Genomic DNA, 856473 nt, shown 5'->3' with positions numbered 1-856473 from the left:
ATTAGTTAAGAGCAGGTTTTGGGACCAAAACTATGGATTTTAATATGTCCTGTGGAGAAGTTGAGAGTAATTCCATAGAGATGGGAAAGCATCAGTATCACCAACCATCCCCAAAATGGCCAACACTGCAATTTTCCTGACCAGGCATTCAAAAAGGCTTTTGCCATTTCTATCCATAGAAGGGCATGGTTCAATGTTTGACAAAAAATTAGCTACTGTATTTTGTTATAAACAGAACTATCATCTTCTCTGAGGAGAGAGGCAAGAGCTTAGTCCATCCCAGAGGTGCCTAAAAGGAAACACAACCTTTCTATTCTCTCAGTATTCCTTTAAGGGGAAGCACCCTTCAGCCAGGCAATAAAAAAGTCCTGAAGAGAGTAGAGAGGATTGGGTGCATCCTTCAGTCCCCCGTCCCGTCCCGTCCCCCCTGAGATAGGTTACATTCTCACCTTTTGCCACTCTATTCAGAGAAGGGGGTGATTTATTTTTTATACGGTACAGTGCTTATATTGACCCATGGATATGTTGACCCAGGTTTTCTGGACCTATACATGAATACATACAGTAATACTGTTTAGCTGCAAACAGATATATACATTGTCAGCCAATCTTGAGATCATGTCTTGCTGTGATTTTCCAGCATAAATGACCTCCATTTCTTTTGTCAGCCTTGACCTACACAAAAGATCCATAACTCAGTGGTGGAGAGCATGTTTTGCATGTAGATGGTTTATTCCCTGCCAGGGATAATTTAGAACAATGCAGAAGTATTGAAGAGCTCTACTACAAACCTTAGTAAGTCACCGCTAGACAGAGAAGAAGCAGGACTTAGGATGAGAAAATATATATTGATGAAGTTAACACCTGCTGTTTTAGAAAGTGTTACTAAATTTAATCAGAAATATAATACAGCTCATAATAGGATAGAAGACTGTGACTTGGTGGTGGTGTACCCATGATATTTGCTTCCCAGCTGCTAATTGTTGATAGGCGGTTACAAGGCTTCTGCTCTTCACTTTAAATTTTGACAAGATAGCCCTTCAAGTACAGGATTGTCTTCTATTTGACATATCGTGACTATTACTGGGTTAGATGGAACAATGGAGTAACTCATTCTAAATTAGCTCCTGTTAAAGGTAAAGATTTTTCCCCTGACACTAAATCCAGTTGTGTCCAACTCTGGGGGTTGGTGCTCATCTCCATTTCTAAGCTGAAGAGCCGGCATTGTCCGTAGACACCTCCAAGGTCATGTGGCTGGCATGACCGCATGGTGCACTGTTACCTTCCCGCCGGAGCGGTACCTATTGATTTACTCACATTTGCATGTTTTCAAACTCCTAGTTTGGCAGAAGCTGGGCTAACAGCCAGAGCTCACGCCCCAGATTCGACCCTGCGACCTTTCAATCAGCAAGTTTAGCAGCTCAGCTGTTTAACCCACTGCTGTACTGGGGGCTCCTATTGCCTTATGTGAAATTAAGAATAATCATCTGAAAGATTTCATCAGAGGAAGGGAGACAAAAACCTTTTCCACAGGAAATCCAGGATCAGCAACACATTTTCATGTCTTTGTAGCTGTTGGAAAACTGAATACCACTATCAAAAAACCCACAAAATAATATTCAACACAACACATGAACCCCCTCCAAAAAACCCACATAGGTGGTGCACATCTATGTAGATAGCACGTTGAGTTTTTAATAGTAAAGGAAAAATATTATTGGAATTAAATAATATAAGGGCCCCCTGGTGGCATAGTGGGTTAAACTGCTGAGCTGTTAAACTTGCTTACCAAAAGGTTGGTGGTTTGAATTCGGGGAGTGGGATGAGCTCCCACTGTTTGAAAACAGTTTGAAAACATGCAAATGTGAGTAGATCAATAGGTACCGCTTCTGTGGGAAGGTAATGGTGCTCTATACAGCCATGCTGGCCACATGATATTGAAGGCCTCTACAGACAAGCCCCCCCCCCCCCCCCCGAGTTGGACACGACTAGACTTAATGTCAGGGGAAACTTTTACCTTTACCTAAATAATATATATCCATAATTCAGTACAGTTGAGAACCATATATATTAAAGTTACAAAGGCCTGGCAGATAACAATTTATATTTGGGGAACCTACACCATATTAACCTTGGAGACAGATCCCTACATAACCTTTTCCATCTAAAACAGTGGTTCTCAACGTGGGGTCCCCAGGTGTTTTTGGCTTTCAACTCCCAGAAATCCTAACAGCTGGTAAACTGGCTGGGATTTCTGGGAGTTGTAGGTCAAAAACATCTGGGGACCCCAGGTTGAGAGCCAGTGATCTAGAAGCTGTTTTGGGATATTGCTCATTTTCTCTTCTTCAAGAGAAACAACCATTTATGTGTGATATAAGCCACCGCTACCAAATCTGTTCCTTCATTTTTAGACCTACTTATATTTTTAGCAACTAGACATGTTCTTAAGCCTTATAAGTACTTAAGGGAGTTGGAAATGAAGAATCAGTGTGGCTTTTAATGAGTTATGATGCAGGATTTGGGAAAGCAACAACACATATTCCAGATTTTACAGCTTGATTATTTGCATTTTTCATTGTTTTTGTGTACCTTCAAGTCATTTCTGACTTATAGCAACCCTAAAGTGAACCTGTCACAGGGTTTTGTTTTGGGGTTTTTTTTGGAGGGGGGGATTTGTTCCAAGAGACTTTGCTGTTGCCTTCCTTTGGAAGAGTATGACTTGCTCAAAGTCAACCAGTGAGTTTCCACTGATTAATGGGAATGTAAACCCCTGCCTCCAAAGTCATGGTCCAACACTCCACCGTCTCCCAAAGCAGTTGCCCTACTCTGAACTCAAGAATGGAAAACAGAATGTTGGTGGACAGGAAAAGAGATTTAAAGATGGGCTCAAAGCCAACCTTAAAAACTCTGGCATAGACACCGAGAACTGGGAAGCCCTGTCCCTTGAGCACTCTAGCTGGAGGTCAGCTGTGTGCTCTAGAAATTGAAGAAACACAAATGGAGGGCGAAAGAGAGAAACGTGCCAAAAGGAAGGCATGTCAAGCCAACCCTGACCGGGACCTCCTTCCACCTGGAAACTGATGCCCTTACTGCGGGAGAACATGTAAGTCAAGAATAGGGCTCCACAGTCTCTTACGTACCCACTGCCAGTACTCCGAACTTGGAGGACAATCTTACTCAGACAACGAGAGATCACCTAAGTAAGTAAGGTCCAGCACCTTGTTCATTCTCTTATACAACTAAATAAATGGATCTCTGCATATAGAATGACAATATTTGATTAAACTTTTGTTATTGTGGCTACAAGGATAGGCTGGGACTTGTGGATGGAGTGAGGAGAACTATAGCTGAAGGGGACAACTTCTGGCTCTCTAGATGTTGTTGACTGACAGCCCATGTCTTTTCTCTATGCTAGTTAGGACTGATGAGAATTGTCATTCAATGGCATTTGTTTTTTGTTAGTGTAAGTTACCAACCCAAGTTTAAATTGATGAAGGGAGGTGAAAAATGTAGCAGGTTGACCATTTATCCAGAAAGGGGAAAAGTCTCTGAAGGTATCATGACATTCTAGCTCTTTTTTGTTACTTTTTTCCTGCATATTCATGGTTTTGAATCCAAACTTTTTCTCTAAATATCCTGGGTTTCCTTCTTCTTTTCTCTCCCACTAATCATGTGTCACATCTCATCTCAGGCATTTTTTCAGAAATGTAGTCTCACCAATATCTACTGTTTTTTTTAAAAAAATTCTTATTTAGAAGTAATAGTCAAAGTGTTAAAGAGCTTTAGCATTACGATCACCTTCTGTTATTGCCAATAGTTCTCTTTCTCTCACTTGATTTGTGTTGAATCTGCATAGTTTATTGCTGAATTTCTTGGTAACTGTAATCTTAGCTAATTCCAGTATAACCCAAGCAGAGAACTATGAAGGGAAACACAATTCATTTCAGAAAATACTGAGCTGATTTGAATCCACCAAGGACATGGGAATTAAAAATTATTGATAATGTTGAGACTTCCTTGGGAATACTTTGAGATAGAGAAATGTAGTGGTTCCCAAAAAAAAAATGGTTTTGCATGGGAATAGAGACTCTTTTTCACATCTTGCGAGGCTCTGAGAAAAGCTTCCCAAGAGACCAAAGTGGGAATTGGGAGCCGTGAGCAAATGGGGGAAGAGGGAGATGGGGATGTTCTTACTGAATTAAGGTCTATCTTTATGGCAAGAGTTTCTAACTATTTGGCTGGAAAGTTTGTATTTTGTTAGCTGTCATAAAAGACCATAAAACAATACCTTCTGTCAGAGTGTGAATCCACAGACATGCAACAAAAACAGAGCATCACTCCAATTATAACAGGCTTCACACACTTGAAAGAAAACAAAGGTAAAGGCAAAGGAACAAAGGCAAGCAAACAGACTAACAGTGTAATCCTAATGCCTGGACACAGACGGGAGACGGATCCCAGCCAACTTGGCCTCTGTTAGCTCTGCATCACTGAAAGGTCCTTTGGCTACCTTGGAAGGCATTGCAGCCTCAGAGGAACCATAAACATTGTTGGGAAACAACAAACAGATCCAAGAAACTGCAGAACTCCTGTGTCTCTCAATCAGAGCTGAAACAAGTTATTCTGGGACTATGATTCCAAGAATCCCCAATTGTGATGACCACTGGCAATTCTGGCGAGGGGATTCTGGAATCTATTGTCCAAAAGTAATGTTTTCCAGCTCTACTCTCAATCCATAATGCACTGAATGTGGCCCTCAGTAGCAGCTTGGAAGTATTTCATCTAGCACAGTGTGCAGACCCCTTGTGTTCCAAGGTTAGTAGATTCTATGTTACCTACTAGGCATGTGCGCGAAATTAGTTCCTACCATTTCTACTGTTTCTTTCGTGTCTTCCGTTTCTATGGAAGCATGAAATGGGAAGCACCCTCTCCACATGAAAATCTGCTTGACACAAAAGCCTGCTATTGTGTACATCTGAACTTGCTTCTTAGCCTTGGAAAGAGTGTGTGTGTGTGGTGAGGTGTGCAGGCAGGCAGGCAGGCCTGGAGCTCAGCTGCAGCCATGCTCCAGGCCTGCCTGTGTGCCCCGCCACACATGCACTCACAGAGAGTGTGGCAGGGCGTGTGTGGCAGGGTGTGCAGGTAGGCAGGCCCAGAACTTGATTGCAGTGGCGTTCCAGTTCTGCCTGCATGCCCTGCCACACTCTCAGAGAGTGTGGTGGGGAATGTGTGGTGGGATGTGCAGGCAGGCAGGCCCAGAGCGAGCATGTAGCGGAGTCTATCTTACTCTAGAGTAAGACACACTTGGTTGCAGGCACTGGCAGGTGCACGCACTTTCCGGGCCTGCCGGCATGCACTGTCACACATGGACTCTCTTTCCAGGGAAAGTGCATGTGTGGCAAGCCCAGAAAGTGCACACATCTTCTAGTACCTACAGCCAAGTGCCTCTTATTCTAAGAGTAGAAACAGCAGGTGTCAGGTAAGAAGAACGCATGCCAAGAAGGGGAGCCAGTGGGTGGGAAGCCTTCCCCATAATGGTCCAGTTTTCAGGCCCCAAAACAAAAGAACCAAAAACAACACTTCCAATTTTGGGAAGCTTACAAAAATGGATTGGGGCCCCCAATGAAAGCTGGGACACAAAACGGGACAAAGTTTCCCCTGAATGCACATGTCTAATACCTAGCAGGCTCTTGTGAAATAATAAGCAGGCCAGGAATCTAGTATGTTTTCCCCCAGGGGTTCTGGCAGGGGTTCTGGCAGCCAATGGCTTCCATGGTGTCCTATTTGGGACATGTTTTTACTTATCCTTTCCATACTTTAGGTAAGGAATGCATTCCTGTCTCAAATGCACTCTCTATCCTTGATGCACTCTATTTTGATTCCATTTCTGGGTTCCATCCATATTTAAAGCATAGATGGTGGTGCTTCTCCACTTCTACTGGTGATACATAGGTTTATCACCAGTAGAAGTGGGAGAAATGTGGCCCAAGGGCAGCCTGTAGCTCCCAATTTCAGTGGCTTTCAGAAATCCAGATAGCATGATTGCCTATTATTGTTTCTTTTTTTCCAATTTTCACCTTTAGTGTCTTGGAACTTTTTTCCAAAACAGAAGTGTTTGATCACTTCTCACTGTGAAAACAAAAAAGTCCTGCATTGCTTGAAACCAATGAAGCAAAATAAGGTAAAATTCCACCCCCTAGAAGCCTTGATGTTGCTTTTGGCCTCTTTGCTGTCAATCTTTTTTCAGTTTTTTTGGGGAGGCACAGGGAAAATGAGAGTTGCAATCCCTTCAGGGGCCACAGGAAAGGCAGTGCAGCCCCCCACCGCTGCATGTTGCTCTTATCTGATCCACTGCTCTGGAGCCCCCGGTGACACAATGGGTTAAACCCTTGTGCGAGCAGGACTGCTGACTGAAAGGTTGGCGGTCCAAATCCGGGGAGCAGGGTGAGCTCCTGTCTGTCAGCTCCAGTTTCTCATATGAGAAGATGAGAGAAGCCTTCCATAGGATGATAAAACATCCTTGCAGATGGCCAATTCTCTCACACCAGAAGTGACTTGCAATTTCTCAAGTCGCTTCTGACACAAAACAAAAATCTATTGCTCTGTAAGAGAGGAGCATTTTCAAACTTTTCTATAATCCCAGAGCAGCTATTTCCGATCTACAGAACTGCTCTGTAAGTTGCCATCAGAAGAACTTATGAAGGCAAGCCATTAAAAAGAAAGGTGATTGTGCTTGTATGGATTGATCCTGGGCTATGACTCAACAATGCTGCCTTTTCCATTGATTTGTTGAGTCGTTTGTGTTGAGTTCTTGTTGCAGCGCTACTTTCCAATGTGCAAAAGGATTATAATAACAATTATATGCTATCTGAATTAGGTTGTTTGAAAAAAATATCTGGATGAATATTACTCTGTAAGAGCAAGGCAGTATTACAGAAGGAAAATTGTCAAAACATGATGGGATTTTGTTCCCCATTACAGAATGCAGTTTTCTTAAATGTCAGAGCAAAGTAAGCTGTATTGAAAAATGCTCTCTCCCCCTCTGCCCTTCCACGATTTCACAGAGCATTTCTTCTTTCCATTCCGATGAAAGCCACCCCGCCGACCAGGCTTGGCAAAATTTTCATACTGAGGTTGCTTTTGCATTCTTTAAGAGCAGTGGCTGTACTATAAAGCATCTGAGGATAGAAGCAGTTTCACACAAAGGCATCAAAGGAGAGTTCTGATCATCATTGTAGGTCTGGGCATCCAGGTAATACTGGGAAAGTGTTCCCAGCTTGGAATAGCTGTATCTATTTAATCCAAATGGAAACCTATTTAAAAAATGATAAGGAGTTACCTGGTGATTCTATTTGCCAGCTTATGTAAAAGGGCTAATTTGTGCAAATGGTGGGGAATTTTTCTGCTTGTGTTTGCCATACAGTTATTCCAAACAATTGGTCAGGAAATGGTATCTTAGTTTAAAATATGTATGTGCCTGTGTGTGAGAGAGACTCAGGAGCAGTTAGCAATTTGCTGTCTCTACCAGCCAAAAATAATAATGTAGAACAGTTTTCTATCAGCATGGCTGCGGGTGCATCTTATTATTATATGGTGAAGCAGCTGATATTTTAAAATATCACACTGTGAATTATATAAAAAGCAAAAGCTATACTAGGAAAAACCCCAGGCTCCATATTTAGACAATGCCTTTATTGGAAAACAAAAGACACTGAAAACACCCTATTAACTTGATGGGAAAGAGAGACATATTTCACAGCAGATACTTCTATTGCAGCGTTTCTCAACCTGGGGGTCGGGACTCTGGGGGGGAGGGGTGTCAAAGGGGTCACCAAAGGCTATCAGAAAACACAGTCATAGGAGTTTTGTGTGGGAAGTTTGCCCCAAACCTATCATTAGTGTGATTCAGAATACTCTTTGATTGTAGGTGAACTATATATCCCAGCAACTACAACTCCCAAATGTCTGGGTCTATTTTCCCCAAATTCCACCAGTGCTCACATTTGGGCATACTGAGTGTTTGTGCCAAGTCTGGTACAGATCTTTAATTGTTTGAGTCCACAATGCTCTCTGGACGTAGGTGAACTACAACTCCAAAACTCAAGGTCAATGCCCACCAAACCCTTCCGGTATTTTCTGTTTATCGTGTGAGTTCTGTGTGCCAAGATTGGTTCGGTTCCATCATTGGTGAATTTCAGAATGCTCTTTGATTGTAGGTGAACTATAAATCCCAGCAACTACAACTCCCAAATGACAAAATCAATCCCCCTTCCCAACTCCACCAGTATTCAAATTTGGCCATATTGGGTATTTGTGCCAAATTTGTTCCAGTGAATGAAAATACATTCTGCACATCAGATATTTACATTGCAATTTATAACAGTAGCAAAATTACAGTTATGAAGTAGCAACGAAAATAAGTTGATGGTTGGGGGTCACCACAACATGAGGAACTGTATTAAGGGGTCGTGGCATTAGGAAGGTTGAGAACCACTGTTCTATTGGGTTAGCTGAAGAGAATGAAATAGTGTGCTAGCTTTCAGTTTCCTGACATCTCTCCATTAGGTAAGAACTAATAATGTTTAACAAGTGTGTTTGGGGCTGATGTTAAAGCCATGGAATTAACATTTGGTTATTCTAAAGTAGGAATGTGCTAGGATGCTTCACATTAGGCTCCATCTGTGTTTTGATTCAGATATGTTTTGGAGATATCTCTTGGGCTTATTAAAGGAAAGCCGGTGCCTACATTTGTGCAATGAGTATAACATGTCTGCTGGAAGTGCATGGATCTTTGCTGCCAGAGGCTAGTTAACCGAATTGATTCAGCACCTTGTTTAACTATTTCAAAGTTCAGACTAAATCCTGGGGCAAATTCACTGCCTTGCCAGCATGAAAGCCACCAGCTGCCATAGCCAGAGCGAGTAGTTTCATCTGCAAAGTTCAGAAAGATCTGTGGCTTTTCTCCCTCATATATTATGATGCCAATGCAAATGCAGTTCTCAACAGTAATTAAATATATGCTGGCTTCCCATGTTAGAGCAAAGAGCAGTTCAAGGTGAATTTTGAGCTGACCTTTATGATGTCACTTGAAAGACGCTAGACTTCCATGCACCTTTCTGACATTTTGCAGATGCTTTGGGTGCAAGTTAACGCATGTGCTGATTATGCAGTGATCAATTAGGATATATCATAAACTCAATTACTTGTCCAAGCATTAGTATTCATAGCAGCATTTACTGGCCAAACCAGACAAGAGGACTTGCTCCCTGCATGCATATGATTTGGAAAAATGTACCAATTAGTAATTGGGTATGTGATAATAATTCAAATATAATGATCAAAATGAAAGTTACACAAATTGATTCTGGACAGCCTCAGCTTCATTTGTTTACTTGAGGTTTTAATAGTTCCCAGTGTACAGACAAGGCTGAAGGGAGGATGCTGTTCAGAAGAAACTAGATGAGTCTGGATCATATGTGAAATAGCTGCCCAAGTATTGGGGAAAGTACTAGCACATATAGCCAATAAATAGGACAGACATAAAATGCTACAGTTGTGATGGACAACTTTTGTGGCACTGGGACTATAGTGGGACTTTCTGACAAACTTCTAATTTGACTATAGTTTATAGTATGTCTGATGTTTAATGTACAATTCAATTGCATTACAGAGGGTACTAGATATAATATCATAAAAAAGCTTACTTACACATCCTGGGGATCACAGCCAGACACAGTGAAGACATCTGCCCTTGCGCTTTACTACTCTGCTGCTGAGTAGGCATTCCCAGCGTGGGAAACATCTCACCACATTAAAAGAGTGGATGAAGCTCTTAAAGAGACATGCCGCATTATCACAGGATGTCTACGCCCTATATCACTGGAGAAATTATATTGTTTAGCCGGTTTTGCACCACCTGACATCCATCGGGAAGTAGAAGCCTGTAATGAAAGGCATTGACAGCTCTGGCCCATCCTCTGTTCAGATATCAGCCAGCAAACCAAGGTCTTAAATCATGAAACAGCTTTCTAAGATGTATAGAGATACTCCCAGGAACACCTCAGCAAGTGAAAGTCCAAAAGTGGCAGGCTAAAACCTGAAACCTCAATCAGTGAAACCAGATGAGAAACTCCTTCCTGGGCACACAGATGACTGGGTGACTTGGAAGGCACTGAACAGATTGGGCTCTGGCATCACGAGATTCAGAACCAATCTTCAGAAATGGGGCTACAAAGTGGAGTCCACAACATGCGAGTGCGGAGAAGAGCAAAACACAAACCACCTACTTCAATGCAACCTGAGACCTGCCACATGTACAATGGAGGGCCTTCTCACAGTGACACCAGAGGCACTTCAAGTGGACAGCTTCTGGGCAAAGGAAATCTAGTATAATGCCAAGTTTTAAACTTTGTTAAACATTTTTCAAAATGTGTTAAAAATGTAATACAATTGTCTGGTTGATACTGACACGATAAATAAATAAATAAACTTTGTGGTTTTTCAATACATTACAACTGTATTCTCAATTAGCTTTTGATACAATAAATAAAATAATCTGCATTATTGCTCCAGCTGTTTATGGCTATATTCAACCAATATACAGCATAACTCATTTAACAAAGGCTCTGACAAAAAATATATCCTTTTCACAAAACCTTTTTAATGCCTATCCAGCCCTTCTTTTCCTCCTTTTATCTAGCTGGAAGTATTTTTAAAAGCAGCATCAGTTTTAGAAGGATGCTGAAGGAGCAGTGAAGAAACACAGATTTTTGGTGCCTGATTGCAACATAGTTTGCAGTAAACAATAAAATAGATCTTGAGCTGGGAAAGAATGGGATTATGCCCTATCTGATCCTGCTATAGCTGTGTGCGTTTGCCTCCAATTGATAAGGCAAAGAATAGTTGCCTCCTAAATTCCTTCCTGGGGAACAAACAGAGAGAAACAACATAACAGATCTATAAATATTGCCATCAATATGGAAATAATACATGAATGGAGGTTGGCGATAAAAAAAATGCTTTAAGCCTTCCATAAGCAGTCTTAAGTGGCCTCTAGAAAATGTAACAATATGCACATAGAAAAACTAAGTAATGTAAGCCTTGCCTCCCTGTGCAAGGCTTTCGTAACTTAGCTTTTCCCTGTGCACATTGTTAGTTTTCATTATAGACATGCTGAATTGGTCTACTTTTTTGTCATGTAGGAATCTACCCTTATTATTTCCATGATATTTCTGCCTCTGGTACCAAATTTTAAGTTAAAGAAGTTATGCTTGTCAACTGAAATGTATCTATATATAACTGTTCAGCAATGTGGTTTCATTTATACACTTCTGAGAAAACATGGCACTTCTAAGTATTTTCTAACATGACTCTATGCCAGGGCTGTACAACCTGTTGCCCTCCAGGTGTTTGGGCATCCAACGCCCAGAAGCCCTAGCCAGCTTGTTCAATGCTCAGGAATTCTGGGAGCTAAAGTCCAAAACACCTGGAGGTTGTGCAGGTCTGCCCTATGACATTCTTGAGTTGGACAGTGTTAAATTCTATAGGATCCATACTATTTGTGATTTTACATAACCATACAAACTCCAGGAACGTATCCCAAAGGCCATACAGTATTAGTCAAAATAACTCCTGAAAGATCTCACAGGATGTGGTGTAAACAATGATTAAAAGGGCTAATAATATGCAAATATATGTAATTACTGTTTTAAAAAACATATTAAGATACATACATAAGAGTCAGCATTGTGTAGTGTTCTGAGTGTTGTAACTGAACTAGGAAACCAGGGTTCAAATCTACTCTTTGGCCCCTTCCACACGGCTGAATAAAATCCCATATTATTTGAGCCCCCAGTGGCACAATAGGTTAAATCCTTGTGCCTGCAGGACTGAAGATCAACGGTCAGAGGTTCAAATCTGGGGAGAGCATGGATGGTAATTAATACTAGGTAATTAATAGCTGCAATCCTAACTACACTTATGTATAAATGCTGGAATCTTACTCTTCCATACCTTCATGGAAACCTGTTTTGAGGAAGAGGCATGGGACCCTAAAGAGAACTACAGAACATTTGATGATATAGATCTGAGAGCAAATCAAGACTGTATTTTCCCTAGAAGTCAAAATGAAGCACTTTGTAATTTATTGCTAGAGTCTGTCAAACAGGAGATATAATTGTATTCTAACGCCCTGATCCTGGTTATGTTTATTTAAAAATAAGTCTGACTTGCTGAATTTAGTTGTTTACATTTCTCAGAAAGCAAGCTTATAATAGCAGTCTTCCAAAGATGAGAAGAAAACCAAAACTCTCTTTGGACCAAAAGTTTTTGGCCACGGATCATGATTTTGCATGCTGTCGTCTAAAAAAAGGAACCTTCTCAAGCTCTGAGCTTTTGTTAAAAATAAGTTAAGTTAAAATGGAGCGGACTTAATTATAAAGAAATCTGTTTAGCATCTTGGTGTTTGAACTATTTAAAACACCCTGGTGTGTGTATTGGATGTGACTCAACGATGTTAGTCATGCACAGTTACATAGAGACATATCCTTGACAACTGCTGCATTCCTGTACAACGTGAGCCCCCTGGAGACTCATAAAGCATTAGTATTATTTAAGCAAAACCTTATTTAAGCTTCTTAAAGTTTAATCTCAACTATTAATTTATTTGCTCTATTTTTTGTAGCACTGACACTAGTTCTTCACCCTAACTTCTGGGTGGTCTTGCAATGAAAATACATAGTTGGGAGATATTGAATATGACAATGGCTAATAAATACTGAGCTTAATTTTACATTTAGTTCTGTGCTTATTAATGTGAGGGAGATTCACTGATCCAGATAGATCTATTGATTGATTTGATTTATATAATGGGGCTCTAAGGAATAAGCAACACCCCACTTTCTACCAAGGCGTTAACCACTCAGAGTATGAGAAATTTAGGCTGTAGTCCTATATTCTCAGAGGGTACAAATAGAATAATAGAATCATAGAAGAGACCTTGTGGCCAATCCAGTCCAACCTCCTGCCAAGAAGCAGGAAAATCAGATTCAACACACCCCCAACAGATGACCATCCAGCCTCTGTTTAAAAGCTTCCAAAGAAGGAGCCTCCACCACACTCTGTGGGGTAGAGAGTTCCATTGCTGAACAGCTTTCACAGTTAGAAAGTTCTTCCTAATGTTCAGGTGGAATTTCCTTTCCTGTAGTTTGAAGCCATTGTTCCTCATCCTAGTCTCCAGGGCAGCAGAAAGCAAGCCTGCTCCCTCTTCCCTATGACATCCCCTCATATATTTATATATGGCGATCGTGTTTCTTCTCAGCCTTCTCTTCTGCAGGCTAAACATGCCCAGCTCTTTCAGCCGCTTCTCATAGGGCTTATTCTCCAGTCACCCTCCTCTGGCACATTCCAGCTTGTCAACATCTCCCTTAAATTGCAGTGCCCAGAACTGGACACAATATTCCAGGTGTGGTCTAACCAAAGTGGAATAGAGGGGTAGCATTACTTCCCTAGATCTGGACACTATGCTCCTATTGATGCAGGCCAAAATCCTATTGGCTTTTTTTGCTGCCACATGACATTGTTGGCTCATGTTTAACTTGTTGTCTACGAGGACTCCAAGATCTTTTTCACACATACTGCTGTCGAGCCAAGCTTCCCCCATTCTGTATCTTTGTATTTCATTTTTTTTCTGCCTAAGTGGAGTATTGACTTCTCAGCTGGTATGTCTTACATATATTGAATCAAATATATTCCTGTCTGTTAAAAATAGGACAAAGAATGGGGGTGTCTATGTTGTACAACTACTGTAAGCTGACCTTACTTTAAGTGCGATTTCTCAAGGAAGTTGTAGTTTGGTGAAGCATCGCCACTCTTTTGCAGTGAAAACTAAGACCCTACATGCCCATATAATCCAGATTATCAAAGAAGAGAATCCACATTACTTGCTTTGAACTGGATTATATGAATCTACACTGCCATATAATCCAGCTCAAAGCAGATAATCTGGAATTTATATGGCAGTGTAGCAGGAGCCTTTAGACCTTGTGAAAATACAATACAACTCTCATAATTCCATAGCACTGAAGGTGACTCTACATTGCAGATGTAATGTGGTTAATATATCATTTTAGGTGCCATGACCCAATGCCATGGAATCCCGAGACTTGTAGTTTAGTGAAGCACCAGTACTCTTTGGCAGAATAGGGTGAATACCTTGTAGAAGTACAAATCCCACAATTCTACAGCATTGACCCACGGCTGGTATCAAATTATATTAATTCTGCAGGTTAGATTTACTCTTAAGTGTCAGCATCTAGCTTTCTGAAGCAGCTTAAGTGTCAGCATCTAGCTTTCTGAATATTGTGTTCTCACTCAACTTCATGTGCTGTTCTGTGCAATTCCTACTTGTGGTAGAATCTAAAAGATGGATGGTTACGTGGTTCATGGCTATTGGGCTGAACCAATGCCTTCCCAACCAATTGACTATTTGGCCTTACAAGCCAGAACATTCCTTGCAATATTTACAGGGAACATCAGTGTATGTTTTATAGAGCTGTGGTGCAATATGGCTCTTTTGCTATGAATGCCATAGTGTTTCCCCACAGTCATTTCTCCAAAGCACACAGACTGTTATTGTGGGCCTATGCATGTGTTGGAAAAAGACATGTTTTAAAAAAGATATGTAAGTTCTACTTTTGTAATGTGGTAACAGCTATGTATGCCAGCCCTCCATTCCCAGCTTGTTTAGCACTGCATCTAGATTAAATGCATCTTGCCACACTTTTAACTATCATAGGTCGTAATTATGGAATCATAGGAGCTAGAGTTTTACATGGTAAAGACCTTGTAAAACTACAAATTCCAGGTTCCCATAGTTTTGAGCCTTCACATAGCATAGTCCTACACCACTATTTAGCCGGTATATACCACCTGACATCCGTTGGGAAGTAGTGGCCAGTAATTAAAGGACCCATACTCTGGATTTCAGCCAGCATGCCAATGCCTTAAATCAAGAAATAGCTTCCTAAGATTGACAGAGAGACTTGCAGGAACACCTCAGCAGGCAAGAATCCAAGAGTGGCAGGCTAAAACTGGAAACTTAAATCAATGGCTGATACCAGATGAAAAACTCCCCCCTGGGCACACAGAAGACTGGGCGACTTGGAAGGCAATGAATAGACTGCACTCTGGGACCTCGAGATGCAGAACTAATCTTAAGAAACGGGGCTACAAAGTGGAGTCCACGACATGTGTGTGTGGAGAAGAGCAAACCACGGACCACTTACTACAATGCACTCTGAGCCCTGCCACATAGGACCTTCTCACAGCAACACCAGATGCACTCAAAATGGCCAGCTTCTGGTTAAAGGAAATCTAGTATAATGCCAAGTTTTAAACTTTGTTTGTGATTTTTCTATACATTATAACTGTATTCTCAATACGCTTCTGACACAATGAATAAAATAGCATTGAATATTTTATGTGCCTTCTCTGCTGAGGCCTGACCAAACTACAAATCTCAAGTGCTATGAGGCTCCATTAACGCTAGAGTATGGCTGCATCCGAGGTCTACCTAACAGCAACAACATGAAACAAAATTACCAAGAAACTACGATTGGAATATTTTTCAAAAAAGTGAATAACAGATAAGAATGACTGATATGAAAATCAAAATAGATGAGAAATCAAGATGAATTAAGCTGGTAATTGAATAAGATTGGGAAAATTTTGTAGCTGTGTTGCGTTTTCAACTGTGGGTGAATGTCTTTGCCTGATGCTTTTAACCTTCATTTAACCCATGCTTTTGCTTTTCTCAAGATGCCTTCCCTGTTCGCCTGGAGCTGAGGCTGAAGTTACGCTGAAGGAGTTTTTCTATGGAAAATTTTCCACACTATCTATATATGCCTATGTTTAATTGAATTGTTTTTAAGTGCTCTCTAGCTTTAAAAATGTTCTCTTATTCAGACCTGGATTGTTTTAATATTGTAATTAGTTTAATTTATCAGCATGTCAATTTATTTCGTTATTGCACTTATATTCTACCTTTCTCAAAATATATAATTCAATGTGTCCATTGTTATTATTATTATTATTATTATTATTATTATTATTATTATTACCCCTTAGAAATTTGGGGGAAAGGCCAGAAATAAATTATTACCCTTAGGAATTTGGAGGTCTTAAGCAATGTGCTGTGTAAATGGCTATGTATGCTATCAGTGTTGTCAGCCTATTTGGATTAACTTTTAGAGAGATAAAGCCAAATACAGCAATAATAATACTTTTATTTATCTTATATTCTGCCTTTCTCACAAAATGAGATTCATGGTAGCTCTTATAATAATTATAATAATTATTTTATGCATTTGGGGGAAAGGCAGGATATTAGTTAACTTATTTTTTTGTACTTCTATTTTGTGTCTCACGAAATGAAGTTCAAGATGGGTTATATAATGATGTTGTTTATTTGTTCAGTCGCTTCCAACTCTTTGTGACCTCATGGATCAGCCCATGCCAGAGCTTCCTGTTGGCTGTCACCACCCCCAGCTCCTTCAAGGTCAAAGATGATAGTAATGTATTGCTCATGAGGAAAAAAGCAGGATATACATTTATTGATTGCCTCTATATTCTGCCTTTCTACAAAAGGGATTCAAGGTGGATTATATATAGAATAATAGAAAAGGTAGGATATACATTGATTTTTATTGTACTTATATACTGCCATCTTCCCAAAGAAATAAAGGCAGCTTTATAATAATAATATTATGTAACAAAATTTTAAGAAGTTTCCACTCCTGGTTTGAAAGTATTATTTCCTGTTTAATTGTGCGGTACTTACTTTGGAAGTAGTTGTTATACTCCAGACCAGGGGTCCTCAATCTTTTTAAACAGAGGGCCAGGTCACAATCCCTCAAACTGTTAGAGGGTTGGATTATAATTTGAAAAAAAAAAACATGAATGAATTCCTATGCACACTACACATATCTTATTTGTAGTGCAAAAAACACTTAAAACACTACAATAACTAAAATGAAGAACAATTTTAACAAATATAAACTTATTAGTATATCAATGGGAAGTGCGAGCCTGCTTTTCGATTATGAGATAAAGTTGTTGTTGTTGTTGTTGTTGTTGTGTGCTTTCAAGTTGTTTCAGACTTAGGTTGTTCCTGAGCGAGGGCTGGGTAAATGACCTTGGAGGGCCATATCTGGCCCTTGGGTCTTAGTTTGAGCACCCCTGCTCCAGACACTTAATTTTTGTGCCTGCCACAAAATACTGTTTATGCTTGAGTATAAGCTGACCCAAATATAAGCGAAAGCACATAATTTTACCACAAAAAACTGGGAAAACTTATCAACCAGAGTATAAGTCGAGGATGGGAAATGTAGCAACTACCAGTAAATTTCAAAATAAAAATAGATACAAATAAAATTACATTAATTGAGGCATACAGCTTCTCCTCTTCTCTTGGCACAGCAACTCGGCTGGGTAGCTGTGCCAAGAAAAGTGGCTGCGTACCTTTCTCTCCTCCTCTCTCGGCACAGAGATCCAGCCGGGTTGCTTTGCTGAAAGAGGAGGAGGCACGCAGGCGGTAGAAGCCTTCCAAAGGCCTTCTTTGAGCCTCACGCCTTCCCGCCAGGACCCTCACTTGAGTATAAGCAGAGGGGGCCTTTCTCAGCATGAAATATGTGTTGAAAAACTAGGCTTATACTCGAGTATATACAATATGTGGAATTGGTTGAAACTTGAGGAGATATTCCTTGAAAAACTATAGCAAAATGTGCTGCAGGATGTCCTGCATAAACAAAACTTTTGTTTTGGCTTTTAACTTTGGAAATGGCTTTTAACCTTGTTTTGCCATTTTAATGTGGTTTGTGTTTTATTGACTTTATGGTGATTTAATTGATGATTGATTGTTTAGATTGCCCATTGGCTTTGTTGATTAGTTAATTGTTGTTAGCGGCCCTGAGTTCCCACGGGGAGAAGGGGCGGGATACAAATAAAGTTTTGATTGATTTATTGATTAAGTTTAATAAACTGTTTTTTTAAATAGTAGAACCAATTAGGAAATGGCATTTATAACCCAGGAACAAAAATTGTGCTACATAGTATAATAATAATGTAGATGAGATTAGAGGCATTCAGTTGCCACGAACACCCACACTGTAGGTTTAATACCATTTTAAATGTCTATTTATGTTCATGTTCTATTTTATGGATGTTTCATAAACCACTTCACGTTTTAATGCCTTTTTAGTTGAACTTGTAAGATTTTATCATGTAGTAAATGTGTGTGATATTTTATATTATGTTTATCTACGCCTTAATTTTGATATTTTATTTCTTGGTTAGTCCTATATAGTCTTATAAGTTTATATTGATGTTGTCTTATTTATTGTATTTGATTTGATTTTACTGGTTTGTTTTGGCACTGAATGCTTGCCATTTGTAACATTGTTGGAAACCATATTGAGTCCCCTCGGGTAGATGGGGCGGGTTACAAAGTGTTCCATGGAGAAATTTGCTATGACTGGGCTGAGAGAGGGCTCCCCATGGCTACTCCAGCTTTCTGTTTATAGAATTCATTGTCCCACTGGAAGTAGCTTATGGTGAGGCAATGGTGAAACAGAGCTGTGATGTTTTCTGGGAAATTCTGGTTGATTAGGGCAATGGTGTCTGCTACCTGGACCTTGGTAAATAGAGACACCACATCAAAGCTGATCAGTTTGTCATTGGTGTTGAGCTTGAGGTTGCTGATTTTTTCTATGAAATGGGCTGAATCCTTGATGTAGTGCGTAGTGAGCCCAATATGGGCTTGTAGCTGTGGGGCAAGTCATATATGGGGGATCAAATGGCACTCAAAATGGGTCTGAGCAGGGTGGAGTTCTTATGGATATTTGGGAATCCATAAAGCCTAGGTGAGAGGGCTTCCAATTTACACAGTTGTTGGTGCATGTATGTTGTTGGCCCCTGGTAGTGCAGCAGGTTAAACCGCTGAGCTGCTGAACTTGCTTACTGAAAGGTTGGTAGTTTTAATCTGGGGTGAGCCCCAGCTTCTTCCAACCTAGCAGTTCGAAAACATGCAAATGTGAGTAGATCAATAGGTACCGCTTCTGTGGGAAGGTAACGGCTCTCCATGCAGTCATGCCGGCCACATGACCTTGGAGAGGTCTATGGACAACACTGGTTCTTCGGCTTAGAAATGGAGTCGGACTCGACTAGACTTAATGTAAGGGAAAACATTTACCTTTGCCTTGTGTATGTTGAAGTTAATAGAGGAGTGTTAGTCTTTCTGGTGATTTTGTTGCTTCGTTCTTGTTGAAGAAACTGATGAACAAACACAACCTACAAACTATCTACAGGCTCACAAAGAAAATCCAACAAATGCTCCGTTCAGCAAAGGACAAGAGGGATCCTCTCACCACTGCAGGAGTCTACCATATACCATGCAGCTGTGGACAAATCTACATAGGGACCACCAAACGCAGCATCACTCAAACACGAATCAAGGAACATGAAAGGCACTGCAGACTACTTCAGCCAAAGAGTCAGCTATAGCAATACACCTGATGAACCAACCTGGACATAGCATATTATTTGAGAACAGAAATGCTAGACCACTCTAACAACCACCATGTCAGATGACACAGAAAAGCCATTGAAATCCATAAGCATGTGGACAATTTCAACAGAAAGGAGGAAACAATGAAAATGAACAAAATCTGGCTACCAGTATTATTTTTTAAAAAAAAAAACCTTTAAAATCAGGACAGTAAATAAAGAACAACACTAAAAAAAGCAGGGGAATTCCAGACAAGAATCAATCAGGGCCATCTAACACCTCCCAACAAAGAGTTTCTTCAGGCAGGAGGCAGACAGGCTTTGAAGCTGTAAGGTCACTAAATGCTAATTAAGGTGACCAGTTACAACATTCACACCTGCCTCAAGCAGGCAAGAGTTCTTTCTTCCACCCTGGACATTATTCCACAGACCTATAAACCCCACTTGCCTAGTTTCCAATAGACCTCAAAACTTAAGAGGATGCCTGCCATAGATGTGGGCAAAACATCAGGAGAGATGTAACATGACCATACAGCCCGGAAAATACACAACAACCCAATACCAATAAGAATAAAAGAAAAGGTAGGATATACATTGATGTTATTATTGTGCTTATATAGTGCCATCTTCCCAAAAAATTAAAGGCAGCTCTATGATAGAATTTTAAATGTCTGTATCTGTTTATATTATACAGGGTTAGTCAAAATGAATAGGCCAATAAGAAAATTAATTGTAGCCGAATTGGCCTATTCATTTTGACTAACCCTGTATTTCATTGATGCATCATATGTTTTATATGTGTTTCATTGATTTTATACTGTTTTTGATATGTTGGAAGCCACTTTGGATTCCTTTTTGGGGAGAAAAGCGGGATATAAAAAGATTTATTATTATATATATTATTGTTGTTATTTGATACGTAACAAGATCCGTACACAGCAAACAAGATCACTATGCTGACTTTTGCATTTGATGATGATGATGATGATGATGATGATGATTAGAAACACAACAAGATTAGTACACAGCAAACAAGGTCACTCTGCTGTCTGTTGTATTGGATCACATGTCGGACACTTCCCAAGTGTCTAGGACTGTGTGATGTATTGGCAAATAATGTGTGCAGATCCCAGTAAGGTGGCCTTTTATTTATTTATTTAAGACATTTATATTCAGCCCTTCTCACCCTGAAGGGGACTCAGGGCGGAGCACAGCATATACACAGCAAACATTCAGTGCACAAATTTACATACAATACATAAACATTAAAAAACATTTATCAAAATATTAAAATGCACCATTTAAAACCATCCTAGTCATCCAGCTGGTAGATGATAATTTTGTCAGTTCTGATTGTGTTAAAATGCAGGCCAAGGTCTTTAGGCACTGCACCCAATGCGCTAATCACCACTATTATATTAATATTATAATATTATATTATATTATATTATAACAATATAATAATAATATTTATTTATTTGATCAGTCATATGACCATTTCAAAATAGAACACGAGTAAAAAACAAGGCAACAAGGTGATAAGTCAGACTCTTATTTTCCTGGTTCTTCTTTCAGGAAATCTGCTCTTTTCTTAATAGCTTTCAGAATAAAAAGGCTTACTCTGATTATGCTGGATCTTTCCTGCCTTTGCAAGAGGGATGTCAGAATATCATTTCTGTTGGGGGACCTGCAGTTGGATAATATTGGATGTAAATATCTGTCTCGCAGTTCGGTGTATGCTGGACAGTCAATTAAGAAATGTTCAATGTCTTCCACTGTTTGTTCTCCCCAGACGCAGAATCTCTCACTTCTTGGGATGTTATAGTAGCGCCCGATTTGCACCATAGTACCGAGTTGTTCAAACCTAGCCCTAGTATATATTCTTCTTAAGGGTAGAGGAAGTGGAATAGTTAGGTAGTGCTCTAAATGAATATTCCTTTTGTGGGAAGCTAAAAACCTTGTGGCTGAAGACCTACCTATGCTCTCTAGGTCCAGCTGTGCATAGACATCCCTAATGCGCCGCTTGAGCACTTGCCCTGCCCCCGGACCCAGAACACCCAGAAATTGCTACTATAACAATATAATATTATTATATACTATTATAATATACTATTATTATTATTATATACTATTATATTATTATAATATATTATTATTATTATATGTTATATATATGTTTAATTGCTGTTGATTTTAAACTGTTTTTGATATGTTGGAAGCCGCTTTAAGTCCCATTTTGAGGAGAAAAGCGGAATATAAATAAAGATTTATTATTATTATTATTATTATTATTATTATTATTATTATTATTGTTATTTGATAAACAACAAGATCGGTACACAGCAAACAAGATTGCTTTTGTATTTGATTATTATTATTATATGTTATATATGTGTTTAATTGCTGTTGATTTTCTACCTTTTTTGACATGTTGGAAGCCGCTTTGATTCCCTCTTTTTTTGGGGAAAAGCGGGGTATAAAGATTTATGATTGTTATTATTATAATAATAATAATAGACATCACTTTAGCTGCCAGGGCTCAATGCTATGGAGTCATGGGAGTTGTAGTTTTCAGAGGTACCAGCGCTCCTGGGCAAAGAAGGCTTAAAGACGTTGTAAAAGGACATAACAGCCAAAGTGGCCTCAAACGGTATTAACGCCACCGTGTAGATGCATCTGCCTCATTCTTATTTGCTTTGCCCAGGCGCGCCACCTGTTTCTCGCTTTGCCTGTGTTTGGCCCAAACTTCATTTCCCAGCATGCCCCTCTCCCGCTCCAGCCTCGAATCTGCCTCGCTCCCCCCACCTTCCCCGCTTCGTGGGATTGCGCATGCGTAGCCAGACGTGGCAGCAGCAGCAGCACTAGCAATAGAGCAGGAGCAGAATCCGCGGCTGGTTTCTTTCCGCGCGAGCCGGGAGCGGGCAAAGAAGGCAAGGCAGCGGGCGATGGCTCCGGGCGCGCGCCTCTTTGCGCCCAGCAAGCGCTTCGGAACCGGGATGTGGCTGCTGCTGCCGCTGGTCCTCTGGGTGAGCCCGGGTTCGAGTCCTGCTCCTGGCCCAGGGAGGGAGGGAGCGAGGGAGAGCAAGGGGCGCGCGCTGTCCCGGGGCACGCGGGGCTGGGCTTGGGGCGAGTCCCCCTCCTCCCCAAAAGGGAGAAAGGGAAGGAAAGGAAAGGAGGAAGCGCGGGAAGAAGTTACACTTACAACTTCTTTGCCCTTTGGAAGCTCTGCCTGAGCGTGCAGATACACACACACACATCTATATACACACACCTCTCTCTATGTATTTTATGTGGAAGCTCTCCTTGCAAAGGCTTGCTTTCCCAACACTTGCAGGAAACCTTCCTCTCCTCACTCCAGGGCTACTTGTGGGTTGTTGTGAGTTCTACAGCTGTAGGTTTAACGCGGTTTGACAACGCTTTAACTGCCGCGCTGCGGAAATCCTGAGAGAGAGATGTACTGACCAAAAAAGGTGTGCCTACTTCTGGTATGGACTCTTGGAAGTTGTAGTTTGGCAAAGGGATGCCTCTAAACCACGCATGGGCAAACTTGGGCTCTCCAGGCGTTTTGGACCAGGGAGATTGATGAATCAGGGTGCGTCCACACTCTAGACTGAACCCAGATTGGCAACGCTTTAACAGCCACAGCTGAACGGGATTTGCAGTTTGCTGAGGCATCAGGACTCTTTGGGAGTTGCATCTACACCAGGCATGGGCAGACTTCCAGGTGTTTTGGACTACAACTCCCAGAATTCCTAACAGTTAGGAATTCTGGGAATTGTAGTCCAAAACATCTGGAGGGCCCAAGTTTGCTCATGCCTGGTGTAGAGTTAATGCAGTGTGCCCCACTTCAGTTTGCTATGGGTCGATGCAGTGCTGATGCTTCATCAAACTACAAATCCCAGGGATGCAGACCTTTCCTCCAAAACAGTTGAAGTGGAATCAGACTGCATTCATTCTACAGTGTAGGTCAGTTTGGCCCTCCAAGTATTTTGGACTCCCAATTCCCTCAATTCCTAACAGTTTACCGGCTGTTAGGAATTGTGGGAGTTGTAGTCCAAAACACCTGGAAGTTTGCCCATGCCTGGTGTAGATGCAACTCTCTCCCAAAGAGTGCTGGTGCTTCAGCAAACTGCAAATCCCATTGAGCTGTGTCAGTTAAAGCATTGCCAATCTGGGTTCATTCTAGAGTGTGGACGCACCCTGAGCCATCAGTCGCCCTGTGTGTGCAGAATGCAAACCTCATTCTCCTTTTCCCTCTTTTTATTTGCAAAATCAGCAACACAAGTGAGCAAATGGGGATCGGAGGGCATCCTAGTCAAACAAGTTGTCTTCTGGACTGTAGTTGGGATAATTAGTCCTTAAGTATGCAAATCTGTGCATGCCTCCATGTGGAAATGGGTTCATGTTTTAAAATACGATTAATATACTACCTACCCACTGTTATAATTCTGTAATAGGTATGACAGTTCGATTATTAAAGGCATCCTTCTTTGTGTGGTCTGTTGACTGCAATAAACCACGCTGTGCATTGTGTATGCAGGAGACGTTCAGTGGGACTTACTCTCAGGTCAGTCTATATCAGCATTTCAGCCTTAATATTGCTTCTTGTGAGGCTTAGCACTTCAGATATTTCTCCCTGCCTTGCTTCTCATTTCTGAGTGGAAGTAGAGCCTATATGTGTTTATTCAGAAGCATATTCCACTGGGCTCGGTGGGATATAATCCTCAGTTAAATGCACCAAGGATGGATTTCTTATGGGGCAATTTAAGTGTGCCTCTGCACTGTTGAATTAATGGAATTTGACACCACTGTAACTGCCATAGTTCAATACTATGGAATCCTGGCATTTATAGTTTGATGAGACCAACACTGGATTGTTGTGAGTTTTCCGGGCTGTATGGCCATATTCACAACCTCTGAAGATGCCTGCCATAGATGCAGGTGAAATGTCAGGAGAGAATGCTACTGGAACATGGCCATATAGTCTGGAAAACTCACAACAACTCAGTGATTGTGGCCATGAAAGCCTTCGACAATACAGAGAGATCAGCACTCTTTGACAGAGAAGGTTAAGGACCTTGTAAAACTACCAAGACTCAAGATTTCATAGCACTGAGCCATGGCGTTAAAGTGATGCCAAGGTGCATTAATTCTACTGTGTAGATGGGCGTGCTCAGAAGTAAGTCACCCAGAATTAAGTATGGGTTCTTATACTTGAAAATAGGCATTGCAACCTTTGAAATGACTAATGTTTGTGCAGATATAGCCTATCATGTGAAAGGTAAAGTAGATAGACTGTATTTTTCTGTTGAGAGCTAAGATGGAAGAAGGATGCAAAGCTGACTGACATTTGAGGGGCGCCTTCTTTTGACCTTGCCTGAAGTCCAGTTCACCGTTGCATTGTTTGCTTTCCACTTCCCTTGATTCTCTTGCCTTTTTCCTACCACAAATTCAAAACAAGACTGTTGTGTGTGTGCGTGCGTGCCTTTTCCATTTCCCCTGCAATTTTTATAGACTTCCTTTTTGTGATCTGTCTGCTCCCAAATGCCTTCTATTAGCTTTGTGAAGTATATGTTAGATCTGCCAATTAAAAAACCCTCAAAAGTTCTGTTTTTAATGTTTGCGAGACCTTACTGAGCTTGTCTGCATTAATTTGCAGGGAAAAGGTGACCTCGAATTATCTGCTTGGTAGAATCAGTTCGCAATCTTATATATAAAATAGCTGGTCGGGTGGCATGAAAATCGGAATATTAACACACATCCTAATATCTGTATGCATAACTACACTTTATGCAATATAATTCATATGAAGTTGTTGGGAAAATCAAGGAAGCCTTGAAGTTTGGGATAATGAGTGGAAAAGCTTTCTGACAGCAATCCAGAAATATCGAGGTATATAGTATAATTTAAATGCAGAGAGTATCACAAACTCTTAATCATCCTCTCTGTTAAAGTGGTGCTTTTTCCTTCCTATGGTGGGGAGAAAGCTTTTAAAACTCTTTCTTAATTGATTCTGTAAAGAGCTTAACATGAATAAGTCAGAGGGTTGTTTAACATGAATGCTTGCATGAATTCTGTTTAACTTACTGGGCAGAATTAGACTTCCTTCTGTCCCTTAACAAACAATCATAACCTGGATAACCTCTTAATTTTCTCACACCTCGCTAAGTCAATCTTCTGAAAGAGAATTACACGATAGCCGTGTGTTAATTTCCACACAGCAAACCAATTGTATTATTGCAGTAGTGCTTTCTATTTGCTCTGCTTCCTTTTTGTCCTACCCAGCCAGCCTAGAGCTCTACTCACACATTGCACTGCCTACAAACACAGGGCATGACTTGAAAAAGAGAGATGTCTGATTGGCATTCGTTGACTTTGTGCCTCTGGCAAAGGCCTTATATCTATTGGCTTGGAAGGAAGCGCAAAAACCCAAGGAAGAAGCCTTAACATATTCCTAATGTGTGCAGCCAGCTATACAGTGCCAGCAAGTTGTGTCCCTGAAGCTAAACGGCAACCAGCGTCTGCATTAATTTTATAAGTGTCATAATACAACCTGATGCTCTGTGCCACTAGGTGGATATCTCAGCCACTTTCTGGTTATCACACATAGCGATTTAGGTGACAAACTTACATTTAGAGTAGGTCACTGTAGAGGCATGGTGTGATAATGCTCCCCCCCCCCCCCCCCTATATATATCTCTTACACATCTAAAATAAACCTGTTAGGAGGAATTCTTCAGGGGGAAGCAGAATCTTTCTCGAAGCTTCTCTTTCTGGTACATATGGCCTTTTTAAAATGGGAGAAACATGTACAGTTAAAACTATTGAATGAACGGACCACTTCCTCTGCTGCATTAATTGAGCATATTAAAATCATGTATGTATATTATTATTATCCCCAACCCTATAGCGAGATAGCATCCCTGACTTTTTTCCCAGCTGCCAGTTGAGAAACAGGAACTGAAACAAAGAGAGGGAGAATACAGAGCAGAAATGCAGAGTGATCCTGGATTCATCACTGAGCCTGGAACCCCAGGTTTCGGCAGTAGCTAGGGGAGCTTTTGCACAATTAAAACTTACGTGCCAATTGTGCCCATATCTTGGGAAGTCAGTTCCATTCTGAATATACTACTGCAACACACTCTACATGGAGTTGCCTTTGAAGACTGGAAGTTCCAATTGGTCCAATAGGCGATAGCCAGATTGCTCACTGGAGTAGGGTACAGGGAGCACACAACCCCCCTGTTACACCAGCTCCACTGGCTGCCAGTCTGCTACCGAGCACAATTCAAAGTGCTGGCTAGTCCTAAACGGTTTTGGCCCAGCTTACCTGTCCAAATGTATCTCCTCCTATGAACCATCTCAGAGGTTAATATCATCCGGGGAGGTCCTGCTCTCTGTCCCATTTTAAAAAGGCCATATGTACCACCCCTCTCGCAGGCACCATTGGTGGGGATGAGAGACAGGGCCTTCTCAGTGGTGGCCCATCGTCTATGGGACTGCCTTCCCAATGACATTAGATCAGCTCCCTCCCTCTTGGCAAAAACATGGCTGTGGGACCAAGCATTTGGGCAGTGAGCAATACAAGGAACGAACAGGGATTATGTGCAATTGAATTTTGATATTGGAATGGCCTTCGACTATGATTTTTGCATTGTGATGTTAATGTTTATATTAATATGTTTTCTAACTCCACGTTTTAATGTCTGAACGTTGTTACGTTTTACAATTTAATTAATCGTTATACGTTATTGTTGTTTTATGTTAGGTTTTTATATGTCTGTGTTTGCCATGAATATGTTGGAAACTGCTTTGAGTCCTCCCTTGGGGTGAGAAAAGTGATATACAAATGAAGCCAAAAAAATGGTTTGCACGGTCATCTTCATGGTGATTTGTGGTAAAAGCAACAAACAATGTTTGAGATGAACCACAGCTTTGCTTGATATATGCATGCATAGTCAGTGTCTGTCTTGCCTCTTGGCCAAAAAGAGATGGCATGAACCCGAATCCCCCAGTTCAACTTGCTGCTACTGCCCAACTCTTCATTTCTTTTGAGTGTGAAAGACTGATTTTTCTAGATAGTATCCCAAGTGCATCTGACAAGGTGGTGTCATGTATAGGTTATCAGATTTGTACAGTTGCAGAGCTGATAAGAAGACCTTGTTATTTTTTCTTGTAAAAACAAACCATAGCCTATATTTCAGATGACAGAACTGGAAAAACCACCTCTGAGTATTTGTTACATATATTGAGCTGTATCTTTTGTTACTTTAACTGGATTTTAAAAGAATATATATTTGCCATTAGAATGTAGTTTTCTTTGTTTCTTCATTGACACTTATTCATGCTTACTTAAATGGGCCAGTATAATATGAATTACTAATTTGTGGAATGCTGCTTTCATTGTATGATTTGGTTAGTATACTGCGTGGATTTGATATGGATGATCATATCAGTATCTGCTAGACTTTCAAAGTCTTGCAGTATGGACAAGTAAAAAAAAAACCTTAAAAAGTGTAGCCATAATGAAGTTGTGTGATAAATAGAGCAGTTCTGTTTCTACATTTGCAATCTTAAGTGTGTCTTAAGTGTTTTGCAGTAATGACTAACCTACCATCTCTGTATTCTGTGCAGTAAAGGCTACCCTATCATTCATCTTATCCTATTTTTTTCTGTGTTCTGAAAAGATGATTCAGTATGTCTCAAGATTCGTCTTTGTTATCAATCCTGTTTCTCAAAATGAAGCATCTCTCCAAACTTTCCATGTATAAAACTCCCTCTCAGGTCTTTTCTGAAAGCACTAAAGCACAAGATAAGCAGAAGGTAGATGATGAAAGTTGATACATCTCTGAATGATTTGTAGTTGGCCACCAAGCTTTTCTTGCTCCTAGTGTTTTGCATCAAAAGCAGAAAAAATCCTTTCTAGACTTGTTTTTGGATTATGCTGCAGAAATAGAACTATTTATTTATTTATTTACCCTACTTATACCCCACCTTTCTCAACCCTGAAGGGGACTCAAGATGGCTTACAACATATAATTAAAACAAACATTTAAATTAAAAATAATATATATTAAAACATTCAAAAACATTACAACCACTATTAAAATCACTCCATCCAGTATCATAATCCAGAAGTCATTCCAGTAGTCATGGCACAGCTTCCATATCTATTATTGCACTAAAATTATTCTCCAAAGGTTTGATCCCAAGGCCACGTTTTCACTTTCCTCCTGAAGGCCAGGATTGAGGGGGGTGATGTCACTAGGGAGGCAGTTCCACAGCTGAGGGCCCATCACTAAGAAGGCCTACCTCTCGTCCCTATCAGTTATATTATTATTATTATTATTATTATTATTAACTTTATTTGTACCAGCAACAACGACAATAACAATACATCATGACACTTTAAAACTGGGCCGGCCAGCGCAATGGGGTACAGGGTTAAAAGTGCTAGAGTGGCAGGAGGAGCATAGGAATAAAAATAATACGGTGTGCAGTAATGTTAATTGTACTAAAGTGCTTCTAGGACTTGGGTGGGGGATTCCTAATCTGGGAAGGCACATCGGAACAGCCAAGTTTTTAGGTTCTTTCTGAAAGCTGCTAAAGTAGGGGCCTGGCGAAGATCTTTTGGAAGGGCATTCCAAATATCAGTTGCGCCTGTGAAGGAGGTGGGACCGAGAGCTGATGTAACAGCGGTTGTATGCTCTCTGTACGCCACCCCAATGAGCAATCTGGCTACTATGTATTGTCGAAGGCTTTCATGGCCGGAATCACTGGGTTGTTGTAGGTTTTTTCGGGCTATATGGCCATGTTCTAGAGCAGTGGTTCTCAACCTGGGGTCCCCAGATGTTTTTGGCCTACAAGTCCCAGAAATCCCAGCCAGTTTATCAGCTGTTAGGATTTCTGGAAGTTGAAGGCCAAAAACATCTGGGGACTCTAGGTTGAGAACTACTGTTCTAGAGGCATCCTCTCCTGATGTTTCGCCTGCATCTATGGCAAGCATCCTCAGAGGTTGTGAGGTCTGTGACCTCACAACCTCTGAGGAAGCTTGCCATAGATGCAGGCGAAATGTTAGGAGAGAATGCCTCTAGAACATGGCCATATAGCCTGAAAAAACCTACAACAACCCAATCTGGCTACTGCTCATTGGACCATTTGGAGCTTCCCAACAGTCTTCAAGGGCAATCTCACATAGAGCACATTGCAGTAGTCTATTCAAGATGTAACCAGAGTGTGGACTACAGTGGCCAAGTCCGACTTCCCAAGGTATGGGCGCAGCTGGTGCACAAGTTTAAATTGTGTGAATGCTCCTCTGGCCGCTGGTGATATCTGTGGTTCCAGGCTCAGCAATGAGTCCAGGAGAACTCCCCAACTGCGAGGGAAGTCGAAGGTTCCAGGAATTCGTCTTTTCTTTTCTTGTGAAACAGAAAAAAAGGGAGAAATGTTCACAAGTGTTCAGTGAATGGTTGTTTTTATTTTAGAAAAGGCTCAATGTGTTTGGCCTATGTATATTTCAGTGACCTTCAGGTGTGATGTGAAATCTAACTGCAGAATGAGTGTATGTTCACAGGCAGCTTAAATTCTTTATTCCAAGAATACGTCTCCTTGATAATATTTTGGATCTGGCTTCAGATATTGGGGTTCTGCTGAAAAAACAGTAGCTCTTACATGCTGGCACTTTGCCTACCCCTGTCTAAAATATCAATTCTTGGGAGAGCAATTCCTGTTGCCTTTCTCAGAACCTCAGTTTTTATTATTGCTCCTATTAATTTGATCGATACCTTACCTCTTCTCATAAGAGCTTACGGTGGCTTTTATCTCAGCCTTTCCCTTTGGGAATGAAGGTGAGCAGACAACCTTACAATTAAATTGCACCATGCCATTGTAGATTACCCATTTTATTTTCTATCTTTTTGTTTAGTTCCGTGTTTCTTTTGCTCTTTTCTTCTGCCGAGCTTTTGTTGATTCATCCAACTTCTTTCAAAAACCATATAATACCCTTTGGAATTGCTGTATTTTCGAATTTGAAGGTTTGTCTTAGATAGGCATCATTCCAAAACAGGTTAAATCTTAATAATTCAGTACATATTTGACTGTTATCCTGTTCCTCAAAGTACTATAGCAGTGAAAGTCTCAATGGAATGACTGAAAGGAATAAGATTTGCTGTAGCAAAGCAGATTATAGGTCAAAGATCTAAAGGCATACATGTGTTCTTAAATTTACATTTACATTAATGGATAGTACATGGTAAGTAATGCTAAGCATGTGCAAATCTTAACCCCACTCGACCCTTTGCAAGATCTAAGTGGCATGGCCCCAAATGAGGAATACATTTGGAAGGAATCTTTTCTGCTCCCTCAGCAAAAGAAAAAAAAAAGGCATGACATGAAAAATCATGATTATTTATAACTATGCATTTAGGGTAATGATCTGCAAACGGATAAGCACTGGAAAGTTTGTAACGGAATATCATGTATGTTCCATCAGATTTGGGATGCTAATCAGAGTTTACTGTCTTCCACATATGCTGGTGAGTTTTACCTTCACTGTAGGGGGGGTGGGTGGGTGGGTGGCAGCGTTTTGAGGGTCTTTGAATCCTATTAGATTGCACATCAAGCAGCATTGGCTAATATAGTCAGTAGCAGGCTTGTGCACGGATTCATTGTGGTCGGTTCCCTTTGGCCAATCTGGCTTGTTTAGCTGGCCATAACGGTAAGTGTTCCGCTGCCATGCTTTTTATGGCTGAAATAGACTACGCGGCAGATCCTCCTTACCTATTTGGCACACAAAGAGGCTGCTGCATGCTCGCATGGAGTTTACCTGTGAGCCCTGCCTGTTGGGCCAATCAGAATAGAAGAAAACTGTAATGCGTCTTACGCAGGCTATGTCGTCTCCATTGCTCTCAGTTGCATCCTGGCTCTAGAGAGGTGCTTCAGTCTGATTGCCTTGCTGCTCACTCTCAGTTTTATTTTTTGTCTTGGCTTGGCCTCTCTCTAGCATTGAATCTTTTTGATTTTTGTTGATTTACCTTGATTTTCTTGATTCTTTTTATTTAGTGGGACTGGGAGTTGGGAAAGTGCAGGACAGGTGGGTTGCGCGCATGTGTTTGGGAACTTGGGTGAAAGAAAGAGCAACTCTTTGCTCTTGGTGTGCTTTTCTTTAAAATATTTGGATGGCTCTGAGAACCTTGAGTCACCCTTTAGCTTCTTTTTCCTCCTCCCCTCCTCTGCTTTAGAAAATACTTTTAAAAGATTAATAATAATTTCAGCAAACAAACAGAAAAGCTTCATTCGCATAAAATTACTACCTAGTTACCTATCTACCTGTGCTTTGATTCCTTTGCAAACAAATTCTCTCTGTTCATATTTCTCTCTGTGCTCTCTGCCTTCTGAATTTCCAGTAATTATAAGAATTAGTAGTAATAATCCTTTGGCTGCTTCCAGTAGTAAGAAGAGCTACAAAACTTAGTTTTGGCATGCTACTACTTGGCAGGAAGGAATGGTGCCCTGCTGCTCCTTCTGGAGAACTTACAGGGCGGGGCCAGCAAGGGATATCTTGGGAATTTTTAAAAGGAAAAGAAATTACTTAAAATCAGGGATGACCCAATTGTTATGAAACTTGGTGGGCTAATAGTGGTTGATGTGTCCTCCAAGTGTGGTCATTTTCATCCTGATAGCCCTAAAAATGATGGGAAGGAGAGTCCAGGAAGCCCCCCTGTTGCCGCCAATGTGTTGGATCGCACTACATTTTTTGGCTGTGGACCGAAAACAGCTATTCGGCTACCCTCCAGTTTTCAGGAGGCGCACAAAAGCATATCCGGGGGTCTCCTGAAATTTGGGTTTGATGAGTTGTATGTGGCAACTAGAAATAAAATAACTGCACTAAAAGTGTATTCCCATTTTTTAGTAGTTCTCGAATTGGAGGTGTGACAGTTTCTTGGGGGTGGGATCAAAGTATCTTTTTACAGTTAGTGGCCAATTTTCACAGGGCTGAGGTTCATAGGACTACCACAAAATATCTCCAGGGCCTTTCTATGAGCACATTCTCCTGCTTGTTTACTCAGATGGGAGGGGGGACAGGTGGGAGAAGGGAGGGTGTGCATATGCCCTCCATTGCACATGTTCTCTTGTTCACTTAGGAGGGAAAGAGAGGAGATGGGATGAGGGAGCCTCAGGAAGGAGGATGCATGTTCCTTCTCTCAGGCAGGAAGGAGGAAAGGGGTGGGATGAGATGTTCTCTCACTTGGTTGGGAGAGGGGAAGGAAATGGGATGAGGCAGGAGGGAGGGTGCAAATGTTCTCTCAAGCAGAACGGAAGAAGGGAATACACTTCTAAAGCTGGTGGAGAGAAGCTAGGTGATCCATAGATCTCTGGGGCAGATGAAGGAAATGGACTGTTCCCATTCCTTTCCCCCCTTCTGTCTGAGTGAGCAAGTAAGTAAGCGAGGGAACATGTATGTATCCAAACTCTAGAGATATTTGTGTGTTTTTTTCCATTTTTATGTAGGTCTTGTGTCCCACTATCCTCACCCCAGTGGAACCTGAGGGCCAGTTGTTCTTCATGGGAAACGGGCATGACATTCGTATACAAATATAATTTAAAAGTTATGAAAATCACTCCCTTTTTCTATTCCTGGTTTTGAGTTGAGGCAATTGGAGTAGCTAGCTGAGCATTAACTAAACAAATTTCCAAGAAAAAATGTTTAACCCTCAGTCCCAGTGGGTAGAAGTTGTCTTTAAGGAAGCTTAGTGCTTAGTGACTGCTTATTACTGGATATTGTCAGCATTCCTTGAAGTTGTTGCAGGTTGGACATGCTAAACTGAAGGCGGTCTCCTTCCACTGAGCTCTTGGCTATTTGTCCAGTGTAGCAAAGAAAACATAAGCTGCTTTTTAAAAAAATATAGAAAACGAAACAAAACGACATCTTTCTGATTCTTGGCTTTCTTCTTCAAAATCAGAATGTACTGAAGTAGAACTTGACTTATGAATTTTTCAGAGAAGGATCTTTCTTGTTTGTTTCTTTGAAATGTTTATTCAAACGGTTTTAAGGCTCCCTTTGGAGTTAAACATGGTAGGCCCTAGTTGTGTCAGAGGAGATTTCAGTTAGAAATTCTTGGAAAATGTCTGAGTAGAAAATAAATGGAAGCGCGTCCAAGGGAACTGGAACCTGAACGTCTACAAACTGAGTAGTTGTCAGACTGAGTTTGTGTATGGGGACGTCCTTTCATAGCATAATGGTTGGCCAAAATCTGGCTCAGAGTATTTTTTTTTAAATTCATTTCAGCCTCTCTTCTGTGTAGTTTGCTTGCAGTCATTCCTCCTACAGATCCCATATAATATTTATGTCCTCGCTGAAGTATGGCTCTACTTGTCTTGCTTTCTGAGACCCTGAGCTAGCATTGTATCTTGCTTTAGTTCTTATCTCTTGAGGTTCCACTCTGCTCTTACTAAATTGTTTTGACATAGTGCTTTCTCTCTAAGAGAGGGAGAGAGCAGGATTATCCCACCCCCTAGCCCTGTAGTCCATTCACCAAAGATAAACAGGGAACTCCACAGGGGCACATAGACTGCACTCTGCTCTTGCCTTGCCGAAGGTATGAAAGTGGCTAAGCAGGAGAGATCAGATCAGGGGTGGAGGGAAATGGCACGCTGCAATCTGATGGGCGGAAGACTAGAAGTCTATATTCTTTTCTTTTACATGCCACGTGGCTGTAGTTCCCTTAACTTTGTAAATGGATTGGTTTTATTCATTTTGAAGCACTGGCTAATGTAATAAAGCTAATGTGTGTTAATGTATTGGGAGGAGTTTGGTAGATAATAAATAAAAAAATCCAATTCATGATCTGTGATCTCTAATTAGTGCACATTTATGTCTTTTGGTTTTGCATGATGGAGTAGATATCCCAATCATCACATTATTTTTAATTTTTCGAACTACATAGAAGAAAATGTACACAACTAAATGCATGTACTTGAAATGTGCAGTCTTCAGACAGTGTGTGTAAAAGTGTATGTTAGGAAAATTCATATCAAAATTTGTAAAAAATATTTGTATGACAACGATGGGAAAAACCTCATAACCTTAAAAGAACCTTAGATGGGATAAAAATGCTGGTGCCGTCTGAGAAATTCCAATTATTCCATTAAAGACATAAATGCTACTCACTATAGATCTCCACATCTCTATTTGTGCATACAGGTTGTGCATCTCTTATCCAGAATTCTGAAATCCAAAATACTCCAAAAATATCCATATGACTTTCTGATGGTTCAATGTACATCAAATTTGTTTCAAATAATGGCAGGGATGAGAGACAGGTCCTTCTTGGTGGTGCCCCCCGTCCATGAAACGCACTCCTCAGTGAAATCAGGGCAACTCCTTCTCTCCTCTCCTTTAGAAAAAAAACTTAAATCTTGGCTTTGGGACCAAGCATTCAGGCAGCTGACTGAGCAGCAACTGCAATGACTCATGAGAATTGCCAATGAATAGATCTTGGACTGGAACTCTGGACTATGATTTGAATTTGTGGACTTAGGCTTAGTTGCGTTTTAATATTGTAATGGCCAATAGTTTAATGTATTTTATAATCTTGTCTTTCATGTTTCAATACATTGCAACATTTTGGTGCTAAATTAGTAAATACAGTAATTACTACATAATGTTATCGTGTATTGAACTGCTTTTTCTGTCAATTTGTTGTAAAACATGATGTCTTGGTGCTTAATTAGTAAAATCATAATGTAATTTGACGTTTAATAGACTTTTCCTTAATCCCCCCTTATTATCCAACATTTTCGTTTATCCAGCATTCTGCCAACCCGTTTATGCTGGAAAAGTGAGACTCTACTGTATATGCAAACATATTCAAAAATTTTGGGGGAAAAAAAGTCCAGAATATTTCTGTTCCCAAGCATTTTGGACAATGGATACTCATGCTGCATCAATATTTTGATTTGTATAGTTCATATACATTGAAAGGCAGTGAGTTGCCTCCCTCTTATTAGCAATTTAAAATGTTTTGCATGGAGTAGTCATTGTTCGTGACATCAAGATTTCTCGGTGTACCCTACTCCCATATGGTAATTTTAACAGATGAACTATTGTCTCAAAATGGTCAAGTGAAATCACATGGACTGTCAGTAGTGCAAAAACCCATATGGTAAGCAGTCCTCAGCCCCTGAGGCCAGGGCTACAAAATCTGGAGACACTGAGGGCAGGTTCTTGCCAGCATTAACCTTAGTTGTTTAAACTATTGCTTTCAATAAATAAAGTTATGCTTGTCACCAAAATATACTCTCATGAAAGTGAATCTCATTGACCTGAAGTTTGATTCCAGTTGGAATTGCAGTGCTGACATCTTTGAGAATATGTAATGAATTGATGCAAAATGAAATTAAAACACAAATCAACTATGATTAAGAAAATCTTAAAATCCACTACATCAAGGCATGCATATGGCTTGTAGCAATTATCATCAACCTTTAGTAACCTTTTGCAAGGATGATCTGCCTAATAATGTGATTTTAACCCAGGTTTTAATTGTTGTACCTGCTAAATACATGAAGCAATTAGGTTTTTCAGCACTAATGACTATTAACTTAAAAAACCTCCAGGATTAATTGTATGTTGTTGTTATATTTATCTCCAACCTTTTTCCCTGTCCAAGATTCAAGGTGCCTTTCAAAAGTTAAATCACGTATGGCTAAAAAAATTACATCATACATAATTAACATATATTTAAATTGTAAATAAAATTAAAAACAGTTAAAAGCATCAACTATTAAGAGATCATCAACAAACAGAGCATAATAAAGACCCCTTTGCCTTGAGCAACCCTTGAAGGCGTGCCAAACTGAAAATAGTGTTCAACCAATTTACCAAAGGATAGTAAAGGCTGTACTTGTGTCATGGTGGGCCTCAGAGGAGTTTCTCCAAATATTTCAAGACATGGGCAAACTTACATAAGGAGATGCTGTCTTTCAGATAACCTGGACCCATATCATATTTAGTTTTGTAGCTCACAATCAGCACTTTGAGCTGTTTCCATAACCGGTAGGCAGCCAGCGTGTGACCTCTGTATGACATTGACAGACTGTTGTTTAAGATCTTCTAATATAGAGGTTCTTGAAAATCTCTGCAGGGTTAATGTGGTGCAACTAGAGATTATGATATAATTCAGAGATTTATATCATAATCGAGAAGGTAGGCTTTGTTCTGCAAAAATCAGACTCTATTAGCTGAGATTATCAAAATAGGAAAATATATTTATTGGAAAGAAGATTGAGGTGAGAAGATGAAGATGAAGAATTGTGTTCACATATATAATCAGTGGGTTACATAAACCATTTTGTGTAGGTCATCAGATTCCCAGTTGTTGGTTTTATCATTACAATCAGCAGGATATGAGGTAGCCTAACTTTTGCAAGAGGTTGAGAACTAAATTAGAAAATGAGATTTCCATCAATATATCCTACAAGATAAAAAAAAAATCAGGAATAATTTTGTGGTTACCATAGTTAGTAGTCTGAAAAGTTGTGTATATGTGCTAGAGAACAACATCACTCACATTGTTCAGTCTTATTTAATACTACTCAAGAGTAAATTTATCTGACTGGTTTACTCCCAGATTAGATGGTATTGGATTGCATCTTGATCTTGTGAGATAAAGTGATAAAGAAGTAACATGCACAAAATGACTCGTATATCATCTATGTCCAAAATAGATTAAGTAATCATTTTAACTTACCTTGTAAACTTTTATAAGAAAGTTAATGTGAGACCCAGGACCTCTGGCTGAGCAGTTTAAAGGCCCTTCCCTCAACTACAAACCCCAGAATTCTGCAGGGGGCAGATGCAGGATCTCAGATAGGATGGGTACCCCTTTGCCTACTCTTCCAGTGGTTCCCAAACTTTAGGCCTCCAGGTGTTTTGGACTTCAACTTGAACAATTCCAAACAACTGGCAAGATGGCTGGGATTTCTGGGAATTGAAGTCCAAAACACCTGGAGGCCCAAAGGTTGGGAACCATTGTGAAAGCTCGAGTGTGATAAGGCCCTAAAAATTCTATGGAATCCATGAGATTACCTTATGTTGACAGGTGACCTAACGACATACATAACCATATATATGGTTTGTGTACACAGCTCATCTAGAATCTGGATTTGTTTCCAGATGAGCTGTGGAGTAGAGGCAGTTCACAAATGATAAAGTGGTTCCTCTTTGATGGTCACTTTTGTCTTGAGGGGGAAAATAGCTGTATAAATGAAGGAAATATTTAGATTAAGGTTAAAAAGTATTAAAGATAGGCATATTGACTTAGTGAGAAGGCATCTGTATTGGAAGTACTAATCCTTAATATAGTTTAAAAATATTGGCTTTGTTTAGGATCAGAGAGATTGACTTGACCATAAAACGTGCATTTCCTAGCTATTTTATTTTGCTAGGAAATTACTAGATCTGTGGGGAGCAGTGCCTATTGACACTGGTGTGATAAGGGGCCATATCCATGCCAGCAATGAAAGGGACCATAACCTGAAATGGCTGTGTTGGCAGGAGTCAGCTTGTCCTGGTGCTAGCTTTACTACAAACCAATGCTCCTGCCACTTTTAAGCAGCTTGCAGGTGCTTTTGCTTTAGAGCACATTGGGCAGACTCCTCAGAGGCTAACAGTAGACTTGGGAAGGGTGTCCAGGTTTCCTGGAGTGACAGCATGCAATGGAGCTTACATCAGTAAGCCTCACCTTCTCCGTATTGTTTGATAAGACAGGATTGGCAAAAGACATTGAGAGGTTCCTCAACAAGCCAGCAAGAGTCATAGACATAGTGGTAGAGTTCTTATGGTGGTTTCAGTGACATAATTCCTTTTAGGTGGTCCTACCAAACAAAATTATTATGTTTGTATCTATCTGACATTGCACTTGGGAATGGGATGGGCTTACTCTTTAAGTACAGGGCTGATTTCAGTTTCAGCTGGCTAAAGAGACTCTTAAATGTATTGCTGTGGCTGATACTTATTTCAGGGTCCTGGCTGGCTTCGTTTAGGAAGAACCGGATTACATTTAGGAGGGAATATGAGTAGTTCTCCACAGTATTCCCCCTCTCTGCCTCCAGACTAAACTTGAAATATGTTAACATCTATAACGCCGTCATCATCACCATATCATCATCCCACTATCATCCTACCCTTTTCCCTGTTTGAGTTTCAAGACATTTTACAATGGTTAAACATAGCCAGAAATCACAACAGACACAAGTTTAAAATGTGGTTAAGCTATAAAGAAAATCTGTTGATAAGAAACCACTCACAGGAAACCAGCAAATAGAAAATCTTGCACATTATGTAAGACCTTTTCCCTTTAAGTAATCAGCCTTCCAAGTCATGTAGAGACAACCAAAAAGTGTACCTGCCTACTGAAAGCAGGCTAATCTGACCTCTCTGGGAAGGAGGTCATCTCCCAGATTCCCCAAAAAAGTACCTGTGAGGATTTGGGAGGGGGCAGAGTGAGGAGCCTTTCCAGAAGATCTCAAAACTCATGCAGGTGTCTAGGGCAGAAGATAATCCTATGAATAACCTGGATCTCAGTTGTATTTAGCTTCATAGATCACAGCACGTTGAATTATGCCTGAAAACAGATTGGCAACAATCCAGAGTTTACAATTTGGCCATAGTTCTTTTGACCATCTGAAGTTTCTGAACATTTTTCAAAGGCAACCTCATGTAGAGCACATTACAGTAATCAAAATGGGATGTAACTAAAGCATGCTTGACTCTGCCCAGGCTCAATGTCTGTAGGAACAGGCATGTACATATATGTACCCTCAAGTCGCCTATTGACTTATGGAGACCCCATAAATCCCATAGGGTTTTCTCAGGCAAGGAATACTCTGAGGTGAGTTTACCAGTTCCTTCTTCTGCAACATAGTTGGCAGCTTCTGGTATTTGTTGCCAGTTTCCCTTCCAATTTCCCATCCTAAGATGGCCCTGCTTAGATTTCAAGATCAGATGAAATCTGGTGTCCCTAAGATACTTAAGTCAGGAATAGGCATAAATGATGTATAAGCCTAACTGTTCAAATGCAGTCCTGATGTCTGCTAAAACATGAGCTTCCAGGCTTAGAGTCAAATCCAGGAGCACACCCAAACTGTGGACCCATGTCTTCAGAAGGAGCCTGAATCCCTATTTCCTGATCTGATTTTTGGCTGATCAGAATTACTTGTCTGATTAAGCTGTAGAGCCACCTTCTGTTAAAATTAAGCTTCAGTTTGTCCTTCCTTGTCTAATCCATTATTCATTACAAACATCAACTTCCTTGGATGGTAAAGCATAATAGAGTTGCGTGTCATCTGTTTACTGATGGCACCAAATGTCCCAAACTCTGGATGAACTCTCCTAATAGTTTCATGTATATGTTATGTAGCTTCGGGGACAGAACCAAGTCCCAAAGAACCCCACAAATGAATGACCAAGAGGTCAAACAAGAATTCTTTAACTGGATTTGCCTCTTTAGGAATGGAGTCTATAAAATCATGCTTCCAAGTCTCATCTTGGAAATGTGTGCCAGAAAGGATACCATGAATGATGAAATCCAAAATTGCTGAATTGAGAGAGATATACTCAACCTGTTCAATTCATGGTGTAATCCATTAAGGTGACCAAAGCTAACAGTGACTCTACTCTGGTCTGAAACAAGATTGAAATGAATCTAGATGAGAACTTTCTAAACTGTGCCGCAATACATTAGTGTGTCAGCTGCAGCGTGTAGGTGTGTCACATGAACGTAATGAGTGTATAAAATAAGCGATACATCATATACTCGAAAAACAGATAAATGTATGATTTTCATGAGATATGTTGTATTCCTATACATTTTGTTATTACATTTTATATATGTGATCCTGTCTCTTATAAGGGGTTGGTTTAACCTCCAGGTTGTTAGTAAAACTGAATTATTGTGGCGCAAAATGATGAATGTCTAAAAAGTGTGTTACCAATATGAATTGTTTGAAATGCTCTGATCAAGATCATCCATCTCATCGGGAAAGTCTACCATATGCTTCAGTATCTTGCTCCAAAATGGAACATCGGAAACTCTGTGTTACTTGTCCAAAAGTGTGAACAATTGGCTATTCTGAGAAAATCCCCAATGCATTTTCTTGGAATATTATGTTGTTAATGGCTGGTGCAGTTTCTCAGAAGATTATGTTGTCAGGAAACACCAAAACAGTGAGACCGTCAAGCTGTAGGGGGGTATGTGGTGGGAAACGAGTACTATCATAACAAAGCAAGCCATCCTTAAGGTAATTCTTCCATTGCCCATTAAGAACATGTGTCCCAGAATTGTGGAACACTTGGTTGAGATGATATGGAATTAGTTGGTAGATTTTAGAAACTGTTGGTTCCCATTTCTTTTCCTATCTTTTGCTTACATAATTCTCACTATGTAATATATATATGTATATTTGGGGTGGTGGTGGTGGTCAGTAATAATAAGGGAAGTGTTGACCCCCATATGATTGCAGTTTCAGGGGCAGAGGATGAAGACTACCTTCTTAGTAATGAAGCAAAGCCCTCTGTAATACATTTTCTGCTGGTATTAGCTGCTTCTTAAAAAGAACCCAGTTTATTACTCTTATCTTTTGAATTGTTAAAAGTGGAATTTTAATCCAATATGGATGTTTGTGTTCTTACAATAATTTGTTTTATAAGTCTTCCTGTAGCCACTTGTCTTAAGAGCAGAAGTTTAATTTTGCAAATAGAAACAATGTGGGTAGAGTAACTTTGGTGGACTTACTTTCGAGCCTTTTCTAGAGGCTGCTTCAAAGGAGCAGAGACTTTGTGCATTACATGATAAAGGAGGGAAATTTTAATTGACTGCTTTGGATGATTGATCTTGCCAGTTAAATAGATAAGAGCTTGCAGTTGTAGGTACCACCACTGTGATTTCCCCAAATGCCAGCAATATCAGGTTCTACAAAAGGACATACACTCCAGGTTATTTTTTCAGAGGAAATCTGAAAAATCGCTGTTCCTCCTCTGTTCTCAATACATGCACTTGCTGTGACTTGCTCTTCATAAGGGGCCACTCATGTCTGTCTTTCCCATTTATTTTCTTAGCTAATGCCTAGTTCACTTTCCACAGTGAATCCATGGGAGCGGGAATTGAGGCTGACAATGCTGGGCAGAAATCAATGGCAATATCTCCTTCAAATAAGGATGCATTGCAATAAGCAACTGTACCTTGAGCTTTCTAAAAAATCCAACTTATTTTCTCAATGATATATGTCGTGCTGAGAGGGCATAACACATTTTTAAATTTGACGACAAGGAATATTAAGATGGCATCCTAACATTGACTGATTAATATGTATTGAAACCTTTCTCATGCTTTGGGAAATTGCCGTCTTCATTCTGGATAATCAAAAAGGTGCCTTTTTTGAGATTTTGAATTTTGTAAATGAGTGCAAATTTAATAGAGTAATCAGTCAGTGAAATGTCACATAGCTGAATAACATTTCCCCACAACTGACATTTTAAAACTTGCAAAATAATTGGCTTCAATTTCTTTGGTCATCTGGTCTGGGTCTTCCTATTAGTTAATATCAATGATAGTGTCCTGTTTCTTTTTTAAGTGCTTGGCATTCAGTCACTCCATTTCTTCACTACTGGTGTCATACCATGGATCTTGTCATGTTCTTCTATTTCAGTGGTTCTCAACCTGTGGATCCCCAGATGTTTTGGCCTTCAACTCCTAGGAATCCTAACAGCTGATAAACTGATTGGGATTTCTGGGAGTTGTAGGCCAAAAACTCTGGGGACCCACAGGCTGAGAAAACATAAAGAAACATAAGCCTCAGTGATGATATGCAATGTCAGAAGGGATCAAAATATGGTGTTTTTTAACAGATCAATAAATATGCTGCATAATGTGGGTTCTTGGGAACCAAATTACAGGAAATGCTTTTTTCTGTATTGTCGCAGCCTTTCATGACCGGAATCACTGGGTTGTTGTAAGTTTTTCGGGCTGTATGGCCGTGTTCCAGAAGCATTCTCTCCTGCTGTTTCACTTCCATCTATGGCAGGCATCCTCAGATGTTGTGAGGTCTGTTGGAAACTAGGAATATAGACCTCGTATAAACAGATATATAAACCACATTTTCCTAGTTTCCAACAGACCTCACAACCTCTAAGGATTCCTGCCATAGATGTAGGTGAAAAGTCAGAAGAGAATGCTTCTAGAACATGACCATACAGCCCAAAAAACTTACAATAACCCAGCTTTTTCTTTAGTTTTGTAATTGTATCTATATATGATCACCCTGCTCCATTTTTCAGAGATGAGAGACAAACTATAGATCAGAACAAGCTGCTGATGTTAAAAGAAAATCTATGCAGCCAGCTAGAAAAATCATGCATGAAATGAACGACAACAAAACCAATGAGAGATTACAATGGTAATCCCAAATCGGAAAGCCTTAATGTTGTCAATTTTATTACCATACTTTTTTTCCTCCAATTGGATATTAGTCTCCTTATAGAACTAGATTTTGTTTTAAAATGTCAATGTTTCCTGAGCAATAACAATGAGAATTTAGAAGTCTTTAATCTAAAATTATTGATCTAGTGTTTATCACCATATTCGATTCTATTGACTTGGGATAGGAGTGGGGAACATTACTGGCCTCTGATTTCCAGAACTTGGAATTGTAGGTTTGAAAATTATTTTTATAATGTTAGAAGTTGGGAAATTAACTCATTACAGGTATAACTCAGTTAATGAAGTAGAGGTGTTCCTGGGCAATAGTACTTTAACAGATAATTATTGTAAGACTCCTTGAAGCCCATTCTGAGTGAAAGATGAGATATAATTCCAATAACAACAACAACATACTTTATTTATATTCCGCCCTTCTCCCCTAGGGGACTCAGAGTGGATTACAGCATTTACATAGATAGGCAAACATTCAATGCCTTTACAATAATATACAATGAGACAGGTAAACACAAACAAAGGCAGAGGCTTCTCCTTTCATTTCCAGCTTTCTGGAGGCGGTGCTCATATCTGGCTCTGGGGAGGTGCTTTCTCCATTTTCAAGCTGAGGAGCCTGCGTTGTCGCCTCCTGGTTGTGTGGCTATCAAAATTGCTTGGAGTATCTCTTTTCCTGCTGAAGCAGTACCTATTTATCTACTCACATTTGCATGTTTTCAAACTGCTGAGTTGACAGGAACTAGGGCTGACAGACGGGATCTCACCCTGTTTTGCAGATTTGAACTGCTAGCCTTCAGGTCAGCAGTTCAGCAGCACAAGAGTTTAACCTATTGCTCCACCGTGGCCTCTTATTAAATAAAATAAATGATGAAATTCTGACAGCTTCCATAATCATTCACCATAGATTGTGCTGGCAAAGACTGATGGGAGATGCAGTCGAATATTTGGAGAGTCATCCATTGCCCAAGCTTGATTTAAAATGTAATCCAATTTCAAATTAAGCACTCCTAATTTAGAATTTCAAAATCTGAAATACTCCAGAATCATCAACATGGACAGGTGAGATAGTGACACTTTTTTGCTTTCTGATGGTTTGGTGTACACAAACTTTGGTTCATGCAGAAAATTATTATAATTTTGTGAGTAATCATGTATTCCAAAATCCAAAAATAAAGAAATTCATCAAAATATAAAACACTTCTGGCCCAAGAATTTCAGAATAAGGATATTTATTTTAATATGTGCATTTTATATAAATATATTTTAATAAGGTTAAAACTCAGCCAAGTATTTTGAGAAGACTCTTCTGTCACGTGATTTACAAAACAAAGGTGTACCTAAATATAAGTGGCAATTAAGTGGCAGTAGAAAATAAAAAAAATGAGGATCAAAATGATGGTCTCTGTTCCATAAAAGACGCATGCCATAACTCAAAGTTACTCCATTAGGTGCCACAAAATTCAGTTCTGATTTTGGAATCTGTACGAATGAAAGCAAATATCCTTGCAGATACTATTTTTCTCCAGAAGTTAGGATCATTGGCATGAATACTGGTGTTAGCAGTACCATGTTTAAATTAAATTGCTAAAAGAAATTAATGAATTGGCATTAAAATGTAAAGAGAAACTTAAAATTAATCCATTCAGTTATTCATTAATAAAATTTTTTAGTGGTGAAATAAAAGTTTAGATTTCTATAAAAAATAGATTCCCCCAAAATACCTTCCCAAATGCTGCATATACTGAAATAACATGAAATCTTAATTGTTACTGTTCAAAATGTAATATCATTTATATGGTTAGACATTAAAACAATGCTTGTTGAACATTTTAATGAATTAATGTTTAGCTAATTATTTTCAGGCTCTACCCTCATTATGTATGAGTATGAGAGCACGTACTGAAGGTGATAGACACTGCCTCCTTGAAACAAGACAAAGTTCCAACTTGCCTAAAGGAGGCAGTCGTGAGGCCTATATTTAAAAAGCCATTAATTTTTATTGGACAACTATTGGCCAGTGTCCAATCTCTCCTTTCTGAGCAAGGTCTTGGAGCATGTGGCGGCTTCCCAATTCCAGGACTTTCTGAAACAGATTATTTAGATCCATTTCTATCTGGTTTCAGGCCTGGCTATGGAGCAGAGACAGCTTTGGCCACCTTGGTGGATGACTATAAAGAGAGCTAGACAGGGGGAGTGTGTCCCTGTTGGTTCTCTTGGAACTCTTAGTGGCTTTCGATACCATTGACCATGGTATCCTTCTGGGTTATCTCACTGGGATGGGAGGCACTTTCTTATGGTGACTCTGTTCCTTCCTGGAGGGCCGTACCCAGAAGGTGGTGCTTTCTTTGAACCTCTGGCTGTTGTCCTGTGGGGTTCCTCGGGGTTTCATTTTGTCCCCTATGCTGTTCAACATATACAGAAAAGCATTGGGCGAGGTCATCCGGACTTTTGGAGTATGGTGTCACCTCTACACAGATGACACCCAACTCTACTACTTCTTTCCACCTAATGCCAAGGAAGCTGTCCTGACCCTAAACCAGTGTCTATCGTCAGTAATGGACTGGATGAGGGCAAACAAATTGAAACTTAATCCAGACAAGACAGAGGTGCTCCTGGTCACTTGGAAGGTAGATTAGGGAATGTGCTGGGTGGGGTTATACTCCCCCTGAAGACACAGGACCACAGTTTGGGAATCCTTCTGGATTCAGCACTGCACCTGGAGGCCCAGGTATCTGCGGTGGCCAGGAGGGCCTTTGCACAATTAAAGCTTGTGCACCAACTGCACCCATTCCTTGAGAAGCCAGATTTGTCCACAGTGGTACATGCCTTAGTTGCATCCTGTCTGGATTACTGTAACGTGCTCTATGTGGGGCTGCCTCTGAAGTGCCCTCGGAAACTTCAGCTAGTCCAAAAAGCTGTAGCCAGGTTGCTCACTGGGGCTGGTTACAGGGAGGGGAGAGCTTCCCTGTTGAAGCAGCTCCACTGGCTGCCAGTCTGTTTCTGGGCACAAATCAAAGTTTTCTTTTGCCTAAAATGGGTTTGTGGGTGGTGTGATATTGCATTTCAGTGGTACAGTACCCAGGGCTTCTGGGGGAATAGTTTACTATGAGGTTGTGTGACCGTTTCTTTGTGCACATGAAAGGGTTTAAGAATATTTGAATCCTTAGAGGTTGGCCACCTCTGAAATGAATGCTTGGTTATGAAATTTTATATTACATGGAATGTGTCTTATTTATTCTGAATGATATTGACCACAGTTCTGTATTGGCTATTTAGAATCAGAGGACCGTGGAGTTGGAAGAGTCAGTCCTTCCCTCTTCTCATGGAGTTAACTAAGTAGGTTCTCTTGGCCCAAACTTCCTCCTAAACCTAGTGGAAACATTATTGAACTTTGCTCCAATAACTGCTGGGATGAACCATGAAGCTGATGCCTGGGCTTAGTTACAATTGAAGAAACAGTGTCACACCCATAGCTAATATTTACTAATCCGTAACTATTTTCATATTTGAGATAACTATAGTATGACCTCTGTATGGGGCCAGTATTGGCAATTTCATTTTTCTATGCTCGCATCTCTCCATGTCCTTCATTTCAGTGCAGACGTTATGTGAATATGTCAAAAAGCAGATAATAGTTAACTATTGAAATTGTAGTGTAATGAATTGGTGTAGCACTACCTGTAGTTAATCAAGCAGTATCTTGGCAGTGAGTGCAAGTGTATATTTTGTGATTGTGAATTGGAGATAGCCATGTGGCAGTGTTAGCAAATACGTATCACAAATTATGAATCTGCTTGGATCAGTGTCTTTTTTTGTAGCTACTTTAGCTCTACATTATACTGACTGTTAAATAAAAGTAATTTTCATCAACCTGGAAGAGAAATTATATGGGTTAATTAGTTAATATTTGGTGCTGCATTTGAAGACATTATGTTTTGTATGTGTGCTAAGTATTATTAGAGGTAATTTGTTCCCATCCCTGACTGCTATTGACGTGTTAATACTCATTGAGCAGCTCTAGGCTTGCTTGGAAATTCATTTCTAACAAGTAATACCATGGCATATGTGGGTTTTTTTACTGCCCCTAATTGTTAAAATTAGACAAATGTGTTCTTTTTACAAATAGTATCTGGAACAAATATTAACCGGCGTGTTAATGAAATAATATGGCTCTGAGCTTGATGAGTAATTTAATTCCGTATTCATTGCGAGAGGGAAGAATCTTTGTCAGCACTGGTAATTGACCACATTACAATTATTTGTTAATTAGTAAATAGTTGTGCAGGTTTTCCTTCACTAAGCATTTTAAAATTGGCGATATGCAGCCTATTTAATTGGCTACACTGAGCTTTTGAAAGAGCTTGCAGCAAAAGCGATAATGGCTAGGTGTCGTGTTTCCTAAAACCTGACATTGACTACTATGTGGCCATGGAAGCTCCACTCAGTGATTTAGTGACTTCGTGGTTACATTACTCAGTATGATGGAAAAGAGTGACCACTGCAAATGGCATTTTAAATGAAATGTCTTAACTGTTTGCTCTGTATATTAGTCAGATTCCTAGATGTGCTGGCATTTAATTGCCACTTAATCTACAGATGGCATAAGATTTACATCTGTCTGTCTGATAGCGGTGAGCAATTTGTTTTTCTGTAGATGTTGTTGGCTTGCAAGTCCAATTAATGAAGGGTGCTGGGAGTTGTAGTCCAAAAATATCTAAAGCGTGTCAACCTGCCAACCCCTGCTCTGTAGGCTAATTCTTTTATCAATATGTAGTACAAGAAGGCCTTCTCCGAGTTGTCAGGGTCCTCTAATCTTTAACCAGCTAGATCCCATGTTGTCTGTTGTGATCAAAGCTATGCAGATTTCTAGACTTCATGTCTACCAGGTATGTTACATCAAACAGTGCACTACAAATAAATTCCTCAGCTTTTTATCTAGCTTTGATGTAACTCACTCAGTCTTTGCAAAGTTTTACTTCACAGCTCGGTAAATAGTCAAAAACTCTTGGTACTGGGAAGGAGCATGCTCACCCTTTCATAATCTGGTGGAAAGACTCATGTAATGATTGTTTGCTTCATGATTAAAATGCACAATATTAATCACTTGCATGATTAAAATATATGAACTGGTCTACAATAAGATGCCAGTTTTAATTAAACCACCTCCTACAGATAAGTATTCAGCCACAGCAGTGATAAATCCAGTTGAACAATCCCGCTGAAACAAAAACAAGTGTGTGGAAAAGGTTAACAGAAGATAGCTATGTATAAGGCTTACTGGAATGCACTCCTTTAGTTACTAATTACTGTTCAAAAGAGCAATTCTAAATTGGGATCATGTGAACAGTTTTGAATGATTGACCTTTTGCAGACAAGAGTGGAAATTGTGCAACCCACCATCTCTTGTTGGACTTCAAGTCCCAGCAGTCCTATGTAGCGTAGCCCATAGGTGAGGAAAGCAGGGAATTGAAGTTCAATTTGGTCGACTGTGGTTTCTGCACTTTTTAGAGGGCAATCCAACTTGTTCGCCCATGAAACCAACAACGCTGAAAATTGCGTTAAGTATTTTATCAAAAGCTGCCTTGCTCCTGGAAAGAGCACAAGGTCTCATTTTGGTCTATTAACCTTAACACGTGGGGGGAAAGAAACAGGCAAAAGCTCCCTTAGATGTAAATGCCCTATGCTTTTTAACCATTTCTAGGATGTCCAGGGATATCTAATGGTTGTTAAACAATGGCTTTCATATTCTCTCCAGTGCTTTCCTTTGCCTTCTGCCTGAGTTCTTAATAAGAACTCCTCTGAAATGCTTTCACTATATCTTAAGAGTCTTTTCACTCTTTTGATATTGTTATTAGACCAGAATAAGTTCTTTAGCCCCAGCCAGAAAAAAGCAGGAATTTACCATAGTATTTAAGACTTCTTTAGAGGCCAGCCATTGAAATTATGTGATATATAGTGCTTTACTTACTTACTTACTTACTTAGGTGATCCCTCGTTGCCCGAGTAGGATAGTCTTCCAAGATCAGTGTATTGGCGGTGGGTCCGTAGGTGACTATGGAGAATAAAGAAAGAAATTTATTTACAAGGAAGCAAATAAAAATGTACATAGAAAGCAAGACATACAATATCCAGTTTCCTCTTTCTTTGCAGACGGTCAATTCTCTCACACCAGAAGTGACTTGCAGTTCCTCAAATTGCTCCTGACATGAAAAAAGTAAATGGTCTATGCCTGCATCCAGGTTCCAACAAAAAACAACAAAAAACAAATAGCCTCCCTCTTATGCACCGGTAAACCCTCCTGGATAATTTTTCACCAAGTACCTCTAATGAAGCAAGGCTGAGCCAAATTCTTGTCTTAAAGCCAGGGGACAGCCTGATAGCATACCCCTCCCATCCTTCCAGTGGTTCTCAACCTATGGGTCCCCAGATGTTTTGGCCTTCAACACCCAGAAATCCTAACAGCTGGCTTTGCTGCAATAAAGATTAATAGTAAATAAGGATTCATCCAAAATATTCAGACACCATATCACGGACTCCTCAATATCCAAAAGTCTTCCACAAGGGTGTTTTCCCCTACATATGGTAAGTGCAAACATAAAAGCTGCATTCAGTTGTGTGTGTGTGTTGTGTTGTGTCTAATGCATTTCAGCAGTTATCACCACACAAACAATGGTTCATGTGATGCAGCATGATATCAAATCTGTTTGACGCTTGTTTGCAAAGCACAAGCGTGTGAGTGCTCAATTGAAGTTATGTCCAAATCTACAAAGTATTTACAAACCATAGTCATAGCTGTTACTGTTCTTTGAGGAGTCCTGCATCATGGAATCAAGAGTGAAATTCCTGAAGCTGAATAGTTTGCTGATAAAAAAAATGCAATAAAACTGATAATCTGCTTTGAACTGTAGTTTGATTAGTATACATCTAGAAACTCAAGCCATGGTGTAGGTTTTTAACTGTAGTTATTAAAAGCTATGGTTTCTGTTGACTCAGTATTTATTGGGTCGATTTGTGTAGAGTGAGGCTGTTTATGGTATCTAATGGCGTAGTGATATACTAGAAGGAAAAAAAGCTCAAATGATTAGTACTTCTAGTGAGATACAGGAAACAAGGCTTGCATATCTCACATGTACAAAAAATTAACACAGATTGACCTAACAGATTGACCTAAACATTCATCCTGTGAGAAATGTGCAAATGCCTACTTTGCATGTAGACTCAGAACAAAGGAAAAGTCCTGTTGGTACAGTGTTTTCTTTCCTGGAAACTTGCCTGGGACCAACAGCCTGTGGCTCAAGGACTGGCAACGGTGCAAGAACCACCAATTTGCCTGATGCTACTCTAATCCATTTTGTCTATTGTCATCACTTAATGCTCATCCTTCCTTCTCCATTCATATTTATATGAAGCAGATCTGAACATGGAATATTTGAGTAAATTCAAAACACTTCTTGCCATGTGGAGATGGTGTTGGCAGAAATATCAGACTGCAGAATTCAAATTTGATTCATTCATGAAGCTCTCAGGTGAACCTGTGATGGATGGAGGAGAATCCTGTATAGTCATTCCTCTCTTGTGTGAGATTTGCTCCTCAGTTTTCTATTAGCATCTCTGTTTGTCCTGACACTAAACTAGAAGCCTATGTTAAAGGTGTGGGAAATGCAGAAAATATGTGATTCTTAAGAAGAAGATGCGAAAACGTCATTTCAGTGGCTACTCCCATACTTTGGAACTCCCTCCTGTATGAGGTTTGGTTGACCCCCTTTCTTCCCCCTTTCTACCAGTGGGTAAATGCTTTTTGTATTTTTGATCAATCACTGGCAATTAAAATTCATGTAGCAGAAGAGTCTTTTAATGTACTTTCACCTTTTTAATGATATTTAATCTGTTTTAAACTTTTAATTTTGCATTTTATTTTAATGTATGTATCCAATGTTTATATAAGATTTTAGCTTGAATTTGTTGTATGCTGCCTTGGGTTCCCTGCCAGGAGGAATTTAATTAATTAATTAAACATATATGGATCATTCATGTTTTTTCTTAAACCATAATTTGACGATTATCTGCTCATTTCATCTAATCTGTTACACGGAATAGCATGGAATATAACATGAGAGGGGAAATCTAGGGCACCTTGAGCTCAGATATGGAAAGCAAATGGAATAGATACAAATTGTGGAAATGCATAAGTTTTCCTTAGTAAAACTATTGCTTATGTAACTGGATTTTTAATTTATTTATTTTTTAGATTTCCATGCTCAGGGATTTTCAGCTTTGCTGTCTTTGTAAATATGTCTTTTTTTGTTTTGGGAGGTCATGAGGGTAATACTCTTTCTCCATGTATGATTTGGCTGGAGAATTTCTTCTATGGTGCTGGATATTAATCATGAACGAAAACAGGGAACTGTTCTACTAATCGCTTTATGTCTCCTGAGACATTTGTTACAAATGGTTGAATGATCAAGGTGATTGCAGTCAGAATGTAAATAGCTATGGAAGGGAGACATTTGTGATGGGAAGGGAAGCAATTATTATACAAGGTCAGCAGAAGTTTGCTTGATGAGCAAAAAGACAAACGTATGTCACCTGATCTTTGTGTAGTGTGCCCTTCAGGTTTTCTTTTTCTATTTGGGTAGAAATATATTGCAAGCATCTTGTCCGAAATAACGGATCTATTGGTAGTAGCTATAAAAATGCCTGTATGTAAGTAAAATACGTTTCATTTCAGAATATTGCATATTATTTTTGTGCTGTGGTATATTGTTGCATATGATGCCTATCCAGACAGCTTTGTTTTTCATGGGAATGACTTTCATAATTCATGTGTTTCTTGTCTCGAGATGAATGAAATATATGTGTGTGTGTGTGTGTATGTGTCTATATATATATATATATATATATATATATATATGAGAAACAGAGCAAAATTTTGGGGGTCCTGCAGCAAGCAGGACTTGGCAAAGGGCAGAAAATTCCCCTTGGAAGGGCTGCAATTGCCAGAGATGGCTGCCCTTACCAGAGGTTGCCCTGAGGATCTGCAATGCATGGCGAGCTTGCTGAAGCCAATAAAGTTTCCCTTTCCCAAAAATAAATGTCACCAGGTTGAAGCAAAGCCCAACAAAGCTTTATTTCTGTTTCAGCTGGAAAGGATGATGGCCGCAGTAATCTGCTGAAGAAACTGGCATACATGGATACAACAAAGCATACTTTTTATACACTTTCCCCCTTTGAAATTCCCACACCCGCTCCCTGGGTCGGCTCTGCTGTGATTGGTCAGGGGCTTCCCTGACGTCAGCAGGCCGGGAGGAGCTGGGGGCCAATGAGAGCCCAAGCCCTGCTTCTGCCTCTCAGTCAGTGGTGACAGGGAAGGTGCAGCTACAATACAGTCAAAGAGGAATATTTGTTTTAATGACTGGGTTTATCTGGATGTTCCTGGGCCCTTTGATAAGTGGATTTGGATGATAGCTAGAAGCCATCCAGCCCAACCTATTTATTGACATGACGATTTGAAATAACAGTTTCCTGTGAGTGGTCTGGCGGGTCAGCACTGGTTCCACTGTTCTAAGATGGCAGTATTGACATTCTTGATGGGATCAGACGATCTGATTTCCTGGGAAGGGAAAATGTCATTGTTTTGGGAAGGCTGCAACATTCCCTTCTCCTCACAGAGAGGAAATGTCATTTATGAGAAGTAATTAGCATGTCCATAAGTTTTCCAATCCTCAAGTGACCTGATCCTCCGAGGCTTGAGGTTGGGGCTACCGGTCTATTGCCAATAATATGAGGTGCTTGAAAGTCCATTTAAACAAAGACGAAGATTTGGGGTGACTTGAGGCACCCAGGTCCTGGAATGCTGGCCCGAGTTCACAAGGAGGTTATCTTTGTTTCATTTTTCATATATACATACATCCAATTTATTAATAATACCTAGGCACACATGGGGGAATCCATAGAGAGGAGGGGAACCAGTGCTGACAGAGGCCTCTCAATATGAAGGTTTTGGGGGAATATACAGAGTGGGGCTCAGAGATCAGCATGGGGACTCGTGCTTGCGGGATTCAGGCTGCTCCTGAGGGTCGAGGAGGGGTTTCGGGGTCCCAGTGGGTCATTTTGCATGAAAGGGACTTGAGGGACCCCTGACATTAAGGGCAACATTGCAAGGATGTTTGGGGAGCATGCAGAATGGGGAAAGAGGAGTCCCTATCACCAGGAATTCATAAGGGGGCACGTGGGGTTCAGTAAAGCACCGATCAGCCAAAGTTCATTCATAAAAAGAATCCAATTTATAAAAATGATCCAAAAATTGGCACAAGGCTTGGGGTTCATGAGTGACACAAAAGGGAGGGGGGGCTGGGGTCAGTGGGCTCTATCTAGACATCATTCAGGGCAACACACACAAGGAGGGGAAAAACATATGCCAATGTTCTGTGGAACCACAAGACCGCAAAAGGTCTCTCGTATCCACAAAGGTCTTTTTGATAGGGCAAATAGGTGAATTTGGAGGGCATAGGGGTCCATTCAGCAAAAAGCGAGATAGCAGTTATCCTTAGGATTAGTCAAGAAAGAGGATGGTGTTGGTCCGGAAGGGATTAGTTAAGCCGCGGATATGGAGATCTGGACCCGGACTCGGTATCTGCGGTATAAAGGATCACAGTTCCTTGTCCCCTGGAACACTGCTGGATCGTCCCGGCTAAGCCTGCAAAGTTTCGCAGCTTGCAATAGAAAAAGTTCATGGTGCAGGAGTCAGAGAAGATACAATGTTAAAAAGGGATACATTTTATTAGAGATTGTTACAGAGAGGCAAGCAGGGAGCTGGAGGAGGGAAAAGACGAGTTTCTGCTGGAGCTGCTACTGCTGAGATCTCCTCAACGGAGGTTCTGAGTCAGTGCCATGCTGTGGTCAGTCTTGGAGCCTGTGGAACTCCCTCCTGTGACCAGCTGGATAATATGAATTTAAAAGCAGGGTGCTCTGTGTTCGCCATCAGCTATATATTTAAGATATCAACTGTGTGCTTTTAATAAAGAACAACATTTGGAAGGAATTATATGATATTATATGATATTTTTGATTAATTTATGTTTAATTGTCTGTTAATTATTAGGGGTCTTTTTTATTGGCATTGAATGTTTGCCATTTTACTTTGGAAGCTGCCCTGAGTTGCCTCAGGGAGAGGGTGGGTTAAAAATAAAGTATTATTATTATTATTATTATTATTATTATTATTTAAATCAGGGAGAAGTAGTATTTAAGGGCCAGTGGGGAAAATTGTACAAAGAGCTGCATCATGGACCTAACCATGATTTTATCCAATGTAATATGAGAGGAAATTGATTTATGATGTATTTTTATGGAAATGGGTGGTGATGTCTTGATGACATCAGGAATCCTCTGCTGTGATTTTGATAGGGATTTTTTATATCCTACAAGTAGGTTACATTTGTTTTTATGTACAGTAAGTATATCTGTAACTGATGTATAGATCAAGGCATAGCAGAATTGCTAACTTGTTCTAAAAATAGAAGGAATTTCTCTGTATTTCCCTGGTTTCATTTCTTGAGGAAGTGAAATTGAAAACCTACAGATGCCTTTTTCTTTCCTAAGAATAGCCCTAGTTTATTCAACAAATTTAGTCATATTGTGTCTCATATAATTAAATCGAAATGATTATTATCTGATGCTTTGTAATATGTATGTGCGGAGCAAACTACTTTGTCCAAATATATGATTTTTGGCTCTCAAATCATTTCAAAAACATTTTAATTCGCATTCCAACATTTGTGCACAGTGAAAGAGCAATTTAATTTGCTGCAGGTTTTTGTATATAAAAAGTGTTGCCAAGACTGCGTTGCTATTTCTAAGTTCATATAAAATTCTTGGCTTCCACATCTGCTTTTTAAAAGTGTCTCTATTGAAATGAAGAACTTGTGTAGGAGGAAAGAAAACAATTCAACTTGTAAAGATTACTTTGTCAATAAGGAGTGGGATGGAGAAAGCAGCTCCTTCTCTTCAGGGAGTGATGTAGGTTGGGATTGTACTTGAGTTAGCCGAGTTCTTATAAACCTACAAATGCTGGAGAGGATGGAACCCAAATCAATCAGTGGCTTCTCTGGTTAAAAGGATCTTAAGTGTCAGAGCACCTTAAAAGAATAAATATACTCATGTAGTATAAGTCAGCTACCTGTAGAAGTGACACAACGGTTCAGTTCAGAAATGCCAAATCATTATCTGTGCTAACTGTAGCTACGAATTGAAGCCAGGGTTACAAATGTACACCTGCCTGTTTTACCCGTGAGTTTAGAATAATGAAACAAGGGTGGAAAACTCAACATGAATTCAATCACATACAAGTTGGATCTTGTTACTGAGCTTACTGCATGCTGGCAGCCATGACTACAAAGCCATACTTTTCCTCTGCGGTTGTGTCCTCAAGAACCTCTGTAAGTGGATGGGGGGCTTGTTCAAATTCAGACATCATGGTGAGATGGGCATTGTTTGAAATGTTTACTAAGCTCTTTGACAGTAAAAATGTTCACTAAGCACTTGACATTTACTTTGACTTAGGTGCTACTAATTAGATGGTGGGCTTTCCTATTGTATGAAGTGTAGTGGCAGTTTAAGGCAACTGAAGCACAAAGGTGAAGAGCAGCTAGAGCTGTGCATGTGAAACAGGCTGTCCTTGGCTTCAGTTAAGGATGCTATATTGTACCTGGTGTTGAACTAAGTTGGAAATACTAATCCAGTCAGCTTTTTTGTGTTGGAGTAAGAAGATGCAAAATTGCCACTAAAGGCAAAATCTTTTGGGCTGGCCTTCAGTACTTAAAGTGTAAGCTTTATTTTGAGTACCAGTTTCTCTTGTTATTGTGGTATTTGTTTCCTTGAAACTTGAATATGCAGACCACCTACTTAGATCATGGGTCCTCAAACTTTTTAAACAGAGGGCCAGTTTTGATGATAGTAACAACAAGAACAAGAACGTGTTTGTATCCCGCCACCATCTCCCCCGGGGGGGGGGGGGGGGGGACGACGACGACGACGACTCAGGGCGGTTTACAGGGGACCAAGCCTGGTCAGACAAAACTAAAATGTAACATAGTTCCTCAGATTGTTGGGAGGGCTGAACTATAGTTTGAAGAAAACATGAACTAATTCCTATGCACTCTGCACATATCTTATTTGAAGTGCCAAAAAAACCCCCAAAACAAACACTTTTAATCAACATAAATTTACCAGTATTTCCATGGGAAGTGTGGGCCTGCTTTTGGCTGATGAGATAGTCCAGTTAATTAGAATTGGTTTTTTTGTTGCATTCAAGTCGTTTCAGGCTTAGGGTGACTCTAAGTCTGAAATTTAGAACCGGGACCGGGAAAATGACCTTAAAGGGCCACATCCAGACCACTGATTCAGCCTTAGTTTGGGGGCCCCTGGCTTAGAAGGTTCCAAGTTATTTTGTGGATTGGCGATTCATCAGTTTTCCTCATAACTTTTAACATGTATCAAAAAGGGGGCTGACCAAATAGGGCCAGAAGATAATGAAAGCTTCTTTGCAGAAGGCAGTGATCTGATGTGTTATAATACTGACCCCATTTTCTTCTCTGACATTTTTGATACCTACTTTTGGTGCAAAATTTTTACCTTGATGAATGGTCTTTTTGGCCATCATACTGCATTAGGACTGCAGAACATGTGGCTCTTTAGATGTTTTGGTACTATTAGTTTTATTACTCCTCATTATTGGTCTGGCTTGATAAGGCTGGTAGGAATTGCAGCCAAATGACACTGGAGGATCTACAAGTTCCTGGCCTTGGTCTACATGAAACTGATGAAGTGACCTGAGGATATGGAGTGAGGTGTCACACCAGTATGTTGCTGATCTTCAGTGGTATAGCCCCTTCAGGTGCACGTTTCTGCATTGTCAAAGACCACATGCAAAATAGAATGAGACCATACAACCAGAACCCTCACCAAGCTCTGTCCCAGATTCATGCTCTATCCCTAGACCAATGGTTCTCAACCTGTGGGTCCCCAGGTGGCCTACAACTCCCAGAAATCCCAGGCAGTTTACCAGAGAGTCTAAAAGCCCTTACGTGTTCAAGGTGTGGCCTTAGAGATGCTTTCCTTGGTTATAGCAATGGGCAAAGCCTGGTCCTGTACTCTCTCCTGTGCTTTGTTAATTTGCATTCATCTCCATAGGACAACTAGGAACACACCAAACTATGGGCGAGAAACCCAATTGTGCTTATTGGTTCTGGTAAATTTCAGCTTGACATGAAATCTGAACTCAGTTAATATTTTTGGGAAAAAACGTTTTGCATTGAAGTAGAAAAAATAGGTATTTTTATTTTGCTGTGATTACAAATGAACCTTCAAAAGAGATTCCTGAACAGACCTCTTTAATGTGCAGTAGCAACTCATCATCTTTAATGTGAGAATAATTATAGAAGTTATAGAACAGAAATCTGTCTTCCTTTTAATAAAGTTTATATTAATTTGAAACTCTTTGTAGTAATATTCTGTGCTTTCCTGCATGAGCCATCATTGTCTTTTCTAAATCTTACCTAGCTATAAAATAAAGAGCTTTAAATATAGGAGATATATGACAGATTTCTCAGAAGTGGTAAGCAATAAATGATGGGATGGGTGGGCGAGAGCTTTGGTCTCTTTGTACTACATTACAGATGGATTTGAAATTAGGAAGCCAGCCTGTTTGGTGACATGTGCCTTTATTGCATCTAAATTGGTTTATGCAATGACCTCTACACAAAATTACCTTGGATGAGACTTTGGATATTGATCCAAAATGGCACCCTTGATGAATGTTGTGTGCAGATCAATCCTAGATGGTAGGGTCTTCTTGTTGTCAAGCCCAGCTAGAGAGCACTCTCCTAATGGACATCTGGTTTTCCTTCTCTATTGTCATTTAAGCACAGGATGAAAGCATGTGTATTTGTAAAAAGTTTTCAGGGAGTGAGCAAGTACATTATTAATATAGTTCCTGATTCTTGCTTGCTAATGGTTTTGTGGTATCTTACAGTTTTAAAGATGTTTGGGTCTGGGCTTTTGGGATGGAAGTAAGGGATAAATGTGCTTAATTCATCCATGCAGGCCAGTGTAATTTTTGCTTAACCAAATATTACATGCATTCTTTTATTTGTTTTACATTGTTTTCAACAAGTATGTGTCAGGAGCTTAACTAGCTGTTAGACCCTATTTAAATTGGGTCCAGGTTTACCTGTTTACACATTAACATGATGCATACAAGCCAAAAGGACCTGTTGAGAGAGAAATTTGTTTCTGCACCTTGTATCTGAGAACAGTGGGCCATTTGGAATACATGGTATGGGTACCTGGGAAGCACCAGGACAATAAAGTCAACTGAGTTGTAGCCATTGGGGAAAACAAACGAAGAAATGCCTCTTAAGACAATATTCTGAAATGTAAAAAACAGCAGGAAGATAATATAGCCAACTTTTAACAAACTCCTGTTTAACATGTACTCCCTGTTGAGAGCTTTTGTATAATTCCAGTAAGATCATAAAGCATCCACATAACTTTGGTGCTTCAAACTGCCTGTAGTATCATAGCACAAGAATTAATCTTACATTTGCAATAGGTTGTTCTTTTCCCCATTTTTTTTTGTTCTTGTAGGTAGTTGCTCATACTAAGAAGAGTGTTGTGGCAAATATCATGGCTAACCTCTGGGATAAGTGTAAAACATATGTGAGTGTCCATACAGAGTCTGTTAAATGGCGCCCCGTTAGTCCATCCATTCCTAAGTGTCATTTTGATGGTATTTAGTATGATCAGAATGCTTTCATGATTTGAGAGGAGGAGAATACTAAACTGCCAGTTGTAATAAGTGAATTGGCCCTTGATCTGTTTTTAAATTGGTTTTAACGGACGAGCTTTCTTCAGAGGGATCCTGGCAATTCGGTTTTGTAAAGGTGCCAAGAAGTTCATTACAGATCCTTAGTCGTCCTAATGAATGAAAATTATTTGTACGGTTCTTTGAGAGAATGTTAAAGGCATGCTCAAAGTGATCATCTTTCCTTTAAAATGTGGATATAATGCATTAATCAAATGAAATTACAGATCTTTCCTGATTCTTTGTTCCATCTCTATCATGCTCTTTCTTTAATGAGGTGAAGGCAATGTGTATGAGATTGTTTCATGTTATCCTCAGAACAGCTCTGTAGGTTTTGCTGACAGATATTTGCTCACGGCCATCCAATAACTTTCACGGTTGGACTGCAGGCACCCTAGTTCATGTCCTATCTATAAGGGTTTACCCTTAGGTAATTGGGACACATGCAGGTAGATTTAAACAAGAGTCCACCTGCAACAGTGGCTTCAACTCACTGGTGTCCAAATGTGAGTAATGTTTCTATCTGCATTGTCAACGCCAACGGAAATCAAAACAGCAGTGCACAGTAGATTGCATATTAGCCTTCAATTGTGGGTTTGCCAACTGAAAAGAGGGGCGTTCCAATTGGAAAAAGGGGCTTAGTTTGCTCACAGTCAGTTCTTGCATACGATGAGGCATTTTGAGTGTGTTAAAACCTGCTTACAATAGGACCAGTTCTCAGAGGTATAATTATTTTGCAAAGCCGCTGGATTGGTTTGTAAATGGTTGATGTCCAATTAAAACTGGAAAATCTGAGTAATGCTGAAACACAGTCTTTTGCAGGTATTCTTGTAGATAAGATAAATTGATCAGCCTTTCAGCCTCATAAAACTTAAAAATACACCCACTTGAGCAACAATTGTATCTTTTTCAGAGTTCACTAGGGTTATTAGTAACTGGCCACAAATCGTTTTCATGATTACCTGGACTATAGACAAGTGGATACACACCAATTTCTCCAAGAGTACATGAGCAACCATTCTGCAATCACTTAAATATCTAGTGGAAGAACTCAAGGGACTATTGTACTAATAGATACTGCCTTGAAGGCTAAATGATATGTTTTAAAATCTAGATAATTATTCAGTTCTCCAGATCAGGGAAAGGAAAAAGAGGGAGAGGGGAAAAGCTAGATAAAAATGATAATTTCCCATACGTTGGTATTAACATCTAGTCTCATTCAGTCTGAATATAGTACATGTCTCCCTGAGCTTATATTTCCTCAGGCCTTTACAAAGTGAATAATTTGTAACTTTGGAATCTGATTATATTTTCTACTTTGCATAAATGAATTTTGATCCTGAATTTAGGGGCATTAAAGTATGGCACATGGTGTTTAAGTGCTTTGAAATCCCTTCCACATTTCGACAAATCATGGCTTGTATTGTCCTTAGTTAAAGAATGAATATCATGGCTTGTGCTTCAAAATACAAAAGAGATAAAGAAGACTATCTGCTTCCTAGTCTACCTTGATCTGTTTTATCTGCGTTGTGCAGTATCTCCTTGAGATGGAATAACAGTCATAAGTGTACTTTATCAATTGATTGTGAACTTGAACGTAACAGGAAACCATAGCATTGAGAGGGCTTAGCAAACCAGCTTTGCATTGCAGTGTACTGATACCTTGATTTGCCAGTGTACTGAAAACTGTCATGCCTGAACTGGTCAGTTTGAGTATATCAAAGAGACAGTCTGAATGTAGTCATACATAGTTGCACATAATTGACTATGGCCTGTAGAGTATTTTCTTTCAATACCTGTATGGCAGTGGTTCCCAACCTTTTTTTGACCTAGGACCACTTTGACCAGGGACCACACTGCAACATTAGTATCAAAAGGATTATGAATCAGTTTTTGGTCAACTTTAGATTCAGCTTGGGGTGTTGATTCAGAAAATTGCATTGGATAGACCACATCAGTTCTAGTTTCTGATCTCGGTCAGGGTCTGATCTCGGTCTGACCCCGACCGAGACCTCCTTCCACCAGGAAACCAATGCCCCCACTGTAGGAGAAGATGCAGGTCAAGAATAGGGCTCCACAGCCACCTATGGATCCACAAGAATACTGATCATGGAAGACTATCCTACTCGTCCAACGAGGGATCGCTTAAGTAAGTTAGTAAGTAATACTGAATACTGATACTGAACATATGCCATGGTCAGTGACAGGAAAGGAGTGGGAGGTGATGTGAAAGGAGAGAAAATAAAATAAAGAGGAAAGGGGCACTTGAACCAGATTTTCTTCCTTGCGGCCTACTGGTGGTCCGCTGCCCACAGGTTAAGAGCCACTGCTGTATCTTCAGTGGAGGTCGAGTTCCTGGCACCATAGTTTTTGACAGGGTTTTCCTGATGGTATAGTAAACCAAGTGTGTATATACTCATGTATAGACATTTCTGAATAGATGTCTCAACCTCTTTGAATGATTCATAAAATTTATTAATGCAATAATTTTTTTCCACAGAGCTACTCCCAGCCACAGTTCCAGAAGCAGTTAATACGATTTAAATAAAAATGCAGTAAAAAAAACACATTCAACCATTTAATATCACATTCAAAATCTAAAATTAAGACAAATAGCCAATTAATCTACACTAGGACCTATACCCCTTCCTCCAGTTTCCCCCCTTGGCTGTCTTAAAATAATTTGTGATATTGTAAGCCATTGAAAGGTATTGCCAGGACTCGAAAAAGTATTGTTTTCCAAGATGCCAAAGCAGTTTTTGACACAAAACCTGGCTGAGAGATTGATTGATTGCTAGTGTTGGTACTTCATCCAGAAATGTCTGGCACTTTGAATCTATAATACAGTTTATCAAGTTAAGCATTTTATTCATCAAAACACCAAGTGGTGATGCACATATTTTAGTTGACAGTGAAAATGAGGCTTGATTGCTTATTCCTTTATAGATGACAGCAGTTTCCCATCTTCCTCGAATGATGCTTTTGTAAAGCTTTATTGTGTATGGTTGTGTCCTCAAGTTGCCTTTTGACTTAGGGTGCCCCACGGGCCCTTCAAAGGGTTTTCTTAGGCAAGGTATATTCAGAGGTGATTTTCCTATTTCAGAGTTCCTTCTTCTGAAATATAGCATACAACGGCTTGCTAGTATTCTATAGTGGTTTTCCATCCAAATGCTAACCAAAACTGACCCTGGTAACCTCCAAGATCAGATGGGATCCATACCTTTATATTTTCAAGTCAAACATTTATTAGTGAGGACCACCTTTTTCCCTTCTGGAAGTCAGAGCTATCCGGAGTGGGCAAGGTACCAACGTATCTATGATTGCATATGATTTCCCAAGCTTTTTGTTGCTATCTGAGAAGAAAATAGGTTGAAAAGGGATCCAAGCAAACCCAAGATATGGTTAGTGACTGACTTCCATTCAGGTTCAAGAATAACAGCTACGTTGCATAGAATGTGAGCAATTTTATATTCAGTTATTTCAGAATGAAATTACATAATTGGATGCAGTGAGCAAAACTGTGGAGAAATAATTTATTTATCAGCTTGAATATCTTCTCTTTCAAGAACATGGGCTCCACAGATCGATGATAAGAAAACCATAACTGACATTGCAGTCTTTTTTGTTGGGTTCTTTGCTTTCAGGATCAGCTGTTCAAATAGAATCCCTCCTCCTCTGAACCTTTCTGGATTGATATGATACTCATTTTTTAAATGTCCAGCATCTATAACAGTGGTTCTCAACGTGTGGGTCCCCAGGTGTTTTGGCCTACAACTCCCAGGATTCCCAGCCAGTTTACCAGTTGTTAGGATTTCTGGCAATTGAAGGCCAAAACATCTGGGGACCCACAGGTTGAGAACCACTGAGACCTATAATGTTTTTAAACCAGTTGTGTTCAGGAATCAGAAAACTGTATTCCAAATTAGAAATTGGTTGATTTCTTAATAGGATTTACTTTTGATTGCAGGCTAAGGATATGTATCTATGCATTTGTCAAATTGTAAAATTTTTAGTAGCTGTTGATGACTTTGTTGGAGAAACAGGCAGGGAGATTCCCTTCTCAGAAATCTGACAGCTTTTCTGACCCCTCAACATTTGCTCGTTTGTTTCTCTGTACCTTGCTGTAAAACACATTTTAGGGTGATATAAATTGCCCAGTTATATATACTGAAAACATTTTTTTAAAAAAAAACCCTAGAGTTTGATTGTATTCCTTAGTTATATCTTGGCATTCACAGTCTACACAATGTCACTAAGGATTTTATCACATCAGCTTGTTGTCTCACATTTTATCACACCATTTGTTGTTTAAGCAAATGGAAACAATCACTATCACACTTATCTGCAATCACACTATGGTGCTGCTTTGGTGGCACAGCAGTCCCTCAATCAATCTTCACTGCCTTGCTAACCCCCCCTCCCCCCCGCTTCCTATCTGTGTAGGAAGGCAGAGTTAGTAAATCAAAAGGTGTGCATATGTTGAGTAGGGATCCAACGCATGCACACTTTTTATTTCTTTAATTTAGTTTTGCTGCAATTGCACAATTACAACCAAATCAATATTTTAAAAAACTAAAGAGAAGAATGTAAAAGGAAAATAAAGTAAAAGCAACCTCACTCTGCTTGGGAATAACAAGAGGGATAGGAGGAGTGGAGAAGAATCATGCCCATTCAGTGCACATGGCTGCCAGAATGTGGGAACTTCAGCAGAAGTAACTGGTTGTTCTAGAGGCAGTATTGGAAGAGCAGAGATATTAGGAACCATTGATGGGCCGCACTAATGATTGAAATGCAAAGTAGCAACAGTAGAGAAATTATGTGGTGTGGTAAGTACTTGCATATTGTTATGCTGTAATTGCAGTTTTCTAGCTTTGTTTGATAAAGCTCTAAGTGTACTTGGTTGGATGTTTTCTCTCACTTTCTTTTTACCATTTTTGGCTGGATTGTTTCAAAGGATACAAAACGTGATAGATGCTTTATTTAATGCTTAACATATCTTGAGAAAATCCTTGAATTTTACTTTATAATATTTTGCAATTTTCTTTAAGAGAGTAAGCTGCTGTAGAAGGCTGTTACAGTCATAAGGTGAACACTTGAAAAGAAACATTGATGGTGGAGGCTAGTATACATTGTAATGAGTATGTCAGTTAAGCTTATCAAAGGCAGGATTTGTGAAATAATTGCCGTGTTTGTCATGTAAGCTGAGAATTAACTGGGTTTTGATTCTCCTGCTTTCCATGAAAGGAAAGCTATATATGAAGACATACCCGGAATGTGGAAAAGCTAACTTACCTGCTAGACTAAGAACATGTGTGCATTGACCTTTGGTGGTTGCGTATATTCACTCCAATGCTAATTTCTTAGGAGTTGTTTGGTTAAATAGAAAAAATGGCACATAGCATTCCACAGATGCACTTTGTATAAACATTCAACAGAATTCTTAAATGTTGTCTCTTGAAAAGAAAAAGAAGTTAGTAGAGATACACTCTTTGACTATATTGTGGTTCGCTGTTTATTTATAAACTTAGTTAACACTTCCTAGTTAATGCCATCCACTAGTTCTTGGATATTGTTAGAAAACTGATCCAGTAAGTGACTCTTTTTTCATTGTAGTAAGCTATACTCCATGTTAACACACATTTTAGGTGTGGTTCTTTAAACATTAGTGAAACTACACCTTAATAGATAGTATTTTTCCATGAGAGCCAGTGTACTATAGTGGTTTGAACATTGGATTATGACTCTGCAAACCAGGGTTCAAATCCTTATGAAATCCCACTGAGTGATAATGAAGGGAGAATGAGGTGGGTGGCTTCGCAGTTCCAACGTCATGAGTGTGTAGAATGGGATTTTCCAAGCTACACTTCCCGAAGAGCCTTGGCAGTCCAAGGATAGGTGCTCATGAAGCAACACTGGCAGAACTTTTAGCCCAATTGATTGGTAACTGAACATAAGAAAGAATAAGCTAATGAGAAATGTAAATAATAATCATCATAATTCTATTTCTTACCCATCTCTCCTCACAGCTCGAGGCAGGTTACAACATTGCTAAAACGCATAATCAGAGCACATCATTATTTAAAAATATTCTGTAGAATACACACATTAAAACTTCCATAAATACTTATTAAAATACACAAAACAAAAGTCAGACATAGTATGGAAGCTTAAAATTCATCATTAAAACTGTCTGGGTAATTATATTAAGGATGAGACAGGTAAAGACACAAACAATTCCATAATGAATTATTGCTAATTGGGATCAAAATCTTGGAAGATACCTGTGTGAAATAATGTGTGGAGGTCAGTGCACAGCTGATCAACACACGGTCTTCACAGAGTGAAGGTCCCAACCAGTGGCATGGTTAACACGACGACGGTGGTTTCTCAATCTGTTGCAAACTTCTTTTGCTTTTCCGGCCGTTGTAACATGTACCATGTTATCTTCTGCCTGATCCACCGTTGAGGTCTTTGGGTTGTGCTTATCTGGAACCTCCCCTGTGCCCACCCCCACCCCCGGGAGTGCATGACTCCAGTGGTTACACTCACAGGTTCACTGCAACATGCAACCCCTTCACCACAAAAAGGTGACAATCCATCGAGGGTAATATCCACAAAGAGAAGATTGATCATTTTTCATGTTAAAGACATACCATTATGATCTAGAAAGGTTAAATTTCCAGAAAGCATGAATAAAACACTGTTTTAAAGAATATTTTAGGGTTTTTTAAAAAATAAAAAGCCCAATATTAGTACATTTCAAAGACTGAAAGTAACTTTGTAATATTAGAAATATATAATTTATTATGCATAATTTGCTTTGGCATAAAACTTTAGCATCTGGCATATTGAAGGTACAGTTTATCAGAAAACAATTACAAATTGAATTTACTTTTTAATTTTATGTTTGTCTTATAAATGGAGGTATGTGGTCTTAAATTATAAGGAACTTCTTTGGTTTTGCCACTTCATGAGAATCAAACAAAACCCTCAGTAAGAACAAATGAAATATTTGTATAACATAGAATTATTTTATCAGTGGGTTGCTGGGAGCTTTTTGGGTTATATAAAGATAATTCTTTTATCTTTTATTTTCTATAATATCAAGCAGACAAAAAAGTACTTGTTTGCGTAAAGGGGACTGAGAAATGGCAACAAGGATCAAGATTTACAAAGATATCTTAGCATACATTTTTTAAGGCTATCTGATGGAAGGGGATTGGGGTTTTTGGTCTAATGTGCTAAGAACCAGCACCATACTGTATCTGTTGGCTACCCTATTCCTTTTCCCCCCATTTCAATGTGGAGTGACAGTCAATGACTCATAGATCACTTCTCTTATACAGAGATCCGTCTTGAGTAGGATTGTTGTAGACAGTCTTACATAAAAGTTTATCTGCTTCATTGTACATTGTCTTGGATTAGGCACTTTTCGAACACTGACGTCTGAGTAAACATGCGTAGGGTTGATGTAAGGGAAATGAAAACATGAAAACATGAGATTCTCAGAATGTCCATGTGTTTTTACTTTGAAGCTTTTATGTTTAATTACTTAGAGTAGAAATGTAAATAGAATTTTAATGTAAATTGACTGAAATGCAAGAAAGGTGGAATATCACTAAACCAACACTTGCTGAGGACTGAGATATGTGGAAAGATAGATGGAAATAATACCCCATCATTTGCTACATATTAAGAAGTGGTTATAGTTATCCTACCTTGCAGTTCTGGGGAACAGTAGATGTTTGCCCTTCTTGTTGTGTTTAAGAGAGACTGTGTAACTACATTGAGTCCCAGAAGAATCAAAATGGTCCTTAATGGAGAAAGCTCAGTATCTTTAAGGACCTTGGCCTCTAGAAAGCCTTGTGTTAGATTAATGAATGGATCTGGTTCTCAAATACTCACACATTTCATTTATTGTATTTGACTAAAAGTAGTTACACATCTGATAAAAGAATACACAGCTAAAAATACATATATAGAAAAAGGTGAAATGAATGAGTCCCCTGCACACCATACAGCAATAGCTTTCAGAGAGATAGCGAAGAAATCTGATTTATATGTGACATACAGGTCATAATCTGACAATAGCCAACATATTTTCACATAAGAGCTCTCGCCCTGTAAGGGAGCAAAAATCTGTCCCAGCAATCTCTCCCTGGATATAACTGGCATTAATGTAAATAGCGTAAATTATACTCTACTTCTTCCACATCACAGATGCAGAGCTTCAGGTTTCTTGGATAGTTTTTATATGTTCCATCTAAAAATGACATTGGCATAGTTTGGGAATGTAATTCAGTAAATGCAATTCTCAGAGGGGCAAAAGTAAATATTTGTAAATATTGAGCTCTTACATGATTCCTCCCCCCTCCCCCCAAATTAATTATACCAATAGGGAAAATTATAATATTTAATTCAGAGTAAATCCAGCATAATATAGTGGTTTGAGTGTTACATTATGACTTTGGAAACCAGGGTTCAAATCCTACTGGGTGACCTTGGGCAAGTCACACTTTCTAAGCCTCAGAGGAAGGCAAAGACATCCCCCTACCAACAAATCTTGCCAAGGAAATACAGCAGAAGTATGTTTTTAGGGTTACTTATGGTGAGCCTGAAAGCAAACTGTCACAGCATTTTCTTGGCAATGACTTCAAGGCACACAGTGATGACAACAAATCTTGATTATTATCCAACTTGTCTTTAACTCCATGTATAATAGACTGTTGAAAGGGGTTTAGATAATAATCAGCCTTGACATAAGCTAGCGCAGCCATATTTCTCCCATTGTTCCAAAGTCTTTCTTAAAAGAGAATCTCACTACTCAATTCCTTTAACCCTTATCAACTTATAGATGTCATGTACTCCAAAACGCTTATCTAAAGGTGAGGATTTCTTGGGATGCTGTAGATTGCCTTTTATGCATCTGGTGCCTAAGTGTAAATGAACATTTCCATGTCGAACCTGTCTTTGGAAAACATAAATACAGCCCTGCAGTGAATGTTGAGGTTGCAGGAGTTTCAGTGCGGATGGGTAGGGGACACGTTCAGGAAGGTCATGTAGGATACTTGGAGGTCTACAACATAAGGGAACACCATGGCCTCTGTGGCTATGGATGCAGAGTATAAGCCGAGCACATTCTTAGGTATTTCATAAATTGGTCTGGGGAGTACGAAATGACAGAGTTTGAATCATGGTTTGATTTCCTTTTAAATAGTAATGTTTGCTTGATGCATCATACAGCAAGGGTGACACAGAATAGAGAGTCTATTGTATGTGTGGAGGCATATAATGTTCTCGCTTTTAAAGCCTCGTTTTCCCAGGTGGGTTATAATGCTGCAGTAAAACTCTCACTGCCTCATTCTCCGTTTGTAAAAGAAATAGGCTTCAAACTGCGTCTGTCAATCTGTGCTTGTACATCTTTCAGAAAAGCCACCTGGATTTTTTTACAGAATCTGGTGACTGGGAGATTTTCTGAAAATACTTTTGATTGTATTCATGCCCCAAGTGACATAGTAGGCCTGTTTTACTCCAGAAAGGTATGACTTGATAAAGGAGATGGGAGGATTTCAACAGTGTTTTTGTTTTAAGACATAGGTTTTGTATTTTTTACTTTTCCATATTATTTATAGAAAAATATACATCCTACATTTCTAACATTTAGGATAATGTTTTACTTCTCTCGATGAGACTATATTCTTAACAGGCAGAAGGTGTGCCCTAAAGACACCAGAGCCTATTTCATTTTGAAAGCTAAACAGGATCATTTCTGGTTTGTACTTGGATGGGTGACTGCCAAGGAATACCAAGTGCTGTAGGTTATATTTCGGAGGAAGGAAATGGTAAACCACCTCTGAGTATTCCTTGCTTTAGAAAGCTTTATGAAATTAGTAGGGCTATCCTAAGTCAACAATTTGGAGGTGCACACACACACACACACACACACACATTCTTCTAAACGAGAGGGCCAAGAGTAAATTACTGATACAACATATTGACTCTCAGTGAAGTTTCTGTAGTCACAGTGTGAAGAAGTGCAGACATTAACTTGTTCTGCCGCCTCCAATCATGCAATGAATGCATAGCCACATAAATAGTTTAGAGCCATCAATAGACTTACAGTTAACAGATTTTTAGCTAAGCAGCAAGTCACATTATACTGACAACTTTGCATTTTTAGCAAGAGGAAAAGATTCCAAAAATAAGCACATATTTAGGTGTATTGGCTCAACACTGTATGTGGTACAGTGGGCCATCAGATTCTGCTGTGGCTTGATTCTAGTACTTCTTAGTGTCTTCTTAATTCCCCATTTTCCAGTTTCAGCATTGCTGGAGTTGATATGCTCTGTAAAATTGAAAACAGATGTGCAGAGGTTGTTGGGTATTAGCAAATAATTAGTGGTTTTGGATAGAGTGAAGAGTCAGTAGGAGGAACAGATTTATTAATAGACTATGCGGTTAACATGGTTGCTGCTTGTTTGTGAAAAAGCCTGGATAAACTGTGTGACTAAGTGCATGGCAGGCAGGCAAAGCACTACCTGGAATAGTCCTTGCAATCTCCAAAAATAAAGTGGGATTTGTGAGTTGTTCCTTTTGAAAACCTTATTTAGTCATGACTTGTCCTTCATTGACCCCCTTTGCTTTACGTAGTTCTGGAAAGAATTTTATTTGGGTTTTGACATGATTACGAACATTAGCCCTTTGAAAGAATGGCCACTTGGTGACTTTTAGTGACTTTATTACTTTTAAGAGAACACTGAGTCTGCTTCTGTTACTATTTCCAATAGAGAATAGTTGATTGCTCCCTGTTAGTCCTCAGGCTTTGCAGGTTTTAGCTGCTGGTTATTCCAATAAGTCTGGAAATGTCTGAAATCTGGAAAGCTTTCGCCTGTTGTAGACCAGAGGTGGTCAAATTGAAGCCCTTCAGAAGTTGCCATTGGAATTCAACATCTGAAAGGCTACATTTCTGCCAATCCCTTTTGTGGGCAATATGGAATAAGAGGGACCGGCAATTTAAATCTGTAAAATATATTTACTGGATTGTTGTTATTTACTGGATAGCTTAGCACTTGAGCACACATTTGAGCTACATCCCAACTCATCTAGATTGTCTTACATTCCAACTAACCACCATGAAGTTCATTTTTTGCACCTGTTATTGCAAATACAGACTGTTTTAAATGGTGTATTTTAATATTTTGTTAAATGTTTTTTAATGTTTATGTATTGTATGTGAATTTGTGTCCCAGCATTGAATGTTTGCCATGCATATGCTGCGCTCCCTGAGTCCCCTTCGGGGTGAGAAGGGTGGAATATAAATGTTATAAACAAACACACAAACAAACAAACAAACAAAGGGTTTGGGTGGTTCCTTGTGCCTGAAGCAGGGTCTTATGTGCTTTGATAGGCAGTAGATGGTTGCTCTTCCTTTCAATGAAATTATCCTTAAACCTTAGTGTTTTGTGGATCATTCAGACATAGGTGCTTTTTCATTTTCCCACAGATTTCAAATTTTTCTTTTCATTCACTCTGGAGGTTGGTGCTCTTCTCTATTTCTAAGCTGAAGAGCTAGCATTGTTCGTAGACACCTCCAAGGTCGTGTAGTCGGCATGACTTCATGGAGCACCATTACCTTCCTGCCAGAGTAGTACCTATTGATCTACTCACATTTGCATGGTTTCGAACTGCTAGGTTGGCAGAAGCTGGGACTAACAGTAGGAACTCACCCTGCTCCCCAGATTTGAACCACCAATCTTTCAGTCAGTAAGTTCAGCAGCTCAGTGGTTTAACCCGCTGTACCACCAGGTGGCTGTGTATGCCTTATAGTTTGGTAGAAGCTGGGTCTAACAACGGGAGCTCACCCTGCTCCCTGGATTTAAACCAGCAACCTTTCAGTCAGCAGGTTCAACAGCTCAGCGGTTTAACCCACTGTGACACCGGGGGCTCCTCTGTTGCTATTAATCATCTGCTTTTATCTTTTTAAAAGTTGCATTAAGAGTTTATACTTGCATGAATGCAGCATACTTTTATACCCAGTACTTGAAAATAAATGTAAGTTCTGAGATGTCCAACATTGTTCTTTGACAAAGTATGTGGAAACATTGGTTCAGTATGTTTTTGTCATTGACTATCAAAGCCTAGGTTTTTTTTATTATTGAAGTGGACAATATATGCACACTATTTTGTCTGCCATCTTTTTTTCATCCTCTGTTCCGTATTTCAGCGCTAGGGCTCTCCTTCATTTTTTAATATTGTTCTTAATTTTCTTACAAAATTATCCCCCCCCCCCCAAAGTAAAGGTAAAGGTTTTCTTCTGACATTAAGTCTAGTTTGTGTGACTCTGGGTGTGTGTGTGCTCATTTCCATTTCTAAGATGAAGAGCTGACATTGTCCCTAGACACCTTCTGGGTCATGTGGCTGGCATGACTGCATTGAGTGCCATTACTCTCTCACTGGAGCGGTACCTATTGATCTACTTACATTTACATGTTTTCAAGCTGCTAGGTTGGCAGAAGCTGGGGGCTAACAGCAGAAGCTCACCCCCTCAGTGTATTTGAACTGCCGACCTTCCAATCAGCAAGTTCTGCAGCTTAGTAGTTTAACCCGTTGCACCACCGCAGCCACTTCTCCCCAAAGTACACACATAAAACATTTATATGTCTTTAACTGCCTCTTTGTTTTTAATATTTTAAGGAATGATTGGCATTGGAAAATGGGAGGTGAGAGTATAAGTGATACATTTTATTTAAGTTTATTCTTTTTCTTATTCTGATGGCCAAGGGCAGAGTTCCCCCTTTGCAAAAGAATGTTAATTTCACCATTTTAGATGTGTATGAAATGTGTATGTAGGATGTGTATTATCGGTAAAATGTATAATCTGCATTAGGCTCTTTGGATGGTTTCGGGCATTGGTCTGGGGAGTATCAGGCAATGTGATAAAATCCAAAAGGGTAGAAATAATAGGACGGAAATTGACACATCAGAACCAATAGAGTTGCAGTAGTATTTGTCACAGACCAAAGGCATTGGTCTTTTCTCTGCATCTGAGGAAATACTGGCATGGGACAACCCTCTTCTACCTATGAGTGATTTGAGGCAGCAGCAAGAGGATCTTGCCTCTAAATAGAGATGTTCACAGTCTATGGGTTCCCTGTTCCTGCTTTAGATTTTTAAAAATATATACAAAACTGAATCACAGTCGTAATATTTCTATTTTGAAATTGTTTGTTTTGCAGACTATCTTTCCAGCATGCCTGTTATCTACAAAGGTGTCACCTTTGATAGAAAAAATCAGTGATCAGAAGGACTTCAAGAAACTCCTGAGGACACGGAATAACGTATTGGTGCTATATTCCAAATCTTGTGAGTGTTTCTTGCTCTTTGAAATTAAAAGTAATTCATGTTGCAGTAAGTAATACTGATGACTTATCTAGTCAAGAATTTGAAGAAAAAAAATGTAAAAAATCAAAACAAACTCCCAAACACGTTGTTTTCCACTCTATGTATGGCAAATGTTTGACATTGTTTAAAGAAATGGCATGAACATTTTTTGATTAACTTAAGACTAAACAGAAGTACTTTGGCCACATCATGAGGAGACAGGAAAGCCTAGAGAAGACAATTATGCTGGGGAAAGTGGAAGGAAAAAGGAAGAGGGGCCGACCAAGGGCAAGATGGATGGATGGCATCCTTGAAATGACTGGACTGACCTTGAAGGAGCTGGGGGTGGTGACGGCCGACAGGGAGCTCTGGCGTGGGCTGGTCCATGAGGTCACGAAGAGTCGGAGACGATTGAACGAATGAACAACAACAAGACTAAACAGTTCTGGCCCAGTTTATCTGTCTGAACTTGTCTCCCTCTATGAACCATCTTGAAGATTGAGATCATCTGGGGAGGTCCTGCTTTCGGTCCCACCTCCTTTGCAGGTGCAGTTGGTGGGGGTGAGGGACAGGACCTTCTCAGTGGTGACCTCCCAGCTGTGGACCTCCCTCCCCAGTGAAATCAGGCCAGCCCCCTCCCCCCTGACCTTCAGGAAGCAAGTAAAAACATGGCTTTGGGACCAAGCTTTTGGCCAATAGTGCTGTGCAATAAGCAAAGTAGACTTATGTACAGTAACGACCAGAACAACCTTTGACTATGTCCTCAGATTATGTGATTTTAAAATTGTGTTTAATGTTTTATTGTTTTTAATTTTTTAATGTACATGTCTATTTTCTGTTGTCTGTTGACAGCTCGAAATTGCTGCTGATTGTAAGGTCTCTCTTGAGTCCCCTTAGGTGTTGAGAAGGATATAAATATAGTAAATAAAATTAATTAATTAATTAATCCATTTGTCTTTTATTCTTCACAATGCTTTTCATTTTTTTTCTCATTTTTATAAAGAACGTAATATAACATTGCTCTGTTTCACAAGAGTAGGCATATAACAGGCAACAAGCAATGCAACTAGAGAGAAACAGAGATCTGGATTATTTTAGCTTTGAAGCCACATAAATCACACTCACAACTATTTTGCTTGGAGGCACTATCCTCTTTATAGTCTAACATGCTGAAGATGTTCTCAGTAAGAGTAACTTGCTACTAAATGTCCCTTTCCTTTGAACTTCATATTAACACTGTATTGGCGCCATATGTGCCCAAGAAACATCTCTCAGTCTCTCCCTGGTTGCCTTGAATTATTCTCACATGTTTAGCTGGCAAGACCAGCGTGTGTTTTTATCTCTATGTTTTCCATTGTGCTTTTGCATCTTTATGCTTCATCTACCCTTGGAATACCCATTTTGACTCCTTGTCTGATAGACACCCACTTGCTGTCTCTTTCGGTTACAATCAACTTTTGTCAGTTACAATCTCCTACTTCATCTGCTGTGATTTCGCCTCTTGTTTCCACTCTCCTTTCTGTGGCACAGCTTTCCTTCTGTCTTTTTTTATTGTCTGCTGTGGATTGTGAGCTGCTCTTGGCAAGATTATCAGCAATAATTTGACTTGCTCTGGAGCACTGTGTGCAGAAAGGCTAATTATGCCTAATGTGCGTAATGTATGGTGGCTGTGATATTTACTTGGCCAGGAGATATATGATTTGAACATTAACTCAGAAATTATATCAAATTGATGTTCTTATTATTTCTTTGCCCCCTTATCCCCCTTCAAAGTTGAGGAAGAAGGATAAGTCAAAGAATGTTTGTTTTCAGAAATTTATTGGGCACTTAAACCTTTGGTTTCTCAAATTGCTTGTTCTTCAAGGTCCCCTTCAAACTAGTTCTCCCCAGAATAGCTGGTATGAAAGTGGCTTCCTTTAACATTTTTACCTATTTGTCTTCCTTTGATAATTTTTACTTATTTGTCTGATTTTAGAACAAATAATATTGGTTCCAACAATAGAATTAAATTAAAAAGCAAAATTTCATGGAACCCTAAGTGACTAAAGGTCATGCAATATGACCCCAGTATCCACAGGAGATGCATTCTAAGTCTAACTTTGTGAAACCGCATATAATAATGACCCCTATATTTTTATTATACCTGGACCTAGAGAGGCCCACGAATACATCCAAGACAGGATATACCTTTGGGGGAAGGGGGTGCCCAGGTAAGTGAAACTGTGGCTATCCATGCAGATGAGGGTGAGGAGTGGACTGTATTTTCTAGTTGCCTCTAGCTGTAAGACCCAGTTTTGTTGTTTTTTTATGAAGTAAAAGAAAACAGAAAATGCATAATGGAGGCATTCTAACAAATTCTGGTTATGGAAATTGAACAGTAGTGTGATGTATTAATGTAAGTATTGGATTAGGTGTCTGGAAAACAGGATTTGAATCCCCACTCAGACACTGAAACCAGTTTGGTTTTCCAAGGCAAATCACACTCTCTGAGTCTTAGGGCCCATCCAGACAGCCCCTTAAGAAGTGTGAGCTCCCACTTCTTTACATGGGGCGTCCAAATGACGCCCCACGTAAATGTGACTGCATTCGGCACAAAGCAGAAAAACTCTGCTTTGTGCCAAGGTAATTTGTCAGTTTGAAAGACCTGGGTCTTCTTGAAAGACCCGGGTCTTTCCAATTGTTGGCGGAGTCGGGACCCCAGAATTCCTGGGATTTTTGAGGGAGCCGTTTTCTGGGCTCCATGAGCCTGGAATATCCAAGAGGGCTCTAAAACCCTCCCCAAACCCCTTAAAAAGTGTTTAAAAAATAGAATAACTTACCTGGCTGGAATGATGTACCAGGAAGGCTCTGGCAGTACTTTAATGGTGGCCGGGTAAGTTATTTTATTTTTAAATGCTTTTTAGGAGGTTTTGGGAGGGGGTGGGGGTGGGGGCTGTTTCTCTGTCCTCCTGGAAGGTTCCAGGAGAGCATCTGGACAACCCCCCCCCCCCACCTCGAAAAGTGTCAACTTTAACCCGGCAGCAATTGCTTTTAGCAAATGCGAATACTCCTGGATTAAAGGGCTGACTGGAACCACACCCAGATAAAAGAAATGGAAAACCTCCTGAATAAATTGTACCAGGGTAGAGTGACGATAACTTGGGGTGAACTTCATATGGTTCTATGTGATGCTGACAAACAAATGTCTACCCTTCCTCGATCCTGGACTTCTAATGAGACAACAAATTAAATTATAGCAATAGTGATGAAATCAAAACATGAAAATATTTGTGGGAATATTCAGTGCATTCACTTTTAATAAAAGAACCATGTTAACATACATTAGCAATGGCCATTCGTTATACATGAATAATGAATAACATGGAATTTAAAACAAATTGCCAAAATGTTTCTCCAGAGTTTGTAGTATCAAGTAAACACTATTTATCTTGAATTTAAATGTTAAATCTCATTTACTGGTACATCAAAATATTTTTAAAATAATGGTTTCAGCAGACATTAATGAAAAAATTAACATATTAGTTTTCACACATCTTCCAGACTCTGCTTAAAACAACTGTATGTAAGTTTGGAAAGTTAAACTATTAGTTCTGAGCTATTGCTAGTGCAAACTGAGATTTCTCACTTCAGGAACTATCTGAATGAAAGCAAGTCAGCAACCAAATTCAGTCATACATTGTTGAAAAATTCAAAATGAAAAAAAACTTGTAAAAAGTTTCTTTGTCAGGACATTTCAAAGCAGTCTCTGGCCAGCTGATGAACAGTATATTTCCAGATGTTACCTGTCTACCATGCCAATATTTTTCACAAACATTCTTTCAGTAAATGTCAGGTAAATTTGACATGCATTAGTCAACGTCTGTGCTTTCTCTGTGGTGGTATTCATCTTTTAGAATGTTCTCCCCAGAGAGGCTTGTTATGCCTCGTTTCTTTATTTTTCTCACTGACATATATTGAGCTTACTTGGCTGCTGTTGTGTGTGATTATGGTTTTGCTGCTATACCTATGTTGTTTTTATCTGTATACAGGCAGCCCCCAAGTTACAAACAAGATAAGTTCTGTCAGTTTGTTCTTATGTTGAATTTTTATGTAAGTTGGAACAGGGACATTTTAAAAGAGTAACTCCAACCAAATATATAGGTTTTGGATTTCATAGGGAAAGGTTAGCACCCCGGCGGTGTTTGTTTTGCTGTCTGTGCCCAGTTCAGAAGATTTCACCTCACTTTCTGTCCCTGTATTAATTGGATTTTGAAAAATTTGGCTTTTTGTGGAAACAAGGATTGGTGGTATAGCTTCAGTGAAGGCACATTTCCCCCATGATAACTCTTTCTGGATTGAATTTCCCTTCCAAGAGATAGATTTTTTTCACTTCCTGTTGACCCACCACTGTTTTTAACTATGAGTCATTTGTAAATCAGATGTTTGTAACTTGGGGACTTCCTGTATGTACAGTATTCATTCTTTAAAAAATATATTTTATGCCACCTTAGGTCCTTTGTGGAACAGTGAAAATGAAAGTGAAAATGAGACCTCTCTATTGCATGTTTCACATTTTTCCATGTTGAATGTTAAATTGTAAGCCCAATAAGGCAAAGTTGTGCCCTTTTGTATTCTGCAGAGAGCCATGCCCACTGATGATGGTATATAAAAATAAATAAGATTGGTATTCTGTATTATGGTTATAGATTTGTAATCTTGAGTTACAAATATGCATCTGCTCTGTATTCACTAATGTTACATACTCAAATTGTGGCACTATGCAATGACGGAAAAAGCCCTCCTGAACTTACTTTACCAGTTAGCAGTTGCACTGAGAGGTCCATTTAGCAGCTGGTGATCAGTGTGCAAAATGATGATGATCCCATCTTGCTGCCACCAGCAATTGAGGCCATGACAAACAGAAATAGGACCCCTCTAGTAGTTCTTTGTTACATCTTCTTTCACTGATGGGAGAAAGTGGAAACGTTGACCTCTTGCAGCCCAATTGCCATTAATAAAACTTTATTTATATACTGCCCTAATAATAATAATAATAATAATAATAATAATAATGGTCTTTATTTATACCCCACCACCATCTTCCCGAAGGGCACTCGGGGCGGCTTACATGAGACACTGAACATGGGTCTTATCTCCCCAAGAGGACTCAGGGCAGTTTCCAGCATAAAGCAAAACATTCAATTGCCAAAAAAGAAAACCACATGACAAAATTAAACATCAAAAGCATAAACATAAAATCCTACTAAACAACCAAAATGTAAAATCCGGTTTCAATTTTGAACAGACCTCCATCCCTCCATTTGAACAGACCTCCATCCCTTGGTGGCTGCTGCCTTGTAAAGTAGGTTTGTGAAGGATACCTTACACATTCATGCATAAGTCTACACTTTTTAGTAAAAAAGAATCAACCACAAAAACTGGGTCGATTTATCAATGGGTCAATGTGCATACTGTACCTTTTAAAAATGGAACTATTCACTACTCTGAGTCAAGTAGGAAAAAGCAACACCTTCTTCTGGGAGAATCTAAAATAATCCCTGATCCCCTCTACTTTTTCCGCTGTAGCACTGCTCATGACCTTTTAAAATGCCTAGTTGGAGAAGTTTTGACAGTCGGGAGTGGAATTGGCGTTGGTGTTTTCATATCTCAGCTGACTGTCACTCAGGTTATCCATGGGTCATATCAAAATCCATAATTTTGTCTCATAATCCTGCCCTGAACTTATACATGAGGTTGACCAATATATGAGTATATGTGGTAAACAATGTAAAACATGGGCCTAGGTTTATAAATAAACATTTTAGCACTTTAAGAATAAATGTATGTCATCTGTTTCCAGCATGTCTCAAATAGAAAATAAAAGTTTTGGTCCTGCCTTAGGTTGTTTGTATCCTGGGCATCTATTTGTTTCTTTAAATAGTCTTATTTGCATATGAATTTTAAATGAGTAGAAATGCTAATAGGATTTAACAAATGATGTAGACTCCATATGAAACAGTCTGTTCTAAATGACCGTCTTAGAAGTCCAAAACCATGTCATATGCTGTATTTACAAATTAATTGATGTATCGGTATATTTTAAATAGCCAGTACATAACTCACAATGAGCACAGTATACATTAGTATTTATCAACAACATTGGTATCATCAACCGGCCAAAGCACATCTCAACAAATCCTGTCATTTTGTGGAAGGAATAATACTTAAAAGCTAGGATATTCTATCATTTCTTAATTTGATGTAAACTATCTTGCTTTCCATTGCAATACAAATGCATATTGTTTGAGGACCATTGTATGTTTTACAAAAAGAACTATTTTATAAAGATATAAAAGAGGGATGAGTGTCTTCCTTCACCAGTATATCCAACAGTTCAGCAACTCGCACAGAATGGGCCAGCATTGATATTTCCTAATGCATTTTCTTAAAGCAGCTCCTGCTATCATATAAATTGTTATGACTTGTATCTCTGATGCATAGCACATATTCAGGCTGTGATGTGCTTGTTCAAAATAAGCAGTTGTATTTTCAGCATGCAATAATGTGATGGGATAAAACTGATTTCATAAATAGACGTGTGGAATTTATACTTGTGAAATGTTCACATTTACAAGATAACGGAATAATTTTAGCTATTTCACCACTTTGTTGTAAGAGTAATGGCAGGAAATGAAGACAATCTGATTCACGTGATAGCCATTAATGTCTTGGAATACCACTTTTCATTCTTCAATAATTTTTTAAACCTATTTTTGAAGTTGTGTTCCCTCCATTATTGTCGTGGAAATTAGATGCCCATTTTTATTACTGAAATTTGGGAGCTGTCCCTTTGATCAGTGATAATGTGGAGGAGACCTGACTAATTCAACAAGGTTTAAGAAATTGGGAGCTGAACAGGAAAAGGTGTTGCTTGAGCAACTAGGTTTTTGCTTTTTTTGTTTGTTTTTTAGATTTTTTGGATTATCACCTTGATGGTGAATGTGTCTGTTCTGACTTGGTGCTCCTAAGTAGCACTCAAGATTTGGAAGTTTACACAGTGAAGCAGACCCTTCTATTTTTGGCGTGGGCCTACCTCCAGTATCATAAGAATATGCCTTTGAATACAGTTTTCTAGCAAGAAGAACTTGGGGTTCACCTATACTATAGAATTAATGCAGTTTGAGACCACTCTAACTGCCATAGCTCAATGTTATAGAATCCTGGAAGTTGTAATTTTACAGGGACTTTGGCCTTTTCTACCAAAGGATGTTGGTACATCACCAAACTACAAATCTCAATATTCTATAGCATTGAGCTGGGACAGATAAAGTAGTGTCAAACTGCATTAATTCTACAGTGTAGATACACCCTATGGCATGTTGCATATTGGCTTTACAGAGACCACTGTGGGGATCTTCATGCTGAATTAGATAGACATTTGGTCTGATCCTGATAAGGATATTTCCAACATTTTTGTTAGCAACTGGTTGCTCAGCAGAGAGGATCAATAAGAAAAGGAGGCAAGTATAGTCTCCTTGTTGGGCTCATTGAGAAGAAATGGGTAGTGTGTCCAAAACCTCAATTCCATAAGCCAATTAAAACATATACAGGTCAGGTTTGAAAGGACTGTACTGTATGATTAGCCTCATGCATCCAAGGGAACTCTGGGGTTGAAGCAGATGGGAAGCAATCTTTCAAATGAGGAGATTTGATTTTTTTTTTGGTAGTGTAGTAGACTCTCTTATTCAGAGACAAAATAACAGTCAGATGATATCCTACTGGACATGCCTAAATCCTTAGGGAAGTCCAGAGTGCCCTTTTGGATCCTAACCACAGTAAAATGTTGAATAAGAAGACAATATTATCTCTGTCAACTGTTAAATCAACTTGTAGGGTAAATCTGTAGATGGAAGTCCTTTGAGGAGGAGTTCTGCCAGATTGTGCTTCAATACTGATTATTATTATTTGGTCTTAATACATACATATAAATATATACATATATGTATTTCACTCTCTCTTCCAGCGGCAGCTGCTGACAGTTCACTCAGGTTATTGTCTGATGTAGCCCAAGCAGTGAAAGGCCGAGGTACTATATCCTGGATAGACTGCGGGTATGTAATATGCTGCCCTTTCTTCTCCCACCACCTGAATTTGTGATGTCTAAACAATGTTTTGCCTTTGTCGTGTGGTATGTATAGTAAAGAGAAAGTGTTGTTCTTTGGTATTGTCTGTGACTCACCCGTATCATTTGTGAAGAGTTGTAGTGTACCTAATTTATGTGCTAGTTGCATTTTGTTGACAGGGTTAATGCCAAAACATTACATTGCAATTTTAATCAAGAAAACATAGCTACTACTTTCTATGTTAATTCCGTAAGTTCATTTGGAGGTTGTTCAGGAAGTAGTTTTCAGGTTAATATGCTCCTCTCTTTTTCATTATTATGAAGAGAAGAGTGAACAATTAAATTGGGGAATATAAGCTGTGATTTAACAGAAAGAGAAATCTCAGTTCTAGGATATTTAGATAACCTGAGATTGGATGAGTTTATCTCTTAAAGCAAATGAAATAACTGGATTCATATGAGCATATGCTCTTTTAATGTTGGAGCAGTGTGTAGTAGACCACTTCTTCTAAACAGTGGATCCTGATTCCAAATTAGGTCCCCTTAGCTCAGTGTTGGGATCACGAAAGGTTTCTGAACGCCATCTAGACATTTACACAAATCTGTAAGCAGTAATATGCTGTATTTACAATTAACTATGCAAGAAATGCTTCAGCTGTACTTCATAAAAAGGAAAATCAGCCTGTTCAGTAAGCTTTGCATTTTCTTATTTACTATAATTAATGTTTGATTTTTATGCCTATTTTCTGTACCTGTATACCTGGGGTCACGTAAAAAAAATTCAGGCAGTAAGGGGTCACGACTGGAAAAAGTTGAAGAAACATCCAATAAACAACAGCAACAAGCTTTATTTGTATCTTGCCTCCTCTCCTCAAAGGGACTTGGGGCGGCTTAGAATAGACAACAGTTGGAGTATGTGAGATTTTGTCCTGTTTGTAACTTTCTTGAGGATGCAAATTTAGGGAAATAATACCCTAAATAGGTCCATGTTTAATTACTAAGTACATGTATGTGTTTCATATACTGCTCTGTGAAGATAGTCACTAGTAAGCACTGAGATGTAGACACAAACCAAAGCTTCTAATCTTTATTATTTAACAAGTTAGACTGATTTGAGTTTTCATAATCCGTTTCTAATTTTCTTCCAGAAGTCTGTCATTAAAAACAACTTTTCATTACATGGTTGGAATACATTTAAGTATCTCCTTCAGATGATACTTGAATATAATTTGTAATATACTTGGCATGTCTAGCTCTTTTAATTGAGGCACTGCAGAATACTTTACAAATATTGCTTTAAAGATGTTTGCTGTATGCCAGGTGCATAAATTGCAAAGCTTCTCTTCTTTGGAAAATTTAAATAACTGGAGCCAGGGCTGGTTGATATACAAACAAATTTTGGAATAACTCTGCTGGCTTTGGGATGTTGTGGGGGACTAATAAATCACATTGTTTTAAGTAAAAGGGTAATACTTTATATAAATTAATTTTAAAATTTCTATAATATGCCTTCATTAAAAATGGATTTGAGAGGATTCAATCAGCAATATCAAAATTTGGATCTTGCCATGGTAACACAGATTCATAAAGAAGGCAGCCTCAACTCAAGCCATATAGGACTTAAAGGTTGCCACCAGCACTTCAAATTATTCCTAGAAACTGGCCAGTAGTCGTGGAGCTACTGTAACAAGGGAGTTATGTGATCCCTGCAACCAACCCTAGATAACAATCTAGGCTGCATCTCTTTGACCAATGGACATTTCTAATACTTGGAATAACCACATAAAGCATATTTCAGTAACCTGAGATAAGCTTTATATAACCCCATATAAAGCATATCTCAGTAATCTGTGTTACCACGGCAAGATCCAAATTTTGATATTGCTGATTGAATCCTCTCAAATCCATTTTTAATGAAGGCATATTATAGAAATTTTAAAATTAATTTATGTAAAGTATTACCTTTTTACTTAAAACAAGTAAAGGCTGAGGCTGCCTTCTTTATGAACCCATTAGAGCTCCAGGATCTTCAGGAGAGGCGTTTCTCTTCCACTACCTTCTCAAGTTTGTTAACTGGTGAAAGGAAGAGGGTCTTCTTGGTTGCTTCTCCCAGACATTGAAATATCTTCCCCAGGGAGGCCATCCTTGCTTTCCTGCTATCAGCAAGTTAATAATATTTATGCAAATTTTAAAATATCTGGCGTTGGCTTTCAGTGTTGTGTGCAGTGTTTTTTAACGTCTATATATAGTATTTTAAACCATCTAAATGTTTTCATGTTATGCTTTAACTCTTTAAATTGTTTGTTTTTTGAAATTTTTAGATTTACACTTTGTCTGTATAGACAGTGCACCATCATCTTTTCTGTATAGTTTTTATTGTTTTAAATATGTTGTTAGCCACCTGAAATCTCATTATTGCAAAAAAGGTGAGATATAAATGAATAAAAAACGCAAAGAAAAACAATGATCTAAACTAGGGGTTGTTATTAACTGTTCTCAAGTTGACTTTGATTTATGATGATCCTATGAATGAGAGACCTCGAACTTACCATATGCTCCTGCTCAGATGTTTCTGACTTAGGGCAATGGCTTCCCTGATTGAGCCTATCCACCTGTAATGTGCTCTTCCTTTTTTCCTATTGCCTCTTACTTTTCCAAACATCACTGACTTTTTAAGTGAATCATGTCATTTTGTGATGTGTCTAAAGTATGATTGTCTCAGTTTAGTCATCTTGGCTTTTTAGGGAGAGTTCAGATTTTAATCTGCTAAGGAGGAATTCATTTGTCTTTTTAGCAGTCTGTGATATCCATAGAACTCATTGCCAGCAGCACATCTCAAATGAATTGATTTTCTTCCTGTCAGCTTTCTTCTCTGTCCTGCTTTTACAACCATACAAAGAGATTTGAAAAACAATATGGACAATCCTGACTTTAGTATTCAATTCAAAATCTTGTCTAATTTCTTCATAGCTGCCCTTGCTAGTCTTCTTCTGTTTTCTTGATAGCAGTCTTCATTCTGAGCTGAGGTATAGTAAATCTTTAACTATTTCAATATCTCCATTCTATTCTAAGGTTATGTAAATAATTATTTTTGGTTTCTTTATATTCAATTAAAAAGCTGCTTTTGCACGTTCTTTGACTTTCTTCAGTAATCATTTCAAGTCTTTGCTATGTTTGCTTGTGGTGCAGTCCTTTGTGCATATCTTAAATTGTTGATGTTTTTTCCTCCCATTTTCACACTTCCTCTGAATGTAACCCAGATTTACATATATGTTTAGCATACAAGTTAAATAGATAGGATGATAAAATGCAGGCTTGTGTGAACCCATTGCAAATTGAAAACTATTTGTTTTTCCATATACTTTGCTGATGGTAGCATCTTTTCTTGAGTACAGGTTATACATCAAGTCAGTAAATCCACACAATCAAAGGCTTCGGTGTAATCTATAACACACAGGTTTGATTTTTTAAAAAAATCTTTGGTGTTCTTTATCATCCAGCATATGTTTGCAATATGAACCTTAATGCCTCATCCTTGGATACCTTTCCACCTTGGACATTTGGCACTTCTTGCGCCATATGTGTTAAAAATCTTTGTCGTAGGATTTTGAGAATCATGTTGTTTTCATTGCAGATTAAAGCAATGGTCCTGTGGTTAGTGCACAGGGGATTGGTATGTATATTGAGCATTTCCAATCTGCATGTCATTGTTTTGTTTTCCTTATTTGTTGACAGATTTTAGTTAGAACTTGAGCACATTCTGCATATGTGGCTTGAAGCTGCCTCAGTATGTCATCTATTCTGGTGATTTTCTTCTTCCAGAGGCACCTTCCACATCATTCTCTAAAACTGCAGCTTCATCTACGATGTTTCTTTTTCCTATGGATGGATTTGCCATCCTTTTATCAGTTTTATATAGTTTTTCAATGTATCTTTTTATTTTTACTTGCCATGTAATGTGCTACCCTGCCGGTTGTAAAGCTTATGCTCTTGGTTTAAATTTCCCTTTGATTTCCCAAAGAGATTTCCTGTTCTTTTTTGTTGTTGTTGTCATCTTATGATTGTTTGTATTGATTATTATAACAGTTCTTGTCTTGGTGCACAATTGCTGTAGAATTGCAGCTAGAGTTCTGATTCTATTTCTGTCTCCTTTATTTTGGCTTTGTGTCTGTTCTTAACTGTTGGAAGAGTTTCATCTGTCATATATGGAGGTTTCTCTTTCTTTTTGACCGCAGATAGTATCTTTTTGCATTTCTCTCTGGCAATGTCTCTGACTTCACTCCAATATTCTTTTGGCTCCCAGTCAATTAGGGTTCATGGTGAAAATCTATTTTTTACATTAGCTTTAAATTCTATAGGGATGTTGAATCTTTTGGAGCTTGTTAAGTCAATACTTGTGTCTTATTGAGTCAACTAATCTATTCTAGTCAGAACTCACAATTGGATCTGGGTCATTATAGACACAGAGAGATTATTTAAAAACAAGCCAAAATTATTCATCCAGCTCAAGCTATACAATCAGTTTGGGAAAATAAGAATACCTTCACCTTGTAGAAGAAATAATGGAAATGTCACTCTACTCTGAAAGGGCATTGCAGAGCCATGATATCACTAGAGGAAAGGCCCTTTACTTATCATGAACATCTTCTAGTAGTGGAATTCTGGGGAAAACCTGATTGGATAGTCTTACTGTACCAGTAAATTGGTCTGTGAAGAAATGCACTCTGTTATTTCTGTCCTCCAAAATTTACAGCTTTGAAGTCAAATACCAAACACCTTAGATTATACCTGAAGATACTGTGCACTCTCCCAAATTGATATAATATTCCAGCCACACATGAAGTCCAAATATTTGCTGCTGAATTTTGCACTAGCCGATGGGCTCATTTGTCTTCATGATAGCCCAACACATAACATGCTTCATGAATCTACCCTGAAGATTACTAAGACCTTAGAGCTTAATAGCCTTACAGCTATTTCTGTGCTGCTTGAAATCTGCAGAAGCTGTTGAAAGGTACTCAAATAATTAAAGCCACTTGTGTCTCTCTTAACAATATTGATCAAAGCATATCCATATGATATAGATCCCCTTCTTCAAGAGATGCAAACTTACCCAGAATAGGTCATGCTCCAAATTCTCAGATCTGGGTACTACACCTTCACAGTGCTTTTATGTCAGGATGTAATTGCAGTGTATTGACTTCATTACTACATCTGGATAGTTCCAGTTCTTTCACACACATATCTGATTCAAATTATAGTGAGAAATATCACTATACTGTTATACTTCATTGTAAATCCTTAGATAGCTTTCTCTGCTAAATAAGTCACTGCTTTCTGGAGTGACAGATAATATGGAACTTGTGGCCCATTTCTAACTGTTAACATTCAACCCCCCCCCCCCCCCCCAATCCTAGAGAAACCAGTTCCCTGGTGTATGATGGATTCCTTATTGATGATGGTGCACTGTCTGTTGGACACTCTCACCTGTTTTGGTGCTAACCTCCATACACCAAGGTGGACAAAGCCAAGTCAAAACTAGTCTCTCCTGATTGACCCATATAACTTCCAACTCATCTAGTCTTTGACAGTTGTATTTGCATGTACACTGCTTATAGTTATATTTGCCAAAACAGGCTGACAACATGGCAGAACTCATCTTGTGTATTACTGCATGATCAAGTGGGTTGTAGGATGAAATTTCAGCTTTCTACTGTTGTGTGTTTTTGACATGTCCATTTTATGTGTGTCTTGGTTGCAAGCCTAGAACAATCATTCCCTGCATCTTTGAATGCAGACCAACACTGTTCTTGCTTCATGCAGTTCAGTAAACACATAACTTCCTTCCCTTCAACGTAGATTAGGTTCAGTCAAGTCATGTGAGGACATTCCGGTATTTTCTTTTCTCTTTCTGGAGTGACAACGTTTACAGAGTAGAGATTCTTCCCGCTGTAAAACCATGAACATATGAAGAAACAGGTTCACAAGACCAATAATCTGCTTGTTTAAGGATTTAAGTTACCGGTATGTTACATATTACTTTAACTTAAGTACCTATTTAAATGAAAGACAGATTTAGTCGTATTTTAAATTGCATCTAATTGCTGCCTGCCTTACAGCCTTACATAACTGTTGCCATTTAGCCCTGGTTTTGTTGCTGTTGTGAGGCTTCAGGTCATTTCTGACCTATGGCAACCCTAAGGTGAGCCTATCATAGGGTTTGTTCAGTAGAGCTTTGTCCTTGTCCTGGTATTTACTCCATTTTTAGATCCCATCCTACCTTCAGATTTTTTTTGTTCAGATTTTTTTTGTTCAGATTGGTAAACCTTTCCTGGAAAGAAAGCACAACTACTCTGTTCTGTGTAATGATTTTGGTATTTTTGCAATTAACTAAATATCACTGCATGCCTTGGAACAAAATGACTGTCTTATACTCCCAAGTGAGACTTTAGAATCAGATCTTCAGAGGCACTGCAGCCAGATCTCAGGAGAATTTCCTACGACTTAATTGTGTGTTTTAGTTTATTCTTGCTCTTGCTACCTTTGGATGAGTTATTTTCAATGGCATGATAGAAATCTTCTGTAGTTTAAAATATGCATGTGGAATAAAACCAGGATCTGAATAATTGTCAAAATTTTGCTGTTAATTAAAAAGGAAATGCTTTTGAGTTAAATTGGAGTTTCAGCTCAAAAGTTTTGCATTTTGTGACAATTGCCCAGAGCATTTTGGCCAAATCTCCATGTTGTTATTTATTCCTCCTTGTTTTGAATGATTTTCTACGTGTTGGCATGCCCATATCAGTTGTATATTGAAGTTCTTTGAATGACTTTGGTTCCCGGCCGACAGGTCTTTTCTTGTTTTTCTTTTATTGTAGGAAATGTGAGCTTTACCACAGCCACTTCAGAGACACATCCTGTAAGTTGTCTCAAGGTTGAAGGAACAAATTACGCAGGCGTTGGAGACATTACTGTGCAGGCTCGATTTGTTTGACAAATATTGACAAGAAATGGGTGGTTTAGCAGCAGTGTTTACTTCTTCCTGTACTAGAGATCTTCCTCTTTTTTATTTTGTGGATCACAGCAAGCTTTCTGAAAGCAAGGGTTTTTTTTTAAAAAAAAAAAATCCTTTGCATGGGATGTGTGTGTTGGCAAGGCTGGCAGGCATGCTGTGCTGTGGTTCCTGCCTTCTGCTTTCCCTGCAGTGATGATAGTCCTGCCTTCCATGAAATGGGCTACGTTATGTTTCTTATTTTTTCCGTTCTTATGCCTGATGTAGGAGAAAGGAAGACATTTCCCCAACTAGCAGCAAATTCCTTCATTCAATTTTTTTATCTGTTAATCCCAGTATTGTTCACTGAACTTATCTCAGAGTCTTTGCTTATCATATGTTGGCTGGAGCAAAGTCCATTGCACCTCTATCAGTGTAACACCTCACTTTGTGCTTCCCAAGAAGATGCTATCCTCCTGCTGCTGATTTTTCTAAAGTAGTCCCAAGTATCATAACTATCTATCATGGGTCTTGTCCAACCATGCCACTTCCCAGATAAAGGTGCATCACCTAGTCCACCTCACTTCTGTTCCCATCAGAAGAAGAACAGTGTAGATGGAGAAAAGAAGTCTGGAGGACAATTTTTTGGGAATCCTTTTACTTAATACTTAAATTCCCATTTCTCGAAACCCACACCAATGTTCAAGAACTAGTAATCCTTGGGTAGTGGTATGTCTCCAAAGGTTTTGGTCCTTTCCCATTCTAAGCCAAAGTGTTTTTATGACAACTCCCCATGGCATTTCCAGGAAAAATATTTGCCACGAAAGAAATAGTGCAGCCTGATCAACAAGCCACCAAAAGAACACAGCATAGAGCAATACAAAGCATAATATACTTGTTCATGTATTCCTGAAGCCAGTTTGCTTGTTTTCTCTTCTTGTCTTGCCTTACTCTAAGCTGACAGCTACCTGGTTTGCAGGAGGAGCTGCTTGTCACATAGGAATGGCCGTAGGCTTTCTAGAAATATATTGTTGCACCACATTCTTAGTGCTCTTTAATCATTCCATAGGCCTTTTTAGAACTCCATGGTTTGAACATGCCTGACTGCCATGTCATGAAAAGAGAGGGAAGGTTGCAGAAAAAAATCATCAAAATGAAGTGAGGGCATGATGGCAATTATAGTATTATGCATAGTATGGGGAAAGTTAATTAATAGGTTTTTCTTACTTTCTCATACTAGAATCTGTGAATTATCCAGTAAAGCTTGAAAGCTGAAAGAAAGTACTTTACACAATGCAAATTTGAGTGATAGAACATACTGTCACAAGATAAATGGATGACTGTCACTTTAATCATAAGGAATCAAACAACTTCATAGAGGGTATGGTGATAAATTGCTAGTAGCCATGGTGGCTACAAAATACTTTCAATATCAGAAGCTGTATGCTAGAAAATATCATTTATTTATTTATTTATTTATTTATTACATTTTTACCCCACCCTATCTCACCCTGCAGAGGACTCCAAATTGGCAATATTCAATGCCATACAACAAAAATATGAATAAAATATAAATCAGAAATTTTTTTAAGAATTCATAACATATTAATAAAACCACACAAAATCCAAAGTCATAATTCAGGAGCCATTCCAATAGTTTTATGCTTATATCATAGCCGCCTAGTGCATTGACTGTCATAGCCATGTTTCCAGCTTCTTTCTAAAGGTCAGGAGGGAGGGAGCTGATCTAATTTTGCTGGGGAGGGAGTTCCACTGCTGAGACACTACCACTGAGAAGGTCCTGTTCCTCATCCCCACCAGTTACACCTGCAAAGGAGGTGGGGCCAAGAGCAGAGCCTCCCCAGATGATTTTAACCTCTAAGGTGGTTCATAGAGGGAGATACATTCAGACAGGTAAACTGGGCCAGAACCATTTAGGGCTTTAAAGCCAGCACTTTGAATTGTGCTTGGTAGCAGACTGGCAGCTGGCGGAGCTGGCATAGTGGGGGTTGTGCTCTGCTCCAGTGAGCAATCTGGCTGCTGCCCGTGTGACTACTTTAAGCTTCCGAATAGTCTCCAAAGGCAGCCCCATGTAGATCGTGTTGCAGTAGTCTATACAGGATGTAATAAGAGCATGGATCTCAGTGGCTAAGTCTGACTTCTCAATAGCTGCATGCTGGAGAATAGCTGCATACAGGAGAATAACAGCAGAAGAGGGCTGTTTGCCCCTTGCCCTACTTATGGGCTTCCTTCTTGTAGGCATCTGGTTGGTCATTGTGAGAAATAGGATGCAGGACTTATCAGGCCTTTGGTCTTAATCCATCAGATTTGTTTTTATAGTCCTGTGTTTCTCTGTCCAGTTGAAGATAGAACCAAAGAAAGTATCTCCTAATATAATTTTTCTATTTCTGATCAGCAGTAAGTTTTATTTGAAGACCAACAAACATAAATCAACAATCCATTGAACCTACTTCTGCTGTTTGCAGGAATGTTTTGAAATGCCACACAGAGAAATCATTCTGGTTTTCAATTCAGATCAGAAACTGCGTATTGATCTTTCTGCCATAACAACTGCTCAGATTTCAAAGGGGTAGCTTTTTAAGTGTATTGCAGCAAAATAACAGTTATGTTGCACCTTTAAGACTAACAGATTTATTACAGTGTCTGTTTTTGTGGATTATGATCCACTGAGCTGGAGAATGCCAGGAGTCCAGGACTTTCAATTTGAAAAGTCAGTGGGGGCTTATCATTCTCTTCTCGGTAGGAATGGGGCTGTTTATGTTGTGATGGTCACATGTCTTCCTCGCCATGGAGATATGCCAGCTTACTGCTTCTGATAGATTTTGCTACCTTGACTGTATTTCCAGCAGCATATTCTGACTGATAATGCATGGCTTTTATTTCTTTCTTACACACAATATGTGCTTCTGCACATCACAATCAAAAAGTCCAGTCGAATTTCAAGTAATATATGGAATAAAAAAACCTCAAAGCTCTGGCAGTGCAGCTGGAGCCACTGATTTGTGGCCTTTCTCCTCTTTGGAAAATTGAAATGTTGGTTGATGATATTGGAACCAGCATGGTACCATCCCAGCTTTCCTTGGGGAGATACAAGTGTTCCTGGTGGGCCCTTTGAAAGCCAATTTTGAGTCCCTAATTATGTTAGTCTCTATGTGGTATGTCCATCAAGAGAGCACTATGATTTTTAATATTAAACAGGCCTTTAAATTTAGACATTATGGCCCACCCACCATTGGTTGTCGGAGGTCTTTTTTTAAATAGGGGAGCAGGTTAATTTCTCTGATAAATGATAAGGCAGTAAGGTCATTAAAACTGACCACTTTTCTCCCTTTTCTTTTACACCGATGCCACATGAGGCTCACTGCATAATTAACACAAAGCAAGTTTAATTAAAAGCACAAGACCCTCAAACTATATGACAGAAATACTTTCTTTTTATTGCAGCCATACTATGTTTTAATTAGAGAAGCTCTTGCCAAGGCGCCTGATGTTTGAATGATTTGCAGAGCAGGAGACGCTGGAATATTGAATTAATAATGTCTGGTGAGATTCAGAGCAGACGCATGATATCTACTTTTTTGTTGCTTGTCACTTTTAAACAGAATGTTCCCATTATGCTGTGCAAGATCCGGTGCATCAGGTCTAGATTAGAAACGGAAGGCTAACTACTGGGGCTGGCAGTGCCATTTATCATTACAGCTCCATAAATTTTCATGCACTGCAGTCTCTGGGCCTAGATGTACACATGTAAATAATGCAGGTTCTTTCCTGACCTAGGAGTGGACTTGTGAATGAAGCACACAACCTATGGTCAGAGTTTTTGCCTGATTTTGTTTCCTGAAGCATTTTTAAAAGCTTTTTAGTGTCTGACTGATAAGGTATTGCTTGATACATAAAGTAGATGTGTGTGTGTTTTCCGAGTTATAATATTTAAGACTGTAATACAGGCAGTCCCCAAGTTATGAACAAGATAGGTTCTGTAGGTTTGTTCTTAAGTTAAAGGAGCTGTGATGGCACAATGGCACAACCCTTATGCTGCTAAACTGCCAACTGAAAGTTTGGCAGTTTGAATCTGCTAGACAGGGTGAGCTCCTGTCTGTCAGCTCCAGCTCCTGCCAACATAGCAGTTCAAAAACATGCAAATGTGAGTAGATAAATAGGTACCACTTCGGCGGGGAAAAACAAAGAGATGCTCCAAGCAATCTCGCCGGCCACAAAACCAGGAGGCGACAATGCAGGCTCCTTGGCTTAAAAATGGAGAAATCAACTCTCCAGAGCCAGAGATGAGCACCTCCTCCAGAAGCCGGAAATGAAAGGAGAAGCCTCTGCCTTTGTTTGTGTTTGTGTGTCTTATTGCATATGATTGTAAAGGGATTGAATGTTTGTCTATGTATGTAAATACTGAATCCCCTAGGGGAGAAGGAATATAAATAAAGTGTTAAAAAAGTTGAATTTGTATGTAAGTTGGAACAGGTACATTTTTTCAATGTAACTCCAGCCATACACACACATATATAGCTTTGGATAGCATTTAACACTGTGGTGTTTGTTTTGCTGTTTGTGCTCCTGTTCAGAAAACTTCACTTAACTTTCTGTCCCTGTGATAATTGGATTTTGAAGCATTTGGCTTGTTGTGGAAACAAGGATTGGTGAGAAAGCTTCAGTGGAGACACCTTTCCCCAGGAGAACTCTTTCAGGAATGAATTTCCCTTCTGAGGAGTAAATTTCTCTCACTTCCTGTTGTCTCTATCCCGTTCTTAACTATGAGTCATTTGTAAGTCAGATGTTTGTAACTCAGGGACTGGCTGTATTTTGATTTTATATTAATGGCTTTCCTATTTTTTTCTGAATGCTGCTGTCATATAAAATAACAAGCATATACATTACAATTATCCTAATGTATGCAATTTAGGCCTTCTAAATAGTTCAAAGCAGCATGCATATTTAGATGGAACATATTGGGTCAGGGGCTTAAGTGGGTTGTACAACTAATTAGACAAATCCAGTCTGGGAAGAAGATTAGAGTCGTCTCCAGAGCGTTGGAAGGTATTGATGAAACCTGCTGTTATGTTTCTAAATATATCTGTTTCTGATTGCTTACAGTTCATTAAAGTGTGATATTTCCAGTTTATGGAAACTGTGTAATAATTATGATGAATGAAATGGATTTTTAATTGCTGGATTTGAATAGGTATGCCCATGTCCTCATATATAGATAGTACATTAAATATAGTTTCTAGACAACACTTCTGGTCTGTGGACATGCCACCTGTTTTCTAGTTATTGAAGACAGTAAAGAGCACCTGATCTTAATGGATTTCTTCTTTCTGCTTGATCTGAAGCTTTACTTCACGTTGGGTACTTTTCAGCATTTCTATATTTATATACAAACTCAGCAGAATACACCCAAGCCTTGTGTGGTCGTTAAGTGTTGCTGCTGCTGTTGTTAACTGCTGTCAAGTTGACTTGGACTTATGGTGACCCTATGAATGAGAGACCTTCAAGTTACCCTGTCATCAATAGGTCTTGCAAAATCAAGTTTGTGACTTCCTTAACTGAATCTATCCAGTTATTTCAATCGTAAAGTCCTCAAATAGTTTTCATAGCTTGTCCTGAGCTATTAGATTGAAAGTTGACTTAAAATCAATGTAAGCCACATACAGAGCATTCCCAAATGGAGATACATATTTTTCAACTAAATGCTGAAGAATAATATCCTGATCTACAGTTGAATGTTGACATATAAAAGCAGTTTGTTTATCATCCAATATATTTTCCTGTTTAAGCCAATCCAATATTTTTAAATGCAAGCCAATTTGTCTGTAATCAGCTGGATCCGAATATTCTTCTTTTTGTGGATTGGGGTAATGACTACAAACCACCAGGTAAAGGTAAAGGTTTTTCCCTGACATTAAGTCCAGTCGTGTCCGACTCTAGGGGTTGGTGCTCATCTCAACTTCTAAGCTGAAAAGCTAGTGTTGTCCATAAACACCTCCAAGGTCATGTAGCCGGCATGACTGTATGGAGCGCCGTTACCTTCCCGCCGGAGAGGTACCTATTGATCTACTCACATTTGCATGCTTTCGAACTGCTGGATTGACAGAAGCTGGGGCTGACAGTGGAAACACACACCACTCCCTGGATTCGAACCTGTGACTTTTTGGTCAACAGGTTTAAGAGCTCAGCTGTTTAACCCACTGTGACACCGGGGGCTCCAAACCACTAGTCCTTGGGAAAAGTAGTGGAATGATCAATCCAAGTCAAAAGCCGAGCTAAAATGGAGGCTCAACAATCTGAATTTGCATTAAACAATTCTGGAGGCATAGTATTACTCCCATGCACCATACTCTGTTTTAGCTGTAAAATTAGACATTTCAGTGTCAGTAATGGGGTCAATCAGGTAAATTACTGTGATCAGCTGTTATAAAGCATGCAATATCTTGAGCCATAATATATAGATAGGCTTATCTATACCTATATATGGAAACAGACTTCCCAGAAAGATACTGGAATATTACAACCCACTGGAAAAACAGAATTACGGGGATCCCCTGCTACCATCTCCACATATGTAATTGAATTGTGCGTCCTAGATGCAGTGATTTAAACTTCACTCCTTATTTATCCAGAACCTGCTTCTTTTTCTCCTTTGTTAAAATTTGCATCTCTTTTTAAAGAGAAATTAGTCCTCAGGCAAGATTGTTAGATTCTGTTCTCTACAGCAGCTATACTTTGCAATTTAGAGAGTTCTTCATAGCAACACATTTGTGATCAAACCAGGCTTTGGAATTGTGATTTGTCATATGTGGTATATTTAAAAATGTAAAGGTTAATTGATGTTGTAAGAGCTCAACCAAGCTCTGGAACAGATCCATAGCTTTACTTGGAGTATCTGGTATTAGTATGGGAAAAAAAGATGAGTCTCTGAATGAAGAACAGTTCATAAACATTTATCTACCTCTTCAGACCTTTAAATGTGAGATGGTCTTATTCCTTCTAATTAATTAATAATGGCTTGTGAACTGCATAGATGTTTTGCTCATTAAGGTTCAGATGCAGAGCCACTGGGAGCTGGTTGCTATCTGGGCACAGTCCCATATGGTTATATCCCTTGTCCTTTGATTGTCTACTTGGTAAAGATTGAGCCTCATTAGTTTTGTGAAGAATTTCATGGAAATGAGACAAAAGGTGGCACATTATTCTACCTGGATTATGATTTGAATGTTCCTGACTAGCAATATTCCAGAAATGTAGAGTAAGCAGGGAATTTTGCTGGGAGAGGTTCTCTCCGTCAGCAATTTTGGAATCTTTGTTAAATGTGGAATTTCCAGCTCTGTTCGTTAAGTTTAGATATTGTGTTCCCAAGCAGCTTCAGGTTGTGCATAGGCAGAAGGAATGGGGGTGCCTTCTCCCAGCATTTGGTCTGCGAAGGTTTGTGCTGTAACTGACGAGAAAGTAGCATTCCAAGAGGTTATTTGTTCTGTGGTTAAGGAAAGAGTCAGGGCAGGGGGGCTCTGGTCATCCTTCCACAGGAGTTGTAATAAAGTATTCTATTTTTCCTACTGCCTTATATCTTGCCAAACATTGATGTGTTTACTACTGTGTCATGTCTTCTCGTGATAAGTCCAAAGCTTGATAGTCTTAGTTTATTTATCTTGGCATCTAGGAATATTTTAGGCTTGATCTCCTATTGATCCGAAGTATCCCATTGAATATATGGATGGCTATTCCTTGTTTGATTATGTAAGGCAGTGGTTCTTAACCTGTTGGCTGAGGATCACCACTGGGCTGTGAGGATAAAAATCTGGTCCACGAGCCCCCCTTCCTCTTTATTTTATTTTATTTTATTTTACTTATTTTCTTTCTGCTCCTTTTGTGCTGCCTGCCTCCTTCCCTGTAGCTGACCTTTGCATATGTTCTGTATCAGAATCTAGAGCTGATGTGGTCTATCCAGTGGAATTATCTGAATCAGCAACCCAAACTGAATCTAAAGTTGACCAAAAATTCATTGGTAAACCTTTTGGTACTAATGTTGGAGAGTGGTTCCTGGTCAAAGTGGTCCCTGGTCAAAAACTGATTGGGAACCACTGATGTAAAGGTTCTGTCAGTGGTTGACCATCACACCATACATTTTCCTGAAGCGGATTGATGAAATATGCCCATGTCTATAACAGAATCTTCAGCCAATGATTCTCCATGTGCAAATTGCAAAGAAGGGAGAAAAATATCTGGGAACAGCTTGTCACTGCAGTGCTGCATATGAATTGCTTCTTAAAATTGTTTGACAGTTGAAATGAGCTTAGCCTAAACTAATAATGAAGCTTTAGGAGGACTAAATGAACAATGTGATTTTCTTTAATCCATACAGTTGAAAATGTATAGCTTTGGATTTTGCCCATACGCTATATACAGCTTGCTTTCATGTTTACACAAAATCTTACTTAGCTTGTTAGTCATACATCTTTCTAGAAATGGGAAGAATAACATTCTAAAATGCTGTGTGTGTGTGTGTGTTTTTTTTTTTAAAAAAAGGATATAGTGATTTATTAATTACTCTGATCACCCAACAGGTCAATATTTTTTTTTTACTGTTATTGCAGTCTAGAGTGTAAATTCTTCCTGTGGAACCATAACAAATACAGGAAAATGCTCTCTGGTTTTCTCCATTCCTGAGCATCATAATTTTGAGTTGACTACCTTGCCTAGACTCCCCCTGATCACTCACCTCCATTGGTGAGGTGAGTGATCAGATAACAGACCACATGCTCTGGCACACTTGTATAAGCCTTCTCCTTTCTTCAGCTCTCTCTCCTCCAAACAACTGCCCAAAATTCCATGCCTGATTTGATTGCAGACATGTAAATTAACACCACCTCCTAGTCTCATCTTTCTCATGGCTCATTACAATATAGCGAACCACGATGCTCACCCATGCCTCTATTTGGAGCAGCCAGTGTCGTGAAATAGCTTCCCTCCTTGGATCACACAGACTATTTCTGTCAATGGCAGCTGTCCTTAGAGAGGCATGGGCAAACTTTGACCCTCCAGGATTTTTGGACTTGCAACTCCCACAATTCTTGTCGGATGTTAGGAATCGTGGGAGTTGAAGTCCAAAACACCTAGAGGGGTGAAGTTTTCCCATGCCTGCTAGAGTCTTTTAATGTGAGTCTTCAGTGCAGGTCACTGCCTTTTCTCTGCCCCTGTTCCTAGTTCCTCTGTGATCTCTAATTGCACAAAACTGGACAAGGCAATAGTCCAAGTGGTCTATGCATTACTGCAAGAAGAAACTAGTTACTTAACTAACTTACTCATATTACATTACTCCTAAAATATGGAAACTAGGCTACTTCAGGCTGATTTTAGGGCAGTTGGAAGCATTTTGTTTCTTGAAACACACACACATAAAAATTACAGCTGGGTGCACCAACATATATAACCAGTTTGGACAATATGTTATCCTTCCTTTGTTGTAAGACTGCAATGACAAAGAATGATGAGAGTGTTGTGACATCTGAAAAAACTGCACCTTTTTGGTCCTCACTTAAACACCAGAGGGACTTCAAGAATATTGTGAAGAAAGAACTCCCGTTAATAGCTTTTAATGCTGGAAAATGGTCTGTTTCTGTAGTACCAAAACCTTTTCTTAGATTTATGTGTAGGTTGCCAGTTGTTTTAAACAACAGTTCTAACAATAGTTGAAGGTTTTCATTTTATTGATTTAAAAACAATTTCTAAAATGGGGTGTTGTGTGCATTCTGGACTTTATGGCCATGTTCTAGCAACATTTCTCCTGAAGTTTTGTCTGTATCTGTGGCTGACATCTTCAGAGACTTCTAAAATATCACAAAACATGCACAAACACTTTATATAGAAAGAGTAATTGAAATTTTGCTTATAAGAGAATGGGGAAAGCAAGAGAAGTCTTTTAGATTTCCGTCAAAAACGTATCTGCTGCACAGAGGTCTAAATCCAAGGAGTAGATCCACAGAACCACAATTTGGACAAGTGCTGATTTTGGCATTTAGCCATTGAGACAGCAGGGCCTTCCTGCTTGGGACTGGGAAATTGGACTTTGGACAAAATCTCTTAGGTTTGCTTGTCTTTGTTGTTATACTTTAAAAGTTTCTTAAGTATTCGGCTCATTAACTAGCAACTTTAAAAAATATGTAGGTCATATTGGTCTAAATGCCTCTCCTTTTTTTGCCTAAAATTCATTAGCATATTCCATATCCATACCTTTGGTTTTAATGTGGGGAAGCCTGAAGCCTTTTAATGTCCATGGAATAATTTGCACACATTATACAATAAAATGCAAATTCTTTGTTCTTGAAAAGTTGTCTTTTCAAAGGGGGAATTTCTTAATAGGCTAATTAGTTAGTCTAATTCATTGGTTCCCAAACGTTGGACCTCTACTTGTTTTGAACTTCAATTCCTACAGGCCAGGGTTGACTAGGACCATCGGAATTCTGGAAACTTAAGACAAAAACATCTGGAGGACCAACATTTGGGAACCCCTGGTCTACTAACTTATACGTCTTACATCGGTGTCTGATTTGCTATTTCTTTCCGCACTAATTTCACCATGTAAAATGGGCATCACAGTGGAGACAACCTACAGTCTTGGCAGCTGTGTTGTAAACGCTACGGTTGATGAGATGGACTTTTCTTGCGCTTCATCTTGCTGACGAACTTAGTGTAGAAGGGGAAAATACAGCTTCCCGGGATCTTTTGTCCTTTGGGGTGAGGCTGGGGTCATGTTTCCTTCCCATTTCTTCTACAAAAGGGCTATCCATTAGAATTGTATTTGTTGATCAGATTTACTTATACTTTCACTTGTCAAATTACTGTCTTAGACTTAAAAGTCTATTGAGTCCACAAGCAGAAGGAATGTCAGACCAGCATGGTCTTCCATTGGAGGAAGGAGTGCAAGGGGACAATTTTTGATTTTCCATCACTTTGGAGCAGCCATCTGGGGGGAAGGAACCTGCAGAAATTATTGTGTTCTCCTCCCGTTTCCCTACAGCAGAGTATTCCTTTAGTGGAATTCTATTTTTTCTAAAATCTAGATTCATTCCACCACATCTAAGAAGCTAGATCTCAGTAGGATAATGTCAAATATATTTGTATTTTGCATTAAAAAATAAATGTGTGGGTCTTTCTACCTACAAGCCAGACATATGTTCGGGTCTATTGAGTGACAGAACCAGGTCTGTTGAGTGACAGAACTGCTCTTAAAGGCTGCTCCTGAAAGTACTTTGGCATGCAGGAGCGTCATTGAAGTTAGGAGAGCTCTTGCTGTCAAGTTATTTTGAGATTTCTGCAGCCTTAAAAGACCATATTTAATGACAGGGAGCTTTTTCTAAAAGAAGAAGGCTTCTCTGTTCCCCTTCACCAGGCATTTCTGCACTGCCTTTGGAATTTCTCTTTAACCTACTCCATGTTTCTGTGCAGCTGATCAGTTTGAAAGAGATTCTCTTATTAATGTGCTTCTCTTTAGAAAACACTGTTCATTATAACATGTTGACTTCTTACACAGCTGGAATCTTATGCTGTGGAGTCGTTCTCTCCATTCCTGACTGCCGACATTCAATTCAACTTATGAGTTTGTTTTGTCATAGCTGAAACAGATTTCCCACATTTGGTGATGCTGGAGAGGGATGGGGAGACTTCTTTCCTCTGAAACCATTAATTGCTATGATGAATTAATTAGCTGTGAATTACCAATGCAGAATTTAAATGGTCCTCCTGTCACAATAGTTTCCATTGGAAAAGCATCAGTGCTGTTGTCATGGTTGTAAACTGTCTCAAGCATTTGGGATGATTTTCTTGACAAGAGATAATTTATCTGAGGAGTGTTCTTGAGTGTAATTTTGCCAACATAATTATTTGCTAATACAGGCAGTAATCTTGTTCACACTGATGCCCAAATAAGTCTCACTGATTTCAGTATAATATTTGCAAACCTCTGAGCACTGCAGCCAGAATTACCTGTGTGAATTGTTTTGATCCCTGTCTCCAATTGTCTGCCTACCAGAAAGACCCATGCACCCCTCATTACGTTTAATATATTTAGACACTGTGATTTGTTTTCAGTGTCAGATTTAAGCATTCCTGCTCTTTCTCAGGATTGCACTCTGTTGTTTGTATTGTTGTTTCTGCTATTACTACCACTGCTACTTCTGCTACTACTGTCAGTGTGCATGGTCTATTACAGAGGATGAGATGACACATCCTTGCCCCTAAGGCGCTTGCTGGCTAAAAATGCTTGGAAAGGAAGGGGTAGCAGTAGTATACAGGGAATCTGTGTGTATTTGGTCTAATTGCATGTGTCTTGGCTTAGTTAGAGGCTGAGTGACAGTAGGACATATCTTCATTTCCTTTAAAAATGCTGCTAAAGGGACTGAGTCTTTCTGTCAGTCCCATCACTCTGGTCTTTTCCTGTTTCCTTCCCCAGCGTGTAATTGTTTTGTCTATCAGTGATTCCTCTCCTTCAGATCATTTTGACATATGCTGCATATTATTGTATTGAAGTCTTCCAGTTCTTGAATTCTGTGGCTGGGAGGCATTATAAAGGTGAGTCATAGATTTTCGGCCGGCTTGTCTTTTCCTTTCTCGTGTGGTCTTTCTGTTTCTGCCCAGATGGGGCTTGTTATGTTAAGAATCCTGTCTAGGTTTTCTCCATGTGAAAGCAAGAGACCATTATCATGCCGAAGATACTTACCAGACAGTTCTTTGGCAAGGAAAAGCTCTTGCCGCCTTTTTTTGACAGCTCCTGGGTATTGTTCCCTATCTCCTTCCCCCTCAATTCTGCTCTCTTATTTTAGGATTGTTTCAGGCAGTTGAAATAGAAAGGCCTACAATCATTAGTCTGCGGTGATCCCCACAAAAATGACTTAGTGCTACCAGTTCCATTAGTGGCAGCGGCCACCACAGAATGAGGAAGCAATTATAAGGAGACCAAGATAATTCCTGCAACTAGAGCAGAATCTGATTTTTATTATTATTCTTGTAGCACAGTTCTGTAGATTCTGTTTTATAAAACATTCAGCCACTAGTGCAGTTTTAAGAAATTGATTTATTATTATTATTATACAGTAGAGTCTTGCTTATCCAACATAAACGGGCTGGCAGAACACTGGATAAGTGAAAATATTGGATAATAAAAAGGGATTGAGGATAAGCCTATTAAACATTAAATTATGTTATAATTTTACAAATTAAGCACAGAAACATCATGTTTTACAAAAAAATTGACAGAAAAAGCTGTTTAATACATGGTGACGTTATGTAGTAATTACTGTATTTACGAATTTAGCACCAAAACATCACAATGTATTGAAACAGATGTGGATCCGGGTGGAAGGCAGACTGTGTTAGATAATACAAAATGTTGGATGAGCGAAGGTTGGATAAGTGAGATTCTACTGCGATAACAGCACTCTGTTGAATAAAGCATATTTTCAAATAAGCTGTTATGGCAGAAGGGGATCTTAGATCGCAGCCAGAGAGAAAAGCACAGTGACCTCTCATTTAAGGCAGTGTTATGTAAATGTGCTTTCAGATATCAGGGAAGCAGCTCAAACTATCCTATTAAGCAAGTGTGGAACAGCAGAATTTTGTTAAAAATTGAAGTGTGCTTGAAGGATCCGCATTATGCGCTTCTGCTCCTTTTCTCCACAGCAGGATGACTAGGTTTGCTCAATAAGCTCACATTTTCAGTTATACTGCTCGTTTATCTGATAGTGGGGTGGTGGATTATGGAAGGAAGGAATACATCCTCAACACTATTGAACAGACATTCCCTTATGCTGGTCTATTGTATTTTCTTAGTGTTTTCCACCAGCATGATCTTTCCAGCTGATTAAAAAGTAATGTGCAAACCTCGTCTCTCTGCTCAGTTCAGAAAATGATTCAGCAAACCAAGTTCTGTGTGTGTGTGTTTAAAAAAAAAAAAAGCGAAGCAAATGAGAAAGCCACTCTTTCTTATTCCAAACCCAGACTGGACCCATTTGTACTCTTGATGGCGGTTCCTATAGTGTAATGGGTTTCAAGGGCTATTGCCCTTTCTTGCCCTAGTTGCCAAAACAATAAACCCTCACAGAGGTGCTCTGTTTTATCTGGCTCCTGCTAGAACATTGCACCAGAAGCCTAGAGGCACTTGGGACATAATGTTCCAAGATTTTTATAGGCATTGAAAAGGTGCTATGCATCAGAGTAAGCCTGTATGTCTTAGGGAAACTATCCTGCTAACATCTTGCTATTTCAGGATAACTGTTTGTGCCCTTTTTGAGATTCAGCAAGTCATAGAATATAGTGCATTTACTTTCTCATAATATTTGATGTGTTATGCTGGATTGCTAACTTAGTAAGGATATGTTAAATAGTGAAGTGAATGTGAGTGAAAGAAATAGAACTAATATTAACTTGGTCAGTGCTTTCCTCTGCACTCCTTTGATGTCTCCAGCAAACACTTCTCAAAATCACTTGCATTTTTCTAGTGCACTGCATTATTGGTAATGCAGAGAGTGTTCTTTTAAAAAGAAGTGAAGAGTTTTACAGATTGTGTAAAGATTTTCCTTTCCCTTCTTCTCTCCATGTCTCTCTATCTCCGTCTCTCTCTCTCCTCTCATCCCACTTTCCAATCACAGGGCTGTTCTACTAATTACCCTTTTCTACACCAGAGGTGAGGTGCTTGTTGTTAAGAGGATATTGGCTGACATCCAAAAGCGTTCTTTCCAGAGCCAAAAGCGGGATATGTGTTTCTATTTCATTGTTATTCAGAATAAAGGAAAGCATTAACCAAATGCTGTCAGAAAGGGTTTCCTGAAACAGATGCTTGGTTTGGTATTTTATTTTCTGGCATCTGTGGAAACGGGGAGAGGAGAAAGACAAGGTCAAGATAGCCATTTCATTTTTTGTGATTTTTTTCCCATCTCTCTAGTCCCAACCCAACCTAGTATAGCTTGAGACTGAGCTCTCTGTTTTCCTCCACTGTTGATAAAAAGCAACAGGAAAATCTATGTTTATGTGGAAATGAGCTCTCCCTGACTATTCTTGCAAATTTGGTAGAACTAAAGTGGAAGTGAAGGATAGGAGAAAAGTGTCATTTGAGTAGGCTTTTAACGTCTATAGTTTTGGCTGTGACGGTCAGAATAAGCATCTCCCACCATATGGAATGGACCTCACTCTGATGGGATATATCCAAGTAGACAGCTTGTATTCTCTAGCCCAGTGGTTCTCAACCTGTGGCTCCCCAGGTGTTTTGGACTACAACTCCCAGAAATCCCAGCCAGTTTATCAGCTGTTAGGATTTCTGGGAGTTGAAGGCCAAAATATCTGGGGAGCCACAGGTTGAGAACTACTGCTCTAGGTCCTTTTGCAGTGCATTTGCTGTTTTGGCCAATGTTGAGGAAACATGGGAGTTGTAATCAAATGGAATTTGGGTGTGACACAATTTATACCTCTGAGATCAGAGAAATGATGGACTTCCTTATATTTACTTGAAATATATAGTGATTGACAGGTTGCTGCATCCTACTATTCCTTGCCATCATCTTTGAATCTAAAGGGTAAAAAGCCTGGATACTTGAGTTTGTCACAGGTGCAATGTTACAATTCAAGCTGTTTCCTTGTGATGAAGGATTGTGCACTTTTAAATTGTATTGATGAACTTTATGTATTTTTCTATTGTGTTTTATGCTTTGTAAGCTACTTCAAGGGCATTGTTGGAAACCTTGGTAAAAATCAAAGTAATAATAAATGTGAGTTATGACACTTATAGGTAACCATCAAAATGTTCTGAAAGGAAATAGTTCGATGGCTTTGAATCATATCCAGCAACTTGCTTCTTCTAGTACATAATCTTTCTCAAGAATTACTGATGAGAAAGATTCAGACATAGTTGCTGAAATTTCAATGAAACACTGCGATAGTCACACAATCTTTATATATACACTACTTGAGTTAGTTCATTTGTAGCTTGAGTTCAGATAAAAAGAATGTGATTCCAAGATCTGTGATCAGACAGATGGATAATAGTTGCTTTCGCTAGTGTGAGAATTTGTTCAGTGCTATAATAGATAATCACAACTGCAAGAAGTTGTCTTACTTCTCTTTTGAAAGTGTTGAGGCTCAGTGTTAGCTCCTTCAAAAGCAAAAGAATAGCTTTTAAATTTTATTTCAACTTTTGTATATAGCGCTCTAGTACAAGACATGGCAGAGTTCTTGTGTAGATGAATAATACTTCCCAAGTTTACGGCTTCAACTTGAAGACTGGAAATATTGAGGCATATGCTGCTCATTTTAGAAAGCAACAGAAAATTGTGAGCTGCCTTGGTGATTTCCCATTAACCAGGTACTATTCTTATTTCTCACACGTACATCAAACACCCAGAGATTTCACTGGGGCAGGGATTTGATTGTAGTTTTTCATGGAGAGACGGCACAAATTTGTTTCTACCAGATTCTCCCTTTCTTCTCCTTCAGGATGTGAATGGAATTATTCCATGCCAGGTCTGGAGAACTAAATGCAGGCCTAAAGGTAGTTGGTAGGTATATACAATTGAGCTGTTTTGTTTGTTGTGTGACTTCAAGCTATTTCTGACTTTTGGCAACCCTAAGATGAACCTATCACAAGATTTTCTTGGCATTTGTTCAGTGGAGGGTTGCCTTTGCCTTTCTATTTATTTATTGTGTCAGAAGCAAGCTGAGGGTAGAGATATAATGTATTTAAAAACACCAACAAAGTTAAAAACTTGGCATTATACTAGATTTCCTTTAATCAGAAGCTGGCCACTTGGAGTGCCCCTGGTGTCGCTGTGAGAAGGTCCTCCATTGTGCATGTGGCAGGGCTCAGGCTGCATTGTAGTAAGTGGTCTATGGTTTGCCCTTCTCCACACTCGAATGTTGTGGGCTCCACTTTGTAGTCGCATTTCTGTAGATTGGTTCTGAATCTTGTGGTGTCATGAGCTTTGCCTTCCTGAGACTGAGAAAGTACGACTTGCCTGAGGTCACTCATTGATTTTCCATGGCCAAGTGGGAATTTTTACCCTGGTCTCCAGAGTCATAGTCTAATTCTGAAACAACTACATAATGCGAGCTCACACATGTTTGAGTATCTTCTTATTTTTTTAAATAGCAGCCTTTGTTTTCCCTCCTCCGGCCCATAATTTCCCTCAATCAACATATCCACTTGTTGTTCTCACCCTCATGGGAAAATGTGTTCCGCAATCAAAAATGTAGAGAGAGGGGTGATTTTTTTTTAAAAAAAGAGCCAAAGTGGAATCGCTTGAATGCTTATTCTCACTTGCATTTTATCAATTTTCAGTTTAAATTCCAGATTTGAGGGTTTAACTTTTGCAGATTTGAATACCCATGGATTTGATTGATATGTTCTCTCAAGGAATCTCTAGGTCCTCCAGGAGGACTTTGTGGTGGACGTTGGCCATGGAGTCATACTGCAGGACCTAGAGATTCCTAGAGAGGTGTTATCTCCACTATAAAAAGAATTAGCAGATGTTTTATTCAACTTCTCCCACTTCCATGCAGGCTCTGACCCTCTAGCTTCCCGAAAATGAAAGACCTATTGTATTTATACCCTCCCAAGTCTGTATTTGTGTTTGATTAAATTTGGGTCAGATTTACTGCAGTTCCCTTATGCTATATTTGGTGTTCTTAAAGACACAGTTTAAACAATAGAATTATCCTTCTTCCTTACTGCTTCATCACACTAGAGAATGAATCCACTTTAAATCCGGTTTCTGCCTCTTGCTGAATTCTGAGGTTTGTAGTTTAGGGAGGAGCCTTTAACAGCTTCACTAAACTACAAACCCCAGAATTCTGCAGGAAGCAGAAACCAGATTAAAAGTGGATTCATTCTCTAGTTTGATGAGGTCCTTAGCGTGAGTTTATCCTGAAATTTAGCTACACCAAGCAATGCTAAATATATTATTGGTGGTAGCAACTACTGCTCAAGGAATGTCCTGGTTTTGTAATGGGTTTCAGATAGAGATATTGTATTGGGGTTCACATGGTGTGCATCGCTGACCACAGTGCCTTGCATCTGCATCCTTTCTGAAACTTTTCTGAAAAGTTTTTAAGAAGTAATGCATATAATGTACCGGAAATTATTGATTCAGTTTCATTTTATTTATGGTGTATATACCATAACTGGAAAATAGAGGGAGAAAATGTGGAGGCCGTGACAGACTTTGTATTTCTAGGTGCAAAGATTACTGCAGATGCAGACTGTGGCCAGGAAATCAGAAGACGCTTACTTCTTGGGAGGAGAGCAATGTCCAGTCTCGATAAAATAGTGAAGAGTAGAGACATCAGACTGGCAACAAAGATCCGCCTAGTCAAAGCCATGGTATTCCCTGTAGTCACCCACGGATGTGAGAGCTGGACCTTAGGGAAGGCTGAGCGAAGGAAGATCGATGCTTTTGAGCTGTGGTGTTGGAGGAAAGTTCTGAGAGTGCCTTGGACTGCGAGAAGATCCAACCAGTCCATCCTCCAGGAAATAAAGCCCGACTGCTCACTGGAGGGAAAGATACTGGAGACAAAGTTGAAGTACTTTGGCCACATCATGAGGAGACAGGAAAGCCTAGAGAAGACAATTATGCTTGGGAAAGTGGAAGGCAAAAGGAAGAGGGGCCGACCAAGGGCAAGATGGATGGATGGCATCCCTGAAGTGACTGGACTGACCTTGAGGGAGCTGGGGGTGGTAACGGCCGACAGGGAGCTCTGGCGTAGGCTGGTCCATGAGGTCACGAAGAGTCGGAGACGACTGAACGAATGAACAACAACAACAACATACCATATTACTGTAAATGAGAAACCCATAAAAGCACAAGGAATTACCTCCCTCCCCCAAGAAATGAACAGTTTGTAATAGATCGTGCATACAGCCTTGTGGTCTCTTGTAGGTTCTTCAGTCTGAATGTGTTCAATGAAGAAGCTATAGCCTTGGCAAGATTACAAGCTTTGTTTTAATGGGTGAGAGAATCCACACTCTAAGTGAGGGAGTTAAGGTCTTCTTAGTTGCTAGTTCATGCTTTAATATGCTAATGTCAGTGCATGGTATGGCTCTGATTATTATGCATGGCTGTATTTTGCATTTCCCCCCCAGTCAAACTAACTATCATTTGCAGGGGATGTGCTGAACTTTTCTTCTCACCCAAGTTCTCCCAAGTCTTATCTGTAACATAGTGTTAATTTATTGTTGTTCATTCTTCGCATTTGCGGGAAGACAGCTTGAAAATGTCGAGAGAATTAACAGGAACGCCAGCAGCAGTGAACACAGCACTTCCACAGAGAAAGGGCTCCTTACTGTTCCCTAGTTTTTCTAGAGGGACTCAGATTAATTCAACACTTCTCCATTGCAGACATGCGCCCAACTCATTCAGCTTCCACACTGCCTTTTTGGGTGCACAGATGCTTTGCACTGTTTAACCTGATTTGATCCAAGAAAGCTTGGAATGGGTTGGCGTCTTGGCTTTGTAGTTTAATCCTCTTCATCCTGCCACTTTGTTTCAGTACAAGGGATAATGCTTCCAGGCTGGGCCCCCGGATTACACCTGTCTCTGGCATGAATTATCCCATCTTTTCCTTGCTGGCCTTGTGTCAGCACCAACATTGATGAGGATTTGATATTAACAAGGCTTGATCCATAGCCAGCTGCTATCCATAAGGTCAGTGCAGATGTCAGGCAGATCTGGCCCAAAACATTTTGCTGCCCAAAGCAGAGCCCAAATAATTTTTGTATACATATGTGTGTTTATATTAAAAGAAATTATGAATTCCTTTTCTGCCCACTAGGACCCCTAGAGCAATGTATGTGAAAATCACAGAGTAAAAACAAAACAGAATGTTAATTAAACATAGACTTAAAAGTAATTTAAAAGCCCTAGCCCTGACAAAATAAATGCACTTTAAGTTATCTATTACAAACACAAGAACGAAGAAACTGGCCTGGCTTCTGTGAACTGTATATCTCTTATTTAAGGAATGTTTGGCTTTGATCCTGTATGGCTCAGCACAGTCCGCATGTGGATCTATAGTTGGCAGAGCCATATACATTCCTCCCCACATATTATTGAACAGCCATAAAGCCTCCCACCCTGCATAGCCATTCCCTGTTTTTTGGAAAGTGAACAGGACTGAAGAAGCATCTGGCTCCATCTCCTTAGCCAAAAACAAAATGATTATAGCATCACTGACATCCTAGAGGTTATAACTCCTTCTTCACAACATGAGATGTAAGCAAAGTAACTCTTAGTCTACAGAATACCCAGTTTCCCCTAAAATAAGACATACCTATAAAACAAGCCATAGCACGATTTCTCAGCATTTGTGCACTATAAACCGTATCCCGTAAATAAGACATAGAGATAGGCGTAGCTAAGGAGCGTACAAGGTCAGCTCCCCTTTTCAGGTCCCAGTCGTTCTGTGAGTGTTGCAAGCTGAGGCATAGAAGGAGACATAGAAAGTGAAAATAAACGTCTCCTCGGTGAAGTGAGGAGCAGGGCACTCTGCTTTAGGTATTGTGTGTCCTCAGGGGGGAGAAGTAAAGCTGTGGCCATTTTACTCAAAACTGTGGATCTCTCTCCCCCACACAAACACCAGGGGATAGTAGTCTTGTGCTTTCGGGGTAAACCTTGCCCTGTTTCATGTCCCGGCTTTCCTTGGGGCCCCTGATCCATTTTCAAAAGCCTCCCTAATTAGTTTTTTTTTCTGATTGGGGCTCTGAAATTTGGGCCACTATGGGGGAGGGATTCCCACCGGCTGGCACACCTTCCCGCCATTCTTCTTACCTGGCACCTGCTGTTGCTCTTCTGGAGCAAGACATCAGCTGCAGGCAGGCTTGGAACGCTCTTGCAGGCCCCACCAACCACCACACACGCCTGCCATACTTTCAGAGAGAGAGAGAGAGAGAGAGAGAGAGAGAGAGAGAGTGGCAGGGCCTGCAGACAGGCCCAGAGCATGCCTACAGGCCCCGCTAGCCGCCACAAATGCCCCGCCACACCCTTGGAGAATCTGTGTGTGAGAGGACATGTAGACAAGCCTGGAGCATGCCTACAGGTCCTGCCAGATACCACAAATGCCCAACCACACCCTCCGGTTTTGTGTGTGTGTGGCAGGGCCTGCATGCAGGCCTGGAGTGTGCCTTCAACCTAGCTCCAGGCCTGCCCAAATGCAGGCAAGGAGGCAATTTCAGCTTGATACGAAAGAAACTGAATAAATGGGATGAATTTCGTGCACATGACTAGGGGATAAGGGAACACCATCACCAATGAGTCTGCTACTGATCCCAGAGAGATCGTCCCATAAATGCAGATTGTTGTACCATACTTAATAAAAATAAGACATCCCCTGAAAATAAACCATAATGTGTCTTCTTGAGGACAAATGAATATAAAACAGTGTCTTATTTTTGGGGAAACACGGTAGTACTAATCAAAAGAGTGTACATCAGTAGCAATACATTTGAATTCACTCAATCAATCTTCTTTGAAAAAAAATCCTTCAGGCATTTGTTGGTCCAGTGTCTAGTAGCATTTTCCACTTCACCTATATCATTGAAATGCTGTCCCCAAAGGCTTTCCTTCATCCAGTCAAACAAGTGATAGTCTGAGGGCAGCATATTGGGACTGTTGCTCAAGAAGTGTAGAGTTGTGCATTATCATGGTGTAACAAGATTGCATCCTGCTGTTTTATAGTCTTTTCTTATGGATGGCTTCTTGAACTTTCTGAACCAACACTGTCGCAGTTGCTGTTCATTGTTGTCCCACACTGGAGGAAATCAAGCAAAATCACCCCCTTGTCATCCCAGAAGAAATTCACCATAATCTTCTGTGCTGAACTCAGACTTTTGAATATCTCTGGTCCAGGGGAGGTGGAGTGCCTTCACCCCATGGACAGATTCTTGGTCTCTGGATTATAACAGGCATGCCTAGATTTCGTCTCCAGTGCAAACATTCCTGAAAATAGTGTTCTTGTGGTTTTCAAATACTGTCAACAGTTTTGAACACATGTGCCATCTCTTTTCTTTCAAATCAGCTGTTAATTGATGAGGAACCTACTTGGCACACACTTTCCTATATCTGAGCTTGTGGATAATCTGCCTGACAGCACTGTAACCACAGCCAAGTTTATCAACAGTCTCCCAGAAACCCTCTTTTGGTTTTCATTGGTGACTGCTGACAACGTCCTTTCACCACATAGTTTGTCTTGAACATTAGTTTCGCTTACTTTAAACTTTTTTTTGCCCATCTTCACATCTTGTTCTCATCAATTGCCAACCCACATACATATTTCTGCGATTTCTGGGGATGTCAGGAGGAGTACTTCCTTCTTATTTCATCAGGAATCCGATTACTCCTCTTCATTTCTGATGCATATCTATGGTTATGCAACACCTAGAAATACAGACATTGTCACAGTCATGCAGTAAAAATTATTCTATTTGATGGTGTAATAGCATCACTTTGGGATTAATACTTTCAGAGAAAAGGCAGATAGACATTACATTCAGTACGACCCTTGTATAAGGAAGTTGTATAAGTGCATTTTCCTCCAGAGAGATGCTCTTTAGATGTTTGCATTGCCTCCCAGAACCTGTCATGTCATTTGGACATTAAGCCTGAAGAAAATAAAGTTTAATAGCTGGTTTAGGATCTACTTTTGACAACTTTCATTGGGGCTTATACCTTTTGCTGCCTTTCATCTCTCCGCATTTCCACATGACTTGCCACTTTAATTCTGAATTGGGTTACGTTTTTTTTTTTGGCCTCTTAAATCTCTCATATCTGTGCAAATATGATTGTTTATGTGTGTGTGTGTGATATCTGTCCCTACAATTTTCTGAGGCCTTTCCATCTGATTTTGTTTTGCAGACTCCTGCAATTAGACATCTCCTTCTAATGTTTATATAGATGTTATGTTACTTAGATATGTGCCTGAACTCTCTCTAGAAGTCAAGATGATTAAGTTGAGATTGTCATGCTTTGGACATACCATGAGAAGACATAACTCAATAGAAAAGAGAATAGTGCTTGGCAGGGTAGAAGGCAGTAGGAAAAGAGGAAGACTGGATTCCAGATGGATAGATTCAATTTAAAAAGTCAAAGCCCTGAGTCTGCAAGGCCTGAGTATGGCATCAAGTTGAAGAAACCTGGCTTAAAATGTGTTTTCTACAAGACTCCTCACACTATTTGCACAATACAACAACCTTAGAAAATTAGTTAAAACTTATCCAAGCTACAACACATGTATTGTTGTTAACTTCCTTCAAGATGACAACAGACTATGATGACCCCGTGAGTGAGAGATTTCTAAGTCACCCTGTCCTCATCAGCTCTCTTCAACGTATCTCAGTACCAGTAAGTTATTAGGGATTGTGTCCCATATCATCTGGAGGATACTAGGTTGAAGAGCTATTTTAGGCTGTTAAGAAAAACCTAGAAATGGCAGTGCTTTTGCATGTCACCAGCAGCTCCAGGATTCTTTTGGAGAAGCAGAAACAAAGTGGGGCAGATTTGTGCTGCAGTCTTGGGTGCCACCCATTGTTGTCATGAGATAAAAGGAAACATGACACAATAATAAGAGACAGGTTTTTGGATTTGTATATTTTTCTTCTCATTATCCTACTGTGGCTCTTTTATCTTCCACATCTCGAGATTGCAAGTTTTGCTGGTGCAATTAACTTTCTGACAAATCTGCTTATTGGAAATATTTAAAACATTTCATGGGATTTCATTCATGACATGTTATCCATTTTTTACTGTTCCTTTTGGATGTTAATCTTACCTCTTTTCTCTGTTTACCAGAGAAGTCCATTTTATCTCTCTAAACATGTTTTTAATTATTTACCAGGCAGTCTATGTGGTGTATTGATTTGTGACTGTGGGCATAATTCAGGAGACTAATGTCATATTTTTCATACCCTCTTGCTGTGGTGACAAATCCCATGTCTGGAGATAAAATGTTGCCATGGGATTTGGCTTTAGGAAAGGGTGTGCCCATGGTGCTGAGCAAACATAGCTGAGCAAATCACCCAGTTCCCTTGTGTGCTGACAGAGAAATGAGGATAATAGGGAGTACCTTATCTGTACTAGAAAGTAAATCATTAAGGATATTAGCTGCCTTGGAGTGTGGTGGAGTCTCCTTCTCTAGAGGTTTCAAAGCAGAGGCTGGCTGGTCATCTGCCACAAGTGCTTTGATTGTGTATTCTTTCATGTCAGGGGCTTGACTGGATGGTACTTGTGGTTTCTTTCAGATTTATGCTTCTATGATATCTCTCATCCGGAGGATTTAGAAGTTCAAGTTAAACACATAACACACAGCTGTCTCTCTTCCTTTTTGACTCAAAGATGTTCATGGAAGATCCAGTCCTGATTGGGATTCTAGTGTGGAGAGGATTAGGACTTCATCAGTTTGCTCTTGCTGCACTGATGCCAATTGGAATACAACCCTTATATCTGTCCTTTTCACATAAACCCCCAAACTCCCCTGCCCCCCGTGTTCTTCCAGATAAAGGCTACAACATTGGCATGTGTTAAAACTCCCTACCCCAATGATTCATTTTGAGTGGTGTAGCAGGAATTGACATCTTTTTGGTGAATTCTGATGGTATAAGTTAAACATGAAATATTGCGACTCACATTTTTGGTTGCTGCAGAATTTGGGATTCACTAACAACTTTGCAATAACCAACCAATCCCCTCCCCTGCCCCAGCCTACCTTTTTTCTGCAGCAGTCCACCCTCCTATTGCCATTTCTTGGCTGCTGAAAAGCACAGGGAATAGAAGACAAGTGCTTGGCTAATTTCCATCAGCTGGATGCAGAGCAATGATATATTTGTGGGGAACCTCCAGAGATTCCTGCAGATGTCTCTTGCTGCATGTTTAGCTATAGGAAAATAGCTGTATACTTGTCTGCCTTCTTCCTGCTCTCCACCAACCAAGAAGTGACTCGGTTCTCGGGATTGCAGCTGAAAAACAATAGGATTGGGAGATGGGAGTTGGATGAGAGATATCATAGCTCCCCATATAATGATGATGATGATGTTAAAAAACCAAGTATGGATTGTCGATGTTGCAATCCCAGGCAACAGCAGGATTGACGAGAAGCAACTGGAAAAGCTGACACGATGTGAGGATTTAAAGACAGAACTGCAAAGACTCTGGCACAAGTCAGTTAAGGTGGTCCCAGTGGTGATTGGCACACTGGTTGCAGTGCCTAAAGACCTTGGCCTGCACTTAATCACAAGCAGCGCTGACAAAATTACCATCTGTCAGCTGCAAAAGGCTACCCTACTGGGATCTGCACGAATTATTCACTGATATATCACATAGTCCTAGACACTTGGGAAGTGTCTGATTTGTGATTAAGTACAACAACCAGCATGGCAATCTTGTTTGCTGTGTACTAATCTTGTAGTAGTAGTAGTAGTAGTAGTAGTAGTAATAATAATATACTCACATATAAATATTTAAAAAATTAGTTAAAAAAATAAACCCACCAAAACTAGTTCAACTTATCCACCGGTGAGTGTGAGTACTGTATCTTATCAAAAAAGAAACCATACTCTTTTCTGAGTAGAGATGCAAAATTCAAAAGCTTAGTCCATACAGGACAAACCTAAAAGAGGGACTGACCCACTCTAATTTCTCTACTATGGTTCTTCTTCTGAAATTTTTAAATTCTGAAGTGGAGAAATGGTGCTGGTGGTCAAGGGCAGCTGACCCCAAGGCAGCATTGTTGTTTTTTGCTCTCTTATTCATGGGTCACATCAAAATCCATAATTTTGACCACAAATTGTCTTTGATTTATACATGAGGTCAGTTTATGCATGAGAATAAGTATGTCTCTTGATATAGGAAGAATGCGGCTTCTTCCTACATAATAATAATAATAATAATAAAATTAACCATCAAACAATGCAAACATCTGAGTCTTTACTTACAAGAGTGTCCCACTGTTTTCAGTGACACTTACTTGCTTGTTTGTGATTTCATCTTTAGACAGCTGCAAGCCATTGAGGAATGGGAGAGATGCCAGAATACAGGAAGGAAGGAGAGTAGGAGTAGGTCTGCTACACTTTAATTGGTCAGAGGGGCCAGGTAGCTCGTTGGCAGAGCATATGCTCTGCTTGTAAAAACTCTGGAGTTCAATGCCTGGCATCTCCACTTAAAAAAAAGAACATCGTTGGGAATCTTTTGTGTTTGAGACTTTCGGAAAAAGCTTCCACTGCCACTTCAGGATTACAATGTAACACCAGATGGATAAATAATCTGACCTGGTGGGAGATACATTCTTATTTTGCTTTGGTGGGTGAGATCTCTGAGAACATCTTCTCAGTAGTAGTGAATTCTTCTTTTAAGTTAGGTTGTTGACTGCTGTGTAAAGCTTTTGCCTCATGAATCTTGGCAGATTTCAATAACATTTTTAAAAATTGTGTCAGAAGTGACTTGAGAAACTGCAAGTCGCTTCAGGTGTGAGAGAATTGGCCATCTGCAGAGACGTTGCCCAGGGGACGCCTGTGGGAGGCTTCTCTCATGTCCCTGCATAGGAAGCCGGAGCTAACAGAGGGAGAACACCTCGTCTTGCAGATTCAAATTGCCAAACTTGAGGTCAGCAGTTCAGACGGCGCAAGGGTTTAACCCATTGTGCCACCGCAGTTCTAATAAGAAAATAAGATACCGATGTTATGTATAGCATATGTTGTATAAATAATTCTTATCTGGGATTCTGTCAGTTGCATCTATATGATATTTTATGTTTAATTATTTGCATTCTGCCTTACTTACTATCAGAATTGTTTTCCAGAGACATGGAATAATAATTATTTAATGTTACTGGTTGATCATTTTACTGATTTTATTGCTTCACTTTTTGTTTTAAGTTGCCTGGAAAACAAGCATGTTTGAAAAGCAGGATTAAAAAAAAAATAGAAAAGCAGCTGCCTGTGCTCATTGTTTAGATTTAGTTTTTATACATAATATGCAATATGATTCACTGCATACCCAAATAAGCTGAACCGTGTCTGTTCCATGTCTGTTGTTAGCTAATTACATCAGGAATTGTGCCTTCCATTTACCAGGCATCCAGGTTGATATATAACAAGCTTACAATAAAGCTTAGTGAAATCTTCTGCATCATAAAAAAAATAAACACAGGTATAAAAACATTTGAGTAGAATAAAGTTAAAATTTGACAGCCAGAAATGACATAAAATGTTGAGAGAAGGGGAGGACAGCTTTCACTGTCTGCCTAAGAACAATAGAGAGGGGGCTGATCTAACATACCTACAGAAGAGTTCCATATATATGACATTGCTACAGAAAATACTATTTTAAGTACTCAGTAATCCAACCTCTCTATGTGATGGCATCTTCAGTGAAGTTAATGTATCTATGCAGTGGGCTCTTGGTATCCACTGAGGTTTTGTCCCAGTACTCACCATGAATCTGAAGTCCCTGTGATATATAGTATTATAATAAAACAGTGTCCTTTATATAAAAAAGCAAAATTAAAGTTTGTCTTTTGATGTTTGTTTGTTTTTTTTTTTTTTTGGAACCAGAATTCATGGATACAGAGGACTGGTTGTAACAGCTATTAATTTACTAAAATAGAATTACGTACACATCTTCAGTGCTATAGTAATCTTTTAAAAAATACTGCTGCTTTTGTTTTGCTTGCAGTGATTCAGAGAGCCGAAAACTATGCAAGAAAATGAAAGTCGACCCTAGTTCAAAGGAAAAAGGGGTAGAATTACTACATTACAAGTAAGTACATAAAAAGCTAAGTGTGCTTCAACATTAAGTAGTTGCAATAAAGGGTGTCAAGCTGCACATTTTCATGCTGGTTTCCTCACAATTAGGTCTCTGTGGAGTCCAAGTGGGACTTACTCTTCCAAAAGTGCATAGCATTGCCATCTAAGTAAAGGGTTGTGTGTCTTAATCTTTTGAATTCATACTCCAAAACCAAGCTACTGAGGTACATTACATTAGACCACATGCAAGGGACAAAGCAGATATACAGGCAGTTCCTGACTTACAAATGACTCGTAGTTAAGAACAGAGGTGAGACAACAGGAAGTGAGTGAAATCTACCCCTCAGAATGGAAATTCTGGAAGAGTTATTATCATGGGGGAAAAGAGGTCTCCACTGGAGCTTTATCACTAAGCCTTGTTTCCACAACTAGCCAAATTTTTCAAAATTCAATTTTCACAGGGACAGAAAGTGAGGTGAAATCTTCTGAACAGGTGCACAGACAGCAAAATAAATACCATAGGGGTGCTAACCCTTCCCTGTGCTATCTAAAACTGATATATAAAGCTAAGTGCAGATAACAGTCTTCATTCATGGCCTTCCCACTTCTGAGGGCTTTGCTTTTGTACTTGCTGTCACTCCAAGTAGTCTGCAAGTCATCTCTCAGCTTCCCTCTCCTCCGCCAACTAGTGGCCATGCTAAGCAGGTTGAGCAAGTTCATAGAGAAGTACGCATCACTACCTCCCTTCCAGGTCTGAAATGAAAGCCTTCGTTACTTCTTTTATTTACTAGAGTTCTGGACTTCCAATTCCATGACTAAGAGAAAAAGCCAGAATTCTGTGAAGAGGAAGAACCAACTATAGTGTCAGAAGAGGTGTGAATTCAGGCATCAGTCCATACAGTGCACCAGTCAGCCACTTCAGCTGGATTACTCTGAACGAGGGCCAATATGGCACTCCCTCTTATCAGATTGCCCCTTTTGAACTAGCTAATCCTTGGGAAAGCTACTTTTTAAATAATATAATTCCCAGAGTTCCCCAGGGAGCATGATTTCTTGTTAAGATGACTTAAGAATGCTGGGAGTTACAGCCCCAGAAGGTAACAATTTATTCTAAATCAGCTACACTCCAGCTGTTTTGTTTGGACTACATCTGGCCTGCACAACATGCGGTTCTCCAGGTGTTCTGGACTACAGCTCTCAGAATTCTTGACCATTGAATAAGCTGACCAGGACTTCTCCGAGTTGGAATCCTAAGCACCTGGAAGGCCTCAGGTTGTGCATGCCTGAAGTATATCATCCATGAGCTCCAACTAGTATGGCCAACAGTGTTGAGGAGCCATGAGAATTAAAGTTCAAAAATCTGGAGGTGTGTGGAAGGCTCCTCGGTACTGGACTGGGAATGACTACTTTGCAAAAAAGATTGCATGCTCCCAAGTACTGCTCTGCCAGTACGAGCAATATTCAAAGACATTTGTTTTAAAGTTCACATAGAGTAACTCAATTCTGGAGGGTTTCAACATGTCATTATATCTAGTCTTTTAAAAAGTAACTTTCTAAGCTCTGTATGTTCTGGTGTCCTGAACTCTATAAGATAAGCTCTTAGAAAGCTCTCCATTCTTCAAAAAATGGGCGAAGCCTGGGAGGAGTGGCCTGGCTCAAGGTTTTGCTTTTTTAAAACTCAAAACTCTGTTCTAGAAGCCTAAAGCTATTGAAAATCCTATAATTCTAGCATGACTCTGACTGGTACATGCTTAAGTCCCATAGGCTACATTGCTTCATGGATAAAATTGTTTGTGATCAGAATTGGGCAACTCAGCAAACACTAACCACCACCCCCCCCCCAAAAAAAAAACCCCAAAAACAATTTGCAGGCCTTCTCTGTCCTTGGAAGCAGAAGAAGGAACAGAAAATATCCCCATCACTACAGCAACTCCAGGTCTGGGAGGAAGCCAAGGGGTTCTCACCCTTTACAGGTCTGTCTGACTATTTGCAGAACATTTGCCATGGTGGGAATAATATTGCAAACCCTGAAGCTATTTATGTACATACAGATATATAGTGCAATTTTTGTGAAGATAAACAGTATGTTGCATATTCAAGGAGTTCCCTAAATGAGCACATACATTTTTTTCTTGCATTATTGTTTTCGGGTATCAAACATTCTGATGAAAGCGGACTCAAAGTAGTGGTCCCAGAACAAGTGCAAGGCCTTACCCATTGGCTGCTGGACCCTGGTGGGTTTCCAGGGAGAAGGGAAGCATTTGTGGCCGATACAGATCTCTTGCATAATGGGAAAAAAATGCTTGTCCTCTCGTATCATTCAACCTGAGAATGGCTGTCTATGATAGTGTCTCAGACTATCTGATGTGGGGTACGGGCAGTATTTTTTTTCTCATGCGACTGGGATCTTCTTTGTGACTATTAGCTGCAACTATTAGCTGGGTTGCAGCTAAACGTAAAAAAAAAACCAAGATTATGGCAACAAGAATGATTGACAACTGGAAAATAGAGGGAGAAAATGTGGAGGCCGTGACAGACTTTGTATTTCTAGGCACAAAGATTACTGCAGATGCAGACTGTGGCCAGGAAATCAGAAGACGCTTACTTCTTGGGAGGAGAGCAATGTCCAGTCTCAATAAAATAGTAAAGAGTAGAGACATCAGACTGGCAACAAAGATCCGCCTAGTCAAAGCCATGGTATTCCCTGTAGTAACCTACGGATGTGAGAGCTGGTCCTTAGGGAAGGCTGAGCGAAGGAAGATCGATGCTTTTGAGCTGTGGTGCTGGAGGAAAGTGCTGAGAGTGCCTTGGACTGCGAGAAGATCCAACCAGTCCATCCTCCAGGAAATAAAGCCCAGCTGCTCACTGGAGGGAAGGATACTAGAGACAAAGTTGAAGTACTTTGGCCACATCATGAGGAGACAGGAAAGCCTAGAGAAGACAATTATGCTGGGGAAAGTGGAAGGCAAAAGTAAGAGGGGCCGACCAAGGGCAAGACGGATGGATGGCATCCTTGAAGTGACTGGACTGACCTTGAAGGAGCTGGGGGTGGTGACGGCCGACAGGGAGCTCTGGCGTGGGCTGGTCCATGAGGTCACGAAGAGTCGGAGACGACTGAACGAATGAACAACAACATTAGCTACAACTGTTTCTCTATTTCATTTTGGAACAGTAGCCAATGACTTGTGGAACAGCATTAGTCAGTAGGTCTTGACTTTTGAGTGGCACTGATCTGCCAGAACTGTATGGGACAGTCATTTTGTTAGTCTTTAAGATGACACAGGGCTCTTTGTTTAGAATGTAACTAAAATTAACGCTATTTACTTTGTCTTTCAGAAATTACATTGTCATTCAGAAATGCATCTCATTATTATACTTTTAATTTTTTAAAGAGACATGTTTTGGGGAGAAATAAAATTCACTCCATCTCATAACACCTGTATTTTCATGTCCCTGGGACAAGCCATGTTCCTTCGTGATTCTTTCCAATGCAACATTCTCTACTTGCACTACCTAAAGCAGTTGGAGATTGGTTTAGCAGCTCATTGCTTTCAGAAGACTTGAGCAAGTGAATATTTGCATCCTTTAGGGACCCATATGCATCAACATAGTGGTGCACTGTTGAAAATGGATGTTCCCTTGTGCATCTGCCACTCCCCAAATCTGGCCTGTGGTAAATGCTCTCATTAGAGCTTGTGGAAATGATTGCCCATTAGAGATTTATTTGCTTCAAGAACTTGTTTTCAATGGTTGTGTTTTTACACAGAGCTGCAAGCTGAAGAGAACTTTATTTATTTGACCAGAGTAAACAGCTGTCTTTCTAACAACACTCTTTTAATTAATTGCTGTTTTCTCTCTATATTCCCTTTCTTGACAGGGATGGCACATTTCATACTGAATACACCAGAGCACCCACGTTCAAGGTAAATTTACAATAGTTTGCAATCTTATGGATAGGGATATGTGTGGCTGGATATAGAACAGATGTTAATGCTTACGGCTTTATATTTGGGTGGGAGGGGGATGATACATTTCACAAACATCTGTTTGAGTGACCTAGAGGTTTTCTCTCCATTCTCATATTTTCTCTGCATCTGCCAGCCCAGCACCCCGTGAATTAACTAGATTGAGTCAGTGTTAAATTGCGACATAAATTGTGAGCTTACTCGCAAGCTGTTAACAAATAGAGGAGGTTTTTTATTATGTTTTTTAATGAGGGTCTTTTTTTCCATTGTCATTTTTTTGTTTGGCTCTCCCTTTTGATGCTGACCTGCATCTAATAGCATTAGCCTGATAGCAATGAGGAAAATACTTTTTCCTTTTATTTCATCTGTCATAGGATGAGCTTGAAAGAGAAATGAAATAGCCTTTTTCTCAGATCTGATGATAGCCACAACCTAAATTGCTAGAGCTGATGCACTGGATGCAACATGGTCAAAATGGTTTCTCTTCCCTTTTTTTCCAGGTTACATAGCACTAATACACTTTAAAAAAAAAAATCTCCCTTACATACACACACAAGGAGAAATATCTTTCAACAAAGTTTCAGAAACACAGAGTGGTGTGTTGGAAAACACCAGAAACTATTTTTGAAATAGAAGCCACCCTAAGAGTTTGGCCTCATGGTGTACCTGCTGAGATATGTACCTGAACAGACAGTGCCTTGCTCTTCCCGGGAGTTTTCTGATTTCGTTCTTTCTCCTCCTTGCTGCTTCCACACCTTTGCTAAAAGGTGCAAACTCTGCAGGGAGCTTGAAATAGCATTAAGCACACTCGATCTTCCCTCCCTCCCTCTATCTCTGGAAACTGGATCTAGGGGATGGCAACACAGATGAGATGGAGCACGTGCCTCTTCAGAGCACGCTTGAAGAGGAAAACCATCTGACAGCCTCCTGCCCAGACTCTTCAAAGCCTAGTGCTGTGGATAGCCAGTCTTTCTTCCTTTTCCCATAATGGCTGAGAAGAGGTCTCTCAAGTGAAATTGATTTGGTTCAGGGCTGAGCAAATGTAAGCCTTCAAATGTTTCTGGACTCATTTTCTTGATCGGCTAGGGCTGATGGAGCTTGTAACCCAATTTTATTTTTGAAATATTTACAAAATAGTCTCTACATGTTATCTCCACACACACAAAGTCTACTCACCCACTCATGGCAAACATGATCCAAGATATCTGGTGTTATGCAAGTATTTGCATTTCAAATGCATTCCTTTAAATCAGTGGTGTCAAGCTTATGGCTCTCCAGGTGTTTTGGACTTTAGCTCCCAGAATTCCTGGCCATTTATTTCTTTATTATTTGGACTTATATGCCGCCACTCCCCTGGGGCTCGGAGTGGCTTACAAGAATGGTTAAAATCTAACAAAATTTAAAAGCAATTTAAAACAATTTAAAAACGGCAATGAACAAGTTAGCTAGGGCTGCTGGGAGTTGGAGGTCCAAACATCTGGAAGGCCACAAGTTTAACATCTCTACTTAAAATGACCTGTTTTTCTAATCTTTTCCTTGTTCATCACAGCTTTTTAGTGATTCCACAAATAAAAGTCAGGTGGAAAAATATCAGGGAGTCTTGCAGGCCTTTCCATAATATGAATTGGTTAGTTTTTCCTATGTATGAAGTCTGAGAGATTGTGTGAGTGGTTTCCTCGTTGTTGGCATTGTCAACCAGCCAGTGTTTTTGTATTGAGTGAAAATAAAACTTCTTGTCAATTTCAAGTATTATTCAATTTAATGTAGGGCCTAATTCTTTTGCATGTTTTTCACTGTTTGGGGATTTAAATTAGAATCATAGAATCATAGAATCAAAGAGTTGGAAGAGACCTCATAGGCCATCCAGTCCAACCCCCCTGCCAAGAAGCAGGAATTCTGCTTGTGTGTGTTGCTGTTGTTGTTTAAAGCACTAAGATGACAGAGAAAATGTCTAATTTTATATATCTGTATATTGCATTATGAATAATTTTACAAATATCACCAAGAATTTCACAATTTCACAGAGCTGGAGGAAAACAAACAAAGACGAGCCAGGAAGAAAAAATAGAAAAGGCAGAACAAAAGGAAAATAAGAATACTGAATGCTTCTATTAGCTCTGAATATCTTGTTTATCTGTAGGATAATTCAAGGGAAATACTACTATTTTGTGCTGCATGAGAAACTGATATCCAGGCTAAGAGAATCTTGTTTTCTTTTGTTTCCAATACACAAATTGGTTTAACAAAACACCTAACTATCTTCTTTCCTAGCATCAGTGATAAGCTGCTTTACTTGCAGTCTTCTGTATTAGCAGGTTAGGATGGGATGAAGGTGATTTGGATAGCTTTGTAACTATACAATTACACCAGAAGAAAATGTTCTCTTTCTGTACTAAAGAAAAAACATTAAAAACACACTAATCATAATCTTCAGTTTTATTTGAAAAGCAGCTAAAATTACTAGGTGTAATACAATAACATTTTTTAAAAGGTGATTCCCTACCCAGAGGCTCATAATCGAAAACCTGGCCAGTATGATAAGAAGGATCGAGAAGGAAACAAAAGAAACCTCTTCAGTAGCATAAAGAAAGCACAGAACTTGTATAAATAGAGCTATTACTTTTAGCGAAATTAATTCTAAGAATAAAGTCTCACATTTCTTTGATGTGTTATATTTTGAAATGCATGCATCCCAGAATTAAGGATTATCTTCTCAACCCCTCCTACGGACTGTGATCCTGTAGCCATGTTGCAAGTACTGATTTTTAATCTGTTCCCAGATTTAATATTTCATTTTACATCAAACCAGCAGTCACAAACAAAACTCTCTTGCTATACTTTGTAATATTTCAGTACAATGTGAAAGTGCCCTTGGCATCAGAAGTGGGTGTTTGGTTGTAATGATGCTGCCATGCTGTTTCAGCGTGTTTTTCTTCCTGTCCAGAGAGCCCCCTTAAGTGTAGACAAACAAGGCTGTCCATGTGCCCAACAGGAAAGCTTGGGATCCCTTCTTTCTCTAACCTATAACATTTTCTTCCTGTTGCATCATAAAACAATTTGCAAACTTCCACCTAGATTTTGAAAACAGCTTCTCACATGTTAATGTGTGCCTCTATTAAGAAGGAATGATGGGGACAAAAATTTCTCTCTATGCATTATAAGCCTACTTAGATGTAAAGCAGGAGAGATGTATAATCTTATGCCCCTTCCACACAGCTGAATAAAATGCCACATTTCCTACTTCGAACTGGAATATATGGCAGTGTGGACTCAGATAACCCAGTTCAAAGCAGATATTGTGGGATTTTCTGCCTTGATATTCTGGGTTATATGGCTGAGTGGAAGGACCCTTAGACTATTGCTAATATGTAATACTCTATGTGAGGCTGCCTTTGGAGATGACTTGGAAACTGCTGCCATTGCAAAATACAGCAACTAGACAGTTGACCAGAAACATCATGCAAAATTATATAACATTGGATTTAAAATAAATTTCTGGCTATCAAAATGCTTTTGATCCTTAGTCAATGACCAGGTTATTCATTTATTTATTTATTCAAGCTTTTATACCCCGTCCTTCTTGACCTCCAAGGAGGGACTCAGAACGGCTTCCAAACAGGCAACAATTAAATGCCAAACATGATATAAAACACATAATAAATACACCCATATACATTCAAATAATTAAAAAATATACATTAGAACTAGTTCGCCAGATTAAAATTGTCGTCCAAAACAGTCCAAGTACAGTCCAATAAAATCTTATCTTCCCAGTAAAACAACAATTCTGTGAATGCTTGATCCCATAATCAGGATTTAAGTTTCTTCCAGAAGGTCAGAACGGGGGTGGCGGGGGGCGGATCTAAGCTCATTAGGGAGGGAGTTCTACAGCTGAAGGGCCACCACAGAGAAGGCCCAGTTTCTTGTCCCCACCAAACAGCGGTAGAACCGAGAGCAGGGGCTCCCCAGATGATCTTAAGGTCCTAGATGGTTAATAGAGGGAAATACGTTCGGGTAGGTAAACTGGGTCGGAACCATTTAGGGCTTTATATGTTAACACCTATAAAGCATTTGAAGCTCTAATGAGCTTGGGATCTTGTTATTTGAAGAAGCACCTTTCCCTACATATGCTTGCCCAAGCAAAAATGGAAGAGGAGAACCTTGTCTCCCCTTAGAGGCCCAATTGGCACCTCCGTCAGCATTGCTCTAGTGTAGTGATTCTCACCCTGTGGGTCCCCAGTGTTTTGGCCTACAATTTCTAGAAATCGCAGCCAGTTTAACAGCTATTAAGATTTCTGGGAATTGAAAGCCAAAACTTCTGGGGACCCACAGGTTGAGAACCACTGCTCTAGTGCCAGGTGAAACCATTCACACTATAGGATTATAGCACTATGATTCCATTTTAACTGCCATGAAAGCATCCTGTGAAATCCTGGCATTTGCAGTTTACGAAGCATCTTTTTGATTTCTCAAGCAGGGAACTCCTATAATGCCTTTGATAGAACTACAAACCCTAGGGCTCTATGGGATAACGTTATGGTAGAATCATATCACTATAGTTGTATGGTGTGAATGGGTCCATATCTGTTTACAAAAGTCTTTTGGGTGACCCATATATAGGCATGGTGTTGAATAGCTTTAAAGGATTTTAACTCATTGTAATCTGTTCTCTTTTAGCTGGTTAATTGTTAAATACATTTTAATCTTTCAAAATAATTTTATTGTTGGCATTATTTTAAAGTGATCATGTCGATTGCATTGTATGTTGCCCTGATAGCAATAAATAATAAAATGAATGAAAGAAACTTAAGGGATAGTGGAAACATAGCTGAAATCACTGGAACGGTAATCAGCATTGATGAATTGTATATTGTGCTTGTGTGTGTGCATTTTTTGTGTGGCCCCTCCAAATCTCTACACTAGAAAAAGATATTAACTTCACTATTTGACAGGCATAGAAGGATTTCTATTGCAAGAAGTCGTGTTTAAACTCCTAGGAATATAAAATATTTTAGGACACAAAACGAAAAAAGTGTGTGAAGCTCAGTTGCCCAGTGATCCACAGTGAAAAGAAGTGTGGTGTAATATCCTGATGGCTAGCTTATGTGTCTGGATTTCTTTCCAAAACATTTTAGCCAGTGAGACAACACATGCTCTGGATACTTGATGAAGCCCTGTTGAATTCAGTTTGGCTTGAGTGTAAACATGCAGAAGGTTTTTTGTTAATCTACTTAGCAGAGGAATGGTGGGGAATAAAAAATATGTCATGAAAAATGTATACTGGGAAAAGTTTCCTAGAATCACAACACCAGTTACAAAACTGGCTTACCATTAGAAAAAAAGGCAAGCCCCACTTCCTGTCTTTCCTGGAATTTGAATTTAAATGTTTGGATGGCACTCCATGCCTCAGATGACCTAGAAAAATGCCTCTCCCTTTGGCAGAATAAAAGAGCTATCTAGAATCCAGCAGACTTGGGCCCAAAAACAGTTGTTATGTCCAAGTAGAGCAGACTCATAAATGGGATTTTCAGTAGTGTTGATTCACCATTCAGCAGTTCATTTAGTTGATTGATGCTCTTTGGGATTACCAGTTGCATGGAGGTGTCAAGGAATTGGCAAATCCATCTCTTTGCATTCCTTGCTGAAGAAGGGAATTAATGGGATCTCCATGACATGAAGGCAGTACACACACACACACAGTGTTGTTGTTGTTTTTTGAAGTAATAGCTGCTAATGGTATCCTGACCATCAGAAGATCCAATAGCTAGTAGGCATGGCCAACCCATGGTTCTAAATGGTTCTAAAGTACTTACAATGCTAGGGGGCGCTGGTGCTTTGCTTCTTCAGTGTTGCTAAAGTTCTGGTGGTGAAAATTTCAGAACTCTAACAAAACTTTCAAAATTTCACTATAAATGGCAGTTCCGAATTGGTTCTGTCATAAAAATCACCAATAATGAAATTTTCCTAGTTCCAAGAGACCTCACTACCTCTGAGGATGCTTACCATAGATGCAGGCGAAATGTCAGGAGAGAATGCCTCTAGATCATGGCCATATAGCCCGAAAAAAACCTACAACAACCCAGTGATTCTGGCCATAAAAGCCTTCGACAATACAATAATGAAATTTTGAAAGTTTTGATAGGCAACACTGTAGAAGCAAAGCACCAGCACCCCCTAGTTTTGTAAGTACTTTAGAACCACTTAGAACCATGGATTGCCCATGCCTACTAGCTATTTGATCTTCTGGTGGTCAGGATACAATTAGCAGGATTACAATTACATTTAGAACCGTAGACTGCCTATGCCTAATAGCTAGTATTGCAGTGTAGTATCATACTAATTTCTTTGACATCCAGATGTAAGAGGCTGAAGATATGATGACTGTGGATATTTGCCCTACTTCACCAAGCCCTAGTAAGAGTAAATTTTCAAAATATAAGGACAAAAAATGTTGTCAGGGGTGTTGCCTATCCCTCAACATTTGACTTGATTTGGATGTTGGGGGCTCCTGGTGGTTTAGTACGTCATGGCTTTAGGCACTTTCCATGTGCTTTAAACATTATTTTTAAAGTTCCCAAGAACAGAGGATTGAACAAAAGTCAACATACTGTTTCTTCTACCAGAAAACATTATCTATTCTTTTTAAAAGATTTGATAGAGGGAGAGAGGACATCACTGAATGAACTGAAATATTTTCCTTTTATGGTTCCTCTGAGCACAGCAAGTACAGGGTGCAGGAATTCCTGGAACTAGAAAATCTTCTCATATTCTTTAGCACTTGAAAGCCTGTCTGTCACCCACTTCTCCCTCTCCACAGTTGTGTAGTTCAGAGACTTTTATGCTGGCTGCCAAGGCCATGCTCAAAACAGAGGAAGCAGAATGGCATATCTCACACTTTTAAATAGGTAAATGAGTTTCTCTGCACTCAGGGAAAGTTGATTGAGGCCCATAACCTACTTATTTCTTAGAACAGAATACACTAAATGTGGTTTAGCTGCCACACTTTCCAATGGACAGAGAACAGCTGGGCATATTTTAAGGTAAGATAGGACATAATACAAAAGACACAGCAGCTGTTTTCCTTATTCTTACAGCTAGGGATGATTTTTTATTGATGCATGTACATATATACAGTAGAGTCTTGCTTAACCAACCTTCACTCATCCAACATTCTGTATTATCCAATGCAGTTGGCCTCCCGCCCTGATCCACAGCTGTTTCTCTAGGCAGCAACACACAGCGGGCCTCTCCATGCACCAGGTGCCTGCTGGGAGGGACAAGATGCAGCCAGCGCATGCTTTTCCCATTGGACACCTACTGCGTCTCGCCCCTCTTGGCGGGTGCAATTGGACATTTAATCGGTTTTCCCGTAACCCCTCCTTATTATTCAACATTTTTCCTTATCTAATGTTCTGCTGGCTTGTTTATGTTGGATAAGCAAGACTCTATGTTATGTACATCCAATTGTGATTGGTGGTGCTGAGCCTCAGTTTACTAGCATTTTATAAATAACACTTCCTCTTTATGCTGGTATGAGATGTAGAAATACTCGTGTTTGGTGTCAATGCAATATTTTTAAAATAAATATATAATTTGATTCCTATAGGTTAGTAGAATGAAATGGAATATTCCTCAATATGAAACATTCCTTTTTCTAATCATGGTCAATAAGAGAACCCTTTTTTTTTGAAGGGGAGATGTGACAGTAGAAGGAATAATTTTCTTTAAATATTGGAATGAATTACAGGTCTGGCTGAGTTAACATTAGAGAGGTTAACCTGACCTAAACAGCTGAGATTGACCAGTCAGAACCTCTGATGGAACAACATTGAATAGAAAGCATTCCTTTTTTTGTTTTTGTTTTGCTTTTTCTCTTTTGTTTTCTGCCAAGGTGTAAGAAGGGAAAATTGATAACCTTAGACATGATTGGTACTGTTGCTTTGTTTTCTTGTCTAGTTTCAGGTGTTTTTTATCGCTCAATTTGTCCTCAAGGATTAGATGTTTTGGAAATATAATCTGGCTGTCTGTAACATACAGCATCAGCCTTCAAGAGTAATTTACCCCACCCCCATTAATAAAATTTGTTTCTGTTTTTACTGACCAAGGGAGGTCTGTGTCCAATGCCTTTGTGAAAAATCTTTACCAGTTTCTCTCCCTCCCCAGAAAAGGGGTTAGTGTATCATTGGGGAGACAGCTGCAGTCTGATGCTTCTCTCAGATGGCTAAAGGGCATCACATTAATGACAATTTATAGGAAGGCAAAATTGAACTCATGGGATTTTTCAAAGGGAGGTGGAGAACCTTTCGTAGGGATCCACACCTGCATTTGACATGAAGAGTTGGGTAAAATCTTAGATAGAAAACTCAGATAATTTTGCTTTTGTCTTAGTTTTTTTCTTTTAAGACCCAGGCTTTACATGATGCTTCGTGTTCTATTTCATACTCTTAAAATCTTGGTGGTGATGACTTAAGGCGTGTGACAAGTACAGATAATGGGTAATGTACCCCTTAGCTGAGAGTCATTTGGATCTAGTTGTATCCAGCCCTTGCCTAGCATTCAGTTGACTGTAATAATGATACCACAGTTTCAATATCTCCAACCACTGGGAATTTTAATTGCATAAGTACTTTAAAAATACTAAAGTACACATGATGTAAGTCTGTCTGTAAAAGTGGCATGGCAAAGTTAGCAATTTCAAGGGTTCACTAAAATTTAATTGTGGTTATGGTTGTGAACACTTGTCTCCCTTTGAATTTCATTGTAGTCAATGGTGGCCTTCCTAAAGGATCCAGAAGGAGCTCCATTGTGGGAGGAGGATCCTGACGCCAAAGATATTGTCCATATCGACAGTGAAAAGGTAAGTTAACTTCAGTTTAAATACTTATATGGAAGAAAGGTAATTAATAAAAAAAATACTGATATAGATCAGATGCAACACATGTTGTAGTCGATTCTCTAGTTCCACGGGTACTGTATCCATGGATCCAATAAGTTGAACATCCATGGTTTTTGTTATCAGTGAAAGATCTGGAACCACATCCCAAGGGCTCACTGTACTCTGTTACTCTGCTTAAGAAACATTGTAGTCTTGTTTCTTAAGGCGCTTAAACATTTTGTTCCTCTTGAGCTTCGGATGACACGGTTAACAAAACTGCCCAGGCAGCAAGTTGAAATATTTGAAGTGAGGATCTGTGAAAGAGATGTTTGCTTTTACCTTAGTGTCAACTGTGACATTATAAGGACGTCTATCTCTGGGACACCTAATTTTGTTTCACTACCCACTATTTTGAATGATACATCTCAATTTTAGTGCCCCGTGATTTGTCCTATTTTATAAAAATATGGATAATAAATTAAAACAAAAATAAACTATAGGAAGAATATTGTTTTAACTCTGAAGCGCTAAAAGAAATTTAAGAAAATCCTTTGAGGGGAAAATGATAGTCAGTGAGGTATTCAGTCCCAATCTTTGCTGAGGCAAAGGCAGTGAATCCTTTCTGGATTTTACCTCTCCTCTTCCCACGGCTGCTCCAAGTTGAATGGAAGCCCTGCTGGTGCTGGATCCACAAAATCTCCCTCTCAACTTTGAGCAGTTCTGGGAGGATCAGAATGGATTTGCTTCCTCCAGAATGGCAGATCTACTTGGCAGTCTCATACAGACTGTGGTTTATATTGTGAGAAGACACATTTCTTTCAAGAGCAAAACAGCCCATTGATTTTTAAGGAAGAGCTTTCATTTATCTTAAGGGACTGCAGCATGAATTCAGTATCAGCAGATCCTGCCATTTTTCTAGTAATAGTAAAGATAGTTACATGTGGACTATTGTCACTGCCTTGCAAATGGATGAATTTGTTTTCCAGCTGGTATGTTCTCATGAACAATGATAATCCAAAATAGATTAACAGGTCATTCTTTTAGTAGGATTTACTCGGAAGGGATTTACTCAGAATATTAAGACATATCTCATCTGCATCAATAGACCTATGAATAAATCTACATCCAAGTTAGAGTAACAGCATTGCTGCAGCTATTTGTGTATTCTACATATTATCTGAGCATTTGTCTTCCATAGCTTTTTAATCTTTTGTACTGTTCTTCAAGTATTGCCATCATTTCATTTTTCTTATTTATATTGTGACAATATAACATGGGTTTATTTTAATTTTTTGGCATTCTAATTATAAGCCATCTAGTGTACTCTTCTTTTCCATCAAACCATGGAGTTCAATAAAAATCACAAACTGAGGCTAGACGTTTAAGCTCTCGCACAAGTTGGTACTTATGTAAATGAGCCGCAACAAGCCTCGAACCCAACTCCCCGTATCATTCTCTTACGTGTAAAAGAAGGCTGATGTTAGGAGCATTTGATTCTTGTTAAATTAACCCGGTTCTCTTTGATACTTGAATTCCAGGAATTGTGTTTTTAAGAATATAGTTTGAAAATAAATCTTCAAAGCCAGAATTATATCCTGACTCATTCTCCGAAATATGGTTCAATTAAACTACACTTCCCTAGCTTTAAGGTCACAGGAAACTTTTGTTTATTTCTGAAAGCACAATGTTCCAATCTTCTTGATTTGGAATAAAAGAGAAGGGAAGTGTATCTGGGCCCACAACTCAGCACAGTTTGCTCCCATTACAGAAAACTAAGGATGTAAATGATTCAATGAGATACAGTGGTTTGAGTATTGGATTAAAACAGTGGGAGACCAGTGCTTGAACCCAGGCTTGACCATGGAAAGCTACTGTGTGATCTTGGGAAAGTCACACTCTATCACTACCTTCCAGCCGGGCTCCATGCCAAAAGGGAGAAAAAGCAGCACATGCCACCACCGCCACTACACGGGAGACTTCCTGTGTTGCCTCCCCTGCAATGGGGGGAAGACGGGCAGAAATGCTTCCCCCCATGGGATGAGGGGCAAGGTAAGGCAGACAATGTGGCACGTGGAGTGGCATCTTCTCCATACACCTTTTTGATGAGTTCATCAGAGGAATCAAAGTAAAACGTCTCTGAACAAATTCTGTTGGCAAAGTCTGTTGGCCAACAGAATGAGTCAGAAATGATTTGAAGGCACACAATCACAACAACAAGAATGCAAATATTTGCTTATTTCACTATTTGGAACAAACAATTTCAGCAATTCTTTGGCAGAATACAAGGATTATTATATTGTTTGTACAACACTGATTCTGCACAAAAATGTTTTTTGAACAGAAAACGTATTTTCTGCCCCAATGTATATTTTTGTGCAAAAAATGCTATGTGTATTTGTATGCAAAGGAATCTTCCCCACAAAACTTTCAAATACAAAGAATCCTTGGTTGATGTCTCAAATCTTGTACGTATTACTAAGTATTCTTCATAGCCCTTTAGGGAATAGTCAAATTCAACAACACAACACATTTTATCTAGGAACTGCCAACCAACCATTTGAAATAAACAGGTACTATAATGTTCATATAACTTGCAGGTTGTGGATCATGTTTTTAGGACAATTTTCTTCAATGAAACGTGTACTCAATTCTTAAAGACTAGATTCAAAAGAAAGAGAAATAGATTGCTTCCTTTAAACAGAAACCAGTCCTGGGCAATGGGGGACTATAAGAATGGATTTTTCAGAGCCAATGTGAAGGGAAAGGTAAGATGAAAATTTTAAATTGAAAACGACCCCGAGAGAGCTTGTAATAGAGAACAGAAAGGTGAGCATTAAAAATTAATCTTCTTATAAAAACTGAATGCCAAAGTAACTGTTCCTAATATCAGTGTGAAAGCTGAGAAATTGAAATGGCTCTATGAAATACCAGCCAGGGATCAATCAATTAAAATTTAAAATCAATAGAGTGGGAAACATACAATATACTTTTCAGAAAAATAACGGAGAAAGAACAGCAATGAGAATAATGAGTCTGGATAGGAAGACAAGGAAGAGAAGAAGTTTGATTTAGGGCTGTTTTTAGCTTTTAGTTGTCCTGCCCATATATGTAATAGTTTTTGTTAAAAGTCAGAGAGAGAGCACAATTTCCCCCATAATTGTTCGTTAATGCTTGTCAAAGATGCCATTTATTGGTTTACAAAGCCTTGGACAATTGTGCAAGTATGGCCAATACCTCCAGTTCTTCTGCTTTTTGGCTATAAACCACTGTGAGCTCTGCAAACTAAACCGAAGCCCACATGGCCCCTTAAACCAAGATCTGTAACTGAGATCATAGTTATTTATTTTTATTTATTTATCTACTGTATTTATACCTTGCCCTTCTCAACCCCATATAGCACTCAAGGTGGCTTACATATGTAGGCAACAATTAGATGCCAAAACACACATAGTTAAAACATAAGCATTAAAACAATCATTAAAACATAATAAAACCTTTAAAGCTAATTATTTAATATCACGCCATCCAATATCATAGTCCATGGCCGTTCCAATTTGTTGTTACACTGTTTCATCTTTCTTATTGCACTGATAGAATTACTAATTGAATGCTTGGTCGAGGAAGGGGGCTGATCTAATTTCACTTGGGAGGGAGTTCCCTAGTTGAGGGGCCACCACTGAAAAGGCCCTGTCTCTCATCCCCATCAACCATGCCTTGCCACAAAGCACAGATATAGTTCACAAATATTATGTGAACTGAATACTTAAACTGGCTATTCAGCAAGGTAAGTGATGGTGCTGTACATTTTAATGAAAATAATAGAAAACTCTAACAATTATCCACTTCCATTTCTTCAGGGTAGTAGGATATGTACCTTATTAGCTTCAATAAATGTATAAGAGATATCAACAGGTAGCCAAATTATGGTAGATGCTACTTTTTGAGAACTACTTATCTTAGTAACATTCTTCTGCATCTTATTGGTCTTTGTGCTACTGGTACATCCACTTAAATTCATTTATTTCTCTGCCAATCATATTAAAAGTCCTAGAATGCAAAAAACTTAGGGGTTTTGTGTACAACTTGCAGGGTTAGATAATGTTGCCTATGGTGAAGATTTGTATGACGGCATGCTTTTCTTTTGGCATTATCAGGAACTTAAGAGGCTTTTGAAGAAAGAAGATAAGCCTGTGCTTCTGATGTTCTATGCCCCTTGTAAGTAGCCTTAAATGCAAGATCTCAATTTTCTTATTTTTTAATTTAACTATTTGTTCGAGTAGAATGATATCATCACCTCACTGTTAAGTTATGCCTTTGATGCACTGGGCCAATACCATGGGTACATCATCACATTTTTCTTTTCGTGACATTCTTCCTTGCTGTATACTTATTATATATCATTCTGTGCAAACTCTTAGCAGTGTGGCATGGTAATATTTCAAATACTTAACTGTTTTCTCTGAGGGCACTCTGCTTAAATTATTGAAAGTGAAAGAAACGCTCAGATACACTTTCAAATGTAGTGCATGTTTTCACTAAACTAATGGTTTTCAGACTATTTTAGGCAGCAGATCCAAAGCCTTATTGGATACCACATTTGCTTTAGCCTGAATCCAATAAAGAAGCATTTGACTCTGGGTTCACATCCACACTAAATCGTTTGAGTGTACAAAAAAGAACAATTGTATGGATCCAGCAAGGCTATTATCAAGCAGCTGAGCAAGGTCAGGGCGATCTGATCTCCAGTCACAGGAAGCGGGTCAGAATTAAGTACTTTAGGACCTTGGAGAGCTCCCAGGGACAGGAGGATTTCGTCCCAGACAGAAATTGCAAACTGTATCCCAAAGCAAACAAGAATTTGTTCTGGTCTTGTCTCTGTAGTGAAGCTGCAAAGAATATAAAGACAGTGTCCTGGATAGAGCTGTGCATTGCTTAATGGCTGTTACTTGAGCCCACTGCTGTTGTTTTTACTAGGAATCCCTAAATGCAGCAATTTCTTTGAATTCTCCTTAGGCTCCTTAACTGACTGGCAGGAACTATCAGCCCAAGTTGCTTTGTTTGGTTAACACTAATGTGGTCTATATTCTAATTATTAACCCTCTTCCTTGGGAAGATTATTGAGGCGTATCTTTCCCACTCAACAGACCAAATCATGCATAGTTCACGTTTAATCAGCCCACACACTGTCTTGCCAGAGAAAGAAGATATGCCATTCAGATAATCAGTAAAGAACAAGTAGTTTACTTTTTGTAATGCAGAGCGATATATATACATTCATGAGATCCGTTGCATTGACTCACATAATGCCCTTTGAGAAAGATTGAAATGGTCTTTCAGTGCCCATGTGGAAAATCTCCTTGCTCATGAAGCAAGAACTGTCTCTCTCTCTGCAAGCACCTGGGCAGCTCAGCCTAAGTATGAAACTGTTGCCAAAACTCCCAGGCTCAACTAGTTCCCCAGGCATGGCCCAACCAATCAGCTTTGTGCTTTGCATTTTACAGTTAACACACTCACTAACCAATTTCTTGCATGCCTCAACATGTTTACTTTTCTTGTTAGCTCAGATAATTTTGTTGGATATTTCCTTCTCAAATTCCTCAACCAAAAAAGAGGGTGGGACCTTAAGGTGAGATGCATCATTGCTAGAAGTATTGAGAGTTTCTAGCGTCCCGATCTTTCATCTTAGCTCACTGAGGTAATGTTTCATTACATGGCTTACTATTTCTATTGCACTGCGAAATCTGCTATTTCTTCCTTAAGGCATTGTTCTCTTAAATATCAGCTTCAATAAATAAAGGTCTCTGAGTCCTGATAAAGTCATTGCCTGGGAGGACTCCTTCTCCTGACAATTCTCCTGAGACTGCATTATTTTTCTTCATGCAGATTTATACTTAGCTGTTGCGCTCTTAAAGTTTTACAGGCACTTCAGAGTTTTTGAACTCATTTCTGAATGGCCTTCCTCTTTTTCTGGCTCACAGCATGTGTTGCAATTGCCTGCTGTTTTATATCTGTTTGAAGCAGAAATGTCTGATATATGCCTGTAAATCATTATTTAAAGGTGAGCGCTCGTTGTTAGAACACCTTCGCCATTCAGTATCTCTTGGTAAAACCTATTTTCTGTAGCAAAATCCCTTTTTGCAGTACGCTTCTGACCCTTTAGCCAGTTTAAAGCTATAGGCAGGCATTCTCCAGTTGTTCAGGTGTGTTATAGCGCAGCTCCTCTAATCTTCAGCTCTCATGGGCATTGGTTGACACATTTAGAGAGCATCCATCTTTTTCTTCCTTTAGAACAAAGAAACAACTGATTGTATTTAATGAATTTTGAAAGAGCCAGATTCATTTTTAAATAATACTCTGCTGTTTTAATTAAAAATGTATCATTAGTATACACCATTGGATATGACATGCTTCTATGTATGCCCAAGATACCATTTAGTGGTTAGTCGTTTTAAGCTAGGAAAGTTTACAAATGTTTATCCATCCAAATAGGTTTCTGTTTTTTTTTTCTTTTTTTGTTTTGTTTTGTTTGTTTTTTGTTTTTTGTTTTGATGTTCCTGGCCTTGTTGGACTGGCCTTGTTGGACTGGCTCCACAGTTTAATAGAGTAGAACTCTAGGCAGAAAGGGGAATGCATTCTTGCCAATTCCGTTTTGCTCTTGCAGCCCATCATGCATTTCAAAGTGCACTTTCAAGGGCTGGAGGATTTTCTAGAAGAAAATTTCAACAGAAAGGAGGAAACCATGAAAATGAACAAAATCTGGCTACCAGTATTTTAAAAACTCTAAAATCAAGACAAAAAGGAACACTAAAAAACCAGGGGATATGAAACAATCAGGGCCAACTAACACCTACCAACAAAGGATTCCCCCATCCAGGAAGCAGACATTCAGTGTAATCAAGGTAGCCATCACATTTGCCTCAAGCAGACAAGAGTTCTTTCTCCCACTCTGGACATTCCACAGAAATACAAACCCCACTTTCCAACAGATGCCCCAACCTCTGAGAATGCCTGCTATAGATGTGGACAAAACATCAGGAGAGAATGCTTCTGGAACATGGCCATACAGCCCGGAAGACTCACAGCAACCCAGTGATTCCGGCCATGAAAGCCTTCGACAACAGAATATGAATGACTTTAGGAGTTCAGGAGTAGAAAGGCATTTGAAGGAAGCCACTTACTATTTCTACCCCACTTTGCCAAGAGGTTAGAGCTCACTGGATCAATCAAGGTGAAAGGGAGGACTCCTTTCATATGCAGAAGTGAGTTTAGGTTGAATTGGCTATTTCTGTTAAATGCTGGAAAAACTCTGTTCTATCAATTTTAACTTGGACTGCTTGAAATTACTCAAATGCTTTGTTAGGTATTAATTTGTTAATGCATTAATTAGCAGCTGAACATAAATATTTCAGCTTCTTTAAATTATAAGAAAGGTTCATGTGATGCATCTGGATTTCAGAAGTTGAGAAGAAATAAATGATGGATGTTAGGTGCTTTCTAGTTTTTAAAAAAATAGTTTGCCTTTTTTATGAGCATTAATATTAGATATGCATTTTACAAAGAGAAGGAATCTTTGATATTTGTCAGTGTGCATGTTTTTGTAAAAACTTTCATCGCTATGATGGTAAATTTAATTAAAGATCAGTGTTATTGGATCCTATATGATTGTAGTATTGCAAAAAGACATGTAGTGCAAGGTTGGAAAGAATACATTCATCATTCATTTTCGAATGGTCAAAAGATCTTACTGTTTAGCTTCACATGAATATGTGTTTTGTAGATGCCGAATTCAAGAAAGAGTATTTTTTGGAAATATGGATAGCTTACATTAACATAAATGCCTAGACCTTGTTCATATGAAATAATAATAATAATAATAATAATAATAATAATAATAATAGATCGAACTGCGAAGACTCTGGCACAAGCCAGTCAAGGTGGTCCCAGTGGTAATCGGCATACTGGGTGCAGTGCCTAAAGACCTTAGTCTGCACTTAAACACAATTGGCACTAACAAAATTACCATCTGTCAGCTGCAAAAGGCCACCCTACTGGTATCTGCATGCATTATTCGCCGATACATCACATAGTCCTAGACACTTGGGAAATGTTCAACATGTGATCCAACCAGCATAGTGATCTTGTTTGCTGTGTACTAATCTTGTTGTTTTTCAAATAATAATAATAATAATAATATTTTATTTTTGTACCCCCCCCCCCCCCAGTCTCACTGAAGGGACTCCAGGTGGCTTACACATGACACAAAGTGCCCAAAACAACACATAAAATAAACACACAGTACAATAAAAAAGTAGAAAACCAATAGCATATAAAACAACAATTTAAATCTCAGAACAATGCCCAATAACCTATGGTGACAAGTGCCATAAGACATGACCAAACTGTAAACAAGACAAGGTAATGGGATAGTGCAAATTGTAGCTAAGGAACAAGGGCATGGGATGCAAGTGCAGTGCTGTGTCATTAATTGCAGACCAATGGGGCTAGACATCCAAGTCTTCAAATCCCTACGGAAGGAGGACCGTGTGGGGGCCTGCCTAATCCACCTGGGTAGGAGTTCCCTGGTCAACCCTCACTTATTATTTTCTATTTCTTTTCCATGTAGATGAAAAATCTAATTAATTTTTTTTAAAGGGGGCAGAATGCCCATAATTAAAAATATAAAATAAGTATATCGGAAGGAGTGCTGATAAAATATATAGTAAACCACTTTTTACAATCATTATTGTTGTTAGTCATTTTCATCTCAGTTTACACCATGCAAACGGTGACTGATTGCTCATATATGTAGTGGTGGTGGTGGTGGTGGTGGTGGTAGTGACAATAATAATAGTAATACTGTATTTATATCCCGCCCTACCTCCCCAAGGGACTCAGGGAGGTTAAAAAGCCATTCACCTCAGTCAATGTTCATCCTAGATTTCTAAGGACTTAGGACATCAGTTGCTCTAACAACATCAATATGTGAAATTGGGAGTGAGTGAAATACACTCTATAATGCAACTGTCCTCTCCCTGCTCCCCCAAAAACCACTCTTAAAAAAGCCCTAGCTCGGTTTTTGGATGGTGCTGTTCATTGTAGGTTTCTAAGGACTTAGCAGATCAGTTGCTCTAACAGTGTCCATACATGAAATTGGGCATGAGTGAAATACACTCTATAATGCAATTGTCCTCCACCTGCTTCCCCAAAGACCACGCTGAAAAGAGCCCTGGCTCAATTTTTAGGTGGTGCTAAGGGTTGTGACAGAAGAAATACTTCAGTATTTGGCTGTAAGCCCTAGTCTTCTGCTTCTTGTCCAAACACAAAGTGATCTGCTTAGTATTAGAAAAAAGTGCCAGTTTACAAGGTTACTTTTTATTTGCTTAGTATTGTGTGCACGTTGTTTCTTGCAAACTGAAGCCAGATGACTTGGCTCTGTCCCCTCTTTTACTGTCAAATCAGCCTTCAAAACATCAGAAGCCGCGGGGTCCTAATGGAAGCTTGTATTTGAACGTTCCTTAGTAATCAAGCCAACACTGCCACTGCTGGTTTCTTGATGTCTGTGTACTTAATAGGATGAAGGGTGCTTCAGTTAAATCCCAAGACTTGTCTTATCTAAATCAAGCCCAGAGCATCTGTGTGTAAACCCTGTGTTGCCTAGAAATAGAAAAGCAGTTACACTACCTAATAAAGCAAACTTTATTTAACAAGTTGAACAAATAGATTGGTGGTGAAATCAAACCAAAGTTATTATCCACTGACTGGCCTTTTCTGTTCTTTATTAATATGTTATTATTAACATATTAATTGACCTAGACTCATATTGCAACCCCAAACACTTTGGTAAGGTGGCATAGATCTCACTTGATGAATCATCACCTTGTCGTAGTGAGCAGGCTTGTGCGGTCCAGTGAACCTATGAGCAAAGCCATTGGGAGTCATGGACTCCCAGTAGGGTCACGGGGAGGAACCGGGCAAAGAACAATCCAAGAAAGTTCTCAATAGCAGAACAGGCAGACAATAACATAGTGCATGGTGTAATGGCTGTGAAAGCATGTTACAATGGTTATGAAGGTAAGTGAAGGCTGTAACAAATAAGAAGCCACCAATCGTCATGGTATCCATATCTTTGGATTAGAAACATTTTCTGTGAAGACTGTGTGTTGGTTGCTGTGCACTGACCCCCACACATAAAACAATTTCACACACAAAATTGTCTTCCAAACAAACAAAAATAAATAAATATGGGCTTAAAGCTCTTGGTATAAAAACCAAGGACTGGGAGGTCTTGGCACTTGAGTATTCTATCTGGAGGTCTGCTGTTACCAACGGTGCTATGGATTTTGAAGAGGCACAAATACAAGGTGAAAGGAAGACATGTACAAACCCTTGCTGTGACTGCCTTCCACCTGGAAATTTATGTCCTCAATGTGAAAGGTTATGTGGATCCAGAATAGGCCTTTACAGTCCTTCATGGATCCACTGCCAAGACTACCTCTGGAAGACAATCATCCTCGGCTACTAGTGATCACCTATGATTACTCATATCTGCAACTTCTAGGCTGAGGTTGCTTAATTTCTGTTGATAAATAGCAACATGTTTGCTGTTACCTTGTCTTGTTTGCTTTCCAAGGGATTACTTCAGTGCTATTTTTCAAATTAGCCCAAAGGTACAGGTATAGAAATATTTACCGATGGGTCTTTTGGGAGTCAGTATATATCTTTTCCAGTACTGATATATTGCAACCCCAAACACTTTTGTAAGGTAGTACAGTCCAATCCTATTTCATGTAGCTTTTGAGCATAGCAGATAGTCTCTCTGGGATGTTTCAGAATTCTTGCTGCAAGAACAGGTCAGAGGTGATACAAGAGATTTATTTGTGTGCCATGGCATGGCCATGACATGGTCAGAGGTTTGTGGTGGGAGGCCAGATACTACTTTTGAAACTTTACTGAAATCAGTCTTATCAATGTACAGTTTTTAAAAACAAAGAAATGGCATTAGAATAACATAAGGAAACTATATACATATGATTTTTTTTAAAAAAAGATTTGGAATATATGACTGAGTGAAGGGACTTAAGAGACCTTGGGCACTCAAGACTAATTCTGTGCATTTTCTATTGTATTTCTCTTGCTGCAGCTCAGTTGAAATGATAGGGTATGCGTAGGAGTATTGTTCATTTGCTTTCCTGTTGGAGAGACAGTTTAGCAGTGTGATTATTGATTTCTCGCTTTCTCTTTCCCATTAGGGTGTGGGGTTTGCAAAAGAATGATGCCGTCATTCCAGCAAGCATCTACAGAACTGAAGGGCAAGTATGTAAGTGAGAGGGGTTGCAAGACTAATGGATGTTTCTTTTCTAAATATGCTACTTCTTGTTTGTGTGTATCTATAATGAATAGCTGTGGCAACACAGAGGCAGTTAAATCCACACATTGAGATAAATCTTAGCATATTTATAATAACCTTCTTTATCATTTATTTTGATAGTATCAGTCTGCTGTGGTGATCCAGCAAAGCCTTTAGAAATCCAAGCTGGAAACAAACATATGATTTAATCTCTGAATGGCTCGTTTAATATTTAAAGGATGGGTTATTGTTACTGCATTTCCAAAAAAATGTCTAATGCACAAACTGTTGGGGTCCATTAGTCCTCACAGCATTCACTACCATTTCTCAATGTTCTTTAGAATGCGCTGAGGGAGAAATAGAAGAGAAAATGAAAGGGAAATGTAAAATGTGTAGGTGAAATACAGCAATGCTCATAACAAAAAACACAATTCAATTCAGTCTTCTCGTTTTATATTAAATAATGGAAAGAAGAAGTTCAATTTACTCAATAGACACGCCTTTGAGAATGTCTAGCCCCAATGGTATGCAATTAATGACACAGCACTGCACTTTCATCCCATGCCCTTGTTCATTAGCTACAACTTACACTATCCCATTCCCTTGTTCATGTTTACAATTTGCCATGATTTACGAGAGTTCTCACCATAGGCTACTGGGAGCTGTTTTGAGTTTAAATTATTGTTTTATATGCTATTGGTTTTATTTTTGTATTATGCTGTGTGTTTATTTTATTTGTTGCTTCAGGCACTTTGTGCCATATGTAAGCTTCCCTGAGTCCCTTTGGGAAGATGGAGGCGGAGTACAAAAATAAAGTTGTTGTTGTTGTTGTTGTTGTTGTTGTTGTTGTTCCAGTAATCTACTACAAGCTTCTAAAAAATTACAAATCTGAAACCAATGTTGTCATTCCATGCTAAGGGAGCATTAGTACTGTATATATGTTCAGATAAAGCTAACCCATAACGGAATAAATCTCCTTAAACAAAATACACTTCTGGTGTCCAGTACAACCTCCACTGTTTCCTAATGCTGTATTGCTGGTTTTTCCGTATGCATAGAACAAGGGTTTGTGGAAAACAGGTATATCATTCATACACACACACACACACACACACACACACACACACACTTCTACTCGGTTTCAAGAAGTTGCAAGAGACCAAAGGTGCTCCAGTTAGCTTCGTCATTAGCTAACTTTCCTTGTCCATTCACTTCTACAGGGGTGAATTCTTATTGATTTATACATAATTATTAAAGAGGTTGAATAGCAAGGGGGATGAAATAGCACAAGATCCTGGGCACCATAACTATTGAATAATATATGGAGTGTGAAGTGGTTCATGTTTGTTAATGAAGTCTTACAAATATTTTAAGCCGCTGCTGGGATCCTTGGCAACCCCATTAGCATAGGAGGATTAAAGAATCACACTGTCTCTTCATAGAAATCAAAATGTCAAAGGTAAAAATAGTAATTAAAAACTAAAAAATTGAAAAAAAATATAACACAAAATAAAACAGCCAATTTTTAAGCAGCCCACAGAAATGTGCATAGCTCCATTAGAGGAGCATAAAAAGCTACAAGCGAATCAAGCTCACCAGAAGGCAAAATAGCTCAGTGGCTTCCTTATCAGAGGCATGGGGTGCAATGAATCTATTCTGGACTTTACTCCAGCCTTTAAAGGAGCTAATTTGGGAATAGAGTTCAGCATCTTGTAGAGTATCTACATGGTAGAAATAGTACTGTTTGACATCACTTTAACCGCCATGGCCCAAAGCTATGGAATCACAGAACTTGTAGTTTGGTGAGGTACCAGCATGCTCTGGAAGACTACAAAACTGCAATTTTGATGATTCCACAACATTAAACCAGGACAGTTATAGAGATGCCAAACTGCATCAGTTCTACAGCGTACATGCATCCCTTGATAGCTCCTTTAAAATCTAGACTAAAACACAAATCAGATTGGTTGTTGTAGGTTTCTCGGCCTGTATGGCATGTTCTAGAAGCATTCTCTCCTGACGTTTCACCTGCATCTAAGACAGGCATCCTCAGAGGTTGTGAGGTCTGACCTCACAACCTCTGAGGATGCCTGCCATAGATGCAGTCAAAAAGTCAAGAGAAAATGCTTCTAGAACATGGCCATACAGCCTGAAAAACCTACAGCAACCCAGTGGTTCCATGAAAGCCTTCGACAATACAAATCAGATTTATTACACCCCTTCAGAGTGAAGCCAGTGGCTATCCCTGGCCCACTCTAAAATGACCCACTTACATAATGTGTCCAGAAAGGCTTTCTTTGGAAGGATATTCAATAGCAAAGATTGGGAATCAGGTAGCTATCCAGAAGTTGAACTGTTACATGATTTTTGTTTCTGAGTTATAAAAATAATTGATTCTATCAAAAAAACATGGAAAAAGTTTATTAAATTTTGTTTTTGCGGGACACCCTGCAGGACATTCTGCTATAGTTTTTCAGTGAATATCTCAAGAGAGTCTCAACCAATTCAACATAGTTTGTGGCAGCCACAAAAACAAAGTTTCTCGAGTATAACAACTACTTTCAAAGTAAGTGTTGCACAGTTAAACAGAAAATAATACCTTCAGACCAGAAGATTTTTTTTCAAAATTTTTACATAGTGTAATTCCTGATTTCCTCAGTCAGCATAGTTTATATTGATCAAAAGTGGGAGTGGTGGATTAACTTTATCTATAGGATCACATGACTCTGAATCTTGTCCTAAGACTCAGTGCCACTGCTTAAAGGAACCCTCCTCGTGACATTGTGAAGGAGACAGGGAAGCACTTGTCTTGTGGAAGAATACCTGGTAGAAATGACATATGGGAAGAAGCTGTTGAGAATACAATGTCTTGACAGTTGTATTGTATGGTTCTCTGGATTGATTGTATCAATAATTGATGATTTCATAACTAAATCTTTCAAACAATTATAAGTAAAACCATTAATATGATCTGTGTATAATCCCATTGCACTTCTAATGAAACACCTTTTCAATTCTGAAATACATAGTGCTTTATAATGCATTCTTTTAAATCAGATATGGTACCAGCTTTCTGTTGCTAGTATATTTTTTGTGCAGGATTATGCACATTTTTCTTAAGTGTTTTTGTGGGGGTGGAGCACCTAGGCCATAAACTGCTGAAGAGGCTGGGGAAGGCGCTATAGAGTGGCAGAATATAAATAAGAATTTCCTCCTGTATATAACGGTGCTCCATGCAGTCATGCCAGCCACATGACCTTGGAGGTGTCTATGGATAACACTGACTCTTTGGTTTAGAAATGGAGATTAGCACTCATCCGCAGAGTTGAACCCAACTAGACTTAATGATAGGGGAAAACCTTTATCTTTACCCTACCTGTATATAAAAAGTTCCTTCCTCTCATTCATACAGCAATATTTTTGACTTCAAAATGTCATTTTAAAATTAGATATTACTAGTGATAATACTACTGGCCTAGCTTATTTCACTATTCTTTTTAAATGTTTGAGGCATTGTTCCTTGTAAAATCCCAGACTGTGAATAAGTTCTTGATTTTCCTTGGATAATTAGGCTGAACCATTCCATCTGCATGTTTAAGTGTTGCTTAAATGAGTAATGGGGATTATTTTATACAGAGATGTGTATATGCCTTGCAATAATTCACAGTCTGCTTGCTACGTTATGAATTATTACTAGCCACATATATTACGGAGGAGTTCTCCCACACTTTTGCTTTACTACTTGTCCTAACATTAACCTACAGATCACTGGAATGGAATATAATTCTGTGTATATAACATTCTTAGTGGTATTTTTGCTGAAAAAAGGCAGGCCTTTGCTCGAAGGAATTTCTAACTCCTTAAATTTAGCTCATTGAATGCAACAGTAAGAAATTTGGCAGACAGAGGGAAGGAACTGTAAGAGCGTGGATTTAAAAATATTGTGAGCCGTGAGCAAATTCAGAAATACCAGTTTTGACTTGTGTTTTTGAAAGCACTGAGACTACATTACTTTTAAACTTAACTAACATTTATCTAGCCTATTTTAAGATTAAGCAAACAGAAAAGTAAAAATAAAAGGAAGGGTAATGTATATACATGATACATGGAAAGGTTGAACTGATGACTAATTCCTATGCTCCTGAACTCATTCAAAGACATTTACATGAAAGTTAGCTCAGTTTCTTGGGAGTAACTTCTGCTGCATGAAATGTGCTTCTGACTGCTGTTTTTATATCTTTGGTCCCTGCGGAGTCTTGGCTATTTTGTTGTTCTGCCACATAACTTTGCCATGGTTTCATATCCAGTGAGATATCTTTATGTTAGAGTCTCCTGACCTACATTTGATAGAATCATAGAATCATAGAGTTGGAAGAGACCCATAAGGACCATCCAGTCGTACCCTCTGTTATACAGAAAAATATACCCGTATATTCCGGCATATAAGACGACTGGGCGTATAAGATGACTCCCAACTTTTCCAGTTAAAATATAGAATTTGGGATATACTCGCCATATAAGACTACCCCTCTTCCACCACACACCAAATAAAATTTTTAAAAGCATCAGATTTGATTTCAATATGGTAATTTTCCTATTACTGTACCTCCTTCTCTGCCTCTCAGATCTCGCACCTGTGCACCTGCACCACTTCACTGCAGTCTTCAGGAGCGAGATCTGAGAGGCAGAGGAGGAGGTACGGTAATAGGATACAAGGGTGGGCCAGACAGGTAAAAGAGGTGTGTTTTTTTGGGCCCAGAGCCATCCTATCTCTTTTTTCCATACCCCGGACCCCCCGGATGCCTGCAGCTTCCTCCGTCCTTCACTTACACCTTCCCAGTGAGGCACCCCTTCACCTCACCATTGGGACTGCATTAAGTCCACGAATCCTGATGAATGGATTTTCTTCTACCATACTTGTACAGTGAGGACCTTAATGCTTTCATACAGTTGCTGCATATGGCAGGGATGTGGCCACTGCCATTTTTGAGCTCCCCCCACAATATGCAGCAACCACAGATTCTCCAATCCAGATTGGAAGTTTCAGCACCTGCTCTATAAGATGATTCCCGGCGTATAAGACTACTCCCACATATAAGACGACTTCCATGCATAAGGCTACTCCAGCGTATAAGACTACTCTTGCGTATAAGACGACCCCTGACTTTTGAGAAGATTTTTTTGGGTCAAAAAGTAGTCTTATACGCTAGAATATACAGCAATCAAAGCACTCCAGACAGATGGCAATCCCCCTAGCTTCATCCTCTGGAGTCCTGGGGCTAATATTTCAGTTTAAACAGTTTAAGTGCTAATTTTACTCACTGGAATAACAGCGTAATGCTCTAGTAGAAAATTCAAAGCACCAGGCCCTAAGATTGCATTTGATTAAACCATGAATCATAGAGTTATAGACGAATTGGAAAAGACCTTGTGGGCCATCCAGTCCAATCCCCTGCCAAGAAGCAGGAAAATCACATTCAAAGTACCCCCGACAGATGGCCCCCCATCCTCTGTTTAAAAGCCTTCAAAAAAGGAGCCTCCACCACGCTGCTGCTGAACAGTTCTCACAGTAAGTTCTTTCTAATGTTCAGGTGGAATGATAGTTGAAGTGGAAGCAAACTGCTATAGCACAATAGCTCAGACCGGTAGGAAATTTATATGCTGTCTAGTAAGTCTTATTATACCTGTAATCTGTATTCTGGTAGGAGAGCATCCCATTGTCTTCATGATGAATAGAACAATCTTCTTCCAGAAGAACCTAGCTGGATATTTATTTAGGTCTTGAGGGACCCTTCTTTCCATCCCGCCACCTTAAGATGTAGCAGAGGACCTTCTTGGTGGCTGTACTCAGGTGTGGAGCTCCCTTCCTAGAGAATTCAGAGTGATTCCTTCCTCGTTGTCTTTCCAGCAAAATGAGAAGACGTTTATTGTTTTGAGTTTTGGAATTGTTTTGGAGTTTGTTGTCTCTGCGTGTCTTTCTGATGTATGGTGCCCCTAAATGGATCCTGTCATGGGGTTTTCATGACAAATTTGTTCAGAGGAAGCTTGCTTTTGCAACCTTCTGAGATTGAGCGAATGTAAATGGGTTTCCATTCCTGAGCAGGGACTCAAACTCTGCTGTCCAGGATCATTGTCCGACACTCAAACCATTGCGCTACATTTGCTCATTCGTACTCTTTCATAGGGCTTTAAAAATCTTTTTTTTTCTATTGATCTATTAAAATCCAACTTTTCCTTATCTTTAGCAATGGGAGCTTTTATTTGTATCTGTTTTTAATGTTTGTAGGCTACCTTGAGTCCTAAAGTTGGGAGAAAGTGAGCTATAATTAAGCAAAATAACAACAGCAGCAGTAAGAATATTAACAGCAATAGCAATATGTCTGCATCCAGTGAAAATTGTGGCATCTATAGTACTGTGCCGAAAGTTATCATTGTGTAGTTGTAGTCAGCAAAATTCTTATTTTGTGCGAAAAAGCTTTAAAAGGTGCATAATATGAGATCTTGCAGTCATGCTGTATAGTTACAAAGTAAATAAGATGTATTGGTTTTCCTCCTATCTGCCCTGCAATCCTTTGACATTCTTGTATACTTGAGAACAGTGTAAGTCAGTGGAAAAAAGTGTAGTCCATCTTGGCTCTCAAGCGGAGGCAGTTGCTTAGTTGGTAAAAGCAATTTCACCACTAGTATATAGAAATTGCTAATGCAAGGGCTTCCCTGTTAATCTGTCAGATGGTCTTTGGTGTAGGTGTCAATTTCACAGAATGGTGGGAAGAACATACTTCATGTTTATTTTTTTTAATCCACTTCCAATAGTTCCTGAGCAACAGCTGACCTTCTTACGTGAATGTTCTGCTTTAAGTTTTATTTCACGCTATCTCTGAGCACATTTGGTCCGAGTAGTTGCTTCGTTTGGGATATTGGTATTAAATTTTTATGTGGCAAGAGGAAATCCTGTTTTTTGGATGGGAGTAAGTGAGAGGAGGTGAGTTTAATGCCTTGTTGCTAAAGGGAGTTAAGCCTTTGATGTTATTAGGAGTTAATCTTCCAGTTGTATCTTCAGCAACTTTCCACTGAGAAATGTAGCTGCAGGATGCCCTGCATCTAAATCTCAAACTCATGGAAAAGCTGTAGTGGCCTCGGCCTAGTTTGATTTTAAAAGTGCTCAGGGCTTTCGGTAATTTATTGTTCCATCAGAAGATGTCAGGTCATGCACTCTGTATCCAAAGGCTATACTGCAGACTTACTCACACTGTGCATGTCTACTCCCTTCTTGGTAAAATATGAAAGTACACCAGGGTTGCAGCTGTGAAGATGAATTAAAGAGCTGTGCCCATGTGCAAGGCTCTAAATAACAAGCCTAGAAATTAGTGTCTTAAACAGGTAGGGAATTTGAAAAGTTCCGCTAATTACCCTTGCTAAAAATGGTTGTAATTTATGGCGAGCTTCCTTTCTGCAGTTTGGGCTTGATATTTGCAGACTCTACAAATTAAAAGCTTTGATCTCCCCATTTTTAGTATTTAATAACTATGTGTCCCTGTATAAAAGAACTGAGTACAAATAGCATTAATTTTATCTGGATTCAGCAGGAGTTGCTTTCTTCTAACTATAATAATTTTTAAAGAATATTCTCTCCATTTCCTTTCATTTATTTGAAACAACTAAATTAGTCTACTGGTGGATAAACTCAATCAAGAAAGCCATGGCCCTGAGTTTGCAAGACCTGAGCAGGTCTGTTGATAACAGAGTGACTTGGAGATGTCTCATTGTTAGACTTGCCATGAGTTAAATTTGACTTCATGGGAATCAACAACAACACAAATTTAGTCTTCAGTAAGTAGGAAGGTCACATAAACAAACTGAAAAAGATCAGAAACAATAAGGAAGTGAAAATTCAAGAATAGACTACAACACAGAACAAATAACTCTCGGCGGAATGGACTTGAAGACAAATCAACCTTTCTTACCCCACCCTAACCCCTCCTCATTCCAACTTCCCTAACCCAAACCAATTTTTTCTCTGCCCCATCTCTTCCCCTCCTACTCTTCCGTACCCACTCCCCTTTACCTGCCTTTACCCACTTTCCACCTATATTTCCTATTTTCCTTTACACCGATATGTTCCCCCTCTTTTTATGTTATTTTGAAAAAGTTCTAATAAATATAATAAAAAAAACAAATTTAGTCCTCAGTATATTAATATGACTTCATACTTGTTAGCACAACATGACAAGCCAGGGATTTGCTAGTTCACACGCTCCATCACTGCAGTGGCAAACCTAAACAAGATGGAGACATCCATTGTGACTTATTGTGCAGTAACTGTTTTGTTTCTCTCCTTAAAAAAGCTCAAATAAATTAACCAAGAAGGAACTCTGGATTTTTTTCTAGTTACTAGAAGAAAAATAAAAATCCGAGATAGGTAGCTGATATATGAACACATTGCACAAAACTGTTCTCCAAAGTTTGTTTAGTTTCAGCATGACCCTTTAGTTCAGGCTTGTTCAACCATTGTCCCATGGGCTTATGAATACAGCCCAACACAAAATTGTAAATTTACTTAAAACATTATAAGATTTTTTATACACGGCCATAGAATGGAATGGCTGTGTATTATGTTATGTCTACAAATATCAGAATACTAGCTGTTCTGCCCCTACACTATCTTAACTACATGGAAGGTGAACTGACTTTGCAGGGAACAAATTGGAGACTATATAGTTGAATCAAATAAGAATTTATTAATTGACAAGAATTTTAGACATTTTCTCCTCCTGAGTTTCACTACAAAGTCTTTATGAGGAGAGGAAAAGTCTTTGAGAAAGAAACACAGTTCTGAGGCTCTTGAATCTTTTATTTCTTCTTATTGTCTCTTTCTTGTATGGCGCTCAGTTATCATTAAGACAATCTCAATATTTAACTCTGACTGGACTTGAATACAGCTCTGACTGGACATGAATACAGCTCCAACTGGATGTGCTGCTTTGTAGACCTCACGGCCTTCCTCTCTCTTCACCTTCCCAAGAACCAGAAGTGCCTTGCCAGAGGTGCTGCCCCAGAGGGGATTCTTAAAGGGGCCGAGTGACGGAGGCTTCAATGATTACTTTTAATATACATGTGCTATTGTGATACTTTTATGCTTATGTTGTTTTGTTAATTTTATGTTACGCTGTTTACTTTGTATGTGTCATGATGTTACTTAAAACCACCCTGAGTCCCCCTCGGGGAGATAGAGCGGTATATAAATAAAGTTTTGTTTATTATTATTATTCAAATGCAAAGAGGTTGTCTAGACTGACCCGCTCAGAAACTGTACATAAAATATGAATCCCTCTAACTAAAAAGGGCTTAACTAGGGGTGAACATTGAGGGTCTTCATGGAGCACGACACTAGCCATGATTTGCATTATAATTGCAAAGAGTTCAGCCAGAAGACTTGTTCAATAATTTTTAAAACCCCTCTGAATGTGGCGGTGCATAATTAGGATTATTATGTGAGGAACTTTTTTGTTGTTGTTTATCTGTGGCAGCAGATATCATGAAAATTATGCATGGACTTTTTAAATCCATCAGTTAGTGTTAGTGTATTTTGTGTGTGGCCCAAGACAATCCTTCCAATGTGGCCTAAGGAAGTCAAAAGGTTGGACACCCTTGCTCTGGATGTTGGGCTGAAACTCCAGGAAATCTTAGCCAGTGTATCCAAGGATAAGAAAGTCTGAGAGCTGCAAGGTTGTTTCTACAAAATCACTTTTTCAGAGTGGTGATGGCAGCAGATGCTTCATAATCATTCAGATGAGTTTTCTGGTTTCCAGGGAATTTATAAGACTCAGCAATGATCAAGATTGCCATAACAAACATATTTTTATTCATCACACCTGAATAAATACGTTAAAGATGACATGAATAAGATTAAGAAAAGAACGAAATGTTGTTCAACCTGACAGAATTGACAAAATTAGTATTTTTTGCCTTTCCCATTCATTGTTGCAAGAAAATGTGTCGCTAACCTCAAGCAAAATTTTGAGGTTTAAAAGACATTTTCCAAGAAATAAAGCACACACACAAAAAAAAGCAGTGTGCTTATTTTGAAATGCAAATAAGTGGAAATATACATAAATTGGTGGAAAATCCATGGAAACATAAATTGTATAAATTAAGAGGAAAATGTATGTGGGTTACAGGGAAACTCAACCAAATTGAAAATCAGAGCCTTTCATACACAAGAGATTTTCACTAGTAAGTTTGAGCAACACAACAACAACAACAACATAGATTGCTTGCTTTCTTGCAAACGGTTCTGTTTTAGCTAGTGGGCAGTCTTTCTACAAAGCCTGTCAGCTAGTTTTACAACTGCGTGGAAGCTTTATTTTGATTCTTATTCAAGCCTAACTTTCAGTCCACAAAGGCTCTCTGATTTTGTAAAATCCAAACATGCTAAACTCATGATTGCAAGCCTATTTCTCATTCAGGTAAAATCTTTAATCCATCAGCAAACAAAGTCCAGACTACATAATGTGTGAAAAAGTCTAATATGACCTATTCAGTTTTGTTTCTTCCACTGCTAATGCTACAATGAGTTTAATTTGGGTTTTTGTTTTGGTGGTGATCATTAATGGACAAGAATCCATTAACAGGCTAGCATATAATAAGCATTTTGAATATACTGTATTTCTTCACGTCTTAAGTTGCAACTTTTCCCCATATAAACATCTCTAAAAATTGACTGCACCTTGGAATCATGGGTGCTTTTATGTGTAAGTGTTTTTGTGTTGGTGGCACTGATATTAGTGTGTGTCTTACTATCAAAGATATCTTGGAATCAAACAAATATGCTATATTTTCCTGATAGCAGTTTCTCTATTGGCAAGTAGCAGTATTCCACAATTTAGTGCTCTCCAAATATACAGAACTCGGGTGTAGCTATGGGGGGAGCTGGGGTGGCAAAATGGGGGTATTGCTCTTAGAATAAGAATTCTTCACCTCAGATTCCTTTCATTCCCAGAATTCCTTGCATTGGGTAGTGAGACATTGAAAATAATTCAGGTTTAGAATTCTTCTTTGCAGTATTCTTATTCATAGAAACAAAGTTGTGAGAAACCACATGAGTCATCCAGTTTAAGCTTCTACCATGCAAGAACACACCATCAAAGCTCTCCTGACAGATGTCCATCCAGTCTCTATTTAGAAATTTTCTGGGAAGGAGACTCCACCATACTCCGAGGCAGCATGTTGTTCCAATGTCAAAAGCTACTGTCAAGAAGGCATTCCTAATGTTTAGGTGAAATTTCTTTTTCTGTAGTTTGAATCCATTGCTCTGTGCCATATTCTGTGAGCAGCAGAAAAAAAAGCTTGCCCCCTCCTCAATGTGATATCCTTCCAATATTTAAACACTGTTTTTATGTCACCTCTTAACTTTCTCTTCTCCAAGTTGAACATCTCCAGCTCCCTCAGCCACTCCTCATAGGTCATGGCTTTTAGACTTTTTACCATTTTTATTGCCCTTCTCTGAACACATTCCAGTTTGTCATTACTTTTCTTGAATTGTAGTGCCCAGAACTGGACAAGGTATTTTAGGTGAGCTCCTACCAAAGCAAATTGTCTGCTCCTTTTCTTTTCTTGAACTATATTTCTAAATGCCTTTCCTTGCCACCTACCATGACCCTGGAAATATAGCTAGCACACCCACAAGATTTTGGGGCAATGTTAGCCTTAAACACTCTCCTTGTGGTTTATGGCTTCAGACATAACCAGGTCATGTATGCAGTGGCTTGCTATGTAATTTGAGGGGTTTTGTCACATGACTTCAGATCCCTTTTTATAACTTCTGTGATCTGAAGAATGGCTCCACATGCAACCTTGAGTGAACCCAATGCGTCTTCCCCTATAAATGATGGTGGTGAATCTGTATGTATGGAGATTTCACCCAAGTCACCCTTTTACCAGGGACTGCATGTACTTGGCCTGAATGATCCCATTGAAAGTGTGCAAGACTAGCCACATTTGCAAGTCAATATGTTGTATCATCTTTAAAGCGAAATAATTTTATGTAGCTTCATTAGCACATATAGTTTTCTATCAGATATAATGAGTACTGCAATTCAATAAAGTTGTTCATATTTCAGAAGAGCTGTGTGGAGTAAGAAATTATTTGTTTTCTTGTTTCAGGTATTTGCAGGGATGAATGTCTACTCGGCTGAATTTGAAAAAATAAAAGAAGAATACAGTGTCCGGGGATATCCAACCATCTGCTATTTTGAGTCAGTCTCAATTTATTCTGCATACAGATACTTTTAAAATAACATCACCTGTTTCGTATTTATATGTTTATATATTGTAAATTCCTGGCTTGATTTGCTTACAGAAAAGGAAAATTCCTGTTCAACTTTGAAAACTACAGTGCCACAGCAAAGGACATAGCAGAATGGTTACAAAAGTAAGTACCCCCCTGTTCAAACAGCTCCACTGACTTCCGGTAGCTTTCTGGTCTCAATTCAAGGTGCAGATTATCACCTACAAAACCCTAAACGGTTCAGGACCGCATCTTCCCCTATGAACCAGCATGTACCTTGAGATTGTCTGGGGAGGCTCTCCTCTCGCCACAGTCTCAAGCACGGTTGGTGGGGACAAGGAAGAGGGCCTTTTCGGTGCTGGCCCCCGGCTCTAGAACTCCCTCTCTAGGGAGATCAGACAGGCCCCCTCCTTGCCCATCTTTCGCAGAGGATTAAAAACTTGGCTGTTCTGTCATGCCATTGACTAAGCAGTTTCACCAGAGAACTATCTCATTCCTACTCTAAGCTTTTTGTTAATTGATACTTTCTTAAGAGTATCCCTCAGCCACTGTTCATTTGAATTCAGCATTTTCCACTGGCTCCATTTCAGAAGTGTTGGAAGGTGGACTATCTCTCTGTTGCTATATCACAAAAAGAATTTGGTTTACCTGACAGTGTATGAGTCATTTGGAATCTATATATGGCTTTTGGATTCAGATTGTATCCACAGTTCTAATGGCTTGAACATATTCATGCATTTGGTCTCCTGACAAGACTTCATTTAAAACTATTAGTTCTGCTGGAACATGGACAGAGTGCATGTTTATGTAGTTGGACCCGATGTATTATGGAGGTGCTGCGTACGAGGATTAATATGGTGGTGCAGATGGGAAAAGAGTTGAACAAATCCTAAAAACTCAAGATTCTTCACATGTATTTTCTGATTTATTCTACACCAACATTGCATTGCCCAAATTAGAGATTTGGGAATAGGGCTGATGTTGAAGAAATAATGAATTGCCTTAGGCAGCTTTATGAGTTCTTAGCTATGCTGAGATTTGCGTGGTCACATCGAGCTTATGTTCTCCGGTATTATTCCATGCTAGATTGGCAGCCTTGATTGTCTTTGATCCCTTGAAAACCCCTGTTTCCACATGTATAATGGGGTGAGTGGAATATTGTCCATTTTTCATCTTTTCCCACCTCTTAATACTGTATAGGCAGTTCCCAAGGTAAGTTCTGTAGGTTTGTTCTTAAGTCAGAACAGGTACATTTTAAAGTGTAACTCCAGCCATATATATATACATGGGCCCCTGATGGTGCAGCGGGTTAAACCACTGAGATGCTGAACTTCCTGACAGAAAGGTTGGTGGTTCAAATCCTGGGAGCGGGGGGAGCTCCCGCTGTTAACCCCAGCTTCTGCCGATCTAGCAGTTCGAAAACATGCAAATGTGAGTAGATCAATTGGTACCCCTTTGGCAGGAAGGTAATAGCTCCCAATGCAGTCATGCCGGACACATGACCTTTGAGGTGACTAGAGACAACGCCGGCTCTTGGATAAAAGTTAAGTCACAGGTCAAGATACATGGGTCAGTTCCGGAATAGGTTCCCAGCACAAAGGCTGTGGTAAGAGGTCAAATCAAGAAGTACTTCCACCCCATTACTCCCCTTTACCCAAACCTGAGAAAGAAGGATAGTTTTCCATTCTTCCTCTCCTTTTTCAACCCAAGTCGTGTTTATCAGCAACACTGGGAAGTCTGAAGAATGTGGTACACCTGCCATTTTGCACATTTGAGACACAGCAAAGTGGCAACGGCCATTTTTAAGAAGGGCTTCCTACATATGTTTATCTGTAGTGAGATTATTTACTGTAAAAATCTGTCTGCACATATTTAAAATGACCTTTTTGGTGGATGCCTAATAGAGGCAGGTGGCTTTCCTTGCTTTTCCCTCCCACCCCCTTTTTCCCAAGCTTCCTTCTCATACTTTTTTCTCAATTATATTCATTTCCTTATCTGTATTTGTTTAGATGTACACATTTAAGACCAGCAATGCATCCCCCACCTTGTAGCCCCTCAAATAAACAGATCATCTGCTTCTCGTTAGCTTTCGCTAAGTATTCTTCTTCCATGCATTTTTAAAATTACAGGAAAACATTTGTTTGGGACATGCTTCTAAGTTTTCCCTTGACTTTTATGTGAGGCCAACTTATACATGAGTCTAAATGGTGTTTAAAATCGTTTCAGCCTCTGCATGTGAATTATATTGTTTTCTGCACTTCAAAGAGAAAGGGATATACTTTTGTAGCTATTTTTATATCCAATCCTTAATGGTAAAATTGTTCTTGTCCTCATCACTGCTATATGATATTTGCACTTTCCTCATTAGTTCTATTCTCTAATGTTATGGCACCAACCCACGATGAGACACTGAACGTTGCATTTGGTTGTTGGTTCTGATGTTTGTTTTATATATTGTGTAATGTTGTTTTTATTTCATTATATTGCTTTTGCTATTATTTTGTTAATATGTATTTTAATGTGATATGTTTAAACTGTTCTCTTGGGCTTGGCCCCATGTAAGCTGCCCTGAGTCCCTTCGGGGAAATGGAGGCAGGGTATAAAAATGAAATAATAATAATAATAATAATAATAATAATTATTATTATTATTATTATTAGCACAACAAGATTAGGACACAGCAAACAAGGTCACTATGCTGGTTGTTGTATTGGATCACATGTCGGACACTTCCCAAGTGTCTAGGACTGTGTGATGTATCGGCGAATAATGTGTGCAGATCCCAGCAGGGTGGCCTTTTGCCGCTGACAGATGGTAATTTTGTCAGTGCCGATTGTGTTTAAGTGCAGTCCAAGGTCTTTAGGCACTGCACCGAGTGTACGGATCACCACTGGGACCACCTTGACTGGCTTGTGCCAGAGTCTTTGCGGTTCATTCTTTAAATCCTCACATCATGTCAGCTTTTCCAGTTTTTTCTCTTCAATCCTGCCATTGCCTGGGATTGCAACATCGACGATCCATACTTGATGTTGTTGTTGTTATTATTGATTCCATGTAAGAAGTTCATAGTTAATAACTCAAGCCAGTGATTGCATATATAGAATTTAATTTCCTAGATTAGTGGATCCCAACCTTAGGTCTTCTGAATGTTTTGGATCTCCAATTCCGTAATTTCTTACAGTTGACCAAAGTGGACAAGGTTTCTGCGGGTCCCAAACCTTGTCCATTTTGGCCAACTGTAAGAAATTCTGGAATTGGAGATCCAAAACATTCAGAAGATTAAATGTTATCCTAAGTTCTAGGGCAGGATAATGGCCTGCAATGTGCCTTTATTTGTCCTGGGTGTTTTGGATGAGTCTATGTACATCAAAGCTGGAAGAGGTAATTATTCAGGAACACTATGCTTCTGGTTACTTATTGCATAGATCCATGAGGGAAATTTTGTCTTTAGCAATAATGTATTTTTTGGTCTACTAAGAGAGCAGCATGTAGTACAGGGAACAAGATAGAGAAGTTCTTTCTTCTTCCGTGAGCAGTGGAGTCTGCCTTCATCACCTGTAGCTTTCTCTTTGCCTGTTGGCTCAGCAATGATGCCCTTATCTCTTGGCTACCACATGCAGAACATTAGAAGTGTCTAGAGTTCTTTTCTTGCTTCTTCATTCCTTCAATCTGCCTACATTATGGACTGATAATCCCTGTAATATGCATTGCTTTTATATCGGTGCTGTGACAGCTAGTGAATGCAGCGACTGAAGGCACAGCAGAACAGCTGCCGACTCTTCCCAATGATAATCTCTGCTAACAAGCCACTCTGGGCTTTGGCTGATATTTCAGTCGTCCAGAGCAAAAGACAGCTGTTTGTCCTCAATTAATTTCCAATGCACGCTTAATAGTTTCCCAAAAGGCAAAGTGATGCAGCAGCTTTTCTTCCCTTCCCTGAAAGAAATCAATATTGGGCTGGGGAGAGGAATAGATTAATATTCAAAATCCGTCCTTTGCTTTGGAAGCTACCCATAATTGAGGTTGCGGAGTATAATTTGTCTACAGTGTAAGCCTGGAACATAGGCACAGTAATAGTAATGAATTGCTCAAAAGAGTCTGTAGTATGAGTAGCCCAATGCTCTGGGCATTGATTCAAAAAGGCCTGAAAAGTGTAATTGAAGAATGGTGGGACATATGTAGGCTCTATATGGGATATAATAAACCTAATTAAAAAGAATAACAGGAACAAATCACTTTGCCAATTAATTCAGCCTCCTGTTACAGACTGATAGTGGATTTACCAAAAAAAGTGGGGGGGGGGGAAGCTTCTTTCAGCCTTGATAAAGGGCTTGTGAATGTAAGACTTCCAGTTATTTTGTACCTGCCGACTACTGCAAGTTCATGAAAAATAAAGAATTCATTATGTTTTGGCTCTCTTTAGAAGGCAGATCCAAGATTCCTCGTTTGAAAGGAGAAATAAATTATCTGAATAAAAACACAACTGAAGGAGAAGCGGGTAATATTTGCATGTGTTCAGAACATACCTGTTTCTGGGAGTAGAGCCAAGAAAGGAGAAACAAAGTCACATTTGCCCCATTGAAAAATAGTAGGGCTAGAGCTTCACATTTTCCTTCATGTCCATTCTTCTTTTTTTAAAGCTAATTTCCTTCCTCTTTCCCTAAATGGGACCCAAAATATCTTACAATGTAGGTTAAATTAAAATACAGCTAAAACATTTCTTTGTACAAGACTGCTTTTTAAAGCAATTACATTTAAAACCACTAATTTAAAACAGTTTTAAAGACTATAGAGCAGTGTTTCTCAACCTGGGGGTCCCCAGATGTTTTTGCCCTTCAACTCCCAGAAATCCTAACAGCTGGTAAACTGGCTGGGATTTCTGGGAGTTGTCGGCCAAAAACATCTGGGGACCCCAGGTTGAGAACCACTGCTATAGAGCATAATAATATACATAAAAATATAGCATCCCTTTAAAGACCTTTAGCTTCCAGTTAATAGCAAAGGGCATTCCTAACAAAAGTTTTTGCCTTCTGGAAGAATGAAAGAAAGGGGCCAACTTATTAGTGAGCTGGGGACAGCCACAAAGAAGACCCTCTCCTGTTCCCTCACTAAAAGTGTTTTGTGATGCTGGTGGGACAGAGGCTGGTTCTACACTGTCAATAATGCAGTTTGAACTGCATTATATGAACAATGTAGAAGCATATTATCCATTTCAGTGCCGTTCAGACTTCATTCAGCAGTGTAGAAACAGCCTGAGAAAATCCTTGAGGACCTTAACACTTTAGTTGGTTCATAGTCTTGGGTTGAAAGGTCACAGTGTTATGTTTGTCTGCTTGGGAATTAGAAACTAAAGCATTTCAAGATCTAAAAGATATTCAGCTATGGATAGTTGACTTTTTGTTTGGCTTTTGCTCTAATGCTACCTTCCAGAGATTTAGATGTGAAATATTAAACCTTGAGATTCTTTTGTAGTATCCTCAAGCACAGTTTACATAAGTCATGGGCAAACTTTTTTGCCTTGGGACCACATTGTGAGTTGGGAGGGAGTGTGGATGTGGGGGGGAGGGCAGGGCAGGGCCAGGAGGGGCGGGGCTGGGGTGGGTCATCCTCAGCCGTCCTTCTTATGTCTGGAGGAGGGCAAGACACAAGGTGACTGCACCGATCTGGCATAAGGACAGGCTACTCACCCCATCCTTATGCCGGGTAAGAGCACTCTGGAGGGTTCTCAGCTGCCATGTGCCTTCCTCCCATGTCCTTCTGTCAAAATGACAGGGGAAACTAGGAAGGTCGGAGGTAAGTGCCCAAGGGGGTGTGCCCAGCCTGCAGGCCTAAGTTTGCCCATATCTGGTTTACATGCAGAACCTCACCGTTATCGCTCAGTCAGTGAAAGACCTTGGCTTTAGGAAGTCACTGTTTGTAAACGTAGACAATATAGGGCTCTGTCTGGAATTGAGAGATTACAGCAACATGAGTAACGAGTGCTCTCCATTATTATTTTTGTGGCTAATAACCCCCCCCCCCCAAACAAAAAGACGTTACACCCAATTTCTTGCCACAAGTTTGTACCTAGGGGGTGTGGCATGGTTTTTGTTTTTTTTTGTTTTTTTGCCTCCACAATATTTTAGGCTCTATTAAACACATCATCCCTAACTGCTTCTTGTTGGAAGTTACCTATGCAATGCATTGTCCTCCTCTCCTTATGTAAATCCCTTCTCAGAACTGCTTTCTTGAAACAACCTTTATCAATAACACCTTCTGTATTGAAAATATGCCTAACAGCTTGTAACCGGATAAAAGGATATTACTTATCTTTTGAATCCTCAGTTCCTTCCTCTCTTAGCTCTTTGACCCTCCAGATAATTTTGCCCAAAACTCCCACAGTCCCATTACGCTAGTCATGGAAAATGGGGGCTGCTAGGAGTTGACATACAAAACCCCTCAAGGGCCAGCTTTTCCTCTCCAATGCTCTGTGGCCTCCTTCACACATAAACTTTTCAAAGACAAGGGCATTGCTCTTTGTTGAAGATGAATGAGTTTGTAAGGGCTTCAGGACAGAACTTTAAGACAGTTATCCAGGGTCCTTGATGTTGTGCCTTTTAAACTTATTCGTATAGCAATCTGGAGTTACAGCTAGTTATCAAGGGACCACATTTGCCAGTGGCCCTAAATTATTCAGGTTGTTTAGGTAGGAAGAGTATTGTGAAGAACTCTAGAAGAATCTCGTCAAACTGGAATAATGAAGAAAAAAATGACACATGATATTCAGTATAAACAAATGTAAAATATGACATGAACTTTAAAGTTACCACATACATTAGAATCTGAGTTGTTAGCAGAATCTTGGGATTGTGGTGGATAAAAAAAGTGAAATTATTGAGTTAGTGTGTGGGTAGGTTAAAAACTAGGTAAATTTCATATTTTGAAAGGAAACTGAAAAATCAAGCTGCCAATACTATACTGACCTTAAACAAAGTCATGCTGCTGCCACATCTGGAATAACGCCTATAATTCTGATCATCATACAGCTAACAGAGGGTATTCTAAAGATTGAGAAGGCTCAAAAGACAGTAATTATTAGAGTTATCAAACAACTGGGGAATTGCCCTACAACATTTGACTCTGCTTAGATTAGAAAAAGGCAAGAATGACATGATAGAGATGCATAAAATTTTACCTGATGTGGTGAAAGTGGATTTTCTCCCTTTGTCATAATACTACCTTATCACATTATCTTCTGAAATAGAGTAATATGGCAAGTGAAAAAAGTACTTCTTTACATAGCACATTATTAAAACAGTAAAACTTTCTGCCACACAATGTAGTGATGGCAGCTAATAAGGCTGGTTTTAGGAAGAGATTGAGGGGAGGATGGGGTCATAAATGACTACTAGTCGATATAACTATATGTCAATACTAATTCCAGAGAGGATGTGCCTCTATATATCAGTCTCTGTAGCATAAGGTGGAAGGTGCAGCTGCATTCATATCCTACAGGCTGGCTTCCTATGGGCCACTGTGTGGGGCTAGCTAGGCCTTTGTTCTGATCCAACAAGGCTCTTCTTATGTTCCTATATGTCCTTGCCAGCTGAATAAGCATGAAGTCTCCAAAAAATTAATAAATATGTCTTAACACATGAAGAAGCTCTCCTCAACTTGTAAGACTCCAAATGCCAGACTCTAAAATTGTTTAACACTTCCAGTGGTGGAACTATATATAGGATTATCTCCTAACTAAGCCCCTAACCATGATACTCACTTTTACAAAGTATGTTATGCATACCCAGTTCCTTGCTCACTTTTCTTCCTCATTCTCAGCAAAGCTGGAATATTTTTATAGCAGCATTGGTGCTGGGAAGATGGTGAAGAAGAGCTGGAAAAACACAGATTTCTTTTTTGTGCTGGGTTGCAGTTGGTGTCTAAGTTAACAATGCAAAAAAAAAAAAATGAGCTGGCAAAGAATGGGATTCTGCTCTAGTTGATCCTACTATGTAATTATATGTGCCAGAGATGGCCATGGTGTGCTTCTCACAAGAGCTATGACAGGCACTGATGACTACTGGACAGACCACAGGTTAATCCAATCCATGATTGCCATCAAGATTGCCCCCAAATGCAGACTCCAAAGAAGAGAGATAAGGCGTAAAATGAACACCCAAACCCTTCAAGAGCCCTCCAAGTGAGCCCTTCTCCAAACAACATTCAAGGGTCATCTACCTGTAGAAACACCCTGAAAATGTTGAGGAACATTGGAATAAACTGAAGACTCCATCTTCACAGCCTGTGAAGAAACCATTGGGTACCAAACTAAGGGCCCTTCTACACTGCCCTCTATCCCAGGATCTGATGTCAGATTATCTGCTTTAAAATGGAATATATGAGTCCCCACTGCCAGATATCCTGGGATAAACAGATAATCTGGGATCAGACCCTGGGATATAAGGACAGTGTGGAGAGGCCCTAAGAAACACCAAGACTAGTTTGATGAAAATGATAATGGGATCCAACAGTTAAGTGATAAGGAAGACTTCCAAACATGGCAGAGAGACACAAACTGTGCTGCCAAGAAAAAGATTTATGCTAATACAAAAGGTCCAAAGAAGGACAAGCAAACTCAAGAACATCTGGTGGACAAAAAATAAGACTCAAGAAATCCAACACTTTGCAGATGTCCATGATGCACAGGGATTCTTTAAAGCTACAAAAGTCATCTATGGTCCAAGAAATCATGGGATACACCCTCTACGTACATCAGATGGAATCAGACTTCTGAAGGACAAAAAAATCAATTGCACTATATTGGAAAGAGCACTACCATAAACTCCTTAACTGCAGCTCCAATGTGGCTGAAGAAGCTCTCTCGCAAATCCCACAACAACAAACCAAGTAGTGCCAGTATTTGAAAGAATCATAGAACTAGAAGTTTGGCCGCCAAAATATAAAGACTTATTAAAGGAAAATGAATGCATTTTGGAAGAAGCTTTAATTTTCTAGGGTTTTTTATTTACCTGATCTGATGTTGTACATATTACTAACTTTGGATAACAGGTTTGCTGAAACATGTTGGCCTGCTCTTCATTTTTGTGGGATAGGGTCCTATCCCTATTCTTCCTATGTTATTTCTGCCATTGGCCCCGACATTTCTGCTAACGAAGTAATGCCAGGCAACACATCTACTTAACTGAAGTATACCAGTATATTAATAATATAAGAGGTGCCTCTTATCTTTTATATATGCAGGTTATTTTTTCTACAGCAATTCTTAATTATTAACTATTTAAAATGAGACATTCACACTCATACAGCTGTTCTTCAGTCATTGTGAACTGTATCTTAAATTCAATATGCATAGCAAACAAGATCAAATATATATTGAGTACTCCAATTGGAAGAAGTTTGAAAAAAGGCATGTCTCCAAGAAGTAATGCACATAATGCTTTACCTGTGGTCTTTACTATAGAATTATCTAAAGTTATTCATACTAGGCTGATCCATCAGCCTGCTCTCTGTTTTCCCAAGCTGTCCTTTTTCATGGGAATTGTCTTGCTGACAGTGAGCTCTGTCACACGTCATACCTCAAGTAGGTTGAAGAGCATTTCCATGTCATAGAATCATAGAATCAAAGAATTGGAAGAGACCTCATGGGCCATCCAGTCCAACCCCTTGCCAAGAAGCAGGAATATTGCATTCAAATCACCCCTGACAAATGGCCATCCAGCCTCTGCTTAAAAGCTTCCAAAGAAGGAGCCTCCACCACACTCCGGGGCAGAGAGTTCCACTGCTGAACGGCTCTCACAGTCAGGAAGTTCTTCCTAATGTTCAGATGGAATCTCCTCTCTTGTAGTTTGAAGCCATTGTTCCGCATCCTAGTCTCCAAGGAAGCAGAAAACAAGCTTGTTCCTTCCTCCCTGTGGCTTCCTCTCACATATTTATACATGGCTATCATATCTCCTCTCAGCCTTCTCTTCTTCAGGCTAAACATGCCCAGCTCCCCAAGCCGCTCCTCATAGGGCTTGTTCTCCAGACCCTTGATCATTTTAGTCGCCCTCCTCTGGACACATTCCAGCTTGTCAATATCTCTCTTGAATTGTGGTGCCCAGAATTGGACACAATATTCCAGATGTGGTCTAACCAAAGCAGAATAGAGGGGTAGCATTACTTCCTTAGATCTAGACACTATGCTCCTATTGATGCAGGCCAAAATCCCATTGGCTTTTTTTGCCGCCACATCACATTGTTGGCTCATGTTTAACTTGTTGTCCACGAGGACTCCAAGATCTTTTTCACACGTACTGCTCTCGAGCCAGGCGTCACCCATTCTGTATCTTTGCATTTCATTTTTTCTGCCAAAGTGGAGTATCTTGCATTTGTCACCATCAAACATCTGTAATCATTGCCTTCCATTTAAAAATAATGCCAAGCTTTTTCAGGATGTGAAACACATGTGGGTTTCTTTACAGTTGCCAGGTATCACATCTGTCAGTGCTGATTCACACTGCTGATAATGTATGTGAAGATTTATAGCATTTATTTATCATACTTTATTTCCAAGAAAAATAGTATTGATTTGCTGATTAAGAATTCTATGTTGGCGATTGTGTGCAAGAGCCATACTTCTTTGGTGCTTTTATTCACCTTCAGGCTCTGATTGTTTGCCGCCGTTGTGCACATAAACATTTATATGTCTAGCTGTTGTGAAGTCATGTTGAAAAACAACCCAACCTATGACTACCTGTCTAAAGGCTCACAGTCTAAAATCTGCCAACCCAGGAGGAAAGTACTCAAGTGGATAGAGAAATATGGAAGAGCAGGTTTTGAAGCTTAAGAGTTTTTAGAGGAATTTCGAAAGATGTAGAATCAGCAACATTTTAAAAGCAATTGAAGAGGTGTGTTAGCTCATTTTGAAGATCCTTATGATGTTGCTGGAGTTCTAGAATTCTGGAATTCAACTATAGGTTTCTGAATATAAGAGCTAAGGGTGTGCACTTTGATGTTGTTACTTAGATTGCTCATTAAAGAATAACAAAAATACTTCCAGGACCAAGCCAGAGGTAAGGACTGAAGAGCATCATTTGTCAGAACATGGAATATGAGCTAGAAGAGTCCCTTTTGGATCTGAGCTCAACTGTGAGCTCACCCATCCCTGAACCACCCCAAGAGAGTACACTGTGTATATACAAAAGTCGACAGCAGACAGCAGTTATGACCATGGATAAATTGAGGGTCATTCTGTGGAGAGAGGAAAGCCTGAAGGGCCAGCCATCACTGCCCATCACCCCGATTTCCCCACCCAGACATTCAAAAAGGCGAGACGTGACTCCATGGCTGAAACAGTAGATGATTGTCAGGACTTATTTTAGATTATCTTCTAATGTTTACATATGTTGTTTTAATGTTATTTCAAATTATTGTTTAAATGCTTTTATTTGTTATTTGGGCAGGGAATAATGCCAGTTATGTAAGCCACGCTGAGTTCCATTTGGGGTGAGAAGGGTGGGATATAAATGTCATAAATAAATAAATTAACAGTTATCCTAAGATGGATTAATTTCTTGCCTTTCTTTGCTCTATTGAGAAAAAGGAATAGTTCCTTTTAAAAATAAGTGTTAAGATACAGTACCGACATTGAACCATGGATAAGTTAACCCAGGTTTTTGGAGTTCTTTTTTTTGTCTTAACATGTCTAGATTTATTAATGCTTCTGTAAGGTAGTGATAACACTCTCCAGTGTTACAGAATAATTGAGATAAATCACATAGAAATTTAGAAAATAATACTATGCAAGAGATACATATGTTTAGTCATTCCCTTATTTCTTTTAAGAAAAAAGTACAGAGCTATTTCATCATCATCATCATCATCATCATCATTTAATTACTTATTAATCGCCCTCCATCTAAGATGCTCTAGGTGATTTACAAGCTAAAATTGTAAAGGATAAAAATACATACTATTTAACTGGAAGAGAGACTAACTATAGAAAACAGGTTCTATGAATCTGGTTTTAGATTTGCATACAATTCTCACTGTCTTTAGTTTGTGTAAGGTGAAAAAATTATTTGGACTGATGCATAAAGTTAGATATGGATCTACCATTGAACTTTTTCATTAATGATTGGTACAAAACAGAGGTGGGAAAATGTGATTTGAAGATGACCTTCGGCCCTGGAGCTATTGTTGTGCCCCTCCAGCCTTCCAAGGCAGTCACACACATTTTGAATGCAAAATAAACATGTTTTCTTGAGGGATGGGGACAATTTCACCATGTTTTTGGGCCCTATGTAGGCACCCCTCCCCAAAACAGAAGTGAATCAGTTTAGCTTCTGTTGTAAAAATGCCCTGTTCTGGACATAAAAATAGCACATAGAGCCTTTAAAACACAGTATTTGGGGGTAAAAATGATTTTTTATGTGTGGGGTCAAAACTTTGAATGTCTCTAAGGGGACATTACAGCTCTGTAACCAACAGCTACCTTTCCTCAGTATAAAAGATTAGAAGATAGTATTTCTCAAAGTAGGGACTTGTCAAGACTAGAAAGCAAACAGGACGTAGTGACCTGAATATTGACCTAAGACTGCAGAAAACTTGCGTTCCAGCCACACAGGCACCATTGGTTTATCTTTGGGAAGTCACACTCTCTCAGCCTCAGGAAGGCAAGCAGCTTCTCAGTAAACCTTGCCAAGAAAACCTCATGATAGTTTTGCATTAGGGAGTTCTCTTGGGGTCACCCAACAATTACTCAAGAGTATTGTTGTTAGATAAACTGATGTAGTTTGGACCATTTAAAATGTAGACCTTCTTTTGGCAGTACAGTACTTCATTCTAGTGAGCAATTTCAAATTCATTTTCTTTATGAAATTAGATGCCATTCTTCTTTCCCAATTGTCCAATTTTCTGCTTCTCAAAATCCTGTGCACAATCTCTCTGTTGTTTCCCCCTTTACCTGATTGCTGCTACACAAAAAAGGCTATACATTTTTGGATATGCTGGGTTCCATGGGATGGAGGGTGTGTATTAATTTCCTATAACCTTTATTCTGAAGAGTATTTTCTGAATTCTTGCATTGAAAACAATGGCATTGTTCACTGATGTTGCTGGACTGCTTTTTCAATGTTGTTGTCAAATCGTAGTAGAATTATTATACGAAGAAAGAAGGAACTTAATAAACAAAGTCTGCTGTTCTATTATAAAGCTGTTTCTGTCGTACCACAATAATTTACACTGTTTCTACAACTTTCAATGGCTGGGGCTACCCCCACCACCACCACCACCACCTTCTTTTATCTGCACTTGAGTGATTATTCCTTAGAGAGGAGCATCTTTCTGTATCTAGTTAGTATGTTGCCTATTAACATATGCATAACTGGCTGAATTTCTTAAGATCCATTTGGCCGAAGCAGTCTCAATAGTACTTTGTTCTAAACAGTTCCTCTTTTTTTTTTTAAAGTCCTCAGCCACCTAAACCGCAGGCCCCCGAGACTCCTTGGCCAGAAGAGGATAATGCGATTTATCACCTAACAGATGATGACTTCGACAAGTTTATCAAGGAGCATTCTTCCGTCTTAGTGATGTTCTACGCACCATGTGAGTGCTGATCATTGTTCATATGCATGTTTGCATCATCCGTTTGGTGAATGGAACCTGGGAAGGGAATCTAACAAGTTTCAGTATTTGCAAATATGAGTCTGAAATGTCATTGCACTAATGTGTAATTCAAAAAGTCTTGCAAGGAATTGTTCACATAAAGGTGACATACCCAGGGCAGCTCAGAACTATGTAGTTCAATGAAAACCAGCATTTTTGTCAGAAACTATTGAAGAGGGTAATTGTGCAGTCATCTAGATATTGTTAGACTGCAAATTCCCAGCATTCCCCACCATTTGCTGTACTGTTTAGTTCTGCTCACAAAGGCCAACAACATATGGACAGCCACATGCACCTCATTGCCAAGCTTCTCTAATCTTGCACAGATGCCAAAAATAAAGGGGAAGGGAGGGAAGAAGACTTAGCTGTCAAAATAGGAATGCAAACAGACCTCTGTATTGAGGACCCAGATTTTTTTGCCAGGGAACTAGAGGGTACTGACCCAAATAATCTTGAAACTCACAGGTTAAATTAATAGACACAGGATCTACACACCATCTCTGACCTGCTTGATTTGCCTGTGTACCAGGAAAGGTAGGGGCGTGCACTGTGTAGTCTTCTATCCAAAATGTGATGTGTTGTAGTCCATAAAAGAAGGTGATCATGTGATGCTAGTAATTATGTATACTAGTCTTGAAAAGTCACCGTTTTCAGCCTTGCTGTGTTATACACTCACATTCTAATTTGAGAACTGAAAATATGTTTGGTAAATTATTGTTTTGAAATATTTTGTAATGTTAGCATATATCAACATTTGCACCAGCCCGCCCAAGCTCAATAATTGCTTACAATGTCAGGCTATTGGTTGTTTGTTTGATTGTTGTGTTAGACTGTTTTATGTTGTTTTATGAATTTTACCGTGTTATATTCTAAACTATGTTTGATCGGGCTTGTCCCCCTGTAAGCCACCTCGAGTCCCTTCGAGGAGATGGTGGAAGGATACAAAAATAAAGTTGTTATTATTACTACTACTACTATTATATTGTTATTGTTATTAAGACCTCTCTCCGCCATCCTTAGGGAGATGAATCAGGTCAACTATTGATCCCATTTTACAGATAAAGACAGAGATCATGAATGGTTTTAGATCATTGGAATTGCAGTATAGCCTCTCACTGTCATAGCCGAGTACTGTTATACTGTACAACTTGCCATAAATTCTTTTTTATATTTGGATGATAGAATAACTGTTAAATGCATATGGTTAGAACCCCCACCCCACCCCTTTTCCCCACCCCTCTTTTTTGTGTGGTGCCAGAGAGGGTAACAGCTAGTTACTAAATAGGCAAGTTCAGTGCTGCCAAAATGCAGGAAACATTTCTCCTAGAAATCCCCTGCAGGCAACATTAAGTGAAGGTGAATATGTAAGATAATTAACAGAAGACAGCTATCATAAACAGTTATCTCCATGATTAAAAGATCTTCTCCAGACAGTTTTCATATTTGCTAATAGAGTCAGATTTCAAATGTTAGCAGATAAGATTATTCCATCAAAGCAATGTAGTAAGGAAAATGTAATCTTGTTTGTTTCAACCTTGGGTTTTAAATTAAAAGGTTACAAATGCATTAGCTCAAGAACAACAAATGCCAAACAAAGGCTAAGGGTGATGTACACTAAAATATGAACCTAATTTCTTGGTATAAATTGGAATTTGTTGTGCAATTTACAGCTGTGGTCTTGTATACAATTACATTGCTGTAATGCTCTACAAATCTTGGGTTCATCACTTGTGCTTTTGAGGGGGAGATAGAATTGTGATGGTCTGTTGATTACAATGTCAGAATATTTAATAGACTATAAATGCAGTTCAATTCACAGGCACACATCAGGGCCAGCAGGTCTTCAAGTTAGACTAACCAACATATTTTAATGCTTGGTGGAAGAATTTTGGAATTGCTCCCCTGGAGATTAATACACTAATGATAGAGCAGGTCTGTCTTTTATATGTCATCTGTGTGAGTAAAAGTTAACCTAGGGCTCTTCCACACAGTTCTATATCCCAGAATATCAAGGCAGAAAATCCCACAATATCTGCTTTGAACTGGGTTATCTGAGTCCGCACTCAGATAATGTGGGATTTTCTGCCTTGATATTCTGGGACATAAGGCTGTGTGGAAGGGCCCCTATACTTTCAGTTGATGATCTAGCTAGCTTGATCAGAACTTCAGAAAAAAAATTAACTTATGTATCATAGTCTTGAAGGCACCAAGAAGCCACCTCCATCTCCTAGAGGGGGAAAGCTATATCTTGCATTCGTGTTTTTCTTGGCACATCTTTCTGAAGAAATAGTATGCTTTCCTCTTTTTTGAGCTGTAATTCCCCTTATGAAATGTTTGAAAGATTTGTGGTGTAAGTGTTTGTTTACTATTTCTTCTAGCTAGCTCATTTCAGTTATTTTTCACACCTACCATGGGTCATTGCAGATCTGGAAATTCTGGAAGGAGTAAATAAATTCAACAGAGAAGTGGTTAGAGATCCATTTTTAGTTGTTTTTTTCCCCCAGCTTTTGGAGGTCTGGGAGCCTGGGTACTTCTTTTAGCAGCGAAGTTGCACTCCTGGCAGTTCTTCAGAGAAAGGAAGTGTAGCTTTGCCTCCTTCCCACCTTTCATCTCTTTCTTTGGTACTGACTCAGAGGTATAGCATTGTGCTACTAAGGTAGAACTGTGAACAAGATGTCTATTGTTTTCAGCATATTATATCTATCAGTGAGTATGGCTTTTTATGTCACAAGCAAAGGGCACAACAAAACAGTCACACTTGGTGGGCAAATATGCTACTTGAAATAAACTTTTGAGTATTTGTGGTTCATACTCTGCAAGACAGAGTGGGCTGACTCTGAGACTAGAAGCCAAGATAATACGCTTTGAGGCAAGTCTTATTGCTAGTAACTTTTAAAAAAGAATATTAGATGAACAGATTGAGACTAGGTGAATAATGATGCATCATGCTGGTGTGTGTTTGATAAACTAGGCTTAAGGGCCCTTGAAAGCTGAGACAGGGCTCTTTAAGAAGCATTGCCTGGGAAGTTATGCGTTTCTCTGGCACTCCTGTGGGAGGAACTGTCACTGAGTGGTAAAGCACATGCTTTGCATATGGGTCTCAAGTTCAGTCGCTTGAGTTGCTAATTCAAAGGCTCTTACTAGCATGGGGAATCTTTCTTTAAAATACCTTTCCACCTTTCCTTTCCTCACAGCCAATTGATTTGAGGTGGGTGGGGGTGGACTTGTGCACAGATATATCTTCCTTTGAAGGCTGACTTTCACAGTAATTTCAGACATTGAAGAGGGCTCATCTCTCACATTTCCTAAATGATTGTATATTTATATGGAGGGAAACTGGACGACAGGGAGCACATGAAAGGGATGGTGCAATTCCACTCCCTTTCCATTACTTCCTCCTGCAATCTCTTGTGCAATGGGATTGCTAAGACACCCTCCACATCACCATTGTGTGGAGATAATAGTAGTAAGAGAAGCTAATTGCATGCAAGATATGAAAATGATGCTCCTGGGCCCAGTCAGAGCTTTGAAAATGAATTTTCAGAAGTAGGTTGCCCCATTACTCACTGATAGATTAGAAAAGTAACCCTTTCCTGTTACTAAAGCCAGTGAAGGATGTCATTGATTCCCTCTAGTAACTAGCAGGTATATTATAGGAGGAATCCTTGTCCTAGAAATCAGCACAGACTTTTTGCTCAGGTAAGTAAAAACAGGAACAATCACAGCCGTTATGACTGCTACAGTACCATATTGTTATAACTCTCAGGGTACTACATTCTGTGAAGGAACCTACTAGGAATAAGTTTTTGTTTTTCTCTTCCGTTGGCATAAGTTCTACCAAAAGCTAGACCTCCATAGAATTGCAGAAATCAGTAATATGGTCTGAGATGTTCCATACAGTAGCTAACTAGGATTCATGCAGCTCCCTCAAGTCTTTTCTGAAGTGCCTCACAAGTACATTTATTTTTGAATCTTTAAAGAATATAGTAAAAATGTTCTTCATGTCTGGAGTAATGCCCCCCAAGGACCAGGAAAGGATATGCTCTCCCTCCAACCTTGAGTAATTGTCTGACCTTGCTGTAGATGCTCACAGGGATTGCTTCTTCAGTCATTAAACAATTAAACATTAAAGCTATCTTATAACTCAGTAGGACCTTAGCGTTGCTAGGGTTTGGATCCGGGACTGACCCCCCCCCCCCCACACACACACTCACACATGCACACACACACCTTGTGGATGCCAAAATCAATGGAAGCTCGTCTCATTCTATAGTAAAAGAGTGTCCTTTATATAAAATGACAAAAACATGGTTTGCTTTTTTGGATTTTTAAAAATTAAGCCATTGATGGTGGAATTCATATATATGAAGGGCCAACTGTAGTCAAACACTGTGATCCTGGAAAGTGCCTTGAAGGTGGTTTCTCATTGAGTCAAAGATTGTAACAAGTTTGCCAAGTTTTATCCTGTCAGGAAATAAAGGTAGAATCTTAAACCATGAGGGGAACCATAGGTTTGGATTTAAGTCAATTAACTGTTACTATTCTTTCCTCAAGGTGCATTTGGATTTACACGGGACTTTCTGAAGTAAGCTGTACCTTATTGCATTTATTTGTTCCTAGTTTTCTAGTCAAAGCCAATTCTTGCGCTTTCTGCCAGAAATCTGGTCTTCTCTGTTGTTCCCTGCCCTTGTAATTTGCAAGGACAAGACCACTCTGGGAGTTGGGGTGTGGTATCCTATAGCCCTTTTTGTGCAATTAATGATTGCATCCAAGCAGGAAGGAAGCTAGGGACTAGGCCAGTATCCACTGGTGTGCATTACAATACGCTTCAAATGCAGAATCTGCACTTAAACAGAAACCATCCATTTGGTGCCCATCTCCATGCTGAAATTAGCTAAAGAAGGAATACTTTCTAAGTTAGGGGAATCAAGTGAGACTTTCTCCCCATCTAGTGGCTGGTCCACAAGTGGGTTGTAACTGTGCCGTTCATTCTGTTAACCGGCTTGGAACTTAGTCCTGAAAGCATTTTTGCCAGCAGGACCATTAATTAAGTTGGCAGGGCTCCCATCAGCATGTTGAGAAGAACTTGAGCCGTGAGCTTAATGGATGACATTGAATTGTAAACTCTTGACTGCAGAGCAACTGCCTTTTAAATTTATTCACTACACAGCCAGATACAGCATATACGATTAGTAATAATGTTCGAGTAAACAGCCTTCTCAACCTACGTATATTGAGAGTAAACAAAACTTGTTTCAGGCCAGCATGTCTGTAGATATTTTCAAAAATCTCTTTATTATTTGACAGTTTTATTTGATCATATTATTTATTATTCTTTATCAAGACAGAATTAAATGACTAAATTAAGTAAAGCAAGATGATTCAAAATAAGGCAGTTTCTGCGTATACTGTAAAAGTGTGCTGTCATGCAGAAATATATATATGTGTTTATGTGTGTAATTTTTTGAACATTTTTACAAAAATCTCTCAAAATAGCTTAGCAAGGAGCTACAATTTTCTAAGACTTAAAGAATATTGATAGCAATTGGGCCTGTAGAGATAAATACTAGATCAGTGCATTCCGTCATCCAGAGATGAAACTTCTAGGTCCGCATTGAATACCAAAGGCAGGCACTCCTATCATCACTACTATATCTGCCTGGCCTACTTTCCGCTGGCATACAATTTTCCAGTCACTGCTGTAGTGAATTCTGGATTTCTCTATTGTTTCCAAAGCATAGGAATTGCCTTATAACCCAGGCCATATAATTCAGTATCATCTACATTCACTGAAAGTGTCTCATTCGGTGCGCTGCATACAGATGCAGGTCTTTTCCATGTGGAAGCTGAGCTTGGCCACTGAGCTAACAGCCTTCCCTTTTTTTTTGCCAAGGATACATTTTACTTGTTCCCTTGGGTTGATAGGAAAAGGAGAGTGAGAACCAGAAATTGATCAAGCATATGAGTCTACAAATTAAACTTCGCTGATAGAGTTCGGACACGAGTTCTAGAGTTGGGGCTGGAGGAAGGAAAAAGAAAGGCAGGGAGTGAATGGGATTTGACTGTTTTTTGTGCTGACCACTTACAGCAAGGGCCATTTTAGATCCAGGAGAGGCTGTTTTGAAACAGAAAGCAAAGTAGAAGTCAACGTCCAGTTCATTTGCTATTTTTAACCCTTCTTGTTTAAAGTGGTTGTAGGTGGGATTTGGCAAAATTGCCCTTACACAACTAGGTGCTGATGTTTTATTTTTTCAAAAAATTGTTTTGAGTACTTTGGGCCTCCCAAAATACTTGAGAGCAACATGGAGGTAATAATAGCCCATAAGTCTCCTCTTACACTCCATTTTACATATTTTAACGTGGATTTAAATTTTTGGAAGCTGCCAAAAAGGGGTTTTTGGGCCATTGGTGGTCCATGTGAACACCCATTCACCCAGCTTTGGCATAATCATCCCACATTGGAAAATAAAAATACCCTCTCATATTACTGCTCTCTGAAGCACTCTCAGCTTTTAAGAAGCTTCAGTTATTCTTATAAGTGGATGTTTCCCCATATTGAGTGTTGTAGTCAGAAAGAAAAATGACAACCATTCCCTCTCAGATACAGAAAAATCATTGGAGTTGAAGCAAAACTGTATAGTGGTGAATAAAGTATATTGGCTGCAGATGGTGAAATTTGTATGACAGACTTAATCTTCAATCTTGAGAGAACTTGGAACTGTTTGTGGTTTCAGTTGCATAGGAATCTGATGGCATTGGCCTTTCTCATGCAGATATTGTCTGGTCTAATCAAATAATGATAAAGTTCATGCAGTTTGGAGGGTAAGTATTCTTACTGTCAAGTGCAAATTAGATCATGACCTGAAATGTCTAGTTTTCTTTTTAACGCATTTTAATTTTCATTTGAACTTCTGCAGTTCTTAGTTTGCCTAGAGTAAAATAGTACAACTCTCCCTTTTTAATGCATAGAAAACGTGGCTCTAAAGGTTGTATTTTCTTTTTCACACAAGACATTCCATTTCTAAGATGCTTGAAAGAGAGCACCAAGGTTGCTAAGTGGAATACTCAAAAGTCGAGAAATGCCAAAGCTTAATTAAAGACTGAATCATAGAGCAAACGCACAAAGGCATTCTTCTCCCACAGTAACAGTTGTAAGGTAAAAGGAGTTCATAAGATGGATGGTTAACATTGGCAGCGGGGGGAGCCGGGGTTGTATGTAATATCACTTTTGACAAATGGCTTTTCCTTTGTCCATCTTAATAATTCCTCAGCCCTTTAAAGAAATGTAAAATAGACCTTTCCTATCACAAGAAATTTTGCATGTGGAAATTCAGAGCATTTTATGCATTTTTGGGGCTGGAGAAGTATAACCCTGCAAAGAAGATTAATGTACAAAGTAGAATATTTATATTCATGCGATAATATGAATTGTCCATCTACAGTCCATTGTATTACTTCATATGTATGGTGGCACATAAAAGGAATCTCTCTCTGTTTGACTGATCATACTTCAATGTTAGCAGTTTGAACATCAGCTAAGCTATGCCGGATCTAGATAGTCAGTGCCTTCCAAGAACCCTTGGAGTTGTGAAGCCACCACATGTTCCATGACTTTGCCCAAGTAGGGGAGATTGGAAACTGGCCGATAGTTGATGAATTGAGTGGCGTCCAATGATTGTTTTTTCAACAGTGGTTTTATGATAACCTGTTTTAAGCTCGCTGGAATTTTGCCTTCCTGCAGGGAGGCATTAACCACCACCTTTACCCACCCTGCCAAACTCCCTCTGGCCTCTTTTATCAGCCAGGATGGGCAGGGGTCTAGGATGCATGTGGTAGCTTTCACCTCTCCCAGGATCTTGTACACATCCTCAAGCTGAACCAATTGAAATGAATCCATCAAAACTGGACAAGCAGGTGCTCGTGTTACATCCTCAGATATTGCCGTAAATGTGGGATAAAAATCGGAATGGATCAGAGAGACTTTGATCATCCTTCAATGTAAGCAGTTTGTCTCCCTATCCACAGTTCTGGAATTTTCAAACTTAAGTATAAGGATCAAAAATCTGGTATACGGGTATATTCCAGGAACACTGAGGACCTTTAAAGCCTTGAGCATAATAATTTAAGATAAAGATGTACAACCTTTTGGGACATGACCCAGGAGAGCCATAGCCACTTTCTCCCAGCAGCCCAGCAGATTGAGCATCAACTAAACTAGGTGGAAAGGATTTCTGTTCTGGTGCAGATTTAAGTAGTATCAGGATAACAATTGTGGACAGAAGTACTGGGAAGGTGCTACCTTCTCTCTCAGTGAGACTGCCAAGATAACTGTGTTACTGAAAGTTGCAGGAATCATAGGGTGGACTATGTTTTTTGTGTGGAATCCATTCAGTTGTACAAAAGCAATGCCAGAGTTCTGTGGCATTGTGATAAACTGTAACCATTATCCTTAATTTTTTTGCCAGAAATGTGTGGTGGTGATTTATAAATAAAAACAGCTAGTACAAAAAAAATCCCAATAAACCCAGTGCTTTATGCCATTGGAGTGCTTAGTTCACCCCCCCCCCCCCCAGTTTCTAACATATTAATACAAAGAATGCCCCATGAGATTTTCGGGTGATTTGTGATAGAGTGAAGCAGAAGCACTATCCCCTGTTCCCAACAGGTTATTCTATTTGTGTGTTTGTGTCTGGGGGGGGGGGGGGGGCTTCAGTATAAATACTTCAGTATAAATACTGTATATTTTGAAGCTTCAAAATATACAGTAAGTATACATTAATAACTAGACTTTGACCTTACATTTTACCCTAATCCTCAATACAAGGATATTAGCATTTACAGTTTTTAAAAAATACACACAGTGCTTTCATTCCAAGGTTGTTGTTTTTTTAAATCCTTGTGTGTGGGTTTAAATAATCCAGTGCAATTCCATAGGTACCTTAATGTAAATGGAAATATTAGAACTTCCCATGGAAATATTAGAGCTGTCTGGAACTCATCCATGAGGTAAAAATCCATTTAAAGTCTAGGATCTGTTTTACAACTTGGTCTCAGAAGATGTGTTTGAGTAATCAGTTTTTCTACCGTGTTCAACACACTTCAGAATTAACTGTACCAACATTTTACACATATACACTTGTTTATACACCAGGAGGTAAGACTGAAGCATTAACTTGAAAAATTAAGATAGTGGCCTCACTTGCTTCAATTAATAAATGCTTATAGCAAAAGATCATGTAAATAAAATGAGGACGTAGTAAGAGACCTGAACAACTGAATAATGTGGTGAAGATGAGTTACGTAATCAAATTTATGAGGCAGTAAAATGGTTTATTTTCTCTCTTAATCCTTAACTTACAAGTTATGGAGTTTCTTCTTGTAACTCCAGGCTAAGGAAATATTTAGGCTTCAGTAGAGAGATGCTCTCAGAGCTGGGTAACCATGATGCTCCAGAACCAGACTATCTGTTCTCCTACCATTTTTTAATTAGAGTTATGGTGATCTCAAAATTTCATTCTAGGTTGCATAAATGTCATTATTTGTATGTGTGTGTTTCCATACCTCTCTACACTGTCATTGTATGTGGATACTGCAGTGCTCCTTTGAGAGAACCCACCATGTTTCATAAGCCATTGAAGCAACCTCATATTTAAGGACTGATTCAATAATTGCTGTCTAGCTGCTGGATCGCCCTTCTCTGAAGATCTGCAAGAAATTGTTAGTATGGTGGTTACTGAGCTGTGAAAATGGCATGGTGCAGCCTGTAAGAGCTAAAACTTCTAGAATCCGCATATAATGAGACAAATTCTTAACATTACTAGGATGTGCTATGACTCAAATGAGGTTCAGCCTCTGGAATTTCCAGCTAAAAGGATCTTAAGTTGTGCAGCTGGGAAAGATCTTTTCCTAGCAGTGTTCCTCATCAAAATAGATAGTTGTGAGATACGGGCAGAAGCAGGATAGTGCAGCTGCATAAATTAATTAGGAAAATCCAAAGTAGAGTCTCCACCACCTGGAATATTAGTTCAATATCATGCAGTTGATGCCTCCCTGTTGCCTCATGTGGATACTAATGGAGGTTTGCATTGCCGACAATGGAAATTCTATGAGTTTGAAGTATTTTGCTTAGAAATAGAATGTCTACTTGCCAATTTGCTGATTGTTTTGCAACTGCTTGGAATTGGCATTGAAACAGATGGACATTAAGGAGTTTTTCCAAGTTTAGGTATCTCTATTTAGCGCTTAATCTTCCTGCTGGTACACACAAAGCCCACTTCGGTAGATCTAAAAACATGCACATACTCTGAATGGAAGGATATCCCTATGAACATAAGGCAGTTTGGATACAGAATTTTGCAATTATTATTGTTGAAATGGTCATTACAGAAGGCTACTTCTGAGTGCCTCTCTCATAATGGTCTCTGTGAATGTATATGTTCTTATTGTTGTTTTTTATAATAAACAATCATTCTGGGCCGCTTTCAAAGCAATAAAGCACCTACAATGCATATAAAATATGCATAATTTGTGAAGAAAGGTATTTTATTGAGCATGAATGATCAGTGGTCATTAGTGCAGCAAAGAGCTATTCACTTGTGTATGCATCCAGTGATAATGTGTATATACATCATTTATTGGGCCTGCTAATGAAGTTCTTGGGAAAGGTGATTGTCCCATCTTTGCTATTCTGTCCACTGTTGATCATTTAAGTGTTTCACTCGAATTATCTGAGTGAAACAGAGGTTAATATTCTTCAAAATAACAATTAGCCCATAGACTGTTGAATTTCAGTTTCCTGGATAGTATACATTGTATTTTGTATGCAAAAAGTCTGTGTTTCTGGTATACAGTATAGCAGTAATATAACTTTGTGACTACTGTCTGGTTTTATAGTTATTCAGTGGCAATATTCAAATTACTTCATTTCACAAATTGCATATTTTAAACAATGACCAAAACATACAGCTATGGGATCTTGCAAAGTCCCTGGGGCATAGGTATACCCACAAATTGGTGTAATATAAGCAGTCTTGAGTAGTATCTTTTGCATGGCTTGCTTTCTCAAATCTCATTATTTGGCAGAGAATAATCATAATTGCCTGAGGAGTAGTCCACACTGTGAACTGCACTATATTGTGTTATAAAGATCAATGTTATCCTTTCCTCTGAATTTACTTCATCATTAACAATCTCTTCTATTTTCCCACAATATTTGTTGATTCAGCAGTTAAGCATCCGTGTATGCTTTTCCTTACTTTATCTTATGCCCAGAGATGCTGAAAAAAAGTCTTCTACCTGACCTCTTTTCAATCTCTCTCTCCATAGTTCCTCATTTCTTAGCTCTTCCTTCCATCATAATGGCAGCAAGCACTTTTATTTCCTATAACATGAGTCATTTATTTTTGTTTTATGATGGGTTTTTTTTGCTTCCAGATATGAATTTAACTGCAGACAATCATAAAATATGTTTGTGCTTGAGCTGAACAGGCATTTGCTGAACAGAAGAAATGCTTAGTAAATCCTGTAGTGAACTTTCCCCTCTCCTCTAGTTTTCCAGCCAGTGTAGAATTTAAAGAACTGCATTAATTTATCTTCTTTCATTATTTTTTCTGCACAAATTCCAGTTGAATTCCTATAATAATAATTGGGTCTTGCATCAGCTATAAAATACTAATAACTTTTATGCCTGTGGATGATTTTTTTTAAGCTTCATCAATCACATCTGGAATCAGTGTAGGTTTGCAAGGCGGCTAATTTCATGTAACGTGTATCCAGGAAGCATTTGGCTAGCATTTGGGTCAATTGTCAGGTTGTCCTGACTGTCAGTCACTCATAACATTGCACATCACTTTTCATTTTGGTGAAAAAGAACAGTATAAAATCAATTCCTCTGTGTCATGCTATACAATGTAGTGGTCAGGTCAAATACAAGTGCTGTGTGGGTTGCCAGGCAATAAAAATTACTCCCAAGTTATTTATCAGCTCAGTAGCAATTCAGACTACTTACACCTAGTCATCCTCAAATCCCCTTTTTTGATTTTTGATGCCTAATGCATTAAGCTTATGCTGTTTTTTGTCAGATTCATAAAGACTATCTTTCTTGCTTTAACATATATTGATGTTCCATTTTGGTGGAGTCTCCCCAGAGGAAAGAGATCTTGGGTCAAGGGGAGAATTTCCCTGAACCTTTGGACTAGCCAAATGTGATGCCTCCAGATGTGTTGGACTCATAATTTCTACCCAGCACCACCTTGGGGAAGGATGTCTTAGAGCCTTCCAAATACCCAAGGCAATGGCTAATTAAGGAATAAAATGATATTAATCATCAATGTGCACTCATCTCCGGAAATTGGAAATGGGATCTCCATTTGCTGAATCTAACATTTATAAACTACAAGGGCTGTAGAAAACAGTTCGATTTTATAGCCGTTACCTTGGTGCTTCTAATGACTGATGTACCAATAAAACTATTTTGTGTCATTAGAGCAACTATATGTTTATGCCTTCTGAAAGTGAATTTCCTCTCAGGCCTAGTGTATAATACCAATTAACTTGAAATATGAGTACACTTATTTCCATTCATAAAACCCTATAATTCCCTTATTGTATAGTGAACTGTCTCTTTGATCAAGCAGAATCTTTCCAGAAAATACTGAGTAAATTTCAGTCACATCATGTAATCTGCAAATGACTTCGTTACAATGGATGTGATTATCATTCATTGATTTTAAAATATTCACATGCTGAAGCAATCTGTTAGAAGGAAGATTCTTTCTTTCTGACTTTTGGATGTTTTCCTTTTGCATCCGAATGTTTAATGTTTCTGGCATTTCAGCACACTTTGTTTTAGTCCCAGTGGGTTGTATTGCAAAATTGCTAGCAATTTCCAGGCAGTTTGTCTGAAACAGAGAAGGTTAAGTGCATCAAACAAATAGCTGTTATAGTATATGATGCTTTGCGAGTGTGAAGGAATCATATCCTTTGGGGTGTTGAAGTCTACTAGTATTCATTATTAAAGCGCGAAATTGTACCTTGGCTAGAGTCATTCGAGGAGTGTCACAAGCATAGGATGAGACAAAGAAGACAAGGGTGGTATCTGGTTTAAGTATGAGGAATAGATCGGCGGACAATAAAGTCTGTGTAAAAAAAATTGTAGGAATAAATTCAAATGGAATTTGATGACTAATGAAAGATATCCTTACAGTATTTATTTATTTATGGCATTTCCAAACTACCTCTGAATCCACGAGAGACTACTAGGCGATGTACAGTGGGTGGAAACATTTAGAGTGCTAAATATGTATTTTAAAAGAATCTTTAAAATCCTCTTTGAAAATAGCTTTAGAATCCCAGATAGTGGAGGAGCCACCCCTTCTAAGAGCCAAAGGTCAAATGAAATTGCAAGATCTTAATTACCTTCTGGAAACTCAGTGTATGGATCCGGTCCAGTCTCCCTTCTATGGAGTTGCTACAGTGAAAGCCCTATCGCATGTGTATACCAACCTAGGCTCTTGAAGTGATCAAAGAAATTACAGAACCTCTGCTGAAGCACATTGATTTTGGGCAGGCTCATATGGGAGAAAGCACTCTTACAGATATTCTGGGCCCAAGCTAATTAGAGCTTTATAGCTCGACCGGTACCATGAATTACACTTAGAAGTAAAATGTCAACAAGTACAGTTCTTGTAAAATTGGTATTATATGGTCTGTAAAGATACAAGGCCATATAATGATGACTGCATTTTGCACTAGCTGTCGTTTCCCAAAGCTTTTCCAAGGACAGCCTTATACATGTTGCCTTATAGTAGTCACTTCTAGGAAAGTTCACTTAGGACCCTTCCAGACAGGCCCTATAGCAGAGGATCTGATCCCAGGTTTTCTGTTTATCCCAGATTATCTAGCAGTGGGGACTCCTATAATCCAGTTTAAAGCTGGGATCAGATCCTGAGATATAGAGCCTGTCTGGAAGGGCCCCTAGTAACAACCAAACCTAGACATTTCTGGCCTAAGCAGCTACCTGACCTTCCAAGAGCAACACAACACCCAAGAACACTCCATGCCGCAAACATGATCTTTCAGAGGGAATGAAATCCCATTCAGAAAACCATATATTCCAAGCCCATTAGGTTTCCTGCTGACAAGTAGAACTTCAGCCTTGTATAATTGAGCCTCAGTTTATTTGCTGACACTCAGTCAGTCGCTGTATCCTCACAAACATCTTGGGCTTTTTAGTCTGATAACTGAATTGCATCGCCCAGATCAGGAAACAAGACATTAAGTGGACAAGAACAAAGCAGGCTCACCTTTTCCCTTCTGATTGTCAGTGTTGCCAGTTTGGTTGTTTAATAAATCTGTGCCAAACAATGGAAAGCAAAGCTTAATTTTAAACATTTATCAAGGTATGCCTCCAGACATATAGTACTGTCGATCAAAATACATTTCCACTTTGACTTAAGGCAGCCTTATTCACATTGTTGTTGATGGGTTCATAATATGTTAAGACAGACATCTTTCTAAGTTGCATTTAAATTTGAACTCCAAACAGTATGTATGTATATATATATATATATATAGAGAGAGAGAGAGAGAGAGAGAGAGAGAGATTTAGTTAGTATAGTGTGGGATGAGAGCCACTGTAAGATTTTTACAGCTGTCTGCATCATCATTAGAAAGATTTAATTTCACTTCCTGACTTTGAGACAACTGGAAATCAGAGGAACTATGCCCCTAAGAAGGGAAATTCACCCCTGAAAGAGTTATCATGGGGAAAAGGTGTCTCCACTGAAACTTTCTAATTAATCCTCGTTCCTACGACAAGCCAGCATCATGTTGTCACAGGGACTGAAAGTGAGATCCTCAAAACAGAGGCTCAAACAGCAAAACAAATTCCACAGAGATGTTAATCCTTCCCAATTCCTTCCAAAACTAAAATAACCACAGCAACAACAATGATAATTATAATAATTGACTGGAGTTATACTTAAAAAATTACCATACAAATTCAGTTTAACAACAAACCTACAAGACCTTCTTCATGAACTATCTGTATATTGAAACAGGCACAGAATTGTGCAGAGATCTGCCCGAAAGTTCACAGTGAGTTGTGCTTGTTTGTTGTTTATTTATTTATACTGCAGGCATATCCAACCTTTTCTCCTGGGAGGCTATAATGGTGTAAGTAGTTTTCTGCAGCCATGTGGCATATATCAGCCTGACAAGTAATGACAAACTCGTCACCCAGTGAGTTTCATGGCTAAGTGAAAATCTGAACATAGGTAAAACTAATAATGTCTAAGCATCACACCTAAGAAAGTGGTTTTGGATCTTTTATCAGGGAATTTCAAAAGGCCTGTAAAAGATCTAAAGTATCACAAAGTTTAGTTTGTGCTATTGGCAGATTTGGGTTGCCAACTTGTTTGTTTTACCTTTAAAACTAGATTCTAAGGGTTTATCCCCCGCGGAGGCCCAAATACTGTGTGTGCTTGTCTCCTTCCATCAAGGAAATGCCTTTACCTTGAAAAACTTCCTTATCTCCCTTTCAACACACCTTAAGTTTTAGCACCGTCCATATGTGAGTAAAAGGAAACATTTATCATGCAATTTTAAACTTCAGTTTTCTCATTACATTAACATAACAATGTGTGGAAAGCAACCTTGAAGATTGTAGAATAAAGCTAATGAATGGTTATCCAGGTAGCTTGTCAATAGAAAAAATTAATAACCAGGATTTGGGGATTATTCTAGGGTACTAAAAGTCAGAAATTCCATATTCTCTCATGCTTTGAGGCTGCAGGTGATCTATATTTGTTGCCTGTGTCTTCGGGCCATAGCCTAGGAAAAAGCATTGCCGAAAGCCTAGATGAGAAGCCTGTGAACATATTTATTCATAATCCATATTCATTTAGTAAACATGAAAAGTAATCAGAGTGACATTTGTATTCTGGAGATAGAAAATGCTGCATATAGAATAGTAGACTCAATGGATAGACAAACAAAAGCAGAGCTTGGAATTATGACTGAAATAATTAGTTGTTGTCAGTATAATTTGTACATTGAATCAGTGGTATTTAAGTATAGATATTGACTGTTAAGGTTTTGCAAGAACGCAAACCTCGTCAAATATCAATGGAAGACTTGTCTGCTCATCGTGACTCTAGCAGGACATAGGAAGTTGCCATATATACGTTGAGGAGGTTGCTCCATAGCCAGCTGTATACTGTAAAAGCCAGCTGTATACTGTAAAAGGTAGCCAATCTCCATGGTATCAAGCAGCTGCCTTTTCCATCCCCTCGTAACTGAATCTGGATCATTTTGCCTCCAAACCTATGCAGCTATGACTTTCAATCAGTACTCATAGAAATTAACTGTACTTATATTTTGTGTTTATCTTTCTAATTTAAAATACTTTTTTTTAAAGTACTTCTAAAATAACCTTGGCCAAAATGCATATTGAACATAAATATTAATGGATAGGGCAATCGGAGTTGTACCCTTTCTTATCCCAGAGTGAGAGTCATGGTCTCCATAAGATAACCAAGCTTTGGAAATTACAAGGGCACACAAGTATCAAAGCTACAGATGAGTTAGTAAAATTGGTCCCCTTTCACACACCACAATTATAGCCCTATTATTCTGTTTTAGCTGCCATAGCAATGTTTGTAAAATCCTAGGATGAGGTCTTAGAGGAGGTTTCTTGCTGAGAATCCTAAGGATTCTGTAAGATGAAACTACAGCATTAAAAGTGGAATTATAGAGCTATATATGATGTAGTTTAAATAGGTCTGTTGCTAATGATGAGGATTTTGGAGTACTCCTACGGCAACTATTTTTCAGTACTCCTGCAGCAACTATAGACTTACTATGCATTACATATACATCCAGGTGAAATACATGGCAGAGTTTTATAGTGAGAACTGAACTGCTTCAAGCAGCAGGCAGCTGTCCCAATTATGAATACTGTCCAATACATTTTGTTGCCTGAGGAAAAGGGAAGAGGGCATTCTTTTCCATTCCATGTAAAAAAAGCTGAGTGGAATTATAATTGAATGCAAGCAATGAGATGGCATTGTCTTCTGCTTTGAAATGCATCAGGTAGCCTAAGGCTGTGTGTGGAGGGAGACTGCACAAGGAGAGTCAGTAACAGACTTGCTTCAAAGAGAAAGCTGGGGGGGGGGGGGGAATCTATTGTATTGGTGTTGTTTCAGCTCATTGCCTGCTGTGTTAGTATCTCTTAGGATATTTCTTTTAAAAAAATCACACAAGGGAGCATTTAAAAACATTAACAGTGCTTTCTTCCATGTTGCACTTCTGCATGTGTAGATCAGTCATTAGTAATCAATGAAACTTGCATATTTGGTTGCTAGTCTAGACTTGGAGAAGAATACTGAGGCTGTAAAATGGGTTGAACTCCTTGCACATGGAATGGGGTCAAGTTTCTGTTAAATAGATGAGAACAAAAGGACAAATGCTGGAACAAATATAACCTTTTTCTGTTTACGTGTGTGTGTGTGTGTGTGTGTGTGTGCGTGCATAGAAGGGGGGGGTCAGTAAAAGGTTGGGGCAAAGTTGCTTCCTGTTTGTAGCCAGAACTGGTATTTTTTTATCTAACAGCACAAGAAGAGGTCTGCAGGGTCAAGTTAAAGTTGTGCCTAATCAAGCATCCTAATGTCCAAATGCCCAAACATATGACTCTAGGAAACCTGAACATGAAGACTGTCATGCTCCATGAAGGCCCTCACTGTTTACCCCTAGTTAAGCCCTTTAAGTTACAGGATTAATATTTTATGTACAGTTTATCAGGGGTCAGTCTAGACAGCCTCTTTGCATTTGAAGCCTCTGTCCCCTTTAAAAGAACCCCTTAGGGGCAGAGCCTCTGGCAAGGCACTTATGGTTCTTGGAAGAGTCAACTTTTTGTGACTGGAAAATGAAGAATGAGGAAGACTGATAGGTCTATTAAATAGCAGATGAGCACATGAACTTTATTCAATTCCAGTTGGATCTATATTCAAGTCCAGTCAGAGTTAAATATTAAGACCATCTTAGAGACAGTTAAACACTGTACAAGAAAGAGACAATAAGAAGAGATATAGATTCTAGAGCATTAGTTTGGCAATAACTGTGTGTATCTCTCAAAGACTTTACCTCTCATAAAGATTTTGTAGTGAGACTCAAGGGGAGAGAAAGTCTAAAATTCTTGTCAGTTAATAAATTCTTGTTTGAGTCAACTATATCATCTCCTGTCTGTTCCCTGCACAGCCAGTTCACCTTCCAAGTAGTTAAGATAGCATGGAGGCAGAACAAAGACAATCTTGATCCCAAGAGTTGATATGTAGAAGTCTGCTGTTGATACTGGATGTTATATTTAGCCATCGCGATGACTCTCAGTCATTGATTCCACCCCTCATTTTGTTTTGTGTCTTGATCCAACTCATGTTGCCAGAAGAGGCCAGACAGTTCCACTGGCAGTTAGACTTCATTTCCTTAGGCAAAGACAAGATATTTAGATCTCAGAAGAAGAATATTTAAATTCCAAACTCATGGTGGTTACTAAAAAGATGATGAGCTTTGGCAGTTCCCTGGCATTTATGATACCTGTCTCTCAAATTCATTGCATTAGCCAAGTGATCTCACTCAGTCCTTAGATTGGGGTGGGGAAGTCCAATGGGTCTGGGCAGGGGGGCACTTTTCTCCCCTGACAATCTCTGGGGGATGCACTGGCTGCCAGAAATACCAGCAAAAAGAGGCTTGTAAAAGTGGCCAGAAATCTTCCTCTGGGCTTCAAAAAACAATACTTTTGGTAGTAGCTGTATCATCAACACATTGAAAAGGCAAACTATCACACTATGTAACATGATTTTTGTTCCTGCGTTATAAATGTCATTTCTTAATTGGTTCTAGCATTAAGACATGGAAAAAGTTTATTAAACTGTAAAAACTTTGTTTTTGCGGGACATCCTGCAGCACATTTTGCTATCATTTTTCAATGAATATTTGTTAGAGTCTCAACCAGTTCAACATAGTCTGTGGCAGCAACACAAACGAAGTGTCTGGAGTATAACTACTTTCAAAATAAGTACCGCACAATTAAATAGGAAATAACACTTTCACATCAGGAACAAAAATAAAATTCAAATTTTGTTTCATAGTGTTATTGGAGACCTCTAGGAGAGGTAAATCACCCTTTTGTGGCCAAAAACAGAGTGATGGGGAAGTCTTGAGGGTTTGAAAGTTGCCAAAATATCCTTGGGGGACTCATGTTGCCTTCCCAGCTTTACTGGGGTAATTACTATGTAAATATGGCACTGGGAATGTCAGAACATGTTGCAGCAAAGTGCCACTTTGTGGATGGGCTGTACAACAGCTATAATTACTGTTCATCAAAAACTATTTGTGATATCATAATCTTAGTCCCTCTGAAAGGAAAGAGATGTGCATTTAATGCAGACAGCTATTACTAGAGATCAGATTCCAGTAAAGTTCTGGGAATCCTCATTATGCCACTACCTGGCATATTCTTAGATATATCCCAGGCAAGACACAGAGGAGCTGATGTTATTGGGTTGCTGCTGACACCAGAGTATCTTTGCACTTGGTTTCTGACCTTTCTCTTCCCCTCCTGGGACAGGATATGTCACTTAACTTTCTGAGGCTTTGGGCTTTAGTGCAATCATGTCAATATTCACTTAACACAAAATGACATCTCTCTGAAGAATGTGCATCAGAGGTGTTTTGCTGTAAAAACTATGAGCTTTCCTAGGAAGTCCCAGAAAACTTTATGCAGCATATTATATACAGCAGCAGGCTTAAGAACATCTTGGAGAATTTTCTTAGAAAATCAAAAGGAAGCTTATCTAAACCTATTCAGAGTCATAATGCAGTAGCTGGGAGGGACATAAACAGCTTTCGTATTAGTTTTCTGTGCAGCTCTCAAATAGCCTAGGAGGATTTAACAGTTAACTTTGCAAGAACAGTGAAAAGCGGGATATTGAAAGGATGGTGAGAGTTGATATGAGGTGGCATTTCTGGGGATTTAATTTCTGTGCAGTAACAAGGGAAATGAATGATTCTGGAAAATATATATTAAGTGGTTGATGATGAGATGAAGAACAGCTTTGTCCAAGGGCTTGTTGCTACCAAGGAAATGCCATTTCTATCGCCATTACTCATCCCACCCATAATGATGAAATCAGAAAACTATTAAGGAGAAGAATGACAGGGAAGGATTATCTAATCCATATGCCCACACCATAGTTTGCATCTGGGACCAATTATATTTATATCATTCCAAATATAAAAAATAGGGAGGGGGACCTTTTACAGTTCATAATGTAATAATTTCCAGGCAAAATAGAGTGTGCTTTTCATAAAACGTAAACAGAATAATAAATTGACAAATATGTACTATATACTTACCAAGGTATGATTCTTCTTTAGTTTGCATGATATGTTTTTTATTTAAAAAGTGAAAAAAAGTAAAAGGGATTGGTAGAAAACCCCTGGAGCGGGCCATTTCTCACAGAAAGCACAGTGCCAGCATTCTGAGTGTCTTGAGATAGAATTACAGTAGAGTCTCACTTACCCAACCTTCGCTCATCCAACGTTCTGTATTATCCAACGCAGTCTGCCTCCCGCCTGGATCCCTTGCTGTTTCAATACATTGTGATGTTTTGGTGCTAAATTCGTAAACAGAATTACTACATGATGTTACCTTGTATTGAACTGCTTTTTCTGTCGATTAGTTGTAAAACATGATGTTTTGGTGCTTAATTTGTAAAATCATAACATAATTTGATATTTAATAGGCTTTTCCTTTATCCCTCTTTATTATTCAACATTTTTGCTTATCCAACATTCTGCCGGCCCGTTTATGTTGGATAAGCGGAAGCTCTACTGTATATTGCATTAATGGGAGGAAGCCAGTATTAGCAGTTTTTACTCTGTCCTTCAAAATACCATCTCAGCTCATTCTTTTTATTAATAATCAGATGTTTGATAGATTTAATCAATGTCCTCCAAATATCTGTATTGTTGTTGTGCAGAAGGATGGGGAAAAGAACAGAGCAATTTCCCATTACTTGATCTAAAGCACTTCTGCATCATCAGTGGTGTGTGAGATCCTCACCCAAACATTTCTGCCTACAGACTGGGACCGAAGACATAAACATTACATCAGTTGAGAACCCAACACATCTGTTAAAACATGGGCTGGGCTGGGAAAGACACATGGAAGTCTGTGTTATGGTTGACTCCCAGATTGTGACATTTAGGCAACTTGTTTCCACATATGTATCTTAATATCTCATAAAGTGATATGCAAATAACACATTTGCCTCTTAACAGCTACTCACTGCTTTAAAGAGCCAGACCAAACTCAGATAGACATTTAGAGTAAAGCTCAGTTGACAATACAGTGTGAACTAGTGACTGAAATATGTGTACAAGGATGAGGGTGAGGATTTATCAGGAGCCAGTAGGCTCGTTTCTTTATGGAGAACCAGTTCCTATGTAAGGAAATTATGCTGTCATGACCCAAAAAAACAAACAAACATATTCCAAACTAGCAGACTGAGTGTAAAAGCACAAGCATTATCATGCCTGTTAATCTGCATAATACTTGGAGCCAACATTTTTTCTCGTGCCAAGGGATCACAGTTACTGAGATATGGCTCCTTGGACTGAAAATTATCCTAGATATGTGCACCCAAATGAGGTTCAACACAATAAGGTGTAGTGATCTAAGCATGCACATTAATCTCAGTACCTGCATTAGCATCACTCGCATGTTTCTAAATCTTCGGTGCAGTACTGTTTAAGTGTCTTATAAAATAAGCTAGAAATCACGACCAACCTGACCTTTCAGAATCAGCCCTCATTTAAAATAGCATGATACTGTTGTTGCCTTTATGGAAGAATTATAGAGAAAGCTTGTCTATTATAGGTGAGCTTGTGTGCTTAGGAAAAAACACTGTGTAAATTCTGAGTCGCTAATGTGAATAAATGCGCAATACAGTGCATTCTACTAAATGCCCAACTACACTTCAAACACATTCAATCATGGGAGAGTGATATTGCCCTACTAAAATATTAGTTCCTTGAGGTGCATACTTACCTTAAAAAAACAAAAGCAAAATGCAACTGCCAGAGAAGGTTTTATATATAGCATTATAAATGCTGTATTAAAAAGTTAATCTCCAGGCTCTAAAGCAAACAGCAAGTAAAACTAAGCCATAAAACATTGCCTTTAACAGGAAATCTGACACACACCCTTTTTTAAAAAATTGCCAGCTACCATTCATCTCCTATATGATCATTTTGGAAGCTTTGTTGAGAGGTGTACTGGGCCACTTTTCTAACAACATCAACAACAACAATAATCTGTTAACTGTTTTTTCCCCCAACAGGGTGTGGGCACTGCAAGAAAATGAAGCCAGAATATGAGAGCGCTGCTGAGATCCTCCATGCAGACAGTGAGGTAAGCTAATGCCCTTTTCTAACTCTTTTTCCAAATGATTCTTAATAAATAACTGAAATCATAAAAATTGTCCTCCTTTCTTGCTGCAGCTATTTCAGCTGTTCTCATCTTCCCAAGGGGCTGCAAAAGAGATTGTTCCAAAGTATAATCTCATCGGTAATGCATGAGCCCTGCCAAAATTGTTAGCAAGAACATTTTGTCTTTGAAAGCACACATACACACAATGCAAGGTGTTCATATATTCAGCTGTAGTGCTTTGCGTTCTACACAACATGACTGAGTCCAAATGCTGCACGGAAATGTTTTCTCCCCTCCATTAATTACACATTTCATGTTTAAATGCAAACCTACAAAAGTCCTGGCTTGTATTTGTGCCTTGTGCTTGTAAAACTAATAAGGGTGTTCTCCTCCTTTGTACATCTGGTTAAGCAGGTGTCATAGGCTTTGACTTGCTTGTATGCCTAAGTAGTGTGCCTGCCAGTAATGCAAAGCATTATGTGTGGCTGTTAATATGAGCGCAATTAAAACAACACTCTAATAGGGTCATACAGTAAGAGCTAACCTCGCTACACAATTTGGGCACTTACACTCTTTTCCTGTTTGAAGGCAGGGAGGGAGAATCTCATCTGTTGGATAATGGTGGGAAGTAACTGAAAGTGTGTAGAATGTTTTAAGCCAGCAAAAACTATCAGAAAAGAAAGTTCCACCAATAAATATCAGCATGAATATAAGCCCTCAAATTGAGGTCTGAGGCTAAGTCACTAAATTAATAAATTATGAATTCTGTCCAGTGAAGATCTTAAAATTTTGGTCATCTTGTTTCTATTTCTTCCCTTGCAACATTTTGGTTTCATGTCAGGAGCAACTTGAGAACCTGCATGTCGCTTCTGGTGTGAGAGAATTGGCCGTCTTTAAGAACATTGCTCAGGGGACACCCAGATATTTGATATTTTACCATCCTTCTGGGAGACTCCTCTCATGGCCCTACATGGGAAGCTGGAGCTGAGAGAGGGAGCTCAACCTGCTCTCCCTGGATTCAAACTGCTGACTTGTCAGTCAACAGTTTTGAGGCACAAGGGTTTAACTAGAGGGGGCTCTCTCTTGCAACATGCATCTAAATGTATAGTTTATAGGCATATTTCTCCGGATACCTCTTGAAATGAATTACAAAAATTGTTAAATTTGCAGCTCTTGGTGGGAAATATAATAGAAGTTTCAAGCAAATATTTGTTACACACATGTTGTTGTTGTTTATTCGTTCAGTTGTTTCTGACTCTTTGTGACCTCATGGACCAGCCCATGCCAGAACTCTCTGTTGGCCGTAGCCACCTCCAGCTCCCTCAGAGTCAAGCCAGTCACTTCAAGGATACCATCCATCCATCTAGCGCTTGGTTGACCGCTCTTTCTTTTTCCTTCCATTTTCCCCAGCATCATTATCTTCTCCAACTTGCCTGACTTTTCATTATGTGGCCAAAGTACTTCATCTTCGCCTCTAATATCCTTCCCTCCAATGAGCAGTCAGGCTTTATTTCCTGAAGTATGGACTGGTTGGATCATCTTGCAGTCCAAGGCACTCTCAGAATTTTCCTCCAACATCACAGTTCAAAAGCATCTATCTTCCTTCACTCAGCCTTCCTTATGGTCCCACTCTCACATCCGTAGGTTACTCACATATGAACATCCTTTGTAGAATTATGCAACATATTTTTGCTTTGGATGATCGATCTGTGAATTCTTATTCCTTTTTGTGAGTTCATACTTAAATCCGATGATTTATGGCTAACCGTATTTTGTGTATTGCAGAGACCAGGTGTCCTGGCAGCTGTAGATGCTACTGTCAACAAAGCTGTAGCAGAAAAATTTCACATATCGGGATTTCCAACATTAAAATATTTCCAAGATGGAGAGGAGAAATATACTCTGCCACACTTGCGAACAAAGAGTAAAATTGTTGAATGGCTTCAAAAGTAAGTGATATGCACTGACAATATATGAAGAAGAATAACTAAATACTAGGTTTTGCTTTTATATAGATATATGTAAAAGCAAATCTCGAATGACTGGCTCTTCCCATTTTAATGTTGTGGTCTTCTGTTGTCAGGTGTTATAAAGACTATGTTTAATTTTTTTTAAAGCCAGTCTTTTCTAGAGGGTGTTTTTTGTAGTACATACCATTCATAATACTTTTCTAAATGAAAGAGTTTCAAATACCATAAGCTTTTGTTCAGAGACACAAGAGCAAAAATTCTGCAAAATAAACAGTAGCAGGGAAAAGAGAAAATGATTTAAATGTTTTCAGAATGGTGGCTGCATTGCTCTTGCAATAGAAACTTAGTTTTTCTGTTGTTTGCAAATTCTGTTATGAACGTATTAGATTATATTTCAGAGCTGAATCACTTCTGAGTATTCCTTGAAACCCTATTAAATTCATGATGCTGCCATAAATTGATGGTGATTCCAAACGTACGCATGCACACACACACACAGACGTGACAGGACGGAGCAAGGATTTTCTCTTGTTGTCCTGATACTTGGGATGCATTCAGTAGATCTACAGATGCTAAGTGCTGTCCTGAGTGTTTGTTTATTTGTTTTATTTTAACTGAGTTATTTGATAAATGACTAGTTTAGAGCAATGGGAATGTTTCATAGCGTTCATCTACACCAGTGGTTCCCAACTTTTGGTTTTCCAGGAGTTTTTGACTTCAACTCCCAGCCATCTTACAAGCCATTAGGAATTGTGGGAGCGGAAGTCCAAAACACCTGGAGGACCAAAGGTTGGGAACCACTGATCTACACTGCAGATGGAATGCAATTTGACACCTCTTGAATTGCCATGGCTCAATGCTGGGAGGTGCAGTTTTACAAGGTCTTTAGTCTTTTCTGCCAAAGGGTGTTGGGTCCTTATTAAACAGCAACTCCTTTGATTCCATAGCATTGAACCATAGGTGTTCAAGTGGTGTCAAACTGCATTCATTATACTGTGTAGATGCACCCATAGACTTAGAATGGATCACACTTCTGATTCTTTGTGAATTAAGTTTATGCCCGTCATGCCAGGTCTGAAGCATCCTTCTGAGAGAAGGATCCTTCAGACCTTCAGGCTGTGGTGAATGACTCAACCCTTGAAGGTCTCCCATTTAGCAAAGCACTTAAAACAAAGGAGAATGTGGGTGGCCCTGTTGTCAAAAGTAGAATGGCAAAAGCAGGAACAAGCTAATATTCTCTCTTGCTGTGCAAATGTCAGGCTCCTCATACTTTCATACTCAGTTTGGAGGTGGATGAGTTTGTCTTCTGAATGCAAAAAGAAAAAAATCATTTTGAGGGCAGAAATTGTTTTTCTTGAAAACCAAAAGAGTGCTAGAAAGAATTTAGATCACAGCGATGAGGTCAAATCTTTCCCCGGGTGACAAGTGCACAGTATAAAAGAAAGGCAATATGCATATCCTAGATGTGGGTCTTTGTGACTACTTATTTGTGATTGCAGGTATGTTACTGGTGCTGTGGGTGGTTGTTATGCATAATACATCCCATACTTGGTGTTAACATATTCCAGACCTCTCAGGTTTGCAAGTCAAACAGTGGGAATTTCTGCTATATCAAGTGTTAAAGAGGGTTGATTAGTATATGCTATGGCTTGTTTGTCCTATACATCTAAGTTTTTCCTTTGTATATCTTTCACAGATAAGACAGGATAACCAGGTTGTCTCCATCTTTTTAGGGAGACAATTAAATGCTCCAATTTTTTTTTTCATATCAGAAGTGACTTGAGAAACTGCAAGTTGCTTTTGATGTGAGAGAATTGCCTGTCTGCAAGGACGTTGCCCAGGGGATGTCCGGATGTGTTACCACCCTGTGGGAGGCTTCTCTCATGCTGGAGCTCACTGTCAGCTCACTGGGGGGGGAGCTCACTGTCAGGTCAGCAGTTCAGCTGACACAAGGGTTTAACCCATTGCACCACCGTGGCTCCCTATGGATATATTAAGGTTTGTGGGGAAAAGATACATGGAATAGGTGCAGCTGCAAAAGAGAGAAATACGGAATACAGAAAAATACTTTTTCTGTGTTTATGAGGAAATTGCAAATAAATATAGGTGGGACAGTCTGGTATTAGCATACAACATGTTGGTTAGAAAGACAGGAATGAAGAGGAGACCAGAAACAGAGCATTGGCGTAAGGATTCTTAGGAGTTTGCATTCACATAAAAACCCATGCTTATAAAAACATATGTGCTATTAAATTGATGTCAGCCAGTGTTTCCACCCCAAATCCATAAAACACCCAACATGTTGATGGCTGAAGAGAAATATGCAGATCTGAACTTCAGAACATATGGAAAACTGAGTAGTTCTGAAATATAGCACTTACTGGTGGTGGCATTCACATTGATGGTTAGAGAACCTCCTCATTATGAAAGTTGCCAGTTAGCCCAGGGCAAGCTGCATCGATTTTGAACAAAATGGCAAATTCATGAATTTAAAATAAACATACGATTATGCCTCTGTATCTCTTTCTCACAGGAAAGGAACACAAAAGTGCCCTTTGGGGCAAGGGACTGAGAATTCCTAATGCTTTGTTCCAAAAAATTATACATTTGCCAGGTTGGCATTAAGAATGCATAAAAAGGAATTCGACTTGTTTTGAGAAGTAGTTGGCAGTGCTGCATTTTCAACCACACAATTGGGATACTTGTGCCCTGAGGCATATACCCTCTACTTTGCAGCACTGGAGTTTTAATTAACAGTGTTTTGCTGTTTTATGAGCTGTGGCTCTTTAAAGATCATTATAGCTAGCTTTAATTAATTTGGCTTCACTATGGCTTTATGAAAGAACTCAAAAGTATAGTGCACATACCTTAAATACTAATGCGCTAAATGGTGAGAGATTCTTCAACCAAACCTTGTTCCCACAGGAAGTCTTAGAGTAAACAACACATGAGTTGCTATTGGTTTGGACCTAGGAGCTAACTCATGGTATCAGGAAATATGTTGTCCTTGGATTTGGATGTCAGGTTCAAGTCTTAGTACATGGATAATCTTACTATGTAATTTCAAAGTTTCAGCAATAATTGGGAAGAAATACTGCATAGTAAAAGAAGGGTGATTCTCTGGAATTATTATTCTTAAATAACCGAAATGGCAACCACCATCACTAATGCCATACTCTAACAAAAGGAAGAAATGGTTGTATTTGAAGGCACTTCCAAGATTTTCAGAGTGTAAAAAATAAAGAGAAACACAAATGCTCAGAGCATCATAGGAAGCAGTTACTATGTTCTGTAGACATGTAATTCAGATGGGTTTCTAACTAATGAGTTTCTAACGAATGAAAACCTGGGTGCAGGAGGAGGGAACGGAATGATGACCCATTGTAGAAAGTGCTGTTGATAGGTGGTAACCGTGAACAAGATCACTCCATGCTGCAATATACTGTTGCAAATCCTAGTTTTAAGAATTGTGAAATACACCAGTGGTTATATACTTGCATAATGTATCCTTTGCTATTCGTGTCATTACTTGTTTATTTGTTCAGTTGCTTCCTACTCTTCGTGACCAAATGGACCAGCCCACGCTCCTTCAGAGTCAAGCCAGTCACTTCAAGGATACCATCCATCCACCTTGCCCTTGGTCGTCCCCTCTTCCTTTTTCCTTCCATTTTCCCCAGCATTATAGTCTTCTCTAAGCTTTCCTGTCTTCTCATTATGTGGCCAAAGTACTTCATCTTTGTCTCTAATATCCTTCCCTCCAGTGAACATGAGGGCTTTATTTCCTGAAGTATGGACTGGTTGGATCTTCTCGCGGTCCAAGGCACTCTCAGAATGCTTCACTATGAAGCTCAAAGGGGTTCTTAATAGAAGGAAAGTTGAAATAATGAAGCAAGAAACAAGCAAGCAATTGATTGTCTTCCACCAGATTGAGATAAATGTGGATGTTTGAGAGGATGGGCATATCTTCAAATGAAGAACGGTGTTTTATTAATGTTCTTTTATTGCAGGCATAGGAATCTTGTGTCTTTCCAAACGTTATTGAATTGCAAATCCCAGCACAGCATAGCCAAAACTGAGGAATGTTGGGAATTTCAGTCTAACATCTGGAAGCTTTCATGATCCCCACCTATTTATTATTTCCATGAGCTCAAGGCCTTTGAGAGTATGGTGTGATGAGCCTAACTTGATAGCATGTAGACCATTTCTTGAATGTCCTCTCGGTACAACATTGTAAACTATTTAACACTAAGATCATCACTCCCTCTTCCCTTTCCTTTCCTGATAAATCCTGTGGTTTTCAAAACTTTAGATTTTTTAAACTTTTTAGTTAATCTCAGAAAGTTATTATCAAAATATGAACGTTGGTGTTTGCTTCATGATCAACATGCCATTCCCTGTAAATTATTAAACAGTTGCTGTAAACATGCAACACACATGTCTGCAAATGTGTGTTGCACATCTGTGTTGCTATGTGTTGCAAATGTGTGTTGCTGTGGTATAACAGTTGCATGAGTGTAACATTTTCTTTAGATTTCATGTATTTGAAGTACTTAAAATAGATCATACATTTCCATTAATTGAAGTCATGTAATGTTGAAACAACACACAACAGTGAGTAGTCCGAATCCTATTGTTGCTATTAACTGGAATAGAACAATTGAATTTACCTCTGAGTTGACTGAACACTTAATAATTAATTCAACTGGTCTAGTCCAGTTTGTATTAACCAACAGGATTTCATCAAAAAGAACAAGCTGCAGGATAATATTTTGCTTGTAATAAAAATGTCAGATACCATTGATAATATTGAATGACAGACATAATATAGAAAATTGCAATCCTTTATTTGTAATGTTCATCGTATTTTCACTAGGGATTTGAATAAATTGGTGTTCTAGTTATATACCTAAGGCTATAGTAACACTTACCAATCTGAATGAGACCAAAAGGATATTTTCCTTGTATCCAGTCTAAATGGTTATCACCTTCCATGGAAGTACTATGGCTTAATTGGGTCATGGCATACTTGTTTTCTGGAATAAAATTATGTAATATGCAAAACAGTGATACATTTATTAGTCATTCAGAATGCACAATATACATCCTGCAAGCTTTCAAAGCTTCACTTGTTTCTTGATCAAGCAGAAGTATTAGAAATACTTCAGGAAAAGAAAAGTGACAATATTGTTTTCTGTTAAGTTATCTTCTTTATTAACCAAAGGGGTAACAATCATAATGTGGGATGAAATACCTTTTAGGTAATCAGAGTTCTCTTTGTTTTATGAAATCTGTTGTATTTCTAACTGTTCAGAGCTCACAAAAAGCTATTTTAAGGTTTAAGGTTGGATGTAAACCCAACAGACAGGAGTTAACCTTCATGTTCATTTTGTTTGAAATAACCCAACTTCATAATCCATGGTTTCTTTTATTCATTTAGTAGTTAAAGTTAGGCACAGCTTGTTGATTTAATTCTGGTTAATTAAAAAATGAAGGAGGAAAAGGCTTCTTTGCCCTCATGCCAGTGTAGCCAGAGCAGCATGAGCTTGAGAAACTGCAGTTGATTCTCACATTGTCTTTGCTGTTTTATTGTTGTTCTCATCTGTATTGAGATAGAGAAGAATTTTGCATTTTTAATTTATATGAATTCCTGCATTGAGATTTTGTATGTGTGCTTGCAAATAAAAGTTGAAATGTTATTTTCTTCACTCTTCAGTCCTCAGGCACCACCTCCACCTGAACCAACCTGGGAAGAACGGCAAACAAGTGTTACCCATCTTGCAGGTGAAGACTTCAGGGAATCTTTGAAGAAAAAGAAGCACGCACTTGTGATGTTCTATGCTCCATGTGAGTAGATGTTTTTTCTTCATGCAGAGATTTCTCATCTGTTGGAGATGAGCAAAGACAGGAAAATTATAGTATATGTGGCAAATTATCCCAACAACAGCTTTTACTCACAGGACTAAGCTGTTCTTCCTTCTGCCTCCTTTACCCCACCCAAATGTTCTTCCTTCTGTCAATTTCTCCTTCACCTTGCCATAAATACATTTTCTCAAGAGAAAATGCCAGGGTCACTCACATAAGTGAAATGCATTGATATTGCATATTTTGGGGAAAGAGATGTTTGAGATTGAAAGTAACCAAGTTAAAATAGTAAAAATAGGTTGAGCATCCCTTATCCCAAACGCTTGGGAGCAGAAGTGTTTTGGATTTCTAAAACGTTTTTGGTATACCTATATTTGCATAGGTAAAAGTAAAGGTTTTCCCCTGACATTAAGTCCAGTCGTGTCCGACTCTGGGGGTTGGTGCTCATCTCCATTTCTAAGCCAAAGAGCTGGCGTTGTCCGTAGACACCTCCAAAGTCATGTGGCTGGCATGACCACATGGAGCGCTCTTACCTTCCTGTCGGAGCAGTACCTATTGATCTACCCACATTTGAATGTTTTTGAACTGCTAGGTTGGCAGAAGCTGGGGCTAATAGCGGGAGCTCACTCTGGTCCCCTGATTTGAAACTGCGACCTTTCGATCAGCAAGTTCATCAGCTCAGCTGTTTAACCCACTGCACCACCAGTGGTGCATATGTTTGTATATAATGAAATATCTTGGAGATAGGACCCAAGTCTAAAATGAAATTCATGTGTGCATCTTTATTCATACAGCCTGAAGACGATTTTATGCAATATTTTTCATAATTTTGTGGATGAAACCAGTTTGTGTTTATTGAATCTTAAAAATGCAAAGATGTCTCTATCAGTCACCCGCAAAGACAATTTTGGATTTTGCAATATTTTGGGTTTTACAATTTCTGATAAGGGATGCTCAGCCTATAATAAATAGAGCTTGAAGATTTGAGGGCAAAAAGAGAGGATGCTGAATTCTAACATCTCATTTTAGAAGTCAAATTTGCTTTTCTTCACACTGTGATGCTTTCTCCCAGGCAAAATGCATGAGGTGGGAGTGTATGTGAATATTTGGTGTTCACATTTTACACCTCAGCTTTTGTGTGTTGTTCAAGAAAGTAAGAAAAAGTAATCTATATATATAAATTTCCTACTGGCGTCCAACGGGGAAGCAAAACTCTAAAACCCCTCCACAAAACTCTACCAAAATTGCCATGCCCCAAGGACAACCCACTAGGTACAAACTAATCAACTCAGAAATCAAAACCACACAATAACAACCACAAAAAACGGCAAACCAACTGAGCATGCGCACTGGCGCAAACTCCCCGACGCGCGCGCACACATGGCCCCTCACCCTCCCCCCCGGCGCGGCAAACACACAAGCGCGCGCGCGCCCCCTCACCCCCCCCCCCCCGGCATGGCACACACATACACCTGCACGCGCGCGCCCCCTCACCCTCCCGCCGCGGCACACACACACACACACGCGGGCGCCCCCTCACACCCCCCCCGTGCGGCACACACACGCACGCGCGCGCCCTCACCCCCCCCCCCGGCGCGGCACACACACACACACGCCCCCCTCACCCCCCCTCGCGCAGCACACACACGCGCGCGCGCCCTCACCCCCTTGGCACGGCACCCCTTCTAAACCCACCCCCCCTCCCCTCCTACCTCTTACCCTTCTCACGTTACCTCCAAGCCACGCCCCCTTCTAATCTGTCAAGGAAGAAAGGAGAGAAAGAGGGAGGGAAAGAAAGAAGGAAAGAAGGAATGAGGTAGAAAAGGAAGAAAGGAGAGAAAGAGGGAGGGAAAGAAAAAGGGGGGAGGAAGGAAAGTTAGAGAAGGAAGGAGAGAAGGAAAGAAAAAAGGGAAAGAAGGAAGGAAAGAAGGAGCGAAGGAAGGGGGGAAGATGTAGAGAAAGAGGGAGGGAAGGAAAAAGAGAAGGAAGAAAAGAGAGACTGCAGAAGAGAAAAAGGAAGGAAAGAGGGAGTGAAGGAAGGGGATAAGATGTAGAGAAAGAGGGAGGGAAAGAAAGGAGGAAAGAGAGAAGGAAGAAAACAGAGACAGCAGAAGAGAAAGAAAAAGGGGGAAGGAAGGAAAGCAATAGAGAAGGAAGGAAGGAGAGAAGGAAAGACGGGAAGGAAGGAAGGAAAGAAACAGGGAGTGAAGGAAGGAGGGAAAGAAGGGGAGATAGGGGAAAGGTTGGCCACAGCAACGCGTGGCGGGTACAGCTAGTTAATAATAAAATGTGAAGAAGCATCAGTCCTCTTTGGTAGCCTCATTAATCTTCCTGGTTTTTCAGGGTTCCTATTTGTTTTTAAGCACGTAAGAAACTGCAACTTCTTTGTCTGCACAAAATGAACATCTCCCTATTTGTTTCAGTTTTAATCAGGAAATTTGCTTAAGCTCAAGGCTCCTAATGAAAATCTTAAATATATAATGTCACTGTATAACTATTGAACGTTTTTAATTTTAATGCCATTCTGGAGTCCATGACCCATTTCATCCTTAGTCTTTTCAAACCCAAATGCTTGTTTCGACCATATAGTTTCATTGACTTCTAAAGGTTACATTAGCGGTACTTCATGTATTCTGATTTAATTATGCTTTGATTCAATCATACGCACTGATAGCTATGTGAACATGTGTTCCCTGGATTTTCGTTCTGGTACACCTGCTCATAACACTCTTCTCTGTGTCTGTCCTTAATTCTTGTGAAACTCTTGTAAAGAAAAAGTGTTTGACTCATTATCAGCTTTGCCAGGAAAGAGAGCGGTCATCAGAACTGAACCCTGAAAAAGGTGTTGCTATTGGTGAAATATGCTTTTCCTTACCTTTGAGATAAGAAGATTTCTGATCCACATTTAGTAATGAATATACTTTTAATTAAGAGTCATGAGAAACGCCATGATTAATGCATTAGCTCTTGTCATTGTACTGTTATGATTTCCTGTGTTCAAGAGGCTCTGCATCTTCAGTTTCATATCAGATAACTGTGAGAGAGAGTGTGGTGCCTTTGATATATAATGCACTCCCAGACACCAGTCTCTTTCTTAATCAAGCTCTCTAGGAAGCAGCTCCTGAATATTTTAAATCTTGACTTGTAGTGAAATAATTATTAGGGAAACAGAACAAGAACAAATCACTGTGTTTTGAGAGTGTTCCCTTTCTCCACCGGTAATGTGCCTTCTGTTAAATTTGATCGATTATCTTTGTTTATTGCTTTCTCAATCATAGGACCTCTCAAGGTTTTTATACCTACCAATTACTGCTAACTTGCTTATTTTAGTGCAGAGGGAAAACCACTGAGATTGGCAAGCTGTTTTCGTTCAAATAATTCTCTTTCTCTATTCAGAGCCACAACCCAGATTTGTGGTGTTCCTCAATCAATGCCACCTTAGCGATGCCCAAGAAAATCATCTTCCACTATTAGGTTTGCTTTTGGATCAGAATAGTTTGGTCCAGTTACTTGATTCCTTCTAAAATCTTCAGTTTAGTTAAGCTAAGTATGTGTGCAGATTTTACTGCAGCCAGCATGTCTTGTGTGGCATCTAAAGTTGAAGAAAATGACTTCTTTAAAAAAATCACAGGAGCAGCTTCAGCAATATTTTGTCACAAGTTGCAGAGCTGAGTATTCCAAAATATAGTTTTGAATATTTCGGGCCTATTTACACTGGGCACTTAAGTCAGTGTGAAACCAGCAGAGAAGGAAGCAGTTTTGTTGCATGGAGCTGGTTCGAGGTCTGGATGGTGCTTCCATGCATCGCTGAGACTAGCCTCAAACCAGTTCCAGGATCCCCAGTAACGGTGGCTTGATGGTGAGAGTGCAGTTTTTTTCCAGCTCTCTCCCATAATGCTCTCTGTCCCTTAATCACTTTTTCCATGCAACATAGTTTATTCTAAGAGTGCACTGATGTGCATCTAGGACTTTGCTTATTCTGTTTTAAAGGTCGTAAAGGATGATGAGATTGGATTCTGATTCTTTTTATGAGACGTGAATGATTTGTTATATTGATGTTTAATTGTTGTTATGCTATTGTTTTAAAATGCTTCAATTGTTTTGTAATGTGTGCATTGAAATTGCTGTTAACCGCTTTGAGTCGCCTAAGGGCTGAGAAAAGCGGTATATAAATGAAGTAAATAAATAAATAAATAGATTCAGTGCACATTTGTGGCATGGATTATATAACCACCATGCCATCAAGCTGTCTTCGAACAGCATTAAATGGTCCATGTAGATATCACCTTTGTTCCATTGCCTTCTCCAAACTGTTCTCCCAACACTGTTCTTTCAGACTCTTTTGATATTGGTAAACCTAGCTGCCCTCTGCATATTATAAGTCCTGGGACCTCCCAGCTGCTTTTCAAGGCACTTTATAGTGTCTTTTAAAACAAGCACACACCCAGCTCAAATGTCTATATCTGTCCTTATGTGGAGTCCCCTGGATTTATATAGTTCTTAAAAAGCACACTCCCTCATTTTTGGTGGGACTGTTTTGCTTCCACATGTATAGGCAGTCAGCCATCTGAGTGTGTCATTTAGGGGAATTGCATCACCACATACATGCTATAAATCTGAATTTTAATTTCATTTGCTTACATAATGCCAGGCATGGAGTGGAAGTTGCAGTTATGTTTCTGATCTGCTTTCACGGTGATGCTTCAGGAGTTGAAAATGCATATAAGTGCGTAAGTGCTTAATTAGGCGAAGGAAGTATCTGTCAGTACAAGACCAATTTCTCATGTATGTTTGTGTGTATTAACCTTTAATTTATTCACTTAGAAGTTGCTTCCCACAGCCGTAAAGCATACTGTGGAATGTGCATGAAATTGTTGTTGTTTCCTGATATTGGATGGCATTGTTCCAAAAATAAATGAAGCCAGCTTCTACCTAAATGCTCCCATGTAGTTCATTTCCTAGGAGTAATGATGGTATCCATACTATAAACAACATTATGGGTAATTCATCATGCACCACTTCTGGCTTGACTAGGGAAATATTTCCCTCTTTAGAGAGGAATGCTTCCATCAATGTCATGCAAGACCTAGTATCAGACACCATTAGATCTTCTGGCAGGGAAGAACTTGGGTTGGCATAAAACCAGAAGTTAGATCTTTTAGTCTTTTTCTTGTAGCTCTGTTACATGTAGAGAGGAAGCAAGAGATATAGAAGAGGAGTGCATCAGCAGAAGGCTTGAAGCTGTTCATGTCTTTAACACTCTTATTAGGAATTATAAGTGCTCTTATTAGGAATCCAGAGTGATCAGTAAATCAGTAAAATTATCTTCAAAATTATGCAGACAAGGATTTTATGATATATTGGATTTTGTTAAATTTTTGTTTAAAGAGAGTCACATAACATTCTTTTCCAGGGATATACTGACTAAACAAGGTTTCATTGCTTCAAAGCTTTAATGAAAGAATTGTGAGAGGTTTTTGAGCAGATAAGAAAAAAATGATCTTTAAATTGTAATTTTTTATTATTTATATTTTTTATTTAGTAGGTATTATTTATATATACTATGTACAGTGTTCCCTCACTTATCGCAGGTGTTACGTTCCAGGACCACCCGCGATAAGTGAAAATCTGTGAAGTAGGGATGCTATATATGTACTGCCTCAGTGTGTGCAAGGCATAGGACCGTCCCCTCCTGGGAGTGGCTCTGCCCACTTCTCTCTCCCCCTCCCCCTCCCCCACTCAATCTGTTCACCTTCTCTTTCCTCTTTCTCCCTCCCTCCCTTCCTCCCCTTGCACACCACACTTCCTGTTGTCTCTGCCTCGCACGCCTGGCTCCCCCTCCCTTCCTCCTTCCCCGCTCGCATGTGCCTTTTTCACTTTCTGGTGGCTGTGCAGGGAAACAGGACATCAGAAGGGATGATTTTAACCAACCATAACCACCAAATCTGCATGGGGGTCCTCACAGGTAACTGGTATGCAGTGTTCCCTCGCTACTTGTATATTTTAAATTCATATTTTTTGAAAAAACGTCAAAAGCGAACCACAAAGTACTGTAGGTATAAATGAAAAGCAAATAATAAAACAAATACTGATATTTGTCTTTCTTCCTAAGCAGTGTCACAATTGCCAGTATTGTTTATTAACTTTTTTCAAATGGCTTTATTCAAGTCTATGTAGAATGACACCGGAAATTGAAGTTACTGATTGATGGTTTCATATCAGAAAACAGCAGCTGGATTTAAATTATAATAGCTGCCTTATGTGATGACTTCTGCCATTGCCTTTTATATAGCGATGGCAGCCTTGACCTTTGATGAAGGTCATACAAGACTATGAAATGAAACCTTTTGCCCTTTTTCATATCTTTTCAGCAGCGTTTGCATTGCACCAGTTGGCACTGAATTCTCCCTCAGATCATCATTATCATGTTGACTTTTCTGAAAATGTTTACCCCTTTAAATTATAAAATGGCCAATTAAATAAGAATCCTCTGTATTACCTGTTATGAAACCACATAAAAATACTGAGATTGGTTGATGGTATGAGAAAAGGTATTGTTTTGTATCTTGCTAATATAAAGGAATTACTTTTATAGCCCTGTAAAGTTGTTTCCATGTGTTTCCAAACTGTCGCCTCTCTGAAGCTTCCAAAACAACTTCCCACAAATGCTAGCTTGTGTAGATTGTTGTCCCAGTGAGTACCGTGAGAGTGCATTAATAAGCAGACACAGCTATCCAGTTGGAATCCTGACAGATAGATATAAAATGCAAAGGCAGCTCTGATCATCCTGCAAAACATTCCAGAATCCATATTTGTGTGATATCCTTGGTATACCATTTAAAAGAGGACAAAATGTGTTTCAGACTGCAACATGTTCTGTGGCCTTTTCATTGTTTCATTGGTCCAACAATAATGGTATTAGGCTAGTTTGGATTTTGGAATTACTCACATCTAGAAGTTAAAACCCAGATGAATAGCTTGGAACATTTTAGTATTGGGAATAATGTAATTAAGCCAGAGAGCCCTCAAAAGTACTCCCACTCTTATAAATTAATATTATTATCATTCTTTTAAAAAGGGATGGTGGTTTGTGCAAATTAAAATTTTAAAAGTAGGTCTCGTTTGAGTAATCAAGACTGATTCCTTTAGTACATTTTGCGTGCACTCCTTCATTTACGTGTTGTAATGACTGCACCAGATAGTTCTTTTAATCTCAGTACACAGAAGAAACAAGGAAGTCAGTTCCAAGTTAAAAGTTAGGTTGCAAAGGTTAATTAACTAAGGTTTTAAGAATAAATTGATGGGAACTTGTTGTAAACACTGATGGTAAACATTAATTTGATTGATCATGAAAATTATCATGTCTGTGGCCTCTTATGGTGTGTTTACATCACTCTACTTTGATGGAGGAAAGGCGCTTGTGTGTTTGGAGTGCCTTTCTAATAGGTGGTTTGAATTATTACAAGATTATTTTGCCACTAGGGTGCTTATTTCAACACTATTGTTGCCGAAGCTGCTTTTCATTGGAGTTTTCTGTTCATTAAATATATCTTAAATAGAATAAATAGTGATGATATCAATCGTATCTGGAAAAAAGGCTGTTGCTTCTTTGCAAAAAGATCAGTGCAATGATTTCCTGTTGGTATAATCACTATTTATTTCTTCCTCTCTTGTCTAAATATATTAACTAGAACTGAGGGAGCTGCCCTTAGAAGTACTTGTTTCTCCAAAAGATATGAGTTGGCTTCACACTAGCAAGTTAAAAAGAGTGGACAAAAATGCTAAGCTTTCCATTGAAGACACTAAACCAAAAAGATAAATTTGTCAAATTTTGCAATCATAAAGTTTCCAGTTCTTGTATAGCCAGATTCCTGCATTAAATCTTTAATAACCCTTAAAATATTGTGTGTGGTTTAATTATTAGAAAGTAAACCACCTTATACCCACAGTGGCACAATGGATTAAACCGCTGAGCTGCTGAACTTGCTGACTGGAAGGTCAGTGGTTGAAATCCACGGGATGGGGTGAGCTCCCATTGATAGCCCCGGCTTCTTCCAACCTAGCAGTTTGAAAACATTCAAATGTGAGTAGATAAATAGGTACCACTCCGGTGAGAAGGTAACAGCGCTCCATGCAGTCATGCCGGTCACATGACCTAGGAGACAGCTCTTCGGTTTAGAAATGGAGATGAGCACCATCCCCCAGAGTCGACTCAACTAGACAATGTCAAGAGGAAATCTTTACCTTTAGACCACCTTACGGACATAGCTTTAAGGACACTGTTTTCCACAAGGTAACATCCTTCCCCATTAACATATCCCTACTATAAGCTAGATATAAGACCACTTACTTTTGGTTTACAGTGAAAGTTTATCACCTTGCTTTAAATTCTTGAATCATGGTGGCTTTGTAGTGTATCCTACTCTTTTGTCTTCTGCCTTGAATGATGTGGCTTTTGACTCATCCTCAGAAACACACTGCTTCTATAGCAATAGTTGTCCTTAGCATCGCCTTTGTAGATCAGAGTTTCATTTTACTCAGGTGTGGGATGTAAGTGGCAAAACTGCCTAATGAATAGGAAGTAAAAAGTTCTTTCTAGTAAAAAAAAAAATGCTGGGATGGTGGGGATGTGAAGACGGCTCAGTTATGTTTGCATCCTCATTGAAAAAAGGATGTCCCCACATTTGAGACTCTGCACCAAGAAAGGAGAACAGCCACATGATTCTTAGCACTCCATTACTTAGTTCAGGAAAAAAAGCCTGAACAAAAATAGATGTGGGTATTCTGCATGGAAAATATATTTGATGGGGCTGGGATGAGGAGAAAAACGTGTTTTCAGTCCAAAGCAATATTTTTGCACATGAAATAATGTATTTTGCAAAATATTTTTTTTGTGCAGAATGCACTATCTTCTGCCCAATATTGCATTCTACACAGAAAACAGTTTTCCCTAAAATGTATATTTGCTAAGCAGGAATCAAGTGTATTTGCTCAAATTGAACACATTTCTATACATTGTATATTTTGAATATATTGTATAAATTGTACAAATAAACTAATTCAAAGCATACTTTTATGCATAAAGAAAAACAAATTAATACAAGATCAAATATAGTTTGCATTAAAACATACTGCCTCACAAGCAAGAATATTGTTTTATGTAGAGAAAATAATTTTCTCTCTCAAAACATTTTCTGTGCAGAAAAAAATGTATTTTTGAACAGGTTTTCCCAAGTAAAGTCCCAAAATACAATAACACTCAAACATTTGTGAGTCGTTTCGTAGAACGGCGAAGAAATTGTTGGAATTATTTATTCTTGCATGTGAAATGAAATAAATTTGTGTGAATATGTATTTATATCCCAGCTTTCCCCCCAAGATTAGATCCAAAGCAGGCCAAATAGGATTGAAAGTTTGCATCCTTAGTGGAAATAAGTGTTGCCATAGTCCCCTCTGTGTCATTCTAGCTATTCATGTGTGTACTGTTCTTAACATATGGAATTTAAGAATTAGTCCCTGTTTTGGTCCTGAGCAAGCCAGGAGAGTAAAAAAAAAAAAAGATTCTTAGTTACTTTGCCATGTTCCTTTTGCAGTTGATAATAAATGGATCCGCCATAGTATCCGCAGACAAATAGGGTGCTGATTAGGGAATCACTTTCTCAGTTTTGCACACATTAGAGGGATATTTTTATAGGATTTCAAAAATTGCACCATTGTGAATAATGTTTCTTTACAACAGAGAAACCAAATGGCTTGGGAGAAGTGACAGCCTGACATTGTGAACAGCTTCTTCTTACAATCACATCAGCTATTCCACTTTTCTTTCCTGGCATTGCTCAAACCAGTTGTTGCAAAATGAATTAACAATTGGTAATGAAATTCCACCAGGTTCATGGAGTCAGAATAATAAAATGGAAATATGTTATTTTAATTTATTTATATATTCTTGAAACAAACTTCGTGCATTTCTATTTGAAACTTTGGGATTTCCTGAGTGGAGTCCTTTCCAGCACAGTTTGAGAAGAGTCTTGGATATGCATCCACTAGGCTATATGTTTTCAACCATCAAGAACAAATTCCACACATAGATACCCAAGAGAGTTGATGTGAAAGAGATAGTGAGTGTGTCCTTGTATGTGATATTCTTGTCTTCCTGTAGCAATCATGTGTGTATATTACTGGAAGACATTATGGATGTGTGTACCAGTAATATACATGCCTGTCACATATACATATTGCAAAGGTAGTAAAATGAAAGCTTTTTGGCTCATAGAACTGCTGTTTCTTGTAAACACTTGGACTGGAAGATAGATACGCAATGATGTACTGTCTCTGAATTACTCAGAGTCTTATTTGATGTTGGCTCATGCCACTGCTTTTTCCAGGAAGCATCCTTCAGATGAACACTTTCGTAACCTTTTTACTATAATATTCAACCTTGCCTATGAAATATCCTATAATGCCTATATAAATGTGTGGTTAATAATGAAGTGCAATTTTCCAGGATTGTGTAACATAATTGTATTGTGTGAACATTTAGCAACCCTACATTGCTGTAGAATCCAGTTCTCATATCAATCTGTAGTGGGAATTCATGTAGATGTATCCATGGCAATGATTCCTGTGTGGCTATTATGTTGTCAAAAGTGCTGTTAAAAGGAGCATGCAGCTGATAGTACATTTCCAGTGGTGGTTTGTCTGTGGGTTATTTCAGGAAGTGGTTCTACTATGGTATGGTTTGTACATGATCATCCACTGCTTACCATAAAACCTCTCATCAGGACTGAACCTGCTGTACTTTGTTTCTGCAGTTGGAAATAACTCAAGGATCTACAATGCAGATAGCCCTTCTTCTGGAGTAAACTGTTTATTCATTCCATAGTTGCATGGCCGATTTAATGCATAGTTCCTATGACCAGCTAACATCTGGTGGCCACATGTTCATTATGGGCTTATATACTTCGGGAGGCTGGTCCTCAGGTGGCTGAAACACAGGCCCCTTCCACAAAGCTGAATAAAATCCCACATTTTATACTCTGAACTGGAATATCTGTCAGTGTAGACTCAGATAACCCAGCCCCCTTCCACACAGCTGAATAAAATCCCACATTTTCTGCTCTGAACTGGAATATCTGAAAGTGTAGACTGAGATAACCCAGTTCAAAGCAGATGTTGTGGGATTTTCTGCCTTGATATTCTGGGTTATATGGCTGTGCAGAAGGGCCCACAGTCCATAGCACAACAAATTATCAGAATAGAACTTTGAAGGGGAAAACTTGAAAGTAATCAACTACAAATAATTGATGACCAGAGACAAAGATATAATCATATTATGTGGCAGTAATATGTTCATTGTACACCAAGTGAGCAAGGAAACTGGCATTTACTGAGAGAGGAGAGCAAGAACCATGATACTTTGGTCTCTGTGGAATCAAAGACAGTGCATTTAAGTCAGCCCTACAGATCTGTGAATAGTGGGATGATTTCACAAAGTTGTTTGGCCAGATCTGTTTCTTAGAATGTATGCCCGACTCTGCCTTCAGTGTTCTTCAATTCAGTTGTTGTAATAAACTGCAATCAGGTTGGACTGAGCCATACATTGCCACTTGTACAGAGATTACACATTGAAGAGTTGGCTTCTAATCCTTCCTAGTTTTTCTGCGCAATTTACGTTACATAGGTTTCTTTATCTCCCGTCTGTTTTCTGTTCAAAGAGTTGCCTTGGATTCAAAAGTTTCTTCCTCCTTGCCTCCTTTTAAACTCTTGTGCTTCTCTTTGTAACATTTCTGTCTGGCCTTCCTAAAATATGCAAACCATCTGTGCCTTTACATACTGATCTTAAACAGTTCCCAGTCCAGATTTGTGCTCCTTAAGTTTGTCCTTCATCCTCTAACTAATTATCCTTCCTATAAATTTAAAGCCTGTCATTTTAACGAGGAAACCTCTCTTGACTGTACCAAACCCAGCTGCTGAATGTTTATAGCAGTCCAGCCATAGAGAGACTGGTGAATTAAATATGGCCCTGTCCTTGAAAATCTGATGGAAATGTTCAAAACATTCAGTCTTCCACCATGCTGATAGGTACCTCTGGAATGCGGCTTACATTTATTATAGTTGTCTGCCATTTGCACTGAAATCAAGTATAAAATAAAAGTAGAATTTCTATACATACTCCTGGGATTCACTAGTTACTTTAGTTGTCTTAAATGATTGCATTAACACGAACAATCATTGATGTTTACAGACCGGCATCAATGTGAATTGGCAGCAGCCTTAATGAAGATAATTATAGGTCCTCTTCAGAATGTTACTCTTTCACAAGGTCCTTTCCTCTACATCAGTGTTTCTCAGCTTGTGGGTCTCCAGATGTTTTGGCCTTCAACTCTCAGAAATCCTAACAACTGGTATACTGGCTGGGATTTCTGGGAGATGTAGGCCAAAACACCTGGGGACTCACAGGTTAAGAACCACTGCTCTGCATCAAGGAAGTAAAACCTTCAGTTTGAACATCAGATGTGGTCCACAGAACTTCTTCTGCCCATATCTCCAATATCTGGAACTAGATATAAGAGACAACTTGAAGCCTCAAGAAATCATGCACCACAATGAAAACTAGATTTTGCATGGAACAGGAGCTCTTGCTTACAGATTGGAACCTGTACACTGGGAAATCTTTGCATGCCTAGAAGCTGTTGCATGGAAGCAGCCTATATAAGATTCATGTTTGGCAATGCCTACTTTCCATTGAGCCTACTCCTTGCCTATAGCTCTGCTCTCCGTTGGAATGAGGGCATTGCGATGCATGGAACTGTTTTTTCAATCATTTTATTGACAGAAATAATAATAATAATAACAACAGCAACAACAATAATAACCAAAGTGACTTGAGATGCCTTACAGAGCACCACATGATGGTGCCACTCAAAACACATAAAATGCATCAGTAGACCTTACACTCAAAAATCAAAATGAAAACAACTGATGAAATTGGGTCCGCACCTCCATATGTCAAAATATGTAGAACTTGTGTAGTTTTCCTCTTTTTAATTTATTTTTGGTGAATGTATTAATAGATCAAAGATGTAATAGTGGTTGTGAGAGAGGTGTGGTAAAAAAAGGTTTCCTCGTTTAATCCTGTTACGTTTTCTGAGCCTGCCTCTGCTTTAAATATTAAAAATGACTGAATTGGGTTTCCTCCTATTTTTAATGCATTTGGCAATGCTTGCAAGTTGCAGCGAAGTTCTGCTGTTCCATGTGAAGTGCTTCTTCCCACATCTTTTTTAATGATTTCAGAACGGACTGAGAATTCTATACAGGATTTACATCTAATCATTTAGGAGATACATCCATCAAATGCCTATTGGATATGGTGGTTCTGTGCTATTAAATACTTTCGGTCAGCGGCACATCCTGGCCTTTGACCCAAAAATTTTGGGAGTGGTGCTTATTTGTTTTCAGGTGTGTAAGCACAGATAGAGGCTCACTTGTAAATGAAAAGGTATCTGTTGTCCTATATTATCTCAAGAACTGTCCATCTCTGTTTTGCTCACTTACTATACATGTGCATCCTAAGAAGAATATGAAGAGTTGTGGAAAATGACACTCATCTATTACATGTATCACAATGCATGTATCACACATGATTGCCTTCCATTTGATAGTTTGTTGCTGGATTTTTTTTTCTTTTTAAAGGCTTTTCTGCAGGCCCGAAAAGACAAAACGTGTCTCCAAAAAATATTGGCTAAGGTTTTTGACAAAGCAGGCAATTTAGCTACATAATTCTATGCTAGCCGGGGAAGGAAGGATACACCCTTATTGTACATGTTGCACATTGACCAGGCTACAGCAGTGAAAACACAACTTCACTCCCTAGTGCTATCAGTTTGCAGGCCTTTGGTTGGATGCCAGGTTCTTTTATTGTAAAGGGAGACCAAAGTCAGCTTTTAGCGATTAGTTCCTGGCTAGTTTAAGAGAAAGTATAGAAAAGGGATTAAATTAGTGCTGGCTGGCTTTTTCTTCCCCCCATATAGATATCCTGGGCTAATAGGAGGAAAAGAGCATAGAGAACTGGCAAAGCAATAAGACTTGCTCAGGTTGTGTGACTGAGAGAAGCTGAGCGTTGAAGGAGGAGAATCTGTGGGAGTGAAAGCTATGGGGAACCTTGTTGCTGCAGTAGAGACAGAACTGTTTATTGTGCTTATTGGCCATATAGCAATGTAAGCACAATGTGGTTAAGATAAGATTGTCTCAATCTTGTCAGAAAATTGTAAGCAGCTGGCCGGTGTTTGGCTCTTAGAATTTGGGGGAAGCTCCTTCTGAGAATCACATCTGCTCTTCCGCAAAGAGAATTTGAGAAGAACCATTCAGTACTTATTGCTAATCAAACAGAGTAGCAATAAGTGTAACCTACTTTTATAACAGGACAAATATAATGCACAGCTATTATAGTAACAAAGCTTTGAAATAAGTGTCAACCTTCTACTCACAATCGTTATTTGATTGTAAGTCAGTTTAATGGTCCATACATCCAGTGACCACTTGGTTATGGTTCTTGTTTTAGGTTCAGTAGCCTATCACTATTGTTTCCATGTTATTTCTGCCTCTGGCACAAAATTTTCTATTAAAGAACTAACATCTACTGCATTGACTGCCACATACTTGTGTAAGGCAGGGTTGGGAATCATGAGACTTTATAGATGTAAGATGGCAACTTGTGGCATCTACTGTCAATACAACCAACGGTGAGAAGTACTGGGTGTAGCAGCAAGCGACATCTGGTGGGCTAGGCAATTCCTACTCATGATGTAAGAGGAGCATAAGTACTTTTCAGCTTTTTCCTTAAGCTTGCCTCACTCCGGAGGCAATAGCAGCAGGCGTAGTTTCCTGTTTTTGAATTAGTATTTTAAAACAAAACGTAAACAGGATTGGACATTCCCTTGTGTGTTTGCCCTCTCCTTCTGCAGTATAGTTGCCAGTTTATTACTATCCAAACTGGAAGATTGGAAAAACTAGTACTGGCATAAACTCTAGCACATTCAAAAAATTGAGAATTGCAGGACAAAAAGAAGCAACCTCCAGAGTTCATTGAACAGAAAGTAAGAAAATTACACAGGCATTACCAGACTCAAAGGAGCGAAATGTTAAAAATCTTCTGAATTTTTGCCATGATTGCTATTCTTGTTGGTGTGCTAATCATCCAGTTGATATGTAGGTATTTTTATCAGTGCTGGTGTAATGTTTTGAAAATGCTTATGTGAATTAATATGACTTGAAATTATTCATCTCTTGATTTCTTGTTTGATTGTAGGCTACAGTTTTAGAGGTGTGTATGCACTGGCATGGTGCAAAAAAAAAAAAAGCCATAGGCAAGCTAGACATTTCTACAGATCTGCTTATTTACCATGATCCTTCTGTCCCATGAAGGTTTGTGGCTTCCGGTTTTAGTCTGAACTATGCAGGCACTGTCCAAATTGCTGATCATATTTCAGAAGGTAGAATTCAGAACACTACATAGTTAATTTAACATTCAGAGTAGAACTACCAGCCCCATGATGTTGAAGCCACCAGCTGCCATTTTTTTCCACACCTTCTATACATTATAAGAACACCAAACCCATAGAAAGTGTTTTGCACGTGGGCTCAGAAGAGGACAACACCCAGGTCCTCTTCTTGCCCATCAAAGCTGATCTGAATAGATTTGGAGTTATGTAATGCTTTCTTTAAACTGCTTTGGTAATCAGTATTGTGTCTCTCTTGTCCCACAGGGTGTCCACACTGTAAAAACTCGATCCCACATTTCACAACAGCTGCAGAACTATTTAAAGAAGATCGAAAGGTAAGGCCACTTGAATCATATCTGATCACTTCCTTAGAGCATTGTAGCCACCTTTCCTTCTAGCAACATCATGTTCAGTGATGAAAAATCAGGCTTGTGTTTTAAAACACCGTTGACAAATTTGCTGAGTAAATCAATCAGTGGTGAATTTGCTTGCTTTCAAAAGTAAGCAAACAATTTTCCACCTTTTCTTTCTCTTTCTCCTGTTTTTTATGTACCTAAATGTAGAATGTTTAAGGAATATTACTCCATGCAACACGGCTTTCTTTTGTTCCATTTGTTTTGCATTCTCAGCTTGAGCCAAAGTGGCTCATTTAAGGGAAATGTGTTGTAGGTGCAAATGCAGAGAGCAGCTAGAATTCAGGAACTTCAGCTAATCCTGCTGTTGCTTTGCTTTTGAAAGTAGTTTGCCCGTAGTGATCAACAAACTGCCCTTGCCTCAGTTCACAATTGGTTTAGGATCTCTACTTATTCTCAGAAAACTCTTGGGAGGAAAGCTCACATAATTCTAAGAGCTATCACACAGCATGCAATATATAATGTACCTTCTGCCACATACTTTTCAACAAAATATTCTCTTTTAGCCTAATATTAATCAAACTTAAGCCAAGCTGTAAAAAGCATCAGAGGGGCAAATTTTTAAGAGTCAGAGAGCTGTAGATTTCCTGAACTTTGTCCTATAAGGAGATGGTAGAAGGAACATCCACTCTCTAAAACAAGAGAGTGGTATAACTTCTGAACAAACAAGTGCACAAAAACACGTATGTGCCTACGGTCCTGTGCGGTTTAGTATAGCATACAGAGACATAATAGCCATGTTTACATTTTTGAAAAGATGGCACATTGAAGAGGTGGCAAGCTTGTTTTCTGCTGTTCTAGAGACTAGAACACAGAGCAATGAATTCAAATTGTAAGAAGACAATCCAGCTAAACATTAAGAAGAATGTACTGGCAGTAAGAGCAGTTTGACAATGGAATATTCTGCCTTCGAGCATTTTGTAGTGTCTGTCTCTACAGGTTTTAACCAGAGACTGGAAGGCCATCTGTTGGGGGTGCTTTGATTGCATTTCCTTCATAGCAAGGGATTGGACTTGATGCCCCTTGGTGTCTCTTCCAGCTCTAGGATTTATTAGGAGTATGACCACACCCATACTGTGACTAGCATTCTTTTAGGGACATAAACATGTTTAGGTTTCTCATATGTCAGTGGTTCTCAACCTGTGGGTCCACAGATGTTTTGTGGCCTTCAACTCCCAGAAATCCTAACAGCTGGTAAACTGACTGGGATTCCTGGGAGTTGTAGGCCAAAACACCTGGGGACTCACAGATTGAGAAGCACTGTTATATGTCCTTCTGAGAGTGCTGTGAGGATTGGTATTCCTGCGCTACATCTACGGCCTCACCAACTTATAGAACAGCTTGGGGTGAGTTAGAGAAATCACCTTATAGGATGTGAAATGATGACATCAGCACTGAAATATACTAGAGTCTCTCGGAACATTTCTGTAATAGTTTCATATCTAGCTACAGGAGCAATGCTACAAAGCAGAGGATGGGTTATGCTGGAGCTTAGAGGTTGTTCAATAATTGTATATTGCTCATCCTTACACAGATCTGCATGCGGAACTATGATGCTATTCTGACACATATAGGATGACAGCTAGTTTGTATCTGTATGTACAGGGCCACCTTTGGCAACATTTCTTTGTAAAATACTTCACAAGTTTTCCAAACAGACTGGCGAAATTCACCACAAGACTGCTTCCATTGGACAAAGTGTTTGATGGTTCAAAAACTGTGAAAGATTGAGAGGACCTTTTAGCCCTCAAGAAAGTGATGAATGGATGCAACCCATATTTCAGCCAATGGTAGTTACAGCTAAAGTGAAGAGATATAAAACTTAATGAGGTAGAACTAAAGTTCAAATTGAGCATATTGAGTCTGGTAGTGGTTCTTCAAGGCCAGGCACAGGAGAAAAAGGCAGGGCTTTTGTTTCTATCTCCACCTTGACTTTTCAAGGTGGTGGAGATTGATAATTCGGGGATTTTCCTTCAATCATTCACAGTCCAATTCTGCTGAAGTGTTTTGTGTGTGCGGTTTGCCAATATCTTGAATTGACATTTTACATAAACTCTAGTGCTTCAAAGAAATGTAAGTGCTGGAATATTTCATTGCCTTTTTTTTTCTTTTAAAAAATCCATTACAAAGTTTACTTGAGTGTTTTTCTGATTTGATTGCTTTCTAATTCAATGCGGAGAAAATGAACAGGCCTCTAGAAAATGATTGTTCTGAAATGTGGTTTTATTTTTGAGAAAAGAAAAGGCTTGGCTTTCCTTCTTGTTTTTCTTTTGGGATTCAGTAGCATGAAAACTCTCCCTTGACACTTTTAGCACAGTGGTAGGATACAAAGGAAAATGTATTGAAGGGATTTGATGGAAGCATTCATTCCACCTAGTAGCCCAGATCCCCCAATGGCCTTTCCCAAGTTGTGCTGACTGGTGCAGGAGAGAGGGTCCTGTTCTGTAGGTCTTTATTTGAAACCAAGACCAATCTAGAGGGGGAAGTTGTGTGAATGAATGCAGAGCTGCCATGGTAGAATCTGGATTTGATTATTAAAGTTTAGGTCACTGACGTATTGAAAATAATAATAACATAATAATAATGCTTTATTTATATTCTGCCCTTCTCCCCAAGGGGAATCAGAGCAGATTACAGCATATATAAACAGACACAGGCAAATATTCAATGCCTTGTTATAACGACAATACAGTGAGACACAAACACAGATGAAGGCAAAAGCTTCTCCTTTCATTTCCGGCTTCTAGAGGCGGTTCTCCTCTCCGGCTCTGGGGGAGGTGCTGTTCTCAATTTCCAAGCTGAGGAGCCTGCAATAGCCGTAGATACCCCCTGATCGTGTGGCTGGCATGAGTGCATGGAGCATCCTTTTTGCATTTTCACATTTGCATGTTTTTTGAACTGCTAGGTTAGGAGGTGCTAGGTCTAACAGCGAGAGCTCACCCCATCCTGTGGATTCAAACTGCACACCTTCAAGTCAGCAGTTCAGCAGCACCAAGCATTGCTTGAGTGTGAAAATGAAAAGATGGGTGTGTGCCTTTCATTTAGGTGCATGCCAAAATATAGATAGCTGTGATAATCGTGTTGGTATTTGTAGGGCATCTGTATTTCCAAGAAGATCTTCCTGTTATGAGGATGTATGTCTCTGTTTGGAGAATGGTGGCCTCTGTAGCCTGGAGTCATTTTTGCATACATGTATATCACTAATCGATTTAAGGAACACCTGACATAGATCAGAAGGCTGATCTTGGAGCACCTGTTTGGTTCCAAATTTGCCAACTGCTGAAGTGTTTCCAGACCCAATTCATTAAAAAGACTCATATGACAGAATGCCTCTCTGATCCCCAAACTGACCTTATCCTAAAATCGATGTTGAAGGCTTTCTTGTAGTAGAAACTGCAGGGGGCACAGTTACAAGGGGGAGGGAATCTTTTTGGTTGTGAGCTCGGGTCAATGAAATTGGATCATCAATGATGTTCACATTTTCACTGCCAGATTAAGATGTTCCCTTTATTTCTTGATTTTTAATTAGTTCTGAAGGACCAGTTTTAAAATATCGGCATTATGCCAATCAATTGTCCCAAATTATTTGTAGTTTGGGAGAGAGATAACTTTATATTAAAGATATGGTGCTTGTACTATAGTCATAGGTTTTTGTGTATTGTTGTAGTTTTTAAAATGGAATTCTTTTTTTAAAAGGGCATTTCAGAAATATAGAAAACTTACTAACCTGTTCAACTGAACCAAGTAGTTCCTCTGTCTCTTAGGACTCCTTCATACATGACATTAGCTACAGAACGTTTTCTATAACATAGTGATAAGACTCATCAGTACAACTAATGTATGAATATACTTTGTAGGAAGCGAAATTGGCTCTCGAGTAATTATCAGGGATGGCTAACCTGGAGCCCTCTTTTTTTGGAGTCCAATTTCCATCAGTTTCCGCAGCATGCTCAATAACAATTAATAGTGGGAGTTTTGCTTCAGCAACATCACATGTTCTCTAGTCCAGATATCCTTTCAGGCAACTGTAAGTTTACGATCACATACCGCGTTAAGCAACTTTCATTTCCAGCTTACAGGAAAGTATGGATTTTTTGCCTTGTGCCTTGTTCCAGATCCTGCAAATTCAATGTCTTCTTCCAGCTTGATCATCATTTTTGATCATCAGGAAGCACTGCATTTATGATATGTAATCATTATTAGAAATAAAGCGCTAACACAATCAGTGTCAAGGAACAGAAGATTTGTAATACACGCATGCAAATTTCAGGCCATTAAGTCACTTGGCAACAACATCTTTTTTATGTGTAACCAGAGATTTGTCATCTTTAGTTGACTAGTTTTCTAAACTGTTCTTTCTCAGACTGAAATGTTATCCTTTCTAAAAGAACACTTAGAAGGGAGAAATTAAAAACCTGCCCTTTTTCATTCCTTTCAAAAAAGAATCAATGTTCAGCTAGTTATTCACTTCCATTTTCATAACAAAAGTCAATATTTGCTCCCGCGGAGATTTATTTCCCTGAATCAATAACCTGATGTGTGGCGGTACATATTTTAGCAGGAGAAAAGCTAGCTACTCCTGCAGGAGACATTTATTATTACAGGCTTATCTGGATCTGGAAAAGCAGCCTGTGAAAAGAAGAAGAGAAAGAAAGACTAAACATATAAAATGGCACTTTTATTGTTTTTTTTTAAATAAAGCAAAGCTGAGCATGTGGGTAATTCTCTCCTGTTTGCTCATTTGAACTTGAATAAATTGTAGTAGTGACTGGACCAGTAGGTCAGGATATAAAAGCTGGTGCTAAAGATATCAGACAGGATGTCTTGACTGTGCTGTGCCATGCAACCTCTCTGCTTCACTGCTTGAAAGCACAGGTGATGAATATTCTTCCTCAGGAAGTGAGCAAATCCTTTTTAATAACACACTGACTCAGTTCTGAAATTGCACTAGATCATATTAGATTCACAGTTATCATTTAATTCTAATTTCATGGCAAAGGCTGTGCCACTAAGGAAATGTCTAAAAAAAAAGTATGGTAAGGGCATCTCATCCTGCTTTCCAGTAATGTATTCCATAGGTTGTGTCTAGCGATACTTCCTTTTGTCCAATCTCAAGTGAGTGCCAGTCAGTGTTACTAGGTGTCCCCAAATCCTGATACTGTGGAAGTTTTTTTTTCTCAGAAGATATTCCAAAACTTTGAGGAATTTGAATTCCCTATTCTGTAATGTTTCCAGTATTCTTAAAGGAATGAAATCACAATGGTAGGTTGCATGCACTAATAGTCTAAGGCAGTGGTTCTCAACCTCTGGGTCCCCAGATGCTTTGCCTTCAACTCCCAGAAATCCTAACAGCTGGTGAACTGGCAGGGATTTCTAGGGGTTTTCGGTCAAAACACCTGGGGACCCACAGGTTGAGAACCACTGGTCTAAGGGTTCATCTACATTGTAGACTTAATGCCACTTTAACTCCCATGACCAACTACTGTGGACAGGCATGTAGCCGGGGGGGGGGGGGGGGGGTTGGGGGCCTCAGCCCCCCCCCCCCCCCCCAAAATGCTCATGGTGGTCTGTGAAAAGGCCTTACTGGTACATTATTTAAACTGTTATGTTTATTCATATCATGATCTGATTACCATGCTCAATATATCTCATATGCATGGGGGTATTGGGGTAACGATACAAAAGGTTTGCTAGGGTAGACCCTCTTTCACTCAGACTCAGCCCCCCCCCCCCAGAATCAAACAGCCCCCCCCCCCAATCAAAATCCTGGCTATGGGCCTGACTGTGGAGTTGGTTTGATGAGGCACCAGCACTCTTTTGCCAAAAGGCCTTGTAAAAGAAGTACAACTCACATGATTTCACAGTATTGAGCTATAGCAGTTAAAGTAGTATCGAACTGCATTAATTCTACAGTGTAGATGCAATCTAAATGTAGCCACTGTAGTTGGCCGCTTTTTGCAAGGTTGGAGAATGCTAACCCATAAGAACGTCAAGTGTATAAAAATAGATGTTTTCTGAGGAGAGAAGCAGATGGAGATATCAGGCTGCTGCTTCTAACAATTGGGTCAAGCACATTGGGATAATTTGATGCGATCTCAAGCTCAAACTCTCAAATTTAATGTTGTAGCCTGCAGTTCTATCCTTGTTTACCTGAGTCAAGTGCCACTGCACCCAATGTGACTGATTTCTGAGTAGTAAATAAAGTGAACTTGAACCTGACTAGAGGTGTGCATTGTCCTAAATCAGGCATTATCCTGCACCAGATAGCTAATTCAGTGAAGACTTTCTTGTCTTTTGTTCTGCACCTCAAATCCTATTCAGGTTGTGACTTCCCCTGCTCTCCAAAACACAATTCGATGGCACATGGGGAGGAGCAAATCACTCCTGTGTCTTCCATCAATGGAGCTCCTTCTCTTGACATAACAACCCAGCTTCTGTTAGTCACCACTTATATCATCCGTCACTGCTACAAGAGATCATGTAGAGACAAACACATTAAATAATGTGAAGCTCTTGGATTCTATAACAATATGGGCTAAAGATGTCTCTCAGTTGCACATATAAATCATTCTAGAACAGAAAGCTATATTTTACGGCTCTCCTGGAATGTTTTGCTTGAAATCATGATATGAATAGTGCTGAAAATGGTTCTCCAACTCATTCACACCAATCCCGCTGAGGCAAAGTCTTGCTAGCTGCAATTTTCAGATAAGGTGCTGAGGAGCTGACAGATTAATGTTCACATTTCAAGAAATTCAACATCTTCTTTTGAATCTGAAAACATGAATAATGGTGCTTTTTAAAAAAGATCTAGAATAAAACACCTTTCACATTAAACCAGCACATACTTTTTCTGTATTAAAATAAGCATTAATGGTTTAATTTTCACCATGTCTTTTAATGGAATTACTTTAAAGCCAATGGTTTTAATCCAGGACTGGTTAATGTAGAATATCTGTCGGCAAGAAGTACCTCTTCATATGTTGTTTAACTGAGGTTCCCAGCATCTTTCAACCTTACTTACATTCGTTAAAGCAGATGGGATTGCACTTGGCTATACAGTGCCCACCCAAACTTACCTACAAGTGGGGCATTTGCAATTCACTTTAGTATCAGGACTCTGCCAAAGCATTCTCCACCCCGCTACAGTTCCTGTGCCGCATCCCAAGTCCTTTCTGATCCTCAGGAGGGCTTCTGCAAGTGCTGGAGTTGCAGAAAAACAAAGAGGGAACCTTTGCCTGAGCTTCTTATCACATGAAACCCATGTACCCCGTCCTTCTTAACCCCTGAAGGGGGACTGAGGATGGCTTACAACTGGCAATCAGTAGATGATTATTGGACTGAAGTATTTTGCACTTCTCGGGTACAGATCATTCCCTCTTACACATCACAGCTTACTTTTGGCATAAAATGCCTCAAAGCGGGGTGTAGAGCCTAGTATGGTGGTACTGGTAGTCAAACGTAGGAATGCTAAGCTACTGGAAAGTCTATAATCTATTGGAAATTCCAGTGCACCATAACCTTATTGCAAAGGTAAAAATGATGTCAACTCCGTTGGCAAAATGTGAATCTCTATGAACATAGAGACCACTTGAACACCACAAGTCAAAAGAATGGTATGACCTTGTTAGAAGTCAAACCTTAAGAAAAGTGATATTCATAAAACAGTAATGTAATAGCTCACAGGTAGCTCAGCTGTTGAACTAAGGAACCGTGTCTTTAAACAGCCAAGGATAGACAGGGCACTACAAAAATGTATCTGGTTAGAAGAGGATGGTTGTTTAAAGTAGAATTTGCAGGTGCCCAAAAGATATACACGCCCTTAAAACCTCTTATTTAAAACATGCACTCAAGAGACAAAACAAAGTAGTCGTCTTTGAAAAATAACATATCTTGTTTACTAACAAACTTGTATATATTCAGTATACAGGCACATAGTCTTTAAAATGTCTTTAACCATATCTGTACTCATTAAAGTCCATGAGTACACACATTCACCTCCAATGAAGTGGTAAGTAGACTTACTATATTGAAGTCCATGCACGCACATCTGCCTTATTGAAATCCAAGAGCAAACTGAGACAAAATGGAGTCCTGAGTTAGCACATGCTCAGTACAATCACATGTATAACTCCTCCAACATCAAAGAGATAAGCTAAACTGGAAAATCAGCATACACATAGAATAAGGTTAACAAATGTACATTAACAAACAGTTAGTGGAGGCTTGTAAGGTTGCTGTTTCCCCTGTCTAACGGCGTGTATGTATTTTTGTGTATATGTGCATACACACATGTGCACACATATATTCCTCAGATACTGATTCCAGTACAAGGATTTCTACATCCTGAGAGCCAGTAGGTTTGGTCTCTGGCAAAGTCTTTTACCTGTTGCTTTCTACTGGTTCAGTGGATCCAGCTGGACATTGTCTGATTCAGAGCCCTGGACACCACATAGGATGGGATTCACTATGTGTTCCCACTGTATGAGAGAGTGGTAGTAGTCTGGCTATTTCTGCAGTTAATAAGCTGGATATCATGAATCCTGGGAAGCTCCGTTTCTCTTTCAAGAGCATATGGAGTTTTCAGAATTATGCCCTCTGTGTGTGTATGCATGCACATGTACTAATTTTGTTTACTGCCCATTTGATCTTTTATGCTTCATCAAGGCCATAGAAAATTGAGGGAAATTTATTTCCATGACATCACTGGAACTGCAACCCAATGCGAACCTATTTGGATGGAAATAATGCTGACATTTGGCTGCCTTGGAGGCAAACAAATGTATATTTATTTGCAGACGGTTCCCGCCTTCCAGGAGCCTTATGGGATATAGTTGATTTTTAATATATATTCAACATGTATCCTGTGTGGATGCGGGAAGCAGTGGAAGAAAAAACTACTGTCACAGTATTTTGACCATCTGCTGCTGTGACTCAAGTAATTTTGACTCAATTATTGTTGTAGAACCTTCCTCTTGTCAATTAGTACCAATAATTAACAGGAGAATAGCAAGGCACTTGAAGTAAGACTAGCAAAAGCATGCATACAGGTAAACAATTACTAATCTCAAATTTGCTACTTTCCTCAGTGTGTGTAGAGGGGACATGGAGCATTTTAACATATCCTATGCTAATAAAATATATTTACTAATGAACAACTTTTATGATAAATTTCCTAAGCCTGGTGGCATGTGCCCTACCAAATTTTCTTCCTAGATTTTTTATAAAAGTCCTGAGGATTTTTGCCAAAGATTATATCATTTCTTCTTTGTGGTCTCTGTGCCTGTGCATAGATCTTCGGACATTTCTAGAGTTGTATTTTGGCTGTATTCCCACCCCACTGAGATGCAGATAAGCTCTGCATTACCAAGGGTGATTGAAAAATCTCTACAGAGGGTAGAAAGTGGACCGCACGAAGTTTCTGAAGCACCTGCATTTGCCATAGGTCAAAGCGGCTCAATCTAAGACTTCCAAAAATGCTTATTCCACTCTAACCAAAAATGAGGGCAATAAGAGTGACACCGTGGCCTGCAAGAATTGCTCCAGTTCTGCTTCTTAGGATAGTGAACTACCAAGCATGTGCATGGCTAGCTACCTTCTGGATTATCATCCAGATGACAGAAAAGGGACTTGGATCTCCCAATCTGAGATACATAACTTAACGTTTTAGCAGATTACCACAGCTAAGCATATAGTGAGCTGTAGTGCAAAGGCCGTGGTTATTGTCATAGTCCTACATAGACATAAATAGCTGCATTGTGCTGGCCCAACCCAGGATGCAATGTCTATCATGGAGGATCCGTCATTCAAAGAACAAGAACTGTTCCAGTCATCTATGGATAAGAAATCGGAACACAATCTGATTATGAGATTGACTGCTAATAAGTATGATCTTAAGTTACAATCTGCCCAGTAGTCTGAGTCGGGCTATTTCTGCCACATGACTTGAACTCTAGTTTTTTACTCCCTCTTGTCTATATAATAAATAATAATAAAACTTATTTATATACCACTCTATCTCCCTGGGAGGACTCAGGGCGGTTTCCAAGCAACAACATCAAAACATAAAGAGTCGCAACATGAACAAAAGCATGGAATTACCCAACAATAGATAAATATTAAAAGAAAATAGACAAGAAGAGCAGGCAGGATTTTTTCTTTTAATATTTATGTGTTGTTGTTGTCCTAGTCTTCAAACTCGTACAAAAAGAGGGGAGAGATGGGGCCTGTCTTATTTCCCTTGGAAGGGTGTTCCAGACATGGGAGGCCACCACTGAGAAGACCCTCTCTCTCATCCCCACCAACCGTGCTTGTGACAGAGGTGGGAGCGAGAGGAGGGCCTCCCCAGAAGATCTTAGAGTTTGCGCCAGTTCATAGATGGAGATGCGATTGCAAAGATAGGCGGGGCCTGAACCATTTAGGGATTTATAGGTCACTACCTGCACTTTGAATTTGGCTAGGCAATTTATCGGCAGCCAATGAAGATGCTTTAATAGGGGCGTTGTATGCTCCCTATAGTTTGCTCCAGTAAGGGTAGTACTACCAGTTTTGCCATCCCTTTATTCTTCTGTGTCTGTGTATAGTATAAAATAGATTAAATACTGCCAAAAGGGATAATTTGTTGCTCACTTGCCATTGTATTTATGAGCAATACCTTACTCCTTATTAGCAAGTAAGTAAAGTAAGTATTAGCATGTTAATAATGTATAGTATGTTAGTATTGTATTATTCTGATCATCTTTTTAAAAAACCCAAAACTTAGCCCAAAGTATCACACTGCAAAATTGATTGCTGTGGCAACAAAAATGAATCTTGCTTTGCTTTTTTAAAAAGCCAGACTCCCAGTAATTTGGAACAGGTGTGTCTTCTGCGACCACTTACAGCACTCGGGAAAACCTCCTGGAAATGCTAATGCATTTGTAAACAAGGTGCATGGGAATTGTTTGTGCATCTTTCTTTCAGCACAGTCTGGGACTTAGTGCCAAAGGAGAGTTGCTTGCTCCCCTTCATCTTTCCCTGTTCAGAAAAATCAGAAATGGAGGCAGCGCTGCTTCTGCTGAGCTGATACTCTCAGGAGCTTCCCTAACAGTCCTGGCGAAGAGCTGGCTGGGAACATTTCACTCCTTTCCCCTCCAGGCCTATAACAACTAAGGAGGCCAAATGCCTTACTATTCTGTCACAAAAGTAGTGAGCTTAGAATGCACAGTATAGTCTCGCTTATCTGACATAAACGGGCCAGCAGAATGTCAGCTAAACGAACATGTCGGATAATATGGAGTCTCCTACTGTTACCTATCCAACACAGCGCTAGACACGTAGAATCCTAACAACAGGGACTCAAATGGTTAAGGCAAGGCAATGCCTTGGGGCTAGAGCAGCCCAGCAGGAAGTGCCCAGATGCGGAAGAAGAGTGTGGAAATCACAGAGGGAAGGAGGGAGGATGCTTTCGTTTCCTGTCCTGCCTCTTTCCCCCCTTTCCTTCCACCTCCTCCTCCTTGTCTTTCCCTTTTCACTTTTTGGGAATGGAGAGAGAGTTGAGGGGCACTCCTTTAATTGAAGGGGAAATGCTGGAGGAAAAGGGGGGCGTTGGATAAGACGGAATGTCGGATCAGTGAAGGTTGGATAAGTGAGACTCTACTGTATAGGCATACAGAAGTGGTTTGCCTCATTATTTTAAAAAGCTATTTATTATCTATCTATCCATTTATTTAATTTATACTCCACCTTTCTTCTAACATGGGCCCAAGAAATGGTATGTTATTTCTTACACATTGCCTTTGTGCTGTCATATTCATGCACACTTCTCAGTCTTTTCTCTCATTTTCATGCACACAGAAACAGGCACACGCTTCATGATGCTGAATATTTGAAACTTGGATTGTCATTAATGAAAGTAACTCTGAGAATTTTGTTGTACCAAAAGTACAAAGAAAGGGGGTCTCCTTGGGACCATAACTGACCAAGTCCTGTCTTTTATCCTTGACAACTGAATTTCTAGGGCCAAAGGAACATGGAGCAGGCCTTGATGTGGAATTTTAATATCCTGATCCTAAACCATGTAGGGATTTCAAAGATATTACCAGCATTTTGAACTGTACTTCTGAACAAACTAGAAGCCAGCGAAGATGGAGTAATATCACACTTCTATCCTTTGAAAAAGGATCCCTCATCAGAACCCTCAGTGCAGCATTTTCTGCCACCTGAAGCTTCTGGATGCTTTTCAGAGGCAGCCCCATGTAGTCTGTATAGGCAATGTGCCCAAGGTGTGTGTATTACGTCAGTCAGATCTTTTTTTTCTGGGAATAAATGCACTATGCACCTATAACAAAACTGTTTAAAAAGTGTTTCTGGACACAAGTGAGAGGAAAATTAGATTCAGAACCCAAACTCTTGTGTCGTTAATGAATAGCTCCTTTGTATCCTCATACTTTACAGCATTTTTTTCCTCAAATCAAGATTAATTGAAAGCACCATCTTGTGCACTTTTAGAAGATCAACAGCATGTAGAAAAATCTTTCACTGGAAGGGAGTCAAAGTCCAAGCTTGAACGCTTTCCAGAAGAGCTGTAAAAAAGTTAAGATGACATTTACTAGCCAGAGTTGAACAAACATTTGGCAGTGTTCATCATTTGGGTTGGGTTTTTATAGCTCTTTTCTTTTTTACTTCTCTTACTCTTTGGAAAGGAACTGGATAGAAACTGAACTAAATAAATAATAGGCTAAAAGCTTTTTTTCCAGTTAAAAAGGATATCCCGAGAGTTAAAGAACAATTGAAAAAAATCCATTTTGAAGAAGTGGTAGGCCTAAATGAATTGGGATTAATCTGTGTGTGTGTGTGTGTGTGCACGCGCACACGCTTATGAAAACTCATTTACGGATTTAAAATTTTGAAAGGTGTGGAATAAATCACAGCTCAGCCACACCAAGTTTTAGAATCATAGAGATGAAAGAGGGTTCCACACTTTTGTCTTGATACTCATTCCTTGTCACAAGTCTCATATTAGTAATTAAAGCATGGCCAGTAAATGCCCAAGGCTGGACTCCAATGACAACTTTTAAGCAACAGCCATTTAAAATTTACTGTTTACTGCCTCTAATTGATTAAGGAATGCATTTCAACCCAAGCAGCACTGTTTGACTGTTATGAGAGTATCACAGAGCTTAGCTCAACCACGAAGTTGGAGGCCAGAGGCAATTGCCTGTCCACATGGAAAGTTGTTAAACAGCTCCTGAGATTCACCTGGCAGTGCTGCACTGAAACAGTAACAGCAAAAACATTGAGTTTGGGATTTTTTTTCCCTCCTGACTTTCTTTAGAATTCTGCAACCGACTTCAGTTCATTTGAAGTGCACCCAGGCAGGCACGTCTAGAATTGCCTTTCTGAAAAGGGCTCTGACAGTGTGAATGCATTACAGTAATCATGAGCATTAGAAAAGGATTTCTTGACTCCTAGATTTAAAGAAGAAGAAAAAAAAAAAAGCAAAAGCAAAAAGTGAGCACATACTTTGCAATAATCCATAGGAAGCCCAGCCTCGCCACTCTGTACCCAGCTGGGCATCTTGTTCCTCCAGTTTAAAGCGGCAGTGTTAATCAGATAAGCATCTGCCTTCCTTGTGGGCTTTTATGCGGGAGGCAGGAATGATGGTAATTGCTGGTTGCTATTGAGCTCTTGGGCACTTGTTTATACAGATTTGGTTTGAGTGATTACAGCTTATCTTCCTTGTGTAAATAATTTTGATTAGGTTTTGGGACATAACATGAGTTATCCTCCTTGGCACTAATATAAATCAAACAATGTTGTTTAGTATCTTAATCCTGTGCCTGCTAATAACATTTTAGTCTGTGACCTAGCTGTCTAGATGTTCCTTTGCTATTAAACAGGACTGACCAAGTCATTCCATAGCTGCCATAAATTTAATTGGAAATAGCCAACCCTGCCCCCTTCTTGCAGCAAATTGAAAAAATTGCTTGACTAAATCTGAAGCCAAGCCAAATTTATATTTTTCATTTCTTACACCCTAGTAACAAATTCCCTCTTTGGCAGATGAGGCATGCATGATGGTCTTCCTGTGAACACTCCCTTTCAAAGGCTACTATGTTATGACTAGTAGATATGACTTCTGGCTGCCTCAAGCATTAGCAGCTTGGCATCACAGAAATATGTATGCCTTCACAAATCCTGGTTGCTTGTCATTGTCTCTGATAACCTGAAAGACCACTTTGGGAAGCCTGAACAATTTAGTGGCATCCTCATCAACCTGATCAAAGAGCTTTTGACAGCCAAGGATGGAGGGCCTTTTGGAACCTCTATTCTCTTGGATACCAATGCTTGTCTCCCCAGCCAAGGGAGAGAGAGCCTGCCCATGCAGATCTAGCCCTACACAATTCAGGAAGTGCTCCAACCTTCGCATTTAAAACATTTTGGTCTTCTTCATAAAATGCAACTTCCTCATCGGCTGACAGCATTGTTAATACCATTAACAATGTTATGATTTTGGTTTCTAGCCTAGCAATAATAATAATGTGGTTGTGTCATGGATCCACTGCAGTGCTGTACCATTTTTCTCAGTCTTAATTCATCTTGTATGCCATCCCCTCTATGTACTAGCATCATCATCAGAGAACCAGATTTGTCTACTGCAGTGGTTCTCAACCTGTGGGATGCCAGGTGTTTTGGCCTACAACTCCCAGAAATCCCAGACAGTTTACCAGCTGTTAAGATTTCTGGGAGTTGAAGGCCAAAACATCTGGGAATACACAGATTGAGAACCATTGGTCTAGTGGTTTGAGCATTGAACTATGACACTGGAGATTAGAGTTCAAATCCCAATCAGCCATGGAAACCCATTGAGTGACCTTGAACAAGCCACACTTTCCCAGTCTCTAAGGAAGGCAAAGCTGAACTTTATCTAAACAAGTCTTACCATGAAATTCCCGTGATAGTTCCACCTTAAGTTGGGAACAAGTTGAAAACACACAACTACAATACCATAATCCCCTACAATAGGCTACTCTGACTAGGGCAAAATGGGCTTGCAACCCAAGAGCAAGTTTCCCAACCCTGATTTCAGGAGAGACATATCTATATAAAATGTGGTTGCTGTTGTTATAATATTGGAGTTCCACTCTCTTCACTTTCCTTTGGACAGCACAGTTTCATTGTCCTTGGAGAAGGAACTTCTGTCAGTCAACCATTTTGGAATAGTTGCTCATTCCCAAGATTATGAAGGTGATATCTGTGTCACTTGAAGCCCTAATCCAAGAAAGGGGTATTTAACCATCACATGCGAGATAATAGAGGTGATCTATATCTTCATAGAGATAACCTATATCTTTCTTGGTAGGCATTTACTTTAGCAGGAAAGGAGCATTCCTTAACACATTAACATCCTCTTAAATTGAGAAATGAGTTTGCATTGACAGGTAAGCAACACTTGCTCTCCTGCTCAGCTCTAAAATGAGGGTGGAGGCATTTATTTGTCAGAGCAGCTTGTTGGATGGAGCAACAACTCAAGCAAGGAAATAATTAGAGGGAGCCCAGAGAGAACCTACAGAATTGAAAGAAAATCACTTGCACATTCTTGTTAATAATTGGTAAGACTGCTGCTGTAGGTGTATGTGTATCATCTACTTTGTGTCACGACGAAGTCGGAGGTCATAATGGAATATTAAATGACAGTTAATTATGGGGCTGTGGCTCAGTGACAGCCCATAAGGCAAGAGGGGAGGATATTATGAGCAGATTGTTTAAAAGAAGCAGTGTAATGGAATCTTAAATTTTAAATGACATTAAATTTCCATTCAATAGATTCTAGGCAGCAGTCACAATAAAATTAAAATAGAAAGTGCCCATCTCCATATTTAAGTGGGATTAAAACTGTACAGATGACTTTTCTCCTGAAATGAGTCTGGTGGGTGTATTCAGGCAAATGTATATTACTAAGAGTAAAGTCTTAAAATGTTAGGTCTGAAAATAGTGTGTTAATTACTGAACATTAGAACTGGGGAAATTAATAATATACCTTTAATGTTAAATATTTAATTGGTGGAATTACTTGAATTGGTTCATTACTTGGGTCATTTGTATTTAGAACAAAACAGACCTTTAGGTCTACAGTCATCCTTCCACATTTATGAGCTTCACTTCTGCTCATTTGATTATTTGTGGATTATTTGCTGCCGCCTTTGCTACTGCCCTCTACCACTTTTAATAGTAGCTTTCAAAATGTTGCTTTCCATCTTCTGTTAAGTCAGGCTTAGTCATCAGCCAATCTTTGGTTGGTTGAAGGAAGTCAAACTGGCTGAGTTGCTAGGCTTAGTCACACATATGTTTCCTCTTGACCGGCAGGAGGGGGAAGGAGGTAGGATGGAGGAGCATGACGAAGGTAGGCACATGTGTTCCCTCATACAGTCATTAATCCAGGTGAGAAAGGGGTTGAAGAGTAGATGGTGTGTGGATCTCTAGAGTAGAACCAGATAGGGAAAGGGAAGGAGGCAAGAGCCCAGCTAGAGATGTGAGATGACAGCGCAAGGAAGGCAAGGGCAGCAGGAATAAGCTGTGGCAACTATATGTCCCGGAGACCCATGCACCCCCATCGGATCCCTTTCTCCCCCCCCCCCCCCTCTGCCTGAGCAAGTGAACTTGCACACAGCCAGGTCCAGCCATTTCACCAGCACAAGTAGTTTTTGTGTGTGTTAAATAAAGTTTGGCACATTCTTGTTCTTTTTTCACTTTTGTTGAGGTCCTCCACATAGCTAAAAGTGGAGGGCTGACTGTATAGTGCCGTAAATGGGACAGAGTAGCTTCAAAGTGAAGACATCCACCTTTTAAGTGACACTTTCCTTAAGTCCCTAACTACACAGGGAGTAAAACAATAGACCAGAGAAGGAGGAGATGCTATGGAGGGTGTTTAAAAGGGTAATTGAATTGAATTTAACTCCAGTTATACTGGAGCAGTCAGATCAGAGCTGAATCCTCCGCAGCTGAATTTTTTCACACAAGCCGGTGAGCTGTACTACAGTTTCAGGTCTTTGTACTTGATTGACAGACCAAACCCAGAGAGTTCTCACTGATGGATCTTCTTTAATTATTATTCCTTTTTGTGCTAGATTGCCTATGCTGCAGTGGACTGCGCCAAAGAGCAGAATCATGACCTGTGTAAGCAGGAAGGTGTGGATGGCTACCCGACTTTCAACTACTACAACTATGGGAAATTCATAGAAAAATATAATGGAGACAGAGGGGTGAGTACATAGCAAGGTATTAAAATAGTAAGATGTTAAAAAGAACTCATATCCTTTAAATTGGTTCCATCTTAAATGATGAGTCTTTCTTTCTCTCCCCCCCCCCCCCCCTCTGTCATTTCGCAAATGGGTTTAATGCTTCCATTCTATTCTGCAACCCACATGGCTGTGTCCTATCTCTCCATACATACACATGAATTTGTCAGGTCTACTTTAGTCTGCAGAAGATTTTGGTGCCTTTTGTTTTGAGCCTTGTTATTTCCACATTTTTCTCCATGAAGTTTGCACTAATGAAAATGAGAAAATTGAACATCTGCCAACCCCATATCTATTCCTAGCCAATGTAGAGTGAAAGCTGTTCCAGCGGGTTCTGCATATTTATTTGGAATCTCTGCCTTGGGTTGCCCTTTGCATATTTGTGGAATTAAGAGAGGGCAAGCAATAAGATCCTAAAGTAATATCTTCATTCAGCTTTTATTGCAGTTAGTTCTTGTGGGAATTCTGCAGAGATTGTGTCTCTTCAGTTTTGATCTGCAGTGAACTGTGCTACCCCACACTGTACACTTTGTCATGGATACACAGAGTGCTTGTTGTGTTTTGATTTTATAATGAGGTTTTATCAGCCTAAATATAAATAGCAGCAAATTGAGTTTAAGCCATGACATCACTTTGGCTTTGCAAATGCACTTACAAAAATAAAAAGGATTTATGAAAGTGACAGATCTCATTTGTTTGGCAGAGGAAGATAAGCAAATGTGCATATGCTCTTTCCTTTTTCTTTTCTTTTTTTAAAAAAGCACAATTTGGGAGGAAAACTTGCTGCTTGTCCTCATGTTCCCAGCTGTCCCTTTTCATTTCTTAACATCTGAATTAGCACACAGAACCCCTCTATCTTAGTTCTTCCAATGACTAATGGAGAGCTGTCGCCCTCTATTCAACTGGAACATATCAGTTCGCAGGAGAATGTTGCTGCCAAGTACTTACTGGGAAATTGGCGATTTTGTAAATCCTTTCATCAGTTTAGAAATGTTTCCATTTGTGATACCCAACTTGCTCTCCTTCCTCGCCCTCCTAGGCCAACATCTTAGCTTATATTATATAGTATTCGCCCCGCTGACAGTAACTCTAAGAATCTATCTTCCGTGTAGCATCATGCCACTCTTTTACTGCCATCGCACTCATGCATCATAAAAGCTTCAATGTATTACTTTGCAAATAAGAATACAGTCATTTACAATTCACTTTTTAAAGGAGTCTGTGCTTCTTAGATGCAGTGAAAGAAACATATTAGAGACGTCTCAGTGGGATGCAGCAACCACCTGGGCTAATCTATCTGGACATGATCCAGAGCATTATCCTGTTTTATGCATGTCCACTGGGATGTATTTACTTTATGGCTTTTCTGTGTTGGTGTGAGGATTTGTCATTCCAGTCTGCTTTTGAAAATCCTTTGTGTTTTGAATGCATTTCATCAGAGGTGCGAGGATAGAAAAGTAGTAGTAGTAGTAATAATAATAATAATAATAATAATAATAGTAATAATAATAATAACAACAACAGCAACAACAACAACAACAACTTTATTTTTATACCCTGCCTCCATCTCCCTGAAGAGACTCAGGGTGGCTTACAAAGGGACAAGCCCAGAGAGCACAGAGTTAAAAAAAATAACACAATAAAACAAAACAAAACTAAGTAGAAACATATAACATAAATAAAACATAACATCATGAAAACAGTACCATGGGAGCAATAAAAGTGCTAAGTTCAGAGGGCTCTGAGTTTGTGCAACATTCCTAGATAGAGCTAAGGGAAAGTGCAAAATTCAGTGACAGGGATGGGAGAGTAATGTCCTTGGGCTTTATAATGTCAGGGTTGTAGAGCTGAGGGCCATACTAAAGTTGTAAAGCGGAGAGCCATGCCTTTTTTTTTGGTCGTGTCAGGAGCGACTTGAAAAACTGCAAGTCGCTTCTGGTGTGAGAGAATGGGCCATCTGCAAGGACATTGCCCAGGGAATGCCTGAATGTTTTGATATTTTACCATCCTTGTGGGAGGCTTCTCTCATGTCTCTGCAATGGGGAGCTGGAGCTGATAGAGGGAGCTCATCCACACTCTCCCTGGAATTGAACCTGCAACCTGTCATCTTCAGTCCTGCCGGCACAGGGATTTAACCCACTGCGCCACCGGGGGCTCCAGAGGACCATGCTAAAGTGCCGGTATTAAAAGGCCAATTCTTTGGAGTTGCCTAATCAAAGGCACAACACAACATCCATGGACAGGATAGATGACAGTCTGATCTTCATAGAAAGAGAGTTCCAGAGTGCCTCCCCTGATGATCTTAGGACTCGTGTTGGTTCATAGAGGAAGATGCAATCGCTAATATAGGCAGGTCCCAAACCATTTAGGCCCTTGTAGGTAATCACCTGCACCTTGAATTGGGACCGAAAACTCATTGGCAGCCAGTGGAGCTGTTTAAACAGGCGGGTTGACCACTCCCTGTAACTTGCTCTAGTTAGTTCAAAAAAGTCACATGAATTCCATTTATTTTTGGATTTTTATCACCATCTGCAATAGCCTTTCCCAACCTTATGCTATGCAGAGATTTAGACTCCAGCTGCAATTTGCTTTAGCCAGCAATGTTGAGGACTACAGTCCAAAGCAGCATTTTGAGCGCACAGCTTGGGCATGACTGGTCTGTACCACAATGGCTGTAAAGAAAAACAGGTTGTGAACTAATCCAGTATTGCTGTGAAAAAATAACAGTGTATCCTGAACCCCTTTGAAGGGCTCATTTAATTGTAGGCGTATTCCTTCTCAGCAGTTGCTTAGATATTAGGTATGTTGTTAAAACACAGAAAGGAACATCACACACAGCTTCACTGGGCTGGATAATACGTTTCGGATAACACTTGTAATAGCAGGTACATTGCTAATCAAAAGCTAGTTCTTTGGGGTGTTTACTGGAATCTCAAATTTCATGAGTAGTGATGCGTAACATTCCAAATTAAAATTGACAGATGCAGCAGACAAAATAACGGTGGCTCCATTCCCACTACATCATGTGTCCAAATAGATCGGATGAGTTGTCAGGTCTAATCTAAAGCCCTCAGAAATTAATGGAAAAGCTTGCGGACTTCTGTGGTGTTTTGGCTCCAGCTCTCACTGTTTAAGGGCATGACCGCATGGATTTTGATTGCTTGCAAAGAGGCAGTGTATTGCAGATTAAGGGCAAGACTCTTTACAACAGTCATAGCAAAGTAGGCACTGCACATTATCTTCTAAATAATGGGTTGCATTAAAGGCATGGCATGTTCCCATCTGATCTTGGCAGTTAAGCAGGGCCAGCTCTAGTTAATACTCAAATGACTACCAGTGAATACTGGGTGCTGTCGGCCATATTTCAGAGGAAAAAAACTTTTAAAACATTGTTGCATTCATAATATCTCCATTAAGTTGACCGCTGACTTGAAGACACATCGTTCTGCACACAATTTGAAGCATTCCTCATGGGAATGCTTTCACAAAGCGATTTCATCATCCAATGTGTTTGTCTGAAGATCTCTCTCTCTCTCACGTGGTTCCTACAATGTCTTGTCCAACTGAGCTGTTATGAGGAGGCTGAGTCATCATCTCAATGGATATCAAGAAAGGAATAGGTCAAGTGTGGGCAGGGGCAGGCAAGCAGTCTGTAGGCACATCACTTGTGAGGAAGGCTGCTGATGCATTCAGCCATTGGAAGAGACTGGAGGAATCTGCAATAGAGATCTGAAATGGACACTAGAAGACTGCATGTATATCTATATCCTTCCACGTGCCCCTAAATATATCTTAGGGAGTATGGAAGGCATTTCCGTAATTTTTGGAGGCCTTCAAGAGTCAAAAAGATGTTTTCCCCAAAATATTTTCCCCAAAAGTCTCCATATATCTTTTAGGGAGCATTTCCACCACATTTTAAAATGGAAAGTGGTTTCTTCTCATTTCCTGATGTTAAAGAAAGGTCTGAAATGGCCTAGGAAGGCCAAAATATGTTGGAAATTGCTACTTGGAGGATGTTTGGGTTTGGTTTTGTTGTTTTTAAGAGATGGTGCAGTGGAGGGATAAGGTCCTCCAAGGTCTCCTTAGGGGTGCATGTAGCTCACAGGTTTTACAGAACTGCCCATCCTTACTCTATATGTTGATAGACCGCAGCTTCCCTTAGTCCTACTAAGCACAACTGTGGTGAAAAGTGATGGGAATTGGGAGCTGTAGCTCAATAACATCTGGAGAACCATATGTTCCCTATCCTTGACATTGAGCACCTGTGACCTCTGAACATGGCTGTTCCTTAAGAGCAGTTACCCTCTGGGTACAAAGCCATCATGTCCTACTCCTTTCACCTCACCCTATGTTGTTCTTTACAACAATGAGTTAAGCACTATGTTCCATTTCCAGTGTGCAACCAACTTTTTATTTTCTTCTTATGTTTTAGGAATCTGGATTTTCAACCTTCATGCGAACCCTCAGAGAACGGGACCATGAAAGGATAGGGAAAAGGAAAGATGAGTTGTAATTTCTGCCTCAAAACACAATTTCCACTGCACTGTGAATAATCTCAGGGGTGGTGGTACAATGCCTGAGATTTCACATCTTTCAAAACAAAACTAAAACTTTGTTTTTTATAAGCAGCCATTGCCATTTTGTACAATTTTGAAATAAAGTGAAATCATTTGATTTTTCAAGAACAATAAATAAATGACATTGTTGTTGCCATATTCTGTTCTGAAGGCAAGGAAGAAGAAAGAAGAGCATTTTCTCACCATTTTGATGCACCTATGCCCATTGATATTCCTATGCAATCTTTTTGTAATCTGTAGGTTTGGTAGTGATTTCCTCTGACAAGGTAATTTCTACATTTTAGTTTTTGAAGACTATTATATGAGAAATGGCTTTTAAAAATGGGAGGGGGGTTTAAAGGAAGATGCAAAGGATCCATCAGCAGTCAGTTCCATTGAAATGAGTAGAAACTAACTGCAGCCTCAGTGGACCACACACAGCCTCTTCAGTCGCAGTCACGAGCGTGTAAGTGCAGGCCAGGTGTGATAAAGTGCACTTTTGAGCCTGGGCAAATGCCAGCCTGCGCTAACCCTCCCACTCTGTGATGGGGATGTAACTTTGCAAGGACAAGGCAGGGTGCATGCAGTCCAATGCACAGATTTGTTACCGTCAGTGAATCATGCAACGAAGAGGAAGATATCTCTTCCCAGCCCACATGCTTCTAGTTGTGTTTGGCAGTGCCAAACTGGTAGCATGACTAGTTGCAATTAGGACGTGGGTCTTATTGTTTGCAAAATGTTACACCGTGTGTGTATTTTTTTTTTTTTAAAAAAGCAAGATTTGGGGACTGATTTTTAAGGTGCTCAGGGATAATAGGGAAATAATGAAGCAGCATTGGCCATGTCAGATCTTAATTGACTGTAGTGGTGTCTTTATCTTTATTTTATATTTTCTTTTTGCGGGGAATAATCTGCCGTACCTGAACTGTTTACATATCTTTATAGAATGTATGGGTTATTTCAAACAGATGTCTCTGCAATCAGCACATCTTAAGCACCAAAATGACTATCTCAGTGTATTGTGTTTGCATTCATGTTGTCATATGCTCCTTTAAGGATAGGAGTAATGTAATGCAGGTGTAAAAGTTCTCCTCAATTTATGATCCCACTGTATGAACAGCGTAGTTGCTAAGCGTTCCATTTGTATGTTCAGCAGAGACACTGGTATTTTTGATATGAAGAAGCATCATGCAACAATATTTGTTTATGTTCCAAAGGCTCGTCTGTGTGTGTTAAGTACAAACAAGAGTACTTTTTTTTTAGAGTTCTAGAGAAGCAGACTGTCTTTTTACAAATGTTTAGCCCTGTCAGCGATATAAGAAAATCCAGCATTACTAGAAGTAGCTTTTACAAGTCCGTAACTGTGTGCTGATTCTGTGAGATTAGGGTGATCTGGACATCATGTCTTCATGGGGTTAATGATATTTTTTGTGACTTCCACTTTGATCAAAGAGAAATAAAAATTGAAAATGATGTGTTAGTTGCTTCCTTTCTTTAAAAATGGGTTGACAAGAGTTGCCTGGAATGATGCAGGGGGTTGGCCCCTGAGACCACTTCAGAAAGTTCGGATTTCTCTCTTCTCTGCCTCCATCTTGGCAGGAATTTTGCGGAGGGAAAACAAAAGTCTTCTTAAGTTTTGTAGTCTCCCATCAGTCCTGCCTGGAACCCCTGCCCCATGATCAGTGGTTCGAATCTGGGGAGCAGGTTAAGCTCCCATCTGTCAGCTCCAGCTTTTCAAGCAGGGGCATGCATATATACATTATATTTATGGTATTTCTATCCGGTCTTTCTCAGCCCAAAGGTGACTCAAGGCAGCTTACAAATTGGCAGCAATTTGATGCCACAACAGTCATAAAATACAATTAAAAACATTTAGCACAACATTATAAAAATCCATTTAAAAAACATTAAGAACATCGAATCACCAGTGTCTTCCTGTTCATCCGGACAGGTAAGCTGGGCTGGAACCATTTAGGGCTTTATAGGCTAACGCCTGCACTTTGAATTGTGCTCGGTAGCAAACTGGCAGCCAGAGGAGTTGACACAACCGAGGACATGAGAGAAGCCTTCCACAGGATGGTCAAACATCCGGGCATTCCCTGGGCAATGTCCTTGCAGACGGCCAATTGTCACAGCAGAAGCAACTTGCAGTTTCTCAAGTCGCTCCTGACACAGAAAAAAAAAATCAGTCCTGTCTGTTCTACAGGGAATAAAGTGTGCTGGTTTTTCTGACTCCTCAGTTCCATCTGGTGGATGATACAAAGCAGCTGCGCAAATCTGTAGGCAAAACAAAGTGAATGAAAACACATCACATTCTTTCTGCTGAGGTTTCCTTCTTGCCCCTGTAAAATAAGAGGTAAACTGGACACACATGCATTGGAGGTGGCAAAGCCATTTAGGGAATGAACTGGGTTCTTGACACAAACTTCCAAGTGTAAACAGAGCTATTGGAGGGATTCTGTGGGATAGATTCAGCTTGAACATGATGTTCAGTATTGAGATATCTGATAAATGCATATCATTTTATGAAATCCCAGCTCTATTAAACATAATTATCCTGTTTTGAAGGATGTGAAGAATGCTTCCTAATTTTCTCACTCTCAATAAGAAATAATGTATTAATTCATCAAGGCTCCCTGTTAAGAAAATAGTCGTCACTGAGAAATGTTTCACATTTCCAGCCTTTTTTTTTTTGTTTTAAAAAAATCATATAAAACTTGCATTTTGTGCAGATACAGTGTATTATCCACTTATTTTTGCATGGTATTTGATCAAAATGTACTTAATTGCTTTCTTTAAAGAGCATAACAAAGGTTTCATAATCTCACCCAATTTGGGGGGGGGAGGGGGGAGCTGCAATGAGTGATTCTTTTTTTCTTTTTTTTTGGAAATGATTTTTATTAAAAATTAATATAATTACATACATGGAAAGTGGGGTGATTCTTTAATGCAAGAACAAAAAAGAGAATATTTACATCCATTTTGGCTTCCCACCATCATTTCTGAAGATCCTTTTTATGGGAAAGCTGGATTTAGTATTTGTAATGACCTCACATGAGTACATATTCCATGAACGGGAAATAGAAATGCTGGTATAGCACTAATCTTCCATAATATCTGAGCAGCTGGGCATATTCCAGTCACAGTTACATAACTAAGTGCCACTTACTTCAGTGGAAGCATTAAAACCTACATTTGAAATACTCCCTTATAAATCCATGGGGCAAATGTTTTCATTTTAGCTGGACATTATGCTTTGTGCTTTATCATACTTTTAAGGCATACATTTTAGTGCCAAGAACATATGGTATGCCAGGCTGGTGTGACCTTTCACTCCCATTTGGTTCCTCCTAGTTGGAGCAATTAAGCTTACCAGGAATTCAAAATTTAGGATTTCATCTCAGCCAGGGTGCTTGTCTGGTTGCATCCCTTACAGAGGAGAATTGCAAGTCAGGGGTTCTTCTTGGTTTACGACTTTTTCCTAAACAAGAGGGCAAAATGTGTGCGTAATTCAGCAAGTTTTGAATGCCTTGCTGGTCTAGCCATTTTTCCAAGGAAGAGCTAAGAGGGAGCAAATTAGCTGCTTGTACAGACACATAGCTCATTCTCAGTAAGCCAAGCTACTCCTAATGCCAGGACTCCTTCGTTCCCAGTGTGACGGGGCTCCCATTCTGTGTGAACATGGCCACTAAATCAGGGTAGAGTTCCCCACTTGGCTGCATTACTGGGACACTAGTTCTCACAAAGGTGCACGTCTATGCTGCTTTGAAGAGAGTACAGGGGGAGACCTGACAAGATGTTCCCCTGCCCCACTTTTCATTCCCAAATCACTTCCTGCTTTTCTTTGGCCCCCAATTAATGCTTCTATGCATTTGGCACTCGTTAATCACTGGAGCTCCCAGTATGTATTCAATGAATAATTATAGGCTGATTTGCCTTGTATGGTAGTAAGCTTGTTAACCATAACATTAATCTAAGCAATGGTAGCATGCCAAGTAGGCTCTTTCATTAGACTCTACATGAACTTTTCCTATTACACAGACAATTAGCTGTCTAGGAAATTCATTGTTTTCCTTCTCACGAGCAATGGCTGGTCCGACTCCTTACCATTCAGTACTATCTTCATTTCTCTTGTCTGTTATTCATAGGCTGCTATGGTTTTTTTTAGGCATTCAATGTTATAATCTGGAAATTTGTGTTAATATATTGCTCTATAAGTAGTACAATCAGTGCAATCGTGGACTCGCCCCCAAAATAAGAGACTTCACCTGCTTACAAAAACTTTCATTCAGCAGAAGTAACTCTCCTCTGTCACCTGCTTTATTACTAATGCCGTACTGCCTCTCATCTTAGATTGCTGGTTTAATGACAGTATAAATGCAATGATAGTGTGCAAGACATGGATTACGAGCCTTTTCCAACCAATCTGATGACTTCTGTGGCATTCAAATAAGATATAAAACTGGGTTGCTGTAGGTTTTTCAGGCTGTATAGCCATGTTCTAGAAGCATGTTCTAGAAGAATGCTTCTAGAACAAGGGGTCCTCAAACTAAGGCCCGGGGGCTGGATATGGCCCTCCCAAGGTCATTTACCTGGCCCTTGCTCAGGGTCAACCTAAGTCTGAAGCAACTTGAAAGCACACAACAATCCTATCACATCAGCCAAAAGCAGGCCCACACTTCCTATTGAAATACTAATAAGTTTATATTTGTTAAAATTGTTATTCATTTTAATTATTGTATTGTTTTAAAGTGTTTTTCACACTACAAATAAGATATGTGCAGTGTGCATAGGAATTCATTCATGGTTTGTTTGTTTTTTTCAAATTATAATCTGGCTTTCCAACAGTTTGAGGGACTGTGACCTGGCCCTCTGTTTAAAAAGTTTGTGGACCCCTGTTCTAGAACATGGCCATACAGCCCGAAAAACCTACAACAATCCAGTGATTCTGGCCATGAAAGCCTTTGACAGATATAAAATGAACTACATTAATCTGCAAACAGATTCTTCTTTAATCAATATTATGTCTACTTGTATAGACCATGGGTAGTCCATGGACATAATACATTTTGACTTCAGGACATCTGACATCCATTGTGTGTGTGTTTACAAAATGCTAAAAAAAATTAACAGAACACAATACCATCAGGTGGATTTATATGTAACTGTACATAATGGTGGTTTATTATGAATGGCTCTGCATCAAACTAGAAGAAAATCTTAAGTGGACTACCACAAGGTACTGGCTTAAGACCTATAGTTTTCTATAGTTGGTGATGGTCATGATGATAATAGTGTTTTTTATGACTGAGATGAGAGCAGAGAAGGGAATGCTATCAAATTTGCAGATGCCACCAAGTGAGAGAACTATTTAATACAAGACAGAGTGATATTGAAACACTGGGCTGAAATAAGCAGATGGAATTCAACAGACCTCACAACCTCTGAGGATGACTGGTGAAACGTCAGGAGATAATGCTTCTAGAACATGGCCACACAGCCCGAAAACCTACAACAACCCAGTGAGTCTGGCCATGAAAGCCTTCGACAATACCTTCAACAGATAATTGCAAATTCCCCATTCAGGCACAAAGGATCAGAGGCTACAAGGACAGCAGGTGGAAAACCTCAGGTGAAAAGATTTGTTTCTTGGTCCAGAGGCTAGAACTGGCTGGTGAAGAAACTACTGAGGAGCAAAAAACCCAATCATAACAGCTACCTTCACACTACAGTAGAACAAATTATTGTGAGGATATTGTAAGGTTTGTTTTGCAGAATGTAAACAGAGGTTAGATAAGGTTAGGGATGCTATAGTTCTGTATTGCAGGCCCTGCATTTAGCATGATTCTTAATTGCATAGTCTCCAATGCTCTTCTCTGTTCAACTGATCTGAGCCACTTGTCAAATTCAAGGCCTCCAAGGCACATCTGGCCCTCCGTGTCATTTTACATGGCCTTACAGATGCTAGACCTCAACTCCTGTATTCCTCATCATTGGACAAACCTAAATATAGCTGATGAGGGCTATGATACAGAAACATATGTAAGGCTGCAGTTTGTTCTGTTTGGCTAAGAGAGTGGGGTTTGAGTCTGATGTCTGATTTTAAAATGTGTTTTAACCTTTCCCCAACTTCAGAGCCACAAATGCTGTTGGCTTGCAGTTCCCATTATCCCCAATCCACCTAGTGGATAATCAAAAGTGATACTAGTTATTGTTGAATAATACCTGGAGACCCAAATTTGGTAAAAATTAAAGTGCACCGACTACTATGTAATACACACACACACACACACACACACACACACACACATATATATATGAGTTGTCCCTCTATATCCATGAATCCTCCATCCATGGGTACAATGGGCCTTTGAGAGCAACTGAAAGAGTGACGTGGCCCTTGATGAAAATGAATTTAATGTCCTTGATCTAAGGGAATTTTTATAAATGTAACTAAAAACAAGCTGTAAAAGCATTTAAAATATAGGCAATAAAACATGAGCACAGGGACAAAATGCATGTTTACGTATGTCAAGTTCAATGTGGGTTATAATGCACTTAGCAGGTGAGACATTCAAGGCAAAATATATGCACACCTTTTCCAGAGTAAATCCTGGAAGTGCTATTGAAAACCTGATAAATCAGACTAACATCAGACTATGGCAGCTCCTAGAAAGTGAACAAATAAAACAACTCCACAAAACTGCCTATAGGTTTCTGAAATGTCATGATTCTAAGTCAACTTAAAAGGTACAAAATATGATCTAAGTGAATTCGCTTCATTTTGATGTTTTAAAGCTACCAATATGCTTTTACTGTATCCTGAAACCATTTTGGCAGAGTTTTAATCTAATGCTGGAGAGAAATTAATTACAAAGCAGTTTTTGCTATGCAAAAAGTTCATTCCCTACCATTTTCAAAATGTTAGATGGGCTTTCTATGCTGTTCTCTCTTGTTAGGTTGTGGAAAGCAGCACCGAAAAAGCCTAGTCACTTCCACAAAATTATTATTAATAGTACTAAACTTTAAAATACATGTTGGAATCAATAAAGTTTAAAAGCAGCCAATAAAGCTATCTGAAAACATTAACAATGATTCCGGATTGTAAATTTTATGGGTAAGAGAGTTCCACATCTCTGCGACAGCAACCACAAACATGCACTAATGGCAAATGTTTGGGCCTAAATCCAATTGCTATTCCCAGCAAGAGCTATTGAATCCACTGCTGAATGGTTAAGTCAAAACCTATATAAATCTCATTGATTATATGGGTCTATTCTCATTAGGGCTAGCAACTGAATACATGCCTCTGGCAATTATGCTGGGATGTATAAAATAGTAAGTAGTATATAGATGTTCTTAAATAAAAGAAATCATGCAATAGGACTGTTAGCTGCCCAACTTATATCCATCCAGTAAGACTTTTGGTTTTCTTGCCAGATACCCAAACAAAAGGTTGTTTCCTACTGTTTTGTAAGAACTCTTCTTCACATGTGCATATATGTTATTTGGGGTGCTGATTCAGAAAATGGCATTGGATAGACCACATCAGCTCCAGTTTCTGATACAGAATATATGCCAGCCAGTAGTCGCCATCTGCTCACCCACAGAAAGCCATATTTAATAAGCCGCGGCACTCTAAGAGGGTTTTGCGAGACCAGTTGCTCTCGTTGCAATACTGTAGTAACTGTGAGGCCTCGAACTGTATTTTAGTTCTTACGGACCACTGGTGGTCAACAGACCACAGGTTGGGAACCCCTGATGTAGATGTACCCTAGATCAGGAAGAGAGGAGAGGAAAAAGGCAGAGTCTTGTACTTCACAGTACATTCAAGCAAAGGTCATTTACTGCAGCCTCTCCTAGCTTTTCTGCTTTTCATTAATAATTTCTGCCATTTTGTCTTGAATTTTGTCTGTGAAATGTTGGAGGGTATGAAGTTATCTAGTGTGAAAGGAGACACATAATGATATCCCTATAAAGGTTTCCATAAATTTACGGATGTAAATTTTCAAGCCAACTGTTCCACTTCAGTCCCCACCACCAGCCCATCTGTGAACTTCGTGTCAGATTTTGGCCCAGGCTCTCCTAATTAAACAGCTAAGGAGTTCAAGTTGATACTTACTGGTCTGTAGCGTCTAAAGCTTTTGCAAGTCTTTGGGGTTTGAATTGTTCGTCTCATTCAAAATCCTTTCACTCAAAAGACCACTTGGCTGAAAATGAAATAGGTCATAGAACTATAAATAGGAGATAAATTATATTTGCACATTAACTGAGACTGGGAAAGGAAAGGAGCACTTCCAAGGCCAAGACTGATCAAATGGCAATATCTCAATGGGAAACTGGATTCCTTAATTTCCGTGCCATTGGGGAGTAACCCATTGAAAAGAATTACTTATCTAAAGCACAATGAGTGATTGTCCTAAACTTGCACCAAGGCTGTAATTCGGAGCCGTCCCAGAAGATGAAGTAACTGCTGGCAAATTTCAAGCTTTTTAAAAAATAAAAGCCTGCCGTTCTCAGGAACAGATACACATCCAGATGCAGCCAGTGATGCTGAAAGTTGTGGATGGTCTGTTTATGCTAGACAACATGGGACTCCGTGGAGGTGGGTTAAGTTACAGTCTTGGGGATAATGGTACTTTTGCTCAAAGATGTTGTTCTTGTTTTTCCTGATATTATTAGTTGTAGTAAAAGGTGTAGGCGTAATTATACCTTCTTTTCCCAGTATGTAACTCAATACAGTTTAAAACAGTTAAAATAAGCAGCACAGAATTCACAGCACACAAAAGTTAAAAAGTAAAAAAAGCTGACAAGACATACCAGCCAAAGCAGCCACAAGAATGCAGCACATTATACAAGACCTGTTTCCCGTAAAAGATCAATTTTCAAAAGCTTGTCAGAATAAAAAGTGAAATGCAAAGCAACAGCAGGAAAGATACCATGCCTTGTTATAAATACAAACCAAACATGGTTGTTGTAGTCATCATCATCACCACCACCACCATAGGTGATCCTTTGTGGCCAAATATTATTGTCTTTCAGAGATAGAGTGTTGGTCATGGGTCCATGGATGACTGTGGAGATCTATTCTGCATCCATATGATCTTTCACACTGAGGATAAGGGTTTGCTTGATGCACATTCCTCTTGGCATGCTTCTTCTTTCTGCCCTGTATTCATGCCTCTTCAAATAATAATAATAATAATAATAATAATAATAATAATAATAATAAGGGTACCCTACTAGGATCTGCATGCATTATTATCTAATACATCACACAGTCCTAGACACTTGGGAAGTGTCTGACGTGTGATCCAATATAACAGCCAGTAGAGTGATCTTGTTTGCTGTGTACTAATCTTGTGTTTCAAACAACAACAACAACTTTATTCTTGTATCACGCCACTATCTCCCTGAAGGGACTCGACTGGGGACCAAGCCCAGTCAAACAGAGTTAAGATATAGCATAATAAAATACATATGCAAAGGTCATAAAAACATACACCATGAACAATCAACATGGAACCATTGGTAACAGCTGGCCTCCAGTTACAACGCCCCAGAACATCCCAGTTCTTGGTGTTTTTTTCCATATTTTTATGTTGCTGGTAATGGTGGTTTTCTAGCCTCATGTGATAAAACCCAAGGCCTTTAGTTAATGGCCTTCCTATATCAAATATATAATTCTGAGTGAGCTTGTTTCAAGTGATTGCAACATAACCTCCGTTATTTCTTAATTTGGGCTTTAGGTATTGGCTGGGGTTTTGTTCCCGGACCTCCTTAAGATACTGAAATCCATGGATGCTTAAGTTACATTACATACAGTGAGGTGGTAAAATGGTGTTCCTTATATAAAAGAGCAAAACCAAGCTTTGCCTTTTGGGTTGTTTATTTTTTAAATCATGCTATGGATGGCTCAATCTATGGATAAATAAGCTTTGGATACCGAGGATCAACTTACGACTTTGGTTAGAACTCAATCGCTTTTCCAAATAAAAATAATAACTGAGTTACTTGGTCATCAATAAATTGTCAACCTATATGTACACATGCAGACACAATCTATTGGCATTCATCTTAATATTTTTAGTAGCACTGGATCAATAGAAGGATTTTCAGAGGATGGCATTATGTATACAAATTATTAAAGCAATGTAAGAAATTTGTCAATATGAATTTTAAAGTTCAGTAGCACAGAGCAATAATTCAGTATTCCATTTTAATAATGAAAATGAAAGGTAATTTAATACATAGAATTATTGCATTATACACTTATGAGGAACCAGAAGCATCTATACCAGCTTCCCTGTGTCCCTGTGTAGAAATCCTGCAGGGACTTCAATATAGTGAGTATCTCAACCAAGCAAGCCTCTTCACTGTCTGTATAGAAATAAAATAAAAGGCTCTAAAGGCCTTTTAATTGTATAGAATTAAACATTTCTCGTGCACTGTGACGTAACTTGATGACAGTTTGCTTTAGTCTACTAGAAGCAAAACAAGCCAAATGGGAAAGGTGTGTTTTGTCAGATTTGCCACCTAGATTGTATATAAAGCCAATTTATTTTCTTTACAATGTTTATCCTCACCTGTTAAAAGAATGAGAAAATACCTAGAGAGTTGAATATTTAGTCTTGTTGCATCTCATTTGATTTGCAGACTACAAATAAGAGAACTATATTAAAATTTAATGCTGTCTTTCTTGGAGTTTTAGTCTGCCATATTTGGTGTTATATGTCTAGCACTTTTAGTCTGTTAGATTTTATGCAATTCTGGTGGCATGAAAGCTGATCGTTAGCTTAATATTCCATATATTTGTAAATAATGGGTTAAACCCAGAGTTATCTCCATTTATCCATGGTAGAAGGGAATTGGGATCTAATGGAGGAAGATACTAGGGTGGCAATTTACCACAATTTTCAGCAAAAGACCTCTGAAAAATGCCTCACTTTCCCTTCTATCCATGGGAAGGTCCAATTTATGAATTTTCACAACTCAGGAAATTGAACACACAGTAATGGGAAATTGGCTAGCCTCCTGTTTAGTGACATACTTTACAATGATACATGCTTTGTTTGGTCATTGGAAAAGGACAAACTCAACATTTCCCTCAATCACCCCATTTGCACAAAATCCACCTGTCTCGGGGGAGGGGGGATCCCAAACATTTTCTCAAATAGTGCATATAAACCAAACATTAAGTTTCTTATACATCATATTTTAGTCTCACAAGTCTATCCTTGCTACTAGACAGAATTTGGGATGCTCATCAGCCTAAAGATAATGTGCTACCTACAACACATTTTCAATAAGTCCTATATTTAGAAGCTCCAGTGTATCACTAGATAATGAAAAAGTATAGAATGCCTCATGCTTTTGTATATTTATGATGTTCTTTATAAATGTGGGCAGAATGAATAAAAGGAAAGAGCAGACTGACAATCCATGGAAAAGGCAGGTAAGAACTTCTTCTTTTCTTCGTCATAACCGTAAGAAATGTCTCAACAACCTGCACTGAATTTAATGTTGACAGTCTTCTAATGCTGCTTGGCTACGAGACAACCAATAGCTATTCACAAAACAGTAACTGTGCATGTCTTGGTAAGCAACCCATTCATACTGTCCTTCCAATTAGTAAGACTGTTAGCTCCAGGTTAGCTCTAAAATCAGAAAAACTGACTTCCAATGCCCTTGGGGCTATTCTGTCTTGCCTGTGTCCAAAAAACTTGGGCATTGGTATTTCCTGAGAGACCACATAACAAAATTGAAAAGCGCACATATCGCAGTCTATAACATCTTGTTTAACCACACAATTCTGTTCTAAAAGAGGTTAAGAACAGAAATATTGTTTGGTGTTAATTGTAATGTAGCTTCTGGTAGTCCCTAAGAAATCTCACAAAGGAGAGATAATACATACAGAGATACAAACAATGCTGCTGTTTGGTCTCAAATCCTCTTTTTACTGATGGCAACCTAGTGAGAAACTTCCATGGTTCCTGGTAATCAATTGTTTGGGTTTGGCAAACTCGGTATCATGGTTCCTTTTTCTGAATCAATCAAAGTGATCTTCATCTTTTTCCTCCTATCACAACTTTACCAATCATTATCGTCATTATATGTCCACATTTTAATAGCTTCAGTTTAGTCATTTTGGCTACTAGGAGAATTCATGCCTGGTGTATCAATTAATCAATATCCCAATTTCCTGACAAGATAGAACCCATTCATTTGCCTATAATATAATATATATAGTATAATTTGCCCAGTATCACCCACTGAGCAATACTCTTGAGCAAATATTTTAATACGAGACTCTGGAAACAAAATCCAGCACTCTAACCATTAATAGTTATATCACAAAACTGCACAAAAAGTAAGCCATCTAGTTGTTTCATCGTATGCTCACAGAATTCCTGTGTAACAAAACCATTACTGAGACTTTAAGCTGAAATATATGAAAGCCACATATAAAAGAACCTGCAAAAGAAGCTATAGCTCATAAATGATACCTTTATGATGTGATGCTAAGGATGAAACCAGAGAGAAGCAAGAGAAATGTGTGTGTATCCAGAAGTGGGGAGTCTTTTCACGAAACAGTTGACAGGAAAATCTTTCCCACAACCATAACTCCTATATTTCCAGCCCCAAAAGGGAGAGTTTCCATTTCACAGCTGAGATTGTGTAGGGTTGAAAAACCTTTAAAAGGGGGGGGGATTGCAAGGGAGAATCAGTAAACAAAAGGATTATGTACCATGTGTGCCTTTAAGCCACCTGTCAATTTATATAATTTCATAGGGTTTCTTAGGCAAGGAATACTCAGAGCTTGTTTGTCATTTTTTTCTTCTGAAATCTTCTGAAACACAGCCAACGCCACCTGGTATTCCTTGGCAGTTCATCCTCTAAGTACTAATCATTGCTGACCCTGCTTAGTTTCCAAGATCAGGTGAGATTTATTGCCTTGAGTAAACAAGGGATTTGGACCTTTGAGTTTCCTTTATAAGGTCTGCTTCCAGGAGTGAATAGAGATGTTTTTGACTGCTGTTTTTGTGTCTTGTAAAGGTGTCCAAAATAATAGAATTGAAGTATCAGTTCCACCATCAGAGGCTGCTCAGGGATGTCACAGCTGGAAATAAATTGCCTTCAATTGCTAGGGATTATAAACTTCTGTTTGCAAAGAAATTCAACTATCTTTACTTTTTTCTCACTCCCCTTTAATTTAACTGTGTACATATTTGTTATGTGGAATGTGGTGCCATTATACATTAACTGCTAAATGATCTGTAAGAACTAATCAGATCATCATGCAGAGTTGCACATGTTAATGAAGCTGAGGTTTACACTTGAATGGATATTACAGTAAAGCCTAATTTATCCAGATATTATGTTCGTTTCTTACAGATGTATCTCCAGTCTGCATCATGGGTACAGATGATGCCCTAGGAAGATGGACTGTCAAACATGGTACCCTTTCTTTGTTGTGTCTCTCCAACACTCTGAAATTGGGCATCTTCCTAATTCTCATTCCCCATTGGTAATCGGGGTTTGTCTATACATAACATTCAGCCGTCTCTCTTTCCTCTGTCCTTTTGGCAATGTCCACTTAATACTGGAAGCTCCTTGTGACCACAGACCTGCCTAAGATATCTGAGTTACTCTAAGGTGACATGAAGCCTGAAAATGTGATATAACCATCTTCTCTGAAAAGAAGAACCTCACATAAGGAAGCTGTTTTATCTCCCTAGTGTCTTAATAAGCACATATTTATTGTGCCTTTGCCTGCATTGTCACACTTGATTAGCTGAAAGTACTTATTTTATATCAGCAGGCAAGGGATATAGAATATTTCCTGGCAGGGAGAAGCACTGCTTATATATAACAGGCACAGCCCCCCCCCCCTTTTTTTGAACCATAGGCCAAATGTGATACTGAACTTAGTGCAGCAACTGTAGACCCATGGCCCTTAACTAGGTACAGTCGGTCTTCCAAATTTATAAGTTTGACTATTGTGAATTTGATTATTCATAGATTTGATTAAAATATTCTCTCTAGATCCTCCAATGTGACAGTATTGTCACCTTCCACAGAAAAACTCTTGTTTTACATGAGGGAACACCTTTCTAGGAATGTCTAGAGGCCCATGCAGACAGCCCCTTTAATGTGGGAGTTTCTGTAATTGAAAGGGGGCTGTCCAGATGATGTCCCGGGCAAATCCAAATTAATTTGCCACAAACCAGGAAAAGCCTGGTTTGTGGCGAATTAATTTGTTAGTGGGTTTATTCTGCACCTTCTTGGGAGGTGTGGGATAAACATACTACTTCCAGTGTCTGGACTGGAGTCTGGACAGTAGTCCCATGGTTTTCTGGGCTAAATTAGCACTGAAAACTGTGGGAACACCAACCCCCTCTCGAAAAGCCCTTTAAAAACAAATGAACTTACCCGGCTTCCATTAGAGGGCTGCCAGAGCTCTCCTGGCATGTAGAAATTATGTGAGCCTGCCCCCCCCCCCCCTTGTGCGGGCTCATCATTTCTATGTGCCAGGAGAGCTCTGGCAGCCCTTTAATGGAGGCCGGGTACGGTTTTTTTTGTTTTTTAGAGTGCTTTGGGGGGCTTTAGTGTGTTGGAGTGTCCGGGTGTTCTCCTGGAAAGTTCTGGGAGAACACCTGGACACCCACCCCAGAAAGCCTGCGCTTTCTGGGGTGTGTGTGGATGGATTCCTGGGAACATTCGTGTTTTTAAAACGTGAATATTCCCGGTATATATGCCTGTCTGGAAGTGCCCTAGGTCCCCAGGGCAATTTTGTGCTCTGGTCCTAAGCATTTTGGATAAGGGATACATAACCTGTACTTTCCGATTTCTCTGCAAAGCATTCTTCTGTCCAAAGAAAAAAGATTTACAAGAGCCTTTCTGATAGAAGAGTATGCGGAAGGGATAGAGGAATACAAAATAAGCAGTGTACTTTCAGCACATGCATAAAGCTTTGAAGTAAGCTTTGTTGGTATGGATAAAGGACATTATACAGAAGCGTTCTCTATATACACCTTTACCATTATTCCCATTTTTTCTGGGTTGGGTTTATTCGCAAGCATTTTTCTGGTGCTAGAAAAAAATAGAGAGAATTATATTTCTGAATTGGTAATTATAGGTACCCTTTGGAAGACAAGGTTTTAAATCACTGAACAACTCAGCTTTCCCTTGCAAATGGCACAAGTTACAAATTAGTTTAGCTGCCCTTTTTCAGAGGTAAAGGGTAGAGATATAATTAAACTGCTAAAATCTAGGGCAATATTTGGAGTTTTATATCAGGTTCCAACACAAGGACTAATGAAGGAACTTGTCTTTTACCCTATTTTCTTCACACCAATGGACTGGGATATTATCACAAGCAACATCTTACATTATTGCAGTTTGATATCATGGCATTTATTTTCTTCTTTAGTCTGTGAAGAAAGGGAAATAATTACTTTGGCTTCTGTTTTTGCAAATTGAAAAACAAAAATGTTATACTAAAATGGAAAAAAATCATAAATACAGAAGCATGCAATATAAGGAGGAGATCGAGAGACAAAATAAAGAGCTACGCAAAGGAATAAAATTTTCATATCCTCGCCACCATACTCTTGAACAGATTCTAAGAAAGTTACATGAGGGCTAGAAATCTGTGAACAGATTGGAATGTTTAGCCAGGAAGAAAGATAGATTTAAATATTTTAAGCCCCTTCCCCATGATTAATTGTGCATCCCCTTTTGTAATTACTATTTTTCATTGGCCACTTTCCTTCAAGATATGAAGCAGTTTGAATATCCATTGTTCATAGTGCGATCATATTTACAAAGAAGGATTTTCTCATTTCCATTAATTGTTGAAGTGACATGTAATTAAATTTTGTGCGGAGGGCTCCCATATGAAAGCATCATCTCGGAACGACTTTTTCTCTCTTCAAAAATACATGGATGTAAACAAAATCTGACAATTTGTTCCATTACAGTAACAGTAAACCTAAAGGGATTGCAGGAGCTAGGAGTGTATTAATGTGGCTTTCGGATTCAATTTCTTTCACACAGAGAGGGAGGAAAGCAAGTGGCGGAGGGAAGCCCCCAAAGACAGACCTCTGTGATTGGAATGGCCCTCTTACATGATCATCAAAACAAAACAGACTTGCTTTATTTGCGTAAGAGTCAAAGTGGCTGTGACCCTGAAAATGAAATGATACTCATAATGTATCACCCTGACTGAAGCTCGATGCTTTGCAAGCTAATTGAGGTGCAGTGTGGAGAAAGACCGCTGTGCGGAAGGGAAGGAGGATTTCCCTGCCTTTTCTCTCCCTGCAAACAAGGCTGAGGAGTTACATTGTGGTAAAAGTCCTCCCATAAACTGCTGATAAGACTTCCGCCTGCCAGGAATAATAATAATAATAATAATAATAATAATAATAATAATAATAATAATTGCAAAGACTCTGGCACAAGCTAGTAAAGGTGGTCTCAGTAGTAATCAGCACACCGGGTGCAGTGCCTAAAGACCTTGGCCTGCACTTAAACACAATTGGCACTGACAAAATTACCATCTGTCAGCTGCAAAAGACCAACCTACTGGCATCTGCACGCATTATTCGCCGATACATCACATAGTCCTAGACACTTGGGAAGTGTCCGACGTGTGATTCAATACAACAACCAGCATAGTGATCTTGTTTGCTGTGTACTAATCTTGTTGTGTTTCAAATAATAATAATAATAATAATAATAATAATAACAATAATAAATTTATTTTTATACCCCGCCACCATTTCCTCGAAAGGACTCAGAGCAGCTTACATGGGGACCAAGCCCAAAACATACAACAAAATTTACCAGCTTAAAGACAGTTAACAGCATAATAACATACAATATAACATAAACAATCTAATTAAAACAATTAAAACAGCAGAGTATAAAAACATTGTAAAAGTGTATCAAACCAACCTCAACAACCAGTAGCCAGGATTATGGTAGGCATGATCAGATTAGACAGTGTATTTTAATATTGAGACAAATATTTTTAATGTTTATGTATACATATAATGAATTCATGTCCTGGCATTGAATGTTTGCCATATATATCCTGTGCTCCACCCTGAGTCCCCTTCAGGGTGAGAAGGGTGGGAAATAAATAAATAAATAGAAAGGGCAGGGCATGGGCTTGTGCAAAAAGGAAACTGTAGGATAAGGTGCCGAATACAACCTTATCAGCTAAATTAGGGCTTTTTCTCCAGCTCTCTCAAAAACAGACTTCTTGTTTGTTCTCACACTGAGTTCACAAAGTAAATCTTGGACTTGTGTCCATCTGTCCAATATTGCCTTGAACACCAGCAATTAGATTTTCGAGTTTCCTTCTGCTCCGATCACCTTTCTTCAAAAACACAATTAAAGGAAATGGTACTTTTAGAAGACTGACCAGAAGTTGCGTCACAGTGTCCTCCCACTATTTACCATTACCAGGGCCCTCCTTTGGTTCTCTTTCTTCTTTAACCACCCCCTTGGATAACCTTCAAATCTGATACTGAGGATAGTCTAAAATAGAGCTTGGAATCACAAGTTTGTAGCTGCTGCTTAACTAACCACTTCCTTGCCCCAATCCTTCTCCTGTCCTTCCATGTCATTTCAAAAGTGCCAGACCCTCACTCCATTCACCATCTTCTCACATGGACTCTCCTGATTTGAGATTTTAAACCCCTTTTCCAATGATCAGTTGAGGTCCTCTCCACTCTCCTTTTGCTGTCAGATTTTAAACCCCTTGCTCAACTACAGACATCCTTTAGGTATTGATCTCAAACTTGCTAACTGAAAATTCCTGGTGGTCAGTCCTCCATGGCAGAATTTTGACTGTCCTTTCATAGTATTTGGAAAGCCTGGCAACACTAATGGGATTGTCCTGGACTTTCCCTTTTAGTATTCTCATGCTGAGCTGAAATTCTGATAATTATAATCAAAGTAAATAAAGTTTCCAACATCTCAAAGTCAAGCTGGGTTGGCCTTGGTCAGTGTCCCAATTAGAAACATCCTCCCTTAGCAACTTTATATGGGTTGACTATTGAAAGTTGAAGTACTTTGACCACATATTGAAGAGACAAGAAAGCTTAGAGAAAACAATGATGCTGGGGAAAATGGAAGGAAAAAGGAAGAGGGGCCGACCAAGGGCAAGATGGATGAATGGCATCCTTGAAGTGACTGGCTTGTCTCTGAAGGAGCTGGGGGAGGTGACCGCCGACAGGGAGCTCTGGCGTGGGCTGGTCCATGAGGTCACGAGGAGTTGGAAATGACTGAACGAATGAACAACAACATTCTTACTGGAGAACCTGCATTAAACTAGTGCTACTACAAGTGCTGGTTCCTGAACCCTTTGCTGTTTGTTCCTGGCAAGTTTCCAAGAAAGAAATAAACAATTGTACTCAATGGGTAAAAATATTGTTCAGGTAACTAGCACATTGGAAACAAAATAATTGCTGCTCACAATCCCCCACCCCCAAGCGAATATTTTTAAGTTGAAGCCATGGGTGCAGAACCTATGGATATGGAGAGGTACGGTAACTATAATAGGCACTGGTTCCTAAGCAGCTTAGGCAGCTGCCCTACATCTACCTCTTCCCCCAACTCCTAATATAATATCTCTCCACTGAGTCAAAGTCTTCATTCAGCCACAGCTAGACTTTCTTTAAACTGTCAGTCTGCTCCTTCTTTAGACTGTCAGTCTGCTTCCTGTGTAGATCCATGGACTACCTGACAGTGTAACATCGTCTTCCTCCCCCATCCTGCCACCTAGGATAACTTATAAATTGGTTTGTTGTTCACAAGAAAATTTTCCTCCCCAAATGGTCAGGACTCACAATTTGCATTTTTAAAGGTCACATTTACATTATGCATGCCTTGTCCTTGAAGTATGAATTTCTGAGACCTGGGAAATCTCAACCAAATTGATTGCTTCAGTCAAAAGGAAGCAGGAGCAAGTGTATTGTTCTGAAAAAATTACACGCCCATTTTTAAAAGTTCAAGTCCATTTCAGCAATCAGTGGGCACGTGCCAACACAGCAGCTGCCTTTCTGAGCATTTAAACTGAGGAAGAGATGCCACAATAGGCATGTAAGCACATAATATTATCGATTTAAATTAAAATCAGGAGACTATTGAGGGGGCAGGGAAACTTTGACCAAATCACTAGATAAATGCATGAGAGCCCAGGAGATTTTCCCTCTCTTGCCAGGTCTAGGAAGGAATACTGTATTTACTCAAATTTAATGTGCCATCGAATCTAATACACACCTCAAGTTTCAAAACCCTGAAACCAAAAAATGTATTTGTTGTTGAATATAATTCACAGCAGCAAAACATGCACCCTCTATAATGTGGTCCAAAAAGGTATATATTAGGGTTTTGTTTTCAAAGAATTCCTTCTTTAAAAACAAAAGTGTTAGGACACCCAAGTTTCCAGCTATGGAAAAGAAAACCTTGGGCTGCATCTCTGCTGTACAATTAATACACTTTAACTGCCTTGGTTCAATGCTATAGAATCATAGTGTCTGTAGTTTTATAGCATATTGAGCCTTCTCTGCCAAAGAATGCTGGTGCATCATCAAACTACAAATTCCAGGATTGCAAAGCATTGAGCCATGGCCATATAGGATCATTCCAACAGCCATATAACCCATAATATCAAGGCACCATGGCCTTCTTGCATCATATTTAGTTACTACAGATATCCTAGCTTTTTACCAACAAAAGCAGTGAAGAAATATGCTAAGTATTCATTATGAGCCAGTGTGGTGTAGAAATTACAGCAACTTGGAGCTCCTCAGATGTTGCATGGCAATTTCCACCAGTTCTGGCCATTATAAAAAATGGTGAAGAATAGTAGATAGAATCTAATGGAATACTACAAATTGTACACTTGTCCTAGAGAACTGTTTTTTAAATCGTGTGTCCTGACCACAAATGGAGTCCCCTTAGCTCAATGTTGGGGTCCCAAAATAAGGCAACAGCAACAGTTTTCTGAATGTGTTGTTGAAGGCTTTCATGGCCAAAATCAGTGGGTTGCTGTGAGTTTTCCGGGCTGTATGGCCATGTTCCAGAAGCATTCTCTCCTGACGTTTCACGTGCATCTGTGGCAGTCATCCTCAGTGGTAATGAGGTCTACTGGAAACTAGGCAAGTGAGATTTATATATCTGTGAAATGTCCAGGGTGGAAGAAAGAACTCTTGTCTACTTGAGACAAGTGTGATTTTTGCAATTGACCACCTTGATTAGCATTTAATGACATTTTAGCTTCAAAGCATGGCTGATTAATGCTTGGGGGGATTTTTTTTATTAGGAGGTGCTAGATAGCCCTGATTGAATCTTGTCTGGATTTCCCCTGTTTTGTTGTTGTTGTTATTGTTGTTTTTGTGTGCGTGTGCGTGTGTTTCTCTTTCTTTACTGTCCTGATTTTAGAGGTTTCTTTAAATACTGGTAGCCAGATTTTCATGATTTCCTCCTTTCTGTTGAAATTGTCCACATGCTTCTTGTGGATTTCAGTGGCTTCTCTGTGTAGTCTGACATGGTGGTTGTGAGAGTGGTCCAGCATTTCTGTGTTCTCAAATAATATGCTGTGTCTAGGTTGGTTCACCAGGTGCTCTGCTATGGCTGAATTGTCAGGTTGAATTAGTCTACAGTTTTCTGAATGTCACCTGATGGCTGTCAGATAGTGGCAGTTTTATACATTTACACAAATCTGTGGTGCAGTGTTTGCAGTGGACTCTGCAGAAGATGCTTCAGCTGTACTCCTTAAAAAGGAAAATCAGCCTGTTTAGCAAGCCTTGAAAATGTTCGTTTATTATCCACACGTTTGATTTTCATAGCTATTTTATATAGTTATATACCTGGGATCATGTATCAATTTATTGGGCAGATAAGCGTTTCAAGTGAAAAAGCTTAAGAAGTCCTGTGCTAGAGTATCAGAATGAGCTGAAAGATACCACCACCACCACCCCCCCCCCCCCGGGCCCTTCCACACAGCTCTGTCTCCCACAATATCTGCTTTGAACCAGAATATATGGCAATATGGACTCAGATAATTCAGTTCAAAGCAGATATTGTAGGATTTTCTGCCTTGATATTCTGGGATATAGGTTTGTGTGGAAGAGCCCCCAGACATGAATGGGAAGCTGTATTCCCTTTGGTCAACCCATTTCACTCCCATGATGAAAATTCCTCCAAGATATGTCTTAGGCCCCTTCAACACAGCTGAATAAAATCTCGCATCTGCTTTGAACTGGGATATATGGCAACGTGGACTCAGATAACCCAGTTCAAAGCAGATATTGTGGGATTTTCTGCCTTGATATTCTGGGTTATATGACTGTGTGGAAGGGCCTTTTGTAATTACTCGTAAATTAAGCTTATGTTTACTTGCTATTACCACCTGCAAAAAAAATATACTAAATGTGGGAAACATTAATTTCTATAACAAACAAACATGCCTCACCATTTGGAGGAGCATTTTTTTAAAAAAAGAAGACCAGACAAACTATTGTATTTGGCCCTCACATTTGAAGCTTGACGTTCATTCATTTGTGTGGGGATAGTATGGCTGGTCAGGAAACACAAAAATAATTCTGCCCTGTTGGTATTCTGACATTGTTCACTGAACCTTCCTTTCCCTCTCCATTTCTATTTTGAGAAGTGCCAACTGCACTTTAGCAAAACATAGATGGATAAAATTAACACGAGCATTAGGTGTTTTCTCGTTTTAGTTGCTTCATGAAATGGAAAAATGAAACTCCTCATACTTGTCGTTTATGACATGGCAAAATAACATTCCTCATACTTATTATTCTTTAATGGCCATAAGCAATAGCCCATACAAAATCAAAAAGACTCCAGCTTAAATACAGCACTTTTGGGTGTGCATATTCATACAAGTCTAGTAATTCTGGAAATAAATGAAGTTGGGAATATAATTGGAAACAATTATGTGGGGAAAAGAATGTGTCTGGATGGGGAGCTTTAATTATTTGAAAACCAGGCAGGACATTTAGTAGTTTTCTACAATTTCAGTATAATAAATGTGGTATTGTTGCCATTTATCTATATGCTGCATGCAGTGCACACATCTTTCTTAATGGCTCCACAAAATTTAATCCTAGGAAACTGCTATTATTTTCTGAGTAGCACATAACTTGTTATTATGATGATTGCCTTGCATTATTATTAAAATGGGTATGTAGTGAATAAAACAATAAAGACTAGAATACTTTATATAAGTAATTTAAAATTTAAACTACTTTAAAATTTAAATTAAACAACTAAAGTGTTTAAATGCAGCTCTCCCCTTCACCATTACATAATAAATAATCACATAAAAATATGTATTCATAGCTGCCATCTGATCCTGAAAGTTAAGCAAGGTCAGGTCTGCTTAATACTTGCATGGGAAATTGCCAAGGAATGCCAACTGCTGCGGTTATATTCAGAGGAAGGCAGTGGCAAACCATCTCTAGGCTGATTATTACTTGGTCATTACATTAATGGGGTTGCCATTAAGTCAACAAGTGGCTTGAAAACATACACACTCTAAGCTATTCAAATCTTAGTAGTGCTTGGATGTCTGTACTTTGGAGTGCTTTCTCTACTGATATCCTCTCTGGCCATTGAGAATAAGCCTCTGATTTTGCATTCTACCTGTCTGTAGGCCCCATGGTGATGCAGCGGGTTAAACCTCTGAGCTGCTGAACTTGCTGACCAAAGGGTTGACGATTCAAATTTGGGGAGCAGGGTGAGCTCCCACTGTTAGCCCCAGCTTCTGCCAACCTAGCAGTTCAAAAACATACGAATGTGAGTAGATCAATAGGTTCCACTTCTGCGGGAAGGTAACAGCGCTCCATGCAGTCATGCTAGCCACATAACCTTGGAGATGTCTACAGACAATGCCGGCTCTTCGGCTTAGAAATGGAGATGAGTACCATTCCCCAGAGTCGGACACAACTAGACTTAATGTCAAGGGGAAACCTTTACCTACCTGTCTGTGTCTGATTTGGCCTTCTGGAAAACTAGACAAGCCAGGCCCCTGTACCCATGATTTTTGCGGAGCTGAAATAACTCAACAGAGGGATAATCCCTTGCAAGTGACAGGAATCCCATAACTTGTGCATGTGTATAATTATTGTTGCTTACATTCATCTCATAATATAATAAGCTTGGCAGTGTACTTTTATTAGCTGTGATCCCACTTTTGTTATGATTTGTTATGGTCTGCTGAGTTCTAGGTTGTTTCGCTTCAAAAAGCATGAATCATTGCATCTTTGGAACTAATTTTATCTTTAAATTTCTTAGAACAAACTGGAAATAGGTCATGAAAGGAATTCATAATTTTGGAAATTTATTTGACAGGTTCAATAAAATTAAAATAATGTGGCATGCTCATTCTCGTTATATGGCTTTTGAGAACAAGTCACTGATAATGCAAGTTAAATATAATATGACCCCTGCATGAACTATGACTTTCCCCAGTCTATTAAAGTTTTTGTGTGTGTGCGAGGGAGACTGGTGAGCCATAACACCCGCCTCATTCTTTCCCTGCATTGATCTGTAAATAGAAAAGAAGGAAGCAATATTGGCATCTATATAAACAGGGTGAAAAGAGGAGTCCAAATAATCATAGACTAACAGGCCTAGCGAATGAAACTGGAAAGTTATGTCCAACATCATCTAGCTAAATTGGAAGAGTGGTTGGTAGATAATAATATTCTGGTTTAAGAGTAGATATGGTTATAGCTTGCGAGATCCAAAGTTGACCACTGTTTCCTTCTATCTTATCTCATATAGAAATATCAGATGTATATATTTCCCCTGAATTATTCATGTTTTACTTGTTACATAAAAAAACCCTGCAGAAATTGGGGAATGGAATGGCTTTTACTTGAGCCTGGCTAGATTGGATGCCATTTGCCACCCTAGAAGGAAGATTTAGGACCAGGTCTTTCCTTACACGTACTTACCTTCATAGGCGAAGGCAGGCGGAGATCTCGAGGACATTAGTCTTCTTTACTGTCCCACTTACACTGCATTGAGGGCAATACATCTAGCTTAGGAAGGTATTAGAGAAGGGATGCTAATGAGACTGTAGTTTTATTACCATCTGCACAAGACAGACTCATAACTATGAAAGTTGCACATGTTTTATCTTAGTCATGTATCCTGGAAGTTAAAAAAAAAAAAGAACATTGCTGTCAAACTGTTTCTGACTTTTAAAGCTCGGTATGACCCCCCTTTTCAATGAATTCAATATCCATAGTTTGACTTACCCATGCTCCAACACATTTCCCTCCCAAGTATTTGTGGAGCTCTCTAGAAGATTGTTCAGTGTGGTTTTATTTTATGATTCCAGCCAAATATAGGGTTCACAGTAATTTATGTGAGTCTTGGTACATTTCCCTCACACATACGGTATTGAATTATATTGGTTTTGTGTACTTTATGGCACTTGTACTATTAGATGGTGTTATCTTATACAGTGGCAAAGCTGTGTATAGATATTCTGCATTGTAATAATTTTTAAACTAGACACAAATGATGCTAATGGAAGGAATAGAATGCATATACTGGTATGTTTAATGTATAGAAATGACCAAATTCAGCCTTTTCTTATAGCATAATTTGATTGTCTTCACATCGAATTTTATCGTTGTTACCATTAATTGTGTGGAGCCCCCAGTGGTGCAGTGGGTTAAACCGCTGAGCTGCTGAACTTGCTGACCAAAAGGTCGGTGGTTGGAATCTGGAGAGTGCGGTGAGCTCCTGCTGTTAAGCCCAGCTTCTGCCAACCCAGCAGTTTGAAAACTTGTACATGTGAGTAGATCAATAGATACCACTTGGGCGCAAAGGTAACGGCGTTCCATGCAGTCATACTGGCCACATGACCTTGGAGGTGTCTACAGATAGTGCCGGCTTTTCAGCTTAGAAATGGAGATGAGCACCACCCCCCAGAGTCAGGCACAACGACTAAAAGTCAAGGGGAAACCGTTACCTTTACCACCATGAATTGTGCACAACTCAGCTTTTATTGTTTCGTGAAATCCAAAGTGTAGTTGTCATTGGAAATACAAGTGTAGTTGTAGTCGCTGCTAGGACCTCCAAATGGTAGCACCAATCACAGGAACTTGTGATCTCTTAAATTCAGATACTATTCCACTTTTGTTCCTTGAAACTGTAAGATTACTATGCCAATTTATGGAGGTAAAATCCATTATTATTATTCCCATACTGCAGGCTGCTGTGGCTGAGGGACTGTGAGTTGTGTCAGCCTTGCAAATCTGTGGGGGAAAGTTAATGCTCTATAATAACCTACCAAAGTGGTCCAGTGTGGTTTCCTTTTTTTGTAAAAGCAGTGCAATATATTAAAAATGAAGTACCACTGCATTGGCTAGGGAAACCTTGGAAAGAACTGAGAGAGCAGCACCAAGTCAGAAAAATATAATCCAGAAAACATATCTACTTATTGAGGCATACATCTAATTGCTAGTTTCAATGAAAGTAGACCCATTGAAGAAATGGGATTTATATAAGCACTGCTTTTAGCATTCAGTAATTAATTCAATGGATGTACTCCAGCTGGAACCAAAAACAGGATTTAGGACTGGTTAGAAAAAAAGCCAGAGATGCAAATTTGGTGGAGATTTCTCGGAGATCAGGACTTCCTGTCACAATAGATCTGATGGTCAAATGTAACAGCTTCTGCTAGAAATTGTGGTCGCTGTTCCCAGAAACCATTAGTGCCTTTTCATGCTCTGGATGTACTTTTTGAAAAGGACATTTTTAGTGCGCAATTCAAGTCATGTAAATGTTCTTTTGTGTCATTTGATGTAAAAAGTGATATTAAAAAATGACAGTGTGAGAAGTGAAAAAAAAGAGGAGAAAGAAAAAGTTCAAGTGCTGGAGGAGGAATCTAGGGGTACATCTACAATCTAGAATCAATGCAGTCTGACCCCACTAACTGCCATGGCTCCATGCTATGGAATCATGTGAGTTGTAGTTTGGTGAAGCATCAGCACTTGGCGAATAAGGCTAAAGACCTTGTAAACTACAATTCCCATGGTCCCCAGTACTGAGCCATGGTAGTCAAATTATTATTATTATTATTATTATTATTAGTGTCATTTATAACCCGCCTTTCTCACTTCCACAGGGGGAATCAAGGCGGCTTACAACTCCGGCCATAAAACATATCCTGTCAACTAAAACAATTAAAACTGTCAAGCAAATAAAACATGTAGAATAGTAACAGATTAAAAACATATAAAGTGCATGGTACCATTCATCCATAATTCTTGCCCATAAACCTTCTTCAGACTATGTTGAAACCGTAATAAGTTATTCTTCAAATATTTGAGTGCATAGTCATGTCTTTAACGTCAAAGTGGTGTCAAATTGCTTGAATTTTACTGTGTAGATACACACCTGGATTGAGGGTCTAACTGAGGGTCCTTAGTCATGGGAGTTATTTTCCTGGTGTTGTGTCTTTTGCCCGTATTCACTCATAGAAATAACGTCATCATCTTGAACTGTTAGGATGCTGAATGTCTCGATTCTATGCGCCATGTATTAACATAAAAGAGAGTTGGTTAGGGCTGCACAAGAAGAAGAAGAAAGGCTGGATGTCAGTTTCCACTAAATCAACAGCGTGGTCTGAGTTTTGTTCCAGTGCCAAATTGCCTCTTCTCTCCCACTGTGGGCTCTGGTTCTGTCGACTCCCCGAGTTCATTTGCTACAGACTCTCTCCTTCACACAACGGTCTCACAACAGCTGCTACCAAATCCGTTCCTGCTGACGCTCCTATCATCTGCGATGGCCACTTCTTCGCCTCATCAACTCTCTTTCTCATTTCCAGTCTCAGAGGGAAACAATTTTTCTCCCTCGCCGGCACTTCTTGGTCCCTTTTGCCGTCACTGTTATTATTTCACTCTACAACTGTATTTAACCTTATCACAAATTCTGAAATGCATTTAGGAGGGAAGATCCTTAGGGGGTGGATATAACTGGCTCAGCCAAATAATTCTTGAGAAAAGGCTAAAGGTGAGGAGAGTCAAGGTACATTTACATTTCTTCCTTAGACTCACCAGCTCTCTTCCCTTCGCCTGCTTCAAGCTCGTCACTTAATTCTTTCGTTTGTCAGATTTCTATTTATTGATTTTACTTCTCCCTGTTTCCATAAACAATTTATGTGTGCATGGATTGTTCTGCATTTGTTTGGAGTTTTTCAAAACTCTGAGTGGGTAATAAAAGAGTATCTCTTCTAAAAATTGGTGTTTTCCCTTTTTTCTTTGTGCCTCCGTCATCTGCTGTAAAAACCTATTCATATTTTTTAAAGGCTTTTTACTTAGAAAACAACAATGTATCTCTTCTTATTGCTGTGTAACTGATGGAAAAATAATAAGGAAAAAGGGAAGACATTTTTGATAGCTCAGAGATTTCTTCTCTTTTCTTGCTTTCTGCTTCTATGTGTAGGTAGATGTTGGAAGATTATGAGAACGCTTAAGATGTTTAATTAATTATTCACGAGTTAAAAAATGTAATCTATATATGTTAATGTTGGATGGGGACATGGTGTTGGTCATCACATTAGAGATCCACGAGTTAAATAATGTATAAGACTTTTGTCGAATTAATGCAGCTTAACGCCACTTTAGCTGCCATAGGTTAATGCTATGGAACCTTGGCAATTGTAGTTTTACAAGGTCTTTATCTTTCTATTTCAAAGAGGGCTGGGCCTCACCAAACCACCAATCTCAGGATTCCATAGCATTAAGCCTGGGTTGTTAAAGTGGTGCCAAACTGCATTAGTTCTACAATATAGATGCACTATACACTGCTGATACCACCGTACCCAAGCGGTATATAATGTTTTAGATCATTTCAAATGTGGTTACTGTATGTTGCCTGGCACATCCAGACATGTATAAATCTGATTGTGCCATTGTTAGCTAGAAATAGTTTTGGACATCTGAAAAATACAGCACATCTGGAAATTGACAGGTTAGGGAAGACTGTTGTGGTACAGGGTACATATTTAAAAATGGGTGTAATAGAATTTTGCCACTGGTAGCATTGCATATCTTCTCCTTCCATCCACAGCATTACCAGGGGCAAGGACAGGCATTCCCCGAGTTACAAACATCCGATTTACAAATGACTAATAGTTAAGAACAGGGGTGAGATAACAGGAAGTAAAAGAAATCTATCTCAAGGAGGGGAAATTCACTTCTAAAAAGGTATCATGGGGGAAAGGTGCCTCCACTGAAGCTTTCTTGTTTCCTTGTTTCCACAACAAGCCATTTCCCTCCAAAGTCCATGATTACAGGGACAGAAAGTGGGGTGAAATCAACTTAACAGGGGCACAGACAGGAAAACAAACACCACAGGGGTGTTAACTCTTCCCTGTGCTATTCAAAGCTTACACACACACAGGATATATGGCTGGAGTTACGCTTAAATAATGTATCTGTTCTGACCTACATACAAATTCAGCTTAAGAACAAACCTACGGAACCTATCTCGTTTATAACTTGGGGACTGTCTGTATACTGTTCATTCAGCCTATAACCACCAGTGATTGTTTGGAACAGAATGGCATAACATAGGGGGGAAATCCCTATGTTAAAAATGCCATTAAAAATCTCCTTTAAAATTACATTTAGAAATAATTGTGTTAGCAACCTCTCCTTCAAGACCTTCTCCATCCCAAATAATGCTAACCATTACATTACTTTTCAAATGCAACCCCTTAACACAAACATGTTTGGTGGGCATAAGAAGGGGACCAGAATGCTCCCTTCTACTGTTCTTTCAGTGACAGGAAAAAAAACCCTTTTTATTCTTACAGACTTTTGAAACAAAAAGGACTAAGCCTGCTGTCTTGTTTTTTCATGCTTGGAACTGAAATGTTGCTCCCATTCTCTTGTGACTCGCTCTTGTCCCATCAGTATCCAGTAAAGTAAAACCAGCACCTGTTGAAGACCAGTTTCCTTCCTAAGTCAGCCTTGAAGCAATTGCTTCTACCCACAGAGTCTCAAGGCTCTTTCACACAGAATATCAAGGCAGAAAATCCTACAATATCTGCTTTGAACTGGATTACCTGAATCCACATTTAGATAATGTGGGATTTCCTGCCTTGATATTTTGGGATATAAAGCAGTGTGGAAGGACCCCCAATTGCTGATACGGCCAAGCCCCATAAACTCAATCAAAGCTCAACCTAGTTACTAGATAAGTGAATATTTCAGTCTTTTTAACACAATCAGTAAATATTCATAATTTCTTCTTTTCATTACACAAATTCTGTAATGTGGCCAAACACCAATTTGGATGGAATGATAAATTAAACAGGTCTCTTGTGAAGGAAGAAAAATGATAAGGAGCAATGGAATAGAAGTTTTTATAACAGACGGGAATGCAGACTAGTTGCCATCTCACTGAAAACATAAAACTCCTCTCATCACATTTCAGAGTCTTCAGATAAACATTTTCTGATCAGGGAACAGGATAATTGGATATGGGCGATCCTTCTTCAAAGGTGTCAGCTCAAATCAAGTGCTGCTTCCTTATGATGGAGGAGTTACCAAGGTCTGAAGATTACCTGTTGGCCTTTGTGAGATGCATTCGGTGGTCGGACTCTGCTCCCCAGAGACAACTGTCTGCAAGAAAAAGAATAATTACTACACCAATTAATGCTTCTCGGGCTTCATTTCCAAAGATGAAGATATGAACCATTTATATAATGTTTTAATGAAAATTACTTTGGACATTTATAGACAAGCAAAGAGTCCCACTTCTCCAAGGTTTATATTAGAGGTGAGGCATACGCAGCACTCTTCGTTGAAGTTAAACAGCTTCCATTTTCAGTTTGCGTTCTAATCAATATATTTTGCATTCTGCATGATAATGTTCAGAATGGTAAACTCATGCAGGAGTAACGTAGGATTGTTGAATTTCAGACTAAGGATAGACAATGCCATTTTTGAATCTTTACCATATCAACACACAAAAACAAAGGCATTGCAAGTAATTTGAATGAAATATCTAGAGCAGGGGTCCTCAAACTAAGGCCCGGGGGCCGGATATGGCCCTCCAAGGTCATTTACCCGGCCCTCGCTCAGGTCACCCTAAGTCTGAAACGACTTGAAAGCACACAACAACAACAATCTTATCTCATCAGCCAAAAGCAGGCCCACACTTCCCATTGAAATACTAATAAGTTTATGTATTTGTTAAAATTGTTCTTCATTTTAATTATTGTATTGTTTTTAAGTGTAATTTGCACTACAAATAAGATATGTGCAGTGTGCATAGGAATTCATTCATTTTTTTTTCAATTTATAATCCGGCCCTCCAACAGTTTGAGGGACTGTGACCTGGCCCTCTGTTTAAAAAGTTTGAGGACCCCTGATCTAGAGTTTCCTTAGAACAAGGTTTTAGTTCAGCATACTCTACTAATTTTATACTTCAGGGAAAGCAAAAATTGCAGGCCTGTGTACAGTCTAAAATCAAACTGTTTATTATACACTTTCTCAATTCCATTTCATCTTGTTTGATTGATTGAGCCACATCTTACAAACATCGCCCAGTAATATTTGGACGCAGGTAGCAAAAGAAATTAGTATTGAATGTAGGGTTTAGATAGTTGTTGTTGCAATGTTTCTATGACAGTTCTTGGATATATATCACAATATAAGTATTGATGCAGATATCATATTCTTGCCCATGACTTTTGCTGTGTGTGAAAGACAAATGCTCCCATCCTGTATCACTTTAACAATGGAGTGGGAATTTTGTGGCCTTCCAGATGTTGTTGAACTGAAATGCATGAAAGATGTTGTTGAACTGAAATGCTATGCATTCCTCAGTACTATAGATACTGTCCTGAGTTGTTAGGAGTTGAAGTTAAGTCACATCTGAAAGGTCACAGAATTCCCAATTGCTTGGATATGAGGACTTATACAGTTTTGAACCTTAAATGTTGACTACAGGTGCATCTATACAGTAGAATTAATATAGCCTGGCACCACTGGAATAATGGGATTTGTAGTTTGATGAGGCACCAGGACTCTTGGGCAGAGAAGACTAAAGATGCAGTAAAACTACAAAACCCTGAGACATGGCAATTAAAGTGGCATCCAACTTCATTGATTCTACAGTGTAAATGCACCCTAAGGCCCCATATAAAATCCAGATTATCTGTTTTGAACTGGATTATATGGCAGTGTAGACTCATATAATCCATTTCAAAACAGATAATGTGGATTATCTGCTTTGATAATCAGGATTATATAGCAGTGTAGAAGGGGCCTGAGATTGGGAAAGCATCCTTAAATATGCCATATCGTTTTTAACTTTTTTTGGAGATCACACATTCATCTCCTTCATAGTTTACAGCCTATGAAAGACAGCCAATCTATGCAAATGCTTTCATCACTTTGGGATTTGGACATGGAATATTATAAAAGAAAGGGGGGGAAACCGTGAAGCAAGACGGATCCTTGATTGATGGCACAATCCTTTTCTTAATGTTTACTTCGAAGGTTAGCTCCCATTATGTTTGATGGGCCTTACTCTCTAATGCAGGAGTTGGCAACTGTGTGTCGTCGTCCCCCCCGCCCCAATGGTGCTGAACTGCAGCTGACAGTGATATCCAATTTGAATGATGAATCTTCCTGCAAATGTATCTAGTGACCCTCAGTTTTAGCTCAAACTGCTAGCCTTTCCTTGAGGAAAGCTCTACTTATTTGCAAATAAAGCCAGTTCTGCACAACACTGGATGATGAGAAATTGCATCAAAAAGCCATTTTGCCCCCTGAAGTTTTTTTTTTAAAACATTTTTAACATCCTCCATGAAGAGCTCAGATAGCCCACCAATCTGTTGTATAGTTGTATGGTCTTGGGTCTTAAATCAACTGTTGTATATCGCCCCCTAGTGGCGCATTGGGTTATACAGCTGAACTAGAGAACTTGCTGACTGAAATTCTTGCGGTTTGAGCCTGGGGAGCTGGGGGAGCTCCCTCTGTTAGACCCAGCTTCTGCCAACCTAGCAGTTCGAAAACATGCAAATGTGAGTAGATGTATAGGTACTGCTCTGGTGGGAAAGTAACAGTGCTCCATGCTGTCATGGTGGCCACATGATCTTGGAGGTGTCTATGGACAACACCGGCTCTTTGGCTTAGAAATGGAGATGAACACCAACCCCCAGAGTCAGACACTAATAGACTTAATGTCAAGGGAAACTTTACCTTTACTTATATTGCTGACACTCTCATGCAGGGATTGCAATTGTATATTTATTTTGTTCATATCTCAGTGGTATGGATACACCCTTCTTCCTAAACTGTAGGAAAGAAGAGAATAGGCGAGCATCTACACTGTTTGCTACCACTTTAACTGCCCTAGCTCAATGCTGGGGAACCACGGGAGTTGTAGTTTTACAAGGTCTTCAGCCTTCTCTGCCAAAGAGGGCTGGTTCCTCCCCAAACACACCTTAAGCACTCTTCTTATCTATTTTTAACTTTCCCCAATTACAACTGATAACTTGCCTGAATGCTTTGGAGTCATGGGAGTTGTCGTTTTCAAGGTCTTTTAGCCTTTGCTGTCAAATTGTACTGCTGTTTTACTAAGCTACATGTTTTAATGGATTTTTAACTGAAATTTTCAGTGCTATTTGTGTTTAATTCTGGTTTGTTTGTTTTTGTTTTTGCATATTTGTATATTTTAAATTCTGTGTTACAGTTTTTATGTCAAGCTTTATCTCCTCTTTGGGGAGATAAAGTGGGGAATAAATCAATATAATAATAATAATAATAATAATAGTAATAATAAGATCCAAACCAACAGCCAGCAGAGTGATCTTGTCTGCTGTGGACTCATCTTGTTGTGTTTCTAGTAATAACAATAATAATAATAATAATCTATATAAATAAAAATGTAATGTTCGTTTGTGGATTAACAGAACTCCAAAACCACTGGACGAATTGACACCAAATTTGGATACAAGACACCTAACAACACAATGTATGTCCTTCACTCAAAAAATTGATTTTGTCATTTGGGAGTTGTAGTTGTTGGGATTTATAGTTCACCTACAATCAAAGAACATTCTGAACCCAACCAATGATGGAATTGAACCAAACATGGCACGCAGTTCTCCCATGACCAACAGAAAATACTGAAAGGGTTTGGTGGGCAGTGTCCTTTGTTTTGGAGTTGTAGTTCACCTACATCCAGAGAGCACTGTGGACTCAAACAATGATGGATCTGGACCAAACTCTACACAAATACTCAATATGCCCAAATGTGAACACTAGTGGAGTTTGGTGAAAATAGAATCTTGACATTTGGGAGTTGTAGTTGCTGGGATTTATAGTTCACCTACAATCACAGAGAATTCTGAACCCCACCAATTATAGAATTGGGCCAAACCCCCATGTGGGCCACAGCAACGCGTGGCAGGGGACGGCTAGTAATAATAATAATAATAATAATAATAATAATGACACCCCATGATCCCCTAGCATAGAGCCATGGCATTCAAGCGGTGCAGACTGCATTGATTCTACCCTGTGGCTGAGATGATCTTTCGTGACATTGCTCTGTGCAGAGCGCTCCGCAGCGCCCCTAGTGGCGCCTGGCCGCCACTCCTTGGCGGTGACATTTCCCCAAGGCGAACGTTCGGAACGCTCTCTCGGCGGAAGCTACGTCATCGCCACGTGACGCACCTTCTCCCCTCCGTGCGTATGACGTGTCAGGAACCCAGAGCGCCCTGCGAGAGAGGCCTTGGAGAACTGATGCTGCCGCGCCGATGAGGAAAGGTGAGCCCACTGCCCCCCCTTCTCCTGGTTGCCTGGCAACGGAGCCTGCCTCGGGGCCGGGGCCCAGGTGCGCCCCAGGAGAGGCGGGCAGGGAGAGAGCGATAGCGATGGGTGGTCTTATTGATAGATGGCCTCCTCTGTCGGTCACATGGCCCACAAAGCGGGGGTGGGGTGGGGGTATACGCCCCTGCACAGCTCCCAGGTTATTGGACGAGGAAGCCAGTATATTTAGATTGCAGAATGAACGGTGCCCTAGGGGCCTCACCTCATCTTCAGTGTTAGTTTTTATGTCAGGTGCCACACACTGCTCGCCTCATCGAAGTACCTCAGAAGTTCCCAACCGTTGAGTGTCACTTCTGTACTATTGAATCCTACATCCTATTAAGGTGTGTGTGTATATATACAAAGAGAGAGAGAGCTAAACAGCACCCAGAATTATAACTACTCAAAGGTATTTATTTATTTATTATTTGAACTTATATGCCGCCACTCCCCTGGGGCTCGGAGCGGTTTACAAGAATAGTCTAAATCTAACAAAATTTAAAAGCAATTTGAAACAATTCAAAAACAGCAATACCAAACATTAAAAGCCTGTCGAAACAGGTATGTCTTACATGCCCTGCGGAAAGCTGGTAAGTCCCACAAGGCACAGACTTCAGGTGGCAGAGTATTCCAGAGTGATGGTGCCACTGCTGTGAAGGCTCTGCGTCTGGTTGCTGTTAGATGCAAGGTCTTGACACTGGGAATTTCCAATAGATCTTGGTCCTCAGAACGGAGGGATCTCTGGGGTTGGTAGGGGGTGCATCGGCCCCAGACCATGCAAGGCCTTAAAGGTGAGTACCATCACTTTGAAAGTGATCCGGTGCTCAATTGGTAACCAATTCAGCTGTGGTAAGATTGGGGTTATGTGGCATCTCATCGGAATTCCCACAAGAAGCCGAGCAGCTGCGTTTTGTACCAACTTGAGCTTCCGGATCACCGACAGAGGAAGGCCAATGTAGAGGGCCTATATATATATTAGTGTGTATGTATTTATTTATTTCCAGTATTTCTACTCCTTCCTACTCAACCTCCGAAGGGGGACTCAGGACGGCTTACATTTGGCGCAATTTGATGCCATTAAATATAACAAAGCGCTATAACAACAATTAAAACAATAAATAGAACATCAATTAAAACAATAAAAACAGTATTAACCACCATATCACCATTCCAGTCAAATTCCATATCCAAAGCGCTATTTATGCCTGCTGTCCAAAAGCCTGGTCTCAGAACCACAACTTCAGTTTCTTCCTAAAAGACAGGAGGGATGAAGCCGATCTTTCTTCATTGGGAAGTGATTTCCACAGGTTGGGGGCTACAGCTGAGAAGGCCCTGTCTCTCGTCCCCACCAGATGTATTTGCGACGCTGGCAGGAGTGAGACCAGGGCCTCCCCAGGTGATCTTAAACTGCAAGGTGGGATGTAGAGGGAGAAGCGTTCGGACAAGTAAGCTGGGCCAGAACCGTATAGATATATATGGGTTTGTGTGTGTGTGTGTGTGTGTGTGTGTATATATATTATAAAATGTATAATAATAGGTGGCCTGATTAATGCTTCAACACATTGCTTATTCGTTTATCAGGCATGACCCCAAAGTGGACCCTCCTGGTGCTTTGGACTCCAATTCCCACAATTCCTAACAGCTTCAGGCCCTTTCCTTCTCCTTTTCAGCTTAAGCAGCTGAGGGGGAAAAGAAAAGGAGGGTCCAAGTTTGGTTATGCCTGCATTATATGCTGAGAAATGCGGCTTGCTGTTATGTACCAGTGCGGCCATAATTGGCACAGACAGCTTGCGACAGCGGGTCCCACAATACACGCCAGTGAGAACCCTCAGATCTACTGGGGAAAGGCTGGTGTTGACTAAGGCTTCTTCCACACAGCTGAATAAAATCCCACATTATTTGCTTTGAACTGGAATATATGGCAGTGTGGACTCAGATAACCCAATTCAAAGCAGATATTGTGGGATTTTCTGCCTTGATATGGTGGTGCAGCAGGTTAAACCACTGAGCTACTGAACTTGCTGACCGAAAGGTTGGTGGTTCGAATCTGGGGAGCAGGGTGAGCTCCCACTGTTAGCCCCAGGTCCTGCCTATCTAGCAGTTCCAAAACATGCAAATGTGAGTAGATCTATAGCTACTGCTCCAGCGGGGAAGTAATGGCACTCCATGGAGTCATGGACAACACTGGCTCTTCGGCTTAGAAATGGAGATGAGCACCACCACCCAGAGTCGGACACAACTATACTTAATGTCAGGAGAAACCTTTACCTTTTATTCTGTGTCATATGGCTGTGCGGAAGGGCCCTTATTTCTGTAATTCGCTCAGGCTAAAGATTTCCAGATAAAGATTTGCTTTTTGGGAGTGGCTCCGCTCCTTTGGAATGCCCTGCTTGGGGAATTAGAACAGTGCCCTCTCTGTTGGAGTTTAAGAGGAGCCTTAAAACCTGTCTTTTTAAGGAAACTTTTGACTGAACTCATAACTTAGAAAGTTGAGAAAGAACCTAGACTGTATGATGTATTTAGGGGTGGTTTTAAAGTTTTAACGTTTTATTATATTTTAATGTTTATTTTAGGATGTGTGACAGCAACTACTAATATTTGGTTAACATGTTGTAACTTACATTATACACATTTCTGTACGTTGTATGCTGCCTTAAACCCTTAAGTGGGGAAAAGCAGGGTATAAAATTCCTAAATAAATAAATAAGTAAATAATGCAGGATCCCTTCTTTCCAGATCCTCAGAGCTTTGTGTTCATCGTCTAATGTAAACATAAGTCAAAACTATATTATCTCCAAAGCCACAGCTTACTTGATAATCCATAGACAATCTTTATACATTATGAACAACCAGACAGCTGGCTTATTAGAAGTCTCTTGTAACGTTTGGAATGATTGAGAAAGGTAGTCACTTTTATTGTTGTAATGTAGTTTAAAAAAAGATATGCCATTTCCACTGTAGACCAGATTTGCTGCTTGCCTACATAACTGGGAAGAAGGGGGTGTCCTATAGTTGGAAGAGCAGGCCACAAGGGATAAAGAATCAAAGTATGCAAAAGGATCTTGGAGCAGTTTGGAGACTAACTAGAGAACAAAGTTGTAGTGTAAGGTTTTGTAGATCAAATCGATTTAGTCTGAATCTGAGAAAGTAGACTTAGTGTGCAGCAACGCTATAGAATTAATGTAGTTCGATATCATTTTGATGACTTGGTTATATTCTGGATCTTTGCCTTGGGAAGCAGCATACTTCTAAAGACATCCTACAAGGCCCAGATGGCACTGCGTTTCTTCTGGATAGCAGGGAATCACTTATTACCACCACATGTCTCTTCTTCCTCTGGGCATTAGCAATAGCTCTTTCATCCGTAGGACCCTCCAAGATCCCTTCTACAAGTTCAGAGGTGAGAGACTCTTATCCCTGTTCTTCTTCTCCCCTTACACCATGTACTCAGAGACAACACATGGCCGAAAGCAACCCAAACAACCCACTACCAAATAGTGTAGATGCACAATCAGAGTTGACCCCCAAAACACAAGCTCACTTTCTTCTCTCTCTTCAGAGACTGCAGAAGAAGGAGGTATTGTGTTCCTAGGTCACACTTCATAGTTCTCATTAATAAAGTGTTTGAGATATATATGGGTGTGTGCTTTGTGTGTCTGTCTATGCAGACTCTTGTGGTCAGAAATAAAGGGTATTAGGTTTTATCTGGTTCAGTGACAAAACATTGTTATCAACATGTTTATAGTTGAAGCACTGAATTATTTTGACACTATGATCTACTGCTACAATAAATACAATAGTTTGAGAATTGAGTTTGGTCACATTGAATTCCTTTGTTCTGTTCAATTGTAGTGGTTTGCATGATAGTTTCATGTATTCCCTCTTAATACGATACATTTTAATTAAAATTGATATAGCACAGGTGATTGAAATTTGTGGTATTCTGGGCATGCTAAAACCTGATGTGTTCCAAATTCTTGCTTTCATCATCTTTCCTCATTTCTTGCTTTTTGTCATGCATTGTTTTTTCAATATGCTGATATTTTTTATGGCTGTTGAGGATAAAGTTTGACATAAGCTTAGTATTGCATAGAGGTGCCTGTAACTTTCACATGTCACAATAAGCCTCTGATTGGCTGGAAGGCGGGTCCAAGCCAGCGTGCTTCACCCTGATTGGTTGAGGCGCCATTGATGTAGTCAGGGATCTCCTCCCAGCTGGCGAGGAAAGCCCGGAAGCCTCCAATCAGCCGGTGGAGGCAATCCGAGGGAGGGAGGGAGCTCTGGGGGTCATGCCTGGACCTGGGTGTGTAATCCAGGAATGTAATGAACAAAGGAAAAGTCTTGGCACTATTATTTATAAAATTACATTTTCTCACTCAAAAACACATAATTTATAAAATGGGACTATTTTCGGGGTCCTGGAACAGATTAATAGCATTTCAATGCATTTCAGTGGGAAAAATCACTTTGAGAGAAGAATGTTTTGACTTAAGAACATGGTCACAGAACAAATTAAATGCTTAAGTCAAGGTATCACTATATAACATTCTACTCTTTGCCAACAATATGCTTTTTTTTTGTCGTGTCAGGAGCAACTTGAGAAACTGCAAGTCGCTTCTGGTGTGAGAGAATTAGCCGTCTGCAAGGACGTTACCCAGGGGACGCCCGGATGACAATATGCTGCTACTTACATACCATTTTTCAATTTTTGGAGATTTGAGACCTTTTGGAAACAAACCCCACATATATAGTAATATTGTTCATAGTTGCCCCTATCTTTATAATAAAAACTATAAATCAATGAACTGAAACATCATATTTTGTGATAAAAACAACTATGCCTTTTTTCTTTCAGTGCTAGTTATTTGATTGTAATCCTAAACACATTTCCTTAGGGTAGTCCCTACTGAAACCAATAGGATTTACTTTAAAGTAAATATTTATAGGATTGTGTTAAATGTATTTTTCTGTTTGGAGGTAGAATTATCTTAAATGTGATATTTATCTCAGTCAGGCATTTCTGATGAATACTTTTTGACATTTGTACATGTCCATCATGTACAAATGCAAGTATAAAACTTATACAAATCAAAGTATAAAACTGCAAGTTGCTTCTGGTGTGAGAAAATTGGCCGTCTGCAAGGATGTTGCCCAGGGGATGCCCGGATTATTTTGATGTTTTTATCATCCTTGTGGGAGGCTTCTCTCATGTCCCCGCATGAGGAGCTGGAGTTGATAGAGGGAGCTCATCCGCCTCTCCCCGGATTCGAACCTGCGACCTGTCGGTCTTCAGTCCTGCCGGCACAGGGGTTTAACCCACTGCGCCACCGGGGGCTCAGTGGGTTTCTCAAGTCACTCCTGACATGACCAAAAAAAAAAAAGCAGTTTTTCTTCATTTTATATCTAATGTCTTTGCCTTTATTTTTTGTTTTGGGTAGTTTATATAATGCATTAGATAAAATTTTGGTGATGATCTTTGGCAGCTCTCTCAGTACAAATAGTACTATAGGCACAAGTTTATCATTAAGTGTGTGTGTTTTTTTGTTTTGTAAATGGTAGAGAAGTTTTTACTCATATGTAGACCTTCTTCTATCCATATATGTAGCTCACCTCTGCTTTAACAATTAGTCAGGCTTTTCACAATCTTTTAGTGTTTGATTTTACTATACATGCGGTTAACTGACTCTTTGCAGTGCTTTGTACATTATAAAAATAGTAGACATAGAGGGAGAGTTTAAAATTGCTCGTCTAAAAATCTTTATTTGTTTTGAAAGGTGAGATCGCATAGGTGCTTTTGGGAGTTTTCTGTTCTAACACAAATTACACCTTTGGAGGAGTGATTTTTGTCAGGAAAAAGGCATGAGAAGCAAAGGTTAAACTTTTTTCAAGTCCTGATATTTATGGGGTGCAGGTTAAATCCAGCATTTATTCTAGCTAGCTAGCTAGCTATCTATATCTGGTCTTTACCCAGCATGAAACCTAAGGCAAATAAAGATAAAATGCAGTTAGATAACAACAATAATAACAAAATTATAAAGGGATTAGTAAATGCAACTGTTCATTTTTTTATTTATCGTGTCAGGGGCAACCAGACAATTGTATTACATTTCAAACAGAACAAAACAAACAGACAAACAGACAAAACACAAAATGTGCAAGTTTGGTAGTTAATTAAATGTCCTTTGACCAGTATCTGGCCACTTGGGGTGCCTCTGGTGTTGCCGCATGAAAGTCCTCCATTGTGCATGTAGCAGGGCTCAGGTTGCATTGCAGCAGGTGGTCAGTGGTTTGCTCTTCTCCACACTCGCATGTCGTGGATTCCACTTTGTAGCCCCATTTCTTAAGATTGGCTCTGCATCTTGTGCCAGAGCGCAGTCTGTTCAGTGCCTTCCAAGTCACCCAGTCTTCTGTGTGCCCAGGGAGGAATCTCTCATTTGGTATCAGCCATTGGTTGAGGTTCTGGGTTTGAGCAACTGTTAAAATCATACAAGCATTTTAGGACATGAAAGAACATATGTGGTCCATTTATAGAACCCATCAGTTAAAACGGTTGAGTCCTTGAGGCTTCAGTGTGGATGCGGATTTCTGCTGATTGCAATAATATCTGGTCCTTCGGTGGCGATTGCCTTCCCCATTTTAAAAATGGTAGTATTGCAGTGTGTGGTTGTGTACATATATGGCAGTCTGCATTACAGTGTATTTTTTAATGCACAAGATGTGGGGATGAAGATAACAGGGTAATCTTCTTAAATTATATCAATAACAGAGCAGGCAAGATTTGTCCACACACATGTTCTGTATCATGCAATGAGATATGGCCACTGTTTCATAAAAGCTCATAATGATATGAGATGGAACTATGGCTAAATGCAGCTTTGTTCTACTATCATCTTTTAATGCATGGAAAACAGCTTGCAGGTTTTAGAGAAGCTTATCTTTTGGAAGAGTGACTAATTTGCCTTTGCATAAATAGAAGTTCAGAGGAAATGCATGCTGTTTATCCAGGATTTACGGAAGATTTTGTAAAATAAATCTAGTCCTGTGGAGCTCTAAGCACTGTTAGTTTCCTGGTATTTGTCTTCTGTTTCCTTGATTCTAGACTACAGAAAGAATGAGGTTCTGGATTGATTATACAAGTAGGAGAAAGGTTTGGAAGCAGTAGAAATTGCATTATGCAAAAGGCTGTCAGGATTATACTCTTTTCCCCTCTCATGAAAAATGAGTGATGATAAAACATTAATATTGATTAATGGAAATCAGAACAAGGGAAGACCTTTTGCACTTGTCACGTGGGAGGTAGTTACTTCTATACAGATTAATATTAAGGCAGAGCTGTTGTATGCAGTTAGTAAGTGAAATACTGGACATGTGTACCACAGGTCACCCTAAACTGGCATACGTGCAGTTAAGCTGTTTTAGTCCCATCAACAAGATTGATTGAATTCTTGTGTGGGAGCAAGATATTACACTGCCTTTTTGCATAATTTAAACATCTGCCTCCTTGTCTGTGGTATTATTAATCTTTACTATAATGTAAAGATTAAGGCTATCACAAACAGGGAGGCAGATGTTTGGTTTGGCAGGCATTAAAAATCATTTGGTGCTTAGGATATATATCATAGGTGCCTTTCATATTGTGAGACTGCAATTCCAATCATGCTCTATCAGGTGATAGGCTGACAGACGTGGAGAGCATCAGTAGGGATAGACTTTTTTTTCTTAGACTACTTCTTCTTCTTAGGCAATCCCTCGTAGTCCGTAGGTGACTGTGGAGCCCAATTCTTGATCTGCATCTTCTCCCGCAATGAGGGCATTGGTTTCCAGGTGGAAGGCGGTCCCGGTCGGGGTTGGCTTGACGCACTTTCCTCTTGGCACGTTTCTCTCTTTTGCCCTCCATTCGTGCCTCTTCAAACTCCACAGCACTGCTGGTCACAAGCGACCTCCAGCTGGAGCGTTCAAGGGCCAGGGCTTCCCAGTTCTCAGTGTCTATGCCACAGTTTTTAAGGTTGGCTTTGAGCCCATCTTTAAATCTCTTTTCCTGTCCTCCAACATTCTGTTTTCCATTCTTGAGTTCGGAGTAGAGCAACTGCTTTGGGAGACAGTGGTTGGGCATCTGGACAACATGGTTGAACCAGCGGAGTTGATGGCGGAGGACCATCGCTTCAGTGCTGGTGGTCTTTGCTTCTTCCAGCATGCTGACATTTGTCCAATTGTCTTCCCAAGAGATTTGCAGGATTTTCCCGAAGCAGCGCTGATGGAATCGTTCCAGTTTCTTAGACTATCCCAAAATCACACAGGATAGTATACTAGCATCTGTTTGAAAGATATACTGAATATATATTGCATTTCATAAGATCATCAGAATATAAAAATTAGGTTTGTTATAGGAGTTGCTAGATTCAATAGACCTTCTCTCCCTCACTATTCTCCGTCAGTTCTCTGAGAGATGGGTCACAAGCTGTTCTCAACCTACATTCAAAAGCACCTTTCTTCTGTCTGAGAGCAATCTGCTCTTTGGCAGCAAACCACTAGATAAGGAAAGGAAGAAGTGAGAGAGAAAGAATGAGCGAGTGAGCACATAGATGAGCCGGCCTACTATTCTCTATGGCTATGACCAGCATGTGGATCTCAACAAATTACCTCAAGATATGTGTCCCATAGTAATAAAAAGATTGCCTAATCCTAGTTTAATTCTAGGATTGGTAACTGGATATCATAAACACCACTGAAATATAAAATCTTCTGTTCTTCTGTTTCTGCCATCTGCTTCTCTGGCTCTGGACTCAACAAAAAAGCTTCTGTTTTGTAGCAGGTTTCCTATGAGGCGGGTGAGGTGGTAGTCCTTTGTGATATTATACATTTTTCTCAGGAGGTGGTGGTGGTTTACAGTATCATAGGCTGCTGACAGGTCTATGAAGACAGCTCCTGTGATCTGCTGCCTTTCAAAGCCATCTTCTATGTGCTGAGTCAGGTTCAACATTTGCGATGTGCAGCATTTGCCTTTTCTGAAGCCAGCTTGCTGTGGGATCAGACATGGGTCTATTTTTTCCATAATTCTATGCAAAATAAGTATCTCCAGAACTTTGTAGAGGTGGCACAACAGAGAGATTGGTCTGTAGCTTTTTGGGTCATTGCGGTCTTTGCCTGGCTTCAAGATGGCGATGACTCTTGTTTTCCTCCAGATTTTGGGGATCTGACAGGATGCAGTGCAGTTGTTCATCAACTCCAGCAGCCAGCGCCTTGCTTTTGGCGCTGGCTGCTGGATTTGATGGCACCCAAGAAACACAGCAAGTGAGAAAAAACATTTAAAGATAGTTAAGACTATGGAACAAATTCGTTTTTTGAAATGCCAGGGCAGGTTTTTTATAAGTTTCAGTCTAATTGTGTAACTGGGGTGCCATGCCATAGAGAACAGCCTAAGATATTGTGTTCCTCACCTTTTGGTAGCTTTAAAAGAAAGCAGTTTTAATTGCAACCATAAGCAAATAGTGAACTAGTGAAGCTTCTTCAGTATCATTACAACACAACTCTCACTCAATTTTGGGAAGCTCTATATTTTGTGCTACATTAAACTTGAGTGGGATCTTGTAATTTTCAGTGGAGAGGTAAGAACTAAAACAAACAGGAGAAGAAAAATATTAAGTGGTACAACAATTCATTAGTCAGTTTACCTAACTGAATTGATTAACAATATATTGGATTCATTATAGGCCACAACAATAGATATTTCAACAGATGCAACTCCTTGGTACACTTCTCTCCAAACTCCCCCCCCCCCCCAACTTTACTTTGGGCTGTCAAATGTTCTGAAACATACCACAGTGGACATATGGAGTGTTTTGCCACATTTGTGGCCACCCTGGGCTTTTATAGGCTCAGGAGAGGTTTTTTTAAATTAGGAGGTGATCAAACCTTCCTATTTCTTCTTGGGCCTAAAGAAGCGAGGGAGAAGCAAACAATAGAAGTCCCTCCACACCACCAAGGGGGTAATTGTTCAAAAATTGTGTTGGTTGTAGGTGGCCTGGAGGGCACAGTTTCCCCACTTTTTGTTGTAAAATAGCATAAGATAACCATGTTTGTTTGGCCTTGCTAGCCATGCCTTGCCTCTATGACTCTTCTACTCCAGGCAAGTCCCTACCACACTTTTATTCAAAGGAGCCAAGAGTGCTTTAACAATGGCATCCAGCCTTTCCTCTGTTAATGGGGAGAAGGTAGCCATTTGGCCCTATGTGACCAAGGGCTTCTGTCTCTTAGCCCTGCAGTTACCGAACAGTCCCTGGAGTTTCTATCAGTTTAAAAGCTGGAGAAATACAAGCAACCATTATGTGACTCCTTAGACAATTCCCTGGTCACTTCTATATTTTTAGATTTGAAAAGAAATCCAGCTATTCATCAGAGAGCAATGCTACATTTGTCATTTTAAACTGACTTCTTGAAACCTGCCTATACTAAAAGTCCCCTAACTGTTCTGTTGGCAAAGCTCCACTGTGTTTAGTTTATGAGTACTTTAAAACAGACTTGAGTGTTTCTTAATTATAGTGGGCCATATTTTATGAGAGGTTGTGAGTATGCATTTTAAAATGCCTGCTGCGAATTATTACTGGTGATAACTTTTGCATTATAAATGTTTTAATAATTTCTGTTTTGAACATATTACGAAGTGTCATATCTAATAGCGAGGAACAATATCTAAAGCTAAATCCTTGTGTATTAAAAGAGAACACAGCTCATCTGTTTATTATATAGCTTAAAACCATACTACTCATGCACAAGATGGTATCAAAACTCCTGTTTGTCCAGATACAGCAGGGAAAACGAAGGGGAGAAAGAACACTCAGCTGTTCAATGGTGATGTCTTGGCTAGAGACTGCTGGCTAATTGCTAACATGGTAAATGGAATATTGCCCTCCACGCTGCAATATTTTACGGCAAGTCCCATTTGCAGAAACCCATAGTTTGCAGACATAAATCAGTTTTTAGGAAAATAAAATAATTCCCAAACTCAGTAAGGAATAAGTGTTCATATGACTGGAAAAAAAATCTGTGCTCTGGAGGTGCATTTATACTGGAATGGATGCAGTTTAACTGCTGTGGCTCTCTGCTATGGGATCCTTGGAGTTGTGGTTTCACAAGGTCTTTAGCCTTGCGAAACTACAACAATTAACAAATATATTTACAAGTGCCATGCTGGCTTTTGCATAACTAATTATGTTTAATGGGGCTAACATTTGAGTTTGGAGTAGCAGAACAAGAGAAAGTAATGGGACAAAAGAATAATGGAAAGTTATAAAAGATAGAGCTAAACAGCCCAGGTTACCTTTAAAGATAAAAGTCAAAGAATCAGAAAGAGATGGAAAGCCACTCTAAGAATTGAAATGATAGTATGTAGGTTATACTGGATTATATGAGCAGCATATGTTGATTTTTTTTACTGCTGCTTGGGTGTTTTTCTCTTATAGCAATTATGATGGTTATTTTTTACAATCTACATCTATAAAGAAAGGGCCTTCTGTGTTTTTAATGCCTTGTAATGCCATTTCCAAGTGTAAAGAATGAGCAGGAGAGTAAACATGACTTTGTGTGTCTCTTCTCACGTAGGCTTCCTTTGTACCTGCTGGCAATGTCCATGATCTTGTCTGCCTCCGTCGTCCGTGTGAGAGATGGACTCCCTCTGTCTGCCTCTACCGATTATGAACAAAGTGCTGGGGTGCAGGAGTGCAGGAAGTACTTCAAGACCCTGGCAAAGAGACTTGCTCAGTTGCCAGATAGATGCACATTGCAAACAGGACGCTATAACATAAAGTAAGTTTTTGGGACATTATCTCTTTTCTACAAGATTGCCCTGCATTGTTTTTTTATAAAATAGTTGGCCTTTTTAATAATGGTGAAGACAAAGAGTTTTGCTTTTGAAAAAACAAAGTTAGCTTTAATTGAAAAACAAACATGTCAGTCCTGTTGTAATCTCCCTTCCCCTTTTAAATTTATGTATCAATTGCAGTCATCAATAGAAGCTGTATTCTGTATTTTTCTGCCGATCTATGTTTGTTGAATACATCATAAATACACCATTTTCAGATATATCAAGCTCTTTCTGACCTATTCTTCAACGTGTTTTAAGAAGGTAGTTGCAGTGTTTTTGGCCTGCCAGGCACTTAATATTATTTTAATCTGCCTGTCTAGATGTAATTTATATTTTTTGTATCTGTTTGTAAAGCTGGCCTTTTAATGTGACTTCTTCTGATTGCTTAAATAGAATTGTTAGTCGCAATTTACCATTGATTCAGCAGAAATTATGTTTTGATTTACCACGTCCGCTTTGATTCAGTGAGCCTACTCCAGTTTGGGGCTACATGTTTAGGCCACTGCTTTTTAAACTGTGGGTCTGATTCCAAATGTGGCCCCCCTTAGCTCAGTGCTGAGATAGCAAAAATTTGGCAATGGTAAAAGGCTTCTGAATGCCACCTAGACTTTACACAAATCTGTTGGAACAAACTGCAATGTTTACAGTGGACCCTGCAGAAAATGGTTGAGCTGTACTTTATGAAAATAAAAATCAGCCTGTTTAGCAAGCCTTGCAAATGCTGATTTATTATAAGGAAATATTTAATTTTTATACGTATTTTATATATTTATATGTCTGGGATTGCAAAAAAAATTCTCAGGCAGAAAAGGATCACGAGTGGATTTTTTTTAAAGCCCTGGCTTTGATTCTGGACATCTTAATTGTATATAGCCTTTGGACTCTTCTTATGGTTAGAATACCTCTTTTAAAAATTATCTAGCCCATATCAACATTGTTTAACATAAGGGCAGAAGATTCAAAATTCACATTAGATAATTCTCTGCAGTAGTCATTTGCTCAGACTGACAGCTGTCCAGCATGATTGACTGGCATCCAGTATGACTAGTGTTTGCACTGCTCTTCTGAACATGGAGATGCTTTCTTCTTGTAGGATTGATGGGTATTGTTATCCTATAGAATGTAATATGGGGCAAAATATGCTGTTCAAGGCCAGGGGATGTTTTCTCAGCACGTGATGCCAATGCCACTGGTTACCTAGTTTCAATTTTTGAAGCACTATGGTAGGACTCTTGCATTATTGGGAGTTGGTTCCTGCCTACAGATTTCTTTGCATTTTTCTGTTGATGTCGGATTGCTTTGGAGTTGGATGCAGGCATAGGAACTGTTGTAGGAGTCTCACTGAAATCAGTGGGATTTTCATTAGTCATATATAGGGTAACTCAAATTGTTCTAAGAATTTGTTCTAAGCTACATAACAAGGCAATCTGCTAATCCGTTGTTTTAATAGAGTGTTCAATATATGAAGACTGTAAGCATATGCCAGAGCTTCAATTAAAGGAGAGAATTTTCTTCATTTTCTGATTACTTCTCTTAGTGTCATTCCCCAGCTCATTTTCTGATTCATAGAGATAATTCTGAAGAGTCATGTTTCTGCTTTTAGGAATGAACAAAATGCCGTATTGTGCATTACAGATAAATAAATGATGATGGGAAGAAAGCCATATACTATCTTTTATGCCTTTTTCCTGCATTAAAGGATTCAGAGCCCATTTTTGTGTGGGGAGGGGTGGGAATGACATTTGTAGAGACACACAATTACTGGAATATTGGAACCATAGCAAAAAAAATGCTATATTTACAGATAGAATATAATATTGTTACTTTAGTTATACAAATATTTTATCTAATTTGATCTGATATATTAAAATGTATGGAATATTGAAAGTCACAATTTATTCATATGATTATAGATGAAATGCACCAAGTGCTTTATTATGTTTATTTGAAGTGCTTGATTATGTTATGTTTCTTGTGCATTGAATGTTTGCTAATTTTTTGTTGTACACTTCCTTGAGTCCCTTTTGGGAGATAGGGCAATATAGAAATAAAGTTTTTGTTGTTATTGTTGTTGTTATTGTTACTGTTAGATATGGAGCTACACTGTAGTTTATCTTTGAATTTCCCAGAGGAGCATAGCATATACACAAACAAATCCAGTGAAAAGAGAAGAAACTGTTATTAGCAAAACAAAGAAACATATTTTGTTTTCTTTTGGTTCGCCATAGTGTTGAGCACACATTCTCATAAAAAGAACTGAAGAAAGGAAACCTAAGGAATTGCAAGGACCATATCCTGTACACATGCATACATATTTTTTCTTACATACTACATAGTGTTTAGAAATAATTTTGTGGGAGTAAAAATAAAAACATCATGTCTTAAATGCCTCTAGAACATGGCCCTATAGCCCGAAAAAAAACCCACAAGAACCTATTAAATATTTTTATTTGTTTGTTTGTTTAAACACGTACAGCTTGAGTATCCCTTATCTGGAATTCTGAAATCCAAACTAGTCCAAAATTGTTCACATGAGTGGCTGAGATTGTAACATGGTTCAGTGTACATACATTTCATTTCATCAACAAAATGTGTATAAAATTACCCTCAAGCTACATTATAAGATATATATGAAACATAAAGGAATTCTGTTTTTAAATCTGGATCTCATTTCCAAAATATCTCATTATTTACATACATGCAAACATAGGTATTACATTAAAAAAAATCCAAAAACACCTATGATCTGAAGCATTTTGGATAAGGGATACTCAAACTGTATTTCGTGTGTTCTAAAAATATATTCCAAACTAATTACCTTCCAGTCTTCTATGGAAAAAAAAGCTGTAAAATGGTTTGTTACTGAATTTTTCTGTTTACTTTGCCTTGTGCCTTTATATATCTGTTGTGTGTGCATAAGCACCAAATGTATATGTGTGTGCACATGCACACTCTAGCATGCCACACACACACACGAAAACACATCTTTGATTGTCTTTTTACACATATACTTTGGGAATGCATTACCTACAAAAAAGAACCTTTTTGTGTTGAATATGATGTCATTTTCTCCTGAATAGTAATGTCTCCATTATTTGCACAGCAGTTTTTTTCTTGTTATAGCACGTAGAACTACTTAGTGCTACCGTAAGTCATGCTCTGGATACATGAATTTCATTTTGAAATGCATATAGTTTTATTAGTTCCCTGGGAGTGAGTTACATGATGCTCTGCACTGAAAATTACCCCAGTGTCCTGGCCTTCTGCTTCCTGGATGAGCTTCAAAAAGAGTACATTTCCACGTACAACATGATGAAGACGAATACAGCAGTTAGACCATACTGTTTCATCGAATTCGGTAAGGGATTCAATCTATCCTCAATAACTTTCCTTATTTTACATTTTCAAAGCATCTTTCTGCTTTGAAGTAACTCACAAATACTAGGAGATGTTATAGGCCTTTTTATTAATCAGCTAGAACAGTAAAATTTGCATTTAAAATCTAAACATCACCACTGTGGATCCATAGTAAGTCGGGCCTGTGAAGCTACCTCTCAAATACCAAACAAACAAAACCAGAAATATTTGAATGGCTAGTTAACAATTTGGATTTTAATTTATAATTATATGTTAGTTATTACTATTTTTTTTCTACATAGATATCAGCATTGAATTTTTGCCATTGTAAACCGCCTTGAGCTCCCCCCCCCCCCTTGGGGTGAGAAAGGCGGTATATAAATATAGTAAATATAAATATAGTAAATGCATGTCTCCAAATTAATATTTGGAGACATGCATTTATGTAGGCTTTCCTGTAAAAAATATTCTGGAGCATTGTCACTAAAGTGGTGCTACCTCCACAAAGACCAGTGTTCAATTGAAAACAGAAGTTTGAAACAATTTTATATATCAGTCTGATGCATGAGGAATTTTAAGGAAAGAAATAAAGAGGCAGCAAGAACAAATACAGTACTGGTTCTTGATACTTTAAAAGGTGAAACTGATCTCTCACTTTGAATGGTTTTTGAAGCACTGTTTGTTTGTTTGTTTTTTACATTTCAACTTTGTATCATACTCATAACCTGTTTTTTAAAAAGTTTTTAAAAAATGTAATGTGAAACACAATGGGGAATATTCCTTCATTGATTGATTTCCTGAATCCTTCATAAGGAGAAAGATGGCATAAACAGTCATATTTCCACCATATACGCAGGTTTAACCTTCCCAGTTGGATTATTTGTGGCTTATTTGCTGCTGCCTCATGCCATTTTAAATAGGATTTTCAGTAACACTGGTATCCACTTTGACCTTTGTTCCATGAAGCTAGGCTTAGTCAGCAGTCAAATCTTTGATGATGGAAGGATATAAAACTGGCAGGGTGGTGGGATCTGGGTGCATGTGCATTCATACACTCGCTGACTTGGGGTGAGCAAAAGGAAAGAGGATGTGATAGAGGAGCCCAAGGAGGGGAGAGTACATGGGCATTTGCCCCCTCATTTACATGCTCACATGGGCGGGGGGCGGGGAATGAGGAGGTAGTGGAGTGAGGAAGTGCAGGAAAGGTGTGCTTGTATGCAAATCGGGGAAAGCGAAGGGGATAACAGAGGGTAAGGAAGGAAGCTGCATGGGTCCATTCTCTTGCAAAAGATGGGAGGGCTGCATACACGCATGCGTGCTCTCCCATACATACTCACTTGTTTGAACCAGTGAGGAAAAGGAGATGGGAAAGAAGGACTAGATGCACAAGTCTTTGGAAGGGAGGGACAGAAGTATCAGGTGGAAGGATGGGAAAAAGAGATAGCAGGAAGAGGCAGTGGCAGCTGCTCTTCTGGCCGTGGCACTCCCTCCATCCACCCTAGAGACCTGTGCACCACCCATCCGTCCTCCTCACACTCCTACCTCCCCCCCCCTTCCTTTTGCTGGCTCAAGTGAGTTTGCACACCCAGCCACCCTAGCGGTACAGGCACTTTTTCATGTGTAAAATACAGTTTAGAGCAGGGGTCCTCAAACTAAGGCCCGGGGGCCCTCCAAGGTAATTTACCCGGCCCTCGCTCAGGGTCAACCTAAGTCTGAAATGACTTGAAAGCACACAACAATAACAACAACAATCCTATCTCATCAGTCAACAGAAGGCTCACACTTCCCATTGAAATACTATTAAGTTTATATTTGCTAAAATTGTTCTTCATTTTAATTATTGTATTGTTTTTAAGTGGTTTTGCACCACAAATATGTGCAGTGTGCATATGAATTAATTCATATTTTTTCAAATTATAATCTGGCCCTTCAACAGTTTGAGTGACTGTGACCTGGCCCTCTGTTTAAAAAGTTTGAGGACCCCTGGTTTAGAGGGCCTATAAATATTTACTGTTTTTCTGCTTTTGTGTGGTTCCTGGACCCCTAACCCCTGCAAAAGTGGAGAGCCAATTGGAAATCCAATAAATAGAGAGAGAATTATTTGCTCTGTTAGTGTTAGTAAAATGAAGTGATGTGAATAGTATATTCTGGAACTTGGGGTTATCCAAATGGATGCTAAAAATAATGTTTATTTCTGAAAGCTATTTTCACCTAAATGGAAGGCAAAACCATAGCTTAGCAGATATTATCCATGGATAGTCTCAAAACGCCCCAGAAACCAGAAGAACTTAAGATAGGAAATAGTAAGCAGGATAAAAAATATAGCTAGCTGTCTCTTTCTATGATTGACTACAGCTCCATTTTATAGATATTTCATTTACTCTATAATTGTCTTTTTTAATGGAAAGGATTGTTCTCTTCTGTCATTCAATCCTATAGTAACTTTCACATTCCAAAGAAAAATCATTGTTTTCTACCATAAGGACACCAGATCCTATCCTATCTTGGGAGCTAAGATTTGAATGGGAATCCACCAACATATACCAGAGAAAGGAGTTGGCAAACCACTCTTGAGTATCGCTTGTCTAAAGCAACCCTATGAAATTCATGGGGTTGCCATAAGTCAACAGGCAATTTGAAGGCATACATGCAGTGAAATTCAATTGAACACCCCTCAGGATAGGGTTAAAATAAAGAGTTATGAAGATATCTCGTATGCCCCAGTGAGTTAATTTTGAGGGAGAAAGATTATGGCCTAATTTGAATCATTAGCCTAATTGAATCCATGCAATCATAGGAAGTTAAAATTGATGTAAATTCTACTGTGTTTAGGACTAAAAACTGGATTGAGGTATAGGTATAGGAAAGTAGACAAAATTAGCAGGGCAATGTAAGCAAAAACAGAGGCTCTGGAGTTTCTCCATTACTGTTTCATAGTCTATCTTGATAATTATTGAAATATAGGTGGTATAGTGGGTATTTTAAAACATGTCTAAAAGGTTTGGTGTCCTAATAATATATTATTCCAAATTTTATGTAACGTTTCATTAAAGTATATTTAACTGGATTGTGTTCAGAAAAAGATATTATAAAAAGGAGTACTTACTTTTTGTAATATCTTCCACATTACAAGAAAAACTAAACAAAATGCAATTCGTTATATGACATTAGTGATACTTTCAGGCTTGCCAGTGCATGAGAGAGTAGGTTATTCGTAATTAGATTTCTAGTGTTTAATTTTTTGGTGCTGCAAAATTAATTAGCCCATGATGTAGTAGTTGTAAAGTAGCAACAGTATTAAAACCTTCTACGATAGATGTAAGAATTTCAAATAATGAGTTTAAATGTGTGCATATGAAATGTGCATTGCCTATAAAACCACAGAGTTCCAAATTACTTAATTAACAAAAGTCTAAGGGATTTTAAAAAACTTTTATACAGATAATTTCATTCAGAGGACCAAGCAACGATACAACAACCCACGGTCTCTGTCAACAAAAATAAACCTTGCTGACATGCAGACGGAAATCAGGTTGAGACCACCTTATCATATTTCCTTGTCTGATTTGGCCTCAGCAAACGGATATGCACATATGTCTCTTCCAGAATACAAAGGTACTGGGAAAATATCTACAGGTGAGTTTGTTCTCCTGAAATATAGTCTTGTTCTTAAAGATCTGGGATTGGATCTGTTTGCAAACTTATAGACTTCTTGTTCACATCATTTAGTCTCTTGTGGTTGATTTTTTAAAATGGTGATGGTGGTGGAGCTGAGTCAGATTGGGACTTGGGACCCTGACGTAGGTGGGTGATCCTTTGCTCCTCTTATGGCCCCTTTCACAATTCTCCCCTTTTTAGTCTGGAATTCAGAATGGGAAAAGGGAGGCTCCTATTGTTCCAGTTCAGTCTTTCCTCCCATTACTAATAGCAGAATGTGAGAGTGTATTCCAACTGGGACTCTGACAGGGGCAAAAGTTTAAAATATCTCCTGCCCCACATCTACACACCGCAGGTCCTATTCCCCCCCCCCCCCCCCAATTAACCAGGGAAGTGCGGATGGCATGAATAACACTATGCCTAATTGGTGTTATTTTACCTGATCTGAAATTATGCCAAGTGCTTTGAATTAATATTATTTTGGTTTTGGTGCCCACCAAGTGTTTTGCTTGAAACTATAAACGCTAGCAAAACAAACTTAATGTCGCTGCTCACCATAAAAGACTAATAATAAAACTTTATTTATATTCTGTCCTATCTCCCCTGGGGGACTCAGCCAGACATTATTGTACTGATTTTGAATGCTTGATGTGAAGTTTGGGGAAAAAGAAGTCTCCTTTCATCACAATGAGTTCTGAAGTGAACTAATGTCCTTTTAGCCAAGTCTACTTCATTTTGTGGGTTCTGGAATGCTGGATTTAGAACATGTTTAAAATAGAAAGCTGTATTTTAAACAATGACATCTCCTCAATTGTTGATTCCTAATTACATGTTGAGTAGTGTGTAATTTGTTTTACAAGGAACATGAAGTGTATTTCTTATAAAGTTTGGAAACAGAGGCCCAGACAGTATCGTTCTCTTCTGCAGAAATTCCCTTTGTCAATCCTGCGCCTTCTCTGACTTTATGAACTGCTTTGGAGAGCCTTTTTTTTGCTGCAGCTGTTCAGTGCAAACAAGGCAGAATGACACCCCTCTCTATATTAATGTTCCAGCTCATTAACTTCATTGTTGGCACCTTTACACTTCACTGACTCAAACAGAATGATTTAAATATGGTTCAATAACCTTATTGTCACTCTCTCTATGTTGCCTAGACTACTGTGGATTTTGTCTTATTTTTCATATTCAGTTTCTGTCACTTGTTGTGAAATAGCACAGCGATGGCTTGTACATACATTTACTATGAAGTGGCAGTCATTTGTGTGTAGCACTGACTCTTCAGATGAATGTTTACAACAATGCTAACTCCACCCCCCACCCTGATTTCCCCCCATTATTTTCAGTATGATTGCTAATACTATTGGTATCAGTGGTTGAGAAGAATCCCTTGTCTCCTTCTGTCATTGGGAAACGTGTTTAACACTGGTTGTAAATTAACCTTCAGGGCAATAACTTAACACTTTAACAAAGGAAAAAATACTGAGAACATGTGTTTCAAGATTGTGATTTACTATTGCTCAGATGATAATTGTGGATTAACTTTACCAGCCAGTTTTTTGTTCAGCTTGCCTAGAGCTATTGTCTAACAGTTCCAGCCTAGTACTAAACAGTTGAACTGTATTAACCTCAATTTCATCTTTGTTCAGGCCTCATAGAGCTTCAATTTTAGTTTCAATGAAAAATATTATCACAATGTACTTCAAAAAGTTACACTTCACTCTCTTCTCAGATTGCAGGTGTTTTTCAACTGTATTTGTAATATTTAAGGAGTCAACTCCATGAGTTCTGGCATTCATTTCTAAGGAATGGAAGAAAGAATTGCACAGTGTTTGTTGGATCATGTTTTTGATTACAGTTTCATTTGATTCAAATTACATGATCTTGAGCAGGTGGAAGATGCTGAAAAATAGCATCTGTATTTTCACATAGACCTTAATGGCAATGTTTTGAAATATTTATAATGTCTTTTTTCTTTCTTTCTTTCTGCAATCCAGCCCCTCACCAGCGATTGGAACCGGTGACACTGTCAGGAATTGTTTCCTTTGTGCTTAGTCTTTTATGTGGAGCTTTGAATTTAATTCGCGGCTTCCATGCAATAGAGAGCCTTCTGCAGGTACCGCTCCCATGTTGATGAATGTCTAATAAGAAGAGTAATGAAAGCCTTTGAGGAATTATCTGTATTTTTAAACAAATACTATTGCAGTGATTAGTAGAATAAATGAATCATTTGGATAAGGAGAGGACTCTCTTTTCCCACAGAGGATAGGATGGGTGGGTTTGGCAACTGTGGCCTTCAGGATGATTTGGAACAAAGCTCTTCGCTGCCTTGTTTTCCTAACTTCATGAAACTGCAATTGCTGGCATGTTACAACTGCCCATGTAATTTCTAGATACTCTTTTTAACAAAGGAGATGTCCTTGATGCATTATTCGTCGCACTTCACGATCGTGATCATATAGCTGTAAAGTTATATTGACTTGTACTCTATAAATGTCAGTGGATTATAGTTATAATTTATGCTTCCCACCTTAACTATTAAAGAGCCTTCTGTTTTGCATGTAATTTTGCTCTCCTCCAAATGTTACTCTCTGTTCTGAACCCGCTTTTCAAAAACCTTCATTCTCTGCTGCTTCCATTAAAAAACAACGTACGAAGTGTGTTAAATAATCATTTACTACTACTGCTAGGAAACATTGTGCCACATGTGTGAAAGATTGATTTTTCTCTCAGTTTTCACAGACAAATCCCCTGAGTTAGGATGGCACAGATTTTATATTATATGAGATGGTCCCATGTCTATTACAGAAAAAAAATAGAACTGGGATCATCCAAGCACAAAGGTCCTCCACATAGAGAAAATAAATGATAACTCAAAAAGATGTGGAAATCATGTATTTTACTCTATCCCCGTGGTATTTCAGTTGCTATATGAGTAGCTGGTAAATACTCTCTTGTTATATTTTATTATATTCCCTTTCATGTTTTTACTTGGTAGGATTGTACCACCATCTAGTGGATGTGCTAGGATTTACATGGCTTCAAAAATGTGTCTATGTTCCAATCTAGATCTGAGGTGCTACAGATCAATCTTTCTCAGTGCTGACCTTAGAAATCACTTACTGCAAGGATCGAGTGTGTGTACATTTTTAAGAGCAAAGGAAGTCTCCCTTCTCTCTCCTTTCCCTTCCACTGCTGAACACCATCTGTCCCCCAACCTTTGATTTTTTTTCTTATTCTTCCAGTCAAAAACTGATTGAGAGAAAAATCAAGAAAAAATGTGCACTTCGTCTTTGAGAATCATGCTAAAACAGCACTTCAGTTAGTTGTATGAATTACGTAAATGCATGTCTGCATAATGTGGAATCCATTGCTTTGCGAATTTATTTTTTGTATGTGTATATTTTCAGGATGATAGAGAAGACTTCAGTTATGTACTTGCCTTCTTTCTCGGCACAGCAGCTTGTTTGTATCAGGTAGAACATATTTCTTACATATTGGGGTAAGGGATACTCAATCTGTATTGATCTCTTTGTCATAGGAAGATACAGAGCCACCTTATAGCACTCATAGCCAACTAAAGTTCATTATTATTGTTTGTTCAGCCTCTGATTTTTATTAGATTTTGTGCCATGAATCTTTCCCAGTTTTACATTGGGGTGTGAGGATTCACAGGTGGGGCCTTCCTTGTGCAAAGCATTGTGCTTCCCGTTAGCTGTCACCCTTTCCCATATATTTTGTTTCCTAATATGGAATCCATGATAAAAAAAACTGCATTGTTGGATCAAATTTTACTATTTGGTCAGCTATTTTGGGGTGCAGGTACATAGACTTGTGCAGCCATGTTTCATTATGATTTCCTTGTTTATGAAAGAATGTGGGAGTTACAATAATTATACAAAACTTTATTACGGTCACTGACCAGCTCAAAGCAGGGCACAAGCGCCCTGGGAGGGGAAGCACAGCTCCCGAGTGAAACAGCTATTAAAAAATAGATTAGAAAATAGTTTAAAATCACAGTTTAAAACACAGGTTATTGTAACAAGTATGGAACCGAGGTGGGGGGGGAATTGATAGGAGGGGTCAAAACACTGGGGAGGGGGGCACTAAAGGGGAAGGGAGGGGCACATTCTATTCTAATTCAATTCAACAACCACAAAATACTGGGAATAAATGTCTACATGCCCCCTATGAGAAGAAAAGCTCAAGTTAAAGTCACATGATCTGAGCTGGAATCCTATGCCGATGATATTATACTGCAGATGCCGATGCGTTTATACTCTTGGGTGGTGACTTCAATTCAAGGATGGGCCCAGATGACCCCTCTCTCTATAAACAGCAGAACTGTCTATCTCCAACACGTGAGGATGATGGACCTCTCCTTTTCTGACAGTCCAAAGACCCAAAATTGAATTTTGCAGGCCTGTGTCTAGCCAAAACAACTTATATGCTAAATCATTACATCTTAATTGGGGTGCTGGAAGGTGCTTACCCAGCCAAATTACCTTTCTTTCAGGCGCTATCAATTACATAGCCATTTCAAGGGAATTCCTCCCCTATGCTAAATCCCTAAAAGTTATGCCCAAACTTGAGAGCTACCATTTCCCAATCTCTCTTCAATTAAACTCCTTCTCGCAGGAAACTCACATAACTGAACACTACAAGCCTCTACTACTGCCAACAGAAAGATCTTATAACCGAATCCCACACTGAGCCAGAGAATCAGCTTTTAATCCTTCGCTCCTCTCTGACATCAGTTGAAACTGCCAGCACACTCATGGCAAACTATAGAAACATCATTCAAGAGTTTCAGAGACAGTTAAGTCAAAGCAAAAACACAGAATGGAAACAGCAACATCGACAACAGTATCAACAATCCCAGGTGTGATTTGAGAAAGAGTGTATTTCTGCCAATAAAGCACTCACTTTTCAAATCCAACACTTCACCTACAACTGTATAAGATCGCCTTCAGCAAAAGAGACTATATAAACAATTGCTGACTCGCAAAAAGAGAGAGGCCATGAAAAATAACTGGGTACGGCTCATCCAAGCTGTCAAGGCTAAAGATAGAGCCACCTTCTGGCATACCACATCTAATATTCAAAGTTGTGATCGACCCAAATTTGCTGGGAAGCACATTTTCAGGAACTTTACAGGGATACCTCGTTGGACATTGTGGGTGGAAATTCCTGCCCAGTTTCATCAATGGAAAATCTTCCTGTGTGGCCTTCAGTGGCAGCTTTGGAAATTAAGAGTCTTGTAGCTCAATTAAAAATAGGAAAGGCACCAGGAGAAGATTTAGAGGTCATTAAGAACAATTTGGACTTCTGGTCCCCCATCCTAGCATCATTGTTTACCTGCATAGACAAATATGGGCAGATACCAAAGGACTGGGGGCTGGCAGTTATTGTGCCCATGTATAAACCCTGCAAACTATAAACCTATTAGTCTCCTCAGTACCATCAGCAAAATATACGCAAAACACCTTCAGTGGAAACTGCTGGACTGGATGGAGCAAGAGATCATACTTGCAGAGGAGCAAGCCTGCTTCAGAGAAAGACGATCTACCGTCGACCAATGCATAGTATTGCAGCATCTCATAGAAAAATACTATGCTGTGTTTATAGATGTCAGAGAAGCTTTTGATTCCATCTCCCATACCAAGCTATGGGGAAAACTTGGGCCCACCTTGGACGACTCCTACAACTAATATGGACACTCCATGAAGGAACTACTCTGAAAGTAAGATGCAGTCCCCAGGGCCATCTTACCAAAGCAGTTGAAACTGAGACAGGTATCAAGCAAGGGTGCATTTTGGCCTCACTATTATTCAATTTCTATATGAACTCAGTGGTGGAACATCTATACAACTTGGGCTGCCACCCTGCTTTATGCAGATGATGCAGTTCTTCTTTTAGAACTCAAGTTGGACTGAAAAGAGCCCTGAAAGCATTAACGAATTACTGCGAGGCAGAACAGCTGCATCTCAACTTTCAGAAAACCAAAATTATGATGTTTGCTAAATGACCCAAGAAGTACAACTGGAAAATAGATGGAATGTGGGAGTTTTTATTTCATTAAACTCTATCTCTTTTCAATATCTCAGTGTGAAAGTCATAGGGTTATCCCAGTTTAATCAAGCAACACCTCTGTGAAATTGATGAGACCAAAATTAGTTTGCCTATGGCCATCCACTGCAATATTTGGAAAAAAGGCAGTGAAGGACATGTTCGGTTCCTCACCATCACTGGCGTTTGCATGTCGCTTTTATTGAATGACTGCTAGATAGGCCAGTTGTGCATAACTTTGGCTGGCTACTAGAGTGATGGCCTTTATATGGCAGATAAAAATAATGTATAATTTCTACACAAACCACTGCTGTGCTTACCACGAGCGGTAGAGTGACCCACTTGTAATTATTTGATACAATCCAGCATGGACTTAAATGGGCTCTCCACTTAGTGATTTCAGCAGCTGGGATATGCCCCATTTGTATTGGGTTATGGCTTGTATATTGGTATCTGTATACTGAAAAATACATCTTTCTGTCCTTTAATCAAAGATTGGCATCCAGAACCATGTCCTGTTGACACAAAGATGTTACTTTCATGTAATTTTGAAAATGTTTCTTTGGCACAAACACAGGTCAGCTGGGGAGCTGGTATCAGAAATGTAGGGTGTATTTCTTCTCTGTGCTTACAAGCACATGCGACCTATGGCTGTTTCATTAGTCTGATTCCTATCTCCTCCCCTCTGGTTTTCTGCTATATCTCTCTTTCCCTCCCTCTCCCCATCCATCCATCTCTTGCTGTTTGTTCCTCATTCAATCTCTGTTGCTTCTTTTCTCTGCCTTTGTCTGTTACTGTTTCATTCTCGGCCATCTATTACCCCCATGTGATTTTTTCTAATTTTTCTCTCTCCATTCCTATGCACCAATTTGCAGAGAGTTGGGAGAGCAGCAATACTTCTACAAATAGTTAGTGAAGAGGACAAGCTCAAACATCCCAAGCTCCTCACTGCTGCAGGAGACCTGAAGAGGGATAGTCTTCTTCCTTCCCCAATTTTTACAAATCGTTTTGCTGCCTGCCCAATCAGTGAAGACATTTCCGCCCCCCTGCCTGCCCGCCCCCATAGGACCAAATACCTGGAGAAGGGCAGAAATCCCCACTCTCCACTAGTTGGCATAAGAGTCATTGAGAAAGTGGGCTTCCATTCCCTCCAGCCTTTGTTTGGTAGGGCAGCCTCTCTCACACCTGTAAGTGAATGCAATAAAATTAGGGGGAGGGGGGACACTCCCATGCAAGCATCTCATTGTAGCCTTCTGGCTGTATTAGTCCCCCTGGTGCAACACAAGATTGAGTATGTTGACTCTTGAGACAGTGGATTGCAAGCAGGTTCGTCAGTTGTCATGAGTGTGACTAATCAATGAGGAGATTTGTTGCTTGAAGGAAAATTAAAGAGTTAATGCAGTGTGTAAGAAAATTACCTTCTGTTGCTGTCTCCATTAATAGATGGGTCTGAAGGTAAGGAAGGCATTTTGTGTTCTTGGCATAACCAACTTTGTACTGCCTTTTGCTATTTTGCCTCAAGCTTAATTGTGTATGTTTCAGAGAGTTGTAAGAACCATAAGGTGTCAAATCCACATTTGGAAATTATCCCAAACTCCCCCGCTTTCTGCCTTGACTATCGGGATTCTGGAGAAGAACAATAAAATACATTGAGGTGATTTTGTAGGCCAAAATCAGTGACAGATTTATCCTCAGAGCACTCAGGGTTTTTTTTTTTTTCTTTTTCTGGGAAGCCATTCAGTGTTGAGGAAAGCAAAGAGAACCATGGAAGGAAAAAGGCTGTGCACAGTTTCTGTCCTTGTGGAAAAAATTATTTGCATATGGAATACAGGATGCTTAACCTTTATTTTCTCTACTGTCTTGTTAGTCTAATCTAGTAAGGCTCAAGGAATTACTCATACTTTAATTGCTGCTTTTTTTTTTCTTTTTCTTTTTTCTTCTTTTTTTTTTTTTTGCAGTGCTATCTGTTTGTATATTGCACGGGCTGGCGGAACATTAAGTCCTTCCTGACTTTTGGCTTAATCTGCCTCTGCAACATGTACCTTTATGAACTCCGCAACCTCTGGCAGATCTTTTTCCATGTGACGGTAGGTGCATTTTCAACTTTACAAATCCGGCTCAGGCAACCACAAGGGAAGTCTGCTGACTACAATGTGTGACAGGGGTCTCAAGGCAAACATGATCAAGCAGTATTCCTCTCAGAAACAAACAGCTTTTCCGCGAGAGAAGCTCCCTGTACTCTACGGCATCATTGACTTGACAATTCTTCAAAGAAGAGCCAAAAATATTCAGGAACTAATTGGGGTACGAGGGGAGGGGGCGGTATTGGAGAATGTACCCTGAGGACAAAGGAGAAGTTTGGAGGACAGCATGAAAAATGCCACATCCAGAACTATGGAAATGGCAAAGATCTGTATTGGGCTTGTTTTGCATACCAAGTGATTTCTGCAGTCCCAGACCATTTTTGCCTTTGTGAGGCAGTTGAAAAGACTGAAATAAAGGGATGGCATCGCATATTAACAAACTGTTCAGTATGAATGAATTCCTGGATGCCAGATTATTGGGTTGCACATAAATGTAATGATGTGTGTCTGCATTTTCCTTAATTAAAATCTAACCCGGAAACCATCTGTTCATGGGGATTAACTCTTGGGTCCCAAAGGCCTGCCGTCTAGTGCTGAGTTAATTATGAGCTGCTTTACCACTACTTTTCTTTTCTGCAGTGCAATGTACTTTGAAAGAACGCTTCGGAAAGTGACCCCCCTGCCCCAAATAACATCATTGCATGATTCTGTATTCAGTCCCCTCTTCTAATTCTTGAAGGATTAAATGAAGTTGGCAGAGTGAAGTATGGTAGGAAGCAGAAATCTGAAGTTGATATTTTTATGATACAATGAAATGATAGAACCTTGGCCCACTGCAGGTGGCTAACTGATTTAGGAAAACATTCAATTGTTTGCAATTCACTTGGATTGTTATGGCATCCATGAGGAAATGAATGGTTTTTTTATCACTAGATACACCCGTTTGTGTGCAACAGATGTTTAGCAGAAGAAGTGGGCAACGCAGTGAGCCATCAACATTTCTCAATTGCAGATAGGATATAGCTAATGAAATAGGTTGGAAGACACTGCAGGAAGTCTGTTACGGAACAGCCATAGATTATATCTAGCATTTTAGCTGTTTGTTCAAATAAAAGCTGACCACCTTTGGATCCATATTGTGAACACAAGCTTCTTTGTCCAGAGAGTGTCACAAGATGAATGTTATGGTTGTATTCATCTTTGCCTTGAAGATAATGGCTTATTTAAGTAGCGCTGATTTAAGTAAGAATAAAATGTGACACAGCCATTTTTTATGGGATCATTCAGTTGGAAGAGACCAAAAGGATCACCCAGTCCTTATTTCTTATATAGGCTCAGAAATTGATTACTTGCTAATTGGTGCCGGTATGTTAGCAAGACATGGGAATTGATGCCTTTGTTGAATATTTTTAGTATCCAAACATGTTCTGGTTATGATCAGGACTTTAGTAGTTGAGGTCAGAGATGACTTCTGTTGCCAGATAAGTTACAGATAACAAATCACTTGTGATGATATAGCTTTTTGCCAACTTCATGGGCTGGGTGGACTAAACTGTAGACAACAGCAAGATGGTATTAGTTACGTGGGAAAAACAGGGGGGGAAACAGTGATTGTGAAGGGACTATTGTATGTTTACCTTTGAACTTCTGAATGTTTTACAATCCTCTGTGTTTGGGTTACAAGAAATCTACCATGCAGTTAAGGTTATTGTGCACTACAGCGAAGAAAAGGATTGTGTTTTCAATGTTGTTATATTTTTCAGACTGCTTTACACAATGTGTACATATTTTTTCCTGTCATTTTGGTTTTATTTTCAGGGATTGTATGTTAATAACCAGGCAGCGGCTACCTGATTGCTATGTTTGCAGTTAGAATAGTTCTGCTGTACTTCAGTTAGGTTGTGTATGCTCACCGTGCAGAAGATATGTTGTATACCCAGTTGTAAACAGTGCTATGACAATTTTGTATTTCTTGCTTTCTCTGTTTTGGAGTGAGCAATTGTCAGAGGTTAGGAGCTGCACAGAATCCCCAGTGGTTGAGGGGAGGGGGGGGCAACTAGCCACCATCCCAAATCCATTCTTAAACAAAAATAGTCCCAGAAAGTCTCTTAATACCCTGGGGATTTGGAGATAAAATTGCTATGTTTTCACTCTGCTGACCGTTTTGGCCCTAAGGAAGCCGTTTTGGCCCTAAGGAAACTCTTTCAAACAGGAATTTCTGGGGAGGTAATTTTTTTAAAAATGGGGGAAGTATGCTGGGGTGCCCCTGGAGATGATCAAAATGGCTTTGGGGTAGGCTGTTGTCCATGGGCAACACTTCCAAATGCCTGCTTTATATGATTCAGAATATACATAAAAGCATCTTCTCCAGCTCCACACATGGATAAGATCCAATGTAGGGCCATGCGAAGTAAGGTCTCTGAGTTCAAGTCCTAACTATAAACTCAACAGATGGTTTTGGAATAAGCTTTCCCAGTTGCAAATAGAAATATCAGTTTTCATTGCAAATCACTTTGTACCAGAAAAGGGCTATCTGAACAATTGTATGTGGTGTTTGCTATTTCATAATACAGGTGGTAAGTAACAAGACTAGCAATGTTCACTGCAATTGGTGTTGATGTTGGCTACTCATTTAAACAGAACTGGTTGCTGTTAAGATGTAGCTGTGACTTGTCTGTACTGTAACAAAGCAGACAAATCATGGGTAAACGTTGCTTTGGTTTAACTTTTACACTAAATAAAAAACTGCTATGCATACATGTCCCATTGAGTCAATAGAACTGAAGTTACTATGTTGGGTTGTTGACTAATTGGTATGTAATACCACATGATTTCACCATACTGAGATGGCTAGTCTCTAGTAATCCAACTAATGCAAATGCTCCTATTATTTTCCATTGATCTTGAGTTTGGGATATTCTTCATGTAATTTCCGGTTAACATTTGCATTATACACTCATGAAAATTACATGTACTATTTTCAAATACTCTGATTTTCAATGTTGGCTGGTGTCCTGTTTGTGACTCATGATAGGAATTATGTCAGATCATAACAATGTGACCAGATTAAAGATGAGTCCCTACTTCATACCCCTGCTCTCCGATAGCGCAGAAACACCCATATTTGGAGTAAGGGCCCTGCTGATTGCCAACTGAGTTTTTGGGAGAACCACTACATCCTGATGAAGAATCTTACCAACATTTAAAAAAATGAGACCATGATTTATTGACTTGTTTAGTTTGTCCCTTCTGTCATAGTAGATATGGTTTGTTTTTGCATTTGCCACATGTGCTGGGCTTTCAAAATGAAGAGCAAGGAGCCCTTTGCTTTACCATTTCATCTTAATGGAGACCAACACAGGGAAATACATCAGCTGTGGATAGTAACTACAGTAAGTTGCACTTAGGTGATTTTCTCAGTTTCATACTGTTTAGCAAGCAAATGCTTTTCTCAACATCTGCAAAATGCACCCCAGGTACTTACATATTTTTGAAGCTTCTGTGTGCATCTGAAGGTGTAGCTAGCATATTTTGGAGCATTTTTTTAATTGCAAAACAATACTCTGCAATTTGCAGTTACCATATTTTTCTGCATAATAGTTGCCACTGCATAATAGTCGCACCCCTGTTTAGGGATTGCATAAATAGGTGTTTTTAGTATTCATCACATAATAGCACATCCTTAGTTCATGCACTCACACTTGCTCCCCCCCCCCCCCCAACTATGGAGCAGCTGAGTGAAGCCCCATAGCTGGAGATCTTTTCACCACATAATAGTCCCACCCCCTTTCAGTCGAAAAAGGGGGAGAAAATGCAACTATTGCATTATGAAATCTGGTACGTTGCAGAATTTGAATACTGTAAATGTCAAATTGAAAACACACAGACCACTTCAGCAAGAGAGATCCATGTATGTATAGAACAAACTCCTATATGTTGACAGATGGATTCACAAGTGTGTTTGCATATACATTTTGATTAGTATTGCATTGTTCATAGCAGTTGTATTTAATTACTTGGATTTGCTACAGTGCAGTTTTCAGTGTTGTTTTATGCAATCAGGGCTATACTTCTACATATACTTGTGTATAAGTCTAGAACTTTTGAATTCAAAAAGCAGTTCAGAAAACCTGGCTTGACTTATCCACAGGTCACTGTACCCTTAACTCTTATAAAAAAGGGAACCATCCCCATCTCTGAGTAGAGAGATGAAAGGTGAGAGCTCAGTCCATCCAGGAGAACCTAAAATAAACACCAACTCTCTCTCCTCTCTCTGCTGCTGTGCCTCTTCTGGCCTTTTTGAATGTCTTGGCAGGGAAATTGCAACAGTGTCAACCAGAGGTAGCATTGGTGCTTTCCCCTCTCTGAAGAATGACTCTTGACTTATCCATGAATTGTATCAAAAATCTGTAATTTTGTCTCCAAAACCTGTCCCTGATATACATGGAGATTGACGTATACATGAGTATATATGGTTGTTTTTTGAATATTGTGAAAAAATTGACCACATGCACATTTTGCAGCCTTCCACTCCAGAGAATGAGTTCATGCAAGTTTTTTTTAAACCAATGTGGATAAGAGTTAAATGATATTATTATTTTATTCTACAAAGTTATTTCTGATCTTATGGAAAAAATGGACAGATTCACAATTGAAACAGTGTTTAATATAGTTGTTAAATTACTTAAACAGATTGCAATTTCCATGGGAAATCATAACTGTATCCATTTTTGCAAGAGCCAAATAAAGAGTGCATACCCCTTGAAATGATCATGACACAGTCAACAATCACAGTCAGAGATACAGGCGACTGAAAATTTCATTGACAACACAATCGCGCAAGGTGGTCTGCTCAAATGTTAAGAATGCACACTTCAAAGCAGGAGGCAAACTGAAAACAAAATGATCCTGTGTTGTGCTATTAATTAAAATCTGAAAGTGGTAAATGATGGCAAAAAACAAAGGGTGGAAGGAAGGTGATGAACAAGCTGCAATACTGTATAAAAACCTTTGCAAATCAGATGGGGATTTCTCTAAAGGTTCAAAAATATAGTACAAGGGCAGACTTGGCAGTTTTCTACAAGTCAGGCTATGCTACTGTTCCAGGATATGCCCTATTGCAAAGGAAGGGATTGAAACAAGAGCGAGAGGCTATTGAAATTCTAGTTTAAAACAGGTCAATGCTACAGTTGTGTTGAGCATTATGACAACTTCACTGAGACCGTGGTTTTCATTCCTTGGTCAAATATAGAAACAAAAGCCCATGCCTTAAATGCCAGCAGTGGGCAATCCTTAGGTTATGAACATTATGGAAATTCTGCCCTGAGAGAAGTGGAAAAAATAGTCAAAAGTTTGTGTCATTTTGAGACAGCCAAATTTAATATCAAAATCCCCCCTGACATATAAAAATATAGGCTTTTCATGCGTTTATATATTTTAATAAAATACGGAGGGAAGTTTGCCTTTAAAAGTTCAAAATGTATTTAATTCAGTAATGCATCTATCAAGAATTCCTCTCTTTCTTTTAACTCAAGACCCTGGCCCTCTTTTTTTCCAACTTGTTCAACAGGAGAGGACAGCACAATATCCCCATAGGCTCTAGCAATGGTATTAATTGTTTGGTTCTGAGGGGGGGAAACCGGCTTAAATCTTCGAAGTGCGTTCCACAATCAGTGCAAACTAAGAATAAAACTTTCACAACATCAGTCCAAGAGTGCAAAAAAATTCTAGGTAAGATTCCGCAGAAGCACTACAGGCAGTTATTACACGAGTTGTAAACATACAGTCTTTCAAAAAGAAAATCTTGCCTCATCTGCTGTCATTCAAATACACAACAGAAGTGGTGGTCACTATAATTCCTCAAAAATAACAATTTCAAAATTGTTTCTTGATTACTTCTTGAACTCAGCTCCTTTTAATACCACTAATGGGTGTGGTTATTCTAGCTTTTTGGTTTTCCTTGTCTGCGTAATCATAGATTTCATGCACTTTATTTCCTCAAAACAAACTCAAGCATCCCTTCGTTTGGGGTTGTTATATTTCTTTCCTGGCCTGTACAGGGTTTGTCTGAAAACTGCCAAGTCTGCAATTCAGAAAATAATGAAAAGAACGTCACACAATTCAACAGCTTATGTACATCTCCCACTTGCCCTGTGTGCCCAGCCCCACGGCTGGGCCAGAACTGAAGGGCAGAAACATTGCATAGCCCTGACCGACCCTCAGAGGGAACCAGGTGGGGGGAAAGAGAGTGTGTGGGTTTGCCCTCAGCAACACTTGACCCCCTTTCCAAATACCAGGAATCTTCACTGATGGTGATGCCATAGAAGTGGCTCAGATGCTAAGGGGGTGCTAGACAGAATCCAAATATATCTGCTCTGCCTCACAGTTGGCAAATGCCACTCGAAGGTGCCAGGGCTAAGCTAGTTGGCTGCATGGCAGTGGTCCAACCCTGCTTCACATCCCTTCACAAAGCAATTGGTGCACCCCACTACAAGTGGATTTCTTCTTGTGTGCCTGTTCAGAGAGTTTACAAAATATAGAATTTGGATGTATTAGAACTCAATATTGTCTATATTAAAATCCTTTAAAAAGCCCACACCAAAACCAGCAGTCCCTCACACTTTAGCAAAATCTCCCTGTCCACGTGTTTCATGCTAACAGTTAATCATTCACATGTAAACAGATATGCGCCAAACAGGAGCACCAAGGTCTTTTCATGTGATGAATATGCTTGAAGAGTCATTTTTCTTCAACTTAAGCAAAGCTTCTCTCACTCTCTCGCTCTCTCTCTTTCTCTCTCAGTCCCGGTAAAAAGAATAAGCCTCACATCTAGTGTAGGGACGGCAGAAGTACATGACAAGGCATCTTTTTCCAATGTAAAAACCTTACTCGTGGCACTATTAGGAAGGCCCCTTGAATACAGCAGTAGTGGGTGGCATTGTAATTTTCAAAGCCCACTCGAACACCTAATAAAAGAACAGTGGCATACTTCAAGGAGCTGGACAGCACGGACCAGAAATAGTATGGAAGTGCACAGCCTTTCCAAAGTAAGGCTCTTCATTTTTTCTCCTTTTGTCACAATGAATCATACTTTCCTTCAACCAAGTAAAAACATTGTGTTACTTGAAATAAATACTTAAATATCTTAAGTCCTGCTTAGCAGCCTCCTTGAAGATCTTAAATCTGTGTCTTCAAATTCCATTAAGCATAAATCTTTGGTCAATTCACTTAACGTTTAAACTTGGAGAGGGCGGGGAGATCCACAGCAGCACTAGGTAACTTCTGAATGGTGTGCTCTGTAGCCCAGACTGGGTTTTTTTTTTCCTTGCACACAATCCTGCTAGGAAGGCATCACATGAAAACCTCATCCATGCCTTTGTATTCGATTCGCTGAAGAACAGCAGGTTTTTCTCCAATTGACTGAGGTGTTGGAATCAAACTGAGCCATTCTTGAGAGTCCCTTTTGCCCACTGCTGCTAACTTGCTGATGGGCCTTCATTTAAGAAGTAGGTAGTCATTTCTCCTTTACCTTTGACCTTGACAACCCCTCGGCATTCTAGCTGATAGTTGTTGACCATTAAAACCTGATACATGTCCGTGGTCACCTGTGAAAAGGAAGCATCGGGGATAGAAAAGCAGAAGTAATTACACTTCATGCAATCGAACACAATACTTATGGGGGCAATGAAGACTACATCAAAGTATACTGGAATTATGCCAGATGAAACTTCTCACATTCATGGTGTTCACTATGAACTCACAAATGGACAATGGTAATTTAGACACACATTTTTAAGGAAGTTTATATCCTAGGCACTTCCACATCAATTTCTGGTTAGCTTATTTACTGAAACTAGATATGACCAAACTCTCTCAGGGAGCATTAGACAAATGTACGAGAAGAGGTCATTGGGTGAGTTAGTGGAGTGTCTCCAGATAATGGCCAGCCTTTAAACCAGTTTGTGGTAGCATGGCCTCTACTACTTTCCATTTTTTTGGAAATGCCTGACTGGACATGGGGGATATATCAAAATATATACATGGCAATCTTTCATCCTTTACATTACCTATGAATTGTGGAAATGTTCCTAAGATAACAATGTGAGGAGATGGGAGAGGAATAGCTGCCAGAAGACTCACCTGAATCCTATCAGGCACTCCTGTGCTGTCCATGCGACTGGCTACATTCACTGTGTTCCCCCAAATATCATACTGGGGCTTACGTGCACCTATGACCCCAGCTACCACTGGACCAGCATTGAGTCCTAGAAAAGACAACATAAGGAGTTAGGCACAGGCGAGCAAATGGTTTTGTACACACTGTCCTTGCAGTATCACAGCTGGAAAGGGACTGCAACGATCCAATGAATTGACTATATATTAAATGAGAAATCTATTAACTTTTTGAAAGAACTGTGCCATGCAGTAAAGGGCCATGTCTAATTTCCATAGTAGGTGGAATGTAATATATTAATAAGAAGGTACCAACCTATTAATTATTGTACTTTCCACACAAAAACTCTGTTTCTGAAATTATTTATTAAATATAGAAAACAAGCAATTTAATAAAACTAGTTACAAAGTTGATCTTAAAATTGCAAAAAATGTAAAATTATAGACCTATTGCTGGTAGGTCTGTTCAGATATATATACCAACAAAGCTTTATATTTCACCGGCCGCAGGAGCCTGGCCTGTTAACTCCTTATGCCCTAAACACCTTATTCTCACTTGAACTTTACTAGTTCAAGTAAGAATTTTGACATCCATCTCTGTTATTGGACTGCAACTATTAGCTATGCTGGCTAGAGCCGATGAGACAATGTGGTTCCCAATCCTGCTTTGAAATGATGATAATTTAGTAACAGGATGATGAATTGTATAAAAGCACACTATTGTCTGCAAGCCACCCATGACTAATCTGTTGCCAATTCTTAAAATATTTTTCATAAAGGAAAGCCCTACAGTTCCATTGCACCCCCCATTTTGAACAACTTCTGTTAAAATTCCACATTAACTCATCTGGACTGGGAATTTTTCTTCATGTCAACATAAATGGGAGGATACTACAGTCATGGGGACATAGTTACATTATAGATGTTATAACCCCTGGTGCAGGATCTCAGGCACCATTTTAAAGTACTTCCAGCTTTCAATATGAAATTTGCATTTTTAACCATGCAGGATGCCCCCCCTCCCGGATGAATCTCAGAAGAAAAAAAACAACATTAAAATGGCGTTTACCTATTTTCATCTGGAAGTTGTTGAATGAGTGCTCGTTAATGTATTTCATTTGATCCATTAACTTCATTGCAAAGTCAGCCAGGGCCTTGATATGTGTTTTGCCCACTTTGTCATAAGTGGAATCATTCAGGCCAGAAGCAGCCATGTATGTGCTGCCTATGGTTTTGATCTTTTCCAGCTGTCGAAACTGGTCCTCACTTATGATCTGCACAGTCAAAAAGGGAACCAAGTTAGCAAAAATGCATGTGTCACTCAGTATATGACATATGCTTTCTGTATGAGTATGCAAACTGTATTATGCAGATGGCATCTTGCAGGCCTTATGTTCCCATGTGGATGCCATATAAAGGGTATGAGACTAATTTACTCTGAATAGGATCATGTTTCAGCTGTCATGGCCAGATTATGCTTTGCATCACTGTAGTCGTTTGAGGGATAGTCTCAGAGTCCAAGGAACTGACACAAGTTCCTTCCATGATATGTGGAAGACTTACAGGACATAAGTCTTATTGGATCTTTCTGGCTGGAAAAGATTCTTCAGGAATGAAACATTGTCTGCCTTAGCAACATGTCTGAATGAGTATATTGTACAACAACACTAAAAAGAGTAAGAACAGTGAAGTATAGACAAAGATGTCACACAAGTTAGACATGCAGCGCACCAACCTTGGTGCTGTCCAGCTTCAATCCATTCATTTGTTATCTACCACCTTTCCTTAGAGCAATTCCTTCTCCATTTCTATCTCCACTGCTATCTTGGGAGGGGTACCATGCTGAAAGAGTGAGTGTTTATCTCAAGGGTATAGCTGAATTGAGACCAAAACTCAGGCCTCCCTGGTATTTACCATCACAAAACCTTATTACAGTTGGCAACGATATCTCACCTCATCGAAGTCAGCAATGATTTCATTAAGGAGCCTCAAGCACTCCACCCCTTCGTTGTTGGCTTCCAATTCTACGTAGAACTCTGAGAAGTTGCAGATGGAAGCAAACATGACAGCCACGCACTCACAGGACTGGTAGTACAGCTCATCATTCCTCCGCTCCTGCGCAAGAAAGTGGGCTGCCACATCTTTTGGCAAGATGTTGTGGAGAAGCCGTCTGTTGTAGGCCTGTAGTTCCTCCATCTCCTCTTTTTCTTCAGTAGCCTATGAGAAAGAGAGAGAGAGAGAGAAGAGATTGGGAGGGAGAGATGAAGTTCCAATGAGGTGCATTCAGGCGAGACATGAGCTAGAAACAGATATAAGACTTAATATTAGCAACAAAATCATGTGTCAAATACCACTGGAACCTGATTTGGATAATACCTGCATGGATTAACTCAAATTATGTGCTGTTTTTGCAAAAAAATAAGAAGGGAAAAATATCACTTCTTTTCAGTGTGTTTTGCAAAACTACTGCACAAATACAGAGAACTTTCATTAGTTCGGATTTTATGTACTGATGGCCATTGAAGTAATCACAACAAAGGGAGCCCAGTTAGTGATAGAAAACAATTTTGTTGTATTTCACCATCTTGGAAAAAGTAGCTATTTTGTACCTCACAAGGAAATTTCACCCAAAACATGAACATTTGCAAGGCTTATTGAGTCTTTTGGGGAAATAGTTTGCACAAAACAAGATGCACAAAATCTGTAATATCTACATATGTAAACAGCTGAAAAAATAAGCACAAATGTTTCATTTTAAAAAGGATCATGTTTGCTGTTGTTATATCCTTGAAGTTCAATCCAATTATGACAATCCTATTCCAAGGTTGGTGGGTTTCTTGAAAGATTTATCCAGAGGGCATTGTTCTCCTCTGAGGCTGTGACTCTGTGATTTGCCCACAGTCACCCAGTGGGTTTCCATAAATCAGTAGGGAGTCAAACCTTGGTCTCTTAGAGTCCTGGTTCAAGTTCCTGTGTCTTCATGTCTACTCTGACTTTTATAGCTTTATCTTATTTTGGCAAGACCTATTCTAGAGAGGTTTGCCATTACTTTCCTCTAAGGCTGAGAGAATATGATTTACCCAAGGTCACCCCTTGGCCCAGTTCAATGGTTCTAGGCTGAAACCCAAGCCACTACACAGCACTGATTCTCTAGAGCAGTGGTTCTCAACCGGTGGGTCCCCAGATGTTTTGGCCTTCAACTCCCAGAAATCCTAACAGCTGGTAAACTGGCTGGGATTTTTGGGAGTTGTAGGCCAAAACATCTGGGAACCCACAGGTTCATAACCACTGCTCTAGAGAAATTTGTACATTAGATAAAGTGTGGAAATTAATGCTCAAATTAGTCAAGAATGCTTACAGATATCTATTACGCCAAACCCTTACAATCTAACATGAACAAGATGGCAAGAAAATGTAGATAAGATGTGAAAAACTACATCAAAATCAAAGCTGAGAGGTTTTCAAATCCTTTGTCTTTTATTCCATGCCATTCTATGTGGTTCTGACTTGATAATATTCAAAATAAAACTAATTCAGAGAAATAGGGCTGTAGATACAGGTTGGATGGTGTCCTTCAAGAGCATCAAAAAGTGCAGAACAGTTTCTTTTAAAGAAGCTTCAAAATACAAAGTGGTGAGGTTGTGGGTACGGCCCTCCAAGAGCTATTGGGGATTGAGGAAAGGCGGCCCCCCAGGTTGCCACAGTTGCCACCCTTTGATAGAGGTTTCCTTTGATTTATGAGTACATGGCTGTAACAGCCTGAACAGCAAACATATCCTGATTATGAAAGACCTCTCAAATAATATAATATTCAAAAGCACACACCTGAAGCTTCCAGAGGAAATCAAGCCGTGCTGTCGACTCCACCTGCTGAGCATGGAGATAGACCGCCAACACAAACACTGTGATCACGACAGGGGTTACAATCTTGAGGGCCACCCGGGACACACTTGGAGGACTACATTAGACATGAAAACACACCAGTCTGAATATTCGCAGGCGAGAGTCATTCAGCTGGAACACTACAAGCAAATGCAAGCAACTTTTCAGATGTTTGTGTTGCAGCAGATTCTGGTCTAGCTATTGGTCAGCGAAATTCATGAATTATTCATGCCTCTCATCTCATCATTATGTGAATCAACACATTGTTTCTCCATTCATCCAACATGAACATTGAAGTCCAAGCATTCAGATTCAGCTTTATGTATGGATAATGCATCATTCTCTAATGTCTTTTGATTACTGTAGGAGCCAGGTGTGTTGCGTCATAAGTTCCTCTACGGTGAGAAATAAAAATCTTGCAGAATCTCCAGATTTGATGCATTTAATTTCTTTGCCATTGAATGGCTGGGGACAGGACATTTAAATATAATTGCCTTTGCTCTCTCTCTCCTCTAACCTTGTAGTCACATTCCTTCTAAACAGCATGGTGACATTGCAACTGGCTGTATTTAAAGCTGGTTTCAAATCCCAATTTAAGCTAAATCTCTGAAAAGCATTAACCAAAAGAGTGCTACCGATAGCTCTGTAAGAGTGCAAAATGTATGCATATATACATCTCTACCGCAGTTGAGGGGTGTGTGATCCCACAATTCCAACCACAATTAAGGAGTAGGACATATTAATGTCTGCACTAATCATAACCATCCATGACTAAAACTACGTTTGACCCATTGTATTTGTGGGCGCCAGATCCATGGATTCAAAATGTACAGTATGGTATGCAATATACAATAGGAATAGCAAACAATGCTGGGTGGAAACAAATGTGAGGCTCAAGAGATACTGAGGATCTGTTAAATGGCAAGAGGCATGGACTGTGCTGAGCACTACACTCAACCGGTAGATTCCTGTCATTTCATTGATTCTCAGTCTCATGTCTCTCATTCATTCATAATTTCTATGTCTGAATAAGAAAGTACATATAACTGCCATATTCACTCGAATATAATGTAACACACACCTCCATTTTGAAGGTGCAGATTACAAAAAAGGATTTGATATCGAATGTAATGCACCCAACAATACAGGCACAGTGCATCTGGGAGGCAGGCAGCATGAATGAGGCCATTTGGGAAGCCACACCCCGCTAACAGGTTTTGTATTGTTATATTGTGTGTTGAGACCTTGGCCTTTGTAAGCCGCATCGAGTCCTTTGGGAGATGCTAGCGGGGTACAAATAAAGTTTAATAATAATAATAATAATAATAATAATAACAACAACAACAACAGGCGAGTCAGGTGAGCATGTCAGCTTTGCATGGTTTTCAACTGGCTTCAGTCACAAGGCCTTCAAAACTGAGGGGGAAGAATCACCAGTTGGGAGTTCCCACTCCTTCTCTGATGCCACAGGGAACAGTCTCTTTGCATGCCCCCTGCCTCTGGGGTTTTGGGTTCCTCTGAGCCTTTTCACGTCCGCGATTCTAATGTGCATCTAAATCTAATGTGCACCTCAATTTTGACAACATAATTCAGCCAAAAAAGGTGAACATCAGATTTGAGTAAATGTAGTATTTATATAGCATTCACATTTTATTTGATGTTGAAAGTGATCTAGTAAAAGAAAGCATACAGGAGTGTGTGTTTACAAATATAGTATGTCCTATACTAGTTTATTTAAAGGACTTAATCCTCTCTGGATTTTGGGATCCATGGGGAGTCCTGGAACCAACCCCTGATGGATACAGTGGCTAAATGTATGCATATTTTAAAAAGGAAAATTAGGGTCTCCTCCACCCCATAACTCACCACATTCCATTTGATGTCCCATTGGGAAACACACTGAAATGACAAAAAAAGACAGGTTTTAGACATGTTTAATTTGCTATACCATATGGAGTTTGCTATACCATTAACGTCTTCTGTGCTCTCTAGGAACTGTCTGTTTCCTCCAGGTGATTCTATGGTGTGCTTCCACCAGAAGTTACCATAGAATCACCCTGGAGAATGTAGCAAATTCATATTGAGGATGCATCTAGGAATGTTCTAGATCCGCCTGGTCTGCCCTACAGCATTGTGCAGCAGAAGTCATTCATTTCAATAGGGTTGACTATTATCCAGAATTTTCTGTTTTCATGGTAAGTACAGGGATCTACCCCCCCCCACACACACTAATAAGGGGATCATACTGTGTGTATATTTTTGTTAAAACAGTTGTGCACAAACAACATTACTATGCAAAGGCAGCTGGAAGGAAATCCCCAGCCTCACTGCAAAATATTAATCAAACATATATTTTATAGTTTGTGCCATTGACATGAGCAACAAGGCCATTTTATATTTTGTGTATGCCTCATACTGAATGCATACTGCACTGAAGCAAAGGGAGGCATCCTGCATAGCACCGTGTTACCATAGCCACAAGACATATCTTTTAGTGCAAGTCCCACTGCTTTCAGTGTAAACATATTTCTAAACACAGTTAAGATTGAAGATGAGAGTCTTGCAGCGTAGAGAAATATGTGCTAAATTGAAGCAAAAGAGTTTGCACACATTGTGTCTGTGTGCAAACCCTGCTGATGTCATCAGGGCACCCTTCCGCTGCCCATCAGTGGCTGCATTTTGCAGCTGAAAGGGAAAGAGCCATTATCATTCCTGTTGGAGGCCCTCTCTTTTCATTTGAAATAAAATGGCAAAGGACTAGTTCCCAGCATCATCCTTGTCCCCACTGGCCATTTCCTCTCTACTGAATCTCAGGAATAATAGCTGATTTTGCATACAAGGCTGTTGTTGATCACTGATGACATATCAATCTTAATGACACAGTTCTCTCCCTTCTCAATCCTTCGTGTTCCCCATGTCCCCCAACTTCTATGTCTTGACTGCCATATACCATTCCCCTAACATATTTAAAAAGCTTCTCAACTTCATCTTCAATACTCATATGCATGTATGTTTTCTTGAAATACAGAGCAAGTGGATAACAGCTCACTTCTGCACAGATATGGTTATGCTAGGATTAGAAGTCCTGATTTCTGGTGGGTCTCACAATCTTGGCAAGAAAGGTGTCTGCTACTGAAACTTTTTCCCCCTTGTCAACTTCAAACAACTTGCTTTTTTCTAGTTCTTTCCACAATTGTTCTGGAAAGGTACAGAATGTGCATACATCCTCAGCTTTTCCTTCTCCCAACATTTGAAGGATCTGCTTTGCTTGTCTCCAAACAGCTCTTTCTTCAAAGGACAAAGGGAGGAGTAGGTGAACTTGACAATTCTGAGACAGATCTGGCACAATTTTAGATCATTCCACCCCAGCAATGAAATGCTGAGACATACTTCAAAATGAGTACGAAATACAAGAGCCTCAGCTTTATAATTCTCCATATGCATTTGCTGAGAATTAAATGCTGATGTTTTGATTGGATTTATTTAACTTACAACCAGTCTTTTCCTCCATGTAGGACGGTAGGGAGCTTACAGTACAAGATTAAAACAAAATAGTTTGTTTCAGTGCTTTGTAAGTTCAGAGGATTCTTGATGGTCATTTGGCAGGACATTCTGCAATTGAATGTCGAGTAATAGAGGAGAGAACAGCACCTCCAAAACATCATATCCACCATCCCAGGGAAAAGTCCTCCCACAATGGCACAATGGCACATTTATGCTGAAAAATCAGACTGCTGTTAATTCTCTCCAGTAAACACACTGGATTCTAGTGTCATGAAGACCTTCTGTGAATTAGGTGGAATGATTAAATAATAAAAGCAGCTGTTTCACATCACTGTTACAGTTTTTCACTCTGAACACTATGTGGAGCCATAACCACTTCCAAAGAGTTTCTTCTACTAGTAATTTCACATGTACTGCTATGCAGGGGTAGCTCTGTTAACAACAAAAAAATAAAATAAAGGTGATACTAGTATTAATGCAAGAGGGTCAGTCTTTGCATTTAAATTTCATTTTCCCTTTGAAAAGGGAAATGCTTCAGAAAAACTGAAGTGTTAAGTCAGAATACTGTAAATCTATGCTATGCAAACCAGGGGAAGAATTCAATAAAGTAAAGGTGATAGATGGGTGGAGAAATCGATCAAATTCAGTATGTGAGAATACAATAAGACCCTCTTATTAGCAGACTCAGTATCACCTACCCTCACTCCAAAATATATTTTGCGTGTTTGTGAACTTTTCTAGGTCCTCCAGTCTGATTCTATGGGCTGCCTCCAGCCCACATCACTATTATCCATGTTTTCAGGTATCCATGGCTGGGATGGGGTCTTGGAACATATCCCCAGCAGATACAAGATTTGTACTATGTATATGAGTGATCCTTTTCAAGCTAGAAATCATGGTCCTAGAATGGTCAAGCTGTTTGGAAGGAAGCATGTCTATAGTATTCCATGAACCCATATAGCCTTTCTGTCTGTTCAGCTGTCTTTTCATTTCTTGCTAACAGCAACATAAATTTGCCTCATAGTTTTGTGTTATTTCTTTTCTCAAGCTTTCTCTGTTCTCAAACTTTTTTCTTAGACCCTGTCCAAATTTTGAGACATTTGGTGCTAAAAATGTGGTGCTGCTGAGATGCATTACTCTACCCTCATCTGGACACTCTGAAATCTTATTTACATGGCTCCAGTTCCATTGTTTTCCTACTCAATCCTTCAAAGTTTAAAAGAATGGTGTAGGAGGGGACTTGTTAACTTGCTTTCCAAGTTCATTTTATCTAATCATATTATTTATCTCTCTACCTTAATGAGCCATTTATTCACTGAGTGGCATCTCCTCATGGGCCTTACTTTTTCTTCCTCTAATTCAGACACAGTGTCAGCCTTGCAAGGAGACGAGTTGTGTTACCTTGAACGTTGCTGCTAGGCTCGTCCTTTTCCACTGTGTTGGAACCTGGAAAAGTACTTTAAACCTTTTTAAAAACTTTTATTTGTTCTAGTATTTGGGGGAAAAACTACTTGCCATTTCTTTTTATAGTAGTTGCACAATCCAGTTATCTATTACTGTTATTCTATTCATTGCATTAAATATTTTTAAAATATTTTTAAATTGGGACTAATAAAGAAATTATATAAAACTTGGAAAATGACACAGTAAAAGTCCTTAATGTTCTCTACAAGGGTAACTGTAGTAATAATAAAATCAGAAAAAGTTGCTTGTTACATCATAAAACTTCAAGTTGTCATGGTTTGCACTTGTTGTGACTCACAATATGTCCAGGAAAGCCTGGTGCTTGGTACCTGGCAATATATTAGAGACGTCTTCTCTATACCTACGAAGCTAAATGTGTTTGACAAAAGTAAAAGAGTTTCTAAGTGGACAGATCATAATGCTATCAATCCTGTTATCTTGTTATGTCCTTGTAACTAGTTAATAATTCTATTAACTCATGGCTTCTATCTTCTGTTATATACTGCTTCATTTGTTTAAGGAGGTGAGAAGACATTTGTATAATTTGCTAATTAGTGTGCATGCTATATAAAGTAATGAAGTAGATTAGACAGATACCTAATGAAATGGCTATAAAATGGTGTCCTCCTCATTTGAAGTAGGTCTACCTAGACTGTGGCTGTCTGCCTGGGAAAAATACTTTCCACAGGCCATGAATGGTCTGCCATGCAATGAGGCCATAACCATAAATGGAGCTTTCACAGCAAGCAAAAATCATTTAATAAGTGGTGAGACTGCAGCTTCAAGTTTTATTTCTGGGAAAAACCTACTTATTTATTCCACTTTATTACTGACATCTTGATTGCGAGGTGATGGAAATAATTGCTTGTAAGTGCTCTAATTCAGCCTTCTCTGGGTTTTATCTAAGTTCCTTCCAATATAAAAATGTCAAATGATTCCTTGAAGTGCCTGTCCCTAATTTGCCATCAATTTTCTCTTATGTTAAAGGTAGAAAACACATCCAGGTGGATTGATGTCAGGAAAGCAATTAAAAATAGAGAAAGAGCATGGCCATATATTTGTATTTGAACTGCCAACCTTTCAGTCAGCAAATTCAGCAGCTCAGCGGTTTAACCCACTGCACCACCAGGAGGCCTGGTTATTGCTAAGGCAGAGGGGATATTTTGTAGCTGCCTTGGCTTTACTCACTTAAACAAGCAAATCATCAGTGGTTGTTCAGTATTTGTGAAGGAGGAGCATGGCACAAAGATACACTGGGATCTCTGGATGATATGCCAAGGCGTGTCCAATCACCCAACAGGCATGTTTGTGAATGTGCCTTCAAGCTGCTTGTTGACTCATGGAGAATCATAAGATGTTAACTGTAGAGCAGGGTGATTTTCCCCACCACATATACATACTGTTGCAGCTTAAATATCTTCAGAGGACTTGGAAACGTCCCAGATTCATTTTTTCCAGTGGTGCCGAATTATTACTGTTGTTGTTATGTTTAGTTATATCCTGCTTTTTCTCTCCACAATGGTGGCTCAAAGCGGCTTGCTATTATTAATGTCCTGCATTTTCTCCAGTTCAGGATTCAAGGTGACTTACAAAACAAGCACAGTTAAAATTTCCAGCATTGAATTATATTTAAAAAGTTAAAATTAAGTTCAGAAGGCTGTAGCGGGAAAGTGAGATAATGAACATCCCATTGCACCATGGATTGGCTGTTGGTGTGACAATGAAGTTAGGCCATAAAATGGAAATGAAATAGTAGTTCTGAGCCACAAAATAGACCTTATTGACCCGGTCGAGGAAATGAGAGGATTGTATTTTGAATTGGAACATCTCTCTCTCTCTCTCTCTCTCTCTCTCTCTCTCTGATATTTTAGATTTAGGGAAGAGTTTAACTCAATTCCTAACTTGTAGTCTGAAGTGGCATAGTTCACCACTTCTGCATTGTATCACCTTGCTTCCTCAATAGGACTACGCCAACAGTTTTAGAGCAATTATTTCCACAGATTAAGAGAGATTGTTTCAACTTGCTCAACCCCACTTCCTACAGTGCCATGGTACTACGGAGCCCCCGGTGGCGCAGTGGGTTAAAGCACTGTGCTGGCAGGACTGTCCCAGGTTCGAACAGGTTCCAGGTTCGAATCCGGGGAGAGGCGGATGAGCTCCCTCTATTAGCTCCAGCTGCTCATGCGGGGACATGAGAGAAGTCTCCCACAAGGATGATAAAAACATCAAAAATCATCCAGGCGTCCCCTGGGCAACGTCCTTGCAGACGGCCAATTCTCTCACAACAGGAGCGGTTGCTCCTGACACGACAAAAAAAAGTGCCATGGTTATTTGGTACTACATAGGAATCACATCTGTCAACTAAAATAATTTTACAGTTCCATTGAAAATGACTTATTTTCAGGTGGATGGATGTACATAATATTAGGGGTGTGAAATAATATTTAACTAGAAAATTCTGGGGACAAACCCTTTGTGTGTGTGTTTTGTCATTCGTCCAGCCATCTATTCTTTGTTGGTTGAATAAGACCAAATGGATCGAAAAAGAGATCTGTTAGTAAGCTTCCAGCATGACTAAGGTGCAAGGTTCCTGTCTGACACAAAAGATACACATATGAATCTCATCTGAGACCTCAATAGTGATAACACATAACATTCAAATTATAACTTTCAACAAAATAAGGAGAGAGGACTTAATAACTCATAGTGGTGACTCAGTTGTTGACACTCCACAATTCCTCTGTTTATGTGCATCTGGCTATTTGATGAATAATAATAATGTTTTAATGTATTTTAATCAATGTTTTATCTATTGCATAATATTGTTGTAATGTATTTTGTACGTTGCCGGCATAGAATTGCTGCCATTGTAAGCTGCCCAGAGTCCCCCTTCGGGGGTTGAGAAGGAAGGGGTAGAAATGCTGGAAATAAATAAATAAATAAATAAATAAAGCCTCAGGTTTAGTTCAGGACAGTAGATAAGATGGCAAGCGTGTTTCTGGATTGGTCCAGTCCGAACTGGAGTTGAAGGCTTACATGACTGAATTCCCGCCCTGCTCCCCTTCTAACCAAATCAGGATATATTCTCTTAGATAGAGAATATTCAGTCTTGAAAATCTCCTCTTTGACCTTGAAGGAGCTGGAGGTGGCTACGGCCAATAGGGAGCTCTGATGTGGGCTGGTCCATGAGCTCACAAAGAGTCCGAATGAATAAACAACAACAAAAAATCATCTCCTCTTGCAGTCTGAAATCCATACTCATCTAAACACATGATTTCAGGTTGGACTGTCTGTCCCCAGGTTTATAAGACACATTTACAAGTTTCTATGAGCGAATCTTTGCTTCCACTTACATGGCATTGGCTGTAACCAGGAGATCTGCATTATCAAAGAGGGTAAGCCCCGGCACTTCCACAATGAGTACATATATAAATTCAATAATCAACATCAAAATGAGTTTCCCGATGCAGCTGATCTGAAGGAACACAGAGCAGGCCAGGAGGCTCAATAAGACACTGTAGGTAAAATACTGTGAAGAGGGAGAAAGAAAAGGAGACGAAAAATGGTAAATGTCAGTAAATGGTAAATGTGAGTACAATATCCATCAAACAATCCATCAAACACCGCTTAAGAAGGAAGGATCTTTATTTAAAATGAACATTCTATGGACAGAATTCAACATGGCCATGTGGTCTGGCTGTGTTGTACCCCATCTTGAGCCACGAGTAAAGGCAGATTATTATTATTATTATTATTATTATTATTAGCTGCATGGATATGGTAAACATCCCTTACGGGTGCAGATATGGGTTTTTGGGTATTCCTGGGGTTTGTATTCCCTTCCTCCCTATGCAGCACCCAAAGTCCCTCTCCAAACTAATTTTAAAGTCTCATTACCACCTCACATGGCAACTGCACAATGAATATAGAAGCACTAAGACCTTCAGATGATCCTAGATCTCATTTCTATTGTCATAATTATGTGGTGGATAGACAAACCTTCTCAAATCCCACTTGCTCAGGTTGAAGAGTCTAGGCATGGGCAATCTGTGGTTCTAAATGGTTCTAAAGTACTTAGAAAACTAGAGGGTGCCGGTGTTGCTAAAGTTCTGGTGGTGAAATTTTCAGAACTCTAACAAAACTTTCAACATTTCATTATTATTTCATTTTTGGTGATTTTTATGACAGAACCAATTAGGAACTTCCATTTATAATGAAAGTTTGAAAGTTTTGTTAGAGTTCTGAAATTTTCACCGCCAGAACTTTAGCAACACTATAGAAGCAAAGCACCAGCGCCCTCTAGTTTTCTAAGTACTTTAGAACCATTTAGAGCCATGGATTACCCATGCCTATTAAAGACTTGGGAGAAGCTGCTTTGCTTTTATACTTTACACTTTTATATGTAAAGTTTGCTTGAGGACATTTATGCTACACTGACTGGCTATTGATTTAAGGCTATTGATCCTAAGAGAACTAATGTTTAGGCAGAGGGTATACACATCTTTGACCCACTAAGCCCTAATATCCTTCCACACTGTAACTCAACAAACTGCTGCTGGATGCCTGCCATAGATGCAGGTGAAACGTCAGGAGAGAACGCTTCTGGAACAAGGCCATACAGCCTGAAAAACTTACAGTTACCCATTGCAGCTGTAGCACTGAACAGTGGCCAAAACTGGGTTGGAAATTCTGTTGGATGACCTTCAGCTACTCAAAGACCCATTGTTATGGGTATTCTTTTATATTTTTCATAGAAAGTAATCTATCAGGTAGAATTTGGGCTATATTACTTTATAATTCAGATCATGAACCATATTTCTGAGTGCCACTTTCTATTACTGCTATGAATAGTGCATTTAAGAAGTTAATTTCTCTCTTTTGCATTGAAAAGACTGATATAACATCTTTAGCAGATATACCAGAATATGTCTGTAATAGATTTTTTTTATCTCCTGGAATGCTGGCTTGCCATATGTACGAAGTTTATTCCGCGTAAAAGCATTAAAAATCCAACTATCCACCTACAATCGGAGAACTAGGGAATGTGCTATGAAGTTACATGAACACATCCTACTATGTGTAACATGTGTAGTTAATTTTACACATTATGTAAAGGGAATGATGCATACAGAAGGTAACAGGTTTACTGGAGGACATCTGATCTAAATCAAACTGCTTCTGCAAATCCATTATATCAACTACTAACAAGTAAGTCAACATACTGGTTGGGTATCTTTAATCTGAAATTTTTAAAAATAAAATACTCCAACATTTGAAATTGTCCACATTGATGGTTGAGATAAAGATACTATTGCTTTCTGATGGCTCAATGTACTCAAACTTTATTTAAGTGCAGAATATTTTATACACAATATTGTTAAAATATTGTGTATAAAACTACCTTCAAGCTAAATGTATAAGATGTCAATGAAACATAAATGAATATCATATTTAAACTTGGACTCCATCTCCAAGATTAGGAATACCTCCATTAAGCAAATGCAGGCATTCCATTTTTTTTTAAATACCCCAAATCCAAAACATGCCTGGTCCCAAGGATTTCAAATCATAGAATCATTGAGTTGGAAGAGACTTCGTGGGATGTTCTACCTGTACACATAAATCCCACAGATCCAATAGGTCTACTCGAGTTTGGATTCGAGCTTTAAATAGTGGAATTACAATGGGACCTTCCCTGAAGTGCCTCATATGCAACTTTCACTCATTTTAAACTATATATAACATACACCTAATTTCAACCCATTACCTCTGGAAAGTTGCAGCTTGGCTGGGAGCTAGCACATAATCCCTGCGCTGTCCCCAGACTATAATTGGAGGCAAAGTCGTTAATATGGCACATGTCCACTTCATGTGGGGTGATGTTATACTCTTCAGCCACACAATGGAGGAGGTCCACAGTGCTGCATGTGAACTGGGAGAAAATAAGAAAGAAACATGAAACAAATGTACAGAAAGGGGAGTAAATAGCTAATCATCATCATCAACATCATCATCAGCTATTAAATATATATATTCAAACATTGATGAGAAATGTGTGATCCTACAAGTAATTTTGGGCTGCAGCTCCCACTGTCCCTCATCCCTGGCTATGATGATTAGGGATTTTGGGAGTTCAAAAACAATGTTTGGAAAGTCACAGTTTTCTCTCTTCTCTATTAGAAAGTGCATCTTCACATATAAGAAACTAAACAGGCACAGAAAACACTTGAGTCAAATTACATGAAACTGCAGAGTGATGGTAGTGATAAAACTGCAGAGTGATGGTAGTGATGAATTAGCATACATGCAACATCTTATCTATGTCTTCTTGTATTTCATGTAATTAATGTGCTGTGACACTGACATGGGGAATTCAAATCTAAGGCCCTATCTACACTGACCATTTAATGCAGTTCAAAGTTTGCCTCAAATTGCAGCGGCCAGACAACTAACTCCCATAAAAACATATTCAAAAAAGCCCATCATGGGCATCAGTGTTTTGTGATTTGTGTCATCACCATCCAGCCTGAAACTGGTTCCAGGATTTCTTGTGTAATTATCTGCAAAATCACTTTCTTCAATACCAGATTGGAATTGCATTAAATGGTTAGTGCAGACATGCTGTAAGTCTTTCAATTTGAAAAAAAATTAAACTATTGGCCAGCCCATAGGACAAGTTGTGATGGGGCACTGACTGTCCAGAAACCATGCCAAAGGACACTTCACCTGGAGAGCCACCCACCAAGACCTGTGCTTTCTTTTGCAGTACACTCTCTACCAGTTTTCTCCAATCTCCAGATGTATTGAGACTACAACTCACACTATTGTAGACATAATGACAAATGAATGGCACCAAGTTGAGCACAGTCATACTACAGCATCTGGATGATACATACCATGTTGGCAAAGGCTGAGAAGAAAACCAGAACAATGGTAAAGACCCCAACTATGGTGTTATTGGTCCTGGACTGAACAATCTTCCTTGAAAGGGTCTGGAGTGGAGCTGGAAAAAGCTGGAGACACAGAAAATATTTGAATTTGTAATGAAATACAAGATATACACACAAAGGAGCAACATGCACAAATAAGTATTACACATTTGCTCAGAATAGGTTAATGGGCATTTGCTTTCCCCTCAGTAATTTTATGAGAGGCATGCGATGGCTTGGCTAGCCTGAAATATTGATTTCCTGCCTCTGTTGAAAATAATGGCTTTAGGCCAAAATAGTAGAGAATGATGTGTCAAAATGAGAGCAACCAGGCTTGCATGTCTCCTGCACTTGTAAATACCCCTGTGTTCCAATAAAAGGCATCTCAGAACCACCCAAAATAAATGGATGCAAGACTAGCCCAAGTCATTTTGCTACCTGAAGTGGAGTGCACAATGCTAAATCTTGGCCTGCGTAAATAAGGCAAAAACTTCTACATGTACTCCTCCCCTTCCCTGGAAGAAAGAATGCAATAAAAAGTACCCGTCCTACCCATCCCCTATCCCCACACTACCCTCCCGCCTTCCCTTCCCTCTTTTCTCCTCCCTCTCCTTTCCCCTCTGTTCCCCTCTTCACCTACCCCTCTTACCCCCCCCCCCCACAATACCCTATTGTACTTACCTTGTGTTTTTATTATAAATTTGTAAAATAAAAACTAATAAAAAGAATTTTGAAAAAGGATTAAAAATTTGCTGCCCTTTCAAAACACCGCAAGTTTTATGACATAGCTGCATAGACAATTTAGACCTGCTCATGCCTAAGTGCTGTGTGATGATTTGTTCTGCTACCACAATTCCAGCTTTCAATAAATTAAATGAATCAGATTGCTGTTGTTTTAAGAAATATACTACAAAGAAAGGGAAGAATAATTAATTATAAAAGAAAAAAGGAATGGTTATATAGGATGTAAATGTGGACTAGGCATATAAATTAATATGAGTTGACCATATTCCATAATTGCATTTTTTACAACTGATGCCTGTTTAGTACACATCCACAAGGAGTCAAAACACCGAGAACTTTCCAGTATTGTAGCCTTTTATCAGAGTAACATAGATAATGGGTAGGCCAGTCATAATTCTTCAGAATTGTGTAAGGAAATGTACAATATACAGCAACTTTTAACACAAACATTTTGTTATTTACCCAAAGTGCAATACGCTGGATTTTTTTTTTCATGTCAGGAGTGACTTGAGAAACTGCAAGTTGCCTCTGGTATGAGAGAACTGGCTGTCTGCAAGGACGTTGCCCAGGGAATGCCAAGATGTTTTACCATCCTGTGGGAGGCTTCTCTCATGTCCCCACACAAGAAGCTGGAGCTGACAGATGATAGTTCACCCTGTTCCCCAGATATGAACTGCTGACCTTTAAGTTAGCAGTCCTACTGGCACAAAGGTGTAACCCATTGTGCCACTGGGATATGAGACTGCTATAGTGTGCTGGAACACCTCCCTGCTCCCAATTTTAAAGGGCTAGTAGCACAGCCATTTGGAAGAGCCTGGAATAACCACCACACCATCTCTAAAATGTCACCAATTAATAAATACACCAGATTTTGGGTGATGCTTGAGACAAATTATAGCCATGAATGTTGACAAATTTCCTGAAAGCTCAGAACTGGAAGGCACAAGAGAAGGATCTTGTATTAAATCTGAACATTTCACAAGGGTTTACGAACCTCTTATCAGTTTACATATTCTTCCAAAACAATCAGTAATAACAAAAAAATATATAAATGAATAAATTTAAATACTGCAGGGATTCAGCCACAGCTCCCCAGCAGAAAAACCCCACAAATTTTAAAAAAACTACTTTTTTAATCTGAGAAAATACCTCTCTAATACTCTCTAGGTCCCCCAGCACAACTCTACGTCTGGTGCAAATTGAACATAGAGACGCATTGGAGAACTTAGAGATTCTTAAAGAAATCATATTAATCAGATCTGTGAATAATCAAATCTACAAAAGTTAAACCTGCAAATATGGAAGGCTGATTGTGTTTATTCCATGAGATTTCAGGGCAGCACACAAGTAAAATCAGTGAAAATTGTTGAAAACAATAAAAATAACTAAGTAGACTGAAATCATATTAAATACATGTTTAAATGTTTTAAAAGATTCAAATTGTTTAAAACCATGTGCATGGACATTTAGGAATAAATAAGTTAGTCCTCAAATCAGCGAGGTCTCAAAGTGGTCAAGGAAAAACAGGGGTTGAGGTGAGGAAAGCGGAGAAGACCCTCTCTCATACACATATTGACTCCCCTTTTCTTGTCCTATTTAGGGAGGCAATCTTTTCATGGGTTGCTTCTCCTCCAATTTGCCTCACCTGTTTTTCGGTTTGACTTCTTCAAATTCCCATCTATATTTTCAAAATGTCACAAATCCAATAAGACACCAAGAAGATACTATTAATCTAGAATGCAGCCACTAAAAAGCTTCCCTGCTGAGTGTTAATTTCACTTCGCCACAGTACTCCCCAATTCCATCCCTAGAGACAAATAGCTTGAAAATCCATCATTATTACTATATCAACTAGACTTCCAAGTAACTTCTGTTTTAAAAAGACAAAGACAAATGGCTTTAATACAGCTTTTTGGGTGATGACTAACCACTTTACCCTTTTTTGCTCCCCTTTCTTCTTGCACAGTTAGAGGGACATTTTGCTTCCTACACGAGAATAATTATAAACTGTTTGATGACAGGAGAGCTACTTTTCCGGTGCTTGTTGAAGAAGAGAGAGAAACAACTGGGAGCAATGCTTGAGCTGCTACTTTCCATTTTACCTCCTAGACAGAAAGTAGGGTAGAAATAAAGGACTAGTTTGGTGGTAGAGAAGCACAGCATGCCTAAAGTTGTGGAGATGCTTTGAAAAATCTGGCAATTGTTTATTCAAGCTCTGTTTAGTATTATAAATGTGCTAGCCTAACAGCTTTTGGTGCTACAGATGAATCACACAAAAATAGCACTATAGCAAAGAAAAAATGTAGATTATGTACAACATTAGGAGCAGGATTCTCTTGCTACCCATTCATTCCCGAAAGGTTTTTAGAACACAGTAAGAAGGGTCTGCCTAATCAAATTCCCATTAAGCTATGAAATAAATCAAGGACTAGATAATAGCAGGTTCTCACTGAACTGTCTCTCAGGTATTTATCATATTACCAAGTGTCAGAGTTTTAACTATTTCCTTCTGCTTCACAGAGTCAGCAGAAGATGTTTTCTTGTTTAATGGAGAGCAGCAAATGCCACTCGCTCCCTTATCATGGTATTTCTTTTCATTTATTTGTTTATTGCATTAACATATTTATATCCCATCCTGTATCATCAGATCTCAGCGTAATGTGCAAATAAAATCCATGTAAAAACTGGCACATGACACAGAAAAGCTTGTAAGTGCATTTCCTTAGACATAGCATTAATACGACAAAGTGAATTATCTGACCTTTCCCAAATTCTGCCACAATCAGAAGACTACAAATTCACATGTTATGAAAAAGTATGAAAATAATTTCATCATTAAAAATTATTTTCTATTTTTGGACTCTGGAGTCTTAGGTCATTAAAGGAGACTAGATTGGGACAGGAAAATTGGAATAATTTAGGATTAGAATAGTTTGACAGAATTTTATTTATTTTTAATTTGCTTAATTTTTATCCCACCTTTCCCCTGAAAGGAGGAATTGTAAGAAGATGGGTTACCACAGATGGGTTTCATGGGTTGAGATACTACAGGATATGTTGCTGGAGATGGTTCAGTACAAATGTGAAATTGTTCCCCTCCTCCAAAAACTTAAGCAAACAGTGATGTACAGTCATATGTACACACATTTTACATAAAGAAAAGAAAGAACAAACCTGACATTGATTGATTAGATTGACAAAAGAAGCCTAGTCTACCATGTTAAAATCTGTCAGCACAATGGATCTAGTATCCAAATTTATCAACTGACATTTGATTCAATAGAATGGTGCAGACAAACATACAAAATGGAAAGGCTTAAATACAATTCAATCAATGTTTGGCAATGGCTCATAACTTTTTTTGGGTGGGTTTTTAAAAACATTTTCTTGAGCAGACTTTCACTTCCAAGTTGATTTGGGCAGGGACCGCTTAAGTTCAGTCTTACTAATAGGCACCTCTTTAGGATGGATTTTCTCTGGTGTTTAGTAATAGCAAACGCTACTCACAGAACAGGAAACAAGAGTCTATAGAGCTATCAGAGCTACCAGCCTCAAATATATCTTCTGGAACTCCAACTATGCTGAAAATGGAATAACCAATGAGTTTTTGATTTAACCTGCTGAACACAAAACATTTCAGAGTATCTGCTATCATGAATTAAACCCTAACCAGTAGTATGACTGAACTTGTTGATGAAGTCTGGTACACGGGCAAAACCCAAGCAATGTGGATTGGTCCTCCCGTTCTGTCCAAAATTTGCTAAGGAACTTGGAAGAAAATGATCATGCCATTTTGGAATGTATCATACAAAAGTAAGGGATGTGGAAACTAGTTGGTAATGTTCTTTGTACTTTAGGAAAGCTGATTTTTGCAACATCAGAGAAAAACTAAACAGAAATCAATTGTGAGAAATTCTGATGGAGAAAAGTATTCTAGAGGGATGGAAGTTGTGGAAAAATGAGATATCAAAGGTATAGTCAAAAGCTACTCCAGGATAAAGGAGAAATGAAGGCTTATAATGGGAAATAGTCTTCCAGTAAAGAGTACTCTATGATAGGCTCATACAAATTGCATCTTGCACTTTGCAATGAGAAACATATAGGACTAGATGACCTCTAAGATCTTTTACAATAGAGATTTGGCCAGCTTCGATATCAATGACCACTTACTAAGATATTACTTATTCAGCTAGGAGGCCAGTATTTTTTAAAATAAAACATTAGCAGAATACAAACCCAAAAAATGTGAAAAAATAAAGTGTATAAATTGACTGGTGCTGCTATGAAAGTAGAAGGAATGGAAATGTGAAAGTAGCAAGCAGGGAACTTTAAAGCATAAGGGCAAAGACAATGCAAAGACAATATTCAAAAAAGTACACAGATCACTGTGCAATAATAGGTAGAGAAAAACAATCAAAGCAACAGAGGAAATATAAAAGTCTGATTTATATGCTCAAGTATTATTTACTCCTCAGTTTAAACTACATCAGTATGCTCTTCCTTTTGACCGAGGAAATTAGGATGAATTCAGTGATGGGGAACTTTGGCATATCTCCCTCATTCCTAAAGCACACCCCCAAAATAGAAAGAGGGGCCAGAAAGATAACTGAGCAACAGTTTCAAAGTCATACCACAGTCATTTCTTTGTGCAAGAGAAGGTAAGTGAGGAGTGAAGCCTGAGATAATTAGGCAGGACTTCAGAGGTTAAGCTTTGACCTCAAGATTCAGCCAGCATCTGAAGCAATGTCTCACTGTGCTTCTCCCCCCCCCCCCCCGTGCTTTCTGAATGAAAGACAATGGAGTAAAGCTAGTCCTACAAATAAGGTGCCTGCTCGACAGGGGTCTAGATGAGAACTTGATGGGCTACAACCCTACTTCCAAAGTCATCCTAATGACTGCATCCCGATGTGATCTCACCCATGGGGAAGCCAGAGAGAAATAATGTATCCCATATAGATGTTGCTATTTGAACTACTATTTGCAGAATCCATCAGGTAGCTTGGACTCAGGGAGTTGCTACCCAAACAAAGCTTTTTCCTGATCTCTATTCCTACTTGTAAAAAGGTCTCTACCCTGGATCAATTATTTCACAACTATACTGGTCTCCTAGTCTACTTTGAATTTAAATCCTATTTGCTGTTCTTTGGGATAGGTAAATGTGTTTCTTTTTTTAAACAGTATTTTCAATTAGCCAAAGAAACCCTATTTGAGATTGAAACTAACTTATGAATAGCATCTCATCTCAGAAATGTGGAAGTTGAGTCAGAATGGGCCATCAGAAAGTCCATAACGATTGGCAGCCTGCAATGAAATACTTTTGGGTGCTCAGATAATAGTTCTGAAGTCAATATGCCAAGGCAATGTAAAGGTCATAATTTCAGCTGTACAATTTGTCTCCTGGAGTTTCATTACTCAGAACCGACAAGGTAATATTCCTACTTTTTTCTCCCTGGAAAGAAAACTAAAGATTATTCCATGTTCCAGTCATGTTTCACACAGCAGAGAAGGGCAGAAGGTTGATACATGGCTTTTTATAGGTTGTGCTACTCCTTATATAGTTATAACCCTAATATAGTTTGTTGTTTTGGACCGCTATTTTTGTGAGGACTTAGTTGGCACTGCCATCTCATTTGTTTTATGCAGAACACAGCAGAACACAGCACACTTGCACATAAGGCAAGTTGTTAGGAGAATTTAATGTAATTTTTAAAAAAAATCAAGATGTCACCCAGCCAGCACATTTAAGTAGAAACTCTAATTCCTATTAACTTAATAGCATTGTGATTCTAATTAAAACATACATCTGAGTAGGCAAGCATGGGAACTGGTGCAAATTCCACCAAAGTCATGGCTTTTATTACAAGTTAAGTGAGTATAGGTTTATAGTCAAAATCTTGTTTTTAGATGGATAAATGTAGAAATTTCAACTAGCTAAAGAGTTCTTCCAATTTTATGGAGGGAGGGATCACTATCACAACAGTGCTACAGAATTCATAGCTATGAGTGTTTTGCCTTGTTTTCTAACTATCTCTGCTGTTGTGTGCCTTCAACTCATGACCCTAAGGTAAACCAATCATGGATTTTCTTGGAAGTATTTATTTGGAAGGGGTTTGCCTCTGCCTTCTTCTGAGATCAAGAGTGTGTGACTTGCCTAAGATCACCAGTGGATATCCATTATTGAGAAGGGATTCAACCCCTGGTCTCCAGAGACACAGCCCAATACTCGTATCTCTACATCTTGCTGGTTATCTCTTAACTATCCAGTTTCACTGTATCACCTTTGAGAGGGCCTCAGAGGCAGAGGTATTAGGAACCTGAAAAAGCTCTTGTATTATTTCAAACAGATCTGGAGCTCTCGCTACTCTGATTCAGTTTGTCTGATCCTTAGAAAGGAGAAAAATCTCTCCCCTAAGAGAAATTTATTGGGGTGCATTGGCAGTCAATTAACTAAGAGAACCTGTAGCTACCTTGAAATGTAAAATTGGAAATTTGGAAGGAAGCTGAGTGTTTACTTAGGGCCCATCCAGACAGGTCTAAATGATGCCTCCAGGAAAAACAAATTAATGTGGAGTAAACCGAGGTTTCCCTGGTTCATTCTGCATGAAACACCTCATTAGATCCAGAACTTTATGAAAGATCCTGGTCTAATGAGGTGCTGGGCCTGTGGGAACGGAGTCCTGGGGCGCATAATGCGTTTCCCAGGGGTCAGTTTCCACAGCCATTCCACACCTTTGGGCTCCTGGAGCCCAAAGATATGAGACGGCACCCACCCACCCTCAGCCCCTGATTTATCCTCTAAAACTTCCTGAAAAGGTCCCTGGCCATGATGAAGCCTTTCCTCACATCCTCATGATGTGAGAAAATGATGCCTGAGGAGAATCAAGGGATTTTCCTCCTCACCCCTCCAACCTCCCCAGGAATCATTTCCACAGTGGCCAGAGACCTTTTCAGTAAGTTTTATGGGGTAAATTGGGGGCTAAGGGGTGGCTTCATGCTATCCCAATTTCAATCAGGATAGCATGTATCCACTCTGGGAAGGGGACTAGGACCCACACCGAAACCGGTTACTTTAACCCAATTCGGCACGGGTCTTAGTGATGTGTAGAAGCGCCCCTAGCCTTTGTTCTATATAGGGATCAGTGACAGAGAACCCTGGCAGATAGCTGTCCAGCTTCTGTTTAAGTACTTCCAGTAAACTCATCACTTGCTAAGGCACTCTCTTCCACTATCAAGCAGCTGGTAATCAACTTCCCTGCAATTTCCAATCATTATTTTAGTCCTGCCCTCTGGTGCAAAAAAACAACAAGCCTGTTCCATCTTATTCATGGCAGCTCCTGGGATACTGGAAGGCCTTTGTCACTTCTCCCTTTACTCCAACTCTGAGCCAAATATAAGCCATTCTTTCAAATGTTTCTAATTAGGGATGAGCAGAAAGCCATTTGAATTGATTTTACCCAATTCACATTTTCAGCTCCAATATGCAAACTGAAAAACAGTTATCCTTCTGCAAATTTTGCAATGATGTTCAATAAATATGTGTGCCAAAATGAATAGATGTGTGAATCCATCTAAAATGGATTAAGGAAAATGGCTTGCAAAAAATGCCCTATTAGGTAAAATGGCTTATGATAAATGTACATTGGGGGAAAGGCGCATAGATATTCATATGGATGTTGGTGAAAATTTTAAAAATGTATACTGTCATAGATATGAGACATAATGACCTAAGACTGGGGAAGGCAAGACTGACACAAACTTAAGTTGACAGATTCATTCGTCCCTACTCATCGGTCTCCCTGAACGAGCCAAGAAGGAAGTAGGTCTGGGCAGCAATTTGAAAGCATTGAGTATATTCCAACTGTGTTTAAAGTATTCCCTGGACAAAGAGATTGTATCTGAAAAGACATTGGCAATACAAAAGGAAACAATTGTAGGAATACACTGTTGCCTCTGTTCTTTTGTTCTGGCTCTGGTCTTACAGCTCTTTTCATGTGGATTCTTTTGGTGTTGTGTTTTTAAAGCCCTTCCCCCCATGTTGCAATCCCAGTGGATTGTATTTAATGCTGGCAGCAGCTGACAAAACTCTCTCTCCACATTCTCCTACCTGACATGCTCCCAAAACTTCTCCAGAGCCTGTGAGTGCTTGGAGGACAGAATAGAGCAAAAGCGTCCCATTGTGTGGGCAGAAGTCCACTTGCAAAAAGTTGAAAACCTTTATTTAACATCAATTGTGTTTTTGTGGCAGGGTGGGGGAGCATCTTCATTGGTACCATAACATAAAGAAAATTGATAAACCTTGCTTTATGGCCAGCTTTACACTGTAGAAGTAATGCAATTTAACATCATTTAACTGCCTTGGCTCAATGCTAAGGAATTCTAGGAGCTGTAGTTTGGTGAGGCACGAACACTCTTGGGCAGAGAAAGCTAAAGATCTTGGAAAATTACTATTCCCATAACTCAACAGCACTGATTCATCAGAGTTAAAATGGTGTCAAACTGCAGTGCTTCTAAAGTATAGATAGCACTCTATCACTGCCACAATTCTGAATCTGATCAGGTGGCTGTATGGAGTCAACGTAAATTTTAAAAAGAAGCATTCAGTGTCTTCACATGCATAAGGTACTTGAGTGAAATATAGGAGGGTTAAAATTATTTTGGTTGTGATCTGGAGTGTATCTAGTTTATATAGTAATTGGGACCACAACATAGAAGAAATTGTTGAACCTCACCTTATGGTTGGCTCTACACTGTAGAATTATTGCAGTGTGGTATCACTTTAACTACCATGACTCCATCCTATATCCTGTAGTTTGGTGAGGAACTTGGAAATCACTGTGGGGAGAATTCTTAGCACCCTCATTGAACTACAAAACCAACGATATGTCATAGTAACATGACAAAGTGATAGTGATATCATAATTTTTGTGATGGAAATATTTTTGGCTTAGTGGCCAGAACCATGTTGTTGGGTATGTAGTCCGTGTTTTGTTCAAAATAGAGCTGCTATTAAAATGGGTTTATCACTAGAGATCTCCTGTGTACATGAATCAGGACCATAGCCAGAAAAAAAAAATGGGGATGGGGAGGTTGAATGTTTTTAGCAAATCATGAGAAGTAGTTCCATAACACAAAATAATTTAATTAGTATGATTCATTCTATATTTTATATATACTTAATTAAATCAATTTTCTCATCTTCTTCATGGGGGCTTCAAATCCCTCCCATGCCTTAGGCTTTGCCTACCAGTTGTGGGTGGGCCAACTTGGTTGCTTCCACTATATCAGCTATTGCTGCAAGTAATGACTGTGAATAAATTGTCAAAATTTGCTTGAGATAGTGCTTGCAGTTCTGGAGGGACTTGTTTAATTTTTGTTTCTTATAGACTTTGCAGGGGGATTTGGTCAACCAGTTAAAACCAAGTTTTTTAAACTACCCCCCCCCCCCATACAGCCCTGACATGAACCTAACATAACATTGTCCAACATAAACCCATGTATATGCTAATTGTGTATTTCAACAATTTAATGTTTTCGAATATTATCATGATTTTATGGTCCATTGTCTTGTTTGTTTTTTAAATGCTTTTTCCTTTTAATTTGTTTTCAGTAATGTTTGCTAACTGGCTTGAGTGCTATTTTTTAAGTGGAAATATGAGATGAAAGTATTATAAAAATCCTTAGAGTAAAATGTAAGAAAAAAAAGTTAAAGTGCTCAAGGAAGCCAAAATGAATATTTTGTTAATATAACAAAAATATTATATTACAGCCTAAAAACAATGTTGAGCTAATGTAAATGTCTCTGAAGTAAACACAATAAATTACTGCTACTCACCTTTACACAGGAGTAAATAACTGAAACAAACACTACGGTGGTCAGGATCACAAAACAGGTCAGGTAAAATGCCAGCATAAACACAGAGCTGAAACCAGAAAACACAGGTATTTGAGACATGCATTATGAGTGAGTAACAGTATAGTAAGTGGCATTGACAGATGCAGGAGGAGATGATACAAAATCACTGAGAGCATTGTATAATTCCTTTCAAATACAGGTTGGGAATCTGTTTTCCAAAATGTTTGGGACCAGAAGTGTTTTAGACTTTTTTTTTTCAGATTTGAGAACATTTGCATATACATAAACAGATATTTTGGAGATGGGACCCACGTCTAAACATGAAATTCATTGATGCTTCATATATACCTTGTACAAATAGCTTGAAGGTAATTTTATACACAATATTTTAAATAATTTGGGCATGACACAACATGTGTGAACACAGAGCCATAAGAAAGCTAAGCTATCACTATTTCAGTTCCCCACATGGTCAGCTTTGGATTTTGGAACATTTGGATTTCTGAATAAGGGATGCTCAATCAGCTTTAGAATAAGAAATTTTTCATAACATATCACAATTAAGAAAACCAGTTTCAATGTGAAGAAAAAATCACAAACTTGGAAAATGGTTACAGCTACACTGAACCTGGCTAACATTTTGGGTTGGATTGGTGACCTCCAATTCCATATGACTGATGACTTTAGTACCAGAGCTCTGTTATGGTATTGATGGGGATACCTCTCTGACAGGTATTACTTGAAACCATGTAGATGTATCTTGTACAATGAACTTCTCCTAAGATGGAAGAATTTAAAGTGACTGTTTGTTTACTGATGGGTCTGTGGACCATAATAAATGTTGTTGTTATATTGTTATTGATGGTGATTTGATATAAACTAGTTTTTACTGAAGAAAAACAGAAGATATATCTTCAATAGGAAACACTGTTTTGCAGGAGTGATAACTTGGAGAGTGTAAAATATTTGACTATAACATCAGATCAATCCTAAAGTTAATAATCAGCTAAACTATATACTGGGATAGCAACTTAATGAACTTGATAATGAAAGAAATTAATAATCCAGCGAAGGACTCAATTCACACTTCTTGCAATCTGTATACTGCCTTTTATTCCAAAATTCAGAATCAAATTTTCTTTCCCGTTGGTTCTGCTTAAAATGATCTAACATCTTGTACATGTTGCAATAATAATAGTTACATTCAGTATCTGCCAAGCAATGAAAACACTGAGAATAGGTAAAAACAAAAGAAAACAAAAACATAATAAAATTTGATGACTTATTTCGCACAAATGTCTGCTAATCCAAACCATTCTCACTACTCCCTCAGTTGACACTTTTTTTGGATAATTAGCTTCCCACACATGAGAGAAAGAACATAATGATATTGCTAGAGATACCAGGACTCAGGGGCCCTATTTCGTAAAGACAGGGAGTATGATGTTGAAAACATTTTGTTCTGACAAAAAAAAGAGGGTAGGAGAAAAAAAGGAGGAAACATACTGAAGTATTTACAAGAGTCACATCTGTATAAGTGACACACCATTCAGCAATTATTTGGTTGAATGGATTTACTCTAAGTGGGGTCAACTAAGAGGATTCCAGACAAAGTGTACCACCAGCCAACCAGTTGTGACTTCTTTCAGCAAACTCCATTCCATTTCCTCCCTTCCTCTTCATTCCCATTTCTTCTGTTCCACACACAGTATTTTTAATGTCCCCAGGCTGCCCTTTCCTTGTTATTCTCCCCTCCTAACTTTGGGGTCCCCCCAGGCATGCTGTGTTTCATAATATTCTGGTATCTTGGACATCATAATGAAACACCTAAGTTTGCTATTTTGTATTTGCATCATATTTGCATTATAACTAACAAGGGTTATGTTTTATCCAAAATAAAAGCAGTTTTTTTTCAATAGCGGTCTTTTTAACATTGTAGCTTTGTACCATTTGTAGCTTTTCATATTTGCAGTTTTTTTTGTCTTTGTAGCATTCTAACAGTGTATAAACATTTAATATATTTTGGATACTAAAGTTGAAAAGCCCTCAATAAAAATGACATATATATGCAGTTCTTTCACACATTCCCTATTCTTAACCATTAAGTTTGGTGCTCTGTTTTGATTGAGAACGCTGACATCCTAGTGCAATTTCTTTTAGTGCTTTTGAATGGCTTTTTGTGCTTCATATCTGCAAATTAGAGTGTCTTGAAAGTCTATTGGAAGACTCTAATCCTTTTCTTACCATTTGCTTTTTATTCCCCAAAGAAATCTTACCCAGTCACACATTAAAAATAAAAATGTCAAAGCGAGTTGTGAAAAAAGGGTATGTGATGGACAAATCCGAGGTCATATTTGGATTTAGAATGCCAAGCTCCTATAAAACCATCATTTATAATTTTTAAAAAAAGTTTTATGACCCTCTGTTTTGCAGGTCTGTGTGATCTTTCCCAGGGTTGAATATAATGCCTTAGCTCAGATGAAAAAGTCTAACAAAATATTATATGAAGAAAATCTAGAGTATTGGAACATTTAAATGAGTATTTAATGCCTATGATCAAAACAAATACCAGATAATCTCAAGCCAGTGAACAGTGATGTCCTCCACCTTCCTCAAAACCTCAGAAACTATATTTCACATGAAAAATTATCGGTTGGACATCTGAATTTTCACACCAAGAACTACAATGTCTTGCTTTCCCTGAGGGTCAAATTGCCAACGCATAATCAGATCTCTGGCTGCGTATTTATTTTTGCTTTCAACAGCCACATAATGGAAGAAATATCTGAGGAAACAAAATCAGGAGGGGATACCTTACATTTTCTCCTGTAGCATTTCTCCCTGTTTAAACTGTCTCTATTAGCAAGAAGTCACCACTTTCCCTGAAGGGGCAAAGCCAACTTCAGATGGGAGGAGAATCTGATCAAACACCACATCTCTCAGCACTGTTTTCCCACTTCTAATTGGTGTGATTGCATTGAATGGAGAGAGAAAAATCAAGCCAGTCTAAAGGCCCTTCCACACAGCCCTATATCCCAGAATATCAAGGCAGGAAATGCCACAATATCTGCTTTGAACTGGGTTATCTGAGTCCACACTGCCATATATTACAGTTCAAAGCAGATAATGTGGGATTTTATTAAGCTGTGTGGAAGGGGCCTAGAGGCCCTTTCACACCACACTATAATTCCACTTTAACTTTCATGGCAACATCATATGAAATACTGAGAATTGCAGTTTGTTGAGGCAGCAGCTATGAATTCTTGCTGAAACACCTTATACTTACACTACAAATCCTAGGATTCAAGAGGATGTTGCCATGACAGTTTAAAGTGGAATCACAGCTAGAACTGTGCAGTGAGAAAGGGTTTTCAATTGCTTCAAGATAAGATTTCATGGCTCTTTTTCAATAACTGAAGTTTATGGCAACATGCAGGTGATGTCATCTTCCACACACAAACCTTCTATATTTTCCTATTATATCCCTTTTTTGGTTTCTTTTTGCAAAATAAAACTTCTAATAGTAAAAGACGGACTAAGGGTGCATCTACACCACTTTAGCTCTGAATACTTTTTAAATCAGTTGTAAGGATTTGAACTGTTTGTTTTTAATACCATTAATATTTAATTCTATTTTAGTATTTGTATACTTTTAGGTTTAAAATTGTATTGTACTGGTTTTATTGTAGGCCACTTTGGGTATCTGTTGTAGACAGAAAAAGCAGGGTATAAATAAACATAACAACAATAACAACAGCCATGGCTCAATGCTATAGAATCATGGGAGTTGTAGTTTAACAAGGTCTTCAGCCTTCTCTGCCAAAGAGCGCTTGTGCCTCACCAAACTACAAATCTCAGATTTTCAGAGCATTGAGTCATCATGATGGTTAATTTATGTCAAACTGCATTAATTCCGTAATATAGATACACACTAATTGGACAATGCCTTTAGAACAATAGCATTATGATTGGATGCACTGTTGTAACGGAGCCTCCAGCATCTGGTTTATTTTGGGCCTAAGGTGAGAGAATGACTTTCATACCAATTTAAATCTGTAACTTAATTATCTCCTTTTGAGTATAACTGACAAGGTCATTCATTCTAGGACTTATCATGGTCACAAAAAAAGTTGATTAAGCATATTTGTCTACTCGTCAGTTATTGATTCGCAAGCTTCCTCCATCAAAAACACAACAAAACAATAAGGAGGGTATAGAGGCATGGGACACTGTCCATCTTTGTCTTATGAAACACCAAAATTAAGACCTCTTAATCCAGACAGAGGCATCACTATCTTCTCTTATTACATTACACACATGTTCTCCGGTCACTTCCCTTCAGGCTGCTTTGGTGGGCTTTTTATATGAATTTTCAATTTCCCGAAGTTTTCTGGGTCAGGCATGCTTTGTGTATTGGAATCTGCAGATTACCAAATAGATATGGTGTATTTGTTTGAGGACTCGACTGTGACTCTGGATACCAGGGTTCACATTCCCACTTGGTCATGACACCCACTAGGTGACCTTAGGTGATTCCCACTCTCTCAGTCTCAGAGGAAGGCAATGGCAAACCTCTTCTGAAAAAACCTTGCAAAGAGAACCCTTAGGATTGTCGTAAGTCAGAAATGTCTTGAAGGCACACAACAGCAATAAAGATTATCAAATAGATATACGTGCATCCCATAAAATGTAGATATGCTTTAGACAAACAGTTCCCAACTTTTGGCTCTCCAACTGTTTTAGATGGCAATTCCCTATGTAAAGAATTCTGGGAGCAGAAACACAAAACACTTAGAGACTTCAAAAATTGGAAGAATTGTGCAAGCACTAATGTATAGATTTTTGTAAAATACATGGCCAAAGGGATGGATTCCAACAGTACAAAACAAACAGAAATGAAGCCAGAGAAGACACAGAGTTGGGGAAAGATGAAATTCCACAGTCATACATCTGCTGGGTAAACTTCTGTATCCTCATTCTATATATATAAAAAAAGAGTTGAATGGCACAACTGTGTTGACCGGACACATTCCCCACTGAAGAACTGAGTACCAGTAACACTTTAAATGGAGAAAGTGAAGTCAGGTTGTAACAGTGACAGGGCAAAAGTACAAAAGGCTTTGTTGCAACAGTGCTGGGAATTTTGTGATGATTTTGATTTCTCTCTCCCATTGTGTATCAGATACACAATATACATGGATTTGTAGTTGTGTACCTTCAAATTGATTCTGACTTAAGATAACCTTGCCACAGTGGTTATGGGCCCCCTGGTGGCACAATGGGTTAAACCGCTGAGTTGCTGAACTTGCTGACTGAAAGGCTAACGGTTCAAATCTGGAGAGCAGGTTGAGCTCCCACTGTTAGGCCCAGCTTCTGCCAACCTAGAAGTTCGAAAATGTGCAAATGTGAGTAGATCACTAGGTACTGCTTCTGTGGAAAGGTAACAGTACTCTATGCAGTCACATGATCTAGGTGGTGTCAATGGAAAATGCTGGTTCTTCAGCTTAGAAATTGAGATGATGAGCACCACCCCCAGAGTTGGACACAACTACACTTAATGTTAAGGGGAAAACCTTTATATGTAAATGTGTGTAAATTAATCTTTTAAGCTTTAAATGGAATTCACAGCATCCAGTATGTTCAAAATTTACTACATCCCGTAGACTTAATGTCAGGGGAAAACCTTTACCTTTTACCATAGTTGTTTCTGGAAAAGATTTGTTCAGAGAAGGGTTGCACATGCCCTTCTGTGACACTAACAGAGTATGACTTGTCCATGGTCATCAAGTGGATTTCTATGGCCATTTAGAGATTTCAACCCTGATTTCATATAAATTAACACTCAAACCATTACACTACATTGGCTCTCTCTACATGGACTGCCCAGAGTAAAGCTCTCATGTATTTTATACCCTAACCCTAACATCATTGTAATGCCTCGTTGTAGAACTGATTTGAAAAACCATGTAGCATTATTATTATTATTATTATTATTATTATTTAGAGAAAAAACAAAAAACAAAAATACAGGTTCCCTTCTTTCCCCACAGCTGAAATTCATCCATAATTCAACAGCAATGATTACGATGCTCGGTAACATTAAGGCTAACCACATGAAAGCCAGCTGGGTTTCATGCTCTTTCCTGACTACAAAGAGCACTTCCACTTGCTAATTTATTCACTAGGCTTTTGCGGCAATCCTGCTGATTATAATAAAATGATCACTGCAATTTTGCTGAGAGTTTTTACTTTAGAAGCTCTTAGTGTATTTTATCAGTAATTCACATGCAGGTACAGTAAAGAAATACACATCTTCCCATATAATCTTAGAGGCACCTGCCTTGTTCAGACATGGTTCAACACACCATGTTTTTTAAATTTCAGTTGAATAAGAACCTTTAGACTTCACACCCTGCCCTCTCATCACTTCAGTACATTTTGGGATGATATATGGACTGGGAAAGTATGATTTGAGAGAGCTACTTAGAAAACAGAACAACAAACCTAACACCTTCTTCAAAGCAGATCACAGGAGGAAAAGAGGGAACAACCTTTGTTCATTTTATGAACTGAGATCACTACATTTGAACAAGGTCATAATATTCTCCACAGGAATGTGGATTTCAGAGTATAATTTTCTTTATACTTTTTGAGAGCTGAATATCTCTTTCTCTATATACACACTTATCCTAAGGCCTAAAACTGTTGTGTTCTGGAAATGAATGTCAGGGATCACTAACAGGATTGTCAGTATCCTCAACAAACTACAGTTCCTAAAGCGACCCAGTGGACCGTGTAGTCCATTACTGATGTAAACATTGCATGACTACAATGTACAGTTTTAGACAGGATTTATCTGGGTCAAAGAGTTTTCAAAGGTTTCCCCTGAAGTCTCATACTTAATGGCTTTCATCTTCAAACCAGTAGAAACAAAAGCAAAAAAAACCAAAAAAAAAAAAAAACCAACAGCACCCTACTAATGGCATTTAGAGGCAGGTTTTGAGTTGGGTTTTTTTAAAAAAAAATTGGCCTTAAATGCTATGCCCTAGACCTGGGTCAATCCCAAATCCATTTTCTGGGCACCCAAGATTAGCAGAGAATAACACAAGAAAACATCTTTTTTGGGAGAGGATCTTTCCTAGGCAGGGAGCCCAGGGGCAGCCACTGAAAAAGAAGGCCTTCTCTCGCGTTTCCACCAACTGCATTTGCAATGGTGCTGGGACTGAGAGAAGGGACTCTCCTTAGGATCTCAGCTTCTGGTCGGATTTGTACAGAGAAATATGATCTTCCAAACAGAGTGGATCTAGACTATACTGTGAACGTGTCCGGAAACAAACTGGCAGCAAGTGGAACTGTTGCAGCAAGGGAGTTTTCAATTTATTCAGTGGTAGTTTTATTTCTAAATTTGGTATATCTGCAAATGAGATCTTCAGTTTTCTTCATAGTGTTTTTCCTTTTACATTTTTATCTTCTTAATTTTTGACTTTTTAAAATACTTCTAATGTTTGCCTTGCATGCATCCCATACAGTAGCATATGGCACTTTTCTTACTAGGACACATTTACCAAAATGGTAAGTGATCTGAGGCTACAGATCACTAGAGAAAATTACAATATATTATTCCGGAATAATATGTAAATCTTCCCAATCCAGCTGCCTATGCTTTTCCATATCCATTACCCTCCAGGATGAAAATATCTCTTCCTATTCTTGTTTCCCGTTCCTGTGTATCAATGCACCCGCTGAGCTATTTAGCTTTCTGTCTATGGCAGCATTAGTATCATAACAAGATCACTTTCACAAATATAATTTATTTTTGTTTAATAGCTTTCTAATGAATTGTTTCTGTCTATAGTTTGCTATCATTAGCTCTTTACCTGCAAGGCATCCTTAAAAAAGCATAAACCTGTCCTCTGAGCCAGCATGAATGTCCTCCTAGACTGGGCATGGATTTGCAACAAGATCACAACCCCACTTGCCTTAGAGGACTCGCTAGCACAGTCCAAAAATCTGGGATGTGAAAGGCATTTTAAACTTGGGAGATGGGTCTCCTGAGAAAGAACAATATCTGCATGCAAAGGATTTGCCACTTTTAGAATGTGCTATCTCTTATTTATTGAACATGCACATTTAGCATTTATGGATAGTATTTTAGTGCAAAGATGGTATAATGCCTTACTGCCATTAGTGTTGTGAGAAAACCTATTCTGTTGTCTTTGCTCCTAAGTTAGATGGAGACCCAAAGCGGAGTTATGGACACATACATAAATTGTAATAACAAAATGCATATCTCATGAAAACAACATATCTCATGAAAACCTTTCATTCATATTTTTAAAAATATATGATTTTTTGCTTATTTCACAGAGACTGAGATGTTTCTCATTACATTGGCGCAACAGCTACACATTGCAGCCAATACACGAACATGTCATGACACACAGTTTGGAAAGCTCTGTTCGAGATGGTGTGTCTTTCAGCTGGAAACTCTACGTTTTGCGTTCGTGGGTTTTAACTAATAAAGACAAAATATATGGTGAATGAAGGGTGGAAGCAGGATATTCTATCACACTGACACACTTTATTATTATTATTATTATTAACTTTATTTGTACCCCGCTAGCATCTCCCGAAGGACTCGATGCGGCTTACATGGGCTGAAGCCTCAGAACACAATACAGTAAAAACATAACACGACAATAGTAAACAAGCAAATCAAATAGTTAAGCAAATAACAACGACAATAACAATACATTATGACACTTTAAAACTGGGCCGGCCAACGCCATGGGGTACAGGGTTAAAAGTGCTGGGGTGGCAGGAGGAACATAGGAGTAAAATAGTGCGGTGTGCAGTTATGTTAATTGTACTAAAGTGCTTCTAGGACTTGAGTGGGGGATTCCTAATCTGAGAAGGCACATCGGAACAGCCACGTTTTTAGGTTCTTTCTGAAAGCTGCTAAAGAAGGGGCCTGGCGAAGATCTTCCATCCAACTTATCTTGTTTTTACTGCCACAGTACACTAAGATCTTAAAAAGGTAACCCCAATGGCATCTGATTCCTGCCATTATCAGAAGTAAGGTCAGTGAATGAATCTCTTTTAATTTAGCCATGGTGTCATGGAAGATGCCTTGCAAAAGGAGCACTGTGGTGCTTCTGAACAATAAGGAGGGGGGTTTACGGAGGCTGACTATAACCTGTCTTTGGCGTGGGGTATCTGGCACTATACCTCTTGCCATGTCATATTTTTCCCAGTTTAGGACCAAACGTCTTAATCATTCTCTCAAAATTGCCATCTCGATTGATTCTAATTTGCAGGAAAAACACGAGATATAACTACAGTGTATTGTCGAAGGCTTTCATGGCTGGAATCACTAGGTTGTGGGTTTTTTCGGGCTATAGAGCCATGTTCTAGAGGCATTTAACTACAGTACTAAAATGCAAACTGAGACCATTGACTTGGAAGAAAGAAATAATGGGCAGAATGAAGATTTCGCATGGTGCCAAAATTGTTGAGTATAAACTGAAGATTAGAAAATATTTCATACAGTCAGTTCATTACTACTTTAATTAGATTTATCCTGTTTCTAATTTTGGCACCATGCGAAATCTTCATTCTGCCCATTACTTCTTTCTTCCAAGTCAATGGTCTCAGTTTGCTTTTCAGTACTGTAGTTATATCTCGTGTTTTTCCTGCAAATTATAGTTTTTACCATACTTCATTCCATACTTGACTTAAGCATGAAGAGACAGAAGTGAATCTCCTACACCAAGGCTACTAAAAGTGATGGTCTATTGACCAATTCTGGCTTGAGAACTAACAATATGCAGAGGATTTCTGTTTGTTTATTTATGCAACACATTTATATCCCGCCCTTCTCAACCCTGAAGGGGACTCAGGGCAGCCTGAGGGGGAAAAAACAGCTATAGCCAATGGACACATATACAAGGTGAGGCAGCATAACTTCCTTTTTTCAAAATTTAATAAAACCTATTGTATGAATCAGAATTTTAATTTTTTTATAATGTAGGTGCATACTTAAAGTTTTGTTTTATGTAGTTTTGAAGGAAACGGCAATACACATGTGGTTTGTCTGCTCATTAGACACCTTTGGTTTGATGTCTCAGACTTACATTACTGTTAGATCCTTTACTTTCTGTTAACAACTGAGGAAACAATCATTCTTGTTTACACACATATTTAATTCCATTGCTTCTTACACTGGCACAAACTAAAATTGCTAAATACTGGAGGGATAGGAAAAAACATTTTTCTTAGGTTTTGAGCAAATAGTCTCTGGTCCATGGTGGTTTTTAAGGAAAATGACTCATCACTTAAGCATAGCTAATGGAGACAACAACAGAGAGAAGAAATGTCTCCTTCTATTTCTTAATTTGACTAAAAGAAATACCAAAATGACTCTTCTAGAAGAAAAAATATTGCTCTATTATCGTAATAATTTTTTTCATTATGCCTTGCTTGTTGAAATGAAAATACATTTACTACTGAATTGAATACTCTGCCTGTTGGGTGTTACATGGATTGTATAATTTTGCTTCTTCCTTTTTCTGTTTGTATTTTTAATTAAAGAAGGAAAGAAAGAAACTATTCTTGAGACATGGCAGAACAGAGTGGAAAGGCCCGTCCACAAATAGAAATACAAACAGCAGGACTTTCACACTGGTTTTGACCTTTCCACAAATGGAATGAACCACTTTGGGAACTGATCCCAATTCTTGTTTAAGCCTTTATTTAGATCCAGGTGTAGGGCCTAATGACTGCTTATGAAAGGACTTGAAAAGCGGTTTAAATAGGGCTTTTTAAGCAGGATGAGAACATCTGAAACAAAAAACTTCCAGTTTGGTTTTCACATATTAAAGCATTTAATCTGTGGAATTTAGATTTTATAGTCCACTCTGCCCTTCTCATTGTGCTGAATACCAAATGAACAGAAGTTGAGGTCTAGAGAGGATAACCACACAAAAAGGCTTCTGTGGTTTTTTGAGGGAAGGGAATAGTATTACTTGAGAACAATAGGTCTGGGCAGAAAGCTTCCAGGACATGTATGGTGAAACCGATTTCTTTACAACTCTGAAGTTGATTCACCCACTTTTGGGCACTTTAATTTCAATTAATATCCTATCAAGCTGATTAGTAAGATATAATATACCCTTTTTGCTTTCAAAAATTCTAGTAATTGAGCAAAAAGGCACTGGGATGATCGACAATCCACAGACAAAGCATATTATCCTTTTAAAGTGATGCCTTTATTGAAATTATGAATAAATTAAGCAACATTATATATGTAAAACACATTAGTCCATATGCTTTTATTGTTCACTCTATGAACAGAATTATTTTGATCCTCCAGTTAAATACCATATAATGCCAATGCTGACTGGCCCTGGCTTGAATAAAATGATAACTCCTCCAGATAGGACAAAAGTTTCAGATTTTCTTGTATTTCTTGCTCTAAATCCATGGGGTTACCATAACTCAATAGGTGACTTTAAGACATGCAGGCAAACACACATTCTAATAATTATACAATACAATTAGTGATGTATTATCTAGTGGGAAAATTGTATGTTTATACACACCTACCTCTAGTTCAGGCATGGACAACTTTGGCCCTCCAAGTGTTTTAGACTCCAGCTCCCACAATTCCTAACAGCCTACTGAAAGGCCGAAGTTTGCCCATGTCTGCTCTAGATGCAGGTTTGCTTTTATTAGTAGATTTACAACTTTAAAAGAAGAGCAATATATTTATCCATTTTATTTTCCTGAAAGCAGAACCATAATTATAAAACAAGTGCCTATTTTATCCTGAGGTAAGAAACCGTGGAAACAATTCCAGACCTTGAGAAATCGAAATAAAATCATAATAAATAAATAAATGGAAAGTATTGAATTTGAGTAACTACGGTTATAGTTCAGTTCATGCTGTTTTTATTATGATTCCCCATGATAATCACATTCATAGAATCATAGAATCAAAGAGTTGGAAGAGACCTCATGGGCCATCCAGTCCAACCCCCTGCCAAGAAGCAGGAATATTGCATTCAAATCACCCCTGACAGATGGCCATCCAGCCTCTGTTTAAAAGCTTCGAAAGAAGGAGCCTCCACCACATTCCCCTGACTATTCATGTTACCCTAACTATCTTTCCATACTAAACATACGTAACTTTCTGCTCCCATACTAAAATCTGAAATCAAAATCCCAGGTTTTACAAAGCAGGATACTAAATTAGAACAATAAAAATGTGTGCCTGACATTTACAGAACATTAACAAAAATTATTTGTTTTACATTAGGATAGTGAAACCAGAGAAGATACAATAAAGGGAAGCTGAATCATGTAAGAAATTTACAACTGTCAACTCACTGTGGCACAATTGTGATTTGAACGAAGCAGATAAAGAGGAAGACTAGGGAGGCACATGCCACATATGCACCAAATCGATCATCCACCTGTTTGGAGTACTGCAAGGAAAAAGGCCATTTGTTAGACATTGAATTCTAAACCTGAAGTCACTTATTCACTAGAGTAAACAACCAAAAGCCTTCAGATATGGCTGGATTTCCATTTCCATTAGTCTCAGTAAGACAGGCTAATCATTTGGACAGCTGACATTTACGCATTTCTTAACTGATCTGGCTTTTGCTATTCATTGTGCTCTACGGCTAGATCTACACTGCCATATAATGTAGTTTCAGAATGCATATTAACTGCATTGAACTGGATTGTATGGCAGTGTAGACTCAGATAATGCAGTACAATGCAGTTAATCTGTATTCTGAAACTGCATTATATGGCATTGTAGATCCAGACTAAGTGCCCTTCCACACAGCCATATAACCCAGAATATCAAGGCAGATAATCCACAATATCTGCTTTGAACTGGATTCCCATTTCACTATCAGGAATGAGGAGAAAAGAAATGCCATTTCAGAGAAGGCAGTGTAAATGTGATGTGGGAATGGGTTGGTGGGAATTTTTATCCACATGTTTTCTCAGAGATTGAATTTTAAATAGGATTAACACAGGTTTAAAGTCATGTCCAGCTGAAATGTCAAGTTCTTCCTCTAAACTAACTGATCTCTGTATAGGCACATTTTAATCAGAACATTACCTTCTTCTCCAAGTCAAGTTCCCTAAATGTTAAGAGAAACTTCCTGACATGTTCAGAACGTAAGCGATCAATGCTTCTGGCATCAATTGCTCGGCCCAGGAACTCATCCACCTCATCTTCTGGATTCATGTTTTCCTGAATATTCCTAAAACAACAACATAAAGCAGAAACCAGTTAAGTAGGGGACTTAAACAAACAGGGCCCTCACTAATTTATCATCAAAAAATGAATTAGATTGGTCTGGATTTTACTAAGAGTGTGGAGGAAGAATCCTACTGTTCTTTTGAAACCATTTCTTTCTGCATTGATGTTAATAGGACATTAACTTCTCCAACTTTCAGCAATTCTTTATCATCCTTTACATAATATAGACAGCAAATGGATAATTCAGTGATTATTTACACTTCCATAAACAATATGAAATAATTTTACTTTGTGAACCTCAATGCCACCCCATACTTACAAGATGCTAGTTTGGCAGTCTACATAAGGGGTGTAGAGGGGAGGCCTGCCGACATTTTGAGGTGTCCAATCTCCCCAAGATCTCCCCATATTAAACGATTTATTACCCCAAAATGTCTTCTGGGACATGGGAGCCATTTCTCCACGTGTTGACCCCTGCCAACTTTTCTAGGTCTTTGCAAAAGTTCATTGCCTTAAAATGGTGCAGAAGTTCTTGAAAATTAGGCAAAATGTCCCCTACCCATCCAAAGAGCTTAGTGAAGGCCACTGGAGGCAATTTACTTTTGTAAAAATATTTTTTTCAGGGTGAGTGTGGCAGAGGATAACCCTTCAAAGTTACTTGGGCGCAGCGCAATGCCGTTCCCTCACCCCCATATTTCTCCAAAGCATTCCTGATAGTGAAATGGGAATTCCCTATGCAAAAGATAAATGTACAGGTTGAGTATCCCTTTTCTGAAATGCTTGGAATCAGAGGTGTTTTAGATTTCAGATTTATTTTTTATTTTTTTTGGCTATTGGAATACCTGGATTTGCATATATATTCATGTGTCATATATCTTAAAACACCAAGCCTTTAACATAACTTGTGCAATATTTTAAATACTTTTGCGCATAAACAAAGTTTGTGTGCATCAGCACATCAGGAAGCAAAGGCCACTCATGTAAACAATTTTGAATTTTGGAGTATTTTGAATTTCAGAATTCCAGATACAGAATGCTCTGTCTGGGTACTATTTCACTGTGAGTTGCATAGTGTCAAAGATTTGAGTTGGGTTTAATAAAATTAATGTTCTCAGATTCCGTAATGAATGAATGTCTAAAGAATGTAAGCGAAGAGCTCCACAAATTTAAATTATCTGTGTGTGCAATGCCTTTCCCAAGGAAATGTGGGCAGAGGGTAGTTTATATAGCCCTCTTTGACTTGGAATGCATCCAAACAGCACCTACAGTGCGTGCCTTCCCGCGTTTTCCTCTGGGACGTCCAAATGACGCTTCAGAGAAAAGCTACTGCATTTGCCACAAAGCAGGAAAACCCTGCTTTGTGCCAAGGTAATTTGGATGCTAGAAAAACCCAGGTCTTTCAGAAGATCTGTGTCTTTCCCGGTGCAGGGACTGTGTAGATGGGACTGGGGATAATGCTGTGTGCCCATCCGGTGTCCATCTGCACAGCTGTCTCAAGTTTCTTCGGCTCTTAGAGCCCAAGAAAGCCAAGACAGCCCCCCACCCCCTCCCCAAAACCATCCAGAAAAGCCTTAAAAATAAAAAAACCTAATTTGGATGCCATTAGACTGCTGCTGAAGTTCTCCTGGTATGAAGGAATGACACGACAGGAGAAGGGGTGGGGGCAGGAGAATTCCGGCACTATGCTAATGGTGCCAGGGTATGTTCTTTTATTTTAAAAGGTTTTTTGGGGGGGAGGTATGTCTCACTGTCAAGATACCCAGCCCGAAAAGTGCGCATTTCCCAGGTTGGTGTGCGGACTACAGTCAACCCCGATCCGGGTTCCAGGCAGCGGTAAAGTCCATGCCAACCCGAGTTTTTAAAACCCGGGTCAGCATGAACATGCAACTGTTAGCTGACATTTATTAAAACGCCATATTGTTTGTCTTAAATTTGTGAAATAAAAATCAAATTATTTTGGAGGTTTCTCAAAGGAGAGTTTCTCTCTATGTCTCACAGACATGTTTTTTAATGCTTTCCTTCTTTCTCCAAGGGCGGTTCCAGGCAGCAGTAACCCCAACATTCAATCTAACATGCTTATCTAACCCATCTTTAGTATTCATACATCTGAATAAAATATATTTTGTCATTATGACATCTCTAAGGTGACACTATCGCAGGGTTTTACTGGCAAGATTTGTTCAGAAGAGATGTGCCCTTGGCTTCCTCAGGGTTTGAGAAAGTATGACTTGAGAATGGTCACCCAGTGGATTTCCATGGTTGAAGCCAGGTCTCCAAAGTCACAGTCCACCACTAAAAACCATGATTTAAAGCTGGTTCTCTTAAATATATTCACAGAGAAGTAATTAAGTCCCAGAAGTAATTAAGGCATTTTTTTCTGGTAAAGAAGTTACCTACATATAATGGACAAATGTGATAATTAGTAAAATTTAGTTTCCATCTTAAAATACAGTACTTCAGGAGGTATATGGGTTACTTAGGTATAGGTAGGAGTGACAAATTTGTACAATAATTATTTTCTTCATCTCACTTTTTATTTCAAACATTTCCAGATATCTGCCCACTCTTCAATTTGTCATGCTGACACTCGAGATGCTTTCTAAATGAACAACGCTTGAAAAACATAACTCACTAAAGCTGCATAAACAATCAAGAGATAAAGTCAAAGAGGAGGCAGTAGGATTGGAGGCTCCTCAGCCTAAGATACAAACTATATAAGTTTGCATTGTATCTCAGTGCCAAATAAAATTTTAATGTGAAAGGGAATTCATGCAAGTAGTATTAAAAATGACAATGGATTTTCTGTATTTTGAAGACAAACTTTAGAGATTTCACACTACATTTTTAAAATAAAAATAAAAATTGTACTTACTTATTATTCGGATCTTCAAAACCCTGAAAAGAATATTGGAGAGAAGACAAATTAACCAGCATCATGACTTTGAGAATAAATAATTTTGACGCATTACAGTTAATATAAAAACATTTATGGGGCATTCAATTAGCAACACCATACTAGAACCTGTTGTCCCATCAGAATACAAATTTGTCAATTATATACAGTCCAGAGCACATATATGTTTCAAAAATGTAAAAATAAAGAGATCAAAGTTCATTTCCCAAACTGACTTGTCATACAACCTCAGCATTAAAGCATTTATTTTAATGTTGTTTGTACCTACCAGCTAATGGGCACCTAGAGATAGATGATAGATGGATATAAGTAAGTACCCTGGAAAAATGTGAAGTGATAATAGTGATTCCTTGATATACAATGGGGTTGGTTTTAGAACCCCCCTGTTTATACCAAAATCCATGAATGCAAAAATTCTATTATACACAGTGGTGTAGTAAGATGGCATCCCTTGTATAAAAATGGAAAATCAAGCTTTACTTCTTTGAATTCTTTGCATGAATCCTTGGATGCAGAATCTGTGGATATGGAGGGCTGACTATATCAGCATATGACACCCACGATTTTACTAAGTGCCTTCAGATATCTCTATGGCCTTGGGGGAGTGCATAACTTAACATTCATTCACTTATGTGCGTGCGTGCAAATATTTGCCAATATAGATGAGGTCATGGCATTCTTCAGAGTAGGCCCTAGACTCAGGTCCATGAGGAATGACAGAGGGTGTGTTGCAACTGCAATAACTCCCCTTGAGCTGTGATGCTTGCCCTGTGCTGTACCCCATAAACTAGCATGTCCCATCATCATTATTGAAAATTCAACGCAACCTGGCCATGTTAAAAGATACTTTCCAGTGTTTTTGTTCCTCAACTGATTTTATGTCAACTTCAACTTGTGGCAACCTTATGAATGAGAGGCATTTGAGAGCTCTGGTCATTCTCAGCCCTGCTCAGGTCTTGCAGACATAGGGCAGTGGCTTCCATGATTGAATCAATCCACCTGTATTGCGATGTTCCTCTTTTCCTACTGCTTTCCACTGCCAAACATCACAATCTTTTTAGTGTGTTGTGTCATGATAAGTCCAAAGTATGACAATTTCAATTTAGTCATTTTGGCTTCTAGTAAGAGTTCAGGCCTGACTTGTTCTTTCTGATAATGGGATGATCTAGTCTTTATAAAAGGATTAAGTAGCAGGACATGAACAAAACTCTGATTTTAAAATAAAAATAAAATAAAGTCGTGATTATATTGACATGAAGGTGAATGTGGCACTGTGTAAAGGGCAGGCAAAACCCCGCTCTCGGTAAATCATTGTAAGCACATCTTCCAATTAAATGAAACATTTGTTTATTTATTATGTAGTATATTCAGACCTTGTCACTCAAAATATGAGGCAATTTACAGTCAAAGTGAGCAAACATGATGATAAAATAATGAAAATGTCATCCCAAAATAGGTAAAACTGTATTAGAATATTTAAGATGGACATTTGATGCACTTAGCAAATAAACACTCATGTCATACTCAGCTAATGAAGGCACTCTATTTCTTTAATTCAGGGCAGCTATGTACACTCATGACTCATTCATTTCTACAGGGTTGAACTATGGAACCATATACTTGATTTGCGGCCATTTCATGACAGCCTTGATAAACCTTCTTTCAAAATTTCATGTTACCAATCATGGGTGAATTGGGGTGGCAAGCTGAGGATAGAGTCATCAGCAAAGATGATCAATTAAAGGTGCAATTCAGAAATATATTGCCCATGAATTATAAGTATATCACTTTTGGAGAAATCTCTGTGTTTAATTTAACTATATTCAACTCTTGGAAATATTCTGAGTCGTTAAACTACAGCAAAAGTTGATGCTCTGTGCGTTTATAGTCAATTAGGTAGGTTTCTTGTGTTTCAAGACATACTATTTTCATTTTTTATTTTAAATCCTTTGAAATCAGTTCTATGACATCTTTACAGTAGGGTTCCTTGTGAAACTGAAGGGCATTAAACATGTCCCATATAAGATTAGCAAATACAAATCAAAGTAGCTCATAACATATTCAAAACAAAATGTATACACGCAGAGTTTAGAGATTAAACAATCAAAAGCAAAAACCAATTAAACATAAACCAATTACACCAACACACACACCAGCACCTTGTTTAAGTGGGCATATATAAATCATCAATGGCCCATCAAAACAGAAAAGTCCCTCTCTTCTAAAATAAAGTAGATATTTATTTACTTGATTTTTTTATCCTATCTTTCTCTCAATATAGGGACTCAATGTAGCTAAAGGCAATTAGGACATGATACATATCAAAACAGAGCAAATGCATGATGATATAAATATGGAAATTAAAAAAAATATTTTTTTGCATCATGACACAAAAATGAAAATAGCCTTAAAACTACATTTAGGATCTAACTTTACTAGGAAAGGAATTCCAGAGCTTGGGAACAACCACTAAGGACCCTTGCAGACAGACCCAAAATGTGGGACCTGTCTCACTTTTACCTGAGGCATCCAAATGATGCCTTAGGTAAAAGTGAATTAATGTGGAGAAAACTGGGGTTTACTCTGCATTGATTAAACACCTGGAAAGTAGTCCTGGGATTGACTCCCGGGACTACTGGGGTCAATCCACACAGCCATCCCAGTTCTTCGGGCTCCCTTCTCCCTCTCCACCTTCTGACATGTCATTTTCAAGCACCAGGAATATTCTACAGTGGGTATGGGGTTTTTTTGGGGGGGGGGTGTTGAGGGCTGGGGGATGACATCTAGCCACCCCTGAGGGAAAGCCTGGGGTTGTGAGAGGGAGAGAGGACAGAAACCCGGGAGGAAGTGGGTTATTTTAAGAAGAACCCTAAGAAGAACCCTAAGAAGGATCTCTCTTGTGTCCCCAAGGCATATCTTTGAGGGTGGTGGGACAGAGAGAAGGGTCTTCCCAGTAGAATCAAAGCATGGGCAAGTCTGTAAAGAAGAATATGGCCTTTCAAATACCCTGGACCTCAGACATATAGAGTTTTTTCTATTCAGAAGATACATTTTAAAACACACACACAAACACATCAGCATTTAGCAATTAATCAATTGTCCCCACCTTGCTATGGCCCTAGGCTTGTAACAAAGCATTCAAATCTGCCAACAGGTTTTGGGTTACCCTGGGAACAGCAATTGCTCATCACTGCAAGATCTTACTATAAAAATATCTTCATGATTATGTTCAGAAACATGACACTTTTGGGGAGGGGAAAGCAAAGGGGAAAAAGAATGGGAAAAAGAGTAATGGGAACGAAACTCCTTTGTATATCTCATAGACATGTGCCAAAATATGATTAAATATGTGACTTGGTCAATATTAGTTTGTACTGGATCTACTCTGTTTTGTTTGGACTGGAAACTGAGACTCAAAACGCACAAACAGTGACAGATGCTGAGAGCAGAGATTTCCCTAAAGCTATTGGTACACTCTGGCCAGATTCATGCTTGTTACGCGATCTCAATGCCAATCTAATCCAGATCTCTGCCACCTTGGCCAATACATACAAATGAAAAGTCCCTTATTTGCTCCTTGCTGAGATGCCAAAACAACAACAAACAAACAACAAACAAACAAACAAAAATACTTAAGCACAACACAACACCACAATAGGAAATCATGGCTATAAAGGGCATTGCTATGAGAGAGATGAGTCTTTCATTACCGACAGACATCCACCAGTCTTCGCTTTTTTGAAAATGGGGTAGAATCCACTTTATATTCAAGAAAATATACATAGTGGAGATGCCAATAACATTCTGGCTAACATGAAATGAGAACTGATTTTTGGGGTTCCTCTGCAGAAATAGCACATTAGTTCTAAGGAAAGTAAACTTTAAAAGGGACAATTTCCAATATGGGTCTAGAATAAATTTGGGGTTCTACTTCAGACTGAAAAATATCTAAGGAAAGCTCAATTTCCTAACCAAGTAGGACAAGTGCTAAAGAAGTTGCATGGATAGGAAGTTCTCTATTTCAAAACACTGTAGGGTAGGGGAGATTTGATTGAGGTCTTAGCGTTGAAGAAAAAGTTTTCAATTTAAAAACCAAAGCAGCTGGTATTTGCCATGTAGCTACCATATTGACCGCTGTTTTCTCCCAGCACTCCAAGCAGCACTTTCAAAAGGGATTATTTAAATTGGCACTAAGCCCATCTTCTCCAACACCATGTCACCAACCTGAATTGTTAATTCTCCCTGGCTGCTACCAAATCAAACACAACAGAGTGAATCACTGGAATTGTGCACTAGGAAGATTTCTCATGAGGATTTTGACAGAATCACCATCAAGGGTTGATCAGCTTTTATTGTCTCTTGATTTTAATGTAAATCACTTTTGGATTTTTGAAAAATGAAAAGCTGCATAAAAATGTTCTTCAATAAATAAAACAAGGCTTCTGGTTATCTGATACTTTAAAAACCAAAACAGAATGTCAGATGCTGTCAACTTTTCAAATCAGAAATTGTACACATATATTAAAAGATGTCTATTTATGGAAAAATAGCTCATTTGCAGAATCTGTTTTGATTTAAGGTAGCAAAACAGTAATTCAGAAACAAAATATAGGAGTTGTCCAAATTTGTCCTGACTTGTGATAGCAAGGAATAATAATAATGATGATAAGGAGCTCGCTAAGGAAAACAAAACAAAAACTGGAATCAGAGAAAGCATACTTTGTTTCACAGAGAGATTAGAGAGGGGGAGTCAAGAGTTAAGGCAAACATGTGAGTTGCTGAACAATTCTGAGAGGTGAAATTACAAGAGAAATGGAAGAGGTGAGAGCCTAAGATCTGATTACCCCAACAGAAGATTACAGCTTGAATGACCTTATATGAAATGCATGGGTGTGACCCATGTGGGGCTCTTAGATGTTTTAGGATGGCATCTGTCCCACTGGCTATTTTGGTCATGGCTGCTCATACTTGCAGTCCATGATTCTCACTCCTGGTCTAATAGCTCAATTAATGAGTGATAGTAAGTCCTTTTTATCCAATAAGCCATTATCATCGGCATTAAAACAGGTACCAACTATAAAAATCACGATCCTATCTCATGTGCAAGGTGACTTGAAAACTGTATTTGGAATTCATTTTAAATTAGTTTTTCCTGTCTCAGTTTGAGATTGTATTAAAGACAACAGTGCTCATTTTTTGGGAAAGAGGAAAGAAGTGTTCCTTATTATTTGTCTCAAACCCCTTAGCTACAAGAGGTATGATTTGATTGACTCTATGGACAGTCAAGGGAAAGGAGAGTGACTGTATTGTATGTAGATTTTTTTAATAAACATGGGTTGGGGGTCTGCTTAAAAACACTGGGACAGAGGAAACAAATACCTAGTGCAACAATTTCAACCTCATTCCTTATGAAATATTTGCAACTTTTGTAACACCACTGGAAACTGATCCAGAGATGCATAAATACCCATCTCCAGCAAAATAAGCCACTATGTCATTATAACCTATCATAAATGTGAAGGCACAAAAGCCAGTCTATCACCGCATCTTCCTCCAATTCCCCTACATATAATATTCTCTCTCTCCCTCTTTTAAAAAGCTCAGTTTGATATTTCAATAAATAACAATGTTTTCCTTCTGAGCCACCAGCTAGACATAGCGACTCTAATTAACAACATGATGCGTAATACCTCTTGGCACAACTACTCTTTGTCTAAGAATAGGATGATGCAAACACCCCACTAACACCCATTCAAAGAAACATCTAATTATAATTACATGCTGGCTTGATTACAATCTCTCAATCGCATCATGTTTGTGAGTTTGCATGACCAAAGAGCCAAGAGAGGTTTCTACACTAACAAAAGCTGCAGCTGGACTGATATTATGCTATGCCTACTTGACAAAATGCATATTTAAAGCATTAACATAACAGGAAAAAAATCTACAGCATTCATATTACAGTTCTGTAACTAGCTATAAGATGCATATTTGTGAATGTATAATCGCTCACAGTAATATATCTGCATAAACATAAGCTAGGTTCAATTACTTCTAGTAGAAATCTTTGAATTTCCCATTTCATCTTAAACAGAATTGGCATGACAAGTAATTTCAGCTGCAGTCCTAAACACACTTTCCAGTCAATTCATTAGGGGTTTCTTCTGAGTTGACATGTAGAGGATTGCACTATAAATTTTATATAATTCTCTGAAAAAAATATACAGTTTTGAAAGCATACTTTAAACTTTAATATGAAGACTTTATTACCTAAAGAAGTTAATTATGTAATTTGCATTGCTCTATAGGATATGCAGTTCTTTTTAATATGAGATATGCCTCAGCGTGAAGAGAAGATGGATTTTGTAATATCACTCTTTAAAAGACATTTTGTTCAGGCAAAAGAGGCATTAAAATGAAATTCATGTTGAATCTGATAATGAAATGTTTTAAAAGTGTTTTAAAATGATATGATGGTCTTTTCAACATTTTGATATTCCCAGACCACATTTCTGTTGATGAACCCATTTACTTTCAATAGTACTGTTGTGCAATGACTAGTGTAAGGATTTGTTACCTTGTTAAATCTTTCTGATAGATGCAGCACGATAATATGTTGCAGAGAAACATTATTATTGATTGCTCTGATAATTTTTCCTTATATTAGGTCTTTGAGTCATGAGAATCTATACTTTTATAATATGTCCACAAATGTCACACAAGAAGCATTATTTGTGAGTGTATATTTCAGAGCTAAGCTGTATCTAGTATATCCTCTTCAAATTGCAAAAGAGTGCTCAAAATACTGAAAGCGTCACACTGTTATACCCAAGTAAATATATTAGCATTGTACTTTATGTTGTTGCTGATGAGTTACTTTTGGAGCTACACTTGCCAGAATCTCCCAGCAATATATACATATATTGCAGGTGAAGTGAACTCGTTTAAATGAATGATTTCTGATGGAAGTATACCACAAATGCATGCTGTAGGACCTAGAAATCCTCTCTAGACATTGCTAGGTCTTCCAATGCAAGTCCATGGCAACCTTTGGCAGAAGCATTTTCTGGAGGCCCCAGAAAATGCCTAGGGGGTACATATTTTGTTTTATGTGGGTAAATGAAATGTGTTATTGGTCCTTCAGATATGCGGGGCCGTACTATATTATACTATTGGTCTTCTTCATAGCTAGAATGTTCCAGGCTATGCCCCTTCTTGATCAGTTCAGAAGATTAATTATTGTTGCAACAAGATCCTGATCTGATGTTCTCACCCATTTCCTTTTGGGAATGCACAGAAAGCTCATCTCTGAGGCTCTCTCTGAACTTGGGCCTTGGCAAAATGGATACTGCTTGCACTCATTGAGGTCAGGAGATAATATGCATGTAGAGGAGTTGGTTGCTGTAATGTCTGAACTAAACCATTCCCCATGTCCTTGAGACAACACACTCCTCCGTCAATGCTAGGATCTGAGGCATGAATTGTTTGGTCTTTTGTGAAAGTGTGACCACTTGTATGACATGCATTAACATGGAAACTTTGTTTCAGACATTGCAGGCCAGCCATCAACAACTTGCCTCTATAAGTATATGATCTTCCTACTATCTCTCTTGAAGTACCCAAGGGGAAATATATGTGCACCATGTCCCCTTTCTTCTGAGTGAGGGACTCTCATAAGCAATACAATTCAATCCCAGCCTTTTGAGCATCTTTCTTTTCCTTATAATTTTTGTTAGTATTTCTGTCTTCTCTGTTAGAAATTTAGCAAGGGTTTCTCTCATGATGCACAATTTGAAATTCAAATACCAAACCACAGATATAGATGTCTCACATTATTTCAAGTATGTATGATTCTGTGGCTGAATCAAGATTCTACGGCATCACTTATAGATAACCCTTGCGTATTCTAGTTGGCTTGTAAAGGGAGGTGCTGAGCAGGCAGCAGAAAGCAAGTATTGGTGTGTTTCTGTCTGGTCATCGCAACCATTTCCCCCCTACATCTTCAAGACTATCCAAGCACTTTAGAACTCCTGGATGCCCTACAAGTATCAGGTGCAAACATCATCCAAACCAAATCACTGCAAATCTGCTCAAACCACAGTCTTGATTTGGCCCTACTTTCCCTCGCAACTGGGAATTCTTTGACACATCTGTAATTGAGTACAAGAATTAGAAATGGCTCTGGCCCACACATAGTTGTCAAGCTTTGATTCAATAGTTGTATGCCTATTGGAGTGTTTTTCCCCCAACTGAGGCCCACCGTTTGTGAGCAGAGAGATTGCAGAACAGCTACCATTTGATATGAATTTCTAGCACCTTAAAGCCACTGCTACTATAAACACACACACACACAATTATAATATATTTGTCAACAACTGTTAACATATGCACCATAAAAACTCAACATCTTTACCATTCTTTTCATCTCCTTGGAAACCTGATTACTGCCAAGGTGGTTGTAAAAGGAGCGGTCCACTCCCCAGTGCGGAGGGTTGTGGCCAATGGAATTAGCACGCTGACGATTCATCTTGGCTATTGTTGCTTTCTCTTCTTTCTAGAAAGGCGAAAACAGGGAAAAGATTGTCTTTCAATTATCTTTCAATGGCCAAATTTTACTTTCAGCCCTGCTTCTGAAATCATTCTCATCTCCACATTGCTAGATTAACCAATATCTTCAGAGGTTAGTAACTGTGATGAGTAGCAAGCCAACAATTGTGGTAAAAGTTATTGCCACCACTCCCCGAATATACTGAATATTATAACATTTCTGCACATCTGTGTCTAGAGATTCGCTTTTATCTGACTATCTCAGATATCAGTAGATCAAAACTGATTTGTGCCAGCACAAAAATAATACATTGCATGTAGATATACAGATAAACATATATTTTATTTCATGTGAACTGGCTTGGGTTTTTAATATATGTTTTGTTCTGCACATACCAAACCTATAAGAGAAGGGGCTTAGGTAGAGGAGTGTAAGATTTAAAGGGTGAAAAAAGTAAACAATACTTGGAAAGTTTCTAATTTAATTTAATTTTAAGAAAACAGCCAATTTTAAAATTGAAAAAACCTCTTGAATTTTCCCTTCAATCAGTCCTTCTCTCTATTCCACAGCTTCAATCATCAATCAAAGAACTTCTCAATTGGTAGAAAAGCAACTTGGTGGAGGGCCAGGAAGCCCACTGGAAGATTTTGAGTGCAGAAAATTACCAGATTAAGAAGAGGGTTCAGCAGACCTTTTTCTTTGTCCTTCATTTCAGGACAAAGTATCTTACAGCTGCTCTTGGTTTAAAACAGAAGTCAGAATAAATACACAACAGTATCTCACACATTATGTCACTCCTATTTTGTCTTCAGCCATACAACTGCTGTATTGTATTATACACACAGTTCTTGAATCAGCTGTGGAGGACAGTCCATTTTTACATTCTCAGAAAGCAGGTGTTCCCTCTGATTTTTAGTTGTTGTCCCTTAAGGTGAAACTGGACATTATGTTTGATGTAAGCCAACTGCATGTTGACACTACATATTATATTAGACAAAGGACCTGTGGATACAGGCCAACCAGTCTCCATCCCATTCCCGCAGGACTGAAGCAGTTTTAACTGAACAATAGTGGTCATTACTCATAGATGTGGAGCAGTATGAGGAAATGTGCCTCGACCTTATGGGAATTGTTCATCATGGTGCTACTGTTGGTGCAAAGTAAGAACTAAAGATTCAGCTATATATCTATAGCTATATATATATATATATATATATATATATGGCGCAGTGGGTTAAAGCACTGTGCCGGCAGGACTGAAGACCAACAGGTCGCAGGTTCGAATCTGGGGAGAGGCGGATGAGCTCCCTCTATTAGCTCCAGCTCCTCATGAGAGAAGCCTCCCACAAGGATGATAAAAAACATCAAAAATCATCCAGGCGTCCCCTGGGCAACGCCCTTGAAGACGGCCAATTCTCTCACAACAGGAGCGGTTGCTCCTGACACGACAAAAAATAAATAAATGCTATATATTAATCTGTTTTGGTGAACCTGAACAACTCCATTATGACAATATCTGATAGCATACCCATAGCCTGTATTGTTTTACTGAACCCTGCTTTTTGTGTTATGCTAGAAATGTAACTGCAATATTATGAGCCAAAGGCCACCCCATGTAATATCATGGTTAGTGCTAGACCCTAAGAATATTCTCATGAACAATGAATAACAATCCCTGGCTACATTCTGCATTGGTCACATATAACTTAGGCTTCATCACACTAGAGTGAGAAAAAATCTACTTAAAATCCAGTTTCTGCCTGCTGCAGAATTCTGGGGTTTGCAGTTTAATAGCCTCACTAAACTACAAACCCCAGAATTTTGCAGGAGGTAGCAACCAAATTTTAAGTGGGTTTTTCCTCTAGTGTGATGAATTACCATATAAGCATGCAATATTGCTCATGTGCACTTTGTCGTTTTTTTTTTTTTTTTTGTAGCTTTGAACTTATAACAGTACTGTGATTAAGCCAGTGACTGGAAGCAGTACTGAATCCTGATGGATCCTTTGGTCAAAGTTATCTGTTTGCCTTGGGACTGATATTGTAGTACAACCTCACACTATTTGTGGAGTTTAGGTTATGAAGTTTAGAATCCCTGAATTACATTTTTCAGTCAAAGACATCTTTCATGTTGCACCGCTAAAACACTTTAACGCAATTTTAACTGCCATGGCTCCATTCTATGGGATCCCGGGATTTGTGGTTTTCTGCAGCCTTTAGAGTTGTCTGTCAGTGCTTCAACAAACTGCAAATCCCAAGATTTCATAAGAGTCAGCCTTAAAGGTGAGAGGAGAACAGTACTTAAACCATCAGAATCATGCCTTTTCTTTTCTGTATCCAAAAAAGGATTGTTCAATCTATAAAAACTCTAGCCACAGTTACTTTATGTGCCAGAATATGTTGAAAATTGTGTAAGGGAAGTTCATCCAAATGGAAGTTAAAATGATTCTAAAAATACAGTAATATGAATTCCATTTGTTATGTATTTGGATGGGTTGTTTTTCTTTCTAAAATAGCTGCTCTAAGTATTTCACATGGTTTGCAATCTGACTATTCGTGCCTGTCGGCCTAAAACTAATTCTGTAACTACTGATTTTGAAATCACATCTCATTAGATGCCAAAAAAATAGACGCCAAAGCAAACAAATATTTATTGTCCAGTATAATAAAACTACACTATGTATTTTATTATAGCATAGGTAAGAGTTTTGTAACCATCAGTTTATTTTTTTAAAGCTGATGATGAATCTAATCTAGATCCATACAATAAAATATCTTCAAATTAGCAGATAAAAGATACCATCAAATTTCTGTAATGAGTAATGATATATGAGAAATGTTTTAACTGTTAAGGAAAAAAACATTTTGGTGCCTGAGGCAGAGAAGCAAATGTTGCTACCCACTCAAATGCAAGTCTCCAAAGCAGGTCAAGTTATTTTAATGCAAAATGTAGAAAATTCCATAAGTGACTCTTATTGTGAACACTTCTACATTTTGGAGGATGTTTCTTCCCTATAAATGTTTCAAGTAGAAATATATTAAGAACATTTTAATAAGAATAATGTAGCAAACTAAACAATCCACAGTGATTTACTAGCTGGAAACAACCAGAAAGATAGTCTAGTTCAGTGGTTATAAAAAACTACAATAATAAACTTTATTTGTATCCCATCCCATCTCCCCTATGAGGACTCAGGATGGCTTACAACAAAAATGGCAGCCATTCAATACCAAAACAGCATAATACACCAAACAATTAATATAACACAGGTAAACAATAACAAATCAATAAGACACAATGAAGTAAACATTTCATACAAATATTAAAAGCAGAGTCAATAAATTAAAACACATACCCACATTTAAAAGCCACATCCATTATACATTCATTTCACAAGAAGCCACATGTTTGAGTATACTATTCCTCATAGGCCTGGGTGCATAGGTGGGTTCTTAAAGTGTGCTCTCTGGAGCCCTTGGAGCTCTGCGAAACACACTGAGAAGCTCAGCATTTCCCTTCCCCTTCCCCTCCCCCTCCAAGCTTTCCCTCCTCTTTCCTGCCCCCCCCCCCACCACCAAAACTCTTTTTTCCTCACCTCCTTCATCCCCAAAAGTCTTTTTCCTCACTCCCCAGAACCCTTTTCCCTCGCCTTCCTTGCTTCCGAAACTCTATTTTCCTCCCACTGCTCAGGGGGTGCTTTGATTGTGCATTTTCTGCATGGCAGAAGGGGTTGGACTGGATGGCCCCTGGGGTCTTCCACTGAAATACAGTTAAGCTTATGTTGGTAAAAAAAGTTTGTCCATACCTGATATAGATACATTATGCACAATATATAATATAATATATAACATTTCTTGGGACTCCACAAAAATCTTTTGCTTCAGAAATGGTTCCATGGCTGAAAAAATTTGAGAACCCCTGGTCTACTTGATCCCAGATTCAGTTATATACAGAGAAGACCCACTAAAATCAATTAATTTTAGACTTGACAAATCTGAGACCCAATAATTTTAATAATTCTACTCTAACTATAACTAAATGTGGAACCAGCTCATTACGCTATCAAACAACTTAAAAAACAACACATACACACAATACACCGCAGTTAGTTTGATTTTCTCTTTTCTTTCTAAATGTTCAGTTTTGTAGATAACTCTGAAAGCAGCTTGCCTGCTACATGTAAGCACATATCCCTACAGTGGGATCACTGTAGATTAGGTGGTTATTATTTCCAAGGTTAAGCTTTATCACATTAATTTTTGCAGTGCATGCAGCTGCATCCTAATGATAAAACTCTTTCTTTCTCCCACTTTCCAATGTCAATGATGGAAAAAAAAACATTCCCACTAGATAGAAGATTAGCAAAAATGGAGGACTGGGCTCCAACAAAATATCTTTGTAAAAGTTTGTTTCCTAGACACTTTATTAACTGTGGTATGCCTGTAGATCAGGCATGGCAAACTTAGGACCATGGGCCAGAGATGGCACTTTTGTTGCGGTTTGTTTGTTTATATGGAAGCTACCCAGCAGCCTTCCCAGCTCCAGATCCCAAATTGAATTACACAGAGTATAAAAGGAAAAAATGTCTTTACTCTGGAGTAGTTAATACATGTAGCTTTATAAAGAAAAATACAGCAGCATTGAAAACACATTGTCCATCGCAGGAGAAAGGAAACTTACAACGCAATATATTAATCTGCTTCTTTCCAGCAATCTTTGTGGAGTAGTTCCATCTCTGATCACTCCATCTCACCTACTACCTGCATCAAGAAAACTTCACCTGATATACATCCTAATCAGGGAGTGGTTCTTCCTCAACACACACATAAGTTGATTCTTGTCAAGACTTACAAAACCATATACTGTAACACTCCTCCTTGTGTGTAGAGGAAAACACAATACATAATACAATTACATGGTACACTCAAAAATTCCCAAATCATTCAAAACATTCTGATGTTTCTGTACACTCAGTGGCTTAGTTAGTACATCAGCTAGATTTAGATTTGTATTACAATATACTATATCAATTTCACCATTTTTCACTGCATCCCTTACACAACTGTACTTAATATCCACATGCTTGCTTCTTTGTTTTACTCTGGCCTGTGTTGCCATTGTGATGCATGTCTGATTATCCTCATATATTGTTGTTGGATCTTCAACAGGTATTTGCAAGTCTTTAAGCAGTTGTTTGATTACACAAATCTCTGTATATGCTAAGCTAAGTGCACCAAACTCAGCCTCACTGGAACTTAAAGCTACATAACTCTGTTTCTTCGACTTCCAGTCAATTACAGCATTAGAAAACTTAACTAAAACCCGTTGTCGATTTCCTATCAGTACAGTTGCCAAAATCACTGTCTGTATATACCTGCAAGGATAACGAATCATCTGGACTTAATGCCAAACAAAAATCTTGTGTTTGCTTTAGATATCTTGCCACCCTCTTAAGTCCATTCCATGCAGCAATGGTTGGGTTGCTTGCATACCTGCTTAGAAAATTCACAGCAAATGCAATGTCTGCTCTGGTGTAATTACATATGTACAATAACTGACCAATAATGCTTTTGTATAAGGCTTTCTCTTCAAATATTTCAGCATTTTCCACTTCGTTTTGAAAACCTAAAATCATGGGTGATTGAACTCCTTTACATTCTTTCATGTTTAGTTTTTCCAAAATCTGCATTATCTTCCCTTTTTGGCTTAACACAAAACCTTGTTCAGTTTTCATAATTTGTACACCAAGAAAATATTGAATTGGCCCAAGGTTTCTTAACTTAAAATGTTTTCCTAACTCTTCTGCAAATTTGTCAATTTCTGCTTGAGTTTCAGCCAAAAATGATACATCATCAACATACACAAACAATACTTGATAATCATGTTGTACATTTCTTACATACACGCATGGATCTGCTCTGCTTCTCTGGAAACCCATTTTGGTCAAAACATCATTCAAACAATCATTCCAGACAAGTCTGGCCTGTTTCAAACCGTATAAGGCGCGATTCAACTTAAAATATGTATTGGTATCTCTGTACTTTGAACCTGGTGGAGGTACAATATATATATTCTCCTTTAGAGTAGCATTCAGATATGCTGTACTTATGTCAAAATGATATACCTTTAAATTCAAACATGCTGCAAGAGTTAAAATCAATCTTACAGAATTAGGACTAACAGTGGGCGAATACACCTCTGTATAATCTATGTCCCTAATCTGTGTAAACCCTCTAGCAACAAGACGCGCTTTGAACCTTACTTGACCATTAGCATCAATCTTTTGCTTAAAAATCCATTTTGTGTCAATAGGATTACTCCCTCTTGGTAAATCTGCAGGTTCATACACATTTAACCTTTCCATGCTTTTCAACTCTTCGTCTATAGCCTCTAACCATTTTTCTTTCTCTTCTTGTGGCAAACTTTCTATTTCCTCAAAACTTTGAGGCTCATAATTAACTAAACATACTCTTACATTTTGTATTGTGAACCTGTCAGGTTTCTTTCTGGTTCTTTCACTTCTTCTGAGTAAAATTTCCTGACTAGTTCCCTCTCCAGGATCTTCATTCACCTCATCATCCTCATCTGAGGGCCTAGGCCTCTTAAATTTTCTAATTATAGGCTTACTTATGAGTTGAGGTGTAGCAGCACTTTCTTGCTTTGTGTTTTGTCTCCCTTGCTCATGAGTATCCTCTTTTGAAATAGGAAAGAAAACTTCCTGATTAGCATGAATCTTATCCCAATTCTGGCTACAGGCAAAGTTTGCAGATCTTGATATAACAATGTTTCCTTCATTATCTAAAAATCTCCAAGCTTTGGCTCCCTGTGCATAGCCAACCATTGTTAATCTCCTGGCTTTATCTTGGCCTTTCCTTCTCAATGGTTTGGGTATGAACACCCATGCCTGTGTCCCAAAATTCCTTAAATGCCCTAATGGAGGCTTCTTGCCATATAACATAAAATAAGGAGTGTTCTGAATAGGCTCACACCAGAGTCTATTAATTAAATAACATGCAGTCATTACTGCTTCTCCCCATAGATTTTGGGATAATCCAGAATCTTCTAACAAAGAATCTTTCACTGTTTGAACTTTTCTTACTAGTCTTTCTATCTTTCCATTTTCTGCACTTTGATAAGCACATGTGAGTCTGTGCTTTATCCCCTCTTTCTTCAGAAAATTTTCTAAACTATGTGAGGTAAACTCTCCTCCTCTGTCAGTTTGGAGAGCCTTTACTCCTACTCCAAATTGTCTCTTCACATATGCCACCCAATTCTTAATAATCTCAAAAACTTCACTCTTTTGTTTCAACAAAAAACACCAAGAAAAACAAGAATAGTCATCTAATATACACAGTATATAACAGGCTCCACCCTTACTCGGTTGAAACGGTCCGATTAAATCAGCATGTACTAACTGAAACTTTTCCTCTGAATTTCTTAAACTTTTCTTACTAATTGGAGCTGACTGTGCTTTAGTTTTCTTGCATACATTACAATCTAGAAACTTCGTGCAATTTTTAAATTTTATACCTTCACTAAACTCTGGCATTTTATACAACACTTTGAAACTTGGGTGACCTAATGTTCTATGTAAATCATGAATGCATCCCTGGTGTAATGGAGCATTCTTACTTACTACATTTACATCACTTGTGTTACCTCCTGAGGTCAACACATATAAATCCCCTTGTAATACACCAGTTCCACATAACTTATTCCCTTTCAAAATTCTGACTTTTCCTCCAGAAAAATTAACTTCATAACCTCCTTTATCCAATTTTCCAACTGATAATAAATTGTACTCAATCTCTGGAACTAAAAATACATTCCTTAATGTTTTACCCAAATGTTTAACATAAACTTCCCCTTGTCCCTGTACTTTGTACTGTTTTCCATCTGCAAGGGTAACATTTGAACATTTAGGATTTACAGGATTACAAATCAAACTTTTGTTGTTCACTATATGCTGTGAACATCCAGAGTCCACGTAAAATATGTCTTCATCTGTTGGACTCCCTTGGGACTTCACAATGCTGACATGCGAGAAACTCCTCCTCTGGTTCACCTTCTTCCATCCTTGCTTCTTCTGCTGCTGTTTTGGACAATTCCTCTTTAAATGTTTAGGAGACCCACAATTGAAGCACCTTCTCACCACACAAACTTTCTCCATCTCCTCCTCGAGTGCAACTCCGGCTGACTGCTTTCCTTGAGAACGCCCTGCTGTATTTGCAGTCTCCAGATAACGATCTCTTCGCCTTTCGCAATCAGCAAGAAGTCTAGCACAAATATATTGGAGGTTTAATTGTGCTTGTGGGAGTGATTCCAAGGAATTTACTATCCCGTCAAACGAATCATCCAAGGATGACAGGACAATAAAACATTTGTTTGGCTCTGTAAGATGAAAGTCTCTCTCCTCCAATTGCAAAAACAAACTTTGCAATATCTGCAAATGGTCTTTCAGACTTTCATTCTTCTCCAATCTCTTCCTGTAAAGTCGCCTTGCCAGTACAGCCACTGTTGCTGCCGAACTGGAAGCATATACTTCTCTGAGTCTCACCCAAATTGCGTTGGGAGTTGGCAGGCTGCTTATATGAACCAATTGGTCATCGTCAACTCCTAACATCAGAGTAGACCTTGCTCTTTCCAGAGCTCTCAGCTGCTCTGCTGTAGCTGGCTGCTGCACTGGGTTCTCTGTGCATTCCCACAAGGATTCTCTCCTCAAATAACTTTCCATTCTGACTTTCCAAATGGAATAGTTATTGCCATTTAACCTGGCCATAGGGAAAGCAAAATTCATTCCAGTAGCCATCTTCTTGCTTTGCCAACAAAACACACAATGCAAAACCAAAAATGTCTCCAAAACTGGAACTGGAGAAAAAAAATATCCAACTGGGCAATCTGGTCAAACTGGGCAAGCTGGGCAGCCTGGGCCCATAACCTGTTGCGGTTTGTTAGTTTATATGGAAGCTACCCAGCAGCCTTCCCAGCTCCAGATCCCAAATTGAATTACACAGAGTATAAAAGGAAAAAATGTCTTTACTCTGGAGTAGTTAATACATGTAGCTTTATAAAGAAAAATACAGCAGCATTGAAAACACATTGTCCATCGCAGGAGAAAGGAAACTTACAACGCAATATATTAATCTGCTTCTTTCCAGCAATCTTTGTGGAGTAGTTCCATCTCTGATCACTCCACCTCACCTACTACCTGCATCAAGAAAACTTCACCTGATATACATCCTAATCAGGGAGTGGTTCTTCCTCAACACACACATAAGTTGATTCTTGTCAAGACTTACAAAACCATATACTGTAACAACTTTGGGGTCTCCGACCCAGCCCTCATCTGCATTGGCACTCCTGCCAGCATGTAGAAGCGGCAGTCCACGTCCCCAGGCTGGGAAGAGGGTTGAGGGATGAGAGCTCTATGGAGCTCTTGCCAGCCACGTGACTTCTCCTCCTCCCTGCCTGGGAATGTGGAGGGCCACCATCTCCCCAGGCAGAGAAGAGTGCAAAGGAGAAGCTCCGGCAATGGCCTGTTCTCTCCTTCTCCTCTTCTCCGCTGGGAAAGCAGCGGCTTGCTGTCTCCCAGGCATAGAAGAGTGCCAAGTGTAAGGAAGACAGCAGCTGGAGAGATCTTCAGCAATGACCTATCTCCTCCTCCTCCTTTCAGCCCGGGAACACAGTGGGCTGCTGACTCCTCAGGCTGGAAGGGGAGCCAGGGGAGCCAGGCGGCGGCCAAGGGGGCTTTGCTTGTCTTGCCCTCCTCCTGGCACAAAGGCAGGGTGAGCAGCCCCATGTTTATGCTGGGAGGACAACCTGAGGATGACCCTCCGTGCTATCCCACCTGTAGGCTGCCCCCAGACTCACCCCCTTTGGGGTGTCCCAGCGCTGCTGCTCCTCCAAGCCAGTTGCCTTTGAGCTCTCCCCAACCTCCAACTCTTCTTTGGTTATTTCTGTTGTATGGTTGTTTTTTTATGTAAGATGTTTTTGGCACTGGGGCTGTTGGCATGGGTCCTGGGTCCTGATATACCCAGGGGAGGTGGGAGTGGATCCCAGAGTGGTGCTGGATTCGAGCCTGCACCATGCCTGCTCTCTAATATCATTTGGTCCTTTCAGAGGCTCCCACTTTGTGTTGTTGATCCAGGACCCATGTATCGCTGCTAGCCCTGTCTTCAGATGTAACCAATAAATTGTGGCCTTTGTTATCCCAATATCTGAGTTGCTGTTTTTGTTGCAGGCTGGTGGATGGTCGTCCTGCGCACGCAACCGTCTTGCATGCATTAAGTATCACAATACCAGTTATTGCTGCCTGGAAAGTAGCCTTTTGGGGCTGGACTTGTAGTTATGGATACAAAGATACAAAGCAGCATTAGCCATATTTACTTCTTTGTGTTTAAAGAAGTATGCACTTTAAGATTATTTTTAGATCAAAATCAGGACATTCCGAATTTAATGGTGAAATTCTTTACAGTGTCATAGTGTTCAGAGACCGTGTTTGTTCCTTATACAAAGGTCTTATTTGAAAACTCATCAAAACAGTGCAAAGCCAATTCCTATATATCCAAAACACTTATATAAAGGAATTTTGGGGCACAGTCTCAGATTTTCTGTTGTTGTTCTTTTAGTTCACTTTCTTTACCTTAGTCGTATTTCATCTGGAAGTTTTATCATGACTCAAGGATAAGCTATTTTTATTGAATCTATTGAGATCTCCTCAATATGAACAGATAATATGTGTGTAGGTAATTATAACAAAGCAAACAAAGACTGTTTTAAGGACAGCAATATGGAAAATCCTGAAATAGCGATGAATAAGAATTTTTAACAATTCATTTCTGATATGAAGGAAAGACATTCATATTTCACATAGAAAGATAACTGAAATTAAAACAAATGCAGGAGGAACAGATTTGTGCATTTGAAGCTTAGACTTGAAGGTTTAATTCTCAGAAATCTGGTCCGAACACCTTGTGTATTCAATCAAATTAGAACTTGCCACCTCATTTCGTTGAAAGGATCCACACCTTTAATATCCATACAAAGGCAGGTATAACACAGTTACCTCAATGTGGAAAATAGTGAGAATAGTGAGAATTACCATATTTAATCAGTGCAAATGGAAGAGAAATTTCATTTGTCTGTTTTTTAAAGCAACTATTTACCAAAATTTGCAGGTATCTTCACATTCAGAATAGAAAGAACCAGGTTCCAAAAATTATACACAGGACTAAAAAAATTTCTCATTCCTACTACGAAAGGAGGGTGTTTTTTTTTTTGGGGGGGGGGGTTTTACTAAACTTCCTATACATACACATAAATATATATAGTAACTGCGAAAACGCTTTTAGAAAGCTATTTCCTGCAACTCTTAGAAGCTGCAGGAAAAAAAATGTGATTTAAATTCTACCTTCAAAATACATGTTCCAATATGTTGCAATTGTTATTACAGGAACTAAATGAAAAGTCACTAAGATTCAAACCCAGCAGGACACAATTTTGATATGGCTCACATAAAATGTTTTGGAATATTTTTCTCAACCTCTCTCCCTATCTGTATCTGTATATTTGTGTATGTTTCTTATAAACAGTATTGGATGGCAAGCTTTGCTTACCATGCAAGGATAACTCTCTATCATGAGGTATACATGTTTGAAGAAATAACAGCAATCCAGACACAACTCACAGGAGCCCATTACACAGCCATGTAATAGAGACAACTGGAATAGGATCACAGAGACACCTTAATAAGTAAATCATGTTACCCAGAGCTACTGATTAATTGGGCAGAAAACTTTTTATCATGTCAGAAACAAATTGAGAATACATTGCAAGTTGCTTCTGGTGTGAGAGAATTGGCGGTCTGCAAGGATGTTGCCCGGGGAACGCCTGGATGTGTTATCATCCCATGGGAGGCTTCTCTCATGCCCCTGAATGGGAAGCTGGGGCTGACAAATGGGAGCTCACTCCATCTCCTGGATTTGAATCGCCGACCTTCAGGTCTTCAGGTCAGCAGTTCAACTGGAACAAGGATCTGACCTATTGCACCACCGCGGCACAAAACTGAAGCCATGGCAAAACAAACATATATATGAAGATGCAAAACAAGATATGAAAAATATTTGGCCATTTAGTTTTGCATGCAAGATCTTCTTGATAGGGGAAATTACTAAAGTTTTCTGTGAGATTTGTGTGTGTGTGCAAGAGAGAGGATTTTTCTTTTTGCATTATATGACTTATGTGAAAAATCTGTTTATCCCGCAAAAAAAAAAAATTGCACACAAAACATTATTGAAATTTTATGTGAAATAATAATAATTTCCTCTAAACTCAGGATTATCACCTAATTCTTCTGCACACAAAAAAGTCCTAAAGCTCCTTTTACTTCCCTATCAACAAAAAGACAGAGAGAGACACAAGTTACACAAAACAGGGCTTATGATTTACAGAAGATGGTTAAGGCCAGAGAGAAATTTCTAGTGGCTTGTTAATTAGCTCCACCCCTTAGCAACCCTTACTAATATATGCACACAGTAAAGAGTGTCATCATATTGTAACATTTGGTGGCTCTTACCCTTTTCTGGCTGCATCGTACGATGAGGAAAGTCTCGATGCTATGCTCTTTGAGGTAAGCATTGCGTTCCCCGCCAAAACCCAGCTCCACTTCGTAGTCACCATTCAGATAGTTTAATGTAGCTTTTGTTATGTGGATTCGCCTTAAATGGAGACAAAATCAGCCAATCTATAAAATCCACTGTTTACTAAAATAAACCAAATAAGAAACAAAACGTTTGAAAAGAGTGAAATACTGGTTAGATTTCTATATACTGTGAATCCTCCATAGACTTCTATACACAGCTGGGGTTTGGTTTCAGGAATTGGAGTGGATAGTATCTGTGGATACTAAAGTCCCAGTATATAAAAAGATAGTTGTGGCAGTCTGGATTCTAGTGCAATCTGTATAAATCCTTACTGTTTCCATACAACTTACTATTTTTCATCTCATCTGTTACATGAGGATGGGCATTTTGACAGATCCAGGAGGTAATTCATCTCCATGATCCTCTGTTGGCCATATCACCTCTCCCATTGTAATAAGATCTTACTGCTTCCCATTTCCCTCCCAAAATTGTGTTTTATATCAAAAATAAGGAACATGGTGCTAGACATATTGTTTAGATTGAGAATCATGCTACCTGGAGGCTTCTGGGAATGTGATTCTCCTTTTTGGCCAGTAGATCCTCTGCTGTGTGTAAAATTAAGAGAATTGATTACTATCAGTTGGGAGTGTTTTGATTGTGTGTTTTTACCTGGCAAGGGGTTGGACTGGATATTCCTTGTGCTCTCTTTCAATTCTAGGATTTTATGATCCTATGAAATAAGAATTCTCTGTTCCTCAAATTAAAATTTCTTTCAGTTCTCAAATTTATAGCATTACAGAGAACAAAACCTTGAAAATCAACTGGCCATCAGAATTCTAATATGTGTTTTGTTCCTACTCACTTGGTAACTTTTGCCTGTCCTTTTCTATGACTGAAGTTTCAATTTACTGTGATGCTAGAAATTTGAAAAGAAATTGTGTTTGGGGGGATATTCTTAATATGGGGGAGAATACTCTAGTTTGGCCCCACCTTGTAGCTACATCCCTGTTTTGCTGCACAAACTGATGGATGCTGCTTACTACTAAGGTACACAGAAACCTATAAGCGTTCCTCTTTTGCTTCTTCATGGAAACCATTGCATTACATTGACAATTCAAGGCCAGTAAAGGAAGGGACATTTTCTCTGATCAGGTTAGACACAGGCCAAATATTATTTTGAAAAATGTTATTTTTGTAATAGAGGTTTCAATGAAGAAGCAAAGGAGGAGCACTTCCAGTTTGGATATTGTGATGGCACGCTGGGAATGGAAAGAAAACTATACGTGTCCGGCTATATTCCCAGTGCCATCGGTATGCCCTACATGTACTTTAATTCCCCAAAATAAGACTCTGGAGACGAGACTAAATTTAACCAATTAAGTTTACTGAAACAATCAAGGTGAATCAAAACAAGGCTTGATTACTAAAATGATACAGGATTAGAATGGTGAAGTACTGATATAAAGTATAAACTCTGAGGTAAAGAACAAACTATATTCTATGAGGTAAGTACTTTCTATGATGGTACAGCTCTCATCTATGGGGCAAGTACAACTATACTCTTTGAGGAATATACTATAATCTATGACATGTACATCTATGTTCTATGGCATGCACAGGCTATGGCATGCACGTGCTTAGGACTGCCTGTTTCATATCGCCAAGCCAGACCAGACACTTTCTGGCTCAACTAGGTAAAAGTTCTGCCAAAGAAGAATGGAGGGAAAAAGTCCTTCCACCAAGCTCTGAGCCAGAAGGGCTGAACCAACAGAGCTTGGCCTCTAGGGGGATCCTAAATTCCTCCCCTAAAACTCAGCAAATGGAACAGTCCACCTGCAAGAGAGCAAACAGGGAAATAAACAGAGGAGTAAAACTAGGCAGAGACTTCACAGATATGCTGTACAGACATATTTATGTTTCTCCCCCATCTTCTATAGGGGCAGCAACTTCAGATGTAAATAATGTATCTAAATTTGGAAATACCAAATCTTCACAGAATGGATATCATTAGAAGCAAACTAACTCACCTGAACTGCAGAGAAGCATCTGAGCAAAGACAAATAGAAAGGTGAAAGCTACGTCGTGACTTCAAGAGCAGAATTCTCTTACCCGGCTTTGCCGCCTGCTTCCATGTGGTTGGCTAACGTGACGTCATTTGACCACACATCAAACTGCCATTTTCTGAGGCCCAAGACTCCACAGTGAACTCTCCCACTGTGGATCCCAACACGCATGTTGACATTGACGCCCGTTACCTCTCGCACTAATCTGTGGACAAATAAAAGGGAAAAAAAAGGAAAGGCAATGAAAAGGTTGTGTAAGAATGTATAATCCTCCAGTTTCTAGGAATCACCCAAATAGAAAGCCGATTAAATATTTTATGGCAATATAAGCACTGGATGAAGTTGGAGTCATTTTGCTTTTATTTCGGTGGTTGGGGAGGGGTGAGATATTTGGAATAGTGTAGAGGGAAACTGCTCGGTTCTGGTTTCCACATCAAAGCTGAACATGACATGTCAACTCTCATTAAATGTAATGGCTACATTGCAAAGGGGAAAAGGAAATTATTTCAGAGCTCTCAATTCGTTCACTGAGCAGAACCAGGCATAAAATATTCCACAGATGAAACATAATCCATATGTGAAACATTCACTGCAGTGGGAAATCTTTAGCTGCTGTTGTAATAGACCAGACAGCCCTGTCTTCTCTATTTACTTATAACAGGCTCCAGTGCTAATGTATTCTCCAATGTCCATAGTTTGCTCCCAAAATTATAATTGAAATCCTTTGTGGGATTTTGCCTTTTAGGGCAAAAGTTGACTTGGAAGAGCATAGCAGTTCTCAAGGAAATTATATCTAGTGATTAAGATGCTGAAACAACTCCTGACCTTGAAAGACCTCAAATGCTTGGCTGCAATTGCTGTCACTGGACATGTTTTGGCTACTGTGGGGAGCAGCCACAGATTGGCCACTTCCAGAATGACTGTACTGAACTGACGCCAACCATTCCCTTCATAGTAACGAGCAGATGTCATGGGCCATATTCTCCAATTAATCACATGTAACTACTCCATGGATAGAAAAAGCTGCTATATTCCTCTCTCCCTGAGTACCTGAAACATTCAGCATAAATTCGGTAGGGATAACCCACAAGTGACCTCAAGAAATGTGGAATTAGTCTCTTATATGTATGTATTTCTAACATACAGTGGCAGCTGTGACATCCCAATTCAAGAATGAGTTGGGCTTTTCTCCCTTGTGCTACTCTCTGGCCTTTTATTCCCTCATCTAGGGCCCTTCCACACAGCCATGTAACCCAAAATAACAAGGCAGATAATCCACAATATCTGGTTGGAACTGGGTTATCTGAGCCCACACTGCCATATAATCCAGTTCAATGTGGATTTTATACAGCTATGTGGGAGGGGCTTTAGCTGCTATTCTCCACTTTAGGGAAAAAAGTAGTTGGGTAATGGTCCAGGTCTCTAGTTTCAGTCAAATTGGCCCTTAATGACCATTACGATAGAAGATGCAGTGTACGCTCATCAAACAGTAACATCCATTTTCTCAAATTTAGCTTCTGTTGTTTTTTTTAATCAATAAATTGGTTAATTTTACATATTCATTACTCGAAATAAAATATGTTAATTAAACAACAAAGCAATAATTCAAAATGTCTAAAACACAAGAAACCAACAATCCATGGGAAGTGGCTCATATTTAGCTTACAATAACTATGTACAATCTTCCCACAGCTCCAAAAAACACTTTACAAGCACCGGGATTGTGGCGCAGCTGGATGAGTGTCAGCTGCATTAAGATCACTCTGACCAAAAGGTCATGAGTTCGAAGCCAGCCCAGGTTAGAGTGGGCTTCCAACCAATTGTGCAGCCTGTTGTCAACCTTTGCAACCTGAAAGACAGTTGCATCTGTCAAGTAGAAGAATTAGGTACCACCTTGTGTGGGGAGGCTAAATTAACTAATTTATGAGGCCATAAAAAAGACTCCAGCAAAGCACTCCAGCAAAAGCATGCGGGGAATGTGGAAGTACTTCACCAGTGTCGCAGATGGACGATGAAAATGACAGCTCCCCTGGCGGCCAGAAATAGCCTCTGTGTATGTCTGTATACGGTGTATGTCAAATTGGCATTGAATGTTTGCCATATTATGTGTTCATTGTAATCTGCCCTGATTCCCCTGCGGGGTGCGAAGGGCGGAATATAAATACTGTAAGTAAGTAAATAAATAAATAAATAAATAAATAAATATCTTATTCATATATATTCCAGCTTTTTTCCAATTTGGAACAAATCAAACAAAATATACCATCAAAAATCTGTAAGATAAAAATGTTAAAATGAGATTGAACAATAAAGTAATAAAATCAGAGTAGAACATAGATTATTAAAACACGTGCACACTTGTCACCACAACAATTAGCAAGGCCCAGTTTATTATTTTGGTGGGTTGGGTCTTAAGTTTCTTGGCCTACACTGCTTCCATTTCATCTTGGAGCAAAAAGAAAAAAAAGAATTGTTGTGTTTTAAAATAATAATAATAATAATAACAACAACAACAACTTTATTTTTATACCCTGCCTCCATCTCCCTGAAGGGTCATAGGGTGGCTTACAAAGGGACAGGCCCAAGAAGTACAGGTTAAAAGAAGAAAATACAATCAACAACAAAAATCAGTAAGACATCATAATCCGGCAACATCATAAAAACAGTATCATGGCTGAACAACCAATGCTTGGTTCGTACTCATTATTCCCAAGTGCAATGAGTCCTACGTAGAGTCAAGGTGATCTGGAACAGCTGTTCCAGGAGCTCCAATTTTATTTGCTTTGAACTAAAGGTTTGTTTGCAATCCCAGGCTTGGGGTTTTGCAGCAAAGTGGCTTCCTGTTATAGTTTGCAGTCATAGGACAAGCCCCCTGTCCATCTTCATTTAGCTTTGGTTCCGCCCCTTTTCCTGGGTTTTGGGAAGAGAGAGGAACCATTTTAGTCAGTCACTCACAAGGAAGCCAGCCTATAGGACACAAATCAGTTTGTCCCGTAGGAAAGGCTTCATTCCTCAAGACCATCCGGGGTCCAAACTGACTATCCAGTTCCAGGGAAATGGAAGGAAAAGCCTCTCAGCCTCACAGCACCAGAGGGGAAAACAGACCTGAAGTTCCCACTAGACAGCATTGTAGAACCACGGAATTCCAGCTGCTATATCTTCAAGCCTCAGCCAGTAAGGTCTGCTCGATACCCAGACGCACATGGATTTCGGTAGCAGCACCCACGCCGACTAGACATAGATAGAAAGCGGCCTGGGAGGGATTATAAAGAGTTCTTCCTTATGCTGAAATAGTACAGTTAAACCAAGTCAGTGCCAGTCTCTTAAAGACTAGAATAGTAAAGCCTTGAAGTTTTGTTTGAAGATTTGTTCCTTAATAAAGACTTTGTTGTACTTTTAAAGAACTCTAAAGCCCATTACTTCTGGAAGTCTCTAACAATCTCTCTTTGGGCACCCCGGCTTCCCACTGGGTTTAAAGTGTGCGTCCTATAGAATAAAGACATTGTGTACAGGCCCAGTGGTGACAGAACACAAGGGAAAGTGTGACAATCAGAGGGCTGTGCTGGAAGGATAATGCCCTTACCCATTACAAGAAAATCTGAAGAGAACATTTATATAAGCACAGTCAGCCAACCATCTGCCCAGCCATCTATCTTTTACTATTTGGTGTCCCTTTCTGAAAATATATAGTCCAAGTTTGCACATAATGACCTGCTAGATTACAGGCATCGTCAAATTGCAGCCCTCCAGCTCTTTGGGCCTCAAACTCGCAGAAGTCCCAGCCAGCTTGTTCAATGTTCAGAAATTTTGGGAGTTGGAGGCCCAAATAGCTGGAGGGCTGCAGTTTGAGGATGCTTGTCTAGAATATAATGTGTTGTATTCTGATTTCTTCAGCATCATTTCTTCCGGCAAACAAACCATAATTAGTTAGGTGCAAAATAATTTAAACACATTTAAGACATAATCATTTGATTTATTTAATAAGATTATGTTTCTTTCTTGGGGAAAGAAACCAGAGGACTAAAACAAAACGAGAACACTATAAGCAACTGTGTGAGTGGGTGGCATTTTATGTATTGTGCCCTTGAAATAATACAATGAATGTTTCTGGCTTCTTCAGTTCCACGAGCTATTTGAGTGAGGCTCTATGGTATCTGTAGAGAGCTGTTGTGTTTTATACCAAAGTACAAATACTGGTGCTGAAGTGCACTCCATTTTTGTTTACAAATTGTTCCCTGTCAACTTTCAAAAACCTGGCTCCCATTTTGTGTGGGATGAAAAGGATTTAACCATCGTATCTCTTTGCTAAATCTGGAGTGAGAGACTTTCTGTTCTCACTGCCTCCCCCGTCTTCTCTGATGAAAAGAGAAAGCTTCTCAGACGAATGAAGGTAATAAAGATCAGAATGCTGGAATGACAGGCATTATAATTGCTGGACCTTTTAGGAAGCTCTTTGTGCTTTCAGCATCAATTTGGTATAAATGTAAGTTCCTGAAAGAAAAGCAAAGAACCAGCTTGTTTTCCTTGGAACAATCAAAGAATGAATGCAGGCCAGAGAAAACTGGATGCCCCCAATGTCCTACTTAAATCCACAAGGCTTAGTTGACAATCAAATGATTTTATATTGCAATGATTTCAAAGTGTCCTAACCTTCTTGGAATTTTGTCCAGTACAATTAGTCCAGCCAACTTTAATGATCTAAACTCTCAAATGCTTAAATCATAGAAAGACTCTGTATCAGGCAAATGAACCCAAAACAACAAAAACTCAATTAAAATTGCATTCAGTTAATTTTCATTTTAATATTACAATTTAATATTACTATTATAATTTGTCTGCTTTAATAGGACCAGCCTTTGCAGTTTTATTTGCACCATTTAAAATTGTTTGTGCTGATTTGAGTTCCATTTTAACTAAAGGAAGGTTGTAAAAAAGAAACATAAGCTAGGCATGTATAGGAGTCTCCGGTTTTTATTTATTTGTCGTATCAGGACAACCAGTCAAATTATATTACATTTCTAACAGAACAAAGCAAGCAAACAGACAAAATACAAAACTTGTGAGTTTGGTAGTTGATCAAATGTCCCTTGACCAGTATCTGGCCACTCGGAGTGCTTCTGGTGTTGCTGCAAGAAGGTCCTCCATTGTGCATCTGGTTGTGATCCCCAGGTTGTGCCAATCAGCTTTCGTATGATATTGTTTCTAGCACCCACTTTTTACTTGATGTTCAGGCAGTGCTTCTTGTAGGTAAGAGCACGGTCCAGAGTGACGCCCAGGTATTTGGGTGCGCTGCAATGCTCCAGTGGGATTCCTTCCCAAGTGATCTTCAGAGCTCGGGATGCTTCTCTGTTCTTGAGATGAAAGGCACATGTCTGTGTTTTGGATGGGTTGGGGATCAGCTGGTTTTCCCTGTAATAGGCAGTAAGAGCACCTAGAGCTTCGGAGAGCTTCTGTTCAACCATCTCAAAGCTCCCTGCTTGAGCAGTAATGGCAAGATCATCAGCATAGATGAAACTCTCTGTCCCTTCTGGCAGTGGCTGGTCATTTGTGTACATGTTGAACATGGATGGAGCAAGCACGCTCCTCTGAGGCAGGCCGTTCTTCTGTTTCCGCCATCTGCTTCTCTGGCCCTAGAACTCAACAAAAAAGCTCCTGTTTTGTAGCAGGTTTCCTATGAGGCGGGTGAGGTGGTAGTCCTTTGTGATATTATACATTTTTCTCAGGAGGAGGCGGTGGTTCACAGTATCATAGGCTGCTGACAGGTCAACAAATCAAGAACTTTGGTCCAAAAGCAAGGCGCTGGCTGCTGGAGCTGATGAACAACTGCACTGCATCCTGTCAGATCCCCAAAATCTGGAGAAAAGCATGAGTCATCGCCATCTTGAAGCCAGGCAAAGACTGCAATGACCCAAAAAGCTACAGACCAATCTCCCTGTTGTGCCACCTCTGCAAAGTTCTGGAGAGACTTATTTTGCATAGAATTATGGAAAAAATAGACCCATGTCTGATCCCACAGCAAGCTGGCTTCAGAAAAGGAGTCTCCGGTGACACAGTGGGTTAAACCACCGAGCTGCTGAACTTGCTGACTGAAAGGTCAGCGGTTCAAATCCAGGGAGCAAGGTCGGCTACCTCTATTAGCCCCAGCTTCTGCCAACCTAGTAGTTCTAAAACATGCAAATGTGAGTAGATCAACAGGTATCGCTCCGGTGGGAAGGCAACAGCACTCCATGCAGTTATGCTGGCCATGTGACCTTGGAGGCATCTACGGACAACGCCCCAGAGTTGAACACAACTAGACTTAATTCCAAGAGGAAATCCTTACCTTTACCTTTAAGGTAGGCACGTGGCCCTCCACTGGCACTGGGACCTTGCTCTGGGACAAAGAGACTTTCCCCCCTTCCACCCCATTTCTTGATCAGCTTGAAACTGTGCTTTGCTGGAGTGTGCCATGATTTATGAGATGCAAAATTAGGTAGAAATGCATGCACAAGAACAAACATACAGAAGGTAGTATTTAACTGATGTTCCCCAAAGAATTTGGTACTTACGAGATGGCCTCTATCATATCCATTCCCATTTCAACACAGCAGTGTGCATGATCTGCTCTTGCTTCAGGTAATCCAGATACACAGTAATAGCAATCACCAAGGATTTTTATACGTAAACAATGATTCTCCTGTAAAACAGAGAGAAAATACCCCCCTCCTTTATTTCAAGATACCAAGTGGCTGCTTTCTAAGGTCATGAATATTTGGACAAAGCCACAATCTAAGTCCCCCTTATTGTTAATGGGAGGTGGGGAAGATGGGTGCAAACCCTACTTACAGCTGCAAGTTTATCAAATCTGGCAAAGAGTTCATTCAGCGTCATCACCAGCTCCTGAGCAGTGCACTGGGAAGCCAGACTGGTGAAGCCTTCTATGTCCGCAAAGAGAATGCTGTAAAGGAAGGGTTCAAGAAGAGGAGGAAATAGAAAAGACAGATGTCTTGATAAATGTTGGTTTCTCATACCCATCTTCTACTCTTTTTTGTAGTTCTTCCCCCTCTCCAAAAAAAAATCTTCACATCTTGTGACTCTCTCTCCTGCTAGCTTTTGATGCTTGATGACTGTTCATGTGGGAGAATAAGTAGATGAGAACGAGATGCATTTGGCATGAGCATGAGTGCTCTTGGCTAAGACAAGTTTTCATATGCACCTTGCATATATCCACTAAAACAAAAGCCAAAACTTATGTATGAAAACAATATGAAAAGATGTTTCTTGGCAGGGAAATTATTCATATGTTAAAATTGGGGAGGGGCTATTATTGAGATACTAGGACATACAGTTAGCCTTCTGCATCCATGGATTCAACCATCCATTACTTGATTATTCTTCTTAAATCCAAAAAGCGAACCTTGATTTTGCCATTTCATATAAAGAACGCCATTTTACCATGCCACTGTATATAATGGGATGTAAACATTCACAGATTCTTGTATCCATAGGGGCACTGGAATCAAACCCAGTGGGGGACTAAGGGGTCTACTGTATTTATAATTAGGTGGTTACATGTTCTTACTGTAAAACCCAGTAATATTGTTGATTTATACTTAATCCTGGGACAAGCTTCAAAAAGAAAAAGACAAAATCTAGTAAACTAGGATTTGTGGGATTATCAGGAAAAATAGTGAGAAAGGATCTATCTCACATCCACTAATTTTCCCCCCAAAAGGTTGAAATATTATTTTTACATTAAGTAAAACAGAATACTAGCAAAAGTAATAACAAACATAGATGGCTAGCATTATCTGAAAAGAACTATCACGTAACACACCATACTTGAGTTACACTATTTTTAGCAGTAACAAAAGTTTGAGCAACTTCAAAGAGTAGAAAATGGGTCTCACATTGCTTTAGACTTTCATTGAAGTGACTTACTTAAGCCAACCACCACTAGATGTTCCCCCTTTCCTTTTATCTCTAAGTCAGAAATGTGCTATAGCATTTACACTTGTATGCACAGGTCAGTGGAGAAAATTATTCCTCTTCCTATTCAGAAACCCATTAACTGAAATAATCACTATTGTTATCTTAAGGTAACCTATAAGGTAACAACAGTGATCACTTCAATGATCCATGAATATAATCAGCAACAGGGCAATTACAAACCAATTAAAGCAACATTTACATTATGCTGTAACTGCAGGTGCATCCACACTATATAATTAATGCAGTTTGACACCACATTAACTGCCATGGCTCAATGAGATGGAATTATGAATTTACAAGGCATTTAACCTTCTCTTCCAAAGAGTATTGGTACCTCATCAAACTATACACCCCAGACTTCCATAACATTCAGGCATGGTAGTTAGTGGTGTTGAACTGCATTAATTCTACAGTGTAGATGCATCCAAGGGCAGCTATTTTGTATTGGAAAGTGGGGCACCCATGTGTACTGCATCAAACAAAAGACAAAATAAACTATTATGGATCCTACGCTAGTTCAAATATTGATTTAATTAAAGATCTTGGTAATAATTACCTCCTTTCATACTACATTTCAGACATTAAGATTCAGCAAGAACGCATACTTTATAGGAGCATCTGCATTATATATATATATATATATATATATATATATATATATATATATTTAAAAATAAAAATAAAATTGGTATGGAAAATAAAACATTGGTTTAGCACTAAAATCTATTTAAACACATACATCTTTTAATGTAGGTCATTATTGTTAATGAGTCTGAGTTACAAGTGTTCATTGTCAGTGGTATAGTAGAGCTCACACCATCAACGCCCCAAGATGTTTGATTAACAGGGACTACGACACTGTATTCCACCACTTCCTCAAACTCTGCTATTTACTCTTCGTTCCTTTACCATCCATCAGTAGTAGAGGGGAAATGGATTTTCTGAACAACAATATACTTGTAGTCAAAATCCAAATGGTGTCGTGACCTTGAGTAGACACAATTTGTTAGCTTTTAAGATTGTGCAAAGCTTCAGAGGTTCATTTCATAATTCAGAGATTTGTATGATTCGTTAATACAAATATCTAAATTACTAATTGGAACGCCTTGATATTCTGGATATAGGGCTGTGTGGAAGGGCCCCTAATTAGATAGCCTGGACTTAGTATTAGTCACAACCAGCACTTTAAATCATGTCCAGAAACAGACTTTCGGTTTTTGGAGCAGGACAGATGATTGATCAATGTAACCAGTCCCAATTAATACTAGGCCTAAGCATTTGTAAGGAAACAATATGATTATCTGAACTTTCAGATGACTGTTGAGCAGAAGTGATCTATTCGTATGTTGAAGCAGGAAGGCTGATTTTCACAGTTTGCTTTAACAGATTACTTCCAAAAAATATGTCGGCATGAAAAAAATATCTAGCAGAAAAGCCATTTGAGGAAATGAAAAAAAAACTGTCCATAAACCATGAATTGTTTGGACCAGGAACCTCCCTCTTTCTAGAGTTCATGTGACATACAATGATACTGGGGAGTTCAGGAGTTTATGTGCAAAACACTGGCCAGCTTATGACTTTCCCACCACATGCACAGCTAGAGGCTTCTGTCTGGTGATCACATGTTGATTCTCATCTGCTTTGGCTAAAAAGATCTCAAGATGTCAAAGAAGTAGGGTTTTTTTCCAGTTGGGCTATACATCCAGTAAAGCACTATGGATATTTCCGATACCTAACAATAGGAAACCAAAAATTTCCCCATATAAATGCATACTGTCCCAATTTTAATAACAGATCATGTTATGACTATAGAGGAAATGTGGTTATCACATATCAAATCCCTGCTATCTGCCCTATTTTTTCTTATGCAAAGTGCTCAGGCAGGTTGAATATCCCTTAACCATATCACTTGACACCAGAAGTGTTTTGAAATACCTGTAAATTCAAATGCGGACATAATGAAATATCATAGAGATGAAACTCAAGTTCAAACATGAAATTTATTTATATTTCACATACACCTTAAGCATCCCACACTAATTGTATACAATATTTTAGTGACTGTTTGAAAGGAACAAAGTTTGTGTACACTGACCCGCTGGAAAGCAAGGTTGGCATTACCTCAGCAACTCAGGCAGATTATTTTGGATTTTGAAGTATTTCACATTTTGTAATTCTGGATAAGGAATGCTCAACCTATGCTACAATAGGGTAAGACAAATTTCAACACAATTTTACACAATTAGGTTTGAACAAGCTAGTTATTATCATAAAGATCTACCTTATATTCCGACATATAAGACGACTGGGCGTATAAGATGACCCCCAACTTTTCCAGTTAAAATATAGAGTTAAGACGACTCCCATGCATAAGACTACACCCGGGTATAAGACGACCCCTGACTTTTGAGAAGATTTCCTTGGGTTAAAAAGTAGTCTTATATGCCAGAATATGCTGTAATTCATCTGTCTTGAGGAGAGCTTGGAGTTCCCTCATCTTTGGTGATGAGGGAATCTGAGAGATAACTCTGTCTGAGTAGAATCTGCAAGGAAATTGCCTTTAAAGAGCAAGGAATTTGTGCAATCAAATCCTACCTATGTTGAGCAAATCACACTGTGTTCAATGGAGCTGATTCCAGAAAAGTGTGCACCTGACTGTAGACTGAAGTCAAAATCCACAATACTGCACATCCAAATACATTCATATGTTAATCTGTCTTGGTGTTATTTTAAGAGAAACACAGCAACAGAACTGTATAACCCGATTTCTTGAAGTAGCATGAGGGGATTTTTGTCTTTTCAAATCTAATACAATCCTAATGACAGCCCCTCCTCCTCTGCTGCCAATGCTCTTCCTTGAAGACAACAGTATGTTCTTGGGGTTGTGGTGGAGATAGCAATAGGCAGATTATCAGGACTGTAATATGGGGAAAGGGTTAAAGTTTTTCTCTCTTTGCACAGAGTAATCCAAATCCTAATTGTGGCCTTTCCCAGATGGCATTCAAATAAGCAAATTGGAATAAATTGCTTTCCAAAACCACAAAGTGTCAGCACAGATGTGGGTAGAATTTCTTTCTGTGAAACATGTTTCCACAACATACACACATGCACGCTTACCCACTGTTGTCTAGACTATTGCACTGCAATCAATCCATTAGTGAAATACTGTACTAGAATGTATCACTTATGCTGAAATAATTTTTTCTCAATTTGAAATGGGTCTAATAAGCAGTGCAGAGGCTGATTTGGATGAAGCTGAAGATATTACAGCAAAATAACAACAACAACAACAACAACAACAATAACAACAACTTTATTTTTATACCACACCACCATCTCCACAAAGGGACGGGGCAGCTTACAAGTAGGACCATGCTCAGAATGTACAACAACATTTGCCAATAAAAACAAAAACACAGTTTAAAATGTAATAATTAAAACTGTCAATTATAACACAATTAAAACAGTAAAGTATACAAACAGCGTTAAGATTACAGTATATCAAATCAATTTGGCAACCAGTGACCAGGAATATATTGGACATGACTAGACTAGAGGGTTGGGCATGGATATGTGCACACTGTGGGGCTAGAGTGGGTTGTAAAGTAATGAGTATAACCTAAACAGTAAACTGGGCTGGACTGTTCTCAGCTTCATGTGGATACGTAAAACCACAGATAAGAGCAAATCCTATTGAAATGAAGGATTCTGGCCTAAAAAGATCATAGATAGATCCACAGGGGAATACCTAGAAAATATATGGAAAGGGCTAATTTGTCAGAAAAGGTTACATTAAAGCATAAACACACAGAAATATGGAAAATTTTCTTAAATTATAAAAAGATTTCTTTCAGATGTAATTGTTGTTCAATATAATGAAAGTATGTGCTATTCTATTGACAACATAAACAAATTGTGCAATAAAATAATTTCCACATAATGTTTTGAATATATTTGAATACAATATGTAAACTAAATATGTTGAAGCAGTTCACACTATTCTACATCTCCCCCCCCCCCCTCAACCACTTGACCAGGGACCACTTTGACCTGGGACCACTCTCCAATGTTAGTATCAAAAGGGTTATAAACCAGTTTTTGGTCAATTTTAGATTCAGTTTGGTTATTTGGGGTGCTGATTCAGAGAACTGCATTGGATAGACCACATCAGCTCTAGTTTCTGATACAGAAATATGCCATCCAGTAGTCGCCATCTGCTTGCCCACAGAAAACCATATTTAAGAATCTAGAGCAGATGTGGTAGTAGTAATCTTTCGTGAGTAGCCAGCCACTTCCCTCTGACATCCCCATTGCCTCGGGACGGATCACCTACAGAAAACCATATTTAATAAGCCTTGGCACTATAAGAGGGTTTTGCGAGACCAGTCGTGCTTGTTGCAATGGTATAGTAACTTTGAGGCCGTGGACCATATTTTAATTCTTGCGGACCACAGGTGGTCCACGGACCACAGGTTGGGAACCACTGATTAAAATCATTAGTTGCTTTTTAAGACATATAACTCTTGGTGTTAGCTTGGTCTTTAAAAAATCACACACAAAAAAGGCAAAAATGGCCCACGACTTTAACAGTAATGTTTCTCCAGTAATAAATGTTACTCAATGTATATAAAATTGTTAATAATGTTGCAATTAAACATTTAAAACCTCTCTCCTGCTGTTATGTGTCTTCAAATCTGACACATAGCAACCCTATCACAGGGATGTTGAGTTTTATTGCACAATTAATTCAGAGGGGAGTTGCCATTGCCGTCATCTGAGGTGGAGAAATCGTGACTTTTCCAAAGGCTAAGCAGGTATTTGAACTGGTCTTCCAGAGCACATCCAAAAGTCAAATCTATGCCACATGGTCTCTTTTGCTTCTCCTTACTAAAAGTAATTATAATTATATGATTGTATTTTTGGTATTTTAATGTGTTAGTGTATTAGGAAATGTGATGTTTTTAAATGATTGCTTGTGATATTATTGTTGGAAACCAGCCTGAGTCCCTCCAAAAGTTCTAAATAAATAAATAAATAAAAGAAAAAGTGATGAAGAATGCATTATTTCAATGCATTACTTCAAAGGCAGTGACTGAAATAACAAAACTCAGGCAGTATTATCATGTACACACATTTTCTTTATATCTACATTTATTGGACAATCCTTTTTCCTCTTGCAAAGATCATACAGATTATGAAAATTACTTTGGAATCAGAGGTCGTGAATTATACCAGAGGCATGCCTTAAGGCCTATCTTATGGTTCGTTGCCCTTCCCCTTTATATTTCAGGTCAGAATGAATGAATCAATGAAATAAGTGGTTTTGCTTCTCCTAGAGACCTCCAGAAGCAGTGGTTTGGTGTTTAAAATAGACCCTGAACCCCTCCAAATTGTTGGTGGAGGCTCATGAAAACAAAATTCCATTTCTTATTTTTTAAAATCTAGTTTTGCCCATGGCCTATTAAAATCCTTTGCACCCCGCTATACATTATCCCACTTTGTGAAACTATAAATCTCAGGATGGGCCCTGGTCTGTTCAAGTGGAATCCCAGATGCCTTGGGCATTTGCATTAGTTCTTAGGAATTCAAGGTTGCACGCAAAAGCACAACTGGTATTAACAGCAATGAAGAAGAGCCGGCCGTAATTACAGGCCAATATATATTTTTTGAAATCTCCTTTAATACCTTAATCAACTTATGTCTCCCATTTTCAAAGCTAACAAGGTTACATGGTGGTATTAGATACTTTCTACTACTTCTCCAAATGTCTTTTGATCTGCAGCCCAAGGGCACATAATAATTGCATCTTTTTTTCATTTAGCAAAACCAACTCAAAAAAACTTACAAAAATGTTGCAGAGGAAATCAGGGATGCTTAAATTGAATGCAGATAAGGTGCTTTTTGCATCACTGTTGCAATTCAGGGGAAATAATGTAAGGGAATATTTCCATTACAAATGGAAAATAACTTCCTGAATTTAGCTTTTTAGGCCCAGGAACAGAAATAGAAGGTATGCCAGGAAATCAAGAAGAAATGCACGATTGTGTCTTTATGAAAGAAAATGGCCACTCAGGAAGCCTGAGAGTTTAAAGATATATACTACGGTATATAAAAGCACACCTGAAAATAGCCCTTTGCACCAAGTGAAAGACATGCAGTTACATAAATGGGGAAGAATCACAAGTGCTATTTGCTATCATTGGAATCCTTAGTGTTCCTATCACAATGATAAAACAGCTGGATGTAGAAGAACAATTAAGTTCATCACAATGTTAAAGGATGAAAGAATAGAAGCTATCTTTAATGGGTTTCCTAGCTATTGCATCCTACGGTGCTTTCCTAAACAAAACTCCAAGTTCCTGCTGGTTGTCTGTCTGTCAGTCAGTCCATCTGTCTGTCCGTCCATCCGGCCGGCCAGCCGGCCATCCATCCAATATATACAAGAAGCATCTATATATCTCACATGGATGTTCTGGGGACTAAAATTTTCTTTCCTATATCTGGGTATCAGTACATATATTTCTTTGACAATGTATACCACTCAGCCTACAGAGCTAGCTCAGTTAAGTCTATCACCAGTATGTGGTACAAACTAAATTGTGTACAACTGTGATGTACACAATTAAATTCAATTAATCTTGCTTGAAATTAATCTTCAATTTAATATGATTACATCTTGATTATCATGCTTTATTAAGATTATATGGAAATATTTAATCACCCTATTTGTCCTATTGAAGGAATTTCCAAGTCATCGTTTTTTAATAAAACATAAGAATTATTGGAATAATTCTGTATTTAAAGGTGAGGATAACAGTAAATAATAGAATGTATGTTTATCAATAGATATTCAATAGTTTAGTGGATGACAGTAGCTTTAAAAAGGGCATTCTGACTACCAATATTGTTAATTTAAAGTGTATGAGTCATGCCAAACCTATTTCCAGTACCATTTCAGTGATTTTTTTTTGTCATTCCTGGTTTTTTTTTTCAGTTGCTAAGAAATGTTAAATCTGTCCATGGTGTGACATCCTGTGGAAATTACAGTAGCCTGCTTCACATGGGCCGTTTCTTTTCTTATTTAATTTTGTAAAGGTTTTTATTGAGTGAAATTGATGTCATACAGAATATAAAAAGGAGAAACATCTAGAGATAATCAAATACATCCAATACAGACATGTCATTCGCCCAAACAGGTACATTGCAATATTCTATCAAATCTTTTTCCTCCTACTTAAGTAAATCCCCCTTGTGGCTCCTTTCAAGTCCACATTGGTTTTCCTTTCCAAGTATTCCAATGCCAGCCTCCATTTTTAAACAAACTCTTCATTATTTCCTCCCCAGATACCATTAGATAACTTGGCTATTTGAATAAAGTCTAATAACTTTCCTCTCAAATTCTTTCTAAATAGTCCTGTTTCACTTTTCCACGATTTTGCTATTGTCAGTCTGACTTCAACAAAACTATACTGACAAATGTAATCATCTCCAGGTTGTTGTAGGTTTTTCAGGCTGTACGGCCATGTTCTAGAAGCATTCTCTCCTGATGTTTCGCCTGCATCTGTGGCAAGCATCCTCAGAGATTGTGAGGTTTAATCATCTCCTTTACTAATTCTCTCCTTAAATATTCCTAAAAGGTACATTTCTGGATTTCAAAAACCTTATTAGAAGTTATTTTGTTTGTTTCCTTCGTCACCTTTTTCCAAAAATCTTGTACCATCCTACAGGTCCACCAAACGTGGAAGAAGGTGCCTTTCTGTGTTTTACACCTCCAGCATTCCCCTTAATGGGATTTATCCATTTTGGCTATTACCTCAGGCATTATAGAACGCCTATAAAACATCTTATACATATGGAGCCAGTTATTGAGAATTTAAATCCACTTTTCCATAGATGCTCCCAATTATCCAGACCAATATTTTCCCCTTTCATGTCTTCATTTCTGAAGACACAAAGAATGTTCAGAAATGTCATCTCATGCCAAGAACAGAATGTGAACCAGGGTTGGCTATAGGTTCAAACAAGCAACTCCCTCAGTGCAACACTAGTTCCACTGGCTGCTGAACTGTTTCTGGGCATAATTCAAAGTGCTGATCACTGCCTAGAAAGCCCTACACAACTTATGTCCAGGTTATCGGCATGACTGTATTCTCCCATACAGGCCTGCCCATGTTTTGATATTTTCTGGGGAGGATGTTCTCTTGGTATCACTACCATGTGTATGGGCACACTGAGAGGGCTGCTATTAGACTCTGAAACTCCCTTTCTAGAAAAGTAATTCTGGGTGCATCGATGTGAATTTTAAAGCTGTATCTATTTTAACTTCTGTAAGACCTCCTGAACCCCAGACAAAAGCATGAGATAAAAAAGAAGAGATGTTGATACAGTAATATTTAATTTTTTTAAAGCAATGCTTTGGAATGAAATTATGCTGTGAACTATAACTACACATACTGGCAAATACACAGGCAGCACAGAACTGGCAATGACTACTTTGGTTGTAAGAAATGAAGACTGGGAGAAGTCATATTTTCTAATAGAAAGCATTGGATGGATTAAATGCAAGGACCATGCGTGAGTTTGATACTCCAGAGCAGAGGTTACCAACCTGTGGGCTGCGAGACATAAAATAAGGTCAGCAGCCCTAGATTATTAAATATGGTTTTCTGTGGGCGAGCAAATGGTGACTACTGGATGGTATAAGTTCTGTAGAGCTGATGTGGTCTATCCAATGCAATTTTCTGATCAGCACCCCAAATAACCAAACAGAACCTAAAGTTGACACGTAATCCTTTTGGTACTAATGTTGGAAAGTGGTCTCTGGTCATAGTGGTCCCTGGTCAAAAAAAGGTTGGGAACCACTGCTTCAGGGGAACTGTGACTGTATTATTACTAGAAAGTTTGTGTTGAAGTTGATGTTTTCTTTTTCATGAACTCTGCTGCACAAGAGTAAAATTTAAGTTTTGCATTTCTTGTGTTGTTCTTTTTTTGAATATACAATGGACTAAACTTCTGCTGGTTTGCATGCATCATCAAAACGTAATATCTCCCACCTCTATTAATCTATGATTCTATGACTAATATCTGTATTTCCAGCAATTTAGACAAATTATAGATCAAAAAGATCACAGCAGACAGGATTGTTGTAATGAGTTTGAAATATAAATCAGTTCGTAATTGTGAACAGAGTTTCATTTAGAAGGACCAGAATTTAGGATCTCAATTATTAAAAGAGACAAGTCATGTTACTCATCACTTTGATCATCTAAGAGTAGCAAATTATTTGTTACTGCAATTCAGAAAGTAACTTGCTGGATTATGCATTATGGACGTGTTATAATTGCTGTTGCCATTCTGTCATTTATATATATATATGTAAATGCTCTTTGGTTGCCCCCATCTCTGAACATTATAATTTAACTATCATGACTGGTCCATCATGGCACTAACTTTCTTTGGTGGTGAAACTGCATTGTTCTGTGAGGCAAAAGATTTTGTTGAATTTTAGGTCCCTGTGTTGGACAGGTTTTTGCTGAGGAGCCAGACCAAATATGCCTAACAGCTACTGGGTGGCAGCAGCAGTGGTGGTGGGGTGATTCTGGGAGAGAATTTTTCAGAAACAATACCAGCGACACCACAGCAAATGTTTGTGAGTATTGCACAAAAGAAAACAATGATAAACCACATTGAAAACCCTATGACAAGACAATAAAAAAGAAAACATGAGATACTGCCATGAGACATCCAGATTGGAAAGCACTAAAAAAAGCTATTGTGGTACAGCCGATGATAACTAACAGTGCGATGGCCAATGACCCAAGTGGACTCAATCCAAACTGTTCAGCTGTTGAAAGAAAAGTCTAGAACTTCCCAACCCATATAACAGGGAAATGGAATGTGTGAAGCATCAATCAAGGGAAGATAGACACGATAAAACACAAAATAGAATGTACAAACATTGCAATTATACAGAAAGAGAAAGTTAAAGAAAACAGGAATGAGACAGATCCAATCAGACAATTACATAGAGTTTTACGCAGGAAACGAAAATCTAATAACAATTTGGTTGGTGCTAATAGTGAGGAGCGATGTGGCAAAAGCAATACATGGTTTGGCTGCATAATATCAATAAGTCATCAGGGACAAGCTTTCAATATAGTCATTATGTTCCGACCTTGATTCCCTATATCAGAAGAAAGGTGGGATAAAAAAATAAACCTTACTGAGAAAGGCAACAAATTACAGCCCTAAGTGTTAGCAGGCAGAAAATTAATAGTTCCAGCTTGTTAATGTAAAAATTAACTAGTTACCAAAATAACTCATTACATTAAAGGCTGTAATAACAACCTGTACTACTGCTAAGTTCTGAAAAGCTATATGGGTACAGCTGGATAAAAACAGGTCATATTCAGTGGATCTTTCAATTACAATTGGCCCTGGGTTTCACTTTTGCATATGTGATTGTTTATGGATTTTCTTGATACATTTTCTCTAAAAATCTCAAGGTTATCTCGTGTTACTCTATGGTCAATTTCTACCAGAGGCTGATTAAAGGGTTGTGTTATTGTACCCAGAGTCCTTCCAGGCAGGCCCTCTATCCCAGGATCTGATCCCGGGTTTTCTGTTTATCTCAGATTATCTGGCAGTGTGGATCCATATATATATATATATATATATATATATATATATATATATTCCAGTTTGAACCAGAAAACCTGGGATCAGACCCTGGGATATAGGGCCCATCTAGACATTCCTAGGGAGAACGTATCGCTAAGCATTTGTTGGTCTTCCTTATAATTTTATGGTTTTCAGTGGAAGGTGACCAAAGAGTTGCACTGTCAGGCCTAGAACATTTTACAGTGGTGTCTACCGAATTAAAAAAAAAAGGTTTTTGTTTATATCATTGGGGTCCTGTGTCTTTAACCCCAAATGTATTTTTTTCATGTCAGGAGTGACTGAAAAAACTGGTTAAAGAAATCGCTTCTGGTGTGAGAGAATTGGTCATCTGCAAGGATGTTGCCCACGGGACGCTTGGATGTGTTACCATCCTGTGGGAGACTTCTCTCATTTCCCCGCATGAGGAACTGGAGCTGACAAGCGGGAGATCACCCCACTTCCCAGATTTGAACCACCGACCTTTCAACGACTGGGGGCTCCATTAGCAAATGTATGATTCAGGACCAATTAACAGGAAGTACTTCTTCACATAATGTAGCTAAATTATAGAATTAGTTACCACAAATGATCATAATGTCCAACTTGGATGGCTTTAAAAATTTCATGGAAGATACACAGGGTTAAATGGTTGTAGAATGTGATCCTGCCATGGGTTTCTGGAGACAATTGGTTATTCACCAGGGAAACAGAAAGCTGGAATTAAATAGGTCTTTAGACTTCTTCCACAGTACTCTTTGTGCTTAGAAGTTATTTTTATTCAACAGTAATGAAGTTTGGGGTGAGGGTTGTCTCATTTAAACAACACCAAGTTGAGTATGCCTTTAAAAAAAGACTGGCCCTAAAAGATTGGCTTTGAAATTCAGAACTTTGCCTCTTAAAAGATCGGATTGAAGTAAGAGATCAAGACTTGCTCATGGCCCTCTAGTCACAGTGCTGTCTGTTGCACAAACAAGCTCAGCTACTAAGCTGATTCTCTGTTTCAAAGAGTCATCAAAGTCTCCGGAAGTCTGGATTTGCCTACTACAGCCAGTCCCATTTAAAATAAAGCACAATAGAGATGTCTTGCAAGTGAGCAAAAAGAGCTGCCTGGAAAAACTGGGTAAAGCTCAGCAGTGAACAGCAAACTATTGCCACTGAATAACTGGCCTAGTTTTCTCGAACAATACACTGAGCAAAAATAGAAACCTATTTACATACTGATGCTAATAGCTTTATTTATAGTGTCACGGGACAACCAAGCTCTGCAAATTCAGCCTCTTTGGCTAAGAAGCTGACTACTGTTGAAGCATCTTACAACTTTCTTATCCCTAATCCACATTTCAGATGTAATTCTTTGATTTTTAAAACCTGCTCCATGTACCAGCCCTCCCTTCCACACTGTGAAAACAAGACAAGGATATGCAAAGTATGCTTCTTCAGAAACAGAAGAGATTCAAAGGTTAGGTACAGTGACACAATAAGCAGGAGCATTTCATTGGTCAAAAGCAACCCAGTGGAGATATCTAATTGATCCAACCCCCCATTACTTCACATCCCTGGCATGGCTATTTAAATGCATGCTAGAGTCTGTATTGAAATAATCACCTGGTGTTTTGAAAAACAAACTGATGAATCATTCAGTGTTTAAGTCATGCATCCGCAATAACTCTAATTGTTTACCCCAATTTCCGCCCTTTTTGATTTGGTTTCATGGCCCCTCTCTTCACTCTGATCTCAGAGCAGTGGTTGGTGCTGGGGGGGGGGGGGGGGGGGGCGGCTCCCAACTGATGACACTGGAGGCAAGATGGAACCGCCTTGATATTCCCTCTCTTCATCAGTTGAGAACCACTGGTCTCCCCATAAGGATATCTCAACTGTATCTTAAAATTTTCCCCAAGTTTCATGCAAAATAGAGCAAACCAGCAGGCTGGAATCTCCTGACTAGTCCTAAACATACACAAAAACATCTGGAATATCAACTTAAGTCTAAATATGTTTGGTTAAACCCAGTGCATAAATGTGCACTCTAGAGCAAAACAAAGAAAGCAAACAAGCAAAAAGATAAAGTGTTTGTTTGGAAAGTGAATCAGAGATCAGGTCAAAAATCTTATTGTGGTCTTTGTTGAGGTCCCATTAACAAAACACCAATTCTAATGATTTTGTGAAGAAGCACATGGATTTGTACCTCATGACAAACAGACAAGCACTTTAGCTGATAGCATAAATGAAACGAGTTGTGCTGGATCAGACCAAAAGCATTTTCTAGCAAGTCTTTGATTCTAGAGCTTGTATGAATTATCCAGTTTATGATTCTAATACCAGTGATCCATATCCAACTTAAAATGCCCTGTCTCCTCCAAAATCCCAGCATTTTCCATGTAAGGAAAGGGAAGCTTTGTTATTTCCAATCACTGGTGATAGTAGGGACTCTTTTCCCTGCTCTCAGGACCTCATGAATGCTTCAGCTGTGAGTATATGAATGAAGCTAAGTATTTTTCCTGGGCTTACATGAGCATTGGAAGTATCAACTGAAAGTTGATACTTCCCAAATACAATCTGGTTTGAGATTTTCCCATCCAAACCTGAAATTATATTTATTTAAAAATTAAAGCAATGTTCTTCTTAATTTACCACACTAAGGTAGATTGTTCCTTTATACAACTATCTGCTTAAAAATAAATAACTGTGAACGTGATCTGCTTGCATCTGATTTTATTTTTCTTCACATTTCTATTCTTCAATAAAGACATCAAAATAGCCTGAACATTTTCTGTTGAAAAATTCATTGTCCTTGATAATGTTTAAAATCAAAACAACAGCAATACAGTTCTGGGAATATCTTCTTTTGAGAATGTGCAAACAAACAAAGAAGCTTTGAAGCTACGCAACATTATCCATGGCCTAGCTATCAGCAATGTTTTCAGTGTTTTGAATTTGCAAGATTTTAACAGAGTTGTTAATGATAAAAGGTATACTTGGAGTATGTTTTTAATAGAGTCACCATAAGTCGAAGTCAACTTGACAGCAATTAACAGCAAAATATTAGAGGAAGAAACTGGCAAAATCACCTCTGAGTATAACTTACCTAGGTGCTACATAAGAATCACGAATACTAAACAATAACAAGTCATGCATTCAGAACTGTCAATAGAATTACCAGCTTCCATTGACTCAAAGATGAGGTTTCAATTTTGACTAGCAAAATTTAGCCCTGTCTTTCTTCCTTTAGTCGTGGATTGAGCCCTATGCTTATCGGGCTGTCAAAACATGGAGCAACAGATACATAGGTGGCTCAAGGGAAGCACAAGTGGAAAGCAATTTGAACTCTCTGAAACCCTTTCTTTTAAACTTCATAATATTTAACAGAGCTTAAATTAACAATTAGGTGAAGAGAGAGATGACAAATCTGCTTGTGTTTACATTAAGATATTTGGCATGTGCACATATGAGGTCCAGCACATAATAAAGTGAATTAAAAAACAAAAAACTTCCGCTGGGTGTCCCTATCTGCCCTTCACCCTGATCCGCTTCAAAGGAAGATGTGAGAACAGCGGAGGGCCATTTCCTGGGACTGAAAGGTCTGTGTGTAGACCTGCTGTCAGATCCCAGGATTTTTTTGCTCCAGATTTAAAACACACAGTTTGCCACTATCTGGAAGCACTCTTAGCCCCATTTGCTATCAAGTGTTTTTGTTTCTTTTTCCACAATAAAGGCAGATCAAAGCTCCTTTCTCCCTGACATGATCTTTGGGAGCATTGGACAAAATACATGCTCCCAAATAACCAAGCTGAACCAATGAATAAATATGTGTCAACTGTCCCGTGATCAGTTATGTGAATTTATAGCTTTTTAGGGGCATCCAGCAACTATTAACAAATGATATTGTTCTTTTAAATGCTTTCTATAATCTCCCTCCCCACACCCACTCTCACACACACATATACAGGATAGACTAATTTTCCACTACCATTAGCTTTGAGTGCATTTCCTTTGATAGTAGGTGAATTCTCATCCCCTTATAATACACTTTTGAAGCCAGCTTCAAACCTAATATAATGATTGCTGTCAGTTGCAACTGTTCTCTTGGATACATTCTCTCTCATAATTGTTCTGCATTTTTCTCCATCTATTTAATTGGGATAGTAAAGAACTGAATCAGTGATTCAAGCAATGAGTAATAGGTCACAGACTTAGGTTATAACTGTTATAATTGTTTTAATTGCTGTTTTATACGTATGTGTAATACTGTGTAGGCATCGAATTGTGCCTTTTGTAAGCCGCCCTGAGTTCCCCCTTGGGGGTTGAGAAGGGCGGGGTAGAAGTACTCTAAATAAATAAATAATAAATAAATAAATACCAATGCACATCTAGGTTTAATATTGAGCTTTCCAGCAGTGATGTTATTTATAAGATGTTAACGTACCTGGATCTTTGGGAAATACTTCCCTTTACCTATCACAAACAAAGGTTTCTGGAATTTAAGATCCCTCTTTCAGATAGACACATCTTCAGAGTTAAAGCAGATGGTAAACAACGGAATGGTTCTTTTAGTTGTAGCATCCTGGTAAGGAACTGTCCTGGTAATTGGCTGGTAGACAAAACACATAACCTCTTGTATCATTTACTGATCAGATCATGGGATATAGGGCTGTGTAGATTTAGCCTTAATGAGTGACAAATAAAGATGTGGATAAGAGAACAGCAAAAAAGGTGGAACCTATGGTAAAGAATTGTATGGGGGGGGGGGGCAAATAACGCACCCTTTCAACCTGCCCATTACTCCTTTCTTCCATGTGTTGTCTTTGTTCTTCTCCATATTAACATTTCATCTCAATATATGTGATTCTCTAGTAGTACTTTTTTGACCAGTTTTTGACCTGTCTACAGCCTTACCTTGTACATAAATCATATATTTCCCAATGCCACTTTAATTATAAAGTTGCCCCAAGCTAAACTCCAAAAAGTATTTAGCTTTGAATACTGGGATGTAGTTGCTGGTTTTTCACAAAAGGAAAGAATAGCTTTTGAATAATATGAAACAGCATTGAGTCAAGTTTGCAGAAAGTGATGGGAAGGACTTAAAATGTATAATCTCATTCTTTGTCAACTGGTATTTCCAAGGATCTGTTGGCATGATTAAGCAGAAGCCTTTGTTTCCAATGAACCTTAAAAGATATCATAGTTTTTGGCAATAATGACAGAACCCAGGACTTTCATTAAAAAAATGAGCACCGAATCTTAAGAAAATCCCATGATATCCTGTATGTTCATTAACATCAACAGAAAAAGGCCTTCTCTGTATTCCACGTGAAGAGAGACACAGTTGATGATAATAAGAGATAAGGCCTTCTTCATAGCTATGCTAATATTGTTGAAGACCTTGCCAAATGAAACATAGATGGTCCCCTCTGTGGTTTCCTTCGCTTATTGGTAAAGATTTTTCCAACTGAGCAAATGCTGACCTACTTACTGTTCTTTTATACAGATATGTGGTTCCGAGACCTCTGTTTCTTATATTTCAATGTGAATTCGCTGCATTTTAATGCATGCCATTTATGATTTTCAAGTATTTTGCTTCTCGGGCATTACAAGAGCAGGTCAGAAATTAGTACAGTTATAATTCTTATCTTCTGCTATAGATAAACTTTACCTCCCCTTTTTGGGGCCTTTGTAAAAATTCTCAGTACTCTGGCAGCACATGATTGGCAAGGGCTGCCTCTTTCAAGGATGTATCAATCATTTAAAAGAATGGACGAGTTGCCTTTTCACACCTGAATAGCAGTTTGCTCTGAATTGGGGGGAGATTTCCAGAGAAGTGAAATAAAAGAGAAACCATGATTTGAAGCAAAACAATACAAATTACTCTGCTGCACACATTGGTAAAAGGATTAAAACGGGAGCAAATGAAACAACAAATTGGTATGTTTCAGTACATTAAACAACCTTCATTGGAAAGCGAAGCATGTACTTTGTTTACAGATTTGTCAAGTCCACAGTTCTGATTCATGCAAATGGAGGTACAACTTCAGCCAGTCGAATCAATCTAATTACCAACTGACAACAACTGATTCACCTTGATCGCAGTACATTTTGCAACAAAGGGAGAATATACAAATAAATTGTCATTTTTACTGTGCCTGGATACTATCTTTGAAACGAACACCAGAATTTAGTGGAATGCAAATGACAACCAACCTTTATTCTTGATCTTAGCACTTATATTTTTACAGCACCACAATGACTATATTTAGCCAATTCCAGGCACTGTTTAGAGATTATTATGGCAATGGGTTACCATTAACAGAATAACTGGACATTTTACGTTTTGACACCAAAGGCACTGGTGGAATACTTCATTATCTATGGATATTTTACTCCTTTTATATCTGCCATGGACTGGTACTCGATGGGAAGAAATGACTTTCTGGGACGCATAATTCATGTCATTTATCTTTAAAAGTAGACTGTAAAATCCTAGAAACTCCACCTCTTGATCTTGACAATGACCATTATATTTTACACAGAAATGTGTATAGCATACAAATTCAAGATGCAGGCTTGTTTTGCCCTCCTGTACTTTCTTACACAGAAACTTTCTGTGGGTGGAGATTTTTGCTTGCCCATAAACCAACAATAAACAGTGATATTTCACATCATACAGTTATATATGTGTCTGAAATAGATTGTTTTCCTGATCATTAACACTCCTTACACATACTATTAATAGCGCCTTGACTAAAGTGTTTTATGGCTGACCAGGACTAGCATTCAAGGATAAATAAGTCAAATCTTTTTCCTCTGTTCCATCCCAGAGTATATTTTGTTCCTTTATATCCAATGTTTTTAGCTGTGTTATACATGAAATCGCACTTGATGCAGGAAACAAACAAAAAATAATTATGAACAGCTCCAGCTTCTAAAGCAGTTGTGTCAAGTTTGTGACTCTCCACTGTTTTGGATTTCAGCTCCCAGAATTCCTTGTCGTAGGAGAAGCTGGCTAGGGCTACTGGGAGTTGGAGGCCCAAACATCTGGAGGGCCACAAGTTTGCAACCTCTGTTCTAAAGAAAAGCATGTAGTTGGCAAGCTCCATGCATATGTAGGTGTGGATCTCTCACTTATGTAGACAAGACCTTCTTACATGTGTCTAATGAAGACTACAGTAGGTAAAGAAACTATGAGGATGCCTGCCATAGATGTGGATGTGACATCAGGACAAAATGCTTCTGGAATATGGCCATACAGCTCGTAAACGTCACAGCAACCTAAATATATGTGTGTTTTAGAGTCCTCATTGTGATCTACAGCAGATTGTACATCAAGGAATACAAAATTAAAACTCACAATTGGTAATGTTCCCAAGAAGCACCTTAGATGAGGACCAGCAAGGCAGAATCGGCGCACCAGTAATGCACTATAAGTTGTGTTGATTGTGTAGAATGAGGCAGGGAGCAAAATCAGCCCTTCCAGTCTCTTGGAAGGCTACCCAACATGTATGGGCATCAAGCTGCTAATTGAGCAGGCCTGCCTTTAGGCAAGTGTTACCACAAAGCACTCTAAGGGAGGTTTGCATCAGGGTGGAGTGGATGAGCTTTTGTTTTGAAGGGGATGAGGAAGCTAATCCTGAGTCTCTCTAGCCTTTGTTTGTTTAGCACAGCTGTCTGCCTAGTTGTTTTGTTCTATTATTTCTGCTCCCAAAAGGCATTGTGAATATGACTTCAGGCATGCAAGAGTCAGAGCATTGGTTCCTATTCCTGTCAGGGATAAAACAAATTCCTCCCACTGATTTGCTGCTGTGTGGCCTGTCACTTTAAAAAAGCATTAGGTAGATGTTAGCTGTTATTGCAACTCTTCACTAAACATATGGAGCAAGTTTGCTAAGGGTGCACGGTGCAATCCCCACAAAATAAGTGCTTCTAGCTATTGTGGGCAGGGATCATGGCTCTCATAGAGAGGAATGGCTTCAGTGGCTGTGCCTGTATTGACTATATTCAGCACATTATGTAGTTTGTGCCATCTATTTTGCCACTCAAATGCAAAGCATTATGCTTTAAAAGGGAGAGAAAGGTAAGGTGAAGAATGTAAAGCTTGGGACTATATAGGATCTTAATTTATGAATAATTGTTCAGTATTCATCTAGGTACCGTTGTATATTCAACTAATCTAATGCTTCATATGTAGCTGATATTAAGAATAATCTGAACATCACAAACATTGAAAGGATGATAGATTCCAATCCACGGCACTAATAAAATTCTTCACTTATATAATTCACTATTTTTATTTACAATTTAATGTTGAATTGCTACAGCAATTATTTGAGTTACCAGTGGTATTTAGGCAATTTTGTACAAATCTGCACTTGTAAACTTGTATAACAAGACCACATGAATGTCCTGTATTTTTTATCCTGTTGCAAATCACATGGAATAAACAGTAATTATGTAAGATATAAACATAGCATAAAGTTTGGAATGTTATTATTAACCCAATTATGTAAATATAACAATTTCACCCAACTATATTATATTATAGAAATTGGATTAAGCAAATTTCCCCAGTTATTTTCTTTATAATGTTCTTGTGACCATGTTCTCATTTTAATAGCTCTTTCTTGATCCCAGCAAACCGCCCTCCTTTAAAAACTAGTTGTTTATTTATATGACATTCTTTAATGGGGGTTTAAATCCAGTGAGGCTGCTGTCTGATCTTGAAAGCTTCATTCTCCAAATGCCACATAAAAGTGCCAAACAGATATAAGTCTGGAGTCAACAAGGCCAATTAAAACAGATTACTCCTAATTAAAAAGCACAGGTTGCAGTCCATAGATCATATACAGTGTACTATCATTTCAGTAGATTAATTATTCAATTAATCCCATGATCCTAAATCTGTCAATCCAAACATTTTTGTCTAAATATTTTTTGCTCTGGTACAGCTGTTGAATTTACCTCACTGGAAACTATGCTCTTTTACAGGTGAGCACACTGGACCAAACTCAATGGTTAAACTTAACTGTGGTAGACCGGTTGAACAAACAAGACTTATGAAGTCAACACTTACACAAGTCCCATTAATTCGACGGATCACCTGTAGGTGGGAGTAACAACTGGATTCAGCCCATGGCTTTGTGTCGAATGGATGTAAAGTTACTCAGACTCACTAGGCACAAAATCATTACTAGTTGTACCTACCCAAGAAAATGATACACAGAATATTATAGTATCTTTTAAATTGATAGAGGTTTTATTGCTGTGTTTTAAGTATAACTGGCTCAGTTTTATTGTTATTAATTTTACCTTTCTGTATTTTGTTGTATTTGTATTTTGTTGCACTATTTATTGTTTACTGTGAGCTGCCCCGAGTCCCTTCAGGGAGATGGTGGTGGGATACAAATAAAGTTTTATTATTCATAATAATAGTATTATTATTATTCCAGTAACTTATCAGTTAGGTCACTCTTTGAGTTACTCTTTAAAAAAAATAACAACAAAGACGCAAATTAGCCCATTCTATTTCTTGCATTGAGAAACTCTCTATGTTTCAGGTAAGACCCTCAAAGTATGCTGTACTTTATTATTATTTTGTTACTTTTTACCATCCCTTTTCACTAAAAAGCCCCTCCATGCAATACTTATATGTACAACTAAGAACCACTGAAATAATTGCAAGATTAAATAAATATCATGTATTGATTCAATAGGAAGTCCAAACCAAAATCAAAACTATTTAAATAAAACGTGCAATTTCTGACAATTTTGCCATAAATGAAACTACAAAATATTAGCTTCTTTCCCCAAAGATAAAGGAGGGCAGGCACATGGCTTTTCAAGTCACATCAAGACCTGAAAGCTGTGTTTGGTGCAGCTTTGATTTCTTCTAAACCTAAAATGCTGCTGGGAAGTTTAAAAACATAGTGAAAAGGCCTCCTCATCTCCTAGAAGGTTTGAAATGGGGAGCCTATTTTTATTTTGGAGGGCGGATGTCATGGGGGTTTGTAACCCTTAGTCTTTCACAACTGTTCTCTGCCTTCAAACATACCCCCCCCCCCCCCCACACACACACACCCTTTTTGTTCTTAATTGTTATTTCTAATTATGCTACTAGAATGGTAAATGAGATATCCCTGGAACGCTCCCATGTTTCCCCCTCACATTTTGAGTAAGAATAAATGTAGGGCATCAGAAAAGCAATATGGGACAGATGTAGTGTTTTCCTTCCGTTCAATTTTTTTTCAATACTATACATTGTCTTGCAGTTGCAATCCATTTTCTTTATGCACTTACCTGACATTGTCATGCTTCTGGATGTAAATTTTATGAAACATCATATCTTCTTTTTTGGCATTAATATCAGCTTTCATCTCCATGGCAACATGGCGAGGAAGTACGGAGAGCAGGAGGCGCTCCTATGGTGTTAGACAGATGATCCAATTAAATCCCTGCTCCCTCTTTAACAACACAAACACACATCTCTTTGTCTCTCCTGGCCCAAGATATTTTGCAACTTCAGTGGAGCTGCAAATGCTAACCCCTATGATCCAAGTTAAGATGGGTAGTATTCAAAGCCAACCAAGCTATAAGTGGCAGGCAAAATCTTAAACATGTCCATCTCATCCTTAGTAGTAAAATATATTATAATACAAATGAAACAACACTTTCCTATCCTTTTGTAGCACCCAGAATTTGCTGCTTGGAGTCAGCAGCACACTTTGCAAAAAAAAAAAAAAAAAAAAAGGACTCTCCCTGGTTATGTCAGAAAAACTGAGCTATCAGTTCTGTGATGGATGGGAAAAAATTTGATATTTTCCAAAATACCAGCCTCTAGGACCTCTAGAATCTCGCCCACATAGTCATTAAACAATGTGAAATCACAACAAATCAGACTTCCTTCAATTTAACAGTCATTCATAGCAGCTAACCTAGCCAAATGATGGCAGATGTCCTGATAGGGATAGATTATGCTGTATGACAAACTCTGCATTGTTTCTTGCTACTTCATCATTTATAAAAAGCTACCAAGCCCATGGCAGAATATCATTAATGAAATCTAGATTTGCTGTCTACCCATGTGGATGATGTCAAGTACATAGTAAACATTAAGGATGGCTTCAGACATTTTAAGCATGTGGAATCAGCAGATTACTTGAGTCTACTCTTTATATTTCATGTGTAAAATATGAAGATGGAACCTAAGGATGTAAATTCTGCACATTTCTCCATAGTGAGGAAACCGATTACTATTTCACTGCTAGAAACAAATGAACCTTATAAATGTGTGCATATTGGAGTACAAGTATGAAAAGAACCTGCAATTTTGTGCTATACTCTACAATAATCCATGTACATAATGTACTACATTAGAGTCTCGCTTATCCAACATAAATGGGCTGGCAGAATGTTGGAAAAGCAAAAATGTTGAATAATAAGGAGGAATTAAGGAAAAGCCTATGAAACATCAAATTACGCTATGATTTTACAAATTAAGCACCAAAACTTCACGTTTTACAACAAATCAATAGAAAAAGCAGTTGAATACATGGTAATGTTATGTAGTAATTACTGCATTTACAAATTTAGAACCAAAACATCGCAATGTATTGAAACAGCTATGGATTATGGTGGGAGGCAACTGTGTTGGATAATACAGAACGTTGGATGAGCAAAGGTTGGATAAGTGAGACTCAACTGTGTATTTATCTGTATACATAATTTTCTGCACATAATTAACCAAAAGCACACTGTTGTTTAAAGATGTGTATGATTTCATGTACACTAAATAGCACAGCAACTCATGACCCTCACTCACAGAAGGATTGTACTAATTAAGACTAATGGGAGCAATGTATCAATTTGAACATGTACAAATTTATGGTTTCTGGTAGACCCTTCAATCACTCAATCAGAACTCAATCAACTTCATGAAGAATTAAAAATCAGGGGTAGCAATTTACCCCAAAATGTAGGGCAAACACCCATTGTAGTCTACTGATTAGGCTTGAGTTTCATAGACAATGGTTGACCATGAAGGACATCACCATCATGGACATGGGAACCATTGCATTTGCAGCCCTGAAGGGACTTATCAAAGGCAGCAACAAAAGACAGCCTTCTATTAAATCACTGCTTCATTTAAAATTGCCAAATTATCTAGCAAGTTACCTTGTCCCATTGAAACAATGGAAGCAAACTAATCCAAAAGCTAATTTCCAAGTTCAAATACCATGTATACTCGAAGATAACCTGAGTTTTTCAGACCTTTTTATGGGCTGAAAAAGCCTCCCTCGGCTTATAATGGGGTCAAGCCAGGCAGTGAAGACTGGAGGTCACTGCCTGCAATATATGATATATTTCTCTCTCATCTTCCCCTCCCAAAACAGTGTGTTTTCTTTTCTGCTTCTCCTCCCAAGCTGGAATGTTTTGAAAGTGTAAATAACCATCTCATTTTCAAAATCATCCATCAAGTTATCATGATCAGCCATCAATTGTCAATTATATTTTCTTTTACCTGCTGTTGGTTTTCTCTCTGAGAATGTAGACGGGCTTGGATGCATTCCCTGGTCTCCTGAAATGCCTGTCTTTGAGACACCTCAGCTGGATAGTGTGTACACACCCCTACAATGTTTGTACAGATGAAGATGAGGATGTTGGATACCAGCTGCAAAGAAGACGGAGGGAGGAGAAGAAAAAAAAGACAGAGATTACTATATTCTAGAAACCACAAGATCAAAGGCCAGATGTCCCTTGCTGTTCCTTACATTCTTTTTTACCACATGGCTTAGGTTAATACAGACTTTAATACAATGATTGCTACTGTGCTCTAGTATAAACCAATCACATAGTAAAGAGTTTCACGTTTAAATTTTGATTTTATTTATTTAAAGTACTACTAATATCATTTCTTAGAATAATTGCTTTCATTGATATTTTCATGCTTTTTTGATTACAGGGTGAGAAGATTCCCCACACTTACAAATGTGAACCTCTTTAGATGTAATGATCAGAAAAGAATACACTGTCACTGCTTAATAGGCACGGAGTTGTGTGTGCAATGGGCTTGATGACCACAGCTTCATCATGCACATTGACTGCTTCAAATGGGCAGCTCACCCTGAGGCCCCTGGGTCTGCAGAGAGTGACAAAATGCCAGAGAAAGCAACACACAAGAATAGAAAGCAAGTCCAGCAGGGTTTGAATGTCCATTCCTTGTTTTGGAAAAGACTTATTTCTACATTTAGAAATTGCTTATTTTAAAGAAGCAATCCACTTGCAACCAAAATTTAAAAGTGGATAACAGATTTTGGAAACTTATGGGAAACACAATTCAGGTTTTTGCTGACAGAAAAAAGGCAGTTGAAAATCTGGAGAGGCTTTGAATCCCAAAAACAAGCATCAAGGGAGGTTGCATGCAGTTTTGCCCATTCCTGTTCTATGTTTCCAATCCTCCTTTGACAGATACAGGATAAGCATTCCTTATCCAGAGCTTATGGGCTAGTGTGTGGAGCCCATTTCTCTCCACTTTCAGTTAAACAAAACTCAAGAAACCAGAATTATAAGCGATCAGCAAAAATAAATAAATAAAAAAAATCAAGGAATACTTTGTAATGTCGAAGGCTTTCATGGCTGGAATCACTGAGTTGTTGTAGGTTTTTCGGGCTATATGGCCATGTTCTAGAAGCATTCCCTCCTGATGTTTTGGCTGCATCTATGGCAAGCATCCTCATAGATGCAGGTGAAACATCAGGAGAGAATGCTTCTAGAACATGGCCATATAGCCTGACCTACAACAACCCAAGGAATACTTTCAATAAAACTTCAGGAAAATAAATGTTTAACAGAAATGAACAAATTTGCCTTTATTTGCTTTAAATTGCTATATTTCAATATTAGTATCAAGTCAATACAGGGTATATGGTATGATACAGCAGGGCTTTTAAACTTTCTCCACTTGGGACCCCTTTTGAAAGGCCTGAGAATTTTTTACATGACCCAGGTATATTAATATATATATAAAAGGTATAAGAATAAAACATTTACTAACAACAAATCGGCATTTGCAAGGCTTGCTAAGAAGGCTAATTTTCTTTTTATGAAGTACAGCTGAAGCATCTTCAGAGTCCACTATAAAGACTGCACAACAGATTCATGTAAATGTCTAAAACAGTCACTACGTGATGTTCAGAAATACTTTTTGGGACCCTGACATTTTGCTAAGGGGACCTGATTTGAGGTCAGGACACAGTTGAAAAAGTAGTGTGGTATAGTATGGGGTATAATATTAGGCCATTTGAATAATAGCTCTCAAGCAACTGGATACTACATTTATCTGACATCTACCAATCTTCATGGGTGCACGGAAACAGAGTCTACTGTACCCATTATTATCTATTAGTGGACTTTCTTCAAACGTAAAAGCAGAATTCAGCTAGTGCCATACTCCTCATCACATGCAGCAGTCCAACAACATCCAGAGGGCTATATAGTCCTCATCCCAACTTGTATAATAGCTAATCTGTGTCTGAATGAGTTGTTGTTGTTGTTGTTCATTCGTTCAGTCGTCTCCGACTCTTCGTGACCTCATGGACCAGCCCACGCCAGAGCTCTCTGTCGGCCGTTACCACCCCCAGCTCCCTCAAGGTCAGTCCAGTCACTTCAAGGATGCCATCCATCCATCTTGCCCTTGGTCGGCCCCTCTTCCTTTTGCCTTCCACTTTCCCCAGCATAATTGTCTTCTCTAGGCTTTGCTGTCTCCTCATGATGTGGCCAAAGTACTTCAACTTTGTCTCTAGTATCTTTCCCTCCAGTGAGCAGTCGGGCTTTATTTCCTGGAGGATGGACTGGTTGGATCTTCTCGCAGTCCAAGGCACTCTCAGAACTTTCCTCCAACACCACAGCTCAAAAGCATCGATCTTCCTTCGCTCAGCCTTCCCTAAGGTCCAGCTCTCACATCCGTAGGTTACTACAGGGAATACCATGGCTTTGACTAGGCGGATCTTTGTTGCCAGTCTGATGTCTCTACTCTTTACTATTTTATCAAGATTGGACATTGCTCTCCTCCCAAGAAGTAAGCGTCTTCTGATTTCCTGGCCACAGTCTGCATCTGCAGTAATCTTTGCACCTAGAAATACAAAGTCTGTCATGGCCTCCACGGTTTCTCCCTCTATTTTCCAGTTGTCAATCATTCTTGTTGCCATAATCTTGGTTTTTTTGACGTTTAGCTGCAACCCGGCTTTTGCGCTTTCTTCTTTCACCTTGATTAAAAGGCTCCTCAGCTCCTCCTCGCTTTCGGCCATCAGAGTGGTGTCATCTGCATATCTGAGGTTGTTAATGTTTCTTCCAGCAATTTTCACCCCAGCTTTGCATTCATCCAGCCCCGCACATCGCATGATGTGTTCTGCATACAAGTTAAAAAGGTTGGGTGAGAGGATGCAGCCTTGCCGTACGCCTTTCCCAATCTTGAACCAGTCTGTTGTTCCGTGGTCAGTTCTTACTGTTGCTACTTGGTCCTTGTACAGATTCCTCAGGAGAGAGACAAGGTGGCTTGGGATTCCCATCCCACTAAGAACTTGCCACAATTTATTATGATCCACACAGTCAAAGGCTTTAGAATAGTCAATGAAGCAGAAGTAGATGTTTTTCTGAAACTCCCTGCCTTTCTCCATTATCCAGCGGATATTGGCAATTTGGTCTCTCGTTCCTCTACCTTTTCTAAACCCAGCTTGAACATCTGGCAACTCTCGCTCCATGTATTGCTGGAGTCTTCCTTGCAGGATCTTGAGCATTACCTTACTGGCATGAGAAATAAGGGCCACTGTACGGAAGTTGGAGCAGTCTTTCGCATTTCCCTTTTTTGGTATGGGGATATAAGTTGATTTTTTCCAGTCTGATGGCCATTCTTGTGTTTTCCATATTTGCTGGCAAATGGCATGCATCACCTTGACAGCATCATCTTTTAAGATTTTAAACAGTTCAGCTGGGATCCCGTCGTCTCCTGCTGCCTTGTTGTTAGCAATGCTTCTTAAGGCCCATTCAACCTCACTCCTCAGGATGTCTGGTTCTAATTCATTCACCACACCGTCAAAGCTATCCTCGATATTATTATCCTTCCTATACAGATCTTCTGTATAGTCTCGCCACCTTCTGAATGAGTATCTAGGGAAAATAAAGTGGGCATCTACAAAAACAGGAAGTGAAAGTCTGAAGACTGGTCACTTCTCATCAGTGATCTTCACTTTGGGAGAAATTACCTCCACAAACATAGGGCCTCCTGGAGCATTAAAAATGAGTGACATGTCTAGTTAAATATTATTTTCCTCTTTATTTTGGTATATTTTTGGTTATATGTGGTGTCACTTGTACCTGTTTATTTTGTAAACTTCCGTGAGATCCGCTTTTGGAATAAAGGTAGGATATAAATAAAGTGTTTAATTGAGTATTTAATTTTTAAAGATCTAAATATTAGGTGCTGCTGTAGGCAATATTTCTCTAGGTATTGCTTGCCTAAGTAAACTCAATAATAATAACAATAACAATAATAATAATAATAATAATAAGAATACCGTATTATTATTTTCTCACTACTCCCACTACTCCAATTGTTATATTTATATCTATCCCACATTTTTCTACTTAAACCAGCAGAAAAAACATACACACACCAAAACACTATAGTTAGTAATATGAATTGTGTAAGACAGGCTTTATATAGTCATCCATCACATGCCTATCAGACTAGAAAAGTCTTTACAACTCTGTGATAAGAAAGTGAGGAAAGTGACATTTTAAATTCTCTGGGAAGGGAGTTCCAGACCCTATGATCAACCCTATGTTCCCACCAGATGTACCTATAAGAGTGGTGAGACAGATCCAGAGAAAGGTCAGAAGTATCACAAAACCTAAATGAAATCTGATTGGTACTGCTTGGCTCAGCCATCTTCCCTTAATTTCCTTCCTTCTTCTCTGTTACTCCATACTTCTTGTGGTCCCTCTATTTGTTCTCATTCTTTTTGCCCCAGACCATTGCCCCACAAGAAAAGGTGTGACAGAAGTTTGATTTGCCCTGAGTAAGAAAGATTTACACTGATAAGACCAGATAGGATGCTCTGACTCCCATTTGTTTCTTTTAGTCTGAGCATAAGGCACACTAACCATGACAATAGGCTATGTTATCAAGCAGAATAGAGCACACAAAATGTGGAAGGGTGAGGTAAGGGGTAGAATGAAGTGCTTGCCCATAATCAGGGGCCTTCAGACCCAGAACATTTATTTATTTATTTACTGTAAAACGTCTCTTCTTACCTTACCAAGCAAGTTGTCAATGAAATGATACAAACCCATGAGATGGAATGGCCATAATACATAGAAACATCATGTATGGTAGGACCATACATGATGTTTATCTATGTATATCTATGAGGATAATGTTTATCTATGTATATCTATGAGGACACAACTGCTAAAGGGTCATCAGACCAAGACCTGAGCCAACTAGAAGACTTACCCACATTTGAGCTCATCTTCCTAAGGGGCTTGTCAAATCTGGGAGACTCATCAAGTCAAAAAGAAGGAATCAGCCCTGATGATTGAGGGTAGGCGGGTGGCAGAGAGCTGTGTGTCTACAAGCATTGATTTGACATCTTTGTTCACAGAACACGGAGAAAAAATCACACTATAATAGTGCAAAATGCTAAAGCCAAATGGGCCTATAGGGAAGACAACATGGCACGTTTCCCTTTCCAGTCTGGCAACCCAGACACCATTTTGGCAAGGAGGCACAATAATTCAATGAGCAATGAGGTAAGTCATTGTTTCCTGCAGTGTTTTGCAATTGCATCTTTGAGATTTTTCTCTACTGTGTAATGACCTAGGTCCTTCTCTGCCTCAAGCTCTGGGTTTCATTATTAATCATCTAAGGGTTCACTCTCAAGATCACTTTGAACAGATCCTGATATCCTGAAGGCAAGACATTTTTGTTTAGATTATTTTGCTTCATTGTTCCTTGATAGAACCCTAGTTGTATGTTGAATATATTGAGTAGCCCTCTGGCATATCTTTAGAAATTCACTTCTTAGAATACCATTACTGTACTGGCAATTTACTAGAACACTTTAAGTTGGTTTGCTAGCAATCAGATGCTTTCAACTATTGTGTCTAAGACTTCGTGAACATTTCAAGATGATGACCTGTGACAAGCTCTGAGGTATAATAGAAAGTATGATGGATGACTGTAATTATTGGCACTTAGAAATATTTGCATTTATGGCTAAGATATGCCGAAGCTGCTCTTTTGCTCTCCCACCTCAGAGTTATAGCTAATGTTTCAACATCTTGAATTTAAAAAAAAGATTCCCGATTTGTATTTCAAACAAACAATTGACTTTTTATCGAAATTTAGCACATGACATTATATCCAGGTAGAACTGTTTAGGGAAATTTGGTCCTGAAGGTAGTATATACATATCACTAAAATAATAAATAAAATACATATTATCTGTTTTGTTTCATGCATGCCCCACCTAGCATAAAATACTAATAGTGGCCATATTTTTTTCAGAATCTTACAATTAGTTTCTATGGTACTTTCCTAGAATGTATTAAAGCAACATGTAAACATATGTGTGATTTCTGCCTTTATTTTGTTTTAGTTATAAAGCTGCAATCATTATATTTCCATAAAACATAACAGGCATCAAAACAGAGAAGACTTTACTTTGGATCAGTTTATTTGCCAAGGACTTTACATGTTTGTTATGATTAATTCCCAAAGCATATTTATTTCATTTTTCAAGAGTTATTGTATTGAAATGTAATTTTATAAGAGCATTTCATCAAAGACAAAACTTTCAAAAAAGCATGGAAATTATCTTTTGACTGGGTTGTGGTAGGTTTTTTGGGCTATATGGCCATGTTCTAGAAGCATTCTCTCCTGATGTTTCGCCTGCTTCTATGTCAGGAATACTCAGAGGTTGTGACCTCCCCTAAAAACCTACAACAACCCAGTGATTACGGCCATGAAAGCCTTCGACAATATCTTTTGACTCTTATGCTGACTGACTGGTGGGTTTTGTGCACTGTAGTAGAAAAGGAATTTTTTCCAAACTTTGGTTTTGAGCTAAAAAAGGAAAACAATTCTAAAATTTCAACTGCTATTTACCAGTAGTTTTGATTCCTCTTTTCCTTCAAACCTAGGTGTACTAATATTAAGAATTATGACATACTATTTTTAAGAAATTGCATTCTGGCTAAATATGAAAAGTTATTGGGTTGGAAGCAGAGTTGCTATAGATATTTGCCCTTCCTGAATGTTTATCTTCAGGTTGTACTTCAGGTTTTCCCTAACTAGATTCTGTTAACTGATGTTTATGGTGGGCAGATGTAAAAGAGAATAGTGTTTATGCACCTATGCCAGTCACACAAAGAAGGAAACCTGAGGTGTAAATACTCCTTTCTGTCCAATAATTAAATGGTTTTTTTCTTTGTGACTTGCAAGTCACTTCTCGTGTGACTGAATTGGCTGTTTGCAAGGACGTTGCCCAGGGGATGTTGCCCAGATGTTTTGAAGTTTTCCATCCTTGTGGGAGGCTTCCCTCATGGGGAGCAGGAGCTGACAGAGGGAGCTCATCTGTGCTCTCCCTGGATTCGAACCTCCGATCTGTCGGTCTTCAGTCCTGCCGGCACAAGGGTTTAACCCATTGTGCCACCAGCGGCTCAATATTATTAGGCCAGTAAAAGAAGCATAGCAGCTTTGATCTAAGGACACAAATCCTATATTGAATGCATGATTGATTTGCCTGCCCTTCTCCCAGTATGAGACTCAACTCTAATAGACATGATATGGTTGCCCTTTTAGCAGAGATACATTCAGGAAGAAATAAAAGTTTCCTTCCTTCTCCTCCCACTACAGCCCTCCCCACTACCTTGGAAAAATTGGGGCCCTAAACAATTTGGGGTGAGGTGTAGGCAGGGGAAGGATTTTGAAAAGAGCAAAATCTCACAAAAATTGGCTGATACTGAATATAAAATATTAGCTGGAAAATGACAACTAATAAGTTATGAAAAACATTTGTTTGTTTGTTTAAAGAAAAAGAATAGGATTTTGAATAGAATGTTCTTTAATCCCAAATCAAGGCAGACACAAACAGGTATGTATCTTTTTAAATGTGTGTGTGTGTGTGTGTGTGTGAATGTGTGTGTATCTTTGAAAATGAGCCTTTGGTGATAGACAAAATCCAAGAAGTAGACTTGGGATTTACAAGGCCCTCCAGATGTTGTTGGACCACAGCTCCTATTAGCAAAGGACACTGGAAGTTGAGTGCCAACAATATCTGAGGAAACGGAATCATTTTCACTACTGAAGCAAAACATTGTGGCAAATAATAACACATTAGAATGTCTCCTTCTGTAATTATGAAGGACAGATGAAAATGAAACATTTTACTAGATGCATCTTCAAGGACCATTTCATAAACTATGGTAATGTATTGTCATATCAATTTCTCTATCTATTTACTTCAATATCTATTTACTTCAAAATTAAGTGTATACCCTTCCCCTGCATTTACATGCCATGCACTTATCCTCTGGAGCATCCACGTTGAAGCAATCAGGGACCAATTCCATAATATGTGAAAGCATCAGCAAACTGTTTCATCAATGCAGCAGTTAATTAAGAATTCCTCAAGGCATGTAGCATCGCTGAAAAGCTCTCCACCATGTCTCGAGTGCCTTTTGCCCACTAGCAAGAGTAGTGATTCTACGCATCACTTGGGTTGTAAATCTCAGCAAAGTCAAGGTGGCAAAACACCCAACAACACTTGAAGAATGCAGTGCTGAAACTATGTCTGTGTTCATGCAACGCCTGACTGAAATGGCACAAGAGCAGAGGTCTAATAAACAAGCTCCTTCCAACCCACGCAACAAGAGTAAAGATAGCTGGTGTTCATCATCACAAAAAAATGAAATTCAATTAGGAAACAGAAGCTGAGCTTCCACAGGGAATTAAATGGATTTCTGACTCATGGCTAACATACCTACAATTGATCAAGTTGCTTCACATTCCCTATGAATGCAATAAAAGGAATTGTGTATGGATAAGGTGGCCTTAAAACAAAGGGGCATTAAAAGATGCTGTAATAATCATAAAATTACTCCCCATCTATTCATACAGACTGCATACAATGATTACAAGATGATTCCAGCATACTTGTGTTCATCTGGTTGCATCAACTTGAGTACCTGGAGGTCTCCAGCTCTTTGATATGACTCCACCAACTCTCTATTACTGCCCCCTCAGAGCTAATATGATTTTGTTACATGTTCCTGTAGAGGAAACATCAATGAAAGTTAGTTCACTGCTGGGTCACAAAGGTATCCATTTTAAAAAAAGCTCCCTACATTTGCCAGAGTTAGGCTCACAGGGCCGCTGAGAAAATAAAAAATGTGCTATTTTTTAAAACCCAGTTTAGAATTTCTGAGTCTTCCAGTACGACTCTGTGGCCAATTTCCACTCGAACCTGACCACAGAAGACCTAGAGCAGGCCTGAACAACCTGTGGCCCTCTAGGTGTTTCAATTCCCAGAATTCCTGACCATTGGAACATCTAGTTTGGGCTTCTGGAAGTAGAGTTCCAAATACCTGGAGGGTCATAGGTTGTGGACGCCTGACCTAGAGGTTCCTCAAGAGGTGTTATCTCCAGAAATATCTCTAACACGAATGGAGGAGGTTGGCCAAAGTGTCACACAGGAGGACCTAGAGATTCCTAGGGAGAAAATTTTAATCAAACTCATGAATAATCAAAACCAAAAATGTGGATGGATGATTGTATTCCATACTCAAGACTGTAACTGAACCAGATGTGTACACCACTAAGTCAAAAGGGTTAGCATCCTATCTTGGTCCCAAGACACACAGGATTTGTTATGTGAAAGGTGCCACATTCTAGACATTACACAAATCAGCTCTGAAGACATTAACAGCAAATATAAGGCTGATCGGAATTCATGAAGTATAGATATTTCCTCCAGTAAATAGAGGAATTCTTCCATTTTCAGTCTTTGGAGAATATTCCTAAAAAGGCAACAATAATGGGCATAAAGGTGTTTATCTTAGGAAATGCTTCTATGATACAGAGTGTATGTGCCTTTGAGCTGCTAGTCAATTTATGGCAAACCCATAAACTTCACAGTTTCTAAAGGTAGTTTTGCCACTTCCCACCTCTGAAATATAGCTTATAGTACCATATTCTTTAGCAGTCTCCCATGCAAAATATTAACTGAAATTGACTGTATTAAGTTTCCAGGCTCAGGCATAATCCTGGAGCCTTTAGGGTTTATGTATCTTAGTTTTGTTCCTACCATTTCTCTAAACTTTAATATGTCACACACACACACAAAATCATACTCTCACAACAACCTTGTGAGTCAGAAGAGGAACTTTTTGGTCCTCACTTGATATTCTACCTTCAGTACCATACTGTTTTTCTGGTTCAGATTTACAGTGAAGTAGCGTGCATGAATTTTCCAAGGAAGTATTTTTATCTCATTTTCTTTCATTCTTCTGAAGACAGAATTTTTTCAATTCAAAAAGCTAATGCCATACTGTTATTTCAGTCATTTCAAACCCTGAAATGGCTGAGTAGTAGTCCTATACTGTAAGACTTCAGAAAAGAAAAGCCTGTACAACCACAAATAGAGCGAAACACCATCTTGTGCCAATATGCTGCTCCACTCTGTTACATTTGTATTTGATTATTCAAACACCAGATGCCATTCAACAGACAATTATAGGCAGAAAATATGCTTAAAGAGAGATGCTGTCAAGATAACCTCTGTTATTTTCTTACCTGTGACATGAATAACAATGTAGGCTGTTAAAGTGGAGGAACTGGGGTTGGAGGAAGAGGACAGCAAATTGTTTGAGGAGGATAAATATTTTGATTTTCAACACTGGGGGAAGTGAGTCCTTTGCTGCACTCCATTGGGGTTTTTGCTGTGTCCAAGAAGCAATGCAGGCACATAAGGAAGCACAACAAAAATCTCTCTGCCCCTGAGAGCCAATTCCAAAGATAGATTTGGATTACTATATGTTGTTTTAAAACTAAATGTGATGTGGCTGGGGGATGTTGGTGCATGAGGAACATGCCAACTAAAGACTCTGAATGTGAGGTAAGGTCTAGCATTGACACTCCCAGCCGCTGCGCAGATATACATGTGACCATTTTACCATCAAGCATTTGGAAGAGGTTCTCAGCTTCTTCTACATGACAAAAATTAATTACAGGTTAATGTTAAGGTATAGACAATTGTGTGGTACTGATAATGTGTACATGTTTCAAGTCACCTCTCAATTCCTGCAGTTTTCTTAGGTAAATATTACTCAGAGGTAGTTTTGCTAGTTCCTTCCTCTAAAGTAGTGGTTCACTACCTGTGGGTCCCCAGATGTTTTGCCCTTCAACTCCCAGAAATCCTAACAGCTGGTAAACTGGATGGGATTTCTGGAAGTTGCAGCCAAAACACCTGGGGAGCCACAAGTTGAGAACCACTGCTCTATAGCATCTGGAATTCCTTAGCAGATCCTCATTCAGATACAAACCAGAGCTTAGATTAAGATCAGATATGATCTATCAATAAATTTGAAACCTGTTTCTGTGACAGTCTCAGGTTGAATTTGCCCACTATATATAATCCAAAAACATACTCAAACAGGTTATTCAAATGAATTATGCTTCATAACCATTAACTCTCTGAATAACTGCCAAATTAGGGATTTCAATCCATATAAATTATTTTCTGTTGATTTTTAGATTTAAAAAGCATTTTCATATCTGAATCTATAAAACTTAATAAAATATATGATAATTTAGAGGGCATTGACATTTGCTATAAGTGTATTTGGGGCAGAACCAGGTAATAAAATACAAAAATGTTTTTCGTAAGCCAGAGAGATAAGGCTGGAAATCCAGATGTTGTTGGGTGCAAGTCCTATCAGCCACAGAGCTGCAGTTCAACAGTAACTGAAATGTGCACAATAACATATGACATGAGGTTTTGAACTTTATTTAAAACTTTTTTAAAAATACAATTGTAAATTATTTTAACTTTTGAAAGTGGGGAAAATACCCACTGACTTTTATTTGAAATGTGTTTTTGTTTTAGCCTGCTCCTTTCATATTTTTCTACTCCATTTTTAAAATGAAAACTGCTTCATTATCGCATAATGGGATAACATTGTTATGGAGACAGACAGCATTGTGACTTTAGATTCTCCCTTAATTCATCTCTTGCACTTTAAATACATCTCTCTCGTAGATATGTCTTTTGCTTTCCATATCTTTATCAGTTCTCCATAAAGCTGATTTTAATTCCATAATGGGATCTAACAGGCTTCCACTCAGCTGAATTCCCCCACTGCAAGACGGAGAAATGCCAAGAACTACACTAAACTATGCCACAAAAGACCTGAACTTTCTTCCCCCAATACCATACAGAAACCAGGCTCTAGAGCAGGCATCTTCAAACTGTGGCCCTCCAGCTGTTTGGGCCTTCAATTCCCAGAATTCCTGACAATTAAACAAGCTCGTTAGGGCTTCTGGGAGTTGGAGGCCCAAACAGCTGGAGGGCCGCTGTTTGAGGATGCCTGCACTAGAGATATGGACATTTTATGTATTCGTCATGCAAGGAAGCCCATGGTTGGGACATACAAAGAGTCTGTGGGATAAATTCAATGTCATTTGAGATTATGATATTATTATTACTTCCTTGCTTCCCCAAGGTTGGACCCAAAGCAGCTCAAAACTTAAGAAAGCAGTACAATTAAAAGTTTACAAAAAGAATATATTAAAAATAGAATTGAAGTAGTCCAATTATTAAAACAATGCAGTTAAGATATGTTTTCTAAAACAATAAGTAAAAGCTGCAAAAAAGCAGTTCATTCAAAAATATTAGTTGATTATTTAAAAGCCTTCTGTTTTAAATGCCTTCCCTGGACCAGGGGGAGGGTGGGGGATAATGTTTTAGCCTTCCGCTGGAAGGATAACAGGGAGGGGGCCAATTTGGCATCCCCAGGAAAGGACTTACAAGAGTATAGGGGCAGCCACTGGTAAGACCCTCTCTCATGTCCCCACCAACCACATTTGCAACCCCACCATCTAGCATTTCCTCTACTGTCCTTTCCCATAGAGCCACCTGAGGCCATATAAAATTCAGAGTATCTGCTTTGAACTGGATTATATAGCAGTTCAAAGCAGATAAGGTAGATTATTTGCTTTGATAATCTGCATTATATGACAGTGCAGAGCCAACCAGAATCACAAGGAACCCTCTTCTGAATGGGTTGTGTAGGTTTTTTGGGTTGTATGGCCATGTTCTGGAAGCATTCTCTCCTGACCTTTCACCTGCATCTGTGGCAAGCATCCTCAGAGGTTATGAGGTTTGTTGGAAAGATTGTGGGGTTTGTTCCAACAAACCTCACAACCTCTGAGGATGCTTGTCATAGATGTAGGTGAAACGTCAGGAGAGAATGCTTCTAGAACATGGCCATACAGCCTGGAAAACAAACAACTCAGTGATTCCTGCCATGAAAGCCTTTGACAATGTTTCTTCTGAATCGTTTTCCAGCCCTCCAAAGGTGTATTTGGGGGTGCCAAGAGAGCTCTAAGAAGAGAGAGAAAATTTCTGCTCTCTCAATTCCTCAGATAGATACCCTTTCGTCACAGAATAAATCAATTGGATCCTGGCTATTGTGAAATCCAGCAAAGTCACAGCCACTTCAACATCCATGAAATAAGACATTGCCTAACACGTCTCCCAAGATCATCACAGACCATGACTGTAGTTTTGATGCAACCCGAAAAATCTGATTTGACAAGCAGCTGAAATGAATCTGCAAGCTTGCACCATTGAAATTCATGCACGCTAAAATTTGTCAGTCCTCTGTAGAATTTGTTGATGCTGCTGAAGTCATTAGACAGTCATGATACAAAGCAACTAATTATGAATATGCCTCAAAGCACTTCACTTTCGGAAAGCCGGATGTGCAGAGACTATTCAAAATAATTATCTCAGATGACATTGCCAACAAAGATTCAGACAAATTGTATTGCACTAGTTAGTGGATTGTACAAATCTCATGTCCTTGAGGATTTTTATTAGCTGGCTGCCTGCTGCAATTATGAATTCTGCATGCTCTCCTTTTCAGCACTGGGAAACAGATGCCTACCACGGAGAGATACTTTCCCTGACTCACATACTATAGAAAAGCGCAAAACTCCTCAGCTATAACCAGCCTCACTAATTAATAAACAACAAAGATACATTTATGGAAAATGTGAGTTGAATTACTCGATTTGTCATTTTCTTAACGTTTTAAATGGAAATAGGTATAAGTAAAGGAATAGATATTAAATTGGGTCCAAAATGGTCACACTGCCTTTCTCTTGTATTTCAGTGGGAACTAGGCGTGAATAAAAAGTAGTTAAGTGTGACTGCAGCATCATTTTCACATGATGCATATCTAACAGAAAAATCCGTAACTGTTTCATGCTCACTAGTTTAAAATGTGTTTATTACAGTTGTTGTTTGATAAGAACCTTAAACCAGTGGTGGTCACAGTGATGGGTATAGGAACGAATGTCCTGCCACGGGGGCCACATGGAACATCAAGAATGCCAAAATAGAATAAAAGCAAACTCAACACACAAATGGACAGAAGTGTTAGAAAAAGGAGGCACGGTGTTGGCCAAAAGTGAATTGCTTTTCCTGATGAGGAAGATTTTTATGTGTGTCAGGAGCGACTTGAGAAACTGCAAGTTGCTTCTGGTGTGAAGCGGAAATGGCCGTCTGCAAGGACGTTGCAGACGGCCAAGGACGTGAGAGAAATGGCCGTCTGCAAGGACGTTGCCCAGGGGACGCCCAGATGTTTGAGGTTTTACCATTCTTGTGGGAGGCTACTCTCATGTCCCAGCTTGGGGAGCTGGAGCTGGTGGTGAAAATTTCAGAACTCTAACAAAACTTTCAAAATTTCATTATTATTTCATTATTGGCGATTTTTATGACATAACCAATTAGGAACTGCCATTTATAACAAAATTTTGAAACTTTGATTAGAGTTCTGACATTTTCACCACCAGAACTTTAGCTACACCGTAGAAGCAAAGCACCAGCGTCCCCTAGTTCTCACCACCAGAACTTTAGTTTTATAAGTACTTTAGAACCATTTAGAACCATGGATTGCCCATACTTAATAGTCACATCAGAGCTTAGACAATATCATATGGGAAGAAGTCTTTGTACCTCATTCACAGACATTGAAATAACTCTAATTAATGTAGCATTCAGTGAGTCAGGCACCTGAAATCTCAATGTGGGTATTGAAATAACAAACAAACATGACTTAATAGAATTGTGGGTCTCACTACACTAGTAGCATTGAACCAGTGAGCAGTTGGTATATTATTACTTAAGCTGAATTGACTCATTGGATCTGTTCTAACTGGATCAAACAAAATGCTTTCTGTGCATATATAGTCTCCTCACAGCTGTATAACCTGAAGTGTCCTAGAGGATTGTTCTGTACAGAAATACACATTTGTGGCTGTATTCACTCATTTTTATGGGCATAAATATATATATTGTGCACAGAATAGTCTCCTGATACACTTTGGGACAGGAGTCCTCAAACTTTTTAAACAGAGGGCCAAGTCACAGTCCTGTTGGAGGGCCAGATTATAATTTGAGGGGAAAAAAACATGAATTCCTATGCACACTGCACATATCTTATCTGTAGTGCAAAAAACACTTTAAAACAATACAATAATAAAAAACAAAGAACAATTTTAACAAATATAAACTTATTAGTAGTTCAATGGGAAGTGTAGGTCTGCTTTTGTCTGATGAGAATATTGTTGTTGTTGTGTGCTTTCAAGTCGTTTCAGACTTAGGTTGACCCTGAGCGGGGGCCGGGTAAATGACCTTGGAAAGCCGTATCCGACCCCCGAGCCTTAGTTTGGGGACCCCTGCTTTAGGGTATGTAAATACTGAGACAAAACCACACACATACACACACACACACACACACACACACAAACTAACGGATGTATTAATTTTCCAATAATATTTCCTGAATACTTGAGAAACCCATCAAAAATGAATACTGGGAAATATTATTTTATCATTTTACATGTCCCCCTGGTTATAATAGCTTTTTCTGTTTAATGAATTATCAGTCTGTTTGCATCAAATGTGTTGTCATCATCATCATTATATAGTACTATCATTGTACATAGCACTTTGCAAGTAAATCAACAACAAAAAACAACATTAACAACAACAACAAAAGTCAGCCTGGCCAAAAGCTTACATTCTAAACAAATATATGCACTCACACATACTGGGGAAGCATTGAGTAATGTAAATATAAAACTATACAAACAGATATCAGCAGCCTTCATTTGTTTGTCTTAACAATTTCTCTATTTTATCCTATTTTAAAACCATTTCTACCAGGGTCAAAAGAAGATCACTTGAAATTTTCTTGGTAATGTATTAATTGTTTTAAATGGCAGGAAAATGTACTCATACTTTATTTTCAGTGGGAAAAAATATATTGAAATAATTGCAACAGATAGATGATATGTTGTATCTCCAGAGCTGCCCAAATGACCAACCACTGCATAGAGAACCAAATCTGTGGAGTGGTACATCTTGGAAGAATCAGATACTATATGAAAGACTGCATGTTTTGAAAGATAATTTCCTGCTGCAAGCATTTTGGACAGAGTTTCAAAGCTATAGTGGTGAATATGAGTGGGAGTATTTTTTCCAATCACAAACTGATGAATACATCATGAAGAAAATTACAAAAGCTCTTGCACTGGTGGATACATTATTCCATATCCTATAGTACTAGGAACATCTTACAAAATTAGTTGAGGCATTGAATTTTTTACAGAGATTTGGGCAAGACAAGACAAGACATTGTATGTATCTTGTCTTTTCCTTTTTGCTAAGGGCTGTCACAGAGACCTTGATCTGAGTAAGGAGCTGTGGAGAGCAAGCATGAAAATGTTCTTCCATGCCTCTTTTCCAGTTGAAATCAGCTTCATCACCTGATATTTATTTTCTCCAGCATGTTTAATGGATAATGCAATGGAAAAAACAGGGATCCTTATGGCATTTACATCATCTTAGTGTATCCCTAGGAAACAATATGGTCTGTCTAATTTGCTCCATTTAGAAATAGGGATTTTAGTGAGGAATTCTACTTAATGCATCATAGCATGTCTGCAGCAAAGCAAAACAGCCATTCTTCTGTTCCTTGTGCCTTACTTTATTAACAAATGAACCGTTTGGCAAAAATCCCTTTAAATAAGCTGTAGAAGGATCTGGAGAACTTCTACACATTAACTCTCACCAATACTATATGTTACTGAAAAAAAACTTCCTTTATAGAACAAGAAACATAAGGTAACTTTTAAAGAGATTTTAAGATGGAATGACAGATACGCCTGTACTGTTTCTGTTCATTTACATTCAGCCCTCCACATTTGCTGCAGCTTGGTGCAAAAGAACCCCCCATCTCCCACCCCCAGTGAGGGCCACGGCCATGGCACCACAATGGTTTAACTGCTAGGTGCAAAAATCTGCTGACCCAAGGTTTAGAAGTTCGAAGCCACAAGTCAGGTGAGCTGCCGGTTGTTGGCCCTAGCTTGTGCCTACCTAGCAGTTTGAAAGAATGTAATGCAAGAAGATCAATAGGTACCACCTTGGTGGGGAGGTAAAAGGGCACCCCATGCAGACATACCAGCAATGATCAGAGAAAGTCTATGGACAGCAGGATCCTCGGCATGGAAAAATGGAACAAGAGCACCTCCCCTTGGTTGGAGTTGAGCATTGCCTCCAGATGCCAGAGATGGAAAGGGGAAGGCCTTTACCTTTGTCTGTGTACTGTATGTCATTGTTCACTATGTAAAAAGGCATTAAATTTCTACCTTGTATATGTAAAACTCTGTCCCTCCATGTAACTAAAGTGAACTATAAATAAAGTGGTTTTTTGTTGTTGTTGTTGTTGTTGTTATTATTATTATTATTATTATTATTATTATTATTATTATTATTATTGTGAGGGCCCTGCCTGAGAAGATTTGGAAGTAAGGGAGAGTACAGGTAGCAGCATTTGCACAGAAATAGATATTTTCCTTTGCTCTCCATTAAAAAAATTGAAGTAGAAATCACTACCAACTGAAAATTGTTTATAATGATATAGCCTTGCTCACTATGCCCTCAGGGATCTCAATCACTTCAACAGAAAAAATAAAATCTCACAATTCTTGAAAATTGGTTTTTACTATAGCTGATAAGATTTTAACCACAACACTCGAAAGCAGTCATCATAGTGGGATTAGTGTTCAGGGCTGAACTCCTATTCAGCCATGCAGCTCTCTAATTGATGACTAGACAAGTCATTATGTTCCATTCTAACCTAAATCACTGATTTGTCATGCTAAAAATTAAGAAAGGCAGAATACTGGAAATTGTTCACAGTACTTATATACTATATTATTGAAAAATAATATCATGACAGAATACATATAGGGCTGGGGTGGGAAGAAGGTAGATTGTGAACTACTACTACTACTATTATCATTATCATTGTTATTATGCTAGTAATTTATATCCCACTTTTCTCATGATAATAGGACTCATGGCAACTAAACAACATATTTAAAAGAATACACATTAAAATGAAGTCCTACTATCCTATGATTCTAATTAATCCTGGGTCACTTTTATGTTTCAAAATTGTACCCTGGCTGTATTTCATGATTCCTTCCCATTCCTAATTGCTTTCTCACTCAAATGAAACAATGCTTTGAAGTCTGCCATTTACTTGGAGTGATATTTGGCAAAATATAATGAATTGCTAACAAAGTTTTAATGGCTTCTACTTCTATATCTTCTTCTCATTTTTTTTTAAAATCCCAAATAAAAGGAATGGGGACATATAGCTTTCATACGACGCTAGTCTTGGAAGGTCTTTTTTTTTTTGGGGGGGGGGGGGGTCTTCCAGATTCCAAAACATGGCTACATAAATTCCCTGAGAACGCAAAATGTATTGTCAAGCTATACTTGTCAGAAACTCTTACCTTTGTGAGGCAATGTCCTTATGAAAACTAATTGACTTGAGGGGAGGAGGGTGAGAGAGGGAGCAATGAGGTGACTCAAAAGCGCTCATTAAGTGGGTTTCCCAAAAAGAGGGGAACGGATAAGGCTCCAGACTAGAAGCTAGTGGAATGGTTTCAAGCAAAAGAAAGCATATAATTTCCAAAAGAGACACAGCTTAACATGCTTGAGTGGATACAATACATATTTAGACTTCTTGCTGAACCAAGGCATTTTAGGACGTGTTCAAGACATTCCAAGAACAGTGGTGTAACTCAAACACTTTTGACATTAGCCGGTTATGTGGTGTTTCCACTCTGTTTCAACAGCTGGTGCTCTGCAGATAACCTAAATATGGTTCAATTTCCCACAGTGATAATAAGTAAGGATGCATTGGGAAACTAATTAAACCATTACTGTATGTTATTGAAATACAGGCAGAAAATTTGTTTCTGGTTAATGAAGAACAGTGTCAAAGACTTTGACAAGTTAGGGATAACAAATCCCTTGATCTCTCCCTATATCTCCCTTATGCATTCATGCATTTTACATTAACTGTGAAAGTTAAAATATAGTTCTACTTCAGATGGAAAGAGAAGAATTGTATATTTAAATTGTGAGAAAATTATTTAGCTATATTTGATAACCACCAGACACTTCACTGCCGTGCCCCAAGAAGACCCTCACTGTTTACCCCTAGTTAAGTCCTTTTTAGTTAGAGAGATTAATATTTTATGTAGTTTCTGGGGAGTTAGTCTAGACAGCCTCCATTGCTCAGCCCCTTTAAGAATACCCTCAGGGGTGGGGCCTCAGGCAAGGCATTTCTGGTTCTTGGGGGAGTCAGTCTTTTTTGTAACTGGAAGGTGAAGAGAGAGGGAAACTGGAAGGTCAACAATAGCACGTCTAGTCAGAGCTGTATTCAAGTCCAGTCAGAGCCATATTCAGGTCCAGTCGGAGCTGTATTCATATCCAGTCAGAGCAGAATTCAAGTCCAGTCAGAATTAAATACTGAGACAATCTTAGGAACAGTTGAACACCATACAAGAAAGAAACAATAAGAAAAAATAAAGATTCCAGAGGCTTAGTTCAGCCATAACTCTGTGTCTCTCTCTATGTATCATGGGCCACTGAGCTAGTGGCTGAGACTATAGTGATAACAATGGACAGCCTGGTTTGGTCTCATAAGTTATTTTTATTAAACAAAGGCTGGATCTACACAGCCCTATAATCCAGTTTCAGAATGTGGATTAACAGCATTGAACTGGATTAGATCCGTCTACACTGCCCTATAGCCCAGTTCAATGCAGTTAATCTGCATTCCGAAACTGGATTATAGGGCAGTGTAGATACCAGCAAAGAGTCAAGGATGTTGTGCCTGATAATGACCATATGAGCCTGCAATCATTGTCTAATAGCATGAAATACTTCAAAATCTAATCTTAGTTTTCTAGTGAGTAATTGTATAAAAACATTTTCAACCATGTTAAATGCCTTACACACCTATAAAGAGATCGGAATCAGAAGTTTTTCTTGGATCAATGATATCAAGAACATTTCTTATTAGAACTGACAATTGTCCACTAGGAATAAACTCTGCCTCATTCTTTTTATATAGCTATGAATTATAGTCCCAATTTCTTTTGCCAAAAGAGCACTGAAGAGCTTGCCATCTTGATTAATGCAAACAGCCTGAAAAATCCCAAAGACATTAAGTCCTTGCCAGATTCTATATCTCTAAGATGCATCTTTCTTCAAGAATGCTTTTGAACAGAATAAGCAAGTGAGATATGTGAATGTCCCCAAATACTTTTGGAAATTTTACCATTTATGTATGTAGCTGCACTCAAGTCTTCTGCTGATAGTGATACCTCCCAAACAAACACTTCTGATTTGTGAATTCTTTTGCTCTAGAATGCACATTTATTGTATGAACCAATTTTGATGATAGTTTTTAGACAGGTCGACAACCCTTATATTCCCATACATGTTAGGGAAAATAAGGGTTGGTGAACTCCGGCTTTTGGGGGTGGGTGTATAGTGGTCATTTAGAAGAAAACCGAGATTGTTTGATTCAGCTCATAACAATCAGCTCAAGCAATGCCAGATACATTTCTAGTGAAGAAGAGCAAACCACAGACCACCTACTACCATGCAACTTGAGCCCAGCCACATGCACAATGGAGGAACTTCTCACAGTGACACGAGAGGCACTCCAAGTGGCCAGCTTCTGGTCAAAGGACATTTAGCATAATGCCAAGGTTTTTTAACTTTGTATTTTTAAATGCATTTTAATTGTACCTTCAACTCTGTCATGATAAATAAATAACCAGAGGTCATTCAAAATTCCATGACATAAGAGAAACAGGTTGGATTTTGACTAATAGTTGAAAGATGAGCCCATTAAAATCAATAGAACTCTGTACCCTCCAGATGTTTTGAACTTCGATTTTGATTTGCTGCATTCCTCCAAACAAGCATGGGCAACAATAAGGAATTCTGACAGCTGTATTACAAAACACATTCAGGAAATGCTGTTCTTAAATTTCCCTATTCCTCTCTAAAAGTAGTATCTACTCCTGCATCTCAGTGCTCCTCTCTTGCATTAGACTAGCAGTGACAACAGTTGCCCAAAAAGGCCTGGGGTAATATCCCTCCTCTCACAGATCTTTGGGTGAGATTAGATTCAGCCTGCTGCATTTAATATTGAAAGAGTGTTCCAGTCTCACTCTATCATCAAAATTCTAGTCTTCATCACTAGAAGCAAGGAATGTAGAGACTAGTTAGTGAGAGCACTTAGATGATTGTGAACCATGGAAGGAAGTGCAGACTATTCAAACAAAGATTCAACAGTCCATTATGATGACACCTTTAGAAATCATATCTGGTTCCTTATTTTGGATCCTGTTAAGACTTAAAACATTATTTAAAACTCTAAATGATTTTCAAAACTGAAAAATGTATCCTTGTAATTTTTTTATTATCATGAAAGAGCTAGAAAGTCAATTTCATGTCATCAAGAACAGTACTCACAGTCACATGATTTCCTACTTGGTCATTAATCTGTCAAAGTCTGCCTAATAAATCTTTTAGCAGATCATCATAACACAAAAGAGTTGTCAAAGGAGGAATATAAAGCACATGCCAATCACTGAAATGGCATAACTTTCCAAGTTTTTATATTCGAATATCTAGAGAATAATCCACTAGATATTTTAAATTATCTGTCCTTTGCTTTATAGCTAAAACAAAAGTTCAGAGTTAATTATGAAATAGGTTAGTGTCACTAAATTCCAGATACTGCATTTCACTTGGGTTTAGCTAAGTCATGCATAATGATGTCAATAACAATTTAAAACTTCGAATATGAATTTCATGCTAGCATCTTGATATTTCTACATGGCCAAAATGCAATGCTTTTATACTTTATAACTTGGAGTTTCTGATTCTAAAATATCAAAATCAAAATACTACATCTTTGAAGTACCTTTGGTATTAAATGTGATTTTTTTCCACTGGCGTAATATGAGTATGTTTTGCAGAAGCTAAATAAGTAAGCTGAATTGCTTCTAAAGATAACAATTCTCTCTACTGATAAATAATATTGAAAGGACTAGATATTTTTTAAATTATTATTATTATTACTATTATGTTTATTATTATGTTTATTTATACTCTGCTTTTTCTCTAAAGCCAGTGAAGTGCTATGTAAGACAGACAATTTTAATTTTTTTTACATTTTTTATTTTACACAATAAAACTTATACTTAAAAACCCAAGAGGTTAAAAGTAATAATTTAGTTATGAACTTGAAAAGCACAGATACAATGGGAATATTATGTTTATGTACATAGGGCATTATGCATGACTCCATGTGAAGCTTCAACTAACAGATAAGAAGTCATCCTGATGCATGTGAATGAACATGGGCTCATCTTCAAACACAACATGTCCATGTGAAGATGTTGTGATGCCTAAGGGTTTATTTCTTGTGTCCCATCAAGCTATTTATGGAAACCCTGAATTCCCCTTCCATTTCCATCTGCCCCCAAGGATACAAACCTCAAGAAATAATTTGATTTTTTAAAGAAAGTCTTCTTTTAAACCCTGTTGTATAATCAAATATTGGCAGACAACCTATACTTAAAGATAGACATAACTTTCTACAGAAAACGGGAAATTTGCTTTTGGAATAGAAGATATTGTAGATAGAACTCCTCTACATGTTAAAGAATATCCCCAGCAATCACATGAACTAAGCTAACACAATTTCTTTCTTTTTTATTATTTAGTTAAGACAATTATTATTATTTAGTAGAAAGGAATAATCTATTAATACTAAACAATCTATTATTTAGTAGCAAACAACACAGGACAGTAGCGGAAGATGCTACTGTTAAGCCATACTTTGAAAGCACAAATAATAAAAGCATGCTATCAATGGGCAGAAAGCACTCTCTGCGGCCTTAGCACGCCTCAGTGACCAAACATGCCCTTTTCTATCTGTTCAGTTGGCTCCTTGTAGCTTGTAGCTCTTGGTCAATTTATCCACAGCTACAAAGTGCTAATGTTATCTGACAGCTACTATGAAATTATTGCAAGCCTGTTGCCTCTGCAGGAACTTAGCTAGTGATTTCTGTTGCTGTAGGAATGCCTCCACTTTAGGTTATCCTTTTCCTAGCTACAGGTGTGGTAGTGAAAGGGAATGTTAGAAACAAATATATAAAATGCCTCACTTAGCTAAGACAGCACAACTCTCTCACACACAAGATTTCATCAGGCTTCAAACAAACAATAGGAAGCCTATTTCGGCATCTCTAGAGTCCAGATTCAACCTGCAAGGGGATAGTTTCCCTGAAATACTGTCTGCACCCGATTAGGGAAATTCAACATGCATACAGCAGAATCCCATTGCTGTCTCTGATTAAGCACTGGCAACAACAGCATTACCCATCCTGATTGCATTCCCAATAGAGAAAGCAAATGGGGTGGGATATGGAAAATCCCAAAGTTGTGCCTGCCTCAAACTGGAAACAACAATAGGAATACCTCCCCAGTTGCATTCACAACAAGAGTTCATGCCTTCCTCTGCACAAAGAAAAGGTAATGACATTTGAGATGGAGTGAAGCTAGAGGCTGTCAAAAGGGGAGGGGGTAGAGCTTGGCTGAGGTGTCCCTCTGTGATACCACCCACTCTGTGGCATTAAGATCTGACCTTGGTTTTGGCTTTAAGTCTGTTGAAGTTAAATAGCTTGCCATCTGTCCAATAGATAATTTTCACGCAGGTAGGAAACTTCCCATCAACAAGATGCAGTATCATAGCAAAGAAGATGAAGAATAAGATTGGGGCAATAACACTTCTGTATTTAACACCTGATTCCACCTTAAATGGGTCACTTTGGGAGCCACTGCTGTCCAAGATTGTTGCCATCATGTCATCATGGAGAATCTGTTATAGAACTCCAATATGCTGATGATAATGTAATCTGTGCTCATTCAGAAGTAGACCTACAAGCCACTCTAAACACCTTTGCAGATGTTGCAGGAGAAGACAGGCAGACAAATGTCAGCAAGCTGGAAAAAGTAAAGACGACGAGTATTGAAGCAATGATTCTCTGCCACCAACTTCGCTGGACTGGCCACATTGTCTGAATGCCCGATCACTGCCTCCCAAAACAGTTGCTATACTCCCAACTCAGTAATGGGAAATGGAATGTTGGTGGGCAGGGAAAAAAGATTTAAAGGTGGACTTAAAGCCACCCTTAAAAACTGTGGCATAGACATCGAGAATTGGGAAGCTCCGGCTCTTGAACATTATGAGGTCAGCTGTCACTAACAGTGCTGTTGAATTTGAAGAGGCACAAATGGAAGGTGAAAGGAAGAAACGTGTCAAGAGGAAGCACGTCAAGTCAACCCTGACCGGGACCGCTTTCTACCTGGAAATCAATGTCCTCACTGTGGAAGAGCATGTGGATCTAGAATAGGTCCCACTACTGAGACACAACACTTGGAAGACGATCATGCTCGATTACAAGTGATCACCGATAATGATGACGACACTAAGCTACCGTATATTCCGGCACATAAGACAACTGGGCGTATAAGACAACCCCCAACTTTTCCAGTTAAAATATAGAGTTTGAGATATACTCACTGTATAAGACTACCCCTCGCCCTTCACTTACACCTTCCCAGTGAGGCGCTCCTTCACCTCACCATTGGGACCGCATTAAGTCCACAAATCCTGATGAATGGATTTTTTCTACCGTACTTGTACAGCGTCATCCTTAATGTTTTCATACAGTCATTGCATATGGCAAGGACATGGCCACTGCCATTTTTGAGTCCCCCCCCCCCCCCACAATATGCAGCAACCACAGATTCTCCAATCCAGATTGGAAGTTTCCATTTCGGCATATAAGACTACTCCCACATATATGACGGCTCCCATGCATAAGGCTATTCCTGCGTATAAGACAACCCCTGACTTTTGAGAATATTTTCTTGGGTTAAAAAGTAGTCTTATACAGCAGAATATACTGTACTTTACTTTCTTGTTTTTTCCTGTAGAAAGTCTTATCACACTAATATATAGGCTTATCCTATCAATAACACGGACAAATAGCCAGAGAGATCACTGAAAGCTAAAAATAGACTATGGGTGGAATGGATAAAGTATTCTGGAAGTTGGAATCCTGAAAAAGAGTAATAAACCTCAAAACCTTCTGTTGTAGGCTTTCTTTGTTCTTCACCAGTGCAAGCATCCAAGTCTGAGGAAACAAGGGTACTCTCCTGTTTTGCCAATGGCAAAGGTTCTTTCTGGATTCAAAGGCAAGAAGCACACAAATGGATAAGATTATAAGGTTTCGTTAAGAAGCAGTCAAAAGCATCAACAACAGATGCATCAAAGAAAGAAATACGAATCTAGCAAGTATCCTTCTTCAATTGGTTGTTGGGAACCCCTAGAATGACAATGAGGAATACCTCAATCTTGGCTGATCTACAGCGCTTTCACAGCATCAACCTGCAGTAAGTTTAGGTCTGGGGATGAACTTTGAGATCTTTTATATCTTACCAGGTTGGGGTGCTATGTGCAAATTCAATGGTACTACAACATTGAACCATGGCAGTTCAAGTGGAGTCAAGCAACATTAATTCTACAGTGTAGATACACCCTAAATTTATACATCACTTTAGGAAGGTTCCTGGGTGGGATTGGATTTAGTTATCATATTTAATTCTGTTTTATATTATTTGTCAAATATGGAAGAGAGCCACACATACCATCCTTATATTTGTGTAGAAAAGAATGATACAAAATACCATAAAATAGATAAGGACCAACTTGAAAACTGCAGCTGTCAAACATAGTGTATGTAGCTTGGAGGATGCCATCATGTCATCTTAAAGGCCAAAGAGCTCATGAAACTGGAATGAAAAGGGGAGACTTTTCTTCTCCCCACAATTCTGCCGGTCTGGAAGCTGATCTGGAACAGGGCAGTGGGAGGTAAGGAGAGGAAATGAAATCCTAGTACTTGAGCAGAGATCTATTTAGTCATTTTTCATTGAGAGCAGTGGATCCTTCACATGTTATTTGGCTGCATTTCTCAGCATCCTTCATCATTACCTATGATAGCTAAGGCTGATGAGAGCTACAGTCCAATAATGTAGAGAGGGGGCATTAAATTCCCCATCTCTGTTCCAGAAAATGGCATTAATGCAATCAGGTGGAACAACTTTAGGTATCGGGAAAACTCTCGAATGAGAAATATTAACAAAAATTGATTTCCTTCTTATTGTGAGTAACAGAAAAATCTACGAGGGCTTTAAATAAGAACGTTGTGCAGGCAACTGTGTCATATCATTTTAGACATATAGTCCATAAAACATTCATATTATAATTTGATAGCAGGAAATGTTCAAGTAATAAAATATAATGTCATTAAAAAAGAATGGAAACAAGCACAGAAATTGGAACATGGGCAGCAAAAACTGCAGTTTCTAAACACGAATAACAAATGTGGTAATTTTTTTTAAAAAAATCTTTTAATTAAAATAAACGTATAAAGAGAAATGATCTGTACGAGGTAGTGCAATGATTGATTTGCAGCTGATAACCCAGTAATGCAGTGGGTTAAACCCTTGTGTCAACAGGACCACTGACTGACAGGTTGGCAGTTTGAATCCAGAGAGAGTAGATTGAGTTCCCTGTGTCGTCTCCTGCTCCCCAGAGAGAAACCTCCCACAAGGATGGAAAAACATCAAACTTCCAGGCATCCCCTGGGCAATGTCCTTGCAGACGGCCAATTCTTTTACACCAGAAATGACTTGCAGTTTCTCAAGTCGCTCCTGACACAAAAAAAGTGATTAGTCACATGCCCTTTAACCTAATAAATAACAAACCTAAGGTAAGTAAAAATGGCCAAAACCCTCAATTTCAGTATATATTTTGAACATCCAAAGGACACCTAAAATGATGTACAATTTAAAAAAAGCTATAGAGAAGAAAAGTTTTTATTTGACGTTTTAACATTTTATTTTACACCCTCATGTATGCTCTAAAAATAGCCCCTAAAATAAGCAAATGTGACCAGAAGGCCAGCAGAAATGAAAATGACAGGCTCAAAGACTAAAATGCATATCCAACGATTAATCATCCAAAAGTATCTGAGAGAAAATAAAAGACATGACTTCCAAAAAAGTATCTGGATAAATTTGCACTTTTAACTTTTGTAGAGTGACAAAGTAAATTGTTGTATCTTGCAGAATTTAGCAGAATTGAATTTTCTAAGCATTTAAGAAGGAGAAGCATACAACTGAAGAGTTTTAAAAGTACAGAAACAAGCAACATTCTTTATCACCACTGTGGAAAAACTGGATAAAAGCAATATATTTGAAATGAAGGATAACATACATCCCTTCTTTGAAAAGGCCGAAGAAGAAGTCTGGATAATTTAAAGCACTGTGCTGATGGCAGGCGAGTATTTTCAATCTAAACTGGGGCTCCCTAAATACAATCCAGTTATCATTGATGCATATAAAGTAACACTGAATTTAACAAAGTGTGATGTACATTAATGATCAGCAGGATTGTTAACTTTAGCGTGTTGGGAAAAAAAATAAAGTATGCAAATTATAGACATAAAGACTTAAAAGCGCAAATAAACCACATGGTCCATATTCCTAAAGGTCAATGGAAATGAAACACAGATCCTTTTGCTAAACCAAGCTCTTGAATGCATGGTTCTCTAATCTGAACAACTTCTGTCCTTCCTACAGCAAACCAGCTCCCTGTTTTTTTCTTAACTACAATTAGTTTCTGTGCAAAATCCCACAGCCATAGGTAGACATAATCCAAACCTGCCGACTTGCACCATATTTCAGTTTGACTTTGTCACTTTCATTCCTGCTTCTGTCATCTTTCATGCCAGCATTTAAGTGCTTCAGTCCCCAAAACAACAAATCAACCGTCCAATCACTTCAGTATGTATGGACAATCAGCACGAGGCTGCATATCAAATACTGTAGATGCATATATGAATATTCTTAGTTGGAAACTCTTCCAGCCAACATTCACAAGCTACCCAGCTAGCTGTGTGCCTTGATAACTCAAGCCTAACATACACAATCACTCATTATTCTAAGACAGAAATAAATGGGTGGCTAAATCAGAGTCACTAACACTATTCTTCCCTTATTAATGGGAGGAAGCTCAGAGTTGAAAGCAAAGTGGCCGATGCCCAAGTATCAGTCATGGAGGCAGATAAGAACTTTATTACTGGGCAGATTCCATTCTATAACGGAATCCACACAGAACGAGGCATTCCAGGACGTTCCGTTTGTTGTGCTGTTCCCACAAAGCATAAACAAACCAAATGACTTTCAGGGCTCGCCTTGGGTGTTCTGAACCCATCAGCTGCACTGGGCCTCATCTGGTGCCTGTGGAGAACAGAAACAATCCCAGTGCCAGGGTCTTTGGAAGAAAGGGAGGGAGTCAGTGCACATGAGAGAGGGAAAAACAAAACAGTTGGATCTAAAATTGTTAAAACATGGATGTAGTCCATTCCTAGACTGGGCTTCTATAAACAAACACACTTAGAATGCAATCTCTCTCTTTAAAGCAGCAACACTTTTTCTCAGTGAAGTTAATAATTCAACAGTGCTGTCCGGAATTTTTTTTGAATGCATCAAAGCTCATGCTTAGCCTGAGGTGAAGAGGAGAACCCCAACAATTCGAACCCTGACTGGGGAACAAATCAAAATCTGGAAGTTCAGTGCTAGTGAACTTGAGCTCACTGCTTAGTGCCTCACCAGGCATTGTGCAAAACACTGACTTATGCCAGTTGGGTCTCTCCTGTCCACTCTCTAATGGGGCCATACAAAGAAGATTTAGGAAAACTACTCTCAAAGAAGCCCATTGGAAAAACCAGACATAGACTTACGTGTCAAAGTGCTCAGTAGATTGACTGTTATATCACAGAGAAAGCCCAAAAGTGTTTTAGCCTTCTTCAAAGATGATTTGAAATCTAATGGCTGAAATTTTCTTTTTGTCCATCAAATGGAAAGAGATTCAGAAGTTTCTGCAGAGAATCCCATTCCATTTGCTGCACATACAAAAACAACAAAAGGAGAAAAAAGGCAATTAGTTTCAAATCACCTCTGAAAAAGGCCATTAAGGGGGTGGGTGGGGATGGGACAGACAGACAGATGCTGGGCTATTGCTGCAATCTAGCAAACATTGATTCAGCACTTTCAAGATGGACCTCCTATGGATTATACTGGTTACTCTTCAGGTTTTATCTTTTCAGAAGAAAGACGAAGGGCTTTCAGTCTGCTAACAGCTGTAAGGAAGGGAGAAGTCTGCTAGTCAAACCACCATACAATAGAGAAAAGCAAGCTCAACTAAAATTTCAGGTATTAAAGCAGGAATGAGAAAATCTCATGGGTCGGGCAAATGCCCCAACTGTATGATTTTGGAAAGTTACATCCTGCCCCATAAATCTGCACTTTTTTCCTTCCAAACCCACACAGCAAAGATTAAAAGGTCTGAAATCGGCAGCTATAGCTTCAGCAGGAATGGTGGGCCATCTAGGGCTGTTTCTGACAAGTGCTTTTAGGCCCAAAGAATGGGGCTAATTTCAAAACTAGAAGTAATAATTAAAAGCACAGAAGTCCTGCCTTCCTCCTTTTCATCTGGCACTTAGTAAGAAGCTACTGTAGTCACAGACCTCTTTCACACAGCTGAATAAAATCCTACATTATCTGCTTTGAACTGGAATATATGGCAGTGTGGACTCAGGTAACCCAGTTCAAAGCAGATATTGTGGGATTTTCCGCCTTGATATTCTGGGTTATACCGCTGTGTGGAACGGCCCATAGACTGATGAGAGGGCACTCTTAGGGTCCTTCCAGACAGCCCTATATCCCAGAATATCAAGGCAGGAAATCCCACATCACCTGAGTGTGGACTCAGATAACCCAGTTCAAAATAGATATTGTGTGATTTTCTGCTTTGATATTCTAGGATATAGGGCAGTGTGCAGTCATGTAGCTGGGGGGGGGGGGGATTGAGGGGCTTCACCCCCCCCCCCCCCCGAAATTCTCAGGGTGGTCCGCGAGAAGGCCTTACTGGTACATTATTTAAACTTATGTTTATTCATATCATGATCTGATCACCATGCTCAATATATCTCATATGTATGGGGCTATTGGAGTAATGATACAAAAGGTTTGCTAGGGTAGATCCTCACCCCCCCCCCTTTGAATCAAACTCCCCCCCCCCAAATCAAACTCAGCACCCCCCCCCCCCCCCCCCCGAATCAAAATCCTGGCTACAGGCCTGGCTGTGTGAAAGGGACCTTAGGAATCCTCCCAGGAAACTCTGGTCTATCCTGTATCTGACACAGAAGGAGACAAGGCAGGTCCTCCTGCTTAGTGTCTGATCCTCCTACGTGCACCTGGAGCCAAAGTGAATTAGACTGTGCCAAGGCTCAAGCTACAGAGCCAGACAGGCCACAGATGCTTTAACTCCTGTTACATCGTATTTAAAAATACTTTCAAGCTTTAGTTTTGAGAATCGCGTTGTCAGTTTATTCCAGTGTTAACAGCACAGTTTACAAATCTCAATTTGAAATATATTAAACTCAACGAAAAGGATGCCATGGATAATTAAGGTCTTCTTCTTTTTTCCCCTATGGCTTTCCTTTCATTTCATAGTAGGTGAGATGCTAAGCCATAGTTACATATGTTTAAGCCCAGTGCCTTTAGCATGTATAAATAGACTTAAACTGTTGATTCATTTAACTGGCGCAGGTATGAGAACAGAATGGTTTGTTCATTTTTAAAAAAAATGATCTAAGCTTGAAAGCGCAATGTATGAGAGTTTTGGTTTATGAGCTTTAACCTAATGCCTTCTTGTGTTATTTGATCGATCTTTGTCCCTTTGAGATTTGAGTTCTTTCTTTTCATTATGAGCTGAAGGCCAAAGATAGGAATATGACTGGAAAAATAACTTCTGATAAAAATCTAAGGCGACTAGAAGCATAACCGCTTGTGGCTACTTGAGCTGTCATAGTTGGTGGTGGTTAGTAAGCCAGTTGTATTGGCAAGGAATATTTGTCATATCTACATGACACTTTGTATGCAGATGTGAGAAAACTTGCATTTGTGAAAACTCCCCCTTCTGAAGAGCTAGTACAAATATAGGAGTCTTCTATTTTGCTTTTCATTGCTTTGTGTAAGGTTAAGAAAATATCCACTCTCGAATGTTTGAGAGGCAGTTTTTGTTTAAGTGAGCAACATTTGATATTAGAAAGAAACATTACATGGCAGAAGAAGAAAGAGAATTGGTGTGTACATTTCCTTCTGTCTAAAGTTTTTAAGTGGAATGGCAGGGTTTCTGGGCAAGGACTGGACAACTCTAGGGAGAATAAGTGCATGAATAGTCACGAGAGAGACAATATAGCAGTCCCTGTCAAAATTCCCCCTTACACCAGATATCATTTGTTGAAGGAACTGGCTGGGAATGTGTCATATTTTCTGCACAATAGAGGAACAGAGCCCTTTTAATTGCAGCTTCCTGGTAAATGAGGACTGAGGAACTTTCATCGTCACTAACTGTCCCCTAAACTAGGGGCAGCATAGGAATTTTGAATATACTTAAATGCATTTGTAACTCCCCAAAAGTATTCTGGCTGATATGTGTTAATTTGTTGCTGCAAAATTACATGGAATGCATTGTACTTTTGAAACTAATGAAGTGCACTCAAAAGATGGTATGTGTGTATATAAAGACATGGAATCAGATGTAGTGTAAGCTCTGCCAGACCTACAAATTGAGAATTTAAAGGTAACAGTATCTGGATGAGAAACCACCTGTCATGCTGGGCTGGACTTAGCACAGCAGGCTAAACCATTGTGCTGCAGAAAAATCCTGCGGATTGGAAGGTCAGCAGTTTGAGCCCAGGTTGGGGTGATCACCCACCGTTAAGCACAGCTCACCTACCCACCTATCAGGTCAAAAACAGAAATGTGAGTAGATAAAACAGGTACCGCTTTTAGCAGGGAGGTAATAAAGGCGCCTTTAAGGACATGGATGGGAGGAAAACTACTCAGCATGGAAGATGGAGTGACAGCACGCACCCCCCCCCCCCCAAATAGCCAGAGTGGAGCACAGCCTCCAAGATGCCAGGAATAAGATGGGAAAAACTGCCTTTACCTCTGTTTGTGTTGTGTGCCCTATGTGTTGTGTTAGTTGTACAATTGGCATTGAATGTTTGCCGTATATGTGTTCTGTAAAGCCACTCTGAATCCCCTTCTGAGTGAGAAGGGTTGGGTATAAATACAATCACGGCCATAGCCGGGGGGGGGGGGGGGGTGGTATTAAAAGTGTAACAGTCAGCCTGAAACCACACATAGACATACTATATTGAAGGATAAATATTAAACTATTGACGTCACACAGTATTTTTGCAATACAAAGGATAAACTGATATTCAACAAATCAATGGGGCACCACTATACTTCAATTTGGTACCAGAATTTAGAATTTATACAGTGAGTCTTAAGTTTCTACTTGGTGATGAAGCTAGATGAAAACTAAAACAAACTTTATGGGCGTTATGTTTAAAAATTTATGGGTAAGTGTGAAGTGTCTTTGAATTTGAGTCATTGATGACCCATCCATAACTTGGGGTATTGTTGTCAGCATAAAGTGGGATAATCTCTGAACTACTTGGAGAAAGAGTGAGACACAAAAAAAGCAACTGAATTCACAAAATATTCAGCACCACAATAGTAGGGGGTCCTTTGGATCCCCCCCCCCCCTAGAAATTCAAATGATGCGTTGTATAAACTTAAAGTGAGGTGCTGAATTCACGTAAAGCAGATTTTGGAAGCAGGTACCTATCCATTTCTAAAAAAAAAAGGTTTTATTATAGGGCAATCATCTCTTATAAATATGAAATATAAAACCAAGTATAAAACCAAGACAAATATTACTCAAACATTAAATTACAAGCAGGATTCTTACAAAGAAACACGTACAGACTATGTTTGAACATCTTCTCCCATCCCGCCTCCAGACAAAAGTGTGCATCTTTCTCTCCTTTTACCATCAACACCCACTCCAGAAGCAATATGTGCCTATTAGTGCTGCATTTAAATTGGCGATTTTGCTTAACTTTTCGTTCTCTTTAAAAATGGAGACTGTGTAATGCACACCCACACTACATTACATATACACATTATCATGTCAGAGAGAAAGTAGTAATCTGTTTCCACTCTTGCTACTTTTTTGAAGGTTATAAATACAGTAACTTATTTTGCTGATTACTGTGGCTATTTTGTTTGTTAGATAAATGTGATGGTTTTAACAATTCTGTTGTCTGAAAGGTTTTTTTTACTAACACTGTTAGCCACCCTAAGCAGTATTTTTAGAGGAAAGAATGTAAAGTAATATGAAGAAGGAAGGGAAGACCTGTGGTAGTGGTAGTGGATCCATATCAATACTACATGGAAACTGGAACAGAAATATTCATGTGATAGCAATCATTTTAGAGGAAGTGATCCTATGAGAGAATATGCATCAGATAATAACCAAGCAAAAGAAAGCATATTTGTTGTTGTTTATTCATTCAGTTGCTTCCGACTCTTCATGACCTCATGGACCAGTCCACATCAGAGCTCCCTGTCGGCCATGACCACCCCCAGCTCCTTCAAGGTCAAGCCAGTCATTTCAAGGATATAATCCACCCATCTTGCCCTTGGTCAGTCTCTCTTCCTTTTCCCTTCCATTTTCCCCAGCATCATTATCTTCTCCAAGTTTTCCTGTCTTCTCATTATGTGGCCAAAGTACTTCATCTTTGCCTCTAATATCCTTCCCTCCAGTGAGCAGCAGGGTATTATTTCCCGGCATATGGACTGGTTTGATCTTCTTGCGGTCCAAGGCACTCTCAGAATTTTCCTCCAACACCACAGTTCAAAAGTGTCTATCTTCCTTCGCTCAGCCTTCCCTATGGTCCAGCTCTCACATCCATAGGTTACTATGAGGAATGCAACTGCTTTAACTATGTGGATCTTCGTTGCCTGTGTGATGTGTCTGCTCTTCATTATTTTATTGAGATTGGTCATTCCTCTCCTTCCAAGAAGTAAACATCTTCTGATTTCTTGGCTGCAGTCTGTGTCTGCGGTAATCTTTGTGCCTAGAAATACAAAGTCTGTCACGGCCTCCATATTTTCTCCCTCTATTTGCCAGTTATTAATCAGTCTGGTTATCAATCAGTCTGCTCCTTCTTGCTTTCAGCCATCAAAGTGGTATCATCTGCATATCTAAGGTTGTTAATGTTTTATCCAGCAATTTTAACTCCAGCTTTGGATTCATCAAGCCCCACACGTCTCATGATGTGTTCTGCATACAAGTTGAATAGGTGGGGTGAGAATATACAGCCTTGCTATACTTCTTTCCCAATCTTGAACCAATCTGTTGTTCTGTGATCTGTCCTTACTGTTGCTACTTGGTTGTTATACAGATTCCTCAGAAGACAGACAAGAGAAAGCATATTGTTTCCTTTAAATTAAATATCACTTAAAAAGAAAAATAGAAGAGTGATACATAGTCCAATCCACTCCTCTTCTTTGCCTGCAGAATCATTCGGGGGGATTGTTCTATCTAGTGCATTATTTTCTTTCATTCTTTTGAATGAAAATTTATTTTTCTTGTAAGTTTCACAAACACAACTTCAAATGGAAGCTTTCACAGCAAAGATAAAATGCACATAATAACCAGATATAGTCATATTTGATGTAAGTTAACATTTTGCAAAGCTCTCATGATTATGATTTTAGGGAGTGAGATCTTTTTTTAGAGATTGCCAACTGTCATCTTAATGTACCCAGTCCTCTTCTCTGTTACTCTGGTAAACACTGTTGTTCTTGCGGACAAACCTAGAGCTCAGATTAATGTTGTTTACACAATTACTTGATTAAGGCCCAGGAGGAAACAATGTAGGAAAAGTTTACTCATGTCATGAAGGCCAGCAGTTGCCAGAATACTGGCATGGAGAATTTTATAATCCCATAGCAGACACTCTGCCAAACAGTACTCACTTATTTGAGAAAACTAATTGTATCCAATAATTCACCATCCTTGTTCTTTTCTCTATGCTTTTCAGTTAAATTATACTGGCTTCAAATTAAAAACCACACACGATCACATGTAGTATAAGGTAAGCCACTCATGTTCCCTTTCAATTTTAAATAAATAAATAAAAGCATTGCGGTGCAAATGGGAAAACATTGTGCTCAAGGAAATATTTGCAGCTTCACCTACTCGACAAAAAAAGTGGAAAGAGTAGTATTTGGGGCATGTGCTGTTTCCTGGATGGGCCCAGAAATTAGGAGCTACACCCACTTCCTCTGGCTTGAAGGAGAGGCAATATACAGACAGTTTTGTAAAGCTTTTAGCTAAATGAAACTTTGATTTAGAAAGCAGAGTTCATTTTATGAAATTAGCCAGCAGTAAGAACACAACTGAGATATTGTTGAGTGTATATTTCTCACTTATCCACCACTAGTTTTGCCCTTCAAGATGCTGATGAACCATTACTCCTGTCATGCCGCACCATCGGCAAAGATGTCCTGGAGCTGGTGGAAGTGAACATTCAAAGTTACCTAAGTGCCCAATCTTACTGTAAGAAACCCAACAGGTTCAAAGTAGGGAAGCAGAAGGCGTGCAAGCAATTTCCTTAACAGGACATAGCATAGAGCTGAAGGAAGGGGGGGGAATACAATAAATGAGAGCACACTGACAAAGCCTTGCACAAGTAAACAAGAAGACTGCCTAGATGTGGACTAAATGACATTATCTAAAAGTTAGAATTTGGTTTCATCCAATGAAAGTAAATAGTAGTTTGTTCAAGATAGAGAAAATAATGTCTTTGGGGCAATTTATAATTTGTTTATGGGTCTAATCACCACAACATGGAGAAAGAACTAGCACTCACAATGGATTGCATAAAATCATGAAAAATAAGCCTATCTATAGTTAGCCTTGACAACTACAAAAAGAAGTCCAATCTGGCTCAGCACTATTGATCCAGAGCGGGAGTTTAATGTGACAGGGGCAAGGTAGGGGAACTGATGGGCCTATAGATGTGACTGAGCTGTGATTCTCACCATCCTTACAAACTTGGGCAGTAGTGAAGCATGACTAGAATTAACCAACATCTGGAAGAATAAAGATTCCCCATAACTATATTGAGGACATTCTTGTGTTGTTCCGTAGAGTAAAAATGAAGACTATATTCTCATTCCCATCCAAAGAAACACATGAGTTCACTAATCTAAACTATTTCCCTTCATCTGTTGACTTCTTCTTCAATTCACCATATAACTACATTATTACAGATTAAACACTGAATTTCATCTGGTAGTACCCTATCAATTAACCTCTGTTACTGCTAATTATTTCACAAACATTCATTTCTGATTTTTAATTTTTAATTCTGCCTCTTAGCAATGGGGTCACCAGTTTTAATCAGCTAATAGCAACTCAAATAGGTCTAGGTCAGCCAACCAGCATCTGACTATGATGATATGCTAAATATTCATGAATGTTGAACATTCATATATCATATCAATTCTATGAATAATCAGCACCATTATTATAGGGTTTTGTAATAAGATACCCACTTGTAATAACAAATTATCTCGGAACATATTAAGGCTAAATTCTATGCTCGCTTACCTAGGAGAAAGCCCTACTAAACTAACTAAGTCTGAGGAGACGTGCATAGCACCATTAGTATCAGATTCAAACAACATGATAATGTAAGGCCAATGTGATAATTTTGTTGTAAAGATCCCAATCCCTGAGATTTTCCCCTATGAGAGCAGCCCCTAGAAACCATTGCCGATGGAGACCCTTGAGAATAAAGAATGCCAAATCCTTTAGCACATAAGCATAATGGGGCAAGAGCTTCTGAATTATTTGTTGCCCATGCCAGAATCCTAGGAGAGTCTTTCCATTCTCTTCTTAATGTAGTTTCACTGCAAGCAGGAATGCAGTTATGTCTTGCTATTCCCACACTATGCCCACAAGCTCTTTCAGAGAGGCATAAACAATAAAAACAAAACATGAAAAAGATAATCAAAACAGTATAAATGACCACAGTCTAAAACAGCCAAATAATACTAACCGAGATCCAAAACCAACACCACACACCCTCCAAAACCTTTCAAAAAAGGGAAAGCTTTCTGCAAACATTCTTAAAGTCACCATGGATATGGCCTGACACATCTTATACAAGTGTCACTGCTGTGTTCCTTTTATAGTAATGTTAGGTAATTTTAGACTCTGGACTTTTATTATTTTTATGAGATGGGGAGGGGGGGTCTCTTTGGGTGGAAGTGTTCATTACTTTCCCTCTTTCAAAGTGTCAACTCTATTGCATTTGGGAGTCTCTTCTGCTTATTCTGCTGGGAGGACTATGGACTACTGTCCTAAAGTTTTGCCCCAAGGGTATTAATGTCCATTTATTCCAGTGGTTCTCAACCTGTGGGTCCCCAGGTGTTTTGGCCTACAACTCCCAGAAATCCCATCCAGTTTACCAGCTGTTAGGATTTCTGGGAGTTGAAGGCCAAAAACATCTGGGGACTCACAGGTTGAGAACCACTGCTTTATTCATCATTGTTGGGGCTACAAGATCAGATATATATATACCCCATTGCATTTTAACAGCACTCTCATTATATATTTTTCTGTAAATAAAAGGGCAAAAAAGCCTAATTGTCCAGAACTCAGAAAGATAACAAATAAAAGAACAAAGAATCCCAGGCTCCTTTGGGTAGGGGGATAAAAACCTATTATTCATTTAGGTGTGATTACAGTTACAATTGCTGACAGGATTCTGTGAGCTCAACATATTCTTCCAAGCATTAGTCAAGTGAAATGCCTGAAGATTTGTCATAGCTAAATTTTCTGAGCATCTTTATTCATGAGCTGAAACAATGTAGTTCATCTGAGTTTCAAAATGTAAGACCCCAATTATGTTTCCTTAATGAGGATATAATTTGGGATCTTGCCAAATTGAAGATTAATATATTCACACTTATGTAATTCAGATATGAATATAATGTCACCCACCAGAGTATATTCACTGATCACCAACTAATTTCCAATTTACCACTATGGCAGTCAGTGTGGGGAAGGAATTCACAATGATGCCATTGTCATTAGGCATAGAAAGGTACTGTTCCTGATGTGCATGGTGATAGTAATGTCAGTGTCAGTGGGTTTTTACTGCCACCTCTGCCATGTTTTTCATTAACTATGAAGACCATCTGATACTTGAGGGTGTTTTTGTAATGAAGATGACAACTGTTAGCAGAGGAGACTTAACCCTCTGTGTTAATAGTTTAAGGGCCAAAATTTTAATGTATTTTAATTGATTTTTAAATGTATTTTTATTGCTGTTGACCTGTTTATGTTAATTCTTGTGTTTCTTTGTTGGCATCTAATGACTGTCAGTTGTAAGCCATCCTGAGTCCCCCTTCAGGGGTTGAGGAAAGGATACAAATGCTCTAAATAAATAAATAAATAAATAAAGCCCCATGCTATACTTCCAAGGACAACTACCTCCTGAATTTATCCTAGGAAGAAACCTACTATTGGTGTCAACATTTGTTGTTGGGATTGGACTTTATCACACCAGACAGCAGCAATCACTTGATTTACGCAAATAGAAACATGCCTATATGGATTGGAAACAATCCCTTTCATTCTTTTACTCCAATGGGCCGGTTGTGTACTTCAGTGATGCATATTCCTGCAATCAGTCTCCTTGACTGCATTACTTCATTTTGCCTTCCTGTTGATGTCCACACTACATAGCATGTGTGCCCTATTCACTTTTTCTTCTTTTTATGCCAAAATTGTGCAATCACGCAGTTTCAACACTTCCTGCCAATAGAGGGTGCTGCCATAATTGCACATTTGCTGCATACTTCCTCGACAATAGTGCAATTGTGCAACAACAACAAAAAACAAAACCTCAGGAAGCAATAGGACTTCATCCTGCTTGGGGAGAAGAGGAAAACCACTGCCACTCATATCACATGACTGCTCGAATATCACAACTGTTGCAGGATGAAACAATTCCACCAGTTGTAAAGCAGTGATATTGCAGCCATTGAAAGGTTTTTTCCCTGCCCATGAAGATGTCATCTAATAACAATAAAAATGCAATGCAACAACGGAAGAGTCACAATGTCATGTGATAAGGAAAGATCAAACACAAAACTAAGCCAGTGCAATTGTAAAATAAACCTATAATGTGATGTAGGCCAGAGTCAAGAGGACAAAGTTTTAGATAAAGAACCATCTGTATAATATTTTTGACTTTTTAACACTGTAGTTCATTTAATTAAACAATAATGGAATTAACAGTTTATAGTATGCTGAAAGTTTATTTGAAATCAATCATTTTTGGGGCGAAATTAATTAAAAATAAGTAACCTGCTTCTATTCATTGGCAAATTTCCAACTTAATTCATAACTTAATTATTGTTTCCTCTCACTGAATAGTCAGACAGAAAGGACCTACACTTCATGATCTGAAACCCATTTTTTCTACACATGACAAAAAGCATATTGTATTTGTCAAAAGCAGCGCGAAGTTGACATTAATTCTAAATTTGTCTCATCTTTTTAACACAGCCAGCAAACTCTTGTTGCTGTTTTATATCAAGTTTGGTTCTGAAAACACACATCTTACTATCAGTTTTTCCAAAACAGAGATGTGGCAAGGATACGTCTAGAAAATCATTACAATTAGATAATTACTATTATACTTCTTATATGGGTATTACAATCCAAGTGCTTTGCATTTTTACAGCACTGAGAGATAACAGGTCTACTTTTGTCAATATAAAATTAGCAAGGATTTGAAAGTATTTCAAAAATAACACACTTCCCCTTCTTCTCCATACTCACACCTTCTGTTATGCATTACATTTGGGGGCACAAAGGTCTTTCCAACAGAGATGAATATTCTTCTGCTCGACAGACATCGTTCTCACAACTCTTTACAGTTATTATGGCTCTTTTCCTCACTGGCTAAAAGGCTGACTTTTGATGTTTAACAATTTTAGTGTCAAAAGTCTAAGGCAACATTTAGGGGCATAATAAAATTATTTCAAAATAGAACCAAGGAAAACAACACCTGGAAGAAAAAGAATCAGTTCACTTTTTCTCAACTGAGTCCCTAAAATACAGTGTTGAAAATGGAAACTTCTTGAAATACGAACTCAGTCTTGATACTGCATAAATTGAAACAGCAATGAAGCAGCTGTAGTCAATGAAACCCTAAGATAGATCAGCAATCAAAGCATGGAAGTAGAGCACATAAATACTAAAAGGAAAGCCAGAACCAGATTGAACAAAAAATAATAATGGGCGAAAAAAGAAAAATTACCTGAAAAGCATATGGTAGAGTAACATATTTCTTGAGTAACCACAAAGAGCGTTTTTAAACTGGAGAATAGTTAAATGAGGGTCCTAGCTGTTCTTAGCAGCACTCCTGATTTTTTAAATAAAACAACAAGAGTATCAAAATGAAGGCTTAAAAACAGGAATACATGAGCCACTAAGTTAACCAGCACCCATAGGGATTAGTAGATGTCAGTTAAATGTAATTTCTGGTTGCTTGAGAGTTACGATAAAAAGCGGGTCTAACTATAGTACTATACCCCATACAATACCCAGGCCTGTAGCCGGGGAGGGGGGGGTTAGGAGTTCAACCCCCCCCCCAAAAAAAACCCTGGTTTACTCATGAATTTTAACTGGTTAAGCAAATCCCCATGCTAAGTCTATGAGACGCAAAAAAATTAAGAGTCCCTCCAGAACTGCAAGCACTATCTCAGGCAAATATTGACAATTTATTCACACTTGCAGCAATAGCTAATGTAGCGAAGCAACCAAGCTGGGGGGGGGGGGGTGTTGAAAGTTCTCATTAAGGAGGCCAGACTTGGTGGAGGTGGTTGACAGGGGTGGAGCTCCAGGCTACTGAAGGCTGCTCTGCCCCCTGCTGTGCTCTTTGCTTCAGCGTGAGCTAGGAGGCACGTTTCAAACACCCCCCCCCCCCATTTTTTTTCTGGCTACGGCCCTGACTATACCATACCATAAACTCTGTTTTGACTTGATATTAATATTGAAATGCAGTAATTAAAAGCAAATTAAGACAAATAAAGGCAAACCTAACTTAATGTAACACAGTTTTACTGTAGTATAAAAAAAGCTTCATGAATGCAGTAATTTTAGGGGTTTTTTGTTGGGGGGTTTACTAGTTACTTGAAAGTTCCAGTTGCTTAAATTCTGCTTAACCGAGAGTCCATTAAGAGTTCTTTTTCCTCTAGTTATTATCAAATGAATTTGCAAGATTGGATGGTGATAGGATGACACACCAACAGCCTCATCACCTAGAGCAGGTATAGGCAAACTTCAGTCGTCCAGGTGTTTTGGACTTCAACTCCCACAATTCCCAACAGGCTTTAAGCTGCTAGGAATTGTGGGAGTTGAAGTCCAAAACACCTGGAGGACCAAAGTTTGCCCATGCCTGCATTAGAGCATGGATCCACTTTAAATCCATTGCTGCTTTCTGCAGAATTCTGGGGTTTGTAGTTTAGTGAGGCCCAGCACCTGCCTGGCTGAACAGTCTAAAGACCCCTCCCTAAACTACAAGCCCCAGAATTCTGCAGGAGGCAGAAACTGGATTCAAGGTGGATCCATGCCCTAGTGTGGTGAGGTCCTTGCTGTTTTTATTCCGCCTAGATCACTGCAAACAGAATCCTCAACCAATATCTGGTTACGGAATTCTACTCGGTGTCCTCTTCTATTCAAGATCCGTAAGACCACTTCTTCTCAGTAATATGGCCAAATGTTAACAGCTATGCACTCGCAGAAAGTTAGTTTGCATTCATGAGGATTAAAAAAAATATTTTTGCGTAAGCTTAACAGTTTGAGGCTGCAAAGGGATATGAAGTCTGGCAACAGACTGGAGGAATCAGTTTTCATCTATTACTAACCTACTTCCACATGGAGTAAGGTAATGGGTCATGACTGCACAGTTTGATTTTCTATGTTTGCTTCTGCACCTTAGAACATTTAGGAGTCCGTCCTCTATTGGCCTTTCTCTCCATATAGCCAGCAGTGGGAAATTTGATAACAAGTCAGAGTAGTTTGGGGAGAATTAGTTTGGGGCTCCAATTCTATCTTTGGCACCGCAGAAAGACTGGAACATTTCCTTCTTATGTATTATCCGCTGCATCTTCCACCACCAAGAAAGCTTATTCTATAACCGTAGTATGGCTCAGCGTTCAACGCAGTAAAAACTCTTGTTAAGGTCTGGAACTACACCAGTTTCAAAACAGAGCACCACTTCTGAATGCTCAAAGTACTTATTTTGGTAGCTGGACAAATAGAAGTAATGTATTCATGTTACTCAAAGGCACGTCTCAAAATAGTATGTTAAAATATTTTATATTTTTAAATGAGTGCACAAATGTTGTTCTGGTGGGGAAAACCCAATGGTTTCTTAAACCCCTTGAAGGCAATTCTTCAGAAACAAAACTGATCACCAGAGGAATTTCTAATGAATGATTTCATGTGAACAACATAAGTATCTTGCAAACACTTTAATATTTAATCTTAAAGCAGATGTTTTGGTACTGAGATGAAAAAAAGACAGCAAGCAGGCAAAGTAGGATTTATTGCATATGGATTATTGTCAATTGTTTTTACCAAGGAACACAAAATCATTCGTTAGATATAAACATAAAAACAGGCAGTCATTTATATCAAGATGTATGATCTGTGGAGTTACATAATCCAGTTCAGCTGATGCTCATCAGATCTAGCCTCCAGAAAAGCACAGTTAATTAAATTTCATCAACTCTTTGCTCAAAGTAACTCCGGCACCTTGGGAAAATAAATTTTGTCAAAGGCTCAAGAAAGCAAAATCTCAAACCTCAGCTTTTCTTCTCTTTACATGACTCATAGTGTCAAAAAATATGTCTCAGCAATGTGCACACTTGCCAATAGCCTCTTTTTAGAAATTAAAGCAAATGAAGGGAAGAATGACCAATTTAAGAAGCATAAATCTACTACAGAGATAAAGTGAGATATTCCCCAGCCTGTTTTTCAGCCCTTCCCCATTATCACAGATTTCTCTCAGTAGAAGACAAAACCTCCTGGACAAATTAGGGTTCTAATGTACCAGCAAAATGTGCATTCTGTTGTGTAGAGGGACGATCCACATAACAGGTCTTGTAATCTGTTCCCCAGCCCAGTTCCTAAACAGTTACATTATTTATTCAGATGTGAGATGGTAAAAAGGGGCACGCAACACCCAATACACTGTTCATTTTTATCTGAATCACCAGTACATAGTTTTGTTCTGTTTTCAGGGTGTGGGGTTTTAAGGGTGGAGTGGTCAAATTAAAGTGCAATATAATGCTGGAAACATCTAGACGATTTCTGTACAGGGAAGGAAGGAGAGAGAAATAAGAAGTAATTGATAAAGGTATTTTATTAGACTCTGTAACACCACAGGGGGTCCCTGATGCTGCAGCGGGTTAAACAGCTGAGCTGCTGAACTTGCTGACGGAAAGGTTGGCAGTTCAATTCTGGGTACCAGGGTGATCCAGCTTCTGCCAACCCAGCAGTTCGAAAACATACAGATGTGAGTAGATCAATAGGTACCGCTTCTACGGGAAGGTAACAGCGCTCCATGCAGTCATGCTGGCCACACAGCTAGGAAGAATCTACAGACAACACCGGCTCTTCGGCTTAGAAATGAAGATGGGCAGAACCCCCCCCCCCCCCGAGTTGGACTAGACTAGATTTACTGTCAAGGGGAAACCTTTATCTTATCACCACAGAAGATCTCAGCAAGGACGTAGAGCTTCCTACACACAGCATGCTTTGACTCAAAAGCAGAACAATGTGAGCTGCAGAATTTTGCAAAATTGTCTGCGATGGTCTCCTTTTTGGAAAATCTCTTGAAAACAACGATTGGCTATAAAATCATCATAAATCACCTTGATCTGGATCAATTTTCTTATGCTAACTGGGACTCACTTTTCAGTCCAGGAAGACAGTTTTAATAAACTAGCAGCATACATTGTCACCTTGTTTATCATTAACAATGTGTGCTGGTAAACATTTTGTCTTTTTGCTGCGACAGGAAAGTCTGCCTGCTTTTCTGGATGTGTGGAAGTTCAATACCCTTCCAGGACATTATGGCTTTTTTTTTTTTGAGAAACTACAAGTCGCTTCTGGTGTGAGAGAATCAGCCGTCTGCAGAAATGTTGCCCAGGGGACACCTGGATGTTTTACCATCCTGTGGGAGGTTTCCTTCATGTCCCCACATGGGAAGCTGGAGGTGACAGATGGGAGATCACCCCAACTTTCAGATTCGTACCACTGAACTTCAGGTTAGCAGTTCAGCCGACACAAGGGTTTAAGCCATTGCACCACTGCGGCTCCTTAGGACAGTATGGTGTATCCAAACATTTCAGCCCTGCTACATATAAAACAAAGGACCTAAAATTCCTTTATTAGGTAAAGCACCTTCTATGGATGAGTCTACACATGTAAATGCATTTACAGAATGTTTATCCTAGCCTTTATATAGTTATATTATTTATCCTGCTTACAGAGATGCAACATATATACTGTAAGTGTCCAGATAAAATGAACCTTACAAAATGGATGTGATCAAGTAAATACTATGAAGCACTAGCGTAGGATGGTCTGGCCCAGTTTTCAGGATCACACCTTCAATATGAATCTGTTGTATCTCCAGCTCTTTCTGGTTTATGTAGACCCATCACAACATCTTTTCATCCCATTAAAATAATATTTTTATGACTTTCAACAAAATGATACTGTCACAACAGATTTCTAAATTTCATAGTTTCGGAAGATTTGAAAGGTCACTTCCTTTCCACCCAACTCCTCAGCCCGAGACCAATAAAATTGAACTGTCAAGTTGCACATAAATAAACCAATGCTTACATTATTGCATAGCTACAAGAACTGACTCTTTATTCATCATAAATTATCCACACATTTGCAGAGAGAAGTAATTAAAAGATGAGCACATCACAACCAAGCGGGTTATAAAGGGAGAAGCAGCTACGTCCATCGCCTTGATTACTTGGTCTGTGATATTTTGTGTAATTATGCTAAATCATATTTAATCCATTCGGGCTACTGCTGGCAGTATTTTTGATATCTTAATCTAGCTTTGCATTTTAAACCTTATGATCCCCTCTAAAAGAGCAGAAGGTAGCCCAACTGGAACTTGGAAGGGACCACCTTAACCACAGTGTCATTGGCAAGTTACGATGGAGAAGTTGCCCACAGCTTAGTAGCAATTGTCATCCTCCGTACCACAAATTTTCATTAATAATGTGCTTAATTTACATTTTGATTTTAATTGTTCTTGGGAGACTACCAAGAAACCTGTTAAATAAAATAAAACCAGACATCAGCAGGCATTCAGTGTTGCAGTCAGAGCTTTGTAGCCTAGAGTTAAGGATCCATAACTGCTCTGTATTCAGTAAGACTGTGTAGAATTACAGAAATGCCACTTCAATCTAAATAACACAAATCAGCAAAAGAACTGCATTGAGCCTCTGATCAGGGCACAAAGAGCGTGATGTTTCCATCTTCCTTCCACCAATAAATGTGTAGACTACTAAAACAGATTAGAGGCAGGGCAGGCATTCAGGCTAGGATACCATTACTTATAGTTACATAACTAAGTAGCTGATGTAGAATATTAGAAGTTTTGTTTTTCTAGGTAAGTCTGGAACATATTGTATAGCCACGATAGAAGTTATAAATATATATTGATATATTATCATGGGTAAAGGTTTCCCCTTGACATTAAATCTAGTCCTGTCCAACTTGGGGGTGGAGGTGGTGCTCATCTCATTTTCTAAGCTGAAGAGCTTGTTGTCTGTAGATGCCTCCTAGAATATGTGGCCAGCATGATTGCACGGAGTGCTGTTAGACCCGTCGCAAACTCTGTTCCTGCAGGAGCAAACCTTGCTAGCATGTCCCTGACGTCATGAGACTCCGCCTCTCGCCCCGCCCCTTTCTCCGCCTCTTTCTCCTTGCGAGAGTGGTTTTTCCTTTGCTAGGGCAGCATTGCCAGCATACTCTCTCAGTTGGCAGAATTCAACTGAGAGAAAATGCGGGCAATGCTGCCCTAGCAAAGGAAAAACCACGCTGGCAAAGAGAAAGGGGCGGAGAAAGAGGCGGGGAGAGAGGCGCAGGCTCATGACGTCAGGGACGTGCTAGCAAGGTTTTCTCCCGCGGAAACCTAGTTTGCGACGGGTCTTACATTCCCGCCAAAGCGGTACCTATTGATCTACTCACATTTGAATGTTTTCGAGCTGCTAGGTTGGCAGAAGCTGGGGCTAACAGCAGGAGCTCACCCCGCTCCCCAGATTCAAACCTGCCATCTTTCAGTTGGCAAGTTCAACAGCTCAGCGGTTTAACCCAATGTGCCATCAGGGGCTCCATTATAATAATACCTCCAAAATTAAATATGTGCTCACCATTCTGTTTATGGTTAGTCCCACACAAAGTACACAACCACAAGGCCAACCAAAAACTTCCATATATCTGCAGTTGTTTGGTGTATTGCAAAACCAATGAATGGCCAGTGAATCTCATATCTTGTGGGCCAAAGGACAAGTCAGGTAAATTACTTTTTTTTTCTTGAAAAGTTTCACACTGCCAATGTAGATATCTGGTGTGATTCCCAAATACTTATTCTTTCCATATGGATATACTGCGGTGGCCCCTGCAGTGAGCATGAATGTTGTGTGCCCTTCCTATGTCAGACCAGCAATTAAATAGTAGTTTGAGAACCACTGTTTCAGTCAGCTCTATAGTTACAACACAGGTACAAACGATAAAGGTCTTTATTTCATTTTGAACAATAAAACTTCTCTAGAAGGACATTGTAATATGTTAGTTCATCAGATGCACATCCTGCATGAACATATTTATGTATACTTAGATTGTTTGTGTTTGTTGTTGTTTATTCATTCAGTCACTTCTGACTCTTCATGACTTCATGGACCAGCCCACACCATCACCACCCCCAGCTCTTTCAGAGTGAAGCCAGTCACTTCAAGGATCCCATCCATCCATCTTGCCCTTGGTCAGCCCCTCTTCCTTTTTCCTTCCATTTCCCCAGCATCATTGTCTTCTCTAAGCTTTCCTGTCTTCTCATTATGTGACCAAAGTACTTCATCTTTGCCTCTAATGTCCTTCTTTCCAGTGAGCAGTCGGGCTTTATTTTCTGAAGTATGGACTGGTTGGATCTTCTGGCGGTCCAAGGCACTCTCAGAACTTTCCTCCAACACCACAGTTCAAAAGCATTTATCTTCCTTCACTCAGCCTTCCCTATAGTCCAGGTCTCACATCCATAGGTTACTACAGGGAATACCATTGCTTTAACTATGCGGATCTTCATTGCCAGTGTAGTAAATCATTTTCTCTTTTTTTATGCTAATCTTTGCACTGACGGATCTGTTTAAGCAGTTTTATATTCATAGTTTTTTCCCAGCATTTTAACTCTAATAACAAAGTTTATACAAACCATAAAATACATTTCATATATAGTATCTTGAAATCTAGTATGCAAAGGAGTCCTTACGTTCTACATTTCACAAAATGTGTGCTATAGAATACGTATTTTTCTACTTCAATCCGTTTCTTCTCTGATATTCTAAAATTATTCAGGAAAAAAAACTACTGGGTGAGCCCAGGACATAGCTGGCCTTTTGAAAAGTCATTTAATTTCCAGTGTGACAGACAAGCTTTCAAATAGAGTAATGGCAGATGGAAAATTTGTATGAGCTTATTAAATATTTTTAGGGGATATAAAACAATGCTTTCAATTTTAAAACATGTGCTTTAATGTTTCCGTGCATGAATCATGGTTTCTTTTAATAACATTTCCTATTTTAAACTGGAAGTGAAATGTTTTTTTTTAAAAAAAAATCTTAACATAACTTTTGAATATGCTGCATGAGGAGCAAATATTATCAAAATACCAGATTTCATTTTCCACGTGAAAAGTGATATTTATAATTTGAGGGATGAGAGGGGAGGGAAGATGCATTTGTTTTGAACATACATTATTATACTGATCGGAACTTAGGAAAGGTGCTTACTTACTTAGAGTTGAGTTTCTAGAATTCTGAGAATTTTCTAAAGTCTCTTGTTGATGGCAAATGACACTGTCAGAAAAACTATTCACCTGGTATTGTGAAATACACAGGAAGCTTTGGTATTTACAACAATTAACATTGTGAACCCCCCAAATGTTGTGTGAGGGACTGGTGTTGTATTTGTGTCCAGTGGTTTCAACAGCTTCCTTCTTTTCTGGACCTGCAGCAAATGGCTCACAGACTAGAACAAATCTTTGATCAGCACTTTGAATTGTACTAATGGTACTAGCCACTGGTGGTAAAACCACCACAAGCTTTTAAGTTGTTTTCTACTTATGTGAATAGCCTGGCAGAAAATGCCAGTGCTTGCCTGAATAAACAAGCAAGCAATAAAGCAGTGGTTCTCAAGCTGTGGATCCCCAGATGTTTTGGCCTTCAACTGGTAAACTGGATGGAATTTATGAGAGTTGTAAGCCAAAACACCTGGGGATCCACAGGTTGAGAACCACTGCAACAAGGAAAATGTTACCCTTTATCTTATCCCACCAGGAATAAAATAGTGCCATTGCTCCACTCCCATAATGGCAGCTTCAATTACTTTTGACCTTCAGCTCAAGCTGGTGCAAAGTTGAATTCAACAAATAAAGGGATAAAAATGATTATACATACAATAGCAATGAAATGGCTAGAAAGAGAGAATATTGAAAAGATGGGGCTACTATAAATGGGATTAAGCATCTCAGATACATATTCTGGAGCAGAGTGGAAGGAAGAATCATATAAATGACATCATGGGGGGGAAATCCAGACAACTAGTAATTCACATTCCATGCACAATTTTGCAATTAAAGTAGTGAGCCTGGTAGTGAGAGTTAAACTCTCTGATCCAGGAAGATTGCATGGTAACCTTGAACTATGACTGGAAATGGGATATCATTCTTCAGTCTACCCTATATGGTTCTATTCCAGCATTACAGAAATGTTGGGAAGGAAAATAAGACTGGCATCATAGTTGACAAATGTGTAGAATGCTCATATGCAAGAGCAGCTCTGAATATTAAATATTGGGCCAAATACTATATTCCCAGAGATGAAAATTTAATCTCAGTGTCCAGGGAAGGGGGTGGGGCATTTGGAAGCTGAAAGGAAATATTGGGATCATATCCTACTCCCAATAATGTCATTGAGATCTGATGAATTGCCTTGTAAATGGACTCAGACTAAGGCAGGTCTTTTCTCTTTTCTTCAGATGGTGCTTAACCCATTTCTAAACTACTAATATCTTTAACTACAGTTTAGTACAATGACAGCAGAGAGCTAGACAACATTTTCTGTGAAATAAACAGTTGCACATTGAATTCTTGGGTGGCAGCGAAAGTCAGTGGTGCTTTAGCCAACCCAGCAAAGAAATGAAACAAAGCTTTCTGCTGAAATGCACTTAACTTCCTTATAGGGGCAAAAAATGTCTAGAGCTGTCAAATTAAATCAGTTCTATTTCCTGGAGAAAGGAAGGAGGGGTGTCTGCCTCTCTTGTGTTGAGGGGTGGGTAGTGGGGATGGTGGTGCAGGAATGTCAATAGATTTGCTTATTATTATAGCCAACTCCAGCTAAATAAAACTTGTGTACTTATATAAGTTTATCTTCCCTCACAGTGAGAAGTTCCATGGAATGTGCTGAAATAGAACACTCTGAAATTATTGCTTTGTTTGACTGCATACTTCCCATTAACTCATTGCAATTACTGCTTTCAAAAAAGCACTGATAGCAACTAGACAAAAGGTGGAGAAGCATTAGAGACAAGAGATGTAAATTGTTCCTTTTGTTTTTGAAAACCTGAATCCTTGAGCAGTTGGCAAGCATCTTTCCTTTATAAAGTTCTATGTTGCTAAATAATAATAACTTTATTTTTATACCCTGTCTCCATCTCCCCAAAGGGACTTGAGGCGACTTACATGGGGCCAGGCCCAAATAACAAAGTTAAAACAGAGCACATCAAAGTGCATCAACAGCAATTTAAAACAACATTAAACAAAAGGTAAAAAATAAAGAAGAGATTTCTAGAAGCAGAACATTATTGCAACTGCTGGACACTTACTAATACATTATTGAAAGTAAATGTGCGCTGTCACGTGCAGAAAATTAGCTATTTTCAAAATCTTTTTAGAAAAATAACTCTTTAACAACCACAATTCCAAACTGATAGGATCAGTCACTATCCTGTGACCCATACACAACATAGAATCATAGAGTTGGAAGAGACCTCATGGGCCATCCAGTCCAACCCCCTGCCAAGAAGCAGGAATATTGCATTCAAAGCACCCCTGACCAATAAAGTATGTGGTATAAACACCAAGAACTGAGAAGCCCTGCCACTCTACTGTTGTAACTGGAAGTCAGCTATTACCAACAGTGCTATGGATTTTGAAGAGAAATGTGGTGAGTGGAAGGCATGCCAAGCAAACCCTTGTTACGACCACCTTCCACCTGGAAGACTATGTCCTCAATATGAAAAGCCACGTGGATCCAGAATATATCTTCAGTCATGTGCGGATCCACCACCAAGACTCTACCTCTGGAAGACAATCATACTTGGTCAAGAGTGATTGTTGTGGCATTATATTGGCTAAGACTCTGCAGGAAAGAGGATATATAGTGTGAAGTTACATCAGAGAGGACTTTGCAGTTACCCTTTCTCAGAAAGCTCACTGTTTTCTTTTTGCTCCCACCAACCTAGCCATATAATAGAAAGTGGAGAGAAGGGGATGACCAAGAAGTGTACAGCAATATGCCTAAAGCCCACGGTATGGCAACCACATCACCCTTCAAGGAGCCCTGGTAGAGCAATGGGTTAAACCCTTGTGCCAGCAGGACTGCTGAATGAAAGGTCAGCAGTTCGAATCCAGGGAGTGGAGTAAGCTCCAATCTGTCTCCTCTAGCTTCTCATGCAGGGACATCCCACAGGATGGTAAAACATCCAGGTGTCCCCTGTCAATGTCCTTGAAGATGGCCAATTCTCTCACACCAGAAGCAACTTGCAGTTTCTCAAAACACAGGGAAAAAAATTCTTCAGAATATATGGAAGATCACTGGGTGGTCTTGGAGGGTGACTTCATCACTTTGCATCTAACTACAGGCACATATTCAGATGCTTCTTGGCCATTTCTTGCCCCCTGACTGTGGGGTGATGGCAAAAAAGTGTGTCTCTGTGTGTGCTGGTTATTAAGTGAGGGAGGTAGAGATACCAGCCTTCACAATGACAAAAGAAATTATATATATCAGCATAAATTATTTTTACACCTACACATGTCACTAATGTGCCAATCATTATTATCCTAATTAAGAAAATATGAATACATTTGCTTGCTTGACATGAATACTGAACATATCAGACTCATTTAGTACCAAGATTTCAATAACTTTTGTTTGTATACCTTTAAACTTACAATTACAGTTGAAAGGGCTGGAAAAGTGTCTTTACTGAACGTGGAGATGCATAAGTTACTGCGCTCAGACACAGTGACATATAACTTTGTACAATTTCTGCATTTTTGTAGTACATACTATAGAATAGCATTTATTTTGGTTTCTGCAAACAAGGAATATTCATGAATAAACCATGTATCAATTTTACTATGTTGGCTAGAGTCCACTGAAGCTGTAATCCAGTAAATCCAGTAACATCTGGAGGCCTATAGACTCCTCACACCTTGCTAGGGCTTTCTCCTTATAATATAAAATCCACACAGAAAAACACTGGCAGTCCTTAATAGGAAACATACAGATTCTTGCAAGAACAACAAAACAAAACCTGGCGCGTAGGCCACCTTTTGTTCATCACAATAGTTCTCTAAACTTGACTTAAGTTGACTTAAAATGATCAATGAGGGCAAAGGAAAAATGACTGCTTTTATTCAGTTCATTTAGGCCAAAGCAATAATATCCACACAAAAATTAAATTCCAGTAGCTACTTCTTCTCTTGAAAGCAAGCTTATGTATTTATTTCTGAATCTTTACCAGATGAATCTGAACTCACTTGTAGGACTCAGAACTCACATGTTACAAATAAAGAATAACGTGCAATTAATTAGTTTTCCCAATAACAAAGACATCATTGAAAAATTAACTAACAAACTCCAAATGGCTAAAGAAAAAGAAAAAAACAATTCAGACTGCTTTAGTGTTATGGGGGAGGAAAGGCAGAAATAATACTGGACTTCCAAATGCATCCAATTTTAAATTATGACTTATGGCTGTGTATTTTAATATGAAATGTAACCTTGTGTACTAAATTTCTAGTGTACCCAGGAATCCACTTCATTAAGGTTCCCACTTCTTCACTCCCAGTACAGGTGAAATCCCTGCAAATTTCCCTATATTGGAAGCAGAGAGAACAAGCATAATGATGGGATGGGGTGTAAATATGGAGGGAGAAAAAAAGGGATTTGGAGGAGGGTAAAGTTTGTTTTCAGAGTCATGTTATTTATCAAGAAGCAATCTATCCTACAACCATTCACCTCGATATAAGACCAAGTTAACACAATAACAGTTGCTTATGAAAAAGACTGCACTGTTAATTGAGCTTTGAAAAAGAAAGTACATTAACATCAAATGTAGGAATACTTCTACATGTGTTTAGCGACTATGAAACTGATTTTGTGTAAAGGCCGAAATATAAGGGAGAGGATCTCCAAGTAAAGACCTGAAAAGAATTGTTCTGCCACCCAATGAGTATTTTATTTTAACAAAGAGGACACCTCTCTAGGAATTTCCAGGTTTTCCAGCATAACTACGGTTGACTTCTGCTGGAAGTTTACTACAGAATTGCACTGGAGGACCTAGAGATTCCTAGAAAGAGAAAATTAAATAATCAAATCAATAAAAGGCCAAAACCATAAACGTGGAGGCATGACTACATAATACAAGCACATCCTTGTGTGTTCCACCTGCTTGGGCCAGGTGGAAATGGTATGAATGTAAAAAGATGATACTTGTCTGAAAAGCTCTTTCAGGGAGAGCTATTTTTTTTAAAAGCGGTATTATAGCGTTTCATGCACTCATGCCGGTCACATGACCTTGGAGGTGTCTATGGACCTCTTCAGCTTAGTAATGGAGAGGAGCACCACACCCCAGAGTCAGATACGACTGGACTTAATGTCAGGGGACAACCTTTACCTTTTACCTATCATAGCTAGTAAAAATAGCTGGGTTTTTTTTTTGCTATTTTTAAGTTTTTAAAAATTAAACTTAAAACAATTTTAAGATTTTAAAATCTTAAAAAGATTTCTATGCCTTATAATAATAATAATAACTTTATTTTTATACCCCACCTCCATCTTCCCAAAGGGGCTCGGGGCGACTTACAAAGGGACATGCCCAACAAAACAGGTTAAAATAAGCATCGAAAAACAAGCAATATCAAACATCTATAAACATAAAATCAGACAACATTATAAAAACAATTAAAAGTAATATCATGGCTGAGCAAATAAAGTGCTGGGTTCAGTTCATAATTACTAAGTGCATCGAACCCTAAGTAGAGCCAGGGAAAGTATTGAGTATTATCCCTGGGACAAGACTGGACGTAATAGGAATAACTGTAAGATGAAATTCTGATGACTTTTTTACACATTACATTTTACAAAGCTAGAAGTTTCAACAATATCTAGAATTCTCTTAAACATCATGACAAATAGCAGATTCTGAGAATTGTAGACCAAATAGTAATCGTTCAAAGCTGTGCATTCACATAGGTATATACCTAGCAAAGACAGAGAATTAAACTGTATCTTAAATGATTTGTCAGGAGGCTATGACTGGCTTCTTCATATTGATTGTTTTACTCCATGTTAAATTATACCTTGTGAGATGTGAAACAGCATTATGAAACAGCCATTTCTGTAGGGTGCATACAAACATACACAGAGCTATGTTAAGCCCAGCTATAAGCTAATTATAATATTATGAAGATTTTGAAAATGATCAGAACTAAAATACAAGTTTCAGAAATGAGGCTCATCCAAACTGTATTCAAAAAAGAACATTACTTTAATAATGTTGTTATTTTATATACACAACATGTGATTGGTTTCTAGCAAGCACACAATCTGTGTTGAATCAAGAGCTTGGAGACAACTGTTTCCTCAACACTGTCCGATCAATAAACATAACTTTAAATGTGCTTTTCATTGTTGTCACACCTGTTCTGTTTTAGTTGCCCAAATAGCTCTTTATGAGTGAAGCGCTCTCTAGCACTATTTTTAAAACAATACACATGCAGAAAATGTGGCAGGAAGACAATACAATGCTTAGAATAAATGTTGTTAAATATATATTTAAAGAACAGATGGAGCAGGTGTGCAGCTCATGAACTTAGGGTGGAAATGAGGATCAAAATGAGAGATTTTCAGAGTTTGTCACTATGGAACCCTATGTTGCCTAAACTAAAAAGAACAAATATTGAAGATGGCTTTATAGGTAGCCTGATGCTAACCTTCTGAAGATTTTGATGTTACTTGTTTTGATGCCTTTTTGTTCTGCTGTTGACTTATCAGTTCCATACAAAAGAGAGCACTTACTCATCCCATCATCCACATGAGCGATGCAAGCTAGGAGGGCCAAGATGTGAGAAACTGTTGGGTGAAACAAGGTGGAGATAACTCTGTGGAGTCCAGAAAAGTTCCTGATGTTCAAATCAAAGGTGTAGATTTTCCAGAAAAAGTAGAACTTGTTTGTTTCTGGAAAAACATCCAGTCCCGGTTCTTTAACTATTATCACCAAATTGGGAGGGATAGCCAATACTCCAGAAGACAGGAGCAGAATTCAAAACTAACAAAATGAAGTTCAACAGGGACAAATGCAAGATACTCCACTTAGGCAGAAAAAATGAAATGCAAAGATACAGAATGGGGGAGGCCTGGCTTGACAGCCGTACATGTGAAAAAGATCTTGGGAGTCCTCGTGGACAACAAGTTAAACACAAGCCAACAATGTCATGTGACAGCTAAAAAAGCCAATGGGATTTTGGCCTGCATAAATAGGAATATAGTGTCCAGATCCAGGGAAGTCAAGCTACCCCTCTGTTCTGCCTTGGTCAGACCACACCTGGAATACTGACTCCAATACTGGGCACCACAATTGAAGGGAGATGTTGACAAGTTGGAATGTGTCCAGAGGAGGGTGACTAAAGTGATCAAGGGTCTGGAGAACAAACCCTATGAAGAGCAGCTTAAAGAGCTGGGAATATTTGGCCCTCAGGTTTGTTTGCTGCTGCCCTGGAGACTAGGATGCAGAGCAATGGCTCCAAATTCCAAAAGGAGATTCCACCTGAACATTAGGAAGAACTTCCTAATGGTGAAAGCTGTTCAGCAGTGGAACTCTCTGCCCTGGAGTGTGGTGGAGGCTCCTTCTTTGGAGGCATTCAAACAGAGGCTGGATGGCCATCTATTGGGGGTATTTTGAATGTGATTTTTCTGCTTCTTGGCAAGGGTTTGAACTGGATGGCCCGTGAGGTCTCTTCCAACTCAATGATTCTATGACCAACACAACTGCTTTAAATGCTATATTGAAAGATATGCATGGCAGAGGTTGGATTGGGTGGTCTATGTGGTCTCTTCCGACTCTATAGCTCTATGTGCTTCTGTATTACAAATTTGGAAGATTTGTAATACAGAAACACCCTGTATTTTCTGAAATATTTATAATAATGCAAAAAAGAAGAATGTGTACTTGTGGCTACATCTAGAAAAAGAGTGCTTTTTTAAAAAGGGGCATCTACTTTTTAAAAAGCTGTGCAGGATCTATTTTACACCAACAGTTTAACTTCCTTTTGTTTGCTGAGGAGTAATAGTAGTACTTTCAGGTTTATTCATGCACTCTCTACACTACTTATCAGTTCTATTTCAAGTTGAGAAAATAATTTAAAGAATAATACATAGAAGTTCTTTTTCTATAATGAGCTCATTTGTCATGACTTATCGTTGTAAAACAGTCAAGACAATTATGGATAATACTGTGGGTTTTTACTATGGGTGGAGAAAATGAAATATTTCCCACAGAATTTCCCAATACTACATTTTCCCACAGCAGATTTACCACCACTCCATTTTCTCTGGTGTGATAAGTCTTCCACTAAAAAATGGAGCACTGGAAATTTTCTGGAAAATTATTTCCATTTCCCACATTTCTAGTTCAAACTGGTGATCCAGCCTATGTAAAATGGTAAACAGCCAAGGCCCAGATGCTGAAAGTAACATGATATAAACAATGGAGTAACAAGATATTTGGGAGATTGAGTAGAGAGGGTGTGATGAAGTCAGAGTCCAAAAGTAACACAGGGCAAAACAACACTACTTTACTGGTGTAACATTGTATTCCTACTTTTAAATGTTGCCTTTTAAGGACATTTTAAGGTATGTTATTGCATGCATTTTGACAGCCATTCTTTTATTAAATCTGAAGAGTTTTTTTAAGGTAGTGGAAAGTAACCAAGAAGTAAGAAGTGATATAATGCAATGATGTAATGAAAATAGCTACTTTTAAAAAGCAGTATTACAATAAGTAACAACAGTAAATAATGTCTTAAAACTAACTTTCCAAGCTCTGCTAAAGAGCTCTATTAATAGGATTCTAATTTTACCCTTGTGTCCACCAGTAATTTTTTTTCTTATCTCCAAACCCAAGACCCAACCAAGTAGAATAGGACAGAGAAATACTGATTTGTAGCATTGAATATTTGTCTTAACTAGACACTGCCAGGAAATGTGGTACGGAAAAAAAGCCAAGATAGTATAATGGTTAATTGAAAGAATAATCTATTGCAACTACTTGAACATACCAGGTAATTATTGGTTTTCCCTGAAGTTTCTCTTGGGAGCATCAAAAGCCAATATTATCTTATCCCAGACAGAACTTAACATATTGTAGGCTAAATCATGTTGGGCTGCAACATTTCCTTACCATTGACTATTTTGATAACTTTACCTGTAATCTTTGCTAAGATCAACTCCTATCTTGTGTGTTTTTTTTGTTTGTTCAGGAAACCCTCCTACATTAAAGAAAGAGAGAGGGCAGGCAATCTTTCTATTTCTCATACAGCTCCAAATCCACAAATTGAGACTTCTTGAAGCCAGATAATAATAATAATAATAATAATAATAAGTTGTTGTTGTTTATTTTTGTACCCCGCTTCCATCTCCCCAAAGGGACTTAGGGCGGCTTACATGGGGCCAAGTCCAATCAACACAGTTAAAAAGTAATGCATTAAAATGCAAACAACAGCATAAAACAACATAAAACAACAACATTATAACAATATATATAAAACAGGCATCAAAACCAACAACCAATAACAAATTCAATTTATTGACACAAGTGAGCGGACTGGTGCAACAATAATTTAAAGGATAGGCTAGTAAGTAAAGTGCATAGGACATATGGCTGCAATAAGGATAAGAGTAATAGTAAAGTGCAGGGTCCTATCTGGGGCCAACTATCTACGGAATTGTCTACTTAAAAGCACAACGGAACATGCACATCTTTAACTCTCTGTGGAAAGTAGACAGGGAGGATGCTAGCCTGATCTCCCGGGGGAGGGAATTTTAGAGCTGGGGGGTCACAACCAAGAAGGCCCTCTCTCTTGTCCCCACCAACCGTGCCTGAGACGGAGATGGAAGCGAGAGGAGAGCCTCCGAGGAGGATCTTAGACATCATACAGGTTCATAGGGGAAGATGCAGTCCGAAGATAGGCAGGTCCCGAACCGTTTAGAGCTATTTAGGTAATGACCTTGAATTTCACTATGAGATCCCAAATACTTTACAGTGAAACAGGAAATCCTGGAGCTTGTTTCCATGCAACACCACATTGCCCAATCGAAAAGAAACAAATGTTTCAGAACTAGCTTAGGCAATGCACCCTGGATTTCTTTTAATGGATTGGCTTGTTTTAGTTGCAAACTGCCTTGGATCCTCTGAGAAAGGCGATATAGAAATTTCCAAATAAATAAATAAATAGTTCTAATTTGTTTGTATCATTGGATCAGAACAGATTTAAATTAGTGGGTTCCAGATATGGATCCATATAAGACCTGAATTGTTTTGTGTTCATGTTACTGACTGTTATCGCAATTTTTATGGTGAAGTGTGGGTATAAACAAGCACTCACATTTGGTGAGAAGAATGAATTACTGGCTAAATTTTTAGGCAAAGGGATTGAGAAAGTTCAGCGTGTGAGCCACATGCTCTTTGGGCCTCCATTCTATATCCTTACAGAAAATGAGGATATTTTCCCAGAAAATGTCAAAGGTTCCCTGGCTCCAAATATCCCCAAATTGCACAAAAACAACAAGAACCACCACAACAGTTTGAATTCTCTAGGCACAAACCACCCTCACTATCTCCAAGCTCAAACAGTTAAAGTCAGCCACTATTAATGCCATTAGAGCACTTCCACTTATGCTGGGGGGAACATTAAGGCTGATGGCAGGGAAAAGGACTCTGTGTCTTCATAGCTGTCTTAACCAGCTCTTTGAGGTTTTTACATTTTTATTGGCATTTTGTGGTGATGTCAAATTTGGTGATTAGGAAAAATAACCTTTCCGTCAAACCAGACTACACGTTTGTGATATGTTTAAGAATGTCAAAAGATATTTGCTTGTCATAGCACATGCTTTTTTCTAATTTTTGTATTTCTCATTTAACATATTTTGCTTTGTGTGCCTATTGGAAGATGAACATGGCTCGATTTGCTGAAAGACACATCCTTGGGGAAATCCCATAGTTAGAGGGAAAATGGGTTTATTTCAGGATATCCACATTCCTCTGGCATCTGATTTGACCTTCAAATGACACAGTTCCTATGTCTTTAACACTGGTTCAATGTAATGTATTTTGGCAGATGCAGCTTGTCAAGCAAGGCTATGAATTCCATGGCTATCACAGGAATTGCTATGAAATATTTAACCTTCCTTAAATCTGCTTATCCTACACTTCAGTGCATTTTATACTTTCCAGTGATGTGATTACTTTTTAAATTATTTTAAAAAGAATTCTCATTTATTAAATGTCACCTTTTCCAAAGTGAGCTAAAATCTGCTTTACATAATCTGTTTTATGTAGGATTTACTGGTCAGAAGTCAACTTTTTCCCCAGGGATATCAAATCACATACCACCCTGAAGCAAGCATTCACACAAAGAAATTCTAGAAGGGGCTTCGTGCCCCTTTTATACAGGTATCCAAGTAAGTAAACAAGCAGGTCTAAGTAAAGAACAAAAGGGAATTAAAGCCTCCATTCTTTAGCCTGAATGTTCATTTTAAAAAGTGTCTCAAAAGCTACCTACAAGGCTTTTCTATCTGCTGCAAAATGTCTAAACATTTAAGCTCCCATAAAGAAATGTGTCAGCGTATCAAATACATGCTAGAGGATGTGAAGGGCGATTATTCCAAAAGTAATGTTTTGGATGATAAGACGTGGCTTCAACTTAAGAACCTGTTCTTTCTAACATTCAAAAAACATTCTGTAGTTACAGATTCTTAATTTAACACAGGAAAAGAATAAAAGAGTTTCTTTTCACAGATTATAGTGGGTTCAGGAGCCACAAAGCACTTTGCCTGTTGCTGCTTCTTTGAATGCACTAACCAGCTCTGAAAAAAATGACCCATGATGACAAGGCAGTGAGGCTAAAAAAGGATGCTATCTATATATCAGTATTTGTCTTAGATGAACATGACCTTTCTTGGTAAGAAAATTGAAAGGCAGCTAAAAGGTTCTCAGCCTCCATCGTGAGAGCCCGGCTGGATCAAGCCAATTTCTAGTTTAGCATGCTGTTCCCAGAGTGGACAACCAGGCGCCCGCAAAAAGCCAACAAGCAAGACACACTTCGGCTCTTTGTCTCCGACAATGCAGAATCAGAGCCATGGTGTTTCTGATACTGGATATGTGTGTGTGGGAATATATCATTCCAAAGGAAATCCTATGATAGGGTCACTTTACAGTCACCATGAGTTGGGATAGTGGCTCAAAGGCAAACAAGAAGATACCCACAGCTAACAGCCACAGATAGCCTAAATGTCCATGTATTTATGTATGTGAAGAAGTATTTAATATTGTTTATCCTGACCCCCACGCCATTCAGCTCCATGGATGACCCTGATTCTAGTCCAATCAAAGAGGGATAGAAACTTCTCTTTCTTCACCTGTTTCACACCAGATATAATTTTACACCATTCTGCCATGTTCCACTTCACACAACATTATTTTCAGCTAAAAAGGCTCCAACATTGTAAGCTTTTCTCATAATGGAATTTTCTCAGTTTTTTGGTTGCTACTTTCTGTATGTTTCTCAGTGCTATAACATTGTTTTTGTGGCCTGATAACTAGAACAGGAGCCACAAAGGCCCCTGGTGGCACAGCGGGTTAAACCGCTGAGCTGCTGAACATGCTGACCAAAAGGTTGGCAGTTCAAATCTAGGAAGCGGGGTGAGCTCCCGCTATTAGGCCCAGCTTCTGCCAACCTAGCAGTTCGCAAATGTGAGTAGATTAAGAGGTACCGCTTCTGTGGGAAGGTAATGGTGCTCCATGCAGACATGCTGGCCACATGACCTTGGAGGTGTCTACGGACAATGCCAGCTCTTCAACTTAGAAATGGAGATGAGCACCACCCCCAGGGTCAGACATGACAAGACTTAATGTTAGGGGAAACCTTTACCTTTACCAAACTAGAACAGAACAACATGTTGCCAATATGGAATTACATTATCCTTTTAAAAGAGGCCGCACACAGAATAACTCTCCCACCCCCCGCCAACACAACCTCAAGATCTCCTTTGTGATCAGCCATCACCAGTTCCATCCCCATCACTACAAATGTTCCCAGTAGCGTAATGGATTAAACTCGTGTGCCGGCAGAACTGCTGACCAAATGGTCAGTGGTTCGAATCCGGGGAGCGTAGTGAGCTCCCATCTGTTAGTGCCAGCTTCCCATGCAGGGACATGAGAGAAGCCTCTCACAGAATGGTAACACACCCTGACATCCCCTGGACAACATCCTTGCAGACCGTCAATTCTCTCACACCAGAAGCAACTTGCAGTTTCTCAAGTTGCTCCTGACATGAAAAAAAACCCCCTACAAATGTGAAATGAATTTTTCCCCAAAGGTATCTTTCACACTTACTATGAATCACATTCCCATTTTAATGCCAATTTCCGCAGTTTAGATAAGTTCCCTTTTCTTTTAACCATCCTGAACTTTTGGGTAATAGCAGCTGACTTGGCCAATCCACTGCTCATCAAATTCTGGCCTGTTGCCTTTAGAATGAGAGCTGGTGAGGCTATGAACATTCTCCTCATTTCCATGATTGCTGTTCCATACAAATAAGTATATCATGAAATTAAAACCTAAGCATCTCCTATTCTTCCAATATAATGTTTGCTCCAATACAGATTGATCTTGATTCAGCAGATGAAAATTCATGTAGAAGACATTAAAAGCACAGCCAGAGAGGCAGTTCCAGCAGAAACTGCGAAGAGTCTCATAGCAACAGTTCTAAGGCATTAATTGTTTCATGTCTTTTGCTGCCAAGAAACTATTTCATCAGATTTATGTGAAGAACAATGGAACTGAAAGCCTATGTAGCTATCTTAGGAAAGATATGAGAGAAGAATCTAGTTTAATATTTCTTAAAATAAAGGGACAGAGAATTTTTGGGTCCTAGTGCTTTGGGAACCAACTTACAGCATATCCCCCTTGGCCACCAATGTGGACTTTATTACCACATGTTTTCATTTAGCAGTCAAATCTATTTATTTATTTATTTTGCAAATACACCCCGTATGAGAAGAACACAGAAAACATGCCTCCCAATGGCTCCCAATACTGTAGTAGTAGTAGTAGTAGTAGTAGTAGACTAAACACAGTGATTTCTCTTGTAAATCTCTGTCTATCCCAATTGCATTCTTCCAGCCAGTTCAAAGTAAGCTGAAAAAGCAAGAAGTGAAAACTAAAAATATATTCTGGGTTACTTCGAAATTGCATTTTTGACCAGTTTTCAGTTGAAAATGCCATAATTTGGCCTCCTGAAGGGCATGGGGCAAGGACTAATGTGCAAGATTGTAAATATAGGAATTAACATTATCCTGTGGAAGATAGCTCAGCAGGGAACTGTACAGGCATTTTATACTCCAGATCAGGAGATCTGTCACTGCCTCAGAGGACCTTGGAGAGCTGCTCTTCAATGCATCATTCTGGAAAAAGGCGGACTTTCTGCCATTTTGCAACATTTTTGCTACTTCTGGTTTAGGTGCTCCTGTTGCACCAACAGGAAGTGACCAAGTAGTAGAGTGTGAGGTCACTTCCTGTTGAAAAAGATCCTCTCCTATGACTAAAACAGACCAAGAAGAGCAAAGGACAATGTGGTAAAATTGCCTGCAGAGAGCTTGGAGGTGTTTTGCAACAATTGTGGGGTGGGGGGAAACAAGAATGGCACAAGGATTGTGTGCAGCCCCTGACTACAGGTTCCCCACCCATACTCTAGATCAGTGGTTCTCAACCTTCCTAATGTCACGACCCCTAATGTTGTGATGACCTCCAACCATAACATTATTTTCGTTGCTACTTCATAACTGTAATTTTGCTACTATTATGAATCGTAATGTAAATATCTGATATGCAGGATGTATTTTCATTCACTCGACCAAATTTGGCACAAATACCCGATACGCCCAAATTAAAATACTGGTGGGGTCAGGGATTGATTTTGCAATTTGGGAGTTGTAGTTGCTGGGATTTATAGTTAACTTACAATCAAAGAGCATTCTGAACTCCATCAGCGATAGAATTAAATCAAACTTGGCACAGAGAACTCCCATCACCAACAGAAAATACTGGAAGGTTTTGTTGGGAATTAACCTTGAGTTTGGGAGTTGTAGTTCACCAACATCCAGAGAGCACTGCGGACTCAAACAATGATGGATCTGGACCAAACTTGGCACAAATACTCAATATGCTCAAATGTGAACACTGGTGGTTTGGGGAAAGAAAGACCTTGATATTTGGGAGTTGTAATTGCCGGGATTTATAGTTCATGTAAATCAAAGACCATTCTGAACCTCACCAATGGAATGGGCCAAACTTCCCACCCAGAACCCCCATGATCAACAGAAAATACTGTGTTTTCTGGGGGTCTTTGGAGACCCTTCTGACACCCCCTCATGACCCTGCCCCCAGGGTCCCGACCCCCAGGTTGAGAAACACTGATCTAGAAGGTTTGGAGGATAGTATTACGGCCAGCATGAGTTAGGTCAGCTAGAGCTTACTTAACATATTGTTGGCTTTGGTTTTCATGCTTGACATTTTCACTTTGTCCAAATGGTACTATTCACAATTTATCCCCTAGGCAAACTAGACAGAGTGTTCCTCAAAAGTTCAACAAAGAACAGGAAAATTGTACATTTAAATTAGCAATTCATCACAATAGAAAATATTAGGGGTTTTAAAAAATCTTGACACAGCTAACCCTTGCGGAAAAGATCACATAAGAGGATATAATTTATGCATATTTTCTGGATGTTCACTTCCTCCCTTAAATTACAAGAGTTCTCCGCGCTCCTAAGTCAGTTCATTTTGTCCTCCAAATCGGATTAACAAAATATTAAGATCATTGAACAGTTCATCTTGAAGACTGGTTTGACAATGCACAACTTCAGGGTGAAAAATATAAGCCAGACAAGACATTTTGAGCATTTGCCAGTAGCAAGCTCAAATGCCTGATTTAAAGGATTCAAAGCAAAATGCTGCCTCAAGGAAAATTTGCTCCCCGCTCGCACATTATTGAGCACATTGCTTGCCAGGATGTTACTGAAAAACATATCAGCTTAAGATACAAAAATGGAATCATATAATCTGTAGTGCTAATACTTTTATAGATCAATACATGGTGTATATTATTCAAATGGATGCATTCCCTAAACCGAGAGCTACAGCTGTGATATCTCTGACATGTATGCACCCAGTGAAGCAGCATATATGGATTTTGGCATGAACAAATACTGAAAGGGATGAACATGCAAGTAGCATAATATGTTTTGTACACAAAATTTGTGTTAATAGCTATATAGGAATCTAGCTATACCTGAAACACAAATGTGTGAAAGGATGCAGAGGAGCAGCGAGAGCATATATAAGTGTGTGAGAGAGCGAACAGAGGAGGAGGAATGAAGACAGGAAGGCAAGGAGAGATGGAATGATATCTGCAGCTGGGTTTTCAGAATAACGTCCTCTAAAAGTCCCTGGGAAAGATATTTGTTATCTGTCTGGAGAGTGCAGTTTGTTCCATTAGCAGTGGATTGATTCTTATGTTTGCCAATTAGCTAATGGAGAAGTATTTCACTCTCCTTGTAAGGTCTTGTCTAGGGCACCTTTCTCAGGAAGGGAATTCAAACTGGGAATTATGAAACAGATGTTAACAGGTAAATGGGAACAAAATATTGAAATCATGCTCCAGATATGGTTAAAAGAAGATGCTAAATACAGCTTGATTATCCCAAATCCAGCAATCTGAAATGTTTCAAATTGGTGTGTATGGATAGCTTAAATAACAAAACTTTTGCTTTCTGATGGTTCACTGTATACAAGCTTTGTTTCATGCATAAAATTATTTAAAATAAAGTGTATAAATTATCTTAAAGATATGTTTACAAGTTGTCTAGGAAATACATGTGAATTTTGTATGTAGACCTTGGTCTTACCCCCAGGATATATCATTATGTATATGCAAACATTAAAAATCCAAATAATAATAATAATAATCAGAAATTCAAAACCCATATGGTCCCAAGCATTTCAGATAAGGGATATTTAATTACAAAGTGATGCACAGTTCATGGTTTCTCTACCAGAGTGCCTAGAACTCTAAAATGCTGAATGAGTTTGCTAGGGATTCCATGGAGAGGTTGAAATTAAGAGAAGTAAAACTGTGATTGAGGTTTAGATACAATAATCTTTCTGCAAAGGTTCTGTAAATATTTAAATATTTTCCCCAGGGTAAAATGATTGTCAAAGACAGCCCTAGCAGAATCAACAATGCCTTTAATGTGCAGTTTGTATCATTCTAAAAATATATCCAAGGGCAAATCTGCAACTACTTGCCATGGTTTGACATTAGTGGGGATTGATGTGGACAAAACCTTTATGGGTTCAAGAGCAACTATCTATCGATCTATCTATCTATCTATCTATCTATCTATCTATTTACAGTATTTATATTCCAGCCTTCTCACCCCACAGGGGACTCAGGGTGGATCACAATGAACTTATACATGGCAAACATCCAATGTCATAAACACACAACATATATAGACTGACACACAAATTCAAATTGGACCCTCCATGACAAATGACTCACATCTGCCCCCCCCCTCCAGTGGCACAATAGGTTAAAACCTTGTGTTGGTAGGATTGCTGATTTGAAAGGTCAGCTGTTTGAATCCGGGGAGTGGGGTGAGCTCCCATATGTCACCTCCAGCTTCTCATGCGGGGATGTGAGAGAAGCCTCCCACAGGATGGTAAAACATCTGGGCATCCCCTTGGCAACATCCTTGCAGGCAGCCAATTCTCTTACACCAGAAGTGACTTACTGTTTCTCAAGTTGCTCCTCGCACACACACACAAAAAGAAACCTCAGACTACATAATGTAACTCAGTTTTTGTTCCTGGGTTATAAATGTCATTTTCTAATTGGTTCTATCACAAAACATGGAAAAAATTATTAAATTGCAAAAACTTTGTTTTTGCAGGACATCCTGCAGCACATTTTACTATAGGTTTTCAATTAATATCTCATCGAGTCTCAACCAACTGAACATAAACAAAGTTTCTGGAGTAGAACAATTACTTTCAAAGAAAGTATACACAATTAAACAGAAAATAACACTTTCAAACTAGGAACCAATTTTTTTTCAAATTGTGTTACTTAGGGTTACTATATAACTGGACAACTAAATGAACATTAATTGAAAGTTTACATAACACATTCATATAAGTCTTTACTTTATAATGTTCAAATTTTATTGTTGGCAGTTATATCACTATTATAATAATAATGGGAAAGGTGACATAGCCAAAGAAAAGCTTCTCAAATTTCATATTTTTAAAATAGTTTAATCTTTGATATCTTTTGACCAGAAGTGGATATATTCATAGATATTTTAACCTTGCTAAGATTCTCCTCAACATACCACCAATATCTGAAAAGATAGGCTACTATACCACACAGGCTCTCTAATCATTTTCATCTCTGTTCCTTGAGACAGTCGTCTGCACAACCCATGAAAGCTTGGTTTTTCAGTCTGCCAGAGCAGCCATCAATGATACATGTGGCAAGAGCTGAAGGTATGAAGAGGTTAGGGTTGTAGAAACAACTGTGTCTGCTTGAGTGACTGTTGTATCACATCTGTTCCTGTGTGATCCAGGATGGATCTGGGCCCAATTTTAATTCCTATTCACCAAAGAAAACATGTGCCACAAAATTCCAAAGGCTTTCTTCTCCAGTTCCCAGATAAATGGCAGCCTAGTAAGATTTGTGGACATGCCCCAAAGTGTGGTTTTCATGCCTAAGGAAACTGTAAAGCTCTGAAGTGGCAGGTTCACCTCATCACAGACACTGATCTGGAAGCTCTGGAGGTTTGGAAGCAAGGCAGCTGTGCTATCCTTCAGTATGCCTGACCAAGCTTTTTTTTTTCCCCTTTTCAATTAAACTAGGAGACATGCCAAGTGAGAATTTGAATGGCAAACATATTTACCACTGCAACATCCTGAGCGAAACACATGATCAAATAGTTTCTAGGCAACCCATGACCCATTGCTGACAATTATTAAATTAAATGAAGAAACAGCAACAGCTGACAGTACCCGATATGCAAGAACAGCAGATCAGTTTACCCAGGAATAACAATGCAAGAACCGTCTTAAGGGACCCACAATGCTAATTTAGCCCAGTAATATGTTGCCAGAGTGGACATATAGATGCCTTGTATGTTTTTGGGAAATGGACACTCACAGATCTAATGCCCACGGTAACTTGACAGAAGAAAAATGTGTGCTGAATGTATGGAGGATTCACCATCAGCATTCCAATTCTGTTAAGATTCCAACAAGAGCAACACTCACAAATTAAATGCTTCCTAAGGACACTTCATATTTGCAGTGACGTTTGGCAAGAACCTCATGAAATATGTGACTGGCATGGTTTGGAGTAATCATTTGCATTACATTTACCATCAGTAATGAATAGGAACTACATTACACCTCTCCAGTTTGCCCATAGGATAAACAAATTCCATGTTAGCTATCCCAGATATAAATATGTTAATCCTTGAAATATGTACATATGTACATTCCAACAGCCATAGACCCCAATAATGTCATTGATTCTGTCTCAAAATCCAGATTAGATATTGACCTAAATTCTATCTATCTCAAGGAGACCTATTGAATCAATAAGAGCATGGCAGGTCATTATTTATATACATTCTATTGATGCAATGGGTCCAATCCAATCAAGACTAACAATTGCACTTAGGCCTTTCCATGTATTCAAACCATTACGTCTACTTCAAAGATTCAAGGATGTCGAAGGCACAGCAAAGAGAATGAAATCATTCAGTTGTGCACACAATTAAGAAGGGAGCCAATGTCTGCACATAATTATTCCTTTTGCAATGTGTCATACATCTAAGAAAACATTTGAAAATATTTCTATCACACTTGATAGAGTTAAAAAAATCAAAATTGTTATTCATTAGCCCATCAGTCTATGCAAGACTAGAATGAAAGCATTTTGTTAGAAGCGCCAGATTTTCCATTTTTCCAAATGTTTCAATCATTATGTCCAAATTTGAGGAAGAATATGCAAGGAAGTCACACAAAATCCAATTTATTTATTTACTTTATTTATATACCGCTTTTCTCAGCCCTGAGGCGACTCAAAGCGGTGAACAACATCAATACAAAACATCACGAGACAAGTATAGGGCAATTAAAAACAATTGTGACATAAATCATTAAACATCCGTATAACAATTATTAGCGCCTCAACAGTAAAATCAGAATCCAGAATCCAATAGCCACATCTCTTCCCTGGTAGGTTAACAGATATGGCTACACAGGCATTGTTATTTTTATGCGCTTTCAAATTGACACTGACCTGTAGGCGCCCTCTCATAGGGCTTTTACTAGCTTCCTCTGAGCTTGAGAGAATGTGATGCCCAGTGTCAACCAAAAGGTTTTCATGGCTGAGTAGGAATTCAAGCCCTGGTCTCTCTGAAGTCTTAGTCCAAATTCAAACCACTGTACTAAACCTGCCCTCCTACACAGGTATAACTGCATTGGTAATTATTTTCACCTGTTTTCTTCCTTTTCTTGAATGTTTAAATTTGTTCTTAATATTTAACTATTTCTTATTTTGAAAAAAGTAATTTTATAATTACTTCTAATTTAAACTGCTTGAAAATATTGCATTATTAAGTGGTTTACAAATATTAATAATAAATTACTTAAATAAAACAACAGATACTTTTTTGGTTTGTCCCTCAAGTCATGTGCTCTATTTTCAGGACAATCAGAACTGTATAAACGCAAAAGCTAGTTTTAAGGCCCCAGAGGAGTAACCAGTTTCTGAATCAGCATATAGGCAAAATATTAGGAAAACTCCGAAGTCTCTGAAGGAAGGTAACTGGGGCTGGATTTACACTGCCCAATATTCCGGATCTGTTCGCAAATTATCTGATTATCCCATATTACCTGGCAGTGTAGACTCATATAATCCAGTTTAAAGTAGATTAGCTGGGTGTTGATCCTTGAACTTATATAATTAGATTCAGACTGATCTACAGGTGGAACAAAGCTCTATTATATACTCCCTGAAAGCATAACCTGCCTCATATGTTTTTAGGCATGGCTAGAGAATGATCCATGGTAAAGCTGTCACATGAATGGGAGGGAATGTTTAGTCCACCCACACCTATTACCAAAACGGTTTGTAGAATCATAATGTTGGGAGGAATTGCAAGGGCATATAGTGCTATACAGAAGTACATTTATGCACTCTTGAAAGACAGACATACAAAAACTCTGAAAATGTCCAGAAAAGAAGAGGTCACCACCCTTCATTGGAGGAATTGTTCTTCCACCAATGAAGAACAATTCCTGTTCTATTGCTGCTGCTACTAGAGCAGCTGCTAGTAGTAGCAGCTGCTCTACTATCTGCTGCTACTATCAGGAAGCCCTTCCTAATGTTTTGGTGGAATCATTTTTTTACTGTTATCTACTATTTTTTTTTTACTGTTATTTGAAAACAGTAGTTTGTGTTCTAGTGACTGATACAGCAGTAAGAAAGTTTGCTCCCTCTACTACACATCACTTCAGATATTTAAAGTTGGTTATCATATCGCCTCCCAAATCTTCTCTTCTTTAATATAAAAATATGAGCTCCCTGAACATTAGAAGGAAATTGCAGTAGTCAAAAGGCAAGTTTCCAAGCTCCAGGCATTAGTACAAGATTAAGATATGGTTTACAAAGCCAACAAAGAAGCTGAGCAATTATAACTTTAGAAAAGTTCACTATAACCTACAATTTGGCTGCATCACTTTGAATCACAAGAAGTTTCAGAACACTCTTCAAAGGGAGCCCCACAAAAAGTGTGTCATTGTAAACCAGACAGGAAGAAACAAAAACATGGGACTCCCAGGAGCAGACCCAGATAGTATATAAGTTTAAATGTGCAGAAATCTGAGCTTCCAGGCTCAGGATTGAATCCTCACCTACATGCTGTTGAACCCGTGTCAAAATTATTTCTGATTATCAGACTTTTCACTTATTTTTTTCACTTTTGCTTTGAGGGCGAACAAATTACACTTCAGTTGTGTCACCTTCTCCAGTCCATTGTTTACAACAGGCTGCCAAATCATCTGACTCTCTCATCGTGGACTAAATAGCTTGATTATGCTCAACTCTTTTAGAGTGTTTAGATTTCCGAAAATTGCTTTTAGGTTTTATTTATTGACAGTACACCACCCGAGATCTTTGGATAATAAAGCAAGACAAATATTTTAATAAATAAAGAAATTCGTTTTTCGTAAAAGAAACTGGCTGAGAATCTCATTAGGATTCAAAGAGAGCCACAGGCAGCAAACTAAAACCTTGCCTGCAGCATTTCAGAGCCAACACAGAGGCAGCTTTAGGCTTGCTCTGTTGGAAGTGAGAATGCAAACAGTGCCCTTGCACATGACAATATGATACGCAGAGGATATAACATCCTTTTCTCTTTCAACAGATGTTCAGAACATCAGATGAACATATAGAGAAACAATGGGATTCCAGCAATGTGTGGCACAAATGGTCAGGAAAAGAGGCTTATGTACCCAGATTATTGTGTTGAACTTAGGTTTTGGATACTGGATGACTAAGCATCCAGGCAACCAAGGCATCTCTGTATGTGCTAGGACACTTTATCTCATCAGAGAAAGAAAAATACAATTAGAAAGCGATCTGCATTCTTGGGTTCCATGGGGGGAAAACACACAAGAGAGAGACAGAGAAGGACTGTATTTCACACTTTGAGAGTAGGTCTATTAAGTCTATTTAAAGGCATGAATCAGAATGGGAAAGGAAAAGCTCTACAAACATTTTGTCAGCCTCATGCTAAATTGGTCTGCTTTTCTTCTCTACTCCAATGTGTGCCTCATACCACGAATCAATTTTCTTTGCCTTCTTGAAGAGGGTGAAGTCCTCTTGCTTTGGTGCATAAGTCTCAGTGGTGAAAAAATCAGAGTTAAGAGTTCATTATCTGTGTTCAATACCAAGCCTCTTCACTGCATAATCTCACTGCCATCAATCAAAACCTTTCCAAGCAACATTGCCTTAGTAGAATCAACTAGATACCACCGAACCAATGGGATTCATGTGTTAATTCTTCTTTTCGCAACTGAGTGAATGGGGCTATGTCATTTGGACTACAAACAGAATTCCAGCACATTACAATGTATGCAAATCTGTCACAGAGTCAAGGAAGCTGAAGAAAAATGTAAAAGACCAGGTTGCTTGATAGGAAGCAAATTGTGTGTGTGTGTGTGTGAGGATAGACTTGAGAAACTGCAAGACGCTTCTGGTGTGATAGAATTGACCATCTGCAAAGATGTTGCCCAGGGGATGCCCAGATGTTCTGATGTTTTGCCATCCTTTTGGGAAGCTGCTCTCATGTCCCCACATGGGAAGCTGGAGCTGACAGAGGGAGCTCACCCACGCTCTGCCTGGATTCAAACCGCTGACCTGTCAGTCATCAGTCCTGTCAGCACAAGGGTTTAACCCATTGCTCTACCGGGGGCTCCAGGAAGCATCTTTATTTTTGATTCCAGTCATGATAAATTATGTACCTACAGAAAATGAACGGAAGTACTTTGTGTACTAAGATGTCCTGAGCAAAAATGAGTACGGTACCAGCAATCATTCTAATAAATGCCTTCACAGGCTAGGCAAATTTCTATTGTATTCTGCCTGTATGCATTGCTTTTCATTCCTCTACTTCAAAAAACCTGAAATTCTTCATTAACTAACCTAAGCACTTTTTCTGGTATTAATGCAGGCTGCTAGATTGCTGCCACATTCTCCAGAAGAGGTGGGTGAAATGAATCATGTGTTATATATAGGCCTGTTATTCAAAGGCAAAATGTTTCCATCTTCCTCAAATCTATACGCTGAAGTCTGTACACCGTTTGTAAATGGCAGTTTATGAAAAATGTTCAAAGTTTGAATGCTCTGTGTAGGCCAAAAAAATAATCATTATATTTTGCCATCTTTACTCAGCCCATCGTTAAGTGGCCGACACTCACAAGAGATGAGCAAGTTCAAGAAGTCAAATTTTACAAACATTTTAAACTCATTTCCTTCTATTAAAACCCTGACAGAGGGCATATCTATCTCATCTGTCTGTCTGTCTGTCTATCTGTCTGTCAATTACTTTTCTCCAGTAATGCAACCAAAGACAACTCAAAAAAGGAATGAATAAAAACTAGGGGTGTGGGAAATGGCAGAAATCCGTTCTGTTCTCATTTCAAATTTCACGTCCATCCTCCCCACCCCATTCTGTTTTCTGGAAAATACTGGGAGATAATCAGGGGTACCATTCAGATCTGTAATTCAACATCCAGAATTCCGTTTCATAGAATCATAGAATCAAAGAGTTGGAAGAGACCTCATGGGCCATCCAGTCCAACCCCCTGCCAAGAAGCAGGAATATTGCATTCAAAGCACCCCTGACAGATGGCCATCCAGCCCGTTTAAAAGCTTCCAAAGAAGGAGCCTCCACCACACTCCGGGGCAGAAAGTTCCACTGCTGAACAGCTCTCACAGTCAGGAAGTTCTTCCTCATTTTCAGATAGAATCTCCTTTCTTGTAGTTTGAAGCCACTGTTCCATGTCCTAGTCTCCAGGGAAGCAGAAAACAAGCTTGCTCCCTCCTCCCTGTGACTTCCTCTCACATATTTATACATGGCTATCATGTCTCCTCTCAGTCTTCTCTTCTTCAGGCTAAACATGCCCAGCTCTTTAAGCCGCTCTTCATAGGGCTTGTTCTCCAGACCCTTGATCATTTTAGTCACCCTCCTCTGGACACATTCCAGTTTGTCAATATCTCTCTTCAATTGTGGTGCCCAGAATTGGACACAATATTCCAGGTGTGATCTAACCAAGGCAGAATAGAAGAATCTTCCAAAAAACAGGAGGGGGGGGGGGGAAGCAAAATTCGAAATGAAAGCAGAACAGATTTCTGCTGTTTCGCACACCCCTAACAGAACACTAAAATCTTAAAATAATTCACTATATTAGGATAGTACAACATTATTTCAAAGGCATTGCTTGTTATATTAAAAGGTCACTGGAGTGTCAATAGGTGTGTATGGGAGATATGAAATTATTAACTCCTTCTACACAAAACATCTATGCACTGTCCTTCACAAAGGGGTCACAAAAGGTAACAATAACAACAAATACATTTATACAGTAACACAATCGAGCCACATTTAGTCTCCAGGTAAGGCCAGAGCTTGTTCCTCCTTTGAAGTGCCAAGACAACTTGGCATGAAGGTACCTGTAATGTCTCAGCAACAATTCATTCTCTGACTGATGGATGAAGAAAAGCTAGTCATCCTCTGTTAACCTTACAGGGGCCCTTAATCCCCTGCAAGGCAGAGAATAGCTTTTTTTTTTTTTGTTTAAACTAGAGAAATTCATATGGCATAGTGCCTTGCTATTGTGCCTATTAGACACAATAACAAAGAAGATAAATCCCATGTTTAGAAGCACTATATCTGTGATCTCTATATGCCCCTTACAGACTAGAGATGATCCTCTCCTCCTCAGCCTGCTTGCAAACTTCTTATAGCATCTGGCTGGTGACTTTTGGCAAGTAAGTGCTAGTTGTGGTCTGAAAAGAGTTGTGAGGCTCTTAATATTCTGCTTATAATTTCACCAGGATATTAAAAATAATGATCTTGCCATTCTGCACTTTCGCGAGGCACATTTTGACCATGCACATATTCTGTGGGAAATCTCTCCTCTCAGTGTAGAAGATGCACCACAGTTTAAAAGTGGTAACAAACACAGAATGGCTCCTGTTAAATCGTCAATTTAATTGGCCTTGAAATACTTACTGCTTTAGTACGAGTTATTGTGAATTATACAATGGCTAGCATCAAAACCTCAGGACACAAGTTCCACAAAGAACAATTGACTTCAACACCAGTATACCTGGGCAAGGTACATGTAAGAAGTGCTATAGCAAAGGAATGTGTGCAGAGCTTACTTAGGCCTTTCCTGTAAGATATCACATTCAAATATAAAATCCTAATTCTGGAGATAAAATCCTAATTCTGGAGATTACAAGCTATGTATTAGCAATACATAGCACCAGAGCCAGTGGTGACACAGTGAGTTAAGCTGCTGAGCTGCTGAACTTGCTGACTGAAAGGTCACCAGTTCAAATCTGAGGAGTGGGGAGAGTGGGGTGTTATCCCCTGCTTCTGCCAACCTAGCAGTTCAAAAACATGCAAATGTGAGATCAATAGGTACCGCTCCAGCAGGAAGGTAATGGCGCTCCATGCAGTCACACCAGCCACATGACCTTGAAGGTATCTACGGACAATGCTGGCTTTTCGGCTTAGAAATGGGGATGAGCACCAACCCTCAGAGTTGGACACAGCTGGACTTAATGTCAGGGGAAAACCTTTACCTTTACTAGCTTGTAAATGTACCATGAGGGCAATCAGTAATACCCAAGACCTTTAGGGATTTGCTACCAATACTATTGTTGTTATGTACTTTCACCTTCACTCCAACTTTTGCAAACGTGTCAAAAGGTTGCCTTCTTCTGAGGTTGAGAGAATGTCAACTGTCCAAGGTCACTCAGAGGGTGTCTACAGAGGAACCGGCATTTGAAACCTGGTCTCCTGGAGTCCAAAAATCAGGCTGCTTCTTGCTACCCAATAAATAGTTTTGAAAACCTTTTTTGAGCGCAGCCTATTGTGCTTATTCCCATATATAACTATGTTCTGATTTGCCCCTCCTTTCCTCCCTGTTTACCCTAAAAAATAGAAAACAAATGAATTCCCATTTTACCCAAATCCTGCTCCAGAAAAAAATACAATAAATGCTTCTGAGTGTTTCTATATTTGTCCTAGTTCCACTTTTCCTCAGAATCAGTGGGACTAGGTAGAAGGTAAGGCTGCCTGCCAACAACATTGTGTGCTGTGCTTCCTAATTGACTTTTTTCCTAGTCTCTATTGTGGCAAAATTAAAAGGCATGTCTTAGCTTTGCTCATGCATTCATCCATTCCAGTTTCATCCTCTGGGTGCACAGATGTTAAATAACTGTCACCTCCATCGAGGGCTAGAGTCCTTGTAAGGATGCCTCACTGGTCATCCCTATTGCTAAAGGGTAATGTTCAAATCTGTTCATTTTACTAATAATAACATTTTACCTAGAAACTCTTGCACTGGCCTCAATGAAGTCAAACAGACTTCCTCAAGGAAAAGCAGATAGCAGGATTTCTTTATTTTAGCATGGAAACAAAACAATAAAGAGAAAAGGCATTTAAATAAAGTGTTAATGCTTTACATGAGTAGTGATTTCTATTTTAAATGGGATTTAAGGGAGAATAACTTCAGCAATGCTCAATCTAGCCCAGTGTTGAATTTATCAGTTAGGAGTCCATGAAGGAAGAAGGAAGGCGGTATGTCCTGCTGGCTGGGATATTCTGGAATTGGGCTAGAAGAGTACCTTACCACCAGGTCCCTGCTGGTCTCTACACCAATAGAGTTGCTGGTTTTCCCCACAGCACATGGACTGCCTGCCTGCTATGGCGAAAATCTCAGCAGCTCATTCTAAACAGTTGTTTCTCCATTCAAAACCTTCACCGCTCTGAATCCCTTTGGGGAGACATGACAGTATATAAATAAAGGTGATGATGATGATGATGATTCATCTTCCTGAATGATATAAAAGCAGTGACAGCCATTGATGGTAGGTTGCCAGCAGGTGATAGCTCCTTATGGGATCAACATCAAACAGGTCACTCCTTTGGGTCCTCACCCAAAGGAAACACCACGGCAAAGGCACTACTCCCTCTTGGATGATTATAGAGAAATAGATCTAGGGTGAGAGACAGGTCTTGGAATCACTCAGAATGCAATTTTACACATCTTGGGTGAGATGTAAAAACTACAAGATAATTTAGTGCCCATGTGAAAGGTGTGCACCAGGATAGATGTGGCAGATGTCTCCAGAAGGAGGAATGTCCTGCAAATTGATTCCAGTGACCTCCCTTTGGTTTCGGCATTGCAAGTGGTGTCTCGTAAATACTGGAAACCTAACCTACCACTCCATGTGCAGACGTGGAGCATTGACATCTTATCAGTGATTGTTTCTTATTATATGTGCATGTGTGCATGCACTTGCACATGTATGTTTAAACATTATGCATATTTTAATCGAATCTCAGGAGAGGGGAGTGGGTGGGGTGCCCCTGTTGAGATAATTTTGGGCAGAAGGCAGTATAGTGCTGGACATGTCAGGGAGATACTTGAAATTTGGCCTGTGTTTTGGTCCTTCCCCCATCCCTTAAGATGCAGGATAGCAGGTCTGTTTGTCCTCCAATCTGATGCTGCTCCTGAATGCAAGGCTGGTCAGTAACAAAACAACTATTGTCCATGACTTGATTGTGGATGAACAAACCGACCTGGTGTGTATCACAGAAACTTGGGTGGTGTTGACTCTATTGATCTGTGATTCTCAGGCCTAGTAATTGAGTGCACAGCCTGTTTTGCATGGGGTTGCACTCCTCTGAAAGAGTAGCTTGAGAGTTCTCTTAGATCCATCCCTTTCATTCGAGGTCCAAGTGCATTCTGTGGCTCAGAGTACTTGCAGTCAACTACAACTGGCACATCAGCTGCAGTCTTTTCTGGGCAGAGATGACATAGAATACTGTACTGGGCTCTATGGGGGGCTGCCCTTGAAGAAAGCTTGGAAGGTGCAGCTAGTGCAAAATGCAGCAACTCAATTGCTAACTGGAATATCATACAGACAACATGTAATGCCAGTCTTAAAGAAACTGCACTGCCAATATGTTTCTAGCCTGAATTCAAGTGCTTGTGAAGACATTTAAAGCCCTAAGCAGCCTGGGACTTTGATACCTGAGGGAATGCGTTTCCGCATATATGTCTGACAAAGCAATATGATCTTCTGAATAGAGGCTCCTCCATTTCCTACCAGTGATATCAATACACTGTATTGGGTCATGGCAAAGAGCCTGCCCAGCTTCGGCATCCCAACTGTTAAATGCTCTCTCCTTGGAGGCCTTGCTTGCACTAACACTCTTGTTATTTAGGCACCAAATGTGCTAATCACCACAGCTTTGGGGCCTCATCAGTTCAACTCAAATGTTATTATTTATAGTTTGAAAAACTTTTAATTTTTAAACTATGTTTGTAACTTATTATATTGTTTGAGATTTGTCAGCATATTTAAATTATTTTACTGGTTTTATCCAGTATAACTTGTAATGCTATTGTAAGCCACTCTGAGATCTCTTGATATAGGTTGGGTCAATTTAATTAATAGTTTAATAAAATATAAATAAATAAATGAGGCATATGCAAAGTAAAATCTGTTAGATATTAAGGTACTCTAAAATTCTGTGTTGTTGGGTGTGGGGTTTTTTTTGGAAGAACTAGATTCACAGAAAAAAAAAACATATGTATGTCATACTTAGCAGAAGTTACTATAAAGTTAGAACCAAACTGTGATATGTTGAAGTGTATATTTACTAGCTTTGCCTCTTTAAAAGTTGTTTGAATTACCTCCTCAATCATTTGCTCTTCTACTTTTACAGTTCCATCAAGTATGCAGAACTACAATGCTTTTAGATCTCCTCAGCAAAAGGATAAATGATATTACTTCATTACTTAGTAGCCAAAAATGAATTAAATTGTCCAGGAATTTAGTTACTTCATCATACATTAGTCTGTCCCTATACCTGCTGTTGCATCCATGCTGTTGAAAGAAATCAAGTAAAACAGGAACTCAGTATATGTGCATAACCTTTGACAGAGTACAGGTATGACTACCGCAGTAAATTACCTAAGGTCTATCCAGTCTGCGGAGCACAGGAGTTTAAATAGGTTATTCAAGCCATTGCCATGGACAACTGTCCCATATATTTTGCCAATGCAGGTAACCTTTGCCCCTGCTTTTTTCCTCTTTGTGTTTCTGCCCTTTTAAATTACAATTCTGATTACTTTCATGGTTATTATTCTCTTCTTTCTCTTCCCATTCATACATCTTTATTGCTCTGGTGGCATTTAAGGGCAGGTTGCTTACATGTAACTGTGTTTCTTTGAGTGGTCATCCGTGGATCACACAACTGGGTTATACTGCACCTGTGCTGTATTTCCAAAAGGTGCTCACGTGCTGGCAGGCTCCTTGGTTCCATGGCTGCAGTTACAGCCTTAGAGGAAAGTGGAATGGCCTAGAGGAGAGGAAGGTTGTGATGACCACTTGAAAAAACAAAGTTATAGGTAAGTAACTTGTCCTTCTTTGGTGTTTGCAGTGATAGCACAGTACTGTTGCACCATACATTATGATGGTAAGATACTAATACAGCCAATACTGGACTCCATCACAATTTATACCATACTTCTAGAATGTTTAGAAAATGTTAAAGCACACTGGCTCAAGAGCCTTGAAAAATAAGTCAGAAACAACTTGAAGATACACAGCAGCAGCAGCAGCAGCAGCAGCAACAACAACAACAAACAACAACAACAACAACAAAATAGTGAACAGCCAAACACTTTCTTTAACTTTTTCCAATTTTCCCAAAACTGGATCACATCAAAAACTGTGTGGCTAACTTTCTGTATTTTGTAGGAATCTACATATCTTTAAACTGGGATTTAGCATGATGAGCATAAGTTGGAATGGATCCAAGAAAAATGTTGGGGTTGAACACTCCTTTCCCTACCCTTGCCACAGATTTTGGCAGAGAAGATGATTCCTGAGGGAGTGATCCAATGATTTATGCCAAGTTTAGTTTAATTTAACTGCTTTAATTTAATTTAATGATATAAAAGCAAACTCCAGTCAATTAAACAAACCAGTAAGTTGATACAGTGTTGAAGATGGCTTGTTTTGAAACTCAATAGCCTTATGTGTAATTGTAATTCACGCACATACTCTGTGTCACTACAACATAATCATGCATTTTCCTTATGTCTGTTCATGCGCTGTTTCTTAGCATCCCATTCTATGACATTTAAAAACCTACACATTATTGCAGAAAATCTTTGCAAGCTGACAGAAGAGTGCTATAATCCCAAGAAGCATCATGAACTGCAACGTAATATTATCTGGTGCAAGAGGGTTCTTTAAAAATATATATTCTAGGAACAAGAGGTGAAGAAAGTAACAGATGCACAAGAATCTACTGAGTATTTTCTAACATCCCTACTCTCAACATTCACAACGTTATTTATCAAGAAAAGAGATCCCATGTTCTAGGGGAGCAAAAGCACAGTCCTTGATCCAAATGGGCATCACACATCTTACAGTGTTGCAGAAATCAGTTAGCCGCTTAAGCAGTGGAGTGGATCTGTTGCCCCGTATATCACATTACCCTGACAGCCATGAAAAACATAAACTGAGTTTGAAGGTAATAACGAGGTTTAATTTGCTTTCAGATCTGAAAGGATGTCTGATACAGAGTCTCAGTTCAAAAAGGAATCAGACATAGCTATACAGTACAGTGCAAGGCATTTTATCAATTTTGACAGCAATTCAAAAGACCCACCCCCTCCCCTAAATGACTCAGGAAAGTCCAAACTAGAACCCGGCCTTTCACTGGCTGGGAATTCCTCCTGACATCAAGAAGTAAATGGAGTTTCCTTCATGGCAGGAGGAACAGAAAACTGCCACTGGCTACTTTGAAGTTGGAGTCGTTTGGAGCACTGCCCAGGCTTAGGCATAATCATATGGTTTGAGGCAATGTAAAGAATCTGTGATGAGATGATGGGAGTTTAGAATAGGTGACAGCTCCAGAGACAAAGACGAGGCTTATGTAAATATAAACAACTAAATAGAAAACCTATAATACAATCCAAATTTCATTGAGGCACATCTCCTATCTGGTATTTTTGAAACACTTGGAAGGCTTTCTTGGAATATGATCTTAATTACCCTTTTAAAGAGGAATTCTTGGTGTTTGCCTTGCTTCCAATAGTTTCAAAAGTATTTTGGGGCTCAGGAACATACCCATGGTTGCTGTCTACCAACACCCCGGTTCTTGTGCATACATTTGTGAGTACTCTCCCTCCTTGTCATTTATTAACAATAAAGCATAAACGTGAATCCAGACAAAGGAGAGGCTCCAAAGTATGTTGTCAGGACAAATCTTTATTGGGGAGGGGTGTGGAGTTATTCCGTTGTCTTAAGGAACATTTCCCTTTTGACCTCCTGCGGATCTTGGAGCAAGGCAGCTGATTGCATTAATCCTCTCTGGAGTTTCCGGGTTTCAGAGATGCAGACTTGCACAAAAATGGTCTACTGAAGGTCTGCAGTACCAGAAGTTATATTTATTTTTTAAAATACATATTTAATATTTTTGAATAAATTCTTTATGGGAGGGGGTCAATTTTTTGATAACAATTTGTTAAAATGAGGCCAATTTGCCTGGGTAGGGTGGGGGCATTTTGGTCAATAATAAATGGGAAAACTTCTCTTTCCCATGCTTCAAAACAGCCTGGGGGCCATTTGAGGGCCAAGAAGGCCACCGTTTCCTTACTTGCATTCCAGAAAGGTTTCCGTCATTGCATTAACTTCAGTGAACCCTCTATGGTATTTTTGGCAAGAAGAAATAATGATGCACGCTCACGGAGCAATTCCCCTACAAGGATCATCCATCATTTCTGGAACTTCATCTTCCATAATTCCTGAGCACTGACTACCCTGGTGAAACTCCTAGAGGTTTAAGTCCAACATCTCTGGAAAACCAGTGTTTGAGAATATCTGTCTTAGAGGAGATTAGATTGCTCATTTTATTTTTCACATTGCTTTAAAGACTGTTTCATATCAAGTAACTTAAAATAACATTTGCACTACTTATGTTCTTATCTGCTCTTTTCAAATAGGAGGGAGATCTTCCCCTTGGATCAGGAAGCAAAATATGTTATGCCAACTTTGTTCAATTTTCATTTACCATGATGTCATGTTTTATTTCAGAATTCACTGCGTATTATTATGTAGGCATTTTTCAAGTATTCTTATCTGAACAGTTGTAAACAATGACTCCATAATTCAGCCACTTGACAAGTAACTTTTTTTAACAAACAGTAAACAAATGGGACTAAAAAAATCTCCTAGCAAATTAACTGGTTTTTTTTATATTCAAGTCATCACAGGATATTGGGACAAAAATGAGATGTCATGCACTGTTTTTCAGCAAATTGTGACACAAATGCAGTTTAGCATAAGTGACATGCTTTGATTTCTGTAGGTTCAACTCATTCTCACTGGCATGAGGAGGACATACGTAACTTCGACCTCAGTTTTTAACAAACCCGCAATGAACCCAGGTTCTGGTGTGAAAAAATTCCCCATCATTCACACAAAACCAAGTTCTTTAAACTGATGCACGAGAGTTAAAGGCAAACTTCAAAGTAAGATGAATATTTAAACCCACATTATGAGTTGGGGTTTTTTTTCATTTATCAAATAATGCAGGAATGGAAATGAACATAATTATGGGTAAAACATAAATCAAAACCTGTCAGACCTAAACTCTGCTTTAATTATTCTTGGAAGCCATCTCAGAAGGGCTTTGTCCTGAAAGACAGCATTTGCATTTCATAAATAAATACATACATATTCAGATGCAGCAAAGAAAGAAGTATGAGTTATTGCTATTTTTAAAGGAAAAGCAACTCCAAACTCAATGTTCCCATCAGTTGTTTTATGTGACTTCATTTCAGGTCACTTACAAGGCAGCAAGACACAAAATGCTACAATGGGAAAGTGTGGTTCCCAGAGGAGACATTTGGGAGTCACTCTAGTAATGAATTAGCAGCTAGAGGAACACCTGCCTCCAAAGGCAAACAGAAATATCTCTACAAATGTTCAGAATGTCAAGTGAGAAAAAATGATTATTACATACACAGGGAGAGAAGAGAAATTATTACATTCAAACAGAAATCCAAAGGCAAATAGAAAGAACTATGAAAGAGGTAAAATAAAAAAGTCACAGGAAACTGTGTTGACAGCCCCTATCCTCCTTCCCACCACATCATTATGATAATGACAAAAGACCATATACAAGGTGGCATGAAACAGACTTAACACAATGGGGGGGGGGGGGATTTAAACAACATTGGTTTTCTGGTTATAAACAAGATGACGGGTAACCAGATCCTACTACAGTTCTTTTATTTATTTGGCTTAAACCTGTGGTTCCCTGTAGTCTGTGGACCACCAGTGGTCCCCAAGAACTAAAATATGGTTCATGGCCTCAACATTATTACACTGTTCCAACGAGAGTGAATTGTCTCGCAAAACCCTCTTATAGTGCCGAGGCAACGGGGATGTCAGGAGGGGAGAGGCTGACTATCCATGAAAGGTGTGACAACAAGCCTCCTGACTACTGCGTCTCCTCCTCCCTTCCTCTGAGCAGAGCCATTTCATGTGGTGCCTGAAAGCGGGGGTGCCTTGTTGCCTTAGTTTTTAGGCCTGTTCCTGGGGTTATTTGGGATGCTGATTCAGAAAATCGCACTGGATAGATCACGCCAGCTCTAGTTTATTAAATATGGTTTTATGTGGGTGAGCAGATGGCAGTTACTGAGTGGTATATGTTCTGTATCAAAAACTAGAGCTGATGTGGTCTATCCAATGCAATTTTCTGATTCAGCAACCCAAATAACCAACTGAATCTAAAGTTGACCAAAAACTGATTCCTAACCCTTTTGGTACTAATGCTGGAGAGTGGTCCCAGGTCAAAGTGGTCCCTGGTCAAAAAAAAGTTGGGAACCACAGGCTTAAACTGAAGCTTAACCTATAACATCTAAAGCAAGATCCTTTCTGTGGCAACGTGCAGCTCTACTGACCAACATCTACATATCTCCCAAAATGCTATTAACTAATTTCTTGCTTGTGTAAATTCCACTTCCAAATAAGTAGAATGGAAGGTAGTTGTTCTACCAACCACTTCAATCAGCTTCCAGTATTTAACTACAATCAGCCTTCTACATCCATGGTTTCTGCATCCAGAGATTCAAACAACCTTGATGTTCGCTGCCTGGATGAAAAATAATCAACCAAATTGATATGCAGATTGTCTTTTCAAAAGACAACCTTGAAAAAAATGATTCAGGTGGGTGGACAGCTTTTAAAAAAAACACTGCTGGCTTAATGTTAACTTTTTCCCCCTAAAGAACTAGAAAGTGTATTTTTAATAAAGAAAGTTCTGTGTTACCCACTTATTCTCTATCATAATCTTTCTAAACTAAATTCAGTGTGGTGTGTTATAAACTACTGCAGAAAAACAAAGCATTCAAATATGAAATAAATGTTTGTTGTATCACAGGCAATTTTTTAAAACACAATGCAATGTGTTTCTTCCCATAATCAAACCCTTAATTTTACATTCAAGAACACATTAGAGTCATAGCTGTTTTGTGACTTTGGAATAATCAACTACAAAAATGTGTGATATTCGTGTAGCATTTTTACCATCTAGCAAAAAGCAAAATACTGAAATATCTTTATTCTTCCTCTTGCTGTTCTTCCTTCATATATATCATAAAGGTCATTCCTATTATTACCATGACTTTTAGGTATAGCTCGTTAGCTAGGGATAGAGAATATATGTTTGGGAGGCTGTATGTACCAGTAGATTTCAGCATCTATTGCTAATGGAATAAATCTATCTTCAGTAGAAACATGTTTTCGGTTCCCTCATGAATCTTACAAACCAAAACTCCCATCCATATTTTTTCTCATTTCTCAGTCTGTTGTAAAGTCTGCTGTGATTAATGGTATTTATAAAAAAATAACCTTTTAAAAATAAGTGATCCTCATGAGCCAGCTGGTGATAGTTCACTAGTAGTCACCATTTATTCGTCACTACTACATGGAATTAAAATAATACTTATTCAGGTACATCGGATGCTTTCTTGTGTGACAACGGGAAATCTGACCCCCAAATTATGAATGGATAAAAGTATATAAAATATGGGAGGTGACTCCACCAGGGACAGTTAGTGTTTGCGCCCTTGCCTCATAGTGATCCTTGTTATGAATTGCCTCAGGAATGTTGTACGAACACATCCAGACCCCTTCCTTTAATTTCCATAATCCCCTCAAAATGAACTGGGAGGCACTGGGGGTGGGAAGCACTCAATGAATTTGTGTCAGAATTCCTGTGTTTGTTTCCTGATCCCACTGATAAGATCGTGGCCATTTCAACCATTGTGTACTTTGGACTAACCCCATTGTGTTCACCGGAGCCAATCCATTACGCCCATCATGAACTCATTTCCCAATGCCACAGCACGTTCCTTTCCTACTGCGCCCCTCTCAGAGGCAGATCAATAAACAGACTGACATTTCAAATGACAGTTTATTGAATTTCCCACCACCACAAAGAGTCAACCCAGCAGTGACATTGAGCAGAGTCCTGAGCAGGACGCAGATCCTAGTTTCTGGACCTATCAAGAGCTGGCACATGTTTCTTGAATAGCTGTCAAATGAAATAAATATGCTCTGTACTTGCAATTGCAGGATGTCAGCTCTTTGAAAGGCTATCTCCACTGACATCCTGTCTGGCCATTGAGAATATGTCTCTGATTTGCCTTTTATCTATCTGTGTCTGATTTTAGCCTTCTGGAAAGGTAGACATGCCAGGCCCCCAAAGCTGTGATTTTAGCAGAGCTGAAATCACTTAACACTTGTATTTAGCTATGGATGTGTCTATATGACACAAAATAACGCAGTGTAAACCAGCCCTTGGGGCAGCTCTAGATTTAGCATTTTCACGATGAATCAGGGGCTGTTGTCCAGACATCCTGGGGCCACATCTACTCCTCTGTACTGTTACCACTTCTGCGTCGTCACTGACCACCACTGATCCCAGCTAGCAATGGAGTTTAATTTGAATTCCTGGCCATTGTAGACACTTCTACTGATGTGAGAACACAGTATCCACATGCCCAGAAAGAAGTAAGAAAGCAATCTTCCTTCCTTCTTGCTAGTCCTTTTCTGACATCAGCAGAACCACCTGCCAACCAAATCTATTTGCCAAAGGCAAAACTTTTGAACTTCCCGAATTGAAAGTTATTCTTATTTTGGTATTTACCAAAATAAACCAGATACCTTTGAATTGGCAGATATGGAAGAGTGAAAGAAACCCCAAATTTATTGGACTGACAAATCCCAATTCCTGTAAACTGAGATTGTATTTCTATATCCTTGAGTCTCTGCACTGATTAAACCCTATTATACCACTGAGTTAAACAGAAAGTAGAAAAATCAAAAATTCATTGTGACCAACTACGGTTTTTGCTTCCGTGAGTTTGTGGCCATAACCTCCAGAACCATCAAAGTACTGAAACCTGCCTGAAAATCATTTTTAACCGAAAATGGGGAGCTAATCTTCTATGGATGCAGATAAACATGTATGTCTGGGGATATGCATGCATCCTTTTATTGGATTTTATATGATTTGTAATGGCTTCAAACCAAATGAATGATTGACTGACTGACAAGAGGTGATTGAAGGGTTTCAGCTTTGGCAGTCATTACACCCAGTTCCACATTAACTAATTATAATTTAGTGGATATATGAACTGCCAAAACTCTATGCAAATATGTATACATATATACATACTGATACACACACTCACACACAGAATTCATTCTCATGTATTGAAATTAGCCACAGTTCAGAGGAGCCCCGTATAATACTTCTAGGATAACTCAAATCCTTTACAGATCTAAAATGGGGTTAAAAAACAGCTTTTCCCTTTTGTGTATCCATTTAATGTTTTGGTGGCTATAATGAGTATTGAACTTGTGAAAACCATGGACCACTCCAGTGAAAAACCACTGTTGTTTCAAGAAAGTTACTTGCTCAAGTTTATGTCTACTAAGGGACCAGTTAAGGATTTCTTTAGATTTGCCAAATATCATTTCAATAATCTATGTAATTTATGTAGATTTCAATAATCTATGTATGTCCAAATTGATATAAGAAATCATAACTGTATAATCTGCATAAAAGACGATTAAGTATTTCTGGTTTCCCACTCTAACTCGAAAATAACAGTCCCTTACTACATGAATAAATAGGTTAAAAAGAAGTGGGGCAAGTGTACACCCTTGCATCACCCATTTCCTTTTTGACAGCTGCAGAGCCTGATAGATGTTGCCATTAGTTCTAATTTACAAGGATGTCTCAGAATGTATGGTCATTATATACTTTAGAAGTTTTGGATCAATGCCCATACTGTGGTTTGCTCCAGAGGCAGTCTCAATAAATACAATCAAAGGCAACTTTCAAATTAATAAAAGCCCCTCAAATATGCTTCACTGTTTCAGCCACGTATTTATCATTCTGTTTCAGCATAAAGCAGTTTTTTAGAGTTGACTGACGTTGGTGAAATCCTGCCTGTAGAATATGGTCCTCCACCTAGTCATCAAGTGTTTTGTGAAAATTGCTAGTATAGATCTTCCCTGCTAACAGACTAATCCATCTGTATATTGATGGATTATTTCTAGAGTCCTTTTTATACATTAGAATTTCAATACCTGTAGATCCACCAGGAAGTGAAATGCATGAGGGGTTAATTAAGCAAAATAATGATGCAAATATTCTCCAGCCAGCTGGAGAATATAGTACAAATGTCAGATGAAAGACCATCTTGACTGCGAAAGTTTTGCTTTTTTAATATTAAAATTAATAACTTAAATCTACCACTAAAAGTCTTCCCTAATAGTGCTTCCTAATATGTTGAATTCAGCAATCAAAAGACGAACTAAGGCAGTTGCCTCATTAAATGGGCTTCCCATTTGGACTGCACAATATGTTACCCCAGAACAGCAGATTCCTTTTCCAACTTTAAAGGTATAAACTAGAATTTACTTGAAACTCCTGATCCCCCCCCCCCCCCAGCAATATAGCAAGGCAAAAATCCTCCCTTTTCCTCATAACGGAGTCTTTTTCATTTATTTTATTTTAGAATTGCCATTTGTGACATAAATAAGAAGTAATTTCAGAACACACCAACATGCCAATCCCAACATTCTACCAGTATGACACCTCAAGGCAGAGTTTCTCAATCAGGGTCCCTGGATCCATAGGATCCATTTTGAGCTGTAGCTACCATAAGACCCCAGGGGTCCCTATCATACAGGGGTCCTCCAGCATTGAGTTAATCTGCCTTAAGGACACTCAGCCTTATCATGAGGGAAGATAAGTAATTAATTATGTGCTCAAATAATAATTGTTCTGGGTTACACTGAAAACACCAAATATTTGGATGTCTAGTTTATGTTTCAAATGACACCACTAGTAGTAATGTAAACATGTTTGGGTATTTTAAATAATAGAATCTATAAATAATATTATAGAATCTGTAGTTAATTAACAATTTTGAATAATAATTTAACTTTTCTGTTTTTTAAAAAGATTTTCAGAATGCATTAAATATTGACATCACAAGATATCAAGGTCAGCTTTCTCTCCCCAAGAAAGTATTAATTGGTTAAACACAAAGTAATAAAATATCATGATTTTCTTCAAAAATACAAGAAAAAGATGTTGACGCCAATAGGCTGTGCTTATAAATATGGAAACTTCATGAGTGGAAATGAACATATATGGAAGAATTGGAAAAAACAACAACATGCTGCCTGTATTATGGTTTTATTTATTTATTTATTTATTATTTAAACTTATATGCCACCACTCCCCTGGGGCTCGGAGCGGCTTACAAGAATAGCTAAAATCTAACAAAGTTTAAAAGCAATTTAAAACAATTTAAAAACAACAGTATCAAACATTAAAAGCCTGTCGGAACAGGTATGTCTTACATGCCCTGCGGAAAGCTGGTAAGTCCAGCAGGGCACGAACTTCAAGTGGCAGAGCATTCCAGACTGATGGCGCCACTGCTGTGAAGGCTCTGCGTCTGGTTGCCGTTAGACACAAGGTTTTGACACTGGGGACTTCCAATAGATCTTGGTCCTCAGAACGGAGGGATCTCTGGGGTTGGTAGGGGGTGAGACGATCCCTCAGATACATTGGCCCCAGATCATGCAAGGCCTTAAAGGTGAGTACCATCACTTTGAAAGTGATCCGGTGCTCAATTGGTAACCAATGCAGCTGTAGTAAGATTGGTGTTATGTGGCATCTCATCAGAATTCCCGCAAGAAGCCGAGCAGCTGCGTTTTGTACCAACTTGAGCTTCCGAATCACCGATAGAGGGAGGCCAATGTAGAGGGCGTTACAGTAGTCCAGTCTTGAGATGACCGTAGCCTGGATCACCATAGCTAGGTTGTCCCTGGACAGGTAGGGGGCCAGCCGTCTAGCCTGCCGCAGGTGAAAGAAGGCGGTTCTGCTCACGGTGGAGACCTGGGCCTCCATTGTCAGCAGAGGGTCCAAAAGGACTCCCAGACTCTTTACCAATGATGACGGGCGTAACGCCTCGCCATCCAGGGAGGGCAGATGGATGTCCCCACTGCCCGGTCCACCCAGCCATAGGATTTCCGTCTTTGCTGGATTCACCCTCAACCTGCTGGCATGCAGCCATCCAGTAACGGCCTCGAGGCACTGATGGAAACAATCGGGTACAGAGTCCGGTCGGCCTTCCATCTTCAGCACCAGCTGAGTGTCATCGGCATACTGATAACACTCAAGCCCAAAACCTCGAACCAGCTGAGCAAGTGGTCGCATATAGATGTTAAACAACAGAGGGGAGAGAATGGCCCCCTGAGGAACCCCACAAGATAGAGGGACCTCTCAGAGACCAGGCCTCCCCTCTACACTCGCTGTCCACGGTTGTGAAGAAAGGAGGACAGCCAGTTTAAAGCTGTCCCCCTGATTCCAGCAACAGCAAGGCGGTGGGTCAAGAGATTGTGGTCGACTGTGTCAAATGCTACTGTGAGATCCAATAGCACAAGCAGCGCTGACCCGCCCTGGTCAAGCTGGCATCGAAGGTGATCCATGATGGAGACCAGCACAGTCTCTGTCCTGTGCCCCGCACGGAAGCCGGACTGGAAGGGATCTAGTCCGGCTGTGTCGTCTAGGAATTGCTGCAACTGCTCCGCTGCTGCCCTCCCAATCACCTTGCCCAGGAACGAGAGATTTGAAACTGGGCGGTAACTGGAGGGAACCGAGGGGCTAAAGGGGCTAAAGTCAATTTAGGGTCATATGTACAGAATAAAATGATTAAAAACTCAGGTGAGATAAAAGGAGGAGCAGGTTATTTGCAAGGGGAGCTCTTTAAAAACGGGGTTGAAGAACCAAGCTTTCCCACAAGGGGTTGGGATGTGTACTCCAATGACAGAAACGTTGAGGCTGAGTGATAGTGTGAGGTTATATACCTACTCACCAAAGGCGCAGTGGAAGAGCCAAGTTTTAAGGTTCTTTTTAAAGGTTTCTAGGGTAGGGGATTTCCTAATCTCTCCAAGTAATGAATTCCAGAGTCGAGGGGCCACAGAGGAAAAGGCTCTCTCCCTTGTGCCCACAAGGCGAGCTTGTGAAACTGGCAGGGGCAAAAGGAGGGCTTCCCCTGAAGATCGGAGGGCTCGGGCTGGTTCATGGAAGGAGATATGGTCACGAAGGTAGGCAGGTCCCAAACCATTTAGGGCTTTATAGGTGATGACCTGCACCTTGAATTGGGCCCGGAAAATAAATGGCAGCCAGTGAAGCTCTTTAAACAAGGGGGTCAACCGTTCCCTGTAACTAGCCCCAGTTATTAATTATTAATCTGGCTGCCAAACATTGGACAAGTTATAGTTTCTGGGCCGTCTTCAAGGGTAGCCCCATGTAGAGTGCATTGCAGTAGTCCAGTCTAGAGATAACTAAGGCATGGACCACCATGGTCAAGTCAGACTTCACGAGGTATGGTCATAGCGCACGAGTTTTAACTGTGCAAAGGCCCTCCTGGCCACCGCCGACACCTGTGCATCAAGCGTCAGCTCTGAATCCAGACACTGACAAGCTGGAAGGTGTCCAGAGGAGAGTGATTAAAATGATCAAAGGTCTGGAGACCATGCCCTACAAGGAACATCTTAAAGAACTGCGTATGTTTAGCCTGCATAACAGAAGGTTGGGAGGTAAAATGATAGCCATGTATAAATATGTTAAAGGATGTCATAAGGAAGAAGGAGTAGGCTTGTTATCTGCTGCCCTGGAGACTAGGACACGGAACAATGGCTTCAAACTACAGGAAAGGAGATTCCATCTGAACATTAGGAAAAACTTCCTGGCTATAAGGAGAGCTGTTTAGATGGAACTCTGCCTCGGAGTATGGCGGAGTCTCCTTCTTTGGAGGCTGGGTGGCCATTTTTCAGAGTTGCTTTGAATGCAATTTTCCTGCTTCTTGGCAGGGGGTTGGACTGGATGGCCCACGAGGTCTCTTCCAACTCTATGACTCTATGAACAACAAGAAATATCGATAAAGTCATTCCCTGTAGTTATTTCCCATAATCAGACTTTCAGATCGTGTTTTGTTCTTAAGCAGCCAGGACCTTTCTGGTTGAATTTGTGATGACCCACTGAAACACTGTAATTAGATGTCTAAGTAACAATTTTCTTTATTTCCCCCTATCTGTTTAAACTGTGTGTTAAAATGTAGTGGACTATTATTCTTCATGAAGCTGTAATTATAGCAGTAATTATTCTGAATGTCCAAGAGATTATCATATTAACAAAGGTTTTGGTATACTTATTGCAGTTCAAACAAACAGTACAACACAGATGCTGCTATGCAAAAGAATATGATGTGCCAAAGGCAAGTTTTATGGGTGACCAAAATTCGAGGCCTAGGATTTATAAGCTTTGGCAATTCCACTACTGTAATACATGAATCTCTGACTTTAGATGAGATGCATGTCTTTATTATATTACACATTATAGTATGAAAATCTTTTCTGGTTGGAAATGTTGTGACACTCATTTTTTGCAGATTTTTGTTGGCCACTGCAGCACCCATCGTCATTTTGTTTCTGAAAGCTGATGCCTGGCATGTGAGTGACTCTGGGACAGAATGGTATATGGAGAGGAGCGACACAAAAACTGGATGCCTTGGAGCAGAAGAATTTTCCACTACTGCAAAACCACAACCTTATAATTCCTCCAGGCATGAATAAATTACTTTGCTCACCTACAAAACCCTAGAGAAGAGAACAAATGCTAAATTGGCACTTATAAGTAAGCAAATTAACTCATTGTATCATTTTTTTTGCTGAGGCTGCAAATTCACCTTTTTATTTAAGCAAACATTCTATATGACCAGACAGCCTATGTTTGTTCGCTTGCAAATGCTAGCTTATTCCAGCACTTGTCTACATTTTGATACTGAGCTCAGCTTTAAACATAAAACCTGCGCTGGCCAGGATGCTCATTCACTTTATAATTGCCCTTCCTCTGCTTTATCTCACTTTTAGTTAATGAGAACACAATGACTGCAGGGAATCTCCACAGCAATTTAAGCTCTCTTCTTCTTGTGTGTAAACCTATGTAGACAGTAAAGTGCTCTCCTGATAGGCCCTATATCCCAGGATCTGATCCCAGGTTTCTGCTTTAAACTGGATGATATGAGTCTGCACTGCCAGATAATCTGGGATGAACAGAAAACTTGGGATCAGATCCTGGGATATAGGGCCTGTCTGGAAGAGCCCCGAGGCAACTCAAGAACTAGATTTCTAAGTAGAGGGGATAGGCTAGAACGAATAGGATATAGGAAGAACCCATTTCACTTCAATCCACAGTAGAACACTACCTACATAAACATTAAGATTATATCTACATTGTAGATGCAGTTTGACACACAACTCAATGCTATGGAATCATGGGAGTTGTAATTTTATGTGGTCTTTGGTCTTGTTTGCTCCAGAAAACTACAAACCCCAGGATTCCAAAGCCATAGCAGTTAATGTGGTGTCAGCTTGCATTAATTTCACAATGTAGATGCAGCCTAGGATAGAGAAAGAAAAGAGTTCTCTAAAGTTGGCCAAAAATGCACAAGAAAAAAAGGTATCTTAATAATTTCACACTGAAAAGAAACAGAAAAACTTAGGAATTCAAGAGGCTTCTATAGCAATACAGTGTCCATATTTAGGGCCTCCAGGGCTTAAAGACAAAGTGATTGCCAAAGATAGGATGCCCTTAGGCATTGCCCTTTGGCAGTAGCATGAAGAACTCCAGGTGTATTTATATTCTCACTGCTGACACAGGAATGAAGTTGGAATCTCTACAGCTGAAGCCATTGTCAAGCTCAGCTTGCTAGGAAAGTCAAAGTAAGCATGTGAGCTTGTCCTACAGAAATGAGTTTTCCATCTGAGTTATAAACACACTATTTTACTATGAAGTAAGATTTACATTGATTCATAGATAAGTCGACTCAACACTTGGTAAGCTGACTAGGATTTCTGGGAATTGAAGTCCAAAACACCTGGAGGCCCAAAGATTGAGAACCATTGGTATATATGGTACATTCCTCTTGAAAAAAGCTGCCCCTAATTTGGTAAACCAGATGAGAAAAATAGCTCAAATTATTTGTAGTGGTCTTTAGACTTTAGTAAACCTCATGACTTCTTTTTACAGTTTATAAACAACATGCTGTCCTGCCCCATGCTAGCAACTGCTAGCTATCTATTCTGATATAACCCAGAAGGCAAAATGCACTCAAATTAAAGGCTGCTCATTATACTATGATTGCCGTTCAGCTTTTTGGACACAGCTACACAGCCAATCTGAGTAAGATGTGGAATACAAAGACATTTTAGATGGAGGATGTTCACTAAATTAAGAATTTCAATGTTGAACGCCAAAGGCTTAGGAACTGTAATGAAACGGAGGAGAATTGAAGCTTTATTGAAGAAAGACGCAGCAGACCTGACAACATTTTATTCTAAACACAACTTTTCTTTTAAACTTCTGCAGGTTGGCTGAAATGATTCAAGATGTGGCAGGATTCCACTGGAAAGGACTTTTTGACATTATGGTTAGGAAACACACACACACAAAAGTGTTTCCAACATGAATTTGCTCCTTCGGGTTTCCGATATGGCCTGCCTGAATTACTATCAGTAATTACAAATTACTACCTTATCGTATTGTCGAAGGCTTTTATGACCAAAATCACTGGGTTGTTTTAGGTTTTTCAGGCTATATGGCCATGTTCTAGAAGCATTCTCTCCTGACATTTCGTCTGGCTGACCTTCAGGGATGCGTTTAGAGTAATAGTACATTTCTACTAGCAAATGGCTGTTGTTAGTTCTGCAAGTTAGTTGAATAAATTATATTTCATTTTTATCCTGCCTTTCTCCTAATATTTAGGCTCAAAATGGCTAGTTAAAGTAATATAAAAAGTCAATATAAAAATAAATCTTAGAGTTTAAAAATAAACAATGTATAAGTTTAAATATTAAACATTTTAAACACACTAAAAGGAAATAGATATAACCCCCTTTTAAAAGCCTTTAAAATAGCAGGAATACTTCATTTTTAAAAGGAATTAATACAGTTTTATTTATTTAGTTACTTTGTTTTATACCCTGCCCTCTCTCCCTCATTGAGGGACTCAGAGCAGCAGCTAACACTCGGCAATACTCGGCAACAATTTTATACCATTCAAGCTAAAACAATACAAACACATAGAAAAGTTTTTAAAAGCTCATATAACACAATAATACATGATAAAAAGTATTAAAAACAACTAAAGTAAAAATCAGTTCTGTCTCATTGCCATTAACACGATTACTCATCATCTTCCCTAAAAGCTTCCAGAGAAAAGGCTTCTTTTTTTTTTTTGCTTTCTGAAGGACAATCGGAATGTCCTTAGGGAGAGAATTTGAGAGCCAAGGGGCCACCATCAAGAAGGCCCTCTCTCTTATTCCCATCAGCCGTTCCTAAGATGGGGGTGGGACTGAGACTAGGGCCTCTCCCACAGATCGCAGGACTTGGGCAGGCTTATATCGGAAAATGCGGCCAGATAGATAGGCTGGGCCAGAACTGTTCAGGGCTTTAACCTTTAAAACCTTGAATTACACCCAGTAGCAAACTGGTAGCTAATGGAGCTGCCATAACAGTTACTTCTTGCATTGTATAAACACTAGTCTATTGACTAGTTTGTGGGATTAATGTAACTCAAAAATCACTGGAAGAATTGCTGCCAAATTTGGCCACAAGACACCTACTAATCCAAGGAGCAACCATCATTTTAAAAAAAGGGATTGATTTTGTCATTTGGGAGTTGCTGGGATTCATAGTTAACCTATAATCAAAGAGCATTCTAAACACCACCAATGATGGAATTGAACCAAACATGGCACACATGACTCCCATGACCAACAGAAAACACTAGAAGGGTTTGGTAGGCATTGACCTTGAGTTTGGGAGTTGTAGTTCACCTATATCCAAAGAACACTGTGGACTCAAACAATGATGGATCTGGACCAAACTTGGCACGGATATTCCATATGCCCATATATGAACACAGATGGAGTTTGGGGGGAACTAGACCTTGACATTTGGGAGTTGTAGTTACTGGGATTTATAATTCACCTACAATCAAAAGCATTCTGAACCCCACCAACGACAGAATTGGGGCAAACTACCCACACAAAACCCCTATGACCAACAGAAAATACTTAAGACCATCCAGTCCAACTCCCTTCACAAGGGCAAGAAAACGTAATCAAAGCCCTCCTGACAAGGAGTCATCCAGCCATAGATATAGATAGATAGATATGATTCACACACACACACAGATATAGTATCATAGATTTGAAAGAGACCCCTAAGGAAGGACAAATATATTTTGCATGTTCCAGAGATGGCAAACCAGACAATCTCCACATCAACACTGACAAAGAAACAGCAAGAAATACTATTTACCCACAAGCATAAAGGCATTACATATATTAGAAACCAACACTTTCTCATTACTTTATTTTCCAGATCACCAGACTGGGCCACAGCAAAGCCTGGCAGGGGACAGCTAGTTTCAAAATGAGATCGATCCCCAAGAAGGAAGGGCGAGATCAAGAGAGCTAGTGGATATCGTACTGATTAGAGAATATAGCCAGTCCCACAGAGTGTTCTTGTATGTGTTGGAATTATTTCAATACTTCAGTCTCCACAAGGCAGCTTAACATCAGTACAAAAGAACTCTTGGGTGCATCTGCACTGTAGAATTAATGGAGTTTGGCACCACTTTATACTGCATGGCTCAATGCTATGGAACCCTTGGAGTTGTAGTTTTGCATGGTCTTCAACCTTCTCTGCCCAAGAGCACTGGAGCCTCACCAAACTACAACTCCCAAGATTGTCTAGTATCAAGCCATGACAGTTAAAATGTTGTCGAACAGTATTAATTCTACTGTGCAGATGCACCTTGAGAAACAGCAACTTAAGCAGAAACAGCTTAAGCAGCTAGCATTCTGAAACTGCAAATATTCAATTTTTTCCTAGTATATATATAACCACAGCATGACCAGAAAAACTCAAATCGGAAAATGAACTAGGAACGGCTAAGACGATGGAATGGTTGAGGATTTGAGGAAGACATAGTTTTTATAATTTCTATGATTCATTGCTTTTATAGTTTTTAAATGTATTGTGATGTTTTTGTTTTTTATTGATGTATGTATTTTTATATATGGCATTGTTGCCGACTTGTACGCCGCCCTGATTCGCCTTTGGGCTGATATGGGCGGGATACAAATGTTGTAAATAAACGAATAAATAAATAATAAAATCATTACAACTATGAATCCAATTAACTTGTAGCACTTTTTATTACACTTCCAATACTTTTGCGAAGTGTAATCCCTTTAAGACTTGATAGGAAAAATCCTATCAAAATTTTAATTATCTGGTGCAAAAAAGTGAGTTTTTACTTACTTATAGATGGTACTTTTAAATTAATTCTGCTCTTGCTCATTGTTGGTCTTTTTTTTTTTTCCAATTGTGGCTTTATTATACCCTTATAACTCTCCAAAGCAACACATCGTGCTTACAACCACTGCCACAGCTTAAGATCCCAGGGAACTTCTATGAAACACAGCAGACCATATTGGGAGAAAAACAAATCTTTAGCTTTTTTATTACAACTCTTAGAATTAATCAGCCAGCTTGGCTATTAGCCATCCCATCTGGGGGCATTCTGGGAACTATAATCCAAAATAGCAACTCTTCCAGGCCCTAGGCTTGATGGGCTGATGATTTCATTCACTATGAAATGGCTGTATGTGTTCCAAGTATGCTCTGCATTTACCAATACAGTATACCCAGTTTGGGCCCCAGTCCACAGTTCTGGGTGGCATAGCAAGGGAAAGTGGAGAAGAGAGACTAAAACCACAATCAGCAAAGATCAGAGTTTATCCTAATGTGTTTGTGTCCACAGGAGCAGGATTTTATGAGCAGCTCCCTATTGTTTCCAAAATAGTGATAGGACTTGAATCTCCCACAGGAGACTAAAAATATACTCCCAAAAGATGTGAACAGGGCCACATGCTCTCTTTCTATTTTTAGCTAAATTCTTTTTTGCTCTGTAGATAAACAAGTCTGATTTTGCATTGCTTGGTACAAGGAAAAATGGGGGAAAGGAATGAGGGTCCTCCCATTTCTCATGCTCTTCCAAAAAGCAAACTGGAAATCAAAGTGGGGAAAGGAGAGAGAGTACTATAAATAGCTGGATGCTTGGAACACAACCTCTGTATTTTAATGAGGGAAAAGACATAAGGACGACATAATAATACAGCTGAAAAAACTATTCCAGTCACAATCAATTAATTGGTCCCATATGAATTTTATACCTGTGTGTGCATCTTCTCTCCCATCCAAAAAATATTGAAAACTCTTCAGTTTCTGCACTGTATGCCATGGATTTTGCTTTAAGCCCAATTGGTGTTGTGTGCTGTCAGGCCCTTTTGACCTTAAGGTCTACCATAGGGTATCTTGGCAAGATGTGTTTGGGGAGAAGAGTGCCTTTGCTCTCCTCTGAGGCTGAAAGTATGTGACCTGCCCAAGGTCACCCAGTGAGTGTCCTTAGCCAAGTAGGGATTTGAACCCTGAACTTCAAAGTTCTAGCTGAATGTTCAAGAACAACCTCTCACTAGCCCTCTAAAGCCATGTCTATGCTGACCTAGATATTCCAGGGTAAACTGCTCCAGAGCTGCCTTGATGCAACCTGGGAGTGTCCCCAGAACCCTTTTGTGATGGAAAAAGAGAAATAATTGGAGAAAAGGCAAGCTGTATCAATGAACTATCATTCAAATATGAAGTTGAATATATGGCCCCTTCCACACAACCCTATATCCCAGAATATCAAGGCAGAAAATCCCTTGATATCTGCTTTGAACTGGGTTATCTGAGTCCACATTGCCATATATTCTAGTTCAAAACAGATATTGTGGGATTTTCTGCTTTGATATTCTGGGATAGAGAGCCATGTGGAAAGGCTTTGTGAACAAAAACCACAGTTGTGTATCCTGAGAACCTGATATAATAACTCCATTTTCAAAATTGGTTTAAGTAAATAAGCCCATATATTTATTTGTATAATTGATATATTCCAATTTACATGAAGCCACAGTCTACATTGGTTTAGCTATATGCAATATTATCTCAGTTTCTAAAGTGCCTTTGATGCATCCATTTTTGGTGCATAGTGAGGTTCTTTAGCCAAATTGAAACTTTATCATATATAAGGACTCAGATTTAGTATTTACTTTTTCAGAAACTCGATGATTGTATTCTAGTAACACCAAGCTACTGAATTTAGGCTATTATCACCCAGTGCCATCTCAAAAGTAGTTTTATTCCCTAAATTAGAGGAATGTTGTGCTGATAGAAAGGCCTTCCATGGTAACCACTCTCCACCTGTGAATAAAAGCTCTTTCCATTCATGGACCAGCTTTATTAGAATCTACTCAATACTTCTGCATTGTCAGTCTTCACACTGAGCTGAGTCATCAACCACTGAATCATCAAGCAAAGAAAAATCATGCAGTGAACATGCATGTGTGAGTCAACTGAGTCTGCTATTACGCTCAAGGGCATATCTGCAGGGAAGAACTGCATACGCTAACACCCAGCTGGGAACCTATGCCTCATAGAAGACTGTGCTTTGAGATATAATTGTCATGGAAAATCCACACACTGGTATAGGGCTGTCTAATATAGAATCTAAGCACAATTCAAAAAGTTATGACTGGTATTGCTATTATTTACATAGTGCATCACTATGCACATCCAAGAGGACAGAGTCTTGCTCTGAGAAACTTCCAATTCAAAGTTAAATGAAAGGGAAACTACCAGGTGTAGAGGTAGAAAATGGAGGCAGGGATAAACGGGGAAAGAATATGCAATTATTTGAGTTACATGTATTTAGTTAAATGTTTAGTACGTTATGACAAGGAAATACTAAGGCACTTGGTATTTTTGAGGGACACTTAATAAGCATTAACACTGATTAAGGAAGCACTTTGGATCAGCTGGGGCATTCTTCCTTTAACTTCATTAGATAACCAAGAGAAACCACAAAGGCCCACAAAAATGGGAATTCTAGTTCCGTCAATATGTCTTCTCAAAAGAAGCCGAGCTACTTGAGGGACCTGCGTAATGGCAAATCCAGAACTATAGTAATGGTGATCAAATAACAAGTTCCAATCATGAAATGCCACTTCTACCAGGAAAAAAACAGTAGCAGTTGTTCACAGCCACTTATTTATTTATTTACTATATTTCTATACTGCCCTTCTCAGCCCAAGGGTGACTCAGGGCAGTTTACAAAATGGCACAATTCGATGCCACAACAATATAAAAACTGCTGAAATCATATAACATACATAAAATTCCATAAACAGTAAAATCAATAAAAGCATAAATCCTCTGCATCTCAATACCAAAATCGTTATCCGATCACAATTGTCCTGTCGTTCCAAACACTGCATTTGAGAAAGCCTGCTCACAAAGACAGGTTTTGACTTTTTTATGAAATATTAAGAGGGTGGGGCCGATCTAATGTCCCAAAGCCGAAGGGCCACCACTGAGAAGGCCCTATCTCTCGCCCCCACCAACCGAATCTGTGAAGAAGATGCGACTGAGAGCAGGACCTCCCCAGAAGACCTTAAATTCCTAGATGGTTCATAAGGAGAGATACGTTCGGACAGATAAACAGGGCCAGAACCGTTTAGGGCTTTATAGGCTAAAGCCAGCACTAAGAAAGGGATTCTCCAGTACCGGTGGTGATCTCTGCCCAGTGGAGGCCAGGAAGATTTCTAATTGTATCTCTTTCAATCAGCGCACCCTTCATCATAGGGGCAGCAAACAGCTTAATGTTCCCTTTCATCATCAGTGGACTTCAACCTTGAAAGTGCATTCAAATAAGAGTAAGAGAACGTTAAAAAGAAAACCTGGGAAAGAGCAACACTATTCTCTCTTTTCCTACCGCTGGCTGGTGCTGCAAGGAGAGAACCTGATGAGATTCTACCAGTGGTATCTTTTGAAGGCACATTCCAAGGGAGAATATGACTGCAGCAACAACCGAAGCAAGTCTTGAGAGATGGCTTTCACCTAAGAGCACAGCTGAGCAAAGCTGCGAGTATCAGTTGCCTGGTAAACATTATGGGATGTTAGTGAAAAAGAAGTGATGCTGAAGAAGGCATGATTTTGAGACTAGTCAGTCAAGAGGGTGGCAGTTCTAGATTTAGCTATATGAGTGTTTAAGTGGCACTGCAGTGAGGACAGACAAGGATCACACAGACTGGGGTGGTGGGGAAGGAAAATCACTCCTACCAATTTACCAGCCCCAAGGAAGGGAAAGAGAACTAAAAATGCTACAAATAAGCTACAATATGATCTGATTGTGGCCCCAATACATTCAAAGCGCTAGAGCAGTGGTTCTCAACCTGTGGACCCCCAGGTATTTTGGCCTACAATTCCCAGAAATCCCAACCAGTTTACCAGCTGTTAGGATTTCTGGGAGTTGACGGCCAAAAAAATCTGAGGACCCAAAGGTTGAGAACCACTGCACTAGAGTGACAACTGTGAAAAGCAGCAGCAACATGAGTCACCTCCACAGTGCCCAGGCCTTGTCTGCGATGCAAGCAGTTAATGCGCTGCTGCGTTTACTTCTTCCTTTGCCTTCTCGTGACGTTTCCTTGTCCTAAGTGAGAAATGGTGTTGTAAAGTAACTCATCAGAACCTGCCTCTATGACTGACACTGCTTCCTCCATATGCTGGTAGAGCACCTTTGATGGGTCAGCGCCCATCTGGTATTGAGACTAACTATGCTGGTTCTTATCACAGGAGAAAGACGGGATATAAATATCAAGTTTTAAATACACTTTCTAAATTCCAGCCCATTAATACTCTAATAAGTGTTGTACAACAGTCATCCCACACTTGACATCTTAGCCCATTATTGCATCTAGGGATATCTGGAATATTGGTTCCTATACCATGACTGATTATTACAACAACAACTACTACTGCTATCGTTTATTCATTTATATCCCACCTTTCCTCCAATATTAGGATCCAATGCAGCCTACTAATGTATTAAAGCCAATACAGATTTTTGAAAAATCAAAAGATGTCATTTTTAAAATGAAATTAATCTATAGAATTAAAACCATTTAAAACCCATTAAAATGGAACATAAAAATCAACAAGACAGCATACCATTAAAAGCCCATGGCAGTCCACTCCTAAAAGCCTTTTCACTTGTTGGCAGAAGGTGAACAAGGAGTGGGCCATTTCAGCCTCCCTAGAGAGCAAATTTCCAATTGAATAGCTTTAGGAAACTCTTCCATATAGTCTGTTCTGGTATTCTAAATTACATTAATTACATTTGGTTGCTACAGTCGCTACAGTATCTTCAGTCTTTTTGACTCATCATGATGCTGTTCTAAGAACTGCACACCTTTCAGGTCTTCCTTAGTAAGATATACATTTTTGTCAGTATGTATTTCATTACGTATATAACAACTGTGACAATGTATAAAAGTTTAAGTTCAGTTCTCCATCATATATAAGCTATTATTCGTGGCCAAGTATGATTGTCTTCCAGAAGTAGAGTCTTGACGATGGGTCTGTAATTGAATACAGAGACCTATTCTGGACTCCACGGTCTTTCGCAGTGAGGACATACATTTCCAGATGGAAGGAGGTCCCAACAAGGGTTTGGTTAATGTGCCTTCCTCTCGGCACATTTTGCCCTATTGGCCTCCATTTGTGCCTTTTCAAATCCACAACACTGTTAGTAACAGCTGACCTCCAGTTAGAACACTAAAGTGCCGAGGCTTCCCAGTTCTTGGTTTTTATGTTACATTTTTTAGGTTTTCCTTATTTTAAAATCTCTTTTGATGTCCACCGATATCCTGTTTTCCGTTCTTGTGCTGAAAGTAAAGTAACTGCTTTGGGAAACGGTGATCAGGCATTCAGACAACATGGCCAGTCCAGTCAAGTTGATGGCAGAGGATCATGGCTTCAATGCTTGGTGATCTTTGCTTCTTTCAGAATGCTGACATTTGTCTGCCTGTCTTCCCAAGAGATTTGCAGGGTTTTTCAGAGGCCCATACCCTCCATGACTGGTACTCCTGCTTGTGGAGAATCTTTCAGTTTCCCATAACCATCATGACTGGTACTCCTGATTTCATCTACCCGCATCTGACAAAATATATCTTCTCTAACAATTTTCTAGGTCCTTCAAGCTATACAGTATGTCTCCACCCTCTAGAAATGTCCTAGTTCCTCTTGGGTGATTCCATGGTAATTTCTATTAAAAGCAGGACATATTAGTAGGTTTCACAGTATGCCAAGAACAATAACAAATCTTGGCATCCTAAACATATAGTACAACCCACAAGGGATAGCAGGTTGTACTGTATATGCATAATATCCATGCATAAAGAGGTTTTAAACTGGCAGGTAAGTCTTGTGCAATTTATTGTATTTATTGTTTAATGTGGTTACTAAATGAATGTATAGTTTTGTTTTGTTTTAATCGGATAGTCTGCTTTTTTAACTCTCTCCTTTATTTGTTTTTATAAATAAGTAGTATTCTTTGGTTTTACAAGATGTTATAAACACTAGGGTTGATTGAGAAGCTTGGAGAGATATTGTGTGGAGTGCATACAATATAAAACCTATGTTGTTTTCCTAACATATAAAGAACATTTCCTGTGGAATAAAGATTTCATAACAAATTCCACTTTATCAAACCAAGATTCTTCTAAGGCCAAAGTCTATTACGGTATATTGTTGTAAGTCCAGTGTGTGTGTGTTAAAGAAAACCTTGCAAAAAAGCCTTGCAAAGTGTTAATGATTAACTGCAGCTGCAAAAGCTAGCTCAGCTAAGCAAGGCTAGGCCACGCCTCTTGAATGTAACAGTTTTCTGAGGCTTCTGCAGATTGTTAGCAGTTTGCTGTTTGATTTGCTGGAGAGCAGATGCAAGAAGCCTATGCTATGGTGAAGTAACCATGTTTTATTTTGTTATGCTCTATGATTTATAACACAGAAGATTTATTCTGTATTACTTACAGAGACTATGTAAGTGTGCCAAGCTGTTTTATTTTCAACTCTACAACCAAGAGTAAAGTTCTACTGTTTTATTTCTTCTGACTGGTCTGTGTCTTTGGCATTGGGTTTTTGGACATGTTGGACATTGCTACTGCACAGCAAATTGATTCTGCGTAACAAAGTCTAGATTACAACCTAAGTCCAATTGTTAGTTCCAGCTAAAATACACTCAGTGAATAAATAGAACATATATTTGTTGACTTCCCAATTTTTTACTGATTCAATCAGTTTAATTGATTCCGTGGTTTAATTTAGCTTGGGTTATGATGAGATTTAAAACTACTTTTAAAATATTTAAATATTTATTCACAAACAAAACACTCCATTAATTAAAGTCTATATACTTCCCTCTGATATTCATTTTCTAGCATTCTTAACAAACAAATGAAAGAGGCATAGGAAAGCATTGGAAATGAAAGTGCTTTAAGCTTTAAAACCATGAAGGTCAAAACACAATCAGACATTTCTTTGAAGGCAATACATGTAAAGAATCAGGTGGAGTTTTTAATACTTGAAAACCCAATAAAGCAGACAATGGGGTGCTCAACTTATGCTTAGGTACTGAAGCTAACATTTGATTAATAGTCATCTAAAATATTCCTATGTTCATAAGTTAATTGGCTTATATAAAAACTCATACCATCAATGAATCAACTTAAACTACCATTAATGTAGGGTACAATCAAGCAGTCTAGATAGAGTATATGGTACAGAGCAATTGCTTCAAACCTCCATCGTAGTTACACTCTATTCCTCCAGCCAATGCCAGATCATTACGTGTATAAGATCTAAAAACACCCAGTAAGTTTATTCCATCTGATATGTCTGAGTTTTGTAAAGTTCTTGAAAATGCAAAAATTATCCTGAAATCAAGATAAAATATCTCACTATCTTACACTTGAGGATAAATATATTGTAGTTATGTGTTCTTGTGTTACATGTCTAAAAACAACATATTCCAAGATACTTTAAGAATATACATGAAACCTTTATGTGCTGCTATGTCAGAAGGGCAACCTCATGCCAGCTTTTATAAGTGTGCAAAGTTATAATCAAGTTTTGTGGCAGGCAATATGACCTTTCCCACACAATAGGAAAATTCTATGTTTTCATAGTTCTTAGGCTTTCTAAATGCAGTTTTAGAAAGTTAGAAATGTGAATGTTAGCCTGGGCTTCCTCTTCCCATATCCTGCTGTTACTGTATTGCTTTGTATTTTGAACATTTTGTTTATCTCTAGCCATTATTATGTCAGCTCAGTGCATGCTCAACAATCTGATATTCAACTGGCAGGAATCTACAGAAACCCCGGGGCATTGTTTTTCAAAAATAAATGGCCAGCATTTATAATGTTTGACACAGACTCATAAGACAAAATCAGTGCAATGTCTTACTGAAACCTAAGTTGGCATTGGCACTGCATAATCCAATGCATAGTCCAATGGCACACATTCCTTCCGTATGGTACAACACTAACCTATGGAGGAATTCCCACCAGGCATGATAGAATCTTGCATTGTGCCCTCCCCACAATGTCTTTCTATGTTGTAAGTGAATCAACCTCTTATCATCATCCAGCCTTCTCCAAGTTGTTCAGTGAAGGAATTTAAGCTTTAAGTCAGGGGTCCTCAAACTAAGGCCTGGGGGCCGGATACGGCCCTCCAAGGTCATTTACCCGGCCCTCGCTCAGGGTCAACCTAAGTCTGAAACAACTTGAAAGCAGACAACAACAACAACAACAACAATCCTATCTCATCAGTCAAAAGCAGGCCCACACTTCCCATTGAAATACTAATAAGTTTATATGTGTTAAAATTGTTCCTCATTTTAATTATTGTATTGTTTTAAAGTCTTTTTTGCACTACCTACAAATTGCATAGGAATTCATTCATATTTTTTTTCAAATTATAATCCGGCCCTCCAACAGTTTGAGGGACTGTCACCTGGCCCTGTGTTTAAAAAGTTTGAGGACCCCTGCTTTAAGTTGTTATTCCTTGTGTGGACAACAAATATGCAGATATGAATGGACCACAAAGGCCCACACTTCTCTGAGATGATAGGATGCTTGCATGAGAGGCACATTAACATACAAAGAAAATTATTTTACTTAATAAACAGTGTTGAATGAAAGGTGAAATTCAGGTGCTCCACAAGCAACCATCCATTTGTGCCATAGCCATGTATAGAAGCCCAACATCTGTTCCCACTGGACGTAGTCAGAACAATGAGAATTCCCTTTATGTGCAGTGAAACATGCAAGCAGAGGAGCATCACACAGCAACTGCTACATTCCTGTATACTTGCCTTGTGTATCTAATCCAGGCGCAATATAAACAGATGGGTCATTAGGTTTGACCTCATCTGACAGTTCCTATGCCCCACTAATTAAATCAAACACAAGATGCGGGCTTTAAACAAAGACAAATTGTTCCTCCACTGAGGCTGTTACAGAGCTGCTCATGTGAAAGTTGGTACAAATCCTTGCACTCATGGTGTCATTCCATTTCTATGTGATACAAAATTCACTGCATTGTTTTCCTTTGAAGAGTTCACAGCAATCCACTTAGAACAAGGCTTATAAACACATTTTTCACTGGAAATCATTATGTCAAAACACATGGACATATATAATCATCATCATCATCATCATCATCTTTATTTGTACCCCGCCACCATCTCCCCAAAGGGGATTCGGAGCGGCTTACATGGGGCCAAGCCCGAACAAGAATTACAATATAACAATACAAATTGCAATCAAATAAACAATGTAACAGTAAAATATAAAACATCAAAGCATATAAAACAATATACACAAAACATAGGAACTAAGCATAATGACAGACAAAGGGCGGGCCGAATGTATATAAAATGACTTAAAAACTCAGGTGAGATAAGGGGGGAGAACTAATTGTAAGGGCGAACTCATAGAGAGATAGGAAATTAAGCCAACCTTCGTATTGGGGGGGGGGGGTTACTCCTGGGACAAGTACATTGGAGGAGCACTAGCATAAAATTATGTGGCTACTCTTCGAAAGCGCGACGACAGAGCCAGGTCTTAAGACTCTTTTAACAAGTTTTCAAGGTAAGGGCACATACATAACAAACTTAGATAAGAAATGTATTACTCAGAAAAAGGGTAGAAAGAAAATAATGTTAAGTCAAGTTACATTTTATTGGTTTTAAGAAAGTATTCACATTTGCAGGAAAGATTTTCAAACAAACTAGGCAAGCTATGTATATGGCACAAATTACATGGCGAAACTATGATAACTGCTGCCTTGTTGTAGTGACGTTTACAAACTGGAAGAATCCACTGTAGAATCATAGATTTCTAGAGTTGGAAGAGACCTCATGGACCATCCAGTCCAACCCCCTGCCAAGAAGCAGGAAAATCTCATTCAAAGCACCCCCGACAGATGCTTCTGCTTAAAAGCCTCCAAAGAAGAAGCCTTCACCACACTCTGGGGCAGAGAGTTCCACTGTGTTGTTTGTCTCTTTTAACCAGTCAGTCCTTCTGTGATTTCACTGTGTGTGTGAGCACGCATGAACTTCAAAACGCAAAAAGACACTAGTTTTACACAGAAACATTTTGCACAAATTCAAAAAATGTAATCCCTCCAAAAGTACTCACTGTCTCACCAGAAGTGAGCAATCTTGTTTGAGTTAAGGAACTCTTTACAGGCTGTTCCATCAATAAAATTTCTTCCAATTCAAGTGTTTTTCTCCCACATTAGTAAAAACCTTTGGGGAGAATACCACTTGGCATCCCCTTCCCTCCCCATCTATTTGTAGGTGGGCACATCTGTATAGGTTAACCTTGTTTATATGTGTAAAGCCTACCCATGGAGAAGAGGCCTGTGAAATTGTGACAAATATGCTGTTTTCCATTTTATGTGCTAAATACTGTGATTTTAGAATGCTTCAAAATGTTCAACAGCATCCTTCAAAGCTAATGAAGTGTTCTGAATCTCTCCTGGCACCCACACGCAAACACACACACACACTTCATCAATTACATGCAATCATGCTCAAGTAAATGCTAGAACCTGTATTTAATAACTACTTGCAATGAATAAAGTTGTCATCAAGTGACTGTACAGGGAAGCTGGGGGGCTTTCTTTTCCTTTTTTTAAAAGGTCACCAGAAACCAACATGGATTATGATTGGGAAGATACATGTATTTTTAAATGTAGACTGGTAGTATTTGTTTAAAATATTCTAAAAAGTTTCAAAATAAAACAATCTGGCATAGGTCCATTACTTATGAGATATACCATAGCAAATTGGGAGGGATAGCTAATACTCCAGAGGACAGGATCAGAATCCAAAAAGACGTTAAGAGATTAGAGAGCTGGGGCAAAACTAACAAAAATTAATTTCAACAAAGAGAAATGTAGGATACTACACTTAGGCAGAAAAAGTGAAATGCACAGATACAGGATGGGTGATGCCTGGCTTGACAAGCATCAAAAGGAGTATAGGGTCTAGATTGAGGGAAATAATGGTTCCTCTTTATTCGGCCTTGGTTAGAGCTCACCTGGAATACTGTGTCCAAATCTGGGCACCAGAGTTTAGGAGAGATATTGACAAGCTGGAAGGTGTCCAGAGGAGATTGATTAAAATGATCAAAGGTTTGGAGACCATGCCCTACGAGGAGCATCTTAATTTGTTGATAAATGTTTAGCCTGCAAAAGAGAAGGTTGAGAAGCAACATGATAGCCATGTATAAATATATTAAAGTGTGGAAGAAGGCTACACTGGAGACTAGGCCTTATGGGCTGAGAATGGCGGTTAATAAGTGCATCAAATAAATAGGCCTCAGAGCAATGAGTTCAAATTACAAGAAAGGAGATTCCACCTGAACATTAGGAAGAACTTCCTGACTATGAGAGCTGTTTAGCAGTGGAACTCTCTGCCTTGGAGTGTGGTGGGGGCTCCTTCTTTGGAGGCTTTTAAACAGATGTTGGATAGTCATCTGTCAGGGTACTTTGATTGTGCTTTTCTTCCATTGCAAGGGGTTGGGCCCGAGTGGTCTCTTCAAACTCTGCGATTCTATTATTACAGTCCACAACATCATAAGCCAAAATTTACCAGAAGCTCCAAGATAGTTGCCCTGCGAAAATGAGCACAGAGAAAATAACAAAGAAGGGACACTTTTAAACAGGCTTGCTGCAAAAAATTAACACAAACCAACTCTTTATATTATACAAAAAAGGTGGCAGCTTGGAGACCGGTTTATTAGTGACAATGTGACTAAAACTCACAATAACTCTTCATCATGAAGCAATCCATTACTTGTGTGTCTGTGCCATACAGACAGTTAAATAAAAATCCATAGTAGCTGTGCAGTTGCATCCAACTTATAAGAGCTTCAACTTTTAAGATAGCACTCCTAAATGTATTTTCTATGCAGCGGACATAGCAGTGGACTTGATTTTTGTAAACATACATGGCATTGTACTGTCAAAAAGGTTGAAAAAAAGCAAAACCAAGCAACTACAGAGTCATTAACAAATGTATGACCTAGATAGAACTCAGTGACACACACATGAACCATGAAACTCTTGGAGTATTTTTGTGTTTATATGCAATCTTGTGAGCTCTAACCAGAACTGTGGGACTATGCATTCAAATGGCAACAAATTCTAACCTGATGGCTATAGAAACTCTATAAATGGAAGACCAAGGGGGGAAAAAGATTTTTAAATGTACTACTGTTTAAATGTGCAACTGTAGTTGTTGTAATTCAGAATTCTGGATTATTATTATGTCTAAATACAGCAACTGTATGAATTAACCATGCTTTATTAAACAAGCCAGGACTGCTGCTGCTGGTTTAGCTGCAGATGAACAAAGAGACCATGGTTTTTGCTTCATTTACTTTTATTTTATCACCCCCATTTACTTGGTCAATTTCTGTACTGACCCATTTACAGGGTCAGTACATTGCAGTGAGGTCTCCATTCTATGCTCACTAAAAGAAATACATATTACTTCATAGTATCAGAGGCACTGTGCTTCTGAACACCCGTTGCCTGTAAACATGCATAGTTGGTTTGATCTAGCAAAGCTCTTCATTTCAGAAATATTCACAACAGTATGTGTGCTGCCTCTGACACACGGGCCATCTTGAGACAGAATAGAGGAATGGAAAATGTCACATGGCGGTAATATTTCCATGGAAACCCTGTATATGTAGTTCAACAAAGTATGATGGATACTAAGATGGTTTACCTTGCGAAGGGAAGTGCTTTCCTGGGATGTATGTCTAATTGCGTAATATAATACAACAAAGAGATGCTTTGCTTTTTTCTAATGTTATTTTGTCCTGGGAAGGAGTTTAAACAAAGGACCTGTCACAGGTATAAAATTTAGATGAGGAACTCTAATGCATAAGCTGATCAAACATGACTGGAGCTTCTCATCATCTCTGTTATAACACACTATAACTAGCTCCCTGGAGGCAAAATACTACTGAAATATCCCATTTTCATCTTTTTTTGCAAGTGCCCTATTCCTCATCCACCTCCCTCTGCAGCTGCTGGAATATGGGCAACTGAAAGGGATTTTTGAAGCAAGATCAAGGGTTTTGTGAAATTAGGCAAAAGGCTTCAAGTTCTCCAACTCATGATAACTAGATCGGATACATTTTAGTCTTTTAAATCATAAAAATGTCAAGACAATGTTAATTTGCCTTTAATACATGTCAACATCCCTAGACAAGATCTTGTTAAGTTAACAGAAGGGTAGAAAACAGGAAGAGATAGAAAATTCCATATCTAAAGTCACTAAAATGATACATACCCATATTGTTCTTTCATAGTGTTGCTGAATCAGGAAAGGATTAATACACAAATGACAAGCTTAATTAAGTAATGGGATTTTTCTTGCCAACTTTTCTAAGAAGATCAACCAAATGCTAGCCTCCTTCCGAATTAGACAACGGGTGCTCATAATTTTGCTCTATAACGTATGAAATAACATGAAAGTAGTCCCACCTATTGAAGAATGTATAAAAAGTTATTTAAAGTACTGGCAGGTTTCATAGTATAGTGTTGACCTTTTCCATCCTCAGTTATTTCTTCTGGTGATTGAAGAGATTTCTTTTATGATACTCATAATTTAGAGTTCCTTGGCAGACACATAATCTCTTGGTGACACTGTTGCCAAATAACTAAGGTTTCTACCATTAATCAAGTCACCAGCTGATAAGCAGAATCACAAACTATAAGTCATGAATAAAACCATTATGCTACAAACCTAATGATTCAAAGGACAAAATTTTTGCTAAGAACTTACATTATTTACAATTTTTTTACTAAGAATTTACATTATTTACAATGCTGTCACTTGAGGAAAATTTCAGATACAAATGAAATCAAACACGATTTGAAGTGTAAAATATACACGTTGTTGTTCATTCATTCAGTCGCTTCCGACTCTTTGTGACCTCATGGACCAGCCCACGCCAGAGCTCCCTGTCGGCCGTCACCACCCCCAGCTCCTTCAAGGTCAAACCAGTCACTTCAAGGATACCTTGGTCGGCCCCTCTTCCTTTTTCCTTCCATTTCCCCCAGCATAATTGTCTTCTCCAAGCTTTCCTGTCTTCTCATTACGTGGCCAAAATTCTTCATCTTTGCCTCTAATATCCTTCCCTCTAATGAACAGTCGCACTTTATTTCCTGAAGTATGGACTGGTTGGATCTTCTCACAGTCCAAGGCACTCTTACAACTTTCCTCCAACACCACAGTTCAAAAGCATTTATCTTCCTTTGCTCAGCCTTCCCTATGGCCCAGCTCTCACAAAACGCATTTGTCCTCTGTTTATCTGGGACCATGTACAATTTAAGCAAACCAAGGAACAGTGGAAGGATCAATCATGAAATTTCCACTGAAATACCTTTCATTTAGACAATGGGGCAAAGGAGATAAACAACTGCATTTGGAGATCCTTTGCACTGATTTGATTGTTTTTAGTGAGAGAGAAAAAAACACCTGAAAATACAGCAGGACTTTAAAAAAAAAACTCCAAGGGCCGATGGCCTGTGTAAGTTGCCAAGGCTAATTCTAGGGCTACAACTGTAGAAATCAGAGAACATATGCAGTCACACTTTGCACTCACCATCCTATATTCATAGAAGAGAACTAGAAGTATGGTATATGAAGCTTTTTTTCATGTCAGGAGTAACTTGAGAAACTGCAAGTCGCTTCTGGTGTGAGAGAATTGGCCATCTGCAAGAGCGTTGCCCAAGGGATGCCCAGATGTTTTGATATTTTACCATCCTTGTGGAAGGCTTCTCTCATGTCCCCACATGGGGAGCTGGAGCTGACAGACAGATGGGAGCTCATCTGTGCTCTCCCTGGATTTGAACCTCCAACCTGTCCTTCAGTCCTGCCGGCACAAGGGTTTAACCCATTCTGCCACCGGGGGCTCCTATATATGAAGCTGACAAGAAAACATTTTTTTTATTACGTAGAGTCTCGCTTATCCAACCTTTGCTCCTCCAACGTCTGTATTATGCAATGAAGTCTGCCTCCTGCCCGGATCCACAGCTGTTTCAATACATTGTGATGTTTTGGTACTAAATTAGTAAATACAGTAATTACTACATAATGTTACCATGTATTGAACTGCTTTTTCTGTTGATTTGTTGTAAAACATGATGTTTTGGTGCTTAATTTGTAAAATCATAATGTAATGGCTTTTCCTTAATCCATCCTTATTATCCAACATTTTTGCTTATCCAACATTCTGCCAGCCTGTTTATATTGGATAAGTGAGACTTTACTGTATATAAGAATAACCCTGTATAAACCTCAGGTTCACATCCTTTCTCCTCTTCCTTTGAGTGTAGGGATCACAAAGGGTTTTTTTCTATCTGTGATCCAACTGATACATCAAATCACAACTTAATCATTATTTGTTTAAATATCTGCAACTGACTAAGAATAAGGGAGCTTCCAAGATTGCACTTAAACAGTTCATTTTCCATTCCTACTAAGGAAACCCAGGATATATTATGTTGTTCATTCCTTAATTGCCCTTTGCCTAGGCAGTGTATTCTAAATTCCCTATGGTTTGATTATTATTTTATTATACAATTCCGTAATAAGCCCCAGAAATGTGGCCAAAGAAACGTTTCCCACACTCAGACTTCTATGGAGACATTAATCCTAATTAGTCATCTCAGGAAGTTGTTGAAAACTACAGCTGAAAGCTCATCTAAGCAGGAATATGCTTTATAATGTGCAGAAGGGGCAACAGCAATGCAGGTACAAGAGCAAAGCAAGCAAGCATTTATCTTGTCATCAGTGTTAACAGAATAAGGTTGCAATTAATTCCCTGGGTAGAATATACTAGTTTCACTTGCTTAGGGAGAAGGCATTATGGCAGTCTGAATAATTATTGTGTATATTTATTTTCAACTTCAAACATCCAGATCAGACAGGCAGAGCCCACACAAACAGGATCCAATTTCCTCCATTAGGTCCCACAAGATCTGCATTCTAGCTCAACTGACAAGGCATCTAAAAATAAAACAAAGAAGCCTAATGCTTTGTTTGACCAAGGCGCAAAATTTGCCAACTTGTATGTGAAGTTTCACTTCATATTATCAAAGACTGTGGGTCACAATCTCTCTCATCAAAAATCTTTGCCTTTTTGCATAAAATTATTTTAACAATTAATCTAAGCCGAGGATACCAACTGAGTTCTAATATATTTTGGAAGGAGGTATCTCATGTGGAACACTGGTCATCATCTGCATTTCAAAATGAGTCATGTTAATCAGTAAGGGACAAGATAAATTCAAGACTGCAGAGAGCTCTTAAAACTTTACAAACCTCTCTTCTCTAGCAGATATTTTGACCATTACAAAACAAAGCAACATCAGCTGAATCCTCCTACGCAGCAAATCTAAGATGCGTTCTCTTGTTGCTGAGCTGTGATTTTTTAAAAAGAAAACACCTTTCAGGTGTTCAGAAATATAGGGGAAAGAGGGAAAAGTAGATTCTGCTCCACACAAATGCTTGCTTTCCATTTGCTTAGAACCCCCTGGTGGTAGATATTTAAGAGGTTCTCTAGTACGGTAATTAAATGTCATGTGAATTTCAGACAGGAGTCTTCATCACATCACCCTTTTGCAGAGAAAATCACCATTGTTTTTTTTAATTCTGCCAAGTTTTTAACAAACCCAGAGCAGGACAGACTGCACTGATAATTCAAGAAACTATTAATTGGCCCTGTCATGCACATCTTGGTAAGCGTGAATGAGGAAATGCTGGTGGATGGATGAGCAGTTGAGCTGGAGCATAGCAGAACACAGCAGCTCCCTCAGCCAAGCTTTGAAGCAGCACCTATGGAAGTAGCTGCAACTTCTCAACATGCAGAACAAAATGCAGGTTGAAGAAGTGTTAACTTTTCCAGCTTTTGTGGACCTGAGAAGATAGAGGTCTCAGCAGGTCCTTGAGATTAGTAGAAAAGAGAGTGAGCAACAGGTAACATCTGTGAACTTAAGATTTAAAGAGCTCAAACCTGGCACCTTGTTGCTGGCTGGAAAGTTAGTTCTAGAAGTGATGACCTTGGACTCTTGATCTCTCGTGTTTCCTGAACGCTTAACTTACCTTGGATGGATTCTGATTCAACCTTGTATTCTGAACATTCTGATATTTGTATTTGATCTTGGAACTGACATTCGGTTCTCTTTTGGGTTATCCTATTGGCTTGACTTTGGACTGTGAATGACTTTGGACTCTGCTAGTATTTGGTGTCGGGCTTCTGACAGGCCCTTTCAAACAGAGCAATATTTTGAGGTCAGGGAACCCAAACAAATGGTAGCAGGGTAGTTCAAGTCTCTACCTCCTGTGAATGAAGAGGCTTTGCTCATAAAGGTGTCTCTGCACAATTTTAGAAATGCCCTCAAATTGCAATTTGATTCCCTGACTCTTAACACATCATTTTCATTTATTTGGAGGATACAAAAACTTGGAAGAGTTATTTTGTGGGCTGCAAAACCCAGAATACACTACACAGCATGATTCTTTCTAAGACCTCAGAAAGGAAAACTGTTTTTTGACACCAAACAGCAGAGACATTGCTGAATTCAAATCTCCATGGTCCTGAGTTGGGACTACATCACAGAATCTCTAATTCACACATCTGTATATGAAAGTAGTTCTTATTGATTTCTCCGCCTTTTAACAGTTGTTTTTTAAAAAATAAAACAAAAATAAGGAGTAAATAAAGATTAAGTAATACGATAAGATGAAACATATAGGTAGAAAAGCAAAACCTGAACCAAAGATAAAAAAATCATTCAACTTATAAAGTTGTAAGTAAAGTATGCTTTTTATTACATGAACATTACATTATCCTTTAAAGTTAAATGGAGATATCAACCAACCAATATTTAAGAGTAAATATTGAAGTGATTTTTGTTGAAAATGTAAATATAAAGTATGTTATCCAAATCAAGCTATCAGTGATATTTCATGCCATACAACTTATTAAAAGAAGAAGAATACCTCAGTTAACAAAGCTTGTGTACTCCTGGAATTACTTCTTTAATAGACATTTGGTACTGGGGCAGTAAAACATAAATAGAACAGCCAAGGGAGGCCTTCTAGCTCTCCACAGTGGGTACGCAAAAGGGTGAACGCTCACCTGCCAACAGAGCTGGCACTCCTCCCTTAGTTGGTGGCAGCCTCCTAGCTCTCTCACCTTCACCTGACTATGTACCTGCCCCTCAGAGCTATAGGGGCTTCTCTAAGGAGCAGGCGCACAGATAGGGATGTGACGATTATGCAAGGAATCCTTAAATTCCAAAACCGGGACCCCGAAGGTGGCTGCATCTATTATGCATCGACAACAATTACGCGATGAAATACAGTAAATAGCAATCTAAAGCATTTTATTTTACAAGTAACTTTGTATACAGCTAATATGTTACGAGCTCCAAAGCAAATGGGAGAAAGCCAAAAGTATTACTGATTTTTTAAAAAAACCCTGAAATCCAGAGCAAAAAATCTCTTTTCTGTCATTTGTTAATGTTATCATCAATAAACAGTAAAATAATGGATAATATTGGCAAACTGAATTGATATAGCCAGCATTTTAAAAAGATAATTTCAAAAGTTCATTAAATTAAAAACCATATCTGGCTGAGTCAACATAAACGATAGCATCTAAAAGCTGTCAACTAAAGTCAAACTTCAAACACTTCTTATAGCTTCATTAATGAAGCTCCCATTCTATTCTTCATTTTGCTAATTTAGCAAATGCCAGTAAGATGAACAACAACTTAAAAGGTTACGTACATAAAAAAGTAATTATGAACTGATGTGATCAAACAGGACAAAGGAGATTTTTGTACTGAGCCCGATGAGTGGCCTGTCTAGTTATTCCAAGAAAATGAGGAGAAAACAGAAGCACTGTTGTGTCTTGGGGGCCATCCTTGACTTTTGACTATGTTTTTCTTTCTTTTCTTTTTTTTTTTTTTGAAGGCTTGTGTGGTTCCAATTTTTTTGGGCAAATGAGTCAGACTCATTTGACAAGATATTTCACCAGAATTTCAACAACTATTCTACCATCAGTCTCTGAGTGGAACTATCCACAGAACTAGTTCACTTTCTTGACACCACTGTGTAGCTACACAATGGATATCTAAGCATCACAATACATTGCAAAGCCACAGATTACTACAGGTACACTCAGCTCTCTAATTTCAGGAGATGCACCCTCACTGTTTTGATTATTCACAAGTTTGAAACTCTCTACTTCCTAAAGTTGGTGAGGAGGGAGGGGGCTGTTCCATTTCCTTCTGTTCTTCTAGTTTGCCATATTATATTGGTCCTTTCTATCTTCCTTTGTCAAGAGGAAAGAGAGACATATGCCACAAAACAGTGGTTCTCAACCTCTGGGTCCCCAGAGATTTTGGCCTTCAACTCCCAGAAATCCAAACAGCTGGTAAACTGGCTGGGATTTCTGGGAGTTGTAGCCAAAACACCTGGGGACCCACAGGTTGAGAACCACTGCCATAGAAGAAGAGGAAAAGGAGCTGACCAACTCCTCCCCCTTCCCAGTGGTGACACCCCATCTCCTCCCCTCCCTTGGAGATCTTCAATATTTTTTCACATTTCACAGGGGAGCTTTACTCCTAATCCTCATGAAGGTGGAGAGATTACTGGATTTACAGGCTCCCAAAATTCCACCCTGAACTGACTACAAAATAGCAAAACCCTTTGTTAATTACTTGTCCCAACGTATCTGCCTAGTAGTCTAAGATCCACTGGGGAGGCCCTGGTCTCGGTCCCACCAGCTTCGCAAACATGGCTGGTGGGGAAGAAGGACAGGGCCTTCTCGGTGGTGACCCCCACCTGTGGAATTGACTCCCCAGCGAAATTAGATTGGCGTCCTCCCTCCTTTCTTTCAGGAAAAAACTGAAGACGTGGTTGTGGAACCAGGCTTTTGGCTAATGGACATAATGGCACCTGAACATAGAATTGGACCATATGATTGTTATAATGGAAATGGCTTTAAGATTGTATAACTCATGTTTGTTTTCATCTATTGTATTGTATGATTTTATTTTGCTATTATAATTGTAATTATTGCAGCATTAAATTGTGCCATTGTTAGCCGGTCTGAGTCCCTCGTAGGGGTGAGAAGAGCGGAGTAGAAATGTTGTAAATAAATAATAATAATAAATTAATTAATTACATCTGCTCAGACCCAAAAGACATGGAGGCCAAACTCATTAAAGTTTCTTTGTGGCAGGCTTTAACCAACTTAGAGGCAGCTTCCCAATTTCAAGCAGGGACTTACTTACAAAAAGACACACAACATGGATGGGGTGACAGGTACATGTCCTTGCCCCAAACCCAGTTGCCAACTCTGTACACACAACGACTCAGGCAATGTCATTGCAGAACATAATCACATTTCCTACATTATAGATATTTTCACTTGCACATCCTTTAATGTGATATACAACATCCTCAGTCAACAATGCTCTTCAGCACCTAACACTGGGCAAACAAGCCAGTCTCTGCACAGAGAATAAATGGACACAAATCAAACATTAGAAATGGACATACGCAAAACTCAGAACAATTAAATTCTTCTCTGCATCCCATCTTCTATATCTCAGATTTGAGCCCTGGTCTCCCAGAGTCTTAGTCCGACACTCAAACCATGCTGGCTTTTGTCCTAAATTGTTCACAATGCCAATATGTCAATGACGGAAAAGACAGTTGAGAAAAAAAAGTCTCCAGGTTAGTTGTTCTGTTTGTATCATACATTTTTATACTGTACTAGTGAGCAGCCAGCACCTTTCAGCCTAATTCAAACATTTCTACAATAAAGAAGTTTAAACATCTAGAAAGAGCAACCTTTCTTTTCACAAGAGTCAAAGATGTAGAAAGGAAGAGGGGGTGCCAAGAAGAGTGGGGAGCGGGAAAGAGGGAGAAATGGAGGGGACCACTGACTGGACCTGACATGCAAATCATTTTACTAAAATGCAGCACTTCACAGAAAAAAGGTATACCACCTCCATGATTCAGATATATAAGTAGGTAGGTAAATAAATGATAGATAAATAATCATATATGTATGACTATCCAATAACCCACCTCTCTGCATAGCTACTATTTCTAGATATAATTTATCAATATGTTGTAACCAGGAAAAGTAATAATAAGAGCTGATACACTGTTTGGCAAAAGGACTTTTGTTATGCCCTCATATCACCACCGCGAAATGAGTAACATTGTTGTTTTTATTGTATTACTTCAAAGTTCTCATTCTTTCACCCCAGACTTTTAAAGCAAGTCTACAGAATACATGGCACAATGCCTAGTCATCCCACTTTCAACACTAGAAGAGAGATTCATCTTTAATTCACATCTGTTCAAATATATTTCCCAAAGTGCGCCTCACTGAAAAAAAAAACATAGAAAATTTAAATGCTGAAATAATATTTTAAAACCTTAACACATATTTTAATGGAAAGTGAGAAAAAGATAACAACAATATGCATAAATATATATATATTTATTTAAAAATGGGTTGGGGATTTAAGCCAATTTAAACTCTCTTAAAAAGAAATTACACAAACTCAGATGAAAACCCTTTTAAGGCAACAGAAAAATGACTTCAGTATTAATATGTACTTCCAGGAATGGCTTATCAGAATATTTCATGTCTGCTTGAAGAGGCCTATAATGTGTAAATAGTCAGGGGATTTGTCTCCAGTCAGTGTTTAGGGGAAATTTGAAACTGCTACTGATTCTGACATGCTGAAGCTGCTAGAAAAATACAGGTGTAGACTCTAACTTTTATAGTAGTCATACAGAAGCCTGGTCTAGAAATGGGAGACCAATTGTCAGACCAGACTGCTAATCCGGATTTATGGGGGAGGAGGTTGAAAAGAGGTAGTAATAAATCACATTGAAGCACCGAGTTAGCAATTCGAAAATAAGAATTACAGTTTGATCCCTTCATCCAAAGAACCAATACCATGGTTTCACTTATCCACAATTTCACTTAAAACCTTCAATACAAGCCACACTCTTTTTCTTGGTACATCTTTTGTTCATCCCATTGAAAATAATAGGGTTTAATATTATTCATGGTGTAATGTATCCACATAATCCAGGAACACATCCCCCCAGATGTGGGGGTCTCACTGTATCTTCATTCCCTATACCTACCTCATTTAATCATTATTTCAAGTGTTCACAAGATATATCAGTTTATCACATAACCATATTTTCATGAAATTCCAGTGTAAGTATTAACATATATTGAAGTCGACATGCACAGCAACAATGGAAGTCAATGCTAAGTAATTAGTAATGGCTCTGTGCAACATTTTAATCCTAAAGGAAGTTAATAACAGTATGAATTACAATGTACTTTTAAAATTAAAAAATGAACTGAAAATCACAATGTAAGGAATGGAAATGCCCAGCATGCTTTATATTCCAGCACCTTCATTTTTGAATTTTCTTTCTAAGACCAAGCCATTACATTCTATAATGACTTCCAGGACTATACAAAATGCATAGTCTCGTTAGATTAATCCTGCATCAGTATCATTACATTTTAATCCATGCAAGCATTTTATTTTGAGTCGATACAGACTGGACGGAAATAGCAACGATTATGTTTTTCATCATTCATTCAACATGAGAAAAATCTGTAAATTCACCCAACATAGCAATACAGTAGCAGTCCTGACATAGATGGATAAAAGACGGATGAGGCCAGGTTAACACATGTTGTACAAAGCTCTTCTCTCCCTGTGATGGGACCAACAACAGAAAATGCAAGAAGTCATTTCAAGATTTTCATACATTTCTTGAACCAATAAAAAGTTCATCCTTCAAGAAAATTGGATACTCTTTTGGTAAGGTAAAATAATGAGTAGATTCAGATTTTGAATCAGCTTGCTATTCATGTCATAAAATTGATCTTTCATAATCTATTTTCACAAACTATACATGACTACAGCTTTCACAAGAAATTGTCCACTTAACACACATCTCTAAGTTCCTCTCAGAAAAAAACCTTTTTCTATATAATAATTTGTCATCTGTTCCTATCCTGCTTTACAATATGAGTGGGAAATTCTCAAGTTTGAGTTTGTCACTATCACCCAAGCCAACCTAAAATAGGTTAATGTAGGGATAAAATAAAGTACAGGACCATGTACACTGCCTTCAGCTACTTGGAAATACAACTGTGACCAATATTCACAAACAATGGACTACTACATGATGAGTATCAATCAGTATCTTCCTTCCCCCGTCAAATTCTCTGATAGATTTGCCACCTGAGATGTTCCTCACTCTTGAGGCAACAGTGAAAAATAGAAACATGGGTGATACTACAACTGGATCAAACAGCCCAATTTATTAATGCGAGTAGTTCTGTTATTGGAAGGGCCAGCTAACACCTCCTAACAAAGGATTCCCCCAGGAAGGAAGCAGCCAGGCTTTGAAGCTGCAAGGCTATTCAGTGCCTCCAACAGACAAGAATTCTTTCTCCCACCCTGGGCATTGCATGTGTGTGTGTGTGTATGTGTATACACACACACCACTTGCCTAGTTTCCAACAGACTTCACAACCTCTGAGGATGCCTGCCATAGATGTGAGTGAAACATCAGGAGATAATGCTTCAGGAACATGGCCATATAGCCTGGAATACTCACACAACCCAGTTATTCCAGCCATGAAAACCTTCGATAACACATGTGTCATTATTTTTTCCCAACCAACTATCACTTCAAAGTTGCGTTCACATGAACTCTTAAACATCTGAGAAACCCTACAAAGATTTTGAGGGCTCTACAAGGAAGAGGGGTTAATCACCCAATCTCTGTTCTGCAAATATAAGTGATTGAACAAGTGGATCTACATCTATGTAGATTCTTTGCTACAGAAATTGACAAGAGAACACACCAAATGGGGCGACTGGTAGAAGACCTTGCCACAAACCCAGATGACAACTCTACACACACAAATACTCAGGAAGTGTCATCACAGGGCTTCGAAAAACAAAATACTGGTGGCATGTCTTCTTCTCTGGAACGGGAGTAGTATTGAAGCTTCCAAAACAGGTGTGAATATGCCAGTGATTGTGCTTGACAGTGAGATACACAAAGAGAGAGAGACTGAGATTTAAAAACAAACCATTTTCAAGTCCCAAAAGGTTGTAATAAAATATTTAAACTGTATATTTATTAGAATGAGCAATAAACAGAGCATAATTAATAAATAAATCAACATAATGCTTAACTAATTCAAGTTGCTTTTGTTTTTACCAATTGAAGAAACCTGATGTCCAAATATTTTGCCTATTTGTTCAGTAAGGTCTGCTGATGAATCACATACATGCATACGTGTACACTTTGATACAAAATAAACAATTGAAAAACTAATAATATGCAGTAAATAAAAATGGGAAGGAATTAGAATTGGGTGTCAAACAGGAATAACGGCTTCTGGGAATGCTTGGAATGCTGCTGCCCCCCAAAAACTCTACCTTTATGTGTTTTCTGAAGGTCCAGGCCACCAAACATGCAATTTCTCAACTGAGACAGCAAAATTGTATGGCAAAATGATCTCCTAATCATTTTCTCCTTCTGAAAAGAAATGAGGCTCAATGCTGGAACAGAATGCTCCAGAAGAGTGCCATGACATACATACCAGGGCTTAACAGTTTGTTTTGATCTAGATGACAGGCAAACAGTAGTTGATGCTGACTTTATTATGTTACATTTAATAGGTAAAAATGGTCCTGCTGGTAAAATTACGTATTTTAAAATGCCTTATAAATGCAGAAAGAATGCATAAAGAAGGCAGAAAAAGGTGCAATTAAGATAGCAGGGAAACATGCACTAAAGGATTTCAAACCTTTCTATTCCTGAGTCAGGAGAAAGACAATAATAAATAAATAAATAAATTCTAAGAGTACAAAATTTAACCATATTCAAGAAAGGAATATAATTCTTGTTACTTTAATGGTTATGACATAACATTATAGGAACTATTAGGGACTCAAAAATTTGGCAGTTTAATTTTTCATTTAATCAGGTTAATTTCCAACCTAAATGTGATGAAAGAGATGAATATAGATACATTGTTCTAAAATGGAATCACAGCTTATTCAAAGAGTTGTAATGGGTCTTATGGGCCATCAAGACAAACTTCTTGCTGCATCAGTGGTTCTCAAACTGTGGGTCCCCAGGTGTTTTAGCCTTCAACTTCCAAAAATCCTAACAGCTGGTAAACTGACTGGGATTTCTGGAAGTTGTAGGCCAAAACACCTGGGGACCCACAGGTTGTGAAACACTGGGCTAAATGGAGGATCTCCAACTAGAACATCCCTAGCTATCCGGTCTTTTAAAGATGTTCATGGAAGGAGACTGCACCACCACTTTAAACCATTGGTTCAATTGCCAAACCACTCTCACAATCAATAAATAAACTAAAATGAAGCACCTCCCCATCTTCTATGGTCAAATTTAAGAGCTAGGAGCTATTTCAGCAAGGATATTACTACGTTTTATATGTGTACAGATGTTAAAGATAAATCAACTTCTAAGGAATAAAAAGAAGTGGGACTCAAATTCAGCATTAAAATAGTTGAATTCAATTCACAGAATTGAAATATTTGTATTAATTTTTAAAGAGCTGATGTCGAAGACTCTTATCAAAAGATACAGTCTGACTAAACTTTAAAAGAAGAGACACAAAAAGCTGAAGTTTTGATGACACCAGCTGACTAGTCTATTACAATCAAATAACTCAATTCAGAGAAGCATATAAATGTCCCATGAAATGTTAAGAGCATTTTTAGAAATACATGTTTCTAAATGTTGTTGAAGGGGAAAATGACTAGGATGCAACATTGCATTTCTCATGTATGTATTTGGGTACGCAAAACTGATAGGGAGAAAATAAACTCATATGAGATGTGGTGCTAGATAAGAGTTCTGCAGATACTGCAAACTGCTAAAAGACACATTATAATTAGTTCTAGAGCAAATCAGGTCTGAACTCTCTCCAAAGAGGATAAATGACTAAACTGACACTTTGGATGTATCATCAGAAGACATGACTCACTAGAAAAGACAATAATGCTTTGCAAGATTAAGGGCAATGAGAAATGAGGAAAACTAAATTCTAGATGGACAGATTCAGAGTGCTTCTACATTGATACTACAATCCAACTTGGAAACGGTTTGGGAAAAACTGTTTACACTGCATGGGTGGTCAGATTCCCATGCCTGGAACTGGCTTGAGGCCAAGAAAATGATTGCATTGAAATACATGGAATCTGGCCTCATTTCCTGGAGAGATGTGCTTCAGTGCACCTGAGGCACACAGTGTGAAAAAGGAAGTGATGTCTAGAAGTGATAATCAATTTCCTCTCCAAGGGGGTGGATTAGCCCCCTGCTGCCCAATCATGCCTTTGGGGTGTTTTTTTGTTGTGCCCCTTCTGGGTTCTGTACTGTGCTTCAACAGGGGTGGTTGTCTACAATGTATTCGGCCTTTTCTGGAGCCAATTTCAACCTGGATCTGGGATACACTGTTATCTGTTGCAGCACAATTTTTGGCTTATCTTTGGCCTTCCTGATTCTTTCTTTTAAATGTGCTGTATATTGCTGGATGCATGCAGTACTGTTGTACATTTTGTGGTCACCACAGCCTTGAACTACATTATATGGTCAGTGTAGAAGGACCCTCAGTCATGGAAACTATGATCCAAAACAGGCATCCTCAAACTGTGGCCCTCCAGCTGTTTGGGCCTCCAATTTCCAGAATCCCTGACCATTGAACAAGCTGACCAGGGCTTCTGAGAGTTGGAGGCCTAAACAGTTAGAGGGCCTCAGTTTGAGGATGCCTTGTGCAATGTCTGCCAGGCCTGAGCAGGGCTTTTGATGACAGGGTGACTTGGAGGTCTCTCATTCATAGGGCTGCCAGAAGTCAAAGTCTAATAGAAAGCAGCTAACAATAACACAGACTAAATGTGATGCTAGCAGTTTCTACATCCCAGTTATCAAAGGACAGCTGTTGTTTCCAGACAAACACAGAAACACATGATCATGCCTTTACTCTCCAGCTATTTAAGCACAAATAAATCCTATGCCTGAGAGACAGAAAAAGTCTAGCAGAACCATAATGGCTTGTTGACCAGGGAAAACTCTACAAGGAAGAATCCCTCAGGCAGGCTCCGTGCTCCTGCCTTGTCTTTACATAGTTTAAGCATCCCTTGTGTAATTTGATGCGACTCTTTTGTCAATACCTAGCTGGCTGTCACACAGCAGTGTTTTTCTATAGACTGACACAAGTCACTGAGGCATGGGAGCTGCTTGAAGCCTGATAAAGGAGGTATCCAAAGCTGCTCTTGTCATTTAAATCAGCTCAATCGACTGAGAAGGAGCACAGTGACACAGGCAGGAGATAATGACTGTTGCATTATGTCGGTTTCTTTCCCTTTATGGTCCCCCTTCTTATTCTTGCTCCTACTCCCACTGTGAAATGCCTTCCTCACCCATCACATAACTGAACGCACAACATAATGCAAATTCTATTTACTGAACTTAATTTTTCCATCACTCCAATGACAGAGGTTAGTCTGAGTGCATTATCTCTTGACACACAGCCCTTTGCCATTTAGAAATGCACAAGGTAGCCCAAGATAACCTGCAAAGTGGGTCGAGGCCTCTATTAGGAAAAGGAGAATGAATGATTAAATCCTAAAGGGCCCACCTCTATTTCTGACAGGGAAGAAGAACCCTCATTGTGCAGCCCCACCATTCTAGCAAGCTTCTCATTTGTTTCATTAGCAATTCTACTGGAAAGAGAAACATGCGATTCACAGTAAAGGTCTACAGCACACTATAAGGTCCCATCATCTCAAAGAAATTAAACAAAGTCAGTATATTCAAGGATTTCCCCAAAGCCTACAAACAAAACCATGTAACTTAGAACAAAACATAGTCATTATGATCCTTGTTCTCTAGTCAATTAGCGGATGCTACACTGTGTCTGGCTCATATTGTTTAGCCAGGGCAAAGCACTGCACATGGAAATACTGCTTACCTCTCTCTCTCATAATACCATTACCCCACCCCTAATGTGCATACACTGATATTACCCCAATTACACAAGAACAGTAGACCTCCATATTTGTCAATGATATTTTCCTGAACTTACCATAGAAAAAGGACAACATGGATGAGAGCAAACTATTTAAATTAATAACTTCCTCTTGAAGTTGCTATGGAGTCATGTCCCACTTGTGATCCCTTTCTGCTCAATCGTTTATTTGTGACCCTGGGTATATAGGTACATAAAATAGGTATTAAAATAAAACACTAATAATAAACCAAGATTTGCAAAGTTTGCTTAACAGGCTAATTTTTCTTTTTATGAAGTACAGCTAAAACACATTGTTGATAACAGATCTGTGTAAATGTCTAGGCGGCATTCAGAAACCTTTTACTGTTGCCAATTCTTTTGTGACAACATTGGCCAAAGGGGACCCACCATTTAAGAAAGCAGTGTGCTAGAGGACTGAGACAATTCCCAGAGAGCTAGTTTCTCTAAGAATTTGGCAGCATGATTGGTAATTTCCAGAAAAAGTCATTCATTTCAATAGAATTTGCTATTACCCATGCTTTCCATCCTATATTATCAGGACTCCTAGAACCTCATTAATCACTATAGCATTACAGTGCCAACAGAAAGAGGAGGAGAGAACTCCCACTGCCAGCGCTAGATGTCCAGCAAGGTAAATAGTTAGGTGTATTATAGAGTTGCAAGAGGTTGCCACATGAGTTAGGCACTTGAGCCAAATAATAATTCAGAGGGTTGGAATGCTTACCTTGAGTCTGAGGTAAGCATTCAAAGTGATTACTGGTTTTTTTCTAGGAGATAAGACTGACTATATTCAGTGATCTCTAAAAACATTTTTATTAAATTAAGAACACTTCCTACAATTCGAATAAAAGCTTGCAAGTGTTCTTGATCCTTCCTTTTTTTCCTTAATTTCATGAGCTGCACACAGCAAACCCCTATATTGTTTAATTTTCAAAGGAAAAACCTCAAAATGTTTCTCCTCACTGTGTTTCTTCTTTTTGTATTCCCAGTAAGAATTTGTCCTAGGCAAAACGGCTGCTATTTTGTTCCATGCACTCTTAACAACAAGAGAAATCATTGTTTTCATCAATCTTGTGTGTGCAAATACATACCTTCACAAATGAAAGAAATATTTTTGTACAGACATGTTTTGCACAAAAACCAACAGAAAAGAGAACATATTTTGGTTTCACTGAAGGTGAGAAATCTCTTACGGATTAGCAAATTTTCAACAAGTACTTTCAATATGGCTTCTTATGACAAGAATATGACAATTAAAGAATTTTTTGTTCCTGTATGAAATAAATAAATAAATAATTTCCCCAATCATTAGGAAAAACAAGTGCATTTTTGTTAAATGACATTTTCTCATACCAATTAATTTTAGCTTTCCTCATATAAACTACCATTCTTGTTGCATCATTGTGTTGTCTTTCTAAAAATAAAAACCCTAGATATTTTTGCATTTTTCTGATCAATAACCTTCTTTCATGCTTAATACATGTCCGTGCTATAGGGAGGAGGAAGAGGTTTCTTGTGCAAACGACTAAGTCACTGGTGCATGGCAATCATTTTTCTTTCTGCTCTTGCACAAACGATGAAATGTCTCACACTGGTTGCTGGTTTTTCAGTAGATCTGTCATGATACTGAGATTCCTTTTTTCTTCAAGGACAAAAACATTTGTGAATATGGTTTCCAGTCCTATTGTATTTGGAATACCAATTGACCACTACTAAACTACAGTTCCAACTAATACTAGCCAAAACCTATATAAAACACGGGAAAAGGTGTCCTTACAACAATACATACCAATACTAATTTGTACACTTATCTATCCCTTCCTTCAAAACTTTCCCACAATCAGAAAAAAAACTTCTTTGCAACCATTCTAGAAAATCTTCACTTTTTAAAATTAATCTTATTGGGTTTTCCCATAAAATTGGGTTTCTTTCAGAGTGAGAGGAAGGCATCATTTGTCACGCATATCTCTCTCAATCTTTTTCTTTGTCTTGAGGGCATTCTTTACCATGAAATATAGTGAAAGATAATGCTGCCCAATTATTATAGCATGTGAACTTCCTCAACATGCTTTCTAAAAACAATGCTGCCAAGTGGTTTTGCAGTGACTTCCACCTCTGCTCCCTTCTGCCTCCAAATTCTCAAGCTTCCCCCTGGCATAAGGCCAAAGACTGACGGGAAGTGTTGGTCGCTGAAGCTCTGGCGTCCAAAAAAGTCAGACGTGCATTAATCAGAAAGGAAGAATTAGCACAAGGTGAAGTAACATTCTGCAATAGTCGTGCAGATTTGGAAAGGGAAGGAATTCCTATTTTATACTGAGAAAAAATTACAAATATAATCATATTGAATAAAGAATACATATTGCATGTCAGTTTAAAACCAAGCTACTCAACTGCCAGGACAACATAACAAAACAAAAACAAACACACCACTATGGTATTCTCTTCTTTAGAAATATCATTTGGTACTGCAGCAATACACTTGTAATGTAATTTTAAATATTAATATGGCTGTTGGCAGAGGGGTTTGCATTACTATTTGAATTGTTATTCTTGATGAAACATTGCTGCAGTGCTTCACTATAGACTTGGGGGAGAGTTTTCTTTTTCTTTTTTATGAATAGTTCTGCTCTTCATGCCCTCAAACTAAGCAGTTTCCAATGCTATAATTCTATGATTCTACAGCAAGGTTGCCTTTATCACATTAATTAAACTATACCGAGTATCATCCTACGCACTGTAAAACAATTAGAATGTATACTTCTTGCCATTCACTTCTTTTAATCTTTCACAATTTCAGTAAAGACTGCAGAATTTGGGAGAAATTTCCATGTTCTTTTGCTATCTAGAAAAACAGAAAACAGTTCTCGATAATGACTCATGTGTGGGGTGTGTGTGGGTGTGTTCACATTGCCCTGATATGACCTTGACTTTGATTTTAAAGTTACTAGAGGAATGCATTACTTTTTTTTAAAAAAATGGCCTAATGTTGCTGACTATAATAAATATTGATTCCAATAAATGTTATGGGCAGCAGAATGGTATGACCTGAAGGGAAAAGAGGAACTGCCCCAATTCAGAATGGAAAACAGAAGGAATACTACTCCGAATCAACCAAAAGTCTTCATGGAAATAGCAGCAAGTGCAGAAAGTGTGTGAGTCTTGATCCTACTGCAGAGGCATTCTGTTATCAAAGTTTTTCATGCATTCACAGACTCAATGCCTCCCACATATGCAACCTGAAATGTACACTCCGTTCTTAATCTCATTTTACTGCATTTGTAGGCCAGATCCAGAGATCACGAGCTATGTGTATCTTCAAGTCGTGGATAGTTGAATTTGTGGATGCAGAATCCCATTTCTACAGCAGCAGCAACAACAGAAATGAGAAAACACTTTTGTTTTATTTTTTTTTAAAGCCCACATAACATTTATTGAGTTTTATATGTTCCTTAACAGAAACTTTGGTACCAGAAGCCAAAATGACTGCTAAAAATATTTCACCAAATATTTTATTAATGTTTTTAATACATGCATGTAAAAGTTTAGTTAAACTTAAATCAGTAAAAACATTGTGATCCTTCTAGAGCAGTGGTTCCTGACCTGTGGTTCCACAGGTGTTTTTGCCTACAACTCCCAGAAATCACAGCCAGTTTATCAGCTGTTAGGATTTCTGGGAGTTGAAGGCCAAAACATTTGGGGACACACAGGTTGAGAACCACTGTTCGAGAGACTACTTGAAAGTTTTTCCCCCCCAAAATGCACCTAGGTGTACCTTTTTTTCATTTCATCAGCCTCCAGTTTTTATTATTTTCTTTTTGGTGTCCGAATTATTATTTTTAACATGTTGTGTTTAAACAGGCAGGTTTAAGTGCTGTTTCATGTTCTCTTTATTTTGCTCTTTTTGCACGCTCACTAAGGGCTTCTGGAGGAGCTTCTCTATCCTTCGCCTAGTGTAGGAAGACACACACAGCTGTAGCAGAAGAATCAGCAAAAGTGACACTTCATTGTTTTCCAGCTCAAATTTTGTTTAATTGTTTGCTTCAGACATGCTGCTGAAATCTGACAATGAAGGTACATGTTTCTCTGTCCTCCTTCACCATACCTCCAAAGTCTTTCGGCTAAGCAGAGGGCAAGAAGGAAGAGTAAGGAGGAATTGGCTGGCAGAAAAAGACTTCATTTGGAGCCTCTTTCACTGAAGCTTAGTTAACATAGGTATGCCTAAACAAGGATAACAAGTGTGCTCCTCCTTCTGTAGTTGTCAAATTGCAAAGAACTGCAAACAAACATACTGTGCTTTTATCAGATGGGTGAGGTAAATAATGGGAGTATTACACTAGGAACAACTTTCATAGCAATGAGACCTCTATTGTTGCAAAGATTTCCCAATTTATTAAGAGATATCAAGAAGTTGGACACATTATGCATTAAAATGTCCACTCATTCGCTGGGACTCATTTTTTAAAATCCTATTACAGTAGTAGATTTAGTTCAATTGAAGACAGAAATTTTGAAAGAGCTACAGATTTCCAGGCATTTGAAATATATCTCTGAACAGAAGAGATGAAGAAAATAGCAAAAACCAATAGAGAAATAAACCGCATTCTAACCAAATATATATCGCTTTACAGTCAGTTCAAACACTATTATTTATGACAGTTTCCATCTTCACAAAAAGTTCTAGTTAATTTATAGAACACAGATCAAAGTATGATAGAACCTTAATTTGCAATTTTTGCAATTGTTTTAAAGCATTTTTGCTTCATTAAAAATTATACAGCTGCTTCATATAAAATATTTTTCCTGACTTTAGTGGTGTTTGATATATTTGTTGTGCCTCTTGTCTAACACTTCCACCATATTGACACAGAAAAACAGGTTAAATAAATAAATAAATAAATCAAGAAAAATACTTCTATGCTTTCTCAAGTTGCATTTGTACCCTTTTGCTATTTATCAGATCTCATCCCTTTGTCGTTTTTCCAAAGTGGTTTTATTACATTTCATTTAAAAAAACCCACATTGCCACTATTGTCCTTGCATAATAGATTTCATTGGCTATTGTCTATACCAAGAGTTCATTTAGGGAACATTCATGTCCTACCAAGTCCAACCCTGACACATTAGAAGAAGCCCTAAAAGAAACAATCTCAATAAGAGAATCTCTGCTGTATTTTTCTCTTACAAAGTGGACAGACAGCGTGGGAAGCTCCTGAACTGATCTGTCCTTAAGTCAATAGGGTGAACCTGGCTCAACTCCAAGCACTCAGGCAGACCTGGTTTGTGGCTTGATGATATGAATAGCATTTTTAAAGGTACCAATAAAAAAGGAACTGCATATCAGTGGTGTAATTACTGGAGCCTTATGAAGCAAAATACCACTGTGGGAATAGCTTTCACAATAAGGTACATAATGCTAAATCAATAGCTTATGCTGGGTATATACAGGGTTAGTCAAAATGCATAGGCCAATAAGCCATTCAATTGAATGGCTTATTGGCCTATGCATTTTGACTAACCCTGTATATATACAGCATCCAGAGACCAGAAGGACAGCCAGCTTGTTGCAAACAGAAACTGATGCTCTAAAAGGGTGAAGGGGGGGGGGGAGTTATACACCATTTACACATTGTTCACTCTTTTGACCTTGTTTTTCCAGACCTTACCTTTCTCTATTGTGGCCATTAGTCAACATGTTGACAGAGCATATATATTCCTCCCAATTCACTATAAATCACAGCCTGTGAGATGCAATTCCCATACACAGAGACTCAGCCTGCAGTTTGGTCCCTTTAGTGCAGGCTCTCCAGTGTATAATTTATTTTATGTTAGCTTATTTATACCCCCCCTTTTCTCCAATAATTGGGTTCCAAAGAGATTAGTGTGGTTTTGATATATTAATTCGGATGTTTTATATTTAAGTTCTATGTTAGTTATAATTTTCAATTGATTATGTTTTACTTAAATTATAGTCATTATGATTAAGTTTCTCTTTATGTGGGGTTATCTTGGGTTTTTATATTTGTACATTGAATGTTTGCCTTTTTGTTTGTTGGAATCTGTCCTGAGTCTCCCAGGGGAGACAGGGCAGAATATAAACAAAGTTTTATATCATTATCATCATCATCATCATCATCATCATCATCATATATAAACAGGTACACATAAAACCCTACACATTAAAATCTTAAAATATAGTTAATTTTAAAATAATTTTAAAAGCTTGACAATTTGAAACTGTAAGAATACAGCACCTATGCATTAAAAGCTCTGTCCTCAGCTGCCCACTGATTACCAAAACTATGTGTGAAAAGTATTGCCTTCAAGGAAAAAGGGAGAAGTCCATTTCAGCCTCCTTTGGAAGGCAGTTCCTTCCACAGGCTTGAGCAGCCACTGAAAAGACGCTTTCTTGTGTGCACATCATATGCAGTGGGACAAGGAGACTGAGAAGACAAGCCTTTCACATAGAAAGAATTGTATTGAAATATGCAACCTTTAAGGTAGACTTGCCTTAACTCAAGGCATTTTCAAGCAGCAATGGTTGCTACCATGCTGATCTTTTTAATTGATAAGGAAACATTGGGCTTGAGAGCTAAAACTATTTTAACAGGGGCCACAGTGGTGCAATGGGTTTAACCCTTGTGCTGCTGAACTGCTGACCTGAAGGTTGGCAGTTTGAATCCACGAGATGGGGTGAACTCCCATCTGTCAGCTCCTGCCAATCTAGCAGTTCAAAAACATGCAAATGTGAGTAGATAAATAGGTACAGCTTCGGTGGGAAAAGGCAAAGAGACACTCCAAACAATCTTACCGGCCACAAAGCCAGGAGGTGACAACGCAGGGTCCTCCTGAGAGCCACAGATGAGCACCACCTCCAGGAGCCTGAAATGAAAGGAGAAGCCTCTGCCTTTGTGTTCGTCTATCTCATTGTATATGATTGTAAAGGCATTGAATGTTTGCCTATGTACTGCATGTAAATGTTGTCACCTGCTCTGAGGCCTCTAGGGGAGAAGGGCGGAATATAAATAAAATTGTTGTTGTTGTTGTTGTTGTTATTACTATTATTATTACTGTTATTATTATTGTTATTATTATTATTATTACAGCCCATAGTCCAAATCAAAGAACATAATGGGAATGCAAAATGTCCCACAATTTTCATGTAAAAATTGGTTCTAAGTCAGTTAAGTTGGGCCAGGTCAAGGCATGTCCAAGTAGTAACGGTGGTTCTATCAGGCTGCTCTTTTATAAATTTCAAATAAAACACTGCGCTTAAGAGGCCAGAGTCTGCAGTCCAATAGGAATTATCACAATGAGTACACAGACGTTCCCAGAAGGAAAACAGGCAAGAAGCCTGGAAAGACTTGAGATCCCTGAGAGATGATGACTAGACATTATCAAGAACCTATGTAATTTATAGGTGTAGGGACTGTATTATATACAGGAATACAAAAATGTCATGTAACAAGTGTGAAGTAGGTTTGTGATCTTGATGAGTTTGCAAGAATACAAATACAGTTCCATATGGCAGATGAAGATTAAGTACTAAATCAAATCAAATCAAATCAAAACATTTATTTCGGTCATTGACCAGCACAGGAAATAGTGTCACATTTCCATACAAACCTGGCATGTTTGGTACATTAAAAATATAAATACAACTACTAAAAACACAGTATGGGTGAGGGAGCAGAAGGGGAAACAGGGTAAAAACATACAATGCCCAGATCCATCACCAAATTGTAGATTCAGGGAAGAAGATTACTGGACACACAGTTGACTTTTGGAACTAGTCATTCCCTGGTGGATTTTGTATGCTGCTGCACAGAACTTTGCGACATTGTAGGTTGTAGCTGAATTAGTATCCGCAAGTAGCAGGGAGGTATAAAATTGTCCTGAATGGCCTGGGTGCTTGTCTATCAGGGATAAGATAAGTCTGGCACGGGTATCCCTGTAGAACGGACACTGAAGGAGCACATGTTCTATTGTTTCCACATGACCCGAGTCACAGGGGCAGAGTCTCTCTGGGAAAGGGATCTTCCGGTAGCGGCCCTCGAGTACAGCTGATGGGAGAGCGTGGCATCGGGCCAGGGTGAAAGCCCTCCGATGAATAGGAACCTCTAAGTATGTTAAATATGCCATAGGGGAGGCAAGGTATCTGCTGTCTTCACTGACAAGGAAGGTTGGAGCCGAGGCCAGATCTAGCCAGATCTACTAAATCATGGTTCATTTTGATGCTAAAATGAAGGAAACAGCAAAGTCAGGTGCTTTTGACCCAGGAGAAGCCTCTTATTCCAAACAAGATGTGATTCAGAAGTTCCAAATCACTTCCTGTTGGAGAAAAAGTAGACAGAGTGCACTTAAATGACCCATTAGATCAGTGTTTCTCAACCTGTGGGTCCCCAGGTGTTTTGACCTACAACTCCCAGAAATCCCAGCCAGTTTACTAGCTGTTGGGATTTCTGGGGGTTGAAGGTCAAAACATTGGGGACCCATAGGTTGAGAACCACTGCATTAGATGGTGATGGAGGAATATGTAAGGCAAAAAAATTGGAAGGCATAAGTAATCCAGTGTTTAAACAAGCACTGGTTTTTCAACAACTCTCTTTTGATACTTATATACTATATTTGTCATGACTATTTTTGTTGATTTTACTGTATTTCCTAGTGTTTTATGTTTATTTTTATTATTGCTAGGTACTTTGATCACTGGAAATAGCATCTGAATTATTTCTGGGGTGGAGGGAAAAGAAATGGGACATAAAATATTTTAGCAAAAAAATAAATAAAACAAATGCAAAAAAATGGTTAGAAACACAAGAAAGACTGTTGGGGCAGAAGGATTGGACCACGGCAATCTGTCCAATCTGTTTTCAAAATACAGCAAGCATCCAAACATTATTTGCAGGATCTGTTAAACATAAGGAGCCATGCAAATAGACTTTTTTTTTTTTTTGGAAATACGCCTTCTGCAATAGAGAATACAGTACACTAATCTATACCTTTTAGGGGATGTTTGTTTGCTTTTTTAAAAAAAGCGGGGGGTGGGGGTGGGATAACATAATTGATTTGGGTTTTTTTGAACTTTCAATACTTCTGCATGGAAAAGAATTTTGTGTTGCAAATTTCCAACGGCACCATATAGGTAATAGTGGCACTTTTATATATATATAATCTTAAATAACTGCTGTGTTATTTAAGGTTAATAATTAAGCTAAAGCAGAAGCCATATTTCTGTGTGCATACACTTCAATGAAGAGGAATAATATTTATCCTTTCATACTTGAAACAATACATCAGCAACTCTCTTAACAAAGGTGAGTTACATCAAAAGCCTCTTATCCATCACGACTGCTTTGTAATAAAGGTGTATGTGTTTTAGGCAATGCATGCTATCTGAGTAAACCAGCGATTCTAAAACGTCTTTTGAATTCAAAGGTACTCATGCAGAGTGTTAAATATGTGCTTTAAGTTACATTGTATCACACTGAATAGCTGAAATCTCTTTGTTTGGGAGAGACTCAGAGAAGTTTAAGTTATGTTGTTTTGCCAAGCACTGTGTGCTCAGAGGCTTGACATCCTTTTTTTCCATGTTCAACACAACATGCCTTCTGGTTATACTACTGATCACAGCTCACAGTGAGAATCAGGTGGAAAAATGATTAAAAATGGAAAAATCAAATTGTTGCTCTGGAAAAGGGATAGCAAAGACATGACAAGTGTACTGTTCCCACAATACTTTGTTCGCATCAAACTGGGGTTTCACAATCTTAAAAAAACAAACTGATAAGAGGGAGTCCTCTATAGCAGTGGTTCTCAACTTGGGGTCCAGGGACTCCGAGGGGCCACAACATTGTCACAGCCCATAAATGATGGAAGAGACGTCATGATTTTTTTAGTTAATTCTGAATTGATGAATGAGTGAACAAAAGAAAGCAAGTCAATAAGAAAAATGTAACACAACTGTTAAAAATGTAATCAACAGAGGAGGTTTTTAAAAGATTTGAATAAATTTCACTTTTTTGCAAGATATTCAAGTTGACATCAAATTCATGATTAGCACATCAGAATACCCCTTATTACAAAGTCTTATCAAGTCAGCCCACACACCGCTTTTTTTCTTCTTCCCAACTATCTGAACTTTTTTTAGGAACATAACTATTGGGAGGGTAGTGAAGGAGAACTAGGCAAATGTATTTTTGGTCCCAGTATCAGCAGCATGTCTGTAGTAAACAATGCAAGCTTGATCCTGGAAAGCACAGGGGATTCGACTTAATTACAGCAGGCAAGGCAGACAGCAGCTGCCTTCAGCATCTCTTACTGAGCATGAATGACAGCTAAGAAGGGGGAAACAGATAAGCCAATCTCACCAGATAAGAAAAAAAAGCATCAGTATGTAAGCCATGGAAATAAGAACAGTGAAGGCTGGCAAAGGAAGGACAGGTTGCTTACATCTAGTTACAAAAGACAAACATTTCAATTTCATTTTGCAAATCTATTTGTTGTATGCACCCTGTTTAGAACACATTTGGAGTATGCTGTAAAATATAGTGCTAATTCTGTTTTCTGAAAAAGCGTATGTTTTGTACTTTTGGTCTGTGAGCAAAATAAATTGAGCACCAACAACAAATCTATTTGCCAATAGACCTAGAAGACACATCAAAAGGTGGATGAAAGCCAAACCAACACAGATGGAATATTTCCAATGAAGAGACCAGAAAATATTGATTTAAATATTAAAGTGGATCTGGACATTATTTGAATGAAATAACACCATCAAATGAGGAGAGAATTGCTTCAGCTTTTTGTAATGCCTGGAAAAGGGCAACCTGATTCCAGGGGCTACGTTTTCAAGTGTCCCCTTGAAAAGTTACAAGAATCATCATTAACCAAACTTGAAAATAATCACCAACATCCTTTGCCTGACTTGAGAGCTTTTTTCAGGGTACTAGATGCACAAATAGCATGACGAAATATTTGGGCATGTTCTCATGTTAACAGAGGATAGCAATTACAATTAACTGCAGTAAAGTTACACAGTACAAGAAATATGGAATATGTGCAATTGACATTTGGAATGGCCTGGTCTATGAGTTTGGATCATGTGATTTTAATGTTTTTATTAGGTCTTTTTTATTTTTATGTTTCATGTTTAAATGCTCTCTTATCTTACAGTGAATTATCCTATTGAATTCATGCTTATTTATATGTTGTTGATTTATGATTCAGTTTATGTATGTAAGGCATACATAATTTTGCCATTATTTTTTGTAAACCGCTTTGAGTCCTCCCAGGGGTGAGAAAAGTGGTATATAATTACAGTAAGTAAATAAATAAATAATAGATAAGCCTGGGGCAGGGTTCTTCTGATGCTCACAAGGGCAGTTTTGCTTTAAACAAATGTTCATGTCAGCCAAACCAAATAACATGGCCTGCAAATCTGTTCTTCTAGGTTAAGAACATAACAACTTAGAAACACTGTTCTCTCTGGTTTGACACCCCTTTATTTGCCATTGTTTTACAAAGCATTTAACACAATGCAATTAACACAAGCTACCTAGAAATAATAGAGTCAATGTGATGTAGAATGCATACTACAAAAGTCAGACCCAAATGTTAATCAAAAGGCAATGAAGTTCATCAGAATGATCTCCGAAAAATGTCTTTCCCTTACCTAGGCCACAAGACTGCTGGCAAGGGAAATAAGGGAGACCATGTTTGTCTCTCTGAGATTCTGCTAGGATGTGTGTGAAAAGAGATCAAAGCATAAATTGTGACCAATATCTCACCATCCCAGTTACACGATCACACAACTTCTGGGAAAAATCACCACAACAGAAGAGTCAGAAAAATAGCAGGAGAACAGATGGCAGCACCACATTATGTGTTAGACAAATTAAATTAGTATTTTCAAGAGAGCTCCTTCCTTTGAGATTCCTCCTTCTATTATAATCATTTAGAGATGCGGAGAGAAAGGAATTAAGAAGTCTGAATCCACTTGGGCTGCCTCCACTTGCCATACTGATAATTGCGGCACAGGTATAATCAACTGCTCTCAAGTACACCATAAGACAGAGCCTGAAAATTCAACCACTGACACCACTCCAACTTCATCATGTTAGCATGCTAACTTTCACCACACATACTTTAAAAATACACACACACGTAGAGAACAGAGCAAACCAAAACATTTTAACTGAACAGTGCTGACACTCTACCAGCAAATACAGATCAGAAACACTGTAAAAAATTCTGCCGCTGCCACTGCCACTTTCACATGTGACGAAAGCTTTGTATCCAGACCCACTAAATCAGAATTTTGGCCTTGTTTACTGATTACTTTTAACAAGAGAGCATAAAAAATGGAGCAGGATTCTGAGAACAATCTAGCATTATTTATAAGACTATCAGCTGGATTGGGATATAGGGTGCATCTTCACCACAGAAAGCAGTTCGATAACCGCTTTAATTGCCATGGCTCAATGCCATGGAATTGTGGTTAGGCAAGATATTTAGCCTTCCCTGCCAAAAACTGCTGGTGCCTCACCAAACTATAATTGTCATGATTTCATAGCATTGAGCCATGGCAATTCTTGTGGAATTAAACTGCAGTAATTCTACAGTGGAGATGCATCCTTAGTCACATATTCCAATTGATAAGAAGAGGTATGAGTAAAGATAATAGTTTTATGGCACCCTATTTAAGTTCTCAAAACTGGACATGTTTTAAAAAAGGAATCTCCTCAGAGAATATTCTGACTTCTGGGGATGTAACTTTTGTAATATATTGATTTTACACATAAATACTGGCAGGCCAGTTTAGAGTCCACAATCAGCTGCTTAAAAGACATGCATAATCTAGGATAGTTCTTTAAAGATGTATGGTAATCATTCTATATCTTACTATATCACATTACATTCTAGCGTATCCCCACAATTATGATTTAATTACGTGGTCTTAATATCACTCTATCAGGAAATCTGAAAAAAGTACTGACACCCACAAACAATCATGACAAAATGTAGAAAATAGTGTGCATCTACAATAGGCATGGGGAAACTTCAGCCCTCCAGGTGTTTTGGGTTTCAACTCCCACAATTTCTAACAGCCAGTAAGCTGTTAGGAATTGTGGAAGTTGGAGTCCAAAACACCCAGAGGGCTAAAGTTTGCCCATGCTTGATCGACAATGTAGAATTAATGTAAGTTGATACCACTTTAATTGCCATGACTCAATGCTTTGGACTCATGAAGTTGTATTTTTACAAGGTTTTTTATCTTCTCAACCAAAGAGTGCAGGTACCTCGACAAACTATAAATTCCAGGATTTCAATGGCATAGAGCCATGGCAGTTAAAGTGGTGCCAAAGTGCATTTAATACTATAATATAGATGCACCATTTTAATCAATTCACACACACACATTTTCATGCTTTGATGGGCTAATGTGGCTTATTCCCTGACATGTGGCACAGTCAGAGAGATAATTCTGCTTTCATACTACAAGCACACATTTACTCTGAAGCTGGAGATATTAGTACACAGTTAGCTTTTCCTCTTAGAAAACTGCAGTTCTGTTTAAATATAAAACTCATTACTGCTTTGTCACCAACCTTTGGCTTACAAACAGACATACAATTCCCAAACCCTGAGGCAAGCTTTGGGCACCTGGGGTGAAAGAATTAAACCAGCAGCATCTCTCTCTTGGCTGCCTAGTTCTGGCAGAAGGCTCTAATTATAAGCCAGAGTAGGAGCGGAGGGTCCAGAGAGAAAGCCACAAATTAACATCCAGATAAATTTAGAGCCAGGTCAGACACAAAGCAAACAGGCCAATTATAATCAAGGGCATCTTTAACCAAATTCAGTTCCCTCAGTAAAAGAAAGTTGAATGATTTGTGCCTATATAATTGGCACAAATCATATACATTCATATACATAGACTGATTTTCCAGACACCTTTGGTTATTAACCAGACAACTGCTAGTGTTTTCAGGAATAATTGTGGAACTACTTGTTCACAAAGTTTTAGCAGCAAGTAAAAATCCTATACTCTTCACTTGGCAGACATGTATTTTCCAGCCACTTTTTCTGTCTCCTCCACCATCTTTTCCATTTTGTCTTTCCTCCTGTTAAGGACGAAAGACAAAACAGATGCCTAATTCTTTTGACTATTTATTTATTATTTATTTAAAACACTAGCTGTCCCCTGCCACGCATTGCTGTGGCCCAGTCTGTGTATATGTTTTGTGTGTGTATATATGTGTTTATGTGTGTGTATATATATTTGTGTATGTGTATATATGTGTGTTTGTGTATATATATAAGTGGGTGTATCTATGTGTGTGCATACGTATGTATATATTTGTGTATTTCTGTGTTTATATGTGTAAATGTATATTGTGTATATGTGTGTGCTTGTGTATCTATATATATAAATTTGTTAGGGGCATCCAACGAGGAAACAAAACTCAAAAACCCCCCAACGAAACTTAACCAAAATTCCCATGCCCATAACACAACGCACAAGGTACAAACATATCTACTCAAAATGAAAAACAACACAACAACACACTCACAAAACGGCAAAACAACAAAACTCAAAAATCCCCCAACGAAACTTAACTAAAATCCCCGTGCCCATAACATAACCCACAAGAAACAAACATACCTACTCAAAATGAAAAACAACACAGCAACACACTCACAAAACGGCAAAACAACAAAACTCAAAAATCCCCCAACGAAACTTAACCAAAATCCCCGTACCCATAACACAACCCACAAGGTATAAACATATCTACTCAAAATGAAAAACAACACAACAACACACTCACAAAACGGCAAAACAACAAAACTCAAAAATCCCCCAACGAAACTTAACCAAAATCCCCGTGCCCATAACACAACCCACAAGGTACAAACATACCTACACAAAATGAAAAACAACACAACAACACACTCACAAAACGGCAAAACAACAAAACTCAAAAATCCCCCAACGAAACTTAACTAAAATCCCCGTGCCCATAACACAACCCACAAGGTACAAACATATCTACTCAAAATGAAAAACAACACAACAACACACTCACAAAACGGCAAAACAACAAAACTCAAAAATCCCCCAACGAAACTTAACCAAAATCCCCGTGCCCATAACACAACCCACAAGGTACAAACATATCTACTCAAAATGAAAAACAACACAACAACACACTCACAAAACGGCAAAAGAACAAAACTCAAAAATCTCCCAACGAAACTTAACCAAAATCCCCGTGCCCATAACACAACCCACAAGGTACAAACATATCTACTCAATATGAAAAACAACACAACACACTCACAAAACGGCAAAACAACTGAGCATGCGCATTGGCGCCCAGCCGCAAGTTCCATCGCGCGCGCACCTGGCCTTCCGGCCAACATTCCCTCTGCGGAAACCATGCCCACTCCAAGCCCCGCCACGCCGCTTCCCACACACACACACCCCCTGCCGCACACACACACGCAACCCCACGCTCCATCACTCCCCCCACCGCCGCACACACACGCAACCCCAGGCTCCATCACGCCCCCCGCCGCCGCACACACACACGCAACCCCACGCTCCATCACTCCCCCCACCGCCGCACACACACGCAACCCCAGGCTCCATCACGCCCCCCACCGCCGCACACACACACGCAACCCCACGCTCCATCACTCCCCTGCCCCAATCTTACCTCCTTTTACTTCAGGCCACCTCCAAACCCCACCCCGCCCCTTCCCGCCCTGTCAAAATCTAGGAAAGACAGGAAGGAAGGAAAGAAGGAAGAAAGAGAAAGGGAGGTAAAGAAAAAGGGGGAAGGAAAGAAAGTTAGAGGAAGAAGAAAAGGAAAGAAAAGGAAAGATGGAAGGAAAGAAAAGAGAGACAGCAGAAGAGAAAGAAAAAGGGGGAAGGAAGGAAAGAGATAGAGAAAGAAGAGGAGAAGGAAAGATGGGAAGGAAGGAAGGAAGGAAGGAAGGAAGGAGGGAGGGAGGGAGGGAGGGACGGAGGGAAAGAAGGAGAGAAAGAGGGAAGATTGGCCACAGCAACACATGGCGGGTAAAGGTTGTTATTTCTATTATTATGATGATGATGCTATTGTTCCTATGAGACCCTTTTAGGGGGAATGGGAGAGGTGTCAGGTCCCAGAGGCAATGCATTGCATTATTGTTATTGTTATGATGGTGGTGAAATAAAAGGAAATAAAAAGTGAAAGAAGGAAGCAAACAGGGAGGGAAGAAAGGCAAAGGAAGAAAGGGGGAGGGAATGAAGGAAAGAGAGAAGGATGAAACCAAGTAGTGAAAGAAGGAAAGAAAGAAAGAGGGGGAGAAGGAAGAAAGTAGAGAAAGGGGGAGGAAAAGGGGGAAGGAATAGGTAGGTACCTCTCTTTCATAATAGTCCAGATATCTACCTCAACTTTGATAAGTTTTACTATAGGCCACAGCAACGCGTGGCAGGGCACAGCTAGTATGCATATATGAATGTATGTGTGTATGTATGTGTATATTTATTTATTTATTTATTTATTATGGCATTTGTAGCCCACCTTTCTCAGCTATATGGCAACTCAAAGAAGCACAAAGAATTGGCAGATTTGATGCCATACATTCATAAAATACAGTTAAAAACGTTCAAACCAACATTATAAAAACATATATAAACCATTAAAACGTGTGAGTATGAGAGAGAGAGTGCATGTGTATATATATATATGTGTGTGTGTGTGCATGTGTATTTGTATGTGTATATTTGTGTGTGCTTGTATATATGTGTTTGTGTGTGTGTATGTGTGTGTGTATACACACACACACACACACCTTTTATATGCCACCCTTCTCACCCGAAGGGGACTCAGAACGCCTTACAAGGTATATATACATACAATATATTATGTAAACAATATATACAATATATATGTGTGTGTCTCTATGTATGTGTGCATGTGTATATGTATATGAGTGTATGAATGTCTGTATACATGGTTTATTTTGGGGGGGGGGGTTAAGTCAGTTCTGCTGGGGATTTTTGTGTGTGTGTGTTTTTAGGGGTGATGGACACTCGTTGGACTGTTAGGTGTATTGTGTCAAAATTTCATGTCAATTCATCCAGTGGTTTCTGAGTTATGTTTTTCCCACAAACGAACATTACATTTATATATGTATTGATTTATATTCCGCCCTTCTCATCCCAAAGGGGACTCAGGGTGGAGCACCACATATATACGGTAAGCATTCAGAACACAAACTATGAACAAACATAAACACTAAAATCCATTACTCCACGTTAAAATCAACTATTTGACTGATTAAGTATTGGCATTAGAAAACCTCCATCTAGAAACATCTTGAGTTCAAGTACAAGTGGTTGACATTTCCAAAATATGGGAATGCAATGCAAAACCCAAGACATTTTACACTGTAAAATTATCATTAATTTCATTGAAATTCAGGAACTCAGCCTTCATCCTACCTGCTCCACCTGTGACTCACTGATGGCAATCTCTGCTTATCAGCCATGAAAACTATGTGGAAATTACTAGGGAAAACTGGCAAACAGTGACACCCTTATGGCCTGTTATAACCCTTCTAAAGTTACTTGGTTGATCACTGAGGAAAACATGGAGCCTAAACCTGACCCCAAACCAAGTAGAAGCCTCTAATAAAAAAAAATCTAAATTCCATTTAAGCTAATTAACTTAATTTACTAATTTAACTAATTTACTTCTAAGAGTAACATATCTGATGCATATTTATTTATTTATTCTCTCATTCTTCATTTTCTCCCTCTGTCTTCCTTTCTCCTCTCACACATACATGTTGTTAAAAAATCTAATTTAAATGTCAGGTTCTCCTTTCTTTAGTATTCTACACATACTGCTCAATCTGTTCCCATGACTGCAACTCTAGAGGAAGAAGGGCAAAAGCCATCCAATGTTTAATACAGATATACCTCAGTTAAAATGAAGTAGAAGTGTTCCCAGGCTTGACTTCTTTAACACAAGCAGGAAAGAAGAGGGTGTGAACACAGGCAAAAGCAAACTGCTGCAGCTTTTCCTATCTTGCTCGTGTGTGGCTTCTTAATTATGTTTGCCATCTTCACCCCACTGATTTTGCACACCCACATATGTCCTGCTTTTCATCTGTGAAATGTTAGAGGGTATTGTATTGTAGGTGCTTCTCTCTTTCACTGCAGATGTGAGGATAATTTTTATTGTAACACGAGAGTGAGGGAAACAAAGGTTACTCTTTACCATCACAACCTTGATAAAACTGTCCCTCATTCATCTTGCAGTTAGGTTTGGGCAGGAAAAACCTATTCTATTAAGTTACACTGTACCAATTAAATCATATTCCCTATAAGCCTATCCACACTGTGAGATATCATTTCTCTCATAACTGGGAGTGGGATCGCAGTGACGATCCCACTCCCAGTTGCTGAACTGCTTACCTGAAGGATGGCAGTTTGAATCCATGAGACATGGTGTGCCCCCACTATTAGCCCTAGTTCCCGCCAACCTAGCAGTTTGAAAAATGCAAATGTGCGTAGATCAATAGGTGGGAAAAAGCAGAGACACTCCAAGTCGTCATGACAGCCACACGATCAGGAGGTATCTACAGATGCAGGCTCCTCAGCTTGGAAATGGAGAAAGAGCACCTCCCTCAGAGCCAGAGTTAATCACTGCCTCCAGAGCTGGAAATCAAAATAGAAGCCTTTGCCTATGTATTTGTGTTTCACTGTATGTCATTGAAATAAGCATTGAATGTTTGTCTATGTCTGCTTATATATACTGTAATCCACTCTGAGTCCCCTTGGGGAGAAGGGCGGAATATAAATATAATATAATATAATATCATTACTACTCTGCACATTAGATGATACACTTCCCATACAATGAATTTGCCACATACCTAAGATTAATGCCAATTTCACATGTATTTGTTATTGATGTTGTTACTGTGAATGTGACACCACCATGAGACCTTGTTATCAGTGCAAACTCAGGGCTGCAACTTCCTTGATGAAATCAATCCACCTGAGGTAGATCCACCTTCTTTTCTGAGTTAAGTATATTAATAGTCTATTAAAACACCTTAATTACAAAAACAATTATTTGATTGCACATAATGAGCAGGAAAGGAACATGAAAATACAAGAGAACTCACTAGAAGAATATTCATCACTATCATTTAAACAGATCATGACAAAATCAAAACAGGCATTATTACTCTGTAGGCATCTACTGCAGCAGTCACTTAGACTCATTATGATTTTTATCATGTAGAATACCAAATAGATTATTCACTCAATTCCAGAATTTCACACTACCTATTTTGTTGTTTAACTTCAAATAAATGGGCACACTCTCAGGCCTGGAGAACAGCATTGCTCCATTTTTGCACCCTTCGGATTGTTAGAAGGCTACTGAGCACCATCACAGAGGTTATTTGGGATGATTAAAAATGACATCACATCACGCCAGTTATTTTTATGGGCTATTCTAGGCAATTAACAGATGTGGAACGAAAGAAGTTCAAAAGCATGATTTCACTAGCTGAAAACATTTGTGGTGTATACTGCCCAAAGGGACAAATCCATTTGCCCCAAATAACTAAAGAGGTCCTACTCTTATGCTAAACTTTAGAAACATACAAGTCTGATTTTCTTAGTCTTACTTTTGTCCTACAAATAAATATTTCTTCTAGGGCAGGTCTGCACACCCTGTGGCCCTCCAGGTGTTTTAGACTTTAGCTCCCAGAATTCCTGACTATTAGACAAGATGGCAAAAACTTCTGGATTAGGAGGTCCAAACATCTGAAGGGTCACAGGTTACACAGGCCCATTCTAGGGTATGTCTCCTTTCTTTCTTTCATCTACCTATTATATTACGTTGTATTGTAGGGATGTTGTTTTCTAAGAACTATCAATATATTTTTTTTGTATCTGGGTCTCATAATGGATTTGTGTTTGCTGGAAGGCCACACAACTACATTTTTTGTTCATATATTTTTATCACTATTTCAAATCAAACTAATAATAAATCTATCACTTGCCTCTCCTTGCCATTCAAGGTGGGGTACAACAGGGTTAAAACAGAATGATAAAACACAAACACATTGGATGCACTGTGTGCTCTGTATAAATCAGCACAATAAGTCCTGGCCAAAGCTGGGGTGTTCCAATGAATTTTCTCCAGGAGACGGAGTTGCCAAATATCAATCATTTTAAAGGAAGAGCTCCAGCTGCAGGCATGCACATTTTTAAAAGACTCCTCTTCATTCTAGGTAAGATTGCTTCATGGAAAAACAAGGAATTCTGTGCCTTTGAGTCAAAGTTTGTACTTGTAGAAGAGATGCTGAAATATCATGGTACAAAGCTAAGCAAACCTTGTGATGCAAAGGGAGTTTGAACAAGAGCTGAAATCTGAAGCCCTGTATTAACATCTCATTTTGCCATTGTCTCTGATATTTGGCACAGTGAGGATGAAAAGTTTGTGCTGCTCCATCCAAAACAAAGGGAGAACACAGCCATTCTCAAACTTTTGATGTTCTCTTACCTTGACTTTCCCTTCAGCAGAAATTTCTTAAATTTGGTTCATATTGACACATTTTGTCTGGTTAGTACCTAAATGTATCTTCAGACCACAAAGTGGTTAGTACCTAAATGTATCTTCAGACCACAGAGTACACATTGCAATAGAGCAGTGGTTCTCAACCTGTGGGTCCCCAGAGATGTTTTGGTCTTCAACTCCCAGAAATCCTAACAGCTGGTAAACTGGCTGGGATTTCTGGGAGTTGTAGGCCAAAACACCTGGGGACCCACGGGTTGAGAATCACTGCGACAGAGGCATACACCGTTCTTGGATGATGGGAGGCTGTTTTGTAAACAAAAATGTTTTGTAAAGTCAAATGAAAAAAGAAAAAATATTTTGTCTTTCCTTTTATTTGCTCTATACGTGGTCACCTCAAGATTTGTGTGGCCTTTTTGTCTGTATGCTCTGTACCTCTACAATATCAGTACTTCTCAAGGCAAACTTTGGCACAAGACATAGAGCCAGTCCATCAATTGTATGCTTTTGTAAAAAGCATTTTTGCCTAATGAAGAAACCAATGAATTTCAAAAATTAGTGTCATGTTTCATCTCTTTGTCCAGGCTAATAAACATCATCCCAGCCTAGACACCACATGTAAGGAGTTAAATAAGTGAAATGTCACTATGGAAGCACTATGGAAGTCTTCTAGCATCGTTCATTTCAGTTATGTTTGGGGGGAAGCTAGTCAGAATGGAATAAAGGCATCAGGTTTGCATAGAGTTATAAAGGAGGTTACTAGCATTACTGGGAAGAGGCAGCTCTACTTAATTCTTTAGTAACTGTTAACCAACAAAGACATGTTTTCTAGCTTATTCTGTGGTAGCCTGTTTTTACAAGGCAGTGACTTCAGAAAGTCAAACCTGCAATGGATCAGAATGACTTTTAGGAATTTACTGTAATAAACACACACATACACACACACACATACACACAATGATTGTATAGTTTTTTAGTATACGGAAAGCATGCCTCTTCAATATTCCAGAAACACTAGACCCAGTAATTCTGCATTTCCATATGAAAAATACTGTTCCTTATCATCACTTGGTTTTAGCTCTGGGCTTTCATGGCAGATGCTAATAAACTGAGGGCTGGGAGTTGGAGAGACTAGTACCTTAGATAAGAATCTTAACAAAACTATAAAAAAGCAAGAAGAGGAATGGAAAGGTAAAAGAGTCTGTAGCACCAACTTTACAGATAACTGGTTTTTATTTTAGCATTAACCTTTGTGGATATGAACCCATTTTTTTCAGGTGCTGAGTCATATCTAAACCTCAAGATATAAACCATATTTTCACAGTTGTGGAGTGGAAATGGGGAGGAATGTAATAGGATCTAGAAAGATGCAAACTATGGCTCTTAATTTAAATTTTCAAGGGGCTGTGTAAGGTGATAACAGGCCTTTAGTGGCCTAACTACAACATCCAAATCTAAAACAAGTATTCACTTACAACAAGATGAATAACATGAATGGTAATATTGCAAGACCCTGCTACAAACCGAGATGACACCTTTGTCCCCACATCTACTCTTGGAGCAAAAATATAGGGGCCAATAACATCATCCATAATATCACATGTTAATTCACTTGTTCTTCCTTGAAACCTGATGTATACCATCTTATACCAGCAATGCCCCTTTGCATTGGACAAATAGCTCAGTCCATGCTCAAGAGCATAAATGGACACAAACTGGACATCAGAAGTAGCAAAACTCCAAAGCCTCCAAGGCGATTAAAATCTTCTGAGGAGGCCCTACTCTCAATCCAGCCTCCTTCACAGATGCTTTTGGCAGGGACAAGAGACAAGGCCTTCTCAGTGGTGGCCCCTCAACCATGGAACTCCCTCTCACGTGAAATTAGATCAGCCCCCTCCTTCCTGACTTTTAGGAAAAGGCTAAAGACACGGATGTGCGAGCAAGCATTCAGTAAGTAATTTATCAGTGCAATAAGAAAAGATGGAATACTGCAATGACAAATTGGAACTACAATATTGGATTGCATGATTTTAAATAAGTGGTTTTATGTTCTTTTAAATTGTTTTAATGTACCGTAAAAACTGGCATACTAGACGACTTTCTAAGCCAAGAAAGTCATCTTAAAAGTGGGGGGGTCGTCTTGTGTGCCGGCTATAAGTTCCACCACTTGAGGATGCCGAGAGCGAGGGATGCGAGCAGCCATTAGAGGCCAAAGGGAGCCTGCTGGTATCGCAGCTCAGCTGGCCAGCACTCCGGCAGACCTGGCGATCCTTCTCCTCCCCCCTTGCCATCCCCAAGCAGCGCAGCCTGTTGCTCTTGCCCTTGCACAAGCCCAGCTGGCCATCACCCCGGCAGCACTGCCACTCCTCCTCCTCCCCGCCCTCCTCCTGAAGGAAAAAGGGGCAGAAGAGGCTGCCCCCAAGCCTCCCATTCCCGACCTCTTTCTCCCTCTCCTCTCCTTCCTCAAACAGTGCTACTCAAGGAGAGTCCAAACAAAGGCACCTCCCAGAAAGTCCTGCTGCAGAAACTTCTTCTTTCTCCCTCCCCTCTTTGGGGTTTCTTTCCTGTCTCTGTGCTCAGCTCCCTCTGAAAGAACAGCCACTCTTCAGTTTTAAAAGTTTTCAATAGCCTGCAGAGGGAGGAAGAAAAAGGTCTCTTTCCCCGTTTGGTTTTGTTTCTGCATCCGAAGAACGAGGCAGCCTTAAAGGGGAAGTCCCAGTGCAAGGGCCATCCACTCTTAAAGGGGAATCCCCCCCCCAAAAAACTGCCACAGATTCAGTGCCCTGGAATCACAGGAGTTGTAGTTTTACAAGGTCCTTAGCCTTCCCTGTTTAAGAGAGCCAGCACCATACCAAACTACAAGTCCCAGTTTTCTATCAGATTGTTTAGAATTTCAACTCTCACAATTCCTAACAGCTACTGGCTGGGTTGCTGTGAGTTTTCCAGACTGTATAGCCATGTTCCAGAAGTGTCCTCTCCTGATGTTTTGCCCAGATCTATGCCAGGCATCCTTGGAGGTTGTGAGGTCTGTTGGAAACATGGCAAGTGGGGTTTATATATCTGTGGAATAATGTCCAGGCTGGGAGAAAGAACTCTTGTCTGCTTGAGACAAGTGGGAATGTTGCCATTGGCTACCTTGATTAGCATTGAACGGCCTTGCAGCTTCAAAGCCTGGCTGCTTCCTGCCTGGGGGAATCTTTTGTTGGGAGGTGTTAGTTGGTCCTGATTTTTTATTGTCTGGATTTCCCCTGCTTTTGAGTGTTGTTTTTTATTTACTGTCATGATTTTAGAGGAGTTTTTTAAAATACTGGTAGCCAGATTTTGTTCATTTTCATGGTTTCCTCCTTTCTGTTGAAATTGTCCACATGCTTCTTGTGGATTTCAATGGCTTTTCTGTGGAGTCTAACATGGTGGTTGTGAGAGTGGTCCAGCATTTCTGTGTTCTCAAATACTGACTGTTAGGAATTGTGGGAGTTGAAGTCCAAAAACACCTGGAGGGCTACAGTTTGCCCATGCCTGATTTAGATCTATCTCAAAAAGGGTATATTCATCAAACCCTTTGGGCATGACCTTGGAAATATCTGGCTGCAGTGCAAAATGTTCTCACATGTTGGGTTTTGGAAGCTGCACAAGATGGCTTTATGACAACTTCTGTCCCCTCAGCTTACCACTAGCTGCTTGCATTGTGTCTTCCTGCCTGGCAGGAGTGAGTGGGTTGGAATGGATGGCCATTGGAGAACTCTAGCGTTCTGTTGTTGTTATTGTTAAGCAGAGTTGTATGGCCACCTGTTAGGAAGGCTTGCATTGTGTCTTCCTGCCTGGTAGGAATGGGGTTGGACTGAATGGTCATTGAGCTCCCTTCTATTATTATTGCTGTTGTTATTGCTATTATTGTTGTTATCATCTGTCGGGAGGGCTTGGACATGTGTTCCTGTCTGGCAGAATTAGGGTTAGACTGGATGGCCATTGGAGTCCCTTCCAATTCTAGATTTCCATTATTGTTGTTGTTGTTGGGGAAAGGACATTGGACCCAGCCCTGGTCTCACTCTAGGTAAGGTAAGGTAAGGTAAGGTAAACATTTATAGAACTTTATTACGCTCCATGGAAACACAACTGTTAAATAAATAATAAACATACAAGAGTTTACAGGTGAGGAAAAGGTTTTCTCCTGACGTTAAGTCCAGTCGTGTCCGGCTCTGGGGGTTGGCGCTCATCTCCATTTCTAAGCCGAAGAGCTGGATACTGCTTTGATAGTCTTGGATTTGAAATCAAATCTGATGTTTTTATTTTTTGTTTTTATTTGGTGTGCGATGGAAGAGGGGTGGTCTTATACGGCGCGTATATACCAAACTCTATATTTTAACTGGAAAAGTTGGGTCGTCTTATACGCCCAGTCGTCTTATATGCCGGAATATACGGTATATGTTTTTATTCTGTGTGTTTTTGGCATCATATTTTTGCCTATATATGTAATCGCCTTGAGTCCCCTTCGGGGTTGAGAAGGGTGCAGTATAAATAGAGTAAATAAATAAATAAACAAATAAAGTCAATGGCTGAATATTTCAAACTCCCTAGATACAAAGAAGAAGAATTACTCATTACAGTTTTTGAACAAGGAATGTACAAAGACAGACTAGAAAGAGAAACAGCTTAAATGATATATATTTGCAAATTCCATTCCATTAGAGAACATAAGACAATATCTTCATGGCATATAACATATATTAATATATGAATTCTCGCTACTGTATAAATACCAAAATGAATAGTCTCAGAGAAGGTTCTGAATCCAAGGAAACCACCTTTAATAAGCAGATTTATTGAAGTCACACTTCAGCAAATAACTGATCAATATAAAAATCTGAAAGATCTGTATCACCTCATGCAGTCCTGTTAAAATGTAACTTCATGTTTACCTAATATACAAATGCAGAACTCCTCCAAACTAAGGATTTTAAATGATAATTAGTCTTTTGATGCACACACTCATGGAGCTAAGGATATGCCAAAGCTAGTATTTCTGCACAGAATACAAACATACAAGCAGTGAACTTTTGACCAGTTATTTGAAAGACAAACAGAGGTATTGTCACAGGTTCAGCTTTTATTACTACTTCCTCAGAATGAAGTATAGTTCGCACTACTGGAGTGGGGAAGGAGAGAGATAAACGGCTACACAGATTATCAGCTGCAGAGGTTGTGAAATTTCACATCAGGCATCAGTTAGTATTGATCAACAATTCAATAGAAATACCTCTACAGACCAACACAGTGATTTCCCTGGTGGATTTTAATGTCTTATTCGGAATGAGTTCTATCAATAAGTCAAATAAAAATAAGCATGCACACCAACACCATTCCACATTCTTGTTTCCTCAGGAGGAAGAGGAGGATATTTCATCTCAATGCTATTCAAACACAAAGAGGAAATGTAAAAGGACAGAATTGCAGTTGCTTCTTAGAATACTACAAAACAACATCCAACATCGTTTTGAAAGTCAGTTTTATACGATGATTTTTAAAACCAGCGTATTAGTGGCTCCTTCTTTGGAGGCTTGTAAACAGAGGCTGGATAGCCATCTGTTGGGGGTGCTTTGAGTGCAAATTTCCCACTTCTTGGCTGCGGGTTGGCCAGGATGGTCTACAAGGTCTCTTCCAACTCTATGATTCTATGAGTGGCCTTTAGTAACACAGAGAAAGAACAAATCTATGGCACAAACTATGCACACAAACAATGCTCCTTACAGAGAGAGATCGTGCTATCTCTCTCTTCCCCTACCAGCAGGCAAAGACCTTTTTTATTCAAACCTCAAATATCAAAACTATATCTCATGACCTTCGCAAGATATTTCAATTGCCCATTCATGATGCAATCACTCCCAGAAAGATGGAGATGAGATGACAGAAAATATATTCAGTCACCTATGAAAATGCATAGGGGCATTTGAGCACTGAATAGAAAAGTAAGAATGGATCCAACTATGACCACATTAAGGTAAATTAAACGTATATTTCTTCTTTTAACACCTATATTTTAAGAGTTTTAACTTTTTACAAATATGATTTTTTTACTACCTTTCAGAAATAAAGGTAAAAATTTAATTACAAACATGCTAGCTAAATTTGTATTCACAAAAAACTGAGCAGTGTGAAAAATAAGCTCCAGGGAATGTATATTAGTAAATGTAAAGATTTCCCCTTGACATTAAGTCTTGTCATGTCCAACTCTGGGGAGTGGTGCTCATCTCCATTTCTAAGCTGAAGAGCCGGCATTGTCTGTAGGCGCGCCTCCTAGGTGATGTGGCCAGCATCACTGCATGGAGCATTGTTACCTTCCCACCGGAGTGATACTTATGCATCTACTCACATTTGTATGTTTTCAAACTGCAAGGTTGTCAGAAGCAGGGCCTAATAGTGGGAGCTCACCCCAGTCCCTGGATTCAAACCGCAACTCTCTTTGACAGAAAAGGCTGAAGACTTTGTAAAACTACAACTCTCATGGTCCCATAGTTCTGAGCCATGACAATTAAAATTGTGTCAGACTAAACTGCAGATGTACCCTAAGTCATAGCAATATATTTTAGTGTTCAAGAAATATGTGATGCAAAAGCAAGTCAAATCTGAATCAAGATTCTCTTGGGAAAAACTGTCCTAGAGTGAAATAAACTTCCACTTCACAGTTGAAAATTCCATGCAGATAATAAGTGCTGATGGCAGATACTATTTATTTATTTATTTACTGTCCTTGTATACCGCCGTTTCTCAGCCTAATTGGCGACTCAACGCGGTTTACAACAAAATATACAGTGCACAGTATACAATTAAAACCATAAAAAACATAATACACAATATTACACGAAATCACAATCCAATACATCTCCTAACTAAAATCGTGGTCCAATTGCATCATCCATATTACCAATCCGTAATCAAAACATTCATTGCACCGAATTAGCCAAATGCCTGCTTGAACATCCAAGTTTTTAGTCTTCTTCGGAATACCATCAGCGAGGAGGCTGATCTTACCTCCATGGGAAGGGCGTTCGAGAGCCGAGGGGCCACCACAGAAAAGGCCCTGTCTCTCGTCCCCGCCAGCCGCACCTGTGAAGCAGGCGGGATAGAGAGCAAGGCCTCCCCAGAAGATCTTAGGGTCCTGGTGGGCTGATAGGCCGAGATACGTTCGGATAGGTAGGTTGGGCCAGAACCGTTTAGGGCTTTAAAGGCCAACGCCAGCACTTTGAATTGAGCCCGGTAGCAAATCGGCAGCCAGTGGAGCTGGTGCAGCAGAGGAGTTGTGTGCTCCCTGCGCTCCGCTCCAGTTAGTATCATGGCTGCCGACCGTTGGACTAATTGGAGCTTCCGAGCCGTCTTCAAAGGCAACCCCACGTAGAGAGCGTTGCAGTAGTCTAAACGGGATGTAACCAGAGCGTGGACTACCGTGGCCAAGTCAGACTTCCCAAGGTACGGGCGCAGTTGGCGCACGAGTTTTAACTGTGCGAATGCTCCCCTGGTCACCGCCGAAACCTGGGGTTCCAGGCTCAGCGATGAGTCCAGGATCACAGCCAAACTGCGAACCTGCGTCTTCAGGGGGAGTGCGACCCCATCCAACACAGGCTGTAACCCTATACCCTGTTCCCTATATAGGGTATATATAGGGTATAGGATATAGGCTGTAACCCTATACCCTATATAGGGTATATATAGGGTATAGGGTATAGGCTGTAACCCTATACCCTATACCCTGTAACCCTATATAGGGTATAGGGTATAGGCTGTAACCCTATACCCTATACCCTACTAAATAGCATGGAGCATGGTTGGTGTTGCCTGGAGTCTTAGATGCTGAACAGTTTTTAGCACATATTATTCCTTTAAAAAACCTGCTTGATAATAGATCTGTTTTGTAGTGGTCAGATAAAATATCCAATATGTAGTTGTTAATAGCACGCCAAGTACAGTTAATGGCAAGCACTCAAGAAGTTGTTGCTGCGCTGACCAAGGGAAGAATAAAAATAACATTCCAGAGATGTTCCAGCTTTATAAGAAGAACCAGACAGGCTACAAGAGATAACAAGATTCGAGTCGCTCCCAATTTACCAAGTAAAATAAGAAGGCAAATGATACTCTGTTGTTGGCTTAACCTGTTTAAGTAATGCCCGGGTGGCAAAAGTTCACATTCCAGTTTTTTTAAGATGCACCAAACAGTTTTGTCTTCCCTGTCTTCACTCTCCTAGCCTTACAATAGTTACGGTTTACTGTTGTTCTGCTTAGAATCACAGAGCTGGAAGAGACCACAAGGGTCATCTAATACAACCCTCTGCCACACAGGAACACAGTTTCAGATATAGGCCCAATAACTTATTGTGGAGTTGTGTTCCATGGGGCTACTGTAAATGTGTATAAGATTTCATCAGAGTGCAAAATACAGTTCTCATGAAGAGCAGCAAAACTCTGAAAACTTCAGTACCTTTAGATGTGATGCCTATGACAACAGCTGTTGGATTTGTGCTTTAACACTAGACACTGTAGAAAAAGTTTGAAAGGAAACCTCATCCAAAGGCTACCATTTTGAAGAGTCCATGGACTACGGCTAAACTGGTTTTGTTGTTGTTCATTCATTCAGTCATTTCTGTCTCTTCATGACTTCATGGACCAGTCCACACCAGAGCTCCCTGTCGGTCATCACCACCCCCAGCTCCTTCAAGGTCAATCCAGTCACTTCACGAATACCATCCATCCATCTTGCCCTTGGTCGGCCCCTCTTCCTTTTTCCTTCCATTTTCCCCAATATCATCGTCTTTTCTAAGTTTTCCTGTCTTCTCATGATGTGGCCAAAGTACTTCATCTTTGCCTCTGCTATTCTTCTCTCCAATGAGCAATCAGGCTTTATTTCTTGAAGTATGGACGGCTAAACTGGTAGAGGAACAGAAATCACTCACTGCACCTCTCCAGGATTGCTCCAGAGGGTTTGGAAAATTTCCAAAACAGATTTGGATGACATGTGGGTTCATGCAGAAGAGAAGAGAGGCACTCCAAATGTTCACAAGAAGTCAACACTTGCTATTTTGGATAGAACTCAAAAAGGAAGAAATAAAATTACAGGAAGGAATAGAAAAGCCTGAGGCCTCAACAGATAACTCCATACATTTCAGTCATGTACTTTCAAGTGTTAAATACAACAAGCACTACAGAATATTCCACTTTAAAATATATTTGGATGTGCTGTAAGGTTCCCATAAACCAGTCTTTAAAAAATAAGTTAATCTCCCACTTGGGGAAAAGAAGGAAGAGCAGGAGACTGACATATATAACATTAAGCATTCAGTTAGGAGTATGTACCTGAAAATAAATTTCTTGGTGACACTACTTGATGAAAATGTACATTATAATCAGGTAGCATTTATCCCCTACAACAGAACAGGAGAAAATACACTTTCATAAGCTTTTGCAACCCCAGAAAAAGCATGTGTAATCTTCCAGGTAGTGTCCTTGCCCCTCTCAATTGGTCTTGGGGTAACAGTTTACTCCAGTTCACACATACAATCAAAAACAAAAATATTCTTTTAGAACTTGAAGTCCCAACTAGAAGTGGCATCTGGTCTTGACCTCTGGGGTACATAGCATACCAAAGGGCTGAAAACTGGCCAGCCAGACATGTTTTCATACTGTTGCTGTTGTGTGCCATCAAGCTTATGACAACCCTAAAATAAAACCACCATCATTTGTTTGTTTGGTTGTTCATTTTGGCAAAAAAATTTCAGACAAGGTTTCTTTTGCCTTCCTGGGAGAGAGTGTGACTTACCCAAGGTGCTTTCCATGAAAGACTGGGGATATAAATCCTATTCAGCAGAGTCTAGTGCTCAATATTCTGGCTCTCAGAATATTGGACTTAACCACAAACCAGGTTTGTGATTATTTTATGGTTATGCTTCTCTGGCTGTGAAGGGGATTCTTGCCCCTAAACAGAAAAGACCTTTCACTCCCGTCTTTAATACAGGATAAAACAACAATCCAGTTAAAGGTGAAGCTTGCATACTACACCTTTGCGGCTTCCACAACATTTTCCATCCTTTTGGTGAATCACAATGGTGCAAGTCAGATGTTTGCCATCACAACTCACTTTTTTCGATCATTAGTGAGTTCAAACTTCATAACCAATTTTAGAACAATACCAGTCCCAGCAATGGACATTTTCTCAGCTACAGTCCCACCATGAAATCTGGCTATTTTTTTGGTCAATGGAAAGCAGGTATCCAATTACTTTCTACAACAAATGTTCAGTTACTTTCCTATAGCTCAAGCATGGACAAACTTCGGCCCTCCAGGCATTTTGGACTTCAACTCCCAGAAATCCCAATCAGCTTGCCAGTTATTAGGAATTGTGAAAGTTGGAAGTCCAAAACACCTGGAGGGCCAAAGTTTGCCCATGCCTGCCCTGCTGGACTCAGAGCAACATCTGCAGAGACTTCTTCTGCCTTAGAAAATCATTATGGGTGACTTGGTGTGTATCTCTCCAGCTATAAGAAAATAACGGAATCCTTATCTGCCCTTTCTCTTACTCTTCACCAACAAGAAAATGGCCAAATTCAGGACACTATAGCTGAGAAAAGGTGGGCATTTTGAAGGAGACAATGGCAGCCACATTTATTTTCATAACTGCATTTTTGGTGCAGGTTTGTGGCCAATGTTTGAGCAAAGGTTTCTAAAATTGACTCTATTGACAATATACACCTGATCACTAAATTAGAAATGCCAACCAGAGATTTTGGCCACAGTAAAGAGAACAAAGATTATGGGATATACGGAATCCAGTTAAACTAAAGCAATTGTTTTTAGCTTAAAGCACAACACATTTCTTGTTGCTGTTTTAAAGGAAAAGCCTTGATTATTATACATATAACAGACAATTACGACTCCCAATCAGAAGAAGTACGATTTCTTTGATTCTAAGGTGCACTTCTGCCTCCTATATAAACATCGGTAAAAAAATTCGTGTGAGGAGCAACTTGTGAAATTCCAAGTCACTTCTGGTGTGAGAGAATTGGCCATTTGCAAAGACGTTGCCCAAGGGATGCCCAGATGTTTGATGTTTTACCATCCTTGTGAGAGGCTTCTCTCATGTCCCTGCATAGGGAGCTGGAGCTGACAGAGGGTGCTCAACCCGCTCTCCCTGGATTCGAACTGCTGACCTATCAGTCAACAGTCCTGGCGGCACAAGGGTTTAACCCATTGCACCACCAGAGGCTCCATCTTTAAAAATTAAGTTGTCTTATAATTGCAGGTGCTTTTTAATATACATATAAACAAAAACAAATTATGTTGTGGTGGTACTGAATTAGTGTGTGCCTTGTAATTGATATGGTCTTAAAATCAAAGAAATATGAGTATTTACAAGTGATAAACATCAGGAACCCCAATGGCTGTAGAAAATTAAGGCTACTTTTTCTGGGTCTAACACAACCATGCTACAGCCTAAGCGGGTCATACTAAGAAAATGATATCAAATGTTTCATTCAAATAGGCAATTCTGCTCTTCCAGCGCCTTTTTTAAACCTGTGGAATATACTACACACATAGATAGGCCCTTCCATCCATCCTAAGGAGAGCTATTCAAACATCCATATTCCAGCTAGGCAAAACACCACTGAGTCACACGTTTAATTCCTGAAAGCTTGGGAAGAAGAGAGGCACCACATGTATCTTGCCCTCACATATCAAGGGGAGCAAGAACTGAAAGAGTACATTGTTGTAACACCCACATTGGTAAAACCTCTAAACAGCTGGGAGCCTAGCTTGGATCAGAGAAGAGCTACAAAGCAGAAGCACATGATGGTGCAGCTGTTTCCAAACTATGCTATCAGAGGTCTGAGAAAGAAAGGGGGGCAAGGGAGGGAAGGGGAACAGTGTAATTACTTTGTCCATGACTCTGTCAGATAATACTAAGCTGATGGAGATTCCAGATTGAAACAGAGCCACGTGGAAGGATTCTGTGTATATTTTATGCCTAAAAGCAGCACTTCTGGACATACAGTACAACATCTTCTATTTTTCCGAAAACTGCCCTGTCTTATCTTTCAAGATACATGCCAAGATAATTTTAGAACCGAGCTAAAAATAATATTGTCACAAAAAGAACTGACAATACTAGAGAGTATTAAGGAGCTATAGGCCTGCACCACAGAAGCAGCTGGAATCCCTTTTGGGTCAGGAGATATGTGAAATAACTAAAAAACAAACCAAGAGGGAATGTTTAGGGTGCCACTGAAATCTCATCTAAAATAAATGCTGAAGTGAACTTGGGTGGCTCTTCCCTCAGTAAATATATGGGAGGAACTCCGAGGGAAGCCAGAAAAGTTTTAATGTATTGTTGAATGCTTTCATGGCTGGAATCACTGGTTGTTGTGTGTTTTCTGGACTGTATGGCCATGTTCCAGAAGCATTCTCTCCTGACGTTTCACCTGCATCTATGGCAGACATCGTCAGACCTCACAACCCCTGATGATGCCTGCCATAGATGTGAGTGAAACATCAGGAGATAATGCTTCTGGAACATGGCTATGCAGCCTGGAAAACACACAACCCAGAAAAGTTTTGATAAAGTTTTGATAAGTCTACTGCCAAAGTATGACACTCCATCTACCTAACCATGGTTTCCAACACAGTTCTTAGGACTAAGCACGTTTGTAAAAATTCATACACATTTATTCTTACAACAAGGCTTTCATAACTTGAGAGGCAGTAAGTAGTTATACTGAGATGTAATCATCGTTGATGCTATATAAATCATTTCTTATGCAGAAACATATTATTCCTTTAATATATGGTAAATTGATTGGAATGCTTTAAAAGAAGAAGGGGAAAAACAGCTCTAGATATAATTACCAATTCTAATAAAATCATATGTAATGCAATTCTCGAGATGGCTACTCAGAAGCGGGCTACAAATTGTTTAATGTGATTTCATCCCAACGAAGTGTGTGAAGAACTGCAGCCTCGGTCATCATTTCTACTATGGATTATCATCAATACACACTCTCAACAAGAAATCAAAAAGAATGAACATAATTTGATTTTCATGGTCTTTATCTGTCTTCAAGCTTTAAGACACACAGATACAGAAACAAACTAAAGAATGTATATACAGTAGTCAGGCAGTTGAAGAAAAATTAGATTCCCATGGTAACAAACTACAGCCTAGGTAACAAAAGGCCTGTCAACAGTTGCAAGACAATTTACCAATACCGATTTTAGTATCAGATGGCTCTGAACCCTATGCTCTTGTCTTTACCCTAAAACACAACAGATTAGAGAATCAGGTATTTACTTTTCAAGTCTGAAACACAAGGTTTAAGATTTGACGATTATGAGAAGAAATAGTTCTGATAATTTGAACTACATAAAAACAGGATTTTAGCAAATTATTGAGAACATAGCTGATGTGTTTACAATTAGGAGCTGTAGGATACTATTGTTATTGATAACTGCTTTCAAATTAACTTCCAAGTCACCTTATTCTTGAGGAGATCACAGTAGCACAATGGGTTAAAACCTTGTGCCAGTAGGACTGCTGACCAAAAGGTCGGCAGTTCAAATCCAGGGAGGCAGGGTGAGATCCCATTTGTCAGCTCCAGCTTTGCATGCGGGGACATGAGAGAAGCCTCCTATAGGATGGTAAAACACCTGGGTGTCCCCCGGGCAATGTCTTTGCAGACAGCCAATTCTCTCGCACCAGAATCGACTTGCAGTTTCTCAAGTTGCTCCTGACACACACACAAACCCCTTATTCTTAACAGCCCTGCTCAGGTCTTGCAGACTCCCTCTCTGAGTCCACCCATCAGTCCTCCACTTTACCAGGCATTATAGTATTTTCTAGTGGGTATGCTAGCCAAGAGTGCATAAGCGTGTTTCAAGTATGTTATATATTTTGAGCTTGTTCAAATGTAGTTTGAATAATGATTTGACGTCAGTGACGAATCTCTCTTTAAAATGAACAATTCTTTGGTTCTTCTCTCATTCATTCCAACTTCTACTCTTTTTCGTGTCAGGAGCGACTTGAGAAACTGCAAGTTGCTTCTGGTGTGAGAGAATTGGCCGCATCCAAGGACGTTGCCCAGGGGAAATCCAGATGTGTTACCATCCTGTGATAGGTTTCTCTCATGTGCTTGCATGGGAAGCTGGAGCTGACAGGTGGGAGCTCACCCTGTCACGTGGATTCGAACCACCAACATTAGCTCAGCAGTTCAGCCAGCACAAGGTTTTAATCCATTATGCCACTGTGGCTCCCTCATACATCATCATGTTTTACTTATTTAATTCTGTTTAGTATCAACCATAGTATGACACTCCATCTACCTAACCATGGTTTCCAACACAGTTCAGAACAAATAAAAATAATCATCAATCAGTTCAATTGTCAGCAACAAATATGGTATGAATCAATAAATAAATGAGTCAAAGCACACGAGGGGGTAGCATATGCACCAATGCTCACTTATCGAATATCACTTAAAAGGCATATAAAAAGTAATTCTCAAATTCCTATTAGACAAGAAGCTAAGGATAGGAGAACAGCCCCTGACTTAGAGATCTCATAATGGATTCGTAACTAAGGCAAGATTTGCACTAAGAATTTGCTTTGGCTCAAAGCCATGAACCTCTAAGAAGTCTGTTAGTGTCCAGTCAAAATCAATGAATAACCTAAAATGGATTTTCCCCTCAAATTAGATGTAGAAATGGGAGGAAAGATAAGACCAAATGCAATTTTCTTTTTCTTTAGGTGCCAGAGATATAGCATGATCTATTAACTAAAGTGATATTCCAGGACACTCAACACTGTTGAACTCACCAATTCCAAAAGTTAAAATACAGCTTATATGTACAACCACCCCTGTCATTATATATAGCACTAGGAGCTTCTGAATATCCAGATCAGAAATAAGTGGGACAGTGTGTTCCAACCAAATAGATTATTTCATAAATCAATTTAGTCAAAATACATATAAATCAACTATTTTATGTTTTCTATGAGTCTTTTGAAGAAGTCACGAGGAATAGGTAAATCAAACAGAACATAAGATGTAATAATGGTAATATTTTAGGAAATATCCACAACTGCTTGGGTACATAATGCTTGACAGGCAACTATATGCAAGTGCTAGTTAACAAAATTGTGGTGCAACGTTAAAAGGAAACTACATACAATACAACAAATATTCTCTTTAATTATGCTTTTTCATTTTCTTTTGCTGTTATTTGGGGAGATAGTGCGGCAACAGGTGAATTCCTTTCCTTCCTAAAGTTAGTATGATGAATAGGATGACAAGCAGCATTTAAAAGGGGAACAACAGCATTTGGAAAGACAAGAGTGTCTCTGGAATATAAGCAATCCCGATAACATATCCATATGCAACTACTGTTACAAAAAAATAATAATAAGGGAATGGGGAACATTTTGTCTATGGAATAGTTTTTTTTCTATGTCAGGAGTGATTTGAGAAACTGCAAGTTACTTCTGGAGTGAGAGAATTGGCCATCTGCAAAGACGTTGTCCAGGGGACACCCGGATGCTTTACCATCCCGTGGGAGGCTTCTCTCATGTCCCCGCATGAGAAGCTGAAGCTAACAGAGGGGTGCTCCCTCTGTTCCCCTGATTCAAACCGCTGACCTTTCAGTCAGCAGCCCTACTGGCACAAGGCTTTAACCCATTGCACCATCAGGGGCTCCTTATGGAATAGATTAAGAAGTAACCTTCTCTAAGCACTGCAAAAATAGAAATCACAGGGTTAATGTATTTAAAAAAAAACCCTCTCCCACCCTTAAATTGTTTTTTTATAATTTGTGAATTATGGTACAGGTTATATGGGACATCAGGTTAGAAGGGGGGGGGGGACACACACAAGTGTTAGCATTGTTCCACTGGTGGCTGTACAGTTGCTTTATTGAAAAATAAGAAAAAGAAAGCAGCAACAGCTCTTACAGGCTGAGTGAAGTTGTAAATACTTGGAAACTGCAGAACTGAAAACAAAGTACCAGATTTGAAGCTAGCATAAGGATGGAAATTGTAATCCTGCCCTCACATTGCTTGTGCTAATTAGCTAATATACTTTTACCAGTCATTTTCACTTCTCAACACCAAATGTATATGTAGGATTAGGAAGCTCTTGCTTCTTCTCCAGTCAAATCCATACCTTACTTCTTCTTCTGGTGTGTGTTATAGCTGAGTGCATTAAACATGAATTCTGAATTGATCAGGGCTGTGACTTGATAACCGTTAATAATTCCTGACAAGTGACACTATTCAATGCCAAGACATGATTGAAAGCAGCATCAATAACTAATCAGTAACTACTCAAACCACATCTCTACACTTTAGGGCAGGCATGGGCAAACCTCGCCCCTCCAGATATTTTGGATTTCAACTCCTGCAATTCCTAACAGCTGGTATGGGCCAACTTGTTCACTCCAGGTATTTTGGACTTCAGCTCCCACTGGCTGTTAGGAATTGTGAGAGTTGAAGTCCAAAACACCTAGAGGGCCGAATTTGGCCCATTTCTGCTTTAGGGCCGTCTATAAGACATACACAACCACCTGGTGGTGCAGGTGGTTAAACCACTGAGCTGCTGAACTTACTGACTGAAAGATCGAATCCAGTTCGAATCCAGGGCGCAGGGTGAGCTCCTGCTGTTAGGCCCAGCTTCTGCCAACTTAGCAGTTCAAAAACATGCAAATGTGAGTAGATCAATAAGTACCACTTCTGCAGGAAGGTAATGGTGCTCCATGAAGTCATGCTGGCCACATGACCTTGGAGGGATCTATGGACAATGCCAGATTTTTGGCTTAGAAATTGAGCTGAGCACCACCCAGAGTGGGACAAGACTAGACTTAATGTCAGGGAATACCTTTACCTTTTACTATAAGGCATGCACACATGTCCCATTCTGAATACTACAAGGCAGCTGCACAACTCCTGGGAAAGTGGTGTTCCAATTTCACACAACAAAAATAACCCCTAAATTCTTAGAAGCCAAAGCTCTCCTAAACATCCAATACCTCAGCCTTACCTGTTTCAGTAAAAACTTGTCTTCTGCATTGATTTTGAAAGAAATGGCCAGGTGGATGGCGGAAAGTACCACGCCGCTGATGACGGCAGCCCTCATCCTGACCGGCAGCAAGGTGTAGATACTGTAGATGAAAAAGATAGTCCACCAAATGCCTTCAGAGGCACTCCGGGGCTGCATCAGCAAGCAGCCAACCACTTGCACGGCAAACACCACAAGGATGACGGAGTAGCACATGAGCCACATGTGGTCCTGGTGGAAGTCATTGCGGTTGCAGACAGCGCCCAGGGCCACCATCAGCAGGATGGCCAGGGACAGCACCACCACATAGGGCACCTGGTAGCGGCCGTGGACCGTGTGGAAGAGCAGCATGACCAAGCAGACCAGGACCAGCACAGCCATCAGCATGGTCAGGCTGCTTTGGTTGAGGCGGAAGAAATAGCGCTGGTAGAGGTGCTCCAGTTTCTCTGACTGGAACTTCTTGGACCTGAAGACCTGCAGCAGGGCACCGCAGCAGCGGCCCAGGGAGAAGACCCTCTGGGACCTCCTTTCGTCCTCCAGGCGCTCCTCCTCCTCCTCCAGCTCCTCGATCTTGGCCTTGATGCGCTTCTCCTCCAGGCCCAGCTCCACGGAGCGCGGGCGCACCTCGCCTTGCTCTGCGCCATAACGCCTGGGGCTGGCACCCAGTGAGGGTGGCTGTCCCTTCTCGTGGTCCTGCCAGGCGGACTTGGACCGGAAGCTCAGCATCCTGCAGCCACTCACCCCATGGGGGTTCCTGCCTCCTCCTCCTCCACCGGGCAGCTCATAGTCTTCCTCGTTCCTCCACCTGTTTGCCATGGGGGAAGACCTCCTGAGTGAGGAAGCCCTGGTAGGGAGTGGGTAGGAGTATCCATTGGCCCTGGACTCGGAGGAAGCCTCTCCCCAGGCAGAGCGGTGCTGCTCCCCTCCTCCTCCGCCTCCAGGAGCAGCAGTTGGGGCGCCAAACCCCGGAGGGCTGACGCTATTGGAGCGGGACATGAGAGGGATCCTGCCTCAAGGGAAGGAGGAGGCGGAAGCACCACTAGGAGGAATCCCACTCATGGCCTGAGGACCAATCTCAGAAGGGGAAAAGGGACAGTTTCCAGAACTTTTGAGGAGTCAGTCCGGGCTGCATCCAAAGTTCCCAGAGATGAAGGAATAGCCAGCTCCTTAGAAGCCCGTCTCTCAGTCTGTCTGTCTGTCAGTCAGTCAGTCACGGGGTTGGGGATGGGAGAGCCCGGTCTTTCTTCCTCCTCCAGGATGTCAGCAGCAGCCGCTCCAGGCTTCTCCCTTGAGAACCAGGCTGCCCCCGAGGAAAGGCCCCCATAGCCTGCGACCGGCCCATCAGGAGCGCAGAGGAGGGAAGGAAGGAAGGCAGGCAGGCAGGGAGGCACCGGCGGCCCCTCAAGCCCAGCGGGGAGGCAGCTCGGGCACCAGCAGCATCTTCTTCCCTGGGGGTCAGAAGGGACTCGCGGGGGCCACGCGGCCCAGCCTCCTCCTCCGCCGGGGCCCTTCTCCCGGGAAGAAGGGAGACCAGTGCCCCGGCATCCTCCCTCCGTCCGTCGGGGATTTTCTCAGGGAGAAGTGGGATTAGGGGGAGAGGAAGGCTTCGGGGAAGCAACCCGCCTATTTCTTGGTCATCTGGAGAGGAGGAGGAGGAGGAGGAGGCGTCGGCCTCGGGAAGCCGCTGGGGGCATGGCTGGGGGTTGGGGAAGCCCGAGCCCCCTCAAGGCGGAGGAAGCACGCGCTGGCCGCAGCAGGGAAGGAGCACCTTCAGAGCATCCCCGGTGCTGTGGGAGCCTCGTCCTCTCTTTGCAGGCGGGCGGAGGGGGAGAAGAGGAGGGAGGGTGGATGGAGGGATGGATGGATGGAGGAGGAGGCGCAGACACCGCGCTGCTGCTGCTGCTCTTGCTCCTTTCCCACTGCAGGGAGAGCGGCAAAGGCTCACGCAGCGAGGCAACGTGTGTGTAGAAAAGGAAAAAGGCAGGCAGGCAGAGGCACGCGCTCGCTTGGAAGGCAAAACACACATATACACGGGGCGCGCGCCGCCTTGATGCTGCTGCTGCTCCTATTGCCTCCCTTCGAGCCTCATTCAATGCATGTCTCCTTCCCTTGCAATGCAAATAACTACTACAAGGCTCCTAACCAAGAGAAACCCACTCCTCCCTTTTTCTTTCCGCCTTGCCACCTCGGCCCCCTTTAGCAGCAGCAACAGCGGCAGCGAAGCTCACGCGCCTTGGCTGCAGCTGCCTCATCTGGCCCGGCGTGCGCGCGCGCTGGCTCACTCACTCTCTCTCGCGCGCACTCGCACTCGCTCGCGCTCCTCCCCCCTCCCTACCGCGCGCGCGCCCTCCTTTGCTCTGCTCTTCTCTGTTCTGCCGCCCTCACCTTGCGGCGGGGAAAAGCAGGCTCGTCTCGCACCGCCCCTTTCGAAAAGCCAACCCTTCTCCTGTCTCGCGCACTCCTACTGTAGTGTATATATACCAGCCCGCGCCAGGCTTGCACGGTGGGGAAAAACCACGCCTCCTTTCTCTCCAGTCTGGAAAGCGATTGGGCTGCTCGTCGGCCGGCGATTCGCGCCATTGGGCGGTTTCCCGGAGCTGGGCGGAGGGGGCGGGTTTCTTGTCCAACGATAAACCCCGGCTTGGAAGGAAGGAGGCGGGGAGAGAGGAGCGGGCATCTGCAAGAAAGAGAAGGGGTCGGGGGATTCCTAACTCCCGGGGGAGGGGCCAGGGCGGCAGTGATGCTCCTCGTTTCTCTCCACACTTCTCTACTCTGTTCCAGGGCGAGATATACAGGTTTTCCTGAAACTCCCGGCCTTTCTCCATTTTCCAGCGGATATTGGCAATCGGGTCTCTCCTTCCTCTGCCTTTTCTAAAGCCAGCTTGTCCATCTGGCAACTCTTTCAAGCGCCTGCGGGGCAAAAGGAAAGGGCCTGAAGTTGTTAGGAATGGTGGGAGCTGAAGCCCAAAACACCTGGAAGGCCCAACTTTGCCCAGGCCTGCTTTATGACCATCCTCCTAATTCCACACAATGTACTTTCTGTTTTATTGACTACTAGCTGTCCCCTGCCACGTGTTGCTGTGGCCCAGTCTGGTGATCTGGAAAATAAACTAATGAGAAAGTGTTGGTTTGTAATATATGTGTAATTTCTTTATGCTCGTGGATGAACAGTACTTCTTGTTGTTTCTTTGTCAGTGTTGATGTGGAGGTCGTCTGGTTTGCCTACTCTGAAACATGCAACATATCATTGTCCTTCTTTAAGGGTCCCTTTCAAATCAGTGATATTATATCTGTCATATACATATATATGTGTGTGTGAATCATGTTTCTGTTGGTTGTTGGGGTTCTGTGTGGGAGGTTTGCCCAATTCTATCGTTGGTGGGGTTCAGAGTGTTCTTTTATTGTAGGTGAACTATAAATCCCAGCAACTACAACTCCCAAATGTCAAGTTCTATTTCCCCCCCAAACTCCATCTGTGTTCATATTTGAGGATATGAAGTATTTGTGCCAAGTTTTGTCCAGATCCATCACTGTTTGAATTTACAGTGCTCTCTGGATGTAGGTGAACTACAACTTCCAAATTCAAGTTCAATGTCCACCAAACACTTCTAGAATTTTCTGTTGGTTGTGGGAGTCCTATGTGCCAAGTTTGATTCAATTCCATCGTTGTTGGGGTTCAGAGTGCTCTTTGATTGTAGGTGAATTATAAATCCAAGCATATACAACTCCCAAATGACAAAATCAATTTTTTTGAGTGATGGTCACTCCTTGGAGTAGTAGATGTCTTGTGTCCAAATTTGGTTGCAATTCACCCAGTGGTTTTTGAGTTCTGTTAATCCCACAAATGAACATTACATTTTTATTTATATAGATTCTAAAGCCTTTGACTGTGTGGATCATAACAAATTGTGGCAAGTTCTTGGTGGGATGGGCATCCCAAGCCACCTTGTCTCTCTCCTGAGGAATCTGTACAAGGACCAAGTAGCAACAGTCAGAACTAACCACGGAACAACAGACGGGTTCAAGATTGGGAAAGGCGTACGGCAGGGTTGTATACTCTCATATTCAACTTGTATGCAGAACACATCGTGTGATGTGCGGGGCTTGATGGATGCAAGGCTGGGGTGAAAATTGCTGGAAGAAACATTAACAACCTTAGGTATGCAAATGACACCACTTTGATGGCCAAAAGTGAGGAGGAGCTGAGGAGCCTTCCAATCAAGGTGAAAGAAGAAAGCGCAAAAGCTGGGTTGCAGTTAAACATAAAAAAACCAAGATTATGTCAACAAGAATGATTGACAACTGGGAAATAGAGGGAGAAAACATGGAGGCAGTGACAGACTTTGTATTTCTAGGCGCAAAGATTACTGCAGATGCAGACTGCAGTCAGGAAATCAGGAGACGCTTATTTCTTGGGAGGAGAGCAATGACCAATCTCGATAAAATAGTGAAGAGTAGAGACATCACACTGGTGACTAAGATCCGCATAGTTAAAGCAATGGTATTCCCTGTAGTCACCTACGGATGTGAGAGCTGGAACATAAGGAAGGCTGAGCAAAGGAAGACAGATGCTTTTGAGCTGTGGTGTTGGAGGAAAGTTCTGCGAGAAGATCCAACCAGTCCATACTTCAGGAAATAAAACCCAACTGCTCACTAGAGGGAAGGATAGTAGAGGAAAAGATGAAGTACTTTGGCCACATCATGAGAAGACAGGAAAGCTTAGAGAAGACAATGATGCTGAGGAAAATGGAAGGAAAAAGGAAGAGCCGACTAAGGGCAAGATGGATGGATGGATGGTATCTTTGAAGTGACTTGATTGACCTTGAAGGAGCTCGGGGTGGTGATGGCCGACAGCAAGCTCTGGCATGGGCTGGTCCATGAGGTCACGAAGAGTCGGAAACAACTGAATGAATAAACAACTCAGCCACTTAAGCATTTGAGAGGGAAAAGGAAGGGGCCTGAGGCTGTTAGGAATGATGGGAGTTGAAGTCCAAAAAACCTGAAAGGCAGGCCCAAGTTGGCCCAGGTCTGCCTTAAAGGCATTAAAAGTATCCATTTCAATTCTTCATTCCTGGATGCAGAGAGAACCCTCTGGCAAGGACATAGGAGTCTCACAAAATGCCAGTTACAGAGGACCAGTCCTGGGGGTTTCTTTTTACCACTCGAGTTGTTCCCACCAAAAGTCCCTTCTGTGAGAGAAAACCATGTGGCTAAAAACATAAGAGGTGTCCTGGATTGGGACTAAGGCCCACCGGTAGAACCATATGGGCCTAAATGTTGAGCTTTTGCCTCAACATTTGATGACAGTCGGGATGCTGTGAGTTTTCCAGCCTGTCTGGCCATGTTCCAGAAGCATTCCCTCCTGACATTTCGCCACATAAATGGCAGGCATCCTTAGAGGTTGAGGGGTCTGTATACCATGCAGCTGTGGACAAGTCTACATCGGGACAACCAAATGCAGCATGGCCCAAACACGAATCAAGGAACATGAAAGGCACTGCAGACTAATTCAACCAGAAGAAGTCAACCATAGCAGAGCACCTGATGAACCAACCTGGACACAGCATATTATTTGAGAACACAGAAATGCTGGACCACTCTAACAACCACCATGTCAGACTATACAGAGAAGCCACTGAAATCAACAAACGTGGAAAATTTCAACAGAAAGGAGGAAACCATGAAAATGAACAAAATCGGGCTACTAGTATTTTAAAAACTCTACAATCAGGACAGTAAATAAAGAACAACACTAAAAAAAAGCAGGGGAATTTCAGACAAGAAAAATCAGGACCAGCTAATCACCTCCCAACAAAGGATTCCCCCGGGCAGGAAGCAGCTAGGCTTTGAAGCTGCAAGGCCATTAAATGCTAATCAAGGTGGCCAATTGCAACATTCAGACAAGAGTTCTTTCTCGCACCATGGACATTCCAGAGATATATAAACCTCACTTGCCTAGTTTCCAACAGACTCCTCAAACTCAGACTCAGAGGATGCCTGCCATAGATGTGGATGAAACATCAGGAGAAAATGCTTCTGGAACATGGCCATACAGCCTGGAAAACTCACAGCAACCAACCCAGTGATTTCAGCCTTTAAAGCCTTCGACTACAAATTTGATTACTCTGCTTTGGGGACTCTCTTACGCTTGTCACATTTCTCAATATCTCCTGGTGCCCCTTTCTCCAGAGCGGCTAATTAGATGTTCTTGAGAAATCCACAACTGGATCTTGAAAACAACAATCCCATCTTTATTGCTGTTCCTAAACAGCTTACCTTTGCATCTATTTGAACAGACACTGAATATATTCTCTAGGGTACATTTGCTGTTTCCTGGCTTGCAACCAACTAGTGTGCTTTCCTGGCATATTTGTGGCCATATTTTATTCATAAATAGCTGGTCTTCTCAAAATTATAGTCATAAGGGGCTTCTTTGGCAACTGTTACCATTACTTCATACCGTTCATGGCAAGAACAGTCAATGGGCTATTTTCTTGACTCAACAATTGTGGTCTGTTGATCCGTATCAGTATGACTGATGGCAGGTTGTATATAGAATTCTAGAATCACAGAGTTGGAAGAGAGCTCATAGGCCATCCAGTCCAACCCCCTGCCAAGAAGCAGGAAAATTGCAGTCAGAGCATCCCCAACAGATGGTCATCCAGGCCTCTGCTTAAAAAGCCTTCAAAGAAGGAGCCTCCACCACACTCCAGGGCAGAGAGAGGGATCCACTGCCGAATAGCTCTCAGTCAGGAAGTTCTTCCTCATGTTCAGGTGGAATCTCCTTTCCTGTAGTTTGAAGCCATTGCTCCGCATCCTAGTTTCCAGGGCAGCAGAAAACAAGCCTGCTCCCTGTGACTTCCCCTCATGTATTTATACATGGCCATCATGTCTCCTCTCAGTCTTCTCTTCTGCAGGCTAAACATGCCCAGTTCTTTAAGCTGCTACTCACTGGGCATGTTCTCCAGACCCCTGATCATTTTATTCGTCCTCCTCTGGACACATTCAAACTTGTCAAGAGCCCCCTTCAATTGTGGTGCCCAGAATTGGACACTGTGTTCCAGGTGTGGTCTGACAAAGGCAGAATAGAGGGGTAGCATGACTTCCCTGGATCTACTCCTATTTATGCAGGCCAAAAATCCCATTGGCTTTTTAGCCACATCACATTGTTGGCTCATGCTTAACTTCTTGTCCACAAGGACTCCAAGATCTTTTTCATGCATACTGCTATCGAGCCAGGCATCTCCCACTGTATCTGCATTTAATTTTTTTCTGCCTAAGTGGAATATCTTGAACTTCATTTTGTTAGTTTTGGCCCATCTCTCTTATTTGTTCATATTGTTTTGAATTCTGCTCCGGTCTTCTGGGGTATTGGCTATCCCTCCCAATTTGGTGTCATCTGCAAACTTGATGATCACGCTTTCTAATCCTTCATCTAAGTAATTAATTAAGATGTCAAACAGGACTGGGCCCTGCTTATGACACTCCACTCATCACTCCTTTCCAGGATGAAGAGGAAGCATTGGTGAACACACTTTGGGTTCGTTCGCTTAACCAATTACAGATCCACCTAACTAGTTTTGCCTTGCCCACATTGGACTACTTTGTTTGCCAGAAGGTCGGGGGGGGGGGGGGGGGCTTTTTCAAGGAAGGCCTTCCTGAAATCCAGATATGCTACATCCACGGCATTCCCTGCATCTACCCAGCTTGTAACTCTATCGAAGAAAGAGATCAAATTGGTCTGACATATATCTAACCTTGAGTTTGTCTGAATTTTTCTGTTACATGTCTTTAACTGAGCTTATGCTTTCTGAATATTTTGGATGTCCTCAGCAGCTACCATCCATGTCCACAGGAGAAAGAGTTTGTGCTAAGAACAGATCTGTATTTCAGTCTGAAGCTCCCCCAAAGGGCTTCCTCCTCAATCTGCTCAGCCTCCAAGCGGCAAATAGTCCACATGTCCTATTTTTGTAGAATGCCTTCATTTACTCTACTGATTTAATGCACTTTTAAATTGCCCACTAACCAAATCTTTATATGTGCTTTACAATCTGTTGGCACTATAAAAGTCTTTAAAATGAAACTATCAATACCATAAAACAATGACCGAAGAAGCAGACATCAAGCCAAGATAAAACTGGCAGCAATAAAAAAAATTCAACACAGAAAACCAACATTAAAATTTAGCATCTGGAGCAAGAAAAGGGGCACAACAGTTAAAAACATCAAAAACAGTTCATCAGATGATTGCCAGAATAAAAACACTTGCACTTGGCACCAAAAAAACCATAAAAGTATGTGCCAGGCAAGGCTTTACTGGGAGGGTATTCCATATATGGTGTGCTATTGCTGAAGAAAGCCCTTTTCTTGTTGCCTCCTGCCTTGCATTATTATTGCTTGGGCCTTCAGGGTTGGGCCTCAGCTGAATATTAAAGTAGGTAAGTATGGCAAAAGATACTTCTTCCACTCCATAATATGCACCTCTGCAAATCATAGAATTGGAAGAGACAACATGGACCATCCAGTCCAACCCACTGCCCTACAGGAAAAGCACAATCAAAGCACCCCCTGTACAACAAAATGATGTTTTTCTTCTTGTACAAGGATAGAGATGTTTCAGTTATCCAGACATCTTCACTAACCCCTAAATGTTAGAAGCAGAGGACAATATACATTTCCTTTATCTCATGTTAAGCTGGAGAGAAAAAAATATATAGCTCTTACGAACTGACCATTTTGGCACTTATTCTAACAGCTGATGAATATACAACAGCAATCGGGAGTCAGGGCAATAATGAAAAGGGCCAAGCAGTCCTTTCCAGGCAGAGTGAGGGCAGAAAGCACTGCCCTCACTCAGATGAGGTGAAATTCTGGCATCAAATTAGTCATGTCACAACTCACAACAGGAATTAAATTAGTCACGTCACAGATCATAATAATAACTAAAAGAAATACTTCGCCTTAAGGCATATAGAAGCAGCTTCCAGGCTTCCGTTCCATATGGAAGGTGAGCATGGAATTTAGAAAGATCTACTTTAAAGGCACCAGATCCTGTCTGATCTTGGAAAATAAGCAAGATCAGCCCTGGCTAGTGCTTGGATGGGAGACCACCAAAAAAACCAGGTGCCATAGGCTCTATTTCAGAGAAACAGACCAACAAAACCACTCTGAGTATTCCTTGTAAAACCGTATAAAATTTATGGGGTCACCATAAGGTGATCTCAAACACACACTCATTCTAAAGTTCACGTACAGAATGGCATTTTGGCTGTTTACACTGTTGTAGGCATTTTTTTCATACTTTTAAAAAGTTGTGACAAGACATCACAAGACTGATTGTAGGTTAACTGGCAAAATAAACTCTTAAAATAAAGTTCAGTAATTGTAAAGGAAGGACTGCAGGACAAGCTTTTCAGGCAGAAGATGATCACAAGTCCAGTCCCAAGGAGGGCTTGGCAATCCTTGCTTATGAAACCAAAATAAGTTGGCTAGCCTTTTGTACGAAAATGTGCTTTCTCAACTCTGTTTAGGGGGCAAGCCTTTAAGAGGCAGATACTATCTTGGTATTATACTTAATACGCCTTAAACTACCCTTTTTGTGTGTGTGTGAAGGTGGGAGATAACTTCATCAAGAACAGATAATCCATTTCTGCATTAATAGCCCTACCCCCAGCAGCAACTATATCTGATCCAGTAAATATTATTCCACTGCCTGGTTTTTCAATTCACAACAAAGCCCCAAAGATCTTCCCGATATTCTTCTTGAACTGGCTGTTTCGGAAAGAAAATGCCTCAGAATATCCTGCAGGTGCAGTCCTGCAGACACATGGTGGCCTCAATATAGCATCCCCTGATTGTAGCATAAAATAAAAACATGCAAACATATGGCAGAGCATCACTACACAATGCCATGCTGAACAGCAACACTGCACAATTACTGACTGCAACACACAATCCGCAATCATAATGGAAAGCATCAGATCTAGAATTGCAATGTATAACTGCAATGCAAAGTATAGGGCACACAATCACAATGCAGAGCATGCAACTTCTAAAGACAAGGCAGAGATTAATATGCTGCCTGCACAACTCTGCTTCCGCAGCTAGTCCTACATACGTAGCATGAGTAACATGTGTCTATGTTCCTAAATGAATTCTGATAGTGGTTTCTTGGCCATCAAGCAGTTGCAAAATAATTCCTGAAGCTGTAATATCTGAATACACCACAACTGCTCTTCTAACATGTACAATATAGTATATATTGGGGCAGAGGTGACCTATGCCTATGAAGGATTGGGCCTCTATTTTCACCTATCTAGGAAAGGGAGTCTTTCTTTCACTATGGAAAGTTGATGAATACACTTTCAATGTATCTTAGGAGCAAATTACATAGCAGAATGCCTGCAGCAAAGTCCCAGACCTTCAAAATACCATAGGTGGAAGTTTTTTTTATGTAGCAGCATGTGTGACTGCCAACCTCTTGATCCACGCTCAAAATAATTTTCTCATAGAGACCAGTTTCCAAGGATAAAAGCAGACCAGGGGTCCCACTGAAGTGAGGAAATAACAAGGGCAGTGTGGTGGAAATACATAACCAGAAAAATGTCCAGTAAATAGAGTTGTGCTCTTGTATCTTCACTGGGAAACAATGCATATATCCATGTCTGAATGATATCACTTTTTTCTTTTTTATAATTCAGTATTTTCTGTATGCATTTATATGCAAGATGCTGATGCCATTTGAATCTTCCAGCAATCTGGTTCACATACACCCCATGTTCTGTCTAACATTCTAGGCCAAATGATCAACTACCACATACAACATACAATTGGTTATTTGGAACCTATAAAGATTGCAAGCAATTTTGAAATCTTCTAGCAGCTAAATTGCCCCAGATTCAAACAAAAGCAAACAAAACCCACACAAGGAAATAATGTTTTATTGATAATGGAATTGAAGCAAACACACATCCATACAAATTAATAGTACTAATATATTACTGCAGTCCAGGTTCATTAAGAACATTTTGAAGACTTCAGTGCTTTGATACCACTTCTCAATACTCCAAATCCAGGCAGACACAACTGATTTGCTTGTGGGTGTTTGTGTGATGGGATTATTCAGCAAACCATTTCACTATATATCAGATAGGAATATCTTCCAAACATGCATAAAAAGTTGTCTTTTAGAACTCCAGCCAATATATGAAAACATTTACATTATTGTAAATCATCTATAAAATTACAATTGTATTCACAACATAGAAAAATTACAAAATACTACAATTTTATCAAATTCCAGCACATGAATATGCATAAAAATCCAGTTATATATCAATTAACATATTAACTGAAATGTAATAACTTTGTAATCTTGCCCACACACACACAGATGCAAACTTCATTTAATGAAGCTATTCAAGAAAGCATTCACATTGATCATAATCTCTCATTTATCTATGGAATTAAAAGATAACATGTATGTATCTCTATGATAGCTTCAAGTCTGTTAAGCTGTTAAGTAGACACATCAAACTTGTCATGGATATTAATGGGCCCTACAAGTATGTATTCTATTGTTGTTTTAGGGTTAATGTAATCCAGCTTAAATCTACCTGTAGCCAGCAGTACCATTTAAATCAATTGGTGGCAAACTAATTAATAGGAAGGTACACACAGCCTACAATACTATCTTCAGTTCTAGATGGTAGTTTTCATAAGCATTACATATATATATTCAGGACAATATATATATTCAGGACAATGAGTCCTCTTTTTAAAAAGTAGAAAAGTCAGATTACAAAAAAATAGTCTGGTTTTCAAAACAAAAAAACAAAACAGAACTGCCAATAAAAGCTTGGCATGAGCAACTGCTACAACAGAGCAGATGATAGAGTTTAAAAGCTTCATCCAGAATATGAAGCACGTCATTTATTTCACATTATTTCACTCACAGCAGAAAGATATAAAATCTTCAACTTTCTCAATGCTGTAACACTGCCTGAAGTCTTTAATATATCACACTATAAGGGCAACTCCAACACACGAGAAGCTGGGAACTTTTGCTAGTTTTGCAATAATTAATAGATCTCAAAACTCCTTTCCCTCACCATGGTTTTTCTCCAATCAAGCACTCTCTTCCATCTCAGGTGAAAAATAATCTCAGACCAAGACGAAACTAACATTAACAAAACAGAAGCTCTTAAATGTTGCCATCAGTAACATCACAGAACACGAACATGGCTTATGCAAGGATAGCTTTTCTTGTCACTTTCTCATACATGCAGAAGATGACAATCAGTATATAAGGAATTTTCTATGCTACCACGAAAAAATTGACCAACCAAGCTCTAAGAACTACTTGTTAAAGTATACTTCAAATACTGTTCATTCTTGATCACAGAGAAACCAACACTTTACAAATGCCAATGTTGTAGCAGTAATCCAGACTCTAAAGAGTATCTTAATAGGAACTGAGAATAAGTAGATTGGAGGGGGATTCAAGTAATTGCTGTAGCCATGTTATGAATAGAAATAAAATTGTATAGATTTTATCACAATTGTGGGTGTTTTAACTTTTTAAAAAGCGTATTTACATGTTTGGATCTATTAATAATGACATATCTGTCTTTGCAGAGAAATGTACAGTGAATGCTGGGTTAAAAATAATTAAGCAATTGGCAGGACTAAGTCTCTCATGTCACAAACAATATAAGATATGCACCAAACACCCCACAAAGCTTTGATGAACACACAACCACCCTATGTCTACAGGGCTGCCCTTTCATTAAATGAGCCGGGAAACAATCTACGTGCACAAGAAAATCAGCTAGGCATGCACATTGTATTCATTGACCCACCAAAAAAAGAATGGCCTTTGTTTGCTCAGCCGCATCGAGATGTTGCAGTGCAACAGCAGCAATTTCAGGCTTTTCCTTCCCTACTGCCCTGCCTTGTGCTCCTCATTTGTGTAAGTCAGTGCAATTCAAAGTAGTGGGGTCCCTGGCCAGTGTTGATCCATAAACCACCGGCTGCCAATTGGTGTAGATCTTCCAGGACAGAAAGCATGGCTACCAATGGATATAAATATGTTACTGGCACATTAATTCCCTCATATCAGATAGCCTGAGATGTTTCAATCTAAGGCAATGATAAAGTACTTTTAATGGTCAATAAACCATTCCAGTTCTAGTAGCCAGCCGGAAGTGGAAACCTATGCATAACTTGTTGGTATCTGACACAAAGTTTTATGTTTTATTCCAGATTCTTGGAAAGATCAACGGTTGTCAGTTATAACGTTTTGGTATGAAGATTAAGATACGTCATACAACAAAGTTCCAAAACTAGTTCTGAACTACATTATCTGCAGTCCAAAACTAGATTGTAGATAATGTATATATTAGGGACAAATCATATGTTAAATGCAGATCATATAATTTTTTAAAAATTAAAAGCCATCTGGGATAATGTGAATTTGGTTGAAAGAGCCTAGTAAAAAAGAGAGACCAAAATTTTTCCAAGGAGTTGTTTGCAGCTTTTTGAACTGGATGACAACTCTGCTAAAACTGTAGCTCACTTTGCAGCACCTATTCATGAATTACTGGAACATATGCACAGCATTCAGGTATGTGGAATTGGTGCCTAGAAACCTCAAATGTCAACCGTTAAATGACTTAATATAGGTCTTAGAAAACCATAATAGCCTCGGGCAGGGGGTGGGGGTTGCAGCCCATCAGCCTACATTACTCCCAGAGTTGCTTTCACTTATTTCCTGCAAGTGACTGCTAACCAGTTTGTCTAACAACAATATTCTAAGACAAATGTTCAAATGACTGCTGACCAACCTTTCCACAGTCACTGGATGCATATACCTCAGTATTTCTGGCCATCTATGCATGGTACAACCGTTGATATATTTAATCTGACCTCTATTGGTAAAGTTTCTCCTGGACAATTCTTACAATTTAGCCAGAGTAAATATGTCAACAGTTACTGTAATTTCCCTTTTTAAGCATGATAAAGGCTCTTCAGTGAATCTGAAAATTGGAAGATGGTAAAATACACAATGTGCGTTTTGGGGGGGCGGGGGAGGCACTCAGCCACGATTTTAGGGTGATGCAGACCAGTCCTATTTCTACTTTGACTCTCTCTACACTGCCAATTTCTAATGCAGCAAGAAGGATGTATGGCTTTAAATGTCCTGTCCTGAGTCAGTTAAGGGGTTGGCAGCTTTAACCGGATTTCTCCCACAACACAATTCCAAAAGGGGCAAATATTACAGTGTTAGCAGCAGGCTTTCACACTATCTTTTCCAAATTTTTCTGGTTATTGTCGGGAAATAAAAACAACAGAAGGAAGTGGAAAACAAATGGTTTCATTTTAAATTTAAGAGATGCAATGCTTTGCCAGTTTCTTGTGTTGAAATGTGGGCCACATCTTTTCCAAGAAACACATGTTTACATGGAGGTCCATGATTTCCACTGAGATTTTTTTTTTAAAAAAAAGATGTATCCCATATTTTCAAGTTAAACTTTAAATTGCAATGTAAGATTTCTACCTTTGAAAGCTAGCCAAAAACCAGCACCTGGTAAATGCATTGTCATAAGCAAGACTGTCTCCCTATTTCGAAATCTGATGAATTTTTGATAATATCCTTGAATCACTGGAGTTAATGAGAAATGGAAGAGAGAAAACAGTGGCTACATGGTCTCAGGGGTCTCACATTCATATTTCAAAATATAGAGGGGACTAAGTCCAAACCCTTCCCAAGTTTATGGTGTTGCCATGGAACATCTAGAACCTAACAGTACCACGAGCAAAGAATATAACAGCATTACAATTCAAAGATAAGTTAAATGGACCAAATTCTGAGTGAACAATAACTAAAGACATAATAAAGATTAAATCAGAGAACAATCACAGCTAGTTAACCAAGCTTCTCTTGGTTTAAAATGAGATAAAAGTAACAATGAAAAATGTGATAATAAACCAACCAACCACCAAATTCCATGCAATTATGCCAACAAATAGATGGAAACTGTATGTCACAGAACAGCCTGAGGGATTTCCCCCTTGGTTCATGTCAAAGCACTGTTGCAATGCTTGCAAGTGAAGGCTATGTAGATAGTCGTATCGCATAATTCCTTCCAACTGTTCAGCTGATTATCCTAGTCATGTAACAACAGAATTTTAGGGGCTGAGTATTTGAGTGTAATGGCAAGCACAATAGAAGAAAGCAACAGGACAGAGATCCTCATGCCATTGCTGGAAATTATATAGAGGGCAACTCCTCTATAAAATGAATTCCAACCAGCAGGAGCTGCATAGAATCACAAAAATGGTTTTGCCTCTCAAGATAAGTCTGCATGTAATTGCAGATCAAACATATATACTGGAAGTACTTTTCTCAATCTTTGCACTGCATGCTTCTCCATATATGTAAGTAACCATCAGCCTCAAAAGTGCAATCTCATCAGAATCTGGATCAGATGATCCAGATTTTTCTGCATCATGGTAGAGAAATAGAATAGGTTAGTGGTAGACTGCAAAGACATTGATGTAGACTAGTGGTTCTGAACCTGTGGGTTCCCAGATGTTTGAGCCTTCAACTTCCATAAATCCTAACAGCTGGTAAGCTGGTTGGGATTTCTGAGAGGTGTAGGCCCAAACACCTGGGGACCCACAGGTTGAGAACCACTGATGTAGGAGTAGGGCAGAGCTTTAACCCACAGTACTGCAGGGTCATGTAGAGAAAAGAATCCAGTGTTTATTTGATGGAAACATGTTTTTTTAAAAACCCTGATGGATAATATGATGAGTGCTTTGTGCAAATATAGAAAGCTTTTCTCCGTTTATTCAAACTTCATAACTTTTCAAAACTGCAAAAAAGACTATTATTAAAGTTGTCACTGAATAGTGTTGACTCTCATTTTTTTTCAGATTTTGAGTGCTTTAGGTGAAATTTAGCAATTTAACTCAGGGCAGAAGCTCATACATTAAGAAATCTTACTGAAATCACAGGGATAAAAGGAGGCAGCTGAGGCTTGTTTCACCCTGGCAACTTCTGGAGTCAGATTAATATTTTATACAGTATATTTCTTGCATAGTTCCAGGAGGATTGGAAAGCTGCTTGCAAAATACTCTCAAAATTATTGTTATACAAGGTGTTGTTGCTATGAATCGAGAGACCTAATTGCAAAGAAAGCTAGAACTAAGTCAAGCATATGCAATTGATAACTGCTTGTATACAATGCCATGCAAGTGCATAGGTATACATGGGAAATAGGATGGGCCGCACCTCTGCATCACACATAAAAAAAATCTTTGTTGCTATATAAAGCAGCATTGAGGAGCATCAGTAGAAAGTTCGGGTTGATTTGGAATAACGGTTGTGCTGATTGGAGTTGCTTCATCACCAGTAAGGCAGGTAAGACTTCTGTAGTTTCTACTCCCAACCAGCCAAAGGAGGTGTGCTGATCGTAAGCAACACCCTAGCACAGCTCCTGGCATACCTGAAGCCCTTACAAGATGTAGGTGCAGAAGGGCTGCCTTGTGGTTCAGAATCCGAGGGAAATGCTAGCACATAGCAAAATTAGATTTTCTACAAGACCTACCCACATCATAGTAGAAAGAAATCGACTTATGGGACAATATTCCAAGTGGAAACTGCAGTGTTTGCCTTGGCAAAAGATGAAAAATTTTAAGGAACATTAAACAGTAAGGAATATCACCTGCAATTCACAAGGAATTACATATATCATACAATGTCCATGGAAATTGATGTATGTAGATAGGACCATGAGAAAAATAAGGATAAGGTTCATTGAAAATAAAAAGTGTAGAAAATCAAAGAATGCATGCACTACTAGCAAAAAAATGATTTTCAATATGATGAAAAAGATATGTGGATTTGGTGCAATTTGGAGAGAATTATGGCCAAAAATACAGGCTATAAAGAATAAGAGAGACATACTAAATGATCAACTCAATCCCTTAATCGCCTCAGGTTAGGATAGACTGTGTTAAAAGCTTTTAGTTAGGATAATCTTTAAGTGCTTTTGTTTCTTTTCAGGGCAATTTTATTTATCACCTCTTAGTGTTGGTGTTGTATAATTGAGAATGGAATGCTATCCAATAGGAGGAAAATTGTAACAGCCTGAGTTTCATGCCAGAGCATTTAATCTGTTCATGTAAAATGTTTGTTACTATTGATTTTTTAAAAAATGCTTTCATTAGTGCATCATCATTGTATTTTGTTAATAGCATCAAAAGTTTTAATTGGTTTTAGTAATACAAACGGGAGCACTTTTTGATGTTGAATTACAAATTACACAGGACTACAGCCGTCTTCCAAGGCACTATAATAATTTAGAACAGATGAGAGAAGCTGGAAGAAAATACAGCATTTCTGCTTTTGCATGTTAACAGGCTGTGAGGAGTGAAGGAGGGATACCAGTTATGTACTGTGTACATATTCATCCCTTTAAGGTTAGCAAGTAATGTACATTATTGAGTTATATTCTATGTGTATAGTTATGTTTTCAAGGTCATAATGATTATAATGTTTATTTGTTTCATGGCTGAAGAAGAATTTTGATAACTTGAGAATATACACTGCCACCGAAAGAGTATCCAAATGGTTTTTTAACAAATGAAGAGCTGAAATATAATTCCCCTCCTCACTCCTTCTAAGAACCTCAGTCTAAATGACTCCCTTGAGAAGTGTGAATTATATTGTATTGATATATTTGTATGTGGATTTACTGTAGTATCTTTTAAAATTATTTGATAATTCTATAAATTCACAAATTGATAGATTTACTTTTATTGGTCAATTTCTATTGGTATTCATTAGGTTATACTTTCCTCTCTTTTTGTTCTGATGTGCCCACACCACTGCAAATCACAACTTTTAGAATTGCGTTGCTTGGCATCTGGCAAGGATACCCCTTTTTCTTTGTGCAGTGCAAAGAATTCTTGACCATATCACAGGACTAAAAGAAAGGAGCAAAGGCTTGTGGAATCTTGTATCAGATGTGTACAAAAATTACAAAAACAAATTGGTAATTGTGGGAAATTGCCTACATTGTACAGGCAACTTACAGGTATGACTTTGATGACATTGGTACAGTATGTGCTGACTTGCCCTGTCATTGACAATCAGTTCATCTATATTACATATCTTTACTGTGCTGCAAATCAAGATACATCGAGATGCCATTCCTGGACATCTTGACCCGAGCTAGCATGGTGAACTGAAAGTAGAGAATGCCGCAATTCTTTCTGTGGTATTAAAGCATTTCTTTGCTCTATGGGCTGTTAGGCTTCATACTCAACCTCTAAGCATCATGCCCTTGAAAGGCAGAAGGTCCCATTAGCATCCCAGGCAAGATTAATTCTTGGGGACAACATGTACATTCAGTGAACAATAGTTTTCCTTCATGACCATGTGGATGTGGCACATGCACTTTCCAGACATTTTTGGACTATCCAATATAAGCTGAGGCTTGCTGATGTGTTACTATGGAGGCATAAAGGGTTACATTCTTTTAATAATATATATGATCAGAATGGGAAGAAATAATGGAGTTCACTGTAAGAAATTTACAGATAAGGTAAAGTATGACAGTGTGGGTTATAAGAATTGGTGTCACGGAATATATGAGAAACAGGATGGATGTCACTTTTAAAGATTACTCTAATAATTTTGAATAAAGGTCTCATGTAAATGCAATAAAGTTTATGATTTACTAATACACATAGGTGACCAATACATTAGAAAACTTAATGATGTTTTCCCATTGTATTCCACAATCATTAAATTAAATTAAATTAAATTTCTATTTCTCTTCTTTAGGCGTTGTTTGGGCTAATAATTAAGGATTCATTCTGTTCAGGCAGAAAGAAAACTTGGCCATTTTAAGAAGTCATATATTCCTTTCCATACAGCAAGTAAACAAGGCGGCACGTAACAATTAGCATTTTGAACCAGACTGTCCTAAACAGATTGTTTAATAAAAAAAAACATTCAAAACCAACATTTCCCATCTGGTTAAGTTATAAAAATGCCATTGTCTGAATGAGAAAGCTTTGCAGCAAACTGGACTGACCAATATTCACTGTGCGTTTAGGCACAAAATTAGTAACCCTGTTAAAAAAACATTTTAAACTTTAAACTCTAAAAAGCCTGTTTTAAATTAGAGAACATTTCTAGATGATAAACATTAATGTCATATATTTTCATCTCCAATAATTTTTGGAAATAATTAGTCCTATATTAAATAATGTCCATTATAAATTACGTATACTGTGTACATTTCAATAAAATTAGGTGTCGAGTAAAAAAAAAAACCTGTAAGAGGAGCATTCAAGAACAGCAGGAGAACAACACAGTTTGAGGTATAGGTTGCACCTTTCAAACACAGTTATGCAACTCTGGATTATTTTAAGGCCCCACTCTTAAAAAAATATCAATTGTGCAGATTATGTGACCAGCTAACTGCTGCAATCAATGCACTGCAAGTTTTTCTTTGCAGGTCTGAATTCCAAGGAGAACAAGCCCATCTAGACCCGAAGTCCGTACAGTCTTTTGTGGGACTTCATAAATCTGTTTGTTATCAGGTCTAGACCAGTTGTAAAAAGCATTCCAGATAAATACTGTTACAATAATGTACATAAGAAGGTGACATGCACACAAGCCATTAATTGATAAAATAATCCCTGATCAAGCACCACATACACTTTATCCCTCAAACCAATCAAGGAACTCACATTGCAATAGGAGTTTTTTTTTTCCCCCAAAGCAAATAACCGGAAAGCAAAAGAATGATAAGTTGCATTTTAAAAGAACATGCTGAAATTTTGTTGAAAAATTACTAGTTCTGAAAGATATGTAATACTTAACCAAAACATTTATTTTGATTTTCATTTTAATACTCTATATTGTTTATAAACTTCTGAAAGCTTTCTTGGATTATGTGTGCATGAAAGCATGTATCCATGCACACACATAGCTTTGTACAAAAGCTGGAATTACTCAGATTTCTTGTGCTCTTCAGTGAGGGAAAGGACTTTTCTTCTCTGGTGTAGCATATGAAAATACAGCTGAGGGAAGACTGAAAACCAAAACAGAATGATGTAAATAAAAGTCAAGGTTTTGTGTATAGACATTTCAGGTAATAACATGTATTCACAATATTTTACACAGGTATATCAATGTTGCCAATATAGTTTGTTGCTTAAGACAAAAACGCAATTGCTGTTCCTCTCTTCCTAAATTTCAAAACATAAGGTGACTTGGATTAGTTGCTAAAGATCAGTTCTATACAAGGAATGTAGCAGCATTCTCTACTATAACTGAAAAAGCAGGTCAGATCTAGAGGCTAATGCACACAATTTTATCCTCCAGTAGTCTGGTATCACTTCAGATTCCCCAGTATCTTCCAAATGAACCTCTTGGGATATACTGGCGAGAGATAGAATGTCTGTGGTCCAGCTATTATATTTCTCAGTGTCTAAGGTGCTAGAAGACACATACCTGTTTTTTGTTTTTGTGCAAATGTTTATTCTGAGACCACTACTAAGTGCCCTGTTTTCAGATGCAGTTAGGGTTTTGCTCCCCATATCCTATTCACTTCTATACTACCTGTCGCAATTTCTGAAGTAAATTTTATACAGCTGCACTATCTACATAAATAAAATATAATTATTCTCTGTCTCAGTGTTGTGGGCAAACAGATGGAGGGCATATTTGGAGGGCATATTGGGAATGGTCTGACTTCACATATAGGTTAGATGGCATACTCAAAACTCACTTTGAGGGTCCCTTAATGATTATTCAGTGATACTGTATACAGCAGACATGGGCAAACCTTTTTGCCCTGGGACTGCCTTGTGGGTCCAGCTGCAAGGGCTGGGCCAGAAGGGAGTGTGGGTGGGTCCAGAAGAGGCGGGGCCAGAAGGGGTGTGGCCAGGGTTAAAGGGATGGGGTCGGGGCTGGAAGGGCATGGCTGGGTCTTGGAGGGGCTGGGGCAGGAAGAAAGGGGCGGGTCTGTCTCCAGGGAGACAAACATGCCACTGCTGCTTGAGAGCAGTGAGTTTCTTTCCCTGGATCTTCTTTGGGCTCTGGGAAGGCAGCAGCTCACCTTCCTCAGGCCCAGAGGAGGGAGAGAAACATGCCAATGCTGCTACCGAGTGCTCTCCAGCGGCTGTCTCTCCTTTGGACTCCATCTCAGCCTGGGGATGCGGTGGGTCACTGTGTCCGCATACTGAAGGGGAGGCCAAAGCAGATGGGAGCCAGGGCAAAGAGCCCAATGGGTCACGTTTGGCTCATGGGCCTGGATTTGCAGATGTCTGGTGTACACTGTGTCTCAAGGCAAGTGAGATAGCCATGTAACATGAGGGATTTTTCAAGTACCCATAGTCATCCTCCAGAGAAGTTGAAACTGAACTATCATTAACAACAGCTGACATTGGGAAACTACAGCTAGTTTAAAATAAATATTTTGCACACATGTAGATGAGCTATCTTTATGAAGAAATTAATAGTGAGCATTTCCTACTTGTTGCTTCCTTTTACAAAAATGCACTGCTACGGGAATAGCAAAATACAAGCAAGACAAAGCAAGGGTGCAGTATCTCTTGCACCCAATTATTTTTTCTTGTGCCAGGAAAGCTAGAAACATTACTTCAAAATATGACGTTTGTGCACTTCAACTGGCTTAGGAAGCTGGAAGATTTAAATGCATGAGTGACTTATTAAAGGGCTTTTCTACACCTTGTAAATGTGTACATTTCCCATGCAAGGCTGATATTTTGAATAAGATAATTGTCCTAAAAATACTGTCACAACCAGTTGTGCCAGTATCACATTCTTTTGTACCAGGAACAAATTGGTTTCAAAGATTTTTTTCCATTACTATCACAGCAGTTGAACTTAAAAAGTTAGCTTCAAAAACATCTGCTACAGAAATATTGAATATCAACTAAAGTTGAAACCAGGGGTCTTCTTTGTATGCAATTTTCTTTCAAACATTAAAGAAAAAAGAATAAATTGGAACTAGCGTCTTCAAACAAGCAGACATTTCCTGTGTTCTTTTCCCTAACTATTAAAAGGCACAGGATATGTCCATTTAAGTTTATTGCTATTTTTTATTGCTGAAACCTCATCATTATTTTCAACATGTTCTAGTTCAAAACACCAGAAATATTATGTGGGTACCTTACACAATGATTTACAGACATTCTAAATAGCTTTCAGATATACTTGAATCTCAAGGGCTGAAGGATTCAAAAGAGTAATGTACTTACTTGGAATATAAGATATCATAGTCAGGATCAAAAATGTATAGTAGTCAAATGAGAAATTGTATTTGTTAGGTAAACTAATGGAATATAAACCAGATTGCCTAACGTAGGGAAGAGCAGCATATATTGTGAGCAATTCTCCTGAAACTCCCATTGGATAGAGCACGATGAACAAGGTGTACCTAAAAAAAGGAATAAATATATATGCAAACATCAACACCAGATAATTGAACTCAGCACACAATGCTAATCATGGTTAATCAGAAGTCCAAATGAATTTAAGAGGATTGTACTGTGTGTGAGATTAGGATCTGAATTTAATATTTTGAATTAAATATCTGATATTTAGTTAACTGAGGAATGATGTAAGTTCGTTGTCTTGTTTTGAATCGAAGTCCTGATGCATTTAAGGGGGCTGTTCTATATGTTAGACTGGGATTTGAATCTAATTTTGAATGTAATAGTTTGTTTTATATGTTATTACATACCTTCAAGTCATTTCTGATTATAGTAAACTTATTATGGGTTTTCTTTGGCAGAATTTCTTCAGAGGGTGGTTTCCCTTGCCTTCCTCTGAGGCTGAGAGAGAGCGACCTGCCCAAGTGGGAGTTCATGGCTGGTCAGAATTTGAATCCTGGTCTCCCAGTTTCCTAGTCAAACACTCAAAAACTACACTGCAGCAGCTCAATTAAATTAAATTAAATATTAATTAAATGTAAAGCATTTAATTGAATCCAATGCCTGATATTTAATGAAGTGACAGATGGTGTGAGTTGCCTTGTTTTTGGATTAAATATTAAACCTTTTACTGGCCTAAAAGTCCTCTGTCTCTGGTAACCTCCCTAATCACATTTACTACTGAACTCACTGGGACTTTTGACAGGAGAGACTTAAGATTGCCTTATAAGCTGAAATAGCCTGAAAATATATCTTGCTCCTTTTCAAGGACCTGCCGTAAAGCTTGCCAACATATCAAGTGACTTAAAAACAGCATACAGCACATTTCAATTTTAAATGTCACTGCTTTAGTTTCTCTGTAAAAGTCTCTTTTAAAAAACCATATCATAAAAAGATATATTTAGATAATGGAAACTTGACAGAGAACTGAATTTAAGTGTGTGAGTATGTAAGAGTAAGCACATTGTTTTTTTTTTTTAAAGGGGAAAAAACCTGTAAAAAGATTACTCAAACAATACAACTGAGTAGTTTCTAACAGATAAATTAGGAGCCAAACTATATGCAGTATTAAGCACATAACACAGGGTGAGTGAATTTTATTTTAAAAATGTGTATATATCAGCTGGTTCAGGGTGACTGCATTTCCCCCCCTCCTGCAAACACAGACTGATGCTATTTTGGGAGGGAAATGTGTGGAGTTGTTACAAAACACGAAAGGGTTTTAAGCCTCTGGTCTGCGAAGCTATTCCTGACCAGATTCCAGCTATTTTTCCCCTTTGAAACAAGGATTATTTACAATTCCATGTGAAATTTGGTTCTGACTTCTCACATTATAGAAGCTGGAGAAACCTAAAAGCAGTTTTGATTAAGAGATAGCAGAATTTGTTCAGGTATATCTGAAAGTATAAATGTTATCTTCTATGTGAGAGAATGTTAATAATTTAAAGAACATATACTGTATGAAGCTTTCTAGAACTGAGCTGAGTACAGGCTGAGTAACCCTAATCTGAACCCTGAAATGCTTCAAAATTTGCAGCTTTTGGCTACCAGCTGCTCTCTTCTGTTTTTGAAGAAGCTGCTGAGGCACTCTTAGTCATTCATTTGCAAGCAGGACCCATGCAAATGGCAGGCTCCACGGAGATCTCTAGTGCAGTACATACTGTATCTTTTTCCTGAATACAGTATCAGGCATAATAAGGTCTGTCACATGCATAGCCTCTTTCTAGCCTCACACCTCATATACAATACAAATGGCGACAAATGAGACACAAAGCGTGAGGGAGATACTAGGATTCCTGAAATAGCAGGAAGTGTGAATTCACACTGAGCGCTATACTTGGATTCCTGCCATTTCACAGATATTCCAAAATCGATTTTTTTCCCCTGAAAACCAAAACGCTTCTGCTGTCAAACGTTTCGGATAAGGAATACTTGAGCCGTACTTACCTTTCTTACAAATCTACTTCTTATCCCACTGGGGTCTACTCATAAATTGATAAAGTTGAATATCCTTACCTGGCCCATTTGATGAGATAAGGGAGATGGTTTAATAAGCTGAATGTATAAAAGGAGTAACGGATAATCTCTGTAACCGTCCAGGCAATAACGAAGAGGAGGACACTGTCTTCAGTTTGAACCTGTTTAAGAAAAATGTAATTGTTGACCAATTCAAAACGAGGCATAACATGTTTAAAATGAGAGCCCTTGCCTGTATTCTCCATCCTCAAGAAAGTGCACTGTATGTCACAGACCTAGGCAAAAGGAGGCCCAGGGTTAGTGGTTATTCCAAATAATCTTGATGTGAGCACACATAGCCAACAACTTCCCTCCTCCTTTAAAAACCATACTAAGTTCTTCTTCTTCCTTGTCAGTATATGATTCAGAAACCTCCAAGAAGCATTCAAATCTAGACACTTTAGTAATGCACAAAACAACAACAAGAAATGCCTGTTTGTTTCCAGTCTTCTCGAGCCTTGGTTGTTCAAACTTTTACAGACTTAGCCTGAATGTCAGAACAAAACATAACCACTCTATCCATGGGAATGGGATCTGCAATGTAAAAAAAAATAGGCATGTTCTAGGTCATCCAGCATAATTCTATGGAATGCTTCCATTGGAAGATATTATTTTCAATAGGAGTTGATAGTATCTGCGGTTTCATATTCTCATGGTAAGTCATAGAACAGGTCCCCTGCAGGTATGTGGACTGCACCGTATGAATATTTAGAACAATTGCTGATGCTTCTGGAGATCAGCATGTTGGTTCAGAGGCTGTGACTTCTGACCATGTGACTTCAGAGCTCTGGAATCCCCAGCAGTACTGCTCTTTCCTGCTCCACTGGAGTAAGACAAGAAGTACTGATTAGTTGATTAGAGGCTTACAGACATGGGTGAAGGTGAAGCATATTTCCTTCTACATTGTACACAGGTTTCTCATGGAACTGTGACAAGACAATGTGAGGTTCTTGTAGCTCCCGTGTTGCTGGAATACTATGAAAACTGAGCCCAAGAATGCACCATCATAATTTCTGCTAAACATATGAATAGGTTCGGTGTAGCACCCCCTAATTACAACTAAGCTATCAACTCAAGCAGGTTTACAAAATGAGCATCCACACTGTACTATTCTACTTGTTCATCTCCAGTTTTGTAACTTGAGAAGCAGTAAGGCCTTTCCATATCTGGTTAGGCAGAAACATTAAAAATAATGCTTGCTTTTTACCTATGGGACTGCCTTTACTTCTGCAACAGCCTATTGTACTTTTTTGTACCCAACATCTGGCTGCCTGTTACATGTGACATATGAACACATAACTCAAGGTTATGTATCTATATTCCCACATACAGCTATTCTTCCTTTCTTGTAATATAGAAAATTGAGGAAATATGGAATGGTTGCAAATTGAAGGCATTATTGTTGTTCCACTTCATTATATCCCTATATATTGAAGTAAGAGGATAAATGGAAGCCTACTTCTAATGGACAGGGATGAGGCTTACCTCATAACTGCATACATTAAGCAGTTTCCAGTGTTTTGTGATGCTTTAAAACATAAATAGCAGCAGGAAAGGATATGTGTGTGTCTGTTTTGAATCAGGACTGCAGGATGGGCTGAAGGAGGCTCCTTCTCTTCCTTGCCAGTATCGTAATAAAAATCCCTATCTCAGTATAGCAATCAGTAATAATTTCTATTAAATTTTTGAAAAGACAAGCAAACACTCCCTTATAGTAGAAAAGTTTTGTAAAGATATAACACAGCATTTAGTGACACCTACTGGTCACATGAAAAGTATTTATTTTTAAATTCAATTTAGCTAGTTCCCTTTGAGAAAAAAAAAAGCTTAGCTGAATTTTAAACAGTCAACTGGAAAACAAACTGCAATATTAACAGAAATTCATGCTATTAAGATTCCATCAGGACTCTTACATGATTTGTTAGTTGTTAAATTATTAACACTATGAGACTGACAAGTAAGTTATCAATTAAAATGAAACACAATCATCCCTCTGCCCACAAGCAGTTAACTTTCTGACAAGGAGTATGCTTTCTTTCACAGACAATCCACCATCAAGAGAAAATGTTGTCATTACTGAAGACAACACTAAAGAATAAGGGATAAGTCTACCATAACTCAGAAAGTATGAGGAACCCCGTCATGTATTAGCTCCTAATAACAACATAAACATTTTCAAGATACCCAAGTCTGCTGGGATACAGGCAATTCAAAGATCATAAATAGAGTAGAGTACTACATAAGCACTTTGTACATCACAGTGACTGATGAACATATTGCATATCTGTGATGCGACATTATCTGTGGAAGGGTTAGCTGTGTTTGCTGACTAAAAAGTAATAGCAATGCTGGCTAGATGCCTATCTTGTAAAATCTTGATCCTTTTAAGTTTTGAAATTAAGAAGCAATTTAGGTTTACATCTATCCTATGAATCACACATTGCACATCACATGTTAATGTCTTGCCTAAAAAACAGATAGCCCAACAATAGGCAAACTGTTTTTGTGAAGGTCAATGTCATAGAGAGAGAACTGTGTGTCTGCATGTTACACATACTAGTATAACTGATGCAATGCCTAAAGATCCCAGACAACAAAAGGCAACCTAGCTGACTTAAAGATTACCAATACATTAATTAGTGATGTTTAAAACTAAGGTGCATTGCTTTCAAGAAGACATGGCAAGACATTTTAGCTATATTAGGATTCCACCAACAATTTTTTTTAACTTTTATTCTACTTGCCGATACTGGTTTATAGAGAAATTAATCAGGGAATGCTGTGATTGTGACTGCTTTTCCTCACTAATTTGTTTTTGTTTGCCAACAGCTCTATTTTTCCCATCCCCATTAAAAGGCAGGAGAGCAATATTCAAGATGAAGCTTTGAAGATCTGTTCTCAGTAAAGAAAATTTCAGGTGTCAAGAAGCAGAAAGGCCACAACATGCTAAGAATCTGACCCTCCTAGGAAGAAAAGCAAGCACATTCTTAAATCACTACTGAACTATCCCATGCAATTAAACACAAAGCACTGAACTTCAGGAAGCCATAACAGAAGGCATAACACTGGCATGTCAGGTACTAAATCAGGTAAACATTTGATTAAATCAGAAATTGTATAAGAGAAGTTTTTTTTTCTTCAAGAGTTAGTTCCAAGAAAAATCCAAACACAGAGATTATTAGGAGTTTCTCATTCAAGAAACTAAAAGTACATGAACAGTTTTAACTCTGAGACCAACCACACTATTCATGCATCCACATGTCAAGTCTTACAAAATCCATAACAGTTGAGATTCTTCATGGAATTCAGGTGTGTATACACCCCTTAAGAGAAAAAAGCAAAGCAAAACAAAACAAATCATAATACAGGACATGTTTGTCTTTCAAGGAAATTAATTTTATTTAAGAGCTAATTAATAATTTCTGTGTCAGAGCTGATTACCATTATCAGCCTATCATAGCAATATACCAGGTTGGAAACCCTAGGTTTTGGAACCTGACAGTATGTAATCATGTTCTTGCTTTTCAGATATTGAAAATATTTTCTGATATATGTTTTAGCTACAGCAATATGAGAATAGTATGTCCGAAATATTCATTTGATCTTGGAAGCTAAGCAGGGTCAGCTCTGGTTAGCACTTGGGTAGCAGACCACCAATGAATGCCAGGTGATGGAGACTATATTTTAAAGGAAGGAACTGGCAAAACCACCTCTTAAGTATTTCTTATTTAAGAAAACCCTATAAAAATTAAGAAAGGCTGCTGCTGTGTGCTTGACCCCATACATACTTCTTTCCTCTCTATCATGACCATTAACTTCAGCTCTTATCCTCTGCTCCTTCCAGCAGTTAGAAAAGAGTGAACATAGGGCCCTTCCACATAGCCTTATATCTCAGAATATCAAGGCAGAAAATCCCACATTATCTGAGTGTGGGCTCAGATAACCCAGTTCAAAGCAGATATTGTGGGATTTTCTGCCTTGATATTCTGGGATATAGGACTGTGTGGAAGGGCCCATAGTTAGAAAAAGGTAAGCATCCCTTGCCTAAGAAAACAGTATAAAATTCATGGAGAATAATTAATTCCATGTGTATATATACCAAGCATGGTGGAGATTTGAAAAATACAGTCCTCCGTCAGTCTAGCAAGGTTGCACTTCCTGCTCTTGATACCATTTATATATTTATTTGTAGTATTTCTATTCCGCCCTTCTCACCCTGAAGGGGACTCAGGGCAGATAACAAAGTACACATACACCACAAACATTCAATGCCGTTTTTGACATAGACGACATACAGATAGATAGAGGCTATTCAGCAATTTTTCCACTTCGGATCCTGGAGGTTGCTCTATTTGGCCACAGGGGGAGCTGTTGCTTCTTCCAATATGACAACATTTTTATGGTGTCATAAATTAACTTCTCCGCTTTAAGTGATCCCTATTTTCTCTACTCCCAGCACAGCTGTTTTCAAACTGCTTAGGTGGACAGTAAGCTGGGCTATTTTTAACAGCTTTTTTAAAACATCTATTAACAGTCGGGAGCTCAACCCCAACTCGGGCTTTGAACTTGCAACCTTTCGGTCAGCAGTGATTTATCGCAGCTGATTAACCAGCTGTGCTACCAGCCCGACCCCATTAAAACAATGTAGTTTTAATAGATGCCCACTTATTCTTAATCTTCCAACTTGCTACAATGGAACACAGAAATTGTTCGAACCAATGAGTACAGTTCTATGTGAACGTCGGGTCTGATTCTTTGTCCTGGTCAAAATGGTAGATTGGTTAGCCAGATCTACATTACACAGCGTTGACTAATCAGTGTATTCATAATGGACTCTCCACTGATTCTTATTTCAGATATATAAAATCACTGCATGAGCATGGACATTAGGAAAGCATAGCAGGCCAACCGGCAAGACACCTTTAATCCCATTTCGAGAGAAAAGTGTAGTATAAATTTACTAAATAAGTAAAATAAAAAGAATCCAGGCCACTGAAGGACCAGAAGCACTGAAATATTATGGCTGGAGACCTTATCTTTTATTTACTGCACATTTAGCCTGATTCAGTCCCACATAATGCTTCTTTCCACACAAAGGACATTTCCCCAGAGACTCCTGCTCTCTACAGAGAAGAATCAGCAAGGAAATATAATAAAATTTAGTTTCACTTATGTTGAATTCAGCTCTGATGTCACAAAAATTGCTCAAGCAGAGATGTCAACCAGTATAAACGGATATGATAATTCTACATTTAGATAAAAAGTGGTCACTCCTTTTGTTTTAACTTACCTCTTTTACACTATGGGTTACAGCCCAAGTCAGAAAAACCCTTGACATCACCTGGAAAGCAGTCAGTACAACAGAAGAAGGAACAATCCCTGTGAAGACAGTTTAAGGTTAGTAAACAGCCTTTGTTTCAGAATTTTAAAGACGTTATACAGCATTTTATAGTAATATGATTTGGAAATGGTTAGGAGAATGACAGTCTTCTGAAAGCAAAGCTGTGGAAAGAGCCAGGAGCATACAAACCAGAGGTTTGCTGCAGTTTTTGCTTATAACTCTGAACCATAGTTTAGTAGTAAAAGCAAACAAGACCAAGGTAAGCAATAAGACAGAAGGACGCATGACTAGTTTCCCTCAGAATAACAAATGTTGGGGAAAATTTGTTAAAGAGATTGTCCCCTTCAGTAAGCTTGATCAGTGACATGTCCAGGTGTATATGGGGACTGCTGTAGTTGCCAAGTGCTGGATGAAACATCCTGGTTTGACCCATCAAGACAGTTCGTATGTCCCTACAAAATCTGCTTTGTCAAATACCTTTTTTCCACAGCTCAACAACTGCATTTGAAACTGCATTTACTTCAGAAACTAAAGGACAATAGCAAATTTGGATGGGGGATTGCTGAACTTCCAGCTTACTATGACTAATGCTGGCTACAGCAGAAATGCTGCATGTATTTTACATAAAGTGGCTCACATACTAGATACAATTTTATGCGGAGTTGCTATTCCAATTCAAAACGCACTTTACTGCAGCAGACAAAAAAACCAATCAACAGATTTTATTTGTGCTTTGTTTATGGGAAATCTTTCCACAAAAAATCCTAAAATATCATCTGAAGTGCCATTAGCTGTCATATTTAGGAACAAGTATTATAAAACAAATCAAGGAAATTGTTTTCTGGATTGATTATTAGCCAGTCATTTCTTGGATGCTTTTGTGATCTCCGTTCGGGGTTTCATATACTAACATTGAATTGGCAGACTTACCTATTGCACAGTGCAGGATCTGAAACAAAAAGAATATTTGCATCAGTAATAACTCAAGAATAACACAATTTGGGTTTATTATAAGATCGGCATGTTTTATGATCAGAAACAGTGAGTAGACCTTTCACTAGGCATTTATTATGTGTGCATATTTAATACTAGCCGCCCCCTGTCTATTTGGTTTTGTGTGTGTATGTATGTGTATATATGTGGTTTTGTGTATGTGTTGTAATATATTATTATTTTTGGCTTTTTAAGTCTCTTCCACTGTGTTTTCAGTGTTTATGAGTGATAGTCACTTGTTGGCCTGATAGGTGTATTGTATCCAAATTTGGTGTCAATTCATCCAGTGGTTTTTGAGTTGTGTTAATCCCACAAACTAACATTACATATTTATTTATATAGATTTCAATGGCAATGTATCTAAATTATATATTTGTTTTCCTGTGCATTGAACTTTTAGGGAAGAAAAAAATCACAAGAGGAAGATATACTTAATTTATCCAAATCTTTGTAAATATCACTGGAATTCTCAATAATTTCTTTCTAAAATGGTACCTAAACTGGAGCAGATGTTTGTTTTCCAAAAATGAAGGAATGAATTAGGCCAGTATGTGTGTAGCACTTCTATGAATTACTGAGAGTGATTCAGATGATTCTACAAGATGAGATGAGATGAGATCTCATTTTCACACAATGATGGGATCTCACAACTTAATAGTCAAGGAGTGGAACTATAGAAGTGTCTATAGTTTTTTTTAACAATTTGTGTAAAATTACTAAACCTATATCTTATTCTGAATAGACAATCACTGAAGGAGCTCAGAAGCAAATTTATTCATTTTTAGAGTAAACTAGCCGTCCCCTGCCACACTTTGCTGTGGCCCAGTCTGGTGATCTGGAAAATAAAGTAATGAGAAAGTACTGGTTTCTAATATATGTGACTTCTTTATGCCTGTGGGTAAACAATATTTTTTGTTGTTTCTTTGTCAGTGTTGATGTGGAGATTGTCTGGTTTGCCTCCTCTGGAACATGCAACATATAATTGTCCTTCTTTAGGAGTCCCTTTCAAATCTATGATACTATATCTGTTCTATCTATCTATCTATCTATCTATCTATCTATCTATCTAATCTATGGCTGGATGGCTCTTTGTCAGGAGGGCTCTGATTATGTTTTCTTGCCTTGATGAAGAGAGTTGGACTGGATGGCCTTAAGGCAGCATTTTTCAACCTGGGTGTTGGGACCCCTGGGGGAGTTGTGAGGGGGTGTCAGAAGGGTTGCCAAAGGTTAGCAGAAAACACGGAGTTTTCTGTTGGTCATGGGGGTTCTGTGTGGGAAGTTTGGCCCAATTCTATCATTGGTGGGGTTCGGAATGCTTTTTGATTGTAGGCAAACTATAAATCCCAATAACTACAACTCACAAATGTCAAGGTCTATTCCCCCCGAACTCCATCATTCTTTATATTTGACCATATGGTGTATACGTGCCAAGTTTGTTCTAGATCCTTCACTGTTTGAGAGTCAAAAGTGCTCTCTGGATGTAGGTGAACTACAACTCTAAAACTCAAGGTCAATGCCCAACAAAACGCTTTCAGTATTTTCAGTGGGTCATGGGAGTTCTATGTGCCAAGTTTGGTTCAATTCAGAATGCTTTTGGATTTCAGAATGCTCTTTGATTGCATGTGAACTATAAATCCCAGCAACGACAACTCTCAAATGATAAAAATCATTTTTTAATGATTGTCACTCATTAGGTTAGTAGGTGTCTTGTGGCCAAATTTGGTGGCAATTCATCTAGCGGATTTTGAGTTATGATGTCACTCAAAATGAACAGAGCATTTTTATATATATATAGATAGATAGATAACATGGAGATGGTTCTTGGCCCCATATCTCACATACCTCAAGTAAAGCTCCAGTCTGGAAGAATTTCAGAGGCTTTTCTATTGAATAATATAGATTGTGGTAGCTACCTTTGGCGATGTATGCTCTGACTAATCCAACAGCTATAACAAGCCAACTAGGAAAAAACAGAGTTGGAAATGTTTGGTTAGCGCTTGTTCAGAAATTGACCCATTCATTTTATTCTACGGCAATGGTTCTCAACCTGTTGGTTCCCAGGTGTTTTGGCCTACAACTCCCAGAAATCCCAGCCAGTTTACCAGCTGTTAGGATTTCTGGGAGTTGAAGGTCAAAACATCTGGGGACTCAAAGGTTGAGCACCACTGCTCTAAGAGCAGGAAAGTTACTGATACACACAAGTGACAACTGCTACCTCTGTTTGACATACTGCAATTGGGTGCCAATACTGGCTTAGAGAAACCCTTCTGAGCAGCGGACATATGTAAATTGCAAGTGGTGAGGAGATTTAACACCTCCCACCCATGTTCCCAATGAAAACCCCACCCGTAGCTAGCTCTGGTCTTTTTTTCCCCCAGTGTTAAATCTCCTGGGTATTTATAGATAAGGGTTTTCCCTGCTATCATATCTAGTAAGGCTCCAAGAGAAGACAAAATTCACACAATATAATATCCTGCATAAACAAAAAAACCCCCCAATATTCTAAAGATTATAAAAAGTAACTTCAAAATATTTATTTGCATATCCACCAGTACTTAGAAAAGATAAAAGAAAAGTCAGGAATTATAGCCCAGCTCCATCTGGAAGGCCACATGACTCCTGCTCTGGGAAGATAAAGCCAAACAGTGATGAGTTTCACTACATGACTTTTAATTTAGGGGATGCGGGAAGGTCGTATTCTGTTCTTCATGCTCATCTATAAGAAACTGCTGCAAGAAACCATGAAGGATCTATGAATAAATGTCTAGAGGCAAACAAGCTGAAACATATTCTAGGCAAGATAACAGGTACTGTGGCTGAGAGAAGCCTGTTTTTCTTGATTTTCAGTATCTGGGTGAGGTTGCCAATTCTCTCCAAAAGACCCAGTGTCATCATCTGGGTGCCCCTTCTGGGCATGTTTACAATTATGCAAGGAGTAGTGGTGAAGAAGAGTGTCAGCTGAAATTCTGTTTAGAGACAGCAAATTTGGTCTTACTTATTCAGTCATTCAAAGCAGGCTGAACTACTCTAGTGGGTTTAACATGTGGTCATTTGTTGGGGCTGTTATTATTGTGCTTTTCCTGCATGGCAGAAAGGAGTTGGACTGTTGCTCCTATTATTAATTATGATGATAATGATTATTATTATTTTACTGACACAAACCCACAGTACGTCACAGCAAACGAGATATCTATGCTGGATTTTGTATCACAAAATCACAAGTCGAACACTTCCCAAGCGTCTAGGACTGTGTGATGTATTTTCAAATGATGCGTGCAGATCCAAGTAAGGTGGCCTTTTGCAGTTGACAGATTGTGATTTTGTCAATGTTCATTGTTTCCAAATGCCAGCTGAGATCTTTTGGTACGGCTCCCAGTGTGCCGATGGCCACTGGGACCACCTGTACTGGTTTATGCCAGAGCCTTTGCAGTTCGATTTTAAGGTCCTGATAATGGCTGAGATTTTCCTGTTGTTTTTCTTTAGTGCAACTGTCACCCGGTATGGCAACATCAATAATCCAAACTTTTTTTCTTTTCCACAATATTATTATTATTATTATTATTATTATTATTATTATTAAGGCTGAGTGGTCATCTGTTGGAGGTGCTTCGATTGTGCTTTTCCTGCATGGCAGAAGGGGGTTGAACTGGATGTTCCCTGGGGTCTTCCACTGAAATATTGTGTATTTGAGCAAAATGTTTACCCATACCTGATACATATACATAATACATAAACATTCGTGGGGCTCCACAAGAAATGTTTACATCAAAAAGGACTTAGCAGTTTAAAAAGTTTGAGAACCTCTGATGTAAAGTGTGAGGTCTCAAAGCACCCCCCCCCCACACACACACACCTGCAGAGTAGAATAGGCTGCTACTGCTACAGTCAAAGGAGGAGAAGCTTAGCTCAAATTGCTGAGGGAAGAGAAAGGGGTCTAGCAAGGGAGGCAACCACCACATGGATGGGTAAGGGATAAAGAAAGTAGCCTAGCAATGCAGAAGGAGGAGGAAAAGGACGTTTCGGTAGAGAAAAGGCAATCTAAGTGCAAAGGAGGAGGAAAAAGAAACCTCTGCCAGTCCTTCCAGGAATTTACTGCCCTTTTTCAACCCAACCCATTCCCGATTTGAAGGGTATCTGTTTTCCTCCCATTATTATAAGGCTTGATTCTTAATCTTCCTGCAGAGCTTGACTTGGAATAGGGTGGGCCCTCTGTATCCATGGATTCACCCATCCACAACTTGAAAATATTATAATATATAGAGGGGCGGGGGGGGGGGGAGGAAGGGAGCGGGGAAGACCTTGGCTTTGCCATTTCATGTGAGGTCATTTTACTACATCACTGTATATAACAGTTATTGAGCACCCATGGGTTTTGCTATCCACTGCAGATCCTGGAGCCAAACTACATCAGATACTGAAGGCCCCTATATTTTAATTACAGGGTTTGGTTTTTAGGTTCTTGGGACTTAGGCACACTCCGATTGCTAATGCTGTGGCACAGCTGGCCCTCCACATCCACAGATTTAACCATCCAAGTTTGATTTGTATGCCTATTATACAGGGTGAGGGAGCATAACTTCCTTTTTTAAAATGTGTGCCATTCAGTCGGTTGAAGACGTAACGGAGCGCTAGTGGTCTTGTTCAAGAGGCGGGAGTATAAAGTTTTATCCTGACACAATTCAGTTGCCATCATGCATTGGAACAGTGAGGAGCGTGCTTTTGCCATAGAGGCCTTGTTTTTTAGCGGATTTGGAGTGGCCGGCCCGCTCTCCAGATTGGGCCCCTTGTGATTTTTTTCTATGGGTTTTTTTTTTTTGAAATCTCGTGTTTATGTGACCAGTCCAAGGACCCTACAAGATTTGAAGACCAACATCCAGGACGAAATTGCCAACATAACGCCTGCTATGCTGGCAAGAATCATGAAAAACGCCAGAAATTGGTTTACTCAGTGTAGAGAGAATGGGGGACGTCACCTACCTAATTTGATCTTCAAAACTATGTAAAACAAAACTTTAGGTAACAAAACTGATTCATACAATGGGTTTTATTAAGTTTTGAAAAAAGGAAGTTATGCTGCCTCACCCTGTATATATGTATATACTTACATATAAAACTTATTGGGCAAAAGGGGCTCCTGTTGATTTAGAACAGGAACTGGAGCATGGTAGATGCAGTATACTGCAGATATGTGATATGGGCTGTAATGGATTAGTAAGATTTCCAAGTACTTAACAAAATGCTTTCAATTGCCCTTTGAATTATGCTGCTGGGCTTCTCCTGGTAACTGAGAAAGGAAGGTTTGTGTTGGAGAACAGGGAGCTTTGTAAAGTTTTGGTATTCAAAGCGAAGTCCCGGGCTTTATAAGTCTTTTGCATCTGGCTTTAGGGCAGGCATGGGCCAACTTGGGCCCGCCCTCCAGGTGTTTTGAACTTCAACTCCCAGCATTCCTAACAGCCTCAGGCCCTCTCCTTTTCCCCCTCAACCGCTTAAGCGGCTGAGGGGGAAAAAGAAGGGGCCTGAGGCTGTTAGGAATGCTGGGAGTTGAAGCCCAAAACACCTGGAGGGCAAGCCCAAGTTGGCCCATGCCTGCTGTAGAGGTACCTCAGGAGTAAAGTAAAAGGAGGACGGCGCATGCGTGGAGGAGGTGAAGGGAAGATGTCTTCCTCCTCCTCCTCCTCCCCCTCCCTTCGCTCACCCTGCTGTCATGACAACGTTGTAGAGGACCAAGTAGGCCGTGGCCAAGGCGCCGGGCCCTTTCCGTCGACGGGAGCCTGCCGTTTGTTGCTGTTGCTGCTGCTGCTGCCCCCCGCCGCCCCCAAGGCCATTATCCGCCCGGCGGGAGCTGCTGCTGCTACTGCTGCTGGAGGCCGCCATGGTTCATCCACCAACGCCGCCTCTTCCTCCTTCTTTTCCCTCACCTCCTGCTAGGCCCAGAGGCGGGGCTAGGGGGCCCTCCACCAATGAGAGGGCGCGCCTAGCTTGATTGGCGTCTCTGGGAAGGGGCGGGCCGCAGCGTCTTGGCAGTGGGGAGGGGTTGGTTGACTGGAGGATGGACTTCTCTTGATTCCCTCATAAAGGCATGAGGCAATTGTAGCATAGCTCCCTTCCACACAGTTGGATAACATCCCACATTTTCTGCTTTGAACTGGATTATATGGCAGTGTGGACTCAGATAACCCAGTTCAAAGGAGATATTGTGAGATTTTCTGCCTTGATTTTGTGGGTTCTTTTGTTGTGTTAAGGGGCCCTATGATTTTTGTCTTTTGAGGGCCTTTCCACACAGCCCTATATCCCAGAATATCAAGGTAGAAAATCTATCTGAGTGTGGACTCAGATAACCCAGTTCAAAGCCATTTTTCTGCCATGATAGTCTGGGATATAAGGCTGTGTGGAAGGGCCCTGATATGTCCAGAGGAGGGCGACTAAAATGATCAAGGGTCTGGAGAACAAGCCCTATGAGGAGTGGCTTAAAGAGCTGGGCATGTTTAACCCGTAGAAGAGAGGGCTGAGAGGAGACATGATGAGGGCCATGTATAAATATGTGAGAGGAAGTCATAGGGGGAAGGGAGCAAGCTTGCTGCCCTGGAAACTAGGACACGGAACAATGGCTTCAAACTACAATAAAGGAGATTCCATCTGAACATGACGAAGATCTTCCTGGCTGTGCGAGTTGTTCAGCAGTGGAACTTTCTGCCCTAGAGTGTGGTGGAGGCTCCTTTGGAAGCTGTTAAACAGGCTGGATGGCCATCTGTCGGGGGTGCTTTGAATGCAATTCTCCTGTTTCTTGGCAGGGGGTTGGATTGGATGGCCCATGAGGTCTTTTCCAACTCTATGATTGTGTTCTGCAGAATAAATGCAGTTTTGACACCACCTTAACCGCCGCGGCTGATTTGGAGTTGTAGTTTGAGTAGGCCCCGTGCCCTCTTTGGCAGAAGACCCAGTCCAACTCCTAGGACTCCACAGCATTGAAGTGAAGGGGCACCGACGTAAGGGCACAGGCACACCCGGACTCCAAATGCAACCTAGGAGTCCCCTCAAAGGCCCAGGTAGCAGTGTAAGGAAGAGGCCACAAGTTGGACTCTTACTAGAAAGGCTTTTATTGTGAGCCTAGCAATAATGACAAACATGCAGACAGGAATGCAATCAAAGGTTTTGTCGCACCGCCATAAGGCTTTAATCACTTTCACAAAGAATTGAAAACATATTCTCATTGGTGTTCAAAGATCAATCATTTCATTGGTCTAAGCTGCCGAATACAAATTTCATTGGCTCTATTACTTTGACAGGCATGAAGGCACACGTGGGACCTTAACAATGGCACAACTATAGTCTATTGTTCTTTGGTGATGAACCTTCAGTTGGAAAGGATAAGTCGATACTTCAGGCAGCTGGGAAATTAGGAAAGTATTAGGGAATACTTTCTGCATCTCTGGTCCTTGGCAGCTCTTTCTCTACACATTAGCATTTTTGCAAATGAAGGCCCTCTACAGTCACATATGGCAGTTTGGCAGTAAATCAGAAGATATGGGACTTACAGTCATTGGAAGCATTCCTGAAAATTCCCTTGTAAAACTGCACTTCCCTCAAAAGTGGTGTCAAACCGCATTCATTATACAATGTAGATGCACTTTTAGAAAGGCATGACCTTTTAGAGATCATAACCTTTTAGAAAAGAGCCAACACAATCTTTTAGAGAAGAGCCAAAAAACCGTTTGAGTAGAATCTTCTCAAGTGGTATATAGTAATGCTAAATGTTTTCCCCTGACATTATGTCTAGCTGTATCCTACACTGGGGGATGGTGCTCATCTCCATTTCTAAACCAAAGAGCCAGTGTTGTCTGTAAACACCTCCTGGTCATGTGGCTGGCATGACTGCATGGAGCACTGTTACCTTCCCGCTGAAGCAGTACTCATTGATCTACTCATATTTACATATTTTTGAACAACCTTGTATGCAGAACACATCATGCGATGTGTGGGGCTTGACGATTAAAATGGCTAGGGAAAAAAATGCTGGAAGAAACATTAGCAACCTTAGATATGCAGATGATACTACTTTGATGGCTGAAAGCGAGGAGCTGAGGAGCCTTCTAGTCCTTGAAGTGACTGGCTTGACTCTGAAGGAGCTGGGAGTGGTGATGGCCAACATGGAGCTCTGGCATGGGCTGGTCCATGAGATCATGAAGAGTCGGAAGTGACTGAACGCATAAACGACAACAAAGGTTGGCAGAAGCCTGGCCTAAAGCAGGAGCTCACCCTGCTCCCCAGATTCGAACCGCCAACCTTTTAGTCAGCAAGTTCAGCAACTCAGCGGTTTAACCCGCTGTGCCACCAGGGGACCCTGGTCAAGTGGTATATAACCAAATGTAATTATGCTGTAGGGGCTGTAGCCTGAAAATGGATAATAGGAGTTGTAGTCCTAAAAGAAAAGAGCAGATGCTACAGTCTTTAGAAAAACAGTTCCTTCCCTAATTCTCTGTGTGAGAAACTAAGAGATAAGACTGGTGTTTGGCTGCTGCTCAAGCAAGCCAGGGTCAACACGAGAGACATGAAGTTACAGTAAAGCTTCCATCTTAAGCTGTTTGTATGCATAAAACAGAGAACCAGTTAGAACATAATGAGCTAAGAATAAGCCAGCGAGAAAAGACAAAGTATGAAACGAATCAAAAGTATGTTGTTTGATCCATTGTAAAAATATAAAAGACCATGGCCCCATTTTTGGGCGCAGCAGTCTTCACTTGACTCAACTCATCCATGTGTCTATCCCTGCACCACCCACCTGAGAACAGAAGTGAAGGGAACCTCCGAGAGCGTGCAGAGTTCCCCCTTCAATGCAAGGCAATTGGCTTCAGCTGTTAAGACTGAACAACCTGTTGTCTCTGATCTGTCAGGAAACAGAGAATATGCCAGTGCATAAAAATAGTTATTCAGAAGTGTTTTTCTGTGCCAAGAATATATCTACTCCCATAAAACAACTTGTTTTATATTATGCACTCAAGAGACAAAATAAAGTAGACTTTGGTAAAAATAACATTTGGTTTAGTCAACCTTTATGTGTTCAGCATACACAGGCAAGATAAAGTTGCTGTTTAAAGTGAAACCATTTGCCAGACTGGATTTAGCGGAAAACAATGCCCAGTGTGGTCCATTGCTGCAGAATGAACAATACCTAGCTAATGTAGTGACTTATTTTTGGTTTTGTCATTTTATGAGCACTACAATTGAGCTGTATCATTAGTCTAGTGAACCCCCCAGTTAACTTTTTTTCATGTCAGGAGTGACTGCAAGGACATTTCCCAGGATACACTCGGATGTTTGATGTTTGACCATCTTTTTGGGAGGCTTCCCTTATGTCACTACATGGGGAACTGGAGCTGACAGAGGGAGCTCAACCCACTCTCCCCAGATTCGAACTGCTGACCTGTTGGTCAGCAGTCCCCTGTGCCAGTAGGACTGCTGACCAACAAGTCAGCGGTTCAAATCTGGGGAGAGTGGGTTGAGCTTCCTCTGTCAGCTCCAGTTCCCCTTGTGCCGGCGGGACTGCTGACCAACAGGTCGGCAGTTCGAATCTGGTAAAAGATGGTAAAACATCAAACATCCGGATGTATCCTGGGAAATGTCCTTGCAGTCACTCCTGATATGAAAAAAGTAGTCTAGTCCTAAATTGTTCATAATTTTAAAAGGTCAAGTCAATGCTTTGAATGGAACTGGAGGCACTTTCAGCAGGCAATGTGGTAGACCAAAAAATGAAGTTATAGTGGTTGACTTACTGCTACCCATTATTTTGTACTAATGGGAGCTTCCAAAGAGCCTTGAAGAGGAAACCCAATATAAACCACACTGCAACTCCAGTTTGGAGGTAACCAAGAGGGGCAATTCCCCACCATTTTCAACACATCCAAGATCAGGTTCAATGGAGGGAGAATGAAAAGCTCCACTCACATACTTACCCTGGATGTGGAGGACAAAGGAGGAGCCCTTTGAGTATTAGTACCTAGAACTGTGTCTTCCTCAGCACGATTCACCTAATCACACTTTTTTTCTCTCCACCACAACTACATTTTTCTCCATTCCCTATGTCGTAATACTAGGAATATTTTGCATTTGTAGAATCAAACACAAGTAGCATTTAGCACTCTTGGATGAGATCACAGGCAAGAAGATTCACACGTTTGAGCATACGGTCAGCCTTCCACCTTTGTGGATTTGATTATTCACTGATTTGACTGAAATATTCTGTGTGAGAATCTCTAGGACCTTCAGTGTAGCAACTGATCATAGAGATGCTGGAGGACTTAGATATTGTTAGAGAAATCACTTTTCTAGGAATCTCTATATCTTTCTGTACAATCCTGCAGAGGTGTTTTCTCAAGAAATAGCAGTGTTGGTATTTGCAGCTTTAAAAAGCTTTTTTACTGTGCTGCTAATGCCAGTAAATGTGGATAGTTGACTGCATTTATTAACAATTTGAGACCAGTAGGGACATTTCTCTCATTTTTCTGTATTTGTTTTTAAAGGGAAAATCTGTATTTTTAGACAAATGTTAAACCACACAACCAGTATTACATTTTATTATTCACTGTATGAGAAGTATGCCCACTTCCCAGTATCTTGCCAGTGCAAATGATCCAATGTGATTACCCAAGAAGCAGTGGTGCAATATTTCATAATTCTTCATTATTGTTCCTAACCAATAAAGCAGGGATGGGTAAGCTCAACCTTATTTCACATAGCTTTGAAAACAAAATCCAGTTGTCATTGAGAAACTCTGCCTACACTATGCTTTGAAGAATTAATGTAAGTGTAGTAGAAAGAAGAAAGCAAGTTACACAGCAGGAGTAAACAAACTGGCATTTGTGCTAACATGCTTTGTGGTATTTGTTTATTGAGAAATTGTGAGTAACTACAATTGTAGTGTTCTCATATCTTGCAGCTCTTTTGGCTTCAGAAACCTGGAAAACATCTGAATATTTTTTTAATTAAGGTATACACAAAAAATACAACCCATTCTTTTCTTAACACGTTGAAAACATGTGAGAAAACGCTCTGTATGCACTAAAGCAGGGATGGGAATCATGGAGAGCTGTCAATGTCACTGAACTTCAACTCCCAACGTTCCTCACCTTCGGCCAGGGTTGGCTGGAACTCTTGGAAACTGCAGTTCAACAACATTTTTTTTGGGGGGGGGGGGAGCTATATAATTCCCACTCCTGCACTAAATAATAATATAATCCTTTCCTTATAAGAGCGTGTGGCAAACTGGCAATAATTGTGTCTTACTATTACAAAGTTCTTTATCCATTCAAAAAGAAGACATGCTGGTAACCTCAACCGAGCGGAAAACAGCACAAGCAGTTATAAAAACCCACAGCAATTGTGAGTGTGCATCATATATGAAATGTTGAATTGTTGCATTCAAACAGGCAGAGGAGCAAATAATCTAGAACACGTAAGACTAGGTAATATCAAACAATCTATAGATGATACCGTATACATCTGTAATAAAGTACACTTAGTCCCCCCACTTTGCTTCAATGAGCAAAAAAAGCTTTTTTTGTGTGTGTGTATTTTTTTAAGTCAACTGTTATATTTAAATATCTGCATGTTGCTCATAAAGTGGGGGGGAAGGTCACACAACTGGAATGATGCAATGAGAGTAGACATGTATTGTTGTGTTTGATTTTGTGTAATGTTTCATGGCCCCTGGCTTGTGAAATGGTGAAAGAGAAACAAAATGAACAAATCTGAATGTATGAATTAGTTGAGGAGAGAGATCATTGTTTAACCATTAGTTATGCTGGTTTCTTGCATTAAGATAGGCTTCAAAGCTAATCTGTGGAAATTGTAGAGAAGCTTGAACTCCCCAGGCTCTCTTTCCTTGGCTAATCCAGTTTCTGGCCTGTCATGAAAAGAATAAACTTATAGTAGCCAAATAAAACTAAAAGAAATAGGCTAAAAACCTGAGAGGCACTGACCTCTGCAAAATATTGATCTGCAATAGCACTACAGAATGTACTTTCTGTACTCAATATGTCACCCTGCCCAGGAAGGATGAGAAACATGGGACCGATTTTCATAACTCTGCTGATGGCAGCCAGAGGAAAAAGCCTATTGGTACTATGACCTTGTAGCCAGGGAAAGCCATTGATATCTGCAGAATTCATATTCGATGACAGCAGTGCCAACACACATTTGAATTTGTTGTGATGTGCCAAATCTTGAACGTGCCACTGTGATTTGGTTGAATACTTGACAGACATTGGCTTTTTTCCTGCTGTTGCTGACATAGTTGTAAGAATTGGCACTTATGGGGAATCATTCTCAGATGAGGAAGGAAAGGCCCAACACTCAGCTACAGCAAAAGCAAATTAATGGAAAATTGTCCCCTTACATTTTCAGAGCAGGACAATTTGTGATTGACAGAAGTTGGTCTGAAACACCATGATTTAAGATAGACCAGCTTCCTTAACTCCAATGATAACAACATTGGCTCAAACCAAGGTATTTTAATTTAAAATTACAATTCTTAAAGGCTCAAAGGAAAGGCTAATAATGACGCAAAACACTTTCAGTGTAAATACTGAAATGTTTTGGGGGTTCTTTTTTTTGGGGGGGGGAGGGGGCTTCACTTACAAATCTGCTACAATTGTGCTATGGGGCACTGTGAGAGTCCAATAGGGTCCAAGGACACTATCCGCCAGTTTTATTGTTCTGTTCCTATCCCTTCAAGGGGTATTTTGCTAGTAATCCTGCTGATGGATTGTGCTTCGCTGAACTAAAAACACACTTGCATTCATGAAAGCTCAAAATGATATCATGTGATACCAATGAGGCAAGTATAATGCATAAATGTATTTAAGAGGATCATTGTTCAGGTATTCCAAATTCTCACTTTTGCTGTACTGGTTGATGAAACAATTAGTGCACTTATGGAAACTCCTTCTGTTTACTGTTTTCCCCCCAACAAATAACTTGTTGACTATGCCTAAAGTAATAGATGAGCTTCATGTGGTGTGCTCACATTCATTCATTTGGGCTATGCTTTAACTTAAACTAAATCCAAGCACAACAGCCACCTAAAGTGCTTGCTAATTCAAGTTAATGCCCATAAATAACACAAAAGGGTGTCAGCTCCTTGTGCTGATGAAACAAATCAAGAAATTCATGACCTAATGTCACAGTGCTTGAGCCTGGGAAAAAAGTCTTTTGCTGGGTGATTGCTCCAATCTCTTGGTCATTCACTTTTAATTCATTCTTCTTCCTCTTCCTCCTCCTCTTCTCCTTCTTTCCCCATTGTTTCCACCATGAGGTCTGCAACACAAGTCACTTCTCCAAGGCAGTTCACTGCCTTGCAAGTATATTTGCCATCATCGTCCCCACAAACTTCAGAAATGATCAAAGAGCAGTTGCCATCCTCATCATAGTCTATCTGGAAGTGTCGGGACTCCTTGATAGATTGATCATCTTTGTACCAAATTACCTCTGGGTCAGGGAAACCTGGAAGAAAGGGGAAGAAGAGCAGGCACCACAAATCAATTCTGATTTTTCCCCATCTGTATATATCCTTAACAGGCTCAGAGATGATGTTCTCAAAGTCTGGCATCAGATGAGGTTGTCCTGGGTACATGATATTGCAGTTACAACATTTTTAGCATAGCACAAAGGGTAGATGGAGTTCAGCAAAGCAATACCAGTTGTGGGTGAGATATTGGCTCTTGTCAAAATTGAGTTAAATGGGCTAATTGCCACAGACCAGCCGAATTTGTAATTCTTACTTTATAGCAACCATACTGCATTAATTCCACAATGTAGATGCAGCTCAAACTTTTTATTTAGACAAGCCTTTGGCTGAAAATCTATGTGACAGAAAAGGTCTGCGAGTTTGTGTGTGTGTGTTTTATTATGATCAGTGTTTTATAATGTTTTTATCTTGTTTAAATTGTAGTACTATTTAATTATTTTCAAAGTTTTGTATAAATGTTTTAATTGTATCTTGAGGCCACTTTTGAGTCCCATGTAATGGAGAAAGGCATGAATCAAATAAATAAATGAACAAAGTACAACAAATAAATGTACAGGGCTGAGCTATAAAACTGTGTCTCTGGGTTACAGTTTAGCTTAAGTTACAATGTCAAGTATCAACAAATCCACACATTCAGCACCTCTATGTGTCACTTATCTTGTGATAAATCATACCTCCCACCCCCCATGAACACTTCCAAGCTAAAGTCTATCTAAAATTCAGACAATTTCCCTTGAGTACACATCTTGATCTCTCTACCTCTGGCAAATGAATCAAAGCTATTCATCAAACAGAAATCTCTATGAGCTCTGATAAAAATAGTGCTTCTTAAAAAAAATAAAATGAAGCAGATAATTGGTAGGTAAGCCATAGTTCATTAGAAGGTGAAAAATCCCAGAGGAGGAATGTTGAAAAAGCAACTGAAAACAAGTCATAAACATTTCTGAGAAGTACCTTCAATTTTGCAGTCAAATCTGGCAGCACTGCCTTCCACGACTTCTGTATCTTGAATTGTTTTAGAGAAATATGGTTTCACATGGGACCTTTCTTCATCAACCGCTTCCAGGAGAGCGTTGGCAGCCTCATCTTAAGTAAACAAAGTTCTATGAATCTTATGGGAGAATTTGTCTAACAAAGGTTCTAATAACACTAGCATGTCCTTCGTCCTGCCGTGAGGCCCCTCCCTTAAGAGACGATGGGTCTGAGAGCAGTGAGGGTCAGTTCAGACTCTGGGGCTGCTGGACATGCCTCGCTCCCAGGTGGCAGGAAGTCACACAGTGGCTGTGTGCCTCATGGATTCTCCAGCTGTCACCCTATGGTTCATCACCAGAGGGCAGGCCACAGGGATGGCGTGCATCACGTGAAAGGAAGGTTATCTGATCTCTGGATCCAAGTCCCAAGCCAACATTATACAGCTGTTAATTACACTATGTAACATGATTTTTGTTTCTGGGTTATAAATGTCCTTTCCTAATTGGTTCTATCATAAAAACAGAGAAAGGGTTTATTAAACTGCAAAAACTTTGTTTCTGTGGGACATCCTGCAGCACGTTTTGCTATAGTCTTTCAATTAATATCTCAGAGTCTCAACCAATTAAATATAGTTTGTGACAGCCACAAAAACAAAGTTTCTGGATTATAACAACTAGTTTCAAAGTACGTGCTGCACATTTAAACAGGAATGAGACCTTCAAACCAGAAACAGTAAAAAATTCAAATTTTGTTAAATTGAGTAATAAAAATTGAGAACTATTTTTGTTCCCAGTTGGATTTTGTGTGTGTCTTAGCTCCCTTTAAGTCAATGTACCTGAGCTGATAATTGTTTCTAATAAGGATATTATTACTGTGGGTTTTGAAGTTGACAGGATTTTCTTTTGCATTTAACATAATTTGACTTTTCATTGCTGTATTTTCTGCAAGTTTATTTATTTACCACATTTGTACCCTGCCCTTCTAAACCCTGAGGGGGATTCAGAGCAACCTGACACATCAGCAACAATTCAATACCATTAAAAAAAACATATAATTAAATAAACATTTACGTTAAACCAAAGAATTAAAAGGCCCTCTCTCTCATCCCCACCAACCGCACCTGCGAAGGAGTGTGACTGAGAGCAGGCCCTATCCAGATGATCTTAATCTCTGAGACGGTTCATAGAAGGAGATACATTCAGACAGGTAAGCTGGGCCAGAACTGTTTAAGGCAGTGGTTCTCAACCTGTGGGTCACGAGGTGTTTTGGTCTACAACTCCCAGCCAGAAATCCCAGCCAATTTACTAGCTGTTCGGATTTCTGGGAGTTGAAGACCAAAACATCTGGGAACCCACAAGTTGAGAACCATTGGTTTAGGGCTTTATAAACTAAAGCCAGCATTTTGCCCGCATTGTTGCCTTGATTATTTTTTAAAGAAAGGCAGGAATGTGTTACAAACAAACAAGCTCTCTATCAGAAAGGTGCACTGGATCAACCTGAAACCCTGCACTGTTACCAATCAAATATCCAACATGCTGGATATGTTGGATATCAAATTAGTTGTTAGGAGGATGAGGTTGGAAAAAGAAGCAGAAGACTCATCCTGTTTCCAGTTGTTAGGAAACAAAAGTAGCCTCCTCCTCCTGTTTCCTAACAACTGGTATTTAAAGGCACACCTATCTTTGCCAATTGCATGCCACTTTGTGATGGATGTTAACTATCAACTGAAGTTTGCCAACTTTATCTTCCTAATAAGATTGAGACTTTAAATGGCAGCAAAAGAGGCCTTTAAGATTATAGTGTAGTATTTATTCAGGTGTTCGGGAGGATTTGTATGGAAAACTGCTAAAAATGGCAGGAGCATATGGGACATGACAATGCAAAAGTAGGCCCAATGTTGATGCATTAAAATATGCTCACATATTTTTAACCTGGATATAGGAAATAATTTTTTAGATCTAGAGACTGTGAGAAGGGCAGGTTTAGAAAGCAATTGTATATTTGCAAGGGGAACCAGCATAGTTTGTGTGTTGGATCACGATGTTGGAGACCAGGAGTCAAATCCCTGCTCAGCCATGCAACCAATTGGATGACTTTGGGCAAATAACACACTCTCAGACTCAGATGAAGGCAATGACAAACCTCTTCTGAACAAATTTTGCTCAGAAAACCCTGTGACAAGTTTGCCTTAAGAGTAAGTCATAGGTGAGAAATAACACGAAGGCACACAACAATAGCAACCAAGTAAGTGAAAGACAAAATGGCACTGCAGGCTGCACAGTCATAAGCGATATACATTTCAACAGTATGAGAAAAAGTAGTCCACTACTATGTTTGCATATGCTATTCAAATTTCCATACCTTCAGCTTCGATCTTCTCTGTATTAACAGGACTGGTTGGTGAAGTTGAAGATGACTTCCTCCCACTGAGGCCAGACATCTGTGCCAGAGAAGACAGCCTTCCAATGGCACGGACAGCATTTCCCGTTTTCTGGAAAATGGCACAGAAATTAATCCTTTCTCATTATTCCTCAACTTCAAACTGTTTATAAACTAAAAAGAGGATTGAGAAAAACCAAGATCTTCAAGATCATTCGATGTTACAAAGGGAGGTCCGAAAGACATGTTTTAAGTGGAGGTGGAGAACTTCTCTAAGACAATTTTCAAAACTTGCAGTGTCAGATTCAGCCTGTACTGTCAGATATCCATGTTACATTTGAAGGAGCAATTCCTTTAAGAGTGTCCACTTAAAAAGCAAGAATAGAGAATGAAAGAAAAAGGGGGTTCTGACTGACAGGAATGGAGTATTAACAAAATCATTTCAAAATGACAAAATTCTTGGCTTCTCATTTCCCCTGCTTTTTCACTTAGCGTCATTCAAAATGTCCCAGAGAAAAATCTCCTTCCATTTTTTTCTATTGTCTCAAGAAATCTTTCTTACAGACTCTCCAAATATATATACAGGCAGCCCCCAAGTCACAAACATCCAACATACAAAGGACTCATATTTACGAACAGGGGTGAAACAACAGAAAGTGAGAGAAATCTACCCTGAGGAAGGGAAATTCACTCCTGGAAGAGTTACTATCATGGGGAAAAGGTGTCACCACTGAAGCTTTCTCACCAAGCCACATTTTTCAAAATCCAATGATCACAGGGGCAGAAAGTGAAATGAAATCTTCCAGGGGCACAGACAGCAAAACAAACACCACAGGGGTATTAACTCTTCCATATGCTATCCAAAGCTTATGACACACACACACACACACACACACAAATAGTTGGAGTTACACTTAAAAAAATTACCTGTTCAGACCTACATACAAATTAACTTAAGAACAAACCCACAGAACCTCTCTGGTTCATAAAGTGGGGACTGCCTGTATTCCAAATAAAGCCTATACATGATTAATGTCCTGTAATTAATCTTAATATATGTTCTTTGCAGTTCATGGGATGAAAGGAGAGAGCTTTAGATGTTCTCTAACATCCTCCAACAACAAGTCTGTCACAGCAAAAACTTTCTACCCCACCCTATGCCCAAAGTCATGAGCATTAGATATGAAAGACGTGGGATTTGAACATGTTTCTATACAATGCATTACCTGCCATTTTCTTCTGGCCATGTACTTTTTCATTCTATCTTTGGACAGTTTTTTGGCTTCCATAGTTTTGGTGTCTTTTTGCAGCCAAGTATGCTGAAGGCATTGAGTACAATCTAAACGGTCCCTGTGAGTTTAGATAGAGACTAGTCAGAAGTGCAATGCAATTTTTGTGAAATTCATACGCATACAGCATCCTATTTACTTCCCCAATATCGCAACATGGATTGTTAGATTACATTCTAGATGCAGTTGGGTAAGCTCAGCTTCAATATTGGTACCTAGGTGAAAATGCATTTGATACCCCTGTTCTAGACTACCGGCCTTCAAGGTCTCTTCTTTGGTGAGACTGTCTCCTACTATTCCCAGGGTAAAAGCTTTCTATCTATAACTGGCAGTTAAAAGAAACGTATGGGATAAATATCAGGTTTAAAGAATCACACTGGCTGCCAATATGCTTCTTCTGAGGTCAGGACACTGGTGAGGAGTTCTGAAGCTCTAAATAGCTGTGGTCTTCATATCTGAAGGATCACCTCTCTCTTTGTACACCTCACAGACTATTCAGATGTGCAGAATGGATGACTTCTATGTTTCACTGTTGGAACTGGTGAGATGAAGCTGAGATGAAGCAGAGAGACTTCTTAACTGGGGTGAGTGGATTACAGGATGTCCTCACCCCAGAGATTCAGGCAGTATTGGAAAAGGTCTCATTTTGGAACAAGTAAAAAGTGGTATAGTGGTTTGTATGTTGCACTACAGCTCTAGAGGCTTGGGGTTGAATCTTTGTTAGGCCATGGAAACCCACTGGGTGATCATGGACAAGTCACACTCTCTCAGCCTCAGAGAGAGTCTTTATAGGGTCTCTATAAGTCAGAAATGGCTTGAAGGCATGCAAAACAAAGAACAAACTTACCAAACACAGTTTGGGTAAGATTTAGCATAGCTAATGTAGATTATTGGCTTTAAAATATTATTTTAGTTTGCATTTTTAAATTCTTGGCCTGAGGTCCAAGTTCATATTTTAATTAATAAAAATACATATAATCACTAAGAAGCAAGGATATAGAAATAAGTGAGATGACATTTAAACCAGGCCTAATTGTTGTCCTAAAGTGGTTTCTTATAAAGGTCATGTTTCACAAAATGGAAAGCTCATGAATCAGTAAAATGACCATATGACTGCAATTATATTTTATGCTTCACTGGCAAGTATAAATTTCACAATGAGTCCTCTACATCTATTTGCCTCCACAAGCATCATGTGCTGGTGAATTGCACTGTTGATTAATAAAGGAATCATTACAATTGATAAGAGGCAGTTTAAATGCACCATAACTTTTATTTAATATCTGGTTTCATAATAGCAATTACTTCACTTTCCAAACCATGAGAGTTTTATGTAATATTATTCTCAGGAATAGAATATATTTTTCCTATTGGATAACTAGTAGTTCAACTATGGAGGTCAAAAACAGAAAACAAAAAGGTAGACACAAAACTGTAGTTCTTCCAGCAATGTTAATGGTTTCATATGCACGTGTTGTTGTTATTTTGGTTTTTATTTTATTTTTTATTTTATTGATACATCTATTCAATTAACAAACTTTTGCCAAACAGGTTGTGTGTGTGTGTGTGTCAAGTAAGGTAAAGTGACTTTTGGAACAATGTATATTGAGATAAGACCTGTATGGCAAAAGTACTCCCAGCAATTTACACACTGGGGTCCCACAGTACAGGTAGGAAAAGGAGCATAATTGTGGTAATATTGAGAAATTTATGCAATTATGCTTTGAGAGCAAAAAACAAAAACAAAAAACAAAAAACAGGGCATGGATATTATGCGGACATATCAACCTTAATATAGAAGGGGTTATATGTAAGGGATATTTACTTCATATCTTTCTTTAGAAGGTTGCTTATGAAGTCCTTGGCATCATCAGAGATTTCATCAAAAGCTTCATCATCAAAATCCCAAGTGGCGGAGGTGACATTGGCTAAAGTCTCATTGTCATTGTCACCCATGAAAGGGGAAAGCCCACTGACTCTGAGGATAAAAAGAAAAACATGTGAGAATGCAATATGAGAAATTCAATCTACATTCAATGGCTATATGCATACTGAACTCAAGACCGGAGGTATATCATAACTTGATCTCACCATAGTTGAACAGACGGATCAACCAAATAGTTACATTAAAGGAGCCCCCTTGATGGACTGTCACCTTGTCGTGGTGAGGGGGCTTGCGTGTTCCGATGAACCTGTGGGCACAACAACTGGAGTCCTGCACTCCCAGGAGTGGCCGCGGGGGGGGGGGGGGGGTCCCAGACCAAGCACAGTCTGAAGACCCAAAGACCTCAACGGCGGAGCAGGCGGAGGATAACATGGCACATGTTACAACGGCTGCGAAGGCGGAAGAAGGCTGCAACAGACTGAGAAGCCACGGTCATTGTGTTAAACTACATCACCAGTGGAACCTCACTCTGTGAAGTCTGTGTGTTGATCATTTGTGCACTGACCTCCACACATTAAAAAAACCCACGCACAGGCGTCTTCCAAAGAAAATAAAAACCAACTAACCAAAGTCCCATGGCGATCAGCGAGTGGCGACGGGGGCAGGACTGTGAAATCTGGAAGCCCCTAGTCACAGACTGGCACATGGGCGGTGGGTACGGACTCAGTCGTTCTACCTCAAGGTCCGAGGCAGTTGAGTAGTTCGGCAGCTGTATCCGCGACTGAGCAGCCCTTTTTAGGACCCACTCTGCTCACCCCACACGGGGAGAGGGCTAGAAAAGGTGCCCTAAACATAGTCTGCCTCACTTATCCCTGACTGGATTGCCGCGTCCAGTGGGGTCACCATCCTGTGGCCAAAAAAGAAAAATGAACTTCGGTACGTGGAACGTACGGACACTGATGGACAACAGTGACAGTGAACGCCCCGAACGCAGAACTACCATCATCGCAAGGGAGCTGGGACGCTTCAACATCGACATAGCAGCCCTTCAGGAGACCCGGAGAGCAGGAGAGGGACAGCTGAAGGAAGACAAAGGAGGCTACACCTTCTTCTGGAAGGGACTGCCCGAAAAAGACCAAAGAATGCACGGAGTTGGCTTTGCCATCAGGAATAATCTGGTGAAACATCTGTCCGAAGCACCCACTGGCATCAACGAACGACTCTCAACCCTCCGAATCGATCTTGCCAAAAACCAACGGGCAACCATCATAAGTGCCTATGCACCAACACTAGACGCTGATGAAGACATCAAGGAGAAATTCTACTGTCAGTTGGACACCGTCCTATCGGGGATACCTAAGGAGGACAAAATCATTCTCCTGGGGTACTTCAATGCAAGAGTCGGGCGAGACTTCGACCTGTGGCTAGGGACCATAGGAAAAGACGGGGTTGGAAACAGCAACTCGAATGGCATCCTGCTTCTCACCAAATGTGCGGAGCACAACCTTGTCATCACCAACACGCTCTTCCGCCAGAAAAACAAGTTCAAGACATCATGGAAGCACCCCCGGTCAAAGCATTGGCACCTCTTAGACTATGTAATCACACGTGCCAGAGACCGCCGTGACGTACTCCTCACAAGAGCCATGACAGGTGCTGATGACTGCTGGACCGACCACAGGCTAATCCGATCCACGATGGCTATCAAGATCGCCCCCAAGCGCAGACTCCAAGGAAGAAAGACAAGGCGCAAAATGAACACCCAAGCCCTTCAGGAGCCCTCCAGGCGAGCCCATCTCCAAACAGCACTCAAGGACCATCTCCCCACAGAGCACCCCGAAAATGTTGAGGAACATTGGAACAAACTGAAGACCTCCATCATCCAAGCCTGCGAAGAAACTATTGGATACCAAGCCAAGAAACATCAAGACTGGTTTGACGAAAATGACATCGAGATCCAACAGCTAATCGACAAGAAAAGGAAAGCCTTCCAAACATGGCAGAGAGACATCAACTGTGCTGCTAAGAAAAAGATCTACGCCAGTGCAAAAGCTGAGGTCCAAAGAAGGACAAGAGAACTCAAGAACATCTGGTGGACAAAGAAGGCTGAAGAAATCCAACACCTGGCAGATACCCATAATGCTCAAGGATTTTTCAAAGCCACAAAGGTCATCTATGGGCCAAGAAACCATGGCATACAGCCTCTACGCTCATCAGACAGAACCAAACTCCTGAAGGACCAAAAGTCAATTGCACTACGTTGGAAAGAACACTACCAAAGCCTCCTAAACCGCAGCTCCAGTGTGGCCGAAGAGGTCCTCTCAAAAATCCCGCAACAACAAACCAGGGATGAGCTTGCAGCACTGCCTAGTTTGGAAGAAGTCAGCAATGCCATCAGCCAACAAAAGAACAACAAAGCCAGCGGACCGGATGGGATCCCTGCTGAAATCTTTAAAGAGGGAGGACCTGCGCTGACACACCAACTCCACCAGCTCATAGAAAAAGTGTGGGTGACCAAGAAAATCCCAGCAGACTTCAGGGATGCCACCATCATCACCCTCTTCAAAAAAGGGGAAAGAACAGACTGCGGAAACTATCGAGGTATCTCCCTTCTAACCTCAGCTGGAAAAATCCTCGCAAGAATCCTTGCAAACCGCCTTCTGCCCCTCTCAGAAGACACCCTCCCAGAATCCCAGAACGGCTTCCGCCCCTCCAGAGGAACTGTGGACATGATCTTTACTGCACGACAGCTCCAAGAAAAATGCAGGGAACAAAACCAACCTCTGTACATGGCATTCATCGACCTTGCAAAGGCATTCGACACAGTGAATCGCAGCGCTCTCTGGACCATCCTCCAAAAAATCGGGTGCCCAAGCAAATTTGTGAACATCATGCGGCTCCTCCACGATGACATGATGGCAACAGTCTTGGACAGCAATGGCTCCCAAAGTGACCCTTTTAAGGTGGAATCGGGTGTCAAACAGGGATGTGTTATTGCCCCAACTTTATTCTCCATCTTCATCGCCATGATACTTCACCTTGTTGATGGGAAGCTTCCCACCGGAGTGGAAATCATCTATCGGACAGACGGCAAGCTATTTAACCTCAGCAGACTGAAAGCCAAAACCAAGGTCACAACAACATATGTTATAGAACTCCAGTATGCTGATGACAATGTCGTCTGTGCGCATACAGAAGAAGATCTACAAGCCACTCTCAACACCTTTGCAGAAGCATACACAAAGCTTGGCCTGTCACTGAACATCGAGAAAACCAAAGTGCTGTTCCAGCAGTCACCAGCCGTCCCCTCTCCAATGCCAGAGATACAGCTTAATGGTGTAACATTAGAAAATGTCGACCATTTCCGCTACCTTGGCAGCCACCTCTCCACCAAAGTCAACATCGACGCCGAAATACAACACCGCCTGAGCTCTGCAAGTGCAGCATTTTCCCGAATGAAGCAGAGAGTGTTTGAGGACCGGGACATCTGTAGGGATACTAAGGTGCTTGTCTATAAAGCGATTGTCCTCCCAACCCTGCTATATGCCTGTGAGACGTGGACTGTCTACAGACGTCACATGCAGCTCCTGGAACGATTCCATCAGTGCTGCCTCCGGAAAATCCTGCAAATCTCCTGGGAAGACAAGCGGACAAACGTCAGCGTGCTGGAGGAAGCAAAGACCACCAGCATTGAAGCGATGGTCCTCCAACATCAACTCCGCTGGGCCGGCCACGTTGTCCGGATGCCTGACCACCGTCTCCCAAAGCAGTTGCTCTACTCCGAACTCAAGAACGGAAAACGGAATGTTGGTGGACAGGAAAAGAGATTTAAAGATGGGCTCAAAGCCAACCTTAAAAACTCTGGCATAGACACTGAGAACTGGGAGGCCCTGGCCCTTGAGCGCTCCAGCTGGAGGTCAGCTGTGACCAGCAGTGCTGCAGAATTCGAGGAGGCACGAGTGGAGGGTGAAAGAGAGAAACGTGCCAGGAGGAAGGCGCGTCAAGCCAACCCCGACCGGGACCGCCTTCCACCTGGAAACCAATGCCCTCACTGCGGAAGAAGATGCAGAGCAAGAATAGGGCTCCACAGCCACATGCGGACCCACAAGGAAACCCATGATGGAAGACCATCTTACTCGTCCAACGAGGGATCGCCTAAGTAAGTAAGTACATTAAAGGAGGCATTCTGAGAATAGTATGGACTCAAACTGCGGGCACGGGCTGTCTAAGAAAGTTGTGTGTGCTTGTGTATCAACTTTTTCTATATTTTTCCTACATATATCAGGGTTATGAGTGTAGAGAAATCCTAATTTTTCTCCATAACCAGAGTTGATTTTAAAGTACTGGGAGGTGTTATTCTATTATTTAGCCACAAGAGAGAAGCAGTGAACTGGAATAGTCTTTTAAGAAGAATGCAAAGAGGGGGCAAAATCCAGTGCTTCCACTCAATATGAAAACTAAATAATTCAGTTTTTGTATGCAGTGATCCCACTGGTATTCATGAGAGTCTGGTTCCGAGACTCACCATGGATATAAAAAAATGGCAGATAAGCAAGCCCCATATTATTAAATGAAGGCAATGTGAATATGCATGCTTCAGTGTGTCAGTGTTCATGTTACTGCTATTTATTAAGGCGGGGTGCAACAATCCATGATAGTAAATGCTGGAAATCATGGGTCCAGATGACCCAACATAAATCACTCAGAAAGAAATAATTTAGATACCTGGCAAACTGAATGGATGCCACAACAATGGCACACCAGTGCACAATATAGGGAAGGGGAGTATTCACCCCTTTTTAGACAGGGTGCCCTTGTGTTCCACTTCATAGCATACATCTCTGCTTGAAAAGTCACCTGAAGGAGTGTTTCATCCAAGTTTGGTTTAAAGATGAGGAACCATTAAAAAGGGAAAGCAGCACCCTTGATAGTGAGCATCAAGTACCAAGTTCACCTGCTCAAAAATCCTTCTCACAATTGTGACTGAACTGTCTATATTTATAATAATTACATAGGAAATGGAGTTGCTATATTGATCTTAGGGAATAGGAAATATACAAAAATCCTGGAGAAAACATTTCAAAGTACTTGTTCACGGTGGTGAGAGAACAGTGTATGCTCCTGAGTTATAATAAAATAACGGAGCATAAGATAGAAAATATATTTATTCTCATTGCAGCTCTGTATGAATGTTATAAATGCCATTCATTGCTACTGAAATAAAGAGTGCAGTATGTACAGAACTTTAAATTGATTAGGCGATGTAGAAAGATAAGAGTTGAGACAGGCACATGAACAATCTAAAATAATTACATGTCTTGCCCAAGAATACTTTCAGCTTAAAGAGATCAGGTTACAACTGAAGGAAAATGGAAAACAATTAATGTGCAACTGAACAGATCTATTAGATCTCAAACAAGTAATGTTTTGGACTATCTCTCCTAAAATTGACCAGGAAGCATGGATACCTTCCATGTTGGCTGGGGGATTCTGAGAGTTATCCCCAAAAGCAACTTTCCCAAGGTCTTGTTTATATAACAAAGCTAAAATAGGCTTATAAAGAATATTGACTACCTTTCTCATTTTTCAACATGAATGCTGCCCGATTTCTGCCCTCTAGCACTCTTCTTGTTCAAGTTCTGCGTAATTGGCACCAAAAAAACCTCTGCAAAATGAACCTTTATTCCCCACTGGAGAGGAAAGTACACATATGCAACAAACACAGGACAGAATGACCGATCAAATCCATCCAATACTTCTACTTTTAAGAACTCCATGCAGAAATGCCAGTGCAATCAGGCTTTGCTCTGAAATAAAAGTTTCACAAAGTTGTGCAATAAAAGTTTCACAAATGTGAAAAAAATATTTTGAAATAAATAAAAAGAGCAATAAGAAAACATTTGAGATTTTTTGTTTTGTATGATAGGGAAGGATTTACATGAAGTAAACTAGTCTACAAGAATATTGTCATTTTTTTTCTTTAGAAAATCTATTCTGTTTTGACTGGGAGAGCCTTTTGACAGTGACCAAAGATGTTTATTTTTCAACAGACATTGGATCAGCAGCACTATATCATGTTTATGGTATTTATTCAATACTGTTTTATTGTTTGTGAGCTAACATGGTATAATGGTTTGGGTGTTGGACCAGGCTGCTGAGGCACTAGCATTCAAACCTCTCTCAGCCATGGAATCCCACTGAGAAAGTCACACTCTCTCAGCCCTACTGGAAGGCAATGAACAATCTCCCCTGAACAAATCTTGCCGAGAAAATCCTATGATAGAGTTCCATAATTCAGAAATAACTTGAAGGCATGAAGCAACAAACAAGTTGTCACCAGCCAATTCTAAATGGAAAGACAGAACAAGGAATGCTTTAATAAAAATAACAATTATACAACACTAAATAATTCAATTTCGAAAGCCTGCTCTATTCTGAACTATAGACCTGAAAGGCCACAAGAACTATTCCATTGCATAAGACGTAAGGGAACTTGAAGGCATAAACAGGCACATAAAGATTTTTTTAAAAAAACACTGCCTTGAATATCGTTCTGGAGAGAACTATGGTGTGTGTTTTTTTTTTTCAATTGGAAGGGGAAGCATAGGGAGTACAGGAAAAGAAACTGCTGGAACACATAATGAAATTTATCTTTAGAATGTCCCTGTCTGTATCGCGAATCCTCTTGACCCAGTTCTCTGATCTCAGCTTTATTTAATACTCATGTAAAAGAGTGATGGAGCAATATTTTTACAAACCATGGAAACTATTTCGTTTCTGCAATCTTAATGTCCAAGTAAAAACATGAGCACCAACTGCTAAGGAGAAAGTAGGTTGGAGTTGAAGCTGTGCAGTTCCTACCATAACTAACAGTGAACTGTTTACTGGAAAAATATTTTCCAGGTATTTAGACTAGGCATCTTCCTTGCAAGGGAACCCTGGCAAGCTCAAAAGTCTATTAAGGGCATCTATTTTAACAAAGGTAGAACAGAGCCATATATCGTTTGCATCAATGCTAGAATGAAACCCATGTCAGTTTTCCAATATCACAATCAGTATCTGGAGTCAAAGTGTGCTTTGCTAGAACACTCTCATCTGCATTACTTGAAAACACTGGGCACCTATCAGAGAGAAACAGCACCTATTCTCCATGCTTTCGTCCATCTAAAAATTGACTAAAATCAAGTATGACATCAGATCATGTCACTGAGATTCCATTCATTTTCCAGTAGTGCAAGGAGTAGCAGATTTGTACTTGTGATCCCTAGGCAGACTAGTGGTTGCAACAACCAGCTCTGCAACACTATCCCCAGCTATCCCCAGTTGATAGAAAGCCAAACAGAAAAGAGTATTACAACGGAGCTGTTCCTGCAAATTATAGGGTGATACTGAATATTTTAAATTTCTACAGCCTCCAGCTACCAGTGGTCCACAAGAACGAAAATATGGTCCGCCGCCTAACCATTACTACACTGTTGCCTTGAAACCACACAGCAACGAGAGTGACTGGTCTCACAAAACCCTCTTAGAGTGCCAAAGCAACGGGGATGTCAGGAGGGGAGAGACTGACTACCCATGAAAGATTACTACTACCACATCAGCTCTAAATTTTTAAATATGGTTTTCTATGGGTGAGCACATGGCAACTACTGGATGGCATATGTTCTGTATCAGAAACTAGAGCTGATGTGGTCTATCCAATGTAATTTTCTGAATCAGCATCCCAAATAACCAAACCAAATCTAAGGTTGACCAAAAACCTATTCGTAACCCTTTTGGTACTAATGTTGGAGAGTGGTCTCTGGTCAAAGTGATCCCTGGTCACAAAAAAGGTTGGGAGCCACTGCTCTACAGAATCATGAAAAACCCAATACTCATTCAAAGCCAAGAGAGATTAGCTACAGAAAAACAATAAGCAATACAATAATTCAGACCAAATGGAAGGATTCAGGAGAAAATCCAAATTACAGCTAACACCACAAGGAATAAACTACTAAAATGGGAGTTTACAAAGAACTGGAAAATATAATTTCAGGAACAAAGAATAAAAGTAAACACTAAGAATTGCTTTGTTACAGTTTTTTATATTGATTATACATTCATTTATATTTCAAATGTTTTACCTAAAAAGAAGATTCAGAGCATCTTAACAGCAGGTATAACAACATCAAATCATATGGTACGTGGGTTGCCTTTGGGTTGCCTGTTTAGTTATGTGACACCATTAATTTCATTGGTTTTTCTTAGGCAAATGATAGGTAGTTTTGCCAGTTTCTTCTTCTAAAATATAGTCTACAATATAGCCTACAAACCAAGGCTGATCTTGCTTAGCTCTCAACATCAGACAGGATCTGCAAGCTATAGAATACATAGCACTCTAAATCAAACAGTACTTATGCAATAAAAGAAAGTGGAAAGCAGCAATGCCAAGAATGTTGTACACCGCAATGAGTCGCCGTTTTAGGCTGAGATATTAGCGGTATACAAGTGTACTAAATAAATAAGAAAAAAAGAATCAACAGGAACAAAAAAAAACTCAAATATGAGAACCACTATCAGAAAAGCGCATGAAAATATGACAGTTCTAACTTGACATTTCCGTAAACATAGAAATTCAGAGTAAAAACAAATGTGGAAACTGAGAAAAGAGAAAACTAATAAATGGTCTACCAGAAATAAAAATAATAATTCCAAAACCAATGGTGAGCTGGCCTGAGGAATGGTACAACTGATGCTTTGCAGGTTTTCTGTGAGTTTTTTGGCCTGTATGACCATGTTCCAGAAGCATTCTCTCCTGACATTTCGCCCGTTGGAAACTAGGTCAATTTCCTTGCGTCTTGGAACAGTTTCTCCCTGTAGAGATGTTCAATGTATTGTCAAAGGCTTTCGTGGCCAGAATCACTGGTTTGTTGGGAGCTTTCCGGGCTCACAACTAACCAGTGATTCCGGCTACAAAGCCTTTGACAATACATTGACTCTTTGCAGTTTTCTGGGCTCTCTGAAAACCAGTTCCAGGTTTCCCAGCTCTCCAGAACGGTTTTATGGAATGCACATGGGACTATAATGAGTTCATTGGAGTCACCTGTCAAGATTACAGTCCCCATAGTATTTGCAGCATGGGCTATTAGCTTCCAGACATTGCTCTAACAGACAACAAAAGGAAATCCAGATTGACAATACTTGAGTGGCCAGAAATTTTAGATCCAACTTGATAAATCAGGAAAGGCACCAGCTATCTATGTGACAATAGAAAATGGCAAAATAATTCATTTTACTGTTTTTAAAATAATAATAATAATAATAATAATACACAATGCTTCCCAATGATTAAGTGAAGCAAATGTCAGGTTGATTTCTAGGAAGGAACTACGGCACTTGTGAATGACTATGCCTGACCGATAGGTGGAAATGTTATGAATTTAATAAGAAAACATACATCATTCTCTGCTTCATAAATATGGTATTAACATGTCAATAAGCCTTGATTCAGATGTGGATTTATATATTCCATGGAGTTTCCAATAAAAAGAGGATTTGAAGAAAGAGGAGTTTTTGGCTGAAGTATAACCCAGAATTAAAGAGCTTTGCTGTATAATGCCTGGATCTGGTGTAGTATATAAAGAGGCTCAGGAATGCACGCTATGTCTGGAAACCATGTCCTGCGAGAATCAGTTTAGGGGTATGTTTACCCTGGGGAAGCTTAAGGAGTGATAGCATAGCCATGTTTAAATAATTGAAAGAATATCATTTTGAAGATGGAGCAAGATTGTTTTCTCTGGATGCAGAGACTATTGTAGAAATAAGACATTTTGACACTACTTTAATGCCCATAGCTCAACACTATGGAATCATGGGATTTTCAGTTTTACAAGGAGTATATCCTTCTCCGCCTTGTCAAAGTACAAATTCCAGGATTCTATATCACTGAGCCATGCATTAATTCTACAGTGTAAATGAAACCCTTGACAATGAGTGAAAAATTCAAACTTTACGGTTCCGGTCCAGCGTATCTGTCCGAACGTATCTCCCTCTATGTCCCACCCCGGAATCTGAGATCATCTGGGGAGGCCCTGCTCTCGACCCCACCATTATCACAAGTGAGGCTGGTGGGGACGAGGAGAAGGGCCTTCTCAGTGGTGGCCCCCACCTGTGGAACTCACTCCCGGGGGAAATCAGGGCATCAATATCCCTCCTTGCCTTCAGGAGGAAGGTAAAGATGTGGTTGTGGGACCAGGCCTTTGGACACCCTGACAATTAGATATGGAAACCAGATGGATAGGACCGACAATTTAGTGGAAATTGGAACTTAAACTATGAGACCCTGAAACGCTGACCATTAATGAGGTTTGTATTGATTTTATTGCTTTTATTGGTTTTATGGTCTTCTGTTAATTGTTATTGCTAAAATTATTGTGTTAACTGTTGTTATTGTCCTTTGCTGTTTGTGATGCGGGCATCGAATTGTGTCTCGCTTTTGTAAGCCGCCCTGAGTCCCCCCCGGGGTGAGAAGGGTGGGGTAGAAGCACCCGAAATAAATAAATAAATAAATAAATAAACTACAGGAAAAGAGATTCTGCCTTAGCAATATAAAGAACTTCCTGTTGGTAAAAGCTATTTGACAGTGGAATATGGTTCCTCGGAGTGTGTGCAGTCTCCTTCTTTGGAGATTTCTAAACAGAATCTGGAAGGCTATATGTCAGGATGGCCAAATGGGGTTGGAAAATGTGATTGGAAAGGATGGCTCTTGATCTTCCAATTCTATTATTCCACATATATGTCTGCCTGCCCATTTGGATCAGAAATAAGCTTTTCATCAACAGGATTTGAGAAACTTTCAAGATCTGACTCAGCAGCTTACTTACAAGATATAGCAGATGACTCCTATGCTCCACATGTCTGTAGCATACCCAATAGGCTCATAGTTTATAACTTCTGGCGCCACAAACTCTGGTGTCCCAAAGAGGACCTTCAGAGAACCTGTATTTTCTGTGAAATGTAAGAGAGAGAGAAAAATATGCTAAATGCACCAAGTGAAAAATAATCTTGTTCCTATATTTTGTTCTTTTTAATACTTCTCTTTAGCCTGATAGAGCCCCAGGGCAAGTCCCCAAGTTGTCTAGAAATAAAACAGGTGGAGAAACTGTAATTTACCCAGGGTTGTTTCAAAGCTAAACAGCGGTTTGACCCCAGGTCAACCCAGTAGACCCAACAATACGGATCAGCAGGTTGTGGCCTCCAAGATGCCAGCTGCACCTTCCTTCAGCTATAACCAGCACATTCAATGGCCAGGGAGAAGAGGGGAACCTGCCACTTCTAAACAATTTTAGATAAAGAACTGGAAAAGAAAGAAGGGTACCACTGTTCCCTCCTCCCCCAATTCTGTAGGTGATACAATTAGAACCCAAGCTTTTTATTGGATTAACAATTTCAGCATTGCACGAAGACAGAATGCATGCACCTAAATATGGGCTAATGTACTGATGGAGTACACGTATGCACAACCTGTAGCTGTTTAGGTATTGCATACAACTCTTGTTATCCCTAGCTACTGGGCATGCTGACAGGTTCTGATGGGTACTGGGAGCCCAACTTCTGGAGGGTCGTAGGATCCCAACCTCTCAGGCAGAGGTACATTGTTGTTGCTGCTGTGGACCTTCAAGCTGTTGCCTGCTTATGGCAACTAAAGATATTCTCATCACAGAGTTTTCCTGAAAAGATTTGTTTGGGGGAGGGAGGGGTGTGTGTGTTACTTCTGCCTTCCTTTGAGGCTGAGAATGTATGACTTGCCCAAGGTCACCCAGTGGGTTTCAAACCTAGATCTTTCGGTGTCTTAGTCCAACACTGAAACCACTAGAACATTGGTTCCCAACCTGTGGTCCGTGGACCACTAGTGGTCCCGAAGAACTAAAATCTGCGGCCTCACCATTACTACACCATTGCAATGAGAGCAATTGGTCTCGCAAAACCCTCTCATAGTGCTGAGGCAACAGGGCTGTTGAAAGGGGAAACGCTGACTACCCAAGAAAGGCATGACAACAAGCCACCTGACTGCTCCTCCTCCTCTTCCTCCCTCTCTCCTTCTGAACGTAGCCGATCCATGTGGCTCTTGGAAGCAGGGGCGCCTTGGTGTCTTTGTTTTTAGTCCTCTTCCTGGAGTTATTTGGGGTGCTGATTCAGAAAATTACATTGGATATTATTAACTATGGTTTTCTGTGGGCAAGCAGACAGCAACTACTGGATGGCATATGTTCTGTATTAGAAACTAGAGCTGATGTGGTCTATCCAATGCCATTTTCTGAATCAACACCCAAACCAATGACCAAACTGAATCTAAAGTTGACCAAAAATGATTAGTACTTTTGGTACTAATGTTGGGAGAGTGGTCCCTGGTCAAAAAGGCTGGGAACCACTGCACTAGACCATGTTGGCTCTGAAGGAAATACTGCTTAGTCTAAAATTAGCTGTGGAATTTTGTGAACTGTAATCTGAAAAGAAAAAAAGGAAATTATTAAATCCATATTTTTTTTATATCAAGAAAGACTCTCTTTCCTAATAATATCATCTGGCTCAGTACTCTGTTTCTTAGATTGACAAATGTCTTAAAGAATATGAAACAAAGTTTAGGATTATATTTCCATGGAACTGACCTAATGTGAAGGTCATCACTTCCCACTTTTCTAGCTCAGCATTTTGTATATTACATAAATCAACTTTGGACAAGGACAAAGTATTTTTGGAAACAGGCCCTTTTAGTGCCCTACGCAGAATGAATCAATTTCTTCTTTGAAAAAAAAGTCAAAGAAGACACCCCACACAAGGCAAAAGCCCCCCAGCCCTCACATGTGAAGTTCTAAACACACCAAAAAAGGTCAGGAAAACTATCTTGCTACATCTTTGGCATTCCCCGGCAAAACAGAACAACTAATTATTTGCAGAAACTGACCACAAAAGGCCCAGTGGTCTTAACTAATTCAAATGACTTCAAAGCTCAGAAGATTAGTTGTACCATTTCTTTAATTACTGGTAACAATACAATGAGAGGAAAAGAAATATCTGAGGTTGAAAACATATCTGTGTTATCTCTGTGGAATTTATGAAAAAGGTAAACTAAAAAAATGTCTGGAATGAATTGGTCCAGCAATTAAAAACTTAGATGTTCCGTCGTGTCTTTGATTAGGCAGTTTCACCAGAGAACTATTTTATTCCTATGCACTTTATTTCTGGCTCACCTATTGGTTACTCGAAACTTTTTAAAGGGTATTCCTCAGCCTCTGTTCATTTGAATGCCGCACTTTCCACTGGCTCCATTTCAGAATCATTGCACTTATTTGAGCCTGATCCCAGCTTTGACTTTTATCCCAGGCTTATTGTTTTAAGGTGATGTCTTGTGATTGTGTTATGTTTTTATTTGATTGATTTTAATGCTGTTTTTATTTGTAACATGGGCTTGTCCCCTTGTAAGCCACCCTGAGTCCCTTTGGGGAGATGGTGGAGGAGTATAAAATAAAGTTATTATTATTATTTGAAAAGTTCACCCCAAAATCTAGATGCCGGGGGAGAACCCAACTGGTTTGGTGCAGTGACTAGAGTGCAGACGTTAAATTCAGATCACCTCTCAAGAATTGTGTGGGATTACCTGGAGACAAGAGATGACCTCAATTTCACATAGTTGTTGTGTAGATAAAAAGAATAAGTAGACCACCATTTAGCTAGGTTTCTATTAGACATTGCTTTCTCCAATAATTTTGTAAGCGCCAGACAAAATTTTACCCAGTATTATTCTGGAAAGAAAACTTTCTGCAGATACTTATGTAAGAGATCAGTTTATTTCTAATCCACGTCAGTTATGTTTGTATTAATTATTCTCCTCCAGCTGGTTATGAAATTGTGATGGGCATTCTGTAAGTGCCATACACAGGTTAAGTCCATATCTTGCCTGTGTATTACTTTTTAAAGTCATTACAGAGGTGGATATTCCCTTCCACCTGCACCACAAACCAAATGGTTAATTAGAATAGTCCCCATGAATGGATGCTTTCTAGGTGGTAAAGAGTGAAGGGAATTGGAAAAGTATCTGGCAAGAATTCCACGGTCTGATGCAGACCAAATGGTGTCATCTGCTGAGACCTCTGGTGCTTGGTGGAAGATGTCCTCAGTTTGCCTCAGACAAAAGGAGGGAAACTAGACATGTTTCTGACCACTTCTGCTCACCCCAGCAAAGGAATGGAGCCATAGTGGAGTCACTTAGCTATGTAGCATCTTGGCCAATGTGTGATGTTGTTACAAACCTGTACAAAATGTAGTGTATATCATGTACTTAATTTAGTATTTTTAATTTATTCAGAAAAGAAGTATTTATAAACATAGTTTATGTAAATGCATACAATCAAGAAAATATTTTCCACCAAAGATGTATTTTTCTAGTTTTATGTGATAACAACACACTGCAACCTTTAGAAAAGTGCAAAGCCTGAACTATAATTACACCCTGATTGACACATCAGACCAGGAAGAGTTGATCAGGTCAGTTTGCAGGACAGAGACTAAATCTCCCAATCATCCTTATCTTCACTCCCACTGTTAACAGAACAGACAGAACAGCACTAAGTTCTGTCTGTCCTCCACATGAACTCAGTTGCCTGCTAAAGTCTAGTCAGCTGGCACTGCTCTTTGGGCAATGGAGAGTCAGGCTTTCAGTGACTGCTCTGAAGCTCTGGAACCTCTGAATAAGATCATTCTAAGTAAGTGGTTCTCAACCTTTGCCCCCCCCCCCCCCAGCTGTGTAGAACTTCAACTCCCAGGAGCTCCAGGCTGCTTGGCCAACTTTCAGGAATTCTGGGAGCTGGAGTCTAAAACACTGGGAGGACCAAAGTGTGGCATCCACTGTTCTAAGTGAATGTAGGAGAAACCGTAGTCATCCAAAGTGTAAATCCCTTCAAACCTGTCTTCCATGAAACCCCGTGGCATATGGGATATATGTCCGTTTTGAAGGCAAAACAGTGGGTCTGAGGTCACATGCATCAGAAAATGCTCCTTATGAAACTGCTTGCATTAACACTTTGTGCATTTATTTATTTTACCTAGTCTTCGTGCAAGTCCGAAGTCAATCAGCTTGATGCTTGTGCCAGTCTTGTTGACACACATAATATTTTCAGGCTTCAAATCCAGATGAACAATGGCCTGCTTATGAATGTACTGCACGCCTTCTGAGATCTGTTTCATGTATTTAATGCACTCCCTCTCTGTTAGTTCAAAGTCCTCATCGATGATTCTCTCAAAGAGTTCTCCGCCAGAAACACTAAAACAAAATTAAAAGGAGATTCTTTTAAAAAAGGATTTTGAATAGGTACACCACACTGTTATGAAAAACATGGGAAGACAACCTAGATGTGTTAAATTTGTGGATTCTGCGAGAGGAAGGTGTGAGGAAGAGTAAATGAGCCAGAGGGCTGCTTCAGTGCACTCGAAGCACTTCTTTGGTCCAGCATCTATGAGGAATTTATTTATTTGTTTATTGACCAAAATGTTCATGCACATGCACAGTACCTTCATCAGAGAATATCTTCTGACAGTGTGCATTAACATTCAATGGAATTGAACAACTTAAAATCTAAACATAACAATGAAACGAAAAAGACTAGAACTTTCAACCACCACTAAAAATGTTAAAACTAAACATTTTAAAATATTTTTAAAATGTTTGTGGAAATAAAAAAAATCAACCAAATTAGGACAGACAATATGTACATGTGTAGAATACATGTACTCTATTCCAAATTGTTTTTGAAGGATAGTAGCTTCAGGAGGTAAAAGAAATGAATGCTGTTCAATGCTGTACACAATCCAACAAACTCTGCATATTCCTTTATTTTCCATTAGGACTGCCAGATCTTGGTTCCAACCTCAGTAGGATGGCTTTATATGTATATATAATTTATTTTACCCACTATCTGCAACTTGGTCAATTATTATGTCTAAAATAAATCTTCAATTCACAAAGAAGTTACATAACATGATTACATCCCTGTGCCATGCCATTATTTGTTTACAGCATGTATATCCTGCCCTTCTTACCCCAAAGGGGACTCAGGGTGGCTTACATAATTGACATTGTTCCATGCCCAAACAACAATAACAATTAAAAGCAATTAAACAACAATTTAAGACAACATTAAAACAACATATGTACACATTAAACAACAATTATGCATCTAAAGCCAGATAGTCAAATAATCATATTCATCAACCCAGGATCAATTCCAACTGTACTGCACAGATAATTATGCTGGGCCAAATGCTTGCTCCCAAAGCCAAGTTTTCACTTGTTTGCAAAATGACAGGAGGGAAGAGGTCGATCAAATCCCAATAGGGAAGAAGTTCCACAGCCGAGGAGCCAGCATTGAGAGCGCCCTGTCTCTCATCCCTACCAGTCATGCCTGCAAAGGTTATGGGATCAATATTGTTGTCTTCACACATTAAGCAAAAAAAAAAAGCCTTCAAATATTAATAAAATAAGATTTTTAAAAACTTTTAAAATTATGGTTGCTTTTTTCAGGCAACGGGCTGTGGATAGGGGGAGGAAAGGGAAATCTGTACAGCATTTTCTTAGGCTTCATCTACACTCCTATATAATACAGTTTAACTGCACTGAGCTGCATTATATGAGTCTACATTGCCATATAATGTACTGCAATGCAGTTAAACTGCACTATATGGCAGTGTAGATGGGGCCTCAGAGCAGCCTTGCCCGCCCTGAATCATTCCAGATATGCTGGGTTAAAACCCTCATCTTTCCCCTGAAGAATTCAAGTAATCTATAAATTTTCTGAGCACCAGGTTGGAGAATATTAGAATTATCTTAATATTTGGCTCTTGTGACCAAGACATTGACATTTTCCATTCTTTCCCTGTTAACAGAGTAAAATAGAAAATAGCAGGCACCGAAAATTATGGAACTGAGTTTCTCACCCTCCTGCCCCAGTCAGCACTCCCAATATTGGTGTATAAAATGACCTCATGTATGTCAAGGGAAGGCTTTAGTGCCAACATTGTAGATTGTGATATGACCCATAGATAATCAAGGGCCATTCTGCAGAGACGGGAAAATGTCAGTACTGCCTCAGGGGCCACTTCCCATGGCTACCACCACCACAATTTTCCCGCCTAGGAATTCAAAATGGTCTTTTATCAGAGGGAGGGGGAGTTTCTGTTTTGACAAAAGTTAAGTTAGATACTGACACTGACCCATGGATAAATCAACACAGGCTTTTGGGATCACTTTTTAACTGAAAAATATAGACTTGCATATATAAATACATGCAGTATGTGAGAAATATGGAAACAGTATATAACACAACTTAATTCGTCTGTAATAAAAACAATCTTATATCAGGAGACCTATAGTGGACCTGAAGAATGGAGAAATGTTAACTTCCTGTTTTAAGAAAGAAGGTGTCCCATTCCAGATTGGAAATTGCATCTGACATCCTCTGGATTAAAGTTCTCCAGAGAACAGAACAGCCCTCAAAAGTGAATGATTCAACAGAAATGCTCCTAGGACTAATCTTTTGTAATTCATCTTGGGGGATGGGAATCTATGGGTATTAAAAAGAAATTGGGAAGCTACTTTTAGGAAGAATGAAGGCAATGACACAATATTAAAATACACAATTAAGGAGCGGTAGCACAATGCTGTGGAGAATAATGCTGTATCCAGCACCATGCTTCAGTGACAGATAACTGCAGCATGTCATTACATTTATTCACCTTAAGAATAAATTTCCAAGCTATGGATATGCAAACAGGCAGTTTTGGAAATCAATAAACAGAGTACAATGAACAAAATAAATGTCATATACAGTGAAAAGAAGGAGAACATTCATATTAGAGTCTCAAGAAACCTTTGTAAGGATATAAGGTTGCGATTCCAAGAGTATAAGCACTTTAATGTAAGTACTTTTCTTTGAATTGCTGTGAGTTTTCTGGGCTGCGTGGCCATGTTCCAGAAGCATTCTCAGAGGTTGTGAGGTCTGTTGGAAACTAGACAAGGGAGGTTTACATATCTGTGGAATGTCCAGGGTGGGAGAAAGAACTCTTGTCAGCTTGAGGCAAGTGTGAATGTTGCAATTAGCCACCTTGATTAGCATTGAATGACCTCACAACCACTGAGGATGCCTGCCATAGATGTGGTGAAACGTCAGGAGAGAATGCTTCTGGAACATGGCCATACAGCCTGGCAAACTCACAGCAACCCCGGGATTTCGGCCATGAAAGGCTTTAACAACACTTTCCTTTGGTTCATACTTACAGTTCTAAGACCATGACAATGTTTGCTTTCTCTTCAAAGGCATCTACACATTGGACAAGCTTTGGATGGTGCAGGCAATTCATAATGCCAATCTCTTGCCTTATGTTTTCCTTGTCTTTAGCTGAATAGGCTTTGAAAAATTTCCCTGCCCAAACTTTTCCAGTTTTCTTTTCCACAATCCGGAAAACCTGTCCGAATTTCCCCCTGAAAAGTGCAGAATAATTCCTATGAAATCATTTACTCGTGTTTATGGGTCAATACACAACATGTTGTGCATGTACATATAAAAGCAGAACAAGCTGTCTGATGCCCTGGAATTACTCCTGTGAATCTTGGTCTCAGAAGATGTGAAGGCACTAAAATCAGTGAGCAAGGAGTCACATGGGAAGATACAATAAGTACATGGTGAAATAGTTATACAAAAGTTAGATTCTGTGTTTGCCAACCTAACCCATTTTAAAAATATATAAAGTAAACCTGTTGTGCCTTTGAGATTAACTGAAAAAAAGAAATTTCTAACAGAAGCTTTTGTGAACTCTGGTTCACTTCGTCAGATGCCAAACTAGTCCAGTTTAGTTTACTTTGCCAGAGGCCTTCAGGGGCTCAAGCAGAGGTTTTCAATAACACACAATGTATGAACTTTTCAATGTGATACTGAGAACCAAAGCCTTTGATGTGAAAAGCATGCACATTTCTACTAGTAGTAGTATCCTCCCATACTCAAGAAATTAATTTTTGAGAATCATTTGCATTTGATATGGCTAGAAGACAGCTGCATCAATGTATTATTTCAGTTGCATTTCCAGAATCTTTCTGAGTCAAAAATGAAACAGTGCTAGTTAGCATTTTTAAGCTTTACAAGGAAAGTGAAGAAAGTTCAGTCTGAAATGCATCAAGAGTGCTACATGGTGGCGCATGTCTCTTTATGTGATATTTTTGGCTTTCATAGCAGGGTATTTTCTTTTTTGTTATGCTGGTTGGAGATGTGGAAGAATCTTCCAACAGTTTTGGGAGGAATACCTCTGGAGCCTCATCCGTTTTTTGGACAATGTTTCTTTCCTCTGCAGCTGGCCCAACTGGGAACACGTGCAGGTTTGTTTTCCGCTGCCCTAGAAGGTAGAACCAGGTCTAATAGCATTAAATTATAGGAGGTAGATTCTGATTGAATATTAGAAGAAACTTCCTGGTGGCAAGAGTGATTTTGCAATGGAACCAACTACCCAGAGAAGCAGTAGAATCTCTTTCTGTTGATATCTTCAAAAAGAGGATGAACAACTACTTGCTGTTCTAGCTGGGGTTCAGTATGTGAGCCTAACATCAAGCAGGAAGTTGGACTTGAGAGCCTATGGGCCCCCTTCCAATTCTTTGAATCTATACTGTGCATTAAAATGTGTGACCCATCATACATTTATGCAGAAATGAATTCAGTGGGTTTTCACAGCCTAAGAACTCATTACATGTATTTTATAGGTTTCATATCTGCCAAGCAGTATTACATCTGAGATCCTACTACCACTGGCAGAAGGCTGGTTGATCCAGTTAATGTATGCCAAAGGCAAAAGACTCAATAGGACAGAATTCAGCATTTCTGGTTAAAAGCCAGGCCTTCCAAGGGGGGGGGGGGGTGTTCATGCCTAAGGAATACATTTTATGAGAACTTTGTTCCTGAAGGGCAGGAAAGCTGTATCCATAGAGCCAAAGACAGGCAATTTTGAGCTAGCCTCCTCTAAGCAGGTGCTATTAACTTTTAGCTTTTATGCTTTGAGATTACAACTAATCCTAGTGAGGGATCTTTCCTAATGGCAAGGGAAAAGGTTTAATCTTATTATTCCTAAGGGGATATAATGAAGCTGTAAAAGGGCATGGTGGGAAACGGAGGATTCAATCAAACTGCACGGCACAAATTAAGCTAGTTTGAAATACTGATAGGTCTTTATATATTTATAGGCTCCATCTTCACTATAGGCATTTCTGGATTTCTATTATTATTATTATTATTACCCTGCTTTATCTCCCCAAAAGCTTTTAGAGTACTGAAAGAAAGGGGGACACACACATGAGATTAAACTATATGGATCCATTACAATTTATATGTGAAACATTGCCTCACTTCAAGTAACCACAAGGATACAGCAATCAGGATGGGGAGATGATATCAATCTGAAAGGATGCTTGCCCCCCTTCTTCAGTACCAATCATGATAATCAGAGAGAAATGGAGAAAGAGCTTGAGGGTCAGGTTAGAAACCAGAAGTCTGAAAATTTTGTCATTAACTAGTTAATGACAAAATAAAAGAAGGGCCAGAGAGCTATAGAGAACACAATGTATGTTATGTTTTCATTCTTTTATTCTTCTCTAATGAACCAAGAGCTCAGTTCCCTAAAAGCAGCAGCAGCAGCAACAACAACAACCACCACCACTTGGAAAGGCAGGGCAAAGCTAGCAAGGAAGAACAGAGATAAATAAGAGAAACTGACAAGATAATGTATAAAGGAGGCTAAATCTCAATGGCTGCACTTGGATAAAATGTACCCAGAGAGAGTGGAAAAGTTAGTTTTTTGGACTACATTTCCCAACTAGATTAAACTTCTTGCAGGAATTGTTACCAGGGCCAAGCATGAATAAAGTTGACAACATGGTGATTCATTTTCATAAAGACAATGTAGCATCCCTACAACAGCAAGTGCAAAAGAAATATTGTTAAACTTACGATCCTAATTTTTCTTCTATATTGTAGAATTCTGTAACCTTTTGTTCTGTGTTGATAGTCACAGTCCGATAATCAACCTCTGTTTCTTTCTCTTCTAGAAGGTGACAGGTGAAAAATTCATGCAATTATAATTAGATTCACATGAGAGAAATACAAAAGGTCTGAGACAGTAAATTTCTTACCATCATCTGATGCTTCGGCTTGCTCTTCTTCCTCTTTGGGACCTATTAACAAATATACAAATATGTTCATATATCCCACAAGCAATCTCTCCTTATACCATATTTAAAAGAAGAAAAGACGTGTTCTCTCTTAAAGGCCTCTTGCTGGACTAAACACATCAACATCATAAGTTTTGTGAATGCTCACTTAATGTTAAATTTCATTATTGGGTTCTGAAATTTTCTTGATAGACAAAACAGATGGATCATGAATAGACTGATAGCTGTCATGAAGCCTGTATTATATATTTATTTATTTACTTCATTTATACCCCGCCTTTCTTCCCCCTCAGGGGACTCAAGGTGGTTTACAACTCCGGTACGATTCAATACCGGTAAAAACCATAATATACCCCCTTCATTAAAACAGTTAATAATTAGTCAATAAACACATTAAAATAGTAAACAGATTAAAACATATAAAGTGCACAGTTCTATTAATCTAAGATCCTTGCTAATAATTCATATTCAAACCATGTCGAAGCCCGTAGTCACTTATTCTTCAAACGTTTGTGTGCAAAGCCATATTTTTAACTTTTTTTCTAAAACCTAGAAGGGATGAGGCCTGCCTGATGTCACTGGGGAGGGCGTTCCATAGCCAAGGGGCCACCACTGTACATTTATTAACAGGAATATGATTAAGCCTTGTGCAATGTATCACAGGTGTAGGGCTACCACATGTTATTTTATTCTTGGCATCTATTGCCTAATTTGTCTCATTTCCAACTATGTCATCTCCTAAAATTCCGAGAATCTAAAATCGGATTTGTGTAGAATTTTTGACTGCTTGGTCATATCTTTCTGTTCAGGAAATCAAATTAAATATAGTAGGTGTTACATTAAGTGGATGAACTAAGAATCTGGAAATCCCTGCTTCTAATCTTGCCTCAGCCACAAACTTCCTAGGTAGCCTTCAACAGGCTACATCTGCAGGCTTAAAGACTCACTTAGAATAGCTGATTAGGATGTCGATCCATTCTGCATGGCTTTTGTAACTATGAACACAGATCAAGTGATTAGAAAACCAGTGAGCACTCCAAACCAATGTATAAATCCTCAATATTATAAGGACAGAATCTTTCCAACAGGCCTTTTACAGGTCTAATACTGAAATTTTAAAATATATTTAGCATATATGGTTCCCATCCTAAGTTGTCCCCTTTGCATAATCAAATGTTACCTGCCTAGAACATCTTGCTCTTGTAAAACAATAACTCCTATTGATAAACTGATGGGGTGACAATTACCCTAAAAGTTCAGGCCCAGTGCTTTTGCATCCGATGCTGCTATTGGATGCTTAGACAGATGTGGTAGCCACAAGTGCCTTTTAACAGTTGCTTCTGGAGAAAGTGGACCTAGACACATTCATTCTACACTAACATCTTCATATGATTGATTTAACATGGGACTGCCCTCCAATCTCCATCACATAGCTGTCTGCATTTTGTTTTTTTCTGCTGTGTGCATGACTTAACAGGATTCAAAATCTATTGGTCCATCAATTTGTTTCTGGGACCAGTTCAGAATATGTGTGAGGACTCTGAAAGTATATTTGCCCAGGCAGTGAGGTCGGCTGCAGGCCTAGGAGGGGGAAACTGGCCCCTTGCACACACCGGTTACTGAGGATTAAGTGGGAGAGATCAGGGATTAAAATAGGAACTTTCAATAGATGAGTATGGCTTAGCTATGGGAATGAAATCATGGCTGAGATAATACTTCCAGGTCATGATCTTAACTGCTGTGCTACTGCTGTGCTACACCAGCTCTCCTCAACTGTATCACTGATCTGACAGGAGAATGTTAACAACTAATATTCAACCAAAATCCCCAAATCTAAGTTAAATCATTTTACTTGACTCTAATGTACATTTTTGACTTAATTGCTTTGCCAAAATTGAGACGTGCATTAGATCTGATGGTGCATTGCAATTGCGTGCCAAACGGTGCCTTTGCCCCTCCATCAGGCTGAGACTAGCAAATTCACCAGCCTTCTCCTGATGATGGAGCAGGGCTTCCCTTCCCAAGCCTTTCTCCTTTGCCTCACAATTGATCCTCTCCCAGCTGAGAGAGGAGGAGAAATGGCACAAGCTATTTCTTCCCTAGCTATTTCTCCTTCATGCCCTAAGTTGGGGACCAAAGATAAATGGTGCCACTGTCACTTCCTGGCCATTTCTCTCATGTCTCCTAACTTGGGAAACAGAAGAGAAATTGAGCTGCTTTCTCTCCCTGTGAAAGAAAGAGAAAAGCATCAAAAGCTGAAGGCAAATCTTCCAAATCCCGGTCTTCCTCCCCAGCTGGATGGGAAAGAGGGAAGGAGTAAGAGGTAGAGAGAGGGAGAAAACTGAGGCCTATATCCCAGAATATCAAGGCAGAAAATCCCAGAATATTTGCACACTCAGACATTATGGGATTTTCTGCCTTTATATTCTGGGATGTAGGACTGTATGAGAGAGCCCTCAGAAGGTGAAGTCAAATGGAAGACTTTGGGAAATGTCAGAAGTCCAGCATTCTTCCCCGACTGGGAGGGAGGGAGAGAAGGAGAAGGCAGAAGCTGTTGCCCAAGGGAGAACCACAAAGTGATTATTTCCAACTCCTTCCCTGAAATATAACCTACCATTGAGGGTCTCCTTTTCAAACATTAAATAACACTGACTTTTCCTAGCAAAACCAGATAGGACTTTCCTGTCCCACTTTAAAACCTGCAGAGTTCTGGGGCTTGTAGTTCAGTGTGCCCAGGGCTTCTCTTACTGAGAATGGGAAAACCTCTCCCTAAACTACAAGCCCCAGAATCCTGCATGCAGGTACAGATTCTAGATCCTATTTTTGGGGGTGATTGCCTTTGGAGTATTTGGTCCTCATAATTCCTTTCAGTAAGTCAGGGGAGTTTTCCATGAGATTTGCTTGTGGTTCCCTTTTGCAGCTCTAAGGAGATTTGGAGGCTAAAGTCTAGGACCGCAGCATAGCCTTCCTAGGATGCATCTACACTGCAGAATTAATGCAGTATGACAACAATTTTAATTGCCACAGCTTAGTATTATGCAATCCTGGGAGTTGTAGTTTGGTGAGGCACCAGCATTTTTGGCAGAGAAGGCTGAAGACCTTGTAAACTACTGCCCTCATGATTCCATAGCATTGAATCATAACAGTGAAGATGGTGTCAGACTGCATTCATTCCAGTGCAGATTCACCCAAGGCTCCTTCCACACAGCTGAATAAAATCCCAGATTATCTGCTTTGAACTAGAATACATAGCAGTGTGGACTCCGATATACCAGTTCAAAGCAAATATTGTGGGATTTTCTGCCTTGATATTCTGGGTTCAATGGCTGTGTGGAAGGGCCCTAAGATGCACCTATCCTATACTGTAAGCATGCATGCTGTCTGATAATACTGAGAATACCATTGTTAAATATATGGAATCCTGAGATTTATAGTTTGCAGAGGCCCCAGCCCTCTTTGATAGAGAAAGCTAAAGAACTGGTAGAACTACAACTCCCAGGATTCCATAGACTTAAGCCAGGACAATTAAAGTGGTGTCAAACTGCATTCATTTACAGTATAGATTCAACTAAGGAAGGTGAGGCAGGATGAACCGGTGAGGCTCCTTGAGGGAAGGTTTCCTATTTCTCTGGTTTTCTTTTCAATTGCTGGAAGATTTGGTGTCCTAACACTTTGGTTTTTAAAGAAGCTGCTTTCAGCAGATAGCAACAGTAATGCACATCTTTTTTGGCCAAATTTCAAAGAGTGCACTTTTTGAACCTGTGCATTACATTTGCCAGCAAATATGTTTTTTGGTTTCAGGGTTTTGAAAATGGAAGTGTGCATTACATTGGATGGCGCACTAGATTCAAGTAAATACAGTAGATATCTTTCCAAGGTATTGGAACCCATGCCCTCTGATATGTTCATGCCCCACATAAAAACCTTGAATTGTCTAATCATGCAGACCATAAGTAGATACATCACAGAAAATCAGTGTAAACTTGTGCAGATTTCGCATAAGAAAAGAAATCATTTGCACTGAAAGTGGAGGCCCAACGATAGACAAACACAATCACAATCTTAATGGTGACAAAGGCTTACCTTCTTGCTTCTCTCCTACTTTTACTGGCTCAGATTCATGACTTGGCTCACTTATTCCATACACATTAGCAGCTCGGATCTGGAATTTGTACTCCCTGTCAGGCAACAGGTCCTGGACATTGTAGGAAGTACTACGGCAGGTTGTGAGATCTGTCCATTTCTTGTCCACTGAGTTCCAGATTTCCACAGTATAGGACTGCACTGCACTTCCACCATCATAAGAAGAACCATACCATGACAAGGTGAGGGAAGAACTCCTGATGTCTGACGCACAAGGTGTTCCCGCTGGAGGATCGGGTTTATCTGCAATTATGGAAGAGAATGTGAGAGGAATTGGTGGGGGATGGGGGCAAAATAGACATTTGCCCCCAATCCGTGGTGGAAAATAGGGAAATCCTTTAGTCGGTGTGCACCTAAGGCACCCCCTTAAGGGGTGATAGGCCATTAAGTTAACCACTCACCTGTAAGTTTAGTTGAAGGGTGAAGTGAAGTTAAATGGCCTTGAAATGGAAGGAGTCTGGTTGCAAGATCTTTGGGAGAGACTCCTCACTCATTTCCCTTAGTGGTGGTCTGGGTTTAATTACCAGGAAACCCAGGTGCTTCGCCCGAAAAATCTTATTTGGAATCGGGTAGTGATCCTACCTGGGCTTGGATACACCAGTTCCTGACACCCTTAAGTTAGGTTAAGAATTTAAATAGGTAACGTTAAATAAAAGTTGTCCAATTTGAACCCAAATACTTGGTTGTTGTGTCTTTTATTCTCATGTCTCTTTATTTTGGGGGTTGGCAGACAAATCGATCACCTCATTTTTTGCTGGAGGAAGGTCCCAGTTAAACTAGAAACTTTCCTATTCTTTTCAATTCTGCACAACAAACATAGCAGAACTAATCAGCAACTAAACATATTGGAGATGTTTGTGGGATTGATTCCACATGATGGAAGTTGTAGTTCACCTTGCACTGAATCATAGAATCATAGAATCAAAGAGTTGGAAGAGACCTCATGGCCATCCAGTCCAACCCCCTGCCAAGAAGCAGGAATATTGCATTCAAACCACCCCTGACAAATGGCCATCCAGCCTCTGCTTAAAAGCTTCCAAAGAAGGAGCCTCCACCACACTCCGGGGCAGAGAGTTCCACTGCTGAACGGCTCTCACAGTCAGGAAGTTCTTCCTAATGTTCAGATGGAATCTCCTCTCTTGTAGTTTGAAGCCATTGTTCCATGTCCTAGTCTCCAAGGAAGCAGAAAACAAGCTTGCTCCCTCCTCCCTGTGGCTTCCTCTCACATATTTATACATGGCTATCATATCTCCTCTCAGCCTTCTCTTCTTCAGGCTAAACATGCCCAGTTCCCTAAGCCGCTCCTCATAGGGCTTGTTCTCCAGACCCTTGATCATTTTAGTCGCCCTCCTCTGGACACATTCCAGCTTGTCAATATCTCTCTTGAATTGTGGTGCCCAGAATTGGACACAATATTCCAGATGTGGTCTAACCAAAGCAGAATAGAGGGGTAGCATTACTTCCTTAGATCTAGACACTATGCTCCTATTGATGCAGGCCAAAATCCCATTGGCTTTTTTTGCTGCCACATCACATTGTTGGCTCATGTTTAACTTGTTGTCCACGAGGACTCCAAGATCTTTTTCACACATACTGCTCTCGAGCCAGGCGTCACCCATTCTGTATCTTTGCATTTCATTTTTTCTGCCAAAGTGGAGTATCTTGCATTTGTCACTGTTGAACTTCATTTTGTTAGTTTTGGCCCATCTCTCTAATCTGTCTAGATCGTTTTGAATTCTGCTCCTGTCCTCTGGACTATTGGCTATCCCTCCCAATTTGGTGTCGTCTGCAAACTTGATGATCATGCCTTCTAGCCCTTCATCTAAGTCATTAATAAAGATGTTGAACAGGACCGGGCCCAGGACGGAACCCTGCGGCACTCCACTTGTCACTTCTTTCCAAGATGAAGAGGAAGCATTAGTGAGCACTCTCTGTGTTCGTCCACTTAAACCTACACTGTGACCTACACTGAGCATTGTGACCCCTACTGACAATGGATCTGCACCAAATTTGGCATGCATACCCAATATGCCAAAATTTGAATACTGGTGGGATTTGAGGGGAATTAACCTTGACATTTGTTAGTTGTAGGTACTGGGATTTATAGTTCATCTGCAATCCAAGAACACTCTGCACCATACTGATGATGGACCTGGACCTAACTTAGCACACAGAACCCCCATGACCAACTGAGCATACTATAGGGATTTGACGGGACTGACCCACCATCGTGAGAATTGTAATTCATTCTGCAGTCAGAGAGCACATTGATAATGCATCCAGAGCAAACTTGCCCAGCATGACAAACTTTAAGTATTAATGAATTTCAGGGGGTTAACCTGGCTTGATGTGTGTTGTAGCATACCCACAACCTTATACATTTTGTAAAATCAAAAAATTACTTCTAATAACCCAGGCAACGCTAGGTAACCAAGCTAGTTTAAAATAAAGAGCAATGGTTAAAAAACCCCAGAGAAGTTAGCTAGCTATAGTCAAGGGAGATACAAACTGAAAACTCTAGAAGTAGACAAATTAGGAAATAATGATGAAACTGTTTCAAAAACCTAAGATTATAGCATATGGATTCTCCAAGGATTTGTACTTGAATGGTAAACAAAAAGGCTTTAAAAATATAAACAAGGCATTTCTACCATGCCAGTCCCTCAAACATATCACCTTGTGGAGGAAAATACTATAAACTGACACAGATTAACTCTAGAATCACAAACATATTCACTAAGTAGCTGCAGTGCTTACAGCCTGTTGAGATCTGATTCTAGGAAGCTGAAAGCTAAATGGCAGCAGCAAACACAAAGGTACTGTTTGTCCCTACATGTACTCTTGTGTTTGCATTTCAGAACATCCTGAAGCAATGGGGAAAATCATTACAGCTGGAAAAATAGCAAGTAAAATTATTTATGGTTGCTAATGTTGTGACTAATTTGTATTGTATTTGAGAACTAGCAGACCTCAAACCAACAAAGGGTTTTCGGTTATGATGGAGGGACATGGATGTTTTCCTCTTTTTATACTGATTAGATTTGTAGAACTAAGTTCCAAAATCAACTTTTAAAATCTGTAATTTATTTTAAGAAGCTTTTTAGTGTCCTATCTTATGGTACCATAATGTTACCACTTTTAAATATAGGAACAAAACTTTGGCAGCATGCAAAAATATACAAATACAGAAGATAATGTTCAGGCTGAGATTTCTTTTTACAGAAACTTGTATTCATTGCAGGCAGCTCTAGCGAACTACCCTCCTTTACTAGATAGATGGGGATGTAATAGAGGTTTTGCCTATATTGGCGCATGAAAGGGTGAGTGGGTTCAATGCACTCTGCAAGCCACACACACACACGTTAGTGGAGCCAGATTAATCTGGTGAAGGACAAGTGACCTTTTTGGCTCACTCTAATTTTGACTGAGAGCAGCACTAGAACAAAAAACCCTACCAAGATAATTATACCATGGCTCAAAAATCTGAACAAACTTTCCTTCTAGATTACAACTAAGTGATTCACTTAACACCAATCCCACGCTTCATTTTGATGTTCTGTCCCTCTTTCACCAAAAAGGATTAGCATTTGTTCCAAACATGGCATAATTCCTTTCTTATTGGAGGCACAACCATTACTGGAAATCAAAAGGTTGAAAAGCAGAATGCATACTCAGTTGTTTTAAAACCTTCTGAACATTCAGAAAAGGATTTACCACCTTAACAAACATGTGCATAAAGAACTGCACATTTGGAATCATCTTTTGCCGAAATCTCCTTGAATGTATCATGGGGTAAGACCTGGCTTCAAAACTCTTATTTCTGATGCACCACATTTGCGTGCTCCAGAAAAAATGTGTCTGGGAGGTATTTTGGAACAATGGATAACTTGTGTGCATTCAGCATGTTTAATTTGGCTCAGATTAATGATATTAAAATTTCCAGGGGTTCTACATGAATTCAGGAAGGGGAAAAACAGAGCTCAGCAAAAAAAAGTTTTTGGGACTACAATTCCCAGAATCCCCCAATCAGCATGGCCCAAATACGATGGTAAGCCTATTTTGAGGTTGGATGGTGTAAATAATATCAATGTGAGGAAATATGCTACACAACACTTATGTTGGATGGCAACACAATATGTAAGCAATTGTGCATGCAAATCTCTATGCACAACTCTGCTTCTGCAACCCTGATGCCCATTCTTGTACTAGTTACAGTTCTTTTAGCTAACAGCATCAAAATATTCATTGCCAGGTTTGCTCACAAAGACTCAGCCATTTAGGGATTCTCTGCCAGAACTGAAAAGTTGCTTCAGAAAGGAAGCTGCGTCCTCAAGGTAGTTTCCTTTCGGTACCTTGGCTATATTTTAATTTGACTGATCATATTACCATTCCATACTATTATTAGCTATTGCAATATTTCCCTGCCAGATGAAGAGCAGACGTAAAGCAACAATTAATTCCTTTCCATGGCCTGGGCTGTTTAGCCAGAGAAGGTATTTAATATACTGCAAAAGCCTGTTGGATGATGTCCATGCCGACACTGCTGGCAAAGGCTGCACTTGAGATTCATCTGTGGGAGAAAAATGAAACCATAAAAGGCCATAACTGAACTCTATGTTACCACTCACAGGGCTTAGAGGTCACTGTAAACCATTCTGCTTTTCACTGGGAAAAACACACACTGTGCAGCTTATATTTCCAAGGGAGGAAAGAGCTGTAATTTAAAGGCACCATTCCATATTGATGCTAATGAATTCTATCTTTAGTATAAACATGGACTCGGATAAGGGAAAACATGTAAGTCATCTCTCTCTCTCTCTCTCTCTCTCTATATATATCCCCCTCGATGGACTGTCACCTTGTCGTGGTGAGGGGGCTTGCGCGTTCCGATGAACCTGTAGGCACAACAACTGGAGTCGTGCACTCCCAGGAGTGGCTGCGGGGGAGGTTCCAGACCAAGCACAGTCCGAAGACCCAAAGACCTCAACGGCGGAGCAGGCGGAGGATAACATGGTACATGTTACAACGGCTGCGAAGGCGGAAGAAGGCTGCAACAGACTGAGAAGCCACGGTCATTGTGTTAAACTACATCACCAGTGGAACCTCACTCTGTGAAGTCTGTGTGTTGATCAGTTGTGCACTGACCTCCACACATTAAAAAAACCCACGCACAGGCGTCTTCCAAGAAAAAAACAAACCAACCAAAGCCCCATGGCGATCAGCGAGTGGCGACGGGGGCAGGACTGTGAAATCTGGAAGCCCTTAGTCACAGACTGGCACATGGGCGGTGGGTACGGACTCAGTCGTTCTACCTCAAGGTCCGAGGCAGTTGAGTAGTTCGGCAGCTGTATCCGCGACTGAGCAGCCCTTTTGAGGACCCACTCTGCTCACCCCACACGGGGAGGGGGCTAGAAAAGGTGCCCTAAACATAGTCTGCCTCACTTATCCCTGACTGGACTGCCGCGTCCAGTGGGGTCACCACCCTGCGGCCAAAAAAGGAAAATGAACTTCGGTACGTGGAACGTACGGACTCTGATGGACAACAGTGGCAGTGAACGCCCCGAACGCAGAACTGCCATCATTGCAAGGGAGCTGGGACGCTTCAACATCGACATAGCAGCCCTTCAGGAGACCCGGAGAGCAGGAGAGGGACAGCTGAAGGAAGAAAAAGGAGGCTACACCTTCTTCTGGAAGGGACTGCCCGAAGAAGACCAAAGACTGCACGGAGTTGGCTTTGCTATCAGGAATGATCTGGTGAAACATCTGACCGAAGTACCCACTGGCATCAACGAACGTCTCTCAACCCTCCGAATCGATCTTGCCAAAAACCAACGGGCAACCATCATAAGTGCCTATGCACCAACACTAGATGCTGACGAAGACATCAAGGAGAAATTCTACTGTCAGCTGGACACCATCCTATCGGGGATACCTAAGGAGGACAAAATCATCCTCCTGGGGGACTTCAATGCAAGAGTCGGGCGAGACTTCGACCTGTGGCCAGGGACCATCGGAAAAGACGGAGTTGGAAACAGCAACTCAAATGGCATCCTGCTTCTCACCAAATGTGCGGAGCACAACCTTGTCATCACCAACATGCTCTTCCGCCAGAAAAACAAGTTCAAGACATCATGGAAGCACCCCCGGTCAAAGCATTGGCACCTCTTAGACTATGTAATCACACGCGCCAGAGACCGCCGTGACGTGCTCCTCACAAGAGCCATGACAGGTGCTGACGACTGCTGGACTGACCACAGGCTAATTCGATCCTCGATGGCTATCAAGATCGCTCCCAAGCGCAGACTCCAAGGAAGGAAGACAAGGCGCAAAATGAACACCCAAGCCCTTCAGGAGCCTTCCAGACGAGCCCATCTCCAAACAGCACTCAAGGACCATCTACCCACAGTACACCCCGAAAATGTTGAGGAACATTGGAACAAACTGAAGACCTCCATCATCCAAGCCTGCGAAGAAACTATTGGATACCAAGCCAAGAAACATCAAGACTGGTTTGATGAAAATGACATCGAGATCCAACAGCTAATTGACAAGAAAAGGAAAGCCTTCCAAACATGGCAGAGAGACATCAACTGTGCTGCTAAGAAAAAGATCTACGCCAGTGCAAAAGCTGAGGTCCAAAGAAGGACAAGAGAACTCAAGAACATCTGGTGGACAAAGAAGGCTGAAGAAATCCAACACCTGGCAGATACCCATAATGCTCAAGGATTTTTCAAAGCCACAAAGGTCATCTATGGGCCAAGAAACCATGGCATACAGCCTCTACGCTCATCAGACGGAACCAAACTCCTGAAGGACCAAAAGTCAATTGCACTACGTTGGAAAGAACACTACCAAAGCCTCCTAAACCGCAGCTCCAGTGTGGCCGAAGAGGTCCTCTCACAAATCCCGCAACAACAAACCAGGGAGGAGCTTGCAGCACTGCCTAGTTTGGAAGAAGTCAGCAATGCCATCAGCCAACAAAAGAACAACAAAGCCAGCGGACCGGATGGGATCCCCGCTGAAATCTTTAAAGAGGGAGGACCTGCGCTGACACACCAACTCCACCAGCTCATAGGAAAAGTGTGGGTGACCGAGAAAATCCCAGCAGACTTCAAGGATGCCACCATCATCACCCTCTTCAAAAAAGGGGAAAGAACAGACTGTGGAAACTATCGAGGTATCTCCCTTCTAACCTCTGCTGGAAAAATCCTCGCAAGAATCCTTGCAAACCGCCTTCTGCCCCTCTCAGAAGACACCCTCCCAGAATCCCAGAACGGCTTCCGCCCCTCCAGAGGAACTGTGGACATGATCTTCACTGCACGACAGCTCCAAGAAAAATGCAGGGAACAAAACCAACCTCTGTACATGGCATTCATCGACCTTGCAAAGGCATTCGACACAGTGAATCGCAGCGCTCTCTGGACCATCCTCCAAAAAATCGGGTGCCCAAGCAAATTTGTGAACATCCTGCGGCTCCTCCACGATGACATGATGGCAACAGTCTTGGACAGCAATGGCTCCCAAAGTGACCCATTTAAAGTGGAATCGGGTGTCAAACAGGGATGTGTTATTGCCCCAACTTTATTCTCCATCTTCATCGCCATGATACTTCACCTTGTTGATGGGAAGCTTCCCACCGGAGTGGAAATCATCTATCGGACAGACGGCAAGCTATTTAACCTCAGCAGACTGAAAGCCAAAACCAAGGTCACAACAACATCTGTTATAGAACTCCAGTATGCTGATGACAATGTCGTCTGTGCGCATACAGAAGAAGATCTACAAGCCACTCTCAACACCTTTGCAGAAGCATACACAAAGCTTGGCCTGTCACTGAACATCGAGAAAACCAAAGTGCTGTTCCAGCAGTCACCAGCCGTCCCCTCTCCAATGCCAGAGATACAGCTTAATGGTGTAACATTAGAAAATGTCGACCATTTCCGCTACCTTGGCAGCCACCTCTCCACCAAAGTCAACATCGACGCCGAAATACAACACCGCCTGAGCTCTGCAAGTGCAGCATTTTCCCGAATGAAGCAGAGAGTGTTTGAGGACCGGGACATCCGTAGGGATACTAAGGTGCTTGTCTATAAAGCTATTGTCCTCCCAACCCTGCTATATGCCTGTGAGACGTGGACTGTCTACAGACGTCACATGCAGCTCCTGGAACGATTCCATCAGCGCTGCCTCCGGAAAATCCTGCAAATCTCCTGGGAAGACAAGCGGACAAACGTCAGCGTGCTGGAGGAAGCAAAGACCACCAGCATTGAAGCGATGGTCCTCCAACATCAACTCCGCTGGACAGGCCACGTTGTCCGGATGCCTGACCACCGTCTCCCAAAACAGTTGCTCTACTCCGAACTCAAGAACGGAAAACGGAATGTTGGTGGACAGGAAAAGAGATTTAAAGATGGGCTCAAAGCCAACCTTAAAAACTCTGGCATAGACACTGAGAACTGGGAGGCCCTGGCCCTTGAGCGCTCCAGCTGGAGGTCAGCTGTGACCAGCAGTGCTGCAGAATTCGAGGAGGCACGAGTGGAGGGTGAAAGAGAGAAACGTGCCAGGAGGAAGGCGCGTCAAGCCAACCCCGACCGGGACCGCCTTCCACCTGGAAACCAATGCCCTCACTGCGGAAGAAGATGCAGAGCAAGAATAGGGCTCCACAGCCACATGCGGACCCACAAGGAAACCCATGATGGAAGACCATCTTACTCGTCCAACGAGGGATCGCCTAAGGAAGAAGATATATATATATATATATATATATATATATATATATATATATATATATAAACACACACACATACACATACATACACACACCCAGAGAGAGCAAGAGAGTGCTTAGGATATTTCTTGCTACAGCTATAAAATTCTATAGTAAACAGAGCTTTTTCCTCATAAAGGAACATATTTCCCCAATATTCAAATTACAGTTAAGTTTGGTACCACATTTCATTCTCCATAAGAGCTTCTGTGTGTCATGTCACTGCAATACTTTGACTGTGTCTCATGCCTCTTCTTTACTTTCTTTTTTCTTTGATGATTAAGAGAAAGTGCTGTTAAAAGTTTTCAGCACAACAATAATGGTTTAAAAGTTGATCTCTGAAAAAAGAAGTTTGAGCTTTCAGGAATGTATATGGTCATGGCCATTTGGGGTCTATGCAAGCATGTGAATGTGTTTCCTGTGAGGGAGAAACTAAGAGGGCAGGACTTTATGGGTAACAGTATATTAAGAACCAGAATACTGTATACCCTGATCTATCTATGTCAGTTGGGTTCTGAGGCTTGGACATCACCACTGGCATTGAAAGGAGTAGATTACTGGATAACAATCAAGGAATGTAGAGCAACCACTTTGGTGACCATTTAGCAATTCTGGCTCCAATAACTATAAACCACATCTAGTCTGCAGATAATTTCAGTTAATGTCAAGGCAATGCAATCTATTCCTCTACTAAAATGGACTGACTATAGGCTTTTGAAAAGAAGTCAAAGGAAAGACATAAAAAATGTTAGATTTCTTCCAAGGGACAAAGATCAAATTATTGGCACTGTTTCAGCCTCCAAATCAGGATGTGGTTAGGGCAGAGCTTGGGAAGTTACATTTTAGAAGAGTGAATACAATGACATGCTGAACCCATCCATTACTGAACAAGGGGAAAAGGATGCCATAGGGCCCAAAGGACCATCTCAACCTTACTCAGTTGTGGATGGCTTCATCATATCATTATACTCACACTTCTAAAATGTACGCTTCAGAATTTTGGATCAAAGTGCTTTTGCATAATAGAGCACAGTGACGAAAATGAACACAAGGCAAACTAACCCAAGTCCTTCACTATTGTTGTTGTTTATTCATTCAGTCACTTCTGACTCTTTGTGAACTCATGGACCAGCCCACGCCAGAGCACCCTGTCAGCCGTCACCACTCCCAGCTCCTTTAGAATCAAGCCAGTCATTTCAAGGATACCATCCATCCATCTTGCCCTTGGTCAGCCCCTCTTCCTTTTTCCTTCCATTTTCCCCAGCATCATTGTCTTCTCCAAGCTTTCCTGTCTTCTCATTATGTGGCCAAAGTACTTCATCTTTGCCTCTAATATCCTTCCCTTCAGTGAGCAGCCGGGCATTATTTCCTGAAGTATGGACTGGTTGGATCTTCTTCAAGGCACTCTCAGAATTTTCCTCCAACACCACTTTTCAAAAGCGTCTATCTTCCTTTAAAAGTTTAAAAGCTAAGCATATGTCTTGTAGGAAGTTACTTCCTGGGACAAAGAGTGATTTTGTTCATTTTACCCAATTTTAGCATCATGAGATGTTCACTTCAAGATAGCATACCCTTCAACTATCTGAAGAACAGTAATAATTAATCCTTTTTAGCCCACTTTTTCAGCTTACATGTTTTTCAAGATTCTCACTCCTCCCAATTCTCCCCTTCATCCTCAATGTACACCAACTGGTCCAAACTGAGTTCAAAATACAAAAGTAACGTGCACTCAGTTAACTCACTGAGGGAGAGGAGAACAGCAGAATCTTGCCTTTTCCAATAGGATCAGGCAAAACCAATTGTGGCAGCCTTTTCTATCCTGTGTGCTCTTCCTCGTTAATATTTTTTGCCATCTTGACTTCAGCTTTATGCTGATTGACCATATGTGTCCAAGTTTTTACCTGGGAAACACTGGAGGGATTGCCCAAATGGACCAAACTGGAATTGTTTAAGTCTATTCACATTCTGGCATACAGCTTAAATTCAGAATGGTTTACGGCAGTGGTTATCAACTTGTGAGTTCCCAGATGTTTTGGCTTTCAACTCCCAGAAATCCTAACTGCTGATAAACTAGATGGGATTTCTGGGAGTTGTAGACCAAAACACTCGGGGACCCAAAGGTTGAGAACCACTGGTTTAAGGTAAATATACCTTAGTGATTCCTCATGCTTTTTGTAGACCCTGGAACTATCTTCTAAGTCTCAGAAACATGATAGTATTCTCCCATTCTGCAATTTGGGGGACAGGAGTTGGGAAAGGGGGCAGATATGGTGAAAACCTAACAACAGCAGACATCATGCTCCTGGACACCAGTTGGATATCTTCTCTTTTGTTGACCAGATCACAAACTGAGATCAAGGAGAGCAATGCTTCCCTACAGTCACTCATGAACCTGATTTTTGTTCTTAAGAGAAGGGACTTTTCTATTGCTGCCTTCATGGCTATTAAAGTAATGAGTGATGGCAAAAGGTAACAAAACAAAATAAATCCAATGAAAAGCATTGACAAGGAAGAAATTAATATTTCCCAAGCTTTCCACTTAAAGTTCTGTCATGGGAAATAAAATCCACTAAAAAAGGATTGTCTATTCAGAATCTGCTTCGTAATTTAGAAAATTGTTTCTTTTTTCTTTTCTTCCAAATGGATGGAAATGAACCTTAAAATGCAAACCTGGTTTTCCCCCCAACAAAAACAGCCTTTCAGCAGAAACAGATGTACTTTTTTACAGTACTTTTTGTCTTTCCTTATACTGCCAGCTATACATCTAACTTCGCAATCTAGGTCTTTATGACCCACAACCTGGCCTTTTTCTCTATTCTGATTCATTTTAGTCACCCAAGATTGTCTGCTTTTCTCTTTGATAAAGTCATTTCCTGGCTAAGGTTAAGTATCTAAATTTCACTATTCCTTTTGTAAACAGAAATGGATAGGGCTAAGATACTCTTTCCCCCTTTTAATAAATTTTCCATTTTTGCTATCTCACTTTTTATATCCAGAATGGGGAAAATGGGACGTAATGGCTCAAAATAAGCAATCAGTTTGTGGACATCTCACTTCATTTCCACAGACACAGAGATTCTATCAAAGGTGTATCTATACAATTTTATCTATTTATTATTTACTGTATTTATACCCTACCCTTCTCACCCCAAAGGGGACTCAGAGCAGCCTTGAAATAGACAACAATTTGCTACCACATAAAACAGACATATAGTAAAAAAAAAACATATACATTAAGAACATAAAATTTAAAAACATACAAATATTAAAACTAATTAAAAACCACACAATCTGAAATTTTGAATTAAAATTTTCTGCCTCTGTGTTTTAATTTGTAAAAAAAGAGGTCAGACCTCCCTTCAAATTGCTATTGTAAACATGAATTTGTAGTTCACGGAGGATTCTGCAATTGCAAGATTCCTGACAGTTTTCCCAATATAGGCAGTTTCTGAGTTACAAACATCTGACTTGCAAATACCTTATAGTTAAGGATGGGTGTGTGTGTGAAACAACAGGAAATGAGAGAAATCTACCCATCAAAAGGGAAATTCACTCCTGGAAGAGTTCTAGAGTTCTTATCATGGGGAAAAGGTGTCTCAACTGAAGCTTTATCATCAATCCTTTCCACAACAAGACACATTTTTCAAAATCCAGTTCTCACAGGGACAGAGAGGAAGGTGAAATCTTCTGATCATGGGCACAGAAAGCAAAACAAACACCAAGGGGTGTTAACCCTTCCCTATGCTATACAAAGTGTTTATATATACTTTGGATAGCATAGGGAAGGGTTAACACCCCTTGGTGTTTGTTTTGCTGACTGTGCCCCTGATCAGAAGATTTCACCTCCCTTTCTGCCCCTGTAAGAGTTACTGGGCTGGAGTTACACTGAAAAAATGTCCCTGTTCTGATTTACATACACATTCAACTTAAGAAGACACCTACAGAACCTATCTTGCTCATTACTTAGGGGCTACCTGTACTACAAAATGTTCAACAACAGCCCATAGATAAATCCACTGTGTGCACTCAAGGACAATTCTGACATCTATAAAGACTTGCCCCAATTCTACAAGTATAAGTTTGTAAATTACTCCAAAAGGTACTCTCAGCAAATAATTTATCCCCAGTTTTCCAATGAGAGCCGTGCCCACTCCTGATACAAAGTTGGTCCCTTTGGTCTAGAGCATTGGTTCTCAACCTGTGGGTCCCCAGATGTTTTGGCCTTCAACTCCCAGAAATCCTAACAGTTGGTAAACCAACTCGGATTTCTGGGAGTTGTAGGACAAAACATTTTGGGACCCACAGGTTGAGAACCACTGGTCTAGAGGGAGAAAAGCAGAAATAAACTGTGCCTTCTGTTTACCATTTGCGTGTCATGTCTACATCTACTTTTCATATTTATTATCCTGTGATAACCAATTACATTTGCTTGCTACATGCTGATAATCCTCTAATAATACAGTAGTAACATTAGATGGCTCAAAATATCCTTTAGAGAAACTCTCTTTAAGCTGGAATTCCCTAATAAAAGTGATCTCATGTATGGATTTAATGGCTATTATTACTTCTTATATAACAGTCAGATGGTCCATTAATTCTAAGTCAAAACTTGAGCTTCTCCTGCATGCCAATTCTTCTCTTTCTGTGAACAAAATACATTTCCCTGGCACCTGTCCATTGATCTTGTGGAAGTTTTCCAAGTTAAAATCAATGGATGCGCACTCATTACCAAACTGATTGTGATTAAATAAACATGCATATAACCAAACTCATAATACAAGTATTTATAGAAAATGCTAAAAGGAAGTGTAGAATTTCTATTGACACTGTAAGTTAAAAATGATATCTCTTTCCAAAATGTGCAAGGGAGCCACCATAGTTGTATTTTCAGATTTCACTTTGTGAAACCTGGCTTCGTCTGACGTATTGATCTATCCTTGTCTTGATTTGCTAACCAGCCAGAAACCGCAACCCATACCCATGTTTGTTTGTTTTAAGGTTTATGGACTCTAGTATAAACCATGGATTATTGAAGGGATTATCGACTATGTGGGTACCAATTTTCACTCCCACACTCCCTATTATCTATGCATAGGACAAATTTCATTTGCACACATTGGGAAGCACACTCGGAATGATATGAAATAGCTACCAGATCCTCATTTGGACTGCTTTAGACAGACTTTTAAAAGCCATGGGATGTAAGGAAGCAAATTAATAATTTTCTGTGTTATCAACTCTGTTGGTGCAAAAAAACCAAAACCTGTTTGAACATCACTATTAAAAAAACATCGAGTTTGAATGCTCTGAGGGAGTGCCAGGGGATTACATTTTACTTGTAGCCAAACTTATAGCCACCTGCCTCCGTCTTACTGGGACATCTACTATCCTTGCTTGCTTTTCTACCTATCCACTTGGGACAGTGGTTGCTAAAATGAGAGTGAGAGAAACAATTAATGGCTTAAGTTTAAAAAACGGGTAACACAAACCATGGTTGATCACATGCTCCTTTTGTATAGCTGAGCAAACATTAGCAAGTGAATCTTTTACAATACTATAGAGAGAAAACATACTTTTCTTTCTGGTTTATATTGTTTAGAGCATTCAGACTTACTGAAGCCAATTGTCTACTGACACACATGGCCTATTGCTGTTACAAGAGCACAAGGATGTTAAATTTAAATTCTAAAGTCAGGTGGTACATATACACATTTTCATATTTATATTATGTTTGATACTAAAAGCTGATGTGGCCTCCTAACTTGGCTTCCCTGAGTTCTAAGCCTAGCCCAAGCATGATCGAAAAGCCTTACATAAGTTACTGAAGTTGCAATTTTTCTCAGGATTGCAACACTTTTGTTGTTTTTAAATCAAAGTTGTATAAACAGCATTTTGCTACAGAGAAGTTATTGTTCTATCATAAATAACTACTGTGAAGGAAGTCAACAACATTTTCAAAACTGAAAGAAGATATAATGAGAAGTATTTTAAAGTCATTATAGTAATTAGCTGAAGAGTCTGGAATAATTCTACTCTTATATGCTTAAATTAGTGTGTAAAGATGCTGGTCAAGTAAAAAAAACACTGGTCAGCTGATAACAGGGTTTTGCTTTTTAACTGAGAACATGTTATTTGCTAATTAGTGTCCTTGGAGATGTTTGCTTTCTTGTAAAGTCATTGATGGAATGTAATTATGTAACACAAAAGCTTGTGTACCCAAAGCCAGAATATACATTAGTTCCAGAAACACAGAAGACAAACATTAAATCATAATCAAGCTTACTTACCTACAATAGTAAGATTAACCTGGGCTTGTCTGCTGCCCTGTTTGTTTTCTACGACTAAAGTATAACATCCGCAGTGTTCATGCTTTGTGGAGGAAATAGTTAGCTTACTGCTATTCTCAGCATTCTCAATTTTGATGTGTTCATTTTCTTGGATCTGCCAAATTAAACAGGCAGATTTAGACAAGTATTCAAAAAGTTACACTACACAAATTAAACCAAAACTATGCATTGCCTGGATCTTATTGTTAGCCTAATCTAGAACAACTCTACTGTAACTCTTGGACTAACACATGAGTTTACTTACCATGTTACCATGGCGATAGATTCACCAGTCCTAAAACTGCTCCTTTATTTTCTCTCATGTTTAGATGCCCCTTCTTTCCTTCCTCTCACTCTCTATGCAGGGACTAAATAAAACAAAAATCCCTTGGTGGCACCAATTTAATTTGTCTTTACTTTTAGTCCTCCTGGGGAGTAACCGCAAGGGGAGAGCAGAGAGCGAGATTTCCCCGACAAGCCTGAGTTACCTGAACCAGCTGGGCTTAAAGAAACTGAACTTCAGCTCCACACAACATATTTAAGTTGCATGTAGTATAGCTATTCATGCTTAGAACACAGAGGTTGTGTTTATATTATTAAAAATATAGTATTCTCCTGCCATTTCTGCAGTTTGAGGAGTAGACGGGATTTCTCATTGTTGGGACTACTGACTTTCCCTTACTTAGGACTTGAATTCCACTTCATTGTAACAGGAGGAAAAGAACCACCGAAGAAAAAAGTATTTTGCACAACTAAGAATTACTTCATACTTACAGCCCAACTAGGGCTGCACCTATAATCTAGAATTAATGCAGTTTTATACCACTTTAACTGCCATGGGTTAATACAATGGAATGAGAGTTGCAGTTTTACAAGGTCTTTAGCTTTCTCTGTTAAACAGTACAAATAATCTTTACCAAACTTCAAATATAAGGGTTTCATGGCATTATGCCATGGCAGTTAAAGTGGTGTCAAACTACATTAATTATAGAGTGTAGATGCAACCTAGGCCTGTAACTTAACACAAAACATGGAGATATGAATATACATATACACACTACAAATGTAATATTTATTTCTGTTTTGATTCGTAAGAAAAGGCAGCAAATGTTTTAGCTGCTCAGACTGGACAAGAGTAAATTAAACTGGACTAGGACCAAAAAAAAGATGAAAATCTTATTCCCTGAGGAACGCAATCCAGTTTTGTAATGTAGAGCTACAAATGTGCTTTGAAACACTTTGCTACAAATTCAAGACGAGAAATACCGCACACAATCTCAAGAAATACAGTTTGCTCCATAAAGGAAGATACTTAATATTAACTGTTCATTGAAAAGCACAATGCGTCCCAAATGAGAAAACAGTAAGAGCTGTAACTTTCCTCCTCTCCGGCACCCCTCAGCCACTTCCTGTGTGATAAGAGTTGGTCAAGCTCAACAAAAGAATTTCATTAAAATTAAGGTTATTTAGTTTGGCTCGTCCTGTCGTACATCTTGAGGCAATAAGAAAAGAAAAACCATGGCGTTCTATGTTGCAAAGTCTGTCTTGGCAGAAGACCATGAATGCTAGCCTCTTGTAGCTGATCCAGTAAGAGGAAAAACAAAGTCACAACATACTGCAAAGGAAATGCAGCTGCATATTTTAATTTTCTTTAGCCATTTTCTGCTTCTGTCTTTGTCATGTCCATTCAGGATACCTGAATACACCTCTATAAATTCCTGATGTGAAACAGGAGAAACCTAAACATCTGTATTATGCACCATTGAAAGACTGTTACTGGGAAATGATGGTACCCAAATCAGAATTCCTTCCCATGGGGTATGTACATTGGAACTTCTGGTAGTCGAAGAACAAATGACCCTGAGGACCAAAGGTTAAGAACAATTGATCTAAATCAGGCATAGGCAAGCTTCGGCCCTCCAGGTGTTTTGGACATCAACTCTCAGAAATCAGCTTACCAGCTGTTAGGAATTGTGGTAGCTGAAGTCCAAAATGTCTGGAGGACCCAAGTTTGCCCATGTCTGATCTAGATCAATTGTTCCCAAACTCTGTTCCTCCAGATGTTTCTAATTTCTACTTCCAGAAATCCTAGGCACCTTACCAGCTGTTAAGAATTGTGGTAGCTGAAGTCCAAAACACCTGGAGGACCAAAGGTTGGGAACCACTAATCAAGTTAATACACTTTTGTGAGATGAATTCATGATTAGTAGACCTTTGGTATCTGGTTGACTACAGTCTGTTGGGATGGTCTGGTGAAGGTACTAATATGTGCTAAGATCACTAAATTCTAGAAAATAATGAGAAGGCTGTTGAAACTAGAACACCACACTGAGTTCCCAACAAGAGACATCACTGTTGATCTAGCACCATTTTTGATTATCTGTTTCCAGTTTAGTGGACAAATTACACAGCCCAACAACAGGTTTATTCCTGGGATTATTTGGGGAGCTGACTCAGAAAATTGGATTGGATAGATGACATCAGCTTTATTTTTTTGCATATAATTATCATGGTTTTCTATGGGCAAGCAGATGGTGACAAGTAGATGGCATATGTTCTGTATCTCAAAAATCTAGAGTAAATTAAAAAAACATTTTTGGAACCAGCAGGTCAAATATACCATGAACTGAGTTAATCTGAGGCACCAAAATATGTATTGACCAGTGTTATATGCTCACGTTTATAGTTTAATCTTACAATATTAAAAAGTTTTCTAAAAAAAGCAGCACATAAAATAATAATTTAAAAAAACTGCAATATCTATCCTGAAGGACAAAAATCAAGAAAAAAAGGCCTGGACAACATGTAGCCTGGTTGATCCAAGTGAGTATCAGAGGTGGCAGTGAAGATGCTTTCAGTATTGCATCAAACCACTAAAGAGGCTTCTAGTTTATTTTTAATTTTGTCTCTCACAGGTATGGCTTTTCCTCATGATCTTAAAAGAAACCACTAGCATTTGGCAAAACAACTGTTAATGGAAATCTGAATTATAATGTTCCAAAAAGCAACTATACAAGTCTCCACCCCAAAGGAGCTTACAATCGGAGCTCTGCTGAGTTAAGTTATTGTAAACATTCTTTCCAAATGCAATTCTCTGTCAGAGATCTAAGATCAGAGGAACATGAAGAAGAATTTCTTCACCTGCTTCCGAAATTTCATCCAGGTACATGTTAAGGGTGAAGTTCCTGCTACTTTGCACAACAGCTCCACTGATTCACCTGCCCGCACTTTTTGGTCTTCTGGAAACTGAACGATTTGTGGGGGAACAGCTGTAAAAAAACAAAAAGGGGTTCTCTTAGTGTGTCAGTGTTTGGCTCAGAGTAAGAATTTATATCCTCTCCATTGCCCACCAATGCAATGCCATAGCCTAGTTGATAAATGAAGTCTAAACCATAAAGCTGCACTATGGGTTGATATGGTTCCTCTTCCTACTCTGTGAGGCTCCTTCCCAACACAGCCCGATAAGCTGTAGATAAGACTTTTGTAGAGACATTAAATGAGAGCTATTACTTCAGCCCAGTGGTTCTCAACCTGTGGGTCCCCAGATTATTTGGCCGTCAACTCCCAGAAATCCTAACAATTGGTATACTGGCTGGGATTTCTGGGAGTTGTAGGCCAAAACACCTGGGGACCCACAGGTTGAGAACCACTGCTTAAGTCAATGTTCCAAAACTACATTTGCAAACATAGTGCCAGAAAAATCTAGGTCATTAAGCCTCCTGTTTCTGAGCTTCCAAAAATCTGTGAAAGCTAGGTAGTTGTGAAGGACTTGTCAAACTGACCATTAAGGCTGTATGAAAGAGAGACAACTGCTGTGTGAAAGAGAGACAAGTTAGCCAGCATTGGATTCAGCATGTGCACATTTATGTGACAGAAGACTCGACACTGGTTGTTGATTTATTTTCTTTACACTGTAATGACAACAACAATGCTGGGCCCAGAATAAGAATTAGTTTCTGAACTGTTATCACATTATTCAAATCTACTTATACTGTGTGGTTAATTGTCAGTAAAACCCATGGTATCTCATAGACAATAAAGCCAATTCCTCTGTGAGACCAGCAGTGGACTGGTTTAGCAAACTGAGTAGGCAAGCAATTTCCCCACCTTAGACCCCACAGTAGGCTTCAACCTCCTAGAACTAAAAGTAACTCTTCCCAAACTCAGTTTTCAGTTCCTGAGAAACCTGAAATTGCTGCTTACTGAGACTTCCAGGAAGCAATTAATTCATCTTTTTTATTAGCCAGAAAAAAGGCCGTCCAGGGAGTTTAGAGGTGATTACATGTTACTCTTTCAGCTAAATAAAGGTAGTATGTTGGTTCCCAGGTGTTTTGGCCTATAACTCCCAGAAATCCCAGCTAGATTACCAGCTGTTAGGATTTCTGGGAGTTGAAGGGCAAAACACCTGGGGACCCACAAGTTGAGAACCACCGCATGCTTTGTTGGAGTGCTTTTTGCTGGAGTCTTTTTTATGGCTCATAAATTAGCCTCCTCACACATAGGTGGTACCTAATTTTCCTACTTGACAGATGCAACTGTCTTTGGGGTTGCAAAGGTCAACAACAAGCTACACAAAATTGGCCGGAAGCTCACTCTGACCCGGGCTGGCTTCGAACTCATGACCTTCTGGTCAGAGTGATCTTAATGCAGCTGACACTCAGCCAGCTGCGCCACAATCCCAGTGCTTTATGGCGCTCTGTAATCTGCCCTGAGTCCCCTCAGGGAGATAGGTGCAGGATAATAATAATAATACAGAATTGTTGTTGTTGTTGTTGTTGTTACTATTACTATTACCTACACAGCAGATAATAATGAATTAATACCTGCTTTGGGCGGAGTCTTTGAAGCCGGTTTCTTCTTTACTGTGGCCTCGCCTAGTAAAAGAGAGAGAGAGATGAAAGTAAGCACTCATTTTTAAAAGCATATTTTGTGATGAACATAATTTCTGTTTCTTCAGGCAAAATGATATGTTACGTTGCTATAAATAATGGATTGCAATCCAGGAAGAAACATCTTGGAGTTAACAAAGTGAACCATGTGATTAACAGAGAAGAGTGAAGTGAGTTTCAGAGTCAAATTATATATTACATTGGAGCTCCCAAAATAATATTGTTTTTGTAAAAAAAATGACAAGCTGCCTTGATTAGGATTAGGGGAAAGAGGGTGAATTTAACCCACCTCCACTACAAGACCCCGAAATGCAATTTGCCTCCCTAAAGCTGCTGCTAGCTACAGAGTGGATAACTTTAAAGAAGTGGTTCCCAACCTGTGGTCCACAAAAACAAAAAGTATGGTCCGTGGCCTAACCATTACTATACTGTTGGCTCAAAACCACGCAGCAACGAGAGCAACTGGTCTCACAAAACCCTCTTATAGTGCCGAGGCAATGGGGATGTCAGGAGGGGAGAGGCTGACTACTCACAAAAGATTACTACTACCACATCAGCTCTAGATTATTAAATATGGTTTTCTATGGGTGAATAGATGACGACTACTGGATGCCTTATGTTTTGTATCAGAAACTAGAGCTGATGTGGTTTATCCATTGCAATGTTCTGAATCAGCACCCCAAATAGCCAAACCAAATCTAAAGTTGACTAAAAACTGATTTGTAAACCTTTTGGTACTAATGTTGGAGAATGGTCCCTGGTCAAAGTGGTCCCCAGTCAAAATTTGTTCCTGGTCAAAAAAAGATTGGGAACCACTGCTTTAAAACATTAGATCAGAGCTTTCCTTTCAACAATTAACAGAAGTTGATGAGGAGGGGATGACATGAGGAGGATAGATCTGGACTCCAGGGACATGTAGTGTTAGAATGATCCTGTATTCCATCTCATGGTTTCAATCCAAATTAAATCCCCTTTGCAGAAACTGTCTTCTGATTGGAACTCCAGTTTTATGTGAAGCTTGGTCATTGGAAGGTTATAACATGTCACAGAACCACAGTCGCAGCTATAAAAGCTTTAGATTATAGACAGCAGTAATGGGGCATAACAGGCTATTGGCCACCTCTCGAGCATTGTTAAATGAAGTGCACCCACTATCGTAAGCAGTAGTTTAAGGCAGCTGTCCAACCCAATTTCATCATTCACTATATTTGTATAGCTTTTTACTCTCCTACAAATCTCTAAAACCACTTAAGGAAGGCAGATGAAACCCATTCCTTGTCACAGGTGGCCCCCAGCTTTCCATATGGGAAAATAGAAATGGAAATGGTGCCCTGCAAACATGGTCATAAATCATACATTTTATTAATGCAATTCTACTATAAGCTTGGCAAACATTAAAAAACCAAACAGTTATAGCACAGTTGCCTGGGTACTTGGTTGTGATGAATATTTTGCTCACAAAAATATTTCCACAAGAACAGGAATTGCCCTTGGTTAATGGCAGTGGCAAGAAGTTCTGAATGAATGTAAGGATGAAAGAACCACGGAGCGTTTGGGAGAATTGAAAGCACAGGCTTAACATAGGACAGTGGTTCTCAACCTGTGGGTCCCCAGAAGTTTTGGCCTTCAGCTCCCAGAAATCCTAACAGCTGGTAAACTGGCTGGGATTTCTGGGAGTTGAAGGCCAAAACACCTGGGAACCCACAGGTTGAGAACCATTGACATAGGACAATGTAGGACAACGAACTGTGTCTACCCCTAGTTTTCCTCTGTCTTTCTAGGACAATTTGATATTAGGCTGACATCTATTTGATTAAATGACTAATAAATAATGAACTTTTCTTTCCAGAAACACTACCATGAGCAGCACTACCTTTCCAAAACAACTACAATCTATAATGTGGAGGAAAATTCTGAACCTGAACTTCTTACTCATCTGCACTGATTTCTTTAAATTATTTGAAATGTTCAGGGCATGAACATGTTGCATTATTTTAGTTATGAGAACATTGTACACTGTATGGAGTGGGTAGGAAGATCCTGTGTAGACTTACAGGCAGAGTTTTGGAACATTTAGACTACAACTTACAGAATCCACTAGTTAGTATAAGACTTGCTGTAAGCTGAAATTCCAAAAAAGTAAAGTTTCCAAGTTATTGGCAGCTATGGAACATTCTTCCATGTCATTTCCATGGCTCAGATGGCTACAGTCCTATTAACAGAGATGCTCAGAAGCATCTGTGTTTGTCTCTGTCCCAGTCTCCTTCTCATTTCCCTTTTCAGGCATTTTACTAAAAATAGTAACACAGAACTCCTAACTGCTCCTGGTTCTCAGTAAATAGCTCTCAGCAGCGTCTGAGCAGCAGTAAATCCACTAAGTGGAAAAATCTCACATAACTCTATCAAAAGGTTGCGGACTAACTGGGCAATGCCTCTATCACCAAGTCATTATGTTATGATCTGATGCTCAAATCTGCTTCACTTTCAAACAAACAGGGAAAAATCACATACTGATAGCTTACGTATAGGTGTATGCACTCTATGGCTAGGAACCTAGTAATGACATGCATAGGTATATGTACAGCATGTACGGTAGAGTCCTACAACCTTAATGAGTGTCATAACGATCAGAAACAGAAAGACAGAACAATCAAAATGAAATGGAATACAGCTGGGATCAGATTATCAGACCAGAGGGATGAAAGAAAAAGGAGTTGTCTTGTTTCTCATTTCCTCCAGTTACTTTTTGAATCTCTCAATCTTTCTGATATCAACAATATTTTGTGTTATTTCTGTAGTAAAAAATGCATAGGATCACTGTTAGTCCCACTTGAATGTAGGGTTGCCAGGTGAAAACCTGGAGAGGGCTCATGTATCTTTAAAGATTATATAGAAAAGGAAATGGTTGAAATTCTTCTACAGAGCCATTTCAGTCTAGTCATCTATTTGGAAATTGAAGGGCAGATAGTGGGCTCACATGTGAGAATTTGGGGCTATTATGCTCAAGATTTTATTTATTCAATTTCTGGGCTAATACTCCCAAAACAAGTCACATATGTGCAAAAAGGCAATCCCTGCATCTCTAGAACTGTTTCAGGGCCTCAATCATTTTAATCTGGGTAGGGATACAAAAAAGCATAGCTGTAAAACAGGTCATAAAGCTCTTCCTTTTGCTTTTCCCAGTAGTGCTTCTCCCCTAGCTCTTCCTTACAAGCACCAGCGATTTTAATGGCTTCATCAGCAGGAGTCAATGCCCAATGTGCCACTGCAAAGCTTTCAAAACAGAAGCTTACAGGCTAAGCTGCTAAAGCTCCACACTGAGGCCATTTAATAAGCAGCTTGAGATTTTAAAATGCTAGCCATTTAACAGCTCAAACTTCAGCTACATGTGCTGGACAGCCAATAATTTGAGTGACACAACGCTCCTGTTTTAAGAAGCCGAAATTAAAGGATGTTTATGCAAAAACAAACAAAACAATTTCAATCTTTCAGGAAATAGAACTGTTCATATATGGAACTGCTGCCAATCCATGGAAATTCTGACTGTAGAAGTAACTTTGCACTTAACATTGTTGTGGCATCTTATATCAGATTGCAAGATTGAGGGTTTCACCAATTCCTCAACTGGGACTAAGCAACATCCCCTCATTTCCCATGTCTCAACTTCTTGCTCCCAATCCCATTCCTTACAAGTTTTACAACAGTGTCTGCACACCAGAATGTATGGCAAAAGGGCAGAACTCTCCCAAACAGTCCATATTCCCTCGTTTTTCCCAAAAAGCACAAAAAAGTTTTCTTATTAGTTTCTAACTTTCACAGAAAAGTTTAGGGTCCCCATCTAAGTCTAAATACTATATCTGCATCAGTTTGTGGATATATTTTCTAGAGCAGAGGTTCTCAACCTGTGGGTCCCCAGGTGTTTTGGCCTACAACTCCCAGAAATCCCAGCCAGTTTACCAGCTGTTAGGATTTCTGGGGGTTGAAGGCCAAAACATTTGGAGACCCACAGGTTGAGACCCACTAATTTAGAATAAGAGGAACCAAATTCCAAAGCATTTGTTCAGGGAATATTCTTAGCAGTTGACAGACTGGGTTCAAAAGCTTACTTTAACCTTTATTTTGGTATTATTATGTAACATATCAAACTTGTGTGACTGTGATCAAACATATTGAGCTGTACAGAATAAAGAATAGACAGGCAGACAAACAATGTATTTATAATATATTGAGCTTCCACTTTCAGGCCCTGACTGCACATTTTAGTCTGGGAATCCTTACTATTCCTAAGTATAGAACTGTAAATATTAACAGTATCCCCCATGAAGACAGAGAATATTTCTGAAAGTATTAAAAATTGCAGATGTGTGCACCAATTACACCTCTCATGTCTTGTCTGATCTGTTGATCATAATAAATTATTCATTCATTCATCTCCCATGCATCCTACAGCTGCCACCTTTGCAATTCTGTAGATTTTTAGATAAAGAAACTCTTACTAACAAAAACAGAGAGAAAGGGGGAAAGGAGATTAGCACCTCAGCACTTTAAAAAAGCCAAGATCAATAAAATTGTCCATCAAAATGGAAATTGTAAGAGAAGCGTTGACATATGAGAGATGTTTTTTGTTTACTTTTGCAAGGTTTTCCTGACATGGTTGTTTCATTTCACATGTATCTATTGTTAGTTCTGAACAAGACGTTTAAAGAATTCCTCTTTTTTTTTAATTGAAAAGTAGTAGTGTAGGAATGTACCTCTATTCTTTCCATTTTATTTCTATTTCTGATATGAAATTTTCTGTTAAAGAAGTAATGTCCAGAAACACATCTATTTGTTAACAGAGGTATGCCTTTACTAACATCATCAGATTCTACTTCCCAGTACTGTATAGGGAGGGAATACCCTGAAGCTAGACGAAGAATATGATAACAAAAGGAGAAAATTGAAACAAAAATGCTTGGCTATAGTAGGATATCCCTTCGCCTTGCTTTAGGTCCAGCATGTGAATCAGCAGAAGTAGAAAGCTGTATAATGAGAACTGAGTGCCAGTAAATTTCCTCTACAGGTCATTCACATGACTTGACACACTCAGGCATGGTTCATCTTCCCCTTTGATCTAAGACTTAAAGAGAAACAGTATAAACATGAACTACAGAATAGCCAACTGGCAGCAGAAAAGGTGAGAAAATAGCTCTAAGTGATCGGCTTGCTTCTTCACATCCATTATTTTTCTCTCTGAATCCGGAGTGGAATTCAGCCACATAAACTCTAGTGGGTTAAGTAGGGCCTGGACCATGTCTGGTACTTGGCATCTTTAGTATCTATTAAGGCTCACAATACTCCATTAGAGATCACGATTAATGCTTATCCTGGGTGACATGCAATGAGTCCTTGTGCCCACTTTTTGTTTCTCCCAATGGGGTGGTATTTCAGGGGCCCTGGGTCACTGTTAACCCAACAATGGAAGGAAAGTCATGGAAACACCTGGCCCATAAACCTAATCCAGCCTGCAAACTGTTCCCCTCTTGAACTCCATCTCCCACTGGTCATACGTTCTGAGTTTTACTGAAATCCATGGGTCTCCTGAATCAAGCGAATGCTTGGCCAAGACGACAAAAAGGGCATCCCAACCAATCTGCTCTTATCCTAAATTGTCCTCAGATTCAGGATATCGGAATCAAATAGGGGTATTATATTGGAGAAAGATCTTCAAGTCCTAAGCATAGACAAACCACTGAAAATCTTAAGTAGAATTTAAGGTCACTGCTGAGACTTTCACTGAAAATAAATAATGTGATATGGTGCTATGTTGATGTCATTGGTGCTGTTCATGAAGTCATCAAACTGGCTTTTGCTGAGGAGCCACAACATTTAATTCTCCTGATGTGTAACCTGTACTTATGACAAGAGGCTACCATCAGGACAGAATATGGAGAATTGGAACTGTTTCCTGTTGGCAAGAGGGTCAAGACAAGGTATTTTATCATCCTATTTGTTTAACTCGTATGATGAAAATATCATACGAAACAGAAAACTATACTCAGGGGAAGGAGATGTGAAAATTAAAGAAAGATCTCTCTTTCAAAGGGTCATTATAAATTGAAGTTGACTTGATGGCAGTCAATGCAAAAGCATCAAAAATGCTTTATGATTTAAGCATTTTACAGGGTTGCTCTCAAAGTTTACAATTAATCAGAGCCTGAAAAGTTATTGATTGGACTGTAGCTCCCAGAATTCCTTAACTAAACTCTGGGAGATCAGAAAGGTTACTTTTGGAAATTCTCTGATCGAGAGCAATCATCCTTTTCTGTTTGGCTGTCCCCAAATAACCATGCAGAAAATAAACTGTAAATAAAGCCCTCATGGAAAATTCTGCTCTTTGCCAGTATTAACTCAGTCACAGCTTGTGTCTGGATGGCATAAACTATAAAGCATAATAACCTGGCTGGGACTCAAATAACATACCTAGCATAAGCTTAACTGAGTGCCAAGAAGGAATGGCTTGTACAACTAGAACATTTTCCCTATTGGTATTGTAAGGGAATTTCCACTTGAAGCCTGACAACCTGAAGAAACTATCTGCATATAAGGAAAAATGTGCATGCACCTTATAGTGGGGAAGCAAGACGGCTGAAAGTAGATACTGATCTGACTGGTAGATTTTGGAAAAACTGCCCTAACACTAGGTTCTCTATTTTAAGTATCAATTTCTGCACAATGATTGAAATGAAGTGCATCCAGTCCAGCCCTGCTATTAGGCTGTTTGGGGCTGTTGTTGTTGTTCATTCATTCAGTCACTTCCGACTCTTTGAGACCTCATGGACCATCCCACGCCAGAGCACCCTGTTGGGGCTGGTGTCGAGAGCCAATTCTGGGTGCCATAAAAGGGTAACAAATTGCAAATATATTTTATTAATGAAGTATTTCATCCCCACTTCCTGCATATTCAGAGAATATCACAGAGCTGTAGAGGCCTGCTAACTTGCCCTTAAAATAAAGACAAAACTCTTTCCTGCTGTAGAAACAAAACATTATGTCGCCTCAAGTAAACCCCTCCAATCCGGATGTTCCTCTGTTTCACTCTCCCAACAAATGCTAAATCACCCTCCCTCCTAGTACCAATAATGACTGGGCCAAATTCTAGCTTAGATAACAAATTTAAGAAAATAGCAAAAGGAGAGTTGCACAAAATTTGTTCTGGACAGTGTCCGTGGTGACATTTATTAACTCCACTCAGTAGGAGAACAGGATAACCTGGCCAAGACTTTTGTTTGACATAAAATCAGACAGCTTTCATGCAGTAGCTGGCCTGAAGATTTATTTCCTTAAGGATTCGAGATATCACAACACTGTCCTTTTGATTGTTGAAAGAAAGGCAGAGAGAGAGGGAGAAAGAAATAACATTACAAAATACATGCTTAGGAACATCAGGGAATGCTTTACAATGATAACAGAAGGAGAGTGAGAGACAAATAGTAGAACAGAACCAGGGACAGAACCATCCTATGGAATCCACACTCTAATTCATGCTACACAATTGTAGTCGTTTGATTCCTACTTTATCTGCTATGGCTTCAGACTATAGAATTCTGTTATTTGTCATTTGGGGAAGGCACTAGAGCTCTAGAAAGGAATTCTAAAAACTCCAAATTCCAGGGTTGGATGGGAGTTAAAGTGAGATCGATGTGCTATAACTGTGTTGTGTCCCCATGATTCTTAGTTTGGTGACATTAGAATTACAGTATCTTCCAGAGGGCTCTGGTTCTGTAGTTCTGCAGAGTGCTCTCTAGTGGGAACTTCCATGAATGTCACTCTATACTAGGTTATTGAAGGATGGTGCTATCAAACACTATAACTGTGTGATATGGCACAGTGGGTTAAACTGCTGAGCTGCTGAAGTTGCTGACCGAAAGGTTGGTGGTTCGAATCTGGGGAGCGGGGAAGCTGTTAAGACCCAGCTTCTGCCAACTTAGCTGTTCAAAAACATGCAAATCAATAGGTACCGCTTCTATGGTAAAGTAATGGCACTTCATGCAATCATGCCAGCCACATGACTTTGAAGTCATCTATGGACATCGCTGGCTCTTCAACTTAGAAATGGAAATGAGCACCTCCCCAGAGTCGGACATGACTAGACTTAATGTCAAGGTAAACCTTTACCTATGCACATAAGCAGAGCCAAAGAGTGTGGCCAGCGGAGGCTTTTAGTCAAGGGCGACAATTAATTAATAAGAAAAAACAAGGTGGAAATGGAACTATGAGGTACAGTTCTTCATACGAGGTGCCAGTCCCATTCCTTCAATCACCCTTGACCTAGGCATGGCAAGCAGTGAGATCTGAATGGCACTTCTGCTCGCATTCACCTCAATGCAAAAGGACCTCTTTGTGTGATCAGATGCTATAGACTCAATCATGCTGTGCTTTAAATTACAATCAGCTCTCCACAACTGTAGGTTTAATTTTTATGGATTTGATTAGACGCACATTTGATTAATATGTTCTCCCTAATAATTTCTCAGTGCTCCAGGGCAATTCTCTGGCCAATTTCCATCACTGTCCTTTCACAAATCTCATTACTAATTTCAATCCTAATTTCATTCAGTCACATTTCACAACACAGAAATGTCAAAGCAAGTTGTGAAAAAATGATACACAAGGGAAGATATCAAAGGTCATTTCTGGATTCAAAATACTAAATTCCTATAATTTTTTTAAAAAAGGTTATTACAAACATCATGTTTTGCAGATACGTTTAACTATTTACTTTCATGATACCCGAAATGGTCCTGACTTTCAAGAAGCCCTCCCTGCATTTCGTGTGGTGGGTAACAATTTAACAGTAGCTCTATATGGGTTGGGGATGGGAGAAGAAACAGGTTATGGGAAGAATATAAAAAGGGATCTTGCCCACACATTGGTAAGGACTTCTTCAGACAACACTAGATGATTCTGGGAATGCTGTAACTCTCTTGTATTTAAGTTGCGTATGCAAGGCCAAAAACTCTTAACAGTTCTGTGCAATGATTTTGTACAGTTCCTTCTAATTTCTAAAACTTCAATTAATGTTTTATTGTGATGTGCCTTGAAGTTGCTTCTGATCTACTCCAATTCTCAATTTTGCTGGGAAGAGTTGTTCAGGGGGAAGCGTGCAGTTGCTGAGAGAGTAGAACCTGCGCAAAGTCACCTAGTCTGTTTCTACGGCTGAAGTGGGATTTGAACCCTGGTCTCCACATTCATACTCCTATGCTCAAACTACTACACCACACCAACCCTTTGGATTAAAATACAAATGCTATTTCAATTTTACAAAGCAAAAAATTATAACAGAAAAAAGTAAAAACTAAACGAAACCATTTGCCTATTCACAATGTGCAAAATAAAGCTTCAGCAGTTAAGAACCTTTCAAACTACAATTTGAACTGCATGAAAAAAATAAATGGAGTAAGCAAGCTGCAAAATGAGGTTTTATGTTTATACAGACTCCACAAAGACATAACTTCAGGGTTTTTAGTAGCAAGATTGCATAAACATTATTGAATTCATCTGAGCATAAAATTCTGCACTTCATATAAGAGTTAAAGAGTAAATTCTAAATAACATTTCTTCCAGTTCAAATGTGAACATCCATAAAACTTTGAAACCTAATAATTTTACTTTAATGAACAGGATTCTTCCTAGTATTTTCAAAAAGCTACAATCCAAATTAACTTCAGTCCAAATAAAGACTATAAAATGAAAGCAACAGCAGGTGGTTATGAAAGGAAGAAGTTGCCCAAGGACCTAAGTAATGGCTGCACCTGATATAGTCAATATTATTAACATCCATGGATGAGAAAATCCATCTTCTGTGTGTGGACTAAGATAACTCAGTTCAAAGCCGATATTGTGGGAATTTCTGCCTTGATATTCTAGAATATAGGGCTGTGTGGAAGGACCCTTAGTAATACAAGCACAACGGCATTGGCTGTGATTTAGCATCACTAAAAACTGTATATGCAGTCCTCCAACTTGGTTCTGCTACCAAAAAATAAAGAAATCAAAAGCTTTCCCCCTGCAGCACAATTCATTCTTTTTAATTCATTTTTTCTCTGTATGAGATTGCTTTGTGAAAATTTTGTTTCTGTAAAAAGTCATCTGCACAAAAATGGTTTTTTGTAACTAATGTTATACATAACATTGTTTTGTTTGTAGAATTTTTTTTGTGTGTGCAAAAAACAAATTTCTTCATGCCTATCAAATTTTCACAAAACATTGAATAAAAAGGAAGTTAAGGGAGTTCTATATCAGCCTTGTTTGGACTAACAAAATCTTAAGTCAACTGTAGCATATTAGAGAAGCTGGTCTTCGGGAATACAGGAGGCGTTGATCCATCTAATCCTACTGTAGTACTCATAAGACAGACTTAGATGGCATGAAGCCTCCAGAATTTTTAAGGTGACACTTTCCTATGACTATCCCCAATGAGGGCAGAAATATATTAAAAGCACTATGCATATTTCTCATTTACACAGCACATTCTTAACTGTGGAGTCAAAACAAATACACCACACATTGTTTCCCCTGCCTCTGTGTAAATTGTCATCTTCTTTACTTCTTATGTACAGCAATCTTTCCTGAAACTGGCCTTTCATAATTTTTGGATGTGTTTATGAGCTCTATGCTTCCATGGAAGCCTTTTTACTAATACATAGCTACCAAGGGCCATGGCCAGTAGATACAGCTGACACTTCTTCACATAGTTATTAAACATATGAAGACATTTCTTCAAGAATCTCTCTTGACATGTATAATTTCTATGCTAAAAATTGGTGAGTTCTGTTGAGTTGTTTATTTTCAAAACCATTCACATTTCTTTGGGTGGTTTGTAAAGTGTCAACTTTGGAGAACTGGTTGGGGCAAGACAGAGGAGACAGAACAGGAAAATGTGCAGCCTTTGCAGCAGTGTGGAATGAAGTCAAGAAAGTTCAAGTGCTTATTATTCTCAGTTTTATAAATGGGCCATTTTATAAGCATTTAATCTATAACTATAATTCAAGAACATAGGCAATATGCAGTTTTGTATCTCATTATATAGCACATAATACACTCATATATCTAGCCCTATTAAATGACAAAAATATTGTTCATGCAGCATGTGTAGTGCATTTGTTTAACAGAAAGTAGATATAATGGATGTGGATTTTGTTTAATTGGTTATTATTAATATATTTATTTGCCTAAGTTCATTCATTTCCAAAACCCTAAATTCTCAGAGATAGAAGAATGGCACCATGTTCTTTTCAATAAGGATGAATGATCCTACAGTGAAATATTAGCTATTTTTAATATACTGGAAGAAACTGAATACTTCAAAAGCACCCATAGCATCAAGAACATAGACATGTGCATTGAAAAACTACACTTTTTCTGTTTGTTATTGAAACTCAGTATAATATTAGACTACAGTAGATGCAACAAGTCAATGGAATTTATATTTCTCTTGACTTACTTAGTTCCTAGTGATTCTTTAGTTGGAATCAACAAATGTTTATATGCCTACTTTGCCTTTAATTTTGAATTTAATAAAAATAATCTCCTGTTCTTAAGTGGAATAGATTTTTAAAAAGTTGCTATTTCTCCATCCTTGGTGTCTGGAACTGTTTTATGAGTTTGATTTAGTCTCCCTATATCAGCTTAAATTAATCATCTGTGACTGATACATACCAGTTCAGAAATGGCAAAAATTCTAAAACAGTAATATCTTTCAATAGAAAATAAAGTGTTTACAATACCAAAATCTTGAAGAAAGACAGCATATTAGAAAAGTTGGTGTTAAAAAAATACATGTGACCCTACTGTAGCAGTCCGAAGATAGACTTAGGAGGACCGAAGGCTCATGTATTTTTAAGTCAACATTTCCATGCGGCTATCCCAAAAGAGGATAGGTTGGACCAATTTGCAGCTCTTTAAAAAGTTTGTGTTTAAAACATTGTAAATCATAATGTGAGAGGCAATGAGTGATTCTCATTCACACTGCACGTCTCAACATGAAACCAAAACAAATACATACACAGCACGTCACACATGTTTTTGCCTACTGTTCTTTTATGTAAGCCCTCATTCTCATGAACAGAAAAAGTAGCTTTTGAACTTGGTTTATGGTATAATGACAAACTGAAAAGAAAGAAAGTCATAACAAAATATTATCTCTGTGATACTTGCTATTCCGCAGCTGGCTACAAGATTTGTGAGCAATGGTCAGGAGGGCATTGCTCCCAATGGAATGTGCTTTCCCAACCAACAAGGAGTAGAACAAGTCAACACATTTGTGCTGTTCTCCTACTAAAATGTACATCTGATTGTACATCTAGGAAAAACAAAAAAGACAGCTTGGCCAAAACATATTCAATAAAAGAAAAATATCCAAGAAGGTGGGCTGAATCCAGAATTCCTATTTCCAGAATGTTCTCATGGGAGGAAACCATTTCAGTCTATTCCACTTTCTGATTACAACCCATTGCACCTCCTGAAAAACTGGCCTGGATGGTCCAGGCTTGGGATACACCCTACTGAGTATAACTTACTCTTGTACCCTGTGAGTTTTACCATATAGGTTTTACCTTTCTTGCATGAGAAAGAAGGACGATTCCCACTAGCACTTGAAACAAGAACACATTTGCCTTGGCTTAAGTATTTATGGACCAAAGACTCTATAGAGATTCTAATAACATGTTTTTTGTGTTTCTCCCTAACAACATATTTGCATTATACAGAAACAATGCTGCTTGTGAAATTCACTACTTGTGCGCTGTGCAAACTGGATGTTGAGAAAAATCACACGAGCAGAAACCTTCCTAAATATGTAGCAGCTAGTAACACCAACAATCCATACAAGCAACCCAATCACAGCAACCCAATCCATACAAAGCATGCCCAACCCAGCCAAGATCCAAAGTATTGACCATGCTGCCTAGGCATATTGTCAGAATATCAAAGATTTGGCAGTCAAACAGGTGTTTGTACATACCTTCAAGTTCCCTGCCTACTTATGGCAGCCCCATGAATTTTATAGGGGTTTCTTAGGCAAGAAATACTCAGATGTGATTTTGCCAGTTCCTTCTCTCAAAATACAGCTTATAGCACCTAGTATTTGTGATCTTCCAAGTTCAACCACGTTAGCCAGAATCTGACCCCTTTAGAGCATTTAGGCTTTCTGGGAGTCATGTACCTAGCCAAATTCTCACATAAATTTGGCAAAAAGATAATAAAAGCAAATCCACTTACTCTCTGTTGAAAGCACAGGAGACAGAGAACTCTTTGGCTTTTTGGTCTTCTTTTCAGTTGACTTTGAAGACTCTACAACAGGAAGAAAGGAAATGAGACAGTTAAGAATCAGACCAGATATTTGTGGGGGAAATGTAGAAAAACACCTCTAAGGCCCCATCTACACTGACATATACAATCCAGATTATCTGCTTTGAACTGGATTGTATTAGGATAGGACTGCCATGTCATCCAGTTCAAAGCAGATAATCTGAATCTTATCTGGCAGTGTAGATAGGGCCTAATTCACCTTTAGCTTGATTCTGTTTGAGCTGGAATGCACATTAAAACTGCTGGCTTTGGGATGTTTAAACAAGTTTTAGTGTGCATAAACTTTGAAGGAAATAATAAATACAGCTATCCCTGATGCTCAGGAAAGAGATATTATGTTCAGAATCCTTTTAAGAGTGCACGCACAAACTTAACACTTCAGAATGTCCAGTCAATATTGTTCCACTTGGGTTACGCTGATTAAACCCCAAGAGTAGGATTTAAAACACAAGGATTAGTGGAGAAGACAAGGGTCAGGGAAAAAAAAGAATAGCACCAAGCTAAAGATAAAAGATTGGATGACTTTTCAGCGATATAATAAAATGGCTAGTTACTAAAATTAGGAACGGCTTAAAAAACAAAACAAAAAAGGTGGCCTGAAAGAAGGATTGCAGCACATGTTGTGTAGCCCCAGTTGGTAAACAAGCTTTCAACATTTGAATGCCATTTTAAAAACCAATTTAGCCAGAAGCAAACATGGGAAAGCACACACAGAGAGAGATATGTGGCACACACACACAAACTTGAGGACAACATATTTTAAGAATGCACATATCCCTTGCCAAAAAGCTGTGTATTCTCTTCTTAATAACCTCACACATTAAAAAGTCGTAAATCAGAGATGGACAACTATTCTGAGTCACATGTCTCCTTCCTCTCCCTTTCTGTCCAGCCACGTTGCTGCAATTCAACAGCCAAACTCAGTACCACATGCAACAAATTACTAGAAGCCATTGAAACAAGGTAAAAAGGTTTGTTTTAATACAGGGCTACTGGTTAATCACTGAATTTCAGAAGTAAGCTGCTTAAATTCAACTGAAGCAACCAATTTCTGTTTATTTTAAGGGCATTTGTTATATTGGACTATATGTTAATGGGCAGTGATCTCAGAATTACAAGATTTATTTATTTATTTATTTACTATATTTGTATACCGCCCTTCTCAGCCCTTAGGCGACTCAGGGCAGTTTAATGGTCTGCTTCTGTGCATCAATTTGTAAAAATAATTATTTCAAGGATTTTCTTGTATATCTGAGACAGGGCCACCTTCATTTCTGTTCCCTTCCTATTCTGTCCCTGAAACCTTTAACCATGCAATGAAGATTGCATCCATCATGTTGGTCATAGTATCAACAGATGTTGAGTAAAACCACAGGACATCTTTTTCCTGACTTTCCAATATATAGACAGTTTCTGAGCAATTAATAAAATAAAACAAAAAACAATGAGGGAGTAATTATTTCAAAAGGAACGTAAAACACAAATCATGCTTGTCCCAAACGTGAATTCATGTTAACCTCTGAAGCTACTTAGATAAAATAGTAGGGGAACTTTGAATTGGGACAACTTTAGGACAAGGAACTGAATTGAGATAACTGAAGGACATTGGTTTGATAGACATCTTATAGAATATGTGCATTTTTGCTTCAGTCTGAAATAAATTACCTCTTCATTGCTTTCTTGAAGCTGAAATGGCTGCAAGTCTTACAGATTAAAGGAAACTAAGGGGAAAGGTGAGTCAACACTCTGTTACTACATCAGTGCGGAAAGCAGATATTGGGGCTGTTGAATATCTTAAGATGCTTAGAAGATTGAAATCCAGGACTCATTTGAAGAAGGCTGGTTAAGCAGTTGAAGCAGTTGATGCCTGCCTTATATGGGCTTTAGGGATCCTGAAAGGCTTCTTGCAAGAGACAAGGTCTTGACTAATGCTCTTTGCCAAGATTTCACCTCTTCGGGAATTATCTGCAAATGACTGAAGAGCTATGTAATAGGGCAACAAGTTCTGGAAGAGAATTTACAGTGGAGGCAGCCTGTGAGTATTTTAATTCCCTTGACTTTTAACTGGATGCTAAGAACTGACATGCCATCAATGCCTTTGGAATTCAGCACGTAGCTGCTCACTGTCCCATAACAAAATAGATGGGAAGGCCAGTATTTGTGATAAGACAACTGGAGGGATGATGAATAAAGCAACACTAATCGCTTCTACTTTGAGTGGTGCCTGAACACTTTCTCACCAATCGTACAGTGCCAGAAGGAAACTCTTGGCTGGAAACTTTGGAAGTATGAAATCCAGTTCCCAGAGCTACAGAAAGAGTAGGAAAGAAAGACTTTGGCATCTCATTAGTTTTGGGGAAAAAATAGAGGAAGATCATGATTACAGATTTACAAAACCATGCCTCCCCCCACTTCACTCATAATGTTAGAGAACAGGGTCATCTAATGACTGCTAGTAGCCTGAAAACGTCATGTTCAGAAATCATCGCCGTGAGATGTGACTTTAAAAACAAATTGACAACAAAGCCAGGGAATTGTCAACTAATGTCCAGTAGTCATGAAGGCCAAATGAGATGTCCAGATTCAAATGCCCTCTGTTTGGACACTATGGGAAGCAGGATAATGTACTATATTAGAAACTTTCAATCATTTATCCCCAAATGTTGTTGGACTACAAGTATCACCTTCAACATTTGGTCATGCTAGTTGGAGATGGTGGGAATGCTAGATCCAGGATCCACTAGAAGGCACTTGGATTTGGATCTTTGGTCCGATTCATTCAAAGTATAAATTAATCATCTATATTTATAAAAAATAAACAACTGCATTTTTGAAAAATCATTCCAAACTAAGTAAATTACAGTTACACTGGAATGGATTTTTAATTACTAATTTTAGGTGAAAATGCCCATTACATTCAACTTATTTATTATTATTTATTAATGCGCTTGTATACCGCTAATATCTCAGCCTAAATCGGCGACTCATTGCGGTTTACAACACTTAAAAAACAACAATATTCAGTTTAAAAGCATAAAACACATATACAATACAAATTATTGGGCCACTTGAATTTCACTTATTGAAATTAGGGTTTAGTTAGAAATAAAGAACATCTCCTCAAAAGAAGCTAATTTTCTCTACTCTCAGCATATACAAAAGTAGTTCAAGGAACAACAAAACCCAATTGTATGCAGTTATGAGCTATTTGGACACAATGAGATCACATACGAGCTCCCAAATTATCCTTTCGAAGGCCCCATCTACACTGCCATATAATGCGGTTTAACTGCACTGATCTGCATTATATGGTAGTGTAGGTGAGTTTTAGACTCTTTATTCTACTACACACACAATTCCAAATTTACAGAATAGAATAGGAAGAGCATGGGCCTATAATATTAGAGATTTTTTTTAATAAAGGGGAAATCTATGACTACCTAACAACACAACTAGGGCAACTCAAGCCTAGCTAGTTTCAACTACATTATGTTTTGTCTTTGGCTTCCCACTTTAAAGGGGAAAAGTTGTAGTCTTTTGTTTAAAAAACTCAGGAATGATAACAAATCTCAAATGAGAGGATCAAATCATTAAAATAGTATGGTGATCAGAGCTAAAGATTGACTGAAATCTGATGTTGACTTTCCCTCCTCTACACCCCATTCAGCTGCTACAAAAGAATGTGTTCTAAAAGTAAACCCAATTATCTTTTACTCCTATTTGTTTATCTAGAATGGTAAAAAAATAAAAATGTTCTAGGGAGATGTTGAAGGAGTTATTTATTTATTTATTTATTTATTACTTGCACTTATTTACCGCCACTCTCAGCCCAGGGGGCGACTCGTGGCGGTGAACAACAACATAGAAAAGACAATTTACAGTAATCAGAACAATACATAACATGCTACTACTACTTGACATATACTTATACTAAAAATCCGCTTCGTCATATCATGGGTCATAGTCAGTCTCATAGTCGTGGTCCATTCCGGTCATCATTGCCAAGATATAGCACTCAGTTAAAGGCCAACTCGAAGAGCCATGTTTTCAGGCTCTTACGAAAGGCCATAAGGGAGGGCGCCTGTCTAACTTCAGCAGGGAGGGCGTTCCACAGCCGGGGGGCCACCACCGAGAAGGCCCGCTCTCTCGTCCCCGCCAGGCGTGCCTGTGAGGCAGACGGGATCGAGAGAAGGGCCTCCCCGGATGATCTCAAGGTCCTCGTGGGCTCGTAGGCCAAGATGCGGTCTGCAAGGTATTTGCAAAGATATAGCCCGTACGGTCATATGTAGGTAGACAGCATTCTTGGACTGTACAGTGTAACCTTGACTTAAGAGGGTCCCAACTTAAGAGCATTTGAGTTAAGAGTTGTTGCTTGGCCCAGGCTTTGGTTTTGACATATGAGCAGCGTTTTGAGTTAGGAACTAGTGCCAGAGGATGCATTATCGCTTGAGTACAGGGTTTTAGGGCTTCAAGAGAGCAGTCTCTGTGCCTCGTGCCTCTGTCTGCTTTGGGGGATTGCTGTCCGCTTTGTTCACTTTGAGGAACTTTGGGTTAGTTGATTTTGTGAGGTTTTTAGTCCTGGTATGTTTGGCTTCATGAAGAGATAGGGACAGAGAGCAAGAGAGGGAGGGAATAAGTCCAGAATGAAGAAAATTATGCTTCTGCCTCTTCACTTTGTGCTTCCTTGCCACAACTTTGCACTTCTACCAATTTAAAGTTGATTTTATTAATCTAGGTTAATAGCATTTCAATGGGAAATTTCACTTTGAGATAAGAGTAATTTGAGTTAAGAGCTTGGTCATGGAATGAATTCAACTCTTATCTCAAGGTATCAGTGTAATTATTGATCAGATATCATAAATAACATTAAAAAACCTTCTGAATAACTCATAATATAAAGGATTGCAGTGGATGCAAAAAAGATAATATATTTTAAGAATACTGGTCACATTTATTGATTATGCCAAAATAAGTTCATAGCATCCCCAACCACCCAGTGTCCAAATGGACTTCTAGAAGGCACTCCGAATCTTGATCTTTCTCTCTCCAACCTGACAAGCACCCAACAAATTCTGCAGACAGAACACGTGAATTACTCATGAACTAAATTACTTTCTGTTGCCTTTTTAGCCAGTGCAAATGGCTGTTATTTCTCTATCTGTTATTTCTCTATCTGTTATTTCTCTATCCCTGTCTGATCCCTTTGCTTGTTTGTCTGTTATAATATATTTGTTCTTACTTCTTGCTAAAAAAGGTTAAGAACTGAAAGTATAAAACAAATGTAAAACAAACCTTTAATTGATTCTAATTAGTTAGTTCCTGTCACTGATTCTGGCAAGGTCAAAAAAGTATTGTATTTTCCATCTCAGAAGCAGTGATGAGTCATATATATACACTCTTGCAATTCTGTAGATTCTTGGGGACTGAAAGAAATCAGCTACTCTGTAAGTAAGAAGTTATTTTATAATAATTGTATTTAATGTCTTTATCCTTATCTTTGTGAATATCTGTAAATGTTTTCATTTCCTTATCATTATCTCTGTAAATTGCCAGCTCAGGACTTGGACATGATACTGCTGGATTAATATAAATAATAATGGAAGGAAAGCAGCCATGGAGAAATATTTAGAAGATAATCTCTTCCCTTACTAAAACTGGCTGTCAAATTGGCTACCTATCGGGATCACTATAATTCACTGCTATGCTTCGCTACAATATTATGGGATCATCACTAATGATTAAGACACCAAAACAGCCTAGTAAGCCCTGAACTTTTACTGGGAATAGGATGCAAGGCCCTTGCGAAAAAAAGGAAGAACTGTAATTTAAAAAATCTGTTTTCTTTAATTTGAGAACACTTTTTGAAGAATCTCTAGGTCCTCCAGTGCAATCCTATGGTCAACTCCTGAATAATGGGTGGCATATAAGTATAACAGCATTGAGAAATTGAAACAATGAATGAGCTTAGGAACATAAAAACAGATGAGTAGAATCAGACCAAAGACCCATCTAGTCCAACATTTTAGCTTAATATGATGGTCCATGGTAATGGCAATAAGCAAGATATTACTGTAGCTTTAATCCTGTAACCAGGACTGGTCTGCATAGTTTTTGGAAATGCTGGGTTGTTCTGGGTCAGCTCAAGTGATTTTCAAAAGTGTTTGGAATCAAGCCTCCTAGCACAAGTTGCCCTCTTTCCCATCTATGTGGAGTCAAGGGAGTTTAGCACAAGTTACAGTCTGCAGGTGAAGTACTCGGATCCCACAAGTATCATCTTCTGTGGTAAAATCTCCCAGCTTCAGTTTAATGAGTACCAGATCTAACAAAAATGAAGTTTTATTTATTTATTCATTCATAATGGCTTGATTATCCCCAAGGCAGCTCTTTACATGCCACTTTAAAACAATAGAGAAACTCTGATTGTGGTACTGTGGTAAACCTAAGGAGGCTTTTGAGTCCATTCAGAAGCAAAGTGTTGGCAGTGTGAGTATGGAGGATATTTGTTGACATGGACACATGACTGAGTTTCATATAGTCAGTGCCCTGTTTATTTTAGGGATCAAATTACAACATTTTCGTGTAAGGAATGCAGGAAACATACAACTCCCCTCCCCTTCATACTTACACAAATCAGAATCAGATTGGAAGATTTGGCACAAACAGGGTCATAACTGCATCAGTTGAAGGACAATGAGACAGGGATTTTGTTTTAGGGTTTTTTGGCTCCTGTCAGAATGCTTACCTTCCACCAATACACTGCATGCACACTCTGATTTTCCTGAAGCATTCTCAGCTATGCATTTGTACTGGCCTTCATCTTCAGGAAAGGCCTTGTCAATCGTTAGTGAGCACAGTGATCCTAATGGAAAAAAGAGAGGATAAGATTAAGTGGGACCATCAAGCTCTCCTGCTTTATAGATACAGAGCATCTGCATTGCAATGACAATTAGTTCTCATTCTGGAAGGCCTCAAAATTACACAGAGAACTTCCGATAAGACTTGTCTGCCACTTCAATTGCAGACATAATCATTTCCAGAAAAATCATAAGAGAAAATAAGCTGCTTCCTTCTTCAGACTTCATCCACATACACTCTTTTCCAGCAGACTTTCTATGGTGATCCCCTCTGGCTGCCTTGCAAATGAGTGGGCAAAAGTGGCAGAAGAAATAACCACATACTATCCTCCCCACACACGCTGTGTGAAATGTGGCACAGAATGTTTGCAATGCAAACATGTGAAACTCACCCAAAGGACTCCATCTGCCAGGGGTACTTTGATTGTGCTTTTCCTGTATGACTGGGGGTTGGACTAGATGGCCAATGTGGTCTCTTCCAACTCTATTACTCCATGATTCTATGAAAGCAGCTCCTATCAAACATAAACTGATCTTTTGACTCTCAGAATTACTATAAGCCAAATCCCAGGGCATGATTCCCATTAAACTCACAGTCTGAAACATTAATGGCAGTGTGTGTGTGGGGGGGGGGGGGGGAGGCTTGTGGCATTACTTGTTGCTGAGTCTGCCAGGCAATTCATTATCATTAAGATTATTAGGATGGCAGGTGTAACTTGTTCAGTCACACATGATTAGTGTATTACTTCTAAAAATTAGGAACACCAGCCTGCTGACAAAAGATCACATTGGAACTCAACAGGGTAGACCCTTGGCAGAAAACACTGCTTCCTTCTCTTTTCTTCAAATTGAAAAACATGTTGTGCTGGACACTTGCTGCTTTTTGAAAAGCTGAAAACTCCTGGGAGTCTCAATGATCTATTTTCTGGAAGTGCTCTAGAGCTATATCCCCTAAAGTTTCCTGACTACGGAGTTTTCCTGGAATTGCACTGCTACCACTTTCTTGGAACATTTTTCATTAAAGAGGCTATGAAACATGAGAAGAGAAGGAAGTGTCAGTCAGTTGCTTCTTGCGGGGGTGGGGTGGGGGGATTTTACTTCCCATGAAGTTGCAGGATAACATTTCTTAAATATGTGTAATCACTAGTCATTATGCTACAAAAGATGCAATTCTCATCAACAGTTCAGCAGAGAAAAAGGAATAACATTGCCAATTGGAATTCCAAAATGTAATGTGTTGTGTGGAGAAATAATATTACTCATTAAGATATTGTTTTCAACCTCTCATTAAATGATGCCACTTCAGAATCTCCAGGGAATGGGAAAGTCATGGTGGCAGAGTGCATGCTTTGGACACCAATGGTCCTGCATGCAATGCTCTGCATCTCCTGGTAAGGCAAATGATTCCTATCTTAAAAACATGTCGAAGAAGCTTCCCGTCAGTGTAGATAATGCTGGGCTCCCCAAACATCGAGAAAGCTGATACAAAGGATTCAGCCAAAACCTGTCCCCAGCTGAAGGGAATGTTAAGATACACAAATACACTTCAACAAGATCCACCCAGCAGATGATTCTCCTGATAGTGAAAAACATACTCATCCACAGCTATATATTTCAGGTACAGCAGCTCATCCTCACTTGGGTTTTTATTTCTACCCCCTCCAAATGTAAGTGAAATAACTTCACCATTTATTTTGAGAAAAAGTTTGAAAGTGCTTTTGATTCCCCCACTCCACCCCCCACAAAAGTGTTTTAACAACTTCTACTATAATAAAACCCTTGTGGAAACGAGATAGGAGTTCCACTACGTGAAAGCTTCAGCAGCTCGAAAATCATACCAGAAAGATTGATGAGACACTCTGCATATCAGGGATAATGTAGTATGGAATGAGACAATGCCAATACTATTCCAGAAGCTGTGAACGTCACTGTGAAAGTGACACTGATAGCTGCACCACGGTACAAAACAGTTGCACAGTCTGGATATCCATTAATACCATAGATATGAACTACATGACATGATAGATGCATGCATGCAATTCAGTGCTATTAAAAATAATGGTCTTCAGACTGATGTCATTCCATGAGCCACTGGCTCCCAGTCTCTAGTGAATTTCCAAAGGGGAAAAAAAAAAACACTTTAGTCCAAGGACACAAATATAGGACTGATCCCTGGTATGCTGGAAAAAATGTTGGTCCCCTACATCAAATAACTGGGAAAGCACTTGCAGAGAGCTGTGTGATTAATGTGTATTTCATAGAAATGCTTTGATACATATCTGTTATGGAACATTTTAATATGCGTGTTTGTAGAATTTTTATAGTATTTGTGTGTTTTTGACTGTGCTCTGACTTGCCTCGAGCCATCAGGAGAGTTGAGTAAGAAATAAAATTATATTATTATTTGTTGGGAGGGGAAAGGCTGACCTGAGCTGATTCTGCTTTAACGTACCTCTATAATTATGTGTACACTCCATTTCCTAGTTACTTCTATTTCCAGCATTAGATTTCTCTTTAATCTAATGTGGCGCAACAATTCATATTTTTGTCTTTACTTTGGCATACCCTCTATGCTTATTGGTACACTGCCAAATTATTTTACAATCTGTAATAAAATATTAAATATAGGTAGTCCCCAAGTTATGAATGAAATAAGTTCTGTAGGTTTGTTCTTAAGTTGATTTTGTATGCAAGTCAAAACAGGTACATTTTAAAGTCTAAATCCAGCCAAAAATATATTATTTAGCTTTGAATAGCATATGGACAGGTTAACATCCCTGTGGGGAAAGGGATTATCAATGATTCAATATCACAGACAAAAACAGAACCAAGGTGGTTATGTATGAGTTGTTCCTCAGGGTCATTAAGACTTAGAATTGGTTCAAGACATTCAACCAGTTGAAGGGAATTATTATTATTATTATTATTATTATTATTATTATTATTAGCAGCAGCAGCAGCAGCAGCAGCTTTATTTATACCCCACCTTCCTCCCCGTGGGGACTCAACGCAGCTAACACCCCACATTATACAAGTTTAAAAAGTGCAATACAAAAGTTACAAAAACAATTAAATAGTAACAGTGTGGTAAAAACAAAATTAAAATACACTAAATACATTTTAAAGAAGAAGAAGAAGAAACCTCCTGTGCAGCTCAAATCCATCAGTTATTCAGTGAATCTTAGTTTAATGCAACCAACGAGGAAGCATCTAGCTTCCTGTGCCATGCCTAAGGCAGTTGGCTAATTTAGGGGGACCAGTTTTTTTTTATTCCAGCAGAAGGAGATAGCTGGAAACTTCATGAAAACCTGCTGGGAAGACAATTGTGCTTCTCAACATCCGCTGCCTAAGGAACTTGTTTCAATCTGCTAACCTTTAAAAATATTTCTGCTCACCATTTTTATTTGGGAGGAAGTTGGCCCTAACACTGCATGTTTGTTTTTGGGATAGATAAAAACACTGAAGGAGAAGAGTAACAAAACTTGCTTCTTTCTCTTATGCTCAAGATATTGTTTCAAATGGGAATCATCTTTCCAAGGCTCACTTGGACCAGACACACTGATTCTTCTTCTCAAGTTGGAACTTCCTAAAGAAAAGGCAGGGAACTGGTTTGGTGTGGGGCTTGGAATTTCCTCCTGGCCCAATCTGCGGGGCTGGATGATGTCAAGGGGTGGTGCTTAGTTGCACTTTTATCTTTCCCTCTAATGAGCCCTTCCACTTTCTCTATGCAAACAGAAACTCCAAACCCAGACAGTGATGGGTTCTCACTGGGACTCTGTAAAGAGTGAGAACTCATCACTGTCCAATTACACAATAAGGGGCATGGGAAAAAGCAAGCCTCACGTAATCAAAGATAAGGATGCTACCACCACCACCACCACCACCACTCTGCTCCATTCACCTTACAACTTTGGAGAAGGGTGACAACAAGTATAGAAAAACCCTTGTGCAACTTCTGAAGAATGATAAAATCCTCCTGGAGTGAGGTGGAAAGGGTTGGAATTTGGACAAGACTCTCCCCAGAGTTTCCATGATCCAGACGCTAGGCCAAAGCTTCCCCTAATCTGTTATATCTGAAATAATCTGAGTTGCTTTCTCGTTCCACAAAGATGTTTTCCCACACCCACATACTCAACATTTTGAGGCTCACAGGGCTAAGGAAATGCCAACTGTATTCAACAGAGCATGTGCAAGAAGAAAAAAAGAATAGACATAAAAATATATGAAGTGTTTAATGTGTAATGTATTCCCCTTTAAATAAATAGACAAATACAAAGGGAAGCGGTCTATATTTACTGCAGACACAAAACGTTCCAGAAAGGTTTTCTGCATTCTGTGACCCAGCCGACTGCTTCATTCCCTGGGTTGGAAGGCCAAATGTCTCTCAGTGAAACATTTGGTATTTCCTCCACCAATGCCCTTTCTGACCTCCAGAGATGAGATTCTTTTCTCATAGTTCTGAGAAAACTCTGTCTGGTGACTCCAGTCAGGAATTTTGAATTTCTTGGCACCTTACAAAATGAAATCCCAGGAGGGAGAATAACAAGATCGCTGTGAATGTTGACTCCCCCTCCCCATCTGTTTATATAGCTGTCAACCAACTAACAGTGTCTTGCTAAGTTTGCATCTCTGTGCAAAGAGAGCATCGAAATGCCTTCAGTCAGTTCTGCTTGGGTATGAGACCCAAAAGAGTATTTATGGGGAAAATATACCATAATATAATATCTTCAGCAATGCTATGAGAATGATCCAATCAACTAGAGCATTTAGAAGGAGATTGAAGATTACACACTCTCAGGAATGCTCCTTGGAGTTTTGGGGTTTACATGAAGACAATGTTTGGTTTAACCAAAATAGCACAAACTTGGCTCAAAATTTCTAACTCCTGCCAGCTTGATAGTCCATGAACTTCAATACAAATATGCACAGCATCAAAACAGAATAGTTTTTGTGTTTGACTTTTCTATCTTGGTCAACAAAATATGTTTCCTTCTGGCCCAGCTGCAATAACTGTGGGCCTGTGCACCATGTGCAGTTTTAGAAGAAAAGAGATATAGAAAAGAATGCTGAAAACTGAAAACCAGTTAAGTCTGAGGCTGAAAAGGAAACATTTTGGAGGATTCCAGTTTAGTTAGCTTGACTGTCTTAAGACACTGAATGCTTAGCTAAGTACACACAGCACCATCCAAGAGAACCAAAGAAGACCTTAAGGTCAAGACAGGGGGAGGAAGGAGGGCCTAGTAGGGTGTATTGCGATGCTGCTATAATAGTGATGGGCTGTGGTGCTGCTACTCGACCAAGAGTCTTAAGAATCACCACTATACAAGTTAGACAAATGACAGAGATGCAGCCTAACATCCTATCACAACACAGTTAGAAATGAAGCAGCCAAATTATGATTAAGGGATTGGTGCAATGTGTTATTTGTGTATGGGGTTATAATGTTTTAATATGTTCAATGGTTTTAAATTGTATTTATATGTCTATTGTTTCTAGTGATTTTATGTTATATTTTATATGGTTTGTATAATGAGGCATTAAGGTATAATGAGGTTATGTTTTATATGGTTTGTATAATAAGACACATGGTTTGTATAATGAGGCCTTGATGTATGTTGTACAGCGCTCTGAGTCCCCTGAGGGGTGAGAAGAGTGGGATAGTAATGAAGTAAATAATTAAATAATACATTCCATTTCCTTTCTTTAAAAAATCACATCTGTACTACAGAAACACACACAGGGTACTTTCAGCAATCCAACATGTCCTAGTGAGTTTTTATATATCATAAAACATATGTGTGGCAACTGATAGAATACAAAAGCATGCTAATTTTCCAAATTTTAGTTCCAGAAGAAGTGTGTGGTACTGTCAATCAGTTCCTAGTTACTCAAAGGACGTATAATCCACACAGAATGTACAGAAACCCTTTCTTGACTCCTCTTTAACTGGTATAGCTGCATATTAAAGAATCCCAGTTTTGCTGCTGAGGGAGCAGCATTCATAATTCTCAGTCAGAGATCTTCTCTGGTACCTCTGCCCAAACTCCAAATGCCAGGATTCCATAAAATGAAATCATGGCTGTTAAAATAGAGTGGTGGTGCTATAATTGTGTAGTGGGAAAGGGGCCTCGGTTCCTAACACATGCAAATGTGTCTACCCTGAAGCACAGCAACATAAATGGCTACCTTGTATTATTTATCTGCTGATTCATTTATCCAACTCACAGGAATGTTAACATGGAGTTCTACTAGTAACCAGAGGCTGGGCAATCATAATGACAGAAGAAAATAAAAAAGGAAGCAGCATGGCTAACTCATCTCCTATGTTAGTGCTGCTTTTAGAAAACTACATGCTACACAATGGACTGTTGTGATCATAGAGGTTACTTATTTCTATTGCAGCATGGGAAATCTTCCCAAGAACAGTTTCTCAGCAGGAACAATTCCCAAATCCACCCACCGACATACATTTGGGAGTAGGACTCTGAAGGAAGAGGGATGTTATTCTTTAGTTGATTTTCAAAGTAATTAAGCCATAGAAGAGAAACATCTGTTTAGTAACTTTAAAAAAATCAAAGGAACTTAAAAACCTTAATCCCAGATGGGCTGGAACGATAGTTACCTTATCATCTCCCAATATGAAAACATCTCACAATGTGCACAGGATTCTGTGTTCTTCACAATCATCACCTGGTTTTCCAAAATAATCACTTCCCAAATCTGTGGAAATCTTACCTACTCAATGAGAGGCAAGCTAGAAAGAAAGAGGGTACTAGACAGATGTAAGGAGTAAGGGAAAACACTTGTATTTTTAATAATATTAAACAGTAATCCCTTGATGCAAGTGCTAGGAAAATCAGTAAAAACTACATGATGCTATACTCACTCTAATAATATATTTTAATAGTGATAAGAATGGTTACAGACTCAAAATCCATACTGCATTTACTTTAAATTTGCAATGACTTAGAAACCAACTGGAAATTATCCAGATAATTACTGGTATCAATCACATTCCTATCTTTTATTTTCCTAAACAGTGTAAATCTACCAAACATGACAATTCTGTTTGTAAAGTACATCAAACAGAGATCTTAAGAACATTGGATCTAAATGGTTACTTTCAGCAGAAATAATAGGGATATATTGATGTATAAGGCAGCACATTATGAAAAACTTTGTGAAGAAGAACACTCCTTCAAAATATTCAAAAGGAGATTAGATAATTTCAAAGGCTGCCTCTAACACGATGCTTCTATATTGATTTATAAAACATTGGAATTGTGTTACACCAACATAAAAAGCACACCAATAAGTAGCTAATGTAAGTTAGATTAGCTATATTTTTGTTTTTATCTTTTATAAATGCTGACTTTCGGATTGATCACCATGGCACCATCTTTCTGTGGTGAGGGAATTGTATATTTCTGTCAAGCAAAAGGCTGTGCTGACGATAGCAGTGCTGTTGGCAAGGTTTCTAATGTCAGTCAAATTTTTGCTGAGTAGCCAGACTAAATGTGCCAAACATCTACTGGACAGCAACAAATGAACTATGAAAGACAATGGCTATAATGCCATAGCCAATGCTTGTCAGATCTGCACAGATGAAGGAAGTAGTAGACCACAACTAAGACCTTTTACTTTGAAAGCCCTAAGATGAAATAGTCCAAAATGAAACAAGTGAAAATGCCAGGTTGGGATAAACTCAATGAGCTAATGAGGACAACCACGGGAAACGACTCAAGTCGAAAGGACATTCAGCTGTTGATGTGCTCACAGGTCAAAGGAAAATCTGTAGCTCCACAATAATATTATAGGATCATTGAATGTGAGAAGCATGAATCAGGGATTCTAGACAATTGTATGATATGAAATGGAACATATAAGCATTGCAATACTTGAGATGAGTGCTAGAGTGGAATAGGGCTTTTTTGGTGTTTTGTTCCGGGAATGAAAATTAAGAATAAATGGGGACATTAATAGTGAGGAGTGATGCAGCAAAAACTACTCTGACTAAATAAGGGAAAATCCCTCAGTATAGCTATAATCTTGGTGCATCAACTACAGAAGCAGAAAAAGATGAAACTGAAAGATTTTATGCTTGAGTCAGAAGGAAATTGATGACATGTTGAATCAGGACTCAATGTTAATCACAGGTGATTGAAACACAAAGGTAAGAAACAGAGCAGAACCAAACATGATCGGATAATTTGATCAAGCATCAAGAAATGAAGAAGGGGAGTTACTGATTGAATTTTGAGAAGATAACTCTTCATTCACTACAAATACGTTCTTCAGGCAACCAAAGAGTGGATTGTATACATGGACATCACTTGATGAACCACATAGAAATGATAAGGATGATCATCCTTATCATCCAACTCCAATGAAAATACGCTCTATGGAACAGATCCCAATTTAGACTCATTGAATTTTGTACAATCACTGGAAGAGACATTTAAACATCCTCAATTGTAATGGATCTACATGAGAGTGCGTTGGACCGCCAGAAGATCCAACCAGTCCATACTCCAGGAAATAAAGCCCGACTGCTCATTGGAGGGAAGGATAGTAGAGGCAAAGATGAAGTATTTTGGCTACATCATGAGAAGAAAGGAAAGCTTAGAGAAGACAATTATGCTGGGGAAAATGGAAGGAAAAAAGAAGAGGGGTCGACCAAGGGCAAGATGGATGGATGGCATCCTTGAAAAAGCTGGGAGTGGTGACGGGGAGCTCTGGCATGGGCTGGTCCACGAGGTCACAAAGAGTCGGAAATGACTGAATGAATGAACAACAACTACATGAACTAAACTGGGCTCCAACTAAAAGTTTTTGGGAAACATTTGCATGAGTCACAGGGCTACTCCAAACTGCAGGCTCAAACCCTGAGACATAGGAACTACTCCTTGTGATATCATTAAACATGATACATTAAGTACTAACCACAGTTGTGCAAAGTATATTCAAATATAATACACCAAGTCTAACTTTGTTCTGAGAATTAGGGAAAACTGGTCAAGCTCTGAGATCTCGTGCTGTAGCAAGCATCATTTTCAAAAAGACTTTTTTCTGATTTCCTTGTATATAATTTTTTTTAAATAGCGCTTTTCAACTGCAGTTTTTATATATCATGTTGATATTTTTTAAATAGTTGTTCTAAAATTTTCCTATCTGGTTAATCAAGACACCTTTTAACTCCGCAAAATCTATTTATTTGATTTTTTACAACTATTTTAAAGCAATAGAAAACTCAGGCAGAAAGTGTATAAGTTGGCCAAAATTAAGGCCTGAAGTCTAATTCCGATTAGCCTTTTTGTATTAGAATACAGTGACAACTCAAAAACAGCTTTGTAGGATTTAAGTTCAATAAGGTGGGTCATCCCCCCAAGTAGCAGTGAATCACCTATTCTTTACTGCACCAGACGTTTTTTTAGCAGAGGACAACCAGGAGGATTAGACTCAAACCTTATTAAATGTTGCTCCTAGATAGTCTGAAATGACAGCCATACAAGGCATCAAGTCTAGGCATGTTTCTCTTTCGCCACACCCACATCTAAGCATAGATACTGCAGGCCATAACCTACTAATAAGTACATTATTTTCCATCACTGAATTGAGGAAGAAGAACATGAGATGAAGGGCCTCCCTCAAGTTTTGTTCTGAGCTATTTAAAAGTGTTGGGAAAAAGATACCAGTCAGAAATCAAATCAAATCAATGCTCATTTTTTCCCTTACACATGCCCTCCTACTCCTATACAGGTCAACTAAGTTGTGGTTTAAAATAAAGCTGGAGGAAAACCCATTATCTGTGGAAAGGTGCATTTCTTAATGCATTCAGTCTACTTTTATGAGATGCATTCCCTGATGAGTCTGCATCTGATAAATTAGGTAGAAGTTCACAATAGGTCATACAACACACAACTTATGGGCTTTAAGGTGTTCTAAGACTCTTGGTTGAGGTGATCAAAAGTCAGCTGTTCAAATCAAGACTCTACCTTTTTGGACATCTACCAAAGAAGCCTTCCATTGGCCAGAGATAACGAGAGAGACCAATGGTCCACCCATAAATAGGTATTAATTGGACAACAAAATGAAGCTCACAAAAAAAAATATCCAAGGCAATTATAACAAGTGGGTATGCAATTTTCATGGTTTCAATATGGATAACTACAAGAAAGTCATCAAATGGATAAGAAGATAGGCATCAATTAGAAAGATAATGAAATAAATAATATTTTCTTCCAGTCCATGGAAAAACAAATCGCAAAAGCCTATACAAATATTATTAAAATTAGACACAGAAGTACATTTAATCAAAGACTGGATGATTCAAAGAATGCGAGCCATAATATCCACCTAGACAAATGTGGAAAACAAATATTAAATACGTAAGATGCCATGGACTAAGAGAAAATTTCTGCAAGATGATGTATAGCTGGTACATGAGGCTGGAAGGATTAGCAAAGACAGAATCATTTTTTTTAAAAAAAAGTTTATTGGAAATGTCATTAAAAAAGAAGGAACTTTTGACCATATGTGATGGACATGTCCTAAAGCAAAAAAGAAAAAAGAAAATCTGGATTATAATTCATAAGATCATTGAAAATATCTTAAAAATTAAAGTACACTAGAGCCAGAAGTCTTTCTGTTGGGACTAACAAATTCAACACTACCAAAAAAAATCCTGATGCTCTTTTTATACATAGTGACTGCAGAAAGGATTTTTAATACTTTCACTTGGAGACAAGAATAAATTCCCACACAAGATTTATGGATTACAAAAAGTTTGAACATGGCAGAGTTGGACAAACTAATGAAGTTTATACAGTCAGAAGAAAAGAAAATGAAAATATTGGGGTTTTTTTATAGAATTAAGGGAAAATAAGTAGTGCAGAGATGTAGGAATAACAAGAAAAAAATAGAGAATTGTTGTCAAGAATAACAAAATCCCCAATGATATCCAAGGATTCTGGAAAGCTAATCTACCAGAGATAAGTTTTATGACAAAAAGAATATATTTTTATTACTATGAAAAAGATAGCAGAGACAGAATAGGTACTATGCGCTCGCGTATCTTTTCTTCTGTTTTAGATTAGAAAACGAAGTCTTTCTCCCCCCCCCCCTTTTTAACATCATAGAAACCTTTTTTGTATAACAATTGAAGATGATGAAGATGCAAGATGTTAAAATGACTTGTCGAAGGCTTTCATGGCTGAAATCACTAGGTTGTTGTAGGTTTTTTCGGGCTATATGGCCATGTTCTAGAGAAGGCCTCTAGAACATGCCCATATAGCCCGAATAAACCTACAACAACCCACTGTTAAAATGACCCTGTTCTATATCACTCTTGTACCCTTCCCCATTCCACATATATTTTGTAATAAAAATTATATGGTAAAAGATAACTGTTGGGGACTCCAAATGAGCTTTAGGAAGACCGTCTAGCAGTACTATATATTTATTATTGAATATATATCCCCCCTTTCTCTTTGCACAGACAGCTTTCAGGTGTTCACAGAATCACAGAGTTGGAAGAGACCTTGTGGGTCATCTAGTCCAACCCCCTGCCAAGACGCAGGAAAATTGTATTCAAAGCACCCTCAACAGAAGGCCACCCAGCCTCTGTTTGAAGGCCTCCAAAAAAGGATACTCCACCACACTCAGCGGCAAAGAGTTCCACTGATGAACAGTTCTCACCGTTAGGAAGTTCTTCGTCATGTTCAGGTGGAATCTCCTTTCCTGTCATTTGAAGCCATTGTTCCACGTCCCAGTCTCCAGAACAGCAGAAAACAAGCTTGCTCCCTCCTCCCTAGGACTTCTCCTCACATATTTATACATGGCCCTCATCATGTCTCCTCTCAGCCTTCTCTTCTGCAGGCTCAACATGCCCAGTTCTTTAAGCCGCTCCTCATAGGGCTTGTTTCTCCAGGTCCTTGAGCTTTTAGCTGCCCTCTTCTGGACACATTCCAGCTTGTCAACATCTCCCTTCAATTGTGGTGCTCAGAACTGGACACAGTATTTCAGGTTCACTAAGGTACATAGTATACAGATGATAACTGCAGGTTTTATACATCAACTAGAGGTTGGCTATTTCCCAGGAATGGGTGTAACACATTGGATCTTTCAAATGTACCAGAGATGGCTTTATGTTACAGAATTGAGTTTTGGTGGCATGGTAGTGAGGAAAGTTAATTATACCACAAAACAGCTACTGAATTTCAGTGGTGCAAAAAAAGCAAACAAAAAAGTTGCAACCAGGTGTGCCTTATTTAAAGTAGAAATACATTTCTAAAGCTACAGTTCTGCTTTAAAATGAGTTGGACAATGGGTTCACAACTTTTGTATGTGGACTGATAACACAACAGCATTGGCAGTTGTATCAGAGGGGTGGGTATGTGATTAACCCCTCCCATAAATGTATATGCATTCATTGAAGGTAAGGGTCTCTTAAAAACATTTTCATTAATGGAATAAGGTTGGCACCTATTATTTTAGTAGAACATCCTTCTGCTATACAGACCTCTTTTGTTGTATGTTATTGAGGGCTTGAACAGGGGTTTTTTTTTTTCAGCTGTGGAGTCACACAAAGCAAGAGACGAATCCCACAGCAAGTGACTTCTGCAATTTTATGTAAATACTTAAAACTGTTGTAACTCAAACATTATTTAGCTAAAGGTTTCAGTGGCCAGATTACAACTTTCAGCAACTAGATTGTCCATAACATATTTCACTGTGATAAAAAACAGTATTATCAATGAAGTTTTGGGGCTGATAACAGAATTTTATGGCTACAATACCTGTACAATTATACTATCAGGCATATATTCTGTGCAAAAAGCAGTGCCTAGCTAAGAAGAGCTAATTTAGCAAAGACATGAACCATTCAGCTTAAAGTAAATTATATATTTTAAAAAGAATTTAGTTTTAAGATCAATTGAAATGGAAGCTTGTGCTGCAAGTTAGATAAATCACTTAACAGACTGTTTGCAAGAGTTACCTCTTCTGTGAACTGGACATTGGAAAATTCAGGCTGCAATAATGTAAGGTAGACAGCTATTTATAAGAATTATTTCCATGTCATTCTCTGGGTGTGAACTGAGACTATGCTTAATTGTTATCTCAAACCACAGCTAGGTGGCATATACAATATTTATTTATTTGGTGTGTCAGATTTGAATTGAGGATACAGTTATAATGTTTTTGAAAACACAAACAAAGTTAAAAAACTTGGCATTGTACTAAATGCCATTTGACCAGAAGCTGGCCACTTGGAGTGCCTCTGGTGTCACTTTGAGAAGGTCCTCCATTGTGCATGCAGCAGGGTTCACTATAATGGGAAAAGTTCATAAGTAAATTGGCATGCCAGCAAGATATGTGGTATCACAAATAAATGATGCAGAGACTGTTTAAGGGTTTGTTCTCAATGAGATGGAAAGCAAGGGTCAAAACTGTGCCATCTTTTGATTGTCAATAGTGTGTCATGTGATGAAATGATCTTCCATACCGAAATAAGACCCTGATTTCTATGTAGAAAACTACATAGTAGTAGAGGAAAAGTTATGTAACTATCCTCCTGGAGACCTAGCTTAGTATGCAGATTTCTTCCAGAGAGGAGTATGCTACAATGTGAGAGCTCATCTACAGTATCAAGTAGTGTAGCCCAGGCACAGGTTTACCTCTTAAGGAAAAGCTAGGCTTAAAAAGAAGATACCTTTCTCTTGTTGTTTCAAATAAAAATCAATGACAAAATGTTGTGATTAAATAGAATTAAAATAAAGAGAATATTATAACTACACCTGAACAATCATAACCACCATCAGCACATTTTTGCTGACAGAGCACTGAAATTCAGGTCAATCAAGTCCAATGATGCACATCAGCATTCTGACAATATGCCTCTAGAACATGGTCATATAGCCCGAAAAAACCTACAAGAACCCAGTGATTCCAGCCATGTAAGCCTTCAACAATATTCTGACAATAGTCATCACACTCTCTCAAAATATGGCAAGGCCTTTGTTTCAATAAAACATATGTGGAACTTATTGAGAAGCAAAGCAAAGATATACTTCTACCAATTTATTTTCACAGGCTTTTCCACACAACACAGTTATTATGTTATGATTCCACTTCAGTTGTATGGCTGCAACCCAAAGAATCCTGAGATTTGTAGTTTAGAGAAGGGCATTAGGAACCCTCAGTCAAATGGTCCTCAAGTACCTCTGATCAAACCCCAGGAGTTCATAGGTAGTTGCCATAGCATCTAAAATAGATAAGAGTGCTATAATCGTGGAGTGAAAAGACCCAGGTCCAAGCCTGATTTCTTTGACTGAGAAGCTGTGCACCACCATCTGGGAGAGGTGACCAGTGACCACAAAAATCTTTGATTGGATCCCCCCCCACCCCCGACCAAACAAGCTCCATCTCTAAGGTCCCTTCCACACAGCCATATAACCCAGAATATCAAGGCAGAAAATCCCACAATATCTGCATTGAACTGGGTCATCTGAGCCCACACTAGTTCAAAGCAGAAAATGTGGGATTTTATTCAGCTGTGTGGAAGGGGGCCTAAGAAACCACTAGATCTCCTTCTCCTCTTATGGCTAAATGTTACCACATACATGCTTGTTCATTATCCCTCTGGATACAGAAAAGGAGCAGAAGGGAGTAAAGTAGGTGTTGCCTCCTTGCAGCCTAGTTTTTCCGTGTCACTTCTCCAATATCTGACTACTGGACCCAAGAGAAGTGGGAGCTGCAATACAAAATACGTGAGGGCACCAGACTGTCTTCTCCTTTCCTATGTTTCATATTTCTAAGAACTTGAACCATTTCAATGTATTAAATCTATTCTGTGCTGTTCTCTAACACTGATTTAATACCCCCAGTAAATATAGCTCGACACATATAGCAGATGACTCTATAGATGATAGATGACAGCTAGATGACATAGCTTTGATTCTGTATATGTTATGAAAACAGGCTATTATTTGATGTAAAATAATTTCCTAGATCTATCTATCTATCTATCTATCTATCTATCTATCTATCTATCGTTTCAAGAACTAGTTTGTGCATCAGTATTTTCATTAATAGCAACTACAGTAGATATTGAGAGAATCAGGTCCCTTAACTATTATCACAAGGATCATATTCCCGGCCAAAACTATAGAACCATATAAATAAACTCAAATCCATTTTCTTTCTCACAGAGTTCCCAGGCACGAGCCTTAGCATGAACCTAAGTTATGAATTAATTTGACTGTTATTCCAGATACCTAATGTGATATGCTGCCACTGCCCTACAGACTAGTTCCCCATTAAGTCCCAGAAATCTTAATCCAGATCAGAAACTTAAACAAGAAGCTGTATGGGGGGAAAAAACCATTTACAAGTTGTTAGAAATGTACCTCTAAAAAACATGGTTAGTAAGACTGTTCTTTGTTTCCTATAGGGTAACAACTGGCACGTAGAGATCAATTTTACAGGAAGAATGAAGTATAATGATATCGATAGCAAGTTTAAAAAGAAATAGACTTAATCAATAAGCTACAACAGCAGCATGCCATGTGGCTGGCTTGCCAATTGCTCATTACCTTCTTGGGCGAGGACAATGAACTTTGATGATTTGATGACCTTTCCATCCAAAGTCCAGGTGATTGTAGCAGGTGGATCTGACGAAACCTGACACTGCAAGACTAATTTTTCACCTTCTGCCACACGGGTATCTTGCAGCTTCTCAGTAAAGGATGGTGCTGACCCCTTAGGCTCTGTTCTGGTATCCTTTACTTTCTCTTCATTTAACTGTCCATCTGCTATTGGTAGGCAACCACTTTTGCAGCTGATGTCATTCTCCTCTTTCTCTCCCTGTTTGGGATGCGGTATTTCAGAGTTGGTGCTTGCACCTTGTGCTTCAGAGTTAATAATGGCATTCTGAGCTTTAGATTTGGAAACGGCATCTTTGGCTTCCGAAACTATCTTCGTGCCTGGTACTTTAGAGGTGGCATTTTTATTGTCCAGTGGTTTGGATGCTGGTGGATTCTTAGAGTTGGTGCCAGCATCTGATGCTTTGGAGATAGGGCCGGGTTTCTGTGCTTCCACGCTGGCGTTGGCATTCTGAGCTTGGGCATCTAGGCCACCATTCTCAGTAGGTGCTTTTTTCTTTGCCCCAAGTACAGATCTAAAATCCGGAGCAGCTGGCTTAGGAGCTGGCGCCTTCTCTGGCAAGGAAGGCTTAGGTGTGCCCTTCTTAGCCAACACAGCCCGGAAGTCCACCTGTTGAGGAGTATGGACCTTCCTTTCCTCTTCAGACAAGGTCTTGGGCTTGACCTGCCGCTGCAGGTTGGCACGGAAGTCCATTTGTTCAGCTGGGATTTCTTTCAGCTCCTCCTCAGAAAAACTTTTGGTGCTGACTTTCTTTGCCAAAATGTCACGGAAGTCAATCTGCTCAGCCTCCTGTTGCCTCAGCTTCTCCTCTGTACTCTCTCGAGTTTCTACTTTCCTTTTAAGCACCCCACGGACGTCCTCCTGCTCTTCCTCAACTTGCTGGGTTTCAATGGTATTCCTTCTGGAGCCACCAATGCTTCCAAATGTCAGTGCATTGTGATTATTAGCATCTCTTCGCTCTGTCTGCCTCCCACTGCAAGCAGAGAAGGATTGGGTGTTGGGGAGGGGGAAGGGGAGGGAGCAGAGAAAGAGAGAGCAAGCTAAGAGTTGGTTTAAAATATCCGGGAACCACCTCAGAGCCAGGACAAAATATGTTTACAGAGAAGGCTGATTAGAGGAACATGCTCCATTAGTTTATTGCATCACTGATGACTTCAGGAACCATATAAGGGCACCATTCTTAAAAAATAAAAATAAAAAAGTATTCCACAGTGACAAGGTACAGTTTGCTTCAGCAGTATGATGAAAACAATGTGTTGGGTCACATTCAGGGATTAGGCTGAACAGCAGCCAACCCAAGTCTAGAAGAGAAGAGAATTAGGAGAGCAAAAAATAGAACCCACCCATGTAAGTCCCTGGGAACTGTACTCACTTGCTGTGTATCTCTCCTTTGGAAACTGCACTTTCTCTCAGTTTTAAAGACACCTGACAGCTGCATTCTCCAACATGGTTCCTTTAAAAAAAAGGAAGAAAATGAATTCAGAATCAGTCAGAAAAGCTGCTTTTCCTCTCAGAGAAAATGAAAAGCATATGAAAAAATCAGCCTGCTCAACCATGCTTAAATGTTCCCTTACCCAGCCCCATATCACAGTTGATACAGCTATGTTCATTATCATTGGCTAGAAGGAAACAATGATCCCCTCCTCCCAAACGTTTCTCCCTGTCCATGTGTAGTTCATATAATTAGAGAAAAGCACGCTGTAGAGGTATTGCTAGCCTGCTTCAAGACTAAGCTGTGGGGTAGCTGGGAGCGGAAAAGGACCCCCCCCCCCCACCAAATAAACAACTAAAGGAAAATAAATATCAAACAAGGAAAAAAAGTATTTTGCAAATGGTTAAAATTTCTCCGAACCTTTCTCCGGTGTTTGTTTATACGAAGCCATTTGTTTAATTTCCTTAGAATGGAGACATTGAAGGCAGTGGTCCCTCCCCGTTTTCCCTTGCCTGCCCTCTCTTTCCCTTCCTCTCCAAACAGAGCAATCAATCCACATGGATTGTTTCAGACTCTGCATGTTTATATTAAAAAAATAAAATAAAATAAAGAAGTGTCACCATATATGGTGCTGAGCACTTATTCTTCCTTTTGCAGAGGAATGCCAGAGATGCTTGTTGGAAATGACTCCCATTAAAGAAGTCATTAAAATACTTTCCCCCTCTTCCCACCCGTCCACCCCCATTGCCATGTTATGCTTCACAGCAGATACATCTTCAAATAGATCCTCTCCCCCAAAGGACGCTAAAAAACAAAAAAGCAAATCAGATTTCATGTCTTCAGGCAATTGTATAAACAATGCTACTACATCCTGAGGAATTCTTTATTAGAGAAAGTCAAGAAAGACATAGAAAGATGCCTTGATCCCTCACCAACTGCTGAAGGCAGAAGAGATATTTTACCAGACGGCGGATTTTCAAAGGGTTTCTGTTGAAGCCCAACACTACAACTAGATTGGAAGGTTTTTAATATACAAGATTTCTCCCTCTGGAAACAGTCTCTGGACACTGAATGCAGAAATAAGGCCACGTGGAACTGTATTCTTTTAAAGTGAAGCCCATTTTGCTTTCACAACGGTTACATCTTAAAAGATTCCTCAAAACACTGATGGACAGATAGAAGAAACCTCATACTTATCTTACTTTAGCCTTGAACTGAACAATTGCCTCTACATCCATATAACAATTTATATCAGGGGTTCTTAACCAGGGTTCTTTGTAAGCCTTTCTTTACATTGTAAACCTGAAAACTATTTCCAAACTTCCTTCAGAAAATTGTTGAGAAAAAGCTAATTTAGCCTATTATATCTAAAATATGTGTGACAATTTTTTTCTGTCAAGGGTCACATTCTCTCACAAGAAATCTACTTGGTAGTGCACAGGGCAAATCTGCATACACCTGAAGCTGAAAAAAAAAAACCAGCCCCTTCCAAAACCTATCACATTAAGGACCGAATCTTCTCATGAGAACAAACTACAATAGACCCACTCGAGCAGTGGACCTATAGGATGACAGACCATTTAGCAAGTGATTCTGTCTACCCCAGGGACCAACCCAGTTCAGGCTAAAACATAAGAATGAAGTCCCCAAACCTCTATCTAGAAAATATATTTTGGAGCTCCTGATAGCGCAATGGGTTAAACCCCTTGTGTCAGCAGGACTGCTGTCCGAAAGGTCAATGGTTCAAATCCAGGGAGTGGGATGAGCTCCTATCTGTCAGCTCCAGCTTCTCATGTAAGGACATAAGAAAAGACTCCTATCAGATGGTAACACATCTGGCCGTCCCCTTGGCAACATCCTTGCAGATGGCCAATTCTCTCACACCAGAAGCGACTTGCAGCTTCTCAAGTTGCTCCTGACACAAATCGTAGCACTGGTCTACGATTCTGGTGAATAGGGTTCCAATCCTCGCTCGGTCATAAAGACCATAGAGTGACCATGGAAAAGTCACACTCTCTCTGCCTCAGAAAAAGGCAATGGCAAGTCTCTTCTGAACAAATCCTGCCAAGAAAACCCTGTGACAGGTTCATCTTATGGTTGTCATAGGTTGGGAATGACTGTAAGGCATACAAAAGAAAAAAACAGAAGTATGTAGTACTAATGGCAATAAAATTTAACAAGGAACCCTAAGGCTTCATCACTACAAATGTCTCTGGCAATAAAGCATACAGAGTACAATGGAGCTAATTTTTAGGTAGTTTCCATAAACAGGGTTAGGTAATGCAAGACAGTTTTATTTTGAACGTTTCACTGATCAAACTAAAACTGAAAAGGTAGTGCCATAAGGCTTTTAGTTTAGAAGTATCCCAGGCTCCAAAAGCCACATAGGTTAAACAAAATAAAAAATATTAACCAAATAAGGCAATACACCTAAGCACAGTAAATAGCGTGTAATGATATTATCAGTAGGAAGCTGAAGAACTATGTTTGCCAGGACCATACCAGGGAGTATGGTTTTATATTTGATCTGCATTGCCTGAAGGGAAAAAAATCTGAACATGCTTTAAAAAAAGAAGTAAAAAAAAAACATTTAATTTTTTCAATAGTGTCCTTTAAAGAATGCAATTCTAGAAAAAAATGGAGAGTAAACACATATGCAGCAAAGGAAGACTGTGCGGGATTATAAAATGTTTCTGGGAATGAGAAACCCCTAACATCAACAACCTTCACAGAAGGAAGGAAGGAATGGGAAAAGAAGGGAAGGGAAAGAAAAGGAAAGGAAGGGAAAGATTAACTATTACAATTGATTTGAGTATATTTGAACCACTGTAACCCCCAGTGGCACGGTGGGTTAAACCACTGAGCTGCTGAACTTGCTGACCAAAAGCTCACAGGTTCGAATCCAGGGAGCAGGGTGAGCTCCTGCCATTAGCCACAACTTCTGCCAGCCTAGCAGTTCGAAAACATGCAAATGTGCGTAGATCAATAGGTACCGCTCCGGTGGGAAGGTAACGGCGCTCCATGCAGTCATGACGGCCACATGACCTTGGAGGTGTCTATGGACAACGCTGGCTCTTCGGTTTAGAAATGAGGATGAGCACCAACCCCCAGAGTTGGACAAGACTAGACTTAATGTCAGGGGAAAACCTTTACCCTTACCTTTAACTACCTTACCTACACCATCCTGCTTGTGTTTTAAGATCAATTGGAGAGGGCTTTCCCTTGGTCACAGACATACAGGCAGTCCCCAAATTATGAACAAGATAGGTTCTGGAGGTTTGTTCTTAAGCTGAATTTGGAAGAACAGGTACATTTTTAAAGTGTAACTCCAGATATATATAGTTCTGGATGGCGTAGGAAAGGATAGCATAGGGAACCCTATGGTGTTTGTGTTGCTGTCCATATCCCTCTTCAGAATATTTTACCTCACTTTCTGTCCCTGCAGTTATTGGATTTTGAAAAAATTGGCTTGTTGATGAGACAAAGATTAGTGATAAAACTTCAGTGGAGACACCTTTTTCCCATGCTACCTCTTCCAGGAGTGAACTTCCCTTCCTAGGGATGGATTCCTCTCACTTCCTGTTGTCTCACCCCTGTTCTTAACTATGAGTAGTTTTTAAGTCTGATATTTATAACCCAAGGACTGCCTGTATTTGGTGAGAACACAGGAGAGAAACTTCTTAGAGCAGTGGTTCTCACCCTGTGGGTCCCCAGATGTTTTGGCCTTCAACTCCCAGAAATCCTAACAGCTGGTAAACTGGCTGGGATTTCTGGGAGTTGTAGGCCAAAACACCTGGGGAACTACAGGTTGAGAACCACTGTCTTAGATTGACTCCTCTGTGCTCTCTTTCTACCAGCAGGCCTTTGGTTTTTAAATCAGTGGCAGAAGGGTGATTTCACTGTGGTGGTCTTGTATCTTCTTAATTATGTTTTAAATGTATTTTAAACTCTATGTGTATAGAAGTGCTTCAATATTTGGTTTTATTAAATCTTTACATAAGGAATTTAGGCTGAACTTCATTTGAAATCATGATAAGGATATTAAGTAAGTATTTGGAATCTTCAAATCATGCAAAGGAATGGCTGATGTTATGGAGTGAACTTTACCCGTTGAACCAATGCCAGAAAATAGACTGGCTGTGGATTTCTTGTAACCCTGAAACCTTCCCTCACTTAAAACAGAATGCCCAGAAGGAATGTGTGTATGTGTTTTTGTGTTGAACTTCAAGCTCTAATTCAAAATATGTTCCAAAATATTTGTAAATCAGTAATTTACCTTACCAGACTGATAGGTAACTAGTAAATAAAGGGAGAAAACGTGGAGGCCGTGATAGACTTTGTATTTCTAGGCGCAAAGATTACTGCAGACGCAGACTGCAGCCAGGAAATCAGAAGACGTTTACTTCTTGGGAGGAGAGCAATGACCAATCTTGATAAAATAGTCAAGAGTAGAGACATCACACTGGTAATGAAGATCCGCATAGTTAAAGCAATGGTATTCCCCATAGTAATCTATGGATGCGGAAGCTGGACCATAGGGAAAGCTGAGCAAAGGAAGATAGACGCTTTTGAACTGTGGTGCGGGAGGAAAATTCTGAGAGTGCCTTGGACCACAAGAAGATCCAACCAGTCCATACTCCAGGATATAAAGCTCAACTGCTCACTGTAGGGGAGGATAGTAGAGGCAAAGATGAAAGACTTTGGGCACACAATGAGAAGACAGGATAGCTTGGAGAAGATCATGATGTTGGGGGAAATGGAAGGAAAAAAAAGAGGGCCTGACCAAGGGCAAGTTGGATGGATGTTATCCTTGAAGTGACTGGCTTGACCTTGAAAGAGCTGGGGGTGGCCATGGTCAACAGGGAGCTCTGGCATGGTCTAGCCCATGAGGTCACAAAGAGTCAACTGAACGAATAAACAAGTCCCTTTTCTGTACTCTGGAGAATTACAGCGTGCCAAATCAAAGTTTAAGCCATCTATACACCCTTAAAATAAAGACTCAAATTACAAAGTCTTCTTTCAAAATACTCTTTTTAAAATAACAAGGAAACAATCAAATCATCCCAAAGACAGTGTGCGAGTCAAAAAAAAAATGTGTGTGTAGGGAAACCTGTTGATCTTGTTCCATTCCAGTTTTCTAAAGAAAAAAACGGCATCCTAAATGTTTTCTGTAGCTAGAGTGAGAAAACTATATGTCTGAATGCCTTCAAAAGATACCTGTTGACTTATGGCAACTCCATGAATTTCATAGTCTACAGCACCTGGTATGCATTGCTGGTCTTCCACACAAGGCCAGACATTATCTATAAAATCCCCTTATCTCCCAATGTATTTCCCATTATGAATAACACTGCACCCTCAGAAGATTACATATCATCTGAAAAATGACCAGAAAGGATGGAATTCAGCAGCTTCTCTTCAAAACAGACTGTGCTTCTGCACTTGACTTACCTGAGCTGTATTTCATACTGGCCAGCATGACAGATTTGCACATTCCTTATAATCAATGTGAAAATGTCTTCATTCTGTAGAAATTCATAGCTTCCTCCTGCAGTCACTTCCTGCCCATCTTTGAACCAGTGAACCGTAGGGAAGGGGTCTCCAGCAATGGCACAAGAAATAAGGACGTTCTGCCCAGGTGGTGCTGTTACTGACCTTGGCTTGCTAATGAACCATGGTTGAATGCCATCCTGAGGTTCTGCAACATAAAGAGAGAAAATGTAACCAAATAGGTAGTTTTTAAAGAAACAGCCCTGTTATTTGGATCAATATACAAATGGATCATGTAGTACCTCTGAGACAAACTTCTTTCTCTCAATTGGTCTCACAGGTGCTACAATAAAATTATTAATCCTGAGGTTGCCATCTTCACATTTGTGTCAAATTGTGGCCCTTTTTCTCATGGAGAAAATGTTTAGCATAGAGCTTTTGTGACCTACAGAGAAAATACACTGTCTGGCTGGTGCAGCATGAGTGAGTAGGACGATGGAAAGGAATATGCACACTATCACTGCAGAGGAAAGCTTTCAATTCTGCTTGGGAAACTCAGGTAGCAATTGTTACTAACAATTGCTCATATTAATGCAAACAGCAAAGGAAAACGGGGTGAGTGCATCTGGCCTGGCCTAAAATCCCAGATCCAAAAAGCAAGTCCTTGAAAGTAACTTTCCATACCTTGTGTTATTTGCTAGCAGCCCTAAGTTCCTTTTGATATAAAGCAAAGGAGAAATATATAAATCAATCAATAATGCCAAATACTCCACCACAGACATCAGAAGAGCTGCAAGGCCAAGAACAAGGCACAAGAGTAAAGACAAAGATCCATCCAGAGGGAAAATATTCTTACAATACATCAAGGGACCACTGACTACATAGGGAAGCTGATGAAGAAACACAACCTACAAACTATCTACAGATCCACTAAGAAAATCCAACAAATGCTATGTTCAGCAAAGGACAAGAGGGATCCTCTCACCTCTGCAGGAGTCTACTGTATGACATGCAGCTGTGGACAAGTCTACATAGGGACCACCAAAGGCAACATCGAAATCCACAACCATGTGGACAATTTCAACAGAAAGGAGGAAACCATGGAAATGAACAAAATCTAGCTAGTAGTGTTTTAAAAACTCTAAAATCAGGACAGTAAAGAAAGAGAAACACTCAAAAACAGGAGAATTCCTGACATGAAACCATCAGGGCCAGCTAACACCTCCCAACAAAGTACCCCCTAGCTAGGCTTTGAAGCTGCAAGGCTTTTCAGTGCTAATCAAGGTGGCCAACTGCATCACTTGCCTCAAGCAGACAAGAGTTCTTTTCCCCACTCTGGACATTCCACAGATATATAAAGCTCACTTGCCTAGGTTTCAACAGACCTCACGATATCTAAGGATGCCTGCCATAGATGTGGGCAAAACATCAGGAGAGAATGCTTCTAAAACATGGGCATACTGCCCGGAAAATTCACAGTAACCCATAGCCAAATTCACTGACATATACATATGATGAATGGTCACAAAAGTGAAAGGAATATCTGATTAACTTGACCAAAGGAGCATCATTTGATTTTTTTTTTTAAAAAATATCTTATTTGTTCATCTCTACTTTGAATTACAATATATTCAAGAAGCAACTTTGATGCAATTACTTTAATGGCTACTCCTTGTGATTCCTTTTCTCTCTGATACTGCAGTGGGGTGGGTCTGTCTGTTTGCAACCTCTGTCCATAAAGTTATAACTCATTGGTGGGAGGCTGAGACATACTTCCCCTTTGGACTAGTTCCTTCTGCTTATTTGTGTTGATATTATGGCTCTCCCTGAAAGTGCTGCTTCAACAAGTAATTTTTAGAAATTTTATCTGCAAAACATGTCCTGACGAATTCCTGGCAGCCACAATGAACTCAAACATATTTGTCATTATGGTGATACTTTAAAACAATAACAATGAAGCATAGAGTTTTGATACTCAATATAACTACAAACTGGAAAATTTACTTTTTTCCAGACTATAACACTCAAAATCCTTCCAGCAACATAGATCTATTATTGGGGGGGGGGGGGGGGGAGGGCAAGGAAAAATGAGGAATAGAGTGTGATTTCTCTTCCCACGCTTATTTTAGAAGTTGGAAAATGAGCCCCCACATTTCCTGTCATGAGAAAGATAAGTTATACCAGTAAACACTGTAAAAGATGCTTAAAGCTCTAGGGATGTCAGCAGAGCTTTTGCAAACCAGGCTGGTAAAAGCCCCCCCCCCCTTTTTTTCCCCAGCCTCCTGATTATTTTTGTGTTCAGAGTGAATTTTTGTATTTCCTTGGCTGACAAAAGTTTTGCATTGTGGTTGACAACATCAGTTCAACTGTCAAAGTTCCACATCAGCCTTCGAAAGGCTGGTTGTTATTGTAAGACTGTATAAATGTAACTATGTTGCCCTGGCATTGAAAACCTTGGGGGTCATATGAAATGATGTGCTGGGGCAAGATTCACTATTATGGCAATGGTCCTTAAACTTTAATCCATTTCTCACTTCACATACTTGTAACAGCGAGCCCTTACACACAAGATATTTTAGCATTATGATTATACTTTAACTGCTACAGCAACATCTAATAAAGTCTATATTCTTCTGAGACACTACTGCACACTTGTTATTTAATCTTTCAATGACAAAAGGAACAATATAATACACGTGGATAGCACCTTGATCTTGAAGTACCGTTTTTATTACAAAGCACTATATTTTAAAGCTGCTTATTAGATGAATTTCCTCATCTCATATCAAACAATCCTATTCTCAGAGTTTCAGCATCTGTGTTGGCACACACAATATACAGTACATGAATATACAGGCACTTCCCAAGTTATAAACATCTGACTTACAAACAACTAATAGTTAAGAACAGGGCTGAGACAACAGGAAGTGAGAGAAATCTACCCCTTGAGTGGGAAATTCACTCCTGGAAGAGTTATCATGGGGAAAAGGTGTCTCCACTGAAACTTTGTCACCAATCCTTGTCTCCACAACAAGCCACATTTTTCAAAATTCAATTATCACAGGGTCAGAATGTGAAGTGAAATCTTCTGAACAGGCGCACAGACAGCAAAACAAAGACTATGGGGCTGTTAACTGTCCCTATGCTATCCACAGCTTATATGTGTATGTGTATGCGTGTCTGGAGTTGCATTTAAAATATATCTGTTCTGGCTTGCATACAAATTCAACTTAAGAACAAACCCCCAGAACTTATCTTGTTCATAACTTGGGGACTATCTGTATCATGATCTAATACTTAAATTATTCTGATCTTGCCATAGAGATCAGAACAGATCCTTGATTGGCAGAAGAATGAGCTTCTTTTTGCAGCAGGACAAACATCCTCCAGGATCGTAAGATTGGACTAAATTCTCTATACTTTCTCTTTGAAAAAAAAAAGATCACTGAGCTGAACAGAGTGCATTCATGTGTAACTGAAAATATGCTCTAAAGCAGGAAGTTTTTATTTATTTATCTTTTTTTTTACCTTGCACCGTCAGTATTGCTTCAGTCTGAATTTCTCCTAGGTCGTTCCAGGCCTCGCAGGTATACTTTCCCGTGTCCTCAGGGAATACCTCTTGGATATACAGGCTATATTCATTGCCCTTCTTCTCAAAATGAAAATCCTCAGTTTCCTGGATTTCTTTCCCATTGTGCAGCCAAATTATTTCAGGAGGTGGATTAGCTGAGCCACAACAAAACACAAGGCTTTGAGATAAACCAAAAGCAGCAGCGGAAGCGTGTGAGCTATTCTACTGAGCCAAGTGCAGCCGTAAGATAAGGAGGACCAAGCAATTCACTTGGAATTTCTTTAACCATAATTTTTGAAAAAAGACTTGCTCGGAGCTAGATTCTGGTATGGGTTACTGTGAGGGAATATCTGAGTGCTCACAAATGCTATGTGTGCTTGGTTTCCTGTACCCTTGACTTTTGTCACTTACTATGCATATGCCTGATCAACTTATTGATTCTGCTTCTCCACCAAAAGCACATCCTCTGTTCAAGCACTGCAATGTCTTTGTGGACATTTCTCCTGTCTGCTCTCCTTTTACCCTGGTTTTCTGAAAATATTTCTAACAAAATATATAGAGTATAATGACATTTCATTTCTATACTGCTTTCACCATGGAATTCTGGAATTCTGATTGGGGTAAATTGTAGGGGTGATAATGAAATATGATGTATATACTCAGCTTGATCAGTTTATCAGTTTTATCATGTCTTATCATATGTATTACTGTATTATTATAAGTGTCTTATTTTAACTTTCTACGTGGAGTGTGATCAGGTCTTGTCAGGCCTTGTTATTCTGTTTGTTATTGCGATATGGCCTAAGGGCTAATCAATTAAATTACTACTACTACTACTTAAACTGATTTCAACTTGCTACGTTTTTGGTTTTATTGTTATGCATTATGTTTTTATGGAGCCCCTGGTGGCGAAGTGGGTTAAAGAGCTGAGCTGCTGAACTTGCAGACGAAAAGGTCATCAGTTCAAATCCAGGGAGCGGGATGAGCTCCCGCTGTTAGCCCCAGCTTCTGCCAACCTAGCAGTTCGAAAACATGCAAATGTGAATAGATCAATAGCTAGTGCTCCAGCGGGAAGGTAATGGAACTCCATGCAGTCATGGAGGCTATATGACCTCGAAGGTGTTTACGGACAACGCCGGCTGTTCGGCTTAGAAATGGAGATGAGTATCCAACCCCCATAGTCGGACATGACTGGACTTAACCTTTACTATTATGTTTTTATTCTTGCTTTGGTATTGTATTTATTTTCTATAAAGTGCTCCGAGTCCTGTTGGGGATGGGCCAGGATATATATAAAGATGATGATGATGATGATGATGATTATTATTATTATTATTCCAAATCATTTCTCACCCCTCTGTGAGTCTCATCTGCATGTACATGAATACCCACCTAATTCCACTTTCCTAACTATATCCTGTATAAAAATTCCAGGTGGCTTTGTTTAGGGCCAATTTTCTCTCTAGTTTAAAAGGGTTTGTTATTCCACAGAGGCTAGAAATAACATGCACTGAACTTTCTTTAAACTCTTTTGGCTTCCATACATAATGCAGCAAGGATGTAGGTGGATTTCTATCTGGAAACTTTCTTAAAACTCTGTTGACTTCCATACATAATGGAGTAAGGATGTAGGTGGACTTCTATCTGGCACTTTCTCTGTGGCTCTGGGTGGGGTTACAGAATTGGTCTTAAAAAAACCCATATGTGGCAGACAATGTTCCACTACAAACTGGTATGAAAATCCCAACCATGGAAACATATCTTAATATACTTAGGTCTTAGGATGGTTAAGAGCAAAGAATCGTTTAAAAAAGGAAATATCTGGGAGAAGCCATGACATTTCCTTGTTGGTGAAAGTCTGTCCAGATTCTGACTTTTTGTGTCAGGAGTGACTTGAGAAACTGTAAGACACTTCTGGTGTGTGAGAATTGGCCATCTGCAGAGATGTTGCCAGGGATGCCCTGATGTTTTACCATCCAGTGGGAGGCTTGTCTCATGTCGCTGCATGGGAACCTAGAGTTGACAGATGGGAGCTCATCCCACTCCCCAGGGATGGTCAGCAGTCCTGTTGGCACCATTGTGCCACCAGGGGTTCCTCAGAGGGACCGTTATTAATTAGGAAACCAAAAACGAAACCAGTTGGTTACCGAGGCACACTAGCCTTGTTAAAATCGAAAAGCATTGAATGTGACTCATTAGTGAATGCCAATACATACCTGAAACTTCTACTGTCATAATCACTTGGCTGCCATCCATCACCTTGAGATCACTTAGACCTCGAAGGAAAACTGGAGGAAAAGTTTTGTTGGCTGAGGCAGGATGTGTTTTTTCCAATTTGTTTCTGTTTCTTCTTTCTATGTGAATAAATAACACAACAGTTTCTTGTTAGATCTTTAGACAGATACAACTTCTTTTCAAAATGAACAAAAGAACAACAGGAGAAAGCTAATATTCTCACGGTATAGCAGCAATTGTCGGTTTTGTAGAACATATTTTCCATGGAGAATTTTTAAAGGAAAATTACTTATTTCTATCCACTGTTGCATAATATTCATTAGAAATCAACAAATACATACAGTATTAGGGAAACTAGGGAACACACTTCAGCAAACACAAAATAAAATATTTTTCTAAAATTTAATGTTTCTTAAAATATAAAGTTATTTAAAAGTGAAGTGAAGGAAATGGTCTCGTATGTCTTTAAAAATTTCCAGTTATTTCAATAAAGCAATTTCCAACACCTCAAATTTGTGCAAAGGATACAGGTTGAACATCCCTTATCTGCAACTTCAAAATCTGAAATTGTCAGCATGTATGGCTGAGATAGTAACACCTTTGCTTTCTGATGGTTCAGTGTACACAATAATTGTTTAATACACAATATTAAAAAATATTCTACATAATTACCTTCAGGCTATGTGCATAAGGTGTTTATGAAACTTTAATGAATTCTGTGTTTAGGCATCCAAAATATCTTATTATTTTCATATATACAAATCTGAAAAAAAATCCAAAATCCAAAACATTTCTAGTCCCAAGCAATTTGATTAGAAAATACTCAGACATATTTAAATCTGTATTTATTTAATCTAGATTGAGCATCCCTTATCTGGAATTTCAAAATCTGAAATACATGATACACAACATTGTTAAAAATATTTTATAAAATTACCATCCAAAACGCAAAACATTTCTGGTCCCAAGCATTTTGGTTATAGAATACACAACCATACTTAAATCTGTATTTATTTAATCTACATTCCTTTAATATTTTTCTTATTCAAATATTTCTATTCAACCGCTTTTGTTTATACATCACATAAAAACTTCTTAAGAATTCCATTTTACTTTCATTTCTAAATTTAAAACAAGCTTGCTACACCATGGTCTAGTTTGTTTTACTGGGTAATGGAAAATATTCTATGATAGTTTTGAATGGGAGGATGGCAAGAGAGTTATTTGGTTGGTGACTATTCAGTTATGCCAGCATTGCCTAAATGTATCATCCAGGAAAGATATAAATGGGGAACTGTCCACTGTAAGGTATTTAAAAGATGGTCTACAGCCCAGCCACACAGGACAGAAGTTTGAAAAAATATGCCTACAATAGTGCTCAGAGGTTCACCACAATGAAGTCAGCATAGGACATGAGATTAGCTTTGTGTAAAATGAAACGCTTTTGCCAGATGCTTTTTATTTTCAAATAACAAGGAGTGGAAGGAATAAATGTACATTGACGACTTCAGAATATAATCCTGCATATTGTGCAAACTGCCAAATGTTATGAAAAGCTTTTATTTGATTACACACAACTATTGTTTAATACTTTGGAAATATTATCCTGAAGAAAAGCAAAAGAAACCTAAAATCCCCAAAATAAAAGAGAGGCACTGCTCATTATAACACATTTGATTGTAAACTGGTGCTCAAGAAAGAAAATCATGAATACTAATTCTCTATTGCACAAACAATTAATAAACTTGATAAATTAGTCTCACTGTAATTATGCAATAATCATGTAAACTGATATATTGTTTCACAATTAGTTTATATTGTAAACATTCACCAAATCAAAAGGGCTCACAGGTACAGACAGATTCCTAACTAATAGCTTTAAGCTGATTTAAAGACACTTATATTTTTACTCATAAATCTGTTATTTTATAAGTATCATGGGACTCTTTGTTGTCAGTAATGCATACAATCTACTGCCATCTGCAAATAAAGCAAATTTCCACTAATCATTCCTCATTATTCTGGGTCTGTTATGGCTGCATTACCATGAGAATGTTCCTACTCTACTTTCCCAAAATGCTTTTTTTAATGGTGTCAGAAGCAGCTTAAGAAACTGCGAGTGACTTCTGGTGTGAGGGAATTGGCCACCTGCAGAGATGTTGCCGAGGGGACACCCGGATGTTTTACCATCCCGTGAGAGGCTTCTCTCATGTCCCTGCATGGAAAACTGGAGCTAACAGATGGGAGCTCACCCCGTTTTGTGGATTCAAACGGCCAACCTTCAGGTCAGCAGTTCACCTGGCACAAGGGTTTAATCCATTGCATCACTGTGGCTCCTTTTCCCAACTGCTGTGTCTGGAGGCTCTTCTAATTAATGGACATATCTATCATTTCCACTTTTTAATTTAGTGGAGTTTATGCCTTTAATAATGCTCAGATGTTTAACACATCCAGTTATCCATCCAATTATCCATCTCCTGACATGGTTATACCAATGACCAGTAAGTTGATAAGACCAGTGCTTCTGTTGAGACCATTAACATGATCCTAGTGACAAACTAGGTTATATAGCAGAACATCAAAGGGCTGATTCACATTTAACAGATCATTGAGGACCTGTCACTCTGAGCCTGAAATCTGATGTTGTGCTTCCTGACAAAAAGTGCAACTGCATTAAGTGGACTAGGAATTATTTTTGAGTAGACACATAGAGGATTGCGGAACAACTCACTCACAATATTTTTCCAATTGGCAAACTCATGAATCAAAGCTGACAAGCTATTAGAAAAGACTTCTGTTTGTTGTTAATAAACTTTACATTACGTTGTACTTCTTTTGGAGTTTTTTCTGTTAATAGAGCATTTTTAATTATTTTATAGGTAACACAGGTGCACAAACATTCCTGCAGGCATGACCTTTCTTCTGGTGTTAATACGTGGACTCCACAAGCTTGGGAAACTGCAGCAACACAGGGCCTGGATTCCAATGGGAAAATAAAAAGTAACTCTGAACAATCTAAAAGGGGCTGTGTTCATTTTGAGAGATTACAAATAGGCAGAAGAAGCTTATAAGTACCAGATCATATAAACAATTTTTTTTCTTACAAGCCAAAGTTCACAAATAATTTTCCCACAGCAATTTTTAAATGAACTCAGTAGTTTCCTTCTTCATGAATGAAGGAGGCCACCATTTTATTTTGGGTATCCCAACTGTGACTGACATAGTATATATTCCACAGGCCAGCCCCGCAGGGATTATTATTTATTATTTTATTTATTTGGTGCATTTGTTAACCGCCATTCTCAGCCCTTCAGGCGACTCATGGCGGTGTACAACATATAAAAAGGCAATTTACAAAAAGACAGTTACAAAACAACATATTAGCAATACAACAATTATAAAGTTACACTAAATAATCCGCTTCGTCTCATAGTGGAATCGTAACCAATCTCATATTCCGTGTTCCATTCCAGTCATCTTTACCACATTATTATAGCACTTAATTAAATGCCTTCTCGAACAGCCATGTCTTAAGGCTTTTTCGGAAGGACATAAGGGAGGGCGCCTGTCTGATGTCTGCAGGGAGAGTGTTCCACAGCCGGGGGGCCACCACCGAGAAGGCCCTCTCTCTCGTCCCCGCCAGACGTGCCTGTGAGGCAGGCGGGATCGAGAGAAGGGCCTCCCCAGACGATCTCAAGGTCCTCGTGGGCTCATAGGCCAAGATGCGGTCCAAAAGGTATTTTGGGCCGGAGCCGTTTAGGGCTTTGAAGGCCAAAACCAGCACCTTAAATTGGGCCCGGTAGCAAATCGGCAGCCAGTGGAGCTGGGACAACAAGGGCGTTGTGTGCTCCCTGCATCCCGCTCCAGTTAGTAACATGGCTGCCGCGCGCTGAACCAGCTGAAGCTTCCGGGCCGTCTTCAAGGGCAGCCCCACGTAGAGAGCGCTGCAGCAGTCAAGGCGGGATGAGACCAGAGCGTGTACCACCGTGGCCAAGTCAGACTTCCCGAGATACGGGCGCAGCTGGCGCACGAGCCTGAGCTGTGCAAATGCTCCCCTGGTCACCGCTGAAACCTGGGGATCCAGGCTCAACGATGAGTCCAGGGTCACACCCAAGCTGCGAACCTGCGCCTTCAAGGGGAGTGCGACCCCATCCAGCACAGGCTGTAACCCTATACCCCGTTCGGCCTTGCGACTGACCAGGAGTACCTCTGTCTTGTCTGGATTTAGTTTCAGTTTGTTCGCCCTCATCCAGACCGTTACAGCGGCCAGGCACCGGTTCAGGACCTCGACAGCCTCCTTAGTAGCAGGTGGAAAGGAGTGACAGAGTTGGACATCATCTGCATACAGATGACACCGCACCCCAAAACTCCGGATGATCTCACCCAGCGGCTTCATGTAGATGTTAAACAGCATGGGGGACAGTATGGAACCCTGTGGAACCCCACAAGTCAAAGGTTGTGGTGTAGAACAGGAGTCCCCCAATAACACCTTCTGGGTGCAGCCCTCCAGGAATGACTGGAGCCACTGCAAAGCAGTGCCCCCAAGGCCCATTTCCGCAAGGCGCCCCAGAAGAATACCGTGGTCGACAATATCGAAGGCCGCTGAGAGGTCCAGGAGCACCAACAGGGACACACTCCCCCTGTCTAGCTCCCGGCGCAGATCATCCACTAAGGCAACCAAGACCGTCTCGGTACCATGTCCCGGTCTGAAACCAGACTGTGCCGAATCCAGATAATCCGTGTCTCTCAAGAATACCTGGAGTTGTGAGGCCACCACGCTTTCCATGACTTTGCCCAAAAAGGGGAGATTGGAAACAGGCCGAAAGTTGTCCAATTTAGTGGGATCCAATAATGGTTTCTTCAACAGCGGTTTTATAATAGCCTGTTTTAGGCTCGCTGGAATCTTGCCTTCCCGAAGGGAGGCATTAACCACCACCGTTACCCACTCAGCCAATCCCCCTCTGGCCTCCCTCAGAAGCCAGGATGGGCAGGGGTCTAGGATGGACGTGGTGGGCCTCATTCCTCCAAGTATCTTGTCCACATCCTCGGGTTTCACAAACTGAAAAGAATCCATCAAAATAGGACAAGCAGGTGCTCTTGTTACATCCTCAGAGACTGCATTTAACGCGGCGTCCAGCCCAGAACAGATCAAGGCGACTTTGTCTGCAAAGAACCGAGCAAATGCTTCACAGCGCGTGACCGAATTGTCAGGGCTCCCGCCTGAGGTGGCGGGAGTTAAAAGACCTCTGACAATCCGAAACAACTCTGCTGGACGGTTCTTTGCAGACGCAATAGTGGCCGCAAAGAAAGTTTTCTTTGCGACTTTTATTGCCGCGGCATATGCCCTAAGAAAGGACACAAACCGTGCTCGGTTTGACTCGCTTGGATCCGAACGCCACACGCTCTCTAGTTCCCTCTTCCTTCGCTTCATCACTGCCAGCTCCTCAGTAAACCAAGGAGCTGGTTTAGCTCGGCTACTTGAGAGGGGACGTTCCGGAGCGATCATGTCAATTGCCCTGGCCATCTCCCCATTCCAGAGAGCGACCAAGGCCTCGACATGGTCACCTACCGAGGTGGCGGGAAAATCCCCAAGAGCCGTCAGGAATCCATTCGGATCCATCAGCCTCCTGGGGCGGACCATCTTAATGGGTCCTCCACCTTTGCAGAGGTTAGGGGGCGCAGTGAGCCTAAATCTGATCAGGAAGTGGTCGGTCCATGGCAATGGAGAGATGGACAGCTCCTCCACACCGCCACCCTGTTCCCATCCCTGACAGAAAACCAAGTCCAATGTATGTCCAGCACAGTGGGTGGGGCCAGATATTTGTTGGGACAGCCCCATGGTTGCCATGGCAGACATGAAGTCCTGAGCCGCACCTGTGAGGGTTGCCTCGGCATGGATATTGAAGTCTCCCAGCACAAGAAGCTGTTGAGACTCCAACGCCAGGCTCGAGACCACCCCCGCTAGCTCAGGTAGGGAGACTGTAGTGCAGCGAGGTGGACGGTACACTAGCAGAATCCCTATTCTGTCCCGGTCACCCACCCTTAGGCAGACGCATTCAGAATTTGTGGTCTGTGGGATGGGGCACCTGGTCAGATGGATGGAATCTCTGTAGACCACTGCGACCCCGCCTCCCCGACCTCCGGATCTCGGTTGGTGCTGCACGGAGAAGCCTGGAGGACAAAGCTGGGTTAGATTTACTCCTCCAGCTTCATCCAGCCAGGTCTCCGTGATGCACGCCAGATCTGCCCGCTCATCCAGGATTAAATCCTGGATAAAGGTCGTTTTTCCGTTGACAGATCTGGCGTTCAGCAGCACCACCTTCAATCCGGAGGGCCCGCCAACCTCGTTACACCAATTTACCCTAGGAGACCGATTTGGGATTGTTAATTTGGATAAGCGGTCCGAATTAAGCCGAATTTGAGGTCTCCTTTTTCCGCATCTCCTCCTTCCCACCACGACCTCTATGGGGGCCCCTCGGCTAGTGGAACACCTCCCCTCCCCTCCTCCGTGCCGCAGTCCATGACCAAGGTCTTAGTCTCTGTTTCGCTAGTTGTTTGGTTTGTTGGCGTTTTTTCTTGCCAATTAACTTGATTTTCTTTATTCCCCCTCCCCTCCTCATTGTTCTTCACGGGCTCCAACCCACTTCCTCCCTTGCCCCTTTCACTAGACAGTAATATCAAGGACAGTATACATAGGAGGGTGGGGGACCACATGGGTGAAAACAGTACACTTCAGTAGGATGGTAGTGATACAGAGTAATAAACGTTTTAGCCGCGAAAGTAAGATGATATCTAAAATGCTAGAGTCTTAAAGTGCAACAATAGTAAACTCCACAGCTACGAGCTACTAGGGCGATTCATAAGGTGCAAGGTCTTAAAGTGCGTCAATTCCCATAAACTGGCCCTCAATACTAACTAAAGTGAGGCAGGAGGGATCGGGAAAGGGGCAAAGTGCAAAAACAGTTTAGCAGCAGAGGCAGGCGCCTTAAGTGCTATGTTACGCTCTTATTTCCAATTAGCAGCAAAGGTAGAGAAGGAACTGTAACGTGCAATGTTCACAATATGTAAACACAGTAAATAGGGAGATTAGCGGTTGGTAAAATGCTGTGATTCAGATGTAATCTATAGACGACTGATGTAAAAATAGCGGATGGATCACTTAGTTCTCCGGAGATGGTCAACACTGCGGTGGTCAGCCCAAGTTGGTCTATATCCAGCTAAGTTGCACAAACAGGCAACGCACTGTCAGTCAATACAAAAAGCGGTCCGCACAACAAGGTCTACACAATATCGGTCTGCACAATATCGATCAACACAAGGACTAAGATTCTGCTTTTTCCCCTAAGAACCTTCCCATGTTTAGAAGAGAGGCATTGTGCAGAGAAAAAAGTAGCTTGCATTCACAATCTTTATTTGCTTCTGTTTATAAAACTTGTTTCTTTGTATAAATGAGTTGAAGTATGACCAAAAATATACTGTGTCGAATGAAAACCGACTCATGTGCCAAGTCCAGGATTCCATCAGTATGTTAAGGATCAATAGAATGGATGAATAGAAATGCATGAAAATTAGCACAGTCTTCCTCCTTGTAGAAACACTCGGCATAATTATGATTTGCTTAGTAGTTTGACTATCTGTTATATATTCTTAAGAAGATTGAAGAGATAAGCAGGGGAGGATCTACTTATTCTTTGGAAACTCCTTTCATCTTAAAGGCACTTCAAGAACTTGCAATTTGCATGTGATCTGTCCTCTGAATTAACTATTCAGAAATCACAAATTTAAATAAGGAAGGAGATGACCAGTGTTGTGACTAGTTCATGAGAACCATATTGGAAGAGCCCCACTGTCATGCATTACTGTGAAGGTAGCAATACTCATGGGGACGTGGTGCTTCTACTCTGCAAAAAGGAACATCTGGAAGGAATCTAGGAAGTTTTGTTACAACTAACAAACAACACTATATCAATGCTGTCCCTTTGTTTTCCTCTTCATCCTATACATATTATTATACTTTGTCACTCTGATCTCACATATTCTTGGGATAGAATACAAAAAACTGCACTCACTTTGGAGCTGCTGTGTTCCTGAGATGTGAACTACAATCCCTTTAGTACTGAAAACATGTTTGTAAAGCTTTAATGCAATATACTAAAACTGACTTTTTCCTCCTCAGTTTCCAGGAAAATCCAGTCAATCATAGTATTTTGCTATGTGTGTTCAATCTACATTGAAATGGCTTTGGGGGAAAGGGGCAAGACTTCCTGAGTTGCAAGTATCCCTATTTTGTTCCCTGATCCTCTCCTGTCAGTAGCACCAAATCTTAACTTCCATTCTCACCTTCCATAGTCACATTTCCAAATTTATTTCAGCTGTCCATTTCATTCTGTGTGAAGAGGACAACAAAGTAGTACTGATTCAGATTTGGAGTGTTGAAAACAATATGCATTCAGAGTATCATGGGTGGGAGTGGCATTAATGGGGTGAATCAGAAGCAGCTCTGGGGCTAATCTGAATTGCTGGTGTACACAGGGTGTCGGATATGTGCTACAAAATAACCCAAGACAGAAATAAAATGATTTGCTCGGAGTCAGAGAGCAACCTGCAGGCTGAGGCCATATTCACAACTCACCTTTTAGTCATGAATGTAGACCTGGCTGAAGGGGTGAATTAAATGTGAGGCCTCCATGTGCATATCCATCCTTCCCTCCAAGGGAGTATTTCATATTTCACAATTACTAAATACCTGCACACACAGGCAAGCATACGCATACACACAGACACAAACTGCAGAAATTTAGGTTGAGGTTATGTAGTATTGCATATGAATGTTCATGTAGTTTATTGAACAGATACACATATGTGAATGGGCACCTCTATTCACAGGTCAACAGACTCTTCACACAGTTAGCCTAAGATATTCCCTGTAACCACAACCATAGCTCTCTTCAGACTGTCATCCCCCTAAACTGTCAGTTTCTCTCCTTAGGAAAGGGTACAATGCTCACAGGCATTTACTGATCCCATTTACTGGTCTCCATCAAGGTCCAGCAGTGCCACCTTCTGTCCCCAACTTTCATAGTATGACAGTTTCTTAGACGAGTCATGGAAAACACAAACACCTGCATTTTCTTTTCATTTGTTATCTCTTTCTTCCTCCTACTTTGGGTATGAAGACTGGCAACTAGAAATGGAATTGTTTCCTATTTGGTAGTGGGATTAGACAAGCCTGCATTTTGTCCCCTTATCTATTTAAGTTGCATGCTGAACATGTCATACATAAAGCAGGGTTAGACTTGGAGGAAAAAGGCATGAAAACTGGAGAATACAATGTTAAAAAAATAAGATGTGCAGATGACATCATCCCACCAACTATACAACCTTTCTGTGGTGGTGTATTGTGTGTTCCTGCAAGGCAAGAAACTATGCTGATGGCAACAGTGCTCCAGGTTGGGTCTCCCTTGTGAAATAGGTTTTTACTGAGGAGGCAGTCTTAATATATCCAACTGCTGCTGGGCAGTAGCACTAGTAGAGGGTAACAATGACAGAGGATCCCTCAAAAACAGTGGAAGTGACACCTTATCTAAAATGGGATAGGACTGTAAAGAAGGAGTTTTCCAAATAACTTTAACTATGAAAATTGTATGATGAGACAATCCAAAATGACAGAAGATGGGACCCCCATCTTAATGATGGGTCTTAATGATCTACTGGGTCTTAATGATCTACTGGGATAGAGCGGAGAACACCTACAAGTAGCACTGTGGCCAATGATGTAAGTAGACTCAAGCTGAAAGTGAGCAGGAATTGGACATTTTGAGTCAGATAATTATATTGTCCTTTACACAGGAGATGTAAATCTTAAAAGAAGAAATGGGTTGGTATTAATAATGAGGAGAAATATAGCAAAAGCAGTCCACAATTATAATACAAAATCTGACCAAATCATATCAATAATTCTTTAGGAAAAGTCATTAGAATAATCAGATATCGATATAATCATATGCCAGTGTTATGTTCCAACTACTGAGGCAGAAGGAGGAGAAATTCTATCTTGTAGTCCAGAAGGAAATGGATTAGGCATCAAAACAAGACTGCCTGTTAATCACATGTGAGCCGGAAATAGAATACTCTTTGAATGTACAAGGCCAACAGTATTTTCATTACAAACACATTCTTGAAGCCCTCTGTATACATGGACATCACCTGATGGCAAATATAGAAATCAAGTAAATGACATAATTGGAAACAGAAGATGTAGAAGCTTACTATCTCTATAAAAATGTGATCAGGAGCCGATTATGGCACCAACTATGCAAAATAGATTTATACTATTAAACCTAATTGACTGGGGGCTAGAAAAATTTTGGTCTGAAGCTGGAGACATTGTCAGAAAGGAAGTAAAAAAAAGACAGCCAAAAAGAAAGCGCCTCACTAGAGGACTTCTACAGATATCAAGGACTGCTTTAAAGGTCTGTAAATGGAACAAATCAAGCCTGAATTCTTCCTAAAGCCAAGATTACTAAATTGAGATTGTCATGTCATGAAAAGACATGATTTATTAGAAAAGATAATAATACTTGGTAAAGTAGAAGTAGGAAAAACCATTTTAAAATGTATTACTGAAAGAAGCCTTGGCCCCGAATCTTCCAGCCCTGAGTAAGACTGTTGATGGCAAGGTAACTTAGACATCTCTCTTTTGCACTCACTGTAATTCGAAATTGACTTCAAGGCAGTTTTAACAAAAATTGGCAACAAACCACATCTCTGCATATTATCTACACTGGCAATGGTTACTTTTGATCCTTCATTTATGTCTCTTGGGGCCATGCAAAGTACCCTAAAATGGTATCCAAACTGTGTGAACTGTCTCTATGCCCTTTAATCTATCGATAGAACAAAAGATTGTGAAGTTACTGGAACAATTTGTCTGAATAGCTTTGGTGGTTTTTCTTAGATCTGAGCTACTGGCATGGGCCAATATTCTGCCCAAGAATGGCAACATTTCTATTTTTAGTCTTCAAATCTCCTATGCCATTACCCTCACCCGCCAATCCTTTTGGTTCTCAAGACTCCAGCATATCCTAACACTTTTCAGAAATGTTAGGACCCAGTTTGATGCCTTTTCTTGTATGCATTGAACCACTACAATCAAGCAAGGATTGAGAAGGGGGGTGGGGGAAGAGACAGAATACATTCTGCACATAATACTTTGTCTCTTAACCCAACCTTAAAAATATATCAAGTTACTCAATCTGCTCATGTGGTACTGGAGAACCTATTTGCATTTCCTAATTAAACATCATTACCCAAATGAATGAATATCGTTTTACAGCATGAGACTAACATCTGCCCCTCTTTGCAAAAACACATACTGAAGAGCAGGATTTAAAGACAACCAAACAGCACTGCTGTTTACATATCAGTAAATTTCCATCAAAATGTGCTTTTTCTACAGTGAGGAGAATGAGACTCATCATCTGAAATATTTAGTTTCTGGAAAACATTTAAATATACCAGAGGAATCTGTTTGCCAGAGCCTTACAATAAGGCAGCCAAATAATGCCTAGCCTGAATCCTTTGCAGACACACATGCTCCGCGGCATTGACCATTTATGGTGATTAAAATATTGTGTTGGCTCTGAGACTAATAAATCAACTGAACTGAAGGAAAAGATTTAACTCACAATGTGCTAGTATGCTGAACCAACAGAAGAAACATTGCATAAATGTATATAGGCCAAGGTTTCACGCAGCAATTTTCAAATGTGATTATGTACTTCACATGGTTTACCTCTATTCTGGTTTATGTCTACCTTCCCAATTTTGATAGTGTTTTAGCTCTGGTCGTTCCAAGGGAGCAGGGTGGGTTCACTGAACACTAAAATAGGATATGCAAGTTCATCTGGTTTCTTTTTCTCTTACAAAGCATTTTATGAAATTGAAATCTTACAGCTTATTGGCTGAGATCTAAAGAAGAAAAAAGTAGAAATCTTATTGAGATCAACGCAACCTAGGCAGATACAATTCTTTCTCCCCTTAAGTCCCTTGTCTTCAGCTTTCCATTTTCTGCATACACACAATTAATCCAGAAACAATTTCTGGAGAAAACTATATCACAATTATCTTCAAAGCCATCTGGAGTGACTGGATGTGTTGGTGGTGAAATATCCCTTTATAACAGCATTTCTCAACCTGGGGGTTGGGACCTCATGGGGTCATGAGGGGGTGTCGGAGGGCTCACCAAAGACCATCAGAAAACACAGCATTTTTTGGTGGTCCTGGAGGTTCTGTGTGAAAAATTTGGCCCAATCCCAGCAACCTCAACTCCCAAATGTCAAGGTCTATTTTCCCCAAACTCTACCAGGGTTCACATTTGGGCATATTGAGTATTCATGCCAAGTTTGGTCCAGATCCATCATTGTTCGAGTCCACAGTGCTTTCTGGATGTAGGTGAACTGCAACTCCAAAACTCAAGGTCAATGCCCATCAAACTCTTCCAGTATTTTCAGTTGGTCATGGGAGTTCTGTGTGCCAAGCTTAGTTCAATTCCATTGTTGGTGGATTTCAGAACTATAAATCCCAGCAATTACAACTCTCAAGCAACAAAATCAATCCCCAACCCCACCAGTATTCAAATTTGGGCGTATCGGGTATTTGTGCCAAATTTGGTCCAATGAATGGAAATGCATCCTGCATATTAGATATTTCCATTACGAATTGTAACAGTAGCAAAATTGCAGTTATGAAGTAGCAACGAAAATAATTTTATGGTTGGGGTTCACCACAACATGAGGAACTGTTGCGACATTAGTAAAATTCAGAACCACTGCTTTAGAAAGAGAAGCTTCTATCTAATTCATAAATATAAAAAACAAGTACAATTCAACATCTGTGCAATTCAATCTCCTACTCTACAGTTTTAAACCAAACAGTCCAGAAATTGTTGCAGCAATTGCATTAACTTTTCCAGACACGAACCAGCTTTTTGCTAAGCTTTGAGGACTATTAAGGATGATAGAGTTTAATGTTAATATTGAAAATCAATCCAATACTGATTCTGTTTCCTCAAAAGAATCCCAAAATTCACCAAGTTTACTTTTTCCTCTCATAGAAAACACTGATGGGTGTGCATCTTGACTTTTTCTAAAAAAAATTAGACATATACCCTTGTCTCAATGGGAAAATGCTATCTCGTTTTTATTTTACATATGCACTGCAGAATGCTTTGGGAATATAAACTTACCAAGACTATATTGGAAACCTATTATTTCTAACTTCTAATTGAAATCTGAAATTTATTTAAGATTCTGTCTGGGTCCGAAAGAGATAACCAGTTTTCCAGTTTGGAGGGGTGTGGGGGGGGGGGGGGGGGACCCCAAGAAATTACATCTGGAGAGCTTTTAGTTTAATCAAAATAAAAAGGAAAGTCTGTTGCAGGCACAAGGTTCATGATGAGTCCTGGATCACTGCGTTTTAATTTAATAACCTGATCAACAGTAAAGGGTTATTTTCAAAAGGGTGACATGGGAAAGATGCCAAATGAGAGTTACACTTCCCATTAGCAATACAGCTGATTTCAAATAATGAAAAACATCAGTGCAGAAATGAAAACAAACATTTCCTAAAAATAATTTCTTAGACCCATAACATTTCAAATTAAAACTGTGGAGGGCCATGCAAAGAAAAACTACATTTTGAAGAGCCCTCCATTCGACATACAGAAGGCAAGTAGAGTGTAAGCTAGAACTTACTTTAACATTGGTGTTGGGACAATTAGGAGATGATGGGCATATTAAAGAGCAACATGTGTGTGTGTGTGTGTACACAAGTTAATTCAACCACACATACATGCATGCATGCATGCATACATACATACATACATACATACATAGAGAGAGCATTTATACCTCATCATTCAGCCAAAATGGCTCCCAGAGTGGTTTACAATCTAAAACATGAGGACTGAGGAAAGAGCAGGAATCTGGAAACATGTCCAGTGCTTCCATCTGGTCAGGTTTTCTGAGTTCAGATTCAGTGGTTATGATCTGATGATGCAAACAGGATGATTGAATCAATCTGTCTCACCACACGTTACTGAGCTCCTTGCTCATTTTGACAGAAAATATCTACCTGATATTAATTGATTTACAGTCAGAGAGACTGCATTTAAAGCCACTGCAGAGCACCCTGGAATTAGTGACATATCATAACTGCCCCACTAGGAGGGTAAGGGATTTCAGCATGTGGTATCTGTAGATATTTCTGGAGGAAACAGATTATCTGGACCCATTTCTATCTAGTTTCAGGCCATGTTGTGCTATTGAAATAGACTTGGTTGCCCTGGATCAAAGACATTGATTTTGATACAATTGTGCATGGAATCCTACTTCTTAAGTCTGGGGTGGGAAAGCAGTACGGGGGGACATCTGATCAGTCTTATGGCCATGAAGTTATAGGGAGCAACAGGATGATATCAGTATGCTGATAACAGTGAGCTTTATGTCTCCTAGTTATCTGTCGGTTAGATGCTGGATTAGTGTTTGAACGGTGTAATGAGCTGGATGAGGGTTAGAAACTGGTTTAACAACCTCTCTTGGATGGGGTCAAGACATTGTGCCTAGTTTATGTGTATTCCTAGGTCTCTGTCTGGAGGCACGGCTGGACTTTCGGATTACTTGTAATCTACTTCCACTGCTTTTGGAGTGTTTGGAAACCTCACTTGGTCCATAGAATCGAGTCCAGATTATAAACTGGGACTGGTATGAAGAAAGAGACAACTCCCTTTTCGCAACAGCTTCATTGGCTGCCGGTCCATTTTCAGCACAATTCAAACTGTTATAGGGCTCAGACACAGATTATTTGAAGGACCGTATTTTACAATTTTATCTTATTTATCCTATATACAGTACAACCCCTTATGTGGATGGAGAAACAGGAAATTATGGGTAATACAGAACCCCATTGAAATGAATGACTTCTGCTAGAAGTTACCATATAGTGAGGAAAGAAACCTAGAAAATTCCCAAGTATCCCTTCTAGAAATTTTCTAAGTCCTGTAGGATGATTCTATGGTAGATTTTGGTAAAAAGGTAAAGGTAGTCCCCCGACATTAAGTCCAGTCATGTCTGACTCTGGGGTGTGGTGCTCATCTCCATTTCTAAGCCAAAGAGCCAGCGTTGTCCATAGACACCTCCAAGGTCATGTGGCCAGCATGACTGCATGGAGCGCCGTTAGATTTTGGTAGTAGTATAAAATTCCCTGGAGGCCCTAGAAAATTCTTAGAGAACACATATTATGTAGGTCATGGGCAACAGACACCATGGATACCAGTCCTATGGGTACAAGGATCGTACTATAGTTTGGAATTATTTTAACTACAGTACGATAATAATCTAAAACAATATATTTAACTTTGCTTTTACTGTTCAAAAAGTTATGTTGTTTTGAGTTCTTCGAATTGTGTTTATGATATACCACTCTCAGATCCTTTGATCTGGGACAGGATTTAGGGAATGATACAAGTATTTTTAAAAGGCTCCTTTAAAAAAGAGAAGTAAAACCATTTTCAAAATTGATACTAAGAATTCTAATTTTTAAACCACCTTGAGATGCTGAATGGATTGATTTTTGGCAACTAGCTTTTTATTGTGAATTGTAATACAACTGCTTTTGGTAATCGTGTTCTTTATGCCAAGTCAGTCTAGGTTTCAATAGTCCTACAAATGTAGAGCACCGGGATTATGGCGCAGCTGGCTGAATGTCAGCTGCATTAAGATCACTCTGACCAAAAGGTCATGAGTTCGAAGCCAGCCCAGGTTGGAGTGGGTTTCCAACCAATTGTGTGTAGCCTGTTGTCGACCTTTGCAACCCGAAAGACAGTTGCATCTGTCAAGTAGGAAAATAAGGTACCACCTTAAAGTGTGGGGAGGCTAAATTAACTGATTTATGAGGCCATAAAGAAGACTCCAGCAAAGCATTCCAGCGGGGGAGCATGCGGGGAATGTGGAAGTGCTTCATCAGCGTCCCAGATGGACGATGAAAGCAACAGCTCCCCTGGCGGCCAGAAAAAGGTTAAATATAGCCTCTGTGTATGTCTGTATATGTTTGTATGTCAAAAATTGGCATTGAATGTTTGCCATATATGTGTACACTGTAATCCGCCCTGAGTCCCCTGCGGGGTGAGAAGAGTGGAATACAAAAGCTGTAAATAAATAAATAAATAAATAAATGATGTACTCATATCTTTGCCCATACTTGCCCTCTTTCCAGGATGCCTATTTTCAAACCCCTGTTGTACCATGAAATTAACTGGGCAATTTTGGATCAGTGAATCTCTCTCAGCTTGATTTACTGCACAAAACTGCTTTAAGGATGAAATGGAAAAGATGGCCATGTATAATGCTTGACCTCACAAGATGGAATCAATAATCAATAACAAACAGAACTATAATTCACAAGATTCATATGAGGTATTTTCCTAATATGACACAATCACATCAGAGTTCAGATCTGTGGCATTTGAACATTCTAAAACAACACAAGTAAACACTGCAACCTTTCAATTAGCAACCTCAGTTATTAGACATAGAGTGCTTGAAGTATTTTAACACAATTTCTATATTTTTCTGTCTTGTCATACAGCTAAAAAGGGCTCCCGAGTAACAATTACTGCAATGAATGGACTAGAACACACAGTCATTCTTGGAGAAATCAATGAAATTATTCACTTAATATGTGGGCCACCTGGTGGTGAAAGCCACATAGCATAGTCCCTAATAAGGATGCACAATTGTCTACAGGGCCACTTTATGTATGTTTGGAAACCCCTACACAGATATGTTGCACACATAATTTGAGTAACAGAGCAACCATGAAGGTCCATCTCATCGTCCTCTCTAGTTCTTCCAGGTTGCAGAACACATGAATTTTTGTGAGTGAATATACTGAGCAAACAAACTGAATTAAGTACTTTAAAAGTAAGAAAAAAGTATTCCATCTGAAGTCAGGGCAGATAAGTAAACCAGTCTTCCAATTGCTGGTTTGTATATCGTGTGTGTATGTGCCTTCAAGTGGCCTGTTGGCTTATAGGATTTTATGGAATTGTCTTGTCAAGGGAATACTCAAAAGGAGGGTTGCCAGATTCGTCTTCTTAAATATGGATTGGAGCACTCCTTCTAAAACTGTATATCTCCATAGCTCAATGTTGGGGTCCTGAAAATTTTGTCAATGGTAAAGGTTTTCTGAATGTTACCTAGTGGCTGTTTTAGACATTTACATGAATCTGTTGTGCAGTGCTTACAGTGGACTCAGCAAAAGATGCTCCAGCTGTACTTCATAAAAAGGAAAATTAACTTATTTAGCAAGCCTTGCAAATGCTGAGTATTATCAGTGCAGTAAATATGATGTTTATACCTGTTTTGTGCACCTACATACACAAGTGTCACATAAACATTTATCAGGCCAAAAGGGTTTGTGAGTGGAAAAGTTTAAGAAGCCCTGGCCTAGAGTACCTGGTATATGTTGGTGGCTGCCCATCCAAGTACTAATCTGCCCCTGCTTAAGTTTCAGGCACAATCTGTTGCCTCTAATTGCGGCCTTGGTATGCATGCTGTGTTGATCTTTATCAAACTGGATAATTTGGGACATTGAATATTGCTGTTTTAATGTATATTTGAACACATCTCCACTCTATAGATATACACAGAACATAAACACTGTTGCTTAAAACCGAGGATGGATTCTTACATGTCTCCACCTTACCTAAACCACAGTGTCTTTCTCTGTGACTTCTTCTCATATTATGCTTGTGCATGCACACACTCAAATGTAATCAGTAAGCTCTAGGCAAGCACAAATAATATGCTTCTGGAAAAAAAAACACAGAAAGGTGCTTTCCACTGACACATTGTCAGCATACCACAAAGCCTTTTGACATGGCAGTGGTATGTGTCACCTTTACAAACAGAGAAGGCAGGAACATATCCAGGAAAATGTTGCCACAGTAAAAATAACAGTAATTTTCCATTTTCCAAGTAATAACTAACTGCACAGGCCACCAACAGCTTTTGTGTTAGAGGCTCATGATTTTAGGATCTACTATCATGCTTTGGCATCCAGGACACAACTTCCTATTGTTGGGCAACACATGGAAAGAAGGGGTGCAATTATTTATAGGGAAAGCACTATTCACATCCATAAATGACAACTTTCTCCACAAAGTTATTACTTCTAAAAGTGCATACAACATTCTGCTCCTGGGAGGTGACTGAGTTTTGGTGGATGACAGAGTGAAGCAGACTGAAGGGGATGCAACACACACATATCCATCTGTGCACAGATTTAAGACTAAGGGTGATTTCACATCTACCTGCAAAAGTGTGCATACACACAGTATTTTGATGAAGGGTACTACCCATAAACTACTGACTATATCACTGATAACTGCTTAAAGTGGCAACATCTATGAAGTGTCTGAGAGAAATACACAGCCACTGAAACCAAGCAGAACTTCCACAACATTTAGAAAAGACTCCTACCTGAAAATGACACGTTTTTCTCCTTGAACTCATAGAAACCCGTTTTGTAGCCAGCATCTATCTTTTCTGCTGTGATAAACTGGTCACAGCAGTCTCTTTGGAAAGCTTTCAGGTCCTTTAATCTGCTTGCCTGCCGACCAATGAATGGCTGCTATAATCAGATTAGGAGGGCCATGGCTATCTAACATCCAACATTTAATGCAGGAAAGCTATATAAATATCAGCAGGCAGCTCTCTGCCTTTTGATCCTAAAGGGTTAAAAGGTGAGTAGAAGACAGTGTTGTGGCATGATTTTTCATTCACCAGAAAATGTAGGAAAGAAGGACTTAAGGACACCCTGAAGGATGATACTTCTCACTTGGGGTGCACATACATTATAGAATTAACCAAGTTTGACACCACTTTATCTGGCGTGACTCAATGTTATGGAATCCTGGGACTTGTAGTTTAGTGAGGCACCAGCACTCTTTAGCAGAGAAGAAGAAAGACCCTATAAAACTCCAGCATCCAGAATTCCACATTGAGCCATGGCACATAAAGTGATGTCAAATTGCATTCATTCACGAGTGTAGATGTGTCCTTGGTGTCTCAACCGAGAAGCAGGTGCTATCAGATGGTTAGCTGGCATTAGGTACCAATGGTTAGCAGGCAACAGGTAAAATCAAGAGCTATGAAAAGTACAAATTAATCAAGGCCTTTGTGAATTATATCCATTCAATGGCAGGAAGTGATAGATTGGAATAATAAAAAAACATTGGACCCTGCTATTATGAAAATAATGTAAGATGAAGTGCAAGTATAATACATCAAGCTTTCTATAAAACATAGATGAGTGAACCCCAACTATTATTTCCTTTCAAAAACTGGACAGAAATTGCTTTTTACACTAGGACATCTCATCTCCAATGATTTTTGCAATCAAATGCCAAGAGCCTGCAATCAGAAACGCTGACTTAAGCATATGTCAAAGTACAATAAATTATGTTGCGAATGCCAGAAAACTTAAAAGTAGAGGTGCCTGGTGGCGTCTTGGGTCAATGAATACACCCTGGGTTTAATTGCAGAATTTAGTAGTCATGCAAAGTAATCAACCAATGCTGGTAATAGGTAATAGGTTTCATCTACTTTAAAGTTCTGATTCCCTGCCCCACCAACAAAAAAGTAACAAGCTGCCACTGGATAAAATAACACAACATACGGAAATGCGGTTCCCTGTACTTTTTATATTTAGATAGGCATCTACTTGATGATTGAATGATTATGCAAAAATGTGGTTTTTTAAAATGGTGTATATGCTGCCCATCCATCCTTATTGCTATCTTTTAAAATTTGTTTTATACTATTTAAATTACAGGTGTTTTAATATGCTGTCTGATTTAATATCATTTGTACACTTTTAAAATTCAATCATTAATTGCATCACATTTCAACTGCAGTATGTCCTATGTAGAGAGAAAGGGATGATATATATTAAATATGGGATGTGTGAATTTCAAGATCACGGTTCCTAGTTGCCTGGGAAATGTGAGATACAGTGCACTCAACACAAAATAAATGAGACTGGGTGGACATGGTGAATACAAAGGCTAACTTGAATATATCTGACACGCATGCATCCATGTAACATAGATGTGTAATGTTTGGAGGGTCATTTTCTAGGAGCGGCAACCTGAATGAGGGGAACTCTTTACACGCAAGCTATTTTTATAACCAGTTGTCAGAACATCTCCTTTTGTGCCGATAATATGCTTTCAGTTTAGAACTTGATCCCATAATCCAGTGGAATTTAGATAGCCAGACTTTCCTTTTTTATGTTATTTTCCATTTGGTTTACAAGCTGCTTATATGGGCCTTTTACAACACTGTTAATGTCAAAGCCTTTGGTTCAGTTCGGTAATTCTTACCTCTTTTATGTACATATACATAAAAAAATAAAAATGGAAAAAGCTCTGAAGGATTGCTTGGGGGAAAGTATGAGGGCCACTTTAAAGACACTTAGACACAGGTAAACTTCACCAAATGATCATTGCACATGCTATTGCTGCTTCATAATTTGCATAATCACTGAGCCAAGAAGGGGTGGGGGTGGGGGGCAGGGTTGTGCTCTTGTGTGGCACAAGTCACAAAGAGGGGATGAGAATGTCCCAGGCTTGGTCTGTGGCCACATAAGGAAACAAGCCTGTGGCAACCAAGCCAGGCTTTGTTTAGCCAAAGTCTAGATGGAAGGCTTTGGGAAATGTAGGTATCCTTCTTTGTATTCTGAAATGACAAATGGGACACATAACTGAAACAAAATAAAATAGTAGTTCTGAGCTAAATTAACAAGTATTTGAAGTCCATGATAACTGACAATTTGAAAAGCAGAAATTCAACACATGGGAACTATTAAAAAACATTCAGGAGAGGAGAGTCAGTGCTCAGGGAACTGCTGAACCCTCCAATTACGAGCCCTACACACGTGCGTTTTATGTTTCATATGTGGTCTATTTGTCTTAATTTGAGAAAAAGGCAAGACATAAAGTTCAACGGTCATTGTTGTTATATCAGTTTCACAGTCTACAAGGTATTGCTGGAATTTTGGACCACCAATGATTCAGACTCTATCAAATAATCTAGGAACAAGTGTGGTCTTGTCAAATAATGTCTTTTATGTCCCCATTATTGGCAACTTTTTCAGATGTTGGGTGATTGTAAATTATATACTTCAATGAATCATTATGACCACTTTCTCATGGAATTTCTTATATCCAGTCCACATGATCTTCCTGTATAAAGTGACAAGGTGGTCATAAGATTGAACTTTTCCTTTATACAGAAGACTTTCAGCATCTATGGTTGCTCTTTTAAATATTTGCCTTGTTTGAAGTATCTATTCTTGAGCAGTAAATATATGCCCATCAGCTGTTGTTGCTGCTGCTGCTATTGTTATTATTACTATGCTCACATTCTGTGCCCATTTCCTTTCTCAGCTTTGACTTACATGCTTTTAATACATTGAAGATGCAATGTTTTGTTTTACCAAGCTTCATGGTAAATTTTCATAATTTTCTTTCTATACACATATTTTATTTCTTCAATTTTAAATGCAGTACTAATGGGCCTGGTACCCACCATTTCATAGAGTTGGAAGAGACCTTGTGGGCCATCCAGTCCAATCCGCTGCCAAGAAGCAGGAAAATCACATTCAAAGCACCCCCAACAGATGGTCATCCAGCCTCTGTTTAAAAGTCTCCAAAGAAGGAGCTTCCACCACACCCTGGGGCAGAGAGTGCCACTGCTGAACAGCTCTCACAGTTAGGAAGTTCTTCCTCATATTCAGGTGGAATCTCCTTTCTTGTAGTTTTAAACCATTATTTTGCATCCTAGTCTCCAGGGCAGCAGAAAACAAGCTTGCTCCCTCTTCCCTATGACTTCCCCTCACATATTTATACATGGTCATCACATCTCAGCATTCTCTTCTGCACGCCAAACATGCCCAGCTCTTTAAGCTGCTTGTCATAGGACTTGTTCTCTGGACCCTTGATCATTTTAGTCATCCTCATTTGGACATCTTCCAGCTTGTCAACATCTCCCTTCAATTGCAGTGCCCAGAACTGGATACAGTATTCCAGGTGTAGTCTTACCAAGGCTGAACAGAGGGGTAGCATGTCTTCCCTGGATCTAGACACTTAACAACATCTGACAAAAATATGTCCTATTTGGGAATTTCCTGTTTGAGATAACTTTATGGTAACTTCTGGGGGAAATCATTTATTTCTTTAGTGTTTGCTATTATCAAGTGTCCTGTTTCCATGGTAAGTTCAGGAACATATTTCTGTAGATTCTTTCCCTCTAACATGATAGAATCAACTGACACAATATGATGTTGATGATGATAATGACAATGACTGACATTATTCCTACAGCTGGATTCTGTAGAAAAGCTGCTTGCAGAAAAGTATACCTCCCATTCCCTCTGCCAAGAGTCCTGTTCTTCCATATCTTCACATTACTCAATACAAATAGGAATGTGTAATGGTCTTAATCCTGAGTGGAATTAAGAAGAAAACTCTGAAGCTACTGACTGGCCTTCTTCTTCCTCCAGAAATTGGGCTATTTCAGAAGAAGGAATTGGCCAAACCACCTCTGAACATTCCTTCCCTAAGAAAACCCTACAAAATTCATGGTTCACCATAAGTCAGCAGATGACTTGAAGCCACAAATACACAGACATTTATACAAAATTAAAGCATATAATATGACCCTACAAAGAGTGTTTGAATCAAAGAAAGATAAGTGGGAGAGAGCAGAGCAGGGTTATTCTTTCACAAATTACCTAACCATAGCAAAATTCTTCTTTCCCAAATTACCTAACCAGATCATATTATTCCCCAAATTACCATTACTGGTCATTACAATATTAACCATACACTACTTCATAAAGTATACATGACAATAATAACAACAGCATCCAAGGCAACGATCCAAATTGGGAATGCTAACTGAGCTTCTCCATAACTTATCAATAAACAAATTGTTATTCCCCCCCATCCCCACCCCATGCAAATTAAAAAATCAGGTCAAAACATATATACTAACTTTTCAAATAACAGAACTCCCACATAAAAAATCCATATGACTCTCCAAAATGCCACTTTGTAAATTAGCTAATCAAAATGGAAGAAAATATAGTTGTTGTGCTTAAATAACCTAAAGGTACTAAATCCCACTTGATTTTTGACAACTTAGGTTAATAGTTGAATGAGAGACCAGATGCTGTAGACTATATTTTGGGGGGGGGGGGGGGCTGTCAAAACCACTTCTGACTATTATTTGTCTAAGAAACCCCAATGAAATTAATGGAATCACCACAGGTCAACAGGCAACTTGAAGGCACATATACATGTATCTCCCAAGATACAACATGATTTTATGTCATTCAGGTCAACTGATTAACGCTGTTTCCATCCCCAGATTCTACTTCCATATGCAATCCTTCAGAAGCCAAAATGCAAGGCAAAACCAATGTTCTGAATTCAATCCATATCCTCTTTCCCCTAAACTGTACATCATTCCCTTTCAAAACACTCACCTTTGACAGTAACTTGAGCACTGCAGGATGCTCTTCCAGCATTATTTTCTGCCAAACAAGTGTAAAGCCCATCATCTTCTGGTAAGGCATCTTGAACAGTCAACTTTGCAATGCCATCTTCAAAGACAGAATGTGCATACTGAATCGGCCGATCTACAGAAGAAAAACCAAGAAATGGCTGAACATCTTTTTAAATGAGTCTAGTATTCATTGCTCTGCTATATGATTTGCTTATGGTTTTACAATTCATTTACATATTCACTGCTATCAACTTCGCTGGACCGGCCACATTGTCCCAATGCCCAATCCTCATCTCCCAAAGCAGTTACTTTATTCTCAGCTTAAGAACAGAAAACAGAATGTTGGTGGACAGCAAAAGATGCTAAAAAATGGCCTTAAATCTAACCTAAAAAATGTGAAATACACACCGAGAACTGGGAAGCCCTGGCTCTAGAGTGTTCTAATTGAAGGTCAGCTGTTACCAACAGTGCCATGGTTTTTGAGGAGGCAGGAATAGCAGGCAAAACGTACCAAGAGGAAGGTGCGTCAAGAAAATCTTTGTTGGGACCCCCTTCCATCTGGAAATGTATGTCCTCATTGCAAAAGATCATGCGGATCCAGAATAAGATCTAATGTCACCACCAAGTCTCTACCCTTGGAAGACATAATCAGCCATGGGTGATAGCCCATGATGACGACATGATGGTTAAGAATTAAATGATGAGTCCCTCACCAATATCAGTCCTCCCGCTGCATCCTTATAATACCCGAATTTTCAAGGATACGTTTGATGAATTATTCACAGAGATTCCCACAGTGCATTCTTACAGTGAAATTCACACCAGGCAAGTAAAAAAAGTGGAGAGAATATTTAAATATATGGAGGGAATCCTATGTTGGCAGTCCAGCCTTCTGGAAATTACATGCTGCATTGCTTGTAACATCTGTTTTCTGTCCCTTCTCCAAGTAATCCATGGTGGCATTTTAACCTCACAGCAGACTAGCAAGTAGGTTAAGCTGAGATAAATTAGAATTTCCCAACTAAGTATCATAGCTGAACTGCGATATCAACTTGTGTTTTCCATCCTGAGTTGCCAAGCACATCTGGCTGCTGCTGTGTTGAGAGATACAGCACACAGATCATCAGACAAGCAAGATTGATGATTGGTATCCTTGCTCCTTCTTCTCCCAGCATCATCTACTCTTATTTGACTAAAGCCCTACTTGCCACTGTGACTCTCAAGAATACAATTGGAAGAATTGTGTCAGCATCCCTTGCCACTACCACAGAAAGCTAGTCCTGATTTTACTTCTCTTTGCCTGAAATGTGGCCTGCATTTTTACTATATTAAGTTATTGTTGACAAAAATAAACTGAAAGTCAGTTTCCAGAATCTATTATCAATATAATTGTATTGTATAATAGGATTTCAATTCCTAATAAACACATCAAATACCTTCCACTCTTTTCTGGATCCTGTCATTTTGAGAAAACCTGTTAATCATAGTTAGATAACGTGTTCTTGCTCCTGACTTTCTGTGCCAAAGTTCTGGCTCTCTGCTGATATTTATGAGAAGCAGGTTCAGATATATCTTTAGGCAAAGGAAAGCAATGTGACAGGTACAAAAGGGTTAGCAATGCCAACCCATTAGCTGTCCGCTTTGAGTGTCCTAGCTATTCCATTTACTTAAAAGGAAAGAGCTCAATGTGTCCCAATACCTGTTTTGTGTCCCCTTATCTGCCCTGTTTCCTTCAGGTGTTGTGGATGCCCTATTTGACTGAAACTCATAAGAAGGTTAAGTGCTGGTCTGAAATGGAGGAAGGCTTATATTCTTTGTCCCAGGCAGCTGAATATATTGGGTCAGGCTTGCTGAACGATACCTTATGGCACACTCTGAATGCAGCGTACGAAGACCACGGGGACCCTGTGGATGCTTCTGGAACAACAACTCATGTTCATTCCAGTATTGAGAGCCACAAGATTCAAGTCTGACCTGATATGGAAGTATTCTAATCTCTACATTTCAAAGACCAAACAGGAGCCATTCCAGTGATCAATATCATCTTCCTAAAAGTCCTCTTCTATATTGCACAGCATTTTGCCACAAGCTCTGTTAAGAATTACTGGAGCTAGCAAATACAGATTAGGAATGTTTCTTTCTCCTTTATTTGGTTACAGACAGCTATCCTTTCCTGCAGTACATCTTTCCCTGACAGAGTGTAGAGGACTGTTTGCATTCACAAAGATATCGCAGTCAACCCCCTGGCTTTAAGCAAAATCATGTCCTAAAAGGTACATGCTGCAAAGTTGAAAGAAATAATGGTATTCAGCTAGAGTTTATAATTTGCTCCAGTCTGTTTCCAAATTATGTATAAACAGTTATGCATCATGATCAGAAGTGTGTGAGAGAGGACTTATTTGCGAGCTTTGAGACTTAGGAATGGAAGTAACATGTTTGTGCTTAGCAGAGAATACACAATGTCCTTGTTTTCAATTCAATATTACATGCTTTTTTCATTTCTCTTTATTTTATCTTTTTCAAAAGCATAATTGTCTATTGGCTTTTGACTTGCTTGCTTTTTAATATTTTAAGATCCCATGCTTTAAACTGTTTGAAATTAAGTATTCAAACAACTGCCTCGCACCTCTCATTAAAACCCTTCAGCAGGCAAAGTTTTGGTATGGCATTTAAGAAAGAAAAATATATTGTATACAATAAGGAAGAAACGTTGGTAAACCCTTTCCAGGGAGTCCAACAACAAACAGCATCTTGGTGCATATAGTGCCTTGATTTTCAAGGCTTCAACTCTATTCGGTCACAGGAACAACATGAAAAACTGTCACAGATTCTAATAATTAGGAACGTCCCCGTTTTAGAAAGAAATAAGCGATGACTTTGGCTCATTCTACATAGTAGACAAAACCATGCTTTGTTTAGAACCCATGCTACATGCCTGAACTTTAAATAGGCAACCTCCAGAATACTTTACTTTTTTTCTTATTCCCAAATATGAGTGTTGAATGAAAAGTAATGCCTCCACCTTCGTTACTTGGGATTGGATGGGAATATTTTAATAAATCAAACACAGAAATAATCCTTAGAATGTGCTCTTTAACTACCACTATTCACTTTTCCACATAATCACCAAACAATTGGATACATTTCTGCCAACGATGAACAAGTTTTCTGAAGCAGTCACAGAAGAAGTCAACACTCTGTTTCCGCAACCAGCATCTCACAGTTCTCTCATCCTGGGTACCCATCATGCACAGATCTTCCGATAGCCAAGCCAAGCAATAATGTGACCCACACATTCTTGTAAAATGCTGATTATGCTTGAAATTTTTCTCTGAGTGATGCATGCTGAATCAATCTGTCAACCTTTTGCTTGTGAAACTCAGTGGTTGTTGTCACAGGACGTTCAACTCTTTGTCTGTCAGGCAAGTCAGATGTTCCCACCTCAACATCTTTAAACTTACTCGCCCAACAATGCACAGTACTCACATCAACACAATCACCACAAACAGCTTGCATTCTCTGATGAATCTCTTTTGGGGCGACACCTTCTGCTGTCAAGAATTCAATGACTGCACGTTGCTTAAGTCGCATTGACCGATTGTCTGTGCAGGGTTCCATACTTTGCACTTTAACAACACAACTGTTCAATGCTAAGGCTTCCCGCCAAAATGGAACTGTAGAGGAGAGTCTACTGAACAAGCCAATACCTGCCACATACCAGTACTTCAATCTGTTGAGGAGTTACGAAGGTGGAGGCATTACTTTTCACTGTACTTGTTTCTCTGTGATATGGCAGCAGGTAAAGGCACAGAAATTACTCCTATTATGGATTGTGAATCAAGTCACAACAGCTAGCCAGTTAGCCCAAACGGTGGCTTACAATATATCTTTAATCTATTCTAGTAACCATGGTTTAAATAAGCTGGAATTTCAAGTCTTGTGCGAAACCACCCTCTCTGTGGGTATACAAGGGATTGTTCTGAACAGCTGGTAGCAACCCTTAAGAACAACAGAACTTAAAAATACCATACCAATTAGAAGACATTATGCAGTTATTCAATCTTTTTCCTTTTTGCAGAAAGATGGCAATAGTTTTGGGAATACAGGAAGCCAAGTGAAAGACAAGTACGCTCTAGACTAGTGGTTCCCAACTTCTGGTCCTCTAGGAATTCTGGACTTCAACCCTGCAGAAATCCCAGCCTGTTTACCAGCTGTTAGGAATTGTGGGAGCTGAAATCCAAAACACCTGGAAGACTAAAAGTTGGGAACCACTGCTCTGGGCCTTTCACACTAACAGAAACCTGTGAATAAGGCAAAAAGGCTTACACAATAAACATCTCATCTGGAATTACCCATGGCAGAAGACTGAAAATAATATTTTGCTATAGATCCTATATATAGTACCTGTTTTAAAATTTAATTTAATATTTAAATTAATATAAAATAAATAAATTTAATATTTAGGTGATTGTTGTTGAGGCACGACGTTGTGCCATTGTGAGCCACCTTGACTCCCCTGTTGGGAATAGAGAAGGGCAGGGTACAATTATGGCAAATAAATCAATTTTCTGATGGGAGAAAGAAAGAAAGAAAGAAAGAAAGAAAGAAAAAGAGAAAGAATCTCCAAAATTTTCTACATAGCCATGTTCTATAAATTTTTACATATGAGTTTGGATTTGCAAGAAGCTTAAACTGTGCAGCATTCACTGTATTCATGAAATACGATAACAGCTGTGAAGATTCCTAGACCTTTTACTCATTCACGTGCTGGAACAGCATTAAGTTTTATGGGGAGGAGATAAGATTAGTATGTAGAACACATCGTTCTACTTGACTCATTACCTTTCAGAGTTCTGTCCTACTCACATGTGATGGTCCTAAGTGTTGCAAATATTCAAAGTGATTTATGGTTTTGGACTTATAAGACATATTTCTTAAGAGTTGGATTAGCTAATTAAATATAATTGAAAAGTAATGGGGAAATTCTTGCTCAAACTATCATGTGAATGTTAGGGAAGTAATACTCCCACTCTATTCTGCTTTGGTCAGACCTCACCTGGAGTACTGGTGGCCAGTTCTGGGCATTGTAATTCAAGAAAGATATCGACAAGCTGGAATGTATCCAGAGAAGGGCAAGGCAAACTCTATGAGGAATCACGGAGGGAGCTGGAGATGTTTAGCTTGAAGAAAAAAAAAAAAGGCTGAGAAAATATATGTTTATTTATTTGAAAGGATGTCTCTGAGAAAGGATGTCTCTACAGCATCAGAAAACCTGTTTTCTGATGCTGTAGAGACCAAGACATGGAACAATGGATTCAAAAAGATTCACTTGAACATTAGGAAGAACTTCCTGGCAATAAGAGCTGTTCGGCAATGGAATATGCTGCCTTGGAGTATAGCCATCTGTCGGGGATGCTATGATTGTGTGTTCCTGTCTGACGGGGTTGTACTGGAAGGTCTTTATGGTCTTTTCCACCTCTATGATTCTATGAACAACTATTTAATTCCTAACACATAATGACACTGCCAACAGCCATCTTTTGGGCCCATATTTTGACCTGGAAACCCTGGGTTTTGGGATGATCTTGAAGTGGCAAACTCAAACACTAATTGTGGAGAGTGAAAGGGCTGAAAGTAAGAGTAGGATACAACTGAAATCACTGAAACAGAACAACTTCATATAGCGGGAAATCAAATGATATGTAACAGCCCTGCCTTTGGCATGCACATGTGCAATGAGGCAATGGGCAGGCGTAATTACCCCATGGGTAGTTCCCCTTTTGTAGATGTCAAGGCTGAATGCAAGGAAAGTGAAAGAACAACAGACCAGTCCAACACATTCTTTATGCCAGAGGCTCAATGACAACAACAGAAGGAGCTGTTATTACTTATTTCTCAGCATCTGCTTCCTAAGGGCCCTTCCACACAGCCATATAACCCAGAATATCAAGGCAGAAATCTCATAATATTTGCTTTAAACTAGGTTATCTGAGTTTACACTGCCATATATTCCAGTTCAAAGCAGATAATGTGGGATTTTTTTCAGCTGTGTGGAAGGTGCCTGAGGCAATTGCCTCATTCTTTCCAAATGTAGAAGTGCATCTGTGGACAAGAATAGGTCTGTAGCCTCATCTCCTTTTCTATTTATGGTGACTCTTCAGGCATATATAATGTATAAATGGAACCTTTTCCCCCCTGTGAATTTCAACTGCTCTCTACTCCTTTGTGGGCTTACATTTAAGACTTAAGAAAAAGGAAAAAAAATGGTAGAACATTACATTTGTTTTTGTGGCTAGGGAACCAGCATGGCGTGGTGGTTTGAGCTTTGGAATATGATTCTGGACCAAAGGTTCAAATCCCTGTTTGGTCATGAAACTCACTGGTGGCCTTTAACAAGTCACATTCTCATAACCTCAGAGGAAGGCAAGGGCAAACTCCCTCTGAACAAAGTCAAGAAAACCCTGTGATAGGTATTAAAGTTGCTAAAGATTGGAAATGATTTAGAGACATACAACAACGACAACAACAACAATTTTGCAGCTAATGAATTGTCAGTTATATATTAACACTTAAATCACATTTCCTAAAATCTGGACTCCACTGAAATGAATTCTGCTTTGAAAAGCCAACAGAAGAAAGGGCAGTCTGGTCACAAACGGCCTCTACTGGACAAAGCTCAGAATAGCAGCGGAGTCGTCTTGTGTCCTTTCAGTATATATTTAGTAAAATCTTAACATAATAGGGTCCACAAATATGAGGCAACTATGTGTAAGAGAGAGCGCTGCTCAAATTATTGGCTGAACACTGCTTATCTGGAATTCCAAAATATAAAATACTCCCAAATCTAAAACCATCCACATGGGTAGCAGAGATAGTGGGCTCTTTGCTTTTTGATGATTCCATGTAGACAAACTTTTTTCTTGCCAAAAATCATGAAAATATTTTATAAAATTGTTTTCAGGCTATGTATATAACATCTATATTGAAAATAAATGAATTTCATGTTTATACTTGGATTGTATCTCCACAATATCTTCACATATATGCAAGTATAGATGTTGCAAAATTTGGAAAATCTGAAATCCAAAACACGCCCTAATTGTTTTGGATAAGGGATATTCAACTGTCATTGATCATAACTATTTCCTGGCAACCAATTGCCTAGGGAGGTGGTGAAGTCTCCTACTCTGGACATCAAAAAAGTATGTGGACAGCTACCTGCTTGGGATGCTCAGTCCAGCATTGAGTAGGGTCTTGACATTGATGGTCTAAAGCAGGCATCCTTAACCTGTGACCTTCCAGCTGTTTAGGACTCCAACTTCAAGAATTCCTGACCATTGAACAAAATAGGTAGGGCTTCTGGGAATTGGAGGCCCAAAAAACTAGAGGGATGCAGGTTGACAATGCCTGGTGTACAGGGATTGAAATCGCTATGATCCGATGAGTTCCATATGCTTTCAGGAGTTTCAGCTTAGATCTCATTAAGATAGAGGTTTCAGAGGTGGATCTCTAAGGACAAGTTTCTTTGGCCAGAGTTCACTTTGTGAACATTTTTGCATTGCTCAGTTTTCTCATCCTTTTGTTCATCTTGCAATCTGGATCCTCCTGCCATGCTCCTATTCATCACATACCCATGCTCTTGTCTAATGCCACAGGTCGAAATCATAATTTCTAATTTGATATCCTTCTAGACTTAACCTTTTGCTAGTTCAGTCTATTTGCTTGCTATAAGAATAACCTCCCATGCTGTCTCATCTTTCTTTCATGTTTTACCTTTATAAGGCACAGAATGGTTAATATACCAACAAGTATCATCTATCATTCATACACACACAGTTTCAATATTTATGCCAAAATAGAATAAATACACTGCACATAAGTCATTTTATTATATCAAATATATGTTCAGAATTTTTTTTGTTCATTTGTTCAATCGCTTCTGACTCTTCGTGACCTCATGGACCAGCCCATGCCAGAGCTCAGAAATATAGAAATACAATAAATACAACAGAATACAGTGATATATCCGCTTCTCTGCATAGTATGGCTCCTGCGCCCGATCATACCTAAAAACTGGTAACTGTCTCTTAAAACAATTTCATAACGTGAAAATGTAAACACGTGGGCACATGTTTACAAAAATGTTAGTCTGAGGCACAGGGGTTTTCCTTCATGTATGTGTATTCTAACCAAGAGAAATTGCCTTACCATTGAGGAGCCAAGTGATTTGTGGCATTGGCACCCCCTCAACTGAACACTGGAGCACAAAATCCTGTCCTTCACTCACGCTGCAAGATGTCAATACACTGGAAAAATGGGGAGCAACGTCTTTCACTTTAGGCCCTAAAAATCAAAGCATAGATGTACTATAAATAGGCAACAAAACTGATTCCTCGCAAGATTAACCAGAATGAAAAACAACACAGCAAAACAGAAGATAGTTTTACTACTACTGCTAGAGAATCATTAACTAAAATAAATAAATAAAACTAAGTTACCATTTGTTAAAAACTTCATTAATTCTGGCAATTGATGACATATACATGCAAAAACCCCGGTGTTTGGAACCTTAGTAAACTAGCAGAAATAAGCCAAATAAAAACATTTTCCAGCTTCAATGGACTCTAAGGAAAAAATGCTTAGTGGAGGAAGAGGATAAGGATGATTAATCATTTCCTATTAGGTTATTTCATCCTGAAACTCTGTGCCAAACCTAATTGACTAGGTTAAAACCAATAGAACACATACTTTGGTCAACAAGACTTACATAAGAAGTGCTGTATCACAGTAGTTCTCGGCCCTTTTTTGACCAGGAACCACTGACCAGGAATCACTTTAACCAGGGACCACTCTTCAACATTAGTACCAAAAGGGTTATGAATTGGTTTTTGATCAACTTTAGATTCAGTCTGGTTATTTGGAGTGCTGATTCAGAAAATTTCATTGGATAGACCACATCAGCTCGAGTTTCTGATACAGAACATATGCCATCCAGTAGCCACCATCTGTTCACCCACAGAAAGCCATATTTAATAAGCTTCAGCACTATAAGAGGATTTCGAGAGACCAGTAACTCTCATTGCAACAGTGTAGTAACAGTGAGCCTGCAGACCATATTTTAGTTCTTGAGATCACTAATGGTCCATGGTCCACAGGTTGGGAACCACTGCTCTAACATGTCGTGTTTCTTCAGTAGTTGTACTCTTCAATAGTTATACTCTAGTTGGGACAAACAATTGGATTTAGCATCATGCTCCCAATTTATCCCATTATTCACACAACACAAATTCTTCTATGTGATCATATTGATTTTACATATATAATAAACAATTACATCCTCAGTGACCAATTTGGAAAGCAAATTGTGGTGTTTTACACATTTTAAAATAGAACAGTATCCTTCCAAAGTTTAATGTAGAGAAAGTCATAAATCTCTGTAACCCAAACGTTGTACCTTTATAGTTACTATAAAATGTACTTACTCTGTTTTTTAAACGTACATTGAGGCTAGTTTCCTATAAGCACCTGCCTCAGATGCCCATGTGACCACTGAAGAAATGATGTACACTTACTTTTTACAGTTAAAATCCACCTTGTTGAAGCCTGGCCTTGAGTATTGGTAGCTGTGCAACAGTAAGAACCACTGTTTTCCAGCTGGATTTTTTTCAGACACAAAAAATGGATCCCATCCTCTTCACATATCTGGATTCCATCTCCTGCTTCCACTGGGGCTCCCTCTTTCAACCATTCAACATTTGCCTTCGGTTTCCCTGAAACTGGTTAATCACAGGTTTATTATTAACAGAAGTAGTACCCTTACACAAAGAGTTTCAAATTTTTCCAGTCTACTTCTTTATTACCAGCACTCCCTAGCTTTAGCCTTTAAAGGAAATATGCTTAGTTCAAATGATGCTTCCAAATGAGAAAAATAGTGGCCTAAGCAATCTTTCTTTCATAGTCTATCAAGAAAATCGTAACATTGGAAGGAACCACAAAATTTAGTTTACAATGTAGAATGAATGCAATTTGACACCATATTAACTGTTGTTAATGCTATGGAATGATGGGGTTTGCAGTTTGATATGGCATGAGCACTCTTTGGCAGAGAAGAGGCCTTCTCAGAGGTGGCTCCTCAGCTCTGGAATTCACTCCTCAGCAAGATTAGATTAGCACAGGGGTCAGGAACCTTCGGCTCTCCAGGTGTGGTGGACTTCAACTCCCACAATTCCTTGAGGCTCGGCATTCACCCCAAAGGCTTACCTTGGCCTCAAGGAATTGTGGAAGTTGAAGTCCACCACACCTGGAGAGCCGAAGGTTCCCCATGCCTGGATTAGCACCTTCCCTCCTGGCCTTTAGAAAGAGAGCAAAGATGTGGCTGTGGGATCAAGACTTTGGCTAATAAATAATGCAGTACAAAGAATAATTAAGGAACATGTGCAATGACAATTTGGAATGGCTATGGTATATGATTTTTGGATCATGGGATTTTAATGTTTATACTAGGATGATTCTATGCTTGCCTGAATTTTTAAATTGTATGTATTTCTAATGTTCAATGGTTTTTAATTGATTTTAAGTTCATAGTTATATGTAGCAATTAGTTATTATGTTTTCTTTGTGTACTGTATGGTGGCATTGAATTTTTGCCATCAGTATGTTGCAAACCACCTTGAGTCCCCCCAAGGGTAAGAAAGGCAGTATATTAATACAGCAAAAAAAAGAATAAATAAATTTAGCTGTCTCTCGTCCCCGCCAACTGCAATTGCGACAGAGGCGGGACCGAGAGAAGGGCCTCCCCAGAATTATCTTAATCTCTGTGATGGTTCATAGAGGGAGATACATTTGGACAGGCAAGCTGGGCTGGAACCATTTAGGGCTTTATAGACTAAAGCCAGCACTTTGTATTGCGCTCAGTAGCAGACTGGCAGCCAGTGGAGCTGCGTAACAGGAGGGCTGTATGTTCCCTGTACCCTGCTCCGGTGAGTAATCTGGCTGCTGTCCATTGGACCAATTGAAGCTTCCGAACACTCTTCAAAGGCAACTCCATGTAGACAGCATTGCAGTAGTCTATATAGGATGTAACCAGATTATGGACTACTGTGGCCAATTCTAACTTCTCAAGATACAGGCACAACTGGCGCAGATCCTATGATTCCATAGCATAGAGCCAAGACAATTAATGTGTTGTCAAACTGCACGAATTCGACACTCAATCTAATCTCCCTGGCAATGCAGTCAATTAGTGTCAGCACAATCCATACCATTTCATTGGTGGTTGGAGTGGAATGATCTTGGAGTGGATGGCTCTTGTGGTCTCTTTCAACCATATGATTCCACTTTTGCTTTTAAAAATCCCACAACAAAAAAGGTCACCACCTATTTACCTTTGCATCTGAAAGTAACTTCTTCTCCTTCCAGTGCTTCCTGGCTTTGCGGGCGACATTCAAACTGGGGAGGAATCCCTTGAGGCTCCCTTTTTACTTCAGTTATGCTTTTTTTAAGCCCAAGTCGCTCTTCTGGCTCCTTAGTTCTCAGACCACTTAGCTTGGCAGAAGTGGTGCCCTTCCAGTTTGCTGTCAGTAACTGTTTAGGCTTTTTATCGTCATCTTCCTGTCTAGAGTTAGTTGCTTTCACTTCTGCCCTTGGTCCAGTTTGTACTTTAACAGGTTGTAGTGTTATGGTGCTTGATGTTTTTTGTAGAACCTGGCAGACTCTCCCTTCTTCTTTAGGTGGTTCTATACTGGGTTCCTTTACCTTTTCTGATGTGCTTAGTTTGGTCTCATTTGATGAGGCAGGTGGGGGATCTTGCTTCATGACAGGCCTTTCTTTGGATTCAAGCAAAAGTTCTGTGGATGTGGATTTGAGTTCTTTGGTAATCCCATTGCTGGTGGCTTTTTTGAACTCTGATGTGTTAACAGCTTTGGTCGTGATGGTGGGTTGTATAGAGGCACTGGATTTTGCTGTTGTGCTAAAGAGAAATGCATTCTTAAGACAACATAAAATGATTCATAAAAACATTGCTTGTGATTTGAATAATTAAGTATTAGGAAGCAATCTGAAAGCTTCTTTCACCTTACACTCTATAGAATGACGTGGAAACTTATAGATCTCCAGGTGCTGTTGGATTATAATTATCATTAGCTGACACCAGTGGATATGCTATTTGGTGATGAGAATGGCAATCTAACAACATCTATAAGCCCTGAAATTGCCCAGCCTTATTTTATATGCTGCTTAACCACCCAAGAAATTAGAGAAAAACCATGTAAGCAACAAACCATCTTAGGTAACAAGGACTCAACAATTCAAGAGACATGTAAGCGGGCAGAAGGTGTGATTAAGTTTCAGATAAAAAAAATCTGTTTGTTTCAAAAGAGTAGAATTCTGTTGCATTGAAGGGGAATAGGAAAACTTACCAAAGAGGGTGAGCATACGCATCTTTCTTAATCGAACCTAAAAAGGATGAAAAAATAAGATGTATTAAAAACACAATGATCTAGATTCCAAATACTGCCCACAAACTGAGACTTGTTTTTTTTTTTTTTTGAAGACACAGAAACTGAGATTGCTGGGAATTCACGATGGTCCTAAATTATATCCACTTGTTGAAACAGCAAAACAAGAAATGAGTTCAAGCCACAAAAGTATTTGTCTGTCCAGTCAATATGGCAACAAGACCACAAATCAGTTATTTCTAGAGCTAAGAGCAAAAAAGGCTGCATTAAGCTTAAAATGCTGTATTAGAAAACATCCTTTATGACATTAATAAAGATTTTAAGAAGGTTTATTATAATATTTCTTGGAGGAAAAATTGCTGCACTGGAGCAAATGTATTTGTGTTATCCCTTTCCTCCCTAAAACGACCTCCTCACTACTTCCAAATGTCACTTGAACTGCAATAAATCCTGAAAAAGTATCCACTGACACCAGTTAAGAGAGGTTTCAAAGCTTTGCTGCTTTGCTGGGAGCTTCAGAAATCCTTTAGGACATGAGGGAAATCACAGGCTGGATGGAGAACCACTATGGGATGTATCAGTCCTTCTTTGAATAACCTGGGACCTGTTTCCCCAAAAGGCAGCCTTTTACTTATATATACCCACCAACATTTTAAGGCTTGTTTTATGTCCTCCCTTTGAGGCCAATCCATTCACTGAATACCACAGAGACTGGGCATTTTTGTGATGGCTCAAAGAATAGAGAAAGAATGGTCTTCAAAAAAGAGTCAAGACGGCAATTGTTCAGGATACTTTAGCTGGAGATCTTGTATGAGCAGATATCAGACTCAATAAATAGCTCACAATGCCCCTCCTAACTCCATTATTCTATTATTCATAGGCATTTCTCATTTTAATATGCTCCTTTTGATTGTTTTGTTTTATTGTTTTGACTTTACAATAAGTACTTGAATATTTCCAAGTATTTAAGTATTTTTATGGCTAGTCAGTAACACTGCTAAAGCCATTCACTGCATCTTGATGGTGCAAAGATTACTGCAGACGCAACCTGCAGCCAGGAAATCAGAAAACACTGACTTCTTGGGAGGAGAGCAATGACCAATCTCGATAAAATAGTGAAGAGTAGAGATATCACACTGGCAACAAAGATCTACATAGTTTGTTGTTGTTGTTGTTGTTTATTCTTTCAGTCACTTCCGATTCTTCAGGACCTCATGGACCAGACCACGCCAGAGCTCCCTGTCGGCCATCATCATTCCTAGCTCCTTCAGGGTCGAGCCAGTCACTTCAAGGATCCCATCCATCCATCTTGCCCTTGGTCAGCCCTTCTTTCTTTTTCCTTCCATTTCCCCCAGGATAATTGTCTTCTCTAAGCTTTCCTGTCTACTCATGATGTGGCCAAAGTACTTTTTGAATTGTAGTGCTGGAGGAAAATTCTGAGAGTGCCTTGGACCACAAGAAGATCAAACCAGTCCATACTCCAGGAAATAAAGCCCAAGTGCTCACTGTGTGGCAGCCGTTAGGAGAAAATAAGATAATAATAAAGGGAAATCATAATTTAGAATAAAATAGAAGATTTAAGTCTTACCTGATCCTTTGAAAGGAAAACAGCATTTCTCTAAAGAGGGAACTTCCTCATGCGTGAGAAATCTACAGATGTTAATGCAGTCACTGGACCTTGGACAGTCAGAAGTGTTTGCTATAGCCGATATGAAGTCAACAAGAGACGTTTGGCAGGACAAAGAGATCAATAGTATCGATCCAAGACTTGGAACATCTAAGGTCATATGGTGAGAGAGCGCCATCCTCTGACTACTTAATGTAAATAGCAGGCAATTTCATAAAAGTTATAATTCAATTAGAGATTTAAGGAATTGAACATATAAGAGTCATCTTAGGGTAACGTGTGAAGGTTGAGATATGTTACATAATCGAGCAGATGTTTGGGTTCACAACGTGGTTGCCAAGACCTGATAAAGATGTTTTTGGGAACTATATACCTGTTAATGATTGTATTGTGTAAATGTCAGACTCTGCGCATGTGTGGAAAGGTTGATATTGTACTATAAATGCTGAAGTGATTTAGACCTCAGTTGTGACGGTCATTTGAGCTGTTCACCCTATCTTGCAAAATAGCAATAAAGCCTTGGAAATCGGACCAGTTGTCTCTCCATCTTCTTCCTTCTCCAAAAGCACTCTAATGATCTCGGGTAACGTATATTCCGCAACAATCGGTGTTTAGCTGCAGTGTCGGACTGGATGAGAGCTAACAAATTGAAACTGAATCCAGACAAGACAGAGGTCCTACTGGTCAGTCGTAAGGCCGAACAGGGCATAGGGTTACAACCTGTGCTGGACGGGGTTACACTCCCCCTGAAGACGCAGGTTCGCAGCTTGGGAGTGATCCTGGACTCATCGCTGAGCCTGGAACCCCAGGTCTCAGCGGTGGCCGGGAGAGCTTATGCACAATTAAAACTTGTGCACCAGTTGTGCCCGTACCTTGAGAAGTCTGATCTGGCCACAGTGGTCCACGCTCTTGTTACATCCCGAATAGACTACTGCAACGCACTCTACGTGGGGTTGCCCTTGAAGACTGTTCAGAAACTTCAACTGGTCCAGCAAGCGGCAGCCAGATTGCTCACCGGAGCGTCATACAGGAAGCACACCACCCCCCTGCTGTGTCAGCTCCATTGGCTGCCGGTTCAGTTCCGAGCACAATTCAAGGTGCTGGTTTTGACCTACAAAACCCTGTATGGTTCCGGTCCAGTGTATCTGTCCGAACGTATCTCCCTCTACGTCCCACCCCGGAGTCTGAGATCATCTGGGGAGGCCCTGCTCTCGACCCCACCGCTATCACAAGTGAGGTTAGTGGGGACGAGGAGTAGGGCCTTCTCGGTGGGGGCCCCTCGCCTGTGGAACTCACTCCCGGGAGAGATTAGGGCATCAACCTCCCTCCTCTCTTTCAGGAGGAAAGTAAAGATGTGGTTGTGGGACCAGGCCTTTGGGCAATCTGACAACTAGATAAGGACAATCAAACGACTAGGACTGACAGGACTGACAATGTGGAATTGAAATTTGGACTATGAGATAGCGAACGCTGACCGTCTATGAGGAGTAATTAGGTTTGTATCATTTTTATTGGTTTTATTGGTTTTAGGGCTGTAATGCAGGAATTGTTGTTTAACTGTTTCGACTGTTTAATTGATGTTATTTTGTGTTACTACTGTTATGTGATGCTGGCATCGAATTGTGCCTTTGTAAGCCGCCCTGAGTCCCCTTTGGGGTGAGAAGGGCAGGGTACAAGAAACCGAAATAAATAAATAAATAAACAACTGGAGGAAGGATATTAGAGGCAAAGATGAAGGACTTTGGCCACGTAATGAAAAGACAGGAAAGTTGGAGAAGATAATGATGCTGGGGGGAAAGGAAGGAAAAAGGAAGAGGGGCCAATTAAGGGCAAGATGGATGGGTGATATTCTTGAAGTGACTGGCTTGACCTTGAAGGAACTGGGGGTGGCCACGGTTGACAGAGAGCTCTGGCGTGGGCTGGTCCATGAGGTCACGGAGAGTTGGAAGTGACTGAATGAATAAATAACAACAACAGCATCCTGATTCTTCTCAGAAGGAAATTTATCCCACATAATTGTGAGAGTGGAATGGGGTGGTAGAGAGAAACATATACACTTCAAGGAGAACTGTGTTGGGAACCTACGTATATTTCAACCTTTGCCACATGGTGTGTGCCCACCCATTAGGAAGCTATGATTGCTAGCAGTTTTCCAAAGAAGACAAATCCTCAAAGTTTATCCATTTTGGTTACACTCTACAAAGCAGCAACATTACAAGGAGAAATAACTTAAATAGTCTCTAAAACCATAAAACATGTTCAAGAGGCATCAAGCATACCCAGGTATCCTCTGTCAACACACCCTTTATTTCCAAGTCAAGTTTTCCCAGGCTTGTGAACACAGCATTGCCCATACAAAAAAGGAGGTAGCACATTAAAATGTGAGGCAATGCTGCAGATAATAAAAAATGCTTAAGGATGAAAAACTCAAATGTAAGACAAGGACAACCATGAGCAATCTTATGTGGTGGTAGTAGCACAGAATGCAGACAGTTAAAAAATGTCCTCTGGGGTGCAAGTGATAGAGAGCAGAAAAAAACCAAGGTTTAAATATCACTGGGACAAACCCAAATAGAGAGGGATTTATTTTTCCTATAATCAGAGGAAGCCTTTTTATTCTGAAAGCTATCAAGAAAAGAGCACATTTCCTGAAAGAAGAACCAGGAAAATAAGATTCCGACTATAAATAGAAGGTCAGCTGCTGTCCTTTTCTTTTTGCCTTGTCATTTATTTGTGTTGTATTTTGTAAGTAAGTAAGTAAACTTTAATTCGGCCGATGACCACATCATAAGTGTTATATTTTCAAATGGTCATATGACTGGTCAAATAAATAAATGAATAAATATTTTTTTTATATAAAAAGATTTATTTTTCCCCTCCCATGTTCAGTCACAAGCAAGTAATCACAGAATGGTGAATGCATGCTTGGGAGGGCAAATGGAATAACACAATGGTGGAATCCTAGACAGAAGTACCCCGAGACGCAGGAACATATCTATTTTCTGTGATGCTCAAACAAGCATTTTAAATCCAGAGTTCGATAGAACAAGTAACTTTGCCTTGAACCTAGAACAAGCAACTGTAATGCTTTGAAGAAGGCTGAAGAATTTGAATGGCTTATACTGAAGGGTTCCATATTTTTGTGACAAGACTAGGACAAGCCAGGACACACCCTCAAACTCTGCTTACTCTGAAGGGTCATCCCCGCATGGTCCAGCTGGAAAGGACTGGGGGCTTCTCTTGGCTTCCTTCATTGCCTCGATCAGATGGCGGAAGCAAGGGAAGCCTCCCATCTCTTGTGCTTCACTTGCCCCTCAGGGCTGCTCCAAGAGGCAGACATGCAAGTGGGGTGTGTGACTATTATGTGGGGAAAGGCAAAAGTCCCCAAAAGGGGGTACAACTAGTATACGGGGGCGACTATTATGCAGTTAAATACAGTATGTTATGACCTTGCTTTCCTTTCAGAAATAATCACAGATAAGGACCATGGTTTCTCAGCATATATGAAGTGAGATTTTGAACAACAGACACATCAAAATTGCATAAAATTTCAGAGATGAGGGGTGTGCGTATGTTCACAAATGGAGACAATGCTCAGCCCAGTAAGAAGTCACCAATTAAGGCTTTGCGAAATTACACAAAAACAAAATAAGAGAATGCAGTATGCCGTATTTCCCCTACCCCACCACTGTGTACATTTGCACAGCATAACATGGTGGGACATAACTAATGTGATGACAATGTTATTTTGAGCAGACTGGTGTAGGTTTACATTCTGTTCCTATGCAGTGTCCAAATGGAGCACAGTAATTTACTTGCTTGTTGACTTCCATTCTGAGGTTTTATCCCCTGCAGCTATGGATTCCTGTCTTAGTTTTGATTCAATCTGAAAAAGCACAAAGTCACCCTCTCAAACATGGATCATGACTCAAAGCCTTTTATGGTAACAGTGTGAATATTCTATCTTAAACAGGCTTTAGCCGTTATGGTTGGTACATGCTTCACGCAAGTCCGCTTTTTAATGAATTGTCACTTTCTATACAGGCTTTAAAAGAAAAGGCTTACTGATCCCGATTTGTAAAATTAAGGGAGCAATTCCTCTCATGACACTGCACTCTACTGGAATTAGCAACAAACATCCTTGGGTAAACAACAGGAGATCATTTTAACGTTTGTTTTCCCCCACCCCGCAACCACTCTTATGTGGGTCAATTTAGACACTCTTTTTAATTTCAATTTCCCACTATGGTAGAAGGTGTCATATCTTCCTTTGCTCTCTGTCACTCTCTATTAGAACTGGAGGGGAACAAAGCATTGCATAAAGAACCACTTGGTCAGATAGAGCCATAATGTGCATCCTAGAAGAGCAAAAATATTTTTGTTTGTTTTTCAAATTCTTGGAGGATGGTTGGGGATTGTTGGGAGGAGCTGAAAGATGATCGCACAAGGCTGAAAAGAAAGCTTTCAAAACACTCAGTTTTCTCTACAGATGAAGCAACATTACATGACCCTATCAACTTAAGAGACCATTTGTTCCGCTTCTCAACGGAAAAATAAGCACAGGGGGAGAGGCCCAACTTGGAAATAGCTTATCTGTACGTGAGGTCTACATGGCTTAGCTTAAAGTAACAATGATCCTCAATTGTGTAACAGCTTGCTTTATTATCTGATTTTGCAGGGTAATGAAAAGCACAGCAAATGAGAGTGTGGAGCTGTAAAACAAGTTAATAAGACAAGCACAATAAATATATAATGTTCCTTTGTATTCAAAGCCTTGTTCCTGTAATAGTTTAAGAAACAAAAAGTCCCTAAAAGAAGGAAGCCAGCAAATGTTTATAATTGGAAGATACAAAATCTCCGAGTGATTGGACACATGTAAATTCCAGTGCAAGTGTTGTGTTGCAAATAGAGTGCTTGACATGAACTGGGGAGGAGGGGGCAGAAATCCAAATATCAAAACAGCTCAAAAACAAAATTGCAAGCAGAACTGCAGTGAGCAAAATATTGCTCTCCATTTGTGAATTTGACAAGATAGTATGAAACAAGTGAGATAGTGGCATTGCAATGGTTAGTGTTAGTACCAGCTTCAGATCCATGCTTAGGGTGCATGCCACACATTTGACACAACTTTAACTGTCATTGTTCAGTGCTATGGAATCATGAGAATTGCAGTTTGATGTATCAGCACTTTTTGATTATAATAATAATACAGGGTTAGGCAGCATAACTTTTTTTAAAAATGCACGCCATTCAGTCGGTTGAAGACGTAGCGGAGCGCTAGTGGTCTCGTTCGAGAGGTGGGAGTATAAAGTTTTGTCCGGACACAGTTCAGTCATCATCATGCGTTGGAACAGTGAGGAGCATGCTTTTGCAATTGAGGCCTACTTTTCGAGCGGATTTGGAGTGGCCAGCCGGCTCTCCAGATTTGACCCCTTGTGATTTTTTTCTATGGGTTTTTTTTTAAATCCCGTGTTTATGTGAACCGTCCAAGGGCCCTACAAGATTTGAAAACCAACATCCACGAAGAAATTGCCAACATAACGCCTGCTATTCTGGCAAGAGTCATGACAAATGCCAAAAATCGGTTTACTCAGTGTATGGAGAATGGAGAATGAGGGACGTCACCTAACTAATTTGATCTTCAAAACTACATAAAACAAAACTTTAGGTGTGTGCCTACATTATAAAAAAAATTCTGATTCATACAATGGGTTTTATTAAGTTTTGAAAAAAGGAAGTTATGCTGCCTCACCCTGTACATTTAAAAGGTATTCACTGCTGCATGCGTGGCTCTTCATTGAAATTTCATTCTGAAGAAAGTAAAGGGGAGGGGGCAGGGAGGAATTGGCTCAACTCTTGGAAAATTTTTAACTGGCCTGCTTGCATTCTTTCCCTTTTAGTTCGTTTTAGCCATACCTTGAACCATGAGCTCTGCAGACATAGAAACTTTCCCAGCACTATTCATCACAGTGCAAGTGTACGTTCCAGCATCAGCCAGCTGAGCATTTTGGATCTCCAAAAACTGGATGCCTGCTTTTTCAAACATGTTGAAACGATCTTTCTTCTGCACCTGAATTTCACCCTACACACATTTTGGGGGAGGGAGAGACACAAAAGTTTACGGGTATCTTCATCAGGATGAAAAGCAATCTAGCTGATTAACATGTCATTCTTTACTATTTTCCCTCCTTTTAATATTCAGCCATTCTTGGCCAAAATGTACTCAGAATATGAATGCTTAATCTTGGGGCCAAAGCACGTATGTATTCTGCAGTAAAAAATTCCTTTTAAAGTCAAGTTTTTGAGTGTTTGATTCAATTTCCTACATAGTGTTGATAGTCACATTTAAAGAGTTGCCACACAGGAGAGTGGTCAACTCCTATTTTGTTTTCCTGCTCATCCATGCAGCCACAGCCTGAAAACCTTAGCCCTTGACCAGAAATTAAGTACACAGTCTGAATCTGAGGTACAACCGCTTTGAGTCTCCCACTGGGATGAGAAAAGCAGTATACAAGTGAAGTAAATAAATAAGTAAATATCAGAGCTTGTGTGTCATCTTGCCTCTGCTGGCTGGTTTTGGCTTTATGATAGAGATGGGTGTACTTGGAAGTCATACAAAGGCTATTGGTTATAAAGAACAACTTATGAGATGAATCTGCTGTCCTTGTATTAGCTTTTCCCAAACTGTGGCTCTCAAGCTGTGCAGATATAAAACTCCTACCCTTGTTGGGTAGGAATGATAGGATGATAGTCCAGCACACAACTGGAGAATACTCACCTGGAGAAGGCTGCCTTATTAAACCAGAAACTAGTTTGGGTCCTACTCAAGTTTTTTCTGAGAACCACTGTGGTGTAACAATTTGAGTGTTGGACTAGGACTCTAGGAGACCAAGGTCTAAACCCCAATTCAGCAATGGAAACACATTTGCCTTGGGAGAACCACATTCTCTCAGCTTCAAAGGAAGGCAATAGCAAAACCCCTCTGAACATATCTTGTCAAGAAAATCCAAAGATAATTTTGTCTTAGGACTACAAATCAGAAAGATAAAACACAAAACAATGAAACACATTCTTTGTATTCAGACTTGCCAATCTAACTATCAAATCTGCAACCCTTTTTGTTTGCTGAATTGCAAAAACTAATTATTACTCTCTGTCTCTTTCTCTCACACACAAAACCACACATACACACAATATAATAATTACAAATAAAGCTGGCTTCTATATTCCTTCTATCAATTTTTGCTTTTAACACATGATTCTTACACATAATTATTACTCAGGTAATCGATTTTTAGTCAGTTAGGTCAACCAGGACTTTAGTGTCTGTGTTCTTTTAATTTTAAATTTATTGGATTTAAGTTACACTATTGATTTTTTAAAGAAAAAATTAAAACTAGAATGTAGTAATTTAAAAACCAAGATGAATATGTGCAAGAATATGTGTGTGCTTCCAAGTTTTCAGTAAAGGAAGGTTTATAAATCTAATTTTTTTAAAAAAACCTTAATAGGATACCTTATCTTTATATAAGCTTTTCACCGAGGGCATGTTTGCTTCACCAGTCTTTCGTGTTTTTTGATGTGTTTACTTTGGGAATCTACTTTAGGATAAACTCCAGCACATATCACTTTAGTCTGTATTAGTGATGTTAACATGGAAATAAAGAGGCTCAGGAATCTGGTGTTTCCTAGTTAGTTTGAAGGCCTGAAAATGTCTAACACAGCAAAGGGATGAAATAAGCCATAGCTAAAAACAACTAGTAAGATTTTCTTAATGGGAGACCAAGATGAACAACCTAAATGAGAACCTTACTTTGAACCAAGTGACTTGAGGCTGAGGTCTTCCTGTTATCTTGCAGGAGAATTTACCAGTCTGACCCTCTCGCAAAATGACTCGATTGGGTTTTGTAGCAAACTTTGGTGGACATTCACCCCAGATACTTGGCCGTTGCTCTACAGGTGGAACAGTAAGTCTACCACTGGAAGGAAAATAATATTATCAGACTTTATAAATATTAAATCACTATTATGCTCCCTATGAGTTATCTGGAGGTACATGCCTCTCATTAAGTCCATAGGACACAACTGTCCTTTTAAAATATTGGGCAGAAGAGGTCTGATCTTCTGACATCAAGCCTTCTGAAATGATACATGAACCACATTTTGCATATCTGACAAAATTTAAAATCTGGCACAACAAATGTGTATTTTGAACATTGTTATTAAATATGTCCACATATGAAATGTAACATTTATCTCTATACAACAATATGAAATAATGTTTTTAAGTAGGTCATGGAAAGACAGAGTAGATATAATAATATCGATATTAATAATCTCTTTTTAAGACAAATACCCATTTTGCTCCATGCCATTATTAAATACAGAACTCAAACAGCATGCTCTTCATCAACTCTGATGATGACAATTCTGAACAATAGACAGGACAATGTCTAATTATAACAAAGAATCTAATCTCCCTTCTTGGCCAGTTTTTCTGAATTTATCTGGCAAGTACAGAAGAACTTCCATCACCTAAATTTTGATTTAATTACCTTATTGTTCTTCTCTAATTTGCGAGGACAGTTCTGTAATCCTGGCCACGTATTAGATCTGTGCTACTTGCTCAAAGCTTCCCCTGAATTGATTGAGAATTTACCTGACATCTTATCACTTTCCTCAAAAAGAACAAGGAAAAAGTTGAGGAATGTTTCAAAATCAAAAGGCTACCAGTGGTTCGCAACCTTTGGGCCTCCAGGTGTTTTGGACTTCAGCTCCAACAGTTCCTAACAGCTGGAAGCTGGCTGGGATTTCTGGGAATTGAAGTCCAAAACACCTGGAAACCCAAAGTTTGGGAACCACTGAAGACAAACTATCCCTGTTTTGTATTGTTAAAGGCTTTCATGGCTGGAATCACTGTGTTGTTGTAGGTTTTTCAGGCTACATGGCCATGTTCTAGAACATGGCCATATAGCCCAAAAAACCTACAACAACCCAGTATCCATATTTTATCAGTTTGTATTTTCCACTTCCACTAATGTCAGATAATGGAGGTAAAAGAGGGAGAAACTGAAGACAAAAATGGGCAATTCCTAATACTCTGGATGATATTTTCACTCTCTACAACTGTGGTTCTCAACCTGTGGATCCCCAGATGTTTTGGCCTTCCACTCCCAGAAATCCTAACAGCTGGTAAACTGGCTGGGATTTCTGGGAGGTGTAGGCCAAAACACCTGGGGACCCACAGGTTGAGAACTACTGCTCTACAGGATGTTGGCAAGCCAATCTTCACATTTCTGTTGGCTAAAAATATTATGACTGTATCTATTTGATTTAAGAAAGGTTATCTCTGGCCTGAAACCAGCCACCTGCCATCCTCTCCCTATTCCTTAAAAATCAAATCAGGTGAGAGGAGAATCAGAAGGTCCTGAGGACAAATTGGCAGCCCTGATAAGTGGTGTTCCCTCCCTTGTTGTAAAAGGGGGTAAACTAGGAGGGGAAAAGGAAGGAAAGCCAATCCCCACGAAAAAGACCACTCACCCTGCCAGTGAGAGATTTTTCCCATTCATGTTGGAATTAAACCTCTTTGCAAAAATAGCCATCAATATTTCGAAAAATTGTGAAGCACCACTTAAACTAAATACTAATAAGTAATGATTTGTCTTGCCGTTTTGTTTAGTTTTCAGATTTTACACAGTTGTCTCAATCACTAAATCATGGGGGTGGGGAGTGGGTGAGCAGAGATGCTTCAAGTTTTTATTCTGCGTGGCTAGTAATGAAGGAAAGAATCTTCCTTTGATGATCTTTCTTAATGGTAAACTCAACGAACATCCATATAAAGCAAAACCAGCATACATTATATAAACAAACGTGCAGAGCAGAGATGGGTCAATCCTTCAACACCAAGAACCACACTGGAAGTTGTTAAATGGCTGCACAGCGAATATGTACACTTTCTGTGTAAATTCAGAAATTATAGGGTAGTAACTGTGTAGCAATGAGTTAGGACATTAATTTGTCAAACTTCAATTTGGTTGACTTTTGAAATCACCTACTGTAATGCTAAGGAAGTATCTTCTTGCCAACAAGAAGTTCCAGTCAGCTGGTACAGACTTATTAGTATGCTCACTGCGCAAGAGATCTATCTCAAAAATAACCAAAAGATGGTCAAAAGCATCATGTGACCTTAGAACATCTGGTTGGTGATCATCATTTGTTTTGTACCAACACAGTTCGAACAGTTCTCCCAGATTTAAGGGTGGCAGTCCACAATATTTGCAATTCCTAAATTTCTACCATTCCAATGCAAATCTAAAATAGTTTCCCTGTTAATTTCTAGGAAACACACATTATAGGGTTTTTCCCTTGGGAAGAGTATTGATCCACCTCTGCTCATACTCAAGTCACAAACCAAGCTATTTTAGTGGCAGGTCACTTTCAGCTCTATATGGCTTTGAGATATGAGCTCGCAGTGTGACATGACTCCAAACTCATGCAAAAACCCCAAACTTTTGTTTGTCAAAGATTATTCCAGTGGCAAATGTCACAACCATACTTTGGCAGAAGATGGTCAATGGGGATGAAAAGTGAAGCCATGAGTTTCAGGCAACCAAACATTTTACTGGACCATGTGCAATACACACAACAGCTTACCCATAAGCGGTCAAGTTCTGCCCATCTTTTTCTGTTTCTAAAAGATATTGGAACACTATGAGAAACTATTTAGGACCTCAGCCCGAGGAAGGATCACAGAAATGTGAAAATTCGCCTCCTATTATTCCCTAACCATGCCCTTCCCCTCTTTCCCTATCTTTTCCCTATAATTCTCCTTAATTGTTCTACCCCTATTTTATGTAAACTTGCCCATTTGAAAATTACAATAAAAATGATCTTTAAAAAAAAGAAATGTGAAGATTATAACGTGAACAGGGAGTGTGAGGGATCAGCTTGGTAATTCTGAATGAAAGGAGGTGCAAGTGACATTTTCAGTAGGCAGTATGGTTTGTAAATGTTATCTTTTTGAATGGATCTCCCCCTATGAAACATCTCAGAGGCCCTGCTCTCACTCCCGCCTCCTTCGCAGGTGCGATTGGTGGGAACCAGAGACAGGGCCTTCTCAGTGGTGGCCCCTCAGCTGTGGAACTTCCTCCCCAGCAATGTTAGATCAACCCCCTCCCTCCTGACCTTAAGAAAGAGTGTGAAAACATGGCTCTGGGATCAAGCCTTCGGAGAAGAACCATAGTGCAATAGATGGACTTATGGACAATGACTATTGGAATGACCTGTATTATGATTGCGAATAGCGTGGTTTTATAGTGATTGTCATGTTTTTAAAATGTTTTAATGTATTTCAATCTTGATCTTAATTTTTAATTCAAATGTTTATTTTAATTATATATTGTTGTTAAGGCACTGAATTATTGCCTATCTGTAAGCTGCCTTGAGTCCCCTTCAGGGTAGAAAAGATCTGCACACCAATGGCCTTTAAGACATGACTTGAAACAGAATACAGCATTCCGATATATATAAAATATCCCTTTAATCTATCCAACTATGAGTGAAATGTATGTAGCAAACTGACAAAAAAATCAGTAACTGCATTTTAGAAATTGACATTACAGGGTAGAGATATAGTAAACAATAAATAAATAAATATTTTGGGATCCCATTTCCCAGAATCCCCTCCAGATCCATATAACTTGGTGATTCTGGAAACTGCACTCCAAAAATGTACATCAAATGCCTCAAAAATTCACCACAAGAGCTGGAAAAATCTTTACTTGGATCTCACTTACAAGACCTTCATTTCTAATTTTAAAACAAATCAGCTGCTCATCTTTATGCCCAATTGTTCATAATAAAAATGTGAGGGTTTGAAGGCCAAAACTACACATCACGTAAAATGAATTTCACATCCCTATAAGTTATTTTGGCTGTTTCTATTGTCATGGGGATCCCTGACCAATACCAGGTGTTTTCTTAAATAGATAAAACAGATGTGTGCAATGCACTCACACGCTTTATGCATTACCCAGTTTGGCTCGAAGGCTAGTCAGAAACAGAAATAACAAAGGACATTAGGTTGCCATAAGATATTAGAAAATGTGATGAAATTTGCCATAATTCTTAGTGACAGGAGAAGCTGTTGAACACAGCAGAATCGTAATAATATTGATAACAAGGCAGACAGATTGACTTTTTAAAAACTGTTGCAGTGTCAGGCTTATTAAAAAAAACCCGACCAACTGATTTTGTAATATGAAAACCATGAAAACTCTTACCCAGAAACTTTGGCACTGGAAGGCAGGTTGTACTTCTTCAAAACAGTTCCTGTAAGGAAAATTATGAAAACCAGTAAGCTGCAAATATATTTATTGGGACTGCAAACTACCGAAGTAGCATTTGGATTTACAAAGCAACGTATTCTTGTTAATTCTCCCTTCCTTCCATTCATTTCAATTTACAGTTGAGGCAAAAATTGCTTCCCCAGCAGCTAATTATCTTCTACAGAAAAGATACATGTTCCTTGCCATTCTGTTCATACTGCTGAGATATCACTAGACAGGTGGAAAAATTACAGAACATTGCTCCTTTCTAATGGCAAGCCATCCCGCACTAGGTGCTTATCAGCCTAAAAGCTGAGTGTATTAAAAAACAAAACTTGCATAGAAAACTTATGATTTTCTCCACACAAACAAGCCTGTTTAATAGGTTTTGCCCTGACCCTGAGTATTTCTAAAAATGGCTCATTATTTTTTCAAGGGGATATATGTATTTACTTTAACAAAAAAACCTGAAGTGTCAAGTGAATTCAGATTCCCTAGCTGCCAGATTTTGGGCAATTTTGGACATAGGAAAGCTCTGCTTCATATGATAGAATACACTGAAGTCGCCAAGAATATATTATCACTGGATATTTGGCACCATCTACTGGGCCTGAATGGAGTTACTTACAAATAAACATAACTAGACAATGTTAAAGAAATTCCTTGTAGAACAGAAAGCATGAAATGACAACTGAATCTTTTATCAACCAAGATTGACCTGTGAACCAGAATATCCCAATTCTATAATGAGCTTCAAGCAAGCTGCGCATTCTTAGGTTCAGGTGCTACAATAAACTGATTTTAAAAATCTATAGTAAAAGTTGTATATGTTCTTAACTGTTTGAAGGTAATGTTTTAAGATAATGGTTTAAACCAGACTCAATGCCTTTCAACTCTGTATTATATATTATTTTGTTGCTTTTTATTAGTTTAGTCGCTTCCAACTCTTTGTGACCTCATGGACCAGCCCACGCCAGAGTTCCCTAACGGCAGTGGCCACCTCCAGCTCCTTCTGAGTCAAGCCGGTCACTTCAAGGATGCCATCCATCCATCTTCCCCTTGATTGGCCCCTCTTCCCTTTTCCTTCCATTTTCCCCAGCATCGTTGTCTTCTCTAAGCTTTCCTGTCTTCTCATTATGTGGCTAAAGTACTTCATCTTTGCCTCTAATATCCTTCCCTCCAATGAACAGTCGGGCTTTATTTCCTGAAGTATGGACTGGTTGGATCTTCTCACAGTCCAAGGCACTCTCAGAATTTTCCTCCAACACCACAGTTCAAAAGCATCTATCTTCCTTCACTCAGCCTTTCCTATGGTCCAGCTCTCACATCCATAGGTTACTACGAGGAATACCATGAGGATCTTCGTTGCCAGTGTGCCAGTATTATTTTAGTTGTTTGGGTTCAGATCCAGGAATTAACTCTGGCTTCTACTACTATGATGGGGAAGGAGGAACTGCCCCTCTATTTACTTTCTTTGGACTAGAGAAACAAAACGAGGCCATCACACAATTATGTGGAATATGACCCATCCTGTTTGGTTTGGGAGCTGGGTTTAGCACTAGATGGCCTTCCCATGGGTTCCTAGCATTACACAAGTGTTGCCCTAAGACTTCACATGCCAACACCAACTAAAACCTTTGATGTGAAGTGACTTTAGCCTCATTTGTTGTGCCCTTCCCATTCCAGTTTCCTTGAAAGGTTAAAGAAATAGCATTTGCTTTATTTCTTCTAATGGCAATATGTCATAGCCACAAAAATCTTCCCTTCCAGATTTTTTAAACCCATTCTACTGCTTTTTGTCACCAGGCAGCAAACACACTGTATGCAATAAGCATGTGACTAGCGTTGTGCTCACCTTCCACTGTTAATTCCACTGTCACCTGGCGAAGGCCACCAGCATTTCTGGCCTCACAGGTGTATGGGCCACCATCTCCCTCCTGCACCCCTTTGATTGTCAAAGTGAAGAGTCCTCGAATGCTGCAGTCCACCACGCAACGTTCTCCCTGCACCAGGAGATGCCCATTTCTGTACCACGTGACCTGAGGTTCTGGGTTGCCTCTGACCTAGAAAGAATGGGTGTAGGAATGGGAAAGGGATAGAAATACAGATAGAAAATGATTGTATCTGGAAGAAATGCAGCACACTTTGCAAGCCAGTGGAAAGTATTTTCTGAGGCAGAATCTGCTAAAGACATACAAATTGTTGGGAGCCAAATGGCAAAAGTCCGAATAAAAGAACAGTAACTATTGGGTGCATCATGCTATTTAACTAGCGATTTTTTTTCCAACAGGCACCCACCCAAATGTGTGTTTTTTGCCTGCTAAGATTTAAAAACTAAAAATGTGAAATTTCAAAAAGTAGACTCAGAAGGCAAATCTATTAAAGCACATTCCAATGTGGAGTGTCAGTCCTGTGGCTGTTTAAACTAAACTCAGAAATTTACTGTAGCATGAAATTCACTTTATCATATCCATGCACTATGCAAAGTATTTACAAAGAATCCAGCTAACAAATAACTTTATAAAAACTCGTACGAAAACAGAATCAGTGCTTTTATTTTTATTTCTGTATACTGCACCAAACATGAATATGAATATTGTCACACATATGAATGATAACAAAGCCAGATGAATTTCATGATGATTTAAAAGCAGCTATTCCCCTCCTGCTCTCTTTTTTGACAGTTAGCCATGAATGCTTCAGTTGCCAGATTTCAATAGTATATCTGAGTTTTTCAGCTATCCACAAAGTCTAACTCTATTACACTGTTATAGAGTCATAGAATAGTTGGAAGATATCTTGTGGTCCATCCAGTCCAACCCCTGCTAAGAAGAAGGAAAATCGCATTCAAAGCACCCCCATGCTGACTCTGGGCTCTTGAGACTAATGCCAGCATAGCATAGGGCCCTCAAAAGTGAGTATAGCTTTGAGTATAGCCTCAGAGATTAAGTAAGAGGAGTTTGTCACTAGTACATTAAGTCACAAACTGACAACTTAGGCACAGCGATTGTGAACCTGACAATGGTGTGAATTTTCTGTCACCTGCACTTATGGAGGGACTGCTCTCAATGAGAAAATCATGGGTCTTAAATGTATACACTTAAATGTATGTCTATAGAGTCTAAACAAAATGTATTAGGAGTAGTCATTCCACTATTTAATGGATTTTGTAAGGCTGCCACAAATAATGATTGAGGGCGCATACTGCCTGAAATTCTGCTCATAACATGGAAGTTGTTGTTATTGCCATTTTGTACCTTCAAGTAATTCTCCACTTATGGAAATCCTAAAATGAACCTTTATTGAGGGGTTCTTGGCAAGGTTTGTGCAGAGAGAGATTGGCCTCTGCTTCCCTCTGAGATATTGTGACTTGTCTTAAGTCACTCATGGCCAAGCAGGCAGTCACATCGTGGTCTGCAGAGTCATAGTTCAACACTCAAACCACTATACTATACTGGTTTACTTCGCATTATGCTGGACTGAAAACCCCATTGCCCCGTCACCCATAAAAGAAGCATTGTAGTCCAAGTCATATTTGGGGAGTACTCAGTCTAAGATGACTGCTTTATGAAAGCAGAAATTTAACTTGGGTCCTACTCAAAGCATTCCACTCTTTATGTAGGCTTGCCAACCCAATGATTAGATTTCCAATCTTTCTTCTGAACTGTTATACACAACTCTCTCTCTCTCATGCACAAAATAATCTCAAATAGACCTGGATTCTAACTGTTTTCTGAACTGGTGGTTCATTTTTGCTTTTCACTAAAGTATGATTCATAGATATAACTATGCCTTTGGTCAGTAATTTAGACAGACAGCTAAGCTCTGCAGGGGAGAGTAACTGTTTAAGAATCACTGCCAGGCAATACATATTGAGCTTGGTGGGCCAGGAGCTGTATTCAGAATAGCGAAGTTTCTTACCCTCCTCAATTATTGATAGTATCCTAACATTCATACCATGGTTGCACCCTTTAAATTTAGTTCACTAATTAGTAAGTCTAGGGGGGAAAGGAAAACAAAATTTTAAGCTGTTCAGGTTTTGTTATTGTGTTATTCAATGTATAAGTACAGATATTCCTTTAAAATGTTTAAATGAGAAACTGTTCCCACTGGGGCCACACATTCCCTCAATGCCCAGCCAGTAATGAGTCATTGCAACTTATCAAGCTACCTTGAAAAGCAGGAAATAATGGAGGAAATGATATGAATCTTTCATTCATACCCTGCTATAGGAAATACATTAGCGCTAAGCTGCAACATAAACGGCTCTAATAAAATTCTTCCCACTGGACTTTTGTCCAGTGTGAGTATGTGGCCAAGATCCTTGGAGAAGTGAGAGCCACTACATGTATACTACACTCTTACTTTCCCTGGCTTATTAAACAAGCTAGAGAGGGACCCATTGAGTGGGTGAGGTAAGTGATTAATACAGAGTTCCAGCCTGACCGGAGGAGTCTGTTGTAAGACTTTCGCTGAAAAACTCTTCCCTGAATCCTACAATATAATCATAGGTTATTCTCCCACATGGGCCAGATACTAGAGCACATGGTGGCTTCCAAGTTCCTGGAGGTCCTGGATCTACTTCAGTCTAGTTACACACCTGGTTTGGGCCTGAGCTGCTGAACTTCCTGACTGAAAGGTTGGAGGTTCGCATCCGGGAAGCAGGGTGAGCTCTCACTGTTAGGCCCAGCTTCTACCAACCTAGCAGTTTGAGTGAGTAGATCAATAGATACCACTTCTGCGGGAAGGTAATAGTGCCATACAGTCATGCTGGCCACATGACCTTGGAGGTGTCTATAGCAAACACCGTCTCTTCATCTTAGAAATAGAAATCTTTAGCTTTACTTTCTACACACCTGGTTATGGCAAGAAGCTTTGGTAGTCTTGATGGATGACTTAGGTCAGGAATTGGACAGGGGAACTATAACCCTATTGGTTCTTCTGGACCTTGCTGTGGCTTTCAATACCATCAACTATGGCCATCAGACTGGAAAAAATCAACTTACATCCCCATACCAAAAAAGGGAAATGCGAAAGACTGCTCCAACTTCCATACAGTGGCCCTTATTTCTCATGCCAGTAAGGTAATGCTCAAGATCCTGCAAGGAAGACTCCAGCAATACATGGAGCGAGAGCTGCCAGACGTTCAAGCTGGGTTTAGAAAAGGCAGAGGAACGAGAGACCAGATTGCCAATATCCGCTGGATAATGGAGAAAGGCAGGGAGTTTCAGAAAAACATCTACTTCTGCTTCATTGACTATTCTAAAGCCTTTGACTGTGTGGATCATAATAAATTGTGGCAAGTTCTTGGTGGGATGGGCATACCAAGCCACCTTGTCTCTCTCCTGAGGAATCTGTACAAGGACCAAGCAGCAACAGTCAGAACTGACCACAGAACAACAGACTGGTTCAAGATTGGGAAAGGCGTACGGCAAGGCTGCATACTCTCACCCAACCTTTTTAACTTGTATGCAGAACACATCATGCGATGTGCGGGGCTGGATGAATGCAAAGCTGGGGTGAAAATTGCTGGAAGAAATATTAACAACCTCAGATATGCAGATGACACCACTCTGATGGCCGAAAGTGAGGAGGAGCTGAGGAGCCTTCTAATCAAGGTGAAAGAAGACAGCGCAAAAGCCGGGTTGCAGCTGAACGTAAAAAAAACCAAGATTATGGCAACAAGAATGATTGACAACTGGAAAATAGAGGGAGAAAATGTGGAGGCCGTGACAGACTTTGTATTTCTAGGTGCAAAGATTACTGCAGATGCAGACTGTGGCCAGGAAATCAGAAGACGCTTACTTCTTGGGAGGAGAGCAATGTCCAGTCTCGATAAAATAGTAAAGAGTAGAGACATCAGACTGGCAACAAAGATCCACCTAGTCCAAGCCATGGTATTCCCTGTAGTAACCTATGGATGTGAGAGCTGGACCATAGGGAAGGCTGAGCGAAGGAAGATCGATGCTTTTGAGCTGTGGTGCTGGAGGAAAGTGCTGAGAGTGCCTTGGACGGCGAGAAGATCCAACCAATCCATCCTCCAGGAAATAAAGCCCGGCTGCTCACTGGAAGGAAGGATACTAGAGACAAAGCTGAAGTACTTTGGCCAAATCATGAGGAGACAGCAAAGCCTAGAGAATACAATTATGCTGGGGAAAGTGGAAGGCAAAAGGAAGAGGGGCCGACCTAGGGCAAGATGGATGGATGGCATCCTTGAAGTGACTGGACTGACCTTGAAGGAGCTGGGGGTGGTGACGGCCGACAGGGAGCTCTGGCGTGGGCTGGTCCATGAGGTCACGAAGAGTCGGAGACGACTGAACGAATGAACAACAACAACATGGTATCCCTCTGAGGCACCTCTCTAGAGGTACTGTTTGACAGTTTCTCAATTATTTATTGGAAGGATATTCTCAGAGAGTGATACTGGGGGATCCTTGTTCAGCTCCTTGGCCACTGCCCTGTGGAGTCTCTCGGGGTTCAGTCTTGACTCCCATTCAATTTAACATCTACATGAAACCACTGAGAGAGAGTTTAGGGGCCACGTGTCACCAGTATGCTAATGATACCCAGATCTATTAATCCTTTCCATCTAACTCCAATAAAACTGTTCCCGTGCCAAACAGGAACCTAGCAGCTGTAATAGACTGAATGTGGGAAAGAAAATTAAAATTCAATCCAGACATGACAGAGGAATTTCTAGTCAATCAAAAGACAGATGTGGAAATGTGGATTCTGCCTCTGTTACATGGGGTTATACATTTTCTAAAAGCACAGGTTCTCAGTTTGGAGGTACTTCTGGATTCAGTTGTGAGGCCCAGATTTCCACCCTGATCAGGAGTGCATTAGCACTGTTAAAACCCGTGCACTAATTATAACTAGTTTGCCTGTTCTTAGAGAAGTCAGACTGGCCATGGTAACATGTGCTTTATTCACATCCCATTTTTTTGATAAGTGCTCAAAAGCTTTAGTTGGCCTGAAGAGCTATAGCCAGATTATTAACTGGGGCTGGAAGAAGTGAATAACAACTCCCTTGATTTAAAAAAGAAGTTTCACTGGCTAATGGTTTGTTTCTGGGCACAATTAAGCTATCCTAAAATGCCTTGGTGATCCAATGGAAAATCAGCATTTAGGCATCAATTGAATACTTCTCAGTTTCCCCTCTAGTAGTTTAGTAGTGTAGTGCTTTGTTTCAAATGTTTATGAAAGCCATCATACAATTTCTGATCAACAAATGCAAATCAAAGAAAGCATGATGTAGTGGTTTTAGTGCAAGATTTAGACTTTGGGAAACTAGAGTTATTATCCTGCCTCAGCCATGAAAGTCCATTGGTTAACCTTGGGCAAGTCACTCTCTCAGCCTAAGATGTAGGCAATCGAAAACCTCCTTTGAAAGAAAAAAAGTCTTGCCAAGAAATATATCGTAGGGTTGCTCTAAGTTAGAACTGATCTGAAGGCACATAAATTCTACAAAACGAGCTTTTTTCATGTCAGGAGTGACTTGAGAAACAGCAAGTCGGTTTTGGTGTGAATTAACCATCTACAAGGATGTTGCCCAGTTGATGCCCGAATGTTTGATGTTTTACTATCCCTGTAGGAGGTTTTCCTCATGTCCCTGCATGGGGTGCTGGAGCTGACATAGGGAGCTCAACCCATTCTCCCCGGATTCAAACCACTGACCTATCACTCAGCAGTCCTGCCAGCACAGGAGTTTAACCTGTTGTGCCACCAGGGGCTCCCAACATAAGTCAAATCTATACATTTTCTGTAGTAGGAATTCAAGCTCAGCGATGCAGTGGTGAAATTATTGGGATTACTAAGGATTTGTGTTGGTATTCATACACATTTATGTGTTGGTATTCATACACATTTATGCTGGACACTCCAAGTATAGTGTCCAGATCAAAGTGTTTCAAAGCTGGAATGAGGATGAATAAATTGGATTCCAGCATCAGAGGACAAGGAACCAATTTGACAAAATCAGGGATAGGGAAAATGTGACTTTTGAGCCGCCACATGACTGAATTTCCCATTGGTGCTCGCCAGATTACGTCAGGATGAGAGTTGGGTTCCATGTTGCCATACATTCCTCATTGCTGAACAACACAATTTATATTGGATTCTTCCCTGTAGCAGCATTTTTCCCAGTCAACCAGTCCAGCTTGAAATGATGCAAACCACAAAGCAATATACTCATACCTTTCCTCTTCCGGATACTATTCTGAAATATGTTCCAAATATTAATTTTATCTTCTCTTTTGCTTTTAACTTATTTCCCTTAGCTCCAATTGGACCATATTGTACAATTCATTTCCACTTATTCAGTTACTTTTAAATTACACAGAATACTTCGACCATCTTTTGGCTCTCCCTTCTACATTATTTTTCAGTTTTTCCCCATGTGTTTTTATTTTGCAAACACCAACTTTTCAACTTGAGGGAGAAGAGAATGAGAATGGCATATTCATCCAAAAAGATGAGAAAATGCTTCCTAAGAAAATGAAGAATAAAAATATCAATTGAGGAGCAGGGAAATGGCCATGGGTATTAACCTAATTACTACTACACCCTTTTTGCATCTTCCCTTTGATGTCCGAAAAAGTGAAAAAGGAGATGAGACAAGGTGTGATTTGATCTATTGTGGGGGTTTGCATTCCAATTTCATTTCACAAAATATAAACCCCAGCACAGATAAAGGCATGCCCCGGTTAAGTCTAAAATCAAACTGCTAGTTACCTCAGTTTGACACCTATGGAGTCATTCCAGACTTGCAGTAGGTTTTATATACAGATACTATACAATTCTTCTGGTAAATCTCTCTGGCTTTCCAGAAACATCTGCCTTTAATAACATAGCCACAATGGCAGAGTGAGGATGTCTCTAATGCTCTGCATAATAAGGCTGTAACCCTTAATTTATAGCCCTGTCTCCTTTTTACATGAGTGCTAAACTTCCAGATGGGGAAACTATCTTTTACCCAAGGCTCCAAAACTGTCACCTTAAAAAAGAGCAAAATTGAACTTACTCTCAATTCCCAGCCACTGAATACAGTTTGAGTACCCCTTATCTGAAATGCTTGGGATCAGAAATGTTTTGGACTTTAAATTTTTATTTTTTATTTTGGAATAGCCGTATTTGCATATTTGTACATAAAAAGATGTGTTGAAGATAGGAACCAAGTGTGGATAAATTTGGATTTGGGAAGATATTGTTTCAGATAAGACAGTGGTTCCCAACCTGTGTCCCCAGATGTTTTGGCCTTCAACTCCCAGAAATCCTAACAGCAGGTAATTTCGGGGAGTTGTAGGTCAAAAAACCTGGGGACCCATAGGTTGAGAACCACTGAGATAAAAGATGCTCAATCTGCACTATATATTGCTTGACAGAGATTTTCACACATACACACACACACCATGGACATATGCTAAGGATTAAATAATAGCCAATATCTAGCTTTTTGTACATGTTCCTCTGAAATTCCCCTTGTTTAAAAATGAGAATAATTTCCATAAGCTTTATTATGACCAGTATGAAACACACTATGAATACATGGAATGCCCATGTGCTGTTTAATATGTGAATCACAACTGGATGTGTTTAATTCATGTACTTATGTACTAGCTGACCATACCTTAATGCAAAATACAAATAAAAACGCTCCCCCACCCCACAAAAAAAAACCACCAGAAAAGTTAGTTTTTCTCAGAAGTTGTTCCATCTGTTGTTTTCTGTCCAATAAATGACAACAACATGACCTTGCTCTGTAAACATTTGAGATAAGAAGAATCTTGACACATTTTCAATCTTCATCCAAGACTCATTGTTTCTGAGCTAACCCTGAAACTAGAAGTTGGCTGAAAACAAGTAAGCTATCTCAAAAATGTCCAACCCTTTTCCCAAGTATTTAAACCTTGAACTTCTGTAGGAAAATGGCAGTGCTACAGCACATGAGCACAACCAAGAACAGCAGGACATGCTGTACTAGGCAGAAAGTACAAAGTGCAATGTTATAAGGAGAAGGTGAGCTTCTTCTGTTCACTTACCGCAATTTCACGGATGTCTCCTGAACACCATGAGCCTTTTCATTATGCCTCCCAAATTTTTAATCAAGATTAAATTTACAAAGGAGCAAGAAGTTTACAAAAACATAATTTGAAATGTACATGAAAAGCTTCTGAGTTTCATCCAATGTTGAACAAATGGGCTGCTTGTTCAATGGTACCTCCCCTTCCTCTGCTCCTCTTTCAAACTTCCAATGTGCTCCAAATTTGCATGTAAGGCTACCTCATTTTTCAAAACAAATTTGGGGCTGCAAAAATAGAGACAAGAAGGCAGCAACTCTCTTTTTCCAGCGATCTACTAGAGGACACACAGGTAGATACAAAGGCCACAGCTGGATACAAGCTTTGTGTCCTTTGCAATGCTAACCTTATAACCTCAAAACAATGCTAAAGATTTACATCTTTAATCCTAGCATTAATCTTCTATTTTCATGAATCAAAACTTTCAAAGGCCATATTCCAAACAGCATACAATCAGCCTCTACTTTATAATCATGTCTATGTATTAACCAATCTCATGAATTTGAGAACATAATTATTTGGAAATGCACCATATTTTTCATATAAATATTGAATAGTAGTTTGAGAGCTTGGCTACGATTCTGGGAAACCAGGGTCTGAACTCCTGCTCAGCTTTGAATATCCACTGAGTGACTTCGGGTGAGTCACATTATCTCAACCTCAGAAGAAGGTAAAGGTAAAGGTAGTCCCCTGACATTAAGTCCAGTCATGTCTGACTCTGGGGTGTGGTGCTCATCTCTATTTCTAAGCCGAAGAGCCAGCATTGTCTGTAGACACCTCCAAGGTCATGTGGCCGGCATGACTGCATGGAGCGCCGTTACCTTCCCGCCGGAGTGGTACCTATTAATCTACTCACATTTGCATGTTTTCGAACTGCTAGGTTGGCAGAAGCTAGGGCTGACAGCGGAAGCTCACGCCGCTCCCCGGAATTGAACCTGCGACCTTTCGATCAACAAGCTCAGCAGCTCAGTGCTTTAACCCACTGCACCACCGGGGGCTCAGAAGAAGGCAATGGTAAAACTCCTGTGAAAAAAATCATGCCACGAAAACCTCATGATAGGAAATAAGAAGTGACTTGAAGGCACAGAACATGCATTTATCTAACAAAAATTATTGCCTGTATTCAGCATTTAAAGCCACCCATCAATTCACTAAAGTTTTCTTAAACCACATACAACATTTTAAATTCATATTTTGCTCAGTTGACAATGTAGACTAACATGCATCAGCCAAAATGAGAGTTCAGAGGCTTTTGCCTGTTACAATCAGCTTTCTGTCATAGGATAACATAGAATTAAATTAAGTATATGGTGCACACTTCTGTCAGCAATCTTTTTTCTTGACTGGCCTCAATGATCAATGAGATTTTTCAATCAAATTCCAATTCCAGTGTGACACAAAATGACAGACTATCAGAATTGAATGTTTGCTAACAATAAATTATGCTAATGAGACCGAACCAGCTGGCACATTCCAACATGGCTCACAATGCTCAACAATGTATGGTCTAGAAATTTAGGTGGCTTAGATTAACAACACCATCCAATGAAAACAAGAATTAAATCCAGGCCATCCAACGTCATTCGTGCTTTTCAAAGAGAGACTCAAATGTAAAATAAGAAGTCAAAATTTGACTTTCTACATCTGGCCTTGTTTAAGTTTCTTATCCCATCCACAAACCGTTCTAATAAATCACTGCTTTGGGACTTCCACCAATGGGCTAGTTTGCATACGTTTTCACATTTGGAGTGTGCCATTATGAAGCTATATAGATGTTTTCCAGTTCACGTGTAGGACATGTTTGTATACGAAAGCCCTAATATCATGTAAACTCTAGATGGTCATAAAGCTTCCCTGACTGGGACCCTTAAAAAAGCAACAGTCTGAAATCCTACCATGTGACATTAGGGCAGAATTATGGCCTCCCTCACATCCCAATACAAATAACTGCCTTTTATGCAAGCACATGAAATACAGCATTATTTAAGGGAAGAGAAATGTTTGTAACAGCAGCAGTTATAATGAATTCTCTGAAACACTCTGTTTTGAGCAGAGCTTGGAAGTAACTAAAGGAACTACTCACTTGGTGATGCTTTTGTTCAATAATGAACATGGAACAGTATCATAACAAAAAACAAAAGGTTGTTTTTTCTTCTGTAACTTTTAATTTACCTTTATAATTACCAATATGTGGATAGGATGAAGATAAAACTTTTAGGGGAGATATTATCTAAAAACAATATTTTATAGCAATGTCAAGGGCCAGGTAGGTAATTGCTTGATTTGTAGTATTATATCAAAACGTAATGGTGCTGAAGGAGGCTTAAAGGCAATCTTTTGCCCAGAAAAACTCTGCTAATGCTTCCTCTTCCCACAACATCAGAGAGTGGAATATGCCCAGCATGTGAAATTTGATTAAGTCATTTCATAACTAAAGCCATGTTACTCTTCAGCCTAAATTACTTGTTCTTGTTTTTTTAATTTTACCTGTCTCATCCTCCGAGCCAGGTAAACTATGGGTTATGGAGTAATAGTAAAGGAGAGCCCAACACATCTGGAAAGACCCTGCAGACAAAGCTATCAACTATCATTGTGGAAGCTGTGGCTTTTTCAATAAATACCAAAATTGCTAAAAGGATGAGTGGAGGAGCTCCAAGTAATCCAACTTTTATGGTATTTCCAACAGAGAACTATTTATTACCTTTCTAAAAAAAAACATAGTCTACTAGCACTAAGGCAGACAGCAGCTGTGGAGCATATTGTTGACAATTAATCTTACTGTTTTGCAAGCTTTTCTACATGGGAATTAGTAGGGCTCTTGCACCAAAGTTGATGTTCCTGTCACTCATTACAATATGCAAAGGGATCTTGTATCACCTTACAAACTAAATGAGAGAATGAGGTTGTAGAATATGCTTTCAAAGACTAAGTCTGGTTCCTCAAGAAGATTCATTTGGGGAAGTAGGTTTATGCTACCAACAGCTCTTTGGGGCCCAAATCCAATTTCTAGTCCTAACTAGAAGAGATAAATTGAAAAAATTAGATTTACATAAATGTTCACTTGCCATTCAACAGTGATTCAATGGATTTATTCTATCTGGGGCTCATAATTGGATTTAGGCCAAGCTAGCCTCACAATACTTAAAGCTATGAGGATTCTTGGTTCATCTGATCTTTCCTGGGTTTTCCTTCCAGTCTCATCTGTTGATCTTGCCATCCAGTTCCTTCCTTTAGTTGTTCCTTCTTCCATAATGGATTCCAGGCAGCATGCTGATTCCATCACTTACCTCCTACTCAGGCATTTTAAACTTTGTTTGTCTTCACAACCATGAAAGATCATCACTGGAGGCACTCAAGCATTGACTAGGATGCCTGTCAAAGTTTTAATGTATCCATTGGTTTGGGTGTCAAAAGTCAAATGCAAGGAACACAAATGTGATCAAATGTGATATTGCATAATATTCTTTAAGAAATGAGATTTTCATCTTAAATTAATATGTATACCAACATGTTCAGGTTGAGCTAATGGAACATCCACGGTATACAATATGTTCTAACACTGCCAATATGCAGTTGTATGGGTTATAGCCATGTAAAACATCTAAAGTTTTGTACTTATAATTCTTTTCAGCAAACTCTACTGACACATGCTTCTAAACTTCATACTTTAATCCAGAGGTTCTGAAATGAATGCCTGAGGGCTGGATGCGGCCCTCCAAGGTCATTTACTTGGCCCCTGGTCTAAACATTAGACTTAGGGTCACCAGAAGTCTGAAACAACTTCAAGTCACACAACAACAACAACAACAACAACAACAATCTGAATTAACTTGACTATCTGATCAACCAAAAGCAAGCCCACCATTCCCATTGAAATACTGGTAAGTTTATGTTGGTTAAAATTATTCATCATTTTAAATACTGCATTGCTCTTTCATGTTTTTTGAAGTACAAATAATATATCTGCAGTGTGCATAGGAATTTGTCCATGTTTTTTCTCAAAATATAGTCCAGCTCCCCAGCAGTCCGAGGGACAGTGAACCGGCCCTCTGCTTTAAAAGTCTGAGGGCCCCTGTTTGATACAGGATGGGACTATACACACAGGGACACACAGAGCTGCTTCACCTTTGGCTACTGGGAAACTAATATTCTCCTTATAGTTCAGGTATAGACAACAACGGGCTTACGGATAATTTTGGGCTACGTCTCCCACTAGTCCCAACCAATTTAACGAATGGTGACAAACAGCAGTCCAACAACATATGGAAGGGTGCAGTTATTCACCCTGTATAGCCAATTCTGTAGTGAGATAATAAACTAATGAGACACAGCAACCAGAGTTGTAGATTAAGAAGTTTTGGGAATGAGGCCCTTCTCAGCTATAAACTCTTACTGGATGGTGAATAGATATGCTTCAAAGATTTGGGGAGCAAATGATATGAGGGGGGGATTTCAACTTATCTCTGCTCCAGCCGATACAGAGATAGAGTAAAAGTATGACAAAGCAGCAGCAACACTGCAGTTCAACAACATAGTGGTGAAAGGCACTCATCCAGAAAGTTGTGAGTTTTAGTACTGATTATTGAAGCAATTATGCAACTCTTTAAAAACACTGATCACATAATAATGGATTACCAATTCTAAAACATTTACTTTCCTATGGAAGGGGTCCAATTTTTTTATTTCTGCTGCGTTGCCCAATTTTATGCAAGGGGGAAAAGAGGTCTCCCCTTCCATTACATTTGTTCAATTAGTTTTCCTGACAGTTGCCAGAAAAAGAACATAACTTCCATTGTTTCAAAACAATGGAATTTGTTTAGTTCTTATCTCAGAATTTTGTAGCACCAAAATATCAGATTTTTACAGCCATATTGCAAGAAAAATATTGAGGAAAGCCCTTACTTTATAATGGTCATGTTGATTCAAGTCATCCAAATAATGCTTTTTCGTTCAGTATCTTTTTATCAGTAGGGATAAAAACCCAGACTTAATAGTGGCAAGAGATTATTTTTTGGCAGTCAGTCATGGTAAATCATTCTACTGCAAACCTTGCTGCTTTCCCGGCTAATGAAAACAAGTTGGCATATATGTAAGAGACGATTTATGTCAAAAATCAATGACTTTATATGGATTTTTAAAATGTTTCATTTTCTTTTTTAAATAGCTCTCAAATTTGTCATTTATTTATTAAATGCTGTGAGCAGGTGCACTTTTTCTTCCATACTCACTACTTCAGTCAGGCTGGTTATGAAGGAGAAAAGCATATTTTTGCTAAATTTTCCACTCCACTTTAGATACTCATGGAAAGTTGATTTTCTAACACAAAAAAACAAAACAAATAACCCAATTATTTCCGAAAATGCTTCCTTCTTTCCTCTACAGAAATGCAGTTATGTAAACTGGTGTGCATCGTAGCAATGTATGTTTATTCGGATAAACTCATATAGCTTTCTACGGTTTTTGTGTGTTTACATATTGAGCTTAGTAAACACACAAAGAGGGAGGGGCAACAGCCCTACCATCTTTCCTTGCAATGTTTATGACACCTTCTGACCACAGAAGATGGCATTCCTAAAAGGAAAGAAGGAAGGAGTCTTTTCATCAAAAGCTTTTGTAGACACTTCTTTGGGTGCATTTCAGGGATGGAGTGGAGTCCATAAAAGCTTCCACGGAAATAAATTAGTTTTAAAATATGCCACAAGATTCTTCCTTCCTTTTATTCTGAGGTTGATAACATTCTTAACTTATGATAGTTCTTCATACAGAAAGCCACAATCTATGTGAATGCAATGGAAAGGATAGGACAAGTGCATCCTTGGCCCTTTACTGAATACACTAAGAAAAGCCGAAGTCTCTAACTGATTTCTTAATTAGACCTCTCCTTTCTCTTTCATCCCATTCCCTCTCTACACTCTTTCTCTCAAGGTCATCAGCATACTATAAACTTACACAATATTTAGGTAAATTACAATAAATATACAAGCTTTGATCCTTTCTCACATCCAGGGAATCCATCGTGTATGTAGAAAACACAACCACATTTAAGATAACCTCCTTTTCCTTTCAAATGTATCTGAGAAGAAACAAGTTGAAAAAGTAGCCCTGCTATCTGGGTACTTCTTGCATGGGTACAACACTTGTTATGTTTAATGTAAAATTGAGGAGTTCTGAAAAGGCCTATAGAACAACCTGTTATTTTCCATGCTTGAATATTATGCAATTTGTGTCAAGCAATGCTTGAAAGCAGTTCCTTCAATACAAGATATTTCCAAGCATTAATGGTACAGTAACTCCTCTGAGTACCTATCAAACAGTACAGGCACATTCCAGAGGAAGCATGATATATTCAAGTATTCATTTCAGGAACTGCCTTTGACACAGGAAGTGAGATTCTTGAAAAACAAGGGCTGCCTTTCATTGTGTTCAGAAAGCCTCCCAGGGGGAAAAAACACAACAAATAGCAACTTACTTGTTTTCACACCCAAAGGAGTGATTTACTGAACTGCCACCGCTGCTTTTCATAAAATTAAGGTGTATATTTATTTATTTATTTATTTCTGCTACTTATACCCCGCCCTTCTCACCCCCGAAGGGGGACTCAGGGCGGCTTACAAAGAAGGCACAATTCGATGCCCTTATACAAATACGTACAACTATAAAAACAGTAATTAAATAATTAACAGATTAAAAACATCAATATATAGCACCATAGCACAACAGTAAGCAATCTCATGGTCAGTGTTTCGCGTTCCATAGGTCCAATAGGTTAAAATAGGTTCCTACAATATTTGCCCTTCATTATGGTCCTTCTTTTTAGCTGCCCGAGTTTCCGAAAGCCTGGTCCCACATCCAAGTTTTCAGCTGTTTCCTGAATGAGAGAAGGGAGGGCGCTGTTCTAATCTCCCCGGGGAGTGAGTTCCACAGGCGGGGGGCCACCACTGAGAAGGCCATTGCTTATCTCCCCCTTAATGATGGATTACGACATTTATTTTTTAACTAGCTTGGGTACCCGGCAATGCCCAAGTTATTTGAAAAAGACATTGTTTGTTTTTGGATATTATGAATAGACCCATTAGAAATTGGGTGCAGATCCATGGCTGATGGGATTAGCAGTAGTCTCTGCATATAGGTGAAGGTACTGTAAATCCCATCACCGTGGTCCATCTTCCCCCAAACATCCCCAGGATGTAAATTGCATCATGGGAGGTCTGTGTCCTAGGTGTGGGCCTTATACATTGCTGATGGGTTTTGCAGCAGTCTCTAGATATGGTTGAATGTACTACAAACCCCATTATCCATGGTTCATCCTCCCCCAAACGTCACCCGAACCTAAAGTGGGTCATGGGGGTCTGTGTGCCAAGTTTCATCCATATCCATGATGGGGTTTGCAGCAGTCTCTGAGTGTGGGTGAAGTTACTGCATATCCCATTGTCCATGGTCTATTCTCTCCCAAACCTCACCAGGATATAAACTGAGTCATGCGAGGTCTGTTTCTCAAGTTTGGTCTATACTCATGGCTGATGGGTTTAGCAGTAGTCTCTGGATGTGGGTGAAGGTAAATCCCATCGTCCATGGTCCATCCTCCCCCAAACCTCACCAGCACGTACATTGAGTCATGGGGGGGGGGGGGGCTGTTTTCCAATATATATATATTAGGCCTGGATAACAACGGAAAAAATTGTTTCTAAAATCAATTTGTATTTGGGGGGTTTTTTTGTTTCGATATTTAAAATAATTACAAAATTTTCCTTTTAAAAAGTTCGATATTTACAAAATTTCGTAAATGGTAAAAAATTAACAAATCGATTTCCGAAACAATAACGAATCGATTTGTTAATGGCGGACGCGACCGCGAAATACGCTAAAAAACTTCCAAAAACTTCTGAAGCTTCCCTCTCCCTCTGTTGTTGACTGTTGGTGTGATATTATAATTTTTTTTCACTAATTAAACCATAAAACTGGCCCAGACATGCGGAAACAATAACGAAACGACCTCAAAACAATAACGAAACGAATACAATATCAAAATACGAAGCATTTACAAAACGTTTTTGAAAATTCGTTTTTTTAATAATTACTCCAGAATGGTTCGTTATCGTTTTGTAATTGAAAAAATTAACGAATTATTAACGAATTACGAATTAACGAAACGAAACCGCCCAGCCCTAATATATATATAGAGAGAGAGGGGGGGGTGGAGTTACACTTAAAAATATAACTGTTCTGACTTACAAACAAATTCAACTTAAGAACAAACCTAGGGAACCTATCTTGTTCATAAATAGGGGACTGTCATACCTAAAGCGCCACTGACTTCAGTGTTTATTACAAGATAAATGAGATTGGTGTTGTAACCTGAAAGGCTTCATTAATCTGAGATATCCCTAAATCTTGAAAGACTGTTCAATGTTGAAGAAAAGTCTTCTACCATTCATTCGTTCCTTAAAGGTACTTTGATAATTAAACATGTTGCCAGAGAAAGAATCCAAAGAAATTAAAAAATGGAAATGAATCTGGGTACCCAGCACAATTATCTGTGCAATACGGTTGGAATTGACCCTGGATTGATGAATATGATTATTTGACTATCTGGCTTTGGATCTATGCACAATAGTCATCTAATGTTTACATATGTTGTTTTAATGTTGTTTAAATTGTTTAATTCCTCTTAGTTGTTGTTGTTTGGGCATGGAATAATGCCAGTTATGTAAGCTACCCTGAGTCCCCTTCAGGGTGAGAAGGGTGGGAAAGAAATGTCATAAATAAATAAATATTCTTTTTTTTGTTTGTTAATGAAGCTCATAGACATTTCAGCTTGCTTCAGCAAATGACAAAATGTTACAAGTAGTGCATGGTTGGCAATACTGGCTTGCACAGATATCAAATATTGATCAAAATATAAGTACAAAATTTGGTATACTTTCAGAGGAAAATGGCACATTAAAGTACACATGTTTAAATGCCCAAGATTCTGAATTCAAGTATTACATTCTTTCATGAATGAAAAATCAGAAAATAGTCCCTGGGTAAGAATGTTTATTATTTTCAGGGTGGGGGGAGTAGTAATAATTATCTGATGGAGAGCTAACTGGTTTGTTTTTGACAGTGGCTGAAACTAAAATCCAAATAATAAAATGAAGTTGGCAAAAAAAATTGCAAAAAGCCTGGTTAAACTCAGTTTAGTCTCTAAAACCTTCAAACCTTCACCTACAGGCTGAGAGAATGTGTGTGTGTGTGTGTGTGTGTGTGTGTCAGGAGTAACTTGAGAAACTGCAAGTAGCTTTTAGCGTGAGAGAATTGGCTATCTGCAAAGACGTTGCCCAGGGGACGTCCGGATGTTTTACCATCATGTGGGAGGCTTCTTTCATGTCCCCGCATGAGAAGGTGGAGCTGACAGACAGGGGCTCACCTTGCTCCCTGGATTCAAACTGCCAACTTTTTGGGCAACAGTCCTGCCGACACAAGGCTTTAACCCATTGCACCACCAGGGGCTCCTAGGCTAAGAAATAATGAAGAAGGGGAAAAAACTCAAATAGTTTCAACATTATCTATTTCTATGATTCTATTATTCTATCTGGTTTTTGTTTATTTCATATATGGATGTAACTTGTAATACAAGCTGGCCTCTATCTACACATATTAATTTGTAGAAAAATGTACTCAGTGGATGATATGCAAAAGTCCACCTGTGGCAATAAACAAGGAAAGAATGAACGGGAGCTGATGACATCTTTTGACATGTATCTATAGAGGGTGCTACAAGATCCTTTTGCCTATTGATATTCTACAGGTCTTTGAATTCTGCACTATACAGGGGATATCAGCTCCGTTTTGGAAAATTCCAAAAAAATAGTATAAATATGGACAACACCTAGCTAAGCCCAAAATACTGTGCCTCATACATTTCAAGAAGTCACTGGTTATGAGAGCTACCTTTTTTTTCCTGTTGTTTCAGAAGTGACTTGAGAAACTGCATGTTGCTTCTGCTGTGAGAGAATTGGCCATCTGCAGATACATTGCTCAGAGGACGCTTGTGGAGGGCTTCTCTCATGTCCCCACAAGGGAAACTGGAGCCAACAGACACTGTTGGCTCACCCTGTTTTGTGGATTCAAACCACTGACCTTCAGGTCAGCAGTTCAGCCAGCACAAGTGTTTAACCTATTGTGCCACCATGGCCCTGTTACTGGAACAATGGCTAATTGTTTTTTAAAGGTTTTTCATTTCATCTTTGCTTTCACTAGCCTACTTACATCGCCTCCCTATATCAGGTCTTTAGAGCTACTGATGCACATCGAAGAACAAAGCTTGAAAAATATCCTTTTTGGAATTACAAACAGTCTGCCTGGGGTGATTGGGGGTTTATTGCAAGCCATGAAGAAGCTCCTCAGATTAATAATCCCGCTCTGTACTTAAAAATGTCATAATTTAAAGTTTGTGGTAATGTTTTCTTAAAGGAAAAATAAGCAGAACCTTTTTGAACTAATCAAACTTTAAAATACAATTGTACCCAAATGAAGGGGGGGGAAGCAACTCTGTATTCATTACCATCTTACCTTATATAGACAGGCCATTGTCAGCATCTCTTTAAAAAAGAGACAACATGCGCCTATAATATTAGGTTCACTTCAGAGGAGGTAGCAGTCCTCCATTTCCTGGTAGACATCAAAAGCATGCCTTTGTGTGAGGTTGGCTTTGTTCTATCTAGCATTAGATTCTCAATAGCACACTGATTTAGAGAGAGTCAAGGCTATCACCCATGCAGAATAAATGATCATACATGTTATTAAATTATTAAAGTGGATCAGATCCAAATACAGAATCAGCCTGCTAAGAATGGTGCCTTTTTCTATTTCCTTTCTGACTTGATAAAGTTAGTTCATTAATCTTCTCGTGATCAAAAGATTTTTCCCAAATTCTCTGTCTGTAATAGAGACACAGTTCAATCTTTTCCCTTGCTTTTGGACACGACTGGAACAATTTCAATACTTCCCTTTAAAATATCAGGCTCATATTTATCTCTTCTTGCAATAAAATGCACATTGCCAAAATTAATTTTCCAACAGCCATGTTAATGGGTTGTAGGGGGGAAAACCCAATAAAAAGTCTTGAGATACTTTATAGCAAAAGTGGGCTGCCTGCTCCCCAACAACCACAAGAAGCCCATTTGGTTGTATTGTGAAGAGAATACAATTTGAACCATAATACGAGACACTTGTCCAGCACTTTTCAGAAGATGGCACTTTTCAACAGAATAAAAGAAACGTTGTACCTCCCCCAAAATCTCCACCCCCTAAGGTTTTTGAATTGTCCCCCAAACTGGCAGGACTCCCCCCCCCAATACTTGACATCACACAAATATATATCCATCCGCTATAAGGATATTAAGAAACCTCTACCACTCCAAAATACTTTCCCGGTCGTCTGCCTCAAAATATTGACAACCAGGGTCGCAGTGGCACCGTGGTGGCACAATGGATTGAATCCTGAACTACGGAGCTTGCTGACCGGAAGGTTGGCGGTTCAAATTCACGGGACGGGTTGAGCTCCCACTGTTAGCCCCAGCTCCTGCCAACCTAGCAGTTCAAAAACATGCAAACGTTAGTAGATCAATAAGTACCGCCTTCGTGGGAAGGTAAACGGCACTCTATGTAGTCATGCCAGCCTCATGACCAGGAGATGTCTATGGACAACGCAGGTTCTTCAACTTAGAAATGGAGATGAGCACCACCTCTCAGAACCGGAATGGGAAGCATTACCTTTGTCTGTGTATCTGTCTTTCATTGTTTCTAGGCACTGAATGGCATTGAATGTTTGCCTTTTTGTCTGGAATCCACCCCGAGTCTCCTCGGATATAGGGTGGAATAAAAACAAAGTGTTGTTGTTGTTGTTATCATTATAATTATTATAAAGTGATGTAAAAAATGAAGATTGATGAATTTATTGTGTGTGTTTTGGGGGTGGGGGGTGCAGCCACAAAGAGATCTGGAGAGGGAATAACCCCTGCTTCCAAATAGTTGTCCACCTATTATTATACAAAAAATAACCCTGTTTCCTTTTCTTGATTCAAAAAACAACATTATGTTTCATTAAGAAAATACTCAACGTAATGTCTGAAGGCTTTCACTGTACTTTCTTATGGCGGCACAGACCCTTAAAACACTTACTTTGGATCTTGTTAATATTTAAAAAAATACACACACAGAGTCTCATACTGTTAAAGTGTTTCATACTTTTAAAAAATGTTCATCTCTGCTTCTTTTTATTTGGATTCATGAGGTCAGTTTCTTTGCCTTCTGTATTTCTCTTCTCTTTCAAGTTCTCCTTTTATGTGAATTATTTTACACAGTCTATATTATTCTTTTATATATATATATGTCTATATTATTCATATATATATATATATATATATATATATATATATATATATGAAAGTGTGTGTGTGTGTGTGTAAAAGAATAATATAGACCTGACTCAGAGGGATTTTTACCAGGTTCTTTTTAAAATGAGAATGTAAGATCTTCATAATATCAGCCTTATATCCTGCCTTGGAATCTCAAAGTGTTTGTTCTTTCTGATAAGATGAATTCCAGCCTGGAAAAGTTCTTTGAAGAAAATCTCCTGTCTAGTCATTTAAAAAAATGGTTTAACCCAAACATGGTTTAATATTTATATTGTGCGATTAAGCCAAAGTATCAGTAACAACCCATCAGAACATCTGCAGCACATTTAATCTACAATGAAAAATCTCAAGCAAAGCTTAAGAGATAACAAAACAGCTGCACTGGAGTCAATGTCATCTGCCAGATGCCAATAAAAGTATGGCCAAGTGTGGGAATCCTGGGTCAAAATTTCACCTCAGGTATAATCTTTACATATAGTAGAAGAGTGAAGTTACATACCGAGGAAGCAGAGGGCATTGTTTATTTTATGGGAACATGTATGTAGGTGGTCATGTTTGTAATTTTGCTATTATATTAAAATCTTTATGCAAACAATGCAAGGAGTAAAATACATGATTTTTTTTTAAATTAAGGTGCTAATTTTGCATTTCTAATTTTGCATGTCTGATTTTATTCCCTCCAAATACTACTGCCGTGCCAAACAAGGCCTTTATGCCACCTCATTCTTTCAGGAAAGGGAGAGGGCAGAGAAGGAGAATTCCTCCTTTTCTCCCCTCTCCCTCCTTTATTTCCCCATCCAACACTACAAATGGTGGCAGACAAGTAGGATCCATGACGTAGGTGGCGACTGCCATGATAGGGTGGTCATCCAGCAACACCAAATTGCTAAATGATCAGGACTATTTCCCATCTCTGCAGAGGCTAGGGGGAGTACCTATCTGGCCCATCCCAGGGCTGGTTCAGCATATTCCACACCAGATCCACACCAGTATAGCTGGTCAGTATACATCCACCCCAAGTCACCTTCCACCCACCTACAGAAGGCAAGGCGAGTGATGACTCATGATGGGATGAAGCAGAGCTCAGGATTGAACTAGTAAATTGGTCTAACCCATTTTATTTTTCTACTTGGCTTGACTTCTTGACTAATCCCAGAATTAATCCCAGAATTATAAAGTTAAAATTAATTTGCAGGATAATTCCTTAGTGGCTTCTTCCTCTCGCAGAAGCCATTCTGTGTAATGAAACAGAAAGCCTAAGGAGAAGCATTGCATCTGCTGCCTGTCACCAGATGAATAGCTGGGGAACAATTGGAGAGCTGATATAGGAGACAACTAAACAAGAAAATAAGGTGTTCTGGTATGCATTAAATGGACTGGGGAAGTGATTATTTATCCAATCTTCAAGCTGGCATAGCAATTATAGAATATCAGGCTCTTTTGCTCCGTGTCTCTATTTTTTCTGATTTCTATTGTACAATATATAACATTTTTTATGAGTAGCAATGAACCCTTATGTAATCCTTCAACATATTTCTTATTGTTGACACTGTGCTAAACCCTTCAATAATGAAGTGGAAAGTTTTGCTTCCCCATCCCCACTTTCTTATCTCTATCTCTTTCTCTACTACTCATTCTGTTTCTCAGGGGATCACACACCTTGAGGAGTTAGGAACAGTTGAAACTTGGAGCTGAATATATTCACATAACCTCATCCCTGCCTAGTGCCTACGTATTTCCTTTTTTTAAAAAAATTACTCAGAACTAAACTTATTAACTTAATTGAGCAAAAAAACCAAACACTTAGCACTACCATATTAATTTAGCATCAACAAATTCTTTTTCAAGCCCAACATTATATGCTCTAGGACAGTGGTTCTCAACCTGTGTCTCCCCAGATGTTTTGGCCGACAACTCCCAGAAATCCTTACAGCTGGTAAACTGGCTGGGATTTCTGGGAGTCGTAGGCCAAAAACATCTGGAGACCCACAAGTAGGGAACCACTGCTCTAGGATAAATAACCAAAGGCTCTTGTTCTGACATGCTTTCTCCAGGAGCCCATATTTGCATTTGCTCTAATACATTTTGATTCTAGCTGAAAACATTTCCCCACATTTTAAAATAATTTGATGCAGTTGATCATCCATGGCTTGAAAATATTCAAAAGAAAATCCAAAAAAAACCCTGTATTTTGCTATTTTCTATAAAGGACATCATTGAGTATCATTGCAATAAATGTGGATGGGTCTGGAACCAAATCCCAGTGGATACAAAGGGTCCACTGTATTCTTTATGTATCCATTGTAGCAGTTTAATTTTGGTTATGTACTACTGCCCCTCCAAATTCTGTTGGAGGGGCAGTATAGGAATTAATTAAATAGAGAGAAATAAAATAAAACTCATTCTTCCATTCCATAAAATAGGATCAAATATAGCAGGGTAAGCCATACTAGGACTTTTATACTTCAAAGCAAACTTACACTAGGAAATTAAGTATATGTGTGCAGTATGAAGTTCCATCAACTCACTGAAACTAATCACAATGACCAAGATCCAACTGGCCTATTCAGTTGATAGAAGTTTTTTCACACAGCCTGTAGACACCCTCAAGATCTACCCTTGGCAACAACTCAATGAGCAGAACTTTGGGGAGTATGTAAGAAGAGAAGGAAAGCAACATATGGTGCCCACAGACTGGTTGGGAGAGAATAGATGACCTCCTCCAAGATCTTTCAGGCTTCTTCAATCAATGGCAGGATCCAATTGAGTCCCATCCCAAATACTGATAAGTCTAAATACAAAATCTTATGAGATGTAATATTCTAAAGCAGAAACAATATTCTTACAATTCTCCCTAAGTCAACAGAGTTGAAACATCTGTAGCAAACTAAAAACAGGTTATTAAAAGGAAAACCAGCCAAAGTACAACCCTGATAAATCAAACACCTCCAAGCTGATGTTTCAACATGGCAAATATATTCTGTATGGTCGACAGCCAGCGCTCTTATTTTACACACTAAGATAACTGCTGTTGGTAGTTATGTTGAATGTAAAGTCTTGGTCAATTTTAGATAAGAAAGTCGAACCATAAAGCTACTGAAACAAGAACCCCAAGGCAAAAGAAAACAATTCCACATCACCCACATCAAAGGCATGTTAAGTAACTTCACAAGGACTTATATCAATGCAAAAATACTATTGGAGAGATCTTGCAGTTCACCTGCCCAAGCAAATACCTTTAAAAGCAATTCCATCATTATTGACATTTTATACTTCAAAGCAAACGACATCAATAAATGGCATTATTGATGTCATTTATTTCTTACCAACTCTCCCTAAAGACTGAGACAGGGAGCAGCAATAAAGTAGACACATACCAATTAGATGGGTGTATAAAATCAATATATATTGAAACAATCCAAGCACACTTTAAAATTAATAATTGACATATTTTTCAATGTTTCTCTTGCTACATTTTCTGACTTTTTGCTGGAATCTGCTTCTAATATAAGAAGAAATATTCTATCCATTGGGATGTTAATATCACTGTTACTTTAGAGAAGGTCAATGCTAAAGCTATAAAAGATAGGGATCTAAAGCAGTTTTAGACAACCATCTTAATTTTGAAAGCCTTCTGCAATTTGCCAGTTTTGCCCAAACTTCAGACGTAATAGTCTCTGAAACAAAGGGTAATTTTAGATATTTTCTTTCCATTGCAAGAATATATTTGACAAAACAGTTTTCAAAGGCTATTAAGCTTGGGATTTATTCAGAGCAAAGTTTGCAGAGAGTATTTTTGCAATGAAAATCCCAAGTTTTGAACAGGAAACAGCATCTTTGACACAGAAAGTTATCTGCAGAAACGGTTTTCTGTGCAGAAAATGCTACCCATCTTTGGGCACTTATTTTGAACAAAAATTATTATTTTCTGCTCAGAAAAATGCTGTTGTACAAATTGTGTGCAGAATAAATTCCAAATTGTAGAGGTTCTTTTTAATCCAGCCTTCTTCTTATCAGCATTACCCAACACTTGAGAAACATGTTTCAATGCATTTTTCAAACATTTTAAAAATAGTCTTTTTGTTCCTAGTCAAACCATTGCTTCTTTTTTCCTGCTTTCCATACCTTTTTGTTTGCCCATTCTATCATACCACAGTTTTTAGACAAATTCCCCATTTGTATGGTTCTAAAAGCACAAACATGGGGTGGGGGGGGGGGGTTGAATCACTGAGATTATGGGCTTTATTTTGGTAAGTTGCTGAGAAATTGGATTCTCAAAGATTCATGTAGCTCTTTTCTTCATTCGTAAACTCAAAACATGGATTGCAGTGGGGGTAGGAAAATAGGATGAGACAACTCCATTTGGGTTTCTATTTCATGTTCTGCCATCTTGTAGCTCTCAACACATTCATTCCAAAGGGTGTAAGAAGGAAAAATATTCAACATCCTGTCCTCAAAAGACATATGGAATACGTTCTAATGGTGAATGTGTACTGGTTTGATTCTGTACACTGACGGAATAATATTTAAGTCATATCCTGCTCTTCTCTGAAGAGTTCAAAGTATGGCCAAACATTTCTGTATGCTTGCTTGATATTCGGATGCAATCAACATTTGACAAGTTCTGTGACTCCGTTAGACAATGGAGTCTTCTTTATTTAGGAATTGGATATGTAGATGTGAATCAACAGATCTGCATCGAATTGGAAATAGTGTTTTCAGTATCTCAGGAGAGGAAAGATTGACATAAAGTAGCTTTTTGATCAATACCTCCCTGCCTCTACCATTGTTCCTCCCACCAGATCCCCAGGCATTAGGTTCTGCTTACCTTTCCTTCAAATTTGGCTGTTCCTCCAAGTGGCACTCGAATATTTCTTGGGGGTAAAGTGAATGCAGGTGGTTCTGTTGGAGCAGGAGGTCTTAGGGAAGAGTGTTCCAGTGTCAAGGAGGCTTTCGAGATTCTCGTAGACACCAGTTTCATGTCCGCCATGTTAAGAGCTTTGAAAAGTAAATGCAAAAAAAGAAAAGAAAAGAAGAAATATAAATTTTAGTCAGTTTGTCTGTGTAAAAGCTTTCAGAACTACAACAAAATCTCACCTATTCAGTAAAAACCTTTTCACAGCAACACTGGGCATGCATCTGACTGTAAATCTTACTCAGTTTTCCAAGGATTTTTCTGTTGGTTCCAATTTATTTCACTGGGAAATATTAACCTGATCAAAGTTGAAGATAAATAACTATTTCTCAAAAAGGTAACATTACTTTCACATCAGCAGTCATCCTACAGACCAGGATGATCACCAGACATGTTTTTTGAATCTCATCTGCTTTGACCAGCCAGCATAGCTAATAGTGCTGGGATGCTGGGTGAATAATTACAGCATCTAGAACAGTGGTTCTCAACTTGTGAGTCCCCAGATGTTTTGATCTTCAACTCCCAGAAATCCTAACAGTTAGTAAACTAGCTGGGATTTCTGGGAGTTGTCGCCCAAAACACCTGGGGATCCACACGATGACAACCACTGACCTAGAAGGACATAACCATCACCATTATATACCTACACTACTTTTGATGCCCTCCCCTGCAGATCTTGAAAGATAGTTGTCATGATATCAAACAAACATCTCCAGAAACATCTTCTGAATCCACTTCTTCAAGAAATACAAGAGCCACTATAAAAGAAATGCCCCTGAGCCCCATCCCTGAGCAGTGAGCCAAACGGATACCATGTTTAGTGACATCAAAAGCTGCGGGAGGGCCCAGCAGAACACAAGGGCTATGTTCTCTTTGTCTAATTCCCTGCTTAGGGCATCTACGAAAGCAACCAAAGCCATCTCTGCCCCAAGCCTGAAACTAGACAAATATCACACTTCAAAATCTTGCCCTGAAAAGGGACAGTGGAGGCTGGCTGATAGTTCTCTGATATGGTGGTACACAGGTAAGATTTTTTTTAATGATTCCCTCTAGGAGACAAGAAGCATTTTCACAATGTTTTGAGGCCTTTCTGAGCCAATCTATGTTCAAAAGAAGTATTTTTTAAAAAAACAAAGCAAAACAGGAAGTGACATACACTAAACCTTCTGCTATTAAAAAATTATTCCCCTTTTTCCTATTTGGAAGCAAAACAAACAAACAAAAAAAACAAACAAACATGACCTCCCCCCCCCTTTTTTTTTTTTGGCAAGAGTGGGTGTGGTAGAGGAATGTGCAAGGTCAAACTGCTGGTGGAAAGTTGATGATTCAACAGCATCCAGAGAATCACAGGTTCCTTATCTCTGGATCCATCTACAATGTAGAATTAATGCAGTTAGACACCAATTTCACTCTCATGGGTCAACTCTGTAATCCTAAGAGTTGTAGTGTGGTGAGGCACTAGCACTATTTGTCAGAAAAGGCTCGAGACCTTGAAAACAGTGTAGATGTATTCTCTGTCTTTAATTGGCTATGTGGGCTAGACCCTGCATTTGGGGGTCTTCTTCTAACTCAGTGGCTCTCAACCTGTGAGTCTCCAGATGTTTTAGCCTTCAGTTCCCAGAAATCATAACAGCTGGTAAACTGGCTGGGATTTCTGGGAGTTGTAGGTCAAAACACCTGGGGACCAATAGGTTGAGTACCACTGCTCTAACTACAGTCTTCCTCAATTGCATAGCCATAGGAATCTAGGAGGATTCCATCCACAATAATAAAGAACTTGAGAACTTTAATTGTGGGGGGGGGGGGGGGGATGAATTAGCAACAATTAAAGCAAACAGTCTCATGAAAATGAAGCTTTTGGCCATAGAAGATGTCCCTACAAATCAATATGCCTACTAAAGAGATATTTTTTCTTTAATGTTGAGGCTTATAATGGCTCACAGCCCCTTTAATTACTTTTAGTATCCTTTCACTATGCAAAGAGGAAGATTACTTCCCTCAGATGTCAATGTATACACTGAACAACCCCATGCAACAAATGGGCCAGCGGCTGTGTTAATCTCCTGCTAGTTGCACACTAAAGGGCTTAGGAAGACAGAGGCACGGGTCATATGGCAAGATGGTGTAGTTTTATTTAAAATTATAAAGACATATTTCTTAATTTTTCAGTTAAATAATATAAAATCAAATTGCAGAGCATAATACTATCCAGTGTCAAGACCTTGCGTCTAACGGCAACCAGACGCAGAGCCTTCACAGCAGTGGCGCCATCAGTCTGGAATGGTCTGCCACCTGAAGTTCGTGCCCTGCGGGACTTACCAGCTTTCCGCAGGGCATGTAAGACATACCTGTTCCGACAGGCTTTTAATGTTTGATACTGTTGTTTTTAAATTGTTTTAAATTGCTTTTAAACTTTGTTAGATTTTAGCTATTCTTGTAAGCCGCTCCGAGCCCCAGGGGAGTGGCGGCATATAAGTTTAAATAATAAATAAATAAATAAATACTATAAAGTAGACGATATACAAAGGATCCAAGAACAAACAGCAATAAGGTACAGACAATAACAAAAAGATAATATGCCCAGTGAGTACATATGGTTTTACACAGTGCATAGAAAATACCACCAGTGCTACTTGTGGATAGTTTGCCGTGGTATAGTTTGAATGGTTTTTAAAACAACTTCTATGGCTGTGCCTTGGCATCATTATACCTAATATCCACAAGCTCATTAGTATTAGCTCCAGCTAGAATATCAAACCTTAGAGCCAAGCATTTCTTTACTTTCATTTTTTTTCAATTCTCCCACTTAGTCTAACCACTGTTCAGCTTTACAATTATTAGCCAAGTTCAACCTAAAGAAGGTTTTCAAGTCAACCAAAATCTCTATTCACTGTTAAATGAGACATCAATGTGCTGAACAATTAAGGCTAACAAAAGGACCACAAAATCCTGTTATTTTTATTGTATTGACTAGCTTGAGTATCCGGCATTGCCCAGGTTATTAGAAGAAGTCTTTTTTTTTTAACAAAATGCATAAGGTTGTGGGTGCACTACAACTCACATCATGACAGGTTAACACCCTGAAACTCCATCAATACTTGAAGTTTGTCATGTTAGGCAAGTTTGCTCTAGATGCATGGGGTTCAGTGTGTTCTCTGGCTGCAGGATGAATTACAACTCTCTCCATGGTGGGTGAGTCCCGTCAAATCCCTCCAGTACATTCAGTTGATCATGGGGTTTCTGTGTGCCAAATTAGGTCCAGGTCCATTATCAGTGTGATGCAGAGTGCTCTTTGATTGCAGGTGAACTATAAATCCCAGCACCTACAACTAACAAATATCAAGGCTAATTCCCCCCAAAACCCACCAGTATTCAAATTTTGGCATATTGGGTATGCATGCCAAATTCGGTGCAGATCCATCATTGTTGGCATTCACAGTGCTCTCTGGATATAGGTGAACTGTAATTTCTATAAATCAAGGTGAATTTTCCCCAAGGCCCTCCTGTATTTTTTGTTGGTCATGGGGGTTCTGTATGCCAAATGTGGTCCAGGTCCATTGTCGGGGGGGGGGGGGTGTCACAGTGCTCTGACTTGATGGAGGTTGAACTACAACTTCCATCATGTGGAGTCAATCCCCCAAACTCCTCGAGTATGTCTGGTTGAGGATTCGTTTTGCTCTGTTTGTTGTGCAGACAGAGCTGAAAACAGAAGGAAAGGGTTAAGGGAGAGGCAGTGGGTGGGATCATGCAAATTCCACACAAATGGAGAGAGTAAAGAACATTGGGATGTAGATGAAGGAAATATGTAAAATCTAGGATGAAATTGTCCTCAAATGAAAGTATTCCTTGGGTAGTGGGCAGTATGGTGTTTGGGAGGACATTGGCAGTGGTTGGGGTAAATATTCATGGTGCTCTATAACCTGAAATATCATTGGAGAGAGGGCTTTTGGTGGCTCCTCAGCACTGTGGGTTAAAGCTGTCTGTGGAAGTGGGCACCCCAGTCACACACACACACACACACATATATCCACTTTTATTATGGATATATAGATAAATAACTATAGTAAGAAGTTAGTGTTAATGTCATTTCTAATGTGAGAAACATCCACATAGCCATTCATATCTACCAGAAACAAATGCCTACAAACATGTCAAGAAAATGCTTCATAAAGCAAAGGAAGAATTCAAGAACAGACAAGCAAAGAAATTTTGATGGGGCATAGGGATGTACTTATTAACAGAAGGGTCACTGTCACCGACCAAGCTATATGACAAATCAATACACAAAGTGAATAATTAACTCTGGGTCATGATGGGGTACATAGTTAGCCATTCTTGGCCAATATAAATTTATTAGGAAAGGACTAAAACACCGGTTAAAAGAAACAAAATACTGGTTAATGGAGTGGAGCGGTATGTACCTTCATTTGAAAAATTAATTTCCTTTCTTGCTTCTCCAATAAAATACGTCTGAGATCACTATTGGATCCAATTCATAGGACTGTCTGCAAGAAAGCAGACAATCCACTTGATTTTTCAAGCATACTTTTTTCTTTCCAAAACTAGGAAACCCTTGCCTGGCCCTTTTGAGGCCTGCCCAGTCACAAATGCTGCCAATTTCCCATCAACATCTCTCTCCATCTTTTGAAACGCACAAAGACAGACAGACAAAAGACCCCACCCGTCCCTTGACCTGAAGGCCTTCCTCTGTGTTACTGCATGCCTCGCCATGAAGAGCTGCAGGGTTTTGCAGCCACAAGTTGTTAACGCTAAATCATTACAGAGGCGACAGTAAGGTGAGGACAAGCATGCCTATGGCTGGAATGCCAGACTGTATTCCAGTCTGGTTTATCAGCAGGAATGCAGAGAAGCACCTGGATTTCATTTCACGTTCTCCATGACAGGTCCTCATTCAAAAGCAAAGATCTTCTGCTTTCAACCTCATTAGCTGCTGGCTAAGGCTACCTGTAACATGCTTCATCTATGAGCCTAAATGGACAGATAGGGGACCAAGTGCCGCAGGGCCCTTGATGGACAAAACATCCCAGATTCCATGATAATACATGGCTTTAAAAATGCAGGATGTTTGGGATTCTTTTCTTAGACGTTCCAATATTCAGACTTCTACAGTAGGGGAGGATCTATTTCAAGAGAGACATGGCCTATATGCATCTCTACATTTATGTTACGTCAGATACCCTCAAGGAACCTGAAAAATTGCTTGGCAAGCCTGTTCCAACATTTAGCAGTCCCAAAATATGCAGAACATTCATTTCACAATAGTATTCCAACAAGAATCAATCAGGGCCAGCTAATGCCTCCCAACCAAGGATTTCCCCAGGCAGCTACCAGCCAGGCTTTGAAGCTGCAAGTCCATTAAATGCTAACTAATGTAGCCATTTGCAACATTCACACTTGCTTCAAGTAGAGAAGAGTTCTTTCTTCCACCCTGGACATTCCCCAGATATATAAACCTCACTTGCCTAGTTTCCAACAGACCTCACAACCTCTGAGGATGCCTGCCACAGATGTGGGTGAAACGTCAGGAGAAAATGCTTTTGGCTATACAGCCCAGAAAACTCACAGCAACCTAATGTGAAGAGGATTACCAAACCATCACTTTATGTCTCTTTAACCTCAAAGAACTGCTCCTTCAATGAGGCTTATTCCAGGTTAAGCTGATAAAGCAGCTCACTCTCAAATTCTCTCAGTCCTCCAACTGCCATATATCCAGGCTCCGAGATTACATCTTCTCATCTTTATTTTATTGCCAATAGATTTTACTTTATAGGAGACAGATAATTCTGTTTAATCTTGAATACATTTCTGCACGTTGTATTGTTACACAGTCAGGAAAGAAAAGACAAGTGGGCCACTATCATTTTGTGCAGGAAAGCGATATGGGATACTGTATATGCCTTATCCTGTTCAAACAGACATTATTTAAAAGGCAGATACTTCCCACTACTACTTTTCAGAGCACCAAAATGGAATTAAGATTACACTGTTGTCAGACAAAGATTACCATAATTGCAATTACAATGCAGAACATAGTATAACATACATATAAGAAAAAAGAGTGGTGGGTGGGGAAGAAATGAAATGAAAAAAGACCTGAAGGCACCACATAATGATGCACTTAGCGCTTACAGTATCGATTTCTTCCACTTAATCCTTTCCAAAAAGCACACAAATCCTTACAAATTCTCACAGTATGAACTATAATCTCTCTAATACCAAGACAGACTGAATGTATTTCAAGCATTTTCTGTCAGGAAAACTCTCCCACCCACCTTCCCACCTCCCCTTCTCTTTCTGCCACTATACATGCAAGAACAAAGTAAGGAAAAGAAAAGATTGTGCCAACTATAGCTACTCTCAAGTTTTCTAGTAGTAAGTGCTGATAGCTCACTGCATAGCTATTTAATTGCATGGCACTTCTTTCGCCCATCTGAAAAATAAGAAGAAATGAGAAGAGGAAGCTGGATACAGCTGGTGTTTGTGAGTTGGAGGAAGAAAAATCTGACATGATTCCAGCAGACCACAGAGGCATCTGTCATTTTAATGCTGCAGCTGCTGCTGCTGCTGCTGCTGTTACTATATTGCCATCTCTGCCTTTCTCAGTATGGGTCATCCCAGATACTTTGGTCTCTACTTCCCATCAGCTCCAACCAAAGAGGAACGGTGGAGGTTTTAGTACAGCAAGCCCTTGAGTATCTGTGCCAAGTTTGATCCAGATCTATCATTGTTTGAGTCCATAGGGCTCTCTGGATGTAAGTGAACTACAACTCCAAAACTCAATGCCCACCAAACCCAGTATTTCTGTTGGTCATGGGGGTTCTGTGTGGGATGTTTGGCCCAATTCTATCCTTGGTGGGGTTCAGAATGTTCTTCGATTGCAGGTGAACTATAAATCCCAGCAACTACAACTCCCAAATGACAAAATCAATCCCCACCCAAACCCCACCAGTATTCAAATTTGGGAGTATCAGGTTTTTGTGCCAAATTTGGTCCAGTGAATGAAAATACATCCTGCATATCAGGGATTTACATAACAATTCATAATAGTAGCAAAATTACAGTTGTGAAGTAGCAATGGAAATAATGCTATACTTGGGGGTCACCACAACATGAGGAACTGTATTAAGGGGTCACAGAAGGTTGAGGAACCCTGATATAGAGGGTCAGCTGTGTCATTGTGTTTTGCCCCTGAAGGACAAATGATTACACTGACAGGAAAAAAAATTGATTCACGTGTAAAGGAGGAAATCATTTGAGAAAGACTACAGCAGAAAAATAAAAGTCTCTTCTGTGGGAAATACACATTCACAAGGATTTTAGCATGAATGATACTAGACAATCAGCTCAGTGTTTCCGCTGATGCTTTGCAATCATAGATATTAGGTGATAATTTTCCCTGCACCTTTAGCAGCTGGATAGAAGGGGGTATTTCAGCACATGGGGCCTTTCTTACCTTTTTATAACAGACTGCATCTAGTAGTACAGTACTTCTTGTTTCTACATGCCTTCCAGTTAATCCTACTGATAGCTACCCAACCTTAGAAATTTCTTCTGCAGGTTTGCCGAGAGGAGGTTTTACTGTTGCCTCCCTTTCTTACTGAGGCTTGCTGAAGCTCACCCAGTAGGTTTCCATGAGTGAGCAGGGATTTGAACCCTGATCTCCTAGAGACTGAGCCAAACATTCAAACCACAATATACCACACTAACTCACACTTACCCTTCCCTCTAAATCCCTCCTCCACAAACTCTTTAAGTACAGAAAGACTTCCAAGCAACTTTCATCTCTACTGCCTGACACAAAGAGCTAGGGAGCCTTGTTCAGCTCAAAAGCACCTGAGAACACAGCACTACAACCCCAAGCACTCAACCCATGACTCTGGCAGCAAACAAAATAATAATAATAATAATAATAATAATAATAATCTTGCTGTGTTTCTAATAATAATAATAATAATAACAATTTATTTGTATACTGCCCAAAGGGACTCAGGGCAATTTCCAACATATATGGCAAACATTCAATGCCAATTAGGCACAGATATCTATATTGCGATATAGCGAAAATGGTATAAATAAAAATAGACAATTCAGTAACAATTTTGTAGCCTTTCTTTACAGCCCCAACTGGATACTAACATTATTATAATACTGTAACTCCTGAAACATAACCTACATAAGTATAAAATGGAGAAAAGTCCAAATGTCTGGTATATTTTCATAACACAACAAGAAGTAATCCCAGGTACAATGCCCTTGTTTTGTGGGATCCTTCTTCAGGTTGTGTTAATTTACAAATAGTCTATAAGTCTTTTGATATGTGGCTATTTTCTTCTTAAATCCATGGTCTCAAGATCTTCTCGTATGTTGTTATGGATACACTGTCTCTTTAATTACACTTGCTTGGTCCTGTTCTAATTCAAGGCTTTCTCGTGCTGCTTATCTTAGACCAGTGGTTCTCAACCTGGGGTCCCCAGATGTTTTTGGTCTTCAACTCCCAGAAATCTTAGCAGCTGGTAAAATGGCTGGGATTTCTGGGAGTTGTAGGCCAAAAACATCTGGGGACCCCAGGTTGAGAACCACTGATCTAAGGGGATTGTGCTTTGTTTGGAGAAAGCATAGCAGCATGGATTGATTCTCTTTTTGGAATTAGGGATCTTTCAAGTAGTTCTTAGAGGACACTGAGAAAATGGAATTGCTATTTTATCCCTTCACAGCTGTGCTGTCGCACACTGGGCCTGTGCATAAGACTGTAGACAGGACATAAATTCTGTGTGCCCAACAGGACACCAGGGCTGCCTCAGATTAAAGGCCTTGGATTTCCTTAAAACAGAGTCTCTAGATTGCTTAAAGGTTCCACAAAGTTCTTTATTAATGAAAACAAACAGCTACTTTAAAGCTTTCTTAACAGTCTATAGGCTCTTTCAATCATGTCCACAGGGAACAGGCACTATCTTCATGACTGGTATTTTAACTAATGGGGAAAGCCTTAACTTCTAATCTGGGCAGTCTGTCTTTGCCTCTGTTGGCGAGGAGCCCCTACACCTGGTACCAACTGCATCTGGCTTCCGCGAGGAACCCTTACCAAGCAGAGCTTTGTAGACCTCCAAGGAAAAAGGAGTTCAGGTTTCAGTGATGGCTGACTGAAGTCCCTAAGCAAAGGAGTTGTAAGGCTGTATTATCCTCGGCCAAGCTGTGGGCTGTATAACCTCGGCCAAGCTGTAGAAGACGAAGCTTTCTACAGGAGCTCTTGGTATTATATCCTGCATGGAAAGCTTCTCTGTGTGGACTGACACAAAAAGGCTCCTATTCCCTCCAAAAACCCAAAAAGGGGCCGGGGCCAGGGAACCTAACTATAACTGACAGGTGGCTTGCCCTATGCTTGCAGCCAAAAGAAGCCACCCATCTGCAGAGTCCCCAAAACTTGGGACTATAACAAACATTAAACGCAAAGCAAACAAAATTGGAGATCCTGGTGCAGTTGTACCTGCACAACAGCAAAACCCCCACTTTGCATTATCTATTTTATTCTATTTATATGTTATCTTTCTTTCAGCATGGAATGCAAGGCAGCCTACAAAAAGCTAAAAGAAGATAAAAGGTTGATAAAAAGTGTAACAATTAAATTATTATATTAAAACACCATTTCATTTTAAAAATTTAAAATCATTTGAAAGTCATTGTCAAGTCATGGTTTGAGTATTAGACAACAGTTCTGAAGAACGAAAGATCCTTTGGGAAATTAACAAAGGTTTCTCCCAAACGTGCAATTTCTGTAGACATACACAAAAAGCTATAGAGAAGGGGAATGAAGTAAGGCAACTCCTCTGTTCCTCTTCTTAGAGTGATTTGTGTGTGTCAAGAACAACTTGAGAAACTGTAAGTCACTTCTGGTGTGAGAGAATTGGCCGTCTTAAAGGATGTTGCCCAGGGGATGCCTGAATGTTTTACCACCCTGTGGAAGGCTTCTCTCATGTCCCCACATTAGGGTAAGATGAAGATCTGCTAGGCTGAACCAAATCTAGTTGTAAATTCATCTTTCTAAATGTGTATAAAACCACTATAGTTAAATAAAAGTGCAATTAATGCTATAGTTCAGTCTCACACTTGCACAGCAACAATAAGAGACAAGCTCAGAATACTTCTAGTAGTGCATATTAGAAGTTAATAAGTTATTAAACTAAGTTAAGTGAAACACTTTCATCCAAAAAAAAGTATGCCCACAGAAGTTTGGGTCTGAAATTTAAACTTGCTACAAATTTCAGACCAGAAACATAGGACTTTATTATAGACTCAATGCTCCTTCACACTTGAGCCTGCTGCACAACAATAGAGATACAATTCCATTTTAATTGCCATGGTTCCATCCTATGACATCCTAAGATTTATAGTTTGGTTAGAAGCAGCAGAAGAGCTCTCTAACGGAGGCTCTGAAAAGACCCTCCCTGCACTGCCAATCTAAGAGCCGCTGCAAACTAGCCTCCTGCGGGAGCAAACTGTGCCAGCACGTCCATGACGTCATGAGACTCCGCCTCTCTCCCCGCCCCTTTCTCCGCCTCTTTCTCCGTGCCCTCATGGTTTTTCCTTTGCCAGGGCAGCATTGCCAGCGTACTCTCGTTGTTGAATTCTGTCAACAACGAGAGTACGCTGGCAATGCTGCCCTAGCAAAGGAAAAACCATGAGGGCACGGAGAAAGGGGCAGAGAAAGGGGCGGAGAGAGAGGCACAGCCTCATGACGTCATGGATGTGCTGGCACAGTTTGCTCCTGCGGGAGGCTAGTTTGTGGCGGCTCTTAGATTGGCAGTGCAGGGAGGGTCTTTTCAGAGCCTCCGTTGGAGAGCACTACAGGAAGCTTGCGCTCGGGCTTGCGCCGAAGCCCCGCCTTTTTTCCCCCCGAGGCTGCTCTCTCTCTTGCTAGCGTGCCTGTTTTCCATTGCAGAGGGCAGGGATGCGAGCGTACGCTCACAGTTGAATTCTGCCAACTGCGAGAGTACACTCGCATCGCTTCCCTAGCAAGGAAAAACAGCCACACTAGCAAGAGAGAGAGCAGCCTCGGGGGAAAAAAGGTGGGGCTTCGGAGCGAGCTCGAGCACAAGCTCGCTCTCGCTTCCAGTAGTTTGCTACGGCTCTTAGGATTCCAAAGGATGCAGGCATGGCAAAGTGGAATCGTATTGCTGTAACTGAAGTGTGAGAGGACCAGGAGATTAAACACACAGGAAATGCTATTCCTTCTAGTCTTGCTTTACAGGAAGTCAAAAATTCTCTGGCCCAATCTCTATTTTCTAAATGGTATGTGCAAACATCTCTTTTCAAAGAATAAACAAAAGAATGACAACATGAATCCTTGTGCCTCTGAGACTGTGTGGCTAAATTTATGAGGCCCAGGAAATACAGTGGCAAAGGTCTATAAACAATAGTGAAGGAGGTTTTCATATCAGTGTTTCTCTGTAGTTCTATTGTTTTTCTTGTCCCTTCTTGCCATTGATATAGCATCTACAAGGAATCAGAAACGCTACCACTTTACTATCCCTACAAGATATAATTGTCACAAAACCATGGTGTTGGAAGGAGCCTCCTGGACCATTGAGTCCAATGCCCTGTTCCTTTTAATATCTCAACCTAAAACATCTCCACCAGGTAGTCAAGAATGAGACCCCCTTGTCTCATTGGTTCCATTGCCAAACCATTCTTACTGTCAAGAAGTTCCTTCTAAAGTTCAATAGAACTCCACTTGCTTGTAATTTAAAACCACTAGATCTGGTCAGCAGAGAACTAACCAGCTTCCTCCTCTGTGTGACAGTCCTTGATGTATTTAAAGAGTGCAATCATGTTCCTTCTCTGTCTTCTTTTCACCAAACTGAACATGCCCAGTTCCTTCAAACTTTCCTCATGAGTTTTGTTCTCTAGTCCCAATCTAGATGGAGCAAAAAAATTCTAATTATTAATAATAAAAAACTTTATTTATACCCCATCACCATCTACCGGAGGGACTCAGGGTGGCTCACAAAAAGTGGAAAGAGAATTACACAAAGAAATGGCAATGAATAATTTATTCATAAGTACTAATCATTTCTCTATTTTTTAAAATGTCACTCACTAATTATATGTGGTAATTCCAAACTGCAAGTAATCTATGACATAGGGATAAGAAATACTGATGCACTACTAAACATTTAATGAGAAAATATAGGGATTGAAAATGTGCTACAGACATACTATGCTGGACTTTAACCTCTTTTGAGGCCTATTAAATACCCATCTTCTGTCTGTGACAATCCTATCTTAGCACACTTCTTTATACTAATCAGCAAAACAATTAGCAGTTGCACTACTTTAGGTAAGGTCAAATTACTACCACCTGGTGCATTGTCTGTCTAAGCCATATTTTGTTCAGCTCTGCTAGGATTAGTATCAAGGAAAGGCTCTTTGAGGGAGAGATGCTTCACCCGTTCCTTACTGCAGTCTAGAAATGCATATTAAAGGAACCATTAACAGTTAGAGTGACCAAATTTTAATCTAGAGATTTATGTATTTATGAAACACTGTATAGTTCATAGCGGAGACCAATAACTGCATTTTAACAACAAAAAATAACTACTGAAGTTGCATTTAGTTCCAAAGCCTCTGAAGAACTTCACCAGCATTATGACATGATTTTAAAAGTAGTTTTCTTCGTAAGTAATTAGTCACTTTATACAGTCTGCATGTCAGAAGTCACTGGCCCTTTCTTCCATTCTCCTTGTTACATACATAGTAAGAGTTTGTGACTCAAGGCCAAAAGTCAAGGACAAAAATCACATAACCCTGCAGATGCTATGGAAGTACATAAATTATGCTGGCTGGGGTGATGGGAGTGGTAGTCACACTACACTTGGATAGCTATATGATTTCCATCCCTGCCACTAACAACAGAAAAGAATCGAGCACTCGCACCATGTTATGTTCCTCCTTCACAACATTGAAACAAAATCTTTCAAACTACAGAACATGGGTAGTGAAGTGTGAGTTCACACAGCCCTCCTCAGAGTCACGATATAATTTCCAATGTTTTTCTAAAACTTCTCTGTTGATTTTTTTACCCAAACTCTCCAAAATGGGTCAAACTTGCAGCAAAAGACAGTACAGTTTCCCTTCCTCAACCTATCACATACTTTCAACATTTCCTAGTAATACTTCAAAATGGGTTCTACATTCACCTCTTTCTATTTCAGCCGATTTTACAGCTGATTTTCTTCAGATTTGTGAATTGGGCCAAAGCTAACAAAAAATGAATCTCAAAAGAGATAAAAGGTATGACATCTAGACAGGGAAAATGAAATGCATGAATACAGAATGGGTGGCACCTGAATTGAAAGCAGTACACAGGAAAATGACCTAGGAGTCTTAGTAGATCACAAGACAAACATGAATCAACACTGTGACATGGTGGTCAAAAAAAGCCAATACAATTCTGGGTTGCATCAAGAGGAATCTCGTGTTCAGATCACGTTGAGTATTAGTCACTCTCTATTCTACTTTGGTTAGACTGTACCTGGAATACCGCATCCAGTTCTGTGAAGCAGATTACCTTGGACAAGAGTGGACTCTCCATCTTTGAAGTGCTTTATGCAGAGGTTGGATGGGTATCTTTTAGGAAAACTTTGATTGTGTATTCTTTGCATGGCAGGAGGTTGGCCTAGATGGCCCTAATCGACCCTTCCAACTCTAAAGTTCTGTCCCTTGCCTATTTTCCCTCAATCCTTGAATGTGCCTCTTTCACCACACAACACAGCAGAAGCCCTGCTCATTACCAAAAGGCAAGGAACAAGAACAAATGACTAGAGCCACTTGCCGTTTCATCTCCAGATTTATATACAGGTGTAAAGGTACAGGGGTACACTCCACATTGCTATTTCAGGAGAAGTTAATGGCTTTCTGGGCTATGGCAAAGAATTTATAGCTTCCTTTTGAGTGAGATCCTTGTAAGAGAGGGGCACATCATACTGCCTTCTGTCAGACAGGCCTGTGGACATTCTGCAACATCTGTTTTCATTTTCTTTCATTTCTAATGGGGAAAGCATATTAAAAGGAAAAAATATAGAAAAGAGTCTGAAAGCATGTCTTCATCAGTGTTTGTTGACAGCTGAAAATCCAAGCATTAAGATTTTTATGCAGTTTTCAGTGGCGCTCCATGCGCTCATGCTGGCCACATGACCTTGGAGGCATCTACAGACAACTCCAGCAATTCAGCTTAGAAATGGAGATGAGCACCACTCCCCAGAGTCGGACATGACTAGACTTAATGTTAGCGGAAACGTTTACCTTTATCTTTAAGAAAGTACAAGTTTCTGAAAATTCTGCTCCATTTCATTAAATTTTCCTCCGCTCACAGGGCTTCGGTACTTTAAGCACCAGCAGTATATTGGCATTAAGATTTCCCAGCCACTGTATTGAGCATGTTTGGGCCAAAGGTTCTACTATCACACAGCTAATAAGAGGCCTGGCAGAAGAAAATATGCACCAAAATTTACCAAGCATGGTCCCTCTCCTCTCTCTCATATGCAGACTCCTCAATCTATCTTTCTCCATCAGGTCACAGACAGAAGCTATAAAAATTTAATTGGCACAAATTGTTCAGAGAACTATCTAGACTCCCAAGAGTAAGATTTTCCTGGTCCCTCAAAGAGTTAACTGATTCACTGGAAAGCCTCGATTCAATGTAGTTGCCCATCCCAATAATATTTATTTATTTGCAATATTTGTATACCGCCATTCTCAACCCCAAAGGGGACTCAGGGCAGTTCACAGTGTTGGCAACAATTCAATGCCCTTGATAAAAACAGTATAAAACATTAAAATTGACCCTCCCCTAATAAAACATTGAACATTATTAAACACATCACATAAAATAACATCACATATCAACCGGGGACATAGCTGTTGTCCATAAACAGTCCTGGGTCATTGCACTTTCAACTTTTACTTTAAACATTCCTATGATGAGCCGAACGCTTGGTTCCATAGCCAAGTCTTTAACTGTGGAACCAATCTCACTCAGGAGGGAGGTTAGCAGACATGGGGCTACCACCAAAAAGGCCCTGTCCCTTGTCCCCACCAGCTGCACCTGTGAGGCCGGTGGGGCTGAAAGCAAGAATTCTCCGGAAGATCTTAATGATCCAGAGATCACTCCCTTTCTGTAATTTATTCATACCATTGTCCTTCCAGAAGAGGTAGGTCTGGGGCCATATTAAGCTCCTAAAAGCTGTTTGTGTGGGTCACAGTTCCTCAAAACCTCTTGGAGCACACCTTTTCTTGCCAGAAAAGGGGGAAATGAATTATCTTCCTTCTGTGCCTCCAGGAACAGCAATTCATTTTAAATACCGTGCAGGAACCCACTGTTCACCATCGCCCAAAGCAATTACATTAGTCTCAGCTTAAGAATGGAAAATGGAATGTTGGTGGGCAACAAAACACATTTAAAGTTAGGCTTAAAGCTAACACAAAAATGTGATATAAACACCAAGAACTGGGAAGCTCTGGCCCTCAAGTGTTCTAAATGGAGGTCAGCTGTTACCAATGGTGCCATGGATTTTGAAGAGGCGAAAGAAAGAAACGTGCTGAGAGAAAGGTGTAAGTCTTTGTCATGACTGTCTTCCATTTGGAAATCAAACAGTGAAAATGGCTTTCCAGAAACAGGTAATTTTTTGGGCAGTCCATGCAACCTCTAAAGAATGGGTGGGCTTCCAGGTACTGTTAGCTTGTTATTCCCAGCTGCCACAACATCCAGAGAGCTGCATTTTGCCTATCCCTGCCCTGAAAGGTCTGTTGTTGTTCATTCGTTCAGTTGTTTCCGACTCTTCTTAACCTCATGGACCAGCCTACGCCAGAGCTCCCTGTCGGCTGTCACCTCCCCCAGAGTCAAGCCTGTCACTTCAAGGATGCCATCGATCCATCTTGCCCTTGGTCGGTCCCTCTTCCTTTTTCCTTCCATTTTCCCCAGCATCATTGTCCTCTAAGCTTTCCTGTCTCCTCATGATGTAGCCATAGTACTTCAACTTTTTCTCTAATATCCTTCCCTTCAATGAGTAGTCGGGCTTTATTTCCTGAAGTATGGACTGGTTGGATCTTCTCACAATCCAAGGCACTCTCAGAACTTTCCTCCAGCACCACAGTTCAACAGCGTCTATCTTCCTTCACTCAGCCTTCTCTATGGTCCAGCTCTCACATCCGTAGGTGACTATGGGGAATACCATTGCTTTAACTATGTGGATCTTTGTTGCCAGTGTAATATCTCTACTCTTTACTATTTTATCGAGACTGGACATTGCTCTCCTCCCAAGAAGTAAGCGTCTCCTGATTTCCTGGCTGCAGTCTGCGTCTGAAGTAATCTTTGCACCTAGAAAGACAAAGTCTGTCACTGCCTCCACATTTTCTCCATTTCTCAGCTGTCAATCATTCTTGCAGTTTCTCAAGTTGCTCCTGACATGACAAAAAAAAATCATTCTTGTTGCCATAATCTTGGGTTTTTTATGTTTAACTGCAACCCAGCTTTTGCGCTTTCTTCTTTCACCTTGATTAGAAGGCTCCTCAGTTCCTCCTCACTTTCGGCTATCAAAGTGGTGTCATCTGCATATCTAAGGTTGTTAATGTTTCTTCCAGCAATTTTCACCCCAGCCTTGCATCCCTGAAAGGTCTAAGGGCAGAAAAATGGGCCCTGAATCTACTACAATTGCAAACATCTGTCCTACTGGTAAGTGACACACAGCTGTTTCCCCTTTCAGAGAAGAAAATCATTGAAGCCTGTCCCACACATTTGTTGAATAAGATACTGCTAGACTGAAATTGATTGAAGGAAGTGTACTTTCAGATAAGGCTTTTATTCTGCAATCATCCTGTCTCATTCACAGAATGTTACAGGCAATGGAAGTATACCATATGCTTCCATTGATAACTCATCCATTTTTCTTAATTCTTCTGTTTTTTCCTTCTGCAAACATTTTATTAGGAATGAAAAGATTATCAATGTCTCATGATCAGAAACTCTAGAAGCATTTCTTCCTCCAGTAGTCTTCCTTCCAAAGTAAACAGCAGTTTTGGAGGATACCTATTTACTTGGTTAAGACTGCATCATGGGAGGAAATGGATAACATTTCCTTGCCAGACTGCTCTGATGACAAGTATCAGTCCCACTTAATTTGACCACATTTTGCATTTCAAAAATGCATTTCACATCAAAGAATGAAGGTGTTCATTCATTGAGATTTCACACTAAAACACTAAAACACATATTTTTCTTATAAGAAATATTCAACATCAGTGCAAATAACAACCTACAACTTTCAGGAAAAAAAACCTAACTGCTCTATGCTAAGATATTAATTATAGGTTCTTAAAGTTTTATCAGGGAATAGATTTGGACTTATCCCCTTCAGTTTGATAAGCAATACATGTTTGGCATACTGCCTCTCCAATAAATCCACAACTAAGTTCACAAACTAGCAAAAACCTGAAAACATGGAAGCTACCATTACATATACAGCGTTATATGCATGTATTATAAATCTGAGAGGGCTCCAATGGTCCTTTTTTTTTTTTTTTTTTACGAAGAATGGATGTAAAAAGTAAGACTGGGGCTGAGTTTGCCTTTGAAAAAACCTTCTAAAAAGAGAAAAAGACAGGATTCTGTAGTCTTACTATTAGGTTGCAATTTGGCTTATTGTAAAGGGGTAGGCCTAGAAACATTAGATTACAGTTTAAGACTGTAGTTAATGTGACACTCTTCAACTGTAATCCTTCAAACATTTAAATTAGCAGATATTTCATAGGATAAAGTGAATCTACAGGATTGCACTATTAATTTATTTCTGCCAAATCAACTGTATTTTATACAGTGATACTTTTCTGATTGCAAACAACACCTCTATATTACACAGATTAAGTGGCTGAATCCTAAATAAATATTATTAAATGAAATCTAGAAGTCTTGCTACAAAAGTCCTGAATGCATTTTCAAAAACACTCTAACACTTCAAGACAAAGGCATCCTTACATATCTAATCTGAAACAGCAGATTAGGAAGTAGTAAATCTCATACTGACAAAAAAAAGTACAGCTGTTAGCTTTTAGATAAAATCAAAAAAGAAAATAAAAGGGAGGCATACTGCGCATACTTAAAGCTGTGGTTCTGTTCTGTACCTAGGAGCTATTTTATAAAAAGCAGGCGGGAAATTGAAACAAGCAGGAAATCCATATGGCAACCAGAAAACCAAAATCCAGAGGAGTTGGAATTCACAGGTATTTATGAAGCTACATACCGGTATTCTAAAAGGATTAGAAATATATGACTTTCCACAACACCATACATAAGGAAGGAAGAAATCAGAGCAGATTTTGAGGACAACTTAAATCTTACTGAGTATGCTAGATGTCCCATCGTTTCTAGAATTATCAACTACAGAAAGAACTGGTACCCATTTGGGTATTGATTCACCTACCTCCCCACAAACCCTTTTCATTTTGAATGCCCTCCACTTTCTGACTCAGTCTTTTGCTCTATCTTTACACAGAGATACCAGCTTTGTGACGGCGCAAGTGGCGCCACCTATGTGTAGAACTATTAGTTGCAAGATTTAAACTGTTGTATCATGCTTAATCCTGCCTTTTTACCCTGCTTATGTATAGTTGGATTGATTGGTTATTTATAGCTGTCAATCAATGTTGTTTGCACAAGTTGAATTGCTTTTTCAGCTAAATTGTTTGGCTCCACCTCTTCCTGGAGGAGGGGAGTGCTTCCCTTTTTCATCCTGCCATCAGAGTTTCTATCAGATGGGCGTGAGTAAGAGACTTGGCTCTAAAAGCCCCTGATTAAATTACCTCTTAGCACCAATTCTGAGGTTTTAACCCTTGAGACTTATGCTTCATGTTCAGACCAACCTGAACAACGTTGGGAAGTCTCAAGCGCCTTCATACCAGTTCTTTTGGCACCAGAGGAAGACCCTGTGTCTTCAAACATAGGCCATCTGGACTGGGGTTGTGGATTGCTCCGGCATTTACAGCCATTGTACCTACAAAAGCTTCTCAGCTTCAAACCTCCTTGGACCTAGGACTAACTGAGACTGTAATGTACATTTTTCTTTACCCCTTTGAAACTTCCAGCTTATTGCCTTAAAGAGATAACTCTTTGTGAACAATAAAACTTATTGGGTCTTTGAGAGTTCCAGTTTCCTAAAGGAGGGCAAAAAGCAATCCCCTGGGGAAAGATGTCACATCCATGCCTCTTTCACTAAGAGCTATAGCCCCCAGGTGCGACGGCACAAGCTTACAGGCAGGAATGTGTAAAACTTCATTTGATATTCATTTATTTAAATCAGCTGTCGCACCCTTAAGGAAAAGAGATCCCTGAGTGGTGCTCAAGAATAAGTAGCACAACAATAAATCTAGCCCTTGTTTTCTTCTGAGTTCTTAACTGCAGTCTCCATTCTGCTTACTCTCACTGAGCCAAACAATCAAAATATTTCATTATTTCAGTATCTTCATAATCTGCTTTAAAGCTAGAGAAATCATTCTACGGTCAAAATTATTGTTTTCTTGATGTTCGACTGTACCTAATCCTGCCTTTGCACTTTATTCCTTGACATTTTTCAGTAATTATCCCAAGTCTTTGCACTTTTCTCCTAGTAGTATGGTATCATCTGCATATCTTAAATTGTTGATGTTCTTTCCTCCAGTTTTGATGTGTCCATCCTCCAAGTCTAACCTTGTTTTAAATATATGTTCAGCATACAAATTAAACAGAAAAGCAGCTAAAATGAAGCTCTGCCTATACCTCTTTACTATTTTTCCATCCTAGTAGCCTCTTGGCCTGAGTACAAGTGTCATTAAATATATTCCATAGGGGTTTTTTTTGCTATTAATATAGAAAGCAGTCTGGTTTCTTTTGGAACTCTTTGCTGTGCTCCATTACCTAAATTAGATAGACTGATTTTTGGCTGCCGTATCACATTGTTGACCCATCTTAGCCTATGATCTATTAACACCCCTAGATCTTTTTCACGTGTACAGCTTTCAAGCCAGATATTTCTGCATCTCATTTTCATTTTTCTAAGATTAATATTACATGAGTTGTTTTTGAGAAACCCATCTTGGCTTTTATTAAGTTACAGGGTTTTTTTTAAGTGCGCATGGATTCATCTGCTCTAGAAACTCTCTTGGTACTGTTGTCAAACTGACTGGTCAGTAGTTACTCAAGTCCTCTGTTCTGCCCATTCTTTATCAGTTACTTAAATTATGGGTTGGAATGAATTCTTACCAATATTGCAGATGGTGGAAAAACTGGAAGGGATGATTAACACACTGGAAGATAGAAGCATAATTCAGAAATAACTTGATTAACTACAAAACTGGGCTGAAATAACTAAAAGATTCTATATTACTCTTGATCCCAAGCTGAACATGAGTTTGTTTTCGTGTGGAACTGAAGAGCCATGTATTCCCCATCCTATACCTGTCTATTTGGTTTATGCGGCCTAAATGTGACCATGTGCTCCTGCAATTTGAGGTACAAAGGAAGGCCGAAACTAAGACAAGTCAAACCCGCATTTTGGACTTTAGGAGAGCTGATTTCCAAAAAATGAAGGAAACGCTGAGCAGCATTCCGTGGACACAGATACTAAAAGACAAGGGAGTTACGGATGGATGGGAATTTCTCAAGAGTGAAATACTCAAGACGCAATTGCAAACCGTGCCAACAAAGAGAAAAAATAGGACAAGTGCAAAGAAGCCAGAATGGATGTCCAAAGAACTTCTAACTGTGTTAAGACACAAAAGAGACATGCACAAAAAGTGGAAAAAGGGAGAAATCACCAAAGAAGAATTCAAACAAATAGCCAACACCTGTAGGGAAAAGGTCCGCAAGGCTAAAGCACAAAACGAGCTCAGGCTTGCCAGGGACATTAAAAACAATAAAAAGGGCTTCTATTCTTATGTCAGTAGAAAAAGGAAAAACAAGGAGGCAATAGGACCTCTTCACGGAGAAGATGGGGCAATGCTGACAGGGGATAGGGAAAAGGCAGAACTACTTAATGCCTTCTTTGCCTCGGTCTTCTCACAAAAAGAGAGTCTTCAACCTCAGCAAGATGGAGTGGATGAGGGATTGGAGGACATCCAACCCCAAATTGGGAAGGAAGTCGTCCAGGAATACCTGGCCGCTCTTAATGAGTTCAAGTACCCAGGGCCAGATCAACTACACCCCAGAGTATTGAAGGAACTAGCGGAAGTCATTTCGGAACCATTGGCAACCATCTTTGAGAGTTCTTGGAGAACGGTAGAAGTTCCAGCAGATTGGAGGAGGGCCAATGTGGTCCCAATCTTCAAGAAGGGAAAAAAGGATGACCCAAACAACTACCGTCCGGTCAGCCTCACATCGATACCAGGCAAGATTCTGGAAAAGATTGTTAAGGAAGCGGTCTGCAAACACTTAGAAACAAATGCAGTCATCGCTAATAGTCAACATGGATTTATCAAAAACAAGTCATGCCAGACTAATCTGATCTCTTTCTTCGATAGAGCTACAAGCTGGGTAGATGCGGGGAATGCCGTGGATGTAGCGTACCTGGATTTCAGTAAGGCCTTCGACAAGGTCCCCCATGACCTTCTGGCAAGGAAACTAGTCCAATGTGGGCTAGGCAAAACCACGGTGAGGTGGATCTGTAATTGGTTAAGTGGACGAACACAGAGAGTGCTCACTAATGCTTCCTCTTCATCTTGGAAAGAAGTGACAAGTGGAGTGCCGCAGGGTTCCGTCCTGGGCCCGGTCCTGTTCAACATCTTTATTAATGACTTAGATGAAGGGCTAGAAGGCATGATCATCAAGTTTGCAGACGACACCAAATTGGGAGGGATAGCCAATAGTCCAGAGGATAGGAGCAGAATTCAAAACGATCTTGACAGATTAGAGAGATGGGCCAAAACTAACAAAATGAAGTTCAACAGTGACAAATGCAAGATACTCCACTTTGGCAGAAAAAATGAAATGCAAAGATACAGAATGGGGGACGCCTGGCTCGAGAGCAGTACGTGTGAAAAAGATCTTGGAGTCCTCGTGGACAACAAGTTAAACATGAGCCAACAATGTGATGTGGCGGCAAAAAAAGCCAATGGGATTTTGGCCTGCATCAATAGGAGCATAGTGTCTAGATCTAAGGAAGTAATGCTACCCCTCTATTCTGCTTTGGTTAGACCACATCTGGAATATTGTGTCCAATTCTGGGCACTACAATTCAAGAGAGATACTGACAAGCTGGAATGTGTCCAGAGGAGGGCGACTAAAATGATCAAGGGTCTGGAGAACAAGCCCTATGAGGAACGGCTTAGGGAACTGGGCATGTTTAGCCTGAAGAAGAGAAGGCTGAGAGGAGATATGATAGCCATGTATAAATATGTGACCACAGGGAGGAGGGAGCAAGCTTGTTTTCTGCTTCCTTGGAGACTAGGACGCGGAACAATGGCTTCAAACTACAAGAGAGGAGATTCCATCTGAACATTAGGAAGAACTTCCTGACTGTGAGAGCCGTTCAGCAGTGGAACTCTCTGCCCCGGAGTGTGGTGGAGGCTCCTTCTTTGGAAGCTTTTAAGCAGAGGCTGGATGGCCATCTGTCAGGGGTGATTTGAATGCAATATTCCTGCTTCTTGGCAGGGGGTTGGACTGGATGGCCCATGAGGTCTCTTCCAACTCTTCGATTCTATGATTCTATGATTCTATGAAATGTAAAATTTCACATTTGCCCCTATTAAGTTTTGTTTTAGTTATTTTCACCCGGTTTTGTAGTTAATCAAGGTCCTTTTGAATTATGCCCCTATCTCAGAGAAAGACAACAAAGATGAGAAGAGAACAAAAGTATGAGGAAAGATTGAAGGAGATAGGTTTGTTCAGCTCGGTCAAGCCGGGATTTAGTTCCAGGTTGTGTAGCCTAGCCTCTACTTGCTCTGGGTTGTCTTTCCCTCTTTGCTTTGCCCAGGTTGGAGCCAAGTAGGGAAGGAATTGCCTTCACCAGCAAAGGAACCAAGGGAGTTGTAGTTTAGTGAGAAATCAATGCTCTTTGTCAGAACAGGCTAAAGACCTTATAAAATTACAACTCCCATGACTGGCACCAGGGGAACCGGTGAGAGTGGTAGTCTTTTTGGGCCACCCAAAATCCTTTGGGGGGTTGCATGCACCCCAAAGGACATATATGTAATGCAAGTCTGATATATTAAAAGAGTTCCGTTATTGTTAAACAAGCAGATATAAAAAAATACATTCACCAGGACTTTACTAACTACATCATCTAAGTCACAAAGGATCGGAGCAATTTTATCTGCAATGTCTTGTACAAATGGTTCCCAGCAAACTCTTGAGTGGCCTATGCTTGCCTGTGATGGACCAGAATGTAATGCAACCCTGACTATTTGAAACAACTCTGCTGGACAACTCTGAACTGACACAATGCATTCATTTATTCATTGATACAGCTGTCAGGATCACCACAGTGTTGGGGTTGATTATTTCCAAGTTTGCCAACACAAATGTAGAGTAGTCACCATCCCATTCAACAACTTGAGGAAATCAGAAGACTAGTTGGGTTCCATTCTTTGGGAGGAGACACATCGGGTTAATTGATTGCATTTCACCCTGGTTATTTCTCTGTCTCAGAGATCAACCGGAGCTTCAACAGAGTTGCCTGCTAAGTTAATAGAAAACTCTCCAAGAGCACCCAGGCAATTGTCCAGATCCACCAGACTCCTGGCATGGATCATATTAACTGGCTACCCATGCAAAGTCCCTGAAGTTTTAACGAGTCCAAATCCTTCCAGATAGTGATCTGTTTGTGATAATTTCAGCACAGAGAATTCCTCCACACCTAGGTCACCTTCATCTCATCCGGCACAGAACAACAGGTCTACAGTGTGTCCTGCTACATGGGTGTAGCATTACAGCAGACCCATCACTGTCATAGAAGACAAAAGTTCTCAGCCACTCCTGATAAAACAATATCGATATTAAAATCCTACAGCAAAACAAGCCACGGGGATGCCAGCATCATCTTGGAGACCAGTTCAGCTAGCTTTAGTTGGAAGAATACTGACCAGTAGAATAGGCAGCTTGTCCTTCAAATATACACATTCAAATTTGGCAGGCTGTGGACCAAGACACTTAGGGAGGAGAATGCCATCCTAATATACCAGGTCTTGCCTGCTTCTATCTGAAGAACCCAGGTGAACAAAGCTAGAGAGAGAGGGAGGAAGGAAGAATTTACTTTAGATTCTGCCGTTCTCCCAAATGGGACTCAATGTATAATATAGGCTAGAATAGCACACTCAGCCAAGATCAACAAGAACGATCTGGCATTCCACCCCAGTTTTTTCGACTGAGGGGACCTGCTGTTAATGTTATCCATCCCATACAAAACAGTAAGAGTTTGGTGGCAACTAGAACCCTGTTATATGTTCTACTATGCACAGCACTGTGGACATCACACTACTCCAACCTTCAATTTAAACTCAAGATTAAGATATTGGAAGGGAGAAGAATGACTAGAGGAATGAGTTCTTAGAATGACCAGAAGAATGAGAACAGTTAAGGTAACCTATTGGAATTGCTTTCAGTTAAAGACATGCCAAATGCAGTTATGTTTCCAGCAGAGTGGAACAATCTTTGCTCCTCTCTGCTTTGAGGCTTGATAGAATAACCACCACTGACTGAGCAAGATTTTAAGTGCCTTTCTATAAAATTAGAATACAGCTGAAACGGGCCCTATAGGCCACCATGTCCAACCGCCTCCACAATGTAAGATCTCCAGCTAGATTATCTCCAAGTAGAGCATTTGCAATGATGTGGGAAAGAATGTACAGTATAGCCTCTTCTCACTCAAGTATCAGCTTTGTGGCTTAAATGTTACCAAAAGGTAAATTGAAATAGTTCCCACTTTTTACAGTGTTTAACTGAGGTTCAGTCTTCCAAATTGAGATTGATTTCACAGCATGTACGCATGAAATACCAAGGGGGGGGGGGGGTGAAAGGGGAAAGGACAGAACTAACATAATGATGCCTCTGTTCCTTATCTCCCTACAGACCTCTATGTATCATCCTTAATAGGAACTGTGTAGCCCTCCCAAATCGCTCCTAACGTTTCTTGTCATTAGCTATGCTGTCTAGGGTTGCTAGGAGTTACAGTTCAACAACATCTATTGGCGTATTATACAGAAAGAAAACTGTATGGAGCAGTGATTGTTGTCAAATGTCCATGCAACCCTACTATCCTAAAAATGAATCCCTCCTCATTCTTTTTCATCTCTACTACTAACAGACTGTGATAGCTAAATATGATGGAAAATGCAATCTAATAAAGACTGGAGGGAGACCTATTCTCCAGCCAAAAGTAGTTCTATATCTAAACCTTCTATTGCTTTCAAGTCTGGTTGTGCCCAAGTAAAAAAAACTCCACACTAAAAACACCTCAACTCTTAATACACTGCTACAAGAAAGTTATCTGCAGACAAAACAGAGCGCTATATCTACTTACATAACACAAATTATATTCTCCATTATTATTTGATTGAAATTATAAAATCCTGTAGTTCTTCTGTAATTCACACATCACATTTTTTTTACTCACCTCCATGTCCCATCTACCCAGTCCATCTTGTAGAATATTTCATTGTCAGGACATTGTGATGTATTAACTGTATTTAAGAAAGGGTGAGGGTGTTTTGAGGATCTTGAGGATTCCCACATCTAATGCTAAGATGTGCTTTCTTCATTGTCAGTAGCCATTGTAAGGGACAAGTTAGTGCATGAGTAAACAAAAGCTGAAATTTACCAGCGAATGTAGCAGTGATTTCAGACCTTGCAGTCAACGACTGTAAGCTCCATAAACTGCTTTAATAATAGAACTACTAAGCTCTTAAAGAGCACCTTCCATCCAAGCCAGCACTTTAAACCTCTCATTCACCATAATGGTTTAAGCCTCTGAACACCAATTAAAAGCAAGAAGTAAGAAAGCGTTTGAAGCCCATTTCACAGTTATGGAATCCAAAAGCTATCTCTGACATCTAGTTGAGTTCTGACTACATACAGTACAATGTTTACAGTTCCTTAGATAGGAAAATGTGTTTCTATGTGTGTCTGGAATCTGACTGTGAACTTTAATCCTGCAAAATAATATAATACTCTGGATCACAAGTGAATAACTTGTAGACCTTCACAGATTTCTGGACCGCAGCTCCCATCATCCTTCACATTAGTTACATTCTTCTGAGTAGCCAAAACAGGTGGCCAAGCTCATCTAAAGAGCCATAGTTGACCATCCTTGCATTTCAAAAAACTGTCTGATGACATTTAAAATGGTCCTCCAATAGTAAATAGTAGTAGAAAAGGTACCCTGAATGAGAAACTCTGTTTCAAGATATCTCTGAGCAAGATTGGAAAGCCTCTGATACTAAGCAGTAATCTAACAACGAGGGCCCAGATAATGTGAAGCAACTTCTTAAAAACATGACAGAAGAATGCCTCCTTTCCCTTATGGTCACGTTTATCTTGAGTAATGCTTCTCCAAAGCACTTTGATCACTAACACAGAAGACTCTGAAAACAAATTACCTTACTTAAGTTACTTACATTATTTTTTTCTGCAATATGAAATTTTTTTTTGTAAAGATCTGTTAACTAAAGGGTTGCAAGACTGTTGGGGAAAACGTCTGAAGATAAGCTCAGTATTCTTTAAACTCCCAGTTTTGTTTAAACAAGCAGTAAATCCTACATAATGCAGGGAAAGTGTAAGCAGGGGGGAAAATATAAGAATTCATAGTTTTCTGCTGCCACCTGTTGTAACCATTATTCAGTGTCAAACATTTATGTATTTATTTATTATTATTATTATTATTATTAACTTTATTTGTACCCCGCTAGCATCTCCCGAAGGACTCAATGCGGCTTACACGGGCCGAAGCCACAAAACACAATACAATAGAAAACATAACACAGCAATAAACAAAGCAAATCAAACAATTAAGCAAAATAACCACAATGACAAAATAACCACAATGACACTATTAAAACTGGTTCGGCCAGCGCAATGGGGTACAGGGTTAAAAGTGCTGAGATGGCAGGAGGAACGTAGGATTAAAGTGCGGTGTGCAGCAACATTAGTTGTGCTAAAGTGCATCTAGGACTTGGGATGGGGATTCCTAATCTGCGAAGGCACATCGGAACAGCCAAGTTTTTAGGTTCCTTCTGAAAACTGCCAGAGTAGGGGCCTGACGAAGCTCTTTTGGAAGGGCATTCCAAAGTCGGGGGGCCGCCACAGAGAAGGCCCTGTCCCGCGTCCCCACCAAGCGCGCTTGCGACGTAGGTGGGATAACGAGCAGGGCCTCCCCAGATGACCAGAGCGAGCGTGTGGGTTCGTAGATGGAAATGCGGTCACGCAGGTAGGGTGGTCCCAAACCGTTCAGGGCTTTGTAGGTGAGCACCTGCACCTTGAATTGGGCTCGGAAAATAAATGGCAGCCAGTGGAGCTCCTTGAACAAGAGGGTTGACCTCTCTTGATAATGAGCTCCAGTTAGCATCCTGGCTGCTGCCTGCTGGACCAATTGTAGTTTCCGAGCCGTCTTCAAGGGCAGCCCCACGTAGAGCGCATTGCAGTAATCCATTCTAGAGGTGACCAAGGCGTGGACCACCCCGGCCAGATCCGCCTTCACGAGGTACGGTCGCAGCTGGCGCACAAGTCTCAGTTGTGCAAAGGCCCTCCCGGATACCGCCGACACCTGAGCCTCAAGTGTAAGCGAAGAATCCAAGAGGACACCCAAACTGCGGACCTGTGGCTTCAGGGGGAGTGTAACCCCGTCCAACACAGGTTGCCACCCTATACCCCGATCCGGTTTACGATCGACCAGGAGGACCTCTGTCTTGTCGGGATTGATCTTCAGCTTGTTCTTCCTCATCCAGATCGACACAGCGGCCAGGCACTCGTCCAGCACCCGAGAAGCCTCCTTGGAATTAGGTGGAAAGGAGTAGTAGAGTTGTGTGTCATCCGCATAGAGATGGCACCCAACTCCAAAACTCCGGATGACCTCTCCCAGCGGTTTCATGTAGATGTTGAAGAGCATGGGCGACAAGATAGATCCTTGCGGGACCCCACAGGTCAAAGGCCAGGGGTCCGAGCAGGCGTCTCCCAGCTTCACCAACTGGGTGCGTCCCTCCAGGAAGGACCGGAGCCACGACAGAACCGTGCCCCCAAGGCCCATCCCAGAGAGACGACCCAGAAGGATACCATGATCGATGGTATCGAAAGCCGCTGAGATGTCCAGGAGAACCAACAGGGTCACACTCCCCCTGTCCAGCTCTCTGCGGAGGTCATCCACCAAGGCGACCAAGGCTGTCTCGGTGCCATGACCAGGCCTGAAACCAGACTGTGCCTGATCTAGGTAGTTGGTATCGTCTAGGAAGCCCTGGAGCTGCGAGGCGACCACCCGCTCCAGCACCTTACCCAGGAAAGGGAGGTTGGAGACTGGTCTGTAGTTATTCAGCACCGTGGAGTCAAGGGAAGCTTTTTTGAGGAGTGGACGAACCACTGCCTGTTTCAAACCAGATGGAAAAATCCCTTGCTCCAACGATGCATTGATAATCAATACAAACCAGTCAACCAACCCCTCCCTGGCTGATTTAATGAGCCAAGATGGGCATGGGTCTAGAGGTGAGGTGGTCGCCCTCACAGCCCCAAGAACCTCCTCTACGGTTTCAGGAAGAACAAGCCTAAAAGAATCCCACAAAATTGGACAAGCAGGTACCTCCGTCACCTCTTCAGGCACTGCGATGGAATTGGAGTCGAGCTCGAGGCGTATCTGGGCGACTTTATCTGCAAAATGGTGTGCGAAATCGCGACACCGAGCTGCGGGGTCGTCAGGGACCTCCTCCACCGCAGGTGGGTGGAGGAGTTCTCCCACGACCCGAAACAGCTCCGATGATCTATTTGCTGCAGATGCTATACGAGCGGTCGTGAATGACTTCCTGGCCGCCCGTATGGCCACGGAGTATGCCTTAAGAGAGGCTCTAGCCCGTGTTCGATCAGATACATCTCGAGATTTCCTCCATTTGCGCTCTAGCCCCCTTCTCGTGTGCTTCATCACAGCCAGCTCCTCGGTGAACCAAGGAGATGGCCTGTCACGACGCAACGAGATGGGGCGTTCGGGTGCGATCGTATCTAACGCCCTGGCCATCTCCCCGTTATAGAGAGTTATCAAGGCGTCGATAGAATCGCCAGGCTCCAAGGCAGGAAGAACCCTAAGATTCCTCAGGAATCCATCCGGATCCATCAGTCTCCTAGGGCGGACCATCTTAATTTGTCCTCCACCCCTGCGGAGGTTTAGGGTCGCAGTAAGTCTAAATGTGATCAGATGATGGTCAGACCATGTTGATACCCTACTTTCCCATAGTTCACTAAAATACTACATGTGCCCCTACTGGACTTCCATTTCACAATTCCTCTAAAATAATATTACCTAATTTAGAGGTAAGGACAAGAACAATAGCAAAGAACAGTTGCATTGGAGCTGTAGCCTGCATCTAGAAGTCTCTCAAATTGGTACTATTTCTTTATCATGTTAGAAGCAAATTGAGGGTATAGTTATAATGTATTTAAAAACACAAACAAAGTAAAAAAATTGGCATTATACTAAATTTCCTTTGACCAGAAGCCGGCCACTTGAAGTATCTCTGGTGTCGTTGTGAGAAGGTCTTCCATTGTGCATGTGGCAAGGCTGATGTTGCATTGTAGTAAGTTTGTTCGAGACTGACAGATGAAGTTTGTTTGGGACGGCCAGATGAAGATATTAGCACTGTCTGGCCACATTCAAACATCCTCTGAATTTACACATTCTTTACAGGATAGCGCAGCCCTGCCAGGAAATGAACCCTTGAGGACACAAACTTGAGAAAATCAAACATATAAAAGTAGATGAAAGAAAAAAAAAACCCAGAATCTTTACCATCTCAGTTCTAAGACTTCAGTATGTAAACTATAAAAAATAATTAATCACATTGTCTCACCAGGCAATATTTTAAAAACTAAAAACCCCAAATTATAACAGCATTTGCAGGCCTTGAGTCCTTTTATTTGAGAAAAGTAAAGAAATAAATAATAGGAAAATATTACTAAGCATATCATGTTCACATGTTTAACAATCATAAAGGAAAAAAGGGAGGCAAAGGGAAGAAAGATAGAAATATTTTTGCTAGAAATTATTTAAAGTTTGCAGATAGTCTTTAAATGAAATGGGAGGAGGGCTATGCTCTGCAGTTGATGGACTCCTAATCTTTGGAGGTCTTTAAACAGTGGCTGGATGATGTCTTTCAGGAATGCTGTAGCCATCTCTTCCTGTATGGCAGGAAGTTGGATCCCTTCCATTTCTAAGATTCTATGCAGATTTAATACATACCCATATGCAAGTTTACTCAGAGTTATGGTTCACATGGCGATCAGCATGTACTCTGAGCAGATTTGTTCTGCAGGAGACAACATAGTGGAATCCAGGAATTTTAGAATACTGCTCCCATAAATCCATGAATCATAGCAAATAGTTTGAGATTGTCATAATCCAAAGTCTGGAGGACACTAAGGCAATTTAGATCCAAGCTTAGAACCCACGCTGCTTGCCCAGCTTCATCCCACCCTTCCCTGAATCTCCTTCCGAGTCTTTCCCCTCTTTTCCTCACCAATTCAGGAGGATCGCAATGCTCTGGCCCCTTCCCAGAGGCCACAAACTTGAATCTACACTTAGCAAACATTATGTGCACTGGTTTATCATTATGCGTGGACTAATTGCTTAGCAGTAAACATTAGTTACACACCTTTAACAGAATAATGATGTACCATTGGTTAAGGATGGATCCTGAACCTGAAAAGGCTGAATTTGTTCCTCAAAACTTTTGAATCTGTTTTATATCTTGGAGGTACAACACTTTATTTCCAGGAAAGAGCCACCATTTGGGAACGCAGGGCTTCTTGCTAGTTTTAAACAACAAAGGCCACATCCAGATGTTTCCAGTAAAGCCAAAGGTTAGATGGAGGAGGGCAGATTGTTCAGAACTACATTAATAGGACCTCTTGTGTTCTTTTGAATTTTAGACATGACAGACATTGCAGAAGATGTGCTTTGTTCTGATAAAGAGAGGGATGTAGATACGGGATAAAAGAGCACATGGAAGAGATCTGGAATGCAAATTGTACTACATTTTACAGCTTCGTTGGACAGCTGCTGAACAGAGTTTCTTTTCAAGTCCTTGATGCTGATGGAATTTAATTTCTTACGACGTTGTCAGACTATGTTTTTCTCACTCTGCTACAAAAAGGAGACAACTAGCACCCAAGTTTGAACATTTGGGATCATGGAGCCATTTAAATATGGAGAAAATGCTAAGAGCACATGTGTCAGCATATAAGCCTTCAAATTTCTTGCTGACTTATGGCAATCCCATTAATTTCATGCAGGACATATCTTACTCAGAAATCACATTTCCAGGAAACCACAACATCAACCATAAGAAAAACATTCTGCTTCTTTAACATTATTAAACACAATCTTTCTGCATGTTTTAATGTACTTTGATTTAATAACTTTGATTTTCAATGTATTCCAAAATTATTTGCAAGGCAACATGATGGATCAACATAGGTTGTTTAAAGAGGTATGGGAATAAATCATGCAGGGAAAAACAGTTACAAAGTGGGGGGGGGGGGAGTCAAAGTTGTAGTGCCCTACTGTTATGTAAAGTAGACTTAGGTGCAATAACGACCAGAACAACCTTTGACTATGTCCTCAGATTATGTGATTTTAAAATTGTGTTTAATGTTTGATTGTTTTTAATTTGTTTTAATGTACATATCTATTTTCTATTGTCTGTTGACGGCATCAAATTGCTGCTGATTGTTAGGTCACTCTGAGACCCCTTTGAGGTTGAGAAAGATGGAAGATAAATATAGCAAGTAAGTAAATGTGCCATAATGGTAACTGCTTCTCTCTTGTCTGAAGGAGCATTTGGGAGTTGAAGCTTGGTTGTCTTGACAACATGGATATAATCCAAAGAGACCACCAGTCTCAAGGAGATTGGGGCAAAGAAACAGAGCTTCTGTAGCAGAACAGTAGGTTAAGGAGGAGTCTAATTTAAAGAGAACAGAAAGCCCAGGGAGACTGGGAAAGATGCCTGGGATTTTCATTTCCATTGACAGAGGACTTTGTTACAGTCCTGGAAGGAGTCAATGCTTATGACACTTCATAAACCAGAGGTGGACAACTATGATCCTGCACATGTTTTTTAGCCTACGACTCCCAACGGCCTAACAAGCATAAGCAATCATGAGGAATTATTGGGAGTTGCAGTGCATCATCTAAAAGGGCACAGTTTCTCACTCCTTTATAAAGGATTTGGCAACCAGGAAAGTGATGGAGACATATGTGATATTGCTTTTCCAGAAGCTGTGTACTTGCAGATAGATATCTCACCAAAAGTATTTTGTAATATGTGCTTTTCAGGGAGAAATTAATCTCACATTCAAAACTATTACTTTGGGAACACAGTGAACCTTGAAATCTAATGGACAATATTTAGTTACAATTCAGTTGACTCAGAGAAATTAGTATGATATGAAACTAGGAAAAGGCCCCTGAAACTAGCATGCAACCATCATTAGGAACTGAACACTAGCAAATCTGATGCCTATTCAAACTAGTTAATGCAATACACTCAAACATTTCTCAGGTAAAAAATAGGGCACATGTGGACAAGCAACATCAGTGTGTGGTGAAGATGGCAATTACTATTAAGAATAATTTACAAGCTCTTCTAGGATGCAGCAGTTTGCCTTTACCTGAGTCTACTGAACGAGGTTTGACTACCTTCTCTCTTCTCCCTTCTACTTAGATAAATGAGAGCCCTTCCACACAGCCATATAACCCAGAATATTAAGGCACATTCCTCTGCTTTAAACAGAGGAATCCCTTTCAAATACTAGGAGGAAAGATGCAGTTACACTACTGTGGAGATAGCAGGATCCATTTCCAAGGACATCCCTGCTACACAGCTTCAGCCTCTTCTTTTTTTTTCTTTCAAAGGAAACATCCTGCATAACTGCTTACTTGGCTAAAATGCTTCTATGAACAGGAAATGCTGCATTTTAACCTGTCCTTCTGTGACTTAAGCCCCCTGCTTGCTGCCCTTTCCACATGGAAGTGTAAACAATGGCTTCCCTCTTCTTCCTAATATCACTTCAAATGTAAATAACTGTCAGTATATTCCCTAAATATATATTTTTCAGTAGACTAAACAAACTCAATTGTTCTTCCTGTCGTTCCTAAAGTGGCCTTGGGGTACTCATCACTCTCCCTATTTCAATGTATTCTGTTCTCATTTATCAGCCTGCTCCGTGAATTACTGCATGAGAGCCAGCATGGTGTAGTGGTTTGAGCACTGGACAATACCTCTGAAGACCAGAGTTCAAATCCTTGGCCATGAAAACCCACTGATGAACCTGGACAAGTCACGCACTCTCAGTCTCAGAAGAAGGGAAAAAGTGGTGCCTTTAGCCTATAATACCCTAAATCAGTGGTTCTCAACCTGGGGTCCCCAGATGTTTTTGGCCTACAACTTCCAGAAATCCCAGCCAGTTTACAGCTGTTAGGATTTCTGGGAGTTGAAGGCCAAAAACATCTGGGGACCCCAGGTTGAGAACCACTGCCCTAAATGGCCCCAGCCCAGCTTACCTCTCTAAATGTATCTAGCTCTATGAACCACCTCAGATGTTAAGATCTTCTAGGGAGACCCTGTTCTTGGTCCCACCTCCATCACAAGTGCGGTTGGCAGGGATGAGAGACAGGTCCTTCTCAGTGGTGGCTCTTCACCTGTGGAACTCCCTCCTCAGTGAAATCAGATCAGCTCCCTCCCTCCTGACCTTCAGAAAAAATTGTTGCCCACTTGTAAGCTGCTCTGAGTCTACTTCGGGGTAAGAAGGGTGGGGTAGAAATAGAGTAAATAAATAATTGAATAAATAAAAGCAACCTACCCAATTTTGCCAAGAAAATCCAATGCATTGGGGTTGCCAAAAGTCTAAAAGGCTTCAAATAAATTATTTCCAAGGATTACTTAATCCACTGAATGTGAAAAATTGCCATAAACCACCTTAATAATTACACATAATTCTTTTATTTGTTATAGTTATTCTAGTTCTGAGTGGAAAAAAACTGGAAATCATGACAGAAGAGGCACAACAATAAAATGATTCAAAGATTTTCAGTAATTGCTACTATACGTGCTAGAGAAACCTGTTCAAACAGGTTACAGAAGTATATGTATTCCTAATTTTAATCACAAGTCAACAAACTTGAATTAAGAAAACAGATAAGAATGCAGAATTTATGACGACAACTGGTTTTTCATGAAATTTTGGTTAAAAGGGCTAGCTCTGGGTAGAAGAGGCAGAGCTTCAGACTAGTGTTTTTAGTATTGACTCTAGCAAGAAAGCAATAGACGATGTCTTTGTGCATCCCTGAAAATTGGTTTCTTTATACAGGTTGAGCATCCTTTATTCAGAATTCTGAAATCCTAAATACTCCAAAAATTCCAAACGTGTCCACATAAGTAGCTGAGGTAGTTTCATGCACAAAATTATTTAAAATATAGTGTATAAAATTACCTTTAGATTATGTGTATAAGATGTCCATTAAACATAAATAAATTTCATCTTTAGACTTGGGACCCATCTCCGTGATATCTCATGATGTATGTACATGCAAATACAGGTAGTCCAAAATCTTTTTTAAAAATCCAACATCCGAACAGTATTCCTTGTTGTATGAGTAAGGAATTTATCATAACTATTTCCTCCCTACTTCTGCAGTTTGCAGTATGCACTGCCACAGACCTATGGTGGCAGAAGAACTGGTAGCACAATCTCCATACTAGTGTGATGTATAGGGAGTAGTATCAGAAGGTAATGCCGGGGAATTCAGTGGGTAATCCAAGAAGGGCAGATAAGCAACTCAGCAGAGGAGAAGTTCCTCAGAGGAGTTCCGCTTCTAAACCACTTTAAATAGCACCAGTCACAAGTGTAAGAGGCCGTAAACACATTTATTAGCCAGTAGGTATTGCTTAACATTGATGACATTAAACATAGTCACCCTACTCGTCTGCCAAAATTACAATGGATTGAAGGCAGAGCCAGTGGTAACATACTCCATTGGCCTCAAGTAGCCTTTGGATCAGAATCTTAAAAGGGATTAGTAACCCAGTGTTATTGTGAGATTCTACTACACAGCACCAGTCATAATAATACTTTCCACATCTGGAGAAATAAGACACTTTTTGGAAGATATTTCCCTTTCACTGAATCAAGTTTTGACCAAAGGCTTTGCTAGCTCTCTCCTCTTTGATTTCAAATAAGGGAGCCAAATTCCTCCTCCCGACCTGATGCGAACTGTTTTATTATATAAATCATAGCAGAATTTTTGTGCAAGTGTATGAGGAGAAAGCAGTCTCTCAGATTGATACTTTATTTTGTTATTTATTTATTTATTTATTTACATCACTTATATCCCGCCCATATCAGCCCGCAGGCGACTCAGGGCAGTCTACATATTGGCATAATTCGATGCCATCAATACAATACAAAAGCAAAAACAATTAAGTGCAATTAGACAAAAACGACAGTGCAATAACAATTTAAAAAGAGCTATATCCTCTCATTCCAATCCTCATCCATTTCATCGTCTTGGCCGTTCCTGGGTCATTCTCCATCTCAAGCTTGACTATCTATTCCGGGGTTCCGAATGCCTGCTCGAAGAGCCAGGTTTTCACTCTCTTACGAAAGGTCAGGAGGGAGGGGGCTGATCTAATATCCCTAGGCAGAGAGTTCCACAGCTGAGGGGCCACCACAGAGAAGGCCCTGTCTCTCGTCCCCGCCAAGCGTGCTTGCGAAGCAGACGGGATTGAGAGCAGGGCCTCCTCAGATGATCTTAACTTCCTGGAGGGTTCGTAGGAAGAGATGCGTTTGGATAGGTAGCCTGGGCCAGAACCGTTTAGGGCTTTATAGGCTAAAGCCAGCACTTTGAATTGGGCCCGGTAGCAAACTGGCAGCCAGTGGTTCATGCTGATATTTAATATACACCTGTCATTTTCAGAGGAAACTATATACTATAATGTCTTCTGAATAGATACCTGACTCATTTGTCTGACTTCTCTTTTTCTGCTTTCAGTAGGAACATCTGATGACTCTAGGATATATTTGAACACTGCTCTTCAGAGAATCATAGTCATGTGGAAGGAGGACTGTATATTCGGACATTAACTTTGTTCTCATGATTCTGCCTGATATCCATACATGAAGGGGCAGGTTAGCTCTTTAGGAGGGATCTCCTGCCATCATAAAGGCTTCTCCGTGAGCTTACTTTACTACTTAGGCAATCCTATGTTGTCCGAGTAAGATTGTCCCCCAAGGCCGTTGTATTGGCGGTGGGTACATAGGTGACTGTGGAACCCTATTCTTGACCTGCATGTTATCCTACAGTGAAGGCATCGGTTTCCAGGTGGAAGGTGGTCTCGGTCCAGGTTGGCTGGATGCGCCTTCCTCTTGGCACATTTTTCTCCATTCATATCTTTTCAAATTCTACAGCACTGCTGGACACAGCTGACCTCCAGCTGGAGTGCTCAAGGCCCTGGGCTTCCCAGTTCTCGGTGTCTATGCCAGAGTTTTTAAGGTTGGCTTTGAGTCCATCTTTAAATCTCTTTTCTTATCCTTCCTCCAACATTCCATTTTCCGATCTTGAGTTTGGATTAGAGCAACTGCTTTAGGAGATGGTGGTCAGGCATTCGGACAACATAGCCGGTCCAGCAGAGTTGATTGCGGAGGACCATCGCTTCAATGCTGGTGGTCTTTGCTTCTTCCAGCACGCTGACATTTGTCCACCTGTCTTCCCAAGAGATTTGCAGGATTTTTCTGAGGCAGCGCTGATAGAATTGTTCCAAGAGTTGCACGTGATATCTGTAGATAATCCACGTTTTGCAGGCATATAGCAGGGTTGGGAGGTTAATAGCTTTATAAACAAGCACCTTGGTATCCCTATGGATGTTCTGGTCCTCAAACACTCTGTACTTCATTCAGAAAAACCTGCACTCGCAGAGCTCAGGCGGTGTTGTATTTCAGTGTCAATGTTGACTTTTGTGGAGAGGTGGCTGCCAAGGTTGCGGAAATGGTCAACATTTTCTAATGTTACACCATGAGCACACAAATATTATCAAAACTCCTGGGAACTATGATTTCCAGGCAGAAACAACACCTTCCTTATTAGAACTTACGAACATTACTTTATGGATGATATTGCCCAGAATCTTCCAAGCAGCTGTCCTGTGACCATGCCGTCCCTTGGGATGCAGGGAACTATAATCCAAAAAACACAATTTTTCAAGTTCTACTCTACATGTATGGATGGGTAGGAGGCAAAACCAACAAACAGCAAATATGTGGGCTGGTCAGGAAGATTAAACAAAATCAAGCCCAAGTCATCCCTGGATGACACAAAAAGGTATGAGAAGAAATGCAGCTTCCTTTTCAAATCAGGACACAGGCCCAATCAGTTATTCAGGAATAAGAAGGCCAGATTATCCCACAGTTAGGCCCTACAGAAGTAAACCTGCCATTGATTCATATACTCGTCTCTAAAAGAATTACAGTAAGCAGCTAAATGAGAGAGGGTATTTCCAGTTGAGATGCTCTTCTTCAAGGTAATTAGCCTGGCGCCTATACTATCAGCATATTCTTTTAGAGTCAAGCACCAAAAAGCGCAGGTATATAGTGTTGGAATTCAACCCCACATTGCCCAAGTCTGCAGTCCTCAATGAGGAAGAGTTAGCTTTAGAATAGGCTGAAGAAATCCCCCCCCCCCCCAAAAAAAAAACCTCCTGAATGACAGCTGGAATATATCTATTTGTTCTCTTCCCTCTCTTTCTGCTCTCATTTTGATTGGGTGTGTAGAATTGATACTTTTCAAGTGCATGCCTTTGTTTCAGGCTTCTGCTTTTTACATCTTTGGGTATTGAGACCTCTCTGCTTGTGTGTGCCAGGAGAGATGTAGTCCCTCACTTTTGAACCCTAGCTCAGACCCAGTTCTTTACTATTAGAAATTTAGTTATTATTTTTGTAAATAAACCTTTTGTAATTTTTAAAGACTGGACTCTGCATCTTTGCCTCCTAAGCTTTTACAAAACTTCAAGCTCTGCTTGCTGTGAGCTGAATGCTCAACTATAAGTATCCTGCTTGTGTTTTGGATACTCTGCTGTATTTTTGGGAGTTTTCCCTAACATATAGGACCTTTAAAAAAGTTTTAAAGCTGCCTATTTTCTATTAACTGCTGACTTCAAACTAGGGTGACCTATGAACAAGAAACCTCCAACCACCCTGTATTCAAAAGCCCTGTTTAGGTTTTGCAGACTTAGGAGTCTGGATTTTTTGACGAAGTCTATATACATACTCTCTTTCTTTGATATGGCCATGCTGGCTGGGGGTATCCAGATGGTCATGTTGGGTCACAAAGTGGATCATTTTATAATCCACTTTTAAAACTTTTGCTAATGGCTCCTGCTATTGTTAGTTTGTGCTGCATGCGTAGGATGCAGATTCTTTGGCTGGAACGGATGGATCTTTCTTATGTTGCACAGCCCACAACAAATCAAGAAACACACACAAGACGGATCAAAAACCAGAAGGGGTGCCAGCAGAGCTCTGCATGATATACTTCTTCACGTGGAACATGTCATTCACCAGACAAAACTGCTTTCAACATCACAGATCAAATGAGACAAGCCAAGAAATCCTCCAAATATCTCCAGGAGAAACACATCTGTTAACCTTGAATACATAAAGAATCTACTTGCATATTGTTCAAGTTACTTCTTCCTCTGCAGTCCACACAGGTCATTTTTAAACTATGCACTAAATAATAAGAGCAAGTTCCCTAGAAGCAGAAGAGAGCATAATTTTTGCCACATGTCTGCCAACAAAGCCAAGTACTCAAAAAGGTGTTTTTAATGCAACTAAACTGATATTGCTTACTAACCTTGTGGAAACATTTCATAGGTTAAAGTATCATTCACTATAATAAAATCAGTCAGTTTCAAATAACAGACTGTAGCAGCACATCTAAATTTTATAAAGGAATTATGTCCCAGTAGAAAATTTTAAAAGTGAGAAAGATTTACTGATCTTAAATCCTAGTCCAGCAGATATATTTCTATTAACATGCCTCTGTGGGATCATCCATTTTTTCTTCAATGCTGTTTTTCATCCTGGCCCTATTTAAGAAGCTGAGGGTCACCATTCTGTCAAACCTTTTGAGGATAGGAATGTGAAGCACAAAGCAGCGAAGTCCCCTTTTGCTGCCACATAGACAGACATGGGAAAAGTACCACAGGAACTAAATAAGCAGTCTCAGTAGGGAGATATTAGAATAGGTTTGGCCCAGCTAGAAACACTAATGATATCTTTCCTCCATGCAGTATTTATGGCACATGATTTAGGCTAAATGTCTTTATTTGTGCCAGAAAACTAGGAAGGAAGTAATGCTATTTGTGGAGAAAGATGACGGGGACAGTTGAAAAAGACTAAAAAACTGAAATTCCATAAGCAAGAGCTACAAAGGCAAGGGTTATCAACCAACACAGAGCTGCATCTCTGTGTTGGTTGATAACCCTTGCCTTTACAGCTCTTGCTTATGGGAATCCCCTTCTGTAAAAAGCTTTAAGACCACAGGGATATTATCTTTTGCTGGGCCTAATGTTCACTCTCAAAGAAAGGGGCATCTTTTTTTTGTCCTTAAGTAACCCTCACCAAAATGAAGCTCTATCTTTGTTTTGCCTTGTTTTAAAAACCACATAAAAACAATGTTTAATTGGTTCTCAATTCTAGTTCTTATCCCCCACGCCCAAAATTGCAGAAATCACGTTAAGACCACTTTCTGCCAGGGAGTTTTAGTAACCTTTTTTTTTTTACAGTAAAGAGAAACAGGCCTAAAAAGATTAAAGTCATTTGGAAACCTTATGTTGTCATTATTGGGCAGACCTAGAGGCCTGCCTCAAACGTAGAGTGTTTTGTGACTGACCATCTTTGGAAGGTTCTGCTGGAAGGTTCTGAAAAGTTCCATGTAGGATTATATAAGTAGCCTGCAACTGCTCCCTCGCTGTAGCTACTTGCCGAAAGCTTTACTTGCATGCGTGTATAATAAATCTGGGTCACTGATCCTCTGTGTCTTCTATTAGGAGTTCTTCACCAGAACTTCTGCTTCTGGCTACCTGAGTCCTAACTTTTGCCAAAAACACCTAAACAAAAGCCCTATCCTCCCTTCTGGGAGTCTACTTCTGTTGTTCGATTTCTTCTTGTGCGCTTCTGTGATTGATCAATTGCGTCACTAGAGTTGGTGCCACCCAGTAACTCATGAAGTCACCCACACGGACAAGTCCATGCCACTAGCCAAAATACTAGAAATTTGATAAAATTAGTGATTGTAAAAGCTGAGCAACAAAAACGAAGTTTGCTTGTAGCATGTGATGACAAAACCATGTGATTCAAAGTGTCATTGTAACTGGGTAATAATGACAGCTGTGCATACACATGAGAAGTTAAAAAAATAACGTAAGAGTTTTAGTTTGGTAGGTATATTGATACAGTTCATGTAAACTGGGCAAATTGGTTTTAATTTAATGACTTATGATAATTTGGTTATAATTAATTGCTATTGTTTTAACTCTGTATGTATTTATGGTTTTATACTGTGTTGTTGATTTGTGGCATCGAGAGAAGGGCAGAGTAAAAATGCTAAGTAAATAAATAAATAAATAAATAAATAAATAAATAAGAAAAAATGTTGGTTGAAACACTGCACATTTTTATAGACGGTCATTTTGCTGTCACCTTCTTTGATAATGTCACCTGGTGTAATTTGTGAACACACACCCCCCACACACCCCTGTAGTGATGCCACTGTGATGGCTTAAAGTGTAGCTCTCTTTACAATAGGGTAGGGAAGAACTAAGAACTGCCATTTAGTACCATAATCTTTTCGCTCTAGTAATTACTGCTGTTAAACAGTCTTTTTTCTAGCACCCTGCCTTGTTTCTTTTGAAACGCTCCCTATCTTTTTTTTCTTTTTTTTCTTTGTTAAAACTGTTTATTTTGATTATGGTACATAACAGAAAAGCAAATCATGGCAGATATAATCAGGTACCAATATTTTTGACGTGTACATGTCTATCTACCTTATTCAATTAATCAGTTAATTTTGACATTAAGTACAAATTATTATCATTTACATATCTTAATACACATAGACTTGCTATTTCTGTCTGTTTTCCACTGCTTACAGTCAGAGCTTTGTATTAAATTTTTTCCATAACATTCAGGAAATCAGCACATGGCATTTTACACACATACCACAGACCTTACACTCATCCCAAAACCCCTATCCAAAACAAAATAAAACCTCATCCCCACACCCATGCACCCTTCACCATGACTTCCCACACCAAAACACTATGAAGCCTTTAAGCCTATTTATCTATCCTTATTCATGGTAAACCTAAATTCCTAATGGGGCTCCTCTATATTACTGACTCTATTCAGATATGCCATGGCCAACTTCCACTTTTCTAAAAAGTCCTCATTACTCTTATTCCTCCTGTCTGGCCATTAGCATATATTCTCACATTCTTTCCCTCCAATCCTTTTTGGTTAGACCTTTTTCCCCTTTCCAATCTTTGGCTATGGTCAATCTTGCCACTGCAAAGCTATATTGAAACGCTGCCTAACCTGATTTGACAAAATCTTCTACGTCACTGTTTCCCAAATTCTAGTCTTCTATGTATTTCGGACTTCAGTCCCGAGAATCCCTGATCATTGGTCAAGGCAGGTGAGGTTTCTGGAAGTTGAAGTCCAAAATTATTTATTTGTTTGTTTGTTTGTTTATTTATTTATGTCTTGAGTACTAGAGTTTCTGAACTGCTTATTGTCAAATCACAGAATGTAATTTGGAAATATCATAATCCCAGAAGCACACTGTACTACCTCAAAGGACATAAAAATGGTGTGAGGACACTACAACATCCTATCTGTACCTTTTGCTCTAGTGACCTTCCATTCCCCTATCCGTACCTACAAAATATATTTCTTCCTCTGTTTTAAAGCATCTCTCCCTACTTCTCTCCCCCACCTCTCATTCCAGAAGGTTTAGAAATCCTATTTGCTTATCCTCACCACATCTGCCTCTCCTAGACACCAAAACACAGCCCACTAAAATACACACCAGAAAATCATGGCTGTGGCCACTTTAAACTTCTCTAGAAGATAATCCCTCTTTATTAGACTGCTGTATGGCTTCATCATTCATTCATCTGAATGTTTACTGAATATGCATAGTTCTTTAAATGTGGCAATGAATTTCCTACTGGAATTCATACACCTCGGCAATTAAATCCTCTTACACACAAACTATTCCACAAAGAATTATTATTGTTTAGGCTTTTTATTCTTTTGTGCTAAAAATTCCCATAACAAATAGATCTGGTATATCAGGCTACAATGATACACCACTGCCAAAGTTAACAGATTCTTTAAACATATATTAACTCAGAACCTCTATAAGTTGATACACACGTCCAGAGGGGACAGCTCATTAACAAGGCAGCATATTTTTTATGCCTATTTCAGATATTTTCAAATTAAATGGTCTAAATTCAAAAGGCTCAGTACCTGCCAAGGTTCTCTCAAATATAATGATTTATAATCCCATGACAGATTTATTGTGGCTATTGTTGTGATCCTAGGAGAAAAGTGACATTCAAAAACTGCTTGTTTTTGTTTTCTCTGTGCATACCTTTGCTTCACTAACATTCCCCAAAGAACTGAAACTAACTTTAATCCAGTAGGCTTCACAAGTAGTAAAGCAAATTATTGCCACTGTTAAAAGATAAAAAGCAAAGCATGTTGAATCAGAGCAAACTGTTCAGATAAATACCACAGATCAAAATATAGAAACCATGTCTAGTATTCTAAACCAATAAAGATCACTCCTGGTCTTTGAGAATTTTTCCATAACCAAAAGCATCTCACTAACAGCCCAACAGAGAAGACCCCCAGGATGCAATTACCCAACTTATTTCAATTGCTCCATGTTAAGGTGAAAAGCAAGCATTCAGTTCTTCAGCTTGGACCCAAGACATGCTTGTGCTAAAGAGCCACAACATCTATTGAAAAGGAAGACAATCAATGGACAAGACGTCTTAGATCTGGACCAGGATTTGGTTTCACTCAGCCATGAAATCACTGGTCAGTATGATAAGTTACAACAAATACAGTATTTCTATGACATATTAGCATTCAAAGAACTTTGCGTGCAATGTGTCAGTGACTTTTATGCCAACCTTATGAACACATAACACATAAATGTGACACAAACAGATACACAGCTGGCTGGCTGGCTGAATACACAATAAAGACCCCCAAAAGCTAGGAAAAGTATAGATAGAGGTGAATTCTGTGTCCCCTAAAATAAAATAAAAAATTGCACTTCATCACTCGGAACTATAGAGGCCTGCTTTCAGAAGCTTCTTGAAAAATAAATGATTAAGAGAGAATTACACCTTTCAGTTATTTGGTACTGTGGCTGACTTCCCATCATCTTGGTGCTATCCATTTACAAGGGAACACAGTAGAGCACTAATGATTTTGAACACTGGAAAAAATACATCACATTCTTGGAACTAGGCAATGTGTTCATAGATTTTCTGTTCCTTGGAACCCCATCCTCTCCAGCACTACTAGTATCCTATAGCATACCAATGATGATATCATCTTATGAGATGGAAAATAGAAATTCATTCTGAAGTTTTGAACTATGCCTGTTCCCTTTGCACCTCCACGTACTGGAAACTACACTGCCAAACCAACAAAGCTAAATTAAAGGCATTATGCTAGTGGTGTTCTCCGTAAGCTTCAATTTAGAGACTGAGTAGGAAATACATGTAAAGTAGTTGGAAAACCAGAGTTAAACACAAGGTCTCTATTTTAAATACAGTTAATGCCATCTTATAAAGAACTTCTTGTCTTTATTATCTCACTGTTAAGTGCATTTAAGATGGTTCCACATTATGGTAACCCCATGATGGTTTTCCTGGCAGGACTTACTCTTGCCTTCTTCTAAGACTAAAAGAATGTGACTTGCTCAAGGTCATTCAGTGCGTTTCTATAGCTGAGTGAGGATTTGAATCCTGATATCCATAGTCATAATCAAATGCTCAAATCACTAAACAATTTGAGCATTTGCCATGCATCATAATTAGATTTGAGATCGACAACAGAATCCTATCCTTGACCTCTTCTGCCTATTGATAAACCTTTGATGTATACATGCAATGAATTTGAATTTTAGACTGTCGTTGCTTTCACATGAGAACACAGCACTTCCTATATATAATACAAGTCAACCTGAGACTCCAAAATCTCCAAAGACTTTTGGCTACTATTGGTTGCATATGTGTTGCTGCAGGTCAGATCCTGGTTTCTGCAGATATGATGTCCTACTTGAGTCTGGTCTTACACACAAAGATGGGTTCGTCAAAATACCAGGGATAAAATTCTTAGCTATTTTTCTTCCTGAAGGAAGCGGTCATAAGTTTCATCAAACTTATTTGAATAAATATTTATTTCCACACAAAAAAATTATTTGCTGAGTAGAAAATTGTGTTTCCCACATTAAAAAAAACAACCATGTGCAAAATTCCCATCTGCCCCTTTTCTGTAAAAAGCAGAGGATTTCCTGCATAGAACATTCCAAGGCCAGAAAATGTAGTCATGAAGGGCCTAATAACAGAGTACAAGAGATGTTGCAAAGATCAGGCCTGTACAGAAATAGCTACCATGCAGAAAATACTGTTTGGAGTAAAAACAACTTCCTGCAATTTTTGCACAGAATAGGTCCTGAACTGAAAAGATTCTATTCTGGAATCTTCTTACTAGAGCTTCTTAAAACGGATTTTGACCAACAAACAAACAAAACCAACACCCCCCCCCCCCCAACTTCAAAATACAGTGCTAATCAAGCCCTGCAAATCACACAGCCTAACCTGACTGGAAGAGCCAGGCCAAAATGGACAATTCCAGACAGAAGCTAAGATCCTGGAATGACATTCGATTAACGGGGCCTAAGTAGAAAGCCCTTGTTCAATCTGAGAAAGAAGGCGAAGTTATGGAACTGACAGATACAGAAAATACAAATGGCTTACACATTTATGTCATTCATCTAGTAGCTAAATCAGGACTGAAGGATTATGCAGAGCTTTGCACATAAATTGGTAAATTCTTTCTGCTCGTACCTAAAAAGAAGTATTTCAACATTTAGGGATGGGAAAACTCTCATACAAAACCTGGGGTGCCACCATGTGATGGTGCCACAGAGAAGGTTGTAGTGGTCTTTTGATGAAACCCAAAGGACAGGACAGGATACCTGAGGTTGATCCAGTCTTATTCTAGGAATGGCTCATGGAAATAGCTGTCTTTATGACCACGAGTCCAAGACTGTGTGCATCAGTGCATGAACTTTCAAATATTCCTTCTTCTGGTGTGCCCTTCCAAACCTTCTGAGAAATCCTCGTTGGTCTCTTACACTATTCATCCGAAGCCCACCAGATGTTACAAATAGATGTGCTCCTGCTTGTTGGCCTTAACTGCCGCCCTCAGTCTTACCCCCCATTGAATGTGGCTGGCACTACTTATGGTGCTGAGAAACCTTTCTGAGGAGGAAAGCTTAGTCATCCAACACGATTCCAATTGTTGGGCCAGTATTTTCTCTTTGTACTCCAGAGCTATAAAATTCAGAGAACATCAAGGTACACAGAGCTTCCAGAAAAACCACACAGGCCACACTATAGTCATGTAGTTTCAGATGCAGCTCCTGCTGACATCTATTGAAGGTGTCAGGGGTCACTACATGAAAAAGACCACAGTCCAGACAAAAGGAAGCTTATATTTTAGAACAGAACAATATGCACACAGTCAAAAATTATCTCCATTCCGATAGGGATCTTTAGACACAGTGAGATCAAACAGTATATAAAACCCTTTGATGTAAATTTAATTCTTTTAAAATATGCACAAGGTAATTGAGAACACATTTTAGAATACTTGGGATTATAAAAACAGTAGATCTGCAGCTGCATAGAAAAACTAGCACTAAAGCATTTTCTCTTTCCTGAAATATTTTGAACATTATAAACCGTTCTCCATCAATGTGTATGTTCAAACCAACTTTTTTACACAAAAGGGTTACACAAAAGAGCACATCAAAACCTTTAAGATCCCAAGAACAGCCCATAATCCTGAATGGTTTCTGTTTATAAGAAAATAGCAGCTAAGGTTTAAACCTGAATCTTTTCATCATATCACAGCTATAGAAGTCCTGCCTCAAGGAAATCACCACTGCTTAACAATGTATTCACTCAGAAGAGAGGTGAGAGCTGCTCCTTTTAAGTCATATTTCATGCAAATATATTATGGATATCAAAATTAGTAAAAGGGCAGCAGTGGCACAGCAGGTTAAATCGCTAAACTGCAGAACTTGCTGATTGGAAGGTTGGTGGTTCGAATCCGCGGACAGGGTAAGCTCCGATTGCTAGCCCCAGCTTCTATCAACCTCGCAGTTTGAAAACTGCTGAGCTTAGACTGGAGCTAAGTGATTTCACTATAACTAACTTTAAAAGGTATAGTTTGATCAAGTTGCCCAGGCTCTTTAAGAAAAGAAAAGGCTTTTTAGAAAGAGTGTAAATGTACCAGAGCCTCTGGAGCCATGTATGTGTGCCTGTAAAGTCAAAGTTGTATATGACCAAATTTGGTATTAAGGAAAAATGTTACTTTCCCACTGTTTCTTGAGAAATTAGATGAACACAGTAGAGGCAACAGTCCAAATTGCAAAAGCCATTTCAATGCAGGGACACTTATCTGAATTTGAACTAATGTCCATTTACATGATAAATGTTCAGTGCTCCTGAAAATGACACACAGGTAGAAACAAAGAGCGGTTTAAGATTATTAAAAGCAAGCTCAATACATTACTTATCTGTAATTAAAAGACTGAGGTTTGAAGCTAGCTATTTGGTGTGACAGAATGCAAACTCTTAGACCATGGCAACTTTTAAGGCAATTTAGAAGACTATAGCATTATGAAACTGGACTCCTGACAAGCAATTTCTTCAATGACTGTAATTGCAATGGTATGAAAAGGTCAGCTCACTTGAAAAATCAACATCACAGAGTTTAAACTAGAAGGAGGGAGAAAGCATAAAGATAAATCAGTCCCTTTTAGAAAACTCAAATAAGTTTTACTGTTGGCACTGAGTTATAGTACTTAAAGAGTCAGTGAAAAGCTTTCTCTTTATTAGATCGGCTAATCTCAAGCATGTGGCAAAAATGAACAGGCTTAGGAGTATCAAAATCAACAGGTTTGTGCCTAATTATGTATCAGATAGTGACAATTAGCTGATTAGACGAGTATTAAAGAAATTGCTTCATAGAGCTTTGGAGGTACGTGATAACTTAGTTTCGCTCTACATTTATTGTCCTCTGATCATCTTGCTTCAGGTCTTTTTTTTATCTTCACAGATTTTTATACATGTTTATATAATGAAATAATTACATACAAATAATTATGATAACCAGAAGAGCAAAACATAGAGTTACAAACAAGATAGGTTCTGTAGGTTTGTTCTGAAGCTGAATTTGTATATGTAGTACCCCTAAATCTTGTCTCAGGTTTATATTAACTGATTGGGAATGGTAGGATAACCTCTGCTCCTTGATATTCTAGCATTCTGATGTTTGGGATGGATTTTTCCTAGTAACGAAAATAAAACTGTAACCGTGAAAAGACCAACTTTCCTAACTTGCTTTGGAGAAGTGTATGACTATATATAGATAAAATGCAACTATGCATATGACTCACTAGAACGCTGAAAACATAGGAAAGTTATATAGTCTATTTCAAAAGCATTAGCCCTTGCTTCACCTCTTGCTTTCTCATCTGCCTGTTTTCCATCACTCTTAATTCTTGTACCTGATCTAATCTCTGTTACAGGTTGAGTATCCCTTCTCCAGAAATCTGAAATGCTTCCAAATCCAAAAATGTTCACAAAGGTGACTACAATAGTGACACCTTTGCTTTTTGATGGTTCATTGTTCATGAACTGTTTTTACTGTTTTAATGAATGTTTTACTTATTGTTTTAATTGTTATTATATTGCTCTGCTATATGTAGTGGCATCGAATTGTTGCCAAATGTAAGCTGTCCTGAGTTCCCCTTCGAGGGTTGAGAAAGAACGGGACAGAAATATTGGAAATAAATAAATAAATAAACAAAATTATTTTTAAAATATGGTGCATAAAATAACCTTCAGAGTATATGTATAAAGTGTATATGAAACATAAATGAATGTTATGTTTAGAGTTGGATCCCATTTACAATATATCTCATTATGAAAATGAATGTGTGTGTGTATATATATACACAAAAACTTCTCGATGGTGGGCATAATTCTGCCTGTCCACTGCACCTCGTCTCCCATCTTTATTTTTTTATTTTTTTATTTTTTAAAATTTTAAATGTTTTAAAGCATGTGGTTATTTTTATTTTCAGGGAGGAGAAATGAGGGGATGCTGTCATAAAAGCATAGAGGTGCATCTTATCATATGAGGTAAGTCCTGAGACCATGACACCTGTCAACAGATTCTGATGGCTTCTATGAAAAGGTGAAGGACCGACAATTGATATTTCACAACACTGTGCAACAAAGGTAACAATCTTACTACAGGGGATAATGCCCCTGTATTTAATCCAGAGTTCTTTTAGCTCGTGGTCAATTAGGCTTGTCAGGTTTGTTTTGTTTTTACATTAACTCTACAAAGAGGTTCTTCAGGTCCAATTTTGGCACAATGGTTGGTTTTACTGGTTTTTTTAAAAAAAAACATTTACTCTCATTTTGGATGTCAGTACTTCATGGTCTATAATATCACAATCTACTGCTGGCCTTGTTTTTGCAGAGGGAATGGATCTTCATCTTCCCTTTCCAATTATTTAGCTAGTAACTCTTCTGTTTCGTTTCTTGATCCTAGGTGAAATTTTCCTACACCTCTGCAATTAACTATGACTTGTTTTGTTGTGTGACCAATTACCTCCTGCATTCCAGCATAAACTTCATTTTCCCCTTCTTCTGCTTCTATACCCATAGCATAAATTTAAATTAAGATTATACTGGCTGACTTTCCCTGACAATTTATTTCGATTATTAAATCAGATTTTACATTATATCCTTTGACTACTTTTGCTATATCTCCCACAATTAATGCCACCCTATTTTCTTCTTAGGTTTTCATTTCTTTAGTGAAACAATCTCTAATGAACTCAAAATGTCTAATTATTCTCCACTCATCTCAAGTATATACTGTAATATTTATACTTTCCATTTCTTATTTTACCGTGCCTAGCTTCCCGATTAATGCTTCAAATAGTCCATGTCTGAGAACATATGTTGTGCAGCTCTGGACTTTCCTTTCACCTAGCAACACATCAATAGGCAAACTTCCTTTTGACTGGAGTCGAGTTGTATCATTACCCACATCACTCCATGTAATTATCCTCTCCTGTACTTCTGACCCGGGAGTATCATTTTCGGGCACAACCTCTTGCTTTATTTTGGATTATATCATAACAATCATTAGTTAGTGTGCCAATGCTATTGTCGGCCATCAGGCATTTATGAACTGATGAGAGTTTTGGGATGGTGTGATTGGGATTCAGAGGGTGGGGTGTGAAGTTTTAATGTATTTTAATATTTAATGGTTTTAAGAACACATAGTGCTTAACTGATTTTAAAATGTTGTATTTAAATATTAATGCATTTTCATTGTTTTATCTTGCATTGTGTTGTATTTAATGTTGGCTGTCTTGAGTCCCTATATTGAAAGAAAGCCAGGATAAAAATGAAGTAAATAAATCAAAACAACTGGCACATTTAGCCTAGTTCCTCAGCAAAAGCCTGTCTGACATGGGAGGCCCTATTAGCAGCACTGTCAACACAGCCCCTTGCCTCACAGGAGCACACAATCCCGTCAACATAGAAAGGTAGTGTCATTAACATACCTGTATAACATTTTTGCTAGGTCAGAGCTTTGATAAGCTTCCCACAGAAAAATCCTACACTGCCCTGAAGTATCAGGTTGGCTGACTGAAAAGAAAGACCCCCTTTGCCTCACTTCATTGAATAGCTAATCTGACGACAACAACCTTTGCAGTCACTCTCCCAATGAATGAAAAATGCTGGGATGAGAACATTTGTTTGACCTCTGAACCCTTCCAATGTGGTTTATATCTCTGGTGTTTTGCTAATAGAAGAAAAAATATCTACTCAGCTGGTGAAGCTGAGAGACTAAACATAAGATTTTATGGTGTGGCTGCTTTTCAATTTATATATGTGTGTGTGTGTGTGTTTTTTTTGCATATGTATTGCATATATATTGTATATTGTTCTTTTGTATATTTATATATTGTTCTTTTGTATATTTATATTTTGTCTCTTTGCATATGCAAAAAGACAAAATATAAATATACAAAAGAACACATTAGGTACTTTGTCCAGGAGTCTGAAAGCATTGGGAGACGTATGACTGCCATAATCAGAAACACATAAATACAACTCTATGCAACTAACTTTCTGCCTCCATCATTGACCTTTCAAGACTAATGCCATGGAATATTTAACCCCATGCAAAACCCTCTCCAACAATCAAACTCACCTCATAGCATCTTTATTTTGCGAAGGATGCATGGGGAACTTTGGGCAGTTCCAGTATGGATAGAGAGAAATTCCTACCAGCCAAAATCAGCATAATCAGTGATGAGGGATGATAGGTATAAAACCACCAATGGAGAGTCAGATCCCTGAGCCAGATGTTATCCATTAGAACAGGCATGGGGAACCTTCGGCTCTCCAGGTGTGGTGGACTTCAACTCCCACAATTCCTTGAGGCCAAGGTAAGCCTTTGGGGTGAATGCCGAGCCTCAAGGAATTGTGGGAGTTGAAGTCCACCACACCTGGAGAGCCGAAGGTTCCTGACCCCTGCATTAGAACATTAAGTTCCACCATGTGACAGTCAGATATCTATTTTCCTCTTTATTTATTACGTTCATGTAAGTATAAAGAGTTGTTCTTGGTGTTCCGTGTCTTTTTCAACCCTGAAGGGGACTCATGGTGGCTTACATATTCAATACCTTAAAACATATGTATCCAATACCTTAAAACAAGATACAATTGAAATAAACATTTAAATTAAAAATTAAAATTAATACATACTAAAAAATTTAAAACATTACAATTGCTATTAAATCACACCATCCGCAATCGTAATCCGGACCATTCCAGAATTCATTGCACATATTCCATATCTGTTATTGCGCAGCAATTACTCTCTGAATCATTATTCTATGATTTGATGATTCTGTCCTTACAGATCCGAAAAAACTTTTGTACTCCCAATTCCTCCTGACACCATTACCTCATGTTTTCCCAGTCTTTGTATGTTTTTCTCCCTATTTTAAGAGGCCTGAAAAACTGTCCTCAGACCTAGCTATGGACACGAAAGATTGTAAGCTAAAATAATCTAATATATGTGTTTCTACTCTTTTGCTTCACCAATGGGATCATAAACTCATACAATGGTGGGAGTCCCCTTTGTGGAACTGTCTGGGTATGGATAGCCCTGCTGGAAGGTTGTTCACTTGACCAAACCCCCAGTGACAGGGAAAACCATTAAGAGACAGATGGATCCTGCAGCTTTCATTCATGGGGCTGTCTGTTAAATTCTGGGCAGAGGCTCATTGGCTAACAGATGGGTTGGCTGATACCTCAATCCAGTCCCATGAAAATGCAACTGTAATCAATAAAGTTGTGGCCTTATGTCCATTGCGAGAGTATCTTTGGAGGTTTGCTATTGATGGAGCTATAATTGTCCCTTCATTCCACAGATAAAAAAATAATGTTTATACCAATCCTAAAATAAATAAAGACCTAAGGAGAATTAAATAGTTGCTCTTGTTACCTCCTTTCAAATTTACTCCAATGAATGGCAACCCTTTCTTGGAGAATCTTTAGCAAGATTTATTCAGAGGAGCTTGCCACTGCCTTCTGCTGAGGCAGAGAGAGTGTGACCTGCCTAAGGTGACACAGGTTTTTTGTGAGTGAACAGGTCTTTGAACTCTACTTTCCTGGCATGCTAGTCCAAACACTCAACTTTAACTATCATTTCTACAATAAGAAATAGAGAGAAATATTCAAACTGCCTTGCTTTAGTTTTCTGAAAAGTTTTGCTTAGAAAAGCAAATGCCCGTCGACCAATAATTTTACATACCCATTACATACACCCAGTCAAAAGATCAAACAATCCAATCATGATAGTGCCCCCAGTCCCTTCTCTTCCCAAGATTTCTGCTCTCTACAGAAGATATATTCAGTGTTCTTTTAAGCCTCTTTTTGAACAACATCACTATGGAAACAGATCAGTGATGCCCTGCACCTTTATCAGCACTTTTCTTTCTTAATGTTCTTCTTGAATTTTCAACAAAGCCATTCAGTGAACCTTCACTAATCTAAGATTCTGTTTGGATTCTCTCTTCTTCCCACTTCCTTTAGAATAGCTTTCCCACAAATCAGCCCCTGAAGTCTGACTCAAAATACCCTAGTTCTAGTCTCCTTGTCCACAGTGGATACTAAGCGTCCGCTGTACTTACATTGTTTTTATTTCCATGCTGCCTTGAAATCTCATGCCACAGGGCATGATACAAATATGTCATAATTAAACTATTTTAACAAGTCATCTATAATACTACAAAGGGGTTTCTATTCTCTAAAACTAACCATAGCAAATGTAGCAAGATTCTGTCTAATCTCAATATATTCACTTCAAAGACAGTGAATAAACTATATTTGCTTCTTATAATGCATCAGATTGACTCTTCTGCCAGGAGGAAAGTTCAATAACTGGTGCTTTAAGAATATATATCTCCAGGAATTGTTATCTTCTTACTGGCAAAGAATTTACATTTTTGCATGTACGTGTGCTCAAAAATGTTAGTTATGCCATTTGTATCTTATCATTTACAGTAAGTATTGCCAAAACATGACTGACACTTAAAGAGTTCAGAACCCAATTGGATGAGGCTATAATATCATCCAATTCTTACTGAACAGCTAACAAACTAACAAACAAAAAACAGTTCGGTCTGGTCAATCACTTTCCCCTCCTAATAGCACTTCATGCAACATAAGCAACAGGAAAAGTATTGAGGCTTGAGACTCTATAAACAACAAAATATATTTAAATTATGTTTGCTCTTAATGGCATAGCATAATTTCAGATCCTTTTGTTTCTAGAAGTGTTGACACTGAAATGATTTATTTATTTACTTACTTACTTCACTTGTATACAGCTTTTCTCCCCCCAGCGAGGGACTCAAAGCAGTTTCCAACATAATTATGGCAAAATTGAATGCCTCACATACAGAAACCTAACATAACAATAATAACATACAATTATCAATTAAATCATAAACACATCATTTAACATTAAAACATGGAATTAAAACATATCAATATAAACATTAAAATCACACAATCAAACAATCGTAGTCTAGGCCATTCCATATCCATTGCACATAATCCCTGATCATTCCTTGTACTGCTTACTGCCCAAAGGCTTGGCCCCATAGTCAAGTTTTTACTTTTCTTCTGAATATCAGGAGAGAGGTGGCTGATCTAATTTAACTCGCGAGGGAGTTCCATAGCCGAAGGGCTACCACTGTGAACGCCCTGTCTCTCATCCCCACCAATCGCACTTGCGAGGGAGGTGGGATCAAAAGTAGGGCCTCCTCAAAAGATCTTAACCTCCGAGATGGTTCATAGAGGGAGATACATTCAGACAGGTAAGGTGGGCCAGAACTGTTTAGGGCTTTATAGGCAAAAGAGAGCACTTTTAATTGTGCTCGGTAGCAGACGGGCAGCCAGTGGAGCTCGCATAACAGGGGGGTTGTACTAGTAATGCATGCAAACACCATAGGAATCTTAGGGCAGAAAAAGGAAATATAGTACCTTTACATTTTTTAAAGACTAATGTTTGAATCCTGTTGTGAACTACAACTAGAAAGGACTGACTGGGAATTAATACAGTTTAGCACCACTTTAACTGCTCAACACTATGAAATCCAGGGATTTGTAATTTGGTGAGGCACCAGCACTCTTCAGCAGAGAAGGTCAAAGATCTTGTAGTAGTAGTAGTAGTAGTAGTAGTAATATTGTTGATGATGGTATTTCTTACTGCCTTTCCTTATGGCTCAAGGTGGGTCACAGCAGGGTCAAACACACACAAATACTATAAAAATTCTACAGACACAAATATTAAAATGCAGTTCCATAAAAGATACACATCAAAGCATTTCTGTAAAATGCACATTATTCACACAGGACAGAGACCAAAAACTACATTAATTCTACAGTATAACAGGATTCAAACCACAGTTTTTATATACAAGAGTAGTGTGTTTCTTTTTTTCCCTTTTTGCCCTCTGATTACTAAAGAGTTAAAGCACTGTCAAACCACTGAACCAGCTGCTGAAAGCTAAATTATTAGATATCTGTAAATCCAACTAATTCAACAGGTCAAGTCTAGTTGAAGCTATCAATAGGATTCAGGCCTAAATGTCTAATCTTCAGGAGTAAACCAGGTTGAATTCAGTGAGACTTTTTTCCACCCCACATCTAATTTTGAAAGATTACTTAAGGGGTTTCACATCCACAGATGGTGACTTTAAAATAAATGCTTCACTCAGCAACAGCAAGAGACCCACTGTGAGGTCTGGCTTTAGCAGCCATCACTACATTTATGCGAAAGCTGCATAAGATAATGTCACCAAACAGGCAAGTTCATTGTATTTGCCCATGCCACATGTTAAGTCTTCAACCCCATTTCAAAGCTGCCTCTCCCTTCAACTTAAACCCAAAGGCACTCTAGTTTTTATATATTTATATTTTTAAGGCAAAAAATCTTTCCTGTATATTTAAATGAAAGCTGAGATTGTTCACATTTTCATCATGAAACTGGAAGCTTCAAGCTTAAAACAACAACCTAATAATTATTTCTGATCTGAGGCATCCCCACCTCCCCCCTCCCAAAAAAATTGGAAGTGTTGGCATCTCTGCACGCAGCAACCACATGGTCTACAGAAGCCAGTGGGAAAGAAAATATCCACCAGGCTTGGTAAAATATGATGAGGTATTACAACTTGGCTTCTGAAGATTAAGAGGGCTTTCATTTGTGATATGAAATTATGCCACTGCACAATTTTCCAATGTTTGTATATACTATCTGACTAATGAAATTAAAGTTACCACACAGCTACCGGTTTGTAGCATGGCAATTGCAATGAGTGGTATTGATTTACTGTGGACAGCTTTAAATAAAGCCTCTTTATTAACCCTTCACCCTACCACCATAACTACATTCACAGCCAATCTGCCTGCCAAAAAGAACTGGATACTATGTCTCTGCTTCATGTACATAAGCACTGGCACACACTTTAGTACACACACACACACACACACAGGGTTTAATACTCAGTTTTCATATGCCATTGGGATTTAATTTGCCATTTAAAGAGAAGTATGAGTATTTACATATTTTAGCATCCTGAGCAGCAATATATTTTGACTGCTGAAAGAAAACAAAGACATGCCCTGTTTCCATTAAACAATTGATCCAAAGATATATTTTCATTGAGAGTAGCAATTGGATATAGATCATTATCTAGAGGACACAATTTTACATTCTGTCATGTAGAATGTACATATGTGACATGTACAATTCTGGGGCTATATACAATACAACTCCCATACTCATGGGACTGGTAACACAAATTCACCTACACGACACGTATCTGACAAATGTCCTCTCTAGGAACATTTTATGGTATTTTGTTTGTGTTGGAGGACCTAGCAAATTCCTAGAAATGACACCTCCCTAGGAATTTTCTAGGTCTTCTAGGCCCTAGAGCAAGTGTATAGAAACTACTGGCAGAAGTTGTTCATTTCAATAGGATTGCAATTATCTGCTATATCCTGTTTAAATGGGAAGTTCAGGAACATATCCCCGTGGATATGGGAGTTGTATAAGCATTTCTAATATATTCCACTATAAAGTTATCCAGTTGTGATTTATTTGAGCCTCCTTAAAGAAGCTTGAGTGGTGTGAGAGAAAGTGATGTGTTCCTTCTTGGAATTGTGTATGCCATGGCATCGCATTCCTATAATCTGTCCAACATTTCTACTCCTTGCCATCTTATTGGTGTTGTTTGTTTACAACTCTACATATTCATACAGGAGAACCAACACGCCACTAATATGGAATCATGGATAAATGTATACCTTGAACCAGACCCTGATCTACCAACACATCTTTCAATTCTGAACCATCTTTAAAAGATTCTGACCTTCCTCACTCCCTGTGTGTATACAGACACAAGATTTATTCTCTTTACAAGTGCAAGGATCCCTGTATTATAATCTACCTCCTGTTTGATAATGGCCATTATGAAGACAATGGTTTCTGCTGTTTGCATTTCTATTCCTTCTTACTCCACTAAAGTGTATTAAGGACTCAAATCTAATGTTTGTGATATGTAATGTCTGTAAAGATAAAAATCAATGTTTGCATTTGCCACATTGTAGTTCTTTCTTGCATGGATTAAAGTCCCTCGAATTTCCCATTCAAATATATAACCATCAGCAATGCATCTGGTACAGCTTTATACATTTGGTTTTGCTCCAAAAACCTTACATAGCTATCTTCTTAGAAACTTTTGATAGAAGGCTATCACATATTGAAAGATGTGAAAAGGTTTGATTTTCTTCCATAATGAACCAGATAATGTACAGCTTCAACTGAGTAGAATATTGGATCATTGAACACATACCTCCAAGCAGAAGTTTACTTTATTGAAATTGCCCCTGCCTTTTCTGTACATAATTTCCAAAGTTACTTATTCCATAGTACTTGGGACCAGAGAGAGTCAGGTATTAATGAACCAGATGGCTCTCAGCAGAACAGCTATTGACAGACCTAGACCCTGATGGCTGCCTACTCTTCTGCCATTGCAATCTCATGGGTGGCCAGAGCCATCATCAACTGCTGCCACTGTCATTTGTACCTGATACCTCTGCATGAATGGAATGTATCTTAAATGGGAAAAAGTCTATTACATGATTTTTGATAGTTTGATCTTAAAGGATTCTGGCCACAAGACCAACAAATTTTGCCAGTAGCTGTATATGCCCCTTACTATCTAATCATATGATGCAATCAAAAATACATTTGGTTTGAATCATTTCAAATTTCAGGGCATAGATTTATTGCATGTCTGTTTAAATTTAGATGTTGGCAAATTTGGATTTTGCAGATATGCTCTTTAAAATTGGAAATGCTTTATCACAATGATCCTTAGACCATTGGCTGCTAGTCCCTGGCATTTTTCCAGGGGGGCGGGGGTGGAATAAACACTTGAATTCAATTGCCACAAATTTAATACCTGTTTCTAACAAAATAGAAAACAATAATTGTTGGTTCCTCACATCAAGCAGATAAACAAGGAGAGCCAATGTGATACTGTGACTTGAATGTTGTACTAGGACTCCCTTGTTACTCATAAATGACAACCATCTTGGAAATGTATTTATTATCTTACAAAATATGTACTTTAAAAATATAAATGAAAAGTTTTCATGAGATATGTTGTGTTGCCATATACTTCTGTATTACAATGTATTTATGTGTCCATATATTTTATAAATGGTTGGTTTAATCTTGGAGATTGAGATCATCTGGAAAGGCCCTGCTCTCGGCCCCGCCTCCTTCACAGGTGTGGTTGGTGGGGATGAGAGACAGGGCCTTTTCAGTGGTGGCTCCTCGGCTATGGACGTCCCTCTCCAGTGATATTAGATCAGCCCCTTCCCTCCTCACTTTCAGAAAAAAGTGAAAACATGGCTTTGTGAACAAGCCTTCAGAATCTAATGACTTGGATTTATGTGTAACAATCATTGGAATGGCCCAACCATGGCTCTGAATAACATGATTTTATAGCTGTAAGTGGCATTGTTTATGTTTTAATTGGCTTTTAACCTCATTTAGATTTTTAGCTAAATGTTATTTTTATTGCTGAATTGTTTAAGGCATTGAAATTTGCCTCTGCTGTAAGCTGCCTTGAGTCCCCTTCTGAGTCAAGAAGGGCAGGATATAAATATAGTAAATAAATAAATAATAATAAATTTAATTTCCAGTTTGCAAGTAAAACTGAATTACTGTGTCACAAAATGATGCATGTCTAAAAAGTATGTCACCAACATAAAATGTTTGGAAAGCTCTGGAATAGATGATATCATAGCATAGCATAACATATCGTTAGGGGTAACAACTTATATTGTTTAATAATCCCTTGCTCTTCTTCCCTTGAACACTAACTTGCAAGTGTGTTTAAGTATGCAGCTGCTAAGTGTGTTAAGGACTACAGTAATCCTCTCAGGCACTTTAATTAATTTTGGCATTTCAAGGATTCAAGAAGTCCTGTGAGACCATTACGATTAATATTTGGAAAAGAAAATGTATGGTAGATTATACTAATGTTAAATGTTAAGGACCAAGAAAATGAAAAAGCCTTGATTAATAAAACTCTCGAGGGAAAGAAAATACAGGTTACCTTCATTTGCTAAAAAAGTTTCTGTTACTGAAAATGTATGGCTCCTGGGAACTGAACAGGCTCCAAAACGAGAAACAAGGTTCTTAGAGAGTTAAGGGGATGCCTTTTTATGCAAAGCAAACTCCTGTTTCTGTGATGACAACACAGATTTAGTTTTGTATAAAGGAAGCAGCCCTTTGTCAAAGAGAAGATCTACAGCAAATTTTTCATCTCATTCCAAGATGTTGCTATAGCTAATCTTGTAAAACGTGTTTAATCTATAATTGTTCATAATCTCAGCAATTACAAGACTTGGCTCCCTGTTGACTTTTTATTTTTTTGTAAATGAAAAATAGCTTATCATTCAAAACATAAATTAAGATAAGAGTTTTTCACCCACAGAGCTTTCATTCAAAGTTTCACTTTAGCACAATGGTTTTCAATATGTTGGTTTTATAATCCCATGACAACACTAATCTACAGATGAGGAAGCAATATGGCACATGCTCTGCAAACTGTTGCAAAACCAAGCAGGAGGATAAACAACAGGCTGGAGCAGGGGGCACAGACAGATTTGCAGAGTTTCTTCTGGAACTCCATGGCATTTCCATGGGTCTACAGATTCAGTGAAATAAAAGGGGGTAAAGATAACTATTGATAATGTCCTGATGATAATAATGGAATAAACTATCGTATATTCCAGCATATAAGACAACCCCCAACTTTTCCAGTTAAAATATGGAGTTTGGGATATACTCACCGTATAAGACTACCCCTCTTCCAATGCACACCAAATAATTTTTTTTAAAGTATCAGATTTGATTTCAATATGGTAATTTTCCTATTACTGTACCTCCTTCTCTGCCTCTCAGATCTTGCACATGCGCACCTGCACCACTTCACTACAATCTTCAGGAGTGAGATCTGAGAGGCAGAGGAGGAGGTATGATAATAGGATGCAAGGGTGGGCCAGACAGTAAAAGAGTTATGTTTTTCTGGGCCCAGAGCCCCTCTATCTTTTTTTCCATACCCCAGGCGCCCTGGATGCATGCAGCTTGCTCCACCCTTTACTTACATCTTCCCGTGAGGCGCCCCTTCACCTCACCATTGGGAGGACCACATTAAATCCACGAATCCTGATGAATGGATTTTCTTTTACCGTACTTGTACAGCATTGCCCTTAATGCTTTCATACAGTGGCTGCATATGGCAGGGATGTGGCCACTGCCATTTTTGAGCTCACCCCACAATATGCAGCAACCACAGGTTCTCCAATCCAGATTGGAAGTTTCAGCACCTGCTCTATAAAACAACTCCCACGTATAAGACGACCCCTGACTTTTGAGAAGATTTTCTTGGGTTAAAAAGTAGTCTTATACACCAGAATATACGGTACCATTGCAAGGGACAAGGATATTGTCTTTAAATGTGTCAGAAGGCAATTAGTGAGGAGATTGGAGTATTAGCAGCAACTTACTAAAGGGCAGTATTAAAATTAAACTCTCCTATTACCATTATTAAGGCCATGAACCCTTCTGAGCCAAATCACAAGATCAATTTTACATCTGTATTTATTTATTTATTTCACATATTTATATCCCGCCCTTCTCACCCTAAAAGGAGACTCAGGGCAGCCTTACAGCAGGCAGCGATTTGATGTCAATACATATAAATATAAACAAATACAATGAAAACCATACAATTAAACATTAATTATTAAAACATCAATTAAAATAATGTAATCCACATGTAAAATGGTTAACACCATAAATGCAAAATCCAGAGGATGCCCAGAAGAAGCACCAAATGATGAATGAATCACTGAAATTCTAATGTAATTTTTGAAAAATGCTGGTTATTTTGTAACCTCCTTTTTGTAACCTATGTTTAACATGACATTTAACAACAGGTTAAAAAGTTATCATTAGCAAGGGAGATACGTTGTTACTGCTGTGTGTCTTCAAGTCATTTCTGACTTATCAGCTAGCAATAATACTTTTTGCAATGAAACAGAAATATTTATCTGTTGAAATCTACTCTAGTGCACCAAAGCTTATGCTGGAACAAACCTCTTAGTCTTTAAGACACCACAATATTGTTTGCTATTCTATTTCTCAATGTCCACAGCTTAAACTGCTGTTAATTACACAAGAAGTAGGCCAGCTATTATTATTTACATTCCAAGTGGTTATTCTATATCATTGGGGGACATGGAATTGACCGTCCTGTAGTAGAGAAAAAATAAAACATGGCTACAGGTGAAGAAAGGCCCATCAGTCAGAAATCAGATGCTCTGCTTCACCATTCCCTCCTGCAATGACCTCCAGGACATTCTGGGATTAAGCTACCCACCAGCTTCAATCAACATGGCTTACACATGGGAATGATGCAATTTGTATTCATACAGAGAGCACAAGACAGAAATAACATGCTAAAACAGTGGTTGGTCTTCCAGATGTTTTGAACTTCCAGTCCCAGAATCCAGCCAACAATCAGGAACTATGGGAGCTAAAATCCAAAACATCTGGAGGGCCAAATGTTTGAGAACCACTGCACCAGAATTATCATTTCCCGTGCAACATGAAAGGCAAAGAACAGTATTGGGTTCAGTTAATGTAGGCTAAGAGTACATATTCCAGAATCCACAGATTTTCCACAGCTTCGTGTTGTCTCTAACCAACAAGAAACTAAAAAGAGTAAGCAATATTGCCAGTGATCAGTGCCATACAGAATTTTCACCATTTTTAAAGCCAATTCTGATTCTATTTTGCATCCATAGTTCACTGATAGAATGATTTTGCATAATGTTTCACAGGATTATTCTGTGTGTTAGATACTGGATTCCCTTCAAATCAATTTCCTTATATCACACTTGAACAAACATACTGCAACACAATCCTTTTCAGATTTGCATCCATGGAAATGTTTCTACAAACCATCCCATATGTGCAAACAGCTGAACTGTAGCAGACAAAGTAAAGCAAAATCTAATAAAGAATCGCAAACATATAGCATGAAACACCTAAAGGTGAAAGTCATGTGGCTAACAGTCTCCTTCCATTTTATAGCACTGCAGAGCACCGAAGTGTACATACATATGTTCTTCCAAAAGCAGGAGTGAGAATCACGCAGCCCTCTAAATGTGGTTGACTATGTTCCAACAGCCCTAGTCAGAGGAATGATGGAGGCTGCAGTCCAGCAACACCCGGAGGGCCGCCCCTGCCCTAAAAGTAATATGAACTTCCATACCAGATTACACTGAAATTAGAAACTACTTACAAGAAAACGATTTACAGGAATACTGTATAATTCTAAACACCATAGTTTATAATTATGTTATATTTATGTAGTATATATTAACCAACAGTCTTTTTAGAACAAACAATCAATTTGTATCTTAAAACTGCTTTTCCCATTCCCTCCCTTTATTTAAGCAAGCTGACAAGCACATGGACAGCACAAAATGTAAAGCAAAGAAATCATAAATTTAGGTGGTTGTCCCCATCCAATCTAGGCTTGTGTTTCCAAGATTTGATAACCCAAGACATTTTGCTACCCAATGAGAAGGAAAATATGGAAGAAGACACAGACACACACCTCAAATTCCACAAATTGGGTCCAATCTGATCACCACCTGCATCTCATTGGTGGTGGCACAGCATCCCTCTGCCATACATTGCAACTTCAGGAAGATGGGAAACCTGATGCCATCCACATGCCTTGTCTATGTCCACATCTAAGGGTGAATCTGTACTGTAGAATGCATGGAGTTTCACACCACTTCAACTGTCATGCTTCCATGCTATAAAATCATTGGGGGATGTAGTTTGGTGGGGCACCAGCACTCTTTGGCAGAGAAGGCTGAAGATCTTGTAAAATTACAGCTTCTGGTTCCATAGCACTTTTTATTATCCAACAAGCATACTGGGGATAATGGGAATTGCAACCCAACAGCACTTATGGCTCTGAGGTTGGGGAAAAGTGAAAGGGTATTTTAAAGTCAGACATCATATCCACAAGCCTTGCATCTAAAACTCTATTTTGACTAAATAGAACAAGCAGCAGGTGTTGCTGTATCACAACTCACATTGGACTCAGTCATGATGTGCATTGATAAGGAGTACAGGAGTTGTGGTCCAGCATCTGAAGGGCTACATAAAATAACACGCAGATTGGATTCGGCTCATGGGCCTTGAGTTTAACACATGTGGTGTAGATGCACCCTAACTGAGGATGGCACATTACTCAAGCTTCATAGTAGAGCTTTAGCTCTGCCTTGAATAATTTCTGGGAGAATCTTTTGTACTGAATGAAGGAGAAGGGCTAGACGGGAACCATCCTAATTAACATCTGTAGGATAAAAGAGCCATTGCGAACCATCTTTAGGCATGTGCACCTCTGAAAAAAATGTAGTACATTTGACAGTAAATAACACATACAGCCATTATCTGGTTCATCAGTGTAGTAACTTTTTTTCACCAAGGCAGTCATGAGAAAGGCTGTATGTCTGTACTACTGGTTCACACCTTATTGATGTTCACACCATGGTGTGAGGTTATGTGTATTGCTTGGTGTCAGAATGATTGTCTTATCAGCCACAGTGTTGTGAGCAGCAAGTGTTAATAACTGTAACTGTCACACTCTCTACTTTGTGCAGTTAATTTTTCTTCACACTGAAATATCAATATATAAACTTGAATTTCAGGACAGTGTGCTACAGGGAAACCTTTGCCTTTGTTTGTGTATTGTATGTCATTCTTTACTATACAAAAGGCATTGAATGTTTGCCTATATATGTGCATACCGTAATCTGCTCTGAGTCTCCTCGGGGAGATAGAGCGGAATATAAATAAAGTGTGTTATTATTACATACTTCTCATAAACTTGGCTGTATTTACACAATCTCATTGTGTGTGGCTTTCTTACTCTTTAACAGATTAACAGAACTGTGTACAAGGAGATCAGGCAGAAGATGTATTGTTGAAGGCTTTCATGGCCTGAATCACTAGGTTGTTGTGTATTTTCAGGGCTGTATGGCTATGTTCCAGAAGCATTCTCTCCTGACGTTTTGCCTGCATCTATGGCAGGCTTCCTCAGAGGTTGTAAGATCTCACAACCTCTGAGGATGCCTGCCATACATGCAGGTGATACGTCAGGAGAGAATGCTTCTGAAACATGGCCCTACAGCCCGGAAAACTCATAACAACTCAGGCAGAAGAGTTTGTGGAACTGGGGTTTTATCTAAGTGATAGGAGGGGAGGCTTTCTTTACCACACAAACAGGACTTTGGATAATAAACTTTTTTTGCTGGAGGGATTATAAGAGGTGCAACCTAAAATACACATTTGCTGAGGTTGGGGGCTAGGACACTCATAAAAGTGAAAAAAACATATATACACATTGCTATTTTTTTAACCTGAGAGAACCTGTCTCTAGGAATGTTTAGGAACATCCACGTGAGGCTAAATTTACTGGCAGTATCATACTAGTATCATACTTCTAATCAAGGTAAAAGAAGAAAGCGCAAAAGCTGGGTTGCAGCTAAACATCAAAAAAACCAAGATTATGGCAACAAGAATGACTGACAACTGGAAAATAGAGGGAGAAAATGTGGAGGCCGTGACAGACTTTGTATTTCTAGGTGCAAAGATTACTGCAGATGCAGACTGTGGCCAGGAAATCAGAAGACGCTTACTTCTTGGGAGGAGAGCAATGTCCAATCTCGATAAAATAGTAAAGAGTAGAGACATCACACTGGCAACAAAGATCCGCATAGTCAAAGCCATGGTATTCCCTGTAGTAACCTACGGATGTGAGAGCTGGACCTTGGGGAAGGCTGAGCGAAGGAAGATAGATGCTTTTGAACTGTGGTGTTGGAGGAAAGTTCTGAGAGTGCCTTGGACTGCGAGAAGATCCAACCAATCCATCCTCCAAGAAATAAAGCCCGACTGCTCATTGGAGGGAAGGATACTAGAGACAAAGTTGAAGTACTTTGGCCACATCATGAGGAGACAGCAAAGCCTAGAGAAGACAATTATGCTGGGGAAAGTGGAAGGTAAAAGGAAGAGGGGCCAACCAAGGGCAAGATTGATGGATGGCATCCTTGAAGTAACTGGACTTACCTTGAAGGAGCTGGGGGTGGTGATGGCCGACAGGGAGCTCTGGCGTGGGCTGGTCCATGAGGTCACGAAGAGTCGGAGATGACTGAACGAATGAACAACAACAATCATACTAGGGAGCCTAGAGATTTCCTGAGGGGTGTTCTCTCCAGGAACCTCTAAGTCCTCCACATAACTCTATGGTCAACATCCAGCAGCAATTCACCACAGACTTACATTGCAGGTTTCTAGAGATAACAGGCTAATCAAATTGGTGAATAACCAAATGCACAAAAGTAAAACCCACAAATCTGGATGGATGCCTGTAGAACACTGACAAAAACTAAGAATCTAGTCCATGCATGGGCAGAAGTTTGCCCATGCCTGGTCTAGTCCCATGGACCTTATCCTGACGGAGGCTCAAAATTGAATTTTCCCCAATTTGCTAATATTTATTACGTGTGGCCCCTGAAGAATACTGTACTTTCCCACATCAATTTTAGTGGGAACTGAGTTGCAGATTGAAAATGAAACAACATAACAAAAGCTGTACCTCCCCAAGGACAGGAGGAAGAGAGAACCATTGTATCCCTTCTTACAATGAGATTTGTGACCAACAAAATCCAGAGAAGCTCGAATAAACAAGGAGCCTGCACCCCAACTGAATTTTGAATATATTTGGATGGGTTTCAATTTAATTTTTAAATACCAATGTTTTAATGTTTGTATATTTGTAGATTTTGAATTGTATTGAATTTTATTGTATTGTATTGAATTGAATTTTAATGTAAACTGCTTTGAGTCTCCTTGTGGAGAAAAAAAACATGGTATAAATAAACATCATAACAATGGTAATAATAGGTGACTCTACATGGTAAATTGGATGCTGTTTGACACCACTGTAGCTGACAGATATCAATGCTATGGATTCACCAGAGTTGGTTTTTCACAGTAATAATAATAAAGGTAGTAAGCGTAAAGATTTCCCTTTGATATTAAGTCTAGTCATGTCTGACTCTGAGGGGTAGTACTCATCTCCATTTCTAAGCCAAAGAGCCAGCGTTGTACATAGACACCTCCTGGCCAGCATGACTGCATGGAGGACTGTTACCTTCCTGTAGAAGCGGTACCTATTGATCTACTCACATTTGCTTTTTTTGAACTCTTAGGTTGGCAGAAGTTGAATCTAATAGCAGGAGCTCACCCCATTTCCCAGATTTGAACCACCAACCTTTCGGTCAGCAAGTTCAGTAGCTCAGTGGTTTAATGTAGAAGGAGGGGCTCCTCCTACATTAGGTTTAGTTTAAAGCCCACTTCCACTTTGCTTTCTTTGATGTCTCAAACAACCCTGAGGCTATCTAGCTGTGTGTTGTAAAGGGAATGCAGCCTGCTATGGAATCTGCTATGGAATCATGGGAGATGTAGTTTTGAAAGGTCTTGTGCCTTCTCTGCCAAGGAGTGCCAGTGCCCCACTAAACCCTGTGACGTTTCGCCTTGCCATAGATGCAGGCGAAACGTCAGGAGAGAAGCTAGGGCTAACAACGGGATTGCCCCCCAACCATGGATTCAAACTTCCAATCAGCAAGTTCTGCAGCTTAGTGGTTTAACCCACTGCACCACCAAGGCCCTCTAATAATAATACATTTTATTATTACCAACCTCTCCTGATGACTGGTTGCAGGTACAACAAATTAAAAAACAAATGAACATAAAATACAATGACTAACTTTCATACACACACACATATGCAGTTTCTCAAGTCGCTCCTGACACGACAAAAAAAATTATACAGTATATGAAAACCTCTTCTAAACACAGCTACAGAATTGACATATAGTGGTAACAGAATGCAAATCAAAAATTCATGATTGAAAGTGGACTGGGTAGGCTTAATAAATGCGTGCAGGTGCCTCCCCAAATTCCATTTCCCAAGATTCCAGATCTTGGAGCCATGGCACTGAAGGTGGCGTTAAGCTGCATCCATTTTGCAGTGTATGGTTCAACTTGGGCCCTGCAGGTGTTTTGGACTTCAACTCCCACCATTCCTATCAGCCTCAGGCCCCTTCCTTTCCCCCCTCAACCACTTAAGGGGGAAAATGAAGGGACCTGAGGCTGTTAGGAATGGTGGAAGTCCAAAACACCTGGAGGGAGTGCCCAAGTTGGCCTATGCCTGGTGTAGATGCACCCCATAATCATCCTGGGGGGCTCGGTTACCTTCCAGTCCAGAGATGGGCTTGAGCCACGCCCCCTCCCTCCCTCCGAGGCTCAGCTTCCCCTCCTGCTTTTCTCCAAAGCAAAAGCCACGGCTCCAAGGGAACCAGGCACCTGCGCGTTTTCCCTGGGCTTTCCCCGCCAAAACAAGCGCGAGCCCCACAGGCTTTGTGTGGGCACGCCTGGGCACGCAGCGCCCATTCATTCACACAAACTCTCTCTCCCACACCGGCCGTTGACATCTCAGTCTCTTTCCCCCCGAAAATCCCCAGTTCAGAGGCTCTCCTCAGACTTCCCCCCCTCCCAGCAAGTAAATGAAAGGTCTGCAGTAACATGTGTATGGAGAGAGTGGCCGCCCATGCGCTCCACTTCGGGAGCATCTACAACAGTTTCGCACCACTTTGAACATAGCCAAGGCTCAATGCTATGGAATCCTGGGAGTTGTAGTCAGAAGCTAGCACTCTTTGGCAGAGGCTAAAGGACCCTTTAAACCACAACTCCCAAGATCCCTTAGCATTGAGAAGTGTCAAGGTCCACTCCTTCTACAGTGTAATGCAGGCGTGGTAGGCTGGTAGGCTGTTAGGAGTTGTGGAACTTGAAGTCCAAAACACCTGGAGGGCCCAAGTTGGCCCATGCCTGCTCTACACTGTAGACACCCCTGATTCTCAATTGGAGAACTAGCTCAAGCAAATCATGCTTAATATCCATAGTGTATCCCTTCACTGGAAATACCTGTTTCCTGCTACTTCATCACACTAGAGAGAGAAAAAAATCCACTTAAAATCTGGTATCTGCCTCTTGAAGAATTCTGGGGCTTGTAATTTAGTAAGGGCGCTTCATGCAGTCATGCTGGCCACATGACCTTGGAGGTGTCTATGGACAACGCCGGCTCTTCAGCTTAGAAATGGAGTTGAACACCAACCCCCCGAGTTGGACACAACTGGACTTAATATCAAGGGAAAACCTTAAGGCTCCTCCCTAAAGTCCAAACCCCAGAATTCTGCACACCGCATGACCTTGGAGGTGTCTACGGACAACACCGGCTCTTCGGCTTAGAAGGGGAGAGGAGATTACACGACTAGACTTAATGTCAAGGGGAAAATTTTACCTTAAGGCTGTTAAAGGCTCCTCCCTAAAGTCCAAACCCCTGAATCTTGCAACAGGGAGAAATCAGATTTTAAGTGAATTTTTTTCTCTCTCTAGTATGATGATGACTTTTTCTGTTCTCCTGAGTGGAGCTAAACAAAGAGCCTGCATCCTAACTGAATTTTGAATATATTTGGATGAGCTTCAGTTGAAACTTTTAAATACTAATGTTTTAATTTTTGTATATTTGTAGATTTTACATTGTATTGAAATGCTTTGAATGTAAGCCACTCTTGAGTCTCCTTATGGAAAGAAAAAGCGGGGTACAAATAAACATCATAATAATAGTAGTAATAGGTGGATCTGCATAGTAGAATGGTTACAGTTTGACACCCCTGTAGCTGACAGAGATCAATGCTATGGATTCACCAGAGTTGGTTTTTCACAGTAATAATAATAATAATAAAGGTAGTAAAGGTAAAGGTTTCCCCTGACATTAAGTCTAATCCTGTCTGACTCTAAGCCGAAGAGACGGCATTGTCCATAGACACCTCCTGGCCATGTGGCTGGCATGACTGAATGGAGCACTGTTACCTTCCTGCAGAAGTGGTACCTATTGATCTACTCATATCTGCATGTTTTTGAACTGCTAGGGTGGCAGAAGCAAGGGCTAACAATGGGAACTCACCCTAGCCATAGTTGGTTTTTCACAGTAATGATAATAAAGGTAGTAAACGTAAAGTTGTTGTAGGGTTTTTCGGGCTATATGTCCATGTTCTAGAGGCATTCTCTCCTGACGTTTCACCTGCATCTATGGCAAGCATCCTCAGAGGTAGTGAGGTCTGTTTTTTTGTCCCACCCTGGTCATTCCACAGATATATAAACCCATTTTCCTAGTTCCAACAGACCTCACTACCTCTGAGGATGCTTGCCATAGACGCAGGCGAAACGTCAGGAGAGAATGTCTCCACAACATGGCCATATAGCCCGAAAAAACCAACAACAACCCAGTGATTCCGGCCATGAAAGCCTTCGACAATACAGTAAACGTAAAGGTTTCCCCTTTGACACTAAGAGCTGGCGTTGTCCGTAGACACCTCCTGGTCATGTGGCCGGCATGATTGCATGAAGCACTGTTACCTTCTTGCAGAAGCGGTACCTATTGATCTACTCCCAACTTGCATGTTTTCGAACTACCAACAGAGTCGCCAAAGATGGAAGAAGAGCAGCAGAAGTCCTGCTAACATCACGGGCAATGAATGACCAGCACCAATCCCTCTGCGGCCATTCTCCCAGCCAGGTCCACATCTCTCGCGCCTCCCTCTCGAGGGGCCTCAGGGTCGCAATCACAACAACAGCGCGAATAACGATAATCAGCATCAGAGAATAGGGAAACTCACCGCGCGCCTTGGGTCTGGGCTGCTTTCGCTGCTGCCGAGCAAGTGAGAGACTCCCTCCGCCGCCTCCGGGGACACCATCCAAACAACAAGCCAAGACACAAACCCACCCACGCGCCACCCGGGTCCTCTCTCTCTCTCTCTCTCTCTCTCTCTCTTTCTCTCTCTGACTCTCTCTTCCCTACTTTGAGAAGACGCGGAGCCTTATTAGGCAAGAATGCGGGGTCTGGCGGGAAGGAGCCCGGTTTTGTGTCCCTGCAAAAGTGGGGCTGAATGGAGGAGAGCAAAGGGGGAGTGGGCTAGGAGGAAAGGGAGGGAGGGAGGGAGGGAAGAGAGGGAGGCTCCCAGGCAGGACTCCTGCCCCCTTGGCTACAACAACAAACCTCAGCGACCTGAGGAAGCAAGCCCCACTGGAAGGAGGAGAGGGAGCTCAGGAGTCACACTGTAGAGCAGGGGTTCTCCACCTGTGGGCCCCCAGGGGTTTTGGCCTACAACTCCCAGAAATCCCAGCCACTTTACCAGCTGTTAGGCCAAAACATATGAGGATCCACAGGTTAAGAACCACTGCTGGAGTCAATGAGCTTTGACTGCCCTTTCTCAAGGCTATGGAGTCACTGGGAGTTGCAGTTTAGTGGGGCACCAGCACTCCTTGACAGAGAAGGCACAAAACCTTGCAAAACTACATAGCATTCATGGGAGATGTAGTTTTGCAAGGTCTTTGGCCTTTGCCAAGGAGTGCCAATACCTCACTAAACTCCAACCCTCAGTGATTCCATAGTCTTGAGAAGTGGTATTGGGCCACACTGCAGAGTTAAGGTGCTTTGACTGCTCTTTCTCAAGGCTATGGAGTCATTGGGAGTTGCAGTTTAGCAGGCACTAGCACTCCTTAGCAGAGAAGGCAAAAGGCCTTGCAAAACTACATCTCCCATGATTCCATAGCACTCAAAGTGGTGTCGGGCCACACTGTAGAGTTCATGCGCTTTGACTGCCCTTTCTCAAGGCTGTGGAGTCACTGTGGGTTGCAGTTTAGTGGGGCACTAGCACTCCTTGGCAGAGAAGGCACAAGGCCTTGCAAAACTACATCTCCCATGATTCCATAGCATTCAGTTAAAGTGGTGTCGAGCCACACTGTAGAGTTCATGCGCTTTGATGGCCCTTTCTCAAGGCTATGGAGTCACTGGGGGTTGGGGGTTAGTGGGGCACCAGCACTCCTTGGCAGAGAAGGCGCAAGACCTTGCAAAACTACATCTCCCATGATTCCATAGCATTCAGTTAAAGTTGTGTGGCACCACACTGAAGAATTCATGCACTTTGATAGCCCTTTCTCAAGGCTATGGAGTCACTGGGGGTTGCAGTTTAGTGGGGCACTAGCACTCCTTGGCAAACAAGGCACAACACCTTGCAAAACTACATATCCAGTGATTCCATAGCAGTTAAAGTGTCAGGCTGTATTCCTTCTACAGCACACAGCTAGATAGCCTCAGGGTTGTTTGAGACACCAAAGAAAGCAAAGTGGAAGTGGGCTTTAAACTAATCCTAATGTAGGAGGAACCCCCAGTGACACAGCAGGTTAAACTACTGAGCTGCTGAACTTGCTGACAGCAAGGTCAGCAGTTCAAATCCAGCAAGCAGGTGAGCTCCCACTGTTAGCCTCAGCTTCAGCCAACCTAGTAGTTCAAAAACATACAAATGTGAGTAGATCAATAGGTATCACTCTGGCGGGAAAGTAACGGCACTTCATGCAGTTGTGCCAGCCAGATGGCCTTGGAGGTGTCTATGGACAACACCAACTCTTCAGCTTAGAAATGGAGATGAGCACCAACCCTCAGAGTTGGACACGACTGGACTTAATGTCAAGGGGAAACCTTTACCTTTTAATGTAGGATTAATGACACTTGTTCATGATTGATAAGCCAGTGGGTTTGGGTATTTGGGGTTTATTCTTTTATGCTAATGGGTGATGGTCAGTGTCATTCTACAGAGGCTATTTAAGAAAATTCAATAATCTGAAAATAGACACATAATAGACTCAGACTAATATTCTTGAAACCTTACTGAAACTGGAAGCCATACTCATAGTGGAATATTTTATGTTATACTTAAGCCCACTCCCCACTTTGACCGCCATGAGTCAAGGCTATGCAATCCTGGGAGTTGTAGTTTGACAAGGTCTTCAATGTTCTCTGCTAAGAAGTTGGTGCCTCGCCAGAACACAACTCTCAAGATCCCATGACATTGAGCCACAGCACTTAAGTTGTGTCAACAACACACCTCACCCAAAGCTCTAATAAAATAATACATTTCAGTCAAAGGTCTCTTTTCCTTTATCTGGGTGAATCTTCAGTGGAAGGCAATGTTGTTGTTTTAACGTACTCTTTCAGATCTTGGTATTTCCTGGGAATACCTAAATCCATGTTTTTTCAAGTCTCATTATATACAACAACATTCAAAAGGTGTCCTTTATATAAAATGGCAAAAACAAGGTTTGCTTCATGGAATGTTTTGAGGGGAGATCTTTTAAAGCTGTGCATGATTGGATCCACAGATACATCAAGCCAACTGTATTCCTATTTTTTAGGGTTTTTTAAAATAGCTTTTCTCCAAGGGGCCAATCATGTCTTCCGATGTTATCCTCCCATCAACTCTGTTCGACTGAGAGACAGAAGGTCAGTGACCTGCCTAACTGCATGTGGGTTGAACAGTTTACCTCCAGGGCCTAAGTCCAATTTTGTGTCTCCTATTACCTGACAATGGTCTCTTGTTTGTTGCTTCCCTCATGCTTTCATGATGACGGTTAGTATTTGGCTGACCCTCCAGAAGAGTGTCAAGGATGGGAATCCTGGTAACTCCCATAGTATAGCTGATGGTGAGGCATGCTGCAACTTACTGTCCAACAACACCTGGAGGGACACACATTTCCCACTTTTGCTCTTGATGGATCTTTGGCTCGGCCCCAAGTTTCTTCCTGTCATCAGGTTAAATGAGGCAACCACCTCTGGAAGCAGAAT

General features: G+C 39.4%; 5 protein-coding genes and 1 long non-coding RNA gene across 9 annotated transcripts; 2 read left to right on the top strand and 4 right to left on the bottom strand.

The window, feature by feature from the left end:
- The first annotated feature begins 22398 nt into the window (after positions 1 to 22398).
- PDIA5 (protein disulfide isomerase family A member 5) lies at positions 22399 to 234829 on the top strand. The gene is made up of 17 exons (XM_060774774.2): positions 22399 to 22586; positions 72147 to 72273; positions 80294 to 80381; positions 115103 to 115186; positions 119051 to 119096; positions 127903 to 127995; positions 132168 to 132228; positions 139263 to 139330; positions 151523 to 151614; positions 151719 to 151790; positions 165091 to 165227; positions 187688 to 187758; positions 189562 to 189725; positions 195460 to 195590; positions 211373 to 211443; positions 228630 to 228764; positions 233233 to 234829. Exons 1-17 carry the CDS (start codon positions 22506 to 22508, stop codon positions 233311 to 233313), a joined length of 1602 nt encoding a protein of 533 aa, XP_060630757.2. The 5' UTR covers positions 22399 to 22505; the 3' UTR covers positions 233314 to 234829.
- LOC132774574 (uncharacterized) lies at positions 231307 to 246035 on the bottom strand. The gene is made up of 3 exons (XR_009631403.2): positions 245863 to 246035; positions 241479 to 241566; positions 231307 to 235633 (listed from the first exon to the last, which is right to left on the bottom strand). It is a non-coding gene; the product is annotated as an uncharacterized lncRNA (long non-coding RNA).
- A 21062-nt stretch (positions 246036 to 267097) lies between these two features.
- SEC22A (SEC22 homolog A, vesicle trafficking protein) lies at positions 267098 to 297035 on the top strand. 2 transcript variants are annotated; one of them, XM_060774853.2, is made up of 7 exons: positions 267098 to 267210; positions 278851 to 279054; positions 282307 to 282470; positions 285911 to 286084; positions 288121 to 288239; positions 289534 to 289599; positions 294151 to 297035. In XM_060774853.2, the coding sequence occupies exons 2-7, from the start codon at positions 278873 to 278875 to the stop codon at positions 294349 to 294351; spliced, it is 906 nt and encodes a 301-aa protein (XP_060630836.2). In that variant the 5' UTR covers positions 267098 to 267210; positions 278851 to 278872; the 3' UTR covers positions 294352 to 297035. The 2 variants fall into 2 exon arrangements, with proteins under 2 accessions (XP_060630836.2, XP_060630827.2); XM_060774844.2 differs by having other exon boundaries at positions 267100 to 267210; positions 285911 to 286105.
- Positions 297036 to 298920: 1885 nt separating this feature from the next.
- ADCY5 (adenylate cyclase 5) lies at positions 298921 to 562967 on the bottom strand. Its single transcript, XM_060774794.2, has 21 exons — positions 561509 to 562967; positions 399405 to 399554; positions 397184 to 397305; positions 375095 to 375206; positions 374818 to 374945; positions 368316 to 368474; positions 366140 to 366281; positions 353431 to 353571; positions 344976 to 344998; positions 341960 to 342104; positions 341212 to 341309; positions 328804 to 328891; positions 318195 to 318311; positions 317066 to 317230; positions 314652 to 314827; positions 308197 to 308229; positions 306274 to 306406; positions 304402 to 304665; positions 303518 to 303722; positions 302416 to 302540; positions 298921 to 301880 (listed from the first exon to the last, which is right to left on the bottom strand). Exons 1-21 carry the CDS (start codon positions 562520 to 562522, stop codon positions 301752 to 301754), a joined length of 3669 nt encoding a protein of 1222 aa, XP_060630777.2. The 5' UTR covers positions 562523 to 562967; the 3' UTR covers positions 298921 to 301751.
- Positions 562968 to 572450: 9483 nt separating this feature from the next.
- Positions 572451 to 598303, bottom strand: HACD2 (3-hydroxyacyl-CoA dehydratase 2). Its single transcript, XM_060774866.2, has 7 exons — positions 598054 to 598303; positions 594201 to 594318; positions 592296 to 592314; positions 591315 to 591403; positions 586025 to 586146; positions 583835 to 584013; positions 572451 to 581640 (listed from the first exon to the last, which is right to left on the bottom strand). Exons 1-7 carry the CDS (start codon positions 598230 to 598232, stop codon positions 581558 to 581560), a joined length of 789 nt encoding a protein of 262 aa, XP_060630849.2. The 5' UTR covers positions 598233 to 598303; the 3' UTR covers positions 572451 to 581557.
- Positions 598304 to 603223: 4920 nt separating this feature from the next.
- Positions 603224 to 853552, bottom strand: MYLK (myosin light chain kinase). Of its 3 annotated transcripts, none has more exons than XM_060774888.2 (32): positions 853469 to 853552; positions 783710 to 783879; positions 758257 to 758464; positions 756357 to 756405; positions 751889 to 752054; positions 749992 to 750157; positions 742410 to 742446; positions 741378 to 741961; positions 739566 to 739769; positions 738202 to 738336; positions 729974 to 730126; positions 706345 to 706482; positions 704086 to 704283; positions 700519 to 700765; positions 695008 to 695088; positions 693566 to 694608; positions 677861 to 677977; positions 671029 to 671100; positions 657703 to 657753; positions 656021 to 656148; positions 652841 to 652994; positions 637727 to 638029; positions 633605 to 633646; positions 633423 to 633516; positions 630713 to 630916; positions 627486 to 627703; positions 623268 to 623391; positions 612346 to 612498; positions 610458 to 610581; positions 609214 to 609343; positions 606835 to 606966; positions 603224 to 605855 (listed from the first exon to the last, which is right to left on the bottom strand). In XM_060774888.2, exons 2-32 carry the CDS (start codon positions 783869 to 783871, stop codon positions 605608 to 605610), a joined length of 5865 nt encoding a protein of 1954 aa, XP_060630871.2. In that variant the 5' UTR covers positions 783872 to 783879; positions 853469 to 853552; the 3' UTR covers positions 603224 to 605607. The 3 variants fall into 3 exon arrangements, with proteins under 3 accessions (XP_060630871.2, XP_060630862.2, XP_060630879.2); XM_060774879.2 differs by lacking the exon at positions 853469 to 853552 and adding an exon at positions 809446 to 809718; XM_060774896.2 differs by lacking the exons at positions 729974 to 730126; positions 738202 to 738336; positions 739566 to 739769; ... (6 more) ...; positions 783710 to 783879; positions 853469 to 853552 and adding an exon at positions 724903 to 725006.
- Between the last annotated feature and the right edge of the window lie 2921 nt (positions 853553 to 856473).

Source organism: Anolis sagrei, chromosome 1, assembly GCF_037176765.1.
Source record: "Anolis sagrei isolate rAnoSag1 chromosome 1, rAnoSag1.mat, whole genome shotgun sequence".
Lineage (NCBI taxonomy): Eukaryota > Metazoa > Chordata > Lepidosauria > Squamata > Dactyloidae > Anolis > Anolis sagrei.
Note: the sequence above shows the minus strand (reverse complement) of the source record. Positions and strands in the feature narration are given on the sequence as shown.

Bases quoted from the DNA above. Each gene is read 5' to 3' on its own strand.
- ADCY5 (XM_060774794.2), bottom strand. From the start codon at position 562,522: ATGTCCCGCTCCAATAGCGTCAGCCCTCCGGGGTTTGGCGCCCCAACT. The intron at 317,231-318,194 runs GTATGTATCATC...ATTTTCTCCCAG, and splicing joins TCTCAGCCTTTGCCAACATG to TTCACATGCAGCACTGTGGA. The intron at 314,828-317,065 runs GTAATGGGTTGA...CCCTCTTCACAG, and splicing joins CAAGCTGCAACTTTCCAGAG to TATTTTACCTACAGTGTCTT.
- PDIA5 (XM_060774774.2), top strand. From the start codon at position 22,506: ATGGCTCCGGGCGCGCGCCTCTTTGCGCCCAGCAAGCGCTTCGGAACC. The intron at 127,996-132,167 runs GTAAGTTAACTT...TGGCATTATCAG, and splicing joins TCCATATCGACAGTGAAAAG to GAACTTAAGAGGCTTTTGAA. The intron at 187,759-189,561 runs GTAAGCTAATGC...TGTGTATTGCAG, and splicing joins TCCTCCATGCAGACAGTGAG to AGACCAGGTGTCCTGGCAGC.
- MYLK (XM_060774879.2), bottom strand. The intron at 657,754-671,028 runs GTAAGTGGATTT...CTCTTTTACTAG, and splicing joins TCCTGTGCTTTCAACAGAGA to GCGAGGCCACAGTAAAGAAG. The intron at 623,392-627,485 runs GTAAAATAAATA...TACATTTCACAG, and splicing joins CGGACTTGCACGAAGACTAG to AAAATACAGGTTCTCTGAAG.
- HACD2 (XM_060774866.2), bottom strand. From the start codon at position 598,232: ATGGCGGCCTCCAGCAGCAGTAGCAGCAGCAGCTCCCGCCGGGCGGAT. The intron at 586,147-591,314 runs GTAAGTTAAAAC...TTTCTTAAACAG, and splicing joins TAACCCATAGTGTAAAAGAG to GTTCAAACTGAAGACAGTGT. The intron at 584,014-586,024 runs GTAAGGATATTC...TCCTTTTTTTAG, and splicing joins TATCTCATCAAATGGGCCAG to GTACACCTTGTTCATCGTGC.
- SEC22A (XM_060774844.2), top strand. From the start codon at position 278,873: ATGTCCATGATCTTGTCTGCCTCCGTCGTCCGTGTGAGAGATGGACTC. The intron at 279,055-282,306 runs GTAAGTTTTTGG...AAATGCATATAG, and splicing joins ACAGGACGCTATAACATAAA to TTTTATTAGTTCCCTGGGAG. The intron at 282,471-285,910 runs GTAAGGGATTCA...ACTTTTATACAG, and splicing joins ATACTGTTTCATCGAATTCG to ATAATTTCATTCAGAGGACC.